Source organism: Giraffa tippelskirchi, chromosome 6, assembly GCF_054371585.1.
Source record: "Giraffa tippelskirchi isolate mGirTip1 chromosome 6, T2T-mGirTip1v1.2.pri, whole genome shotgun sequence".
In the NCBI taxonomy this organism is placed as follows: Eukaryota; Metazoa; Chordata; class Mammalia; order Artiodactyla; family Giraffidae; genus Giraffa; species Giraffa tippelskirchi.
The window spans coordinates 132,352,940-133,469,692 of NC_137280.1; the positions used below are offsets into that span (position 1 = coordinate 132,352,940).

General features: G+C 41.5%; 12 protein-coding genes, 4 long non-coding RNA genes, 1 other non-coding gene and 3 pseudogenes across 82 annotated transcripts; 14 read left to right on the forward strand and 6 right to left on the reverse strand.

Moving 5' to 3' along the window:
- Window positions 1-22,588: 22,588 nt before the first annotated feature.
- Window positions 22,589-176,408, reverse strand: LOC145508655 (sperm-associated acrosin inhibitor-like). Of its 4 annotated transcripts, XM_081495722.1 has the most exons (6): window positions 167,792-168,023; window positions 160,343-160,434; window positions 25,837-25,913; window positions 24,878-24,924; window positions 23,792-23,907; window positions 22,589-22,863 (listed from the first exon to the last, which is right to left on the reverse strand). In XM_081495722.1, exons 2-6 carry the CDS (start codon window positions 160,411-160,413, stop codon window positions 22,821-22,823), a joined length of 354 nt encoding a protein of 117 aa, XP_081351848.1. In that variant the 5' UTR covers window positions 160,414-160,434; window positions 167,792-168,023; the 3' UTR covers window positions 22,589-22,820. The 4 variants fall into 4 exon arrangements, 1 of the variants encoding a protein (XP_081351848.1); XR_014055508.1 differs by lacking the exons at window positions 22,589-22,863; window positions 23,792-23,907; window positions 24,878-24,924; window positions 25,837-25,913 and adding exons at window positions 164,816-164,925; window positions 166,395-166,572 and having other exon boundaries at window positions 167,410-168,023; XR_014055506.1 differs by lacking the exons at window positions 22,589-22,863; window positions 23,792-23,907; window positions 24,878-24,924; window positions 25,837-25,913 and adding an exon at window positions 164,816-164,928.
- Window positions 49,993-53,402, forward strand: LOC145508660 (uncharacterized). Its single transcript, XR_014055514.1, has 2 exons — window positions 49,993-50,093; window positions 51,155-53,402. It is a non-coding gene; the product is annotated as an uncharacterized LOC145508660 (long non-coding RNA).
- Window positions 97,102-101,282, forward strand: LOC145508656 (serine protease inhibitor Kazal-type 7-like). Its single transcript, XM_081495723.1, has 4 exons — window positions 97,102-97,620; window positions 98,691-98,716; window positions 99,487-99,611; window positions 101,020-101,282. The coding sequence occupies exons 1-4, from the start codon at window positions 97,500-97,502 to the stop codon at window positions 101,063-101,065; spliced, it is 318 nt and encodes a 105-aa protein (XP_081351849.1). The 5' UTR covers window positions 97,102-97,499; the 3' UTR covers window positions 101,066-101,282.
- Window positions 114,870-122,727, forward strand: SPINK9 (serine peptidase inhibitor Kazal type 9). Its single transcript, XM_081498040.1, has 4 exons — window positions 114,870-114,924; window positions 115,687-115,715; window positions 121,483-121,607; window positions 122,682-122,727. Exons 1-4 carry the CDS (start codon window positions 114,870-114,872, stop codon window positions 122,725-122,727), a joined length of 255 nt encoding a protein of 84 aa, XP_081354166.1.
- Window positions 128,179-132,485, forward strand: LOC145508658 (mortality factor 4-like protein 2; annotated as a pseudogene). The gene is made up of 3 exons (XR_014055511.1): window positions 128,179-128,316; window positions 128,385-128,631; window positions 131,765-132,485. The product of XR_014055511.1 is annotated as a mortality factor 4-like protein 2 (transcript).
- Window positions 148,393-155,708, forward strand: LOC145508657 (ovomucoid-like). 4 transcript variants are annotated; one of them, XR_014055509.1, is made up of 4 exons: window positions 148,393-149,579; window positions 149,688-149,713; window positions 152,190-152,320; window positions 155,517-155,708. XR_014055509.1 is itself a non-coding variant. In XM_081495725.1 (4 exons), the coding sequence occupies exons 1-4, from the start codon at window positions 149,289-149,291 to the stop codon at window positions 155,578-155,580; spliced, it is 231 nt and encodes a 76-aa protein (XP_081351851.1). In that variant the 5' UTR covers window positions 148,410-149,288; the 3' UTR covers window positions 155,581-155,708. The 4 variants fall into 4 exon arrangements, 2 of the variants coding, with proteins under 2 accessions (XP_081351851.1, XP_081351850.1); XM_081495725.1 differs by having other exon boundaries at window positions 148,410-149,298; XM_081495724.1 differs by having other exon boundaries at window positions 148,455-148,568.
- On the forward strand, window positions 168,078-221,207 carry FBXO38 (F-box protein 38). 40 transcript variants are annotated; one of them, XM_081495672.1, is made up of 24 exons: window positions 168,078-168,226; window positions 171,709-171,865; window positions 172,067-172,165; window positions 175,979-176,169; window positions 180,269-180,402; window positions 182,770-182,933; window positions 183,136-183,301; window positions 185,874-186,011; window positions 187,162-187,299; window positions 190,159-190,252; window positions 191,190-191,320; window positions 196,275-196,445; window positions 198,077-198,219; window positions 199,093-199,303; window positions 204,785-204,904; window positions 206,437-206,616; window positions 208,160-208,897; window positions 213,833-213,933; window positions 214,158-214,260; window positions 216,009-216,175; window positions 217,682-217,827; window positions 218,962-219,065; window positions 219,550-219,663; window positions 220,345-221,207. In XM_081495672.1, exons 4-24 carry the CDS (start codon window positions 176,042-176,044, stop codon window positions 220,521-220,523), a joined length of 3,570 nt encoding a protein of 1,189 aa, XP_081351798.1. In that variant the 5' UTR covers window positions 168,078-168,226; window positions 171,709-171,865; window positions 172,067-172,165; window positions 175,979-176,041; the 3' UTR covers window positions 220,524-221,207. The 40 variants fall into 40 exon arrangements, with proteins under 40 accessions (XP_081351798.1, XP_081351803.1, XP_081351809.1 ...); XM_081495677.1 differs by having other exon boundaries at window positions 208,163-208,897; XM_081495683.1 differs by having other exon boundaries at window positions 172,067-172,140; window positions 208,163-208,897.
- A 38,484-nt stretch (window positions 221,208-259,691) lies between these two features.
- HTR4 (5-hydroxytryptamine receptor 4) lies at window positions 259,692-430,420 on the reverse strand. The gene is made up of 8 exons (XM_081495719.1): window positions 429,869-430,420; window positions 408,057-408,129; window positions 315,160-315,285; window positions 313,464-313,664; window positions 288,888-289,041; window positions 287,693-287,734; window positions 284,825-285,393; window positions 259,692-261,457 (listed from the first exon to the last, which is right to left on the reverse strand). Exons 2-8 carry the CDS (start codon window positions 408,080-408,082, stop codon window positions 261,367-261,369), a joined length of 1,209 nt encoding a protein of 402 aa, XP_081351845.1. The 5' UTR covers window positions 408,083-408,129; window positions 429,869-430,420; the 3' UTR covers window positions 259,692-261,366.
- An 11,889-nt stretch (window positions 430,421-442,309) lies between these two features.
- SH3TC2 (SH3 domain and tetratricopeptide repeats 2) lies at window positions 442,310-806,941 on the reverse strand. Of its 9 annotated transcripts, XR_014055497.1 has the most exons (22): window positions 798,020-798,375; window positions 795,729-795,827; window positions 786,923-787,050; window positions 783,697-783,802; window positions 781,939-782,082; window positions 780,685-780,886; window positions 779,841-779,914; window positions 776,672-776,867; window positions 768,972-769,105; window positions 766,073-766,114; window positions 764,251-765,948; window positions 763,961-764,141; window positions 756,592-756,742; window positions 754,149-754,271; window positions 752,791-752,941; window positions 751,267-751,463; window positions 735,376-735,579; window positions 733,779-734,004; window positions 697,573-697,704; window positions 692,125-692,188; window positions 684,336-684,446; window positions 672,093-673,275 (listed from the first exon to the last, which is right to left on the reverse strand). XR_014055497.1 is itself a non-coding variant. In XM_081495665.1 (17 exons), exons 1-17 carry the CDS (start codon window positions 806,918-806,920, stop codon window positions 749,381-749,383), a joined length of 4,083 nt encoding a protein of 1,360 aa, XP_081351791.1. In that variant the 5' UTR covers window positions 806,921-806,941; the 3' UTR covers window positions 748,622-749,380. The 9 variants fall into 9 exon arrangements, 4 of the variants coding, with proteins under 4 accessions (XP_081351791.1, XP_081351793.1, XP_081351792.1 ...); XR_014055499.1 differs by lacking the exons at window positions 733,779-734,004; window positions 735,376-735,579; window positions 754,149-754,271 and adding exons at window positions 442,310-442,556; window positions 508,562-508,646 and having other exon boundaries at window positions 673,167-673,275; XR_014055496.1 differs by lacking the exons at window positions 733,779-734,004; window positions 735,376-735,579 and having other exon boundaries at window positions 672,094-673,275.
- On the forward strand, window positions 483,911-485,828 carry LOC145511102 (SPATS2-like protein pseudogene; annotated as a pseudogene). Its single transcript, XR_014057506.1, has one exon. The product of XR_014057506.1 is annotated as an SPATS2-like protein pseudogene (transcript).
- ADRB2 (adrenoceptor beta 2) lies at window positions 588,410-590,454 on the forward strand. The gene has a single exon (XM_081495718.1). The coding sequence runs from the start codon at window positions 588,648-588,650 to the stop codon at window positions 589,902-589,904; it is 1,257 nt and encodes a 418-aa protein (XP_081351844.1). The 5' UTR covers window positions 588,410-588,647; the 3' UTR covers window positions 589,905-590,454.
- LOC145508653 (spermine synthase pseudogene) lies at window positions 792,712-793,953 on the forward strand (annotated as a pseudogene). The gene has a single exon (XR_014055504.1). The product of XR_014055504.1 is annotated as a spermine synthase pseudogene (transcript).
- Window positions 806,942-825,758: 18,817 nt separating the features above from the next.
- ABLIM3 (actin binding LIM protein family member 3) lies at window positions 825,759-998,302 on the forward strand. Of its 2 annotated transcripts, XR_014055503.1 has the most exons (24): window positions 825,759-825,919; window positions 833,309-833,377; window positions 856,011-856,115; window positions 867,640-867,739; window positions 914,095-914,232; window positions 928,806-928,989; window positions 931,233-931,345; window positions 938,252-938,378; window positions 942,181-942,274; window positions 952,246-952,333; window positions 965,989-966,047; window positions 968,400-968,471; window positions 974,240-974,395; window positions 975,900-975,929; window positions 976,416-976,545; window positions 978,645-978,692; window positions 979,746-979,880; window positions 981,346-981,410; window positions 986,698-986,845; window positions 987,942-987,971; window positions 988,562-988,620; window positions 990,326-990,392; window positions 991,552-991,632; window positions 996,180-998,302. XR_014055503.1 is itself a non-coding variant. In XM_081495717.1 (23 exons), exons 1-23 carry the CDS (start codon window positions 867,727-867,729, stop codon window positions 996,291-996,293), a joined length of 2,052 nt encoding a protein of 683 aa, XP_081351843.1. In that variant the 5' UTR covers window positions 867,335-867,726; the 3' UTR covers window positions 996,294-998,302. The 2 variants fall into 2 exon arrangements, 1 of the variants encoding a protein (XP_081351843.1); XM_081495717.1 differs by lacking the exons at window positions 825,759-825,919; window positions 833,309-833,377; window positions 856,011-856,115 and adding exons at window positions 977,206-977,304; window positions 991,055-991,062 and having other exon boundaries at window positions 867,335-867,739; window positions 990,326-990,386.
- LOC145508659 (uncharacterized) lies at window positions 981,726-1,088,306 on the reverse strand. 2 transcript variants are annotated; one of them, XR_014055513.1, is made up of 23 exons: window positions 1,088,206-1,088,306; window positions 1,082,200-1,082,246; window positions 1,076,235-1,076,397; window positions 1,026,323-1,026,472; window positions 1,025,301-1,025,466; window positions 1,019,042-1,019,158; window positions 1,018,421-1,018,557; window positions 1,015,617-1,015,747; window positions 1,010,752-1,010,863; window positions 1,010,497-1,010,573; window positions 1,009,511-1,009,624; window positions 1,006,969-1,007,191; window positions 1,006,595-1,006,709; window positions 992,140-992,710; window positions 991,772-991,941; window positions 989,382-989,595; window positions 989,182-989,275; window positions 988,993-989,071; window positions 987,229-987,275; window positions 986,068-986,145; window positions 985,203-985,490; window positions 984,265-984,488; window positions 981,726-982,865 (listed from the first exon to the last, which is right to left on the reverse strand). It is a non-coding gene; the product is annotated as an uncharacterized LOC145508659 (long non-coding RNA). The 2 variants fall into 2 exon arrangements; XR_014055512.1 differs by lacking the exons at window positions 1,009,511-1,009,624; window positions 1,010,752-1,010,863; window positions 1,015,617-1,015,747; window positions 1,082,200-1,082,246 and having other exon boundaries at window positions 984,265-984,551; window positions 992,140-992,738.
- AFAP1L1 (actin filament associated protein 1 like 1) lies at window positions 1,016,187-1,085,251 on the forward strand. 4 transcript variants are annotated; one of them, XM_081495713.1, is made up of 19 exons: window positions 1,016,187-1,016,354; window positions 1,048,209-1,048,337; window positions 1,049,545-1,049,628; window positions 1,050,386-1,050,483; window positions 1,051,162-1,051,270; window positions 1,055,460-1,055,558; window positions 1,056,249-1,056,460; window positions 1,058,367-1,058,546; window positions 1,060,500-1,060,592; window positions 1,062,003-1,062,084; window positions 1,062,322-1,062,471; window positions 1,063,545-1,063,756; window positions 1,065,913-1,066,058; window positions 1,066,701-1,066,773; window positions 1,068,076-1,068,187; window positions 1,078,458-1,078,622; window positions 1,080,565-1,080,743; window positions 1,082,538-1,082,666; window positions 1,084,127-1,085,251. In XM_081495713.1, exons 2-19 carry the CDS (start codon window positions 1,048,295-1,048,297, stop codon window positions 1,084,148-1,084,150), a joined length of 2,190 nt encoding a protein of 729 aa, XP_081351839.1. In that variant the 5' UTR covers window positions 1,016,187-1,016,354; window positions 1,048,209-1,048,294; the 3' UTR covers window positions 1,084,151-1,085,251. The 4 variants fall into 4 exon arrangements, with proteins under 4 accessions (XP_081351839.1, XP_081351837.1, XP_081351842.1 ...); XM_081495711.1 differs by having other exon boundaries at window positions 1,016,187-1,016,311; XM_081495716.1 differs by lacking the exon at window positions 1,058,367-1,058,546 and having other exon boundaries at window positions 1,016,187-1,016,311.
- On the forward strand, window positions 1,033,512-1,039,758 carry LOC145508661 (uncharacterized). The gene is made up of 2 exons (XR_014055515.1): window positions 1,033,512-1,037,019; window positions 1,038,850-1,039,758. It is a non-coding gene; the product is annotated as an uncharacterized LOC145508661 (long non-coding RNA).
- Window positions 1,044,149-1,048,285, reverse strand: LOC145508662 (uncharacterized). Its single transcript, XR_014055516.1, has 2 exons — window positions 1,046,658-1,048,285; window positions 1,044,149-1,045,810 (listed from the first exon to the last, which is right to left on the reverse strand). It is a non-coding gene; the product is annotated as an uncharacterized LOC145508662 (long non-coding RNA).
- A 92-nt stretch (window positions 1,088,307-1,088,398) lies between the features above and the next one.
- GRPEL2 (GrpE like 2, mitochondrial) lies at window positions 1,088,399-1,097,713 on the forward strand. 2 transcript variants are annotated; one of them, XR_014055505.1, is made up of 5 exons: window positions 1,088,399-1,088,490; window positions 1,090,705-1,090,858; window positions 1,091,953-1,092,034; window positions 1,094,488-1,094,921; window positions 1,095,470-1,097,713. XR_014055505.1 is itself a non-coding variant. In XM_081495720.1 (4 exons), the coding sequence occupies exons 1-4, from the start codon at window positions 1,088,417-1,088,419 to the stop codon at window positions 1,094,850-1,094,852; spliced, it is 675 nt and encodes a 224-aa protein (XP_081351846.1). In that variant the 5' UTR covers window positions 1,088,399-1,088,416; the 3' UTR covers window positions 1,094,853-1,097,713. The 2 variants fall into 2 exon arrangements, 1 of the variants encoding a protein (XP_081351846.1); XM_081495720.1 differs by having other exon boundaries at window positions 1,094,488-1,097,713.
- TRNAW-CCA (transfer RNA tryptophan (anticodon CCA)) lies at window positions 1,091,497-1,091,569 on the reverse strand. Its single transcript has one exon. It is a non-coding gene; the product is annotated as a tRNA-Trp (tRNA).
- Window positions 1,097,714-1,100,169: 2,456 nt separating the features above from the next.
- PCYOX1L (prenylcysteine oxidase 1 like) lies at window positions 1,100,170-1,113,006 on the forward strand. 4 transcript variants are annotated; one of them, XM_081495729.1, is made up of 7 exons: window positions 1,100,170-1,100,328; window positions 1,100,700-1,100,929; window positions 1,105,036-1,105,242; window positions 1,106,726-1,106,900; window positions 1,108,796-1,109,007; window positions 1,111,468-1,111,608; window positions 1,112,048-1,113,006. In XM_081495729.1, exons 3-7 carry the CDS (start codon window positions 1,105,218-1,105,220, stop codon window positions 1,112,704-1,112,706), a joined length of 1,212 nt encoding a protein of 403 aa, XP_081351855.1. In that variant the 5' UTR covers window positions 1,100,170-1,100,328; window positions 1,100,700-1,100,929; window positions 1,105,036-1,105,217; the 3' UTR covers window positions 1,112,707-1,113,006. The 4 variants fall into 4 exon arrangements, with proteins under 4 accessions (XP_081351855.1, XP_081351854.1, XP_081351856.1 ...); XM_081495728.1 differs by having other exon boundaries at window positions 1,100,724-1,100,929; XM_081495730.1 differs by having other exon boundaries at window positions 1,100,727-1,100,929.
- The last annotated feature ends 3,747 nt before the right edge of the window (window positions 1,113,007-1,116,753 follow it).

Here is a 1,116,753-nt window from a genome sequence, read left to right on the forward strand (position 1 = left end):
AGTAAAAATCAATAAACCTAATAACAACAATAAATAATGAAACAACTTGATTAACAAATGTGCAGAGGAACTGAATAGACAGCTTTCCAAAGATACAAATGGCCAACAGGTACATGAAAAGGTGCTCAACATCACTAATTATCAGAGAAATGCAAATCAAAGCCACAATTAGATATCACCTGACACCTGTCAGAATGGCTATCAATAAAAATACTAGAGATAACAAGCATTGGTAAGGATGTAAAAGAAAGGGTAAACTTGTGCACTGTTGGTGGGAATGTAAATTGGAGCAGCCACTATGGAAAACAGGATGGAAATTCCTCAAAAAATTAAAAATAAAACTACCATGAATGTGTGTGCTTAGTTGCTCAGTTGTGTTCGACTCTTGGCTACACCATGGATTACAGCCTGCCAGGCTCCTCCCTTCATGAGATTCTTCAGGCAAGAATACTGGCCTGGGCAGCCATTCCCTTCATCAGGACTTCTTCCCAACCCAGGGTTCAAAGCATTGCAAGCAGATTCTTTATCATCTGAGCCACCAGGGAAGCCCAAAACTACCACATGAGCCAGCAGTCTATCTTCTGGGTATAAACCCAAAAGAAATGAAGAGATAGCTGAACCACCTTGTTCATTGCAGCATTAATCACAATATTCAAGATTTGGAAACAATGTATTATATGTGAATACATTGAATATACATATATTTGAATGTTATTCACCTATAAAAACAAGAAAATTCTGTTATTTGCTATTTGATATAACATGGATGGATTTTGAAGGCATTACACTAAGTGAAATGAGGCAGACACAGAAAAACAAATACTGTTTGACATCATTTATGTGTGGATCCTAAAAAATGTTGAACTGGAAGAAACAGAATAGAATGGCAGTTTACAGGAACTGGGAGGTTCAGGAAATAAAGAGATACACATCAAAGGATACAAACTTCTAGCTTTTAAGATGAATCCATTCTGGAGATCAAATGTATAGCATGGTAAGCAAAGTTAACAATACTGTATTGTATATTTGAAAGTTGCTAAGAGTGTAGATCATAAATGTTTTCATCACAAAAATGAAATGGTAATTGTATTAAGTGACAAATATATTGATGAACCCTATGGTGATAGTTTTCACAATTATATAAATGTATTGTCACCATGTCATATACCTACAAAATAGTACATGTCAATTATATTTCAAAAAAGCTGGAAATTTTTTTTAAATAAAGAAGAAATGGACGAATTCCTTAAATAACATGCAATACCAAGGTTTTTTCACAAATAGACAACCTGAAGAGTCCTATACCTACTAAATGAATTGACTTTTCTTTTCTAAGAAAATTAGTTACCTAGAAAACTTTATTAGAAAATTTTACCTAACTTATAACAAAGAAATAGTATCAATTCAAAACAAAATCATGCAGAATACTGAAATGGGCGGAATGTTTTCCACATCTTTCTGTGAAGCCAGTTAGATCATAATCTAACCACAGAGACATTACAAGAAAAGAAGACTACATGCTGATATGCTTTATGATCATTGATTACAAAATTGAAACAAAATTTTGAAAAACTGAAGTTAACAATATATAAAGTGATACAGTGAAGTTTGTAAATACAAATTGTATTTAACATTTGAAAATCAGTTATCCAACGTAGTAACAAATATCAAACTAACCAAAAAAGGTATGATTATCTCAGAAGATGAAAAAAGAAATGGACAAAATTCCAAAGCTAGTCTTGATTTTAATTAAAAAACAAAACAAAACAAAACAAAACAGAAAACTAGGGGTAGAAGGGAATTTCCTCAACCTGAGAAACATCTACAAAAAATCTACAACTTTACATTTAACAGTAAAATTCAAAATGTTCCCTCAAGATATTAAAAAGGAAAAAAGATAACACATGTTCAGCTCTACTTTTTATTCAACATTATTATGAAAGATCTAGCCAGTAATCCAGCAAGAAAAAGAGATAAAGTTTACCCAGATTGAAAGGAAAATGTAGTTTGGCCATTATTCAAGTATAACACAACTATCTATAGAAAATACAATAAAATGTACAAAAAACCCCGCCAAATGATGGTTGAACATCTGGATATTCATATACAAAAAAGTGAACTTCAATTCACTCTCCATACTATATATAAAATTCACATGAAAAGGCTCTTAGATCTAGATGTAAGACAGAAAACTAAGTTTTAATATGAAAAAATCTTTATAACTTTTTACTTACGAAAAAATGTCTTAGCTATGACATCAAAAGTATGATACAGGAAAGTAAACTGATTTATCAGACTTCATCAAAATAAAAACTTCTTTATAAAAAGTTTGATAGTTTCTTAAAAAGCAAACCATAGACCCATTATATGATTCCACCATCCAATTCCCAGTTAATCACTCGAGGAAAAAATATAAATGTCATACACAGCTATGTACAAGAATGTTATAGCACCTTGGTTTATAATAGCCACAAACTGAAAACAATAGGGTTAAGCCCACTTTGGTAAGTGACTGGATAAGCATGCTATGGTATATTCATTAAAAAATGGGATAGTATTCTGTGATTTAAAAAAGAATTTTCTATCCATACATGTAACAACATATATGAATCTCAAAATAATGATTGTAAATGAATGAAGTCAGACTAAAAAGAATATATTCTAATCTACAATGACAAAGAGCAGAGCAGTGATTGTTTGATGGTATCTTTCCATCCTCCTTTTATACCATTTTTTTAAAGTAGCTACATATATATATATTCCTGCTTTTTGATAAATGGTTATGTTGTATGAACAATTTTCAGTAAATTATTTTTATTCTTCCTGAAGTGTTCATGAGATTGAGCCAAAGGATCTTTCTAATTGGGAATGTAGGGACAGATAGAGACCAGAGGTGTTCTTTCGAGGCGAGGATCCTTCATGGAAGTAACCTTTGCCATTCTCCTTCAACTGAGTATGATCACCAAGATATGTGTCTTTTCAGACTACTATTTGAACTCATTTCTTTTCTTAGAGCCTCACTGCCAATTCACTGAAAAGACAAAATGGCTTACTTTCAAATGATAAGGTCTATTTCATTCTTCATTTTGGCATCTCCCATTTTCTCTGGTGAGTAATTTTTCTCTTAGCGAGAAACTTTTAATCATTCAGTATTTGTCAAAACTTGGGCCAACTATGGATAGTGACCTCACTGATGAGACTGGTGATAAATTTTTTTTTTATGCCAGTGCTCAATGGATGATGTAGGAGGTGCTTTTAAAGCATACTAGACTAAGATTGGGCTTTCGTGGTGGCTCAGGCAGTAAACAGTCTGCCTGCAATGCAGGAGATCCAGGTTTGATCCCTGGGTCAGGAAGATCCCCTACAGAAGGGAATGGCTACCCACTCCAGTATTCTTGCCTAGAGAGAGAATTCCATGGACAGAGGAGCCTGGCAGGCTAGATGAGATATAATGAATTTGTCTGCAGATCCTAACCCTTGAATAATGAATGCTTTCATATAAGTTCAGGCTCTTACTATATTTCAAAGTTCTCATCTATAAAGTGAGGATACTACCTATTTTTGACAGAGTTACTGTTTGCTGGAGTTATATAAACTACTATGGAAGATTATGTGAAATGTAGTCAGATTCAAAGCAGACATAAATGAATGCATATTGACTGAGATTTAATTTTTGGATTTTTCTTGTATACTAGTATCTAGTCTTGGAAACAGAAAGTCATCATCACAAATGTATATTGAGTTTTTTTGTTTTTTTTTTACAAAGAATAATACTCTTTATTCTGTTTTTAGATAATAACTTGTCAAAGAACATCAAAGAGTGACATATTATTAATCTACTCTGGTTGCAGGTATTCTCTTTGGAATTTCAACAAGTTTTGAAATACATCTGGTAAACTATCATTTGGATGTTTAAATTAAAACTTAGTGTTTGTTATACCATCAGAATATATTATTGTATATACTATTTTCCTCAGCAGCACAGTTCCATATTTTTGAGAAGCAGGAGATAGCAAGACTCAGACACAACTGGGTTGTTTAAGGAAGTATATGATAGCACAGTGGATGTGCTGGGGAAATAAGGCACAAGTGAAGTACATGTAACAGTGAAAGAGTAGTACAGATATTGTCCAAAATGGAGAGATCTCTGGGGCTGGAACACAAAGACAGAGATCAAGGTGTAAGATGACTTAGGTAATTGATGGAAGCCATCAATATTTAGTTTCATAGGCAATTAAGGATTTGAATGTTGATCCTAAGAAAAGTAGGGGTTGTTTTTAGCAAAGATACAAGGATTCAATACAAATATTTGGGAACCTTAAAAGTGGCTGTAGTCAATACAGATAGATACTACAGATACTCAAGACAGACAGATACTACAACTGACCTGCAGGAAGGTGATGGTAGCTCAGAATAGGAGAGTGGAAAAGAAGATAGATATGAATAGAATGTGCCATCTAACTATTTTCACGTATTCAAAACAGTCACAGAGCTTGTTCCATGTGCCAAGAACTATTCTAATATTACAATTACAGTATTTAAATTAGAATTCAAATTGAATATTCAAATATTAAATCAAGAAAGAACTAAGTTTTGGACATCAGTAGGCTCACAGTGTGTGGAAGATCCTATTCATATTGTTATTATAAGTAGTATTAATATCTATTTTTTATAGCCTGACTGTGACAAGTTTGAAGATATGATGGGTTGCACCAATGAATACTTTCCTGTCTGTGCATCATATGGCAACACATATAGCAATGCATGTGCCTTCTGCAATGAAGTTGGGTAAGAAACAAAATTTGTTACGTTTATCTTCACACTAATGCTTATCTTCAATATTAATGCCTCTTTTAAGAACTCTAGGATAGAGACTTGCCTGGTAGCTCAGTGATGAAGGGTTTGCTTCCAGTGCATGGGATACAGGTTCTATCCCTGGTCCAGGAGGATCCCACATGCTACGGACCAACTGGGTCTATGTGCCATAACTACTGAGCATTAGTTCAGAGCCCGTGCTTGGCAACAAGGGAAGCCATGAAATGAGAAGCCGGTGCACTGCAAATAGAGAGTAGCCCCCGCTCTCCACAACTAGAGAAAAGCCCACGCAGCAACAAAGACTCAGCTTGGCCAAAAACAAATAAATAAATAAAATTATAAAAGAAAAAGAACTCTAGGATAATCAGTACTGGCATTAACTCAAATACACTAAGGCACAATTGCTATACCTTTGAATTTACCATTTCTGAAGAATTTTGTTGTGGGGTTATCTTTATAATTATTCTCATTTACTGTGCAACACCCAAATTAATTAAATGAATGAAATATAATTAAACAATTAAAATGTTAACAACAGTAGAAATAGATGAATTACTTCACCTAAAACAATTTTTAACTTTTACTTTAATGACACTGAGATAATATATTCATTATAAAGATATATTTTCATTATCTGGATGGCACAGATTTTTGAACTTTACCCTACACTTTTTTAATTCATTTATAATTACAAACTGTGCAGGAACAACGAAGTGACCTGACATAAAATCAAACAGTATAAAGAAGGGACTGTATCTTAAATATTGTTCTTTGAACTAAATTTCCAAAATTCTGTTATTCACTTAACTTTTAATTAGGTTAGATTTTCATGCACTTACTTGATCACAATGTAAGTATTTGATTATGTCTTACCTAAAGAGAGAAGCTACTAAACAATCAAGCAATAGAAGAAGCAATAGAAGAAAACACAAATTTTCCTTCCTATGAAGATAGATCAAAATAGCGTGGCTTTCAGAGACTGGGTCAATATGCTCTTGTTGCTCAGGGACGGAGAGAAGGGCAAGAAGGAAGACAATACTAGAGAGAAGCCTCAGGAAAGTTAAGTTCAGCAGGAGGATTATCACAACTGGAGATGCATCAATAGACAAACAGTCGGCCTAGCAAGCAGTGTGTCCGTCCTCCTTTTCCATAGGTGGGAGAAGAGGCAAGAGGGACATCTACATAGGGAACTGAGGGTCAAAAAATATTCAAAACCTGGTTAGATGATCAGCCAGCCTCTGAGATATGCCTCAATAGGATCTGCTCCAAAGTGTGGTTTTCCAGTGCAAATTGGAATTAACAAAGCCATTGGAATCTGCACAGAGATCCAGGCCAGTCCATAAGAAAAAACTCTCATTCTCTGCAGAAATTAAACAGGCAATGATGTCAATTTATTCTGAAGCAGAGAAGGCTGATTCTCATTCTTAAAACACCTTTGCAGGTCAAAACATACTTTTATAGAGCAAGTAAGTGTGGTTTCACTGGCATAGAGAAGACAAAGGATGGTTACAGAGTCTGGCTGTGGTCACTAAACAGCTCCTGGCCCTTCAGAAAATAGATTCTACCAATACTGAGTCCTTTAGTCAAAAATCCTAACTCAGGGGAAACACGGTGAGTCTCATACAGAATTTATAATGTAATTATGTTTCCTTTTTATTTTTAGCAAACGTGGTGATCAACTTAAATTTATTAGTTATTTTCCATGCTGACTCCTTGATGAACTTTCTATATAAAATGATTCCTCTTATTCTTTCTGTTTTACTGAAGGGTACTTCCATGGTTCTTACAAAGGGTAAGGAAACTCAGGACTCACATTCTATATGATTGATCTATACATTCTTTTTCATAGTAAAGTCTGAAAATCCTTGAATTCAGTATTTCTGACTCTATATGATTTTAATGACTTTCCTGTTTTAGAAAACATAAGGCATACATAATTTCCTATGAAAATCATGATTGCCTAAATAAAAAAGATTAACCATGCAAAAAATATAATGTCTCTTGTGGGTTCTTGTTCTCTGTCACTCCCATATCCCTAAGTGGTTGAAAGAACACAGTGGATACTTAAAAGATTTATTCACAATTAAATGAGAAACAATCCTGTGTAAAGCTCTTTTGAGAAAATTGGTATTAGAAAATTACTTATATTTCTAGGGACATAACAGTTGTTCAGAAAGTTATATGATTGAGTTTGTAGTATCAATCTACTCCTGTGGACTATTTAAGTTCCATCTTATTCCAAATCATTGAAATAAATGCCATGAGTCACTATCTCAATCTACTGAAGCCTTGCCTTTGCTGTTCTGTGCTGTTTGCTTGCTTTAAAAAAGGTTGATAGAAAAAAATAGTGTGAAACACTCTTAAAGTTTTTTTTTGTGTGTGTGTGTGTGTGTTTTTCTTTAACCAAGGAAGGGAATTTGATAGTAATAAAGATGTTGTATTATCAAAACTGTGGTAAGGCTTCACAGACTTGCTTTAGTCCTCACGGATACATGATTAAAGTGTGGTGGAAATTGTTCAGTCGTGTCTGACTCTTTGCGAACCCATGAACTGTAGCCTGTCAGGCTTCTCTGTCCATGGAATTTTCCAGGAAAGAATATTAGAATAGGTTGCCATTCCCTTCTCCAGAGATAGGTGTAATTAATTATCTAAAATTATAGATTATTGAAGTTCTGTCTTAAATCATGAAAGGAAAGCCCATGAACCATCTTATCTCAGCTTATTTAAACATCACCTTTGTTGCCTTATATATTTTGCTTTCAGGTTGGGGTGGTATAAAAAAGGATTGTTGACATTTCACTAAAGACTTTTTTAAGAAAAGATGAGAAATTCTCATTTTGTATTTCAAGAAGTATGTTAAGGCTCTGCACATTTCTTAGTCTTCATGGAAAAGTGAGTTAGCTGTAACGAAGTCCATTTTTTGACAATAAGGAACTAAGATGTACAATTTTAAATATAATAAAATATTCTATTATGGTAATAAAGATAAATTTTACTAAACTGCATTACTCTTTTATTAAGTTAAGAAGACAAGAGGTTGCCCCAAATGAGTTTCTATGATGATGAGCTGAATACCTTTGCCTAAATAGCAAAATATGAATCAGTCTACATATAACCTCAAAGTCCAGTTAGATAGTAGAATCAGAAATATCCCTGCAGCGTCTCATGAATAAGTAGTTCTATTGAAATCATTTTGAATTTTCATTATTTGGATAAATGCATCAGTGATTTCTTCCTCTTTATAGCCATAGCCATGGCAAGGTTCATTTATATCTCTCCTACCTTAATCTGGGCTTCCCTGGTGTCTCAGAGGTTAAAGCATCTGCCCACAATGCGGGAGACCTGGGTTTGATCCCTGGGTTGGGAAGATACCCTGGAGAAGGAAATGGCAACCCACTCCAGTATTCTTGCCTGGAGAATCCCATGGACGGAGGAGCCTGGTGGGCTACAGTCCATGGGGTCGCAAAGAGCTGGACACAACTGAGCGACTTCACTCTACCTTAATCTGGCAAAGGATTTTTTTCTTCAGAATTCTGACAGTTCCATACATACCAGAAGCATACTCACCAAACCTGCTTTTAGATGTCACACATACTGACTCTAACTCTTCAGGAAGTGTTCTCACCTTCCTTCCTTAGGCCAATAGATGGCCTTCATGGCCTTGTTGGCTTCCTGAGTTTGATCCTCCTTTGCTGTACCTTTTAGGGAGTAATATAGTGAAAAATTTTACTGTATTAAAGAGTTACAGAGAGAAAAGAAAAGTTATAGATATTTAGTCTATTACTTTTTCTATCTTATATGGTAGAAATATTATAGAGATGATCTGAGTATGTGTGTACGGGGATAGCAAGTGAGAGACTGAAGCTTCCTTAGTACAAGCTCACTGTACATATTTTTTAACACTGATCATGTTGTGAGATTTCTAAAGTTGGATGCCTGGAGATGTTCCAATATGAATTTTTATGTTCTTTTTAATTTCTGTTTTTGGTTATGTTCTATATTGATCAAAAGACATTCCTGTCAATGTATGTAAGAATATGAGAAAGAATAATATATATGTATAACAGAGTCACTTTCTGTACAGTAGAAATATAATACTGTAAATCAACTATGCTGCTGCTGCTAAGTCACGTCAGTCGTGTCCAACTCTGTGCGACCTCATAGACAGCAGCCCACCAAGCTCCCGTCCCTGGGATTCTCCAGGCTAGAATACTGGAGTGGGTTACCATTTCCTTCTCCAGTGGGTGAAAGTGAAAAGTGAAAGTGAAGTCACTCAGTCATGTCCAACTCTTCGCGACCCCATGGACTGTAGCCTACCAGGCTCCTCCGTCCATGGGATTTCCCAGGCAAGAGTACTGGAGGGGGTTGCCATTGCCTTCTCCGGTAAATCAGACTTTAATATAATTTTTAAAAATATATTATAGTAATGATACATAATTAAAATAAATATATATTATAAAACATTTTACCTACGAGGGTATAATATCAAAAATGCTTGCAGACAACTAATCCCTAGTTTAATCCAATGTCTTATTGTGTAAGCAAATTTAAATGAAATCCATAGAGAAGAACTTGCCTGAATGACAGGTACGACAGAATAAGATCTAAAGATCAAACATCCTAATATTCAGGATTATCAGTTTTCTACCTTTCTCTTACTTCATATGTTTTCTTATATATTTATATCTGGTATAAAGCCTACATTAAGATACCATATTGGACTTCCCTGGTGGTACAGTGGATGAGAATCCACCTGCCTATGCAGGAGACATGGGTTCGATCCCTGGTCCAGGAAGATTCCACAAAGCCCATGCGCCACAGCTACTGAGCCCATGTGCTACAACTAGTGAAGACTGAGCTCCACAAGAATAGAAGCCATTGCAATGAGAAGCCCATGCTATGGCTTGCCCGAAGGCCTGCACCAAGCAACAAAGACCCAGTACAACCAAATAAATAAATAAACTTTAAAAAAAGAATCTATAAGCAAAAAAGATGTCATTAAAAAAAAAAACATATAATATTAAGTCCTGCCTTGATATCTGAGCCTTGTGTGTGCTTAGTTGCTCAGTCGTATTCGGCTCTTTGAGACCCCATGAACTGTAACAGCCCACCAGGCTCCTCTGTCCATGGGATTCTCCAGGAAAAAAATACTGGAGTGCACTGCCTTTCCCTTTTCCAGGGGATCTTCCAGGGCCTCAAATGCCTAACCATGAGTTTCCATGCTCTCACCAGCGACAAATCCCAACCAATGACAATGGCTGCCCACAGAATAGCACTTCTATCAGCAGGATCAACTATATTCCAGTTGGTCTTCAACCTGATGGGTTTCACTTCCATGCCAGTCTGAAAATTACTGAAACAAGCAATTGACATCATTCCATAGCAAAGAGAGGTCACTTTATTTCTTGTTACTACAGGACGTGCTTCTCACAACCCCTACTTGTTCAACCTAATTGTTCAATTGAATAATTTTGTTGGATGGGGCATCTTTGTACATTTCATCCTCTTGGGACATACATTATACAAAGTAAAAGAAGTCAAAGGAGTAGACACAAGGGACAACATAGTGTTTCATTGTATTTATATAAAACATCCAGAAAAGGCAAAGCAATCAAACAAAATATAGATTGGTGGTTGCCTGGTGCTGAGGGTTGGAAGTGGGAGTGACATCTAAAATATAAGAAAGATTATACTGAATGATGTAAACATTCTTAAATTGTTGTGATGGTTATAGATCTAGGTATATATAGGTATATATCATTGCATTATACCTAAAAATGACTATAACTATACCTAAAAATGACTATTTTTTGGTATATAAATATCGAAATAAACATGTTTAAAAGTAATAAAATACAAATTGCATATTAAAAGTGCCTTTCATTACCAAAGTGTCAAGTTTTAACTATTATTCAATCTCAAGTTTTTTATTTTCATTATTGAGTAAAATATAAGATTCTTGTAAGAACTAAGTTAGATTACATATGGGAAGCTGCTTCATAAAGCTTTGATAGCCAATAGTGACTCAGTAAGAAACGGTTTCCATTCTTAGTGGACAATAATTTTAAATAATATAGTGAAAGTTCCTAGAAAATAGTATTATATCTACTTTTGCTTAACAGTTTTTCCCTATTATCTTACTTAGGGCTTGATACATAATATGTTTTTGTACAATATTTTTAATAAAAATAAAAAGAATACATATATGAATACATCAGGGTTCACTGAATAATTTTTAGAATTTTAATTGTGGTAAAATACATATAAATTTTATTGTCTTAACCATTTCTAAGCATATAGTTTATTAGCAAAATATATTGACACTGCTGAACAATCAATCTTTAGAACTCTTTTCATCTCACAGAACTAAAATTCTCTACATGTTAAACAACTACCCAACTACCCATCTCCCTCTCCCTGAGCCCCAGGAAACCACCATTCCACTTTACGTGTCTATGGCTTTGCAACTACTCTAGTAGTACTTCATATAAGTGGAATCATACAGTATTTGCCTTTTGTTGTAGTATGTGTCAGAATTTTTTCTTTCAATGCTGAATAATATCCTATTGTATGTATATACTGTATTTTGCTTATCTGTTTATTGTTGATGGTCATAGGTATTATTAGTTCCATTTCTTGGCTACTGTGCTGTTAGGAATATTGACATACAAATATCTCTTCAAGATCTTAGTTTCAAGTCTTTTGAGCATATGTCCAGGAGGAGAGTTACTGGATCATATGGTAATTCTATTTTTAAATTTTAAAGGAATTGCCAAACTCTTTTCTATAGTAGCTGCACAATTTTACACTCTTCTGACAGTGCACAAGAATTCCAATTTTTCTGTGTCTTTGCCAACATCTGGGTTTTTTTCTGCTTTTTTGATAGCAGACTTTCTAATGGGTGTGAGGTAGTATCTCACTTTGATTTTGATTTACTCTTTGAAGAGTTATTTTCTACACAACCTATGTAAGGAAACAGATCATGAAACAAACTGAATGCTTGTTGTTTTTTAACAATGCGACTCCAAAAACGTACACTCCAATAAACAATTTCATTAAGAATTAATATTGGAGAATTTAAACAAAGAAAATCCACCATATAGATCACAAAAATGAAATCACAAAATTTCAATAAAAATGTGAAAATTTTACCAAAAAAGGAGCATGCCTTTTTAATGGCAAATTGTACTTGTCTTTCAATATATATGAAATTCTACTCCTAGGTATATATTCATAGACGTGAAAATATATGGTTACACAAAAACCTGTACAGGACTGTTAATAGCTACATTGTCATTATACACATCAAGGAGATTCAATCCACTGATAAATGGATAAAGACAATATGTTCTATCTATAAGATGGAATATTATTTTGTCATAAAAAGCAAAGAAGTATGATAGCATGCTACAACATGGATGAACCTTGAAAACATTTTGCTAAGTAAAAGAAACTAGTCACAAAAGATACCTTCCATATATACTGATATAGGCATACTTTGGAGATCTTGTGGGTTTGGTTCCAGACCACCAATAAAGTAAATATTTCAATAAAGTGAGTCACATGAATTTTTTGCTTTCCCAGTGCATAGAAAAGCTATGTTACACTATACTGCAGTCTATTAAGCATGCAGTAGCACTGTCTAAAGCAACCAAGTACACATCCCTTAATTTTAAAACCCCAATGTTCATCGCAGCACTGTTTACAATAGCCAGGACATGGAAGCAACCTAGATGTCCATCAGCGGACGAATGGATAAGGAAGCTGTGGTACATATACACAATGGAATATTACTCAGCCATTAAAAAAAATACATTTGAATCGGTTCTACTGAGATGGATGAAACTGGAGCCCATTATACAGAGTGAAGTAAGCCAGAAAGAAAAACAACAATGCAGTATACTAATGCATATATATGGAATTTGAAAGATGGTAACGATAACCCTATATGCGAGACAGAATAAGAGACACAGATGCATGGAACAATTTCATGGACTCTGAGGGAGAAGGTGAGGGTGGGACGTTCTGGGAGAATAGCATTGAAACATGTATATTATCATATGTGAAACAGAACACCATTCCATGTTCGATGCATGAGACAAGGGCTCAGGGCCGGGGCAATGGGATGACCCAGAGGGATGGGATGGGGAGGGAGGTGGGTGGGGGGTCCAGGAAGGGGAACACATGTAAACCCATGGCTGATTCATGTCAATGTATGGCAAAAACTATTACAATATTGTAAAGTAATTAGCCCCCAACTAAAATAAATAAATTTATAAAAAAAAAAAAGAAATACTATCCAGCCATTAAAAACCATGTTTTGGAGGGCGGGGCTAAGATGGCGGAGGAATAGGACGGAGAGACCACTCTCTCCTCTAAAAATTTATCGAAAGAACATCTGAACGCTGACCAAACTTCACAAAACTACTTCTGAAGGCTGGCTGAGGACGTCAGGCTTTCACAAAAACTGCGCATTATCTTCAAAAGAGGTAGGAGAAATTATAAAAGATAAAAAGAGAGACAAAAGAGTTAGGGACGGAGACCCGTCCCGGGGAGGGAGTCGTAAAAGAGGAGGAATTTCCAAGCACCAGGAAACCCTCTCACCGGCGGGTGTGGGGGAGGATTTTTTATCTCGGAGGGCAACGTAACTGGGAGGAAAAAATAAATAAAATCCACAGATTACGTGCCTAAAGCAACTCCCAGCAAAGAACCCCAGACGCTCGCATCATCCGCCACCAGCAAGTGGGGGCTGAACGGAGAGGAGCGGGCGGCATTGCCTAGGGTAAGGACCGGGCCCGAGTGCCCCGAGGGCGATCTGAGGGAGCTAACGTGAGATAGTAACCTAAACTGTGGGACAGCGAGAGAGAGAGAGAACTATCCCGCGAAAAGCCCAACTCTAAGGCACTGCCGGCCCGCTCACAGAACAAAGGACTGAGTGATACCAGAGGAGAGCTAGCCGGCTGCGGACCGCCCCATCCCCCTCCGGACACAGCGGGCAGGCAGGGCCCGCCAGAGCCGGAAAGGGGCAAACTCGGCTCCAGAGAGGGCACCCCCTACCAAACTGCAAACAGGCTCCCAGTTTCTAAGCAAAGACTGCCTGAGATCCCGGAGGGTCGACAGCCGCCGGGAGGGTCGCAGCCAGAGACCAGCTCCCCAGAACCGACACAAAGCACACCGGAGCCGGGCGCGCCCGTAAACCGAGGCGGGGACCAGGGTGGTGATAAGCCGCACCGCCCCAACAGGGGACAGCGCCCTCGCCAAACTTCTGGCCGCCTGGGCAGCTCCGACCGGGAACGGCACAAGCCGCGGGCGAAACCGAGTCTGCGCCTTTGTGGAGTAACCGGGAGCCTGACCCTGAGCGGCTTAGACCTGGGAAGTGCACGCAGCTCAGGGCCCGCTCCCCGGCCGAGTAACCTGAAGCCTGAGCAGGGTAGACGGGGAAAGCACACACGCCGTGAGCGGGGGCGAACCCAGTGCGGTGCGAGCTTACCACACACACGCCAGAATTGCAGTGTTCCTTCCTCCCCACAGCACGATTGAACAAGCGAACCTAAAGAGATCACCTCCGCCGCTTTGTTGCAGGGCGGAAATTAGACACTGAAGAGATCTCCAAACAGAAGCCAAATAAACGGAGGGAAGCGCTTTGGAAGGGACAGGCCAACAGATTAAGATCCCTGTAGTTAATACCGACTGCATTAAAAAGGACCTATAGATCTTGAAAAGTATAAGCAGGAATAAGGATCTATCTAAAACTGAGCAGATCCCACACTGCTCACAACAGCTCCAGAGAAAGTCCGGGATATATATATTTTTTACTATTATTATTTTTTTTTTTTTAATTTTTTTTTTAAATTTTCTTTTTTAATTAAAAAAATTTTTTTTTCTCTTCTTTCCTTTTTCTTCAAGTCCTCTATTACACCTTTAACTTTCATTTTCATAACCCACTATTAACTTGCAAAAAAAAAAAAAACCCTATTTTTGAAGCAAACTACATACATATATCTTATACCTTTTGTGTTTTCTTTTTTTTAATGTTTTTTTTCCTGTTCTACATTTTTTTACTGTTTCTTTTTTTACTGTTTTACTGTTTTTTTTCTTTTTACACTGTTTCCTTTTTTCTTTTTTTTTAGATTGTAAGTTTTATAAGAGTCTAACCTCTACTCTAGATTTTTAATCTTTGTTTTACATATTTGATATCAACTTTGTACATTTAAGAACCCAATCTTTAGGACCCATTTTTACTCAGGAGTGTGATCACTGGCCTGATCACTCTCTCCCCCTATTGATGCTCTTTCTTCTCCCCCAGGGAACCTCTATCTCCCACCCTCCTCCTTCTCTTCTCAACCCAATTCTGTGAATCTCTGAGGGTGTTCTGGGTACCGGAGAACACTTCAGGAACAGGATACTGCCCAGATCTCTCTCTCCCCTCTTAATTCCTCCCTTTCTACTCATGCTCACCTCTATTACCTTCCTCCCCCCTCTCTATGTATCTCTGTGAATCACTCTGAGGGTTCCAAACTGTGGAAAGCACAGAGGGAAGTGCTTACTGGCTAGATTGCTCTCTCCACATTTGAATTCCCCTCTTCCCCTCCTGGTCACCTCAACCCACCCCCCCCACCTCATCTCTCCATGTAACTCAGTGAACCTTTCTGGGTATCCCTCACTGCGGAGAATCTTTTCACCATTAACCTAAAAGTTTTATTATTGAGGCTGTATGGAAGGAGAAGTCTTGAGGCTACTGCAAGAATAAGACTGAAAGCCAGGGGAAACATTAATTAATAAGAGACCATCCAATAGCTTCCATAAATTCACTGAAACCAAGCTCCACCCAAGAGACAATAAGTTCCAGAGCAAGACATACCACGCAAATTCTCCAGCAACGCAGGAACATAGACCTGAGCATCAATATACAGGCTGCCCAGAGGCACACCAAATCCATAGACATCTCAAAAATTAATACTGGTCACTCCATTACACTCTAGAGAGCAGAAATCCAGCTCCACCCACCAGAACACCGACACAAGCTCCCCTAACCAGGAAACCTTGACAAGCCACCTGTCCAACCCCAACCGCAGTGAGGAACCTCCACAACAAAGAGGAACTTCATACTACCAGAATACAGAAGGGCCACGCCTAACACAGCAATCTAAACAAGATGAAAAGGCAGAGAAATACTCAGCAAGTAAAGGAAAATGAGAAATGCCCACAAAGCCAAACAAAAGAGGAGGAGATAGGGAATCTATCTGAAAAAGAATTTAGAATAAGGATAATAAAAATGATCCAAAATCTTGAAAGCAAAATGGAGTTACAGATAAATAGCCTGGAGACAAAGATTGAGAAGATGCAAGAAATGTTTATCAAGGACTTAGAAGAAATAAAAAGGAATCAATATAGAATGAATAATGAAATAAAGGAGATAAAAGACACTCTGGAGGGAACCAACAGTAGAATAACGGAGGCAGAAGATAGGATAAGTGAGGTAGAAGATAGAATGATGGAAATAAACGAAGCAGAGAGGAAAAAAGAAAAAAGAATCAAAAGAAATGAGGAAAACCTCCGGGACCTCTGGGACAATATGAAACGCCCCAACATTCGAATCATAGGAGTCCCAGAAGAAGAAGATAAAAGGAAAGGCCATGAAAAAATACTCGAGGAGATAACAGTTGAGAATTTCCCTAAATTGAGGAAAGAAATAGTCACAGAAGTCCAAGAAACCCAGAGAGTTCCAAACAGGATAAACCCAAGGCGAAACACCCCAAGACACATATTAATCAAATTAACAAAGATCAAACACAAAGAACAAATATTAAAAGCAGCAAGGGAAAAACAACAAATAACACACAAGGGGATCCCCATAAGGATAACAGCTGATCTTTCAATAGAAACCCTTCAGGCTAGAAGGGAATGGCAGGACATACTTAAAGTAATGAAAGAGAATAATCTACAACCCAGATTACTGTACCCAGCAAGGATCTCATTCAGATATGAAGGAGAATTCAAAAGCTTTACAGACAAGCAAGAGCTGAGGGAATTCAGCACCACCAAACCAGCTCTCCAGCAAATGCTAAAGGATCTTCTCTAAACAGGAAACACAGAAAGGATGTTTCAACACGAACTCAAAACAACAAAGTAAATGGCAACGGGATCATACTTATCAATAATTACCTTAAATGTAAATGGGTTGAATGCCCCAACCAAAAGACAAAGGGTTGCTGAATGGATACAAAAACAAGACCCTTATATATGCTGTCTACAAGAGACCCACCTCAAAACTAGGGACACACACAGGCTGAAAGTGAAAGGATGGAAAAACATATTCCATGCAAACGGAGACCAAAAGAAAGCAGGAGTCGCAATACTCATTTCAGATAAAATAGACTTTAAAATAAAGGATGTGAAAAGGGACAAAGAAGGACACTACATAAAGATCAAAGGATCAATTCAAGAAGAAGACGTAACAATCATAAATATATATGCACCCAACATAGGAGCACCACAATATATAAGGCAAATACTAACAAGTATGAAAGGGGAAATTAACAATAACACAATAATAGTGGGAGACTTTAATACTCCACTCACGCATATGGATAGATCAACTAAACAGAAAATTAACAAGGAAACACAAACTTTAAATGATACAATAGACAAATTAGATTTAATTGATATTTACAGGACTTTCCACCCCAAAACAATCAATTTTACCTTTTTCTCAAGTGCACATGGAACTTTCTCCAGGATAGATCACATCCTGGGCCATAAATCTAGCCTTGGTAAATTCAAAAAAATTGAAATCATCCCAGCCATCTTCTCTGACCACAATGCAGTAAGATTAGACCTCAATTACAGGAAAAAAACTATTAAAAGTTCCAACATATGGAGGCTAAACAACACGCTTCTGAATAACCAACAAATCACAGAAGAAATCAAAAAAGAAATAAAATTATGCATAGAAACGAATGAAAATGAAAGCACAACAACCCAAAACCTATGGGACACTGTAAAAGCAATACTAAGGGGAAGGTTCATAGCAATACAGGCGTACCTCAAGAAACAAGAAAAAAATCAAATAAATCAACTAACTCTACACCTAAAGCAACTAGAGAAGGAAGAAATGAAAAACCCCAGGGTCAGTAGAAGGAAAGAAATCTTAAAAATTAGGGCAGAAATAAATGCAAAAGAAACAAAAGAGACCATAGCAAAAATCAACAAAACTAAAAGCTGGTTTTTCGAGAAGATAAACAAAATTGATAAGCCATTAGCCAGACTCATCGAGAAACAAAGGGAGAAGAATCAGATCAACAAAATTAGAAATGAAAATGGAGAGATCACAACAGACTCCACAGAAATACAAAGGATCATAAGAGACTACTACCAACAGCTATATGCCAATAAAATGGACAACTTGGAAGAAATGGACAAATTCTTAGAAAAGTATAACTTTCCAAAACTGAACCAGGAAGAAATAGAAGATCTTAACAGACCCATCACAAGCACGGAAATCGAAACTGTAATCAGAAATCTTCCAGCAAACAAAAGCCCAGGACCAGACGGCTTCACAGCGGAATTCTACCAAAAATTTAGAGAAGAACTAACACCTATCCTACTCAAACTCTTCCAGAAAATTGCAGAAGATGGTAAACTTCCAAACTCATTCTATGAGGCCACCATCACCCTAATTCCAAAACCAGACAAAGATGTCACAAAAAAGGAAAACTACAGGCCAATATCACTGATGAACATAGATGCAAAAATCCTTAATAAAATTCTAGCAAACAGAATCCAACATCATATTAAAAAGATCATACATCATGACCAAGTGGGCTTTATCCCAGGAATGCAAGGTTTTTTTAACATCCGCAAATCAATCAATGTAATACACCACATTAACAAATTGAAAGAAAAAAACCATATGGTTATCTCAATAGATGCAGAAAAAGCCTTTGACAAAATTCAGCATCCATTTATGATTAAAACCCTCCAGAAAGCAGGAATAGAAGGAACATATCTCAACATAATAAAAGCTATATATGACAAACCCACAGCAAACATTATCCTCAATGGTGAAAAATTGAAAGCATTTCCCCTAAAGTCAGGAACAAGGCAAGGATGCCCACTTTCACCACTACTATTCAACATAGTTTTGGAAGTTTTGGCCACAGCAATCAGAGCTGAAAAAGAAATAAAAGGAATACAGATAGGAAAAGAAGAAGTAAAACTCTCACTGTTTGCAGATGACATGATCCTCTACATAGAAAACCCTAAAGACTCTACTAGAAAATTACTAGAGTTGATCAATGAATATAGTAAAGTTGCAGGATATAAAATTAACACACAGAAATCCCTTGCATTCCTATACTCCAATATTGAGAAAACAGAAAGAGAAATTAAGGAAACAATACCATTCACCACTGCATCAAAAAGAATAAAATACTTAGGAATATATCTACCTAAAGAAACAAAAGACTTATATATAGAAAACTATAAAACACTGATGAAAGAAATCAAAGAGGACACAAACAGATGGAGAAATATACCGTGTTCATGGATTGGAAGAATTAATATAGTGAAAATGAGTATTCTACCCAAAGCAATCTACAGATTCAATGCAATCCCTATCAAGCTACCAATGGTATTTTTCACAGAACTAGAACAAATCATCTCACAATTTGTATGGAAATATAAGAAACCTCGAATAGCCAAAGCAATCTTGAGGAAGAAGAATGGAACTGGAGGAATCAACCTGCCTGACTTCAGGCTCTACTACAAAGCCACAGTCATCAAGACAGTATGGTATTGGCACAAAGATAGAAATATAGATCAATGGAACAAAATAGAAAGCCCAGAGATAAACCCACGCACCTATGGACACCTTATCTTCGACAAAGGAGGCAAGAATATACAATGGAGAAAAGACAATCTCTTTAACAAGTGGTGCTGGGAAAACTGGTCAACCACTTGTAAAAGAATGAAACTAGAACACTTCCTAACACCGTACACAAAAATAAACTCAAAATGGATTAAAGATCTAAACGTAAGACCAGAAACAATAAAACTCCTAGAGGAAAACATAGGCAAAACACTCTCCGACATAAATCACAGCAGGATCCTCCATGACCCACCTCCCAGAATATTGGAAATAAAAGCAAAAATAAACAAATGGGACCTAATTAAAATTAAAAGCTTTTGCACAACAAAGGAAACTATAAACAAGGTGAAAAGACAGCCTTCAGAATGGGAGAAAATAATAGCAAATGAAGCAACAGACAAACAATTAATCTCAAAAATATACAAGCAACTTCTGCAGCTGTATTCCCGAAAAATAAACGACCCGATCAAAAAATGGGCCAAAGAACTAAACAGACATTTCTCCAAAGAAGACATACAGATGGCTAACAAACACATGAAAAGATGCTCAACATCACTCATTATTAGAGAAATGCAAATCAAAACCACAATGAGGTATCATTTCACACCAGTCAGAATGGCTGCTATCCAAAAGTCTACAAGCAATAAATGCTGGAGAGGGTGTGGAGAAAAGGGAACCCTCTTACACTGTTGGTGGGAATGCAAACTAGTACAGCCACTATGGAGAACAGTGTGGAGATGCCTTAAAAAACTGGGAATAGAACTGCCATATGACCCAGCAATCCCACTGCTGGGCATATACACCGAGGAAACCAGAATTGAAAGAGACGCGTGTACCCCAATGTTCATCGCAGCACTGTTTACAATAGCCAGGACATGGAAGCAACCTAGATGTCCATCAGCAGACGAATGGATAAGGAAGCTGTGGTACATATACACAATGGAATATTACTCAGCCATTAAAAAAAATACATTTGAATCGGTTCTACTGAGATGGATGAAACTGGAGCCCATTATACAGAGTGAAGTAAGCCAGAAAGAAAAACAACAATACAGTATACTAATGCATATATATGGAATCTGAAAGAGGGTAACGATAACCCTATATGCGAGACAGAATAAGAGACACAGATGCATGGAACAATTTTATGGACTCTGAGGGAGAAGGTGAGGGTGGGACGTTCTGGGAGAATGGCATTGAGACATGTGTATTGTCATATGTGAAACAGAGCACCATTCCATGTTCGATGCATGTGACAAGGGCTCAGGGCCGGGGCAATGGGATGATCCAGAAGGATGGGATGGGGAGGGAGGTGGGTGGGGGGTCCGGGAAGGGGAACACATGTAAACCCATGGCTGATTCATGTCAATGTATGGCAAAAACTATTACAATATTGTAAAGTAATTAGCCCCCAACTAAAATAAATAAATTTATAAAAAAAAAACAAACAAACCATGTTTTCAAAGATGAAAAAAAAATAAAAAATAAAAAATAAAATGCTTTATTGCTAAAGAAATGCTGACCATCAAATGATTCTTAATGAGTCATGGTAATAAATATCAAAGATTACTTATCACAAACTACTATAGCAAATACAACAATAATGAAAAGTGTGAACCATTGCAAGAATTACCAAAATGTGACACAGGGACTCAAAGTGAGCAAATGCTGTTGAAAGAATGGCACTGATACACTTGCTTTATATGAGGTTGCTACATACCTTCAATCAGTAAAAAGTGTAGTATCTGTGAAGTACAATAAAGGAAAATGCAATAAAACAAAGTACTACTGTAGGTATAGGCCTATATATTCCATTTACATGAAATCACACATGTTATATGATTCCATTGATGTGAAATGTCCCGAAGAGGCAGAGAGACCAGAAGTAGTTTAGTGGTTGCCAGGAATTATAGGTGGGGTATTGGGAAGTACATGGGTTTATCTGTTTGTTTTTTTCTTGGAATGGATGGGATGATGGAAATGTTCTGTAAGAAGATAGTGGTGATGGTTGCACAACATTGTGAATATATACTTAAAAACAAAACTTGTTTTAAAATGGGACATTTTAAGTTTTATGATATTGTAAATCAAGTGTTCTTCAATTAATTTAAAAAAATTTTTATAATGGAAAAGAATACATGCATAAAATTACCAGCAGTTCACTGGATGATGTTTCTTATACATGTCTTTTACAATGAAAAAGGCCATTAAAGTGGTTGAATGCATTTTTATAATGTGGCTCTAAATTTATATATTTTAATGGATACTTTCATTATGAATTACTATTAAAGAATGTAAATGAATAAGTAACTCCCATATAGATTATCTTTCAGAGGTAAAAATGTTTACTGAAAAGCCTAGCAGGTCTGATATCACATATGTAGCAGCTTGAAACTTGCTTTCTAGTAGTCAGTCTACAATTCTATCTGGACCAAGCTTTCAATGAAAACTGACCACTCAAATAAAGCCAGTTCTTGCTGGTTGGGAGATAAACAGAGAACCATCAGACATGGAGCACAAAGGAATATTCTAAATCAATAAAGGCAAATTTGGCTGGTCTGCTACTGAACCACTTGGCTAGCATTTGTGATCAAAAGACTGATGTGTAATATTTGTTAGAATTCAAGTTCCCAGATTCCTCTTCTAGAGGTTTTGACTCTTTAGAATAAAGAGAAGCCCAACTGTCTGCACTTTTAATAAACTTCCAAGTAATGGATTATTCACCTTTGAGACTATTTCTTTAATTATAGTTGCCAAAAGTATTCAGGTGTTTTAACCCACTAATCAACCAAAAAAAGAAAGGGTATTTCAATAAAGATAATATTACTTAACATTTAATTGACTGAAATATTCATGATTACAAACCGTATTATGTTTTCTATTATCGAACACACAATTAAGGTAGGTTTTCAATCGTCAATGTTTAATTGAAGAAAGAAAAAAGGAATCTTTTTCATTGGTGGGTTCTTAGAGTTGGAAAAATTCTCCAACAATCTACATTCTGTCTTGTGTACTACTGAAGGCTTAGTCTGGTCATCTAGGAATTTAAAGCCCTGTTTTAGAAGACTAATTGGTTGTAGAATCCATAGCAAAATAGGATTGCAATAAAAACCATAGGAATGTGTGGCTGAGGCAGTCAGCAATGACCCCAATGGCTAAAATCAAATCTTCCACTTTCTCTGTAAAGAAAGAAAAGGAAAGAAAAATTATTTTTAAAAAGTATTTAAAATTGCCTGACTGTTGTACTAAGTGCTTCTCCCTGAGGAGACTGACTGTGAGAGAGCTAGGAGGGCTGTGCTCCACAAGCAGCAGGGCCCCTCCCACCCCTCCTACCCTGCACAGGTCCTCCTGACCCCCTGGGGCTACTTGACTCTTCCTACATGCTCCCTCCCTACTCAGCCTTGGAACCCACCCAGACCTCAAGAAGAGTATTAGATATTGTATTCCTGGTTCTCTAAAAGTAGAAACCCATCTGGGGATTCAGTGAGAGGAAATACCAGTGAGAGAAAATGAGGCAGGAAGTAGGATGGCCGGCTGAACCTTTAGACTGGGAACACCCTCAGAGGTAAGGAGGCAGGCAGGGAGGTTAGGTAGAAGTGTCCTAGACTGCCCTGCTCTCTGAGGAAAGTTTGGAGTCTTCTCATGGAGTTCAGGGGACAAAGTGAACCATCAGAGGAGTTCCTTTCTGACATAAATTGTAGTGGATTTAAATTTCTCAAGGCAGTAGAGTTTCTTGCTCAGTTATGCTCCCTGTAGCTTAGAGCTACATCATAGAGGTTATTATTCAATCTCTGGAGTTAAGAATTACATTATACTGGTCACCAGACTGCCAGTATTAAGTCAAGCAATTAAATCAAGTAAATGTAATTGGTTTATACATGTTGGAAACATCCAGCAAGAGTATACTTCAAGGTCAAATAAAAACTATTTTTATTGAATGAGACTTCAGGTAAAGATACCAGTGTGTTTCTGTGGCTTTTACAGGAAAGAACAGTTATTTTCTATGTCTTACTGTGCTTTGGCTATCAGAAACATGGATGTTCCTATTATTTTCTGATTGTGTCTTCATTATTTTTGAAGAGGCAATATTGAGTTTTTTGTTCTTACATTTTTTCACTGCAGAAAACGCATTTATTGGAGTACGTTTTGCCATTCGTTGCACAGACTGGATCCATTTCTCTGCTACAAAAATGTAATTGACGAATATATATACCACAATCTGGCTGTTAAATATAAACAGACAACATAATATTTTTCAGATAATGAATTTCTTGAATAAAATGTTCTTTGTTCTTAATACATCATGGTATGTATTAAAATGAAATATATTCTATATTGAAGTTTAAAAATAGACACAAGTTACTCACATATAAAAAATGCTGTACAGTAGAAACCAACACAACACTGGAATGCAACTATCCCAAGTATAAAAGAGTGAATTTGTTATAATTCTCCTGTTTTTCTCAATAGTTTCACTATTAGATACTCTGATATTCTCAGATTACTACCATATATGTATTTTTTCATACATATTAGTGTTTATAAATGTGTATTTAACCATGTACATATATATAATTTGGTTAGTAATGGCAGTGTTGGTAATTTACATAAATAAATAGAAGTGTGTGTATACTGACATAACCTGCTTTTTTTTAAATATATAATACCTAAATTCTTATTGGAACATAGGAATGCTCATTCACTTACTTACTGCTATATGAGCTGATTTTTAGGCATGTTTAAATATATTCATCTGTTTAGTTGTTCAGAAATGTAGTTGATTTTCTTCACCTCTGTATAATATTTCACTCTGAGGTTTTATGAAAATTATTATTTTATATTCCTCCTATAAGTGGAAAAAATTTTTTAGCTTCTTTAATTTTAGCCTTTCTCTTTTCTAGCGTAAACAATTCTACTTTAAACACCACTTAACTACTTTCAGATGATGGTATATAACAAAGTTTATGCCCAATAATAAAATTTTGAGTAAGGGATATTTTTACCTTGTCTGAAATGACAGATGGTTTGAATGGCTGGCAAGATTCTATTTCTTGAACATAGCGTAATAAGGACACTTTATCTTACTTTCTGAAGAATTATTATGTGGTATTTTTTTTTTTTTAATTTAGCTTTTAAACTAAATAATGAAAAGTTTACCTTTTTCAATTCCCACATTAATCAACATAAACTTACAGCTTCACGTGTTTCACGCACTTTTCTTGAAGATAAAAAAGAAGTTTCTGCAATCAACATACAAAAGGAAGATTAAAAGTAAGATGATGAAGACGGAAAAACAGTCTTTGATAGGACATACCCACCTCTATACAAATCACCTACACAAACACAGCAAGTAATGAGCTGAGGCTACTGTGGCAGTATCAAAATAATAATTTCACAAAATAACTCTGAATCTGGAAACAGAATTCTAAATTCACCTCACTCTGTGAAAAAATAACTTTAAGTATGGTTTAATAATCACCAAAACTTCCTGTGGAGATACCTTTTTCCTCATTTTTATAAATAAGATATTCTAGTCAGAGAAAAAACACCTTGCTTAATGCAACTTAATATGCTTGTATGAAGTCACTTAATATGAATAAGTTAATTACTACTTAATTTCTTCAAACTCAGCTCGAGTATCATCAATCACTTTAATATCTCACAGGTACTCTACTCTGAAATTCATGGGCCACCTTGTGCTTTTAGAAAGATAAGTTGTCAGCAGAGGGATCAATTAGTTCTCTCCTAACACAAATTTTGACTTTAGTGCACTCAGAGCTGGCAAGCAATGAGTAGGACTGTTGAGGAATACCAGATCTAGAGGACAGTATTAGTCCCCACACTCTGCATTTAGCAACCATGAAATCTGACCTCCAAAAATGGGGAAAATTAGATAAATATCTTTAGTCCTAAACGAACAAACATCTAAATTCTACTGTTCATTCTAACCACCCTTTCTATCTCTACCTTTCTAAGGAGGGAAATGAGAAACCCTTGTGAAAAGATATTTGTAACACATGTCATTTCGTTGTGCCAGTTTAAGTATTATATGCCCAGCACAGCAAGCTCCTCCACTCCTTGATAACAATAGTTGTTTCCTGCATTTCTATGATGTGTGAACTGCTTCATCCAGGATCGAAAAATTTACTCACCACAATCAAGAGGAAATGCCAAGCCAATGATTAAAATAGCTTTGATCCATGATGAGAAGAAAGACATTTTATCAAGTCTGTAGAAGAAATGCATAGGAATGCTCATAACACACCGGCGCAGGAACAAATTGCCCATTTCCAAATGAAAGTTTCTTACTTCTAAAGGAACTAACCCACTCTCCTGGATTTGTAATTATGGTGGGAATCTTGCCCCAATCCACAGGACATCCAGGCGAACAGGAGGCCTCGTAGAGGCTTGAGAGAAACGCTAGGACAGGTCCTCTTTGCCCACTTCAAGAAGGAGAAGTTCACTCTCCCAACCCTTGGCTCAGCCCACAAGGAGCCTGGCTGCATTTAAAGAAATATGCACTTTGGAAGTTCAGTTTCTCCTCAGAAAATAAACACTTGTTTCAGAAAGGACTGACCTGGAGCAGTCCTCACTCCAGTGTGACACACCAGGGCTGCCTCCATAGCATCCCCACCTGACCTACCTCACACAGAGAAGGAGGCAGAGAGTGAGGGCTGCAGCTCCAGGGACTGCGCCTGTAGGATCTCCTCGCCTCAATTTCCCCCAGCTGAGGAGTCTCCTTTAATGGACTGTAGGTGCGCAGCCCGGTGCAGGGACATAGATGACCCCTAGCAGATAAGACCCTGAGGTTTTCTGTGTTCTTCCTCATAAAGATCTCACACAGATCATCTCTCAGCAGGGGTTTGGGGCAATTTTAATCTGATGAACATGTAGGAGGAAGGGAGAAGGTGACAACAATTCTTTGAAATCCTAAGGTATAGAAGAGATGGGAGAGCTTTCCAAGCTCCTGAGTTGAAAACAAAGACTCATCAAACCACAAAGAGAAGAATGAGTTTCGGGAGCTATAATTAGATACATACCTACACCCTTAGTATTTTGAAGGACACTAGAAGCCCATTAGACTCAACCGGAGATTGGATTCTCATTATACCTTTTTTTTTTAATTAAATGGAAATTTTCATGAAGCCATAAGCACTAACACAGAGAGTTACTGGGTTCCTTTAATCAATTTTCCCCAATGAGAACATCTTGTAAGATTATAGTACAAATTCACGACCAGGAGTGTTCAAAAAGCTCCCAGGTGACAGCCAGAGTAGCCAGCTTAGGGAAGCTGAGCTGGAGGACAGCATGTGAAGATCAAGGAGAGCAAGAAGGCTTGGGAATACAATCGAGATCACAGGGACAACACCCTAAACTATATGATGAATATAGTTTACAATCTTTAGTCAAGTAGGAAACCACACAGAGTTTGAAGTAGAGTAGGAAGAGATGTAATATAAACTGTTTAATCTGCTTCACAGCCTGAAAGTCCAGAGTTCAAATGCCATCTACCACTCAGCAACCTTGAGATAATATTCAGACTTTCTAATCTACTATTTCCTAATTTTAAATGTGAGAATAATAATTTCTGTCTCAAAGATTTGTCATAAATATTAGGGGTAAAATATTAAAACAGGATGCACTTAAAATTGTGTTAGGCTTACATTTGTCACCCTAATCTAACCTGACTTTTTTTCAGTGAAGAAAGCTAAGATTTAGAAAAGAACCTTTGAATACCGCTATTCAAAACCCACTTAATGGGTTTTGAACAAAATCTGCTAAGTACAAAAATTTTTCCTTTATTATAGTGAAGTTATGACAATGCTTCCACTAGATTTTTGAAATATTACAGAGATACTGTCAGAGACGTCTCTGCAGATAATCCTGGCACATGACATTAGAGGAGAAATTAAACTGAAGTTTAGAGTTGAAGTGAATGTAAAGTCCTTGTACTGGCTTTTTTTCTCTATGTGCATTTGTTAGTGGAGATTAAGAACTGGAGACACTGCCTATGAAACAGAACAGGTCACAAGTTTTCTAAATTATCCACTAAAGGAGTGTTAGATATGTGACATTGTGTTATTTGACGCATATCTTTTCTGAAAATGCTTACATACATAAATATATTTATATGCATAAAGGTACAGGTATTTATTACATAACAATACTAAAATCACACATAAATATGTGTATATGTGATATATTCATAAATGTATATATAGTTCTATATATTCACAAATATCCTAACATATACATATACATATAATAAAACATATATGAAATAACATTATCATTAGAGATACACAGAGACATCTATATACACATAGTATATAAATATACACATATATAACACACATATATATAAACATAAGTTATCTAAGTGAGCCCTAAATGTCATCACAAGTATCCTTAAAAAAGGGAGACTGAAAGAAATTTGATGCAGACTCACTAAAAAGGTCAAAATGAAGATGGAACTAAGAGAAATTTGAAGATGCTGGACTTAAATATGATTGATGATAGAGAAATAGATAAAAATAGAGACAGAAAAATAAAATCAAGATACTTCCTTGAAACTAGTTTTTTTTAATTTAAAAATCAATCATATATCTTCATATGACCATATACAAACACAAGTTCCTTTTAAGTTATTCTTGTTAAATACTTTTGCCAGCAATCTTGTAAGTTGTGCAGGTCACCACATGCTCATTCCCCTAATTCTACATTTTTAGTAGTTGCATTGTTGAGTCAAATAATCTGTGCAGTTTAAATTTTAAAGATAAGACCAATTTACTCTTCAAAACTCTCATACCATCTTCCTATGGAAAAGACAGACTACAAGCATGCCTGTTTCTCTGTATCTCATTAAATGAGTGCCATCTGAAGTATTTATGTTTTCACATACACATTTAAACATATATACAAGTATAAAATGTTCATATTTGGAAGATTTTGTTCAGGGACAAAATTTCTCCATTTGGGAATAAATTAAATTTGTTTACTAATTAAGTTAATGAAGTAATAATTTCCATTTTTTTATTTTTAAGAATTTTCATCTATAAACATGGTTTAACTTCCTATTTATTTAAGTCCAGAGTATGTGAAGAAATTAATTATTCATTTCTAATTAACACAATTCACATCTATGATCTGCAAAATGAGAAATTTGGAAATCTTTGGTGAAATCATGTTATATATAACATACAGAAATTTATCAGCTTATGTGAAATGGTGACGGGTGAACTTTGGATACTGGCCTGTTTTGTATATTTAGAATTAACTCTAGCTGGAGAATGCTGAAATATATGCTTCTTCTCTAATATACCAAAGTTTATGGTGCTTAGGAGATCCTGTTAGATGTTCACTGAATACAAGATAGTTCAGTCTGTATACATGGTCATAAGATTCCCCCATCCCCACTGGCAGAAATACATATATGCATATATTCCTGGTTTAATGAATATGACAAAACAGACTACTTTGGGGATATGGCAGAATTTGGTTCCAGATTATTGCATGAAGTAAATATTGCAATGAAGTAAGTAACACAAATTTACTGGCTTCCCAATGCATGAACAGAGAGCCTGGTCGGCTACAGTCCACAGGTCACAAAGAGTTGGACATGACTGAAGTGACTTAGCATGCATGAATGCATATAAGTATTTTAACTATTCCATCATGTCTACAATGATTAATTTGGGGTATATAAATACAACAATAAACTGGCTACTAAAAAGAATAAAATTTCAAGTTTTGTATTCAAACTCTTTCATTACCAAAATATTAGGTTTAAAATATTGTTACATTTCCTATGTCTCATTTTCATTATGTCCAAAATATAGAGCTGATATGTTCCTTAACATGATTTTTTAAAGAACTAAATTGGGTAACATGTGGAAAACTGTTTCACAGAACTTTTGAGAACAGTCACACAAAAAGGAGCATTTCTATTCCTTAGTGGATAATAACTTTATTATATTTAAATACCTAGATAACAATCATCATCTCTGCTTTTGCTTATTATTTCTCACATCTGACATAGGACATGATGTATAGCATAACTTTATATATATGGAATTTAAAAAATACATAAATGAAACATGCATGTTTCCTAAAGAATTTTTTCACAAACTCTTCTACAAAGAAAAAGTGATGCAACTGGCTGAAAGCATTTTTCTAATGTTGCTCTACAAAGTAACATTCTAATGTATACTTTCCTTAAGAGGAATATTAGAAATTTAAATGATCTAATAGCTCCCACAGTAATTACTCTGAAATTTAAAAGTATCCATCGAGAAGAAAGAAGAACAAAATGCCTAGTATAGCATATGTCATAGATTTCTAGTTGTCATTCAACAGTCAATCTACATTTCTGCCATTACACTCAAGGTATGAATAATCCTTTTCTCACACAGCTAAAGCCTGCTTCTTGTGGCTGAAGATGGAGACAAATGGAGAAACATCTGACTGGGACCAAATACAGCAAGTCCTAAGTCAATAAAGGCTGTGTTACCTCCCATTTCAGGAGCACCCACTTACCTCTCAACTGACTTGTGGGACCAAGAATGAAAAACATCATAAATTTTTCCCAAGCATCATTAATCTTATATTATCTCTTTATAGATTTTGAAATTCATTCAGTTATAGGTATAATGTAGGTCTTAGAGTCAGTATTAACTAAGATCCATGACCATAATGTTAATCTGGGTTGCTTCTTAGATTTCAATTCAGACACCTCTCCTAGAAGTTCCAAGTCTTTAGTATAGAGAGAATCCATGTTATCTGTACTTTTTATAAACACCCAAGTAACTAATATTTGGTCATCTTTGGAAAATATCTTTCTGACTATAGGTGTCAAAAATATGTTTGTCTTAATCAATTAGCCAACCAAATAAAAAAGGGGCATGTTAAAAATATATATATAACACCATTCAACATTTTATGGGGCAAATATTTAATGTTTTAAATTGCATGAGGTTGTACATTATCAAACATATGACTAAGATACTAGTTTTTCAAACTGTCATTAAAGAACTGAACACAGTAACAATGCTGAAACCAAAGGATCTTAAAGTTAGAAAGAACTTGGAATATCTTACATTCCATCTTGAATTCTGCAGGGTTCACCTGATTGTCTAAGAATGGAAGACCCTGACTGTGCAACTCTAAATGTCTATAGAATCCACTGCAAAATGGAATCACAGTAAAAGATGTAGGAATGTGTAGCTCTAGCAAAAAGTCAACCTTTACCATAATGAGCAACAGTAAATTTGCCATCACTTTTTCTATAAAAAGAATCAGAGAGGAAGGGGGAAAAATGATTAAAGAACCCAGAAAATTAAACTCTCTGGCAATACACAAAATGTTCCTAAATGAGGAGATTTGAACTGAAGGACATTACAGAAAGGCTGTGTTCTACTTCTATAAGGAGCAGGACCCCGGGCGCTTCTCTGTCTTACACTGTCCTGTCCCTACCATGGGACTTCTCAATCCTTATTTGCTCAGTCTCACAGAAAACAAACCAATCTGATCACATGAACCACAGCCTTGTCTAATTCAATGAAACTATGAGCCATGCCGTGTAGGGCCACCTAAGACGGATGGGTCATGGTAGAGAGTTCTGATAAAATGTGGTCCACTGGAGAAGTGAATGGTAAACCACTTCAGTATTCTTGCCCTGAGAACCCCATGAACAGTATGAAAAGGCAAAAAGATAGCACACTGAAAGATGAACTCCCCAGGTCAGTAGGTACCCAATATGCTACTGGAGATCAGTGGAAAAATAACTCCAGAAAAGAAGGAAGAGACGGAGCCAAAGCAAAAACAACACCCAGTTGTTGATGTGACTGGTGATAGAAGCAAAGTCCGATGCTGTAAAGAGCATGAATCAAGGCAAATTGGAAGTGGTCAAACAGGAGATGGTAAGAGTGAATCTTGACATATTAGGACTCAGCAAACTAAAATGGACTGGAATGGGTGAATTTAGCTCAGATGACCATTATATCTACTATTGTGGGCAAGAATCCCTTAGAAGAAATGGAGTAGCCATCATAGTCAACAAAAGAGTCTGAAATGCAGTACTTGGATGCAATCTCAAAAATGACAGAATGATCTGTTCGTTTCCAAGGCAAACCATTCAATATCACAGTAATCCAAATCTATGCCCCGACCACTAATGCTGAAGGAGTTGAAGTTGAATGGTTCTATGAAGACCTATAAGACCTTCTAGTGGTCTAACACCCAAAAAAGATGTCCTTTTCATTATATGGCACTGGAATGTAAAAGTAGGAAGTCAAGAAATACCTGGAGTAACAAGCAAGATTGGCCGTGGAGTACAGAATGAAGCAGGGCAAAGGCTAATAGAGTTTTGCCAAGAGAACACACTGGTCATAGCAAACACCCTCTTCCAACAACACAAGAGAATACTCTACACAGGGACATCACCAGATGGTCAATACCAAAATCAGATTGATTATATTCTTTGCAGCCAGAGATGGAGAAGCTCTATACAGTCACCAAAAACAAGACTGGGAGCTGACTGTGGCTCAGATCATGAACTGCTTATTGCCAAAATCAGACTTAAATTGGAAAGATGAGAAAAAATCACTAGACCATTCAGGTATGACCTAAATCAAATCCCTTACAATTATACAGTGAAAGTGAGAAATAGATTCAAAGCATTAGATCTGATAGACAGAGTGCCTGAAGAACTATGGACAGAGGTTCATGACATTGTACATGAGGCAGGGATCAAGACCATCCCCAAGAAAAAGAAATGCAAAAAGGCAAACTGGTTGTCTGACGAGGTCTTACAAATAGCTGAGAAAAGAAGAAAAGTGAAAGGCAAAGGAGAAAAGGGAAGATATACCCATTTGAATGCAGAGTTCCAAAGAATATTAAGGAGAGATAAGAAAGCCTTCCTCAGTGATCAGTGCAAAGAAACAGAGGAAAACAAGAGAATGGGAAAGACTAGCAATCTCTTAAAGAAAATTAGAGATACCAAAAGAATATTTCATGCAAAGATGGGCACAATAAAGGACAGAAATGGTATGGACCTAACAGAAGCAGAAGATATTAAGAAGAGGTGCAAGAATACACAGAAGAACTATGCAAAACAGATCTTCACAACCCAGATAATAACGATGGTATGATCATTCACCTAGAGTCAGACCCCTGGAATGCAAAGTCAAGTGGGCCTTAGGAAGCATCACTACGAACAAAGCTAGTGGAGGTGATGGAATTCCAGTTGAGCTATTTCAAATCCTAAAAGATGATGCTGTGAAAGTGCTGCACTCAGTATGCCAGCAAATTTGGATAACTCAGCAGTGGCCACAGGACTGGAAAAGGTCAGTTTCACTACAATCCCAAAGAAAGGCAATGTCAAAGAATGTTTAAACTACCACACAATTGCACTCATCTCACACGCTGGTAAAGTAATGCTCAAAATTCTCCAAGCCAGGCTTCAACAGTACATGAACTGTGAACTTCCATATGTTTAATATGGATTTAGAAAAGGCAGAGGAACCAGAGATTAAATTGCCAACAGTTGCTGGATCATCGAAAAAGCAAGAGAGTTCCAGAAAAACATCTACTTCTGCTTTATTGACTACACCAAAGCCTTTGTGTGGATCACAACAAACTGTGGAAAATTCTGAAAGAGATGGGAATACCAGATCACCTGACCTGCCCCTTGAGAAATCTGCATGCAGGTCAGGAAGCAACAGTTAGAACTGGACATGGAACAACAGATTGGTTCCAAATAGGGAAAGGAGTACGTCAAGGCTGTATATTGTCACCCTGCGTATTTAACTTATATGCAGAGTACATCATGAAAAACGCTGGACTGGATGAAGCACAATCTGGAATCAAGATTGCTGGGAGTAATACTAATAACCTCAGATATGCAGGTGAAACCACCCTTATGGGAGAAGGTGAAGAACTAAAGAACCTCTCATTGAAAGTGAAAGAGGAGAGAGAAAAAGTTGGCTTAAAACTCTAAGCCAAAACATTCAGAAACCTAAGATCATGGCATTTGGTCCCATCACTTAATGGGAAATAGATGGGGAGACAGTGGCTGACTTTATTTTTGGGGGCTCCAAAATCACTGCAGATGGTGACTGCAGCCATGAATTTGAAAGATGCTTGCTCCTTGGAAGAGAAGTTATGACCAACCTAGACAAATATTAAAAAGCAGAGACGTTACTTTGCCAACTAAGGTCCATCTAGTCAAAGCTATGGTTTTTCCATTAGTCATGAATGGTTGTGACAGTGGACTATAAAGAAAGCTGAACGCTGAAGACTGATGCTTTTGAACTGTGTAGTTGGAGAAGACTCTTGAGAGTCCCTTGGACAGCAAGGAGATCCAACCAGTCCATCCTAAAGGAAATCAGTCTTGAATATTCATTGGAAGGACTGATGTTGAAGCTGAAACTCCAATACTTTGGCTACCTGATGTGAAGAACTGACTCATTTGAAAAGACCCCAATGCTGGGAAAGATTGAAAGCGGGAGAAGAAGTGGACGACAGAGGATGAGATGGTTGGATGGTATCACCAACTCAATGGACATGAGTTTGAGTAAACTCAGGAGTTGGTGATGGACAGGGAGGCCTGGCATGCTGTAGTCCCTGCGGTGGCAAAGAGTCGGACATGACTAAGTGACTGACCTGAACTGATTTGCTCAATCCTTCAGATGAGACCTAAGAATGGAAAGCAACAGTCATTGTGTTATTTCACATTTTCCAAGAGGCAGACTCGCTTTTGAGCTGGGTAGATATTTCATGAGACAGAACACATGTCAAAGAACAGGGGGGAGTGTTGCAGAAAAGTCTGTCGAACCTTTAGGCCACAAACTCTTTCTGAGTGGAAGAGAGAGGACAGTGAGTTTGGTTCAATGTATCTTAGACTGCTCTGCACTCTCAGGACAGTTTCAAAGGCCACCATCATCATTTCAGGAGACAAAGCTGACTATCACCTGGGGCCCTTTCTAGCCTTATTGGGCCCATTGTAAGGGATATTAGAGTTCAATCTTTAGTCTGTTCCTTGCTCAATTATGCCCCCCTATGGCTGGAGATCTGCAAGGCTGTTTCTCATGGCTCCAAGGAGATCTACTATTGACCACCAGAGACTTGGAAAAACTTGGTCACTAGTCTGCCATGAGTAATTCATAATCAGTTAAATTAAATGAAGGTTATGAGTTTGTTCATTTGTAAAATATCCAGCATGATTTTAGTAGATAGTTTACTACTACTTTCAGAAGCAAGAATTTTAAGACATGATAGAAGTGTATTTCCTTGGCCTTTAGAGAAATATTAATTTTCTGTATAGTTGTATCTAGATTATCAGAAAATGGATTTTCTTATCATTTCGTGTTTTTTCAAATTACTTTGGAAGAGTAAATATTTACTATTGTTTTATTGAGTGCACCACCCACACACACACACAAAAACAGTTATTGCAATACATGTGGCCATTGGTTGCACAGACTGGATGATATGCTTTCATGCATGTTTTCACATTATTGTATTGACCACAGATAATATCTATTTATCAGACAATGAATTTTTGAATATAATCTTCTTAAATCTTAATATGAAATTCCACATTTTCACCCTCAAGTCATATTCCACTATTTGGTCAATAGAAATCATTACTATTTATTCTTCCACACACTGGGAATTGGGATGGTGCTTTTTCCCCTTTCATTTTGTTAGGATAAATAATTCTGCTCTAAACACACTTTTATTTCCCTCAGTTTTTTATTCAGAAAATAATTACTTGTGGTAGGAATTTTAAGTTAATGGAAAAAATACATTATCATCTTGTAAAGCGACTGCTAAATGCATTTGTATTACTTGTTAAATTCTATTTATTAACCATGGTATAATAATAACACATACACAGTTTTCCTTTTTGAAGAATGAATGTTTTGTGCATTTGGTTTGATCAATTTTGCTGTGATTTTAAAAACCGAAAATGTTTAAAAATCTATGTTTCAACTTCCAAACGAACCGGTAGTAATTTACCCAATGCTTGTACCTTGATGATTTTGTAAGAGCGGTTTCTGCAACCAAAGAACAACTTAAAAACATAAGAGTCCCACATGTACATTGGCAGCAGAAACCTACGTAAGTGGTCTATTCAAGGAACTACAGCTAACGAGGTAAGAATTTTGTTGTAGCAGCAAAATATAAATTCTCAAATATATTCAAAACTTAGAAAAAAGTCATCCCTAATTAACCTAGCTCTGTGAAAAATAGTATGTACTATTTTTTAGTAACTCCTAATATCCTGCTTAAAGATATTAATTTTTTAAAGCTTTTTAAAAGACAGATTTCACTGTGATGAAGATAATGTTCTACGCAAGGTCTCTTGAATTGTGAAGAAATTCTGCTCAGCATTAGGGTCATGGTTTTATTCAACACCTAACAGCTCCCTTTTTCCAAAGTTTATGGGCCACCTTGAGCTTTAAGGAAGATAACTAACTGGTCAACTCAGTTTGAATGAATTCTTTCCTAACTCAAGGCCTTAATTTCATAGATTCAGGGCTGATAATTAAAACGTCAGATTTTCAAGGAATTCCAGAGCTAGAAGAGCTCATTCTTTCCTGATACATTGTATTTAACAACATGAGAATCTGGGCCCCAAATGGAAAAATAATTTAGTTAAACAAGGAGATAAGGTCTACTTCCCCTTTTAATGCACCACTCTTATTTTAACTTCTCTAATATGGGAAATGAGAAAAAGCAATTCAATCATGAAATATTTAAAAGGAGCTTATAATAAGCGCTGTGTCATTTTACCAATGTAAGAATTACAAACCCAATAAAACCACCATTCCATACCTAAGTTACAGCAAAAAGCTTCCTGCATTTCTAAGATATATAGTGTTTTACTCAAGACTGGAAAATATACTCATCAGAATACACAGTAAAGGCCAAAATGACGAAAATCACTTTGATCCAAAAAGAGGTGAGAGGCATTTTATCAAATCTGTCAAAGAACCCCTTCAGTATGTTGGTAATAGTGGCACAGAGTTACGTAGCCCACTTCCAATGGGCAGGCAAGAAATCTAAATAATCTTATAAAGTGTGTGTCTTGCAGAGAAACTATTACAAACCCCTAGATTCTAAGTTAAGGTGGACTGCTTCCTCTGTTGTTCCCCCAACCCTACAATTCAGCAAGAAATGTCATGTTATCAGAAGACTGCTCTGAAATCTGAGAGAAAAACCAGGAAAACTGCTCTGTGAACATGTGAGAAGAAGCTGGTTATTCCTCAAAATCTTTGAGTCAACCCACAAGTAGGCTGACTGCACTTAGTAAGCATGCACATTTCAATCTCTGTGTTTTCTTCTGAAAAATAGGAATAGTTATTTCTGGAATGATAAATCTGGACCAATGATACCAGCAATGCTACAGACCAGGGCTACCTCCCTACATTCCCCATTTGATCTACCTGATGGAGAGATCATTGGAGTGGGGGGGTGGGGGAAGCAACAGTGACTATCTTATTCAACCTTCCTTCTAACCATCCACCTCCACCCAATTAAGTAACTCTTACTGACCTGCAAATGAGAAGACTGGTAGGGTAATACAGAGAGCCCAGAGCAGTAAGAGGCAGAGATACTCTGTGTACTCCCTGGGGGCTATTAGTAGGTCAGGAGAGATGCCTCACAGATATATCACAGTAAGTGTTCCCTCAGCAGGAGGCTTGGGACAATTTGATCTGATGAACCCAGAAGTATGAGGAGGAAAGAAGGAAATGAATGCAGTTACAGATTTTAAGATAAGATATGTGCAAATTTTCCAAGTAGGTGAATTGGAAAGAGAAAAGGGAGTCAGGAGGAAAAGGAAGAGTTTGACAATATTAATTCAACAAAGGTCTAAACCCTCAGAACACTAAAAGAAAAAAAATGACTGCTAAAGTATCTCTTATACAAACTACCTATAAAAGAAAGGATAAAGTTTGGTTGAAAGTGTTGGGGAGAAAAAAAATTTTTTTTCTTAACCATTCTAGGTTCTTCTGGCTGGTCTACAAATTAAGTTGATGTAAGAGACATTCACTGGAGAAAATCAAATTTAATTACGTAACTATGTAATTCCTCATGGGGAATCCAAACATGAGAAATCCCAAAGACAGACAAGATGATACACATACACACACTGATTCACAGAGAGATATTTGCTAGGTTCTGAGCTGTCTAACACACCAAGTTTATATTATATACTCTAGGTATCTTTGGTGAAAGCTCCCTTCCTAGAAGAGGTCCTCAATCTAGATTCTTTTAGGCAATTAGGGGGAAGGTCAAAGGTTCTTCCTGAGTCTTTTGTGTGTTAAAAACAATCAAGCTGAAATAATCCTCATGCCAAAGAGATCCCTTTAGAAGTGGCAAATTCTGCTTCCCTACAAAAGCAAGTCTATTAGAGGCTCATTTAATGTTGTTCAGTAAGTTTTCATTCTAATGAATACATAAAATAAAGAACAGACACTTTAGATGTTAATAACAATTATGTTATCACCCTTTCAATTGCAAAAATATTTATGAAGTCATTACCATGAACTTGACATTATATTGATGGTATATTGTTGTTTTCAAATATTAATTCTACAGTTCATTAGAAAACATAAATTTTAAATGAGCATGTGGCCTTACAGTTATGAATAACTCTTTTCAGTCCACAGGTGGATAAAAATGGATCACCATCTGTCATCTACCCCAATTGCAAGAGTTTGAGTGTGTATGTCAGGGTCTCCTCCAGTCCAGATCTACCCGTCAACTTTGGAACCATTACATGGAAAGAAAAAAAATTCATAAATGAGGATACTATACTCTTTTATGTCTGTTATATTAGTTTAGCCTATATCCTAACAAATACAGTGAACTTCAACCAACCTTTTGTATGGAGCTGCATATCTTTGAATATTAAGCATATTTAGTATGTCAGTCTCAATATAATGATGCAGATGGTAATGACTACAAATACCTGAGGCCTGAAGTACTGTGGCAGCCCCATTTTTCCCAGTGAGCCAATGCCGTATGGGTCAGGCCCTTGTGGTTCTTATTATGATTGAAGGACACAATTTAGGAATGCAAAGTGGATAATATTGTCAGCTATGCTCCAGACATACATAGGCCACGTGCAATTTTACGTGGTCTCTAAATTAATCTGTATTTGGGGGTAGGGGAAAGATGGATGAGGAGATATGACTTAACTAGGTGTCATTTTCTAATAGGGATCAGGAAATCGTCTTAGTCTTAATATTAGTGCCTTTTTTCTACCTGAAAAAACTAAAACTATGCTAGTACACAAAGGATCACTTAGGTTCTTGAGAACAAAGGAAAAGGAGCCCAAGAGAACCAACAGGCAATTAGCATGGAAAGACCTCCGAATCTTTAACAGACAAAACTCTTTTTAGTTGGAAGGTGCAGGCAGCTTTCTTTTCTTATGTGAGTTTAATTTCTAAAGTGCCTCTAATGACACTGAAAAAGGTGGACACTAGCGCTGAGCATATTTAAAGACTTTCAAATTTATCTACCTTTCTTTTTACTCTTTTTCTTGTGATCCATACCTGAATTCAATCTCCATCTCCTGCCCCAGAAGCCACAGGTCCAAACATACTTTTTATCTTATCAGGTAGACTGGCTCATGAATGTTCATGAACAAGTTTATTTCAGTTACACAAAATAAAATCTTATATTTCTTCATATTCAAGTTTTACTATAAATAATAACCTCATAATACAAACAATGAAGAGTCAATGGAAGACTTCAGTAGGGAAATAAGAATAGATTTGTATTTTAGAAATAGTATTCTTGAAATTTCCATACAGTGAGAGAATACATAACTTTCCCTGCAAGTCAAAAAGAAGGCATATCACATTCATTTATGAAACGACTATATTAGAGAGGGTACATCAGCACATCCAACCTGTGGCTGCTCTGGGAATTTTTGCTACTCAATGTACAAAGGCTCTGCTCTAACTTTTCAATTTTTATTTTAAACTTGCCTGAACTTTATATGGGAAATTTCTTCACTTAAGAAGAAAGATAAATAAGAAGACTTGCTGCAACCCCATGAAATTATTGATAATGAAACTAATTAGGAGAAATTAAAAAATACATACAAATATGAATTTATACAACTAAGTGGAGAAGCTGACATTAAAACTCAGCTCTACCAGCCCCACCCATCAGCAGACAGAGTGCCTAAAGCCATACTGAGCTCACAGCCACCCCTAAACATATCCCTTGACATGGTCTTGCTCATCAGTGGGACAAGACCCAGCACTACCCCTCATTGGGCAGGCATCACTTCCTATTACTGGGAAAACTGCACAAGGTTCAGGACCAAACTTACCCACCAGATGACAGAAACCAAAAGCAACAGGAGCTATGATCCTCCAGCCAACAGAAAAGAGACCACAAACACAGAAAGGTAGACAAAATGAAAGTGCAGATAAAAATGTTCTGGATGAAGGAAAAAGTAAAAATCCACAAAAACAACTAAGTGAAGTGAAGATAGGGAACCTATCTGAAAATGACTTTAGAGTAATGATAGTAAAGATCATCCAAGATCTCATAAAAAGAATGGAGGCATAGACTAAGAAGTTACAAGAAATGTTTAACGAAGAGTTAGAAGATTTAAAGAAGAAAAGAGCAGAAATAAACACCACAACAGATGGAATGAAAAATACACTAGAAGGAATTGATAGCAGAATAACTGAGGTAGAAGAACAAATAAGTGAACTGGAAGACAGAATCATGAAATCACCAATGTGGAACAGAATAAAGAAAAAAGAATGAAGAGAAATGAGGACAGTCTCAGAGACCTCTGTTGTTGTTCAGTTGCTAAGTCATGTCCAATTCTTTGGGGCATAATTTAATGCAAGAACATTCACATGAGAGTGGTCCCAAAAGGATAAGAAACAGAGGAAGAGCCTGAAAAAATATCTGAACAGATTATAGCTAAAAATACCCTAACATGAGAAAGGAAACACTCACTTAAGTAGAGGAAGCACAAAAACCCTACACAAGATAAACCTAAGGAGCAACACACCGAGACACATATAAATCAAAGTGACAATAATCAAAGACAAATAAAAGCATTAAAAGCAACAAGGGAAAGCAACAAACAACATGCAGGGGAATCCCCATAATGTTATCAGCTGATTTTTCAGCAGAATTCTGTAGGCCAAAAGAGAGTGGCACAATATATTTACAGTGATGAGAGGGGAAACCCTGCAACAAGAATACTCTACTCAGCAAGGTTCTCATTCAGATTCAAAGGTGAAATCAAAAGTTTCACAGACAAGCAAAAGCTAAGAAAATTCAGCACCATCAAACCATCCTTATAACAAATCCTAAAGGAACTTCTCTACACAGAAAAGAAAACGCCACAACTAGAATCAAGAAGATTATGAATAGGAAAGCTCACCGGTAAAGGCAAACATAAAGTAAATGTAGGAAATCATCTACACCCAAATATGATATAAAAACAAGCAATCATGAGAAGATGACAGTACTAGGGCATGATAATTGGGAATGCACTGGAAATTAAGAGACCAGCAGCTTAAAACAATCTTGTACATATATACACTGCTATATCAAAACCACATGAGAAACCACCAACCAAAAATCTACAGCAGATACACAAAAAAGGAAAAGTAATCCACACACAACACTAACAATAGACATTGATCACAAGAGAACAAAAAAGCAAGGGAAAATAAAAGACCTTTCAAAAAGTCCAAAACAATTAGAAAAATGGCAATAAAACATGCATATTGATAATACTCATATAAGACAAAACAGACTTTAAAATAAAGAATGTTACAGGAGTGAAAGAAAGGCACTACATAATGAGCAAGGAATAAATCCAAGAAGAAGATATAACAATTATAAATACACATGCAACATAGGTATACTTCAATATTTAAGGCAAATGCTAATACCCATAAAAGGAGAAGTCTACACTAGCACAATAATACTAGGGCACTTTAATCAGTGGATAGATCATCCAAACAGATGATCAATAATGTAAAACAGGCCTTAAATGACACATTAGACCAAATGCACTTGATACTTTCATCTGAAAGCAGTGATTCACTTTTTCTCAAGTGCACATGGAACATTCTCCAGAATGGATCACATCTTGGGCCACAAATCAAGCCTTGGTAAATTTAACAAAATGGAAAGCATATCAAACGTCTTTTCCAACCATGATGTTAGGAAATTAGAAATCAATTACAGAAAAAAATTGTAAAAAAATGCAAACATATGGAGGCTAAACAATATGCTGCTGAACAAATAATGAATCACTGAAGAAATCAAAGAGGAAATAAATAAATATCTAGACCAAATGACAACAAAAAACACTGGTCCAAAACCTACAGGATGTAGCGAAAGTAATTCTAAGAGAGAAGTTTGTAGCAATACAAACTTAACTCAGGATACAAACAAAATCCCAATAAACAGTCTAACCTTACATCTAAAGCAATTAGAGAAAGAAGAACAAACAAAACCTGAAGTTAGTAGAAGGAATGAAATAAAAAAAAACAGAGCAGAAATAAATGAGAGATGAGGAAACCAACAGAAAAAAAATCAATGGAAGTAAAAGCTGATTCTTTGAAAAGATAAACAACACTGATAAACCCTTAGCCAGACTCAACAAGAAGAAAAAGAGAGAGGACTCAAACCAAAAAAATTAGAAATGGAAAAGGAAAAGTTTAAACTGACACCACAGAAATATAAAGAATCATAAGACTACTACAAACAACTATATGCCAATGAAATGGACAACCTAAAAAAAAATGGATATTCTCAGAAATATACAACCTTACCAGACTTAACCATGAAGAAATAGAAAATACGAACAGACCAATCACAAGTACTGGAATTTAAAGAGTGATTTAAAAACTTCCAAAAAATTAAAGTCCAGGACTAGATGGCTTCATGGGCAAATTCTATCAAACACTTGGAGAAGAGTTAATAATATCCTTCTGAAACTCCTTCAAAAAATTACCGAGTAATGAACACTCCCAAGCTCATTCTATGAGGCCACCATAACCCTGATAAAAAAAATCAGACAAAGCTACCACAAAAAATGAAAATTACAGGTCAATATCACTGATGACATGGGTTTCCCTGGTGGCTCAGATGGTAAAGAATCCATCTGCAATGCGAGAGATCTGGGTTCGATCCCTGGGTTGGGAAAATCCCCCTGGAGGAGGGCATGGCAACTCACTCCAGTATTCTTGCCTGGAGAATTCCATGGACAGAGGAGCCTGGTGGGCTACAGTCCATGGGGTCACAAAGAGTTGTACATGACTGAGCAACTAAGCATAGCACATCACTGATGAACATAGGCAAAATAATCCTCAACAAAAAAACTAACAAACTGAATCCAACAATGCATTAAAAGGATCAAGTAGAATTTATCCCAGGGGTGCAAGAATTTTTTAATACCTGCAAATCAACCAGTGTGATATACCACATTAACAAATTGAAGAATAAAAACCATATGACTACCTCAACATATACAGAAAAAGCTTTTGATAAAATTCAACATCCACATATGATAAAAACCCTCCAGAAAGTGGAAACAAAGGGAATTTACCTCAACACAATAAAGGCCATATATGACAAACACACAGTTATTATCATTCTCAAAGGTGAAAAGAAAGCTGAAAGCATTCTAAGACCAGGAAAAAGGCAAGGAGGTTCACTATCATCAATTTTACTCAACATAGTTTTGGAAGTCCTAGCCATGGCAATCAGAGAAGAAAAGAAATAAAAAGAATCCAAACTGGAAAAGAAGTAAAAATGTCCCTGTTTGTAGATGACATGATAGTACACATAGGAAACCCTAAAGATGCTACCAGAAAACTACTTGAGCTCGTCAATGAGTTCAGTCAAGTTGCACTACACAAAATTAATATACAAGAATCTTTTATGGTCCTATACACTAACAACAAAATATTAGAAATAGAAATTAATGAAATAATCCCATCAAAATATTAGAGAAATTAAGGAAATAAGTCAATTTACTGTTGTAGTAAAAAGAATAAAATACCTAGGAATAGACCTACTTAAAGAGACAAAAGACTGGTACTCTGAAAATGATACAATGCTGATGAAAGAAATCTAAGATGACTCAACAGATGGAATGATATACCATGTTCCTGGATTAAAAGAATCAATATTGTCAAAATGACTATACTACCTAAGGCAATCTATAGATTCAGTGCAATCTCTATCAAATTACCAATGACATTTTTCAGTGAACTAGAACAAAAAAACTAAAATTCGTATGGAGACACAAGACTGACTTCCTGACTTCAGACTATACGACAAAGCTACAGTAATAAAACAGCATGGTACTGGCACACAAACAGAAATAAAGATCAGTAGGACAGGATAGGAAGCCCAGAAACAAATCCATGCACTTATGGTCAATTAATCTATGACAAAGGAAGCAAGAATATACAACGTATAAAAAACAGTCTCTTCAGTAAGGGGTGCTTGGAAAACTGAACAGCTACATGTAAAAGAATGAAACTAGAAAATTTTCTAACACCAGTCACAAAAATAAACTCAAAATGAATGAAAGACCAAAATGTAAGATCAGACACTATAAAACTGTTAGAGAAAAGCATAGGCAGAACATTCTTTTTTTAAAATTTATTTATTTTTCATTGAAGGATAATTGCTTTACAGCATTTTGCTGTTATCTGTCAAACCTCAACACGAATCAGCCATAGGTATACATATATCCCCTCCCTTTTGAACCTCCCTCCCATCTCCCTCCCCATCCACCTCTCTAGGTTGATATAGAGCCCCTGTTTGAGTTGCCTGAGCCATACAGCAAATTCCCATTGGCTATCTATTTTACATATGGTACTCTTTGATATAAATCTTAGCAATATCTTTTTTCATCTACCTCCTAGATTAATGAAAATAAAAACAAAAATTAACAAAGGGGACCAAATTAAATCTAAAAGTTTCTGCACAGCAAATGAAACCATACACAAGTGCAAAGCCAATCCACAGAACGGGAGAAAATATTTGCAAATGAAGCAAGTAACAAGGGATTAATATCCAAAATATACAAACAGCTTATGTAGCTCAATATCTTCCCTTTCAAAAAAATTTTTTTAAATGGGCAGAAGGTCTAAACAGACATTTCTCCAAAGAAGACATATAAATGGCCAAAACAAGGCATGAAAAAAAAAAAAAGCTCAACATCACTAATTATCAGAGAAATGCAAATCAAAACTAGAATGAGGTATCACGTCACACCAATCAGAATGACCATCATCAAAAAGTCTACAAACAACAAATGCACTGTTGGTGGGAATGTGAATTGGTATAATCACTATGGAGAACAAATGGAGGCCCCTTAAAAACCTAAAAACAGAACTACCAAATTCTCCAGCAATCTTACTCCTGGGCATATATCTGGAGAAAACCATAATTTGAAAAGATACATGTACCCTGAGATGTTTAAGATGTTTGTTGCAGCACTATTTACAATAGCCAAGACATGGAAACAACCTAAATATTCATCAACAGAGTAATGAATAAAGAAAGTGCAGTATATATGAGAAAGTTACACTTAGGCAGTTTGGTAGGGAGTCCAGGGACCCACAAGAAGGAAGAAGAGGCAAACACTTTTCTCCATGCATTCTCTCGCCTTAGTCACGTAGGCCCTGTAATTGCTCCATTCAGTTCAGTTCAGTTCAGTCGCTCAGTCATGTCCAACTCTTTGCAACTCCATGAACCGCAGGATGCCAGGCCTCCCTGTCCGTCACCAACTCCCGGAGTTTACCCAAACTCATGCCCATTGAGTCGGTGATGCCATCCAACCATCTCATCCTCTGTTGTCCCCTTTTCCTCCTGCCTTCAATCTTTCCCAACATTAGGGTCTTTTCAAATGAATCAGCTCTTCGCATCAGGTGGCCAAAATACTGGAGTTTCAGCTTCAACATCAGTCCTTCCAATGAACACCCAGGACTGATTTCCTTTAGGATGGACTCGTTGGATTCCTTTCAGTCCGAGGGACTCTAAAGAGTCTTCTCCAACACCACACTTCAAAAGCGTCAATTCTTTGGTGCACAGCTTTCTTCACAGTCCAACTCTCACATCCATACATGACCACTGGAAAAACCATAGCCTTGACTAGACAGACCTTTGTTGGCAAAGTAATGTTTCTGCTTTTTAATATGCTGTTTAGGTTGGTCATAACTTTCCTTCTAAGGAGTAAGCACTTTTTTATTTCATGGCTGCAATCACCATCTGCAGTGATTTTGGAGCCCAGAAAAATAAAGTCTGACACTGTTTCCACTGTTTCACCACCTATTTCCCATGAAGTGATGGGACCAGATGCCATGATCTCAGTTTTCTGAATGTTGAGCTAAAGCCAACTTTTTCACTCTCCTCTGTCACTTTCATCAAGAGGTTCTTTAGTTCTTCTTCACTTTCTGCCATAAGGGTGGTGTCATCCGCATATCTGAGGTGATTGATATTTCTCCCAGCAATCTTGATTCCAGCTTGTGCTTCATCCAGCCCAGCGTTTCTCAAGAGGTACTCTGCATATAAGTTAAATAAGCAGGGTGACAATATACAGCCTTGACGTACTCCTTTTCCTATTTGGAACCAGTCTGTTGTTCCATGTCCAGTTCTAACTGTTGCTTCCTGACCTGCATACAGGTATATCCAGAGGCAGGTCAGGTGGTCTGGTATTCCCATCTCTTTCAGAATTTTCCACAGTTTATTGTGATCCACACAGTCAAAGGCTTTGGCATAGTCGATAAAGCAGAAATAGATGTTTTTTGTGGACCTCTCTTGCTCAAGGACATGCTTTTTAAAAGAAAAAAAAAAGCTCTGTGTAAATTTTGCAACAATATATTTCATTTGAAAACTGGCCTTTCTTTAAGTATAATATATCTTGCTCATGTGAATGCTTTTCTTAGACTCTATGTCTCTATGTTAATGATTATAATTGTATCAAATCTTGCCTGGAAACCCGTTTCTGAAGACTTGTACCCCTGATTACACAGCAAAAGTATATCTTGTCCAGAGACCTTGCCTGGAACCTGTTATCCCTGGCTAATCTGTGTCAAAGTTATCTCAGGATGTATGCCTTGGGAAAGGGTCTAGTGGAACTTTACCAACCTTGAGGCATTCTTTTTATCTGTCCTCATCAGCCAATTGAAAAGCAAATAATGTCCTGTTGAAACTAGTGAGGTGGGTACTCTCTTACCCACTTCCAGTGCCTTTTGCTGGAGGCTTTCTCTATACTTTTCACTCTAATAAAAGCTTATTACAGAAAGCTCTGAGTTACTGAGACCACATCTTTTTGGTACTGGAGTGAAATTTTCTCCTTCAAAGACCACAGATACTTGCACCATTCATTGTAAGCTAAGCTATTACATATATACTATGGAGTATCAGTCATAAAAAAGAATGAACGAATGCCATTTGCAGCAACATGGATGGACCAACATATTATTAGCTAAATGAAATAAGTTAAAGACATATCATTCACATGTGAAATCTAATTTTTAAAGAATGATACAAATGAACTTCTTTACAAACCAGAAACAGACTCACAAATTTCAAAACAAACTTATTTCTACCAAAGGGGCAACATGGATGGGGAGGGATAAATCAGGATGTTGGGATTAACACATACAAACTACTATATATAAGATGGATAACCAAAAGGGACTTACTGTATAGCACAGTGAACTCTACTCAATAGTCTGTGAAAAGCCTATATGAGAAAAGAATTTGGAAAAGAATGAATATATGTATATGTATAACTGCATCACTTTGCTATACATCTGAAACTTAACACAACATTGTAAATCAACTGAAATCCAATAAAAAATTCTTTTTTAATTTTAGCTCTGCTCATCCGAGAAAAATAAAGCTTATGCTCACCCCAATAAATTCCCCTAACTTATTCATCTTGTTCAAGAAAGGCATTTATAAGTAGAAAACTGACAATTCAGAAGTGTATTTTGATACAGAGGAAGAGTTAAAAAATATCACAAGGAAGCTAAGAGGCAAATGCAAAATGTGGTTCTATGAAAAAAACTGACCCAGTTCAAACAAGTCAAGGGCACAGAGAAACAAGAAGAGAAGGAAACTGCTCTGCATTAACAATTGTAAGAGACAAGTGTCAAGCAGACCTTTGGATTTTTACTCAAACTCTAAAAAAGTTTGACGTAATAGGGAAATTTGATTACAAAAAGCCTTTATTTCAGATGATACAAAAGAATTACTGTTAATGATAAATTGTTAATTGTGTGAATCTCAGTAAGATTATTTAAGAAAATAATTCTCTGTATGTGAGATGCCAGTTGAAGTTGTACGAAAGAAGTGACAATGCCTGGAACACTTTATAATGCTTTAGCGTTTTTCTAAAAAATTGAATAGATAAAGCAAAAGGGCCAATCTTGATAATTACTGAATCTATATGATAGGTATATATGAGCTCATTACGTTATTTTCTATATTTCTGTGTCTGTTTGAACATTTTGTAATAAAACATATTAGTGTAAAAAAACTATTACAAAGATGTTACTTTTACCAAATTTATGTGACTAATAAAAATTCCAGTAAGATTGTGTCTTTGTGGACTAGATACAGTGTGTCTAAAATATATCTGTGATGATTCTCCCAAGAATATCCAAGAACACAGTTTAAAAAAATGGATGGATTTCTTTCTTCCTTCTGTACATACTACTGTATATTTATCAAGTGATTTAAAAAACAAAACCCTGCAATGTACTGCAGTTACAAGGTAAAAGTTGAGCAAGGATAGAATTTTTCCTTCCCAGAGCATGCAAACTACGTATTTGGGGAGGGTGGTGTGGGGGAGGGATAGTATTGTGGAGAGATTAAGAGTACTGACTGTGGAGAGAGGGAGTTAGAAGCAAACCAAGATACTGCCAAGAAAGGCACAGGGTGTCACGAAGACATTCATGGTATTGGTCTCAGAAGATTATAGATAGTAAATTAAAGGGGAAATTCATTCTCTAAAATGAAAGAAAACTTAAAACTGGTGGAATATGGACTTTGGAGTTAAAGGTACCTGTGCTTGAATCCCATCTCTGTTCATTCGTAACTTTGTTGGTAGTTAGTTAGTTTCAGCACATGAATTTAGTCCTTTCAGCCTCAGTTTCTTTTTCCTTTACAAGTTGCAGAACTATGTAAACCTCGTGGGATTGTTGTGAGGAATAAATATGATGGAAAATGTAAACCACATAGCCAGGTACTGGCAAAAAGAAAGGAATGGATGTACGTCTAAGTCCCTAGGTAAGCTGACATGGAGAGAAGGATAAACACAGAAATGTAGATGATAAAATTACCTGAATTACAAGGCAAGGGGGGGAAAAGTGGAGCTAGTTCATCCTGAGTTTTCCCTATTCCGTAAAGAAGAGGTGAAATTTATTATTCAACGTAATGTGGAGGTGTGTTTTCTTGAAAAAAAAATAGATAAAAAAAGGAAATTATATGGAGATCGGTGGCATAGGTAGCAATCTGACATTAAATAAGACTCTTTAGGAGTCTAGAGGGCCTAGATGAGTAGTAATGACAGCAGGATTGTAGAGTTCATTGTATGGAATTTTTTCTATCCTTGCTCCACAGCCAAGGTCTGGGACAGGAAAACAGGATGCTGAATTTATCCCAGCTTGGAAGAAGCAGGGAAGAATCAAGAGTAGGTTGTCAAGAGAATATGGTCATGCCAAGGGGCTAATATAAATGTCAGTCTATCGGACTCAGGCTGAGAAAGGACGACAAGCAGCAGAAGGTGCACTAACAGACTACTCTAGGAGAGCTTAAAGTGTGTGAGAGAGAAATTTTCCACATAATGGCAAATTTTCACACCTGCCTACATTAAGGTGGGGTGGAGGGAAACAAATGAAGACATCAGAAGACGAAGGTATTGCAGAGATTATTAGTTGTGGTGCTGGAGTTTCCCTGGCTGATGTCAGAAATCCTGACCTAGAAAAAACAAAACAGATAAACCTTCTGAGAAGCAGAATGGGCTAAGTGACCTCTGGAGGCAGATACCAGGAAAAAGAACCAGCCTTCTATCTAGTAAAATGTAAACCAGATTGTCTGGAATGAGGTAGGTAATTAATCTGCTTTGCAAATGTCATCTTGTCCTCATGATCCACAATCAAAAACCACAAGTACAGAACATCCAGGTCTGTCCCTGCATGCTGGAGCATGAAACATCAGAGGAGGTGGTTCTTGCCAAACAATTGGTCACTCAACTGAGCAAGGAACCAGCCTCCTCTGCTTAACATGCCCCTGGCCACAGAACAGTAACTCTGCTCAAGGCTAGCTGTGACCTCAGGGTAACTACAGAAGACTCACATTTTGCAGCAACCCCATTCAGGTAAACAGCTCTTCAGATTCTTAGTCTAAGTTAGTGATGGTATCTCTCTCTCTTCTCTGTCATTAGGCTTCTCTGAATGTTTGTTTTCCTCCAGCACCCCCTTTTGTTTCCTCTGTACAACTAATATTGATCTTCCTTACTTCCCTACGTGCCCACCAACTGCAATGTGGAGAAGAGACAGAATGAGTAGAGTAGGGCATGAGGAAGTTGAGTGTAAATAACTTGGAAATTATCTTCTCTCTGGGCTAAATATTTCCATTCTTACAAAAGAAACTACTTATATTGATACTAGTGTCAGTTGATATTCTCAATATCCTATGATGTTCACACTTTTTCTGAGGCTCATACTTTTAAAAACTGTTGAAGCTAGAATTTGAATGTGGATCTCACTGATAGATGTCATCAAAATCATGTGTACCTATATATGAATCAAAAAATGATTAATATCAACTATCCTGATTCACCTATCAGGAAAGGTATACATAATTTTTATGATCCCCAGACCAACAATTCCATTTTCAATCTACTCTTTGTATTTGAGCACATGTAAATGGCCTGGATGAAGAAACTTAGCTAGGAAATGGAGCATTTCAGTGTGGGAGAAACTGGTCTACCCCAAGGAATCAAACGATGTGCATTATAAAGTGACATACCTCTGATTGTACAGGATAGTCCTCAGATCATACCTCTTTTCTCAGAATTCTTAAAGTATCCATGTTCATTAACCTGAGTGTCTCACTTTATGTTGTAGGATAAACCCATTTATAAGTAACATGCCTGGGGTCAGTCCTGGTGAGAGCCTTGAGGCTAATTCCTCTTCCAAGTCAAAACATATTGTAATAATACAATGCTTGCTGGCTTGGGGGGGGGAGGGGCGGGTGTTATTTTAATGGTTTTCTTTCCCACTTCAGGGCAAGAGCCTTCTTAGGTCTGAATCCCTAGAGACCAGGCCAGTTTGAGACCACCATGACCAAGTTCAATTCAGAGTAGCAGGTTATCTTAGGTTTGGAAAGACAACTGTGCAAGAAATGATGAGTAAACTATCTTGAGCATTTCCACAGGCCTCTCCAAGCAGGGCATTAGATGAGATCCAATGACTGCCTTTCCCTGCATGACCGTATTTTTCCTGGAATCCTCCACTTTGGCACATATTGTTTTTTCAGGTAAGCAAACTTAGGAGAGAAACACCTGTTTTTTCTTTTCGTTGTAGAAAAGAAAAAGAGTCATTTGTGACTGGATGGGAAAAGTTTTGCTGAAACATAGGCCTTTGGAATACAAATGGGGAATCAATCGGGTATCACTATCAGAAAGGAGGGCTTCCCTGGTGGCTCAGACAGTAAAGACTCCACTTGCAACATGGGAGACCTGGGTTTGATTTCTAGGTTGGGAAGATCCCCTGGAGAAGGGCATGGCAACCCACTCAGGTATTCTTGCCTGGAGAATCCCTATAGTCAGAGGAGCCTGGCAGGCTAAAGTCCATCGGGTCACACAGAATCAGACAAGACTGAGCGACTCAGCACAGCACTATGGAAAGGGAGAGCTTCCCTGGTGGCTCAGCAGTAAAAGAATCTGCTGCCAATGCAAGAGATGCAGGAGACACAGGTTCAATCCCTGCATTGGGAAGATCCTCTAAAGGAGGAAATGGCAACTCAGGTATTCTTGCCTGGATAATCCCATGAACAGAGGAGCCTGACAGGCTACAGTCCATGGGGGTCACAAAGAGTCAGCCATGACTGAGTGACTGAGCACACACACACACATTGGAAAAGGAGTTACTATGGAAAATCCTCCATTATTTCAAAATCAAATAAATAACACATTTCTACATAACCCATGGGTCAAGAAAAATCAAAATGCAATTTAAAATTATTTTGAATATGACAAAAATGAAACAAAATGAACAAAAGTTTAGATTCAAAGAGGGTCATTGCCTTCAAACCCTTTACCTTCTACTGAAATTCCATCCTCATCCTTTATGTAACCAATCTTATTAGTCTCTAGTTTATTTTTTCTGTTTCTTTTTGCTCAAATAAACATACATATGTACATTTTGTCATTCTTCCTACTTTCTTACATAAAAGATAGCATAGTTCAGGTACCTACTTGCATCCTGCTTTTCCCAGTTTAAGAATGTCTTGAAAACCAATGGATATCAGTTTACAGGGATTTCCTCATCCTTTTATGCAACTGCATAAAAGTTTATTGGATGAATATACTAAAGTTTATTCAGTCAGTCTTTAGGTGTACGGGCATTAGTTTGTATCCAATATTTTGCAATAAAAAGAGTGTTGCAGTAAATAATCTTATGCATATATATTTTTCTATTGTTGGAAGGTTATCTTCAGGGTAAATTCCCTGAATCATGATCAAATATGAATGCAAAATAGTTTTGTTCAACATTGCCAAATTTCACTTCATAAAAGTTGTACCAATCGCATTCCCAGCAGTAATAGATGGTATTTCAATACAGTTTTAATTAGCATTTTTCTTATCATACTGCATTTGAATATTTTTTACAAATTTAAGGGTCATTTCCATATCTTTGGGGTTTGTGTGTATATATGAATCCTTCATGATAGGTGATGCAAGTATTTTTTCCAGTTTATCAGAATTTTTTAGTTTATATTTGTCATGAAAAAATTATTTTTATTTGAATGTCATAAAGTGTATCAGTTCTTTCTGTTATTGCACAGAGATCAATGAACCATTACCAGAAAGTCTTTCCTATGTTAAGATTAAAGAGCAATTCAGTTGTGTTATATTTTGATCTTTGAATCGTTTTATTTTTTATGTTCAGATCATATAACCCCAAATAGTTTTTACTCTTTCTTCAATGACATAGCAAATTTACAAATGAAGTGAAGACTGTGAAAAAGAAGTAAAGAATAAATAAATGGATGAAGTAATTAACAAAGGCAGATCACCTACTAATTTTATTGCTATAAATTATTTTGTACACTTTGTGCAAGTAAGTAATTACATTACATTTCTTTATTCAGTCAGTAACCTCAGTGAGTGAAATCAAATTCCATGGAGAACTACTAACCTATTGTGTCTGTTCTTTATTTGCAGAACTCTTCAAACCACATGATTACTCTAAATGGCCTGCGGTAAATTTAAATTTATAGCAGTTCTGAATTCTGATTTTAATCTGATCACTCTCTTGGAGGGATCTCAAACTTCATAGTGGTAAAGTAGAACGGAAGTTTTCTGTGTGACTTTGGGCATGTATCTTAACCTCTTCAGGCTTAAACTTACCCCCATGTAGCATAAGCATTATAATAATAAAATGCATCTCTGAACATTAAATGAAATAATCCCTGTCACTTGTCCAAGGCCAAAAAGTTTAACAGTGGTACAATAGCTCAGTGGGTCAAGAATCTACCTGCAATGCAGGAGACAGAGGAGACGCGGTTTGATCCCTGAAATGGGAAGATCCCCTGGAGAATGAAATGGTAACCCTCTCCAATATTCTTGTCTGGAAAATCTCATGGACAGAAGAATCTGGCCAGCTACAGTACAAAGGGTCACAAAGAGTTGGATACAACTGAGAAGCTAAGCACATGTTCAGAATTTAATCCCAGTCTCATTACAGAACCCTCACTCTTAAGAACTACATTTAAACCCCTGTATTCTAGGAGTTCACACACCTATCTCTACTCACAAACTTCTGAGTTACTGGCACGGGGACTCCAAGTTTAAAGGAAAACTTTCCATTTGGGGTTTAAACTGAGTTATTACACTGTTTATCACTTCAACAGATGATGAATGGGTGAGGACTTTGTAGTCAGAAAAGAAAAAAAAAAAGAAAAGAAACTTGCCTAACTAAAGCCCAAAGGAGACGAAATGTTGAAAAAGATCCATTAACTAGTAACGTCTGATATTACTTTTATGTGGGGCAGAAGTGAATAGGAATAGATGAGGGAAAATCGATCAGTTGTTATTCATATGATATTTTATGATGTTTACAGCCCCCGTGTAAAATGTATTACCCACTGGATCCTCTTTATGATGCAAACTGTCCTGAAGTGACAGCATATGTTTGTGGGACAAATGGCCTCACTTACAAGAATGAGTGTTTCCTTTGTGTTGATCAGTGGTAAGTTCAAAATAAGATACCATTATTTTTTCTCTATATTTCTTCACAGAAATTTCCAATAATTTTAGCAAGGAACTGGATTTGCTGATTCATGGAATTTTTTTTTTTTTTATAGCCTCCATTGGTTCACAAAAGACTGGAAGACTGGAGATAGACTACACATATAGTAAAGAGAAAAGTCTTGTTAAAAAAATTTAGTTAGCATTCAAAGTTGACTCATTTAAAAACAAAAGGTAAAAAGCTTACACAATATTTTGGCAGAATTGTACACAGATCTTATTAGTAGATAGTCTATGGATCATACAAGCATAAATAGAAATCCATTTTTAAAAAATCAAATTTTCTTTAACAACTTACAGTGACATACCTATGAATAGTACCCATACCTTAGCTTGGAAGAAATAAATACAGGTACTGATACAGACATAGACAAAAACACAGGTGTAGATATACACATGAGTAACAAAGTGGTTATGTGGTCTTACATGGATAAAAATTGACAGTCAACTTTTAATATTTTTTGTCTTTCAAACAAATTCAATGGGAAATTTAGATTAAAGATAATATTCCTTGTAATATATTTTAGTTCTATTTGAAATTGCTTTTACAAATCAGTCTTGTTGTGTCTTGTCAGTAACTCTTTCATGACCTATGAGATCCTCTCTGTTGGGAGTCTCCAGGAGTACCCTCAAGTTTGGTGATTCCCTAGTAGGACTCATAGAAGTCAGAAAAGCTGTTATATGCATGGTAACAGTTTATTACAATGAAAGGATATGAAATAAAATCAGCAAAGGCAGAAAACTCATCGGGTAGAGTCTGGGAGATCAAGCACCATCTTCCAGTTGTCCTCTATCAGGGGAGTCACAAAGGTAGTGCTTAAATTCTCCCAGCTATGATGTGTCATAACTTGTATAAAGTATTGCCAACCTGGGAAACCCACAAAAGCTTTGGTGTCCAGGCTTTTTAATGGGGACAGGCAGTACCTACCTGACTGACAACTACTAGTCTCCAGGCCCCTGCCCTCAGGAGTTAAACTGATACAGAGTGACTCAGCACCACAGGTAAACAAAAACATTCACCTGAGGGTAAACTATCTGGCATGGCTTATGGCCCTAGGTTACAAAGTTATTCTTAGGTAGAATATCCCAAGGGTTTATAGGTTACTTCTTTTGAATTGATTTGAGCATCTTGAGTCTGCTGAGCAAACTCCTTTATGCATATCTTTCTTTGAGAAGAATCTTCATGGATTTCTGGCATCATGTTACCATGCCAAGAGAATTATTTCTGAGCACTGAAGGAAACAAGGTGTAGAAATTAGTCCAATAAAAGTAATACTGGCTCATCTTCACAGCAAGTAGTGGCCTCAGAGGATGACTTTAAAGGAAAGAATTGGAAACTGAAAAATGTGAATTAAACAAGTATCTACCATTGATTTCAAAGAAAGAAGAATGAGCATTCATGAATATTATCAGACTATGTAGAAGATTAAATTACATAATGTGGTGGTTGTCACTTTCTCAGGCAGGGCTCATTAGGCAAGAAACTTGGAAGTGTCCTCTTAGTTCTTACACATAAGCTTTTTTCATACTGTCTGGTATTTGGGTGCACATCACTACCAGCATAAGAAGGATCTACCCAGAATGGCCTGGGGTTTTGGAAATTAGAATAGGTTGACACAGAATTACATTGTGGGCTTGATTCTCCAGTATGCTACAACCCGATGACTTCTCAAAGATGTTTCTGAGATATTTTTTGGCCTCAACTAGGAGACTTGAGAAAGTTTTAGAAGTTCTAAGATCATGCCTCTGATCTGTTCTGGCTCTCTCTCTCTCTCTTTTCTTTCCTCCCTTCTTTCTTTCTTTCCTTCCTTCCTTCCCCCTCTCTTTTTCATTTTTCTTTCTTTTCTATTTTATAAGTGTGCCAGAGATGATTGATGCCAATGGCAGGGATGGTACAGGAGACTGTGTATTTGTTTTAATTCTCACTGTGACTTGCATGTATAAACTTGGCCTTTATGCCATTTCTGTATTCAGGGCAAAAAGAACAGTCTTGATGTTCTTTGAGTGAGGGAGGCAGTCAAAACACTAAGGCTGTCTTTGCCCTTAGCTAGTGTTTTGAAGAAAAATTCTGATAAATTGGAATCATAATCCTGAGATATCTAGCATTTATGAACAATGTAAATCCCTTGGAAAAAGAAAAGAAAAAAGAAAACTGGAGAATACAAGCCTACTCAGTATAGGGCCCTAATAATAACTACCAAGAAAACACAACTGTATGAAACACATCCCCAACTCTTCATAAATTTGTGGTCTTATGTGCCAAGAAGAAAATATTGCATAAGAAAATTCATGGCAATAGAAAACAGTATTGCTTCTGTTTAACCAGAACAGTATATCACAAAATTTTTATGGTTGACAGAATTTTAAAAAATCAGATTTTACCTAAAAATACAGATTTCTAATTTATTTTTTAAAATACATTATAATAACAGTAAGCTAGCACTTCACTTGCAAGAAAAGCAACAGTTATCTAGTAGCAACTCCCCATCCAAATGGAGTCCAGGCATCTCAGAAAGCCACAGTCCCACCTCTCTCTATTGTGGGAAGGTGGCCCAATTCACTTATTTGTATTACCAGCTTGGCTCCTACAAACAATTATGTTTGCAACCCCTGAAACAAGAGAGAAAATCAAATATATATCAAATGTAAGCCTAATATGGGGATTAGGGTGGGGAGTCACATGATGGAAGAGGCAGGTACAGGACAGAATTTCTTTTTTTTTCCCACACACATTTTTCTCCCCTCCTTTCTTTCTCTGCTCCTCCCCCCTCCTGTATATGTATGTGTGTGTGTGTGTGTGTGTGTGTGTGTGTGTGTGTTCTTTTTCAGATTCTTTTCTATTATGTGAAAGTGAAATTCGCAAAGTTGTGTCCAACTCTATGCGACCCCATGGACTATACAGTCCATGGAATTCTCCAGGACAGATACTGTGCATAGTTACCAATGCTATAGAGTAGGTCCTTGTTTATCTATTCTATATATCAGTTCAATTCAGTTGTTCAGGTGTGTCTGACTCTTTGCAACCCCATGGTCTGCAGCACACCAGGCTTCCCTGTCCATCACCAGTCTCGGAGCTTGCTCAAACTCATGTCCATTGAGTCGGTGATGCCAATCAACCACCTCATCCTCTGTCATGCCCTACTCCTCCTGCCTTCTATCTTTCCCAGCATCAGGGTCTTTTCTAGTGAGTCAGTTCTCCACATCAGGTGCCCAAAGTATTGGAGTTTCAGCTTCAGCACCAGTCCTTCCAATGAATGTTCAGGACTGATTTCCTTTAAGATGGACTGGTTGGATCTCCTTGCAGTCCAAGGGACTCTCAAGAGTCTTCTCCAACACCACAGTTCAAAAGCATCAATTCTTCACTGCTCAGCTTTCTGTATAGTCCAACTCTCATATCCATACATGACTACTGGAAAAACCATAGCTTTGACTAGACAGACCATTGTCAGCAAAGTAATGTCTCTGCTTTTCAATATGTTGTCTAGGTTGGTCATAGTTCTTCTTCCAAGGAGCAAGCATCTTTTAATTTCATGGCTGTAGTCATCATCTGTAGTGATTTTGGAGACCAAGAAAATAGTCTGTCACTGTTTCCATTGTTTCCCCATCTATTTGCCATGGAATGATGGAACCGGATGCCATGATCTTAGTTTTTTGAATGTTGAGTTTTAAGGTAGTTTTTTTACTCTCCTCTTTCACTTTCATCAAGAGGCTCTTTAGTTCCTCTTCACTTTTTGCTATAAGGATGGTGTCATCTGCATATCTGAGGTTATTGTATTTTTCCCGGCAATCTTGATTCCAGCTTGTGCTTCATCCAGCCCAGCATTTCGCATGGTGTACATGGCATATAAGTTAAATAAGCAGGGTGACAATATATAGCCTTGATGTACTCCTTTCCCAATTTGGAACCAATCCAAAATTAATAATAACTATTATTACTATATAATTATATACTATGATAAATATTATTAAAATTATTACAAAATAATAATTTTATATATATTAGTATGTATATGCTAATCCTAAACTCCTAATTTATCCCCCAAACCTCCTATCCCTTTTGGTAATCCTAAGCTTTTTCTATGTCTATGAGTCTGTTTTGTAAATAAGTTTATTTGTATCATTGCCGGAGTCCTGCTCCAGCTGGTCCAGGGGTTCCCTCAGGATGGACGGCATCGGTGAATGAGAAGACACAGCGAGTCTTAGCACCTCCAAGTGTCTCCTGACTTTATTGTTTTCAAGACAGCTTTTATACTTTTAGTTGTACATAGAGACAAATGTAAAATGTAAAGTCATGCCAAATCAAATCAATGGGTCAGTAGTCTTTGACCCTTATCAAAACCAGGACACTGTTTGTGTTTTTAGTTACAAAAAGTTTAAGGTTGTTTACATCATCTTCTGGCCTGGAGGCCTGCTAACATCTGGTGACTCTTTTATTGATAAGGGTTGATCAGCCAGGACACTTTTGCATCAGGCACAGAAAGCACCAGGGTTACATTTTTTTAAGAATACAGGCACAGCAGATTATGACAAAGAAAGAATTCATAAACTCAGAGTTTAAAGGTAAAACCTGTTTTCTGTACTCTATCTTATGCCTTGAGCCTAACAGAGAAGAATGTGGTCCCATAAAGTCATGGCACAGCAAACTGAAAACAATGTAGCGCCAAGGTCAGTGCTTAGCAAAATCACAAGCTGAATTAACAATCGTCTTATTATTTGTATTAAAGCTAAACTTTTATTTATATAAATCTCTAACTATTATGCTTTCATTATAGAGGTTAAATACGTTAAGAGCAAAAACATAGTGAGTAAATATAGACCAAGTAACAGTTTCATAAAGTAATGCTTCTTATATTTTCTAATGAGCCCTTTTTCTTACGAAGGGCTCTGTGCCCATTGGGGCTTTCTGTGTGGAGGCTCTCAGTATTGTTTATTGTTAAGGAGCTGTCATGCACTTTAGCTCCAAAGGCACAGGTACATTTATTAAACAAACCAATATGCTAGCAAGAGGAATTTAGATTAGCATACTCTATATCCCAGATAATTTATTAGGGTGCTACCGTTCAGGGGCCTTGTCGATAGAGGTTTCAGAAAGATCTATTTTAGAAGAGAATCAGGAAAAGCCTTTTGCCTAAGTCACAGAAAATAAGAAGAGGTTTATTAAAGCAAACATCAGAAAGACAGATATCATCTTTAAGGTGAGTGCTGAGGCAGCCTTCTGAGAATCCCTGAGGCCTGAGTAGCTCTGCTCGTCAGGTCTTCTCCTCATGACTCTGTCATGGGTGGGATCTCGTGAGCTGGCTCCCAGCATATCATTTTTAAGATTCCACATATAAGTGATATCATATGATATTTTTTTTTCTGACTTCTTAACTTAATATGATTATCTCCAGGTCCATCCATGTTGCTACAAATGGCATTATTTCATTCTTTTCTATGGTTGACTAATAGTCCCGTTGTGTATGTGTGTGTATACATATACACACAACATCTTCTTTATCCACTTATCTGTTGATAGACATTTAGGTTGCCTCCATGTCTTGGCTACTGTAAACAGTGCAGCAGTGAAACCTGGGGTACTTGGGTCTCTTCAAATTAGAGTTTTATCCAGATATATGCCCAGGAGTGGGATTGTAGGATCATATGGTAACTCTATTTTTAGTTTTTTAAGGAACCTCTATATTAGTCTCCATAGAGGCTCTACCAATTTACTTTCCCACCAATGGTGTAAAACAGTTTCTTTTTCTCCACAGCCTCTCTAGCATTTATTATTTGTAGATTTTTAATGATGGCTATTCTATCTGATGCAAGGTGATAACTCACTGTAGTTTTGATTTGCATTTCTATGATAACTAGCAATGTTGAATATTTTTTCTTCTGTATATAGACTATCTGTATGTCTTCTTTAGAGAACTATCTATTTAGGTCTTCTGCCCAGATTGGGTTGTTTGTTTTTTATATTAAGCTGAGGAGCTGTTTGTATATTTTGGAAATTAATCCCTTGTTGGTCTCAATGTTTGCAAATATTTTCTCCCAGCTTTTAGGTTGCCTTTTTGTTTTCATTATGGTTTCTTTTGCTGTGTAAAACCTTTTAAGTTTAATTAGGTCCCATTTGTTTGTTTTTGTTTTTCTTTCCATTATGAGACAGATCCAAAAACATACTGGTATGATTTATGTCACAGACTGTCCTGCTGATGTTTTCCTCTAGAAGCTTTGTAGTTTTATGGTATCTGGGCTTACATTAGGTCTTTAATCCATTTTTGAATATAGTATTAGAGAATGTTCTAATTTCATTCTTTTACATGTAGCTGTCCAGTTTTTCTAGCACCATTTATTGAAGAGGCTATCTGCCCCATTTATATTCTTGCCTCCTTTGTCAAAAATAAGGTACCTTTGTGTGCATGGGTTTATTTCTGGGCTTTCTATCTTGTTCCATTGGTCTATATTTCTGTTTTTGTGCCAGGACCATACTGTCTTGATGACTGTAGGTTTGCAGTATAATTTGAAGTCAGGAAGGTCGATTCCTCCAGCTCCATTCGTCTTTTTCAAGACTACTTTGGCTATTCAGGGTCTTTTGTGTTTCCATATGAAGTGTGAAATTTTTGGTTCTAGTTTTATGAAAAATGCCTATAATAATTTGATAGGGATCACATTGAATCTGTAGATTGCATTTGGTAGCACAGTCATTTTCACAGTATTGATTCTTCTTACCCAGGAACATGGACTATCTCTCCATCTGTTTATGTCATCTTTGATTTCTTTCATTATTGTCATAATTTTCTGTGTACAGTTCTTTTGTCGCCTTAGGTAAGTTTATTCCTAGATACTTTATTCTGTTTGTTGCGATGGTGAATGGGGTTGATTCCTTAATTTCTCTTTCTGCTTTTTCATTGTTATTATATAGAAATGCAAGTGATTTCTGTGTATTGATTTTGTATCCTGCAACTTTGCTAAATTCACTGATGAGCTCTAGTAATTTTCTGGTACTATCTTTACGGTTTCCTATGTATAGTATCATGTCATCTGCAAACAGTGAGAGCTTTACTTCTTTTCCAATCTGGATTCCTTTTATTTCTTTTTATTCTCTGATTGCTGTAGCTAAGATTTCCAGAACTACATTGAATAACAGTGGTGAAAGTGGACACTCTTGTCCTGTTCCTGATCTTAGTGGGAATGCTTTCAGTTTTTCACCATTGAGAATAATGTTTGCTGTAGGCTTATCATATATGGCCTTTACTATGTTGAGGTAGGTTCCTTCTAAGCTCATTCTTTGAAGAGTTTCAATCATAAATGGATGCTGAATTTTGTCAAAGGCTTTTTCTGCATCTATTGATATTATCATATGGTATTTATCTTTCAATTTGTTAATACGGTGTATCACACTGATTGATTTGCATATATTGAAGAATCCTTGCATCCATGGAATAAACCCAACTTGATTATGGTGTATGAGCTTCTTGACATGTTGCTGAATTCTGTTTGCTAAAATTTTGTTGAGGACTTTTGCATCTATGTTCATCAGTGATATTGGCCTGTACTTTCCTTTTTTGTGTGTTGTCTTTGTCTGGTTTTGGTATGAGGGTGATGAGTTTGGAAGTGTTCCTTCCTTTGCAATTTTTTGAAAGAGTTTTAGAAGGATAGGCAAGACCTCTTCTCTAAATGTTTGATAGAATTCTCCTGTGAAGCCATCTGGTCCTGGGCTTTTGTTTTTTGGGAGATTTTTGATCACAGCTTCAATTTCAGTGCTTGTAACTGGGTTGTTCATAATTTCTATTTCTTCCTGGTTCACTCTTAGAAGACTGAACTTTCCTATGAATCTGTCCATTTCTTCCAGGTTATCCATTTTTTTTTGCCATATAGTTGTTGATAATAGTATCTTATAATCCTTTGTATTTCTGCATTGTCTGTTGTAACCTCTCCTTTTTCATTTCTGATTTTATTGATTTGATTATTCTCTCTTTTTTTCTGGATGAGTCTGGCAAAAGGTTTGTCAATTTTATCTTCTCAAAGAACCAGCTTTTAGTTTTACTAATATTTACTGTTGTTTCTTTCAAGTCTTTTTCATCTATTTCTGCTCTGATTTTTATGAATTCTTTCCTCCTACTAATTTTTGGGATTTTTTTTTCTTGTTCTTCTTTTTCCAGTTGTTTTAGGTGTAAAGTTAGGTTGTCTATTTGATGTTTTTCTTGTTTCTTGAGGTAGGATTGTATTGCTGTAAATTTCCCTCTGGGACTGCTTTTGCTGCATCCCATAGGTTTCAAGTTGTCGCGTTTTCATTGTCATTTGTTTATAGAAACATTTTTATTACCCTTTCGATTTCTTCAGTAACCTGTTGGTTATTCAGAAACATATTGTTTAATCTCCATGTGTTTGCGTTTCTTACAGTTTTTTCTTGTAATTGATATCTAGTCTCATAGCATTGTGGTTGGAGAAGACACTTGATACGATTTCAATTTTCTTAAATTTACTGAGGTTTGGTTTGTGACCCAACATGTGGTCTATCCTAAATGCAGTACATGGATGCAACCTCAAAAACGACAGAATGATCTCTGTTCATTTCCAAGGCAAACCATTCAATATCACGGTAATCCAAGTCTATGCCCAGACCAGTAACGCTGAAGAAGCTGAAGTTGAACAGTTCTGTGAAGACCTACAAGACCTTCTAGAACTAACACCCAAAAAAGATGTCCTTTTCATTATAGGGGATTGGAATGAAAAAGTAGGAAGTCAAGAAACACCTGGAGTAACAGGCAAATTTGACCTTGGAGTACAGAATGAAGCAGGGCAAAGGCTAACAGAGTTCTGCCAAGAGAACTCACAGGTCATAGCAAACACCCTCTTCCAACAACACAAGAGAAGACTCTACACATGGACATCACCAGATGGTCGACACCGAAATCAGACTGATTATATTCTTTGCAGCCAAAGATAGAGAAGCTCTATGCAGTCAGCAAAAACAAGACCGGGAGCTGACTGTGGCTTGCATCATAAACTCCTTATTGCCAATTCGTACTGAAATTGAAGAAAGTGGAGAAAACCACTAGACCATTCAGGCATGACCTAAACCAAATCCCTTATGACTATACAGTGGAAGTGACAAATAGATTTAAGGGACTAGATCTGATAGACAAGAGTGCCTAATAAACTATGGACAGAGGTTCATGACATTGTACAGGAGACAGGAATCAAGACCATCCCCAAGAAAAATAAATGGAAAAAAGCAAAATGGCTGTCTGAGGAGGCATTACAAACAGCTGTGAAAAGCAAAGGAGAAAAGGAAAGATATACCCATTTGAATGCAGAGTTCCAAAGAATAGCAAGGAGAGATAAGAAAGCCTTCCTCAGCGATCAATGCAAAGAAATAGAGGAAAACAATAGAATGGGAAAGACTAGAGATCTCTTCAAGAAAATTAGACCTACCAAGGGAACATTTCATGCAAAGATCGGCTCAATAAAGGACAGAAATGGTATGGACCTAACAGAAGCAGAAGATATAAGAGGTGGCAAGAATACACAGAAGAACTGTATAAAAAAGATCTTCACGACCCAGATAATCACGATGGTGTGATCACTCACCTAGAGCCAGACATTCTGGAATGGGAAGTCAAGTGCGCCTTAGGAAGCATCACTACGAACAAAGCTAGTGGAGGTGATGGAATTTCAGGTGAGCTATTTCAAATCCTGAAAGTTGATGCTGTGAAAGTGCTGCACTTGATATGCCAGCAAATTTGGAAAACTCAGCAGTGGCCACAGGACTGGAAAAGGTCAGTTTTCATTCCAATACCAAAGAAAGGCAATGCCAAAGAATGCTCAAACTACGGCACAATTACACTCATCTCACACGCTAGTAAAGTAATGCTCAAAATTCTCCAATCGGGCTTCAGCGATACGTGAATCATGAACTTCCAGATGTTCAAGCTGGTTTTAGAAAAGGCAGAGGAACCAGAGATCAAATTGCCAATATCTGCTGGATCATCGAAAAAGCAAGAGAGTTCCAGAAAAACATCTATTTCTGCTTTATTGACTATGCCAAAGCCTTTGACTGTGTGGATCACAATAAACTATGGAAAATTCTGAAAGAGATGGGCATACCAGACCACCTGACCTGCCTCTTGATATACCTGTATGCAGATCAGGAAGCAACAGTTAGAACTGGACATGGAACAACAGACTGGTTCCAAATAGGAAAAGGAGTCCGTCAAGGCTGTATATTGTCACCCTGCTTCTTTAACTTCTATGCAGAGTACATCATGAGAAACGCTGGGCTGAAGGAAGAACAATCTGGATTCAAGATTGCTGGGAGTAGTATCAATAACCTCAGATATGCAGATGACACCACCCTTATGGCAGAAAGTGAAGAAGAACTGAAGAGCCTCTTGATGAAAGTGATAGAGGAGAGTGAAAAAGTTGGCTTAAAGCTCAACATTCAGAAAACTGAGATCATGGCATCCGGTCCCATCACTTCATGGCAAATAGATGGGAAACAGTGGAAACAGTGGCTGACTTTATTTTTCTGGGCTCCAAAGTCACTGTAGATGGTGACTGCATCCATGAAATTAAAAGATGCTTACTCCTTAGAAGGAAAGTTATGACCAACATAGATAGCATATTAAAAAGCAGATACATTACTTTGCCAACAAAGGTCCGTCTAGTCAAGGCTATGGTTTTTCAAGTGGTCATGTACGGATGTGAGAGTTGGACTGTGAAGAAAGCTGAGTGCAGAAGAATTGATGCTTCTGAACTGCGGTGTTGGAGAAGACTCTTTAGAGTCCCTTGGACTGCAAGGTGATCCAACCAGTCCATCCCAAAAGAGATCAGTCCTGGGTATTCTTTAGAAGGACTGATGTTGAAGCCTAAACTCCAATACTTTGGCCACCTGATGCGAAGGGCTGACTCATTTGAAAAGACCCTGATGCTGGGAAAGATTGAGGGCAGGAGAAGAAGGGGACGAGAGAGGATAAGATGGTTGGATGGCATCACCGACTCGATAGACGTGGGTTTGGGTGGACTCCGGGAGTTGGTGATGGACAGGGAGGCCTGGCATGCTGCAGTTCATGGGGTCGCAAAGAGTTGTACATGACTGAGAGAATGAACTGAGCTGAACTGAACTGATGTGGTTTATCCTGGAGAATGTTCTACGTGAACTTGAGAAGAAGGTGTATTCTTCTGCATTTGGATGGAATGTCTTCAAGATATCAATGAGATCCATCTCATCTAATGTATCCTTTAAGACTTGTGTTTCCTTATTAATATTCTGTTTTGATGATGTTCCATTGGTGTGAGTGGGGTGTTAAAGTCTCCTACTATTATTGTGTTATTGTCAGTTTCTCCTTTTATGTCTGTTAATGTTTGCTTTATGTATTAAGGTGCTCCTATATTGAGTGCATAGATATTTGCAATTGTTATGCTTTCCTCTTGGACTGATCCTTTGATCATTATTTAGTGTCCTTCCTTATCTCTTGTAACTTTATTTTAAGGTCTATTTTGTCTGATATGAGGATTGCTACTACAGTTTTCTTTTGCTTCCCATTTGCATGGGATATATTTTTCCACCCTCTCACTTTCAGTCTATATTTGTCTTTAGGTCTGTAGTGGATTTCTTATAGATAGCATATATATGGGTCTTCTTTTTTTATCCATTCAGCCAGTCTGTGTCTTTTGGTTGGGGCATTTAATCCATTTACATTTAGAGTTAATTATTGATATATATGTTCCTATTGTCATTTTCTTAATTGTTTGGGGTTGATTTTGTAGATCTTTTTCTTCTCTTGTATTTCTTGAGTATTTAAGTCCCTTTAACATTTGCTGTAAAGCTGGTTTGGTGGTATTTACTTCTTTTAACTTTTGCTTTTCTGAAAAGCTTTCTATTCCTCCATCAATTCTGAATGAGATCCTTGCCAGGTACAGTAATCTTGGTTGTAGATTTTTCCCTTTCAGTATTTTAAATATATCCTGCCATTCCCTTCTGGCCTGCAGAGTTTCTGCTGAAAGATCAGCTGTTAAACGTATGGGGTTTTCCTTCTTTCTTACTTGTTGCTTTTCCCTTGTTGCTTTTAATATTCTTTCTTTATGTTTAGTCATTGTTAGTTTGATTAGTATGTGTCTTGGTGTGTTTCTCCTTGGGTTTATCCTCTATGGGACTCTCTGCACCTCTTGGACTTGATTAACCATTTCCTTTTCCACGTTGGGGAAATTTTCAACTCTACTGCATATGGTGATTGCAGCCATGAAATTAAAAGACGCTTACTCCTTGGAAGGGAAGTTATGACCAACCTAGACAGCATATTTAAAAGCAGAGACATTACTTTGCCAACAAAGGTCTGACTAGTCAAAGCTATGGTTTTTCCAGTGGTCATGTATGGATGTGAGAGTTGGATGGTGAAGAAAGCTGAGCGCCAAAGAATTGATGCTCTTGAACTGTGGTGTTGGAGAAGACTCTTGAGAGTCCCTTGGACTGCAAGAAGATCCAACCAGTCCATCCTAAAGGAGATCAGTCCTGGGTGTTCATTGGAAGGACTGATGTTGAAGCTGAAACTCCAATACTTTGGCCACCTGATGCAAAGAGTTGACTCATTGGAAAAGACCCTAATGCTGGGAAGGATTGGGGGCAGGAGGAGAAGGGAACAACAGAGGATGAGATGGTTGGATGGCATCACCGACTCGATGGACATGGGTTTGGGTAGACTCCGGGAGTTGGTGATGGATAGGGAGGACTGGTGTGCTGCGGTTCATGGGGTCACAAAGAGTCAGACATGATTGAGCGACTGAACTGAACTGAACTGAACCTCTTCAAAAATTTTCTCATATCCTTTCTTTTTCTCCCCTTCTTCTGGAACCCCTATAATTCGAATGTGGGTGCGTTTGATACTGTCCCAGAGGTCTGAGACTATACTCAGTTCTTTTCATTCTTTTTACTTTATTCTGCTCTTCAGAAGTTATTTCCACCATTTTATCTTCCAGCTCACTGATTTGTTCTTTTGCCTCAGATATTCTGCTATTGATTACTTCTAGAGTATTTTTAATTCCAGTAATTGTGTTGTTTGTCTCTGTATGTTCATTCTTTAATTCTTCTAGGTCTTTGTTATTAATTCTCACATTTTCTCCATTCTGTTTTCAAGGTTTTTGATCATCTTTACTATCATTATTCTGAATTCTTTTTCAGGTAGTTTACCTATTTCCTCTTCATTTATTTGGACTTCTGTGTTTCTAGTTTGTTCCTTCATTTGTGTAGTATTTCTCTGCCTTTTCATTATTTTTTTTAAAGTTATTGTGTTTGAGGTCTCCTTTTCCCAGGATTCAAGGTTGAATTCTTTCTTTCTTTTGGTTTCTGCCCTCCTAAGGTTGGTCCAGTGGTTTGTATAAGCTTCATATAGGGTGAGATTTGTGCTGGGTTTTGTTTGTTTGTTTGTTTTTCCTCTGATGGGGAGGCTGAGAGAGGTGGTAATCCGGTCTGCTGATGACTGGATTTATATTTTTGTTTTGTTTGTTGTTTAGATGAGGCATTTTGCACAGGGTGCTACTGGTGGTTGGGTGATGCTAGGTCTTTTATTCAAGTGGTTTCCTTTGTGTGAGTTCTCACTATTTGATACTCCCTAGGGTTAGTTCTCTGGTAATCTAGGATCTTAGAGTCAGTGGTCTCACTCCAAAGGCTCAAGGCTTGATCTTGAGTTTTGTGTGGTTCTATATATTCATTTTCACTGGTCAGGTACTCCTGTCCACTCTCAGCTTGTGTTCTGGATACACTTCTGTGTCTGAAGGTGTATTTCCGATGTATTCGTGGGGAGAGATGTACTCCACATCCACCCACTCCTCCGTCATCTTCAGAACACTTTTTGAATAATTAAGACATGGGTGGGGAATGTGCCAACTGTGGTGGTCATGAACAGAAATGGAAAAGAGATGGGGTAAAGGCAATTATAGAAGCAGCCTTCCTTCTCAGGACTTCATTTGGAAGAGAAAGGAATGTGAAGCAAAGCAAAGCCCTCTTTCTTTATGATACTAATTTTTATTTTTTTCTCTTTTCTTTAGGGAATTTGGTCCTCATATTAAATTTGAAAAGTATGGAAAATGTGATTAATGGGTAACCAAGTACTATACTTGCTTATTCTTTTCATGACTTCTGAAAATTATTTCTTTTGAAATTTGAAGATGTATATTAAATAAGTAACACAAGTCTATGCTTCGTCCAAATTTGGAATAAAATTGGAAACAAAAGAAAACTAATGGAGAACTGAGTATCACATTTATTACAAATAAACACCCAATTCATCTCTGGGTACTGATTGTTTTAAGTCACCTTTCATTTTGCTTGGGTCTGTTATCAGATGTGCTTATGAACACTCCCCTGAATCAATTTATCCCAAATTGCTGGTTTATCTGCAAGGTCAGTCCCTGACCTGCTAATCTCACTTAAAGACCTGAACAAAACATAAAATATTCCCCCTACACCTGAATACAATTGTTTAAGAATTTCTACCTCAAATTCATGAATGAAGCACACCTTCAGCGGTGGAAAAAAGAAGGGAATATTAATAGAAGGAAAGAAGAAGAGTCAAGAGCTTTGGGGAACAAGCATGTTTTTGAGAGAAAGGGAGAGAGTGCTTATCATTTGACCCTCAATTCAGGCATGCCTAATTCTCACTCCATCCCATCATTCATATTACATCGGTCAATAGGTTCTCTTTTCTTTTTTACATAATCTGGTCTATAATCTGTCACTTATGGCTGAAAGACCTCAACTAATACAGAGAGATGAAATCATTATATTGAATCTGGAGAAATGAAAACTGAAGAGCCCTCTCCTTAGACTTTTGTGCTCTGTTCCTAGTACCTGTTGCTGCCACTAGATGCCAGCCTCACCGTTTTAACTTACTCTGAGGAACTGAGCCAGCTGAGTTCAGAAAAGAGCACACAAGTCTCTTCATCACCGTTTCAGTATATACACAGTCTGTCTCTGCTAATAGGCGAGACCTTTATCCTCTTATACCTTTCTCCCTCCTGTCTCCAGTGGCCTGGTCAGCAGGGTCCATCCGGGTGGCTCTCTGGAGCTGGGGTGATAAAGTTTCAGGTGTCTTGGGTCCCTCAAAGTAAAGAGGCTCTTAAAATTCTGACCTTCTCTTATTAATTTTTATCATCTTGTATAGTTGAAGACTACTGCATTATTTCATCTTTCCATCTCTACCTCACAAAAAATAACAAAAGCAGAAACTTTTCCCCACAAAGGAGGTGGGAGGTACAATTTGTCCTGCTATAGAGTAAAAAAGAGAGAACCAGAAAAATTCTTTTATTTTCCCCTCTTCAAAAAAAGAGAGCCCACAATTATTCTAGTTTAGTAGGGAAATAAACAGGAGTAGTTAGAAATCCCTGACTTATAAGTAGCTTCTCTGTAGTATGAAAATGCTTGGCTGACTAGGAGACAGACATGAACAAACACATGGTACCTAAGCTCATATGAAAAGTAAACTCAGAATGGAAATAACCATCTAAAGCTTTAGATGAGAATACAGGTATTCCAGAAAAGGAAGAGGAATACTTATACCTTGGTCTGGCCTTACAAGCAGAGGTAATTACTGACAAAAATTAGCCCATGTTCAGTGAGCACATGCACCATGCCAAGTACTGTGTTTTATTTATTATTTATTTTGTCTCAGTGAATCCTCTCCACAGTCCAATAAGCCTGCTACCATTGTCACCCCCATTTTACAAATGAGGCAATTAAACTTAGACAAGGTAAACTATGCAACCTTGTAGTTTACAAAGGAGGGTTGTAATTTAGACTCAATGACCCTGCTCCTAACCACAACCTTATCTTGTCTACAAACCCAGAAGGGACTAGAATAACAGAGCCTAGAAGCATTAACGGACAAATAATGTATCAAAATAAGATTTTGTTTGCAAAATTAGAAAACAATTCCTCAAATGGGAGCCAATTTTCCTGCTTTTTTTTCCCCATATATTTAAATTAGCTGATACTCACTTTGTATCAACATTTTAGATATAATCTGGCAATTCTCTGTTTTCTGAACTCCAGATCTACTTATTCTCTATAAAACAGCAAGAATTTTTTTTTTTTTTTCTGAGCACAGGCAAATAAAACCTATTGATTTGTTTAACAAACATTTATTGGGTGCCTACACTATGCCAGACACCCTTCTAGGCACTAGGCAGATAAAGCCTCTATTCTCAAGGAGTTCACATTCAGATGCCCTTGTGCAAGAGTATAGAGCTGGGGGAAGAACAGTAGTTCAATTGCTCAGTCATGTCTGACTCTTTGCAACTCCATGAACTGCAGCATGCCAGGCTTCCCTGTCCTTCACTATCCCCTGCACTTTGGGCAAATTCATGTCCATTGAGTTGGTGATGCTATCTAACTACCTCATCCTCTGCCAATCCCTCCTCTTTTTGCTTTCAATCTTTCCCATTATCGGGGTCTTTTCCAATGAGTCAGCTCTTTGCATCAGGTGGCCAAAGTATTGGAGCTTCAGCTTCAGCATCAGTCCTTCCAATAAATATTCAGGGCTGTTTTCCTTTAGGATCAACTGATTTGATCTTGCAGTCCAAGGGACTCTCAGGAGACATCAGAACCATAAATCCGAAAACATCAATTCTTTAGTGCTTAGCACTTCTTTATGGTCCAACTCTCACATCCATACGTGACTACTGGAAAAACTATAGCTTTGACTATACAGATCTTTGGCAGCAAAGTGATGTCTCTTCTTTTTGATACACTGTCTAAATTTTTCATAGCTTTCCGTCCAAGGAACAAGTGTCTTTTAATTTAACAGCTGCACTCACTGTCCATAGTGATTTTGGAGCCTAAGAAAATGAAATCTATCACTGCTTCAACTTTTTCCCCTTCTATTTGCCATGAAATGATGGGACTGGATGCCATGATCTTCGTTTTATTCATGCTGAGTTTCAAGCCAGGTTTTTCACTCTCTTCTTTCACCTCCATCAAGAGGTTCTTCTGTTTCTCTCTACTTTCTGCCATTAGAGTGGTATCATCTGCATATCTAAGATTGCTGAGATTTCTCCTGGAAATCTTGGTTCCAGCTGTGGTTCATCTAGCCCCACATTTCACATGATGTACTCTGCACAGAAATTAAATAAGCAGGGTGACAATATACAGCCTTGTCAGACTCCTTTCTCAATTTGAACCAGTCCACTGTTCCATGTCCGATTCTAACTGTTGCTTTACCTGCCTACAGGTTTCTTAGGAGACAAATAAGATGTTCTGGTACTCCCAAGAATTTTCCAGTTTGTTGTGATCCACACAGTCAAAGACTTTAGCATAGTCAATGAAGCAGAAGTAGATGTTTTTCTGGAATTTCCTTACTTTCTCTATGATCCAATGAATGTTGGTATTTTGATCTCTAGTTCCTGTCTTTTCTATACCCAGCTGTTTAGAAAACTTGAAATAAGTTGGGAAAATAACAACATTTGTGAAAAGTGTAAACCAATTTTATTGAAAGTCACCCTGTGATAAAATCTGCATGCTCAGTTCTCATAGGATATTCATTCTTTTGAATGTCTTGTCATTTTCATGACTCAACTACATCTGCGCAAATGATTCCTTGTGCTTTTCCATGACCTGAGCTTCAGTCCCATCTCTCCAATCTCCTGTTAGACCCTGTATCTGAATTTTCTGAATTTTCTATTATCTTACAATCTAAGGTTCAAATTCAACCAAGCACTTCTCCGCACAAGCCAGCTCCTCTTCCTGCTGGCCCAGTTTTAGTCCAAGGAGATTTACTTTGTTATGAGGCTCAAAAATGCTATTCTTCCTTTATCTCCCTAGTGTCTCCACCTTTAGCTATATAGTTACCAAACTCTCAAGCGAAATTCTTGAACCACTTTTATTTAAGACCAATTATTTTTTAGTGTTCAACCCTTCAAAGATCAATAATTTTACAAAATGCAAAATGCATTACTAGAAAATGAAATGATAAAAATTTCTCAAAACAATAGTCAACATTATTAAATTCACATACAAAACTAATTTTAATAAATTAAGTACATGCAAATACAACATAAAAAAGAGAAAAAATTAGAAAACTGTACTTGTTTATTGAAATTGAGCAAATAGGTGATTAATATAGTTAATTGCTATTTTTCACTCACAGTGTATTTTTTTTGCAATTATAATTGAATAGAATAGCAGTTTTCAATAAGAAACACCTATTTGGTTATTTTGAAAGAATTGTGTTCTTGTAGTTATTATAGGTTTTAATATGCCCCTTGCTAGTTAACTCATCTAATCTTGTCTCCAGAGGATAAAGCTGCCTCAGAGGATAATGTATCTTTAAATCTCTTTCTGTTTTGTTGTTTTATTTAAATAAAAACCAACCTAAACAATATTTACTTAAGATTTTTTAGAAGCTATTTAAAGCAATTTCAACAAAGCTCAGGATATTCACCCTTAACTTTTATAGGATATAAAGAAAGTGATGTTGTATCTTTAAAACTGACATTTAATCTTTCTTTCATCAGTAACCAGTTCCAAAATGTGTTGTGTAAAATTACAGTTAAACTGAAATTAGATCTGATGAAAGAAATAGATCTGGATCCATTTCATGCATAAATTTCCTATGCGTGAAACAGAATCCAACAACATATTAAAAAGATCATACATCATGACCAAGTGGGCTTTATCCCAGGGATGCAAGGATTCTTCAATATTCACAAATCAATCAATGTGATACACATTAACAAACTGAATGATAAAAACCATATGATTATCTCAATAGATGCAGAGAAAGCCTTTGACAAAATTTAACAGCTATTTATGATAAAAACCCTCCAGAAAGTAGGAATAGAAGGAACATACCTCAACATAATAAAAGCCATATATGATAAAGCCACAGAAAACATTATCCTCAATGGAGAAAAACTGAAAGAATTCCCCCTAAAATCGGGAACAAGACTCTCACCACTACTATTCAACATAGTTTTGGAAGTTTTAGCCACAGCAATCAGAGAAGAAAAAGAAATAAAAGAAATCTAGACTGGAAAAGAAGAAGCAAAATCTTCACTGTTTGCAGATGACATGATCCTCTACATATAAAACCTAAAGACACCACTAGAAAAAATACTAGAGCTAATCAATGAATATAGTAAAGTTGCAGGATATAAAATTAACACACAGAAATCCCTTGCATTCCTATATACTAACAATGAGAAAACAGCAAGAGAAATTAAGGAAACAATTCCATTCACCATTGCGAGGAAAAGAATAAAATGCTTAGGAATAAATCTACCTAAAGAAACAAAGACCTATATATAGAAAACTATAAAACACTGATGAAAGAAATCAAAGATGACACAAATAGATGGAGAAATATACCATGTTCATGGATCAGAAGAATCAATATAGTGAAAATGAGTATACTTACCAAAGCAATCTATAGATTCAATGCAATCCCTATCAAGCTACCAACAGTATTTTTCACAGAATTAGAAAAAATAATTTCACAATTTGTATGGAAATACAAAAAACCTCAAACAGGCAAAGCAATCTTGAGAAAGAAGAGTGGAACTGGAGGAATCAACCTGCCTGACTTCAGACTATACTACAAAGCTACAGTCATCAAGACAGTATGGTACTGGCACAAAGACAGAAATATAGATCAATGGAACAAAATAGAAAGCCCAGAGATGAATCCAAGCACCTATGGACACCTTATCTTTGACAAAGGAGGCAAGAATATACAATGGAGAAAAGACAATCTCTTTAACAAGTGGTGCTGGGAAAATTGGTCAACCACCTGTAAAAGAATGAAACTAGAACACTTTTTAACACCCTACACAAAAATAAATTCAAAATGGATTAAAGATCTAAATGTAAGACCAGAAACTATAAAACTCTTAGAGGAAAACATAGGCAAAACACTCTCTGACATAAATCACAGCAGGATCCTCTATGACCCACCTCACAGAGTAATGGAAATAATAGCAAAAATAAACAAATGGGACCTAATTAAAATTAAAAGCTTTTGCACAATGAAGGAAACTATAAGCAAGGTGAAAATACAGCCTTCAGAATGGGAGAAAATAACAGCAAACCAAGCAACTGACAGAGAATTAAACTCAAAAGTATACAAGCAGTTCATGCAGCTCAATATCAGAAAAATAAATGATCCAATCAAACAACGGGCCAAAGAACTAAACAGATATTTCTCCAAAGATGACATACAAATGGCTAACAAACACATGAAAAGATGCTCAACATCACTCATTATCAGAGAAAGGCAAATCAAAACCACAATGAGGAACCATCTCACACCGGTCAGAATGGCTGCTATCAAAAAGTCTACCAACAATAAATGCTGGAAAGGGTGCAGAGAAAAGGGAACCCTCTTACACTGTTGGTGGGAATGCAAACTAGTACAGCCACTATGGAGAACAGTGTGGAGATTCCTTAAAAAACTGGAAATAGAACTGCCATATGACCCAACAATCCCACTGCTGGGCATACACACCAAGGAAATCAGAATTTAAAGAGACATGTGTATCCCAATGTTCATCGCAGCACAGTTTAGAATAGCTAGGTCATGGAAGAAACCTAGATGTCCATTGGCAGATGAATGGATAAGAATGCTGTGGTAAATATACACAACGGAATATTACTCAGCTATTAAAAAGAACACATTTGAATCAGTTTTAATGAGGTGGATGAAACTGGAGCCTATTATACAGAATGAAGTAAGTCAGAAAGAAAAACACCAATACAGTATATTAATGCATATATATGGAACTTTGAAAGATTGTAACGATGATCCTTTATGCAAGACAGCAAAAGAGACACAGATATAAAGAACAGACTTTTGCACTCTGTGGGAGAAGGCAAGGGTAGGATGATTTGAGAGAATAGCATTGAAACATGTACATTACCGTATGTGAAATAGATCACCAGTTCAAGTTTGATGCATGAAACAGGGCATTCAAAGCCAGTACACTGGGACAACCCTGAGGCATGAGATGGGGAGGGAGGTGTGATGGGGGTTCAGGATGGGGGACACATATATACCCATGACTGATTCAAGTCAATGTATGGCAAAACCACTACAATATTGTAAAGTAATTAGCCTTCAATTAAAATAATTAATTAAAAAATTTCCTATGCATGAATATTCTTTTGACAGAAAACACAATTTAAATTAGATACAATATGTAAGATTTTGATGTTAACTTTTCACAGACATTCCATACCAAATTTATCACTAGCTATTGATAATTGTTAAATCATCATACATGCCATAAAAATTTGTAGATACTCTATTCATCCAAACATCTAACTTTTGTCTTTGACCTTTGCTCATTAAAAAAAAAAAATCTTACACTCCTTCTTTGAATGGATATATTAAAATCATTAAAAATTCTCAACATATCAGACAAATAAGTCTGGCTTATTCATATCTTTAAAATTTGAGATCAATCTGGTTTCAGGTCTTGCAGAAACAGTGAGAGTTTGTTCTGTGGTAAAATACTCAACAGATCATTTCTTTCTAATAACCACAGAGAACAACCATGGTTAAAATCAACATCCATATATCATATAAAAAAGACAGTAATATCCAAGTGATAATGCATTAGCCATATATAATTCACAATTCTTACTATGTCATTAAGAACATTTAGTTCAACTACTAAGAGTATTTTTCAGAGTGAAACTTTCTCCATAAAGGATGAAGCGATTTATATTCTAGTGCAACTCTTTAATCTAGAGAATCATTAAGCATGCTTCCTTGTCATTAGAGGTTTAGTATCAGAAAATACGACTAGACAAAACTTTAGTTTAAGACCACATCTGTTGACAATAGACTGTTTCAGAATTTTGTGCAGATTAGAATTTTTCATATTTTAGAATTATTCTTTCATATTCTTATTCACTACAGGTCATTATAAGATATTGAATATATCTCCCTGTATTATACAGTCAAATCTTGCTGTTTGTCTATTTTTTTATATATAGTAGCTTTTATTTGCTAATCCCAAGCTACTAATCTACCCCTCCCCTCAACTATTTCCCCTTTGATAACCACAGGTCTTTTTTTATGTATGTTGCTGTTTTGTAAATAAGTATATTTGTATCATAGATTCACAGATTTCACATGTAAGTGATATCATAGGATATTTGTTTTTCTTTGACTTACTTCACTTACATGATAATCTCTAGGTCCATCCATGTTGCTGAAAATGGCATAATTTCATTTGTTTTTATGAGTAGTATTCCATTTCATATATATATATGAATATATATATATGTGTATATACATATATATATATATATGAAAAGTGGAAGCGTTACTTGCTCAGTCGTGTCCAATTCTTTGCAACCCCATGGACTGTAGCCCTCCAGGCTCCTCTGTTCATGGGATCTTCCAGGCAAGAATACTGGAGTGGGTTGCCATTTCCTTTTCCAGGGTATCTTCCCGATTCAGGGATCAAACCTGGGTCTCCCACATTGTGGGCAGATTTGTTACCATTTGAGCCACCAGGGAAGATATATGTGTACGTATATATCTTCTTTATCCTTTCATTTGTCAATGGACATTCAGGTTGCTTCCCTGTCTTGGCTATTGTACATAGTGCTGCAGTGAACACTGAGGTACATGTATCTTTCAAATTATGGTTTCCTCCAGATATATGCCCAAGAGTAGGATTACAGGATCATATGGTAACTCTAGTTTTAGTTTTTTAAGGAACCTCCATAAGTGTTCTCCACAGTGGCTGCACCAATTTACACTCCCACCAATGGTGTAGAAGGGCTCCTTTTCTCCATGCTCTCTCCAGTATTTATTTTTTGTAGATTTTTTAATGATGGCCATTCTGACTAGTATGACGTGATAACTTCATTGTAGTTTTGACTTGCATTTATCTAATAATTGACAATGTGGAGCATCTTTTCGAGCGTCTGTTGGCCATCTGTATGTCTTCTTTGGAGAAATGTCTATTTAGTTCTTCTGTCCATTTTCTGATTGGTTTTTTTTTTTTTTTATATTAAGCTGATGAGATGTTTGCATATTTTGGAGGTTAATCTCTTGTTGGTTTCATCATTTGCAAATATTTTCTCCCAGTTCTCAGGTTGTCTTTTTGTTTTCTTGATGATTTCCTTTGCTGTACAAAAGCTTTTAAGCTTGATTAGATCCCATTTGTTTATTTTTGCTTTCATTTCTATTGCCTTAGGAGACTGCCCAAGAAAATATGGCTACAATTTGTCTCAGAGAATGTTCTGCCTATATTCTCTTCTAGGAATTTTATGCTATCCTATCTTATATTTAAGTCTGTAAGTCATTTTGAGATTATTTTTGTGTATGGTTTGAAGGAGTGTTTTAACTTGATTGATTTCCATGTGGCTATCCAGCTTGCCCACTAGCTTTATTCGTAGGGATGCTTTCTAAGGCCCACTTGACTTCACATTCCAGGATGTCTGGCTCTAGGTGAGTGATCACACCATCATGATTATCTGGGTCGTGAAGATATTTTTTGTACGGTTCTTCTGTGTATTCTTGCCACCTCTTCTTAATAACCTCTGCTTCCATTAGGTCCCTACCATTTCTGTCCTTTATTGAGCCCATCTTTGCATGAAGTGTATCCTTGGTATCTCTAATTTTCTTGAAGAGATCTCTAGCCTTTCCCATTGTATTGTTTTCCTCTATTTCTTTGCATTGATCGCTGAGGAAGGCTTTCTTATCTCTCCTTGCTCTTCTTTGGAACTCTGCATTCAAATGGGAATATCTTTCCTTTTCTCCTTTGCTTTTCGCTTCCTTCTTTTCACAGCAATTTGTAAGGCCTCCTCAGACAGCCATTTTGCTTTTTTGCATTTCTTTTCCATGGGGATGGTCCCAATCCCTGTCTCCTGTACAATGTAACGAACCTCTGTCCATAGTTCATCAGGCACTCTGTCTATCAGATCTAGTCTAGAGGAGGTGTGGAATTCCAGTTGAGCTATTTCAAATCCTGAAAGATGATGCTGTGAAAGTGCTGCATTCAATATGCCAGCAAATTTGGAAAACTCAGCAGTGGCCACAGGACTGGAAAAGGTCAGTTTTCATCCCAATCCCAAAGAAAGGCAATGCCAAAGAATGCCCAAACTACCACACAATTGCACTCATCTCACACGCTAGTGAAGTAATGCTCAAAATTCTCCAAGCCAAGCTTCAGCAATACGTGAACCATGAACTTCCAGATGTTGAAACTGGTTTTAGAAAAGGCAGAGGAACCAGAGATCAAATTGCCAATATCCACTGGATCATCGAAAAAGCAAGAGAGTTCCAGAAAAATATCTATTTCTGCTTTATTGACTATGCCAAAGCCTTTGACTGTGTGGATCACAATAAACTGGGGGAAAATTCTTAAAGATATGAGAATACCAGACCACCTGACCTGTCTCTTGATATACCTGTATGCAGGTCAGGAAGCTACAGTTAGAACTGGACATGGAACAACAGACTGGTTCCAAACAGGAAAAGGAGTACGTCAAGGCTGTATATTTTAATCCTGCTTATTTAACTTATATGCAGAGTACATCATGAGAAATGCTGGGCTGGAAGAAGCACAAGCTGGAATCAAGATTGCTGGGAGAAATATCAATAACCTCAGATATGCAGACGACACCACCCTTATGGCAGAAAGTGAAGAGGAACCAAAAAGCCTCTTGATGAAAGTGAAAGAGGAGAGTGAAAAAGTTGGCTTAATGCTCAACATTCAGAAAACTAAGATCATAGCTTCTGGTCCCATCACTTCATGGGAAATAGATGGGGAAACAGTGGAAACAGTGGCTGACTTTATTTTGGGGGGCTCCAAAATCACCGCAGATAGTGATTGCAGCCATGAAATTAAAAGACAATTACTCCTTGGAAGGAAAGTTATGACAAACCTAGATAATATATTAAAAAGCAGAGACATTACTTTGCCAACAAAAGTCCATCTAGTCAAGGCTATGGTTTTTCCAGTAGTCATGTATGGATGTGAGAGTTGGATGGTGAAAAAACCTGAGCGCTGAAGAATTGATGCTTTTGAACTGTGGTGTTGGAGAAGACTCTTGAGAGTCCCTTGGACTGCAAGGAGATCCAACCAGTCCATTCTAAAGGAGATCAGTCGTGAGTGTTCATTGGAAGGACTAATGTTGAAGCTGAAACTCCAATACTTTGGCCACCTCGTGTGAAGAGTTGACTCACTGGAAAAGACCCTGATGCTGGGAAGGATTAAGGGTAGGAGGAGAAGGGGACGACAGAGGATGAGATGGCTGGATGGCATCACAGACTCGATGGACATGAGTTTGGGTAAACTCCGGGAGTTGGTGATTGACAGGGAGTCATGCTGCAGTCCATGGGGTTGCAGAGAGTGGGACACGACTGAGCGACTGAACTGACTGACTGACTGACTGATCCAGCTTGCCCAACACCATCTGCCAAAGAGGTCATCTTTTCTCCATTGTATATTCTTGCCTCCTTTGTTGAAGATTAGTTGACTCCAGGCATGTGGTTTATTTCTTTGCCCTCTGTTCTGTTCTGTTGATGTATTTTCTGTTTTTGTGCCAATACCATGCTGTTTTGATTACTTTGTTCTTTTTCCTCAGGACTTCTTTGGTAATTCTGAGTCTTGTATGGTTCCATAAAAATTTTATTAGGATTATTTGTTCTAATTCTGTGAAAAATGCCATGGGTAATTTGATAGGGGTTACACTAAAAAAAACTTTTAAGTTCTTTCACTGTTCAAGTTACTGTCACTTAGAAACAACAAGTGGTATCCCTTCTACTTTCCCTCTTCATAACTTGATAGTTTCTAATTTTTATCTTCTAACGCTTTCCTTCTAAATCAATAGCTTCTCAAATTTTGGCTACTGATCACTCCTAGCCCCTGCTAAACCTCCTCTCATCCCCAGTGCCCTTCTAAATTGGGTCTCTTTACAATGCCAACTCTTTTCATCTTCTTCCTTTATAGTCTCCATTAAACTTGACATTATTATCCTCTTCTGGTTCCAAAACTCTTTCTCATTGTAGTTAATTTTCCCAACTGGGAAAAAAAAAGAATCATAAGAAATTCCTGTGTGATTTCCTGCTTCTTTTCTCCTCTTCCTAGATTTCAGCTCCTAACCCTCTATCTTTGCTGCCTAGCCACTCCTCTGAAAATTCTTTTTCTCCAGTTTTGTCATCTTCTCAAAGCCTTAGTTCCTACACCCTCCTCTCACAGACACCTGCCTCAGGCACTCTTTCCTAACTTCTGTGCGCCTTCACTCTACTAGTCAACCCACTCTAATGTCTTCACACTCCAATCTCCTTACCTAAGGACCTGGGGTTTTTCCCTTTACCATCATTTTGAGGGCACACCATCAGAGGTAGACTGAGGGTTCTCTTTCACAGACTGGGAAAATAGAAGGTACTAGCCATGATTTCTCCCCATTTGCTTCTTTCTTGCAATGTTGGTATGCCTGTTCACACTTATGCTCATGATCTGTTTCAAAACTTGGGAAAAGCAATATGTGAGAAAGAACTCTAAGAAGCTGTGGGCCAAATCCTCTGCCAAGCACACGCAGAGATTGAATCTAACAAAGCAGGGAAGCTTGTGATGTCATCAGTCATTCAACATGATGCAAGCGGGGAGGAAAACATTTCTTCTACCTGTCTTAGATCTTGACTAGGATTCTGTTACAAAAGACATATTAATAAGAAAAAAGCACACTAATATATTTGGTATAAGGTTTACTTATGCAATGGGAGGACGTAAAGAATCAATGAAGACCTAAATGTTTTTATACTTGGCTAAACAAAGAGAGGCAATTGTGGAAAAGTAACTGAAATATATGAGGGCCAAAGGAAGATAAGAGTTATTTTAATAAGGTTTGTTTGCATACAATTCTCTTGGCATTGACTCTTGTTTCTGGTGATGTGTGTCTTTTTTCCTGGTATAGAGAGGACATCTTTCACATGAAAGTGTTAACTCATGTCTTCATGTACTATTCAGTATACCTTTCTTGCACTTGATGTTTTATAAGTGCCTTTAGCTCAAAATAATCATTATGCCAAAGCGGCATATTTGAGGGTGGCACATTCTTGCCAAATTTCACCGGCAATCACACCACTTGGAAGGAAAACACATGCAACTGCCTGAGTGATGGGTTCACTTTTCCTGGAGAGCAGGGTAAAAGAGCTCTGTCCTTTATATCCCAGAGCCACTGTTACCCTTTTCCCACAAATGCCATGTTCTCTCCACATAGAACTTAAAATATTCTGCACATTTCTAACTCCTTACCATTCTCACCCCAAACTGGTGAGATGAGAGAACAACTGACAAGGAAATTTAGGGTAATAAAAAAATATAAGACCTTACAAGAGGGAGATAAGTTTATAAAAATATTCCAGGTTCACTGCTATGTTGGCTGAAAAAATTAGTTCTAAGGACTATATTTTGAAAAACTGTTCTTCTTATCATTTACTAATACTTACTTTGTGCAGAGACCTGTGCTGAAGAAAACTTTAAAAACTCGACTTTCTGGCATCTTAGAGTCTAGGACATACTCTAGAATTAAAGAGATGCCCCTTTGTAATTCTAACATGAAGACAAAATTATATATGTGCTCATATAGATTCCAAATGATGTATAAAATTTCAGGGAATCTACAGAATCTCTAATGCCTGTCCCTCAATTTTAATTAAGAAATTTTAGTCTTGACATAAAATTTCTGGATATATATATAAATACTCTGACCCAGAAATTTCACCACCATTGATGTATCCTACTAATACAAAGGCTTCCCAGGTGGCACAGTGATAAGGAATCTACCTGCGAATGCAGGAGACACAAGAGAAGCAGCTCCAAGCCCTGGGTCAGGAAGATCTCCAGGAGGAGGAAATGGCAACCCACTCCACTATTCTTGCCTGGGAAATCCCACAGAGAGAGGAGCTTGGTGGGCCACAGTTCATGGGGTCGCCAAGAGTTGGACACGACTTATCAACTAAACAACAATAAATACAAAATCGCTTGTAAAAAAGACTGAAAGGAAAAACCTCTATTTTGAGGCGGATATAATGGGGTTTTTTGTGAAGGTGAGGGCGAATGCCATGGGGGTACAGATAGAAAATTGAATATACCATGAGAGAGTGCATCACTGCATCCAGGGAAATTTCTATTGGACCTCGTAATCTTCTAACAAGACTAAGTCTAAATACATTCTGCTTTTCATCAAGCTTTTGAGACTGGATTTTGACCCATTGTTTAAACTTTGACAAGCACATCTAACAGTTCTGACTGTGTCAAAATGGTTTTTTCCCCACTTAGAAGTTATGAATTAATCATTGTCCAATATAAGAAAGCCAGGCTCTAGTTAGAAAGGTTAAGGGTAGATTTTGTTCAGCAATACTACTGCAATAGGGAAAAGAGCCCAGACTGAACTGAATTTAACTTTGATTTGTTCAGAGATGTCTGGGCATTTTAAAAAGACAATGAGGAAGTAGGGGATTGGTAAGGTGGAAGTTAAGCAGAGTCAGGGAAGTAGAAATTTACACAAAGGCAGAGAGTAGGGGTTAGTCCTTGGGCTTCCCAGGTGGCACAGTGCTAAAGAATCTGCTTGCAATGCAGGAGATGCAGGTTTGGTCCCTGGGTCAGGAAGATCGCCTGGAGGAGGAAATAGCAACCCACTCCAGAATGCTTACCTGGAAAATCCCATGGACTATAGACTGCCAGGCTCCTTTGTCCGTGGGATCACTAAGAGTGGAACACAACTGAGCAATTAACAATTTCACTTTCAGGGGTTAGTTAATATGACCAGGCCATATGGGATTGCTAATTGGTGCTTCTCCAGGGGAGAAACAAACTTCTTATATCTCAGTGTCAGGAGGCAATGATGACAGAGCAAGATACCAAAGTTAAGGCCATTATACTCCCAAAGGAGGGGCTTCCCTCGTAGCTCAGCTGGTAAAGTATCCAGCTGCAATGCAGGAGACCCCCATTCAATTCCTGGGTTGGGAAGAACCCCTGGAGAAGGAATAGGCTACCCACTCCAGTATTCTTGAGCTTCCCTGATGGCTCAGATGGTAAAGAATCTGCCTGCAGTATGGGAGACCCAGGTCGATCCCTGGGTTGGGAAGATTGCCTGGAGGAGAACACGGCAACCTACTCCAGTATTCTTGCCTGGAGAATCCCCATGGATAGAGGAGCCTGGCAGGCTACAATCCATGGGGTCACAAAGACTCGGATATGAGTGAGCAACTAAGCACAGCACAGCACTCCCAAAGGAACTGGGAGTAAAAGGGAGAGTTATCTCCCAGAAAGCCTGCATTTCAAGGGGCCAGCTCTCAGGTCCTAGAGGAAATTGTTTGGGTGGTAGATTTATAACTCAAATGGTAGATAAAAGATGTAAAATTGCATTAACCATTCTAACCTTTTAAAGAACATGCTCTAAGTGCTCTAAGAGGGGTTTAAGGGTCTGTCTGCTTATCACATTGTGTCTATATCAAATGCTAAATTCTTCTTGCTGCATTGGGCTTTCTCAAGCAGTCATTTTAAATGGGGCTGGGTCATCCTAAGAATGATTTTGAGCTATTTGAAACTATGTTCAAGTCTCTCAGAGGTGTTTGTGTGTGTTTATGTGTGTGTTTGTGTGTGCGTGTGTGCGTGTGTTAGGGGTGGGAGTAAAACTATTTGTGTTGAGATTCTGCAGTTTTTATAGGTCAAAGTTGAAGCCAAGTTGAGAAGAGGGCTCAGAGGAACCTGACTATAGCATGATCAAGGAGAGTCTGTCATTGTATCAAACATGGGTAGAGTCAATTAAAGCCAAGATGCATTGACAAGAGAGCCTAATTTTAGTACAATCATAGGCTTTCAGAGTTGGATTGAGGACTCAGAAACCACTGAAACAATCTCTGATTTCCTCTATAATATTCCTAATGAGCTAGCATCAACCAGAATTTCCCACTGATGGAAAATTCACCTCATGATGAATCATGAACACTGCTGTATTGGCTTGATCGTTAGGAGCATTGCTTACCTTGAGTCCAAACCTACATTCATGATGCTTTCAACCATCAGAGACTTTCATGACAAAACAGAAGGAGCTTACTCTCTCCCCCAATTAGCAGCAGAAGATAAATAATCTGTCTTCTGATTATTTGTTGTCATCGTTCAGCCCTGTAGGATTCTTTGCGACCCCATGGACTGCAGCATGACAGGCTTCCCTGTCCTTCACCATCTTCCGGAGTTTGCTTAAATTCACAGCCATCAAGTGGGTGATGCCATCCAACCATCTCATCCTCTGTCATCCCCTTCTCCTCCTGCCGTTAATCTTTCCCAGCATTAGGGTCTTTTCCAATGAGTCAGCTTTTCACATCAGGTGGCCCAAGTATTAGAGCTTCAGCATCAGTCCCTCCAATGAATATTCATTACATACTTGATTTTCTACTCATTACACACTTAATTTTCTTTTTTCTGGGGGAATGGTGTGGCTCCAGTTACTTTTATTTCTCACATTCTGTTTCCATTGTTTGTTTGTAGGTATTACCTTAACTAACACAGCCTTTAGGTTAGCGGGCAAATTTTTAATTATGTATGAACACTTACATGGACACATGGGGTAGCAGCCTTGAAAAAACAGGCAGTGGTTCTTTTTCACCTCTAATAGGTAGTGAAAGGGGCCCTAGTCACTCAGACAACAGAGTGATTTCAACTTACAGATGATTTTGAGTCATATCGGAAAAAAAAGTGGAGAATGTGTTAAATGTTTCACAGTTTTCTATTCTTATTAAAGTTAAATTCAATCTAAAATTATTGAACTCTTATAAGTTCTAGTGAGACAGGCTTTATTTATTTATTTGGCCACATCTCACAGCTTGTAGAATCTTAGTTCCCTGACTAGGGATTGATTCTGGGCCCTTGGCAGTAAGTGTGGAGTGCTAACCACTGGACCATCAGGGAATTTCTGGTTTTATTTGTTTTTAAATTAATTGATGCAAAAGACTATTTCTGCCAAATAATGAGTGAATTATGCATTACTCTAGTGTAGTATAGTGTTAGTCCCTCAGTTCTGTCCAACTCTTTGCGGTCCCATGGACTGTAGCCCACCCAGCTCCTATGTCCATGGGATTCTCCAGTCAAGAATACTGGAGTGGATAGACATTCCCTTCTCCAGTGTTACTTTACCTTTTGACTAATAATGTGGAATCTTAGGACTATTAATTTCTTTAGTAATTATTTAGTAGCTAATTTTTATTCTGTGTAGTGCACTGTGCTAGGGGCTGATAATAGGCAAGTAAACAAGACAGGCAAGATCTGCTTCTTGTGGAACCTGCATTCTAGTGGTGAAAGATGAATAATACACAAATAAAGGAACAGACAGGGCTACGTTGTAGTGAATGTTGTGATGAAAATGAATGAAACATGTTCATATAATAACAAGTGAGATATATCTTATGAGTTAAATAAACAGAGGTTAAATGAATATTTGCAAACATAAACTCCTAGACCCAGATGCCAATTAAAATCATAAAGAAAATTTGCCATAGAAAATAAGAAGAGAGAAAGAAGGAAAAAGGCAATTAAAAAAAACAGATTACAGAATTCTTCAGTGCAGTCTCACAAAGAATTCAGTATAAAACATTTAGCCTAATCACAGAAGACACAGGCTATAGCTTGTCAGATTTACAAGTTGAAAGTTTTCAGGAAAAACTAGCCATTGCATATGGAACTGGAGAAAAGTGAACCACTCAAGATGCTTATGTTCCTATGGCCATTGCACCTGCTGTTCCTTCTGTACTGTTTGATCCCCAGCTCTCCTAGACTGGCTCCTTCCCATCATTCAGGTGTCTGTTCAAATAGCTCCTCTAAGAAAACTTTTCTGATCACCCAGTCAAATCTGGCCCCCACATCCATGTTATTCTCTATCCCAGTACCATGATATATATTTTTTTAAATACTTGTCAGAACCTGAAATCATCTCAATATTATGTTATTTTTGATCATTTCTTTTTCTACAAGAAAGTAAAGTCCAAGAAGTAAAGCCCTCATTTGTCTTATTTATCTCTGTGACAATAACTCTGCCTGGGACAGAGAAAGGAAATGGCGAGGTTGATTATTACCTGTGTTTTACTAGTATTAAGTAAAGTGATGCTGATATGTCAGGGTAGGGAGGACTTACAGGATTATATACTGCAAAAAGTATTAAAGAAGCTGATCTATATAATCTGGAGAAAAAAGGCCTTGACTAGGCACTTTAGAGCTAGCTGCCTTTGCATATTTGGAATGAGAGAGAAGACACATTCTCTTGGGATCCATTGTAAAGAACCAGAATATATGAAAGCCAGATAGAGGTGCAGTTCTATTGAATATGGTAAAGAACTTCTGAGTAGTCCAAACAGACCAAAAATCCAGTGATCTTTGTAACTAGTCCTTATATTGATCATTATGACTTTATGGAAAACTGGAGTAAATCCTTATTTCTTAATGTCCAGGAAAACACCAACATCTCACTAGATGCTATTAAGTATTCTGTAACATAATAAGTAAAATGTGGCAAATTAATTTGGGGGGAAATTAAGTTAAAGGAAAAAAAATAAATCTGTATTGTAGAAAATTTAATAGAGCCTTTAATTTAAAAAAGTGCATTATGAATCTCTCCATCTCTCCAAATGAAATAGTGTCTAGGGTTTCCCAAGTCTAAGTGACCAGAGAGTTCCTTTTTCAAGAAACACTAGTTAACATTTCATGGGATACCAGTGTCTTAAAGATCAAAGGTCTATGGTTCTCTTTACAGAAGAAGGACATGAATTGGCGGGGCTGGGGGTACAGAGGGAAAAACGTTATGGATTGATTGGTGTCCTTTCCAAAATCCATATGATAAAGTCCCAACCCCTAATGTAACTGTATTTGGAAAAGTGCTTTCAAAGAAGTAATTAAGGTATGACTGATATCATAAAGGCTTGGCCCTAGTTAATAGGACTTGTGCCTTTATTAGCAGAGAAGAGTCACCAGGGCTCATACACACGGAGTGAAGGCCCTATGAAGACACAGTGCAAAGGTGGCTGTCTACAAGCCAAAGAGAGAGGCCTCAGGAGAAACCAGACATGCTGGATCATTGATCTTAAAGTTCTAGTCGCCAGAACTGTGAGAAAATGAATTTCTGTTGTTTAAATCATCCAGTCTTTGGTATTTTTTTATGGCAGCCCTAGCAGACTAACACATTCTCTAATGTTGGCTAATTCTGGGGTTACAGGTATTCCCTTTAGCACTGAGCACAGTAGACACGATTTTACTAATAGGAGCTGGGAGGTGCGTGTGTGTGTATATAATCTAGATCCAGATAGTGTCAGCTTACTTAGAAGCAACATGAACCAACAGGACAAAATAGTCCTCACTGTTAATTCACATCATCTTGTCCCATGATTGAAACTATTAAGCCTCGGTGATGCAATTAAACTGAACAGAAGCAAAGTACAGAATTACTAGATGTGCTAACTTCCTGTTCCCATGAGAAGTAGGGTATAAGGTCCCATCAGACACAAGATCAAAATGCAAATATTCAGATCTCTAGGTCACTGTGCCCAGTGCATGGAGGCATGATCACAATGGAAAAAGGGAAGGGAAAGGAAGGGAAGGGAGAAAAAGTTGGAGCAGAATACCCAGTCAGTCCAGTGGTTAGGGCTTCGTGCTTCCAGTGTAGGGGGTGCAGGTTTGATCACCAGTCAGGGAACTAGGATCCCACATGCCACAACAACAACAACAAAAGCTGAAGCATGAAGGGGCCACACAGGGAAGGAAAGGAGGACAGACAAAAGGTTACAGTTAGTTCAGCCAAATCTAGGCGATGGATTATAAACTGTCACAAGAAGGCCTTGAAGGTGATGGATGCCAGTAAGATAGGCACTGAGCTTTGAGGGTGAGCTGGTGAAGTAATTAGGAGAGAAAAATAGAATCAAGTAGTAGATTTCTGACTTCTTATCAGCCACCCCCAATCTGCAGGCTTATTTATCACTTGAACTTATTAGGGTTCCTTGGAGTGGTTTTAACCTGAAAACTTGATGCACCAGTCTAATCTCTCTAGCTGTGGCAGAAGCAGAAAGTACCAAGTGGAAAGGACTGTCACAGCATTGCATCTTAGACAGATGAAGGTGGGGGACAGAGAAGGAGCCTGTGTCCCCTGGTTCTCAATCATCCCCTCTCCCACTGGGATCTTCTTCCTTTCCAGATGATCTTCACACATGACAATGCCGTGCACCCTGACCTGGTGCTCAGCCCTCTCTGCCAGCTCACTTGAGACATCAGGTATCCTTCCTGACTAGTCTGATTTGGCCAATTTTACTCCTATTACTCCAATTTCCAATATGTCTTCAAAGCTACCTTGTAGATTTAAAGGCAATACACTAGTGATTAAAAACATGGACTCTTAACCTTAACCATAAACAAGCCATTTGTCTAAGTCCCTGTTGCCTCAGTTAAGTAACAGGGCAAATAGCAACACCCATCTCATGAGATGGCTTAAACTATTTCATGCACACAGCAGGTATAGCACAGTTCCAGCACAAGTAAGTGCTTAGTGTTTGGTGGATTTTCTTATTTTAAGGTTTCTTTCTTACAGTCAATCTTCCACACCTAACTACTGCCCAGTGAGATACTGGCTTCCCTTTTTCCCTCCAGTTAACTGAACAAAACCATCCCAAAGAAAGAAAAATGCAAGAAGGCAAAATGGTTGTCTGAGGAGGCTTTACAAATAGCTGAGGAAAGAAGAAAAGCAAAAGGCAAGGGAGAAAGGGAAACATATACCCAACTGAATGCAGAATTCCAGTGAATAGCAAGAAGAGGTAAGAAGACCTTCTTAAATGAACAATGCAAAGAAGTAAAGGAAAACAATAGAATGGGAAAGACTAGAAATCTCTTCAAGAAAATTAGAGATACCAAGGATGGGCATGGGAAAAAAAAAAAAGAAATGGCAAGGATCTAACAGAAGTAAAAGAGATTAAGAAGAGGTGAAAAAAAAAATACACAAAAGAACTGTACAAAAGGTCTTAATGACCCAGATAACCACCATGGTGTGATCACTCACCTAGAGCCAGACATCCTGGAGTGCGACATCAAGTGGGCCTTAATAAGCATTACTACAAACAAAGCTAGTGGAGGTGATGGAATTTCAGCTGAGCTGTTTCAAATCCTTAAAGATGATGCTATTAAAATGCTGTACTCAACAAGCCAGCAAATTTGGAAAACTCAGCAGTGGCCACAGGACTGGAAACGTTCAGTTTTCATTCCAATCCCAAAGGAAATCAATGCCAAAGAATGTTCAAATTACCATGCAATTGCACTCATTTCACATGCTAGTAAGGTTATGCTCCAAATCCTTCAAGCTAGGCTTCAACAGTATGTGAACCAAAAACTTCCAGATGTACAAGCTGGATTTCGAAAAGGCAGAGGAACAAGAGATCAAATTACTAACATTCCTTGGATCATAGTGAAAGCAAAGGAATTCCATTAAAAAATGTACTTCTGCTTCACTGACTATATTAAAGCCTTTGACTGGATCACAGCAAACTGTGGAAAATTCTTAGAGATGGGAGTACCAGACCAGCTTACCTGTCGCCTGAGAAACCTGTATGCAAGACAAGAATCAACAGTTAGAACCAGACATAGAACAAATGACTGGTTCAAAATTAGGAAAGGAGTACATCAAGGCTGTATATTGTCACCCTGCTCATTAACTTCTGGGCAGAGTACCTCATGCAAAATGCCAGGCTGTATGAATCACAAGCTGGAATCAAGATTGTCAGGAGAAACATCAATAGCCTCAGATATACAGATAATACCATGCTAATGGCAGAAAGTAAAGAGGAACCAAAGAATCTCTTGATGAGGGTGAAAGAGGAGGGTGAAAAAGCTGGCTTAAAACTCAACATTCAAAAAACTAAGACCATGACATCCAGTCCCATCACTTCATGGCAAATAGATGGGGAAAAACTGGAAACAGAGACAGATTTTATTTTCTTGGGCTCCAAAATCACTGCAGACAGTGACTGCAGCCATGAAATTAAGAGACACTTGCTCCTTGGAAGAAAAGCTATGACAAACCTAGACAGCATATTCAAAAGCTGAGACATCATTGTGCTGACAAAGGTCTATATAGTCAAAGCTATGGTTTTTCCAGTAGTCATGTACGGATGTGAGAGTTGGACCATTAGGAAGGCTGAGTGTTTTTGAACTGTGGTGTTGGAGAAGACTCTTGAGAGTCCCTTGGACTGCAAGGAGATCAAACCAGTCAATCCTAAAGGAAATCAACCCTGAATATTTATTGGAAGGACCGATGTTGAAGCTGAAGCTCCAGTATTTTGGCCACGTGATGCGAAGAGCCAACTCATTGGAAAAGCCCCTGATGCTGGGAAAGATTGAAGGCAAAAGAAGAAGGAGGTGACAGAAGATGAGATGGTTAGATAGCATCAACGACTCAATTGACATGAATTTGAACAAACTCCAGGAGATAGTGGAGGACTAGGAGCCTGGCACACTGTAGTGCACGAGTCACAAAGAGTTGGACATGACCTAGTGACTGAGCAAGAACAACTGTCCCAGGAACTCTTCACTCAGGCCCAGTTCCAATTTAATCCTCTCACCCTTCTCTAAATTACTAATGGGTGGCCTTTCCCCTCCCTATGACATCTAAAATCCACTAGGGAAGGAATTCTCATACTCTCAATCTTTTCTCTCATTTCATCCTTGTATTTTTCTTCACTAATTCTATCCTGCCTTCCCTAGAATGGAAGGATGGGCATCATGATTCTCTGTGAAGAGACTTCAAGTTTCCACTCCTCCCAGACTATGCGGATGAATAAGCAAACTGCCTCCAGCCTAAAATGCACTGATCGCTTTTTTTTTTTTGCAATCTTCAGGGCCTTCATCTTTCACCTCCAAAGAAGTCTCCATAATCTGTGGCTCATTGTGCAGCTTGAAAATTTCTTCTCCATGTATACAGTTACCAAAAGTCAAAGCAACCCTACACTGAACCCCTGAACTTACTTTTTCCTGACCTTTTGAATCTACAGACATTTACCTCCACCCGTTCTTCATCTACTTTATCTTTGTATACAGCTTGAAGATCTTTATCTCAGTCCCAGCCCTGAGAAATTAAATACTTTGCTTATCAGCCACAGCTTCCATAAACAATTGTTCCTGTTCCCCACACCTACTAAGTGCAAACTTTGCCTGAACCTTGACCTCTAAACCTACACTGCTCATACCTTGCATAATTCATCAAAACCTTGTGAAACACTTGACTCCCTTGCAAACTACTATAGTCTTTATGGCCACTTTAAGTCTCTGATGTACACACTCCCTATCCATAAAATCACTTTTTTCCAGTGACTCAGTATCATATTTTGGGAGAAATATTAAGCATGGTACCGATTGGGTCTGCTAAAAACTAGTACTAATTTTGTCTAGTGGCAACTAATTCTATATCCTTTGTTGATTCTCTGACTTGCTCCCATCAAGTTCTGTGCCAAGCCTTCTTCATTCTACTCCAGCTTTCAGACAAACTTGATTCTTCCACTGCAAAAGGCAATCCCAGGACATAACAGTCAGAGTCAAACTTACTTTCTTTCTCTCTTTTCGCAATATCTCTCTCTCCACTCATCTGCTTTTCTCTGCCTTCCTGTCACAGGGAATGGTATTACACCTGTGCTCTCAGCCTTATTTCTTACTTTTCTAGACTCCTCTAATTAGCTCCTTTCCATCAGTTCTTTGCGACCCCATGAATTGCAGCACGCCAGGCCTCTCTGCCCATCACCAACTCCCGGAGTCTAACCAAACCCATATCCATTGAGTTGGTGATGCCGTCCAACCATCTCATCCTCTGTCATCCCCTTCTCCTCCCGCCCCAAATCCTACCCAGCATTAGGGTCTTTTCCAATGAGTCAACTCTTCGCATGAGGTGGCCAAAGTATTGGAGTTTCAGCTTCAACATCAGACCTTCCAATGAACACCCAGGATTGATCTCTTTTAGGATGGATTGATTGGATCTCCTTGCAGTCCAAGGGACTCTCAAGAGTCTTCTCCAACACCACACTTCAAAAGCATCAATTCTGTGGCGCTCAGCTTTCTTCACCGTCCAACTCTCACATCCATTCATGACCACTGGAAAAACCATAGCCTTGACTAGACGGACTTTTGTCGGCAAAGTAATGTCTCTGCTTTTAAACATGCTATCTAGGTTGGCCATAACCTTCCTTCCAAGGAGTAAGCGTCTTTTAATTTCATGGCTGCAGTCACCATCAGCAGTGATTCTGGAGCCCAAAAAAATAAAGTCTGACACTGTTTCCACTGTTTCCCCATCTATTTCCCATGAAGTGATGGGAGCAGATGCCATGATCTTAGTTTTCTGAACCTTGAGCTTTAAGCCAACTTTTTCACTCTCCTCTTTCACTTTCATCAAGAGGCTCTTTAGTTCTTCTTCACTTTCTGCCATAAGGGTGCTGTCATCTGCATATCTGAGGTTATTGATATTTCTCCTGGCAATCTTGATTCCAGCTTGTGTTTCTTCCAGCCCAGCGTTTCTCATGATGTACTCTGCATAGAAGTTAAAGAAGCAGGGTGACAATATACAGCCTTGATGTACTCCTTTTCCTATTTGGAACCAGTCTGTTGTTCCATGTCCAGTTCTAACTGTTGCTTCCTGACCTGCATACAGGTTTCTCAAGAGACAGGTCAGATGGTCTGGTATTCCCATCTCTTTCAGAATTTTCCACAGTTTATTGTGATCCACACAGTCAAAGGCTTTGGCATAGTCAATAAAGCAGAAATAGATATTTTTCTGGAACTCTCTTGCTTTTTCGATGATCCAGCGGATATTGGCAATTTGATCTCTGGTTCCTCTGCCTTTTCTAAAACCAGCTTGAACATCTGGAAGTTCACGGTTCACGTATTGCTGAAGCCTGGCCTGGGGAATTTTGAGCATTACTTTACTAGCATGTGAGATGAGTGCAATTGTGCGGTAGTTTGAGCATTCTTTGGCATTGCCTTTCTTTGGGATTGAAAGGGAAACTGACCTTTTCCAGTCCTGCAGCCACTTCTGAGTTATCCAAATTTGCTGGCACTTTCACAGCATCACCTTTGAGGATTTGAAATAGCTCAACTGGAATTCCATCACCTCCACTAGCTTTGTTCGTAGTGATGCTTTCTAACGCCCACTTGACTTCACATTCCAGGATGTCTGGCTCTAGGTGAGTGATCACACCATCGTGATTATCTGGGTCATGAAGATCTTTTTTGTACAGTTCTTCTGTGTATTCTTGCCACCTCTTCTGAATATCTTCTGCTTCTGTTAGGTCCATACCATTTCTGTCCTTTATCGAGCCTATCTTTGCCTGAAATGTTCCTTTGGTATCTCTAATTTTCTTGAAGAGATCTCTAGTCTTTCCCAATCTGTTGTTTCCCTCTATTTCTTTGCACTGATCGCTGAGGAAGGCTTTCTTATCTGTCCTTGCTATTCTTTGGAACTCCGCATTCAGATGGGAATATCTTTCCTTTTCTCCTTTGCTTTTCGCTTCTCTTCTCTTCCCAGCTATCTGTAAGGCCTCCTCAGACAGCCATTTTGCTTTTTTGCATTTCTTTTCCATGGGGATTTTCTTGACCCCTGTCTCCTGTACAATGTCACGAACCTCTGTCCATAGTTCATCAGGCACTCTGTCTATCAGGTCTTGTCCCTTAAATCTATTTGTCACTTCCACTGTATACTCATAAGGGATTTGATCTAGGTCATACCTGAATGGCCTAGTGGTTTTCCCTACTTTCTTCAATTTAAGTCTGAATTTGGCAATAAGCATTTCATGATCTGAGCCACAGTCTGCTCCTGGTCTTGTTTTTGCTGACTGTATAGAGCTTCTCCATCTTTGGCTGCAAAGAATATAATCAATCTGACTTCGGTGTTGACCATCTGGTGAAGTCCACGTGTAGAGTCTTCTCTTGTGTTGTTGGAATAGGGTGTTTGCTATTACCAGTGCATTCTCGTGGCAAAACTCTATTAGCCTTTGCCCTGTTTCATTCTGTACTCCAAGGCCAAACTTGCCTGTTACACCAGGTGTTTCTTGACTTCCTACTTTTGCATTCCAGTCCCCGATAATGAAAAGGACATCTTTTTTGGGTGTTAGTTCTAGAAGGTCTTGTAGGTCTTCATAGAACCGTTCAACCTCAGCTTCTTCGGCGTTACTGGTCGGGGCATAGACTTGGATTACCGTGATATTGAATGGTTTGCCTTGGAAACGAACAGAGATCATTCTATTGTTTTTAAGATTGCATCCAAGTACTGCATTTTGGACTCTTTTGTTGACCTTTACATTACCCTTTCCATCAGGTAATCTTAAATCTCATCGTCTTCCCTTTGACTTTTAAACATGCTTAGTCCATCTGAGACCTTGCTGCCTTCTCTTCTTCCATTCTCCTCCTTTGACAATCAAACATCTAAGAAAATAGCACTATTTTTCCACTTCACCCTAGTCACTCTTTGATTCCACTCCCAATCCTTTTAGCTAATATTTCATTTTAAACTGTACCAAAACACCTTCTTGAAATATCATGGCTTTTTCTTAGTATTCATTCTCTTCAAACTTTCATAGCAAACAATAAAGCTTATAATTAACTCTATTAGAACATTCACTCCCCCTTTTTTCCATGACTGAACTCAATGGTTTCCTACATTAATTGGTATTATGATCTCGGGAAGATCACTTAAATCCTCTGAGCCTCAACTTACTCACTGATAAAATTAGGGTAATAAAAATTCCTCCCTCAATGAGTTGTCATTCATATCACATTCCCTATCACTAGTTACTATATATCAAGCTCTAATTATGATACTGGTATCCGATGCATACACACACACATACCAGAGATTTTACATGTTTATATATACACAGACTCTTGAGAGTCCCTTGGACTGCAAGGAGATCCAATCAATCCATCCTAAAAGAGATCAATCCTGGGTCTTCATTGGAAGGTCTGATGTTGAAGCTGAAACTCCAATACTTTGGCCACCACATTTGAAGTGTTGACTCATTGGAAAAGACCCTAATGCTGGGTAGGATTGGGGGCGGGAGGAGAAGGGGATGACAGAGGATGAGATGGTTGGATGGCATCACCAACTCAATGGATATGGGTTTGGGTAGACTCTGGGAGTTGGTGATGGACAGAGAGGCCTGGTGTGCTGCAATTCATGGGGTCACAAAGAGTCGGACACGACTGAGCGACTGAACTGAACTGAACTGATATACACAGACTATATGCATGCATATATATATATGTATAATTGCATTTCACACTCAAAACCACTCTGTGAGGTAAATATTACTTCTATGTTACAGATGAGGAAACTAAATATCCAGAACTTAACCTACTCACTCAAAGTCACACAACCAATATTTATTAGAAACAAGTTTGCAAATAAGATCCATGGGACTCAATGCATACGTTCTGTTTTAAAATTAAAAAAAAAAAAATTTTTTTTAGGCTGCACTCTGCAGTATGTAGGATCTTAGTCCATTGACCAGGGATCAAACCTGGGTCCCTTGCATTGGGAGTGTGGAGCCTTAGCCACTAGACCACCAGGGAAGTTCCAATGCATATATTCTTAACTAAGATTATATTGCTTCCCAAACAGATATAAGTCAATATTTGGAGAGGCATGCAATGTCATTTATTATTATCTTTCGTAGGTGTTATGCTTTGGAATGTACTACAATAAACCTGAAAGCAAAGCACTGGTGGAACAGTCTACTGCCTTCCCCCGGGTTTTCATATCTATGTCCCCATGCCCAAAAGACAAAAACAATGGCCATTTGGACAACTGTACTTGGACAATACGGTTTACAATCTAATGTCAGCAACCCTAGCAGATACTCTTGGTCTGTCAATAATAATAATAACACTCATAACAACAATTACATGCACTGCACTTTAGAACAGACTTTCATGTAAAAGACTTCAATTATGTGAACTCTGTTGGGGCTAGCAATAGGTGCCACTTGACATGACATGAAACTAATGCTCTGGGGTGGGCTCTATATCATTTGCCAATGATTTCTAGTTCTCCACATTCTGGTTTTCAAGAGACAAGGTAACACTGTATTCCGTAATCTCTATGGCTGCACAAGGGCCAATGATGGTGAGGCAAAGTGACATAGGTGCCAGTTCTGAGCTGGAATATTCAATTGCTCTAATAGGAAATCCTTGGTAATACATCTTCACTTCACTTCACCTTGACAGTTAACAACATTCCAAATGGTTTCTACCCTGTCTACCTAGAACCCACTGAAGCAATGGAGCACCATCCACTGACCACCATACATGTATAGCTTGTATGTATGAATAAAAATAAACATGTATTGCCTTAAGTCGCAGAAATCTTGGGGTTATATGTTACCACAACATAATCGAGTCTTCCTAACTGATACAGGCTCATGGCACAATGGACTTCCTGAAAATCACAGCTAGAAAATGGCAATGCCTTTCTCCAAGCCTCAAAAGTGCTAAGGTCACTCACTATTCCTTTCACTATATTCTTGTTTGCTTCATGGACTTTTTGCCTCGAAAATAAAACAACATTTTCCCAGGAGCCAAAATATAAACCTAAGTGTAATCTGTTGATTCCTGGGTCAGGAATATCCCCTGGAGAAGGGACAGGCTACCCGCTACCCACTCCAGTATTCTTGGGCTTCCTTGATGGCTCAGATGGTAAAGATTCTGCCTGCAATGCAGGAGACCTGGGTTTGATCCCCGGGTTGGGAAGATCCCCTGTAGGAGAGCATGGCAATCCACTCCAGTATTCTTGCCTGGAGAATCCCCACGGACAGAGGAGACTGGTGGGCTACAGTCCATTGGGTCACAAAGAGTTGGCCATGACTGAACAATACAGCACAAGTACAAAGTGTAACCTGACTGATCTGAGTGTAATAGTCTCTATTTTGGTGAAATACAGAAAGTTTGATATTTTCATTTATTCCGTAACTATGTCAAGTAGCCTATACTTAATCTCTCCTACTCTATGAGTTTTAGAATTTAAAGGAACAACATTCCCCACCCCTAGAGCAGGCAGAAAAATACTTCTCACCTTGAATAATCAATTTGTTGGTCAGACAGGAAGTAGCAATTAAGTGACAAGGACTGTAACACCACCCAGGGTGTGACATTGTGCTTTGAGAGCCTCTCAGAGCCAACCCTGACTTTGGATGACCTCACAAGAAAGGCGGAGAAATCAAACACTGTCTTATAAACATGACCCTTTCCTAGGGTATGGCTGATGCAGTTGTTGTGACCATCCTGAGTAACCTCTGCATCATAGCTGTCTCCATCATGAAGACCACTGGGGGTCTCCTTCTGCTCTGTGTAGTGGCCCATCTCTGCTCCTGCTCAGGTGAGTTAAGGGTAGATAGTGCCCTTAATAGCCATAAGCTTGTTCTCTGACATAGGCCCTCCTAGGATGTGAACATCTCAGAGAAATGTCTGGTCGTGTGGATTTAAAGGATACTAGGTTGTAATAGAAACAGCCCTGGCCTGGAAAGGGAGAATCTTATGTCCCACCTGGAGTTGAAGGGTTTGGATCTAGAACATTTCAAGAATTTTTATTTCCATTCATGGGACCAAAAACAAAAACACACACACACATTACTTTTTTCACAAGTCTACCATCTTACTGTGTATGTTAGACACTTAGTCATATCTGACTCTTTGCGACCCTATGGACTGTAGCCCACCACATTCCTCTGACCATGTAATTCTCCAGGCAAGAATCCTGGAGTGGGTTGCCATTCCCCTCTTCAGGGGATCTTCAAAACCCAGGTATTGAACCTGAGTCTCCTGCATTGCAGGCAGATTCTTTACCATGTGAGCCACCAGGGAAGCTCATTTTATTAGGACCCTGGAAATCCTGGTGTTATGAGATACTATTCCTCATCACAAAGATGCAGAAAAACTTGAATCTCTCCCCAAATTAATCCAGGAAAATAAAAAAAAGAAATTCTCCAAAACCCAGGAGTCAATAATTAAACATTTATATAGTGAAAAATTACTTAAATAAGATTATAATACCTTAGAGATATTCTATCGCTTTTCTTCATATCAATTAGGAGGGGGAGAGTATCGAAGATGGTGCTTCAGGCTCTTAGAAGTAGTGAGTGCAATACTTTTATTGCTATCTAATTTAAAACATTATCAGAGACACAATGAGCTCCAGAAAACATCCCGTGGTATATAAAGGGAGGAAATTTGGATAATTCTCTTGCTTGAACCAAGGATTACCTAACACAGTGGCCATTTGGCTTCGTCAGAATACAGTTGGGTTTTGTGAAAGGACTGGGTAGGTGCTGAAATTAATTACCAGAGGAACCACAGAGTCTTATTTGACAGACTAAGACTTTACACTAATTAATGAGACCTCACAACTCTGCTTTATTTTTAACATTTCCAACTGAATCTCTCTTTCAGAAGCTGCTAGCCTGCCTTTAAAAACAGTGAGTATATTGAACAACAATTTAATTTCAGTTTAATTTCCTATTTAGTTTAACTTCCTATTTACTGTATTTAGTCAACAAACACTTGAGAAATACATATGAAAGATTAATTCAGTATGCTTGTGATGGGGTGAGTGGCCAGGTGAAAGGCAAGGCAGCTGTAAGATAAGTTGCCTCTGCTTTTCAGAAGGCAGCTGTAGAAATGTGATATACATATAAGCAAATAATCTAAGTGTAAAGAAAATGTTCCAGAATTTAAAAAAGAGAGAGGGTACTTCTAGCTGAGAAGCTGGTGATGTCTCCATGGAAAAGGTAACATGTGAGCGGCAAGAGACAGTTACCTTGGTTAACATCACAGATTCTGGATTCAAATCCCAGCCCTCCCACTAACTAGCTTTTATATTATACAAGTTCTCTCTTTTTTTAAGCCCAGATCTCCCTCATCTGTAAATAGGGGTAATAGTAGAACCTATCCACTTCAGCTTTCTGAAGATTAAACAAAAAAAATTCATGTAAGATTTAAGTTTAATGCCTGGCAAGGAAATATGCAGGAGCTGTTAACTGTGTGTACTAGTAATAATAGAAGTGATACTGGTAGTACTAGCATTTGTCCGTGTGGTCATAGTATTATCAATAGAAGTAGCCACAGCAGTTTCAGAGTATAGGAGCTGGACTTCCAGATGGTACTGTGCTTCCTATCAGATAGAGGCCAGGGTAGCCTAGCTTAAGGATGAGGAGAAAAGCAGGACATTCTCTTGTGTATGTTGCAGGTGGACTGCAGCATTTACAAGAAGTACCCAGTGGTGGCCATCCCCTGTCCCATCACATACCTGCCTGTTTGTGGTTCTGACTACATCACCTATGGGAATGAATGCCACTTGTGTATTGAGAACTTGTGAGTACCTCATGGGAAGGAAAAGAAGCTAGGGCACCGTCCTTCACTGCAATCTTCTCCTCTACCCACTAGCATGCTCAGCTCTCTAAAACTGTACTTACCCACTCAGAGCATCTGGGAGAGAGAGAAAACTTGCTGCCTCACAGTCAGATTAAGGATAAGCCACCTGCTCTGCCAGCTTGGGCTGGTCCCTCCATGACAGAATCTCTAACTCCCATCTGGCAACTGAGAGTCTAACAAGACCAGAAGCCTTCAAATTACTGTCTCTAGAGTACAGAGGTTCTGTAGAGGGAAGTTAGGAGTCACCCAAGAGGTTACAGAGATCATTTGGGGAGGTCTACAATTCTAACCAGCTTTGGACTGTTTTAAGTAGTTGAGTTCCACATAATTTCTTATTGAAAGAAATGTTTATGAATCCCACACTAAAAAAATAATTGAAAACTACTATCCTATCATGCAGAATAGAAGACTCTTATCCTACTTCTAAGAGACTTAATGGCCAATAGATGATTCTTAGATAAACTGTGACCAGAAGGTCTTTATCCTCCTCAATTTCCTGGTGGCTACAAATATCCGTAGCCTGATGCAGTAGGGAAGATAAAGCTACCACAAATATTTTTTTTCTTCAATCTGAAATAAGGAATACAATAAAGTCCAAGCTGTCAGGACTTGGACTAGAATCCTCATGGACATGCTTTAAGTATTTTGTTTGGCTTACACAATGTTTTGGAAGGCAATACAACCAGGCAGAAGACGCGTCTTTCATGCAAAACAGGCAACTCAGGGGTCATAACAACCAGTCCTCTTTGCTCACTGTTAACTCTCTTTTAGACCACTGGGTTTTGGTCACTTAGCTCTTGTGGTTTTTTTCATCTTTGTGATTACCTTAACAAGCTAAAATATCACATTAGGGTCTGAGCCCAGAAAGATATGTCTACACATTGATTCCTACTCAGGAGCTTTTATTTCACAAAAGGGAAGATTCTCTAACGTGCACAGACACTGGGCTCTCAACCTAGAAACCAGCTTGCATCCAAGGACATGAAGAGGACACGTGGTGGAAGCTCCCCTCTCCAGGGCAGGGTCCAGCCTCACCACGGGCTCTGCTGACCAGGAAAGCCTGAGGGGCAGGCCGCCTCAACTTCCCTTGTCAGAGGTCCTCCTTTGCTGGTTGAAGACATTGGGTTCAGTAGAGGGAGAGGTGAGATGAAAATATCACTGGACTAGGGACATTCTGCTACCCGCTCTGTCAGAAATTGCCTGTAGCAAGGACATTCCTTTTCAGGGACTCATTTTCCTCATGTGTAAGATCAGGTTATGCCTGTAATCTCTGTAGTTCCTTTCAGCTCTAATATAACATAAATTTTCCTCTTGTGTTAATGATCCTCTTAACTGTGTCTTCCCATAGGAAGAGTGATGGAAAAGTTCAGTTTCTTCATGAAGGAGTATGTTAACTTCCCCACAGACGTGGATACAGAGCAAGAATATCGTCACTGTCATCGTCATCATCCCTGGTTCCAGGAGGGAGGGATTGGTAGGGAGGGGGCAGAGACAGACTCAAGAGTCATCTTCGTTGGGTGGGGGAAGTTGTGCTCTCCTTCAGACTTCTGTCTCACTGACTGACAAATACATACATGTCAAAATAAACTAAAAAGTACAATGAAATTCTAACAGTTCACTGTTTAGTTCTAAGCATCAAAATAATTACGCTTATTAAAAACTTTGCAGAACTATTATCTACCTAGTAACTTCAATAGATCAAAAGACAAAAATCTACTTTAAATGGAACATAAGGAGCAAAATATGTGTAATGCCTATTGTGGTTGTTCAGTCATTGCGTCAAGTCCGACTCTTTGTGTCCCCATGGACTACACCCTGCCAGTCTTCTCTGGCCATGGGATTCCCCAGGCAAGAATACTGGAGTGGGCTGCCATTTCCTTCTCCAGGGGATCTTCCCAGACCAGGGATCAACCTCACATCTCCAGCACTGGCAGGTGGATTCTTTACCACTGAGCCACCAGGGAAGCCCTGTGTAATGCACAGTCATAAATATTTTTAGGAATGACATGCCTTCACAACTACAAATTTATTTCATAAACACATTTTATAGCAAAAATTATCAAAATAAACCACTGAACTCTCTGACATAGCTTAAACAATCTAACTTATTCCTAAGGTTTTTAAAAAGTATATGTTTAAAATAAATTGACAAAAAATTTTCATTTGCAATAGAGATCCTATTTGGGCAATTAATTTCCTAATTGTTCTAATGAAACTCTAATTCCTAATTGAGTCTTCTTTACTTGACATACCAGTCTGTTTTAACAAGGATGCTGTGTGACTCTACTCAGGGAGGAGGGCAAGCTTGCAAATCCTACCTCAAATTTAACACAGCTCTGAACCATCTTTATCATTTTAATTATCAATCTAATTGTGCCACAAACATCAGCTATTCCATATTAATAAATCCTGACCCAGGATTTTAGATTCTCAACCCCCTAATCCTAATGTTAAATGCCTAATTTATCCATAATCCTAGACAGTTCACAGTGTTGAACTCAAATCTATGTTTAACACTAAAAGCTCACAATATGTTAATCACAGTAAGACACTCAGTAATCGAATATTTCTCAGTCTTTGATCTTTGTGACACACCTTCTCAACCGAATTGTAAACATGAAGAACCAGTGTCTAAGTGCACAAAAGAGAAGAAACACTGGTCCAGAAATGCTGAGTAGTGAATAAAAACAAGAGCTCACCTTTTCTCCTTTCTTTTCATTTCCTTTTTCCTCTCTCTCAGATAGTTTTCCTTTTCTCTATACTATTTTTTCTTTCTCTATATATTCCTTCCCTGTTATTTCTTATTGCAAACTTTTCCTAACTTTTCCTTAAATTCATTACCTTTTCCTCACTTTTTATAGCCTCTATAAGCATCTTTTATTTATTCAAAGCCTTCCAGCCTCCATATCTCAAGGTCTGACTGTATATCCCTTTGTAGCAATGGTCAGATAAGCACATATGCCCATATACACACTTGGGGAAATTTTATGTTATTAGGCATTTGTCTCAAAATGAAGAGAGCTGGGGACTCACCTCCAAAATGTCTACCATGTATATTATTCTACAGTCAAATCCTTACCTAGGCTTGTAGCCTAATTGATAGCTTACACCTCAACATTTAAAAATAAATTCTAATTTCATATAAACCCCAAATTCACCTTATATCTAAATTCCAATTTTTACCTTTTACAACAGGTTCTATAGCATAAGGCTTGACCATTCCCTTCAAAGGCCAACTCTTTATTCTGTCTTTTAAATCAAAATTCAAAACAGAAATCTTTAACATTAATCTGCATGCAATTCATTTCATATAACTAAATCTGAGAAGCAACACCAAACTCAGTCCTAAACTTTAAAAACTGTAATCCTAATGTTTTGCTATCTCTGGGTCTTATTTCTATTCATCAATTGAATTGAAATGCCTATGTTTATATGCATGTTGTACTCTGCTTATGTGTGATTACGTCACGGGAAGCTACAATCTCACTTTGTATGCTAGTAACTACACAGGTGTACGTTCACATGTGACTCTCTTTATAGATGACCAGGTCATGACTAGTGGCCCCAGTAACCTGACCTTAAGAACTGTGTTTGAAAGTCAATATGTACAAAAATATAATGAGTTAACTCATTTTCAGTTAATAAACATGTAGATTGTTTCATTTAGTATCTTATTGTTATTTACACTGTGACAAATCAGTTCCTGTTGTTGGTTTTCCCAAGTAATGAAAGGCTGAAACTGAATTAAAATAAAAAGTTAAGACACAAAATAACAGAAAAAATAAAACATGGCTAAGGAATTTATAACATTTGTTATAAATATATTTTGTCATAATAATTTATAACAAAATCATTTTTCAACCTGAACTGTTGTTTTGATCCAATTGCTTTAAGTTAAATGATTTCAAACCAGCTCTGTGCCTCTGTGACAAGCTGCTTCTATTAAGGCTTAATTGAATTTGCCTAACTCACTGCATGTCTCAGTCTGGGTCTCCTTCTGGTTATCAGTTAAAGCTGACAGGAAGTGTCTATTCTAACAATCTTATTTGTTTCCTACCATGTCTACAAGCAATCTCACAGAGTTGCCTGAGAGGTGGGGCAAGCGAATGGGCTCCTTATGTTTCATAGTCATTCTGCCTGTACCAGTGAAGACACAATGCACTTGACTTCCTGAAGCCAATGACCTGGGACCTCTGTGTTCTTTGGAAACTTTGCGGAAGAATGGATCAGTCTTGCCCCCATACTTGGGGCTCTGGATTATAAATCTGGCTCAGGAAAGCCAGACATCCAATCATAAATGTAAATGTCAAATAAATTTATTTAAAAATTTTCACATTTCCAACTTTAGGCCTTGGCAAAGACATGATTTTATTTAGTTTTACTCACTTCTCTGTACTCATCAACATTTGCATCACTGAGGTCTTTATCATCCTCAACATCACTGTCTTCATTATAAAACTCCACCAAGCAACGCAGGAGAACACAAGGAAACTTTAAACAGAGACTGTGTGTTTACCCCAACATGAACTTTTACCAGGTGTGCAGCTGTGGGTAGGTACTCCAGGTGTGCAGTATCTTTTCCTTTACTGATAAAGAGACTAATAATACCTAGTTTAACATGTATATTGTGAGAATCAGATGAGATATGCATGTGATCATGCTTTGTAAATTATAAAGTCTTATAGAAATGAAAAGGGATGATTATAATGTGCATCCCCATTCTTCTCCATCATTTACAAAGGCATAAAAATATATACTACATTTTTTTGGAATATGTTTGGCATGTTAAATACTCATGACCAGTAAATGCTCATGTATCTTTCTTGGTTTGAGAAATGGTAACATTTCTGTTCATTAGAAATTGATACTAGGAAGTGAAAAGGAGAATGTGTAGTTTAAACGTGTAAGATTACACACATTTACTTATATAGTTTGCCCCATTTGAACATGGCCTCTCTTAACACAATAGCATGAGCAAAACTGCAATAAAAATGATATTTGCATAATCTCAAGAAATAACATTACAAAATATTTATTAATTTTTAAAGTAAAAAGAGTAACTTAATAGTAGAAAACCTGGAAGTTATTACCAGCTTACTCAAGTGATTAAAGTTAGCATTGTTAGTGATGGGGCAAATCAACATCATGTATGTGCACATCAGGGGTGGGTCCCAGTGTCCAGCACCTGGGAAGGAGTACTCAGAGATACCTTTCCAGGCAGGAGCACTCAAGTTCCACCCACCTAATACCACACTTTGGAGCCAGATCTAGGGTGAACAGATCCTGGGGGAGCTCTAAACAAAGGCATGCCAGGTCCCAAGAAGAAAAACCATCTTCATTCCTGGAGCCACAATGCCCCAGCCCCCAATGCCAAGCACTAGTCTGGGACAAACACAATGGAGAAAGGGATACAAACTTTGGTTGTAAACCATAAATGCAGTCCATAGGTTCACTTTGACCACATGGACCTCACTCGCGTCAGTGTTCACCTCCTTGGGGACAGAGCACACGAAGGCAACGGATCCTTAGTGAACCTGACTCTCAGGGCTTCTACTCTAAAAACTGGGAAGGAGACACCACCATCAACAGGGCTGTGAGAGCCACGGAGCAAAGAGGAGAGCCCTTCCATCCTCCAGGGCAGGTTCTGGCTACTGTATCATCACACCTTTCATCAAGGAGATAAAAACCAGCACATGCTGAGCAAAGAAGTGGCTGGCATCCATACCAAAACAGCTCTGGCACTGAAAACACTGGACACACACAGGCTACACAGGGATATTCCCACATTAAAACATCCCTTCAAGGCCACAGTAGATAACTGTTTCCCATCAACTCAAGGAGATAAAGAAAGTTAAGTGACATGAAAGAGTAGAGGAACTATTTCCAATTAAAAGAATAGAGAAATCCCTTGAAAGAACAAATGATTAAACAGACCTCTCAAGCCTACCAGACTCCAAGTTCAAAAAGGAGGTAGTAAAAATGATGAAAACAATAAGAAAGATTATCAATAACAATGCAGATCAGTGTAATTAGGAACTAGAAACTGTAGAAGAACCAATCAAAATTACACAACTCAATTGCAAAGATAAAAACCAAACTAAAAGGAATGAATAGCAGACTAAGTAACACAGAAGAATAAATAAGTGATCTGGAAGACATAATAATGGAAATACCTAATCAGATCACCAGACAGAAAGACAAATAAAAAGAAAATGAAAGCAAAATATGAGATGTATGGGATAATATAAAAGTGTGCGAACCTATACAAAACAGTGATTCCAAAAGAAGAAGATGAGGGTATCAAAAATATATTTGGAGAAATTATGGCTGAAAACTTTCCAAACCTAAAAGAAAACAGATATCCAGGTACAAGAATCAGAGGGTCCCAAACAAGATGAACAGACCCACACCAAAACATAATAATTAAAATGGAAAAAGTTACAGAGATAATTCTAAAGGCAGCAAGAGGAAAACAGAGTAAGTTACAAGGGAACCTTCATAAGGTTATCAGCTGATTTTTCTGCAGAAAATTTGTAGGCCAGAAGGGAGAGGTATGACCAATTGAAGTTCTGAAAGAGAAAAATCTGTAACCTAGTATACTCTATTCAGTAAAATTATCATTTATAACAAAAGGAGAGATAAATAATTTCTCAGAGAAGCAAAAACTAAAAGAATACAATACTAAACCTAACATAACAGCAAATATTTAAAGGTCTTCTGTAAATTGCGAAGAAGCAAAAAATTATAAGAAAGGAAAAAATACAACAGGAGAGGCAAATATATGAAAGGATTGAAGATTATTTACATAAGCCAGTATGTAGATTAAGAAACCATCAAAAAATTTTATAAAAGCAATTTAAAATTACATAACTATAATCAACAGCAAAAGGATAAACAAGAAGATGTAAAACAGAACATCAAAATCATAACGTGAAGATGGGAGAAAAAATGTAGATCTTTTAGAATGTGTTTGAACCTATATGACTATCAACCTAAAGCAAGCAGATATAGTTATGAGTTAACATACTTGAAAACCAAAAAAAAAAAAAGAAAACCAGCGTAGTGTTAGTCGCTCACTTGTTAGTTGCTCAGTCTGACTCTTTGTGACCCCGTGGAATGTAGCCCTAGGCTACTCTATACACAGGATTTCCCAGGCAAGAATAATGGAGTGGGTTGCCAGAAGTTAAGTAAGCAGGGTGACTATATACAACCTTGATGTACTCCTTTCCTGATCTGGAACCAGTCCGTTGTTCCATGTCCAGTTCTAACTGTTGCTTCCTGACCTGCATACAGGTTTCTCAAGAGGCAGGTCAGGTGGTCTGGTATGCCCATCTCTTTCAGAATTTCCCACAGTTCCTTGTGATCCATACAGTCAAAGGCCTTGGTGTAGTCATAAAGCAGAAGTAGATGTTTTTCTGGAACTCTCTTGCTTTTTCGAAGATCCAGTGGATGTTGGCAATTTGATCTCTGGTTCCTCTGTCTTTTCTAAATTCAACTTGAACATCTGGAAGTTCTCAGTTCACAGACTGTTGAAGTCTCACTAGGAGGACTTTGAGTATTACTTTGTTAGCATGTGAGGTGAGTGCAATTGTGCAGTAGTTTGAGCATTCTTTGGCATTGCCTTTCTTTGGGATTGGAATGAAAACTGACCTTTCCCAGTCCTATGGCCACTGCCAAGTTTTCCAAATTTGTTAGCATATTGAGTGCAGCACTTTCAGAGCATCATCTTTTAAGATTTGAAATAGCTCAACTGGAATTCCATCACCTCCACTAGCTTTGTTCATAGTGGTGCTTCCTAAGGCCCATTTGACTCTGGGACTCCGGGATGTCTGGCTCTAGGTGGGTGATAACACCATCGTGGTCATCTGGGTCATGAAGATCTTTTTTGTATAGTTCTTCTGTGTATTGTGTTACCTCTTCTTAATATCTTCTGCTTCTGATAGGTCCATATCATTTCTGTCCTTTATTGTGCCCATATTTGCATGAAATGTTCCCTTGGTATCTCTAATTTTCTTGAAGAGATCTCTAGTCTTTACCATTCTGTTGTTTTCCTCTATTTCTTTGCATTGATCACTGAGGAAGGCTTTCTTATCTCTCCTTGCTATTCTTTGGAACTCTGCATTCAAACGGGAATATCTTTTCTTATCTCCTTTGCCTTTCACTTCTCCTTTTCACAGGTATTTGTAAGGCCTCCTCAGACAACCATTTTGCCTTTTTGCATTTCTTTTTCTTGGGGATGGTCTTGATCCCTGCCTCCTGTACAATGTCACGAATCTCCATCCATAGTTCTTCAGGCACTCTATCAGATCTAATCCCTTGAATCTGTTTGTCACTTTCACCGTATAATTGTGAGGGATTTGACATAGGTCATACCTTAATGGTCTACTGGTTTTCCCTACTTTCTTCAATTTAAGTCTGAATTTGGCAATAAGGAGTTCATGATCTGAGCCACAGTCAGCTCCTGGTCTTGTTTTTGCTGACTTTTTAGGGCTTCTCCATCTTCAGCTACAAAGAATACAATCAATCCGATTTCAGTGCTGACCATCTGGTGATGTCCATGTGTAGAGTCATCTCTTGTGTTGTTGGAAGAGGGTGTTTGCTACGACCAGTGCATTCTCTTGGCAAAACTCTGTTAGCCTTTTTCCTGCTTCATTTTGTACTCCAAGGCCAATCTTGCCTGCTACTATAGGTTTCTTTTGACTTCCTACTTTAGCATTCCAGTCTCCTATGATGAAAAGGACATTGTTTTTGGTGTTACTTCTAGAAGGTCTTATAGGTCTTCATAGAACCAACTTCAGCTTCTTCAGCATTACTGGTCGGGGCATAGACTTGGATTACTGTGATATTGAGTGGTTTGCCTTGGAAATGAACAGAGATCATTCTGTCATTTTTGAGACTGCACCCCAGTACCGCATTTCACACTCTTTTGTTGACTATGATGGCTACTCCATTTCTTCTAAGGGATTCTTGCCCACAGTAGTAGATATAATGGTCATCTGAATTAAATTGGCCCATCCAGTTCATTTTTGTTCACTGATTCCTAAAATGTTGATGTTCACTCTTATTATCTCCTGTTTGACCACTTCCAATTTACCTTGATTCATGGACCTACCATTCCAGGTTCCTATGCAGTACTGTTCTTTACAGCATCGGATTTTACTTCCATCACTAGTCACATCCACAACTGGGCGTTGTTTTAGCTTTGGCTCCATTTCATCATTCTCTGGCGGAGAAGGCAATGGCAACCCACTCCAGTACTCTTGCCTGGAAAATCCCATGGACAACAGAGCCTGGTAGGCTGCAGTCCATGGGGTTGCTAGGAGTTGGACACGACTGAGCAATTTCCCTTTCACTTTTCACTTCCATGCATTGGAGAAGGAAATGGCAACCCACTCCAGTGTTCTTGCCTGGAGAATCCCAGACGGGGGAGACTGGTGGGCTGCCATATATGGAGTCGCACAGAGTCAGACACGACTGAAGAGACTTAGCAGCAGCAGCAGCAGCATTCTCTGGAGTTATTTCTCCACTCTTCTCCGGTAGCATATTGGGCACCTACCGACCTGGGATGCTTTTCTTTCAGTGACATATCTTTTTGCCTTTTCATACTGTTCATGGGGTTCTCAAGGCAAGGATACTGAAGTGGTTTGCCAATCTCTTCTCCAGTGGACCCTGTTTTGTCAGAACTCTCCACTTTGACCCATCCATCTTGGGTGGCCCCACATGGCATGGCTCATAGTTTCACTGAATTAGACAAGGCTGTGGTCCACGTGATCAGTTTGGTTATTTTTCTGTGATTGTGGTTTCCATTCCATCTGCCCTCTGATAAATAAGGATAAGAGGCTTATAGAAGCTTTCTGATGAGAGAGACTGTGTGGGAGAAACTGGGTCTTGTTCTGATCGGTAGGGTCATGCTCAGTAAAACTTTAACCCAATTTTCTGCTGATGGGCTGTGTTCCCTCCCTGTTGTTTGGCCTGAGGCCAAACTGTCAACCCACACCTCCACTGGAGACTCCTGGACACTCACAGGCAAGTCTGGCTCAGTCTCCCACTGGCCTCCAAAGTCAAATTCCCTGGGGGGTCTCAGTCCCTTTGCCAGATCCCCAGGTTGGGAGATCTGTTGTGGGTCCTAGAACCTTCTTAACAGTGCAAGAATTTCTTTGGTATAATTGTTCTGCAGTTTGTGGGTCAACTGCTCTGTGGCTCTGTGGTGGGGCTAATGGCGACCTCCTCCAAGACGGCTTATGCCACATGCTTGGTGACCCAGGTCTGCTGCAGAGACAGTCCCGTCCCTGTGACAGGCCACAGCTGATCCATGCCTCCACAGGAGACACCCAAACACTCAAAGGCAGGTCTGGCTCAGTCTCTCTGGGGTCTCTAGGTTCTGGTGCACACAAGTTTTTGTTTCAGCCTTCTGAACACTCTGATGGGTATGGGGTTGATTCTAAACGGGATTTCGCCCCTCCTACCACCTTGTTGGGGCTTCTCCTTTGCCTTTGGACACGGGGTATCTTTTTTTGGTGGGATCCAACATTCTCCCGTCGATGGTTGCTCAGCAGCGAGTTGCAATTTTGGAGTTCTCACAGGAGAAGATGAGTGCACTATCTTTCTACTCTAACATCTTGTCGGTGCTATGAGGGAAGCTCTATCTTTGTAGCTCCTGGTAATCATTAACCTGACTTTTCTCTGTAGATTCACTATTCTTGACATTATACTAAAATAGAATCATAAAGTATGTGGCCTTTTGTCTATAAGATTATTCCACGCTAGAGCATGTATCAGTACCTTATCCTTTTTATTGAATAATATTCTATTCTACACATGTAGTGCCTTTAATCATTCATCAGTTGATGACTAGTTGGATTATTTCCAATTCCCACCAGCAATGTATGAGAGTTCCAACATCTTCACATCCATACCAACATCTTGTCTGTCTGTTTTCTCAATTTTAGTCATCTTAATGGATAGGAAATGGTATCTCTGTTTGGTTTTTATTTGTCTTTACCTAATAACTAATGACAATGAGCATATTTTCATGTTTTGTTTTGGAAAATATCTATTCCAATTCTCTGCTCGGTTTTTAAATAAATTATTTGTCTGGTCATTGTAAGCTTCAAATGTAATTTTTTTAATATACTCTAGATACTAGTCCCTTATCAGTCCCTTATCCCTTATATAATTTGCAACTATTTTCTCTCATTCTGTGGTCTCTCCTTTTAAATGCAAAAGTCTTTAATTTTGATGAAGTCCAAATTATTTATTTCCTCTTTTGTTCCTTGTAATTTAGTGTCATATCTAAAACACCATCACCTATTCAAAGGTCACAAAGATGAACACCTATATTTTCTTCTAAGAATTCTATAGTTTTAGCTCTTACATTTATGTATTTCAAGTTAATTTATGTTATGATTTTTAACACAAAATGAGGTGAGGGTCCAATCTCATTTGTTTTGTATGTTGACTATCCAGTTGTCACAAAGTTTTTAAAAGATTATTCGTTCTTCACTGCACTGTTTTGTCATTCTAGTCAAAAATCAATTAAACATACATATTAGAATTTATTTTTGAATTCCCAATTCTATTACATACTGTTTTGATTACTATAACCTTGCAATAAAATTTTAAAATGTTTAGTGTGAACCCTGCACCTTTTTTCTTTTTGAAGACTGTTTTAGCTAACTTGTATTTCTCATAAGAATTTTAGGATTCGTTCATCCATTTTCCAAAAAGGGCTGCTAACTTTGATAGACAGTACTGCCATCTTAACAATATTCAATCTTGTTGGATTGGATCATTTTGTTATAAAGGCACTGTTGGCACAGATGGTAAAATTTAGAGTCTTGAGGTAAAGAGTACACAAGAAGTTACTTGTTCTATTCTTGCAACAATTATTTCAAAATAAAAAGTTAAAATTTAAAAATGTGTGCTTCATAACTGCTATGCAAAGCAGGTACTAGTAATCTGATAAAATTGTTCTCACAAGAATTCAAAGTCAAAGCACAGTAGTGACTTCAAAATGTTAAATATCAAGAGAATATGGAAAGGATATGCTATCTAGGCTGAGTTTTTAAGTAAATTTTCAAACAAACCGTAAGATTCTCCCTAGCTCCTCCACCTCTAATATACACTGAAAACATTTTAGAATTCCTTAGGAAATCTCAATTTCAGAGTGACATTTTAAGTTGTTTTTCAGTATAAATCAAGATTGCCTAAAAGATCTTGTTTATGTGAGAAGAAAGGACTGCCGCTGCTTTGAAAGAGATTTCTGAGATGCTCAAGGGACTTTCTGTCCAGGGTTTCCTGGTTCCCAGATTTCTGCAACATTGCTCTTCCCAGAGGTGAACACTTAACACATATGTGCATACTAACAGGCTCGAAACTCTGGTGACAGCCTTCATCAGGAGCAGAGTAAGTTTAAGAAACTGGATACACATCACTCTCCTCTTTCACCCTCATTCAATTCAGTTCAGTTCAGTCGCTCAGTCGTGTCCGACTCTTTGTGACCCCATGAATCACAGCACGCCAAGCCTCCCTGTCCATCACCAACTCCCAGAGTTTACCCAAAGTCATGTCCATCAAGTCGGTGATGCCATCCAGCCATCTCATCCTCTGTCGTCTCCTTCTCCTCCTGCCCCCAATCCCTCCCAGCATCAGGGTCTTTTCCAATGAGTCAACTCTTTGCATGAGGTGGCCAAAGTATTGGAGTTTCAGCTTCAACACCAGTCTTTCCAATGAACACCCAGGACTGATCTCCTTTAGGATGGACTGGTTGGATCTCCTTGCAGTCCAAGGGACTCTCAAGTCACCCTCATTAACAGGATGTATATAAGTGCTTTACAATCTCACTTGAAAATCATAACCAGCTTATGCTATGGTGCCATGAAGAAGGCAATGGCAACCCAGTCCAGCGTTCTTGCCTGGAGAATCCCAGGGATGGCGGAGCCTGGTAGGCTGCCGTCTATGGGGTCGCACAGAGTCGGACGTGACTGATGTGACTTAGCAGCAGCAGCATGGTGCCATGATTAAATATATTCTGAAAGCTTGTTAAAGAAAAGTTATTTGACACTTGTCAAAATGGTAAGGAAAGCATTCTTCAAGGTATAGTCTTGAATATCCTTATTGTAATACCCCTGTGGTGATGGGGGAAAGATTGGGCTTAACTCTAAATACAACAAATGGATATTTTAGCCAAGGACCTGGGTTAAGTACTCGGTAGATGGAAAATTACTAATAAGAGATACTAAGGTGATTCTTGTTAAAGTCAGGCCAAGGACTTATACATTAAAAGTGGGGTATGAAAAACTTGATCAAATATAAAGGGTGATCAGATATCAAAGGTAGGGAGATAACTTAGCAGAATTCTATGCTAAGACATGCCTGGAAAGGCCAAACACATGAAGTAGAGGGGAGGCAGAGAGAAGGGAGGTGTTGCAAGGTCAAGGTCCATTTGACAAGAGAGCTCAGAGAAGCCTAACTCAAGTTTGATAAAGAAGAGAATCTTTCTCAAGCTACACTGAAGACAGTGGTAATAGTTTCTCATTATTCATGGTATACCCAAGCTGTATTATAGTCTCTAAGACAGAATGAATCTTCATTAATAATCACTGAGTAAGCAAATGAAAATAAAGAAACTAAGGCTTCTATGCATTCAATAATTTGCACAAGGTCACACAGGGAATGGTGGAGGTGGCAATGAATTCAGATAACATTATGATACCTGCCCTCCAAACCATCTCAACACAGTTTCCAGTTGTTTTATCCTTCTGAAGGGAAACAAATATGAATTTTAGTCTCTCAGCCTTTGGCACTACCTCCATTAGTGGTATAGACCGTGTCTTCCAACTCTACCAAAACTGCAAGAACTGCTTCTGAGGTCTTCTCACAGGGGCACTTTATTCAAAAACTAGCACATTCCAAAAAGTGTTCTTGTAGCCTTTATCAAAGACTTCAAGTGAAGCATGGTTTGATGAAAGCACAATTAAGCTTGCTTAAATCATGACTAAATGGCTGGTGGCTTACCTATTGAAAGTTATTTTATTAGCAGGGGCTCCCCTCATAGCTCAATCAGTAAAGAATCTGCCTGAAATCACCAGGAGACACAGGTTCAATTCCTGGGTCAGGAAGATCCCCTGGAGAAGGAAATGGCAACCTACTTCAGTATTCTTGCCTGGAGAATCCCATGGACAGAGGAATCTGGCAGGCTACAGTTCATGAGTTCACAAGAGTTGGACATGACTTAGCAACTAAACCACCATCACTGATCCTGTGTGTAACTACATGCCAGGGCAAGTTAACATCTCATTTTTGAACCATCAGCCTGCATTTGGGGACCAGATAATCATGGCCAAAGTTTCAGAGACAGTCTAGCTACTGCATCCACTAGCTCTGTTCTTTGCTACGATGGTTACATACCTCTTTATTATTGGCTTTGGGGAAATCTTCCTCTTAAGGGTCCTTGATAAAGAAGCTTTCACCAGAGATCTGGTGGGTAAATGAGGTGTGAGTGCTCACCAGCTCAACCCATTATACCATCTCCCCAAATATGGGATTTTGGGGAAAATTACCCTCTTCCTAAAAGTCAGGAATTATTGCCTGTTTGTGCTGAATCAAGACTTGGATGCTGATACCTTTTCTCTGTTCCCAGTCTGGGGTCTCAACTGCCAACATTTCCCTCTTTGGTTCTAGAGGAGAGAAGAGTAAAGAGGGGAACCTGAGAAAATGTTAAAACCTATAAAGCTGCCATACTGATGACTCTTCCTAGAAAAAGCAGTACACCAAAGACTATGTAGTAAGCCCAGTGAAACTACTTAACTTCCTTGTGACTTCATTCCCTCATCTGTAAAACAAAGAAAATGGTAGTTACTACCTGTCAGAATGGTAGTCACTATCTGTTATGAAGATCAAACTGTGTAACAGACGTAAAAGCACACAAACTTAGAGGTGAGGAAATAATGCCAACTTTATTGGGTCCTATCATCTATTAAAATGTCATATATAATCACCTCTCTTTCACAATAAAAGAACTTCCCTCCTTAGCAGATGTTTCTGACCTCTTCCCAGGCTTCTGTTTCTGGAAATAGCTATTTCACAACTGAGACAGAACTCTTGACAATATATAAGGCAGAACCCATCCAGGCTGGGCAGATACTAGAAAGTCACTTCTTTTTCCCCCACTGGACTGCCCTTGGCCACCTCAGCAGCATGAGAGCAACAGCCTTTGTCCTGCTCTCAGCCCTGGCGCTTGCAACCATCCTCAGTGAGTATCTCCCTCATAACCCTGCCCCTGCTCTGATATTGAGGGTTCATATTATCTTCTACCCATATAATTCTGAAATACATGCAATACATATAATAAAGGAAAATCTTTGAAATGCATTTTTTTGTTTGTACCAATAAATGACCAAATTATATCATCAGGGTGCAAATGGGCCTAAATGGTCAACCAAGGCCAAACTGCTATCCATATAAACATTTAGTATAACTTTTTTGGGAAATGTCTATCCAATGTATCCTTGGACTTAACATCACTTTTTATTGGGATCTCATTTCATCATAAAACAATTCAACTCATGAGTGGCAATCTATAGTTTGGCAGCATGAACTACTACTCTTCTTCTTCCATTATTGAGCTGAAATCTGCCTCCCTAGAATTTTCAACTGCTAGTCCAATTTCTGCCTCTAGGTCTGTTACATAACAGCAGACACTTTCAATATACAAAACTTGCGTGTTTTTTTTTTATATTTTCTAAGTTCAGATTATGAAGTAGGAAAGAATAGCACAAACTCATTATTATAATAGCTATTTCATCTTTTGGGCTACACTCTAAACCCACTTCAAAAAAGAAAATGAAAAGTTCTGTGTGAAGAGCTTCAACCTTTAATATTATGCTCGTACACACACCTTTGAAGTGAATCTTATATTTTGATGACAGTCTGAGAGCTGCAACAAATCAAAGATTAGTTTTCTAATAAGATTACATTCTTCCAGAGTTTAAATTCCTTTGTCTTTATCTTACAGATGTAGAATGTGTCAAACACCATGAACAGGTCTGTATACCCATTCTGTATACATGAAAGTACTACTTTTGTATAATTTTAAAGGCCAGTATCAGTAAAGAAATATTCAACACCATATATTAATAAAATTTCTACATGTTTGAAGGTTTATTTTTTAAGTTTCAAAAATTGTTTCATTTAAAAAACTGTAGGGTAGACCTTTCTAAAATGGAAGGGGCAGAACAGAATGGTTAGACACCTAGCACCGGAGTGAACAGGTGCTGAGTTAAATTCTAGCTGTTTGATAGTGTGCCTGCCCATGGGAAACAATACTTGCCTCGTATTTCACAATATTGTGAAATTTAAAGCTACAATATTTGAAAAGGGCTTAGCACAGTACCTGACACATAGTAAAGCTCAGGAAGGACAAGTCATGACTTAAAATGTTTAAATGGGTCACATACATCTTTGTTCCCTATCTTAAAGAATGAAGATTTTAATTTAACCTTTTTTTCATTACTCATTAAATAATGACTACTGTTGAGACAATCTAGGTGTGGTAGTAAAAACTTAAGCTAGCTACTAGGCAATTGGGGTTTTAGACTAGCTCTACTGCTTTCTAGCTGCATGACCCTGGGGGCCCAGGCAGTCCCTTCCACTTCTTTGAGTCAAAAATTTTGGTTTCCCTGTTAAAGAAAATAAGAGACTAAGACTGCAAATTTTGGAGTCAGGATTGAGTTCAAGACTTCCTTCATGATTTATTAGCTGTGTGAAAATGAAAACGTTAATGAGTATTAAACCTTAGTAGTTTCCTGCTCACACTGCATATGACATAAATTCTGGCACCGGGGTTTGAACAGGCAAGAAGAAGTGAAATCATGCTGGCATATACCTGACATCAGTTCAGTTCAGTCACTCAGTCGTGTCCAACTCTTTGCGACCACATGGACTGAAGCATGCCAGGCATCCTTGTCCATCACCAACTCTCAGAGCTTACTAAAACTCACATCCATTGAGTCAGTGATACCATCCAACCATCTCATCCTCTGTCATCTCCTTCTCCTCCCGCCTTCAATCTTTCACAGCATGAGGGTCTTTTCAAATGAGTCAGTTCTTCTCAACAGGTAGCCAAAGTATTGGAGTTTCAGCTTCAGCATCAGTCCTTCCAATGAATATTCAGGACTGATATCCTCTAAGATGGACTGGTTTGATATAAGTCCAAGGGACTCTCAGGAGGCTTCTCCAACACCACAGTTCAAAAGCATCAATTCTTCAGCACTCAGCCTTCTTTATAGTCAAACTCTCACATCTATACATGACCACTGGAAAAACCATAGCTTTGACTAGACGGACATTTGTCAGCAAAGTAATGTCTCTCCTTTTTAGTATGCTGTCTAGGTTGGTCATAGCTTTTCTTCAAGGAGCAAGTGTCTTTTAATTTCATGGCTGCAGTCATCATCTGCAGTGATTTTGGAGCCCCCCAAAATAAAGTATCTCACTATTTCTATTGTTTCCCCATCTATTTGCCATGAAGTGATGGAACCAGATGCCATGATCTTAGTTTTCTGAATGTTGAGCTTTAAGTCAACTTTTTCACTCTCTTCTTTCAGTTCAGGTTCTTTAGTTCTTATTCACTTTCTGCCATAAGGGTGGTGTCATATGCATATCTGAGGTTATTGATATTTCTCCCAGCAATCTTGATTCCAGCTTGTGCTTCCTCCAGTCCAGCATTTTGCATGATGTACTCTGCATATAAGTTAAATAGGCAGGGTGACAATATACAGCCTTGACATACTCCTTTTCCTATTTGGAACCAGTCTGTTGTTCCATGTTCTGTTGTAACTGTTGCTTCCTGACCTGCATACAGGTTTCTCAAGCAGCAGGTCAGGTGGTCTGGTATTCCCATCTCTTTCAGAATTTTCCACAGTTTGTTGTGATCCACACAGTCAAAGGCTTTGGCATAGTCAATAAAGCAGAAGTAAATGTTTTTTTGGAACTCTCTTGCTTTTTCAATGATGCAGCGGATGTTGGCAATTTGATCTCTGGTTCCTCTGTCTCTTCTAAAACCAGCTTGAACATACGGAAGTTCACAGTTCATGTACTGTTGAAGCCTGACTTGGAGAATTTTGAGCATTGCTTTGCTAGCATGTGAGATGAGTACAATTGTACGGTAGCTGGAGCATTCTTTGGCATTGCCTTTCTTTGGGATTGGAATGAAAACTGACCTTTTCCAGTCCTGTGGCCACTGCCAAGTTTTCCAAATTTGATGGCATATTGAGTGCAGCACTTTCACAGCATCGTCTTTTAAGATTTGAAATAGCTCAACTGGAATTCTATCACCTCCACTAGCTTTGTTCATAGTGGTGCTTCCTAAGGCCCATTTGACTTCACATTCCAGGATGTATGGTTTTAGGTGAGTGATCATATCATCGTGATTATCTGGGTCATGAAGATCTATTTTATACAGTTCTTCTGTGTATTCTTGCACCTCTTCTTAATATCTTCTGCTTCTGTTAGGTCCATACCATTTCTGTCCTTTATTGTGCCCATATTTGCATGAAATGTTCCCTTAGTATCTCTAATTTTCTTCAAGAGAGCTCTAGTCTTTCCCATTCTATTGTTTTCCTCTCTCTCTTTGCATTGATTACTCAGGAAGGGTTTCTTATCTCTCCTTGCTTTTCTTTGGAATTCTGCATTCAAATGGGTGTATCTTTCTTAATCTCCTTTGCCTTTCACTTCTCTTCCTTTCTCAGCTATTTGTAAGGCCTCCTCAGACAACCATTTGCCTTTTTGCATTTCTTTTTCTTGGGGATGGTCTTGATCCCTGTCTCATGTACAATGTCATGAACCTCCGTCCATAGTTCTTCAGGCACTGTTTATCAGATTTAATCCCTTAAATCTATTTGTCACTTTCACTGTATAATTGTGAGGGATCTGATTTAGGTCATACCTGAATGATCTAGTGGTTTTCCTTACTTTCTTCAATTTAAGTCTGAATTTTGCAATAAGGAGGTCAGGATTTGAGCCACAGGCAGCTCCGAGTCTTGTTTTTGCCGACTATGTAGAACTTCTCCATCTCTGGCTGCAAAGAATATAATCAATCTGATTTCAGTACTGACCATTGGTGATGTCCATGTGTAGAGTCATTTCTTGTGTTGTTGGAAGAGGGTGTTGGCTATGACCAGTGCGTTTTCTTGGCAAAACTGTTAAGCCTTTTCCCTGCTTAATTTTGTACTCCAAGGCCAGATTTGCCTGTTACTCCAGGTATATCTTGACTTCCTACTTTTGCATTCCAGTCCCCTGTAATGAAGAGGACATTTGTTTTTCTCTGGGGACAAACCACAGGGCAGCTGTACCTGACATGGGGCACTGCAGTTCCATTTTCCACCAAGCTGTACTAGCCTCTGAAGTCCCCTCCCATCATGTCATGCTTAGTAATCTTTGTACTGGCAGCTCTCAGCTCAGCTGTAAAATTTAGAAGGGTTCATAAAGTATAGTAACTGAAGGAGTGGATGAATTAATTAATGAAACATACCTGAAGGGGAACATGAATTTAAGCATATTTTGAGTTATCCAAGCGGAGATACTCAAACATTAGAAAAATATCATGTCTGCAAGTGAACTTATTTTTGAAACCAAATCAGAGTTACAGACATAGAGAATAGACAGGTTGCCAGGGGTGGGGGGCAGATTAGTAGATACAAACTAATATATATAGAATGAGTACACAACAAGGTCTTACCGTACACTACAGGGAACTATATTCAATGTCTATATAATTTAATCAGTTTGCTGTACACCAGAAACTAACACAACATTGCAAATTGTAAATCAGCTATACTTCAATAAAAATAAATTTTTAAAAAAGAAAAACATGATGTCTGAAACTCTGGGAGAGAAGGCGCTGGAATTGTAGAGTCTTTGGTAAAGAACTAGAGTTAGTGTCAAATTGGAAGTAAAGCCACAGAACAAAATTAATAGCTATCATGTATTCACTATTTACCATGCCATGTACTGCTAAGTATTTCATACATAACTTCTCAGTTATATATGCTTTACTTTAATATTACAATACAGTTATTATTGCCTTCATTTTGCAGATAAATAAAGTAAGGCTTAGAGAGGAAAAATAATTGTCCCAGGGTTATATAGTCAGGATTTGAATTCCAACATGTTTGACTTTAATGTCCACACTCCACAATTTGCTCAAAGATGAAAAACCTATTATACAGATGGCTAACAAACACATGAAAAGATGCTCAACATCACTCATTATTAGAGAAATGCAAATCAAAACCACAATGAGGTATCATTTCACACCAGTCAGAATGGCTGCTATCCAAAAGTCTACAAGCAATAAATGCTGGAGAGGGTGTGGAGAAAAGGGAACCCTCTTACACTGTTGGTGGGAATGCAAACTAGTACAGCCACTATGGAGAACAGTGTGGAGATTCCTTAAAAAACTGGGAATAGAACTGCCATATGACCCAGCAATCCCCCTGCTGGGCATATATACCGAGGAAACCAGAATTGAAAGAGACGCGTGTACCCCAATGTTCATCGCAGCACTGTTTACAATAGCCAGGACATGGAAGCAACCTAGATGTCCATCAGCAGACGAATGGATAAGGAAGCTGTGGTACATATACACAGTGGAATATTACTCAGCCATTAAAAAAAATACATTTGAATCGGTTCTACTGAGATGGATGAAACTGGAGCCCATTATACAGAGTGAAGTAAGCCAGAAAGAAAAACAACAATACAGTATACTAATGCATATATATGGAATTTGAAAGATGGTAACGATAACCCTATATGCGAGACAGAATAAGAGACACAGATGCATAGAACAATTTTATGGACTCTGAGGGAGAAGGTGAGGGTGGGACGTTCTGGGAGAATAGCATTGAAACATGTATATTATCATATGTGAAACAGAACACCATTCCATGTTCGATGCATGAGACAAGGGCTCAGGGCCGGGGCAATGGGATGACCCAGAGGGATGGGATGGGGAGGGAGGTGGGTGGGGGGTCCAGGAAGGGGAACACATGTAAACCCATGGCTGATTCATGTCAATGTATGGCAAAAACTATTACAATATTGTAAAGTAATTAGCCCCCAACTAAAATAAATAAATTTATTAAAAAAAATAAAAAAATAAAAAAAATAAAAAAAAAAGATGAAAAACCTAGAAAATTCTTTCTTGGTAATTGCCTACTTGCTCCTGCAGGCAACTTATCACCTTGGCTTTAGCTCCAGAAACTGAGATTAGTGGATCTCAACTACAATGTTAAAATACAGCTGTCTGCCTATGTGCTAGTAAAGTGCATATCAAGCACCTTGTTACCAATAATTAATGGCAAATGTTGCTATTATGTAGCAGTTCTTATAATTATAGTAGTTATCATCATAATATATCTCATACTTACATTCAGACAGAACTTTTAAAGTGAAAGAGAGAAGTAGCAAACTGTACTACATGAGATATGTAGAAAACTGATCCCATGGGAATGGTTGTACTTGTGAATATGCTATATGTGTTGAGAACAGATGCATCAACCAGTATGGTGGAAAAGATTCTATTTTAAAATAAATAATGATTCAGTTACCAGTTATTATAAAGAAATTTATCACTCATGATTATATATATAATTTTTTTTTTTATTTACTGTATCTTGGGATTAGATGAGAATAGACCATTGGAATAGGACACAAATGCACTGAGAGCTTTCTGAACTTGCTTGGAAAATCCTAAATCCTGAGAATAAAAATTTTGCTTAAGGAATTCAAGGCTTTCTATATGTATTTCCAGATTGACTGTAGTAAATATAAAAAGGTACCAATTGAAGAAAGATTTTGTTATGAAATATATGCACCAATTTGTGGATCTGATGGCAAAACTTATGACAATGATTGCTACTTTTGTTATGAAGTTGAGTAAGTATTGATATAATTTTCTATATTTAAGGGTTAATAATTACGTGTTAAGACAAATGTACTTGAAACAGAGGAGTTGTTTATGTCATAGAATATGTGAATCATCTCATTCTGCCTGTGATGAATAGAATTCTCATAATTTACAGGATTTGGGAGTCACTGGTATTACTGTGACTATATCACTATATATTGACAGTAAGAGTGAGTAGAGAACCTTAGAAGGAAGGAATCTTGGAAAGAAATTTAAAGGTCATCCAGTTCAACTTCCACCTATTAATCTGTTGCTTAAACTCTCCCCACAAAAAATTCACCAGTTTGGCTCGCAGTCTGCGCTTCGTTTATTTTCAGGGAAAAAGAAATGTCCCTCCATCCAGGCATGCCAGTCCACAACTGCTGGGATGAGCTGTGTTTATTGTTCAGCTTCAACACCTAAGTCTGGATATATTAGAGCTCCTTAACGATTGGTCCAAAAGGGGATACTATCTGAAAAACCTAAAGAACTTGTTCTAGTTCTGCGTATGATTTTTCAAAAAAAAAAAAAAGAAAGTATGCTGGAGGTATAATATACTTAAATTTAGAAAATCAAATAACCAAAAGCAGTTTAAAGATTACAAAATAATCATCCAAAAGATATATTAGTATCAGCTCAAAGAGCACGAAATGATGACTAATATACTAGAGTGTATTTAGAAACTTACAGTTCCCTTTAAGTACTTTTAAAACAAACATGACTGAAAACAAACATCTAATATATATGGCATATTGTTCTGATTCTGTTTTATTAAGAAAAATTTATGAACTCTTATAAAAAAGGCTTATGTGTATCTTCTTTAAATAAAAAATCCATTAAAATATGTTTTTAGGGACATAAACTGACTGTGATGTATGAGCCTCATCCTTATGTAATCAGCACTAGCTGCTAAAAAATCTCTAACCTGCCGACACTCCTTTTAAAAGCATCAATAAATAGAGAGACTTGGCTACATTTTGAGGGGCTCACTGGTGAAATGTGGATGCTAATGACATGCCTATGGCCTCAGCATTTCTCATTTGTTGCTATTTTTGTCTCTACAGGAAAACTAACAACAAACTTAAATTTGTACACTTTGGAAAATGTTGAATCTGTCTTATGATTACAGTTCACAAGCGGCACATTTCTTCTCCCATATAATCTATACCATATTACCTAATCTTGTCACTATTAAGTCTTAATTTGCTTGTAAAATAAAGAAAGTGAAATAAATAGATGTCTGACTTTTTGTTTAGGAGTTGAATCTTAGATTTTTTCACTTTTGCGTAATGTCTATAAGACAATTTCAGGGCCATACCCTGGGGGAAAGGGGCCAATTAAGACTAGTGGTGATGCTGAAGCTCCAATATTTTGGCCACCTGATGCGAAGAGCTGACTATGCTGGGAAAGACTGAAGGCAGGCAGAGAAGGGGATGACAGAGGATGAGATGGTTGGATGGCATCACTAGGTCAATGGACATGAGTTTGAGCAAACTCTGGGAGACGATGAAGGACAGGGAAGCCTGGAGTGCAGCAGTCCATGGGATCGCAAAGAGTCAGACATGACTGAGAGACTGAACAGCAGCAAATACTCCAATAAAAATTAAAGAATAAAATAAAAATAAAGAATGCCAGTCCACACTGCCCCCCACAACTAAGCATAACAACAATGTTAAATTAAAATGAGCATGTTGTTATTTTGCTCAGTTGCTCAGTCATGTCAGACTGAACAACAACAACAAAGTAGGAACCAGAAAAATCAAAGAAGCTAAAGCTGGTGCCTTCTCTTGCCCAGGCTAGGAAAACATTCCCTGTGCATAACTTAGTTCTGGCCTATTTCTGAAAAATTCCTGAACACATAAAGAAGAAGACTTCAAACACAACAATCAGGAAACACTATTTTGCTATACATCTCTTGAGTTTAAGACACTGAAAGCAAACCTGGGTTGAGACTGCTACTTCTTCCCAGAGAATATGTCTGTAAAACATTTCAAGTAAATGCAGCCAGGAAAGCTATGCAAGTTCCCATGAATTAGTTGATGGCTCCCATGTTTTTCTTTCTTTAAAGTCTGATCTCAGGTCTAGGACCTGAAACTTGAAATCCTACTAATACATTATGTATCCCCAAAATTATATTATTATATATTTCAAAAATCATATTGTTTGTTCCCCAAAACAGAGAGTGTGCCTTGCAAATTTTTTAAATCTATCTGTACATCTATTCAATGAACACATATCTATTAATGCCTACTTTGAGTCTGTGTTAGACTTGGTAGCATACAGTAGTGAATAGAATTGATTTGGTCTTGTCCTCTTGGAGCTTACATTCTGTGGAAAAATTATTTGCCATGCTTAGTACAGCATCTTGTACAAAAGTGATATTATATAGATATGTTTAGTAACACTGAAGCAAAACTAAGCAACATTTCAATTGTATTATAACAGAGTCACATTATATAAGTATATAACATATGAAAATCTAACTACCTGATCTCTGCAAAGAGGGAAAAGGAGAAATCTCTGCAAAGAGGGAGAAAAAGTTAAACTCTTTTGAACTGTGTTCTGATTTCACAAATCCATCAGAAATTTAGGGACTGAGACTGTCCACCACAATGACATGAAGTAAGAATTCAAGTAGGATGCTGTTGGTTGTAGTGGTTATTTTCTTGTTTTCTCTTTGGTTTTGAAAAAAACACTCCTTAAAGAAACTCTTTAAAGAAATTGAAAATACTGACTTAGATGTCATTTATATTTTCACCAAACACTGATTAAATATCCACATTTTGTTGGATGCTAGAAATGCATCAATAAGCAAATATAAAAATTCATTCTTTATGAAGCTTTAAGATTACATAGGAATAATAATATTAATAAGATACCAATCAAATATGTGTGTGTTTGAGTTTGTATGGCAAATCTTGAGACTAGTTAAGCAGAAAAAGATCTCTGGTGCAGGAGTGGATATGGGGGAAGGGTGGGAGGCAACAGTCATGGGGTTAGGAAGCAAGAAGCATCATTACAAGCAGAGAGAACAGTAAAAGACTGGAACGTAAGTAACTAACACCAACAATTGGTGAGTTCATATTTTTAAGCCACTCTTCCTCCCAAGCCCCTTCTATAATCTACTCCCCACAATCTATTTTCCAATTACTTCCAAAGTGGTAATTCTGAAACAGTGATCTCATCTTGTCATCTTCCTGCAAAAACTGTTTTAGTGAGTGTCACCGCCTAATCCTCCATCAGTATTGGCCACCTCGCTCTTCATCTGCATCCCTCTCCACTCCACATTTTGATTTGAACTGCTTACCATTCTCAGAACCTTGCATGAACTCTGCAATTTTCCACATGCTGTTCCCTCTTCCAGTACTTCTCTTTCTCACTTTTCCAATACCAATTCCACTCATTAAAGATTCAGCCCCAGGGTTATCTTCTCTAAAAATCTCCTCCTATGTATTCAGTCCTGCTAGATTAGCATGTATCACATTTTATTCTCATTAGCTTAATAAATATCTATCTCTTTTGCTACATTGTGAGCTCACAGCTGGCACACTGAAGGTGTTCAATTAATGCTTTATAAATTAATTCAATTAAACTAAAATTAATTGAATTTGACTTCTATCAACAAGTAAGGAAGCAAACCATGGTGTCCTATCAGAGATAACCCTGAAGTCAGATGTGTCACTTCCTGATTCACCTGAAATTTTTGCACCTGTTTTCATTCTACATCAACCCAAGCTCTGAATGGTTATTCAAGTTCCTATAAACAGAATCCACAGACACACAAATAATAGCAATGACTGTTTTCCTAGAGACTGCCGCATAAAGACAAGAGATAGTAGTTACCTTGCACACCCACAGCCTAAAACTCTCCATTATGTCCCTGTTCTCCATATTCATATCTTGCAACATTGTCTTATAAGTCAATCCTTATGATTTTTAACATGAAAACTGCTATCAAATTTTAAAGATTCCCAAATAAAGTAAAAAATTAAATACACTGTCAAAACGTGTTCCCTATTCAAATTCTAAGAAATCTCACTCGGCTTCTTTTTCTTCTTCATACTTAAGCAAAGCAGGTATTACTACATCCAATAAACCAGTCCTCCTGGAACAGGTAACTCCTGTCTCTCTCTGAGAACAAAGCTAAGTGGAAGCACTGACGTTGACTTGGGAATTTTAATTAACAATAATAGTACAGATCAAGGAAATGGAAACCAGAGCCAGAAAAACACACCCCAACAAAATATCCACATGGACACACACTGAAAACTTTTCAGAATGTCTGAAGAAAAGAAACTTTGAGTTCACAGAAAATTAAGCTTTTTAAGAGTGCCTGATAAAACTCTACAAACGAACTACTAGAGTTCTGAAAAATGCTTCTGGAGAGATCTGAAAACTACTGGATCGTTACCAGTTGCCAGACTCCTAGGCACTTCATTCCTGGGATGTGAGGCATTTAACACTCAAAAATAGGCTCTGAGATTAAAAGAACTACAGCCAGGCCCAGCCAAATCCTCCATGGCTCATCCATCAACAAGCCCAGTTCTGGGGTTTCACTCTCCCTAGTCCCAGTTCCTGAATCTCATTCTTCACGTGGGAGACCCCCACTGCAGCCCCACCCCTGTAACTGGCCCAGCAGCCAGGCCTGGCTCTCTGCCCTTTCAGGTTATGCTCCCTGTTTCTATCCTCCTCTCCACTTTACTGCTCCTAGAGATGAAGCCCAGACACCCCCAAAATATTGGCAGACTTCTGCTGTGGTGCTCACCTCCCTTGTCTGCCTGTTTTTAGACTACTTGTCTGGGCTCCAGTTTATCTATGAGGCCCACACATTGCCTGGACTACCCTCTGCTTGCTGCCACTCTTTAGATATGAACATGTCCCCAGTCAGACTGAAACTATCTGTGATATAATGGATAAGGTGGTGGTCATTTTGCAAAATGGTATATATACATGTCTAATCATTATGTTGTATATATTAAACTAATATTATACATCAATTATATCTCAATTTTAAAGAAAACACAGTTAAAAAACTCTAAGGAAGCTGAAAAAAAAGACGAGGGGTTTTGGAGAAAGAATTTTGGGGTCAAATCTAGATTTGCTACTTCTGAGAAACCTTGAGTTAGTGATTTAACCTCTGAGTTTCAGTTCTTGCATTTAAAAATGGGGGCAAAAGCAGCTCCTCGTGAACTGGTATGAAACACTATACATACAGCATATAATATTGTGCCTGGCACATAATTAGCCAAAAAATTAATAAATGATTTAAAAATAACAGAACAAAAACTTGTGGTTGCCCTAAGTTTGTATCCTAAGCACAATGGATGGTTCCATTTCAGGTTCTGGCCCCTCCCTGTCTTCTTTCCAGCCGAAACCTATTACCCCTGCCTGACCCCACCCTAAGAGTCAGAACTATGAACCTCCTGTCAGGGCAGAGCCACAGAAGTCAGCAGAGTAGTTTGACTGCAATGAAATAAAAACACACAGTCTTCTATCAGGGACTTCACTGGATGACCCAGAGGGATGGGATGGGGAGGGAGGTGGGAGGGGGGTTCTGGAAGGGGAAATCATGTACATCCATGGTGGATTCATGTCAATGTATGGCAAAACAAATACAATATTGTGAAGTTAAAAAATAGATAAATAAACTAATTTAAAAAAATATTTAAATTAATTAAAAAAAAAGAGCTCTAGAAAAACAACAACAACAAAAAGACTTCTAAAAAGCTGGTCCTCATGTTTGGTTTAAAAAAAAAAATATATATATATATATATATATACACACACATCTTCTGGTTTTGAGGCTCAAGAGCAAGAACTTTGGTCCTGTTTGTATTTGTATCTAAAATGGGTATTGGTCTATCTGTTTCTGCACTGTCTGAAAAATAGTAGGCAGTGCCTGACAAACATCATATATATAATTTTTAAACTGTCAAGAAAGAAAACATCAGAACAAACAGGGTGAATATAATCAAGGCCATGTATTCAACATTCTAATGGCATCAGGGGTCCCACACTAAATTCTGCGTTGCCAGAAAATAACAAAAGAAACCAATATTTAGCAAAGAGCAGAGAACAAGAGAACTAAATTCCTCCACAGACAGAAAAATGTTTCCAGAGTCTGTGGTTACATAAGTGTCTTTGCCGGAGGAGAGAAGACTGGATGAATTAGGTGGGAGCTGGCAGCAGGAGATGCAGTAAAGAATGAGAATTAGGGGCTTCTAGTGGCAAACTCAAAGGGTAAAAACCTCACTCAGACAACTTTCTGGAAAATTAACTGACTGCATACTTGCCTGAAGAACACTCTGCTCGGATGTCAGGACAAAAAGACTACCATCAGAAAAGCTAAGTTAGCTGTACAGTGATGATCAGAAGGTCTGATCCTAATTGCAGAATATCCCTGATTATAGAATCTTGGGTTGTATCTCCCACCTCATTTCTCCAGACTACCCCAGAAGATCTGTAAGATTCCACCTGTGAAAACACTAGGAGTTCTTAGAAGGGAAAGAAGGAATAGGATTACTGGGTGGAATGAAAACGGTGGAATGAGCTTGGGAAAGCAGGGTTCTTAAACCTGTGGATGACAATCTGCAGAAAAAGATAACTTTCAAAAATCAACTAGAAGCAATGGGCATAGAAGATGAGAGGGGACTCTTCAGGAAAGAAGACAGCTGGTCCCCAGCAGAAGAATCTGAAGAAGCACTCCCAGGCAGATGGGGGGGGGGCACTGTCGCTCTGCAGAGAACCCCTCGTCAAGATCCATGAAGAAGACAAGAAAGAACAAACAGAAGCCACTGTGGAAATGGAGTTGGTGGTAACACTAGTGAAGCATTTCAATCACCTTGGAAGAAAAGGGCTCACTGTTGAAAGTTAGGAGGCATTTAAGAATAGAATGGAAAATAAAGATTCCAGAAGAATTAAAATCATGGCTTGCTGAGGACTGGGACTTAGTTACCAGGCAGAAGCAGCTGTTCCAACTCACTGCTAAGTAAAACGTAGATGTTATTCTAAACAGCATTTACAAAAGCTATCAGTTTCAGTTTCAGTTTAGTCGCTCAGTCGTGTCCGACTCTCTGCGACACCGTGAACTGCAACACGCCAGGCCTCTCTGTCCATCACCAACTCCCGGAGTCTACCCAAACCCATATTCATCGAGTCGGTGATGCCATCCAACCATCTCATCCTCTGTCGTCCCCTTCTCCTCCCGCCCCCAATCCTACCCAGCATTAGGGTCTTTTCCAATGAGTCAACCCTTCGCATGAGATGGCCAAAGTATTGGAGTTTCAGCTTCAACATCAGACCTTCCAATGAAGACCCAGGATTGATCTCTTTTAGGATGGATTGATTGGATCTCCTTGCAGTCCAAGGGACTCTCAAGAGTCTTCTCCAACACCACAGTTCAAAAGCATCAATTCTGCGGTGCTCAGCTTTCTTCACAGTCCAACTCTCACATCCATACATGACCACTGGAAAAACCATAGCCTTGACTAGACGGAATTTTGTCGGCAAAGTAATGTCTCTGCTTTTAAACATGCTATCTAGGTTGGCCATAACCTTCCTTCCAAGGAGTAAGCGTCTTTTAATTTCATGGCTGCAGTCACCATCAGCAGTGATTTTGGAGCCCAAAAAAGTAAAGTCTGACACTGTTTCCACTGTTTCCCCATCTATTTCCCATGGAGTGATGGGACCAGATGCCATGATCTTAGTTTTCTGAATGTTGAGCTTTAAGCCAACTTTTTCACTCTCCTCCTTCACCTTCATCAAGAGGCTCTTTAGTTCTTCTTCACTTTCTGCCATAAGGGTGGTGTCATCCGCATATCTGAGGTTATTGATATTTCTCGTGGCAATCTTGATTCCAGCTTGTGTTTCTTCCAGCCCAGCGTTTCTCATGATGTACTCTGCATATAAGTTAAATAAGCAGGGTGACAATATACAGCCTTGACGGACTCCTTTTCCTATTTGGAACCAGTCTGTTGTTCCATGTCCAGTTCTAACTGTTGCTTCCTGACCTGCATACAGGTTTCTCAAGAGACAGGTCAGATGGTCTGGTATTCCCATCTCTTTCAGAATTTTCCACAGTTTATTGTGATCCACACAGTCAAAGGCTTTGGCATAGTCAATAAAGCAGAAATAGATGTTTTTCTGGAACTCTCTTGCTTTTTCAATGATCCAGCGGATATTGGCAATTTGATCTCTGGTTCCTCTGCCTTTTCTAAAACCAGCTTGAACATCTGGAAGTTCACGGTTCACGTATTGCTGAAGCCTGGCTTGGAGAATTTTGAGCATTACTTTACTAGCATGTGAGATGAGTGCAATTGTGCGGTAGTTTGAGCATTCTTTGGCATTGCCTTTCTTTGGTATTGGAACGAAAACTGACCTTTTCCAGTCCTGTGGCCACTGCTGAGTTTTCCAAATTTGCTGGCATATCGAGTGCAGCACTTTCACAGCATCACCTTTGAGGATTTGAAATAGTTCAACTGGAATTCCATCACCTCCACTAGCTTTGTTCGTAGTGATGCTTTCTAAGGCCCACTTGACTTCACATTCCAGGATGTCTGGCTCTAGGTGCGTGATCACACCATCGTGATTATCTGGGTCATGAAGATCTTTTTTGTACAGTTCTTCTGTGTATTCTTGCCACCTCTTCTGAATATCTTCTGCTTCTGTTAGGTCCATACCATTTCTGTCCTTTATCGAGCCTATCTTTGCCTGAAATGTTCCTTTGGTATCTCTAATTTTTTTGAAGAGGTCTCTAGCCTTTCCCAATCTGTTGTTTTCCTCTATTTGTTTGCACTGATCGCTGAGGAAGGCTTTCTTATCTCTCCTTGCTATTCTTTGGAACTCTGCATTCAGATGAGAATATCTTTCCTTTTCTCCTTTGCTTTTTGCTTCTCTTCTCTTCCCAGCTATCTGTAAGGCCTCCTCAGGCACCCATTTTGCTTTTTTGCATTTCTTTTCCATGGGGATTTTCTTGACCCCTGTCTCCTGTACAATGTCACGAACCTCTGTCCATAGTTCATCAGGCACTCTGTCTATCACGTCTAGCCCCTTAAATCTATTTGTCACTTCCACTGTATACTCATAAGGGATTTGATCTAGGTCATACCTGAATGGCCTAGTGGTTTTCCCTACTTTCTTCAATTTAAGTCTGAATTTGGCAATAAGCACTTCATGATCTGAGCCACAGTCTGCTCCTGGTCTTGTTTTTGCTGACTGTATAGAGCTTCTCCATCTTTGGGTGCAAAGAATATAATCAATCTGATTTCGGTGTTGACCATCTGGTGATGTCCACGTGTAGAGTCTTTTCTTGTGTTGTTGGAATAGGGTGTTTCCTATCACCAGTGTGTTCTCATGGCAAAACTCTATTAGCCTTTGCCCTGCAACATTCTGTACTCCAAGGCCAAACTTGCCTGTTACGCCAGGTGTTTCTTGACTTCCTACTTTTGCATTCCAGTCCCCTATAATGAAAAGGACATCTTTTTTGGGTGTTAGTTCTAGAAGGTCTTGTAGGTCTTCATAGAACCGTTCAACTTCAGCTTCTTCGGCGTTACTGGTCAGGGCATAGACTTGGATTACCGTGATGTTGAATGGTTTGCCTTGGAAACGAACAGAGATCATTCTGTCGTTTTTGAGATTGCATCCAAGTACTGCATTTCGGACTCTTTTGTTGACCATGATGGCTACTCCATTTCTTCTAAGGGATTCTTGCCCACAGTAGTAGATATAATGGTCATCTGAGTTAAATTCACCCATTCCAGTCCATCTTAGTTCGCTGATTCCTAGAATGTCGACGTTCACTCTTGCTATCTCCTGTTTGACCACTTCCAGTTTGCCTTGATTCATGGACCTAACATTCCAGGTTCCTATGCAATATTGCTCTTTACAGCATTGGACTTTGCGTCTATCACCAGTCACATCCACAGTTGGGTATCGTTTTTGCTTTGGCTCCATCCCATCATTCTTTCTGGAGTTATTTCTCCACTGATCTCCATTAGCATATTGGGCACCTACTGACCTGGGGAGTTCATCTTTCAGTGTCCTATCCTTTTGCCTTTTCATACTGTTCATGGGGTTCTCAAGGCAAGAATACTGAAGTGGTTTGCCATGCCCTTCTCCAGTGGACCACAATCTGTCAAAAGCTATAAAGAGTATGCAAATTGCAAGAAATTGCAGGGAAATGTTGGTAATAAGGAGTACGTGGTTAATAAAGCTGTCACAGGAATAAAAGAGTATTTCAATGTGATACCGGGCACTCAGCTGCTCTACACATTTTAGAGACTCCAGTATGCCAAAATCCTCTTGGCTCAACCTGATGTGCCAATGTCCCCGGGTTAGGCAGCACCACACCTACTGAGATTATTTGTAAGAATTGGAGCAATATTGGCACACACGCCTTTTGATGAGAAGAGTCTTGCACTATTGCTGGGCTGTTTGCATGATTTTCTAAAACACCTGGCAAAAGATGCTATGTCTCTGTTTACTGCCAGTGATTACAAAGTGGCTTCTGCTGAGAACCACCACAAAGCCCTGTGAGGGTCTACTGAATACTCACTGTTATGTCTGGTATCTGTAAACACTCTTTTCGTTCTTAGTCTTTCTCTTGTATAATTGATGTTCTTTAAAATTGCTAATGTACAACAGGGCTTATGCTTCAGTTAGTTTTCTGTTTTGTTCTAAACAGAAAATAAAAGGAGTGCAGGCTCCTTTTCTCATTTCAAAGTTCCTACCAGTGCCCGCAGTAATTAGACAAAGAAGAAAGATTCACTAGAACATTTTACTGCCTACTTGACAACACTGTTTGACTGCTTGTAGTTCTACCTCTTTGAAACCACACAATTTTCTGTGTTAAGGCTGTGTAAAAAAAATGCCCTGATTCCTAGTTCCAAAGGTTCAACTTAATGTATATATATATATATATATATATATATATATATATATACACCTGAAAACCCAAGCATTTGTGCTTTTTTAAATAGTGCTTGAAGTAACAGAGTCCATCCTCTGAAAGTTCATTTGTGTGGTTGCTTAAACATTCTGTTAATATCGTTGTTCAAATTGTTTAAGGATGGTAGTTTGGTCCATAGTTTTTGCATTTGAGTCTAACACATGTTCTAACATGATAGAGGCAATGCACTATTTGTATAGCCACAGTTTTCTGGAGAAGTTGATACTTTAGGAATTGTATTTCAGATTTTAAACAAAATTTGTCTCTAAATTTCAAAGCGGTTAAAAAAAGAATGGGAATTAGGGAGGGGGCATATAAAAGATTTATATGATTTTATATGACATAAAAGATTTCAAAGATACAGCTTGTGCTATTTCTTATATTGTGTGATAGATATATGAGCATTTGTGTTGTGGTTGTTGATATTATTATTGTTTAAACTGTATTTGTATATTATTAATACATATGTTCTTGCATTTATGATACATGATGAAACAGAGAAAAGACAAGAAGGAAAAAGTGGAAAAAAAAGTAGATGCTCTCAGGTATAAATTGGCCCTGAATTTGAGAGGATTTGCTAAGTGCAAAGCATCAGTATGTTTACTTTTAAGGCATCCTGTCTTCTCCAATATTCACAGGCCTCTTTGACACCTTTTTCTTCAAGGACAGAGACTTACTCCTTTCCAAAAATAGTCCTAAATAGACTAGGAAACTAACCCAATACAGAGGCCCGCTTTATGGGGAGAGGGATGCAGACTGGAATAGTGCATTATATTATGCAATGGCCTGAATATTTCTGCTTTCTCTGTGAAAGTTCCCATGAAAAGCAAAGCAAAGAATTAAGAACATTTTGTGACAGAAACTGTCGGTCAAATAAGACCTCAAATATTGATCCAGTGATGCAGAGATTTCTGGGTTTCACAGACCAGTTAAATTTTTTTTCATAATTATTTATTGTAAATTAAAGTAAAAAGCACAATATAAATCTAAGACAAAAAAATCACCCACAATCTTTAGGAAACATCATTTTTATCACTTATCTGTATATAGTTAGAGTTTCCTATATCAGTAACAATATCATAAATAAAGTTTTTTTTTGTATTCTGTTTTGCTTAATATTATATCATAAGAATATTTTTTATTTTTCTTGTTTCTTTTTTTCTATCCTAACTTCCTAAAATAACCAGTATAAACAGTAACTTTAAAAAAATATAACTGGGGAAAAAATGGGTAATCTAATGTAGCATTGCCAATTTTGTTCTATAAAGACATTGATAAAAATTACAATGTACTTTCATAATTGTTTCTTAACATCAAATAATAGTTGTAATTCTGCATTTTTTTAATTACTTAATGGTTGTTATTTTTTTCTCATTTTGCCTCGGAATGGCCAAAAGTCTCCTGTGAATCAGGTACTAGCATTTAAGAACCATTCATGAAAACCAATGGTCCTCAAACAGCATTCTAAGGAACTCTTGGAAGTCCCTGGCATGGTCTGGACAGTGCAATAAAGAAAAAGTGGGCCCAGAGATTTGGAATCCTCTACTCCATCGTCAATTCTGATACATCTGCCTTTTGTTTATCTATATTGAAGTACAGTTGACTTACAATGTTGTGTCAGTTTCAGGTATACAGCACAGCGATTCAGTTGTGTGTACACACACACACACACACACACACATATTTTAGATTCTTTTCCCTTATAGGTTCCCTGATAGCTCAGTTGGTAAAGAATCCTGCCTGCAATGCAGGAGACCCCAGTTCGATTCCTGGGTCGGGAAGATCCACTGGAGAAGGGATAGGCTACCCACTCCAGTATCCTTGGGCTTTCCTTGTGGCTCAGCTGGTAAAGGACCACCTGCAATGCAGGGGACCTGGGTTTGATTCCTGGCTTGGGAAGATCCCCTGGAAGATGGAAAGGCTACCCACTCTAGTAATCTGGCCTGGAGAATTCCATGGACTGTAGAGTCCATGGGGTTGCAAAGAGCTGGTCATGACTGAGAGACTTTCACTCTCACAGGTTACAAAATATTGAGATATTGAGATTAGTTCCCTGTGATATATAATAGATACTTGCTGGTTACCTATTTTATATATAGTAGTGCGTATATTTTAATCCCAACCTCCTAGTTTATTCCTCACACCACCCTTCCCACTGCTCTTTCTTTTTATATTGAGTTATAGAGGAGTTTTCTATTTCTAAGATAATGGGATAGTGGCAAAAAGCAGGAATCAAGAATTTTGATCAAGGACTCAGAAGACTATGGGTGGCTTTATTTACTTCAAAAATATACCAGTGTGTGTCTGTGCAAAAGAGTGGGTGAAACTTTAGTTAGCAAGTCAGTGGCAGAAGTTAAGGGGCAAAGAAGTAAGTCTCAGTTAAGATTCTAAAATGCTGCACTAGGGCTTAGTTTGGGGAGAGCAATGAAATAGTAATACATACTGAATTAGAATGCATATTCCTCTTGGGAAGAAACTTCACCTTCATGGAAAAGGGGCATATATTTCCTAATCTCTTCTTCATAATGATCTTGAGCTAGAGCAGACTTGAAGCCATACAACACTGGAGGCCAGTGATGGAGATGTTCCATGATGCATATAACAATGTATAACATCTTGAAGTCAAAGATGCCAATTGTAAAACATACCTCTGTAAGTTTTGCAACAAGTTTAAACATATTCTTTTTCTCAGGGAAAAGGTCTCTTTAGGAAATATAGGCTCCATAATGTAGTCTTTAAGCTAGCTGTTATCACTTCTCCCAAAGAGAAGGGGCTACAGGTGAATCGTGCATGCATGCTAAGTTGCTTTAGTTGTGACCAACTCTCTGTGACCCTATGTACTATAGCCCACCAGGTTCCTCGGTCCACAGCATTCTCCAGGCAAGAATACTGGAGTGGGTTGCCATTTCCTCCTCCAGGGGATCCTCCTGACCCAGGGATCGAACCCAGGTCTCCTGTATTGGCAGATGGATACTTTACCACTTAGCCTCATGGGAAGCCCCCTCTCCCCCTACCCACACTGAGCACACCAGTTCCTAAAGAGTCTTCCAAAACTTTACGCCATGCTACTGAAATATACAAGTCATTACTGAGTATCTTGTAGCTCATGAAAAATGCATTTGGGGAAATGTAATTCAATTGGGAAGGCAATACTGTACTTGGATAAAAGTTCAGATGCATGTGGGAAAGAGTAAGTCATTTCTTTGCCAGAAAAGGACTTCAGTTATAGCTGAAATATCCTTCATCTGTGCCATTTCAGGAGGCAAGAACAATCTTCATACTTCTAATTTCCATCTCAGCAATGTTTTTTGTTTTTTTTTAGACTCAGAAAGAAAGTATGAGATGAAAAATCTCCAAAGAGATTAACATAAGTTCTCAACCTGAGGGTTTGGTATTTTTCCACCTGCCCGTGAAGCAGAGGCTTATTTCCCATTAAAAAACCTGGTAAAACTGGCTAAAGGTACCTGGCTAATAGAAAATCACTAGTAGGCACGCATCAGCTTGCTGAATCTTCAGGTAAGCTAAATACCAAAGGAATGACATTAAAGCCAATCCTTAAAGAAAGCTAGTAGAATGCCTGAGGAGACTAAAGGATAGGGACTGAATTTCTGCTTCCAAAGTATCATGTATTTTACCAACTGGACACAAAATGAGGCCTTATATCAGAGATTGACCAAAAGGAGCACGGCAAGAAAGTTACAGAAATATTTTCCAATTCTGTCACTGGATAGCTGTTTGAATTTTGGGAAGTTTTTTATTTCTATGACTCAACTTCCTTTCTCATTAGTTATGTTGGCATTCTGTTTGTATCCATTTCATGTAATTTTTGTAGGGATTAAATGAATTCATGAATGATAAGTGCTTACAATATTCATAGTATGGTATAAACACTCAATAATAAGTACTGTTACTGTTAAAATGCATAATATATAAAAAAGAATATAATACAATCTTCACAACTCAATGCAGGAATTGCCATTGTAAGATTCTTAACAGATATTCATGCAGTTTCTTCTGGGTCCACTTGAGTGAGAAGGAACTCCCACCTTTCTGAGACAATCATTAATGGGCAACTCTTACTATCAAAATTTATTTTTATCATGCTTAGATTTACTGCATATTATTTACCTTCTCACTTGTCCCTTTAGCCACAAATAAAAAGTCTAACTGGGAAACTTTTCAGTATTTTAAAGATAGCTCTTTTGTACTTCCTAAGTTTAATATTATTACTTGAAGGAAACCTTCAAACAGGTCTTATGCTAAATGCTGTACATAGTGACCTCATTTAATTCACAAAACAACCCTAAGAATAAATTTATATAAATAAAAGTTTATAATATTTACCATGGTAAGTCTAGCTCCTAATCTAGTTCTGAACATGATAGGAGTTAAAAAAAAAAAGAAGAAGAAGAAGAGGAGCAATAAGTTAAAGAATAAATCTTTTTGTTTTGCTTAGAAAAGTAAGGTTTACAGGTGACAGATACACTATCCAACATAAACAGGAAATGGTAGGGTTATGATCGACAAGAGCTCTGCTTGACCCCAGAGCTCAAGCTCTTAAACACTGCTGCGCCATGTTCTCTGGTCAACATCATAATCCCTGTCCCAATAGCAGCTCATATAAACAGGTTCTGGAATCTTTATTCATTTCTGGGAAGACAAACTTGAGTTCTCTGTGCCACAGCCCTTCCAGGCCAAAGAAACCATGTCCATTAGTGTTATGGAGAATACCTTCTAGTTCCTGAACTCAAAAGGCAAGAGCAGTCCTTGCCACTTACCAGTGGTCTTGCCATAGAGCCATGCAACAGCTCTTTGAAATCATCATTTTCCACTGTCAAGAGTTTTCTTGTAGCACTTAGTAAACATCATAAATGAAGAATGTTTTCTTGAAATATTGGTCAAGATAAGTAAGTTACTTCCTAATATTTGGCATAGTGAGAAGTGCAAATGCTTCTCTTCCTTTGGAAAATGTCAGTGCAGTTGATGATATTACTAGCTAAGTAAACCCCTTGATACTGGGCGTGAGAAGCTCTTGATACATTAAACTATACTTGATTTCTTCAGGTCAGCCCTATTTGGAGACACAGCAGTCATGGTCAAAACATGAGGGAGAGCCCAGCTTATGCACCATGGAATTCTTAAAGACATCCACATTGACCCTTATACTGGAGCTTGAAGAGGTCCGTGATCTTCTCCTTTAGAAACTTGAATAAATAACTTCCAAAAAAGAGTAACTGTATTCTCAATAGTTAGTCAGCTAGTTCAGCCAGTAGCTCCACTTCCACCACAAAATGTGGGGCTCTCAAGAAAGCCATTTTCTACTGTAGAGCATGCATCACTACTTTAGCCTTGTCAACAAAGATAAATGACTGGATTCCTTTGCTTTGTGTCCAGTATGGAACAGACCTGCAGGCTTCCAGTAGATGAGGACTCTGCGTAAAGGGTCAAGACAGCTGGTGCCAATAGCTGCACTAATCACTTTATCAATGAACGAAAATGGCACTGTTGCAGAAAAGGAGGAACCCAGGAACCTGTCTTTAAGACTTATTTCAGACATTTACTAGTTCTAATATCTTAGGCCAGTTATTAACTTATTTAAAACCCAATTTTCTCTTCTATAAACTGGAAATGACAGTAATAGCCAACTCAGTCTTACACGTGAATCAAATAAAATGTATGTGAAAGCACTAAAGAATTGTTTATGCACCATCCAAATGTAAAGTAGAATCTGGGTCATATTATGTAATCATATTTTACAAGGAAATCTTTCCCATGATTCATTAAGTCTTTTGAACCTGTTCTAGGGTCCTGTTCTGGGAAGCAGCTGTTTCTTAATAGAGGTGACACATCCAGGATATAATGCAAACCTCAAACGCGCAAGGCTGATAATAGCAGTTCACTCCTCTTGACTCCACCTTACTGCCCTTGGCCACTTTCAGCATCGTGAGAGCAACAGTCCCTCTTGGTACTAGAATATTCATTTATTATCAGAATCTCAACTAAGAACCTGTGTCCAGGAAATTCTGAGATTCTTTCATCTCAAAAAACAGCAAGCTTTTTTTTTTCTTTTTTCATTTTTCTTTTAAAGCATTTCTCTCTCTCCATCAGGAAATCACTGAATCATATAATCTCAGTTTTGGAGTGGACCATAAAATTCATATAAACCAACTTCCTGACTATATAAGAATACCAGGAGATCTCTGAGAAGTGAAAATCATCTATCTGGCTTCTGATTTGATGAAAAAAAAAATCTCTATTCAAAAAGGAAAAAAAAACAGCCCAAACCAGCCCATTCATGATCTGAGTCAATAGACTATTCTCACCTTATTCAATAGAATTCAATTGACTGAACTTGTCATCCATGACTGATATGAAATTTTAACAATTTAAAAATATATCACTTTTTTGTCTACTCCATATTTATTGAATACAACCTGGCATCACTTACTAGAATAACCATTCATGAGTCTCTGTTCAGGGTCCTTTTCCTCATACTCCATTCCTAATCCAAAAGAGCAATTGCAGTATTCACACCTTGGCTGAGTGATGGAACCTGAGTATTATTCTGATTCAAAGCCTTGGTGAGAACTTCATGTCAGTTGGCACACACTAAAAACTGAAGTAAAACTCATATTTTTCCAAAACTAATCGATTTTCATTATAGAAAGTGGTCACTTCACAACATGTGGTATAGAACTACTACTTTTATGTAATCCCAAAATTGGGATGAATTTTTCTATCTCAAAATCAAAAGGTCTTCCATGTATCTTTTACTATGTAAAAGATATGTTTTATCATAATTTTTCTAGAATCAGAGATAAATTTGACATAATATAGTTTTTCTATGAAGCTGAGTATTTATCCTTTCAAGTGTCAAACCTGGTTCTATTAAAAGAATTTTAAATTCAAACCATTATTAAATGGAGTCAATAGAGAACAGTGGTCAAGTGTACGGGCTTTAGAGTCAGACAGAATTCTGTTGGTTCCCAGCCTTGTCATTATATGACTAGGACAAATCACTTTAATTTTCTGGACCTTGGTTTTCTCATTTATACTGTAAGAAGTGTTATACTACCTACCTATTTGAATTTCTGTGTGCTTAAATGCTATAATTTTTGTAAAGGGCTAAACATAGCCCTTCCTACATAATAAGAATTCTAGGATGTTTAGCTAGTATTATTATAAAATGTCATGTTTCTCTACTTACTCATCAGAGGATTAAGAATTTAAATTTTCATTTTGATTCAGAGAGAAAATTATTAATATATTTTAGAGTATACATGTATGTGGTAATAAAAAGTGTTTTCCTTAACTCTCTTTGAGGTTAAGCCTTATAAGTAAAAGAGAATAATACAGTAGCATAGAAGTTAAGAATATGTTCTTTGAAGTCACAAACTTTGGTTCAAGTAATATATTCATCAATTACTAGCTGTATGGTCTTAGAAATTTTATTTAACTTTCTCTGTTTAGGTCTCCCTTTCTGAAGGACATATTGATGATTACTTCCCAGCCACAGTCTTCTATAAAACCAGGTGCCAAATTGGTTGTTCTCAGCGTACCTCAACCCTTTGAACTTAATGTAGTATTTTTCAAGAAATACTGTAATTCTTGTCTCTACTAGAGTCTGTAGCTCTCCTTGGCCAGCATCATGCCTTACTTAACTCCATCCTTAGCATCCATCCTAAGACCTAAAATACTATAGAGACACAACATGTGGCAGCAGAATAAGTAAGTGCTAGAAGCAGATCAAGAGGAAGAAGATGAGTTTAATTTTGCATACCTGATAGGTTGAAGGTACTGCAGAATATTCAGGTAGAGGTGGTGTTCAAAAATTAATTAGAAATTCAGACTGGAAACCCTGGGTTAGTAAGAGATACCGATGAATATTTTATGTCATCTGGATGTATAACTGAAGTCACGGCTAAACATGATCCCTAACATTATCCCCAAACTATTCGTAATACATTACTAAAAGGGAAAGTGAAAGTCGGTCAGTCGTGTCCAACTCTTTGCAACCCCATGGACTATACACTCCATGGAATTCTCCAAGCCAGAATACTGGAGTGGGTAGCCGTTCCCTTTTCCAGGGGATCTTCCCAACCCCTGGGATCAAACCCAGGTCTCCCATGCTGCAGGCAGATTCTTTACCAGCTGAGCCACAAGGGAAGCCCAAGAATACTGGAGTAGGTAGCCTATCCCTTCTCCAGCGGATCTTCCCGACCCAGGAATTGAACCCGGGTCTCCTGCATTGCAGATGGATTCTTTACCAACTGAGCTATCAGGGAAAGCCCATAATACATTATGCTATAAACTAAACATGGATGATTGCTTACATCTTCATCACTGCAAATGCACAGAGTTCTTGTGACTGTCTCCCATTTACAGGCAAAGAACAGAGCTATGTGCAATTGTGTAATTCAGAGGTCCATTTCCTTCATACATTTCATAAAACACAGACAGGGATCAGGTTTTTGTATTTAGAGTCTATCAGACTTAACTGAAAAAGCCAAAGGCATGAAATCAGGAATAGCTCACAAAAGTTAATATTAATATTAATATATTGTAATTATGGGAATCCAGGAGATTACAATATTACAATAATATTAATATATTATTTAAAATATAAAAATATCTTTCTTATAAGAAACAGCCACCAGGAGGAGTAATTATATATCAAAAGTGATAAACCTGTAGGCAAAACCTGTTTCAAAAATTAACATTTTAATTCCAAATTTAAATATATAAATAGCTTTTCTTTATAAAGTTTTATAAACCTCACTTGAAATTAGGGGATTTAAAGGGCTACACATTTGCTCTAAAGAAAAGTATTCTGCTGATGTATAGGATTTTCAGATCTATTATGTTCTTTATCTCACAGTATAAGCTGTGCCAAAGAATCATAAAATATCCCATCCACACAGTCACTGCTTAAATTCTCTCACCAGGAAGCCCACCAGGTGACCCACCTAGCCATGCAGAATATTTTCTATTGGCAGGAAACTCACTCCCTGTTAGTCTGCACAACACATTCTAGAACAATGCTAACAGCTAAAAAGAGGTTTTGTTCTATACATTTAAAACTGGCAAATGGCTTAAATGTTTTGCTAAACCTAAAACAGTTCTGTTGTTCTATAAACCTCAAAGGAGATTTGAAGAATAAATTATACGGACTAAAACAGTCTAATAATTTCAAAGTGATTGTCTTACAGAACCTATTAGTACTACTGAAAGAAACATAGAACAAAATTACAATTGACCTTAAGATATACATATGTTTCATTTTGTTTCCAAAATGTATTATTTATGAAGGAAAAGAAGCATATAATGTTTCTGGATGTTTATTTAGGTTTCCTCATCCTCTGCCATTTTTTAAAATAATAAATCCAGAATGAAAGAAAGTTTACAATTTTTTTTGACTTTTTTGAAAACAAAAATTAATAATAACTTGAAATGGTGATTTTCTTCACTGCATTACATCAGTCACTAAGATACCCTTGGACTGCAGCCTTCCCTTTAAAATTGCTGACAAGTAGGAATAAGTTTCTTCAATCATAATGGTGAAGTTTGATGCTAAGAAAATACTTACACGCTTAATATGAATCATTTGTCTTTATAACCTCTCCATGAAGCAAGTAATAATAAATCTGAATTTTTACAGTTGGGAAAGTTCTGAAATAGTTTATAGTGCATTCTAACCACAGAGGTCATTATTTGTCAGGAAAAGGATGCCATGTCTTGGGCACCACAATAAATTTAATTGCTTTTAAGTAAAATGGACCTATAGTAAATTCTTTCCAAAACTTCTGGTATAGAATTTAAATCTTCAGGGTTTACTTAAGTCACGATTAATAGCTAATAGACCATTACAGAGTCTCTTTGTTGGTCACAGCTTTTCTTCCAAGGAGCAAGCGTCTTTTGATTTCATGGCTACAGTCATCATCTGCAGTGATTTGGAGCTCAAGAAATTACGTCTGTCACTGTTTCCATTGTTTCCCCATCTATTTTCCATGAAGTGATGGGACTGGATGCCATGATCTTTGTTTTTTGAATGGTGAGTTTTAAGCCAGCTTTTTCACTCTCCTCTTTCACTTTCATCAAGAGGCTCTTTAGTTCTTCTTCACTTTCTGCCATAAGGGTGGTGTCATCTGCATATCTGAGGTTATTGATATTTCTCCTGGCAATCTTGATTCCAGCTTGTGCTTCCTCCAGCATTTCTCATGATGTACTCTGCATATAAGTTAAATACACAGGGTGACAATATACAGCCTTGACGTACTCCTTTTCCTATTTGGAAGCAGTCTGTTTGCTCCATGTCCAGTTCTAACTGTTGCTTCCTGACCTGCATACAGGTTTCTCAAGAGGCAGGTCAGGTGGTCTGGTATTCCCATTTCTTTCAGAATTTTCCACAGTTTATTGTGATCCACACAGCCACTAGGGAAGCCATAATTTACTTAGCCCAACTATTTAAAACTTACAGCTAAGACACATTTAAATAAAATTATATCCTCCTACCTTGGCAAATAATAGCATTACTGCAATATGAAAACCCAGGTTGAAATGTAAAATTCTCAAACTCCTTAGAATTCTTTCCTGGAATATGGTGGCATGGGAGAAACTGGTCATTGGTCCCTCTCCTGACCTGCAGAAGCTCTCTTCTTTCCACTCACAATCCTGTCATGCCTCATGAAGAGCCTTGTGCACACACACTTGCACACCAAAGCCTGTATGTCCAAACTTCACTCAAACCCTGGCAAACAGTCACACCTAAGGTGACATTTTAAGGTGAAGGGTATGTATCCCAAGAACACAAGCTGCCTTGGAGAATAGAGTTGAGGAAGACATCTACATAGTTCCTGTCCCTGTCCCAGGAGGATAAAGTCCCCCTGGGATGGGAATCCAGGAGATTACAAGTGTTTCCAGGGCATGTCTTTGATCTACAAGCTCCTAGCCCTGTGGGGAGAGGCAAAGTAGTCCTTTTTGCAAAGGTTTGGGGCTTCCCTGGTGGCTCAGATGGTAAAGAATCTGCCTGCCATGCAGGAAACCCAGGTTCCATCCCTGGATCGGGAAGATCCCCTGGAGAAGGGAATGGCTACCCACTCCAGCATTCTCACCTGGAGAATTCCATGGACAGAGGAGTCTGGCAGGCTACAGTCCATGGGGTTGCAAAGAGTCGGACATGACAAGTGACTTTCACACATACTAAGATGGTACCAGTGATACTTAATTTTCAAAACTATCATAAGAATTAGCAGTTAATGCACAGAAGGGTAGTACTTAGAACATAAAAATGCTACCAATGCTAAAATATATAAACGTTGTTGTAGCTATGATTCCTGTTGTTATTAGAATATGCTTGAAAAACCATTAGGTGCTACAGGAACACATGGAGCATACTGGTAATGCTGACTCCTTTGGACTCTGTAAGACCTTGTCATTAATTAAAATATCAAGGAGAATCTACACTTGTCATAGTTTGAACTATGAACTATGTTGAACTAACAATCTACACTTGTTAGTCTGAAGAAGCTCTTCTGCTCTTAAGTACTTTAAAGTCCAGACCAGCAGCATAGGTAGTATCCCTTTGAGTCTTGCATCCCACTTCTACTTTCTAGCTCTAAGCTTTCTTTTCCTAAATGAAACCTTCTCCCAGCTCAGCAAAACTTCTGGCATACTTTTACCATCTCAAATCACTAAGACATGATTTAATAATCAAGATGAGTTATCTTGCCTGAAAATATTACAAGTACAGAAGGCCTGGCTGGCACTGCAAGCCCATCTGTCTTGCTGTTACCTCACTGCCCTTGGTCACCTCAGCAAATGAGAACAGAAGTTGCTTCCTGGCCCTTCACCTTTGTTTTCCATCTGTCTTCAGTGTGTATTTCCTTTCAGCACTGCCCTATGCGTGCCCAAGACAACAGCAACCCCATGACTATCTTCTGCCCAAAGAATTCTCAGACATTGTCACCTCACAGCTCCCTGGAAGACACTGAGAAAATACATTTTTATGACTATCAAGAAATCACAGAATCTTGGTGCTTGAAAAAGATCAATTATTTTTAAAATTTTTCCATTCAGAGAGGAATCTTGTTCCATATCTATGAAAGATCCTTATTCAACTTTTACTCCTATCTGGATAGCACTGAAGACAGGGAATGCAAGCCTCCATAAGGCAGCCTATGTCATTGTTAGGCATGTTGAGCATACAGAAAATTGTCTGCTTGTAATCTTTTAACCACTCATATTGATGTATCATATCCAGGCACTGGGCTAAGGGCCAAAGATGCAATGGTGAGTAAGATCGTCCTTGTCATTAATGAACTTTTTTATGTTCAACCAAAATGCTAAATAATACAGTTGTTAAGTTGATGAGCTCTGGAGTCAAATTTCCCAATGGGGTGTCCTGGGGAAATCTGAGAACTTATGGTATTTTTAAAATAAGACTTCTTTCCTTAAGAACTAGGCCTGATTTTTCTCATATGTTTGTTCTGGTTACAATATGAATTAAGCCCCAGTGCGCTTGGTCATAACACAACCTTCAGCACAGAATTACTGCTTCTTCATGAACTCCAGGATGCTGCCTTGTTATGCAACCTACATATTATAATAGAAATCACACAAAATGGACCTGAGTTTTCATGCATGTACCCTGGTTATTTCTTTAATATGTTTTATGTCAAATATGATGGGTCTGGTAATAATAAAGGGTAAAGAGATCACTCAAGGAAAGGATCAAGATGGCGGAGCAGGAGGTTGTGGAGCTCATCTTCCCCCAACAAACATATCAAAAATGTATCTACATGTTCAACAACTCTCACAGAAAACTAGAGGCAGAAGATCTCTTATATAACCAAAGCTACAAGAAAGATCCCCACTTAACAGGGTATTAATGGAGGGAAAAAAGGGCATCAGGATGGGACCAGTGTCTCTGGGAGGAATCTATAAAGGGTGGAAGGTCCATACAAGTGATCTTTCACCCTGGGAGGCCCCTTGCTTGCTGGGAGGTCCACCAAGACAGAAAGAGAGGGTGGAGGGGTCTGGGCTCCACTCATTAGGAGTGTGTATTGCTGGCTTGCTAGCAATCCAGGTGGCGAGAGAACAGCACTTACGGCTGCCTCCTCACTATACTTCCCTCTCCAAAACATGCACTGGACGAGGCTGCTGGTATGAATTGCACGTAGGCACTGAATCCTGGAGATGGGCCCCGGGAGAAAACTCGGTCCAGCTGTGCAAGACTGCCGAAAGGGCCCCCAACAGGGCTGTGACAGGCACAGGGCAAAAAGGAGGCCCCATTGCACATCCAGTGCAGCTTTTGGACACCACAACATCATCACACACCCTGTTAAGGGGATAACAGACAGCACACTCTGAGGAAAGAAGTGGCTGGCATCCATCCCCAAAACAGCCCTGGCACCAAAAATACTGGACTTACACAGTCTACACAGGAACACTCCCATGTAAAATCACTCCTTCAAGGGCACAGTAGATAAGAGTTTCTCATAAACTCATCGAATCAGAAAAAGCTAAATAAAATAAAAAAGCAGAGGAATTATTCCCAATTAAGAGTATAAGAGAAATCTCCTAAAAGAACAAAGAATGAAACAGACCTCACAGTTTACTAGGCACTGAGTTCAAGATGGAGGTAATAAAAATGCTAAAGGAATTAAGGAAGATTATCACTGTAACAAAGAACTAGAAACTATGAAGAGGAATCAAAATTGGACAACTCATTTGCCAAGATAAAAACAAAGCTAAATACAATGAATAGCAGATTAAATAATGCAGAAGAATGAATAAGTGATCTAGGAGAGAAAATAATGGAAATCATCCAATCAGAATAGCATATAGACAAAAAAGAAGCAAACTATGAGATCTATGGGGTAATATAAAGTGTGTTAACCTATGCATAATAGGGACTCCAGAAGGGAAAGAAAAAAAGCAATTGAAAATGTATTTGAAGAAATTATGGCTGAAAACTTCCTAAATCTAAAAAAGAAACAGATATCCATGTACAAGAAGCATAGAGGGTCCCAAACCAGACCCACACAAAGATATATCATAATTAAAAACAACAAAAGTTAAAGACAGAATTTTAAATGCTGCAAGAGAAAAAACTGAGTCAACAGCAAGGGAACCCCCATAAGGCTATCAGTTTATCTCTCTACATAAACTTTATAGGCCAGAAGGGAGAGGCATGATATATCCAAAATCCTGAAAGGAAAAACCTGCAACCTAGTATACTCTATCCAGCAAAATTATCATTTTACAATGCATGTATGTGTGCGCGTGTGTGTGTGTGTGTGCGTGTGCACTCTGTTGTGTCCAACTCTTTGCAACCCTGTGGACTGTAGCCCACCAGGATCCTATGTCCATGGGATTTCCCAGGGAATAATATCAGAGTGGGTTGCCATTTTCCACTCCAGTGGATCTTCCTGACCCAGGAATGGAACCCACGTCTTCTGCATCTCCTGCTTGGCAGGTGAATTCTTTACCACTGCACCACCTAGGAAGCCCAGGGAAAAGGGAACCCTCCTACATTATAGTGAGAATGTAAACTGGCACAGCCACTAGGTAAAACATTAGGGAATTTCCTTAAAAAACTAAAAATAAAGCAACCATACGATCCAGCAATCCCACTTTTGGGGCATATACCAGAAAATATGAAAATTAATTCAAAAACATACATGTACCTCAATACTAATAGCAGCATCATTTACAGTAAAATAGCCAGGAAATGGAACTCAAGTGTGCATCGAGATAAACATATATATACACACACACACATATATATACACACTTTCTTAAACCAATCATCTGTGTATATATGTATCACATGTGTGTACATACACACACACAATGGAATATTCCTCAGTCTAAAAGAGAATAAAATATTGCCATTTGTAGCAACAAGGATGGACCTAGAGAATATCATACTAACTGAAGTCAGAAAGAGAAAGACATATATAATATCAATTATATGTGGAATCTAAAAAAATAATACAAATGAATGTATCTACAAAACAGAAACAGATTCACAGACATAGAAAATAAATTTATGGTTACAAAAGGGAAAGTGAGGTGAAGAGGGATAAATTAGGAGTATGGGATTAACAGATACAAACTACTATATATAAAATAGATAAGCAAAGAGGATTTACTATATAACACAGGGAAATATATCCAATATTTTGTATTAACCTATAATGGAAAATAATCCAAAATATATATATATGTGTGTATATATATATATATATATATGTCTGATTAACTTTCATGCATAGCTAAAAATAACAAAATAGTATAAGCCAATGATATTTTTTTTTAAAAAAAGGAGATTGTTCTAACAAAACAGAACAACTGCCTTTAGGAAGTAAGAGAGGAAAGCTCCCCCAAAATCAACTCTTAGTAGAATATTATAGTCTCCTAATCCATTGGTTCCTCAAAGCGACTAATCAGATTCTACTATGTAATTTAAATGTATGTGTATTATATGTCTGAGTCACACTCTACACCTACTGAATCAGAATCTTTGAGTTGAGGGGAGCAAGTGTTGAAGGAAGACATGTAAATTTTAAAGAAGTTTCCCCAAATTACTCATTCCAAGTTAATCTTTTTCACATCTGTTCCTTCTTGCTAGTTAAAAAAAGAATATACTTCTCTGAAACTGAATAATTTAACAATTACAATAATGTTAAGTCATGCTGTCAGAACCTTAGCTCCACAGACTGTTAAGAAGAAACATTTTCCCTGGAAGTCTTGTTCTTTAGTGACCTGATGACTTTGTCCTTGATGTCACATGTAAACAGGTTATTTGCAAAGTGACTTCATAATGGGAATCTAAGGTTCTCATAATGGGGCCACTGGTCTCAAATCATCAAGAGAATTGAGGCTTTGAGGATTTGTTATGAAACTTTCAACAGAAGGAAGTCCCGTGGATGAATTACATTGTTCTTTACAGAAAAGATGAAAACTTTCTTTGTGGCTCTCATGGTTATTGGCTATTTCTCACGTAAGGATTTATCAAAGAACCTCAGGGAGGGAGTAAACAACTGATCTTCTAAGGGAAGTAACAAGCCAATGATAATCGTTTTCTAAATGAAGGAATTTCTGAAATTTTGACATTTCTCTTGGAGTTAAAAAATTCACTACCTTGACTAAAATAATTAATGGTGGTTGAATCCATTTTTTTAGTATACCAAGAATTCAGCCATAGACAGGTTTAGACTCAAGATATTTTAAGGGATAATCTTAAGAAGTATAACCAACATTTGATAAGTAATTGGTCTTCGACTTTATAATCAATTTCATCTCTCCTCCCTCTTCTTCCTAATACTTGCACACCAGCCAGAAACCTCCACAAACTTGTACTTTTTGTGTGCGCACACACAAATGCCTTCTGCGCAAAGCAGTGTTAGTTTCTGATGTGGCTTACTCTTAGAGCACAACCCAATGATACCAATGTCACCAATAAGGGAAGCCCATGATGGGAAACTGAATCTGCTGGCAGGATGGCACAGATCGGGGCTGGGGGGCGAGGAGGAGCTTCAGTCTCAGCAGGTGAAAGAAGTCAAGCCTGTGAACTAGACATGAAGGATGAGGGTGACAGGAACCATTAAATGTTTGGGTAAGCAGTTGCTGACACAGAGGCCAAACAAAGGAAGATGTTTCCTTGGAAGAAGATGGAGTTTGGAAAGAGTATATTCAGAAGGACAGGAAATGATTTTTTTAAATGGAGGCAGGTATGTAAGAGTTCTGTCAGCAGGTAGCCAGGATGACTACCAAGAGTTAGACTTTTCTCTGAAATGGACCTAGCAATGTGTGAACTGCCCAGTAGTGGAGGATATGCTGAGTCCCAGGATTTAAATCTCTCCTGCTTAAGGTCAGCATTAAAGCTAGGTATGGGCTAAGGCTGAATTCTCCAGTGGCACATTGCGTGTCAGGCATGAGGAGAGGAGGGAGCAGTGCTCAGGAATCAGGCCTGACCCGACAAACCTTGCATGAAGAAGCCACATATTTTTCTGTGAGTTTCATGGTTATGAATTTACATGGCATTACTTAATGGGTGAATTAGCTGTTTATATCTCAACACTACATTTCTTGATCCTTTTTCTAAATATTTTTGTTTCAGATATTTTTGGTAACATGGGAGATAAGGTAAGTCTGCTACTTCTTGCATAAGAATGATTTCTACAATCTTAAGCTTGTAGCATTTCTATTAGATTGAACCATATTAGCCCATATGAAACTGCTAATATTTAATCATTGTTTATCTATAGAATGGCAGATCAGTGGTTCAAGCTAAACATCTCTGTCAAAATAAATGCTGAGGAAAACCAGGACTCATCCCTGTCTCTTACTGCTTCTTCACCTTCTTATTAACCACTAGATATTAAAGCTCCTCATTTTAATTTTTTAAATATCTTTCTTCCTTCTAAGTGCTTCCCTGACAGCTCAGTTGGTAAAGAATCTGCCTTCAATGCAGCAGACCATGGTTCAATTCTTGGGTCAGGAAGATCCCCTGCAGAAGAGATAGGCTATCTACTCCAGTACTCTTGGGCTTCCCTTGTGGCTCAGCTGATAAAGAACCCGCCTGCAATATGGGAGAACTGGATTCGACCCCTGGGTTGGGAAGATCCCCTGGAGAAGGGAAAGGCTACTCACTCCAGTATTCTGGCCTGGAGAATTCTATGGACTGTATAGAGTTGCAAAGTTCCATGGATTGTATATGGGTTGCGAAGAGTTGGACACGACTGAATGACTTTCACTTTTTCCTTCTAAAGTCATTGCTGATGCTTTCATTTAAGCCCTTGCTCACTTTTTGCCCACATTATTGCAAGAGCCATCTAATGATCTCCTTGCACTTAGTTTGATCCAAGGGTTTTTGAAAATAGAGTTTTATTGGAACACAGTCACACTCATTTGTTTACATCTGGTCTCCAGCTGCTTTCAACAACAAAGCTGAGCAACAGAAGATGTAGTGTGGCTTTTAATAGGAAAATATTTACCACCTCGATCTTAATAGGAAAAGTTTGCCAATCTGTGCGCTAATCTTCACAACCATAAGAATGGGCCTTCTAAAATACAAATCTGACTAAGATGCCACCCTCCTTAAAGAAGGGCTCCTACTACCCTTAGGGTAAACTTTTTGCATATCCTCCTTATCCTAGCATCTTTCTCCCTAAAAGGAGAACTTCCCTTCTCTCACTTTAGATTCTAGCTAACTTTAACTATTTTGGGGTCCCTGCTATTCCAGTGTGTCTTTGTATTATGAAAGTGAAAGTGACGTTGCTCAGTCATGTCCGACTCTTTGTGACCCCCCTGGACTGTAGCCTACCAGGCTCCTCCGTCCATGGGATTTTCCAGGCAAGAGTACTGGAGTGGGTTGCCATTTCCTTCTCCAGAGGATCTTCCTGACCCAGGGATTGAACCCGGGTCTTCCACATTGTATTATAATTCCCTCTAATTAAATTATCCTTCTTTCTATGCTTATATCCAACTTTAGAAATCCCTTTCATTCTTCAGGAACCCACTAAAGAATCAATTCTTTGGTAAATTTTTCCCAAACACACTATATGGGCTTAATCATTAAAAGAAGAGCTAAGAGACATAAACAGTGTTTCCCACAGTGATTTGAGTACTAGTGATGATTTTAGTTAATATCTAATGAATATCTTGTATTACAACAATTATAGCTTTTTAAATGTGTGTTAGAATATAATAACAACTTCAAATTCAAGACAGCACGGATATTCATACTTAGGACAAATCTAACGTGAATAATCAAGTTTAAAAAGGCAGCCAATTCAAGGAAACTTAAAAAAACGGCACATGAATTCAGAAGTAGTCATGAACCAAGTGACTGAAATTTGGGAATGTAAGTAATGGGAGCGACTGAAGTTTTGTACACAGGGCAGTAGCCTGAAAAACTGGATATAAGGATAGACTGTGATCTGAACCTATGGAGTAGGGAATTGGGGCAGCTCATTCCTAATCTGCTCATTACAGAATTCTCATGAACATTACAAGTCTCCCTGTTGCCTGCAGACAAATTGTTCTGTCACTCACGTTCCTCCAAGACTAGCTTACTGCAACTCTGGTAATATTGAAGAAATCAAAATAAAATGGGGGAGATATTGGTAAAATTTGAACCTGGTAACTTCTTCCCTCACTATTCCAGCCTCCAAATCTCCAAAAGACTGCACTATAGTCAGTGCCAGAGTAGGACCACTCAAGGTGTCCCAATCTAAGCACAAGAGTTAATGGAGGGTGGGTCTGGATGAATTAAAATAACTCCGGAGTTACCTGGACAGTGGCTGTAGTCAGTTATTCCCAGACAGTGGGTACAGTCACTACTGCTACTTCTCTAGAATAATCTACTTCTCCAAGAAGTTACAGATATAAAACAGTCAAGGACCAGGGCTGCATAGCCTCAGCTGCCTTTCAGAGTGAAAATTGCAAAGACTCTGACTGCTGAATTTAAGATAAGAAAGTTTTCATGTTTGAATTTTAAAAGAAGACATACTTTATCATTATCTCCTCTGTGCACAAAGTTAAACACCCAAGTACTTATAGTAAAAGCCATTAAGAGAACTTGTTGGGTAGAAAGTTTAACCTATGAGTTTTGTTTTAGGACATTTCGTGCAGTTATTATCAAAAGAAGACTGTACAACAGAAACACATATGCTCCATAAGAGTCAGCCCAATATGTGCCTCTAATAATGTTACATATTCTAACTCCTGCGTGTACTGCTTTGCTAAAATGTAAGTGAAAACACCAACCCCCAAGCAGAACCCTCTTTTGAAAATCTACTGTGTAGCTGACTGATAACATTTCTACATATTTTGGAAAATGTGTGTGAACTCCTTAAGATGTGATTCTCTAAACTAAAAACAATGTCATTGGAATTTCTGTTGTACTTATTGAACCCAAGGGGTGTGGGGGTAACTGGGATTAACTGATATTTTGAGTCCCACCTCCAACTCTAGCAGAGAACCCTCCCTTTATCAGCGCTGAACATTAGGTTTCAATATGATTTTATGGGGAAAAGGTTTTGATCCTAAAATGTTGAAAATCATAGTTGTAAGATAAATCACTCTTTTTAAGGTAACAAATCAACAAGTCTGAGGACCTTGGACTGAGCCCTGCCCCTGTGGTTAAGTGATACTGAGAAATCTCATAACTACTCCAAACCTTGAGCTCTTGTTTAAAATCTGAGATTGTATTTATGATATTTACTGCTTCACTTGCTAAATATCCTTTTACCACAGTGACCCTTCTTTACTGATATTTTCAAATGTACAAAGCTCTTTCCTGCTTCAAGACCCTAGGACAAACTATCTTCTCCTATAAGAATGTTTTCCCCTTGATTTTCATAGAGCTAGTTCTCCCTCATCATTTAAGTTTCAGCCTAAGTATTTCATTCTTACAGATGCCTTCTCTGACCATCCTATCTAACATAGATTTATCTCTGACATTTTCCATATTAATATGCTTCTGTCTCCTTTATAATTCTTGTAATACCCAGGTTTTCTATTTATTTCCTAATTTTAAGCTCCATGAAGCCAGAAGGCAAGTTTTTTATTAATTCATGATACTTAGCACAGTGTCTAGCACCATATAAGCACTGTAAGTATATACTTCCCTCCTGAGCCTCCCTTCCCTCCCCCTACCTTCTTCCTCTTCCTCCCCCCACAGAGTACTAGGCTGGGCTTCCATGTTATTTAGCAACTTCGCACTATCTGTTTTATACATGATAGTGTATATATGTCAATGCTGCTTTCTCATGGGCTTTTGCCCATTTTTAAGTCAGATTGTTTGCATTTTTGTTTCTTAGTTATATGAATTCTCTCTATATTTTGGATATTAACCCCTTATCATAAATTGATTTGCAAAAAGTTTCCCTCAAAAAGAAAAGAAAAAAGTGAAGACTAATCCTTATAGACTTGAATTGGAATTTCACCTCTTCTATTTAAACTATGATCTAGGACAGACAATTAACCTCAGTAATTACCTGAGAGGTTGGTCATGAGAATTAAAAGGCAAAATGCATAAAGGGAGCCTAGCATAATGCCTGTCATACAGTAGGCCATTAGTGTTCTTGTTATGTCGCTTCTAACTAGAGGACCAACCATCCCAGTTTGCCTGAGACTGATGGTTTTCCTGGGATGGAAAACTTTGAGTGCTAAAACAGGACAGTCTTGGACAGACCAAATAGTCATCTTAGCATCAACATGCTTTCATACCAACCCTTCGTTCTCCTTCTACATTACCCAACTCTTTTCCTCACTCAGACCATAAAAACTACATCATAGTCATCTTCAGCTAGTACAAAAATATCTTTCAAACAATCTCAAACCTCATCTTACAGGCCTCCAAGATATTGGTCACAATATTCCATGGAACACACGGAGACTCCTTAGAGGGAAGAGAACCTGTATAGATGATTGCTATCTCTTCTCAAATTTATTACTAGCTTTTCACTTCCATCTTTTCTTCAAATTTACTATCTACCCACTTTCCTAGGATCTCAAGGTTTCAGGGAATTGAAAAATAACTTCTCAGTGCTAAGAAGTTACCCTTAGGGTTTTAGTTTAAAAGCAGGGTGAATATTAATTTACTTTGTTAAAGTATACAATCCAGTCTTTAGTATAGTCACAGAGTTATGAAACCATCACAGCTATCTAAAGGTCAGAATAGTTTTCATCAAATATAAACCTGTATCCATTCTACCATTCCCCTCAGTACCTGGCAATCACTAGTTTACTTTCTACTTTCATGTATTTGCCTATTCTAGACTATCAGTAAAAATGGAATCATGCAATATGTGACTTTTTGCTTGGAGAATTTAGGGACTCATTCAAAATTTCACAGCTTGTGAGGGGAAAGCCAAGAAACAATTCCAGGAATCTAACATCCAGAGCCCTCAAGGTTAACTTGGAATTACTTTGATTAGAATCTTATGTTTGACCAGAGTTTTAGAATATTTAAAAACAATCTTTCACAGTTATCTGTTTCACGAATCTCTAATAAACACTTAGTAAGTTCCAGACACTGTGCTAGGTACAGGGAAAGAGTGAGGAAGAATAAGATACTATTATTCTCAGGCTACAGATATATAACTAAAAGCCTGCTATAGTTTAGAAAGTATTTTCCTAAACAGGGCACCTATGAAAGCCATACCAATACTGGATGGTAGGCAAGGATGAGATTATTCCCTTTTTATACATAATAAGAAAAGACTCCAAAGTTAATTCCCTTCCTCAAGTCAAATAGGAAGGATTTACGGAAGATGAACAATGTTTTTTTGTTTCCTATGTAGCTATTGTTACTTTTTCTAAATGGACCACTTTTTCATAAAAAATGCAATAACAGAAGTCCATTGACTATAATTTATCGCAAAATGTAGTAAATGTAACAACTTGCTGTTGTTATTACATTTCTGCTGAAGATGACAAATATTTTCACTTGTGTTTTCTGCACTGCTGTATTTATCCTTTTCTTGACCATTATGCTCTTTGCCCCCCACAGTAAGAATCCTCCCTGTTTGTAGTTCATAGAGCCCTTTCACAAGGAGCCTCAAAGTGCCTTTCTCGGCAGGCACCCATAATTATGGTCATTTTACAAATAAGTAATTCTGGTTCAGAATACTGAAAAGATTTTCCCATGGTTCTTCAGGGAGTCACTGTTTTTCCCTCCCCCTACTTAAAATACAAGTTTATACATCTGTTAAAAGCTCTAATAATTCACCATGATTACAAAGTACAGCGGTTTCCAGAGCGAAGGGAATATTGAGAGGAGAGGCAAATCTTTGTAGCTATGGGTTATTTGTAAGGTAAGAGTTTACAAATGAAGACTTGTCTTCACTTAAAATCCCTAAAACAGTACAACTAGAGGAGGAGAAATAAAGGTTGTATTTCATATGAACTGTCACTAAATACTTATATCAATTTCTCTTAGAGCTCTGGAACTCACTCTTTCAGTTCGACACCTTGGAAAATGTCAGAAGTTCAAAAAATCTTGACTGTGAAGTGACTTTCCTTTGTGCGTCATAAGTGAACCCATTTGAATCAACCATCATCTTTCCTTCAAAAAGCAGAAATCATTATATTTTCTTATTAAAAAAAATCAATAAATCTTATGCTATGGAAAGCTCCTCTTTAACTCGATATATTTAATGAGACACACCAGAATTCTGTTTGTTTCTAGAAGTACAGAGCTGAGTAGGAAATGACCTCTGCCTTTGAGTAACTCAGTCTGATAGGCTAACTGGACAATTCATTTATTCAGTAAATATTCTTTAAGAACTTATGAACTGAGAGACTTGGCTAGATTTTGGGTCCTTAATGGTAATCAAAATAAGTCTGTTCCTTTTGCAGTTTACAATCCAGGAAGGGAGCAAGAAAACAAGATTATAAAAAATATAATACAATGTGAAAGGAGAAAAACAACCCAGGACATCCAGGAGCTAGCCTTGGCATTGCCATAGTACTCATTGGTCCAAATGAAAATGAAAAACAAGTGGCCTTGATGTTCTCCTGTTTAGCAAACAACTTCGCAAAATATTAACATCCATCAAAGCCGGTCTGCAACTGTGATGAATCAAGATGAAGACAATACTACTCTATAATTAAGGCTGAACTCAGGCAAAACAAACATCATGCAAACTACCAAACATCCCCTATTTTAGGTTAATATGAGTGACTGTTGCTTCTTTACCAATTACAACTTTAGCCTATTCTTTGCTCCTTCTAAATAAGACTTTTTAAGATGACAATCATAGAATTCTCCTTTTCTGAGGGTATCCAATCCAGGGCAAAGCCATTAAAATTTCACGAAATCAACCTAATAATCCCAAATCTGGACAATAAATCCTTCCTAATATCCTTTACTGGAATGCAAAAGCAGGAAGTCAAGAAACACCTGGCGTAACAGGCAAGTTTGGCCTCGGAGTACAGAATGAAGCAGGGCAAAGGCTAATAGAGTTTGGCGACGAGAATGCACTGGTAATAGCAAACACCCTATTCCAACAACACAAGAGAAGACTCTACATGTGGAAATCACCAGATGGTCAACACCGAAATCAGATTGATTATATTCTTTGCAGCCAAAGATGGAGAAGCTCTATACAGTCAGCAAAAACAAGACCGGGAGCAGACTGTGGCTCGGATCATGAACTGCTTATTGCCAAATTCAGACTTAAATTGAAGAAAGTAGGGAAAACCACTAGACCATTCAAGTATGACCTAGATCTAATCCCTTATGAGTATACCATTGAAGTGACAAATAGATTTAAGGGCCTAGACCTGATAGACAGACCGCCTGATGAACTATGGACAGAGGTTCGTGACATTGTACAGGAGACAGGGGTCAAGAAAATCCCCATGGAAAAGAAATGCAAAAAAGCAAAATGGCTGTCTGAGGAGGCCTTACAGATAGCTTGGAAGAGAAGAGAAGCAAAAAGCAAAGGAGAAAAGGAAAGATATTCTCATCTCAATGCAGAGTTCCAAAGAATAGCAAGGAGAGATAAGAAAGCCTTCCTCAGCGATCAGTGCAAACAAATAGAGGAAAACAACAGATTGGGAAAGACTAGAGATCGCTTCAAGAAAATTAGAGATACCAAAGGAACATTTCATGCAAAGATAGGCTCAATAAAGGACAGAAATGGTATGGACCTAACAGAAGCAGAAGATATTAAGAAGAGGTGGCAAGAATACACAGAAGAACTGTACAAAAAAGATCTTCACGAGCCAGGTAATCACGAGGTGTGATCACGCACCTAGAGCCAGATATCCTGGAATGTGAAGTCAAGTGGGCCTTAGAAAGCATCACTACGAACAAAGCTAGTGGAGGTGATGGAATTCCAGTTGAGCTATTTCAAATCCTCAAAGGTGATGCTGTGAAAGTGCTGCACTCGATATGCCAGCAAATTTGGAAAACTCAGCAGTGGCCACAGGACTGGAAGAGGTCAGTTTTCGTCCCAGTCCCAAAGAAAGGCAATGCCAAAGAATGCTCAAACTACCGCACAATTGCACTCATCTCACATGCTAGTAAAGTAATGCTCAAAATTCTCCAAGCCAGGCTTCAGCAATACGTGAACCGTGAACTTCCAGATGTTCAAGCTGGTTTTAGAAAAGGCAGAGGAACTAGAGATCAAAGTGCCAATATGTGCTGGATCATCGAAAAAGCAAGAGAGTTCCAGAGAAACATCTATTTCTGCTTTATTGACTATGCCAAAGCCTTTGACTGTGTGGATCACAATAAACTGTGGAAAATTCTGAAAGAGATGGGAATACCAGACCATCTGACCTGTCTCTTGAGAAACCTGTATGCAGGTCAGGAAGCAACAGTTAGAACTGGACATGGAACAACAGACTGGTTCCAAATAGGAAAAGGAGTCCGTCAAGGCTGTATATTGTCACCCTGCTTCTTTAACTTCTATGCAGAGTACATCATGAGAAACGCTGGGCTGGAAGAAACACAAGCTGGAATCAAGATTGCCACGAGAAATATCAATAACCTCAGATATGTGGATGACACCACCCTTATGGCAGAAAGTGAAGAAGAACTAAAGAGCCTCTTGATGAAGGTGAAGGAGGAGAGTGAAAAAGTTGGCTTAAAGCTCAACATTCAGAAAACTAAGATCATGGCATCTGGTCCCATCACTCCATGGGAAATAGATGGGGAAACAGTGGAAACAGTGTCAGACTTTACTTTTTTGGGCTCCAAAATCACTGCTGATGGTGACTGCAGCCATGAAATTAAAAGACGCTTACTCCTTGGAAGGAAGGTTATGGCCAACCTAGATAGCATGTTTAAAAGCAGAGACATTACTTTGCCGACAAAAGTCCGTCTAGTCAAGGCTATGGTTTTTCCAGTGGTCATGTATGGATGTGAGAGTTGGACGGTGAAGAAAGCTGAGCACCGCAGAATTGATGCTTTTGAACTGTGGTGTTGGAGAAGACTCTTGAGAGTCCCTTGGACTGCAAGGAGATCCAATCAATCCATCCTAAAAGAGATCAATCCTGGGTCTTCATTGGAAGGTCTGATGTTGAAGCTGAAACTCCAATACTTTGGCCACCTCATGCGAAGGGTTGACTCATTGGAAAAGACCCTAATGCTGGGTAGGATTGGGGGCGGGAGGAGAAGGGGATGACAGAGGATGAGATGGCTGGATGGCATCACCAACTCGATGGACATGGGTTTGAGTAGACTCCGGGAGTTGGTGATGGACGGAGAGGCCTGGCGTGCTGCAATTCATGGGGTCGCAAAGAGTCGGACACGACTGAGCGACTGAACTGAACTGAATATCCTTTTACTGAGGTACCCTATGAGTTCCATTGTGTTCTCTCTTACAGAGATGAATATATTCAACCTGTCCAACTAAGGTGCTCCTCATGTGTGGTCTTGGGCAAATGAAAAACTTGAAAATGGCAACAATACCATACCTGTTGTTCAAACCCTCTTTCTTGCTTTTCTCTTCAGGGGCATAAGGAACATGAAATAGGTACTACTTGAACTCTTAAATTAAGAGTTAAGAGTTAACTCTTAAATTAAGGGGTAGGGAATATTTTAATCATCTATTTACTCACTCATTGGCTTATATGTTAACTTGTTGCAAAAATAATTTAAGGAGGCTGATGTTATTCGTGGATTCAGAGGTATACAGTAGGGGGCAGCTCCCTGATAACTGTCAGATAAAGACAACACTCTGACCTAGAGACAATGGAACCCTAAGGTGGGATGAAAGTACCCCAATGACCCTGATGTTTAATAGGATACCCCTTCCCCAGAAGCCAAAGCTCCCTCTACCCTTTCCTCAATCATATTAATCACCTGCTGTCAGGTGATACCTGACTCCCTGTCCTTATAAGCATCTTCTTCCCTTTATTGGACACTCTTCATTCCCATCTCCATTTTCAATTCTTATTCACTACTGGTGCAAAGTCTGTTCTCAGGCTTTATAAGAAAAATCCTCATTTTTTTTTTCCTGTTAGTCTTCAAAAACATAAGAAGCTCTAGATCAATCTTCAGGTAAGTCCAAGTCAAGTCACTCTTAGCCAAACATAATGATTTTCAAGTGACTGCTCTCATAAGAGGCATTTAAAAATATGTTGGGATTTGATTTTTCTTAGTCACAGTGACTGGAGTGGTACTAATAGCATTCAGTGGATAAATGCCCTGCAATGCACTACGCAATAAAAAAGTGACCCATCCAAAATGCCAATAGTTGACTTCCCTGATGGTCCAGTGGTTATGAATCCACTTGCCAATGCAGAGTACATGGGTTTAATCCCTGCTCCAGGAGGATTCCACATTCTGAGGGGCAGTGGAGCCCATGCACCACAACTACTGAACCAGCATGCCCTAGAGCCCATATTCCACAACGAAAGAAGCCACTGCAAGAGAAGCCTGTGTACCACAACTAGAGAGTAGCCACCACTTGCCGCAACTGGTGAAAGCAGTGAAGACCCAGTACAGCCATAAATAAATAAATAGAATTGAAAAATTTTTAAAAACATCTGCTTTAACAATGAACAAACAAAAAACCCCAAATGCCAATGCTACTCCTACTGAGAAACATCTCACCCATAGATGCAAACTATCTATTGCATCCAACCCTGCTGCTTCTTCCCATGCCCACACCAGATACCGGTAATCAATGAGAGTACACTCCACTGAGCTGGATGTGGTTTCAAAATCTTTCTCAACATAGCAATCAAAGCATGTTGTGTCCATCAGATTTGGCATGGAAGACAAAATCCATTTGCCATTCTGGCCCTGACCTTTTTAAGGCAAAGGAAGCCTCATTGTTCTTGAGATGAATTCTCCATGTGGCACCTGGGTCCTCTTCCATTTCCTTGCCTTGATCATCTATCTGTAACAGAGAAGAAAAAATCTGAAACATATGATAAGCCCATTCTCAAGGCTCTGCCCCTCAAGTTTGACCTTTAAAGGTAGAACATTTTTCATTCATATAGAAATAAAAAGTTGCAGAATAGAGAGTAACATTTGGCGTGTTAAAAGTTTACAGGAATGTCATGACCTAGAATGTCATGACAGCCAGAAGCACAAATGATTCTGGCACTGAGAAGTTTGCAACAACCGATCACACTCCCTCCCCTTTTAATATAAAAGAAGTCTGAATTCTAACTCTGGATACATTAGCTCCACCATCTTTTTGATTTACTGGCTTTCCAAATAAAGCTGTTATTCCTTGTCCCAACACCTCATCTCTTGATTAATTGTTCTGTCAAGCAGTGAACAGTATGAGCTTGGACTTGGCAACATGACCGTTCTCCCAGGTCTTCTAAGACAAGGGCACCATCAGTGATGTGATCTCTGTGGCTGGGACTCTGCATCATCCCAACAGATCTGACTGAAGCATCTAAAGTTTTGCTCCTTATGCAGTGAGTGAGCTACACCCTCTAGTGGGGAAAACACATGTAGTATATTGAACTTCTTTGAAAGAATAACACCCAAAAGAAAATTTATCTCAGATACTGAATTTAAAAAGAAAATAAATGAGGTGGGGGGAGGTGGGAGCAAAGTAGGGGAGGTGGGGAGGATTTCCATGGCACTTGTACTTGAAAAATCCAGAGGGATCTCTGAATTCAGGCATGGCTCGATCCAGTCTCAAAAATTGTTGCCAGTTTTTTCTTTTTGTCTCTTTTTTTCGATCCATCCATGTCTTCCTTAACATTGTCTTCATTCTCAGGCTTTGACCACTTCACCCATCCCAGAGGTATACCCTGGCAGCTCCAGAGTTACAATTTCAGTAGAAGAGAACCTTCCTTTCTTAAAACTTCTGGTAAAGGATTTGAAGCTTATACACTAGTTGGGATAAGATTGCTGAATCAGTCTTTAGGGCTACAAGTGTGCTGTTACTTTTATTGAAATAGACTAAATTACAAGGCACTGCAGGAGCCAGGGGTGAAGCAGCCCTCCTGAATGCACTAGACGAGGATAAAGGGCTGTTCCCCAAAGGAACATTAAGCCACTATTGCCAGGAAAATGAAAGAAGTAACAAAACCACACATTGATACTACCCTTTTGGGATTCCATTTTTCCCTCCTCTGAATCTGAGGTTGTCCTCAGGCCTGCCCAAAGTTCAGTCCCCTGCTATTTTCCTGCCTTTATCACACTTAATTATTTAGCCTATCTGTATCATAATAAGTTATGGTACTGCCAGGAGTTGAAACATTTTACTGTCTTAGTAGAAGGCAAGGAAATATCACCCAGAGAGCTAAGCCTTCTAGAAAATACACTTTCATACCCATACAAAATAATTTGATGTGGTAGCCCACAAACCATGGGCAGTCTGGTGGCCTCTCAACTTCAGAGGACCCCACGGCATTTCTGTTCTCACGGTTACTTCTCACTCCACATCCCTAATTTTGCAGAGTTCTCCATCAGCCCCTCATTTCACCTTTTAATATTATCCACCACTTTGGTGCAGCACTTTGGTGCTTCATTCCTCAAGCATTTTCAAGGCTATTCAGAGTAACATGTTTTCTGGTTTAGGATAATAGAGGAGGTTAATGGCTAACACAACATAGGAAATATTATCAGGAATATTTTTGTTAAAAGTGATGAAATCTAATTGAAACTTAGCCTAGGTCAAACAAGAATTGGGTGGGTTCATGCAATTAGGAGGACCCAGGGTCTTAACTCAAGATCAGCAGTATCCCCAGACTTAAGCAACGCAAGGAGTCTTACTGTCCACCTCTGACCTCTGCTAGTCTATGAATTGCATGAAATGCTGGTTTCGTCATCTCCCATACAGATTCCATCTACATGATGATTTAATGCTGTTACCGCCCTCATGTGTCCTCATAGCTTGAGAGCCAAAAGGAAAAGGGTTGGGGTGGGAAGAAGGGAAATCATGGGGCTTAGCTACTCCCCAGCAATATGCAACTACAATCTGCCAATATGGGGAACTGAATTTTTAAGTACTTATAACCACAAAAATATTAAATGTAAGCATAGAAATGAGGAATAAATCACATCTATATTGTAGTTTGAGTTAAGAAATAGTCTACAAATAATTTAATTTAAAATGTAGATACTTTAAGAAAATATAACATAGTAAAGAATATGATGGATGAATTGTGTGATTCCAATTTGAAATTTTTAATTATTGATTTAAATTAAGAATTTTAAGAGAATAAAAATTTTATTAAGTGTGTATTATTGGTGTTTTGAGAAGTTGTGATTTGCCACATTTATGTTTAACTGAATAGAATTGTAACATTTGCAAAGAGTTTTGTTAAATAATTGAAGTACTTAAAAGCAAAAATTGAGTACATTTATCCTTTCATTCGGAGAAGGCAATGGCACCCCACTCCAGTACTCTTTTGCCTGGAAAATCCCACGGACAGAGGAGCCTGGCAGGCTTCAGTCCATGGGGTCGCTAAGAGTTGGACACGACTGAGTGACTTCACTTTCACTTTTCCCTTTCATGCACTGGAGAAGGAAATGGCAACCCACTCCAGTATTCTTGCCTGGAGAATCCCAGGGACGTCAGAGCCTGGTGGGCTGCCGTCTATGGGGTTGCACAGAGTCAGACACGACTGAAGCGACTTAGCAGCAGCAGCAGCAGCAGCAGCAGCATCATTTCATTAATTCCTTCATCCATCTAAGCTTAACTGTATACCCACCCTCTATCTGTTTATGTTTGAGAAGTTGATTCACCTGGATGTTTGCCTGTCTCCTTTGACCAAACTGCAGGTAGAACTATATCCACTAATCGTATTTGTTTCTTTGCAACTAGTCCAACACCTCCCTAGAGAGCAAGCATTCAGAAAATATTTGTTGAATGAATTAATGAACCATGTCAGATTCAAAATACAACCAGCGTTCGAAAACTACACCTGCTTTCTACCTGTTACTTTTGGAATTAAAGGACCATCAGTTCCCATCCCAGTGTTAGGCTCATTTTGGTGGGCCCAGTTCATCAGCACTTTTCATTTCTTTCCTTGTGACAGCTGAATGAGGTTAATTCACCTTCTACTACTTGCTCATTTAGTCAAGGTCAGGAGAGTCATAGAGTATGTGAGGGGAAACTGATCCTATGTGTCCTACATGCAGCAAAAGGAGACTGAAATGGTAGACTGCAACCAAGGCATATTGGGCCTTAGAACTCTGATCAACAAGAAATAAACGTATGCTTTAAGGTTTAAAGTTTAAGAAAAAATGAGCCATTGACACATTCCTTGTGTGCTTTAAGAAGATTAATCAGAATGTTATTTGGAGGAAAAATTACAAGAGTGCACAGGAGGAATATGGGTTTTGAAGTAAGATAGCTAAAATTTCACAGTGGTTCTCTTTATTTGATAGCTGTGTGAACTTTAGCAAAATACTTAACCTCTCTGAACCTGAGTTACGTTACCTGTAAGATGGGGTAAGCAATACTTACCTCACAGAGTTCATAGGGATTAAACATAATGATGTATTTAAAATGATTGGTAGAGAGACATTGTGATTAAAACAATGAAAAAACAAAACATTAAGAATTTTCAAGGGAGACACTAGAACCAGGATGATGAGACAGGTAGACAAAATTAAGAAGTAGTGACAGAAGCTCATGGGGGAAGGAAAAGTGAGCTGAACTGGGTGTTTGTAATTACTGTTTCAACCACAGCTGCACAGAGCCTGGACTGTCCTCTGTACTGCTCGGGTATCCTGACATTCCACTGGGCCAGGGTTTCCCAAACTTCACTTAAGTGCTCTTTGTAGATGATGTCTCCCAGATTACTTAGGAGCAGAAACTGCTTCCTAGTCATCTCTGCAGCCCTAACAGTCTAACATATTCCCAGGTCCCACACAGTCTTTTAGTAAATGCTGGCTCATGGTAAATAGTTCTTGGCATTTCAAACACCTCTTTTTCTAAAAAATAACTTCTTTACTCTCACATCTCTAGAGAGCTGGCTAAAAGATCAGCACTCAATGGAGTTGACAGGGAAAACACAGTAAGACTTATTACTTAAAAGAAACTTTTTTGAGTTCCTGAAGTTTCTAAATCTTTTCACTTTCTTGAGACATAACCTTGATCTTGACCAGTATGGTCCAAATTAAAAATGAAAAACATGGCCTTGTTTATTTATGCTCACTTAGGTCTGTTTATAAAAGCTACCCATGAAACTTTTTCTTTCTTCCTTTTGTGTGTGTATATGTGTGTGTGCGTGCGTGCACATGCCTAATCTACCACCTTGTGTTTGGTTTTGATAGTGCAATTCTCTAAGCATATAGCTACTTACAGCATCCTTTCACAGCATTTCCTTATGTAACTTGGAAAATTTTAAGATGCTTTGAAAGTGAACTTCAGAAAAACCACATGCTAAGAATTCAGTCCTTGAAACTTCAAACACTGCTGAGAAAAAGGAAAAAAAAGAGCCTCTGAACAATCAAACAGTAACAGCTAACCTTTTCAGAATATTTGCTGTGTGCTAGGCACTCCTCTAAGTGGATTACAAACATTATCTCACAAAAAAAAAATGAGAGAAAGGCTGTTGAGAAATTGGAACCCTTGTCCACTGTTGCTGAGAATGTAAAATGGCATAACTACTATGGAAAAATTAAAAATAGAATTTCCATATGATCTAACCATCCCACTTTGGGATATATATCCAAAAGAATGGAAAGTTGGATCTAGAAAAGATATCTGCACACTAATATTCACTGAAGAATTATTCACAATGTCTATTTACAACAGACATGTGGGAAGCAACCCAAATGTCCAGTGATGGATGAATGAACAAGCAAAATATGATATATGCATACAATGTAATATTACTGCTGCTACTGCTAAGTCGCTTCAGTCGTGTCCGACTCTGTGCGACCCTATAGACGGCAGTCCACCAGACTCCATCGTCCCTAGGATTCTCCAGGCAAGAATACTGGAGTGGGTTGCCATTTCCTTCTCCAGCGCATGAAAGGGAAAAGTGAAAGTGAAGTCGCTCAGTTGTGTCCAACTCTTAGCGACCCCATGGACTGTAGCCTACTAGGCTCCTCCGTCCAGGGATTTTCCAGGCAAGAGTACTGGAGCGGGGTGCCATTGCCTTATAACTCAGTCTTAAAAAAGGAAGAAATGTCTGACACATGCTGCAGCATAGATGAACCTTGAAAACAGTCTGCTAAGCGGAAATAAATGAACAAAAAGGACATATTGTATGAGTCTACTTATATGGGTAGAGAGAGAGACTAGAATGGTGGTTGCCAGGGGCTGGGCTGCAGCAGGTGGGAATTGTTTAGGGCATATGGAGTTTCAGTTAGGGAAGATGAAAAAATCTGGTGGTGGATGGTGATGTATTCACATAACAACGTAAATAGTCTTAATGCCAATGAATTAATGCCACTGTAACTCAAAATTGGTTAAAATACTAAATTTTTTTACATATATTTTGGTGGTGGTGATCTAGTCCCTGAGTCGTATCTGACTCTGGGGACCCCATGGACTGAATGGAGCCCACCAGGTTCCTCTGTCCATGGGATTTCCTATGCAAGAATATTAGAGTGGGTTGCCACTTCCTTCCCCAAGGGATCTTCCTGACCCAGGGATGGAACCTGTGTCTGCCACATTGGCTGGTGCATTCTTTACCACTGAGCCACCAGGGAAGCCATGTATATTTTACAATTAAAAATAAATCATGTAAAGAATCACTCCGGTACACCCTCAAGACTGTACTGGTGGGGACACCAGCCTTCCTTTTTGAAGTCTGTGCTAATAAAATCTATATACTTCCCCCCCGCCAAAAACAAACAAAGGAGGTACTGTAGTAAATTAAAGATGGGCCCCAAATTTTTTGCTACTCATTCAATTAAGAGGTGGAATCTTACCCTTCTCATTTTGAATCTGGGTGGCTTCCTTGACCAACAGAATGTGACAGAAGTGACTTCTGGGACTCCCAAGGCTGAATCATTTGAAGTCCTGTCCTTGCGTTTCCTCTTGTACTGCTTGGAACAGTTCACTTTCTACTCTATTTCTGAGTGGTCCCTATCATAACCCAGCGCTCTGCTATGAGAAATCCAAACCAGAAGGATAGATCATGTGTAGGTACTCTGATGGATAGTTCTAGCTGAGGCCCTAGAGGGCTTGCAGACTAAACTGTCCACGATGCAACTTCCATTTGAATCTGCAGTTAAAGTCTCAGCCGACATCTAACATCAAATGTATGTGACCCCAATTTATAACTGCCCAACTGAGCCCAGTCAACTCACAGAGTCCTAACAAATTATGGTCAGCCACTAAATTCTGCAGTGGTTTTGTATGTACTTACTATAAGACATCCCTTTTTTCCTAACAAACCCAAAGCTTAGAGTTGACGTCTCAAGGTCACAGAATGAGCACCCTGTGGTTGCTTGAACCCACAGATGTGGACTGCAGTAGGGAGGGCCTACTGTAAACTTATAGTTGAATTTTTGACCCCTAACCCCAGAGTTGTTCAGAGGTCACCCATCCTTAGGGGCAAGGCATTTGGAAGGTATAAAAAATCTGGGTTTCAGTCTAGCTGTATGACACTGAGCAATTATCTATGTAGGCATACAATGGTTCGTGTCATTTCAGTTAAAGAATGTTGTGGTCATGGAGCCATCAGTCACCGCAGCTGTGCCTGAAGGTGCATCCTAATGGGATTCAGTTAGAAAAACAGGATTATAGACCCTAGAAACTTAAGGTACATATCAAGAAAATGATTTCATTAAGCCCAGATTCTCATATTACCTCATACATAAAAAAGAGCTAAGTTCATTAATTTGACATTTTGTTTGTTTAATGAGCAGTAATATTTTCACGATCAACTACCTGCTTGCTTTGTTTCTTTTGCAAACTCTCCTACATATCTGCACGCCTTACCTCTTCATAACAGTCACTCGCAGATATCTGAGAGGCCATTTCCACAGCTTAAGTCCTCAGCCAGTGCGCTGAAAAAAGGTAATTCCCTACTTCTAGGCTGTGGGTTTCTTTTTTTTTTTTCAGTCCATACCCTCTCTGAAGATAATTTTTGTAAGGAAAAAACCGGGTCAAATTAACCTACCCATATGTCACGGTCGTGGCGAGTGTTTAATTAGACAATGATGAGGAAATCCTTTGGAAACTATAAAATATTGTAAAGTACGTACACACACAATGTCCCAAACGGAGAGAAAAGCTGACTTAATATTGACGTCTTTACCCCACCTCACCCTCACCAAAAAAATTGTTCTGTTTTCAGGTAAGTTTTGGAAAAAATCTTTACCGGAACTTAGCTACTTTGCAACCGAGAGACGCGAAGCCCGGGAAGGTGCACCAAAGCCACCCAGAAGCAAACCGCAGAACCTGGACTATTTATCCGGCGGCAGACGCTACACACTTTGGGCGTGGTAACGCTGTCACGTGAATCTTGAAGGACTCGCCGCGAGTTTACCAAAAGCCACGCTTATCATGGCTGCCAGGCCTGGACGCCCGCGCCTCACACCCAACATGGGCACAGGGAATGGGCCGAGCCCCGGATGCCAACATTCCGGAAGTGCCCGAGCGGCGGCGGAAGCGGAAGTGTCCCGGCGGTGGGGACCGTGGGAAGTGTTTGTCGCGTTTCTCCCTCCCACTTCACCAGTACAACAAACGGAGGGCTGGCATAGGTGAGACGGCCGCCGGGTGGGCATGGGGCGGGCAGCGAACTACAGAGCCTGAGGTGCGTACAGCGGGTGGAGGTGGCTGATTCGGGCTCTAGGGCCCTCGACCGGTTGGGCTCTCGGTCTCCGACCCCTTTCGGGCCTAGAGGTCCTCGAAAACCCGGGATTGGTTTTGTGGTGGTTGGTGTTCGAGGCCCTGGTGGCGGCGTTTGCCACCTTGCCTGAACTTTGCCCAAGATCCTAGCATGTAGCACTCTCTATGAGTCTCGATTTCCTGAACAAAATGGGAGTTTTGGCCTGGCTAACTTCTGGGACCCCGTCGTACTCTGGGCGTCACAAATACCACGATTTTAATGTTAAGTCAGTGTTTTAACGTGTGAATTAAAGCCTGTAGTCAGCTTACTGAGGGGATTATCTGAGCAGGACGCGGTGAATACATCTTTGAGAGGCGGCCAACCAGGGAATAGGGAGCCCGGAGTTCTAGTGTTACCTCGTCCACCGACTCACTCTGACCTTGCCCATGTCCATTACCCTTTCTGTGGCACGGCTTACATATCTGTAAAATGAGGGTGTTGGGTGCGTTTGATGCCCTTCTGAGCTCAAAAGTCAGAATCTCAACTCCTTTTTAAGGAGTCTTTCTTTAGAAACACGCCTGAAAGCGTCTCTTTTCTGCATTTTTAGGTAACCAGATGACTTATCAGAGGTGTCCACCATATTTCTTTCCAGACACCAAGCCAACCAAGGGCACCTGGGCAGTTAGGAAGGTTGCTGTGTTTCCTGTGCGCTGGAAAGCTCTGTCCTGAAGACTTTGTTTTTTGAACCTGTGCAGTGTAAAACACACAAATGTGAAAAACAGACCTTTGTCTGTCTTAAAACTGCTCTTAAATTGCTGGGTTACTTACTTTGGGCAAATGCCTTCCTTTCTCTGGACTGGAGATTTCTCATCAGACAAATGAATTAGTTAGATTAGGTCACAGGTAATTAATCCCCTTTCTCATACTCTGCAGGCTGAGCGGTAAAGAACACGCCTGCCAATGCAGGAAACACACAGGTTCGATCCCTTGATCAGGAAGATCCCTTGGAGAAGGAAATGGCAACCCACTCCAGTATTCTTTCTTGCCTGGGAAATCCCATGGACAGAGGAGCATTGCAGGCTACAATCCATGGGGTCACAAAGAGTCCGGCAGGACTTAGCGAATAAACAACAACTGCACAAATGAAGAATAAAATAATAACTATAAATCCATGATTTTCTAGGGGAGGGAAAAGGTGAGATATGGAGAGTACATATTATGTAGCCATATAAATTGAAAAATCTGTGTTTCTAATTTTTAAATTTCATTTTTGACAATTACTGGTCTAGGTTATCACTAAGGCCCTTTCATTGTGCTGTGATTCGTATGTCCTCTTTGGGTAAACTTTTGTGTGTGTTTGTTTAAATGTCTGTGTGCCTGGAGGTACACTCTTTAGTTTAAAAAAAAAAAGATACTAAGACATAGAAAAAGAGAAAAAGGAAAAGCTAGATTACAGTAAAGTGACATAGTGAAATAAAACTGGACTTGCGTTAAAGATACAGCACTGGTACTGGTACTTTGTTACAGCACTGATACTTTCTGGCAAGCCAGCTGACCTTTCTGGTTCTCACTTTCCTTATCTGGAAAATGAAAGATTAGACTGGATGATTCCTAGATGTTTTCAGCACTGTAGTTCTGTTTTTCTTATTCGTTTTTTATCTGAGCAACTTGGTGGATGTGGTGCAGCATTTCTTTAGGCAGGAGAGGCTGTTCTAGGTGGTAGACAGAAGAGCTATGAGGAATGGTGTCAGATTAAGTGACATACAGTATTACTCTGATATGAGCAAACTGAAGCCAAAAATAAAAAAACACCAACTAAAGAAAGATGTTAGAAACCTAAGGGGCAGGGGAGCCCTTGACCAGAGGGGATAATTGAAGACATTGAGAAATTTTAAATGTGAGAGAGATTATTTTTGGTGAGGTTAATGAAAAGGTAATTTATATTATAGTAATTGAAGTGGCTTAGTTGTCAGAAACTGGTGGTAGACTCTTATCTCCACCATGAGACTGTATGCTTCATGGGAGGAAAGGCTTTGTCATCACCTAGCACCTAGTAGGCAATAAAAAAAATAATCAAGTGAGGGGATGGTTGGATGGATGGATAGATTGATAATAGCAAGTTTAAAAAAAAAGAATTTCTCCAAAAAACTGTTATTAATTAGATACAGAATGGGAAATTGATTCAGTATTGTGAAAGTCTGATAAAAGAAGAGATCCCTACGTTTTCTAGTTAGTTGTAAGATAAGTGGGTTTATCTCTTCCTTATAAAGTATGTTAGTAAGAGACAAACACGTACCTTGGGGGGTTCCAATGTGATCTGAGGAAGAGAGTAATTAGAGGAAGGGGATGTCGACAAGATGGAAGAGGTATAAGAAGATTTCTAAGTTGTACATTTAGGGAGTAAAGGAGGGGATTTATGTAGGACTTTTATAGGTATCAATGATAGAATTGTGTACAGTAAGTGTTAAAAGTTCTCTAATGGGAATAGAGAATAAAAAGGGAAATGATTCTTGCAAGCAAGGAAATGTTGGTGCTCCTCAGCAAATAGTAGAAATAGCCTTGAGGGTTAAGGTTTAAAAGAGAGGCATAAATTTGGGAGCAACCAGAATGAATCAAATTAGTAGAGGCTAGGTAGTCTAGTTTGGGATGGGGAAAACTTGAACTGGCAGGTTGCAAGGAGTGAAGCAGCCTAAGAAATTGTGTTAATGAAAAGGACCTTCCTTCCCTTGTCGAGTTTCTCAAATTTAAAGAATACTCAGAAACAATTCAGACTTATTGTTAGTTAGAATGTACTTGGACCACTAGAACAAAAATGATGCTTCCTTTGGCTGAAGTCTGCTACATAGCCTTTACAGGATGAGTAGAGACCCAGGGCTGCTGTAGGCTATTGTGTGGTTTAGATGGACCACAGGCTCTAATTTGTGAAGGAGGGTGTGGTCAGCAGCAGTTTTATCAGAGTATCAAGAAGTGCATCTCCAAGCACTGGGGTATAGTTCTGGAATGCGGCAGCCAGCTGAAGTGCAGAGGACTCACTTGATGATAGGTTGTATAGTGTAGGCTAAAAAATCTGAATCCCAGCATAAACTCTGATGCTTAATATATGCCCTTGGCAAGTGACTTATACCCTTTGGCTCTGTTCGTCCATCTAAAAATTGAGGAACCAGGTTTGGATAGCGTCCTGTTGAAGAGCTTGCATGTCTCTGTGAAGCCCCTGAAAGTATATGAGTCTGGAAGTGTTTTGTTCTTCTCTTTGGGGGATGTACAACTGTTGTCATAGTCCCAAATGGGTTTGTGACCCACAAAAAATTAAGAACTGTGTGACTAATCTCTGAGGGACCCTTCACTTTTTAACTTTCATTGAAAATGAAAGTTCTGTCATTCAAAATGACATTTCTTAGAGGTTTTTAGAGTCTCAGCCTCCAAAACTTGTGTCTGTATGCTCAGTCGTGACTGACTCTTCCACCTAGGGGCTGCGTGTGACCCCATGGACTGCCGCCTGCCAGATTCCTCTGTTCATGAGATGTTCCAGGCAAGAATACAGGAGCAGGTTGCTATTTCCTATTCCAGGGGATCTTCCCGACCCACAGATCAAACCCACATCTCTTGTGTCTCCTGCATTAGCAGGTAGATTCTGTGGCACCACTGTGCCACCTGGGAATCCCCCCAAATAACACCTATTGCTGCAAATAATAGTCTCTGTATATTTGTACTCGTTATTTATACTCACCTCTCCCTTACCCTCCATAACTCCTCCACTAAATTTGTTCCTATGTGTCGTCTTTGTCTACTGCTGATAACTGGAATTTCCCTCTTTTCCCCTTTCAGCTTACTGCTGCTTTGGACCTCTCCTACCTTGCTGAGTTTCTCAAGTGACAAGTGGTGATATTTTGGAGAGAAGGGTAGGAGGACACCAAGACATAGAAGGCTAGTCATTGTAGTTTTCTGTTGTCACCTGCTTTTATCCTTCATTCCACTGAAAGACAAGCAGTAGAGAGAGAGTGCACATATAAAAGAGACTTCATCATCACTAGGTCTCTATGTCTTTCATAGTGTTTTCTTTTCAAACAGGGATACCAGGCCTCTGTACTTAGTGCTTGGGATTAAATGCTCTCAGCATAGTCTAGTCATGTATTTCACTCAAGTGATGATGAAGCCAGCTTCAGTTGAAACAGTTGTGTGTTTTGGTTGTTGTTTGTTTTTAATAGAGTTTGAGTGGTGGTGAGGGAAAAGAATTGAGTCCTTGAAGAAATCTTTAATGTCCTTAACACTGCCAAGGGGCACTACTGGGACTGGAGAGGACTTGGGGATTTCCCCTAGGTATGGGTCCTGAACTGTTAAAGCCCCTAGGTGGAAGATGGCAGTCTTATCCTTTACCCCAGTGTTCATTTCTACGAGTCCCTTCCCCACCGAAGGCTTGTAGCAAGGGCATCACTACTCCACTTGCTGACAAATAAGTAGCTCTGTGACCAAGTTTTCAATTCTAGACTTGATATGGGAACTATATATACAATTTCACCTAAAGTTTTGTTACAGTCCTACTAACTTAGGCTCTTTGGTAGTTAGTGTTAATGCATAGTAGGTTAAATGGATCTTTGTGGGCTTGCTGGAGACCTAACCTGACCTCTCTGTAATGTTGTATAATGTCATATCTGTGAGTAAATATTTTTCTGAGTTCTAAACAAGGGAAATTATATAAACTCTGATATTTAAAGAGCAGTCTATTTGTTTAAAATTTCAGGTGTATGTTGTGCACTGGAGCTACTAAATCTGATTCACGCAAAACCACAGTATTGCAAAATGAGGAGCTGTAAAAGGTGGAATCATAAGATGAGGGTAGCAGATCTACACCACTTAGTAAAAAGAGGAGGAAGGGCCAAGAAAGATTTTTACTTAAAGGATGAAGTCAAGAACATGGTATCCATGAATGGTTAGAGTTAGCAAAGGTGAGGGTGTAAGGGTGAAGTATGTGCTAAATAACAACTGGAGAATTAATCCATGGTTGGATTGGTCTGTACTGATTAATAGTCTTGTCAACATATTTGAATGCCTCAGGGTAGCTATTTGTTTTGTGTTCTTATTAGAATGTGATTATATTTTTGCCAGGGTTACAGGCTTGTTGCTGAGATCATTGAGTGCTGTGGTGGCAAATAGAATGCTCATAGGAGCATGAAATGGTTCTTAGCAGCCTTGCTGCTGAACACATACTGAAGAATGGAAAGACTGATAGATAGTTACACATCAGACACATGATTAATACAAACGAGGACTTGTCATCACCCAGTGGCAGGAGATTGAGATTCTTTTCCTTTTCCTGGCCGAGACATAATCAATAAAATACTATCCAAGTTGCTATGGGAGAAGCATATGTTCGTGAAGTATTACAGGGACCTCAGAAGAGAAGTTTAGTAGGAGACATTTTCTCAGAGAACCTATCGTTTAAACTAGATTTTGAAGGCAGAATAATGCTTTTCTCGCAAAAAGAAAGGGAAAGGAAGGACTTTCTAGCCAGAGTTAGTAGCTTATTGGGAGTAAAAGATGAATGTTAAATAAATGCATGAACTGAGATTGGTGTGGCTGGAATGAGCAAGTGGTAAAAATTGAAAGATGAGATTGGAAAGGTGCTTGATCAGATTGGAAAGATTTTATCCTCTGGAAACTAGGATTTCTTGTAGGCTGATTTGGTTTCTGTTTGATCATGTGTATATATTTCTTTAAAAACAAATTCAGTGAACTATAGCTCATGTACCTACTCTTTAGAATTCCTTCAAGCCATAGTGCTAAGTGCATATTGATATTAATCCACCCACAATTCTAAAAATTTCTTTGGTTTCCTAGGCCATAGCTGATTGGAAGCAGCAAATTAAGAGGTTTGTGTGTGTGTTTGGATGGACTGCAGAGAGAAGCAAGCGTGCTGACCCCTGCCATAATTCACAGTGCATAACCATTCAGTGAGAGAAGAAGAGACGAGAGCATACACACACATGCACACAAAAAAATATAAGAATTCACTTAGCCTTGTAGTTTTCTCCCATCTGCTGAAGCAAATTGCCCCAGGAACTCCATATAGTTCACTAATCCCTGAGAATATATTGCAGAATATAATGTATATTCATATTGATCACTTCAGGTCATCAAGAAAACGTGATGCTTCTATTGACTCATCTCTGTAAGAAAATGGAAGCACATGGTCCACTTTAGAAACTTTTGGTAGTACTAATATAATTAAGAGAAAACATTGGTGCATAAAAGGGAGCTAACATTGTAAATGGGAAACTGACAGATTTGCAGCAGCAGTTCTTTGCATTCAGTTCAGTTCAGTCGCTCAGTCATGTCTGACTCTTTGCCACCCCATGAACCGCAGCACGCCAGGCCTGCCTGTCCATCACCAACTCCCGGGGTCCACCCAAACTCACGTCCATCGAGTCGGTGATGCCATCCAGCCATCTCATCCTCTGTCGTCCTCTTCTCCTCCTCCCCTCAATCTTTCCCAGCATCAGGGTCTTTTCAGATGAGTCAGCTCTTCGCATCAGGTGGCCAAAGTATTGGAGTTTCAGCTTCAACATTAGTCCTACCAGTGAACAACCAGGACTGATCTCCTTTAGGGTGGACTGAGTGACTCAAGAGTCTTCTTCAAAAGCATCAATTCTTCGGCGCTCAGCTTTCTTTATAGTCCAACTCTCACATCCATACATGACCAGTTGAAAAACCATAGCCTTGACTAGACGGACCTTTATTGACAAAGTAATGTCTCTGCTTTTTAATATGCTGTCTAGGTTGGTCATAACTTTCCTTCCAAGTTCTTTGCATTACTGTAACATGATTAAGTTTAAGCTCTGAACTCTAGAGTTCTCTCACTTTGAGTCCAGCTAATTTTTCAGAATTTTACCAGAGATAATTGATAATACTATTTAAATGACAGTTTTCACATAGTTCCCTCTTAACCTGACCTACGAAATAAAACAAACCTCTAGGCGGAAGTTCGCTCATCTGACTTTTATCTTTTCCCCCACTCAGTTCTTCCTCCTTTCTCCCTCCCATCCCCTCCTTCTTCCCTCAAACAAACAAACCATACATATATTTAATACAAAAGTGAATTAACTAGTGCTCCTTAATATTTATGGGAGAGAGGGAGGAGGGTAGTTTTCTTCTTCTTCTGAAGTTGCATATAAAATTAAGCAGTTTTTTTGGTTTTTATGGAAAAGATTATTTTTTTTTTAATCAAATTCTTAAAGGGATATGTGACCCGCTGGTGGAATCTGATCCCCTTACTTTATTGGTGGGAGAATGAAGAATTTAAACGGTGGTTCAAGTTCATAGAAATAATGTGGGGCTGACCCAGGACTAGAATTTAGGAGTCTTCTACTTTCTGTTGTGTTAAGGGCAGTCCTAGAATCATAAGCACCTGTATCTAGTTTAATGGCCTTACCCTACACATGAGGAGAAATTGAGTGTATTAGCTAGGAAGCGACAGTACAAATAGAATCCAGGACTTCTGATTCTTTGGATTTTTGCTCATTCTTAAGTAGTTTTTACCTTTACTTCTCTTCAGAAAAAAAGATATTCTGTGCCTTTTGTGTAATATTTTTGTTAATTTGAATATAGCCTGTATCGTTGTAATAGCACTACTGTTGTGTGTCTATATTCTAGGATAGACATTGTTTTACCTATGTTTTTTAAGGATAATTTCTGTCTGGGTTTGGCATGTTTTAGTCTCCTCTAATCACTGGTTGCTTTCAGGTGCTTTGAAGTCAAGTAACCAAGAGGGGAGATTTGCTCTTTGATCCTGGAGATAGCACAGCAATGGGTCCACGAAAGAAAAGTGTTAAAACGTGCCTCATGAATAATGAAATTCCTGAGGAAGCAGTATCTGATGAAACAAAGGACTATATGAATCAACTTTCACATGAAGTGCTTTGCCATATTTTTAGGTAAGGTTTTGTTTGGTTGACTTTCACCTACCTGGAATTTATAAGTAGAAGCAAATCCTAGAGCTGTCTGTCCGGTATGGTAGTCACTAACTACATGTGGTGTTTAAATTAAAGATCTAGTATGGCTAGTGGCTACTGTATGGGATGGCACAGACAATGAAGAACTTTCCTTTGTTGCAGAAAGTTCTGTTGGGCAGACATTATCTAGACTGTTTAACATTCCAGGCTTCTTAGAATTCTTATTGACTGGTAGATTTGTTGACTTTTATTATTACAGTACCATTTGTGTACAGCATAAGACAATGTTTCTGACTTTTTGATTACAGTCCACAGTCAGAAACATTTTGCTCAGTGTGCACATATATGTAAGTAAGTGAAAAAATAGTTTTGTGAAATAATAACCACCATAAGCAGTGTACACATTAAGATTGTTTTGACAATTTTTTTCAAAACCTTTTTTTAAAATTATATTTTTATCTAAACTACTCGTAACAACTGATTAAAAAAACCAGAAACAAATCCAAAATGACAACCAAAAAACTCTGTCATTACAATTTCTCCTGCTCTCTTCTTTCATTATCACTCAAATAAACATATCCTAACATACTTTGTCTCTGGGATGAAAGACCAGAGTTTGACTCTTGAGTCTCATTTACTAGCTGTGGACCAATGATAGATATAAAGATGTTATTATGAGGATTCAGTGAGATAATTGTTTTTTTTTTAATTTATTTATTTTCTAATTGAAGGATAATTGCTTTACAGAATTTTGTTGTTTTCTGTTAAATATCAACATGAATCAGCCATAGATATACGTATGTCTCCTCCCTCTTGAACCTCCCTCCCATCTGAGATAATTCTTTTAAAGCACTTTATACACTGCATGACACAAATACTTGGCAAGCATTAGTGATTATGATTGTGTTGTGCCTTTTTTCATATTACTACATGGTCTTTATCAGTTTAGTGACTGCTTTCTGTTCCATTGACTATGATGTAATTACCTTTATTGTATTTCATCTGGATTACTTCTAATTTTCTTCTTATATAATGCAATTAACTTCTCTAAACATTTGAATTTTCCATTATTTTAGATTATTTACTTAGGGGAAATTTCCACATAAGAAGTTCCTAGGAAGGTTTTCAATTTTTTAAAAATTATTAAATATTTGCAGATTAAGACATTTTAAAATAGTGATAGAGTTACTTTGGGGAACCATAGGCACTTTATTTTTTTTTTTTCAGTATGAATTTGTCTCAGTGTTTATCTTCTGCAGTTTGTTATTCTGTCATATAGTGTAGTTTTTGTTCAGTTCTGTCTGGTAATAGAAGGCCCAATTAATAGACTTTTTTTTTTTTTTTTAACATAATAAGATGATACTAAAGTTAATCTGGCAGGAAAAATCCTGTAGCCAAAATTTTTCAGAAATAGTCTGACCCTAGCAGATGTTCAAATGTATTCTAAAGTATAAAATAATTAAAGATTTGGTATGGGAGAAGATAGCCAGCCAGTTGGGTAAAACAGACTCCATATATAGGCTCCATATGTGGATTCAAATATATGTGGGGATCCGGTTTATGACAAACTAGGTATTCACATCAGTGAAGAAAAGCTGAGTGGATTATTCAGTGATGATGTCACAGCCTAAAACTATTTGAAGAAAATAATAAAGCATGTTCTCATCTCTCATTTATGACAACTGTATTCTTTTTTTAAAATTTATTTATTTATTTTAATTGGAAGCTAATTACTTTACAATATTGTGGTGGTTTTTGCCATACATTGACATGAATCAGCCACGGGTGTACATGCTGACAACTATATTCTAAATGTTTCAGTGAATTAAACAATGAAGCTATTAAAATTTTAGAGGAGAGCATAGGTAAAATGATTTCTAGGAATTTGTGTTTGTTTTTTGTTGACTAATGGTAGGACATATTATGAACAAATTTGATCATATTTTAAGTTGATGGTGGATTTGATTTTGCAGTTCAAACAATATGGCAGAAGAAGGAGTGGAATCAAGTAGAAGGGTGTACCCTAGTTATTTGATCATATTTTAAATTGATAGTGGATTTGATTTTGCCGTTCAAACAGAATGTGGCAGTAGAAGGAGTGGAATCAAGTAGAAGGATGTACCCTAGTTATTATGAAAAAAACATGCATCAGATTGGCAGAATGTAATGATAACTAAGCTGAGGGCTTGAATTTGGTCTGAGATGTTTATTCTAAAAATAAACATTTATTTTTTAGGCTTCTAAAGTTTTTATTTGAAGATTCTTTTTGTAGTCCTGTAGTAACTGTTCAGAATATTTTCATGAAATAAGAAAAAACTATGATTTCTTAAAAGAAACCCGGTCTTTGCTGAACCTGCCATGTTAAACACATTTTTTCTAAAACATGTTTGATCTGTCTTTTGAATTCCAGCTTTTTGACCATGTATCTGTGGAGTAAAAATACAGTGTTTATCTAATCTTCATAAGATTACTAATGTTTCTATTTCAAGGGAGTGTAATATTAAATAATATTAACTAAGGCAAATACTTTGGATAAAAATTAGTGATATGGGGGGAAAGGTTTTAGTGGCAAAACTTGATTTAGAAAACAAATACAGTTTTTCATTGTTTATAAAAGGCATAGTTATGTAGTTTCTGAAAATTATCCTCATATCTGAGAAATAGAAACTGTGGATTAAATTGGCAATAATTTTTTTTTTTGTAGAAAATTTGACTTTATTTTATTCTCTTTATTTAAATAGTTATCAAGGAGAAAGCAAAGGGGCCAGATATAGGGGGACAAAATAGAGCAGAGAAATATTCAGCAGGCATACTTGGACTTGCCTTTAGAATTAGCTTAATTTTTAGGAAATAGACGTACTTGTTGACATCCCTGCTCTTCCTCTCTCTTATCTAACTGTTGACTTTTTTTTCTGGTTAACTTTTTGATGAATTTCACTACTTGTAAAGTGGAATATTGATAGCACCTACTATATCAATGAGAGTTTTAGCAGAAAGCAAGGTAAACTTGGCTGGAATTTGAAGATAATGAAGGAATCATTCAGAGAAGTGTAGGCAGGGTTAAGGGAACACATAAGAGATGTTAAAGAATTCATTCAGCTAGGGGATTAGCAATAGCATAAAACTTTTGCCCTGCCTTCCACTGGCCAGTCAATTCATAAAGGGATGGGTGGGGGCCTAGGGAACACAGCAGAACAGAGAAGGGAAGAAAAAGGATTGAGGGAGGGCTGTGTTGCAAACAGGAAAAGAACCTAGCTTGCAAAGTTGTGAAATGAAACAGTGGCTATAGTACAGTGTCTGTGATACAACACCAGGTCAATAAAGAGGAGCTTTGCCTTTTTTTTTTTTCCCCTTAAATTAACCTAGGTCTATTGAGAAAGAGGATGAGATTTTTCTGATCTTTCAAAATATATCATATATTAGTATTACTGGAAACAGAACAAAAGTAGAGGTTAGTTGAAAAGTTTCATGAAGGAAGAAATAACAGAGGAGGTTGGAAAAAGAAAATTGTAATTCAGATGAGTTTATGCTTATGCAGTACTTAAAGAGTATGTGATTAAAAGGTAACAGATCTAGGGGAAAAGGTACACTGTAAACTTAGTATACAGATTTGTTGATGAAGAAAATGGTAGAGATTCTTTGTGGTGGTGAATGGGAGCAGAGAGGAATTTTTTTAGCCATGTTAGGAGGTGGATTCTATAAAACTATAAAATAATATAGGTCAGGTTTAAATTAATCATTTCTCTCTAATCTTTTTTACATTCCCATATCACCATACCTTGAAATGACTGACTTTTTTTTTTTCTTTTAGATTTTCTTTGTTCTTATAAGGAGAAAGGCAGGATTTATACAATGCTATATGGAGGGAGCTCAACACTTTCTTTGGATGCTTGAGTATTTGCAGATTTTTTCCTTTTTTAGTAAAATACTGTGTATTTATATTAATCTTAAAACCTGGTGAATAGTCCTAGGGTCTCATTTTACTTGAGAGGCAAGAGAATGGAGGAAGGAAAAAAATAACCTGTCAGGTAGATGAAGTAATTAACCACTTGATAAATCCGGGTTTCTTTTTCTTACAAAGGTACCTCCCCCTGCAGGATATCATGTGTATGGAGTGTCTTTCCCGGAAGCTAAAGGAAGCAGTCACCCTATATCTGAGAGTTGTGAGGGTTGTAGATCTCTGTGCAGGGCGATGGTGGGAATACATGCCAAGTGGTAAGTAAATTTAGCCTGTAATGTACAGTGGAGCCCCACTGGAAACTAATAATAGTGTTCCCATCAAAAGTTACTTGTTGCTTTGGTATAGTCTAATACTTTTAGAAGGTCTAAATTGGAATTTTCTCAAATTATGCATTGGCCTTGCACATGAAGAACTCAAAAAAGTTAGTAGCCTAACCATAACAAATGGACCTCAGGTAAAGAGACCACTGGAAAAAGTCAATGACTTTAGTTAAGCAGAGCACACCTAAAAGGAAAGAATTAATATTAAGTGCTAATCAGTCTTCTTTTCAGTTAACAGCGGTCCTTTAATTACTCTACTTTAATGCTGTTTAGCAATTTTGAATGTCTTTTTAAACTACCTTTCATCAACAATATTCATATCCTGACATTTTGAAAATGTGATGAAGCCGTAGTGCTGGGCAAAGTGGAGTGGTGGGGAGCTTACTAGAAGTGAAGGGCTGAGAAGATTATTGTCTTGCTCTGTTCTGTTATGAGGAGCAGAACAGACTGCCTCTGAATACTGAGATGTTGTACAGTTTGGGTTGCTACATAGCCTTTTAAGAGTTCATCAGTCAACTGATAACTTTGTCACTTGATCAGAGTTATCACTGTATCTTTTTTTGAAGAACATTGCAAAGACTTGAGGCTAGAACCTAGCTTGGTGTGATGTTTGTCTTCAGATACTTTAAAGAAGCTGTTGTAAATGATATTGCAGAGATAGAGAAAAGAAAAAATTAGGGGCAATGTGAAAAGGACTGTTATTTGTTTTATTAGATTTGCTTTAACAGAGGTTAGGCCAGTAAGAATTGTGGAGATGGGGTTAATGCACTAAAGAGACAGGATAGCAGAGTGCCTGTGTGTTGCAATCTTACAATGAAAATCTCTGCCTCTTACCAAACTAGAGAAGAATGTGTTTTTACATTGCTGGCTTCTTTTAGACTGTGATAAATACCTGTGAGCCCAAGGCTTCCCATCAGTGTAACAAATGTAAAAAAGTGAAATCAAAAGTCTCTAGCCTAGAATAAGATCTCACTAACCCTGCTTTGCTAGTGCGACTGGTTCTAGTCTCTGGAGTTTATACCCTGATACTCTATATAATAATGCTAAATAAGGTTTTTATATAGCATTTTATGGTTTATCTATGTGATATCCTTGGACTCTCCCACCATCTCTGTAAAGGTGGAGCTTGGTACCCATTCTTGGGTGGGAGGCAATGTGTAATATACAACAAAAGAGGATGGCCATTGGCAAAGGTAATGTTCATTTTTTACATTTTTAAATGGGGTGATAAACTTTTTCATTGGGTTGTGAGAGTAGATATGTGAAATGATTAACACATTGAATGGCTTAGTCAGTAGAGATGCTATACAGAACAATAATGAGGACTGTTGTTATAATTAGAGAGACCAGGTAATCTCCAAGGTCCCTTCTTACTCTTCATTATTTGTGAATTTGGAGTTTACACAGCATCTTGGCTAGCCCTGTACAACTAGAACAACTTCTGAAAACTGTAGTAAGACTTAATGGTTTGGAACTTTTATTCTTGAAAATTATTTTCTTTATCTATTATTAGTGAATAAACAGTTGCCTTACTGATGGCCTCCATTAAAAACAAAAATTGAGATACTTATCTCTTTACTTACCAAGCACTAGCAGCTCGTACTATGGAAGTATTTCTCTCTTCCCATCTGGATTCCCGCTATGGAGCACAACTGGCCTTCGAGATAAATAGTTTTCTGTCAGCTCAGCGTGCTCATAGGTTGGATCGCTTATGTTGTCTTAGCTGACTTGCGTCTGTCTTGTTCAAAAGAATGAATTGTCTAAACTATCCTGGGAATGATGTTAAACACAGGATAGAGTAATTGTTGTGACATAGGTACCTAAGAGAACCCAGTTTGAGATGGGATTTCGGTTAGAACTGTGAGCTTCCTGAAAATGGAGATCCTATCTTACTTACTTTTTTGGTTGTGTGCTCTAATGAGCATAAAGGTTTTATGGACCAGAAAGTACCTTTGGGGAAGGAGAGCGGTGACCAGATAGGTTGTCCTTCCTCACCACCAGGTCCAAGTCATCTGGGTTGAAAGTATGGTGTTCCTAGTTGAAGATGTCTGTTCCTTAAAAGCAGCAACAACAACAACAAAATAATGAAAAGCCTCAACTGTGAAGTATCAACTCAGAATGAGTGTTATTTCTAATATATTTCCTCTGTTCCTAAGGAAAATATTTTCTGTTTAACCATTTGTTCAGCTGTAATGTTAGCCTTATGAAAATTTAAAAAGGAAATCTTTTTGTTGTTGTTAACATTTGATAAACATTACAAGTGGCGATAAACTTGGCTCTAAATACTTGTGAACTTCTTAGGCTTCACAGATTCCAGTTTTCTGACACTACTAAAGAAGATGCCAGATGTTGAACAGCTATATGGCCTTCACCCTCGATACCTTGAGAGGCGAAGGGTACGGGGCCATGAGGCTTTTAGCATTCCAGGAGTTCTGGAAGCTTTGCAGGCATGCCCAAACTTAGTGGTGAGTGCACTTGGTTGAACATTTGACATCAACTGATTAATGAAGCACTAAATTAAAAGAATGATAGAACATGTTCATGCAAATTTCATTCATAACGAACTTTTAAGTTCCACTGCATACTTAGGATCTTATGATATAGAAATGGAAGCTTTGGATGCTAAATAAAAGCCTTTCTTATGCTTGCTTTGGCATTATTTTGTAGGGTGTGGAAACTTCTCACTTGGAATTAGTAGAATCCATTTGGACATACATGCCACATGTTCATATTTTGGGGAAATTTCGTAACCGTAATGGAGCATTTCCAATTCCTCCTGAAAATAAACTGAAAATTCCTATAGGAGCCAAAATTCAAACTTTACATTTAGTTGGTGAGTACATGTTTCTTGGGTTACTTGTGATTCCTTTAAATGCCGTATAGCTGAATATTAATGGAAAGGGAATAATGAGGATTTTAGAAATAGCTTTGCTGATTGCTGATGGCAACCGAGAAGGGTAGGTTGGGGTGGGAGGTGGGAGGGAGGTTCAAGAGGGAGGGGATGTATGTGTACCTGTGGCTGATTCATGTTGATGTGTGGCAGAAACACAATATTGTAAAGCAGTTATCCTCCAATTAAAAACGTTAATTTTTAATTAAGTATATATATTTTTTAAGTACATATATGAAAAAGAAATGCTTGTGAGACTTGCATAAAAATTTAGATTTCCCACTAAAGAGGCTTTGGGGTCAGGGGCTTGGTGGGTAGGTGAGAAAACTACTATTTCGAAATCAGTCTATTTTCATTTTAATAGACAGTTTGAGTAATTTGGAAAGTTGTTGGGCTTTTTGTGTTTTTGATTTTTGAATGAGCTGGAATCTTGCCCCTGTTTTCTGATACTCACCTTTTGCTCCTAAGTTCTACCCTTTAGAGGAGTGTTCAGAGAATAGTTCTCCAGTACAACTTACTGTGATGATGGAAATGTCCTATATTTGTACTATCACATATGGTACCCACTGTGGGCAGTGAAACAGAAGAACTGAATTTTTAAATTTTATTGTAGTTTATCAGATAGCCACATGTAGCTAGTGGCTACTTTATTATCCTCTTCAGTTCTAGAACATAACAGAATAAAAAAATCTTAGGTAAAACTCTTAAGTTTACTTGTATCTTCTCCAAGCAGAAAACTCCCCCATTTCTTCAACCCAGAGCTTCTGGAAAACTCTGCCACTTCTCTTTTACCCTGAGAAATGAGGAGGGAGTGGCCTTTTTCAAAGACACCTTATTTGCAGTGATCACAGTGTGCATTCTCCATCTAAATATTCTCTGAAATTGTATCCCAATAGTTTCAAACCTAAGCAAATGACAAGGACAGATATTTTCTCAAGCTTAATTTGTCGTCTTTGGCGTAGATTGCTGAAAGGAATTTCAGGGTGGTGGGGAGGACTCATGTCTGACCTTTAATACTGATTAAGTGTTTTATTTAACTTGTGCATATTAAGTATCTGCCGTGTTCCAAGCATTCTTCCAGATATTGGGGATGGTCCTAAAGAACTGGATATTTCTGAAACTGGGAAGGGAGAGCAGCAGGAACAATAAGGAGTAGGTCTTAAATACTATTTAGATATGCAAATATGGGAGACATGCAAAGCACTCTAGCAGTCCTTCCTTTATAAGGTGAAGGATTGGTCTGATGAAAGACTTGGATATCTAGTTTGAATTTGGATTTTTAGATAATAAAGGAATTCTATAGTATCTGAAGTTTATAATATAAGCTCTCTAAAGTCAGAGACTGTGGTTTTATATCTTTATATTTTCCATGATGCCTGTCACAGTTCATTGCAAATATAAATAAGTACTTGGTAAATTTTGTTGAAATGCATTAATTCATTTGATTAATTCAACAGTTTAACACTGTGATGGTGATACAAACGTGTATAGTAAATTAATGAACATGCTGGGGAAGACAGGTAATTGTGTCCTTTGTTTATAGAATGGATTTGGGATAAAATGTGGATTGGGCATAGAATATAACTGTCTTGTCTGGGTCTGTCTCACCCTTGCTGCCCTTGGATTTCCTAATCAGAACTACCACCATGATGGTAGATGCTAAATATACCTTTGTGAGTTTTGCATCTTGAGTCTCAATCTGTACCTTACTTCTGCTTTTCTTCCTTTGGACTAATTCCTAGTGAGTACAATGTTTACGCATAGTGCAAAGCTAAAGCTAGCTATGCTTTTTTGGGTGGACCAGGTTAAGGAGTAATACTTACGGTAGAATGTGCAGAATTTAGCTTTCAAAGAACCACTGATTTAAGTACTCCCAATTTTGCTTTCTCTAGTTGCTGTTGCTAGCAGGGCTTCTACTGACTCAAGGTTAAAAATTATATTAAACTGATTTTGCCAGCTGTTGCTTTCTAAATGTCATCACTCTAGATCCTTGAATTTCTTTCTGGGAATTTGTCACTTCTTTGCTGTTCCCTAATCTACAGTGTTTAGACTTTTGGGAAAGCTCCTCAAACTGCTTCCTTCCTTAAGAATTTTCAAGTTACCCATGTTCTCTCTTCTTCCATATCTCTTGACTTACCCTCGTACTGTACATCCCCTTTCTTCCAGAAATGGTCCTCTGCAAGTATGATTCCTGGTAATTCTAGAAGAGTTACAGAGTTAAGAGAAAAGCTTGTGTGTATAAAATGTTGAAATACTTTTTAAATCCCATCTTTCCATTTGCCTTTTCTAAAGAAATTACAAAGTAGTCTGTTTATTGTTTGTTTAAATTGTTCTTTGCAAGCCTGTTTTGTATAAGCTTATCTTCATAGGAGCTAACTAGGTAATTTGTTGTGATGACAATATCCAGGAAGGATATATTATCAACCTGAAAAATAGACTGTTGAACCTGTACACAGCAAACAGTGTCTTTTAGTGGTTTTCTTGTTTTTTTTCTTTTTTTGTGTATATGCTTTAGGGGTGAATGTTCCTGAAATTCCTTGTATCCCAATGTTGAGGCACCTTTACATGAAGTGGGTAAGACTCACTAAACCCCAGCCGTTCAAAGATTTTCTTTGCATCAGTTTACGAACTTTTGTCATGAGGAACTGTGCAGGTAAGGGTCTATGGTTGTAGTGGAAATATACATATACCATTCTAAAAATATCCTAAAGCAAACTGCATAGATACAGTTGTAAGTGAAATTATATTATGCTGTTACTGTTTATATTTGTAACTTACCTTATGTAAGTAAATGTACTTTTTTTGTTTTAAAGACAGTAGACATGATTTGCCTTTGACCCTTCGCAGACAAAGTGTCAGAATGTCTCTACCTATTTCTTATGGGCACTTTGTATATAGGTTTGTTTTAATAAATTTTTGTATACTTTCTTTGTCTCTGGTCTCTTGATCTTTTTGCATGTAAATAGTTGTCTGACTTAATCTACCTTAAAGCATACAACTGCTTTTACAATACTACATTTTTTGTTCCAAAACCTTCAGTACTCCTGCTGTCCTAGTGTGTCAAGTGGGAACTGTTCTGCTTCAGAGTGCATAACAACCAGAGCTGTTCTTGATACCTTATTTCAGAGTCCTTTCCAAAGTACCCCTTTTATTGTCAGGCCTGCCTACTCACTGTTCCCAAACAGCCATACCGGCTCTCACCTGAGTGTCTTTTCTTATTCTTGTTTTCTAGTCCTGAGGTTTAACACTTCCTTCCTCCTCTTGTATACATCTTTTATGCAAGTTTTGCCTCATCGACTTAACTTCCTTCTCTTTTTTATGTAGTACATCAGATTTGATTTTTGTTCTTGATATGTTCTGCCTTTTTATCTTTTTATAATTATTCATGTTTTATGTCCATGTCAGTCGCAAACTCTTTGGATAGGATCCCATCTTGTGATCTTCCATAACACCTAGTATAATACTGGTCACATAGAGAGATGTTTAGGACATTGAGCTATTTATTTTAATGAAGGATCAAATCTTCAACTTGCCTTTTACCCCTCAGTTATTTTCAGCTCAAAACTATTGAGACTTCAGGGAATTAAAAACACATTAAATCTCCAGTGTTACTGAAAAATCCTTGTGCTGAATCAGTATGTGGTTGACTTACTAATAGTTTTGTTTCCAATGATAAATTGTAGAGAGCTAGCCACTTGGCTATCATTTTCATACATAGAATTTATAAGTTATTCATTTCAGTTGCTGATTTGAAAAATCATCTTGGCAGTTTACATTGTTCCATTGAAATTGTTTTTCTTCAGGACCCACAAACTCCTTGAAATATGTCCCTTTAGTAACAGGCCTAGCCTCTGCCCGCAACTTGGAACATTTAGAAATGGTTCGAGTTCCTTTCCTTGGAGGTCTTATTCAGCATGTAGTTGAAGACAGTTGGAGATCAGGTATTCATTTTCCTTTAGTTACTAAATATTTTAAAAATCAGTTAAAAAATTTATTAAGCTTTTATTTAGCTTTTCTACAGAGTCTTTATAAAAGAAATGCTTGTTAGTAATTTTACTTTCTGTCTGGTGTATTTGAGGAAGAATAAGTAACTGTGAGTGTGGCTAGTATTCATTTCCTTTTTATGCAGTGTTAAACCTTCTCAAAATAGTAACATGATAAGTCATGTTTTCTAGCTTGTTAATACTTATCAGTTAGTTAATAATTCATAGTATATTTGAAATCTTTCTGAGAAATGTTAACAGAAATATCCTAGTGGCTTTTGCTGAGAAGAGATATTTTTTGACTTAGACAAATTAGGTCTACAAAAGAACTCAGGCATTAGAAATGTTAACCTAACATTTGTCTGATACTTTATAGTATATAAAATGTTTTAAAGTTTATTAATTGGATACTCGATCCACCCATACCCATCAGATGATGGCTTTTAAAAGAAAAAAAGTTTTTCCTGCCTAGCACCCATAGTTATATTTTAAAAGATCACGTGTAGTAGAATGTGCTCTGTGTTAACTATCTCCTCATTGCAACAAAAAGACCAAGAAGTTTAGCTATATAGATAATTAATAGTTGGGAACAGAAAATGTAACTTTGAATGTCCAAAATATAAATGGAAAATCATCGAATACCATTGGTAACAAATAGATGTTATCATTAATACTGTTAAAATGAGTAAGCAGTGCATTTTTAACATTTTGCCAGTTAATCAAGTCTGGTGAAAGTATAGTTCATTACATTGTGTGAAGGGAATGGAGACTCCCTCAAAATCAACAGAGTAATTTTTACTCCATGTCTATAGCTAACAAAATTAAAATCAGAAATTAAAAGAAGACCACAGTGGAATCGTTCATTAGAATACCTAGAAAGAGGTGCCAAAAGCCAAGAATTTGCATGAATGGCCTGAAAGAGCAACAGAGACTTTTCTTCCCTATTAAGTGTTTAAGAACAACTCTATTACTTAAGGAGCCAGAATATCTCACACAATAGTTAATTACAGAAAAATCATAGATCCAAATATAAAAAATAAACTTTTTAAAAGAAAAGTTTAGAGAATGTCTTCTTTAACATTGTTGGGCAGAGATTTGTGCATCAAAAAGCATTTACCATGAAAAAAAATTGGTAAACTGTGCTAAATTAAAATAAAGACTTTTTGTTGTTGTTCATCAAAAGGCATAAGTGAGAGCTCAAGTGAAAACATCAAGCTACAGAGTGGGAGAAGCTATTTGCAGTATAGCTATCAGACAAATATTTAGAATACAAAGTAATGCTTGGCTTCAACAATACGTGATCCGTGAACTTCCAGATGTTCGAGCTGGTTTTAGAAAAGGCAGAGGAACCAGAGATCAAATTGCCAACATCCACTTGATCATCAAAAAAGCAAGAGAGTTCCAGAAAAACATCTATTCCTGCTTTATTGACTATGCCAAAGCCTTTGACTGTGTGGATCACAATAAACTGTGGAAAATTCTGAAAGAGATGGGAATACCACACCATCTGACCTGCCTCTTGAGAAATCTATATGCAGGTCAGAAAGCAACAGTTAGAACTGGACATGGAACAACAGATTGGTTCCAGATAGGAAAAGGAGTACGTCAAGGCTGTATATTGTCACCCTGCTTATTTAACTTATATGCCGAGTACATCATGAGAAACTCTGGGCTGAATGAAGCACAAACTGGAATTGCTGGGAGAAATATCAATAACCTCAGATATGCAGATGACACCACCCTTAGAGCAGAAAGTAAAGAAGAACTAAAGAGCCTCTTGATGAAAGTGAAAGAGAAGAATGAAAAAGTTGGCTTAAAGCTCAACATCCAGAAAACTAAGATCATGGCATCCGGCTGTATCACTTCATGGCAAATAGATGGGGAAACAGTGGCTGACTTTATTTTTTTTGGCTCCAGAATCACTGCAGATGGTGACTGCAGCCATGAAATTAAAAGACGCTTGCTCCATGGAAGAAAAGTTATGACCAACCTAGACAGCATATTAAAAAGCAGAGACATTACTTTGCCAACAAAAGTCTGTCTAGTCAAGGCTATGGTTTTTCCAGTAGTCGTGTATGGATGACTATAAAGAATGCTGAGCGCTGAAGAATTGATGCTTTTGAGTTGTGGTGTTGGAGAAGACTCATGAGAGTCCCTTGGACTGCAAGGAGATCCAACCAGTCCATCCTAAAGGAGAGCAGTCCCGAGTGTTCATTGGAAGGATGTTGAAGCTGAAACTCCCAATACTTTGGCCACCTGATGCGAAGAGCTGACTCATTTGAAAAGACCTTGATGCTGGGAAAGATTGAAGGCAGGAGGAGAAGGGGACGACAGAGGATGAGATGGTTGTATGGCATCACTGACTCAATGAACATGAGTTTGAGTAAACTCCAGGAGTTGGTGATGGACAGGGAGTCCTGGCGTGCTACAGTCCACAGGGTCGCAAAGAGTTGGACACGACTGAGCAACTGAACTGAACTGAAAGAATTTAAAATACATAAATTCTAATTTATGTATTTAGAATACAAAAAGAACTATTACTAGTGAGGAAAAGTCAGAAACAATAGGAAAAATAGGAAAACATTTTGAATAGGAAAGATGTTATGAAAGAGGATATCTGAATGGCCAGTAAACATGAAAATATGGTAAATTTCACTGATCATAGAGAAATGAAAATTAAAACCACAATGTCATATACAAGCACTAAAATGATTACACCTAAACAGTTATCACTGAAAGTATATATAAATGCTTTACTGAAAGTGCTATGGCCAAATGGGATGATTATTGGTTTTGTTCCTTTTTTCCTTTAACTAGGTGGTTTTCGAAATTTGCACACTATTGTTTTGGGAGCTTGTAAAAATGCACTTGAAGTAGATCTTGGTTACCTCATCATCACTGCTGCCCGTAGGTATGTTTTCTCTTCACATTGGGTCAGAGTTATATTTTTTTCTGTTTTATAAAAATTGGCAGAACATGTATATGAAGTTTGATCATGCCTTTTTCAGACTTAAAATACAGAGAAGTTGTTTAAATAGCAGTAAGTTATCATTTAGGGGAAGTCTTCTATACAACTGATGACCAACTGAGCTGCACTCCAGAGCCAGCAAGTGTTAAAATGGGGATGATCTCAGCAGAGAAAAGCAGTCAGTTACCTGGAAGTGCCTGAGATTTCCAACAGAAGTCAGTACTGATACTTGCTCAGGAGCCATTGTTTCTTCCTCTTAGTTTTCTGAATTGTTTTAGTTGGTGATAATTGCTACTTAGATATCACTGTTTTAAGTCAGCTTTTTCAGCATCCTGACCTTAAACACTTTAAAAATTTTAACCTATCTTCACATCACTTTATGCCACATACACTATTTCTGCATATCAAGTCTACCTCTGCTTTTACTTGTATAATATTTAAATTGAATTTTAAAAAACGAAACTCTTCCTTTCCATCATAGAATATGAAGAGTATAAATAAAACTAATTAAGTGAATAGATATTGTTACGTACTATAGGACTATACTCTGTTAAAAACGGGACTTAATATTAACCTCTAAAAGGTATTAAAGAAATACCAGATTCTTGCCTTGACTTAATCAGGTTTAGGAAAGTACCAAAAAGGATATAAGATTATTATAATTCATTCTTACTGTGACTTTAGTGCACACATGAAATGTGCCCACACTTTTATAAAATGCTGTTTTAAAGGAAGCAGCTCTGATATTTTTTCGTGGAGGAGGCAGCGTTTTTGCATTTGACACTTCAGTACGATAAACTTTTTTCAGAGCCTTACATTAGGAAGAACCTTTTATTCTGATGGCTTTCATTTTATTCCTTTATGTGTCTCTTGTTCATAGGTTACATGAAGTTCGGATCCAGCCTTCCCTAACCAAAGATGGCGTCTTTTCCGCCCTAAAGATGGCAGAGTTGGAATTCCCCCAGTTTGAAACCCTTCATCTGGGATATGTAGATGAGTTTTTGCTGCAGAGTAAGAATTAGCTCATTTACTCCCCTAAAATTATTGTTGGGAACTTACTTGACAAAGTGAACTCTAAATTTGGCTGTGCCATTATTTTCTTAGACATAAAAATACTTAAAATCTCAGGTGCTCTCACTTCTTGAAAAATTTGAAGTGCCAGTGATGTTTTTTTTTTCTATATTGCCTCTGATTTTAGCATATTACAGAAAATGAAGTGATTGTCTACCCAAAAAAAGATCCTTACCTATATTTGATATTGTCTCCACTTTGCTCCCCAAGTTTCTTTCCCATTCTGCTTCATTGTTTTCACAGAATGCCATCCTTGCTTCTATTTGCTGAATTTGATCTATCACACTTCTTGAAGCTTTTGATGGTCCTCTCAGATGAGGTCCCAGCCCCTACCCTGCTCTTCATTTCCATAATAAGCCTGCTGGGGGTTCTGGATTTTCTGATAGTGTAGCATATTTTGGTCTGCTGCTGCTGCTGCTAAGTCGCTTCAGTCGTGTCCGACTCTGTGCAACCCCATAGACAGCAGCCCACCAGGCTCCGCCGTCCCTGGGATTCTCCAGGCAAGAATACTGGAGTGGGTTGCTATTTCCTTCTCCAGTGCATGAAAGAGAAAAGTGAAAGTGAAGTTGCTCAGTCATGTCCGACTCTTAGCGACCCCGTGAACTGTGGCCCACCAGGCTCCTCTGTCCATGGGATTTTCCAGGCAAGAGTACTGGAGTGGGGTGCCATTGCCTTCTCCGATATTTTGGTCAGTATTCATTTAATGATAACGGCTGTTGGAAGGCTTGTTCACAGCATTTTCTGTAATGTATTTAAAATTGGGAACTCAATCCTTTGGGTTTGAATGCATGTCAGTTCACTATTCAAACTTTTCCCCACATGACAGTAGTCAGATGTGCAAGAACATTTACACCATCAGCATGTTTTTATTTTTGCAAGAATTAGTTTCTTACTCATGTAATTTATAACAAGTCTTTCTTAAACTCTCAGTGTCATACCAGGTGGCATTTTTTCTTTGGATCTAATTTGTATTGTAAAAGGACATAAGAAGGCTTTGTTGTTTTTGTTGTTCAGTCGCTCAGTCGTGGCCAACTCTTTGCAACCCCATGGAGTGCAGCATGCTAGGCTCCTCTGTCCTCCACTGTCTGCTGGAGTTTGGTCAAATTCATGTCCTGGAGTTTTGCTCAAATTCATTGAGTGAGTGATGCTGTCTAACCATCTGATCCTCTGCTGCCCCCTTCTTCTTTTGCCTTCAGTCTTTCCCAGCATCAGAGTCTTTTCCAATGAGTCGACTCTTTGCATCAGGTGGCCAAAATAATTAGAGCTTTAGCATCAGTCCTTCCAATTAATATTCAGAGTTGATTTTCTTTAGGATTGACTGGTTTGACCTCTTTGTAGTCCAAGGGACTCTCAAGAGTCTTCTCCTGCACCACAGTTCCAAAGCATCAGTTCTTCAGCACTCAGCCTTCTTTATGGTCCACTCTCATGTCTGTACATGACTACTGGAAAAACCATAGTTTTGACTGTATGGACCTTTGTTGGCAAAGTGATGTCTCTACTTTTGAATACACTGTCTAGGTTTGTCATTGCTTTTCTTCCAAGGAGCAAGGATATTTTAATTTCAGTGCTGCAGTCACCGTCCACAGTGATTTTGGAGCCCAAGAAAATAAAATCTGTCACTGCTTCCACTTTTTTCCCTTCTATTGGCCATGAAATGATGGGACTAGATGCCATGGTCTTAGTTTTTTTAACATTTGAGTTTCAAGTCAACTTTTTCACTCTCTTTAACCCATATTAAGAGGCTCTTAAGTTCCTCTTTACCTTTTTACCATTAGAGTGGTATCATCTGCATATCTGAGGTTATTTCTCTCAGCAACCTTGATTTCTTAAGACAGTCCAGATCAAACAATATGACTTGTTTTTCCTTGTCAGTGAAGTTGCTAACATTCTCTGTTTCTACAGTGTCTGTATAGTAACTTAAAATTATTAGCTTTAGCTTAGTTTTATTAAGCTAATAATTTTGTTACTATATAGTAACTGAAAATATATTATATATATTACTATATAGTAACTTAAAATTTTAAGTTAATAGTAATAGTTAAAATTGGTAATTGGTGTTTTTTCTGCAGTCTTGTTTTTTGTTCTTCCTAAAAGCTAAAAACTTGATGGAATTTGTGTATTCATGATGACTGTATTTTAGGTCCACTGAGAATTGTCTTTATAACCAGCTGTTTCTCAGTAGTGTTTGTTTCCCCTCAACACACATTTTCATTTGAAAACACTTTACCTTTTGACTACCATTATCTTATGTTTTGCAACATAGCTTATTTCATAGTCGTCTTTATGCTTAATAATCTCCTAGTTATCTTTTCATAAGTCATTCTTCATATTTGCTATAGTTGACCCATTTCTCCTATATATGTACTTTCCTCTGTTACTCCAAAGATAAGTCTGGGATTCTCTGTATGAGAATAGGTAGCAGGTGCCTCTAACAAACATGGAGAGATTACAGGTCACTGCTTATACTCTGTCACTTAATCTCTTGCCTCTCAGCCATTTAGATTTTGAAACATACTTCCAGGAAGTTGGGGTGGCTCCTGGTAAAACTTGCATCACTTCTTTGTTCCAGAGATTCTGGCAAAATATAGAAATATCACCTTTGTCCCCCATACATTTATGGTAAAAGTGTCAGTGCCAGGTTGGGGAAATGGATGTGCTGAAAAGTAGATGCTGTGTACTAGGAATGTAAGAAAAGTGATCCAAGGATGAATACTTGGAAAGGGGTTCTTTGTTTACGTGGATTCATGATTTCAGAACTTTGTAGGAAGGTAATAGGGGTGTAAAACTCATTCAGATTCAGGAGAAGTATAGAGTAGTCTTTAGTGTTGGGACTTTGGAAAGAAGGAGTGAGATGGAATTTTATTAATCATGGGACCTGGGGCAAATCATTTCTTGGTTTCAAATTAGCCAATAAAAAAGTAGAAAACAGTCTTATATCCATTTGACAAGTGAGAAAACATGAACTTTTATAATCTCTTACACTTAGAAAGCATTCAGTAGGGCTTCCCTGGTGGCTCAGTGGTGAAGAGCCAATGCAGAGGATGCAGGTTCGATCCCTGGTCCAGGAAGATCCTACATGCCTCTGAGCAGCTAAGTCTGTGTGCCACAACTACTGAGCCAGCACTCTGGAGCCCTCGAGCCACAACTGCTGGAGCCCAAGTGCCCTAGAGCCTGTGCTCTATGGGAAGCCACTGCGATAGAAGCCCGTGCACCATAACAAAGAGTAGTCCCCACTCAGAGTAGCTCAAAGCACCGTAACAAAGAGTAGCTCACCCCAACTAGAGAAAGCCTGTGTGAGCAAGAAGACCCAGTGCAGCCATAAATTAAATAAATAAATCTCAAAAAAAAAAAAAGAAAACATTCAGTAAATGGTAGCTTTTACTTCTAGATGACCTCTGGACTGAAGGAAAAAGAAACAATCTTAAGTCCTAGGTAATGTAATCAGGGTTCTGAAGAAGTGACAATCATGAGACCCTAAAAATAGGAATAGATCTCAAAGCAATGAATGTAAGACATGGATTTATCATGCTAGGCTGCAGCAGTAATGCTGGAAACACCCACTTGGGATCAGTTCAAGGTGAACCTGATCATATGGGAGAAGGCAAATTATAGTTCACAGGGCAAGAACAAAGTTTTTACCAGGAGACTAAAGATATTTCTCAGCAAAATTATGAAGAATTGGTTAAGGTGAAATGTCCAAGAATGCCAGTAAATACAAAAAACAGGGGCCCTAGGAGCAAGACCATGAATTATATGGAAAGAGAAATTTAAAGAGTTGGGAGTAAATCCCAGTAATGGGCAGGACAGCTTCACCAGAGCAACAGTGTTTTCTTTGTAGTTTGTGTCAGTTTTGATTGCAGGGATTGTGAGAGACATTTATTGGGTTCCTATATCCCCAGTATTATGCTGGACATTGAAAATGTAACTGTAAACTAACTAGACAGAGTCTAGTTTTCCTTCAGATTGCTCATAGTAAAGTGGACCATCCTATAGAGTGGCAGGTGGCAGGAATAATAATAGGAAGCAAGGGACACAGTGTGATATCCAGTGGCGTAATCTAGACTGGCGGATCATTTTTTACTAAACCCAGCCCCTACTCTGTGACAAGACAGTAGACCCTAAAGCCCAAGGACAGAGAGAATGGATGTGTCTGTTTGAGTTAAAAGTCCACTCTCTAATGTATAAATATTTACTAACCAATACCATAGTTCCAAAAATGGATCCAAATTCTCAAAGTTCACTCTTCTCTACACATGGCTACACCTGACTTGAAAATCATTATCCTCATAGAGTGAAAGAGTTACATTTTAAATAATTAATTAATTAATTTGGCTGTGTCGGGTCTAAATTGTTGTTCATTGCGTCATGTGAGATCTTTCAGTGCATCACACAGACCCTGCAGTTGTGGTGTGTGAGTTTAGTTGCTCCATGGCATGTAGGATCTTACTTTCCCAACCAGGGATCAAAACCACATCCCTTGCATTGGAGGGTGGATTCTTTACCACTGGGCCACCAGGGAAGTCCCAGAGAGTTACATTTTTAAGATTTTATTTTTCTTTTTAAAAGCTAATAAAACTTCACCATAAATGTAAACTGGTACAATGTATCCATCAGTTTTGCTTTAAGACTTCACATTCTTTTTTCCTTTTCTAGACAGTTGAAAATAATCTGCTAGCTGTCCCTTAACTTTTAACATAAATTTTTATTTTGCAAAATAAAGGCTACCGTTTGTACAGAATACCTAACCTAAGATGGTATCTGAACCTGACGATGGACAGATGAAGCAGGACGATCATAGAGAGTAATCATACTGGATGTTAAAGAGTTGACAACTTAAGTTGTCAAGATTCCATGACACTTAAGAATCTTTTTTGTTTTTTAAATCTGTTTCTAGGCAGAATGGCTAATGCAGATCTGGTGAAGTATGGTTTGGCTGATGTGGTGGAAAATCCTGGTATTATCACTGATATAGGGATGAAGGCAGTCAATGAAGTTTTCTCCTGTATCAAATATCTGGCAATTTATAATTGCCCCCATCTACATAATCCATACAATTGGATCTCAGGTACTATATCTTAAATACAGCTGTATTTTATTTATGTCAAAATAATACATATCTTTGTTTTCTGTATGGCATTAATTAACATTCCTCATGTAAAATGTAGATTTTTATATGGATTGTTCGTAGAAGCTCTGGGAGCCTTTGATAACTGAGTTGGAAATACTTTCAACGCCTCTTTGAACTCCTGAGATTCTCTGCCTAGAAATTTGCGCTGTCGAGATTACAGATTCAGTCGCGCTCACTGTTACCTGTTTTTCTTTGGGCCGGGCATGTAAAATTAAGCTTAGGAATTGTTGCCTGGGATATTATGGTTGTTTTCTCTGTGTTACCTTAAAATGGCATATCATCTGAACAAAGTAGGTATGTATTTTCAAAACTTGAATTAGGTGACATACTAAACATGTAGTGACATTTTCTATTACCTTAAAATTTTAGGCTACTTCAGATGATATCGCCCTGTCTGATCCCTTGGGTATAGCAGTGTGACTTTTGCACTTGGTATTTTTCCTTATGAGAGGAGTTTTATTCCCCCCACTAAGGGAGTAATGCTATTTATTTTTTTCAAGGCACTTCTTAAATATGTAAATTCACAAGCCTTTGATAAAGTCAGAGCTAGAGACTTTTCATTTTGACATCCTCATACCAAACCAGGCCCTCTCACTGACAGCTGCAAACCACCACTGACAGCTGTCTGAGCCACCACACAGGGATACTACAGCTCCACACAAAACCCACCTCCAGACCTGTTGTAGGGCTCCTGAGTCTCTGCTGAGATCACTCATTAGAATGGCCATGTCTCACCCATGAGAAGAGAAGTTCTACCCCTTGCCCAGCTGCACCGGGAAGCTGTTGGAAAGTACAAACTTTAGGTTGTAGCCGGCAAGATCACTTTTAAAAAATAACATTTACTGGGTTTTTGGTTTGTTTGTTTTCTTAAATACAGAAGAGTATAAAGAAGAAAATAAAAAATGGCCTATAATCCCATCACTCAGAACTCCTGTTAACACTTAAAAACTAAAAGTAATACATGCACTTGATAAACAGTATCAAACAGTACAGAAAGGTACAAAATGAAAGTCCTCCTCTTCTCAAAGGTAACCACCATCAATGGTTTCTTGTATATTCTTCTGGACAGGTTATTTTGTGCATTTGCAGCCTATACATGTATAGCATTTAAAAATGATTTATGTATACAAAAGGACCTTACTATGTATATACATTGTCCTGTAACTTGTATTTTGCACTGAGAATATTTTGGAGAGCTCTCCATATTAGCAAGTTTATTCAGTTCTTCATTCTTTTAGTAGCTGTGTAATGTTTTATTAAAGGAATACACCAACATTTCTTTTAACTAGTGTCCTATTGTTAAATCGGCATGTAGGTTTTAAGTGAATCACATTTAAACAAAGACAGACTTACTTTCAAGTTAAAGATTTCCAAGCCATCTGCTTCTCATGAAATTGGGTAAGAAGACATCATAGTTTAGAGTCATTAAGTGTTAGAGATCATGAAATAAGATAAAATTTACACAAAGAAAATGGGTTTGAAAGTCTTTGTGAACTATGGCAAAATTCATGAGCAATGGAGAAAGTGTTAATTACATATTTTCTCTGGCCATGTCATTTCTTCAACAGACCACTCAAGGTGGACTCGATTGGTTGATATCAACTTAGTGCGTTGCCATGCTTTGAAGCTGGACTCCTTCGGCCAGTTTATTGAATTGTTGCCCAGCCTGGAGTTTATTTCACTGGACCAGATGTTTCGTGAACCACCCAAAGTAAGTCACATTTGAGAGTTTTTTACTCAAGAGAACAAAACAACCTAAGTAATTTTTTCCCTAATGATATGCCTTTACAAATGATATAATTTGACTTTTCACTGCCAGCCTCAGTGAAGGAAGGCATAAAGGTTATAATAATGGATGGCCACATGTTCTTGTGAGTGAGTACTAAGGGGTTTCCAGATAAAGGAAAAAGTAAGTGGAAAGCTGTCTCCATCAGGTTTAATAAGTTAAGGTAAGAGCAAAGGTGGAAATTTGAGCTAAAGCAAAAATTATTACTTGCTAGAGCAGTTAGTTGAAAGATTAGATCTCTAATTAGCAACCCAAAATGTAAGTAAGGATTAAGAACTTATTTTGGATGTTTTCTTTTGCTGCTACTTTTTCTATTCAGTTGCATATCTGGGGAAATTTGAAGTTGCCTAGTTGTACAAAATGTTATTTTAAAACTTCTTACTGTATATAGAAACTTAACTTATTGTAATGGAAACTTAATGTTTCAACGAATTAGGTTCTTTCTTGTCAATTCTTAGTGGTTATACTCTCACTGTTGAAGCAGTGCCATATAGAAGGGAAAGCTCAGGGTTTGAGGATAAATTATTGGGTTTTAAGTCTCAGCTGTACCACATACTGGTCATGCACTGTTGGGCAGATCCCTTCCCATTGTGCATGTCATCATCTGTAAATCAAGACTAATAACTTTGTCTTGCTTGAGGTGTTGTGGGCTTTAAATGAGGTTTTTTATGAATAGGTGAAAGTATTTCATAAAGCACTGTATAAGTATTCTATGTAAAGATGAAATGAAGGAATATTAAAACTGCAGTGTTTTATTCTAACCCAAATTAATAAGCATGTGGTTTCGTCTTGCTTCAGGGCTGTGCTCGGGTTGGTCTGAGTGCAGGCACAGGAATTGGGGTTTCCTCGGCCCTTGTTAGCAATCAGAACTCCAACAATGACAATGATAATAATGCCCAGAATAATGCCAACATCCACGACAACAATCACCATCACCCAGATGACTCAGATGAGGAGAATGACTTCCGGCAAGACTTGCAGCCAGGAGAGCAGCAGTTTGCAGCCGACGGTAACCCAGATCTTTTGTGAGCTCCGGATAGAGATGATTTTTACTTTGGGCCATGTTTCTCTGACTCTCTTCTGTTTACTTCGCCCCCATTTCAGTTTGTCACTTTACGCATTGGGGAACCTTGCTAACAAAGCAACTGATGGAGTGGATGGAGTTTGCCTGTCTGCTTGCTTGTTTCAAAGTTGTCTTTGTGATGCCTCTTGTCCATAGAATCTGTTGGAGGTGCTTACAGAAAGGGAAGGACTTAGATGCCATGAGAATTAGGGTGCAGTGAGCCTTAGAAGCCTGGCTTAATGGAGATTTAGTTGTCAGGATGTGGGTGAAGAAGAATCTTTCAGTATCTTGCTAAACAATATATATTCTCTCTCACCATTGAACTTGAATGTGGAGATCATTTTTGGATGTACCAAGAACTGGAAAAATGAATACCAGACATGTGCTAGACATGGTGTTAGAAACCTTTCACATACCTCTCACCATTAAGTCTTCAAAACCACCCAGAAAATTAAGCACATGAGCTAATAAGGACCTATGGGATTCCACTTAATGTAACTATCCATCCAATTCTTTGATCCTGACTGAACTCCTCCTGCTCTCTGCCACCCCATGTGTTATTAGGCTTCATCTGCCCATATTGATGAGTGAGAATGGAGTGAAATTGTTTCCTTACAGATGTTCCAGTTTCTCAGTTGACACTTAAGAACTGGAAAAGGAATCTCTTCTAGCCACTTTTTTGGTTGTTGCCCCTTCACTTACTCTCTTGGGCAGAGTAATTAATGCAAATAGGGTGCCCTGGTGTATTCATTACTTTCATAATGAAAGTGTTCTGGGTATAGAGTCTAATTTCCTTTAGGATCACTCTGTATATGCAGGTCCTGACCTAAGAATCATTTGTAGGCGTTGTCTTCACTTCCCTACCCTACATGTTCTCTCTATAGAGAGCTCTCCATTTTGGCCCTTGGCAAAGTCACCAGTAGCTCTTTTACAAAGGCTAGTGATCTTTTCTCCACTTGTATCTTCTCTGACATCTCAGCTCAGCTGCATTTGTTACTGTTGTCCACTTCTATCTTCCTGAGGTATTTGCTTCTCTTGGCCTTTCTGAAACCATTTTCCTGATTTTTCCTCCTATCACTGGACATGCCTCCTCAGGTTCCTTCACTTGCACCACCTCCTCTCCTTCACTCTTGTCCTTGCTCTCCCTTTTTCTTTCTATAAACTTACCCAGTCTCATGGCTTCAGTACCAACTATATACTATTGAATTCTAAACCTTTATTTTCAGCTTTGATATTTGTTTTTTAAAGTAATTGCACTTATAACCAACTTCATACTTCTCATTTCCACAGGAGTACTTTTAGGCATTTCAAACTTATGGCTAAATCTTTCCTCCTAAAACACAAAAACAAAAGTGGAGAGCCAGCAAGTGCTAGAGGTTAAGGAGTGGAGTGTGGAGTCAGCTGTTATTTCTTTGCCGCCTTCTCCTTGCATGCCATCACAAGGATCTGGACTTCAGAGAACACCGACCATCTGTAGGAAACTGGTGCAGCACTTGAAGTGCAGCACTCCCCAAATCCTAAGAACCCAGCTGTGTTTGGAGTTGATGTACTAGAGAGAGTCTAGACTCCACTAGAAAGTTACATGGCCATTGGCTTCTTGGTATAGAATGGGGGATGCCTCTCTGCCTCTGGCGGGAGTGGGAGGGGCCTGTACGCAGCCAGCTAGCTCTCCTTTGGTATTCGCTCAATCCTTTGTTCTGTGAGAGGGCCAGGTTAGCGACTTTCCCGGGAGACTTATTTTTTTTCCTCTCTGGCTATCCCACAGTTTGGGTCGCTATCTCACATTAGCTTGCTCAGATTGTCCTCAGGGCATCCTGGCCCAGTCCTTACCCTAAGCATGCAGCCTGCACCTCCCTGACTGGCCCCCGCTCACTGGTGGCGGACACGAGCGTCTGGGCTACTTCTCCACTGGGAGTTGCGGTTAGGTGCATATTCTGTGGGTTGTTTTTTTCCTCCCAGTTACGTTGCCCTCTGAGATTCCAAAACTGCCCACAGACCCGCTGGTGAGAGGGTTTCCTGCTGTTTGGAAACTTCTCCTTCACAACGACTCTCTCCCCAGGACGGGTCTCCATCCATAACTCTTTTGACTCTCTTTTTGTCTTGTATATTTTGTCCTATCTCCTTTCGAAGAGAATGGACTGCCTTTCTGGGTGCCTGGTGTCCTCCACCAGCGTTCAGAAGTTGTTTTGTGGAAGTTGCTCAGCATTCAAATGATCTTTTGATGATTTTGTTGGGGAGAAAGTGGTCTCCCCATCCTATTCCTCCGCCATCTTGCCTGTCTTCCCCAAGACATTATCCTTTCTTTGCTTTACACCACCACCTACCTGCTCTCTCCAACATGGAGTCTTCAGTAAGTTCTGTTGACTGTCTCTAAAACATCTCCCCAGTCTATCTACATTCTTCTTCCTCATTGTACCAGACCTTTTTTACCTAAATGTTTTAATAGCTTTTACAGTAAAATTAGTTCTTAGAGCAGCCAGGGCAATTTTTAAAAAACAAATACCAGACAGTGTTACTCCCTTTTGTAAAACTTTCCGACAGCTCCCCTCTGCCTTAGAATAAATCTAGCTTCTTGATTCGAGCCATGAAGTGCTACATAATCTGGCTTGTTCTCACCTTGTACTACTCCCCACCTCACACACTGTGCTTGAATGTGCCAAACTGGCACCAACTGTTGTACTAACTGCTGCCTCTTCATAGAATGTCCTCCCTTCCATCTTTGCATGGCTGGCTTCTTCTCGATATGTAGGTCTTAGCTTAAATATTAATCTCAGAGCTGTCTTTCCTTACCACCTTAATCTTCTTTTTTTTCAGTTGAGGTATAATTTACATTATTTGTACATATTGCAAAATAATCACGATAAGTTTAGTAAACATCGATCACCATACATAGTTACAGTGGTTTACTGTAATGAGAAATTTTAAGATCTTCTCTCAGTAATTTTCAAATATGCAATAGAGTATTAATAAATATAGTCTGCATGCTGTACTTTACATTTCCATGACTTATTGAACCTTTTGATCACCTTCCCACTTTAAGTGCCAATAATTCATTCTCTTATATCACCCTCTTTTCATTTTATTACATAAGATATTCTTTTCTGATGTTTTTATTGTTGACTAAAAAATAATTTTACTAAAAATTTTTTTCTTCCCCAACTAAACTCCATGAGATTAGAGATATTGAATATAACCACTGTCTCAGCACCTAGGCACAGTAACACATTGTAGTAGGCTCTAAATAAATATTCAGTGAATGAATGCAATTGAAGTTTAAAATAACTTCGGGGTATTTTTAGTATTTCCATAGGTTATTGTGGCAACCTAAAAAGCAATTGTTGAACAGCTTTGAAATCCTTACCACATAGATATAAGAATGTAGTTCTGTCCTAGTGGTTTCTTCTGCCTATAAGAGGCAGTTTTAAGCTTTTCACAGTCTGGGACCCAGAATACCTTTTTAACTTCCTTTCCTCTTTCATACCCTTACCGCAACTCAAACTTATTCTTTTTATCACTGACCTACTTACTCTTCTGGAAAATGTTATATGCTTCCTGGTATATATGAAATATCACTCCATCTCAGTGAAACCTTCCCTGTCCAACAGGAGACTTAACAACTGCTTTTTTTGTCCATGTTCCCTTTACTTGGACCGTTCTAGCGCTTAATGAGTATGTGCTGTGCTGTGCTTAGTCGCTCTGTCCTGTCCAACTCTTTGCAGCTCCATGGACTGCAGCCCACCAGCCTCCTCAGTCCATGGGATTCTCCAGGCAAGAATACTGGAGTAGGTTGCCTTGCCTTGACCTTATTTTATATGTCTTGACATTTCTGCTAGAAGGTGTGTGTTCTGAGAGCAGGGACTATAAATTTTCCACCTACTCATCGTGCATGTTTTGTAGCAGGCTTTGGAAATGGACTTCATTTCAAATCCCCTTAAATTGCTAACCCTTCTAAGCTTCAGTTTCCTCAACTGCAAAAATGAGACTAGTAATAATACCCTCATAAGATTGCTATAAGAAATAACTAACGTATATGAGGGCATTTAACACAGAGCCAGACATAGTATATGTACACATTAATTACTAGCTGCTATTCATAATCGCTCTTGAGAATTGAATGAAAGAAGCAAATTGATTGACGTTTATCATGTAATATTTCTTGATAAGGTCAGTCCTTTTTTTTTGGCCCTAAATGAAGTGTAGGTATTGAGGGCTAGAATTGGGCAAGAGTTTGGGATGGGAGGCTAAACATGAGAGGGAATGTGCTGTTGTGTATTTTCAAAACCAAAGCAAACCCCAGTGTCCCTCTGAAATCTCAGACCTCGCTGCTGTGTATATTCCAGTAGCATTTATCTGAATAGTATGTTTCTGGCATACTCATATTTTACCTTGTTTCTTTGTTGACTGTATGAATTTTTCTCATCTCCTTGAATAGATTCTTTAGTTCTTTCAGGAACAGTATCTTGTTTTCTTCTGTGTTGGCTTCTTCATTTCATTCAAATGGTTGGTGGATTTGATAGCAGTAGTGTTGTATACCCATAGGTGTTGAGTGGTGCACAGGGTGGACACAGCCTCCTGCCATCTGGATCCTGGCCATTCTATAAACGGAAAGGACACTACTGGTATTGTCCTGATTCAAACTGAGAGCAGGCACCCTAGCTTAGGCGTCAGGAGTAAGAGAGTACTGGGCTGAGTGCTTTGAATACGGACTTGAGGGATTTGAATTTAATCTTTTAAAATCTTGAAGCTTATCAGTCTGAAATTATTCAATGTGCTTATCATTTGGAAAAATATAAAAATTCCCATTCACTGATAGGCTATTCACTAATAGCCTTGGAAGACTTAGATGCAGATTAAACATTTGAATGATGCTAAAATGTTAAAAATGTACTTCCTGTGTTTAATAATCCTTGCTACACATGAGCTGAGAATATGACCATATTCTCTAGAGAGCAGGAAAAGAAACAATTTGAGCTTTCCTGCTCAATGCATCCTGGTTCAGCTGGCAGATACAAGACTAACTGCTTACAAGATGATCATGAGATCTTGCAGTAGCTGGCTGTCACTGCCATCAAACAAATAGCTTAGAGGGAGACAAACAGTTCCCTCATATAGCCATCCCTGGTAACATCTTCAGAAATGGATAAGTGCTTTCTTCTTTCAGCTATACCTTTCTCCATCCTTTCATCTTAAAATGATGGACTTTCTCTACCAAGTAATCCTTTTCCCATCTGTGGTCTCCCCTCCTATAGAATCGGACACTTCTTGTTGATGTCGATATAATGAAGCACGTTTACATGATATTCTTTTAGAATGGGCCTAATGATCATGAGGCTGTTCATTTCTTAATGGTGCCACAGTTTTGCCTGCCATTGTGGTTTTCTTAGACATCTCTTGGTTTTACTTTGACTGTGATGATTTTTGTTTAAGCACTGAATGAGATGGAAGACATGGTGCAAGAAGATGGAGAGGTGATGGCCGAGAGTGGACATGAGACTCCAGCTCACAGTCAGGCAGTTATGCCTGTGGATGTTGACGAGGAACAAGCAGGTAATCGTGTGACTTCCCACATTCATGGTTCTAAAAACTATGGCCTGACTTTAATGAAGAAAGGAAAACACTGAGAATGATGGTTTTTTTTCACATGACAGCTAATGATGTGTCACATGCTGTTTATTTTTGACTATGCTTGTGTTATTTCTTGCTCTGTGTGTATGTGTGTCTATCTATCTCTTATTAGTTTGTTTTTTAACTGTGGCAGCAGCTCCTCTTTCTCTATTGGTATACACACATATGTGTGTGTGGAGAAAAAAAACACTCAAGTTATAAATAAGAAAAGAACCTGATTAAATGTTCTGCTTATTCTCTCCCTTCATTTTGGTGGGGAGAAGTGGAGTGGTTGATTTGGTATAATAGACAGAACAAGATCTAGTCTCGGTTTGCCACTGGGTCATTTATAGCAGTCATATAACCCATAAAGATTACCTGATACAATCTTTCATCTTTACAGGTAGGGAAACTAATATTCTTTCAAAAGTTCGAATGGTTTACTCAAGACCACTCAGCCATTGATCAAGAAAACAAAACTAAAATTTTCTCACTCCTGGTCTGTTCAAATGCTACCTTGCCTTTGAATTGAGAACATCTTTAACTACCTTGTTTTAAGTGTCTTACAGATGCAGTCGCTCACTCAACAAATACTTGAGTGCCTACCCTGTGCCAGGCATTATACAGTATGACAGGAAAAAGATAGGAAAGCTTCCTCACTTGTCAGAGAAAAGTGGGTTGTGAGAGCTGAAGGTTTACAATGTGTAATGCCAAGCAGACAAAAAATTTTTTGTTGTTGTTTAGTCACCAAGTTGTGTCTGACTCTTTGTGACCTCATGGACTGCAGCCCGCCAAGCTCCACTGTCCCTGGGATTTCCCGGGCAAGAATACTGCATTGGGTGCCATTTCTTACTCCAGGGGATCTTCCCAACCCAGGGATTGAATCCGCATCTCCTGCATTGGCAGGCAAATTCTTTACCGCTGAGCCACCAGGGAAGCCCAAAACATTTGTTACATAAATATAAATAATCAAAGAACCAAATTGTAGCATGTATCCAGCCTTTCAAGAACATATCTGTGACATCCAGTGCATTAGACCTGTACTTAGTTAAAGAATGCAGAATTCTCACCAGTCTATAGGTTTCAGAGGCTTGCTTTCATTCAGACATTTGCAAAGTTAGGAAAATATTTAGCCTATTTTTCAAATAATTATAATGATTATTATTTTTAGGATTTAATTATGTGACTCTTTCCATCAGTGAAGATCTTGAAGGGAGATGCCATATGCTCTTCTACTTTAATTTTCCTTTATAATGTTGGGTGGTATATTAGTCATACTTAATGTTTACATAATGCCTTAGAATTAAAGTGTTTTCACAGTGTCTCATCCAAGTATATACTCATGAAAATGAGTGATCAGGGAGGTTTCATAGAGCCAAAGCATCTCTGTAATCCCAGAATACTGGAAACAGTATTTTGAGTGAAAGCCTTTCTTGGGCAAAAATTGACTGTTACGCCTTTGCTCTTTGTTTTAGGACCCAGTGGTCTTCAGCGTGTAGTAAAACCAACCCCAATTACTGTTCATGACTCAGAGAGTGATGATGAAGAAGACAGTCTAGAACTCCAAGAAGTCTGGATTCCTAAGAATGGTGCCCGGCGTTTCTCTGAGCGTGAAGAAAAAACCGGAGAGTCTGTGCAGTCCAGGGAATTATCAGGTGAGAGACTGTGTCTTACTCTGAACTGTTAGTGAGAGTCACCATGAGAACAGACACACTGGTGTTTACATACTGTGTCCCTGCCACAACTTGTGGTACAGTTAACATATCCTTATGAAATGTGACAGGGGGCAAGAAAGGCAGCAGAGCAAGCAAGAGAGGAAAATCTTGAGTGGCGCTATCAAGGGCGAGTGCAGCACAAGAATATTGTGGAATTGGGGCTCAGGGAGGAGAAGATGTGAGGATTGTCAGTCCCATAGTGGAGGCTTTAGGAAGTTGTGGCATCAGAGTATCAGGGATTAGTGAGGGGCCTGTGCCTCACATAAAAGATGACAACCGAGTCATCTGGAGCAGTGAAGACCAACCATTCCCCAGGTGGGCATCTGTCCACTTGGGCTTATTTAGCAAATGTTGGTAGTTAGTTTGGTGCTTGAGAAACTCCTGAAGTATGTTCTTATAATCCCTTGTCTCCCTTTAAATCCAGTCCACAACCTTCTGCTGTTTGCCTCACCAAGAAACTTTAATTCTGTTAACTTTTAGGTTTATACTTCTTTCCTTGGTCTTCCCTTCTATTTCTCAGAACCATATGCTTACCATTTTCTGCAAAGGATGAGGTTTTTTTTAAATTGTCCACTCATTTTTCCTTGAAAACCCTATTCCTTAATGTATCTGAATGTTTAGTATATATTTGTATACATTTAACACTGAACCTGAAATGTACACACATTTCTGTGTATGGTAAGCTCAGTTCTTTAGACTTGGAATAACTTACTAACCACTAACTGATTACTCACTTCTTACTTTATTCCTTTTAAGAAATTCAGATTTATCTTAACACTTGTTTAAAGGAGCTTTTATGGACAGTGACATTTAGGAAAAGTCATGTGACCAGCTGACTAACCTAATGTTTCCTAGAAAGTTTAGTTTCTGAATTTAGAAACCAGATTTTGTGTCAGCCAGACAAAACCTAATTTAAGTATGCTTTTGTATATTCATTCAGCCTTACTGTGCCCACAGGTACTGTGTTAGGTGCTGTGAGGGGTGAGATAAATAAGTCTTGACCTCTCTCTGTTTCCCTCCCTCTGTCGGGAACATCTAGTCTGGTTGAAGAGTCAGGTCAGAAACATAGATAATATTTTAGGGCATGTACTGTGGTGGCTCTGGGGTGGGAGTGCAGAAGAGATTGAACAGATGTCCAAAGCCAAAAAAAACTGGTGACAGTAAAGGCTCCTAGGTAATAAGGCAGGGGTATATTCAAAGAAAAGTTTGGGTGGGGGTGTAGAATGTTTATAGAGGGGACAAGAATGGAAGGTTAGTTTGCAATTAGGTCATGACAAGCCTTGACATCTGATCTCAAGAGTGTTAATCAGGTAGGCACTAGAGAGCCATAAAGAACTTCTGAGCAGCTGAGTGATGTGGTCGCCATTATGCCTTAGGAAAATTAGTGTACATTGTTTCCTGTTCCAGATTTACTCTTACCTTTTGTCCAGAATTTGTACTGAAATCTTTTCTTTTCCTCGGGCCATTCTTCTTTTTCTGTAAGCAGTAAGTGGAAAAGGCAAGACTCCACTTCGAAAGAGGTACAACTCCCATCAGATGGGCCAGTCGAAGCAGTTTCCTCTCGAGGAAAGCAGCTGTGAGAAAGGCTGTCAGGTCACCAGTGAGCAGATCAAAGCCGATATGAAAGCAGCTAGGGATATTCCTGAAAAGAAAAAAAACAAGGATGTTTATCCCAGCTGCAGCAGCACCACCGCCAGCACAGTGGGAAACTCCAGCTCACACAGCACTGCTTCTCAAAGCCCCGACTTTGTAAGGACGGTGAACAGCGGCGGCTCTTCCGAGCCTAGCCCTACAGAAGTGGATGTGTCCAGGCAGTGTGTCTGCTCCCCCGGTGGGTCAGAGGACTCTGAGGCCATGGAGGAGGGAGATGCAGAGAGTTCTGTCTGCCCCAGATGCTGCTGTCACAGGCCCCAGGAATCCCAAAGGAGAACTAGCAGGTGTTCTGATGAGGAACGTCCTTCAACCAGCCGAGCCTGTGTTGTGAATGGCCCGGATGGTACGAGATCCGCCTTTTCCTTTAGGACTCTGCCACAAGGGGGGTCTTCAGGCCCAGCACATGATGAGAGGACTAATGGGAGTGGCTCTGGGGCTACAGGTGAGGACAGGAGGGGGAGCTCCCAACCTGAGCACTGTGACGTGCAGTCTAATGAAGACTACCCTCGGAGGCCCCTAACAAGGGCCAGGAGCAGACTCTCCCATGTACCGCTGGTATCTGAGTCAGGTATGACAATGCTGCCAGGATTAGCTACTGCAGGTTAGGACCAGAGAAGAGCATTTGCTCGTTCTATAAGTTTTCTTACATAAAGCCAGTTTGGCAAATTGATTTCTATGTTTGGGTTCTGTGATCATATAGATCTTGAGCTAATTTTCAGCAGTGGGATGGGAGCGGGGAGTGGGGGTGGCATGTAAAACAGCTTGTAAGATATCCAGCCAAGAAAAGCTCAGATAGTTATGCTTCTAAGAAAAGTATAATTGTGTATATGTATTGACCTTAAATACTGTACTGATTTTGATGTCTTATTCCCAATATATAAACTCTGCTCCCATTCCACATTCAGAAGTCTTAACTTTTAAGACTTAACTAGTTAAGTTTTAAAACCTTAGCCAAAAGGTAAAGACTGTAAGTTGTTGGGGCCGGGGGAGCACAGTATATGGGTATACCCCTATGTTTGTTTCTGCAGTATTCAGTAATTTTTTCCAAAGTCTAGTTTTGTCTCCAGTCAGGTTTGCCAGGAGATAAGCAGGTAAGTAAGTGGTTTAGCTGAGAATTATTTTGATGAAGATATATTCAAGATGTACATATGTATACAATTTCATTAATATTTATTTGTATGCCAAGGCATTGGATTAGGTAGGGGTAAAGCACATTTCTTAATTATAATTCTGTTTATATTTCTGATCTTATTTTTAAATACTGTCTGCTGCCTTTATTAAGTTGTATATAGCTGTCAGTGAATAATAATACATTTTATTTTCTCTAAGTCTCACTCAATTTTATAATCTTTACATCAACACCCAGCACATAGAGTACCTTTTTATATACTACATAGAGTTGATTAAATCATGTGGAGTTAAACTAACAAAAACAAGCTTTCATAAGATAAATATGAGACCTTATTTATGTACTGTTACCAATCATAAACTCAAAGTATATGAGTTTTATTTGAAGATTTTATCATGCTTTACAACCATTTGTTCTGCCATGATGAAAATACTTTTCCCAGCTTGAATTTTAAATGCTTTTTATCTTTTTTTATACATAACGTGGATTTACCATTTTAATCATTTTGTAGTATATAGCTTTTAGCATTAGGTATATTCATATTGTTATGCATCCATCACCACCATCCAGCTCAACTTTTTCATCATCCCACATTGAAAGTCTGTGCCCGTTAAACAGAAACACCCCATTAGGACACCCTTTGTTGTATGGTTTTTCATATTTGTAAAGTCAGATCTACATGTTTAGTTTTGTGATATCTTTGTTTTTATGCTCTGGAAAGCCTTCTGTAAACCTGGCTCAGATAATTGTTCACATCTTGTCATTCTTTTATTCATGTATTTGTTTATTTTAGTTTAAATCTTTATTATAATCTTTGGGAACTGTTTTTTAATTACAAATTGTCACCTCGTTGTCTCAGTACTGCTTACTGACATCCATCCTCATCATTATTTTGAAATACTCTTTTATCATGTACTTTGGCTCTATTGCAGTTTATCTCTTGGCATGCTGTCCTATTCTAGTGTTCTGTCCTCATTCATTACTCTTGGCAAAATTTCCTTGGTTAGTCATGCATTTATCACTTACTTTTATAGTTTTATAATTTGTCAAGTTGCAGAAACAAACATTCCTATGTTTTGTTTATAATTCCTTTACATTGATTGACTGAAAAGATAATGATCAGTTTTTGAGTCTTTATTTAGGGACTATTTTTGTCTCCTGTGCCTTGGTAAAGTTTTAAGAGCTGTTACTGTTTTGGGGTGGGGAGTGTTTTGCTTGTGTTTTTAATGTGGGTCCTTCACATTAACCATCTTAGGGGAGGGGGTTTGACTTCTTTGCCTTATGTTCTCTTATTCCCTTTGCCACTTTCTTCTGACTTGTTTCGTGACCAGAACTTTTTCTTACGTTAAATAATTTACTAGAAGTAAATTTATGTAGTGCTTTTTACTTTTTTAGGTAAATTATATCTGTTGTCTTATTGATTTTTTTTTTATTCCAATTTGAGAAGACTTACAATGTCTATAGTTAATGTGTATAGTGTATATGATAGGTAAATTACCTGCTAATATTTTTTAACACAATACAAATGTCCATTTACTTTCAATAACAGCTTTTCTGGGGAAATTTCAAACTGCTGATTTTTAAATTATCCATATCTTTTTTGGGAAGAACAGTTTATGTGGGTGACTTTCAGCTTGCTATTTTTAATCTAGCATTTTTTTTATCTGTTGGCCATTCTGCTTTAAAAGTTTTAAGGAGAAAAGTCCAAACTAATAAAGGAACAAACTTGACTGAGTGTTACAGATTTTTTAAAAATTACTTCAAAGAAAATATTTGCATTTTTAATTTGGTTTTTTATTTATGGCTTTATGTAGTGTTAAAACCATGTTAGAAGTAGTTATTTGTCTTGTGATTTCCTATATTGGGAATAAATGCCTGTAAGTTGTTCTTTTTCTCCTCATTGTATAATGCTTTATAAAATAAATATCACAAAAATAACTAATTGGATTGTTAAAGAATGGCATTTAAGATGAGCATGATACGGTTCTCATGAATACTAACCTCTTTCCTTAACACCCATGACTGCATTGGTCTGCTTTTCTGTGTTTCCGTAGCATCTTCACTAATGTCATGTACACTGTGTGTTGTAATTCCGTGTTTTACTGTCTATTTTTCCAATAGACTATGAGCTCCATGAGGGCAGGGACAGTGTCTGCTTGCTCACCATAATATTCCCAGCTTCTAGCACAATGTCTTACATGGTATGGGTCTTGAGTGAATAATTGTGAACTTAATAAGTGGTAGGAGCCATCATATGAGGTATGTTGATGCTGGTGGATGTATAAAATCACTAAGGATTGTCCCTAAACAAAGAAGGGGGCATAAGAAAAACACACAATGTACTCTGTTTTCTTTTTACATTGGGAAGCATTTGTTTTTCAAGATTATCTACATATAAAATGTGACTTAGTTTTACAATTTTTCTTAGTAAACAAACTGCCAATTTGGGTACTCAGGAGAACAGGAAATTTAAGTTTGAGCCCAATATTCTGATCAGTTAGAGAGTAGGAGAGGGAAGCAATCCATGACAGTGAGAGGGTGAAGATTGGAGCATGAAAGGAGAGTGCTGATAGAAGAGTCTTATTTGAACACTGTGATGAAGGAATGAAAGCAAACCTGTTTCTGTTTTCATTTTGTGGCACTGGGAGAGGGAACCAGGACTTATTATTGGTTGAAACGGGTGTGTGAAATTTGGCTGTTGTATGAAATGGTGCTGCTGTTAGAAGATTCCCTGTCAATGAAGATAACTAGATTATTCATGAAGCTCCTTCAGGAGTACTGTGTAAGTTGGCCTTCAGTGTATCAGTAGTTTTCTTTTCTAGAAACCCAGGATTTTTGCTTGGGTTCAAAGTCCTTGGAGGAAATTTGATAGGTAACAACTCTTGGAGTCCCTTCTAGGCTTCAACCAAAGTAGCTGTCTTCAGTTGTTTTGCGTAATATTTCACAAAGATTTTGAATGGTGGAGGAAAGAGTTCTGGTATATTGAAAAGAGAAAAAAACCACTTGAACTGGATCTGTAGAGTTCCTATACAACCCCAAGCCTTTGGAAATTTTCAGTATTTGTATCTTGTTTCCCTTTCTTTGTGGTCTTTCAAGCTTGAAGTGAGCGAGTTACCAAGTTTGTAGTCTAGTAGTATTGTGCAATAAGGTGGGATTTAATTAATAAATGTCAATCTTAAGTATATGCTCTGCTACAGAATGACTCAAAATGAAGACAGTGATTTAGTGTCTTGTCTTGGAAAATATATGTGCTTGTTAAGTTTTTGAGATGAATTTCGAACTTGTCCTTAATATCAACATGATATTTGATGATTATATAATTAAACTATAATGTTTTAGAAAAATACTAGTAAATGAATTAGAGCCTAACTAGGCAGAGTTTGGCAGATAAGTGATTGCAGGTTTTCTAGCACAGTGGTAAATACCTTGGCAAACTGTTTTCTCTTTCCATGTCTGAGTTTACTTATTTGTAAAACAAGGAGAAGAATCTATCTCAGAGGGCTGTTAACAAGATTAAATTAGTTAATATAAGTAAAACCCTCAGAAAAGTGCCTGACACACAGTAAGCGCTCAGTAAATATTTGCTATTATTGTTATTCCATTGATGTGTCTGTGATGCTTTCAATCATTCAGTGAATGTTGAGTGCCATTTCATTCAATAAATGTTCATTTTAGCTCATCGTTAGCAGCTGACGTTGATACGAAGATGAAATAAGACAATGTTGTTGTCTTCAAGGAGCTTTTAGTTTAAATGGAGAAATAAAACATATACAGGGAATTATAGAACCAGATGTTTGGGGATCCAGGTGACTTATTAGAGCAGGTAGCATTTAAGCTAGACCTTTCAGGGATGGATAGTATTTCAAAAATTGAAGTCAGGAAAGGTGGGCAGGAAAAGCTAAAATGATCAATGACTTCAGAGCCATTGGCAATAGGAGATGACTAGGATATGGTATGGGGTAAAGTTGAGAAAGGTTGGGGCTAAAGTATAGCTCCAAATGTCAGGCATTAATATGTATTCCCTAAGCAGTAGTCAATGAGTTAAAGTTGTTTAGCAGGAAATTGGTGAGTTTAATCTTACCAGTAGTATTTAGGATAGGTTGAGTGTGTAGAGATGAAAATGTTGATTAGATTGTTGGAATGGCCCAGGTATGAAGAGCACGATGTATGTTTGACATTGGTATGTTTGAGACAGCAGAAGGTTATCTTGTTTTGGAAGTCATTTGGAAATGGCAGTCTGTTTGTATTCCTTTGAGAACCAAGTAGTAGAATTGAGAGTTGCCTTAATGGAGTTTATACCTATGCATTTCAGTGTGCTCTCTTTGAAGGAAAGACAACAAAGCTAAAATTTGGATTTCCTCTCGCCTTTTTTAGAAGTTGCCAAAACAAAGTCACGTCATGCCATGAAGCGGAAGCGGACAGCGGATAAGTCCACCAGTACCAGTGATCCTGTGATTGAGGATGACCATGTGCAGGTGAAGGGGAAAACCTTCACTTACCTTTCAGTCCTGCCAAGTTCCTAAATAATGTAAAGGAACTGAAGTTTCCGTCTTTACGTATTTTCTTTGCCCTAAAGAGAAGAGATTGGTAGTAGTTGCTTCTCAGTTGTGCCAGTGAAAACATTTAGGTTTTTTTTTTTTTTTTTAAAGAAAAAGTACATACTCTAGAAGGTACATCTTTTAAATTTTTTTCCTTGTAGGTCCTTGTATTAAAATCCAAAAATCTTGTTGGAGTCACTATGACCAACTGTGGAATCACAGATCTAGTGCTGAAAGACTGTCCCAAGATGATGTTCATCCATGGTATGTACTTAGGCCCATCTCATACTAGAGCATCATGACTGAGCTTAAAGGATTAAAGTTTCATAAATACTATAATAACATTACTGTATTGCTTTTTCAAAGAATCAGTTAGATTTTTCTAATTCTGTCCTCATTCTGTAGTTCTCAACTCTGTAGTATTTGCAAGGGGCCACTTAGTTTATCTTTTAATATAGACTCTCCTCCAGTTTCCTCCTCAAGATAATTGCAACTTGATCTGACAGAGGTTAAGTCAACAGCATATATGGGGTTTAGAGTCAAGTAGGCCTCATCTTGAATCCTTTGCTATTTTCTAGCTGTGTGGTGTTGGACATGTCTTTATGTGTGTGTTTACAGAGGGAGTGGTGACTGGGCCTTAAGTGCTTGACTGCTCTGGATTTGATACCATCAATCATAACCTCAGTTCATGACACATCATCCCTAGTCTAGGCCCTACATTTCTTTCCAGTCCCATTTGTCCCTCATTGCCAGTCCCATTGGCTCCCATTACCTTTGGTTGTGTATTTAATATATGTCCTTCCAATACATTTCTCATATCTTTTTAATATACATATGTATCTCTAAGCAAATAAGTAAGTTATTAAAAGTTTAAAATTTTTAAATTGAAAATGCATGAGTTAAAAACTTCAGATACATAGTATGCCTCATACATTATCTGTTTATTTTTCCATTATTACTCAAAATTGATTTTGATACTATCCATGTAAAATCATGAAAAACTGACTTGTTTCTTGCTTTGTGCAACTTACGTATTCTGCGTTGATTTTTTTCGATCTGTAAAGTGTACATAATTATACTTACTTTATAAAGCATTTGCAAAGGTTAAATGGAGTGATTGATACATGGTTACACGTATGTATATGGTATGTAAGATTAAAAAAAAGGAAGGGGGTATTTTTCTGAAGTTGTTATCCTATTGTAGTTAAATGTGTCACATTTACTTTTCTCTGTAACCTCACATTTGTATGTTAAATAGGAAGAATATTTAATCATGTTTCTCAGTAGAACTTTCTGCAGTGATGGAATAGTCTGTATCTCTATAGTTTTATATGTAACCACTGGCTACCTGTGACTTCTGAACATTTGAACTCTGACTAGTGTCTGAGGAACTAAATTGTTAGTTTTATTACATTTTAGTTAATTTAAATTTAAATAGGTCCAGGTATCTAGTGACTACCATACTGGACTGTACAACTTTTGACCAAAGTATCCAAATATTTCTGAGTTGGTTTTTTTTTTTTTTTTTAAGGTTCTGGTTTTATACTGTGATAAGAATTGAAACCAACACTGCTTATTCCCTATGGGCAAATGACAGATAACGTATGTGAACCATTACCGATAAAGTTGTATAGTTCAATAGTTGCTGTCATTCATCCTCTTCAATAAACATTTCCTAAACAATTCCTGTATTTAGGCAAGTCATTATCTGAGACCTGAATTTCTTGTCAGTAACATCTTAGATAAGAAAGGGTGCCTTCACTTCCTTTCTAGCATGAGGGTGACAGTCTCCCTTTGAATGGGACAGAATCATATTTTCAAGTCATTTTGATGACTGTCAGTTGTCCTGTATAATAATACTTGGCCTGTGTTAAAGATGTTTTTATCTGCAGTATTTTATGCTAATGAAAAATGTGCCAGTCCTCAAAAGAGGATTCCAAATAGGCTATATACGTTGCTCTGTTATTTTGTGTAAGTTATTTATAGATCTTACCTTTGTTTTCATTTTGTAGCTACAAGATGCAGGGTACTGAAACATTTAAAAGTAGAAAATGCACCAATCGTAAACCGATTTGATTATGCACAGTGCAAGAAACTGAATATGGATCAGGTACTAGACCAGATACTAAGGATGCCTCCTGAGAGAAACCGTATCATATACCTACGCCCCATGCAGCAGGTAACGAGCTCTGCTTCTTTTTGGTGATGACAAAAAGCAGCTGCTGCTGCTAAGTCGCTTCAGTTGTGTCCAACTGCGACCCCATAGATGGCAGCCCACCAGGCTCCTCCGTCCATGGGATTTTCCAGGCGAAGAGTACTGGAGTGGATTGCCATCGCCTTCTCTATAACATATTGTACTCATCCTTTTTTTAGTCTTCAGCCTTTTTAAAATTGGCGTTTATTCATTTGCTGAATCCACAGTAATGTTTCTTTGGATTCTCCAGAGTTTTTTAACCAACCTAGACTATCTTGCCAGTTTTCTGCATCAGTGCTTCTCTAATAGATCATTGTGGGGCTTTTAGCAAGTTATATGATGAGGAGAGTTGTTTTTCAACAAGTTTTTATACTTATTAAAAGCTGCCTGTGATAAAGAGCAGACTCTGGTTTCAGACTTCCTGGTTCCAGTTCTGGTTCACTGATCTGTAGCAGATTGCTTGACTTCTATGTTTTAGTTTCTTCATCTCTAAAATTAGAAGAATAAAAACCTGCAGTTACTGTGATGGTTAAATTAATACATGTTAAGTGCTAGCACAGTTCCTGGCATATACTAAGCAATCAAATGATAGTTGCTGTTATTACCATTATCATTATTAAGAGTAAACATTTTATAGTATCCGTACGAGATGATGGCTGTTAGCTGAACCTACTGTGGTAAAATTTCACAATATATATAATAATAAAGCATCGTGCTGTATACCTTAAGTGTATACAGTGATGTGTGTCAATTATTTCTCAATAAAACTGAGGGGAAAAAAAGAGTAGCATTGCATGTAAAACTGCTTGATGTCAAAAGAAAGTTTAAAGGAAATAATAACCTTTAAACAGTCAGTGTTTGCAGTCAGTGTTTGAACCTTGCCTGAAAAGAGTCATTTCAGTACACAGATTGCTTGTTGAGTGTTTATAATTTGCTGGGGCTGAAAAATACACAGGACGTCATCCTTCCCTTGAGAAATTTGCCTTTCCATGAAGGAGGTAGACATGTATGTCATTAAGATGGCAAAGTGAAATATTATACTTATTTCATAAGTATAATAGGGATGCAGTGTGAACAAAGGCTACAAGGAAGCAAGGAAATGTGCTCTGTCTTTAGGAATGGACAGCAGTCCAGTTAGAGTGGGGTGTATGGTTCTACATTCACAGTTTTATAATGTAGTCTTTAAACCTGTAAAGGACATACTCAGAAGTCAATTCCTGGGATCAGTTACCTAAATCCAGATTCTCTGGTTTAATGTGCATTTATACAACAGTGAGATGTAAATTGTTGAGCTTGCTAGACAGATGAATTTGCTCAGCCTTATTCCTAGCATGGCAGGTTGTGTTCAGGGCAGAATGTGACTATTTGATTTTCAAATCAGCCAAAGATTCAAAAACTGAAGTCCCAAGGAAAGATTGTTCAAGCCCGAGGAGATAGATTGCTAAGGCATTCTCTTCCTTGGTTCCAAATCCTCTCTGGTATTTTCCACAGGTGGACACACTAACATTGGAGCAGAAGCTATTTAGTGGTCCCTACCCCTATCATATCTGTATTATCCATGAATTCAGTAACCCTCCCAATGTCCGGAACAAGGTGCGCATTCGCAGCTGGATGGACACGATAGCAAACATTAACCAGTAAGTAATCTGCAGCCCTGACAGCCTTCTGAATCATTCTGTGGAGCAAGGATACCCAGAAACAAATCCTAATTGTTTTTTATTTTAAATTATTTCATCCAGGCTTTTCAGGCACTGACACACATGAAATATGTGAAGAAAAAAAAAATGAGGGAAATAAGACTTAATACTAAAATGCATACATGTATATTTGTAACTTTTTATTTTCAAGCTTAAAAACCACAAGAACAGGCTGTACATGTACCTTTAGTTTCATGCCTTTAGCCTACAGCATGTTTGGGTGGTTGTGGTGGTTTAGTCGCTAAGTCGTGTCCGACTCTTGCAACCCCATAGACTGTAGCCTGCCAGGCTCCTCTGTCCGTGGCATTCTCCAGGCAAGGGTACTGGAGTGGGTTGCCATTTCCTTCTCCAGGGGATCTTCCTCACCCAGGTATTGAACCCAGATCTCCTGCATTGTAGGCAGACTTTTTAACGACTGAGCTACAAGGGAAGCCCCACAGCATGTTTAAAAGAGGTCAAATTAAAGATCTTAAAAAACTCTGTTTTTAAAATATATATATATATATTTATTTATTTTTGGCTCTACTAGGTCTTTGTTGCTGTGCATGGGCTTTCTCTGGTTGCAGTGAGCAGGGGCAACTCTTCATTGTGGTGCACAGACTTCTTATTGAGGTGGCTTCTCTTGCTTTGGAGCACGGACTCCAGAGCACATAGGCTCCAGTAGTTGGGGCCTACCGGCTTAGTTGCCTTGTGGTATGTGGAATCTTCTTGGAACAGGGATTGAACCCATGTCTTCTGCATTAGCAGGCGGATTCTTAACCACTGGACTGCCAACCCACTCCAGTATTCTTGCCTGGAAAATCCTATAGACAGGAGCCTGGTGAGCTACTGCCCGTGGGGTCGCAAACAGACACAACTTAGCAACTTAGCACGGACCACCAGGGAAGTCCAAAGCTGTGATGTTTTATATCATCAGAATATATGCATCAGTCTTTATGCATTTGTTTATTTTAATATTTTGTTTGAGATCTTCATTAGAATCAAGGCAAGACACATTTTGATAGTTCCTTTCTAACATGTATCCCAACATTATTTTCAGTTTTATAATTTTTTAATTTTTCCTGTTGCCTCCAGAGAGCTCATTAAGTATGAATTCTTCCCTGAAGCCACACGAAGTGAAGATGACTTAAAGAAGTACCCTAAGTATCCCTGGGGTAGAGAAATCTATACTTTAGAAGGTGAGCATTTATTTGTAAATGGTTAGAAAGCTAAAGAGCTGTTAACTAACTAGATGGAGAGACATGTCTTAGGGAAGATAGGAGTAGGAGCCTTACAGTTTGTCAAAATAATGGGAATATTAAATATCTACAGGTAGCAGGGATGAGATAAATATTGCTCTCCCTGTATGAGTCTTTGCCACCCCTAAAATAATCAACAGTATTGAAACGAAAAGTACAAGAAATTGAAACTTGATACAGCTTGAGTTGCAGTGACTTGAGGGAACCTGTGTCAGCCTCTTTATTTTGTGTATACACACACACACAAACATAAAGGGAGAGAAACTGAGGCTTAATGAAAGCCAAGGATGATCAAAATCACATGACCAAGTAGTAGCAGAGCTAGAATTGGAATCCATAGCTCTGGTGCTGCTTTTGAAATGCTACACATTTGACCCTATCATTACTTCCCCACCAGTAGCACTGTTGATCTGTCTTCTTTTAGGTGTTGTGGATGGAGCACCGTATTCCATGATTTCAGACTTCCCTTGGTTGAGATCACTACGGGCAGCAGAACCTAACAGCTTTGCGAGATACGATTTTGAGGATGATGAAGAAAGTAATTATGACCTGACTTTATTTTTATTCTCTAGTTTGAGCGTTAGATCCTGAGTATTTTGTTTGAGTTACAAGCAGTGCAGCTTTTAATCACTTCCCATATAAATGTTTTTGCTTTTTATTATTGTTTGGTTCTCCCCTTGCTCAAAAACAGAACGGCTCTAAATGCGTACAATAGAGAATCATTGACTTAACTAGGGATAGGTAGGAAGGAGCCCTTCAGACAGATTTTCCTGCCTAGTTTGTTTTTTTTTAATTACCTAAATGTTGATGATCTTGTTACTCTTTGTTAAAGAATTGGTAAAGTATATTGTTTAAAATTGTTCCACTTATACTAATTATTCTGCTCATTATGAGCTGCTTCTTGTTGGGTAGCATGTGGGAACTTAACAATTTAGGTGTAGCTTTTAGGAAATCTATTTATGAAATAGATTTCATAAAACTAAATGTACATATATATGATTTACATCTCTGGTGCATTTTCTCCTTGGGCCTGTAATCATATGCACTCTTTTTGGCATCACAGTAGTATAACCACACTGATGGGAACTCATTCCATGAGCTAAACATACATCAGTACACTGCATGAGTATACAGGCATATCTCATGGACCAGCTTAATCAGAGTAGCTTCCCAAATGATTTTGATAATCTTGTTTCCCCTTTTCTTTCTACTTTCCAAGGCACCATCTATGCTCCTCGAAGGAAAGGGCAGCTGTCTGCAGACATCTGTATGGAAACAATAGGAGAGGAAATTTCAGAGATGCGTCAGATGAAGAAGGGTGTATTTCAGCGAGTAGTGGCGATCTTTATCCACTATTGTGACGTCAATGGAGAGCCTGTTGAAGATGACTACATTTAACTGGCCCTCTTCTTTCTAATTGTCCTCGGAGTGCTGCTGGGGCTGTCCAACTGCCAGCAAGCCCCACAGAGACTTGGGGGCGTGCAGTTGGGAGGCCCGGGCTCATTTTGGTGTATAGAAAATGTATCAGGAACATTGAAGTTGTATACAAAGATTTGTACATAGAGGAGATATACAAAGATACTTCCTAAGTACCAGCTTTATATCATATGTTTATACAATTTAATTTAAAAGTTCATTTTAATGAAGGCAGGTAATTGGAAAGAGTTCATTTTGTTCATTTTTCCAGACTTAGTTCATAAAGTATCACTTTTTGGCTGAGCCCCCATTTACTATATTCTTAATAATCACTGTCATTCCCTTAAATCTGTGCCTTTTTCTTCTCGAGCGAAGCTGTCTGAGTATATCTGTTGAAGAGTCTTTTTTGTCTTGTGCTCTTTTGTGTTTATTAAAACTCCAGCTAACCTTATAGTCAGAGGCGGCTATATGTTTCTGTACAAAGTTGTGGTTCTTTTTTTCTCTTGGTATTATAGTTGCCATATTTCTTAAAATGAAGTTAAAAAGACTCATGAGTTTGAGGGGGAAATGGAAAAGTTTCCAAAGCATTTCTAGTTATTTATTTCCATATTCAGTTGTGTATATGCTTTATCTTGAATATAAAAATAAAAGTTTATTAAAAACTTTTTTCTTGCCTTGGAACTGAATTGCTCATTTTAAAGAAGAGGAGCAAATACTACACAGCAAAGGAATGCATAGATAGAGTTGTGTCTAAGTAAGATTTTAGTGTAATCTAATTTCTGATCGCTTTTTTAAAAGTTCTGTGGCTGCAAAAATGTTCAACTCTTTTTGATAGAACACTGAGAGCAGCAGAATTTCCCCAGATACCTTGTCTTCAGGAGATGTCCTTTCTCAAGGAGAGAAGTTTACCTGATACACAGCAGTGATAGATGCAGTATCACAGTGTCCAGGATTAAGGCAAAAAAAACCTTTAGAGCAACACCTGCATTTGGATGCTGGCTTTGCCAGTTTCTAGCTGAGTAACCACAACAAACTACATAAACTGAAGGTCTGTGGGAATATTTTATAATCTCTTTCCAAATAGAATATGTAATTACAGTCTGTATGAGGTGTAAGAGTCTAACCCCTTCATTTACAGGGGATTAATTGAAGCCTAGAGGGAAAATGGCTTTCCCATGGTCAGGGGCAGGTTAAGGTCAAGCCGGACAAGAATTCTAGTGTCTGATTCCTACCAGGCTGCCTCTCTCTTCATCATTAATACTTAAAGAAAGACAAGGTGCTGGCAAGTATTTACTAACACTAACACTGTTAAATCAGTTTCTTCAGACTTTAATTAAATTTGCCTGTTTATATTAGGAAGAATGGTGCTGCATTCAGTCATCTCTTTAGTACCTTGTTTTTAACTCAGCTACCTCTCTTCTAAGAGTGTATTCCACTCTGCAGGTGAGAACTGTGACCACTAAAAGGTGAGAAACAAATTACAGGACATTCTAGATATTTCAAAGTAATACAGAGCCCCCAACTCAGCTAAGACTCATCTAAACCTGTTTTTTCACTGTAACTGTAACGTGTATATGTGTGTGTTAGTTTCTCAGTGGTTTCCAACTCTTTGCAACCATCTTTACTGTAGCCCGCCAGGCTCCTCTGTCCATGGAATTCTCCACGCAAGAATACTGCAGTGGGTAGCTTTCTCTTACTCTAGGGGATCTTCCTGACCCACGGATCGAACTCAGGTCTCCTGCATTATAGGTGAATTCTTTTACCGTCTGAGCCACCAGTGAAAGTTGCTCAGTCATGTCTTGACTCTTTGCGACCCCATGGACTATACAGTCCATGGAATTCTCCAGGCCAGAATACTGAGTGGGTAGCCTTTCCCTCCTCCAGGGGATCTTCCCAACCCAGGAATCGAACCCAGGTCTCCCGCATCGTGGGGCGGATTCTTTACCAGCTGAGCCACAAGGGAAGCCCAAGAGCCACCAGGGAAGCATAACCATGATAACCAAAGCTAATGCTTTTGGCTTAAAACTCAACATTCAGAAAACGAAGATCATGGCATCTGGTCCCATCACTTTGTGGCAAGTAGATGGGGAAACAATGGAAACAGACTTTATTTTGAGAGGCTCCAAAATCACTGCAGATGGTGACTGCAACCATGAAATTAAAAGCCACTTGCTCCTTGGAAGAAAAGTTATGACCAACTAGACAGCATATTAAAAAGCAGAGCCACTACTTTGCCAACAAAGATCCATCTAGTCAAAGCTTTGGTTTTTCCAGTAGTCACGTATGGATGTGACAGTTGGACTATAAAGAAAGCTTGAGGGCTGAAGAATTAATGTGTTTGAACTGTGGTGTTGGAAAAGATTCTTGAGAGTCCCTTGGACTGCAAGGAGATCCAACCAGTCCATCCTAAAGGAAATCAGTCCTGAATATTCATTGGAGGGAATGATGCTGAAGCTGAAATTCCAATACTCTGGCCACCTGATGTGAAGAACTGACTCATTTGTGAAGACCCTGATGCTGGGAAAGATTGAAGATAGGAGAAGGGGACAACAGAGGACGAGATGGTTGGATGGCATCACCGACTCAATGGACATGAGTTTGAGTAAGCTCCGGGAGCTGGTGATGGACAGGGAAGCCTGGCGTGCTGCAGTCCATGGGATCTCAAAGAGTTGGACACGACTGAGTGACTGAACTGAACTGAAGTAAAATGCTTAGATTTAAGGCCACTAGAGGCCGCTGCTCTCTAACTTTTGTTGGTTTAATGTGTCTCAATGTCTCACCTGATCCACTCTTTGAACACGCAGAAGTACAGCAGGGAGCGCTTAAATCATTCAAGATCCCCAGACCGGAACAACTGAAAAACAAAACTTGGAAAATGCCTACCATCGAAGGCAAATTGTCTGTAGAATGAAAGGCTGGATAGTGATTGCCCTAAAGCAGCTGTCAGCACACTTTTTCTGTTCAGGGCCAGAGAGTAAATATTTTAGGTTCAACTATGACAACCACTCTGGTGTCTCAGTGGTAAAGAACTGGCCTGCCAATGCAGGATACCTGGGTTCAATCCCTGGGTTGGGAAGATCCCCTGGAGAAGGAAATGGCAACCCACTCCAGTGTTCTTGCCTGGAGAATCCCATGGACAGGATCCTGGCAGGCTACAATCCATGGGGTTGCAAAGAGTCAGACACGACTTACAACTGAACGAAAAACAAAAATGACAACCACTCAGTTCTGTTGTTGTGTGAAAACAGCCATAGAGGAAACATCAAGGAATGGGCATGGCTGTGTTACAATACAACTTTATTTTTGGAAACAAATCTGAATTTCACATAATTTTCACATGTCACAAAATATCTTGTTTTCCAGCCACTTTAAAAAGTAAAAACCAGTCTTAGTTTACAGACTGGAGTATTTGGTCCCTAAGTTGTTAGCCCATACCCACCTGCAATAGAGAGCTGAGTTGTCCTGTGGGTCCATTCAGTTGTGTATAACCAGCTCTTGGTGCAGTGTCTGGCAGATACTTTAAAGACCTTAAGAAATGTTTCATGGATGGATTACTGAATTAATGTCACTTTCAGAGAATCAGGCCAGGTGTGTGAGTCCTAACAATCTCCAAATGATAGCTGACGCCACAGTTTTTCCAGGAACTTCATATTGGAATCAGAAAATCTGGGCTCATATTCTGACTCCATCAGATGACTGCTGGGTGCTGTGGATGGTCAAAACCCTTAGGTTGGAGCCTCAGTTTCTTCATGTAGAAAGGACTAACACCCATGCCACATGGCGCTTGTGAAGGTCCAATGAGAGCCTTCAGTAAACTGCACAATGGGATGCAAGTGGAGGTAGTATTGCTTCCACCATAATTCCCTTTGTTGTGAAAGGGTTATCTTTTTTTTTTTTTTAACCTAATCATACAATAACCTTCTGTTCCTTAGACCAGATCCCAGGAAGGGAGATAGGAAGCACAGATAGAACTGGTGAGGCCATTATGAGGAAGCAATGATACCAAGAGGGCATCCCTGGTGACTCAGTGTCTCCACCTGCCAATGCAGGAGACACAGTTTGATCCCTGGGTTGGAAAGATCCCCTGGAGAAGGAACTGGTAACCCACTCCAGTATTCTTGTCTGTGAAAATTCCATGGGCAGAGGAGCCTGGCAGGCTACAGTCCATGGGGTTGTGAAAGAGTTTGATGCAACTTAGCGACTAAACAATAACAATGATACAATGAAAACATTTTTAAAATGTTTTACCAAGTGCTTTCAATATATATCCTTATGCCAACACTTTAAAGTATGTATGATCATTAGTTCCCTACTTTATTGCTGGGGAAACTAGTGTTTAATAGGTTTAATATCTTGCTTACAAACACACTGCTAAGAAGTGGTGGAAGCAATCTGACTCTAAAGCCTATGCAACTGAGCAAAGTGGCTTAGTTCCTCAAAGGGAGGGAGGAGACCACATGAGGCCCATCTGAGAATGAGCCGCATCCCCACCCTCCAACCCCACCCAAGGAAGCTGCCCAATCAGAGTTCCTGCTGCCACTTAAACTTGAAACAATTTCTTGACCTTCATATGTTAGCACAGCCCCAAAAGAGGCTGCTGATTTTCTGATGCAGGCCTCAAATGTCCCACTCAGATGTGAGATGCAGTCAGAACATAAACAACACTGCAAACTAGACAATATCTATCGTATGAGATACACACAGCAACTAAAAAGAATGAGGAATCACATATTGATGTGACATGAAGCTATACCTTAGCAAAGGTAAGTTGCAGTTATACACTGCATCATCTTATTTATATATAACAACAAACCAAAACCATGCATTTGTATATGTACATTTGACACATATAAATACACAGAATATGTTCTTAAATTATATAAGCCAGATAAGGAGGGCAGTAACTTCTTGGGAGGGGAGTGGAACTGAGTTGGTGTCAAGCGGTATTTTGTGGTATCTTTATTATTTGATTATTTTTACTTATTAGATCTTTATTATTTTATTATCATTAGATGGGGATGGCATGCATAAATACATTATCTGTATAACCCATCATTTATGTAGTCTTAAACATATAATTTGCATATTTAGAAATAAATGTTAAGAAGAGGAGGAAGAAAGCACTCAGCTAGGATGGAGTGACCTGGCATGTTTTCAGCCCTCATTTCTGCCCCATTTATATGCTTATGCTATGTTCTTGGGCAAATCAATTTCCGTGACAAAGTCTGCTTCCTTTTCTAGAAAATGAATCCTTTTCCCCAAGCTGCTGGGAGAGGCTCAGAGACCCCGCTGTGAAAGTGCAGAGAAGCTGTAATGGGCCTGCAGTGCCGAGCTAATGGGACAAATGGGAACCTGTCTACATAGTGTTTCAGGTTCCAACCAGAAGCGTGAGGAAGTCAAACTGCCTTCCATGGGGGCCACTCCTGCTGATGGTTAGAAACATCAAAGACTAATCTCTTTGGCTCACACACCTGATCCCCAAGGTCCTTTGCTGGTTATTCAGTGACTCCCGGCTGGTGAATACTGAGAAGACTATGAGACATCAGTAGGGAAAGGCCTTTCCTTCTGATTAATCTTCAGTTTGAATCCCTGCAATGTTTAAAGATGGAAATAGAGGCTCAGAAAGTGAAAGGGAGCAGAAGATACAGCAAGTGTGTGGCAGAGTTTCACTCTAGAGTAGACATGTCCCTAGCTCCTCTCCAGGTCCCAGGCCTACACGGAAGGGACGTTCTCAGGCAGCATGAGGACAGGGGCCAGCCTTGGCTTGTTCACTGCTCTCTCCTAGAACAGGGTTCAACATGGGGATGTGGAGTAAGTCAGTCCCAATAAGGAACTGTGTCACACGCATGTAGGGCCATGGGGTTTAGAGTCTGACCAACTGCCAGTATTCCCATTCCAAATACACAGTTCCCAGGTTTGTTACCTTGGACTAGTCACCAGATCTCTCATTGGAGGTGTGCTCATCTGGAAAGCAGGGCAAAATCTGGTACTTATCTTATAAGGATTTTATGAGGGTTATATGAGATGATCCATGTAAAGCACTTACCACAGTGCCTTGCAGAAAGGAGCTCATTAGATGTTCCTTCTCTTATTATTGATACATTATTATTATCATTTTATTATTACCTAAGACATGTTCTGGGGTGAGCTGAAAAAGAAATGGAAAGAAGAAACCTAATCTGAACCTAGTATAACAGTAGTTAAAAATATAAGCAGTTTCACTTCCCTTCTATGTTGCCAAAATGTAGGAGTGCAGCTTGTCATGAAACCACATTAACTCAATGTTTGGAAGTTCCTCTCAGGTAAGTCCCCTTTCAACTCTTCTTAGCTTAAAGACACCTCGTGGGAAGCGGGTGCCCTAACAGCTCTCTGATACTCACTGTCTCCCTTTCAAACTGGGAAGCAGAGAGCAGGCTCTATTAAAACTTAATAACCATGTTTTGTTTTCATTTATTTCTCTCTATGGCTGCTTTCTATTTATGGCAATACCGATTTTCTATTTGGGGTACTGATAGAATGTTTCTTTCTAAAATAAATCTATGTGAGTAAAAACTTGAATTGACTTAAATAAAAATATTAAATAAATAACAGTACAGGCAGGACACATGTTTGGTAAAAATCCTTGGGTGACACATGTTACAACACTCAACAATCTTACCAGCTCAGAGATTTTCTCCATTTTGTAAATGAGATAAATGAGGCAAGTGCTGGTTAAGGAAGGCCCAAAGTGACACGGTGTCTCAAACTCGAGCCTTCAAATCCATCCCTGATTTGTTTACATTCAAATCAAATATTCGGCCTCAGTTTTTCTAGATTGGATGGAGAAGAGATTGCATGTTACAGCTAGAAGAGGTTAAGTGCATTAGTCTTTTTTCCCCCTCTCTAGACCAGCTATTACAGTAAGGACTTTAACCAGAGTAAACCAGAGTCATACAGAAAAAGAGAAAAGCAATATTGATCTCTCACCAAAGAGAGATAGAACACCAAAGAGAAAAACGGATAGACAGCACAGCACCAAGAAGACATTATTTTGTTTCTTACTTGAAGACTATCACAAAGGAATTTAGTTATAGCCACTTCCCAGCAGCCCACCCCCCTTCCCTCCCTCATCCACCCCCATGCCCATTCTCCAACCCCCAGCTAGACAGCAATTTGCTACAGCACAGAGCAAGTTAGCAGCATGAAGAGGAAATGGTGAGACGAAAGGTGAAGTCTCAGAAAGGACTTTTCTGCAGACATATACTTGAGTGTTAACTGAAGTTGGCTTTTTATCATTTTTGCTTCCTAGCTGCTGATCATGAGCTGGATGCGGAGTGTCAGGGCTTCTACCTGGACAGTCCTGTGAGCTGGAGAGTCAAGGTGCAGAGCAGCACAGGTGAACCCCCTTTATCCCAGGCATGGGGCAGTCTGGCTGTCAAGGCTAATCTGGCAGATGTGGCTGGGGTCCTGTGCCCTCCTCCCTGGGAGCATCCCTTCATGATATTGCAGGCTTTCTGGAAAAGGATGACCTCAGAGAAGACAGTAAAATACCTCCTTCCTTGAAAAGCTCCAGGCCTTCTCCTTCTGACTCTTCCACACACATGCCATATTACCTAGATTCCCAGAAGCCAGAGATTTAAGTAATGCCATGCCAGCAGCTGTCCAGATAGAGCAAGTCTGCTTCTGTTTTGTGAGACTCCAATGTGAGCATTTGGTGCATCACCCACATCATCCCAGCCCTCCTCCAAAGAGACGGCAAAAGATGCTTGTGAGACTCTCTCTGCAAAAGGGATCATCTTCCTGACAACGGCAAGGGCTCCTGTTCCTGCAATTGCTGTTCATTCCCTGACCCAGGGTGCATGTGACCTCTATAGACACCACTCATGGGCTGGCTCACACAAGCATATCCAGAGAGTCCAGAAGATATGGACCCGTGACATGGTAGGGTCTCATTTTCCCATCTGTGTTGCTATCTTTGGATCCCTGTTGAGTTCAAGTTGCCACTTAATATGGGAGACTACCACTGAGAAATAATATTTTGCATAAGCAGATATGCTTGCTACACTCCTGGGAAAAGAAACATTTCATAGGGAAGAAATCCTACTGTATTTGTGTATGCGTGTATCACATATGTATTATATAGTAGAAATTATTTACTTTGGGAGGCATTAAAGTGTACCAACTGCCTCAAAGCTAGGATTGTCTTAGTCTTTCCCTAAGAAATCCCTTATCCTTTGAGAAGAGCAAAGATCACATGCGGAAAAGTCTGGACTCCCAAATTCTCTTATCTCTGCCTTTTCCATGAAAAAGTGAAAATAAAGGAAATGCATTTCTGAGGAGGCATATTAACCTTCAGCACAGGGAGGTTCCCATCACGACTGTTCAGCCTAGTTTATGTGAGATTGCAAAGTTTCCTAGAATGTAGGGCTTTGGGTGCTTAACCAGGGTGCAGTTCACCCAGGTCTTATGTGGAGTCTGACCATCTCCCCAAATCTGGGGACAGATGGGTTCTTCCCTCATGGATGAAATGGGTGATAAGGAGGTAATGTGGCTTCTGGGATCACTTAGGAAGGAAAGTGGGAACAACAGACCAAGTAAAAGGGCAAGGAGAACTGGTGAGGTTAGAAACTTCTGGCACTTCTTTATCTTGTAGTTCACGTTCTATACACTGCCAACTACCCACCACGTTGCCCCTTCCCTAGGCTTCCCCATAAGGACCAGCAGTGAACACTCTCAGTAGGGTTTTTATCAGCAGCCAAAAGAGAGGCAACTGAAAAACCATAGAGTCTCCAGCTGAGGGGATAATTCACCCCAACATAAAGTTATTTGGTGTTGGCTTTGACATCAGGGAAGCATCTCCTTAGGAGCTTGGAAGAAATGAGATACCTAAAAAGATGTAGAAAAATGGTACCCCAGGAACTTCACGAGAAGGAGGCCAATGAAGTTTCCCAAGAAAGTAAGCCCCTAAAAGGGGCTTATAGGAGCAACTTAGTTTCCCTCCCAAAATTTGAATTGTAGGACAATTCTCAGTCAATATTCTTGGTAAAGGTGTAAGTCCTTTTCCACTGTCATGGAAGGGGAGTGAATCAAGATTTATTTCAAATGACCTCACAGCAAGTCTGCCAATGAGAAAATATCTTTGAACACACACACACATGTACATACACACATCAAACCAGCTGTAAAGAGGCCTTTTGATAATGGATCCAAACCAAAACCTAAGCAGAGTTTCCAAAGTCTATCCCCAAGAAAAAAAGAAAAGAAAAATGTTCATGTCTATACACCAAAAAACACTGATGCTTCACTTGAGAAAATTCAGTGCTTCTGGACAGACATCTTGGCACTGATATCAACCTAATTTTTTTGTGAGAGCCTTGATTAATTCACCCACCAATGCACATCCAGAAGAAGATGGCCAGAATGGAGAGGAAATTGGAGTTGCTGAGTTCAGAGAGAAGACTTTAAAAGGTGGGTAGGTGGCAGATCATTGTCTTCCAATATTTAAGAGCTCTCAGTGGAAGAAGGGAGCCAATTGCTTGGTCCCAGATGCAAACTAGAGCAGAGACAAATTTGTGTCCCAACAAAGGAAAGAGCTTCCTTATAACTAAACCTTCTCCGCAATAGAAGGAGCTGTGTTAGTAGGGAGTGAGCTCCTGTCCCTGGAGATATACAAGCGGAGAGTGACCAGCCTCCAGGGTACAATGGAGGACGCCACTTCTGTGTTGGCTGGGAGCCTGCATCTGACGGCACCTGAAGCCTCTTCTCAGCTCTGAGGTCCTCCACGCTCTGCCCTTGGGTTCTGTCCAACCCTGTCATCCATGCGCCTTCCCTGGGCCCTTGGCCCCATGGCCCCATGCCTCACAGGTGGTGATGCGGGTCAGGAGAGATGCCAGGGTGTCCTGTTCATGCAGACATGAATGGGAATGAATGGCTTAGTTGTGAGCCATGTCCTCAATCAGAAGCATGATTCCAGGGATTCTGGGTCATTGTGTATGGGCAGTTTCTCGAGTTCCTGGTGTCCACTGTGCAGAACTGTGTACCTAAGGAGGAAGGAAAGAAAGCTTGAGGATCTGACAGGCATTCTTCAAGTGCACCAAAGGGAGCACTCCCATCACTCTTGACATCCTTTCCCCGCATGCTTCTGAGAGCTTGGCGAGGTGGGGCTGGGCAAGGGTTGGCACTTCATCAAGAGGGAAGCCCAAAGAACAGCATCTGAACTGCTCCTTTTAACTGAAGTCCTGGAGGAAAGGACAGGTCCAGGGTTATATAGAGTGAGGGGTAGAACTGGCATTGGTACTCAGATTTATTTCCCTGCAACAAAACCTGGAATTCTTGTGTTACTCATCAAAACTGACCCTGTGTACCACTTCAAGCAGCATCTATTATAAATATCTTGGCAGGGATGGTTCTGGATTTAGCAGTACCCAAGTTCTGAACTGAGATTCATAAACCACTCAGAGCCTGAAAGACAACATAGCTATATTTGTTAGTTGGATTTCTTCTGGTGACATTTGGGACAGTAACTCAATTAGATGGATCCAACAGCAAGTGGACTCTAAGCATCAGAGTGAACTTTACTATTTGACAAGTGTTTATTATTTTTCTGCAGTATCATACGCTTGCACTGAATATGTTAATTGCATTTAAATCAGTCTCAATCGCAAGTGGGTCTTGTCATCAGTAATCCAGTTTACAGCATCTGGCAGTGATTCTTTTGACATTTCTACAGTTTAGAAGGGCTATTACCTCTCATTCTCACAGCCAGTGTCAAGTCCATTCAGTAAAATAAACACACACAAGTTACTTGGCATCGTGTGTTGACAACCAACTTGTTGGTGGTTTCTCAAGAATTATACTGATGCTTTCCTTTGAATTATATTAATTTATTGTTGACTTGTGTTGACTGGTTGGCATATACCAGGTACTGTGCCAAACTCTTTCCACTCTATATAATCTGCACAACAACCCCATGAAATAAGATTATGTCTATTTTTCATTTAAGCCTAATTACACATAGCCTCAGTGACTTGCCCAAAGGAGTACAGGTAATATGTGAAGATACAACCTATCAAACCTGGTCTATTTGATGCCAATACCCATGTGCTTAACTGGTTGACACACAAGCCATGGACCAGCTATAAATTAGGAACAGTGAGTCTCAACAGAAACAATTTGGAGGCACTTTTGCTTGTCATGGCAGGGGTGATGCTAATGGTATCTAGTGGGGAGAGATCAAGAATGCTGCTAAATATTGTTCAGTACACAGCACAGACTCCCACAACAAAGAATTAACTGGCCCAAAATGTCCATGGTACCCTGATCTAGAATAAAATGTCCTCCTAGCTGGACAGAAGCAGGTGTTAGCTGAGGAACACAAGATGAAGGCCATGAGTCTGCTCAGTGACAGAACTGTTACTGCAGATGGTGCTGACAGAGAGGCGAGCAGCAGAGCCATGACCTGAAGAACCACAAGCACCTGCTAGGTGAGTGTTGAGGAGGAAAATGAAGTGGAAAGAGTTATAGAAAGGGTTGGATCACACGGTCTTCATGAGGGCGGCCAGGACAGGTCCCAGGGAGATATGTGAGTAAAGGCTTTAGGGTGGTCACCGTTCCAGCTATAGAGTCATCATCTCTCAGCCTCAACATCACTCTTCTAAGCCTGGATTTGTGGCTCTGCAAATCAAATGCTGGCTTGTGCGCTGGCTCCTCTCAGGCTCCTCCAGCAGAGGACTGGAAGCCTGGATGGAAGAGAAGAGCCTTGCTCCCCCTGCGAGCTTCCTACCTACTCCTGCTTCTCGTAAGCATCACCCCACCCATGCTTCCTCAGCAGCAGCGCTGCCTTGCAGTAGCTGCAGAAAGTCTTGTTTACAGTCTTTCCAACTCTTACATAACCAGTTCATCACAGCCCCTCAGAGATAGTGCCTCCTTTTCCTCAGAGGTCCAAGTTTCTGCTCTGTGGGATCTCTCTAAGTTTCTAGGTTTTATTTATTTATTTATTTATTTATTTTTGGTTACTCCTTTTGTTCTCTCAGCCCTAGAGGGAGCAGTTGCTTCTTACAGTTGCTACCTCTACATATTAAAATATTGCTGAAATAGCTGGTGTGGTTTCTGTCTTCTGACTACATCCTATGAAATATAATGAAGAATGGAGACAGGTGCATATCAGGGAGAAGAACATTCCAAGTAGAAAGAACAGCAGGTGCAAAGGTCCTGAGGTTAGATTCTGTCTGGAAGGTCTGAAGAAAAGCAAGGATGCCGGGTGCCAAGGCAGAAAGAGTGAAGGGAAGAGTGGAAGGAGTTGAGCGTTGAGGTCAGCGAGGTAGCTGGGGCCAGAGTGTGGAGGTGGAAGGGTCACGGCTTGCAGATTCCTGTAAGGCTTTGACTTTTACTACATGTGAGAGGTCTGAGCAGCTCCTGACATAATCTGAATGACTTCTTAGCTGGTCTCTCTGGTTGCTCTATGGAGAGTAGATGGAATGGAGTTGACGTGAGCACAGGGATAGAGGAGGCTACAGCAATAATCTGAGTGCGAGAGTAGTTTGCTGCTATACTAATTCTACCAGAAGATCTAGCCTTTACAACTATTCTCAGACTGTCATGTGTGTTGGTGTTTCCCGGGCCTTGTCTCACCAACTAGAGGCTGTGTTATGCAGCATAGTGATAAAAACTGTGACTTGAATCAGCAGACCTTTTTCCCAAACCAGGCTCTACCACTTACCAGCTTTGTGATATTCAGCAAGTTATTCAATGTCACTATGCCTCATTTTCCTCCAGTGTGACAGAGTGACAGAGACACCTCACAGTCCTGATATATGGACCAAATTACATCATGCATGAAAAACAGGAGCACAGAGTCTGACACAAAACAGAATCTCAAAATATTGAAGCTAAAATTATTCTGTTTACTTCTTTCCCTCAATACCTCATTTAGATGTAAATATATAATAATGACAATAATTATATATGCACAGCATATATAATTCTAGGCTTAAGAATATTTTCCTCCTTTATTTCCTTTACAGACAAAACTTAAAAGAACTCAAGATATTGAAGGCTCCCAGATCTTGTTCTTTCTCCCTTATCAGAAACACAAGCTCTCATTTGGCAAGCATGGGCACCAAAGCAGCACTAATTGATTTTCCCACCCATGACTTCATAAGTAGCTTTTCAGGCCAGGCAAGGTAGGCAATAAGACCAACATTATACGGAGAAAAAAGTGAAACTTGATGCATCTGAGAGAGTAAGAAGCGTTGTGGTAAGTGAGTGGCAGAGCCTGACCAGGACCACAGTCAGATGCCCACCTGTTTGCTCAAATTCACATCCATTGAGTCGGTGATGCTATCTAATCATCTCATCCTTTGTCATCCCCTTCTCCTCCTGCCTTCAATCTTTCCCAGCATCAGGGTCTTTTTCAATGAGTTGGCTCTTCGCATCAGGTGGCCAAAGTATTGGAGCTTTAGCATCAGTCCTTCCAATGAATATTCAGGGTTGATTTTCTTTAGGACTGACTGGTTTGATCTCCTTTCTGTCCAAGGGACCCTCAAGAATCTTCTCCAGCACTGCAGTTTGAAAGCATCAATTATTTGGCACTCAGCCTTCTTTATCATCTAACTCTCACATGTATACATGACAACTGGAAAAATCATAGCTTTGACTATTCAGACCTTTGCTGGCAAAGTGATGTCTCTGATTTGTAAAACACTGTCTAGGTTTGTCACAGCTTTCCTTCCAAGGAGCAAGTGTCTCTTAATTTTGTGGCTGCAGTCATCATCCACAGTGGCTTTGGAACCCAAGTAGCAACTCTACTAGGACCTATTTTACGGATGAGAAAATTAAGATTCAGAGAAGTCAAGCAATTTATTTAAGGCCATAGTGTCCACGACACCCACACTCTTAACCTCAAAACACATTCCCAAACCTTTGCCCTTTTCATGGCCAATAAGCCATGCTCACTGGTAATCAATCAAGTCCACATGAGGAGGGTGTCCTGGTTGAGGCATCTTTTCATATTTATATAAAAAGGTATGCTGCCATGGAATCAGGCACACCTCCACAGCAGCCTTTAACATGTCTCTCCTGAGTATCTGTTTCTTGTGTGCTAATGAGTAAGCTGTTTAGGAATAACAAGTGGAGGCTCCAGAGTTCAGTGGAAAGGCAGAAGCTCCCATTACACATGGGCGTATTTCCTGTTACAATTTGGATGGTCCTGTCACCATCGTGGGTGATATACCCAGAAAGGAGAAGCCAGTCTGAGATTCCCTCGGTAGGACTCTAGCAGAGGGCAGTGTGTCTTACATGGTTGTCTGACCTGCAGATGTTTCTCCAAATCTCATGAGACCTATTTTTAATTTGGTATTTTCACTTTGATAGTAAATAAGTAAACTGAGCAGATTTGGGATGATATGGTAAGCTATCTTATGAACTCATACTGCCTTGTGATTTCAGGTCTGCCTGATGTGGTGACAGTGACTGACTTTGGGCAGCATTTCTCTAACAAGCGTGCATGAAAGCACATGCAAAGGTGCATGAAAGGGTGCATGCAAAACAGCATTCAGATCCTAACTCTACCATTTACTAGATGTGTTACCTGATCAAGTAGCTTAGTTCTACCTACCTCACAACTTTGTTGTGATAAAATCAACAACTCTAAAGACCTTGGCAAAAGGCTGGACATGTAGTGAGTACAGAAATCTTCACTGGTAAGGAGACCAAGGTGCAAAAAATGTGACACTCCCAGGGTCAGAGAAGTAGTTATGTATGAGGCAGTTAGGAATATAGGCTTTTGAGTCAGAATGCCTAAGTTTAATCCTACCTCTAGCACTGACTACCTCTGTGATTTACTCAAAATGTTCTGAGTCACTGTGGGCATTCAGTGAAATAACACACATAAAATGCTTATTAGAAGAGTGCCAGTCAGCTAGTCAGCATTCCATAAGTGTTTATGAGAACTGTTGTTATTTGATGATAGAAGTAAGACCTGAACCCAGTACTTGATGGCTGATTTGCAGAAATCCGTTCTTTAATAATTAATCAAATATTTGTTCACTTAGTCACTCATCATAGGGCTGAAGGAAACCTTCAAGATGGATTTACAGATAAAGAAACAGCCCCAGAGAGAGATTGTTCTGAGTGACAAAAGTCTCCAGCTCAGTTTGGTGTAAGATCTGTTTCATGTAAGAGCTGCAATCTTGCAGCTGAGCTGTGGAGAGCAGACCCCAGATGTGTGGGTGTACCTGAACAGCTCCAAGTCCAGATGAAAAAACCCAACTGCTGTCTCCCAAGCAACAGTAAGTCAGGAGGCAGCTCCCTTCAAGCTGGATTGCTTTCCCTCTCTGCATTAATTTACTCAAACCTGACTGAAGCCACACTAGGTTTGGTAATTACCTGAGTCTACAATTCATTCACTGAGCAATTAGCATCGCACTTAGAGCAGCCTGGATGCAATAATTAGTCGCATGATAATAGCCCCCTCTGCCTGCCCAACCTAGTATTATAAGGAAATGATTAGGCTTTATTACACATGCGGCCCTCCCCTTCATGGCAGTGCTCACATGGGGGCACTTGCGAGAAGATGATTTAATTAAAATGCAAGGTGCATGAGTTTAAAGAGATTCAACCCTAAGGCAAAGTTTCATGGAAGCCAGAGCACCATCACCTGGAAACAAAGATCTCATATTGAGTGCTTTTTGATGTTCCGGGGAATATGAGATTTTCAAATTCTTAGGTATTTATTCATTCGGCCACTTATTTATTTAAAAACATATTATGAGTGGTTACCAATGTGTCATGCCCTGAAGGCAACAGGGCATGAGGAAAATCTACAGTCCCTGTCTGCTAGGAGCTCACAGGGCAGTGTGGGAGACCCACAGCGAGGTGGAAAACAGCCGGCCTGAGAAGAGTTAGGGATGAGAGGTACTTGGCGGTGCTGTGAGAACACATCACAGGGGACGTGCCAAGGTTATTGTGTCAGGGTAGCATGACTGAGGAAGTGAGGGCGATGAGAGCTGAAAGATGGTAAGGGTTAAACAGGTAAAGAGGAGGAAGATGTTGGCCAAGGGCCAGCAAGAGTAGAGGACCACGATCCTGAGGGCAGGTGTGACAGTAGAACAGGGTGTGCAGCAATCTAGGAGGAGGGTGAAGGCCCAAAGTCTCACCTTGCTAAAGGCCGTTTTGCTCATTCTCAGAGCAGTGGGAAGCTGGCCAAGGGAATGAGAGTGGGCTCATGAGGACTTTATGATTTGGAAGGCCATTTTAGCTGTGATGTGTAGAATGGACAGAGGTGGGATTGCAGTGGGCGCCAGAGGCAAATCAGGAGTTATCTTAGCTTCCCATTGCTTCTATAATAAATTACTACAAACTTACTAGCTCAAAAGAATGCAAATTTATTATCTTCAAGTTATGGAGGTCAGAAGTTCAAAATGGGTATCAGTGGGCTAAAGTCAAGGTTCTGGGTAGCACTCTTTCTGGAGATTCCAGGAGAGAACACCATTCCTCACCTTTTCCAGCATCTAGAGGCTGCCCTCATTCCCTGGTTCGTGGCCTCTTTGCTCTGACCTCTGCTTCCACCATCACATCTCTTCCTCCGACCCTGATCCTCCTGTCTCCTTATAAGGATGCTTGTGATCACAGTGGACCCATTCAGATAATCCAGGAAAATCTCCTCCCTGTCTCACTACCATAGCTTAATCACATCTACAAAATCCCTTAGCCATCTAAGGTAATAGATTCATTGGTTTTGAGGATTAGGATGCGAAACTCTTCGGACACTATTTTGCCTGTCACAGGTGATTTTCTTTCTTTTTTTTTTTTAAGATGGTATATACTGAAGCAACTTTGCACACACGCACATGCTGATTTTAGGGGCTTCCCAGGTGGTAAAGAATCCACCTGCCAATGCAGGAGACATGGGTTTTATCCCAGGGTCAGGAAGACCACCTGGAGTAGAAAATGGCAACTCACTCCAGTTTTTTTTGCCTGGAAAATCTCATGGACAGGGGTGCCTGGCATGTTACAGCCCAAGGGGCCACAGAGTCTGACACGACTGAGCAACTGAGCACAACAACAACATGCTGACTTTAATTCAACATTGTTGTTATGCTTATGTTGAGGGAGTAGGCAGTGTGGACTGGTACTCTTTATTTTTATTCTATTTCTTAATTTTTATTGTGGTATAGTTAATTTAAAATGTTGTGTTAATTTCAGGTGTACAGTAAAGTGAGTCAGTTATACATATATATCACAGGTGATTTTTAAGGTGTCTAGAGATGTCAGACATCTGGTCCCATCACTTCATGGCAACTAGATGGGGAAACAATGGAAATAGTGCTGCTGCTGCTAAGTCACTTCAGTCGTGTCCAACTCTGTGCAACCCCATAGACGGCAGCCCACCAGGCTCCCCCGTCCCTGGGATTCTCCAGGCAAGAACACTGGAGTGGGTTGCCATTTCCTTCTCCAATTCATGAAAGTGGAAAGTGAAAGTGAAGTCGCTCAGTCATGTCCGACTCTTCGCGACCCCATGGACTGCAGCCTACCAGGCTCCACCATCCCTGGGATTCTCCGGGCAAGAACACTGGAGTGGAATAGTGAGAGACTATTTTGGGGGGCTCCAAAATCACTGCCATGAAATTAAAAGATGCTTGCTCCTTGGAAGAAAAGTTATGACCAATCTAGACAGCATATTAAAAACCAGAAACAGTACTTTGCCAACAAAGATCTGTCGAGTCAAAGCTATGGTTTTTCTAGTAGTCATGTATGGATGTGAGAGTTGGACTATAAAGAAAGCTAAGCACCTATAAAGAATTGATGCTTTTGAACTGTGGTGTTGGAGAAGACTTTTGAGAGTCCCTTGGCCTGAAAGGAGATCCAACCAGTCAATCCTAAAGGAGATCAGTCCTGGGTGTTCATTGAAAGGACTGATGCTGAAGCTGAAACTCCAATACTTTGACTACCTGATGGGAAGAACCGACTCATTTGAAAAGACCCTGATGCTCGGAAAGACTAAAGGCAGGAGGAGAAGGGGACAACAGAGGATGAGATGGTTGGATGAGATATCAGTGACTCAGATTTGGGATGGTAGCAATGGAGGTGTTGGGAAGTAGTCAGATTCAGGTTCTACCTTGAAGGTAGGGCTCACAGGACCTGGTGGTGCACTGGACATGGGGACGATGAAAGCTTTCAAGGTTTGGCATGGGCTAGGTGAAGTGTGGAGGCAGGAAAGAGCTTAGAGTGGCATCCTTAGGTTGTGGAATGGTGATTGTTCTAAAAGCATCCTACATGGTAGGGGTGAGGTTGCTGGGAGATGAGGCTTAGAGGAAGTTGAGGCTCCATGACTGAGGGTAAGGAAGTTAGGCTGAATCTTGAGGTAAAGGAGAATGAAATGAATACAGGCTGCACTGTGGGAAATAACTGGGACAATGGGGACACTGAGACTAGTGTGGAGGCTCATTCCTCAGGAAGAGACAAGACAGGTCATAAGAACCAGTAGGAGCAGTAAGTGGGAGGAGAGAAAAGGACTTTGTAGAGAATGGTGAGCAGGGCACCCTCATTGGTCCCACCATTGAGATGGGTATCCGGTCTGAATTTATCCTGAAAACCTAATAGGATGCCAATGTCATTAATGATGGAGCTCTCAATCACCTGTGCTGAGACTCCTTCTCCAGGAGAAACACCTCCAAGTCCTTCAGGATTCCTCACAGACCAGGGTTCCTATTCTCCCTTGGCTCCCTGGTTGTTCTCCTCTCCATTAGCTTATTTTTGTCATTAGAAAACAGATACTCTTGCTAAGGGACCCTGGTCTCAAGTCCTCTCTTTGATTATCAGTGGAGCCGGTATTAAAATCCACACCTATAATTCAGCTGTTTGTTTTTACACAGGAATTTATAACTACTCCAAAACAGGAAATGTTTCCTTTAACTGTGTTCCTCTCTTGGTCTCCCCACTCCATGCTACCACAGGCTCACAATCTCTTACACATGCTTCTTTACCACAGCACACAGCTGTGGCCGTGGTCTTTAGCCATTTCTTCCATAATCTAAGGACCAGTCCCCGCCCCTGCAGGAGGCTCTACCTCTTGGCCATGGGTTAGTCAGGAGGCTCTACCTCCTGGTCATGCGTTAGTCACTTAGTCATGACCCCACGGACTGTAGCTCACCAAGCTCCTCTGTCCAAGGGATTCTCCAGGCAAGAATACTGGATTGAATTGCCATTTCCTTTTCAGGGGACCTTCCTGACCCAGGGATCAAACCTAGGTCTCTTGCATTGCAGACAGATTCTTTACCATCTGAGCTATAGGGAAGTCCACCTCCAGGTCATAGCAGAATCCAAAGTTAACTCTGCTTCTATCTCCAGGAAATATGTGACTGGGGAATGTGGAGATATTATCAAGGTCTTAGTGCTTGAACTGAGAATGGGAAGGGCTGCCTAGGGGATCCAGGTTTGACTTATGTGTTCATAGAAGCAAAGAAAGGTGATCTAGAAAGAGAATAGAATAAAGCTGATATGCAGTGAAAAATAGAAATAGATTATGGTCTCAGAGAGATGGAAAGAGCAACTTAATCCCTAAAAGCACCCACATTCCTTATTTGTCACCAGTAAGGCCAGTGAGTTTGCTATTCTGGGGATCCATGAAACATCTCTGTATCTTTTCAGTAAATCTCCCTGTGTTTTTCTTCAGGAAGTATAAATGGGTTTACAGTCTGTAGTAAACATTGTGAGTTATTTAAAGCAAGGGCTCACACATTCTTCCTTCTTTCTAACAGAGCCTGTCTCCTAGTATAGGCAAAAATACCAGGTGCATTACAGCTAAGGGCTTGGCCTGTGATCTTCTTCTGGTTAACAAGACTTGAAGGTCTGCTAGGGGAATGGAAAATGTTTTCCACCTGAATAAAAGACAAGTATAATAAGAGTCTACCCTATCTTCTAGCACTTGGTTATGATTATGTGAGGAAGATGCAATGTTTGGAACTGTTGCAGCTAGTTTGTGACCACAAAGTATCATTTAGAATGAAAACTAACAGGCTGAAAAGAGCAGAGGGAAAGAATCTGGGTCCTTCACAGTGCTATTGAATCACTGAAATAACCAATCCTAAAACTACCAAACTCTACCAAATCAAGATTTATATCATGTAAATGGATAAATAATCTTATTTTTTTTAGTTAATTTTAGTTAGGAATTCTAGCACTTATAGGCCAAAGTATTCTGAATGACACAATGCCCACAATCCCTGTATTTCATGTCTATAATGACTTCCACATTCTACCACATCCAAATTTTACCCACTCTTTAAGATCCATTCAATTCCACCCACTTTCAGAAGCCTTCTACACCACCCATGAGCATTTATTATCTGTAGGAACACAAATTATCTGCTAATGTGAGGTGTCTGATTGGACATGTGTCTGGCCTCCTGACACTCCTGGAAGGCAGAGCCGGTATCTTATTAAAAAAGAATCAATCTTTCAGCCCTCTGTACCAGACCCCGCACTGAGTACTTTAAAATGTAATTGCATTTAATACTAACAATGAGTCTATGATGTTATCACTGTTATTTTATATATTTCCATTTCACAGATGAGAACACTGAAACTCAGAGAGGTTAAGATTTGCCAGAGGTTACTCAACTAGCAATGGTAAAGCCACGATTCAAACCCAGGCATGCTAGAATCCCAAGCCCTTTTTGCTATTAGTACTTCCCAGCCTTATTCTTTTTAATACTTGCTACATAGCTCACAATATATAGTGCAGAATATCATAGAATATATAGAAATGTTTACTGACTGGATTACAGAATGAGACAATCCTCCCCCACATTGCCTGGAATTTATACTAATTACAAAGTATGTTGGCAACTATTCTCCCACTGATCTTCACAGTAGCCCTGTGTGTTCACCACTCAGATTATCTCTGCAATAATGATGGCACTTTCCATTCTTTCATGTACTATGCCATATATCTTCCAGAGGATGGGGTGGGGGAGATGTACTCCCCCCCCCCCCCAATTTCCTCTTTTGGAAAAAAACAGGCTGAGGGTATTTCTGGCTATGGGTATTTCATGTCAGGAGGCCAGACACATGTCCATAATATCAGACACCTCACATTAGCAGATAATTTGTGTTCCTACAGATTATAAATGCTCATGGGTGGTATAGAAGGCTCTGGAAGGAGGTGGCATTGAATGGATCTTAAAAGGTGCACAGGATTTGGATGTGGTAGAATGTGGGATGTCATTGTAGACATGGAATACAGGGATTGCGGGCATTGTGTTATTCAATCCTTCCATGAGGAGGATACTGAGAAACAAAAAACTCACATCATGGATTGGGTCACTTCCATGGACATCCCCTGGCAAAGAAGCTAGGAGTCTGAAGATTAAAAAAGGAATATGTCTCAGCTGGTACAGGATGGAAACATTATAAACCGAATGTTTTTATTTTTTCCAAAATTCATATGTTAAAGGTCTAAACTCAAATATGATGGTATTTGGAGGTGGAACCTTTGGGAGGTAATTAGGTTTAGAAGAGATCGTGAGGGTAGGGCATCCATGATGGGATTAGTACCCTTATAAGAAGAGGAAGAAAGAACTGAGTCCTCTCTCTCCATTCCCCCACCTCCACACTCTCTGTCTCTCTCTCTCTCTCTCTGCCATGTGAGGACAGTGACAAGACATCTGTCTGTAAGATAGGAAGAGAATTCTCACTGGGAACCAAATTTGCTTCCACCTGAATCTTGGACTCCACAGCTTCCAAAATTGTGAGAAATAAATGTCTGATGTTTAAGTCACCTGGTCTATGATATTTTGTTATAGCAGACTGAGCAAGCTAATACAGGAGGTCTCAAGGGGTCAAAGAAAGAATGTGGATGGAGAGAAAAGAAAACAACAGTGTATGTTGTGGAGACAGGACTTTTCACTGCTAGCCATTAATTCAGCAAAACCTAAGGCATCAAGAGAGAATGAACCACCAGGGGGACATTTGTATGTATATATTCCTGTGAATCTTTTACTAGCAACACTTCATTTATCCAAAGGTCAGTATCCAGTGACCTTAATTATCCAGAAACCTACACCTTTGGTTTGTTTGTTCTTTTCAAAGGTCTCTGAGTAATCAGAGTAGTTGTCCCAAAGGTGTGGACTTTCCTTGTAGTCTGCCTCATTTTTCACTCAGAGAATATGTAAACTTAGTTTGCATACAACTCTAGAAAGCTCCATCCTACACACAGCAGAGCAAAGACTGGAAACTAGTATGAGAAGGGAAATATGTAATGCTACTGTAGATAAACTGATTACAGGAAACAAGGATAGGTGACACGTGCAGAGAGAATAGAAACACAAGAATGTCTACAAAAATCAACACAGCAGAACCAACTGGGACCATACAGAGCAGAAGAAAATATTTCAAACATCCCTCAAGACTATTACTGTAGTATAAAATAACTTAATAATGGAAATTAAAAATAATGACTTCGAACAAAGTTACTCAAAATATGATTTGATACTAGGGGAATCCAAATAAAGTCTGTGTTTCACTTAATAGTATTGGATAAATGCTAATTTTCTAGCTTTTGATGAATGTCCCATGGTTATATAAACTGTTAGCATGAGGGGAAGCTGCGTGCAAGGTATATAGGCACACTATGTACTATCACTGTGCTATTTGTTTTAAGTAACTCATTTATATGACTGTGTTGGGTCCTAGTTGTGCCATGCTGGATCTCGGTTGTGTCATGCAGGATCTTTTGTTGTGGCACACAGACTCTCTAGATGTGGTGCGTGACCTTAGTTGTTCTGCAGCATGTGGGACCTCAGCTCTGTGACCAGGGATCAAACCCGCATTTCCTATACTCCAGTATTCTTGCCTGGAAAATCCCATGGACAGAGGAGCCTGGCAGGCTACAGTTCATGGGGTTGCAAAGAGTTGGACATGACTGAGCATGCACGCATGCACGCTACTGCATTGCAATGCAGTTTCTTAACCACTGGACCACCAGAGACATCCCTCTACTATTCTTCTACAGATACAAAAGTGTTTCAAAATGAAAGGATTTTTTAAAAACTGAAAGAAAAAAAATTTAGTCACAATCATTTGTTTGAGAAAGTTGGAGTTCACCACTTAACAGCCAAGGAGACTGTACTCTGAGGACCATGGTTAACACTGGTGGAATTCAGCTCGGTCAAGTGCTCATCTCCTAGAGGGCTTGAGAAGACTGTGTGCCCAGAACAGGGAAGAAGCCCAAAACAATATTTAAAATTAACTAATAGAAAATAAAATAAAGCTCTCAAACCATACAAATCTTTGACCTTCAGATCAACAGCAATCAATGTCCAGAAGGACCTCTGCACAGGCTTCAGCCAACAACTATGACATTTCCATGATATGTGATGTGTCCACTGGACTCAACGTGGTTCAATGAGGGCAGAAGAATAAGAGAAAACAAAGACCTTTTGTGGGAAGAAGTGAATGGACAGATGCAGGTATACTCACAACACAGACAGTGACAGACTTACAGAGCACGTTCAGAGCTATACAGGAACCGGTCTATTGCAGAAGAGCAGGAAAAAGCTGGAGACAGAGGAGCAGCCACTTTTAGTTGAAACAGAAAACAGCCACAGAAGTTGCGAACGAAAAAAAGGAAAAAAAATGCAGAGGTTAGTGTACAGGTGATCTTAGCCCAACTGAACATTCTACTAGAATCAAAGTGCCTCTAGGGGAGGATAAGGAGGGGAACATAATTACTGCCCAGCACAGTTATATCACGCTATACCTCTGGAAAGCACTTTTATAGCTAGAATCTCATTTGAGTCACAGAAATTCCTGGAGGTTTAAACTGTAGGTTGCTATCTTAATTAACCAAGTCAGAAAACAGGCACCGAGAGGAAAGTTACCTGTCCAAGGGCACCCAGTAGTTAGCATCTGAGGCAGAAACAAAGCCAAGTATTCTAAATTACTTTTTTATGGTATTATGGCCAAGCTATGTACAGAAAGCCACCCTCTCTTCTTCCCCTTCCTCTTCCTCATCACTAGCCAGGCCTCATCTTATATTCCATACATGAATCATCCCATGTAATATTCCCATATACAACATCCCCATATATAATGTTGCACATAATATTCAAGCCAACCTTGTGAAGTTAACTCTCATTTCCTAATGTGGAACCTGAGGCTTGGAAGCAGGCTTGAATGTGATCAAAATAATCTGGTTAGTAATAACTTGTAATAATGGAGAGGTTCAGTTCTATGATCTCTGAAAACAGTTCAAGGAGAAAGACTTAACCAAGAAAAGACTGAGAAAACACTGGAAGTCAGGTTGATTGTTACGTAATGTTGAGTAAAGTTCAAATGGTTTTGTGGGAAGAAAAAAAAAGAGGGAAAACCCTGATCTGACCTCAAGGCCCTCTGACTCAGAACCACACACATTTAAAGTGAGCATCTTAATCACAGAGCCTCCCTTGTAAAGGCTAGAGCAACCTATTCCCCATCCCCATCCGACTAGCCCCCAGTAGATTCTGCATCAGGCAAGGAACGAAGCTCATCTCAAGCTCTGGGTCCCATTCTAAGAAAGAAAAGCCACGCATGACTTTCTTATATTTTCCAGAGATACCCCAATCCCCACATTAGGAAACCCCATCCAAATACTCCTTCATACCTTCAGGGCCCAAGGTTCTAAAAGGCTCTCCTAGCTCTGCCCACTTCTTCCCTCAACAAGACATCAAATTTCACTTTTTCATGAGGCAAGAGGCCAGGTAGAAAGCCGGGATCCTGGAGTCAGAATTGTTAAGGGCAAGCTGATTAAAAAAAATTCCTTTTCCCTTCTCTAGGGGATCTTCTCAACCCAGGGATCAAACCCAGGTCTCCTGCAGTGCAGGCAAATTCTTTAACAGCTGAGCCACAAGGGGAGCCCAAGAATATTGGAGTGGGTAGCCTAACCCTTCTCCAGTGGATCTTCCCGACCCAGGAATCGCACCAGGGTCTCCTGCATTGCAAGCAGATTCTTTACCAAATGAGCTATCAGGGAAGCCCAAAATAATTCATCATAAGGATGAAAAACCACGGACCATACCCTCTTTGCCCTTCTTCCCTCTTCTTTAGCTAACTTCCTATGGTATGTCCATGCTGAGGAATCTTTGAGAATGTAGTTGGGTAGGGCCACCTCCTCCTTTCAGCCATCTCTGACCATCTCAACATGATATTCCCTTTCCCTCTTTTAAACAAACATAGCCCTTTCTGCCTCTATAATTTACTTGACAATATAAAACTGCCTTTGTGATAGCCCTTATTATGTCTTGTTAAATACAACTGTGCATACACTTAGATAGCGTGTTTCCAGATAAATTACAAGCCTCTTGTGGGAAGGAACTATGACTTATTCATCTAGTAGTTATTATTTTATTGACCACTAGCCAAACAATGGTGGTTGAGAGTCAAATGTTCAGAATTCTAATCACAACTTCATTACTTAGAAGCCTCACAACCTCAGACCGCCCTATACCACAGTTTCCTCATCTGACATAGAGATAAAAATAGTATCTCTCTCAGCTAGCTATGGTGAGACATGATCATATTGCTCATCATGCCTGGCATGGTGCTCATGAACTTATTAGCCAGTATTTTGCTGCTGCCGCTAGTCAAACATTAACTACATGATTTCACAGTGACATGGACCCACATCTTTTTCTTCCTTCAACTGGTTCTCTCTAGCCCTTCATTAGCCTGATGACATGCTTTTAATATCTTTCACAGTCAAGGCTCTCCTAAGGGTTACCATAACAAGTACTATGTCTATTCTATGAAAAGTTTCAATTTCAATAACTCATATATGGTATGAAAATTTAAGAAAGAAACTCAAAAACTTTCAGTGAGCTATAAACCATCAGTTGAAGATTTAAATATCTGAGTGTCTGTTTGTATGATATGCTTTCCTGGAAATCAGACAATTGGTTCTTGGCTACTCAAACAGTAGGAGCCAGGATGTTTCCGAGTGCAAGAGGAGCTGAGACACTCCGTGGCTCTGAGCTTCCACAATGCAATAGTTTCCAGTATTTGTGTGGGGCTGAGATTACACATAGGATAATACAAACTACTATAAATAATTAATACTACAAATATATGTTAGACTTTAATAATTACTTAATTAAAATTTAATTACTCTTACATTACTCTTACTCCTTTTAATTACTGTAATTACTCTTATATCCTTTTAAATGTGAGTAAAAATATTGTTTTTCTTGGATATAACCCTTAATGAGTTTAATGAGCAAACTTTGGGAGTGTAATGTATAGGTAGGTAAGTTATAGACATGTCTGAAATAGTGAGCAATTCTATGGGAAAAATAACTTACTTTATAAAAATCTCAGAAGAAGATATAATCTTATAAACACTCTTTTTTCACTGCACTACACTTAAACATGGGAATGAGATTAAAATTACACATTGCAGAAATGTTAAGATGAAATTTAAAATATTAGTATAAAATAAAAATTTAGATTTTCATAAATTTTATAAAATGTTTTAAAGACCTTATTCCCTGTCCCTTGTTCATGTCAGCCTTGCTGAATAGTTTTCCTGTGACCTCTGGCTGTTTGAATTTTTACTGGCTGGAGTGTTAATGTAAGACCTTGCCCAGATGAATCTACATTTTTATATACAGAGATTTTCCCTTACATTTGTACTGTAGACCATGATCTTACAAAGCCTTTGACATCCATCATTTTACTTTTTACCCACTACAAACCCAAGAGGTTGGTATTGTGAAAGTATGAGCAGAAAAGAAATCACACATCCCTTCCCTTGCCCAGACAAGACATGTAGAAGACCATGCTAACTGATCAGCCTTACCTTTCTTAAATTCAAACATGTTTGGTCCAGGCAAAGCCTTGGCCTGGCAGCTTGGGACAGAGATGGGGTAGGTCACAGACCCAGGAAACAGCACTGTGCAGGCTGCCTTGGCTACTGTTTGGATGCGGATGTGACAGGCTGGGGATTGGTTGGTGGTTAGCCAACTGCCTGACAGCAGGTGTTAGATAAACTCAAAACCAAAAAGACAGTGCTTGGTGGCAGATAGAGGGAAGAGGTCAGACAGAGAGCTGGCATCCTAGATAATGGCTGGGAGTGTTTCGAACACCTGGATAGCTCCTGCCACCTGCTGTGACTAAGAATCTTGGCTTTCCTGATTGGCTCAGTCCCTGTTACTCTTGGAGGAATTCTTTGCTACTAGACAGGGTCTTATCCACACATACTGAGTTAATACCTTAAAATCATTTGCCATAAGCTCAGAGGAGAAGCCTGTATCTGACCCAAGGTAGGGACCCACAGCAATATTCTCCCTGGGAAGGGAGGTCATCCTCTTCCTCAGACTGAGGGCTCTATGTCTCCTGGACAGCAGTTGAGGACCAAGCCTCAAAGCCGTTTCTAAGCAAAGCTTAATGCCATAACCAAAGACAGCTTCCCCTAGCGTGGCAAATCCCTACCTAAAAAGTGTACTTTCATATATTCTGCCCTATACATCAGGGACAACAATGAAGCTTCTTAAGGGTAATTTTCATTATTTTTGCAGTAACAATATCAGGAAACACAACTTTACATACTGCCCAACAACAGTGTGTTTTTTAATCTACTGCCTTAAAAACATCTGACCTGAAGTTGTTCTAAGCTAAAGCTGATTGGAAATGACTGGGACTCCTTCCATGAGCTAACTTTGAAATATCACCTATTTTTATAGTCATTTTATAGTCACTCTGAGACTGCACCACTAACGATCTTAACAACTTGCTGTAACATCACTCACTCTGAGGGCACACTTTGCTCAAATCAAGTTTGGTCAAAGCCAGATAAAATACAGTTCTGATCTGACTACATCAGCCCTGCTGTCAAAAATGTCCTGGCTCCTCACCTCACTCTTCCCTATGCTAGGGACCTCTGCTTGTCCCTAGCGGGAGGCTAAGTTCTGGCACATTCTGAAGCCACCTCTGCCCTGGATAGGAACTATTAGATGGGATCTGGCTGCTGTTGATGAATTTCACTCTCTGTAGCATTAACAATGAGGTCCTGCAGGGGGGTTGTGTTTGTTTGGTCAGGGCTTTTTCCATTAGGTTTGGTCATCAGCAGTTGGCTGGTTACAAATGCAGCCCTAAGATCGAATGGCTGGAATCCAATTATCCCAGCTTCCTGTCTGCTGAGCCCTGCCAGGGAAGAACACAGTCATGTTTGCCTGCCTTGTCAGGCTCCCAAGACTCAAAGTATATCATTTGGAGAAAACTAACAAACAACAGATCCTCAGATGTTTTGATGGAGAGGCAACGTGGTGAGAAAAGAGGATGTACTGGTCCAGAACACAGAATCTAACGCTATTCCATATTCTGTTTCTTTCTGGCTCAGTGTCTCTCCTTTCATTTCTTTGCACTTTCGTTTCTCATTTATTAGAGGGAGATCACAGCGCCAACCACTGGGCTGTTGGGAGATTTTAATGAGATGTATGTGAAAGAGCTTTGAAAACTCTAATGCTGCTGCTGCTGATAATAACAAAGTTAGCTGACATTTACTGAGAGCCTATCATGAAACGGCATCCTAGTGGGTGTTTAATAGACACTATCTCATTTAATACCTACAAAAATCTTTTGAAAAATTGATGATGGTGGTAATAATGATATTAATAATAATAGCTAACATTTCTTAAGTGTTTAACCTATACCAGCTTCCAGTGTCAGCATTTAATACATGTTATATCATGTGAAATAGGTACTTATTATCATCTCTAATTGACTCATGTATAGTCAAAGTTACGGTTTTTCCAGTACTCATGTATGAATGTGTGAGCTGGATCATAAAGAAGGGTGAGTTCCAAAGAATTGATGCTTTTGAACTGTGGTGTTGGAGAAGACTCTTGGGAGTTCCTTGGTCTACAAGGAGATCAAACCAGTCAATCCTAAAGGAAATCAATCCTGAATATTCATTGGAAAGCCTAATGCTGAAGCTGAAACTCCAATACTTTGGCCACCTGATACAAAGAGCCATCTCATTAGAAAAGACCCTGAAGCTGGGAAAGATTGAAGGCAGGAGGAGAAGGGGACAACAGAGGATGAGATGGTTGGATGGCATCACCAACTCAATGGACATGAATTTGAGCAAGCTCCAGGAGTTGGTGATGGACAGGGAAGCCTGGCGTGCTGCAGTCCATGGGGTCACAAAGAGTCAGACACAACTGTGCGGCTGAACTGAACTGAACAATGTGATGTATCTCTAGGTGGTAATGTTATGTGTGCTTTATCTCATATTGTGGGGCTTCCCATGTAGTGCTAGTGGTAAAGACTGAAGGCGGGAGAAGAAGGGTTCGACAGAGGATGAGATGGTTGGATGGCATCACCGACTCAATGGACATGAGTTTGAGCAAGCTCTGGGAGATGGTGAAGGACAGGGAAGCCTGGCATGCTTCAGTCCATGGGGTCGCAAAGAGTTGGGCATGACTGAGCGACTGAACAACAACAAACTGACACATATGAGAAAAACTGGATACGTCAGTTGGGTAATCTGCTCAAGATTAAGCTAGCAGAAAGAGGCCACAAGCATCCAAACATAGGCATTCTGATTCAACAGGAGTTGGCAAACTTTTTCTATAAAAGGCTTCATGTCAATGTATGGCAAAAACTATTACAATATTGTAAAGTAATTAGCCCCCAACTAAAATAAATAAATTTATTAAAAAAAATAAAAAAAATAAAAAAAAAAGAATTTTAGTTTTGGGGACAACATGCTACTTCTGTTGCATATTCTTTTGTTTTGTTTTTTTCTGAGAGGGAAGTCTGTTTAGTTCTTGTTTTTGTTGAGTTTTCACACCCCTTTACAAATGTAAAATCATTCTTATCTCAAGGGTTACATAGAAATAGGCCAATGGCTGGACGTGGCCCACCATAGTTTGATGACCCTTGCTCTAGAGATAATTTCAATTTTACAGATAAGGAAACTAATGCTCAAAATACTCAAGTACTTAAGTCATTGAAATCAGGATTCTAATCCAGTTTTATTGGCTTTCATAAAGTGTGTTAACCCACACTCTATTGCTTTCACATATACTGTTAAAATGTAAGATATTATTGCTGAGTTAGGGACACTATACTCATCCCAGTCAATTTCCAAAGAGAACAGACTTTTCCCTCTTTGAACAAATTCCCTGTATCTTGTCTTGGGGACAAGATAACAGTCTGAAGTTTAGCAGACCCAGTGCTGTGTACAGTGCCTGACACATAGTAGGCATGCCATAAATCTCTATTGAGTGAAAGATTTCTGATTAGATTCAGTGATTAACCAAGATCTCAACCATTTGCTCAAATTCTCTAGACCTTGTGTTTGAGTCTGTAAATGAAGGCAATGACATATTCTTCGGTCTAGCTCACAGGGAATCTATAACAATTTATGAGATCATTTACACAGAACTATTTTGGGGAAAGATATTATGTAAAGAAATATGATCTTCACAATGAATTGTTCTATTGACAAAAATGGCACTTGGAGACTCTATTTATGACTTTGAGATACATACATCACTAGCCAGAAACAGGACAATAAGGATGAGTCTGTGACTTCATCAAGTTAATACTGTCGTATCCACCAATACAGTCTTATAACAAAGTGGGGATTTTTATTTTAACCTTGGGTTTTTACTTCAGGGAATAAGTGAACTTCTTGGAAATGTATTCAAAATTCTTTCCAGATTTCTAGGGGAAAGGCTATAGATTTTATCAGACTCTCAAAAGAGTTTTATTATACCTTAACTGTTAGAACTACAATAAAATTGATGCAGTGTAGTTTCTACCTGATGAGGAAAAGGGAAAGATAAAACCTGCCAGTGTATAGTGATCAGTGCTAGGTTTTCCAGATGTCCCTGGCAGTATGATGCTTTGTTATACTCTCAAGATACCCACTTAGGATCCTACAGCAGCTCCCCAGTTCTCCACTAGCACAGGTGTCTGGGTCTGGAATCCATCCAGAAGATTAATCAACCATCCATGCTGGGTGAGTGAACAACACTCAGGGCAACCAGCAGGGTAAAAACAGCTACAAAATGCAGCAACAGGGTCTCTTCCATTTTTACCTTTACCCCTGAGATCAGGGCCACAGAAGATGTCATAACAAGCCCGAAGCTCGTTTCTTCCGCCCATTACTAGCACTTAGTACTGGATTAGTAATAATAATATTACTTTGCATTTGTTGTCCATTCCTATATATTTTAGATAGAATATTGTATCTTAATTAACCTCACCAAACATCACTTTTTGCTTGGCTTTCTAGTTTTTGTAACTGTATCTTTCCCTGACTACTAATATTATAGCCATGAAAGGCCCATGCAAAAAAAAATTTGATTTATTTCTCTCTTCTCCAGCAGCACAAAAACCTTTGCCAAGTGAATAAATAAAGTTTGGTATCTGTGAGGTGGGCTATGGAATTTGTTTCATGAGAAATTTGGGACCCAGAAGGGAAGTGGCTTGCCAGAAGTCACCCAGCTGGTGACTCACAGTGGGATCAGAATTCATGTTCGTTTTTTTTTTTCATATAGGCTATCACAAGTGAAACCATCAGTTACAAAGGATGGTTTAAATAGAAAATAAATGCCAGGAAATTAGAAAATAAACAGAGACTGCTCCCCACTGAGAGGGCTTCTAATAGATGAGACAGAATTCTGGAATGACTTTGGCATTTTACTTTTATAACTCAATGTTTCCGGAAGGCTCTGCATTGAGATGAGGAGGTGCAGTAATAAGGGTAACCCTGATAAAACCACTCTTTCCTGGTTCCTTCCATTGACTCACATCCCCTTGACCAACTGCCCACTCTCTGGCCAGCTGGTATGAAAGGTCCACTAGAAATGGTGCCTTGGCTCAGTCATCCAGGGGCTTTTCACTTGATATTATGAATCCCTGGCTTGACTTCCCTTTCACAAAGCCTTAGTAATAGATGACTCACAGTCTCCTCCATGGCAAGTTCCTGAGGATGATAAACAGAGATTGCTATAAGGCTTCAGAGAATGAATATGGGGTGTAGGGGGGTTCTGTGTTCTGGCCAAGAATTTCATCATCAAGCAATGGCATATGGGCCCCCATTTGGACCCTGTTGACAAGAAGACCATATCCTAATGATTAGCATGCTAATTCAGGGGACCAAGGATGGAATGAAATAATATAATCCTTCAATGACATTCAATACTGAGAAAGACTCAACTGAAATTGAATTATGCGATCTCAACCAAGTATTTTAAAAACACAGACAACGTGTCACTTTTTATCAAAGGCTCTAGACAAATTTAAAAGACTATCTATCCAGGCTACCAAGATACCCAGACATATTATAAAACGTCTTCTAATTTTGGAAGGAGTGTCTCTTTAAAGTTTGATGACATTGTTTCTACACAGGCAGAAAAACAGAGTATGAACTCTGAACTCTTAGGATAGACAACTCTAGGCTTGTATCCTGGCTTTGCTCATCATTACTTGTATAACCTAGGTTCAGAAACTTAGTCACCTTCAGCCTCATTTCAGTTATCCATAAAATGGATTATTATATAAAATGACAATGAAAATAATACTAAAATACCAATTATCTGCCTGGTGGTATTGTAATTGTTATCATATACAAAATTTAATTTAAACTATATAACCTCATAAGTCAGGTAGCATTAACACCTCTATTTTACTCATGAAGAAACTGAAACTCAGAGAAGCTAATTAACTTGCCCAAGGCAACTTAGCTCACAACCTGGGAAGGATTCAATATAGTCAATACTATTTTTGAGAATTAAATGCTATAATACATGTAAAGCATCAAAGTAGTATTGACATATCTTCGGTGCTCAATAAAGTTGTGTCCCTTTACCATCTTAAAAGGTAAAGTGCAACCACTACTTAGGAAATTCATGAACTGGAGAAAATGAAGAGACATTTTAGGCTTTCCATAATAAGACACTGAATCAACTAAACTCTGTTTCTTGCCTACGCACATCATGTAAATCTTCTCTGACTCTGTAACCAAATATCTTATCATCTCCAGCTTCTCCTGAGTAGTGTTCACAGCCTTCCCTTTTCTGGATTAGACACTTGACATAGAAATAACCACTGCTTGCCACTTTCACCACTTTCCCACCCCTGGTTTCTCAACATCCTTTCCATATGTCTCTACACGCAGCTTCAGAATTTCAAATGTCATGGAATCAGAGTACTAATAGTAACAGCTACACTTCAGTGAGTGTGTATACCAGGGACTATGCTCCACTGTTTATGAGCTTTAACCCACTGAATCTCACAACAATACTCTACAGGATGGGCTATGGTTATCCCTCTGCTAAGAAGAAACAGATGCCACAGAGTCACGAACTTTCTCAAAGTGACGCACAGTTAGTGACTGGAAAAGCCTAAACCCATGTCTATCTCATGACAAAGCCAAAGCTCTTAACCATGAAATGCTTCTCAATTTATATATGCAAAACTGAAGGCAGAGAGAGGCAGGGACATGTGGAGAGTCATACAGTAAATTAGGATGCTGGGGGAAAAGGACACATTTCCTGACATCTCTTGAGCATGCTGTATCATACCCTAGCCTGGGCAACTCCCACTCTTCATTCTACATCCTTGGCCTGGACCATCCAACATTCACTCCATTCTCTGTGCTGTGTCAATAAATGCCATTACAGGTGAAACGGTAGCCAGTGCTCTCTAGGATTATACAATGTCAAGTAACTCATACTTCAGTCTGATTCACCACCATGTTCTATAAATACAAAACTTTAAGCTTAAGTTCTTTTTCGACAGGCAGACATGAGCCAAAAAAAAGGGGGGAAAGCTTGCCATAAATCATGGAAATAATGGTATTTTAAAACTCTAATCTTTTGCTACTTGCAAGAAATATGATAAAATCTTGATTTTATTCAAAATGGTCACAGGAAAATTTTCTTGTTATCAGAAGGCTGCAGCTACTGCAGTGGATGGAGAATTAAACAGAAGAGGAGCAGTGAGATTTGAGGGTTGAAAGAGCTAAGCAGGATGTGCAGTACAGATGCGATAAACAAAAACAAGTTCTTCCAAATAAGTAAATTCAATGAATTTATTGAAAAGCTTCAGTGCATAAAAAATTGTGTTGAGCACAAGAAAAAGAGGAAAAAATGATGATTGATAAGAATTGGCTCCTGTCCTCAAGGAGCTCAAAATCTGGGGTCTGGAAGGGAAGCTCAGAATAGGAATCATTAATGAACCATGAGGGCTTCCCTGGTGGCTCAGATGGTAAAGAGTCTGCCTGCAATGCGGGAGACCCAGGTTTGATCCCTGGATTTGGAAGATCCCCTGGAGAAGGAAATGGCAAGTATTCTTGCCTGGGAAATCCCATTGTCAGAGGAGCCTGGTGGGCTACTGTCCATGGGTTCAGAAAGAGTAGGACACAACTGAGCAACTAAAAATACAAACCACACTGAAAAGCACAGGAAAAAGTTATAGGAGAACAAATAGAGTGCTTCAGGGACTGAAATAGATTAAAAAACCTCACACTGTCTTGGAGGCTGGAAGAGACTTCAAGTAGAAGATGGTATTTGAGATAGACCATATAAGAGATGCTAGGAGATGTATGCCCAAGGGAAAGAATAGAAGAATCAATAAACTGAGGATGAAAATGTAAAGCGCATGTAAGGGGAACACAGAGTAGATGGCTTGCTTTGTAGGGATATAACTACATATAAAGAGAAATAACTGGGGACAAAACTCTGGTAGACTTAGAAAACTATGGGTAGCTCAGATTTGGTTAACAATGAGGAGTCCTTTGGGCTTCCCTTGTGGCTCAGTTGGTAAAGAATCCACCTGCAATGTGGGAGACCTGGGTTTGATCCCTGGGTCAGGAAGATCCCCTGGAGAAGGGAAAGGCTACCCATTCCCTATTCTGGCCTAGAGAATTCCATGGACAGTCCATTGGAGGAGTCCTTTGGAGGTTTTGATCTGAGAAACGGCATGCTCAAAGTTGTGTTTATAGCCTAACTCCCCAGTCCAGAAAGTGATAGCATCAGTTGTAGAAGGATAATGTCAAGTAGGATGGAGATTTAAAAAATGCATGAGAAAAATTTACTGATTACATAATCAGATTCAATTTCCTTTTATTTCTGATGAAATGAATAGTTTTATAGGAAATCACTTTCTGGCTAGATAATAATTGGCTTTTTTTACTTCCAATTATGTGCTATTTGGGATTAGCATGGGTTCCCTAGTGGCTCAGATGGTAAAGAATCTTCCTGCAATGCGGGAGACCCAGGTTCAATCCCTGGATCAGGAAGATTCCCTAGAGAAGAGATTCTTGCGTGAAGAATCCCATGGCTGAGGAGCCTGGCAAGTCCATGGGGTTACAAACAGTCAGACATGACTGAGTGACTAACACTTTCACTTTTGCTGGAATTAGCATATGTAAAATAAATGAAGAATTGCTATAAATGTAAGCAACACTTCCTGGAGAAATAAGGGAGACAAAAGGAAAAAGACAAGAAGAGAATTATCTGTGTTAAGGACGGTTCTTGTTGCTAAAGAGAACAGGTATCAGGTGGATCAAGTCCCCTCAGCCTGTGACACTGGGGAGAAAGGCTACACTCGGCAGGGTCTGCGTTCCATTTCCCCATTTCTGGCTCCAAATAATCTCTTTGTTCTTGGGGAAATTCCAGGTTAACTTCTATGTGATGGAAAAATGATACCTACCTTGTAGAGTTTCAGTTAAAATACTTCCCATAAAGCCTGGCCCATAGTAACGAACTGATGAATGGTAACTAAAATGTCCATGTTATTGTCAATTTTTACTTACTTCTGTGATCCAATCTCCTACCTCTTTCCCCACATTCACTCAGTGCCATGCACACTTACCAGGCTCATTATTGCCTCAGATTCTTTGCAGTTGCTGTTCCCTTTGCCTGACATAATATTCCCCCAGATTAACACATGACAGACTCCTCTTCAATATTCTTGTCTCAGGTCACAGGGTGCTGATCTCTTGAAGCTTTCTGAATATCTCAAATAATGTCCACATCTCTGCTTCATCTCATTTTTGTTGTTGTTGTTCTTCATAGCACTTGTGTGTATCTAAACTTGTCTCATTCGTGTTTTTTATGTCTCCTTTCTTATTCCCTGGTTCCCAATGAGGGATAAGAGATCTCATCAGTATTATTTTTTAATGGATCTTTGACAACAGGCCCTAGCACATAGTAGGTGTTTAAAATATACATTTCTCCGACTATTGACAGCAATAAACTATGTAACACACAGAAACCACCCAGGACACGGCGACTATTAAATCAATAGTCCCACCCCCTTGCATGGGTCCAGAGAATAGCTGCTCCAAAGTGAAGAAAGACAAGATGAAAGGAAAACAAAAGAGGGCAGAGTTGTCCAAGGTTGGGCTAGCCCAGGTTTTGAGGTCTAGTTCTCTGCCTTGACACAGTGGATGCTTCACGGGAGGTGAAGGCTCAGGTGGTCATTCTAGATGGATGTTTCAGGAGATGAAGCCTTTTCTTCATGGAGGAAGAGGTTCTGTAAATAAGTGGACAAGTGTGATTCCAAAGAAAGTCATCAGGAAAAATGGCCCGTAGGAATCTTACAAATGCTTTAGAAAAATAAAGAAGGAAGGAAAAGCCAAGCACCATCACAGACTTTCAGTGGAGAGTGCCTGATCCAGCTGCTTAAGGTTTTTAGATGTCAAGAAATCTCCTTCCAGTGATGGATCATAATAAGTGGAGATGAGGGAACCCAGATATACCTTTTCTCCAACTTACTTCAACCTATTGCAATGGAGTTCCAGGTAAATCTTGTATATGAAGAAAGAGCTTTGATTTGAAAATCCAATTCTTGCCCATCCTCTGCATTTCATGCGTGAGATGATGGTGGCCCCAAGGATTTAACAGAAGAACTGGGGTGAGTACGCTGCCCTTGACTGCTGATGGGAGTCTTTCCATCACCCCATTCTCATAAGAATTGGGACCTGAATTTCACTGGCATATATTCTGGGCCTCAAATTCCAGGAACTCCAGAATCCTGAGTTGTTCATGACACAAAAAGACGAGGCACATGATTAACAACCTCAATTCAAGACCAGTGAATATACAGTACAACCGCCACGCTGACTTGAATGGCTCCTATGGCGTATGCCCTGAGAGTGGCTGGGCTGAAGACTTCCCCATGCCCTTCCTGGGATGACCCATGTAAGAGAGAGATGTCTTAGTACTTGAGGCTGACAAAGGTTACAGGCAGACAGGCAAAATCACATTATCTACGAGTCCTGGGCTTCTGTCTTTACCTTGAAGAGAGTCTGATGCTGGAGACAGAAAACTCTCCAGCATCAAACACCCAAAGCTTCTGAGGGGTGAGTTGGGCTATGAGATAATAGAGAAGCTGCAGAGAACTGAGGCATGGGATTGACTTTGGCATTTTATTGTATACTCAAAATTCTCCTAATAGTTTTAAGACACTAGATTTCCCTCCATATACAATTTCTATAACATGTAAAGAATAGACAAGTATAAACATATGTATTTTATTAATGGTTATCAATAAATAGAATTTATCAATTAAGAAAACAAGGCTCCTGTTTTTCCTAGAACACATTCTTGGGAACTGCATCAAAAAGTGGATTGCATCATAAAGCCAAGGGTATAGAAACAAATCAGAATCAGGGGTACTAGTACTTCAAAGCTTTAGCTTCAAATAAATCATATATATAACTAACAATTTCACAAAACCAAAATATAACCATCATTAAAACTTGCAAGCCTTTGAAGATATATACTTAAATCCTATGTTCTGTATAATGGGCACACATGTACTTTATATGTTGATTACACAAGGGGACTTAGTTTGCTAGAAAATGCATGAGTGGCCCCACTTGTAATTCTGCTTTATTACAAATGTAAACAAAATGAAGGTGCTATTTAGATAACACTAAGTGATAATTAATAATAATTTACATAGACTATCAGATTAAGAAAAGAAATCTCCAAATTATTTGCTTCAGTATCTCAGTAGACTCTTTATATAACATTATCAGCTTATCATTCATGATCTAATTCATGTTGGAGGGTTTTTTCACATGTATATATATAGAGAGAATTAACAGGGTGGGGACAATTTCAATGACCCAAGTCTTTGTCTAAATAAATGTTTTCATGACAAAAAGTTATTTGAGTTTATTCCATGTGACTCTGAAGTTACATGAAAAATTAGGCTCATTATCACAATATTTAGACTGTAGTCCTCATCTCTCTCTACCTACCTCTTTACTTTGAGAACAACAAAATCCCTTCAAATGAGAGTGTTTGTGATGTACAAATTTGCAGTGTTGGTGTGTTTTGGGTAGCCTAGAATAATCAAATGCAGAGGGGGTAAATTTGGGAGAATGGACCCCCAAAAGATGATCCCTTGGTATTGTTTTTCAGTATAGAAAGCTCACTCTCCACCACTTGGTGAAGAAATTCTTAGCCTTTGACTACCCAGGAGCACTCAAAGTAATTCAAAGTGATAGTAAACAAAATGGCATTTTATGATTTACAGAACATCTTCACAAAAAATTATCTAATTTATCTCCACAACAGCTTCATGAAGTGGGCAGAAGAGATTGTTTCTGAGGCCAGAGAGGTCCAGTTACTGGTTCACGGTCACACAGTAAGTCACAGCAATTGATTCAGGGCCTGTGCAGCTTCTCTGCTCCCCCATCCTTACTGCACGTTCATGGAAGTTGTGGACAGTGTGGGTGAGTAGCGGCCCAACAGATATAGTGTGGGTCTCACTGCCAGATTCAGGGCCTTGCGGTTCAAAACCTTGCTGATCTCTCCTTTGTATTGAGGAGGATCATCCTCCTAAAGGTGGTTACCTCCTAAACTCCAATCTTGTTAATGGCAGAGGGACAGTGACTTAAAAAGCACAGGCAGTTGATCCATCCAGAGTCAATGTACAAGACAGGAGTTAGATAAACTTTCTTCATATATGATGAGAATAGGTCCCCAGATGAATCTGCTCCCACTGATCAGTGACAACCCCAGGCTACACCAGGAGCATTTCAGCATGGTGCATCTTTCTCAACAGCATTTGGGAGTTCCAAGTCACATTTCTGATTAGAGTCTTTTCCCATTCCCTAACAAGTGATTTTCTCCACAAAAAAATTGTAAGCCTTTGCAGGACTCAGAATTTTTCTTTTCTTTTTTCTTTTTTCGGCATTTGGATTGTTTGATGGTAATCTTTTCTTTCTCATTCCAAAGTCTCTTCCAGGCTGGTGCAATTCCAGAAATAAAGTAAACATCAGTGTAAATGATACCTGACTTCTTAAACAGCAGGAACAAGGACAGTATGATGAAGTCCTGAGATGCTATCAAACCACATTCAAGACCAAAGTGGAAACCTCACAGGGCTCTGGGATGTGGTGGTGTTTACCTCCCTGGGACCTTCACTCTGGGACAGGTGGCAAGAGCTGTGAACTTGGTTTTGAATGAAAGACATCCAGGTTTATCTGAAGGGCAAAGCTGGCAAGGTTAAAGGTCTAGAAGGCCCAGATGAGGCAGCTAGTTCCTTTGAAACAAAGTCAAAAGGCAGGCAGGTCACACCTTTTCGAGGTAGCTGATGGCTATAGCAGCATCCTGTTGTCATAGAAACAGAAAGGAATCTTAGAGATCCCCTGGTCCAAACTTCAGTGGGTAGATGAAGAAAGTAAGGTACAGGGAAGGAAGGGCATGGGTCGCTATCTCACATCATGTTAGAAGTGGAGCCACGGCTGGAATCCAGGTCCTCTGGCTTTGAGTGAAGCGCTGTTTTTCCACCCTGAGCAGTGCTTGGTCCTGCTCCTCCACCTGGGAAAACTGCAGCGAGTGACAAGTCTTGGCAGCGTGAGCCTCCAACAGTTCTCTCCTTTGGGAGCAGCAAGGCCAGATTCAAGGGTTATAAATTGGTACCATGGACTCTGCCACAAGCTCATGGGAAAGATTCCAAAATCTTTCAATAAACACTATGATGACGCTGGTCCTGCCCAAGGCTCTCGAGGAAATGATCTGTTCTAGGAAAGTGAGCATCTCAGAGCAGGAGGGCTTGAGGTCATGGTACTGGTGGGGAGCTGTCTGTCTTCTGCTTCCCTCTGAGGTTGCTGCAGAAATGGTTTTCCTCTGAAAGATCGTCGCCCTGTTTCTTCCATGGTGAATAAATGGAGCATGTCCTGAAGAGAAGGACCAACACAGAAGCAAGTAGAAGTCTGTGATGGACACGGGAGGACGCACAGTTGGACCCAGACTCTGGGTGGAAAGTGTATTAGTGTCTGGCACAGAGCAGGACAGAGATGAGCCAGTGAATAGTCTAAACATGGCTGTGACAGACACGAACAAGCAATAGATGCGTGCTTTTGGAACAGAACTCTGACCAAGGCAGGCACAGGGAGGATGTGTTTTGGCAGTGCATGAGAGCAGGCACAGCAAAGAAGGAATATTTGGAAACGTCTATGATTGAGATAGGACACAGTGAGCGATCATGTTTGGAACATGAGCAAGACAAATCAGGCATAGTAAGGGTATATATTGAGGACAACAAAGACTATGAGGCAAGGGTGACTATGAGGCCAGAAAGAGGGAGTGCTAGGAAATAAAAAGATCCCATCCAGGGGGATCTCTGGATAAGAACCTCCCAGTGAACAAGGGGGCCATCCTGTCCCCTGCCACCTGCTGGAATCCTGGAGGAAAAGCTCGATGGGCACAGGGTGCCTGCACCAACAGATGGGATGCTGGGTGAAGAGAACACCGGGTGCAGTCATGCACAAGCAGCAGCTTAGGACCTGGCCCTCTCTCGGAGGGATGGCTGTCTTCAGGGTCACTGCCCCAGGGGCCTAAGTGTCACTGGGCTGTGCAGCCACCAAAGGAGAACTTGCTGGGGGGTGGGACTGACTCTCCCATTGGCCACCACATTCCACTGCATCCCTAGAGAGGGGAGAAGATCACAGAACCTCAGAGTTGGAATGAACAGATAGCCTGGTGCAAGAACCCACCCACTGCAGGAAAGCCCCCTGTGCCATGCAGATAGGTGGTTGTTTAGCCCCTGCTTAGGAATCTCCACTGACCCACCAGGCCATATTATTTTTGAGCAACTTTAGTTATTGGGAAGAGCTTATTAATGTTCTGCCAAAATGAGCCTTCCTACAGCTTCTACCCAGTGGAACTTCTATGCCCTCCAGGCCCGCTCAAAATTCTTTTCTCTGCTAATTATATCCTCCAAGTTTTCTCTTCTCCAGGCTACACATTTCCATTTTCTTTAATAGTTCATTACACATTATGGTTTCCAGATGATTGCCCATAACGGTCACTGTCCTCTAAACACAATTCTTATTAAAATTATCTCTCTTAGAATACAGAACCAGGGAAGAGCCCAAATCTACATAGTGAATCTGATTTATGTCACAAACTTTTCATCATCAATTTAGTTTACTTCTATGGATGTGACTAACATTAAGTTCATTTCTGACAATGATAATATTCTATTGGCTACGTGTTCAGTTAATTGCCAGGTTTTATCTTTTTTGATACAAACAGCTGTCACTTTCTGCGGTGCTTTACTACACTGGTGCAATTTTTATTTAATGTACATTTATTTATTTACTCATTCACTTATTTGGCCAAAATATAGGACATTACATTTGTCTCAGTTTAATTTCATTTTATTGATTTGGTATCATTTTAGTCAATTAATTGAGATCATTCTAAATCATAACAATTTCAACATTCAGGATAGGATTATTTTGTACTGACTCAAGTGAGACTTTAAGGCTTCTACAAGCACATAAGAAGATTAGATATTCTGGACAGGGGGACACATATACATCCGTGGCTGATTCATGTCAATGTATGGCAAATTCACCACAATATTGTAAAGTAATTAGCCTCCGATTATAGTAAATAAATTAATTTAAAAAAATGCACAGAAAAAGATCAGATAACTATTGCTACCTAGATCTTTCAGTTTAGTATCATTTGCCTTTTGGATCTTCAATTTTCAGACAAGAGAAAAAAACTATTGATCAAACAGGGATAAACCAGAACACTGTGGTACCCCAACACAGACTGGCCTCCCAGCAAAAGGGTAATCATCAGTGTGTCTGAGAATGGACCCACCCATGAAAGGCTTTGTGCAATACCTTGCTGAAATGTCTCTGTCAAGCAGTAAGTCTGTCCTAATAGATAATGAAATAAGTTGACATGAATTATTTTTTTAATGAAACAACACTGACTCCTGCATACATACCATTTGTGTAATAACTGTTTTCAATTTTTGGTAAGGTCTATTTCAAGTTGTGAGGCTACAGTTTCTGGAGTCTACTTTATTCTTTCTTTAAAAACTAGGGCAATATTTACTGATCTCCAGGCTGCTATCAAACCCTGAGTCCACAAAAGAGCACGAGTCAGAGGTCTCATCAACCAGCTCCTTTAATCCCCTGAGAAATATTAATAATACATCTTGGCTCAGAGACAGTTAAAAGCTTTCCATAAATCTCAGGCAGCAACTTTCTCCCTGTGATGTTCTCTTCTTTCCAGTTGGAAGACTATTCTTACTGAAGCAGAATATGTAAGATTTCTTCCCTAAATAATGAGAGCTAACTATTTTTGGGTTTTCTACTTGCTCTGAAGATAGCTATTGATTCATGCTTAGTTATATTTTCCTTCTTTCAGATTTTTCACATGCCATTTTCAAGCACGAGCTCCCTAGAAAAACTCAAAATGCAACCTCATGTCTTTACATACCCCTTGTATTTTCCTCTGTTTTATTCACTGAACATATCTATTAAAAGAAAGAATGACTGAATAGAAAGGAAGAAAGAAAAGAAGGAGAGAAGGAAAGAAGAAGGGGAGAAAGAAAGGAGGGGAGGGAGGAGAAAGAGGAGAAGGAAGGGTTTATCCTCTCTCACTGGCCAAATTCCCTTTGTATCATACTTTTTATTATCATAAGCAACAATAAAAACAATCACTCATTAGGGTAGCACCTGCCAGGGCCTGGGCTAAGTGTGTTATATGCATTAATTAGTATAGTTTAAACCCATTTAACAGACAAGGAAACTGAGTTTCAGAGTTAAATAATTTGCCCAAATTTACTCAGTTAATAAGTAAATCAGACCTTAAAAATTCTGGTCAGTTTTGATTCCAAAATATGGACCCTGAATTGTCCTGATACACTGTCACTCATCATCTTAAGAACCATTCCTGCTAAGTTCAGTTTTCAGGTTCTGTGTCTCCAGCATTTCCATGTCCCATTATGATGGACTCTAGGGTAAAAGGAATATGCACATGGGTGTACATTACATCTACTCATCCTATGGGAAGCCTACAGTATGATGTGTCTTCTTCTTTTACTGAAACACAGTGTGACTGGGACACTAATATGGAACTCTTTCCTCTTGTCCACTAAAGGAGCATCTTTGCCAAGAGGTGCACATATTTTCTATCATGCAGAACCAGGGAGACTAGGTGGAAAAGGAAAAAGAACCTGTGAAATCAGGAGGATAGCAGAGAGAGTAGAGGAAGGGGTTAAGTGAGTAAACATAATGAAGAATGAGCAGAGGGGACAGAAGACAGAGCAGGAAGACCTGGGATAAACAGAACCACTGAGTTCGGTGTGTGGAAGGCTCCAGAGCAGTTGCGGAGCTTGGGAGGAGGTTCTTTGAGAAGTATCTCCAAGAGGTTACACAGGTTATCTCATATAATCCTTCCAGATAGTCAATTAATGATTGAGACTTCTGCAGAATTGCTATTGGATGCTTGGAACCACTCCTTTTTATCCGGACAACATCAATACAGCTCTTGTCAAGGAGAGAAGGCATGAAGAAAGGAAAATATCCCAGCATCCTAACTCCATAGAGAACTCACAACCAACTCCCTCTCAGCAGGAAAAAAGGAGACCTGAGAGTAATGATGGGGTGATCTTGTGTCCTGGTTGGCCTGTGTCAGTCTCAGTTTACACTATTGTACTAATCACAGTTAATAGTTTAATGTCTTCTCCTTTTTGGGTCTTCATTCAAGATACAGAATCATGGTGCAATATGCTGTCTCCCAAGAGATATTGTTCCCACATCTGTCCATGGAATTTTCCAAGTAAGAATATTGGAGTGGGTTGTCATTTCCTACTCCAGAGGATATTCCCAATCCAGGGATTGAACCCACATCTCCTGCATCTCGTGCATTGGCAGGTGGATTCTTTACCACTGACTGGGAAGCTTCATACAATGGCAACATGACTTTAACACTCAGTGAGTCCCTTTCACTTTCAACTGCAAGGCCACCCTATTAACTAAGCAATGCAAACAGTAAACCAGAAGACAGGAATCTGGATTTTGATGTCTTTTTAGCCTTCAATCGTGGCATGCCTCCGATGACTGAGACCCTTTCCTGTGCCTCATTTTCCTCATGCGTTAAACCAGGAAGATAATCTATGAGATCCTTTGCAGCTTTGACATTCTGGTTCTATGAGTAGCAGAGATGGTGGGTGACAGATACAGACCTGACTGGGCACCAGCTGTGTGTGGGACTGTTCTCCAAAGCTGTGGGTATTTGAATTTGGCTTTTAATATTCTATTGTTAGTATCTGATACTTTATATTCTGTGTGGAGGGAGGAGGTTTCTCTGGAAACACAGGAAGATATTTTTGGGTTTTGTATTAAAGAATCTGAACTACCTCAATTTCTGAATCTGTGAAGTCACACTGCAAAGCTGTTAAATATATCTGGCTAGGATAGGACAGGGAGGGGCCAAGATGCCACAACTTAAAATGCAGTGAGATCACAACTGTCTTTTCTCAAACATATGCTTGATCAGAAACATTGGCAGAGCCACTCAAAACCCCTGATGCAAAACACCATTAAAAAAGAATCTCTTATATTTTAACAGATGAGTTTTTTAAAATGCAGTTTCTTGTTTTAATAGTTTTAGTAAAATCCTCTACAATTCATGAAACATTTGTATATCATTATATCATTCCACATATAACCTTCAACATAACTCTGTAAGGAAGACAGGTAGGTACAATGTAGGGGCATTGACCTATTGACTGATAGGTAGTAGTGGATCTATTGCTATAAATCAGGTGGCCTGCCTCCCAAATCAGGAATTCTGTCCACTGGGAAACATGGAAATCATTGTACGGTGGGAAGAGCTTTGTGATGAAGTTTAATATGAATGGTTGATGAGACAGAGTTAAAATTACATTTGTTCCAGAAGAAGAGGGAGAAGGAGGAAGAGAAGGAAAAAGAGGAAAAGAGGAGAAAGATCACCGAGTCATCTTTCACAAAATTGTCCAGAGACTATGTGCATCAGAGTTATGTTGAATACCCATAACAAATCCAGATTCTTAGGACCCACACACCAGACCTCTAGCAACAGTGTGGGAGTAGGGAGTAGGGAGAAGGCAGAGGTTAGGAGGGGAGAGAAGAAATCTGCATTTTTAAAAAGTGCTTTCATATTATTCTTGGGCACATGGTATAAGATTCCCCGAGGAGGTGAATGTCCAGTTATTCTACTCACACCTGAAGCAGAGTTTAGCAACAGAGACATAGGGAAGTAAGAGAAAGGACATGTGAGTAGGAAGAACTAGAGTTTGAGGCATTCAGTGATTCTTCACAAGGATCAGAAAGAAAGCGCTGAATTGCATGCAAACAGTTCATTTTAGCTGGGTGGACAAGTGGTATTTGTTGGCTTTTATGACATTGATGATGAAATGAAGAAAGATTTGGTGATGAATCATAAAAATGAGATAGCAAAAAATGTAAATGCACAAAAAAATGAGTTGCACAAAGCAATATTTTTTAAGGTGTTTTTCATGTGATAAAAAAAAGAAGAATGACTGGGTACAACTAGCTGATAAAAACTAATAGAACTGTTTATAGACAGTGAGCATATAAACTTGTACTGAGTTATTAGTAAGTTCAATGGCTCAAAAGGTGACAGTCTAGGCCAATTTGTTCATTTGTCTTTAGAGCACTATCAACCAGAACAGAATAGTGATGCTGGAAGATCCAGTATTTCCCAAATATGCAGTGCTTTCCACAGGTGATATGCCAAACAAAGAGGCATAGCATTAAACAACCTGAATTGTAGAAAGGAGATTCAATACTTCTTTTACTCATTCTGCTTATTTTAAAGAGAAATACTCAGTTTGGCCCCAGTCTGGCTTTAACAAGTCTCTAGCACCTAATAAAATGGAGAGTAGACTTTTGCTCAGAGCTTTTGGCAAGCAATATTATTAAATATTAATACTAATAAAAATTTATTCAAATAACAATAATTTGTTTTGTTTTCACTGTATTTGTTTTTTAAATCATCTTCTGTATGTGATTTTGCATTTAAGGTCATGACAGAGTTTCCAATTTCCAGAGATCAAATTGCCAACATCCTCTGGATCATCAAAAAAGCAAGAGAGTTCCAGAAAAACATCTATTTCTGCTTTATTGACTATGCCAAAGCCTTTGACTGTGTGGATCACAATAAACTGTGGAAAATTCTGAAAGAGATGGGAATACCAGACCACCTGACCTGCCTCTTGAGAAATCTGTATGCAGGTCAGGAAGCAACAGTTAGAACTGGACATGGAACAACAGACTGGTTCCAGATAGGAAAAGGAGTACATCAAGGCTGTATATTGTCACCCTGCTTATTTAACTTATATGCAGAGTACATCATGAGAAATGCTGGGCTGGAAGAAGCACAAGCTGGAATCAAGATTGCTGGGAGAAATATCAATAACCTCAGATATGTAGATGATACCACCCTTATGGCACAAAGTGAAGAAGAACTAAAAAGCCTCTTGATGAAAGTGAAAGAGGAGAGTGAAAAAGTTGGCTTAAAGCTCAACGTTCAGAAAACTAAGATCACGGCATCTGGTCCCATCACTTCATGGCAAATAGATGGGGAAACAGTGGAAACAGTGTCAGACTTTATTTTTTTGGGCTCCAGAATCACTGCTGATGGTGACTGCAGCCATGAAATTAAAAGACGCTTACTCCTTGGAAGGAAAGTTATGACCAACCTAGACAGCATATTAAAAAGCAGAGACATTACTTTGTCAAAAAAGGTCCGTCTAGTCAAGGCTATGGTTTTTCCAGTAGTCATGTATGGATGTGAGTTGGAATGTGAAGAAAGCTGAGCACCGAAGAATTGATGCTTTTGCACTGTGGTGTTGGAGAAGACTCTTGAGAGTCCCTTGGACTGCAAGGAGATCCAAACAGTCCATCCTAAAGGAGACCAGCCCTGGGTGTTCATTGGTAGGACCGATGTTGAAGCTGAAACTCCAATATTTTGGCCACCTGATGCGAAGAACTGACTCATTTGAAAAGACCCTGATGCTGGGAAAGATTGAGGGCACGAGGAGAAGGGGATAACAGAGGATGAGAGGGTTGGATGGCATCACCGACTCAATGGACATGAGTTTGGGTAAACTCTGGGAGTTGGCGCTGGGAGGCCTGGCGTGCTGCGGTTCATGGGGTCGCAAAGAGTCGGACAGGACTGAGTGACTGAACTGAACTGAACTGAGAGTTTCCTTTACAAATAGATTTATTCAAATTTCAAAAAATATATTTAAAGATAGATAGAAAATAGCATGGGAACAATGCTGATATGAGTAAAAATTGTGAAAATAGCAGGCAAATGACAAAAAAAACCCCACCCCTACCAGACAAATGTGAAAACCTAATTGCAGAGACTAGTGTTTTGACAAGGACATAAAGCAATGCATCCTCAGGGTGGAAACTCTGGGATCTTAGGCCAGCACTCTTCTTATTAGTTTGTGCTGCTTGCAGAAAGGATCCCAGTTAGCTGAATTTGCAGTTTGGAACACCTAACCTTGTAGCTCTGGACAAAACATATTCTAAGGGGTTCTTTAATTCCATCACCAGTGTCAGACATGTCCATGTTTCAACATGCCAAAGTGTAAGATCAAATCAGTACACACGGCTTATTCTAATCCCAATGCACCTCTGTTTATCCATATGCACATATAATTAAAGTCAAACCAAGTTGCTTGTGAGACTTTTTTCCATTGCCTACCATAGTTCTTGAAAGACAAATAAAAGACTAGAATCTTTCGGGGATCAGACTGTCTGCCTGCTTCTTCTGCTAAACTATTTTGATATGAAAGAACTTAAAAATCTGCAGGAGAAAAATGTCTTAAAGGTATGGATCCATGATAAAATCAGCCAGTATTAAGTGAATGTTTATCATGTGTCAGTGATTGTGCTAGGCTAATCACGGATTATCTCATGTAATTTTTACAACAATCCTACAACAGAGCTTTTTTTACAGTATCTAGTTGAACAGAATGAGGCCTAGCAACTTGCCCAAGTCAAACATCTAGGGAGAGGTGGAGCCGCAGTCTGAACCAGGCAAATTCAACAGCAGCATGGCTAAACGTGCACCTTCACTCATTAAGTACCCTTGACTCTTAGACATTGCAGGTAGGAAATGCCCTGTTTTCTAGAAGCTGCCCACGTGAGCAGAGAGTATTTTAAATACATAGAGGTATTTAAGATCCCACAGGATAAGCAAATTCTCCAAGAAAAAAGAGAAGCAGGTGGTGTGAGGGCCCAGAGGAGGAAGTGATTATCTCAAAGATTGGGGGAGTAGGGATCAGGAAAGTTTAGAGCTCATGTTGGAACCATGCCTCAAGGAATGAGTAGGCTTGTGCCAGGTAAGAAAGTGATAAAGAGCATTTGAGGCAGCAGAAGTAATTCAGAGGCTGGAGAATTCACTGTTTACCTAAAGAAAACTGATCAATCTTGCATGCTTATTGCATAGGGAGTTAGGTCAGGGGAGAGTTGGGGGAAATGAGTTGGAAAACTAGATTGGGTCAGGCAAGAAGGACTTTACATGCCCTTCACTATCTGCCCACTGCAAATCACACTATATTGCTCAAGGTTATTCTATTATAGCTCAATCCAGTTGGCATTTATGGTTTAAAATCCCACATGGCTGAATGGCCTTAACATCCTCTTAAATGATACATGTGAAATAGCTTCTCTCTCTATGGGGATACTATACAAATAGTCCCAAAAGAAAACCAGAGGCAAAAAATTTATAATTTGCAACCCTGCCAATGTCTTGCCTTGGGTAATAGTAAGTTACCCCTCACTGGGAGGAGAGACAGACAACTACCTACCAGATAAGTTATAGAAGAGATCACTGCATTGATTGGGATATTCGACCAGATTGCTTCTGAAGCCCAGCCCATGTCTAAGAACCAAATGTTCTGCATTATTTCAGGAGTTTTCAATTAAATAGCAAGGAGCATAGCTTAGTGGTTAACAGCAAGAGTCTGAAATCAGATGAATATCTGTTAAAACCCTGGCCCACCACTTGCCAGCTATAGGATAGTAGCCAAGTAATTTAACCTCTCAGAGTCTCAATTGTCCCATCAGTAAGATGGGGATAATAATACCTGCTCCATGGGTTATATTAAGAATTCCATGATATGACATATGTAATGCACTTAGCTCAATCCTTGGCAAATAAAACCAACACTCAGTAAATGGCCGATGCTAAGATAATGATAATAAAGATGGTGATGTCTGGACCAGGAACCAAAGTATTCATAGGCAACTAGTTGGTATACACGACAGTCATACACACACACACACACACACGCACACACACACACCTTCCCCCATAGTCCAAAACTCAAAGCAGGCAATATCAATTCACAAATAGAAGAAAAATTCCATTATAACAGCCAGCAAAGGAAATAAAAGTCTGAGAAGAATAAAAGGAACATGAGTAGGCACTAAATATGTTTGTTTGTCAGGTTTATCAAAATACAGATTCACCCATTTCTTAGAGAATAAAAACCTCTCCAAGAATAATTCTAATTGTGAAATGTTTCGAAGAATCTTGTAAAATATGAGGATGAGAAAATAATTTGGAAATCATCTTGTGGAAAGCAGGTTCTTGGATCTTTGGTTGAACATAACCTGGAGCACACTCAGATGTTTGTTTACATAACCAGAGCCGTCCACCGCGTTTCTTCACCTAAGGGTTAGGGGTGATTTCCCAGTACTTCTTGGAGGACAGAAGCTAGAACTTTCTGTCTCACTCCCTTCCCCACAGTTTCCCTTTCCTTGCAGTTGAAGTAATTTTCCTTCTCCTTCTGAATTTCTTGCTCAGGAACTATCCTATACCTTATGAAAAGGATATTATGGTGATGTTGACCCCAAACCATTTCCCCTCAGAACCAGTTCTGACAACGAACCAGTGTTTCAGAAATAGTAGCCTTGTCTTCCCAACTTAGAGTTCCTGCTTTTTTCGCCTACTAAGATGATGATTATGAGAACACAATTCATCAATAACTTACTTATTCCAGGCTCCGTCTGTATAATATCTCACATCAGCCTCATAATAATGTTATGAGGCAAGAATCATCTTCACCCCTACTTTTGCATAGAAAGAAACGGGGGCACCAACAGGTCAAGGAACTTGCCTAGGATCACGCAGCTTCAAAGTGGCAGGACCTGAATTCAGACTAAGGCTTATCAAATGCCAAGTCCTATTCTTTTAGCCATAATACCAAACTGCTTCACTAGTGTTCTGATTTCCTCTGGATTGGGATCCTGCCTTATTACTTTCAGACCAGTGAAGTCCTAACAGTCTTAAGTGTCCACATGTGAAAAAGGAAGAACATGAAAACCAGGATGAGGGGATGTTTCTTGAATCTCAATCCTTCTCCTTAAAAATCTTTATCAGCAATTCCTTTCATATCAAAGCCTCAAACAATAGAAATTCATCTTGATGGGTGGATATGACAACTTTTTTCTCAGACAGAATCTCAGGCATAAAATCAGCTGCTTACCATTGAGCATCTACAGAGGCTGGGAATGGATTCCTTCCTTGCACGCATGCATGCTCAGTTGCTTCAGTTGTGTCCGACTGCGTGCGACCCTATGGACTCCTACTCCCCGTCAGGCTCCTCTGTCCATGGGATTCTCCAGGCAAGAATACTGGAGTGGGTTGCCATGCCCTTCTCCAGGGAATTTTCCCAACCCAGGGACTGAACCTGCATCTCTTCCATTGTAGACGGATTCTTTACCGCTGAGCCACCAGGGAAGTCTGGATTCCTTCCTCAGATGCATCTAAATTTCCTACCAGCCAGAAGAATCATGAAAGAAAAGAGAACTGACAGCATCACCTCTGGCACATCTCTTCCCACAAATAACCTTTCCAGAAGGTCTCCAGCTTCAACCAAACAAAACACTATGCGGGCTGAAGTGGGTTTTGCTCTCTCTTGTGTTTAACTGCACTGTGGGAGGATTTGGTGGATCTGTAACTCACACAATCACAAATGAAGGGTCTGAGAACATCTCCTTCGACCTCCCACCCCTTCTGTGGCCAAGCTGACTAACGATCAATCAATGCTTCCAGTGACTGGTGATCATCCAATTTTATCCTTCTACTTTATTAGGAAAATCTTAGTAAGCAGATCTGTTCCATTTTGTGTTGAAATATGTATCCTTAAAACTTCAATCCTTTATAACTACCTCTTTTCTTTGCTGTTGCTGTTTAGTTGCTAAGTTGTGTCCAACTCGTTATGATCCCACGGACTGTAGCCTGCCAGGCTCCTCTGTCCATGGATTTCCCAATCAAGAATACTGGAGTGGGTTGCCATTTCTTTCTCCAGTGGATCTTCCCAACCCAGGGACTGAACCCACATCTCCTGCATTGGGAGATGGATTCTTCACCACTGAACTACCAGGGAAGCCCACCTCTTTCCCTTGGGATCCTGCAAAACAAATTGGTTCCCTCTTCCCAAAACAGCCCTCATATATATTAAAAACAACACTTATGACCTGAATCATCTTTGGGCCCTAAGCTCATCATTCCCCATTCCTTACATTGTTCTTCACATGGCATGAATATTGCAAAAAAAAAAAAAAAATCATGGTGTTTATCTTCTCCTGGAGACACTCTTGTTTGTGGACACCCAGAATAAGATGAAGCTTTACCACTGCTATGGACCAGGGCCAGTGTCACTACTTAGAGGGCTAAGCACACATTTCCACGGTGGTATGGTTTTCTAGTGGGTCTCTTAGTGTACTTTGGAAGCGATTCCTTCCTGAACAGCTGCTCTGACTAAATCGGGAAGGCTGTGTCTCTGCCAAGTACACGCTGTAAGGGAACAAGCTTGTAGAGCCTGCCTCATAGAAAGGGCTTATCTGCAAGCTTACTGCCGGCACTCTAACCACAGACATTCAGAGCCCTTCCTCTCACAAACACCTGCCTTGTACAGGGGTTTCCACTCCCTTGTCCTGTCTTGGGAGTGGGTGTGGATTAAGAGGAGTCAAATGATGCAGGGGCTGCACTGTAGTAGGCAGATAACAGCACACACAACTCCTGGCTCCTGCTATCCCCTGGCAGAGGTAAAGAGTTTCTTTGTTGCAAAGTCCAGAGGATTAGTTTGAAGCAGGGTTTCTCAACCTCAGATTTATTTTGAAATTTGGGACCAGACAATTCTTGGGAGGAGTGGGATGTCCCATGCATTCTTGGATGTTTAGTAGCATCTCTTGCCTCTATCTACTGGCTGCCAGTAGCACCCACTAGTTTTTTTTTTTTTTTTTCTTTTTTTGGTCATACCGTGCAGCATGTGGAACTTCCCGACCAGAGATAGAACCCATGTCCCCTGCAGTCAAAGCACAGAGTCTTAACCACTGGACTGCCACAGAAGTCCAACACCCACCAGTTGTGAAAACCAAAAATGCCTTCAGACATTGCTGAATGTCCCCTGTCAAACAAAACTGCCCCTATTTGAGAATTGCCAGTTTAAATCCAAACTATCTCAGTAGTTTAAGACATGGTGTTAGTTGCTCAGTTGTGCCTGACTCTTTGCAACCCCATGGACTGTAGCCTCTGTACATGGAATTCTCTGGGAAAGAATATTGGGGTAGGTAAGCCATTCCATTCTCCAGGGCATCTTCCTGACCCAGGGATCAAACCTGGGTCTCCTGCATTGCGGGCAGATTCTTTACTGTCTGAGCCACCAGGGAAGCCCCTTAAGACATGGAGCTAGACCTAAACTTGAAGCATTATCTACTTCTACTTTCTCATTTTATTGGTGCAGAGAGAAATGATAGCAATCAGTAAGAAATTAGAAGACAGGCTTCGCTTGTTCCAGTATACTAATGGTTCTCAATCCTGCTATATACATTAGAGCTCCTGAAACATATGCATTTCTGGTCCCTAATCAGATCAGTTAAAATAGAGTCTCTACATGTGGAAGTCAGGAGCTCCCAGTGACTCCAGTGTGCAGCCAGGGTCAAGGGTCAGAGACTCACATCGCACTGCCTCTGTTCTTGCCTCCAATAAACCACCTTGAGCACCTCTGGAGTTGGGTGTGGTTTGGGGTTTGCCCTGCAGAGTGACATGCACAGTGGGGCACCAATCTCAGAGGCCTGGTACATGGGACCCTAATACCCTAGAAACAAGAGCACTTGCAGGGCAAAAGGGATAAAACAAATACACTTAGTGTATAACCAATTTGTTCAACAAGCTAGCATGTTTTGTGCTGGATCAAAGAAATGCCTACAGGAAATTTAAAAGCCAGAAGTCATATTCAAAATAACAGTCCCAACTGTTCAGCACAGGGCATGATGTGCTCAGGAAACAAGTCTTGTCTCATGTTGTTTAAACAATTATTTATAAACAGTGTGATTAATTTCATTTCATTCATTTCTGGCTGTTCTCCTAACAGAGGAAGCTCAGCTTTCCTTGTTTAAGCAGTGTTTATAACATAGAGATTTCTATTGACTCATTCGTCAAGAAACGCTTATCAGGAAGCTGAGAAAATAACTGGATAAGTTGTTTGTTTTAACCAAGACATGAGCAACGTTATATCTACAATTATAATAACAATAGTTATGGCAGCTTCCATTCATGGAGCACTTTTCTATGTAACAGGAGCTGGGGCTCAGCTCTGCACATGTGTTCTCATATTTAATCTTAACAAAAGTCCTATGAGATGGGTTCTAATATTATCCCTGTTTTACAGGCGAGAAAATAGAAGCCTAAAGATGTTTGGCCACATTGGTAAAGATTATATAGATGGTAAATGACAGATCTGAGACAGGACTGACAGCCAGGTGTGACATACTCCAGCCCCTACAGCTATTATGCCACACTGGGTCGAATGCCTATTTGGTTACAAACCAAAGCTGACCTTACTCTGAGTCAGAGACAGGAACTTTTCCTTAACAATATGTCTCAGTGGAAGGGAATATGTTTAAGTCTCAGCACTTTAGCCCTCCAGAAGTGGGCATTCTGGAGGGCAGCTTAAGCCACTTGATTACCAAAGTTTTGCAGGTACACTCTGCAAACAGCATTAACTTTTCTAACCCTGAATATTTTATGAGGCAAGTGGAGCTCTTGTGATGTTATTCTCACTGTGTTCTAGTGTGATATCAACAAGAACCATGTTTTGTGAGAGCTGCCTCAGGTAGGGATGGGACAAAACTGAGGACAGGGCTGGCTTCATGGCTGTGTGATCAGAGCAGTCACACAGGAACTCAGAGCTTGCTGTACTGTGCTGCTTGTCCTCATCTTGGAATTCGCAATAACTTTATATTTGAACTTGCGAACACTGAGGGACAATGAGGCATGCACGTGAGCAGAGACGACATGCACAATGTGCATGCATGCCGTATGTTGTTCCTTGCTGCCTATCACATTAGCGATGCCCCGTGAGCATAGAATTCTGGTAGACCCACCAAACATACGGAGTTTAGTCAGACTCAAAGCAAGCACAATGTGAACACATAATTTATATGAAGTATTTTCCATTCTTCCATTGTCTTTCTGTCAGCAGCTTCTTTAACATGCTTACCTTGTGTTTGCTGAGTCTCGCTGAATTTCCACAGAACATGCTGCTGCTGCTGCTGCTGCTAAGTCGCTTCAGTCGTGTCCGACTCTGTGCGACCCCATAGACGGCAGCCCACCAGGCTCCCCCATCCCTGGGATTCTCCAGGCAAGAACACTGGAGTGGGTTGCCATTTCCTTCTCCAATGCACAAAAGTGAAAAGTGAAAGTGAAGTCGCTCAGTCGTGTCTGACTCTTAGCGACCCCATGGATTGCAGCCTACCAGGCTCTTCCATCCATGGGATTTTCCAGGCAAGAGTACTGGAGTGGGGTGCCATTGCCTTCTCCGCCACAGAACATGGGTCCACTACAGTTCTGCACCCATGTTTCCTAACAACACATCTACCAACACCAGCGGATGACTGGTTGCCCTGAGAGTACATGTTTTCCATCTGAACCAGAACTTGCCAGATGCAAAAAAGAGGCAGTGATTGTCTAAGAAAAAGAAACCATCAAGGAACTCTACCATGTCTTTTTCACAGTGTTGCTCTCCTGTATTAGCCAAGCATTTATGTTTAAAGTACTGACATAGAAAGAAAGGATATGATAGAGCAAGTCATGGTTCTTTTCTCTGCAGTCCTTCTTTAGTCCTCAGTAAGCTGAGGGGAGAATGTTAGTAGAATGTGTATGCATCAAGAAGTAAAATAAAAATAATTGCATTAGTTTTATGTACTGCCTGGTAAAAATAAAATACATAAGCATGTCTGAATTTCAAAATACAATTTGTGTAATTTTGGTTTTCCACATACAAGTTAAACGCTCTTATTTTTGCATTTAACACTGCCATTGCATAGCATAAAAATAGATGGTAAATTTTCTGCTAATAATTTAAAAATGCATTTTGTTTTTCTATTAGAGAACAGGTAAGTAGCAAATAAAATACATATGACAAATTAAGAGAAAGACTGAGGAGGAAAGAAAATGGCTTTCCATTTTAACACTTTAAACAGAAATTTGTTCCTGCTCTTTGAACCAGAAGCCCCACATTTTCATTTTTCATTGGGGCTACAAATTATGTAGCCAGCTCTGGAGGTGATTGAGGAAGAGAAGACGAGGTCATTCTCATCCATCCTTTACTGTCCAAGCTATCAGGAAAGCCCCTCTCATCCATCTTTGACTTACCCAGAGTAAGTCTGCATTGGCTCAAAACAATGAGGTAAATGTTGAATCCAATTGTAGCCTCCAAAGTTCAAGGTAAAGGCCAAAAAAAAAAAAAAGGGCTTTTAAATGCCAAACAGCTTTCCAACATCAGCAGAAACCTCTAGGGATCTAAAGTAAATCAAACCTAAATTATTTCCTCATCTGTGGGTAATCTTCCAATCTACTAAATGAAAACCTTTATTTAAATACAGAATTCTGATGGGATGAAACTAAAGGTTGGCAAGTGGCTTCACCGTGAAAAAAGCATCTATTCCAGTTAAGAGTTAACAAAAAAAATTTCTTTTTGTGGTGAAAATTTATTTGAGTACACAGTCCTGGTAAATGATAGGGTCTAGGTAGGGTCTGATAAGGGCATCCATCTATTCATTAGAGAAATGTATTAACTGAACGATGAGCTACACCCTGCAAAAACTTTTGGGAATAAAATGGACATTATCCACCCTCAGGGACTGACACTCTGGGTGCAGATAATAAAGAAGTAAACGAAACATGAATATAATTAAAAATTCTGATAACAGGAGGCAATAAGGAACCTGAAGAACTTTTTTCTCCTACTGTTATTTGGGGAACCTCATTCTCTTTCTTACTTTCACTTTTTCCTATTTTCACATTTCTCTTTATTGATTCTACATATAAATCTGAATATACTAATCTTGTGCATGGAAATATCAAAGACTATACAGTCCATCCATTAGAATCATTTTATTTATCATTAAGCTCTAGTGGATAATAAGAGTTAATAGTATGAGGAAAAATATACATTGTTTCCTTCCAGAGAGAAGGATCAAATTGCTTTGGAGCAGTTTTGTCCGTTGGGACTTCTTATGATAAATGAGATAGTCTTCGTTTGCACTATCTAACCTTGCTATATGTAACCACTGAGCTCTTGGAATGTGGCTACTAGACAGGGCAGGTCTAGAGACCTCCAGGTCAATGGAAAGGCTTCATCAAAGAGATTGAGGGTAGAGAACAGAAGAAGATAGCCAAGTCAGATAGGTAAGAAGTTCTTTGCGAAGTGCTGCAGGAATGTTCAGCCTTCTTAGGAATTCGGTGAGTGACTTTAATCTGAGCAAGATCTACTCTTGCAGAATGTCAGGGACGATACTGAAGCGTGGCAAGAGTGGAGAAACCCACCCCCGAAGCTAAACTTTCCATGCAAATCCTGCTTGTGTTCCCTGACTTATAAATAGTCTGCTCTTGTAATTATCTCCCCCATGAGGACAAAGCAAATTAGCAAAGCAATTTGAGTTAGCAAAGCAATTTCACATACATTATCTTGTTTGATTTTCACAGTGAGGTAGTGAGTTAGGCAAGAAAGGAATTATTTACCCAAGAAGCCCAAACTGGAATTCTCAGTGGATTTCAGGTAGAGAAAGATCTCTGTTCTGAAGTTATTGTTAGCACCCCAATTCCCTACTCTGCCAGGGATCATCTGAACTAATCAACATAAAGAGAAGAGAAGCTAGACCAAGGGAGAAGAAACAGAAGCTCTCCTTCATTCCCTTGTCAAATCACACGATGTTCCAGGCACTTTACTAGCCTCAGAGAACACAGTAGTGAACAAGATTGGCAAAATCCTTGGGATTTATGCAATGCACAAAGAACTCCAGAATCAAATCCCTCTATAATCCCACATCAAATCAACATGGCTTATTCCTATCATCTGTCACCCCTGTGACTATGCATGGTCACAGTCTATGGGTCCACACTACGCCTCCCAAGTGTGGAGCATCACTTGACTTAAAGAATGACTGAGCTGAGGCAAGCTTCCAAAGGAATATTCTCCCATATTTTACTGGTTAATATCAGATAAAATTATCACGTTTCTTCCTTTTGTCATTTGAATTTTGTATACACAATGTTGACCAGCAGAGGTGAAAAGGCATCCTTGTCTTTTTCCTGACTTGAGTAGGAAAGCACCCAATGTTTTCTCATTAGGTTATTTCTTCCTTCCTCTGCCATTATATTTGACGTGAGTTTCCTAGAGTGGCAAAAGTGACTTCTATAAGACTAAGAGAGATATTTGCAGATGGGGAAAACCTAGCTATAGAATCAGGTTAAAGATGTGACAAGGAGGGAGAAGCTGACTCCAAATTCACTAACAATCAATTTATACACAGGATGAACCTGTTAGAATCCATCGCTCACATGCTACTAGCATTATGCCTCTTTCTTATATATGTGTGCATACAAGTTAAAACTGCCCCAAGAAACATTCATATGATATAATTCATGTTTGGAAACCATTTTTTTTTTAAAGACTGTGTAACCTACATATCTGGACAAACTATTTCATCAGTTAACCAAATGGTATCTTCACTTCTATTTTGATTGTGGGCCGGATATTCCCAAAGAAGACAATTATCCAACAGAAAACAACCAAACACAACTGCAGACTATTCTGCTAGTATGAGCACATTAGTCAGTACAAGCTGAGTGAACAAAGTTCTCTAAAAATGTATTATTTCACTGGCTACCCAACTGCTTGTTTAATAATAAAATGTCATGTAAGTCAAAGGGCTGTGAAGACAGGACCAAGTATGGGAAATCTACTATTCTAAACCACTGAGGCCAGATTGGCTTGTTTTTAATTCAACCTGGAAAAGTAAAATTCCATTTTTTCAAAAATATTTTAAGAGGACAAAAGGTCAGAGTCTCAGAGTGCTGCCATTAACTGGCTCTCCTCAGTATAAGTCTTGGATTGTAGACTAAGTCCTCTACATTGAGAGTCTCAGGGAAGATTTTTTAAAAAGTAACTTTCAGTTTTGAGCGTGTGAATCTTTCATAAACCTGAAGATAATCATGAAGATATTTCATCAGCAAAAATGTACTGATCATTCGGTTATATACTATTTTGTAGACACTGTGTGAGGGGATAAATGGTAGACAGAGAAGAGAAAGCCATGGTTTCTACCCTCAAGGAAAAATTGGCCTTATAGGGGTTAAATAAGGAATTCCATAATCTCAATCAGTACCAATGGGAGAAAGAGTACTGTAAACAGGTCACTGCCATTCAGAGGAAGCAGAGAAGAACAAACGATCCAATTGAAAAAACACAAAAAGGGTGTTTTCTATAGAAGAGGTTCATATCTATCCTGAGATGAGTTTCTATTAAGTTGATTATTTCTTTGAATAGTCAATGTGTGCCCAGGCAAGAAGTCAATATGAGATTACAAAGAATAGACTTATCTGATCTAACCTTAGTTCCTTTTTAGAAAAGAGATGGAAAAAATGCCTGGATTTGAACAAATCTTCACAGTTTGTAGACAAGATAGAGGAATATGAGCATGATGGCAGAGTTGACAGACTGATAAATATCTCACCTAATTTATCCAAAAAGTCAAGATGAACATGAGAAGTGGTAACCCTATTCCTGACTCTAGGTGAGCTGGACAAGACTGAACTCTGGAGTCAGGAAGACTAGGATCTGGATTCCTGCTTCCAGCTTCATCATTTACTATTACTTGTGTGAGTTTGGGCCAGTTACTTATCCTCTCTAAACCTTGGTTTACTCATCATTAAAATGACAATAATTATAACACCAAATTCTTTGGGTATTGTGAAAAGTAAATGCAACAATGATTTCAAAGTTCTTAAATACAGTAACTGTTACACTTTTCTGGAATTATGTTAGGCATCATGATCATAATCGTTATTATTATTGATATGGAAGGCGGTCTCTGGTGGGCTGCCCCATACTTTGTCAATAGATGCCTTGGAAGAGGAAACTGAAGGCACACTTATCAAGTTCCAATTTTGACACACACAGCTATAAATTTGTTCAGGCATCATCCTACATTTCTGTGGTTTATATTTTGCTTGCATGGTTAAATTTTGTACTTATTTAGATTTAACTCCATGTTTCCAACATTGGCTGATTGGTTTTCTTTTCTAAAACCTTTAAGTCTGCCTTCTAACATGTTAGCTCTCCCTCAGGGCCATTTATTAATATGGTAGATGATAGCTCTACTTATGGAGACAGGGAAGACTCAGGAAATTTGTGGTTGGGGTGTGAGAAATAGAAGAATTCTATTTTGGATGCATGAAATTTGATTTTCCAAAGAAACATATAAATGGGGTTGTCAATGAAGCAAATTGGATCTTGTGGTCTGGAGTTCAAAGGGCAGCTATGACCTGGAGATATAAATTAAAGAGAGGGCTGACAGCATGATGATTGCATTTAAAGCTATGGATGCTTAAATCACATAAAGTGAGAACGTAGTTTGAGGAGAATATTAGGAACCAAGTGCTGAAGAACTCCAACATTTAGAGGCCAGATAGAGAAGGAAGAACTTGTTAAGGATTCTCAGAAGGTATTGCTAGTGAGTTAAGAGGAAAATCAGACAAATATGGTGTTTAAGAAAATTAATTTAGGAAATTTTTCAAGAAAAAAGCTGAGTCAATTGCAAGAGGTCAAATAAGAAGAGTTTTTTCAATATTCGAAACTTCTGTAAGACAAAAGCTAACCCAAGTTCAAAATCAAGCAGAAGATGGGAGCATGTTTTTGCAAATTATCTAACAAAGGATTAATATTTAGAATATAAAAAAGAACATCCAGAAATTAATCAGAAAAATAGAACATAGTTTTCAGACAAAGTACCAAATATAGGAAGGTGCAGTCAATAACTAATTTTAAAAGGGCCAATCTATCAAATCATCTGGGAAATGCAAATAAAATGAAAGAGCATATTTCAAAGTAGTATATTAATAAAAGATGCATAATATCCAGTGAGGGGAAGGAGTAGCAGATACTCTCACAGCCTGCTGATGAAAATGCAAAGTACTATGGTGCTCTGGGAGGTCAGTTTTATGGTAAGCACAACGTTCTTAAATGCACATAATTGTCAATAGTGCAATTTCAACTTTTGGTAGTTATCTGAAAGGAGTACTGGCACATGCACAAAGAAATGTGTTTCAGGGCATTTAAAAAAGTACAGTTTGTAATAGCAAAAGATTGGAGACACCTACATATCCATTAATGGGAAATATTAAATAAAATGTAATGTATTTTTAGTACAGAAGATTATGTAACAGTTAAAAAGAATGAGTTAGATCTATATGTCTGAGTGGGATGATTTCTAAACTGCATTGTTAAAGAACATTCATGTCAATGTATGGCAAAAACCACTACAATATTGTAAAGTAATTAGCCCCCAACTAAAATAAAAAAAAAAAAAAAAAAGAATAAAAAGCAAGGTCCAGAAAAGAACAAACAGAATGGCTCCATTTATGTAAAATGAAGGGAGAAAAATCTGTGCATCTGTATGTTTTTATGAATGTTTGTAAATGCATTGAAAAGATTATAGACTAGTGGTAATTGTTGTCTAGGGGCTGGGTTAGTAGGATAAAAGCTGACTTTACTTTTCATTGCTATAGGTTTTATATTTCATTCATTCATCTGAATTTGTTGATGTCCTACTTGTGGGGTTTTTAAGAAAAACACACATTTTTCTTAGATTGAGTTAAAATAGTCAATCTGGAGAATTAATTTTATGATTTGTTAAATTATCCTTCAAGCAGCATATTGTGCATTTGTTATGTTGCAGGAAATAAGACAGGCAGGGTTCCTGTCCTTGCAAGGCTTACACTCTAGTGGATTCAAGTTTCACATAGTTTTCTCTTCTCTGTATAAGCTATCTCCAGTCTTACAAGACTCTTCTCCTCCACAGTGAAATAACTGATACCAATTTCCTGTATTTTTCATGGCCTCAGGAAGAAATAAACGTAAGGAACAAAGTGTGAAGAATATACACATAAGCCATCTCTAAACTGCTCTCTCTGCTTAACAATCATGCTGCAGATTTCCAAAAGCAGGAGGGATAAAATAATACAGTATTAGTAAAATAGGTTTCCTGGGCTGCCCTAGAAACCCTAAACTCTATGACTGTTACTGTGGGGAAAAGGCACCAGTTCTAAACAACTGTCTTAGTAAAGGCACTGCTAGAGCAGACTCTCTAAGTAGTAGGCGACTAAGAACTAAGCTTAAATAACTCAAAGCTCTCTGGCACCCACACAGAAGTTCTTATACACAAGCTTCACTTTACTGTAAGATCCTTTCTGTGACACTCATGAAGGCACAATAATTATTGAGATTCCTTAAAAAACTGTAAATAGAACTGCCATATGACCCAGCAATCCCACTGCTGGGCATACACACTGAGGAAACTAGAATTGAAAGAGACATGTGTACCCCAATGTTCATCGCAGCACTGTTTATAATAGTCAGGGCGTGGAAGCAACCTAGATGTCCATCAGCAGATGAATGGGAAAGAAACCTGCAGTACAAATATACAATGGAATATTACTCAGCCATTAAAAAGAGTACATTAGAATCAGTTTTAATGAGGTGGGTGAAACTGGAGCCTATTATACAGAGTGAAGTAAGCCAGAAAGAAAAACACCAATACAGTATACTAACACATATATATGGAATTTAGAAAGATGGTAACGATAACCCTATATGCGAGACAGTAAAAGAGACACAGATGCATAGAACAGTCTTTTGGAGTCTGTGGGAGAAAATGAGAGTGGGATGATCTGAGAGAATAGCATTGAAACATGTATATTATCATATGTGAAACAGATCGCCAGTCCAGGTTCGACGCATGAGACAGGGTGCTCGGGGCTGGTGCACTGGGTTGACCCAGAGGTATGGGATGGGGAGGGAGGTGGGACGGGGGTTCAGGAAGGGGAATACATGTAAACTCATGGCTGATTCATGTCACTGTATGGCAAAAACCACTACAATATTGTAAAGTAATTAGCCTCCAATTAAAATAAATAAATTAAAAAAAAAAAAAAAAGAATGCCAGCCTATAGGAGTATCCTTTGAGGCCTTTCCACCAGCTGGAATCTCAACATCACACTAGGATTTAACTACAAGTCTGTTCACACTGGTAGCAGAAAATTGAATTTATGTTTCTGAGAAATTTCTGAAGCAAAGTATTGATATTTCATAGAAATTCCTTTGTTTTCTTCTTTTGTTATACATGCAAATGAAAAGTCCCCAATTTTCAGCTACCAAAACAGCTAAATACTGTCATCATCAGAAAAATTAAATGCTTGTCTCAGAGAAGGAACTGCTCTGTGGAAATTCCTGTGCATCTCAGGACAAAGGAAAAAAATGTTGTTGATGATTCATCTTTGCTAAAGGATAAATGTACTTATCATACATAAGAACTGTAAGACAGGGTAGCAAGAAAATTATCAGAGTTTGGAAAGAGGCATCATGCCTAGTCACTGAAATTCAACTCCAAGTTTTCTCCTACCTCCATCAACCTATGTGACCTGGGGTAAATCACCTGACTTTTCCACACTCTTTCATATTCCAATGCCTTCCTCATGCTGTTCATTCTATCTGGAATGCTTTCTTTGACATTTCCTCCAAGTCTAAAATTCTTATAAAATGCTGTTCTGTGAAGTTTTCCCTCATTCTCTTAACCAAATCAGCTTCTTTCCTACTCATATCACCAGTCTACATTGTCCATACTTCCATTATATCATTTATCACATGGCATTACTATTGCACATTTATCACTTTGTTTATTTTATTTTAGCTTATCATGTTATTTTATGGCCATCTTATGGTATCAGGTTATATGCTATTAGTTCTACTCCTACTAATATTTACAATATTATTATTAGTATTATGAGCACTTACTATGTGTCAGGCCCTATATGAATACATTACCCCAATTGTTATAAAAGTCCTATATGATGGTGTTATAATTATTACCATTTTTTACAGTTGAAAAAAGTAAAAATCAAGAAAGATTATGCAAATGATTAGTAGTGGCACTGAGGATCAAAATAAAGACTATTTTACTACGGCTTTAATTACTACCCTAAAATAGTACGTGTAAATAGGAGTAGATAATATATACTGTATTGTTAGTAGGTGTCAGATTTTATACTATATGCTTTACACAGAGTAGCTAATATGATTCTCAAGAAAGCACTGTGATGTAGAGATTGTGATTATGATTTTCATTTTTTAAATGAAATTAAAGGTTCAAAATGGTTAAATGACTTGCCCAAAGTCAAAGAACTCTGGAGGCTGGATTTGAATATAGGCCATTGTCCCCCAATGCCTAAGCACTTATCTGCTACTCTATTCCATTAACAGATGGGAGAAGTTTATTTTAATCTTTGAAAATACTATACAAATTTTTAAGAATAAGCCATCTGGAAACAGAAAACTCAAAAATTACTTCTTCTGAGTCATGCAAGTGATCAAAATCTAACAAGCCCCAGAGCACTCACCTTAGCACATGTGTGGATCCATTAATAGTTGTGGTTGAACAGGGGACAGTCTGGCCCAGAATGGAAGGTCTTCGGTAGCGTTCATCATCACAGCAGAGGATGATGAGGAAGGCACGTCTAAAAGACTTATTCAAGAAGGCATAGAGAAAGGGGTTCAACCCAGAATTGATGTAGCCAAGCCAGAGGAAAGCAGTCCACACCTGTCCGGGAACAGTATAGTCTACGAACGGATCCACAATATTGGTGACAAAGAATGGAGCCCAGCAAAGGCAGAAGCAACCCATGATGATGCACAGAGTCTTGGCTGCTTTGGTCTCTGTCCTCATGCGATGAGTGCTATGCTGGTCTGTTGGTTGGGGCCTGCCCTCTGTGGGGGCTCCTGCCCGTTGTAGCATCTGGATCTGGTGAGCATGCTCCTTAGCTGTGACATAGATGCGATAATAGGCCAGCACCATGAGGAGAAATGGGATGTAGAAGGCTACCACGGAGCAGGTGACGGCGTAGGGCTTGTTGACCATGAAGATACAGTACGTAGAGTTAGAGTTCTGATTGAACTTCCTTTTTTCTATCTGAGAGTTAGAGGGAAAGAGGAAGTGAGGAAGTAGGGTGGGGGGAAAGGAAGAAAAAAGTGAATAGGAAGAAGCAGGAGAGATGAGAAAAATTGTAAGAAAATACAAAGGATAAAAAAGAAGAAGAGAAAAGGAAGATTTGGCAGGTAGAAAGAAAAAGGAAAGAAGTAGCGAAGGAAAGGGAGGGATGGATAAAACAAAAGGGTGAAGGGAAAGAAAATAAAAAAGGTTTATCAGCAAAGCTTTTGCTTTTCTTCTAATAAGCCTACAGCATATAGAACCATGACGGTAGAAAAGGAATACACTTTTGGCTGCTTTGGGTCTTCTTATATCTCAGTATTTCCATAAAAATCTTCCAGAATTTTGATAGGAATTAGAATAGCATGACTGAGGAAAAATGACATTTTTTCAATGTTAAGATTTCCAATTCACAAACATGATAATACTTTCTCTTTATGTAAGTCTTTCAGAATTTATTTCAGTAATATTTTATATTTTTGTATAAACGTCTTTTGCCAGATTTAACCTAAATATTTGCATTTTTATTCTAATGCGAATAGTACTATGCTAAATTCATATTCCAAACTGTCCGCTGCTAATATGAAGAACTCTAAAAAATTTTTGTATATTGGCTATGTATTCAACAATTTTGTTAGATTAGTAACTAGTATTTCATCTTTAGATTCTTCTGAATGTTTTCCATGAATAATCATGTGATCTGCAAATAATGACAATTTCATTTCTTTCTTTCTAGTCTTAATATCATTTTTCCTTGCATGTTGAACTTAATATCTCTAGTACAATACTGAATAAAAATGGTAACAGTGGACACCATTGTTCCAGTCCCAGTTTTAGGAGGGGAGATTTCAATATTTTACTATTAAGTATGACGTTTGCTGTCAGTTTTTTGTCAATGCCCTCTGTTTGAGAAAGCTCCCTTTTATTCTTGCTTTGATGAAAACATTTTAAAATTATGACTGTATATTGAATTTTGTCAATACATTTTTGATAGTAATAATACGATCATATGGGTTTTCTCTTCTTTCTTTAATTCATACAGTGGCATATAGTGTTATATTACTGGTATAAACCTCACTCGCCTTGAATACTGTGATATACTAGATTCATCTTAGGAACTGAAAGACTTTTCCACCTATAAACTCTGCATGCTGATGGCTCTTAGTTATCAGTCTTCTCTAGGAATAGATCTTGGTTGAAGAGAGCTGTGTAACCCAATGACACTTCCCTTCCTGAGGTCAGCCTGCATCCAGGGTAAACATACACATGAATAGAGATATGAATAAAAATATGTATGATAAAAAAATATGCTATTTCATTCATTGTGTACACATTTAGTATATTGTCTTATAGTATATTGTAAGGTTATAGTATATCTTCTTATTGAATTGACATTTTATAATAAAATCTCTTTTTATCTCAGTATTACTTGCCTCAAGTCACAGGAACCTAATCCTATGTTTCACCTAGGAACAAAGATTCATGATTTGCTAATTCAGTATTTGCAGCAACTTTATTACCATGAATAACAAGGATCAACTATACATGTATAGTGAACATCTGGGTTACGCTAGTTTCTCTCTAGGCCAATTCAATGTGAAAATGAGTGAAAGATATGAAATGCAATTACAATATCATGGAGCAAACACTAAGCATGTTAATAGTAAGCAGATGCCCCATTCCCCAGTTACATGAATTAAACAGGGGATGCTTCTGTCTCACTGTCACAAAAGAACACAATTCATGAGGTTATTTCTCTTGGAAGCTCTACGTCAGAAGGTAAGAGTGCTGAGTCCTTGTTACAAAATTTTGATGCACAGAAGCTTATACTTCCAAAGGTCTTCTCCATTAGGGATTAAGTTTAGCACAAACATAAGGACATAGACTCTTGGGTCCAGTAAGCTTGGGCTTAGCTCTAGTCACCACCACTCCCTACCAATGTGACTTAAATTTGTTGACCCTCAGTTTCCTGAGGATGATGACAAGATTACTTCACAGCACTGTTGTGAGTCCTGATCGAGACAATGATTAAATTAACACAGGGCTTGGCACACAGTAAGTGTTCAACATTTGCTGGCCATTATTATATTTATCTACTCATTATTAGAAATTTGAATTTCATTTCCCCCAAGAACGATAAAACTGAAAGCTTGAAAGAAAAGGGATAGGATTTAAAATAAATATCCATCCAGTCTCCCTTGTACGGATCCCTTATCATTTCTCCACTCCTCTGTCCCCAGCATTTCTTTCAGAAGCCCAAGGAACTCTCGTTCTGACATACCACATGCAAATCCTGGCCCAGTCTTGGCTTGGATATCCTTTCCTGGACAAAGAATAAGGCAAGATTAGAGGCTAGGAATGGGATGGAGAGAGGAAGGGGCAGCTCCTATTCTGACTGGTCCTCTTGGGTCAGAGTTCACTCTCAATCTCTTCTCCCCATTCCCTGGTCAGAGTCCAGGGATCCATCTTAAAGTGACTGCCTAACAACTTCCTTGGGGGGGGGATATATATATATATATACACACTTCCCTCATAGCTCAGTAGGTAAAGAATCTACCTGCAATACAGGAGACCTGGGTTCAATTCCTGGGTTGGGAAGATCCCCTGGAGAGGGAAATGGCAACCCACTCCAGTATTCGTGCCTGGAGAATCCCATGGACAGAGGAGCCTGGCAGGCCACAGTCCCTGGGGTCGCAAAGAGTCGGACATGACTTAGCGACTAAACCACAAACCACAACCACATATATATATCCCTGCTAATGGATCCGGACCGTAACTTTCAATCTTCAATGCAAGTTTGATATTGAAAACAAAGTATGTCAGAGTTGGAAACTCTCCAAGAGCATCTAGACAGGAGTTGACAGATGCCTGCAACCTGTGTTTTCCTGCACTGCTCAAAGACACTGTTCCCAATGAGGACCCATGGATCTTCTCATCACAGCCCTTCAGGAAGTGGCTCAGTGACAGAGCTGAGCTCAGGGTACAGTTCTCTGGACTCCGGGCCCATACATTCTCTGGAAACCTCCACCCCCATGACAGGTTTTCCATGGGTCACCATAAGCCTCAAAGGGTCGCAACATGAAATGAGATAAAGGCCTCTTGGGATACATCACATCCCTCAGGCTCTGGAGTTTGTCTGCTAAGTTTTGAATACCTGTTCTGCTATTCACTAGCACATTACTTCACCATTTTGAACCTGAGTTTTCTCATCTGTGAAATAGGGGGAAATTATTATAATTTTCCCAAAGGGATGCTGCTGTCAGGATTACATGTATTTAACGTACTGCTTTCTGGCATACAGTAAACTTTCAAAAATGTTAGCCTGCTTTTTGTTGTTGCTGTTGTTGTTATTGTTGTTACTCTGTGAGGATCTTTCTTAGGATACCCACCTAACCTGACATTGTTTGTTTATTTAGAATCCCAAGGAAACAAAGTTAGTCAGACAGTAAACCCATAGGGTCTGCATGAGTACTCACCAAATCAATTATTCCAATGTTATTCCATCCTTGCATTATAGGGAGAAAAGAGATAAACATGGGGATGACCCAGCAGCCTCCCAGCATTAATGCGATGCGCAGAGGGGTCATCTTGTTCCTATAGACCAAAGGCTGGCAACAGATGGCATAATACCTGGAGAGAGAATAGAGGGGGTGGGTGCCAAGGGAAAGGACAGATGAGAGGGAGAAGGAGGAGGCATAATTCATGAGAGGGAAGTACGGAGGAGAAGAGAAATAAGAAGAGGAAATAGTGGGAAAGGGGGAAATTAGAGGGGGAAGTAGAGAATAAAAATAAAGAAGGAGGAGAAAAGAATGAGAAGGGAGAGATTGGATGAGTGAGTAATAGAGGAAGGGGGGGAGAAGGGAGAGAGAAGTGGGAGAAGAACAGAGAAAATAAAAAGCAATTGTACAATAAAATATTGTATTGTCCAGTGAGTTTCTGCTACTATAAATATAAACTTTAGATCACACATATGAGAACCATTACCAGACATTGGTCCCATATCCCTCTTCCTCTCCCAATACCTGAGAAACTCAACATATACCTGAGAGTCTGCTCCATCTCAGGCACAGACCTAACACTACCCTCGTGCCTAGGCATTTTAAAGGCTACTGCCCAGCTCTCTGGGCCTCTGCGTCCAGATGTAAGCAGTCCTTTTGACAACAACGAGAGGTGACTCAGAGTTGACCCTACATCTGAGCTCTAAGAATAGTATCCCAAACTTGTCCCCATCCTCTTGATACCTACCTATACTGAGGTGATGCTCTAAGTCGGTGTTCTTTGAATTTTGGTCCAGGGATTCTGCCCTTCTTCTCTATATCAGACTCACCTGAGGAGATCTGCTTAAAATGCAGATTTCAGAGATCTCCTAAAATAGAGCCTGAGGGGGAGGAACCTGGAATTTGCATTCTGACCAGTGGAAATCATCACTGCTGTTTGCTACGTATGTCCAGTTCCTGGCCTCCTTGTGGTTGAATGGGGCCAGTTGACTATTTGGGCCTGAATCATGAATAAAATTGACATGTGCTATTTCTGAGCTGAAGCATTTAATTGTTTCTCTGATGCCAAGAATGTAAAGTTTCAAATATTTCCTGCCCCATCATTTCCTACCTACTGGTAGAGACCATCTCATTTCCATTTATCAGGGTCTGATCTTTTTCAGGGGACTCTCTGCTCATGGTTTCCAGAGCTCAGATTCTGCCTATGGTACTGAAAGTGAAAGTGAAGTCGCTCAGTCGTGTCTGACTCTTTGTGACCCCATGGACTGGGGCCTACCAGGTTCCTCCGTACATGGTATTTTCCAGGCAATAGTACTGGAGTAGGTTGCCATTTCCTTCTCCAGGCGATCTTCCCGACCCAGGGATCGAACCCAGGTCTCCCGCATTATAGAGAGATGCTTTACCATCTGAGCCACCAAGGAAGTCCTACCTATGGTACTAGCTTTCTTCTTATCTCCAGAGAGAGGTACAACTTGCCCCACTCAATGCTCTGGCCTCTAACTCCTAGACTGCTCCTTGTATGGTGTTCCAATCTTGGAGACCATTATTTCCATGCCCAGACAGTTCACTGAATCTGACCACAAGTAAAATATCATGGTAAGCCTATCAGCCATTTGTCTTTGGAAAAGTCAAAGAAAAAAATGCAAGAAGATAGCCTGGAGGCTAAGACTATTCTTTAAGATTTTACACCATTTAATGATAAGCCACCCCCTTATACCCTTCATTTTATGCAATTCACTTTGTTAATTTTTACCACCTCTTCCTTTCTTTTCTTAATTCAAAGCCTAACTAATAGAACAAAGGCTATATTCTTTGAAAAGCTGGTGGTAGGATGAGTTGGGAGAGAGGGTGAAATGAGAAGGAAAGCCCAGTGTTGGAGCATGAGAAGAGACTGTCGTAGGATCTGGGAGGGGAGAATTATACCCTTCCCTCTAAGGCATCAAGAGTAGCTGATCAAATTGTGTCAGGGAGCTCCCTGTATCCAGCAAGATAGTGGAGTGTCCTGATATGGACCAGAGTGCAAAGAACAACAAACCAAAGAATGGGAGAGGGAATTACTCAGGAACTCATTTTCTTTATCTATAAAACTGACATGGTAGCCAAATCTAACTAAGGCTAACCCAGTAATGGAAAGAATCATGATTAAGTGGAATTCTCTTCACACTCTTGACTTATATAAGAAAGGCATATTTTTCTGAATAGCTGTATTAATAATCATCAGAGGTTTACTTACAAAAAGTTGATGAGTTTGGAGTACATGAAAACATAATTTTTTTTCTTCAAATTTTGCTCCCTTCCTCACTTCCTGCTAGAGGGCCTAGATTAGCTAGATTAGATATTGGTTTTGTACATTTACCATCTTTCCTCTTTTTTCCTGGTAATAGCATCCCAAGTCCTTTGGGAATTCTCTTTTCACTTGCTGTTGTATACTTGGGAAAATAAATGATGTGACTCTGACTTTTCCAGCCAGGGAGTGACCTAATCATACATTTTCCTGGAACTCTGAATGTCATGAAGAGTGATGCGAAGATGGGAAAGTCAGCAAAGGTCCCTCTATTCCCACAGCTGCCTCCTGCTCTCAGCAGGACTGAGAGTAGCTCCTGCTCCTTAAATATTTGGGCAGTCATGCTCTTGCCCCTTTGGGTCCTCATTCTTTAGTTCTTCCTTCAATTAAACAAGCCACCTTATATCTTTCCACTAAATTCCCTTTTTTGCAGTTGATGTTATGGGTTGAAATGCATTTCCCTCTCCCAAATGATATGCTGAAATCCAAACCTTCAGTGCCTTGGAATATGGACTTACTTGCAAGCAGGTTCTTTAGAGAAGTAATAAAATTAAAATGAGGTGATTAGGATGGTCCTTAATCCAACATGACTGAAATCCTTATAAAAATGGAAAGTTAGACAAGACAGACATGCTCAGAGACAAAATGGCAATGTGAAGACAGAGGACTGAGGACTGAAATGATGCTTTAGCAAGCCAAAAAAAACCCACCAAAGAGCGCCAGCAAAACACTTGAAGACAGGAAGAGGCAAGGAAGAATCTTTTCCCTACAGGTTCAGAGGGAGCTGCTGCTGCTGCTGCTAAGTCGCTTCAGTCATGTCCGACTCTGTGCGACCCCATAGACGGCAGCCCAACAGGCTCCACCGTCCCGGGATTCTCCAGGCAAGAATACTGGAGTGGGTTGCCATTTCCTTCTCCAGTGCATGAAAGGGAAAAGTGAAAGTGAAGTCGCTCAGTCGTGTCTGACTCTTAGTGACCCCATGGACCGTAGCCTACCAGGCTCCTCCGTCCATGGGATTTTCCAGACAAGAGTACTGGAGTGGGGTGCCATTGCCTACTCCGTCAGAGGGAGCAGGGACCTGCTAACACCTTGATTTCAGATGTCTAGTCTCTAGAACTGAGATAATAAATATCCTGTTGTTCCAAGCCACTCAGTTTGTGGTACTTTGTTATGACAGCTCTAGCAAAACCTAATAAAGTTGGCTAAAAGAAGTTTCTGCTACTTGTAACCAAAGTACCTTGCCTCAGTGAAAATGGTTCTGAATGCCAGATGTGTCCTTCATACAAACTTTGTTCTAAGTAAGAATGCTTTCATTTTTATTCACTACACCTCCAGGTCAAAGCTCAAATCATAGCATCTCTTCATCCACCAACCCAAAGAAGGCAGTCAAAAAATAACTGAAAAAATGATGCTTCCCTATCTTTGCTGAATAACTTATGATTTTTGAGGTTTGGAACAGGTACCAAGATACTGGGTAAAGACAAGAGACTTCAGGAATTTGGTTGGATCTCCATTGTCATGTAGATTCAAAAACTCAAAAAGACAAAACCAACTCAAATATTTTATAGGACAAAAGGTATGTTTGAAGAGGCAAGATGAAGATTCTTCTGATTTCCATAAGCAGATATGTATGTTTAGAGGATTATGTTGGGAAGACAATAGAATTTACAGAAAAGGACTATGACCACATGGTTATACTCGTGCTCCTTCATAGCTCAGTTGGTAAAAATCTACCTGCAATGCAGGAGACCTCGGTTCAATTCCTGGGTTAGGAAGATCCTCTGAAGAAGGGAAAGGCTACCTACTTCAGTATTATTGAGCTTCCCTGTGGCTCAGCTGTTAAAGAATTCACCCGTAATGTGGCAGAGCCGGGTTCGATCCCTGGGTTGGGAAGATCCCCTAGAGAAGGGACAGGCTACCCACTCTAGTATTCTGGCCTGGAGAATTCCATGGACTGTATAGTACAGGGGGTCGCAGAGTCAGACACAACTGAGTGACTTTCACTTTCACTTTCTTTTCTAAGCCTAGTGTGGCCAAGGTGATTGTCTGATTTCACAGCATGATGAATATCATGTGGACAATAAGATCTCCCCAAGTTCTGTTGTCCAAACGTTCTATGCATTAATTTGCATTGTTGTTGCTTGGTCACTAAGTCATATCTGACTCTTTTGTGATTTCATGGACTGTAGCCTGCCTGGATCCTCTGTCCATGAGATTTCTCAGGAAAGAATACTGGAGTGAGTTGCCATCTCCTTTTCCGTGGGAATCTTCCCAACCCAGGGATCGAACCTGCATCTCCTGCATTGACAGGTGGATTCTTGACCACTGAGCCACTTAACTTGCATTGCCCTTGGTTACTTGGAGGTGCTGCTACAGAAATAATGGTGACAGGTTCCTTTTTGAAATTCAACTTTAAGAGGCATCCTGTGGATGCAGTATACATCCTACCTATCCCTTACACATTTACATACACAGTCTGTGCCCTGAACAATGAGGACCTGGAATAAAGTTGCTTGGAAAGTTCATTTCCCAGAGGGTTTCATGCACAGACAGCTGTAGAAAGTTACTCTTGCATGATGTGAGGTGGGGGCTTCTCTGGTGGCTCAGATGGTAAAGAATCTGCTTGCAATGTAGGAGACTGAGGTTCAGTCCTTGGGTTGGGAAGATCCCCTGGAGAAGGGTACGGCTATCCACTCCAGTATTCTTGCCTAGAGAATCCCATGGTCAGAGAAGTCTGGTGGGGTACAGTCCATGGGGTCGCAAAGAGTCACGATTGAGCGACTAACACACACACACACACAAACTGATGTTAGGTGGTGGAGCAAGCCTAGGAAAAGTCCTTTATTTCCTACTATAAAAACTAACAATAAGTAAAAGGGAAAAAAGAATTTTATTTTATTTTCTCTAAGCTATATTGAAATTGTGAATTACAGGTAAGGATGACTAAGAAAAATACTAAATTGTGTCTACGTATGTGTTTTACTTAAATATCCTCCTCTACACTTTCAATCTGGTGTCATGTCTTACAATAAAAATTATATGATTTTTAAGACTAAAAACTATAAGGTTTTTATTTTGAGCGCAAATTAGAGCACTCACTTGACTTTGTGGGCCCAAGATTCTTACCAAGGCCTTGGCGCCCTTGAGACAGCTGTCATAAATAAGCCACCTCATATCCTTCTAATTTCTTTCCTCATATCTCTCCAATCTTTGCTTTCTAGTAAAGGATCCAGAAAAATAAACATCCTCTTGAAGGATGTAAATTAAGTATGTGAAAATCAATATCACTGAATAAAATGATGAATAAAAATTAAGTTCCACTATTAACTGACTAATGGAGGGAGGTCCTTTAACATTCTAGCTTTGTTTGTAGATCAAGGACCAGATAGAAATCAAAAAACTTGATTTTTACCTATCATGGTTGCTTTTAATGCTTACATTGGGACTATATTAACAGTGTTAATAACAAACATATTTTTCCTATAATGAACTGCCCCCCAAACACATGTGCAACACTGACAGAAATAGCTAGTTAAATTTGCAAGTTATTTGGAGTTTACGAAAAGCATGCTGAGTTAATAAATAATAAGAGCTACTCTTCATTTCCTAAAGGAGATCAGTCCTGGGTGTTCATTGGAAGGATTGATGTTGAAGCTAAAACTCCAAAGCTAATACTTTGGCCACCTCATGCGAAGAGTTGACTCATTGGAAAAGACTCTGATGCTGGGAAGGATTGGGGGCAGGAGGAGAAGGGGATGACAGAGGCTGAGATGGCTGGATGGCATCACTGACTCGATGGACATGGGTTTGGCTAAACTCCGGGAGTTGGTGATGGACAGGGAGGCCTGGCGTGCTGCAGTTCGTGGGGTCGCAAAGAGTCGGACACGACTGAGCGACTGAACTGAACTGAACTTCATTTCCTTACCAAAGAAATTTCCTACTTGTATAATCTCATTTGGTCCTCCTCACAACTACTTTTGAGAAAGGAACTATGCTGCTGCTGCTAAGTCGCTTCAGTCGTGTCCGACTCTGTGCGACCCCATAGACGGCAGCCCAGCAGGCTCCCCCGTCCCTGGGATTCTCCAGGCAAGAACACTGGAGTGGGTTGCCATTTCCTTCTCCAATGCATGAGAGTGAAAAGTGAAAGTGAAGTCGCTCAGTTGTGTTCGACTCTTAGCAACCCCATGGACTGCAGCCTACCAGGCTCCTCCGTCCATGGGAGTTTCCAGGCAAGAGTACTGGAGTGGGGTGCCATTGCCTTCTCCAAAAGGAACTATAAATGCACTCATTTCACAAATGAGGAAACAGAGAAGTGTCAAGACTTGTCCAAGGTCCCATTGGTGGTAAGAACCAAGCTGAGATCTGGCCCAGGCAGCCTGACACAAGGGCCAGGACGTTGACCTCATTACTATCACTTCACTCTGTCACTCCCCTGAAATCCCCAAGGGATTGTTCTAATTCTTCACAAGCCATTTTAAAAAACAATCAAAACATAAAAAATGTTCAATCTCAAAACTTGAAGGATCCTCAAAATCCCCAAATCCCCAAATCTCTTCTAAAATGAAGCATATCCAAGCCTGCATGAAAGCACTAGGACTGGGAATTCACCAAGTCCTACAACAGTACACTCTAAACTTAAGACTATCCTGAAGTTAAAAAGGTCTCCTGCAAAACTGATTTTCTGTAACTTCCAGTTTTACCCTCTGTCTCGAATTAAAATTTCTATCTCTAATTTCCCTTCTGCACAGTGGTCCTAGATATCTAAGGAGAGCTTTTACATTCCTCTTAAGTTTTATTTTCTGCAGGGAAAAATATTCCCAGTTGCATGCAACCCAGGTTGATTTTTCATACCAAAGTATATTTTGCAATGATGGAGACCTATTTTATTGTTATAATTGGAAGTTCAGCTCAGTCGCTTAGTCGTGTCCGACTCTTTGCAACCCCATGAATTGCAGCACACCAGGCTTCCCTGTCCATCACCAGCTCCCAGACTTTACCCAAACCCATGTCCATCGAGTCAGTGATGCCATCCAACCATCTCATCCTCTGTCGTCTCCTTCTCTTCCTGCCCCCAATCCTTCCCAGCATTAGGATCTTTTCCAATGAGTCAACTCTTCGCATGAGGTGGCCAAAGTATTGGAGTTTCAGCTTCAACATCAGTCCTTCCAATGAACACCCAGGACTGATCTCCTTTAGGATGGACTGGTTGGATCTCCTTGCAGTCCAAGGGACTCTCAAGAGTCTTCTCCAACACCACACTTCAAAAGCATCAATTCTTCGGCACTCAGCTTACTTCACCATCCAACTCTCACATCCATATATGACTACTGGAAAAACCATAGCCTTGACTAGACGGGCCTTTGTTGGTAAAGTAATGTCTCTGCTTTTAAATATGCTATCTATGTTGGTTATAACCTTCCTTCCAAGGAGTAAGCGTCTTTTAATTTCGTGGCTGCAATCACCATCAGCAGTGATTTTGGAGCCTAAAAAAATAAAGTCTGACACTGTTTCCACTGTTTCCCCATCTATTTCCCATGAAGTGATGGGACCAGATGCCATGATCTTAGTTTTCTGAACATTGAGCTTTAAGCCAACTTTTTCACTCTCTTTTTTCACTTTCATTAAGAGGCTCTTTAGTTCTTCCTCACTTTCTGCCATAAGGGTGGTGTCATCCGCATATCTGAGGTTATTGATATTTCTCCCAGCAATCTTGATTCCAGCTTGTGTTGCTTCCAGCCCAGCGTTTCTCATGATGTACTCTGCATATAAATTAAATAAGCAGGGTGACAATATACAGCCTTGACGTACTCCTTTTCCTATTTGGAACCAGTCTGTTGTTCCATGTCCAGTTCTAACTGTTGCTTCCTGACCTGCATATGGGTTTCTCAAGTGACAGGTCAGATGGTCTGGTATTCCCATCTCTTTCAGAATTTTCCACAGTTTATTGTGATCCACACAATCAAAGGCTTTGGCATAGTCAATAAAGCAGAAATAGATGTTTTTCGGGAACTCTCTTGCTTTTTCGATGATCCAACGGATGTTGGCAATTTGATCTCTGGTTCCTCGGTCTTTTCTAAAACCAGCTTGAACATCTGGAAGGTCACGGTTCACGTATTGCTGAAGCCTGGCTTGGAGAATTTTGAGCATTACTTTACTAGCGTGTGAGATGAGTGCAATTGTGCAGTAGTTTGAACATTCTTTGGCATTGCCTTTCTTTGGGATTGGAATGAAAACTGACCTTTTCCAGTCCTGTGGCCACTGCTGAGTACTCCAGATTTGCTGGCATATCAAGTGCAGCACTTTCACAGCATCATCTGTTAGGATTTGAAATAGCTCAACTGGAATTCTATCATCTCCACTAGCTTTGTTTTTAGTGATGCTTTCTAAGGGCCACTTGACTTCACATTCCAGGATGTCTGGCTCTAGGTGAGTGATCACACCATCGTGATTATCTGCATCAAGAAGATCTGTTTTGTACAGTTCTTCTGTGTATTCTTGCCACCTCTTCTTAATATCTTCTGCTTCTGTTAGGTCCATACCATTTCTGTCCTTTATCGAGCCTATCTTTGCATGAAATATTCCCTTGGTATCTCTAATTTTCTTGAAGAAATCTCTAGTCTTTCCCATTCTGTTGTTTTCCTCTATTTCTTTGCATTGATTGCTGAGGAAGGCTTTCTTATCTCTTGTTGCTATTCTTTGGAACTCTGCATTCAGATGGGAATATCTTTCCTTTTCTCCTTTGCTTTTTGCTTCTCTTCTTTTCCCAGCTATTTGTAAGGCATCCTCAGAGAGCCATTTTGCTTTTTTGCATTTCTTTTCCATGGGGATGGTCTTGATCCCTGTCTCCTGTACAGTGTCACGAACCTCTGTCCATAATTCATCAGGCATTCTGTCTATCAGATCTAGCCCCTTAAATCTATTTCTCACTTCCACTGTATAATCATAAGGGATTTGATTGAGGTCATACCTGAATGGTCTAGTGGTTTTCCCTACTTTCTTCAATTTAAGTCTGAATTTGGCAATAAGCAGTTCATGATCTGAGCCACAGTCAGCTCCCAGTCTTGTTTTTGCTGACTGTATAGAGCTTCTCCATCTTTGGCTGCAAAGAATATAATCAGTCTGATTTCGGTGTTGACCATCTGGTGATGTCCAAGTATAGAGTCTTCTCTTGTGTTGTTGGAAGAGGGTGTTTGCTATGATCAGTGCATTCTCTTGGCAAAACTCTATTAGCCTTTGCCCTGCTTCATTCTGTACTCCAAGGCCTAATTTGCCTGTTACGCCAGGTGTTTCCTGACTTCTTACTTTTACATTCCAGTCCCCTATAATGAAAAGGACATCTTTTTTGGGTGTTAGTTCTAAAAGGTCTTGTAGGTCTTCATAGAACCGTTCAAGTTCAACTTCTTCAGCATTACTGGTCGGGGCATAGACTTGGATTACCGTGATATTGACTGGTTTGCCTTGGAAACGAACAGAGATCATTCTGTCATTTTTGAGATTGCATCCAAGTACTGCATTTCGGACTCTTTTGTTGACCATGATGGCTACTCCATTTCTTCTAAGGGATTCCTGCCCACAGGAGTAGATATAATGGTCATCTGAGTTAAATTCACCCATTCCAGTCCATCTTAGTTCACTGATTCCTAGAATGTTGACGTTCACTTTTGCCATCTCCTTTTGACCACTTCCAATTTGCCTTGATTCATGGAGCTAACATTCTAGGTTCCTATGCAATATTGCTTTTTACAGCATCGGACTTTGCTTCTATCACCAGTTACATCCACAGCTGGGTATTGTTTTTGATTTGGCTCCATCCCCTCATTCTTTCTGGAGTTACCCGAGGACCACACTTTGATACAATTGTCTTAGAGGTTTTTTTTTTTTTTTTTTTTTAATAAATTTATTTATTTTAGTTGGGGGCTAATTACTTTACAATATTGTAATAGTTTTTGCCATACATTGACATGAATCAGCCATGGGTTTACATGTGTTCCCCTTCCTGGACCCCCCACCCACCTCCCTCCCCATCCCATCCTTCTGGATCATCCCATTGCCCCGGCCCTGAGCCCTTGTCACATGCATCGAACATGGAATGGTGTTCTCTTTCACATATGATAATATACATGTTTCAATGCTATTCTCCCAGAACGTCCCACCCTCACCTTCTCCCTCAGAGTCCATAAAATTGTTCCATGCATCTGTGTCTCTTATTCTGTCTCGCATATAGGGTTATCGTTACCATCTTTCAAATTCCATATATATGCATTAGTATACTGTATTGTTGTTTTTCTTTCTGGCTTACTTCACTCTGTATAATGGGCTCCAGTTTCATCCATCTCAGTCGAACCGACTCAAATGTATTTTTTTTAATGGCTGAGTAATATTCCATTGTGTATATGTACCACAGCTTCCTTATCCATTCGTCTGCTGATGGACATCTAGGTTGCTTCCATGTCCTGGCTATTGTAAACAGTGCTGCGATGAACATTGGGGTACACGCGTCTCTTTCAACCTCATAATCTCTAACCCTAATCTCTTTAACAAGTGGTGCTGGGAAAACTGGTCAACCACTTGTAAAAGAATGAAACTAGAACACTTCCTAACACCGTACACAAAAATAAACTCAAAATGGATTAAAGATCTAAACGTAAGACCAGAAACAATAAAACTCCTAGAGGAAAACATAGGCAAAACACTCTCCGACATAAATCACAGCAGGATCCTCCATGACCCACCTCCCAGAATATTGGAAATAAAAGCAAAAATAAACAAATGGGACCTAATTAAAATTAAAAGCTTTTGCACAACAAAGGAAACTATAAACAAGGTGAAAAGACAGCCTTCAGAATGGGAGAAAATAATAGCAAATGAAGCAACAGACAAACAATTAATATCAAAAATATACAAGCAACTTCTGCAGCTGAATTCCCGAAAAACAAACGACCCAATCAAAAAATGGGCCAAAGAACTAAACAGACATTTCTCCAAAGAAGACATACAGATGGCTAACAAACACATGAAAAGATGCTCAACATCACTCATTATTAGAGAAATGCAAATCAAAACCACAATGAGGTATCATTTCACACCAGTCAGAATGGCTGCTATCCAAAAGTCTACAAGCAATAAATGCTGGAGAGAGTGTGGAGAAAAGGGAACCCTCTTACACTGTTGGTGGGAATGCAAACTAGTACAGCCACTATGGAGAACAGTGTGGAGATTCCTTAAAAAACTGGGAATAGAACTGCCATATGACCCAGCAATCCCACTGCTGGGCATATACACCGAGGAAACCAGAATTGAAAGAGTCTTAGAGGTTTTTGAATGCTATGCTAGGAAGAGTCACCAAAAGTCTTTTTGAACTGGGAAATATCCATCACAATCAACACTGTTCTACCAAAGGAACTGAATTACAACAAATTCAAGAAAAAGAGTGGTTGGTTCACAGGCTAGCTGGATAGTATTCATCAGAAAAAGTAATTCTGTCTCATCTCAGGACTAGGTTAATCTACTGGATTAATCTAGGTCTGTTGTCTAGACTTCCACTGGACAATTCACACTCTTTTTTTAACTAGAAAACTTTTACAAAGTGGTTAAGTAAATGTTTAAATGACAAATAAGGTTCCAGATGGCCAGGATTAACTAAAACGTAGCAAGGATATTTACAAAGTAATATATTATGCAAAACATTTCCAAGTATTGCTCACAAAACTCCATTAAAATCCCCTTTGGTAGACCAGTCACTAGCTCCCCCAACTATAGCCATGTGTAAATGTGTGATCAAATTGCTTTTAAATGTCTCTGGGGACACAATTTACTTTGACAACTTTTAGAAGGCAGTCGTGTAATTTTAAGTTCCATGCTAATCTTTCCCACTCCTCTTGCAATTAAGGAAAATTCTTCCTCCTCACTTACTGCCCTCCCAACCACAATGAAGGCAGAAGGAGCAAAGAGAACAACTTGGAGCCCTAGACTTTCAGAATTAGAGGAGATTTTAGCAGTCATCTTACGTTTTTGCATCTCTGTGGTCTTAGAATCAGTTACTTAACCTCTCCAAGACTCAGTTTCCTCATCTGGGACTGTTAGGTCCAGCTCATTGACTGGCTGTGAGAACTGATGAACAATATGTTTAAAACTAAGGAAGTTTCTGACACACAAAGCTTAAGAAAGAGTAGTTACTATTTTTATTCCAAGCCCCTCTGATCTTATATGTATGCGTGCGTGTGTTCTAAGTCACTTCAGTTGTGTCCAACTCTGTGTGACTGCATGGACTACAGCCCACCAGGCTCCTCTGTTCATGGGGATTCTCTGGGCAAGAGTACTGGAATGGGCTGCCATGCCATCCTCCAGGGGATCTTCCCAACCCACGGATCGAACCTGCATCTTTTACATCTCCTTGATTGGCAGGCAGGTTCTTTACCACTGGTGCCACCTGGGAAGCCCCAATCTTATATGTATATATGTGTATATATATATATCATAAATATTATTGTAAACAAATTAAAGTGCATTTTGGAACTGGAACTCTAAATCATTTAACAAATAAAATAGAAGCCACTGAGTTCGACCTCTTTCTTGGTCATTGATTCTAAGAAACAAAGGCAAATGAGTTGATCCTTCAAAGTGAATGGAAACAATGAGACCATACTGGCTACAAAGCAGTGAGGTTGATTAGATGTAGCATCCTCTCATTGATTTCATCCAGGCTCAGTTTTTCTACCTGGGATGGCTGAAGATCACATCTTGGATGATCCACATAAATCAAATCTCCAATTAAGATCAGCTAAAGAAAAACATGTCAATCACGGGAGAGAAGAGATGAAGTATCAGGTGGCTGATAAGACCTGGATTTTGGAATGGAATAAGAAAACAGAAACCTTTCATCACAAATATTTTCACAATTCCTAATCAATAAAGCACAATCATCTTTAAAATTTAGGAGTAAAGTGTTAAAGATCTTCACTGAACCAGCAAACTTAGGATTTGCATTTTGCCTTTAGCAAGAAAATCAGTATGTTCTAGTCTCAAATATTTCATGCATGTTCCTTCTGACTTTGGACAAATTTTTGGACACTACACATCTTTGTGTCTCTGTTTTCTTATGTGTAAACAGGATATTGACTTACATCTGAGTTTTTATAAGAGGTTGTAATTGTAATGAATTAAAGATGGCCACATCTCCCATCCAGGGACAGGGCATCTGCATTCTTCCCACAGGGCTGCCCTGTGACTGGTCTGACCAACAGAGTACATTGGAAGTGTTGTATGACAGTGCTAGGTCCAATTTTTAATAAGACTCTTGGTTTCTTGGAGTCAGGAGCTGTCATGTAAAAAATCTAGCATGCATCAACATGAGATCATGAATAGGGATCACATGGACAGAGAGAAGAGCCTGGCTGAGACTAGCCTTCCAGATAACCCCACCAAGATGCCAGGTATATAACTAAATGACCTTGGACCCTCCAGGCCAGTTCAGTCTCCAGTTAAAAGCCATCAAGTGACTTCAGCCAAGCTGAAGTTCCTGATGAATAGAACTGTGACATCTAATAATAATGCATGGTTGTTTAAGGCACTGAGTTTTGGGGTAGATGTTACACACAACCACAGAGGTAAACAGGTAGCATACAGTTGGGGGTAACTGTGGGGTTCACCAGCTGGGCAGTAATTCTCCTTCCAGGGCATGATCCATATTTTTGTGGCAGAATTTTAGAGAAAGAGACTGATCTTTCTGCTCTTGATTTTGTTATATTTTAGTTCCTCCAGTTCTCTTTTGAGGAGGTGGAGAACAGAGAAAAGCACCAGTAGCTCAAGAAGAAACTAAAGGCCTTTTTCTTGGCATCCCAAGAGGCTCAGCAAGCTGCCAGTCACCTGGAGGATCAATGGGGAAGACCTCAGAGGGATATTCACCAGGAGCCAGGCACAGGAAAGGGCTGAGAATGCAGCTAAGAACAGAGATAAAACTGTGGGTTCCAGTAAGGAAAAACTGTAGGGGTGGAAGGACAGGGAAAGACTGCTTCCTGTCAGAGATGCAGAGGGCATCAGATCGAGTCTTTGCATATAATCCCACATGCAATGTGCAGATTTAATGTTTACTATGTTCTTCTTGGTTAAATATTCTGTACACTCACGATAAGAAAACTTGCAAGAAGGGGAATATCAGCTGTCTAGGAACATGTCTCCTGAGCTATTACTGACTAAAGGAAAAAGGATAATCCACTAAAAATATAATCTGCAAAAATCTTAGTAGGGTTTACTGAACACACAGAAAGGTTGCCAAGGTATACTTTGATATATATGAACTGATCAATCTGTCAGTAGACATTGGATGATTATCCCACTGACCCTTCCAGACTAAGCCCAAGGGTCACATTCCCTGGAAAGTTCTTCCGGCCCCAAAAGGCTCAGGGGAGACTCTCTCTTGTCAGAGATGTGGATTGGTTCTTCATCTCTGCATTTTTTTGGGGGGCGGGCGGGGCATGCCACATGACTTGTGGGCTTCCCTGGTTGCTCAGTGGTAAAGAATCCGCCTGCAGTGCAGAGATGTGGGTTCAATCGCTGGGTCGGGAAGACCCACTGGAGAAGGAAATGACAACCCATTCCAGTATTCTTGCCGGGGAAATCCCATGGACAGAGGAGCCTCGAGGGCTACAGTCTTGTGCTTAGTCACTCAGTGGTGTCTGACTCTTTGCAACCCTTTGGACTGTAGCCTGCCAGACTCCTCTGTCCATGAAGATTATCCAGGCCAGAATACTGGAGGGGGTTGCCATGCCCACCTCCAGGGGATCTTCCTGACTCAGGAATTAAACTCAGGTCTCCCGCATTGCAGGCAAATTCTTTACCATTTGAGCCACCAGGGAAGCCCAGGCTACAGTCTATGGGGTCTCAAAGAGTTGGACATGACTGAGCAACTAAACAGCAGCAGTAGCACATGACTTGCAGGATCTTAGTTCCCTGACCAGGGATCAAGCCCATGCCCCAGCAGTGAAAGTGCTGAGTCCTAACCACTGGACCACCAGGAAAGTCCCTCTGCCCAGGTGCTTTACAGTACCTCGTATATATATGTGACACAGCATTTCTTTAGCTGCATTATAATTGTCCACTTATTTCTCTGCTACAATTACTACTATTCCTACCATGTTGCTGTTGTTTAGTTGCCAAGTTGTGTCTGAATCTTTTACAACCCCATGGACTGCAGTCCCCCAGACTCCTCTGTCCATGGAATTTCCCAGGCAAGAATACTGGAGTGGGTTGCCATTTCTTTCTCCAGGGGGTCCTTGTTACCCAGAGGTCAAACCTGCATCTCCTGCATTGGCAGGTGGATTCTTTACCACTAAACCACCAAGGAAGCCCATTCCTATTATACCCACCACCTATTTTTTTAGGATACACTTTGTGTCAGAAATATTCTACATTATATCTAATTCCTACAGAAACTCTGCAAGGCAGCATTCAACATCCACACTTTAAATATAAGGAAACTGAGGCCCAGAGAATTTAATACACTTGCCGAACATCACACAGCCAGATATGGGACTGAATACCACATTTGCCAAAGTTCATACCCTGGTAATGCTAACAAAAAGGCAAGGCTTGACACAAGTAAACTTATCTAGAAATAGGAAAGACGGTATGCAATGCCCTATAAGCTTTCTGAGCTGAGGACGCGAGAAAAAAGACATATTTAAAGATGAAACTGACAGATAAGATAATACACAGGAATAATAACTAAGAATCTACTGCAATAACCCAGAAACAAGATGAAAAAATATTTAAGACAGGGACAATAGATTTGAACGATATTTATGAAAATATAGCTAAGACTCGGCATTTGGCTGGTCATGGTAGATAAGTAAAAGATGCCCTCAAAGAATTACCTTTAAATGATGAAAAGTTAACTATTAAATGCACCTTTGATGTACAAAGTGGAAGAGGATAATGTTTATGATGGAAATTTCCACTTTGGGATTAAGAAGACAGAAAGATGCTTAAGGCAAGATGTTGAACAGGCAGCTACCTGTTCTACAGAGACCAGAGGCATGGGACATGGAACATAGGATAAGACAGCAGGAGATATGAAGGCAGAGGTTCAGATAAAGCCACAGGATGGGTGATCCCTCCAAAAAAAAGAAAGAAGATATCCAGGGCTGGAAGGCTGAGGGTCTAACCTTGAAGGACACTCAACTATGCAACAGGAAGAAAAAGATGACTATCAGTGTCAGGGAGGGCACTCATAATAGCCACCAGGAATTTGCATTGGGAAAGGGAAGCGATAATGGAATAATAATTGTGGCTAACAGTTACTGAACACTTACTAGTTGCTGCACATTAGTATACCTTTTTCTGCATATACTCAGTAATTTAATCTTCAGAAACTCCAAACGGAATATGGGACTTCTCAAGTGGCTCAGTGGTAAAGAATCTGCCTGCCAATGCAGGAGACACAGAAGATGTGGGTTTGATCCCTGGGTCGGGGAGATCCCTTGGAGGAGGAAATGGCAACCCACTCCTGTATTCAAGGACCCTTATTCAATGGACATGAATCTGAGCAAACTCCAGGAGAGAGTGGAGGACAGAGGAGCCTGGCATGTGGCAGTCCATGGATGGCAAAGAGTCAGACACAACTTAGCAACTGAGCAACAACAGCAAAATGGAATATACTATTAATATTATTGGACTTCCCTTGTGGCTTAGCTGGTAAAGAATCCGTCTGCAATGCAGGAGACCTGGGTTTGACCCCTGGGTTGGGAAGATCCCCTGGAGAAGGGAAAGGATACCCACTCCAGTATTCCGGCCTGGACAATTCCGTGGACTGCATAGTCTATGGGGTTGCAAAGAGTTGGACATGACTGAGCAACTTTCACTCACTCACTCATTAATATTATTAATACAATTTTGCTGATGAGAAGACAAAAACCAGAGAATTTAAGTAACTTACTTAAGAGCATATAATTGGTAATTAGTCAAAGCTGGATTTGAATCCAGGAAACCTAGGACCCCAGGTGTCATTCTTATACATGTATATATCAAGACTTCTAAAAGGGTAGAAAAACTAACACTAAAGTCACATCAAACCACAAGTCACATTTCAGAGCATTCTATGCTCAGCTAAACATGCCTGGAGCAGCTACTATTGATCTGTAAGAACACAGAAACAGATGAGATAAAGACTGACTCTTAAGGAGCTGGTGAGAGACAGATAAATAAACCAATTATTTAAAAAGTGATAACTGCTATGTTAATATTTAACATTCTATAGGAGCTCAGAGAAAGAAATAAAAAATCTTCCTTGGGAATGAAGCTCAGCCAGTTAGTGGAGAAGGTGAGTACTGAAGAAGGGTGGATATTCACCTGGAAATGAAGAGGAACTCCAGACACAGGTGCAACATGGAATTATGAGGAATCACACTATACTCAGGAAATGATAACATACCACTCCTGGGTGGGAACAGAGATAGGAAGACATAGACTGAGGGTAATTCTGAGGAAAAGGACTGAAATACAAGCTAAGAATTAAGCCTATATTTAATAATGTGTCACCAAAAACCCTCTGGGGCTTTGCACATGCTGTTTCCTAGAACTGCTGCTCCCCATACCTCACCTTCTCCCTCTTCACCCACTGGCACCTACATCACCTACAGACCCCGGCTTCAGCGTCACTTCTTCTGACAGCTTTCCCTGCATAGGAAGTCACGTGCTCCAACAACTCCTTTGACTTCCTTCCCCTTATTCTATTTCAATAACCACCAATTTTACTATAATTATCTACCTACTATCTGTATTTTTCACTAGACTAAAATCTCTGTGATTCAGAGCTATTCTGATTGTTCACCATGTACTTCCAGTGCTCTACTCAACTCAGAGCAATTAGTAAGCACTCAATAAATAGCTGAAAAAAATGAATATAAAAATAAGATTTCATATCCTCTAGCATGAACTTCAACTCAACAAACACTACTATTATATAAAAGCATGAGCTTCAGAGAGTATGTGAGAAGGGGAAACTTGTAATCCCCACTCCTTGCAGAAATGCATTTCAATCCTATTGGGAAAACAAATGTAATTGTGTGACACAAGCTCACAGTGACAGACACTTTTCATTTATACACTGCAAAATTGAGTTATGCTCCAGGGAGATCATTAAGAAATGCCAGCACATTTATCTCCAGCACAGGATGAAATATGCAATCTTTGACTCAGAATTGTATATTTTAGAGGCAAAACTGCTTTAAAAGAAAATGTGTGACTGAGTATCTGCTGGAGGAGTTTTGCAGATAAAACACATCAAATTCCTGGGCTGCAAAGAGGAAGGATGGCAATTCAGATGGACACATCAAAGAGAAGATCTTGCAGAGCTACAGATAAAGGTATCCTCAATAGTGAAAGGGAACTACGTTTGAGCCAAATACAGGGCAATATACTGCATGATCAGAGAAAGAGCATCAGTGGCAAAAAGTCAAAAAGCATGGTATGTGAAGCCAGTGGAAGGGCCTAGCGATATATGGCTTAGTGTAAAGACGACTTGGGGATACACACCTCTGTCATGTTGTGGAGACTCCATAAAGATACCTGTAAGTTTCCAGGTCAGCTTAAGAGAAGTTGATAGCTGCTATTCATGTCGCCCAACATCCCTCTTTCCAGAGGGAAATGAAATGCCATTTTCCTGTGATGTATGCTTCTGGTAAAGGCGGCAGTCACAAGGCCTCATCTCTGCCCAGCAACCATATGTGTCAGCCCCACACCATGATGATTAGTCAAGAGGAGAGTGTCTGACTCAGGCACAGTCAATGGTTTTAATGAGAAATAGCATTTAGGTTTATCTTCTTTGGATTCATGAGTTAAGGATGCTTTAAGACTCATGTTGCCTACAGCTGTTTTTCAACCCAGCCTGAAAATGAATCCAACAAGTAAACAGCATAGGGACAGAGAGGGACAGATACAGAGAAATAGAGACACAGAGAGAAGAACAGAGAGAAAGAGAAGGAAAGAAGGAGACAAAAAGGAGAGGGAGATAGAGACACTGGGAGAGAACTAGACTAGATGATAATGGTCAAACCCTGCAGAGCCATGTCTGAAGCCTGACTTTTCAGCTACAAATCAATCAGTTTATTTTCTGTCACACGATAATGAAAAAGACCTTATTAAAATATCACCTGAGAAGCAGACTGGTAAAAACACTACACTCAGGCAATTCATTAGGATATATAAAGAGAAAGCCCTCTTCAAGGTCTTATTGAAAACATAAAACCATTGAGTAAACTAAAAATATATTCACATAACAAGTCTGCTTATTGCATATGAAATGATTGGCATTTAGAGGGGACTAGTATTTACAGTTGTTAACTCTAGAGTATACAGTTGTGGAGGTAGAGAGGAAGAAATGGGGACATTTTTATGTTTTACTTGGGAAATAATGACTTTTTTACAATGCTCAGATATTATTGTTATGATATTTTAAAACTGTAATGATTAGAAAGGACCTTGGTGAAATAAATCAAACACAAAGTCATGAACTGGGGTTGGATGAATGAAGATAAAGGTGAGGGTCATCGTGAGGAAGACTCTGCTAATAGGAGATGGTGAGGGCTCCCCTGGGGGCAGATTTTAGGGCATTTTGTGAGAAAGCAGAGAGAACTCATTGGTCAGAAAGATATCCATGCTCCCCACCTTGTTCTGACCTTGGAGGGAACTTCTCACACCTAAGTCAGAATGTTCTCAGAGATTTGAGAAATGTGCTATCTCAGGAGCATGTCCAGCTAAAAGCCCACTGTGGACACACTTACAGTCAAGAAGTGTTAACTTCCAGCAAAGAGGAAACTGAATGCATATTTCAGAAATTAGTAAAAATGACTAAGATCCAAATGACCATCCAGCTTAGCCAACAAGACTCTCTATTGCCCCCAGATAACCATTTTAATAGTTTGGTACAATTTCATTCCTACTTTCTCTCATACACACTTAACTCATGTACACCCAGATACAAACATCTACATATTTACTTCCCCAAAGTAAAATTACTCTAAACATTAAAGTCTGAAACTTGCTTCCCACTCCTCCACCCCCACATAATATATCAGTGATACCTTTCTAGGACATCACACATAACTTTTTCTCATGGTTTTAATGGCTGCATTATATTTCACTTTAAAAATTAGTACTTTATTACAAATACTTGGTTGGTTTTAATTTTCACAGTAAACCTTAGATTTAAAACAATCAATTATATGTAAAGCTTTAATGCTGTTTTTGACCTCCCATGACCCATATTATGTGATGCATGTATTTTAATCATATTTTGGAAATTATATCTAATGAGTCAATAAACTTTCATTAACAGGTCTCAGTCCTCAAAGCTCTAGGAAGCACAATGGATAGAGAAAGATAGCTAGAGAAATGCATTTTATATATATATATATATATATATATATATATATATATATATATATAATTTTAACTTTTTATTTTATACTGGAGTATGGCCAATTAACAATGCTGTGATAGTTTCAAGTGCACAGCAGAGCAACTCAGCCATACATAGGCATTTAATAATATATTAATGGAGTCTTGCATTTTGCTTTGATACAGAGTTCTACCATCTGGGTGGAATTAGGAATCAAGGTGAGTATTCTTGCTCGAGAGGCACTACCTATATCAGTCACCCCCAAAGACTCAGAGCAGCTTTAGAGAGGACAAGACATCCTGGTAGGTGTCACTTGGTGAGCAGTAACATCACACTTCTCTGAGACATTCATTCTGTACTTCAGCCCAGCCCAGCCCAGCCCAGCCTAGTTGTAATGCTGGGAGGAACACAGCAAAATAGAAGCTAGATATAAATAAGATCACACTTTTTCAGGCTAAACTGTCCTGTAACATCTAGAGTGAACCTTTCAGCTCAATGAGAACGTCACTCTTGGAACAGAAAATGATGGGAGATAAATGGCAAGTTTCCAAGACTCTCAGAAGAAAACAAAATCATTTGACTTCATTTATTAATAGCTTATGGTATTGGAGTTTCTGATGTCCACTCTCAGAGAAAGAAATGGAATTATTGGCAGCACTGTTCCAAAAGAGAAATGTGCTGAACATTCCATTCGTTCAATGGTGTTTATAAAATTCCTAAATTAGTATTTATGTAATTACTGGTTAACTGACAATCTCCCAAATAAAAGGTAAGTTCTGTGAGGGCAAGAGCTTTGTCCTTACTCACGCTCTTGCACGTTTTCCCATTGGGGGAGATAGAGACATTAAAGAAAAAAAAATGAAAGAAAAATCAATTGTGGTTTTAATCACAATTGCACTACGTTTTTAAAGGAGAAGACTGGGTCTGACCAGCTCAGAGAGGACTTCTGCAAGAAAGAGAGGACTGAGCTAAAATGTGAAACACATGCAAGAGAGGAGGGAGCAAAGGAGCTCTGTGGGCAGAGGGATGAGCCAAGGCCCTGAGGTGGCTGAGTACAGAGCATTGGAAAGAGAGAAAGAAGGTCAAGAGTGAGGCTGGTGAAGGGCATCAGGAGCATAAAGTGGGGCTGGACATATAGATAGGAAATAGATGATGCAAAACTCTACAGGCCAAGGAGTTTGGTCTTATTGTTGGTGCAATGAATAGCCATTGAAGGGTTTTAAACAAAAGAACAACAGGATAAGAGCTGCAGTATTAGAAGATATCTTGTAAACACTGAGTGGATTAGAAGGGATAAAAGAAATGTGGGTAAAATAATTAGGAGGTTGTTTCAGTGATATACAAATGACAATAATAGTCTGGACTAGAATGATAGAGATGGGAAGAAATAGACTCAATCTGTGCCGGAAGGAAAATCAATAGTACTTGTCATTATTTAAATGCAGTGGATAAGGAAAGACCACATTAAGAGTAACTACCTGGTTTCTAGGTGTGGCAGCTGCTGGAAAAGCTACTCACTGAGAAGGAGGTCCACGTTTGGTAAGCAAGACCATGGGTTGTATGGACAGAAACTGAAATTAGCATCCACTAACATTGAGGGCTATGCCAAGCTGGGTTAACGCTATGCTTTAAATGGATCCTCTAATTCATCCTAACTGCTGTCCTAAAAAATAGGTGTTACTGTTCCCATTTTTAGAGATGAGAAAACTGAGATTTGGAAATGCTTAGTAATTTATCGCCATTCTCAGAGCTAAAAATTGGCTGAGCTGGGATGTGAACCTGGATTTCCTTGGTTCTAAAGCAGATGGTTCTTAATTACCATCCCATACTGCTTCATGACAACTGAGGTCTACTTAGGAAAAATTTCATGGTTTCAAAAGGGCATGATACTTACCCTAGAACTCTGAAGCCAAGCCTTCCCAGGAAACCTTCAGTTTTCCTCTCCAGGCTTGCCAGAACAACTGTCCACATCAGCAAGATGATAGATGATTCTACACTTTCTCCCATTCTTCACTCCCCACCCACTCAGGCTTTTGGTCAAACTTCAAGGTTACCTCCAGTTGCCCTGATCTTCTCAACTTTGCCTTCTCTGAATTACTATAATATTTTCAGTCTCACCACTTAGTTTGGCAACAATCACATGTGGGCTACCCTGTAGGATGTCCATATATTCTCAACTTTCTCACATTTTATTTTTCCTATTGTGATTTTTTTTTTTTTTACAGTACATACTGACTGTCTTATAAAGCCTTTCAAGCACTGAAGTCAGATTGTTGTAAATAAGCTAATAAACACAAATTTCAAACTGTGACACTGTGGTTCTGGCTGCCAACCAACAGCTCTGTTTTATCAATGCTATTATCTCTAGTTGTGGAGTAGAATCTCATTATACATTGCATTTAAATTACACACATTCATCTATATATTCTTGGCAGAGCAAGAGACAGAGAACATGCACATTTTAAACAGAGCAGGCCATTATGCCTGCCATTCTAATCCATAAGCATGTGTCCCATTAAATAGGGGATGAATTAACTGATTTGAGTCCCTAAGGATCTTTTCCAGTATGAGTAATTATCTGGACAAACTCTGATTTTAGTGTATAAAGGTACATATTTTAGATAAACCACAATCTCTAATTTTAAGTCAACTATTTTTCCTATTCCTCTATCAAGGAACCTATCCTAGTGACCTATCCCAAAATTAGGGGGAAATTTGGGTTTCCTGGACTAATCAAGAGATAGTAAGAGATTGTCCCTGGCAATTCTGATAACAAGAGACTTTCACACCACACTTTCTTTTGGGATCTTCCCCTAAGATATGACTACAGTGATGGCAGCATATGTTCAGTTAATCATCTGACTTTTAAATTGTATTTTCCCTTTATTATTGAAAATAAATAAGCAGGAACTAGAAAATGAAAAGTGCTGATACAACTGATAAACATGTGCCTCCAACAAATGAGGCAAAGATGGAAATCATTAGGCCTCCTGAAGTCAAATGTGAAAAAAAAAAGAACCCAGCTATACAAGAGGAATGGAATTCTAAGTTGGGTCCAAAAAGCAAACAATTATTAGGGATTTTATAGTCACCTTTGATTTTCTGGAAAAGAGCCTCCCCAGTCACAGGCACAAATCTAAATATGCACATAAAATTATGATATAGGTGCATTATCAGAAAGTTGTGTTCAAACAGAACACTATCACTCTGAACTACCCTGCTGCCTACTGGACAGATAGATTAATTCTTGCTTCTTAGCATCCTCAGAATTTCCTTTATGCCATCAGCATACAATTTCAGGCTTACCTATGGGAAACATGGTTGCCAGTACCTGTCACTATTTAGACTGTAAGCTCCTCGCAGGTAGCTTCTGCTGCTGCTAAGTGGCTTCAGTCGTGTCCGACTCTGTGCGACCCCACAGACGGCAGCCCATCAGGCTCCACTGTCCCTGGGATTCTCCAGGCAAGAATAATGGAGTGGGTTGCCATTTCCTTCTCCAATGCATGAAAGGGAAAAGTGAAAGTGAAGGTGCTCAGTTGTGTCCGACTCTTAGCGACCCCATGGACTGTAGCCCACCAGGCTCCTCCGTCCATGGGATTTTCCAGGCAAGAGTACTGGAGTGGGGTGCCATTGGCTTCTCCGGCAGGCAGCTTCTAGGCCTTACTCATCTCTGTGTCTGCAGTGCCTTAGAGAATGCCTGACTAAAAGAGGGTGCTGTACAAAAGCTGGAGAGTGAATAAATAAGTGAACAGCCAGATTTACCTCTCTGAAATTCATTTCCTCTTATGAATCAGAGAAGAAAAAAGACACAGCCCAATGCCCATCAGGTTGTTGTCCCCAGCACGGAGCTACACTTTGTACATGGCTCTGGCCTTACCTATCCAGAGAAATGCAGCACAGGTGAAAAATCGATGCTGTTGTAAGCAGGACATCCAGAGATGTTCGGACAAGGCAGAACATCTCCCCATAAATCCAGATGTCTTGAACCAGCTCAATGGCACCGAAGGGCATCACCAGCACTGACACCAGCAGATCCGCAAAGGCAAGAGACACAATGAAATAATTGGTTTTTATTTTCCTGTGGGTGAAAAAGTGTAAGGGAGGAGGCAATGGGAAGGACAAAGGAAAGAGGTTAGGGGGAAAGGAGCAGGGGAGAAAAGAGAGGGAAAGGGAAGCAAAAAAATAAGGGAAGAAGGGAGGAAAGAAAAGGAGAGAAAAGTCAGATGCGCAACATATTCTGTGAGATTCAGTTTCCCCTTCTGTCTTGAGTGTGGTTCAGTCACTTTGGACTTCTCCAGACCCCTGGCACCATAAGTTATCTCTTGCTCTCATCTGTGACCACACTGGCCTGACTTGAGCCCCCCATGCAGAGACACCCTTTCAAGGGTCTTTATGGGGTGTTCTCTCTCCCTACTTTTGGCCTAGCTATACCCTACCGACTCATTGGGCCTCGGTTTAGTCATTCCCAGGAAACCCTCCCAAGGTGCCCCCCCATCACAAACTGTCAAATTCCACCATTTTCCACTTTTATACTGACTACCATGTGCCTCACATTTGTCACATGGTTAGAATTTCGTTCTTATGCTTTCTTGATTAGAGCATGTCTTGCTTTAAGAGGAAGATAGCAGATGGGACAGAACTGAACCTTTCATCCCCTTTTTGAGGCCTGGTGGATCTTAATTTAGGCTGCAGACTATAATCACCTAGTAAATGTGTCTAAATATCAATGCCCAGGTCTTGCCCTGGATCAATTAGTTCAGGGACTCTGTGTGATGAACCCACATACCCACCCCTAAGCTCGCCAAATAAAATATACGGCACTCAGTTAAATGTGAACCTCAGATACACAACAAATAATTTTCTAATATAAGTATATTCCAGATATCACATGAGACATACTCCTGCAATACATTAGCAATTTTAAAAGGGTCTTTAGATGAATCCAATTGCAGCCAAGGATGAAGTGGAAAGAGCAGAAGACTGAGGTTTAAATCCTAGATCAGCCACTAGTCAGCTATCCTTTTGGGGCTTCCCTGGTGGCTTAGATGGTAAAGAATCTGCCTACAGTGCAGGAGATCCAGGTTCAATCCTGGAGTAAGGAAGATCTCCTGGAGAAGGGAATGGCAACCCACTCCAGTATTCTAGCCTGGACAATCCCATGGACAGAGGAGCCTGGTGGGTTATAGTCCATGAGGTCGCAAAGAGTTGGACATGACTGAGCGACTAAGCACACACACAGCTATACTTTCTTTGAATCAGTTAATAAAGTGAGGAGGTTGGATATGCTCTCAGCCATATATATATATATACATAGCGATCACAACTATTACAGAAAAAACAACATAGGAAAAAAGACAGGATGGAAATGCACTTACATGCTTATACTTGTTATGTTAGAACTATAGGATGATATGATTTTTTCCCCTGCTCCATTTTCCAAACATCATTGCCATGTATCTTTTCCCCTTCATAGCTACAAATTCTAGTGGAAATTATAAATTCAGACTCCAGTTTCAAGGGAGAGCCCCAAACTCCACCCAGGTTTTCTCATGAGGTTGCTTCACTTGACTCACCTGAGCTGCCTGTCCCTGCACACGGCCACCATCACCAGCAGGTTCCCCAAGATAGCCATCAGGATAACTGCCGAGAGAAACGTGAGCAGCACGACCTTCTCCACTGACCCGAAACCCTCCTTGGAACTGGAAGACACATAAACACGAAGAACTCAAGGAAACTCTTGAGACACAAGAAAGAAAATTAGTTTTTTTCCTTCATTCATTTTCAGAAAGGTAACTTCACTGTCGAAGCGGCAAACACACATGTATTGTACACCTAATATATGCCAATGTTTGCACTTGTCACTTTACATACTATTCTGGTTAACTCCTACATAATGAGAATGAGGAGGCTCAGAGAGGTGGATTAACTACCCTGAGATTGCACAGTGATTCTCTATCAGAGAACTTCAGGCTTTCCTTCAGAGCACTGAGTTTAGCTTGTGCTCAGAAAGCTTATTTGGTTGATTCTTGTTTGGCACGCCAACACAGCTAGATTGTAAGCTCCATGAGGCAGGGACATTGCCTGTTTTCTCCATTGACAAATTCAATTTCAATACATTGTTCATATTTAATGAATGAAGGAAAGATGGCATCAAATGAGTAAATGAAGGTAACTTGAACTAGTATCTGTGTGAACACAAAGGCCATCTGTGTTCAGTATCTCATCCCAGTCCACACAGAAGCTGCTGTGTGCAAGTGGGCTGTCCAAGGACTAGGTCATGGCTTGAAGGTTGTTTGTCCCTAAATGGCTGACTTGGACAAACTGTTCTTGGAGTATGTGAAGCCCAATGGAAATACAGACCATCAATAAACTCAGGGATTCCTTTCACTGCCTTAAACTACATTTCTTTTGGTGCCCAATACAACAGTTCAATTTTATGTGCTTGTGAGTTTCAGCAACCGATTTGTTTCTATAAACCCTGCCCTCTTAATGTCAACTCAACATTTTGTCTTACTAACTTGGAAGTGAGTGTCCTCTGTCAATAAAAGCACAAAAAATGTAGATTATTCAGAAGCTGCAGGAAAATGTTTGCTTTTTAATACGTTTTTAAAAATGTTCTTTTTAAATGAAGTTTCAAAGGATCTTAAAACTTTTAGACTCAAATACACATTTCAATATGGAGAAACTAAGACACAGTGAGAGGAACTGAGTTGCCAGAGCGTGTTAGCATCTACACTGGGAGAAGCTGCTTGTTCTTTAGGCCACCACTGAAACTCAGGCAAGACTGAACATCGACATTTTAGGAATCAGCGAACTAAAATGGACTGGAATGGGTGAATTTAATTCAGATGACCATTATATCTACTACTGTGGGGAAGAATCTCTTAGAAGAAATGGAGTAGACCTCATAGTCAACAAAAAGAGTCCGAAATACAGTACTTGGATACAATTCCCAAAACAACAGAATGATCTCTGTTTGTTTCCAAGGCAAACCATTCAATATCACAGTAATCCAAGTCTATGCCCTGACCAGTAATGCTGAAGAAGCTGAAGTTGAATGGTTCTATGAAGACCTACAAGACCTTCTAGAACTAACACCCAAAAAAGATGTCCTTTTCATTATAGGGGACTGGAATACAAAAGTACAAAGTCAAGAAATAGTGGGAGTAACAGGCAAATTTGGCCCTGGAGTACAGAATGAAGCAGGGCAAAGGCTAATAGAGTTTTGCCAAGAGAATGCACTGGTCATAGCAAACACCCGCTTCCAGCAACAAAGAGAAGACTCTACACATGGACATCACCAGATGGTCAACACTGAAATCAGATTGATTATATTCTTTGCAGCCAAAGATGGAGAAGCTCTACATAGTCAGCAAAAACAAGACTCAGAGCTGACTGTGGCTCAGATCATAAACTCCTTATTGCCAAATTCATACTAAAATTGAAGAAAATAGGGAAAACCACTAGTCCATTCAGGTATGACCTAAATCAAATCCCTCATGATAATACAGTAGAAGTGAGAAATAGTTTCAAGGGATTAGATCTGATAGACAGAGTGCCTGAAAACCTATGGATGGAGGTTCATGACATTGTACAGGAGGCAGTGATCAAGACCATCCCCCCAAAAAAGAACTGCAAAACGGCAAAATGGTTGCCTGAGGAGGCCTTACAAATAGCTATGAAAAAAAAAAGAAGCGAAAGGCAAAGGAGAAAAGGAAAGATATACCCATTTGAATGCAGAGTTCCAAAGAATAGTGAGGAGAGAAAAGAAAGCCTTCCTCAGTGATCAGTGCAAAGAAATAGAGGAAAACAATAGAATGGGAAAGACTAGAGACCTCTTCAAGAAAATTAGAGATACCAAGGGAACTTTTCATGCAAAGGTAGGCACAATAAAGGACAGAAATGGTATAAACGTAACAGAAGCAGAAGATATTAAGAAGAGGTAGCAAGAATACACAGAAGAACTATACAAAAATGATCTTCACGACCCAGATAACCATGATGGTGTGATCACTCACCTAGACCCAGACATCCTGGAATGCGAAGTAAAGTGGGCCTTAGGAAACATCACTAGGAACAAAGCTAGTGGAGGTGATGGAATTCCAGTTGAGCTATTTAAAATCCTAAAAGATGATGCTCTGAAAGTGCTGCACTCAGTATGCCAGCAAACTTGGAAAACTCAGCAGTGGCCACAGGACTGGAAAAGGCCAGTTTTCATTTCAATCCCAAAGAAAGGCAATGCCAAAGAATGCTCAAACTACTGCGCAATTGCACTCATCTCACATGCTAGTAAAGTAATGCTCAAAATTCTCCAAGCCAGGCTTCAGCAATACGTGAACTGTGAACTTCCAGATGTTCAAGCTGGATTTAGAAAAGGCAGAGGAACCAAATATCAAATTGCCAACATCCTCTGGATCATCTAAAAAGCAAGAGAGTTCCAGAAAACATCTACTTCTGTTTATCGATATGCCAAAGCCTTTGATTGTGTGGATCATAATAAACTGTGGAAAATTCTGAAAGAGATGGGAATACCAGACCACCTGACCTACCTTTTTCGAAATCTGTATGCAGGTCAGGAAGCAACAGTTACAACTGGATATGGAACAACGGACTGGTTCCAAATAAGGAAAGGAGTACATCAAGGCTGTATATTGTCACCCTGCTTATTTAACTTATATGCAGAGTACATCATGAGAAATGCTGGGCTGGATGAAGCACAAGCTGGAATCAAGATTGCTGGGAGAAATATCAATAACCTCAGATATGCAGATGACACCACACTTATGGCAGAAAGTGAAGAAGAACTAAACAGCCTCTTGATGAAAGTGAAAGAAGAGAGTGAAAAAGTTGGCTTAAAGCTCAACGTTCAGAAAACTAAGATCATGGCTTCTGGTCCCATCACTTCATGGCAAATAGATGGGGAAACAATGGAAACAGTGACAGACTTTATTTTGGGGGGCTCCAAAATCACTGCAGATGGTGACTGCAGCCATGAAATTGAAAGACGCTTGCTCCTTGTAAGAAAAGTTATGACCAACCAAGACAGCATATTAAAGAGCAGAGACGTGACTTTTCCAACAAAGATCCGTCTAGTGAAAGCTATGGTTTTTCCAGCAGTCACGTATGGAGGTGAGAGTTGGACTATAAAGAAAGCTGAGCACCCAAGAATTGATGCTTTTGAGCTGTGGTGTTGGAGAATACTCTTGAGAGTCCCTTGGACAGCAAGGAGATCCAACCAGTCTATCCTAAAGGAAATCAGTCCTGAATATTTATTGGAAAGACTGATGCTGAAGCTGAAACTCCAATACTTTGGCCACCTGATGCGAAGAACTGACTCATTTGAAAAGACCCTGATGTTGAGAAAGATTGAAGGTGGGAGGAGAAGGGGACGACAAGGATGAGATGGTTGGATGGCATTACAGACTCAGTGGACATGAGTTTGAGTAAACTCTGGGAGTTGATGGTGGACAGGGAGGTCTGGTGTGCTGCAGTCCATGGGGTCGCAAAGAGTTGGACATAACTGAGCGACTGAACTGAACTGAACTGGACACTCAGGTCCCAACAACAAGAAAAATCTGTCTTCACTGAGCTGTTTTGATTGAAAACCAAGATAGCTGCTAGTTTGAAATGGCAGCAGCCCACCAAGTCTGGGCTCTGGCTTTGTCTAAAACCTTTTTAGTTAAGCCTGGCATGGAAGACATGATGACAACTGGAATAAAGAATCAGAAATTTCTGCTCAGCTCACAGGCAGCTTTGTTGCTTCACTGAAGTCCTTATGGCTGGATTCAGATGAAAAGAAATTTTAGGTTATGTCCATCTAAATCACCCTTCTGCACCTAAATTCCAACTATTGCTGGTACAAATCATAGACAGGTGAGATTTAACTCAATGAGGAAAGACTTCAGTAGGCTGTTTGCTGCTGCTGCTGCTGCTGCTGCTAAGTCGCTTCAGTCATGGCTGACTCTGTGAGACCCCATAGATGGAAGCCCACCAGGCTCCTCCGTCCATGGGATTTTTCAGGCAAGAATACTGGAGTGGGGTGCCATTGCCTTCTCCGAGTAGGCTGTTTAGCCCATCCCAATCTATTGTGACTTTAGGCCATGTTAACCGAGGTAAAGTGTCTAATAAAGGAGATAATAATGCTTTTTGCCTTGTCCTTCTTGGAGGCTCTGACTCAGAACCCCCGTGAAACTTGTTCCCCTCTTTAGGTCTCTAAACTTGTGCCTTCTTCCTAGAATGCTTCTTCTCAATATTCAGGTCTCAGATTAAAGTTCACTCCCATTTAATGTGCCACACTCAAACATTTTTCATTTTCTTTATAACCTTTATTGTTATCCAGAATAATAACTTTTGTTATTATTGTCTGTGCCCTACCTCCACAGACTGACTTTTGGTTATCTTTTTCACCACAATTCCTAGTGCCTGGCACAGTGTCTAACCTATAGTATGTGCAATGTAAAGGTAGATGCGGTATATAGGAAGTGCATAATTACTTGCTGAGAGAAAGATATTGAATTCATAATGATGAGGTTTATTCTTCAATGTCTTTGGACAGGTTGCAGGTATAGAAAAGGTTTTACCTAGACCACAGAAGACCCAGGGATGAGACATAAAAGCTATTTTTAACTCTCTTAGGACTGTCCTTTGAAATAAGAGTAGATTTATGCATTAATTCATTCAACAATATTTTCTAAGCAACTGCCCTGCATTAGGCATTGTTGTAGTCTTAGAGTAGCAGAAATAAGCAAAACAGAGAACAATAAATAGATAAGCAAGAATATAGATACATTTCAGTTCAGTTCAGTTCAGTTGCTCAGTCGTGTCCGACTCTCTGCGACCCCATGAATTGCAGCACTCCAGGCCTCTCTGTCCATCACCAACTCCCGGAGTCTACCCAAACCCATGTCCATCGAGTCGGTGATGCCATCCAACCATCTCGTCCTCTGTCGTCCCCTTCTCCTACTGCCCCCAACCCTACCCAGCATTAGGGTCTTTTCCAATGAGTCAACTCTTCGCATGAGGTGGCCAAAGTATTGGAGTTTCAGCTTCAACATCAGACCTTCCAATGAACACCCAGGATTGATCTCTTTTAGGATGGATTGATTGGATCTCCTTGCTGTCCAAGGGACTCACAAGAGTCTTCTCCAACACCACAGTTCAAAAGCATCAATTCTGCGGCGCTCAGCTTTCTTCACCATCCAACTCTCACATCCATACATGACCACTGGAAAAACCATAGCCTTGACTAGACAGACTTTTGTTGGCAAAGTAATGTCTCTGATTTTAAATATGCTATCTAGGTTGGCCATAACCTTCCTTCCAAGGAGTAAGCGTCTTTTAATTTCATGGCTGCAGTCACCATCAGCAGTGATTCTGGAGCCCAAAAAATTAGTCTGACACTGTTTCCACTGTTTCCCCATCTATTTCCCATGAAGTGATGGGACCAGATGCCATGATCTTAGTTTTCTGAACGTTGAGCTTTAAGCCAACTTTTTCACTCTCTTCCTTCACCTTCATCAAGAGGCTCTTTAGCTATAGTGATATGAACTGCAAGTGGGGGCTGAAAGCCTGGTTATTAAATGGGGGTTGTCAGTGAAGCTCAGCAATAGGATTGTCAAAGTTTATGACCTACAGGTTGTGTAACTATGTGGGACCAGTAAGCAGTCTCTAAACAGTGGCTCTCAACGTTGGCTGCATATGGAAATCACCTGAAGAGTCTTAGAAAATGCTGATGTTAGAACCCGACTCTCAAAGACTCTGATTTAGTTAGTCCGGGTTGCAGCCTGAATATTAGAATTTTTAAAATCTCCCAAGTGATTGTGATGTGCAACCAAAGTTAAGAATCACTGCTAAAAGGAGGGAAGATTTAGTAGTGGATAATAACTTTCTAATAACTAAGGATGATCCACAGTAGCTTCCCAGTGTCATTTTGAGTGCCCTGGCTCAGGAAGTGTTTAAGAATATCTAAGGGTCAATTAGATATGACTTCAGACCTATTAGGATAGTTATTATAAAAACAAAACTGAAAAATAACAAGTGTTGGTGAGAATGAGAATAAACTGGAACTTCAGTGCATTTCTGATAGAAATGTAAAATGGTACAACTGCTATGGAAAACAGTTTCGTGTTTTCTCAAAATGCTAAATATAGAAAGACTATATGATTCAGCAATATTAGTCCTAGGTATACCTTCTGAAGAATCAAAAGCATGAACATGAATAGAGATATGCACTCCAATGTTCATAATAGCATTATTCACAATAGCCAAAAGGTAGAAACAACTGAAGAGTCCATCAACAGGTGAAAGGATAAAAAGAATGCAGTATATACAAACTATGGAATTTTGTTCAGTCATAAAAAGACATTAAGTTCTCATCCATGCTACAATATGGATAAACCCTGAAAACATTATGCTCCGTGAAATAAACCAGACACAAAAAGACAGTTATTGTATAATTCCTTTTATACAAAGAGCTGGAACAGGCAAATTCTTAGAGAAACAAAGTGGAATAGTGTTTACTGGGGCTGGGATAGGTAGAGGAGAGGGGAATGGGTATTTATTTAATGAGTATAGAATCTCTATTTGGGGTGATGAAAAAATTCTGGAAATGGATAATGGTAATGGCTGCACACAACTGTGAGCGATCATCTTGTCACTGAATTGTACATGTAAAATGGTTACTGTATATGTTAACGGTAAGTTTTATGTCACGTACGTTTTATCACAATAAAAAAGAAGAATACATCAGTTCAGTTCAGTTGCTCAGTCATGTCCAACTCTTTGTGACCCCACGGACTGCAGCATGTCAGGCCTCCCTGTCCATCACTAACTCCCAGAGTTTACTCAAACTCATGTCCATTGAGTTGGTAATGCCATCCAACCATCTCATCCTCTGTCAACACTTCTCCTCCTGCCTTCAATCTTTCCCAGCATCAGGGTCTTTTTAAATGAGTCAGTTCACATAAGATGGCCAAAGTATTGGAGTTTCAGCTTCAGCACCAGTCCCTCCAATGAATATTGAGGACTGATTTCCTTTAGGATGGACTGGTTGGATCTCCTTGCTGTCCAAGGGACTCTCAAGAGTCTTCTCCAACACCACAGTTTAAAAGCATCAATTCTTGGGCACTCAGCTTTCTTTATAGTCCAACTCTCACATCCATACATGGCTACCAGAAAAATCATAGCTTTGACTAGATGGACCTTTGCTGGCAAAGTCATGACTCTGCTTTTTAATATGCTGTCTAGGTTGGTCATAACTTTTCTTCCAAGGAGTGAGCATCTTTCAATTTCATGGCTGCAGTCACCATCTGCAGTGATTTTGGAGCCCCCCAAAATAAAGTCTGTCACTGTTTCCATCGTTTCCCCATCTATTTGCCATGAAGTGATGGGACCAGATGCCATGATCTTAGTATTCTGAATGTTGAGCTTTAAGCCAAATTTTTCACTCTCTTCTTTCACTTTCATCAAGAGGCTGTTTAGTTCTTCTTCACTTTCTGCCATAAGTGTGGTGTCATCTGCATATCTGAGGTTATTGATATTTCTCCCAGCAATCTTGATTCCAGCTTGTGCTTCATCCAGCCCAGCATTTCTCATGATGTACTCTGCATATAAGTTAAATAAGCAGGGTAGCAATATACAGCCTTGACGTACTCCTTTCCCTACTTGGAATCAGTCCCTTGTTCCATGTCCGTTTCTAACTGTTGCTTCCTGACCTGCATACAGGTTTCTCAGGATGTAGGTCAGGTGGTCTGGTATTCCCATCTCTTTCAGAATTTTCTGCAGTTTATTGTGATCCACACAGTCAAAGGCTTTGGTATGGTTGATAAAGCAGAAGTAGATGTTTTCTGGAACTCTCTTGCTTTTTCAATGATCCAACGGATGTTGGCAATTTGATATTTGGTTCCTCTGCCTTTTCTAAATCCAGCTTGAACATCTGGAAGTTCACAGTTCACGTACTGTTGAAGCCTGGCTTGGGGAATTTTGAGCATTACTTTACTAGCATGTGAGATGAGTGCAATTGTGCAGTAGTTTGAGCATTTTTTGGCATTGCCTTTCTTTGGGATTGGAACAAAAACTGGCCTTTTCCAGTCCTATGGACACTGCTGAGTTTTCCAAATTTGCTGGCATACTGAGTGCAGCACTTTCAGAGCATCATCTTTTAGGATTTGAAATAGCTTAACTGGAATTCCATCACCTCCACTAGCTTTGTTCATAGTGAATATGTGGATGACCCTATATCAGGATTCTGTATGGTTTCTTGTACTTGAGGCAGGTAGGACTGACTGATTCTAGGTCCCTTTCTTGTCTATGGACAGTATTTGAACATATGTTCAGAACATAGATTGTCCATCAACCACACCCTCACCATGAGAACCGTCTCCCCTGAGCTGCCTTTCCTCTTGAAGAAGAAAAGAACAGATTCACAGTCTGAAGTGAACACCTCTGGCTCCAGAGAATGTATATTGCAAATTAAGTGGGAATATCAGGGTCAGAGATCCGCAAGTTCAGTGCTATGGTTCATTCATCGCATGCCAATTAGGAGCTAGATACAGTGAAACTTTGTAAATGAAGGGCAAAATGTAACCACAGAATTTTTAATTAGGCAGAATTGTCCTTTGAACTCAACGTAAGTCCAGTCAAGACAATTAAAATAAGTTAGGAACTACGTCTACTAACTCCATGGTAGGTCCTTGGATTACCTCTGACACCCTTCAAGATTACTGTCAACCACCACCAGACAATTCACATCTGGCCAAAGGGCTGGCCATTCCACTAAATCGGTTCTTTGACAATTATCCATATGAGAAATTTTACTTTCTCTCTCTTTCTTCTTTTGCTTTTCCAGTGATCTCTTGACCCATGAATAAGGAAATTCCACAAATCTGCTGGCTGTTTACCAATTTCTCTGTTCTTAACAAAAGAATATCTATGACAATAGTTCTGGGTAAATTTTTACATAGGTTAATGTATGTGAAAATGGATTGTAAATGACAAAATGTAATATAAATAAGTAATCACTGTTATTAATATCAGAAGCCCATATAGGGACAACAGCTAAGGAAGTTTTAGGTTCAGTTCAGTTCACTTCAGTTCAGTTGCTCAGTCGTGTCTGACTCTTTGTGACCCCATGAATTGCAGCACGCCAGGCCTCTCTGTCCATCACCAACTCCCAGAGTCTACCCAAACCCATGTCCATCGAGTCGGTGATGCCATCCAACCATCTTGTCCTCTGTCGTCCCCTTCTCCTCCCACCCCCAATCCTACCCAGCATTAGGGTCTTTTCCAATGAGTCAACCCTTTGCATGAGGTGGCTAAAGTATTGGAGTTTCAGCTTCAACATCAGACCTTCCAATGAACACCCAGGATTGATCTCCTTTAGGATGGATTGATTGGATCTCCTTGCAGTCCAAGGGACTCTCAAGAGTCTTCTCCAACACCACACTTCAAAAGCATCAATTCTGCGGCGTTCAGCTTTCTTCACCATCCAACTCTCACATCCATACGTGACCACTGGAAAAACCATAGCCTTGACTAGACGGACTTTTGTTGGCAAAGTAATGTCTCTGATTTTAAATATGCTATCTAGGTTGGTCATAACCTTCCTTCCAAGGAGTAAGCGACTTTTAATTTCATGGCTGCAATCACCATCAGAAGTGATTTTGGAGCCCAAAAAAATAAAGTCTGACACTGTTTCCACTGTTTCCCCATCTATTTCCCATGAAGTGATGGGACCAGATGCCATGATCTTAGTTTTCTGAACCTTGAGCTTTAAGCCAACTTTTTCACTCTGTTGTTTCACCTTCACCAAGAGGCTCTTTAGTTCTTCTTCACTTTCTGCCATAAGGGTGGTGTCATCCGCATATCTGAGGTTATTGATATTTCTCCAGGCAATCTTGATTCCAGCTTGTGTTTCTTCCAGCCCAGCGTTTCTCATGATGTACTCTGCATATAAGTTAAATAAGCAGGGTGACAATATACAGCCTTGACGTACTCCTTTTCCTATTTGGAACCAGTCTGTTGTTCCATGTCCAGTTCTAACTGTTGCTTCCTGACCTGCATACAGGTTTCTCAAGAGACAGGTCAGATGGTCTGGTATTCCCATCTCTTTCAGAATTTTCCACAGTTTATTGTGATCCACACAGTCAAAGGCTTTGGCATAGTCAATAAAGCAGAAATAGATGTTTTTCTGGAACTCTCTGGCTTTTTCGATGATCCAGCGGATATTGGCAATTTGATCTCTGGTTCCTCTGCCTTTTCTAAAACCAGCTTGAACATCTGGAAGTTCACGGTTCACATATTGCTGAAGCCTGGCTTGGAGAATTTTGAGCATTACTTTACTAGCATGTGAGATGAGTGCAATTGTGCGGTAGTTTGAGCATTCTTTGGCATTGCCTTTCTTTGGGATTGGGACAAAAACTGTCCTCTTCCAGTCCTGTGGCCACTGCTGAGTTTTCCAAATTTGCTGGCATATCGAGTGCAGCACTTTCACAGCATCACCTTTGAGGATTTGAAATAGCTCAACTGGAATTCCATCACCTCCACTAACTTTGTTCATAGTGATGCTTTCTAACGCCCACTTGACTTCACATTCCAGGATGTCTGGCTCTACGTGAGTGATCACACCATCGTGATTATCTGGCTCGTGAAGTTCTTTTTTGTACAGTTCTTCTGTGTATTCTTGCCACCTCTTCTTAGTATCTTCTGCTTCTGTGAGGTCCATACCATTTCTGTCCTTTATTGAGCCTATCTTTGCATGAAATGTTCCCTTGGTATCTCTAATTTTCTTGAAGAGATCTCTAGTCTTTCCCAATCTGTTGGTTTCCTCTATTTCTTTGCACTGATCACTGAGGAAGGCTTTCTTATCTCTCCTTGCTATTCTTTGGAACTCTGCATTCAGATGGGAATATCTTTCCTTTTCTCCTTTGCTTTTCGCTTCTCTTCTCTTCCCAGCTATCTGTAAGGCCTCCTCAGATAGCCATTTTGCTTTTTTGCATTTCTTTTCCATGGGGATTTTCTTGATCCCTGTCTCCTGTACAATGTCACGAACCTCTGTCCATAGTTCATCAGGCACTCTGTCTATCAGGTCTAGTCCCTTAAATCTATTTGTCACTTCCACCGTATACTCATAAGGGATTTGATCTAGGTCATACATGAATGGACTAGTGGTTTTCCCTACTTTCTTCAATTTAAGTCTGAATTTGGCAATAAGCACTTCATGATCTGAGCCACAGTCTGCTCCCGGTCTTGTTTTTGCTGACTGTATAGAGCTCCTCCATCTTTGGCTGCAAAGAATATAATCAATCTGATTTCGGTGTTGACCATCTGGTGATGTCCACGTGCAGAGTCTTCTCTTGTGTTATTGGAATAGGGTGTTTGCTATTACCAGTGCATTCTCGTGGCAAAACTCTATTAGCCTTTGCCCTGCTTCATTCTGTACTCCAAGGCCAAACTTGCCTGTTACGCCAGGTGTTTCTTGACTTCCTACTTTTGCATTCCAGTCCCCTATAATGAAAAGGACATATTTTTGGGGTATTAGTTCTAGAAGGTCTTGTAGGTCTTCATAGAACCGTTCAACTTCAGCTTCTTCGGCGTTACTGGTCAGGGCATAGACTTGGATTACCGTGATATTGAATGGTTTGCCTTGGAAACGAACAGAGATCATTCTCTCATTTTTCAGACTGCATCCAAGTACTGCATTTCGGACTCTTTTGTTGACCATGATGGCTACTCCATTTTTTCTAAGGGATTCTTGCCCACAGTAGTAGATATAACATTCCGGTCCATCTTAGTTCGCTGATTCCTCGAATGCCGATGTTCAGTCTTGCCATCTCCTGTTTGACCACTTCCAATTTGCCTTGATTCATGGATCTAACATTCCAGGTTCCTATGCAATATTGCTCTTTACAGCATCGGACTTTGCGTCTATCACCAGTCACATCCACAGTTGGGTATCGTTTTTGCTTTGGCTCCATCCCATCATTCTTTCTGGAGTTATTTCTCCACTGATCTCCATTAGTATATTGGGCCCCTACTGACCTGGGGAGTTCATCTTTCACTGTCCTATCTTTTTGCCTTTTCATACTGTTCATGGGGTTCTCAAGGCAAGAATACTGAAGTGGTTTGCCATGCCCTTCTCCAGGGGACCACATTCTGTCAGAACTCTCCACCATGACCCATCCGTCTTAGGTGGCCCCACACGGCATGGATTAGTTTCATTGAGATAGACAAGGCTGTGTTCCATGTGATCAGATTAGCTAGTTTTCTGTAATTTTAGTTTCAGTTTTAGGTTGTACTCTGTTATATCATCCAGAATAATTGGTCTCAATGGCATACACAGACATCTCTCTTCCCCCCACACCCGCACTCCCACTGGCTTTGTTAAAACAGCTATGTAATTTCAAAATGTTCTAAGCCTCAGTTTCATTCTGGATCAATTGAGGAAGTCAGAGTAAATCTCTCACTTTTCAGATATGTATTTATTATCAACCATATGCCAAAATCTATGCCAAGCACTAGGATTCAACAATAAAGAAGGTAGGCAAGGTCCCTACCTTCACAGAGTTCACCACCGATGGAAGTACACAACTAACAAAGAAATACAGTTTGTGATCAGTGTTTCAAAGTTACACTCTTAAACCTTAGAGCTCATATGTATCTTTTGGGGATATTGTTAGAATGTAGATTCTGATTATTTTGGCCTAACATGGGGTCTGGGGTTCTGCATTCCTCACAAGCCCACATACAGGCTCATTAAGAGCATCATTGATGCTCTTGCCACTAGTTCATGAATCACACATGGGGCTATAAGACTCTCAAGGGCATTGGCATGATGATGATAGAGAACAACTGGATTAGTGGGAACATTTAGGCAATCAGGGAACCCCACTGCATTTAGTTGTTCTGATACACAAAAAGGATCCATGAGTTAGGGTTAGGGGAACCAGGAGAAGAACAAGTACAAAGGCCCTGAGACAGGAAAGATGTTTTGTGTTCACTATCAGAGAGGAATGAACAAGGAATAAAAAATCCGAGATGAACTTTAAAAAGCAGTCAGAAGTCAGATCCAGAGGGTTTTGGATGGGCTGATAAGAAGTTCATGCTTTATTAGCCAGTAAATGAGAATACAGTAAAGTGATTTAAGGAGAAAAATGACATTGGGGATCTAAATGTGAGAGAAAGTAAGTAAACCCTGGACCTTGCCAGGGTCCAGGTAAGGGAAGATAATGGCTTGGAGTAGGGTGGTGGCCCTGGAGATGGAGAAGAAGTGGGTGGAACGAAGGTATATTTGAGAAGTAGAGAGATAGGTAAGAACAATATATTCCATGAATGGATAGAAAGAAGCAGAAATGAATGTTATAATTCTGATTTGCTTCTCTGAATAAATGATGGTACCATTAAATGAGATGGGAAACACATTAAGTGTAAGATATGTATAAAACATTCAAGTGGAGATGTCAAGCAGACAATTGGAGCTCAGAAAGGATGACTGGGTCTGAGATACACATTTGGGATTCCCAGCATTGCTCTGCAAGTTAGAGCCTTGAGGAAGGGTGAAACCATTCAAGAAGAGGGCCAGAATCTTGATGAATTCTGATACTGAGATATGTAGTAGAGAAGGAAGAACCAGCAGAGGAAACTGAGAAAGAAAGCAGAGGAGACATCACTGGGGAATACCAGGTGAGTATGTTGCTATCAAAGTCAAGTGCAAAGAAAATATCAAGTGAGGAAAAAAATAGTGTTTCTTGACAGTTCCCTGGGAATCACAGCAGGGCCCCTTCTGGGAAGGAAGGGAAACAAGGAGGCAGGGTAATAACAGTAGTTCTTTTTCCTTTTATGTTTTGCACTTTGCAATAAAATTATGTTTGACCACAGAGCTTCATCACTGGACCAACAACCTCTGCAGAAAGTCTCTCCTCTGCCACCGCTGTGTATGCCAACCACACAGAAAACACTCTTCTTGAAAATACACACAGCACATCCATTAAGGATTCCAAACAGTTCAAAATACTCCTTAACCAAGTGCTTTCTTCACCCATCCTGCCCACCACTGAGAAGTCCTTTGTCAAATAATTGTAAGTAAATTAGAGAAAACAGTGTTCATTTTCTTACCAATCAACAGTCAGCACAAAGACTGCAAAAGCACCCTGAATTAAATGGGAGAGCCTGACTAAAATTGGATGATTTCTTCCCAGTGTGAATTTTATTAACCTTAAGTGTAAGGTCCATGGTGTTTCCTATAATGATAAAAGACTGGATGTTGAACAAGAAGGCCTTAACTTTTTCACTCAGTTTGACTAAACTTCAGATAGACTTCTTATTCCAAACTCTGGCCTCCCTTTTCTTAGAGCATTTTACTTCAGAAAACTTGTAAATTCTTTCTCTGCCCTTTGGGATGTAAGTCTTTTTAAAAGTCTGTTGCCAGTTTTTCAAGTAAGGATGTCTTCTGCAAGGATCTGGTAGCCATCCCTTTGAAATACAATCAGGGAAGAGAAAGCCCCCATCTCCCAGTCTCTGTGAGAAAGTAGAAACCTATGGTTCTATCTTCCATGGGCACAGTGCTCCAAGTTGTAAAACTACCTTGTCTTTCCTTTGTTGTTGTTCAGTCGCTAAGTCATGTCCGACTGTGACCCCTTCAACTGCAGCATGTCAGGCTTCCCTATCCTTCACTACCTCCTGGAGTTTGCTCAAACTCATGCCTATTGAATAGGTGATGCCATCCAACCATCTCATCCTCTGTTGACCCCTTCTCCTCCTGCCCTCAGTCATTTCCAGCATCAGGGGCTTTTCTGATGAGTCAGCTCTTCCCATCAGGTGGCCAAAGTATTGGAGCTTCAGCTTCAGCATCAGTCCTTCCAGTGAATAGTCAGGGTTGATTTCCTTTAGAATTGACTGGTTTGATCTCCTTGCAGTCTAAGGAACTCTCACGAGTCTTCTCCAACACCACAGCTCAAAAGCATCAATATTTTGGCGCTCAGCCTTCTTTATGGTCCAACTCTCACATCTGTACACAGCTACTGAAAAACCATAACTTTGACTAAACTGACCTTTTCAGCATTCCTTTAAATATATGCTGTTTCTTTCTAGATTTCTTGGGAGATTGACATACAAACAACAGCCAGACCTTATATAGCAATAAAACTCTGGCAGTGTCTGTGGCAACCAGCCCAGAAAGATTAGGACTTGTTCAGTGACTGTTAGCTTCCATATTTTTCCCCTCCTACTGTTATGGGAAACACTGACCAAAATCACCCACTCTACCTGCTTCCAACTCAAGACTTACCACAGAAAGCCAAACACACTCCCCAAAGCAATTACATTAAATGCCCCACTTCTTGCTTGTGCACTTCCTGCTTTCCTAAGTCAACAACCTCTGATCAGAGCACAGCTATCAAGACAAGCTTTTCTACTCCCTATCCTGACTTTGAGTCTTTGCTAAATGCAAGTGATGATGGCTGACTCCCTTGTTACAGCAAGTGCTGAAGAAACAGCCTCTGTTCTCATCTGTGTGATATTTCTTTCCACATTCTAGATATACACCTACCAGAATTCTATATTTTCAAACCATGTAGAATCTTTTCTGGGGAAGAAAAAATTTCTTATTTTTTGGTTTATGTTACTTTGGGTTTTAAATGGTAACTTTTCAGGTGGTCCAGCTAACTTTTTTTTTTTTTTAACAGTATGCTTTTCTTCTTAAAAATGCTTTAAAAAAAAACAGAAGGACTAAAATAACTCATATGAGATGTTTTTATAAGAGCATCAGAGCAGTGGTGCTCCAGAATCACAAGAGAGCATCAAAATTACTAGGAAAGCTTGGTTCAAACACATGGCTGGATTCGCCAACAGTTTCAGTACATCTGGAATGAGGCCCCAAACCTGCATTTCTGACAAGTTTCTAGGTGATGCTGCTGTGGCTGGTCTGGGGACCACATTTTGCAGACCAGCTGACCAAGAGCATCGTGAAAGAAGCCCTAACCCTCACATCTCCACTGCAAATTACTTTCTTTGTTCCTAGGTTTAGAACTTCCTGCTTGGAAGTGGGGAGACTGTGACATTGGTTAAACTCCTATTATATGGCAAGCAACACACTAAGGACAGTTTTAACATTGGCTCATTTCATCTTCACAATAACTATGTAATCTATAGCATGATGCCCTTTTTTCAGAACAGACTGGTGCTCAGCATGGTAAGGAAACTTAAGACCCTACTTAAGATCAAGTAATAGACCTGGGATTTTAAACCTACACATTCTGATTTCAAGATCAATGCTTTACCCGCTAAATGTTAAATGTGCTCATTTGAAATTGAATAAATTTCTTTTTAAGAGAAAAAAGACAAGCTAAAGTTTTACTGTGTATCAAGAAACCTAGAATCAAACATGTTGATGATGACAGCTTAATATGCCTTTTAAAAATATGCTGGCTATAGAAAATGCCAGGGAAAAAATTCACACAGATGGAAATTATGCTTAATGGATTTTCTATGCAATTCTAAAAGAACTCCTTTTGATTGTTTTTGAAGACCTTATAGAGGAAGGTGGGAGGGTGAGGGTGGGGGTTGGTACATAAGGGAAGTAGGCTAGGTATCTTACAAATGCCAACACGTGGAGGAAAATTCTTATGGCAAGCTCTTAATAGACTTTTCCAGAGCCTCAAAGATCACACACATTGGGAATGAGAAAAACTTCAAAGCCCCAAAAGGATCTGTCTGTATGGTGTATAATAAAGTTCAAAGCTGCAAGGAATACAAAAGATATCAGGATCAAAGACACGGTGCTCCAAGGCCATGTCTGGATTTAAAGCCAAGCCAGAACTGATGTGACAAGATTCTCACTGCTTCACAGTGTGTTAACTACCAGGGCTTCCATTCTTCCAGGAAATAAAATGCTAGATGACAGTTGCCAGTTAGTTATACCTTAGAGGTGAATCTCACTTTAAGAAAACCTATTCTTCCAAAATTGGAACTCAGCATACAGTTTCAGAGATAGATCTTTTTCTCTTTCCCATATGCTATTTCTTCTCTGGTTTGTTTTACAAACATCTCTTTGCCCACATTTGCTCAGGGTATAGAAATATTCATCAGGTACAGAAAGGTCTTCCTTTGGAGTAAAACACATGGCATGTTTTCAGTATTTAGCTGATCATTTACTTCCTTGAAATTATTCTTATGGTTATGAGAAATCCAGCCCAGGGAAAAATATGGACCACATGGAGTCTCTCTACTATGGTCAATCATTTACCAGAAAGATAAGGCCTCAAGGAAAAGTGGAATTTCCCCTCCTCTGATAATATTTTGCTCCCCATTGCTCTGTCACTGGGCCCCACTGCTAACCAATCAAGCCCTGTACATTTTGCCATGGTTCTGGCTTGTACGGTAAGTATTATGATTTCCTATCTCACCTCTGCTTCTGACAATATAAAATCTTATGTTCCAATGAAAGAAGAAATTGCTTAGCATTACTCTACTGCAGAAGTAGCCAAACAATGGCCAATGGACCAAATTTAGCCCATTGTCAGTTTTGTGAATAAAAGTTCATTGAAACACAGGAACACTCAACTGCTTATATATTTTCTATGACTGCTTTCCACTATAAAGGCAGGGTTGAGTAATTACAGCAGCAACAGTATGGCCTACAAAAGGTGAAACTAAGTTTTGACCCTTTATGAAACAAGTTTGATGATGCCTGCTCTTTGGGAACCAGAGATGTATTAGGTCTAAAGAAGAATATGGGAGAGACATTAAGACTTTCCATTTAATTGGGGGTGATTCATTCCTCTGGATTTTCTCACTAAGTGAGAAACAATATCATTCCAGTTGACCGAGCCAGAAGCTAGGCATCTTTCCTCATTTCTTCTCCTTTACCTAAGTTGTTATCTACTTTGAATATCTCCCTTTTTTTTTTCTTTTGGCTCTGTGGCATGTGAGATCCTAGGTGCCCCAAAAAAGGACTGAACCCACTCCCCCTGCAGTGCAGATGCAGAGTCTTAACCACTGGACCACCAGGGTGGCCCACTGAGTATCTGTTAAGTCTCTTCACTTCTCTCCAGTCCACTGTCAATACTCTAAGCTCCACCTATTTTGCACCAGGGCCCAATTTCATGGAAGACAATTTTTCCATAGACCGGATGGTGGAGGTGGATGGTTTTGGGATGACTCCAGCACATTACATTAGTTGTTCACTTTATTTCTATCATCAGCTTCACCTCAGATCATCATGCTTTAGGTCCCTGAGGTTGGGGACCCCTGCTCTAATGGAAGCCTTTCTGTCATCTTCATTTGCCTAGACTACTACAAGCAGTACTGTCTGCTCTGTCCTCAGCTACCAGTCTATTAGACATGTTCAAAACTGAATTCTTGACTGCCCTCACCTCAAACCTGCTTCCTGTCTCAATAAGCAGCAAGTATATTGTTGCTCAGGCCAAACATTGGAGTAATTCCTAACAAGTTTCTCTCTCAGACCTCATATATGTCAACAAATCCTGTTAGCTCTAATTTAAAAATGTTTTTTGATTCTGACTCTTTTCCAGCTCTTCTATCATTGCCACCCTAGTTTAAACTACATCATGCCTTACCTGGGTGATGGCAGAGGCTTCCAACTGGGTTCCTGCTTCCACCTTTTCTGTATATAATCTTCTTTTCAAGCAGTAGACAGATCGAGCTTTGCAATATGTTTAGGGTGGAACATATCACTGTCCTACTCACCACTGTTGAGATGCCTTGTCATCACACCGAGAATAATACCCAGAGCCTTTACCTTTGCCCAAATGGCTCTATAAGGTTGGATCTTGGCTGCTTCTATGATCTCAGCTCTTGCCACTCTCTCCTTTTCCCAGGCTGCTCCTGCCATGAAGGCTTCCTCATCACTCCCTAAAGGAGCCAACCAGGCTCCCCTTTTAGGGTCTCTCATTTGATGCTGCCTCCATCTGGATCTCTTTATCCCAAGGGATCACTTCATTCAGGTCCATGCTCAGACTCACTTCTAAAGAGAGGGTTTTCCTGACTCCCATATTCAACAGGACCTCTCACTCTCTATTCCTGTGTCTTGTAGTTTTGATTTTCACAGCTGTTACCTAGTATGCCCTCCCACACACTAGAGTGGCTTGATTGAAATCTCATTGAAAGCAGGAACTTAGTCTGTCTACAGATGTAGATGTATTTCTAGTACCTAAAACAGTGCCTTGCACATACAAGTACTAGAAAAGTATTTGTGGAATAAATGAATGAATGGAGTCACCTTTCATTGGTCATCTCTGACTCTTCCTCCTCCTACCCACTGTCAGCACTGAAGTCAAAATGTTTTTTTCTGTATTTTTCAAAAAGGAATTAACCCATCACCCCTGGCCTGTCCAAAATTCTTAAAGTAGTCTCATTGTAATTTTGGTAAAATATCAAATTTGACCTCGTTTAAACTAGTCCCTACTTAGTTCTCCAGCTTTATTTCTGACATGAGCACATGCAAGCTCAGTTGCTCAGTCACGTCTAACTCTTTGAAACCCTATGAACACAGCCTGCCAGGTTCTTCTGTCCATGGGATTTTCCTGGCAAGAATACTGGAGTAGGTTGCCATTACCTGCTCCAGAGGATCTTCCTTGTCCCAGGGATCAAAACCAGGTCTCCTGTGTTTCCTGCATTGCAGGATTATTTCTGACACTGCTCCATAACTCTACCAGAGGAAAGTACTCAAATGTCCACACAGGGAGCTGGGACACATTTGTTAAGCCCCACCTCTCTTTCCCCTACTTTACCTGGCAGGCTGTTTCATGTCCATTGATACTCAATTAAACATATTCTCTGGGAAGTCATCCCACCCCTGACTCCAAGAATTTCTTCTTTCTACATGCTTTATAGCACTTCATCATGGCTTTTATCACACTATATTTTAATTATTCATTTAAATATATGTTAACACAACCATACTATCTTACTCATTTTGGTATCCACTTTGCCTAGCACAACAAATACTTACCAAACAAGTTAAAAAGATACATATGTTAACCCTTACTTGAAATAAATTTAAACTCCAGCAATCACCATAAATTTAAACTCCAGCAGCCGTAGTGTTGCGGCTGTAATTACTCAACCCTGCCTTTATAGTGGAAAGCAGTTATAGAAAATACATAGGCAGTTAAGTGTGCCTGTGTTTCAATGATCTTTTATTTACAAAACTGACAATGGGCTGAATTTGGTCCATTGGCCACTGTTTGGCTACTTCTGCAGTAGAGTAATGCTAAGCAATTTCTTCTTTCATCTGAAAGAAGTTTTTTCCTTTCTTAAACTTAACAGGTCTATTTAATTCTACATATAAACTACTCCCTGAGTCAGGAGTATTAGGGGCATCAACCATCTCTTTGAATTACAACTTACAATTGCTAATATTCAGTTCAGTTCAGTCGCTCAGTCATGTCCGACTCTTTGCGACCCCATGAATTGCAGCACGTCAGGCCTCTCTGTCCATCACCAACTCCTGGAGTCTACCCAAACCCATGTCCATCGAGTCGGTGATGCCATCCAACCATCTCATCCTCTGTCGTCCCCTTCTCCTCCCGCCCCCAATCCTACCCAGCATTAGGGCCTTTTCCAATGAGTCAGCCCTTCGCATGAGGTGGCTAAAGTATTGGAGTTTCAGCTTCAACATCAGACCTTCCAATGAACACCCAGGATTGATCTCTTTTAGGATGGATTGATTGGATCTCCTTGCAGTCCAAGGGACTCTCAAGAGTCTTCTCCAACATCACAGTTCAAAAGCATCAATTCTGCGGCACTCAGCTTTCTTCACTGTCCAACTCTCACATCCATACATGACCACTGGAAAAACCATAGCCTTGACTAGACGGACTTTTGTTGGTAAAGTAATGTCTCTGATTTTAAATATGCTATCTAGGTTGGCCATAACCTTCCTTCCAAGGAGTAAGCGTCTTTTAATTTCATGGCTGCAGTCACCATCAGCAGTGATTCTGGAGCCCAAAAAAATAAAGTCTGACACTGTTTCCACTGTTTCCCCATCTATTTCCCATGAAGTGATGGGACCAGATGCCATGATCTTAGTTTTCTGAACCTTGAGCTTTAAGCCAACTTTTTCACTCTGTTCTTTCACCTTCATCAAGAGGCTCTTTAGTTCTTCTTCACTTTCTGCCATAAGGGTGGTGTCATCCGCATATCTGAGGTTATTGATATTTCTCCCGGCAATCTTGATTCCAGCTTGTGTTTCTTCCAGCCCAGCGTTTCTCATGATGTACTCTGCATATAAGTTAAATAAGCAGGGTGACAATATACAGCCTTGACGTACTCCTTTTCCTATTTGGAACCAGTCTGTTGTTCCATGTCCAGTTCTAACTGTTGCTTCCTGACCTGCATACAGGTTTCTCAGGAGACAGGTCAGATGGTCTGGTATTCCCATCTCTTTCAGAATTTTCCACAGTTTATTGTGATCCACACAGTCAAAGGCTTTGGCATAGTCAATAAAGCAGAAATAGATGTTTTTCTGGAACTCTCTGGCTTTTTCGATGATCCAGCGGATATTGGCAATTTGATCTCTGGTTCCTCTGCCTTTTCTAAAACCAGCTTGAACATCTGGAAGTTCACGGTTCACATATTGCTGAAGCCTGGCTTGGAGAATGTTGAGCATTACTTTACTAGCATGTGAGATGAGTGCAATTGTGTGGTAGTTTGAGCATTTTTTGGCATTGCCTTTCTTTGGGATTGGGACAAAAACTGTCCTCTTCCAGTCCTGTGGCCACTGCTGAGTTTTCCAAATTTGCTGGCATATCGAGTGCAGCACTTTCACAGCATCACCTTTGAGGATTTGAAATAGCTCAACTGGAATTCCATCACCTCCACTAGCTTTGTTCGTAGTGATGCTTTCTAACGCCCACTTGACTTCACATTCCAGGATGTCTGGCTCTACGTGAGTGATCACACCATCGTGATTATCTGGCTCGTGAAGTTCTTTTTTGTACAGTTCTTCTGTGTATTCTTGCCACCTCTTCTTAGTATCTTCTGCTTCTGTGAGGTCCATACCATTTCTGTCCTTTATCGAGCCTATCTTTGCATGAAATGTTCCTTTGGTATCTCTAATTTTCTTGAAGAGATCTCTAGTCTTTCCCAATCTGTTGTTCTCCTCTATTTCTTTGCACTGATCACTGAGGAAGGCTTTCTTATCTCTCCTTGCTATTCTTTGTAATTCTGCATTCAGATGGGAATATCTTTCCTTTTCTCCTTTGCTTTTCGCTTCTCTTCTCTTCCCAGCTATCTGTAAGGCCTCCTCAGGCAGCAATTTTGCTTTTTTGCATTTCTTTTCCATGGGGATTTTCTTGATCCCTGTCTCCTGTACAATGTCACGAACCTCTGTCCATAGTTCATCAGGCACTCTGTCTATCAGGTCTAGTCCCTTAAATCTATTTGTCACTTCCACTGTTTACTTATAAGGGATTTGATCTAGGTCATACCTGAATGGACTAGTGGTTTTCCCTACTTTCTTCAATTTAAGTCTGAATTTGGCAATAAGCAGTTCATGATCCGAGCGACAGTCTGCTCCCGGTCTTGTTTTTGCTGACTGTATAGAGCTTCTCCATCTTTGGCTGCAAAGAATATAATCAATCTGATTTCGGTGTTGACCATCTGGTGATGTCCATGTGTAGAGTCTTCTCTTGTGTTGTTGGAAGAGGGTGTTTGCTATTACCAGTGCATTCTCGTGGCAAAACTCTATTAGCCTTTGCCCTGCCTCATTCTGTACTCCAAGGCCAAACTTGCCTGTTACGCCAGGTGTTTCTTGACTTCCTACTTTTGCATTCCAGTCCCCGATAATGAAAAGGACATCTTTTTTTGCATGTTAGTTCTAGAAGGTCTTGTAGGTCTTCATAGAATCATTCAACTTCAGCTTCTTTGGCGTTACTGGTCGGGGCATAGACTTGGATTACCGTGATATTGAATGGTTTGCCTTGGAAACAAACAGAGATCATTCTATCGTTTTTGAGATTGCATCCAAGTACTGCATTTCGGACTCTTTTGTTGACCATGATGGCTACTCCATTCCTTCTAAGGGATTCTTGCCCACGGTAGTAGATATAATGGTCATCTGAGTTAAATTCACCCAAACCAGTCCATCTTAGTTCGCTGATTCCTAGAATGTCGACGTTCACTCTTGCCGTCTCCTGTTTGACCACTTCCAATTTGCCTTGATTCATGGATCTAACATTCCAGGTTCCTATGCAATATTGCTCTTTACAGCATCGGACTTTGCGTCTATCACCAGTCATATCCACAGTTGGGTATCGTTTTTGCTTTGGCTCCATCCCATCATTCTTTCTGGAGTTATTTCTCCACTGATATCCATTAGTATATTGGGCACCTACTGACCTGGGGAGTTCATCTTTCAGTGTCCTATCTTTTTACCTTTTCATACTGTTCATAGGGTTCTCAAGGCAAGAATACTGAAGTGGTTTGCCATGCCCTTCTCCAGGGGACCACATTCTGTCAGAACTCTCCACCATGACCCATCCGTCTTAGGTGGCCCCACACGGCATGGCTTAGTTTCATTGAGATAGACATGGCTGTGTTCCATGTGATCAGATTAGCTAGTTTTCTGTAATTCTAGTTTCAGTGTGTCTGCCCTCTGATGCCCTCTCGCAACACTTACTGTCTTACTTTGGTTTCTCTTATCTTGGGCCTTGGGTAATTCCTCTCGCCGCTGCCGCCAGCCCCCAGCCCCCGGCCCGGCCTAGCCCCTGTCGACCACCACACCCGGCCCCCGGGCCCCAGCCCGGCCTAGGCCCTGTCAGCCACCGCCCCCGGCTCGCGGCCCGGCCTAGCTCCTCTCGGCCACGCTTCTGCGCTAATATTACTGATTACCAAATAGTGTGCTAGTTTCTCCAGCGAATAATAGAAGCCTTTCCCCCATTTTACTCTGAAGGCTAACGACATTTCCAAACCTATTTCCTAGAACAACACTTCTAAATATATTTTCTAGTCATCTCCTAGCCACTGAAACTATTGTAAGCAGCAATTAAGAAAATACATGTAAAACACTTGAAATATTGCCTGGCATATACTACATGCCCAATACATGTTAGCTATTAGTATTCCTCTTTTCTGTTCATTTTGAAAATGCACAAATGGCATTTACATTTTTCCTGGTCCTCCTTATAGGACAGCAAGAAAGTCTGGTTGATGACTGATCACTATGACAGCATGTTGTAATTTGGCTGGAGGCTGTTGAAATAACAAGTAAAAATAGAGTCCAGAGATGAGAGATAGTAAGAATGCACTGGAGTTCTTCCAGACATAACTAGCAGGAAAGCAAATGTAATTGAACAGAGAAGGAAAAAAAATGTGCTGAAAGTTCACAGACGTGGAGATAGAGTTTGGAAGTTTCCTTGGTTGCTCAGTGGTAAAGAATCTGCCTGACAATGTAGGAGACATAGGTTCAATCCCTGGGTAAGAAAGATCCCCTGGAGAAGGAAATGGCAACCCACTCCAGTATTCTTGCCTAGAGAATCCCATGGACAGCGGAGCTTGGTGGGTTATATTCCATGGAATTGCAAAAGAGGTGGACGTGACTTAGTGACTAAAGAACAATGACATACAAATGTAAGGAGTAAGAATTTGGGAGCATACAGCATAAAATAAGTGGGGGATATCTAACATCTTGATAGGCATGAGGATTTTGAAGAGAAAGGCTCTGCATTCAAGTTCACCATCACACAAGCATACTCATTCACATCTCCATGAACACAACCCAAGAGAGCAGGCTCGGCAGTGACAGGGATAAAGGAAGGCAGGTAGGGAGTAACTGTGGTGTCAACCAAGGAGAGACAGATCAGAGTTAGCCTCTCCACCTGGATACTACTAGACATTCTAGAGCTTATAAAGTAAGATCACTTAAAAATGACTGCTGGGATTTCCCACTTGTCAAACCTAAGAACTGTACTGTATTACAATTCATAAATGCATGTCCAGATTATGCTTATGACAAATGTAAAAAGAATCTTAAAGACATTCATGCTCCAATTATCCCACTTCTAAGAATTTAACCTTAAGAAATTATTAGAACTGCTATTAAAGATTTATGTATGAGTCATAACCATATTGCTTATAATTGGGAAAATTGGAGACAACCTAAATCTAAATTTGAGCATCAGTTACATCAACAATTTCATATTTATTTAATATTTACAAAGCCATTAAAATCCAGAATTGAAAATAATATTTAACAACAGGGGAAAGTTTTGATTAATATTATTCAGTGCTAAAAGCAAGTACATTTTTTTATAAAAATGTGTCTTTACATAAAGGTCCAGAAAAATAACACTGAGAGATTGATTTGTGACCTTTTTCTTAATACCACAAATAAGATTAGAAGGAATGAGTAGTTGTCTTTCTCCTCTGTCCCAAGAAGAAAACTAAAATTTGTATTTTGAATTATTAGCAACGTTGGTTATGGGATTTTTAAGTTGCAGAGTTGAAGGCAGCAGTTTCTAGTAAGAGAGCATAGCCACCTGACCGAAAGGCAGAAGTAGCCAACTATGGAGGAAGGAAGGCTTGAAGAGCTATAACAAGGAGAAAGCAGGGGTTTGTATATTCCAAGAAGAGCAAGAAGGAACACCATACTCCCTCTCAGCATCCATGGAGATCAATGACTGTAATCAATGTCAACTTGATATGGAAGCAGCAAAACCACCCTTCTTCCAGGGACCAGGTAAAAGTGGACAACTAGCCTGGGGTGGTAATCAGAGTGGACTAGAAAGTAAAAGGCCCAGCTTGTCCCATCAAGTGGAAAAAGTCCACCAAATGTCTGAGATTCAATTTCTCCTTGAAACCCATTGATGGCTTCATTAAAAAGTTAACCAATTTAGAAATTAAAAGAAATGAGGCATTTCTTATACTTGCATTTTGTAAAATTCCTTCCAATGCTTTATTTTCCTTCATGACATTTATCTAACATATTGCCTGTTTCTTTGCTTGGTTGTGTAATACTACTGACTGTATCTCCCATCCCACTCCCACCCTTCAGAAGACTGTAAGCATCATGAAAGCAGAGCCTTGGTTTTCCTGGTGTATAGTGGCTACTCAACAAATATTTGTTTAAGTTAATGAATAAATGATGCTATAAGATTATCTTGGAAATCATGGTTATATCACTTGCTACAATAATGCCTCAGTCCACTCAGGCTTCCATAACAAAATACCACAGGTTGAGTGGATTAAACAACAAAAATTTATTCTATCATAGTTCTGGAGGCTGAGAAGTCCAAAATCCACATAGTGGCAGATCAGTTTCTGGTGAAGACTCTCTTATAAACTTGCAAAAGGCTGCTTTCTCTGTGTGTCTTTACACAGTGAAAAGAGAGCAAGATATCTGGTCTCTCTTCTCAAAAGGGCACTAACCCCACCATGAGGGACTCTTCTAAATTTAATTATCATTATTTCCCAAAGGTGTCATCACCAAAACACCCACAGTGGGGGTTGGGGCTTCAACATATGAGTGGGGGGAGACAAAATTCAATTTGTAACAAATAACATGTAGTTATTTATTTTGACCAAACTACTGCTTTCATGTACTTTAATAATCTACTTACAAATCAAACATGCTATCTTTTCCACAAAGACTTCACATATTTTATGTCCAAATAAAATTATACTTGAACAAAAATAAAAACAGGGAGAGAAGGAGAGCTATGTAAGCATATAAACACATATGTACAATTAAATTCAGAGGTTATGGCCATTTGAATGTACAACCAATTGTTTTGGGTGTTTTGGGTGGAGGACTAGAAGATAATGGGAGACTTTTTCCTTTGGGATATTATTGGAATTTGAAATGACAAGAATAGATTTATGTATTACTTGTTCAACTGAAGAATAAGGAAGTACTACCCTCTCTGCTGTGAATCTCATCTTGTACTTCTCAACCACAGCACTTCTCACTTCACACTAGAAGGTTAGCATATTGTTCTTGACAAATAAGTCATACATGACAGCATTAATTTCTCTAAGCAGTTGGGTGTGAGCTCTGCTGTGATTAGAAAACAAATAAATTCACTGACTCAACTAGACTTGGCCCAGGAATGTTAGCTTAGCTATAGGCATATGTTTGCTCATTTGTTAATTCAGCCATCCCTTTGTCTACTCAGTTATTTATGTATGCATTCAACAGAATATGTGAGGGGCTTTGCTATTTCAGTCACTGAGAAGAGAGAGCAGGCATGGTTCCTTCCCTTGGAAAGCTCAGAGGCTATCAGAGCAGACAGACATGAATCCAGCTATGTGTATACGTAAAATTGCAGCTGCTATAAACGTGGAGGCTATGAGAAGAGATGTCCGTGGTGGTGCTAACTTTGTTTCCAGATCAGCAAACACTTCCCTGAAGGTGTGGTCATTGAGCTGCAATTTGAAGGGGGAACAGGAGTTAACTGAAAACAGGTAGGAAATGTGAGGGGGGCTTCCCTGGTGGCTCAGTTGATAAAGAATCCGCCTGCAATGCAGGAAACCTGGGTTTGATCCCTGGGTTGGGAAGATTCCCTGGAGGAGGGCATGGTAACCCACTCCAGTATTCTTGCCTGGAGAATCTCCATGGACAGAGGAGCCTGGCAGGCTACATGGGGTCGCAAAGAGTAGGACACGACTGAGCGACTCAGCACAGCACAAGGTTGGAAGTGTAGCAGTGAAAACAATATGATGTATTCTAACAGGTGAAAGAAGACCACTGTAACTGGAGTGCTGGGATCCAGGGGAGTCACCAGCAGTTGGGGTCAACACGGGTCAGATCAGAAGGGGACCACAGACTGGGCTAAGTATTTAGGTCTTCATTATGAGTTCAGTGGAGTCACAAACTGTCTAAAGAAAGTTGGCATAAAGGATGGCATGATCAGGACTTCCTGGTGGTATAGTGGGTGGGAATCCTCCTGCCAATGCAAGGAACATGGGTTCAATCCCTGGTCTGGGAAGATTCCACACGACTTGGAGCAGCTAAAGCCCATGTGCTACAACTATTGAGTCTGTGTGTTGCAACTACTGAAGCTCGCGTGCCTAGAGCCTGTGCTGCATAACAAGAGAAGCCACCCCAATGAGAAGCCCATGTATCTCAACAAAGAGTAGTCACTGCTCACCACAACTACAGAAAACCCTTGTGCAGCAATGAAGATCCAGCACAAGCAAAAAAAAAAAAAAGGATGACAGGGTCAGATTTACATTTTGACATATCTGGAATATAGAGTGTAAAGGGACAACTGTAGGGTTATTTTGGAAGGCCTTTGGCCTTAGTAATTTTTAAAACTTATGAGTACTCCAGTCGACATATCTAGAACATGGTTCTCACTAGAAGTGTTAATACCCCCAAAAGCACTTTGAGATCCCTGTTGGGCCTAGGTTTGTGGTTATGACTGGGGAACACTATAGGCATTTAAGCCTTCCTTGGTGGCTCAGCTGTAAAGAAACTGTCTGCAAGACAGGAAAGGCAAGAGATGTGGGTTCAATCCCTGGGTCAGGAAGATCCCCCGAAGGAGGGCATGGCCCACACCAGTATTCTTGCCTGGACAAGAATGGACAGAGGAACCTGGTAGGCTACAGTCCATAGGGTTGCAAGGAGTCAGACAGGACTGAAGAGACTTAGCACACACATAGGCATTTAGGGAGAGGACAGGTGACATTATAATATGTGGGACAATCTCTCATTAAAAAGATCACATCTCACATTCTTCATGATTAGAATGCCCTATCACCCATCTGTGTAAGTAAAAATTTGTTTGTAATTACTCAACTTAGAGCTTAAGCCCTTTTACATATAAACACTAATAATTTTTTGCATAGAAATTTATATACACTAAACGAAGGGGAAATTATGCTTTCATTTTGTTCAGGACAGTGATCCCACCTGTGGTACTAGAGTGGACAATCCAACACACCTGTGCTGACTGTCATTAGTAGGGTGTATTCACAGTGATTTAAAGTGCAGGACACGTATCTGACTGCTTTATTATGTTTTATACTGTAGACAAATCTGAGCATTTATATAATTTATATAATGAAACATTTTATTATAAATAACTTTTGTATTATAGTTAAGGAAGTATGTGCATAATTTAATTATGAATAGATAGGTTATATCACCCTCAGATTTCATTTCCGTATAGTCAAGGGTTATTACAAAATATTTGTTTAAAATAGGCCAGGGTAGTGGCTGACCTGATTATGGTCAAGAATCACTAGACTAACAAAGTGTAATGACTTTCAAGAGCTTGGCTTTTCTTCTCCTGAACTTTAGGTGTTTTGTCTACAATGAAAGCACTGAAGTTTTCCTGATTTATCAGTCCTGGAAAAAAGCAGTTAAAGAAGATCAGTGAATGTCAAAGGTTGGAAATGAAAGAGCAGGGGCAGAGGCAGCATACTACTTATCTACTGAGAAAACCAGAAAGATCTACTCTAGCTTAAAGTTTCTCTCATTCATAACCCTGAAGGATTTTTAACAGCTATAACACACATCTTCTGTAAAAAGCTATATTTCATTATCTTATGAATATCTAATTTGACAAATCAAGTTTGTGGCATTCTGGTATGTGTGTGTGTGTGTGTGTGTGTTATTCATTCTCAATAATTTATGGGGTAGAAATGCTTCTCTGTTCTAGAAACTGCTGAGCTGGAAAAATTAATTTTTTGGTTAGCTTGAAAACAAATGCTAGGCTGCAATATGTAATGTAACATAATGTAATGTAATATAATTAGGATATTCCCTTAGGGTTGACCGTGGCAATTTTCCAACACCTCAGGCCTCTTTGGCCTCTCTACTTTAATAATAATGGGATAAAGAATATTAGTTATCATTACCTTAGTGCCACCACATGCCAGAAGAAGGCATCAACTCACTCCTTTGTCACAACAAGATGGCTGTTTCAACTCTATCCAGTTTTCAGATGAAGAAACTGATACTCAAAGATTTGAACTGACGTACCCAAAGCCATACAACCAGTAAACAGTAAATTCAAGGTCTGAACCTAGATCTCTCTAATTCCAGAACCTATGATGTACTAGGATAAATGTTCCAACATGTTAGAGAAAATTCAATAATCAGTGGTATAATTTATGAAGATAATCTAAAAGTTAAGATACATAATCTGGAATACAGATGAGTATAAATGCTACGTCTTAAAAATGTTCTAACTTCCTTGAAACTCCTTCAAGAACTATTAGTACCAGTTTCTCAACCTGCTCTCCTTCAGTAAGCTGTGTTCCATACTTCCTCAGTTACTCCAATGTTCAAACCTTAAATTTATTACCAATAGTTGTAACTCCCAACTACTCAATTTCAAATATTTCACTCTCCAACCATTATTTCCTATCTTCAGAACCCATTCCTTCAGCAGTATAACTCTAGCAACTCTTGGACTCTCCCAGGATAGTCAATCCATTGATCCTAACACTTTTTCACTAGCCCTCACTCTTCTTATCTTAGAACATCACATACCACAGATAGGTTATGGGATCTTAAATACAGGAATGATAAAGATGCTAGAAGTCTAAGGCTATCCCGAGAATTGTCTTGGATAATGATTATCCAGGGATGTAAAACATATCTAGACAAAGTTAATCAGAATCTTAAAAAGCCCTTTGAATTGTTCCTTGCATCACAAATAGAGCAGCTGAGGAAATGGGGATTTCAGCCTAAAGGCCAAAAGGCTCAGAGGTGCTGGGATGGCAAACTCCAATCTCTGAAACACTGTCAAGCAGCTCTGAAAAGTGTGACGGGATCCAGTGAGGGAAAATACTGACAAGTAGAACTCAACTCAACCAAAGAGAAAATGACAAATACTTTTTTCCTCATACTACAAGCTCAATCCACTTGTATAGCTGAAATGCTACATTGGGAAGGTTGCTGAGAAAGGGCCCTCAGTCATCACTGTGTCAGTCTGAATAGGCTAGATTCTTTCTGGTAACGAGCAACTCCCAATCATCAGTAGTTTCAAAGAACAAAGGTTTAGGGAATTCCCTGGAGGTCCAATGGTTAAGACTCCAAATTTTCAATGCAGGGGGCATGGGTTCAGTTCCTGGTCAGGAAACTAAGATCTGGCATGCTGCATAGTGTGACCAAAAAAATTAATAATAATAAAATAACAAAGGATTATTTTTCATTCAATGTACATGTTCATGGTGGTTGGTCAGAGAGGCTCTGCTCATCACTTCACTCAGGGACCCAGACTGATAGAGTAGGCACCATCTAAAATGCTGCTAGCTGCCATGCTAGAGGGAAAGAGAACTCAGGCAGTGGGTGGGTGCCTGTGTGTATCACAAACTGGTAAGGAAATGCTCCTGCCTGGAAGTGGTTCATGTCACTTCCACTCAACAACTGGCCAGAAGTAGACACATGTCCCCACACATCCATGAGGAGGGTATGATATTCAAACCTACAATGTGCCCAGGAGAAAACGGTGAGTAGCATGATGAGCACCACAAGCAGCACAGTGAGCAGTGGTGTACCTCCTCATGGGTCGAGTTAAGACATTCTGGCATTTAAGTCTGATACTTTTCATTCCTACCCTAATCACCAGAGCTGCCCTGCAAAACTTCTCAATGTAGTGAGCTACCCAACACCAGAGGGTGCCAGAAAAACCTTAGAGAACTATAAGTCAGTAACACCACAACACCTACCCGCTATCTAACAGGCTGCATGCATGCATGCTCAGTTGCTCAGTTGTGTCCGACTCTTTGCAACCCTGTGGATTGTAGCCCGCCAGGCTCCTATGTCCACAGGATTCTCCAGGCAAGAACACTGGAGTGTCACGCCCTCCTCCAGGGTTGTCATGCCCTCCTCTTGGGGATCTTCCAGACAGAGACGCCTCTCCTGTGTCTCCTGCATTGCAGGCAGATTCTTTACCATTGAGCCACCAGGAAAGCCCCATCTATTATAATAGATTAGAGGAACAATAAGGAAGCCCATGGTTATGAGTTTATACATGAGTCCTGTACAACAATAAAATAAAACAAATCGGGCATTGTGGAACCCTGTACTAAGTGCAGCCAGATCTTTAGAGAGAAATAAGTAGTTCTCAAACCAGCTAAATGGCCAAGCCCTGGCGTGAATTTTACTCAGTCGAAATAGACCAAAACATGGGCTGACCATCACTGTTGCATCATTGCTTCTCTTCTTCACAAGAGAATCAATCATTTTACCTCTCTCCTCGGGGAGAGATGATGATCAGAAAAATCAAACAAAAACAAGGCGAAAGATTTCTGCTGGAAGAAACCCCTATAGCAAAATTTGTAGTGCTACCAAATTTCTTTATAAAAACCAGAACCTGACTAGCAGCCTCCCTATTCAGCTACAGATAGGACAGCAAGTGGTTAGGTGAGGAAACAATCGGCTGTTCACCCAAGCCCACTGGCAGCCAGTCAGACTAAGCAGTGACGGATAAAATATGCGAGAAACTGCATTAAAGGCTGTCACACACACACACAAAAGATTTTTAAAATTAGCATCTGAATTCAGCCTTCAGTTAGCAAAACTTCCCTGGATATTCCTGTTTAATGCATGTTTCAGAGAGGTTAGGATTGTTATTATAATTGACATTTCAGATAAGGAAACTCAGGTTCAAAAAGATGAACTTCATTCCTTCACTCTTATCTAAGTCTCTCTCTCTCTATGGGTGTGGATGCAGTGCACAAGAAAGCCTCTGAATGGGTGTATGCCCCAAACAGACTTACTAATGTGTCAAAGTTGACATGTTGACATAAGGGAAAAAGAACCATCTCATCACCCCACTAACACCTCCCCATTGCCAGAGTCAGTGATGGAAGATTGGGTTTGAGGCACCATGAGTTCTATACTATAAGGTACCTTCTTATGTTCTCAGGGAAATTATTTATCTCTGACATTCTCAGTTCAGTTCAGTCGCTCAGTCATGTCCAACTCTTTGCGACCCCATGAATCATAGCATGCCAGGCCTCCCTGTCCATCACCAACTCCCGGAGTCTGACATTCTACTTTAAGTCAAATTTCCACCCACCACAGAATTCATTTTACTTTTCATAAATCGCCAAGTGACTAGAGTAATTTTCTCCGGTTTATGCTGTTAAAACGTCCTCATAGTGAAGCTGATTATTGTATCCCAAGAGGAAACCAGCATTACAGGATAACTAATAACTCTGTCCGCATGAGAGTTAACCACCAAGCACCCTGAAAATGAGCCAAATCATCTGGTGATAAAAGGGCTGACTGTCTGATGGTCCAGTCAAGAGAAGAGCTTCTGAATGCATCTCCTCTTTGTCCATCTGCTTCTACCTGTCTCTTCTCACCAACTTGGAACCACTACAGGCTCCTCTCAACCTCCAATTCTGAGGCTAGTATGGGCTTCCCTAGTGGCTCAGAAGGTAAAGAATCTGCCTGCCATGCAAGAGACCCGGGTTCAATCCCTGGGTCAGGAAGATCTTCTGAAGAAGGGAATGGCAACCCACTCCAGTATTCTTGCCTGGAGAACTCCACGGGCAGAGGAACCTGGCAGGCTACAGTCCATGAGGTCGCAAGGAGTCAGAAACAACTGAGCGACTGACAGTTTCACAAAACATAGCCTTTAATAAAAGGAGAGGTAAGCAGCCCTGGTCAGTTACCTGGAGGTCTCAAGCTCAGCTCAGCCTTCATGGGGCTCCAGTTTGGCCCTATTCAAACACCAAAGCTACACTCTGGTTCAGCAACGGGATTCCTTTCCTGTGCCTCTTGCCTGATTTCCTTCTTCTCTTTCTCTCTCTCTGCCTCTATCTCTCGGTCTCTCTCTATCCTCCCCTTTCCCTTTCTTTGTAAGAACATGGGTACATGTAAGTACTAAAGAAGACATGTACATTCTTTAGTAAACAAAGTTGGATTTGTAATAATTAATATGTGTCATGGCCAAGTGTTGACAGAGATCTGAAACAATGGAGTTTCTTATGAGCTGCTGGTAGAAGTACAGTCACATTGCAGAGGATATGCTGCTGCTGCTGCTGCTACCAAGTCGCTGCAGTCGTGTCCGACTTTGTGCGACCCCATAGACGGCAGCCCACCAGGCTCTGCCCTCCCTGGGATTCTCCAGGCAAGAATACTGGAGTGGGTTGCCATTTCCTTCTCCAGTGTAGGAAAGGGAAAAGTGAAAGTGAAGTCGCTCAGTCATGTCCGACTCGTAGCGACCGCATGGACTGTAGCCTACCAGGCTCCTCCATCCATGGGATTTTCCAGGCAAGAGTACTGGAGTGGGGTGCCATTGCCTTCTCCGGAGAGGATATGAGCACTGCCTAATAAAGTCAAGATGTCTATACCCTACAAACCACTCTTAGGCATAGAACCTACAGAAATGTACACATATACCCAGTGACATGATAATATAATTTTCTGTAACTGCAAAACACTAGAAATTATCTAAATGTTTATCAACAGAACCAAAAAACAAATTATAGCTGACTACCCAGGAGTGAAAATTAAACTAGATAAACATATCAATATCACTATATTTTGCACATATGATGCTGAGTTTAAAAAACTAAGTTGTAGAATAATACATACACTATATTATTACATAAAGTTAAAAACATGAAACATGGCTATTTCGTTAACCTATTAATAATTTTTTAAATACATGCTTTATATACTAAAAAGTATAAGGAAACACGAGAGAACAACAGACTCCAAATTCTCAGGTACAACTGCCTCTGTTGGGGGAAGTAAGGAGATGCAAACATGAGGGACTCAACCATATTTGTCATGCCTTATTTCCTAAACTGGATGATGGTATATTGGAATTTTTTCTATTATACTATATGCCACTTTGTTTGTTTGATCTATATCATAATAAATTGTAAATACTGTAGGAAAAAAATCAAACATTTTAAATAACCTTAAACCTCATTTTGATATTATCCAATGTCCAATCTGGGCACACTCCAAAGATATATACTTATTAATTATTAGTTCTTCTCTACTCAATATATATTGTATTGTTTGAGCAGTGTCTTTCCTTTTTATGTGATAATGTAACATATACTTTCATTTAATATTATCTCTTAATAAGTACACTTTCCTCATTAACAAAAATACATTTTCCTAGAACTTTAACATTTTTTCCAGGGAGAAGGATTCAGCAACTAAGAAAATAGACTTTGGAGAAAATAGACTTTGGAGACATGCCTGAGTACCAGTTAATGGTTAATATTTACCTAGGGTAAGTTATTCAAATTTCCCATTTTAGGCTTCTCATCTTCAAAACAGAGATAATCACAAGTAATAATTGCTCAGGATTGCTTAAGGATTGGATGAGGAAATTCATGAAAAGCATTTAGAGAAATGTCTGGCACACAGGGAGCCCTTGATAAACACTACTATTATTATTTACAGCTACTGTCTATCATACCTTATGGGGAAGGGTTCTCATGACAACATCCTTACACTACACCCAGTTCATGGCCACTCCATAGGACATTTGTGATGTTCCTTTGTCTAGCTCTCTACTTGTGCTAGACTTTGGAAATCAGTTACCCTTCAAAATACCACAGAACCTGTGGCAATGTTCAATCTCTGGGTTTCTGCACACCAAGTTCTATTTGTCCAAATTCCAGCCATTCTTTTCTTACAGAAGAATTTCTTCAGCTCGCTCATAGCTGTCAGATACTGCCAAGTTAATTTGGCAACTAGAGAAATACACTTAAGTATTTATATGTCACCATTCTTTTTTTTAATTAAGCCTGGTGTCATGGCCAACTTTCCTCTCTCACATTCATTTTAATAATATTTTAGGTTGAGTTACCGGAGAAGGCAATGGCACCCCACTCCAGTACTCTTGCCTGGGAAACCCCATGGACGGAGGAGCCTGGTAGGCTACAGCCCATGGGGTCACGAAGAGTCAGACATGACTGAGCGACTTCACTTTCCCTTTTCATTTTCATGTACTGGAGAAGGAAATGGCAACCCACTCCAATATTCTTGCCTGGAGAATCCCAGGGACGAAGGAGCCTGGTGGGCTGCCGTCTATGGGGTCGCACAGAGTCGGACACGACTGAAGCGACTTAGCAGCAGCAGCAGCAGCAGGTTGAGTTACTCATAGAACATGTTAACTTTCAGGCAATCTACTGTCCTCATAGTTCAGAGTGTTTACTGCAAATCAAACACATCATTTATTAATACTTGTTTAAACTTGCACTAACAATTTAAAATATATAATATAAAATTTGGAATTTGCATCATTCCCCAATATAACAGAGATTTAGAACAAAAGCTTTCGAGTCAGCCAGGCCGGAATTCAAATTCTTGCTCTGTCATTGGCTAGTCAGGTTTCTCAGGGTAAGCACCTCAGTTTTCTATCTTATATAACAAATTACCTCACATTTAACAGCCTAAAACAACACTCAATCTTTAGTTTATTTTTGTAGGTCAAAAGTCTGAGCACAGTATGACTGAATTGTCTCCTCAGTATCTCACAGGCTGAAATCAAGATGTAGGCAGATCAGGGTCTCATGGGAAGCTCAGGGTCCTCTTTCGAGCTCCCATGTTTGTTGGCAGAATTCAAATCCTTGTTGTTGAAGGACTGAAGCCCCCATTCTGTGCTGCTGTCAGCTGGGGCCACATGCAGTTCCTGGAGACTGCTCACGTTCCATGCCATGGGGCCTCCTTCATCTTCAAAGCCAGTAGGCATTTTCCCCCACATCAACTCCCTCTCCAACTTCCTTGACTTTTACTTCCAGACCTAGATTTAAAGGGCTCATGTGATTGGCTCAGGCCTACCTGGATGATCTCTGTATTTTAAGGGTCAGCTGACCTGGGGCCTTAATTTCATCTGCAAAATGCCTTCACTGCAGTACCTAGATTAGTGTTCCATTGAGTACACAGAAGAAGGAACGAGCACTCCAGGGAGCAGGAAATCTTGGGGGGCATCTACAAGTTCTGACACTCATGGAAAGCCACTTTGGCCCCATAAGCTTTGGGCATACAATAGGGACAATGGTGCTCACTACACAGAAAAAATCAGTTGGATACAAAGAAACAATGACAAATGCTTCCAGGTCCTGAACGTGCTCCTGATTAGTTTCTCTGTTTTCATTATTTATCTTCTGAGCAGATGTTTGAAATGAACCTAGTATAGAAGCTCCTTGGATGACTGCTGCTGATTAGGTCCCTAATAATTATTCATTCTACAAAAGAATGAGGCAGAGACTAATACACCTACATTTTAAAGTTGAATAAATTGAGGCTTAGAGATAATATCTATAAAGTGGTTATCACAGCCTCTGGCATATACTATTAATGCTCATAAATTTATATTAGTTACCACCACCACCACCATCATAGCTCTTATATTAGAAAGTGAAAGTGAAGTAGCTCAGTTGTGTCTGACTCTTTGTGACCCCGTGGACTGTATAGCCTACCAGGCTCCTCTGTCCATGGGATTCTCCAGGCAAGAGTACTGGAGTGGGTTGCCATTTCCATCTCCAAGGGATTTTCCTGACCCAGGGGTTGAACCTGGGTCTCCCACATTGCAGGCAGACGCTCTACTGTCTGAGCCACCAGGGAAGCCCCTTACATTAGAAAGGAGAACCTTAAAAGCCTAGAGGAGAAACTACCAATCACTCACTCCTCACATAAGCCAGAAAAAGATGCTGGAGAGGTGAGCACTTTATAAGGCATTTCTACGGAACAGCTGTTCTCTGGGAAGATGCTTGGTCATTTTTTTTGGCTGGTTGTTTAATACCCTAGAGTTACTATTGAAACTCTAGTCCTAGAACTGATCACACCAGAATCCAGAAGTTTCCAGTCTCTTAATATCAATTTGATGGTGAAATTTGCATTGCCAAGTGCAAAATCCAGTCCTCTTGGCATTTACATTTGATCTTTGTTTCTTGGTTATACAACTTCCTTTGTCTAATTTTACCTGTTATTTATTTTTAAGCTTTTCACCCCCTCTCACTCAACTTTCAGTAGAGACAAGTGGTATTCAAAAGCTCTCTCACATCTTATAAAAGCATATAAAACATTTTGTGCCTATTAAACTAACACCCTTCATTCTTTCAACTGTCACTCCATAATTGATATAAATCAGGTCAACAAAGCATGGTACTCAGAGATGCTTTAGATTTCATATTTAGCTTTGTAGAATATAAGATGCAGAAGAGATCTTGGAACAAAGTTATTCCAACCTTTCATGTGGAAAAGGAAGGAAGTGAAACCCAGTACTTGTCTCAAGATCTAACTGACTTACTGATTATTAGAGAAATGCAAACCAAAACTACAATGAGGTATCACCTCACACCAGTCAAAATGGCCATCATTGAAAAATCTACAAACCATAAGTGCTAGAAAGGGTGTGGACAAAAGGGAACCCCCTTACATTGCTGGAAATGTAAATTGATACAGCAACTATGGAGAACAGTATGGAGGTCTTTAAAAAGTTAAAAAAGGAACTACCAGCAATCCCACTATTGGGCATATTCCCAGAGAAAACCATAATTCAAAAAGATACATGCATCCTAATATTCACTGCAACACTATTAACAACAGCCAAGACAGAGAATCCAAATGTCCAACAACAGAGGTATAGATAAAGAAGATGTGGTACATGTATACAATAGAATATCACTGAGTCATAAAAAGGAATGTAATTGTGTCATTTGCAGAGACATGGAGGGACCTAGAGACTGACATACAGAGTGAAGTAAGTCAGAAAGAGAAAAACAAATATTGTACATTAATGCATATATGTAGAACCTAGAAAAATGGTATAAATGACCTTGTTTGTAAAGTAGAAACAAAGACACAATGTAGAGAACAAACATATGGATACCAAGGGGGAAGGGGGTGGAATTAATTGAGAGATTGAGATTGAATTTATGCACTACTGTGTATACTGTATAGCACAGGGAACCCTACTCAGTGCTCTGTGGTGACCTAAATGAGAAGGAAATCCAAAAAAGGGGATCTATGTATACATATAGCTGATTCACTTTGCTATACAGCAAAAACTGACACAGCAGTGTAAAGCCGCTATACCCCGATTTAAAAAAAAAAACATTCAACTGACTAAATTCAACTAATGTGTAATAGAGGATGAGGTTGGGGGTGAAATCTATCACAGGCTACCTGCCTAAAGAGTTAGATAAATGCTGGATGAGATAGCAAAAGATGACTGACTATAATATGCCCTTACATCTCTCATCTCTTCACTCCCTGTTGCTCCTGGTTCTCTTAAACCTTCTGTGATCGATGCCCAACATTCCATCACAGAGTTTCCTTTTCTTTTAATCAGAGGCTGCACACTAGTGGCTCTTGGCCCAAACCCAGCCCCAAAAAACTGTTTGTTCAGCACAGTGTTTATGAAACATTTGCACGTGCATGCCTTTCGGTAAGCAGACACTCTCCAGTTCCCCAACACCCACACTGCCCCCTACTATGTCACACCTGCCTGCTTCAGAAATTTATATTACCTCCCTGGTCCCTGAAGACATCTTGGTATCAGGGCCAAAATGCAATTTCCCCAACTCTTAGCACTAGATAAAACATGACCAAGAGTAAAGGACTCAGGGCTAATTTTGTGGCATGGAGAGAAATATTTAAACATATTTACAGTTGCTTAAAATATCAGAGGTAGAAAAAAATGTAGACGTGGTCTGATTCCACGTCTTCATTTGAGAATGGGGAGTGTGAAGCTTAGAAAGGCAGACGGCATGCTTAAATCACAGAGCAAAGTACTGGCAGATCTGGGATGGGAACTCCAACTTGCTTATATCACACCAAACTGGTCTGGTACAGGGTAGGGGTACTTGGAGGCCCTGGGGGTGAGAGGAAGCTGGGTGATGGGGGCGTGGGCTTTCAGAACATCATCAAGATTCTGTCTGGGCTGAGCCCACCTTTTACAGGCTTTTCTTCCCAGCCGGTACTCTGAAAGGGAGGATGATTGCTCCTCCCACATAATGATACATTTGTGCTTTCCTCCTCCTTCACTAATTTGTATCTGTATATTTTCTGTCATTTTATATAACTAATTACTGTTTACTCTTTCCAAGCCCGTTATGTGGGGATCCAAACTGTGCAAGAGAATGATGTTCCTTTAACCAAACCTCTGAGGAAACAAGACAGTCCTGAATAGAGGGCTCTCCTGTTTTCTTGCCTATCCTCTCACCTGGGTTCCAGAGAAAGTCCTACCACGAAGTGAGAGTCAGTAAATCAGACTCAACACCTCTCAGAAGACATCAAAGCTGCACATGGAAGGATCTCCTTCTACCTGTTTTGGATTCTTTGCCAACTGAGCTATCAGGGAAGCCCTATCACAGCTGACTACAGGTTAAACTTTAGGATAGCACTGGGCTTTGGCGACAGGAAAAAACCAAGTATAGTTAAAGCTTCCATTCTCTTATGAGGGACAGAGGATTTGTTTCCACTGTCTTGTTATCATAAGCAAACTGCTATGAACATTCCTGTGCACAAGTTCAGTTTCTCTAATGAGAAAACCTAGAAGGCATATTGCTAAGTTACTGGGTGTGGGTTCTTAATTCTAATGCCCTTCAAAATAGTTACATTAAAATTTTGCAAAACACATAGTGAAAATTTTGCCAAATGGCTCTTTAAAATAATTATATTTTTTAATTATCCCATTAATAAGAGCTCCTGTTTCTCTACATTATGTGTCAACACTTGGTGTCTTTGCCTTATTGATTTTCACCAATATGATAGGTATCAAATGGTATCTCGTGTGTGGTATTAAGTATTTCCTCGTGAGATCATGTAGACTTTCATTTATTTATTGGTCATTCAGTTTCCTTTTTCAAAAAAAATCCCTATTTCTCATTTTCTGGTTGTTTGTTTTTTTCTCTTGCTTTGTAGGGACTGTGTATTCTGTGCACTAATTCTTTGTTGGTTATATGGTTTACAAATAATTTCTCTAGTTTGGCTTGTTTTTTTAAATTTTGTTTTAGTATATCGGCCATATAGAAGCCTTAATTTTAATGTAATCAAACATAGCAATCTTTTATTATTAGGTTATGATTTTTATATCTCATTAAAGATGTTTTTTCCTATTCCAATATTATCCTAGGTCTTTGAAATATACTTAGGTCCACCTTGTTCTTATTTCATCAAATCGTTACTATTATTATTTTATTTTCATACAATAGCATAAAAGATACTTGCTTAGTATTATCCACATGTTCATCAAATTCTTTGCTTAATCTTGCTTTTTGCATTGTATTTCTACTTTCTGTCTCAGTTTCCTTCCTAAATTCCACCCTTAATACTTAAGTGAAGGACTGAAATATAATTGCTCTTAGTCTTGCCTGAAATGTCTTTTTTTTTTTCAAAATTAAAATCAAAAGATTTTTCATTGGATACAGATGCCTAAATTAATAATTATTTCCTCTCAGCTCTTTGAAGGTAATAGTCCTTTGTCTTCCGGACTTTATTGTTACTGAAAGTTTGCTGCTGCTCTGCACTTAAACTTATTCTTCCCTCTGATAATTTTTATTAATAGTCTTCTATACATCTTTAATGTTGTAAAAGTTCACTAAAATGTGTTTACAAATGTATTTACTCTTCATTTATTCTGGTTAGGATGCATTATGATTCCTATACATCAATTCTGGAAAATTTTCAGTCATAATTTCTTTGAATATTACCTCTCATGACTATCTTATGCTTTTGATTTCTTCTTTTATAGTTTTATGCATTGTAAGCAATTATTTTGTAGCTTCTATTACATTGGTCTATTATCTCAAGTTCTCTAAGTTAAATCCTATTGATTTGGGGGTCTGTTGACTGGCAACCCACTCCAGTATTCTTGCCTGGAGAATCCCGTGGACAGAGAAGCCTGGTGGGCTGCTGTCCATGGGGTCACACAGAGTTGGACATGACTGAAGCGACTTAGCATGCATGCATAGCATAGTATGACTCACTGAAAGCAATCTTTTCCCTCATACACTTTGAAGTTTGGGACTAAGTTCATCTTTGGTGGGACTTTGTGAGAATTTTAGACAACCTAGGTGCAGCATGTGTCTCTCCAGAAGATACCTGAATTTTCTTCAGGTAGGAGACCTTCCAGGTCCAATTTTATGATATTTTCTTGGCTTGCACTAGTATTTTCTTTACTGCACTAGTAAAGTAGCAGAAATTCAAGTCTCATATCTACCTTACAAAATAGGACTTTTCATCATTTGCTCCAAAATTACTCTTCTTTCTGATGTGATTCCATTAAACTAAGAAAGTAACACAACATCCTCCTTAATATGTTTCTTATTTCTTTACTCTCTCATCAGGAATATGTGAGTCCTACAGCTTTTCTTACCATTTTTTTTCTGGAATGCATTTACTTTCCTCCACCTCTAGTGCAACTAACTTAGTTTTTAAATCTCATATCTGAAATACTGTTATTGTTCAGTTGGCAAGTCATGTCTGACTCTGCTACGCCATGGACTGCAGCACACCAGGCTTTCCTGTCCTTCATCATCTCCCGGAGTTTACCCAAGTTCATGCCCACAGAATCGTTGATGCCATCCAACAATCTCATCCTCTGTCGCCCTCTTTTCCTTCTGCCTTCAACCTTTGTCAGCATCCGGGTCCTTTCCAGTGAGTCAGCTGTTCGCATCAGGAGGCTGAAGTATTTGAGCTTCAGCTTCAGCATCAGTCCTTCCAAAGAGTATTCAGGGTTGATTTCCTTTAAGATTGACTGGTTATACCTTCTAGTTATTCCCTCTGCCACAAGACTTGACTTCTTCTAACTTATTATCTGTACTGCAGCCAGAATGATCTTTCTAAAACTCAAATCTAATTACATCACTTTTCTGTTAAAAACCTTTACAGTTCCTCTATTGCCTTCAAGCTAAAACCCAAAATGTAAGATGAAATTCAAGTCCATGGATAATCTGAACTCTCTTTTAAGCTTTCATCTCTTACCAATTTCCTCTCAATGCCTCCAAATAACCAATGCCTCAACCATCCTAAATTTTTAATCTACTTCAGTTCCCCAGAATATAGTATTTTGAATATAGTAAAAAAATCAATGAACTGATCCATAAAGTCCAGGTTCAAGCTTCTCAGCGTGAATTATTGTCATATCTTTCCTGACAATGAGACTGTTATTCTTCATTATGCTTAATAGTGAAAGGATATTAAATTGTTGTAGTCAGCAACAGTAGTCTACTTTTTAGGTAATTCTGGTGGAATTATGTTCATTTGTTCATATTCTAGTCACAGCATAACATATAATAATAATAATGTATTTTATGCCCTATAAATATACTGTCAATGGCAAATATAATGATAAATTCTTCACAAACAGATAAATGCTTTTCTTAAGGCAAGTGAGCTCTTAAAAGGGAAATAGCTTCTTAGATATGATTAGAAACTAGAAACAGAGTAAAAATGTGAGGTTCTTTCAGCATTCTGTACTTTAGTGTTATGTGTGTGTGTGTATAAAGCTACCTAGTATTATAATAAAGGCAATTCAGTGGGGAAAGTAATGAAATCATAGAATATCAGGACAAAAAGTGATCTTATAGATAATTTAGGTCCATAGTTTCTCAAGTCTGTTACAAGTCAGGAAACTTAAAAAAAACTTTGAAATTCAACATATAAGACAAATGCATGTCAATCTTTTCTCATTTAATTTAAAGTATAGGGCACTGCAGCCCTTGGCACATGTAATCTTTTTATCCTTTGCCAGAAGCACAGGGGCTATGCAGAGCCAAATTTAAAAATCATTCATCTACCCCAACTCATCCACTGTGCAAATGAAAGAACATAAACCCAAATAGACAATGATGTACTCAAGGTCACACAGTTAGTCAAAGATAACGCTGGCAATGAATACCATCCCCTAAATCTTCACGAACTGCTATGGCCATGACTCCCATTTTTTAAAAAACAATTATATCAACTTAATCTCAGAAAATCAATAGGATTTCTCATTTCTCATCTTCCATAAATGGATTAATGCTATAAAGTAACATATTTCCCCATGTATTTACTCTCCAGAAGCTTTGACATAAGAAATAATTTCTACTCATTGTAGAAAATTTCAAAAGTGAAGACAAGCAAATACATAAAAGATTGAAACCTCCAGAAATTCCACCTGGCAGAAATAATCACTGAGACTTTTTTTTTCTACACAAACATAATTTCTTTTAGCCAAATAGTATCATACAAGGGTTATTAGCTAGCATTTATAGTTGCAAACAGCAAAATACTCTTCAGCTAATTTAGACAGAGAAGATATTTATTAAAAGACATTAGGAAGTTTCAGAATCTCTAGGAAGATAAAAGAGTTAGGGTTGGAGTCCAGTTGACCAGAAAAGCCACAAACAACATTATGAGACTACTTCAGGGAAAATTTCACCATTGCTACCACCTCTGGGCACAGAAGCCACAGTTCACATTCTGGTCTTGGGAAGGCATTAGAACCAATACCACCTGTACTGGCCCGCCGCCAAAGCCAAATCCTCCACTGCCTCCCAAAGCCAGAAAATGGCATCTGCATCCTCATATTCTTCTCTTCCAAATACTTCACTGAAGTGGATTTGACTAACAGCATCCAGGACACAGGACATACTCTACTCACAAAGAACAAAAAATGCCCCAAACACAGGAGAGCTCTTTAAAGATCTTACAATATAGTGATATAACATTTGTTGTTGCTATTTTTTAGTCAGATCAGTCACCCCCTTTTCTCCTGCCCTCAATTTTTCCCAGCATCAGAGTCTTTTCCAATAAGTCGGCTCTTTGTATCAGATGGCCAACGTACTAGAGCTTCAGTTTCAGCATCAGTCTTACCAATGAACAGTCAGGGTTGATTTCCTTTAGGACTGACTGGTTTGATCTCCTTGCTGTCCAAGGGATTCTCAAGAGTCTTCTCCAGCACCATAATTCGAAAGCATCAATTCTTCAGTGCTCAGCCTTCTTTTTGCTCCAACTTGCACATCCATACATGACTACTGGAAGAACCATAGCTTTGAGATCTTTGTCAGCAAAATGATGTCTCTGCTTTTTAAAAATATGCTGTCTAGGTTTGTCATAGTTTTTCTTCCAAGGAGCAAGTGTCTTTTAGTTTCAAGGCTGCTGTCAGCATCTGCAGTAATTTTGGAGCCCAAGATGACAAAATCTGTCATTGTTTCCGCTTTCTCCCCATCTATTTGCCATGAAGAAATGGGACCAGATGCCACGATCTTAGTTTTTTGATGCTGAGATTTTTTAAAATTTATTTTCAAGTGAAGGATAATTGCTGTGAAGGATAACTGCTTTACAGTATTGTGCTGGTTTCTACCAAACATCAACATGAATCAGCCATAGGTTTACTCATGTCCCCTCCCACTTGAACATCCCTCACACTTCCCTCCCCATGAATGTTGAGTTTGAAACCAGATTTTTCACTCTCTTCTTTCACTTGCATAACATTTGTAGCAGGAGAAATTTTCATATATTTCTGTTTCTTTAATTTATGTTGTTATTGTTTAGTCACTAAGTCATGTCTGACTCTTTGTGACCCCATGGACTGCAGCATGCCAGGCTTCTTTGTCCTTCACTGAATCTCAGAGTTTGCTCAAACTCATGTCCATTGAGTCAATGATTCCATCCAACTATCTCATCCTTTGTTGCCCCCTTCTCCTTCTGCCCTCAATCGTTCCCAGCATCAGGGCTTTTTCTGAGTTGGCTCATCACATCAGGTGGTCACAATATTGGAGCTTCAGCTTCAGCATCAGTCCCTCCAATGAATATTCAGGTTGATTTCCTTTAGGATTGACTGTTTGGTCTCTTTGCTGTCCAAGGGACTCTCAAGAGTCTTCTCCAGAACCACACTTCAAAAGCCTCAATTCTTCAGTGCTCAACTTTCTTATGGTCCAACTCTCACATTCGTACATGACTACTGGAAAAACCGTAACCTTGACTATACTGACCTTTGTCAGCAAAGTGATGTCTCTGCTTTTTAATATGCTGCCTAGGTTTGTCACAGCTTTTCTGCCAAGGAGCAAGCATCTTTTAATTTCATGGCTGCTTTAATTTATACTGACATCATTATATTATTAACCCAATGAGACTGACACATTGACCTATAAAATCACCTTGCTGAAAGCAATTAAAATTGATTCCAAATATAGTAAATAACTCATTTGTCCTGTGGTCTTAAAAAATATTCACAACCTAAAAGTTGAGAGCTATGTTTTATTTGGTGGAGACTTTTAGGACTTCAAGCCTGGGAGACAGCATCTCAAGTAATCCTGAGAGAACTGCTCTGAGGAGGTAAGGGGAGGAGCCAGGTTATGAAGTTTTGCAACAAAAGGCAGGTAGTCTGAATATCAAAAGATTATTGTTAATAAACAAAACCAAACATCCCAAGTTAAGGAATTTAGCAATTTTTTATGTATGGGAAGATGCAGGAGCCTTGGCTCACTGAAATCATTCCTCTGATATGCACTGTAGCTATCTGGGGCCAGTATCCTGTTTTCACATCCTGAGTTTCCTCAGGGCTCACCATAGGGAGTGGCTGCAGTCTGATGGCTGCTAGATAACAGGTATTCCTTCCTTCCTGCGTTCCCTCAGAGCTCACCAGCTCACCATCCATGGTGGCTGCAATTGCTGGTGACTGTGACATCCCTGTTCACTGATACAGCAGGAAATATTCCACTTAATCCTTTCCTATTCATTTATGCCAGATGTGAGAGATAATTTCTAAATTTTCTTTGGACTTTACTCCATCCTCCAGCATTCTCAAAAAAAAAAATTTATTTAAAAGCTCTTTCCAATTTAAATGATATAAATTCTAAAAATGATACCAATGATTTACAGGGATGAAATCCATAAAACTGTGGGCTGCATGAGTTAGAGTAGTGACACACTTATTTATTGCTATGACTAATAATCATTGCATTATGCTTTTATCTTTCCAAGTTAGTTAAAAATATAACGCAAAAGATTAGTTGCTTCAGACACCAATCTGCAGCCCACAGACTTCCGATCAAAGTATGTGGCTGGCAATCAAACACAGTGTATGGCATTTCTGCTTCTATTACAACCCAGAGCAGCAAATAAGGCCATGGTAATTAAGCAAATGCTAATGAGCTGTCTTACAACCAAAAAAGGTATGGATTGTAGTTATTTGACATCCTTTTTAAGTGACAAGCACCACATGTGTGACAATGTGCTTGTAAAAGCTTTAGGGCATGGTGATAATGGCCTATTAGTAGTCTCTGAATGTATCCCAGGAAACTTTTTTTTTCCATTGAAATGGTACAATTACCCCTAACTCATTAACAAATAATCCTAACTCAACATCCTGAAACAAAAAGCTTCAATTCAGTCATTCCCTTACGTCAACCCTAGATTGGGTCTCACTGTGTACCGTTCAAAGTTCAGTTCTTACCCAGGCATTCAAAGATCTTGACTACATGTTATTGGAAGCAGAGAAAGGTTTATTTGAGATTACTTAAGTGTCTGTCAAGCTTGAATCCAGTGAACTCTGAGTGAGATTCTGAGATTAAGAGTAAACAGTAGGACTAGGAAAAATGTAGGTGGAATAGAACAGTCAGAAGGAACGAGAAAATGAGAGAAAAATAGATTGGGTGGGAAGGGAAGGGGGATGAAGAATTGGAATACGAAGTTGATGCTCAGAAGGCTGTCGTTGATATCAGAGTAAGTTAAATTAGTGAAGGTTAGTGGTCAATGAGATCATCAAGCTATGTAATTTAGCATTTTAAAAAAGTGATGTGGCAAATGGCAGGTACTAAATAAACATTTGTTTAATAGTTTCTAACCAAATCTCCTTCTACTTAAAATAAACCTACTATTCAGCAGTATGGCTAATGTCCTTGGGCCTGCCTGCCTATTAGCTTTCCTTCTGGTAACAAAATTCATGTTGAATCGTAGAATGAATCACTGGTAGAATTACTGGTGGGTGATCCAGACCTTGAACTTTAAAAAAGATGAAGACTCTAAAATAACTATAATTGTTTAATACGTCCAAGAAAATAGATGACAAGATGGACAGAATTTCATAGTAAAAAACTTTATTTTTTTTAAATTGAAATGGAAATTCTAGACCATTAAAATTCAATTATTGTAATTAAGAATGTAATAGATGGGTTTGGGACTTCCCTGGTGGCTCAGTCAGTAAAGAATCTGCCTATGGGAGATCCAGGTTTGATCCCTGGGTCAGGAAGATCCCATGGAGAAGGGAAGGGCTACCCACTCCAGTATTCTTGCCTGGAGGATTCCACAGACAAGGAGCCTGGTGGGATACAGTCCATGCAGTCACAAAGTCAGACATGACTGAGTGACTAACACTAGAAGAGTTTAATAGCAGATTTTATATGAATGAAGAGAACATTAAACATCAGGATGATAGGTAAATAGAAAAATGCTCACTGAATCTTGCAGGCACCCAAAGCTGGTGCTCTGTGACAAACTGGAAGGATGGGGTGAGGAGGGAGGTGGGAAGGGAGTTCAGGAGGAAGGGGACACATATATGCCTATGACTGACTCATGTTGATGTATGGCAAAAACCATCACAATATTGTATAATTATCTTACAATTAAAATAAATAAATTTTAAAGAGAGTTTAAAAATACTAAACAAAAAAATAGCATGGAAATAGGATACTTTGAAAAGGCCTAATATAAATGAAATCAATATTTGAGGAAAAAGTGAAGAGAATGAAGAGGTAAAGGCATTATTTGAAGAAATTTTAAAAACTACTCAAATACATCAAACTCCAGATTCAAGAAATACTAGCAACAAGATTTATACCAAACTTCTCAACAGTAAGTATACAAACCAAAAGACAATAAAATATTTTTGCAGTGCTGAAAGAAAACAAACGTGTCAACCTAGGCATTTTGTATCCAGTGAAAATATTCTTAAAAAGTGAAAGAAAAATAAAAGCACTTTCATGCAAGTAAAATTAAGAGAATTTGTCATCATTAGTCCTTCACTAAAGGCAATCTTAAAGACAGTTCTCCCTATGAAGGAAAATGACCACAGAGAAAAACAAGGGAATATGGATAAGAATAAGGAAAAATGGGAAGATTAAATACATGCATAAATCTAAATTACTTTTTACTATACAAACAATAAATAATGTGATGTTTATGTAGACAATATGCAAAACATAAAACAAGGAATAAATATATGGGAAAATATTTAAGAATTTAGGGTTGTTTGAGAAGTGGTAAAAGTACAAATATATGACTTACAAATTTAATAATGTGTTATTAAACTCTAATAACACATTAATACATATTTTAATGCCTAGGATAATGACTAAAAGGCTGTACATCTAACAAGCTAATAAAGAAGATAACGCAATAATTAAAAACAAAATGTTAGTCCAAAATAAGGCAGGCAAGCAAAGAAAATAATAAAACAGAACAACTAGAAAATAAAAGTTAATATAACAGTATAATAAAAGTTAATATAATAGTTAATATAATAGACAAGTTATAATATTAATTATAATATATTATAATTATAATTTTTAATACAATAATATAATAAACAGTTAATATATTTGTCAAGTATATTGGAAAATAAATAGTTTAAATACACCAATAAAAAGGAAAAGATAGATGACTAAAAATACAGGCTGCTTATAATATAGTCTAAGAGCACAAGTAAAATATAAATATAAATATAAGTACAGCTGACCCTTGAATAACAGAGCAAGAACTGTGTATTTCCACTTATATGTGAATTTCTTTCAATAGTAAATACTATATGATCCACACAGTTGGCTCGATGAACAGATGTGGAATGGGAAATGCACACAAACCAAGTATGCCAAGGACCAACTATAATAATTATACACAGATTTTCAATTGCAGGGAGGGTCAGCATTCCTAACCTCCACATTGTTCTAGGGTCAAATTGTATTTACATTAATACATACATACATACATATGCACATATATACATGACATTACCTAAAAGAAGACTGTCAGAGTTATTGTAACATCAGAACAGATAAACTTAAGGCTAAAAGTATTTCAGAGATAAAAAGAAATATTTCAAAATTGTAAAACTGTCAATTCATCAAGAAGATATATTTATTCCATATTTTTATGTATTTAATATCATATCTTCAAAACATATACAGTTAAAGAAAAAAGATACAAAATTAAAAGGCAAAATAGATATATCCACAATCAGAGTAGGAGATATTAATGACCTCTTCTCATGAACTGGTAGCAAAAAAACAGATTTAAAAAAATCAATAAGGACAGAGAATCTGGATTAATAGATGTGGCCTAATTGACACATACAACACTGTATCCAACAATGACAGAATTTTTTTTCCCAAGTAAACATGGAAATATATCAGACTGACCATATGCTGATCATAAGCACATCTCAAGAAATTTTTTGAAAAATTAAAACATTCAGAGTAATCCACTGACCACAGTGGAATTAAGCTAGAAATCAGTAGCAAAACAATTAGAAGATTTAAAATATATTTGGAAATCAAGTAGTATGTCTTTAAATAAACCATGGGCCACAGAAGGAATCAGAATGGGAATTGAAAGTATTTTGAACTAAATAAAAATTAAAATATGACATATTAATAATTGTGAGATGCAAATAAAGAGGTGCTTAGAAGTAAAGTTATAACCTTAAATGCATGTTGAAAAAAGCATTTATTCAGAACATAATAAAAAATAAAAACTTAAGTAATTTAAGTGTTCACCTAAGAAGTTAGAAAAACTAAAACAAGATAAAGAAAGTAGAATCCCAAAGAAAGTAGAATCCTCAAAAAAAGTAGAATGAAGAAAACAGAAAAAGCTAAAGCAGAAATTAGTTAAAATAAAACAAACAACGCAGAAAATTAACAAACCCAAACTTTCTTCTTTGAAAAGACTAATAAAATTGATCCAAGACAGACAACAGATATTATTAAAATGTTTTTTAAGAGAAAGATAAGGCACCAGTTATTAGTGTTAGAAATAAAATATGGAACATATCAGAGACACATATTGTGTGTGTGTGCTCAGTCGCTCAGTCGTGTCCAACTCTGCGACCCCATGGTCTTAGCCCTGGACCAGGCTCCTCTGTCCATGGGATTCTTCAGGCAAGAATACTGAAGTGTGTTGCCATTTCCTCCTCCAGGGGATCTTCCTGACTCAGGGATCGAACCCACATCTCTTATGTCTTTTGCAGGTGGGTTCTTTACCCCTAGCGCTACCTGGGAAGCCTATGTAACCTTAGGCAAGTCTTTTAACCTCAACTAGCAAACTAGGGGTAGAAGGACATTTCCTGAATCTCAAAGAATATCCTATAACAATATTGTATATCAAATATCATAGTTAATAGGGAGATAGTGAAATCTTTTCTATAAGATGAAACCCTGGACTTCCCTGGTGGCTCAGACAGTAAAGTGTCTGCCTGCAATGCAGGAGACCCAGGTTCGATCCCTGGGTTGGGAAGATCCCCTGGAGAAGGAAATGGTAACCCACTCCAGTACTCTTGCCTGGAAAATCCCACGGACAGAGGAGCCTGGTAGGCTACAGTCTATGGGGTCACAAAGAGTCAGACACGACTGAGTGACCTCACCTCACCTCTTCTATAAGATCAAAAAGGCAAAGATGTTCACTTTCACCATGTCTATTCAACAGTGTGCTGGAGGTCCTAGCCAGCATAATAAGGCAAAAAAAAAATAAAACACAAAGATAGGAATGAAAAAAGAAAAACTGTCATTGTTTGCAAAGAAATATGTTTTTACATATATAGAAAATCCAAAATAATATGAAACAAATTAATCAAAGAACTTAGCAAATTTGCTAGATATGAGGTCAATTTAAAAGCAAATTTTATTTCTATATATCAGCAACAAAATAATCAGCATAGGAAATTTCAAATGATGCTATTAACAGATGCACAATCATACATTAAATATCTTGAACTACAGTAATTAAGACTGTTGTGTTGGCATAAGAATAGACCAACAAAAGACTAACAAAAGAACACAATGGAATCCCGAAGCAGACCTCCATCACTGACTTAGAATACAGAGTGCAATGGGTGAAAATGACTTTTTTAATGAATAGTGCTGGGTCAGGAAAAGGCAGTTAATTCAATAGTAAAATGGGCAACAGACTTGAACAAAAATTTCATTAGATATACCACCATTGGCAAGGATATGAAGAGTTAGAACTCTCATATACTTTTATAGGAAACTGATAGTTTCTTTTAAGGCTAAACACACTCATATCCGTGGCTCAAGCAATCTCACTGCTAATTCATGCACAGTACAAATGGATATGCATATCCACTAAAATAAAAAGTCTGTAGAGCATTAAACATGATAGCCTAAAATTGTAAACAAAGAGTCAACATTGAACCTGGACTGGCGATTCGTTTCACATATGATAATTTACATGCTTCCATGCCATTCTCCCATATCATCCCGCCCTCGCCCTCTCCCATAGAGTCCATAATACCGTTCCATTTATCTGTGTCTCTTTTGATGTCTTGAATACAGGATTATCTTTACTGATTGACTAAATACTATATGGTGCACTGGGATGACCCGGACGGATGGGATGTGGAGGGAGGTGAAAGGGGGGTTCTGGAAGGGGAAAACATGTACACCCATGGTGGATTCATGTCAATGTAAGGCAAAACAAATAAAAAATAATAATAATAATAAAAAATAGCCAATTGGAATAAAAGAAAAAAAAAGAGTCAACAGTAAAATGAATAAATGAATTGTGGTACACTCAACACAATGAAATACTTAACAGCCTTGAGAATGGACTAACAACTTCTACAAGCAGCAAAAGGAATAAACACTATAAAGATATCTCAAAGATAAAATGAGTAAATACAGAACCTACAATTCCATTTATATGAAATGCAAAACTAATTTAAGATGTCAGATGGTGAGAAAATGGATACCTGTGATGGGGAGGGGTAGTAACTGGGTGTTCTGGTGTAGGAAACACATTTCTTGATCTGAGTTTAGGTTACATAAGTCTTTTCATTTGAGAAGATTTATCAAGGTGTACCCTTATCTCGGCACATTTCTAGGTACATTTTATAATTCAATAAAAAATTTACTTAAAAATAATTAGCCATATTTGCTTTTCTCATCAGGCTCTTCCTCAATCTGTTTTCTCTTATGCAAGTCATTTCCTAGTCCTCCTGATTTCTTCCTTTGACTTTATAATCCAATTTTCATTTGAAAAGATTCCAGAAACACCTTTATCAAAACTGACATCTTAACAAGATAATAATGCCACTTACATAATATAGAAGGTTACAAATACAGAATACTTCATCCCTCTTATAGCTGTAACTGTTGTAAAAACAGTAAAATCACAGGCACAGCTGTTCCAGGAGTAACAGTTTTTTCTACCACTTCCCCAGGCCAGCTGGGTAGGAAGATGGAGAAGATGGCTGGCTACCTAGTACATTAAATGAGATGAGGAAGGAAACCGTTTTGCAAACTGTAAACCACTAAGCAAAGTAAGATATTACGATACCCATTCTATTTCATAGCTCAGGCAATATAGAAACGCACTGAAATATCTCACATAGCCACAATAAAGGGTGTTGGCTCAGCTGAGTATTAGGACCAACTGGATCCAACGGATCTAACATGGCCAGAACATGTTCCTGTGTGTTCTCTTGGGGTCTCTGTTTTTCTCCAAATGTGTGAGTCTTTCTCTGCTACTTCAAACTAGATTTCCCTAGATAAAGAAAACAAGTGTCTGACAGCTCCTGATCCTCATACTCCACACTACCACTATGAAGGAGAGTAACATACATTCTCAAGCCTGTACATAATGACATTTAAAAACCAGCTTTTGAAGTGTTGTAAATTTTATTTTACTTTGTGTATGTGATGCTACAGATTAAGTCTGTATATAATATTTAGTGGTGGGAACCTATCTTTAAATATGTATATATACGCTGTGCTATGCTAAGTCACTTTAGTCATGTCCTAATCTTTGTGACCCTATGGACTGTAGCCTTCCAGGCTCCTCTGTCCATGGAATTCTCCAGGCAAGAATACTGGAGTGGGTTGCCATTTCCTTCTCCAATATAAGAGGGGTATATAACTCAGTTGTCACCTCCATGGATTAGCCTCATATAAAAAATAATAGCATGTTGGAAGTATCCAACTTTTAGCTGAAGGATGTGGACACTCTAGCTATAAAGCCTACCTGGTAATGTTTCTATGCCCCTTTCATTTGAGCAGGGCTCCAGTAAACCATTTTTGAAGAATAACACCGGTCCTGTCTCAGTTAAACCTTATTCATCATGGGAGAAATAAAAAGGTATTCTGGGGAAAAGCACTAACTTTGAAATCAGCTTGATCTGGACTGGTGTCTAATTCTGTTCCTTTCTCTTCAGAGAAGTTGATTCATCTCTCAGGCATTCAATTCCTCATTGTAAACTGAAATAAAATACCTATGTTTTTAACACAGTACTGAGGCATATGATATTTACTTCTTTTCCATTTTCTCAGAACACCACACAAACAAAAAATGTAGTGGGGCACAGATTGGAGCAGACAACCTGAGATAGTTTCAACACTGACCTAGCCTATCTAATTCTCCACCATCGGAAGTAATAATGAATGTTGTACAAGGGCTATAATTGATTGAAGATATTAATAGTTGAAGGAAATAAAATTAGTCATTTTCGATGGATCTTTGTTATTTTTATACCATTCTCTCCAATATCCTTTCCCCATTTTTCTCCTAACAGGGCCTTAAATCGTTTTGACAAATTTCTCCACTCCCCTATTCAGTCCAAGTGGCTTGGAGGAGGGAGGGGCACCACTTGCCTTCAGAGATAAAGCATGTGACTCAGGCCCAGTCAGTCAGAGAACCAAATTTCCCTGGCAACAGTGATGAAATGGAAATGATGAAAGAAAATGATGATGAAAGAAAAAATTAAAAGCACGATTTTGGTTCAATGGTTCCTCATCGTGCATGTGATCTAAGTTGGCCCATTCATAAGAATAAGAAGACATATGTAGGAGCTATCAAGAGAAGATTCTTTATTTTTCTTCTTACTGTGTTTGAATACTTAGAACATAAAACTTAATTAAGTTCTATGGTTTAAACTCCACCTTACTAGTTTTTAGGTGAGCTAATGTAGAAGTGAAAAAAAATTTTTAACTTATTTCTTTAGACTTTCAAAGTTAACTTGGCAAAGTTTTACACTGCCAAGTCCCTGATCACTGGATTCGTCCGAACATTGGAGAGTGACAGCTAAGATTACGAATGGTCGAGAAGCCTATACACTTACTCTGTACTAACAACAACTAGAAACTTAGGTAGTCTGGATCATACTCCAAGATCTGAACTCTACCCAAAAATAGTCTATATAGTCTTGTCTGGATGAAGAGCTATCTTATCAAGAAGAAACTATGGCTATTTTGGAACCCAATGTGTAAACCTGATTTGCCTTTGCACTTACTCAACTAGTATTTATTAGGCATACACTGCGTGAAGAATTTGGCTAAAACAAAACAGTTTCTGCCTTCATAGATCTTAAGACCCTGTAGAGAAAACAAACAGGCAATTATCATATAAAATCATAAATATTATAATGAAGTGTTAGGGGGACACCTTGGAAGGTTATCTAACCACTCAGGCTTGGGTGGTCCACAAAAGCTTTCTGGTAAAATCGACATGTAAGCTGAGACCTGGAGGATGTGATATAACTTAATCAGGTAAAGAGATGGAGAAGAATGCTCTCAGTAGCAAGAGAATGCAATATATGGGGAAACAGAAGTACTTCACTGGGACTGAATGCAATCAGTGAAGGGGAGAGTGGTATGATGTAAGAGAGACAGACCAAGGGCCAAATTGCAGAAATCCTTAAAGCCATGTTAAGAAATTTGGATCTAATCTGAGAACCACAGAAAACTGATAAAGGTTTTTAAGTAAGGAAGCAGTATAAGATTCATGGTTTAGAAATGTCACTCCAGTTGCAGTGACAGAATGGAATGAAGGGAGATGAGAGGAAAACATTTCCATCAGTCCTCTGTGTGACCAACAAAGAGGCTTTTGCAGTAAGCCAGAAGAGAATCGATAATGTTCTAAGAGACAGAAGCAGTAGGACTTAATATTTTTTTAGTTTTTGAGCCTGCCTGATCTTCAGCTATCAACTCCTAGGTGGCTAATCAAGATGATATATGTTATTAAAGGTTTAAACACAGAAGAGATTCTTATGGCAGGTAGGGGACTGGTTCGCATCACTCAGGATCCCTTTCAAGTCTGCAGTACTTTGACTTTGTGCTGGCAACAGGGATTAAGAGTGAATAATTAGTTATTCACTGATTTCTTAGATAATAGAAGTAGGGACCCTCTTGTTGCTTGAAAATAGGTAAACTATTAGACATAAAAATAAAGCACACTACTTTTAATGAAGTTGCACTGTGCACTCATTTAACTAACCCTGAGAGAAAGGGAGGGGCCAATTGAATTCTACAGGCATTCTGTTCACTGCTCCACTGAGTGACCACTGTCCCCAAACAAGCATGAGAAGGGAGCCGGGTAATCAGCTGTTCATTCAATGAACTTGACTCCCACTGTACCGCACTGGGTACAAACCTTGCCACTCTGGTTGTAATTCTGAAAATCAAAAATATGCAGTTTTGAAATTCTAAGAACATTCTTTCCCAAAATATAAGACAATTGCTTCATATTGTTCTCAAGGGAAGAAAAAGGTGATGCAGGTTTACTGAAAGAGGGCGTTTGGTCTCTACTTTTGTATATTGTACTTTAACTTTTACAGCTTAAGGAATTTTTAAGGATGATTTTTTTTTTACTATGAAAATACAACTTGGGCACTGACCTTAAAAACCCTTGAGTGAAATTCAACTTCAAGCAAAAGTAAATAATGGAATTTACTATCCAAGTTGTAGAACCTAAAAATTCCAATTGATATCAATTTTATAAGTTCCAGAAAGGTTATGAAAAAAACTAGAAAGGTTTCAGAACAATGCTAATATGATATTTTCCTTCCAGAAAAAAGAAAACATTGCTCTTCACAACTATCCAAGAAAAAGAATGAATGGGTTTTTTTCGCAGGCCTCATGACCTTGCAGATTGACATTCCTGAAGAAATGAGTTCTATGACTGCTTTTCTTTCCAGCTGCTCAGGTAAAATGTGACTCAGGACTTTTATTTGTCACTCAATCCCTCAGGTGAAATCAAAAATATTTTTGTAAAATGTTCCCCTGCCTAAATCTACTAAATCTATGATTTAATTTGCAGTTGAGAGATACAGTCTGGGCATTTTCTTTTTCATTTTGTTTTCCATAGTCTTTCTTTCCCTTTCCTCTTCCTATTTTTTGATATAAAATAAAGGACAAGACTTGATAGTGATTAAGAAGCAAACATAGCAATTCCACTCATGTTGCTAGGCAACAAGGGCCATGTATGAGCTCAATGAATGGATTCTGAGCATCTGCACGAAGGAGAAAAAGAAGGAGCCTATGAGTGAACTGTCTGGATAACTGCAAGGGTTATTACTTTTTGACATACATGCTCCTGGATTTGCCTGAGAATGGGGAAGGCACACTTATTTTAAACCTTTCTGGTGGTTTATTTTTCCAAGATGTGTTGAAAATTGTCTTCAATGGAAAGTTGGCACAGTATGCTATAATGATTATCAGCTCAAATGGAGCAAGTAGGTAAAAATGATCTCTGTTTCTATTTGCCAAGTTCAAGTATGCATTCCCCATAACTCTGGCTATTCCAACAGCTTTCAGCCTGATCCCTACTTGTTTTCTCCCCATCCACACCAGTTCATCTCACCTAACTTATTAATTACAAGGACATTTTCTATCTCCTTACAAGCAACTCCCATCCCCTATGATCAGCATTTACCCTATTCAGTTGTGGTGAAAAATATAACATTGTTGACTATAATTAAGCCTGGTTTATTTTATTCTTATTATAAAGCAGTGCATGATCATTAACAAAAAGCAGAAAAATAGAGACACATAAAATGAACATCAGCATCCATTATCCCATTCACAAGAGACAAGCAACATAAATATCTCAGTGCATATCAATCTAGATTATTTTCTGTACATATACACACAGAACTTTTCCTTACATAATTGCATCACCTGTATACATGAAGTCATAAAATCAACAAGAGCCAACATAGCATTTAATGGCTTCTATACTGTGTTGGGCTTCCCTGGTAGCTCAGCTGGTAAAGAATCTGCCTGCAATGCAGGAGACTCCGGTTTGACTCCTTGGTCAGGAAGATCCACTAGAGAAGGGATAGGCTACCCACTCCAGTATTCTTGGGCTTCCCTGGTAGCTCAGATGGTAAAGAAGTCACCTGCAATGTGAGAGACCTGGGTCTGATCCCTGGGTTGGGAAGATCCCCTGGAGGAGGGCATGGAAACCCACTCCAGTATTCTTGCCTGGAGAATCCCTATGGACAGAGGAGCCTGGTGGGCTACAGTCCACAAGGTCTCAGAGTCGGACACAACTGAGCAACTAAGCACAGCACACAGCACATACTATGCCATAATAATTTAACCATTTCCAAAAAACTTGGGATAATTAACAGCATAAATGACCAGTTGCTGATACTTTTACTAATCTTATTGCATTGTTTTGTTCATCTCTTGAACACAACCACAGTTAGCTTTATAAATTCCCCAGTCTCATACCATTACTTTCTTTCCATTTTTAATAGTATTAACCTAGTACAAGTCTCTTACCTGGCTTCTTACAATTATGAATTATTTAGGACTCTTTTTGGTATTCTGGCCTGGAGAATTCCATGGACTGTATAGTCCATGGGGTTGCAAAGTGTCAGACACGACTGAGCGACTTTCACTTCACTTCACTTTGGCCCTAAATGTCAGAAACCCCAACTCAAAGTGGCTGAAGCAAAAGTAAATATATAGCTATACAGTTGAAAGTTTTACTAGCAGGGGCTAGCTGAATGCATAGTGAGATTCATGAACTCAAATAAAATCAATGAAACAAGGCCTCACTCCCTCTACCTTCGAGCAATTCCTTCTTCTGTAAAGGCTTAATTCTTGGGAAGGCTTCCCCCTAATAGTGACCAGATGGCTGGTCTACATCTTTAGGCTTCTACATTCTCAGGAATTCCAAGGGAAAGAGCATTCCTCTGATTTAGTCCTAGAAGTTACTCTGATTGTACCTGCCTAAACCAAACACTGTGGCCAGAGGCCAAGTGCTCTGATGAGGGCCAGGCCTAGAGGACATGCCCATTCTGGAGCCTGGGGACAAAGTCTACCACATCCAATAACCACAAAGGTCAAAGCAAAATCAGGGTGCCATTACCAGGGAAAGTGGGCACAGATACTGAGTATTTAGGAACAACAACTGTTCACTGCCATTATCCTCTGTGCCCCATTTACTCCTTCAGATCCACTCGCCACCTTTCTCCACCTGGGCTCTGCTTAGGGACCATATCAATCAGCTCCCTTTCCCATGGCTTCTGGTTGGGTTTAGTCAACAGGAGAGTCAGGTCAGAGAATATCTCCATCTCCCTCCTTGCTAGTCTCCAGTTGGCAGCAGCTGTACCCCTGTACTAAAGATCACGGCTCCTCTTGGATGAACTTCTACAACCAGCTACAGATCCTCTTTAGGTTCTGTTAATAACTCTCTTCCTTTGCTCCTCAAACACACGGGTGGTAACAGCTCCCTGTTGTGTGAGCTCCAGGGTACTCCATTACCCCCTGTTATTTTAACCCTGCACAACTTTACCTCATTCACATTCTCTTTCCTGGGGAACCTTGGCAGGTGCAGCCTCTGATCAGGTTGCACAACTTATCATTGCTCCTTCAGATCAACCATAAATCCAGTTAACCATTAAAATCCTCATTCAAGAAATAAATGTGAACATTGAAAGTTCAAGGCTGAGGGCTACAGTAAATTTAACACAAGTTAACTGTCACGGTCATCTAAGCTTTGGCAACCACAGAAATACACTGAATATTATAACACATACAATCATTCCAACTGCTTTCATATTTGTTGGAGGCGCTAGTGGTAAAGAATTCACCTGACAATGCAGGAAGAAGTAAGAGACGTGGGCTGACCTGGGTCCGGAAGATCCCCTGGGGAGGGCATGGCAACCCACTCCAGTATTCTTGAATGGAAAATTCTATGGACAGAAGAACCTGGTGGGCTACAGTCCATAGAGTCACAGAGTCAGACATCAGTGAAGCAACTTAGCACAGCACATCTAGAATATACCTTGTGAAGGTTATACATTAATGCAGTTGATCCAGCTTTCCTAGTAAAAACTGAAAGGAAGGAAGGAAAGAAGGAAAAGAAGAATATAGGGATAAAGAGTTCTGACTTTGGAGTCAGTAAACCTGAAAACTCAACCCAACTTTGCCTATAACAAAGATGTTTGGGTCTTTCACTGGGTCTCATTGTCCCGATCTGTCAAACACTGGGATTTTAATAATACTGTAATTATTGTAGTTTGTTAAGTCCTAACAAACTACAATAAATGATGTCTGCAAAACAAATGCCTTTACAAACACTGCCAGTTCAAAGAAAAAGAAGATACTTTACTAAGTTGGATAAAAATGTCTCTCCTGACCAAGAAAAGTAAATTCTTTTTGAAAATTAGGCATTCGTTTAAGTCAGTAATGGAATGGAAACCTGAGGCACTGACCTCAATTCAAAACAAAATTGTTTTTGTTCGGCTTTTGCCTCAGACCAAATTTTATGTAGAGACAATCTGGGGCTATCAATAGGGATCTGCAGTGAAGCCCAAGAAAAGCATTAATGAAGCCAGCAGGAGCCCACACAGCCTGGCCATGGACGCAAAGCAAGATTAGAAATACAGCTGCAAGTCTGCAGAGTAAGGAGGCCCTACACTACTTTGTGTAGTTTGCCTGGTCCAGCCAAGACTGTGGAAGCTGTAGGAGGAAGATCAAAAAAGGGCTGAAGCAGGAAATGAGCTATAACTTGAAAGAGTCACACACACACACAAAAAATAGAAAAACATGAAACATATCAGGTCTGAAGAAGGAGCATGGAAAATGTAGCTTGTTTATTCAAGAATGAGGCAGTTGATATTATTAAAAAGGATTTAAAAAAAACTTTAAAGCTCTGAGATACTTCATGGTAGAAATATCCATTATAAATAGTCAGATACAAGAACAGGCAATAGACAGACTGAGTGTGGAAATCTAAGCTTACGGGTATACTGGGGGAAAACAGAGGGGAAGATTTAGATGTTTACTCAGGAAAAGGTCAAGCAAGGACAGGATACCTGTAGCAGAACCCAGTGAGAAGAATACAGAAAAGAAGTCAGCGCCTGAACTATGTGCATTGGCAAAATGGCTTCAAATCACTTGCCCAATAACTGGTCATTTGGTAGTGTCTGCCTTAAAACATGTCCAGAAAGATGGTAAGGTCACAGGACCAGAACACAGGAACACAGAGCAATAAACTGGCCTGTAGCATTTGCAGTTACAGTGAGGGGTGGGGTAAGAATGGAGAGTGGTGGCTCATTCGAGTAATTTGCTGACCTTGGAACATGAGTTCTAGGGCTGCACTGTCCATTATGGTAGCCACTAGCCACACATAGCTATTTAACATTTGAAATGTGGCTGGTCTAAATTCAGATGTGCTGTAAGTGAAAAATACACACCAGAATTTGAAGACTAAGTATGAAAACAAAATGTGAATGATCTCAATAATTTTTATATTGATTACATGCAGATACAATGTTTTGGACATACTGAGTTAAAATAAGTTATTAAAATTAATTTGTCTCATTTTACTTATTTTAATGCAGTTACCGTGTGTTAGTCACTCAGTCGTGTCTGACTCTTTGCAACCCCATGGACTGTAGCCTGCCAGGCTCTTCAATCCATGGAATTCTCCAGGCAAGAATACTGGAGTGGGTAGCCCTTCCCATCTCCAGGGGATCTTTCTAACCCAGGGATGAAACTCAGGTCTCCTGCATTGCAGGCAGATTCTTTACTGTCTGAGCCACAAGGGAAGCCTAGAAAATTTTAAACCACTTATATAGCATGTATTTGTGGTCCTCATTATAATTTCAACTGGAAAGAGCTGTTGTGTAAAGTTCTTTCTTCTCTCTACAGGTTTCTGTGATATTATATTGGAGAAGACAAACTTAGCCCTCACTGTCTTTCCTATCTCAAGCAGAGCCTAATTTCAGTCTAAGTAAAAGAAAACCACATTGAGATTAGACAGCTGCTGTAACCACACAACAACTCACATCCACTCAGGAATGTACACTTAGAAAAACAGTCACCACCACCTCCGCACGTGTACACCCACTTACCGTATATGTACACAACCATACTTATATGTGTCAGAATAATATCCATAAATAGGGAAGGAATATTAGCAGAATCATTAGTTACAGTGAGATTTACATTTCTACTGTTGATGGAAATCTTCTGTTTGAATGAAGGAGAGTCATTAGTGCTTGTTGATAAGAAGAGATTCTTTAAAATTCAAAAGAATGTTTGAACTTTGTGTTTTCCATTTCCTAACAAGAAACCAGTTCACTGAGGAGGCAATTCTAGCATAAATCTTCTACCTCTTATCTGGAGTTCCAGGGCTGCTCATACATAACTGAGTGTGAAAACCAAGCTTCTGTCTTGTAATGAAAACCTCTAGTGTGATTTACCAACCAGCACAATTGGATCCCACTCTCTTAGTTGTCTTCTCTGGACTTTTGCTCTTTGTGAATCCTAAGAGCCACCTGATTCTTACAGCCTTGTCAATTTAACTGGAACCTATCACCTGGCATACCCATCTCTCAGTACCTGCCAACTGCATCAAACTCTGATCTAAATTCTGTTTGGTCCACCATGGTGACACAATAACTTAACATAATGATACAATCTTACAAAAATTTGCATAATGATACACTAAAGGATTTCTTTCACAAAGGAACCTCAAAGAACTCTATTAAGCTTAGTCTCCTCTAAGTAAGGATTTGGGTCCATATATTGAACATCTGCACTTTTAAGCAGTCCAGCACTCATCTCTTCTTCATTTGGTAACAGAATTTCATTTTCCTTGGAGGAAGCATCTTGCTCCTACTCTGGTCCATGTGCTTTGGGCGGGACTGAGCCTGTTCTCCCCATTCTCGTCTCCAGGGACAGACCAGAATCTAGGACTAGCCAACTGCCATATTTAATTTCCCTAGAAATTCAGGAGAAATACAGTACAAGCCACAATGGTTAAGAGATGGCAACATGGATGGAAGGGCTTCTCCCTGGTAGCTCAGTGGTAAAGAATCCACCTGCCAATGCAGGAGACGCAGGTTCAGTCCCTGGGTTGGGAAGATCCCCTGGAGAAGGAAATGGCAACCCACTCCAGTATTCTTGCCTGGAAAATTCCATAACAGGGGGGCCTGGCGGGCTACAGTTCATGAGGTCGCAAAAGAGTTGGACACAACTTAGTGACTAAAATAATACAACAGCACATGGATGCAAACTGGCCCAAGGGACTTAACTGTGGGATTCTGTTAGGAAGGAAGACCTTTGCTTTATCCATATTAGAAGCTAGTAGGATGTAAGCCTAAATGTCAAGGCAGTGCTACAGTGAAAAGTCCTGCTTTAGCAGGATGGTAGAGCAGAGAGACCAATTCTAAGGATCTTGTTTAAGGCCCTGTCCAGCAAGTTGCACTCCTGAACTTCTCAGCTTGGTGAGCTAATGAATTCTCTATTGCTGCTGAAGTAACTCTGAATTGGCCTGAAACTGCAAGAATTCTAACAGCACTTTTCAAATATTTAGCCACTACATGGATAATCTATATTTTTCCTGTATTTCAAAAGCAACTTCTCATTAAGTCTCGCCGGTTGACGTAAGCTCATCCTGAACTTCCTTTTTATTTTATCCTTTCCAATAAATCATCTGTAGGGTACACTATCTTTATTAGAACCTGCCATGGAGATCTGGTTCATTTATAATGAAGAGAATTCGAAGGTCACTTCAATATTTCATGCTGAGTTACTGATAGTACTTGACATCAAGTCATCCTTACTGCTCATTTGGATTATATCCCAGCTCTGGGCTCTTGGCTTCAGTATAGAGACTGAGACCCAGCTGCCAATTCACACTCCAACTTTGCCTGGTATCCAAATGCACCCCTATGTTTCTGACAGCCTCTTGCAATAACCTCCCCCAAAACTCAGTCACTTCACCACCACAGGTCTCCCTCACCAGTCTTCCCACCGGTCCCTAGTACATCTTGGGAAACCTCCCTAAGGACAATGATCTATCTATATGATTTTAAATGGTTGATTTCCAGATTCCCCACTGCTGGGTATGAATATTACCATTTGCTGGATTTGCCTGATGCCAGTTGCTTGTTAAAACATCATTTTATGGACTGACCTTTCCATCATGCACCTGTTATGTTTCTCCATAAACAAATCTATCCTGATGGATAATTTGTCATTAGGTATCAGCTATTTCTCACCAAACTTCAGTTAACCTTTCCACATGTCCCAGCCTAGGACAAATATCTAGGTTTTACATCATGCCTCTAGTTATATATTATAACATCACTGTTATCATGCTGATATGATACTCTTGTGTGCACTTACTGCCCAATGTATAGTTTAAAAATAATGTGGGACTGAGAACAAAAACATCTGAGTTCTAATGTTGGTTCTGTCATACACCAGTGGTATGACTTTAAGCACTAAAAATATCTTTCATAACCTCTCAAATTGTTATTTCTTTTATCTGTAAGTTAGGTTAATAATAGTTGCCCTATTTTGCTGGATGCTGTGAGAATTAGATAACAATGGATGTGAAACCACAATGTAAACTCTGAAATACCATGTAAATAAACTGTAAATATGAGGTCTTATCACTAGCCAGAATTACTATCTCATGTTGCTTTTCAACTACAAATAGCCACACATATTGTAGATAGCTGGTGAATACTTGTTAATTTACAAATATGTATGTAAGTATTCCTGAAAATCCATTTGTAAAACAAAAAGGAAATGTTTGCCAATGACCTAAGTGAGGGGTTAGGGGAGGAAAAAACATTGAGGAAAGAAGAAGAGGTAGAAAGCGATGGGTTGTGAAGGAGAGAGGAAGTCCTGGTCAGAGTGGAAAGGCAAGAGAAAAACAAAACTAGAGGAGACAGGGCCAGAGGGATGCAAGACGACATGCCAGTATCACAATATAGAAGAGGAAGAGAAGGAGAGGAAAGACAGCAGGGAACAGGGAACGGTGACAGAGGAGAAAAGGTATCAGTTATTCTTAAACTAGAGTCATCTGCTTGGGAAACCCAGGGACTGAGTGAAAAAGGGCTCCTGGCTCCCCAGTGGCTTTCAACCGGCTGCCTGACTTTGTCTTAAGGAAAGCCGTCGAGCCAGCAAACTTGCCCCTGTGAGGCAGCTGCAGACAATGTTTGCTCTGTGGGAAGAGATGGAGACAGCAACTGAGCAAACAAAGAAGTAGGATGTTGAACTACGGCACAGAAAATGAGAGAAAGAGTAAAGGGACAGAGGCCACATACTTCACAGTCTATAAAATGAAACTTATTGCCAGACTTGACTATTAAAATATTGCGTAATTTGACACAATCTCACCATGGTTACCTTTCTTCACTGAAATGCAAAACAATCTGGATTGAACTGATGATTAAGTATAATTTAGCCAATTACCTGGACAAACTTAAAAAGAGGATTAGAATTTGCAAGCAGAAGCAGGTGTCCACTTTCCAGGACACCACAATGGGAATTCTGATATATGGGGGAAACTTCAACTTTCTTAAGGTCCCTGAAGGACCATAATTATGCTAACATTCCAGGTCCTCAGTAGCTCAGTCTCCTCTGAGTATGGAAAAGAGAAAAACAGAAGTAATGCATCTAACAAACTTATTAGAGGTGAGGAAGAATTCTAGAGAATGAGACAGTCATAGAGAAACAGAATGCCTGTTGAAAAGGACTTAACTTCCTCTGATCACAGAGCACACAGGGTCCTCTCTCGGGGATGACACAGTCTTTCTCAGAGCTGCCCATCTGTAATGTTCCCCAGTGACACAAGGCACTGTCGATAAAGCACTTAGCATAGTATTCAGAACAAAGAAAGTATTAGGAATTCAAAGCTGTGGTAGTACAAACAGTCGAAATAATAGAATTACTAGTAATAGCTGAAGTAGTAGTACAAGCTATAGAAGTAAATGAGAAATGGTGGTCTTAGGACTTGACTTAATAATACTGGCTTAATATGTTTCAATGTTACCATCTATAAAATGCAGATGATAAGTGCACCCTCTTCATAGAACTATTATATGGAATGAATGAAAAAGAACTTATAAAGGGTTTAGAATAGCACCTACAATATTTTTTTTAATTTTATTAATTTAATTTAATTTATTTATTTTTGGCTGTGCTGGGTCTTTGCTGCTGCGTGGACTTTCCTCTAGTTGTGGTGAGTGGGAACTACTCTCTAGTTACGGTGGCTTTTCTTGTTGTGGTACTTGGACACTAGAGCATGCAGGCTTCAATGGTTGAGGCTCCCGGGCTCCAGAGCACAGGCTCAATAGTTGTGGTGCTTGGGCTTAGTTCCTCCTCAGCACGTGGGATCTTCTTCGATCACGGATTGAACCCATGTCTCCTTCACTGGCAGGTGGATTCTTTACTAATGAGCAACCAGGGAAGCCCCACACCTACATTATTGAGTGCTTGATACCTGTTAGTGAGACACAGCAGGAATGGTGGTGGTGATGGCAACACTGCAGAAGAGTCCACCCCAGGTAAAGGGACCGTGAGCCCTGTCACTAGAGGTCCCATGCCATGAAATTTGTACAGAGCCTCACCAGAGAGGCCTTTCCAACTTCAAATAGAGAACTGGTATTCTTTCTATCCTCCTATCTCCTCTCTAAATCTCATAGCCTCAGAATCCACAACTGCAAGTGAAATTCAGTGTTTGGGGGGTGTGGAGTAGAGGGTAGAGATTGTTAATATCTACTGGGTGTAAACCTGTCTAAGATAGGCCTTCAGTGATGAAGAGATCTTGCCTAAAGAGTTGTAAGGTGAAACATAAAGACTTTCTCAATTTCAACTAAATTTTTACCTCCAACACTATAACATGCTAGACACTGTACTAAATGCTGGCTATATGAAATCCAGGCTTCTCAGGTGGTTCAGTGGTAAAGAATTCACCTGCCAATGCAGGAGACACAGGTTCGAGCCCTGGGTCAGGAACATCCCCTGAAGAAGGAAATGGCAATCCATCCCATATTCTTGCCTGGAGAAATCCCATGGACAGAGGAGCCTGGCAGGCTACAGTCTGGGCAGTGGCAAAAGAGTCAGACATGACTTAGCGACTAAAGAACAACAATAACAACATGAACTCCAACAAAGGAGGTAGACCTATTAAACAAATAACTACAATCAACTCTGACAATTAAAAACAACTGATAACAGCAATTCATATACAGATCTCTGGGAGCATAGAGGGCAGGGCGGGAAGGCTTGCGGGTCTGTAGAAGATGAGTTTCGGTTTGAAGTGTGAATAGGAAGTTTACAAAAGACAGGGGATAGGCATGATCAGACTTAAGCTATAGAAGATGGCCAGTCTGGGACTGCTAAATGAATTGGAGGTAGGACAGCCATAGTCAAGAAAGGTGTTTGGTGACGATGCCAATCACTTAGAAAAGAAACGGTGAGATCTAATGACAGAAATGACAGGAAGGGAAGAAGAGGGTTGCAGAGTCAAGGTTACATAATTCTAAATGAAGTAGTGTTAAAATTAAGCTGGTGTAAAAAGGTTACTAGTTGTTTTTTTTTTTTTTTCTACAAAGTTAAACCTCATCAGTTCAGCATAATTGGACAGAAGCATGTCACAATTAATCAAATATGAATTACAAATTTTTTAAAAATATGACTAACTGCTTAGGGTTTCTTGACTAGATGAGATACTTTAAATACCTTTCAACTTCCCTGATTTTAATTAGCAGCATCAATGTTCCTGCAAACAATTTAAATGAGGTTCTTTGAAGCAAAATTCTTCTCTGAAGTGGATTGAATCTTTTTCTCATCTGCTCTTCTTCCCACAAATGTGCTTCCCAGATTCCAAAGTTGATCTTTGCCCACAGCCAACTCCTCTTTTGCTAGTGTAAAAAGTCACAACCCTGACCTCAGGCTGATTGCCCAGAGAACTGTTCTGGGACGCCTATAAAATCTTTCAACAAGCTAGACTAGTTGGCTGGTACTTTTTCCCATCAATTAGGAGTGTCAAACTGGATAGCCGTCAACAACACGATCACAGAAAATAACAATTTTGTAGTTGAAAACAGAAACCTGCCAAATTTTCCTGATTCTCGGGATTCTTTGTGGGCAACTCAATTTATTTTCAGAAACTTCTGTCAGTGATACAATGACAAAATTCAGTTCAATTCCACAACAAGACACCAAAAAAATCCCTTTTAAGGAGGGAATTTTATCCTATCTTCTACTAAAGTACTACATTGGTTGAAATCCTTAATTATAATAGCCTGTGTAAAACTCACACTAAATCAATGCACTGCTTATTTTCCAAATACTTGTGCATTTCTTACATTATAACCCTCATGAGCCATTAATTTATTTACCATGAAAAATATTTGGCTCAATTCTCACAATCACAGTGACTAGAAATGAAAGTACAAATGAAATAACTTAGTACTTCCTGATGTACAGCAGGTAGCTTGTTACCATAACTTTCTGAGTTTAGAAATTCGATAGGGTCACAGTTGTAACTTTTACACACATACTAATTGTGCAAAACTTCTTTATTACTTGTAAGTTAGAGTATGAAATAATTCCTGAAGCCTCAAGAAAGAAGCTGTTTCATATATAGGCAGTCTCTCTAGAGAGCTACATTCATTTTTCCCATGTCTACAAGATCATTAAAGCTTTGGGGGTCAATATCTATTCCATTCAATCCATCATGCATCATATGGGATCAGAATCTTTCCCCAAACATTTCCCCTCTGAGCTCCACACTAATTTAGCCAACTTTCTATTAGTTGTTTATCACCAGAATGTCTCACAGTTTCTTCCATCTCTACCAGATCCAAACTATACTTGATTTCTCCATACACCCTACTCCTCCATGTCACCTTCAAAATGTCTTCCTCTTCTTGTTCATTCAATTTTCTACCGGAAATTCTACTTCTTTACTTCCTCTAGAATCTGTGTCTTCTTCCTCTATCCCTGTTCCCTCAATCTTAGTTCTGGTCCTCATCCACTGTTCTCTGGACAAGTCTCTGGAATCCCTGAGCCCCTAGTTCCTGTCATCCTCCATAATTCAGCCTGCACTCAGAGTCATCCTCCCACAATACCTGACATGACTTTTCCCTCTTCTGTGCACATTGATCACATTTTTGGACCTTCCATATCTAGTTTTCTTCATTTCCTATTACCAATATTTTTCAAATGCTGAGAAGTAGGGTTTTTTTTCATATTTAAAAACCAACTTAGGAGTTCTATTGGTTCCTGGACAGTGGATGGATCCATGGCAACAGAATGGGAAAGACTAAAGATTTCTTTTAAAAAACTGGAGATACCAAGGGAACATTTCATACAAAGATAGGCACAATAAAGGACAAAAAAGGCAAGGACCTAACAGAAGCAGAAGAGATCAAGTAAAGGTGGCAAGAATACACAGAAGAACTGTATACAAAAAAGCTCTTAATGACCCAGTTAACCATGATGATGTGGTTACTCATCTAGAGCCAGACATTCTGGAGCATAAAGTCAAGTGGGTCTTAGGAAGCATCACTACTAACAAAGCTAGTGGAGGTGATGGAATTCCAGCTGAGCTATTTCAAATCTTAAAAGATGATGCTGTTAAAGCACTGTACTCATCTTGTCAACAAATTTGGAAAACTCACCAGTGGCCACAGGACTGGAAAAGATCAGTTTTCATTTCAATCCCAAAGAAAGGCAAGGTCAAAGAATGTTCAAATTAGTATATAATTGCACTCATTTCACACTCAAGCAAGATTATGCTCAAAATTCTTTAAGCTAGGCTTTAGCAGTACGTGAATTGAGAACTTCCAGATGTTCAAGCTGGGTTTAGAAAAGGCAGAGAAACAAGAAATCAAATTGCCAACATATGCTGGATCATAGAAAAAGCAAGGGGATTCCAAAAAAATATCTACATCTGCTTCATTGACGATGCTAAAGCCTTTGACTGAATGGATCACAACAAACTGTGGCATATTCTTAAAGAGATGGGAATACCAGACCATCTTACCTGCCTCCTGAGAAACCTGTATGCACGACAAGAAGCAACAGTTAGAACTGGACATGGAACAACAGACTGGTTTAAAATTGGGAAAGGAGAGAGTCAAGGCTGTATATTATCACCCTGCTTATTTAACTTATATGCAGAGTACATCATGTGAAATGCTGGGCTGGATGAATCACAAGCTGGAATCAAGATTGCTGGGAGAAGTATCAACAACCTCAGATATGCAGATGATACAACTTTAATGGCAGAAAGTAAAGAGGAAATAAAGAGCCTTTTGATGAAGGTGAAAGAAGAGTGAAAAGGCTGGCTTAAAACTCAGCATTCAAAAAACCAAGATCATGGCATCCAGTCCCATCACTTTATGGCAAATAGATGGGGAAACATATGGAAACAGTGTCAAATTTCATTTTCTTGGGCTCCCAAATCACTGCAGACAGTGACTGCAGCCACAAAATTAAAAGACGATTGATCCTTGGAAGAACAGCTATGACAAACCTAGACAGTGGATTAAAAAGCAGAGATATCACTTTGCTGACAAAGGTCCATATAATCAAAGTTATGGTTTTTCCAGTAGTTATGTATGGATGTGAGAGTTGGACTATAAAGAAGGCTGAGCACCAAAGAATTGATGCTTTCAAACTGTGGTGCTAGGGAAGACTCTTGACAGTCCCTTGGACAGTAAGGAGATCAAACCAGCCAACACTAAAGGAAATTAATCCTGAATATTCACTGGAATATTCTGTGGAATAAAGAATAAAACAAAATAAATAAAATAATATTCTGTAAATAAAATAATAAAATAATAAAATAATATTCTGTGGAAAATTCTGAAAGAGATGGGAATACCAGACCACCTGACCTGCCTCTGGAGAAACCTGTATGCAGGTTCAGGAACCAACAGTTAGAACTGGACATGAAACAACAGACTGGTTCCAGATAGGAAAAGGAGTACGTCAAGGCTGTATATTGTCACCCTACTTCTTTAACTTATATGCAGAGTACATCATGAGAAACGCTGGGCTGGAGGAAGTACAAGCTAGAATCAAGATTACCGGAAGAAATATCAATAATATCAGATGTGCAGATGACACCACCTTTATGGCAGAAAGTGAAGAAGAACTAAAGAGCCTCTTGATGAAAGTGAAAGAGGAGAGTGAAAAAGTTGGCTTAAAGTTCAGCATTCAGAAAACTAAGATCATGGCATCCGGTCCCATCACTTCATGGCAGATAGATGGGGAAACAGTGGAAACAGTGGCTGACTTTATTTTTTGGGGCTTCAAAATCACTGCAGATGGTGATTGCAGCCATGAAATTAAAAGACGATTACTCCTTGGAAGGAAAGTTATGACTAACTTAGACAGCATATTAAAAAGCAGAGACATTACTTTTTCAACAAAGGTCTGTCTAGTCAAGGCTATGGTTTTTCCAGTAGTCATGTATGGATGTGAGAGTTGGACTATAAAGAAAGCTGAGTGCCAAAGAATTGATGATTTTGCACTGTGGTTTTGGAGAAGACTCTTGAGAGTCCCTTGGACTGCAAGGAGATCCAACCAGTCCATCCTAAAGGAGATCAGTTGTGGGTGTTCATTGAAAGGACTGATGTTGAAACTGAAACTCCAATACTTTGGCCACCTGATATGAAGAACTGACTCATTTGAAAAGACCCTGATGCTGGGAAAGATTGAGGGCAGGAGGAGAAGGGAACGACAGAGGATGAGATGGTTGGATGGCATCACCGACTCAATGGACATGAGTTTGGGTAAACTCTGGGAGTTGGTGATGGACAGGGAGGCCTGGCATGCTGCGGTTCATGGGGTCGCAAAGAGTCGGACACGACTGAGCAACTGAACTGAACCGAATTCATTGGAAGGACTGATGCTAAAGCTGAAGCTGCAATATTTTAGCCACCTGATGTGAAGAGTCAACTCATTGAAAAGACACCTATGCTGGGAAAGATTGAAAGCAGGAAGAGAAGGGGATGACAGAAGATGAGATGGTTGGATGGCATCACTGACTCAACGGACATAAGTTTGAGCAAACTCAGGGATATAGTGATGGACAGAGAAGCCTGGTGTGCTGCAGTTCGTGGGATTGCAGAGAGTTGGACACAACTTAGCAACTGACCACCAGCAACAAAGGAGTGCTATATTATCTACACATACACTTTTTCTAGAATTCAACTTTGAGGGTTTGGATTGCAATAATTATACACAGTGAACAGTGGTGACGTTTGAGATATGGTGAGGCTCAAAAAGCCAGGTACACTGTAGACAGAGAGATCTTACAATAAATATGCATCTATATCTGTTAACCAAAATACATGATAGTACTGAACATTCAAGGATGAGTACTTTGTATAATACTTTTTTCAAGCACTGAAATTAATAAGCCATTATAAGTTCAGGAGCAAGTGAGTGGGCAGAGGAGAATGGGGGAAAAGAAAGATTATTCTTACAGTTCTTTAGAAATGCAAATAAGAATGTTGCCTGCACATCATTACCTGACTGATAAAATGGTAATCACTTACCAGATATTTAGTTAGAAACTTGTTTCAATTCCTTAATTGAAAAAGTTCTTTAATTCAACACAACCCTATTTGCTAACTGATAATAAAACAAATTTCCAGGGAGAAAAATAGCAGGTACTAAATGTCATAATATGGTCTATAAAATTGAAAATGGTTCTTACCCCATTTTCAAAATTTAAATAATAAATTAAAAAGTCTTTGAGGGTGTGGTAGGCAGATTGAACTTCCTGACCAACTGATTGCTATGGCTAGGGAGAGGGTAACATAATGGCTGTTTGCAGATAGTACAATTCATTGTTACTCTGGTAAACTGGAGAGTGCCCAGGCTCCCCACAAGAGCTTAAGTCAATTTTAAAAAACTGAGACAGGCCAAACAAATGTATGTGCCAGGCCTTTAGTTTGGGAACCCAAGTCTTAAAATGTACAGAACAGATACTGGACAACATAGAAATCTCAGCACAAGCAAACTGTGAAACTTAGACTCTGATATCAAGCAATCCCCGGTGAAAACACTGGCTTCACCTCTTATAGAAATGTGGCTCCCAATCAGAGAGGGTAGCAATCTAAAAACTCTACTTTCCATACCTCCTTACTAGCTAGCTTCTGGTTATGTTCTCTAAATAAGAGGTCAAGAATGGGAAACTGGACTTTGAGAGGAAAAAAGAACCATTTCTCTCCAGTATCTGGAAGTGCCATCAGCAGTGAGAGCAGTAGCAAATGAGTCCGTAAGTAGCAAATGTGATGAGAGCAGGGCTCGAAGCAGTTCCCTGAAGCTTCATGACCTCTGGTTAACACCCCCTTCTTCCTGTCCTTTCAGGGAGCTTTGTGACCAACACCTGCATTAAACCTACCTTTGTTTGAAATTTATTAAACAGCCTCTATTTTCCCAACAGAACACTGATACACATAGAAACAGAAAGAAGAAAGAAGTCAGAGGTGCTTTCCTCTAAACAAAAAATTATCAGTTAAGCGATGTATTGCATATAATGGAGAGATGGCTTTATTGAACAGAGCACAAGACTAAGAGTCAACAAGACACAGGATTGAATCCTAGATCCTCCAATTTTCAAATAGGAATGGATCCATGTTCATGGAAGATGCAGAGTAAAGAGAAAACAGTGCTGAATAGGGTAGAGAAGAGTATCCCAATTATGCCACTTTTGAGACCCAACACTGAAGGTTTTCTATCACCTTTGGGAGAGCCTCAGTTTTCTCAGCAGAGAATGGGCACAATCAAGGACAAACAGTAAAAAAACTGAACAAGTGATTAATAAGGTCAGCCCATTAAATGGATACCAAATTTAAGCAATCAAGAAACTTGTATAGCAGTTAATCAGCAGTCCTCAGGGTAATAAAAGCCTATATCTCATGATTATTGTGATCACTAAAGATAATATTCACCATTTGTTTGATGCACATATGTGTGAGACACTATGTTAACAGTATTACCTACATTATTTATAATCCTTACAAAAACCCCATTTTCAAGATGCCAAAACTAAAGGATCTGAGAATGAAATAACTAGTTCAAAGTCATGTTGCTAGTAAGTAGGAAAGCCAAGACTTGAACCCATGTCATTTTATTTCCCAAAACCCCACTCTTTCAACTTCCTGTGATGGTTCCAGTTGACATCATTGTGGTATATGTACTTTGGAAGCTGCATAGAGTGACATCATGTAGGATTGCTAGCTTCAAGCCACAACCAGCGAATTTCACACATTGCAAGAGACTATTGTTTTAGGACCATAAATGTCATCCTCCCCTTTAAGGTCCCCTGTGACCCCATGAAGAACAAGGTAAGTTCCAGTTTGTAGGGTTCTGATCTAATCAGAAAACTGACTGAATAATCATCATTGTATCAGTCAAGTAATAACGTTGAGTATGATTCCCATTTACATTTCTAAAGCAACATAATAATAACCCCTTTTAAATGGTACCCACTCACTTTCTCCTTATATGCTAATGCATGTCATAATTTCAAAGCCTGAAGAGAGATTTCCTGCAAAACATTTCACTGACTTAAAGTTGCACATGCTCACAGGTGCAATTGCCAGGTTACAAACATGAATTAACTCTGCTTCCAAATCAATTACATATTGATAAGTCTTCAGGGCTGACAACTTGTACACCTCGATTTTAAACTCTAGGAGTTATTTCAAGGCTTTAGGATATTTAGTATTAAAAATTCTAACTTCATCCTGAGTCTTCAGTGAAATTTAAGTATTATCACCTGGAGAAGGAAATGGCAACCCATTCCAGTATTCTTGCCTGGGAAATTCCAAGGACAGAGAACCTTGGCAGGCTATGATCCATGGGTTGCAAAGAGTCAGACACGACTTAGTGACTAAACACATACACACAAGTACTGTCATCAGTACTAATAATCAAACCAGAAATCAACTCCCTTATTTTTTTAACTTAAAAATTTATTTTTATTTATCTTCTAAAATTTATTTTTATTGGAAGATAATTACTTTACAATGTTGTATTGGTTTCTGCCGTACAACAATGTGAATCAGCCATAAGCATACATATATCCCCTCCCTCCCACCCTATCTCCTCATCCCACCCCTCTAGGTTATCACAGAGCACCAGCTTGAACTTCCCTGTGTTATACAACACTCTCTAATTTGTAAAATTGTTATTTTTTTCTCTTTGCTAAAATTGGATCATTTCACTTAATTCCTATAGTCACATTGATTTCCAATGAATTTTATTTACTAATTTGAAGTAGTGAATTGCAACTTAGTGCCATGACAGAATTAAGGCAATTGGGTAATTAGAGTTAACCTTTGAATAACTCGGGGGTAAGGGGTACTGACTCTCTGAGCAGTTGAAAATCTGTGTATAACTTATAGTTGGCCCTCTGTACCAACAGTTACACATTCATGGATTCAACCAACCTTGAACCATGCAATAATGTAGTATTTACTATTGAAGAAATCTGCATATAAGTGGATTCAAGCAGCTCAAATCCATGTTGTTCAAGGGTCAACTGTAACTTGAAGCCAAATACTTATCATGTCACAGTTTTTAATTAATGTTGTGACATGTGTACAACAGGTGACTGCATTTACATTGTGTATATATTTTTAAAAGTATTCAGCTTTTGGTGTTTATTCAGATTTATTTGTGCTCTATATAAAAGCTTGCCATTTTAATCTTCTGTTCAGTGATGCTCAGTGGCTCCCTGTCACATGGCAAGCCCTACCAAAGAAAGAAGAAAGATTCTCCCTTGGGAAAAAAATGCTTCTTGGGTTTTTTCTCCCTCTCTTCCTTCTTTCCTTCATTCCTTAAAGTGGCTTACAAAAATAAACAATATAAGATGTAGTTTAAAAAAATCAAAAGAAACAAGATGAAGTGGCAAAAAGAGTTGGAAAAATAAAATAAAGGCATGTGAGAGCCACAATAAGTGCCTAGAGATCTTCTATACTTGCTAATAGTAGTTATAAATGCAGTTCTGACTGCTAGAAACCATAGCAAAAGGAGGGAAATGCTACCATTTACACGATTCATCATTCCTATATGATGCTGTTTTGGTTGCTAATGAGAAACATTAATGAGAAGGCATAACAGTTATTCTTTAGAGGAGAAACAGAGTCTTGAAACAAGGTGTTCTTACTGAAGAGAGGCAGTGCACCAGGAAAGTATACTGGAGCAGGGAGATGAGTCAAGGCTAAGAGGAAGCCAAAGCTAAAAGAGAACAGACTTGAGGGGCGGGGATAAGATGGCGGAGGAATAGGACGGGGAGACCACTCTCTCCTCCACAAATGTATCGAAAGAACATCTAAACGCTGACCAAACTTCACAAAACTACTTCTGAAGGCTGGCTGAGGACTTCAGGCTTCCACAAAAACTGCGCATTATCTTCAAAAGAGGTAGGAGAAATTATAAAAGATAAAAAGAGAGACAAAAGAGTTAGGGACGGAGACCCGTCCCGGGGAGGGAGTCGTAAAAGAGGAGGAATTTCCAAGTACCAGGAAACCCTCTCACCGGCGGGTGTGGGGGAGGATTTTTTATCTCGGAGGGCAACGTAACTGGGAGGAAAAAAATAAATAAAATCCACAGATTACGTGCCTAAAGCAACTCCCAGCAAAGAACCCCAGACGCTCGCATCATCCGCCACCAGCAAGTGGGGGCTGAACGGAGAGGAGCGGGCGGCATTGCCTAGGGTAAGGACCGGGCCCGAGTGCCCCGAGGGCAATCTGAGGGAGCTAACGTGAGATAGTAACCTAAACTGTGGGACAGCGAGAGAGAAAGAACTATCCCACGAAAAGCCCAACTCTAAGGCACTGCCGGCCCGCTCACAGAACAAAGGACTGAGCGATACCAGAGGAGAGCTAGCCGGCTGCGGACCGCCCCATCCCCCGCCGGACACAGCGGGCAGGCGGGGCCCGCCAGAGCCGGAAAGGGGCAAACTCGGCTCCAGAGAGGGCACCCCCTACCAAACTGCAAACAGGCTCCCAGTTTCTAAGCAAAGACTGCCTGAGATCCCGGAGGGTCGACAGCCGCCGGGAGGGTCGCAGCCAGAGACCAGCTCCCCAGAACCGACACAAAGCACACCGGAGCCGGGCGCGCCCGTAAACCGAGGCGGGGACCAGGGAGGTGATAAGCCGCACCGCCCCAACAGGGAAGAGCGCCCTCGCCAAACTCCTGGCCGCCTGGGCAGCTCCGACCGGGAACGGCACAAGCCGCGGGCGAAACCGAGTCTGCGCCTTTGTGGAGTAACCGGGAGCCTGAACCTGAGCGGCTTAGACCCGGGAAGTGCACGCAGCTCAGGGCCCGCTCCCCGGCCGAGTAACCTGAAGCCTGAGCAGGGTAGACGGGGAAAGCACACACGCCGTGAGCGGGGGCGAACCCAGTGCGGCCGAGACACTGCGAGCTTACCACACGCACGCCAGAATTGCAGTGTTCCTTCCTCCCCACAGCACGATTGAACAAGCGAACCTAAAGAGATCACCTCCACCGCTTTGTTGCAGGGCGGAAATTAGATACTGAAGAGATCTCCAAACAGAAGCCAAATAAACAGAGGGAAGCGCTTTGGAAGGGACAGGCCAACAGATTAAGATCCCTGTAGTTAATACCGACTGCATTGAAAAGGACCTATAGATCTTGAAAAGTATAAGCAGGAATAAGGATCTATCTAAAACTGAGCAGATCCCACACTGCTCACAACAGCTCCAGAGAAAGTCCGGGATATATATATTTTTTACTATTTTTTTTTTTTAATTTTTTTTTTTTTTTAATTAAAAAAAAAATTTTTTTTTTCTCTTCTTTCCTTTTTCTTCAAGTCCTCTATTACACCTTTAACTTTCATTTTCATAACCCACTATTAACTTGCAAAAAAAAAAAACCCTATTTTTGAAGCAAACTACATACATTTATCTTATACCTTTTGTGTTTTCTTTTTTTAATGTTTTTTTCCTGTTCTACATTTTTTTACTGTTTCTTTTTTTACTGTTTTACTGTTTTTTTTTCTTTTTACACTGTTTCCTTTTTTCTTTTTTTTTTTTTTTTTTAGATTGTAAGTTTTATAAGAGTCTAACCTCTACTCTAGATTTTTAATCTTTGTTTTACATATTTGATATCAACTTTGTACATTTAAGAACCCAATCTTTAGGACCCACTTTTACTCAGGAGTGTGATCACTGGCCTGATCACTCTCTCCACCTATTGATGCTCTTTCTTCTCCCTCAGGGAACCTCTATCTCCCACCCTCCTCCTTCTCTTCTCAACCCAATTCTGTGAATCTCTGAGGGTGTTCTGGGTACCGGAGAACACTTCAGGAACAGGATACTGCCCAGATCTCTCTCTCCCCTCTTAATTCCTCCCTTTCTACTCATGCTCACCTCTGTTACCTTCCTCCCCCCTCTCTATGTATCTCTGTGAATCACTCTGAGGGTTCCAAACTGTGGAAAGCACAGAGGGAAGTGCTTACTGGCTAGATTGCTCTCTCCACATTTGAATTCCCCTCTTCCCCTCCTGGTCACCTCAACCCACCCCCCCACCTCATCTCTCCATGTAACTCAGTGAACCTTTCTGGGTATCCCTCACTGTGGAGAATCTTTTCACCATTAACCTAAAAGTTTTATTATTGAGGCTGTATGGAAGGAGAAGTCTTGAGGCTACTGCAAGAATAAGACTGAAAGCCAGGGGAAACATTAATTAATAAGAGACCATCCAATAGCCTCCATAAATTCACTGAAACCAAGCTCCACCCAAGAGACAATAAGTTCCAGAGCAAGACATACCACGCAAATTCTCCAGCAACGCAGGAACATAGACCTGAGCATCAATATACAGGCTGCCCAGAGGCACACCAAATACATAGACATCTCAAAAATTAATACTGGTCACTCCATTACACTCTAGAGAGCAGAAATCCAGCTCCACCCACCAGAACACCGACACAAGCTCCCCCAACCAGGAAGCCTTGACAAGCCACCTGTCCAACCCCAACCGCAGTGAGGAACCTCCACAACAAAGAGGAACTTCATACTACCAGAATACAGAAGGGCCACGCCTAACACAGCAATCTAAACAAGATGAAAAGACAGAGAAATACTCAGCAAGTAAAGGACAATGAGAAATGCCCACAAAGCCAAACAAAAGAGGAGGAGATAGGGAATCTATCTGAAAAAGAATTTAGAATAAGGATAATAAAAGTGATCCAAAATCTTGAAAGCAAAATGGAGTTACAGATAAATAGCCTGGAGACAAAGATTGAGAAGATGCAAGAAATGTTTATCAAGGACTTAGAAGAAATAAAAAGGAATCAATATAGAATGAATAATGAAATAAAGGAGATAAAAGACACTCTGGAGGGAACCAACAGTAGAATAACGGAGGCAGAAGATAGGATAAATGAGGTAGAAGATAGAATGATGGAAATAAACGAAGCAGAGAGGAAAAAAGAAAAAAGAATCAAAAGAAATGAGGAAAACCTCCGGGACCTCTGGGACAATATGAAACGCCCCAACATTCGAATCATAGGAGTCCCAGAAGAAGAAGATAAAAGGAAAGGCCATGAAAAAATACTCGAGGAGATAATAGTTGAGAATTTCCCTAAATTGAGGAAAGAAATAGTCACAGAAGTCCAAGAAACCCAGAGAGTTCCAAACAGGATAAACCCAAGGCGAAACACCCCAAGACACATATTAATCAAATTAACAAAGATCAAACACAAAGAACAAATATTAAAAGCAGCAAGGGAAAAACAACAAATAACACACAAGGGGATCCCCATAAGGATAACAGCTGATCTTTCAATAGAAACCCTTCAGGCTAGAAGGGAATGGCAGGACATACTTAAAGTAATGAAAGAGAATAATCTACAACCCAGATTACTGTACCCAGCAAGGATTTCACTCAGATATGAAGGAGAATTCAAAAGCTTTACAGACAAGCAAGAGCTGAGGGAATTCAGCACCACCAAACCAGCTCTCCAGCAAATGCTAAAGGATCTTCTCTAAACAGGAAACACAGAAAGGATGTTTCAACACGAACTCAAAACAACAAAGTAAATGGCAACGGGATCATACTTATCAATAATTACCTTAAATGTAAATGGGTTGAATGCCCCAACCAAAAGACAAAGGGTTGCTGAATGGATACAAAAACAAGACCCCTATATATGCTGTCTACAAGAGACCCACCTCAAAACTAGAGACACACACAGGCTGAAAGTGAAAGGATGGAAAAACATATTCCATGCAAACGGAGACCAAAAGAAAGCAGGAGTCGCAATACTCATTTCAGATAAAATAGACTTTAAAATAAAGGATGTGAAAAGGGACAAAGAAGGACACTACATAAAGATCAAAGGATCAATCCAAGAAGAAGACGAAACAATCATAAATATATATGCACCCAACGTAGGAGCACCACAATATATAAGGCAAATACTAACAAGTATGAAAGGGGAAATTAACAATAACACAATAATAGTGGGAGACTTTAATACTCCACTCACGCATATGGATAGATCAACTAAACAGAAAATTAACAAGGAAACACAAACTTTAAATGATACAATAGACAAATTAGATTTAATTGATATTTACAGGAGTTTCCACCCCAAAACAATCAATTTTACCTTTTTCTCAAGTGCACATGGAACTTTCTCCAGGATAGATCACATCCTGGGCCATAAATCTAGCCTTGGTAAATTCAAAAAAATTGAAATCATCCCAGCCATCTTCTCTGACCACAATGCAGTAAGATTAGACCTCAATTACAGGAAAAAAACTATTAAAAGTTCCAACATATGGAGGCTAAACAACACGCTTCTGAATAACCAACAAATCACAGAAGAAATCAAAAAAGAAATAAAATTATGCATGGAAACGAATGAAAATGAAAACACAACAACCCAAAACCTATGGGACACTGTAAAAGCAATACTAAGGGGAAGGTTCATAGCAATACAGGCGTACCTCAAGAAACAAGAAAAAAATCAAATAAATCAACTAACTCTACACCTAAAGCAACTAGAGAAGGAAGAAATGAAAAACCCCAGGGTCAGTAGAAGGAAAGAAATCTTAAAAATTAGGGCAGAAATAAATGCAAAAGAAACAAAAGAGACCATAGCAAAAATCAACAAAACTAAAAGCTGGTTTTTCGAGAAGATAAACAAAATTGATAAGCCATTAGCCAGACTCATCAAGAAACAACGGGAGAAGAATCAGATCAACAAAATTAGAAATGAAAATGGAGAGATCACAACAGACTCCACAGAAATACAAAGGATCATAAGAGACTACTACCAACAGCTATATGCCAATAAAATGGACAACTTGGAAGAAATGGACAAATTCTTAGAAAAGTATAACTTTCCAAAACTGAACCATGAAGAAATAGAAGATCTTAACAGACCCATCACAAGCACGGAAATCGAAACTGTAATCAGAAATCTTCCAGCAAACAAAAGCCCAGGACCAGACGGCTTCACAGCGGAATTCTACCAAAAATTTAGAGAAGAGCTAACACCTATCCTACTCAAACTCTTCCAGAAAATTGCAGAAGATGGTAAACTTCCAAACTCATTCTATGAGGCCACCATCACCCTAATTCCAAAACCAGACAAAGATGTCACAAAAAAGGAAAACTACAGGCCAATATCACTGATGAACATAGATGCAAAAATCCTTAATAAAATTCTAGCAAACAGAATCCAACATCATATTAAAAAGATCATACATCATGACCAAGTGGGCTTTATCCCAGGAATGCAAGGTTTTTTTAACATCCGCAAATCAATCAATGTAATACACCACATTAACAAATTGAAAGAAAAAAACCATATGGTTATCTCAATAGATGCAGAAAAAGCCTTTGACAAAATTCAGCATCCATTTATGATTAAAACCCTCCAGAAAGCAGGAATAGAAGGAACATATCTCAACATAATAAAAGCTATATATGACAAACCCACAGCAAACATTATCCTCAATGGTGAAAAATTGAAAGCATTTCCCCTAAAGTCAGGAACAAGGCAAGGATGCCCACTTTCACCACTACTATTCAACATAGTTTTGGAAGTTTTGGCCACAGCAATCAGAGCTGAAAAAGAAATAAAAGGAATACAGATAGGAAAAGAAGAAGTAAAACTCTCACTGTTTGCAGATGACATGATTCTCTACATAGAAAACCCTAAAGACTCTACTAGAAAATTACTAGAGTTGATCAATGAATATAGTAAAGTTGCAGGATATAAAATTAACACACAGAAATCCCTTGCATTCCTATACTCCAATAATGAGAAAACAGAAAGAGAAATTAAGGAAACAATACCATTCACCATTGCATCAAAAAGAATAAAATACTTAGGAATATATCTACCTAAAGAAACAAAAGACTTATATATAGAAAACTATAAAACACTGATGAAAGAAATCAAAGAGGACACAAACAGATGGAGAAATATACCGTATTCATGGATTGGAAGAATTAATATAGTGAAAATGAGTATACTACCCAAAGCAATCTATAGATTCAATGCAATCCCTATCAAGCTACCAATGGTATTTTTCACAGAACTAGAACAAATCATCTCACAATTTGTATGGAAATATAAGAAACCTCGAATAGCCAAAGCAATCTTGAGGAAGAAGAATGGAACTGGAGGAATCAACCTGCCTGACTTCAGGCTCTACTACAAAGCCACAGTCATCAAGACAGTATGGTACTGGCACAAAGATAGAAATATAGATCAATGGAACAAAATAGAAAGCCCAGAGATAAACCCACGCACCTATGGACACCTCATCTTCGACAAAGGAGGCAAGAATATTCAATGGAGAAAAGACAATCTCTTTAACAAGTGGTGCTGGGAAAACTGGTCAACCACTTGTAAAAGAATGAAACTAGAACATTTCCTAACACCGTACACAAAAATAAACTCAAAATGGATTAAAGATCTAAATGTAAGACCAGAAACAATAAAACTCCTAGAGGAAAACATAGGCAAAACACTCTCCGACATAAATCACAGCAGGATCCTCCATGACCCACCTCCTAGAATATTGGAAATAAAAGCAAAAATAAACAAATGGGACCTAATTAAAATTAAAAGCTTTTGCACAACAAAGGAAACTATAAACAAGGTGAAAAGACAGCCTTCAGAATGGGAGAAAATAATAGCAAATGAAGCAACAGACAATTAATATCAAAAATATACAAGCAACTTCTGCAGCTGAATTCCCGAAAAATAAACGACCCAATCAAAAAATGGGCCAAAGAACTAAACAGACATTTCTCCAAAGAAGACATACAGATGGCTAACAAACACATGAAAAGATGCTCAACATCACTCATTATTAGAGAAATGCAAATCAAAACCACAATGAGGTATCATTTCACACCAGTCAGAATGGCTGCTATCCAAAAGTCTACAAGCAATAAATGCTGGAGAGGGTGTGGAGAAAAGGGAACCCTCTTACACTGTTGGTGGGAATGCAAACTAGTACAGCCACTATGGAGAACAGTGTGGAGATTCCTTAAAAAACTGGGAATAGAACTGCCATATGACCCAGCAATCCCACTGCTGGGCATATACACCGAGGAAACCAGAATTGAAAGAGACGCGTGTACCCCAATGTTCATCGCAGCACTGTTTACAATAGCCAGGACATGGAAGCAACCTAGATGTCCATCAGCAGACGAATGGATAAGGAAGCTGTGGTACATATACACAATGGAATATTACTCAGCCATTAAAAAAAATACATTTGAATCGGTTCTACTGAGATGGATGAAACTGGAGCCCATTATACAGAGTGAAGTAAGCCAGAAAGAAAAACAACAATACAGTATACTAATGCATATATATGGAATTTGAAAGATGGTAACGATAACCCTATATGCGAGACAGAATAAGAGACACAGATGCATGGAACAATTTTATGGACTCTGAGGGAGAAGGTGAGGGTGGGACGTTCTGGGAGAATAGCATTGAAACATGTATATTATCATATGTGAAACAGAACACCATTCCATGTTCGATGCATGAGACAAGGGCTCAGGGCCGGGGCAATGGGATGATCCAGAAGGATGGGATGGGGAGGGAGGTGGGTGGGGGGTCCAGGAGGGGGAACACATGTAAACCCATGGCAGATTCATGTTAATGTATGGCAAAAACTATTGCAATGTTGTGAAGTGATTGGCCCCCAACTAAAATAAATAAATTTATAAAAATAAATAAATAAATAAATAAATAAATAAATAAATAAATAAAAAAAAGAGAACAGACTTGTGGATACCCAAGGGGGGCGGGAGAAGAAGAGAGTGGGACAAATTGAGAAAGTAGCATTGAAACATATACATTACCATATGTAAAATTAGATATCCAGTGGAAATTTACTGTATGACGCAGAGAGCTCAAATCTGGTGCTCTGTTACAACCTAGAGGTGTGAATGGTGTGGGAGGTAGGAGAGAGGTTCAAGATGGAGGGGACATATGTATACCTATGGCTGATTCATGGTGACATATGTCAACACAACATTGTAAAGCAATTATCCTCCAATTAAAAGTAAATAAAATTTAAAAAATATCCTTGGGTAAATAATATATTTGAAGGGGAAATAATAGGAAAATGATTCAAGGTGAGTTTTAAGTATTCTGAACTACAGGACTTTGTCAAAGACAAATTACGGCTGTAGAACAATCTGTACATGATAAACCTCAACAATACGGAATTAAAATGATTAGACAGAGCCAAGAAAGGAAGTTGGACAGAAAGTGGAATGGAACCGCATATATGAATATGCTACTTTCCAATTAATCTATATTTTGTGCTCAGAAAAGAGTATTTAAAATCAATAAATCAAGTCATAGAGATGAAAGTGTATATTTAAGGATATAAAGGTAAACACTGAGGAAAATAATATATTCAATTAAAATTAGATAATTTTGAAGGGCAGAGGGAAAGGAGGAAGAACCAAATATTGAAGAATTTCATTATCATTCAAATTAAGGAATAAATAAGTAATGAAATAGACGATTGTTAGATAATACAATTAAGAGAGCAACGAATAGAATAAAAAATAAAAACCATCACAAAAAATACAAAAATAAAGAGACTAAAAAAACCGAAAAATAAAATAAAAAGAATCAAGATTAAAAAATAAATTTTCTCTCCATTCAATGTCTGAGCTCTTTATCTTGAGAAATCTTCAAAGAGCAAATTTGTGAATATTTGAACTTTTCTGCTCTTACTTAACTGCTGCCTGAACCCTATACTTTGTGGAATTAGAAACTGTTAGAAAAAATTTTCTTGGCAAGCAGAAACTATTTATGTGCAATAAACAGCAGGAAGAAAAGGATGCAGACCTGGGTCACCTTTAGGATTCACACATGAGCTCAAGAAAGATACATGTCAGTGGGAAGAATCTAGTAGTTAAAACAAAAAGCATGGGTTAAAAAGCTTCCAGCCTTTAGAATATAAAAATCTCCAGTTATAGTCAATTACTATCCATGTTGTACAACAGATACCTTTTATTTTAGTTGCTAATAAAGGGCTACACAACTTGGGGGAAAAAAAGCATGGGTTATGTCTGAAGTCAGGCAGTAACTATTTTGGAGTCACATTCAGCAGCCACAGCAGCTTGGGGATGAGCACAGGGGTTAGGAACTGCCAGGCTCACCTACCAAACGCAGGCCAGTGATATCCTCAAGGAGAATCAGCTATAAAGTCACCAAAGCCACTGTTTCCATTTTCCTTTCTTCAACCCTACAAAAAGAATGCTGTTGTCTTACAGAGCCCCAACAAGAAGCAAAGAGACCAAAAACTGACATCAGGTGTGTGTCAGATTGTCTGGAAAGAGATGGCTGCAAGGTTTGTGAGACACTACTTATCAAAGGTTAGGACTCATCAGGAACTTGCCCTTCCAAGCAGGGCCTGATTCACTGCTGGCTTTTCATCCTGAGTCAATCCATCCTACATCAACTGCTCTCTGCAATGAAAGCTCTTGAGGGAAAAATGCTTGTAATGCTTCTCCTATTTCTAAAATCCAATCCAGACCTAGTATTTCTTTCTTTCTTCTTCTTTTTTTTTTTTTTTTGTTATTGTTCAGTCATCCAGTTGTGTCCGACTCGGGGACTCCATGGACAGCAGCACGCCAGGCCTCCCTGTCTCTCACTATCTCCCAGAGTTTACCCAAGTTCATGTTCGTTGCATCGGTGATGCTGTCCAGCCATATCATCCTCTGATGCCCTCTTCTCCTTCTGTACTCAATCTTTCAGAGCATCAGGGACTTCTCCAATGAGTCATCTGTTTGCATCAGATGACCAGAATACTGGAGCTTCAGCTTCAGTCCTTCCAGTGAATATTCAGGGTTGGTCTCCCTTAAGATTGACTGATCTCCTTGCTGTCCAAGGGGCTTTCAGGAGTATTCTCCAGCACCACAGTTCGAAGGCATCAATTCTTTGGTGTCTGTCTTCTTTATGGTCCAGCTCTTAGAACTGTACGTGACCTCTGGGAAGACCATAACCTTGACTCTATGGACTTTTGTTGGCAAAGTAATGTCTCTGCTTTTCAGCACACTATCTAGGTTTGCCATAGCCTTCCTGCCAAGAAGCAATTGTCTTCTGATTTCATGGTTGCAGTCACCATCACCAGTGATTTTGGAGTCCAAGAAGAGGAAACCTGTCACTACTTCCGACTTTTTCCCTCCTATTTGCCATAAAGTAATGGGGGAGAATGCCATGATCTTAATTTTTTTAATCTTTAGTCTTAAACTGGCTCTTTCACTCTCCTCCTTAACACTCATCAAGAGGCTCTTTAGTTCCTCTTTTCTTTCTGCCATTAGAGTGGTATCATCCACATATATGACGTTGTTGATGTTTCTCCCACCTATCTTGATTCCAGCTTGCACCTTATAGTTAGTTCACAGAGGATATAGCTCATTGTATATAGCTCACTATTCCGGTTCTCTTTTTTTTTTTTTTTAATAAATTTATTTATTTTAGTTGGGGGCTAATTACTTTACAATATTGTAATAGTTTTTGCCATACATTGACATGAATCAGCCATGGGTTTACATGTGTTCCCCTTCCTGGACCCCCCATCCACCTCCCTCCCCATCCCATCCTTCTGGATCATCCCATTGCCCCGGCCCTGAGCCCTTGTCACATGCATCGAACATGGAATGGTGTTCTGTTTCACATATGATAATATACATGTTTCAATGCTATTCTCCCAGAACGTCCCACCCTCACCTTCTCCCTCAGAGTCCATAAAATTGTTCCATGCATCTGTGTCTCTTATTCTGTCTCGCATATAGGGTTATCGTTACCATCTTTCAAATTCCATATATATGCATTAGTATACTGTATTGTTGTTTTTCTTTCTGGCTTACTTCACTCTGTATAATGGGCTCCAGTTTCATCCATCTCAGTAGAACCGATTCAAATGTATTTTTTTTAATGGCTGAGTAATATTCCATTGTGTATATGTACCACAGCTTCCTTATCCATTCGTCTGCTGATGGACATCTAGGTTGCTTCCATGTCCTGGCTATTGTAAACAGTGCTGCGATGAACATTGGGGTACACGCGTCTCTTTCAATTCTGGTTTCCTCGGTGTATATGCCCAGCAGTGGGATTGCTGGGTCATATGGCAGTTCTATTCCCAGTTTTTTAAGGAATCTCCACACTGTTCTCCATAGTGGCTGTACTAGTTTGCATTCCCACCAACAGTGTAAGAGGGTTCCCTTTTCTCCACACCCTCTCCAGCATTTATTGCTTGTAGACTTTTGGATAGCAGCCATTCTGACTGGTGTGAAATGATACCTCATTGTGGTTTTGATTTGCATTTCTCTAATAATGAGTGATGTTGAGCATCTTTTCATGTGTTTGTTAGCCATCTGTATGTCTTCTTTGGAGAAATGTCTGTTTAGTTCTTTGGCCCATTTTATTCCGGTTCTCTTGTCATTTTACTAAGTTCTATTTGTGTAACAGTATTCTAGCTTGAGATCTTTAAGAACAGGCACTTATGTTAACTCTTCCTGGCACAACATTTAGGTGCTTAACTAATTATATTAAACTAGTGAAAGAACCCTTACATATTTTTATTTACCCATGGAGCAACTTACTTATAAATACCATAGATAAATCCAACTGCAATAAAACAAATGGAGCTGGACATTGACATGTTTTGGCTACCAAGCCTCAATTCCCCCTTTCTAAAAAGCACCAGTTTCTTCAGAGGATTTAACTTTCCTCCATTGCATGCCATCTTCTTGAGTGATAACTACCTCCCATTATGAACGCTGGACAACAAATTGTCACATGACTTAGCCTGGTCAATCAGACATCTGTTTCTGATTCTTGAACAGCATACATTGATAGAGCAAATAGTTGGACATCATCCATGATGCAGAAATGTACTGATCACTTCTTCCCATAGTTGGCCATTTTTCCACTTTTTAGCTCTACTAGAATTCTCAAAGTTCTTTTTTATTTGCAAGCCTAGACCCCCAGAATTTTCACCTTAATTCTTTGAACCTATACATTATAGCTTCCCCAAAATTACCTTTGAATATATTAGCAAGTTAGTTTCTGATGCTTATAGTCAATAACAGTAGATATACAACAGCAAGGATCAAGATGAAATAAGAAACTCAATTAAATGAAACCGAAAAAAACAAAAATTAGGTGTTCAATATGGCCTGACAAAATACTTAAATGCTAGACATTTTTATTTAGCCCTAAGTGTCATCCTAGGACCTCTCTGTTCCTTGATATCTGGGAAAAATTGGATGGAGTCTCTCAATTCTGTATCCCATAGTAATCTTTCTCTCAGATTTCTGAAATTTCCCCAGGCATTTATATTCTTCTCCCATCCTGTGCTTTTTAGGGTATTCATTCTCACATATTCATTCTCTCTTCCAAACTACATTTACCAAGACAGAAATGTCAACCATCTCAACAACTCATACACACACACACACACACACACACACACACTCTCTCTCTCTCTCTCTCTCATATAAAATATCTGTAGTATAGTAGGAGGCAATGTGATTTTATGACCTCGAGCAGGTTACTTAACCCCTTTGTACCTTAGTTACCACACATTGTAAAATGGAGATAATAATGACGTGCCTCAGAGGATTGCTTTAAAAATTAAACGAGATAATACATGTTAAGTTTATCGCTTATGATGACCTCATACATAGTAAATATTCAACACTGATTTCCTAACCAAGCTAGAAAATTCTGCTATAGAACTCAGTGCTGGGAGAGGTCAGCACACACATCATGCATTTTAAACAAAAAAAATATGCAACCTAGCTCCTCTCAACATTTTACAGCCACCACACAACTAGATACTTCACCTTTTGCTAAGCAGGATCCAGACTCTCCTTCTTCTTGGAATCTACTCTTTTCCTACCTCTTCCTCCTCTGGCCACTCATTTTCCTGTCTTCAGAGCAACTTAAAAAATTCCTCTCCTGTGCCAGGAACCCAGGCCCTTTGGCTTTCACTCTGTATGGATACTTTAGCAAGTGAAGACATTTCCTTACCAAAGAAAGAATTTCTGGTTTCTACTCTTCAAATGACAACATTTATTCTATCTAGTTATACCTAGATTATGGGCTTTTAGACCCTAGTCGTTTTCATAGTACCCATGTGGATTTTTTCACATTTATTTATTAATGAATAGTTTAAAAGTACAAAATATTCTTTTCCAGTTTTATTGAGATATAATTGACTTATAGCACTGTATAAGTTTAAGGTATACAGCATAATGAGCTGACTTACATATATCATGAAATGAATACAACAATAAGTTTAGTGAACATCCACCATTGCACATGGGCTTCCCTGTGGCTCAGATGGTTAAGAAGCCACCTGCAATGTAGGAGACCTGAGTTCAATCTCTGGGTTGGGAAGATCCCCTAGAGAAGAGAACAGCTACCCACTCAAGTATTCTGGCCTGGAGAATTTCATGGACTGTACAGTCCATGGGGTCACAAAGAGCTGGACACAGCTGAGTGACTTTCACTTTCACCATCTCATATAGATACAAAATTAAAGAAATAGAAAAAAAATAATTTTCTTTGCCATGAAAGTTCTTAGGATTTACCCTCAACAAGAATGAAGGCAGTTAAAAGATGCTAAACCCCAATTACAAAATAAGTTTAACTACAACATGATAAATATAATTAACACAGTTGTATAAAACTTTTCTTTAAGTAAAATTTACTTTTAAATTTTAAGTAAATGTATTTTAGAACAAAATTCTATTTCACTACAATCAGTGGCAAAATAGTATTAAGTTTAAATGTTAGTCTCTCAGTCATGTCAGACTCTTTGTGACCCCATGGACTGCAGCCCGCCAGGCTCCTCTGTCCACGGGATTTCCCAGGCAAGAATACTGGAGTGAGTAGCCATTCTCTTCTCCAGGGGATCCTCCCAGTTCAGGGAGGGCAGATTCTTCACTGTCTGAGCCACCATTACTTGCCACCATAAGATACCTTAAAGTACTTACTTTAAAATAAAACAGATATTCATGTACCACCTAAAATCATCATGCATTACTAGTGATCCATACATCACAATTTGGTAAATAAATGTCCTTTCATGGACACCAAGAGTGTGGGCTGGGAAGGAAATGGGTGGAAGGTCTGTTGCGTTCGCATATTACTAATACTGTGGGTATGGAAGGGGAGTGGGTGAGGGTGAGCGTATATTGATGGGATCAGTTTAGAAATCAGACAAAGAGGATGGTCCAAAGACAAGATTCTGAGGACTGATACCATTCTGTATCCTGCATTACAGTTCTACAGCACCCAAGAGAAAGGCTAATGTTTATTTAATTGAATTGTATTCTGCTATTAGAATTCAAGGCCACTACAAATAAATGTTGAAAATCTAGAAATGTCGGGGATCATACTATCTGAATTACCCAAAAAGAAGTACATTTTAACCAACTGATCCACTTTAATACAGTGTCTGAAACTTAAAACAATTTGATAAACTCATCACCATTGACATTGCTCACTTTGGCCTTTTAATTAAAATAGAAACTCTTTATATTCCATTATGCTTTCTCTCTTCAAATAATGTCCCAAACTTATAGAGGAAAATTAAACATATGGTACTATCCTAAAAATCTGTGTTAAAGTTCTAAGACTCTGCATCAAGTCAATATGTTAGGCAAATAACAAAACCCATGATGCTTCCATTGGGAGAGTAAAATGGTTTATTGCTGAATATAGAGTCTCTGTGCATACCTAAGTGCACTAGAACGTCACCCTATTTGAAATATATGTAGCACAATGACTGGCTGATCAATAACTCCTATTAGGTACCCATCAGGTGCCAGGGATTATTCATGAGACATATTTCACCCTTAAGGAACCCCTGGGCTAGGGTGATAGTACATCTTTGCAACTCCAGTCACATTACATTAGAGTTTCTGTCAAGATGTTTGACCGCTTCATTTTGTCACAGCGTTCTCCCACATCACACACAGAGGCACAGGGCCCCTGATCTATACCTGAAATGTGCTTTCCTACAGATCTCAAATGAAAGAAAAACTGCTCTTGTGCTTGCACCAAGAGTGTATTTTTTGAGGATGTCTTCCAGCTATTGATATCGATGATATCTTCAGCCTCAAATGTCAATTCATAACATTTAAATCTTATTGAATACATTTTTTCACATTATTTGGTTGTACTGAATAAAATTCTACAAGCCTTTAAGAAGAAAATTTCCCTAGGAGCCATCCTATTATTTGATCTCCAAGAGTTGCAGGAAATTATAGGAAAATAAAACAAAAATAATTTAGCTTTATGTCACTATACCATGCAACCATTATGCCATACAATAAAATGACCCGGTTGATAAAAGAACTAGCAAACTAGCACTTGTCACAAAAAGCTATTTAAGTGTATATCTAAAGTTTAGATATACACATAAATATTCTTAAGCTATTTTTACACCCATTTATATACATTTTCTTCCTTGCTGTTACAGAGATGAATATTTTCATGCAACAGCATCTCCTGTAACACTGACTTTTAGCATAGGCATCTAGAATCATTTATAGCTATATTATACTTACCATTTAAGCGTAAATGAAATAAAAAAATTAATAAACAGTACCACATTCATGATTATATTTATATATGAGATGTTGAAGAAAATCCACATTTATTAACTTTGTAACTCTACCCAAACAGATTTTTCAGAAGTCTTAGAGTTCAAATAACCACAATTTATAGCACAACATATATAAAAATGCAACATACCTCACATTAGCATCAAGTTTGTCCATTACAGGAAATAGGCATGGGTGAGTTGGATATCAGTGCCCACTGGGTACTATAATGGGGAAATAACAAAAAAAAGGGTTAGACAAGAAGGCAATGTAGAAAAATAAAAGTCATTAAGGGAAAAAATGCCAAATAATCATTGCTTCCTAATAATTAAGACTTTTATGCAGTATTGGAAAAGTAATAAACAATATTACAGTAAAAAGTTATTAGCATACTGAGATATGGTATAGATGAGTGCTGCATCAAAGAAACTCACAGGTGAGTTTCTTTGCATTTGACTAATCCAGAGATTAGCACATAAAGGTATTTCTTTTTACACCATGTTTAATCTATTTATTTATTATTTTTTGCTCTTCCCAGAAACAGAGCTTATTTATATGCTCTGCATTAGGACACCAGCTGGTAAAAACTTAGAACACTGTCTAAGATGGTCAGCCATCTTGTTTCCTACGAGAATTTTTCAGGTTGCTATTTTAAAAACACTTTTTGAAGGTGGATAATCATATCCCTTTGAGACTCTATAATAGTAAACTCTTGAGAACCCTCTTCCTAGGGGGAAAAAAAAATAGGTGTGCATGCACACACATATACCTTTTCTGGGGAGCCCACAATTCCTTGAGGCCTTTCCATGAACCCCAGGCTAAGGACTCACAATCGAAGAGGAGGTCAACTTTCTAACTACTGATAGTTCCTCTAGCAGAGACCTTTAGAAGACCTTACACTCTTTAATGGCAGACACTCACTGATCTCCACCAAGTCAGTTCTCTGACCTGGCTGTGTAGTTTCAGTTTATAGAAAAATTTCTGAATTTCTCACCACATTTATTCCAAAACATGGTGAATCAGAGAACGTAGGGGCAGAGGTCAGTCTGTTTCTTTTGAGGTTACCCTAAGCAAGACTCTTTCTCCTTCTAACTACATCATCTATTCAATACTTCTTAATAAACAGAAGGGACGGGACGAGATGATCGCTGGGTTTATGTCTAGCTCTGATATTCTATAATTCCATCTGCTGGCTTTCTAGTAAAATTTACAGGGAAGAAACTGTAAATCTGTTTATGTACATAACAGAACCATGAAACTCAGCCTGAGTCCTTGGATTCCTTGGTCAGCATGAACCAAACATATATGCCTGGCAGCCAGGAAAAAAATGACAGGCCACCAGAGCTGGAAAGGACATATATTTCTGTGTGTGTTTTTTTCAGACTTTATTCTTTAAAACCTGTAATAGTAACATGGGCACCCATGTGCATTTGTGCGTCTGTGACAGGTGTGAGGAAGGCTGAGCCTACAGGGCTCAATCCCCTACTCTGACCTCAAGCAAAACACCTCTGTCGATCTCTATCTCTTTTACATTCTGAATCTGGAATAATCTTTTATTTGAAATACATAAGTACAAAGCCCTAACTACTGAAGTGGTGGGATTCCATCCTTTGTACAAGTGTATCTAGAATCATTCCTGAAGTGAAATGATGTATGTGCATATCTATTTTTTTTCTAGGTAGACAATGATCAAGAGTTTACTAGATTGCCAAAGGGATATGATTACACGCTTCAAAAAGAGCTTAAAAAACTGAAAATACTCATACTATTTTAATCATAACAATACAGTAACCTATTTATAGTAGCTAGTCCTAATGCAGGTCATATAAATAACTTAAGTCTTTGCAGAGCAAAAAATAACTGATTACCATTCATCCCCATGTCTTAAATACAATCTATTCGCTAAAGATTCTCAAAGTTATAGCTTCATCCTAGGCCCTTCCCAGACTCGTATCACCTACCTGACATCTCAGCTTGGATGATTAAAAAGCATTTCAAACTAAACACATTTCCCACTCCAGCACAATAACCTGCTTCATCACAGCATCCTTGATCACAGTAAATGACTCCACCATTTATCCAGTTACGCTTTTTTTTTCACACCCTATGATCAAACTATTAGCAAACTCCCTCCTCTACTTTGAAAATGATTCCGCAATCTGAATTTTTCTTTCATTACCTCCAAAACCACACCTGGTCCAAGCCACCATCTCCTTTCCCATCTGGTATCCTAACCACTCTCCTAACTTTTGTAACTGGTCTCCTGCTGGCTCCAGCATCATCTCTTCTCCCCATAGTAGCCAGACATTTTTGAAATGGAAGTCAGATCATTTATTGCCTATATAAAATACTAGTGGCTTCCTGTCACACTTAGAATGAAGTCTAAACCCCTTATCAGTTTGGATTTTACTTAATAGGTAAAACTCAAACTGATCACATGGGTCACAACCTTGTCTAACTCAGTGAAACTATGAACCATGTCAGATAGAGCCACCCAAGATGGACAGGACATGGTGGAGAGTCCTGACAAAACATGGTCCACTGGAAAAGGGAATGGCAAACCACTTCAATATTCTTGCCTTGAGAACCCCATGAGCAGTATGAAAAGGCAAAAAGATATGACAGTGAAAGATGAACTCCCCAGGTCGGTAGGTGCCCAATATGCTACTGGAGATCAGTGGAGAAATAACTCCAGAAGGAATGAAGAGGCTGAGCCGAAGCGGAAACAGCTCCCAGTGGGGGATGTGTCTGGTGGTGAAAGTAAAGTCTGATGCTCTAAAGAACAATATTGCATAGGAACCTGAAATGTTAGCTCCATAAAACAAGGTAAATTGGAAGTGGTCAAACAGGAGATGGTAAAAATGAACATCGACATTTTAGGAATCTGTGAACTAAAATGGACTGAAATGGGTAAATTTAATTCAGAAGACCATTTTATCTACTACTGCGGGAAAGAATCCCTTAGAAGAAATGGAGAAGCCCTCATAGTCAACAAAAGAGTCCGAAATGCAATACTTGGGTGCAATCTCAAAAGCAACAGAATGATCTCTGTTCGTTTCCAAGGCAAACCATTCAATATCACAGTAATCCAAGTCTACATCCCAAACCACTAATGCTGGAGAAACTGAAGTTGAATGGTTCTATGAAGATCTACAAGACCTTCTAGAACTAACATCAAAAACAGATGTCTTTTTTATCATAGGGGACTTGAATGCAAAAGTAGGAAGTCAAGAGATAACCAGAGTAAGTTTGACTCTGGAATAAAAATGAAGCAGGGCAAAGGCTAACAGAGTTTTGCCAAGAGAATGCACTGGTCATAGAAAACACCCTCATCCAACAACACAAGAGACGACCCCTACACATGTACATCACCAGGTGGTCAATACCGAAATCAGATTGATTATATTTTTTGCAGTTGAAGATGGGGAAGCACTATACAGTCAGGAAAAACAAGACCAGGAACTGACTGTAGCTCAGATCATGAACTCCGTATTGTAAAATTCAGACTTAAATTGAACAAAGTAGGGAAAACCACGAGCCCATTAAGGTAAAATCTAAATCAAATCCCTTACAATTATACATTGGAAATGACAGATTCAAGGGATTAGATCTGATAGACAGAGTGCCTGAGGAACTATGGATGGAGGCTCATGATATTGGATAGGAGGCAGTGATCAAAACTATCTCCAAGAAAAAGAAGTGCAAAAAGGTAAAATGGTTGTCTGAGGAAGCCTTACAAATAGCTGAGAAAGACAGAAAACAACAAAATTCTGTAAAACAAAATTATCCTTCAATTAAAAAATGAATAAATTTCTAAAAATTTAAAAAAAGAAAAGAAGTAAAGGGCAAAGGAGAAAAGGATTGTTATATCCATCTGAATGCAGAGTTCCAAAGAATAGCAAGGAAAGATAAGAAAGCCTTCCTAAGTGAACAATGCAAAGAAATAGAGGAAAACAATAGAATGGAAAGACTAGAGATCTCTTCAAGAAAATTAGAGATATCAAGGGAACATTTCATGCAAAGATGGGCATAATAAAGGACAGAAATGGTATGGACCTAATAGAAGCAAAAGATATTAAGAAAAGGTGGCAAGAATACACAGAAGAACCACACAAAAAAGATCTTAATGACCCAGATAAACATGATGGTGTGATCGATCACTCACCTAGAGCCAGACATCTCGGAGTGTGAAGTCACATGGGCCTTAGGAAGCATCACTACGAACAAAGCTAGTGGAGGTGATGGAATTCCAGCTGAGCTATTTCAAATCCTAAAAGATGATGCTGTGAAAGTGCTGCACTCAATATGCCAGCAAATTTTGAAAACTCAGCATTGGCCACAAGACTGGAAAAGATCAGTTTTTATTCCAATCCCAAAAAGGAGCAATGTCAAAAAATGTTCAAACTACTGCACAATTTCACTTATTTCACATGCTAGCAAAGTAATGCTCAAAATTCTCCAAGTCCAGTCTTCAACAGTATGTGAACCGTGAACTTCCAGATGTTCAAACTGGATTTAGAAAAGTCAGAGGAACCAGAGATCAAATCGCCAACATGTGTCAGATCATAGAAAAAGCAAGAGAATTCCAGAAAAACAGCTACTTCTTCATTGACTATGCTAAAGCCTTTGACTGTGTGGATCACAACAAACAGTGGAAAATTCTGAGAGATGGGAATACCTTACCTGCCTCCTGTCAAATCTGTATGCTGGTCAAGAAGCAACAGTTAGGACCAGACATGTTACAACAGACTGGTTCCAAATTGAGAAAGGAGTACATCAAGGCTGCATATTGTCACCCTGCTTATTTAACTTATATGCAGAGTACATCATGCAAAATTCTGGGCTGGATGAAGCACAAGCTGGAATCAAGATTGCTGGGAGAAATATCCACAACCTCAGATATGCAGATGATACCATCCTTATGGCAGAAAGCAAAGAGGAACTAAAGAGCCTCTTGATGAAGGTGAAAGAGGAGAGTGAAAAAGCTGGCTTAAAACTCAACATTCAAAAAACTAAGATCATGGCATCCAGTCCCATCACTTCATGGCAAATAGATGGGAAACAACGGAAACAGTGAGAGACTTTATTTTGGGGGGCTCCCAAATCACTGCAGATGGTGACTGCAGCCATGAAATTAAAAGACGCTTGCTCCTTGTAAGAAAAGCTATGACCAACCTAGACAGCATATTAAAAAGCAGAGACATTACTTTGCCAACAAAGTCTGTATAGTCAAAGGTATGACTTTTCCAGTAGTCATATATGGAGGTGAGAGTTGGACCATAAAGAAGGCTGAACATCACAGAATTGATGCTTTTGAACTGTAGTGTTGGAGAAGACTCTTGAGAGTCCCTTAGACTGCAAGGAGATCAAACCAGTCAATCCTAAAGGAAATCAGTCCTGAATATTCATTGGAAGGACTGATGCTGAAGCTGAAGCTCCAATACTTTGGTGAACTGTTGTGAGGAGTTGACTCATTAGCAAAGACCCTGATGCTGGGAAAGATTGAAGGCAGGAGGAGAAGGGGACAACAGAGGATGAGATGGTTGGATGGCAACACTGACTCAATGGACACGAGTTTGAACATACTCCGGGAGATGGTGAAGGACAGGGAAAGCCTAGTGTGATGCAGTCTATGGAGTCACAAAGAGTTGGACATTATTGAGTGACTGAACAACAACCTTATCACAATCTGATCCCAGCTCCTCTCCAATGCCCCATCTACTCACTGCCTTTGTACTCACTGGTTTTGCTTTTTCATTGACCATCAATGCAGGCTCTAACCTCAGGGCCTTTTCACTTGTTTCCTCTCCCTGGAATGCTACTATGTAGATCACTCCGTTACTTCCTTAGGGACACAGCCCAAATGCTACTTTCCTGATGACTTAAGTAAAATTTCAGACCTCATTTTCTGAAAATTTCTGTAATCCACTCTATTTTTTTTCTTCTTAGTACATACATTACATATACTCCTTTGCTGCTTTATTAGTGATCTATCTCCCTTACTAGAATGTAAGTTTCAAGAGGGCATAGTTATATCTTGGTCACTATTATAACATCAGTGCCTATAAAAATGCCTAACATACTATATCCCCTTCATAGATATTTCTTGAGTCAGCTAAGTAGTTAATTTGTTTTGCAAATGAGGAAAGTGAGGTTTGAGAGTTTGTGACTTTCCCTCTGGGAGGTAGTATATGAACCACTCCGAATAAATATAATTTTTAAAAATATCAAAAATCAGTTCATCTTATTTATTTACTCTTTAGTATTAACAAGTGCCAAATATTGTCCTTTTCCTTTTCTTTCAACCTCTGAGAATTTATTGTTAGATGGACAGACTAAGAATCAAAGAGGTTAACTGACTTGCCAAAGTCACATAGCTAGTACTTAACCAAATTAGGAATTGAATTCAGGGGAATTCTGGGAATTCTGAAACTCAAGCTTTATCTTGCATAGTTCTTTTCACCCTATCACTCTTGCCCCCACTGTTGAAAAGAGAAACGCCGCACGAAAGGGAACATTTTGCTTTAATTTTCTGCTGACCATTTATTTCCTCTTTCTCTGAGAATAATGCTTTGATTTTCCTTTGTGGAACCCCTCCCCTGCCCCAAGCCCACTGATGAGCACATGACCAGGACCGGCCAATCAGAACAGTTCATTCTCTGGCCCCAAGGATTCATTATTTCACTGGCTAGACTGTAAAGCCAGCCCTGAGATATTTGCTAGAAAGAGTCTGTTTTTATCTTGGTGTTGCTAAACTTTCAATTTAAAGCTGCTGGTGGCCATCGATGCCACTATGTGGGGAGAGTCTGTCTGAGAATGAAGTTAACACCAATGGAAAGCAGAGTTGTAACATAGAGATTGCCATATCCTGATGAAATAATTTGAGCCTTAAGGTCTAGCAGTGTTTTATGACAGTTTTATACTTGAACTTCCCAATTATACTGAGCGAACAAATTCTTTTTTCCTATGTAAGCCAATTTGAGTTGGGTTCCAACCGTTACTTGAAACAAAAAAAATTCTTAGAGATATACAGGAAAATCAATATTGTATTTGTATACAGATTAGAAGGAAGAAAAGCTGGAACTAAAAAAAAGAAACAGTTAAAAGCTAGCTAAATTTGAGTCACTGAAACTGCATTTGAAAAATGTTACAACATGGGGAAAACTATATATTCATAGCAATGTACACTGTTATATTTTGCTCATGGAAACTCAATGAACAAATTTAAAATGACTGCCATTTAACAAACCAGTGAGAACATGCATTTTGTTAGAGATAAAGGAAGAATAACAAAAGAGAAAATGATGATCAGTACCTATCCTAAATTGATTCATTGATTACAGTCCACTATTTTTTGTCGTGTTTACCAGGAATATCTAATCAGAGGTGTGATTATAGGGACACCAGCTGCTGGGAAGAATGCTCAGAGTGACAGGTGTGTGTAAGGAACCATGCTTTTATCTTGCATACTTATGTTTCTGACACTTAACAAAATACTACCTAGTTAATTAAAAGCACAGTCAACTGAGTATCTCCCATGCTCAGATATAAGCTATGTCACTTCTAAAATTTCTAATTTAAATTCAATTAGACCGTGTATGTCTGTGGCACACATGCATGTGTATGTGTGTGTTTTAATGACAGTCATACTGTATCCTCATCTCCTTTGGAGAAACAGTTTTAAATTGTCATAACCAGGAGAAAAAAGCACAGCAAGTCCTGGGAAACAAGAGAAAAAGGGAGTCAAATAAACCTTTCTACCATGTGAGGTACAAATGAAGGTCTCAGTATTATCTCAGCAGTAGGAAAAGCTCAAGCCACTAATTAGTCAAAACACTTTGTCATAAAAGTAAAGATACAGCAACATGCAACTTCATCAGATTCCTTGAAGCTTCTTTTCTTTGTTGTATACATTGAGACTCATCTTTCCTTAAAAGGGGAGGAGAAGGAGAAGAACGAGGTGATATTCTTCGTGCCACCAAATGCTGATTCCAACCCTTAGTTTTCTGACTTACAAATTTTAAATAACTAAAGGGCAAACCCTGAAGGTAAGCACCTCTCATCTTTACCTGTGTTCTTTTACTGAGACTACTCTGGAAGATTGCTGTGGAACGGTTGTTAATGGTTAACATAAGGTGTGTAGTTGCATCTCTATTATGAGAAGTGTGAGCACAAGGGCTCACCTGTAAATAGTCCTCACCTATTGGAGTGAAATATCGATGTAGTTTGGTGCGGTGCCAACATCTGCCAACTTGGAGCAATGTCATAACTCAGCTTGCTTTGTAGCACTTTGGTTTTTTTCCTTTGGTTATGGCTGCATGAGCATATATTCATGCATAACTGTGCAAGGATTGACCACGTTTCTTTATAGAGTGTGCTTCCATGGGCTAAATTTCTACATCAAAGGGCATATTTCAATACCTTTGTTTTGGACAAGTGTCAGGAATAAGTAAAACATTATTTATCTTAATTGCCAAATTGAAGGGGAGCTAGGCACAATGGAAAGAACACTAGACCAGGAATCACTCAGCCTGATCCACTACTAACTCACTGCTCCTATTCTTAAGCAAGTTTGTTCATCAGTCTGGGTCTCAATTTTCCCAATGGTAGAATCAACTGGGCCAGACAGTACTGGACAGGGTGAGCAAAGGAAGAAACTTCAAGTAATTAGAACTTCTCAGAAGTTAAAGGAAATTTTGAAAAGGTGAGTTGCTTGCCATTGGAGGCATTTAGGCAGCATATGGGTAATTAAGGATATCTAAACGAAGGATATGATTCTGGTGACTGGTAAGGTTTATTCCAGTGCTAAAACTGTAGCACTGTGATAGTCTATGTTAGTTCTGCTCAAATCCCCAGCAAGAGACCAAGTGTTTTGAATAATTTTCCAATTAAAACAAATGCATGCTCAATTCACCTATACTGTCTCAAACAGACTCCATCTCCTGAGCATTATCCCAGTCATTTCTGGACAGGTAGGACTAAAAGAAGAGAACAGAAATGTATAATTAATTAAAGCCAGATATTTGCTAAGAGTTAGCTGTCAAATGATTATTGTTAGCCTCATTACCTCATTACCCTAACCCACTAACAGCCACATGTACCAAAAGTCAATCTCACCAGGATCAAACACACACACATTTTCCCCAAAGTCTTAGTTACCTTCACCATGAAAGAGACTCAGGGATAATCTGAAAGATTGCAACTGTGTAAATTCTCACTAACTGGAAGAAAAAAGTCCTCTCCTTGGCTATTTACTAAGACTTTGTTTTCTGGAAAATGTTTGGAATCTATAGGATGCTAGCTCAGAAATTTACTTCAATCAGCTGATGATACTCTCTAAAAGAATCTCGCTATAAATTAGTTTAGTAAAAATTCACATTATTTGTTTATCTAGATGCTTGCTCCTTGGAAGAAAAGCTATGACTAACCTAGACAGCATATTAAAAAGCAGGGACATTACTGTACCAACAAAGGTCTGTCTTGTCAAAACTATGGTTTTCCCAGTAGTCATGTATGGATATGAGAGTTGGACTATAAAGAAAGCTGAGCAGTGAAGAATTGATGCTTTTGAACTGTGGTGTTGGAGAAGACTCTTTAGAGTCCGTTGGACTGCAAAGAGATCCAACCAGTCCATCCTAAAGGAGATCAGTCCTGGGTGTTCATTGGAAGGACTGATGCTGAAGCTGAAACTCCAATACTTTGGCCACCTGATGCGAAGAACTGACTCATTGGAAAAGACCCTGATGCTGGGAAAGATTGAGGGCAGGAGGAGAAGGGGATGACAGAGGATGAGATAGTCAGATGGCATCACTGACGTGATGGACATGAGTTTGAGTAGGCTCCAGGAGTTGGTGATGGACAGGGAAGCCTGGTATGCTGCAGTCCATGGGGTCACAAAGAGTTGAACACGACTGAATGACTGAACTGACTGAGACATCTAAGTGATGGAAGCTCACCAGTGGAAATGTGTATAAACCATGAAAAAAAGGTCTGTATTCTAGGAGCTGGACCTTCATTGCAAGTGTTTCTTTCTAGGACTGGATGTCAAAATGCTATTTGTGCTAAGTCATCTAGAAAGATTTGGTTTAAATAAAAAGTTGTTTCATTTCCATAGCTGAAAATCCATAGAGATGCTGATTCAGTTACACTTAAGGAACTACCATGCTGATATATACAATTAGCATGAAAATGGCTTTTAATTTTTTTGCAAAATAACTAAAAAATATTCTTCCTAGATAAGTAAACATTTCTCAGCTGGAAACTTTAGTCTTTTTATTAAAAAACTAATACTGAAAACAGCCCTTAACCAATGAAAGACTATTTAAGAGGCATACTCATTCTATCTTTGGGGGAAAAAATGAATTACAGGAAATGTAAAGGAGGAAAACGAACGTCCATTTCATGTAGAACTGAATGAAGTATACCTAAAGCATTTCAAGAAATTATATTTTTTTATAAGGCACATATCCTCTACCACCACTAAAGAACGTGATGAAGACAGTGACATTACAAGAAACCCGATCCCAGTAAATGTGGAGCTGGGTATTTCATAAAGAAAAAGATTCAAGGGTCATTTATTTACATATTTACTTTTCTGATCACTTGACTAATGTCCCACTCCCAACACAGTCACAGGTTCTACAAGGAAAGACACAGTGCATGATCAGTATTTCTTGAATGAATGGCATGACATGATGTGAAACTTCCACTTGATAATTAGAGAAGGAATTAGACTTGTCTTTGAGTTGCCAAAAGGGAACCAGCGGGAGTCTCAAGAGAAGTTTGAGCCACACTGTGAGGTAGGTCATTTAACACCAGAGCTGTCCAATTACTGACCTGTATGCTTTGGCAAGCAACAAGGTCCATCTCAGTGGGAGGCTCAACAGAAGCCAGAAAACCATCTGTCAGTCACGTTTGAGGGGAAGAGCAAGTCTTGGATAATTCTGAATTCTGATGAAATCCAGGAATGCAATGAAAGCAGAACTAAATAAGAGACTGTTTACTATACAGCAGTGGTTCTCATGTTTAAGCATGCACAGGAATCACCTGAAGGCTTGTTAAAACACAGTGGTTGAGCACTAGCCTCAAGTTTCTGATTCGGTAGGTTTAGAGTGAACAATCTGCATTTCTAACAAGTTCCCAGGTATTGCTGATGCTACTGTTCTTAGATGACTCCTTAAGGTAGAACATAGATTTTGCAAGTATGGTTCTCATACTTCCTGGAAAAAGCACATGATATTAGGTAATAGGTGGACAGAAGTACCATTGGATCATGTGGTAAAAAAATGTGGGGTTTTTTTGTTTTCTATTTTATTTACTGTTATTTACATTGAAGAAAAGGATTTATAGACAGCTTATCGTCGAGTCCTTCCTGATATCTGGTAATCTAAAAAACAGGCCAGAGTCTCACAGTCTTTTGTTAGAAGCACTGCTATCTTCTGGGGTCCTCCTAAAAAGCGGATCTTGAAGTGAGGGTTAAAGAGATGCATATAGTTGATCTGGCAGTTGCAGGTACACTGGCAGGGAAGTAATGATACAGGAGAGAGGATGAAAGGCAGCTTATTAAGCTACTGAAGCTTAATCCCACTGGGAAGTTCTGGGAAACAGTATAAAACATATGCCTCAGAACTATCTGGAACAAGTGGGGAGGGAAATGGGGTACTGATACTCCCACAGCCATTAGGTATTGCTTGAGAGCCATCCACAGGGGGACATGGATTCCTAGGCACCTTCAGTCATTGTGCTCGTAAAAAAAGGTTGATTTCAGCAGACCGAGGGCAGCCCTCCAAATATTATGCTGGTTCATCATTGTAAGTCAGGATGGTATACACAGAAATGGTGAGGGGATCTGCAGGAAAACGGGAGGAAGAGTTGATAGTATCTGCTCCAACTATTGGGAGAAGGCAATGGCACCCCACTCCAGTACTCTTGCCTGGAAAATTCTATGGACAGAGGAGCCTGGTAGGCTACAGTCCATGGGGTCGCTACGAGTCGGACACGACTGAGCGACTTCACTTTCACTTTTCCCTTTCATGCACCGGAGAAGGAAATGGCAACCCACTCCAGTGTTCTTGCCTGGAGAATCCCAGGGACGGCGGAGCCTGGTGGGCTGCCGTCTATGAGGTCGCACAGAGTCAGACATGATTGAAGCAACTTAGCAGCAGCAGCAGCAGCAGCAGCAGCAGCAGCTCCAACTATTTAGCTGAAATCTAATACATTGCTTTGTGTGTTTTTTGCTTTTTTTTTTTTTTTACAGTTACCTTCTATTTCTTTCAACTCATACCAGTTTGCACTTATACTTTTCTTTCTCTGTAAAATAAATTTATCTAAGGAAAACTAATTGATCTAAAGAAAAGTGCTATGCATATAATGCTCTAAATGCTTGCATGAGAAGATGGCAGTAATGACAACAGTAGTTATTCCCAAATAACTGAAGTTTGGGAAGTGCCAGCATAGCAGTTTAAAGCAGAAATTGGCAGCTTTTTGTTTGTTTGTTTGCTTGTTTTGTTTTCTATAAAGGGCCATTTAGCAAATATTTTAGGCATCCTCAAGCATAAGGTCATCATCACAACTATTCAACTCTGGCACTACAGTGTAAAAACTGCCACAGACAATACATAAATAAATGAGCATGACTGTTTTCCAATAAAATTTATTTACGGACACTGAATTTGAATCTTAAACAATTTTCATGTGTCACAAAATTATTCTTCTTTAGATTTTTTTTCAACAATCACAAAATGTAAAAATACATTCTGAACTTGTAGGCCAGTCAAAAACAGGTAGCCAGTCACATAGTTTGCAAGCCCCTGACTCAAGGCATCAATTACCACTACACCTTTGACAAATTGCTTACTTTCCTTAGCTTCAGTGGCTTCATCTGTATAATAGGGGCAAGGATAATACCACTATCACAAAGTTACTGAAAATAAATAAATAAAAATGAATACTTAAAAAGCAGGTGCCCAGAGATTTTACAATATAATGTTAGCCAGCTACTGCAGCAAGGTTGGTCTCCAGTTTGGCAGTGCCTCAGTCATTGGAGTCTGAATGTTTCATACTCTGCTTCTCCACAAAGGCAGCTAAGCATCTGGGGGCTGATCTTCCCTACTTTGGGATATGGTTACAGAAATTATTCCTCTTCTCTATAAAAGAGGCACCTGAAAGCTGAGCCTAGAAATGCCCAAAGGGTTTTGTCACCACTGATTTCAGAGGCCTGGAATTGGGAGCAGGTCAAGCTAAAATTTGCATTCCATCAAAATTAAGCTTCCAAATTAGTGTTTTAGATCTTGCAGTATTATGTTGTTGACAGTAGTGGTTCCCAAACATTAGAATACTTAAAATCACTTGCAAAACTGAAGGTTTGGGTGCCTCATTCAAAGCATTTCTGAATCAGTAGGTCCAGGAATCTGCATTTTAACAAATGTCTCAGTGATTCTGGTGCAGATGATTCATGGAGAGCAGTCTGGAAAACACATCAAGGTTGGAATGCAATCCACCAGGTGAGCACACCCTTCTGAAATCCTCTTTCATTGTTTTCCTGTACCTGTTTAAATACCTCATCAGCTGAGAAACCAAGATTACAGTATTTGCTACGCACGCCGAAAGAAAGATCTCTGCCACTCTTTCCTAATTCTTCTAAACCTCTTGGAGTAGAAAACAGTATATACAGAACTCTCTACTCCAGATATCATGTGCTGATTAGCATATACAATCAAGCACGCCAGTGCAATCTCAAAGGACATGTGCTATTTAGAGCTTAGATGTAAATTCTTGAGCAGAATCTGCATCTTTACTGGACTGATAAGATGTTACCTCCCAAAAGGCTGGTGCCCACAGTTTTCTACCAGCAGTTTGCAAACAAACCTCTTGGAAAATGTAAAATTAAACTGTAGATTTTAAAGGGGCCCACTTAGCACAGACAAGACTTCTAGGGGAAGAAGCAGGAGAAGAATAAAGTTTCTATAACTGGTACTTGTTTAACACATCAGTTCAGTTCAGTTGCTCAGTCGTGTCCAACTCTTTGCGACCCCATGAACTGCAGCACTCCAGGCCTCCCTGTCCATCACTAACTCTCTAAGTCCACCCAAACCAATGTCCATCGAGTCGGTGATGCCATCCTACCATCTCATCCTCTGTCGTCCCCTTCTTCTCCTGCCCTCAATCTTTCTCAGCATCAGGGTTTTTTCAAACGAGTCAGCTCTTCGCATCAGGTGGTCAAAGTATTGGAGTTTCAGTTTCAACATCAGTCCTTCCAATGAACACCCAGGACTGATCTCCTTTAGGATGGACTGGTTGGATCTCTTTGCAGTCCAAGGGACTCTCAAGAGTCTTCTCCAACACCACAGTTCAAAAGCATCAATTCTTCAGTGCTCAGCTTTCTTTATAGTCCAACTCTCACATTCATACATGACCACTGGAAAAACCATAGCCTTGACTAGATGGACATTTGTTGGCAAAATAATGTCCCTGTTTTTAAATATGCTATCTAGGTTGGTCATAACTTTCCTTCCAAGGAGTAAGCGTCTTTTAATTTCATGGCTGCAGTCACCATCTGCAGTGATTTTGGAGCCCAGAAAAATAAAGTCAGCCACTGTTTCCACTGTTTCCCCATCTAACTGTCATGAAGCGATGGGACTGGATGCCATGATCTTAGCATTCTGAATGTTGAGCTTTAAGCCAACTTTTTCACTCTCCACTTTCACTTTCATCAAGAGGCTCTTTAGTTCTTCACTTACTAAGGACCAAATTCTTCACATGCATTACCCCATTTCATCTTCACATCATGCTACAAAGGAGTACTACAATTATCCTATTTCACAGATGAGAAAACTGAGGCATAGAAAGAAAATATTATCCAAGACCACACCATAGCCCAGACCTTTCAACCAGTAAGTTATCCCATGAAGGATCCAGATCTCAGTAGTCCTCTGCCTCAGCTTTTGCAGTTCAATTTTATTAATTAGTTATTTGTGTAGCTCATTAAAACCTACAAGAAAGTCTACTGACACTTGAAGAGAATACTTTTTTAAAACAAAGCCCAACTTTGCTCATAGCAGTATGTGACACTAAGTTCCTCATTTTGCTTCCATAATCCCCAGGTCTCCAGCTGTTCAAGGTAGTTTAGATATCCAGCCCACCTGTCTTGTAGATCTGCTATTACTCATGAAGTTCAAATAAGATAACATATGTGAAACTCCTCTGAACACTGTAAAAAGTTATCTAAAATGATAATTTCCTAGCCTGCCATTTCCACAAATTATTTTAAAATGTTGAGAAGGAAGAAAAAGTGTATTAGTTCTGCAAAATCATCTGTGTCAAAAATCAGATTTTCCAGAGATTTTGTAGGTTGTAAAGCACCAAATCTGCAGATATTTGTGGAGCAGAAGAAACCCTACTTCTACATGGAAAGTAGACTGTTTATCATGGTTCAATGCAATGGAAATTTTGGGAGCTTGAGAATCAGATGACCTGGTGCTAGTCATTGCCCTGACACTAAGCAACCTTGAGTGAGTCTTTCTGCCCTTCTAGGAAATACAGTGCTGCTTGGTGGTTAAGAAAATGGCTTGAGGGAGTCAGAGCTCCAGTGATAATAGACGCCTCCTCATGAATGACCTCGAGTAAGTCATGTCACCTGTCTTGGTCTCAGTTTCCCTGTGATAAAAATGAGAATTAGAAAGAGCAACTTACTTTGAAATCATTGAAAAAAATTAATTGCTGAATGGATAGAGGAGTGAAGATAGAAATATGATAGTTTTTAAAAGGAAGTTAGTAAAATATTATTATTACAGAACCTACTTGGTAAGTATTTGGTATTCACTATACAAGTTTTTCAACTTTTCTCTTAAATATTTTTTTACAATAAAATATTGGGAAATAAACCCCCCAAAAGGCAACAACAGGGTTGTTAGAAGAGTTGAATGAGATATAGAACTCTCAGCAATGCTCATGGTAAGTGCCTGGCATACTTTAGAACTGATTTACTATACAGGTGGAAGATGGGACAAGATGATAGATTCCTTCAGCTTGTACAATCTGTGAGCTAGAGCTGTTCTAGGTGAGCCAGAGACATGACATGCCTGAGCAGAATGAGAAACCAGGTCACATGATACAGAGACCAGATGGACAGAGAGGAGCCACGATGTAGTCACAGAAGGATCAGAAACCAGGGTAGAGACAGAGGGAAAGCGTAAGTTGCTCAGTCGTGTCCAGCTCTTTGTGAGTCCATGGACCATAGCCTGTCAGGCTCCTCTGTCCCTAGAATTTTGCAAGAATGCTGGAGCACATAGCCATTCCCTTCTCCAGAAGATCTTCCCAACCTAGGGCTCAAACCCAGGTCTCCTGCAGTGCAGGCAGATTCTTTACCATCTGAGCCACCCAGGGAAGCCCAGGAGGCATGCACAAATGAAAGCTGTAAGACCCCACACAGGGAAGGTCTAACAAGGGCGAACCTTGAAAATAAAGGCAAGTGGCCATTACTACATGCCAAATTAACATGCTTCTCTTTCAACTATCCCTTTGGTAGGAGAAATGCATCAGATTTAGAGTCAGAGCAGAGTTCAAATCCAGTCTCTGCCAACTAGTTACGTGACAACAGGAGATAGTCACTCAAGCATCTTTTGGATCACTTTTACTAGGAGTACCTACCACAGTACAAGAGTGAGCCCTGGAAACCACTTTTCTGCTATAACCTTGGGCCATCAGATCCTTTCTCTTGAGAATTTGAACCAAGAGACACAATCGTGGGAATGTGTCACATTAACTGAAGAGAATGGGGAAAAGATTGTCAATGCCTGGAACTGAGTTCTCTGGAGATGACCTTGTTCCCATCTTTTTGGGGTCTAGTTCCTTGATCTACACGAAGCCCCATTATCCTTCCAATAAATTTCACTTTTTGTTTAAGCAAACTAATGTAGCCTTTATTATATACAAGAAAATTATATATATTTACTAATACAATTAGTTTTCTAATATTACAAGAGCTTAAATTTCTAGGCTTTGTTTTCCTTATCTCTACATAAACAAAACCTCATCTCTCTGTGACTGATGGAAAAATAAAGAATAATAGGTGTAACAACTCCACAGCACAGAGTAAATATTCAATAAGCATTATTTAAATTGCATCTGAACTCTTTCTAAGTATTTGGAGACACCTTGTTTAGGTGGAGGATGTGTGGTCCTACAAAAAGAAACATACGCTGGCAGTCAAGAAGAAAGAAGGGGTTGACTGAGTTTGAAATTTGGTTTTAAAGAAAGTTCTCTGATTGAAATTTAAAACAAATTAATCAGTTACCTATTACTGTTTTGACTTGAATTTGTGTTGGGTTTCTTCACTGTGCTGGTACTGATTTAAAAGGGAAAAGAAGTATAAAGCAACAGGAAACAAAAGCTGGATGCAGAGGTAACATCTTTCTTAATCTCAGAAGGACTGGTCAGAATTTATCTGGCAATAGATAAGATTTTAAAGTACTTTTTATTTGGATTATCCTGTGAATAATGAGGACTTCTGTTACCCAAATTGAGCAGTAGGTGGAAGGAGGGAACAAGAAAAGATCTAAGATCAGAAATATTAACCCAGAAATATCATAGCTGAAATTCAAAATGAAAGGCTAAGTGAGAGATGTCAATTAGTCCCTAGTAGTTATTGTTCTTTCAGTCTCTCTGTATTGATTCTCATAAATCCAAATATTTAGTTATCTTAAAAATAAGATAAATTTTTGTTTAAAAAAATCTCATGTAGGTGGGTCATGAGCTTTATTTGGTTATTAGGTTTTAACTATGTTGTTCCCAAAACGTGGACCTTGGACTAGCAGCATCAGCATCTTCTGGGAACCTGTAAGAAATGCACATCCTCAGACCCTAGCCCAGAAACACTGAATTAGAAACTCTAGAAGCAGAGACCAGCAATCTGTGTACTGATATAGGGTCTTAGAGGAAATAGTCAACCTTCTTAGGACTTGCCTTGGATCTTCAATTGGTAAAGTAAAGCAATTGGTAATTGGTAGTCATTCTTACTCTGACTTTATTTAAGGTTAGCCCCATTGATAAACCTGTTTAGTGGCTATTTATATCACATTTATATTTCCATCTGTCCAAATGTATACCACTTTCTAATGCCCCATAGTATAAAAACAGCAAACAGAATGGACAAATGAAAGGGCAGGCCAGGAAGAATACAGAAGGAGAGAACTGATAAAAATATGACAACTGTATTTGGGTGATAAAATAGATATATCTAAAGTTTAGATAATAGTAAGGACTTACTGGGAAAAGAAATGTTTCATCCATTGTTTGCTCCTTCCTGCCATTCTTCCTTTCCTCTGAGCCCTTCTCCCCTAATTTAACCAAGGCTGCCACCACCTCTCTCACTCTACATGTGCCTTAGAGCTATTTCTGAATAATCTCAATTACAAAGAGACAGGAGAAGACAAAACAGGGAAGAAGTCAACAATACATCAACTGAACACAAATATAGAACCTCACAGTCTCTAACTTACCTAGAATCAGACTTGATTCTACAATTGAACTAGACCATGTTTAAGATGCTTTCTACCCTGTAACAGCAAGATCTCATTCTCAGAAGGCAGTTTAATATGGAGGTTCAGAAGAAAAGACTCTGGAGCAAACAGCCCAACCCCAGGTTCACTGCTTTACAGCTGAGAGAACTTGGGCATGCTATTCCACCTCTCTAAATTTGAGTTACCTCATCTCTAAGATGGAGGAAATAAAGTATCTCTCTTAAAGGATTCTTAATGCAGATTAAATGAGATTATCCATGTAAAGCATTTAGAGCTGTGTCTGGCACATAATAAGGGCTGGATTAATGTGAGCTATTAGGATTATTACTATGTTGTCTCTAAAACGTTTCTCAGCCTTTAGCAGCATCTTGAGCATTTCCAGACATAGCAACAAGGCAGTGAGAAACCAGGAGGGATAAAGGTAAATGTGTGATGATGGCTAAGTTGGAAGCGGGTCGGAAAGCAGCTAACAACGCAGCATTCCTCTGTCTATTAAAATACTTTGTTGTAAGCTCTTTCTGTTCGAGGTCCCAAGACTTGTATTTGAATTACAACAATCATTCTCAATAGGTGCTGGAGGGGGGACTTTGTCCCCCAAGGAGGTACTAGTAATATCTGTAGATGTTTTTAGTTATCACAACAGGGAGTTGCTACTAGCATCTAATAATAGCAGAGATGCTGCTAAATATCCTACTATGGACAAGCTAGCCTCTCACGACAAAAATTATCTAGCCCAGAACATTAATAATGCAAGAGGTTTGAGAAACCCTGAATTACGATGTTGTTTGAAGTTATCTCAATAAGACTTGGCACTTTTTTTTAATTTTCAAAAAGGCAATAGTATGGAAGATTCTGGCACTTGATGGGAGGCGGGCATAGGTAACCTATAAGACCTTTTCAACTATAAGATTTGATGTGCGTGGTGGACTCTCAACCACAAAATGAAGGCAACAGTGCATTTTCACCCTTTTCTCTTTGCCTAGTTCCTTTCCCTGAAGATAAGCTGAACTGTTTTTTAGAAAAAAAAAAAGATGGTTGGATACTGGAAGCTAACCACAAGGCATTAAAAGTTTCTCACAAAAACAAAGAACATCAATGATAAGCAAAGAATTTCAGAGCGGGGAAAAACCTTAGATATGATTTAACAAATAAATTCTACTTGAAATCTTCCATTTCATTTCATAGATAAAGAAAGTGATATTTAAAAAGACCAAGAGATTTGATCTAGATCACATAATACTACAATCATCAGAAGGTCCAGATTCTTCCAAAGAATTTATTTATTAGTCACTGATAATATCAATGGACTCCTCTATATGCATTTATTTTGCATTTTTTCAATGATCACAGCCTGTATCAGTCTCTATCTCTGGAAATCCCTGAAAATGGGTTTCCCCTGATTAGGTGCTGGCAGTGAGATTAAAAAACAAACAAAAAAAAATTAGGTTCAATAGGTATTGAGGAAAAATGAATAAGACCTGCCTATTAATTAAGCAATGTCTGCTACTGATGAATAAAGAGGAGAAATAAAGAAGTGACTTCAGTTCCAGCCACAGTGACTTGGAGGATGGTGATGGTTCAATAAAAGATAGGAAAGTCAGGAAGAGGTCTGGGTAGCAGGTTGCTCACATTGTGTTTCAGGTGCTGTTCCTCAGTCTGTGAAGCTGAAGAAAGAGATGAGGGGATGAACAGTGTTAGGGAGGTTTGGAAGAACTAAAGTGGAAGCAAACGTATTCAATTTGGTGGTTACAAGGCCACATGGCCCCTAGAAGGAGCAGCTTCAGGGGCAAAATCCAGATAACTCAGAGGAACCAAGAGCATCACTGTCCTCTGGGCCTCAGCAAGTGCTGAACTGAACACTCCCTGAAGCCCCCGCTAGTCTGATGTGCTACAGTTCTCCTGCAGTTTAAGTGATGACCCACTCAGCTGTACAATAATAATTATAATGAAAACATTTCCAAGGTGGAAAATGATACAAACACAGGAGCGAGTTTAGGGTAAGGGTAGCATGGAAAAAATATACATAAGACAAAAATGACGCGAGAATTATGCAAATCCTCTTTACTTTTTACTAATTTTTTTCCACACTCATCATTTCTTAATGGAGAGCTGTTCCTCAGAACTCCACGAGTCTCATCCCATGTCCTGACTTATTCCTGTTTCTAGGGCACTGCAGCCATCATCAGTGTCCTTTTCCTTCATTACCTGGGCTCACAAGCAGCACATACCAACTTCTCCTCCCTCATCAGTGAGGCTGGGGTTCCACACAGGGGCCTAGAAACACCACCCACCACCCTCAGGGTCACCCACAGCTGTCTGACCCATGGACTCCATCGCAGTAAGAAGAGCAAACTAGCCTAAGGGTCTTTCCATCAAAAGCCACTGTTTGTGTCATGCTGAACCTGTGTCTTAAACATTTTTATCCATTTTAACGAACCAATAGGAAGCCAAGCCAATGTTTTCTCAACATTGAACTCTAGGAACATGAGTTCATGCCATGACTTCTCCACCTCTGCCAGCCACCACTTCCCTGTATCAACAGCCACTTCTTCCAAAGGGGACTAACAGCACAGTGCCAGACACTGGGTAGCAAGCTGAACAGAAAGGCATCTTAAATTGGGATTGGGATTCTGTGAAAGACAACTGCAGGAAGCTAGCCCTGGCAGCCACCACCAATACTTCATGCAGTACAGCGTGCCCACACACTCATGGTCACTCACACACACAGCCACACAGCCAGTTATACACGCTGGATATGCGTATCTTGTTACGCACAAGAGAGAGTTAGACAGAGTCCACTCTCTCCGTTATACATCCAATATCATCCATACTGTCCACACATGTACCCTGTCACACACACAAGGTTATGGAAGCAGAGCCTATGTTATGTCTCTCTCTCTCTCACACACACACATAGATACACACACACGCACACGTTATACTACCTCACAGAGTCAGCAAACACACAAGCAGTTTCACAAGTACTTACGTACCCAAGTGCAGGGCATGAGCCCCAACCCTAGTGGTCCCATGCTGAAGGCGTGTACTACACAACCAGCCAGCCCACCTACAGTCTGAGTCGCCACGCAGCCCATCCCTGAGCTAAAGCCGAGTCCCAGGAATCCAGAGCCCCCAACCCGTCCCCGCTGCGCCGCCGCGTCCCCGCGCACGCTTGGGCTCGCAGGGTTGTGACCCGGCCGCCCTCGCTGCACCTACCCTCCGCTGAGGCTAGGGGGCTAGGGAGCCAGGCGCCCCGGAGGACGGGAACGGCCACCCCTCGCCGCGGAGCCGAGCTTCTGCCGCCGCCGCCGCTCTCCCAGTCGCTGCCTGCGCCCTCCCCGCCGCCCCCTCGGGTACGGGCTCCAGCCCCCGCGCTGGGAGGCCGGCGAGCGAGAGGCGCGGGCCCGACTGGGGCGGCAGCGGAGAGCCCCTAGCCCCGGCTCACCTGAGCGCGCCGAGCATCGTCCTCCTCTCGGCTGACCGACGGTGGCTCCGCGGGCTCAGCAGCCCCCAGCCCGCATCGTCCCCGCGACCGCCCCCTCCGGAGGCCAGGAATGGCGGGGGCGCGGCAAGGGTGCGCACGGGAGTGGGCGCGGCGGGGGCCAGCGGGACCTCACTCCTTGGGGACGGGCCAGCGGGCGCCTTCCCCGGAGACGGCTGCCCAACCGAGGAAGGTAGTCCTGGGCTCACTGGTGTCTCCTGGGTGACCTTGGGCAAGTTGATTAACCTCTCTGAGTACCCACTCCTCTAGCGAAAGATAATAAACGTGAAAGGGGTAGGCGCCTTTGGTGTCCGTGCCAGGGGAAATCTACAGTCTGCTTCCTTCTCAGCCTCTGCCTCCGCCAGGGCATGGTTAGTTTGGGAGCAGGGTTCAGCGTGAGACCCGTAGTCCCTTAGATTTAAGGCGTCCAAGTTTTCCGGTCAGTGTTTCAACTGACTAGTCTTCCCAAGTGGTCCTGCCAATACTCGCTTTGCTTCCATAATCTGGAGGAAGCCTATTCTGGCTTTATCAGTTTGTGACCTTGAGCGTGGGGTTAGACAGAAGACTAGCCCCTCTGCTCTCGTATGTAAAATGAGGACCATAAACTCCCAGTTGTGTTGAGACTTACCAAAGCTCCTGCCTGTGTGTCACTAGGGCATTGTAATATCTGTGAGGAATCGTGACAGAATGAGAAACATTTTTCCTCAACACGTCTTTCCAAGGCCTCCAATTCCAGGGACAAACCATTTCAAGAATTAAGTCATTTAGGGAAGGGAAGGGGAAGGTCTTCCTTTAGTGAGATGGGTTGGGGGTGGAGGGGTGGGGTGGGGGCGGGGGAGGGTCGGGGGAGGGAAGTGGCAAAGGGCCTATTGGGAAGATAATTCACGCCCCTCTCCACTTCCTGGACCACAGAGTCTTCGGGGAAGCTTGACAAAACAAAGGAGCTATGACAGTAATTAACCTCCGAAAGCAAATAAATCTTTCCAGACAATCTTAAAAATTATTAACTTACAATTGTTAGCACGTCCCAAGTGAACGGGAAATTTAAATTGACCAACAAATGCATGCCAGAAACCTCTAAGCTGGTCCCTTTCTAAGATTCTCTCTGTTGATACTCCTGCCTCTTACTTCCTCCTTCTTTTGCCAACCGGCCTGTCTTCATGGTATTTTTTCTCCATCTTACTTGTACATTTTCTCTCACTTCTCTCTCTCTCTTCCCATCTCAGTCTCTCCCCACCCTAGGTGTCTCTTCTTTGCCTTCTTTGTGCCCTGTCTCTATCTCAACAGGTCTCACTCTCAGTTGTTCCCACCCATGATTTCTCTCCCTGGCTTGTATGTCTTGAATATTTATTGATCATATATCCCCCATTCAAAATTTGAAAGTGGAAAAGTTGTCAGTTATTTCTCTAAAGATCCAAACTTAAATTTACCACTGTGTCACTTCCCTAAACCAAATATTCCTGATGAATGACCCCATGATCCTCACATTCATGGGAGTGCAAAGCCTGATTCATCTCTGACAACTCTACCTCCCTCCCCTTCTTCCCAGTGTCTGGTCAGTCTCTTCCCATTTCCTAAGGAGTCTCTCCTCACTCTGCCACAGGCAACTGTTCTTTCCTCCTCTTCCCATTGGACTAAATCAAGTGTGAGTAAGTTAAGGATCTTGAGATGAGAAATTATCCTGGTTGCAAAAGTGGGCCTTTAGAAGGGTCCATGAAAGTAGAAGTGAGAGGCAGGAGAGGAGGTCAAGAGTGATGCAGTGTGAGAAGGACTTGACCAGCTGTTGCTAGCCTCAAAGGAAGAAGAAGGGGTCCCATTCCAAGGAATGCAGAAGCTGAGACATGGGGCAAGGAGACAGATTCTCCCTGAGAGTCTCCAGAAAGGAAGGCAGCTTTGAAGACACGTTGATTTTAGTGCAATAAGACTCATGTCAGACCTCTGCTCTAGAGAGTTGTACGATAATAAATTTGGGTTATTTTAAGCCACCAAGTAATTTTTTGGTATAGGTAACAATACAGCAGGAATAGGTAACTAATACAACACTTCTCTTTTAGTTATGGTGTCTGTGTTAGCTGCTCAGTCGTATCTGACTCTTTGCAAACCCATGGATTGTAGCCCGCCAGGCTGCTCTGTCCATGGAATTCTCCAAGCAAGAATACAAGAGTGGGTGGCCATTCCCTTCTCCAGGAGATCTTCTTGACCCAGGGATGGAACCTGGGTCTCCTGCACTGCAGGCAGATTCTTTACTGTCTGAGCCAACAGGGAGCCCTTTTTAGTTATGGAGAAACACACAAATGCCTTGTCTTGTTATTAACAGCAATCCAAGGTAGCACCTCTTTTCAGTCATCTTGGCATACCCAAACCTTTTGTTTCATACCCAAATCTTGTGTTTCAAGCAATCTGTCACATGAACATTTGCTTTTCTTTTCGTGTCTGTACCAGTGCTCATAGTGTTGTCTCCAGAGTGCCCTCCTCCAGATGCTGCCTGACTTACCTCTCTTCAGTGCTCATGGATTCCATGGAGCTGTTCGTGATCTCTCCCTTCTCTGAGTTCTCCAGAACTCTGATTTTTCAAGGTATATTCCATTTCAGTTGGTGCTTTCTAAGCGGAGAGAAGGGAATAAGAGAGAAGAATGGAGTTTACATGCACAGCACAAGTTGAAACTGCTCCAGGTTCTCTCTTCCCACAAGGCTGCTTTCCTCTCTCTGCTGCAGCAGTTACCACCACACTGTGTTACTATGAGTTATTTACAGGTCTGTTTGGCTGGATGATGAGTGCCTCCAAGGTGGACACCACGTCTTACCTCCCTTTCTGTGTCTTAGCCCCTAGATCCATGTTTTGGCCACTGGATGGTGAGTGACTCCAAAGTGGACACATCTTACCTCCCTTTCTGTGTCCCAGCCCCTAGATCCACGCCAGGTACACAGTAGGGATTCAATGACTATTTCTTGAATGAATAGATGAAGAGAGCAAGTGCAATGTCTGGTTGTGTTGAACAGACAGGACTATTAATAATTTTTCTTGCATCATTTGTCTCTATTTAGTTGGGCTAGTCAATTGAAGCACCTCAGTTAATGCACTATGGTTTTAAATGGCACTGCTTTGATGCATAGCTTAAAACATAGACTTTTCTTTCCTTTTCTTTGTTTTATGTTTTTGTTTTGCTTTTTCTAAAGAAGACTCCCACCATAAAAGTTCCTTTTTATCAGCTTTATTTAAAAGGTGCTACTGTTATAAGTAAAATTATTATAATCATGCAGTCTCTTTGCCCCAACAATTCTACTACTAAAAAGTATCATAAGGATAATAAGCCTATGTACACAAAGGTTTACCTGAGCATGTTCAGTGTGGCATCTTTTATAAGATTAAGGAATAACCCAAATGTAATGGTGCTGTAGTAATGCATAGTCGGCCAGTAGGGTCCGACTCTTTGCTACCTATGGACTGTAGCCCTCCTGGCTCCTCTGTCCCTGGGATTTTCTAGACAATAAAACTGGAGTGGGTGGCCATTCCCTTCTCCAGGGGATCTTCCCAACCCAGGGATCAAACCCGGGTCTCTTGCATTGCAGGCAGATTCTTTATCATCTGAGTCACAAGGAAGTCCCCAAAATGTGATGGGGGATTATATAAATAAATTATCTCTACCATGAGATACCATTCAATTATCAAACATGGTTTTGTCAACTGATATTTATTATATAGAAAGATGTTTGTGGATATTTTTATATTCTTTTCTATGTTTATTTTTATTTTCTAGCCACCATATAATAAGCTTATATTTAAAACTTAGGTTTAATTGTTATTTTTAAATAGTTTTGCCTCCAAAGAAAAATTGCATAAAACTTCAATATTTTTCCAAATCAGGGAGGAGTTTTCAAATGAGATGAGATTCAAATTCTCTGACTATGACAGAAACAGGGGAAAATCACAAAGGCTTGAAATATAACTCATTCCATTAATTAATTCACTCTAGGAACATTTATCATACCATCTCAATTAATGTCTTTGACAGCAAGCAACAGAAAAGGACTCTAGAAAAGTTAAGCAAAATGGAAATTATTGGAATGTTATTTAGGGATGCAGAACTGCTGAGATTCTGGAAGCCAGGCTTGGAGAAGCAGGTACCAGGAGAGCTCCAAAGAACCAAAAAAGAAGAAAGTTAAGCCCCTGGTTCACAGAGGAACTCCATCAGGACCATGTGCCATCCCTCATGACGTGGTGAATGGCCTCTACCAGTTCTCCATCCTTGACTCACTCAACCAAGTCCAAAGTTACTGGCAAACACACCACACAGGTGCAACTTATCTTTGCATCTGCTCCTTCCCCTGATCTGAATCAGAGGGTGAGGAAGAAAAGATCCAGTCCCTCCACAAAGATTACAAACAGTAGGGGAAATTTCATATACCCAGTAATTTTGGGGTGTTGTTAGGAAGGCAAAATGAAAGTTGACAGTCCCAAAATAATAAATGACCATCCCAAGCCCCTGAGATGTGCCAGACATCCTTCTAGACTCACTTCCCTTCTAGGAACCTCTGGTACAGAAATACCACTCAGGGGAGATTTAAGAAAGCTTTGATTCTATTATTTCACTTATAAACTTGAAAATGTTAAGATTTTATATTGTTAATTTCTTCTAGTCTGCAGAAAAAAAAAAAAATACTATTTTCTTCTCTAGTTGTCCACGCTTTGCTTGGCTGGTACAAAAGTCCTATTATGTATTTACCCCATAGCAGCCTACCACAGACTGAAGCACCTTCTCAGCAACACAACATGAGGGTTATCTTCAAAGGTTCAAAGCTTGTTTTAAGTTTATTTGGCTCTGGGTTCCTTAGCTGCAAGGTGGAGGTGTGTGTGTGTGTGTGTGTGTGTGTGTGTGTGAGAGAGAGAGAGAGAGAGAGAGAGAGAGAGAGACAAGGAGGGAGGGACAGAGAGGGAGAAAGAAGTAGGCAGAGATGAAAGAGAAAGAAACAAAGAAGATAGAAATCAAATTCCAAATCCAAATTACTGAAATAAATCAATGCTTCTCTTGAACTCACAAACTCAAAGTCTGCATACCTTCCATCCACTTAAGAGCTTCTAAAAATTTAAACAGTTGAACAAAGAGTTTTAATGCAGCTGCAAAAGAACAGAAACCAAACTGTGAATACCTTTCCCATAATGAAGCCAGGGTGGTTGCCTTCATTTTAATAAATACCACAGAATAAATAAGACCCTAGAACAAGACACTGTGGCATCATCCTATGTCAAGAAACAACTTCTAACAAAATCTCCTCTAAATTAAGTTGAAAGTGGAGAAACATTTGCCATTTGTTGTTGGTAAGAATCAAATCTCCCAACAGAGGGTTATGTTTATTCTTACTTTGCTACACACCCTGGAGTGTATGATTATCTCCAACATCCCCTAACCCAAAGCAGACCTGTTGAGCAAGGGTTGTTGCTCAGGCTCCTCAACTCAGCCTCCAGGGAGGTTTTGTCTTGAGCTTGCTTCCACTTCTAGCCCAGCTCACACGCTCTGCTCTCCCACTGTATTCTAGCCACCTTGGGCTATTGTGTCTAGTCATGCATGGCTCTCTGGCCTGGGGACCTTTGCAATGACTGTTTAATAAACCTGAAATGTTTCTCCTCTGGTTCAGCCTTTTACAGAGAGGCTTCCCCTTGACCAGCTATCCCCCATCCCATTATTTTCTGTTCTGGCACTCTGTTTATGTCATCTATAGTCCTCATCTCACTCTGTAACTAATTCATTGACATTTTTTTTTTTTTTACTTGCTTACTCTCTGCCTCTCCAATAAAACATAAGCTGCTAGAGGTAAGAGACTCTGAACTTCAGGAAGAGACTGGGTTAGAGTGGATATTCCTTGGTATCCGCTCCTGAAATATGAACAGGACACTAGAATTTGAGACTGTGCTTTCCAGTGAGTCAGAGTTGCCCAAGAACCAAGGAGACCAAAAGAACCCATAACTCTGTGGATGAAAGAATGATCATTCACTTCTGTGAGAGGATGTGGCTTTGGGAGATAGAGACTTGTGTGCGGGAGGGGCTGTTAAATGGAACAGGTGGTTTAGATACTCTGACATTATGCCTACAACTGAAAGCGGATGAGGATCCAAAGAAGGAGGTGAGAAGCTTCAGGTTGCCTCTAACTAGGAAGAGCTGCCCAGAAGTCAGTCTATTCCAAAAGGGATTAACAATATTAAGTAACAGAGTATGAGACCACAAAAATTCAAAGACAGGCTGTTTTTAGTAACTTGTTACGTGTCGAAGTCTGTTATGAACCTGCTTTGAACGCTGAAAATCTGGGTGCCTGAATTAGCAGAGAACAGAGGCAAATAAAAGCAGCCAAGCAGAGTTATCATGTGCAGATAAGAGGCTCCTGGCCCTTTTTTGTGCTTTGCTGTTCTTTGTCCTCTAGTCATTCTGATATTGTTGGGTTGAATCTATTTATGGCCATTAACTAATCCATGTTTTATTATTGATAAAAATCAAATAAATGAATATTTAGTCTTTGGGAAGGAAAACTTGGAAAATTTTCCAAGAACAGCCAAGTCACAAGAAAAACATCATGAGTGTGATCTGCCAGGTAAAACTCTGGGGCAACTGAAATTGTACAACTTGTTTTAAAATTTCTATGTAGTAAAAATTTACTGTATTTTTTTTTGGTGTATAGTTCTGTGGATTTTAACAAATTTATAGAGTTCTGTAACCACATTCAGGATATGGCAAAACTAAATTTTAATATGGACAAGGGTAAATTTTAAATATTATATTTAGTGGGATATTTTTAACCAGCTTTGGCTAATGTGAACAAGTTTCTTCCCCCTCCACAATGCTCATCCTGCCTTGCCTTATATCAGTTTGTTCCATTAATGAATTCGGAAGCTTTTCCCCTGTAGCTAGAAGATGGGGCTCTAATGAGGGCAGAAGCTACAGTGAAAGAAGAGAAAAATGGAAGATATGGAGTGGCCTTTCACCCCACCAGATTCCTTGGACTTGTTTGAGTTGTAACAAGAAGAGATTAGAAGCAGAAACTGATGGGAGCCTTCAGGAAGGATTTGAGAGAGGCTGGGCACAAGTCAAGACTTGTTTAGGATTCAACTAGTGAAGCAGAGCTCAGACCCAGGGAGGAAGCCTGTCCTTGCACTTGAAGAGGCCGGTCATTCAGAACCAGACCCCTTGGCACAGACGCTGGCAGTCCCAGGAAGGGTAGGGGCAGCAGGGACCTGTTACCAAGAAGCATTGAAGGCAATAGAAGTGGTCAGACCAAAGAGGGACAAGGTGAGTACGGATGAGATCGCTGGACATGTAGAATCATTTTGGGGTCTCCCAAGATAATAAGGTGGCACTTACAATAAGATGGTTGGGCTTCACTGGTGGCTCAGATGGTAAAGAATTCACCTGCAGTGCGGGAAACCTGGGTTTGTTCTCTTGGGTTGGGAAGATCCCCTGGAGGAGGGCATGGCAACCCACTGCAGTATTCTTGCCTAGAGAATTCCCATGGACAGAGGAGCCTGGTGGGCTACAGTCCATGGAATTGAAAAGAGTCAGACATGACTGAGCAACTAAGCACAGCACAGCACATAATAGGATGGTTAGTGAAGGATTTCAACTATCATTTTATGCTTAAAGAAGGGCTACCTGGGTAGCTAGGGGGTTGGCTAGCTGTCCCAAATATGTGTCTCCCAAATGATTTACTAGTTTTCTGTGTGTTAGACCCTATGCTCAACCATGCTGTTGCTAAGTCACTTCAGTCCTGTCTGTGGGACCCCATAGACGGCAGCCCACCAGGCTCCGCCATGCCAGGATTCTCCAGGCAAGAGTACTGGAGTGGGTTGCCATTTCCTTCTCCAATGCGTGAAAGTGAAAAGTGAAAGTGAAGTCGCTCAGTCACGTCCAACTCTTCACTACCCCATGGACTGCAGCCTACCAGGCTCCTCCGTCCATGGGATTGTCTAGGCAAGAGTACTGGAGTGGGGTGCCATTGCCTTCTCCGATGCTCAACCATGAGAATATGGTGAATAAGATAAGAAGATGGATCCCTCTTTTCAAAGCACCCAGAGCCAATCAGAGGAGACAAGGTTGGGCACAGATAATTTCAACACATTGTAAAAGTTAACAAGGTAAGCATAGGTGATAAGTGGAGCTCATTGTATTTATTATTGCTATTATTTTATTATTACATAACAAATACTTATTAAGTGCCTATTATTTGCTAGTCAATCACTATGAAAGTTTAAGGAACTTGGTATTAAGATGACATGATGTGGCTGGAAAGTATCAGAGTCAAGGTTAGAATTCAGGCTGTCTGAATTTAAAGCCTTTATGAAATCAACCATGAAATAAAAATCATAACAATAATAACAACAATATGTAAACAATGTTAATGGTTGATGTATTATACATATTGGGCATTTATCTATGTCAATGTGCATTAGTCGCTCAGTCATGTCCAACTCTCTATGACCCCATGGACTATAGCTCTCCAGATTCCTCTGTTCTTGGAATTCTCTAGGAAAGAATACTGGAGTGTGTTGCCATTCCCTTTTCCAGGGGATCTTCCCAACTCAGGTATCAAACCCAGGTCTCCAGCATTGTAGGCAGATTCTTTACCATCTGAGCCACCAAGGAAGCCCAAATGGACTATAGCCATCCAGGCTCCTCTGTCCATGGAATAGTCCAGGCAAGAATATTGGAGTGGGTTGCCATTCCCTTCCTCAGAGGATCTTCCTGACTCAAGGATTAAACCTGGGTCTTTCATATTGTAGGGGAAGTCTTTACTATCTGAGCTACCAAGGAAGCCCAAAGTATGTGTTTGTCATGTGTGACTCTTTGTGACACCATGGATTATAACCCACCAACCTCCTCTGTCCATGGAATATTCCAGGCAAGAATCGGACTGGGTTGCCATTTTATTCTTCAAGGGATCTTCCCAACCCAGGGATCGAACCTGCATCTCCAAATTAAAGGACACTTGCTCCTTGGAATAAAAGCAATGACAAAACTAGACAGTGTATTAAAAAGCAGAGACATCACTTTGTCAACAAAGGTCCATATAGTCAAAGCTATGGTTTTTCCGGTAGTCATGTACGGATGTGACAATTGGACCATAATGAAGGCTGAGCGCCAAAGAATTGATGCTTTTAAATTGTGGTGCTAGAGGACTCTTGATAGTCCCTTGGTCAGCAAGGAGATCAAACCAGTCAATCCTAAAGGAAATCAACCCTCAATATTCATTGGAAAGATTGAAGCTGAAGCTGAAGCTTTGGCCACCAGATGTGAAGAGCTGACTCATTGGGAAAGACCCTGATGCTAGGAAAGATTGAGAGCAGAAGGAGAACAAGGCATCAGAGGATGAGATGGCTGGATGGCCTCATCAACTCAATGGACATGAGTTTGAGCAAATTTCAGGAGATAGTGAAGGACAGGGAAGCCTAATGTGCTGCAGTCCATGGGGTCACAAAGAGTTGGACATGACTTAGCAACTGAACAACAACAACACTTAAACAATCTCGTACTATTCCAAGAGCTATTATTCAGAGAGAAACAATAAAATCAGGCTGAATTTTTGATGCATGAGAAAGCAAAACAGGGGCCAGGATATTATGGAGAAACAATCCAGCTTGATGTTAAGACTGTCTCAACATGTGGAGCCGTCTAGCACTGTAGGTACCAAAGTACAGGCTGGATGCCATCTGCCAGGAATGCTGAAACAAGAACTCCTGTTCCAGATGCAAGGTTCAACATCACCTCTGCTACTTCCCCAGCTCACTGATTTTCTTACGTTGAAGTTTGAAAAGCTCAGTCTCTTTTGCCAGCACCTTCTCTGGCTAACACTTAAATGTCAAAACTTGTACTCTTCTTTCACTCTCTGTAGGCCCCTATACTATTCCATCCATTGTGCTTGCTTTTTATTTATCATCTGTATGCTAACAGGTGCCAAACTCCAGCCCAGAATTCTTTTCAGACCTCCAGTTATATCTCTTGAATGTAAGATATCCAGGCTGCTGGTCTTAGGAATACTTGGTCTAATTTGGCCTAGACCACCATGAAAGAGATCTCTCTATGGAAAAACATAAAAAGAGGTGAATCAGTTTAAACAAGATCTTAGAAAACTTACAGAAATGGTAACGGTGTTTGGTGGTGTTTAAAAACAGAAGGATTTGGGGACTTCCCTGGCAGTCAGTGGTTAAGACTCCACACTTCTACTTCTCAGAATTTGATCCCTGATCAGGGAACTAAGATCCCGCGTGCCTTGTGGTATGGCAAAACAAAACAACAACAAAAACAAAAGGAGAGATTTTAACTTGAGTGGCACAGACTTGCTTCTTTGACCACCTGGAAAGAAGCATAATGTAAGCATACCATTTGGATGTTCATGGAAAAAATAATATCATAATGATTTAAGTGTTATTTTCAGCCTGGAGACAGTTAAGAACACTTAACTAAGATGGTCAGGTTGTGTATTTCTCAACTTCAACATTGTATGAATAACAGTACAACTCACAAAGTGTGAGAGGTAAAAGTGAGAAGGTGTGGTAAATGAATGAAGGTGTGGTAAATGTCCTTATCATACAGCTTGGGAATCAAGAGAATCCCTGTGATTAATGGAATGAGAAATGAAGGTTTAATTGTGTTATTTAAAGTTGTAGAGGTGACCACAGAAGGAATTGAGACTATGATATTGGGAGGTCAATAAACAACCACAAATGAAGAAATTAAAAAGTGCCCTTCTCTGACAGTGAAGAATAGAATACAAAATCACAAAATGCTCCAGTCATCTCTGTCATTCTAGGCAGAGCCAGTCTGGGAGTAAAAACAATGCATGAGGAGGATGAGCCAGAGAAATGAACAAAAGTCCAAATGATGCCCACCATCAGTGGGATCAAACTGTACATGGGGCCATAGATAAACCTTGACTTACTTAGTTATGTGAAGCAATATATTTCCTGATTGCCTACACAGTATTCTGCATCTACTTCTATGGGTAATAAAATCCCAATTTTATTCAGTGGTGCACTGATCCCATATAAATATTCTCAACCCCCAGCACTGGCCAATGAAATTTAAACAGATGTGCTGTATGGAACTTCCAGGAAGACTCCTTCAAGGTTCTTAATGTGGCTAGAGCATGCTGTGTTTCTTTTGCTCCTTCCTCCTTCCTGTTGTGTGGATGGAGGAGCTTCAGCAGCAAGCATTTTGAAACCTTGAAAATGGAAGGCATGAGGAAGTGGGAAAATAACAGAACCCAGGTCCCTGATGAATGTAGAGCTTACATAGCAAAGACTGATTATGCATCTTCAGGTTTCCTTTTACCCAAGAAAATAAATGATAAAGTGTTAAAGTTTCTATTAATTTGTATTTTCCACTATATTCAGTAAACCTATTCCTAAACAATATAGCTGGTGTTTCTATAATTTGAAAAATTGAACAGTCTTGATAGATGAATTCAAACAAAAAATTCTCTTCTCTGGAGACCACTGATTCTAAGATAGTTGAAAAGTAGATGGATGACTATCACTTTTCCTATAAGCACTGCATTATTTGATTTTTAAAACTTTGACATAAAAAATAATAAAAGGAAGACAATATAACAAGTCATGGAAAGGCCACAGAGTAAGAAGTAAACACTAAAATTCATGATTTAAGGGAGCTCTAGGGCTACCACTTATGAAGATTAATGTTATATAGAACCCGGGATAATTCTACATCTAAGGGAAATTTTAAATAATGGAAGAAATCACCAGAAAGCATTGTGTTCATGTGTATACACACACATAAATATACTCAAACAGGTCTCATAGACTATTAAATGATATGTAAAAATGTTCACAAAATAATATGAAGAGAAAAAAGTAGAATGCCTAACAGCACATTTAATAGCATCCTACTTGTAGAAATGACTGTGATACAGGACTAAAAATCTATGAGGAATTTCCTGGTATCTCCCAAAATATTAGCAGTAGTTGTCTCTGGGTGGCAGAATCATAGTTCACGTTTGCCTTTTTGTCTTATACTTTCCAGTATTTGTCAAATTTTCTACATTGAGTATATCTTATTTGATAATCAGAAAAAAAACAACATATAATACTTTTTTCCAAATGTGTTTAAAAATAATTTTTAATTGAAAGGAATCCTGAGCATTTATAACATAGCTATTTTGGAATACCAGCTGGTATCAGTTGTATCAAGGAAGATTAAAGCAGGGGATGTGACTACACTGGTCAAAGAGTGATGGGAAATGAAGCATCCTAGCCCCAAAGGCTAACTGGGCTGTCCTCATAGTCATGCCAAGGGCCATACTCTGAGCGTTCAGAGCAGCAGGTATAGCCTGGGACAAAGCTGCTTGAGCAGGGAGTGCAGCCCACATACTCTATACAGATATGCACACAGGAGCACAGCAACTCACCTCCATGTAGGGGCAGATAGCCCCAGGCAGCCAGGTTTTACTGTAGCTTCTTTCACCCTCTGGCCAGGAATGGACCCAGGAAAGTGGAGTCAGGAAGACAGAGGAGCACGTGACAGGGGCATGAAGTGGCACACGCTTAGGGCTAGTGCCCTTCTGCACACACAGGTGATAACAAAGCCTGGCTTTGTGTGTTTTACGGCTTCTAGTATCTTTCTGATCCAGAAGGCAGCCTGGGTCATAAAGCACCCTGAGGAGAGAAAATGAAAGAAGGTACAAAGTTGATAAAGATATTCTCTAGTGTTGGCACCAGTAAGTACAATAAACTCCAGATTAAGAACACAGAGTCAAAGAGGAGCCTTTGAAATGAATTAGCCAATTGGCTTTAAATACAAAGCAAAATCATCATAATCTTAAGAGGAAAATGAAGCGAATTTTTCTTTTACCTTTTTCAAAGGTAAATATTTAATTTGAAGGCCCTTCTCTAGCTTCATTTTATAGTCTAAAAAATGAGATAATTAGGTAAGACCAATGCTTTTAAACTTTTGGTACATTACACAGTAAAATTACCAGAAGGGCAGGACTCCAATATAAGATTGACACTAGTTCATTAACATTAATCCTCTTGTCTGCACTTGTCACGTATAGTTTAAAGCAAAAATAAACAAATGGGACTTAACTAAACTTAAAAGCTTTTGCACAGCAAAGGAAAGCATAAACAAAATGAAAAGACAACCTATAGAATGGGAGAAAATATTTGCAAATGATGCTACTGACAAGGGATTAATCTCCAAAATATACAAACAGCTCATTCAGCTCAATATTTTAAAAAAATCAAAAAATGGACAGAAAACCTAAATAGAAATTTCTCCAAAGAAGGCATACAGATGGTCAAAATGTACATGAAAAAATGCTCAACATCACTAATTATTAGAGAACTGGAAATCAAAACTATAATGATGTATCACTTTACACCAGTCAGAATGGTCATCATTAAAATGTCTACAAATAATAAATGTTTGAAAGGGTGTGAAGAAAAAGGAATCCTCCTACACTGTTGGTAGGAATTTAAACTGGTGCAGCCACTATGGAGAACAGTATGATGGCTCTTTTAAAAACCAAAAATAAACTACCATATGATCTGCAATCCCACGCCTGGGACTATATCCAGAGAAAAACATGGTCCAAAAGGATACATGCATCTCAATGTTCATAGCAGCGCTATTTACAATAGCCAAGACATGGAAGCAACTTAAATGTCCATTGACAGAGGAAGGGATAAAGAGGATATGGTACATATATACTCTGGAATATTACTCAACCATCAAAAAGAACGAAATCATGCCATTAGCAGCAACATGGATGCAGTTAGAAATTATAACACTGTTAGCCAGACATAGAAAGACAACATCATATGATATTATTTATATGTGGAATCTAGAGAAATAATGCAAATGAACTTATATACAAAACAGAAATATATTCAGATACAGAAAACAAACTTATGGTTACCAAAAGAGGGAGGAAGGATAAGAAGGATAAAATAGGAGTTTGGGATTAACATAAACACACTACAATATGTAAAATAGATAATGAACAAGGACCTACTGTATAGCACAGGGAACTAAACTCAATATTTTGTAATAACCTATATAGGGAAAGGATCTAAAAGAGAATATATATGTATATATTACATATATATAATATATATTATATATATGGCTGAATCACTTTGCTATGCATCTGAAACTAACAAAACATTGTAAAGCAACTATACTTCAATTTTAAAGAGCAAAATATGTTCTCTAACTGTTATATATATATATGGCTGAATCACTTTGCTATGCATCTGAAACTAACAAAACATTGTAAAGCAACTATACTTCAATTTTAAAGAGCAAAATATGTTCTCTAACTGTTTTCTACTCAAGTTCTCACAAGATTTGTGTCATGCCTTCTCCTAAGCACAAATGTTTTCCTACTCTTACCACACAGCCTCCTGCAATAAGACCTCTCAGGCGTCAGGACCTTTTTCCAATATTCCCTTTCCTTCTAGCTTCTGCCTCCTCCTTTTCCTAACAATAATGATAGTAATGACAATAAATAAAATGTGAACAATTCATCTGACTCCTTGGGAACAAAACCCAAAATACTTCTGGGTTTTGTTTTTTTTTTTAAAAAGAGTCAATCTTTTAAAATTTCTGAGTGGCGAAGAACAAAGATGGTCTCTTAATTCACCACTGACTCCCTAGGACCTGGTACAGCAACAGGCAGACAGAGGACACTCAATCATCTTGTAAAAATAGTGAATGAGCTCATGAATTATTCAAGCCCACTAAAGATAAATACTTTACCCCCTCCTCTCACAGAATCCCCCTCCTTAAGGACTTTTATGCATCATGGACTCATTAGAAGCCAATATTACTTACCAGAGGCCTGGGAGGTAATATGCATGTTCATTTAAATTGCACAAATTCAATTTTATATATTTGTCAAAAATAGAGAAAAACAACAATTTAAATACATTAAGGTAATTCTGCCCTCCTTTTCCTTCAAGAACTGTGAGTCTTAGACTTAACATGAGATAAGAGAAATGAATTTCATTTCCCTCATTTTATCTCAGTTTTCCTGCACATTTGTTGAAATGAACATCTCATTACGCTAAGTGTGATTTTACTGTCTAAAGTAATACATTTTTCATATAACATATCCCCTAAATACAAACAACCAGTCAGCTGATACTCAACTAAAGGAGCTACAATCCATTTTCAGCTGGAGAAGAAATCAGTTGAGCTGGGTTTATTCTGAGATAGAAGGTTGCTTTCCAATGTTGTCCCTTATAAGGATTCTATTGACACTGCAATTTTTGCCCATCCATATATATATTATTTTCACATTTCAACTAACTTTGAAGACCAAGTCTAAGATACAGCTGCACTGTAAAGTGTCTAAAATGTCTGGAAAGAGTGATTTCCAATGTGTGTGAATATGTATATGAGTGTGCCTGTGTGTTCCAGGACACATGGGTATGTATTGCTGTGACAGGTAGGATGGTTTAGGCAGAATGGAAACTCACTTTCCATCACAGAGCTTAACATTTTGTCACCTTCCTTTGGTAGTTAATAAAGTCAATTTTGCAATAATTGTAGAGATCCCTGTTACAAGAGAATGACTATTTCCTTTAAACTGGGTATATGTTTTTTACAAAGAGAAAATGAGATCAGAATTGGAGGTAAAGCTAGTTGAGGAGTTATTCCATGATACAGTGGCTACCAGAGAAAGGTGGATTCAGTGAGAGAGAACCACAGAAGCATACCCATGGCATCTATGTCTGGAAAAGTACTTGTATTCCATCATTCATAGGAACTGAAGCTACACAGAGAGAATCCAAGTTACAAACTTTGTAACACTGAACAAGCTACTTCCCCTCCATGCACTTCATCTCTAAAATGAGCATAACTATGGTACCTATCTCTTGGTGTTACAGTAAAGATTAAATGAGATAATATGTGTAAACTCTAAGATATTAATTCATTATCAGGCATGCAAAACTTACTCAATAATGAGTTATTGTTATCAATCTTCAATCATAAAATGAGGGATAAGATTAGACAGTCCCTCCCAGTTTTGATATTTTAGTATATCGCTGTCCAATAGAAATACATAAGCTACATAATTTTAAATTTTCTAATATCCATATTTTAAAAAGAAGAAACAGGAAAAAGTAATTTTAAATATGTTTTATTTAATTATCTATATATGTAAGATCATTTCAGCCTGTAATCAATATAAAACCCATTAATGAGATATTTTGCATTCCTTCTGTTGTACTCAGTATTTGAAGTTGAGTATGGATGACACTTAGGGCTCAGTGGCAAAGAATCCACCTGCCAATGCAAGAGATGTGGGTTCGATCCCTGAGTTGGGAGGATCCCCTGGAGAAGGAAATGGTAACCCACTCCAGTATTCTTGCCTGGAAAATCTCATGGACAGTGGAGCCTGGTGGGACTACAATCCACGGGGTCGCAAGAGTCAGACAAAAGTTAGCAAGTAAACAACAACAATGTGGGCATTAGAAAGTTTTACAGAGGAAATGGAGAGCTTCCCTTAATTCAGTGACTCAAGTAAGTGAAGGTCAGCCACAAAAGTACCTGTAGCAGCTGAGATATAGATGTTCTCTGTTGTTGGTTGATAGATAACATGATGACACTTAGTGTGCTTGCATGCTAAGTCGCTTCAGTTGTGTCTGACTCTTTGCAATCCTAACGACTGTAGCCCATCAGTTTCCTCTGTCCGTGGGGTTCTCCTGGCATGAATACTGGAGTGGGTTGCCATGCCCTCCTCCAGGGGATCTTGTCGACCCAGGGATCAAACCTGCATCTCTTAAGTCTCCTACATTGGCAGGCAGGCTTTTAACCACTAGCACCACCAGGGAAGCCTGATGACATTTGGAGCACAACTCAGTTGAGATGAGTTGCATTTCATGTGCCCAATAGCCACACTTTGCACACTGAACAGCACAGTTCTAGAATAACAATGAGTTCAGTTTTAAACTTATTCCATTTGCTTTGCCTGAAGGACATGTAGAAAGCAACGCCTCCAAGTTACTGGAAGATTAAGCATTGGGACCTTGGATGAGAAATTAGGCTAGAAATGGAAATAAAGAAGTTATTCACACTGTTAATGTCATAAATACGGATGACCACCACCAAGCTTGAAATCCTTCCTACGGGGTCATCCATTAGGTTAAGGCATTATTAGTTACATCCACAAAAAGTTACAGCAAAATACAATACCTTGAATAATGGCTGCTACCACTATTTGGATTTCTCCACGGGTTGTTGAGAGAGCAAGAGAAATTACATTATGCTTGCATTTCTGATCAAAGCTCAGTTACTTAACAGTGACTGTGTCCTATTTATTTTTAATAAAAATTAAAAGTTAATAGACAAGCAGAATTGTAGCAATCATCAAAGGAATGTAAAGATAGTTTTATGTTAGTACTTGAACCAGAAAACACTGACAATGAATTGTGAAACAAAAGAGACAATCATGATGTGTGTGTGTGTGTGTGTGTGTGTGTGTGTGTGTGTGTGCACGCGTGTGCATATATGACCAGTGGGGCCACACGATCTGCTCAGAAAGCACCGACTTTGCTGTTGACCCAGGAATCCAAAAAGATTTCTAGGAGACACACTGGAAGCCCAGGGTGGAACAAGCAGACAGAATTTCAGGTCAGGAACTGATAAGACATCAAAACTGTCACCAGTGATACTTCGGTTGGTCTGCCCTAAAGGGACTGTCTAATGAGCCTTCTCACAGCCCATGCAAAAGAGTCCCTTGAAATTAAACCCTTTTCAGGGCTCTACACACAGTAGAAACTGCTTATTCTCATGGCATCCATCTATGACAACTAGATTGTGGAATGTAAAATGATCAGACCTTTGAATCAATTTATTTTGTCTTCTGATGAGTAAAATGGACAGATTAAGTTACCAGATGCTGATTCTACCATACCTAGGCTTGGAGTCTGGCTCTACCATCTGACCTGGAACCTAATCTCTCTAAACTTCGGCTTACTAAAATGAAAACATGGCAGCCTGTCATTCACAGGGAAGTTGTAAGGCTTGCACGAGGTATCCAAACCCCTAGGCTCAGAGCCAGGCATCTTGTTGTAATTATGCTTTGTTCTAAACTCCCTCTTTGCAAGGTTTTAATTTGGCAGATCATAACCAAGAAGAAACCTGTATGCAGGTCAGGAAGCAACAGTTAGAGCTGGACATGGAACAACAGACTGGTTCCAAATAGGAAAAGGAGTACGTCAAGGCTGTATATTGTCACCCTGCTTATTTAACTTATATACAGAGTACATCATGAGAAACGCTGGGCTGGAAGAAACACAAGCTGGAATCAAGATTGCCGGGAGAAATATCAATAACCTCAGATATGCATATGACACCACCCTTATGGCAGAAAGTGAAGAAGAACTAAAGAGCCTCTTGATGAAAGTGAAAGAGGAGAGTGAAAATGTTGGCTTAAAGCTCAACGTCCAGAAAACTAAGATCATGGCATCTGGTCCCATCACTTCATGGGAAATAGATGGGGAAACAGTGGAAACTGTCAGACTTTATTTTTTTGGGTTCCAAAATCACTGCTGATGGTGATTGCAGCCATGAAATTAAAAGACGCTTATTCCTTGGAAGGAAGGTTATGGCCAACCTAGATAGCATATTTAAAAGCAGAGGCATTACTTTGTCAACAAAAGTTCATCTAGTCAAGGCTATGGTTTTTCCAGTGATCATGTATGGATGTGAGAGTTGGACGGTGAAGAAAGCTGAGTGCCGCAGAATTGATGCTTTTGAACTGTGGTGTTGGAGAAGACTCTTGAGAGTCCCTTGGACTGCAAGGAGATCCAATCAATCCATCCTAAAGGAGATCAATCCTGGGTGTTCATTGGAAGAACTGATGTTTAAGCTGAAACTCCAATACTTTGGCCACCTCATGCGAAGAGTTGACTCATTGGAAAAGACCCTGATGCTGGGAAGGATTGGAGGCAGGAGGAGAAGGGGATGACAGAGGATGAGATGGTTGGATAGCATCACCGACTCGATGGACATGGGTTTGGGTAGACTCTGGGAGTTGGTGATGGACAGGGAGGCCTGGCGTGCTGCAATTCATGGGGTCACAAAGAGTCAGACACAGTTGAGCGACTGAACTGAACTGAACTGAACCAAGAATAAGCATTTGGATCATTCTATACATTTTGCTCCATATTATGCATTTAATTATTTTGGGTGGTTGAGGGGAAAGAATCAATAAAAATGCCAACAAGGATGACAATTTTTAAAAACATTATAACCAAATTCAAACATAAAAATAGAAGGGAAAAAATGTATTCTGGATTCATGAGGAGAATCTTTAAGGTAACATTATGAACCCACTGGGACACAAGAGAATCTCTGGGGATGGGAATTCAGTAGAAGGAAATTAAGTTCTGAGCCTCATTCAAGGGAGTTTAGCTATATAAAATATGACCATATGGCCTCACGTATCAGATAGCTAATGGCCCTGAGAAACTATTCTGGCTTCCCCTTCTGAGGTATGTAGAGGGGAAGCCAGAATAGTTTCTCAGGGCCAGGAACTGTCTGATACGTGAGGCCATATGTTCATATTTTAATAGCTAAAAGATCTCCCACTTCCTTTTTCTTCTCACATCTTAGGATTCTATGTCTGTAGCAGGATTGAGTTCTGCAGATTCAATTAATGAGCATTTGACAAAATGGCAATAATTATCTTTTGAAGGTCCTTCTCTGCCTGGGAAGAGAATCCTCCCTATCATTCTTGGGATTATAGGATCCAGGATCAAAAGGAAACGATGTGGAGTGAGGGTAACAGGAAGAACGTGAGGATTTGGGGAGAGAGAGGGCTGAGACACTGGAAAGGAGAATCTGCAGTTTGACAGGTGGCTGAGAGAAAGCAGGAAGGGGGGAATTTGAAAGTCCCTAGGGTTTATGTTTCTGCTTCAGTTACTGAGACAAATTTACAAATTTGTTTTTCAATGATTGTAGACAACTGGGTATGTTTTGATAAAACACCAGTCCTAGACTAACCAGGGTACCACCCCACTCCATCCCACCCTCTAACCTGTGGCACTATCAGTCTTCCCATTGGCTGCAGAGAGCCCAGGAGTCACCTGGGCAGGTTTACCCCCTTTCAGATGGATACACCCCTCCCAACCCCACATCCACTCTAAAGTAGTCTCTTAAATGAGATTATTGAAGATATCCCAAAAGTGGCTTTCTGATCTGGGAAAAACCTAAAATGACAAAAGGTTAGTTACTTCCTTTTCTTATATAGTTCACAGTTTTCTTTGCCTAGACTCATGTCCATCCTTTGCAGAGGACATAACCAATGGGCAGAGTATATTTTTTTACTTTTGGGAGGTCTGATTCCTTTCATTGTTTTTTCTTATGTGTTTCAACTCTTCCTAATGCTTTTATGTTCAAATGGGAAAATAACTGATAAATGATGACAGATTTCCTCCCACTCTTCTCTCCTCTCCATTTTTTGGGGTAACTCCAGGACAATATTCAAACACAATTTAAGCATTGTCTCTTTAGAAACTCTCTTGGCTTCTGTCTTTAACACATGGCACCTTGTGCAAAGATTATCACATCACTTATTACCCTGTATTACAATGTACAATGTACCCCAGATCTCTCTGGTAAGCAGAACGAGATAGCTCATTCACCTCCTTTTCCACAATGCCAGGCACAGCATCTGGCACTGAGCAAGTCCCAGAAAATACTTGTTGTCCTCAACCACCTGTTGAACAATGAATTTTGAAGCAGCTCTTGAAGAATCCCTTATGGTCCAGTTTCCTTTACTGAAGCCCAAAGGGGTGTGGAAAATAAGGAAAGCACCTCTCTGTGTTCCCATGGCAATCAAAATAAACACAGCAACAATTAGAAATGAACACACTAAAAATATAATTTTACAAAGTAAGAGAATATCACTTCTTTAAGTATTCACATTATACTTGCTGCTCTTTATTCCCTTTAGGAGAATGTTTAAGACAGCTTATAAAATGATGACTTTTTGTTACTTACAGAGCTTACTTCTTTTATCCTAATTATACCATTTATTGCATGGTGTTATGGGCCACATATTTATGCCCCCTCCAAAAAAAAATTCATTTGTTGAAATCCTAACTCCCAATATGACAGTGGGACCTCTGGGGATGTAATTAGGCCATGAGGATGGAGCCACCCTGAAAGGGATTTGTGTCCTTCTAAGAACAGACAGGGGATAAAAGATTCTTCTCTCAGCCTTATGAGGATAAATGAGAAGATGGCAGTCTGCCAGCTAGGAAGAAGACTTTTGTCAGACACCAGAACTGTAGGGACCTTGATTTTAGACGTCCCAGCCTCCAGAACTGTGAGAAAGCAGTGTCTGTTATTTAAGCCTCCTAGTCTACGATATTCTGCTTTAGCAGCCCATGGTGACTGTAACAGAAAATATATACATATGTATATAAACAGGTCCCTGAAGGGTCTGTATCGATGCCCATCTCTCTTCTTTTTGTTTATTCATTCAGTCATTTTTTAAACAAGTGCTAATAATAATGTTCCAGACACCGTGGTCAGCTCTGGAGACAGAACCCTGACCAAGAGAAATTCTTCCTTCATCAAGTTCACAGTCAAAAGAAGAAATAGATAATTTAAAAAACCAAGCAATCAAAACACATTCTTACCAACTGCACAGGGGAGGTAGAGAAACTACAAGGAGCTCTAATAGAAACTGACGGAGGGAGAATGGGGAAGGGCCTCTCTCAGGAAGAGGATTCTAAGATGAGAAGGGTCTGGTCTATGAAGAGCTTGTTGTTGTTGTTTACTCACTAAGTTATGTTCGACTCTTTGTGACCCCATAGACTGTAGCCTGCCAGGCTCCTCTGTCCATTGAATTTCCCAGGCAAGAATACTGGAGTGGCTTGTCATTTCCTTCTCCAGGGTATCTTCCTCACCGAGGGATTGAACCTGCATCTCCTGCACTGGCAGGTGGATTCTTTACCACTGAGCCACCAGGGAAGCCCCTATGAAGAGCTGGGAGAGGACTGTTCCAGGCAGGTGCAAAGAGCTACAGGCAGAGAGAGTCACGGGGTTGAGGAATGGAAAGAAGTTTCATGGGTCCCTTAGCAGAGTACAAAAGAAGGAAATTGACTAGTGTGGTGGAGAGGAATTCAGTCACTGAAGTGTTATTAGCAGAAGTGTGTTATAATCCAGTATACATTTCAAAGATCATGTGGTTGCTGCATAGAGAACAGTTTTGACAGGATCAATAACAAAATGTGAAAGCTAGGCATGAGATTTTCAAGAATTTCAACAAGAGATGGTGGTTTAGACAAGTATAGTAGCAGGAGAGATAGGAAGATGTGAATGTGCTTGGGGAATATTTTGAAAGGACTTCTTGTGTCATTCCTCTATTCAAAACCCTTTGATAAAAAGTGGGCCAAAGAACTAAACAGACACTTCTCCAAAGAAGACATACAGATGGCTAACAAACACATGAAAAGATGCTCAACATCACTCATTATCAGAGAAATGCAAATCAAAACCACAATGAGGTACCATTTCACGCCCGTCAGAATGGCTGCTATCCAAAAGACTACAAGCAATAAATGCTAGAGAGGGTGTGGAGAAAAGGGAACCCTCTTACACTGTTGGTGGGAATGCAAACTAGTACAGCCACTATGGAGAACAGTGTGGAGATTCCTTAAAAAACTGGGAATAGAACTGCCATATGACCCAGCAATCCCACTGCTGGGCATACACACTGAGGAAACCAGACTTAAAGAGACACGTGTACCCCAATGTTCATCGCAGCACTGTTTACAATAGCCAGGACATGGAAGCAGCCTAGATGCCCATCAGCAGATGAATGGATAAGAAAGCTGTGGTACATATACACAATGGAATATTCAGTTCAGTTCAGTTCAGTTCAGTCGCTCAGTCGTGTCCGACTCTTTGCGACCCCATGAATTGCAGCACGCCAGGTCTCTCTGTCCATCACCAACTCCCGGAGTCTATCCAAACCCATGTCCATCGAGTCGGTGATGCCATCCAACCATCTCATCCTCTGTCGTCCCCTTCTTCTCCTGCCCCCAATCCTACCCAGCATTAGGGTCTTTTCCAATGAGTCAACTCTTCGCATGAGGTGGCCAAAGTATTGGAGTTTCAGCTTCAACATCAGTCCTTCCAATGAACACCCAGGACTGATCTCCTTTAGGATGGATTGACTGGATCTCCTTGCAGTCCAAGGGACTCTCAAGAGTCTTCTCCAACACCACAGTTCAAAAGCATCAATTCTATGGCACTCAGCTTTCTTCACCGTCCAACTCTCACATCCATACATGACCACTGGAAAAACCATAGCCTTGACTAGATGAACTTTTGTTGACAAAGTAATGCCTCTGCTTTTAAATATGCTATCTAGGTTGGCCATAACCTTCCTTCCAAGGAATAAGCGTCTTTTAATTTCATGGCTGCAGTCACCATTAGCAGTGATTTTGGAGCCCAAAAAAATAAAGTCTGACACTGTTTCCACTGTTTCCTCATCTATTTCCCATGAAGTGATGGGACCAGATGCCATGATCTTAGTTTTCTGAATGTTGAGCTTTAAGCCAACATTTTCACTCTCCTCTTTCACTTTCATCAAGAGGCTCTTTAGTTCTTCTTCACTTTCTGCCATAAGGGTGGTGTCATCCGCATATCTGAGGTTATTGATATTTCTCCCAGCAATCCTGATTCCAGCTTGTGTTTCTTCCAGCCCAGCGTTTCTCATGATGTACTCTGTATATAAGTTAAATAAGCAGGGTGACAATATACAGCCTTGACGTACTCCTTTTCCTATTTGGAACCAGTCTGTTGTTCCACGTCCAGTTCTAACTGTTGCTTCCTGACCTGCATACAGGTTTCTCAAGAGACAGGTCAGATGGTCTGGTATTCCCATCTCTTTCAGAATTTTCCACAGTTTATTGTGATCCACACAGTCAAAGGCTTTGGCATAGTCAATAAAGCAGAAATAGATGTTTTTCTGGAACTCTCTTGCTTTTTCAATGATCCAGCGGATGTTGGCAATTTGATCTCTGGTTCCTCTGCCTTTTCTAAAACCAGCTTGAACATCTGGAAGTTCATGGTTCACGTATTGCTGAAGCCTGGCTTGGAGCATTTTGAGCATTACTTTACTAGCGTACTCAGCCATTAAAAAGAATACATTTGAATCAGTTCTAATGAGGTGGATGAAACTGGAGCCTACTATACAGAGTGAAGTAAGCCAGAAAGAAAAACATCAATACAGTATACTAACACATATATATGGTATTTAGTCAATCGGTAAAGATAACCCTGTATGCAAGACATCAAAAGAGTCACAGATAAATAGAACAGTATTATGGACTCTATGGGAGAGGGCGAGGGCGGGATGATATGGGAGAATGACATGGAAGCATGTAAATTATCATATGTGAAACGAATCGCCAGTCCAGGTTCTATGCATGATACAGGGTGCTCGGGGCTGGTGCACCGGGATGACCCAGAGGGATGGGATGGGGAGGGAGGTGGAAGGGGGGTTCTGGAAGGGGAAAACATGTACACCCATGGTGGATTCATGTCAATGTATGGCAAAACAAATACAATATTGTAAAGTTAAAAAAAGAAAAGAAAAGAAAAGAAATACAGGATATCCAAATCAGAAAGGAAACAAACAAACAAACAAACCCTTTGATAGCTCTTCTTATGACTCAGAGTATAGGGCAAGGATCCTGCAGGATCTGTCCCTCCCCTCACCTCTCTGCTCTCATCTCCCACTCATTTGCTCCATTCCAACCACACTCACCTCCTTGCTGTTTCTTGAACATTAAAGCCATGTTATCATTTCTTCTGTTCCCTCTGCTTGTAATAATTTTCTCCAGGATGTCACCATTTTCCTCTCATGGTTCACTCCCTCAAATCTTTCCATCTTTGCACAAATGAATCTCATCAAATCCCTTATTGACCATGTTCTTTGAGATTGCATGTCCCTACACTGGCAGTCCTTATAACCCTTCTGTCTTAATGTTCTTCTTGGTACTTGCCACCTTCTAACATGTTGTCTTGTTTTGTTTTTTATCTTGTTCATTGTCAAACTCCTTGCACTAGAATGGGAGAAGCATCCATGAGATATCCATAATGTGGAACAAAGTCTGCTACATGATAGGGACTCAATAAATTTTGCTTTATAAATATAGGCGATCAGGAAAAGAATCAAGAATGACTCCCAGGTTTTGGGTATAAACAGTTGGGCTATGATTTTTAGCAAGATGGGAAAAACTAGGGGGAGGATTGTTTTTATTTTATGATAGAATGAAAACAAATTCAACACCATTTTATCCTATGATAAAGTTAGTGTTTAGAATAAAATGGGTTGGAACTCATTTTCTTCCAGAAAGTGGGAAATGCTAATTTTGAAGCAACTTAGAAATCTCAATAGAACAGCTAACAAGAGAGTTGAATTCTCCATCTCTCACCCTCTCTCTCTTCTCCCTTCTTCCCTCCACCACTTGCTCCCTTCCTACACACATCGTTGGGCCTTCCTTATCCTGAAGCAACTTCCTCTTTTTTTTTTTGCAGAACAAGTTCTATAACTTAATTCTTTCCCTGGGTGCCTACTAGCACTTCCTATATCTGTCACTTTCAACCACTCATAATCTGGTTTCTGCTGCTGCTGCTGGTGCTAAGTCGCTTCAGTCATGTCTGACTCTGTGCGACCCCATAGATGGCAGCCCACCAGGCTCCGCTGTCCCTGGGATTCTCCAGGCAAGAACACTGGAGTGGGCTGCCATTTCCTTCTCCAGTGCATGAAAGGGAAAAGTGAAAGTGAAGTCGCTCAGTCATGTCCAACTCTTTGCGACCCCATCGACTGCAGCCCACCAGGCTCCTCCGTCCATGGGAGTTTCCAGGCAAGAGTACTGGAATGGGGTGCCAGACCCCTACAAACAAACACAATGACTTTATCGTAGAAGAAATCCTTCTACTAATGTTCCTCAATTCACTCTTCCAATCTAGTCTTCCACTTATAACTACATAAAATATCCTCTGGGCTAATAAATCTAGAACAAACATACATTCCTCATCCACCTACTTGTTCAGGCTTTTTCTCTTCAGTTCAGGCTTTTTCTCATTTCTCTTTATTATCTTTCACAATTAAACATGGGATTTAAGCTGCAGTGACATGAGATAACTAGTGGTTTGGATCAAGAAGACTGCTAAAAAGCCTTTAGTGAGTAAACACTGGCAATTCACAGCAGAGCCACGAATTCATAAAATGCATTCTTAATTGCTCCCTTAACACTTTCATCTTGATGCTTGGCATCCTGCTCCTTGCTGTACTGTTAGAAGAGAACTCTTTCAATTTTCTGTTTGAATGACATACCATTGCAGAGAAGATTAAATAGGGGTGTGCATGCATGTGTGCTAAGTCGCTTCAGTCATGTCTGACTCTTTGTGACCCTATGCATGGACTATGGCTTGCCAGCCTCCCTGTCCATAGAATTCTCCAGGCAACAATGTTGGAGTGAGTTGCCATGCCCTCCTCCAGGGAATCTTCTTGACCCAGTGATTGAATCTGTGTCTCTTATGTCTCCTGCATTGGCCGACGGGTTCTTTACCACTAGTGCCACCTGGGAAACACAAATGGGGTAATACATGCAAAGCAATTAGGACTGTACCTGGCATCTAACAGATGCTCAATAAATGTTAAGTGTTCTGAACTATAAAAACCCTTTCCCTCTGCCTGCTATCAGATTGGGGCTCATCCAAAGAGAATTCGCCCAGAAGGATTCTCAAGATCAGAGTGAAGCTTTCTCCTTCCTGCAAAATTTCAACTGCAACTTTATACGATAAAGCCTGTTAATCTTTATCTGCTTTCAGCCAGAAACCTGAGAAAGTAGTTGAACTTGATTTTTTTTTCTATCGGCCCTGAAAAATTAAGTTGAACAAAACAAGATGGTTAGTAAACTAAGAAGCATGCATCTCAGACTTGGTCGTGGTCTCTCAACTACAAGAGTACAGTGATAAGTACAAAGTGAGAATGTGAGCCCTGAATAACGTCTTAGAGGTCATTTGTCTAATTTTTCATTTTCTTTTTCTTACAGGAAATTGAAGTCCAGAGGGAGAAAAGTAATTTGCCTAGGGTTATGTCATGAGTTTGTGGAGGAAACCAGGATGAAACCAAAGTTTCCAAATTGCCACGCAATAGCCTTCAGACTTCCCTCCTTCACTGGCAGGAGATTCCTCACAAAGTTGTGGCCAAATTTTACTGTTGGGGTCTCATTCCACACAGGGACAAATAAAGGGGATCCTCTGGATGTGGAGGATCCAAGACACTGACAGTACCCCCTCACTCATGCTAATGTCTTGGGAGCAGAGAGACAGCCAGAAACCAGAGCAAACTTTCTTGTTGGTCAGGGATGAATCCAGATTTGAACTGAGTCAAATGCCAATTTATAGAATCAAAAACAAGCCAAGGATGGGATAGGAATGGGGAAGGGAAGTGGTATGCATATTTCACATTGTGCTTCCTTAAGTCAAGGAACATATTTTTGTAATCTTGCATTTCTCAATATTCATTGAATGAATGAATAAATTCTCAGTCTTTCTCTGCTATTACCCTAAAACAATATATTAAACATACTCTAAAACCCATCAGAGCATAAGACAGAGTTATGTTAACCTGACAATGTAAGAAGTAGACAAAATTAAAAGCTGAAAAATAAAGTTGACGAAAAACTGTGTTCCAAATAAAAGTACCTAATGAGCTCATTTTCCAGCTCATTTGTCTTATCCAATGCAATTTCCCAGTTTCATGTTTGTCTTAAAAGTCTTCCTATTTTAACAATTTTTAGACAAAATGTACATAGTCCCTCCAGTCATGGAGGGAAGACAGTAGTAAGATGATCACACTAATAAATGTATAATTACAATAGCAGTAAGTAGTATGAAACAGAGGGAACTAGGAGCAACAATGACCTGATTAACAGAGGTCAAGCTTTCAGAATGTGGGAAGTAATTGTCTGTTGCAACTCAAACTCTTCTTTATATTTGAGTTCTGAGTTCAGTTCTAACTACTTTCACTTTAAGACCCCAGCAATACATTTTCCTATTGCCTCCACAGTTGGTCTGACTTTTCAAGTGCCATTTTTAGGGGACCTGCTTCACTTCAAAGCAGGAACAGAAACAGACAAAAGGAAACTATATTTCATTCATTCATCAAACATTTATGAGGTCCCTGCTATGTTTCAAGCACTTTGCCAGAGCTTAGGATACAGTGGATGGTGAAAAGGATGAGTATGGTTTCTCTTCTGATGCTTTACAGTTTTGTAGGAGATCAAGTGCAATCACCTGCTCTCACAAATAAAGACATAATGCAAATTATAAGTGCCCAAAAGTATAAGAACCTATAAGAAAACATAACTGAATTCCAATTATGATTCTTGAAAACTTTTCTAAGAACTGAAATTCACATTGAATTTTTTAACCACTTCATGAACTTCCAGATGTTCAAGCTGGTTTTAGAAAAGACCGAGGAACCAGAGATCAAATTGTCAACATCCGTTGGATCATCAAAAAAGCAAGAGAGTACCAGAAAAGCATCTATTTCTGCTTTATTGACTACGCCAAAGCCTTTGACTGTGTGGATCACAATAAACTCTGGAAAATTCTAAAAGAGATGGGAATACCAGACCACCTGACCTGCCTCTGGAGAAACCTGTATGCAGGTCAGGAAGCAACAGTTAGAACTGGACATGGAACAACAGACTGGTTTCAAATAGGAAAAGGAGTACGTCAAGGCTGTATATTGTCACCCTGCTTATTTAACTTATATGCAGAGCACATCACAGAAACACTGGGCTGGAGGAAGCACAGGCTGGAATCAAGATTGCCGGGAGAAATATGAATAACCTCAGATACGCAGATGACACTACCCTTATAGCAGAAAGTGAAGAAGAACTAAAGAGCCTCTTGATGAAGGTGAAAGAGGAGAGTGAAAAAGCTCACTTAAAGCTCAACATTCAGAAAACTAAGATCATGGCATCTGGTCCCATCACTTCATGGGAAGTAGATGGGGAAACAGTGGAAACAGTGTCAGACTTTGTATTTTTGGGCTACAAAATCACTGCAGAAGGTGATTGCAGCCATGAAATTAAAAGACGCTTACTCCTTGGGAGGAAAGTTATGACCAACCTAGATAGCATATTTAAAAACAGAGACATTACTTTGCCAACAAAGGTCCATCTAGTCAAGGCTATGGTTTTTCCAGTAGTCATGTATGGATGCGAGAGTTGGACAACAAAGAAAGGTGAGCGCCGAAGAATTGATGCTTTTGTATTGTGGTATTAGAGAAGACTCTTGAGAGTCCCTTGGACTGCAAGAAGATCCAACCAGTCCATCCTAAAGGAAATCAGTCGTGAATATTCATTGGAAGGACTGATGTTGAAGCTGAAACTCCAATACTTTGGCTACCTGATGCAAAGAGCTGACTCATATGAAAAGACCCCGATGCTGAGAAAGATTGGGGGCAGGAGGAGAAGGGGACAACAGAGGATGAGATGATTGGATGGCATCACCGACTCAATGGACATGGGTTTGGGTGGACTTAGGGAGTTGGTGATGGACAGGGAGGCCTGGCATGCTGTGGTTCATGGGGTCGCAAAGAGTCAGTCACGATTGAATGACTGAACTGAACTGATTAAGGTGGATTGACATGTTAAAAAGCTTTACATATTTAGTATAAACAGCTTAGTGAGTTTATAAAACTCACTTGAAACCATCACCACCACCATAACCACAGACATATCCATCATCCCTTGGTTTCCCCCTGTTCTTTGTGTGTGTGTGTGTGTGTGTGTGTGTAGTAAGAATATTTAACATAAATATCTACCCTCTTACAGATTTATACAATACAGTAATGCTAGCTACAAGCACCATACTGAAAACTGGATCTCTAGAACTTATCTTGCATAACTGCAACTTTGTATCCTCTGGACATCACCTCCCCATTTTTCCCTTTCCTTGGAACTCACCATTCTACTCTTTGCTTCTTTGAATTTGATTATTTTAGATACTACATGTAAGAGAAATTATACAGTATTTGTCTTTCTCTGTTTGACTTATTTCAGTTAGCATAACATCCTCCAGATCCATCCATGTTGTTGCAAATGACAGAGTTTCCTTCTTTTCCAAGGCTAAAAAACAACCACGTGCAAAAGAATGAAACTGGACCACTATCTTATACCATACACAAAATCAGCCAAAATGTAACACGTGCAACCATAAGACTCCCAGAAGAAAACATAGGTAGTAAGCAATTTGACATAAATCTTGGAAATCATTTTTGAATTTGACACCAAAAGCACAGACAACAAAAGCAAAAATATACAAGTGGGTATCAAACATCAAGTTACATCAAACTTGAAAGCTTCGGCACAGCAAAGGAAACCATTAACAAAAATAAAAAGGCAACCTATACAGTAGGAGAAAATATTTGCCATGTATCATATAGGCTATATATCTCATAGGGGATAAATATTAAAAATATGTAAAGAACTCAAGCAATTTGATAGCAGATAAAGCAATAACATGATTTAAAAACGGACAAAGGACCTGAATAGACATTTCTCCAAAGAAGACAAACACATGGCTAATAGGTATTTGAAAAGGTGTCAAATCACTAATCCCCAGGGAAATGCAAATCAAAACTCAATGAGATTATCACCTTACACCTATCAGAATGGCTATTACAGAAAATACAAGAGGTAACAAGTGTTGGCAAGTGTATAGAGAAGAGGGAACCCTTCTGCACTGTTGGTGGGAATGCAAATTGGTACAGATGTTATGGAAAGCAGTATGGAGGTCCCTTGAAAAAAGCAAAACTACCAAATTGAAATTGAAAAAATGTGTAGTAGTTAACAAAACAGAGAAGAATGACGCCATGGTGTAAGTACTGAGAAGACATTACCGTAAAGCCAGGTTGTTCATGGCAAATCATTTGACTTCATAATTTAAACTTAAATTGGAGAGAACTGAGTATTCCAGCGTAATGAGTTAAATTGCTAGGACCAGTGATCCAAATATGGCACTACTGCCTGTTTTTTTACAGCTCATGAGACAAGATTGGTTTTTCTCTTTTAAGTGATTGAAAAAAATCAAAAGAAGAATAGTTCATGACATATGAAAATTATATGAAATGTAAATTTCTGTTCCATAAATAAACTCTCATTGCAACATGGCCACACCCCTTCTTTTACACACTGTCTACGACTCCTTTTCATGCTACAGCAGTAGAATTGAGTAGCTGTGACAGAGACTATATGGCCTGCAAAGCTTAAAATATTTGCTATCTGGCCCTTTACAGAAAAAGTTTGCCATAACTTTTTTTATAGATTATAAGAAAGTGTTTCTTTTCAGAAGATAAAATTGCCAGTATTGAAGTTTCTGCTTGAGGGAAGGATTTAAATGTTTACAGCAATGGAATTATATTGGTTCCAGGAAAAGTACCTTCACCGTGTGAAAAGTGACTTGCCTGTTCTCTGGCCCCAGGTGTCCCTAAGAGATAATTGAGGCCTCAGTTGAAGCCTTCACTCCCATATCATAAGCCACTTTGCCCCTGCTAGGATGAGGCAGTTACTTGCAGGGGTGTGGGCATGTGAGTTCCATTAGCAGTGCCATATCTGGAAAAAGAAAAAATCCCTATGGGACTTGTCATCACCCATGTCAGAAGCAGACAGCCAGCATCTGGTGACACCAAGGCTGCCAGGGCTTAGGATCCTCACTTCTTTCATCCTTCTGCTTAGACAGGAAGAATATAAAGAAGGTTGCATTTTTTTGGAGTGCTAACTTTCTCCACACCCCTCTGTTAGGGTCAGGTAGAGGATGTGAGCAAAAAAAAAAGCATACACGTTTGGTGCCGTGTGAACCAGAGAATTTGCAGAAACAGGGCCAAGAAGTTCAAAACAGAAAATAATCCTGCTTTCGTCCCTTCCTTGGGAAGGAACATTATAAAGAGGGGAAGAGTGTACCAAGAAAAGGGAACAACATGCTTGTTGGTTCTCAAGTAAGAAAGAGTTTATATAGTGAAGAACAGCAAAGAGGCTGGTGTAGCAGGAGCTCAAAGAGCAAGGTAGAGAGTATAGGAAATGAGGTCAGAGAGAGGTTGGAGTCAGATTTTGTGGGGTTTTCTTAGGATATTGAATTTCATCATATGTGTCATCAGAAATCATGGAAGGATTTTAAGCTCTGGAATTGATTGAAGGTATTGAAATGTATGGCTTATTATACTTTCCAGAAATGGTCACAGCAAATATCCCATTCCACTTGATCATCTTTCAGTGTGAAGTAGATACCCCTCCAGAGAGAGATGGGGTCTGTCTTTCCTCCCCTTGAATCTTGGTGAGACTGTGATCATAAGTTATCTTACATGAATTCCTAGGTAGGTCATAAAAAGGGTTGCAGCTTCCACCTGGTCCTCTGAGATTGCTATGAGGAAGCAGGAAGACCACATGGAAAGACCACAAGAGATGTTCCTGACAACAGCCCCCACTGAGGCCCCAGTGGACAGCTAACATTAATCTCTAGATACATAAGTGAATAAGCCTTGAGATGATTCCAGCCCTCAACTGTTGTGTCACTACAGGCCTTTCGGTGTTTCCAGCTCGAGTCTTAAACACTGTGAAGCAGAGGCAAGTTTCCCTTGACTTCTTGACTCCCCAAATCAGAAACAATGAATTGGTGTTATTTTGTGCCACTACTTTGCAAAGGGGAGGAATTAGGTTACATGGCAAGAGATAATCAGAACAAGAGACTAAAAACTTACAGTCTAGGTTTCTTAAAAACCATTTTTGTTAATTCCCATGCTTTTTCAGTTTGTAGAATTATCTACTGGTAATATTTCCCTGTGGGTGTTTAACCTAACTACATTGGACGACAAAGAACTCTAGCCAGGGCTTAAGTAAGGCTGCTCCTATTAATTCTGTTCCAATGACTGCAACTCACAAGTTCACTTCTTTGTCAGAACATAAAAATGCACAGTATAACCTGAGAGAGTATTTGAAAAAAAATATTTTAACAGAATTTGAAATTTTATCTTTCTTCTCTTCAGAAGTATGGGTTCTTGAAGGGAGGAAGAAAACTGTTAAGCAAAAGCACTGTTAGTAGCTACTGAAGATTAGAAAAGACATGAATATTATAGGCAAATCTAGTTTCACCTTGCCACAAAACAACTTGGGTGAAACAAACACCTGCTCACAAATTGTCACCTTTCTCACAAATCTTGGCACGATTCACTATTTAATCTGCAGGCATATTTGATCAGAACACTGCTTTCTTACTCATCACAGTCTGTTTTCTTGGAATCAGACCATTCCTAAGATTGCTGAAGTTTGACGTCAACTCTCAGATTTCCCCAAGTGCTGGCAGGGAACTGCTGCTCTGTGGGTATCTTATGCCAGCCACAGCCTTTCTTGCCTACCACCTGCCTGTCCATCTTCTTGCCCTGATACTACAAGGAGGAGGCTTCTAGCTAACAGGAAGGAAGAAGAAAGCAACTAGCCGTCTCTCTGCTCTGGTTCCTGGCTTTGCAGCCTGTCTTCATTCACAAAGAGGAGCAAGTACATAGTGGCTCCCTGGCTGATTGCTGTTTTCCCACCAAAAAGGAGTCATAACCCTCAAAGGGAAGAGAATCTTACTCTGCTTTTGATAGGATTTTCTACTGCTTTTTCAAGCACCGTTTGATTTAAATATAATAGTGAACTTTCTGGATCAAACACTTTTCATTTCTAAGAGCAGATCAATTCCAATTTACTTCTGAAATTTTACTTTCATGGAAAAAACCTCTTTTGCGGTCTTATGGGATTCCAGCTTTTGTGAGAGATCTTATTGAGCTGCTGAAGATTGATGAGGTGTGTATGTGTGAAAAGGTTTTGCAAAGCCTAAAAATCCACACTAAAGGAAGAATCCAGTGGACTGTACTGCTAACATTTTGGGGCATTTATGCCAGGCTATGATGATAAATATAATCCACAAAGGATTTTGTTGAATTCTCCAACAACCTTGTGATTTGAAAGTAAAGTTGTCAGAATTTTAAGATGAGGAAACTGAGGCTTGGAGAGCTTAAGCAACCTTCACGTGGTCAAACAGCTGGGTAGACACAAAGCTGGGATCCAACCCAGGTCAAACAGCTCCAAAGCCAAGACTTACAGAAATCCACAGTTGATTCTGACATGAAGCCAAGTTTGAGAAGTGACAGATAAAGGTTTCCAGGTTTCATCCAGTTCTAATCAGGCAACAGATCAACCACACACAACACAGTTTTCCAGGATGTCTGATCTCAGCTGATGAATGATAATCACTTCCCACAATGTTTTCAATTTTTCTTCTTGAGTGTTTGGATATGGTTGTTTTTTAAAATCCTTGAAAAAGTGCTTAGCACCTAAAACCACCCCTAGTAAACTATGTAATGTAGCTTCTAATTTGAATGTGCTTAGGATAGAATGCACAATAATTATAGTATCAAAAGCAGGGGCTACCCAGGGTTCAAGTTGGAAAGTCTAGATTGTGATTTCTGTTCTGCCCAGTTTGGCTGGGGTTGGGGGGGGAGTGGCAACTTGGGCCAAAGATAAGTGTCCCCAACCCAACTTTGCATGGTCTCGTGGGGTGTCAGTCAAGGGCCTCTAACCTCTACAGAATTAGAGGTGGTTCCATGCCCATATCAGGGTGGTCAGATTATCTGGGAAAATAAGTTTAACACATGGAATTCAAGGAAAGCACAAAAAAAGTGGAACATATTAATCTCCAAAAGAAGACTGAAAAGATGGCTTCAGAGCTTTGAGCCTTGGAGGTCCAGACCTGCTCTTTCTAAGGTCTGGTATGTCAACTTCCCTTGGAATCTGTGACTTACCCCAGATCCTCTCAATAAATTCCTCATTGGCATACACTAGGCAGAGTGGGTTTCCATTGTTTAAAACCAGAGTGGGTTTCTGTTGTTAATAACCTAGCACAGAGCTTATTAGAAGAAAAAAAAGTCAAAACCAAAACCCAGATGGCCCCTAAAGTCTCCTCCAATCCTAGCACCTCATGGTGTTAAATTACTGTCTTCCTAGGACTTAAATTGTTTCTCTACCAGAATATCTACCCTTCTGATAAAGTCTGAAAAGGAAGAAAAAAAAAAATCAAGCAATTTGGCATTTTCCCCTCAAGTTTTCAAATAGCTAAAATGTTGAAAATCTGGGAAGGTCTCAAATTTCCATTCTTTGTATGTGCTGTAAAAATGTGATTATGGTTAAGTCTGAGGAAATTAGAATGAGCTTTGGGGCTAGAGAGATCAGGATTTAAAATTATCACGCCACTTATCAGTGCTTAAACTTGTATGAGTTGCTTCATCTCTCAGAATCTGTTTCCTTATCTATAAAGTGAGTGTGGCAAAGTGATTTATTAAAATAGTAAACTGTGTTTCACTCTCACTCTATTTTGACCAACCCCCCACATACATATGCATTGGTGTAAATGTATGTTTTTCTTGTTGTTTAGTTGCTCAGTCATGTTCAACTCTTTTGCAACCCCATGGACTGTAGCTCACCAGGCCCCTATGACCATTGGGTTTCCCAGGCAAGAATACTGGAGTGAGTTGCCATTTCCTTTCCCAGGGTATCTTCCTGACCCAGGGATTGAACCCACATCTCCTGCACTGGCAGGCGGATTCTTGACCACTAAGCCACCAGGGAAGCCCCTACATGTGCATTTAGACAAATGTATATGCACAAATCCTTACATACAAGTACACACATAGAACTCTAAGAAGTATTCCAAGAATTCCAGGCCTTTTGTGTCCCTTTGACTTAGAGCCAAAAAAAAGATGCCTACAAATGAAACCTGCTTCTGGACCCTGAACTTATGGAGTGATTTGTGCTAAATTTGGGAGTACTAGAAATAGGACAATCCTCAAGACAAGCAAGAGGACACAGATCTTTGCATTCCAAAAGCAATAGGAACTTAGGCTACAATTTCCAGGGCCACTCTCAAGGAGAGACCAGGACCTCAGAGGGATTTCTCAGAGGGAAAGTCTAGTCTCAGTAAAGATTTTCCTCCAAGCTTGGCATGTAAAACAACTTATTGCCCAATCAAGGATCCATGCAAATGTGGACAAAATAGGTATCAGTGGCCACAATAGGAGAGTGGGACCAGATAATTTGTATGTGACTCTAAGAAGAGGGCAAAACCCCTGAAAACCATGAGGACTTAATATCTTGTCCTCCTGACAAAATGGGGACTCAGAGTCAGATTTCATTTGATTCATATATATGTATGTATGTATACATACATACATACAAGATTAAGCACTAATACACATATAAATAAAGACTCTGGAAAATATATGCACACACACATATATATATATATTTGTTCACAATAATGGAATTATTTAATATACAACATTTACACTTACTTTTTTCAATTTACAATATATTTTTTATCCTTTTCATAGTAATAATATCAGTCAGTTCACTTCAGTCGCTCAGTTGTGTCTGACTCTCTGCAACCCCATGGACTGCAGCACACCAGGCCTCCCTGTCCATCACCAACTACTGGAGTTTACTCAAACTCATGCCCATTGAATTGTACAGAAAAACTGTACAAAAAGATCTTCATGACCCAGATAATCACAATGGTGTGATCACTCACCTAGAGCCAGACATCCTGGAATGTGAAGTCAAGTGGGCCTTAGGAAGCACCACCACGAACAAAGCTAGTGGAGGTGATGGAATTCCAGTTGAGCTATTTCAAATCCTGAAAGATGATGCTGTGAAAGTGCTGCACTCAATATGCCAGCAAATTTGGAAAACGCAGCAGTAGCCACAGGACTGGAAAAGGTCAGTTTTCATTCCAATCCCAAAGAAAGGCAATGCCAAAGAACGCTCAAACTACTGCACAATTGTACTCATCTCACACGCTAGCAAAGTAATGCTTAAAATTCTCCAAGCCAGGCTTCAGCAATATGTGAACCGTGAACTTCCAGATGTTCAAGATGGATTTAGAAAAGGCAGAGGAACCAGAGATCAAATTGCCAACATCTGCTGGATCATTGAAACAGCAAGAGAATTCCACAAAAACATCTATTTCTGCTTTATTGACTATGCCAAAGCCTTTGACTGTGTGGATCACAATAAACTCTGGAAAATTCTTCAAGAGATGGGAATACCAGACCACCTGTCCTGCCTCTTGAGAAACCTGTATGCAGGTCAGGAAGCAACAGCTAGAACTGGACATGGAACAACAGACTGGTTCCAAATAGGAAAAAGAGTACGTCAAGGCTGTATATTGTCACCTTGCTTATTTAACTTATATGCAGAGTACATCATGAGAAACATTGGGCTGGAGGAAGCACAGGCTGGAATCAAGATTGCCAGGAGAAGTATCAATAACCTCAGATACGCAGATGACACCACCCTTACGGCAGAAAGCGAAGAAGAACTAAAGAGCCTCTTGATGAAAGTGAAAGAGGAGAGTGAAAAAGTTGGCTTAAAGCTCAACATTCAGAAAACTAAGATCATGGCATCCAGTCCCATCACTTCATGGCAAATAGACGAGGAAACAATGGAAACAATGGCTGACTTTATTTTTATGGGCTCCCAAATCCCTGCAGATGGTGACTGTAGCCATGAAATTAAAAGATGCTTACTCCTTGGAAGGAAAGTTATGACCAACCCAGACAGCATATTAAAAAGCAGAGACATTACTTTGTCAACAAAGGTCTGTCTAGTTAAGGCTATGGTTTTTCCAGTGGTCATGTATGTGACCATGGATGTGGTCATGGATGTTAGAGTTGGACTATAAAGAAAGCTAAGTGCTGAAGAATTGATGCTTTTGAACGGTGGTGTTAGAGAAGGCTATTGAGAGCCCCTTGGACTGCAAGGAGATCCAGCCAGTCCATCCTAAAAGAGGTCAGTCCTGAATATTCATTGGAAGGACTGATGCTGAAGCTGAAACTCCAATACTTTGGGCACCTGATGCAAAGAGCTGACTCATTTGAAAAGACCCTGATGCTGGGAAAGATTGAGGACAGGAGGAGAAGGGGATGACAGAGGATGAGATGGTTGGATGGCATCACTGACTCAATGGACATAGGTTTGGGTGAACTCTAGGAGTTGGTGATGGACAGGGAGGCCTGGCGTGCTGCGGTTCATGGGGTTGCAAAGAGTTGGACACAACTGAGCGACTGAACTGAACTGAACTGATGCCCATTGAGTCGGTGATGCCGTACAACCATCTCATCCTCTGTCGTTCCCTTATCCTCCTGCCTTCAATCTTTCCCCACATCAGGGTCTTTTTAGATGAGTCAGTTCTTTGCATCAGGTGCCCAAAGTATTGGATTTTCAGGTTCAGTATCAGTCTTTTCAATGAACACCCAGGACTGATCTCTTAGGATGGACTGGTTGGATCTCTTTGCTGTCCAAGGAACTTTCAAGAGTCTTCTCCAACACCACAGTTCAAAAGCATCAATTCTTCAGCACTCAGCTTTCTTTATAGTCCAACTCCCACATCCACACATGACTACTGGAAAAACCATAGCTTTGACTAGACGGACCTTTGTGGGCAAAGTCATGTTTCTGCTTCTTAATAACCTGTCTAGGTCGATCATAATGTTTCTCCAAGGAGCAAGCATCTTTTAATTTCATGGCTTCAGTCACCATCTCCAGTGATGTGGGAGCCTAAAAAAATAGTCTGTCACTGTTTCCATTGTTTCCTCATCTATTTGCCATGAAGTGATGGGACCAGATGCCATGATCTTAGTTTTCTGAATGTTGAGTTTTAAGCCAACTTTTTCACTCTCCTCTTTCATGTTCATCAAGAGGCTCTCTAGTTCTTTTTCGCTTTCTGCCATAAGGGTGGTGTCATCTGCATATCTGTAATAATATAAACATGTGTAAATTATTTTTCATGGTTAAGCAAATCCTATAAGGTGTAAAATACGAAGTGAAAATGTACCACCCAGTTGCAGAAATAACCACTGTTCATTACTCCATGTGGAATCAATTTGAATATTTTAAGCATATGTGAGCATGTATTGTCTGCTTTTAATTATTCTTAACCAAGATCAGCTATTGTAGTTTCAATTTCTTCTCTCCATGTGTCTATCTGAACTGTCCATCACCCAGAAGGCCCTACAATGTAATTTTCAGGTCAGTCCCTAAATGGAAGAGGGGTTAGAAAAAGGGGCCTCACCAAAAAAGTTTCTAAGAGAAATAAATATTTTGTTATCTAAATCTTTTTAAGCCATAAATCAGAGATAGTGATTAAGATAAGAATATACAGGCAACTAAACAATATACATATAAATTTTGAGTGTGATCCAGTGTTAAAAACAAGCCATAAGTGGCTTTCTTCAATAAACCCCACTCACTTATTCTCAATAATGATGGTCCCAAGTTCAGTTTTCATGCCTACAAACCTGTAATGGAAAAGACTTTCTAGTCTGTTTATTTAACACCTCCCTCCTTTATCCCATCTCTGTTAGTCCTAGTTATCTGGGCCGAAAGTGATTCAGGGACGTACACAGCTGCTAATGACCAATGGAATTTTCAGAAAGCACAATTTTAGAAACAATTTGGATTACATATCCATGCTTCTCTGTATTCCCTACAACAATTTCCTGTCTGTAGAAGAATCTTGATCATACCAAGAGCTTAGCTCAAGACCATACCGCATTAAGCCCCACTTGATACTACAGTTATTTGTTTGGTCACATAGTTCCCAGCATTGCTCCTAAAAGGAACTCATTCAAACGCCATAGAAAAGAGTGTGTACTTCTGTAACAGGGAGTCATCAAATACTTTTAAGTAAGGAAAAAGCACACATTGGCCTACCTTTTGGAAAGGTAGATTTAGCCTTTTCAGGAAGAGGTATTAAAGTGACTGAAAACTAGAGGTGAGATCCAAATCCATGGTCCAGGCAAGACATGCTGAAGGTCTGAACTTGGAAAGTCCCAGGAAGATACAATCAGTAGGATTTTTTGACAATATACTAAGTAAGAGAATGACAAGGATCAAAATAACCTTTTGTTACTTAAGTGGTTCAATAGTGGCTGAAATTCTAATGCTGGGGAGAAACACTCTTAAGGGTGAGAATGGCCAATATGGAGTTCCATTAAGGAAAGTTGAATTTGGAATATTTATTAGGTATCTTCCTTTCAGGTATAAAGTGAGCAAGGAAAATAATACATCATGGAAGTCATGAATGTGGCAGAAGTATTCATGGCAAAGTAGGGGATCATGTGAGAGATGTTGCAGAGATTCAAAGGGACACGTTGAGAACTCTTCACAGTTTTCATTCCCAGAGTCACAAGACTCATTTTTACACAACTTGTTATACTCAACAAAGAAGCTGACAATGGAACCCATCAGCTGAGCCCAGGGACTCCCAGGGCTTATGCTACTAAACTTCATCTACTTACAAATATCCAAATGATGCCAGAGACAAAGTCTTCCCCTTCTGAAAGGAAACCTAAGAGCCAGCTTTCTCCCTCTGCCTTCCAGATGGCATTATACATGTCGATTAGAAATGTTCAGGAAGCGCTTTCCTCTTTGTAACCAAAAGAAATAGTTTCCTTCTTTGGAGCCTGCTCCCACTTTCTCTCCTTCCTTAAATGGAATCTGATGTGTGTTTTTTCCCCAAATTATCCATGACCAGTCCCTTGCACTGTTTGTGCTCTTGGTAGATACTGTGCAGTGGGCAGATAAGGATGGGGCTCAGTGACGTACATTTCTCTGCTGGTTTCCTTAGCAATGCCCCAGCAGGCTTGCAGCTCCCCTACAAACCTGCTTCTGAGTCAGCCTGCTTTCGGCTACAGTCCAGGCTCTGTTAGAACATCACTTGAAAAATACTAATTACTCTTTTTCCTTCATGACACTTTACAGTTTATAAAGATCTTTAATGATCTTTACTTCATTTTGCCTCCACAGTACAATCTTACAGATAAAACATTATCAATATCACCATTTTATGGGTAAAGAAATCAAGGCTCATAAAAGTTCAGTGACTTGCCTAGATTGCACATCAATAAGTCAACGGAAGAAGATGAGGCTTTAGGGGTTCATGGAGTTTGTTCGCCTTAGGCAACAGTGTCCACTGAGTCACAGCTAGATTTTGCCTTGTCTTCTGAAGACTTCATATAGAGGTTATTCCAGGCCACATAGAATAGGGGGCAGATCTTTCCTTTGAATTAGGATATGTTCATGATTTACTGGTGACACCTAAATCATGGGCAGTAATGGGAAAAGGCTTAATTCAGCCACCAGTTTGTGCCCCATGCAACATTAGTGATCAAAAAACAACTGTTTCTATCATGCTCATCATACAGCAATTGTTCTATGGTTTCATCACACGTGTGCTCCTACAGTTACTCAATGTGTAAACTTAATTTTGCTTTACCTGTTGGTTCACACTGTTATGGCTGTTTGTCAGGTATAACAATGAGTTGAATAGTTTATTGAAATAGTGTAGAGTTGGTAGAATTTGTTTTGAATAATTGATACAGTTTGGTATCCAGCTGGAATCTAAGAAAGGATGCATGTTTGCTGTCACATGGCTGTATGTATAGGAGGAACAGGAGAGAGCAACAAAAGGCTATCCCCTAGGAGATCCCTAATGGTGATGGGTGATAAAGTTACACAGCACAAACTAGGATGCTTCTACAGACTCTCTGAGGTGTGGGATTAGTATTTACATTGCAATTACTGTTGACTTGTTTAGCCCTCTTTTGAATCTCCTGACCCCTTGAGGGGAACTCTAAATTTCTAGTGTTTGAATGTAATCCACATACTCAAAAACCTGAAAACTGCTGTTCTAACTTCTCTTTCTGGCAACATCAGAGTTAGTGGGTAAGATATTCAATTGTGAAAAGTCCTTAAAAAGTCTTCAGAAAAAATTAAAAGGCCATTGAATTAAATTATCCATCCAAACTTATACTCTATTTCTAAGCTCTTGCATCTACCCCACCTGACTCACTGGCAGGAGTCTCACTACCTCACAAGACAGTCTGATTTTTCTACCACATACTATCCTATTTCTTATAATTATTGTAGAGTATTTTTCACAGTCAGTACCATTGTGGCCTGTAGGTCACAGATTCCCTCTTATTTTTGTGGACAAAGGATCACAAGCCTCTGCTTGGATCTTTCCAGAAATGAAAGCTCCATCACCCCCTGAAGTAGCACATTCTTAATATTTTCCTTTATATTGATTACTATTCTGCCTTCTTACAGCTTCCAGGAGAGACAGTTAAGCAAAAAAGATAAGGTTTAAGATTTTGGAGTCAGATAACCTGAATTTAATTGCCAGTTGTGTCACTTCCTGGTTCTGCAACTTGGGATGAATTTCTTAATACTTTGGAGTGGTAATATCACAATCTATAAATAAGGAATCTATAATAAGGAAGAATCTATAAATCTATAAATAATAAATAGTAATAATAACACCTACCTCTTGGGACTGTGATAAGGACTAATTGAAATAATGCATGTAATATTCTTATAGCACAATGCTTGGCACATAGTAGTTATTTAATTAACTGGAGCTATAGTGCAATTAGTGCTTTACACCTTGTTCTACTTAGCTTGGTCTTATGGGGTCTTGTGAAATAGATCAGTGAGCTCTTTCACATGTAAGCTTTCTCCTATATTTGAGAACTCTTCCCATCGACAATCTTGTCTTCTCTTAGGATAACTCATCTTAAGTAATACTGAAAAGTAAACACAACCCATTTCTATCACCACAAAGTAAATTAAAAGATAACAATGCTCACTATTGACAGTGTGGAGAATAAGACTTGGCTTAAGAATAAACCTGTGAGGGATTTATGATGGAGTGACAGGACATAGCAGTGCAGAGAAGGTCGAGTCAGGATCCTGATGAGTGAATTATACCTGCTCTGTGCTCTTGGGCAAGTCATTTGACTACTTCAGTATCTTCAATTGCAGAAAAGAAGAAATGAAATAAGTGTCACAACACTTGTGGTAATTAAGGAGATACATATGCAAACTGTTATGAGGAGAAGTGTTCCGCATATAATCGGCATTCAGCTGGTATTGGAAGATTTTACTACTAAGCCCCAGATATTCTGCCACCCAAAAATATTCCCAGTCTAGATAGTTGGCTAAGGCCTTTCAGCTCACAGTCGTGACAGACTCTTTAACTACTCCCTACTTCTAGTCCATCCTTGAACGTCTAGTCCTAATCATGTCCTCAGAATCCAGCAGCAGAATATAAAGAGAATAATAATTATGAATCAAAATCTATGGGAAGTGGTCAAAACAATATGTAGAGAGAGTTCATAACTTTACTTGTCTTCATTCTTTAAAAAGTAAAGGAAAATCAGCTAAATTCTCACCTATTATATAAAATGAGGAAAAGAGTAAAAAAGACAGGATAGGAAGTCATAAATGTGATAAATGAACAATAAATTAGCTTAGTAGTAAATAAAATGTAAAGAAGTGATTGATATAGCCAAAGCCAACTTGTTGGAAAAAACTAACAAATGGCCAACAAACAGCAAATCTAATTTGAAAACTAATAAAATTAGAAATGAAGCAGGAAATAGAGCATCCAGGATAATAGGAAAAAAATTATCAGCAAACATTTTGCACAGTTAAATGGTAATTATTTTAAATTCTATGTGAAATGAATTATTTTCTCAAAATCAAGGGAATTATCACTTACTGAATACTGATCAGTAAGTAAGCACCCAATCACAGCACTGAATGTTTTATGTGCATTCCTTCCTTGTGTCACTGTGATAACCCCAAGAGATGAATATTTGTCCTCCTTTTAAGGACAAGAACTGAAGCTTTGAGAGATGAAGCTATTTATCTAAGATCACCCAACTACTAGGACATGCAGCTGGAATTCAAATTCAGATCTGCAAGGCCTATATACTATTAATACTTTCCCATGTTTTCATTCCTAAAAATGTAAAATATCAGAATAGTCACAATAAAGAAGAAGAAATTTTAATATCTAGTAATGAAATATGTTCAAAAATTGTTCACACATCACACACACATAACTGGCTAAGCTTGTTCAGATCAAAACTTCTCTAAACTTTCAAATAGCAAATAGTAACCTAACTACCAATTTCATTCCCCAAGAAGAAAATAACAGCATACTACTATAAAAAGAAAAATTGTTTTTATTCCCAATTGTGATTAGAGTACACACATACACATGCACCAATGGTGACATTTCCCCTTATAGATGCAAACTGTTCAATAAAAAAGCAAATTGAATAAAGCAATAAATTATGACATGCTAGAAGATGTCAGAAGAATATATGTATACTAGAAGAAAAAACAAAAAAGAAATATATTCTAATTACTATTTTCATTTCAAAAGCTTCTTCACAAAAAAATCCCATTGATAGGGCCAACAATACATTTGACAGAACCTTAGACCCACTCCTGATTTTTGGATGGTTTAAAAATAGTAAAGGGCAGCATGACAACATGACAAGCTCCATAGACTTGATCTCCAATGAAACCGGTGAAGATTATATAAAAACAAAAACAACAATTTAAAGTCTCTGGAAATGGTCCCAAGGAAACACAGCAAATGAAATTTACTGAAAATCTATTAAAGTTTGATAATAATAGCAAGTCTGGCATTTCAACTGAGACATACTCTCTTCTCCCTCTGAAATCATGAGATGGAAACTCTGCTCCAGACTGGCACAGATAGAAAAACAGGGCTCCCTTTCCCTTGGCTCCCAGTCAAAGGGCTATCCTCCCAGGAGGAGCAGACTGTTGGCACTTTTCATTCTGCCTGCAGCTACCTGTTGGTAGGGCTAAGTTTCAGGTAAATGCCACTGAGAGGTGAGTGCTCTCTTCCTCCACTCACCCTCCATTGGTGGTATGAAGGCTTTATGTTGGGTATGTTGCCTCTGAGAATAGTGGAGCCCCAACAGCCCTTGCCCTAAGTGGGTATGTCTGTGCAGGAGAGGCAAGCTGAGAAGACCGGGGCTACTGCTCCCACCTCCACCAGCAGTTCAGCTAAACAGTGATGGTATCACTCAGGGAAAAAAGGTTCATTATCCCCACCCTCAGGTCCAGAACCACCTCAGATATTTTGCTTGAGGAAAGAAGCAGGCCACAAAGTCAGTCAGTTCAGTTCAGTTGCTGAGTCATGTCCGACTTTTTGCGACCCCGTGAACCGCAGCACGTCAGGCCTCCCAGCCCATCACCAACTCCTAGAGTTCACGCAAACCTATGTCCACTGAGTCGGTGATGTCATCCAACCATCTCCTCCTCTGTCATTCCCTTCTCCTCCTATCTTCAATCTTTCCCAGCATCAGGGTATTTTCAAATGAGTCAGTTCTTTGCATCAGGTGCCCAAAGTATTGGAGTTTCAGCTTCAGCATCAGTCCTTCCAATGAATATTCAGGACTGATTTCCTTTAGGATGGACTGGTTGGATCTCCTTGCAGCCCAAGGGACTCTCAAGAGTCTTCTTCAACACCACAGTTCAAAAGCATCAATTCTTCAGCACTCAGCTTTCTTTATAGTCCAACTCTCACATCCATACATGACTACTGGAAAAACCATAGCTTTGACTAGACGGACCTTTGTTGGCAAAATAATGCCTCTGCTTTTTAATATGCTGTCTAGGTTGGTCATAAATTTCCTTCCAAGGAGCAAGCATATTTTAATTTCATGGCTGCAATCACTATCTCCAGTGATTATTGAGCCCCCCAAAATAAAGTCTGTCACTGTTTCCATTGTTTCCCCATCTATTTGCCATGAAGTGATGGGACCAGATGCCATGATCTTAGTTTTCTGTACATTGAGCTTTAAGCCAACATTTTCACTCTCCTCTTTCACCTTCATCAAGAGGCTCTTTAGTTCTTCTTCGCTTTCTGCCATAAGGGTGGTGTCATCTGCATATCTGAGGTTATTGATATTTCTCCCAGCAATCCTGATTCCAGCTTGTGTTTCTTCCAGCCCAGCGTTTCTCATGATGTACTCTGCATATAAGTTAAATAAGCAGGGTGACAATATACAGCCTTGATGTACTCCTTTTCCCGATTTGGAACCAGTCTATTGTTCCATGTCCAGTTCTAACTGTTGCTTCCTGACCTGCATACAGGTTTCTCAAGAGGCAGGTCAGGGGGTCTGGTATTCCCATCTCTTTAATAATTTTCCAGAGTTTGTTGTGGTCCACACAGTCAAAGGCTTTGGCATAGTCAATAAAGCAGAAGTGGATGTTTTTCTGGAACTTGCTTGCTTTTTTGATGATCCAATGGATGTTGGCAATTTGATCTCTGGTTCCTCTGCCTTTTCTAAAACCAGCTTGAATATCTGGAATTTCACAGTTCACCTACTGTTGAAGCCTGGCTGGGAGAATTTTGAGCAATAGTTTACTAGTATCTGAGATGAGTGCAATTGTGCGGTAGTTTGAGCATTCTTTGGCATTGCCTTTATACTGCCCCCACCTCCACCAGGAGTTCAGCTTCTAAAGTGGCGGCAACAGGGGAAAAAGGTTCATTATCCCCACCCTCAGGTCCCAAACCACCTCAGATATTTTGCTTGAGGAAAGAAACAGGCCACAAAATAGATAGATCCTAATCTCTTTCCAAAAGAACTGACTTCACTTGGAATACAATGTAGAGAAGTTCAAGCCTAAGGACGTTCTCCAGAACAGTGAAACTGTGGTTAAAGGCAATTGGGAAGAGATTGGTAGATTCATTCGATTTATAGCCTGAACTGTAAACCAGCTAGTTGTCCAAGAGAACCAGGGAAAGGCACAGCCGGAGACATGTAGGGACAGAACAAATCACAGACTATTTCTTCAAAAGAGACAAATTTGGATGGTTTCATCTATAGAGCAATTTATATCCCAGGACATTTTTTAAACCACAGAGTGATCAATCTGTGGTTAATGGAGTTTAACAGTTGGTTGTGGACAGAGAAAACGATAGTCAAAGAAAGCCCTGCCAAAACCTCTATCAGCCCAAGATGACAGCAGACATATACAAGGCTTCAGCCCCCAAGAAGCATAATCAGAGGCTTAACACTGTGCATAAGGGAAATAGAATTCACTAAATAATCAAGCCAGTCAATAAGCAAACAGCAATGAAAACAAAGAGGGGAGAAGGCAGTGTCGAGTGGCTACAATATTACCTACAATATTTGGTTTCCAACAAAACCGCAAAGACATGCAAAGAAACAGAGAAATATAATACATACACTGAGGAAAAAAGCAGATAGAATAAACTGCCTATGAGATAATCAAGTGTCAGATTTAACAGACAAAGCATTCAAAGTAGCCATCAAAAATATGTTCAAAGAACTAAAGAAAACCATGAATAAAGAGGTAAAATATGATGACAGTGTTGCATTGACTAGAGAATACTAGTAAGGAGAAAGACACTATTTTTAAAAGTAATTAAATGGACATTCTAGAGTTGAGAGTATAATAGTGGAAATGAAAAATTCACTAGAGATGTTCAACAGCAGATTTGAACTGCAAAATAAAGAATTAGCATACATGAAGGTGTAAGGTATAGTTCGGGCCAAGGCAGAAAAGAAGAGACAACCTCAACGGAAGTAGGTTACCTTTATTCAGGCAAGGAGGGGCGACAGTCGGCCTAACGACCAGGCCAAGCGCCAGAGGGATCAGGGAGCCTTCATATTTAAAGGGAAGTTTGTGGAAGCGATAAGGGAAACATTAGTCAGGCGGGATGTTTTGGGTATTCTTTAGTTGAGATGGCATTTGTAGTTGAACAGGGGGTGGGAGGTTTTGGGAAGGGGGTGATAAGTCCCAGGTAGATGCAACCGGCTGGGAGCATCAGGGCTCCCAGCAAGTACTGGGAGTTATTTCTGGCTTTCAGTTCTTTCCATTGATCTATATGTCTATCCTTATGTTAGTACTGGACTGTCTTGATTATCATTGTTTTCTATTAAGTTTTAAAATTGGGAAGTTTTAACTCCTCCTAGTTTGTTCTTTTTCGATAGGGCTGTGAATATTCTGTGTCTATTACAATTCTATATGATCTTTTTTAAAGAAAATTTACTTTATTTTTGTCTGTGGTGGGTCCTCCTTTCTGGCCTGTGGACTTTCTCTAGTTGTGGTGAGTGGCAGCTACTCTCTAGATGCAGTGCGCAGGCTTCTCACTGCAGTGGCTTCTCTTGTTGCAGCGCGTGGTTTCTAGGCACAGAGATGGTTTCTAGCATCTCCAAAGTTAGATGATTCAGCAAGGGCCTTTGAAACCGTTGTTTTCTTTTCTAGGCCCAAAGACTCCTTCAGAAGGGATATAGATATTATATAGTCCAAAGAACACAGAGAAAAAAGAATGAAAAAAAAGAACAATATCAATGGTATTTGCAATGAACAATCTAAAATGAAATTAAGAAAATAATTCAATTACCATAGCATCGAAAGAATAAAATGCTGAAAATAAGTTTAACAAAAGACATGCAAACTTGTACTCTGAAAACTATAAAACAATATTGAGAGAAATATGAAAGAGTCTAAATAAATGGCAAACATCCCATGTTCATTATCACAAGACTTAATATTACAAGCTAGCAATATTCTCCAAATTTAGCTACAGAAGCAACACAATTCCTGTCAGAATCCCACTGGACTTCTTTGTATAAATTGATAAACTGATGCTAAAATTCATACGGGGGGCTTTCCACCTTGCTATGCAAGGGACACCAGTTCAATAGCTGGTCTGAGAAGATCCCACATGCCATGGAGCAACTAAGCCCATGAACCACAACTATTGAGCCAGCACTCTAGAGACCACGAGCCACAACTACGGAGCCCACACGCAGCAACTCCTTAAGCCTCTGTGCCTAGAAACCACGCTCTGCAACAAGAGAAGCCACTGCAGTGAGAAGCCTGCGCACTGCATCTAGAGAGTAGCTGCCACTCACCACAACTAGAGAAAGTCCACAGGCCAGAAAGGAGGACCCACCACAGACAAAAATAAAGTAAATTTTCTTAAAAAAGATCATATAGAATTGTAATAGACACAGAATATTCATAGCCCTATTGAAAAAGAACAAACTAGGAGGAGTTAAAACTTGCCAATTTTAAAACTTAATAGAAAACAATGATAATCAAGACAGTCCAGTACTAGCATAAGGATAGACATATAGATCAATGGAAAGAACTGAAAGCCAGAAATAACTCGTATGTCTGCGGTCCATTGATTTTAGGTAAGGATGCCAAGATCATTCAATTTAAAAACACTATCTTTTTTTTTAACAAGTAGCATTGTAACAACTGGATAGTCACCTGCAAAAGAATGAAGTTGGATGGACTCCTACCTCACATCACCTACAAAAATTAACTCAAAATGTATTAAAGGCTTAAAATCTAAAAGCTGAAACAACAAAATTCTTAGAAAAAAACATAGGCATAAATCCTTATGAACTCAGATTTGGAAATGGATACTTAAATACAACACCAAAATCATAAGTAACAAAAGAAAAAATAGGCAAGCTGGAGTTCTGCAAAATTAAAAGCTTTTGTGTTGCAAAAGACACTACTAAGAAAGTGAAAAGACAATCCATAGAATGGGATAAAATATTTGCAAAACATATATCTGATTAGGAATTTGTATCTAGAAAATGTAAAGAAGTCTTTCAACTCAATAAGAAGTTGAAAGACTCAATTTAAAAATAGATAAAAGACTTGAACAGACATTTCTCCAAGGAAGATATACAAATGGCCAATAAGCACATAAAAACATACATGACAGTATTAGCCATCAGAGAAAGGCAAATCAAAACCACAAAGAGATTTTACTTCACCCCTAATAAAACAGTTACAATAAAAAAGCCAGATAATGACAGGTGTTGGTGAGAATGTGGCAAAATTGGAACGCTCATATACTGCCAGTGGGAATGTAAAATAGTATAGCCACTTTGGAAAGCAGTCTGATAGTTCCTCAAACAGTCCATCATAGAGGTACCTTATGACCCTGCAATTCCGTTCCTAGGTATATACCCAAGATAGTAAAAACAAATGTCCACACACAAGTTTGTACACAAGTTTATAGGAGGGTTATTCATAATAGCCAAAAGGTGGAAACAACCAAAGTATCCATCAGTTGGTGAATGGATAAACAAAAAGTGGTATATCCATACAAAGAACAGTGCTGGGCCACAAAAAAAAAAAAATGAAGTACTTTTACATGTTACAACATGGATGAACCTTAAAGATATGCTGGGTGCAAGAAGTCAGTCACAAAAGACCACATATTATATAATATCTGTAATACGAAATTTGGAATAGACACAAAGTGGATTAGTGGTTGCCCAAGTCTAGAGCAGACAGAGAAGGCAGAAGGTGATGATAGCTAAAGGGTGTTCTTTTTGAAGTCATGAAACTGTTCTAAAATTAACTGTGGTGATGGGTGCACATATTTGTGAATATACTAAAGAAACACCTGTATCAATTTTCTAAGTCTGCCATAACAAAATATCACAGACTGGATGAATTAAGCAACAGAAATGTATTATCTCACCATCTATAGGCTAGAAGTTCACAAACAATGTGCTGGCAGGATTGGTCTTCTCTGAGACCTCTCTCCTTAGCTGGCAGATGGCCACCTTCTAGCTTCTTTGTCTGCATATGGTCATCCTTCTGTGCATCTGCACTTTTGGTGTCTCTTCTTTTTTATAAAGACACCGGCCGTAATGAATTAGGATCCCACCCTAGTGGCCTCATTTTAAACAATTGTCTCCTTGAAGACTTTATCTCCAAATATGGCTACATTCTGAGGTCTTGCAAGTTGGGACTTCAAAATATAAAATTTGAAGGGACATAATTCTTCCGTAACATCATCAAACTGTAGACTTTAAAAGAATGAATTGTATGATCCATGAATTATATCTTTAAAAAACTGTTTTAAAATAGCATAATAATGCTCTCTTAACATGATAAAAAAATCTTTCACCAAAGACAAAATTATACTTTATTAGAGAAACATTAATTATTCTCCTTAAAGGTGAAACTTTGATATTATAGAACATTTTGATGAAAACTGGAGTGAATGGGTAACATATGGGATAAGAGAAGAAAAGGATAGTTATAAATTCTTGGATAAAAAGAAAGTTATATAAGAAAAGTGATGACCTCCCCATGATACTACACCTGGCATTGCCTTGTGTCACATTTAATCATAATATTGATTCACTCATTTATCCAATTCTTTGAGCAGTTACTAGGTGCTAGGCACTCTTCTAGCTATATGGCATACACTTGTAAACAAAGTGATCCTTGTTGTCCTAAACCTTACACTCTAGAAAAGAGTAGGAATATAGAAACAAACTGAGACATAAAGTAAAATAAACTCAGTAGGTTAGAAGGTAATAAGTGCTATTGAGAAATTAAAAGGCTTAACAGAATGAAGGGACCTAAAAATGCTAGAAAGGTCAGGAGAGGGGCAGGTTGAAAGGGTGTTGGCTATAGAAACACTTAGGAGAGGAGTGCTTCATTCTGATGCCACAGCCCTTGTGAAGACTCTAAGGTAAGAATGAGTCTGAGATGCTTGGCAAATAGAAGACCAACATGGCTGAAAAGGTGTAGACAAAGCAGAGAGTAGTAGGAGACTAGATCAGAAGGTATTGAGAATCAGATGCTGCAGGGCTTTGAAGGGCATTATAAGGACTTGAGCTTTGTTCTCCAGGTAAGTTGAGAAACCGCCACAAGGTTATGAGCAGAGACATGACAAAATCTTTCTTGCATTTTAGAAGGAGCTCTCTGGTTGCTCTAAAGATTAGAACGAAGGAGGCAAGAGTAGAAACAAGGGGACTTTGAGGAGCTATTGCATGCAAAAGTAACAAAGACTGGATGTAGATTTTGTTATTAAAGCAACAGTGTTTACTGTACATATGGAGAGGATGAAGAGACAAAGTAGAAGCAGGGGTGATATGAGTTGAGTCACCATCTTCTATAAAAAGGAGTCAAGTATATAATATCTAAAATAAATAAAGAAAAGCAGTAAAGGCAAGCCTTTCAAAAATATTAAGTTAGTTAAAATAAGAGATAACTGAAAATAGTTTCAAATGATTGCTACTAGAGAGAGACTCTGGGGAGGAGGGACAAGGGACAGCTGCTTCTTATTCCAAGCCTTCCACTTCATTTTTTACCCATATGAATGTATTACTTTGATGATTTTTTTTAGAAAGGACCAGGACAAGGTTGGCATTTGACTTCAGAATTAACGTTGGATTGGGGAATTGTACAATTGCAACAGTTACAAAGGAAGAAATCTAGCTGTTGGGAAAGTGTATGTACAATATCATTATTTGCAGAAGGCAGAATGCTTAGTTGAAGTAAGAGTCAACTAAAATATTTCAGCAATGTGATCAGATAAAGAAGCTTTTTGTTTTGTTTTGTTTTTACTTTCTGGCTAGAATAATATCTTGTTTAATAACTGTTTCTCTTAAGTAAAGTAGAATTGTCTTCACTGCCAATTAAGGCTAAATTCAACACTCAGCTATAGTCAGTGCTAATATCCTAGAGACTTGTTCTTTTTAATTCTTAAAAACTAAATGACCATACAACTTTATCTGTGATTTAATAGTATTTACTGCTCTGAGTTCCTCTGGCAAGAAAAAGGCATCGTATTCTTTCCTCCTGGATATTTTTGGTTTAGAAGCAATTGCTGACCTGACCAACATGCAGTTCAAGCACATGCTATGTTCTGGTCAAAAGTCAAGGGCAGGTCACTAACAATGGCTTTTAATATTCACCTCCCCTACTCTGGAAAGGAGAGTAGAAAGTAGCTCTGGTCAATAAATCATGCATTCATCCAAACATCTACTTATTCATTCATCCACTCATTCAAATCCTTACTGGGCAAGCTGGGCCTCAAGATTCAGGGGGAAAGACTTTATGTTACTCTTGCCTGCCAGTGGGCTGCGTGAACAACATATTTAAGGACAATTACAGTACACTGCAGGCTTCCCTGGTGGCTCAGTGGTAAAGGATCCACATGCCAATGCAGGAGATGCAGGAGAAGCAGGTTCAATCCCTGGGTTGGGAAGATCCGCTGGAGAAGGAAATGGCAACTCACTCCAGTATTCTTGCCTGGGATATCTCATGGACAGAGGAGTGTGGCAGGATACAGTCCATGGGGTAGCAACAGAGTTGGATGTAACTTAGCAACTAAACAACAATAACAACAACAGTAGGACAAAGAGAGAGGATTGCCCAGAGTGCTCATAGAGGCATCTGTTAGTAGGAGTGGAAAGTGTTGGAAGAGGGAGTGATAAAAGAGTCAGGAAAGGAATTTGATTGTATTGGCTGAGTTAAAGTGATAGGACATTGAGCAATTGTAAAGGAGGGAAAGGGCAAACTAGAGTGCTCTGGAGCATCTACAAAGAGAGGGTATGTGTGTTATTCAGTGTTCTAACCTCAAATGGCCATAGGAGCCAGAGATAATATGAATGAGTGGACTCAGTTGGGTCCTGAGAACAAGGGGGAGTACTGCAGACTGTGGAAACTGAGGAGGGTGTGCTGCACTCAAAGAGAACAGCCCTCCATGGCTCCAGTGATCAATGCTAGGCAGGACCTCGTGTTCCTGTAAATCTTCATTTTTCAACAGAAATACAAATCTGTACTGCGGTGCATGTATGAAATTAATTGTTAGTCTATTCCAATGCCTTAAAATTATAATATTGACATCTATTGTGCCTTCTCTTTTTCCTCTGGCAAAATCTATGACTGATTGCAATCTGAGAGCTGTTAGTGCATTCCCTCTTGTATCAATATATTGGTTGAGTTGTTCTACTCTATGGCACGACTGCAGCGACTTAGCAGCAGCAGCAGCATGCCACCTTAAACACATCACTGAGGCTGTTCTAAGCTTCAGTTTCCACATCTTTAATAATAATAGGGGGGCGGGCTGGCCAGCCGGCCGGAGGGGCGGCAGTGTCCCTGCGTGAAGCGGGACGACCCGGAGTTGTGTCAGTGAAGGAATCTAGCCCGGGGGCCGAGCCGGCTGCGCCCTCCGCCGCGAGCGCCGGTAGCGCGGGGCGAGCTCCGGACGGCGCGCGGCCCAGGCAGCGGCTCCTGCTCGGCCGGCCCTCCATGCCGCAGGGGCCCCCACCGCCGCCGCGCCTCCCCCCGGCAACCGCGCCCCCGATCCTCGCCCCTGGTCCGGGACAGCGCCGGCGCTTGGCACAGACAGCACTCCAGACCCTGGCCACTTTCAGGACTATCTCTGTGAATTCCCAGGGCTTATTCCACTAGAAGCAAGATGGCTGAACTCAATACTCATGTGAATGTCAAGGAAAAGATCTATATAGTTCGATCAGTTGTTCCCAACAAAAGCAATAATGAAATAGTCCTGGTGCTACAGCAGTTTGATTTTAATGTAGATAAAGCAGTGCAGGCCTTTGTGGATGGCAGTGCAATTCAAGTTCTAAAAGAATGGAATATGGAAGGAAAAAAGAAGAACAATAAGAGAAAACGAAGTAAGTCCAAGCAGCATCAAGGCAACAAAGATGTTGAAGACAAGGCAGAGAGGCCCGAGGAAGGGCCCATGCAGCCACCACAGCCCCAGATACAAAGTGGCCACATCAACGGCTGTGAGAAGGACAGCTCATCCACTGATTCTGCCAGTGAAAAACCAGCCCTCCCCCTTCATGAGAAAAAGATCTCAATACTCGAGGAACCTTCAAAGGCACTCCGTGGGGTCACAGAAGGCAACAGACCACTGCAACAGAAACTGTCCTTAGATGGGAACCCCAAACCTATACATGGAACACCAGAGAGGTCAGATGGCCTACAGTGGTCAGCTGAGCAGCCTTGTAACCCAAGCAAGCCTAAGACAAAAACATCTCCTGTTAAGTCCAATGCCCCTGCAGCTCATCTTCAAATAAAGCCAGATGAGTTGGCAAAGAAAAGAGGCCCAAATATTGAGAAATCAGTGAAGGATTTGCAACGCTGTACTGTGCCTCTAACTAGATATCATGTCATGATCAAGGAAGAAGTAGATAGTTCCGTGAAGATCAAAGCTGCCTTTGCTGAATTACACAACTGCATCATTGACAAAGAAGTTTCATTAATGGCAGAAATGGATAAAGTTTAAGAAGCCATGGAAATCCTGACTGCTCTTCAAAAGAAAGCAGAAGAACTAAAAAGACTTACTATCTAGCCAGTCAGATGGCAGAGATGCAGCTGGCCGAACTCAGGGCAGAAATTAAGCACTTTGTCAGCAAGCGTAAATATGATGAAGAGCTCGGGAAAGCTGCCCGGTTCTCCTGTGACACCGAACAGCTCAAGGCCCAAATCATGCTCTGCAGAGAAATTACACATCCAAAGAACAACTATTCCTCAACAACTCCCTGCAGCCCCCTGCTGCCGCTGCTCAGCGCTCACGCAGCCACCTCTGGGAAACAGAGTAACTTTACCCGAAAGTCATCGAGTCACAACAAGCCCTCCGAGGGTAAAGCAGCAAACCCCCAAATGGCGAGCAACCTTCCCAGCACTGCTGACAGCTCTCACCAGGCCATGCCAGCTAATAAGCAGAATGGGTCTTCTAGCCAAAGACGAAGATTTAATCCGCAGTATCACAACAACAGGCTAAACGGGTCTGCCAAGCCCCAGGGCGGTGGTAATGAAGCCGATCTGATGGCGAAGAGCAACAACCGCCACGAACACAGAAGACAGCCACACAACGGCTTCCATCCCAAAAACAAAGGCGGCGCCAAAAACCAAGAGGCCTCCTAGGGGACGAAGACCCTCGAGGCCCCCGCCCACCCGGAGAAGCCCCGGCTAGGGTAGCACGGCGCAGACAACGCGGACGCCAGGCCTTTCCGGGGCAGCGTGGCCAGGGTCTCCCAGTGCAACCTCTGCCCCACCAGAATAGAAGTTTCCACAGATGCCGAGGTGCTCTCTGTCCCGGGTGTGACGTTGGTGGCCTAAGCGTGGGGAGAGGGAAAAAAGAGCCGTTTTTCACTCAGTTTCGGTTCCCGGCCCGAGGTGCTGACCCAATTCGCTGCCAAAAGAGAGTCAATCTGAATACACAAATACTGTACGGCTGTGTCATCCTCTTAATCATTTTTACTAATTCTAATAATCAGCTCTATCTTGCTTCATAACTTTCATGGCTTTGCTTGATCTGTTGGCGCTTTTTCTCGTCAACACATTGCAGCATTTTAGCCAGGCAGTATTTACTCATTTGTTAGGAAAATCAAGATGTGGCTGAAGATCAGAGGCTCAGTAGCAACCTATGTTGTAGCAGTGATGTCAGTCCACTGATTGTCTTTAGAGAGTTTATGTTGAAAACAAAATTCTTATTGATCAGACAAACATGATCTGCTGAAAACACATGCGCTTTTGTAGAGTTTAACATCTGGTGTTTTTCTGAAAAATATGTATATATACATATATTGCTTTATTTGAAACAAATTAAAATATGCTGCATTTGAAAAAATAATAATAATAGTACTTAATCTAGTTATTAAAATCACAGGTTTTTGTGAGAACTAAATGAAGAAACATGTACAGCTAGACCCTATTGAAAATGCTGCTTTGTTATAAAGTCATCTTAGATATATTTTTATTAAAATGTACTGCATATTGATATAAATCATTGTAGTAAATTACATATAATGAATCATTACAGTGCTCTCTATACACACACATTTGTTTTCCATCAATGAGAGCTCAAGAACGGCCTGCATAGAAGGTACTGATCAAGATATAGAGTCTACTCTGCTTTTAATTTCCTCAGTGCCATTTATTTCACATTCTGGCAAGCAATGTTGACCCATAACAGCTGACCAAGACTGGGTAGTATCAGGGTTGGGCACCCCTAAGGGTAACAAAGGACAGGTGTCAATCTATATGCTGAAATGCAAGTGTCACAGCAGCCCCAGGAGGCAGCTCAGAGGATGCACATGAGCCAGCATCTGCCTTCACTGCAGACCTGGAGGAGCAGGAAGAATGGCCCTGCAGCCCAGGAGCATCAGCCAGGAACTGAATTAAAGGACACTGGTAGAAACTGTGATGAAAGACACATGATGGTTTCAGGGAACTTGAAAATACCAGAACATCAGTCAACAATGAACAGTGTATATAAGCATCTCTAAGGGGTATACCCCTGAGATCTTAATTTACTCAGCAACCCCATTTCCAGGAATTCCTACTTTGAGCTAAATGAGGTGTATATGTTAAGTGTTCAGCATAGATGATGGCCCTAGAAATGTGAGCTTTTATTATTATATGCTTGATATGGCTGGATAATGAAGTATATATTAAAAGGTGATTAAAACATGAGACTGAAAAGACAGATGGCCAGAGACCAGATCACAAAAGGTCGTAGAAACTATGCTAGAGAGTTCAGGCTTTCACCAACGAGTTGGGAATGCACTGGGGGATTTTAAGCAGTATATCAACCACCTCTGTTAAATGTGATATATAACAAATAACTCACTACTTTCACTCAAATATAGAATGATTGACAGGAAACTGAAATACATTCAGTCGATTTTTTAGTTCTCTCCCGTGTGACAATGCATACGCCAACTACAGTCTTTAGAATCTGTCTTTAATTAACAGCATATGTCCCAGGGGAGAAGTGAAATTCAGATTCCATATGCTCTTTCAAAACAATGACACTGCTTCTGAACTTTGCATACTGATGGCTGCTCTAACATAGCATCAGCAGAAGACAAGGACAAAGAAACCTCATAGGAAAAATGACATCCTCACATACTTGAACCACAACCTCGTCAGTAGACACCAGAAATGAATCAAAGAGAGTATTAGTTCTGCTTTTTGCTCTCTGAAAACAACAGCTGGCAGAGGCAGGACAGGGCAAGAAGTGGGTGGTGGGACAGAAGAAAGCTGCATTTTGCTGACAGAAATAGCTTCTGGGTAAGGTCTAACACACAAGTACTAAATGATCCCACAAAGGTGGTGAAGGAAATCTTTCTAACCCTTGGTTTGAATAAGATCGCAGCATTTTGGCCTCAGTTTCTCTCCTTATTTCTGGTTCATAGCACAAGGTGAGATGAAATGCCAGCTTATGTTCATGAGATCATCTCCCTGGCAGTTCTTAAACTTCCTAGTCCCAAAACCACAAACGGCCCAGGAAACTAACACTGAGTGAGCACCTGCTAACCTGCTATCTGCTGGGTATTTTCCTAACATCAAACTCAGAAGATTGTCCAGTCTTTTTCTACTTGTCTCTTCCCTGTACTGCCCCTACTGCCCACCCCTTCACAACCATCTGTCTTTATCCATAAGGCAGAACAGTTCTGAAAATGGTCAGTGGTCAGATAGTTGCACAATGAGTATATTTTGTTGTTGCCCCAAGTCTAGAATTCAGCAATGACCTCCTGCATCCCGAGCTGGGATACATTCCAGTTGATGCCTAATACATTAAGTAACTCACTTTGAAAACACACTGTTGGATATTGAAAATGACATAAATCCAAGCAGAAGAGCAAGAGATTGAACAGGGCTCCTGCAGAAGAAGCACTAGAACCTCATATTCTGTCCCTTTTGCTCCAGAGTAATTATAGGTGAAACTATTGGGAGGTGTCTGGGGAAGTCAGTATAACGTTTGAGTTTATTAAAATCTTTGAGAAGGTTTTTCCCTCTGCTTCTCTTAGACAGGTTGTGGCTGGGTACCATGCAGCAAACAAAATTTCCTGTGTTCTTCCAGATAAAATGATCTCTGTGTTCTTTTAAATCACCCAGGACCCCAAGAAGTCATAACCATTGAAGGGTTTAATTTTGACAACCTAACACACTGTACACATATTAGTAATTATTACTGAGGTAAGGATTATTACTTAAGACATACTTCAATAAGGTGGTGTGATAGAAGCTGATAATTACCCATCGTCACTTCTCCCTTAGTAATGAAACCTGATCTTATTGGGAGCATCAGCATGCACTGATGCAAAACTACTTTTTCCAGCATCACCTTAAAAAAGCAGTAGCCAGGTAACCAAATATAAGATAAGGCTTTCAGGATGGCTGCTAAATTAGTAGGAGGCTCTTTTGCATTTTTCTCATCCCTCCTTCTTCCTGCCTGGAATATAGACTTGATGTCTGGAGTTATAGTGGCCACCTTGCACCTTGAAGTTGGAAGTCACATGCTAATGATGATAGAACAAAATGTTAGAAGCTTAGGGTACAGATTGTGTCACAGAACATTAATAACTATAGAAATTCAGCCTCCAGACTGCCTATGGATGAGAGAAAATAAACCTCTCCATCTTGTTAAACCATGTTATTTCAGGTTTCTGTTATTAGCCCTCAAATACAGTCCCTAACTGATTCATCTTTCATGTAGTAAAAAAAGAAAAACAGAGCACAAAAATAATATTTAATAAGGATGTTAAAAAAGAACATTGTAAAATTCTCTAGTTTTCAGAACATGGTGCATTTCTGGGGAGGGAATTACTTGATGAGTGCCAAGGGATAACTGTGATGTCCAAGCTGGCTAGTGGATGGGGTTCTTATATGAGAAAGCTGCAAGATCCAGCAGGTTTTGCCTGTGGCTTTCAAACACTCTGCCCTTTATAACGATTTTAAGCCTGCATTATTTATCAATGTTGAATTTGCCTGGTCTATAGGAGAAATGACTGATCCTTGGACAATGTTTCCCACATGGGGCCTGGGAGATTTCTGAATCTATTTAATGAAAAATGGAATGACATCGCATAACAAGTTCAAATTCATTCAAGTCAACATCAATGCCAGTCTCTCCAAAAGAGGCAGGAAGAGACCAGCAGAGAGGAAGGTAATAAAAACTCTTGGCTCTGCTTTCCTAATTACCCATAATCTGCTAAAGAGCTGAAACATCTTACAAATGCTAATTAATTAAGCCCCCTACCAGTTTAGTGATGAATACAGGAAGAGGGCTCTCTGCTAAAAGTATGGACCGTGACAAATCAGGGTAGGCTGGAAATGAATGTCCAGTTAAGCAGGCAGTGTTTGCAGTCCTATAGGTTAGCTAAAGGGCTTCCCAGGTGGCACAGTAGTAAAGAATCTGCCTGCCAATACAGAAGATGCAAGAGACATTGGTTCAATCCCTGGGTCAGGAAGGTCCCCTGGAGGAGGAAATGGCAACCTGCTCCAGGATTCTTATGTGGAAAATTCCCTGGACAGAAGAGCCTAGCAGGTTACAGTCCAAGGAGTTGCAAAGAGTCAGACAGGACTGAGTGAGCACACACAGTTTAGCTAAGGCAGAGAGAAGAAGCACTACCAGCACTGTAAGAATAGGAAGGTACAGAATCAGCATATGTGAAACAACAGACCATCTCTTCTTCATCCTATCCTCCACTCAGTTTTTGCCTACTATCTCACAGTGGAAAACCTACATTGCACCCTAATCTCAAGAGTTGCTCATCTTCTGGAAATCTTCTGAGTTTTACCTTTGTCCTTTCTCAACCACAATTAGTTCATATACTTATCAGAAACTATCATCTCATGTTAATGTCCTGTTTTCAAGCTTCTCAAATTGTATTCTTCTGAATCATACTGTGAAAGAAATTTGAATCAGCCACTATCTATGCTTTTGGTTGCAAATAAAAGAAAATTCTACTGAAATTAGCTTAAACTATAAAAATTTATTGCTTCTGGTTCATTTAACTGAGGAGTTCAAAGGTAGGTCAGCTTCAGGCATTAATTTAAGATTAGGGCTCTGGTTCTCTTTCTCTGCAGTTCTCTTTGTGTTGTTCTCTCTGCTCTTTCCTCTGGCTGATATCTACTATAGTAACAAAATGCTACAGTAGTTCCTGGTGACACAACTACATATTACAGCATCTGAAGAAAGAGAGAGGCCTTCTCCCAGATGTTCATTCCTAAAGGACAAAATCAGTTAGGTCCTCACTCTTGGAAAATGCTCATTCTGGTCCAAAAAATAATGTATGAGCCAGCCTTGGCTAAGTTGTGCTGTGGTAACAAATAACCATCAGACCTTGTGTTTTACAAAGCAATAAAAGTTTGTTTCTCACCCAACTTGCATATTGGCAGCTGTGGAACAGCTGAGACTCCATTCTTGTCCTCTTTATTCTGGGACTAAGACTGAAGGAGCAACTAATTTCTAGGGCTTATTGTTCTTGTGGCAGAGGGAAGAGTGACAGTTGAACTACAAGCTGGCCCTCAAAACTTCCACTTGGAAATGGCATATGAAAGTTGCACCCACATTTTATGAGGCAAAGAAAATCACTGCCTAAGTATATCATCAGTTGGATGAGAGTAAGATCTTTTGGTAGGATCATTAGTAGATGGGATGAGCTTGATGTATTTTGAACATAACATAATCTACTTCAAATGCTATGCTGATTGGGATAAATTGGGTTGATCATCTCAGAACCATTTGCCAGGTAAGGGACACAGGACTATACTTTTGGGCTTGTATCAGTCAAAATCTACCCCCTAAGTGGGAAAGGAATCAATCATACCAAGACCACACAGTCTTCATTTCACCTACAAATAGGGTCAACTAGAGGCTCATTGTACAGATGAGAACACTGAAGTTTATAGCAATCGTGCTTGTGTAAGACTACAAAGTGAGAATTCAAGTCATGTCACCTACTTCGATTTTCAATCCTTTCCATTGTACTAAAGACTTTTAATTTGGTACTACTATATCTAAAAACAACTTTCTTACTTAATTATTCATTTTTATTAACAAATGTAACAAACATCAGCAGGAATCATAGTGGAAATTCATTATTCTTCCCTCATAGTCATCATGTACAATATAATTCATAGGTTCCAAATTTGAAAACCCCATAATTCGGAGACAAAGTCAAAAGGAACACATTTGATCTAGGAAAACAAGCATCCTCAAAAATGCAGTTCAGAATATACATTATACAACCTTCTAAGAGAGCAGTTTGACCATATCTAGCAAAAGCTTAAGAAGTAGATGTAGTCTGACCAAGCAACTCTACATGCAAAAACTTCTCATGAAAATAACCATGGCTGACAGGAAAAGTTAAACAAAAATAAAACTAAACTATAAGAATGTTTGATGCAGCACAACATTTAACCTAATGTATTTAACTTAAATATACAACAACATGTATAAGTAAACCAGGGAATATACACTCAACAAAATACTATATAGCTATTAAAAAAGAATCTCAAAAAGAAATGGGACCTAATTAGGCTTAAAAGCTTTTGCATAGCAAAAGAAACCATAAACAAAACAAAAAGACAACCTATGAACTGGGAGAAAATATTTGCAAACAATGCTATTGCTAAGGGATTGAGTTCCAAAATACACAAACAAGTCATACAGCTGTTTAAGTGAAGTAAGACAGAGAACGTCAAGGCTGTATATTGTCACCATGCTTATTTAACTTATATGCAGAGTACATCATGAGAAACGCTGGGCTGGAAGAAGCACAAACTGGAATCAAGATTGCCGGGAGAAATATCAATAACCTCAGATATGCAGGTGACACCACCCTTATGCCAGAAAGTGAAGAAGAACTGAAGAGCTTCTTGATGAAAGTGAAAGAGGAGAATGAAAAAGTTGGCTTAAAGCTCAACATACAGAAAACTAAGATCATGGCATCCAGTTCCATCACTTCATGGCAAACAGGTGGGGAAACAGTGGAAACAGTGGCAGACTTTCTTTTTCTGGGCTCCAAAATCACTGCAGATGGTGAGTGCAGCCATGAAATTAAAAGATGCTTACTCCTTGGGAGGAAAGTTATGATCAACCTAGACAGCATATTAAAAAGCAGAGACATTACTTTGTCGACAAAGGTCCGTCTAGTCAAAGCTATGGTTTTTCTAGTAGTCATGTATGGATATGAGAGTTGGACTATAAAGAAAGCTGAGCACTGAAGAATTGATGCTTTTGAACTGTGGTGTTGGAGAAGACTCTTGAGAGTCCTTTGGACTGCAAGGAGATCCAACCAGTCCATCCTAAAGGAGATCAGTCCTGGGTGCTCATTGAAAGGACTGATGTTGAAGCTGAAACTCCAATACTTTGACCACCTGATGCAGAGAGCTGACTCATTTGAAAAGACCCTGATGCTGGGAAAGATTGGGGCAGGAGGAGAAGGGGATGACAGAGGATGAGATGGCTGGATGGCACCACCGACTTAATGGATATAATTTTGGGTAAACTCCAGGAGTTGGTGATGGTCAGGGAGGCCTGGCGTGTCGCGGTCCATGGGGTCGCAAAGAGTTGGACATGACTGAGCGACTGAACTGAAGACAGAGAAAAACAAGTATCGTATGGTATCACTTATATGTGGAATCTAAAAATAATGTGATACAAATGAACTCATATACAAAGCAGAAATAAACCCAGGGACCTAGAAAACAAACTTATACCTCACACCAGTCAGATGGCCATCATCAAAAAGTCTACAAATTCTGGAGAGGGTGTGGAGAAAAGGGAACTCTCTTGCATTGCTGGTGATACAGCCACTATGGATGATGATATGGAGATTTCTTAAGGAACTAGGAATAAAAACACTATGTGGCCCAGCAATCCCACTACTAGGCACATACCCTGAGGAAACCAAAATTGAAAACGACACATGTGCCCCAATGTTCATTGTAGCACTATTTACAATAGCTAGAACATGTAAGCAATCTAGATGTTCATCAACAAATGAATGGATAAAGAAGCAGCGGTACATATATACATTGGAATACTACTCAGCCATAAAAAGGAAAGCATTTGAGTCAGTTCTAATGAAGTAGATGAACCTAGTGCCTACTATGCAGAGTGAAGTAAGTCGGAAAGAGAAATATAAATATTGTATACTGATGCATATATATAGAATCTAGAAAGATGACACTGATGAATTTATTTCCAGGGCAACAATGGAGAAACAGACATAGAGAACAGACCTAGGGACATGGGGGGAGGGGAGGAGGGAGAGGGTGAGATGTCTGGAGAGGGTAACAGGGAAATGTACAATACCATATGTAAAATAGATAGCCAATGGGAATTTGCTGTATGACTCAGGGAACTTAAACAGGGGCTCTGTGACAATCTAGAAGTGTGGGACAGGGAGCAAGGTGGAAGGGAGTTTTGGGAGGGAAGGAACATGTGTCGACCTATGGCTGATTCTTGATGATGTATGACAGAAAAACCACAAAATTCTGTAAAGCAATTATCCTTCAACTAAAAAAAATAGAGTGATAAAAAATGACTAAAAAAAAGAAAGAAAGCAAATTTACAGTTACCAAAGGGGATAGTGGGGGTGGGAGGAGGGTTGGGGTGGGGAATGCGTGAGAGAGAAATTAGGAGTTCAGGATTAACATACACACACTATTGTATATAACACAGGTAAACAGTAGGTAAAAGGACTTACAGCACAGGGAGCTATACTCAATATCTTGTAATAATCTATAATGGAAAAAAAAAATCTGGAAAAGAATGTGTGTGTGTCTGTAACTGAATCACTTTTTGTACACTTGAAACAAACACAACACTGTAAATTAATTATACTTCAACAAAAGGAACAGAATCTCATACCTGGATATTTAATTACACAGAAAGATTTTTTAACTGTTGTAGCAAAAGCAAATTATCAAATGTCATCTACAATATGTTTCCTTTATGTATGGAGTTATAGAAGATTTGAGCTTTTTCCTTTTGTTTATGTTTATATTCAAAATTTCTACATCAAATGTGTATGACTTTTATACTAAGAAAATAAGCAATGAAATTTTCTTTTTTAATGAGGCACCACTCTCCAAAAGAAACCATGTGAAGCAGATGAGATTACCATCTGCAGCGGCAATAAGATCTAAGAATGTGTTGCTGATTAGACAAGGATGTCTCTCATATATGATGCGGGAGATTAAAATGTAACTCAAACAATATAATCCCTGACATATAATTTTCTCATAGCCCAAGAAAACAGGTCTAGAAAAATGACAAATTCTGATTAAGAAAGGTCAGTGTGACTGACCATCGCCCACTGGGAAGGCTTGTAGTTCATCAGAGAGTGAGGCAGGATTTTTTCCAGAGAGACAATGACAACTCATCAAAATGTTCCAGCTTGGAGCTTAAAATTTTCAGCTTTCTTTCATTTTAATTCTGTACTGATCAACTATCTGAAATTACTCTTTAATCAAGAATCAATGCTCCATGTCAACAACAAGTTACTTTTCCTGACTGGTGGAACTCCTATTGAGCATGGCTAGGTAAAAATTCTGGCCATGCCAGTTTTAGGTGGGAATTTAATCAGTACCATTGTGTTTCCCAAGGTCATTTTAACCCAGGGTGAGTTAAACCCATCAAATGGAAGACCAGCCAATCAGTTTCCTTCTTTCTATTAACATTTCCACTTTTTTTTTCTCTACCTGCAAAATCCTCAATGCAATCAAATATTTTGGCTAACATCTCCAAAGTTTGATCCCAGGGATCCTTAAAAACTTATATGTAGGAGTTGTCTATACTCAGTGACTTATTTAAAATATTAGATTTAGCATTATAGAAATGAAAATTAAATGTATTCCATATAATATGTCCATTCTTCCACTTACTATTGCAGTAAAATTTTTTACTATAGCCATAAGTTTCTGTGTACATCTTGTATATCACAGTGCCTTTGTTCAGACTCTTAAGTCTTGAACCATTCCACATCATATGTCAAAATTCTTCTCAACCACCAATTCACAGGTGGAAAAAAAATTCTCTTTCTCTAAATACTTTAATTCAAAATTCTTTTAAGTAAGAATAAAATAAGTTCCTATTAAGTAAGAATGTACATCCTGTAAAGGTAGATACTTTATTTTGTTCATTTCTCTATCTCCATTACTTATTGAAAAGTGTCTTGTGTTAGTAGGCAATGCGAATTGCATGAATTAGTGTAACTGTCTTATTCCTAGCTTCTCTCATCACCAGACTGCATGTTCACTTAGAGCAGAGAAGAGCAATATTAATCTGAATCACTCATGCACTGCCCAACCTGCATGTTTAACTTTTTAATGCTAATAATTTTCAAACATATACCTAAATAGAGATAATAACTCTGACCCAAATAACCCAGTTTTATTATAGCTAGTTTTTCTATATCTAGCAATAAAAGTCAAGTAATTCAAAAGCGCACTCACGCACAAGCTAAAGATAGAGTGATTTCAAGGTACAAAATCAAATTTGTATTCTAAGTGTTACATTCCTCACTCAAAAGTCAAAATTTTCAGTGGTTTCATGTCCAGATCCTAATTTAATGGATCAATTCAATGAAACCTTCTAAAATGTCTCTTGGAAGATGAAATTAGCAAGTAACATTTCTTGCCGAAGCATAATAGAATAGTAACATGAATATAATTTGTACTGGTTCTCAACATTTGTTTTGTAAATGCCACATCCTAAAACTTTCCATTATGGTAGTTGAGTTTGTTGCATTTTTTCCCAAGAAAATTTAAAAAAAAAAAAACAAAAAACTGGCAGAGAGAAGCCCCGAGATTCTGCTAGGTGCCAGCAGATACTCAGCAAAAATGTTTTGTAAATAAAGATGAAATGAATGAAAAATCAAAGTCTATGTCTCCAGATACCCCTACATTACTGAGCTGTAAAAGAAATTCTGACCCAAGACCATCGTATCTTGGACATACGCTCTTTTTCTACAACACAGGGACTTATTTTTGAAATTATTATATGCTTCTGGAGTTCAAGAAGGGGTAACAGAACCTCATAATTGAAAGTATCATGAACAGTGTTGAACTGGGACCAAGAAGACAGGAAACATAAGACAAAAATATCAAGAGAAGCATCCTAGGCTAAGTAAGGAGTTGGTCTCCTAGAGGTGGGCCGCAGGCTTGTCAACAATTCCACCCAGTATCAGCAGGCTCAGATATCGATGGTGACTGATACAGAGAGTTGAGCTCTGTAGCAAGTGTCCATGCCCAGAGAATTTTCTGCATCACATGAGTGGTAGCATCACAGTCCCAGCTGGTTTTAAATAGGACCCCAGTAGGATAAAACAAGGCAAACAAAGGATGAATCAGGTTACTGGACAGACTGGAATTCACTGCCAGGTTTTGGATGTAGCAGAGACATAGTAATAAGCTCAGAAAACCAGGCACAAGTACAGTCCTGAGAGCTTGAAAATCAGAGCCATGATAAGTAAGAAGTTCCCATTCACATCACTCCCCTTCCCAAAGAGCATCAAACTACTCTCAGTCCACACCTGCTGGTAGGGATGGAGTTCCTGTTATAGGGAAGGGCTAGAACTGGAACAGGACTTGGGGGCAGAAGCGGTTGTGAGCAGGTCCTGAAGGCAGGAGAAGCCAGAGTGATTATAGATACCACCTAATTAAGGCTTACTATGTACTAGATTTTGCATGTGTTTTCATATGCATTACCTTTTACTACTAACATTACCACAACTACTCCATGAAACATTTACTGAACAATTATTATGGGCCAAAGTATTATTCTCTGTGTTTTACACAGATCATCCCGTTTGTCCTTACAACAACAGTATGTGCTCAATACATTTTATCCCTGTTTCTTAGATATAGAAATTGGAATAAATAACTAATTGAAATCCTTGCCCCCAGGTCATACAGAGAGCAAGTGGCATAGCTGGGATTATGACCCTGGCTCTCTGAATCTAGAGTTCCAATCACTGGCTCATGATTTTATTTAACTCTTAAGAGTAGCTCTTTCTAAGAGAAATTTATAGTTAATGAAGTAGACTCATTTGAGGTACCATGACTGGCCAAAGATATGCAGGGCTTTCTGTAGTCTTCATTTTACAGATACAGAAAGACACGTGGGTCACCCATTACACAAATGGCAAGAGCACAGTGACGATGTACATCCCCATCTGAATGCTGAGAATGGGCTACTTATATCAGGAATTTTCTTCAGCTCCTGCTCTAAAGAGCTCAGTCCTTATCTCTTTCATTCCCCAGTCACCTCTCATAAATCTGGAATACAACTTTTTCTATTGTCCTTCCTTTCTTCTGTTTTCATTCCTGGAAACTGACTCTCATCACAAATAAATCCTGAAGGAGACACGCCCAGAAACTGGAAGAACTCAGCCTGAAAGGTTTCTGGAATCCAGTAATGGCAAATGAATCTCTAAATTACTGGTATTAATCAAATGCCTCCCAAATCGCCTCACTTCATTGCTTTCCCACATGACCACATCCACTCAGAGCCAACTCTCTCCTTGGCATGGTTCTTGACACCTGCTGTTCTTACAATTGCCTGATCTAAGACATAAAATGTTACTAGTCCCACTGTCCAAGAAGAGGTAGCATTTAACTAGTGGTGAATAAAGAGTGGGCAGTAGTGAGCCAGAATGAAATCATGAAGCCTCAAGTTGGACTAGATGTGGGTGGAGGAAGGCAGTAAGGAAAGAATGCAGAAGTCAGGAAGCAAGAGTCACCATAAACTTCAGGGTTTAAATAAATATTCGACCAATTTCCTGAGAATACGGATGATTATTTTTGTCATTGCTTAGTGTATGGGCCATCAGGTACCAGAACAGGAACAAGGTTTCCCATAGGAGGTTCAAGATACTGCAGTGGAAATAAATGCTAGCACCATTTTACTATGATCTGCTTTTAGAATTTATTGCTATAAAGGAGGGCTTCCCTGATAGCTCAGTTGGTAAAGAATCTGCTTGCAATGCAGGAGACCCCAGTTTGATTCCTGGGTCAGGAAGATCTGCGGAGAAGGGAATGGCTACTTACTCTAGTATTCTTGGGCTTCCCTGGTGGCTCAGCTGGTAAAGAATCTTCCTGCAACGTGGGAGACCTGGGTTCGATTCCTGGGTTGGGAAGATCCCCTGGAGAAGGGAAAGGCTACCCACTCCAGTATTCTGGCCTGGAGGATTCCATGGACTTATAGTCCATGGGGTCGCAAAGAACTGGACACGACTGAGCAACTTTGACTTCACTTCACAGAGTGTGCTGTATGTGCATTGTACCTGCATGACCACATTTTATCCTCAGAATAGTCCTGCAAGGGAGGTTATTTAAAATAACCTTGTGAGTGCTTATTTCACTCACAAGGTTCCTAACTAAAATGATACAAAAAGCAATAACTAAGAAGTAATCCTCTCACTAATCTTTGCTGCCATTTACCCCATTTCTAGTCTCATCTTTATAGGTAATCACTTTGATTTGTCTCTGTTTACCACTGTTTTTTTAGTTTCTGCAGACACACAGAAAAATGAAATTATATATTCTTATTTTCAATGAAGGGGGTAGTATTATTCACACTCCCTTACACACAAGGAATCCAAAGTCTGAAGAAGTTGACTGAGTCTTTCTCTGGGCTGGTCAAGAATCCACCTACTCCCAGGGTCATTTTAGATTATAGGATCCAGGCTGAGAGTCAAGAATCAAGGGACTCTGCTAAGAGAGACCCTAGCTTCTGAATTAAAGGTCCCTGGTTGAGAAATCAGATTTTAAAGTTTGAAAAGTGTCATGCCCTTGCTCTGTGGATCTAAGGAACTAAGGTACCACTAAGGCCTGGAGCTGGAGGTTTTCATGCACTGTTCAATGGGGGTCCTTTTGCAAGCTTCTTAAGATAGAAAGAATGGGATATGCATGCCTAGAATAAGTCTGTCAGATAAAATGCAGAGTGTTCAGTTAAATTTGAATTTCAGATAAACAATGAACAATTTTTTGGTATAAGTATACCCTGCACAGTATTTAAATGCATGTTCTATAATTTTTATTGCTAAGTTTTGCTAAACCTGGCAGCCCTAGTACAGAATAGTTTTGGGCCCTTATGTCTTTAAAGGACAAGTGGCCTTAGGTTAGAAGGACTGATGGGACTCCGGAAGTTGGGATGAGCTGGGACTTATTCCTTTATATAGTTCCTTTATAGATCTTCCCAACCCAGGGATTGAACCCAGGTCTCCTGCATTGCAGGTGGATTCTTTACCAGCTGAGCCACAAGGAAAGCCCTTCTCTATAGCAATAAATTCTAAAAGCAGATCATGTTCTAGGTTTGGACTTCAAAAATAAGGAAGAACACCTTGGTCATTTCTGGGAATATAGCTTTGTAAGAGTTTCCTCAACCCCAATTAAACTGCCACCAACAGGGCATGAGAGTGACAGTTGCGGCCTCACCTAGCCAGTTCATTATTGGCATTTCTTTGATTTTTTTTATCATCAATTAATGTAGCAGATGTAAAATAATACCTATGTTGCTTAAGTTTCATTTTCTTGATTATTTTAAAACAGTCTTTTGTGATTCTTTACTATTTGTGCTTTCCTTCATGTAAAAGAAAAAACTTTAATACATCAATGTTAAAAATTTGAGAGCTCATCAGAAATTATTGTAGATATTAGACTGCTGCCTGTCATATCTGACAAAAACATTTTCTGCTTTACTTCTTATCCTTTACTTTAATTTTTAATTTACAGATATTTTAATGTTTATTCCCATGAGTCTAGCAATATGTTTTCCTTTGTAGTTATCTCTATTACTTCAAAGCAATAGGAAGAAAGTTGCCATTACTGTATGGTTCTCATAAATATTTTATTTCCTGTTTGTCTTCCTATGTTTAAAAACATTAATTGACTCTTAAATCTAATGGATCGCAAAGAGCAGTTTGAGAATCATCTGCAAAAGATTATTTAGTTTGTTTGCTTAATTATTTTAAGATCCATGACAAACCTAATTAATCAAAATTTCTCTAGCAGGATCATAGAAATGTGTATTTTTAACTGTCCTCTAGGTGATTCTTCTGTACCTGATGCTTGAAAACCACTTATTTAAATCATATGAAGTTTATTTTGCATTTATGCTCACAGGTAATAAATTGACTCAGAATAATTTAAGCCAAAAGAGAATCTGTTGGAAAGATTGGGGAGATTTTACAGAATTGAAGTGAGAGCTGATGAGCTTGGCTTGGAAAGAGAATAACCAGGCAGCTCTGAGAATCTTGGCAGAAGAAACTACTCATCAGACATAAAAAGAATATGACAGCAAAAGAAAGGAGCATTTACAGTCCTCTGTCCCCTTCCTCATCCACCAAAATGTCAGCTCCACGGGGGCAAGGACCTCTGCCTAGTACATAGTAGGTACTCAATACATTTTCCCTCTTTGCTCCATTCACAGTTTCTTGAGACAGACTCCGCTTATTCTTACTTGGGTGACAGCCACCTCTTGACCAGAAAAGGGCAAAGAACCTTGATTTATAGTCCCACCCACACTGCACACACAAGAAGAGAGGTTTTTCCCCCAAGCGAAGTTAAGATTTATTATCATAGGAAGGAGAAATAGATTCTAGGTGATTTAAAAACAATTTTCCAGTATATCATGGTATAAGGTATCATGCTAAGATAATCTTTTCCCAAATTGTTCTTCAGTTATCCCCAATATCACTTCTTTTTAAAAAAAGATTTTTTGATGTGGACCATTTTTTAAAAAGCATTTATTGAGTTTGTAACAATATTGATTCTTTTTTTTTTTTTTAACGTTTTGGGTTTTTTGGCCAATAGTTTCAAATTTTGATCCTTGGGGTACTTAAAACTTATATGTAGGAGTTACCTATGACATGTGGGATTGCAGCTCCCTGACCAGGGCTCAGACTCATACACCTTGCATTGGAAAGGGAAGTCTTAACTACTAGACCACCAGGGAAGTGCCCCAATATCACTTATTATTCATCAGTCTTTCCAAACTTCCTTATATAGAGTACTTTAGTTAAACATAGGATACATTGTTACATCTAACCACATCTTTAAAGTGATTCGAATTTCATGCCATTGATTTGTAACTCTTTGTTTCTCTAAAACCCTTAATTCACTCCTACTTAAGACACAAGATTTCCCATCACCTTTCAGAACTATAAGGTAATTAAATAAACTTCCCCACTGCACAACCTACATGGCTCCATTCTCTACAAATATGTTCCTATTTTTAATGATCTTATTCTTGGCATTGTAAACATCTTTCATTTCCGTCTAGGGCTAAACTGTATGTTTACTTAGCAATGAACTCCACTCTGTTTTTCCTTTAGGTACTCTCCAGCCGAAGACTGATCCTAAGATAATATACATTTTCTTCTTTGAACTTCTTTATAAAAGTGATCCCAGCCTTTTTTATTTGAGTTTATTTTAGGACATATAAAGTTGCGGGATTTCAAATAAGAAAGCTCTAACAATACGTACCTGTAATTTCTCAAGTTTCTCTAGCGTTCAAGGCAGCCCCGCCCCCATGCTTAATATCCAACTAATTTTGTCTCAGCCCTATATTTTATTTATTGTTTATGAAATATCCATATTTATTGGGTGTGAGCTTCTCCTTGTTGTTCTTGAGAATCCTCAGGGAGTATTTCCACACTGTAACAAATCCACCTTGATCATCATTTACCATCTCTCACTTTGGGCACGTCTGCTGGTCACCTCTCACCATCTCACAGGTGTTTTACAAGCTCTCACTATAAGACTTTGTTAAAGGGCACAGCCTCAAGGACGTGGTCCTTATCTTGGTCCTGTCCTGTTATAGCCCCATACCAGGAGGGTTCAAGCCCTGTCCTAATTCCCTGTATTTCAGCACATGCCAGCTCTGATATCTGATAACAGACTATTGAAATCTTGAGAATAATACAAGGAAAAGGAAAATTTTAAACTGGATATCAGACAGCACAACTGCTAGGATCTACAGGTCTGAAGTTGATTTCTTTGCCCGGTACACAGAACTAAGTTCAAGGACTGGGTCACCTGCTCCAAGAGAGCTTTGTTTATTTTTCTCTTTTGCCCCCTGAGTCCCTGCTTTTACTTACTCCCTTCAGCCCCAGAGAAAGGAGGAAGCAGAGCCACCCCCACCCCTAATTCCAGGCTCTATTCATTTCTTCATTCGAAGAATCAAATAAGAATATATTGCTTCCGCCATGCTAGCGCCCAAACAGCAATTCCCGTGGTATAAAGTGCCATGCTCTGCGTGTTTATCCAGCTTTAAAAGGTGGGGGGTGACGGTGGGGAGGGAGTACTGAACACTTTAACCCACAATGAACTGCACCACACCAGCTATATAGCTCATGCTTACACCTCATCCTGAAGGTTCGATCAGACCTGACTGCTACCTGTTGGGTGAGATCTAGTTTTGTGAAAACCTAATGATAGTATTTAAGAAGACAAATTACCTAAGGAGGGGGCGGGGAGGGGGAGGGGGACGTGATTTTCTAGGACAGACCAAATTAAATCTACGTAAGAAATAAAATGCCTCAATAGTCCTATTGAAGATACTCGCACTTTTTGTTGTGACAGAGTAACTTATATCCCCAGAGTACCTTATATCTTTGTCCGACAAAGAGTTGGACACGACTGAGCGATTGAACTGACTGACCTTATATCCCAACCTGAAATCTTAGGCAGGATTTGAGTGATTTAGTGGGTTCAGAGTTTCCTTGAGTACAGTAATGAGTAGGCATTTGTCTTACATGTATGTAAGTCATTTCACCTCTCTACAGTAGCTGGAAAACAGTGCAGTTGACTGAGAATTAGAGTGTGGTTTAATAGTTTGCAAGCATGGAAGACTGAGGAGACTGACAGAAGTGAGCTTCTAGCAGGGGTTGGATTTAGATGCACAGAGAAAGAAACATGGGTTGGATTTAGATGCACAGAGAAAGAAACATGGGCTCTATCTTACAAGTGAGTAGCTTCTGCCTGCCAGATAATCCTAGCTCTATGCCTCTTACTGTTTTTTGTTTTCACACTTTTCACAAATGTTGAAAGGAGACCTAGTAGAATTCTTTCGACAATAGTTACTGTACTATGGAACTACTTCATGTTGTGGCCAAGTCCTGCCCTCTAGCGGTCTAAAAATTGCAATGCCTCATCATTAAATTATTTTTGAACTTTATGACAATTTTTAATGGTTGGGTGACCTCTGCTGTTATATTAGTCATGTCTTAGATTGCGGAACTAAATGGGACTTTAAAATTCATCTAGTCTGTTCCATTTCATAATTTAACCCTTCCAAAATTATACTCGGTTCCTGCTTCATCAACCAACTTCCATGTAAAGATAGCAGAGTAAAACAAGATCACAAAAACTTCTTTGCATTTATGATGAAATGGTTATTTCTTTAAGGCCAATAATTAATTAATCAGCAATAACCAGAGAGGAAAGGAGTAGCACTTGTGACAGGACAACTCCTAAGGCCACACCCATCTCCCCAAAACAGAGTCAGTCAACAAAATACTGGGAATTCAAAATAACATTGTCTAATTGAAAAGTAAAGGAAAAGCTGCAATCAGCTCTTAAACCATCCTGTGAAGGAAGGTAGGCAAGTTGGTCCCAGGTAAAGTGGAAAAGGTGTTTAGGAGAATTCGTCTACACCATGAGAGAAAAGCTGTAAGCAAAGTTACTTATTGCTAAACATGAACAAAATGAAAAGAATTAGTATATAAATTACACAAGCCTACCACAAGGAAAATGAGTAATATATCAGGCAAGACAGAGATAAAATAAACAAAAATGCTCAGGAAGAAAATAAAACCCAAAAGAGAGATTCCCTTTCAGTGCTTCATTACAGATAATTCATTAAACTATGAATTCAATAAGATAAGACCTCAAAGAAAAATCATAAAATAATTTACTAAGATGAAAAAAGAGACTATAGAGCTAAGAAAAAACAGAGAAATGAAACACCTTTGTTATAGATTTAATAAGTTATAAGTGGCAAAAAAGAAAAGTGGAACTGAAAATGTCATAGAGAGGCTGCTAAGTCGCTTCAGTTGTGTCCGACTCTGTGCGACCCCATAGACGGCAGCCCACCAGGCTCCGCCGTCCCTAGGATTCTCCAGGCAAGAATATTGGAGTGGGTTGCCATTTCGAGGTGTAATCACAGAAAGCGCAGAGTTGAAAAAATGTGATTAAAGGAAAGGTGAAAAGGATATAGAGAAAAAAATCATCCAACAAGACAATTTGCATCCTTAGAGTATAAAGATAAACAAAGATGAATTCAAAGATATAACCTAGAATTTCCTGAAACGAAGAACTGTATTCACAGATAGGAAGGGAACACCTTAGGTCAAGAAAATTTGATACTAATCAAAATTGACATCTCTTCTGGTTACATAATTAAATGTTAAAGGTAAGGAAAAAAATCCATCAGACATTCAGGAAGACAAAGTTTTCTTACTGTTTTATAAATTTGCTTTCAAAGAATTATATTACTGTACAGTTTGCCCCCCCCCATAACTGGAGAAACTGCACATCAACCTACCATCCCAGGTAAGTGGTTTTTTAAAACCTGTTTATAATGTTTCCAATACTGCATTATGAATATGACTGGAATGCTTTACGTCATAAAAATTTTATAACATTATACATTAGTGTATAAGCTAGGCTACTATAAAGCATTTAAATTGATACTTCTCTGTTATCAATGCATGGATTGTTATACTTGTAAATAAAAATGCATTTCTTTTTTGTGTTATCTTTTCATTGTTTTAAAAATTTATTTATTTTTTAATTGAAGAATAATTGCTTTACAGAATTTTGTTGTTTACTGTCAACCATCAGCATGAATCAGCCATAGGTAAACATATGTCCCCTGCCTCTTGAAACTCCCTCCCATTTTTGATGTTTAGTCTTAGTAATATGTATAACACCTACAGTGTTTTGTATCATATAAGACAATATTAATGTAGGTGCTGACAGACAGACTATTCATCTTGTAAATAGATGATGTAAACCTATGGTAAATACAATACTGATAAAATATACAGTATGGTAAATATATTTTCTCTCCTTATGACTTTTTTAATGGCATTTTCTTTTCTCTAGTTTGCTTTATTGTAAGAATATGTTAATCAACTATTGATGCTACCTGTAAGACTTCTGGTCATCAGTAGGCTGTTAGTTGTTAAGTTAGAGTCAAAAGTTAAGTTAAGTAGAGTCAAAAGTTATACAAAGATTTTCAACTGCACAGGATTCAGCACCCTTTACCTCCATATTGTTCAATAATCAACTGTAATCCCAGTTGAACAATAATAAAGAACTCATGAGTGAAAAAAATTTTGAAAAAGAAAACTATTGTGAAATGGTGCTATAGCCTAATGCTTGTGCCCACCCAAAATTCATATGTTGAAATTCTAATGCCCAAGGTGACAGTATTAGAAGATAGGGCCTTTGGGAGGAGATTAGGTCATGAGGGTGGTGGTCTCATAAATGGTTTTCATGCCCTTAAAAAAGAGACCCCAGAGTGATGCTTTGCCCCTTCCACTATGTGTAAATACAGCGAAAAGATGGCCATGTAGGAAGTGGGCACTCATTAGGCACCAAATAAGGCCAGCACCTTGGATTTCATAGCCTCCAGAATTGTTACACATAAATACTTGTCTATAAGCCAGCCAGCTGTGAGTATTGTAACAGTCCAAATGGACTAAGATAAACATCAAGTTTACTAAATTTCAGAGCTAAAGCTAATCATGTGTTGACATGAAGGAAGCATAAAAGAAAATAAGCCTTAACAAGGTGAAACTATTGTAAGTAAAATCTGGAAAAGTGAGGTAGAAGGAAAAGTAAGCATAGTACTTCTCTTTAGTAGTAGAAGTTTAGCCAACTACAGCCTCAGGCCAAACCCAGCCCACCACCTGCTAATAGGTAAAGATTTGTTGGAACACTGTCACATTCAGTCATTAAGTATTGTCTGACTGCTTTCTTGTTATAATGGCAGAGCAGAATGGTTGTGCTGTTGTTATTTAGCCTCCAAGTCATGTCTGCTTCTTTTGCGACCCTTATCTCACTAGGCTCCTCTGTCCATGGAAATTCCCAGGCAAGAATACTGGAGTGGGTTGCCATTTCTTTCTCCAGGAGATCCTTCCAGAGTAGAGACTGAGCCCATTCCCTACATTGGCAGGCAGATTCTTTACCAATGACTCATGAGGGAGGCCCCAAAAAGGATGTAACCCTTTGCAAAGAAAACAAATGTTTGCTGACTTGTTTTATAACACACATAATATCAATATATAAATAAATTATATAAATATATTCATACAACTACAATCAAAATATGTAACTTTAAAAATGACTGTGTCTTTCAAACTGCTATAGTAACAGTTTTAACTGTGGAGGGATCTTTATTGAGCACGTTTTTATCCAACCTGTGTATCTGAATACATGCACATGTCTAAAATAATGTTCGCTGAATGTTAATTCTTGTTACTTCTAACTGATAAGATCTGGAGTAATTTTCTGCTTTTTTATGTTTGTGTATTGCCTGAATTCTTTTGTAATGAGCATGTGCAATTAAAAACCAAACAGTAAAGTGACTAATTACTCCTAAGAAATAAAAAGGCCACCTCATTCCATTTCCAACTCTGCTTTACTTAGAAGGTTGAATTTACTGGATGGTAGCTTCTTCACCCCCTCTTTCTCTTCACTTAAAAATGTTGATATGTCTATTTTGGAAATGTGATTGGAGAATTTCATAATCAACAGTAGGGAGATTCCTTTCTTCAGTTCCTAGAAGATCTGCCTTCAAATCAAATGAGAATTAAAGAGTACTTGGAACAGCAGAGGGCACTCTTCTCCACGTTTATGGGACTGTAAAACACTTCCCAGAAGCTACCCCAGTTCAAAGGAGAATGTGTACCTGCCCCGCCCTGCCTCTTAGAAGTGGTGTGAATGGCAGTCACTGAACACCTCTGGGGCTCAGTTTCTCTACCTCCCACTCCTGCCCACCACAAAGCCATCCTCCACACTGCAGAGCAGACCAGGCCACTGTCCTGGCAGCAACCCTGCTGTGACTTCCTGCTGCACTCAGAATCAATCTTACACTCCCAAACTGAGGCTTATCCCACCCCTGCCATGTCATTGCACCACCACATATATCCTATGCTCCAACACACTGGCATTTTGTCAATACCTAGAACATATTAAGCTCTTTCCCACCTATGAACCTTTATACTCGCTGTTTCCCCTGCTGAACTCTTTCCTCTCCTGAGCTCATTTGCATTAAAGAATTCTTCTCAGTGTTTAAACCTGGTTAGCTGTCACCTCCTCAGAGAAGCCCTCCCTGATGACTCTATCAAAAATCTCACCCACTTTATTTTCTATCAATGAACTGTATGTATGGTCTTACTTGTACTTATCACTATCTGCAATTGTTTTACTTGCTTAATTGTTTTTGCCCATCTCCCACTGGAGCCTCATTTACATGAGAGAAAGAATCTGCCTGTCTTCTTCTCTTGTATCTTTAGCAGCTTACCAGGGCTTGGCAATTAGTAAGCTAATATGTGTACTGACTGCTCCCTCAAGGTTATTATAAAAAGGAATAGTGTAAAAGCCTTTGTAATGGGCTGAATTGTGTCCCCTCAAATTCACATGCTGAAACATGTATTTTTGTGGTTCACACATGTATATATATTTCCTTCTTACCTGAACAATGGAAATGCTGCAGAAACACTAATCAACTTTTATTTCACTTCTTTTTACCTGTATATTCTATCAACACTGCCTATCCTCACCCTACCCAAGAAGGAAGGACTAAGAAGAAACAAACTATGGGAAGGAAACATCCTTTCTTCCTATGTCCTAATTTTCAGCCTAAGTGTTGTATAATACACAGAAGTAACATAAATAAGAAAGGATATTATGGAGATCCTTGGCCACTTGTGGTTTTTAGAATGCCACTGTCTTCCTTCTGTTTTCAAAGCAAGTTCTGATTTGAACAAAGGCATGGCCTCTCAGTGGTACATATAGCACACTTGCCTGGTACTCACGTGAGTCTTGCTGAACTTCCATGCATCATGGGTGCAGCTGAATCCTGTGTTCACTTGCTCACTCCATTGTCCCATTGGACTTTACCTACAAAACACAAGTTCAAAGATAAAATTATTAAGAATTTCAAGAGAGCCACAACAGAGCATTAAACTAAACACAAGACCTGCTGAGTGTGGGTCCCTGTGCAACTAACTACATGGATTGCAAACCCTTGGAGCCAGCCCTGAAAAAGAAGGAAAGCCATCAATCAAGAGCAAAGAAATTAAGTGGGTCCCAGACTAACCAAAAAAAAACTGACAAAGAATCAGCACCCTGTGGAGGTCCCTAAAGCCTTCCTAAAAAGAAATCCCAAAGTGAAGTTTAATATCCAGTTATTAAGAGTAGAAATAGGAATTAACTAATTTTCACTATTGGTCTATGGTGCCTCAGGTCAAGTGGACTTTGTGAGACTGTGTTGGTGCGTGCTAAGTCGCTTCAGGGCTGTAGCCCACCAGGCTCCTCTGTCCATGGATTCTCCAGGCAAGAATACTGGAGTGAGTTGCCATGCCCTCCTCCAGGGGATCTTCCCAACCCAGGGATTGAACCCGCACCTCTTACGTATCCTGCATTGGCAGGTGGGTTATTTATCACTAGTGACACCTAGGAAGCCCAATTTTGTGAGACTGAGAACCTATAAAACAAAATCCCTTTTTTAGGGGGACTGTGCCTGAGTTCTCAAAAATCAATGTGCAAATCTTTAGGAACCCATTCTACTTCTAAGATAAAAATGACCTGGGTCTGTCGGTTCTGGGACCACATTTGGCCCTTTAACAAGGCAAAGCCCAGTTGGGTACCTTGCTAAGACCACAAAGAGGAAGCAACCAGGTGCCATGGAATCCATGGGCTGGAAGCCTGGAGACCCCAGTAGGGTGACCAACTCTGATAGGAAGTGTGTGACCTTAATAACTCAGAAACACTGAGTCTCATTTCTCTCTTTTGCAAAATAAGAGAGCTGGATCTGATGATCCCCAAGGGCCATACTGAGCTAAAAATAACCAGAACCAGCAAAACTTTATGAGACTGGAGAAGGCAGAGAGAAAAGAGTGACAAAGTCACATGGAATAACTTGACAGTGAATAATGAACTGGAGACGCTTTTAGAAACCGCTGTGAACTGGTCCTAAACAGCTCTTTACAGGTCTTGAAAGTTTGCTGGCTGCTTATGGTCTGACTTCTTCCAGGCCGAAGGATTGTAGGCTAGGGCAGTGGTTAGCAGTAGCTTTTCTCTCCAGCCTGCTTTCCTGCCTGCCACCTGCAGCAGTGTCTTCCCTCTCATTACTCTCAAGACAACTTTGACCGATTTGTTACCCTGGGCCAGAGGAAAATCCTGAAAGACTTGTGACTTCTCTAATGTTTTTCAGTACCGCTATTTTTCTTATTGGGGCTTCCCAGGGGGCTCAATGGTAAAGAATCTGCCTGCCAATGTAGGAGGCACAAGAGACATGGGTTCGATCCCTGGGTCAGAAAGATCTGCTGGAGAAGGAAACGGCAACCCACTCCAGTATTCTTGCTTGGAAAATGCCATGGACAGAGGAGCCTAGCGGGCTATAATCCATGGGGTTGCAAAAGCACTGGACACCACTGAGCGACTGAGCACACATACACACATTTTTCTTATTAACCCATTCCTGGCTTCTGATCACCCTACGTCTCTAGGAACACTGATGGAAACAAAGTTTTCAGGAGGCAAGAGGGTTTGAAGAAAGTAATATAGGGTGAAAACCTGAGTCCCAGCTATGATGCTGACAACGTGAGTGACCTCAAACAGGTCCCTTCTTCCTGTGGTTATTTTTTTGTCCTCTCTCCAGCATCTTTTCTCAGGTGATAGCACCCTGTTCTTCACTTGTGGACACAATCCTGTTATGAAATCCTAATGTTTATGGGGGACTGACACTTCTCCCAGCTCTCAAGTAAGCTCTTAAGGCCTCAATCCAATTGGCATATCCTACTCCTCTGGCCACAGTGACAGAGCAGGGCTAAGAACAGGATCTGGTTAGAGCCAATGAGACAATCTGAGACCTGTAAAAGGGCTTCTGGGAGAGATAGGTTTGGTATCTGTTCACTGGATTTAAAGGCATGAGCTTGTGAGGCTTGGAGACTCCATTGCCATCTTGCTATCATGAATCTGAGCCAGCCTGAATGAAGCCAACAAATGCATGATGAAAATCAGAACAAATAGAAAAGTACAGACACTGGGCCTCGGTGACATTTTCTGAGCCTCTAGATCAAACTGTGAAGTGAAAGTGAAGTTTTCTCAGTCATGTCCGACTCTTTGCAACCTCATGAACTATATACTCCATGGAATTCTCCAGGCCAGAATATTTGAGTGGGTGGCCTTTCCCTTCTCCAGAGGATCTTCCCAACCCAGGGATTGAACCCAGGTCTCCAACATTGCAGGTGAATTCTTTACCAGCTGAGCCACAAGGGAAGCCAAGAATACTGGACAAGGTAACCTATCCCTTCTCCAGCGGATCTTCCTGACTCAGGAATCAAACCAGGATCTCCTGCCTTGCAGACAGATTCTTTACAACTGAGATTAAACTGTGCCTGCAGTCAAAAAGCACCCCTGTATCTGAGCCAATAAATCTGCCTATTTAAGCTGCTTTAAACTGAGATTTTGCTCACTTGCAAGAATAATAACTCTAACTACTATATTTCACTTCTCTGGGAATAATTCCTTCTACTGTAAAATAGCCATTTTATGGATAATAATTAACATGGGCCAGCATAATGGTATTACCTTTTCAGGTGTGGCCATAATTCCAGGGTGGTAGCAAAAACAACTTTTCAAAATGCTAAGAACTGATTTCCTCACCTAGTAAGCATCAAATTTCATGTTCTCATGAACATGTTGCACAGAAGCCTCTAATAGATGTAATTATAATTGTTCACACATAGTATAATTTTGTGTTTCTAGATGAGGTCTCTTCTGAATCTCAGATGCCATATCCAACTAAATACTGGATACCTCTATCTAGATGTTCTACAGTCATCTCAACCTACAGGTCCCTAACCAAATATCCATCCTCCATGTTCCAACCCCGACCCTGTTCCCAATCAGAATTAACAGTGCCAAACCTGAAACCTGTAAATTTCCCTTTCCTCCCTCTCCTCCTTCCTTCACAATCCATTCCATCTGCAAGCCTCCTGAAGTCTGTCTTCCAAACAGCTCTCATATTTTCACCTTTCTCTTTAGCTCTCCTGGGGGCCATCAATATCCTGACCAACCACTGAAAAAGATCTCTAATTGGTCTGAAGAGGGTCTTCTCCTTTTGGGTTCTGGTTTCAGTTCCTTCCCCTCATTTCTTTGTGCCTAGAAGTGGTGAGAGCTCTGTTACTCCCACCCCTCCTGGACCACATGAGCCTTTCTGGTTCCTTTCATAGATAAACCTTCCCTAGATTGTCATAATGTGAGATCCTGTCTGTTTCTCCCTGGGACCCTAATCCTTACACACCTTCTCATGAGCACTTCACTCCCAACGAAGATGACCCTGTAAGAATCCTCCTTTTCTGTCCTCCTCTTCTAGACTTCTATTACGTCACCTGGAGGGGAGAGCAGAGGATGGTAGCAAGGCTAGCTTTGACTTTTAGGAAGCCCTGAGGATCTGTGGGGAGAGGGCTGTCCTGGTTGGCCCCAACTGTTGAAAACTCTTTTTAGAATAAAGAACTAACTCCTTTGTCCATTGATTGGGCCCTGTTTGTCAATGCTGGAGCTATAGGCAAAATATGGCTGACCATCCTCTTACAGCCTCTGGTACAGGACTTAATCAAGCTTCCAAACACACACCAGCTTTGTCACCGAAGATCTTTCAATTGCTAGCTGATATCTTCTGTTTATTGTTTCTTGCTAAAGCTTTGCCATGAATGCTTATGGGTGGGCTGTACTTGGGTAGCTAGAGGTTGCTTCTACCTGGAAGCAAGACAGATGAGGGAAGCAGAACAAACACACCCAATCCAACCCAGTCGGTAGTGAACTCTCGCATCTGAGAATGTCGTATTTGTGTAGCATGTTGCAGTTTAACAAGAGCTTCCATCCCCCATCAGCCGGCACATGGCTGAGTAATCAATAAATGTTTTGTAAGTGACTGAATGATCTGTAGTCATTTTCTCCTCTTCAAAATAACTACCTGAAGTAGGCAGAACAGGGACTACCATTCTCATTTTACAGACAAGGAAACTTGAACCCAAGGTGGTGGAATAAATTTCCTGAAATGACACAGCCAGCAGCAATGCAAATCAGAATGTGGGTGTGTTGGGCGCCTTTCATTTTGTAAGAAGACCAGCCCACTGTCAGTAAAGGAAAGGAGGGGCTCCTGGATGAGGTAGGGAGTTGGATCACGTTCCACCTCCACAGGCACTACTACAGCCCAGTTGGGAGCTGCCATGGGGATCTGCTGAGTAGGCAGAAGTTCAGGCTGCTAACCTGCAGGGAATTGAGCAAAAGGAAAAAGAAAAAGACCTTCCAGTGCCAAGACTCCAGGGGAATATTTGTTGACTTTTTGCTTCATATCGACTACTTCCAACTAGGCTTTGAAGCTAACTTTTTGATATAAGGGCTCCCTGGGGTGGGTGGGGAGTTCAGGACCTTATTGCTGTGGTTCTCCAGGCAACCACAAACCCACAGCAGCTCTAGGAAGATGCCTGAATTACATGGAAAGTGGCAAGGAATTACGGAGAAAACAGAGAACTCCCAGGAAAGCGGAGACTGAAAAACAAGAATTTAAAAGGCAAAACAAGAGCTGCTCCAGGGATGGGACGGTAGCCACTAGTGCTGTGCCTTCGGGTGCCAAAGGTGCTTCTCCCTGAGTCCTTCACCACCAAACTGTCCTGTACAAAACTGAACAGGAGGGGTCCAAGAGAACCAGCAGTCCTAGCTCTCAGCCAAATCTCTTAAAATGGATTTCTGGGTGGAGGGATCCTCTGAAAGCACAGATGTGAACATTTACATACAGCCCCTGACTGTGGGCTCTTATTGCTCCCTATCACCGACAGAATGAAGTCTGTGCTTCTCCACAGACCTCACTGCTGCTGCTGCTGCTGCTAAGTGGCTTCAATCGTGCCCAACTCGGTGCGACCCCATAGACGGTAGCCCACCAGGCTCCTCCATCCCTGGGATTCTCCAGGCAAGAACACTGGAGTGGGTTGCCATTTCCTTCTTCAATGCATGAAAGTGAAAAGTGAAAGTGAAGTTGCTCAGTCATGTCCGACCCTTAGCGACCCCATGGACTGCAGCCTACCAGGCTCTGTCCATGGGAGTTTCCAGGCAAGAGTACTGGAGTGGGTTGCCATTTCCTTCTCCGCCACAGACCTCACAGGCACTACTAAATTTCTCTCTCCACATCCAACAGTTTTCTTGAATCTGGGCATCTGTGCAGGTTTTCTTTTCCCTTGTCTACTTCCTGTTGACCCTAAGGGTTGAGGTTCGATGTTACTTTCTCCAGGGACACTCTCCAATCCCATTTCCACCCTTACATTAGGTCCAGAGTTCCTTTTATAAATTCCCATGGCATCATAGACCTTTTTATGAAGGCCACACAGCCACTCCAATAAGGGCATGCATTGCATCCTCGGCTGCATCTCCCACATGAATCAGAGGCCATGGCCCTTAGGAAATGTCCATTAAGTCTCTGTTGAACCAAGAAGTAGGAGAAAAATTCAACATCTCCATAAGAATCTTCTACCTCACCAAGCAAGGTAGGAAAGGGAAATAACCAAGTATGGTGGTGGGGTGGGGAGCAGGATCTGAGCAAAGAGGTTTTTTCTAAGGACAGAAACCCAGAAAAATAAATGGTCCTTAATCTAGGGGTAATTAAGAAGTATATTATCTCCTAGATAATTGTGCAGTTATAATTGCCTTTGCTGGAAAGAGGGGCCTTCTTGGAAGTACTGTAGACATTTGGAGATGTCCTTCTGTAAGAATAAAAGAGAATACAAATCTACCAAGCATCTGGATATGTCCAAAAAGAGATCACACACAGCTGAGAAAGTGAACAAGAGAGCCAGTGTGGGGCTGATGGAGTCACCCCAGCCAGAAGGACAAGCTGCTTCTCAGTTCCAGCCAATTGTTGAAATGCAAGAATGCAAGGCACTGTTTGCCAGAGAAGCCAGAAGTACATGTAGTCTCTCTCTCTGTGGACGTAAGCCTCTCTAACTTGTTTATATTTTCAAAAATCAACTTGTGTGAGCTCTGAGATGCCAACGTTTGACCTTTGTACCAACAAACCTGGCCTCCCTTTCTATTTATCTAAACAGGTTGACACCAAAGCGCCAAAAAACATGACTCACGACCCAAAGAAAGTGATCACTACATGAGCAACTAAATAAGGATAGAGACTTGTCTGCATCAATTATTGGCACATAATAAGTGGTCAGTAAATAGCTGCTGAGTGGGAGAAAGGATAAATGAGTGATGAATGTATGTCTGTAGTTCATGATTTCTACTACTAGATAGTAAAGTTTCATTTTTTTTTCTGCAGATGGAAGCATCATGTTGGAGATTTCTGAGTAGGAGGATTTACTTTAAACAAAACAATTCTCTAAAGAAATAGCATCTTTTATTAAGATGGTTTTATGGGCATGTCTACAAGCTATGCATACTTAGCTTGAACATCCCACAAACACCAAGAATGTTTTCTCATTGTCTTTGTTCTCCCTCCTCACTTCCCACCCCAGTCAGTTCTAGACACAAAGTCATTAGAAGGAGATGGTTTCCCTTGGTGTTAGTAGCACCACAGTTAGAAACAGAGGATGAGTACTAGATGGTGGGGCCAGGATAGAGGTACTGTGTATTCAAGAAGTTCACAGTATTTTTGGGTAAACAGACCTTTAACTCAGTTACAATACAATGTGTTTGATACTATAATGGTCATGTGGAGATGATGCTTTGTGAATCCAGAGAAGAGAGAAACTATTCTGTCTTGGTAAAGAAGGGTGCAGAAGTCCTCAGGTGAGTAGTTCATGAGTTAGATGGACCTTGAATGATGAGGAGGAATTCACCAAGGTACAAAGGCAGGAAGAACATTCGCACATTCATCAAATATCTACTGAGAAACTATGTTTGCCTGGCACTCTGCTGGCTGTTAGGGATGTAGCAGTGAATAGGATTTGAGGGCCCTGTCCTCAAGGAACTCACAATGCAGTGGGAGAGACTTTTAATAGTCAGGAGAGGAAATAAGTTTTTTTAAATAGTTTCTGTAAAGAACTAGGAAGGAAAGAAGTAGGATGCTGTGAAGAAAATAGGAAGCAAGGCCTGTATTATATAGGGTGGTCCAGGAAGGAGTCTGGAGGGGGCTGCACTGCAGCTGCAAATGAAGGCTGAAAAGCATCAGTCATAGGAACAAGATGGTGAGGCTGGAGTGGGGGTCCAGTGGATGCTTTTAGCAGAGAGAATACCCTGTGTTCTCCAGGAAGAAAACCTTTAGCCATCTTGGAACCATTTCTGAAAGGTGGGGAAACCTCCCAATATATTTGAGGAACAGTAAAAAGTTCCTGTTACATTAGAATGTGCAGTAGAAAAAGGAGAAAGATATTAGTGGGAGCTGAGGCCAAAGAGATGGGCAGCGTCCTGTTGTGGAAGACTTCAGACTTTATCTTAAAATTTAATCTTTCCCAAACAAGTGTCAAAGCCATAGCAAACTTATCATTTCTGTGACAGCCTCATTCCATCAGAACTATTATTTCCTTATTTTTCTTTCAACAAACTTAACTTTTATGTAAAATATTTTAAAGGAAAGCTTAACAATATTATCAATATTATACAAAGAAAAACAGTATCATTTGCCATTAAGAATAGGTAAAAATGAGCACAAGACCAATAAAACTGTAAAGTTCTCATGTCTCCTAATATTTTGTCAAGTTGTTCACATTCTACATAAGACGTGGGAAGGGAGGACATTGAGGAATTTTAATTATAGAGCTAAAGAGATGAGATTGCACTTCCGAAACTGTTGCTGAAAGCACTATTTTATTTATATCACCCAAAAACCATGATAATGATCCTGGCAGCCATAAAAAAGGATATTCCTGGACGAGAACTGCTCAGCCCAAAGGGATTCCCAGTGGAGAGTTATATGAAGCCAATTTTTAAAACCCTGATAAATAGCAGGCTACCACACAAAAATCCAGGGAGAGACCTAGTGAGAACAACCTGCTCACTCAAATTCACATGCTTAGTATCAATTTCCTCTAGCTTCAGGAGGACTGCTTAGCTGCTTGGCAGTTGATAAGTAAAGAGATTTAGATAAAGCTCCTGAAAATGAGGAACCAGCTCCTAATTCTTGACTGGGGAAAGCCACAATACAAAATCTAATAGAATACACTATTTTGTTCTTCTTATGAACTCATATCTGCAGCCCAGAGAAGGAATCCCACTTAAGCACCCATCCCCCTGGAGCAGTTTATACTTTCATTTTGCCATTGGACAAATATTTATGAAGCATCTAGAAAAGTCAGATACTGTCAAGAATCAAAATTGCTTAATAGAGTTGCTGTTGTTGTTTAGTTGCTAAGTCGTGTCCGACTCTTTTGAGACTCCATGGATGGTAGACTGCCAGGCTGCTTCTGTCCATGGGATTTCCCAGGCAAGAATTCTGGAATGGAATGCCGTTTCCTTCTCCAGGAGATCTTCCCAACCTAGGGATTGAACCTGCGTCTCCTGCATTAACAGGTAGGTTCTTTACCAATGAGCCACCAGGGAAGCCTTTAATGGGGTTACAAATTCAAATACTTAACTGGTGCCAGGTGAGAAAGGTAATGAAAGAAGCAGTCTAATGTAAGATGACAGGGAGTGGTGGGGACTGTAGCGAACTGAAGGGGGTGATTCCATTTGAAAGGGGATACGTACTCAGCTCCAGTCAATAGTAGCAATGCAAGAATGTGGAGCCTATGTTGACAGAACTTCAGATATTGCAACAGAAAAATTGTTGCACAATGGTCATCATATTTAGGGGGAAATTCAGGGGCTGGAGGGAAACCTCCATAATTTTAAAAGCTGGCAAGTAATTTTAAAAAGTTTTAAATACTCTAAGGGCCAAGGAAAACATATTATAGATGGCATGCAACCCAAGCGCCCCAGTGGGTGACCTCTGGGTGTCACAGAGTCTCAGCCTTTTCAGGGTTTGTGTGTTAGGAGATAAGACATGTTCATAAATAACTCCAATACAGAACATGGTGATAAGTGTTTTGTGAGCAAGACAAAGCACTGAAGGAATTCAGAGGAGGCAGGAATGACTTCATAGAAAGCTGTACGCAGGGAGTAGGGGTTTCACATAGGGCTATTTCTGGCCACATATCAAGGAGCCCCTGAACTGAATGAGGAGAAGAAAGAGAGCCTCCAGTGATTCCAAAGGGAAATAACTGATAGTGTCAGGACTGAGCATCAGAATATTCCAGGAAGTATTCTCAAGATGCATATGTCTAGGGCTTCCCTGGTGGTCCAGTGGTTAAGAATCCACCTGCCAATGCAGGGAACATGGGTTCTATCCCTGGTCTGGGACGATCCCACATGCTGTGGGGCAACTAAGCTGGTAGGCCACAACTACTGAGGCCCGTGCTCTACAACAAGAGTGGCCATCACAATTGAGAAGCCCGTGCAAATTAACTAGAGAGTAGCCCCCGCTTGGCACAACTAGAGAAAGTCTGCACGCAGAAATGAAGACCCAACGCAGCCAAAAAAACTTTTTCAATTAAAAAAAAAAAAAAAAAAAAGTACATGTCTAGTCCTTAACCCAGACTTCCTAAATAGGAATTTCTTGGGTTGAGAACTACACATCCAAATTTAAAAATATATCTCCAGTTAATTTTTATCAAGAGCCTTCCTTAAGAACCTCTGCTCCAAGGAAGCACCCCCAAAATGCTAACTAAAACAACAAATATGAATTTTGCCCCTCCTATTCCCTCTAATTCTAACAAACTAGGATTCATACTTTGCCAGGTGTTCTCCCTGGGAGTGTATAACCTGTGCCTGCTCACAGGACGCCGGCCAAGGGCCAGCCAGGGCCAGCCATGGGCCTTGGGACAGCACTGTGTTTATTAGCACAGAGGAGAAAGAGCTTTCCTGTTCTTGGTCCATTTGGAGCAGACGCCATTTTGTTATTCACACAAAGGCACTCTGTGCCAGAGTGGCCTGAAGACTGTAGAGTAATTGCTGTATTTCCAAGCCATCTTCCTCCAATGTTACCTAGTAACAAATTCTATAGCCCTTATGTTGACAGGTTATACAGAAAATGCAGCCAAAAGTACATATTGAATTTTCTTGGAACTGATGATGGGATTTGTATTCAACACAGTGATGTGAATTCAAGAAGTTCACCTACATTTTTCCAATTTAGAAGGCAAAGTCCTATCAGAATTATTCCATCTATGCCTTATTTTACAGCTTCTTTCAGGCATATCTGGGCTCAGTGTTCAAATCAAAGAAACCCAGCAAGTAGGTCCTGTTGATTAGCTCTCATTGTTGCCACATGAGAGTATCTTCTGGGCTCCAAATCTGTTGCCCCTCTCATCAGTGGCCATCCCTCGGGAGGGGTTGCTTATCTAAACACCAAACTACCCTAACAACTCTTGCATCAAACTGTGCACTGTCCCAAAGAATACATGCAAAGAATGTAGTATGCTTTGGCTCTCTGAATCACGTACATTTCAAAATCAAGGAAGTCTTTAATACGCAGAAGCTGTCATTTTTCTTAGAGTGCCCTTCCTCTTTGGAGCTACGACCATTGTCTGCCAGCCCAGACTCCAGTAAAAATGAAGTAGTACATGCCTTCTAAGCTGTGAAGTGGAAGACTTTGGATAATGAGGAAACCTTCAGACTATTAAATTAATGACTCTGTAAAACTCTGTGCTGCGCTGTGCTTAGTCGCTCAGTCATATCCAACTCTCTGTGACCCCATGGACTGTAGCCCGCCAGGCTCCTCTGTCCACGGGGATTCTCCAGGCAAGAATACTGGAGTGGGTTGCCAAGACCTCCTGCAAGGGATCTTTCTGACCAGGGGATTGAACCCAGGCCTCCCGCATTGCAGGCAGATTCTTTACCACCTGAGCCACGAGGGAAGTCCTATAAACCTCTAGCAGCTGCCATTAAAATAACAATATTTGCATATTATGACACACAAGTGCTGCCCAAAATAAAATAAGGGGAATACCCCTGAATTCTGCTAGAGGAACTGGTCCCAGAAAAATTGAATCTGCTGTCAGTAGGGTGGGGAGTACCCAGGAAGCTTGATTATGTTCTTGTGTACTTGACAAGTTCAAGTTCAGTTCAGTCGCTCAGTCGTGTCCGACTCTTTGCAACCCCATGGACCATGGCATGCCAGGACTCCCTGTCCATCACCAACTCCCGGAGTTTACCCAAACTCATGTCCATTGAGTCGGTGATGCCATCCAACCATCTCATCCTCTGTTGTCCCCTTCTCCTCCTGCCTTCAATCTTTCCCAGCATCAGGGTCTTTTTAAATGAGTCAGCTCTTCATACCAGGTGGCCAAAGTATTGGAGTTTCAGTTTCAACATCAGTCCTTCCAATGAACACTCAGGAGTGATCTCCTTTAGGATGGACTGGTTGGATCTCCTTGCTGTTCAAGGGACTCTCAAGAGTCTTCTCCAATACCGCAGTTCAAAAGCATCAATTCTTCGGTGCTCAGCTTCCTTTATAGTCCAACTCTCACATTCATACATGACTACTGGAAAAACCATAGCCTTGACTAGATGGACATTTGTTGGCAAAGTAATGTCTCTGCTTTTTAATGTGCTGTCTAGGTTGGTAACAACTTTCCTTCCAAGGAGTAAGCGACTTTTAATTTCATGGCTGCATTCACCATCTGCAGTGATTTTGGAGACCCCAAAAATAAAGTTAGCCACTGTTTCCACTGTTTCCCCATCTATTTCCCATGAAGTGATGGGACCAGATGCCATGATCTTAGTTTTCTGAATGTTGAGCTTTAAGCCAACTTTTTCACTCTTCTCTTTCTTTCATCAAGAGACTCTTTAGTTCTTCACTTTCTGCCATAAGGGTGGTATCATCCTCGTATCTGAGGTTATTGATATTCTCCCGGCAATCTTGATTCCAGTGTGTGCTTCTTCCAGCTCAGCGTTTCTCATGATGTACTCTGCATATAAGTTAAATAAGCAGGGTGACAATATACAGCCTTGACGTACTCCTTTTCCTATTTGGAACCAGTCTGTTGTTCCATGTCCAGTTCTAACTGTTGCTTCCTGACCTGCATACAGATTTCTCAAGAGACCGATCAGGTGGTCTGATATTCCCATCTCTTTCAGAATTTTCCCCAGTTTATTGTGATCCACACAGTCAAAGGCTTTGGCATAGTCAACAAAGCAGAAATAGATGTTTTTCTGGAACTCTCTTGCTTTTTCAATGATCCAGTGTATGTTGGCAAGGGGGATAAAAATCCTTTGAAGAAATATTACTTCATGTTGTATGTATTTTATAGTTGACAAATGTGTTTATATCCACTCCCTCACTTCATTTTCACAACTGCCTTGAGTGGAGGGCAGAGAAGGATTCCTATCACCATTTTACATAGAAACTGGGTGCAAAAAAAGGATGTGTAGTGGATAAGTAATGTTGTTCTCAAACTTACCTGCACCCCTCTGGAAAACATGCTGTTTTCAGTCCATGTACTTTAAGAAGATCTGACAACACCATTCATCACTCTTAGGATGGGGCATGTGAATCACAACACTAGGTCCTGTTAGTTTCTTCAGGGATGGACCTATAGACTTGGTTAGAGTTAACGAGATACAAGAAGACTTTTCTTGTTTGGTGGAGAGGTATATACACTTTTCTTCTTACCATCACATAATATCAGGAAATGAAGCAATCATAGAGGAAAGGAAAACTCCTGGGAGGAGAAAAACTTGGTCCAGGTGAAATGATTAACTTTCCTGCCGTGGAGCAATACATTTCCTTTTTTGCTTAACCTAACTTGTGCTGGATGTACTAATGGTTGGAACTTGAGGAGTGATTCAAAATGCTCATGATATACATTTCTCCATAACTACACATTGCTCATGGGCAACATAGGTCTCTATTCCCGTTTTGACATCACTTTTCTGTATTTATATGTGTTCTCAACTGGAAAATTCTCTCCATATTTAGGGGAGAGAGTGGGAGGGAGGAAATGCAGCCAACTCTCTTTTTGCTGTCTAAAACCTTCTGGCTACTGACCAGCCAGTGGATTGCATATCCTTGGCTCAAGTGCACCCTCCCTTCCTGACCCAACCCACAGTGGCCAGAAAGGGTGCGGGTGGAGAAAGGCAAATGGGTGATAAGGCACAGGACATGGTCACTTAAGCAGCAGAGGCTTAGAAAAGGCAGCTCCTTAGAAAGAGGCTTTAGGCCCAGGAGACCTTTCTATAGGTTTTCTACTTCTCGGTGGAGTCTCAGAGATCCACACATTCTTTGGCATCCTATGATAATATTAAAATTTTTCATTTGACTTTTAAAACCATTCAAACACTTTTAATACTTGTGTCACCTGAATTATTACCTTATAAGATTTAAATGGCTATATTTGTTGTGTTTATAAGCAAATTGGCATTGGCTCCAAAGTAATACAATGCTTCTTTGGTGGCTCAGATGGTAAGAAATCTGCCTGCAAGGCAGGAGACCCGGGTTCTATCCCTGGGTCAGGAAGATCCTTGGAGAAGGGAATGGTTACCCACTCCAGTATTCTTATCTGGAGGATTCCATTAACAGAGGAGCCTGATATAGTTAGTTGTCATGGCTAATGAAAAAAAATATGAGAAATCTTAATAAATAAGTGATATGTTCACAGCAAATGAGAGTCTAATGACATCACAGAACTTCATACAACAAAAGTTTTGCAACAATGTAAATAGAAAACCTATGATGGGAGATCTGAGACTCAAGTGAGTACAGACAAGCCAAACTTCAAAGGACCTTGTCAGAGCAGGTGTAAATAGAGAATTATTTTCAGCTAAATGGAACTTCCCTTTTCACTTAATTAAATTTGTCCACCTAAACTGTAGTTATTTTGTAATTTTATTTGCACTTAGTTTATAACTTCGTTTTGCTGTTCCCTAACCCTAAACAATTTATTCCTATATTTAAGTTAGTGTACATGTAGACAATATTATACTAAAAGATACATGTCAATGCTGGGAACCATAAGACTTCTCTTTTCCTTTGAAGGGCTTAGTCAGCCCTTGGTCAGCATTTCAAGCTTAAAAATCACCTGGTAGTATCTCTTTTAGAACTACCTGCTCACTCTCTTGTAGTTATAGCCCTAGAATACCTTGCAATCCTTCCTGCTTTTGGTCTCTCTACTTCTTAATCTACCCAACACAGTTAATCTTCCTTACATACTTTCTTCATGTCAGTCCTAGACTCAAAAACTTCCAATAGCTTCCATGTGGCTATCAAACATCTCTCCCTAACATTCGAGTTCTGAACCTGGCCCATCATGCCTGCTTTGCTTTCCTCTCTCATGGTCTGTACTCCAGCAATTGGAATTCCCTTACTGGGTCCCAAGCACATCCTGTGCCTTTCTGTCTTTCCTGGTGCTCTTGACTCTGCCTCCCCATTGTTATTTTTCTTTATAAACTCTTCCCAAATACTCCAAGTCCTATTAATATTTTCATTGCCAATAGTTCCAGTCCATAGCAATCCCAATTCCATTCCCATTATTCATAACACCTATTGGACTCTGTCTATATTTCCATACTTGATAGTTTTCAAATTATGTGCTATCTGCTAATGTTATCCAAATGTTTCCACTGCAAGCTCTGCCCAAAATATTCTCAGGATATCTCTTGGGTATTTCATCCAAGGGCAAGGTAAGTGGTGACGCATTGCCTTCAATTTCATTGTCCAGATGGAGAGAGTTCCTGATGGTATAGGTAACCAAGAATGAGAATAACATGCTTTTGAGAGTTTACTAAAATGTCACAACCGTTAAAAATGAAATCAATGTTCTTGAGAAACCAAATGCTAAATAAAATACATATATGAGGCACACTTTTTATTTCTCTCATCTTAACTATTATTAATCTCTGCTTAAAAATGATTTCAGTCTTTATAGTTTTGTTGTTTGATAAGACTATCCATGAATCTTAACGTCAAAAGTTTCACAGTAAAGTCAAAAGTTTTTCCTTGAGCATCTAAACCTGTATGTTGCTAGACCAATTCCCTTCAGGCCTACCTCCTTCCCTTTCTTCATTCTTTTCTTACCTTCCTTCCTTCTTTGCCTCAACAAATATTCATTCAGCAACTACTATATTCCAAGCTGTGTACTAGGTGCTGGGGGCACAACAGCAAGCCTGTCAAATATGATCCGTCTCTTAATGAACTCATCAAATAGGTGTCTCTGTTGAAAACCCTGATTTGGACCAAAGTCCAGGTTTTTATTTTTAGCCAATATAAGGAAGAAGCTATTAAGAGAGAAAAAAAAAGATAGTGTTCCTCTCTATCTCTCAACACATAGCAATTTCACTTTCTTTATTCTTGACCTTCAAGAAAAGAAGAATTGTGAGTTAGCATTTACCATGTTATATCTATAAGGAATGGGCTATAAACTAATCAACAGTGCTGAAAAATGCTCAATAGGTCCACCTTGAATGGAACCATTGTAAGGAAATATGTGATTTGAATTATGTGATTCTGGTGGCCCTACTAGTCACAGTAGTCTTTGTCAACAGCCCAGAGTCTGCAGATACCTCGCCCCTGTCTGTCCAACTTCAACTGGATCAATCCAAGTCCATGCCTGAGATCTTCTACTTTGGAACAGAATGAAAGTTTACCTCACCTTCTAGTTTCAAGGAGCAAAAACAATGGGAACCCAAGTTTGTTTACAGCCTACAGCCCCAGAGATAAAAGATGCCCACCTGCTATATTTGGAAAGGATGAAATCAAACCATGAAAAAAAAGAGAGCTGAAAGAAGGGGAGAAAAGTCATGTTTTGATGACATCATTTGAGCCCCTCAATATGGCTATGCATAAAGCAAGAACTATAAATACCCTCTTTTGCATAGGATAGTTTAGTTTTAGCTTATGTCATTTGCAGTTGGAAAAGTCTTGATTTCTAGAAGCTCCATTGATTGTTAATTGTTACTTGTAGAAATTCATTAGCAGATATATTCCCTCATGCTTATTCATCATTTAAAGGAAAGCCTATATAAATGTGTGTGTGTGTGTGTGTGTGTGTGTGTGTGTGTGTGTGTGTACGAGTGTTTCTTCTGAACACACTAAAAACTAACGAGGAGGAATTCTGAGAGATTTAAGCCTTGAAAATTATGGCTTCCTCAAAGGCAGCCAGACCATAGATTAAAGCAAGTGAATTAATCCAATTAAAGAACATTTGTTGAGCAGCTGCCTTTTATACTTGTTGTTTCGGATTTTGCTCTAATCACATAACAATATATCCTAGAGCTATAATAAAGCTCTACTTCAGTCTTCCTTTCTGAATTCACGCTTTTCCACTATACAGATGTTCCATAAATTTTTAATAATTCTCTACTAATGAACAATCAAGGTATCTTTTTCAGTTTCTTGCTACTAAAAAAATATTATAGTAAATGATCACGTACAGATATCTTTGCTGTCTAAGGGAAGAGAAAGTAGAAGTTTGGCAGATTTTGTCAACTGTTGTTCAAAGAAGTTGCACCAAACTGACTCACACACATAGCATATGAAGATGAATCTCTGCTATACTTCCATTCTTTTCAGTATCTGTCAACCTTATGAGTGGGAAAATGGTGTTCCAATTTGTTTCCATTTACATTTCTTTAATAATGAATGAGGTTGAACATATTTATACATTTAGAATCCATTTTATTTATTTTCTGTGGATTTCTTGTTCATATCATTTATCCAATTTCATTGTTTTTCTTCCAAACTTGTTATAGCTCTTTAACAGAAAAAACATAGCATCTCTTCTTTCGTATGTGTTGCAATTTATTTTTCTGCGTAGCAGGGTTTTATATGAGTAAATGAATCACACATTTTATAGCTGCTAGGTTTTGTTGTCTTTCTTTGAAAAAATTTCCTCAGTCCAAGCAAGATGCTTAAGATATATATCAACATTTTCTTTTAGTATTTTTAGGATTTCATTTTTAAATTTAAATTTTATATGCTTACAGAATTTATATGGGCAAGAATTGAACTTTATGTCTACCCAAACTGTGCACTGAATAATCCTTCTTTTCTACTGATTTTAAATACTATCTTTATTGAATATTTAGTTCCCTATGTGTTTGGCTGTATTACTGACTGGTTTGCTATTTAACATGGCACTATTAACTAGCAAAAGCACTATGGAAGATATCAAAATGAAACATATAAGCCATTTAGTATTGCCTCAAACCCTTGCCTGGAAAATCCCATGGACAGAGGAGCCTGGTAGGCTACAGTCCATCGGGTTGCTAAGGGTCGGACTCCACTGAGCGACTTCACTTTCACTTTTCACTTTCATGCATTGGAGAAGGAAATGGCAACCCACTTCAGCGTTCTTGCCTGGAGAATGCCAGGGACGGCAGAGCCTGGTGGGCTGCCGTCTATGGGGTTGCACAGAGTCGGACATGACTGAAGGGACTTAGCAGCAGCAGCAGCAGCAAACTCCATAAAAGTAAAAAGAGCAAATAAATTTTAAATGTAATTTTTTTCCTTTACATTTTTCTTCTTCTTTGTGATTATTCTCATACTCATCTAGCACTACACTGTTTCACATCTATTTTCTCATTTCTTCTTAGGTCTGTAGAAAAGGTGTCATTTTTCTGTAGAAAATTAAGTTATAAAAATTACTTTTCCACTTTACAGAGGAGAAAACCCAGCCCCAGAAAAGCCACGTGGCTTGTTTTAGGGTAACATGCTGGTAAGTGGCAGCTGTTTAGTTGCTCAGTTGTGTCTGACTCTTAGTGATCCCATGAACTGTAGCCTGCCAGCCTCTTCTGTCCGTGGGATTTCCCAAGCAAGAATATTGGAGTCAGTTGCCATTTTCTTCTCCAGGGGATCTTCCTGAGCTAGGGATTAAACCTGTGTCTCCTGCATTAGCAGGCAATCTTTACCACTGAACCACCAGGGAAGTGACAGAGTGGGAGTTAAAGTGAGGTTTTATGACCTCAGGTCTCCTGTTGAATTCCAAAATTCCTTTGAGAAAGCAGACATTACATAAATAACTGGTGAATAAGGACCCTCCCCCCATTTCCAATCTGTTCCTCTCTATACCTAGCTTCTATTAAAGTGAGTTCCCCCATTTGTCATATTTTTTCAGTCGATAAAAAATTAAAATCTTAAGTGGTCACAATCAATATTCAATAATAGTTGCAAATGTATCGGTCATTCATTCTACTCCTCTACCACTTCTGATGGGAAAACTATCCTCAGCGGAAACTCATCAAATAGGAGTTGTACTCAAAACAAGAGTCCCTTAGGGTATTAAAAAAAAATCTCGAAGTATCAATATTTAAATGTCAGAAATTTTTAAAATTGAATTTAAACTTAGAAATTTAAAAATTCAGAAATATTTAGACTATCTCAGTCTTTAGAAGGATCCCTGCTTCTCATTTTCACTCTATGAAATCCTTGAACTTGATTGGAGTCTTTCTATTTTTCCCTACAGTTGGAATCCCCACCAAATCAAAATTGGTCATATAATCAAATTATTTGTTATTAGTTTTTCAACAGTTACGTCTCACGTCAAAAGCAAAAGTAACCCACCAAATCCTGGTGGACCTCCTTAGGCAACACCCTTTCTACAGCCAGGTTCCAATGTAGAGAAATCCCATGTAGAGAATGGGATTGATTTTCTTGACAAGTGGATTTGTGTGATTTCAACATAAAGGATTATCCAATTCAAGTTTCAGTCCATGTCTTTCCACACATTTCAAGGAGTTACTCAAAAAGTCACAAACTGAAACTGTTGAAAACTTTCCAGTGAACAGAACATCAACAAATGCCCTGTTTATCACAAGAAGTCATCAAGGAGACCTCAGGACTGGAGGAGTTGTTGTTCAGAGCATATAGTTATTCACTCACTCCCTCATCTACACATTCAGATAAATCATGAACAAAAATGAACATGGTCTTCGCCTCTCTGGAATCAACATGCTGATGGGGAATTAGGCTTACTGTTTTACTATTTATTTTCTATTTGTTTCATTTGTCTTTTATTCTTCTGTTTTTCCCTTCCTGCTTTTCTTAGGGCTAATTTATTTATTTTTTTTAAGAATTCCATTCTATCTGTTGACTTTTTAGCTATATGTGTTTGCATTATTATTATTTTATTGTCATTATTCAGGTGATAGCTCTAGGGCTTTGCAACATATATTTTGTTTTGTTTTGTTTTTGCACATGGACATTTTTTTTTAAGTCTTTATTAAATTTGTTACAATACTGCTTCTGTTATATGTTTTGGTTTTTTGGTCCTGAGGCATGTGGAATCTTAGCTCCCTGATCAGGGATTGAACTGGTAACCTTTGCATTGGAAGGCTAAGTCTTAACCACTGGACCATAAGAGGAGTCCCACAACATCTATTTTTAACATTTCAGTTTGCTTAGAGGTAATATTGTGTTACTTTGTGTTAAATGAAAGAAACTTGCAACCATATACAATTAATTACCCATCTCCAAAATTGGTTGCTATAGTTATCATAGATTTTACAATATAAATGTTATCCATCCCACAATTCAAACTTAAAATATTTACTTTAAATAATCATATGTAATTTTAGGTAGAAGGAAAATAATTTTTTTTAAATATTTACCTACATGTTTATCATTTCTGATATACTTCTTTTGTTACTGAAAGAACCATGTTTTAGTTTGGTATGATTTCCCTTCAGCCTGGAAAACATTTTTTGGTTTTCCTTGAAGTGTAGGTCTGCTGGAGATAAACTCTCTAGTTTTCTTTTTTCTGAAAACATCTTTATTTCACCTTAATTTTTGAAGGACGTTTTTAGTGATGTAGAATTCCAAGTTGAGAAGTTTATATTTTCTTTTTCTCCCAAACCACCTTCCCACCCTTGCTTTCAGCACTTTCAGATGTAGTTTCACTCTTTTTTGAAATCCATCATTATTAGTGAGAACTCAGAGATGAATCGTACTGTTATTCTCTTATGGAATGTGCCACTTTTCTCAGACATATTTCATCTCTTGTTTTCAGTATTTTGATTATGATGTACCTACTTATGATCTTATTTATATTTACCCTACTTGGGATTACTGTTTTTCTGTAATCTGTACATTCATTTCTTCAAAGATTATTTTATTTCCTCAGTCCTTTCCTTCTAGGATTCCACTTATATATTTCTTCAGCTTTTTGATGTGATCCTGAAAAATTACAGATGTGGTATTATTTTTAGTCTTTTTCTCTGTTCTTCATATTGAATTATTTCTATTGCTCTGTCTTCAAGTTCATTGACTCTTCCCTCTGTAATCTCTCATCAGCTGTTAAACCAATTCAGTAAATGTTTTATTTCAGGTACTGAATTTTTCTGCAAGCTCCCTCCCAGTTTCAGAAAACTTCTCATCTGGAAACCTGGGGATTATCTCTGATTCGTGCACACATGAAAGACATGAATCATTTGAGATTCTAGCTATGTCCTGCATTGAGTTGAGTTCCAGAGAATAGCAAGGAGAGATAAGTAAGCCTTCTTAAGTGAATAATGCAAAGAAACAGAGGAAAAAATCGAATGGGAAAGACAAGAGATCAATTCAATAAAATTGGATATATCAAAGGAACATTTCATGCAAGGATGGGCACAATAAAGGACAAAACAGTAAGAAGTCGTAACAGAAACAAAAGAGATTAAGAAGAGGTGGTAAGAATGCACAGAAGAACTGTAAATAAAAGGTTTTAATGACCTGGATAAACATGAGTGTGTGGTCACTCAGTTAGAGACAGACATCCTAGAGTGTGAAGTCAAGTGGGCCCTAGAAAGCATTACTATGAACAAAGTTAGCGGAACTGACGGAATTTCAGCTGAGCTATTTAAAATCCTAAAAGATGATGCTGTTAAAGTGCTGCACTCAATATGACAGCAAATTTGGAAAAACTCAGCAGTGGCCACAGGACTGGAAAAGGTCAGTTTTCATTGCAATCCCAAAGAAGGGCAATGCCTAAGAATGTTCAAACTACCATACAATTGTGCTCATTTCAGCAAGGTAATTCTCAAAATCCTTTAAGCTAGGCTTCAGCAGTACATGAACTGAGAAATTCCTGATGTACAAGCTGGGTTTAGAAAAGGAAGAGGAGCCATAGATCAAACTGTCAACATTCATTGGATCATAGAGAAAGCAAGGAAATTCCAGAAAAACATCTACTTCTGCTTCATTGACTATGCTAAAGACTTTGACTGTATGGATCACAACAAACTATGGAAAATACTTAAAGAGATGGGAGTACCAGACCACCAGACACCTTCAGGTTGTCTCCTGAGAAACCTGTATGCAGGTCAAGAAGCAACAGTAGAAATGGACATGGAACAATGGACTGGTTCAAAATTGGGAAAGGAGTACATCAAGGCTGTATATTGTCACCCTGCTTATTTAACTTCTATGCAGAATACATCATGTGAAATTCCAGGCTGGATGAATCATAAGCTGGAATCAAGATTGCCAGGAGAATATCAACAACCTCAGATATGCAGATGATAACACTCTAGTGGCAGAAAGTGAAAAGCAACTGAAGATCTTCTTGATGAGGGTGAAAGAGGAGAGTGAAAAAGATGGCTTAAAATTCAACATTCAACAAGCTAAGATCATGGCATCAAGTTCCATCACTTCATGGCAAATAGGGAAAAAGTGGAAACAGTGACAGACTTTATTTTCTTGGGCTCCAAAACCACTGTACATGGCGACTACAGCTATGAAGTTAAAAGATACTTACTTCTTGGAAGGAAAGCTATGACAAGAATACTGTAGTGGGTTGCCATGCCCTCCTCCAGGGGAACTTCTCGACCCAGGTATCAAACCAGGGTTTCCTGCATTGCAGGTGGATTCTTTACCAACTGAGCTACCTAGGAAGCCCCATGACAAACCTAGACAATGTATTAAAAAGCAGAAACATCACTGCCACAAAAGGTCTATGTCAAAACTATGATTTTTCCAGTAGTCATGTATGCATATGAGAGTTGGAACATAAAGGAGGCTGAACACCAAAGAATTGATGCTTTCAAATTGTGATGTTGGAGAAGGCTCTTGAGAGTCCCTTGGACTGCAAGGAGATAAAATCAGTCAATCCTAAAGGAAATAAATCCTGAATATTCATTGGGAGGACTGTTGTTGAAGCTGAAGCTCCAATATTTTGGCCATCTGATGTGAAGAGCTGACTCAATGGAAAAGACCCTTGTGCTGGGAAAGGTTGAGGGCAGGAGGAGAAGGCAGCAACAGAGGATGAGATGGGTTGGATGGCATCACTAACTTGATGGACTTGAGTTTGAGCAAACTCTGGGAGATAGAGAAGGACAGGGAAGGTTGGTGTGCTGCAGTCCATGAGGTCACAGAAGAGTCAGACAGGACTTAGTGACCGAACAGTAACAACAACAAAGTTATGCCCTGGATTAGCTATGAAAGAAAAGCATTATTTTTAAAGTAGTTTCAGCACACAGAAGCCTTACTTGTGTGGTCTTACATTTTATTGATATTTTTCCATCTTTAAATAGTGTTAATCACTTCAGCGATTTAGCAAAGCACTTTCACATATAGTATACTATTCATTCTACACAACTGCCTGTTTTTCAGATGAGGACACAAAGACCATGGCAGTGACTTTCCTAATAATATACAGGAAATAATTGGTGATGTGTCTGAACTCCATGTGCCTTTCTTTACTACTTCCACCTCTAGAACATGAGTAAGCCAGAAACACAGGTAAGTTTGTTTGCAATTTACTGAAAGTATCTGAAATGTACTGAATTTGCTGAAATGTAAATTACTGGATCCAGAGAAGGCAATGGCAACCCACTCCAGTACTCTTGCCTGGGAAATCCCATGGACGGAAGAGCTTGGAAGGCTGCAGCCCATGGGGTCGCGAAGAGTCAGACACGACTGAGCGACTTCCCTTTCACTTTTCACTTTCATGCATTGGAGAAGGAAATGGCAACCCACTCCAGTGTTCTTGCCTGGAGAATCCCAGGGACAGGCAAGCCTGGTGGGCTGCCATCTATGGGGTCACACAGAGTCGGACACAACTGAAGCAACTTAGCAGCAGCAGCAGCAGCAAATTACTGGATTACCAAGTAAAAAAAATTCTAACTGTCTTTGGCTGCTTTTAGATATGTTAGAAGCTCAGGGTTGAAAATGTTCGTAGAAGGTCATCCGACCCACTATTCCTCTTCTCACTTCACCACTTCCACCCTGTAATTTCTGAGACACTCCAATTAGGTGGTGGCCCAGCCTTCCAGGGTGTCCTTCTTTTATCTCTGTGCAGCTTTGAAAGTTATTAATCTTCTTTATTGAATAAATTGTGCCTCCTGACATCATCACCCATTGATCCTCAGTCAGCCTTTTGTTCTTTCTAGAAATCCCTCGGATAATGGATTCCAGGTCTCATTCACTTTGATTCTTTTCATTTCCTCATCTGGGCCTCAGTTTCCTCATCTTTAAAATGGGTAGATGAACTGGTCTTGTCATATCTCCATAAACTTTTCATTTTATGATCCCATGATATTTTAAATGTCCAAATAATAGTACCCTAAAACAGAAAAACTTGCTTGCTGCCAGGAACTCTAAAAGGAAAGTGTTTCCTAACATTTTGCCCATTGTGTCTTTTCCTTCCTTCCATTCTGTTTGTGTTTTTCTGGAGATGGAGAAGATAGTCCAGAGAAGGTGGGGTAGGTGCCTGCCTCATTGTTGATGTTGCCAGACACTCAAGCTGGGAAGAGATGTGAAGTACTTAGGGTTGCTAAAATCACAGAGCAGTCCCACCCCTTCCCACCTTGGTTTCCAGATTCATTTCCAAATTATAGGGAGGTTTCCAGATTAAAATCATGATTGACTGGCATTCACCCAGAGTCCCACAGAGCCTCCTCTCTGGCACCTTCTCATGGATTTCTCATATACCCCAGTGCATCTGTGACCTCTACCCCAAGATCTCCCCTGATAAAAGGATCAAGCCTTTCTGTAATGTTTCTGAAAATATAGAGAGGGCCAACTATTTAGAAAATCTGATTAGACCCATATACTGATTAATGTGTGAAACAATAATAACAATAAAATGACAAATATTTATTGAATAGTAAGTATGTTCCTGGAGAAGGAAATGGCAACCCACTCCAGTATTCTTGCCTGGAAAAACTCCCATGGACAGAGGAGCCAGGCTACAGTCCAGGGGGTTGCAAAGAGTAGCACACAACTGAGCACACACACAGGCACCCAAATATGTTCCAGAAACTAGATTAAAGAACTGCATGCACTTTTTGTTATTTAATTTTCACAATAAAAAAAATGAGGTCAGTTCTATTTTCATCACTGTTTTATAGATAATTAAGCAAAATTTTAAATTAATGTGTATATCACTTGTCTGGTATTGTAGAACTGACAAATGGTAGCCAAGAATTCCAGCTCAAGTTTATATATTGTATTTTTAATGACTCTGATGTCTAAACATTTCATGCTATACAAAACTGCCTTCTTTTTAAATGATGTTTTAAAAATTTTGCACCTAATCATCACTTCTTCCACAAAGCTTCCAAGATGTTCTGCAAATCTGATTTAGAGATCTTCACTGTTTCATTGTATCTGTGCATATTTTACACTGGGGCTTAGCCCACTGTTTAAAATCTTCCATTTGTCTTTCTTCTACGCTAGACAGTAAACTACTTGAAGGAAATAACTGTGTCTCTGTGTTTGTATTCCTTGCTCTGCCAACACATATTTCTTCTCACAGACAGGATTTTAGGGCATTCTTGCTCTAGAGGATTATCAGCAGCTCTTGGCTTTACAGTCAAACCCAAAAGTCATTGGATTAGGGGATGACAAAATGTCCAGCCCTTTCTAGGCATGTAGGGGATCCTTCTGAGTGTTTCCAGAAGGGATGGGAGCTCAGGCTTTGCATTAAAGAGAAGGAAAGTTCCACCTGAGAGATAGCTTATCTGAGATTAAGTAGTATTGTGGCAGTTCAGAAGTTTTTTTACAGAGGACTTCCTGAAATACTGACTGTTAAATGTCTGTGGATCATAGACCCTAAGACTGTTCCTGAGAGAAGCAGGGAGGGTCTCTGCAACTAAGCCTGGCTCAATACAGAAACGGTATGAGGGCCCCCTCCAAGTTCATCTGGAGAGTCAGTGCTGGCCAGCAGTATGGAGCAGCTGCAGCAGGAGTCACAAAGGTGGGTACCTGCAATGTTATCAGAACCCAGCCTCCCCTACTTTCTATACCTTTTAAGACTATACCTTATAAGACTCCTAAGAGTCTTATATTGTCCTAAGGAAGGAAAATCTCTCAAGCAAGACAGATTTCATTTACTATAGATCTTCATATTGGGCAACTAAGATATTTATTACACCAAAATAATGGAACAAACACAGGCCTGTTCCAATTACACATGTACATTAGTGTATGTACATGAAACATTTCTGGGAGAACATGAAAGAAACTGCTGAAGGCAGTTGCTTAAAGACAGTGAGACTGAGGATCTAGGGAGGGGGTGAGGTACATTTTTCTTTGGAAATGTTTTTGTATTGCCTAATTATCATGTGCTTGTATCATTTGTATAATAATACAACCAAGCTAATTTATGTAATAAATGAAATAAAATTCATTTTAAAATACCTAACTCAACTTTTAAATGACTGGAATTTAATCCATTCTTTGCAGACACACAGTTTGAGCCTAAGTTGTGTTTTCTTTAGGATTTGAGGGAAAGAACTGTACAACAGGTCTGCTGGAAAGTTACTTACATGGGACACTAAAAAGTCTCATGAGAAGTGTTCTGGAGAATAATGGAGAAAGTGAATTAAAATAACAGTAGTAATAAGAGAAATAAGTAACATATAACGAAGGCAAAGTACTAAACTCTACATGATCATCTCATTTAAACAGTCCAGTCCAGCAGGTATCATTGTTTTCCCCATGGAAACTGACATCTGAGAAGTTGGATAACTACCAAAGCAAAGCTAGGATTTGGTTCTAGACAATCTGAAGCTAGAGCCCAAGTTCTGTACTTGTGTATGTGCCTCTGTGTGAGGAGAACCCAGTATCTGATATACAGATGTTCTTTCCACTCCAGCACTGTTGGTAACATAATTGCCTCTAGCAGGTTCAGCAGCAACCAGACATCAACCCAGCAAAAGAAATGGCAGACTCTACTTGTCCATTTAAAGAGCCAGACTTGGGGACTCCTAAAACAATACAAAAAAATTAAGAAGAACTGATGTTTCCATAAAAAAGACAGAGGGGCGGAGCCAGGGACACACTGTACTCTGTTGTTATCATGACCCCAGTTTTATGCCTTGTGACCTAGGAAATACAGTTTTATATAATGATGTTTAAAAGGAAATGTGAATTGTCAAAGAAGTCATGAGATAAAGATTATCTCAGTCTCACAAAGCCATGTTATCTGAGTAATTAACTGTGGAGGAAGGACCTTGATATTCTGCACACGTCTTCAGTCTGTTGGTACTGATGACACCTAGGATCGAAAGAAGTAGGAAGCCAAAGGACAATGCTCTGTCATTTCACCTCCTTGATGGTGAAGCAGAAAGTTAGCTTGCTGTTTCCTGAGACTTTGCATACAGTGATGCAAATCACTGCTCTATCGTTCACTTATGAATCTCCAGACTGAGCCCCCCAGACTGACTATACTGAATGTCAGACTGAGCTAGAGGAGAAAAGAACTTGAAGTTCATCTTGTGAGGGTTTAACCTTTATTTGTTATCTTTGTCAGTTCAGTTCAGTTCAGTCGCTCAGTCATGTCTGACTCTTTGCAACCCCATGAGCTGCTGCACACCAGGCCTCCCTGTCCAACACCAACTCCCGGAGCCCACCCAAACTCATGTCCATGGAGTCGGTGATGCCATCCAACCTTCTCATCCTCTGTTGCCCCTTCTCCTCCTGCTCTCAATCTTTCCCAGAATCAGAGTCTTTTCCAATGAGTCAGCTCTTTGCATCAGGTGGCCAAAGTACTGGAGTTTCAGCTTCAACATCAGACCTTCCAATGAACACCCAGGACTGATCTCCTTTAGGATGGACTGGTTGGATCTCCTTGCAGTCCAAGGGACTCTCAAGAGTCTTCTCCAACACCACAGTTCAAAAGCATCAATTCTTCAGCGCTCAGCTTTCTTTATAGTCCAACTCTCACATCCATACATGACTACTGGAAAAACCATAGCCTTGACTAGACGGACCTTTGTCGGCAAAGTAATGTCTCTGCTTTTTAATGTGCTGTCTAGGTTGGTCATAACTTTCCTTCCAAGGAGTAAGTTATCTTTGTAATCCTCCTCTTTTCTTCCCCCAAATGAGATCTTAGGAAAAAACCTACCGTATAAAAGCACAACTGCTCCATGTGAAACGGAGACTCCTGAGCAGCACCTGCTCTGTTCCCTAATGCCCAGCCCTGCACCACCGCTTGGAGTGCTTCGAATTGACGCGAAGTAAAGGGGCATATGATACATCGCCAAACCGGGACACTTTTAAGCACAAATAGAGACTCCATTAATAACTGTGCTGTGAGAGCAGATGTAAACTGGGACCGTCCTGGGCAAATCAGAAAGCACGGAACCCTAGTTCTAAGAAGTACAGTCTCGAAACTGTTGACTCATTCCAAATTCTGCATGCAAGAGATGAGGATTCTAGCCCCCTGACTTGTTCCAACAAAAATTACCCTCTGATGAGAACCAGGAAATTCCAAAGCAGACAATCCATCCCCTCTGTCTAATCCACTTCAAAATAAGTCAACTGGGAAATAGCTGAATTTTTTAATAAAAACAGGTAATGTTGGGTACGCCAAACCTCTGTGAGCTCAGTACTAACGATGTGCTTTTTGCCATAACTATACCACCTGTACTCTTCTTTACTTCACGTATGTGTGCGCTCAGTTACTCAGTTGTGTCTCTATTTTACATTGTTCTTCAAATCAGCTCACCTCTTACACTCAGATATTACTTCACCCAAAGCAAAAAGATTTGTTCCACCAGCAGTTTGCCTACTGTATTTTGTAAAGCACTTATATTTAGTAAACAGAACTTCTGAATTTTAATAATTAGATATTTTATACTTGCTATTTCCTACAATTCTGGTTTATATTAGAATCTAGTGTAAGATGACATCTGGTTTAACACAGCTTAAATGCTTTTTTTATTTTAAGTTTAACACAGCAATATACAATCTTGTTCTATTAAAAGCACTCTGATTTCTAGAAACTTCACTGCTCACCCAAGATGGTCACTTTGCTCCATTCATTCCAGCCTTTCTCAAATAGGCCTCTGGTTCAATTTTAATGTATTTGTTTATAGATGCTTTTGTGTACAGTTTGGCCATGCAAAAGATTCCTACCAGTTATTTTTGAAAAAGCACATTTCATGTGTCAACAATAAAACCAGTTATGCTAAATGATTTGTACAAATATTTATTGAGCACCTGCCATGTGCCAAGTTCTACCAAAACTGGTGAAAATGAACAGCATACAGTTCCAGCCTCAGATTCCTTCATGTTAGCAGGGAGACAGGCAAGTAAGCAAAAAAGACGCTACATGCTATACTAATGAAGAGTTTGGATGTCCTCTTCCTGCTGATCAGCTTAGGAGGGATGAAGTCCTGTGTTTGGATCAGGTATAAAAATTATACTCAAAAAATCAAATGGCCAGGAATGGATATTTCTTTATTTTTCTAACAGAATTTAATTTTCTTTCTGAATCGTCCTCCTCTCCAAAAAATATTTTCAGAAATTTAGTTAAATTTGAACTTAGGACTTCTCTTTTTACCACTAAGGTATAAGCTGAAACAATGTATCAATACAATTCAATTTCCAAACCAGGACTATTTCACCCCACTCACCATTCTCCACTTGCCTTCTGTCCTACAGTGGCATCTTGGAAGCATCGGCGGGGGGCGGGGGGGGGAGAAAGCATGGCATCTTAGGGTTAGGGAGTGAGGAATATCAAAACTGGAGGCTGGAATCCAGAACTTAACTGATCTTTTTGATCCAGATTCTGGGCACCCTCCACTGCTTTCAGCTGAATGTTATTCCCCAAACTGGATTTGAGGGCAAGGCACTGGCATCCATTATAGATGTCCATTGACTACGGATCTGATCATGAGATGAGATCTAGGACCTTCTCAGCCCAACCCCTGCCATCTAGGACCTCTTTGCTAAGCATGAGGAGTCCCTGGCTGGCTTGCAGAGAGAGTTATAACTGACATCCTGGCAACTGAGTCAGGAGAGTTACCAGGGGTTAGGGATGTCAAGTAAACTGCTTAACCACAGTCCCTCTGGTCTGTCAAAGCACTCAGCTCTTTGACACTTCTCTCTGGGGCCCCAGGAAACACTCACCAAGTTGAAACTATCAGGGTTCCTCCCACACCCACCTCACTCATCTAGGTATCTCCATTTGGCATTGCTTCTCTATACTGTTCTGCCACATGGATAGAAGTGTCATGCATCTTGCCAAATATGAAGATTATATCCTTATCATGCCACTTCCTGGCATCTACTACCTGTTTCAAGGTATCCCCCAAATCTTCTGGGGAATTTCCATATGCCTCCCACCCCCAACCCAGGTTTTAATATACCACCCATTTCCATCCTGGTATGGCAGGAGTTGCTCTTATTTCTCATCTTCATCCTTCTAATTCATGGTTGACATAAAATCTATGCAGTAATTTTCCTGGCTTAGCTCTTTACATGTAAAACCCAGATGTAAGAAATATTTTCCCTCTCATAAGGAAATCAAGTTTTTTTCTTTTTGCAAATCAATAGTTTCTATCATATTTTGTATTATTTAATCATGGGCTATAAAAACTCTAGAAACTATTAGGGGTAGCTTGAAATAAAAAACAACCAGCTTAGTATGTTTCAAACTATTTTTCCCACAACATTCAAAATTATCAAAGTAGTTTATGTCAGAGACCTGAGTCATCCAAACCCTCTTCCAGATCTTCTATATTTGAAAAATTAAGGGAAAATGCAGAGTTAGCAAATTAATATTTATTGAATGTCAACATTATTAGGCACTGTGATAGGTGTTTTATGTTCTTTACTTTCTTTAATCTTCATAATATGCCTTCAATGCAGAAAGCATTCCCAGTTTACAGAAGAAGAAAAGAAGTCTCAGAAGAGAGTATGTAACTTTTCCAAGTGATCCGGCTACAAGTTAATAAAGCCAAAATTCATACTCAATACACCTGGTCCCAAAATTCATTTGCTTTCTGCCTTTCCACACTAAGAAAAATATTGTCAGCCTAATGACATAGGAAAAATTTCATGTCCAGCATGTATTATGTATAGCAAAAGATGCCACAGGCAATAATCAATGGACACAATGTATTTATGACTTCTTTCCTAGATTTGAAAGTAAGCATAACATTCTAGTGGTGGTGAATAGTTGTATCTTTGCTTTTTAGACCTATTGTTGGTCCTTCTCTTGACTGGTTTGATGCAGAAACCTTGTTTAGCAACAAAGAATCAGTGATAACATTATTGGGAAAATTAAGCCTGCTGTTTCTCAATCTGCTTTTCAACTCAGTTTCCAGGAGGGCATCATAGTGAAGAGAAGGCACTGTCTGTACACATAAAAACGGATTCCCGAGTGGCCCCAACTCAGAGGAGCTGCAAATACTACTGAGAGTTGCCTCTTTGCTGAGCATGAGGAGCCCCTGGGTGGCCTGCAGAGAGTTGTAACTGACATCCTGGCAATTGAGTCGTGAGAGTTACCAAGGGTGAGGGATGTCAAGTAAATAAAACATTCTCACCACGAAAATCCTCTCCAGCTCTGTAGGGAAGCCTGTGACACAGACATCTCCAACAACAGTAACAGCATCAATGAAGTATTTCCTAAAGGTTCAGGAGCTGAGAATCCCAAGGCCACAGATGAAATAAACACTCCATAGTTAATGATACTGGAAACATCCATTTCCAGAAAGAATCTGGGTGACCTATGACAATATAGGTAAAGAGCTGGGATTGGGACTTTCCTGGCAGTCTAGTGGTTAAGACTCTGTGTTTCCACTGCATGGGGCATGGGTTCAATCCCTGGCTGGGGAACAAAGATCTTGCATGTCACATAGTGTAGCTAAAAAATAATAAAAATTATTTTAAGAAAGAGCTGGGATTAGATACAATGTTTTCTTCATGTATGGGTGCAATTCAAAATTTAAATTCACTCACATTTCATAAATTGTACTTTTTAATAATATAAATCATACATTATATATGTGAGACATAGATATAGATTCACACTTGCATGTGTGTGTGTGTGTGTGAGTGTTTTATGGGAGTTAGTATAATCTAGAGAAGAACACTAACTAGGAATGAAATATAAATTATAATCCTAGCTTTTCTAACAACACATTGCAAATTGCTAAACTTTTCTGGGCCTAAGTCTCTTCAGCTTTAAAGCAAAAATGTTAGACTTCTTTTAGTATCGGCTGGTACATCTTAAGCATAAGATATGATACATGCTCTCATGACAAAGCTACTTCATTCAGTTCCCCCAGAAAATTAGGTGAGGTTGGCCTTGTTTAGGCTTCCTAGGTGGCTCAGTGGTAAAGAATCTGCCTGCCAATGCAGGAGACACGGGTTCAATCCCTGGGTTGAGAAGATCCCCTGGGGAAGGAAATGGTAATCCACTCCAGTGTTCTTGCCTGGGAAGTCCCATGGACAGAGAAGCCTGGTGGCTACAGTCCATAGGGCTGCAAAGAGTAAGACATGACTGAGAACAGTCTTTCATATGTTCCCAATATACTTTCCTTCATAACACTTGTTGCAGGTGAAATAAAATAATACTTTCCATAATTTTATTGGTTAATATTTGTTTCTTTGAATGCAATTTAAGCTCCAAGAGGACAGAGACCATGTCGTCTTGTTTCTCACTGTACCCCTGTACAGGTGCAGTATTGGCTCAGGTTTGGGGCAATAAATTAACAGATAATAAAAGACAATAACCTGTGAGGAAGATATTAGTTCTGAGATTCAGAAAAATGGCACTTTAACACATTAAAGGCCCTTACCATTCTTGTAAGTCATCTATTACCTCAATTGTGTAATCCAAAATGCTTCCCAATTCAAATGGCCCCTTCTGCAGTTTCTGCCACCAACCATTCCCCTCCTGGCCTCAGTGATAAAGCTCCACCACAGCTTCCCTCTGTGTCCCCAATCACTCCTCTGTTTCCTTCCCCAACTCTTCTTTCAGGCTCGCCCTCCTTATGGCATTTCCTAAGACTCACCATCTCATCTTTTTGCCCTTCTGAACCTAGGCATCCCAGGATGTGAGTATATTGTTATACACACACACACACATGATTTATCCCAGTATTTTCAAGATATACACCAAAGAGGAGTTTAAATCTTTAGGGGGTAAATCTTTTTTGAATCACTGAACCTACAAATTACCTTGACTTTAAACGCTGTCCCTCAGTGTTTCCATACACCGCCAGCTCTGTTTTTTTGTTTAGTCGCTAAGTCGTGTCTGACTCATTTGCTACCCCATGGATTATAGCCCTCCAAGTTCCTCTGTCCATGGGATTTCCCAGGCAGGAATACTGGAGTGGGTTGTCATTTCTTTTGCCAAGGGATCTTCCTAACCCAGGGATTGAGCCCAGGTCTCCTGCATTGGCAGGCAGATTCTTTATCACTAAGTCACTAGGGAAGCCCAGCTCTATACTCTAAATAAGAGTTTACTCGTTTTCTTGGGCTAATGTAACAAGTTACCACAAACTGGGTGGCTTAAAGTAACATAACTTTATTCTTTCATAGTTCAGGAGGGCAGATGTCTAAAATATCAAGGTGCTGGCAGGGTTGACGTCTCCTGGGCTCTAGGGATAGTGTTCCATACCTTTTTCCTAGCTTCTGGTGATTGTCAGCAATCTTTGGTGTCCCATGACTTACAGATGCAACACTCCAAGCTCTGCCTCTATTTTCATATCACTTTCTTCTCTGTGTCTCCTTTTATATCTCCTTTAAGGAAACTCTCATTGGATTTGGGGCTTCATTTAATCCAGAATGATCTCATTTCAACCTTCACCTTAATTACATCTGAAAAGACTCTTATTCCAAATAAAGTCATATTCTGAGGCTCCAGGTGGACCTGAATCTGGGAGAGACACTCTCCAACCTATCACAATCTACCTTCTGGCTCCTCAAAATTCATGTCCATCACATGTGCAAGATACATTCAGGCCACCCCAACATCTTCTAAAGTCTTAATCTATTCCATCAACTCTAACTCTCAAGTCTCATCCAAATACTATCAACTCAAAAAGCTCTAAATCTCAAGACCTAAATTATTTAAATCAAGCATGCCTGAGACTCTGGGTTTCATCTATCCAGGGAGATAATTTCTGTCTCTCTGTAGTCTTATGAAACTAGATCTGCTCCCAAAATGTAGGAATGAGTTTAGGACAGACATTCCCATTCCCATGGGGGAAATGCGAGCAATAAAATGGTCTCTGGTCCCCAACAGGCCTGAAACCCAAGATGCAAATTCCACTGGGTTTCAAAGTCTATAAAAAATCCTTTGTGACTTGATATTTGAACAAGTTGACTACATAAAAATTAAAAACGTCTAGACAGCAAAATAAACTATGAGCAAAATTAAAAGACAAATGACACATTGGGAAAAATGTAATTCATATGATCAGTCACGTTTCCCTAACATACATATGATAAATGATAAAGAACAACACTCCTTACAAAAGTGGACAAAGAATAGATGAAATATTCATAGAAAAGGAAATTCAAATAGCTCTTGATTACATGAAAAGATGATCCACATTACCCATAGTGAAAGAAAGTGAAAGTGCTAGCTGTTTCATCATGCCTGACTCTTTGTGACCCCATGAACTGCAGCCTGCCAGGCTCTTCTGTCCATGAAATTCTCTAGGCAAGAATACTGGAGTGGGTAGCCATTCCCTTCTCCAGGGAATCTTGCCGACCCAGGGATTGAACCGGGATCTCCTGCATTGCTGGCAGATTCTTTATTGTCTGAGCCAGCACTTTGCCAAGATGAACAGCATGAGTTGGACAATTTATTTGGAGGAGTATTTAACAGGTTCTAACAAAGTAACAAATGGGTTTATTTTGACCCAGTAATTGCATTTCTGGGAATTTATCCTATAAATCAAATAACATACTTACAAAATGACCAAAAAAAGCAAGGTAAATTACTGCAGCACTGGTCATGAGGGCAAAATATTAGAAAATATATGAGTGAACATTAACAGGGAAACTACTTAAATAAATCATGGTATATTATGTAGCCACTAAAAAGTGAAAAAGCTCTTTACATAATGATTAAAAATATTCTCCAGGACATATTGCTAAGTGAAGGTAACAAAGCAGTGTGCAGAATTCTGTGTATAGAGGGATTAAATAAACATAACCATATGTGTATATTTGCACATACATGCATAATGTATCTCTGAAGGCTGTCCAAGAAACCACTGACATTGGTTGCAGAGAATTGGTTGGCCAGAGGCAATGGTGAAAGAAGTGCTTTCACTCTAAAATTTTTTATACCTTTTGAATTTTGAGCACTGACACTAGTTTATCTATCATAAATAATTAACTTATCAGTTAACTGAATTCTTTGAAAAGTTATAAGAGACTACTAGTTAAGCATGGCAGTTTGTAAATATCATTTATCTCTATTTCCTCCTGACATATACTACAGAGATAGAACAGGATTTTTTTTTTAAAGTAGTAAGTCAACAAGGACAAAAAGAAGAGATGAGAAGACAGTCTCCAACATAAAATGCCAACAAAATCTTGGACAGAGAGGGCAGCGGTAAAACCAACCACCTCGGAACTGGGGTCCCAGGATTTCTGCGAGTGAGAATAGGGTGGAACCAAAACACATTTTGTTACAGTTGTTTAGTCTCTAAGTCATGTCCAACTCTTTTTCGACCCCATGGACTGCAGCTCATGGACAGAGTAGCCTGGCAGGCTATAGTCCATGGAGTCACAAAGAATTGGACTTGACTTAGCAACTGAGTACACACACACACACACACACACACACACACGCACACGCACACACACGCACAAAACACATGTAGATTACTTGAAAAACTAATTGCAGATTAACTAGGTTATTCAGAAATATTGAGATAGATAATAGAGGTTACAGTTAAAAAGGTTGAAAGTGGTTGGCACTGGGAGTTCAAGCTATTAATAAGATACGACTATGTGGGGCAGAGGATTTTTTCTTGTTATAAATAGCTTGAATTTTTTAAATATATACATGCATTACTACCATTATCTCCTTACTTCTTAAGGAAAAAGTGCTTTAAGAAGTTAGTATTATCCAGTGTCATGCTAATATATTTGAATTTTGAATTGTCAGTGACACATTTGAGCCTTTACAAAACTAAAAATGACAAAAAATGATCAAAAAGAAATAATGAGGTGTAAATTTACTGAAGAATCAAGAGAAAATTGGGGAAAAAAATTGAATGAACTGTTAATGATATTGCAAAGAGACAATTGGTATTACAGGAAATTTTTCTTTCAAGTTTTCATTTAAAAAACTCTCTGTTCATAAGTAACAGAAAACTTTTATAAACATTTTGTTGTATTATGAGGCTATTTTAAATTGAATCTATGCAAGTAAAATTCATCCATATAGTAAAAAAATTATTCTCTGTGGTTAAATACAATTTATCCTATCAAAACAAACATGGAAAAAATTCAAACAAAACTACTAACATAGTAAAGAAGAACAGAAGCCATCAAAAAGATTTTGATAAAATTCTCTATCAAACTTTGACAGAAATCAGCCTGATATTGGGAATAAAAAGAAAAATAAGATGTGCTTTCTGTCCTCCAGGAATTCAATGTGATATTTTTAAATTTAAAAAAGGTAAAAGGTAACATGAATTGTTATTTAACATGTGAAAGAACATTTGATAAAAAATAATATTAAAATCATTCATTCACTGAGCAAATAACTCTGGGATGATGTCTATGAGTCAGATACTTTTAGGTAGTGAATTGAATAAAGATGAATAAGACACTGACCCTGAATTCAATAATCATGATTATCATCATAGTCATTACCATAATAGCTGTCATTTCTTGAGCAATCCTTACATACTAAAGCTAAAAACCTTACATAGCAATAGCGAACAGAGAGAATTTGTAGTCAGGGAAAGGAGTTTCAGAGCTAGGAATTCTTGAGGTGGGGCAGTTACAGGTGAGGATGAATATCAGATGGTACATGGCAATACAAAGCACTGTGACAAAATGGAAACCACTCAAATGCATAACGACAAAATGAAAACTACCTAAATATCCCAAATTAGAGTAAGATAAAGTCTACTATGGCACATTAAAACAATGAAATACCTCACAACCATAAAAGAAAGAACTACAAGGGCCATAAAAATACATATATAAAATAATGCCAAGTGGAAAACAATAAAACAATAGATTGCATAAACCCATGTGGAGCCAAATAAAATCTCCATTTGCACTTTGATAATGATATGAAGAAAAGAGAGACAAGAAAAATAAGGAGTCAATAGCTTAATAGTTCAAAAAGAGGTTTTTTTGTTTTTGTTTTAATTCCCTTGTATTACATAAGCATGAACTTTTTTAAAAAAAGGAAAATTATCTTTGGCCATTTCCATATTATCCCCTCTGCTAAATCAGAAGATTTAGCATAACTCTACACCTTCCAAAGGTAACTCACTTTTTTATTCTTGTGCCTACAATTAGCTATGCTGTATGCAAGGCTAAGCAAACATTTATAAATAACACAGGTCTAACAAACTTCTTTTAACCAAATAAATCTCAGTTCAGAAATGCCTGAAAATATCTGAAACAGTAAAGAACAAAAAGCAAAGTTATTGCTTTATTTTACCTCAAATATCAGTGGGCTCAATGAGTTTTTAGAGCTGGAAGAGAATCTAAAATTTTAGACTCAGTCCAGTTCAGTTCATTTCAGTTACTCAGTTGTGTCCAACTCTTTGTGACCCTAAGGATGGCAGCACGCCAGGCTTCCTTGTCCATCATCAACTCCCGGAGCTTGCTCAAACGCGTGTCCATTGAGTCGGTGATGCCATCCAACCATCTCATCCTCTGTCGTCCACTTCTCCTCTCACCTTCAATCTTTCCCAGCATCAGGGTCTTTTCACATGAGTCAGTTCTTCATATCAGGTGGCCAAAGTATTGTAGTTTCAGCTTCAGCATCAGTCCTTCCAATGAATATTCAGGACTGATTTCCTTTGAGATGGACTGGTTGGATCTCCTTGCAGTCCCAGGGACTCTCAAGAGTCTTCTCTAACACCACAGTTCAAAAGCATCAATTCTTCAGCACTCAGCTTTCTTTACAGTCCAACTCTCACATCCATACATGACTACTGGAAAATTCATAGCTTTGACTAGACAGAACTTTGTCAACTAAGTAATGTCTCTGCTTTTTAATATGCTGTCTAGGTTGGTCACAGTTTTTCTTCCAAGGAGTAAGTGTCTTTTAATTTCATGGCTGCAGTCACCATCTGCAGCGATATAGGAGCTCAAGAAAACTCTGTCACTGTTTCCATTGTTTCCCCATCTATTTGCCTTGAAGTGATGGGACTGGATGCCATGATTTTTGTTTTTTGAATGTTGAGTTTTAAGCCAACTTTTTTCACTCTCCTCTTTCACTTTCATCATGAGGCTCTTCAGTTCCTCTTCTCTTTCTGCCATAAGGGTGGTGTCAACTGCATATCTGAGGTTATTGACATTTCTCCCAGTAATCTTGATTCCAGCTTGTGCTTCATCCAGCCCAGCATTTCACATGATGTACTCTGCATATAAGTTAAATAAGCAGGGTGACAATATACAGGCTTGATGTACTCCTTTCCCTATTTGGAACCAGTCCATTGTTCCATGTCTGGTTTTAACTGTTGCTTCTTGACCTGCATACAGATTTCTCAGGAGGTGAGTAAAGTGGTCTGGTATTCCCATCTCATGAAGAATTTTCCACTGTTTGTTGTGTTCCACACAGTCAAAGGTTTTGGTGTGGTCAATAAAGCAGAAGTAGATGTTTTTCTGGAACTCTCTTGCTTTTTCAATGATCCAACGGATGTTGGCAATTTGATCTCTGGTTCTTCTGCCTTTCCTAAAACCAGCTTGAACATCTGGAATTTCTTGGTTCACTTACTATTGAAGCCTGGCTTGGATAATTTTGAACATTACTTTGCTATCGTGTGAGATGAGTGCAAATATGCAATAGTTCGAACACTCATTGGCATTGCCTTTTTAGGGGTTGGAATGAAAAATGACCTTTTCCAGTCTTGTGGCCACTGCTGAGTTTTCCAGATTTGCTGGCGTATTGAGTGCAGCACTTTCACAGCATCATCTTTAGGATTTGAAATAGCTCAGCTGGAATTCCCTTACCTCCACTAGCTTTGTTCATAGTGATGCTTTCTAAGGCCCACTTGACTTTGGACTCCGGGATGTCTGACTCTAGGTTATCTGGGTCATTAAGATCTTTTTTGACTAAAATCATTTTAGACTAGTGGATTTGAAATTCTGTCCCACATAGCTGGCTTAGCTATCATCTTTATGAGAACAGGGTAACAGGGTGAACAAGCAAACTCAGTTTATTTGTCTCTACCTGTCTCCCACATCTTCCTCTGATGCTTCAAATACACAAACAATTCAACCAGAGCAGGCTTGTTAATATCTGCTTCATATTCTCAGATTTCCAAACCTGGCAACATATGAGAATCAAATAGGGAGGTTTTAAAACATAAGAGTCCTGGAATGGACTCTTCACCCCAGACCTACTGAATCAGAACTTCTAATAACAGAGTCCAATAATTAGTATTATTTTAAAGGTCTTCATTTAATTCTGATGTGACCCAAATACAAAAAAATAAAAACTCTACAGAACACTAGAAGGAGACATGTAGCTTTGCTGGAATGTTTCTAGCTATGGGAGCTTTTTCCCCCACAGAAAAAGCTCAGTTCCCTTGTCCAGGGATTGAACCCAGGCCCTTAGCAGTGAAAACATGGAGTCCTAACCATTGGACAGCTGGGGAATTCCCCAGAAAGCATTTCTAGTTACTAACAGAGAATCGGGGACTTCCCTGTAGCTCAGATGGTAAAGAATCTGCCTGCAATGCAGGAGACCTGGGTTCAAACCCTGGGTCAGGTAGATCCCCTGGAGAAGGAAATGACAACCCACTCCAGTATTCTTGCCTGGAGAATTCCATCCATAGAGGAGCCTGGTGGACTACAGTCCTTTGGGTTGCAGAGTCTGACACGACTGGATGACTAACATACACACACAACAGAGAATTAACTTTCCATTGAATCCTATGCAGAACCAATGAGCTCCTTCATTCTGGACAACCAATGTGACAAAGCTGGCTGCTCCCACAGTATGCTGTCACTCTTCCTTTTGCTAACCAGTTCCACCCACTTTGCCACAATGGTCAACCATGTTCAAAAATCAGTCAATCATAATTCCCCAACTACTGGCCAGAGCTGGTGACCCAAGCCAATCCACTCAGTACTTCTCCAAGACTTTTAAAAGCTAAAGCCAGAATTGAGACTCTTTTCTCTGAAATCACAGGGCTTATGTTGTTGTTCAGTCACTAAGACATGTCCTACTGTATGACTCCATGAACTGTAGCACACCAGGCTCCTCTGTCCTCCACTATTATCCAAGAGTTTATTCAAATTCATGCCCATTGAGTCAGTGATGCTATCTAATCATCTCTTCTTCTGCCACCTTCTGCCCCCTTCTCTTTTTACCTTCAATCTTTCCCAGCATCAGGGTCTTTTCCAGTGAGTTGGCTCTTCACATCAAGTGGCCAAAGTATCAGCATCAGTCCTTCCAATGAATATTCAGGATTTATTTCCTTTAGTATTGACTGATTTTATCTCCTTGCAGTCCAAGGGACTCTCAAGAGTCTTCTCCAGCACCACAATTCAAAAGCATCAATCTTTGGCAATCAGTCTTCTTCAGGGTCTAACTCTCACATCTGTACATGACAACTGGAAAAATCATTTTGACTATACAGACCTTTGCTGGCAAAGTGATGCTTCTGTTTTTAAATATGCTGTCTAGGTCTGTCATAGCTTTGTGAAAATATAAATCTAGGGCCACTGGTGGCCATGTGTTTGGCCTCGTAGTAGTGGATGCTGTGATGGGCCAGCAGACATGCCACCAGATTTAGGACTGACACATTGCATTTAGTCCTCCTAATGCTGTGAGTGTTGCCTGCTAAGCTCACAGCTGAGCCTTTTCTCTAATCTAAGGGAACTCATTATATGCCCTCTTAAGCATGATACACCCTCTCCGGGTGCAACCAGCCTATATCCAGTGACTGGCTAATACAGAGTATAAAGACTTGGCTCCTGTGCCTCAATCCTGACAACCCTGAAGAGCTTTCCTGGCTTCAGAGCCCCCAAGTGGTGGATGGGCTAAGGCCTTTGCTGTGAAAGCACTGCAGCCCAACTTTTCCCTTAACCCAACCCCACTTCCTTCATTTTTCCACAGCCGTTGTTCTGAAAAACACTACAAACAAATCTCCATCTTAGAGTCTGTTTTCCCAGAAAACCCGGCCTATGTCACTATGGAGGAAGCCTAACTGTAGAAGGAGGAAATGAGGCTGAGCAGTGACAGCTGAGATGGGAGACACCCAGAGGGAACCCAAATAAAACTCTGGTTCCCCAGTTCTCTGTGACTTTCTAATTGTGTGTAATCACAGCTGGTATCTTGCCATCCTGATCATGAGATGCTCAGGCGTGAATGTAATTGTCCATATGTAGACCTGTTAGGCTAGAGTATGAGAAATTTTACACTGACTGTACTTCTATTAATTTAGCTGAAGATTAGCTCAGCTTTTTAGCAGCCCAAAAATCTAGCTGGTTTATTAGAGCTTGTGTTTACCAAAGACTCCTACATCACTTTCTGTCAAGCCAGCCACTGCACTCTGCATCCAAACATCATTTACTCTTCTCAAAAAGCTGCCTCAGCTTTATGACTGGCAATATTTCTTACCCCTTCTAAACACATGCCCCAAATATGAGTCAAGATATGAAAGAGGTTTCAGCGAAGAGGAGGTGGTAAGGTTGCTTTTTTGAGGTTTATAATATTGAAACAGTAAATATTGAGAATACACTTCTTTCTGAAACCGCAAACACTGTTCACCCATTCTGTGCTTAGTCACCTTGAAAATTGTAGAGGACTTTTTATAATGACTTGAAATTCTTATAGTTCTTATTTAGAACTTTTAATCAAATCTAATGTGTGTTGTGTATTTAACAAAAATCCCAGAACATTGACTTTCCCATAATGTAGCTATATTTGACAATTAGATGCGCTGGTGATCAAGTTCCACTGAGAAAATTGAAGTGGTGACAGATTTGGGACGAGTTTATTTTCTTTAATTTCTAATTATGAAATGTTTGGAGCTAAAGGGAACTTTAGAGACCATCTAGTACCTGAATGACAGACACCCGCCTTCCCTGACACTCTTGATCCTAGAACCAGAGGTGAACATTGTTAACTGAATTCATCTATCTGGACACAGAGCCCGAGTGCTCAGAGTCTTCTTCCCTGGAACCCAAATCATGCCCCATAGTTCTTAGCATGCCACATCAGACAGAAACAACCAATTAACCGGTTCTGGCAAACTAGACGAACTTAATTTTCTCCATCTGTCCCAATCACTCTGCTCTCTTAAAGCCATGAAATCATTGACCCTAATTTATATAATGGTTAATAATTGAGCTTAAACTCCTGGTTCCCTATTCAATGGTCTCTCCATTTTCCCCCTTCTGAAAATTCTCCAATCTTTTCAATTATTATAACCCTGCAATCTGGCCAGGTATGCAGAATTCTGGCCTAACTTCAACAGGCATGTCTTCCAGTACTGAATGTCTACATAGCTATTCCTCATCACGCTCGTGATGCATATGGGAACATCGAGACCATCTGGAGGAGAAGTGGTGGAGCTAGGGCTCGGTACCCACGGGGCCTCACACAATTCAATAATAATAATAAAACGCTAAGGCAAATAAGAACATGCCCTGTACCCAGTGACTCACAGCTCTAAGCTAATCCCACAATAGCCCCACCTCACTATTAAAAACTTGAGAGAGAGAGGGGAAAATACAATTCCATGTATGTCCATCTGCTTGGTAACCACAACAACCAGCCATAAATGGAAAGTGGCTCCTGATGAATGGTTTTGGTTGCTGTTGAAGCCATCCCTGTGGCTCCTGAGCTATTACCTGGGGGCTTAAAGAAGCAAGTGGCCCTTGAGGTATTTGGTCCCCTTAAAATTCTACATGTCTCTAGCACCAGTACCATTTTCCTCATGCCAGAGAATGGCAGAGTTGTAGGGAAGATGGAAAATAACTGTCTGGCATGAGGCGCCCTGAGAGCCAGTCAAAAATTACAGGATGATGTGTCAGGGTCCAGGAAAAGATGGGTGTGCTGATCGTGTCATGCTTTCTCCTTGGCACAGAAAGAACACACCTGAGTCTCCACCCCCCCTACCCCAGAGAGTCTGAATGCAACAGAGGAATGAATCTTAGGGATATCAAACACAATCCCATCCCTTAACAGATGAGAATGAGGCACAGAGAGGAGAAGAGACTGGCCAAGGGGCACACAGCAAGTACAACTAATGTTTTTTTCAAGAGCAAGTTTTTCAGAAGTAGCAAGAAAGGAGCTAGAAACATGTAAACAATGGAAGCAATGATAAACTGAAATAATTTGTCCAGTGAAACCCCACTTGGTCTTTACAGAGCTGCTCTCTATGGAAAGCAGAAGTCCCATCCCTAACCCCTACCCCACTGATGGGTCTCCTTTCTTCCCCAGCTGACTCTGACTGAGGCAAAACACTAGCTACAAAGTGACTCACTTTGGAAATGGACTTTGTGACTCAGATTATGCTTTCTAAACACTAGACCCAGCTCCTAAAGACTTCAGGGATTTTACTAGATCTGCAACAAGCAGGCAAGAGGTCGTCCTTGCCTTGCATTAAAGATAAACAGGTGGTTCGTGAACCAGCAAAAGACTGTATGATACAAAAGAAGGAATTAATAATTAACTCATTGATCTTAAGTTAGGATCAATGCTCAGATGCACAACGTCTTTTAATTCTCATAGCAACTCCATGAGTTAAAATGATTCTTCTATGTTTTCAGAAGCTAAGGGGCAGAGATTGTAAGTAACTGGAAATGGAGTTTTGAAGAGGTTAGGTGAGTTGCCCAAGTGGGTAGAGCCAGGATTCCAAGACAAGTCATCCTGGTTTCCTCTGTCCTCCACCCTTGCTTCCCAAACCCCACACCCTGCTATAGCACTCTTGACATGATCAAGGTATAATCACCTCTCTTATTTTATCAACACAGCAGTTCTTTGATGAGTGTTAGCAGAGTATTTTTCACATTAAAAAGATTTTGGAGATGGAAAATCCATGTGGCTTTGAACAAATTACCTCTTTTATGTGGCTGAAGTCTTCCTCATCTATAACATAGGAGTAATAAACTCATCTACTCAATGGGTTTGCTTTAAAAATGAAATAAGGTAATGTAAGCAAAAAAGCACTTTGTATAAATTGCTAATTGTCATTCAGTGAAAAGTGAATAAGAGAATGACAGAGATGGGAAAAGAACAAGCCAAAAGCTAACCCAATGAGCTGGGTCTAGTATTAATATAAAATCATTCTTGGCTCATAGCAAGTAATAATAGTAATAGACAATATCTACATAATGCCTGAAGTTCTATGGCTTATATCAAGTTTTTGGAACATAATTATATTTAAACCAATAACCAGTAGCCATGGTTTGAATTTTTTCCCTTTATTTTGTATAGCTATTTATAGTTTTTAGGATGCTAATGTATATGTTAGGGAAATTACAGCAGCCCTACATTAGAAACTTCACTTAACTCTAACAATGCTCTTCTGAAGTGGGTGCTGGTTGTTATAGAAACTGACGCATGAGGATTCCTGGCCCCTGGATCCACAGCCAATAAGGGGAGGAGCTGAGTTTGAACCTCTATCTGCTCTGCCTCTCAGATCCACTGAGGACCCTGCTTTCATGGAGCCACAACCTTACTGAACCCTAAGCAGATCCAGATCTCAGAGTTCCCCACTCAGGAAAGAGTGATGCTAAGTCTACAGGAGAGAGACTGGAAATCCCTTCCCCAAACTCTAAAAGACTGCCCTAGAGATGAGGATAAAAGCCTTCCTATGTGTCTCCAAGCTTCGTCTCAAATGTCTTTCTCTGCCCTGCTGTGGAGATTCCCCAGTGCTGCTCTGAGTTAGGTCTCCTTTTTCTTTCTCATTTTTCTACCCCATATATTTTCCCATAGTGCTTTTTTTGGACCTCTCTCCTTCAACCCTCAACTTACCCTGCAGTACTCTGCTCTCTCCTTTACCCCCAACCCCACTTCCCAGTTCTTCTCTCAGCCTATGACTTATTCCTCAGTTAACCCCAGCCTCACCCCTGCATGGCAACACAGCTCTCCCTGTCCTTGGACAGCCTGCAGCAAAAGGTTTGGGGAATGGGTTCTAGAGTCTGATCTTGAACCAAAATCTAGACTCCGATTTTAGGTGTTGTATGACCCTGGACAAGCAAACTTTATTACTTGGTCTTTATGTAAACCTCAAAGAATCTGTCTTACAGAACCATCATGAACATTAAAGAAGATAATACTTGACAAGGGCACATAATCTGATAACTAGTATCAATGTACTTTTATGCACATCTAACTGAATCATTGGTATTACTCTTCCCCCATCCTTTTACAGTCTCTAGGGAAGCATTTCTTTCTCTCTCTCTTTTTCTTTTCTCAAGCCAAACCATCCATTTCTTCAACCCTTTCCACCTTCCCACAGGAACCTAGTCCCAGATCTACCCTCCTTCTTCTCAGCACCATTTACTTCCTCTCCTACTCACACTCACTCCTCCTTTTGGACCTCCATCTCTGTTACAGACACCCCTTCTGGTAGCCCAGGCTGAACACCTGACAATCCATCTTCATCCTTTGCCTCTACTTTACTCATTCATGGTCTTCCCATGTTGCCTCCCTGGCTTTTCTCTCCTTGCACATCTCACAATCCTCCCGGCTATCGATCTCCCTTCCTTCATCACCACCTCTCTCCCTTTTTTATCTTGCCCCCTTTCTCTCCATATTCTCCATCCTTGGAGAGCCCTCTCCTCTCCCTGTATGTCAGGTAGTATTTATCCTTCAGAGCAAGACTTGTCCAGGTGTCTCATCATTTATAGTCCATGTTCAAGTCTTCTCAGTTTTCAAATGATATGATTATACATTTATGCTTTTTCACTGACTTAGAATCATCTCAAGTACATATCTCATATGTCTACATACCCTCTTACAATGCCTTATACAGTGCCAAACACAGGAAAAACTTCTGCAAATATGTACTGATTGATTGGTAAAGGATCTATCTGCAAGCTTTAGGAAAAAGGAAGCATGTGAATAATAGCTAACATTTTCTCCACCCTTATTATGTGCTAGGCAATGGAATAAGTGCAGGAAAAATAAAATAAAATGAAAGAATAGTATCTATGTGCCCAACATCTTATGTGCATTGTTTATTTAATCTTCATAATAGCCATATGCAGCAAGTATACAACCATTATATCCATTTTGTAAACATGGTCCACTATCACAGCAGAAATAAATATTAGGGCTGGGCATATTTTGATTTACCAATTAATTCAACTCAGTGTTTATTAAGGCCTCTCATCTCCTTTTTTCCCTCAAGACTCTCAAGATCTACAGAATCCTAAAAATGACTGCAGATGCTTCAGGAAGTCAGGTGACTATGTAGTCTAAGGTTTTCTAGCCTCAGTACCTTTGTCCCACTGCCTGAAAACCAGAAAATGCCTAAAATTCAATACAAACAACAGTAAAGAACACCTACAGCTATATTTAGGAGCCATGGAGACTATAGATTCTTCATAAGGAACAAAGTTGGCATGCTGAAGGTTAAAATTGCATTTCACCTTTAAAAATAATAATAGTAAACATAATAAAGCTTTCATTACTATCAAACTGAAATACTCTAAAGAAAGTTAAGTATCTCAAAGTTTTAGTGAGTTGTGCTAATCAGAACTAGGAGGAATCAAGTTTATGGTGCCTTTTATTTTTAAAGTCCTGTACTTGTGCCAGTGGGCTATGGAATGATAAATAAAATACTATTCCTTTCTTCCCAAATGTATAGTCTAGCAGTTGGGTTACTGAGCTAAGTGAAAAAATTAAAATACTCAGGCAGTCCTATCTATTAAAACAATTAGCTGTGTGGGAGAGAAACATAAATAGAGGACCAGTCATTTCACTAAACCATGCAAATGACCATTTGAACCTTGACTAAGCATTTTTATTTATTCACTTATCCCATAAATATTTCTTGAATTCCTACTATGTGCCAGCCTTTCTTTCAGGATCTAGGGATAGAGTGATGAAGAAGGGAAGCAAAGTCCCTTCCATTTTGGGTCTTACATTCTTGTGGGAGAGGAAAACAAGAAATAAATAATGATTGTATGGTACAACAGAGGTAGTGGCAAAACTATGGAGATAAAGCAGCAGTTCATAGAGCCAGAAAGTAGCCAATGGAGGGACTAGGGTTTGAGGTCCATAAGTCAAGGATGACTTCACTGCGAAGGTGATCTGTGAGAGAATCCTGGGCAAAGAGAGGGAGTGAGCCATGTGGGGGATGTGAGCATCCCAGGTGGAGGGGAGAGCAAGTGCAAAGACTCCCCTGCCCAAAGAAAACTGGCATCTTTGAGGGAAAGCCAGTGTGACTGGAAAGATGCAAGAAGGGGATGAAAATCAGGTTGGAGAAGCAGATGGAGCAGATCACTGGGCTCCAAATAGCTCTGTTCTCTTCTGCATGGTTTGGAAAGCCATTGAAGGGTTCTGAGCAGAGGAAGACCATGCAATCTACACTTTAAAAGACTACTCGGACTTCCCTAGTGGTCCAGTGGTTATGAATCTGCCTGCCACTTCAGGGGACATGGGTTCAATCCCTGGGCCAGGAAGATACCACATACCATGGGACAACTTGACTCATGTACCACAAATACTGAGCCCACTTGCCCTAGAGCCTATGCTTTTCAACTAGAGGAGCCACAGCAATGAGAAACCCATGCACTGCAACTAGAGAGTAGCCCCTGCTCACCACAATTAGAGAAAGTCCATGTGCAACAACAAAGACCCAGTGCAGCCATAAGTAAACAAATTTATTTTTTAAAAGACTACTGTATAACTGATTGTTACTGATTGTTTCATGGACACAGCTGTCCATGAAAGATCAGGTGATTTCTAAAATAATAATAAAGTTTTGTGCTTGTCATGGTCCATGATCTCAGATCACGGATCCCAGTGCAGAAAAGACACAGGAAGGAGGAAGCCACTTTTTGTGATGGCAAATACATGTGGTGATGTAGGTAGAAGCTAGTAAGCAGTGTAACTTAGTATTTCCCTAAGAATCTTATGCTAACAGTAGTTTCAAAGTGTGTGAATAAATGTTACACAGTAAATGGTAGGGTCAGCCTAAGAAATGTTCCATTTCCCTTTTCACTAGAGCTTTCTTAGAATCTTCAGGGTGCTCATTTGCATGAGGATCCAATGAGACCGAAGTTGGCAGGATTCTCCAACCTAATTCAACCGCAGGACTCTTCACATAAAACATGCATTAAAAAACCCAAGGGTAACAACTTCAGCTTAAAACCAGCTAAGACCTATTTGGAGGGATGTAATTAGTAATAGACCTTGAATCCAGGGGTTGGGCATTTTAGGTTAATATAAGGCTAATGTAAACTTACCAGACCTCATAACAAATAAAAACATGAGAAGGTCACTTTCGGTGTCCTGTTTAGAACTATAGGTAGAGCAAAGGTCTCCAAACATTCCAGAGTTTGCAAGATGATCCACTGAAATGTGGGAAGAAAAAATATCATGTCGGTTTTATACTGTTTCAAAAACCCATAAAAGAAGTTAATATTCTAATGCTTAACATGTGAGTTGAAAGTAGCATAATGATTTATAAATACATACATTGGGTTTGAATGTTCAAAAATGTTACGGATAAGGATGTATATCTGATCACAAAAATCTTGGAGTTTGCTAGATTAGATGACTGGAAAAGGAAATGCATGGTGCTTGCATCAAGATATGGTTGTGAAAGTGAAGAAGGACTAAAATCAGAGACTTTATGGGAGTGGCATTTGGCAGGAGAGGCTGTTAGGGAGCTAGACGTGGTCAGCAGCAGCAGCTATGACACAGTGGACATACATAGAATGGAATGAATGATGACTCCAAGGCTAGGAGCTCTGGAGATGACTGAAGTTTCTGTTGGAGAAATTGAGAAAGAATAGACAAAAAAGGCCAATCAATCATTATGCAACCTTAACTGTATGCAGCATTAACTGTGGTATTTAGCCCACTCTCCAGACCATTATAAGTATTCAATACATGTTGGCAAGATGAATGAATGAGTGAATGAGTATATGCAGAGGACTCAGCAAAAAAAATATAGAGCAGGAAAATCTGGGCAAAATGAAAATAATCTAGATCAAGATCTCACACTATTATCATTTCCTTAAAAAATTATAAAATATCTCTGATATTTATTAAATTGTTTTAACATGTGATCAATACTATTTTCAAAAGAACAATCTCTTGAACATATCTGTTTTTAGGATAGCCTTTAAAAAATTATGTCATATATATTCATTGTAGAAAAATCAGAAAATGTAGCGAAAATCCAAAAAAGGGAAAAAAATAAAGCTTATCATATCACCACCCAGAAATAACCCATATCTATTTTTAAAAAAATGTGCTTAGACTATATACACTACTTCGTAATTTTCACTCAACAGTATGTTCTGAGTCTATGCAGGGCAATAAATGGGCTTCCATGAACTCATTTTCAACACATTCTATCAAATGGAGCTATTACAACCAATGCTCAAACAACCCTCTATTATTATTTTAGAAAGCTCGTTTTTGCTAGTTTGTTTCATTATAAAGGTGCTGCAATAAATACACAGCAATGATATCTTTATTCTTAATTAGTTCCACAGACATAATACCTGGAGGTTGAGTTACTGAGACATTTTAAACATCTTTGATTTGCATTGTTAAATTGTTCTATGGCAATTTTGAATGAGATTTTATAACTTTTGTGAACTCTTTAGCTTACACTGCACTTTCTCCTATACTCAGACCCTACTTGATTTTTGCAGCAACCCCATGAGCAGGTCTTGCTGTCCCTATTCAACAGATTAAAAGAATTTCTCAGAAGTTATGAGCCTTTCTCAAGGTTACTCAGCACCTACATTGAGCTTCCATGAGGGCCTTCTCTACATCACTGCATGAAATGACAACATGTCAACGAAAAATACAGTACCCTGATCTGTACTTTCTTCTTCAACAGCAAAACACACTAGCTCAAGTTTCTAATGAGGGTGTTTCAAAATTAAACAATACTTAGATATTGCCTATTTGACATTGAATTCTCTTTCCTTGTAGAGAAGTTTTCCTGACATCTTGCCAAATAACAAAACTTTGTTCTTGAGTAAGTCCCTTTGATAAAATATAGCTGTTTATAACTGGTGCCTAGTTGCTGGTACCTTGTGGTGTTTGGATATTCTTGTTTACATTTAAGCAGAAAAAGGATCAGAGAAATACAGAGCTCAAAAGAGCTTTGCAGATCATTTCAACTACACCCTAGCTAGTAGAGAGAAGAAAGTCTGTGTCTGATTGGGAAATGACTTGTCCAAGGTTACACAGTCAGTGAATAGCACAGATAGGCTCAGAGAAGAAGAGTTTCCCAATCCCCAGTCAGAACTCTAGCTAGCATCACAGATTCTTGTCATTAGTTCGTACCCAATGGCACCCCACTCCAGTCCTCTTGCCTGGAAAATCCCATGGACAGAGGAGCCTGGTAGGCTGCAGTCCGCGCAGTCACTAAGAGTCAGACACGACTGAGCGACTTCACTTTCACGCCTTGGAGAAGGAAATGGCAACCCACTCCAGTGGTCTTGCCTGGAGAATCCCAGGGACAGGGGAGCCTGGTGGGCTGCCATCTATGCGGTCGCACAGAGTCGGACACGACTGAAGCGACTTAGCAGTAGCAGCAGCAAAAATCCTAGTCTATACACATAATTTAGCAGTTGAAGAAACTGAGACACAGCAAGGGGAAGTAACTTACTCAATGATACATAAGAAATTAATAGTAGAATTTGATATGACCCAGGTATCCTGATTTCCAGTTATGAGGCTGATCCCAGACTCTACTCTGCCCCACCAGAATCCACACCAGGAACAAAAGCCAGGACCAGGGTAGGTTGGATGAGGTACTCACCTAAAGGGCACCTTTTAATGGAAAACTAAGATAATATTTTTACGCAATATTTTTTAAAAATCAAAATTAATACAGAACATTTAAAAGGAACAAAATATTTATATTTTAAATCAAGATAGTATCCAACCTTGCTTTTGCATGATTCACTTCACTTACCTTATTCTAATTCTGGTCTTTATTTAAAATTTGGATATCTTGCTCCTCATGGATATGTTTGCATTAACTTGTGTCCCAGGTGAGTGCCTCATTCACCCCACCCTCATTCCAGCCCTGTCTGGGGACCTCTACTGGGTCTGAAGAGACCTTACAAGTAAGTCTCCAGTGCTGGGACATATTGCTCATAAGGAGCTACAGGCTTATGATTAATGGGACCAATTGCTTGGACAGAATTGGCCTCTAACTGGGTCCTGGGGCCACGGGAAAACAGCAACTAAAGAAATTGTTTCTGGACCTACAGTTGTTAATAATTTAATTTCTCATGATACTAGCTTGAGCCCTTCAAAAATTAACCATTTAGCAATCTGTAAAGTTTTGTACTGAATTTCATAAATCAGCTGTTAAAACCCTGGGTGTGATGAACTGGTTTGTCAACTAGTATGAAAGAAATATAGGCCTACATTTTAATTGACCACAAGCTCAACATGAGCCCATGATGAGAGGTGACTGCCAGAAACACAAATAGAATCTTGGGTTGTACACATGGGCTCACAGTATTCAGGAGCTGTGAGCCTAATTCCATGAGAAGTCAAAGCCAAGAGAACATATTTTGGACTCTGCAGGAAAGGCTCAGGGTTGCTATTTAAGGCTGGAAGGTGCTTGTTATGGCTTGAATTGTGTCCCCCACATAAGAAGTTGAAGTCCTAACCCCCAGTACCTGTGAATGGGACCTTATTTAGAAACCAAGTCTTTGCCAGTGAGAAAGTTATGGTTAAGGTCGTTAGGACAGATCCTAATAGGGTATGACTGGAATCTTTATGAAAAAGGAAATTTGGACACAGGAACAAACACACACACTGGGTAAACATCATATGAGAAGGCAGAGATCAGGATGAAGTATCTACAAGCCAAGGGATGCCAGAGGTTGCCACCAAGCTAAGAGGAAAGAGGAGCAAATTCCTCCTCAAAGTACTCAGAAGGAATTAACCCACTGGGCACTTTGATCTTGGGCTTCCAGCCTCCCAAACTGTGAGACAATGAATTTCTGTTATTTTAAGCCACCCAGTTTATGACAGTTCAGGGAAACTAATAGAGTGGTTTGGACAGCATTTGGCCCAGAAGCACCCTTGTCCCTGCAGGGAATTGGGAAAAACCCTCCTTTCAGATTCTCATAGACAAAGTCATTCTCAGGTTCATCACAGGGCTCAGCACAGTCATTGACATGTAGTGACTATTCATTAAGAAAGAAATGAATTTCAAAACAATCCACTATTGTTGGGGGTTGGGGGGAAGAAAAGGTTGATATATCAAGTTACCTTACTTCAACTTCACACTCATATTAAGCATGAAGCATTTTAACCTCATTCTATTTTCAGGATATGAATCATAGGATGCCAGACACATGTCACAGATATTATGGAGTTCAGCTCTCCACTCTACAGATGAGGAAAATCAGATTTTATTGAGGAAGGAACTAGTTCTTTCCATATGCATGTCTCCCTTCCATTTGGTGGAATCCTTTTTCTTTCATCATTACATTAACATATCTTCTGGTGCTCTGCTATTATTGACAGCTTAAAAGTTAAGTGAGAAATTATTCCAGTTCACCAGAAGTTAGGAAAGGTATGATGTCCATGGGTGGTTCTCCTGTAAGAATACAAATATCTAATATTTAGGGGGAATTTATTTATGCCATGCTACATGCTGAAAGTACTTCAATTGAATTATCACATTTAAAGCTCACAGTAATGCTACTATACCAAAGGAACATTTCATGCAAAGATAGGCTCGATAAAGGACAGAAATGGTATGGACCTAACAGAAGCAGAAGATATTAAGAAGAGGTGGCAAGAATACACAGAAGAACTGTACAAAAAAGATCTTCACGACCCAGATAATCGCGATGGTATGATCACTCACCTAGAGCCAGACATCCTGGAATGTGAAGTCAAGTGGGCCTTAGAAAGCATCACTACGAACAAAGCTAGTGGAGGTGATGGAATTCCAGTTGAGCTATTTCAAATCCTCAAAGGTGATGCTGCGAAAGTGCTGCACTCGATATGCAAGCAAATTTGGAAAACTCAGCAGTGGCCACAGGACTGGAAAAGGTCAGTTTTTGTTCCAATCCCAAAGAAAGGTAATGCCAAAGAATGCTCAAACTACCGCACAATTGCACTCATCCCACACGCTTGTAAAGTAATGCTCAAAATTCTCCAAGCCAGGCTTCAGCAATACATGAACTGTGAACTTCCAGATGTTCAAGCTGGTTTTAGAAAAGGCAGAGGAACCAGAGATCAAATTGCCAACATCCGCTGGATCACTGAAAAAGCAAGAGAGTTCCAGAAAAACATCTATTTCTGCTTTATTGACTATGCCAAAGCCTTTGACTGTGTGGATCACAATAAACTGTGGAAAATTCTGAGAGAGATGGGAATACCAGACCATCCGACCTGTCTCTTGAGAAACCTGTATGCAGGTCAGGAAGCAACAGTTAGAACTGGACATGGAACAACAGACTGGTTCCAAATAGGAAAAGGAGTACGTCAAGGCTGTATATTGTCACCCTGCTTATTTAACTTATATGCAGAGTACATCATGAGAAACGCTGGGCTGGAAGAAACACAAGCTGGATCAAGATTGCCGGGAGAAATATCAATAACCTCAGATATGCAGATGACACCACCCTTATGGCAGAAAGTGAAGAAGAACAAAAGAGCCTCTTGATGAAAGTGAAAGAGGAGAGTGAAAAAGTTGGCTTAAAGCTCAACGTTCAGAAAACTAAGATAATGGCATCTGGTCCTATCGCTTCATGGGAAATAGATGGGGAAACAGTAGAAACAGTGACAGACTTTATTTTTGGGGGCTCCAAAATCACTGCTGATGGTGATTGCAGCCATGAAATTAAAAGACGCTTACTCCTTGGAAGGAAGGTTATGGCCAGCCTAGATAGCATATTTAAAAGCAGAGACATTACTTTGTCAACAAAAGTCCGTCTAGTCAAGGCTATGGTTTTTCCAGTGGTCATGTATGGATGTGAGTTGGACGGTGAAGAAAGCTGAGCACCGAAGAATTGATGCTTTTGAACTGTGGTGTTGGAGAAGACTCTCGAGAGTCCCTTGGACTGCAAGGAGATCCAATCAATCCATCCTAAAGGAGATCAGTCCTGGGTGTTCATTGGAAAGACTGATGTTGAAGCTGAAACTCCAATACTTTGGCCACATCATGCAAAGAGTTGACTCATTGGAAAAGACCCTAATGCTGGGTAGGATTGGGGGCAGGAGGAGAAGGGGACGACAGAGGATGAGATGGTTGGATGGCATCACCGACTCGATGGACATGGGTTTGTGTAGACTCCGGGAGTTGGCAATGGACAGAGAGGCCTGGAGTGCTGCAATTCATGGGGTCGCAAAAAGTCAGACACGACTGAGCGACTGAACTGAACTGAATGCTACTAGGTAGGTTTTATTTTTTTTCCCTGACTTACAGGTGAGCAAGACAAATCCAGAGATGTAAAACAACAACTCCCCAAGTGGTAGAGTTTAGATTTAAACCAAAGTTTGGGTTTTGAGGTCCATGTTCTTAACCTGCTCTGCTGTGCTGGGACTGAACAGACTTGTGAGGTCATATAAAGCAGTGGAAAGAGGTCTTGGCCAGGAATCAAGGAACTTAAGGGATATCTGGGCCCAGCCATGAACCTGCTTGGAACCTCAAGCGTATTTTTGCACCTCCCTAGGCCCTAATTACCTCATCTGCAAATCCAAATGACTGGATGTTGAGATTTTTCTTAGTGAGTCATAGCTTTATTCACTAATTGCACAAATATTCATTGCATGACTGTTATGTGCCAGGCACCATTCCAGACACTGACAATATGACAATAACCAATATAAACAAAATTCCTATATTCATGGAGCTTGTATTTTAGGTGTTTTGAGGGGGTGAGGAATACAGAATAAAAAAGTTGAAAGTTTCAGAAAAAGATAAGCCCATGAAGAAAATAAAGTAAGGACAGAGATTGAAAGTGACAAACTATTGAAAATACCTCAAATTTAAATTAGATGCATATGGAAGCTTGGTTTTAGCCTGTCCTCTCTGTCAATAAATCTTTCATCATGAATCCAGCTTCATAATTTAATTTTAGTATAATGTAGTGGTCTCAAATTATATAATTTGCTCAGGTTTAATTGTAAATATTAACTGTTTTAACCTATTTGAGAGACTCCTGGCCAGAGTAGATTATAGAAAAGGAGAAACAATGGATGGTATGTTAGTCAATTGGGTTAAAAATATCTTTACTGAAAGATTGCAGATGATCTGGGGTCATTCAGATTGTATTTGATCCAAGAAATGGTCTTTGAGGTCTACAGATTCTACCTCTTACAGATCTCTAATATTCATTCACTTCTCTCCATGTTCACCACCATTGCTCATGTCCAGGCCATCCTTCATCTCTGCCTCCATGTTCACCCTCTTCCAATTCATTCTCCAAACTGTGGCCAGGGTTATATTTCTAAAATGAAAATTTTATCATGTTACTGTTCTCCTGAAATCGCCCAAATAGTGACTACATAGCTCATAGTGGTGGTGGTTGCGAATTTATATGCATTTGCCAAAATTCATAAAACTGCACACCTAAAGAGAGTAAATTTTACTGTGTGTAAACTACATCTCAATAAATCTGACTTTAAAAATGTCTATCATAGGCATTGCTCTCCAGGTAAAACTCGAACTTTTCACAGGGTGGTGGTATTACATAGTAGGTTAGATATTCCTTCTCAGCCTGGATTCAAAGTCCAGCCTCATAATATCACTTATTAACTGTGTAATCTTAAATCCCTTATTTGTCAAAATGAGGTAATAATACTACCTACCTCTTAGAGTTGTCATGAAGATTAAATGAGCTAACTCCTATAAAGCACTTAGAACAGGCTCTGTTAAATGTACAGTATTGCTAACAAACCTTATAATACTCTTCAAGATTAGAACCTATATTAGTTTGAAATGGTTGCCATAACAAAGCACCATGGACTCAGTGGCTTAAGCAAGAGAAATTTTTGCCTCAGCATTCTGGAGGCTAGAAGTCCAAGATCAAGATGTTGGCAAGGTATTGCCAAGATGTTGGCAAGATCGAGATGTTGGTTCCTCCTGAGAGCTGGGAGGGAGAATCTATCCCAGGCCTCTCTCTTAAATTCTGGTGGTTTTCTGGCACTGTCTTTCCTTGGCTTAAAAATACATCTCCTCAGTATCTGCCTTCATCTTTACATGGCATTTTTGCTATCTCCAAATTTTCCCCTTTTTATAAGGACACCACACTGCTCAGGGTCTTTCTACTCTGCCATCTTGGCCACTTCTCTCCCTTGATGGAGACAGCATTTTAGTTTCACCTTAATATTTGCCCTTTGGTATTTTAATGGTGCTGTCCCATTTTCATGTCTAATTTCTGATACAGACTCTGGGGTTTATCTAATTGTTATATATATATATATCTTTACTCTGGCTTCTTTTCAGATTTTTTTTTATCACTGGTGCTCAGCAATTGGATTTTGATATGTTTTAGTGCAATTTTCTTTTTGTTTGTCCTTCTTGCTTTTTTGTCTTATACATTCTTGGATGTATAGGTCTAAGATTTTCTCAAGTATGGAAAATTTGTGAGAATTTTCTTTTTTAAGTTTCTGTCTACATTTATTTTTTCCTTTTCTTACTCCTATTACATGTGTGTCCAAAGACTTAATATTTTCCCACAGGCAAATAAGAGTGCTTTTTTTTTCCCCCTCTCAGTCTTTTTCTTTCTGTGCTTCCATGTGGTCATGTGGTTTCTATTACTACGTCTTGATGGTTACTAATCTTTTATTTCTGTAATATGTAACCTGCTCTTAAATCACCCTGTTATTTTTGTATTTGATATGCTATATTTTTTGGAGAAGGAAATGGCAACCCACTCCAGTATTCTTGCCTGGAGAATCTCATGGACAGAGGAGCCTGGTGGGCTACTGTTCATGGGGTCACAAAGAGTTGGACATGACTGACTGACTAAGCACTCATATTGTAGGGATCTACCTTATTCCAGTATGACCTCATTTTAATTTAATTAATTGCATCTACAGCAATCCTGTTTCCAAATAAGGTCACATTGTGAGATTGGAACTTCAACATATAAATTTGGGGGAGATAAAATTCAATCTATAACAGGCCCTGACATGTTCTGTTACCACTTTTGCCCATAATATCTCTTCCAACAAACTACAACAGTCACCAATTTGTTTGGCAAACTCTTACTCATCCCTCAAGTTTCAGTTAGATAGTGCTTTCTTGGAGAAATCCTCCCTAACATTTTGCAAATCCATCAATTATAGTAGAGCTTTTTTTATATTCTTCTAGTGTCCCCGTGCTTATGCCTCCCACAAACCTTATCTCTTTGCACTGTACTTGCCTGTTTACTGCTTGTCTCACCACAAGACTTCAAGAATCTTCTCAACAAAAATTCCCTAAAATTATTTCTCAGAACACAATTTTTTGTTGAATTAATGAATGTTAAGATCTCTTTCCAGATTCTGGGCATCACCTATTTTGTTTCTGTGGATGTTTAGAGGAAGAAAGTTGCAAAAAAAAAAAAATAGAAAGAAAAAATTTTAAAGCAGCATATCAGTTGAAATTTAGTTTGAAGATTGGTATCCATGATAGTTATTTCCAATAAAAAGTATTTAATATAGGGACGTAGTTGCACAGGTTTTGGAAGGAAAGGAAGATAAAAAGAGAATGCAGAGAAAATTCAGATATTAATGACTGCAAGAAGCAGCTACCACCAATAGGGCTGAGGGAATAGAAGGGAAATGGAAATGTTACCAAAAACTCAGAGTTAGAGGAGGGTGTCAGGTGGCTTAGACATCAGGATCTCTGTGGCTGTAGCTTGGACCTCTGATTTGGAGAACACCATTGGTGATAGATACAGGATGTGCTAATGGTTGCTGGAGATAGAGCCGTGACTGTCCTCTGCTGTCAGACAAAAACATTAAGATACCCAACAAGAAAGTCCAGGTAATGTAGTTAGCAGACTCCTAGCCCCAGCATCACAGAGCAGGGATAAGAAGGTGGGATAGGAACTGAAAGCTAATGGATACATAAAAAAGCACAAACTAAGAACCTGATATAAAGATATACAGATTTCACATAATTGTGAAAGATTTCCCGCCAATGGGTTCCAAATCCCAGCTCTGTCACAAGTTGACTGTCCTTTGGCAAGCAGCTTCCCTCTGCTGAGCTTCAGTCTCCCCACCATGGCAGGGGGAAGGAACTTGATGATCCCCGAGGGCCTTTCTAAGTACGAGCAGGGATTTGACAGCAGGAACACCAGGGAGTTCTTAGTGGTTTCTGAATTATGTTGTCACTCTAGAGGATCCAATCTCAGGCTTTAGCCATCACATAAATATGACATTTCCTTTTTCCTATTCTGCAGCTACTGTTTACATGATCCAAAGAAGGCAGAGGAGGGAAGCTAGGGCTGCATTTCTCCAATATGGTGACTCTCTTAGACAAACTGATGCCAAAATAGCCATTAAAGGGAACGTTTCCCATTTAGTTAAGTGATCAAGTAACTGAAATGCGGGGTGGGGAGGTCAGGGTAGGGAGGAGCAAGTGGGAGGAGGAGGCAAGTGAAAAGGACAAACGTTTTCTGTGCATGCAGAGCCTAAATCTACTGTGTGTCTGATCCACAGTAACAATATTTCTCCAGTCCTCCTGGCCTGGCCTTGCTCTCTGCCTCCCATGGTCTTGCTGGGAGTTCAACCATGATATAGAAGATTCAGGTCAAGTCTCATCACAGCCACACACTAGTCAGGAGACCTAAAGCAAGGCATTTATTTTTGCCTCCTGTGAGCCTTATTTTCCTCGCCTGCAATTCTGCCTGCCTCTCATGATCGTAAGGATCAAATGAGCTAAACTGTGTGGAAGAGTCTGCTCACTGTGGGTGCTGTTTATAAAAGTGTAGTCACTTTAAAAAAACACATAAAGCATTAAAATACATTTGTAAAAATGTACTAAGTATACTTAAAGATTTTTGCACTTACATGTATGTTTTTTACTTCAAAAAAACAATTACCCAAAAAAAGTGAAACTGTAAGAAGTAAAAGGTGGTTTAAATTTGGTTTATGAATTAAATAATATTGTGTGATAAGAAATGATCTACTTAGATAACAAAGCCTATGCTGTGCTTTGCTTAGTCATGTTCAACTCTTGGTGACCCCATGGACTGCAGCCTGCCAGGCTCCTCTATCCATGGGGATTCTCCAGGCAAGAATACTGGAGTGGGTTGCCATGCCCTCCTCCAGGGGATCTTCCCAACCCAGGGATCTAACCCAGGTCTCCCACATAACAGGTAGATTCTTTACCATCTGAGCCACCAGGGAAGTCCAAGAATACTGGAGTGGGTAGCCTATCCCTTCTCCAGGGGATCTTCCTGACCCAGGAATCAAACCAGGGTCTCCTGCATTGCAGGCAGATTCTTTACCAACTGAGCTACCAGGGAAGCCCCAACAAAGCCTATAGTGTAACTCTATAAAGCAGAGCTAAATACTCTAGATTTTATAGACATAGCTAAAATTCTGTAGGTTTTACTTTATTCTAGCTTTACACAAAGGACGCATTTTAGTGCAGAAAACCTGGGAACCATAGGAATGCACAGAGAAGAAAATAAAAATTAATTATAATTTCACCCCCATATACACAAAATTAAGATTTCTCTGTGAATTACAAATGCTACTGGACCAGGAGGGTCTGACTGGTGACAGTGTTCTTTATTCTTTTCCTTCTTTTCTATTGATACAGGAATCAAAACAGATTCAGGAATCAAAAATTCTTGTAAGCCAGGTGGCAATGCAAGGCCTATAGAAACCTCAAAGGTGGGATATAAAGTGAAACACCATTACAAGTGTGATGATAAATGGCAGCAGAACACTGGCCTGAAAGGAGGGGACTGCTGGGGAGTGGTGTAGGCTGTGGCAAACTCCATACCATGTGCCCCAAGAGCTACTTAGCTCCAGCTCATTCTGCCATATTTCCAGACAAGTTGAGTGTATAAATATGTGAAAGCCCCCAATTTTCAAATGTTAGTGCCTAAATAACGTGTTAACTCTCTAAGCCAAATCAAAGACATATGCAGGTCAAATGTGGTCTATGGCTTTCAATTTGAAACCTCTGCTAAAGACAGAGAGTAGAGGTGGGTTCATTGAAGGTCTTAGCCAGGGAAGTAACTGGAACAGAAAATTTCTGAGGCAGCTGGTACGAAGGAGAGATTGGAATGGGAAGAAACTAGAGTATTAGAAAGACAATATTCCAGGTGAGTAATGACTGGTGCCTTTACTGGAGCAGTGGAAGCTGGGGGGGATGGTCGGTAGTTTCGAGAGAACTGAGGCAGGGAGGGGTTGGGATGCCAAGAGGGGCACCAATGTTGCAGTTTTGCCTAGAGCCCTGGGGACCCACTGTTCAAGTTTGAGGAAGGAAACGCCTTGTTCGATAACAAACCACTGTAGAGGAGGAACTGCTTAGTATTAGAGACGCCTTCTCCCAAAATAGCGAAACGACTAAAGAAGCCACCCATTAGTGGGGTTGAGCGAAGAGCCCAGAAGCTAGCAAAGAGGGAAGGGCATATGGGCTGAGTGGTCTGGATAAGAGATCAAGAGAAGAAAGGAGGAACAAAGTCAGAACCAAGTCCTGTACCTTGAAAGGACTGGGGATGCTTAGTCTGAAGAAGAAAAGACACAAAGGAAACAGTAATTGGCTGGTTTGCTGACAAAAAAGTATTTACTGAGCATCTACCTGTGTCAGGGTTCCAGCTGGTGCTGATGTTTTGGGGCAACAGTGATAAGCAAAAACAAATACAATTGATGTTGTGCTTAAGGGAATCTTCTGGAAAGATATTGATTGAACAATCTCATAAACAGCAAGTGATGGGAAGGAGAGGGGTATAGTGTTCTGAGGGTGTGTCCCAGAGGGTGGGGACCTGTACTTCCATAGGAAATGATGATTCATCTGAGAGCTAAGAGATGAGTAAGCGCTAATGATACAAACATCGGGGAGGAAAGGCTTTTAGGCTTCAGGAACAGCACGTGCAAATACCTAACTCACAGTAAGGACTGAGGAGGCCAGTGTTGTGGGAGCACCTGATGAGGGACATGGGAGCTGTCTTCAAAGGCCCACAGGGCTGTTGAGTGGAAGAAAGACGTGGTTTGTTCTATGCAGTCTGCAAATGCATCCTTTAGGGGTGGACACACTTTCCGTAAGAAACTGATGGGGGTGCTTAGGATTTGTTGTTTGCTTTAGTTAAAACAAAAATTTAGTTCATTTCACATGTCCCAGACCCTGTTCTAAATAACTGTCTCATGAATCTACACAATAGTCTCAGAAGGTACATGTGCCCTTTACCACTGCTGTGTAGCAACCACCTGCCAAACTCAGTGGCTTATACAGCAATCATTTTATCATCCCCTCTCTTGACTGTGAATGGGGCTCAGCTGGGTGGATCTTCCTTGGGGCTTGTCATGCATTTTCAGCCAGCTGGTGGCTGGGACTGAGCTAGAATGGCTGAAAGAGCAAGGGGCATGTCTCTCCAAGGGGCTTCTCCACTTCGTGGTTAGCTTGGACTGCCTCTTCACATGAGGTCTCCAGGCAGTTATAGAGCAGAGGTTTTCCTCCAGAGTAAGTCATTCAGGAGAGATAGGCAGAAGTTGCCAGTCTTTATGAAGACTAGCCCCCAATATACCACAGTGTCACTGCTGTCATATCCATTGGTCACAGCAATCACAAGTCAGACCAGATTCAAAGGGATGAAAGAATAAAGCCCATCTTCTGATGGGGCAATGGATGTGGATAAAGGAGGGAAGGAATCAATGATGACTGTGTTGGAGATAAACCACCACAGTACTACCGTACAGGTGAAGAGATAAAAGCCAAGAAAGAAAGCTGCCAAGATCACAAAGCCAGCAACAAGTGGGAGAACTAGGATGCAGACCCAGGTCTACATGACCCCAAAACATCCTGCATTTAAGCCCTGAGAAATTCTTTTAGGGGCAGGATGGAGCAATAAGTAAAACCCTGCATTCTCCTCCCAGTACGGCCTCTGACTTGCTATGTGACATAGACAAGCTCCTTCCCGCCATGGGCCTCAGGCTCCTCCTCTATGCAGTGAGAGCCAGGTGGCTCTAGGATTCTGAGAGTCTGTACTGCTTTCTCTGAGCTGGGTGGGCACCAACTGGCTTGTTCTCCCACTTAGCCCATCAGCCTATCATCTCCACAGCCAGGCAAGAGCCTCTGTTGTCCCTCCTTGCCTTTCCTTTTAGCAACACTCTGCTTTGCTCTCCTAGCTGCTCTGTTTACCCAGACCCCCCTCCACTTTCCCGTAGTAACCATAACCAGTAAGCAATGCCTTAGGTCTCTCCCCTTCAACAGCCACACTTAAGGGCTAGTTTCTCTTGACAAGGGACTTCATAGAGGCTGAAGCCAATATCTTTTTTATGCCAGACAACACAGCAGACTTTGCAGCTCTCTGAAAATAATCAGTAGGTCACAAGGATATGTCAAATGAAAGCTTGCATAAACGAACCCATGGTCTTGTTTTGTGCAAACTGCCAAGCTGTACACTAGACAGCAAATTCATTGAGGACAGGAACTGCAGCTGATTTATTCATCATTATATCAGCTATAAAAAGAAACTGGGCCAGAGTGGGTAATCAAAACATATTTGTTGGTTGCATCAGCTAACATATTTTTTAATCCCTGCTGTTCAATTCTGTAAGTTTCCACTTTATGGTCCAATTCATCCTCAAACATATTTAGGCTTAAGTTTCCCTTCTTTGTCTACTCTCCTCTGTCATTCCAATTTTTTTTTCCTCTTCTTTTTGGTCTTTGTGAGTCTAGTTGTGTTTTTTTTTTTCTTCCCCTAGGAATATTCCTTTTCAACTTAAGCCACTGAAATTTAAGCTAGCCTACGTGCCTGTTCCTCTCCTGTTCAGTCTCAACTAAAACATAAGAATAAAAAGTGAGAAGGAAGATTGAGAATCTGAAGCCCTGGCTTCCGACCCATTCCTCCAACTATCTTTGCAATATTTCTCAACTTTCTTTCTTATCATAGGTTTCAGTTACCCCACTCATACTGTAAGAGGGTTGGAATAGCTTTTTTTTTTTTAATAAATTTATTTATTTTAGTTGGGGGCTAATTACTTTACAATATTGTAGTGGTTTTTGCCATACATTGACATGAATCAGCCATGGGTTTACATGTGTTCCCCATTCTGAACCCCCCTCCCACCTCCCTCCCCATCCCATCCCTCTGGGTCTTCCCTTTTTAATGGGTATCTTTTTAGCAATGGAAGGTTTGCACAAATCTAATTGTATGCAGAGGCAGGATGAAGTAAAAAAAATGAAAGTGTTAGTTGCTCAGCCATGTCCAACTCTTTATGACCGCATGGACTGTAGCCCACCAGGCTCCTCTGTCCATGGAATTCTTCAGGCAAGAATACTGGAATGGGTAGCCATTCCCTTCTCCAGGGGATCTTCCCAAGCCAGAGATTGAATTGCAGTCTCCTGCATTGCAGGCAGACCCTTTGCCACCTGAGCTACCAGGGTAGCTCTGCAGAGGCAGGATATAGAAAAGCAACTACAAGGGGAGCAGCACTGGTTGGGGTGGGGACCCAGGACCTCCCACCACCTCCCTGTGTCTGTGGCTGCCTCTGAAGGTCCTCTACTGGAGTGGGGGCTCCACTGAGCCAGGCCATCCTAACGGCACTCCAGTTGCAAGGTGGAATGATACATAGCCCTGTTAACTCATTGTACTGTCAAAAATGTCCACATCAGTAGAGATACATACTCAATGAGTGTGAGTAAAAGTCCCTCAGTCATGTCAGACTCTTTGCAACCCCATGGACTATACAGTTCATGGAATTCTCCAAGCCAGAATACTGGAATGGATAGCCATTCCCTTCTCCAGGGGATCTTCCCAACCCAGGGATCGAACCCAGGTCTCCCACATTGCAGGCGGAATCTTTACCAGCTGAGCCACCAGGAAAACCCAAGAATACTAAAATGGGTAGCCTATCCCCTCTGCAGTGGATCTTCCTGACCCAGGAATCTAACCGGGGTCTCCTGCATTGCAGACAGATTCTTTACCAGCTGAGCTACCAGGAAAGCCCCAAATACATACTCATGTACACTCCAAAGAGAAAACAGGTTGGTCCCAGAAACTGCTTTTAACAAGCTTTGTCTTCTCTTTTTGCTTCCTCATTAGTTCAATTTTTTTTTGCCATCTTTATTTTCATTTCCTGGTTTCTTCTCACATCCTTCCTCTTCCCCTCCAAAGTAGTAAAAAATTCTAATCATTTTTACTTTTACTCCTTTGCTGTTATCCATTGTACCTCCCCTCCCCACACCCACCCTCAGTGTCCAAAATTACAGAGAATTCACAAACTTTTGCTTAAATTGCATCTCAATTTCTTCACCAACAAAAGTTAGTCAAAGGGAAAGACTCTTATGGCCATGACAGTATATACCAGAATTCTGTGTGTATTATATTTTTTATTTAAACTACACTTTTTAATGGGCTTCCCTGGTGGCTTAGACAGCAAAGAATCTGCCCGCAATGAGGAAGACCCGAGTTCGATCCCTGGGTTGGGAAGATCCCCTGGAGAAGGTAATGGCTACCCATTCCAGTTTTATTGCTTGGAGAATCCCATGGACAGAGGAGCCTGGCCGGCTATAGTCCATAGGACAGCAAAGAGTCAGATGCAACTGAGCGACTAACATACACACACACACACACACATACACACACTTTTTAATAGTACTCAGAATGAACATTCAAATAGAGCAAATGAGTAAAAAAATGAAAGCAAAATTATACATCCTGCCTTCCTCAATAGCCCCGTCTCCCAGTCCCTGGCCCTCTATATACTAGACACAGTTAATTGTTTCTAAGTGTCTTTCCAAAAATGTTTGTGAAAATAGAAACATATGCTGTATATACAAAAAGGTGATACACATACTGTTTCGTTTCAACTCTTTTCATTTAATATCTTGGAAATCTTTATCACATTTATCTATCCCGTTCTTTTGAACTGAAGCATTAAAGTCCACTGTAAAGTTATACTAATTTGTTTAATCAATATACACATCTCCTTACTGATATATATCTGTGTTTTGGGGAAGATGCCACATATGATAAATAGGGACATGTTACACTGTTGTTCTATCGGCTTTTTTACTTTATGATATATTTTTTATATTGCTTCATATCAGCTGGTACAGAGCTACCTTTTTGTGATAAGAGTTTTTATTTTCTAGAGCAATTTTAGGTTCCTAGCAAAACTGAGAGGAAAGCACAGAGACTTCTTATGTGCCCCCAGCCCCGCACACGCACAGCCTCCCCCACCCAAGTGCTACGTTTGTTAACAGCTGATGAACCTACACTGAAAAAGCATCATCACCCAAAATCCACTGTTTAGGGTTTACTCTTACAAAGTTCATTCTAAGGACTTTGACAAATGTAGAATGACATGTATCCAACATTGTAGTAACATATGGAGTAATTCCATTGTCCTAAAAATCCTGTGTTCTGGAAGGGGAACACGTGTAAACCCATGGCTGATTCATGTCAATGTATGGCAAAAACTATTACAATATTGTAAAGTAATTAGCCCCCAACTAAAATAAATAAATTTATAAAAAAAAAAAAAATCCTGTGTTCTGTCTATTCATCTTTCTCTCACCCTTAACCCCAGGAACCACTGATCTTTTTACTATCTCCACAATTTTGCCTTTTCCAGAATGTCATACAGTTGGAGTTATATGTAGCCTTTTCAGATTGGCTTCTTTCACTTAGTAGTATGCATTATGTTTCTTCCATGTCTTTTCATGGCTTAATAGCTAATTTCTTTTTAGTGCTAAGTAATATTCCTTTGTCTAAATATACTACAGTATATTTATCTCACTTACCTACTGAAGGACATCTTGGTTGCTTGCAAGTTTGGCAAATATGAATATGGCTGCTACAAACATCCATGTTTGCATAATAATCCACTGAATGTCAGCATACAAATTTACTAAGCCATTTTGTTTTTACAAACATTTAGGTTATTTCCAGTTTGGCAGCTTTTTAAATTATGTTAAACAACACTGCAAAAAATATTCTTTATATATATCCTTTGCATGTGCATGTGCATATATCTCCAAGAGAAATTTCTAGATTCCTAGCAGTGCAATTGCTGAGTCAAAGGATATGTGCATTTTAAATTTCAATGAGACAATAACAGTGTCTACCTGAGTCTGGTTCCAACCCCAAGTTTTTGCAAAGCATTCAATTTTGCAGCATGGTAGATTAAAAACAAAAAGGTCTTTGCTGTTGTTTCTGGATTTTGCATGTCAATCTACTCACTTCCTTTCCTCCCTCATTGCCCAGATGACCACACCATATGCTCCCACAGCTTGTCACATGTCCCTCTCCCTGTGTCAACCTGAATTCTCTGCTTGTGAGGTCTGTCCTGTATTTTCTCGCAGCGTTAATCACAATCCTCTATAGGAAATCAGCCCTTTGCAGGAACCCAGCCCCACAACTGCATACACATAATGCATTTTATTTCACCACCAGGGTCTGAGGGCAAGTGGGAGAGGAGTAAAATTGCTTTGCAAACGTGGAAACAAAGATCCATTACCCTAAGACCCACAGGAGGAGCGCTGTGGTTTCTTTCCTCATCTGCTCCTTGGGCACAGCGCTGCTAGGCACATTTCTGTGAAATAGCCTCATTTATCCCACTATCAACTTTTTTTTCTAGATTTTGCCTTTTCATGGCCTGCCTGCCTCCTTCTTTAATTTCTCTTAAACCTCAACTGCTTATCCCAGCATTCAGGGGTGTTCAAAATACATAGCATGACTCACATCTTACTGTTCCTCTCCTGATATATCAGGTGTTAACAGCTGTCCTGCAAAAGTTATTCTCCTGCAATATGTTCCTCAAACATAGTTCAAGGTTTCCCGCTTCCACACCCTTTCACATCGTGTCTCCTCTATGGTAATTCTCTCTTTCTGCTCCCTGATGACCCAAATCACATCCATCCTCAAGCCAAGCTCCGTGGCCACCAACTGAATGACACATTGTAATTTCTCTTTATCTTCGCCCATATAACGAACAAGACCAGCCCTCTGTTGAATTCAGATCTCCTTTATACCTCTTTGATAGCCTTTGTCACACAGTCCATCATATCATAATTTTCCTACTGAACTTCACTGTGTTACAGTAAATCTTTGGGAGGCAGCTAACTGTGTCCCCCAGAGCTTTCAGCAGTACCTAGAAGTTGTAATTAAGGCAGCCACCAAAACTCCCATATGTATGTTTTTAACATAAGAAAAATGTAGTCATTTCATACAATTTGCTTTTATACCTCAGTAATAAAGCATGAACAACTTTCTGAGTCTGCAAGTTTTGGTTACTTCATTCTTTTTAATAACTACAATTAATAATATGTTTCTTCTAATTTAGTGAACCATTTCCTCTTTCTGAACAATTAGTTTCATTTTCATCACAAGTGAAACAGTATCTTTACATAAACACCGGACATTTAAGGAACAAATTTCCAGCAACAGAATTTCTAGGTGAAGGGATATATACATTTTAATAAATTCTACCAAATTACTCTCCAATCAGCTGTGTCAATTTATTTTCTTTTTTAAAAAATCCTAGTAGTCCCTTGGCTAAAAACTCTATTACCCAATGCTCTCTGCTCTTTCGGAAGACTTCCCCATGCCTTCTCCCCAGTGTTTATGTGAGGAGATGGAGAGCTGAATTAGTCCTCTTTTGTTCATAATGTCAAGTTCCTAGCTCATAGTATTTACTTCAACTACATGGAATTGAAGCTCATATACTAACCTTCACTACTAGCCTGTAAGTTTCTTAATTGCAAGAACCTCACCTTTTTCATTTCTTCATATTCTCCAAACCTATACTTTAAGGATGTCTAAATAAATGGGCCTGTGTGTGTGTGTGTGTGTGTACACACACACATATATGTAAGGTATCTGCCCTCTGTATTCTGGACCCTGTGTTGGGATATTGGGGATACAAACATGGATAAATTAGTATTAGAAAGCAATGAGGAATAATGCTAATATAGGGTAGGTGCTACTGTTTGGGGAGACACAAAAGCAAATACCAGAGACATCTAGCCTGCTCTCAGAGTTAGCAAGTCTTCCTGGAGGAAGCTGCCAAAGTATGAGTAAATGTGTGAGTGGATGCTGGGAGAGGGGACCATGCAGGAGATGAGGGGAGAAGGGAAGAAAGTATAATAGTCATAAGAGGCTGCCATGAGTGGAAGAAAGAGGCTGGATGAAGCCCAGAGGTTCAGCACAGACAACGTCCAACCAGTCTCCCTACTAGCTATAGGACAGTGCTGCCTCTTCACTGCAGCCTGCAGCAGTATGGTAGAATCTAGCTCTGAGACCCAGACAACCAAGGTGATTCCACCTCAGCAGCCTGAATATGCAGTCCTTTCACTGAGTCTGAATCCTGAGTAAGTCATTCAGAATCAGGCTTTTGATCAGACAGAGCTGGGTCAGAAGCACTTCTAGTCATCCATATACCTATGGTGTAACCTGTGGCAGGCTGCTTAATTTCTTTAAACCTTAGTTATCTCATCTGTGAAATGGGAATAACTGTGCCACCTCATAATGCTGTATGAGATGAGATAAAAGTTGAGAGTATGTATGTAAGGTGCCTATGGCCAGCTCCTGGTATGTAGAGTACACACATAATAAATAAAACCAATGCCTGTTGTCTTTCAGACCCCTTGCTGCTGCTGCTGCTAAGTCGCTTCAGTCGTGTCCGACCCTGTGCGACCCCATAGACGGCAGCCCACCAGGCTCCGCCATCCCTGGGATTCTCCAGGCAAGAATACTGGAGTGGGTTGCCGTTTCCTTCTCCAGTGCATGAAAGGGAAAAGTGAAAGTGAAGTTGCTCAGTCGTGTCCGACTCTCAGCAACCCCATGGACTGTAGCCTACCAGGCTCCTCCATCCATGGGATTTTCCAGACAAGAGTACTGCAGTGGGGTGCCATTGCCTTCTCCGTTCAGACCCCTTAACAATCACCAAATAAATGACTAGGAAGAGATCACTTGATTCAATCTTCCCATTTTACAGATGAGGAAACTGAGGCCCAGTGAGGGGCAATTGCACAATGTGAGGTTCAGGATGGACTCTCTTCCTCCGAGCCAGCACGTGTTTTACCACCCCACAGTGATTAGACTCCGCTGAGCACCTGCACCTCCTCCTCTTGAACCACTGAAGTCTTTCCCCCTGTGACACCAGCAAAAGGCACCTTCGGAGGGAGGCCAGCCCTGCTCCCTTTTAAGCTCCTGAAAGCATTTCTCCTTCTTTGCCCATCCTCCCCAGCTGCATTTGGCTTTACCTTTGCCCACTGTTTCACTATCAGCCCTACTTCTTGCCTTCCTTTCTTCAAGCAGATACTTCTTGATCCCTCCAATCATTTCATCTCTACTTTCCTGCAGGCCACACAACTGCACTTTCTTTCCTTGGGCTCCAGCACTGGGCCATTTGCAATCAGGGGATCTTCAGCCCAAGAGGCTTCATGCACAATCTGTTTCCTGTGAGAGGTTTCCTGAGTGTTGCAGCTAACAGATCCTTCCATGGCTTCTCTAGGTTTAATGTCAATAATTAATTCAGCACTTACTATGTATCAGGGCAGTTCTAACCATTTTTCAGATATTAACGTATTTGTTCCTCTAACCACCTGCAAGGGGTTGTAAGATATTATTATCAATAGGCCCAATTTACAGATGAGGAAGTCGAGACACAGGGAGATTAAGTAACTTGCTCAGAGTTTGACAGCTAAGAATTGGAAGAAGCAGGGCCTCAAACCAAATAGTTGGCTCCAGAGATGCTCCAGAGTGTCTCACAGGATCAAGTCATACTGAGCTTTTGTCAGAAACCACCACTGACTGGCTCTGCTTCTGCCACTTTCTGACTGGTTCCTCTTGGGAGCCCATCCTTCATCAATTACTTGCACACAAACCCTCATCTCAGCAGCTGCTGCTAGGAAATCCAACCTGAGACTTCTTCCAATAATCCACTTCAGAAGTTACCACTATTAGTAGTTTGATATGTACAAAGGACTTTTTCCATGTTGGATAAATTTATTTATTCATTTAAAGGACTTCCCTTAGAGAAATATGTCGTGAAATTGAAACTGCACTAGAAAATGTAAGATGACAATAAGGACAACAGTGATGATGATGACAATGATAAACACTTTTTTTGAAACACTGTGCTAAATTTCTTAAATGTGTTATTTCCTTTAACCATCAAAAGCATCCTCTGAGAGTACCACTATTCAGGGAATGCTTCCACTGTAATGACAACCACCAAAAGACACATCACCTCAAATCTACTCATCTTTCAAACATTATTATTTTTCTTTTGACCATGTGGCATGTGGGATCTTTGTTCCGACCAGGGATCAAACCTACACCACCTGCATTGGAAGTGCAAAATCTTAACCACCAGACCATCAGGCAAGTCCCTAAACATTTTAACTTCCATTTTGATGTCCAACCAAAATCTCCAACTCAATATGGCTATATTGAAATTCATCACTCCTTCCTGTCCTACAGACACTTAGGCCAAGCTGCTCTCCTCACCTCTGCTTAACAATGGCCCCCACTCCTTTGACTCATCTCCTCAACCTCCAGCAATACAACTTGTGCTGATTTCTTCTGTTGTCTGGTCTCTTGGTTCTCTCCCTCCCTTTCCAAACCCAGTTTTTCATACATTCTTTCTATTCCCTTAACAGTCAGCCAAGAGATTTTATCCTCATTTTATATACAAACATTCTGAGGTCCAGAGAACTCAAGTATATTACCTGCAGCACTCTGTTAAGGGCAGAATCAGGACTGGAACCCAGGTCCATTTGGCTCCAAAGGCCAGGTTCTTTGCATGACAGCTGTGTGTTCCATTAGTGTGGCCTAGGGCTGAGATACCTTTAGGTGTGATAAGAAATTATTATAAGCACTTCAGTAACACTACACTTAATAACAGTGTAGGAATTATTTTTACCCTTACAATTTTCTTTCGATCTTTTAAATTAGATGGAGAAGGTCCTACTGAATGCTAGAATACCATTAAGTTCTCCCTGGCACTTGCTAATCTTCCTTTTCAATAAAATGAAAGCAGGCTTCAGGCTTAAAACTTGATAGGCAACAAAATCTAGCTAGAATTTATTAACATTGCTCTGTTTTCATGGTTACCTTCTATTTATGGCTGGTGACACTGGTTTTCCACATGCAGTAGTGGCAATAATACAAAATTTTCTTTAAAAAAAACGTATTTGAGTTTTAGAAATAAGTCAGCATCAAAAAAAAGTATTCAGTAAGTAATAGTACATCTCCTGCTCAGAATAGCAGGAATCTCAATGGTGAAATATGCCAAAAAGAAACCAAACAAACATAACCAAGTTGATTTGTGGGACAGTGACGGTTTTTGCTGGCCAACTCTTCGGTAGCTCTTCAAAGCAGGAACTCATCTCCTCAATGTCCCTTAATGTGCTTCCTTCCCACTACAGGCTTGTTCAGTTTAGAACAGGAAGGCCCTTAGATGTCATCTATCCCTACCTCCCATTTTATGGCCAAAGACTACAACTCTAAGAAAGAAGGTGACTTTTTTAAAGTTATCCAATCCCAAAGAAAGGCAATGCCAAAGAATGCTCAAACTACCACACAATTGTACTCATCTCACACGCTAGCAAAGTAATACTCAAAATTATCGAAGCCAGACTTCAACAGTATGTGAACCGAGACATTTCAGATGTTCAAGCTGGATTTAGAAAAGGCAGAGGAACCAGAGATCAAATTGCCAACATCTGTTGGATCATCAAAAAAGCAAGAGAGCTCAGAAAAACATCTACATCTGCTTTATTGACTACGCCAAAACCTTTGACTGTATGGGTCACAACAAACTGTGGAAAATTCTTCAAGAGATGGGAATACCAGACTACCTGACCTGCCTCCTGAGAAATCTGTATGCAGGTCAAGAAGCAACAGTTAGAACTGGACATGGAACAATAGACTGGTTCCAAATAGGAAAAGGAGTACATCAAAGCTGCATATTGTCCCTCTGCTTATTTAACCTAGATGCAGAGTACATCATGAGAAATGCTGGACTGGATGAACCACAAGCTAGAATCAAGATTGCTGGAAGATATATCAAAAACCTCAGATATGCAGATGACACCATCCTTATGGCAAAAAGCAAAGAAGAATTAAAGAGCCTCTTGATGGAAGTGAAAGAGGAGAGTGAAAAAGTTGGCTTAAAACTCAACATTCAGAAAACTAAGATCATGGCATCTGGTCCCATCACTTCATGGCAAATAGTTGGGGAAACAGTGGAAACAGTGACAGACTTTATTTTGAGGGGCTCCAAAATCACTGCATATGGTGACTGCAGCCATGAAATTAAAAGATGCTTGCTCCTTGGAAGAAAAGTTATGACCAACCTAGACAGCACATTAAAAAGCAGAGACATTACTTTGCTGACAAAGGTCTGTCTAGTCAAAGCTATGGTTTTTCCAGTAGTTATGTATGGATGTGAGAGTTGGACTATAAAGAAAGCTGAGCACCAAAGAATTGACGCTTTTGAACTGTGGTGTTGGAGAAGATTCTTGAGAGTCCCTTAGACTGCAAGGAGATCCAACCAGTCCATCCTAAAGGAAATCAGTCCTGAATATTCATTGAAAGGACTGATGCTGAAGCTGAAACTTCAATACTTTGGCCACCTGATGTGAAGAATTGACTCATTTGAAAAGACCCTGATGCTGGGAAAGATTGAAGGCGAGAGGAGAAGGGGACGACAGAGGATGAGATTGTTGGATGGCATCACCGACTCAATGGACATGAGTTTGAATAAACTCTGGGAGTTGGTGACAGACAGGGAGGCCTGGCATGCTGCAGTTCACGGGGTTGCAGACACGACTGAGCAACTGAACTGACTGACTGACTGATAGTATTATAGCTGTCCTGTGACCAGAAACTAGGTCTCCTTATGCCCAATTCATGCCCTCTCCTCTGCATCAAACTGATGATGACTTTCATTTACCATCACACCCTGTTCATTCCCACATTTAAGGAGACTCCCAGAAATTCTGGATTCAGTAAGGGAAATTAAGCCCCATTCCCTAAAGCAGCTGTTACACTACAAGTTCTTAGGAGGGTAATACTTATGTACCACTCTTGGAAAAACTGGGAAGAACAGCCACTCAAACACTTTTCTATGGGATTTAATTCTCCTGTAAAACCCCAGTGGAGGAAAGCTGCTAGAGGTTAGCCCCTTTGGATGACTGACTGTCCTCAGGCCAAGAAGTCCTTCATATGACCATCAGAAGTTCCTCCCGTTTTAATTTAATGCCATCTTTTTTTGTTCAGTCCCCCTGAGATGCAGAGAATTTATTAGCATGTATCACATAAAACATCACTATAGCAGGAAATTAAATTAATCTGGTACAATTAGCTGCTCTGAAAGCTTTGCTGGTTGCTCTGCTTGCTTTATGGTTGCCAAAGTAGTTGTAAATTGATTGTTTGATGACTTGCTCTAGGTATTGATGCTGAGACACTGACAAGCCCAAGTATTACTAGTAAGATACCTGATGGTAAAGAAGACTCTAGACTCAATGGAACAGAAACATTTAACCTGAAGAGTAGGAGACTCAGGTGAACTCTAAGGGATTTTACCAAAATCTCAAGGATAATCTTGAGAGAGTAGACTTGTTCGAGTGGCCTCAAGGGGGCAGACCTAAGATCCATGGATAGAAATTATCAGAAGATGGATTTCAGTTCAATATCTGGATAGTTGGAGAAACGTACACCAATGAAAGGAACTGGTGTGCTTGCTTTCATTAGAGATAGCTGTCAGAGTTTTGGCGGATGCACTATGTAAGGAGCTGCCTAGGCTATGAGATGTTTCCTTCAAAAATCACTAACATCCCATCCAGCAATACAACTCAATGATGAAAGTCATTTTCAGAATCATTTTTCTTACTAAGGAATCAAGTTTTATTCCTTTCAAAAGTCTTTTTCACAAAAATTCAAATTAAAAATAAATTACTTATTATTTACATTCAAAGTGGCCTTTCACAATGTGATCTAATAAGACATACATTCTTTATACACATTTTGATTCAAAAACAAGATTTTAATAATAGCTATCTCTTTTCCAAGGCAGTATGCTAAGCTTTGCATGCATTTAGTCTCATTTAATGTAAGCTTAATGAGATAATACTATACAGAGACCATACTAAAGACAAACATTTGAGATCATCATTAAAAAAAAAAAATCTATAGATTTTCTCAGTTCAGAGGATCATAAAGATGGAAAGAGTCTTCAAGACAGAGGTCAAAAATATTGTAAGCAATTATCCTCCAATTGGGAAGATCCCCTGGAGGAGGGCATGGCAACCTACTCCAGTATTCTTGCCTGGAGAATCCCCATGGACAGAGGAACCTGGTGGGCTACAGTCGATAAGTTGCAAAGAGTCAGACACGACTGAAGCAACTAAGCACATCCCCCAACTATAAATAAGTTTTTCAAAAAAGAAAAAAAGACTGATGTCAAGTAGCTTACCACCTGTTTTCTTCTAGGCAACATTCAAGTCTTTTCTCCATTTTAAGTTAATTCTTGCATATGGTGTATCATAGTGGTCTAGTTTCATTCTTTTGCATGTGTCTGTCCAGTTTTCCCAATGCTATTTATTGAAGAAGCTGTTTTCTCCTCCACTGTATATTATTGCCTCTTTTATTATAAATTAATTGGCCATATATGCAAAGGTTTATTTCTGGGTCTTCTACCCTGTCCCATTAATTACATGTTTGTTTTGATTACTACAGCTTTGTAATATAGCTTGAAACCAGGGAGCTTGATGACTCCCGATCTATTCTTTCTCAATATTGCTTTGGCTATTTGGGGTCTTTGTGATTCCAAACACATTTTAGGATTGTTTGTTCTATTTCTATGAAAAATGCCATTGGGATCTTGATAGGAATTGCATTTCCATTTCTTTGTGTCTTCTTGAATTTCTGTCATCACTGACATCATTTGCTGATAGTTTGTTGTTAAGAATATAGAAATGCAATTAATTTTTGTATGTTATTTTGTACCCTGCCACTTTACTGAATTCAATTGTTCTAACAAGTTTTGGGTGGCATCTTTAAGGTTTTCTACATAAATTCATGTCATTGTTAGAACAATTAATTGCACTTCTATATCCTTAACAACAAACTATCAGAAAGAGGAATTAAGAAAACCTCATGCACAACAGCATCAAAAAGAATAACATACCTGGGAATAAATTTGACCAAGGAGATGAAAGATCTGTATACCGAAAATGATGTCAATGATGACAGAAATTCAAGAAGACACAAAGAAATGGAAAAATATTCTCTGCTCATGGAGTGGAAGAATTCATATCATTAAATGACCATATTATCCAAAGAATGGACATCTTTGTCATCTTGTCCCCAATTTTAGAGGAAGAACTTTCAACCTTTCACCATGTACTATGTTTGTTGTGAGCTTGTCATACGTGGCCTTGATTAGCCTGAAGTACATTCCCTCTGTATCCACTTTGTACAAACCTCCTAGAAGAAAACAAAAGTGGTAAGCTACTTGACAGTGATCCTGGCAAAAAATCTGTGAATCTGAACCCAAAAGAGAGGCAATAAAATGAAAACCAAACAAGCGGGACTACATCAAACTAAAAAGCTTCTGCACAGCAAACGAAACAATCAACAAAATGGAACGGCAATCTACTGAATGGGAGAAAACATTTTCAAATCATCTATCTGATAAGAGACTAATATCCAAAATATATAAAGAACTCGTAAAATTCAATAGTAAATAAGCAAACAATTTGATTTCAAAAAATGAGCAGAGGATCTGAATATACATTTCTCTAAAGAAAGCATACAGATAGTCAACAGACATATGAAAAGAAGCTCAACATCACTAATCATCAGGGAAATGCAAGTCAAAACCACAATGAGCTATCACCTAACATCTGTTAGAATAGCTATTACCAAAAAAAAAAAAAGTTGGTAAGGATGTGGACCAAAGGGAACTCTCACGTACTGTTGGAGGAAATGTAAATTGGTGCAACTACTATGAAAAACAGTATGGGGTTAAGTTCCTCAAAAAATTAAAAGTAGATTTAACATATGATGCAATTATTCCACTTCTGGATGTCTATCTGAAGAAAACAAAAACACTAAATCAAAAAGATGTATGTACCCCCATGTTCTTTACAGCATTATTTACAATAGCCAAGATAAGGAAGCAACATAAATATACACTGGTAGATGAGTAGATAAAGGAGATCTGATACACACATAAATGGAATACCACTCCACCATAAAAAAGAATGAAATCTTGCCATTTACAACAACATGGATGAACCTTAAGGGAATGATTCTAAATGAAATGTCAGACAAGAAAGACAAATGCATATGACTTCATTTGCACGTGAAATCTAAAAAATAATACAAGTGAACAACAAAAGAAAACAAAACAAAAGTCATAGATACAGAGAACAAAATGGTGTTTGCCAGAGGGGAAGTGTGATGGGGAGAGGGTAAAACAGGTGAAGGGGGTCAAGAGGCACAAACTTCTAATTATAAAATAAATAAGTCATGGGGGTGTAACGTATAGCATGGTGACTGCAGTCAGCAATATTGTAGAGCATACTTGAAAGTTGAGAAACAAATTCTAAAAGTTAACTTTTAATGTATGGTGATGGATGGTAACAAGACTTATTGAGGTGATCACTTCACAATGAATACAACTACTGAATCATTACATTGTACACTTGAAATCGATGTGTTATATATCAATTACACCTCAACAACAAAAATAAGTGTTTTAAAAGATGGAAATAATCTTGCCTAAGCCAAGACCAGTCTAAGATTTTCCTAAAGCGTCCAGAGATTCATGTGAGCGCATTCTCTGGGTCACAGACCCTTACTCCTCTTCAAACATTTGTTTGGTAAATCAAAATGTGACTTTTTTATTCTGTTTGGCAGGCAGGAAACAACAAATCAGAGTCTTAAGGGATTGACAAAATATGTAGTTAGACACCGTCAATCACCATAAAAGAGCCTGCTTTTCCTTACATCAGACAAAGGTACATTTAGAACTTTCCAGTTCAACTAAAACATTGACCTCTATGACCACAAGCCCAGTAAGCAGTGCTAGTCACACTCCTCCACTGGGAAATGAAGCTACAATGTTGGGCAGTGAAAACATGCGAGACCAGGAACAGACCTGGACTCCCAATCTTTCCCACCACCTTCGACCAGACACTTTCCTAATTTTCAAACTGGAAGTGTGGAGAGAATAAATGATCCATTAAACTCTTTCCCATTCTAACTGTCTTTAATCCTACAATTCTAAAAGGAAGGTCAGGAAAAAGACTCTTGGCATGAAGACATTTTGAAATTTCTGTCAGTCACAGTGATACAAGAAAAAGAAAGGGGAAGAGATTGAGAAAGCGGTGCCCATTTGGCAAAGCTGATGTGGCAAAGGCCTAGAATTTGTTGACATAAGCAGCCTCCCCTCTGGATTTAGTGTTTGTGGGTTTTTTAAAAGGTGCTTCCCAAAATAATCAATGTTAAAATTCTAGGTGACTTACGTGTATATCTAAATGATCAATTAATGTTTGTCCTATAAGGGCTTTCTTTGTTCTTTTATTGTTATAAGAAGGTTAAACAATATGCTTATTTATTTCATAGCTTCACAAACAGGAAGGAGGCTTTAAATGGCTCAGTTTCACAATTTGGGGTAGATATATATTTAAAGAAATATTGCATAATTGCATAATGCACACTGCCTTTTCCTAAAATGCATCATACCAGAGCCAATTTTGGAAAACACAAATATGGGGTGGGTATATTTTGAAAACTGTGTGAACATAATAGATTCTTAATTAATATGTGTGGCTTTTATGGGAAATATTTGTTATTTTAAGACATCTGTCATACAAAAACAATTTCTGCTAGTGAAGAAAGTTAAAAAAAGCATGTAGTTTAAATTTTGTTTCTGAGTTACACTTCTTGTGTAAATGCCCAAGTTACTTTTGTCCTAAAGCATTTTAGTGTTCTATTAGAGAATACTAACTAAAAATATCTTCTAAACTACTAAGTAATTTATATAAATTTCATGTATAACCTTTATTTGTATGGCATTTATACGTGCAAATCATAATTTCATTTGTCATTATATCATCTGATTCTCATTCAGCACAATGGAATTGCCTTTATTCCTCATTTAGACATGGAGGAAATTAGGCTCCACATTTTTGATTTGCCTAAGGAATATGAACTAGAAAGTTCTAAGATGAGAATTTGAAACCTGATATTCCAATTCCAGTTGTAGTCCTTCTTCCCCATCCTCTATTCCTTTCTGCACTGTGGTGACACAGTACATCGAAAGGATTAAAAGATGGATTTTAGAGTCAAACAGAACTAGGTTCAACTCCTGCTTCTGGCACTGCCTGGTCCTGTGCCCTTGGGCAAGCTATTTTCTTCTTTGAGACCCATTTGTGAATTGAGCTAAAAATAGTTATACCCCACCCCACCCTAACAACACACGCCATGGGACTGTGGGAAGGATTAAATGGAATAATGCATGAAAAGCACATAGCAGAACGTTTCATAAATGTTAGCCATTGTTATGTTATTATGTAATCTAGAAAATATGTTTAGTTACACTGCGTGAAATACTTTCCATTTTTCAAAGGCACAACTGATACATGTGAAATCAAACCCTGAAAATTAATTTTTTAAACAGTAAATTCATATGCCAGATGCAAAGGATAGTATTTCATGGACAAAGACTCTAGTTTTTTAAGAGAAGTTATCTTTTGCTTTCTGTGGTTTCAAAACATTTCTTAATGTTAACATGTTCTTAATAATCTGAGCCATATGCAATTGTCATCTTTAAAATCAGATACTACAGAAAAGTGGCAATTTCATATGGCTCAGCCCAACAGATCAACAAACTACCCAACAGAAGATTTTTCAAGTTGCAAAGGGATTACTGAAAAAGTTGAACTTGAAAATTATTTCATTTTCAACATATTCTCATTTTAACAGATAAGGAAAGAATGATGCCACACTCCCTAGAATTAAGAATTAAAGAATACAACTTTCTCTTCTTGTCCTCAAGCACATACATGTATACCCCAGCTCCATATGAAATCCTGAGAGTAAAATTAGGTCTCAACCCCTGCAAATTCCCAAGGAGGGCACCAAAAGAACTGGACAGCAAGCATGCTGAGGAGATTGGCTGCTGTTGAAGTCACCTCCTGTGGTCTTGCCAAATGTCTGAAAGGGAATATGCCATGAGTCCTGTGTATTGGGGAAGATGGGGTGGATGTCCAGGGGGCAAGGGTAAGGAGTTTGGCATACCCGGATGGGGAAGTCCTTCTCTGTGGCACCCTGCTTGCCTCCAAGTGGGCATTTGTATGCTATTTGTTTAATTCTTTTTGTCTGTATGTCCGTGTCTTTATGCTTCTGGGTGCTCCTGATTTGCTCCTGGCCATGTCTCTTGTGTTGGACAGGGGTGACTTTGTGCCAGTCGGCTTCTGTGCCTGCGCGCTCGTTGGTGCGCTGGATGGGTGTGTCTGAGTGTCTGTGGCTGTATTTCCGTATAAGTCTGAGCATGTATATTGGGGTACAGTGTGCCTGTCTGTGCGTGTCTCGGTGGGCACTCTCATCTATTTCCGAATGCGAGAGAGTGCCTGAGTATTGCCATCTGCCCTGAGACCTCAAGCCGCACAGGCGCCCCAGGCAGACAGGTAGCAGCCCTGAAAGAGCTGGCACCTTCCAGTTGGCTGGTAAGCTCGCCAGAGCCGGCTTCAGCCTCCGGGGCCAGCCGAGAGAGCCCCGAGGGAGTGGTGGCCGACCCGCCCTCCTAGAGCAGTTGGGTCCCGCCCGGGCCAGCCCCAGGAGCAGGCAGGAGAGGGGAGGGAAGGGGCGGGAGAGGGCATGGGCCTCGCCCCTTTGGAGCTTCCCGCGTTCTATTGGTTGAAAGTTCTAGCACGTCACGGGGAGGGCGGTTCCCCTAAAGTCCTGGGCACATAACGGACAGCGCGCACTCAGAGACGGCTTCTCTAGAGCGCAAGCTGGAACTGGCTGGAACTGACGAGCACCGCGAGCCCAGAGCACCCCCAGAGCTGAGTGCACCACGCACCACTACCACACTCACACCCACGGCCGGCCGCTGAATGAGTCTTCCAGGTGCTCGCTTGCTGCCCGCAGCGCCCCGCCGGAGGTCCCCTCGCTGAGGGCGGCTGGTGCGCCGGCAGCCTGTGCGCTCACCTGCCAGCCTGCGCGCCATGGGGCAGCCCGGGAACCGCAGCGTCTTTTTGCTGGCGCCCAACGCAAGCCACGCGCCGGACCAAGACGTCACACTGGAACGGGACGAGGCCTGGGTGGTGGGCATGGGCATCCTCATGTCGCTTATTGTCCTGGCCATCGTGTTTGGAAACGTGCTGGTCATCACAGCCATTGCCAAGTTTGAGCGTCTGCAGACGGTCACCAACTACTTCATCACCTCCCTGGCCTGTGCTGACCTGGTCATGGGCCTGGCAGTGGTGCCCTTTGGGGCCTGCCACATCCTCATGAAAATGTGGACTTTTGGCAACTTCTGGTGTGAGTTTTGGACTTCCATTGACGTGTTGTGCGTCACGGCCAGCATTGAGACCCTGTGCGTGATCGCTGTGGATCGCTACTTTGCCATCACGTCACCCTTCAAGTATCAGTGCCTGCTGACCAAGAATAAGGCCCGGGTGGTCATTTTGATGGTATGGATCGTGTCTGGCCTAACGTCCTTCTTACCCATTCAGATGCACTGGTACCGGGCTAGCCACAAGGAAGCTATCAACTGCTATGCTAAGGAAACCTGCTGTGACTTCTTTACGAACCAACCCTATGCCATTGCCTCCTCCATTGTGTCCTTCTACCTTCCCCTGGTGGTCATGGTCTTTGTCTACTCCAGGGTGTTCCAGGTAGCCAAAAGGCAGCTCCAGAAGATCGACAAATCTGAGGGCCGCTTCCATGCCCAAAACATCAGTCAAGTGGAGCAGGATGGGCGGAGCGGTCTAGGACAACGCAGGACCTCCAAGTTCTACTTGAAGGAACACAAAGCCCTCAAGACTTTAGGCATTATCATGGGCACTTTCACCCTATGCTGGCTGCCCTTCTTCATTGTCAACATTGTGCACGTGATCCAGGATAACCTCATCCCTAAGGAAATCTACATCCTTCTAAACTGGTTGGGCTACATCAACTCTGCTTTCAATCCCCTTATCTACTGCCGGAGCCCAGATTTCAGGATTGCCTTCCAGGAGCTTCTCTGCCTGCGCAGGTCTTCATTGAAGGCCTATGGGAATGGCTGCTCCAGCAACAGCAATGACAGAACTGACTACACAGGGGAACAGAGTGGATATCACCTGGGGGAGGAGAAAGACAGTGAATTGCTGTGTGAAGACCCCCCAGGCACCGAAGACTTTGTGAACCAGCAAGGTACTGTGCCCGGTGATAGCACTGATTCACAAGGGAGGAATTGTAGTACAAATGACTCACTGCTGTAATGCAGGTTTTCTACTTTTTAAGACACCCCTTCTCTCCAATTCCCCACAACAAAACACTAAACAAACTATTTAACTTGAGTGTAATAAATTTAGAATAAAGTTGTACAGAGATGTGCAGGAGGAAAGATATCCTTCTGCCTTTTTTTTTTTTATTTTTTTAAGTTGTAAGAAAATATATTTGAGTAACTGTTTCTTGTACAGTTCAGTTCCTCTTTGCCTGGAACTTGTTAAGTTTATGTCTGAAGGGCTTCAGTCTCAAAGGACCTGGAGCTGCTATGTTTTGATGACTTTTCCTGCATATCTACCTCATTGATCAAGTATTAGGGGTAATATATTGCTGCTGGTAATTTGTATCTGAAGGAGACCTTCCTTCCTGCACCCTTGGACTGGAAGATATTGAGTCTCTCGGACCTTTCGCTGTGAACATGGACTCTCATCGCCCCTCTTATTTGCTCAAACGGGGTGTTGTAGGCAGGGACTTGAGGGGCAGCTTTGGTTGTTTTCCTGAGCAAAGTCTAAAGTTTACAGTAAATAAATTGTTTGACCATGACTTCATTGCACCTGTTTCTCCAAAACCCCTTGACTGGAGTGTGCTTGCCTCCCCCAATGGAAACTGCAGGTAACTATTTGTAATAACTGCCCAGTTACTTAATGTGGAATGACAGAGGAATGACACGCACTGATTGCTTAACCCTTTCGTTTGCCTTTGAATTTGCCACTGCAAACCTGAGTCTTTTCTAACACTGCTGCTCCCACATCAGTTCTTTCACCGAGTGCTCACCCAGCATAGTTCATCTTGCTCTTCCTACGAGTATTATTCCTGTGTTGTAACATCAGAAACACTGACGCATAGAACTGGAGTTATGGGCATTTGTTGTGTGCCTCCATGTGCCTCTGCTGCCCACCTTCCAGTTCTACTTGCTTTGCAGCTGCTTATATTTTTATCTTTGTCTTTTCTTATAGTAGAGATCTTCATACTGCATCAGGGCTTGGCATTTTGAGGATAAGGAAGTTCTTGTGAAAAAGCTGCTCAAACATAGCCCCGAAATTCCAAGGGAAATGAAAAAAGATGTCATGGGTTATAGGGAGAAAAGCTGGAAAACATGTCACTGATGAATACCTCATGATCTAGAAACAGAGTTTGAACCCTCCTCCTTTTGAACTGCTGTCCTTTTTTGCCCCCTCTCCCTGTGACTCTAGTCACTTCAGGATAAATCAAGATTTCTCAACCTCGTACTTTTAACATTTTCAGCCAGATAATTCTCCGCTGTGGAGGACTGTCCTCCACATTGTTGGATGTTCAGCAGCAGCCCTGGTCTCTACACACGAGATGCCAGGAGCATCCCCTGAGCTGTGACAACCAGAAATGTCTCCAGTCATTGCCAGATACCCCTACCTTGAGGGATGAAATTGCCCCTGGTTGAGAACCAGTTATAAACTTCAAAACTCTAAGCAGATGTTTAAATTCTGCCTAATATAACCACTTTATTTTGCAGAGCACCAGAGAGGGATTTTTCACAGGTTACCCCTGGGCCAGTGTTCTACTCCATCACCTTCCAAGCTTATTCTCCAGCTGCAGACGGACTGTGAGACATGAATCGTTTGGGAGGGTTTATCAATGAAGGCGAGGCCTCTGAGCCATTACTGCCTGTTTGTGGAGAGATTGTAACACTGTTAAGAGGCACGTAAAGGAAAATCATGAAAGTAAACACATTTCTTTTCCCACCCCCTTTCTATTTTTGCCTGTGTGTTTGAGCCAGAGCTTGGCCCAGGTTTGACGGAATGGATCGTCCTCCTTGGCAGTGCCAGCCAGGAGAGGTTCAGCCTGCAGGGTTTGTTGCCATTTCACTCGCTTACAAAGCTGACTCTACTTCTTTCTTCTCTTCTATCCCAGCTAGGGTGCCCAACCAGAAAAGCATTAGTCTCCTCTGCTTCCCATCAGCTCAGTGATGGGGTGTTTCCAGGCAAGCCCTGACGTCTCAAGAGAAAGTTAGCTGCCCGTGTTTCTAGAACATGCCATCAGGCTTTGGTGAGTGTGTGCCATTCAGCACTTCTGCTCTTTCTCCAAGGGCTTTCATACCTATTATCACATTCTTCTCCTGCTCTGGCCCCTGCACTCAGAGATGCAGGCAGCTTCTCCAGTTAATCTTCACACTCCTCATAGCCTCATGGGATCTCGGACTTGGAAGAGAAAGCATAAAAAGCATTTGACATCCAAAGAGACTGAAAGCCTGCAAGGGGGGCTGATCTGCCCAAGGTAAGAAGCCAAGGATGTCAGAGTCGGGGCTAAAGCCAGGGAACCCAGCTGTCATACCAGGAACTGGCGTATTCTCTCCACCACATTGTCATTGAATTCTGCCCTCACCCTCACTCGTGGAATCTTTTCCCTGAGGCTGTCACATTAACAAATTCATTTAAGCAGATGTTTTTATTTCTTTTGAGTCCTTAATAAAGAACACAGGCAGTACACAAATAATCTGCAACAGGGACAAGTGAAAGAATTATTCCTTTTTCTTGGCAAGTGTTCACTAGGATATCCTCAGCATTTAGGGAAATTGGAAGATTCCTTGACTCTTTATGACCTGAAGAGATTTCAAGCCACTCCAGGTAGAAATAGTCTTATTTAGAAGAAAAAAAAAGGTGGAAACTTTTCTATCATCATTTTAAGTCCCATGGACAATAAATATTATTAATAAACAATGTTATATAGATCCTTGTTTGACTAGAGGAGCATACAATGTAATTTCAGTTAAAAACTCTGCTATGAATGTTAGTTCATAAAGTCCCAGCTAAAATGGAGTTTAGCCTAATTCATGTTCATTTAGAAATACTTTAAATATAAGAACATTGATCTGTTTTGAGAGTTTGGACAAGCAAGAGCATTTTAAGCCTATCTCAGTTCCTTGCTTTCTATCTCCTTTTATTCTGCTTTGTTTCTTTGTGGAGGCAGGCATTTGTCAGTGTCTCTCTGTCCCTCTGTTTGCTGACAGGTTGGTTACATAAGGTTTGTGTTGGATTCATCGTCATAAAGTTGTCTTTGCCTGGACAGCAAGTTCTCGAAGTCTGTCAAATGAGAACCTTATCCTGAGATGCGAGCTGACAGGTGTGCAAAGTGGCAGGCCAGGGTGGGCCTCCTTGCTGAGATCATAATTGGAAGAGGGAATCTGGGGAAAAGGGAGCTGGGAAATAGGAACTGTCCTTACACGATGCTGAAAATGTTTCTGATGTACCTACTGCCTAAAGAAGCCTAGACCAGTATCAGTCAGGGGGTATTTACAACTACTGTATGCAGCAGGAGAAAAATATGGGTTTTAGTCTCTGAATTCTGGAGCATACTATTAATAATACTATATAGATATCTTCTATGAAATCTTACTAAATATTAGGGACTGTGTTAAACACTATTGGGGGCTTCCCTGGTGGCTCAGATGCTAAAGAATCCACCTGCAATGTAGGAGACCTGGGTTCGGTCCCTGGGTAGGGAAGATCCCCTGGAGAAGGGAATGGCAACTCAACTCCAGTATTCTTGCCTGGCGAACTTCATGAACAAAGGAGCCTGGCAGGCTACAGTCCATGGGGTTGCAAAGAGTCAGACAGGACTGAGTGACTAACACTTTCACTTCTTTCACTTTAGGCACCTTTTAGGCACTGTGTGACCTTGACAGTCTTATGAGGTAGGTAGCAAAATCATATTTATCTAACAAATGAAGTACCTAAGTTTCAGAAAGGTGAAGTCACTTTCCAAAGTCACACAGCCAGCTAGTTGCAGGGTCAGGACTGGAACCCAAGTCTGTGTGATTCCTGAACACACGGAAACCAGGGAGCAGCATGCACCAGTTCATAGTCCATGCCAAAGCAAGTGTAAGAACTGGAAATGCAATACCTTGTTGAGAGAAGAGGGCGATTGCTGTGGGTTGGGGCAGGGAGGAATGTTCCCTTGGAAGCATGTGACTGCAGGGTTTGTTGGGAACTGGGACGGGAAACCAATCACTGAAGTACCTGGTTTGCTTCCCCGAGTCTCTGCTTTGTCTTCTCGTCAGAGAATCAGGCCAGATTGAAAAGAGGATATGAAACTTTAAAACAAGCACAAGGTAAAGCAGGAATGCAGCCTCACATCCTGGAAAATTCATTTTCTGGTTCCAAATTTGGGAAGGTCTGCTACATTGAGCAGGTAGCTGGACAGTATGGAAAATATGACCTGCCTTGGTGGCCCTCTGCATGTGCTGGCCATTTTGAGCTAGGATTCTAGGTCAATGGAGATGAACTTCTGACAACAGAGAGCAATGAGGGTTAACACACCTGGAAGGATGCTTTCTATTGACGGTATAGCCTCCACTAAATTCAGCCCTGTGCTAACCCCTACTTCACACAGTGCAAATACAATTTGAAGGAGGAATTTTTGAAATACCTAAGAGAACAAACTTTCTAACCACTTTCAAGAACTTGAGAAATTCTTGTGTCTTATGAATAACAGGAGGCAAGGTGAGGTGAAAAGAGGCCTGGACTGGGGTTCATGCAACTAGATTTCAGGTCTCAACTCAGACTCTCCTCTGTCTGTTTGCCTGTCTCTTTCTCTGAAGTTGGGTAAGGCAGTTTTCCTGTTTTCTCAGTGGACCTCACTTTGCTCATCTGTAGAATAGTGAGGCTTGTGCAGGTGGTCTCTAAGCTCTGCTCAGCTCTGAATTCATATAGCCATTAATTAAGAGGCTAATTAGAGACAGCAGTTTGTTTCTAATTAGAGCTGATAGCATTTGTCATATAAAGAATGGTTTAATATACCAGGGGTGGTCAGCTTGCAGAAGAGAATGGCATGAAGCACAATCTGGTGCATGATCATTGCCTTCAAATATTTAAGGACCATCTGGGGAAGAGGAGCATATCTGTTTTATATGAATACCAGAAGGCAAGTAGAAGCTTACAGGAAGATAGATTCATGTTCAGGGAAAGGAAAACTTTGCTGAGAGTGAAACAGGTTCTCTATCAGAATAGTGAGTCTCCTGTCATTGGAAGCATTCAAGAGAAGTGCAAATAAAGCTCTGTGTGGGATGAAGCACAAAAAGTTCCTACACTGAGCAGGGCTTAGACTAAGACCCTTTCCAAATCTGTGATTCTTTGTCCCTGAAAACAATACACCTAAATGTTCTTAAAAAAATATTCAGACCGTTCCCTAATTCCAGCCGGCCTTCTCCCCAATTCCTCTGGACTTCAGAGGTTTCACTGCATTCCTAACCAGGAAACCTCCAGGGGAAATCAGGATCTCAAAAGTCCTTGGCCATGGGGGAAATCCAGAAATAGAGCAATAAGGTTAAGCAGTTTTCCAAACTATCAGACCTTTTCATCAGCTGCTCTTCCCATGCCTTTTGCAAATGACCTACTAACTCCCAGAGAGAAAATACTGAGAGCTGCAAAGTCCTCTCTGCAAAGGCTATTACATCCTTCTCCACCCTTGGAATCATTGCACTTCCTGCGGTCTTTCTGTCACCCTCACAGGACAGGAAGGAAGGGAGACAGGTTGCTAGCCAGCACAGGGAGCACTTCAAAGCCCTCTGGCCCACGAGTCTGAGGACCTGGGAACTGTGTAATATACCCCTAAGCACTGAGCAGCCTCGGGCAGATCACTTGCTTTCTCTAGACCTGTTTCATCATCTCTTAGCAGAGAGAGTTTGGTTTACATAAGTCCCACCTTTCCTTCTTTCTCCAAAATTCTGTAAGATTTCAGGAAGTATTCAGTGCTACACATCTGGTTGTATGGCTTTTATTTTAAAAGTACATTTTTACCTTGCTAAAAAAATAATAGAACTCATTCTGAAACTTTAAAAATCTATTAAAGCACAAAATGAGATGTGTGTGTGTGTGCACTTGCTCAGTCGTGTTGTACTCCTTGCAGCCCCATAGACTATAGCCCACCAGGTTCCTCTGTCCATGGAATTTTCCAGGCAAGAATGCTGGAATGGGTTGCCATTTCCTGCTCCAGGGGATCTTCCCAACCTAGGGATCAAGCCCACGTCTCTTATACCTCCTGCATTGGCAAGCAGTTTCTTTACCACTAGCACCACATGCAAAGCCCCACAAAATGAGATAAATCACACATAACGTTATTACCTAGAGATACATCACATTGTTAAATGTGATGTTATGCTTTCAGTCTTTGTCCTAAGCATGGCTATACAACTGGGCTGAAATATATTTTAAAATAAAAAACAGAATTAGATTATTCAACAATTTTGGGCCCATTGATAATACTTTAATAGATGCTTTTGAACTATGGTGTTGGAGAAGACTCTTGAGAGTCCCTTGGACTGCAAGGAGATCCAATCAATCCATCCTAAAGGAGATCAATCCTGGGTGTTCATTGGAAGGGCTGATGTTGAAGCTGAAACTCCAATACTTTGGCCACATCATGCGAAGAGTTGACTCATTGGAAAAGACCCTGATGCTGGGTAGGATTGGGGGCAGGAGGAGAAGGGGATGACAGAGGATGAGATAGTTGGATGGCATCACTGACTCGATGGACATGGGTTTGGGTAGACTCCGGGAGTTGGTGATGGACAGAGAGGCCTGGCATGCTGCAATTCATGGGGTCGCAAAGAGTCAGACACGACTGAGCAACTGAACTGAACTGAACTGAATATGTTTTATGTATAATATGATCTAGATATCACAATAGCTACTGGCCTGGCAATAGAGGATTTAGCAGTTTTTCGACTTTGGAGTACAAAGAAGCATCATTCCAGAACATCTGGATCAAGAGATCTGAGTTAGAGCCTAAGAATCTGCATTTTAGCATGATCCCATGGATTTTTCCAAGGACCATATTTTTAGGAACAAGGTTACAGAGATAGATTTTGTACATCAAGCAGAACCCCTCCTCTCTTGTTGCTAGTGGATGAAAAGTATGTTTCTGTACTATACTTGTCTCTTTGAAAGCATGCTTTCTGCACCTGGCCTCTGATCTGCTTTCAGAGCATGGGAAACTAACCATGAACTGCCAGGGCAGGGCTTTATCTGCTTTGTTAAGTCTCTCTGACCCACCCGGTTGACTTGTGTTAAAATCAATCTATTCAAGTTATATAGTGACCAATACCTACCATTTGAAAAGTGCAACAGCAGGTTTCTATTCCATAGAGCACCTGTTGTGATCATGACGGCTAATAACTACAGTGTGTTTACTGGGAGCCAGGCCTTGTACTTGGTGATTCTCCTGCATGATCTTGTTTAGTACTCACAGCAACCCTACAATATAGGTACTATTATCTTGGTCCCCGTTTCATGAATTAGGAAAGTGAAACTCGAAGGGGTCAACTAAGTTGCTGAAGATTACAGACCATACTGAAATAGAACCCACATATCCTGAACCAGAGCCTAGTGTTTTACCACTAGGATAGGCGATCTTTCCCCCTGTAGGGGATCAGGTAAGAGAGGAGAGAGACAATGATAAGAAGAAATTTTTAATGGGTGTTTTATTTGTGTTTTTATTCCCTGGGGATTCTTTTCAGAGAGGTTTGATCGATTTCTGAGCCTTGAAACTAAAGGGTAAGCCTATATCCTCTAGGTAAGCAGTGGTTAAGGGTAGACTAGGAAACCAGATTGCCTGAAAGTTGGCAGCACACTCTTTCACCATTATTCAAGCACGGTTTGAGTGATCTTCCCCTACCAGGGCCAGGGAGGAGGCAGAGGGTGGCGCTCGCTAATAGCACATGGATTTGTGTGAGTCCAGTCACTTTAGGGGCAGGGAGCCCCTGACATCTGGAAAAGGGGTGCCCTTCCCATTTCTCTGCCCAGGTCTGTGTCTGCATTAGAGTCTCCACAGTAGAGAATATCAGGGAAGTATGGGTAATGAGAGAATGCATACCTTCTTAGTGTGCTAAGAAACCCTAGATTCCAAGAGGCAAGCTCAGCATCAAGGTAATACAGGGGCCAGGAGATGACCATCTCTCCTGGCTTGTCTTATTATTTTTCTAGTGCTATGAGGGAAAGGGACCTCCCTGGTAGCTCAGCAGTAAAGAATCCACCTGCAATGCAGGAGACATAGGCAAAGCGGGTTCAGTCTCTGTATTGGGAAGATCACCTAGAGTGGGCATGGCAACCCACTCTGGTATTCTTGCTGGGAAAACCCTGTGGACAGAGGAGCCTGTTGGGCTACAGTCCACGGGGTCGCAAAGACATGACTGAAGTGACGGAGCACGCACGCACGCATAAGGAAAAGACTGGAGTTTCTGAATGTGTTCATTTCTCCAGGAAGAGAAAACAGTTTTTGAAACCACAGCAGCAACACCCATGGCAAAGCAGAATTGGATTCCTAGGTAATCCCTGCTTTCTTTCGATCGTACCGTGTTGGCTTTGCAGCCTCAGGACTTGTGCCCAGAAGCCACGGATGCTGTTGGGGAGTTTCCTTCATTATTAGACAATTCTGTCTCTACAATACTGCCTAGTGTTTCTCTTTATAAAAATTATAATAGATGTCCCTAAATATTATAGTCAACCCTGACAATGTGCCAGGGTTTTATTGTTATGTTTAAGAGCGGTTCACAGTTCTCACAGAATGTATTGCAATAGTAAGTCTGTTCTGCTCACAAATATTCAGACTTCCTTTCTTCTTTCAGTTCCCACAGTGTCTTTTTATAAATCCAAATGCTCACCTAGCCTCCTCTCTAAGAGAATCGAGGTTCAGTCTCGAGGGTGTGTGGTGAACAGCCTTAGAAATCACTTTCTATGAAATTGTGGAAGAGTTGGTGGTGTTGGTTTAGGTAGTGAGCCTTTTGACATTATTTTATGTTACTGCAGTGTGTCCCAAAACTTACAGAGTCCCAAAATGATTTAGGCTGAGAAAATGCACATTCCTGACCCTCATCCCTAGATTCTAACAGGACTGTAGTTAGGGGACAGGGACCTGCATTTTATCACTACTTCCCCAGAGGACTGTGATGCAGGTGCTCCTAGGATTGCAGTTTGGGGACCTACGGATCACACTGTCTTCCTCACCCCATTCCTCCTGTTCAAGAGCACAGAGTGGAGATGTAAAAATTGATTCTATACAGCTGCATACATTCACAAAAGTAATCATTCTATCAAATAAACAGAATCCTAATTTCCCTGTGTTATCAAATAAAACAATGTAGTTGAAAATAATTTATAAATGATAAAAAGTTACTATGAAAGACAGCAGTGATAATAAAGTGCATTGAGCAATTAGGCACTTGATTAAAAATGTGTTTGTGACAGCATGGCATCGACACAGTTATACCCCATAATAGCATCACTGTCCCAGACCCTCGGCATGTAGACCAAGAAACAGCAGCACAGAAAGAAAAAAGGATATTGCTGCAGGGATGGACTCTTTGTCCAGTGCTCCTTCCTCCTGGACACTCTGCTATGATTAAGTCAAATCATACTGAGGTCTATCTGAATCAGTTTGCCTAATTCACATAAACCCCCCTACTTAGCAGTCTGAAGAGGAACCCACCCAGCTGCAGAGAAGAGGGTGATTATACACATACATACACCTCCACGGACGCACACACCCAAATAAATACACATAATACTCATGGACTTTTACATTGATGCCTGCACCTGTATCAGCACAAACACATACACATGCATTTTCACTTAGATGTATGGACACGTCTCTGTTCTTTTGTGTATACTCCCATATGAATATGTACACAGGTACTAGGACCACACCCATATCAGCACAAATACATACACATGCATTTTCAATTAAATGTCTGGACACGTCTTTGTTCTTCTGTGTATACTCCCATAGGAATATGCACACAGGTACTAGGACACAGACATGCTTAACCCAAACATTCTCCCTTAGATAAATACACTTAGGGATTCATAAGTATACTTTTACATGCTCCAAATGAGAAAATATGTCATGTCACATAATCATGGTCCCATTGCTACCTAAGAACACACAGGTTCCTGTGCTGGCCCTTCTTCCTGGGTAAGTTTATATATACCCCTGATTCAATATACATCTGTTGAGTCCTAACAAGTGGCAGGAATTGTTAGGTGCTGAAGATCAGTGAGTGAACAAAAATAGTTTATGTTTGCCCTTATTGAGTTTGTATTGAGGGATTTTTTTTTTAATGCATGCAGATTTTTTAACTGTAACAGTTTCTATGAAGAGACTCAGAGTGTTTTGAAGGAATCTGTCTAATTCTGAGAGATTAGTAAACATTAGTAAACATTCCCCCAAAGAAGTACAGCTTCAGCTGAGAGCTGAAGGAGGTCTAGATAATTTCTGGAACAGGAGAGGAGGGCAGAACATTCCACTCAGGGAGAAAAGCATGACCTAAATCCTGTAGTGAAAGGAAACCTCATGCCTAAGAAGGACTAAGCAAAGGTCAATGTAGAGAAGGTGTGCAAAGAGATGGAGTGTAACAGGACTACACATAAAGGGCTTTTTAAGCTGCATTAGGATTTAGTTCTTTATCCTAAAAGCATTTAAAAGCCACTTATGTTTACAGCAGAGATCAGATTTTGTATTTTGAGAGATCAGATTTGTATCTCTGAAGATATAACTACCCACACAAAAGCATTCTCAATACAGGTAAGTGCACACATACGGGTTTCTATGTATACTTGTGTGTTTTCCTAAAATGCATATTTACATGTAAGTATTCACTTGCAAACTCTGCCTCTGTAAACACACCCCTATGTATTTATATGCATGGTATATAGAAATCCAGTGGGCATTAGGAGGCAAAGAAACACCTTCCTTGCTGGGTACCACCAGTTCTAACTAAGCTGGCCCCTGGTGCAGGGACAAGGGAAGTGGTGTATCAGATCTGAGCCCTCTGACTTTGGAGCTCTGGGCTTTGAGGCCTGGCTTCATGACTGTACTTCCAGCTCTGCTCCCCCTCTTCTTGGCTCAGAGCACTCAGTGACAAGGTGGGGTTTCTTCCAGAACAGGGTAATTCACTATTCTAGGCCCAGGCCAGGAGGGGAGGAAGGGCAGGTCGGGTTGCATAAAGATTGCCTTGTGCCCTCCCAGAACTGTAAGCAGAGCCTCTGCCCAGCTCCAAGCATGAAGTAATCTTTGCATAGAGTCAGCAATCTGAGATATAAACACAAGCATCCACAATCAGAGGATCATAATGGGGCTCAAAGTAGTGTGTTCCATCAGTAACCACTGTGTGAAATGGGACATGGAGGAAGAAAAAGAGAAAGCCTGGCAAGAAAGCCTTTTCAAGGCAATATGTCTGTGACCATCATTGCCCCTGGCACAGAAAGCATATGTTAATACATATTTACACATACAGATTTTCTGCAAGCAGGTATACCATCTCACAGCAAGTAATTTATCAGCCACAAAACCCTACATTATTTTCCCCTCCAAAGAACTAGAAGTACTAGAAGTACACTTATGCACATTTTGCTCCAGTTTACCAGCAAAGCCAGTAAGGCCCTTGACCAAAGGCAGTGACAGCCTCCAGGGAGATCAATAGAAACATTCATGAAGAATTAAAGACTCATCTAGAGCCAGTATTCTTGCCTGGAGAATCCCATGGACAGAGGAGCCTGGCGGGCTATAGTCCATGGGATCGCAAGAGTCGGACACAACTTGGCGACTAAACTACCACTAGAGCCTTACACTTAGACTCTTAAGGATGTTCCCAAGTGATTTTTTTATATTCTAAAGACTCCTACACACTGAGATTTTATATTTTCAAATACGTGCTTGCAAAATGTTTTCCTCTACAATTAAAAGGAATTATATAATGTAATTTGAAGCTCTTTTTATTTGCTTCATGCTATGTAAGGAACATTCTTCTTTTCTTTCAGTCAGGTGTTCTTTTATGCTATTACAAAAGCAAAGTATTACTTTGCCAACAAAGGTCCATATAGTCCAAGCTATGGTTTTTCCAGTAGTCATGTATGATTGTAAGAGTTGGACCATAAAGAAGGCTGATACTGAAGAACTGATGCTTTTGAACTGTGGTGCTAGAAAAGACTCTAGAGAGTCCCTTGGACAGCAAGGAGATCAAACCAGTCAATCCTGAAGGAAATCGACTCTGAATATTCATTGGAAGGACTGATGCTGAAGCTGAAGCTCCAATACTTTGGCCACTTAATGTGAAGAGCCAACTCACTGGAAAAGACCCTGATGCTGGGAAAGATTGAGGGCAAAAAGAGAAGGGGGCAACAGAGGATGAGATAATTGGATGGCATTGTTGACTCAATGGACATGAGTTTGAGCAAATTCTGGGAGAGAGTGAAGGACAAGGAAGCCTGGCATGCTGCAGTCCATGGGGTTGCAGAGTTGGACACGATTGAGCAACTGAACAACAACAAGCAGCAAAGTACCATATGCATCAAGGACTGACTGAAGCCCACAGCACTGTGCCACGGGGCTTCGGTGTAGCAATTCCTCATATTTATCTAGCACTTGGCAGTTTACAAAGGGCTTTTTTATAAGCCATCTTATCTAATCCTCTTAACTCTGAGGTCAACATGGTTGTTCCCATTTCACAGATAAAAAGATTGAGGTTCAAAACTTGCTTAAAGGCATGGCACTAAGACATAGCAGGGTCTTCATACTCAGTCTACATTCTCATATGCAGAAAAAAACACAAGTGTTTTCACACTCTGCTATCCTCCTGACCCAGGGCACTTCTTGCTGTATTTTCCTGTTTTCTGCTGGAATTTAACTTAAAAATTTAGAGTTAACACTCCCCAGCACAGAAACCACAGCTTCTGAGCTGCAGATAAGTGATTACCAGTCCCCGGGATGCTTTCAATACTGACAAGCCCTGGGCTTGTGTGAGCTCATGCTAGGTGTAGGCAGGGCCTCACTCTATCAACTATGACTTAGAGCAGAAGCTCCAAGCCTTCTGGGTTTCTCGTGTCAGTCACCAGATGCACTTTCACCATGTCAGAGCTAAAGAATCACATGTCCTGCTTTACATACATGCCCTGCTGGCAACTTAGGGCTCCACCGAGGCTGTCCTTGTTTACTCTGCCGAATTCCTCTTGGATCAGGATGTTCCTATAGGAAGACCCAGTGTGATTTACTGTCCCAATCCCACATCCATTGGGCCACAACCTAGCCTGCTTTTAAGGGCCAAGTTCCACACCTTGATAAAAATTGCAGGCTCCAGGAAGTATTTCAATTTCTTGAAAATGGCTTGTGTTGGGTTGAAATTATTTCAATCAGAGCAATTAAGTGTTCTTGGTTTACACACACATCTTCTAACAGAACTGCCTTCAGCACAGGTGAACTCTATTTAATGGATCTGGGCAAGCTTGGAGTGAATGACAAATCTAACCACAAGGAAAGCTCCTGTTGGCCATCTCTCCTCCGCATCAGAGTATAAGTTTATCTGGTTTACTTAGCTTTCTAAGCAATGTGTGACTAATTTGTTCATTCATTCATTCAAAAGATGTTTGAACACTTCTATATGCCAGAACCTGTGCTAACCACCAAGGATACAGCAGTGACTGAGGTAGACATGGTTGATACTGTTGTTTTAGTTTCTTATAATCTAATGGAGAAGACAGACAATGAGAAGGGAATTATAAATGATGTTTGGACCAAGTTCCGTATACTCACACCAGGAAAACTTAAGTATACTAATGAACAGGAGTAAAGGGTGGGAAATTGGCTTCTGAATTTTGCCAGGACATTCAGAAAGTTATTTACTATCTGTCGATCTCAGACTGGCCTCTAATAATGCATAAAAATATTACTATCACTTCTTTAAAAATGTCTCTGGGAAAATCGGAGTTGATGGTGTCTCACAAAGTTATCAATTGTTGCTATCTTGATCCACCTCTGAAATACTGTGCCCAGTTCTGACAGTCACACATTTTCAAGGGAGCATTTGGGGCCTTTCTAGGCTTGCCAGATTCAACAGATAAAAATACAGGACATCCAGTTTCAGATAAGCAATGAGTTCTTTTTCATATAAGTTTGTCCCAAATATTGCACAGAACATGCCGACACCAAAAGTTACTTAATTCAAATTTAACTGGGCACCCTGTATTTTAAACTGACAGCCCTGTTACAGAACCAGAGGGAAGAATGTGAAGAAAACCAAACACCCTGTCTCAAAATGAATAGTTGAAGGAGACTGGTTTTTTAGCTTGGAGACAATAGTAAGAATGTTGACCTGTGTAGGGAAGCATTTTCCAAACAGGGTTTCTAAAAGTATATATAGAAAATAGTAAAAGTATATACTAGGAGGGGAAAAAAACATTTTGAGATGAAAAAAAAAATCGAGAGGTTGAGAGTTTGGGAAATATTGCATGCCCGGTATTTCCATTTTGGAATCCATACTCTGCATCAGCATAGTAAACATTCTGAGCAGCCTTGCAGGAAACATATCTGGTTGACCTGATTTAACCTAGCATGCCCACAGAATGCTATTTATGGGCTTTTGTCTGTTTGTTTTGATATGTTTGTTTTATAGAGGACACCTATTAACACTGTGCAAACTTACTACTCCGCTCAGCACACTTTGGAGAATGCTGGTAGAAAATACAAACATCGTCTTCAAATATCCAAGAGTCTTGCTGAGTAAGAGGGAAGCAGATTCAATCTTTGTAAACCAAAGGGCAAATCTGGTCCCAGTGCATGAACACATTCGGGCAACAGATTCTTGGCCCAGTTTGAAGGCTAGAACTTTCTAACAATTTCAAGAGTCTGAAAGGTAATGAGCTCCCTGTTCTTGGAGACATTAAAGCAGAAACAAAACTGCCATCAGGGATAGTAGAGGAAATTCCTTTTATATGTAGGAAATTCTCTGGGTCTGCTATGAAAGGCATATTTACATAAAACACAGAACAACAAACTGTCTTTAAAACTTTGTCCCACGATGTATATTATACCCTTTCTGTTTCTGAGTCCATCCATCTCGGAGTCACTCTTTCTCTGTTCCTTTCACATCTATGAGCCAAAACCTTCTGGGAGACTGGTCCTCACAAGTTAGTGATCTTTACTGTGATCAGGACATCTTCATAGTCTAGCCCAGCTACCTTGAGTCCTGGCTTTTAGGAACTCCACTCTGAGCCTCTGGGAGGGCCTTATAAACCTGAGATGTAGCATAGAACTCACAGTTGAACTTAGCAGTCCAGAAAAACATAGGATCTGGAGAAACCCAGCCCAACATACCTCTAGGACTATGAGACTGCCCTATGCAGTGTCCGTGGTCCAGTACAGATCACTTCATATCTAAGGCACTCAGCATAATAAAAGACAACAGAGGGTCAGATCCCAGCTCTGCCCCTTCCTGAGTCTATGACCTGGACAAAATGCTTAACCTCTCCAAATGGTATTCCCCTCTGTGGGGAAAAAAACAACAACAGAAATGATGACACCTGTATCATAACACTATGAAAATTAAAAGAGATTAAAAGTGCATAAATGACCCAGCAGAATGCCCAGTACACAGTGGACGTTGAGCAAATGTTTATTTAATGGATGACTGTGATTGTTACTATCATGGTAAAAGCTTCCAAGTAAGTTAAAAGACTTCTCTAGAAATTCACTAATCAGTGTGCCAAGATTTCAGGCCCCAGCCAAAGTGACACACTGGAAATTGTCTCTGACGCCTTCCTTTTGAGAATCCATGCTTAAGAACATAAAGTAATGCATTCGTATTAGAGATTACACTTTTCCCGCCTGTGGTGCTAGGGCCAGGGCTAGGAAGAGCACTGAACTCAGGGGCAGGTTGCCCCGGTTCTTGGTTTAAGTGACTGCAACTTTATCCATTCTGGATTCCAGTTCTTGTCTATAAAATAAAGAAAGGGGTTGGACTAGGATAGTTTCTAGGTTCCATTAGCTGTGCCTTTGATTTGGAGCAGCAAATGCAGATATTTAATTGGTCCATAGTACTTAATGAAACCAAAGGTGTGTATGTGTGTGTGTGTACACAAGCCCATGTGTGTCTGCACATGGCCACATGAGTATACTCAGGGTGCTTTGAAATCACTTTAAGAGTTGCCTGCTCTTGTGCTTGTCAGTAGATTTGGGAACTAAAAAGTTAGACCTAGAGTTAGTTTTGAAGCAGTGATATGAGCTCTGGCCTCAGAATGGGGAGAGCTGGGTTCGAGTTCCAGCCTGACTCTGCCAGCAAAGCTTGTCTCCACCTACAGGGTGTGATGCTAACCTTCCTTCCCACCTCTTCCTCCCCATCTTTCACGTGAGAGGCTTGTTTCCAGGATCTCCAAGCTTTGTGTCTCTTGGGAAAACGTCTCTGATCTATTTTCGCTTGGATTTGCATGCTCTCCACAAGGATTATCATCTGACTGACTCAAGTTTTGCTTATTTCTTTTCTTTGACCTGCTCTGGTTTCATAACACAAGCTCTCTAGCCAATTTTAGCCCTTCTTGGATTATGGGAGTGTCGAAGTGAAGGTATTTCAGCATTTGTCACAGTTTCTGCCTAGGATCTCTGTCTTCCCCCTTCCCCACCCTGCCCCACCCCCGACGCTCCCTTTTCTTCTGCAGAAGCAAAAGCCCTCCCCCTCCCTGGATGACACGCTAAGTGCAGTCTGGTTTTCACATTAGCTGAGTGGAGGCCCTGGAGTCAGAAATCCTTGGCACATGAGTCACTTTGTCTCTTTGTGCCTCATTTCCCCCAACTATAAATAGGTGGAGTCTCCTGCACTTTCTCGTCTCCCGGTGTGTGAGGGCCCCGTGGAGGTGGTTTTGTGAGATGAGGTCTCCCTTTCCCATTGGCAGGTCTGAACATCAGAGCCAGAAGGGATTCTCTAGGAAACAAAGTGTCTCTGTCTCTGTGCATCTCTTGCTTGTGGCTCCCTCCAGACCCACTTCATCACTGTCTGAATGAACCTTCTACCACAGAGAACTCAGTCTCTGCTAGAGATCCTTCAATGGCTCCCTATTCCTCTCAGGATAAAAGCTTCAGCAGGTGAGCCCACAAGGAAGCATAGTGGAAGCTCACATTGGGAAGTAATGATGCAGCCCACAGTGTACTCCTTCATTCAGTCCTGTGAGGTTCCACAGGCAGTGTGCTGGGAATAAATAGAGGAGTAAGACCTGGGCCCTGAGTTTAAGAAGCTTATGCATTTTGTGAAAAGGTATGGAAAACAATAATGTTCTCAGTTTTTAAGTACTGGAAGTGCTCTTAGAAATCACTGACCTTGCCCTACTGCCTCATTTTTACAGTAGTGGAAACTGTAAAATCTTACAGAACTGGCAAATTATAAGAAAATGTGTCTTGTAATAGGTCTCCCTGCATCTGCTCTGCCTCTGTCACCAGGAATCATTCTTCATCCAGAGTCATCTTTCTGAAGGGCATGAAACCATGTCCCTCCATGGGAAAGTTCTCTGTGGCCCCCACTGCAGCTAAAATAAAAGCCAAACTTCTTCCCAGGCCTCTGTGTGGACTGGTCTGTGCAACCTGGCTGGCTGTCCCCTCTGACTGGAATGCGCTTCTCCCAGATCTGTCAGGCTTCTTTGTGCTATTCAGTCTCAACTCTGAAGACACCACCTCAGGGGTGCCCTCCCTGACCATACATGCAAGACTGATGCACAGCACGACTCCAGTCATTCTCCTTCCCATCCCCCTGACTGGACACATTCACAGCATGGACCACCATCTGCATCATCTTGCATGTTTACTTATTTTTCTTCATTATCTGTGTCTACTCACTAGAGGGTTTGCTGCAGGGGAGCTGATATTTGCTCCTGTCTTTAGCAGAATTGGCTCATAGTTGATACATAAGAAATATTTGCTGAATAACTAAACTAACAAAGGAAAACATATTGAAGGAAATTTGAAAATGCAGAACAGTATAAAGAAGTAAACAAAAATCACTCATATTTCCCTCTTCTGAATTTTACTTCTGTTAATATTTTAGATTATTTTTATAGGTTTTTTATGTGTGTGTATATATATACATATATACTAAATAGCATGTATTTAAAATTTAAGATTATACTAAGTTGTGGTTTATATCCTGCTTTTAAACTTACCTCTATTTTGTGTCTCATATGAATGTATCAAAAGTAATTTAAGCATTTCCCTATTGTTGGACAATGATAATTTAATTTTTTCTAACTGATCTGCTTTCTGTCCAAGCCATTCTGATAGAACTTGGCCTTTAAGGTACCTGTGATAACTGTTCCTTGCCATGAGTAGTTGGCCAGGAACAGGAAATATCTACAGACCAACTCTCAGTCTTGTCTGTTTTTTGTGACCTCTTTCAGTGGGGATTGACTTAGTTGGTAATCTATTTATTAAGATTTGTGGTTAGTAAACTAAAGAGCTGTGTTTCTACCCCTTCCTGTTTGAAAGATAAGCTGATGTAAGTGTTCACAATTGAATGGAGTAAATGGAGAAATGGAGACAATCAGGGTACATTCAATGCAGACTCTTAACCCAGGGGTGTTTTCCTGTTGAAATTAACACTCAGGAACACTCAGGGACAGAAGATTCAATTTATAGACTTATAAAGTCTGCATGAATTGAAAGGAATATCGAAGATAAAACTTCCTCATTTTAAAGGAAAGGAAACTGAAGTTCAAATCGGGGACAACTTCTTACCCAGCCAGGGTCGCATAGCAAATAATGGTGGAGCTTCTTTCCACTTATCTCCCCTTTTCCTGCCTTCCTCCGTCCCTTCCTTCCTCTTTTCAGTATTGACATTAGTCTTTCATTAACTAGATTTCAGAAAAGATTACAGAGAGCTGGAAAGAATCTTAGAGATGAACGGCTCAGGCCTTGTCACTGCTGAAGACGAGGAAACGGAGGTCTAGATGAGCAAAGGGTGTTGTAGCAGGTCCCCATATCAACAGCTTGTGGCTGGGCTAAGATGAGAACCACTTCCTCTTCCTTCTCATCCCTCAGGCCTTCCACTGCCCCAGCTTTGTGGGGCCCTATAAAAAGTTACACTTGGCAGCATCTGCCTGTAGGCTTTTACCTTGAGTGCTAAAAAAATCCGATTATTCTGCATGAAGAATTGAGAGATCAGAGCCTTCAATAAAAGCCAACCAAGATTTACCAGGCGCTGTCTGTAAGTGTAGCCCTGCAACAACTGTGCTAAGGATAAAATGTGCCTGCATCCCTCTCTTACCACCCACACTCTATCCAGCCTCATGCACCCTCAGAGCACACCAAGCTCTCCCTCATTCTTACCACACTACTCATGTGACGTTTTGATTGTCCCTCTCCCCTACTAGGCTTCCTAAGAGCAGAGGCTCTTTGTCTTTCTTTTTTTCTCAGCACTCTAATACCCTGTTTCACAGATCAGTGCCTGGTATGTAATAGATGCTCCATAAATATCTATTGAATGAATGGATAAAAACATAGTCTCTGTGTTAGTTTGCCCGGGCTGCCATAACAAGTACCACAGACTAAGTGCTTTAAACAAATATTTTCTCATAGTTTTGGAGACTGGACATCCATGATCAAGGTGCCAGCAGAGTTGGCTTCCTCTGAGGTAACCCTCCTACCTTACCACATGACCTTTCCTTTATGTACCCACAGCCCTGATGCCTCTCTGTGTGTCCTAAATATTTCTCTTAGAAGGATACCAGTCAGATTGGATTAGGGTCCAGTCTGACTTAACTACCCCATGAAGGGCTTCACCTCCAAATATAGCCACATTTTGAGATAAGAGTGTTTAGACTTCAGCATATGAGTTTGGGGAATACACAGTTCAGTCAGTAACAGTCCTCTCACCCTTGACCAGTTCAGAGTTTAATGAAAGGGAGGGACATGCCCAAAAATGGAATGATAAGACAATGTAATAACTGCTGTAATACAGGAAAGCAGGTAGAAGCACTGTGGAGCACAGATGATGGTTAATATTCATAATAGCTGCATCACCAAGCATCTCTGTGTACCATGTACACTTCCAAGCATAGAATGTATTAATTTAATACTTGTCAGGATAAAATTCAGAAAACTTTCATTAGTGCCTGCCATGCCAATCACTATGCTTCAGCCTAGAGGTCTAAATTATATATAAGCTAAGATCACAGTAGACATACTCATGCTGCTTAATAAGGAAATGCACACACTTGTATGTTTCGATACTGTCCTTGTCCATTTCTGCCATGCTTATACCTCCCATACTAGTTATTATTCACCACCCAGGTAATTTAGTCTGTGCCTAACCAGGAAAAAGGGAATCATTTTAGTCTTTGCACATAAGAAATTTCATACGGCTGTCATGATCAGTACTTTGCAGATGAAAACACTAAAGCATAGTCAGAAAGTAGCTTTCCACATGTCACATACCTAGTAAATTGCAGGCCCAGAGGTCAAACACACTTAATCTGGCCACTAAGTCCACCTTTTAACCAGCAGCCCACATTGCCTCTTCATGACAAGCGATCATATTCTTTTTATCCCATCAAGAGGGGAAACATCAGATCACTGTGAAGGAAAGGAGGGAAATTTAAGCTGAGTCATGTCACCATAGTGAGGTGAAGAGAACAGAGAAGAGAATTGCAAATAGAGAAAATGGGATTAAAAGCCAAGGGCTGGAAGGAGCTGGCTGAGCAGGCAGCATAGAGTGCTGGTGAGTGAGGCTAGAAGGTAAGTTGGGGTCAGACCAGGTGAGGTCTTGTTTTATATGATCATAAAATTGACCTTGATTCTCCAACCACTGACAAGCTCTTGGATATTTTAGCAAGAGATTAACTAATTAAATAAGACTAACTAATCTTATTTTTCATTTTACCAAGAAGGAAACCAAGGGCCAGAAAAAAATGACTTCTGCAGATTAGTGGCAGAGATGACACAAACAGCAACTCTTCCAATCCCAGCCCTTTTATACTCTGTTAAACTCTGCCTGTATAAGCATATGAAAACTTACGTAATTGGAAAAAACATTTTTTTCTTGTTTTTTCCATGATTTCCATCCAGTTTTCATCCACTTTCTTTTTTGGTCAATTACGTATTTTTCCAAGTTTCAACTCATTAATTTCTTACCATCTGAAATGACTACTGTGGTTCAAAGTCAGAAATATCCCATAGAAATTGCAAATAAGTTTCCTGTGTGGCTTTACAGAGTGTGGCCGAATGGCTCACTGGTACACCTTATAGACTGCTGCTGCTGCTGCTGCTAAGTCACTTCAGTTGTGTCTGACTCTATGCGATCACATAGACGGCAGCCCACCAGGCTCTGCCGTCCCTGGGATTCTTCAGGCAAGAATACTGGAGTGGGTTGCCATCTCCTTCTCCAATGCATGAAAGTGAAAAGTGAAAAGTGAAAGTGAAATCGCTCAGTCGTGTCTGACTCTTTGTGACCCCATGGACTGCAGCCTACCAGGCTCCTCCATCCATGGAATTTTCCAGGCAAGAGTACTGGAGTGGGTTGCCATTGCCTTCTCCGCCTTATAGACTAAAAGGACCTGTATTCTTATGTCTAAATACACACATAGAGATAAACTAAACAGCCACTCTGGCTGGGTTTGTTTTACCAAACAAATACATTAGGTCAACAAACATTTACTGGTGCCTGCTAGGTGCCAGGCATTGTGCTAGAACCTTAAGACCCAAAGCTGTATAAACTCGGTTCCCAGATGAAAAGGCTCTCATCATTTAATGATGAAGTGCGCACACAAACAAGTATAATATACAGTCTCAAGCTATTTCTGCCATGCTTACAGCTCCTCATAGTAGTGATTACCCAGCCAGAGGAATCAGGCTGGGTCCAATCAAGAAATGGAAACCACCCTGGATCTTTCAAAATAAGAAATTTAATATAAGGAATTGAATGCACAGGTGATAGAAGAGCTGCAAAGCCAACCAGGGGATGCTGAGGAATCAGAGATTAGCAACAGCAGAAAGATGCTGCTGCTCCTGGGTTTGGATGGACACAGGAGAATGTGGTGTTACAAGATCCCAGAAGCAAGGGCACTTATTTGGCAGGAACTTGAGGCACAGAGTATATGAAGCCATTTGTCAAAGATAACACTGGAGGCAGAAAGAGAGGAGAAACAGCCACTTCTCCCCTCCTCACCTCTAGTTTCCTATCATAGATTCCCATTAGCCAAATTTTCCTTGAAGCAACCGCGGGGGGAACCTTCAAGGTGGAGATCCCTGTGATGCAGAGCAGAGCCATGGAAATATGCAGAAAGAAGTGGAAAGCAAACAGGGGCTGCCGGGCACCCCAGGTGACCTTGGGCAAGTCACTTCATCTCTCAGAGTCTTCATTTCCTCATTGGCAGTTTGAGAATAATAATTCCTCTCACATTTGTTTCCGAAGCTTACATGAAATAAAATCTGTGAAAGAACTTTATAAGCTTCAAAAGGCATGTGTACAAACGTAAGGACTTTTATTATTGGTTTTTTAATCCCAAGTGTCTTGGACTTTAGGCTCGGGGCAGAGGGAGATGGGAATGGGAATGTTCAGGTGTCACTGGGAACTTCATAATGCCTAGTTAACCACCTAAGTAGAAGGAAGCAGCTCTGCTTTTTACTGCTGGCTATTTCAGTCTGTCACTCTGGTCCATCAGCCTTTGAAATCTCTAACTGATTTTGAATAAACTGGCACATAACTGAAAGGGTATCAGAGCCCGCTCTCAGTTCTATTTGGGGATCTCTCTGTGGTTTTGAAACAAAAAGCGACAAATAAATAGGACTCAAGAAATTACTGCAAGATCATTTGTTCCACCATTTTCATTTTACACAGGACCAGAGAAAAGATGGGGCTTGCACGTTGTCACATGACAAATTCTTGGCAGAGAAAGGCATGGCACCCAAGAGGAGACTCACTCCTTCTTTTACCCATCCTCCCTTCCTTAGAACTTCGGGTTTCAAATTAATCTCAGATAGCAGCTTCTACTTTCAACTTTTCCTTCTTTTTTTAAGTCTTTAATTTCCTTCATAATAATCTTTGACAACTCAATTTCATGGACTTTTTCCTCTGTACTCTGCTGATGGACAACAAAAGCTGAGCACTAAGCCATATCTATTTTAAGTTGAGAGGGTGTAAATTTGTCTAAATAACTCAATTTCCCTTTGATATCAGGTGTAAGAGAGTATCATCACAAATTGTTTGAGATCAGCCTTTCTGCCAACCACAAGGCTTCTGGGGAAAATCATAAGGTATGATCCCTTCCTCTCTGCTTCTTTTGTAACCATAAAGTAGAGGTCATGGCCAGAACATCTGTCTAAGCATCAAAGCTCTCTCACCAGGCTCAAGAGAAAGGCATTAGTTTTTACCAATGGCAAAAGGTGGTGTGACTCTCTTGGCAAGAATTGTCCTGTGTTCTGTAACATTTAATGTATCTCAATTGTGGATGTGTGTATGTCAGTGGATAAAAGTTTAAGAGTTTATTTCTCACTGACAAATGAAGAGATTGTGCTTTCATTGTCTGTGAGTTCCTTTCTGGTGCTGACATTTAAGAAATCAGTATCCCTCTACCAAAGAAGGCCTATTATGGTAACAGAGGCACTAAGATAGTAATAATCCCCTGAGTGACTCATGGAATTCCCAGTGGCCCAGTGTGCATTGACATTTTAATGGTGCAGAGTTTGTGGCATCTTAAAATGTCAGAGCTGGAATAGCATCGGTCATCATCATTCACTATGGGTGCATTGAGGAGTCTGGGACCTGAAGATTATGGATAACCATTCCCTGGTTCCTTTAACAGAAGTTTGTTGTGCCTGTGTGATGTGCCAAGCACTGTACTAGATCCTAGGGTACAGAAACCAATAAGACAGATGACGTATCTTTACTCAAATATGCTAGTGGGGCATGAGGTGTAATAACAAGGAAACTAAAAAACAAGCAAGATAATTACAGTTTGTAATAACTACTTGAAAGTTAGTAAAAATATATCATGGATTCATTCATTTTATTTAATGGCTATTGAATAATTTGGGATGGGGGAGTGACTCTTTGCAGAAGCAGCAAGTAAGGTAGAATCTGAAACTCGAGAAGAAAGCAGCTGTATAAACCAGGATGTAAAAAAGTTATAGGCAGAAGGAATAGTGTGTGCAAAGACCCTGAGGCAGGAAAGAGTCGAGAGAAGGCTTTTAGGAGCGGAAAGGGGACCAGTATGGCTGGAATGTAATAAGAGAAAAGTAATATGAGGAGTGGCTGGGACCAGGTTGGTTTCATGGGCCCTTGTAAGGCCCTTGTAATGGCATCACTGACTCGATGGACATTAGTTTGAGTAAACTCCAAGAGTTAGTGATGGACAGAGAAGCCTGGCATGCTACAGTCCCATGGGGTCACAAAGAGTCAGACACGACTGAGTGACTGAATTGAAGGCTCTAAAGTGGGTAAGAACTTGATCTCCAATTTCTGTTTCTTAAAGACCCCTCGGACTGCAGGAAGGAGAATGTATTGTAAAAGGCAAAATGAGTCCATTTAAACAGCCCAGACCAAAAAAAAAAAAATTTATAGACAAAACTAGTAACAATGGAGATGGAAAGAAGTGGAAGGATTTGGGGTATGTCTAAACATAGATCCTGTTAAGACTTGCTGATGGCCTGGATATGGAAACTAAGATCAGAGGACCCAAAGAAAACTTCTAGGCTTTTGAGCAACTGGGTGAACTGATGTTCTCTTATTGATGTAGTAAAGAAGGAACATTAGAGGTGGTCGGGACTAGAGAGATCTGTTTATTGCAAAAGGAAACGAGGCTCTAGAGGACACAGGTTGAAGAGTGTACAGGTATATGGATGGCGCAAGAATTGGAATATTAGCAAATGTCATCTATGCCTTAAGAGAAAGTGTGACCTTGAATTACTTTCTAGCAGTGGTATTCAATGGGTGTGATTTTTGCCTCTAAGGGACATTTGCAATGCCTGGAAAGACTGGTTTTCATGATTTGGATTGGGGGAGCAGCAGATTGAGGTCCTTCTGGCATTTAATGCGTAGAGATCACGAATGCTACTAAACACACTTCAATGCACAAGACAGCTCCAATAACAAAGATTTATCTGGACCAAAATATCAACAGTGCTGAGGTTGAGAACCCTGCTTTACCAGTTGCTTTTTTTTCAATTTATATAAATGAATGTCCAGGAAAGAGGGTCCCATATTTGTCAGTCCAGAAGAACTGTTAGGAAGGAGCCTGGGCTTGCTTCTGTGGCAGAGGAGCTGGTGAGTTTGAGGCTTGCAGAGCTTCCCTGAGGGTGCGGTTGGGTCCCTAGGAGAGGGTTCTGAGTCCTGGGGGCCTGGTAAGAACAAAGCATTGATTGAATTCAACAAAAAGCACTGCACCCAGGGAGAGGCCAGGTGGATGTTCTCCCAAGTGAGAACTCTCTAACCAAGTAGGAAGATTGACAGGGAGACTTCCTTTTTGATGCAGCAGTTAAGACTTCATGCTTCCACTGCAAAGGGTGCAGATTCTATCTCACATGCCACAAGCTGGGGCCAAAAAAAAAAGGCCCTAAGCCAGACTAATTTAATAACTGTCTCTGGACGAGGGGCCTAGGTATATGAGTACTTTTAAAACTTCACCAGGTACTGTCAGGTGGGGCCAAAACAGAAAAGAAGATTGATGGAGTTGAGTCCTAGAGAAATCAAAGGTTTCCAGAGGAAGAGAAAGAGGCTGGGGACCCTAAAAGAAGTAGAAAGGTAGGGAGCAGGAACCAGACACCACTCCCCCACCACACACACACACATACCGTGAATTTAGACTTTTTAGAGGTGGTTTCTGGGTTTCCCAGGTGGTACAGTGGTAAAGGATCTGCCTGTCAATGCAAGAGACACAAGAAATGCAGGTTCAATTCCTGGGTCAGGAAGAGTAGGAAATGGTAGCCACTCTACTATTCTTGCCTGGAAAATTCCACAGATGGAGGAGCCTGGTGGGCTATAGTCCATGGGGTCACAAAGAGTCAGACACAACTGAACGACTGAGCACACACGCACAGGTGGTTTCCAAACCTGAGATGCTCTAGACTCTGCTGGTTCTGCCCTAGGACAGTACCTGGGGAGTACTGTCCCCAGTACCTAAGACTCAAACCTAGGCCTCTCACGCAGAAACAATTACATTACTCTGGTTTAGGGCCTTAGTACTGGAATTTCAGAAAACTCTTCCAGGTATTCTGGGTTGAGAACAAACATTGCACACCACGATGCCTCCAAGGCCAGGCAAGTAAAGGAAATGAGGGATAGGACAGGCCCCACTTCAGTGGGTAGCCTATGCTCAGCTGCAGCCCACTGTTACCCTGTAGAAATCTGGGCTTATTGTTGCCAAATCTCCCTGTCTTCTTTTCTGCTTTTATTTTTTTTTCCCAATAAGCCAAAAATCCAGACTTTTTTTTCAATGTTGCTTCCAAATATCTTAAAATTCCATGCCAAACAATACATGTATGCAGAGTGCATTGGACCCTTGGCTGTCATTTGGGAACATCTAGTCCAGTCCAGCAGTTTTCATGCTTTTTTAAAAGAAAGATTTTAAGACACAGGTTTTCTCCAAACAAGTTATTTTGTGGAACCACCATAGATTAAATAAATCCAAGCAGAGCTTTGGACAGATCACGGGAGAGATATAGCCTTTCTTTCAGCCCCAGGTGGTTCTTACAGCTTCAGAGTGAGGGCCCTCTGGTTCTGGAGACCCTCTCTTGTTCATTTACCAGATGAGGAAATCAAGGCCCTTCAGAACACAGTTCCTGAGCAGAACCAGCCTTATGGGCCCATTTGAAAATGTGTGGTGCTTAAAGTTGTCACTGTGATGAAGCAGACACTCTACTGGCATTTGGTGTCTGGGGACCAGGAATGCTAAACTTCCTGCAATTTCCAGAAATCATCCCACACAAACTGCCAACAGTTTGCCTTCTGGGTAACAAAGCAGTGATCCAGTGAAGGAACCCCAGCTGGCAAGATCATGGCAAGTGCACACTAGAATATTGGCCCTTGCCCCACAGGCTTGGGGACTTTCAGCTGTACCCATAAGGAGAGGTCACTGTCTGGGGTTAGGTTGGTCTTACTCCAAAACACAAAGGAGAAAGGGATATTTTAAAAGTTAAAACAAAGTGACCTCCTCAGATGAAGTAGTAGCTACTACATAAAAAGCTAAGTGTCAGACTTTGACTCTGGGAAAGCAGATGGAGCTATCCAGGCTGGAGGCCAGCGGTCAGCACTAGGAGGAGGCAGGTCAGCTGCTGCAAGAAGCAGAGGTGCCGGGAAATGCTGGAGGCAGGGCAGTCATGCAGGTTTGCTGGCCCCAGTGGTCATTTAATCCCTAGGCCAAAATATGCCAGGTTCAAAAATAGGATGTGGGAGCAGAAGGTGAAAGAAGGGTGTTCCCCAGCACTCCAAGGAAAGTAGAGCCAAAGGAGAGTTCATCCTCTATTTTTGTCATAATGCTACATGTTACACAGTTTTCCCACTTATAAGATCATTTCTGCAGAATTACCTTCTCAACAACTAATGGATAAAGGCAGACTTACCCACATTTTATAGCCAAGGAGATGGGGTGCCTCAGTAGTGTTTATTGATGCCTTCCTTTTAAAAATATGATTTTGTTTGTTCATGCTCCAATAATCAGTCTTGTGGGGAAGGTCAGGGGAGGGATTCCTATTCCCAGTCTTTAGACTAGAACTTTTCAAACTGGGTATCAGAATCATGGGGAAACTTGGTAAAAACACAGTAAGCCCTATTCTATTTCAAGGAATTTGGGCCTCTGTTCTCTCTTTTAGCACACTTACTCACCAACACCAAACCAGTCTAAGCCAGCTCAGTGAGACAATTTCACTTTTCATGTACTTTAATGTCACAGCAACACCACAATTACTATATTGGTTTCTAAATGCTTAGTGTCTCAGGTGATGATGGAGATGAGACAACTTCCAGTGGTGTGTTAGTAAGCTGACTCTTGGTGAGAGGGGAGTCCTTGGTTTGTAGTGTGCCTGTTTCCATGGGGGAAATACTCCTACCATGGCCAGTTTCTAGCTACCAACATGGCATCACTGAACGTGGAGCTGAGAAAGAGATGCACACAACCGGCTGTTTCGAGACAGTGAGAGACAGCAGCACGTATTTCTATGTTCCATCTCCAAAGCTGGGGAATCTTTCCCCTAAAATATCTAGAGCTAGGACATGGGACAGGTCCATGGGGGAAACAAGGAATATATATTCAATGACAGCATCATTTTCAGTGGCAAGAATATTGTTCCCACTAATTTACCACAGTCTTTGAAGGACAATAGACATGACTTTGAATCCCAATTTTGTGATTGGCTGTGTGACCCTGGAGGAGCCTGAAACCCCTCCAGATTTCACATTCCTCGTACCTAAACTAGGAACAATAACACGGTCTTCATAGGGAAACTTTAAAGGCTACAGGATATAAGATACAGATTATATATATACATATAAAATATAAGCTAGTACTCCTCAGCAACTAGTGATAATGAATGTTCATGCTCTCCCTTTTCTCTCCCATATTCCTCACATTTTCAGACCTAGAAAAGACCCCATAACTCTTCCCATATAGATGCCTTGCTGGAGAACAAAAGATTCAACTAGGGCAGTCACTTTGCTGGGCAAATCAGAGCCAATTGACATGGAAGCCATCTGCATCCTTGCCTCTTGACTCAAAAGGTCTGGAAATTTGTCACTAGACTACAGTCTCCCCATCCCCACTCCTGTTCTCAAAGTATGCACAAGTTGGTTTCCACAGACCAACCTGGAAGCCAAGCTATGTAAATTTTGCATATTTGCATTGCAGTGATTTTGTCACTGTCACTTTATACGCAAAAATTTTAACAGAGAAGTCCAAAGGCATTTTGCTTAAGCCATCTGGGCTTTAGACTGGAGCTGACCCTGCAGAAAGTCACCTTCACCATTCTGCTACGGATGACAAAAACATTGAAGTTACGGATTATGTCTCTGCATGCTCTTCCCTTCACATCAGCTAAGGTGTTTTCCATTTCTCTTGGCGGGCTCAATTTCCCACATGTTCTCTAAGCTCTTCCTCTTGCCTCCCCAGGGCTTCCCACAACAAACCTATGTGCTTGGGCGGTGGCGAAGGTTGGGGCTGCTGAAATGTGCACCGGATATGCGTCTGTCTTTTGTTTATCAGCCCCAGCCTGGCCCCTGCGGCTAGAGCAAAGGGCCTGGCTGTTCAGGTGACCCTGGTCTGCCTGCGACCTGCCCATCTGGCCTGAGAACATGGAACCTTCCTCTCAGCTCTGCCGTTCATTTACTGCTCTGGGTCCCAGGCAAAGACTTTCCCCTCCGTGCCTCAGTTTCCCCATCTCTGAGGAATGGTGTCTTTGTTTCACATGGGACATTGTGCATTTTATATCAGTGTCTTTACCTGTGATTTCCTGTTTAATCGCACTACAACCTGTGACAGAGACTTGTGACAACTGGGAAGGTTGGATTGCACCCCAGGTCTGGACCCCAAGTCCATAATTTTTGCCCTACTCCCATCTGGCTTTTTAAAAATAAAATTTTATTTTTATACAATATTATATTTCAATTTCTGTATACATGCCAGCGTGCTCACTACCAAAAGTTTAGTTTCCTTTCATCACCAGACAATTGATACCATTTACGCACTTTGCCCTCTTCCCAGGCCCTCCCTCTTCTCTGGTAATCAGTACTCTGTGCTCTGTATCTATATGCTTGTTCTTGTCTGGTTTGGTTTGTTCATTAATTTTTTTTTTAATATATATTCTACATATGAGTGAAATTGATAGTGTCTGTCCTTCTCTGTCTGACTGAGCATAATACCCTCAAGATCCAGTTCATGATGTGGCAAATGGCTTTTTTATTCAAAGGAGGAGGCTAGGCTGAGCCATCAAGTCTAGGGCTCTGTTCCACTGTGCATGACTGCCTCATTGCCTTGGCCTCTCCCCTACTTCTCGCTGCCCCTCTCTTCTATGAGAAGCTGCTTTGCTACCTGAGAGCCGTTGGTGTGGCTGGGCATGCCCAGTTTGTGTGATGTGAGCCTCGCATTGCAACCAAAGAGTTATACAGGAGACATTCAGCCTTTAGACTCCCCATCTGAGTCCCAGGTTAGAAGAGCCATCACAAATTTTCCTGCTCTTTTTTTTCTCTTTTGTGCACATGTATCCTACCACCAAACACTCTTTTGGGACACAGGATGTGTATGTGTGTGTGTGTTTCCTTTCTTTCTAGTTCCTTTTGGCAGAGTGGAGAGAAGGTAAAGTATTTGTGAAATCCATCAGTTCCACAGACACCTGGGCTAAGTGTGGACCACAGAGTTAACTTGTTTGTCCCATGTGATTGCCACTTAGGAGAGTAAAGATGAGGGTGCTTAGAATCCAGAAAATATTTTTTAGGTGAGGGAATTTCCCAGCATATCCTGAGACATTCCCAGCCCCTATCCTGCTTTTTCCACCAAATAAAGATTTCTCTGACCTCTCTAGCTGGGATGAATTTCTTCATCCTAAATGCAAACCCCATCTCAAATCTCAGTGGCCATGCTTCTATTTAGCACTTCATCATTCTCTGTATTGCTTATCTGGTTCTCTTGGTAGATTGTAAATTCTTCCAGTATAAAGACCACTTCCTAATCACACTACCACCAGCACCATTACCCAATACCTAATACTAATACTGATAGGGCTTCCCTGGTGACCCAGTGGTAAAGAATCTGCCTGCTAGTGCAGGAGATGTGGGTTTGATCCTTGGTCCGGCACTATCCCACATGCCATGAGACAACTAAGCCCATGTGCCACAACTATTGAGGCTGTGCTCTAAAGCCTGGGGGCCACAACTACTGAGCCCATGTGCTGCAACTACTGAAGCCCAAGCACTCTAGAACCTGTGCATCATAACTAGAGGGTAGTCTCCACTTGCCGCAACTAAAGAAAAGCCCGTGCAACAATGAAGACCCAGCACAGCCAAAAATAAATAAAATAAAAATATTGATAATAATAATACCAGCTTCTATTAATCAAATGCTTATTCTAGTCAAATTAGAGACTAGTCAAATAATCTCTAATTTCATTTTGCATCAGCCTACTGAGGTAAGTAATATTACTATTCTCATTTAGGTAACTATCCAAGGATTGTAGGGGCTTCCCTGGTGGCTCAGTGATAAAGAATCCGCCTGTAATGCAGGAAACACAGGAGACGTGGGTGCAATCCCTGGGTCAGGAAGATCCCCTGGAGGAGGGCATGACAACCCACTCCATTATTTTTGCCTGGAGAATCCCATGGACAGAGAAGCCTGGAGAGCTACAGTCCATAGGGTCGCAAAGAGTCGGACACAACTGAAGCAACTAACCACACATGCACCAAGGATTACACAGAAGTAAAAGGAAGACCCAGGATTTTCAACATAGGTTTATCTTAAATTCTTTAATTCCCAAGCTGGTGTTCCCAACTTTTAGGATTTTCTGCCAACAGAGTAGTTGGGAAAATAGACCCTCAACGAGGGAATTCCAACCTTGCCTTACTAAGAATCGGCATTGTCTGAACAGAAAGAACCCTCACTGTCATCTCACTGATGAGGGAATTAAAGCCAAAGAGGGCAAAGTGAGTCAACTGAGGTGCCCCGGCCAGCCAGTTGGTAGCACAGCACAAGAGCCAGCACTCGCCATTTCCTGTGCTGCCTGCAACTTCTCTGCCTCTTACCTTCCTAAAGAGTTTTCCGGGTACAGGAATTGCTTGGTATTGGAACACTTAAGCAGGAAGAGGGTGTGGACACAAAGGTATGTCATGCCCTGTGATCACTCTGCATAGGAAACCACCCAGCCTCCCCAAAGCTTTACTTTCCTGAAAAGTTGTGTGTAGATCAAATGCTTACTTTCCCATTCCAGTAAGTCAGCCTCCAGAGTGTGAGTCAGTCTGCTTTATGGCAGGAATCTATGCCCAGGCTGTCTTTGTGTTGGCTGTCATTAACCTTATGTATAACTGTATGTATATGGACTTTATATACAGTATACAGTCCATATACAGATAGTGTATATTGAGACATAATGTGTGTATATATGCATGTATGTATATTTTATATACATATATTCTGTCATTTTTAAGATTGCGTACAAGTACTGCATTTCAGACTCTTTTGTTGATTAAGAAGGCTACTCCATTTCTTCTATGGGATTCTCGCCCACAATAGTAGATACAATGGTCAACTGAATTAAACTCACCCATTCCTGTCCATTTTTGTTCACTGATTCTTAAATATTTGAAATTCACTCTTGCCATTTCCTGCTTGACCATATACATGTTTTATATAACACACATATATAAAATCTCATGAAATTATTTTCTTTCATTGTAGTCTGTGTCCCTGGGTTATTGTTTAGCCCACTATCGACATTTTCTACCAGATAACTTTTGTTGTGGGAATTGCCCTGCACGCTAGGATGTTTAACAGCATCCCCGGCCTGTGTCCACTAGATGCCAGTAGCATCTCCCTGCCCCCCACTGTGACAACCAGAAATATTACCAGACATTGCAAAATGTCCCCTGGTGGAAAAATGTGCCCTGATTTAGTCTGCTGTCTTCCTTAGTCCTGTGGAAGAGAGAGGGATGCTAACTGGTGAATAGAGTAACTAATCAAAACTTCAGCTAGGATTTACACCGTAAGGTGCTCTAACCTGCAATATGAAAATATTCTTATGGCTTCCATGTGTTGCATGCATTGTGCCCAATAGAAGCTAAGTGATTTAGCACACTCAGTCCTCACAAGAACCCTGTGGGGCAGTTATTTTTTTCCCCCATATTACAGAAGGAAAAACTAAGGCTCAGTGTAGCTTATCTAAAAAGTCACACAGCTAACAAGCAGCAGGGAAAATGTCAAGGCCGGATTTGTGTTCTTCATGTTCATATGAGTGTTTCTAACCAATGAGTCCAGTTCATGCTGGGTGCATGCTGTAACCTCTTAAGTGAGTGGGGCATAAATAAAGCTTCAGAACCACTCCTCTGTGTTCTTTCTCTTGTTGTTACCAGAATCACTGACTATCAGGGTTGAAACAGACCATCAGGATAATATATCTAATTAGATAGTAACCTGATAATTGTGCAAATAAATGAGTAGAACAACTATAGGGAGTACTCAGATGGAAAGGTGCATGTAACTAGGGAGGAGACCTTGCCTGGGGTCAGCATAAGCTTGTGCAGAGTGGGTGAGTAGTAGTGAGTAAAGTGAAAAGGAAAATGTTACAAGCAGAGAGATCCCTAAGGTGACAGGAAGGGGCAACATGACCCAGGCTGGCTCTGCAGAGGGATTTTCTAGGGTTGGCAGAAGCTCACTGCAGAAAAGGACACAAGGTACAGGGTCTTGGAAGTCCTATAAGGGTGGGATTGAGAGTGAGGAGGAGTGACTGTGATAAAAATCACAGAACCTCATGCAATACCATCTCCCATTTTATAAAGTAAGAAACAGACCCAGAGAAGTAACTTGTTCCAGGACAATTAGGGTGATCACACGGGTGTTGTGAGAACTCAGATATCTTGCCTCTGAATCAATGACGTTTCAAGGTACAATAACATCTCCTTCAAGTTCCCTGGCATTGCCTGTCCCTCCCTGCACCCCAGAAGGAGTCCCCTAGTCCTTGGAACTTCCCACTTTGCCCTAAAGAACGGTGAAGATGCTGGACAAAGTCCATGTGTACCCTGAACACTGTTCACAGGACCATGCCACAGGAATGATACCCAACAAAAGGCGAGTTCATGCTTGGGCTCAAGTACTGGATCAGGAAGCAGGAACCCCTAAATAACTCATGAACACAGAAGCAGAAGTTACAAAATAGTTGTCCACAACTAGGATCTGACTCACAGGTATGTTTTGTTTGGCCAAGAAATGCTTTCATATGTTTTTGAAATATACTGCCACCATTTAAAATTAGATTTCATATAAGATTCAGATTTTTAACCTGCATGACAACAATTACCTGGAACTACTGCATACTCCTCCTCACTTTCTGCAGGTGACCACCTGTCCACTCTGTTCCATCTATCTACTCTGTCGACCTGAGCTCAGCAGACCTGCAGCGCTATGCACTTTCCCTAACCTGCGCTGCAGAGTCCCACAACAACCCTTCAAGGATCTGCAGACAGTGACCTTGGAATGGCCCTTCAAGTCCTCTGCCTGCAACTGAAATTCTCAACACCAGTTCCTTCAGTTGTCCCTCCTTTGCTTCTAGCAGTAGCCTCTTCCCTGTCCTGTTACTCTCTCTGACCACACTCCCTAGGTCAGCATCCCTCTTAAAGGGATGCATTCAGAACAATGCACCCTAGGGTGCAGGGCTGACCCAAGCAGAGGATTTAAAGGAAGTTTTTAATATTACATACCACTAATTTTTATCCTGGCAACCAGACCAGCAAGAGCATGTCAACTTAAATTGAAAGTAGCCTTCAACAAGCAAGTTGACTCTCTCTTAAGACTTCAGCTAAAGAGAATAACCCCTGGGAGAAGAACATCAAATCATTTCCTGAGACTCTACATGGGCATACCTGGAACAATGTGGGAGGAATGACAAGCATCTTGAAACAATTTTTCATTTGTAAGTATAAGCACTGAGAAGAATCTAAGGAAAGTAATTGTAAAAGCCCTTGTAAAATGACAATGATCTAACTGGCTATCTGAGGCTACTGCTGGTTCTCTGTGCTCTCAGAGTGAACCTGGGTATACTCCTTTCGCCCTCCGAGGTTAAAGCTGCATGGGTAGGAAGCAAGAAGACTAATGGTGCTTATAGGAAAATCACTAGCCTTACTCTGGGGGACTTTCCTGGAATGGTGATCATTTACTTAAAGCTCCCTTTAAAACTGACTTCAACCCTAGTCATAATTTTTTAGCTTATCCTCATCCTAGAACATTTACAATATCACAGGCGTGATGTGTTAACTATGATCCTAATGCATATTAAAATGAATACTCAGGAACGAAAACTTAAAACAGGATTTGTCTACATACCACCTAAAATTATCTTATTTGCATACAACACTCCGGGAACATCAAACTTTGGGTTCATAAGTATACTTCAGTAATCCGTTGAATACTGTGAAACCATATACCATGCTGTATGTGGGAGAGGGGGGATTTTTGTCGGGAGAGATTGCATAAATTTGGTGTGATGCTCAAAGTTCTGTCTGTTCTATAGAAAAGCTGAGAACTATTGCCTCCAGTTGGATCCCTAAGAACCTGTCAGTTCTTGAGCAGGGACTGGGCAAAAGGACAGCAGTTTCTAAATAGCCTGCCTGGAGCTCTTTTCAGCAAGTTTCCTCCCATCCTCCCTTTTAAATGTCTTCTAAATGATTGGGGAAATACAAATCAGTTACTTGGTGGGGTGGGAGTGGGAGGGCTTCTCTTGGACCTGAGCCTGGGAATTCGACAGTGCAGCCTAATCCTGGCTCCTTCTAAGTTCTGGGTGGGTGGTGGAGTGATAGCACCCTGGAGAAAGAAGCAGGGCTTTGCTTAAAGTGACTTTGTAAACACTTGATAAAAGCCTACAAAACTGGAATCACACTGAGCACACTCAGCTTCAGTAGATCACTTTTTTCTTTTCAGAGGATGTTCAGTTCTATGGCTTGTTGCAGGGAAAGGAGCAAGAATTAGAAAGGTTCTCCCTCCAGCACTGCTTTGCCTGGCGGAACTCCCTGCTATTTCTCCACCTGCTTGTTTTGCAGCTTGCCAAATTTCCATATGTCTGACCTGAATTGTTAAGCGGCGTTGATGGTCTGGTTATAGGAAAAGACCCATGACTTTCTCAGGCTCTGTGAGTGTACTACTCCAAGCAGACCAAATATATCACATAGTAACCTTGATCCTGCCCTGGAGTCACTGGACAGGGAATTTCCCAAGAGGAGAGGCAGAGTTACTCATCAAAAAGCAACTAGTGGATGTGCAATAAACGTTGAATGAATGAATGACAGCTACTACTCAGGGCAATTATATGTGCCATATACAAGGATGGAAAAGGTAATCAAGGAAATCTTCATAGTAGAGGTGATACTTGAATGAGGCCTTGGGGTTGGGTATAATTTTAATAGCACAGGAAGATGCTATGATGTGATTAAACAAAAGGGTTCTGGCATCTGGCCTCTGATTGGTTTTGAATTCTGATATTCCCATGTGCCTAGTGTATCCTTGTGCAAACTTCTTAACCTCTCTAAGCCTGAGAGTTCTCACTTACAAAACAGGGATAAGGACTACCTGAGCATGAAATGAGAAAAACCACCCAGCACACTTAGCACAGAGCCTCAGCGAATGTCAGCATTGTCAGCAGCCCACATCAGAGGAAAGCAAGGTGGGCACTCCATGGGGTGGGACTTGATTGGGGCACAGAGGAAGCAGTCAGTTTGCCTAAGATGTTTATCATATCCAGTGTGATCAGTCCACCTGAGCTACTCTTGGCTGAAGCTTGCCATCCTGCTCGAAGACTTCAGAGGGGCACATAGAAGGAAAGATTAACCCACTCACCCCTCTTTTCAGGCTTTGTTCCAATTGGCTGTGTTGCCCTATGCTATCCAGTGGTCTACTCTGCATTTCCTCTTCTGACTACAGGGTGCTTGGCATCAGGACAGAACCTCTAGGGTCCAGCCATGGGGACTTCTACACCTGAAGGCCTCAGAAGCAGACCCTTCTTGTGGTTTCATTTCCTTTGGAGGGAACTAAACAAGGAGGCCCAGCAGCCACAGTGTCAATCGGCATCAAAGGAGTCAAGATGCAAGAAGAGTCACAGAATTGCCAGATGCTGATGCCGAACTTTGATTTAGGCAGGTCCAACTAGGCCTGCACATATCTGGAGCAGGTGTCTCTCGGTGCCTTGGGTCCTGGTAGATCCTGTTCATTCCTCACATGTTTATTATTATCTCCTATGTATCCGACCTAGCTGCTTTCTCTTTTTTTCATTACACTGATATTATATCATGGCAGGAAGTGTTATATCTCTTGTATCAGGATAGTGCTGGCCACATACTAAGCACTCCACTAGTATTTGCCAAAATTTGGAAGAATGAATGAATGAGTATCCACAGTACCTGGCACATGGTAGATGATCCATAAACAGTTATCAAATGGTGAGAGTTTGCCTCCCTGGCTGGGGAACGGGAATGAAGATGGTATTGGAGGGAGAGAATTTTGTTCAGAGAATGCTTCCAAGAGGTGGCTTTTGAGCTAGACCTTTAAATATGGAACAGAGGCCCAAAAGGAAGGCTGAGAAGTAGAGCATTCCAAACAAAAGGTAGAAGTAGTTAGACAGTATAAGTATTGGGCACATTTGAGAAATTGGGAATAGTTTGGCTTGGCAGGTAGGCTAGAAAGGTAAAAAGGAATTATAGGAAGCTACACTTGGAGAAGTTTCCCCAGTACCATAGAGCATCTTAAAGACCATGATAAAGAAGAGGAGCCTATCTCCATCTGGGAATAGAAAGCCCATTTAACTATAGAATGGGAAAAACAAGAGATTTCAAGAAAATTAGAGATACCAAGGGAACATTTCCCGCAAAGATGGGCACAATAAAGGACAGAAATGGTATGGACCTAACAGAAGCAGAAGATGTTAAGAAAAGGTGGTAAGAATACACAGAAGAACTACACAAAATAGATCTTAATGACCCAGATAATCACGATGTGATCACTCACCTACAGCCAGACATCCTGGAGTCTGAAGTCAAGTGGGCCTTACGAAGCATCACTATGAACAAATATAGTAGAAGTGATGGAATTCCAGCTGAGCTATTTCAAATTCTAAAAGATGATGCTGTGAAAGTGCTACACTCAATATGCCAGCAAATTTGGAAAACTCAGCAGTGGCCACAGGATTGGAAAACACAGTTTTCATTCCACTCTCAAAGAAAGGCAATGCCAATAAATGTTCAAACTACCACACAATTGCACTCATCTCACACACTAGCAAAGTAATGCTCAAAATTCTCCAAGTGAGGCTTCAACAGTATGTGAACCGAGAACTTCCAGATATTCAAGCTGGATTCAGAAAAGGCAGAGGAACCAGAGATCAAATTGCCAACATCCATTGGATCATCAAAAAAGCAAGAGAGCTCCAAAAAAACATCGACTTCTGCTTTACTGATTACGCCAAAGCCTTTGACTTTGTGGATCACAGCAAACTGTGAAAAATTCCTCAAGAGATGGGAATACCAGACCACCTGACCTGCCTCCTGCGAAATCTGTATGCAGGTCAAGAAGCAACAGTTAGAATTGGACATGGAGCAACAGACTGGTTCCAAATTGGGAAAGGAGTATGTCAAGGCTGTATATTGTCACCCTGCTTATTTAACTTATATGCAGAGTACATCATGCGAAATGCTGGGCTGGATGAAGCACAAGCTGGAATCAAGATTGCCAGGAGAAATATCAATAACCTCAGATATGCAGATGACACCATCCTTATGGCAGAAAGTGAAAAACTAAAGAGCCTCTTGATGAAAGTGAAAGAGGAGAGTGAAAAAGCTGGCTTAAAACTCAACATTCAAAAAACAAAGATCATGGCATCCAGTCCCATCACTTCATGGCAAATAGATGGGGAAACAATGAAAACAGTGACAGACTTTTTTTCTTGAGCTCCAAATCACTGCAGAAGATGTAAAAGACGCTTGCCCCTTGGAAGAAAAGCTATGACCAACCTAGACAGCATGTTAAAAAGCAGAGACATTACTTTGCCAACAAAGGTCCATATAATCAAAACTACGGTTTTTCCAGTATTTATGTATTAATGTGAGAATTGGACCATGAAGAAAGCTGAGCGCCAAAGAATTGATGCTTTTGAACTGTGGTGTTGGAGAAGACTCTTAAGAGTCCCTTGGACAGCAAGGAGATCCAACCAGTCCATCCTAAAGGAAATCAGTCCTGAATATTCATTGGAAGCACTGATTCTGAAGCTGAAGCTCCAATACTTTGGTCATCTGATGTGAAGAACTGACTCATTGGAAAAGACCCTGATGCTGGGAAAGATTAAAGGCAGGAGGAGAAGGGGACAACAGAGGATGAGATGGTTGGATGGCATCACCAACTCAATGGACATGAGTTTGAGCAAGCTCCGGGTATTGGTGATCGACAGGGAAGCCTGTGGTACTGCAGTCCATGAGGTCGCAAAGAGTTGGACACAACTGAGCAACTGAACTGAACTGAACTGTGATATGATCTGACCAATACTTTAAAAAGAATAGCTTGGGAGTGTCTTGTAGAGTGGATGTGAGGTGGGAGGGAGACAGAAAACAAAGACCTGAAGCCAGAAACAGAGAACATTGAATGTTGACTTAAAACAGTGAGCAGTGAAGGGAGTGTCTGAGATGAAGTTTTAAGTGGCTTTGCGGTGAGTTGAAATGGGAGCAGCCTGAGTAGAAAAAGAAGTCAGGAGGAGCAGCAGAAGGGGCTGGGAGTCTAGATGGTGCTGAAGAGATAAGACTGGGAGGGGTCCAGGGCTTGGTGAGCTGCCAGGGATGGCAGGGGAGAAGCCCATGTTTATTTACCCACTGCGAAAAAAAGACTAGCAGAAGATGTGGTGAGGCTTGCCGGAGAGGAGAGAAGCAGGAGATCTGACCTGACTAGTTAAACCACTTTACTAAGAACCATAGCTGAACTGAACCAAGTCTGAATCGGAGGGAGAGAGTGTGCGTGTGAGTGTGTGTGTGTATGCACTCACCTGCCTGAGCTGGGGAGGTACAGGGAGAACAGACCTGAGTGTATATGTCCTTCATCTGTTTACTTTTCCCGAGTTTGTTCCTGTGTGAACAGACCTTTCTAATCCCTGTGCTCACAGAGAAGGAAATATCAGCCATAGCTCTGTTTCCAGAAACCTTCACGGCACCCCTCTCCCTGGCCACCCTTGTCCCCAGGTTTCCAGAACCAAAATCTGCAGCCAGGTCTCTGGGTTGTAGGACCCAGAGTAAAGAATCCTATAGGGTAGCCTATATATCAAGGCCCTCCGACAAGCTCAGATCCTTGTGCCAAGGGAAAGCTGGGCAACCCAGGGCCTGAATTTCGAAGACACGGCAGGTCAATGCATGTCTAGTGAGGATAGGGGACATGTTGCTGTTGTCCCAGCAGACTGAGGTGGGAATGCTGGGAAGGCAGGATCACCTTTCATCAAAGTGTCTGGTTAGGCCAAGGTGAAGATTTCATTTCCTCCACTTTGCTGGGGTGCTTGACTTTGTTTCATGATTACTTTCTACCTCTGAGCAGATGTAACCCATAGCTGTGGGATCCATATTTTAGAAAATCAGATCCGTAATCTTTTTTAGCAGCAGAACTCTTTCTTCAAAACGACATCTTGCACTAAACCCCAGTATATAAAATATATTTTTAAATGGGTGATTAATGTGTTCCTTAGTTTGAATGTTTATTTTTTGGTGGCAAAGATATTATTTTCAAAATTTCAGAAGTACCTACAGGAGACTGTAGGATTCTTTAAAGTATGGAGTGAAAACCACTGATCAAGTCCTCCTCCCTTTTCTGGGGTGATCAAAAGTCACTATCTCATCTTTCACAAAGTGAAATTAAAAACACAAGGTCACTGCCATCATGTTTCATAAAGAGAGAGAAAGACAACGTAAGGGCAAAATAGCATCTCACAGCATTTTCAATGGTTAAACTGGGATAGGAGGGAACTAGCATTATGTATTGGAAAGAGGAAGGTCTGGGCCCTGTATTTTACTGTGGGTCCTGGAGAGTTTTGGCTCTAGTCTTTGCAGAGTTAGCACACACTGGGTGACACCTGAGAAGTCCTTTCCTGTCTTTGGACTCTGAGTCCCCAATCATGGAGGCCACTTTCCATGAGGGTCTAGGCTGTGGCTGCCACTCACCACATTTGGCACAGAAGGCTGCACAATCACAAAACCACACAGGGACACTAAGTGTGGCACAGAATGGATGTAGCTCCTCTATACATCCAAATTTACATACGATAACGAGTTCTGTAGGGTGACCACAGACGAAGCAATGCAAATGAACTTTGCACCATCTCAAGTGGTCCCAGGAGGTGCAGAAGCACACCAAAGAAAGACACAATTATACGCCCAGCCCTGAAGCCAGACCTAGATGTCAGCCATGACTGCATCAGTTACAGCGGGTTCCTGGCCAAGATGCTCACCCTCTTGCTTTCCTCATCTGTAAAATGGGAACAGCATGGTGCCTCCCTGGCAGGGTTGCTGGGCTGGTCAGTGTGAGGCTGTACATGGGGGAGGGCTCAGATTGCAGCCACATCTGGGTTCAGATTCCACCTCTTCTACTGAAAAGCAAAGTGACTCTGTAAACCTTACTTTTCTCATTTGTCAAACAGAGATAACAATCAAATCAGACATGTTTGTAAAACACTATAATTAGCATGGTGCTTAGAATACAGTAAACATCCAGGGGGGGAAATGACATGACCAAGTGTAAGGAAAATTTGGAGGAAATAGTGCTAGCTATAGATGAAAATGGGGGAGACTGGAAGATGCCCTGGAGTGAGGACTTAGCTTGGCACCCTGACCATACCCTACTTCCTGAGTGACCTCCAGAAGGGCTCTTCCTCTTTCTGGGTTACTGTCCATCTGTACAAAGAGGGTGTCCACAACTGGATTCTAACAGTCTGTGTGTTTTTGATAGACTTTCAGCTTCTAGTTACAGACTCACAGAACAATCTAGGAGTCAATGTCCACAGTTCCAACTAAATGCCTTTGGGATCAGGTGCACATTAGGCATGAGTGAAATGAGTCATCTTGAATTATGTTCTTTTCCATACAGTCACAAAACTAACCCATTAAACACAAAGGAATATTCTTCACATCTACCAAGAAATGTGCTTACTCCCATTTCTCTTGAATCACTGAAAGAAAGTGAAAGTCACTCAGTCGTGTTCAACTCTTTGCAAACCCACAGACTATACAGTCCATGGAATTCTCCAGGCCAGCATACTGGAGTGTGTAGTCATTCCCTTCTCCAGGGGATCTTCCCAACCCAGAGATCAAACCCAGGTCTCTTGCACTGCAGGTGGATTCTTTACCAGCTGAGCCACCAGGGAAGCCTAAGAGTACTGAAGTGGGTAGCTATCCCTTCTCCAGTGGATCTTCCCAACACAGGAATTGAATTGGGGTCTCCTGCATTGCAGGGGGATTCTTTACCAGCTGAACTACCAAGGAAGCTGACACAGCTTGAACCACTGTTGCAGCCTCAAATTTGAAGAGACTAGAGGGGAAGAGGAGTAAATCAGGGCCCTCAAGCCCCACCTTAAGGTGGCATCTGTTAGCAACAGTCAATTGTTGCCAAACAGAACGAAGGTTTGATGCTACTGGAGCCTCCAGATGTTCAAAAGTTGGGAGCCAGTATGTTTTTGTGTGAAATCTTCAGTTGGCAAACAATTCAAAATCTTTTAAATACAATACTTCATTGTCACTTGAGCTCATGGAGGGCATTTTGCAATTTCAAGTATAATCAGTTTCTAAAACATAACAGCAGGTTTTGGCTGCTGTGGTTCAATACACCTCATCTCCAGTCCCCCAACAGAACTTAGGCACGTACTCCAGAGAATACATGCTCATCACACATGGTGGAACCCAGAAGGAGCTTCTGATTGAAAAGCAGCTCTCTGTGGCCACTGTTTTTAAACTTTAGGATCCATAAAAATCACTTGGGAACAAAAGCAGCCTAGGAGTTTGGATACATGAATCCCTTAGGCACCACCTGCAGAAACTGATTTAGCAGGTCTGAGGTGGGCCTCAGGAATCTTCCCAGATAGATGGTGGCTAGACCTCCCTTGGGGAAGATGATCTCTTGTCCAGCCAGGGGCCAGTAAAATGGACAACTGTGGAAGTCCTGGCTGACATGGGTACTTGGCACTGAAGGGTGAGCAGATGAATCGACTGCTATAACTGAAGGGACACAGACCAAGGACAGTTATCTGCCTCTTCCATGGAGCATGGACAGAGACTTACTCATTCACCAGGTGTTAAGAATTCAGAGAAGTAAGAAAGATAAGAAACCATCTGAGCCACAGAGCCAAATCAGATGGAGGCAAAAATATTGTTCAGCCCCTGGACTGCCTTCACTCTTGGTGAAAACATCTCTCCATGAGCAGTGGGCATCTGACACTGCCTCTCTGAGTAGGAGCACTGTTCTGTACCTGAACCATGTCTTACCACTCTCTAAGAAACAAAGTCTGATGAGTTCACCCAGTCCCCAGCCAAGGCACAGTGTTTCTACTGGACAGAGCATACACATTGTTATGTCTTTGGGTCACTGCCCCATTCTATATTGTCACCTATAGTCAGGGAACCAAGGTCAGGTGATGCTAAGAACACCAACCAATGTGTCAGGAGCCTTCCAGAGGAAGGTTAGAGAGCAGTAGGCTCCTAGCCTGGACCACCTACTTTGATGATACAGGTGAGGAAAGTATCCAAAATGGTGAAAGAGATAGAGGCTCTATGAGTCTGAGGGACAGATGCTCCAAAAGGGGTGCTTTCAGCACTGGCTGGTGCCAGACTACATACAAATAGTAGACCAGCCTAGTGTGGGAGGGTACAGTCTCTGGAGTCACACTACTCGGGTTCTTATTCCAGTTCCACTATTCTCTAGCTGTGTGACCTTGGGTAAGTCACTCTCTCCAAACTTGAGTTTCCCAGTCTTCCAATAAGAAGGATTATAATAGTACCTCACAAAGGGTTTGTGAGGGTTAAATAAAATCTTGAGTGTAAAGCCTTTAGCACTGAGCCTGGCATAGAGCAAAAGATAATATTTAGTTTAAAAGGGAAAAAAAAGAAACCTACAGTTTCTATTCTCAGAAAACATTCTCAGAGAAGAACAGAACAATACTGCAAGAAAAAACCCAAGTTCTGCAGAAATATGAGCAAGTATTGCTATTCTTCAATATAGAAAATAAACGTGCATTAGAGGGCATCTGTATGTGATGTGGTGGCATGGGTGGAAGGGGGAGGCACTGCACTAGGAGGACACCAGGGTCTGGGTCCTCTTTGTACTGTTCTGGGCCTAACCCTGTGACCACCCATAAGCAAGGCCCTTCCTATGCCTGGGCCTTACTTTCTCCATTTCTAAAATGACCTCATAGGGCGCTTCCCACTCTAAAACACTGGGATCTTGTGAGGATCAAGAACGAAAGAAGAAAAAACAGAGATTAGTCAAATAACTTGAGATTCCGAAACAGATGTTTTTTAAGGGGAGTTTACTCTGAAAGGTAACTTTAAGCTGAAATAACAGCCAATTTTGCTGTTATAAGATGATCTAATTAGGACCTAGGAATAGTCTTCAAGAATGTAGAGGAGAACGTCACCTAGAAACAAGATTAAGATGGTCCTGTGCCGTCCATAGGTGGATAGCAGACCCTGCCCCATTTCCTGGAGAACCATTCCAACAAGTAGGAGGCATCCCCCAGGTGGCTTTAGGGCATGGTCTCTCGCTCCATTCTGATCTCTACTCAAATGCCACCTCTTCAGCGTCTCCTCCTAACCCTGTTCCTGACTCTAAGTTTACTTCTAACTACCCAGTCTAAATTGTCATTTCTGTCACGCTTAAGGCCCTTAACCTACAATGTGCGCCACATTATATATCATCTGACTCCCTCAAAGGCATCAACTCCACCTCCACTGGGGCAGAGAATGTTTGCTTCCTTCATTGCTGAATCCTCAGATTCTAAAACAAGGCCTTGAACGTAGCAAATTCTCAATAAATATTTGGGGATAGAAAAGAAGAAGGAGGAGGAGAAGGAAAAGAGGAGGAAGAAGAATGAGAGGGGAAGTAATTCTACATATAACATTCTCTTTTGTCCAGGTAAACAAAATCTGAAGTTAAAGAATTAACTTCTAATTATTAAGATGCAGAACTCAGCCTCCTAATGAGGAAACGAACTGGGTGGGTAGCAATCACCCCCCTCATTCCTAGGAAGGTTTCTCTACATGGAGACAATGGAGCCACGTGTAGAGGGCAGTGGAGGCATTGCCCCGGGGCAGGGAGGCCTCAGGAGAATGCAGACTTGAAAATAGACTGACTTGGGGAGGCTCTCCCGCTTGATTGTGGAGGCTGTTTGCTGGCCTTGCATGGGGCTTTGAAGGTTTGGACATTCAGGAACTGTCCTGAAATTTCCCCTCTTCTGTATCCAGGAGCCCTGTAACTTTCAGGAACCTGATTGTCTAGGGACTATAAACAAAAGAACAAAGGCAAAATCGACACATTGGAAGGAAAGGAATCTCAGAGCGCACGGAATATAAAACACGCTTGGAATGGAAACACCACTCAGAGTGGCATGCAGAAGGGTGCACACACACACCCCACTGGGGAGGGGCCCAAACAAAACAACAAATTCTATCTTAGATCTCAGTCCGTGTTCACAAGAATTTCACAGAAGGGGCACGTGCCCCCAGAGCTTGGGCTTCTCCGTGCAAAGCAAACTTGGCTGCCAGCTGCACCTCTGCCTGCTCTCAGGAGATCCAGGAAGCCTTGCTTTATTTATCAAACATGGTCTCTTTCAGGGAGAACTGTGAAGCAAACATCAGGAGTCTAGGGCCCAGCACAGCAGTTTCACTTTACAGTCTGTATGACTTTTGGCAAATTCCCTCCCTTCTGCAGGACTCAGTTACTCCTTCCATAGAAAGAGATCTGGGCTGCATTTGGGCACCTTTTCTCTGTTCTTTCAAACCTCCTTGTCAGTAGTTTCGAAGCCTTCAGTATACTTTTCTGGCTTGCTACCTCTCCCGACCCCTCTATATCTCCTTTATCATTGGCAGATAAATTTCTTCCTGCTTGATGGGGCATTGCCTCTCCAGAATGGGGAACCAGTCTGAGTCTCAGTCACAGACACCCAGAGTGAGGCTGCCCGGCCTTGGGTCAATTTTCCTCTATGGCACCAGGACTAATGGGCTTCCCCTTCCTTTCTCTTTCTCTCTCTAGAATCAGTGGCAACACTGCTTGCCTTTCCATGTTCCCCACCATGGCTTGTGACAGTGGGACACATCAAGGGGAAAAAAATGACCAAAAAGGACCCTGAGTCCTTGGCTTTGAGTGAGAAGGTAGAGCTCTCCCAGTGTATGACTCTGGGGGTTCAAGGGGTTCCTTCTCTGCTAAGCAGCATCAACTTCCTGAAATGGAAATTAGAACTCTGACCAGCCAACTCAGAGGGTTTTGTGAGAATCAGTTGGAAAAATAGATTCAGAGGAAACCTTTGAATTGCTGCTTAGACCCTTGGGTCCAAGACTCTCAGCCACTGCTCTGACCTTCTGACCCTCTGATGTGCTAGTCCCTCTCTGTGCCCATCCTGTTAGTCTCTCCAGCAATAACAATGCCGTTTGAGCATGGGCTCTGGAGTTAGACTGCCTGGATTTTCATACCAGCTCTCCTGTTATCACCTGTGTGATCTTCTGCAAATTAATTTACCTCTCTGATCTTCAGTTTCCTCATTTGAAAGTGAGGATAAAATAGAAACTACCTCAAGTGTTGCTGTGAGACAGTGTATTAAAAAAGCATCTGACGCAGCACCTAAGATATGTGAGTTCTTGTTGTGGTTAGTGTTCTACCTTTAAAGACCCCCCCAAACTGGTGATGACAGCCTGGCCATCACAGATAGGATCAGTGTAAGACCTGACATAAATAATGAACTACTATACTAAGCATCCCGAAAATAATGAGTTCACAAGGTATGGTCCACAGATTTGGAGAAATCTCAAGACACTTTCAAAGGATCCCCAACACCAAAACTATTTTTAGGGTAATAATACTACTGGCCTTTTTCACTGCAGCAATTTTTACATCAATGATACAAAAGCAATGGCAAGCAAAACTGCTAGTGCCTTAGCCTGAATCAAAATAGATTCCCAATTAAACATTTCATCACTATATTCTTTACTGCTAGGCAACAGAAAGAAAGAAAAAAGGCTGTTTCACTTAACACTGTGTTTTACTAAGCAATAAATCTTGTTGATTTTATTAAATCCTGACCCTTGAGTATACTTCTTGTTAATACTTCTGTGATAAAATCAAGACAGGCATAAAGTACGTCTGCTGGACAGTGCAATATAATAGCTATCTCAAGGAAAAGTACTGCAGATATTGGATTTGCAGTATGAATCAGCCACTTTTGTCACAAAAGAACATTTTTACTTGAAAGAACGATGGACTGCCTAACAAACTTTGTTATTAAGATAACAAAGGCATTTGGCAGACATTTCCTCAAAAATAAATGAAGTGAGTCTGTCACATCAAGGAAAATCATTACCAGTGTTTGTTGCTAATAATAAAATTCAAACTTTCAAGTGAATTTTGGAAGACTTATATTAGCTACCAGAAACTCATCAGCTTCCCAATACTTAAAGATTTTTCTAAAGGCGTTGCGGTAATATTAATTAATGCAATTTTTACATATAGAATGTAATGTGCTAACCTTTAGAAGGTCAGCATAACTCAGTGACCTAATTTTTTTCCAGAGAGCAATGCATGATGTTACAAAATCATGCATGGGTAAAAGATCCATTTAATGTAAGTTAGACCAAATGAGTTATATGTAATAAAATATGAAAAGTTCATTGATATGCTTCCCTATTCCACATGTCAAGTTTTCATGTACTATCAAAGAATACCTATAATTATCTAAAAATCCATTAAAATATTTCTCCATTTTCCAACTATGTCTCTGAGCAAAGCCAGACTTTATTTAAACACTTCAACAAAACAGCACATTGCAACAGATTAAATGTAGAATCAAATATAAAAATCAAGTTGTCTACTAAGCTAGATGCTAAAAAGATACACAAAGATATAAAATGCCATTTTTATCAATATTATTTCTTGGTTTAAAATTTTTTCATAAAGATATGTTAATTATGTTAACATGAAATGGGTTTATTTTCATTATTTCTGTTATTTTTTAATGAATTAATAAATCAATATTTTTAAAACTTACATGTATTAATTTCTTACATGGTAAATATTAGTAGATATAATCTACATAAACAAAATCCTTTGCAATCCTCAATCATTTTTTATGAGAGTAAAATGATCTAAAACCAAGAAGTTTTAGAATCACTTATATAAATGTTTGAGAAAGAGACAGCAAAAGAGTAAATAGAAGTTCCATGTGCCAAGCACAGGGAGTAACTGTCCTGTTGTGCTCTCTGTACATCATCCCACACCAGGAACACTCGGGAATATCCTGTCCAACACTGTAATAGGGAAGCTCACAAACTGACTACTACCCAAAAAGGGTAAATAGACCATAGAGGAGTATGAAAACTATGTCCCCAGAGGAATGGTGAAAATAAGTAGGCAAATTTACCCTGGAGAAAAGCAAAAACAAAGATAAAAATGAACCTTATGGAATCTGAATAGCTTCCTCAAATCTTTGAAATAGTATCAGGTAAAATTTAAATCAAAGGGATATAAAAGAATGCCTCCAAATGTGTTTTTTGTTGCATCAGTATTTTTCTCCCCTGTTGTCTCCTCTCTCTTTCTCTAATTATTCTTTCTATCCTAAAATATTGTTTCTGGTCTCTTTTCATTCCCTTCTCTTTTTTCTTTCTTTTCCCAGTTTTACTTCTTTTTCACACTCTCTCCTTTCTCTCTTTCCCTTTTTTCACTATTTTTCTCCCTTAATTACCCAATAATATATGACAAACATATTTTTGTTATTTTTTTGAAGAGTTTCCTTCTTCAAAATGGTGAGTATGAAAAGAAGAAAAAGAAGAAGAAAAGGAGGAGAAGGATGCAGGAGGGGAAGACAAAGGAGAGGGGTAGGAAGAGAAAGAAAAATAATACTTTTTAAAAATCTGCTTTTATCCCCCTCTGTAACCTGATATATTTAACAAGTCAAAGGTTTAAATGTTGGTAGCTTCCAGTGCAGGAGCAAGAACATCCACCCTAGCATGGAGAGCAGGAGGGTTGAGGAACGCTCAGGCTTGGGCTTTGGGTACTATTTCTCCCAAAGCTATCAAAGAGAAAGAAAAAGTCACAAAACATATTTTATAGGCAATAAAAAAGTAAATAGAATAGAGAGCTCTGAAACATTTTCAAAATAAGACATAATAAGATTCCTCTTCTAGAAAGGTAATTTGAAGATATAGATATAAAACTATGCATGAAAATATTTGCCTCAACATTACTTAAAATGATGAAGAACTGAAATACCCTAAATGTCCACTAATAAGTGAAGAGTTAAATCATTTCTGGAACACTTATGAATAGACTATTAAATCACCAAGATTACGTTTGATTTTTTTAAATAATCAAAATATCAAGTTATGTTTAACAACTTATTAAATTTCATTTTGTTGAGCTGCTACCCTATAGCAGATACTGGGCATTCAGTGGTAGCATAGCCCCTGCCCTTACAACTTAAATCCAAATTAAAAATACAGATTTTAAACAATTAATTACATAAATAATTAATTAAATGCCATTGAAGCCTTATTTCAATAAACATGCAAATCTATAAAACAGTTTCTATTTAAAACCCTGGAGAAGGGAAAGGTTACCCACTCCAGTATTCTGGCCTGGAGAATTCAATGGACCGTACTGTCCATGGGGTCTCAAAGAGTTGGACACGACTGAGCGACTTTCATTCACTCACTCACAGATTTAAAAAATGAGGCTTGCTGGGCTAAATAGAAGCTAGTAGGTGACAGAGCTGGAATTCAGACCCTTATGACATGACTCCAAAGCCCAAACTGTAAATAAATCACAGGGAGGGGACAGAGCTACTAGAAGAGCCATCCGAGGCCCCACCAGGGAGAGGACCTAGCCCAGACCTGTGTATAAGGAAAAACTTTCTGGACGAAGCAACCTCAAGAATGGGCTGTAGTTATTTATGAAGAGGTTTCCAGACAAGGACCTGCAGACAGTCTGAGAACTGAAAGACCAGGACAACTGTGTGTGATACTGACGGGGCTAAGGGAGGTAGGTATGAGGCCAGAAGGGTAAGCAGGGAACTGGGGTAAGCTCAGTTAAAATATTTAAATGTATCCTTAAAACTATTGGTAGTTTTCTAAACAGAAAAGCATCAGGGTCAGTTTTCCATTTACAAAACAGAATTCTGGCAACTTGGTGGAGAATAATTTGAATGAGTCAAGAATAAAGGCCTCACTGATAAAGCTCATTAACAATTCTTGGGAAATAAAAATACAGTCTGGGCAATAAAATGAAATCTAACCTTTTCTCCTTTGCGCTTGGTCTAGTTTCACTCACTCTTGGAGGGCTACATATAGTTGCCTCACGCCCAGCACCTCAGACCAGAGTTCTTAGTGTGGTGGCTGGACACCTCAGCCTGGCTGGTGGGCTGTGTGCAGAAGCGCTGCCCATAGCACCTCAATTCAAGATGGCAGTGGTGGGCCGTGCACAGAAGGTGTGTGCAAAATACTGCAAAGCAAGGCAGCAGCATTGGTAGGCCGTGTGCAGAGACACTGCACCAGGCACCACAACCACCCAGAGCCACAAGTGGCCTGACTTCACCAAACCCATTAGAACTTACAAGAGCCCTACAAATCAGCCCTGCCCTATGGCCTTTGCCAGGACAAAACCATGTGCTCTAGAGCAAGAGCTCACACCTCTCCATTCTTTCTTCAAGGAATACAGCTTTCAGGACTTCCCTGGCAGTCTGGTGAAGACTTGGCCTTTCAATGCAGGAGGATGTGGGTTTGATCTCTGTTGGGGAGCTAAGATCACACATGCCTCTCAGCCAAAAAACCAAAACATGAAACAGAGGCACTATTGTAACAAATTCAAAAAAGACTTAAAAAATAAATAAATAAAAAAGAACACAGTTTACCTTTGCTTCTGAGAAAAGAAACAGCCAAGACCCAGAGGCCAATTAGGAGGCTATAGCAATCAATCCGTAGACAGATGATGATGATAAGAACTAAGAAGAAAAGGACCAAGGAAAGGACATCCCTGGCAGTCTAGTGGTTAAGACTCCACACTTCCATTACAGGGAGTTTGAGCTCAATCTCTGGCCAGGAAAGTTCCAAACACTGCACAATGTGGTCGAAAAATAAAAAAAAAATGCATATAACTTTATTTAAAAAAAAAAAAAGAGAGAGAGAACCAAAAGGAGAGAAAAGATGTCTGTTCGCAGAAATACACTGAAAGGAAAGTTGACAGATACAGAGATTAATTGAGTATGGGGAGGTAAGACAGAAAGGCAGAAGTGGGATGCTAGGATGATTCTCAAGTGTAGGCAGATCAAGTAATCTGCCAATTGAGGTACCATTTGCTGATAGAGGGAACATAGGAGCAGGAGGATGCCATTTTGTGGGAGGAGGTAATGAGTTCACTTTAGGACAAGCCAAGTTTGAAACACATTTGTGACATCTAGGTGGCAATGCCCAGTGAGAAGGTTGAATGTGAAGCTTAGGAGAAGGAGCTGGGCTAGAGTTCTGTATATCTAATGATTGAGCCTTGGGAACAGATGAGATTTTCTTGGGAGGAGAGGGTAGTGAGAGGACAGGAAGGACTAGGAGAGAACCTAAAGAATACCAACATGTAAGGGTTGGGCAAAAGAGTGAAAAGAATAAAAATGCCTGGAGAATGAGTAGCACACAGAAAGGGAGTAAGAAAAACGCCAACAAAGGAGAAGCATGGTGTCCTGGACTTCTGCAAGGAGAATAATTCCAGAAGGCAGAAAATGCCAGAAATAAAATTATGCCTGCATGCTCTGGCGTGTCCAACTCTATGTGACCCCTTGGACTGTAGCCCACCAGGCTCCAACATCCATGGGATTCTCCCAGCAAGAATACTGGAGTGGGTTGCCATTTCCTCCTCCAGGGGAATCTTTCCAACCAAGGGACCGAACCTGAGCCTTTGCATTGCTATGTGGATTCTTTACCACTGAGCCACGTGGGAAGCACAAAATAAAATTATAGAGAATATCATAATATTTAATTTGGATACAGAGGAGGTTATACCTGACCTTTTGATTCTGTACTAACAATAAAAATTATTTTAATATAAGTTAACATTTGTTGATCACTCATTATGTGCTGTGCATTGTTTTAAAGACTAGACACATATAAGTAATTTAATCTTCACTATAATCCCATGAGATAAGTAATCATCCCCATTTGGCAGATGCAGAAACTGAGAGGCAGTTAAAGTAACCTGTTCACATTCACACAACAAGCAAGTGTTGGAGTCAAGATTCTTTAGGGGTGTTTCTCCCTTACTTGTCCCAGGGAGAGAGGAGAAAAAATAAACCGAAAGAGCCCTGGGCAAGAAAAGTGAAGTAATTCAGAGGTTGCCGCACACTTCCATTCCAGAAAAGTCCAGGCATGAAAGGAGAACAAACTGGTCTTTAGACACTCTCAGTTCCTTTTTCCTAGTGGCTCAGGAGCAGACAATGGTTTTCCCTGAGCCAACTGCTTTAGGCCCTGCTAGCTCTAACCACATAATTAGGTTCTTTGAAATTCTAGTTGTCAGATGGCTGGAGCATATAGGTGAACTGAAGATTTCAGAGGACTACTAAAGAGCAGAAAGCAAAAAGGTTTTCTTAGAAAACCCAATTTGATTCCATATCTGCTAACCTTTACACTCATCAACTCATTTAATTTTCACAACAAGCCTAAAGTAGATAAAGAGCAGTTGTGACCTCGGGACCTTTGCACATCCTGTCCCCTCTTAGAACATTCTTTCTCCTCTCCCCTTTTCTCATGTTATTGCTTAGTCATTTAGCTTATTTTCTATGGTTTATTGAGCCAAAGGAGGGGATAATTATCTTTGGTTCTGAACCAAATGAGATTATGGTCTATGTATGTCTCTTCTTAAAGAGAAGACATATCAATATCAGTCCATCCTTGGCAGCCTGGTTACACCAAAAATACTGAAGGATAAGTAAAACCCAAGCTACTTAGAACTTTATGAGGCTTGAATCAGTCAGTATTCAGTTGGGGGTATATTCATTATGAGTGTTACAGAATAAGAGAGTTACTATAAAAATTAGACCTTACACAACTGTGAGTGATGCTGGGGAAAGTGAAAGTCTTGAAAGCATATTTGAAGGATTAAAAAGGGAGCCATAGAAAATTTTAAAAGTCAAGCATGTCTAGCCACCAAAGTAGGCTCACAAAGGGATAATGCATGAAGAGGTCTGAAAGACCATTATCTCTCAGAGGCTACTGCTTTGGGGGGTACCAAGGTAAGGTAGTGATCCCGGAGCTGCTAGGTATCGAGAGGAAGAGCTGACTGAGCTGAATCCTACTAGGTACCTCTGTGCCTGTCACCACATCTGATCACAGTGACCTCCAGACAGTATCAACGGCTGCTGCCTCACTTCCTCCTTCTGAATCTTATACAACTTCCTCTTTTGCACAACTCTGGTCTGGGACCAAAAAGGGAAACATACATAGTTTCCAACTGAATTGAGTTGACATAACCAAATCCAGCACACTTGAAAAGTAAAAAGCAAATTAAGTTAAGCGTTCACCAACATGGGAAGGGTTGTCATATTACAATCACTGTCATCCATATTACAGTCATCCCAGTTTGTTGTCATATTCTATAGCTTTTATCTACACAATGACACACTCATTTATCCCCTCTTCTCTATTATCACAGCCATCAACCTGGTTCTTGCCCAGGTCACATAGCTAGCAAATGATGAAACCAGTATTTAAGCTTATGTATTATCTTGCTCCAAAGTCAAGATTATAAGCACTCTGTACCTCCCAGATCTTCACTCTGCATATAAGTTAAATAAGCAGGGTATATTGTCACCCTGCTTATTTAACTTATATGCTGAGTACATCATGAGAAACGCTGGGTTGGAAGAAACACAAGCTGGAGTCAAGATTGCCGGAGAAATATCAATAACCTCAGATATGCGGATGACACCACCCTTATGGCAGAAAGTGAAGAAAAACTAAAGAGCCTCTTGATGAAGGTGAAAGAGGAGAGTGAAAAAGTTGGCTTAAAGCTCAATGTTCAGAAAACTAAGATCATGGCATCTGGTTCCATCACTTCATGGGAAATAGATGAGGAAACAGTGGAAACAGTGTCAGACTTTATTTTTTTGGGCTCCAGAATCACTGCTGATGGTGACTGCAGCCATGAAATTAAAAGACGCTTACTCCTTGGAAGGAAGGTTATGGCCAACCTAGATAGCATATTTAAAAGCAGAGACATTACTTTGCCAACAAAAGTCCGTCTAGTCAAGGTTATGGTTTTTCCAGTGGTCATGTACGGATGTGAGAGTTGGACGGTGAAGAAAGCTGAGTGCCGAAGAATTGATGCTTTTGAACTATGGTGTTGGAGAAGACTCTTGAGAGTCCCTTGGACTGCAAGGAGATCCAATCAATCCATCCTAAAAGAGATCAATCCTGGGTGTTCATTGGAAGGTCTGATGTTGAAGCTGAAACTCCAATACTTTGGCCACCTCATGCGAAGGGTTGACTCATTGGAAAAGACCCTAATGCTGGGTAGGATTGGGGGCGGGAGGAGAAGGGGACGACAGAGGATGAGATGGTTGGATGGCATCACCGACTCAATGGACATGGGTTTGGGTAGACTCTGGGAGTTGGTGATGGACAGAGAGGCCTGGCGTGCTGCAATTCATGGGGTCGCAAAGAGTCGGACACGACTGAACTGAACCTCCCAGATGGTCCAGTGGTTAAGAATCCACCTGCCAATGCAGGGGACATGGGTTCAATTCCTGGTGCAGGAAGATCCAACATCTCTTGTGGCAACTAAGCCTGTGAATCACAGCTACTGAACCTGCATTCTAGAGCCTGCAGGCTGCAACTACTGAAGCCGATGTGCCTAGAGCCCATGCTCTGCAACAAAAGAAGCCACCACACTGAGAAGCGTGGAAACCACAACTAGAGAGTAGCCCCCACTTACTGCAACTACAGAAAACCTGCATGAAGCAACAAAGACTCAGCAGAGCCAAAATTAAATAAATAAATTAATTTTTAAAAATTATAAGCACTCCACTGCACCACATCCTCCTCTAAGTGGTTCTCAATAACTATTTTCTTATCCAGCTAACCATTGCCAGGATCACCATCACTGTAGCTGGAGCAGCCCTTAGTTACCCTACTGTGTAAGGGCCTTTGCTTTACAGGTAAGGAGATAATTCCCAGAAAGTTTAAATGACAGCCCCTGATGGTGGTTAACTGGACCTCTGGTTTGCTATCAGTTGCTTTCCATTATAAGAATTGTCTACTTCCATGACTAGAAGTTGATCCTAGACTGTGGCATGATGAGAACCATGTCCTCCCTACTGGAAGGCAGGAAGAACACCCAGCACACTTAGCCTTTGCTCATTCTATACCTTCTGCCTACTAAAATTCAACTTTACTATGCTGGTCCTCAAGCCATCTGTTTCCTGTTTACTAAGAATATAGAGAAGTGTGATTCAGAAAGATAGCATGCCTGCCTTCCAGGAGCTTCAAAATAAATAGTGACAATACTGATAGGAACACTGCGAGCAGTAGACAAAGGTTCCATGAAAACAAACACTTAAAACTTTCCATTCATATAAGCAATGGAGTCAATGAGTTCTGAAGGCTGCATGTGGAAATTATCACCTTTCTGGAGGAGACGGAATTTTAAGAAAAGTTGAAATACTTCAAAATATGGAGTCCATCCAACCAGAAACTGGACAATGGGTGGAGCACAGGTGCATCATAAGAAGACGTGGAGATGGGAAAGTGTCTGAGACTGAAGGGGAAGTGAATTTTCTCATTCATTCAATCATTCTGTTTTTACTATATATTTAAGATGCACTTACTGTGAGCCAGGAACGGTATGAGTTCTTAAAACAAAGGGGCCTAATCTAGAACAGTACTGAACGAGGACATTTATGCTAAGATCTGAAGCTAGGAGCCTGGATAAAGTCAGGGAAAGCATTCCAGGTAGGTGCAAATAGCAGGTATAAGAAGGTGAAAGAGAATCCTCACACATCGGAGAAACTAAAAGAAGGCTATTTATTGTTCACAAAGACATATTATCATGAAATGAGTAATGGGTTGGTTAACAAGTACCAAATCATGGAAAGTCCTTTAGTTTATTTTATGGATTTTTAAAGTTGCTGTGGCAAGTTAAAACTTAACCTCAAAATCCTTTGATATTCCTCCCACTGGGTTCTGCAATGCTATGCCAGATTCTTCGTTCAGGTCTTAAGAAATGGCAACTTCTACTTCCTGTCTTTTTGGACAATTTTGAAATCCAGCCACCATGTTGTAAGGAAGCCCAAGCAGATTATAGGTAGGCCCGTATAGAGAGACCATGTGGACAGCTGAGGACCCTGACCCTTGGCCCTGGCTGAGCTTATAGACAATAGCCAGCGCTAACTTGCCAGCCATTTTCCAACCCCATCAAGCCACTTCAGTTGATGCTGAAAGGAAAAGAGATGAACCTCTCTTACTGAGCTCTGCCCAAATGGTAGATTCTTAATGCAAATAAATAATCATTATTGTTTTCAAGACAGTAAAGTTTGGAGTACTTCATTACATAATAATAGATGTCAGGAGTATAGGGAAATGGGAAGCCACTGAAGAAATTTGAGTATTAAGAATTTTGCTTCTAATTAAAGCTTCCCCTTCCATTTGCTGGGGAATATCACAGTTACTGAGGCTTCCCAGGTGGCACCAGTGGTAAAGAATCCACCTGCCAATACAGGAGAGCAAGAGATGCAGATTCAATCCCTGGATTGGGAAGATCCCCTTTAGAAGGAAATGGCAACCCATTCCAGTATTCTTGCCTGGAAAATCCCATGGACAGAGGAGCCTGGTGGGATACAGTCTACAGGGCTGCAAAGAGTCAGACACGACTGAGTGCAAGTGCAGGCACGCACTCACACACACACACACACACACACACACACACACCCCACACATATCACAATTATTTACTTCATAGAGTTGCTCTGAGAACCGAATTAGACAGTGAAAGTAAAGTGTTTTACAGAGTTGCATATTTAATAAATCTTAAACAAGTGTTAGGTTATTATTATTGTTATTTTTTGAGTTTACAGAAAAGAAAGAGAATGTAATAAAAACTATTGCATGAATCAAAGATTCATGTTCAGTTCATTTCAGTCGCTCAGCCATGTCCAACTGTTTGCGACCCCATGGACTGCAGCACACCAGGCCTCCCTGTCTATCACCAACTCCCGGAGTTTACTCAAATTCATGTCCATTGAGTCGTGATGCCATCCAACCATCTCATCCTCTGTCATCCCCTTCTCCTCCTGCCCTCAATCTTTCCCAGCATCAGGGTCTTTTCAAACGAGTCAGTTCTTCTCATCAGGTGGCCAAAGTATTGGAGTTTCAGCTTCAACATCAGTCCTTCCAATGAAGGTTCATGTTAATGTTTACTTAACTTAAAATGGTGACAGGAGAGATAAAGTGGGTAGATTAGAAAACTATTTAGGATGTAGAATTGATGGACAGTCATAATTGATGTATGTAAAGGATTAAGAAGGAAAAAAACCTCAAGAATAGTTCCAAGGATTCTGGCCTTAGAACCAGGTCAACAAGTGTAGCAGACAACTGTTGAATTTATTTTTCAGAATCTTTTCACTGTCCAAGTAATTTTACCCTAACTTCCTTCCGAGGAATCCTGCCTCCACTCTCAATCCATTTATTTTGAGCAGGGATGATCTACTCCACCTATCCCAGGTTAGACATGTTACCTAGGCCTAACCTCATTTCCCATGTAAGTAGTTCCAGGATTTGCATATGCACTGAGACTCAATTTTAGGGCTCCTTATTTCTTTGTCTTTGGAAGGTGAACCTGTAACTGTATAAACTGGAACTACTGCAGCTTTCTCCCTTACAAAGAGCCAACACAGTGGTGGTGGAGCCAGAGTTGAGAGTATCTGAGTACTGAATCAAACTGTACCTGAGGTACATGACAATATCTTTCAGTTATGTAAACCTAAGAATTTCCTTCTTTTTCTTTCACATAAGCCACTTTGCTTTGGGTTTATTGACACTTACATCTGAAGGAGCCCAAACTGATACATTAGTGATGCTAGGGAAAACTGGAAGAGGGACAAGTATTGTGCTATAACTGAATGGGACATTGACAACTTTAGAGAGAGCAATGTTAGTGGGGAGGTTAAGGTTGAACAAAAATTGGACAAAGTAAAGGGTAACTGAAAGGGGAAGAAATGGAGATGAACAACCTAGACTGGTGAAAAAGTGTGGTCATTCCCAACTTTACTAGTTATCAGAGAAATCAAATTAGAACCAATGTGATACCATCACACACACACACATACCAGAATGACTAAAATGGAAAAAATAGGCAATTTCAACTATTGACAAGGATGTGTAACAATTGGAACTCTCATACACAGCTAGTAGGGATGTAAATCTATGGAACCAGTTTGGAAACTACCCAAAAATGCACGCTTATCGCACCATAGGGCGTGTAAAGGAATGGTAATACTCTCTGTTTGTAATAGCTTTAAACCAGAAACTTCTCAATCCCCTTTAACCATAGAAAATACCATGGTATATCTTCTCAATAAAATACTATACTATAAGGGAAATAAGTGAACTACAAAGCTCAAAATCAGGCAGAACAAATTTATGGGTTGAAAGTCAGAATGGAGGGTAATAACTGCAAGGAGCAAGGGAGGCCTTCTGGGATGCTGGCAATTTTTTATTTCTTCATGTGGATGCTGGTTACACAAGTGTGCTCACTTTGTGAAAATTCACTTAACAATTTATGCACTTTTCTCTATATTTGCTACACTATGCTTAAAAGTTAAAAAAAAAAAAGTGTGGATACAAGGAGTCATAAATGATGGAGTATATTTCCAGTAAAGTTGGAAAGGAGGCTGGAGATCTGAAAGTGGGTGACATAACTGGTTTCATGTCTAGTGTCTCCAAGTCTTAGAACCCCAGAAACGGGAGAGACTAAATTAACCTAGAAAAGGGTGGTCTTCAGTCTTCACTTATTAAGCTGTACCAGTTCTTGGCACTGGGGAACTCAATGTTGAGGCTTCCCTGACTAGAGCAAAGCCAGACCAGTTCAGTGGAGTAGCCCCCTGACCTCTCTAAAGGTGAGACCCTGTGCTATGTGGGGTCTGTAGTTGGAAACCATAGGGGTTGGAATGGTACCACTGTAGCCTTGGTGGTCTCATCAGTTAGGATATCTGCTAGGATTGTAGATTGCCTTGTAGGACTTGTTTCAGTGAACTTAAAGAGAGTCTTACTGGTAAAAAGTCCAAGGCATTGGGGTCCCTAGACCTGAGGCTTGGAAGCTTTTTACTCAAGTTTCACTGCCTCTCAAGAATGAAGGGCCTCCTTTGATCTCCTAGAACTGATTGACTGAAGTTGCTGAGAGGGCCATGCAGATTCCAGCTCTGAATTCCTCAATTTCGATTTCTTCACATCTTCATCAGCCTCACTGTAGAGTCAGTTCAGGCTCCCTTACCTTCTCTTCTGGAGCCCCAGGAGCCTTCCAGATTCATGTGTTATAGCTCTCCATTCACAGAGTCTTCAGAAAGATTCTTCTAACATGCAAATCCAACCATGTCATTCCCCTATTTTGGGCCTTTAATGGATCCCCTCTTTGGTTTCACCCCAAACTTCATCAAAGGGCCCAAGGACCTGGTACTTGATCACCTGTCCAGTATCATCTCCGGCCACCTTTCTGCACAGCCCCCACACTTGCCACAGTCCAATCAAGATGCTGAATGTGGAGGCTATTTCACATCTATTGCCTTCAGCCCAAACACCTTCCTTCTCTATCTGTTAAATACTTATTTATCTTTTAAAATAATAGCCAGGCATGACTTCTAGGAAGCTTTCCTTAACAGCCCCTACTCCTTCTCATTCTGATTTTGTACTTTCTCCCACTGTGTATGTTACATGGTGCTGTGTTTACTCACTGTGTTTGTGTTCCTAAAAGTCCAGATGATGAGTGGCCAGGATTTTGTCTTACTCATCATCTCTATTCCCAGTTCTTGCAATGTCATTTGGTATGTGGTATGGCATTTTCAGTAAGGTTTTGATGACCCTTCAAAGTACAGCTCTATTGCTATCATTGAACCATAACTTTCAGGAAGACTTTATCATTATTATTGTTTATGTGCATACATGGGTTAATAATAAGCAAACTAAAATCCTATAACTGCTTTATGAAGGAGGCTCTTTCATCTGATCCTTGCAACAAGGAGCTTGACAGAACATCCTCTCTCAAGTCCCCAGTCTTGAAAGAGGGAGAAAATATTAGAGCTTCTCTTGATACTCATTTTCACCTCAGTTTTAATTTTTTATTTTGCATGTTTTGTAGTATACCTGATAATATATTGCTATATATGTGAAAATGCACATATTATGTAAGAGTACTCAAAATTACCTTCCTGATAGAGGGCATGATCAAAAAGGTTTGAGACACCGTGTTAGGTACTGTGGTCTCCATGTTAGAGCACTTGAGCAAGGAATGGGATGTGATCTGCCAGCCATGTTGCAGGCTGTGCATTTCATAGTTTGGTGACAAACTTCTGGCTGGGTTAAATGCTTGAACTCAATTCTCATCTCCCCATTTTTCCTATTCCTGTTTCCCAATTAGTAGTAGTGGCAGAAGGACCAATTAACACGCAGTGAGTGCTTGCTCTGTGCCAGACACTGTATTAAACATTCTTACATGTCATCTCACTTAAAACTCACAAAAAAAACTCTGAGGCAGGCACTATTATCCCTGATTTACAAATGAAGAAACTAAAGTATAAGAATTTGTCCAAGACCACAGAGCTACCGGCGGCAGAGTCAAGATTCAGCCTTAAGCCGTTTAGGAGTTACTTGAATAAGCAGATAGAGCTGAAGGGGTAGTTCTGGATTCAAATACAGACTTAGTCATTTATTAGGGGCGCTGTACAATAGTATTGTGTCTACTTAGAGATACGTGACAAGTTGTTTTAATGTCTAGTCCAAATCCTATAGTGGCCCTCCCAGGCAGAGGCAAATAAAACATGATGCACACGGGATCCTTCATTTCTGATGGATGTTGTATGCCTCACACTACCAAAGGGAAACGGCTCTTATAATAAACAGCTTAATTCTTTACCACCACTGCCCCACCACCACCTGCATCACAGCAAGAAGCCCAAAGTCCTAAGCAGTAAGTACATCAGTGTTTAAAGTGAGTCTCAAGTGAAAAGCTCAGCAAACCAGTGTGTCTTGTCTTCTGATGGCACGACCTCACCAAATTGTTTACTTGAAGCCAGCAACTGAGAGAAGGCACAGAGGGTGAAAGATCTTCCAAGGCAGGTAGCAAGACAAGCACCAGAGCAGCTGACAGTGGCTCTACCTGCTTCTCCAGCAGCCCTGGGGCACGGGTCCTGGATTGCTCTCTGTATCCTAGCACGCTCCCTTCATGCCTTGAGACTGCCCTGTAGATCGCAGTACCTCAAGAGTAACACCAAACAAAGCTCACCTTTCCACCTAACATCTGTATCTATATCATGCGCTTCTTCAGTCAGCTTCCCCATCCCCTACTGCCTATGGACATATGACACCACTTCACTTCACCCAGGAAATTCTAAGCAAGGACAGAGGAGGTCAGTGTATCCCTGTGATGATGAAACAACTTGGCCAAGTTGTGACAGACTTAGAAATGAAACTGAAGCTTGGTATCTGTCTACTGCCCTTTATGGAGAATCCCACTGGGTTCAGAACCTAAATATCTTAAGAGTGTCTGGTTCATAATGTACTTGAGGAGCTTACCTGAGATAGAGTATTCTCTTTTCCTTCCCTCTTCTCAAGGAATGAGGTCTGGTTAGGAAACGGCATGACCATTTCCCAGGCACTCAAGCCTGGGTTGGTTTATTTCTGGCACCCAGGCTGGAACAGGCCAGGAGACCCAATATGCAGGATACCACTCCTGCCACTAGGAATAGAGTTAGGAAGGGTTCCTTCTCCTTCTCAGTCCAGGCTGTGATTGAAACCAAGCACAGGAAGAACATAGATCATCAGAGCAGAAAGGTCCTCTGAAAAAGTTGAAGTTGATAATGATGATAAAGAAAATGATTACAGTAACAGCAGCTAGCTAGTATTTATTGAAGCTTGACTATGCCAGGCACTGTGATAATCATTTTACATGAATTAGCTCATATAATCTAATCTTTTGATACTATTGCTGGGCCTCAGTTTCCTTACTTATGAAATGGGGGTGCTTCTCACAGTTCTCTGGCTCTAACAATCTCAGATCCTATGACAATTTTGAAGGTGGTCCCTGACTACCTTCAAAACAAAGTCCAAAGGAACTTGACAACAGCAATGCTTCCTTCTTCAGAATGCTTTATAGTTATTTTACAGCTCTCTTTCTCCACTGAGTTGAGCCCCCAAATAGTCCTGTGAAATCAATTCATGGGTACATAGAATAAACAATTTAGTTCGTGTTTCTTATAAAACATTTGGCTCCCAGGCTTGTGAGAGAGCATCAGAGAGCATAAAACTTTGTTTAATAAGTACAGTGTACTAAAAATATCCTTTACTAAGACACTGGAGAAAATTAAAAGGGCACCAGCTTAAGAATCAAGAGTTCCAGATGCTGATCCCTGCTCAGTCACAGCCTCAATCATGTGACCTTGGGCAGACACTTCAACTTGACCTCAGTTTTGCCATGTATACAATGCTTTCTCTAAATTCTTGACTCTGCTATTCTGGGATTCTGTCATGTAGAATAAGTCTTCTCAAAGCCGTATGGGCATTCCCTGGTAAATGTGGGTGGTCTTTTATTTGTTTGTTCAGTTTGTGGTTGTTATTGTTGTTGTTGATCTGTTTACCTTGTTACTACCTGTGTAGTCTATACCTCATGCAGCTAGTAACCCAGGACACATTTCTCATCAGTCAGATCAGCCACTCACATCTCAGGAGTGTCAGACACTTACTTCCGTTAAAGTGTCCAATGCTGAGGAAGGCTCCCTGAGCTGTCTGAGACCCTGTTGCTCACACCAACAGGTTGGAGCAAGTTCACACCCTGCTCACAGATCATGATTGATCACCAGTTCCATCTCCCAATCTGGAAATGGACCCCACCGATGGTCTGAGATGTAAATGGCATCCCCCCAAAAGCATTTATCAGAAAAGTGTCCTAAATCCTCTGGGTGGAAAATAAGATTCAGAGATCTGTGGGTCTTTGTAGGGCTGAGCAATTATACCTGTGCTCTGCATACCACTAACAAGAGTTCAGTGTCAAGGCTACTTGTAAGGGAGTATTAACACAGAGGTTGACTGGAGAAAAAGTAGGGAAGGAAGTAAGGAGGCAGAAGAGAGAAACAGAAAGAACTAGAGGAAAAGGAAGTCTGTACAATTAAACACTTGTGTGTTAGTTGCTCAGTCATGTCCTGTCAGGATACATTTAATAGGAGGCTTCCTGTGTGCTGTTTTCAGTCTTGCATAAATTCTATGTTCCTTAACAGCACCTGAATACAGGTGCCAGAGAGCTGGCAAGCCAGCTTTCGGGGATAATAGAAATTCATGTATCTCATTCATATAGAAATTCCATATGGTGAACAGCATCCATTTACAAGTCTCCTCCTTTCTGATATGTAAAGTAACTGTTACAACCCCCTGTCTAGAGAGTAATTCTAACCTCCGGCTTTCTAGATGACTTGTTAGACTTTTGATCCCTATCTCTGCTAAAAAGGGCTATCTGGTAAGAGAGTATATATATGCCCACAATATGTTGAATAAATGCCTTTGTTCCACCAGAGCAATGGTCACCGTGTCTTTCCTCATTTTCCTCATTCTCTCTCTCTCTCTCTCTCGCTCTCTCCCTCTCTCCGTTTCAGGCTGTTTCCACGGAGCACAGGTGTCCACCATGTCTACTTATTTGCCCGGGCTTTCAAGACTTCTTTGAGAGGGCGCCCTGAGCCTACGTAGACGGTGCTAGCTCTTTGTCCTAGAGTTATATTGGCATACTGTGTAAACCAGGGAATATCAGCCTCTTTTCTTCCTTCTTTTCTTATCGATCGACTCTGTACCCCCAAGTTCCGGTACATTAAAGGACCACAACAATGTCCGATCTTTTGTGACCCTATGGACTGTAGTCCACCAGGATTCTTTGTCCACGGAATTCTCCAGGCAAGAATACTGGAGTGGGTTGCCATTCCCTTCTCCAGAAGATTTTCCCGACTCAGGGCTCGAACCCAGGTCTCCCACATTACAGGTAGATTCTTTACCATTTTAGGGCATATAAGATGAGTCTTTGAATTAAAGACCATGGAGGGTTCAACATCCAAATAAGTTTTGACAATGCTGACTATTTTATTTCCCCTCATGGAAATTCATAGCATGCCTTAGCATGTTAAAATCCTTGTACAGTTTTGCAATTAGAAAAAAAAAAAAACTTTTAAAGTTGTCCTAGTCCTAACCAAACTTTTTGGAATCTGAATTACAGAATCCAGTTTTCTTGTAATGCTTATTAATATTCTTGGAATAGATAGTCAGGAAAATTGGTCTAAGGAAACCCAGGCTGCTGGGGTGAAGAGGTATAAAAAGGTCACTGGTTCTTATTTCCAAGGAGTTTACAAAACTGTGGGACAGTATTTGCCTAAATGTGGAATTTTACAAGATTAAAACCAGTGTAAGGTAATAGGTCTGTCTGAGAGTGTTCAGTTGTGTGCAACTCTTTTGTGACCCCCATAGACTGCAGTCCACTAGGCACCTCTGTCCATGAGATTTCCCAGGCAAGAATACTGGAGTAGGTTGCCATTTCCTCCTCCAGGGGATCTTCCCAACCCAGGGATTGAACCTGCATCTCCTGATTGGCAGGTGGATTCTTTACCACTGAGCAACCTCTAATACAGCCACCCAGTTTTAGGTAGGAATAACACTACACTTTCCAGGATTCCTTGAAGTGAGACTTGGCCATGTGATTAAATACTGGCCAAGGGGATGTAAGCCCAAGTAGACGAGTCAGGCTCTGGAATGCATCCCTAGGAGAGGGAGTGTGTCCTTCCCTTCCCTCTCCCCCTGCTGTCTGGATTGAAGATATGACAGTTGGGTTTCCATCCTGGATCTTAAGGACAGGGTTCACCCCTGGGGGTGGTGAGCAGAAAGAAGCCTGGGTCACAAATGAGTAGGCTATCCCTTTGGTGTTTTACATGACTGAGAAATAGATTTTTCTGTTGTTTAATTTAGGGCTTCCCAGGTGGCCCAGGCTTCCTAGATGGCTCAGTGATGAAGAATCCACCTGCCAATGCAGGATACATGCCTTCAATCCCTGGATCAGGAAGATCCCCTGGAGAAGGAAATAGTTACCCACTCCAGTATTCTTGCCTGGAAAATCCATGGAGAGGGGAGCCTGGGGGGCTGCAGTTCATGGGGTCCCAAAGAATTGGACACCACTTAGTAACTGAGCACACGTACACACACACATGCACACACACACACTCATTTAATTTAGCTGCTGTTTTTGTGGGTCTTTGTATATACAACTCAGGCTGGATGCTAACTAATATAGCCACTGACTACAGGTTGTAGCAGTGGATAACACAGACCAAGTTGTAGCAAGGATAATATGCAAGTGAATGAAAATGGGTATTACAAATAAAACCTTGAACTCTAGATATGTTCCACATACACATAGAGCCTACATATCATTATATTTCTTAAGACAAATCTTTAAAAAATACCAGTACTTTTAAATATTTTAAATATTTTTTTATCACAGGTTAGTATTTGCAAAACCACTCACAAAGGATCATAACAGCACTATCCTCATGACACTAAGATAGAGAACTCCAAATGAAATTTGATTTGATGAGTCCCTGGAGCAGGGCCCAAATGATATCTTTTGTGACATGCTCACAAAAGAGCAGCTGGAGCTGGGGTCTCATTAGAAATCACACAATTCCCATCAAAAGAGACATAACCTGTGGATTACTGCTGGTTTCTCTCAAAGTTAAACAGAGATCTTACCATATGACCCAGCAATCCCACTAGTAGGTATTTGCCTGAGGGAAATGAAAACAATTGTCCAAGCAAAGACTTGTACATGAATGTTCAGAGAACTTATGCAAATAGCCAAAAACTAGAAATGTCTCAGATATCCATTAACAAGAGAATAGATAAGCCAAATGTGATACATACAATGGAATGCTTCTCAGCAAGTAGAAGGGTTGAACTATGATACATACAACATCATAGATGATCTCAAAATTATCATGGTGAATGAAAGCAGTCAGACATCAAAGAGCACATCCTGGATGATCCCATTTACATGATATTCTAAAGAAACCAGACCAATCATAGCAGTAACAGATATCAGATGAATTATTGCCTCTGACTGCAGGTAGAAGTGCAAAGGAATGCAAGTGAATTTTCTAAGGTGATGAGATCATTTTATATCTTAAACTAGGGCGGTGGTCATTCATTGGTCAAAATTCATCAAACTGTACACTGAAAATAAATGCACTTTATGGTATGGAACTTCACTTTCAATAAAGTTGATTTTAAAGTGTTTTTTAAGGTACTGTGCTAAATGTGGAAAAAAGAAATGCCTTGGAGAAAGAAGGCAAATAGTGATTTGAAATGGAAATCCCAAATTTAATGTTAAAGGGGCAAATGTTCTGAATTGCCAGTACTTTTTCTTTCTTTGTTTCTTTCTTTTTTTTTTTTTTGAAGCAAGCTGCTTCTTGTATGAAGATTCTGGATAGCTGTGCTCTAAGAAGAGAAGCTGAAAACATTGATTTCATGAAAAAGCAACTCTGGGGCTGCCAGTAGGTAACAGGGAGCAAATGAGGGAAGGCACAGAGGGATCAGACTTACTTGTGCATGAGCCTTCCCTAGAGCAGAGCTTCTCAAATCATCCGTGGTAAAGGACCAGGTGATTTTTGCTGGGGCAGTGGCTTGTTCATTTTGTAAAATAAAAAATCACATATTCTAGAGGTCACAGCATGTGTCTCCAAACACATCTTCTTAGTGATGTCTGGCCTGTGCACTGACCGTTAGCAAACATGCACAGACTGGTCCGGATGCTCAGAGCACTAGCCGGGGGCTTCCCAGAATTGCCTGGGGTCAGGTCCCATATCAGCAGAGAGGCAGAAGCCAAAGACAACTGGGTTGTGAATATGAATGTGGCCTTGTTTGTACACAGTGGACAGTGAGGTCTGAGGAAATGTGCTCACAAAGATTTCAAAACAGGTGCACAAGGTCAACAAAACACTGTTTTGGAAAGTTTCATCTGGCAGCACACACAGGACAGTAAGCAACGGAGAGGCCTGAATCACAGAACTGACGTGGACGTTGTTGCAAGTAACTAAGTGGGAGATGACTGGGATTTGAACCTTGATGGTGGCTGGGGAACTGGACAGGATAAAGTATAGGCCAGAGGGCTAGGAAGGGATCCACAGCGACTGGTGATGAAGTGGAGAGGGGCCTGGGGATGAAGCCAGGTCAGAGCAGGTCTTTTGATATAGGAGGATGCTGGGATTCTGAGGAATGAGAAGGGAAGGGAAGAAATTTGTGTCTGCAGCCTCCACTTGCTCTGGGAAATAAGAACGAGGCTCCTGGGTATGCAGGGGCTTCCCGGGCCCAGAAGTCTCCTGAGGGCTGGTCTTGGCTTCTGGCCCAACAACCCTGACCCACTGCCACCCACGGTACCACTCACAGTGGGTGACAAGGGGAGACCATCAGATGGGGTAGGAGAGAGCTCGTGCCTTTACGGGTGCCACTTTTCTCGCCTGGCATGCCTGCCTCCCAGGTGCCTCAGTGATAAAGAATCTGCCTGCCAAGCAGGAGATGCAGGAGATGCAGGTTGGATCTCTGGTTCGGGAAGATCCCCTGGAGAAGGAAATGGCAACCTACTCCAGTATTCTTGCCTGAGAAATCCATGGACCGAGGAGGCTGGTGGACTACCAATCCAGGGGGTCACAAATAGTCAGACACGACTTAGCGACTGAAAAACAACATGCCCACTTCCACCTCCTCCTCATCTTCTAGGCCCCACCCCGATGTCACCCTGGGGCTGAATGACTCACCCTCAGTTAGGCTGCTACAACTCTACAATGTGTTAGAGCACAAAAACCACATCCCAGCACAGCTGCTCTTGTCAGGCTGCCCTGCCACACTGTAGCGTCACTGTAAGGGTCACATCCAACATAAGCTTCACCAACCCTGTAGCACAATGCCTAATACAGATGACCACTCAAGATGCAACATAAATGGATGAGGGAGACACCAGAGGAAGGAACAGAATAGGCAGGGAGGTCATGTGAAATGTGCTCAACAAGCATGGAGGTGAACAAGGGCCAGAAGTCACACAAGATTTCTTTCCTCTGCTCTTCTTGATACAAGTATGGCAACCATTATTTGAAACTTGAAACTTCTTCAACCCCAAATACTTTAGGGGCTCCTTTCTGAATGAAAAAAAACAACTAGCAGCCTAGGTAGAAACTATACTCTGGATTTAGTCAGCAGTGCCCAGAGCAGTCTCTGCTTCAAAGACTGTAAGAAGCTGGGCTGAAGCTGATCTGATCAGTAAACTGGGGAGTCACTACCTTCAGCCTGAGAACAAAAACCAAAAGAGAAGCTGGGCTAGGACTTCCCTGGTGGTCCAGTGGTTAAGAATCTATCTTGCAATGCAGGGCATATGGGTTCAATCCCTGGTCAGGGAACTGAGACTCCACGTGTCCACATGCTGTGGGCATGTGGCAATGAAAGATTTTGAATGCAGCAACTAAGACCCCGATGCAGTCAAATAAATAAATAAAAATATTTAAGTAAATATGAAAGAGAGAAGCTGGGTCACCCTTTAGCTCTACGGTCCTGAAGTCACTGGTGTGACTATAGAAAGAGGTGGAATTATCACAGATCTGGAGATGGAAGCCCACTTTTGACATGAGGCTGCCCATGCCTGGGGGGCGGGGAATAGCCTGGGGTTTATGGTCAGGTCTTTCCTGATGAGTTGATGCCCTGGCCATATAGGAGGTAACATGATTTGACACCCCTTCAGTGGGAGCAATCATTCCAGGAATTTTCTGATCCAGAGAAGAGGCTTCTACAGTACAGAGGAAAGGGATTGAGACCCTGGAGCGAAGATACTAGAACAATCAGAAAGGGGAGTTTTCAGTTGGAAGCAGGGATTCCTGGATGGGAAACAGTCAGTAGTAAAACCAGGGCAGTTCTGGGTGAACTGAGATGATTGGAAGGTACCTAAGAGATCATTGCCTTGTAGTTGTTTTTCAGTCACCAAGTTCACACAGAGGCTAATAAGCGGGGTTGGGACTGGAGCCCAGGTCTCCAACTAGCCCCGCAGGCCTTTCCCTCAATGGTGTTTGCTTTCAGCATCCTCTGGACCCTCACTTTTTCACTTCCATGACTGCAGCTCCTTCCTTGGTACTACCTCAAACAGAGTATCTTTCGACAGGAGGGATACTGATTGTTAGACAGGAGGGATACTGATGTGTCCTGGGAGCTCTTTGGCTTGTTTTCTGGCAACCTCTATCCTCGTCTAACGAAAGAAACGCTCTTACCCAAGCCTGGACCAGTGGCTCTGCTTTTCTCTTCACTCCTGGGCCCCAAATTAGACACAAAGCCTCAAAAGAAATAAAACCCTCTTCCTGTGCCACCCGTAGCACAGCCAGAGGAGAGGGCAGACAGTAAATAAATGCACATCTGGGGAAACTCAGCAACCAACGGTGCAGGGCGTCTCCAATCACCTGCAAAAGGCACCTTCAGTTTTCATCTCTTCTCACTCCTTGGAGGGGCTGTGTGGTTAAGTTAGAAAGTGATTCCCCTGCCCAACCCTCTCAGAATCAGTCGTCCAAGAGTGTGAGGCCCTGCGTGACGCAGTCCGCAGACGTGTGGCAACGCATGCTTCCCAAGGGACATAAGATCCACTGATCGGTGGATAGCTGTACTTCCACAGGCTTTCAAAACAAGTATATAGAAATGAGTCCCAAACTGTCTGTTTAAAAATGTTGTGTTTTCTTCTTCTCTCTTCTCATGCCCGAGTCTGTTCAGGAATGTCACATTCCAGCCTTTCTGGGCTGACCATGAGTCACAGTGGCAGCCATCGTAGTGCCACATAGTCCAGAAGGTGGTACTTCTGAATGAGTCAGGCAGGAGTGCCTGGTGTAAATCTGCCTCATACTGCTTCATCGTGGGACTCCAAGCCTTGGATCACTGGGTGGTGTATTTCAAGATTCTTGAAGATAAAATGCAATTTGCTGTCCAGTTCAGTGAGTAACAAAAACAGAGAAGTAGGACCACAATAAGAATGATTCCATTTCTATCACTTTCTAATTTGTAAAGTCCTTTCATAGCCACTCTCTCAATGGATTCTTACAATATCTTTGTGAGGAAAGCATGGCTGGTGAAGTTCAGAGGGTAGAAATGCTTCAGATCAGATGACTGGTAAGGGACAGGCAGGTCTAGAAGCCGAGTTATTGGAGGTAAACATTCTTCAGAGCTTTTCCCACTGCACCATCCAATGTCTGTCTACTCCATACCCTTTTAGAAGTGGATCTCCTCTTTAATCCATTATGTGGATTGGCAAAGTCACAGAGGCTTTTCTGAAGCACTGAGGTGGAAGTTTTGCAGTAAAGCAAATGAGGATTTAAACGAGGATTAAATAAAATAAGGTTTGGGAAACAGCAGAATGTCCTGGCTGAGAGCCATCACTCTGGAGCTTCTGGACCTGGATTCAAGCCCCACGTTTGCCACTCACTAGCTGTATGGCCTTGGATATGTCACATCACCTCTCTGAGTTTCATTTTCCTGAAGTGTGGATAAAATCAGTACCTGCTACATAGGGCTGTGAGGATTAAATGTGAGAATGTATGCACAATAGCTTAGCAAAAACTGGGCACTTGATAAATATTTGCTGAATAATGAACTGAAATGATTGGCAAGGCTGGGATATGAAAAAAAGAGCCGCTGACTCTGCTTTTAACTGTTTATGAAATGCTGATGCCCAAACTTGCCAAACACCTCCCACCAGACAGTGAGGGTAAGAAGCACTCTTGAAAGAGTTGGGTGGTTCTCCTTGAAGCCCTTTCCTGGCCTCAAACATCCATACCTCTCACCTGTTTCCTTGGATACATTACAAAGACCTTCCAAAAGGAGGAGTTTGGGAAGGGAGTATAACCTCCATATCAGAGGTATGTCCCCACAGCTGATGAGCAAAAATAGTTGGGTAGATCTGGCCTCATTCTACACCCAAGATGGGCCATTTATGCCTTAGAGCTTAGAGTCGTGGTGTGCCAGGGCAGGAAGGGACCAGAGAGAGATGCTGTTTGGTGAGAACATGGAGGCCCAAAAAGATGTAGCAGCTTGCTTGAGACTGCACAGCCATGCTGTGGCAAAACCAGGACTGGAGTTCAAGCTTCTCACCCCAGACTCCCTGCCACCACCTCCCTAAATACACAGGCTTTCAAAATCATTAGGGCAGAGAATGAGTCCAGCACTAAGCTTTCGAAATCCCCATGGGCCCTCCCACAGTTCCTCCTCAGGACAAAATCACTCAGGGGTAAACAGTATTAAAAAGCCTTTTGAGATGGCAGAGGAAGTGTTCCCTCAGACAGGGGCTCTGAAGAGAAATTGAGCTGAAATATTGATTCGATCCACAGATCACCTGGGCTCCAGGTCTTGTGCAATTTTACGTTTTCAGTATTTCAGATGGTGAAGTGTCAGGTTTGTGAGCCTGATGTGCTCTGGTAAGTGCATTCCGAATGTCTCTGCAGTGATGCCAAAGCAGGGACACACCTCGTTCAGCCCTCATCAGAGTCTTGGGGAAACAGGTTGCTCCAATCCCTTGTCAAGTTTATTAAGAGGTGCCCCACCCACCCCACCCATGAAATCCAAACAACAGCTTCGTTCTCACTGTCCTTCACAACTAGGTTACTGGCCTGGCAGGGGAAAAGATTCTGGAACCCCAGAGTATTAGAGTTCAGGAACACTCAAAGGAAACTCCTTACCTCTCAGCTGAGGGAACTGAGGCTCAGAGAAGGGTCACACTTTGGGCTCAAGGTGAGTGTTTTGGTCGTTTGGCCCACAATTTCCTTCCTGCATGGTGGCCTGAGCAGTTCAGATAACAGAGTATCTTACCAAGAAGCCAGGGCTCCAGGGAAGCGAGGAGCAAGAAGAAGCACCCAGCCCTAGGAGCTTCTAGGAGCACTTGGCAGTCCAGGAGGCCTGCTCCTTACTGCACAGGTATTCCAGAGGAAGCAGCCAGGTACCTGGACAACGTGAAGTCATGCCTCCTTCAGACCAAAGAAAAGGAAGCTTTTCCCTTTTCACATCTCCTTTCATCCCTAAAGCTGGATTTCCTAAACAAGTATCACTTGGAAAAGGGACCCCCTTCATTTGTAGTAAGAGATGTGTACTTTACATGCAAGGAAAGATAATCCCTAGTTTCAAAACTAAGCCACATTCCTAAGAAATATTTCCTCCTTTTGAGGTAATTTAATTAAAACAGTAAGCATGGTTCTCTGGGAATATATAGTTCTAGAACTGAATAATCGATTAGGTCTAGAAAGCTTGCTTGTCCAGAGTCATTCGTTTTTGTTGGGATTTGAGTTCAGGGCTGGGGATTTTTGGTTGCCGGGGGTGGAGTCGTTCTCAAATACAGTACTTAGAAAGACCCAGTTAAGCCCAAGCAAAGTAACAACAATCCCTCTGAAAAACAAATACTAAGTCACAGGTAAGAACTATGCACAGAATCAGGAAGCAAATGTTGATTCCTGAAGTCATTTTTTTTTTTTAATAAATTTATTTATTTTAGTTGGGGGCTAATTACTTTACAATATTGTAATAGTTTTTGCCATACATTGACATGAATCAGCCATGGGTTTACATGTGTTCCCCTTCCTGGACCCCCCACCCACCTCCCTCCCCATCCCATCCCTCTGGGTCATCCCATTGCCCTGGCCCTGAGCCTTTGTCTCATGCATCGACTGACTAACCCTAACCCTAACCCTAAAGTCATCTTTTAGACCTTCTGAAAGCTTTTTGCCTAAGAGAACAAAGACAGCACAGGTACCTCTATGAATCAGACCTTAAAAACTATCTGTTCCTTCATGTATCACTGTAAAATACCCTCAGACTTTGATGAGAAAATACTTTAAAACAAATCCCTGAAATTTGAAAAGAAAAAGTTGTGTTTTCCAGAGAATCAAGTAATGTTCTCAACAGTAAAAAGCAGGAAAATTTTATCCTCCTTGGGGCTGCTAGCCCAGGCAAGGCTTATCATCTCTCTGTAGACTGCGGATTCTCCCTGATAATTGAAGGACCAATTAGAGAGGAGTCTGGTAAATAGAAGGCACTCAATAAACGTTTGTTTTATAAGTAAGAGCCAGAAAGAGAATTTTCATAGACTGGAAATAAATTTTTTTTTTTTTTTTTTACTTTGGAGAGTGGTAAGAGAAATGAATGCTTGATCTATTTCACTTTGAGCAAAGACTGACAGGGGTTAATACTGGTCCTTATAACAATGTCACAATTAACACTTATTGCGTGACTTCTCCATGCCAAGCACTAACATAGAGTGTTTCCTATCAACTTCTTCATCTAGCTCTAAATAACTGTCATTATATCCTTTTTACTGGTTGGGTAACTTAGGATTATGGAAGTTGAATAACTTGTCTAATACATGGCAGAGCTGGGATCAGAACACAGGTCATCTCATTTCAGTGTCTGTGTCTTAAATCATTATGTTCTACCACCTGCCAATCTACAGAGTTTTTTGTAATTTAGTTAATTAGGGCCCTGGGAGTAGGGTATTTTATTTTTATTAATTAGCAGAAAATAAACTTCAAGTTCAGCATGTACTATTGAGTGCTGAAGTGTGACTCGATCTGGTTCAGGGAGTGTTGGAATTCCTAATTCAGCAAACCTAGGTTCATTGATTCAAATCCATATCAGCACCTAAGATAAAACAAGGTTCTGTACTCAATATGGGAAATGCTGAAAGAAGAGACACAAGGTCTGCCCTTGGAGAGTTCCCAGTCTAGTGAAGGGAAACAAACCTGTGAGTAAGTTACCACCATTCAATCTGGTAAGTGCTGTAGTCAGTGCATGTATGAGGTCCTATGAACAGCAGAGCAGGAGATGTAGTGGATGTAGTGCTTTATGTGAATTCATGGATACACAGCAGGAGAGGCCTGTGATTGAATCCTGGCTCCTCCACGTAATGAGTTGAATGACCTGGACAAGTTTCTGAGCTTCAGTTTTTAATCACCTTTAAATGCTGACAGCAGTATAACCCGTGCCTCATCCCACTATTACACGATGAAATGATATGTCTGCTCCAGCACACGACCTAGCACATAGTGAATGCTATATAAATGGAAACCATTAGGGAGGACTAGTCTAGGGAGTCAGGTATAATTCTACACAAACCTGGGTCAAGAAGGGAGAGTTGGAAGTGGTCATTTCAGGAGAAGAGACTTTGGAAAGAAGTGAAAAGGGGTAAATGTGAGTTGTGTGCTCAGGGGAAAGAGTGGTTTACTAGGGCAAAAAGGAGAGCAACTAGCAGTGTCCAGTACTCTGGGCACAAGTGTGCAAAGACATAGGTACAAGGAAATTTTTGTAATGGGATTATGGATGAGTGAACACACAAATATACACAAATATATAAGTAATCAAATAAATAAATCAAAACAACCTCAACAGCCATCAAAGGAAGACTGGTGAATAGACAAATGAATCAATGAATAAACAAACGGTATTTCTAAACCTCAGTATTTATCACAAGAAGATTGGCTAAATGAAGTGTGACATAGTTATGAAATGGAGCACTGTTTGGACACTTTAAAAATTATGTATGTCTGTATATATTTACATGGAAAGACATTTGCAGCATAGCATTAAATGAAAATACCAATTATAGAAAGGTACTAAAATAATCCCAAATTTGTAAGCAACAGCATAGAGGAAGTTTTACCAAACTATTTTATAATGGTTGCTTCTGGGGAATGGCTTAGAGTTGGGGGTGGGGGAGTGTTGGCTTAGCCACAGGGTCCTAACCACTGGACCACTGGGGAATTCCCAAGGTGATGTTTCATTTTCTACTCTACATACTTTTTCAATATTTGAATTCTTTATACAATGAGTATTATTGGGGGTATTTTTATAATAAATTTCTTTAATTTAAAATTTAATACCTTGAAAGAGTTGAATAGATTTTTTTTTTAAAAAAAGGCTTTATTCAGAGGTCATTTGTTACCCATCAAAAGGCAGTTCAGTGGCAGAGTAGTGGTGCAGAGATTAACAAAGGAGTGGGGTGAAAAGTGGAATCAGCAGTGGCAGCTTTTCTTTGCCCACGTGTCAGACAGAGGACAAGGAGACTGAGAAGAGCAGAAAGTAGGGGTGCTGCAGAAGCCTTGAAGGAAGGTCCAGCATGGGATCAGGGAAGAAGAAGATGAAACAGGTGACAGGAATTCATTTAGTGGGGAAGGAAGCGTGGATGGAGGGAGGGACAGAGGGAGATGGTGGTTGACAATCCTAAGGGTTCCAAGAAAATGGAGGGTAGTCTCAGGCTGATCAATAAGGTGGGTGGGAGGTGGTTTCCTGATTAGGTAGGTGGAGTGGTGAGATGGTGACCTCAGGTTAGAGGCTTGAGGAGATTGCTATTCAGTAGCTCAGTTGTGTTGAACTCTTTTCGACTCCATGGACTGCAGCACGTCAGGCTTCCTTGTCCTTCACCACCTTCTGGAGTTTGCTCAAACTCATGTCCATTGAATTGGTGATGCCATCCAACCATCTCGTGCTCTGTCATCCCCTTCTCCTCCTGCCTTCTATCTTTCCCAGCATCAGAGTCTTTCCCAATGAGTCAGCTCTTGAGATTAGTGGACCTGATTTCTGACTACTCAGAGGGGATAGGATGGAGCTCCTCCTCATCACTCCCAGCTAAAGCCGTCCCATTCCTGGACTTTCCATTCCTGGACTCCCCATTCCAAGTTTCCAGGCTTCCTTGTGCCAGCCCACCCTTGGCTTTCTCCAGACACAACTCTTTGTTTGCTGTAGTGCCCCTGGGGATATAATGAGGAAGGGCAGAGGGTGGGTGGCCTGTGACTACAACTACTAACAATGCTGCTTCCAGGTATTTTGTCCCTAGTGGAATAAAACTTTTGTTGTTGTTGTTAAGGAAAGGAGACTGGGACAAGCTCTCTAGAGTATACTAGAAGTGCCTGAAGGTGCTCAGAGCCAAAGTCTTTCCTCACACCCTGGGTCACCTGGGGATTAGCAGACGTGTGTCCTAACTTTTCTACTTGAAACTATAACCAGCAACTCATTAGCACTGACGATTTCACTGTTACTGAAATCACCCTCACCCTTGGAAATGTGGAAGGAGAGAAGAAAGAGGAAAAATAGTAGGAGAAAAGAAATGGGAACAGGGAAGAATGTGAGTCTCCAGGTCTCAGAAGGAAGTAAAAAGGGGTTGGTGATAAATGGGTGCCCTGCAATCGAACCAAGAGGGTTTGGGGTCTTGGGTGAAGAATTTTAGATGTTTTCTTTGGGCTGTTCCATGTGGGAACCCATCCTCCCCTTCTCAAACTAGGAGGCTGTCCCAGAGACTGAATGAGATTCACACAGTTCCTGCTCCACTTCAGCCCAAATGTCTAAGATAGACTGGGTTCAGGACGCGTACACACCCTTGCCTGGGGGAGTGGGACAGGATGATCCTGCCAGCCTGGGCTGAGCTGGGGTCTGTGCCAGGTGAAGTTTAGTCCAGAGGAGGTCAGCTAACAGTCATCTAGCACTCAGTGACAGAGTTGCTCAACCTTCTCTGTTGTGTTGAGGATCAGAAGACTCTGGGCCTAAGAATACCTGAAGAGCTGGAAGGAACCTTAAAGATCATCCAGACAGAAGTGATCACTTCCTCTTCTTGGTCTCTACAGCACTTCTTGCAGGTAGCATGCTGTATTTTTAATTTGTCATGCATCTATCCAAAAAACCCTATTGTATTCACTGCAGCATTGCCAAAGCATGGCATTTACCCTGAGGTAGATTCAGCAAACATTTGTGTGTGCTTGTTGCCTTTATTGGTGAGAAAAAAATGAGTCCAAAAAAACTGGAAAGACATTCCAAGCTATTAACTTGAGCAGGCTAATGACATGCTGGCCAAAGGATTAGCTCCAGCCTGTAGCATTCAAGCCAAAACGCGAAGGCTTTCTACAGGGTACAGCAAGATCGAGAGAAAGCAGTTTCAACACACAGTGAGTCCTGAGCAGGGGCAGCCTGGCAGCCACTTCATGGAAGCAGCCTTGTAAGCAAAAGTGATTTACTGGAATATCTGACTAAGGAGGCCAGATCCTCCAAAGATGCTCTAACCCTAAGGTAGAGTATACAAGTTACCATCTTTCCTTTTTGCATTAACAAGTAGCCCCATCTCCCTCCAAGGAGAGTAAGCAGTCTTTCAAACCTCCTCAGATGTGTTTAAAAAGTACCTTAAGTAGAGTTAGGTGTCCAGGTGGGTTGCTGAGTTGTGTGTCAGGGACTCCGTCTGTGTGTGCTCAGTTGTGTCAGACTCTTTGTGACCCCATAGACTATAGTCCATCAGGCTTTTCTGTCCATGGGATTTCCCAGGTAAGAATATTGGAGTGCTTAGCCATTCCCTTCTCCAGGGATCAAAACTTCTTGACCCAGGGATCTAACCCCAGTCCCCTGTGCCTCCTGCCTTGCAGGTGAATTCTTACCCACTGAGCCATTACCAGGGCTCAGACTTTGAATTAAGCCTTCATATGACAGCCTTCAGAACACTCAAACAAAAGAAAGAAGGTGAAATCCTTCAAAACAGTATCTGCCAAAGTGTTTCCTCAAAACACTAGTCCCCACTTAGGTTTTTGAAAGAAAAACATGGCTCTGTGACCAAAAAAGATGGATAAATGCTTCATTCTACACCTGCTCTGGGGGAGTCATCACATACATTAGCACCTCAAAGTCACTGAGAAATCCTGTAGTGAGGAAATCAGGTTGAATTTTGTTCAACCCAGTACTGCACAAAATTATGTCACCAGGGGACACTTTGTTCCATATTAGGCTTAGGACAATAGTTTTCAGATGTTTTTGTTCATAGTACACTTTCAAATTCTGGAATTTGGGGCAGCACACTTGAAATCAGTAATGCAGGCAATGGGCAGGGGCAGGTCCAATGTTTAATGTCTCTCCACGGGACCATCAGAACTGCATGGTTCACTCAGTGCCCCTCAGTCCTGAGTTGAAGCCTGACTTGACCTTTGCTCTGCCCTGATCATGCTTTCTCATGAACTCCAAAACCAAGTTGCCACCTATTCCAGTAAAGTCTTCGAAAGTCTTCCTTGGAATGCCTCAGCTTTACACAACACCTCTTTACAGCCAGTTGACCTGGCTCTGCAGCACATCACTCCATCTACTTAGCTCAGCAGGCACCCTTGCAACAGTGTGATGTGCAGCTGAAGCAAAAATAAATTTCACACACATTGAAAAAAGTTTGGCAGCACATCCATAAATAATTTAAACCACACAGGCTGAAAGCATCAGCCCTGGAACTGGTATTCCAAGAAACTAGAAGGGCTGTTGCAAAGAGGCATTCGTGCAAGGTTATCTCGAGGATAACACTTGCTCCTCAAGAGGCATGGGCAGTTGGAGGGTGGATGCTGGGCTGCTGGATCCCTGGAAGCTGGGGTCCAAGGTCCTCCCAAACATGGAGACAGAAAGTAGTATATAAATCCCATTTTTCTGTTTCCAGTTCTTTAAACTATAAATTTCCTTGGAAGCGTTTCAGTATCTGTTTAGTTAGCTACATGCTTTTGATGTGTTATTTTCTTAAAGCAACCTACCAGGAAAATATGGTAACCCTTAATTAATTCTCATTAGGGGATAGGGATATGTGAAAGAACGTCAGACAAGAGCGAAGACCCCTGCACCCTCCTCCTGCCTCTGCCTTAGATGAGCAAGTAGCTGCACTCCTCTGAGGCTCAATTTCCTTAGCAGTAAAAAGATGGGTTGAATTTGGTAACTTCTAGAACCCTTTCAAAGGTGATATTATTCTGATTTCTGGAATGCACAGGAAATAGTTCTAAAAATAATACATAAATAATAAATGAAGTATATGAATGACATTATTATTGAATGACTATTTATTTACCATTAACATTTATTGAAAACAATGTACCAGAATTGTTCCAAGTTCTTTGCATGTTATTATATATTTAGTCTTACAACATTCCTATGAGTTATATGTCATTATTACCTGTTTTACAGATATTAAGATATTAATCTCCTACAGAGATTAAAAATCTTGGCCAGGACAACACTGATAGTAAGTAGTAGAGATAAGATTTGAATTCAGCATCTTGACTCTAGAGTGACTATGATGTCGATTTTTCCAAAATATCAAGCTTAAAAGTGTAGTAACAGATGCTGGTGGATCTTTCTATATGAAATGTGTATAAAATATAAATCTAGGAAAGAAAACCCGAATACCTAAAGGGGGAAGATTTCTAAAAGGGGCTGATATGATAACAAAACTAAAATTTCCAGCCAAAACACAGACTGAAATCTATTTCACATATGCCCCAGTGGCCTGACACGTTGGACCCGGGTTGATAAGTTGCCATGGCAAGGTTCCGGAGCTAGATTCAGGAAGGAGTGAGGTAAGCTGCAGGATGAGCCCCAGAGGGAGGAAGCTGGCAGGCATCCAAGGGAAGGTAGTGTGAGTTAGACAATGGAAACTTAGAATCCTTTCATCAAGAAGAGCTACTAGGAAGTTTAGATGTCACCCTATCAAAGCTCCCACCCAAATCAGACATTCCCTTTACAACACCCTGGTGGGTGTTTATGCTGAACATTTCTAGAGATGGAGCTTGCTCTGCTTACCAGAGAGCCTTTTCCGATTGAGCTAGACACTCAAAGGTATTAGAAAGATCCATTCCTTCTAATGAGACAAAATATGTCTTATGCTGATTTCTTCCATGGGCCCTAGTTCTGCCTCTGAGGGACTCCAAAATAACATGTGACCCACCCCCCTTTCCTATGATAGCCTTCAGAAACTAGAAGGTTCACTGAGTCCTTCACCATCAAGCTAAAGAGACTGGTCCCTGCAGTCATTCCTCACGGGGCAAGTCTAGTGTCATGACCATCCCAGCTGCCATCCTGTGGGCACTATCAGACTGACTGAGGCCACAGCTTACTCACCTTGGAGTCCTTTGCAGTACCTAGCCCAGGGCCTTGGAGAAGGCAATGGCACCCCACTCCAGCACTCTTGCCTGGAAAACCCCATGGATGGAGGTGCCTGGTGGGCTGCAGTCCATGGGGTCTCGAAGAGTCAGACATAACTGAGCGACTTCACTTTCACTTTTCACTTTCATGCACTGGAGAAGGAAATGGCAACCCACTCCAGTGTTCTTGCCTGGAGAATCCCAGGGACGGGGGAGCCTGGTGGGCTGCCATCTATGGGGTCGCACAGAGTCGGACACAACTGAAGCAACTTAGAAGCAGCAGCAGCAGCAGCCCAGGGCCTGCCACATGGTAGTAGACACAATGCGATTTTTAATTTGAACAAAATGGAACAAGGAAACTGCAAGGGGAAAATATGGTAAAAAGTGAGATCCTAGGTCCTTGACAGCGTCATTCAGACAGCAGCTAGATCCATTTCTAGATCTGGGGCCATTTTCCAGATCCTGCCTAGGGGGTTCATTTTCTTCACCTGCTGCCACTGGGCTTTGGGAACACTGATCCCTCCCTGACACTTAAAAGGGGCATTTTAGGGATCCGCATTATGATCCTGGTGCCTGGCCCACAGTAACTACCAGATAAACACCGAACAAATGACTAGTAATACCAAGTTATTATGCACCTACCATGTGCTGAGTTCTTATGTATGTTATGCATATTACCTGATTCAAACTTGCAACTCCGTTTTAAAAAAGTAATATACCCATTTGGCTAATGAGGAAACTGAGAATCCAAGAGGTTAAGAAATGTACCCAAAGTGACTCACCCAGCAAGTGGAAAAGCCACAATTCAAACCCAGACCTGCTGATCTCTAAAGCCTATTGCTTTTAACCACCTAATAGCCTCCTAAGACAAAAATGAAAGAAAGATGGAGAAGCAGAACAACAGAGAGACAGGAAAAGGACAGAGCATTGAAATTAGCTTTTGAACTATAAAACTCTCTGTAAGAGGAAGCTTTGAGACCTGTGTAAGAGAGGGTTGCTTTCTAGATCCATCATATCCAGGTTTTTATAAACTGGAAATCAGAGGTGGAAAATTCCAGATTCTGATGGCCCTGCTTGGCATGCAGAGGCTGTTGTGGGGCTGTTTCCATAGCTCTGGAGCTCCCTGCATTCACAGACCCCTGAAGACATGCATCTTCTTCTCTAGCTGCAAGTTCACAAGAATGGCTTGGGTCACATCCAAGTCAAGAGGCTGAGGCCAGGCCTGCCATCAAGGTCCACCAGCTTGCACCCTGGCCCCTTGGCATCACCTCCTCCAGCCCAGGCATTTCCTCCAGGCCCTGCCAGCTTCCACTGTGTCCCTCAAACACCAGTGAAGACCCCATTATCTGACTTTTGCCCCAACTTAGGCCACAAAGGTTTTACAAGGCATGTGTCCTGTGCCCAGCTTTGTGCTCAACACCTGCCCTAAAACAAACAAACAAACAACAAAAAACAACAACACAACTGAAATCCACTCTCCTAGCAGAGCATAGGCTGATGGGGAATTCTGAGGCATAAGAGCCACTGTGCACAGGGGAAGGAGTCAGTCTCTGTATCAGTGCTCCCCAGCCCATTCCTCTCAATGCATCCTGACTGAAAAATCAAGCCAAACCTCATCACTTTCCTGCTCCTTTGCTTGAAACTCCCGTGGCTCTCCACTGTGTTTAGAGTACAAATTAAATTCCCATAAGACCCGCTAGATTCCCCTGTCCCTGTTCCTAACCTTGCCTTGTGGTCCCTGGCTCAGGCACTAGCCAGTTTTTGGAGCCTCAGATTCATGCTTCCACCTGCCTAGGGTTCGTGCTGTTCCCTCCTCCCAGAACGAATTCTCTCCTACTGTTCCATTGACCAACTCTTCCTCCTCCTTCTAAACCTCATGCCCTCAAGGCAACCATCACTCAACCCTAGGCCAGGTTAGGCCCTCTTGTTATAAGTCCTCAGAGTACCTGTACTCCTTTCCTGCAACATTTTTAATTATCTTGTGTGTGTATGTTTTTATTTGTAGTATAATTAGCTAAAAATATTATATCAGTTCCAAGGGTACAACATAGTGATTCAGTATCTTTATACATTATGAAATGATCACCATAACAAGTCTAGTTACCTTCTGTCATCATAGAAAGTTATTATAATATTATTGGTTGTATTCCCTATATTACATCCCTGTGACTTTGTTTATTTTATAACTAGAAGTTTGTATTTCTTAATCCCCTTCACAACCTGTTTCACCCATCCCCCTACTTTCTTCTACTCTGGCAACCATCGTTTGTTTTCTGTATCTGGAAGTCTGTTTCTGTTTTTTTATGTTTGCTCATTTGCTTTTTTTTTTTATTTCACATATAAGGAAAATCATATGGTATTTGTCTTTCTGTGACTTATTTCTACTTAGCATAATACTCTCCAGGTCCTTTCATTTTATCATAATAGCAGGATTTCATCCTTCTTTATGATTGAGTAATAATCCACTAGTTATATGTTCCACATCTTCTTTATCCATTCATCTATTGATGGACACTTAGGTTGCTTCCATATCTTGCCTATTGTAGATAATGTTGCAATGAACACTGAGTGCACATATCTTTTCTAGTTTCTGGGTATTCAGATAATACCCAGAAATAAAATTTCTAAGTCACATGGTAATTATATTTTAAATTTTTTGAAGAACCTCTAGACTGTTTTCCAAAGTGGTTGTACCAATTTACATTCCTACCAACAGTGCACAAGGATTCCCTTTTCTCCATACCCTCTCCAACATTTATTTCTTGTCTTTTTGATAACAGCCATTCTGACAAGTGTGAAGTGATATATGAAAGTGGTTTTTAATGACTTGTTTAGTCGATATCCTTTATAAAGTCTGAGCTCCATGAAGCAGTAGACTGTATCCGTTGTGCTCACATTTCTCCCCCCAGAGCAACAGTAATCATGGAAGAAACACCTGAAGGTGTGCAGGTGTTCGTGCCCAGCTGTTGCCTGTAGCTGACTGTATGCTTCAGGAAACTCCCTCCCCATCTCTAGGCCTCAACTTCACCAACAATAGAGTGAGACAGATGGGCTAGATGACCTCTGAGGCTTCTCACCATCCTTATGTTCTAGATTCAACAACTTGAGAACATCAGCCCAAAGCCAAACAGTTTTAGAGCAATACCACTTGTGAAGGAAGACCCTGGGAATGTAACTCCCTCCTGTGGTATGGGCTGTGTTTACAAAACAAACCCAAGAAATCATCATAAATCATTCCAAGTGGAGCTTTCTGAGCTGAAGCAACAAGACAAAAATACCTCCGGGCACAGCTCTTCTGGGCCCCCACCCAGCTAACGGGAAGCAGGGCCAGCCAGCGCCGTACCCTCTGAAGAGTCACTTACCGGGTTTTTTCCACACTGGGCCGCTCAGCAGAGCTTCCCTCCTGACCTTAAGACTTCTCACTCCTTTTAGAACCTTCATCGTTCTAGTTCCTGGCAAAGAGGAAGTGACCTGAAAAGACAAGGGATTGAGTTCTTGGTCAACCACTTCTGAGATGTGTGTAACTCTCCATAAATTTTTCCTTCATTCTGATCTGATCTGTCAAATAGCAGTTGACACAAGGTTCTAATGACCTTTAAAACACACAGAGGGGAGATGCTTTGAAAATCTTAAAAGGCTATAAAAATTCAGGGATGACTTTTGGCCATTTTTTTCTGACTTGCTCATTGACTAAAAGGCAGCCACCAAGAATTTCAGTATTTTATCTCTGGGGAATGGGAGACTTGGTTTCCAGGTCAAAGAATCCCAGGCACCCAAGTAGCAGGTGGTTGAATCACCCTGGACTGGCTTAGCTTGCTGTAAAGGGAGATCTAATTCAAGCTTCTCGTGGTGTCTCTGAGTCAAGGTCAGGGGCCCTTGCTCTGAGGCAGACCCAGCCCCAAGAGCTGCCAGTGGGTACAGAAATGCCTGAGTCCCAGTGATTCTGGGGACTCTGAAGTCACAGTGTAGCTGAAGGATTCAGATCATGCACTTTTATGCCATACAGATGCTGGTTTCCTCTCTGCCACTTATCAGCTCTACAAGTTTCTATTTCCTCTTCAAGGAAATGAGAAGAGCTGATTGACCTCAATATTAAAAATGATGCTGCATGTAAAGCACTGAGCTTGTGAACATGTCACATGTTAGCCATTCAAAAAGTAACATTATTGCTATTGTTATTGCTGTTGCCATTTTTATTCCAGGGTCAGAAGCCTGCCTACTTTGGAATACACAGTACCCCACCCACCCACAGACACCTCCAAACACACACACACACACACACACACACAGGTCTTCTCCAAATGTCCTGAGTACTCTTTCTACTTCCTGCCTTGTCTAGCTTTGCCTCGTTCTTCCTGTTTTCCTCTAAGAACTCTGCAAGACAAATACTTCTAAATTTACCTTGTAACTGACCTTATTTTACTCAGTATTACTCAGAATATACATCTGGAAAGTTTGGACAAAGAAGTCGTGATCAATGAGTTATACCAAATTTAAGGGCCATTATGGAAATACCCAGGCACCCAAGTAACTTGGCCTAGGAATTAGATTCTGGACTGTTTGGAGTTGAGATTTTTAGACCTGGCTTAGACACTGATGACAACTACCAAGGGATTTAATGCCCCTAAAATCTTTGTATCCTATCTGTAAAACTAAACTATCTTTCTTTTCTAGCTATATAAAACCTTGTTTCTCTAAGAAATATTTTTGCAGAAGCCTGATATGTAAAACATTTAACAGAACAACTGCTCTGGATACAGGAGAGGAGAGCAGGCTCTTGCCTGATGACCTTCCTTGCCTTCACATGGTCTTGCACCTTCCCTCATTCCCAGAGCAGCCTAGAAGCACCCACGTATATATCCATAAGGCTTCAGAGAGTCCTGTTGATGTCGCTGTTTGTACCTCAGTTTCCTCAGCTGTTGAATGGGAATAATAAATACCCCCACAACATAGGTTATAAGAATTTAGTAAGTTAATACAAAAAATGTCTTGGCATAAAGCCTGGACTAAAATATCCAGTAACTGTTAAACATCAGTATTATCATTACTGCCACTTGATTGTTAAGGTCTCCATCAGCCAGAAGCATTAGGAATCTGTGATCATGCAGATGGACCATAAACATGCACTCACATACCTATGTGTGCATGCTAAGTCACTTCAGTTATATCTGACTCTTTGCAACCCCATGGACTGTAGCCTGCCAGGCTGCTCTGTCCATAGGATTCTCCAGGCAAGAATACTGAAGTGAGTTGCCATGCCACCACCCAACCTCCAACCTCCACTCTTTTCAAGACACAGGAGAGATATGATGTTATTTCACAAGATGTATAAATTCTGTTTCTATTGAAAGTAGGTTTTATAAAACAATATTTCAATATTTCTTTCACTCCTTGATTCACTTGACAAACATTTACAAAGCTCCCATTTCATGTGCCAGGGTTGGTATTAGGGATATAAATAGAAGAGACAAGCAAAGAAAGAGAGAACTAACATTAACAATGCTAGTTGGGCTGTGTCCAATGGCTAGTGACCCACGCATTCATTCACCCAACAAATATTTATTGTGCAACTGCTATGAGCCAGGTAGCACGCTGAGGACACAGTGACAGTGAAGAAAAATCAGGACTCAGCCCTGTGGGGTTTTCATTTCTAAGGGGTGTGGATAGCAAGGGCTAGGAAATTACATGGAAAGAAAGAGCCATAAGGTGTGGGAGGTGGAGTGGAGGGAAGGAAAGGCAACCTGAGTGCAGAGAATAAGAGGACTTCAGCTGAGTTGGTTCAAGAGAGGAACAAGGGTGTAGCCCCGGATAAGTCAGGGCTAAAGGGAACAGTGTGTACAAAATTATTTATCCAAGGAATTTCCAAGAACACTACTGTTAGCTTCTATTAATTTGTTCCTAGAAGGACACATATTACTTTGGGGGGAAACTAACATTTTTATTTTAAATGAGCTCTTTTATAAACAATTATCGAAAGGACATTTGATACAAGAAATATGATTTTAATTAGAACCTAGCATTAGTCTTCTTTTCATGAGAAACTGGCTAAGGTCTTGTTTCACAGAAACTTTCATTCTGGGAACTTAGTTTAAAAAGAAAGTAAATAACTGCATTTAAGAGACACTGAGCATGACTTTCAGTACTGTGCCCAAGATTTATATTCAGGAAGGAGCTAGAGATTTGGAGAAGACCCAGATTTGAATCGTCGGTTTTTACTAATTGAAATTCCTCTCTCTGAACCTATTTCTTCTTTGGTGAAATGTGGAGCCTGACACCTACCACAGAATGAAAATATCACAAGAGATAACAGATGTGAAAGTGACCCATAGATGTTAAAGCATAGAAAAGCTATCTGTATATATTTTATTTTAACTTCCTTTGTTTTCCTTGCAGCAAGCATCGTAAGATCAGATTACTTTTATGACCCCTGATTGCTTTGTGTTAGGAAGGAAGAATCAGTATCTAACAATGGCATTGGAATTTTCTTGGGCTCACATGTCACCAAGCACTCTCCAATATGATCTGTCAGTGAAGCCCATTCAAGCAAAGAAACTTCTGAGGCTGATCCTAAAATACTACACAAGTAGGACAGTTAAAGACAGACGTTCATTAAGATTCTGAGCCAGAGTCCAGCTTCCAGGACTCTGCCATCTGCCCCCACACACACCATGCAACCTTGAGTTTATTCGTCACCATCTACAATATCAATTCTTTCCTTCTTTTTTTCCCATATAAATCCACCAAAAAACAACCTGTGTGTTCTTAGACTGGTTAAGGTCTCTATGATTTTTAGGGGTTTTATTGTTGTTGTTTTTTATCCATAAAAAGGACATGACAAAGGAAAACTACCCCACGAACTGTTTCAGGATTAAAGGCGATTATGCATTGTAAGGAAAAGGCAATGGCACCCCACTCCAGTACTCTTGCCTGGAAAATCCCATGGATGGAGAGCCTGGTAGGCTGCAGTCCATGGGGTCGCTAAGAGTCAGACACGACTGAGCGACTTCACTTTCACTTTTCCCTTTCAGGCACTGGAGAAGGAAATGGCAACCCACTCCAGTGTTCTTGCCTGGAGAATCCCGGGGATGGCGGAGCCTGGTGGGCTGCCATCTATGGGGTCGCACAGAGTCGGACACAACTGAAGCGACTTAGCAGCAGCAGCAGCAACATGCACTGTAATGATTTTACACAATTTGAGACTACTGTCAATACTCAAAGTGTTTGCTATCGTTACTATTACTTGTAGTATTTCCTTCCCTCCTTCCATCCCTCTCTTGCTTCCTTCTTCCCTGTTCTGTCACTAACTTGGCTCCCTCCTTCCCCTGCACTCCCCACTTCCTCCTGCCTTCCCCTGTCTGCCTGCCCTTACCCTGTGTGTCCTTGCCTCCCCTCACCCTGACAGCTTCCCCAGCCATGAGTCATGGGAGTTTGCTCCCACACTGGCTCCCAAAAGGCTGTCACTGGCAGGCTGGCAGGCTGCAGAGGAGACACAAGCCTGGGGCAGGAGACAACTGCTGCCAGGCTTGCATTTGCCAGATGGAGCCAGCCTGGAGCTTGACTTTAGGGACATTCTAGGATGTGAATAAGCATCTGTGGTGCCACCAGCCATTATTGTGGGGGACTGAAGGAGGACCAGAGTCCCTGAAGCCTGGGAAAAGAGAAATGCTGTATCACCTATCTTTGCTTAAAGGGGAGAATGATTGATTCTGGTCACTTTAAACCATTCTTTTAATATCTGAGAAACTCTCCACTAAGTCCTCTCTCCATCTGTAAGTGCCAGGGCCCTTGGCTGAGCCCTGAGCCTCTTCCCATCTCCTTCCACCCCTTATTTATCTCCCAGTTTGAATTTGGCATCACACTCTGACACTCGCTGACTTGTCCTCTCTCCTCTGTGGGACTCAGAGCTCCTAGAGCACAATCCTCTGTCCTATGACACTAAATTGTTTTAGTCTTGTGCATGTGGGTAAGGAGCACACTTGGAATCAGAGAGACGTAGGATTTAATACTATGTTTGCCAGTTTGTTCTTGTGACCTTGTACAGAGTGTTAAATTCTCTATTTGCTTATTTACTCATTCCATAAATATTCACTGAGCACCTACTATGTCCCAGGCACTGTGCCAGGTGTTGGAGACAGAGGACTAAAGGAGGAAGGCAGTCTTTGCCCTCAAGCAGCCCACAGTGAGGAAGACATATGCAACAGAAATCACAAGCAGTAAAAATAATACACTGGGATGAGTCCCACAAATGAAACATTGAGGAACTAAGCTAAACATAACTGGGTGAGAAGGGTGGTGTGATTAGTCACTCAATCATGTCTGACTCTTTGAGACCCCATGGAATGCAGTCCACCAGGCTTCTCTGTCCATGGGATTCTCCAGGCAAAAATACTGGTGTGGGTTGCCATGCCCTCCTCCAAGGGGATCTTCCCAACCCAGGGATCCAAGTCACGTCTCCCGCATTGCAGGTGGATTTTTCACCAGCTGAGACATCAGGCAAGCCCTGTTTTAATGAAGTGAACAGAGATGGCCTAGAGCAGCAGTTCTCAGCCTCAGCACTATTAACATTTTGGGCCCGATACATCCTTGTTGGGGTGGGGGTGAGGCTGACCTGAGCACTGTGGAATGCTTAAAAACAGCATCGGTGGCCTCTACCCACTAGATACCAGCGGCCATCTCTCACACTGTGACAACAAAAATGCCCCGAGACATTGCCAGTGTCCCCTGGGGAGTGGAGGAAAGGGACCAAAACTACTCCCAGTTGAGAACCTCGGCTTAGAGTATGAGTCACACAGACTTGAGTCTTTGAGTCTTTCTTCTACCATCTATTTGCCATGGTGACTTGGAATAGGTAACTAAGCTCAGTGAGTCTGTTTCCTTGTGCATGTAATGGAGAATTGCTGTGAGGAGTAACGTCTCTTAGTGCCATTATAAGGAAGAAATGAGGTTAACAGTTCACAGAAAGCTCTCAGTAACATAGCAGTTGCTGCTGCCGTCACTAACGTCGTGTGTGTGTCTCTCCGACTGGCCTCTGGCCCCTGGGGGACAGGAACTGGCTCACAACCCTGTCTGTGCCCCCAGCCCACAGGTCAGAAGCCAGGACTCCTGACAAACCTGGTGAACCTCTGAAACATAAATCTCACAGTCCCCCTCCCACCCACACACACAGGACAGAAAAGATAATCAACACCAACCCAGCGACTGGCTCTGATTGGACCCCAGGTAGTCCCAGTTCTCGATGATTTGGTATCTGGTCAGAATCAGGCTTTTTTAGTGAAGAAAGAGGTGGCTCCTCCCTGCCCTGCTAAGTGTAGTCTGTACACTTTGGAAAGCTCATTCCCTCATGGGGAGTGGTTGATGAAAGATAATATTGCCTCTGGTCTTCCTCTTCTCCCTCAAACAATTGAAGGGGCCTTTTCTTTTCCTGTTTGGCTGGTTTGAAGCCCCTGATATGTTTCTGCATGTCAGATCTTGCCTCTGCACAGGATTTGAGGCTCAGCCAGACTGGAAAGCATTTGTTTTCAGAATTCCATGCCAATCTGGGGTGAGCGGGCTGGCATCTTGTGGCCTCTCCAGCTCTTTCTGAGTGTTCCACAGAACTGAACTTGAGGGGAGGGACAAGGTCAAACTTTCTTCAGCTTCCTCATTCTTCCTCTTTGTTGGGGAATGTGTAATTGTAGGCACTCTGTGCAAACTTCACACCCATCCTCACCTCATCATCCTGAAACTCTTTACAGATCTAATCATCCAGGATGCATTCATCTTCATAGTGTTAGTCGCTCAGTCATGTCCAACTCTTTGCGACCCCATGGACTGTAGCCCGCCAGGCTCCTCTGTTCATGGGATTCTCCAGGCAAGAATACTGGAGTGGGTTGCCATGCCCTCTTCCAGGGGATCTTCCCAACCCAGGGATGGAACCCACATCTCCTGCATTGGCAGGAGGATTCTTTACCACTGAACCATCAGGGAGGCCCTCCTCCTTGACATAGATAAAAGCAAATCAAGAAGGGCATTTACAGAGTGAAGTAAGTCAGAAAGAGAAAAGCAAATATCATATATTAATGCATATATGGGGAATCTAGAAAAATAGCATAGATGATTCTATTTGCAAGGCAGGAATGAGATGCAGACATAGAGAATGGACAGGCGGACATGAAGAGGGGAGAAGGGAGTGAGGTGAATTGGGAGATTGGGATTATATACACTACCGTGTGTAAAATAGATAGCTAGCGGGAAGCTGCTGTATAACACAGAGAGCTCAGCTCGGTGCTCTGTGGTGACCTACAGGTGTGGGATGGGAGTGGAGGTGGCAGGGAGGTCCAAGAGGGAGGGGATAGATGTATACATATAGCTGATTCACTTTGTTGTACAGTAGAAATCAACACATTGTAAAGCAGTTATGCTCCAAGAAAAACAAGTGCATTTACCTTAGCAGTTTCATCCCCTAAGAAATTATTTCAAATGTGCTCTGAGGCCTTGCTTGTCCCTGTGCCTGGCAATGCTTGCTCAAGTCCTTCACAGCTTCCAGATCCTGTGTTGAAGCAATTTTGGCAAGAGAAAATAGGGCCTGATTGAAAAAAAACAGTGTTTTCCGAAAAACGATAATATACAAGATTCTATTCTGAGCACTGTGGTGGTTACAGTAATGAGTTCAGTCCAGTGCTCTGTGATGCCCTGTTATGGCTGCACAAAAGTGCTCAATGAATGTTCATTGGGTGAGGGCATGGCTCTCTCAAGGGGGAAGCGGGGATAAGAAGACGGATGTCTGTTGAACACCTGCCATGTACCAGGACCTTTCTGGGCACTCTTGGTCCGAAGGCAAACAAGAGACAATCCTGGAGACAAACTTAGACCTGGCAGAGACAGGTTGGTCCACAGCAAATGTAATCTCATTTGGTAAGTGCTAAGGCTGGAGAAGACTCGCGAGAGTCTCTTGGACAGCAAGGAGATCAAATCAGTCAATCCTAAAGGAAATCAACCCTGAATATTCATTGGAAAGGCTGATGCTGAAGCTGAAGCTCCAATACTTTGGCCACCTGATGCAAAGAGCCAACTCACTAGAAAAGACTCTGATGCTGGGTAAGACTGAGGGCAGCAGGAAGAGGGGGCAACAGAGGATGAGACAGTTGGATGGCATCATTGATTTAATGGATATGAGTTTCAGCAAACTCCAAGAGGTAGTAAAGGACAGAGAAGCCTGGCATGCTACAGTTCATAAGGTCACAAAGAGTCAGCCATGATCGAGTAACGAACAACAGCAAAGGAGAAGGCTATGAATACTGGAGGAGTGGTGCTCAGCCAAGCCTGAGGGTCAGAGAAACCTTCCTGGAGGAAATGATACCCAAACTGAGTCGTGAGAAATGAGAATGATAGATCAGAATAGATATTTTAGATGACAACCAGAGGCATGAGGGCTGGTGGGAAGTAAAGCAACTGGGCTTCACTAAAGTGTCAAGAAAAAGGCAGGCAGCAGCAGAGAATGAGACAGCAGGCAGAGTCAGGGACTGGGAAATGAAGGGCCCTCGTGGCGGACGTGCACACAAGCTGCCCAGATCCTGCTGCCCAGTCGAGAGCTCCTGCAGGGTCTGCCTCAGTTACAGAGAGCCATGGGGCCTGAGTCCCAGCCAGCAACTGAGGGAGGAGGCAGGAGCATTTTGGCCTACTGTGGGGTGACACTGAAGGGTAACATTCACTCCCGAGCTCCCTACCCGGTTGTTTCAGGTTTTGTCAGGCCTGCTTTGACTTCCTCCTCTGCCCACTCCTACATCCTCCCCTTTCTTTTCACAGGTATTGATCCTGTATCAACATCTCACACCCCAAATTTCATCCCCATGTCTGCTTCCAAGAAACACAGCCTGCTTTAGCCTACAATGACAAACTAGAGATTGGACAATATTCCACCACCATAGCATTCAAATATTTTTCCTTTGAAACACAGACAATCCAGGTAGAGGTTTACACAATTCTAACATTCTTCAATGTATATAGGATACCTAGTTCATAACTTGTGAAGAATTCCAAGAGAATTGGCTAGAAGTAGTTATAAATTCCTTCATTCCTTTCTCAATGTTAAGGTGGAAATCTTCCTCATCACCCATGCATGCATGCAAGCTAAGTCAATTCAGTCGTGTCCAACTCTTTGCAGCACAACCGTATGGACGATAGTCCAACAGGCTCCTCTGTCCATGGGATTCTCCAGGTAAGAATACTGGAGTGGACTGCCATTCCCCTCTTCAAAGGATCTTCCTGACCCAGGGATGGAACTTGCATCTCTTATGTCTCCTGCACTGAAAGACAGGTTCTTTACCACTAGGGCCACCTGGGAAGCCCTCATCACTCATATTTCCATGTAAAAGAACTTCATCTTGAAAACACTTCTGCCATCTTTCTTCCCACAGCCCTCCTTACAAGAGGAAAAGGGGATTTGTCTGACTGCTCAGTGTAGAAGAGATTCGAGATTCTGGGTACACCCTCACTTCTCCTGGGACAGGTTCTAGCAGAAAGGGGACTGCTATCAATCTGTGCCCGATGCCATGCAGGAAGCTTGGGGCCAGTTCTGTACCTGCTGGAAAGCCTTTGGTGGCCCTGTCCTGCCAGGCACTGGTGAGACACATCAGCACACGCATTTGACTCCACAGCTAAGGAGCACGCCCCACCCAGCTTCAATCAGTAATAATGCTGACATCTCAATCTTCATCTTCCTGACAGTTTTCAGCTCAGACAGGGAAGAGGGATGCTATTTTCCAAGCTCTCTAAAATACTCCAACACTCATAATCCAACAGTTTAAAATGTATTAGTTTCTTGGCACTCAAAGAATATCAGTAATTGCCAAGTAAAGTAAATAAATGATCAAATAAATGCATTTTAATCTGCCTAAAAGATACAATGCCACCAGGAAGAATTGTGATGGTATAAGTCAGTGGAGGGCTCCACCGGCACACACTAGGGATGATGGACAGAAGCTTCAATTTAAATTCTGCTTCCAATTGCATAATATTGCCTTAGTGGTGACCCACAGCATACTTACACAACGGACAAGCCAATGAAAACCTCAGAGTATTTTGTGTTAGGAATTTGGCCAAATATTCTGAGTGTGAGGACCACAGAACTTTCTAAAAAGGTTAAAGTGTCTTTTCCTCTAATGTATGTGAAAAAACAAGCAACAAATCAGATGAACATCTTTTTCCAATCAATGACTAAAAGGTAAACAGAGTGGTGGGCTTCCCTGGTGGCTCAGCAATAAAGAATCCACCTGCAATGCAGGAGACACAGGTTCAATCCCTGGGTTGGGAAGATTCCCTGGAGGATGAAATGGCAACCCACTCCAGTGTTCTTGCCTGGGAAATCCCATGGACAGAGGATGCCTGGCAGGCTACAGTCCATGTGATTGCAAAAGAATCGGACACAACTTAGCAACTAAACAACAACAAAGCATAGTGGTAGGGTATCAGCTTAAAGAGCGTAGGATGTGAAGTCCGTAGACCTTGTTACTGAGCCTAATTACCATCACAGACTCGCTAAAGGACCACACTCTAGTCATTTTTAACTCTCTCAGCTTCAGTTTCCATGCCTGTAAAATGGCCATGAGAGTACCTGACACGTTCTGCTCACAGGGTCTTATGAGAATCAAGCATGATGTTGTATTCTAAATCATACTAAAGGATAACATTTATTGGAAGCTGGGCGCTAAAAACAATGCTTTGGTCCTCACACTTTCAGTCCCTGCAAAACTGCCTTGTTTGTGCTACTTGACAGACTTCAGTCCAAAGTGGCCACTTGTTTAAAAGATGAAGAATGAAAAAAAATATGAAGAATTGAGAGTGAGAGGCAGGGGTTCTGTCACCACCACGACCCCAACTTTCCCAAACCCTACTCCCCGCGCCCCACCTTCTGCTTTCTCTCTCTCCCCTTCCTCTGCAGCTGTTCCACATTCTGTTTACATTCCAAAACTTCTTGAAACAGAACCCTGCCAAACAACACACAGTCCTCCTCAGAGCATGGTCCCATACCATGTTTTCAGGAACTGTAGGGATTTACAGGAGGAGTCAGCACGTGTGGAGGATGTTGGTGACTAGCAAGAGGCCATGATCTGGGGCCAAGGTCTCCAGGCATTTTAGGGAGGAGCAGTGGGTCTTAAGATGGATAACTGGAGGAGGGCTGCAGGCAGGGTGCTGGGCTATTGATGTTTCTGAGCAGAGAGGGGAAGGGACATGAGGCCAGCATCCTTCCAGGCTGGACATCCTGGAAAGCTTGGTTGGGGCACCTGGCAGCTAGAGTGGGCTTGAAGATCTTTGCAGGATGATACCTGTAGCCTTGTCACTAAATCTGACAGTTCCACAGGAGCACAGGATGACAGACCTTCCAGGCTGCAAAGTCCATTCTCACACCACATTCTCCATTTTTGCTGTAAGTCTATGTCTTCTATACCATTCTTTAATTTTTTAAAATGACTTCTTTTTTCCTTCAGGAATAATTTATTTTTTAAAGGATATTTTAAAAATCACTCTCTGTGGTAGAACCCTCTGGAACTCACCCTTTTCAGTGCTCCTCTTTCCAGGCATGAGGGAAGATTGTAATCCCAGCACCTCCCCCTCCTTCACTGCGTTGATGTGGGTGGAGCCTCCTGGTGGCTCTGGTCAAGGGACTGTGGAGGAATGATTCAAGCAGTCAATGAAACAAGTTTAACATATTGTTCTATTTATTAAAACACAAAACTATTCTATGTACTTTCTACATTTTCACATGCTCTCTAGTGAAAAGTGTTAGTCACTCAGTCACGTCCAACTCTTTGCGACCCTAAGGACCGTAGCCCATCAGGCTCCTCTGTCCATGGGACTCTCCAGACAAGAATACTGGAGTGGGTAGCCTATCCCTTTTCCAGGGAATCTTCCCGACACAAGAATCCTGCATTGCAGGCAGACTCTTTACCAACTGAGCTACCAGAGAGTTCTGCCTAAATAGTAGCAGTTCAGTAACATCTACCATACCTGCCTCTCTAAGTTGTTTTCCCCAGTCCACTGTGTGTTTGTCAAAGCATCCTGTTGGTTTTCTTTAGGACACATCACAATTTGTAATCACATCAGTGGGGAGTTTTGTTTGTTTTACCTGTTTATTCTTTTTCTCCTCTACTCACAAGTATATAAACGTCACAAGGCAGGGACAGAGTGTTTTGTGTTCACTGCTGTTCCCCCAACACCCAGTAGAGTTGTTGGGACAAAGTAGAGTTAGAAGTAGCAATGTAATAATAATAATCATAATAGCTACTATTTATTGAGCACTTACTATACATCAGGCATATATTTACACATTTTACACATACTAACTCATTTAAATGTTCTAATAACCATTTTGAGTAGCCATTAACATTGCTCTCATTTTACAGGTGAAGAAACTGAGACATAAGAGAGATTAAGAAATTTGACTAAGATCACACAGCTGGTAAGCGTCAGAGCTGAGATTCCATTCTTTCAGTTCAGTTCAGTTCAGTTCAGTTCAGTCGCTAAGTCGTGTCCGACTCTTTGCAACCCCATGAATTGCAGCACGCCAGGCCTCTCTGTCCATCACCAACTCCCGGAGTCTACCCAAACCCATGTCCATCGAGTCAGTTATCCCATCCAACCATCTCATCCTCTGTCGTCCCCTTCTCCTCCCGCCCCCAATCCTACCCAGCATTAGGGTCTTTTCCAATGAGTCAACCCTTCGCATGAGGTGGCCAAAGTATTGGAGTTTCAGCTTCAACATCAGTCTTTCCAATGAACACCCAGGACTCATCTCCTTTAGGATGGACTGTTTGGATCTCCTTGCAGTCCAAGGGACTCTCAAGAGTCTTCTCCAACACCACAGTTCAAAAGCATCAATTCTGCAGCGCTCAGCTTTCTTCACCGTCCAACTCTCACATCCATACATGACCACTGGAAAAACCATAGCCTTGACTAGACGGACTTTTGTTGGCAAAGTAATGTCTCTGCTTTTAAATATGCTATCTAGGTTGGCCATAACCTTCCTTCCAAGGAGTAAGCGTCTTTTAATTTCATGGCTGCAATCACCATCAGCAGTGATTTTGGAGCCCCCAAAAATAAAATCTGACACTGTTTCCACTGTTTCTCCATCTATTTCCCATGAAGTGATGGGACCAGATGCAAAGTCTGAGGCTGTAAAGAGCAATATTGCATAAGAACCTGGAATGTTAGGTCCATGAATCAAAGCAAATTGGAAGTGGTCAAACAGGAGATGGCAAGAGTGAATGTCGACATTCTAGGAATCAGCGAACTAAGATGGACTGGAATGGGTGAATTTAACTCAGATGACCATTATATCTACTACTGTGGGCAAGAATCCCTTAGAAGAAATGGAGTAGCCATCATGGTCAACAAAAGAGTCCAAAATGCAGTTGTTGCTAAGTCACTTCAGTCGTCTCCGACTCTGTGCGACCCCATAGTCGGCAGCCCACCAGGCTCTGCCGTCCCTGGGATTCTCCAGGCAAGAATACTGGAGTGGGTTGCCATTTCCTTCTCCAGTGCATGAAAGGGAAAAGTGAAAGTGAAGTCGCTCAGTCGCGTCCGACTCTTAGCGACCCCATGGACTATAGTCTACCAGGCTCCTCCGTCCATGGGATTTTCCAGGCAAGAGTACTGGAGTGGGGTGCCATTGCCTTCTCCGCCAAAATGCAGTACTTGGATGCAATCTCAAAAATGATAGAATGATCTCTGTTCGTTTCCAAGGCAAACCATTCAATATCATGGTAATCCAAGTCTATGCCCCGACCAGTAACGCCAAAGAAGCTGAAGTTGAACGAGTCTATGAAGACCTACAAGACCTTCTAGAACTAACACCCAAAAAAGATGTCCTTTTCATTATAGGGGACTGGAATGCAAAAGTAGGAAGTCAAGAAACACCTGGCGTAACAGGCAAGTTTGGCCTTGGAGTACAGAATGAAGCAGGGCAAAGGCTAATAGTTTTGCCACGAGAACGCACTGGTAATAGCAAACACCCTATTCCAACAACACAAGAGAAGACTCTACACGTGGACATCACCAGATGGTCAACACCAAAATCAGATTGATTATATTATTTGCAGCCAAAGATGGAGAAGCTCTACACAGTCAGCAAAAACAAGACCGGGAGCTGACTGTGGCTCGGATCATGAACTGCTTATTGCCAAATTCAGACTTAAACTGAAGAAAGTAGGGAAAAACACTAGATCATTCAGGTATGACCTAGATTAAATCCCTTATGAGTATACAGTGGAAGTGACAAATAGATTTAAGGGACTAGACCTGATAGACAGAGTGCCTGATGAACTATGGACAGAGGTTTGTGACATTGTACAGGAGACAGGGATCAAGAAAATCCCCATGGAAAAGAAATGCAAAAAAGCAAAATGGCTGTCTGAGGAGACCTTACAGATAGCTGGGAAGAGAAGAGAAGCGAAAAGCAAAGGAGAAAAGGAAAGATATTCCCATCTCAATGCAGAGTTCCAAAGAATAGCAAGGAGAGATAAGAAAGCCTTCCTCAGCGATCAGTGCAAAGAAATAGAGGAAAACAACAGATTGGGAAAGACTAGAGATCTCTTCAAGAAAATTAGAGATACCAAAGGAATATTTCATGCAAAGATAGGCTCGATAAAGGACAGAAATGGTATGGACCTAACAGAAGCAGAAGATATTAAGAAGAGGTGGCAAGAATACACAGAAGAACTGTACAAAAAAGATCTTCACGACCCAGATAATCACGATGGTGTGATCACTCACCTAGAGCCAGACATCCTGGAATGTGAAGTCAAGTGGGCCTTAGAAAGCATCACTACGAACAAAGCTAGTGGAGGTGATGGAATTCCAGTTGAGCTATTTCAAATCCTCAAAGGTGATGCTGTGAAAGTGCTGCACTCGATATGCCAGCAAATTTGGAAAACTCAGCAGTGGCCACAGGACTGGAAGAGGTCAGTTTTCGTTCCAATCTCAAAGAAAGGCAATGCCAAAGAATGCTCAAACTACTGCACAATTGCACTCATCTCACACGCTAGTAAAGTAATGCTCAAAATTCTCCAAGCCAGGCTTCAGCAATACGTGAACTGTGAAATTCCAGATGTTCAAGCTGGTTTTAGAAAAGGCAGAGGAACCAGAGATCAAATTGCCAACATCCGCTGGATCATCGAAAAAGCAAGAGAGTTCCAGAAAAACATCTATTTCTGCTTTATTGACTATGCCAAAACCTTTGACTGTGTGGATCACAATAAACTGTGGAAAATTCTGAGAGAGATGGGAATACCAGACCGTCTGACCTGTCTCTTGAGAAACCTGTATGCAGGTCAGGAAGCAACAGTTAGAACTGGGCATGGAACAACAAACTGGTTCTAAATAGGAAAAGGAGTACGTCAAGGCTGTATATTGTCACCCTGCTTATTTAACTTCTATGCACAGTACATCATGAGCAATGCTGGGCTAGAAGAAACACATGCTGGAATCAAAATTGCCGGGAGAAATATCAATAACCTTAGATATGCAGATGATACCTTATGGCAGAAAGTGAAGAAGAACTAAAGAGCCTCTTGATGAAGGTGAAAGAGGAGAGTGAAAAAGTTGGCTTAAAGCTTAGGGCACCACAAATATTTTATTTAATGATGAATGCATTCATCATATAGTTAACACGATAATGGTTTGTGGTATTCCTGATGTTCTTTTTTTTTTTTTCCTGATGTTCTTATATTCCAAGTACAAGTAGTGCAATTTGCCTTAGAATAAATGAGAGTGATTGGAGAAGGCAATGGCAACCCACTCCAGTACTCTTGCTTGGAAAATCCCATGGATGGAGGAACCTGGTGGGCTGCCGTCTATGGGGTCGCACAGAGTTGGAAACGACTGAAGCAACTTAGCAGAAGGAGCAGCAGCAGCAAATGAGAATGATTAGCCTAATCAATAGAGTGAGTATGTGCAAGGAGGTCGTACACGTTAAGAGGAGCAAGCAGCTGTTCTCCATTAAGAGGCAGTAACTCAAGCTTCATGAGACGAGTCTGGTGGCTGGGCTGCAGACAAGGAGAAGGGTGTGCTGGCAGAGACGTGGGAAGCTCACTGGGCTCCAGACCATGTTACCTGGAGGATGCTCCCTGCCAAACCCAGTCACAGTCAGAGCTCCGAGAAAGGAGTTTTGGGAGCAGCTGAGAACTGATTCCCCCAAGGACTATGCCAAGGAAGTAAGAGAAACCAGCCTCTAAGTCAGGCCAGGGAGATTTCTGTTCTGTTCTGACCTGGCCTTTAGAGGCAAGACCTTCCTGGAAGCCACACCTTACTGAGTCCTGTGAGGTGGATCCCAACAGCTGCCGATGTCAAGAAGAAAAATAATCACAGTATAAGGCAACGAAATCCATCATGTTCTTGCCATTTGACAGGTACTATGTGAGGCAGGGGCTTTAGATAAATTATCTCCTTTAATTCTCATAATAACTCTGGAGGTAACTTCAACCTTCATTTTTGTCAATAACTGTTTCTCAAGTCATTGCTTACGTTGAGGAAGTAAGTACAATTTTTAATTCTCTTCTACAGATGAGGAAAAAGAGACTTGAAAAAATTAAGTAACTTGTCCAAGTTAGATATTAGAACTTGAACTCAGGTCTACCCAGTGCCAAAATCGTCTGGGCAGATTTTAAGGGAAATCAATCCATATTTGATCTAAAATCAATCAATATTTATCTATAGATATATATATCCATGATGTATATATTACTGCTTTTATTTCTCTGGAAAAGCTTGACTACTGTACTGGAGTGGGTTGCCATTTCCTTCTCCAGGGGACCTTCCTGACCCAGGGATTGAAGCCGGGTGTCCTGCATTGCAGGCAGATTCTTTACCGTCTCAGCCACCAGGGAAGCCCAGAGATATATAAAATAATGAAATGATCAGATGAGCAGATAAAATCTGGAAAATTCTATATGAGAGGCAAAGAATTCAAACTGCCCAGATTCTTCTAGAAATCTAGCTCCTAATGTCACAATCGTCTCCACTTATGTGAAAAGCTGGTTTTCCTAATTTGGTTAGAAATTAATTAGAGATTAATGGTAGCTCTTCTCATTCTCTCCTCCCTCCAGGCCTGTTTTCCATCAATAAAATGACAACTGCAGAAATGAACAGGCAAGTCCACTGAAAGGTCAGGTCCTTCCTTTGCCCTCTCCTCTGCCCGCTGAGCTCAGTGTGGGGATGGGGGCTGGCAGTGGAGGTGCTGAAGAAAGAGCCCCTGTCTGGCAGCCAGAAATTCCGTGGGCGGGGCCCAAGGTCACCACTCACCAGCCCAGTCACCTGGGACAGACTTCTTTCACAGGCCCCGGCTTTAGTTTCCTCCTTACCACAACAGTAATGATAATGACTACTCTGCTGCTGCTGCTGCTGCTGCTAAGTCGCTTCAGTCGTGTCCAACTCTGTGCGACCCCATAGACGGCAGCCCACCAGGCTCCCCTGTCCCTGGGATTCTCCAGGCAAGAACACTGGAGTGGGTTGCCATTTCCTTCTCCAATGCATGAAAGTGAAAAGTGAAAGTGAAGTCACTCAGTCGTGTCCGACTCTTCGCGACCCCATGGACTGCAGCCTACCAGGCTTCTCCATCCATGGGATTTTCCAGGCAAGAGTACTGGAGTGGGGTGCCATCACCTTCTCCAAATGATTACTCTGAGGGTGACTGCAAAAATCAACATGAAATCCTATTTGTGACACTATTTCATGAAGAGCGGGTTTTTCTCTCTCAGAAAGCAGTCCGTGTGTTAGTCATTCCGTGGTGTTCGACTCTTTGTGACCCCATGGACTGTAGCTCACCAGGCTCCTCTGTATATGAAATTATCCAGGCAAGAATACTGGAGTGGATAGCCATTCCCTTCTCCAGGGGATCTTCCCGGCCCAGGGATTAAACCTACGTCTCTCGCATTGCAGGCAGATTCTTTAACATCTAAGCCACCAGGGAGTCCCTAGAAAGCAGTCTGGTTGTTGAGTAAATGTCAGCATATCAGAGCAGGGTCAGCTCCGGGTAGTGCTCTGGAGTCAGTTGGCCAGGATGGTTGATGGTCAGTGCTCATGTGCCTCATTGCTACTGATAGGGAGGGCATGAATGGTTGTAACAGCCCCTTCAGTGGCAGGCATTTCAAACTCCAAATACTTAGCCTCATGTTCTTTTCCTAACGGCCTCATCAGCTAGGTAGCCCAGGGAGGAAGAGGTTACACTCATGGCCACACACCTGGCTTGGCTGCAGCCACATCCAGATTTGAAATCCAGGGTCAGTCCCTCCCCAGCTCCAGGTAAGGTCAGCTGACAGAACTTAACCTAATGATTCAGGGGCCAGGAGAACAAAGTGACTTGGTCACAAATCCTCCTTCTAAAGCCAAAGCCCTCTCACCACGGAGGAGAATCTGGGAGACAGATGAATTCTGGAAAAAGAAATTAATTTGGGAAAAAAAAAAAAATAGAGAAAGTGCCAGCAAGATTCTAATCCAAGAATTGGGCTGACAGAAGAACTGAGAATCATTCATCAAATGTCTCCTGGAACTCAAACCTGATACATCGCCTTCCCTGTTATCTTAGGATTTGGGGGAAATGCAACAGATTTTCATATGACTAAGCTTGGTCACCAACTCACTCTGTGACATTAAACAAGTCATTTAGTATCCCTGAGTCCCAGTTTTCTCTTCTAGAAAAACCCAAAGTGGTACAAAATTAGTTTCCCAAACTTTAGACATTAGACTTTTGGAATCATGATTTTTGTCATCACACAGCTAATGTTTGCCATCTATTGTTCTCTGAAAGTGAAAAGGGAAAGTATTAGTCGCCCAGTCATATCCGATTCTTTGCCACCCCATGGACTGTAGCCCACCAGGCTTCTCTGTCCATACAAGAATTCTTCAAGCAAGAATACTGGGGTAGGTATATGTATTTATATGTTTTAAAAGGAAGGAAACATGCTATCACTTCATAAATGTAAAAACAGAGTCTTTTGCATTAATAATTTGCAATGAATACATAACTATTACAATTTTTAAAATTCTCACATGCCAGACTCCTGAAAGCATTCCTCATACTCCCTCTGGGGGTTGCTTGCCCCCAATCTGCCATCCTGCCAATGACAATTCTTGATCCCTTGCAGCACTGCTAACTCCCAGGGAAGCCTTCCTGAACCCCTGCATTAGGCTAGTTCCCTCTGCAAGTCCCTATGGAGTCATTCATTGTGCTTCTCTGTCATTCAAGGAAGTCTGCCTTCCCTGCTAAAAGGTGGTGGCCGAGGGTATTGGCTCTAATGCGCATTGCTACATGTATCAGCTTGGTCACCTTACTTAACAGTGTTACCTTACCTTATCTAAGACCCAGCTTCTTTAGCCTCAGAAGGAGGTTTATTTTTTCTTCAGTGAATGGAATCTGAGAAAGAAAAAAGTTAAAAATAATTTGGGTGAGAAAGGCAGAAGAGACTTAAGGTAGCCCAGAAGAGTTGAAATCTACCAACTGGAGGAGATAGGAGAATGCTTATATTATTCAATATAATCTACATTATTCAACATAATTCACTCCGATCACATTATTTGTTGCAACTATTATGACCATAACTGATAGTTATTTAGTGGTTACTATTGTGACAAGTACTTCTTCTGCGTGATTTCATCTAATTTCCACAACCACTATTATTACCACTTTTTGTTGTTGTTCAATTGCTTAGTGGTATCTGACTCTTTGCGACCCCATGGCTGGCAGCACACCAGGCTCCTCTGTCCTCTACTATCTTCCAGAGTTTGAATTGCCTTCTGCTCTTCCCCAGTAGCATAGTGGACACGTTATTCTCCCTTTACAGATGAAGAAATTAAGAGAGAGACTACGTGTGTGATCCAAGAACACAACCAGGAAGTGGTAGAACAGGGACTTGAACTTGAGTCTGCATGACTTGAGGCCCCATGCTCTCACCCCAGGTAGCACAGTTCCGGTACTAGGCACCACGGTCACTCCTCCTCCAGGCCCCAAGCTGACCACCTGCTCCCCTCCAGAGGCTGCTCGTCCTGTGATCAGCTGAATGTGATTGATTCCTGAGAGGACACAGCAGCATATGTCTTATCTCTTCTGTAACTGTCAGTTTCCTTCTGAGCTGTCCCTCTTCCTTTCTTTCCCTTTCTGATCCTTCCTACGAGCATCACCAGATTAAAGTTTGTGGCCCTCATCGTGTTACAGGAAGCCAGCAAGTGCCACTCCTTCGCCAAAAAGTGACAGTGGCTCTGAGTCTCTACCACAAAGCACCAGGGAATCTGGTGGCTTCTAAACAGAGTTCCATGGTGGGAACTCAAGGAGAGAGCATCTGAAAGGTTAGGTCAGCTTCATCTTTCTTACACAATTACTCCCTACATTGCATCAGTTGAACAAGGCTAAACGCAGGAAACTGCTAACAGAATGGCCCTGGGCAAAGAATGCAAAGACCCAGGCTTTCTTCTGGCTAGGCCACTAAGCAGGTATGTCTGGGCTGCAGTTCTCCTCATTGGCAATATGGAAATGACCAACCTGTTTTACAGCACTAGTTGGGGACCCAAGGAGAGACAGTGGACAATATTGTGCATGTGAAGTATGCATGAGGTGTACGGGTAAGCAAACCCATGTGAAGAATTATGATTAAAAGTAATGTCTCTCTCTCTAGCATTTGAAAAACCTCTTTTCCCTTTTTCCCTTCCATGGGTCCTGGGTCCCATTAATGCTGATCTCCTGTTCATGCCATTTTCATTTCATCTTCCCGGGTCCTCCAGATGCCATCTCCTCCCTCTGCATCAGTGCAAATTATAGGTCTTTGGGCCCTAAATCCAACTGACTGTTGTCTCTGATCCAACAACCTGGACTGCTGATTCGGCATGACCCAGAGTAGACACCAGCTTAAACAGACATGCCACCTCTGTGCTCCTTTATATTGTCTTGGCCCTCATCACCTCCCTGTTTCTTCCTTAGAGATTTCTGGCCATCCTGGGACAGGCAAAAGCTGATTGGGTCACCATCTCCATTATTCATCCTCTATGCTCACAAACTCTCAGGTGAGGCAACCACATGAAGGTGGCCCCATCCCTGAGAACTACTGCCCTCAGCTCTGCTCCAGGCCAGCCTACCACCTGCTGTAACTGCCCCACAAATTTCAGAAATTTAATGGACAAGCCAGGTCCTGGAGCAGCAGATCAAAGAGATAAATATTCTGATTAAAATATTCCTTATCAAGAGCCAAGATATTTGCATGATGCAAGACATACCTGCATGTGCCCTACTTCAGCCCAGAGCAAGAGGGTCAGAGCTTCCCTGATCCCACAGGGAATGGGAATTGTTGTCCGAGGCGGGAGCCATGGAACCGTAGCCTCCTCAGCAACAGCAAACTCAAGGGCATCAGATTCTTAGCTGTATTCAAAAGACCCTGAGCCAGGGCTCACCTGTCCCAGATGGACAGTGATTAAAAATTTAACAATAAATAAGTGCTTTAACCTGGAGGAGCTTAACTCTAGGTTTTGAAATTTAATTCTTTTCACCTCCTGCTACAAGTCTTTCCCACCTGCCCACCTTCTGGAAATTCAGACTGAAAATCTTCTGCAAAGCTAAATTCTTGGTGTTTTTAATTAATTAGTTAGTCTGGGAGATGGTGAAGGACAGGGAAGCCTGGTATGCTGCAGTCTGTGGGGTCACAGAGTCAGACGTGACTGAGTGATTAAACAGCAAGTTAGTCTGTGAGACATCAATAGGTGTGATCCTCACTTACAGAAATTAACACATGAAGAAAACTCCATTGGAGTGAAAACTCACATCACAAATGGTTGACTCTTTAAAGTGAGATCCCTATGTATGCTGAGGATATAATTTGAACTCCAAAAGTTTAGGCTCCTGGACTGAGAAGGCACCTCATGTATTTAAGGTACAAGCCCCTCCTAATCAAAAGTTTTAGGCTTGAGATGCTTCTATAATTTTACAGATGGAAAAACAGAAGACAAAGAGGGGAAAGGACTTGCCCAATAGCACTGGCAGCTCAGATGAACCTGTGAACAAAATCCTGGTCTTCTGATCCCTCTGCCAGTGGCTGCTCAACCTCTGGGTTTCTGCTAAATGACCGTTCCTCCAAGAATGAGCTCAAGAAAGAATTAGGTATCCCTAAACAGGCTCTGACTTTTTCCATCGCACTAATCACAGTTTGTAATGATATATGATTTCTCAATGTCCCTCTTTCCAATGTCCCTCATAGACAGTGCCCTCCTTGAGACAGGGACCTGTTTGGTACACCAGAATTTCTAGCACCTAACAGTGCTCAACACGTAGTGGAAAGTCAATAAATATGTATTGGATGATTGGACAGATAGGATTTACAGTGATGTCTCCCACATAATAGAAAATAGGAATACTGAAAAGAGAGGGGTTTGCCCACAGCCAGGAACAAGTCTGTGCCATAGAGCCAGTGAAGGCAGGGGGACCTCACTCTCCCTCAGTCCTCAGGATTGGCCGCACTCTCCCTCCAGGATTGGACCAAACAGGCTTTGACGAGCCTTCCAACTCATAATGGTCTATGTATATTTTGAATGTTATGTAATGAGTCCAGGATATGGATAGAACACAAAGTGACTGAACATTATGCATGCATGTATGCTAAGTCACTTCAGTCATGTCGACTCTTTGGGACCCTATGGACTGTAGCCCACCAGGCTCTTCTGTCCATAACACTCTCCAGGCAAGAATACTGGTGTGGGTTGCCATGCCTTTCTCCAGGGGATCTTCCCAACCCAGGTATCAAACCCTCGTCTCTTACATCTTCTGCATTGGTAGGCCGATTCTTGACCACTAGTGCCACCTTAGAAGCCCCATGCTGCTGCTGCTGCTGCTAAGTCGCGTCAGTCGTGTCCAACTCTCTGCGACCCCATAGACGGCAGCCCACCAGGCTCCGCCGCCCCTGGGATTCTCCAGGCAAGAACCCTGGAGTGGATTGAAGCCCCACACCAACTCATACAAGGGCTGGGGTCCCTGAGGCCCCCACCCCCCAGCTTTATGGTTTCACACCGCCCTCTAGTGGCCAGAACATGTTACTAAACTTTGTGATTTTCAGCGGGGTGGGGGGAAACTGAGTTTTTTATACGCAGCCAGTTTGTAGTCCTGGCTGAGTATAATTAATAACTTACATACGTACGAAATATATTAAATCCATCAAGATATTCATTTGTCCACTGAACAACTCACACTCAGGGCCTACTATACACCCAGGACAGGTGTCAGATATATTCCCTGCCCCTGCTTGTACCTCAGAAAGGGAAATACTCAGTTATCACACACAACTGGGTGAAGGACCACTGTGATGAGTGTTAAGAAGGAAGTATACAGAGTGTTAAAGTGGAATACAGCAAGCAGCGGACACCCTTAAGGAAGGCTTCTGTGAAGGAATCTTGCTTAAGCTTCTATTTGAAAAAGGAGGAAGAATTAGCATGACAAAAGTGAGGGGGGTTGGGGCTGGGGGAGAAAGAGGCAAAGAATTCTAGGCAAGAAATAGCTGGAGAGAGAAGGCCAGGTGGCCTGGGTGGAGAAGGGCACCAGATGAGGAGGAAAAAGTAGGTGGTATTATCACCCCCATCACTTTCCCGTTAGTGTGGAAACTGAAGTCCAGAGATGTGACTGAGTTGCCTGTAAGACACGGCTTCTGAGTAGTGATGGAGAATACAAGGCCCAGGTGGCCAGGGTGGACACTGAAGGGTAGAAAGAGCTGTGGGGATGGGAGGCGAGGTGGAGAGTGGCTGTAGGGGTGGGGGAGTAGCACACAGCTCATTCAGCCTAATGAAAGCTTAGGCAGTAGCCGCTGGAAGGTACTTGAAAGGTTACCTAGGCCTCCCTGGTGACAGGTGAGAAAACAGGCCCAGAGGATGGTCAGTCATGTAGCCCGTGGAAGGCAAAGCTCCTTCCCCCACACCCTGAATCCTCAGGTCTGCAGGAGATTCCTGCCCCAGGTGCTCTGGTTCCCTTTGATGACTCCACTTGTCCCCAGAATGGTCCTCTCCCAGCCTATGAGTACTTCAGTCCTAGGACACATCTGCCACACCCTGGGGTCAGGGGCTTCTGAGTCCACACGGATGAACTCTGCATCCCATGGACCCTGCCCCCAGGCCCCCACAGCAGGACTGACCAGCTACTGCCGCACTGAGTTCCTGCCATCTCTCTTGGCATACCGTGTGCCCTCTCTCCCTTTGGGGCCTGCCCGCAAACACTTCTCTCTACTCACACAACTCTTTCCTCTTCTCCCAGCCTGGATAACTGTGGTCTTTCTCCAGGTCTTAGCTCGGAGATCTTCCTCTGCAGAAGCCATCCCCACTCTCCCTGGAGCCCCCCTCTATCAAACTTCCCCAGTGGAGCACTGATCATATTGCACTCTGATTGCCTGTTGTCTTGTCCATCTCTCAAGTAGGTTTGAATACCCAGAGGCCAAAGACCACATAGATCTCATTTTCTTCTAATTCTCCAGTTTCCAGCAACTAGCCCAGTGCCTAGCACTTAGAAGGTGCCCAGAACTATTCCTTTAATAAATAAAGGAAGGAAAATAAATTATTCAAACCTCCCAGCTCTACAGTCTTCATTTCCATCAGCCCATCATCCTCTGCCCTCTTTATGTCTAATTGGGCCTGTTCACTACTATCGCCTAGCCTGAGAGAAAGAAAACACCTCTGACCCAGCCCAGGCAGTGATTCATCAACCTTATTACTTGTGGCAGCTGCTGGTGTCCCCTCACCTCCCAGGGAAAAAGAAGCGAGAAGTAGCAAAGAGATGTCTACCTTTCAGACTTCTTAGCATTCCATCCACCACCAACACTTGTTTTCCTGGTGACTCAGAACACATTTGAAAGATGAGTTTTCTTTCTAACCAGCTTCCACAGCATTCTGAGGCTTGGGTTTCACTGGGTGAGCCTACAAACCATCATGGACACAAAGTCAAAAACTCATACAAGGTAGCCCACAGTGAATCAGCTATCCTCCAGCTTGCATGCAAAATAGAATCTGGTGGTCCTGTTTCAATCAATGGTGTGTATCTGTTGAAAGCCTACTATGAGCCAGGCTATGTTAGCAGCTTTCCACCAGTGGAAAATAGTCAGACTTTGTCCCTTCCCTCTGCAGAACAAACTTCTGGTAAGAAATCCAGAATTAAGCAACTTATTACACAATTGTTCAATGACAATTAAGATGCAGACTGAAGAGGAAAAATGCACAGTGCTAAGAACACAGCCTGAGTGGCCCAACTTCACCTGGTAGGTCAGGGCAGCTGCCTCATGGCTGTGACCTTTGGGTTGAAAGCTAAAGGAGTAGGTGTTAAGTAGGCAAAGTAGGGTGGAAGTGTGTGCACATGTGATGTATGTGCATGCACACATGTGGGTACATGCAAATATGTATGAGCATGTACAGCCATAGGTGTAGTATGTATGTATGTATGTGCATATATGTGCCATATATGTTTTGTGTGTTTGCTGTTGTTTAGTCGCTAAGTCACGTTTGAGTCTTTTGTGACACCATGAACCACCAGGCTCTTCTGTCCATGGGATTTCCTAGGCAAGAATACTGGAATGGGTTGCCATTTCCTTCTCCAGGGGATCTTCCCGACCCAGGGATCGAACTTGCATCTCCTGCATTGCAGACAGATTCTTTACCTCTGAGCCACCAGGAAAGCCCACATATTGTGTGTATACATGTATGCATGTGCATGCATGCACAAATGTGCACACACATATGCCATAAGGATAAGTGTGTCCAGGTGTGAAAGCATGCAGGTGTATATGTGTGTGTGTGTGTGTGTGTGTGTGTGTGTGTCCCAAACACATATGTGTCTCTTATAGAGTCAGACACTCTTCAGCTTCTGGGCCTCTTTTCCACCATAAGAAATCATCCTTGTGAAGCAGATTTCAGTGCTTCTCTGTGTGGAACTGTGGTTCTCGAACTACTTTCAGCTGTGGATCATTTCAATAACAATAACAACAGCTAATCCACATTAACTGTGTGATGGTCTCGGTGCCACATGCTTTATGTTCCTTCTCTAATTTACTCCTTCTGCAACCTCAGGAGCAGGCCTGGCTATTGTTCCATTTTGTAGAAAAGGAAACAGAGATTCAGAGAGAGGAAGGATTATTCCCAAGGTCATCCAGCAAGTTAGTTTTGGAGCTGTGATATGAACACAGGTTTGATTCCAAAGCACGTGCTCTATACCACTGAACTCTTTCCTGTTGTGAGGGCAGGGGACATGGCGATATAGCAGGTCCCCTCCCACTGTTACTGAACAACACCCTCCCAGCAATGAATGGAAAACGTCTTCAACGAAACCCAGACCCAGTTCAACCACTGATTCATTATGCCTTTGGAAACATCTCTCCCTCTTTATTACCCTTGAGTTTTCTGAACTCTGCCATTGTACAAAGATAACTTGGCTCCACCATACACAAATTATAGGATGGTTATGTATCTCCCAAAAGCTCTGCTTCTTCATCACTAAAATGGAGCTAATACTGCACTGCAGACAGCATTACTGTAGGGATTCACTGAGCATATGCATGCAAAACGCTCAGTCCGGTGACTGCCTCCTAGCATATGCTCATTAAATGTACTGTCACTGATGCCAAGGAATCCAGTGGACCTCTATTGAAATGTCCACCATGCCATGCCTCCTAATAGCCATGTGATGTTAGCAAAAGTTACTTAGCTGTCAAATTCTCCTCACTTGTAAAAGAAGAATAAAAATAGTGCCTACTTTATAGGTTTGTTTCAGGACTAAATGAGATAATGCACTTAGCACAAAGTAATTGCCCTGCAAGTGTTGGGTAACATTATTATTATTTGAGTATATTGTGCAATAATATAAGCAGGGATTATTTAGGGTCTAATGTTGTCCTAGTTTGATGGTTTAGAAGAAAATTCAAGGAAGGAAACAGGGTTTGCTAAATATTGGATTGTTCATAATTTTTTTTTTCTTGCAAAACCAAACCTGGCTCATGGGTCAATGGAAAGTCAGTTTCCCTTTGGCTCAGAGGTCGGTGGTTGAATGCAGTTTATTCTGGTGCTGGCTCACAGTTTGGTTCAGTTCAAGGCCATGACCATGACTAAGTGATTCACCCTTGCCAAAAGCCATAATAATGGTTATATTTTAAATATTTATACTACAAGAAACCAAACTGGCCCAAACTTCAGGGGTCAGAGGTGCCACTCACTCACTCAATGGAGTTCATTCATTCATCCAACTCAGAATTGTTGACCATGTTCTTTGTGCCAGGCACTGGGTTATGCTGGTGGCTGAAGGGGTGGAAACCCATATACAACCTTGGCTGATTTTGGAGGATAGTGAATTAGGACTCTCAGAGACAGTAACAGCTCCTGAGCTGTGCAGAGTCCTGGAGAGAAAGCAGGCCCATGTGTTTGGTGCATCTCACAGTGTGTCTTATCTGACCTGGGAAAGGTCCTTAGAGGTCATCTCAGTAAATACATGCATTTGACAGGTGGGAAAACCTAAGCCCAGAGAGAGTAAGGGAAGGCCCTGACATCCCCAAACCGGGCTAGCATCCTGCTCTCCTGATTTCTACGTCACCACCAGAGTGAGCCCCCTCCTTTACTCCCAGGGTTTCAGGTCTACCTCATACAGACATGTTGTTCCACAAATAGCCTCATAGTGACAATAAGAATTAAAAGGCAGGACTTCCCTGGGGGTCCAGTGGTTAAGAATCTGCCTACCAATGCAGGGGACACAGGTTTGATTCCTGTTCTTGAAAGATTCCATGTGCCATGGGGCAACTAAGCCTGGGCGCCACAACTACTGAAGCCTGCTCACTCTAGAGCCTGTGCTCCCCAACAAGAGAAGCCACAATGAGAAGCCTGTGCACCACAACTAGAGAGTAGCCTCCTCTCATCACAACTGCCGAAAGCCCACGTACAGCAAAGAAGATCCAGCACACCCAATAAACAAATAGATTTTTTTTAGGATAGCTTTTATAAAATGACTTTTAAGAAAAGGATAAAAAAGCAACCTTACTAATAATAGTATCCACCATTAACTGGGTAATTACTTGATGCCAGGTATTTTGTTAAGCATTTTATACCTCTACCATTTTAATACTCAAAACAACCACATTGGATAGGTCATTGTTATTCCATTTAAAAGAAAGGACACTGAGGCTCAGAGAGGGGAAAGGATTGTCCTCTGGTAACACAGCTAGAAGTTGCAGAGCCATAACTGAACTTGATTCTGCCTGGCTTCAAACCCAGTATCCATGTATCCATGGCCACCATGAAATGTCCCTCATTAGGATACAGGACACAGGGCACCTTCCTGCACTTTTCTAGGCTGGCAATGGTTTGATGCCTACAGCTGAGAGGGGAAAGAAAGAGCAGCAGGTGAGCAGCAAAGGGGCTTGAAACCCAGTCCCAGGATTGAGCGCCCACTGAGATCCAAGCTGTAACGCACTCACTGTCTGATGAGGATGGACAAGTATAAGGTCTGTTCCAGTGTCTGACCCAAGCTAAGGGATACACCAGATGCTGTGAGATAGCAGACCATTTTCTTTTCTTCTAGAGAGAGAACACAGTAGAGTATTAAGCCCATGGGCTCCAGAGCCAGACCTGGTTAATTCCCAGCTCTGTCTCTTACCAGGTATGTGACCTCATGCAGTATTACCATTTATTAAGTGTCATTTTTTGCTCTATAAAACTGGGATAATAATATGTACTTTTTAAAATTGAAGTCTAGTTGATTTGCTCTGCTGTACAGCAAAAGTGACTCAGTTGTACGTATATAATCTTTTCTTATTCTTTTCCATTATGGTTTATCATAGGAAATTGAATATAGTTTCCTGTGCTGTACATCAGGATCTTGCTGTTTATCCATTCTAAATGTAATAGTTGCATCTACCAACCCCAAAATCCCAGGCCATCCCTCTCCCCGCCACTGTTGGCAACCACAAGTCTGCCCTCTATGTCTGTGAGTCAGTTTGTGTCTTGTACATAGGTTCATCTGTGCCATATTTTAGATTCCAGATACAAATGATATCATATGGAATAATTTCTATTTTCTAGTGTCATTATAAAGACTAAATGAGCCACTATTTAGAACTCAAAATAATACCTAACACATAGTAAGAACTAAATATATATTAGCTAGTTTTAAAAAATTATGTAAACTAGAGGTAATAGCTTATCATTCAAATTAAGATACTTTGGCCTATATAATAGCAGAGTATCTGACCCAAAGTGGCTTTACAAGAAGCTTTTGTTAGTATCTCTCACGAGAACCATCTGGAAGACAATGATTCCAGGCTCAAGGATGTCCCCAGGAACTCAGGATTGTCTCATTCTTCCTAACATCTTCCACATATCACCGATGCCTCTCCTCAGATCCAGAGATGGCTATGGCAGCTCCAAGCATCACATCTTCACAGAGCCACACCCACAAACAGAACAGAAGGGACATGGAAATCTCTCTTGCACGTGTCACTTTCTTATGAGGAAGCAAAGTATGCCCTCAGAGCCTCTAGGAAGACTTCCCTTGTCTGTTATTAGCCAGAACAGGAGCGTGTGATCCTCTCAGCCACTGTAGAAGGCCAAAAGGCAAGATTCTGGCATTTTCACTCACTACCTAGAGCTGGGCTCTCGAGCAAGGAAGATGGGAGGAAGAAGAGCTGCTGAGTGGGCAACTGACCTGCCTTGCAGGATAGTCTTGAGAAGGAAATGTGAGAAAAGGTGCAGGAATCCTGTGGAGTTTATCACTTTCACCACACACATGTAAGCTAACGTTCTCATAATTAATAATTGCAAGGCTAATTAGAGTCTGCAGAAAAGCAGGATGTCAGTAATTCTGGGTAGTGCTGTTCTTTTTCCAAGGCCATGACAGATGAGAGGAAAATAAAAGGAAGCCAACTGCCTCATGGCCAGACACTAAAACTGACATTGCATGACTTCCTAATAACCCAGACCCAGGGAACAACCGGTCACCAAATTCCCCTGTCAGTTTGGTAGGTTATAAAGTCTGGAGAGAGAGAAAGTGAAGTTAGTTTAGAACACTGGTAAGAATTCCTCTGATAGGTGAAAACTTTTGTTTAGAAAACATGGTCTAGATCAGGGATCAGATAGGGTCTCTGTAGGGCCAGATAGAAAGTATTTTAGGATTTGCAGACACTATGATCTCTCTAGCAAGTAACCACTGCACTGAGTACTATGAAAGCCACCAATATGACCCAACAAAACTTCATTTATAAAAACATGTGGAGGGCCAGATTTGGCTAACAGACCATAGTTTGCAACCCCTGTTCTCTGTGCCAAGTTACATAAGACACAAACCTAGGCTAAGGGTCTCAAACTCAAATGTGCATGGGTCTACTCAAGGCACATAAAGAAGCAACCAGGCGGGGTGGGGTCTCTGGTGGTGTGGAGAATACATGACTCATGGAAAGAGGACAGTTGTAAAAAACCAATATAGTTAGATCCTCCAGTTTTTCAAGAAAACCAGAAATGCAGATGTTTATTATCTTCGAATTTTTTTTTTAGTGTTGACAACTAATTCAAAATTTTAAATCTGATGCAGACGAAACAAAACCCACTGGGTACAGACAGTGTGTGACCTCTGGCTTAGAAGATCATCCTTTTTGAGCAACATGCTATGACTACTGAGTACACATGACACATTTGAGTGACACGATCCAGGAAACTTAGCACAAAGCCATTCTGACCTATTGGGAATGGAATGTATAACCGCTACCATCCTGCCCAGTGGCCAAGCCTAAGTGGGAGGCCGCACACAGGAAAGTCAGCAATTAGCCTGTCTGTACCGTTTTCCTCTCCCCACCTCATTAATGCTCTGCTTTCTCATGGGGGTGGCGTCTGCGGTGTTCTGTGACATTGGATGCTGTGTAGCATTCCTCTTACACACCTTCCTGACATACCTCAGAGGAGCAATGAGGTCATGTGTAGAAAGGTATTTTGCAAACCATAAAATCATAGCTGTGTTGGCTTGGCCAGTTTCTGACTTTCACTGACCCAAACTCAGAGGCTCCAATGATGAGTATATTCTTTAGAAACCCCTAGAAGTAAGGCAAGGAGGACAGACACAAAGCAAAAGGAACCAGCCACTTCTAGTACAAACACCCTTATGCTGTGTCTGACCCGGCTCTGAGGAAGCCCAGGAATCACATAAATACCCTGGGCTGCAGACAGCTCAGCATGTGACACCCTGTCCTTGGCTGTCTTTTAGCTGCTGCCCTCACCTATTCTTAACTTCTTTACCCTTCTCCCAGTTTCTGTCCACCTGAGGGATCCTGAGAATTTACTGGGAGCCTCTTCTCGCCCAGCTCAGCACTCCGTCTTCCCACCTTCTGCTTGGAACCTCAGCTTTAAAGGATATACTGGCCTGCCTTTCTCATCTCTCAAAACCTCTCTCTTGTTTCCCTCAGCCTTATCTTGGGACGAGGAAGGGAACATCAGGCAGAGACAGAGAGACATAGGGAAAAAGAACAATGCAGACTTTCTAGCCCAGATCCTGTTCAGATGCCCACTTGCCCCATGCTCACTTCGGTTCAAATTAGGTCAGTAGTTTTCCAGTGGTTCCTCAGCACCTGTGGTTCTTCAGAGCTGCCTTAGGGACCCAGGCAGGAAAAGTAAGGGGGATGCCACAGGTCAAGGGTCATTTCAAGAGAGAAGTTCTATCTTACCTGTTTTGTATACTATAATCCTGCATAAAACTATGATTGAAAAAAAATTATTCCATTGCTTAAAAATAAAAGTTTGAAAATTCCCATGCTAGCCACATGGAGAAACTCAGGCTCCTGTACTGAAGAATCCTATAGGATACCCAAAGGTAAGCAGTATTTTTTGGCAAAAGGCAACTCGGGGAATATTGGGCTAAATTTTTGTCCAAAATTAAAATAACTGTATTGAGTCTCATATGGGGAAAATGTATCTGTTCACACACAATTCAAATTATCTATGTTATTGAATGAAGAATACATTGAGGAAATGAATAACCACTTAAAAATGAATATCTGTTTATATCTACTTACTGGTGCTATGGTGGAACATTTCTAATTTTTCATTCTGCAAATGGGTTGTGAAGTGCTTCTCAAAGCTGCCATGAGATCCAGTCATTACTGCTTAGTAATAGACCATCCCTAGGTCTCTCTGGGGATTGTCAACAGGGAGGAAACTCTAAAGTAGTGTCCAAGGTGCTGTTTTCTTCCCCTTTTTGCTTAAGTTCAGATTTTTCCTGTGTGGCCTGCAGATTTATCCTACAAGGATCATAAACCCCAGGTCTGTGAACAAGCAGGCAGATCAGGAAGGTAGAGCCAACTACAAGGAGCCTGTGGGCAGAAGCCAGAATGAGTAAAGGGATGTGTTCTGTCAGCTGTGCTAGAGTCTAAAAGCCCTCACACACCCACTCTGCTGCCAACTCAGCAGACAGCTCAGACCAACAGCTAACTTGGGAGGAGGACCTGCAGGTGTGAACACTGACCAGCTGCAAAAGAACAGAAAAGGCATTAATCATATTTTAGAATTGTACATTCTCAGACTTTAAGAATCAGAGCCTCTTAGAACCTCTGGCCTTCAAGGAAACAGAGAGGTTCTCTCCAATATCGTATAATGGTTAAATTCCTGGGCTCTAGAGGCAAACAGACTTGAACTCAAGACCACTCACATTCACTGGAGGGTGTGGGGCTGCTGACAAAAAGGAAGAGAAGAGAAGGCTCGAGACAACCTCAGAGCAGGAACAGAAGTTCCCTGGCAATCTCCACCAGGAAATAGAGCTGTCATCCAGTCCTAGGAATTCTTCTGCTCTCAAATGATAAGCTCAGGATTCCAAGTTCTGGGAGAGGGAAATTTCAACTGGACTTTCCCTTTCCTTCACAGTGTGATTTGAAGAAACCTCAGGTACCACAGTGAGAGAGGGAGACAGCTGATTTACCATTCCAACAAGACCAGAAACAGAGAGGAATATAACTTCCAGAGAGAAACCAGGACTCATGAACAGAGTATGAGTGCTGCCTGGGACCATAAACCATGAGCATCTACTAATACCATCACACACCTGCCACAGGGCTGCTCAGAGGATTGACGGAGACAATCCACGTGAAGGGCTGAGCATGCTGCCTGGCACACAGTAAGCTGTCCGTTAGCCATTAGCATCTTTTGTGACATCTTCTGCTTCTTGTGGAGCCAGAGCCCCTTCCACAATGTGCTTGTCAATTACCTCTAACTGAGACCTTTTCCTTTCGGAATCATGGCTCCCTAGCTACATGTTGAATGTAAAGACAACTTGACTGGGGAACTTGAAAAGATTTTGCTGACCAAAAGATATAGTCCACGCCACTGGGAGTCCAATAATATGTGGGGCGGGACCAACTGTGGCTCAGAAAGAGAGTTTCACATGGATTTTATTTTCTTCATTATCTCAGTAATGTCCTCTATGTCATCTCCCTGTAATCCAGTCAACCTGAGTCAAGTGTTGAGTTCTGACAGCTTATTTCCATCCCACTGTTAGGTCAGGAAAAGAGAAACAGAAACCCTTATTAGAAGACATGACTCAGAGTCCTTAACTCCTTATTATTCCACTAAGTCAGGAGCAGGCTCCTTGGAACGTCACATCAAACCTCAAAAACTCGAAAAGCATGTGTGAGAAAGGGGATAGCCACCTGCTTAACTGCCCCCAAACTATTGCCCTATTAAAGAGCTGCTGCAAAACTCTAGCATCTGAAGGCATGTTGGCTTAATTTGAGGCATATGCTCACTTCAACCTCAGTCATGCAGAAAGAGGAGAGTACATGGAAAGTTATCTTTGTCTGGCCAGTCGAAGCCACTTTACCTTAAAGGACAACTGGACTGATGGGTGACAAATCTAAATCACTGCCTCCAAACTCACTTCCATTTTTTATTTTGATATTTGGTGGGAGTATCAATACCATAATTCGGTAATATGTATCTTCAGCTTGGACGTCTCTAGTTTCCTCCCTCTAAGGCAGCCAGTTCAATCCTTTGGTCCCTCAGCAAACATCTACTGAGGCCCACTAGCAGCCAGTTACTGTGGAAGGAGTTAAATAATAATCATAACTATTGTTTATGGAGTGCATCCGATGGGCTGGACACAACTGCCATGCTTTACTCACAGCATCTTAATTCATCACAACAGCCCTGTGGAGAACATCACTTTGTTCTTTTGTAATAACTATTTTCACTGTTTAAGTAACTAGAAAGTTTTTCATTACATTTCAATAATTCTGCTTCCACTTACCTCACCTTTGATGTTCCTTTGCCCTCAGAGGAGGCTAACAAATGAAACCAAACAGCTGAAGCTTGGCTGAGGGAGCAGAGATGGCGCTATCTAAAAGACGACCTCACACTCCCCTTCGTTCCCCCATGTAGGGAAAAGCCTTCACCTGAAACATGAGGTGGGGCTGATGAGAAACTCCAATCTATGCTCTCTGTTGCACTAACTCTGGTTGCAGAAGCAGCAGTTCCCAACAACTGAAAGTCAGAACCACCTACAGCTCTGAGGGGAAAAGGGAAAAGAACGCAGAGGTGAATGAGGGTCAGTGATGGCTCCCCTGAATCCACTGGTCTCTTTGGACACTCAGATGCCCCTGTGGGAGCAGGGGTACCCAGGCCAAGGCATTGTTTCTGTGGAATCTTCTTACCAGTGTCTTCCCCAGCAGGACCAGCTGTTTGGCTGTGTTTAAACTGTCATCCAGCCAGAGCAGCTTGGTGGCACGCCCAAACACTAACCCAGCAGACACACCAGGTCTATAGACCAGGCCAAAGTTGTTTTCAAGCACAATTTGAACCAGCCAGTCAATTTAAAAATACTCCAAGCAGAGAGCCAATGAGATTTGAAAACAAGGAAAACCAAAAATCAAAAGCAAATACACACACACACACACACACACACACACACACACTTATTCACTCATTCACTATGTAAATCTTGCCTTTTTCCAGAGAAGATCTAAGATGTCACAAGCCAAATTATTTAAAAACAAAAATAGTATTAAATTTGTTCTGCATATGTCAATGGGATCATAAAAGTTCAACTTAGGTTAAAGTTCAACATTCAAAGTACAGAGCATGTTTGCATGTGTGTGTGTGTGTGTCCACCTGTGACTGTCACAGCTCCATAGAGTCTGAAATGCAGGAGGTTCTTTCTCTTTTGCAACAAAACGTAGAAAGATACCACAGTACAGTGTTTTCCACCCGAGTCATGCATTCATTCCTTCAGAATCATATAGTGAAGTCCAACCATGTGCCGCCTACTGAATGGATACAGTGGTTACAGATGTTTTGAATACAGTGCCCAAAAAGCCACATACAATCACTGCACACACAAAGCTTACATTTAAGGCAATCGGGGGCCAACAAAGTATGCTCTGTGCTGAAACCAGGGCATTCACATCCACTGGCCCAAGACATGGAAAGGCACTTATAGGTCATCTAGATGGGTTTTTTTCCAAGTGCATTCATTCAAGTACCAACCTCATGGCTTTTGCGATATGCAATTATCACCTTCATAGATTTCTTTAGATGGTCTCATGTACATAAACACTTATTTTAAGAGAAAACTCTGTATCATTACTGTAAATGGAAAAAGGAGGTCACTTGTCTTAAAAACAAAGGTAACCATAAAAATAAATGAAACAAAAATAAAACAATGTAATTAGAGCCTCATCTGGATACATACATACAGTCTTAGGAAGACTCTGAACCTGAAGTCGGATCTCACTATCTAAAAAAGTAGGATCAGGAAGCATTCAGAAGGTGTTAGAGCTATATTAACACTACTCTGAGATGTTCTCCTTTCCTTAAGCAAGAGGATTAAAGGAGAATGAAATTTTGCACAGTCGTCTACTATGTGATTTAATTGTTTTTAGTTGTTGTAATAATCAGTTACAGGATTTGGGAAATCATGTCTAATCTAGCCCTCTCATTTTGCAGAAGGAGCTGAGGCTCAGAAACAGGTGGCAAATAGACCAAGGGTGAACAGCACCTGAATGGCAGAGCTGAAACCAAACCCTAACTCCCTATGTTTCTATCCAGACCAGTATGTTCTACTACAGTGAGCTGCAGATCAGCAAACAACTAAATAAATTCATACATTTGCTCTTCATCGTGACTGAAGACCAGTCTTGATCCACCTGACTTTTGGATGGGAAGAAACCAAAATCTACCTCAAACTGGCAGATGTGATGATCCTTCTCATTAACAAAAATCAAATTTTTCTTTTCCTTTTTTCTGTTTTCTCCATCCACTCATTTTCACATGTTACAGAAGTTCTTTTGGTGGAAATATCCACCAAGATCCCAAATAAAACCTAGTAAGTTTGTAGAAACTTCTGAATATCCTACATCCTTAGCTAACCTGCTATGGTAAGGTATTCTGTGAGGAAAAAATACCTAGCCCCACTCCTTAAGGACACTTTGTCCTCTAAACTCTCAGCGTGCACGTCCTATACTCGGCACCCCTCACCACATATTGATGGTAACACTTTAAATTAAGTCTAGGAGACAGAGGAGGGGGAAATCCTCTCTTGTCTTCCGAGGTCACCTTCATTTTGCCTGCCCCCAACCCATCTCAAAGAGCAGCTCTTGGCAACGGTCCCAGGGAAAATCATTGATGCCAGAGGCACAGTAACCATCTGCCTGTCAAGGAGGGTACATTTCAGCATCCCTACTCCCTTCTGGGAAGATGAGGCCAGGGTTTCAAAGCACCTCTCATGGGACAGGACGGAGGGAAAGGGGGATGTAACAGTGCATGAAACCTGGTTTCTTTTTTTCTTTTTACTTGGAAGCTGGCACAGGAACATTTTAAGGCTTCTCAGAGGGACTGAAATCCATGCTTTATGGTGAAAACTCTCAGATTCAGCTTCTCCTTGCTTGCCTACCCTCCTGGGATAGAGTGTACCTATCTATCTTACATGAGTAGCACAGTAGCCTGTGCCCTCTAGGACAAGTGTCATGTGAGCATCCAAAAAGCAAAGAGAAGTGACTCTTGTTCCTAATGTGGAAAGAGCAGGACTTCCTATGATACAGCTGGTGTTTCCTGAAATAGAACAGGATTTGAGCAAACGGTTTTCACTAGGCAGGCAGGAAAAGCTGAGTGTGGCTTGATGTCTCATTAGTGGTGACTCAGACCCTCACTCCTGGGTGCCTGCTCATCCTGGTTGGATCTGACTTTTTTCCAGTCACCAGGCTCAACAGCCAGATTCCCTCTTTGCCAGTGCTTCCTGCCCTGCCAGCCTATTTGACTTCCTGGGGAGGCCATGCCCCTGTCCTTCTTCTTATGTCATTTACACTCAGTTCCAATTTCTATTTTGAAGTTGATTAGGTCTTGGTCAAACACTCCTGTTGGTTTGCAGAACACCTTCTGTCCACCTCTGCTCCATATGGGAGAGATGGTGGTTTATATTTACCTCAACCAGAGGCAGGACTTTTTTTGGAGCTGTTTTCAAATTTGGGGAATATGCCCAGCTGCTACCAGAATTAGTTGGAGAAAAGTGTACCGAGGGTGCTGGTTCAGCAAAGATTGCATCAGACATGCTGTATCAAAAAGACTCCATTCCTCAGACTTTCCATCCTGTCTCAAATCAACCCTCATTCAGTCTATATGTAGTGAATCCTAACTATGAACCAGACACTGTGCTGGGGCTACAGATAAGGAAAAAAAAACCCAGTCTCTGATGCCCAGATTATGCTCCAACGTGGAAAGCACTTCACAGAGTTACTATCAAAATATTGTGGGAGTCATAGAGAGAGGCAGCATGAACAAGCCCCTGTCTGTCTCTCCAGCTTGGCCCATAGCACTCCTACCCTCCTCACCCGGCTTTGGCTTCTGTGACCTTCATTCAGTTCATGTGAAGCTCTATGCTCCTTAGAACAGTAGCTTCAGCATCACCTTAAAGCTTGAGAGATACACAGGATGTGGTGTCCCATTCCAAAACTGTTGAATCAGAACCTACATTTTAACAAGATTCCCAGGTGATATGCATGCACTTTAAACTTTTGAGATGCACTGATGTAAGAGGTTAGTAGCAGTGAATTATTAAGCTGGCATCTGACTCATTACCATCCTCTCAGTTTGGTTGTGTGTGCATGCTAAGTCACTTCAGTCAGGTCCAACTCTTTGTGACCCTATAGACTGTGGCCCACCAGGTTCCTCTGTACAAGAAATTCTCCAGGCAAGAATACTGGTGGGTTGCTGTTTTCTTCTGCATCTCAGTTTGGTTAGGAAGAGTCTATTACTCCATACCTTCACTGGATTGAGTCCTCCTCAAACTTTAATGTAAACACAAATCAATGCAGGGAAGAGATTCTGAATCAATGGGTCTAGTGGGACCCTGGAATCTGTATTTCTAAAATATTCCCAGGTAATGGCAGCAGAGGCTCAGGTACCACTCTCCCAATAACAAAGGCGAAAGGAACCTGACAGATCAAGAATCTGAATTGGTGAAGCAGAAAACCAGACCATGCACTTAGGATGACTTCATTCAGCAGAGGCTCCTCTGTTTCCCCTGTACACCTAGAGGGCAGGCAGCATCTCTGGTCCCTGTGTTCTCAGCACCTCCTTTTGTATTATCACAAACGAGGCATGTGTCATCGCTGAATGAATGAATGGACATCAGTCAGTTCTCACCTCTCTCCTGCTTACCACTGTCTTGTAGTTCCTTATGTTTAACAAACTCCATGAGGCCCAAGCTGACCTTGGTCCTGCTCACCTCCTTGATGCCTTTTTACTTCTCTCGTCCCAGTCTTGACCACCACACTAGCCCTTTCCCTATTTCGCAAACACACCAAGCTTTTGCCTGCCTCAGGATCTTGGCACATGCTCTCCCCTCGACCTGGAATGCCCTTCCTCCAGCTCTTTCCATAGCTAGCTGCTTCTTGTCATTCATAGCTCAGCTCAAATTTCACCTCCTCAGCAAGGCTGACCCTGACTGACCTGTCTAACCCAGCATACACACAATCCACCCCCAAACTCTCTGTTCTAAATTTTTTTCTTAGCCCTTATCAACCTGAAAATATTTCATTTGTGTATTCACTTTTCTGTCCTGATTCTCCTATAAGAAAGCAAACTTCAAGAAAGCAGGGACTTTGTCTACAACCCCCAGTCCATAGTAGGTGCTCAGTAAACAGTTGTGGAATAAATGGATAAATGATCTAATACACACCATAATCTGCTTCTGTCGCTGCAGCAAGAGAGGTAGAAACTGAGCACTATGTGAGGCCAGCAGAAGAAATGATCACTTCCTCCCAGGGTAAGGAAGTGGGGTGGTAATCAAGGCAGGCTCCCTGAAGGAGGTGATATTTCAACTTCATCTTGAAGTGTGGAAAGAATTTTGGTGGGCAATGAGAGGTAGAAGTGGCCACCCTAAGCAGGAAGAACAGTTTAGGAAGATGGTGTGGGAGGAGGGAACAGAGCATTCAGCTGATGAGTAGAGACTTAGTATCTGCCCGGCTCAGGGCTCCAGGCAGAGACAGCACTCACTGTAGTTGTGGCAGAGCTTAGCAAGGCTCCTGCAGCTGAGCAGCTGAGGTCACTGCCTCCCCTCAGGCAACCCTCAGTCACTCCTTTAGCCAAGATGATGAAGGCCAGATCTCTGTGGCAAAAACAAGGCATGAGGAAGAGACAGGTGGGCCCAGGAATCAGGACCCACCTTCGCCCCACTCCACACCTTACTCCAGTGGGCCACTTCAAGACCTGCCTGACTTCTGTCCTCTTGCATGTGTAGGGCCAGATAGTTGTAATTATTCATTAACTCCCTGTGATCATCAGTTTCAGGTTCAAGTTCCTGTTTTAACTTTGAGCTCCATAAGAGAAGGACTCATGTTGGTCAGCCCTATTCATAGTTCTGTTCTGAGAGCTAAGGGCCAGAAGAAGCCAAGAACATGAAAGCTCTTCAGTAAGACTCATTCATTCATTCACCACTACTGATGAAGCATCCAGGTCATGCCAGGAACTGCACTTCTACACGGAGGATGCAAGAATTACACAGAGCAGTGAAGGTCTCCATCCTCTCAACTGTAGAATTCACATTCTATTCTAGAGGCTAGATTTGGCCAGTCTCACTGCGTGACCTTAGCAAGCCACTGAATGTTGTAAGCTTCCTAGAAAATTGAAGGGGATAGACAGATCACCTAGTTCAGAATTTTGGACTAAATTTTGAGGGATTCTAGGATTCTGTGGTGCTTGCTGGGTCCAGCAAACAATGATGTGTTTCTCTTAAGAAAGATTTAATTAGCCTAAGCAAGCTTTTATTTTCTTTTCTGTTTGGGGGTTCCACCTAAAAGTTGATGTGTAAAGCAAACTCACTGTTAATGAAAAAGTTGTTTGGAAGCTACCACTCTTAGTCCAACCTCTCACTCTCGCCACGATAGGGGCCAGAGGGGAAGAAGGTAGAAGCTAGACACGCTTTCAGGTCGAGTGCAACAATAGGTGTTGGGAAAACACTCTGGGAAGGCAGTGCATGAGGAAATGCAGAAATGGGGGTGTGCCAGGGAAAGAGAAGCCTTATAGAGGTCAACAAGATGAGGTAGAAACCAGCACTCTCCAGCTCTTAGGGTTGTTGAACTACATGCCTGATAGCTGGTCATGACCAAAGAATTTTCTGGGAGGTCTAAGAGCAGGTCAGGGGACCAGGGCCTCGGGGAAAGGGAAGTGGGAACTAAATAAGGTCCCTCCCTGGGAAAAACTAGGACTTAAATACATACAAGACTTATGCCAGAACTGAAATCAAAGGTGGAGATTTGGCTGGTTTATGAAGGAGGAACCATGACTCACAGCAAAAGTAAGAGTCAGAACTGACTCTACTTGGGATCACGCTTCCTGCCCAGAATACTTTAAGTCTCTCACTAAGGCTTGTCCAAAGTCACATGGCCAGCAAGGGGTAGGAATCAGAAACACAGCTCCCTGTACCTGATCCACTGAGCAGGACTCTTTCCACTACCTAATCCATGTGATGCTCACTGGGCTAGACTCCAAATCCAAATGGGATTTTCTAAACCTCTAGACAATGAGTTGTTTATTGCTTGGTGAAAATGAGGAGATCATTTTCTTTTAACTGAGTTCTGGCTCGTGTCCTCAGGATTTAGACTGACATTTGTGTTCTTAGCCCACTATGGAAACTGGAAGGGCTTTTTCTGTCTCTAGCTCAGCACCTCTGAAGCGATCTTAAGGCTGATCTGAATTCTGTCTACATAATACCAAAGAAACAGATCAGCCAGGTCAAAACTAACAAATAAGAAATCACTACAGGGCTTCCCCGGTGGCTCAGAGAGTAAAGAATCTGCCGGCAGTACAGGAGACCTGGGTTCGATTCCTTGGTTGGGAAGATCCCCTGGAGAAGGAAATGGCAACCCACTCCAGTATTCTTGCCTGGAAAATCCCATGGACAGAGGGGCCTGGAGGGCTATAGTCCATGAGGTCACAAAGAGTCAGACACGACTGAGCGACTAACACACACACTGGATTAACAACAAGGTCCTAATGTATAGCACAGGGAACTACACTCAATATCCTTTGATAAACTATCATGGAAAATAATATATATAAAGAATGTAAAACTGAGTCACTTTGCTGTACAGCAGAGATTGGCACAACATTATAAATCAACTATACTCCAATAAAAAATTATAAGATCAAATAAATTCCTACTATTAATAATGTTTGCTCCCTTAGTAGCCATTGTCCTATTTGTTCCTAACAATCTTAGACACAGTGGGTGGGTCAGGCTGTATCCCCACCTCAGACCCTCTGCCAAGTCACCTTGTGTATTCTTCAAGGGACTTAACATTCTCTTAAATAATAGTCTATTTGGTTTATCCATTGCTACATGTCTTCCCAACCAGAATACAAGCCCCTTGAGACAGGGAATGTATCTGTCTTGTTTAGGGCTCTATCTCCAGGGTCTAAAACATAATAAATGCTCAGGAAATAATTGTTGTATGAATGAATGAGGCAGATCTGTATGTTTTGAATAAAACTAATGATGTATTTTGAGTAAAAAAGAAAAGTTACCTAATGAGATCCTACTGTCAAAATCATCATAGAAAGTATCCTGGAAAAGGAATTCAGAAGTGAGGAAAGGAGATTCAGTTATTAATGTTTGCATTTCTATAGTTTGAGTTTTAAAATATTGAGATACTGTATTAGTACTATCAAATTTTGGTAATAGGAGTTTTACTAGGAATTTAGGTAATTTTGTGTTGGAGAAGACATGGAGAAAAAGGCACTCTCAAGTATTATAAGAGTCTACCTTATAGGAGACCATTAGTGGGGGAAATTTGACAACATCTATCAGAACAACAAATGCACATACCCTTAAGATTCTATTTTATTTTTGTGGAATTTATCTTTTATATATATATTTATACATATATATATAAAACAAAAACATGAAATGACATTTATATAAAGCTTTTTTGTTGCAGTGTTGTTAACAATGGCAAACCATCAAAATTGACATCATTAGAGGCCCAGCTATATAAATTAGGGTCCCCATTGTGCAATGGAAAACTTTGCATTCTGTAAACATGAATGAGGATGCTCTCTATATATTCATATGGAAAGTTTTCCAAGATAACAATGTGAGTGAAAAAGCCAAGTATATAGCATGCTATGCTGCTGCTAAGTCGCTTCAGTCATGTCCGACTCTGTGCGACCCCATAGACAGAAGCCCACCAGGCTCCCCTGTCCCTGGGATTCTCCAGGCAAGAACACTGGAGTGGGTTGCCATTTCCTTCTCCAATGCATGCAAGTGAAAAGTGAAAGTGAAGTCGCTCAGTCGTGTCTGACTCCTAACCCCATGGACTGCAGCCCACCAGGCTCCTCTGTCCAAGGGATTTTCCAGGCAAGAGTACTGGAGTGGGTTGCCATTTCCTTCTCCATTTGTGTTTAAAAAAATGGAGACAGTATGTCATTAAATTGCTTATTTATGCACAAAATATTTCTAGAAGAATACACAAGAAACTAATAAAAAGCATTGCTATGGATAGATGAAACAGGGGTAAGGGAAGGAAACAGGATTTGTATGCCATTCCATATTAATCTTTTACTTGGGAACCATGAGAACGCATTATATGTTTACGTAGTTTTCTTTAAAAATATTTGCTTGCATAGAGATTGCTAAAAAAAAAAAAATGAGCTGTTTCAACATATCTTGGTCTTATGAAAGATCATTTCAGTAGGCTGGACCAGCAGAAGCATCACGTTTGGGAAAGGAACTGAACCAAGAAAAGTCGCTGATCCTGGGCCAGCTCTGACATTGCCATTGCCATTGCCATTGATGCTGATGTTTGGGGAAGTTGTTCCCTCCCAGGGCTTCAGTGCCCCCACCTATAAGATAATAAGGGTGAACTGGAAACTTCTTAAAGGTCCCCTATTGCTTTGACATTCTGGTATGTATTCAATGGCTAAGCTTTACTTAATTTGAATTAAACTACATGCTCTATAAAATATGTCCTATTAAGGCATTTTGAATACTTTTTTTTTCACTTTGCTTCATTGGTGTTCTTTTTTAAAACTGCCTTTTTACAGTTACTTTTGAGATGCTCTCATCTTGCCTCTGCCAAGGTTACATGGTCATGAAGATGACTATGGCCTGGGATATAGCAGTAGAGGACAGGCCAGGTCCTGAGTAGAAGATGACCCAGAAAAAGACAGAGAGTAGGAGCCACTAAGAAACAAGATTCAGTGGGGTGGAAGCAGCCCATAAGTGCATACTGAACCAAGAGACTCAGTTCATCCAGATGGATATTCTAGGAAACCAAATGCAGCTCCTTTTTCCCACTTCTGCATAACTGGGAGCTGAATTGCTCTGAGTTGTAAGTTTTTAAATGCTGTAAGACACACTGGTTTCACCTCACCAAACTGAAATGTTCCCCTTCTAATAACAATATTCTACATTCCTATTTCTGGTGCAGGGGTGGGGGTTCTGCCCCTTCCCTTGTGCTTCATCCCTAGGTCCAGGTGTCCCCAGCTGGCCAAACAGTAGAATTCTACCCTGCCACAATGATCATCAGACCCAGGGCTTTTGTCCAATGCATTGTGAAATAAGATGCTTTCTTTACTGTTACTATCAAAACTTGGGGAAGAGGGATGTAAGGGAGCTGCTGGTCACCATGATGAAATTGCATAAAGCTTGGGAATAGAGGAAAGCAGAAATGAGATGGCAACAGATCTGACATATTGTTAATATGCTCCTGAAACCTTGTTGGTTTCTAAGTCATATGGACCAATACGTTTTTTAAAATTATTTAAGCCAGTTTACTTCACCTCTGTTTCTTGCAGTCAAAGGACCTGCATATAAATGCCAGCTCCAGCAGATTGACAGTGACTGCCTGAAGAATTATATTGAAAAGAACCTTGAGGACCTTATCTGGGCTCATGACTCATAAGAATGGTATGCCACAGAGACAGAAGAAGATAAAATGGTACATCTTTTTGACTAAGATGAAACCTCTGACTCATCCTCTGCCTCACTCTGGACTTCATTTTTTTTACAAAAAATGAAATTCACAATACTTCATTTTTTTTCAAGGCATAATCTTTCAGGTTGGGATATGGGAAGGAATTTGTTAGCATGTGTCCCCAGAAAGGTAGATGTCCACATTTACCTAGAGGTTTAGTGGGGGTTCCTACTTTCAAAGAAATGGTGGCGTAAGTAAATCTCTTCCTAGTTGCTGTTGTTGTTCAGCTGCCAAGTCATATTCGACTCTTCACAACCCCGTGGACTGCAGCACACCAGGCTTCCCTGTCCCTCACCATCTCCCCAAGTTTGCCCAAGTTCATGTCCATTGAATCAGTGATGCCATCCAACCATCTCTTCCTCTGTCACCCTCTTCTCCTTCTGTCTTCAATTTTTCCCAGCATCTGGGTCTTTTCTAATGAGTCAACTCTTTGCATCAGGAGACCAAAGTATTGGAGCTTCAGCATCAGTCCTTCCAATGACTACACAGAGTTGATTTCCTTTAAGATTGACTGGTTTGATCTCCTTGCTGTCCAAGAGACTCTCAAGAGTCTTCTCCAGCACCTCAGTTTGAAAGCATCAATTCTTCTGGACTTAGTCTTCTTTATGGTCCAGCTCTCCTCACATCCACACATGACCACTGGAAAGACCATAGCTTTGATTATATGGACCTTTGTTGGCAAAGTAATGTCTCTGCTTTTTAATATGCTATCTAGGTTTTGGTCATAGTTTTTCTTCCAAGGAGCAAGTGTCTTTTAATTTCATGGCTACAGTCATCTTCTGCAGTGATTTGGAGCTGAAGAAAATAAAGTCTGTCACTGTTTCCATTGTTTCCCCATCTATTTGCCATGAAGTGATGGACTGGATGCCATGATCTTTGTTTTTTGAATGTTGAGTTTTAAGCCAGCTTTTTCACTCTCCTCTTTCACTTTCATCAAGAGGCTCTTTAGTTCGTCTTCACTTTCTGTCATAAGGGTGGTGTCATCTGCGTATCTGAGATTATTGATATTTCTCCTGGCAATCTTGATTCCAGCTTGTGCTTCATCCAGCCCAGCATTTCGCATGATGTACTCTGCATATAAGTTAAATAAGCAGGGTGACAATAAACAGCCTTGCCATACTCCTTTCTCAATCCTGAACCAGTCAGTTGTTCCATACAAGGTTCTAACTGTTGCTTCTTGACCTGCATACAGGTTTCTCAGAAGACAGATAAGATGGTCTGGTATTCCCATCTCTTTCAGTTTTCCACAGTTTGTTATGACCCACATAGTCAAAGGCTTTAGTGTAGTCAATGAAACAGAGGTAGATATGTTTTTTGTTGTTGTTGTTGTTTTTGGAATTCCCTTGCTTTCTCTAGGATCCAGCGAATGTTAGCAATTTGATTTCTGGCTCTTCTGCCTCTTCTAAACCCAGCTTGGACGTCTGGAATTTCTCAGTCCACATAATGCTGAAGCTTAGCTTGAAGGATTTTGAGCATTACCTTACTAGCACGGGAGATGAGTGCAACTGTCTAGTGGTTTGAACATTCTTTAGTAATGCCCCTCTTAGGAACTGCGATAAGGATTGGACTTTTCCAGTCCTGTGGCCACTGCTGGGTTTTCCAAATTTGCTGACATATTGAATGCAGCACTTAAATAGCATCATCTTTTAGGATTTTAAATAGCTCTGCTGGAATTCTATCACTTCCACTAGCTTTATTGATAGCAATGTTTCCTAAGACCTACTTGACTTCACACTCCAGAATGTCTGGCTCTGGGTGAGTGATCACACCATTGTGGTTGTCCAGGTCATTAGGATTTTTTTTGTACAGTTCTTCTGTGTATTCTTGCCATCTCTTCATGATCTCTTCTGCTTCTATTAGGTCTTTACTGTCTCTGGCCTTTATTATGCCCATCTTTGGATGAAATGTTCCTTTGATATTTCCAATTTTCTTAAAGAGATCTCTTGTCTTCCCCCTTCTGTTGTTTTCCTCTATTTCTTTGCACTGTTTATTGAAGAAGGCCTTCTTGTCTCTCGTTGCTATTCTCTGGGACTCTGCATTTAGTTGGGTGTACCTTTCCCTTTCTCCCTTGCTTTTTGCTTCTCTTCTTTCCTCAGTTTTTTGTAAAGCCGCCTCTGACAACTGCTTTGCCTTCTTTGCCTCTTTTCCTTTGGGATGATTTCGTCTGCTTCCTCCTGTACAATATTACGAACCTCTGTCCATAGTTCTTCAGGCACTCTGTTTAGTAGATATAATCCCTTGAAGCTATTTATCACCTCCACTGTATATTCATAGAGGATTTGATTTAAATTGTACCTGACTTGCCTAGTGGTTTTCACCACTTTCTTTAGTTTAAGCCTGAATTTTGCTATGAGGAGTTGATGACCTGAGCCACAGTCAGCTCCAGGTCTTGTTTTTGCTGACTATATACAGCTTCTCCACCTTTGGCTACAAAAAATGTAATCAATCTGATTTCTGTATTGACCATTTGGTGATGTCCATGTGTAAAGTAGTCTCTTGTGTTGTTGTTCAGTTCAGTTCAGTCACTCAGTCATGTCCGACTCTTTGCAACCCATGGATTGCAGCATGCCAGGCTTCCCTGTCCATCACCAACTCCCAGAGCTTGCCCAAACTCATGTCCATCAAGTTGGTGATGCCATCCAACCATCTCATCCTCTGTCATCCCCTTCTCCTCCTATCTTCTATCTTTCCCAGCATCAGGGTCTTTTCCAATGAGTCAGTTCTTCACATCAGGTGGCCAAAGTATGGGAGTTTCACCTTCAGCATCAGTCCTTCCAATGAATATTCAGGACTGATTTCCTTTAGAATGAACTGGTTGGATCTTCTGGCAGTCCAAGGGACTCTCAAGAGTCTTCTCCAACACCACAGTTCAAAAGCATCAATTCTTCAGCGCTTAGCTTTCTTTATAGTCCAACTCTCACTTCCACAAATGACTACTGGAAAAACCATAACTTTGACTAGACAGACCTTTGTTACTAAGGTCTGTCAGCTAAGTAATGTCTCTGCTTTTTAATAAGCTGTCTAGGTTGGTCACAGCTTTTCTTCCAAGGAGCAAGCATCTTTTAATTTAATTTAATGTGCTGCCGTACCTGTCTTCAAAACACACTCTGAAAGAGAAATCTCCTTCCTGTATGACCTGGCGTGCCTTGTGCTCCACTTACTTCTCTGACCTCAGAGACTGCAATCTTGTATGTAGTCAAAATGAGCAATGATACTAAAAGCATAATGGATTACAGAAGTAGCATTTTAAAAGTTTACAAAAACAGAAGATAAGAAGTGAGTCCTGGAGACTGAAGCAATGAAAGGTTATTCATTGATTATTTCTAAACTGGCTTTTATGGTTTCCCGAATTTAGGCAAGTTGACATGTTTAACTGAGATGCTTCTTGTTGGAAATTTTATTAATTCTGACCCTATCTGACATCCTCAAAAAATAGACACTGCTGCATAAGAATGTGGTGTTTTTCTGACAGAAAGCTATTCACTCAAAACATTTTAAAATCAAAGCACACAGATACATATTGCTACGTTTTTGAGGCATTTGGGCTTTTAAGGCATAATTTACATACAGTCAAATTCATCCTTTTTAGTTACAGAGTTCTATGAATTTGGACAAATGCATTCGGTTGCGCTACCACTACTGCAATCAAGATATAAAACAGTCTCATCACTTCAAGCACTTCGCTTGTGTCCCTTGATAACCAGTCCCTGCCCCCAGTCCCAGCAACTGCAACCATAGATCTGTTTTCTGAACTTAGAGTTTCCCAAAATGCCATGACAGGGGAATCACACAGTAAGTAACCTTTGAAATCTGACTCACTTTAACTGGCATAATGCATTTGAGATCCATCCAAGTTGTTGCATCTATCAGGAATTTGTTCCTCTTTATTATTGAGTAGTACTCCATTGTGTGTATGTACTATAGTTTATTTATCCATTCACCAGAGAAAGGACATTTGGGTGTTCCTGTTTTGGCAACTATGAATAAAGCCACTATAAACATTTTTTTACATGTTTTTGTCTGCAGAAGTTTTTGTTTCTCTAGTACAAATACCTAGGAGTACAAGTGCAGGTTGAGTGCATGTTTAACTTATAAGAAACAGTCAAAACGTTTTCCACAGTGACTGTTTCATTTTGCATTCCCTGCAGCATTGTAGTCACTTCATTCATAAATAAGTTGACTGTCATTTTATATAGGTTTAGCTATATCATTTTATCTCCACTAAGCCTTAGGGGACTTTGTGTCCTTGGTAAGAGCACAGTAACCTACAGATATCACTCAATCATTTTTGTGACATGAGACTCAAGAGCCCTAGCTCAAGTGTGATTTTTGAAAAAGACACAAATGTAGAACCGTGATATTTGAAAGGAAATTAAAGTTCACTGCTTCAACATTTTTGAGTAGGGCTGGTTTTTTCTTTTTTTAGCTTTCTTGAGGTATGACTGACAGATAAAAATTGTATGTACAATTTTGTGCAATGTGATTATTATACATACACACATTGTGAACTGTTTACCACAGTCAAGCTAATTAACATATCCACCACCTCACATAGTTTTCTTTGTATGTGTGTGTGCAGGGAGGGGAATGACAACTAAGATTTACACTCTTAGCAACTTCCAAGTATACAATACAGCACTGTTAACTATAGTCACCAAGCTATACATTAGATTACCAGCACTTACCCATCCTGCATATATGAAACTTTAACCAACATTTCTCCATTCCCCATACTTCCAGTCCCCAGGTAACTATGTTCTCTCTGCCTTTAAGAGTTTGATTTTTCTAGATTGCACACATGAGTGATATCATGCTGTATTTGTCTTTCTGTGTCTGAATTATCTCACTTAGCATAACACCCTCAAGGTTCATCCATGTTGTGACAATGGCAGGATTTTCTTTATTGCTCGTTGCAGCATTAGTCACAATAGCCAAGGTATGGAGACAACATAAGTGTCCACCACCAACTGAGTAGAGAGAGAAAATGTGATATTATACATATATAAACACACAGTGGAATATTATCCAGCCTTAAAAAAAGAAACTAATCTTGCCATTTGAGTTAGGGCTGTTTTGACCCAATCATAACAGACTGTCTCTCTTTCAGGCCCTGTTCAATAGACCCCATGTTCACTGCCCATGTGAAACTGCACATGTTTTTCAGCTGCTTTAAGTTCACTTCTTTCTCTCTAAAGGGTTTTGGTGAGGATCAAGAGAAAAATGTATGGGAAAGGATTCTGGAATCAAAAAACAGTTAAATACTAAGCATTAATAAAAAATAAAAAAAACAGATATTGCTAGTGTTTTGCTTTCTATGGGCAATCTTACCAAACCCAGGTAGGCTTAAAACCTAAATCATGGACCATATGATTATTAAATGTTAGCCCAGATAATGTGATTTTCAAAGGTTAGAACTAAAAGAACCTTCAAGATCCTCTACCAAGTCCTAGCTCTTAATGATAGTGAAGAAATGGAGGCCTGAAAAAGTTGAGATCACACAAAGTTACTAGTTGCAAAGCTAGTTAGAGAATTCAGAAACTTCTGACCTAATGTCCAATTCTCTCATTATTCTGCCCAACTGCCTTCTCAAGACTGGTTTGAACAGCAATTAGACACAACCAAATTTTAGGTTGTGTCTTAAACGATGATGCGGTGAAAGTGCTGCATTCAATCAGTTCAGTTCAGTCTCTCAGTCGTGTCTGACTCTTTGAGACCCCATGGACTGCAGCACACCAGGCCTCCCTGTCCATCACCAGCTCCCAGAGTTTACTCAAACTCATGTCCACTGAGTCACTGATGCCATCCAACCATCTCATCCTCTGTCATCCCCTTCTCCTCCTGCCTTCAATCTTTCCCAGCATCAGGGTCTTTTCAAATGAGTCAGTTCTTCGCATCAGGTGGCCAAAGTATTAGAGTTTCAGCTTCAGCATCAGTCCTTCCAATGAACACCCAGGACTGATCTCCTTTAGGATGGACTGGTTGGATCTCCTTGCAGTCCAAGGGACTCTCAAGAGTCTTCTCCAATACCACAGTTCAAAAGTATCAATTCTTCAGTGCTCAGCTTTCTTTATAGTCCAACTCTCACATCCATACATGACTACTGGAAAAAACATAGCTTTGACTAGATGGACCTTTGTTGGCAAAGTAATGCTTCTGCTTCTTAATTAGCTGTCTAGTTTGGTCAAAACTTTTCTTCCAAGAAGCAAGCGTCTTTTAATTTCATGGCTGCAGTCACCATCTGCAGTGATTTGTGAGCTCAAAAAAATAAAGTCTTTCACTGTTTTTACTGTTTCCCCATCTATTTGCCATGAAGTGATGGGGCTGGATGACATGATCTTAGTTTTATGAATGTTGAGTTTTAAGCCAACTTTTTCACTCTCCTCTTTCACTTTCATTAAGAGGCTCTTTAGCTCTTCTTCACTTTCTGCTATAAGTGTGGTGTCATCTGTATATCTGAGGTTATTGATATTTCTCCCAGCAATCTTGATTCCAGTTTGTGCTTCATCCAGCCCAGCGTTTCTCATGATGTACTCTGCATAGAAGTTAAATAAGCAGGGTGGCAATATACAGCCTTGATGTACTCCTTTTCCAATTTGGAACCAGTCTCTTGTTCCACGTACAGTTCTAACTGTTGCTTCTTGACCTGCATACGGATTTCTCAGAAGGCAGGTCAGGTGGTCTGGTATTCCAAAATTTGGAAAACTCAGCAGTGGCCACAGGACTGGAAAAGGTCAGTTTTCATTCCAATCCCAAAAAAAGGCAATGCCAGAGAATGTTCAAACTACCACACAATTGCACTCATCTCACTCACTAGCAAAGTAATGCTCAAAATTCTCCAAGCCAGGTTTCAACAGTATATGAACCGTGAACTTCCAGATGTTCATGCTGGATTTAGAAAAGGCAGAGGAACCAGAGATCAAATTTCCAACATCTGTTGGATCATCAAAAACGCAAGAGAGTTCTAGAAAAACATCTACTTCTGCTTTATTGACTATGCCAAAAACCTTTGACTGTGTGGATCACAACAAACTGGAAAATTCTTCAAGAAATGGGAATACCAGAACACCTTACCTGCCTCCTGAGAAATCTGTATGTAGGTCAAGAAGCATCAGTTAGAACTGGACATGGAACAACAGACTGATTCCAAATCAGAAATGGAGTACATCAAGGCTGTATATTTTCACCATGCTTATTTAAAGAGTACATCATGAGAAATGCTGGGCTGGATGAAGCATAAACTGGAATCAAGATTGCTGGGAGAAATATCAATAACCTCAGATATACAGATGACACCACCCTTATGGCAGAAAGTGAAGAAGAGCAAAAGAGCCTCTTGATGAAACTGAAAGAGGAGAATGGAAAAAGTTGGCTTAAAATTCAACATTCAGAAAACTAAGATCATGTCATCCAGTCCCATCACTTCATGGCAAATAGATGGGGAAACAATGGAAGCAGTGAGAGACTTTATTTTGGGGGGCTCCAAAATCACTGCAGGTGGTGACTGCAGCCATGAAATTAAAAGACCCTTGCCCCTTGGAAGAAAAGTTTTGACCAAACTAGACAGCTAATTAAGAAGCAGAGATACTGCTTTGCCAACAAAGGTCCATCTAGTCAAGGCTATGATTTTTCCTGTCGTCATATATGGATGTGAGAGTTGGACTATGAAGAAAGCTGAGAGCTGAAGAATTGATGCTTTTGAACTGTGGTGTTGGAGAAGACACTTGAGCGTCCCTTGGACAACAAGGAGATCCAACCAGTCCATCCTAAAGGAGATCAGTCCTGAATATTCACTGGAAGGACTGATGCTGATGCTGAAACTCCAATACTTTGGCCACCTGATGCGAAGAACTGACACATTTGAAAAGACCACGATGCTGGGAAAGATTGAAGGCAGGAGGAGAAGGGGATGACAGAGAATGAGATGGTTGAATGGCATCAGTGGCTCAACGGACAATGAGTTTGAGTAAGCTCCAGGAGTTGGTGATGGACAAGGAAGCCTGGTGTGCTGCAGTCCATGGGGTCGCAAAGAGCTGGACACAACTGAGTGACTGAACTGAACTGAACTGAAATTTTAGGCTACTCCCCATCACAGTGGATAACCACCCAGCTTATACTAACACCGAGTTGCTCCCTATCACATGCCCTTGTTTTACTCTCACCTGGTACTAATTACCTCCTTCACCCATTTATTGTACTGTCTCTCTGCCCCAGTGGAAGTTAAATTCTGCCAGGGTAGGAACCTCTATTAACTACATTACCTGGCACACAGTAAATCCTAAATAAAATTTTGTTGAATGATGATTAGAAAAACAAACATTAGTCAAATCATTCATGCACACAACAGTTTTGACTAAACGACAGATATCTTCTCTGACAACTTTTTAAGTCATTTGTTTGGGTGACTTGAAGGCATCACAAGCCCAATGGGAGGAAGATACTTGCTCAGGGAACCAGACTCAAGGGGCCTAAATCCCATTCCATCCCGTCATTGCCCAGTCCTGCTCTGTCTTGCTGCTGTAAGGGACACATTGTCTAAACAGCATCAAGTGTTAACTTGTTAAATCAGTTACACCCAAAAGGGTTGAGATTATTTAACAATGCAACAAGATGAGGTAATATCAAGAATTCTGAGAGGCAGAGTTTTCAAAGACTCTAGTTCACGCCAGCTATTGTTTATGAAAAATTTTTGGAAAATGAAGAATTAACTCAGTAGCTAATCTCTTTCATGGGAATTCATTGCGCTTAGTTCTCACATTTGAAATTCTTAATTTTATATCCATTCCACAGTCATCTTATTAGTCTAACTTTTTAGAAGAAATGTGTAAAGCAAATGCTTCTAAATTTAATTAGAATTTTAACCATTGTAACTCATCCATGTGGAGAAAAAAAATACATAATTGCTACCCTTATTTGTTCTGAACAAAGATTGGTTCCATTTGCCACCACTGGGAATTTTTAGGAATATTCTCTCTGGAGGTCAGGGATTCTGTGAGTTTTGCTCACTGGTCTATTTCTAGAATCTGGGATGCTATGAGGCTCATTGAGGAAATTTAATAACTATTTACCGAGTGCATGAAAAAATGTGGTGTTATTTACCCAAGTTAAAACCCTCCCATAGCTTTTTCAAGGAGAGATAAGCCTGGGCCTCCAGCTCCCAGCACCATTCCAGAGGAGACCTGTGTGGTCTTTACATCCATGTTCTCAGGCACATTTCATATAAATCCCATGAATTCAACTGGCTTTCCTACTCAAGCTACCTTATGGTACTTTTCTGAGAGCCTCACTACATACAAACTCTGAAAAAAAAAAAAAACTAGGTCCCAGGAAACAGTAGAGAAAACAAAGGGAAACCTTACAAGGAAGGCAGTGGAGTGATCCAGTGAGGATCATCAGATTAAAACTTGGAACAAAGTTCTGGTCACTCCCACACCACTTAACTTATATATAAATGTCACCAAATCACATCCTCATTCTAGACCTCATCCAAAAACTGAGGAGGTTCTTTAGAATATGGGTTTTCTCATCTAAAAATCACTCTATGGACCAAGTAAGTTTTTATACAGAGTGCACTTAAAGGTGAACCCATCTCTTACTTTCACCATTCCTCTGGATGTCCACAAGAAAAGCCTGAGGTTGCTATAACACCTGTCTCTGGCCAGGGGCAGAGTCATGCCTGCCCCATATAGGGGCAGAAAATGTAATTTGTTTATTATCATTGCTGCATCTCTTAGAGATAAGGTTGATTTATTCCAGCCTCACTAGATAATAAAAACCTGTGCATGTGTGCTGGGAGCTCCATGATAGAAGTTTCAAGGAAACCGCTGGATTTTGTGAACAGTGGACAACAAAGCACCTTTCTCTTTTTTCCATGGAAATAAAAGTAATTTTCAAAAATCCTCCCCTAGATGGGAATGCCACCTGATCTCATAAAGCCCCTGTAGGATCTATCTCATCTTCAAAGATGTCCCCCAGGGAACCACACATCCCAGTATTTATGCCACTATGCAGTCCTCTCCCTTACCAAATCTAAGCCAAACCTGTACAACCAACAGGATGCAGCAGAAGTAACACTGTGTAACGTACAAATCTAACTCATAAGAAGTCTTGTGGTTCCCACTTTAGACTCCTGGAAAGCTAGTTCCTGGAATACTGTCTTTCGGATCTCAGCCACCATGCTGTAAGAAGCCCAAGTTCCATGAAAAGGCCACGGCTCAGCATACCATAGCCACAGCTGAGCTCCCAGCTAGCAGCTGGCATCCACCCCTAGCTTACGAGGTAGCCATCATGGATGCCCAGCCCAGTTGAGTCTTTGGATTACTCTAATCCCAGCCACCATCTGACTGCAACTATATAACAGACCTCAAGAGAGAACTTCCTGGTTGAACCTAGTAAATCCACCAGGCCAAGAGAAATAATAAGGTGTTACCTGAAGTCACAAAGTTTCAATACAACAATAAGAAACTGGATATCATATGTAAGTACTCAGTCATATCTGATTCTTTGAGACCACATGGATTATAGCTCACCAGGCTCCTCTGTCCATAGAATTTTCCAGATAAGAAATACTGGAGTGGGTTGCCATTTCTTTCTCCAGAAGTAACTGGAACACTGCTTCAAATTCCTTTACAAGTTTCTATGACCTTGAGTTGCTCTCATAAGTCATTTATGCTCATTTATGCAAGACTCTGCCCCTTCCTAGCAGAAGTTTACAAATAGCTGAGTTTGTTTTAAATACTTCTAAATTAAAATTTGAGGTTAGGATTTTCTCCTGTTGAATTTGAAAAGGTCTGCACTGAATGCAAAACGATGAGGTTGAGTTTTTAAAAATATAATACAAAACTAGTTTTATAAATCTGGCTCCAAATACATGTCTGTGATTATGATCTATAGCTCTCACAATTATGTTCTTCAAAATTATCCTGATTTCAAATAATCTTCCCATTAAATTACAGGAATTGGGGGGGAAGTTGAAATATTGTGTCAAATCTGCATCTTGCAAGCTGCATCTCACACCAAAGAAGAGCACAGAAACCCTAAGTCAGGTCACATATTCCTTCTCATGTTTCATAAAACATAATCCCCATGACTCATTGTCTAGGGTACTAGCTTTGCTTTCTTTTTTAGATTTATGATGCTGGTTTATCTGGTCTAGTTGTGCCCTACTGAACTCAATCATGACAGAAGTGAAAAACCTCAAACACACACTCATAGAAACACACACAAATACACAGAAAACAAATATCTTGGATCATGGAAGAATTTGATGTTGTCATTGTTTTATAATTTATTTTCTTTAAATTTTTCTCAGTTCCTTTTGGAGTCACTGAACTCTACTTATGAGTTGTTTGTTAAGTTACGGCTCCTATATTCCAGGTACTGTGCTAAGTGTTTTAGATGCATTTACTCATTAACTTCAGAACTTTATGATACAAGGTTGTTTACTATTATTATTATAATAAATACAAGGTTTGTTATTTATTATCCCCACTTTATAGCTGAAAGAACCATGGCTCAGAAAAGTTAAGTGATTTGCTAAAGTTTCAGAGATATTAAGTACTCTGAGCTATGAACCTAGGTCCACCTCTCAAGCAACAGAAACATACCTGGGAACATCTGTGAATTACCACACATCCAGAAATCACATCTCAATTATTGAATCATTAAGCAGGAACCATAGCTTGGCCAAAATAACTATGTATTCTTGAGGATCACCCTGAGGAGAGAACTTGAATCTGAGTTTGGGAAACTGCAAAGTGCTGACAATTTCAGACTGCTTATTTATATTAGTAGAGTCATTGGTAGAGTTCTGTATTGTCCAGATTGCACTGGTAGTTTCCCTATGTAAGTTTTATCCCATCCTTCATGTGCATGGACATTGGGGATTATCCATTCAGGAGACTTTGGACAGGGACACAAAAGGCAATCACAGGGACCCAGGAGATTCAACAATCGGGAACTCAGAGGCTGCTGGCATGAAGTGAATAGCAACCAGGACATTTAGGAACCGTTCCTATGGATCAGTCCATATGCACTGGGGAGAGAATGGGATACACAACAGAAAAGAATGGGTTCTTGGAGGGGAGGGAATGGTATACATGTGTGCACACATATGTGTGTGTGTGTGTGTGTGTGCATGTTGAAAAGGGTAGGGGCTACTTTTCCTCCATGAGTTGTTTCCAAACAACCTTTCCTCTCATTCCACCTGTGCCCCTTCAAACCAGTTTTCTCTGCATTCTTTCACAGCCAAACCATCCTGGAGAAACTGAGACAGCCTTAGATGAGATTTCACGGTAGAATGTGCAGGGGTGGGGTGGGTTGCTCTATTTGTTCTTTTTCTCTTATTCCTATCTCTAGTCATACTTGCAGTCCCTCTTTCCCTCTAGGACATTTGCCATTTAAAATATATTCAAAAATAAGTAAATAAAGAATATTTATATTACAATAATCAATAGTTCCTCTTTGGAAATGCAAATGTGGGACTCTGAGCCTCAGTTTCCTCATGAGTCAATGTTCATACTTCTCCTCCCAGATAAGTTGGCCTTTGTCAACACACACACACACACACACAAACACACTACACTGTATTGTCAATTAACTGAAAAGAGACTTGAGTGAATGACTAGGGTTACCTGGAGACAAGACTATAAAGATGCCAAGTCAGGAGCAAAAGTTATCAAGACAGCCTGGAAAGCACATGGGCCCTGAGGTCAGATCAGCCCACTGCAAACCCCACCCCTATAACTGACAAAGTGTGAGATCTTAGGCAAATTATTGAAATTCTCCAAGCCCTGGCTTCCCATCAGTAAAATGGAGATATTAATAGTACCTACTCTCAAAGTTGTTTTGAACATGAAATAAGTCATTGCATGCCAAATACTTAACCCAATGACTGATACAAAGCAAATGCTCAGTAAATATTAGCTGTTGTTATTTACTATATAGTACACAGAATAAAATTTATAATACCTATTAGTTATTGAATATTTTCTACATACAAGACTGTAGACTATTTAAATACACTATCTCTCTCAATCTTCAGAGCAACTCTGTAAGGCCTGTTCTAGAATATCCCCTTTTCCAAATGAGAAAACTGAGATGCAAATAAGTTAAGTCATGTCTTCAATATCCCAGTGTTACTAAGTATCAGAACACAGTTGGTCTGACTTCAAGTCCGAGGTCCTAGCCAAGTCTCACACAAAATTACCTTCCTAAAACCCAGAGCAGAGTTTCTTTGAACATCTGTCAACACTTTTCATAGGCCTTTCAGGACCCCAATCCCTCTGAATTCCCCAAAACCTTTATGGCCCTTTAAAACACCAGGGGTATCCATTGCTGAAGTCAGATAACTTCACATGAGGTAAAAACAAGCATGTGTGGAGGACTCTTTCTTCTCTATGAGCTTTCTTGCCCACACACTATATTTGGTGTGAGGATAAATGTATTTATTACAAATGCTTTTAAGATGCTGCAAGGCCTGACACACGGTGAACATGGCAGAGAGCAAGTGAGGCAGCGAGAGAGCATGATGGACACCTGCTCAGAGCTTGGAGTCAGACTACCCTGCATTCAAGCCCTCTGTCTGTCCTTCATCAGCTTTGGGAAGCTCATTTCACCTCTGTGAGCCTGCTTCCTCATCTCTATAGGTAACAGAACACACCTCTCCCCAGGATGTTTCTGAAGATTAAATGGGGTCATCACTGTGAAGCACATGACACAGTGCAAGACAAATGGGAAGCCCTTGGTTAATACTCTTAATAATAATACTGTGATTGTTAAGTGTTCAAAAATGTTATTTGTAATTATTATTAATATTTAATTCTCAAAACAGTTATACCATAGAGACAAGGATACCAAGACTTGGAGAGCCTGGGTGCCCTGCTCAGGACCCCTGTAGGGGCTGGCAGTGTTCTTCTCACAACCTCCTACCAGCTGCTGAAATCAGCAGGGCAGTGAAGTACTCATGGGTGGGTAATGTGCTAATGGGTGGGCTCTGAGGAAGGAGTCCACTTCTTTTGAGAGAGTAGCAACACAAGCCATTACCAGTTCTATAATCTACAGTTCCTCAACAGCAAAGTTAACCCCAGTTTTCAGGGACCATCCTGTATTGTTGGATGCCCAGTAGAACTGAGAAATACCCTGGGTGGGCTTCCACCTTAGTTTTTACATTCAGTCAGATACTAAGGTGATTAGGTCAGAAAAGTTTTCCCCAGAAGCTCCAGTTCTTTGGTGGGTGGTGGTGACATTAAGCAACCCCTAGATGTTGCAGACGGGTGGTTGAAATGCCTGCTCTGGGAGGGGTGGCCAGTCACAAAAGCCAGGGTCATAACAGCCTTGTTTTTAGAATTCGGGTGACTAATTTCCAGGTAGAATCAGATGCTCTTACAAATTGCTTTTGTAGAAATCATACCCTCAAATGTCCAACCTGCCCTGAATCACTCTACACTCAAAGCAGAAGCAGCTGGCATCAGAGAACTCGATAAATACATCACAGAAACACGTGGGATTTTGTCCGAGGAGATGGGCCTTCTCTTGCCTTGAAAAGTGGCATGCCGATGACATAATGTGAGTTGACATTTTTCCCAGTATCTAAGGGAGGTTTCAGAGAGCAACACAGACTCCAGTGAGTTGGATGACCTTGGAGAAAGCTCTTCCCTTTCTGATTCTCCTTTGGTAAAATGAAGGGTTGAACTAGATGGTCTCTGAAGCCCGTGGACTGTAATATTACCACATGTTTTGATATAAAATTCTCTGAGCATTGGTTCCTTTAAGAGGTAGTAAGAAGTAATAATTTAATATCTAGCTGTTTCATACAACAGCCCTATGAAGTTGGTACTGTTAATATTCCCATATTACAGATGCAGAAATTGGGGCCCAGACTAGTTAAGTCTCTTGCCCAAGACAGAGCTGGGATTTTAACCCAGGCAGCTCAACGCATAGGCCTATGCTCTTAATCATTAATATTATTAATGAAAATACTAATGAACCAGTCATGCAAACTAAGGGTTCCAGATCCTTCTTTTCAGGATTTCTCCATTTCTATGCCATCAACAGTGTGTGTGTCAGCTCTCAGGCATCAGCTGGCAGATGTACATACATATCACCTACCTAGGTACCGCATGTCAATACCAGACAGGTCCTAACAGATCATCTGGGTTGGGTGTTCTTAACTCATTATCCTTGAGCAGCCATTAAAGGGCACATAAACTCTCTAAAGTTATACACAAAATAAGGGTGTGTGTAATTCTGAAGACAGATGTCATAGATTTCTTCAGATTTCCAAGAAGGTCTGAAAACTTTTAGAGGTCAACCCATGTTTTGACAGTCAATAAAACTGAGACCACCAGATGAAAATAGACCTGACCAGGTACACACAGGAAGGAGTGACAGAGCTGCGTTCAGACCCCAGATCACCTGACCTAGAGGCTGGGCTCTTTGGCTACATCATGCCCATTCAACTCGATTCTCTTCAACATGCATCAAGGGCCTGCCAGGGTCAAGAAGCCTTAATGGGGATTACACACACAGCTCACAAACTTTGGGTAGTTTTAGAAAATCATCATGCTTCATGCTTAATGCAAAATGGCATTTCATTGTTTCTCTAAAGTTCTTGTCATCGATAATTACCACTGAGTTGCCTGTCTGCTATTCACGAAAACTTAGCCCATGGCATTTCATTCATATCTGCTCCAGTCTGCCTTTACTAGCTTCACTCCTGACCTCTATAGATACCTAAGGTGGTTGGGAATTTCTATCTCATTGTCTGTTTAAAAAAATCAGTTCAAAAGAAAACTGACCACAGCTAAACTACACAAAGCAAAATATATTAATGACTAAACATTGAATCACATTGTCCTGACAAAGTTCAGATCAACCAAGTGTGTTTCAGGAAAACTGGACTTAGTAGAAGTAAAGCCACAGTAGAAAATTCACTCTGGAAGAAGCTACAATGTGATACAATTACATTTGGTACACATAAATCACAACTGATAATTAAGGCTTCCTTGTAAAAATTCACATAAAGGAGTGAATTCCTGTAAAACTGATTTTGGATAAAATAAAAAATGACAAAAAGTAGAAATAGTTTCACTGCACTATATTGAACATTGATTTTGAAATTAAAATGGCTTAATGAGACTAATTAAGAAAAATACATTCTTGACAAAAATTCAACCATGTTGGTGCTAGTTATAAACATGGAGTCAAAGCATCCTCAGTGCCAAAGGACAGAGGTCAAAATGTCTGCCATATTAAACACACGTCAAAAGGAAAGTGCTAATATAGGGAGATCAAAACTTCCTGTAGTCTTTTGTGAGGATTTGCAATTATTTGCAGGCGATGCTCTGATGAGGTAGACAAACTGACATGGCCACTGACTTTGCCAAGCTCACTTGAAAAGCCAAGCAACTAGCACAGACTATATTATTTTAGGCATGCTTTAATCCTACAAGTTCCATGAAGACACAAAACATCAAGGAGTAAATGTTATCTTTATGGGTGGAGTGAGTGAAGAATTTCTCAAACCTGCAAAGGGGTTCCAGGAGAATTTACTTTTCTTCCTGAACAAGAGAGGTCTCTTTCCTCTTTGTCTTCCTTTTCTGGTGGTCCCAGGAGTTACTTGCCCCAGGTCATCTCCAGGGCTAGGCACTGGCTTATCCACCAGACCTCTGGGCCTCATGCCTGTGCACTCTCTTATCTTCTTTAACAAGGCTGGAGTCAGTGGTATGCCAGAGCTGGCTCAAACCCACTCCTGAAAGTCAATTATTAAATTTTAAGAATTTGATGAGCTGGGTGTTAAACACAGCCATTATTAAAAGTGAAATTATATAAAGAATGTAAACTTATGATCAAATACACCACCTTAAAAAGAGGTAATAAATATTCAAAACTCAGCACTTCCTGATTAGTTTAGTAGAATCTGCTCCAAAGGTTGTTCACATCTATCACATCTGTATGGTAGTCACTATATGGTGGTGTGCATATCTTTCCCAGCCCCATATTCAGTAACATCACACTAGTAGATCGAAATTAGCCAAAATAGGAGTAGTTATACCACAGAAAATTGCAAATGCTACAAACAGAGACTTAATTATGGTTCTGTTGATTGTCTAGATTTAAGAAAGTGAAACTAATAATGTAGATTATACTTAAAGCTGATAAGTCTATAGCTGTTCCACAGTGATAAGTACAAAAAATAGGCAATATTCTTTCGAACTCAGCAAACAAGTCACTCACACTATTGACAAATGAGTGGTTTCCAAGCTCTTTGTTGTTTCACTTATGTCTTACTTGTTAATTAAAATATCAATGAACATTCATGTCAAAACTGTTCTTGTTATCCAACTGCAACCATGATTGACTCTAGATACAAGAGTTCTGAATAAATCAAGGAATGCATTGTCTGAAAATCAATATGCAATTTTCCTTAGCAATTACATTTTATTATTTATAAATTGGGTGTTGTACATCCTTCATAAAATGGGTCATAACCTTGAGTATGCATTCACACACACATTTCCAGAGTTGTCACTTACCTCTGACGTCCCTCAGAAGCCTCCCATCTCTTACCACAAGACCACCAGGACCTGCTACAACCACCAGGCCATTAGGCCAACTGAGGTCATGATGGGCCCAGGGAAATACTGGAAGCTTCAGACTAGAGGAAAGGAAGGCCAGTGTTTACAGTGACGGCTGGCTGCAGAATGGCCTTTGTTTGCTCTGGGCCTTTATTTATTTTCACACCAACCTAAGGCCTTTGACCCCAGTTTGAAGTCAAAGGACAGGAAGAAAGATTCTTTACTTTCATGACGACTGGCAACATAGTTTGGCTGGCAGAGAACACTGGGGCACTGTGAAGCCCTGGCCCAGGACATCGCAACATTTGGAAAGAGAACGACCCCACTTCTTCCTTTAGGTAATACACTGTTTGGAGTCTCTGTAGGAAGACCACACTCACTTGCATTCCTCTCTATTTCTCATTTGCTGGTGTCCTTTTGGGGAGATGGGGACCATACTTAGTTATTTCATTATTTTACCCATGTATAACTTATATCCTAAATAATGCCTACCATGCAATCACATATTCATTCAATCATTTATCCAATAAATCAATATTGAGTACCTTTCGTGAGTCAGGCACTGTTCTCATGCTGTAGGTACAAGGGTGACCCAGGCCATCTCTGACCCCATGGCGCATAATGTCAAGTGGACAATATGGACATTAAACTGGTTTCACATCCAGTTGGATGCAAACTCTAAGTGCTTGCTCCACATGTTCCAAGCTGAAATTCATTATTTTCTTCACTTAAATACTCTTCTCAAATGCCTGTCAATAGAACCACAGCAATCATAGCCACTACTTATCTGACATGTGCCAGGCACTAATCTAAACACTTTACATACGTTAACTCACTTATTCCTCACAAAAATCCCACAAAAAATTAATACTATTATCACCCTCATTTTACCAAGAGCTTAAAAGCTTCTCTGGTAAGCAGTGAAATTGTTCAATGGTACCACCATTCACCTTGGGCAGGATGTTCAGGTAAACAAGATCAATCCAGCTGAAATTCCATGAAATTTAGCAAATGTAGAGCTTCAGTTTTTATGCAATACCTGAAGTCTGGATGAGGCTCAGATGGTATCCTGACTCTGCCACTTCCACCTGAAGGACTTTGGGCAAGAGTTAATTTCTTACTTAACCTCTCTGAACTTGTTTCCTCATGTATTCTATATGAACAATTATACTATTCAGTTACTTCCTGGGTAGGGTGAGACCATTAAGAGGAGTCAGTGACATAATAGGACTGCACATCTGTGACCTTGGCCCACCCAAGAGTCCATAGACTCCTTGAGGTCATGAACCTTGATTACCTTGCTCACTGGAATGTGAGCCTAGCACATAAGAGATGTTGAATATCGGTTGGTTGAGTGATTGGTTGGTTGGTTGGATGGATAGATGGATGGTTCTGTTTCCATTGTCCCACAGGAGCTAGCCCCAATTCAGACTCTCCTTCCGTGAGTTTCTCATACGTGAATCCATTCTCCCCTAAGACCAACAGATACTCAAAGGCTGGTCTTTTGTCCTACATCTCACCACAGCTCGAATTTATGATTCACCCAGGAAGGAGCCTTGGAAGTCTGAAACAACACTGCTTACTCAGGCTTCAAGACATCCTAAAATTTCACCTGTTCCCTGATGCTCTTATTTCCAAAGAACTTTCAGAACTAAAGGGATTTACTGTAATTCTTGGTAAATTAATGCTTATATAAATTGAGTTTCCTGGTCATTCACTTCCTTAAGACAAAGGGGAACCATCAAGTGTTCACAAGGGAAATCATTCTCTTTAGGATCCTAAATCCTAAATAGAAAATGTGAAACCGGAATTACATGGTTATCTAAAGCACTGCTTTTCAGATCAGATAGAACTGGTTTTGAATCTCTGCAAGTGTCTTAATTTCTTTGAACCTATACTCTTTCATCTGGAAAGTGGAAATAACACATTCTTTGTAGGGTCATTTGAAGGATCAAGTCAAATACTATATTACTTAACACCATGCTTAGTACAGGGCAGGGACTCAGCAAAAGACTGTGATCATCCCTGATCATAACTGGTACTGAGTTGAAAATCAGGAAGAGACTAGCACATCTATAGCAATACATCCTAAACAAATGAAAATTATGTCTATTATTCTCAATAAACATTTATTGAGCACCTGCTATGAATTTGAGCAGTCTTATCTCCTAATTCCTTATGTTTCTCATGAGCAAAAAGCAGGTAGATTATGGTCTTAATACTTTCTCCATCCCATAATTAATAAGAAGGGGCCACAACCTGAATCAAAAGTTTCATTCATTCATTTTTTTATTAACCCACTCACTGAACCTTTACTGAGGTTCTACCATATGTCAGACACTGGTAATAACTCTGGGAATATAGAAGTGAGTGACTGAAACCAAGTCCCTGCTCTCACGAGCTTCCAATCTAGGTGGTGCACAGGAATTTTTTTTAAAGTCACACAGACAGTATGACTATAAACTGTGATAAGTGCCCTAATGGAAAAGTGCAGGGATCTACCAGCACATGAAAGAGGGTTCGCTTAATGCAAAGATACAAGAACAAAGAAAGACACAGACTGTATATAACTGGAAAGAAAAGAAAGGAATGCCATGGGACTTGGAAGAGGGTCAGTTTATAAATCTGAATAATCCCTTAGAACTTTAAAACTACCAAAAATGCAGATCCTCCATGTCATCTCTCTGTTTGGCTATCCTTTTCTCCACTCAGTAGAGTCCCAAAGCTAGTTCTAGGATAGACAAAAGTCTGTTTTGTTTGTTTCATGAATAAGTAATTGGTTGTCGGGATTACCGTGCAGCTGTTCTTTCAGCCTGGCCCTTGGCAGTTCCCCTGAGGAAGAAAGCAGATGTGGCTAGTGTCACTGCTGTCTGGGGCAATGTGTAGACATAAGGGATGTTCCTATGAGCATCTCTATGAAGCACATGTCCAGTATACTCCCAGATGAACCAACATCAAATCTCTTAATTTACAAGAAAGTTCGAAAACAAAAATGTCACTTTCACACATAATATTTGGCCCATGCAAGAAAGGTAAAGTAATTGAGTCATATAAATCATGTTTAAAAATCATATTCTAGATCTAAAATGTTAGAATAAAAAACAGAAGAGATCACCTACTTAAAATTCCTTCCATTGATAAAGAATTTGCAGTAGGTAAAAATTTGCATAGGCAAAAATTTGCAATCCCAAATAAAAAAAAAATAGGAGTTTTAAGAGAATAAATGTGTTCCTAAATATTGTGAGTCGGTTAAAAAAAAAACAACAACCCTGTTCCTAACAGTCTTCGTGCATATGAATTAAAGCATCTCAACATGAACACAGGCTTCTCTCTGGCTACTTGTTTCATAAGACACATTTGGAAGATGAGGGTATCCCCACCAGCTTTCCATGATATCAAAAGTAGGTAAACTCTCTCATGTCTGTCACCTCCCTTCTGCACTGCCTTTTCAAGTACCACAAAATTCCATCTACCTGGCTGCTTCACTTACTCAGGTGTCCACAGTCTTCTACTATTGACTCTGGGGTCTCCTGCAAATTCATCCCATTCCTCACCTGGAATCTTTAAAATCGAATTTATAATTTGTTCTGATGTATCGCCATTGTGTGACGATAAGCTTTCTATTTCTCCTCTCATTTTCTATCTGGGAAAGATGGTCTATCATTTCTTCTGGACTATTGAAAAGTGGGTGAAAGTGAAAGTGGCTCAGTCGTGTCTGACTCTTTGCGACCCCGTGGACTATACAGTCCATGGAATTCTCTAGGCCAGGATACTGGAGTGGATAGCCTTTCCCTTCTCTAGGGGATCTTCCCAACCCAGGGATCGAACCTAGGTCTCCTACACTGCAGGTGGATTCTTTACCAACTGAGCTACTTGACTGTAATCAGTGAAAACCTCCATATTTTCTCAAGATCCCCTAGAAAATCAGTTCTCTCCAACCCTGTTCTAGACCCACCAGAATTGCTTGACCCACCAGAATCACCTTATTGATTTCAGCCTAGCATTCCAGGCTGCCCAAACAAGTTTTAACCTTGCTTCTCTTCATGATCATATTAGTGGTGGTATCTGTCCCAAAGACGTGTCACCTCACTAAGATGCACAATATAACATAATAGTTTCTCCCACTCTAGTTCCAGCATCTGGGAGACAAATCTCACCTCAACCATGTACTAACTTCGGACATACCATTCTCTAAACCTCAGCTGAGATAACAACAATAGTATCTTCCTCAAAATGCTGTTGAATTACATGAGAGAGTTCTCAAAAAGTTTTACCTAGGGGATAGCACATAATATTCATTCACAATGTCAACCATTGTTTTTGTTTTGAAATGTACACATTCTCTGGTCTCAGTAAAGTTGTCCCAGCAAATGATGTATATGAAAGAACAAAAGCCAGAGCCCTCAAGGTCAGTGCTTTTCAAAAGGTAGGTTAGTAAGTCTAGAAATCAATTTAGGAGGTCATAATCTGAATATTTTTAATTAGAATAGAATGTTCTTTAAATGAATGGAATAGACTATATTAAAGTGTCTTTCATATTGTAAGCACTAAATGATGTTTTGTCAAATCAAATATTATATGTAAGTTTGTGCATATGTATACTGAGATACAATGTAAAATGCATTTCTTACTGTGTGTCATGGTTAAAAAAAAAAGAGTTTTGAAAGGCATTGCTGTAGGCTGATCCAGAGCTCCCAAACACACTCTGGTAATGAGATACAACTTAAGAGAGACATTACTGCCCCCTGCTGGAACTCTTTATTTCTCACGGAGAAGAACAACTGTAAAATGGAAGAGGCCTTCCTTCTCCTAGACCATGACCTCATCCATCCTACCAGTACCTTGTTTGGAAGCTTGCCTGGGGGGAATGCACCCCTTGAGCTATCCTGACACCCTGGACAATGAGTCCAAGGCAGCACTAGAAGTGGGAGCCAGAGTTCTCACCTTTAAAATAATTTTGAAAGCACAGTGTCCCTCCCTTCCACCTGCCTCCCACAGTCTCTCCCAGAAACTAAGCTGATCAGCACCATAACTGAGTTATCCTAGGTCTCACCTCTGCCCTGTCACACATCACAGCCTGGCAGAGCCTTCTCAGCCCCTAAGCAGGGGCATGTCTCTGCTTCTCTGGGCAGACGACACCCCTCAGAGGAAGGTGAACTGACTGCATGTTCTCAGAGCTGGGACTGCCAACAGCCTCCAAACTCTAACATCCCTGAATTCTAAGGTAACTCACTAGGGTTGGAAGACCAGAGGGGCACAGACTTGGAAAGATATGCTGTCCCACCCCAGAGGTAAGCCTGCACCAAGAGGTAAAGACCCCAAGAGAACAGCACCCCTAATACACACCCGTCTTAAGATGTTAAAGCCCAGAAAACCAGATATACTTACTAAGAATCTATTTAGTCCTGCTTCAGTATGAGAGCTACTATGAATTGAGGGCTCATACCTAGTCATCCACACTTGAGGTCTCAAGTAAAACTTGAAGCAGAGTTAAAACTGAGGCTGAAGAATGTAGAGTAACTTGCCCAGTCACTCAGCCAGCTTAAGACTCAGACTCCCTTGAGTACAGGACCAGCTTTCCCAGACACTGCGCTAAGTCTAACTGCACTTCCGAACTTCACAGCTTACACCAAAAAAAGAAATTGACTGAATTGCAGAGTGGCAAATAAAACCCAGTATGAAAAACAGTTTAATCTTAACTTTAAAATAAATAAACTAATGGCTGGGTCATAATCGGCATTTTTTAAGAACATAAACTATTTGCTTTAAAAATAGGCTCATTTGTTTTAAGTCTTGGATCAGACTTCTTTCTTCCTCAGGTAAAGGCCTGTCCACAAAGACAGACATGCCTCAGCCGTTTCCTCATCTATAAAATAAATAATGTAAATAAGTGTATCAGTTCATCTAGTGTCTACACTATGTGCCAGGCACTGAGTGTGCTTGGTACTTTTACGTGTGCTGTCTTATATAATTCTTACAACTTTGTGCTCTGATAAATTCATTTGCTGAAGCTCACACAGCTAGTAAGAGACAGATTCTAACCCAAGTATCCCTGACTTCCTTGCCCCCGACTAAGAATTCAGTGAGTGCAGGGTTTATCCCTTGAATTTTTGCTTCCTCCCATCTCCTCATCCACACATCTCAATGGCAGCAACTATCAAAAGGAAAGGAAGTCAAGATGATGAAAAACAAGGAAAGACTGAGAAACTATCCCAGATCAGAGATGACTAGGGAAACATGACAACTTAAATGAAGTGTGATATCCTGGATGCTGGATCACAAAAAGGACTTAAGGGGGGAAAACTGGTGAAATCCAAATAAGAGCTGGAGTGCCGTTGTTGCAATATCCAGCTAATGGGTTTCCTGCTTTCCCTCCTGCTGCCCTGTAATCCATTCTCACACTGTTTCCAGATTCATCTTTCCAACGCACAAATCTGAGCATGCTATCTCTCCTGCTTAGAACTTTTTTATGGCTCACCCTCACCTCAGGGTCTGTTTCCAGCTCCCGTCTCCAGAGTCTTCTCTTGCTTCCCCTCTCTACCTCCATGACTCTGCTCCAGCTTTGCTCAACTCACTGCTGTTCTCCGAAAACAAGCCCTCTCCACCCTTGACCCTGTCGGTCAACCCCCCAGGCATCAGCTACAATTAAATAGAAATCTCTCTTTTTCTCAGGATTCAGTTTAGATGTCACTTCCTCTGGGGACCACTCCCTGATGCCCTCACTCCTATACCTGGGTTAAGTCCCTTCCCCTGAGTTCTCATTGCACCCAGTAATTAGCTCCCATCACAGAGCTTTCTATCCTGGACCATATATGTATCTGCCCCTTTCCTCTTATACAACTGATGTGGGAAGCATGCACTCAGGCGTGCCATTAAATAGCATTGACTCCCATTGTGAGAAGGTCAGTTGTTTGCGCTGCTTGCTGTTTTCCTGATTGCAAGGAGAACTGTGTTAGTTGGTCTTCAACACTCCCGGTCAATTGTTAATCTCTTTATTCTCTAGCTTAGGCTAGATCAAGCCTAGGCTCGCCACTTGCCATAAGCAACAGGATCTAACTTGAATTTGGTACACTGTTTTCACCCTATTTCGGAGAAGGCAATGGCACCCCACTCCAGTACTCTTGCCTGGAAAATCCCATGGATGGAGGAGCCTGGTAGGCTGCAGTCCATGGGGTAGCTAAGAGTCGGACACGACTGAGCGACTTCACTTTCACTTTTCACTTTCATGCATTGGAGAAGGAAATGGCAACCCACTCCAGTATTCTTGCCTGGAGAATCCCAGAGACGGCGGAGCCTGGTGGGCTGCCCTCTATGGGGTCGCACAGAGTCGGACACGACTGAGGTGACTTAGCAGTTAGCAGTTTCACCCTATTTATTTTTATTTATGAAATTCTGTTTATAGAAAGCAATACAGAAGTTTCTCTTCTGCACAGACCAGTCATCCTTTATAAAATTTACTTACATGAGTAAAGAAGTAAGTCAATTTAGAAAAAACTGGTAAGTGGTTTTTTTCAGGTGGCACATATGGTGGTAAATGCACGTGTGCATATGCATGCACACATATGAACACAAACATGCACATATGCACATGTGCATTGAACTGTGAAAATAGCCCTGAAGTAATCATTTGTGTAGCTAAGTGTTTGGATCCAGGTTACTGCTCTTTGCCACAACTACCTGTGTGGCAGGGAGAAAATTACTTTTCTGTTTTTCAGTTTGTGTATGTGTGTGCTCAGTGGTCTCCAACTCTTTGTGACTCCATGGACTATAGCCTGCCAGGCTCCTCTGTCCCTAGAATCTTCCAGGCAAGAATACTGGAGTGGGTTGCCATTTCCTACTTCAGGGGATCCTCTGACCTAGGAATCAAACCTACGTCTTTTGTGTCTCCTGCATTGGCAGGTGGATTCTTTACCATTGTGACACCTGGGAAGAAGAGAAAAAACCTGGGCCATAAAAATATAGGAGTTCATCTCCCAGATACATCTCTCTTCCTGCTCATATAGCATAGAAATAACATTGCTGAAAAGGAACCTGAAGCAGGTCATACTTTTTCTATTAGAGATCAGAGATTCAAAGTGTATAGAGGTTAAGTGACATGCCCAAAGTCACATCGCAATTTAATGTCAAATTCAAGACCAAAATCCAAGTCTCCCCAACCCCCAGTGAACTGTTTCTCTCTTCATTTCTGAAACCCTGCACCCCTAGTTCTTTCCCCAGATCAACTTGTCAAAAGAATTACGTTTTATTTACAAAGTACAAGCAAATACAGACAGGCATAATATAAAGACATCTTAAAATGATGGCAAAGTAAATAAGAAAAGAATAAAGGCAATATTAGATTTCAAAGCATTAGTATGATTGAATAGGGAAGTAATGTACCTGAAAGCTGAGAAAATATGTTATGGGTTTTCCACAATGTTGTAATTCCCTCCTTGTTCTTTATTTAGATTAGATGCAAGGAGCCCGGAGCCAGGAGCCAGTCATGCCGCTAAGTTTTGGGGGAGGATTAGGATAAAGCAGGTAACTGATTCATCTTTAGCTACTACCTATGAATAATAAAACCTGCATAAATAGAAACCAGACCCAAACACCACTTTACTTACTTTCTAGGGATCATGAAAAAGTGCATGAACATGATTCCAGGGGTAACAGTTCACCAACATTTTTAAAATGGAATTTTCAGACACTTTTAACGACTGTCTTAGCAGAGTAATTTGCATACACAGTGTAGTCACTGCAATGATACAGTGCAATGTTTCTTCTCATTTAAGAAAGATAGCCTTATCTTTGTCTTTGGAAATGTGCTGAACATTTTTATAATTGACTTGGTTAAAGGCAAATTTATCAGATTTACAGGTGAACCAAAGTACACAGAATCACAAAGAAATGGAAAGATATCCCATGTTCTTGGATTGGAAAAATTAATACTGTTAAATGGCCATACTATCCAAAGCAACCTACAGATTTCATGAAATTCTTATCAAATTACCCATGCCATTTTTCACAGAACTAGAACAAATAATCCTAAAATTTAGATGGAACCATAAAAGACTCAGAATTGCCAAAGCAATCCTGGGGAAAAAGAACAAAAGCAAGAGGTACAACCCTCACCGTCTTCAGACAATACTTCAAAGCTACAGTAATTGAAACAGTGGCATTGGCACAAAAACAAGACATTTGGGTCAATGGAACAGAATTGAGAACCCAGAAATAAAACCACACACCTACGGTCAATTAATTTTTGACAAAGGAGGCAAGAATATATGGTAGAAAAAATACAGTTTCTTCAGTAAGTGGTGCTGGGAAAGTTGGACAGCCTCACATAAATCAATGAAGTTAGAACATGCTCTCATAGCACACACAAAAATAAACTCAAAATGACTTAAAAACTTAAATGTAAGACGTGATACCATAAAACTCCTAGAAGAAAATATAGGCAAAACATTCTCTGACATAAATCGTACCAATGTTTTCTCAGGTCCGTCTCCCAAAGAAATAAAAACAAATATAAACAAATGCTGCTCCTGCTGCTGCTGCTGCTAAGTCGTCAGTCGTGTCTGACTCTGTGCGACCCCACAGACGGCAGCCCACCAGGCTCCACCGTCCCTGGGATTCTCCAGGCAAGAACACTGGAGTGGGCTGCCATTGCCTTCTCCAAAGCATGAAAGTAAAAAATGAAAGTGAAGTCACTCAGTCATGTCTGACTCTTAGCGACCCCATGGACTGCAGCCTACCAGGCTCCTCCGTCCATGAGATTTCCCAGGTAAGAGTACTGGAGTGTACTGCCATTGCCTTCTCCAATAAACAAATGGGACCTAATCAAATTGACAAGCTTTCGTACAGCAAAGGAAACCATAAATAAAACAAAAAGACAACCTATAGACTGGGAGAAAATATTTGCAAATGCTGTGACTGACAAGAGCTCAATTTCCAAAATATACAAACAGTTCATACAACTCAACAACATAAAAAACAAATGACCCAAGTGAAAAATGGGCAGAAAATCTGAATAGACATTTCTCCAAAGACAGACAGATGACCAATGGGCACATGAAAAGATGCTCATCATTGCTAATTATGAGAGAAATGCAAATCAAAATTACAATGAGGTACCACCTCATATCAGTCAGAATGGCCATCATTAAAATGTCTACAAATAACAAATAGTGGATAAAGTGTGGAGAAAAGGGAACCCTTCTACTCTATTGGTAGGAATGTAAGTTGGTGCAGCCACCATGGAAAACAGTATGGAGGTTCCTCAAAAAACTAAAGATAGAGTTGCCATATGATTCAGCAATCCCATTCTTGAGCATATATCCAGACAAAATCACAAGTCAAAAAGATAAATGCACTCATACATATATAGCAGCACTATTTACAATAGCCAAAACTAGGAAACAAATGTCCATCAACAGATGAATGGAAAAGAAGATCTGGGACATATATATAATAGGATTCATGTCAATGGATGGCAAAACAAATACAATATTGTAAAGTTAAAAAATAGATAAATAAATTAATTTTAAAAAAAGAGAATACTATTCAGCCATAAAAAAACACAAATGAAATAATGCCATTTGCAGCAACATGGATGGACTGGAGATGATCATACTTATTATACTGCTGCTGCTGCTGCTGCGTCGCTTCAGTCGTGTCCGACTCTGTGCGACCCCATAGACAGAAGCCCACCAGGCTCCCCCATCCCTAGGATTCTCCAGGCAAGAACACTGGAGTGGGTTGCCATTTCCTTCTCCAATGCATGAAAGTGAAAAGTGAAAGCGAAGTCACTCAGTCATGTCTGACTCCTAGCAAACCCATGGACTGCAGCCTACAAGGCTCCTCCGTCCATGGGATTTTCCAGGCAAGAGTACTGGAGTGGGTTGTCATTGCCTTCTCCACTTATCATACTAGGTGAAGTAAATCATACTTATCATACTAGGTGAAGTAAGTCATACTTATCATACTAGGTGAAGTAAGTCAGAAAAACAAATACCATATGATATCACTTTTATGCTGAATCTAATATATGACAGAAATGAACCTACCTAGGAAACAAAAACAGACTCACAGACATAGAGAACAGACTTGGGTTTACTAAGAGGGAGGGGGTCAGGAGAGGGATGGGTTGAGAGTTTGGGGTTAGGAGATGCAAACCATTATATATAGAATGAAAAAACAGCAAGGTCCTACTGTGCAGCACAGGGAAATATATTCAATATCCTGTGATAAATCATAATGAAAAGGAATTTTTTTAAAGAATATATATTTGTGTGTATATATAACTGAATCACTTTCCTGTACAGCAGAAATTAACACAACATTGTAAATCAACTATAATTCAATTTTTAAAAGTATGCAGAATCAGAAAGTCTAACAAAATTTCTCAGTGAAGTGTAAAATGGGTAGCTATAATGCTCTTCACCTAAATATATGTGTGTAGGGGGGGTGGTGTTGTTGTTGCTGTTTAGTTGCTAAATTGTATTTGATTCTTTTGCAATGGACTGTAACCCACCAGGCTTCTCTGTCCATGGGATTTCCTTGGCAAGAATACTGAGTGGGTTGCCATTTTCTTCTCCAGGGGATCTTCCCAACCTAGGGACTGAACTCATGTCTCATGCATTGCAAGCAGAGTCTTTACCATCGAGACACCTGAGAAGCCCATGTGTGTACATATTTATGTGTATATATGTGTACGTATTTATGTATACAGATATGTATATTTGTTAACAATTGAAAAATACTTGGCCAAACAGAAACTCATATCAGCAGAGACCACAAATGATAAGCTCAATGTGAGCCAATGATAAGATGTAGCTGTTGGGGAGAAGAAAAATCTTAATGCAATGTTAAAATAACAATATTAAACCACATTAAGTACAGTAATGGGATTCCCTGGTGGCTCCAATAGTAAAGAGTCTGCCTGCAATGCAGGAGACCCGAGTTTGAACCCTGGGTCAGGAAGATCCCCTGGAGAAGGAAATAGCAACCCACTCCAGTATTCCTACCTGGAAAATCCCATGGATGGATGAACCTGGTGTTGCGGGACGGGGGGTGGCTACAATCCATGGGGTTGCAAAAAGTCACACACAACTGAAGAAGCAGGGAAAGTACAGCAATGACCCTCAGTACTCTCTACCCACCAGCCAATACCAGTTATAAGAACCACACTATCAAAGGGACAGTAATTGGCATCTGGCCAGAGGAGAGTAATAGGTCAGTGGGGAAAAGGGGGAAAGGAGAGGGTCTGCAACCTGAGACAAGTGGGGAATGGTTCATGGCTTGGATCCCGGAGTCAAGCAAGTCTTCTTCAAATACAAGATTCGTAACCATTCTGGAATGCATGTGCCTCCCAGGAATGTTGTTGAAAGGCTTCTGCATGGGAGGTTAGACTCAACTTCAACATCCCTCCCTTGGGGACCTTATGGTTTGTGGTGGGGGCAAAACCACATCTATCTTACATGGTAGTGGACTAGGTCACTTCATTTCCTTCCTGAAGAAGAATGCTCTAGAGTAGAGAGTATTTTAACAACCAATCAAGCTCCTAAGAGAAAATAAGATGTACCAATACGTGCACAATATTCCTGACTAGAAAATGCACTGCTGACTCAACTCACCACCTCTACCCTACCCCTCCACACCACCAATCATCCGGTTGCCCCAAGAAGCTAGAAAGAAAGGGCAGAGCATCTTACAGTAAATCTAAGCTGTCTGTGATCAGATGGTTAGACCTGTAGCTAGATCTTACATGTTTCCACATTTCAGAACAATACTGAACCACCAGCATCAGGGGTATTTCAGATGCTCATTAAAAATCCATGTCCCTGGGGTATCTCCTAGACCTACTGAATCAAAATTATTGGGGTAAGAGCCAGAAAGTTCATTTTCTGCAAGTTTCTCAGGTAACTCCTTTTTACATTGTCTAAGAACCATGGTTCCAGAGCATTGCTTCTCATGCTTTAGTGTGCATTAGAATCACCTGGAAAACAGGGTAAAGCCAGGGCTCCTTGGCCCTAGAGACTGTGCTTCAGATGTCTTAGGTAGAGCCCTGAAATTCACATTTCATACAATCTCACAGGTGACGTTGATGTTGCTGGTCCAGTCAGTGGGCCATACTTGGAGTTCACTGCCTTAGAAAATTCCTGATTCTGTCATCAAAGAACTCAGATACTGTGGTAGCCCCAACTGATTCCCCACCTTCTGGAATCCACATCCTTGGTAAATCCTTCCCTTTTGTGTGGGCTGGACCTAGTGATTCACATATAATGAATAAAATATGCAAAACTAGCTGGATGTCACCTCTGAGACTAGTTATGAGAAGACAGTGACTACCAACTCTCACCCTTGCTCTTATTCTTCTCACATGCTCACTGATGAAGAGGCTGCCATGCTATGAGCTGCCCAACAGCAAGGCCCACAAGGCAAGAACCTGTGGGCAGCCTCTGCCCAACAGCAAGCAAGGCACTCAATCCTACTAATAGCAATGTGAGTGAGTTTGGAAACATATCCTTCCCTAGCTGAGCCTGAGAAGACTACAGGTGTAGCTGATGCCTTGATGGAAGCCCTGTGAGCTACTCTGAGCCAGAGGACACAGAGAAGTCAAGCTTGGATTCCTGCCTTCTCACAGAAGCTGTGAAATAATCAATGTTCCAAGTCACTAGATGTGTTATGCAAAGAAAGATAATAGAGATGCTTTGTACATGAGCAACCCTGGAATCGATATGACCCCTTGGTATTTAACCCATCCTTCAAGTCTCTCATTTCATCTTCCTTATTATTAAGAAGACAAATGTGTGAATAAACATAAATGAGCAATATTTAATAATACACACTGTTTACACATATAATTTACGTCATAATGTTCTTAGTGCTCAATTTTTAAGCCATGACCCTGGGGAGGCTTCCCCTGGGTTTTAGGGAGGTTGTGGGGGAGCAGAGCCTCAGGGCAGGATGGGGATGGTGCATCCACATCAGACCTCACCCTCTGTGCACTCCACCTGGCCATTCTGAAGCTGTGTCTTTTGCACTAAGAGCATGGTGAATTCTCACCAGCCAGTCCTCGTGACAGGAGGAGTAACACCTCCATTGGCTGAAGAAAGAGAAGAAAGAAATGACTAGTTTCACTGCTGGCAAGGGGAGGGGTCTTTCCCTGAGAAAAGTCAGTAAAGGGAACAAAGCCCAATCTGCTTGCCTTCTCTCCAGTGCAGTACCTGATTTCTTCACTGAGGGAAGGGGACAGCTTTTCTAGGGGCAAAAGTTCTCATTTTCTCTAGAACTGTGTGTCTAGAAAGTACATTTCAGGGGCGGCATGTGTGGAAGGACAACAGTCTACTGGAAAGGCTCTAGACATGAAGCCAGGACCCTAATCCCTGCTCCACCATCCATTCCTTGTGTGACCGAGATGAGCCCTCTCCTTCTGGACTGTGCTCTTCCCATTCTGAGATGAGACGATGGACCAGGTCATGGCTTGAACTCCCCAGATTAGTGTCTAAGAGGCTAAGAAGAGAGGTAGCTTCTGCCCATGGCAACTGGTCGGAGATGGGACAGCTGTCCTCAGAGGGCCAGGCCCCCACCACTCAGCCAGCGTGCCCTCTCTGAGGAGCGCCCAGAGGGACAGCTATGCCACAGGGGGCTCTGGCAGATGTTGTCCAGCCTGGTCCTAATGGTGTCCTGCAGCTCCTCGTCACCCAGCAGGACTGCTGCCGCCAAGGCCAGCCAGAAGTACTCGGTGGCATCGTGCGCATCCTAACCCCCAGCATGGGGGCGGAAAAGAGACAGCATTAGCAGACATTTCCAGGAGAGGCTTGGAGGCAATGCCGGGAAATCTAAGAAAACTAGTTTTTGTCTGTTTGACATCCTTACCCACCCCCTTCTGGTTCCTTGGGGGAGTTCCCCCACCAAGTCCACGGCAGTTCTGTGACATTGCTAACCCCTGTGGCCCTCCTCCCCAGGCACAAGGATGGCATCTTACCCAGACACAGACAGTCATGAAGCAGCATCACCCTGGGTACAGAGCTTTAGGTATATGAATATGACTCAAGCTGACTTGTCCCAAGTCACTCCCTGGGACCTTTCAAGTGTGACCTAAGAGAGAAAATGGTCCCTCATCCTTTTAGATGGGGGCTTGAAGCTGCCAATAATAGGAGGAGAAAAGGCCAAGTAACAGAGAGAAGTAGAAACATTCTAAGCCAAGAAATAGAGAGAGAGGTCCCCACCTCTCTCTAAGATCCATGATGGCATCTGACTACCAGCTTCCAGAACTACCTGAAATTAAACTTATACCTGAACTTCCCAGTTCCTTGAGCCAATCAATCTCCTTATTTGCTTAAGCTAGTTTGAGTTGATCTCTTTCCCTTGTAACGCCTCGAGTCCTTGGTTGATGGAATCAAATCATACACACTTTGTCCCACTTCCTGGGAGGTGTGGATCAAAGGCAAGATCGCTGAGGGGAGTCCTTCACTACCCCATCGTCCCTCCCTACATGGTTGGGATGCAGAACATATGGTTCTTCCCGTGAGACTCAAAAAGATATGTCTGGTTCTCATTAACCCTTATAAGTCAATAATAAATTCAGACCAGAAACACTCTGGCAAATAAGAAAAAGACAGCAGAGCTGCCCTAAGGGTCTGCAAACAGAGGTGTGACAGAAAGGTCTGCAAACAGAAGCCACTGTTCCTGTGTGAAGAGAGTACGGGTTGTGCTGAAGCAGACAGAGACATCTGGTAAGGGAAGCCAATGCCTAGGGACAAAGTTCAAGGGCCAGAATGCAACTGAGAATTATAGACCACACACACAGTTCTATTAATAGAAGTCACTGAAAAAATAAGAAGTTCTGGATTCAACTCCAGCAGAGCAAACAGGAAATCAGGGCTAAGATCTTCTCAGGACCTAGGCATGCTTACACTCTAAGACCCTGCATGTTATTATCTCAAACATGCCAACATGTACCTAGATTTCATCTAAAATATCATTTATAAAACTTCGTAAGAAGTGAGTTGCAACTGACTAGTTCATCTATAACATATTTTAGACATACAGTTAGGAATTAATTTTAATTTTGAAGCTTATAGTTCTTTTGTTTGGGGGTCTCGTGTATTGTTTAGGTCTCATATATTTTCACAGGTCCTGGAGGAGCTCACAGGCACTAGAACATGTGCCCACAGTATCTGATAAATGAAACAGACCTAGAAATCCTGGGCCCAGAAATCTCAGCAGGGCAAGGAAGGAGAGGAACATGTCTCCTCAGCAGAGATGGAAGCCTCTTTGAGGGCTCCAAGGGGGGCTAAGTGGAGACTGTCATTGTCTTCTCAGAGGAGCCACTCCCCACCCTATGAGACAACACTCCCCAGTCTACCCCTCTCTATTTTACCCTGAAGGCTCGGGGTCAGGGAAGAATATAACTGGACAGCAGCTCTCAGCCTCACAAGCCTGGTTCTTACCTTCAGCTGGTAGAAGGTGAGTCGGCCCAGACGATAATACACCTTGGCATAGTATAAGGCCTCCTTGGGGCTCTGCAGCCAGGGTGGACAGAGGGACAGAGTCTTCAGGTAGCAGTCCTCAGCCATCTCATACATGTGCAGGGAATAGTACACAGTGGCCAGACGGTGGAAGGCCACCAGCTCCTGCCTCTGATCTCCTAGAAATTGGAAGACTGAGAGAGATAACCTACAGCCAACACCTTGCATCATTAGTTCATTCATTCATTCTGTACAATTTAGAGACCCTTTCACTTTTAACTTATGCTTTAGAATCTTGGGGTCTAATGGGTCTATGACTGGTTTTGCCTTTGGTGGATTTATTGTTTCAATAACTAACTCCTTTAACACAAAACAGACTTTTAAAGAGAACAAAGGCTTCCAATTGTATTTCTGGGATATTTACAAGGTGGCTGTTTGATGCAATCTAAAAACATCACTTTTAAGCTTCAAAGAGCCAAAAGCCAAAGCTAAAAGAGAAAAATCCAACTCTCTGATATGGAAATATCCAGTCATGTGGAATCGCATGAAAGGGTGAATATACCCTCCTTTCAGCTTCTGTCCAAGGAAGGATAAGAATGCTCCAGAGGGAGCTGCCTGGGCCCTCAAGGCCTTCCTAAGACCAGCAGACAGTTGCACAAATAAGGTTTTCTGCTGTAAAGGAAGAGTTAGGAAAAGAAGAGAGAGCTCTGAAGTGCAATTAAACACAATAAAGTCCAGTACCATCCACATCTCATGCCCTTGAGAATGCCCAGAAGTCCCTTCTAGAATCATCACAGAAGACTCCATTTGCCCTTACATCTAATCAAGCATCCTTTAATAAAACCTGCTTTTCCTCAAGCACCAATATTTGAAATGAGTTTATCTTTTTATATTCTGCATTTTTTTCTGTTTTAGTGACTTACATTGTTTCTCATTAGCTTCTGTTGTAAATGCAAGCTATTTCAGCTACTGAGTGAGTTAGGTTAATGGGAGTCTGACTTGTATTTACATTTCAATACCATACGAAAATACACACTTGACTAATAATCAACTAATTAAAAAGTTAAGGCACAGTGCTTTTGTAATAGCCCATTAGTGCATACGATAGGATAGGATAAAATACCATATGTGCATAGGATAAAATACCATTTACCCTGGACTCAGAATAATACCAATGATACTAACTATAATAGTGTGCACAAATAACACTTATCAAGAACTTATTATATACCAAGCACTGTGTTGTGGGTTTCAGCTGGATTATCACTGGTCTTCATAACAACTGCATGCTGTGGGTGTCATTTTTAATCCTGATTTGCCAATGACAAACTTGAGGCTTATAGATATTAAATTAAGCAATTTGCTTACCTGGGGGCTCCTTGACACTTTGACCTAAAGTTTGAACCTATGGAGTCTGACTCCATGGGTATGCTCTTACAACTTTGTTGTCCCTCAGAGAGTGTCACCCCCTCCCATTCAGTACCCCAGACAATTAGGACCACCTACCTGCAACTGTGCTGAGTCTGGCTGCCAAGGTGGCAAATTCCAAAGCCTTCTCATAGCCTTCCAGGCTGATCTGCAGCTCTGTCAGCTTGTTGAAAATCCTGAGCTCAGTTCTCACTGCCTTCATCCTCCTTGCTAAGGGAATAGCCCCAGTCTGAGAAGAGAGGCACAAGGAAACTTAGTCTAGCCGAGAATCATTAACACATACCATATTCTAGGAGGTTATATTATATCTTACTGCCAGGGACTGAGGGATGGCAGTGACTGAAGCCCAGGCACTTCCCATGCATGGCTTTTCTCAACTCTCTCTCCTGATCCTTGCTCTTGGTTGCTCTGCCCAGACCTCAGAGGTGGAGGAACTAGAGGTCATCAGGCTACCCTGAAACTGAGAGCAGGAAAGAGAAGACAACTTTCCTCAAGGCCACATGGGAAGTTACTCACCTTCCAGTTATGTACTCACTTAGCACCCACAGTGCTAATCTACGAAGTACATACGTAGAATATGTGCATAGTGTCTGAGAGTCCCCAGGAAACAGTCATTTCTATTATTTTTATTATGAATGTTGGGCAGGTCACTTCATCTCTCTGAGCCTCAGTTTTCTCATCTATAAAATGAGTATGACCATGAGAACCTCAAAAGTCAGAGAAATGTCTTTCATTCACTCCTAGCACAGTGCCTGGCACATATTGCCTGTTTGATGAATATTTGAACAAGCAAATGAGTAAGTATTGGAATAAGTGAAATTTTAGGATCAAATAAGATAACAAAGTTGCCCAAACTTCAGTCTGTAATGAACAATTATGGTTTTTTACATATCTACTTAACATATGGACATTTATTTAATTAATATTATTTCTTAAATTAACTATCGTTTATTTTCTTGCCTCATTCTTTGCAATAATATCTGTGAAATCATGAGTTTGATGAACTGGTATTATACATTTTTAATTTTTAAAATATATTTTAATACATAATAAAACATAGTAAAGCAAAAATGTTCATCCATAGACCAATCATCTCCCACCATGCCATGTATACAGAGACATTCTGGTCAACAAAGATGTGTGCTACAAACTGTAAAGTATCATGCACCTAAAAGTTGTAATTATTACGTTATGTTCTCTCAGGAAGAATACTTTATTTATCAAGCCCAAGAGTGACCGAGTTTATCAGCTCCTTCTTTGAGAGCCTGCTGGACCTAAGACAGGGAGAGCCTGTGGGTACTGAATCAAGAAGGGAAGACAAAGAAATACCATCAAGAGAGGAGAATGGGACCCCGGGCCAAAGTCCAAGTGAACCTGCCTACATTTGTGCCACAGCCTGGCTGGGGATACTGCTGACTATGCAGCCCATGACTCACTCGGTAATACTCCACCGCGCGATGCCTGTGGCGAGTCCCATTGAAGAATACATCACCCGCTTCCTCATAGAGCTTGAGAGCCAAGGAGGGCTCCTCTGACTTCAGGGCTTTCTGGATGGCTGCCTGGGTGGGACAGAGACTGCTGTCAAAGGCGGAGAGAAGCACTTCTGAATGTCCACAGGGCTGGCAAGAAGGGCATTCTGACCATCTAGCTTAACCCTCTGTTAAAGTCCCCTGAACCTTAAAATTGTCTTCCATACTCATAAGGCTGGTAAGAAGCCTTCAAGATTCCCTAGTTCTGCATTTCCCCTTTGATGACATGGAGATGAGATCATTTGATGAGATGATGAGTTTACTTTGACGGCCCTAGAAATGGTTGTCAGCAGCACAAACATCTTGGAATAGTTGAATATTTACTTTAATGTGTTTTAGAGAAAAAAGATTAATAATACATCAATAGATAGCTAGAGAGAAACTTGTATAACACAGGGAGCTCAGCTCAATGTTCTGTGACAACCTAGATAGGTGGGATGGGGGAAGTGGTTGGAGGAAGTCTCAAGAGGGAGGGGATATATGTATTATAGCTGATTCATGAAACCAACACAATATTGTAAAGCAATTATCCTCCAATTAAAAATTTTAAAAATTAAAAAAATAATACATCAAAATCTCTGGTTTTAGATAGCACTGTTTAGTGTAAAAAGTTAAGTTGATTTGAAGTTGAGTCAAAGAAAAATAAATAAACAAATAATGGTACAGAGGTACTGGATATGGCAAAACTATAAACCTGATGTATAAATGACTGAAGTTTGGAAAAAGTGATTTCATCCAACACTTACAGTTTCCAGATGGAGAAACAGGCTCAGAATAAGGAGTTTTCAAGTTTACATCAATAGTTAGTGGCAAACAAATGCTAGTGTCTTTGATCCCATTACCCTTCTCCTGGCCCCTATGATCTCTTTATCTCGAACAAGCTATTTAATTTTGCACCTAAACAAAATGTGATGAAGACATAGAAGAGAAGAATGTACCACACCTGCAGCACAACTACAGTTTCTCAAAGATCCTTAGGTAGAGAATGATTTACCTCAATGGGAATGACTGCAGAGCATCAAGTCAGGTGGCAGTCTAGGGTTAGGGGCACCTGGGACCAATTCTGGTCTGTGAATTACAGGGCCAAGGTCCCTCGGTTATTTTTATTGCATATACAGATACACAAAGATAGAGGCAGTGAGATAAAATCCCGGAGTCAGGAGTTCTGCCACCAGGCAATGAACAACCCCAATATCTCCCTCTGGGCCTTGGTCTCCTGGAGAGAGAAAGACAAGACCGAATTTCCTGTTCTCTGATAATTCTTCCACCTCTAAAATCCCAAGGCAGAATAGAGTCTGAAAGAAAAAACTTTAAGTCATACTGCTGAAGAGCAGTTTTAACCACTTACTAGCTGTATCACTTTAGGTAAGTTACTCAGCCTCACTGAGTATTGTCTGTAAAATGTAGATTTCAATAGAAACTCCTGCAGCATTTGTAATGAGGATGAAACAACACTGTGCATGTGAAGTCTTTAACAAAGTCTCCCATGCAAAGTAAGCCTTCAAACAATGTTATACAATCATTATTAAGACTCAGTGGAAGCAAGTTTGTGTGAGTATAAGTAATAGAGTAAGGGAGTCAGGTAAAGGGGAAGAAAATGAAAAATGGGAAGGAAGTGAAGATTAATAGGCACATTTTTGATAGAGTACACCTTATTATATACCATCATAATGTCAGTATTATGCAGATAGTGATGATGATGATGAAATACCATTTATTAAGCATTTACTAAGTCCCACGTATTTAGTAAATGTTTACGTACATGTGTTTACTATGCAAATGTGATACTTAATATTTACTAAAGACAGTTCCCCTCATGAAGAAACTGAGGCCCAGAGAGCTCAGATAGGTCACACGGTTCACAATCAATAGCCCTGTGATTTGATTCCAGGTCCATCTTTCTTTAAAGCAGAGGTACTTAATCCACACTATGATATAGTACAGATGTTTAAGGTGTGCAAACAAAAAAAAAAAAATCATAAGAAAATAATAATGTTAATACACTGCAAACATCAATCTTCCTTATCTCCCTGAAGTCAAGCTGTGTGTTGAGCTTTAGAAAGATGGATAAAACTGCCAAGACAGATGAGCAAGTCTCCCATCATGTTCTTTGAGAGCTCACACATACATATGGAACTCAGGGACTGGCCCATAGCTGCTTGTTTGTATTCAGCCTACCAGACTGCCCTGGTTTCCATCCTGAGTCGAGGAAGCAGCCCAGAGTTGACTGTTCCTCTAAAAGCTTGACAAGAATATCACCTCTCCCTAGTTCCAGCTCACCACTTTGGAGGGTACAGCTGCCCCCACTCCCATGGTCCAGGCCAGCAGATAAGCTCTGCTGGAGACCTACCTGCAGGTACAGCTCCACCAGTTCATCTTCCTGCATGAGGTAGTGGAGTCGCCCAGCCCCAAGCCAGGCCTCAGCAGCCTTGTCTCTCTCCCCCAGGTCAATGAAGATACGCAGGCTCTCCTTGATGCAGGTGAGGGACCTCCTGAGGGACCTGGGGATGAACATGGACTCATAAGGTATGAGGGCTCAAAGAGACCCAGAGTCATTCAGCACAGGAGGACACTGAAGCTCTGGTGGGGGAACAACATCATTTCAGATCACACAAGGAGATCTGCCTAAACCAACTGTGATCTGGATCTGTCTAAACCAGCTGTGATCTGGAGCTATCTAAACCAGCTGTGATCTGGATCTATCTAAACCAGCTGTGATCTTGTTCCAAACCAGCTGTGATCTGGATCTGCCTAAACCAACTGTGAGACCTTGAGAAAGTACAGAATCTCTCTGTGTCTTGGTTTCCCCATCCGCAAAGTGGGGATATAATTGTACCTGACTGAGAGGATGGTTATGAGAATTAAATGAGATAAGAGTGTTTAGAACAGTGCCTACCATAGAGTAGGCACTTGATAAACGTTTAAATGTTAGTTATCATTTTTATGATTACTGGCCCATGATCCAACCACCTTTCCATGACACTATACCATTTTTCATAAGAACCTAACACAGTGGATGACAAATGCATACTTATTGAGTAAATGTACAAAAGAATGACCATAGTGGTAACTGTAAATCATTAGAAAGATTTTGATGTTTGCATAATAAGAAAAATCAAAAAAGGGGGAAAGTTTTGGTGTTTAACAGACTACTCTTCAGTTATTTGGAAATTGTTCATGTAGAAAACTCTTCCCCTCACATCAGGGATTAATGAAGAAATGAGGCGTAGGTAATACAGTGTTGCACAGGCTCAGAATTCCAGAACAAGAAGGAACACTGGGCATCACCAACTTCAGCAGTAATTAGAATCATCTAGAAACTCTTTAAACATGCATCCACAGGCAAAGTCATCACCCCAATGTGTTGACATACCATGCTAGCCTGGTACACTCTAGCTCAGGCAGCAGCATTTTGTCAAAGCTCCTTATCAGCTACTATTGTGACTCTATTGTGCAACTTGGGTTGAGACTCTCTCCTTATTTCAAAGGGAAAACAGGCCCAGAGATGGGAAGTGACTTGTACAAGACTGCACACCACACTGGGGGACAATCAAAGGCCAGAACTCCATTCTCCTGAGTCTCAGCCCAGGACTCATCCCACAATACCCATATTCTTCATAGTGTGATTCATGACTCACCTGTACCAACATTACCTGGGGAGCTTATTAAAAACAGACTCCCAGAGATCTCTCAGACTGACTGAATCAGAATCATCACAGTAGCAAGCCAGGAATCTGAATTTCTAAGATACACCCAGATTATACTACTGTGCACTGAAGTTTGGGAAACACCAAACCATGCAAATCCTTCTAGGAACACTGACCATTTCAACTAAGTCTGTAAACAGTTAGAAGGTCCTTTTCAAACATGGTTCTATCTCATGATAGGCAACCCAGGCCCCAGGCCCCCTTGTGCACAGTGATGGAAATAAGCATTATTTGTGACTAATAAGGCCCTAATTCATCTTGGCAATGAGGTGGCTATTAGTCTTCAGAGAAACTGCCAGACATTTGGCCCTTGTAAGTCCCGAGAAGAACTCTAGTTTTCTGCTGCCCTGCTTCTGATATGACATTTACTGACATCAAGGATGGGCAGTGGCCACTCTCTGTCAAGAATCAGAATGTCAGACTTACTGCTGAGACTGTGCTGTGAGCCAAGAAGCTGCATGCAATGCTGAGATGGTCATCAACCTCCCTGGCCTGGTAACCACAGGTCTCCTTCACTATAGGAAGCCCTGACCTTTTCTCACCCACTCTGTACCCCTTAAATGCCAAGCAGGGATAACAGGTTCTACAGGCCTGGCCTCCACTGCTCCCCCTACTCCTACTGTAACAATTAATGAAGACAGGACCCATACATCTCATACTGGGAGATTCTTGGGATATGGTTATTTTCTCCAAACCCCCAGGGAGCAAGATGTGGGTTATCACAGAGAAATCAACTCACGAGAAGGCATTTTGATCTTAGAATTTTTCTCTCTGAGCTCACTATGACTGTGAAAGAGAGGAGGTCAGCCTTCCTCAAAAAATACTCCAAGGGGGAAGGCAGGACTTAGAGAGACCCAGATGCTCACATAACTCTACCAACACTCTATGTGCATGGATTTTCCAAAGACCACTGCTTCCACCAAGACTTATACCTGCTTCATGACTCCAGGATAAGACAAGCACCTTATGGTCTAAAGTTTGGAAGTGGTCTCCAGCTTCCTTGGTTCTTTCCTACCACCACTCACCACCTCATGTATTTACATCTACCAGACAAGATGAGTCACTAGCTTGGCCTGGAATGTCCCAGCATGCCAATCCTTCCAGTCAACACCTTCAGGTTCTAGGTGTGGCTCAGCTCCCAATCAAAGAAGTAAGGAGAACAGCTGGTGGAATATTATGAATTCAGTCTTGATCCCAAGTCTCATGAATTCCTGGCCAGCTACGCCCAGGCCCTGCCATAGTATCCCCTCTCCTCTTAAACCCTCAATTTTCTCTTTTTCTCACTTTTTTCTGCCCCCAAAATTCAATCTCTGTGGCTGAATCCTTGTTTCTTCCTTCCTGTGTGGATATCAGCCATGAGTCTGTGGTGAGGTGACCTCAGTACACTTGCATTCTCAGACTTCCTCCAACCAACCCCTACTGGGGTTTTCCAGATCCCTGCCCTGCCTGGATGAATGTTGGACCGCTGGCCAGAGCCCAGCCTCTACTAATTGGTCTCATCCAATTTCCATAATAAGAACTGCCACTCACCAGGGGCTGACCCTGGGCCAGGTGTTGGGATACAAATTTTCAGTACACATCCTCTCATTTAATCCTCAAGAAATCCCCAGCCATGAAAGTTCTTAGCTCATTTTGCAAATAAAGAAACCCAGGGGTCTTTTAAAACACTTGTCCATGTTTGCATTCCTCATTTCTAAAGCTTTATGTGTAGCTCTCTGCTGTTTTGTCTTTAATAACAGCAATGACAGTAATTGTTACTTATGATTTATTGAGACCTTAGCATGCACTAGGGGCTTGACACACATTTAATTTAATCATCACAACAGCACTAAGAACAGTATTATTATCATATTCATTTGCAAATGGGAAAAATAAGGCTTTGAAGGGTAGGCAATAAAGACCAGGGAATAAACTCTGTTTAAACAAGGATCTAACCCTGAGAATCAAACTCCAGATCCCCCCCCACAGACCCTCGAACGGTGCTCAATTTCTGGCTCAGAGATCAACTTGTGGAAAGGCTTTTGTTTCTTTTGTCACTTTAACAACTTCAAAATTGTGAAGGACATAAGCAACCTCAAACCTTGAACAAAGTGCCCCCATTGGAAAAAGATGGATGGTGATGTGTATCCTAGGCTTGTGATAAAAGGAGAATATGTCAGCAAGTGCAATTCTTTCCTTGTTTATGATTCCAAAAATGTTAGGGATTAATCATATTAGCTATACTGAAAACCAAACATTGAAGCATTTTTTTTCAGTTCCACAGGAGTAAGATGCACAAGAATAAGAATAAAAGCCATGAAAAATGACTTCTAGGCATCTAGGCATTGTATTACATGCAAAGAATCATTATTTTGCAAAGGCCTGTTGCACACAAGGCATTTCTTTCTGAAAAATAATATGCACATCCTTTGTGTCTCTTAGCACCATTTATGTGATACTTGCAGTGAGTATGTGTATAATATCTACTTCCTGAACTAGATGATAAGCACTGTCAGCTTTTAACATAGGGTCTGGGCCATAGTACATGTTCAGCAAGAATACTTGCTGAATTGATCAATTGTCGAATTGATCCAATAGAGCCATAAAGTTCTCAAGGAACTCACCTGGTTCAGCTCTAGAGCTGAGTCTACAGACAGTCTAACGTCTATATTGTGTCACCTTGAGACAGAAGACAAGACCCCTAATGACCTTTCTCATTGAGAGAGTGAAAGACTTCATCAAACTAGATTCTGTAGTCACCACCATGAAAGCAAAGAAAGCAAGACTCAAAAGATATACTGAACAAAGGGACAGCAAAGTGTCTCAAGACAAAATTCTGAAGGCTGAGCCAAAGTTTTCATCATCTACTGCCTTCCCTTCCTACTTACCATCATTGAACACTAGAGAAAACCTTTCAAATAGGAGGAATGTAAATGAGCAGAAAAGCAGTATGGGTAGTGATAATCAGTCACTCTTTCTTCCTCATAAGGTCATCCTGAGAGTGCATGTTCGTTGGTAATCAGTGCATGCTCACCGAATGTCTTCTGTTACTATTATGACCACCATTTTCAATATGGATGCTGACTGTGCCAGTCCAGAGGCCCACCGAAACCCCCTGCACTCCCATCTAACCTCCATATCCCTCCCCGGGAGATAGGCTATAGTCTTCTCTCTCTTTTAGTACCTATACCCAGAGAAACATCAAACTCAGTCTGTTAAATCTACAGAATGTTTTTCAAATGTGTCCTCCCCTTTCCATTGCTACAGTTAGACCCTTGGGCCCAAACAGTCTTCTCTTACCCTTCTCCAGTTTTCAAAATCTTTCTTATCCCTCAAGGGCATCTTTAAATGCTCTCACCTTCATGAAGTGTTCCCTGACAATCCACCAACCCTTAGCTGAAAGTGTTGTTTCCTCTCCCTGCAAACCTGCCCCGGCAGATGCCTGCCATCTCGCCCATGAACACTTCCTGCCTTTGCCTGATACGGCTTTGAGCTTTGTAAGAATGGAAATCCCATGGGGAGAATTTAGTTGAAAAAATGTATCCATTACATCAAAACCCACTTAATAAATTCTTCCTAGAAATCAGTGCCAGGAACAAATTTGCTCCAACAGATACATTTGTTTAAATTTTTTTTATCAGACAGTGGGAACCTCATACGGTTTTTCCCTTTTTACCTCAGCTACCAGGAAGCTTAGAGCTAAATTACAGTAACCACCTCCAGGTGCATGGAAACACTTGTTTATCTATTTCTGTTAGCTGGTCTTTGTTCTATTCTTTTTCACAAAGGCTTTGCAGGAATAGTTGATTTATACATGCTAAATAAATATAGCATTATAGCACGTTCTCCTTGACAACTGAGCATCCTAAAAAGGGGTAAACATCTTATGCCCACACAAATATGTATGTCTCTCTGTTCTATGCTAGACACCAGGTCTGCCCACTTGGAGTTTACAGTCACTACATCAAGACCTTCTGAAGCTACTGCAGAGTCTTTAAAAATTCCCACAAGTTTAGGTCTCTGATCAAGAAGGCCCATAACTTCAAAAATCTGCCTCCAAAACTCAGGACTCTTTGGAGGCAACAGGAATTCTTAACTAGCAGGGCCATTACCAGTGTCAGCATAGCATAGCTGGCTTGTCCTAGACTTAACATTTTAGAACTAGAAGGCACCTTATTCAATTTAACCTTATAAATGGGGCAACCAAGAGGAGAAATTACTTATTTAAGGACACGATATAAGCTCATGGCAGGCTCAGGTTTCCTGACTCCTAACCCAGTTTCAGTCACTTCTCTCACTGCTCTGTGGCCTGTGACTTCCAGACACTCCTTGGAGCAACTCCAGCTCCACACCTTCCCTTCTCTCTATCATTCCCAACACTTAAGAAATCCAGTGGTCCTTCATACTGTCTTAAGAAAGGCCTCTGCACTTTGTTGACAGCATCCAGGGCTTTTTCTCTGGCTTTTACCTTAGAATTTCAGTGGTTTTTAACAACTGGAGGCAGGATGAAGGCTGTGAGCACAGGATGGCAGTTGGGTAGGTGATTAATCACTGCACAGCAATCTGAGATTGAAGTTGCACACAGGGAGGGGTGGCAATAAACCTGACACATGTTTGCCACCCATACTCCAGTCCCTTAAAAGTCAACTTTCCCAAAGCCCATTCTCACTATGTGTTACCATGACTATACGACTATCTTATCTCTAAGGTTAATTTAAGCCTACCTTCTGGACCTGCTCCCAAACTATACAGATTCTTAAGGTGTTCTGAACAGAAATAGAGTGGGGCTGGGGCCAGCCTTCCTGGCCCCTCACAGGCTGCAATGATCCAAAACTCCATTCCTGGGACTAAAGACAATGGGATATTTGGAGGATAGCTGATTCTTGTGAGAGAGGGAAGAGGGAGAGGGAGACAGAATGGGAGAAAGAAAGACAAAGAAATATTTCATTATCTGATCATTAGTGGTCTGATTTATCAGGTGCCCAAGGTTACCACATTGCCTAGAAAAGCAAAAATTATCATTTAAATGGCTTTTCCTCAATTACTTCTCTTTGCTCAACCCTAGCAATCATCTCTTCCCTATGTTAGAAGTCATTCATAATTATGAATACAATGAGACAATGCTAATCTATTGCAAAGTGAAGTTAAATATAAACCATGCAGAGTTTAATGGAATCAATTAAAGGCTTGTTAGAGAGCAGAGCTGCAGGCCATGCCACTGGCAAATGAGGATCAGGCAGATCTGATCAGTGAAGAGACAGAAAGAAAAATCAGCAAGAGATGGCAGGATAGTTCACTTGAGAATAATTTAAATATCAAAGAGTGAAAAAAAAAAAAGCCTTTGGATAAAACAGTTACATTTTGGGATATTTTTGAAAAATGAGCCTTTCTAAGAGAGTCCCGAAAAGTCAATCACAAAACACTTCCTTTGTTTAGTCTACGACTTAGTGCACAGTTGCAATTATAACCTTAGCTTATTAACTAAAAAGTGAAAATAAACTTAGTTTCATCATTTCCAGTTTCATTTTAAAGGTAAGTTACCAATGAAAATTTTTTACTGTGAAATTTTACACCCCTGCTTTCTGTGCATTTATTTACTTTGTGTCCTTTCTCTAATACCAACTGTCCTCAGGTAATGAAGACCTTCTGAGGGTTCCATGGTCCTCAGTATAATCATTGCCACGTCCCTCAGCCACGTCCATTTGATGGATTGTTATAGAAACACACAGGTAATTACTTGTAACACAGCCAACATGATCGAACCTTATCAGGCACTTTCCAAGTGTCCCGTGTGCATTAACTGGTGAGGAAGCGGAGGCATGGGCAAGTATAAAAATTGCCCAAAGTCACACAGCTAATAAGTGATGGGTGGCACTGAGTTTACAATGTGTGGTGGCTGCAAAGACCACGTTCTTTTCCATGATGCCATAAACACATCATGTACATTTGGACTTAATTTTGTGAGGGAAAGTATACTGATTCTCCTTAAGGAAGAAAAGATGTTTCTAGGAGAGTCCTTGAGCCTGTACTCACCTGGATGTATTTAGGTTCCGATAGAGCTGTCCAAGGGACTCCAGCAGCCTCCCCTCCATCTCCCGGTCTCTGAGTTGCTGAGCCAGTGTCAGCCAGTGCTCATGGTAGGTGATACATGCCTCAGGGTTTGGGGACACAGAGCTGTAGAAATGGCAGAGGGATTTGGTGACCTGAAGCTGACCTGAACATAAAGCAGGAACATGGATGAGATGACTGCAGATAGGACAAAGGAAAAAAACGTCCTCTAACACTTTTCTCTAAAGCATCTCAGCAGCACAGGACATACTCACTCTTCAGGTGTTGATGCCTTAAGCCAAACAGCAATGCCATTTCATAACAAAAGCGGCCACTGGACAGCTGGCGTCCATACACCTGGACCTGGGCCAGCCAGAGAAGCACCTGTACTAATTCCATGTCTGTCTCCATGCTGGTCTGGAGTGTAGAATAGAGTTGCACAGACTGCAGAAGATAGTTCCTGGCCGGCTGCTGAGGCCAGGACTTAAGGGTCAGATGGCCAAGATTGGCCAAAGCCACTGCCTGGTTGCGCACATCCTCCACCTCCTGGGCTCTGCTCAAGGCCCGAAGATAGCTCTTGGCTGCCCTGTTCACCCGGCCTTCACCTTGAAGTGCAAGTCCCATGAGGTTATAGACCACTCCTTTGTGGATAACACTCTCTGTCTCCTTCAGGGAGTATAAGAATGGCTCAAGGATGTCCAAAGACTTCTTTGGCTGGCTGGATAAGAGATAGGCCCATGCCAAGCAGAGGGAAGACTCAAAAGCTTCCTGCTCACTCAGCAGCTGGCCTAGCATCAAAGCTTGGCTCAGGTAGTGGATGGCACCATCAGGAGACCTGTGTTGGAGGTACACTTTGGACAGGATGAGACACAGGACCCTCTGGGTGCTCCAATCTGCCTGTTCCTCACAGGAAGTCAGTGCCTGCCTGAGTGCCGGGCAAGCCAGGGAAGAAACTTCACCCCAGCTTGGGGAGGAGATGCCAAGGAGCTTGGTGGTGTTCTGGAGGACAAGGTGGACCTGCCAAATTGGAAGGGCCATCCCTTGGACACTCTGAGTTCCACGCAGCCGGACAGAAGCCACTGCAAGGTGTGGCAGGTATTTTTTGTCATAGAGAAAACTCAAGATGGTGGCTGCAGCATCTGAGGTGGGAGGGTGTCCAGAGAGGAGCTGCAGGCGCTCGGCGAAGGGCAGGACCTCATCATGCCGGCCAAGGCTTAGGAGCAATCGGACAGCCAGAAAGCAGGCCCTGGCCTCCAGGGGGGAGCTGCCTGACACGATGCCCTGTCTCAGCACATAGGCCACCACATCCAGCTCACTCTTGGCACTATACTCCCGGTCAGGCAAGCAGGCCAACAAGGTACCTGCCTTCTCCAGCAATGATGAGCCTTTATGCCTCAGCCTCTGCCTCAGGTAGATGGTCGCTAAATTGATGTACAGGGCAGCCACCAAGGATAGATCCTTAAATGCCCCGTTGAGAATGTGGATGGCCTCCTCAAAGTACACCCTGGCCTGAGAGAGTTTGACCTTCCTGACGCTTAGCCGACCCAGGAGGAAGCAGAGTCGGGCGTGGGCCCAGGTCATGTGGCTCCGCTTGGCCCACTTCCTCGAGGCCTCCAGGTAGGCCATGAGCTCATCCTCCTCAGAGTAACTATAAAAGGAAGACGTGAGGAAAGAGAAGGAAAAATCATAGAGGCTCTTAAAGTGGTCAGCATAACCCTCATGATCCAGAAAAGCCAATATGGGGGCGAAGTTCTCAGCCTCCTCCTCCTCCGGACCAGTATTCAGGTTCATGAGCAATTCTGGGTCATCGAGGTCATCAGGCTCCGGCAGATGATAAGTGTCTGAGGCGGCTGAAAGGAGCTCTTCGTCCAGACTGGAGTCCTCAGAGCTGCTGGACTGTCTGAAGCCCACGGCCTGATGCTCCTCCCAGGCTCCACCAGGTCGGGTCTCCTTGAAGCCTTCAGACTGGGACACTGTAAGGGACAGGCAGAATTGAGCAACACTAAGTACCTGCAACTATGGTGGCCAGCTCTTGGCAAGAGGACAAGATTCTGTCCCACAGGACTGGAGGTCTGGCTCAGCATGATCTCTACTCACCGCTCAGATCGTTTGGAAGACTTTGGATGGATTCAAACCCACCTGGATAGAGATAAAGGACAGAACTGAGTTAGGTCAGAATGGCCCAGTATGCCTATGCCTGCATGTGTTCCCTGGACCAATGGCCCCTTAGACACTTTGTGTTTCAGACCATCTGCTGTCCCTAAGGTACAAGACAGCATCTCCCCTTCACCATCAGTGCTGCAGGGACCTAAAGATTATCTGGTTTAACCCACTCACCATACAGTTGAGAACTGACGTAGAAATGAGAACAGAGAAACAGGAGCTCTATGCCAAGAGGTGTGAGTATGCAGGGCAGGGGTGATGATGGAATCTGAAGGCCCAAATCTCTCAGTGAGTTTAGGACAGAGCCGTGATCCAAATTCCATGGGCAGCACACTTTCGGCATGTGGCACTGCCTCTCGTTTCCATGTGTACAGCCTTCCTTCTTCCTTCCTCTATCATCCACCCATTCAACAGACAGATTCAGTGTGCACAATGTGCTTTGTAAATTTGATAGGATGAGGTGACCAAATGTCAATAATTAAGAAAAGAAGGTAAAGAAGCATCTGAGGTTCCTAAGTCTTGTTCCCTGAAGTACTTTGATGGGATGAGGTGGGAGAAAGCACAAGCTCTAGTAGTTTTAGACATTGTGAATTTGTAGTACTTGCAGGAGCTCTAGCAGAGAATGAAACAGATCTGTGGTCAAGGAGAAAAGTGGAGACTTGCAAATATGGATTTGTGACTGACACTAGGTCACAAAGAATGTCTCCAAGTCCCAAAGAAGGATTTGGAAGGAAAAGCAAAGCAGGTGGGGGAGGAGTGGTTAGAGGGGATTTGTGAATGAGCTGGGAAAACATCAGCATTTTACTGGCAGATGAGAGCCAATCCAGGAGACTGGAAAGGCACAGAGAAAAGAGAAGTCATGGAGACCAAGGTGGTTTATGGTGCAGCCATCTAACAAAAGTGACATAAGTGAAACAAAAGTGAAACAAGATACGTGAACAAAAGTGAACAAGATAACAAAAGTGTACACATTTCACTGTGCTCAAAAGTGAACAAAAGTGAAATAAGATAAGGTGAGAACCAAAAAGATGACCTTGGGCTTGGCAGCAAAGAAGTTGACCCCCTTGGCCAAAGTAGCCACAGTGGAGCTTGTGGAGGTAAAGGCCAGGTTCGTGCTCCACAGAACAGGGACTGCTAGAAAAAAGATTCTACCTCTTCCTGGCAAAGAAGCAATAGCCAGCCACCTGTGCCCCCACTCTGAGCTCTCCAGTGAACTTTGAGGGTAGCAGGCCCCTCACCAAGTCAAGCCTCCACTTGCTATTCTCAGAAGGTTTCTTCTGTGAGTGTCATTGAAGGTACTTGATATCTGCAACCCTCAAAGGTCCTACAGCCAACCACAGCAGAGCGAGAGAGCTGGATGCTGGGTTCCTGCACCTGTCCCTCACTGATGCTGTGGGACATGTGTCTGTCTTACTGCAACCATTTCTCTTGGGCCCAGGACCCCCAAGAACACAAATAATATAGGAATTATCAAAAAAAAAAAAAATGCTTCCTCTCAGAGAAAGAATTACAGGGCATAGGCCTTGGGGGAGTTGGAATTTACCAACAGGATGCCCCTTCTGCTGGTTGCCTTGGTGCCAGGGACAACCTGTGAAGCCATGAAGTGCAGCCCGGCACCCAGCAGAGATGCACCCTTGGTCTGTAGATAAGAGCTTATGGGCTGCCTGAGACCTGTCCCTGATCTCCCTCAACCACTGGGTCAACAGTTGGCAGATACCCTGGATCCAAGTCTGCAGCCACCCCTACCTCCAAAGCAGGCCCCTAATCCTTGATTTTCAGACCTTGGCTCCTGACTACCAGGCTCCATTCATAACTTCAGCTTCCTGGTTCAGCTTGGTGCAGCAGTGTGATCTGCCGGTAGTAAGAAAGTGCTGCCTGGGGTGGTGTTGATACCTGGGCAAGGTGCTAATCACAAATGTTTCTGTGCCTGGAGAAAGTTTCTAACTCCCACTTCTGCTCCAGAGGCTAGCCTGTGAATCCTTCTGCAGAATCTCTGGCCATACCCATGAAATGTGTGCCATCTAATATGGCCACAAACGAGTGGATGCAGCATCCCCATCCCTGAAAAGATAGGAGAAACAGGAATTCTTCCTCAAACTCTGTCAATGGATGAAGCACTTCCTGACACAGAGCAGGGGACCTCTCACAAAGTAAGGGAAAGGAGTGTCATTCATTCACTCAGTCAGTCATTCAGACACCGCTGAAAACTGTGCTAGGTACTGAGGCTCCTCACTCACCCAAGGCTGACATATCCAACAGTCCAAAGTCATTTTGTGTCAGGGGCAATGTGGCGAAATAGGAATTGTCCTGACTAGAGGACAGGGGAGGGCAGTTCTTATCCTGGCTCAGGCATAATTCACTTGGGCCTCAGCTTCCTAATCTATAAAATGACAGAAGTCATTTCATAGGGTCTTTCCAGCTATAATGTTCTGTAGCTCCACCTTTATTATTGTGGGGCCAGACGTATTTCAGCCCTAGGAGAAAGACCCTCAGCCACAACCCAGGAAGTTTTCTTCTCCAGTTTAAAATGGAAGGTTCAATATGGCCAGCCTCCCATACTATAGCTGAGTTGATTTCGTTACATCTCATAGTTTTTAGGCACCAAGTCCGTTGTGACTCTAGAATCATCTGAAATCCAAAGTGAAAATGCTGCAAATCAAATATGACCCAGGTCATCAACTGAACTGTGGTCACAGCCCCACACACATGCATGTGATTAGAACTTTAGAGATGCTGTACTTTTTGGTTAGGAACAATTCCTTAATCTTGAGGAGTTTGGGCTTTCTCACATTGTTGGGGTGGGGGCGGGTGCAGCTGAGAAGCAAATACTCACTAAGCTGGTAGACAGATGTTATGTCAGTCTGAGCAAGTGTGCGGAGGAAGCTGACACACTCAGCTTTCCTGTCATTTCCCAGGAACCCCAGAGAGCATTTTTCCTCATCACTGAAAAAGGCGGAGTTCTTGCTCCTGTGTTGAGGCAAAAGACATGGACACAGATCAGTGCAAGGTTTCAGACACGACCTCTTCTCTCTTCACCCTAGAATGCAGTGAAGGACACAGAGAAGCCATCAACCTACACAGCCAGAGCTGAAATCAGACTCTTCATCTCACTGCTGTATAATGCTTTTATTTATACATCAAAGAAGAGCTGGAAGCACCTCATCTGTGCAGAACCGACCTACATGGTGGCTGAAGAAGTGGCACATGAAAACAACCCTCCAATTAAATCTCCATCTCTCAAGAAAAACAAAACCCCTGCCTTCAACCCCTACCCATTCTGTGAGACCACATGGTGACCATTTCTAAGGAAAGAAATAGAAACTGGCTGTCCTAAATGCAAGGGTTGGAAAAGGACCATTAAAAAATGTTTCTTTGACAGATTATTTCAAGAAAACACTCAGGACTGATGACACAATTTAGAGGAACAATGGAGAAAGCTTGATTATAGTCAGAAGAAACCCTTCACAGCTGATATTGACATCAGATTTCATGACACAGCACAACAGTGTTATGCACCATAAAGAGAGGGAAAGAAGGCTAAGGCATGGGAAGTGGGTAGAAGGAAGGGCAGGGGGCTAGAAGAAATGATTATAAATAATAGAGCTCTGTATATTCACTTTACTGTATAAACTAATTGTTAAAACCAATTTGTCAGATAGATACCTGTCATAAAATCAAAGAGCATGAAAATTAGAAGTACCTTGGAAAGTATTCAGTCCAGTATCCATCTAGACAACATTTAATATCTCTTTGTTCCCAATACATTTTTAACTTCAGAATCCAGTTTTAAAACAAAAATAACTTGGAAGCCCAAGTGTTAATAACAGCTAATACTTTGTGGGGGGTGTTTATTATGAATCAGATACTCATTTAATGCATGCAGTTGCCCTATGATGCATATACTATTCTTATTCCCTTTTTACAGAGGAAGAGACTGAGGTACAGAAAAATAAAGTCTGTGGTTAGGTAACCGTAAAGCAGGATATGAGGAGCTTCTTTACTTCAAGCATGGTTAAGGGAGGGGCTGGGATGCAGTGCCATGGTCTGCCACTTACCCATTGTCTCCATAGTTCAGATAAATGCAGTATGAAAGTTAGCCACTTTAGTGGCTGTTTTCTAGTTGAGAAAACTAGCCACTAATGTGAACTGCTCAAGGTCCCAACTCTGATTAGAGGCAGAACTGGCACTAAAGCTTGTCTTGACATCTACAGCTCTTGACACCATACTTAAGTCAGTCAGTTCAGTTGCTCAGTCGTGTCTGACTCTTTATGACCCCACAGGCTGCAGTACGCCAAGCCTCCCTGTCTTATGGAACCCCTATCTCTCTGGCTTGACCTCCAGATTCTCCCCAGCAGTTTAAGATATTCCATCCTTAAAAAAGCATGTAACTGAATTCTACATCTAAACTCATTTGAGATAAAAAGAATAATATGATTCCATTCTTGAATTTACTATTTCATTTACTCTTCGTAACAATCCTACGATGTGGTATTTTTATTCATATTTGTAGATGAAGATTCAGAAAGGTTTAGTGACATGCTCAAAATTACACAGCTGTAAAGTGGTAAAGCTGAGACCGAAGCTGAGGTCTTCTGCCTCTGTGTCCATTGCCTGTGGCTAATATGCTAACGCCCTGAGTCCCAGATACTTAAGAGTCCAAGAAGTTTGACAAATTACATTAGGGCTTGCTGGCATGGAGATGGACTTAGAAGGAGTGTGATAGGGCTTCTAGAAATACAGCAGGCTGAAGCACAGGGCTACTTTCCACCATACACACAGACAAAGCATGGATAAAATCTGATAAAGATAAGCATTTTAATATAGTCTTTAACTTTAAAGAGAGAAAGGGAAATTCCTGGGAACCAGAAACAAAAGGAGAAACCAAAGCCAAGTTGGTAAGTTAGAGCAAATGGTCCAGAGATGCTGGCGGTTCTCAGCTGGGACACTGGCCCTCAGAGGTGGGGCTGACCTGCTAATACCACTTAGGGACAGAATGTGACTTTGGACCTGTGTGAAGCAGGGAAGCTGAATGGAGCTCCCAAAATAGCTTTCTGTTCCCTATGGCCTAAAATCTAGAAGGACTGCAACTTCTATAAAAGGGGACTGGAAACTTCTCATAACCTGCCAAGAAAACGCTTTCTGTCTGTCTGAGTGCCTGGAAAAAATAAAACACCTAGGCTTACACTATTAGAAGGTATGGGATATGAATTTACACTGCACAATGTAGGTACCCTATCAGAGAACCAGATCTGAACCACTGAGTTTCTAAGTTTCCAGGGAAAGCAAAGGCCAAAATTGCTCTGCTGGAATGCTTTCTGTAGTCAAGGCTTCAGGCAAAGACCATCTTTTAAAATGTTGAAAGTTCATTCACATAACTAAAAATACAAACCACACAAGAAAACAAAGAGAGTCAGCAAATGCACAAATGGGTAGATCAACACTACAATAGAACTAACAGTAATCTGAAGATAATTTATAATTAGCATGGTCAAAATAATGAAATAAAAAGAATGACTAGAAGCTACAATGAAAATATGGGACTACAAGAGCAGAAACAGCGTATGTGAAAAATAGCAAAATACAAATTTTAGAAGTGAAAATAAAAGCATGGACATTTGGGACCATATGAGTAAAGTTAAACAACAGACTTAGTCACAGCAAAGAAGAAAATTGGTGCAACTAAAGAATGTTCCGAGGAAATCATCCAGAATGTAGCCTAGCATGACAAAAGATGAAAAATATAAAGGAACTGATTAAGCAAGACTGAGGATAGAATGACAAGTCCAACATACCTCTAACAGGAATTCCAGAAGAGAGACTAAAGAGAATGAGAGAGAGGCAATATTCAAAGGAAGAATGACTGAGCATTTTCCAGAATTGAAGAAAGACATGAGTCTTCAAATTGAAGAAGCACACCAAGTCCTAAGCAAAACAAATAAAAATAACACAATTTAAACATGATTTCCATTTCATTAATGTTATAAGTCTTTTTGGATTTTCTATTTCTCCTAATCATTCTTTCTGGGTTCAATTATCAATTAAGTAACAATTCAACTCATGGAATAAAAGAGTTAAATATAAAGGATAAGAACATAAATTAATGAAATAAAAGCAAAGTAGAAAAATTATAAAGGTAAATATGAAATTAATGAAATAGAAAACAAACAATAAAGATGGTCAACAAAAGAAAAATTGGTTTTCTGAAAAGACTAATAAGATTGACAGAACTCTGGCAAAATGGATTTGAAATTTTATATTAATAATTAATTTTCACTCTACACTTTGAAGATATTATTCTACACCTAAGTAAATGATCATTCAAGAGTATATTTTAAGTATCTTAAAGAGATGGAGAGCATTTACCAACTCACAGATCTCCACTGAAATATCTACCTAGAGGTGTACATGATGGAGAAAGAAGCAGACAACTTGCTATAAATAATAGAATATATCAAAGCTAGACATATTATGGTACAATTGCAAAACATCAATAACAAAACAAAACCTTAACAAAAACAGTGAGATAAAAGCTACCTACTGCAAAGAAATGGTCATGAAACAGCAAACTTCTCATCAACAAAAATAGATGCCACAAGAAATAGAATTATAAAGAAGACACAGATAAACAATAAGAATAAAAGAGGGGATTAACAAAGAAATTTTTTAACACTTAATACCATGAAATATTGGCTTTTCTCCTATTCTCTTATATCTGGTTTCGAGTATATTAATCTTTCAATCTTATTTATTTTTAAATTTAGGCATTTAAGTATATAAATTTCTTATAAGTAACACTTTATGAAAATGAACTATATCTTTTACAACATGAATAAATCTTAAATTTATAATGTCACTTGAGGAAAAGGCCAGTTGTAGAAAAAACATTTATATAAAATTTTAATACACAAAACCATAGTATTTTCATTTATAAACAAATGTCAATTTTTTAAACGTATCAGAATAAGGACTGGAAATTTCAAACAAGTGTTGGCCTATAGGATGGAATCAGGATCAGAGGATGGAAGTATGAGGGGGTAAAAAGGCATCTTCAATTATATCTAAAGACTTTTTTTCACTCAAAACACACACAAACTTAAAACAAACACAAACACATTAAATGTTAAAAAAAAAAAAAGAGGACAAATGTGGCCTTCTGTCACTTTCAAAAGGGTGATAGTCTTTAAAGTCACTCTGGTCAAATACAAAGACTTTGTCTATTCAGACAGACTTGCCCAATGTTTAAGAACGGGTTTTCCAGCTACTATTGCTGTGAAACTAGGTAGCTGATGTTGAAATCTGAGCTATAAAAAAAGAAACTCACAAAAATCTGCTTCCATGGATAAGCAAAATCCCATTCCCACGTGTCAGAGGCATGACATAAATCTGACTCAGAAAACAGCTTCTGAGAAATTTCATTGTCAATACACAGCCGATTTGGTTAAATCAAAAAAAATATGCATGCATGCATACGTACATACATACATATGTTGTAGTAACACTTCGGAGAATAAAAACCCAGCACAGGGAGGGAAGCTGAGAGGAGAGGATGGAGACTTCAGCAAATGCTGGGCCATCTTCAGAGACCTGACCCCAAACGAACACAGACTAAGAGTGACACCCAGTGGCCTGATCACAGGGGCAGCACAGCACACAGGGATGGTGGCTCCTGGTCCACACCCTGGCTGCTGCAGGCGGCAGGGTGTTTGTGGGGTTTTCATCCAACTACTGTGTTTTGAGAGTGTTGTCTGTAATCTAGAGAGTGCTTTAGGGGTGTGCAATGAACCAGTTCCCCTCCCCTCTCCCTCTGCCACCCTTCTGTCTCCTGTCCACTCTCCCCTTCCTTCCCTACGAAATGTGCAATCTTTGGTGCATGGGGTCCCATGGGTGACCAGGTGGAGGCCAACAGGTGACTCTGTGCAAGTAAGGAGAAGGTTTCCTACCACCTCTGTGATACAGGGGATGATATTCTTCAGGATGAGTGTATCCTGTGAAACTAAGCCAGCTACAATGTGATGATCAGATTAATTTAGTAGTACTGGGTTATTGTCATTTCAGGCACGGTACGAGGTTATTGTTTAGTTGTTAAGTCATGTCTGACTTTTTTGCAATACCATGGACTGTAGCCTGCCAGCCTACTGGAGTGGGTTGCTATTTCCTTCTCAGGGGGAGCTTTCCTCCCGACCCAGGCATCGAACCCGTGTCTCCTGCGCTGACAAGCGGATTCTTTACCGCTGAGCCACCAGGGAAGCCCATGGTATGTGGTACAAAAGTCCAATATAATTGATGAAATCTGACACCTACCCTCAATAGCCTATTTAAATGGCCTCTCAAAGATTACCACCCACAACAGTAACAGCAATAATAAGAGTTAATGCATATTGATCATAATACACACACATACCCCCTCATACACCCTATGCCAGACACCATTCTAAGGGATTTACGTGTAGCTCATTTCAACCCAAGACAATCTTATGGGCAAATACTAACACTGTATGCATTTTGCAGATGAGAAAACTAAAGCTTAGAGAGACAAATTAACATACCCAAAGTCATCCACTGGTAAGCTAATGGAGACACAGGATGTGCTCGTGTGGCTATAAATGCCTATCAGGAGATCTGGCTCTGAAACTCTTTATTACTGAGCTGTGCTACTTTCCAATGACCAGTGACCTCCTCATGGCCAGTGTCTTCTCAATGGTCAATCTCCAGGGCCTTTCACAGTGTTAAACATCCCCCATTTCCCACATGGCTAGTACTTCCTCCTTTTCAGTTGTCTCCTTCACTACATTCTTTCTTTCTCTGCTCTGTAAATGGTTCTTCCCCACTAAGTCTCTCTTCTTTTTATTCTTTCTCCCTTTCATCAGAGCCTCAGGACTCTGCTGTTGAAAGAGAACCCCAGATTTAACATCAGAAATCTGGGATTCCAGACCCAAGGCTGAGGGTTCAGCTGTTTCACTCCTGGGATCCTCACCTACCCCTGCAGTAAACTGAGGGGATAGTTAGAGCAGCAGTTTTCACCCAGTCTGTACACTAGCCCCTCCTGGGGAGCTTTTAAACAATAGCTGCCCAGGCCCCACACAGACCAATGAGAATGAACTTCTAGGGGCAGGACACAAGGATCCATATTTGTAAAGCTCCCACAATCTCTAAAGTCTGTTGACTGGTCCTAGCAGTGCCCTCTCCTCTCCAGTCCCTGTGCTCCTTCCTAAATGCCCCTAAACTCAGTCTTCTTATTGGTCCCTTGCCTCCAGGCTCTCCCCTGACCATGCATAGCTCGCCCAAAGCCAGAGCTGGCTTCCTAGACAAAAGTCCCAGTCACATCATGTCACCCTTGCTCAGATACATCCAGTGGCTCCTCATTCCCTGCCAGGTGAAGGACAAGTCCTTGGCACTGGCGTTTCCCGTCTTTCACATCATGGCCCCCATAAGCCTTTGCCACAGTAGCGCCCATCAGGTGAGCTGCTCCTAACAAAACGAATCATTCCTCAACATCTCCCTTACTGTCCTACCCGTGACCTCCTTTCCTATTTCTGTCTGTTGAAATGTCTTATATCATGCAAAGCTGAACTCACATGTTACCTTTTTGAGGAAAGTTCTCTTGACAGGAGAGTTTACCTCCTTATAAACTCCTATTGTACTCCATACCTCTCCAGGAGCTCAGTGAGTCACTCCTCTTATAGAGGTACCTGGGTTCCCACATGTTTGTGTAGGGAAAATTACCTTCTCTCCCCTCTTGCTACAAAGGAAAAAGCTTGCTCTTGTCTCAGTCTCCTTAGTGGCTCTTTCAGTGAGGGAAGGAGTTCCAGTCTGAGTGTTCAGAGCCTAAGGCATTGCTTGGGCCATGTTTTCCCCACGTGGAGGGCTACAGTGTCTCAAGTTTAGCTACCAACTCTGTATTTCCTCTAGTACTTCCTGGACACAGGCTTTTCACTATTTCCTATCCCACTGCAGGATGCTCACCCAGAGAGAGGTGGAGGTATTCTAGGACTTATGACAGGGTGGATTGAACAGGCTTGCCACCTGCTGCTGACTGGTCACATGGTAGCTCTGTGCCTCAGAACCAAGCCTTTTGGATTTAAGGCAGGAAACAGTAAAAGAGGCACTCCGTCATCCTGGCCAACACTAACTTCCCACACTAAACTTTCAGCAGATAGACCTACATGAGAGGGAACTCTTCATTTACTAAGCAGTAGTCTACAGGCCCCTGTGCATGCACTCCCTTGATGGAGCCCCTTGATTGGATGGGAAAATCTAAGAGCGGGCCTTGAGTTTGGAGGGTTGTGCTTCTCTCCTTGCACAGAGGAAGGCCTCAATGACCATTTGCTGAAATAAACTGACTCCTTCCCTGGTCACTCATCTTTCCCTTCCTATCACTCCTCATGTTGTCTAGGTTGTCAGAATGTGCTCTTATGGGTTTGTGTTACTAGGAAGCCCTGAAGCTCATCTGTAACCTCCACAGAATGGGAGAGGACCACTAGGGAAAGAGGCCCTGCTTCAGCACATCACAGACAGTCTATCTGTCATACTCACATTGGGGAATAAGAATCAGGATCTATGATCCTGGTGGGGACAAAGCCCACTTCTCCCGAGAGCACTGACTTCCCAATGAACCACTGAAGCCCAGGAATGACAAAGCCGATGATCTCAATGCTTTCTCCCTTGTGGAAATTCAGCTCATCCTTTTCTTCCCTCTCATATTCCTTCCAGGCCTTACATTTTCCTCTACCTGTGGGAAAACAGAACACAGATCAACTGACTAAGGCAGAAACAGCTGAGCCACCCACTAGCTTCCAATGTAATATGAAATGAAGTGTTCCCAAGACTTTAGAACTTTAAGGACCAGTGAAATTTCTCCCCACTCGTCAAAAAAAAAAAAAAAGAAAGAAAGAAATTGGTAGGAATGATCCAGGGTAACTGGCTTTTCATTTGGCCAATCTAGGAAATTCAAAAAATGAACTACCATCTACTTTTACCATTGTTTTATAAAGGAAACTTTAACAAATGTAGGAAATATAATCTCAGAATAGTAGGTATTTCTTAAAACAGAATAAAGGCAGCTTGTATAAAACTAGAAAGCTCATTATATTGTCCTACTTTGTCTTATTTGCTGTTACCATGCAAACACTTCATCATGGTTAGCACAGATCCACAGACCAGGGTGAGGACCACTGTAGGATCTCTCCATTTCTTTCTGGCTCCTTTGGCCATTATGACTGTCCAGCTCCCTAGCTATTGATTGTGCCTTCAAAATCAGAAGTTTCCACTGCTTTGGGGGTTAATAGTATCTACCATGTGTTAAACACTTACAATGTGACAAAACTGTACTAAGTGATCTATAGATGTCACTTAGTTTAGTTCCCATGACAAATCTGAAGTTGGTTTTACAGTATCCTCATTTGCTATTGAGGAAGTTGCGGCATAGTGAGGGCACATCACAAATAGGCTGAGGTCACACTGGTTTTAAGTTGTAGGGCTAGAATCTGAACCTAGAACATACTTCACAGCCCCATATTCCTAACTACAAGGCCATACTGCCTCAGATAGCTAAAAATCTTGTTTATGGTCGATTATTGATTAGATCTAATGTCTGGATCTCATAATTCCCTCTGTATATTTTTAAGTGTTATTTGAGTTCAGAACTTTAAAAACTTCACTTTGTGCTAGGTGTGGTAAGGCAGCTCCAAGGATGAAGATGAAAACATTAAATTTTATTATCTAGTAGATATAAATATACTTACAGATATATGTGTGTTTATGTATATATATGTGTGTGTGTATATATATATTTATGTGTGTATATGTATATATAAGTATGTGCATCGCATGCATGTTCAGTCAAGTCCAACTCTTTGTGACCCTATGGACTGTAGCCCGCCAGGCTCCTCTATCCATGGGACTCTCCAGGCAAGAATACTGGAGTGGGCTGCCATTTCCTTCTCCAGGGAATCTTCCCAACCCAGGGATTGAACCCACGTCTCTTGTGTCTCCTGCATTGGTAGGTGGATTCTTTACCACTGAGCCATCTGAGAAGCCCATATATACCCACACATACATAGAGAGATTAACTAAAATGTATGCATATATTTATACATATATATGTATGCATGTATTTCATTATTCAACAAATATTTACTGAGCACTCACTATGTGCCAAGCATTCTTAATCTTCCTAAGCACAAAATTCTAAGGGAAATTAGAAAACATTTTGACTAGAGATTGAAAGCCACATCTGGCCTACATGGGGCTTCTTTTTCACCCACATATCTTTTTTTTTTTTTTTTAATTTATTTATTTTAGTTGGGGTAATTACTTTACAATATTGTAGTGGTCCTTGCCATACATTGACACGAATCAGGCATGGGTTTACATGTGTTCCCCATCCTGAACCCCCCTCCCACCTCTCTCCCCATCCCATCCCTCTGGGTCATCCCATTGCCCCAGCCCTGAGCATTTGTCTCATGCATCGAACCTGGAATGGTATTCTGTTTCACATATGATAATATACATGTTTCAATGCTATTCTCCCAGAACGTCCCACCCTCACCTTCTCCCTCAGAGTCCATAGACTGTTCTATGCATCTGTGTCTCTTATTCTGTCTCACATATAGGGTTATCGTTACCGTATTTCAAATTCCATATATATGCATTAGTATACTGTATTGGTGTTTTTCTTTCTGGCTTACTTCACTCTGTATAATGGGCTCCAGTTTCATCCATCTCAATAGAACTGATTCAAATGTATTTTTTTTAATGGCTGAGTAATATTCCATTGTGTATATGTACCACAGCTTCCTTATCCATTCGTCTGCTGATGGACATCTAGGTTGCTTCCATGTCCTGGCTATTGTAAACAGTGCTGCGATGAACATTGGGGTACACGTGTCTCTTTCAATTCTGGTTTCCTCGGTGTGTATGCCCAGCAATGGGATTGCTGGGTCATATGGCAGTTCTATTCCCAGTTTTTTAAGGAATCTCCACACTGTTCTCCATGGTGGCTGTACCAGTTTGCATTCCCACCAACAGTGTAAGAGGGTTCCCTTTTCTCCACACCCTCTCCAACATTTATTGCTTGTAGACTTTTGGATAGCAGCCATTCTGACTGGTGTGAAATGGTACCTCATTGTGGTTTTGATTTGCATTTCTCTAATAATGAGTGATGTTGAGCATCTTTTCATGTGTTTGTTAGCCATCTGTATGTCTTCTTTGGAGAAATGTCTGTTTAGTTCTTTGGCCCATTTTTTGATTGGGTCGTTTATTTTTCTGGAATTCAGCTGCAGAAGTTGCTTGTATATTTTTGAGATTAATTGTTTGTCTGTTGCTTCGTTTGCTATTATTTTCTCCCATTCTGAAGGCTGTCTTTTCACCTTGCTTATAGTTTCCTTTGTTGTCACCCACATATCTTTAAAACCCTACGGTCCCCACCATTTCCTAACATCATCTTCCATTCAGGCCCTCCATGCATCTGTATGTTCTGCCTGCCCTTGGAGGCATTTATATCTACAGTATAGCCCTGATCTGAGACCTCTCACTTCACAGGCAAGGAAACCCATGTCTACGGATGGTATAACTGGCTTCCCCAAATGGAGTCAACAGCGGAGATGAGACAGGAATTCACATCAACTGACTCCAAATCTGTGGATAAAGTAGAAGGCAGAGCAATATTATCTCCCTACCAATACTGTCTTCAACTCAGCCATACCTATCTGATAGGAGCCTGTCCAATCTCTCTTCCTGGAAAGGCCACAGCTTCCTGGATAATTCTTTAGGAACCATCTGTCAATGGAAACACAGGGTTTGCAAACACGGATTTCAAAAAATTTGAAAAGTGAACAGAATAATTCATTAAAATAACAATGATGGTAATAATGATAAGTATTATTGTCATTTGGATTACTCTTATTTTAATAGTGGCAAACATTCATTGAGAACGTACTTTTTATCAAACATTATGAAAAAGAGGGAAGCGCAACAGGCATGGGGTATTTTATAGCTCAGCAATTAGTTTGTCAGTTAAGTAACTAACAAAGGATCCCACTCCATTCTACTGTCAGACTCTGACACACAGGGCCCATGGCCTGGAATCATGTTTATTGTTACTCTGCTGGAATTTATACTACCTCCCAGCAAGGATTCTCAGACTCTAGTATGAAAAACATCCCCTGATATTTAAGGGGAGCTTACATAAATTAACGATTTTTAGATCCAACCCCAAGAGAGACTGAGGAAGACCATGGGGTATAAACTTGTAGTAAAATACCCAAGTTACTCTGGTACAATTGGTCCCCAGTCCCCACAAACACTGCATTGGAGACCAGACAGTGTTATTTCTTCTTTGATGCAATGTCCATTTGAAATTTTGGGTTTTCTCCACTTCATCTAATTGTGCAAATCTTGACTGTTAAAAAAACAAAAAAGATAAAAAGCATCCAGATTTGTTCCCTCCCTGGCACCACGGATGTCCATATCTACAAATGTGCCTACTCTGTTCTGTGCAGACTTCAGTGTGCTCTGGGACCCTCTTCAGGATTTGAGTGGCTACTCACTGGTGGAAAGGGAGAAGCAAGGGTTCCAAGGCTGACACTGGCACCAGGCCCCGCTGACCCGTCACCAAGGACACGCCTTCCCACTCAGACTCGCCTTCAGCCATCTTCACCGAGATTAACTCATTCTTGCAAAGTGTCAAATACTCCCCTTCCTTCTCAGCTGGCTGAGCCACAGAGCACATGGCTCTGCAGAAGAAGTGACCTGTAGATAATGAGACAAGCTCTTTCCAAGGAGTAGCAGGGAGTAAAAAGGGAGTATCCACTATGTATATTTCCATCAGAGCCCAAATACTTTTCTTTCTGAAAATAAAGTACACAGTCCAGGGAGAGGTGCTACAGGAGGTCTTTGTGACCCCAGGAAATTGGTACCAGGTTCAAACAAAAAAAAACCACTGAGAGGGAATTAACTCAAAATAGGCACCAAAAATTCCAAATAATTCTTAAGAATGAGGTTTAATTGTTACTTCACCTTGGGAAAAGATGAAACAAAGTTAGTGAAAATATATTTAAGGGAACTTCAGTTATAATTGCAACCCCATGCTTAATCATAAGATCAAAAAGGAATAAATTAAGTTGATTTTGGATGAACATAACTTCTCCAACTAAATTTCATAGTCGTACAGTATGCAAGTTTTTCTTTCTTGTATGATTCATGTGATAAAATCAGAAAGAGAATTATTCTGCAAAATATTCTACAGAAATCTGGCTCTTTCACTGTGTCTATAATGTCATCAGTTGTTAACCAGTTGGTTGCAGCCTAGATTGATCCTTCCTTGTAAACAGATTGGTGGGTGTTCCAAGAAGTTTTCTAATATCACTTTCTTCAATCTCATGAAATCATGCAAGTTTTGCAAGATCTGCAATTTTATTTTACAATCAAATTATATCACATGCTTGGAATAATGGTTCTTAATTTTGGGTACACATTAGAATAATCTGCAACTTTTGAAAAATACCAAAGCTTGACCCCCATCTCTGGAGATAAACTGACCCCAGTGGAGCCCTGACATGGGCATCTTCTTAAAAATTCTCAAGCGGTTCCAACATCAGACAATCAGTAAGACTGGCCAACACAGCTGTTCATGTGATATTGATGTTAAACTGAGATGCTTGAAATAATACTATAACCGGTGGGTTCATTTGTGAATACTTTCATGTTTGAATGGTTTTTTGCCTCCCTCTATATCCTATTGTGAGGACTCTGATAACAAATATCAGATAAGGCCCTCATTCCCACCCCTATACCATACTCACCTTCCTGGATCAGGAGTCCCAGGTATATAGCTTCCAGGTGTTTATCATCTATCGACACGTGGATCTCTGTATCCTCCACCAGTCGAGAGTTGAGCCAGTACTTGTAGTCAAAAAGGAGATGCTCCAGACATGTGGATACGTAGCCTAAGTCAAGCCCAACAGGATTCCTCAACAACATGATTTCTGCCATTAGCTGAGCATTAGGGTCAACAAGTTCCCACCTGAATTTCTCCCCCAGACCTTCATCCCTAACCTGACTCCATTTAACTGGGATTAGAAGAGCAAAGAGAGGTAGCTAGAAATTTTCTAAAACGAATTAGTTCTTCTCAGCATCTGTTGGGAAGTACAAATCATTTTTAAATCATGTTTATTTTCAACATATTATGAGTCTCCATAAACTCAGAATGAGATTATCAAACCAAATTACCTTTTTATAATACACCCATAGAGGAATCTCCAAGATTACAGTGTTGACTCTGGGGGTTCCTGGTTCCCCCTTAAAGTTCTCCTGACCAAATCCAAATTCTTATATCCCTGATGATATAGTAGCCAGGGAGATTCTCTATGATCCATAAGTGAGTCAGGATTTACTTTAACATTCTTCTGACCCTCCCCTTACCTCATGCCCAGTAAGATCTCATTTGTTAAAACCAGACTAAAAACTATGCAAACTGCAAAACTATAATGATTATGGATAGTATTTTAAACATTCCTATAAATTTAAATGATTTGTATTAAACTTTTTATTCTTCTCTAGACTTCCTTACTTTCTTAAGATGCAAAACCTGTCTTTTTCCATTCTGACTCTCCACTGTACTGATTTAGGCCCTGTGTATCTTCGGTGACAGTGTCTATCATCTTTTAATGTGCACAAAAATCACCTGGGACATTATCAAAATATAGATGCTGGTTCAGTAGGTTTAGGATGGGGCCTGTTGTTGTTTATTTGCTAAGGATTCCATTTTTCTAACAAGCCCCACTTGATGCTGATGCTGCTGGTCCATGGAGCACACTTTGAATAATAAGGATCTCTAATGGTCACAGAACAAGAGAAGAATTTATGGCTTCTAGTGAAGAGCCATCTTGACCCTCCACCCCTACATGAAATCACTTCCTGTGGTTTGCATGGAGCCCAGCATTGTCTAAGAGATGTAAAACATGCGCATCAATTCAAGAGGCCTCCTCTTGCTTTGCTTGGTTTTGCTTTGCAATTGTAACCTCCCTATCATGAGTTACTCTCCATGGAGATGGTAGGTAAACTATTTCCCACTACACTGCTACGGGTGCTGTGACCCAATATCCTTCTTTACCTTCTAGAAAACCCTGCATCCTGAGGCCCCTTTAGCAGACAATTCCCCCATATCTTTCTTTGACTCTTCCAAAAACATGGAACATGGATCTGGAACTATTTTGAACAGCTATTTAGATCCTACCTAAGGCTGGTTTCTTTTTCTTTTTAACCATAAATTTTGAATCTATCTCTATTTTGAATTTTGTAGATGAACAATAATTGTTGGGCAGTTTTAACTGATTATCTAATAACCTCTCCTTGAAACAAAGAAGTACTGCATGTGACATTTCAGTGCAGTATCTGCTTTAGATTTAGTTCCAGAAAGTTTGTGATATTTCAATTAGACCATCCAGTTAGCCACTATCTCTTTTAATTATCAGAGCCACACCAAATCCTTAATGTCAAGCTCTAAAAATTGGCTGATCTGAGACACAAGTGCTCCTTTGCCTGCCTACTCCATGTCATACCTAAGTTCAGGTAGGTGGAGAACTTCCAGATTTCCTCCATAGTCTTAAAGGTGATGAGGAACTGGGCTTTCTGGGACTGGATACCCACCAACCTGGCTGAGAGGTCCTGAGTAAAGAGAACAGCGAGTCAGTCTGGGATGACAGAAGTGTTCTGTGAACAAGTTCACATATGACAACATGCTGTGTATGAACTTCTTTTTTTGAGATATAATTGATATATAATATTGTATTAATTTTTAGTGTGCAATAGAATGATTTAACATATGTATATATTGTGAAATGACGACCACAGTAAGTTTAGTTAACATCCACCACCTCATATAATTACAGACTCATTTTTTCTTGTGATGAGAACTTTTAAGATCTATTCTCTTAGTAACTTTCAAATATTCAATATAGTATTGTTAACTACAGTCACCATGCTATATGTTACATCCCCAGCTCTTATTTATCTTATAACTGGAAGTGTGTACCTTTTAACCACTTTCACCAATTCTGGTATAGATTTTTTACATCACCAGAAAAACAAAAAGGAAATAACCTAAATGTTCATCGATAGGAGACTGGTTAAGATAAATTATGATTCATCCATTCAATGGATACATTACATGTTGTAAAATTATAATATTATATATCCATAAAAAAGAATAAAAAAGCTCTTTGTGAATTGATACAGGCTCCAAATAGACCCTGCTGAATGAAACAATAGCAGCAACAGAAAGAAAACAAAGTGTAGAACTGTGTACAGAAAATGTTATCCTTTGTGTTTAAAAAAAAAAGTACATGTTAGAGGGTGAAGAATGCAACACAGAAGGTACCTTGGAAGTAAATTCAATTGTGAATCTCTGTTTAATAATTATTTTTATGAAACTAGAAAACAGAAAAACTAAAGTATACAAAAATAAAAACTATCCATAATCCCTCCTTCTAGAGATCATCAATGTTAACAACTTTGTCTATGAACTTTGAACCTTTTATCCCATACGTGAGTTTCTATGAACTATTTTTATATGAATAGAATCACATTACTAAGTTATTTCGTAATAGTTTGTCACTAAACAATGTTTTGTGAACCATTTCATTAAATAATCTACATTATTTTTAATGGCTATATATGCCATTGTCACATTAAGATAATTAATTCTTACTGATTTATTATGATTAGACATTTGAGTTGTTTTAATTTTTTAACATCCTAAACAGCACTGTGATAAACATCCCATATCTAAATCTTTGCATGCAACCTTGATTGTTTTGACACAAGTAATTCCAAGAAGTGTAATTGGGAATACACATTTTCAATCCTAAAATACAGGAGTCAAGCTACTCTCCAAAAGGCTGTGCAATTTACACACAAGCAGAGAAAGAAGAGACCTGCAACATTTACCCCCTCTTTTTAAATACCTGAATAAAAAGGCCTGAATCACTGCCCAGACTTGGTTTTCCCCTAAAACCTTTCTCTTCTGTTTGTCCAAGCTTCTGGACTTGACTATAACAAGTTATGATCAGAAAGTCCCTCTCCCTCCAGGCCAGGTCCTACCATCAAAGATCAACACCTGAAATCCTATCCTGAGAGGCTGATTTCATCAACCTCTGAAATCCAACCTTGGAAAAAGAAGAGGACAGAAGGATCAAAGAAAAAGCCCCTACATCAGCAAAGTCAACTCTGAGATTCTCCCATCCCCGGCCCCAAGAGGCCTCAGATCCTTGGGAGATGTGGATCCTGGTAGTCAGGGAAGAGAGTCCTATGTAAAAACTGGTTTACAAGAAATTTATTACACACCAGGTACTTCAACAACAGTTTGATGAGCAATGCTTCATTTAACTTTCACAATAACCCTATGAAAAGAGTATAATTAAAGGCGTTAGCCCATTCTAAATACACTTTTATCACATTTAACCATTTCTGAAATAAAAGAAGCATGACATCATAAATAATTGTCATCGCTTATTTTCCTTCTCAAAATAATAAATTTATAATCAAATGGCATCTCAGATTTAATAGGAAACAGTATTATCCCTGTTTTATACTCAAGGATGCCAGAGCGCAGACAGGGTAAGTCAAGGGAGCCATGACACCCAAACTGGATCTCAGATTCAACTGACTCCAAGCCCCAGCAGGCTAGTTTGCACCACCAAACCCAGTTCTTGCCCATGTCAAAAGTGACTCAAATTAAAAGAAACTCACTAGTGGTAGTTAGTAGCTAATGCCTCCAAGTTTCTGAATTCTGGAGATTTAAAAACAAAACCACTCTGCTATTTATAACATATCTACTATTTCTGGAGCACATCCTACCACCCAACCACAATACCAAGCTCTCTACAGATTCTATCTCATTTACTTCTCCCAACAAACCAAATACTTTCTTTTCTATTACAAGGCCAATTAAGACAGTATGTTCCTCTTTTAAATTTGTATCAAATTCAAACAGAGACTGTAAAATAACTAGAACATGCTAGTTTAATATGTAAAGCGGTGTTCTCTTTCCCCCATCTCTTTTAACAACTTGCAGCAACTTTTAACTATTTCTGACTTTAATTCTCCTAGCAAGTACCCCCTAAAATATAAATAATTTAATTATATCCTCCTTCCTTGGTCTAGAACTTGAAGATACTATCTACCTACTATGAAAGATGAGAAATTGACTTATCTTATTGTCTTTTCCTCCTCTCATTCTAAATTTTATAGCTATTAATTTTTGATTGGTAACTTTGTTACTTAAGAGAAGTACACTTAGAGGTTACCAGTGACTGAGGAAAGGGGACAGAGGAGAGTTACTGTTTAGTGGGTACACTGTTTTAGTTCAGGATGATGAGAAATTCTGGAATGGATAGGGTGATGGTTGCACAATAATATAAATGCATTTAATATCACTGATGTGTACAGTAAAACTCATTAAAACTGAAAATGTTATGTTATGTATATTTTATCACAATTTTTAAGAGTCAAATTCACAACATTTTTTTAAAAGTATACTTTATATTACAATGATTCCCATTCTACAGAAGTATGCAGAAGATCAAAAAATTAATAGATTTAAAATGAAGCTTTCTCTAACTCTGATTCCAAGGGTTGACCCATTCCTGCTGAGTAGAGAACCTATATATTATTGTGCATTCAGTTAGAAGTTTTCTTGAGGGACTTTGTCCTGGCACTGTCCTAGGTACTGGGGAGAGTGTAGGTAGTGGAAGGACAAAAGATGAGGTTGCACAGCTCCCAGCTCACCTTAAACAATGCACGCACCTCCTGGTCCTCATTCTCCAGCGCCCAGAGCCGCCTCCTGGCTGCTTCTTGCAAGGGGCCATTTACACACCTTCTGGAGCGGCTCTTCACACTGAAGGAGAGTGTCAGATCTTAAAGAGAACAGAGGGAGAAAGATCAGGATGGAAATGCAGTAATAGGGAAGAAAGAATTAGATAACCCCCAATGATTCCCACATCTATTCCCTAAAGCGGTGTTCTCATCAATTCAGTTCAGTTCAGTTGCTCAGTTGTGTCCGACTCTTTGTGACCCCATGAGCTGCAGCACGCCAGGCCTCCCTATCCAACACCAACTCCCAGAACCTACCCAAACTCATCAATTAGAGATTGTTAAGCAATTGTTAAGTAATCTTAACAATTCTCTGGGCACATTCTTGAAACTTCTCCCCCCTCAAAAAAAAAAAAATGCTGAAGCCCAGAATATTCTGGAATCTCAGGAGCTGCTACAGTTGGGTTGGTTATTTCTGTTTGTACAAGGTATATTTCTAGCTGCGTGGCCCTGATGGAAGAGTACCACACAGAACCAGCTAAAACATATATTTCCTCCTGTGGATGATTTGTGAAAGTTTCCAAAGAAGATGAAATTTATCCATATTTATGGAAGAGTATTTATATGTCAGATTTATGATATGTAATAAATATCATGTACTTTACTCATTATATATTGCTATTGTTGTGTCTGACTCTTTTGCGATTCCATGGAGTTGCACCAGCCTCCTGTAGCCCACCAGGCTCCTCTGTCCATGGCATTTCCCAGGCAAGAGTACTGGAATGGGCTGCCATTTCCTTCTCCAGAGGATCTTCCCAACCCAAGGATTGAACCCACATCTCCTGCATTGCAAGCTGATTCTTTACCACTAAGTCACCAGGGAAGCCCATGCGTTATACTTATACACATGCATTTCCTCTAACACGCTTCTTTCTGATAATGCATTTATTATTTGTCAAGGTAAATGGTTAATATATTATAGCCTATCTTTAATATCTTCAAAATGCATTCATTCAAACCAACACTCTGAACAGAAGCTATTTTAGGTGCTAGGATACAGTAGGAACAAAATAAACATGGTCCTGCTCTCATGGAGCTTGTGTTCTTGGCAAGTAACCAATTCCGTGCACACAATAATTTCAGATGGAGAAAAGGGGTATGAGTAAAAAAATGTTAACAGGGTAAAGAGACAAGAGTGATGGAGCTGTTGGAGAGTGGATAGTGCTGTCGTAAAAGGCCACGCTGAGGAGGTTCATCATTATAACTGCACTTTGCCATGTGTCTTCTTTAGACTGCTGCTGCTAAGTCGCTTCAGTCGTGTCCGACTCTGTGCGACCCCAGAGACAGCCGCCCACTAGGCTCCTCCGTCCATGGGATTTTCCAGGCATGAGGACTGGACTGGGGTGCCATTGCCTTCTCTGACAATAAGTAGCAATCCCATTAATAATTTTCAAACACAATCAACCATGAAGGCATCAACTGGATAAGCACAGAGGTTTGTCTTCTAGCCTTAACTTGCCAGAGCTTCTGCAAATTCCTGAACACATTAAAGATAGCCCTTGTCATGCTCGCCTGAGCACACAGGCAGGCTGAACTTCTGTATTTAAAAAGGTTTGTCTCTAACGTAGAAGTTGTGGAAATGCTGTGGCTGCAGGCCAGCTCCGACATGACAATACCCACTGACCTGACATCGGTGAGAGCTTCGGGTGGATGTTTATTCCACTCCGCTCCTCCCTGGCCTGTGTTCTAATCTCATGCAAGTCCTCCATCTTCAGCAGTCCAGGTCCAATGTTCATCTGGTAGCCTCACTGAACACTGATCTCTGGGAGGAGGTAAAGCTCAGGGAGGAGGTAAAGCTCAGGAAGGAGGAGTCACACAGACCTGGGCTCAAGGCTTGGCTCTGCTTTTGTTAATTGCGCCACCTTGAGCAGTTAATTACCCCTCTACACTTGACTTTTCTCATTAGCTGAAGAGCTTTTACAGTACAATCCCACAGAATTTTTAAGAGGCTTAGTAAATGAGATTATGTGCATAAAGCATTCTATTTAGTGTTGGGTGCATACTAAACATTCAATAAACACATTAAGCATTAGCTGTTGTCCGTCACAAACCCCCATCCCTACCCTAGTACTCCAGCAGTTTCTGCTCGCTGCCCTCATCAAGTTACACTGTAATTAACCTTAACACTAAATGATTCTGTGATTTCTTCTCACTAAACTTCTTGTCCTTCTAAAGCCTGATCCAAACTCCCCTCCAGAATCTCCCCCAGAAAACCTCCTGATAAGTGATAGCCCCTTCAAAGTGAATCTCCTTGTCATGCACTTGAGTTCATAGTTATGGAACTCAAAAGGCCTGGATTTAAACAAGCAGACTGCTATTGAATCTCAACCAGTGAGAGCTGATACTCAGAGCAACACCTCTAGGCCAGTGTGGGATCCTACAGTGCCCACTGAGGACAAGGGAATAAATCAAGTTCACTCTACTTTTAGGGCAAAGTACATTTTGTCACTTTTTTAATCCTTCTGAAAACTAGTGGTTTAATCATGCTAATGTATCTGATTGACTGTCTGTGACTCTTCCTCATGAAGAAGAGGTTGGCAGTTGGAGGTGAGTCTCCCCTTCCCACACTATGATCTTCTTGGAAACAGCATCATGGCAGAAAATGCTGAAAGATGGACAAGTTCTGGCTCGGGAGGTTAAGTTTCACCTACATGTACCCTTTGTTCACTTGCTTTCATTCACTGATAGGATAAAATGCTGACTCCATTGCGTTCATGAAACGACAGATGGTTGGCGATTCAGCTTTTTCAGAGATGGCCCAAGCTGGCAGACAGATAAGGAGATTGACACAACAGCAGAAAAAATAGAGGGCAAGGTATTTTTCATAGTCAACAAAGAAGTTTGACAGAATTTAAAATGGGGAAAAGAAAGAATGTGGCATGACATTATACACTATCGATTTACATAGTACATATCCTTTGAAACATTCATTCTGCAGATCTTTTTTCACAAATCTTGATTTTGTATGCTGCAGAAAAGTACATGTTTGGGAGACAACAGGGCATCATGGTTACAAACAAGGACCAGGGATTGAATCCCTTTCTCCTCATGTATTAACTGTATGGCACTGGGGAACTTACCCTACTCTGTGAGTCTCTGTTTGCCACTTTTGAAATGCAGAATGTGGTGCCACCTCCTAGAAGTGAGTATGTGAAGATGAAAAGTAGATGCAGGCATGACTTATAATGTGCTTGGTACATGATTTGCCATTAAAAATGGTCCCTGTTATTGCATAATAGAAACTGGGTTTTCCCCAGGTTTATCCTCAGAATTTTCAGTACAAGGTTTAGCTCAGATGTATCTCTCTCTCTGAGGATGGTTCTCTTTCCCAGTTTCATTAAAGTCTCTTAAGGATCACACTGGGAAAAATATGTAATAAGAAAAAGATTTTTTCTACTTTAATTTCAAAATCTTCTTTTTCCTTCTGAAAGAATCAGACAGACACCCTTCTGCTCAGCCAATCTCATCCTACATACTCAACCCTTTATTCCCTTATATATTTAATAACCTCTGTATAAGGTGGTATATAGAAGACAAACAAGACCTCCATGGACTTATTCAATCATTCATGTATTTATTTACCAAACATTTTCTGAGCACCAATTACATATGCACAAACAACTCTTTTAAGTACTATGTAGATAGTTAATTATTCAAAAAATTGCACCTGCCCTTCAGTACCTTAAAATCTACTAGGTGATATATACTTTATTTAATGGCAAACAACTTCAGTATTCTTGCCTTGAGAACCCATGAACAGTATGAAAATGCAAAAAGATAGGACACTGAAAGATGAACTCCCCAGGTCGGTAGGTGCCCAATATGCTACTGGAAATCAGTGGAGAAATAACTACAGAAAGAAGGAAGGGATGGACCCAAAACAAAAACAACACCGAGTTGTGGATGGGACTGGTGATAGAAGCAAAGGTCGATGCTGTAAAGAGCAATATTGCATAGGAACCTGGAATGTTAGGTCCATGAATCAAGGCAAATTGGAAGTGGTCAAACAGGAGATGACAAGAGCGAACATTGACATTCTAGGAATCAGCAAACTAAGAGGGACAGGAATGGGTGAATTCAACTCAGATGACCATTTTATCTACTACTTTGGGCAGGAATCCCTTAGAAGAAATAGAGTAGCCATCATAGTTAACAAAAGAGTCCGAAATGCAGTACTTGGATGCAATCTCAAAAATGACAGAATGATCTCCGTTCATTTCCAAGGCAAACCATTCAATATCATGGCAATCCAAGTCTATGCCCTGACCAGTAACGCTGAAGAAGGTGAGGTTGAACGGTTCTATGAAGACCCACAAGATCTTCTAGAACTAACACCCCAAAAAGATGTCCTTTTCATTATAGGGAACTGGAATGCAAAAGTAGGAAGTGAAGAAACACCTGGAGTAACAGGCAAATTTGGCCTTGGAGTACAGAATGAAGCAGGGCAAAGGCTAATAGATTTTGGCCAAGAGAACACACTGGTCATAGCAAACACTCTCTTCCAACTACACAAGAGAAGACTCTATACATGGACATCACCAGATGGTCAGCACCATAATCAGATTGATTATATTCTTTGCAGCCAAAGATGCAGAAGCTCTATACAGTCAGCAAAAACAAGACCAGGAGCTGACTGTGGCTGAGATCATGAACTCCTTATTGCCAAATTCAGACTTAAATTGAAGAAAGTAGGAAAAACCACTAGACCATTCAGGTATGACCTAAATCAACTCCCTTATAATTATACCATGGAAGTGAGAAATAGATTTAAGGGACTAGATCTGATAGACAGAGTGCCTGATGAACTATGGACGGAGGTTCGTGACATTGTACAAGAGACAGGGATCAAGATCATCCCCGTGGAAAGGAAATGCAAAAAAGCAAAATGGCTATCTGAGGAGGCCTTACAAATAGCTATGAAAAGAAGAGAAGTGAAAAGCAAAGGAGAAAAGGAAAGATATACCCATTTGAATGCAGAGTTCCAAAGAATAGCAAGGAGAGATAAGAAAGCCTTCCTCAGTGATCAATGCAAAGAAATAGAGGAAAACAATAGAATGGGAAAGACTAGAGATCTCTTCAAGAAAATTAGAGATACCAAGGGAACTTTTCAAGCAAAGATGGGCTCGATAAAGGACAGAAATGGTAGGGACCTAATAGAAGCAGAACATATTAAGAAGAGGTGGCAAAAATACACAGAAAAACTGTACAAAAAAGATCTTCACGACCCAGATGATCACGATGGTGTGATCACTCACCTAGAGCCAGACATCCTGGAATGTGAAGTCAAGTGGGCCTTAGAAAGCATCACTACAAACAAAGCTAGTGGAGGTGATGGAATTCCAGTTGAGCTATTTCAAATCCTGAAAGATGATGCTGTGAAAGTGCTGCACCCAATATGCCAGCAAATGTGGAAAACTCAGCAGTGGCCACAAGACTGGAAAAGGTCAGTTTTCATTCCAATCCCAAAGAAAGGCAGTGCCAAAGAATGCTCAAGCTACTGCACAATTCACTCATCTCACACGCTAGTAAAGTAATGCTCAAAATTCTCCAAACCAGGCTTCAGCAATACGGGAACCGTGAACTTCCAGATGTTCAAGCTGGTTTTAGAAAAGGCAGAGGAACCAGAGATCAAATTGCCAACATCTGCTGCATCATCGAAAAAGCAAGAGAGTTCCAGAGAAACATCTACTTCTGGCTGTCTGCAGCCTGACACGCCGCGCGGCCCCCCGAGTTTCCCCGGCCGTCTCCCCCAGGCCTGGCCCAGGGCCTCGCCTCACTATGGCAGCGGCATGGCACAGCACCCTCGACTTCATGCTCGGCGCCAAAGCTGATGGTGAGACCATTCTGAAAGGCCTCCAGTCCATCTTCCAGGAGGAGGGGATGACGGAGTCAGTGCACACCTGGCAGGACCATGGCTATTTAGCGACGTACATAAACAAAAATGGAAGCTTTGCCAATTTGAGAATTTACCCGCATGGATTGGTGTTGCTGGATCTTCAGAGTTACGACGGTGATGCACAAGGCAAAGAAGTTGATAGTCTTTTGAACAAAGTAGAAGAAAGAATGAAAGAATTGAGTCAGGACAGTACTGAGTGGGTAAAGCGATTACCACCCATAGTTCAAGGAGGGGCCATCGACAGATACTGGCCCACTGCAGATGGCCGCCTGGTTGAGTATGACATAGATAAAGTGGTGTATGATGAAGACTCACCTTACCAGAACATTAAAATTTTACACTCAAAGCAATTTGGGAATATTCTCATCCTCAGTGGGGATGTTAATTTGGCAGAAAGTGATTTGGCGTATACCTGGGCCATCATGGGCAGTGGCAAAGAAGATTACAGTGGCAAAGATGTACTGATTCTGGGAGGTGGAGATGGGGGCATATTACGTGAAATAGTCAAACTGAAACCAAAGATGGTGACTATGGTAGAGATTGAGCAAATGTTGATTGACAGATGCAAGAAATACATGCGAAAAACGTGTGATGTCTTAGACAATCTTAAAGGAGACTGCTATCAGGTTCTAATAGAAGACTGTATTCCAGTACTGAAGAGGTACGCCAAAGAAGGGAGAGTTTCATTATGTGATTAACGATTTGACAGCTGTTCCAATCTCCACCTCTCCGGAAGAAGATTCCACGTGGGAGTTTCTCAGACTGATTCTTGACCTCTCAATGAAAGTATTGAAACAGGATGGGAAATATTTTACACAGGGGAACTGTGTCAGTTTGACAGAAGCCCTGTCCCTCTATGAAGAACAGCTGGGGCGCCTGTATTGTCCGGTGGATTCTCAAAGGAGATCGTCTGTGTCCCTTCGTACTTGGAATTGTGGGTATTTTACACTGTTTGGAAGAAAGCTAAACCTTGAAAATCAGTGTCCCCGATCATGTGTGCTGCAAATAGTCTTCCTGACCTCTCTATGCTGTACATGAAATCAAAACAAGTCAGGCAATTGATTGTGAATTCCTTCATGTTTCCTGTTTTTAATTATTTTTTTAATTTAAAAGTCAAATGGAAAATGTATATTTTGATGAACTACGATGATTAGACAGCACAGTGAAGGCTGCTAAATGCACTGAACCCCTAGAATGTGATTTTTGTTTTTGTTTCTGTTTTTCTGTGTGGGCTTTTGTTTTGTTTTGTTTTCACTTTGGAAGACTTTGAATTTGAACTTGGTTGTTTGGAGGAGTGAACATCGTGGTTTTCTTCATGGAGTTTCTTTCCCCCCCAAACTGATACAGAGATTACAATTTGGTGCTTATGAGGAAAGACTTTAAAAATGAATAGCAATGCTTCGATTAAAATTACAAGTGAGGGAAAAAAAAATGTCTATTTCTGCTGTATTGACTATGCCAAAGCGTTTGACTGTGTGGATCACAATAAACTGTGGAAAATTCTGAAAGAGATGGGAATACCAGACCATCTGACCTGCCTCTTAAGAAACCTGTATGCGGGTCAGGAAGCAACAGTTAGAACTGGACATGGAACAACAGACTGGTTCCAAATAGGAAAAGGAGTACGTCAAGGCTGTATATTGTCACCCTGCTTATTTAACTTCTTTGCAGAGTACATCATGAGAAACGCTGGGCTGGATGAAGCACAGCTGAAATCAAGATTGCTGGGAGAAATATTAATAACCTCAGATATGCAGATGACACCACCCTTATGGCAGAAAGTGAAGAAGAACTAAAAAGCCTCTGATGAAAGTGAAAGAGGAGAGTGAAATAGTTGGCTTAAAGCTCAACGTTCAGAAAACTAAGATCATGGCATCTGGTCCCATCACTTCATGGGAAATAGATGGGGAAACAGTGGAAACAGTGTCAGACTTTATTTTTTGGGGCTCCAAAATCACTGCAGATGGTGACTGCAGCAATGAAATTAAGACGCTTACTCCTTGGAAGGAAAGTTATGACCAACCTAGATAGCATATTAAAAAGCAGAGACATTACTTTGCCAACAAAGGTCTGTCTAGTCAAGGCTATGGTTTTTCCTGGAGTCATGTATGGATGTGAGAGTTGGACAGTAAAGAAAGCTGAGTGCCAAAGAATTGATGCTTTTGAACTGTGGTGTTGGAGAAGACTCGAGAGTCCCTTGGACTGCAAGGAGATCCAACCAGTCCATCTTAAAGGAGATCAGTCCTAGGTGTTCACTGGAAAGACTGATGTTGAAGCTGAAACTCCAATACTTTGGCCACCTCATGCGAAGAGTTGACTCACTGGAAAAGACCCCGATGCTGGGAAGGATTGGGGGCAGGAGGAGAAGGGGACAACAGAGGATGAGATGGCTGGATGGCATCACCGACTCAACAGACATGAGTCTGGGTAAACTCCAGGAGTTGGTGATGGACAGGGAGGCCTGGCATGCTGCAATTCATGGGATCGCAAAGAGTCGGACATGACTGAGCGACTGAACTGAACTCTACTGAACTTTATTTAATACAGCAAATATATATCGAGTTCCTAATATGTACCAGATTGTGAAAAGCTTTCAGTGTCACCTGAGATGGTTTAGCTTTAATCACACAGGCAATGGAGAGCATTGGAAGATTTGTGGGCAAGTGAATATCATAGTCAAGGTCATGCTTACAAAGATGTATTTAATGGTGGTGCCTAGGAAGGATCAGAGGGAGGGAACTTGTAGATGAGACTGATAACGGGGTTACTGTAATATTCTACATGAAAAATATTTTTAAATAAGTTTTGTCTTTGGGGTTTAGATACCTGGAATCATGTTCTGTGGCAGGAAACATTTTTCCTTGTTTTCAGATGAGTATATAAATTCACTCGATATGGTTGGATCCTTGGAAGAAGTGTCTTTACCTGGAGGAGATCAAATGAAAGATTATTTGTGAGAGTATAAGAAAGGCATAAGCAAGGGTTACAAGTTTTTGTCAAGCAATCATTCTTTTCTCCTTGCTGGTGGTCCAGAAGAATACTAATTATTATCACTTTTGCCTTAGAATTATTAAGTTCTCAACTAAAGTATGCTATCTCAATGCTACAGCAGCCTGGGTATCTCCACTATATTTAAAAAAGGGAAAAAAAAACAGATTTCCCACCTACAGGTCAGAGTGAGTCCCATGGCTTACGTGTTCAATACATAATGGGCCTACAAGGTATTAATAAATCTGACTACAGCAAGGTGGATAATGGAAGTGCTGGAGCAGAGCAATTGAGAATAACATCCTGAGGGAGGTGACTGGGGCATGGTTGTAATGGCCCTGAAATGTATGATTGGCCCCAAACTGTCCTTCTGTCTGCCCACTATACAGACTTCTGTATGGCAGGGGTCCTCAAGCTCTAGGATCTAATGCCCACTTATCTGAGGTGGAGTTGATGTAATAATAATACAAATACAGTGCACAATAAATGTAATATGCTGGAATCATCCCAAAACCATTTCCCATCCCCAGTCACTGCAAAAACTGTCTTCCACAAAACCAGTCTCTAGTGCCAACAAGGTTGGGGACCGTTCCTCCCCAGCTCACTAAGATGTTCCTGTCTTTGCAGCTGTGAAACTGGAGTGAAAAAGAGAAGATCATAGTACATACTAGGGTTAAGGAGGAGGCTATTTTGATGGCACAGAGTTGAAAAGAGAAGAAAAGTGCAGTTACAAAGCACAAGGCAGTAGATAAAAAAAAAAAAAAAAAGAACAGAAGGGAAATTTGAAAGTATTGACATGGAATGTGGGCCTCTTTCATGGTATCCTCAAAATACAACAAAAGAACTCAAGTTCTTAACCCATTATTGTTGGTTGCTATGTTCTTTTGAACATGACACTGCTCAAGGACTCTACCATGGGGTCAGAATATTGTAAGCAATACCTGATACTGGAAATAGGGGTTAGGAATATTGGCTCAGCTACTAATTGTCAGTCAGTCATCTAATCCATCCAACTTCTTTATTTGTAAAATGCTGGTGGATCAAAGTCAAACAGATCTACTAGGTTTGCATTCTGGACCTGTGCTTCTCTTAAAGCACAGGCAGTCCAAGAGTGATAAGGAATGAAGTAATCACACACCATCCAATCATGGCTGATTAACCTTGAACCCAAATTCTTATATTGCTGCCAGAAGTCTGTCTTCTTCCATGCCTGTTCAGTGGGATTTTGAGACCCAAGCTGAGGATCTTCCATTTTCTCATAGCAGGAACAGTTAGCACTTTTTTAGGGTAATGAACAGGGAGAATGAAATGAATTTAGGCTTGAATGTGCTGAAGGAGGGGGTCATTGGCTCACACCTTTTCATGTAGCAATCTTGTTAGTGCTGAAATTATGCAGCTTACCTGGAAGCTAGCAGTAATGAGCTATAGTCTACCAGGATCATTTTGTAGTTCTGCCCCCAGGAACCAAAGTAACTGCAGCAGAAAAGGTTCTGGCTTGAGAATCATGAGATATGAGTTTGCACAAATCAGATTCTCCCATACATTAGTTAAGTGACACTGGTCAGGATATTTCATCTGTCCATTTTTTTGAGATTTCACTTTTCCCAATTATAGGTGAAGGCTTGATCTGAGTGCTTTTCAACCCTGTCTGCCTATTCAAGTCACCCAAGTGGCTTTTTAAAAAGCAGTGATTTTTTAAAATTTCAATGCCTAAGCCTCATCTCCAAAAATGTTAATTTATGTCCTTCATCGTGCTACCCAGTCACTGGTATTTTTCTTTTCTCTTCTCTTTCTTTCCTTTGTTTTCTTCTCTTTTTTTCTTCCCCTTCTCCCAGGAAGAGCAGTGCTCCACCCCACCGCGAGGTCAGCCCACCCCTCATCCTTCCGCGCACTTTGGAGGGAAGGAGGCTGGGAGGTCCGGTACCCCTAGGCTCGCTCTCAGATGGCTAGAGAAGGCTTTCTCACTCAGGGCGCGTCGTCCTCCACCCATCGTCTCCCCATTGGGCCCACGGAGGCGTTTCAAGAGAGACCAGTTCTCTCTTGGCTGGGGAAGGGTGGCGGGGTTGGGGGGGGGGTTCCTCAGGTAAGGTAAGCGAAACGTCCATGAGGCCTCAGACTCCTCCATTTACCTCACAAAGGGCTGAAATTTCTCACAGAGGCCCCGCTTCGCCTCACCGGACCCTCCATGGTCGCTGAAACTCCCCCGTGCAACCCCGGCGAAGAGAGAACACGAAGGCCAAGTCAGTCCTCACAGCACGCAGTGAGGACGACCACCACGAGGCACCTGCCTCCTTTATCTTCTCGACACTCCAAGAGAGCTGCTCAACGAGATGCACCACCTCAGGGGGGGAACCCCAGGGGCTCGCTAGCAACTGGAAGCCTCACCCGCTGAGGGAAAAACTGGAGCGCTCCAGGGGCACCGCAAGGGCAGGTGGGATGTTCACACACGGAGGGGCTAGCACGGCGCAAAGCCTCGCGAGACCTCGCGCCTCGCGAGACTCTCCGGGAAAGCGAGGCGAGACTAAAGGGGAGATGAGGGGCCCGGGCAAATGAGAAGAGTGGTCCTGTTGCCTTGAACTTCTGTTCTTTGTCAGGTACTGCTTAAGCCCAGACAGGAAGAACGCGACGTCACCACATCAATGGAGGTATTTTTCTTAAGTTCCCCAAATGATTCTGATTTGAGTCAGTAAGAACCACATATCTGCATAAGGTTTTCAAACTTTAATGAATCACCTGGGGCTATTGATAAACTGCCCTAGTGGCTCAGACGGTAAAGAATCTGCCTACCATGCAGGAAACCCTGTTTCCATCCATGGGTCAGGAGGATTTTCTGGAGAATGAAATGATTACCCACTCCTGTATTCTTGCCTGGAGAATCCCATGGACAGAGGAACCCGTCCGGCTACAGTCCCAAAGGGTCAGATACGACTGAGCAAGTAACACTTATCAACATTCATTGATAAAATGCAGATTCTGCCTCAGTAGTTAAAAGCTTGAGATTCTGCATTTCTAATATGGTCCCAGGTAATAATCCTGCTGGTCCTAGAATCACTTTGAGTGGCACCCTGGTTCCTTATTCTAGGATGGAGTTTGAAAACTGGTATACCAGAGGCCACTGGCCATAAAAACCCACCAACATTTTTCTTTTCTTTTTTTTCTTCTACACTGTGCATTTTTAAGATTTAAATTGCTCTACATCATTTAGAAATCAGGGTGTTTTACATAACCCAGATGCTTGGCTTTGCTTTGAAAACTGAAAGAACTATAGTCTGGGGCCCTCATGCTCATCTGGCAACAGTCAGCTGGGACTGAGTGGCTGCTGCCACCTCTACGGGCCATTCGTTCTCTGGCCATCATGGTCCCCAGGAATGCCAGCTCACTTATTTACACCTAGTCCTGGCAAGCTTTGTGTGTCCATGAGAAGAGACAGTTGCCTAAGGACCGTGAGGGTCTGTGGCATGATCCCATCTTGAAGAAGGAAGTTCAGGATGGTGACCTCAGACTAGGGGAGAAGGCAGGGCGCACCGCTGTTAAAGAACATGTGAGGTTTAGAGCAGAAAAATCGTAGTTTTGCAGAATGTGATTTGTGGATGATCTGCATCAGAATTGTTTAGGTGCTTGTTTTTTAAAAGATACCAGAAAAACTTGGAGCAAAATATAGAAGAGTATTTGCATGACTTGGGGTAGCTAGCGATTTTCTAAACAGGGCGGGAAAGGTTGTTGGAATTGTTGTTCAGTCGCTAAGCTGTGTCAGACTGTTTGTGACCCCATGGATTGCAGCATGCCACACTTTCCTGTCCTACATCATCTCCTGGATATTGCCCAGTTCATGTCCATTTAGCTGGTGATGCTTGCAACCATCTCATCCTCTGTTGCTCCCTTCTTTTCCTGCCCTCATTCTTTCCCAGCATCAGGGTCTTTTCCAATGAGTTGGCTCTTCGCATCAGATGGCCAAAGTACTGGAGCTTCAGCATCAGTCCCTCCAAAGAATATTCAGGGTTTATTTCCTTTAGGATTCACTGGTTTGATCTCCTTGCAGTCCAAGGGACTCTTGAGTCTTATCCGAAAAAAAAAAAGAGTCTTCTCAAGCACCACAGTTCAAAAGCATCAGTTCTTTGGCGCTCAGCCTTCTTTATGGTCCAACTCTCACACCCATACATGACGACATGAAAAAACATAGCTTTGACTATATGGACCTTTGTCAGCAAAGTGATATCTCTGCTTTTTAATACGCTGTCTAGCTCTATCATAGCTTTACTTCCAAGGAGCAGGTGTCTTTTAATTTCATGGCTTCAGTCACAGTCCGCAGTGATTTGGGAGCCCAAGAAAATAAAATCTGCTACTGTTTACACTTTTTCCCCATCTATTTGCCATGAAGTGATGGGACCGGACACTATGATCTTAGTTTTCTTGAATGTTGAGTTTTAGGGCCAACTTTTTCACTCTTTCACCTTCATCAAGAGGCTGTTTAGTTCCTCTTCACATTCTGCCATTAGGGTGGTGTCATCTGCGTATCTGAAGTTGTTGGTATTTCTACTGGCAATCTTGATCCCAGCCTGTGCTTCATCCAGCCCGGTATTTCGCTACAGGTTTCTCAGGAGGCAGGTCAGGTGGTCTGGTATTCCATCTCTTGAAGAATTTTCCACAGTTTTGTTGTGATCCACATGAAGCAGAAGTAGGTGTTTTTCTGGAATTCTCTTGCTTTTTCTGTGATTCAACGGATATTGGCAGTTTGATCTCTGGTTCCTCTGCCTTTTCTAAATCCAGCTTGTACATCTGGAAGTTCTTGGTTCATGTACCACTGAAGCCTAGGTTGAAGGTTTTTGAGCATTACCTTGCTAGCATGTGAAAGTGAAAGTGAAGTCGCTCAGTCGTGTCAGACTTTTTTTGACCACATGGACCATACAGTCCATGGAATTCTCCAGGCCAAAATACTGAAGTGGGTAGCCATTCCCTTCTCCAGGGGATCTTCCCAACCCAGGGATCAAAGCCAGGTATCCCACATTGCAGGAGGATTCTTTACCAGCTGAGCCACCAGGGAAGCCCTGGTAAAATCAGGGAAGCATGTAAAATCACATGGGAGGCATGTGAAATCAGCATAATAGTTGAATATCCTTTGGCATTGCCCTGCTTCATGGTTAGAACGAAAACTGACCTTTTCCAGTCCTGTGGCCATTGCTGAGTTTTTCAAATTTGCTGGCATATTGAGTGCAGCACTTTAACAGCATCATCTTTTAGGTTTTTAAATAGCTCAGCTGGAATCAGTTAAAATCATTTAAATACTTTGATCCAGACATACTTGAAACAAACAATCCCTGGACTTTTCATTTGTGAATCAATAAATTACTTTCTGGAAGCTAGTTTTATTTTTATTATTGGTCAGAGAAAATTACTAATACTCAGTTCAAAAAAACTTGCCAAACTGCTTTCCAAAGTTGCTGTACCTTTTGCATTCCCATCAGCTACACGTGAAAGTTCCTGTTGCTCCACATTCACACCACTTTAGTATCAGTCTTCTTAATTATAGTCATTCTAGTACGTGTGTGGTTTTATCTCATTGTTTTAATTTACACTTTCCTAATAACTAATGAGGGATTCCCAGATGGCACCAGTGGTAAAGAATCTGCCTACCAATGCAGGAGATGCAAGAGACTTGGGTTCAATTCCTGGGTTGGGAAGATTCCCTGGAGAAGAGAATGGCAACCCACTCCAGTATTCTCGCCTGTAAAATTCCATGGACAGGGAAGCCTGGTGGGACTACAGTCCATGGGGTCGCAAAGAGTCAGATGTGACTGAGCACAGCTAATGATGCTGAGCATTTTGCACATGTATGATTTCCATCCCTATATTTTCTGAATGAAAGTATCTGAAAATTTTTATTGGATTGTTTACCTTCTCATTACTGAGTTATAAGATTTTTTTTTATTCTGGACACAAGTATTAGATATATAATTTATAAACATTATCTCCCAGTCTATGGCTTCCTCTTTATTTTGTTGGTAGATTTATATAGGTGGTAGAAAAGTGGGATTACTGGTAAAGAGATCAGCAGGACAGGAGCAAATGTTTACATGCACATGAGCTGACAAACAACATACTGGAGAAGTCAGGATGATGGAGCTAAAATTGATAAATATGGTAGGGTCAGGATAAGGGGAACATTTTAAAGAAGTCAGAGGAATTTAGAATGGATATAGCAAACAATATGGAGCTATGGAACAGTCCTGAGCATGGGTGTAGCAAAACAAAAGTGCAAAACAAAAGTGGAAATTCTACCTGGGATAACACTGGAAGGACAGGGAGAGGCAATAAAGAGATGCAGGGAGGATAGCTGAGAACTGTATGACAATCCACAGTGTGAGTGTGAGAATGTGGGCTGTGATCTTGGCAAATGAAAAGACAGGGAATAAAGTGAATGACACTGTATTTTAAAGTTAGAAAAGGGAAGGCATCTTGACATTTTAATGTGAGAGATAAAAATGAGGAGAGGCAATAATTACAGAAAATGAATATTTGAAGAGAATAGAGATCATTGAATTCCACTCCTAATTTTACTGTTGAGAAACTAAGGCCCAGAGAGAAGTAGTGATTTTACCAGAGTCATACAGAGTCAGAGGCCATCCAGATCATGGGTGTAGGTCTTGCTGGTTCCACTACATAAACCCAACCTCATAACGCTGAAGTCTAAGGTCTCCAACTCAGGAGATATTTCAGTCACAGAAACTTGCTGGAAATGAGAATATATTCCCACTTCTCTCTCAGTCTCTCCTTGGTCCCACTTATTCACCACCACTCCCAAATTTAAGAAGAAAACTAAACAGTAAAGATTTTCCTGCATGCTTGTTTTCTCCACCCACATTTTATTTCTTTGACATGACAGCAGTTTTTATGATGTGAACCCACATTGTCCTCATTGGGACAAATATCAATTTAGAATTACAGCTATGTTTATCTACATAAAAGTATCATAGATCGTAGTTTAGTATGTTAGTCATTGAGTCATGTCTGACTCTTTGTGACCCTATGGACTGTAGCCCATCAGGCCTCTCTGTACATGGGATTCTCCAGGCAAGAATACTGGAGTGGGTTGCCATTTCCTTTCTCCAGGGGATCTTTCCAACCTGGGAATCAAACCTGAGTCTTCTGCATGATCATAGTGTTGAATTATTAAAAAAAAAAAAAAAAAGCAGACTGCTTAATGATATCACTTTAAGTTTAAAAATCTTAACAATAAATTCTTTACAATGATTCAGTTCAGTTCAGTTGCTCAGTTGTGTCCAACTCTTTGCAACTCCATGGACCGCAGCACACCAGGCCTCCCTGTCCATAACCAACTCCCGGAGTTTACCCAAGCTCATATCCATTGAGTTGGTGATGCCATCCAACCATCTCATCCTCTGTCATCCCCTTCTCCTCCTGCCTTCAATCTTTCCCAGCATCAGGGTCTTTTCAAATGAGTCAGCTCTTCACATCAGGTGGCCAGAGTATTGGAGTTTCAGCCTCAACATCAGCCCTTCCAATGAACACTCATGAGTATACAGATGTGCAGTGAAGGCACAGAACCACTGAATTCATGAATGTGATTAGTTTGGGGGAGGGAGAGTGAGGAGTAAGATTGGGAAAAACTACCAGGGGACCCTAACTGTATCATAATCTTTTATTTTTCCAAAAACTAAAAGAAAGAAATAAAGAAGTTCTGAAGCTAATAGGACATAAAGTAGAAAGTTGCATATTGTTCTTATATTCTCGATTATCAGTATATTCAAAATGTCGCACAAGTTTGTTAAAGCTCAAATGTGAATCATGATTTACTATCATCAGCATTCATCTCTCCATCTCTTATAATTCTACTGATGATTCATGTTTATCAAAAAAGGTTGAAAGGAAAGTTATAAATAACAGCAATCAATGTAGGCAAATGTATCTCTCCCACATCCTCTGTATAAGGGTATAAATCTGCCAGATCTCTTCAAGATAGTGTTGAAAGATAAGGCGGAAGCTTTTAGACCAACAAATCTTGACATGACTAGCTCTGTGATCTTAACTAAGCACCTGTGGTTTAACAGTGGCAAGAATTTCCAGGGGTCCAGAAGTCAGAAATAATGGCAGTTACCAGAAACCCACCACCTGCCCATCTCCAAAGTAAGAAGCATCATGGTAACAAACGCTGCAGGCAGAGTCCATGTGTGAGAATACAGCACACCTAGGGGGCATCAGGAACAGCGTTTTTCATTTTGTCACTCCACTGGAGACCAGCTGGGCAGCAGTCCAGGGCTTAGTGCTATCAGGCCTTCTCCTTTCCTGCCTCCCTAACCCCTGAGGACTGTTGGTCCTCACTGTTTGCTCCCACTGAAACAGACACAATGGCAGAAGCAGCCAAAGAAAGAGGAGCACCAACTCCTACTCCAGTGGAGTGAAGCATAGGAGAAGGGTTGCTGGAGTGGTCCTTATTAGTTAACACAACAGCCCGCAGTTACTGAGCAGCTACCAAAAGCCAGACCCTGCTAAATCCATGAGATGAATTATCTGATTTAATCTTCACAAAAGCTCTGTGTGACAAATATTATATTCATTTTAGAGACAGGAAAACTGAGGTTCAAAGAATATAAGAGACTTGCCAAACTCACATACTATTAAGTCACTCTAGGATGTGTCTCATACCTTGTTCCATTTCTCTAGGATAAATAGGGGAACCTAGAAGGGGATGTTTATAACAGCTGACCTCAGACCTACAATGCCGTATCATCCTCCCTAGGGAAGGGCCCTGACAAGTACAGAAAACTGGGGAGATGGCATGAAAAGCCTCAATAGAAATAAATATCAGGCTGACTATTGGTGAAAAAGTGAATCCAGGATGCTAACCAACTGAACAGCAAAAATGTGGTGAAATAATAAGGTAATTGAATGATAGTGTCATAAGAACTTCAAGATTGTTTTCTTCAGTGTTGGTTTGTTTCTTTCAAGCTGCAGAATTCTTTCCATGAAATCTTGGGCTAAACAACAGGATGTCAAACAGAAACAGCATTATTCAGGCTAAAGCTGGTGGGTCAGGGACCAGGAGCAGAGCTCCCTAATTTACCTCCACAGGCTGAGTTTACAACACCCTCATTTTATAGATCAGCAAAGGGAGACCTAGAGAGAGAGCGTGATATGCCAGAGTCATAGAGATGTGATTAATGTGCCTTGTTTAATTTACTGTGCTTAATTAACTGTGTCAGGTTGTTTTAACTGTTTTTCATGTAGACTTAATCCCTACCACAACACTTTATAAGGAAAGCATAATTGTATCATAAGATCTGCAAGTGAGAAAACGGAAACACAGAAAGGTTAATAAATAAATTGCTCAAGGCAAATCAAAGAACCAAGATCAAATCCAGACAAAGACCTCAAAGACCGGGTGATTAACTGTGAGGATGCCTGACTAAGAGGAGATAAACCAAGTCAGATCTAGAACGCAGGTTCCTGCCTTATAGACCAGTGGTCCTTCATATTCTTGCAGCCCCCATGCAGTGTCTGCTCCCGTGGGGTACAAGGATAGCAGGATTTAGGGGGAGGGTCTGAAAAATGTGTACATTTTAGAAATTTGGAGAAGCAAAGTGTTTTCTAGCTAAAGGTCATGCATTTAGTGCCAAGGGCATTATTTGGGGGATTTTTAAGTCTGGGGTAGCTTTAGTCTGGGAGCCACTCCCTGCTGGAGATACCAAGGTGCCTAGGCTAGAACTTCAAGCAGAGGAAGCAGAACATGGCTGCTTCAGATCCGCTTTAGGAACCTCTAGTGCCTTCCACCTTATCGAGCCCAGGTCACAAAACTACAGGGGGAAGTTGTCTATCAGAGAGTAGAAAACCTTGGCTAGAGGTTCTCCTAGGCTCCCCCTCCAAGGAAACAAGGTGGTGCTCCAGGAAGACATGGAATCCTAACAAGTGTTAGGAATAATTTCTTGGCGTAATGCTCCTTTGTCTTCCAAGAGTCCTCCCGCAATCCACACTCTTCCCACAAAGCCACAGCTCATCCTGGTGAATGCCACACATGAGACCACTGGGCCTCACGTTGGTCTTCCTCTGAAAAGAAGCAAGGAGCTTGCATTAGGGTGACCAGTGACCTCAGTCTGCCTGGGACTGTTTTGGTTTTAGCACTGAATGCCTCCTAGGAAAGCCCTGGGTCCCAGTGAAACCAGCAGGGTTGGTCACTGTATGTCAAGCCTCAGATGACTTGACAATTTCTTAGAGCAACAACTGAGTGACCTCAGTTTGACATACACACACACACACACACACACACACACACACACTGTAACAGGTAGGAGGCAGGAAACTGCCTGTTTTCCTCCAGTAACGTTAACCCTGACAAAAATAGGGTTGAGTGACTAAGGCCAAGTTTATGACCACTGCTGGTCCCCAGAGGAACCAACTGCCTGAGCTTTCTTCCTGAACTGGGGCATTTTGGGAAAAAAGGAAGGAAGGGCTTAGTCACACCCTGGGAGTGGCAGCCAAAAGCAGCCTTCTCTCCTCCTCCTAGAGTGAGCTCAAAGCCTCTTTCTTCAGAAAAAGTAGATGCTTCCCAGGTTTCACTCCCTTTTCACAATGTCAGAATGACAAATACTAAGTGAGGAAGAGGAAGGGAGGAGAAGAAGCCAGAAAGTGCAACTATCTCCCCATCTTGAGAAGAGTAGCTCCCCAACCCAGCAGATCCCTAAGCCTTCAGTGGACCCACCATTGCCTCAGGCATTCTACAGGCCGGGGTCCCCCTTCCCCCTAGGAAACTCACCTGGGCCCCAGGACAGTCTTGGCTCCCCAGGGATGCAGAAGCAGCCACCCATGTGTGCACCATCCTCCCCAGGCCGAGGCCCCTGGGAACACCAGCCAGAGGAGCACTGGGAGGAGACAGCCTCCCAGCGGTATCCCTCCTCCCGCCTCCTCCCTGGCACACGAGGGACCAAGTCCCGCTCAAAGCACAATGCAGCCTTTGATATCCTGGCTGCAGCAGCAGGCCCGGGGAGGATGGGAGGGGCCGCCCAGCCTTCAGGACCCATAGTCCTTGCACTGTTGGGCCTCTGACTGGGGAGCAGAGCTCCTCCCTGCCTCTCTGCAGATTGCTTCATGCCTATCAGGCTGTGGCACATTCCACACATTCTAGGATTGAGATACACAGTTTGGTTCTTGTGCGGGTGGACGGTGTGGGGGAGTGGCACAGGAGGAGGAGGCAGAGAGCATCTCAGGAATCAAGGCTGCTTCTGTTCTTTCTCCCTCCCCGACTGACTTGGCCTACGCTGATTCTCCTGCTGCTGGGAAAGCGCTCCCCACCCAGTCTCTCTCTGCAAACACCCCACCTTAGCTATTTGGGTGAAGCTGGAGCTGCGGGTATGGCATTTCTTCTCACCCCTAGCCCTGGCTGCCAAAATCAGAAGGTCAGAAAGAATACAAGAAATTGCCTGATGTAGCCCAACATCTTACAGGTGAGAGGATGGATGACCAAGTATGTTAAGGCTACAAATATGCACACAAAATGGGCCACACCAGACCAAACTCTTTTCCATCTTGTTTAAGGAGCAGTCAGTCCTGAAGGAAATCAACCCTGAATATTCATTGGAAGGATTGGGGCTGAAGCTCCAACACTTTGACCACCTGATGCGAAGAGGCAACTCATTGTAAAAGACCCTGATGCTGGGAAAGATTGAGGGAAGAAGGAGAAGGCGGGTTACAGAGGATGAGATGGTTGGATGGCATCACCAGCTCAATGGACACAAGTTTGAGCAAGCTCCCGGAGATGGTGAAGGACAGGGAAACCTGGGATGCTGCAGTCCATGGTGTCACAAAGAGTTGGACACAACTTAGCAACTGAACAACAACAACGATCAGGAGCAGAGCAGTAGGATGCAGTTGAGGCAATATGGCTGAATTTCAGAAAACCTCCCATGACATCTCCTAAGGGAGATGGAAAAAATACGGCCATATGCCAGTAACATTAGGCAGAGGCATGACTGATCCAGCAACCAAGCTGAAGGATCATCAGTTACTTGTTGTTTCCTTAATCCCTAGAGCAAAGGTCACTCCTGAGTAGTCCAAAGAGTGAGGAGGTGTGGCCTAAGGAAAGCAAGTAGTCCTGCTGTGCAGGCTACTTGGAGGTTGAGCTTGCAGCCAGTTACACGACCACTTCAAGGAGGGAGGTGGCCTGGTCAATTTTATATTCTGGGAGGAGCACTGGGAATACAACATGAAGGAGCGCCTAGGCATCAGTCTCACTGAAGTGATCGAGGTGTCCATCACACACCCCAGCTCAGTCCCAGGTGACAGGTTCTCCACCATGTCTCCGAAGTCTGGCTTCAGTTTCAGTGCTAACCCATCTTGATTCCCAGTGACTGAATGTTCACTATGAGTAAGGCACTCATCATACATTACTTAATTTAAGTCCCATAACAGCCTCATAACGGAGAAGGCAATGGCACTCCACTCCAGTACTCTTGCCTGGAAAATCCCATGGATGGAGGAGCCTGGTAGGCTGCAGTCCATGAGGTCGCTAAGAGTCAGACACAACTGAGCGACTTTACTTTCACTTTTCACTTTCATGCACTGGAGAAGGAAATGGCAACCCACTCCAGTATTCTTGCCTGGAGAATCCCAGGGACGGCGGAGCCTGGTGGGCTGCCGTCTGTGGGGTCGCGCCGAGTCGGACACGACTGAAGCGACTTAGCAGCTTAGCAGCAACAGCCTCATAATATTAGCATTATCATCTTTATTTTGTAAGTAAGGAAGCTAACTCATGTATAACTTACCAAAGGTCCCACCATTTATGAATGTCAGATTCAGGGATTGAGCCAGAACTAGTTGATTCCACAGTCCAGGAGCTTTACTTTTCTAATATTCAGGGTCTTTCCATGACTACAATGAGGAAGGATTTGGTGATCTGCTCCTGAGCCCTCTGGAGCTTAGCTGACCGCTTACAGAGGGCCCAGGAGAGGATGCGTGGGGTGGGGCCAGGAATGCAGGGACACAGGGTTTCTCTGATCACAGAACTACCATGGAAGATGTTTTCTCTGCACAGATCAGTTTAAAGTATCCATTTCCCATAATGTGTCTCATATCTTTTCCCCTCACCAAAGCACAGTGTTTACGTATGAATTTGGATGTTTTCTTGGGCCTAAGATAAAAGGGCAAGGATTTTTTTTTTACAAAGCAGCCACTCAGAACTTTGGGAGGTATGTGAGAACTGGTGAAGAGAAACCAGGTGTAATTTGCAAATGATGTTGAATGCTCAGACTTAGCATTTCTCCTTGACTTGGCTGAACACCATTTCTATACAGGTGCAACGATGGAGGTCAGAAATTATAAATGATCAAGACCAACCAATGGAAGGATCCCCAGGCCAGCTCAGAGAGGACAGCCTCAGACAGTTGGTTGAGACACACATTTTGGCAAATCGGAACTAAATAGTCCATTTTGGAAAAAGTCATTGCTTCTCTTGGGATACACGAAAGCAGTGCTCTTCTGCTTATGGGAAGCTCAGATGAATTAGCCAGAACAAAGAGCTTTCCAGACAGAGAGCAGCAGGTACAAAGGCCCTGAGGCTGGAACTTGCCTAGAAAGCTAAAGGAAAAGCGTGTGTGGTTGGAGTCTCATGAGGCAGGGCAGGGTGTAGAGATGAGGTCACTGAAGGCCAGTTGTGTAGGACTTTGAAGGCCATCTAAAGACTTCAGCTTTTACATTGACAGAGATAGGAGCCAAGGGAGGACACTAAATAGAGGTGACACATGACTGACTTATGGTTATAAAGGGTCTCTCTGGCTGCTTCTTGGAAAATAGGCTGTAGCTAGAATTCCAAGTATGCAACAGTTGTAACATCCAGAAGAGAGATGATGATGGCTTGAACCAGGGTAATAGTAATCGACATTTTTGAATGAAGATTATATTAGTCAAAGTTCTCTAAGAGAAGCAAATCCATTAGGATATGGATATGTGTGAATGTGTGTGTGTGTGTGTGTGTGTGTGTGTGTGTGTCTGTAAGGAAGAAGGCACTATCCAGTCCAAGGACAAGCCATCACTAGGCTTCAGGCAATGAAGAACATGGCACAATGTTCCTCTGGTATGTGACCAGACATTCTGATTTGTTATGAAAACCAGACACTCAGATTTTCAGGTATAGTTTCCAGATTTTTAAATGTTCACAAACTGATTCAGAACATTTTCCAAATCACTGTATGGGCCAGTACTTCAGGGCAGATAAACATGCCTGTAGGTCACATCCAGCCCGAGACTAGCCAGTTTGCTACATCAGATGAAAAATTGAATTTTTCTCTTATAAAATTTATAATCTAGTTGGGTAATAAGATATGCACTTGGATACTAAAATTAACTGGAAGAACTGAAAGACCACCTTATAGGTAGAATTGTGGCCCCCAAAAGTGATACATTGAAGCCTTAGCCCCCAGTACATGAGAATGTGACTTTATTTGGAAATATGATTGTTGTAGATATAATTATTTAGGTTCAGATAAGTTCTTACTGGAGTAGGATAGGCCCCTAATCCAATATGACTGGTTACCTTCTTTAAAAAACAAACAAACAAAAACACCCTGTGAAGCGATAGAGACACAGAAGGTAACAATGAACGGAGAAATTAGCATTCTGCAGCTGCAGGCCGGGGGACACCAAGGATTGTCAGTAACCCCCAGAAGCTAGGAAGAGGCAAGGAAGGATTCTCCCTGCAGGTTGCAGAGGGAGCATGGCCATGCAAATGCCTTGATTTGGGGCCTCTACCCTCCAGAACTATGAGACATTAAGTTTCTGTTGTTTTAAGCTGTTCAGTTTGTGGTACTTTGTGAGGGCAGCCCAAGGAAACAAATGCAGACTACATGAGAGATAAGAACAACAGGCCACTTATTCAATCACATTATTCAGTGGACAAAAAATTATAGAGCATCCCACTAATCTAGGCTGTGATCTAAGTTGTAAGGACATAGCAGAACAAAACAGACAAACGACTGTTTGTCTTAAGGACTTCCTTAAACATAGTGAACAAAACAGACAAACGACTCTCCCTTGTGTAGCATACATTCTAATAAGGGAAGAAAGACAAGAAACAGAATAAATAAGTAATTTATGCAGTGTGTTGGACAGTGGAAAGTATTACAGAAAAAAAAAATGGAACCATCAGAGTAGAGGGGCTACAATTTTCAAAAGGGTGGAGAAAGAAATTGGTCACTAAATGGCTGAGTCCCTTCTCTGTTCACCTGAAACTATCACAACATTGTTTATTAATCGGCTATACCCCAATACAAAACAAAATGTTAAAAAATGTATCTAGTTAAAAGAAAGAAGTGGTCACTGAGAAGGTGACAGCTGAGTGACTTGGTGGGTGGAGGGGATCATGGGCATCCAGGAGAAGAGCCAGCCAGGAAAAGGGAAGGGCTGGTGCAAAGGCCCTGAGGCAAGAGAGTACCCAGCATGCTAGAGGAAGAGCCAGGGAGAGTGTAACTTGAGCAGAGTAACAATGGGGGAGGAAGCAGAGGGTACCTCCAAATGAGTAATTAAATACAGTTTAAAGAAGGAGGTATGTACAAAAGTGTGGGCAGAGTTAGAGAAAACCAGCAAGGATGGTGAGGCATTGCAGGGCTAGGAAGATGAAGAAGCCATTAACATCCTGAAGGGAAGCCTGAAAGGACAAGAGGAAAGAGTGGCTGTTGGAACCTAGCAAGAGCTGGCTGCAGGCCAAAGTTGATGACAGGCCCTGTGTTATTAATAGTGGAACACAGCTGTGGCCTAGCCAAGGCCATGTGTGCACATGGGCCAGAGGAATAATACTCCATCCTCTCACCTCCCAACTTCCATTGACTGAACACAACTGGAAGCCAAAGTATGAGAGAGCTGAGTTGAGGACACCCATAGAGACCAGCCTCCGAAGGGCCCAGAGCAGTGGAGAAAAGTGTGGAGAGAGGATTCCAGAGGATAACTGAAGATTATCCAATACAAGGGGAGTGGTAACATCTTCCTGAGGATGCAGGGCTTGCTTACTGGACCACTTTAAGGAGGTTGGCTTTCACTCGGAGTGAAATGGCAGCCATTGCAGAGTTTTGAGCAGAGGAGTGACTTATGATCTGAAAGAATCAGAGGAGCTATTATAGGCTACTGCAACCATCCGAGCAAGAGGAGAGGGCGGATTGGGTCAAGGAGGTAGCAGTGAAGGTAGTGAGTATGGCAAGATTATTTTGAAGGTAGAGGCAGAACCACCTGTGGATGAGATGCAGGCTGTGAGAGAAGGAAGGGTAAATTATGGCTCCTCATGTTTGGGCCTGAGCTCCTGCAAGAAGCAGGGTAGCCATGACCTGAGGTGGGGTCCTGCAGGGGGAGCAGGCTTGGCTGAGTGGCTGGGTAGACAGGGTGAGGATGAAAAGTCTGTTCTCCATCTGCCTGAGGACCTTGAACAGGCAGTAAAATACATAAGTCTGGAGTTCAAGGTAAAGGCCTCTACTGGAATCAATCATCAGTATACAGAGATATACTGGAGACATGAGGAGAAAGTTAGCATATCCCATTGATTAAAGCAAAGAAAGCTTCATGGAGGAAGTGGTGTGACTGAGGACCTTGAAGGATTGAATTTTGACAGGCAGACCTAAATGGGAGGAGAATCCCAGACGGAGGAAAAGCTATTAGCAAAGGTGCTGGGATTGGCACTGAGGACAAGTTTAGGAAACAGTCATTCCATTTGAATGAGCTGGACTGATGCAGGGAGCCAAGTGTAAGCCTCTTAACTTCTGGTTCTTTCATCACTCTTCTATTTATTCATTGAACATTACTGGTCACCTACTTTAACAGCTATTTTTGTCATGGACATTAATAATAATAAATGCTTACTGAACTCTTATGCTCATGTGAAAAGTCCCCATTTAATCTTCACCCCCTACTTAAAGATCAGCAAACTAGGTCTGGGTGAGTCACCCCAGCTCACCACTGACAGAGCACAGCAGAGCCAGGGCTTGAGCCCAGGAGGGTGACTTCAGGGCCCTGGTCCTCACCACTCTGGTTAGTGCCCGAAGCTTTGCCAGGAGGACCGATCCCTGTCTGTGCCATGTAGCCAGGCAGCTGTCAGAGGTGTAGATAGGCCACCACACCATGGGCAAGGTGATGCCCAGACTTCCCTCTGCATGGGGTAAAAGCGAGCCCTTGCCAGGAGTCAGCTGAGCAACTGGCCCAGCAGCTCAGGGAGGAGGACTGGCTGCTGATCTGCTGACCAGGGCAGAGGTCACCACGCTGCCAGGTCTGACCTCACCCAAGACTGCTGACTGCTCTTTCCAAAACATCAGTTTCCTATTTCTTGGCTCCCACAGCCAACCCAGAGTCAAGGGCAGGCAACCGATGCCTCACCCTAAAAGGATAGCAGTGAAAAGTGTCCTTACAGTAACATGTCCACTCCCCAACCCCAGTTAAAGGTAAAGAAACTGAGTCCCATAAAAACTGAGTCATTTGGTCAATACTTTTAGACAATTTTGTGGCAAAGCCTATGTCAAAACTCAAACCTCAGAACTCTCAATTCTTGCTTCCACAGAACATGACAGATTAATCAGTTCATGTTTCAAAATTAGATTCCCTAGTGAGCAGGCTAGGATAGGATGGGTGTGTGTGTGTGTGTGTGTGTGTGCGTGCACGCACGCACGCACTTGGACTATGCATGCCAAGTTTAAGCCCTAGGGCTGACACTCCCTACCACTCCCAAGGAAAAGAATTTCTCCTCAGTCCAGTTTAAGAAAAATTCAGGTTTTCAGGAAATGGGAGAGGAAGGAGGAGCCCCTTCCATTCAGTGAGTCCGTCTCAGGTGTCTTTCTTGGGTGTCCAGGTACCCACAGCCTAGGCAGGTGCATGGTTGGAAATAGTGAGAAATGGAAGGAACCTGAATGCCTATCAATATGGAAGTGATCAAATAATGATGGTGCATCTAGTCAGCAGTGAAAAAGCATGAAGCAGGTCTAGATAGAGGGTCAAGAGAAGACCTCTAAGATATATTATGAAGCAAAAACTAAAGAAACTTGTATATAGTACATATGGTGTGGACCCATTTATGTACAGAAGCATACTATACATGTGATTGAACGTATAAAGGAATCACATCAGCCTGATGATGACAATTTGTTCATTTATTCCACAGATGCTCACAGAGGACCCCCCTGTGCCTCTGGCCCTAGGCTGGATGAGAGGATCAGCAGAGAGCAGGGCAGACAACATCCCTACCTCCTGTAGCCAGGTGAAGAGGTAGGGGTAGGGAAAAAGGGACATGAAGTCTTTTTATTTATGTACTTCTGTGTTAAGGCAAGTTTTCCAGCTAGAATGTTTCATGGTCATAATAAATACAGAACATAGGAACAAAGAGAGGTGGAAAAAGAAGAGAAGGAGGAGGGGAGGTGCATAGGTAAACACAGTGTGTCAGGGGAGGTCGTGAGAGGGTGACTTTCAAGCTGTTGGCACTCTGGCTCTGATTTGAGGAAGGGTCTCTCCACAGAAGGACAATATCAGTTGGAGAATGCCAGACACAATGTCCGCAGCATCTTCGTAGCAAGAGGGCATATTCCAGTAACAAAATTTCGTAACTCCTGTAACTCCCCACAGTTTCTTGATGGCCTTCAGAGAGCACTGCCTGTAGCTGGTTATAGCTCCAAGAATAGGTAACTTTTTAATCCGAGGATCATCTTCTGGGGCTGTTGCCATGAAAATATTAATAGCTACACTGTCTTCTGGGAATGTAGTCTTGCAGACATGGCCTCCCTCCTCCCACCTCCTTAGGCTTCCACCTGACCAGTGACCTATTTAGAGGGCCCTCCCTGGTGCTGGGATCCATGACTAATGGCATAGGAAGCAGAGCAAGCCTCTTCTTTTCTGGAAGGTACCACATCTCTACTCAGTTTACCTGAGAGCAGATTGCACAGTCCGTTACATGGGTACCCAGAGGGGCATGCCCCTCTCCACTCGAGCAACCCCAGTCCTGGGCTTGTCTGCTCTGAGCAGAAGAGCTAGGGAAACAAGCTATTGGCCAATAAGGTAACAGAAATTTCACCACTACTCTGTGTTTTTACATCTCAGTGATCAACTTGGATTTGTGGTTAGACAACCTAAGTTTGAATCCTGGCTCTTGCCATTTTCAAGCTGTATATAGTCTTTGGCATATTTCTTCCTTTGTAAATAGCAACAACAATAATAATTATTATTAGGTATAATAGTAATAATAATTAAATGGCGGTAACAAAAATGTTCTCCCTCACAAAGTGGTTTTGAAGATATAGAAAAGTGTTTATAGGTGTTTGTTTTTCACTTATGCAAATCGTGTGTGTGTGTGTGCACGCACATGCACACATCTACACACACAATCACTGTCCTATTAGTCGTGGGCATTTTCTCCACATATCTGGAGCTGGTAGGACTCTGAAAAGAAAAGAACATCCTAAGTAAGCAGAATGTGCCTGGCAGCTGTGACAGAGACAAAATTTCAGTTCCAAGTAAAACCAGATCTGCCTGTCTTCAGAGAAAATCAGAAAGATTCCTTTCTGTTACTTCAGGCAAAGGCATCCACCCTAGGCCACCCTAGCTGCATTTCGGTCCGTACCTCTCCATTGGCTAACATTTTCAACAGAAAGGAATTTTACAAGCTGTTTACTTAAGAAAGAAAGCAAAATCTCCTGCTCAACTACTTTCATCAATATTTGGCTTTGTGATCTAGTAAATACTTTTCAAGCACAAAGAAATGTGTTTGTCTCTCTCCTTTCTCTCTCTTTTCTGGTGTTTTCACTGATAAGTTTCATCGGGTGACAGTCAGTCAGCCATGTCCCCTTCAGTGCTTTCCCCTTTTCCTTATGTAATGTAGCCTTGAGTCCCCACAGCACTTAGGTCTTGTTCCTGTGAAGACTTTGCCCAAGCTCCTCTGGAAGTAGGATACCCAGATCTCCATTCAGTGTCCAGTATGGCTTCATAATCCGTATATGACTCTGAGGCATTGTTCCCTCCTTTGTTTCACTTACTGTACTTGTATTAATGAATCTCAAGTTTATGTTATCTTACTGAGTCAGGATATGGCTCATATTCTATTCACTTGGAAAGAGTTATCAAAATTCAGATGTCTAGGTCTTGCCCAGCCTCAGTGTATCATTGTCTGTGGACACAGAGTGATTGTAGGTCTCCTTTTAGATCCATTCCAAATGATTCTACTGTGCATCGAGATTTTGGTAAACAATACCCCAGTGGTTTCCTTCGCAGGGATGAGGGGCAGGCAGGTATGTATTTCAGGGGTGTACATACTCATCTCTCCTTTCTTATCTTCTGATCCATGCCAAAGTTAATTAAAAGTCTTGGCTGTATGAGGGCAGCACAAGCAGGAGCGACACACTTTGAGAGGGAAAAGACTCTTGAGGGTGTCCCTTTTATTCCTCAAGCTCCACAGATAACCAAATAATGACTTACCAGGAGTGTAACAGTTCCCTCCTGAAAAATTACTCCAACTCATTATATCCTCACACCATCTGTGACACGGGGGTTGGACCTGCCATTTTGTCAGTGATATAAATGACTTCTCCAGGGTCTTACTATTAGTAATTGGCAGGGATGGACTTTCCCAAACGTTCCAGCCAGCACCAGCACACAGAGTAGCTTTCACCACTTAAGGCATCCAGGAAGACATGAACCAGACATAACACACAGTGCCCCAACCTCCAACCCCTTCCTCAAGCAACACCTGTCTAATAGTAGAAGATTAGAATTACTTTAACCTACACAGAACTGCATATGTACAGGGGTAGAGCAAACAAGTGAAACAAGTTTATCACATGTGCATTATAACTTAAAAGGTTTCAACCATATGTGAGCACCCAGGGAAAGTAGGAAAGGAAAACCATTTAAATAAGGTGGCCAGGGCTTCACACACACTTAAACACCGATGTGAATTATCTGGTGTGGTAGACAGAGCGGTGGCCCCGAAAGATGCACTAACCCCCAAAACCTGTGAATGTTACCTTTCCTGGTTAAAGAGACTTTGTTGATATGATTTAACTTATGGAATTTGAGAATGGGAGGTTGTTTGGATTGTCCAAGTGTAATCACATGGTTCCTTACAAGTGGAAGGGGGTCAGAGTCAGAAGAAGATGTGATGGCAGAACTTGAAGCGGAAGTCAGAGTCAGACAAAGTCATCTGAAGATGCTATTGTGACCCTGGTTTTAGATGAAAGAAGGGACCATAAGCTAAGGAATGTGGGAACCCTCTAAAAGCTGAAAAAAGCAAGGAATGGATTCTCCCCTAAAACATCAAAATGGACACAGCTCAACCAACATCGTGATTTTACTTAGCCCAGACTTCTGACATCAGAACTTTAAGATGGGAAAATTTTATTGTTTTAAGCCAGTAAGTTTTTAATTTGTTCAGCAGCCCTAGGAAAGGAATATACCTGGGAACCGGTCAAATGCAGATCCTTATCCCACATCTAGGAAGGAGTGGGAGCATGGTGTGGTACCTGTGCCAGTTCTTGGACCACACTTTGAACAGCAAGGCCATGGGCAAATCCCATGGAGCTGTTACTCCAATGACTGGAGGCCTCCCCTTGGCAGAGGATGGAAGCATTGACCCCACAGACTCCTGAGTTCCTTTCCTCTGAAAATGGTGCAGGTACCTTGTCATTCTTGTTACTTAATGTCACCTATTCTGAGAGCTACCCCCTTTCATCCTCTATTTCTGCCCCCCCACCCCCATATATATTTGCCTCACAGACTGTAAGCATAAATCTGGGTGTTTTGTTTATTCTCTCCCTCATGTTGTATGAAGAAGGGCCTGTTGAATCTTGCTTCCCATCATCTAATGGTATTAATTTCTTCTTTTTGTGCATACTTTACTCAGAAGCGAGGCGGCTGCGACGGCTCGGCGCAGAAGCGAGGCGGCTGCAACGGCTCGGAGCAGAAGCGTGGCCGAGAGGAGCTAGGCCGGGCCGTGGGCCAGGAGCCGGGGGCGGCGGCCGACAGGGGCTAGGCCGGGCCGGGGGCTGGGGGCCGGCGGCGGAGGAGGTGAGAGGAATTACCCAAGGCCCAAGGTAAGAGAAACCCAAGTAAGATGGTAAGTGTTGAAGGAGGCATCAGAGGGCAGACACACTGAAACTAAAATTACAGAAAACTAGCTAATCTGATCACACGGACCGCAGCCTTGTCTATCTCAATGAAACTAGGCCATGCCGTGTGGGGCCACCCAAGATGGATGGGTCATGGTGGAGAGGTCTGACAGAATGTGGTCCACTGGAGAAGGGCATGGCAAACCACTTCAGTATTCTTGCCTTGAGAACCCCATGAACAGTATGAAAAGGCAAAAAGATAGGACACTGAAAGATGAACTCCCCAGGTCAGTAGGTGCCCAATATGCTAATGGAGATCAGTGGAGAAATAACTCCAGAAAGAATGATGGGATGGAGCCAAAGCAAAAACGATACCCAACTGTGGATGTGACTGGTGATAGATGCAAAGTCCGATGCTGTAAAGAGCAATATTGCATAGGAACCTGGAATGTTAGGTCCATGAATCAAGGCAAATTGGAAGTGGTCAAACAGGAGATGGCAAGAGTGAATGTCGACATTCTAGGAATCAGAGAATTAAGATGGACTGGAATGGGTGAATTTAACTCAGGTGACCATTATATCTACTGCTGTGGGCAAGAATCCCTTAGAAGAAATGGAGTAGCCATCATGGTCAACAAGAGTCCAAAATGCAGTACTTGGATGCAATCTCAAAAACGATAGAATGATCTCTGTTCATTTCCAAGGCAAACCATTCAATATCACAGTAATCCAAGTCTATGCCCCAACCAGTAATGCCGAAGAAGCTGAAGTTGAACGGTTCTATGAAGACCTACAAGACCTTCTAGAACTAACACCCAAAAAAGATGTCCTTTTCATTATCGGGGACTGGAATGCAAAAGTAGGAAGTGAAGAAACACCTGGCGTAACAGGCAAGTTTGGCCTTGGAGTACAGAATGAAGCAGGGCAAAGGCTAATAGAGTTTTGCCACGAGAACGCACTGGTAATAGCAAACACCCTATTCCAACAACACAAGAGAAGACTCTACACGTGGACATCACCAGATGGTCAACACCGAAATCAGATTGACTATATTCTTTGCAGCCAAAGATGCAGAAGCTCTATACAGTCAGCAAAAACAAGACTAGGAGCAGACTGTGGCTCAGATCATGAACTGCTTATTGCCAAATTCAGCCTTAAATTGAAGAAAGTAGGGAAAACCACTAGTCCATTCAGGTATGACCTAGATCAAATCCCTTATGAGTATACAGTGGAAGTGACAAATAGATTTAAGGGACAAGACCTGATAGAGTGCCTGATGAACTATGGACAGAGGTTCGTGACATTGTACAGGAGACAGGGATCAAGAAAATCCCCGTGGGAAAGATATGCAAAGAAGCAAAATGGCTGTCTGAGGAGGCCTTACAGATAGCTGGGAAGAGAAGAGAAGCGAAAAGCAAAGGAGAAAAGGAAAGATATTCCCATCTGAATGCAGAGTTCCAAAGAATAGCAAGGAGAGATAAGAAAGCCTTCCTCAGCGATCAGTGCAAAGAAACAGAGGGAAACAACAGATTGGGAAAGACTAGAGATCTCTTCAAGAAAATTAGAGATACCAAAGGAACATTTCATGCAAAGATAGGCTCGATAAAGGACAGAAATGGTATGGACCTAACAGAAGCAGAAGATATTAAGAAGAGGTGGCAAGAATACACAGAAGAACTGTACAAAAAAGATCTTCACGACCCAGATAATCACGATGGAGTGATCACTCACCTAGAGCCAGACGTCCTGGAATGTGAAGTCAAGTGGGCCTTAGAAAGCATCACTATGAACAAAGCTAGTGGAGGTGATGGAATTCCAGTTGAGCTATTTCAAATCCTCAAAGGTGATGCTGTGAAAGTGCTGCACTCGATATGCCAGCAAATTTGGAAAACTCAGCAGTGGCCACAGGACTGGAAGAGGTCAGTTTTCGTTCCAATCCCAAAGAAAGGCAATGCCAAAGAATGCTCAAACTACCACACAATTGCACTCATCTCACATGCTAGTAAAGTAATGCTCAAAATTCTCCAAGCCAGGCTTCAGCAATACTTGAACCGTGAACTTCCAGATGTTCAAGCTGGTTTTAGAAAAGGCAGAGGAACCAGAGATCAAATTGCCAATATCCGCTGGATCATCGAAAAAGCAAGAGAGTTCCAGAAAAACATCTATTTCTGCTTTATTGACTATGCCAAAGCCTTTGACTGTGTGGATCACAATAAACTGTGGAAAACTCTGAAAGAGATGGGAATACCAGACCATCTGACCTGTCTCTTGAGAAACCTGTATGCAGGTCAGGAAGCAACAGTTAGAACTGGACATGGAACAACAGACTGGTTCCAAATAGGAAAAGGAGTACGTCAAGGCTGTATATTGTCACCCTGCTTATTTAACTTATATGCAGAGTACATCATGAGAAACGCTGGGCTGGAAGAAACACAAGCTGGAATCAAGATTGCCGGGAGAAATATCAATAACCTCAGATATGCGGATGACACCACCCTTATGGCAGAAAGTGAAGAAGAACTAAAGAGCCTCTTGATGAAGGTGAAAGAGGAGAGTGAAAAAGTTGGCTTAAAGCTCAATGTTCAGAAAACTAAGATCATGGCATCTGGTGCCATCACTTCATGGCAAATAGATGGGGAAACAGTGGAAACAGTGTCAGACTTTATTTTTTTGGGCTCCAGAATCACTGCTGATGGTGACTGCAGCCATGAAATTAAAAGACGCTTACTCCTTGGAAGGAAGGTTATGGCCAACCTAGATAGCATATTTAAAAGCAGAGACATTACTTTGCCAACAAAAGTCCGTCTAGTCAAGGCTATGGTTTTTCCAGTGGTCATGTATGGTTGTGAGAGTTGGACGGTGAAGAAAGCTGAGCGCCGCAGAATTGATGCTTTTGAACTGTGGTGTTGGAGAAGACTCTTGAGAGTCCCTTGGACTACAAGGAGATCCAATCAATCCATCCTAGAAGAGATCAATCCTGGGTGTTCATTGGAAGGTCTGATGTTGAAGCTGAAACTCCAATACTTTGGCCACCTCATGCGAAGGGTTGACTCATTGGAAAAGACCCTAATGCTGGGTAGGATTGGGGGCAGGAGGAGAAGGGAACGACAGAGGATGAGATGGTTGGATGGCATCACCGACTCGATGGCCATGGGTTTGGGTAGACTCCGGGAGTTGGTGATGGACAGAGAGGCCTGGCGTGCTGCAATTCATGGGGCCGCAAAGAGTCGGACACGACTGAGCGACTGAACTGAACTGAACATGTTGTATCTTGCTGCCCCACCCTCACTGTGCAGCCCAGTGCCTGGCACAGAACAGGCTCTCCTGTGTGAAAGAATGAATGAACTACAGAATTAATGACTCAGTTCTTTTTCAAATAAATGCCAGAATCTCTCACATCTTGTTTTGTACAACTGAAATTTTTTAAGCTACAGAATTCAAAAGTTTACATTGATCCAAGGAGCTCTGTCTTCTTAGACTGGAATCTGTGTTTCAAGCCAATGAAATCAATCTGAATATTGATCTTTCTCACCCACGCTCAAGATCTCTCCCCAAATTTGAAAAGCCTGCTATATATAGCAGGTTAGTTCCTGTAAAGCAGACTGGAAGATTTGCAGGCAGGAAGCTTATGGGGACATGTTTACAGGATCCATACAGAAAGGAGATGAGGGAAACAGGACTAGGCAGAGAGGTAGGCGTGGGCTGCAGTGTAGACACTAGTTCATACAAGAAGCAGGCATGGCCCTTCAGGTTTGTCCTTAACTGGGCCAACGGTGCCCAGTAACAACCTGTCATTGGACTGGTTACATTCTTGGGAAAACCAGTCATTGAGGGCAGGCTGCCTCAGAAGGGGGCACAACCTGAAGTTGGCACCCTGCAGTTCTCTGTAAGCCCCAAAGAGCTATCAACCTCAAAAGCTTCCCAAAACTGAAGGCAGGAATGGGCCAGAGGTGATAGGTGAGAATTTAAGAAGACTTCACAACACTCACCTTGTTTCTTCAGTTGTTAGGGGAAAAGAAGCTATTAAAAGCCAGAATAAAGCTCTGTGTCAAACCAGTATGAACCAGAGAGGAACAGACTCAAGATGCAAGAAAGAGAAAGACTGCTGACACACAAGGGTCCAGAGAAGGAAAACTGGGGTGGACCTGAGGGTGTACCCAAAGAGTTTATGTTGAGACAGGGTTCTTCTGAGATGGGCCAACTGCAGAATGTAATGTGTGAAGGCATAAAGAATATGGAGGAAAGAGGTGGGCATTTGGGGTATGTCACAGGTAGGGCCATGTATAAACAGGGAGAGGGGGGAAGGGTACATGGGGCAGTGGAATAAGAAACTGATTAGAAAACCCAAAAGACTCCACCAGAAAATTACTAGAGCTAATCAATGAATATAGTAAAGTTGCAGGATATAAAATTAAGACACAGAAATCCCTTCCATTCCTATACACTAACAATGAGAAAACAGAAAGAGAAATTAAGGAAACAATTTCATTCACCATTGCAATGAAAAGAATAAAATACTTAGGAATAAATCTACCTAAAGAAACAAAAGACCTATATATAAAAAACTATAAAACACTGATGAAAGAAATCAAAGATGACACAAATAGATGGAGAAATAGACCATGTTCATGGATCGGAAGAATCAATATAGTGAAAATGAGTATACAACACAAAGCAATCTATAGATTCAATGCAATCCCTATGAAGCTACCAATGGTATTTTTCAGAGAACTAGAATAAATAATTTCACAATTTGTATGGAAATACAAAAAACCTCGAATAGCCAAAGCAATCTTGAGAAAGAAGAATGGAACTGGAGGAATCAACCTGCCTGACTTCAGACTATACTACAAAGCTATAGTCATCAAGACAGTATGGTCTGGCACAAAGACAGAAATACAATCAATGGAACAAAATAGAAAGCCCAGAGATAAATCCATCTTATCTTTGACAAAGGAGGCAAGAATATACAATGGAGAAAAGACAATCTCTTTAACAAGTGGTGCTGGGAAAACTGGTCAACCACTTGTAAAAGAATGAAACTCGAACAATTTCTAACACCATACACAAAAATAAACTCAAAATGGATTAAAGATCTAAATGTAAGACCAGAAACTATAAAAATCCTAGAGGAAAACGTAGGCAAAACACTCTCTGATATAAATCACAGCAGGATCCTCTATGACCCACCTCCCAGAGTAATGGAAATAAAAGCAAAAATAAACAAATGGGACCTCATTAAACTTAAAAGCTTTTGCACAACGAAGGAAACTATAAGCAAGGTGAAAAGACAGCCTTCAGAATGGGAGAAAGTAATAGCAAACAAAGCAACTGACAAAGAATTACTCTCAAAAATATACAAGCAGTTCCTACAGCTCAATTCAAGAAAAAGTAAACAACCCAATCAAAAAATGGGCCAAAGAACTAAACAGACATTTCTCCAAAGAAGACAGACGATGGCTAACTAACACATGAAAAGATGCTCAACACTGGAATCATCCCTTATTGTGAGGATGACAACCCTGACTTGGCCTGTTGCACCTGACTTGTCGCTGGACCCCTCAAATAGGAATGATAGGAGCTCTCCAAGGAGTAGAGAGCCTTAGAGAGGGCAGCCCAGGCAGCAGTCATGAAGGGGGAGGTGATGGCCATGGGTGAAGCTGGTCTAGAGAGATTTCCTGTTTTCCCTTGCTGAAGGTAGAAGAAGTGTGTGCCAAAGCTTTCTCCAGGTGGTTTTCCAACATCTAGGAATAATTCCTTGTTTCCGGGTAAGAATTGTTCATCACCCTTCCTGGAATCAAAACAAACTTCTAAACAAAAGGATCCTCTGCTCCCAGGTCTCAATTCCATTCCCTTGAAAAGAATAAGCCAAGATACAAGTCTTCTGATAACTTTCCCAGCCAAGCCTCCCAGAGAAACCCAGCGCAGGCTTCCTCTTGCCCCTTACCAGTGGCCACCAACTGATAAGGATGTCCTCATGGGGGTTGAGGCATCTTATTTCTGTTCACCCCTTTCTTCATGTCCTCATAATTATTTAGGGAGAAGAAGATTGTTTTCCCATTAGAAGTTATTTGGGGTTTTTCAATTGTCCAGGTTTCAATGGCCTAATTCATCAGAGCCAGCTAGGTAAGGTGAAAAGTGCCATAGACAAAGAGATATGGGGGTATCACATTCAAATGTGGAGCTCCCCCTGCCTCAGAGGGAGGCTGAGCTAACTATCCAAGGGTGGGGCTCCTAGGCTTTCAGATGTAAGCCCTGCCTTGTGGGCTTTACAGAGCAGTTGGGAGGAGAAAATCAGAAAGATCCTTGGAAGCATTTTGTTAGTTGTGAGGTGCTGGGAAGCACTGGGTATGTTCCATTAAGCTGAGTTCACCCGGCTGGGGAAAATGTTTAGTCCTAGAGAAGGAAGTTAGTTTCAGCCTGGAATATAGAGAAAGGACTCAGGACCATGTCACCTTTGTATATGAATTTATGCTGCTTTGAAAGCACTTTCAGTCAGATCCTCACAAGGCTGTGAAATAAAGAGGCAGGGTTAGATTCTTACTGCCATTTCAAGAAAGTGGCTGGAATCTAAGAAGGGAAGCAACCATAAGCCTGCTCCCCTCTGCCTGGTCCCTGTCTAAGTACTACTCTGCAAGGAGATGGAAACAAAGACACAGCCCAGCCTCATTTAACAACGTTGTGATTGGCCCAGAGGAAGGAACACACCCATGGCCGCAGAGCTCACCACACATTCCCAGGCAGGAAAAGTGCAAACAGACAGCAATGGATGAGGGAAAGGTCTAGCAGGCCTGCCAGAAGAGAAAGCTAGATGGTGGATTTGTCACATGAATTAGTCTAAGTAAACGATGATAGTGATAGCTAACATACATTGAGGGCTTCATATGGATGCACTATACTAATTATTTTAATTAGTTTTCTTGTTTAATACACCACACCATAAAACCAGGTAGTTACAATCATTATCTTGATCTACAGATGAAGAATTTGAAAGCCTGGGAGGCTGAGTAAATTTCCAAAGGTCACACATCTGGCAAGTGATCGAGCCACGACTCAGAACCTGGCAGGCTGAATACAGAACTGGGCTCTCGACTAGGACACCATAAAATTTTCCTAATTAATGCTTTGGCAAAGAATAATGCAACCGACATTTATAGAACCTTGAAGTATGGAGAGTGGAAGAAATATTGACGATGACCTGGGGGCTTCATTAAAAAAATGCTGATTAAGCACCAACTGTGGGGCAGGCCTTCACTGATACAAGTTTAGGAGGGAAAGTACGTACAGTGGTAAAGTCAGCAGACACATCTATTCTTTCATGGAGTTAACATTCTCATGGGAAAGAGAGATGATAAATAGTTGTAACAAATGTGTCAGTGATAAGGGGTATGAGGGGGAGGTAGGGACAGAGGTTAGGAGACTGGAGGAACCCCTAATCTCTTATCCACTTATCCAGCCCCCAGCTTCTACACTTGAGGAACATGAGGCAAAGCCAGCAGCGACCAGCTCAAAGACCAGACTACACCCAGCTGGTTAGAAGCAGAATTGGAAGTGAACACTGTCTTCCTGCAAAGCCAATCCTTTCTTCACAGCCCCTCTCATGGAGGGTCTATTTTCCTGTCATTGTCTAGTTCTTAGACCCGAGTATCGAGGGAGGGACGCAGCGCTCAAGCACCCCCTCGTTCGCCCCAGGACACAGGGTCCCATCCATTCCCCTTCCCAGCCTAGGACCCAGAGAGAAGCCCGGGCGGGGCGGGGCCTGAACACGCGCCGGCGCGTCCAGCAGGTGGCAGCAACGAGCAGCCGCGCCCCCCGCGCAGCCACCCGGCGAGCCCGCATCATGGATGTCGAGCTCTCCTATTTCGCTTTGCTCGCTTTGGAATTCGAGACCCCAGACGAGGACCAGGATTCATGAACTGGTCTCAGGGGCCCGGGTAGGGGCCTCTGGCTCCCGACGCTGGCCGAGAGGTGGGTCCCGGGGCGGGTCGCTGCTCGTGGACGCCGGGCGGGGACGCGCTGCCCGGCGGAGCCCGGCGCCCAGCGTGCTGCCCCCGCCCTGCCTCCCTGTGGTCCACACCCCCTTTGGGCTCCCGAGCCGCTGGGCTGCAGTAGTCGGGGTGCGCGCCAACAGGCGCTGCCGGCCCCGCTTCTGCCGGGCAGTCAGGTCCCAGGAGCGGACGGACCCAGGCGCCCGCCTCCTCCTCCCTGCTCTCACCTGAGCTATTAGCCCACTCGCCTTCAAGGCCAGGGGCTGCAGCCCAGACTGAGAGGGACAGCAGAAAGAGAGAGGGCACCTGAGGATACAGAGCTAACCCTGGACTATTTCACCCCCAGGTGATGCGTGAAGTCGAAAGATCCGAAGATTTAAAGGAAACTGAGGACAAAAAATGAAATAAAAGGCATTCAAGTTGGAAAGGAAATAAAACTATATCTAGTCTCAGGTGACATAAACTTCTAAGTGGAAATTCATAAGGAATCTAATTTAAAAATAAAAACTATTAGAACTAATAAACAAGTTTAGTAAGTTTGCAGAATAAAAGAACAATATAAAAAAATCAGTTGTTTTCTTAAGAATAAAACCACCGTATGACCCAGCAATCCCACTCCTAGGCATGTACCCTGAGGAAACCAAAATTGAAAAAGACACCTATATTCCATTGTTCATTGCAGAACTATTTACAATAGCTAGAACATGGAAGCAACCTAGATGTCCATTGACACATGAATGGATAAAGAAGTTGTAGTACATATACACAATGGAATATTCAGTTCAGTTCAGTCGCTCAGTCGTGTCCGACTCTTTGCAGCCCCATGAATTGCAGCACGCCAGGCCTCTCTGTCCATCACCAACTCCCGGAGTCTACCCAAACCCATGGCCATCGAGTCGGTGATGCCATCCAACCATCTCATCCTCTGTCGTTCCCTTCTCCTCCTGCCCCCAATCCTACCCAGCATTAGGGTCTTTTCCAATGAGTCAACCCTTCGCATGAGGTGGCCAAAGTATTGGAGTTTCAGCTTCAACATCAGACCTTCCAATGAACACCCAGGATTGATCTCTTCTAGGATGGATTGATTGGATCTCCTTGTAGTCCAAGGGACTCTCAAGAGTCTTCTCCAACACCACAGTTCAAAAGCATCAATTCTGCGGCGCTCAGCTTTCTTCACCGTCCAACTCTCACATCCATACATGACCACTGGAAAAACCATAGCCTTGACTAGATGGACTTTTGTTGGCAAAGTAATGTCTCTGCTTTTAAATATGCTATCTAGGTTGGCCATAACCTTCCTTCCAAGGAGTAAGCGTCTTTTAATTTCATGGCTGCAGTCACCATCAGCAGTGATTCTGGAGCCCAAAAAAATAAAGTCTGACACTGTTTCCACTGTTTCCCCATCTATTTGCCATGAAGTGATGGCACCAGATGCCATGATCTTAGTTTTCTGAACGTTGAGCTTTAAGCCAACTTTTTCACTCTCCTCTTTCACCTTCATCAAGAGGCTCTTTAGTTCTTCTTCACTTTCTGCCATAAGGGTGGTGTCATCCGCATATCTGAGGTTATTGATATTTCTCCCGGCAATCTTGATTCCAGCTTGTGTTTCTTCCAGCCCAGCGTTTCTCATGATGTACTCTGCATATAAGTTAAATAAGCAGGGTGACAATATACAGCCTTGACGTACTCCTTTTCCTATTTGGAACCAGTCTGTTGTTCCATGTCCAGTTCTAACTGTTGCTTCCTGACCTGCATACAGGTTTCTCAAGAGACAGGTCAGATGGTCTGGTATTCCCATCTCTTTCAGAGTTTTCCACAGTTTATTGTGATCCACACAGTCAAAGGCTTTGGCATAGTCAATAAAGCAGAAATAGATGTTTTTCTGGAACTCTCTTGCTTTTTCGATGATCCAGCGGATATTGGCAATTTGATCTCTGGTTCCTCTGCCTTTTCTAAAACCAGCTTGAACATCTGGAAGTTCACGGTTCAAGTATTGCTGAAGCCTGGCTTGGAGAATTTTGAGCATTACTTTACTAGCATGTGAGATGAGTGCAATTGTGCGGTAGTTTGAGCATTCTTTGGCATTGCCTTTCTTTGGGATTGGAACGAAAACTGACCTCTTCCAGTCCTGTGGCCACTGCTGAGTTTTCCAAATTTGCTGGCATATCGAGTGCAGCACTTTCACAGCATCACCTTTGAGGATTTGAAATAGCTCAACTGGAATTCCATCACCTCCACTAGCTTTGTTCGTAGTGATGCTTTCTAAGGCCCACTTGACTTCACATTCCAGGATGTCTGGCTCTAGGTGAGTGATCACACCATCGTGATTATTACTCAGCCATAAAAAGGAACACATTTGAGTCAGTTCTAATGAGGTGGATGAACCTAGAACCTATTACACAGAGTGAAGTAAGTCAGAAAGAGAAAGATAAATATCATATTCTAATGCATATACATGGAATCTAGAAAAATGGTACTGAAGAATTTATTTACAGGGCAACAGTGGAGAAACAGACATAGAGAATAGGCTATGGACATGCGGAGAGGGGAGGAGAGAGTGAGATGTATGGAAAGAGTAACATGGAAACTTACGTTACCATGTGTAAAATAGCCAACAGGAATTTGCTGTATGACTCAGGAAACTCAAATGGGGCTCTGTATCAACCTAGAGGGGTGGGATGGGGAGGGAGATGGGAGGGAGATTCAAAAGGGAAGGGATATATGTATACCTATGGCTGGTTCATGTTGAGGTTTGACAGAAAACAAAATTCTGTAAAGCAATTATCCCTCAATAAAAAATAAATAGATTTTTTTAAAAAATCAGTTGTTTTCAATACACTAGCAATGAACAATCCAAAGATGAAAATACGAAAACAACTTAATTTGCCAAAGCACCAATAATAACAAAACACAAAGAAATATATTTAACAAAAGAAGTGCAAAACTTCACTCTGGAAACTATAAAACATTGTTCAGAGAAATTAAAGAGAAAAATAAATGGAAAAACATCTCATGTTCATGGATTTGGAAGATGTAATATTGTTAAAATGACAATAGCCCCAAATTAATCTGCAGACTCAATACAATCCCTACCAAAATCTCAGCAGCTTCCTTTTTTAAAAAAGAAATTGACTGGCTGATGCTGAAGTTCAAATGGAGATTTAGGGACCCAGAATAGTCAAAATAGTCTTGAAAATAAATATTCAAAAGTTATTATAAAACAGTGGAAATCAAGACAGTTTGGTGCTATCTACAGATAAATCATCATAATAGAATTGAGAGTCTAGAAATAAATCCATGTACCTATGACCAATTGATTTTCCACAAAGATACCAAATCAATGGAGGAAAGAATACTCTTTCACCAAATGGTGCTGGGAGAACTGTATGGCCACATGAAGAAGAATGAATTTGAGTCTTTACCTCACATTGTATGTATAAGATAACTCACAGTGATGGAATCATAGCCTTGCTTTTGACCAAGTAGGTCCTGATTTATTTGGCAATGAGGCAGCTATTGACCTTCTGAAACGAGTGTCAAGCTTTGGCTGTTTAAAAGACTAGGAAGAAAGAGCCCCCACTTTTCCTGCTGTCCTGCCTTTGACACGATATCTACAACATCCCAGCACTGGCTCTGACCACCCTCTCTAAGTTTTAGATTGTCACACTTACTGCTGAGACTATAAGCTGAGATACTCAATGGTAAGCTGATGTGATCAGCTTTCTGTCTGAGTTTACATAATCACAACCTTCTATTACTAAGACCCCTGTCCTACTCTCAACACATTATATCCTCAAACCACAGTAGCATTAAGAGATTAGGTGCACCTGGCTTAATATTCTCACTACTTCCACTGGACATTTGACAGCACCCCCTAAGTAACTCTGGATGTTTTATACCAACTGTACCCATCAACTGTTGCTGCTTAGTCGCGTCAGTCGTGTCCGACTCTGTGCGACCCCATAGACGGCAGCCCTCCAGGCTCCCCCGTCCCTGGGATTCTCCAGGCAAGAATACTGGAGTGGGTTGCCATTTCCTCCTCCAGTGCATGACAGTGAAAAGTGAAAGTGAAGTCGCTCAGTCGTGTCCGACTCTCCGCGACACCATGGGCTGCAGCCTACCAGGCTCCTCCGTCCATGGGGTTTCCCAGGCAAGAGTACTGGAGTGGGGTGCCATTGCCTTCTCCGCATCAACTGTTACCTAAGTCATAAACTCAATTGTGACCATAGCTCCAAATTCCTGGTAGCATTAGAACAATCTATTCACAATTAAAAAGACTATTGATCTTGAGGGGCTTGGACCTTCAGAAGAGACTAGGAACATACAGTCAAGTGGTAGGCAGATGTTATGTGGTAGGCAGATGTTATGTAGTTGGCAGATGTTACATGGTAAGCAGATGTTATGCAGTAGACAGATGTTGTAGGAATATGAGCAACCTGAGAGGAGCTGGCACACTGATTTCCTGTCTCTTCCCTGGACCCACCTTGTCACTGAAGATGGTAGAGTTCTTACCCCTGAGTTAGGCCACAGAACTGCTGCTTTCCGCACTTTACTCTGGGATGTGGTGGGAGACCATCAACCCTCATTGCTTTTGGCTCAGCCCTGACTCATCATCTCACTGGTTCATAATGTAGTCACGCTCCCAAGTAAGAAAAGCTGTTACTGACTCACAAATGCAGAACTGAGCTGAACGATCACTGAGTAGATCAGAGCAGGAATGAAAGTACCCCTCCTAATTTCACCTTCTCTCAAGTACTCTTGCCTGGAAAATCCCATGGATAGAGGAGCCTGGTAGGCTGCAGTCCATGGGGTCGCTAAGGGTCGGACACAACTGAGCGACTTCACTTTTACTTTTCACTTGCCTGCATTGGAGAAGGAAATGGCAACCCACTCCAGTGTTCTTGCCTGGAGAGTCCCAGGGACAGGGGAGCCTGGTGGGCTGCTGTCTATGGAGTCGCACAGAGTCGGACACGACTGAAGTGATTTAGCATCAAATAAAGCAAAGCCCTTCTCTTAACCCTATCTATTCCTTGAGGCTACATGGTCCCCACTTTCATAGGAAATGTAGTAGGGGTTACCATATATGTAAAGATCAGAGGGTGATCATTAAATGGAATTTCTTTATAGTTAGGTGATTTTAGCAAGAAATCTACAGATAGGTGACACAACATTGAGAAACTCTGAAGCAAAGCTGACTCTAGTCAGAAGGAAGCTTGTCCAACTGTTACAACAAGTTCATTGTGAATCATTAAAATAGAATTGCTAGGGATAGGAAGTGGGGTTGAAGGAATGTCAGGGGGCTGGACAAAAGTGATCATAAACAATAAAGATCTTTATGCCCACCCTGCTGGGTTTCCAAGCTTGGCTAAAACTAACCTTACTACCATAGTGTTGATATAGAAGTAAAGAATTTTCAAACTAGAAGATATTTTAGAAATTACCCAGTCTAGAATGTATGTGATGTATGTGAACCAGATGTTCAAGCTGGTTTTAGAAAAGGCAGAGGAACCAGAGATCAAATTGCCAATATCCGCTGGATCATCGAAAAAGCAAGAGAGTTCCAGAAAAACATCTATTTCTGCTTGATTGACTATGCCAAAGCCTCTGACTGTGTGGATCACAATAAACTGTGGAAAACTCTGAAAGAGATGGGAATACCAGACCATCTGACCTGTCTCTTGAGAAACCTATATGCAGGTCAGGAAGCAACAGTTAGAACTGGACATGGAACAACAGACTGGTTCCAAATAGGAAAAGGAGTACGTCAAGGCTGTATATTGTCACCCTGCTTATTTAACTTATATGCAGAGTACATCATGAGAAACGCTGGGCTGGAAGAAACACAAGCTGGAATCAAGATTGCCAGGAGAAATATCAATAACCTCAGATATGCGGATGACACCACCCTTATGGCAGAAAGTGAAGAAGAACTAAAGAGCCTCTTGATGAAGGTGAAAGAGGAGAGTGAAAAAGTTGGCTTAAAGCTCAACGTTCAGAAAACTAAGATCATGGCATCTGGTGCCATCACTTCATGGCAAATAGATGGGGAAACAGTGGAAACAGTGTCAGACTTTATTTTTTTGGGCTCCAGAATCACTGCTGATGGTGACTGCAGCCATGAAATTAAAAGACGCTTACTCCTTGGAAGGAAGGTTATGGCCAACCTAGATAGCATATTTAAAAGCAGAGACATTACTTTGCCAACAAAAGTCCGTCTAGTCAAGGCTATGGTTTTTCCAGTGGTCATGTATGGTTGTGAGAGTTGGACGGTGAAGAAAGCTGAGCGCCGCAGAATTGATGCTTTTGAACTGTGGTGTTGGAGAAGACTCTTGAGAGTCCCTTGGACTACAAGGAGATCCAATCAATCCATCCTAGAAGAGATCAATCCTGGGTGTTCATTGGAAGGTCTGATGTTGAAGCTGAAACTCCAATACTTTGGCCACCTCATGCGAAGGGTTGACTCATTGGAAAAGACCCTAATGCTGGGTAGGATTGGGGGCAGGAGGAGAAGGGAACGACAGAGGATGAGATGGTTGGATGGCATCACCGACTCGACGGACATGGATTTGTGTGGACTCTGGGAGTTGGTGATGGACAGAGAGGCCTGGCGTGCTGCAATCATGGGGTCGCAAAGAGTCGGACACAACTGAGTGACTGAACTGAACTGAGAATGTATGTGGATAGTTTTGAGAGTCCCATCCAGCTCTAAAAATACTCTGTTTTTTTTGTTTGTTTAGTTCAGAATCATTTTTAAAAAGAAATGTAACTTGGAGCTCAATAATTAACAAAGACCACTTGCTGCTGCTGCTGCTGCTGCTAAGCCACTTCAGTCGTGTCCAACTGTGTGCGACCCCATAGACGGCAGCCCACCAGGCTCCCCCTTCCCTAGGATTCTCCAGGCAAGAACACTGGAGTGGGTTGCCATTTCCTTCTCCAATGCATGAAAATGAAAAGTGAAATAAAGTGGCTCAGTCATGTCCGACTGTTCGCGACCCCATGGACTGCAGCCTACCAGGCTCCTCCATCCATGGGATTTTCCAGGCAAGAGTACTGGAGTGGGATGCCATTGTCTTCTCCAAACAAAGACCACTTACTGAGTGCTTATTTTGAACCAGGCACTGAAATGACTGCTTCACATATATTAACTCATTTAATCCTCACAACAGCCTGGTGAAGCAGCACTGTAATTGTTCCCTTTTTACAGATGGAGTAACAGAGGCACAGAACAGCTAACTGTTTGCCAGGGTCACACTACAAGGCTGTCATAGAGCAGTGTACAAGAAGAGCTGCCTGTTTAAAGAAAAGAGAGGGAAGGGTTTCAAGTGGTGAAGGTGTTAACAACCCTGTCATTTTTTCTTCTCCCTCACAGCTCAGAGAACCCTGTTTGAAAACTTTTGATAAGAAAACCCGAAGATGAACTGAATCACTCAAGTTCAAGGTAGGATAAAATGTGACAAAGATAAATATTTTAATTCATATTTAGTTTTACAGAAAGAAAGGCAAATCTGTGGGAGCCAGAAACAAGCACATGATTCAAAGCCTTATGGGTTCACGGGAGCAGATGCCATGGGGACCCTGGGGGTTCTCAGCCTGAACACTGGTCCTCAGAGCTGGGCTGGTCTTCTAATGTCCACCACCTCCTCCCTTATTAGACATGACTTTGGGCCTGTGTAAAGCAAGAGAGCTGGACATTCGCTCCCTGCATGAAGCTTGAAGCCTAAAAGTGTTGCTTTTCCATCAAAAAGGCATTAGAAAGCGTTCAACCTTCCAAGGACACCCTGAAAAAAACCACACACCTGTGAGGAAAAGTCACACCCTCAGAACCACTACTTGAGAAGGTGTAGGATCTGAATTTGCCCTGTGCTCTACAGGAATTCAAGTCAGGGAAGTAAATGATAAAAACTGGCCCTTTGATGTTGATTCTCTAGGAAGACAACAGAAACAATTGCAAACACTACTCTATAAGGATACTGTTACAGAGCAGGGTACATGGGTTGAAGACTAGTGCAGGGTAGTTCACAGTAAGAGAGACACAAATCTCACAAGGAAATTAACTATCTGGAGAGAATACCAGCAGATGTAACCAGCCAGCGAATTAGCATTGCAAAACTGGGAAATAAAAGAACTGAAAATGAAAGACACCTAAATAAGTGTTTAAGGTTATTTAAAAGATTTTTAAAAGTAGGAACCATAAAGAAAGAATAGAGCATTATGGACAGACAAATATATATTATTTATTTGATAAATAAACAGGTAGAACAACCAAAAACTTTTTTCATAAAATTTTATTTGACAGAATACAAATTTGATTTTAAAAAAAGACACAGTTGATAAATTTTCAAATACAACTCCTATAAACAAACAAATAAAAAGGCACTGCAATTAAGGACTTGCTGGATAGGTTAAACAAAAGATTCAGCACAGCAGAGGAAAAAAATCCTTGAACCTGAGCACAGATCTACAGAAATAACCCAGAATATAGCTGTAAAAACAAGGTGAAAAGTGAAAGTGCTCAGTTGTGTCCGAGTCTTTGCGATCCCATGGGGTATATAGTCCGTGCAATTCTCCAGAGCAGAATACTGGAGTGGGTAGCCTTTCCCTTCTCCAGGGGATCTTCCCAGCCCAGGGATCGAACCCAGGTCTCCCACATTGCAGGCAGATTCTTTACCAGCTGAGCCACAAGGGAAGCCTGTAGAAACTACAAAAGAATTAAACAAGATAGAGTATAGAAAATAGAAAATGAGAAGCCCAACATAGAACTTCCAGAAGCAACTACTGAAAGGGAGTCAGTATTCAAGGAAAATGACTGAGAATATTCCAGAATGAAGACATGACTCTTCAGGCTGAAAAAGCACATTAATTTCTCAAGAGGGTAAATAACAATAAAAAAAATTTTTAAACATGATTTCTATTTCTCTAAAGGTTTTATCTGTTCTTGTTCTTCCTTCCAATCCTTCTTCCAGGGTATAATTTCCACTTCATCTAAGTGTTCAATTTTATAGAATGAAACAGTTAAATGAAAATGTAAGACTAGAAATTTATAAAATGAAAAACAAAGAAAATAAAAAGAAGGAAATAACAATGACAGTGACAAAAATAATGAAATATTTTTATATTTTAAGAACTCATTCTCAAGCTGCTGCTGCTGTTTTAGTCACTTATGCTAGGCTCTGCTTGCTTCCACGACAGACAGGCTGTTCGCCCACGTGCTGATCAGAAGTCAGCTTCCAGGGCAGCTTTACTCTCAGTCTATGCCCATGTGGTCAGAAAAGCCTTCCAGAGCAGATACACCAGCACAGGGTGGGAAGCTGGGGGAAGAAGATGGAGAGACTTCAGCAACTGCTGGGCCATCTTCAGAGACCTGACCCCAAAGGAACACAGACTAAGAGTGACACCCAGTGGCCTGATCACAGGGGCAGCACAGCACACAGGGATGGTGGCTCCTGGTCCACACCCTGGCTGCTGCAGGCGGCAGGGTGTTTGTGGGGTTTTCATCCAACTGCTGTGTTTTGAGAATGTCTGTAATCTAGAGAGTGCTTTGGGGATGTGCAATGAACCAGTTCGCCTCTCCTCTCCCCTCTCCCACCTCTCTTTATCTCCCCTTCCTTCCCTACCAAATGTGCAATCTCTGGTGCATGGGGTCCCACAGGTGACCAGGTGGAGGCCAACAGGTGACTCTGTGCAAGTAAGGAGAAGGTTTCCTACCACCTCTGTGATACAGGGGATGATATTCTGCAGGGTCAGTGTATCCTGTACAACTAAGCCAGCTGAAATATGTTGATCACATTAATTTAGTAATACTGGTAGTACTAGTATTGCAATTCAAGGTGGAGGTATAAGATACTGGAGTGCCAGTGTAGGCAGTCCATTATATCACAAATAAACCTCAGTGAGGCCTGGTTAGGTCTCCCTCACTTCTCCAAACAGGGCTATAGTTATCTTTCTAAACTCTTTAGCAACTGCCAGCTTGGAGATTATTCTGCAGAAATGCTGGCCAACATGCAAACACTGTAACAACACTGTAAAATCTGACACCTCCCCCATCATCCACCATCAGTAGCCACAACAATAATAAAACTAGTATATATTGACAATACACACACACACACACACACACACACACAGTGAGAGGCACCACCCTTCTATGTTCTTTACATGTATTAGCTCTTTTAAATTTATGACAGTCGTATTAGGCAAGAACTAATATTTTATACACATTTTACAGATGAGAAAACTGAAGCATAGAAAGATGAATTAATGTGTCTAAAGTCACCGAGCTGGAAACTTAATGGGGACACATGGTGTTCTCCTGTAACCCCAGAGTGCCTTTCAGGCAGTCTGTCTCTAAAACTCTGTCAACCATTAAGCTGCACTATATTCAAATGACCTCCCAATCAGTTCAGTTCAGTTCAGTTCAGTCGCTCAGTCATGTCCGACTCTTTGCGACCCCATGAATTGCAGCACGCCAGGCCTCTCTGTCCATCACCAACTCCCGGAGTCTACCCAAACCCATGGCCATCGAGCCGGTTATGCCATCCAACCATCTCATCCTCTGTCGTCCCCTTCTCCTCCCGCCCCCAATCCTACCCAGCATTAGGGTCTTTTCCAATGAGTCAACCCTTCGCATGAGGTGGCCAAAGTATTGGAGTTTCAGCTTCAACATCAGACCTTCCAATGAACACCCAGGATTGATCTCTTCTAGGATGGATTGATTGGATCTCCTTGCAGTCCAAGGGACTCTCAAGAGTCTTCTCCAACACCACAGTTCAAAAGCATCAATTCTGCGGCGCTCAGCTTTCTTCACCGTCCAACTCTCACATCCCTACATGACCACTGGAAAAACCATAGCCTTGACTAGACGGACTTTTGTTGGCAAAGTAATGTCTCTGCTTTTAAATATGCTATCTAGGTTGGCCATAACCTTCCTTCCAAGGAGTAAGCGTCTTTTAATTTCATGGCTGCAATCACCATCAGCAGTGATTCTGGAGCCCCAAAATATAAAATCTGACACTGTTTCCACTGTTTCCCCATCTATTTCCCATGAAGTGATGGGACCAGATGCCATGATCTTAGTTTTCTGAACATTGAGCTTTAAGCCAGCCAGTCCCAAAGGTCTTCCCTCAGTCCACCCTGCTTTACCTCTCTGAGATCTGCAACAGTGTTAACCATCCCTTCCCCTCCCCAGTGGCTGGTTCATTCCTCTCAGCCTTGTTGTTCAGTCACTAAGTTGTGTCTGACTCTTTGTGACCCTATAAACTGCAGCATGCCAGGCTTCTCTGTGCTTTCTATCTCCCTGAGTTTGCTCAAACTCATGTCCATTGAGTCAGTGATGCCATCTACCATCTCATCCTCTGTCACCCTCCTTCTCCTCTTGCCCTCAATCTTTCCCAGCATCAGGATCTTTTCCAGTGATTCAATTCTTCACATAAGGTGGCCAAAGTATTGGAGCTTCAGCTTCAGCATCAGTCCCTCCAATGAATATTCAGGGTTTTTTTCCTTTAGGATTGACTGGTTTGATCTCCTTGCAGTCCAAGGGACTCTCAAGAGTCTTCTCCAGAACCACAGTTCAAAAGCATCATTTCTTCAGCACTCAGCCTTCTTTATGGTACAACTCTCATATCCATATACAACTACTAGAAAAACCATAGCTTTGACTAGATGGACCTTTGTCAGCAAAGTGATGTCTCTGCTTTTTAATATACTATCTTAGTTTCTCATAGCTTTTATTCCAAGGAGCAAACATCTTTTAATTTTGTGGCTGCAGTCACCATCCACAGTGATTTTGGAGCCCAAGAAAATGAAATCTGTCACTGTTTCCACATTTTCCCCATCTATTTGCCATGAAGTGATAGGACTAGATACCATGATCTTAGCTTTTTTAATTTTACCCAGTTTATTCACTGTCCTCTTTCACCTTCATCAAGAGACTCTTTAGTTTAATTCCTCTTTTGCTTTCTGCCATAGGGTGGTATTATCTGCATATCTGAGGTTGTTGATATTTCTCCCAGCAATCTTGTTTCCAGCTTGTGCTTCATCCAGCCCCACATTTCAGATGGTGTACTCTGCATAGAAGTTAAATAAGCAGGGTGACAATATACAGCCTTGACGTACTTCTTTCCCAGTTTTGAACCAGTCTGTTATTCCATTTCTAGTTCTAACCATTGCTTTTTGACCTGCAAACAGATTTCTCAGGAGACAGGTAAGGTGGTCTGGTATTCCCATCTCTTTAAGAATTTTCCAGTTTGTTGTGATCCACACAGTCAAAGGCTTTAGCATAGTCAATGAAGCAGAAGTAGGTGTTTCTCTGGAACTCCATTGCTTTTTCTATGATCCAGCAGATGTTGGCAGTTTGATCTCTGGTTCGTCTGCCTTTTCTAAATCCAGCTTGTACATCTGGAAGTTCTTGGTTCATGTACTGTTGAAGCCTAGCTTGAAGGATTTTGAGCATTATCTTGCTATCCTGTGGAATGAGAAGAATTGTGTGGTAGTTTGAAAATTCTTTGGCATTGTCCTTCTTTGGGATTGGAATGAAAACTGACCTTTTCCAGTCCTGTGGCCACTGCTGAGTTTTCTAAATTTCTTGGCGTATTGAATGCAGCACTTTCACAGCATCATCTTTTAGGATTTGAAATAGCTCAGCTAAAATTCCATCACCTCCACTATCTTTGTTCATAGTAATGCTTCCTAAGGTCTACTTGACTTCACATTCCAGGATATCTGGCTCTAGATGAGTGACCACACCATTGCAGTTATCCAGTTCATTAAGGCCTTTTTTGTACAGTTCTTTTGTGTATTCTTGCCACCTCTTCTTAATCTCTTCTGCTTCTATTAGGTTCTTGCCATTTCTATTCTTTATTGTGCCTATCTTTGTATGAAATGTTCCCTTGGTATCTCTAATTTTCTTGAAGAGATCTCTAGTCTTTCCCATTCTTTCCCTCTCAGCCTGCTCCTGTCTCTTTTGCTATGCTTACTTCCTCTGCTCTGTAAATAGAAGCATCCTCCAAGGTTCTTCCCCACTAACCCTATTTTCCATTCTCTTTATTCTTTCTCCTTTTCACGAGGACCTTGGTTGAAGCATTCCTTGAATTTAACGTCATGACGCTGGGGTTCCATACCCAAGGTCTTGGGTTCATCATTTTCACTCCTGGAGTCCTCACTTCCCCCTGCAGTAAAGTCAGGGGGTTGTTTAGAGCAGTGGTTCTTACCTTAGCTGCACGCTAGCTCCACCTGGTGGTGGAATCAGAAGAACATGAGCAAGTTAGGGCTGGGAGTGGGTAACTAGAAAATTTCGAGAATGAATGTGTTTTCCCATGCATTAGTTTGGAGATACAAATTGCTTAGAAATTATCTTTCAAAACATCTTATATTTATCTTACATCAAAATATCTTACATTTATTAACGTGTTATGAAATTGTTACTCACATGTAACATGTCTGACTGTTTGCGACTCCATGGCCTGCCCGCCAGGCTCCACTGTCCACGGAATTCTCCAGGCAAGAATACTGTAGTGGGTTGCCATGTTCTTCTCCCGGGGGTCTTCCCGACCCAGGGATCGAATCCAGGTCTCATGCATTGCAGGCAGATTCTTTACCGTTCGAGCAACCCGGGAAGCCCCATCACGTTATGGGTCTCTCTAAATGCTTAGTGAAATGTCCAAACCAAATTCAGCTTCTTCTAAAACATGCAGGATGGGAGTGCTCCAGACTGAAAATGTTGAGTGCCGCTTCCTGGTGCCTTCCTTAACGTTCTCCTGCCTTGGGCTCAAATTCCCATAAAAGGGATCACAGACAGTTTACACAAGAGCCAGGATTTACTCTAACATCCTTGCTTGCCCTGTGTTCCTTCTCATTCTATATCCATTAAGCTTTCTCTTGTAAAAAGCAGACTGAAAACCATGAAATTCTGAAATTCTATTAATACCTAGTCCTCTAAGCACAGTTATAAACATGATTTATCTGTATTGATATTTTCCTCCTTTAGGCTTGATTTCTAAAAAACAAATACATGGTTTTTTGCTTTTTTTTTTTTCTGTTCTGGTTATTTTGAGCCCAGATTTGGCCCTCAGGTAGGTATTATGACAGTGCTATTTGTACACATTAATATGCAAAAAAATTGTCTAAAATCTCATTAAATGCAAGTCCTGTTTTCAGTAGGTCTGAAATGGGGTCTGAAATTCTGCATTTCTAGCTGGCTCCTAGGTAATGCTGAGGTTTCTGGTCAGTGGGCCACATTTTGAATAGTGAGGGTCTGTAATATTTACTGGAAGAGATTTTTAGCATGGAGAACAAAAGATCTCCAGGACTACAAATGGAAAAATCTCTCCTTTATTCCTTCAACCATGAGCCATCTGACCCTTTACCCTTTGCACAAGGTTGCTTCCTGTGTAAAGCTGCATGAAGCCAGTATTTTCTGGACAATATTAAAGATGCATCAAATCGGGTGGCATTCCCTTGCTTTGCTTCATTTTGCTTTGTAACTGTAACTCTCCTATCATGAGTTGCTCTCCATGCAGAGGGTAGGTAAACAATTTCCCACCACACTGGTACTGGTGGGTGCTGTGCCCCAGTATCCTTATTTACCTTCTGCAAAACCTTGCAGCCTGAGCCTGCTGGAAGCAGAGAAGTGACGTCTCCTACCCAAAGCTACAGCACAGAGAATCTGGTACTTTTATATTCCCAACTGCTTCTTTGCTCTTGCTCAAAACTAGTTCCTCATTTTTAAGAAGCTATTAATCACACATCAATCTCAGTACCTTGCATTTAGTAGGTTATCAATAACTCTTTGCCAGATTTGACTGGTTATCTAATAAAAAAGGATCTCCCTGGAGACACAGAAGCCAGATTCTTCACATGGCATTTCAGAAGAATGGTTAACGTTTACTTTCGATTTATTTACAGACAAGTGGAGATGTTTCAAAAGCCAACCAGTGACATCCTCTTCAGGGATTTACCTCCTGCAATTTTTAGAGCCAGATTAATTCCTTAATGTCAAGTCCTACAGATAGGCTGAGTTGGAAAGTGGCTGTCTCTGCCTCCTGCTCCATGCCTGCCCAAAATTCTACTTTGACTATAACTAGCCATTGTCCAAATGTCACTTTTTCTCAAGGTCAGGTCATTTTATCAAGACTCAACCAATTGAACCAGCGTGTGACAGGTGACAGAATCTCAATTCAGTTTGAGATTGAATTGAGCTCAGTAGAGAGAGAGGGGGAAGCTCCAGCCTCTGATTAGAGGAGACACAATGAAGAAAAAGATAACTGAGCTGTACCTTGGCGGATGCAGGCAAACCTGAGTGAAGGTGTGAGGAAGAGCTTAAAAGTAGTGGGAATGAAATGGATGAAGACTTGGCAGTCAAATGTACAATGTAGGTCTGCCAGATAATACAGAGTCCATCTCAACTGTGACCAAAAATAAATGATATGGAGTGGAATATAATGAGTCATGACACTGAGGGGAAATGGTAGCAGATTGTGCAACTTTTTATACGTCAGCCTGAAGAGATTTAAATTAACCTTGTAGGCAATAGAGAGTGATGGCAGATTTGTAATTAAGTAAATGTCACAGTGAAAATTAATGTCCTTACAAAGATGTATTTGGTCGTGGTGTCTAGATCATCTTCAGAAGAGGTATGAGTTTGAACATGAGTCATATTCTCCCACAAACTTGATCTGTCTTGGTAAATGTACTACATACATGAGAAAAATGTCTATTCTCTGGTTATAGGATATTGTGTTTGTCAAACACAATGTCAAGATGATCAACTGTTTTCCATGTCATGTTTATTTTTACTGATCTTTTTGTATTCTTTCAATTGTATGTTATTTTGTTGTCATTTTAATTGCTGAGAGAGGGTGTTAAAATCCCTAATTGTGATTGTAGAATTTCTGTTTCTCTGCTTGATTTCATCAATTGCTTCTTTGTTTCAAAGATTATCAGCACACATATTAATGAGTATATGTCTTTTCATATACCATTTCAGCCTTCTTATGCTTACACCTTACATGATATCTTTTTTGATCCAATTGCTTTTAACCTGTCTTTGAATTTAAAATATGTATCCGGAGCATAGCATACAATTGGATCTTACTTTTTACAAATCAATTCTAACAATCTCTCTCTTTTAAGTAGTGTTGTTTTTCAGTCTTCTGGCTCCCATGGTTTGTAATGAGAAGTCAGGGGTCTTTTTTTTTTTTTTTAATTATTCATGACACTTGCTAAAGATGATAAGGAAGACTTTATTCAAGAAGGAGGAACTACTACAGTGGGATTTTGCAGCAGGGAAGAGAGGGCAGGCTGAATTCCAAATACAAGAAGGACAAGTGGAGATTGATACCCAAGGAACAGGATGGGGTCAGTAAATGGAAAATTACTAAAAGGAAAAATCAGGGATGGGGAGATTCTTGCTGAAGCCACACTAAGGTGATAAGATATTGAGGATCAGGGGTGAGGAATTTGATCAGATATGGGGAGTTATCAGAGACTGAGTGGGGGATTTTGCTGAACTGACTCAGCAGGATTCTTACTAACACTGCAGTAAGTGGATCAGGAGAATGCCCACAGGTGGGGTCTAGTCAAAAAGAGGACTCAGAGAAGCTTGATTCAAGTTTGATCAAAGGAGAGAGTCTGTCATATTCCACTATGTGTAGTGTCTTTTTCTCTAGCTCTTTCCACATTTTCTCTTTACCTTTGGTTTTCAACAGTTTGATTATTATGTGACTAGAAACCGTTTTCTCTAATTTCTCTTACTGAGCTTCTTGCATTTGTGTCTTTGAGGAAAGATTCTGCCCCATTCTCTCTCTCCTCTTATTTGGGGACTCCAGTTACACAATGTTAGACCTTTTGTTATCATTCCCCATGTCATTTTTTAAGGATTTATTTTTTCTAGAGTAGCTTTAGATTTAAAACAAAATTGAGAGAAAGGTACAGAGATTTCTCATATTACATCAGCTGCCCACACACAAGCATAGCCTCCCCCATCTTTAGCATCACTCACTAGAATAGTCCATTTTTTACCAAGAATGAATCTACTTTGACACAGCAAAATATTTCTTATAATCTAAAGTTTATAGTTTATCCAAGGGTTCATTCTTGGTGTCATACATTCTACGTGTTTAGACAACATATCATGACAAATGTCCATCATTAAATATACAGAATATTTTCACCGCTCTAAAAATCTTTTATGCTGTCTGTTTATCATACCCCAGCCCCACCCCTGCAACCACTGATCTTTTTTTTGTCCCCCTAGTTTTGCCTTTTCCAGACTGTCATATGGTCGGAGTCATATAGTATGTAGCCTTTTCAGATTTGACTTCTTTCACTTAGCAATATGCATTTAAGATCCCTCCATGTCTTTCTGTGATCTAATAGCTCATATCTTTTTTAGCACCAAATAAACCACTCTGTTGTCTAGATGTGCCACAGTTTATTCACCTACTCAAGGCCATCCCGTTTGCTTCCAAGTTTTGGCAATTATGAATAAACCTGCTATAAACATCTTTGTGCACTTTTTTTTTGAACATAAGTTTTTAACTCCTTTGGGTAAAAACCAAAAAGTGTAACTGCTAAATCACATAGGAAGAATATGTTTAGTTTTTATAAGAACTGCCAAACTGTCTTTCATGGTGGTTGTACTATTTGCACTCTCATTAGCAGTGTACGAGAGTTCCTGCTGCTCCATACCCTCACCACCATTTGGTGTTGTCAGTGTTCTGGGTTTTGGCCATTCTAATAGGTGTTTAGTGGTATACTGAACTGCATTTCTTGATGACATATAATGTGCATATAATCTTTTCATATGCTTATTTGCATCTCATCCTTGTTAAGATGTCCATGAAAGTTTTTGGCCCATTTTTTCAATTGGGTTGTTTGATTCTCATTGTTGAGTTTTAAGTGTTATTTGTCTATTTTGAATAACAATCCTTTATCAGATGTGTCTTTTGCAAATATTTCCTCTTAGGCTTTCGCTCATCCTCTCATTCTCTTGACATTGTCTTTTGCAGAAGCAGAAATTTTTAAATTTAATGAACTCTAGCTTATTAATTATTTCTTCTAGATTCATATCTTCAGTATTATATCTGAAAAGGTATGGCTATACCCAAGGTCATCTAGGTTTTCTCCTGTGTTATCTTCTGGAGTTTTGTAGTTTCACATTTTACATTGAGGCTTGTGATTCATTTTGAGTTAATTATTGTGAAGAATGTAAGGTCTGTGTCTAAAACAGATACAGGTCTAGATATTCCAGCATCATTTGTTGAAAAGAGAAATATTTTTGCTCCATTGTACTGCCTTTGCTCCTTTGTCAAAGATTAGTTAACCATATTTACGGGGGTTTATTTCCTGGACTCTCTATTCTGTTACACTAATCTACTTGTCTTTTTTTTTGCCAGTACCTCACTATCTTGATTACTGTAGCATGATAGTACATCTTAAAGTCAGGTGACGTCAGTCTTCCTACTTTGCTATTCTCTTTCAATGTGTTGGCTCTTCTAGGTCACCAGATACATGAGGGACCCAAAGTCCTGCTCAAAGTGCAATGCAGCCTTTGATATCCTAGCTGCAGCAGGAGGTCTGGGGAGGATGCAAGGGGCTGCCCAACCCTCAGGACCCATAGTCCTTGCACTGTCGGACCTCTGATTGGGGAGCAGAACTCCTCCCTGCCTTTCTTCAGATTGCTTCATGCCTATCAGGCTGTGGCACATTCCACCCATTCTAGGATTGAGATACACAGTTTGGTACCAGTGGGGGCCGCCAGGGTATGGGAAGCAGGCAGACAGCATCCCAGGATTCAAAGCTTGCTCCCTCCCTGATTGGCTTGGCCCACACTGATTCACCTGCCACTGGGAAAGGGCTCACCACCCAGCCTCTCTGCAAACACCTCCCTTAGCTATCTGAGTGAAGCTGGAGCTTCGGGCACGGTGTTTCACCTCACCCCAGCAGCATCAATGAGCTGACCACTAGCCCTGGCTCCTTAAGTCTTGGTCAGAAGGAATCCAGGAAATCACCTGATGTAGCCCAGCATCTTACAGGTGAGAGGATGGAGGACCAAGTATGTTAAGGCTATGTACGAATTCTAACTGCATAAGATAAACCTCATTTGCTTTTTTGGGCAGTCAGCAGAGCAGGGGCATGTAGTTGACATAGTGAGCTGAACTTTAGAAAAGCCTCCCATGAGATCTTGCAAATGAGATGGAAAAAATATGGACTGAGTCCAAATAAGGTTAGATAGATTGATGACTGATTTAAAGACTACTAATAAATTACTTAATGCTTCCTTGGATGCTCTCTTTAGAACAGGTTCTTAGTTGCAGCTCTCATTCCATTCCAGGCCAAATTTTAATACTCTTGGATGAAGGCACAAATTCACTCCTTTAAATAATATTGAGTGAGTGCCTACTCTGTACTAGGCACTCATGGCACTGTTGAATGAAAGCAGAGCCCCTGCCCTCACAGAACCCACCATCCACCGAGGATATACAGATCAATCAGAGTGAAACACAAATGGCTGTGCAGTAAGGGCTGTGACAGGGAAGAAGGTCCATACTGTCAGAGCACATCAAAGGGGAGTTTCATCTGAGGGCGGGTGGGGGGAATCAAGGAAGACTTCCCTACGGAAGTGCCTTTTAAGTTAATGTCTGAAAGATACATAAGAGTTACAAAGACAAGCGGAAAAAAGAGTTCCAGAGAGAGGGACTAGCCTGTCCCTCCGAGGCTCTGTGCCAGGAGGCAGTGTGACTAGGGTGAAGGAATGAAAGTCCGGAAAGCCAAGGGTGTGGGAGCCATGAGGACCTGCATTCATCTGCTGAAATGTAAGTTCCATGAGGGCAGAGGATTTGTATTATTTTTCTCACTGCTGTATCCCCAGTGCCTAGAGCTGTGCCTCCTGCATAGTAGGTACTGAGAAATATTGAGAGAATGAATGGAGGGATAGATGGATGCTGATGAGTATGTAAGAGATATGAACAATAGAAATTTTGTAGGTTTTTAGGCAATGGGATGTTGTTTTGTAGAGGCTTCCCTGGCGGCTCAGACAGTTAAAAATCTGCCTGCAATTTGGGCGACCCAGGTTCGATGCCTGGGCTGGGAAGAACCCCTGGAGAAGGGAATAGCAACCCACTCCAGTATTCTTTTCTGGAGGATTCCATGGACAGAGGCTACAGTCCATGGGGTCGCAGAGTCAGACATGACTGAGTGACTAACACTTTGACTTTTCAAGCATTGGGAAGTTATGAACTGTTTTGTAGAGATTAGCCTGGCTTCAGGCTAGAGAAAGGACTGGAGGAGGTAGGAACTAGATGTGTGTGACCAGCCAGGATAAACATTCCATTTCTGGATGAAGATCAAACTAATCTGGGGTACTGCAGAGAGAACAAAGTGAAGAGTATTGAGAGGTGTTCAGGGGACTTGGTGAGGAACTCCTGCACATGAGCTGGTGAAAGCCGTTGGTGAGGGGGCACAGAGGGTGAACAGAAACAGAATCAGAATTCACCATTATCTCAAAAAGTTGGAGGAAATGGCACAGTAAGATAACAAGCAAATAAAATACATGTAAAAATCTTAACTCAAAGTGCACTCAAAAATACAATGACACAGTACAGGAGGGGAAATGACTGAAAAACAACACAAAGAAGGAACATGTTAGAGTCTTACCCTCAATCTCCAAGCAAGTTATCTGTAAATGAGGCTACCAAACATTAATGCAATTCAGACTACACAAGGAGACTACTGTGTAAGAAAAAACAAGATGGCAAATCCTGCTGTACTCTGGGCTGGCTGACGTGACCATGCATTCAGCTCTAAGTGACAGATATTAAATAGACTTTTATCAACTGGAAATTCTTGAGGAAAGGGCCACTAATGACTCACTAAAGCAAGTCAGTATATCAAGGAATACCTCAGTTAACAAGAGGACATTTAGCAAGCATGAGAAAAAACTCAGAGGAAATAGTCACATTCCAGTACTTAAAGGCTCTCATGAGAGTGAGAGATTATACTTTGATGGTCTCTGGGAGTCTAATCCAGGGTGGGTGTAACAGGAATCAAGATTTCCACTTAGTGACAGAAAGTTTTCTAAACCAGTCTGTCCCAAAATAGAAGTCTTCAGCAAGTGCGGAGTCTCTCTTGAGGAAGAGTAAGCACATGCAGACTGAGAGAGGGTGGGGGCCAGGTCGTGAGATACAGGGCCTGTGTTTCTGGCTGCTTGGATTCAGAACTTGATTCTCAAAGCTACATGGAAACCTCAGGATCGTTTTAAGGAGGGCAGCAGCCTGTTCCAGTTTATATCCTGGGAGGACCCCTTCTGTTATTGCGGATTCCCTGGGCATTGGCCTCTCAGGCTTGGTCAGCAGTGTCCAGAGCAGTTACCGGCTCACATCCAAGTGCTGACACTCTGCCTGGGATTGCATTGAACTTACAGATAAGTCTGGGGAAAAATGACATCTTGACAACGCTAACTCTTCCAATCCATGTATGCAATATGTCTCTCCATTTATGAGGTCTAGTTGAATTTCTCTCATCAGTCCTTTGTAAATGTGAGCACATAAATCTTGCATGTATTTTATTAGACTGATGTCTATGTTTTTCATGTTTTGGGTACTATTGTAACATATTCTTTGTAGAGTCAGGTTTCCTACATAGATAATCGTGTCATCTACAAGTGAAGACAATTTTTATTTCTTCCGTTCTAATCTTAATACCATTTATTTCTAGTTCTTGTCTTCAATACAATTTTGAATAGTAGTAAGAGTGGATATCCTTGCCTTGTTCCTGATCTTAGAATAAGCATTTAGTCTTTCATACACCAAATGTGATGCTAGCTATACATTTCATGGTTGATCTTTATTAGACTGAAGAACCTCCCTATTATCTCTAATTTCTTGAGAGATTTTATTATGAACAGATGTTGGATTTGCTAAAATACTTTTTCTGCATCTATTGAGATAATCTTTTTTTAATCTGTTGATATGGTGATTACATTGATTAATTTTCTTTTTGTTAATTTATTTTCAAATATTGAACTAACCTTGCATTACAAGGATAAAACCACTTGTTCTTCATGTTTTATCCTTTTTATATATTTCTGGATTTAATTTGCTAATATTTTGCCAAGGGTTTTTACATCTATGTCTGTGGGGGATATTTGGGCTGTAGATTTCTCTTCATGTAATGTCTTTGTCTGGTTTTGATATTAGGTTAACATTGGATTCATAAAGTGGAAAATATTGCATCTTCTTCCATTTGTGTGGGGGAATCTCTAGAATTAGTGTTATTCCTTCCCTAAGTGTTTGGTAAAAATCACCACTAAATTCACGTGGGCTAGGAGTTTTCTTTGTTAGAAAGTTTTTAGCTACAAATCTAATTTTTAATAAGTGTAGCATTGTTTGGGCTATATATTTCTTCTTGAGTGAGTTTTGGGAGTTGGGTCTTTCGGGCAATTTTTTCATCTCATGTAAATTCTCAAATTAATACAAAGTTATTCATAATATTCCCTCATTAACCTTTTAATTTCTATAGGATCTCTAATAAAGTCTTCTCTTTAATTTCTGATATTGGTAATTGGTACCATCTTTCTCTTGTTTTTAATTAAATATATTGGACAGAAATTTATAAATTATAGTTTTGTTGACTTTTCCCTGTTGTTTTTCTGGTTTCTATTTTGTTGATTTCTGCTCTTATCTTTATTTCTACCTTTCTGCTCCTTTTGTATTTAACTTCCTTTCCTTTTTATAATTTCTTAAGGTGGTAGCTAAGATCATTGTAATGAGACTTTTCTTCTTTATAAGTAATTAATGTCCTGTACATCACACATATTTTTATAGGTTGTCTAATTTTCACTTGTCTAATTCAATTTAGCATTTCCTTTATGATTTCTTCTTTGGTCCATGGGTTATTCAGAAATTTATCTTTTAATTTTTAATTATTTAGAGATTTCTTGCTGTTTCTCTCTCTTTTATTTCTAGTTGAATGCTATTACATCAGAGAATATGCTTTGTATTACTTTGATCCTTATAAATTTGCAGAGATTTGTTTTGTGGCCTGGAATATGACTTATCTTGGTGAATATTCCTCATGTACTTGAAAAGAATGTTTATTTTGCTATTGTTATGTGTTCCATACATGTTAATTAAGTCAGTGAAAGTCTCTCAGTCATGTCCGACTCTTTGCGAACCTTTGAGATAGTCCATGGAATTCTCCAGGCCAGAATATTGGAGTGGGTACCGTTGCCTTCTCCAAGGGATCTTCCTAACCCAGGGATCAAACCCAGGTCTCCCGCATTGCAGGCAGATTCTTTACCAGCTGAGCCATAAGGGAAGCCCAAGAAAACTGGAGTGGGTAGCCTATCCCTTCTCCAGAGGATCTTCCTGACCGAAGAATTGAACCAGGGTCTCCTGCATTGCAGACAGATTCTTTACCAACTGAGCTATCAGGGAAGCCCCTAATTAAGGGGCTTAATTAAGTCAAGGTGGTTAATAATGTCCTTCAGGCGTTCGACCACAAGTTGGCTGAGAGTGTCCTCAGTGTTCTTCAGGTCTTCTTTAGAAGTCATACAATCATAAATACACATGCACCTAACAGCAGAATTTGAGACTACAAGAAGGAAAATGATATAACTTGAAAAGGAGAAATCCACAATTATATCTGGAGACATTAATACTAATTGATGCAACAAGTAGATGAAGAGAAGGTACAAGAGAAAAGAATAAAAGAAGTAGAAGTTCAACCCATTTTTCTCCCTCATTAGTATCATATGATCATCCTTAAACATTTATTGGCTCCCTGGGATATGCTTCACCATGAGGGGTTGCAAACTCCTGTGTCTACAAGGGCCAAGCAGATGAGTAAGTTACTGGAGTTGGCTGGGTGACACTAGCTTTGTGGTGGTCAGGGAAACAATAGGAAGAGGTAGAGCCTTGATGCCCAGGAGGGGACATGCCCAGTCTAAAGAGGAAGGCCCTGCTCAGCCATTACGAAATGAGAAACATGATGTGACATGTGACCCAACCTGATTTGGCATGGAAACCAGAAATCCACATCTTCAAGTGAAATATTCCTACTTTTTAATGATGGAAAGGTAAATCAGAATGATATTTGAAGCAATGTGTGGGCCAGTACTTTAGTACAAACAAACTTGCCTGCAGGCAAACACTAACTAGCCCAACGGCCTCAGCTTTGCAATCTCAGGAATAAATGCTAATTCTTCCTCTTGAAGAGTTCACAATTTAATTGGAGCAATGAGCTATGCACCTGGTTTATACATATGGAGGGAAAATGTGATGGGATCTATTGAGAGACAAAAACAAAATGTGGAATATATTCACACTTTCACTCATTCAACATGCATTTATCACCTACCATGTATGTATGTGCATGCGTGCTCAGTCGTGTCCAACTCTGCAACCCCATGAACCAGCCAGGCTCCTCTGCCAATGGGATTCTCCAGGCAAGAATACTGGACTGGGGTTGCCATTCCCTTCTCCAAGGGATCTTCCTGACCCAGGGATAAAACCCACATCTCCTGCGTCTCCTGCATTGCAGGTGGATTTACCACTGAGTTACCAAGGAAGCCCCTCAGTTCAATTCAGTTGCTCAGTCGTGTCCGACTCTTTGTGACCCCATGGACTGCAGCATGCCAGGCTTCCCTATCCATCACCAACTCCCAGAGCTTACTCAAACACATGACCATCGAGTCAGTGATGCCATCCAACTATCTCGTCTTGTCATCCCCTTCTCCTCCTGCCTTCAATCTTTCCCAGCACCAGGGACTTTTCAAATGTGTCAGTTCTTCGCATCAGGTGGCCAAAGTATTGGAGTTTCAGCTTCAGCATCAGTCCTGCCAATGAATATTCAGGACTGATTTCCTTTAGGATTGACTGGTTGGATCTTCTTGCAATCTAAGAGACTTTCAAGAGTGTTCTTCAACACCACAGTTCAAAAGCGCCAATTCTTTGGCGCTCAGCTTTCTTTATAATCCAGCTCTCACATCCATACATGACTACTGGAAAAATCATAGCTTTGACTAGATGGACCTACCATACTCCAAGTATTATTCTAGAGAGTGGCAACTCATCAATGAAATCCTTGCTCTTAAGGATCTTATGGTCAAGTGAGAAGATAGTGCAAAATCACAAATAAATAATGTAGTGAGTTGTGAGTGGTTCTTTCCACTAATTCTTTGCCAGCTGAGCCACAAGGGAAGCCCAAGAATACTGGAGTGGGTAGCGTATCCCTTTTCCAGTGGATCTTCCCAACCCAGGAATCGAACTCGGGTTTCCTGTGTTCCAGGTAGATTCTTTACCAACTGAGCTATCAGGGAAGCCCTATACATGGTTATGTACTATCTTTTAGTTAAAAAAATAAAGATTGGAACTGCCAGGGTAGAGGGACTATAGTTTTTACTAGGGAAGAGAGAGATGTGGTCACTGAGAAAGTGATAACTGAGCAAAGATTTAAGGACATGAGGAAGGGATGCATGAATATTCAGTAGAGGAGGATGCCAGGAAAGGGAAGAGCCAGTGCAAAAACCCTGAGGCAGGAGTGTTCCCGGCATGATAGAGGAAAACCAGGGTGGAAAGTGTTGCTTGAACGGAGTGACCTAAGGTGAGTAAGAATCAATGAAATTGTACAAGAAGCAGAGAACATCTTAAAAGGGAGTAATTGAAGAGTGTTAAGTAAAAAGGCTATTTACAAAGCTGTGCACAGAGTTAAGATAAACCAGCAAGGTAAGGCCCTGGAGAGGTAGCAACAGCTAGCCATTTTTAGCACTCCAGAAGCAGGCATCAGAGAGCAGAATTTCTGGATCTGGGAGGGCTAGCTGTAGGAAAGGGCTGTGGCAGATGTGATCTTTGCTAAAGGAACACAGTCATGGCCACAATCAGGCTCAGCAAGGAAAGAAACAGAGGTCTAAATAGCTCAACTTCTCTCGGCTCCCATCTCTCCTTCCTGTACCAGTGCCTGCTATCGACAGGTCAACTCCAAGCCAAAAGGCAGTAGAGCTTGTTTGAAGATGCCTGTGGCCAGTCTCCTGGCAAAGAGAGGAGAGTGGAAAAAGCCGGAGGATTAATCTAGAGGGACAAAAGGAGAGTCTACAGGACAGAGAGAGTAGTTGGAGATGAAGTCAGAGAACTGTGGTTTTAATGTCAACTTTTACTCTAAGTTGAAATGTGGGGCCACTGCAGGATTTTTAGCAGAAGAGTGATATAATTTGACCTTTGCTTTATAAGGAATCCTTCTGGCTACTCTGTAGAAATTGACTGTGGGTGAGAGAAAGGCAGGGGTACATGCTGTTGGTCCTGACTTTTACCACAGTAGTAGCAGTGGAGGTGGTGAGAAGTGTTCTGATTCTGGCTATATCCAAGTAGATACAAAAAAAAGTCTGGATGGATTAAGTGTAGGATGTAAGAGAGAGACAAGCATCAAAAAGTGACTAATGTTTTGGCCTGAGCACCTAGAAAGATGGAGTTGTCTTTAATTGAAATGGGAGAGCCTGCAAGTGAAGCTAATTTAAGTGGATAGATGGGTGGATGGGTGGGCAGTGGATATATTAAGCCTGAGTTTATTAGTTGTCCAAATGAAGATGCCGAGTAGACAGTAGAATAGCCTAGTTTGGAGTTCATAAGAAAGAATTAGACTGAAAATGTAAATTTGGAAACTATCAACAGAGAAATATATCAAAAATATGAGAAGGAAAAACACTTTCAAAAGGGGAAACAAAGAAGGCTTCGTGGAGGAGGTGCATGTAGTATGCATCTTGAAGGATAGAATTTTGGCAGCAGAAAAAATGAGAAGAGTATTCCAAATGGAGGGAAAGTCACTAGTAAAAGTGGTAGGATAGTAGATTGAAGGCGTGTGTGGGGAAGGCCAGGTTGGGAGGGCTGTAGCCTTGCTGTTCAGGGAAGTCAGGGCAGAAATGGAACTAGAACGTGGTTCCTCACTTCTAGTTCATTCATGCCTCTGTCATATACTCATCAAATATTTATTTACCACCTACTTGGCCTAGGGGATATGCTCTGTTCTGAATGTTATAATAATAACACTTATTGTGCAGTAAGTATGCACTCAATGCAAAAAACACAACTTAATCATCAACAAAATAAAAAAGGCAAATGGGAGAAATTTGCAAATCATATAGCAAATAAGGGGTTAATATTCAAAACATATAAAGAACTGATACAACTCAAGAGCAAAAAATAACAAAAAATTTAAAAGTGAGCAGAGGAACTGAATAGATGTTTTTCCAAAGAAGGCATGCAAATTATCAACAAGTACATGAGAAGATGCTAACATTGCCATTCATTAGGGAAGTGCAAATTAAAAACACAATAATATATCACCTCACACCTGTTAGAATGTTCATCATCAAAAAGACAAGAGATAACAAATGCCAGCATGAATGCAGAGAAAAGAGAACCCTCATGCACTGTTGGTAGGAATGTAAATTGGTTCTGGCACTATAGAAAATAGTATGAAGTTTCCTCAAAAAGTTAAAAATAGAACTACTGTATGATCCAGCAATTCCACTTCTGGATACATATCTGATGTAAATTAAATCACTCCTTGAAAACATAACTGCATCCCCATGTTGATTAAAGCTTTATCTACAATAGCCAACACATGAAAACAACTTTGGTATCTGCTGACAGATAAATGGAAAATGTGATATATGTAATGGAATATTATTCAGCTATGAAAAAGAAGGAAATCCTGTCATTTGTGACAAGATGGATGAACCTTGAGGGCATTATGCTGAATGAAATAAGTCAGACAAAGACAAATACTGTATGATCTCACTTACATATAGAATCTAAAAAAAGCAAACTCAGAAACAGAGAACAGATTGGTGGTTGCCAGAGGTAGGAGATGATGAGGTGGGCAAAATAGGTCAAAGTGGTCATAAAATACAAGCATCTGTTATAAGTCCTGGGGATATAATGTACAGTATGGTGACTATAGTTAACAATATGGTTTTTTTATATTTGAAAGTTTCTGAGACGGTAGCTCATAAAAGTTCTCTTCACAAGAAAAAAATTTTGTAACTGTGTGAGGTGATGGATGTTAACTGGACTTACTGTGATCATTTTGCAATATATACAAATATCAAATCATCATTTTGTACACGAAAAACTAATGTTACATGTCATCTTCTTGCCTGGGAAATCCCATGGACAGAGGAGCATGGTGGGCTACAGTCCATGGAGTCACAAAGAATCGGACACAACTTAGTGACTAAACAACAATCTCAATGAAACTGGAAAAAATATCATTTTAAAAAGGAAAAATACAAAACAGTAAAACCAAAAACAAAGGGCAAGAGTATTTATAGAACACCAGCTTTGTGCTGGACGCTCTTCTGGGCACTTGGCATAGAACAAGGAATGAAATGGACCAAGGTCCCTACTCTTCTGGAACCTTCAGAATGCAGTTTGTGCAGCTCTATCAGGGACCCAGCTGGCAAGAAAATTTCCTTCCTGGAGACTCACCTACAGCCCTAGTCCAACAGCCACTGACCTCTTATCTATTTTCTACTCTGCCTTCCATATCAAGGTTCCCAGAGGCCAGTTCTTCAGTTTTTACAGCTAGCATTTTATTTAAATTTTATATTTTCATGATGAAAGCTTTCTATGTTATATGTAATAATATAAATAAACTTTGGTCAATAAAGTATGAAACAAAAGAAAAAAACTTCACTTAATCCTTATAACACCCCATAAGAAATATACTAACATTATCCCCAGTTTGTGTGCATGCATGCTAATTCACTTAGTCATGTCTGATTCTGTGCGACCCTATGGACTATAGCCCACCAGGCTCCTCTGTCCATGGGATTCTCCAGGCAAGAATACTGGAATGAGTTATCCCCAGTTTAGAGACTAGCAAACTGTGACTCGCCCCAACTCACCCACTGACAGGGCACAGCAGAGCGAGGGCTTGAGCCCAGGAGAGTGACTTCAGGACCCTGGTCCTCACCACTCTGGTTAGTGCCCGAAGCTTTGCCAGGAGGACCGATCCCTGTCTGTGCCATGTAGTCAGGAGGCTGTCAGAGGTGTAGATAGGCCACCACACCATGGGCAAGGTGATGCCCAGACTTCCCTCTGCATGGGGTGAAAGCGAGCCCTTGCCAGGGGTCAGCTGAGCAACTGGCCCAGCAGCTCAGGGAGGAGGACTGGCTGCTGATCTGCTGACCAGGGCAGAGGTCACCACGCTGCCAGGTCTGACCTCACCCAAGACTGCTGACTGCTCTTTCCAAAACATCAGTTTCCTATTTCTTGGCTCCCACAGCCAACCCGGAGTCAAGGGCAGGCAACCGATGCCTCACCCTAGAAGGATAGCAGTGAAAAGTGTCCTTACAGTAACATGTCCACTCCCCAACCCCAGTTAAAGGTAAACAAACTGAGCCCCATAAAAACAGTCATTTGGTCAATACTTTTAGACAATCTTGTGACAAAGTCTATATCAGAACTCAAACTTCAGGACTCTCAGTTCAGCATGCTTCCACAGAACATGACAGATTAATCAGTTCATGTTTCAAAATTAGGTTCCCTAGTGAGCAAGCTAGGATAGTATGGCTGTGTGTGTGTGTGTGCACTTGGACTGTGCATGCCAAGTACAAGTCCTAGGACTGACACTCCCCACCACTCCCAAGGAAAAGAATTTCTCCTCAGTCCAGCTTATCTTTAAGAAAAATTAAAGTTTTCAAGGAATGGGAGAGGAAGGAGGAGCCCCTCCATTCAGTGAGTCCGTCTCAGGTGTCTTTCTTGGGTATCCAGGTACCCACAGCCCATACAGGCGCATGGCTGGAAATAGTGAGAAATGGAAGGAACCTGAATGCCTATCAATATGGAAGTGGTCAAATAATGATGGTGCATCTAGTCAGCAGTGGAAAAGCATGAAGCAGGTCTAGATAGAGGGTCAAAGGAAGACCTCTAAGATGTATTATGAAGCAAAAACTAAAGAAACCTGTATGTAGTACATATGGTGTGGACCCATTTATGTACAAAAGCACACTATGTATGTGACTGAATGTATAAAGGGATCACATTAGCCTGATGATGGTGATTTGTTCATTTATTACACAGATGCTCACAGAGGGCCCCTGTGCACCGCCCCCCCCCCCACAACTGGGCTGGATGAGAGGATCAGCAGAGAGCAGGGCAGACAACATCCCTACCTCCTGTAGCCAGGTGAGGAGGTGGTGGTAGTAGGAGAAGAGAAAACGGTACTCTCTCTTTTTTAAGTACTCTGTGTTATCTGAGGATTTTAGCAACAGTAATTTACTTGTGAATATGTCATTATAAATAAGCAAAAGAAGAAGCTGGTTGGAGAAGAGAAGAAGAAGAGAAATTCATGGCAAAGTGTGGGGTGGCAGAGGTGACCTTGGAAAAGAGGCATGAGGTATCTCCTTCAAGGGTTACATCACAATAGATGATCAAAATCTCTGGAGAGAATAATGTCATTGGGAATGTTTATATACTTCCTAGATGATTTTGATTAGCTGAGATATTTGCCCCAGAGGTTCCTTTCACAGGGATGAGGGACAAGGTATAAACTTCAGGACTCTTGAAACGGACTAGCTCTCCTTTGATCTTCTGATCCATATCAAAATTAATTTTAAAGACTTAACCAGCAGGGGGCAGCACGGGCCAGGCCTTTGAGCTACAGAGAACAATCACACTGAGGAAACTGTGGTCGTACCACAATCCCAGGCTTCTAAGTCGTTCTGAGGATTATTTTAACTAAATGAGACTTGGAGTCCTAACCTCTGATACGACGTGCATCCCACATATGTACGCTGTCATCGGTGTGAAGCAACAGAGAGTTTTTCAGTGTTTTATTTTTCATTAATCAATTCCAGTGGTTCCCAACCAGGGGCAGTTTTGCCTCCTGGGGGACATTTGATGGGAGACATTTTTGTTGTCACAACTGGCTACTATCTTCTAGTGGATAGAGGCCAGAGATGCTGCTACTCATCCTACACTGCACAGGACAGCCCCCATAGCAATAAATCGTTGTTTTTCAGTTGCTCAGTCTTGTCCGGCTCTGCAACCCCCTGTACTGTACCCCACCAGGCGCCTCTGTCCATGGGATTTTCCAGGCAAAAAATTACCCAGCCCAAAATATCAATGGTGCCTGTCCTATTTCACCCTCTTACACTAATCTGTATTTTTGTCAACTTACTGAATAATTATCCAAATATTTCAACAGATCTGGGGAAACAAATAGATTATAGGCAGTTATTCACATCAGACACCTTAGAGTTCTCCTTGCTTTCCATTGAGCAGGAAATGTAGCGGCTGAGGGGTCCCATGTTTGGGTATGAATGCCAGTTCTGTCATTGACAAGCTGGCTGGAAATGGATATGTTATGAAGAAATCTCTCAACTTTCATTCCCTCAGATGTCAAATGACTATAAACCTCATGAGGGCAGTGAAATATGTACATTCTCCTGGCACATAGCAAGTGCTTGTGTGTTTATTGAAGGAAGGAATGGTACTTTGCTTATAACCTAATCATTTCTTGCAATCTAATATTGATTGCTGCTTTTAAAATCTTATTGGAAACTTGAATGTTAGGGATTATTTTTATTAACTATACCTTGTTCTAGCAGAGCCAGACCTGCACTGCAGGGCATGTATAATGTCCTGTGCTACATATGTCCCCATATTGGTAGTGGGAAAGACTGTAGGTTCTAGGCTTAAGCCTGGGTTTAAATCTGAGCTCCAGTCCTACATAAGCTTAGGCACTTGATTTACCCTCTCTTAGTTTCAATTTCTCGATCTGAAAAATGGGGTAATAATTCCTATCTCATAGGGCCCTTAAAAGAATTAAAGTTAAATGAAATAATGTCTGCAAAGCCCTTAACCCAGTGCCTGACACACAGCAAGCTCTCAGCAAAAGGAGGCTTTATAATGCTTCTGGCCTCCAGCCTCCAAATTGAGGGCATCTGCTTAGTTACCTCTGCAATGAGAAGTAGAGACACAGCACTGAAATCCGAATCTGGCCCCAGAGGCCATGCTGACCCAGCTCCTTTCTGCTGCATGGAAATTTGGGGACTCGGCCTTCTTATTCACACTCCACGTGCCTGAATGAGGAGTTTTGGAATATCCCATAGTCTTCTCTATACCCACTTAGTCATATTCAAAATACTGCCTCAATGACTAGATACACAGAATTTTCATTCCGCTAAAAGGTCAAAGGACACTAATAAAGATGTCAACACTGAAAAACATTTGCAAAGCACAGAAACAAATGAGGAGAGAAAACTGCAGTCTTTGACTCAGTAATGAATTTTGCATAAAGGGCTCCATATTACAGTGCACCAGAGACCATGCTGCCACATACTCTGCATTCTATTTTTTATGAGAAAGAGGAAAATGGAGGAAAAAACACAACACTAAATTGATATTAAGGGCATATTAAAGAAAGTGTATTCAAGCATATATCTTGATCTGCTCATGTGGGCCCAAATCATTTATATTTTATAGCATAGTAATAGCTTGGAGCTGAAAAGAAGCATCAAGTCCAGTTCCTTCACATTCCAGCTGAGCAGATTGAAGCATCTGGGCATTAAGTCACAGGCCCCACACCTTCAGCATTGTGGTGGCCCACTTGGGAAGGGGAACCATGTGGCTTGTCTCTTTGTCCAATCCTACTTGACTTGGGGATTCAACTCCAGACTGGAGGGAACCAGAAATAACCTGGGTCCTTCTCCAAGTACACTCTTCTCACTGGGCTCATAAAGGTCATGCATTCCCTTAATCTTTACTGAGCATCAACTATGTGCCAGACACCACTCTCTTGATACTTGAGTTCCAGAGAAGAACAGGACAGGTGCCTGTTCCTGGTGCCCCTCCCTTCCAGTGGGCAACCCAGTGGGTGAAAGTGCACAAAAAAATTGAACAACATAACTTCCAGTGGTGCCCATTCCCTGGGAGAAATAAAACAGCACATTGTGACAGAGAAGGACTGCCGGGGAAAGATGACTTGCAAGACCTCTCTCAGAGGAAAGTTCACTAGAGATGAGTCCTGAGCCACAAGAAGGAGTCACGCACATGGACATTGGAGGCTAGAGCTTCAGATCAGAGGGAACAGCAACCACGAACGCCAGGACAAGTGTGGGAGGGAGGGGTGCACAGAAAGGAAGCCTGTGTGGGTGGAACAGAGTGAGTCAGGGACGGATGCCAGGACAGGAGGTCAGAGCCTAGGCAAGGCAGCCTACTGGACCTCCAGGCCCTGGCCAGGTGCCGCCCTAGGATGTGGAAGCAGGATTGAGATTTGAACTGGAACCTCTAGTTTTTATGGTTTTATGGTTCTGTGGCCACTGTGCTGGGCAGACTGTCATGTAACTATGTCAGTTACAGGAGAACCCTGCCACTCTGGACTCTGGCCACACTGTGCTCACTCTCAGGACTTGGCATGGGACAGGTCTCCAAAAACCAGTAGCAGAGTGACCCGACTTCATGGCGATGGAAAGTGGACCCTCCCTTCCCTTTAGTCACCGTGACCCATACAAGCATCATGAATCAGCCTTGCCAGCCCAGAGGCTCAGTAGAGTCTGAGGTTAAATTTTTTTAATCACTATTATTAATTTTTAATCACACAAGAACTCGTGAATGCACTTTTCTTTAAGAAAATAGAATGTGCTTCCTTGGTGACTCAGTGGTAAAGAATTTGCCTGCCAGTGCAGGGGAGATGGGTTCAATCCCTGGTCCTGGAAGATCCCACATGCTACGGGACAACTAAAGCCTGTGTGCCACAACTATGGAAGTCCACATGCCTAAAACCCATGCTCCGCAACAAGAGAAGCCACCACATGGCAGCTAGAGAAGGCCCCACTTGCCACAACTAGAGAAGGCCCGAGCGCAGGAATGAAGACCCAGCACAGCCAGAAATAAATAAATCTTAAAAAAAAAAAAAAAAAAGAATGAAATAGAACACAGTCCCTAAGCTCCTCTCCTCCAGTCCTGATCATCTTGTCAGCCCTACACCTCTATCCCACCTAGAGCCGAATACTATGATTATCAATAAGTGGGAAGCCTTCCAGGCCATTTCTTATGCTTTAAAATGCATATGTATGTACTCCTGGCAAAAGGTAATGTGATTTTTATGTCCACTTTAATAAATTATAGCATACTGTATGTAGTGGCTCTGCAATTTGTTTTTGCTCCCCCTATCAGAAAATAGGTCTTGAATAACTATCCACGTATGTAAACACCCACCTCTTTTTTGCTAATTGCTGTATATTCCTTAGTATTGGAGAAGGAAATGGCACCCCACTCCAATATTCTTGCCTGGGAAATCCCACGGACAGAGGAGCCTGGTGGGCTACAGTCCATGGGGTCTCCAGGGTCGGGCCTCCTCCCTATGAATTGTCATTTAAACTGTTTCCTATTCTCTTTGTATTATAAATAAAATAAATGCTATAGTGGGATTCCCTCTCTGTCCCCTTAGTGAGTGTTCCTCTGTGGCAGAAGTGGGACTTTACTCTTAGATGCAATTCCCAAATGGAAGCAGAATCAGTCATGAGAATCTCTAGTAACCTAGTGGTCATCTAGACCCCAGAGACCTTTCCCCACCATTAGTTCACTGCATGACATTAACCAATTCCCATCGCCTTTGGGACTCTGTAGAAAGAGGAACTTATTTTTGATGAATTCTGAGAACATCCACAGTAATAGTGATCTAAAACTTGATGACCGCAGGTGGTGAACCTGCAGGGTTCTCTCAAGTAGAGGTTTGATTCCCTTTCAGAGGTTACAGGATTTTGTAGGAGGCCTGAGGATTACAGTGTGTCCCTCCAGGCAGGGCAGTCACTCTCATGGCCTTCCTGGATACCAGGGGATATGATGTCACTTTTTGAAAATTCTGTGTAAATAACTGAGCTTGAATCTCTAAGTTATAATGAGATGAGGGGAAAATGATCACTGCTCACTTTGTATAGACTTCCATTTACAAAGCACACGGTTTCTCATTTCATTCCTAACAATTCCGAGATACACACAAGAAAGGGAGAATAATAATACATATTATACTAATGTTTAATGGACACTGTTCTTCATTACAGCTGAGCAGACTAAGACAACAATAATTAACTGAATGCCCAAGGTCACATAGCTAGGAACTGAGAGCAAACGGAACCCAGGTGTTCTAATTCCCAGTCCATTTCGTCTTCACACAGCAGCGTGGACTTGCCAACTGTGTAGCTGTGAAGACCCATTGATGTGCTGACTCTTAATTCTAGGAAAGACATGCATCCTCAGTAGACTCTGAAGGATTTAGTGAAAGACCATATTCAGAGAGAGAATTTAGTTCTTTTATTTCTTTTTTAAAAATTATTTATTTTTTAAGTTGAAGTATAGTTGATTTACAAAGTTCTGCCAAACTCTGCCGTTCACCATAGTGGCTCAGGTTTACACAAATATATACATTCTTTTTACAATAAAATTTAGTTCTTAAAGAGCCAAGTGAATAAGGAAGGAAGAGAGCCAAATTTGGGGGGAGAGAGCATGAGGGCTGTCATAACCAAACTCTAAAAGGAGGTGAATGAATCTGTGTTTCTGAGAGGCTTTTACTCCACCCATTAGTTAAAGATACTCTCTCAGATACTTGAGCTAGCTGGTCATGGAAGGCCTCTCTCAGGAGGTGGCAATTAAACTACTAAGGGATGAGGAGATTCCAGCTTTGCAAGGAAACAGGAGAAAAGCAAACCAGGTACAGGGAACAGACAGCATGTGTGCGGTTTCCAAGATGGACAAACTCACCGAAAGGCCAAGGCATCCCTCTGTTCTGGAGATGGAGGTGTAAGGTAAGGGGTGGGCCCCCTTAGTGATTGATCTAGGCCCAGAGGATGACTTCCAGGAGAAGACAGAGGGAATCTTCAGGAAATGAGTGGCTTTATACAGGGGAAGCACAGCAGAGGAGGGCACCACTAGCAGAATTGTAGACAGAAGAGAATAAAGGGTAAGACTCAGTGTCTTAATGCAAAAGTGGATTAAGATAGAAGGCTCACTGAGGTCCCTTTTAGATTGGGTTTACCAGCTCAGAAACCGAGCCTAGAGAGGGCTGGCCAAGGGAATGGTAGGCTGAATCCATGCGGAGCTGGCTCCACCCCAGCTCCTTGCTTCTGCCGGCAGGGTGGCTGTCAGGAAGGAGGTTCAGGCTGCGGTCTGATGTGAGCGTGAGACCTCAGCAGAACCCTGTGGTGGGACCGTCTGCTCAGAGCTCCCCCGCTGCCAGCACTGCAGCCCCCAACACTCTGATCTCAGAGCCAGTTCCTTTGTTCCCCCCAGAAGCTTCCCAAAGACCTCAGGAACCCCTTTGATTCTTTTTTTTTAACATTTCTCCACAAAACAATATGAGGAACAAGAGGAAAAAGCATGGCCCCATCACAAAGCTGTCTCAACCAGAAAAACAGGCCTGCGTCCTGCCAATTCCACTTAGTTTGAGGGGCTCCCTCAGGAAGAAAAGAGGTGCAAACATGGGGTTAGGAGCTACCACACATCTCCTGATGGGAAGACCACACTTCCCTCGGACCTGGGTCTCATTACAAACCAGTGGTGCCCCTGGGGGTGGGGGTGGGGGGGTGGAATCAAGGATCCCTGCACCAGCCTAGAACATGGTCAGACCTTCTGCCAAACTCCAACCACAGGACACTCAGATGCTTAGAACCAAGAATGTTAGAGTGAAAGGAACCTCAGGACTCATCTGGTCCAAACTTCCATTTGTAAATATGGAAACTCTGGCCCAGAGAGGGTCACCTTACCAGTCAGTCTGGTTGTTCCAAATAAGAGCCAGGTGTGTGAGCACGTACTCAATGCCTGACATGGTGCTAAGTCGTTGTATCTGTCATTGCTGTTGATGCTCACAGACAGGGCGGTATTGCTGTTAACTCAGCTTTATAGGCTAAGAAGGTATGGCCCAGAGAGGCTAAGTCACTTGCCTAAGGTCACACAACTGTGAAGAGTAGACCCAAGACTAATCCAGACTACTTTATTCCACCATCCCCAGGCTTATACACTCCTGCAGCATCAGGACTATAAGCAAGACCTCTGACCTCCCTGTCCATGTAGCCACTCCCATCCCAGGTCCATTAATCCTGAACGTGATCCTGACTATGTGTACCCCACTCAGCTCTTCCACCGAGAAGCCATGAGACCCATCACTTTGGTCCTGTCTTGCCTCTCCCACAGACCTGAGATTTCCTTTTGCCACTTAGTTCTGCACCCTTCCCTTCCCCCAACCCTGTAGCAAGTCAGGATGGCAGTTCCTTCCTCTTCAGCCTCAGCTCGAATGTCACCTGTTAGGGAGACACCCATCCCTGAGTGTCCATGAGTGCCCCCTCTTCTCTTCCTTTGTGGATTGTAGTAATAAGTCTGCGTGTTTATGTATTGTCCCCTCCCCTTGTCCCTGGCCAGGATGGTGCTTGGCACAGAATAAAAACCCTGTCAGAAGTTGTTGAATAAAGAACAAATGGACGAATGAACTAAAATATGAAGAAATACCTTAGTTCTTCAAATACATTTCTGCCAAAATCTCTCACAGCTTACATTTGTCCAAATGACTTTTTTAAACCTACATAATCCAAAAACTCACCTGATCCAGGAGTCTGGTAATTAGGAGTGTGCCCTTCCAAGTCTTTATGCATTACAGGTCTATATATATGTAGCACCTATATAGGATCCCCTTTATGGAAAAGATGATTTAACACTATTTTGTATATCATGTATATTCTATATGTTCTTTACATTATCTACATATTATTATATACATTATATACATATTATCATATATAATACAATATGCTGAAATATATACATTATCCTAAAGGCCATACTATATATATATTTCTGCAATTTTCTGTTTTTATTTAATCACATACAATGAAAAGATTCCCTCACTACCACATGTAGATCTCTCATTTTGCTGAAAACTGCACGTTATTTTTCAAATACAAGTAAGTATAGTATTCCCTCTTGGAGGAATATTCAAATAGTCTAGGAATGGCAAGTAGATATATCAGATCACAAGCACCTCTGCCCACCATTCCCATCCCTCATAGGCCAGAAGGGTTTTGTATTCAAGATGAGGCTGGATGAGAGCATATTCATTATTTATGAATGGACAGGAGCAGCACAGGAGTGGGGTTAGGGGGGCAGGCTGATGTGGAGGACAGAAGTAAAGGATGCAGCTGAATGGGAACAAGAGAAGTGCAACCATAAGGAAAAGTTGGAGCCTAGGGCTGTGTTAGGCAGTAATAGCCATGAGGGAGCAGAAAGTAAGGAGGAGAGCCAGAGACCACCCCAGTTAGGGACAGGAAGTCAGTAAAGAAGACGGCTCTTTGGGGAGAAGAGAAACATAATGCGGGAGCAGCCTGGCTGAAGTTGGCCCCATGGTTTCCTCTTTCCCACTAAAGAAGGTGGAAATCTGTCTCCCGATGATTTTGCCACCTGGTTTTCCAACACCCAGGAGCATTTGTCTGTTTCCGAGTGCGACTTGTTTATCTCCATTCTGGAGTCATAAAGTTCAAAACAAACTTCCAAACAAAGGGACCCTCTGCTCTGCAGCTCTTAGCCCCATTCTCTCGAGAGGGCAGAGCCAAGATTCTGCTTTCCTAATGATTTTCACAGCCGATTCCACCAAGGATCCCACCCCCAGCTTCCTCCTGCGTCTTTCCCGGCTACCTCCGATTGTTATGGACATCCTCACTGATATAGCTTTTCAAGCTTCTTTTAACCCTTTTCTTCCTATCCTAATAACTGTGCAAGAAAGATAAGATTGTTTCCCCAGAAGAAGCTAATTGGGGCTTTTGGAGTGGACCAATGGTCTCTCCAAAGAGCTGAATTCACCAGCATCCAGATGGGTGTAGTGTTAAAAAAGCAACCCAAACAAGAAGAACTGGTCAGTTAAGCTCCCCTATAGCTGGAAAATTGTGAGGCATATTTTCATGGCCATCATTCTGTGGAAAAGTAGAAAATGACAGGACTCTCTCTGAAGGTAGGTAAAAGTGAGGGATGATATTAATAATTAACTTACATCATCTTCATTTGCCTAGCATTATGCTGAATATTTTCATGCAACAATCTGTGAGGTAAGTACCATATTATAACCATTTTATAGATGAATAATTTGAGGCTCATAGAGGCTGAGTCTCTTGCCTAGTGAGTGATGGAGCCGAGATTGAAAACCAGCCAGGCTGGAATTTGCTCCTGGGCTCTTAACCAAGCCACCATCTGGTTTACCTAATTCATACTTGGCTTAGTTCATTACTGTCTTCCTCACTCCTACCAAAAATTTATGCTCCAGGAGGCCAGGGTCTTGTCTGTCTTCTTCTATCCCCAGCTGCCAGCACAAGGCCTAGCACAAAGTAGACAATAAATAACTGCTGAGTGAATAAATAAATGAGTAATATGCTTTTATTTGACTTTGTAAATCTGAAAAGTTCTGAACATTGAGGTTTTGGGTGATAACTAAATATGTTCACTGAACAGTCTTTTAAATTTTACATGTTAAGTTTAGCTGAACTTTCTCCCAGGGTGAAAAATGATCTCTTTCCAGGCCTTAAAACCGAGCAAGTTACAGGTAACCTGGGAATTGAAGAAAGAATCGCAATCTGAAAATGTAGGGGGTCTCTAAAGAGATCTTTGGGAATCACTTACGTATTTATTAAACTCTACTGTGTTTTCAGAGTTACCCTAGGTATTTTCAGTAGCAGAGTGGTATGTGAATCACCTGGGATGCTTGTTTAACATGCAGAGTGGATCTCCAGGTGATTGTTATACAAACAAAATTGTGAGGAGGTTAGGGTTATTCCCCCTCCATTGGCAACAATTCCTAGTAAGCTATCACAAGGTGTTTCAAATCCATTGACCCTTCATTTTATCTAAAGATCCTTTTGTTGTTTTCACATCTCAGGGGGTGTGAGCCATATCACTTTTTCACCTCATGTGAGGTAGAAACATTGTATTTATCTAAGAGGTGTTATTTCCCCAGTTTTAAGAGGGTGACTACCTACCTTTACCCTCACATCTCAGCATCTGGTACACTGACTCTCTCTCACAAGGGACCAACCTAGAAGTGAGAAGATCTGGTACAGTTCAGCCACCAGATGCTGTGTGTCTGGGGGCAGGTGGTGTAGCCTCTCTGATGCATTGTTTCTTGTCTACAAGTTGGGGCTGTGAGTGGTTCACAGCTTTTTTATTCTACACATACTCTAACCAGAGACATTCTATAGACAGGGATTATGTGTCCTTTCAGTCTTGTTTTTCTATGCTCAAAAGAAATGGTTCTGTGACCATGAATAGGTTCAAAAAGGTGGCAGGGAGGAATGTCAAGAATCTCATCCCACTGAATTAACCATGACCAGGAGAATCAGAATATAGGTTTCTTTAATACACACCTGCAAAAACTAACTACAGGGAAAAAAAAAACACTTTTGGCCATACAAAACTGGGTGAACCAGTGAGGTTGAGTCACTAGGGTACATACCTGATATTTGCCTCACCCAGGGAAGTGTTTCAAAGTAGGTGTTTCTGGACCTTCTATTCTGAGGGCTGAGTGATACTAGATCCAGAAAAGACTGGGGTAGTCTGTCAGTGAATATCTATTGATACCCACTATGTGTCTGGTGCTTTTCTGAGTGTTGAGGGCTTGGCAGTGAACCCTACTGACAAGACCCATACTTTGATGGAACTAACATCTTCATGGAGGAGAGGGATAACATAAAAAAAAAAAAAATGTAACAAATGAGTCAGTGATAAGGGGTATGAAGGGGGAGGTAGGGACAGAGGTTAGGAGACTGGAGGAACCCCTAATCTCTTATCCACTTATCCAGCCCCCAGCTTCTACACTTGAGGAACATGAGGCAAAGCCAGCAGCGACCAGCTCAAAGACCAGACTACACCCAGCTGGTTAGAAGCAGAATTGGAAGTGAAAACTGTCTTCCTGCAAAGCCAATTCTTTCTTCACAGCCCCTCTCATGGAGGGTCTATTTTCCTGTCATTGTCTAGTTCTTAGACCCGAGTATCGAGGGAGGGACGCAGCGCTCAAGCACCCCCTCGTTCGCCCCAGGACACAGGGTCCCATCCATTCCCCTTCCCAGCCCAGGACCCAGAGAGGAGCCCGGGCGGGGCGGGGCCTGGACACGCGCCGGCGCGTCCAGCAGGTGGCAGCAACGAGCAGCCGCGCCCCCCGCGCAGCCACCCGGCGAGCCCGCATCATGGATGTCGAGCTCTCCTATTTCGCTTTGCTCGCCTTGGAATTCGAGACCCCAGACGAGGACCAGGATTCATGAACTGGTCTCAGGGGCCCGGGCAGGGGCCTCTGGCTCCCGACGCTGGCCGAGAGGTGGGTCCCGGGGCGGGTCGCTGCTCGTGGACGCCGGGCGGGGACGCGCTGCCCGGCGGAGCCCGGCGCCCAGCGTGCTGCCCCCGCCCTGCCTCCCTGTGGTCCACACCCCCTTTGGGCTCCCGAGCCGCTGGGCTGCAGTAGTCGGGGTGCGCGCCAACAGGCGCTGCCGGCCCCGCTTCTGCCGGGCAGTCAGGTCCCAGGAGCGGACGGACCCAGGCGCCCGCCTCCTCCTCCCTGCTCTCACCTGAGCTATTAGCCCACTCGCCTTCAAGGCCAGGGGCTGCAGCCCAGACTGAGAGGGACAGCAGAAAGAGAGAGGGCACCTGAGGATACAGAGCTAACCCTGGACTATTTCACCCCCAGGTGATGCGTGAAGTCGAAAGATCCGAAGATTTTAAAAGCATCTGGAGTCTCCGTATTGAATGAAAGACCCAGAGCAAAGGCATCATCATGAACACAAGCCGTAAGTGGGTCCTCCTCTTCTTTGCCATGGGAACAGGGTGGGGGCGGGAGGTGCAGGAACCGGCGCTGGGGATGCCTAGAAGGAGGAAGGAAGCCTGGCACCCGGTGGACACATGCCCCCAGACTCCTCCTGGGTTTTTTCTGTGCTCCCTCCCGGGCACAGGGCTATGGCTCCGGGTTTTCATGATAATTTGCTAATGTTTTATGGGCCGCGCCACTTGTCTCCGTGGGGAAGGCTGTGTCTCCTTCTAGCAATGCCAGAGAAGGCCTAGGAACAGAAGTGTGGCCATTGTCTGACTGAGGGGGCTCAGAGGAGACCTCCCGGCCCACAGCTGGAAAGCTGAGGAAGGCCCTGCTGGTCTTGGAGCTGGGAAGAGGCAGGGAGGCTGGCCTCGGGCTGGTGGGTGGGTGGGTGTGGGCAGGCTGTCGGATAGGAAGGAGCAGTTTGATAAACAAATTGTCAGGAAGCCACCTTTGGGTCTGGAGATTGTGAAATATCCCGCTCTGGTTCGCAGGCAGCCCCATGGGCCCAAGGCTGATATTTTTCACATACCTGAAGGCTGTGTTTAGCCATCCTGAGAACAAGAGAAAAGGGACAAGCCCTTTGGCCAATGTCTCTAAAATGCCAGAAGCATAACTGCTCTGCAGAGGCAGGACCAGACATTTTACTGCTGGGCTGAGCCTCAGCTGCTGAGAAATGCAGTGAGAGATACAAGCAGGCCTAAGCTCTTTCTCTTCAATACAGTCCCTTTGACCATGGGCGCCCACTGGGGCAGGTGGCGTGGGCGCCACCCTGAAAGAGAGATCTGGATTCAAGTCCCCCTCCTGGCCAGCTTCACTTGTCTGGGTTGTTTAGCAACATGTGGGGTTGTTGAACCAGAGAACGCCTAGGAACATTCACTTCCCTGGGTCTTTGACTTGGCCCTCTCCTCTCTGGATCTCCGATTGCTCATCTGTAAAATGAGAAGGGTTGAATTTGAGGTTCTTCTAATCTAAGAATCTGCAAGTTTCTTCTAAAAAAGCTACAGCTGAGAAGCAAGGTCATAAAAATCAGTACCTTCTGAGGCTGTGTTTGAGACCAAACCAGGTTTTCTCAACCTCCTTCCATTTCAAGGCTGTTGGCATGGAGGGGAGGAAAACAAAGCCAGGGAGATGGAAATGAAATATATTTATTTACTATATATTTGTATGAGTCATCTCTGTGCCATCTTCCTTTGTGTATTGCATAGCTGTGCTAAGCAGGCAAGTGTAGCTGGACTCCTTCTGCCTTTCACAGCCCAAGAATTTTGCCTCTTGATTTTGACAGCCTGGAACAGGGCTGAGGCTTCACACTAGGCTCAGGAAAAGAGCAAAATTAGGTAGACCCGATCACCTAGTGGGCCACAAATTTGCATCCATCTGTGCTCTCAGACAAGGAAGAATGTGAAGTGCCTGTCACTTCTCACTATCTCTAGGCAGGGGAAAATGTATTTATGGGAGTCCTTTCTCACTAAACGACAGAAGAGAAAGATGGCTCATTTATTTTTCAAGGAACTAAGAAATAAGGTAACAAGCAACAGACCCTGCTTTTTTCTCTCTTTAGAATCATAAACTCTTGTCCCATTAGCAACACTGAGTATTCCTTAAAGAAGGAGATTTTACTTAAAAAAAAAAAAAAGTAGTAGAAGTGAATACTGCAGAAGAGGAGGACTAACAAAAATGCCATTTCAGCCTCATATACTTTTTCTAAGTGGGGAGAGCATGTTTATTTTCCAGGAGCAGTGGAAAATAAACATTGTGACTCAGGCAGCCTGGGGGTCCCTGAGGTTCCCTATGAGGAGGTGATTCTCTAAAGGGCTACCTGGGGACAAACTGTGGAGAAACTCCTGCTCAGGGCTTTGGGGCTGGGCTCCCTCACCACTGAGGCTCTTCCCCACCCTGAGAGTCTTCAGAAGGAAAGAGTAGAAATCAGACCTTGCAGGAGTGATGGTGTGATGGGGTCATAGGTCACAGCGACAGAGCATTGGCATGTGGTCCTTGGGGTGACCTGATGTAAGCAAAAATGCTCGCCCCATTACCATGTGAGATTCTTAACTCAATCCTCATGCTTGAAATCAAGCCTAAGAGAAACTGTCACTCAGTTTTTTTCTTTGGCTTCCACTTCCTAAATCCTCACTCTACCAGCCACTAGACGACGCATTTCACCAGCACCATCTCCCCAAACTCTCACATCCACCCTGTCAAATGAGCATTATTGCTCCAGCTTTGCAGACTTCTTCAAGTCACATGGCTAGTTTTTGGGTTGTGAAAGGTACTTGGATATATAACATTATCGACAGTGTACGCCATTCCTAATCAACTATTCAAATGTCACCATTGAGATGGGGACAAATCATGAGCTTATTATTATATTGCTGGTCACTTTATCTGGAGAAGAGGTGCCTGGGCTGTAGGCTTGGGACAGCGTGTAAGAGTTGATATTCCTCAAGCCCTGCCATCAGGTGGGCCCAGGTTCTAGTTGTGTTCTCACTTACTGGCTGTGTGGTCTTCAGGATGCTTGTCTCATCTGCAAAATGGGAATGATGGGATCTTCCTCCATGTGGAACGGAGATAAGTGTTCATGTGTCATGTGCAATTCAGAGAGCAGTACCCACGACATAGCTGGCATGGTGTCAGCGATGGTGGCCAGGCTGTCATTGTCACTGCCGTAGTCATTGTGGTTCTTACCATTGTTGACTTTATGACATTAGCGAGCAAGTCACTCAACCTCTCAGATGTCACACCTTTGTCATAAATTGAAAGGAATGTAGAAATGTGATCTTGAGGACAAGACAGGAGGGTGAGAGATTGCTTTGTTAATATATGTAAATTTTTTATTAATAAGAAACATGTCTCAGATGGTTTAAAAAAAAAAAAAGCAACAACAGGGGAGTGCCCAGTCAGTGACTTCTCAGAGTACATTTTGATTTAGTTTCATCAGAATTCTTCTGAAATCTAGCTGAACTTCAGCACACTGCAAAACAGGGCTGTGAGAGAGGGGGGTAGTTCTGGAGATGTAGAGTAGGGTGGTGGTCCAGGCCTGGGAGAATGCAACAGGTGGGCTCCAGCCATCTGAACCAATAAGGGAAGGGGAAAGAGGGCTCCTTGCAGAGAGAAGAAAACACCAAAGGCATGAACAGGACACCCAGGGATAGTACTGAGATCATGGCCCCCATGGGCCAAGGACTTCAGGGAAAACAGAGCCATCATTTCTACCTTGGCCTCTGTGAGGTGGGTCTACCGTCCAGCCTTTCTGTCCCCCTGCACACACCCAACCTAATTCCAGGGATCTGTCATTTGATTCCTGATGTGCTGAGGCAGCCTCCTAACTGGTCTCCCTTCACCCACTCCAGCCCACTTCAGTGCCCCATCCACTCTCTGCATCACCCTCTGCTTAAAATACACATCCCATTGTTCTTAAGATGCGAGAGGAAACCCCTCAGCAAGGCCTGCAGTGTCCCCCGTGGCCCAGCCTTGCTCACAGCCCCAGCTCATCCACACATGCATCCACTTTCTCCGCAGCCCCATCATGTCCACCTCCTCTCACTCCCCTCCTGGAAAGCTCCCTGTCTCCAGCACCAGACCCTCTGCCCACCACCCCTCTTCACCAGGCTGGCCTCCTCACCCCCACCCCAACACCAGTCCAGCTAACACTCCCCCAATGATGTTCTCCTCCTGTTCCTTCAGAGCCTTGTCTCTGGCATTACACACTCACCCCTGTGGTCGCATTTTCCTAACCCTACAGATCAAGGAAAGTCTGACCCCAGACCTCTTGCTCTCACATAATCCGCAGAGCCCCAAAGGCCTCACCACCTAATGTGCATTTTCTTAGGCAACAATGAATCTTTGGTTATTTCCTGTCAGTGTCGCCCATTCTGTCTTGGCCCCAGGAGTTCCCAAGACCTGGGAATCAAAGCCAGGGGAGACTGAGTTGACCCCAGAGCATCAGATGCCCTGAGCACCAGAGTCAGTTCTGTGTGTCATAAAATGCTGTGCTTCACTTGGTTTGGAACTCCCAGAGCTCCTGAAGGCCATGGCTTTCCTAGGCACAAAGCCAGTACTGGCTCATTCTCGAAGTTGGAGAGTGACCTGCAGAACACATAAAATGGTACCAAGAGCCATTCTCCCTTCATTGGCTTCCTCTGATGGTCTCTTCCTTGGCTGTTGTTATGGATTGGCATGCCAACAAGCTACTTTTTTGGAGTAGGCTTTGTTTTGTTGAAGGCCTCCCAGGTGGCACTAGTGGTAAAGAATCTGCCTGTCAATGCAGGAGATACGAGAGAGACGTGGTTCGATGGTCCCTGGATTGGGAAGATCCCCAGGAGTAGGAAATGACACCCCGCACCAGTATTCTTGCCTGAGAAATTCCATGGAGAGAGGAGCCTGGGGGGCTACAGGCCATGGGGTTGCAAAGAGTCAGACATATCTGAGCATTGTTTTTTTGAAGAGAGCAATAAAGAGGCATAGAAACCTCACAAAGGTGTCATGGGATAAGCAGACAGCACACTGGGGCAGTAAAATCCTAAGCTTTGGGGTATGGATTCCTGAGTTGAAATTCAACATCTATCATGTATTCTCTTTATAATCTTGTACAAGATAGATCATGTCTCAACCTGAATTTTTATGATTATAAAATGTTGGCAGTAGTGCCAGATGGGTTGTTGTGAAGATGAAGTGAAATAGCATGAGAAACTCCTTGGTGGTAGGTCTCAGGGAATGAAGTTGAACCTGAAGTTGCATTGGCCATTGAGTAGAGCAAAGTTTTGAAATGATGGTGTCATAAGAGCCAAACCCTCTGGTTCAAAACTAGCCTGTTTTGCTAGTATTGTGGCCATCACTGGGTTCAGCACACAGGAGAGCCGTGGCTTTCAGGAAACCTTCAAGAAAATGATTAACCTGGTATTGTATATGGCATGAGTCTAAAAGGGCAAGACAGGAAGTTAGGATCCTAGATGAGAGATAATTAACCTAGTTCTGAAAAGGTCTGAGAGCCAGGATTTGAGTGGCTGTAAGAATAGAACTTGGGCAAACTTCAGGAGATGATGAGGGACAGGGAGGCCTTGCGTGCTGCAGTCCATGGGATTGCAAAGAATCAGAAATGACTGGGTGACTGAACAATAACAACAATAGAAATAAGGGGAAAGATCCTTTAGAGAATGAAGTCTGCATGGCCTTGCACCTGATTGAGTTATAGGGCAAAAAAGAAGAGGAGTCTATCTTAGGGTCCTGGCAGGGAACAGATGCGTGATTTGAGGGGATTTAACGGAAGCCTTTGCAAATATCTGAGAAGGATGTAGAGAAATAAACAAGAAGCCAGGATGGCCAAGGACTATGAGGCTAGAAACAGTGGCCCTTACTATTCTTACCACATCTGCCCCCCAGACTGAAAGAGGGGAAAAAAAAGAAGCCAGAGACCCAGTAAGCTGTAGGGAAGGTACTGCCTGGTGGGAGTTGTTGCTCCTGGCAGGCAGGCAGCTCATGGTAACACCCCAAGGAAGGAACCAGGGGAATAAATATCCTGACCTCTCCTCTCCTTCCTCCCTTGGATTTCCTACGGTACCCAATCCAACCAGGAGCCAGAGGGCAAGGAAGGCAGCTGGGCCCCCACCATAGTCAGCCTCCCAGGGTAGAGGGGGAGCAGAGTGGACCTGGGGAGGCAAGGGATTTCAGCATCGAAGACACCCAGCACAGGAGCAGCAAGACCTCCCTCTGTTCATGTCATTGCTCACATCAGGAGCTCTAAGAATTTCTAGAGAAAAGGATCTATTGTAAATGGCACAGGAGGATGCCCTCTAAAGACATTCTAAATTTGCAAAATAGATGGAGTAGAGATGATTATATACTTGATAAGAATAGAGATTAAAAAAACACAATACTTTCTAAATGAATAGAGCACTTGTTGACAAATGACCACTTGAGGCTAAGGGAGCGTTAGAGGACTAATATAAGGAACAATGTTAAAACCATCCCAAATGAGTGTAACACATCTCTCAAATCACAATGTGATTTCAAGAGTACTTGTATTGCATAAAGGAAGTGATATCAGTTCTGAACTCTTTCATTCCTATCTGGCAAAAACCTTATCTGACTGAGATATCATCTGGTGTCGTGAATGTGAACAACTGGCCAATACCCAGCGTAAGCCAGATACCATTGTAAAGAACAGAAAACAACCAGAAGTGTGTAAGCACCTCTTGTTGGGTGCTTTGCCAGTTAAATTGTTTTCGTGGAGTTCTTAAGGGCATAGACTGGACCTAGATAGCTGGGTTCACATTCCAGCCCTGCCCTTTCCTTGCCGTGTGTGCTTGGGCAAGTCACTTACCTTCTCTGTACCTCCGTTTTTCATCTCCAGTGATAATCACAGGGGTATAGTAATAGTGCCTCTCTCATAGAGTTGTTATAAAGAATAAATAGGTTAACAGCTGTGAATTGCTTAAAACAGTGCCTGGTATATAGCAAGTGTTTATAAAATGAATAAAAATAGTGTGTATTATGCTAGAGCTGCTGTAATAAAGTGCCTCCAACTGGGTGGCTTAAAGAATAGAAATGTATTGTCTCATGGTTCTGGAGCTGAAAGTCCAAAATCAAAGTTTCTGCTGGTTGGTTCCTTCCAAGGGCTGTGAGGAAAGGACCTGCTCCAGGCCCCTCTCCTTGGTTGTGGTGGCTGTCTTCTCTCTGTGTCTCTTCACATCGCCTCTGTCTATGCATATTTCTGTGCCCAAATTTCCCCTTTTGATAAGGACACCCGTCTTATTGGATAAGGGCCCACCCTAATGACATCATTTTAACATGATTACCTCTGTAAAGACCACATATCCAAATAAGGTCACATTCTGGAGTACTGGAGGTTAGGACATCTATATATAAATTTGAGGAAACACAATTCAATCCATAAGGCATTTGTTAAGTAAATGACTCCTCAAGGAGAGGATTTCCCTGTGGATCAGTCTTCCCAAATACCAGCTACACCCTGGGGCAAGTGTAGGATGCTGATAGTTGGTTATCTACCTAGTCTTGATGTTTAAACTCTAATTTTACCACCTCTGAGCAGCAGAGATGGAGCCTGCCCCGGAGAGCTTGAAGGGAGTGATCACACGTAGGAGGTGCCCAGAAAAGAGGACCGTGGTGACTCAGTATTCCAGTCTCTCTGCAAAACACACACTCCCCACCTTACCCCTCATTTTGGTCATTATGCACAGCTGTAGCATTTCAGCAGTGAAACAGAATTTATAGTCATGGAATTGTTTTTCAGTCTGCCTGGTTCCTAGGAATGTCTAAGAGGGGGAACAAGAATTAGATTGTTCATTTGTTCACTCAACAAATATTTACTGACCACCAACTCGGCACCCAGCATGTTGCTGGAGACACAGCAGTAAATATAACAGACACGGTCCTTGTCTTCATGGATCATACAGGTCAGCAAAAGGGGCCAGCTGGTGGCCTGCATGATAGGATGTGTTTTATGTGGCTAACACCAGGCTTTCAGTGAATTTTAATTATTTGCAAACACTCAGAAATCAAATTAGGATTTCTAGCTTCTCTTTAAGGACAGCATGAAAGACCTTGCATCCATTCCCCTTTGTTCAATAGTCAGTAGAATTGCCTGCCTTGAGGGGGCATGTACTATTCTCTAGAGAGCCACAGTTGCCACCTCTATAGGAAGATAGGTGTCACACAAGGACAGCTTAATACTTTTCTATTTCCTTGCCACTGTAAGTATTTGAATTTATTTTTAATTGAAATATAGTTGACATACAATATTATATTAGTTTCAGGTATACAGCAAAGTGATTCATGTATGTGTGTATATATATATATATTTTTTTTTTTTCCTGATTCTTTTCCATTACAGGTTACTGTAAGATATTGAGTATGGTTCCCTGTGCTACATAGTAAATCCTTGTTTGTCTATTTTATATGCAGGCATTTGAATTTTTTCAACCCTAGTCTAGTATATGACCCATATAACATCAAACACAGAGATGAGGAAACCACAGCATATTGTTCATCATGGGAGAAAGTCCTGTCTGGAGTTAGCAATTGATTAACACCGCCATGCCATAAAGTGCTCTTGAAGTGGGCCAGACCCTGCTTATGTCCTTTTTTTTTCCCAGCTGACACATTCCCAGAGGGTGATATCATATCCTTTTGGATACAGTTGGGCAAACAGTGCCCCACCCCCAACTCCTAGAGGTCAGTTTCACTTCCAGAGGAATCTGTTAGTAGGGGTTGGGCACAGACCAAAGGATAGCAGCTCTGGATAACTGGTCCAAGTTCTGGGTGCCTTTATCAGCCCAAAAGTAGGACCCTGGGAGCCTGGACTGTTCCAGAGGTTGTTGTGACATATGGGACATGCCTGGTCCAGTGGAGGACATCTAATCGCCAGCATGAGCCCCATATCTGTAAGGTCAGTTTATACACCCACTCAGCTAAAGGGTGATTACTGAAAGGTCACACCTTGACCCAGAATGGCTGTGTAAGGCCTCTCTGTTATGATGGGGGTCTCCTACTTGAGAAAGAAAGGTGAGAAATCGGGTAATGCCAACAAAATTTCTTCAGTTGAGACCAGATTTTTCTTCATTTCTCTGGAAGAAATCAGGATAGTAAATCATTCATGGAAAGCACAGCACAGTACGTAGCACATTGTTGTTGCTCAAAATATATTTGATGATTTAATTCACTAACGAAAAGCCCACTCTCTTTTCCTTTATGAGGATCTCTCTTAGCTTCATCTTTATGATCATCTGCTATGTTGCCCACCTGGATATTCCAAGGCACTTCAAATTCAAACTAAAATTTAATAAACTTACTCTTTTTTAAATTAAAAAAAAAAAAAAAGAACACCTTCTTGTACTCTGTGGTCCCAGTTGATTGCTAGAATCTCCATTTATCCAGTCAGGAAGTTAGTAATCAGAAAGTAGCCCTCATCTGCATTTCCGTTTCCTCCTGTGTTCAGTCTGTGTCCACATCTGGTCGTTCCTACCTCCCAAATGTGACCCGAACTCTTCCTTCCTCAGCTGCCATCACTGCCCTGTGTCCCCAGCACCAGCCGTGGCAGCCACTGGAGTAAATGGTTGGGGGAGGGGCGGGTTGAGCTCAAGTTCAGTGCAGGCATCAGAGCCGTGTGGGCTGCTGGACAGTGTGCTTCCAGGCTGCAGGGGCAGGAGGGGTCGTAGCACTGCTCTGCATTAGCCTGATTAGGCCGTCTGAGCATTGCATCCAGGGCGGAGCATGCCCAGCAATGGTGGAGGAGAGGGCCCTGAAGGAGCAGTAGGGATCCTCCAGAGTCAGCCCCACACATTGGTTCTGTGTCCCCAAGAGAGTATAGATGATCCCTTGGCGATTTCACACAATGCTACTGGATTGTGCCCTGCAATCCAGAAGTGTTAGCCTCTTTTCTGAGTGCCTCTCCAGCCTGACAAGAGGTCCAGACAGGCTCCACTTTGCTGTCCTGTTGCTCGCTGTGCTGTGGTTACTGCTGTGTGCTCGTGCCACAGCCCCACCCCCTTCTCTGGCAGAATTCCACTCTCTGCTGTCTGTATCATTTCAAAAGCTTTTTCCTCGCATCTGCTTGATTTTGTGCAAAGCACAGGTCTTTCTCCATGGGCTGTTATCTCTTGCCCTCACCCGCACCAGCAGGGCCAATGAAAGGACTGCTTTGCAATGGTCTAATGACACAGTTGATCTATTTTAAGCACCTGAAGCACACTCCACCAAGTGCCAATCTTCCCGCAGCAAGCTGCTCTCAGCGTGCGGGGCCAGGGCCAGCTCGAGGTCTGCTGCTGCTTTTTGAAATCTGGGGAAGCAGCCCAGGGATCCGGACCCTGCCCGTCCAAGGACGATCTAAAGCAACCGTAAAATTAGATATCTTCACAGTCCGTATGAGGTATTCTGCAAGGAGAATTGCCTGTGGTGTCAGAAATGTAGGGCACAGGAACCTCAAGTGACCATAAATTCCTCTTTCAAAGGGCAGAAACAGAGCCCAGGCCCATTCCAGGTAGGGAGAAGGGACCTTGGAGGCAACATTTCAGAAACAAAGAGAAGCTCAAGCCCCATCAGAAATGCCTGAGCCTTAGACCCATTTTTCCTCCTCCTCCTAATCAAGAGACATTCTTTTCTGATTATAGCCTACCTGAGTGCAATTAATTACAAATATCATTTATTTAATCCTTGCAACAATCCTGCCTGGCCCTTCCCTGCTCTGTATCTAAGGACGGTCCCCCGTGTGACAAGGACTCTCACCACTCTACACAGAACTCACCGTTGTTGGTAATTGTATTAGCCATTGGCTTGTCATTTCTGTCTCTTATCCCCTTTTGGACTATAAGCCACATGATGGCTCTGTGACAGGCCTGTTTTGTTCACTGCTGAGTCCTCTAAACTCATTACAGCTCTTGGCACAAAGTAATGGCCACCAGTAACCATTCATGTTGGTTGAGCATTAAGTGTGTGCCAGGCACAGTGCTAAGGTCTTCACAGATATGAATGCATTTAACCCTCACAGAAGACCTATGAGGTAGATGCTAATAGTATCCTTGTTTTACAGAGGGGCAAACCAAGGCTCAGAAAACAGGTCTCTGGTCCTAAATCTCATATTTAACAAGTAACGATGCCCTGAATGAATATGTGAATGGGAGGATCTAACATAGACTATTAAATACTCCCATTTTGCATAAAATGGAAATGAGGTTCAGAGGTACAGTCTCCTGGCCTCAGTCACACAAGCTGGGAGGTGGTGGAGCAGGTATTTGAAACCACGTCGCGCAAACTCCAAGGATCTTTTCCCTCCTTCCTTCTTCCTCCTCTTCACTATCTTTCCCCATTTTACTGTGATGAGAGTTATGGGGTGAGGGGGCAGTACAGGTTGCGGTGGCTAGTCTTTTTCCTGTTGGATGTCCCAGCACTCCTCTCCTGTTCACTAGGGCAGTGACACAAATCCCTGCTCTCTGCATGGTGACGTACCAGATGCCGAGGGATTGGAGATGCACAGGAAAGAATGTGACCTCAGACAGCCTCCTTCCAGCATCACTCAGGGGCAGACACGAGCAAGGGTGACTGTAATACAGTAAAACCCTCTTGGCTGTTGAGAGGGAAGGAAAGAGTGAAGAGGGAGTCAGGCCAGATTCTCCTGAAAGAGCTGTAGACTACTTTGTGGAGAAGGTAGCATTCACTCCAGATCTTGAGAGGTAGCTTGGATGGGGAAGAAGGGCGTTCCTGATGGGCTCGTTCATCCACTCTCGCAGGCAAGCTTCCACATTCGCTTGTTGCACAACTTCTGCATCCCAGACCTGTGGCTTGGTGGGGAGGGTAAAATAAACAGATACAAAATAAACAGAGGGTTTCAGGAAAGGTCAGCAAGTCCGGTTGTCTGTAATCAATGAAGTATGAGGTGGACGGTGAGGAAGAAAGGTGGTGGGTGGGGTTGGCGCTGGTGAGGATCAGATCTTTGAGAGTTGCACATGCCAGGCTAGAGAGTATTTGTTACAGTCTGTGACCAGTGAGGAGCCATGAGAGGTTTTGAGCTGAGCAGTGACCCCCCTCAGAGCTGTGCATTATTTAGGAAGATCTCCCTGGTAACACGTACTTGATGGATAGGAGAGCCCAGAGGCAGCAGAGGCTGGCTGAACACCAGGGAGCAGGTGTGAACGGATGAGAGGGGAAGTCGCGGGGAGCAGAGAGGATGAGCTGGTGGGTTCCCTAGGCACGCTGTGCGTTGCTGTTGGTGTCACTGCTCTTGTACCTTCAAGTGAACCTGTTAATCTGATTCTGGTGGCTGGGACGGTGCGAACTGATACTTTGAAAATTAGGTTACTAACCAAAGCAGGATGCCTTTGATAGTGTATTTGATAAGCACTTGAGCTGTGGAGTCAGAATGCCTGGGTTCATATTCCAGCTCAGCCACTAACTAGCTGTGCAACCTTCTGTGACTTTCTTTACCCCCGTAGCTTCAGCTTCCTCTCAGAGCAGGAGGGATAGGGAGGGCAGAGTGAGGGAATGGGTGTTAGATGCTTAGCACACACTCAGTAATAATTAATGAAATACAGTTGAATGTGTTGAGAAAACCCCTTTTCAATAAATAAATTAATCAACACATGGCATGGTTAGGACCAGTCACTGCTTAATCATTCCACTGGAGAGAGGAAGAGAGGTATTGATAGCCTAGGACTTTTATTTCGCTAACATTTAATTTTATTTATTTGTTATATGTCAAACTATATTCTAAACTTCCATGAATTGTCTCTTTTGATCCAAGTGTGAGTCAGGAATGAGATTAATGTTGAAGAGGACAATCCTAATTGAATAGGGAGAGTGTCATACCAGGTCAGGAATTGACAAACCTTTCCTGTAAAGGGCCAGGTCGTAAATATTTGGGGCTTTGCAGGTCATATGGTCTCTGAGACATAGAAGCAGCCCCTGATAATATGTGGTCATATGGATGAGGCAGCAGTTGAGTCACTAAGGTTGAGGGGGATTTAATCTGTGGGCCAGTTTGCTGACCCTTATGCTAGACAATCTCTAAGGTCTCTTCCAACTTTGAAATTCCAGTCTGAAAGGAGGACACAGGAATACCTAATCTCTCTTACTTAGTTCATCTTTGTAACTATAAGAGAACTTCACCTTAAATATGATAAGGATTACACTGGAATGATAGACCCAGAAAGGACTCTAGAAGGCTGTCTGCATTCTCTTTGTGGCTTTGTTTTCTGCACAGCCTATAATTCATACTCTGGGATTACCTGACTCATCTCATGTGACCACTAAATGCCAGGGTGCACAAGCTGCCCTAGGGTCTGTTGAGTAGATAGCTCTTGATACTCAGGTCAGAGACTCTCCACTTGCGAAAAAATATACAGGGCAGTATTCCACGCCAGTGCCTCCATGTGCAAAGTGAAGTCTCCTCCTACTTTGCTTCTCATTCACATTTCCTGCTCAAAGCCCGCATTCCTCTGTAGTGAAGTACGATAGCCGAATTGTCTGTCCAGCTTGTTTTATTATGTCTCCTTCTGATTCCTTACAAGAACTGCCCTAACTCCTTGGAGTACAAATGAGCTGTCAATTGTGGTGTTCTGCCCCTCCCCCAGGTGGTGGCACATGACCTAGACTAGCCAATCGGAGTATCCCATCTATCTATGCCACAAGGATTGTTCATCAGTGGACATTAGACCCAAGAGAGGTCAACCACAGTATTCCCTGGAGTTGGATAGGGAAATACTAGAAAAAAATATTCACTCCATTAAGGTTGCTGAGCTGAGACTCTCAGAATACTAATGGGCATTCCTGTCCAGCATGTGGGAAGAAGCTGTTTGGAAAAAGTTATAGCTCTGACCATATAGTAAAGCCTCTGAATACAGCCAGATCTGAATGCAGAGGCTGCCCACCCCACCCATAGACCTCTCACTTGTAAGAACCAACAGATTCTCTTTTTTGCCTAAACTAATTTTGAGTTTCTGTAAATTATAATGGAAAGGATCCTAACTAAGGCACTTGCTATTGTTATTTTACCCTTTTTTCTCATAGGCAATTACCTCATATAATTACCCTCATTTATCAAAATTCTAACCATCTTTAGGCTAAAAGCTTCCTCTCCTCCACTCCTGAAGTGGTTTTATTTCCTCTGCTGAAATCCCTAACCCTTGTTTTAAAACATTCTTATGATTATGGATCATTTGCTATAACTCCAGAGGTTTATTCATGTGCATTTCCTAGCACCCTTCTTAGACCATAAACTCCTTGAGAATAGGAGCCAGGTGTCAGTAGGGAATAGTGTATTTGTTCCACAAGTACAAGCAACAGACCACTGAGGAGTCAGAGCATTATTGCTGGAGCTTACAAATCCATATGTGCACCAACCTGCAAATGCATAATATTCTGTCAAATGCATGTGTATAGGCAAAATCAATGTGGTAAAATAATTGTTACTTAAATATGATACTAATATAGTGAGGCTAATATTTTTAGCCTCCAATGATCTGAATGTGGTTACATGGATATAAACAAATGTAAAATTCTTAACCTTTACACTGAAGACTTATACACTTTATACAAGTTACACCACAATAAAAATAAAGGCGTCCTTCTACTTGATTATCCTGTCCATCACTAGTCAATACACAAAATTTGAGATAGGTCTTAGACTTTAATAAATGAAAAGCTAAAACTGTACATCTTCGGGAAGAGAATATTGGAGAATAGCTTATGATCTTGAAGTAGGCAGTGACTTCTTAGAACACTAAAAGCAGCAAAAATGGGCAAGAAATTCTAACACTTTACAAAAGAACATATACAAATGAGTGCTCAGCATCATTAGTCATCAGTTCAATTAGTTCAGTCACTCAGTTGTTCTGACTCTTTGCAACCCCATGGACTGCAGCATGCCAGGCTTCCCTGTCCATCACCAACTCCTGGAGCTTGCTCAAACTCGTGTCCATCGAGTTGGTGATGCCGTCCAACCATCTCGTCCTCTGTTGTCCCCTTCTCCTCCTGCCTTCAGTCTTTCCCAGAATCAGGGTCTTTTTCTCTAATGAGTCAGCTCCTCACATCCAGTGGCCAAAGTATTGGAGTTTCAGCTTCAGCATCAGTCCTGCAAATTAAAACCACTTTTTTACACCCATAAAAATGGGTTACATTTCTTATATATTGTTGGTGGGATTGTAAAATGGTACAACAACTTTGGAAAACTGTTAGTTTCACAAAAACTCAACACAACAAAATGAAGATCCAGCAACTCCACCCATGAGAGGTGAAAACATAAATCTGTAGAAAGTTTTGTGCAGGAATGTTCCAGGCAGCTTAATTCATAATATCCCAAAGCTGGAAACAACTGGAATGTTCATCTGTGGACAAATGGATAAGCAAATCTGGTTACATTTCCACAATGGAATACTATTCAGCAAAAACAAACAAAAACAAAACAAAAAAGCAACTATTGATACATGCCACAGCTTGAATGAATCTCAAAAAAAAAAAAAAAATGCTGAGTAAAAGAAGTGAGACAAAAAGGAGCACATACTGTATGATTCCGTTTATGAAGTTCAAGAACAGGCAAAACTAATCTATGTGGGTAGAAATTATAACAGAGTTTGCCTCTGGCTTGGGGATGGAGTGATTGGTCACAAAAGGTTACAGAAATTATCTCCATATTATGGAAATGTGTCCTTTCTTGGCTGAGATGTTGTTTACATGTGTTTATATATTTGTCAAAACTTTTTGTTTTTAAGATGTATGTATTTCATTATCTATGCTGCTAAGTTGCTTCAGTCGTGGCCGACTCTGTGCGACCCCACAGACAGAAGCCCACCAGGCTCCCCCGTCCCTGGGATTCTCCAGGCAAGAACACTGGAGTGGGTTGCCATTTCCTTCTCCAATGCGTGAAAGTGAAAAGTGAAAAGTGAAAATGAAGTCCCTCAGTCATGTCCGACTCTCAGCAACCCCATGGACTGCAGCCTACCAGGCTCCGCCGTCCATGAGATTTTCCAGGCAAGAGTACTGGAGTGGGGTGCCATTGCCTTCTCCTTCATTATTTATAAATAAATTATACCAAATTATTCCCTGATAGCTCAGTTGGTAAAGAACCCACCTGCAATGCAGGAGACCCCAGTTCAATTCCTGGATCAGGAAGATCCTCTGGAGAAGGGATAGGCTACCCACTCCAGTATTCTTGGGCTTCCCTGGTGGCTCAGCTGGTAAAGAATCCGCCTGCAATATGGGAGACCTGGGTTCGATCCCTGGGTTGGGAAGATCCCCTGGAGAAGGGAAAGGCTACCCACTCTGGTATTCTGGCCTGGAGAATTCCATGGACTGTATAGTCCATGGGGTTGCAAAGAGTTGGACATGACTGAGCGACTTTCACTCTCTCTCACTCATTTATGTATGTATATGTGTGTGTGTGAACATCCCTAGGCTTAGAAACAGAACTGACTCCTAATCTCAGTTCTCCTACCAGCTCAGTGACATCTGCTAATATTCTCATCAGGTCAGTGGGCCTATCCTATTCATCTTTGCTTACCACAAAAAACTATTTCAACTATCATCACACCTGGGAAAGTGCTTGGTGAACACTCAGACATTGTACATTTCAAGAGCCTCCTCTTCAGATGGTCGTGTGAAGGTCTCTTCCTGGCCCTGATATTCCAGCTACACTGGCCTCCTTGAACTCACTACACACTTTACAGCCTCAGGACCTCTGCACATGCTGTTTCTCCATCAGCATTGTTCTTGCCCATGGTCTTCCATGGCTGGATTCCTTGCCTGCTTACAGTCACAGATGAAATATTTTACCTTCAGATTGCCTCTCCCCAAGCGTACTCATTTCTTCTTTCTACTTGTCACACTTTGGAATTATCTATTTCTTTAGTTGCTTGTTGTTGTTGTTTAGTCGCTAAGTCATGTCCGACTCTTTTGCAACTCCATGGACTGTAGCCCGCCAAGCCTCTCTGTCCATGGGATTCCCCAGGCGAGAATACTGAAGTGGTTGCCATTTCCTTCTCCAGGGGATCTTCCCGACCCAGGGATTGAACCCACGTCTCCTGCATTGACAGGCAGATTCTTTACCACTGAGCCACCAGGGATGCATATCTTTCCCGTGGAACTATAAACTTCAAAGGAGAGGAAACATGCTTGTTTTATTCACCAGCATGCCTCCAGTCCTTGGCACATAAGAATTACCCAGTAAATATTGTCCAATAAATAACTACACCAACGAAGATGGTATTAGCATTAGCAAATGGTCTTTGTAATCTGTTAGTCCTGAGTCGGGACTTTCTGCTTGGAGCCAGGTTTTCCCTGAGGCTTGGTGGGTGTCAGGAGGGCTAGTATCACTATAGCATACTCAATAAGAAAAAGCTTTTTATGTCAAGGGACTCAAGGAAATCTTAGGACATCTTGTCCTTAGGAAGGCTAGGACACTTTCTATTTATGAGTCTGTTGGGCTGTAACCTGGGGGCTCTACATTTATCTACATGTTGAAAAAAGTCTGAAGCACACACCAGCTAATTTTACTATCACACAGGAATTGTCCTGTCTCTCCAGGGCCCTATGGGTCCCACGCCCACCACAGGGCCCGAGATCAGGTGAAATGAATGCTTGTCACCATATTCATCCTCCTCTTCAGCACTTTTCAGACCTCTGGTCCAGCACGTGGCCTTTTAGCCTTAATTGCTTTCCTCTCTCTTCTTGTAATAATCAAATCACCTTTTGGGGGCTTCCTGGATGTGAATGCCCTTGCCCCACTGAAGCGGTTTCTCTTCTGGGCGTCAGCCCTGAGTGCAGGGCACCTGGGCATCACCCTCAGCCGATCTGTCCACGGGAGCTCTCCAAAACCCTCTGTTTTACCACAGGAATGTGTTAGCAGACCTGGATTACTTTGGCTTCTGTGACATCATTCTGTGGTGTGGGGAAATGCTTGTTAGCCAGGAGCAAAGTCCAGGGTGTGAACTTAGAGAAGGCTCTGGTGAAAATCTAACGGGCTCTGAAATAGGGAAGAAATCTACCCGTCCTCCCACCCATTTCCTCTATAGCCCAAATTCTGCCTCACTGTCTCCCTTGTAGTTTGAATTCTTTCTACCAGTGTCAATAAGCCCTTTATGTGAGTAGGATTTGGGGCTTCTCTGTTTCTCATCTGAGAATCTGTCCTGTGCCCATGGGTTTGGGCCTTTGGCCCACATGTTAATTATTGTCCCAGGGTTCATGGAGTCGACTGGGGACAGAATGCCTCTTTGGCTGGAAAAAGAGGTATTCTGGTAGTTTTTTTTTTTAATGAAGCATTAATCTAGTTTAGAGAGGCTGCAAGCATACACAAAATGCGTGTATGCTTCATTGATGTTTGTTCCTTCTTGTTTGGGCTCCACACTTAGCTGAGGTTTGGGAATTAAATGTTAATGAATCTCTGGGGATTTCTTGAACTTATATTGACAATCATCATTTTTTGATGCCTTAGTGTCAAGAAATTTTTAAAAAGTATTTTAGAATGCAAAATGGTGGAAAGGAAGTCTAGTGGTGTGTGTGTGCACAAGTGTAGAAAAGAAAGCTCACTAAACTAGGAGTCAGAAGGCTTGATTTGGAGTCTGGGACCATCTCAGTTCCCTGGGCCTTAGTTTTCTCATCTGTAAAATAGGTTGAGTGATCTTGCTTCACTTGACTCATGTTTTGTGATATAATTATCGCAAAGAATGAGAAAACCTTTCAGTTAACCTCTATTTCGCTAGTTATTACATAGATACCTTCTCCCTTGACTTTCTTTGAAAGAGAATCCAGAAAATATTTGAATTGTTTTTTCTTATTACTTTCGATTGTTAGCTATGTTTCTTTTAGTCATTAAAATTTAACACAGTTGTGCACAGAAATTGATCACAAGGCAAATCTAGCTTTATTTGGGTTATAGGTAAATGGGACAAGGTGAAAAGAGTCCATTCATTGTGGGTCTAGTGTCCTTATGTACAACTGTCCTCATTTCAAATATTTCATCCCATTGTTAGGCCATGCGTCCAGCCATGCGTTTCAGTATCTCATTCAGAAAGTGTGGTCTCTATAATTAAATGATGATAAAGAGAGACACAGGACAGTTAACCATAGGATAGAATCTTGGCTCTTCTCTTTGTGTCTTGAAGGGCAGTGAGCAAGCTAGACCAGAAAGAAAGAGCCCTTTCATCATGCCCGTCAGAGCAGGTGACTCGTTTTGGCCAACAGGCCCAGAATGTCACCCTTCAGCTCATTTTACAATTCCCAGATGAATGGTACCCGCCACAGGATTCACCCGTGCCTAGTTTGGGAAGGACACGCTTGTACACCTTGGTACACTTTACTGTTTACTCCTCCCCTCACTCAACACTGAAAATCTCTAATACTTCTCAATTGTTTTTTTTAATTGAATTATACTTGATCTATAATATTGTATTAATTTCAGGAGTACATCAAAGGGATTCAGTTATATATATACATATATATTTTTTTTTCAGATTATTTCCCATTTTAGGTTATTACAAGATACTGAATATAGATCCCTGTGCTATGCAATAAGTCCTTGTCGCTTCTCTGTTTTATGTATGTGCTTAGTCGCTCAGTCGTGTCCAACTCTTTGTGACCCCATGGACTGTAACCCACCAGGATCCTCTATCCATGGGAATTCCCCAGGCAAGAATACTGGAGTGGGTTGCCACGCCCTCCTCCAGGGGATCTTCCCAACCCAAGGATTGAACCCAGGTCTCCCACATTGCAGGCAGGTTCTTTACCATCTGTGCCACTAGGGAAGCCCATTTCATGTATAGTATCTGCTTGTATTTGTTAATCTCATACTCCTGATTTATCCCTTCCCTCCCACAGCTATCCCTCTCCCCTTTGATAACCATAAATTCATTTTCTATAATATGTCTGTGAGTCTGTTTCTATTTTGTATATAGATTCATTTGTATTATATTTTTAGATTCCACATGTAAGTGATATCATGTAATATTTGTCTTCTCTGTCTGACGTAGTTAGTATGATATTCTTTAGGTTCATCCACACTGCTGCAAGTGGCAATATTTCATTCCTTTTTTGTGGATGAGTAATATTCCACTGTATTTATGCACACACACCACATCTTCTTAAGTCAATTTCTATTGATGGACACTTGGATTGTTTCCCAGTGGCTATTGTAAACAGTGCTTTTAGCTGTTGCTGAGATAGTCTCTACCAGTGACTAGCCTAAAGGAGTCAGTGGGGCAAGAGCAGTCAGGACTGAAAGCTATCTGCCTTGAGATGCATCTTCCAGGACGTACAACACATCTGCATGTGGAAGCACCTCTGTCCTGTCTGTTTTGGAGTGGGAGTCTCCTGTTGTTGAGAGGAAGCAGGGTGCTTTGGAAGGAAGAGAAAGAAAGCCAGGTGGCTGTTATCTACTGCTGGAGGTGAGGAGGGTCTGAAAGGAGATGGGGGAGGCTGGCAGGGACCAAGCCATGCAGGCGCTTGTCAGCCATGGCAAGGAGTCTGGCTTTATCCCAAGAGCTAAGTGAAGCCATTAAATGGTGTTAAATACTCTGAAGTGTGGTGAGTGCTTCAGCACTTCAGGGGTAAGCATCATCAGATTTGCATTTTGATAGCATCACTCTGGCAACTGTGTAGAGAAATGTGTGGGCAAAGGAGACCAGTTAGGACCTGTTGGGATCCTCTAGGCTGGAGATATTAGGGCCTAAACTTAGGAGTAGATGGTCAGGGCACCTACCTCTCCAGGAGTATTGCATGGTCTTGATTCCCTGACAGGTTTCATATCTCTGTACTATTTAAAATAATGATTTGGAGTCTATATTAGTTTTCTGGAGCTGCCATCACAACCTATCACATGTGAATGACTTAATCAACAGAAATATCTTTAACGATAGCTGCAGGGACTAGAAGTCTGAGATCTAGGTTTCTTCCAAGGCATCTCTCCTTGGCTTGTAGATGGCCAGCTTCCCCCTGTGTGTGTCTGTGTCCTCATCTTCTCTTCTTATGAGGGCACTAGTCATATTGGATTAGAGCTTATGCTCAACAATCTCATTTTAACTTAATAACCTCTTTAAAGACCCTGCCTCCAAATACCACCACATCCTAATTCCCAGCAAACGTTTTTTTCTTGATTTCCCTATAAGGGGTATTTAGGTAACCTGTGAAAGTGAAAGTCACTCAGTCATGTCCGACTCTTTGCAACCCCATGGACTATACAGTCCGTGGAATTCTCCAGGCCAGAATACCAGAGTGGGTAGCCTTTCCCTTCTCCAGGGGATCTTCCCAACCCAGGGATCGAACCCAGGTCTCCCATATTGCAGGCGGATTCTTTACCAGCTGAGCCACCAGGGAAGCCCAGGAATACTGGAGTGGGTAGCCTATCCCTTCTCCAGCGGATCTTCCTGACTCAGGAATCAAACCGGGGTCTCCTGCATTGCAGGTGGATTTTTTACCAACTGAGCTATCAGGGAAGCATTCCTATTATTCATCATTGTCTACTCCCACCTCACCCCCTTTAGGAAAACAGGTACCTAGAACTGCAATATGTATAGGAAAAGTTGTATAACTATTTGATCAATTTCATTTGAGTCTTGGTCTTCCACCAGAATACTGAACTTGATGGAATTTTAAATTCTATTACAGCATGGTTTAGCCACAGAGATTTCCTTTACTGGTTACTTCTTGATAACAAGTATGTTGCCAATTGCCTTCCTTGTGGTCTCCAGAAATTCCTGTTGTAGGAAACAGCTTTCAGGTGTACTTTAGCCAAAAACTTAACTCCTCCACTCATCCCATGGCTGTATCTAAATGTCAAGTGCCCACAAAATTGTTGTTGTTCAGTCACTCAGTTGTGTCCAACTCTGCGACCACATGGACTGCAGCATACCAGGCTTCCTTGTCCTTTATTGTCTCCCAGAGTTTGCTCAAACTCATATCCATTGAATTGGTGATGCTATCTAACCTTCTCATCCTCTGTCACCCCCTTCTCCTTCTGCCTTCAGTCTTTCCCAGCATCAAGGTCTTTTCCAGTGAGTTGGCTCTTTGCATCAGGTGGCCAAAGTATTGGAGCTTCAGTTTTAGCATCAGTCCTTCTAATGAATATTCAAGGTTGATTTCCATTAGGATTGACTGATTTGATCTCCTTGCAGTTCAAGGGACTCTCAAGGGTCTTCTCCAGCACCACAGTTTGAAAGCCTACAGAATACTCCAGGGTTTATAAACATAAACCCTGGAGTAATGTACAGCCTGCTAGAGAAATAAGGCAAGCACAAAAGTAATGATATTATAGGGTAGACTATGCTCTAGGTGAATGGTTCTCAAAACGTGGTCCCCAAACCAGCAGCATGAGCATCACCTGAGAACTGGTTGGAGATCCGCATTCTCACCCAGCCCTGAACATCCTGAATCAGAAACCTTGGTGGTGGGGCCCAGCCACCCACTTTTTGACAAGATATCCAGGGTTCTGATGCATGCTAAAGTTTGGGAACCACTGCTTAGTCATAAGAATTACATGCCATGAGATTTTACAGAAAAGAGATAATGGAGAGGGGATGAGGAAGAAATCTGGAAGTCTTTCTAAAAGTATGTTGCATATGAGATAGGCCTTGAGGAGTGGGCTGGATTTTGGTATTTATATGTAGATGAACATATTTACTACAGTTGCCATCTGCATGTTTATATATTTCTTTTACAAAAGTAATTAACAGCCTGGACTCTAACTTGAGAGATCTGTTAGCTGTCCCTTCCGTGCATTTTAACTGGCTCAGTATGAACTGAGGCTTCCATCAACATATGCTCAGTTATAGAACTGGTGATTATGATTGGAGGCATTTTGTTGGAGGAGACTTTCTGTTCCAAACATAGCTTGAATTAGAGTCTACCTTTAAATCCTTAAGACAAAAATCAAGCCAAAGTATCCTTGAATTTCACAGTGTGTAGGAATCCTTAAGATCATCTAGTCTAATAACCCAGCCAAATAACCTGTGAGCTGGCCTTGAAATATAGATGGCCTCAGGACACTCAGCATAGTCGCATTTCTACTAGACTAGTGAATGATTCCATAGTGTGGATCAACAGACTGTGGCTCAAAGGTCAATTCTGGCCCATTGCTGATCTTTGTAAATAAAGTTTTATTGGAATACAGCCATGCCCATTCATTTACATATTGTCTAAGACTGCTTTTATACTACAGTAGTGCAAAGTTTTAATCCATCTTTAAGATTTTGTAAGAACTCTTAGATCATAAGTGACCAAAACCCAGGTCAAAGTAGCCCAAGTTAAACAGGAATCCGTAGGCTCCTGGACCTTTGAAATCAAGGGAAGGTCTGGGTGGAGTTGCTGCTCTTGGGATCAGATGGACTGTCTTTTCTAGTCCATGCTGCCCTGGTCACGTCTACTGTACCTGCTACTGCTAAGCTCTCTCCCTGCTCACTCAGCCTAGTTAGCTCTTCCGCCCTCACTGCCCGTTTCCATTTCATTCCACCTGGTCTGCTCTGCTAAGTTCAGGTCTTTTTTTCTGGCATAGTGGATCCTGCAGCCATAGCATTGAGCACTAGACTTGGCATCAGAAGTCCTGGGTTCTAGCCCTGACTGTGCTCTTGAACACAGAAATGTGCATGAAATAAGATGTCAAGACACAATTAAAAAAAAAAAAAGAAAACTCATTAAATATAAGGGATTTCTTTTATTCTCTTAGTATCAAAGAATATTTAAGCTAGGAAAGGCCCTGAAGTTTATCTTATCTCAGTGGCCTGAGTGACAAAATGATCCATACATGTGTTTTACTTGACTCATGTACTGTTCTTCTTTATTTTTGGATATTTGAGCCAAACTGTAAAAACTGAGTGGGTTTAAAATCCAGATTTTTGGCTTCCCCAAGTCCATATCCCCACATGGCAGGAGTCAGTTGAAATAGAGTAGAAACCATGCCTCATTGGCCACGTCTCTCACTCCCTTCATCCCAGTCCACTCACTCATTTATATGACCTCCTACCCCTGAAGCACTGAGTTTGTGTTCCCTGATTTGATACAATTATCCATCTGATTTCCAAAGATCTTATTCCTGTGTGTCAAGCCAAGGGATCCTGCAACCTCAACCAGCTTCCTCATATGGGAAACTCACTGTCTAAAGTGCAGCTCATTTCATCTCTGAGCAGCTCTGACTCTTGGGAAAGTTTTCCCCGTATAGTCCATCCCCCTCAGCATCCCTAAATAGATTGGGATGACTTGCCCTGAGTCTCCTGGTGTGCTGGAGGATTAGAAGCAAAGGTCTCAAGTTAATGGCCTTTTTATCCCACCTGATGGAGGTGTGTTCTTTCTCACCTTCCTTATTCACTCACTAATGCCCAGTCCAATTTAGGGGCGGAGGGGTACGTGCAGAAATGTCATTCAACATCAGTTTTATTTTTGACAGAAGCGTTTGCCTTCGTAAATATTCTAAAGAACAAGAGTTGGCAGACTTTTTCTAGAAAGGGCCAGATAGCGAGTCTCTTAGGCTTTGTAAGTCCTACAGGCTCTGATGTAACTATCAACTCTGCCATCTTAGCACAAAAGTAGCCATACACAAAACATCTATGAATGGACATAGCAACATTCCAATAAAACTTTATTTACAAAGACAAGCAGTGGACCAGGATTGATTCTCGAGCCATAGTATGTCTGCTATAGTTGTAGACTGGGTCAGCAGAAGAGGAATGTGTCTCTGCTGGTGTCTGCATGCCTTCTATCTTGTAAGGACCAATTCAGATGTGCCATTTCTGAGTAATTTGCCCTGATTCCTCTGCAGGAAGTTATTTCTAAAACATTAGGCCTCCTATAGTGCAACAGTTTTCAGACGTGTTACAGGGACCCCTGAGACTCCTGAAGGCCCTCTGAGTGGTCCACAGGATCAATACCATTTTTGTAACAATCCTAAGAAGTGTTTTGCCTTTTTCACTCTGTCTCTCATGAGGGTACAGTTGAGTTTTCCAGAGGTGATATCTGATGAAGTCACCACTGACAGCTAATGAAATGTGTGCTTCTGTTTTTTTTGTTTTTAAAACAATTCTCAGATGTGATTCTAATATGATAAATATCAATAGATGTAAAGCACCTAAACAAAAGCTCTTTGAGGTTTGCAATAATATTTTAGGGGTGTATAGGAGTTTTGAAACCAAAGAGTCTCCAACCTGCTGCCATTGTGATTTTCTTATACTACAAAAGAGTTATCCTAAATATGAATCTTTCAAAGAGTTCTTACAAGAATGCAATTTTCTAGTAGGCAGGACCTATGCTAACCATTGTGTTCCATGATTGCACATGAATTTGCACAAAGTAAGTTCATTTATTTTAAAGGTGTTTATTATAAATGTGCTATGTGCCTGATATTGTGCTTGGCCTGACTAGAGAAGTGAGCTCAATAAACAGCATCCCTGCCTTCATCAAGCTTAGAGTCTAATGGAGGAAACAGAGTAAGCAAATAATCACAGCTAGTTATATCAATACATACTGAAAATAATACAGACAAGGGAGGATACCCAGGACTGTGAGAACCAGTAACAGTAGGGTTGGTACTGTGAAGATAAGTCAGAGAAGGGCCTTTGACCTGAGGTCTCTGGGGTGTAAGTGATCCATCTAAAGTGAGATTTCTCAACCTTGACACTATCTTGGACTAGATAGTTCATTGTTGGGTTGGAGAGGAGCTATGTTGTACATTACAAAATAGCTAGCAATATCCCTGGCCTCTACCAACTAGATGTCAGAATCATACGCACACACACACCCCTCATTTGTGACAACCAGAAATATCTCCAAGCATTGACAAATGACTCCTGGCAGGTGTGGTCAAGAAGGAGTGGAGAATTGCTCCAGAGTTGAGAACCACTGGTGTAGAAAAGAGATACAGTAGGAAAGCCACTGTGGTAGCCTAGAGGAGAGATGCTTGTCACTGGGCCAGAGCTGATGGAGATGAGGGTGAGCTGAATGGCAGAGCTATGTGAGGGGTTCATCTGCACAGCTTGGTGATGGGTGGACCATGAGAGTGGATGTGGGGAGGCCAACAAAGCATTTCAGGGCTTATCATGCTGAAGGATTGCCTTCGATTTGGACAAGTGACACCATCACAAGCTGGCTCTGAGGCATCACAGTTATGCTCCTTAGAATACACTAGATAAAGAGAAAGGGGAAATACCTTTGTTTGTCTCCCTGTCTGCACGACCGCCTGTGTTGTGCATCTCTGCCTGATGTGGGGTGGCTCTAATAACAGACCAGAAACAGCTCTTCCTAAAAAAAATGACAACTTTAGAAAAGAAAAACCATCTGCCAGGGCTGAGTGAATTAAATGTGTGTTTAATCTAGCTGTATTAGGACATTATTTCAATGCCAATTGACTTTTTTTTAAATGTTTGTGAAGGTTGGCAAACGCATCAGAGAAAATATACTTTGTAATACTCAGAAGGATATTGGCACATTCTCTATGATGGCATTTTGATACAAATTAATATATCAGGATTTCTAAAATTCTCATCTCAGTGCCAAAGATTGTATGAGTCTTCTAGTCACTGACCCAAGGGTTCTCAGCCTTTAGTGAACAAGACTCTCCAGAGGAGCTTGTTTGAATTTTAAAGTCTGACTCCGTGGGTCTGGGGCAGGGCCTAGGGATCTGCATTTTGACAATCCACACCCATCTCCCCCCACCCACCAACCCCTGGACATTCTGAAGCAGGTGGTTAGCTGATCAGTTTGAGAAACACTGTCATAGCAAAAAGCACCATGAAGGAATGTGTTCCGGTTTTGCTTCCACCACTGACTTCTGCTCTAAGACCACTTCATCTCACATCCCACCCCCTGCCCCTGTTTGGCTAGCATTGCTTATCTTCAGAGTGGCTTCAGGAGGCTTTCCCTGATGACTTAGATGACCCCATAGCATAGCCTTGGTTCTATAGAGTGCCTGCAGCAACAAGAGGCAGCCCCCAATTAAAAGTGGCTTAAACAATCTAGACACATCTGTTTTACAGGACAGTGCGTCCAAGGAGGGACAGATCCAAGACAGGTTAGTTCAGAGGTTGAGCATCATCCTCAGACACCCAGATTTTTTTCATCTTGGATGGCTCCCTTAGAGTTCATTGTAGGCACCAGGGCTGGAGTTCCAGCATCCCAGAGGCCAGAAAGAGGGAAGAAAACCTTCCCAGGACCCCCACCTGACCTCCACTCATGTCTCATTGGCCAGGAATGTGTACATGCCTTTGCCTAAGTTAATCAGTTGGCAAGGGAATGAGAGTACTAGAATCTGTTTTCACCAATCAAGGTTCCTTCTCTGAGTCCAGGAAAGGTCACAACCATTCCTGAAAGACATGAATGCTCAGGAGATGATAAGCAAAAATGGATTCCCCCCAGAGGAGAGAGGTTCCCTTAGCAGATGAAGAGAGGAATGGCCATTGGGATGGCATCGTTCGTGTCTGCTACAGGCCTCTTCTTCCTCTCCTGCAGCACTTTTCCCAATGTTTTCCCTGCTGGAGTGAGAGTCATGTGACAACAGGGACCATGGCCACCTGATTCATCATGTCCTCAGCAGTATGCTACAGGCCATGTTAAATACATGAGATCTAGTATGGCGTGCTCCTGGAATGCTTGTTTAAGTTAATAGCAGATTTTGATTTTGACGGAAAACTGAGGACGTAAAGTAGTTCATTGCAACTGATGAAACCCCGACTCAAATTAACTCATTTTTTTAAAAAAGGAACTGAACTATATAGGTTTGTATAATTGGGAAGTTCAGAAGTACAGTGACTTCAGGCCCATCTTTATCCACAGACTCAAATGATACATCAGGGACTTGTTCACTCTCTCCATCTGTGTAATGCTCTCTCTTGATCTGAAGGCAGGATGGGGCCAGGGGCCTCAGACTGCCTCCTCCTGACTTAGCAACCCAGATGGCTTCTCCAAGAGCCCCTGTAGAAAAACCCCAGAGGTGATGAGGTCAGCCAATCACATGGAAAGAAGATGGGGTTCTCTGGGTGGCCAGACTGGTCTACTTGCTGATCGGTGTTGGAACAGGTTCAGCCCACCAAGCCCCACAGAATGGGTTCCCCATGGGAAAGAGAGGTTGTATTGCCAGAAGAAGCAGACAGCAGATGCTGAAAAGGCAAAACAGCAGATGTCCACTACACTTATGGATGAAAAAAAAAGCAGCTTGTAGGGCATGATACATGGACCAAAAGTAATTGAGAACTACTTGCTGATACACACAGAATGTAAACATTTTCCCCTCTTCCCCCAGACCATACAAATTCAGTTTGAAACTTTGAATGATGCTTTGTTTCCTAAAGATAAAGAAGAAAATTTTATTCATTGATTTTTATGGAGGATCTTTGTTTTTAAAAAAGTTTTTAATCTCAGAAGAAGGTATACTCTTTGTCTTTCCTCCTATTATTTTTGGTCTTTGTCTTCTCTCTTTTTTCTTAGTTACTGTGTATGTTGACTTCTTCATCTCATTACCATGTATCAACAACCCACTAAAAAATATAGAAATGATATCTCGCCATTTTTTTTCTTTCCCTCCCCTCTCCTCCCCAATCACAAATAATTCATGAGGATCTTAGCACTTCATGTTTGGATCTCTCTGATTCCTTTATCCAATTATACCTGAGATTGTAGCATTTAGGGATATATTTTAGTCATTCATCTACTTGGCAAGTATGAGTTGAGTGCCTACTAGTACCAAGTGCTGGGTTTAGCATTAGAGATACAATTTTTTACAAAATTCCCTTATTCCATCCCTGGAATTTCCTTTGCAGTGGGAGATGTGTTTATCTTTAGTTCTCCATAATATTCAGCTTCATTTTTAAATTGTTACCACAACTGTCATTATCATTATTATTATAGCAAAACTTTGACTTAGCAATTACAATATACTAGATGATGTGTTGGCATTTTATATATATATTACTTCTCCTTTCAAAAGTTCTGAAAGGTAAACATTATTATCACCATTTTACACATGGGAAACTAAGGCCCAGGGACATAGCACCTTGCCAAATCTCATCCAACCTGCCTGGATTTGAACCCAGATCCAACAAGTTCCAGAGCCTATTCTCTCGCAAGCTCACAGAAATTACTCCATAAAAGCCCCATCAAGCAGCGAAAATTTGCTTCTGTTTTTCTGTGAAAGTTAATGTTCTGGTACACCACCTTGCAGGATGGACTCTGAGTTGTAAATCCTGTAATGAGGATAAGTCTGCAGGGGACCCATTCTTCATCCAAATTCTTCTTGTGATCCCTGGCAGACATTCTTGAGACTATGCTCACTTATTGCCAACCCATATATCCACAGCTTCAGATATATCTCTTTGAAGGTCCCTGGCCTTGGTTTCTTCATTGGACCAGACTGTGAGATTTAGGTCAGGGATATCTAATAGAACATTCTGAAGTGATGAAAACTTCTCTTTTTCCTGTGTTATCCAGTATAGTTGCCACTGGCCACATGTGGCTATTGAGTACTTGAAATGTGTCAAGTGTGACTGAGGAAATGAATTTTAAAATTCTTTAAATTGTAATTAATTTTAGTTTGAATAGTCACATAAAATAAATGGCTACCATATTAGACCCCACAAACCTAGAATAATCTTTATCATTCTTTTCACCTCTGATCATGTACATATTATTGGGTTGCAAACAACATTTTTTAGTGAAATGGCATAAAGTATTAAAATGGAGGGGAAAGAAAAAGAAAAGAAAATATCAGTACATATTACGTATACTAAGAATTGGCTTTGTCTGTGAGACGTTTATGTCCCATGTTTGTGTATTCGGTCACTTTGTAGAGTTAATTTCTTCCAGTGGATACTGGTCAAAAAAAAGTTTGAAAACCTGTTTGTCCCTGAGTAATGTCACCAAATGGGAAAGACTAGAGATCTATTCAAGAAAATTAGAGATACCAAGGGAACATTTCATGCAAAGATGGGCTCGATAAAGGACAGAAATGGTATGGACCTAACAAAAGCAGAAGATTATTAAGAAGAGGTGGCAAGAATACACAGAAGAACTGTACAAAAAAGATCTTCATGACCCAGATAATCATGATGGTATGATCACTCACCTAGATCCAGACATCCTGGAATGTGAAGTCAGTGGGCCTTAGAAAGCAACGCTACGAACAAAGCTAGTGGAGGTGATGGAATTCCAGTTGAGCTATTTCAAATCCTGAAGGATGATGCTGTGAAAGTGCTGCACTCAATATGCTAGCAAATCTGGAAAACTCAGCAGTGGCCACAGGACAGGAAAAGGTCAGTTTTCATCCCAATCCCAAAGAAAGGCAATGCCAAAGGACGCTCAAACTACCGCACAGTTGTACTCATCTCACACGCTAGTAAAGTAATGCTCAAAATTCTCCAAGCCAGGCTTCAACAATATGTGAACCATGAACTTCCAGATGTTCAAGCTGGTTTTAGAAAAGGCAGAGGAAGGAGAGATCAAATTGCCAACATCCGCTGGATCATCAAAAAGCAAGAGAGTTCCAGAAAAACATCTATTTCTGCTTTATTGACTATGCCAAAGCCTCTGACTGTGTGGATCACAATAAACTGTGGAAAATTCTGAAAGAGATGGGAATACCAGACCATCTGACCTGTCTCTTGAGAAACCTGTATGCAGGTCAGGAAGCAGCAGTTAGAACTGGACATGGAACAACAGACTGGTTCCAAATCGGGAAAGGAGTACATCAAGGCTGTACATTGTCACCCTGCTTATTTAATTTATATGCAGAGTATATCATGAGAAACACTGGGCTGGAAGAAGCACAAACTGGAATTAAGGTTGCTGGGAGAAATATCAATAACCTCAGATATGCAGATGACACCACCATTATGGCAGAAAGTGAAAAGGAACTAAAGAGCCTCTTGATGAAAGTGAGAGAGGAGAGTGAAAAAGTTGGCTTAAAACTCAACATTCAGAAAACTAAGATCATGGCATCTGGTCCCATCACTTCATGGGAAATAGATGGGGAAACAGTGGAAACAGTGCCAGACTTTATTTTGGGGGGCTGCAAAATCACTGCAGATGGTGATTGCAGCCATGAAATTAAAAGATGCTTACTCCTTAGAAGGAAAGTTATGACCAACGTAGATAGCATATTAAAAAACAGAGACATTACTTTGCCAACAAAGGTCCGTCTAGTCAAGGCTATGGTTTTTGCAGTAGTGATGTATGGATGTGAGAGTTGGACTATAAAGAAAGCTGAGCACCAAAGAATTGATGCTTTTGAACTGTGGTGCTGGAGAAGACTCTTGAGAATCCCTTGGACTGCAAGGAGATCCAACCAGTCCATCCTAAAGGAGATCAGTCCTGGGTGTTCATTGGAAGGACTGATGTTGAGGCTGAAGCGCCAATACTTTGGCCACCTCATGCGAAGAGTTGACTCATTGGAAAAGACCCTGATGCTGGGAAAGATTAAGGGCAGGAGGAGAAGGGGACGACAGAGGATGAGATGGCTGGATGGCATCACCGGCTGGATGGACATGAGTTTGGGTGAACTCCAGGAGTTTGTGATGGATAGGGAGGCCTGGTGTGCTGCGATTCATGGGGTCGCCAAGAGTCGGACACGACTGAGTGACTGAACTGAATGTCATCAAAACCTTGAGAGTGACATGCTTGCATGGTGCTCCCTTATCCAGCCTGGGGCTCTGCAAGACCTCATTTCAGGAATGTTCTATTCCTCTAGATCCTTCAGGCATGTAGTGGGCATTTAACTTCTCTTGATGGTAATTGGAAGTGACTTTGTGGTCATCTATCTGTCTGGATGCAGGGATCCAAAAATCCTGCATTTTGGGTGGCCCACAGGCAGAATCAGACAGGCTCCCCGAGACAGGCCTCTATGGGACCTTGATGTGTATTTGTAGAACAATAACCCACTGGGGCCCAGTGGCCTCTTCTCCTTCTGGTGGCCCAGGCTCTCCAGTTGAACCCCTTGGATGGATGTTTCACTGACTTTATGTCCCCAGCCCCTGAAGATGTTTTGTGTTGCATCTGTGTTAATAAGCAAAGACTACTGGATCTGAAAGGAAACTGAGAGATGACAAAATGCAACCCTTTTATTTTATAGATGGGAAAACAGTGACCCAGAACTGGGGAGTCCCTGCCTGAGACCTCACCAAGAGTTAATGGCAGAGTAAAGACTAGAAAGGATTGGTTCCTTCTGACAGGGAAGCTCCAGACTTTAAGAGAAATCTTAGGAGGAGAGAGGGATAGAAAGAGAGAGAAAAGGAGAGAGGGAGGGGGAGAGAGAGAAAAAAAGAAGGGAGGAAGAAGGAGGAAGGAAAAAGAGGAAGAAAAGAAAGGGAGGGAGGGAGGAGGGAAGGAGATGGTATGTAGTAGAATGGTAGTACGCCATCCTCTCAGCCCTAGGAAAGGAAGAGAGGGCCTGACCAGCAGGTCATATTTCTGCAAGTGGAGCCCCTCCGGTGGTAATCATGCTGGAGGGGCTTCCAGTGAGAAGATGACTGCAGAGGCCAACAGCGGGGAGCCTGTGGAGCTTCGAGCAATGGGACAAGAACCTTAGATACCAGAGAGGAGGTCTCTGGTCTCCAGGAGACCTGTGTCTTTTCAGAATTGAGGCTTCATGGGCTGGCTTTGAGAATTTCCTGACCTATGTCACCTATACCTCATTTTGACCTGCCCTGCAAACTGTCCCTGATCTGAAACAAGGCATTTTCCTGCTGGTCCTGGTATGGCCAGCATGGTGGGGGCCCTGAGCGAGTTCCTCCCTTCTCTGAGCCTCAAGGCTGTATCTGTGGAACTGGGAATGTGATGAGATGGGGCAAGAAGTGCCCTGGGGGCTACGTTGGGGAGACTGGCCATTCCAGGCCCTACCCCCACGCAGTCACAGCACCTCTGGAGCCCGAAGCAGGAATCACACCTGGGCCTTCAAGTACGTGGCAGCACAGGAGAGAAGCTGACCAGAGGTGAGGCAAAAGGAAGAGGTAGGAACCATGGTGATCTGGAAGGATTGAAAAACCAACACCAGGCCTCACAAGTAAACCTCGTCTGGGAGCCACATCCAAAGCCAGGCAGCCCTGGAATGGGGGATTTCCCTGAATGGCCACCAGGTCATCGTGTGTTTGCATTCCAAGCATGGTTTGCAATAGAATCAATATAACCTAGCAGCCATCTCATCATTTCAATCAGGGTTCATAGCTTAAAGTCAGGGGTTGGGGAGAGAAACCTCCAGACATATAGATGTTTTCTCTGTGCTCTCTGCTGTGATACTGAAAATCTGAAATAAAGGGGAACCCAGGTGACAGCTGCTATTCCTTGGATTTCCCCATAACATATCAGAGCTTGATGGCCTGCCAGAGTCTCAAGAAGTAAACATTGTATAAGTATTTAAACCTCTGGCCCAGAGGCCAAGGGACTGAGTCACTCTAAGTGCAAAGACAATTGCTGGCTTCCTGAAGTTCCTCTATTTCCAACATGGTTTCCAGGGCCCCAGACGAAACCCAAATAGTATTTTTCAGATAAGGAAAGGGTGCCACAAGGCCGCAGTGCAGGGCAGTACCATTCTCACTGTTGGGGGTGCCTGGCAGATCCCCTTATTTCTCTCAGGAGGGTCTTGCTGTGCAGAGGAGACACTGCTGGGGATGCCCCGAGGAGAGGAGAGAAAACTGAGCATCTCCTAGTCCTACTGATGCCTATCTGAACCCTAACTACCATGTACATGTGGTGTGGCTTCAGGCAGATGAATTGACCTCTCTCTACATCAGACTCTCCATATATAAAATACAAGATGGATCATGTGGTGTCTGTCTCATGGAGTGGCTGTGAAAATTAAATGAGATGGTAGGTGTGACAGACAAGGCCTAGCACATATTAATTTTTTGCCTAATTCATGTTACTGTTGTTAGCTATTTTCACAGCCCCTCAGCATCCCTGACTGGGGGCTTGGTAAAGGTACTGAGGACAGAGTCAGCAGTGACAAGAGAATTGGTGTTGATTGACAGGAGCTACTCCAAAGTGGGAAAAACACCAAGGCTGGGATTTTTCCCCTTTCTTCGTCAAATCTTGTTTGTTCCTCAATCATTCTTACACAGCTCTGTATATTATATTCGTAAAAACACATGACCAAGTGTGGCAAGTCGATATTTTTGAAACATTAATTGGTGTTTCCCCTCCCGACCTTCCTGAGCCTTCCCTTTATTCAGGGAGCACTACCTCAGGGACTGGATGGACAGCAGAAGGCAGAGACAAAAGGGATTGCTTCCTGGCTTTTGAATCTCAGCCGTCTGTGCCCTTAGAACAGGAAGGGTTTATTACAAAGCTAAATATTCTGAAGAAACCGTGAATTAGGGAGAGGAGAAAGGGCTCCTTTACCCCACAGCTAACAAACTTGATTCCCTGGCCCAGAATTGGGGAGAAGGATCTCAGGGAAAGAAGAGAATACACAGATCTCCTTGAGTCCTTAGCGAGAGGCTGTGTGCCACCTGCCCTCGGAGCCAAGGTCGGGACACAGCCCCAGTGAACAAGATGAGGGGAGGCGGGTGAGCACAGGCGCAGAGGGGCAAACCAACCCAAATTTAGCTTCTGCTTGTCTTGAAATAGGAACCAAGTTGGTTATAAGAAAGAATTGAGTTTGGTTTCTTTGTTTGTGATCTTTGACTTCAATTGAAAGTACACAGTTTGGGTTTGTTTTTTTTTTACAATGAGATTAATATAGAAAAAAGTAAAAAGTTAGCTCTATGGCATTATACCTGAGCTGACTTTTTAAATTTGCAAATGAATAACCAGTATGACGTTCTCATTTTACTGAGTTAACTTCACTCACAAGTGAGAAATATATCCATCCATCCGCTCATGGACTGCAGCTCCAGCCTCTCGGCCAGTGATGCTCGCCCTGGGGAAAGCTGTCCGGGTCTAGCCCAGATCCTCTCTGCTGTCGTTGTAGCGTGGCAGCTGGCTCTCAGGCAAGAATAGTCTGTCTGGCCAAGAGCATGTGGTTCTGACACATGTCCTGACAACATGTTGCTGGAGAAAACGGTATGAACTGTGTTGCCAGCTTCACTCTGTGACCACAGTACATGCTGAGGAGCCTGGCAGAGGGAGGCTCTGGAGGAGTTTCTGTTGCAGCAAAGGTTTTACAATATCATCTTGGGATGACAGACTGTTTTACTGACCTGCTGACTCCGGAAATTGTGGCCAGGCCGGGGCCATCTGTGAGGTTCCCAGAGGGTGCCTGCCTCTGTTCTCCACAGCTGCTGGCACCTGCAGAGCCTGCCTGTCCCAGGGCACCCGCAACGCACACTTGTCAGGCTGTACCTGCCCATGCCAGGGAAGCTGCTCGAGGCTGACACCCCCCGGCCTGGGGACAGCAATCACAACTTCCTTATCATCTGCCAGCAACTCAGGATGACACTTCCTGGTTTCCTGATCTGCACTCTGTACCCATCATCATTATTCTTAAATCTTTGTAAAATCCATAGGCCAACATATATACATAAATACACATATGAAAAAAAGTGGAAGTGTTAGTCACTCAATTGTGTCTGACTCCATGGACTGTAGCCCTCTAGGCTTCTCTGTTCATGGGATTTCCCAGGCAAGAATACTGGAGTGTAGCTATTCCCTTCTCCAGGTGATCTTTCCTGCCCAGGGCTCAAACCTGGGTCTCCTGCATTGCAGGAAGATTCTTTAACGTCTGAGCCATCAGGGAAGCCCAAATACATATATACATATATGTAGACACATACACACACACACACACACACAAACATATATATATAAATATTTAGCTAAGTAATGGATGGTCGCTATTGAGGGAAAGAAATTAGGTGCCTTTTTACCTCCCCCAAAGCCTGCTTCCTCCCTAGAGGCAGCCTCTATTGGCTCTTTTGCACAGCAGGCAGTAGGGCTCAATAGTGAGAACACAGGTTCTAGAGTCAGACTCAGTTCAGTTCAGTCGCTCAGTCATGTCCAACTCTTTGCGACCCCATGAACTGCAGCACGCCAGGCCTCCCTGTCCATCACCAACTCCCTGAGTCCACACAAACCCATATCCATTGAGTCGGTGATGCCATCCAGCCATCTCATCCTCTGTCGTCCCCTTCTCCTCCTGCCTTTAATCTTTCCCAGCATCAGGGTCTTTTCCAATGAGTCAGCTCTTCGCATGAGGTGGCCAAAGTATTGGAGTTTCAGCCTCAACATCAGTCCTTCCAATGAACACCCAGGACTGATCTCCTTTAGGATGGACTGGTTGGATCTCCTTGCAGTCCAAGGGAATCTCAAGAGTCTTCTCCAACACCACAGTGCAAAAGCATCAATTCTTTGGTGCTCAGCTTTCTTTATAGTCCAACTCTCACATCCATACATGACCACTGGAAAAACCATAGCCTTGACTAGACGGATCTTTGTTGGCAAAGTAATGTCTCTGCTTTTTAATATGCTATCTAGGTTGGTCATAACTTTCCTTCCAAGGAGTAAGCATCTTTTAAGAGTCAGACTGCCTGGGTTCAAATCCTACCCCTACCATTTACTAACTTTATGACCTTGAACAACTGACCTCAGCTCTCTGGGCCTCTGTTTCCTCATTTGTAAAATAAAGATAATGTCTTTGTAAAATAAAGATAATAAGAGCTCCTCTGGAATTATGGAAAACTCTGTGAGATGACATATGTAAATTTCTGAGCACAGTTCCTATTGGAGTAACCACTCTCTAAATATTATCTGTTATTATCCTTACTCATTTACCCCTCCATTTTCTTCATGCATACCTTCCATTCCAAACTCCCTGCTATGCTTCTGCAGCTTGGAACACTAACCCCCAGCCCACCCGTTGTAATGTTAAACCTCAGCGCTTAGAGTCTGGTTCCAGGTGTTTGTGGGAGGAACAGAGATGTTAATGACACAATCAGATGACATATGCTTGACCCTAAGGGGTTACCAAAAGCAGCTCTCACAGTCTCCCTATCGGAGTTTTCAGGAAACAAATTACTCACTTACTCGAAGTGTGCACAGAGGACAAGCACGCTAACACATCCCCCTGGAAACAGCAGATGTGCCCAAAATACACCACCCCAGGACAGCATAGATCATAACCTCTCATTCCCACTACAGGAAACACCCAGTTCACACATTCCTCTGCAGGATATATCAGAAGCATGTCAGCCACCCACCTCTGCAGCTCAAAGAAACCTATAAACAGGGAAAACTTGGAGATTGGGGAGGTAAAAGGAGGTGCTTACAGTGGAATGGGCTGCAGCCAAGGGCTTTTCTCTTGACAGTCAGCAGGGAGGGAAAACCCAAAAACCTTTGTCCAAGCTGGACTGGTCCAAAAACATTTAATAATGCTCAGGCAAAGCTCAGTGGCAAGCTGGTAGCGGTAGTAATTTAGAAAGAATTCCTGCATTGAATAGCAGTTGGGGTACATGACTTTAAGGATTCTTTTTTGTTTTTTTTTTAAAGGTCTATTTATTTATTTGATTTTTTGGTTGTGGTGGATCTTCGTTGCTCTGTGCAGGCTTCTCATTGCAATGGCTTCTCTTGTTGTGGAGCACAGACTCCAGGCGCACTGGCTTCAGTAGTTGTGGCTCACAGGCTCCTGAGTACTGGCTCAGTTGTCGGCATGGGCTTAGTTGCTCCAAGGCATGTGGGATCCTCCTGGACCAGGGATCGAGCTGGTGTCCCCTACATTTCAAGGCAGATTCCCAACCACTGGACCACCAGGGAAGCCCTGAGAATTCTTTAATATTAACTATTGCTTATACCTTACGGAGCCCAAGTGACATGCCAGCCAGTGTACTAAGTATCTGCATATCATTTAGGTAATTTAATACTCACAAATGACCAGAGTTATTCCCACTTTAGAGATGAGCAGACTGAGAGCAGTGTCACATGATATGGCCAAGTTCACACAGCGAGTGAGTGGCAGGACTGGGACATAAATGCAGCCTTCCTGACTCTAGCATCCACACTCTTAACTTCTGTGCCTCTAGCTTCTTAGCACCCCTTGCCACACAAGGAACCCGTGTCTCTCTGGTCTTACTAGAGGAAACGGGATTGGTACATGCGTTCCGATTCAACGCCAAAGTCAAACTGAAGGGCCCTGTTCTGAACTACCAGACAACTCGCATATCCAGACCCAGGCAGATAGATTTCTACCTGTGAAATGCCTGGATCCTCACTTGAGTCTCCTCCAGGGTCTTTAGCAAATACCTGTTAACACACTAAGGGTACTTTGGGAGCTGGGCAGCGCATGCCAGCTGCTGCACTCGATTGTTTTCCGGGGCCCTGGGCTACTGAAAGCTCATTGCTGAACCAGTTGATTCTCTGCTTGATGTTTCACTGTTCAGACAGAAGCTCCACTGTTTTTATTACACCTCCAGCCAGTTATTCACAGTTGTTATACTATCTCCATGTCAGTTTTGTCACTCTTTTAATTATACCCCAGCATTTCATAGGTGCTTCTATCATACCTTTTAAAGATTGTTTTAAAGACGACTCAGTTAGAATGTGGGAACACTTTTACCTACAAACTCAAGTGACCCTCAGGAGAGGAAAAAAAATTGTGCCAGTGCCACATCAATAGAGAGAACATTTAACTTAGGTTGTGTAGTTTATGAAAGAAGAATCATGCCATTATCTGCTTTTAAGAGAGACTAATAAATCTGATAACAGGCAGCACAGTCTAGTTTAAAAGTGGGACCGGTTAGAGGAGAAAAGAAAATGTGGAGGGAAAGAAAGAGGCACAGAAAAGGACACACAGAGACAGAAGCAGTTTTTGACTGGAAGAGATATTTTCAATCATTTTGTCCAGTCTTCTCGGCAACTAAGGAAGGAATTGAAGCCAGAAAAGTTGCAGGATTTTGCAATCCTGTAGAAAACTAGGTGACCGCAGAAAGGGAATTGGAACCCGGGTTACCCCAGCACTACCTATCAGAGAGAGAAACATGACCTGAGGAACGACAGAGGAGAGAGGAAGAGCCAGGAGGAGGAACCGGATACTGAAATTTGTCTCGGCTGTGTTCAACTGTTGTGCTCCTTTTTAACTTCTGAGGGGCAGTCACCCCTCCCCTTCCAATATGTTGTTTAGCTCCAGCAGTTTTAAACTTCCTTGGCAGCATTTGGGAAAGAGCTTTACTCACAAATTTAGTTGTGGAATTAAGATGTATTTTTTCATAGAACACTAAAGATTTGGTAAGCATATAGACCCTTAATTTTTAATCTCTTGGGTACTGACCAGCTGATTTTCTTAAAAAATTATTCTGACAGCCATTGACAACTGATTATCTTTCTTTCATTCTTGGAAAGATCAAGATTGTTCTTAATTTTAGAACAATCTTAATCTTAATTGTTCTTAAGATTAAGTCTTAATCTTAAGTCTTAACATTAAGTGCCTGAAGAAAATGTGCTTTAGAAAAATCAGTATTTATTTCTCTGCTCATAACATGTTGTATCCAGATCAAATTCAGAATGGGTGAATCTGTGTGTAACTGGTTCTTATTGCAAATTGTTTTTTAAATACAACTCTAAAACTCTTCAGGGAAGAGTTAAAGGAATAATTTAAGTCTGAGGTGGTATTCCTAGATTAATTTGTACATGTGATTTTTGTATACACAGGATTCAACCAAGTTTAATTTCTTTTTCTTCATTCTTAATGCCTGGTGTTCCATTTGTGAAACTATAAGGCTGAAAAAATGTCCAGTTTGGTGACCATTGGCCACATGAGGCTATTTCAATGTAAATTTATATTAATTAAAATTAGCAAAATTAAAAATTCAGTACCACAGTCACACTAGCCACATTTTAAGTGCCTAACAGCCACATATGGCTAGCGATTATTATATTGGACAGTGTAGATATAGAACATTTTCATAGCTCAGAAAATTCTGTTAGACACCACTGCTTAAGAACCAGTACTTGGAATCTCTCCTGGATAACAAAGTGTATCCAAATAGCATAAAACAGAAGCTAGAGGTTCCTGCATTTTAGAAATATATCATATGACCCATATGTCTAAACTTGTTAACTTCATGGATTATTTAACGAGTGAGAAGAGCTAATGTCCTTTGAGGCTTTGAGGAGCTAATGCCCTGCTCTCCAATGTTGCTTTAAAGGATAGGCAGTTCCTAGCATGAAGCAGCTCAAAACTTCATGTATAAGTCAATTTGGAATTCAAAAGTCATTGTCCTGTAAGATAAATGTTATAAATCACATGGCTGAATTTTAGTACTTTCTGAAATAAAAATTAATGGAAATAATAGCCAGCAGAAAATCAACAGTAAAATTTTAGAGTTTCAGAGGGTGTTACAGATTGGAAGGAAGAAATGACAACCCGCCCCCCCACACACTCACAGAATAAGATTAGATTAAGTTGCTGACTTAACCGAGAGTACAAAATCTTACTGGAAATGAGGTGGCTTCCAGGGCAAGAGCAGATGTGGCATATCTCAGTGGCACTTCCCTTGACCCCCACAGGTCCTACTGGCACTGTCTGAATAAGAAAAGGTCTATAAGCTAAAATCTTACACATCCACTGCCCATTTATAGTCACAGCTTACATCAGCAATCTGGAAGAACTTGAACCAATGATGCATGTATTAATTTTTTTAAAAAATATTTATTTATTTGTCTGTGCCAGGTCTTAGTTGCAACATGTGGGATCTTTAGTTGCAGCATGCGGACTCTTAGTGGGGTCTAGTTCCCTGACCAGAGATCGAACGTGGGCCCACGGAACTGGGAGCTCGGAGTCAGCCAGGGACCACCAGGGACGTCCCTTTTTTTTTTTAATTTATTTATTTGACTGTGGATGCATGCATTTCTGTTTATGGGACTATTTATAAACATCAGACATTTGTGGACTCCAGTCATAGTCAGCATCACCGAAACAGCACCCTCAGGCTGAACGAAGGGAGCCCAAGGCCACTCTCCCCCTTAAGGGCTGTTTTCCCAATCCATCCCCTCTCTGATTTTATGGCTTTTATCTGAATGGTTCAAAGATTGAGTTTTAACTGAAAACCAGGATCACTAAACAATCTTCGTAGAAAATCAAATCATAAAAACTTAATTGATCTTGGACGCTGGTTCTTGAGAAATACGTTGAGATCAATTAGAAGAGGTAGATGAGAGAATTCCCTGGTGGCCTAGTGGTTAGGATCCAGTGCTTTTACTGTGGAGGCCCAGGTTCAATCCTGGTCCAGGAATCATCCTGCATGCTGCTCAGTGTGGCCAAAAGACCAAAAATAATAAATAAATAAATGTTGTTGTTCAGTCACTTAGTTGGGCCCACCTCTTTGCAAATCCATGGACTATAGTACACCAAGCTTCCCTGTCCTTCACTATCTTCCAGCGTTTGCTCAAATTCATATCCATAAGAGTTGATGATGCCATCCAACCATTTCATCCTCTGTTGCCCTCTTCTCCTGCCCTCAATCTTACCCAGCATCGGGGTCTTTTCCAATGAGTCAGCTCTTTATATCTGGTGGCCAAAGTATCAGCATCATTCCTTCCAATGAATACTTGGGGTTGATTTCCTTTAGGATTGACTGGCTTCATCTCCAGGCAGTTCACAGGACTCTGAAGAGTCTTCTCCAACACCACAGCTTGAAAGCATCAATTTTTCGGCGCTCAGCCTTCTTTATGGTTCAACTCTCACATTCATACATGACTACTGGAAAAACCATAGCTTTGACTAGACAGAACTTTGTCTCTGCTTTTTAAAACACTGTCTAGGTTCATCGTAGCTTTTCTTCCAAGGAGCAAGCATCTTTTAATTTCATAGCTGCAGTCACTGTCTGAAGTGATTTGGAGCCCAAGAAAATAAAGTCTGTCACTGTTTCCATTGTTTCCCCATCTATTTGCCATGAAGAGCTGGGACCAGATGTCATGATCTTCGTTTTTTGAATGTTGAGCTTTAAGCCAGTTTTTTCACTCTCCTCTTTCACCTTCATCAGGAGGCTCTTTAGTTCCTCTTCACTTTCTGCCATAAGGGTGTTGTCATCTGCATATCTGAGGTTATTGGTATTTCTCCCGCAATCTTGATTCCAGCTTGTGCTTCATCCAGACCAGCATTTCTCATGATGTACTCTGCATATGAGTTAAATAAGCAGGATGACAGTATGCAGCCTTGACATACTCCTTTCCCAACTTTGAACAAGTCCATTGTTCCATGTCCAGTTCTAAGTGTTGCTTCCTGACTTGCATACAGGTTTCTCAGGAGGCAGGTAAAGTGGTATTCCCATCTCTTGAAGAATTTTCCAGTTTGTTGTGATCCACAGAAAGGCTTTAGCATAGTCAATGAAGCAGAAGTAGATGTTTTTCTGGAATTCCCTTGCTTTTTCTATGATCCAACAGATGTTTACAATTTGATTTCTGATTCCTCTGCCTTTTCTAAATCCACCTAGTACATCTGGAAATTCTCAGTTCACATATTGTTGAAGCCTAGCTTGAAGGATATTGAGCATTACCTTGCTATCATGTGGAATGAGCAGAATTGTGTGGTGGTCTAAACATTCTTTGGCATTGCCCTTCTTTGGGATTGGAATGAAAACTGACCTTTTCCAGTCCTGTGGTAACTGCTGAGTTTTCCAAATTTGCTGGCATATTGAATGTAGCACTTCAACAGCATCATCTTTTAGGATTTGAAATAGCTCAGCTGGTATTCTATCACCTCCACTAGCTTTGTTCATAGTGATGCTTCCTAAGGCTCATGTGACTTCACACTCCAGGATGTCTGGCTCTAGGTGAGTGATCACACCATTGTGGTTATCTGAATCATTAAGACCTTTGTTGTACAGTTCTTCTGGTACTCTTACCACCTCTTCTTAATATCTTCTGCTTCTGTTAGGTCCATACCATTTCTGTCCTTTATTGTGCCCATCTTTGCATGAAATGTTCCCTTGGTATCTCTAATTTTCTTGATGAGATCTCTAGCCTTTCTCTTTCTATTGTTTTCCTCTATTTCTTTCCATTGCTCTCTTAAGATTTTCTTATCTCTCCTTGCTATTCTTTGGAACTCTGCATTCAGATATGTATATCCTTCCTTTGCCTTTCACTTCGTTTTTCAGCTATTTGTAAGGCCTTCTCAGACAACCATTTTTCCTTTTTGAACTTCTCTTTCTTGGGGCTGTTTTTGATCATGGCTTCCTGTACAATGTCACGAACCTCTGTCCATAGTTCTTCAGGCACTCTGTCTATCAGGCCTAATCCCTTGAATCTATCACTTCCACTGTATAATCATAAGGGATTTGATTTAGCTTATATCTGAATGTCCTGGTGATTTTCCCTACTTTCCTTAATTTAAATCTGAATTTTGCAATAAGGAGCTCATGATTTGAGTCACAGTCAGCTTCCGGTCTTGTTTTTGCTGACTGTATAGAGCTTCTCCATCTTCTGTTACAAAGAATATAATCAATCTGATTTCGGTATTGACTATCTGGTGATGTCCATATGTAGAGTCATCTCTTGTGTTGTTGGAAGAGGATGTTTGCTATAACCAGTGTGTTCTCTTGGCAAAACTCTGTTAGCCTTTGCCCTGCTTCATTTTGTACTCCAAGGTCAGACTTGCCTATTACTCCAGCTTAACTCTGAACTACCTACTTTTTCATTCCAGTTCCCTATGGCGAAAAGATCATGGCATCCAGTCCCATCACTTCATGGCAAATAGATGGGGAAACAATGGAAATAGTGAGAGATTTTATTTTAAGGGGCTCCAAAATCACTGCAGATGGTGACTGCAGCCGTGAAATTAAAAGATGCTTGCTCCTTGGAAGAAAAGCTATGACCAACCTAGACAGCATATTAAAAAGCAGAGACATTACTTTGCCAACCAAGATCCATCTAGTCAAAGCTTTGGTTTTCCCAGTAGTCATGTATGGATGTAAGAGTTGGACTATAAAGAAAGCTGAGCGCTGAAGAATTGATGCTTTTGAACTGTGGTGTTGGAGAAGACTCTTGAGAGTCCCTTGGACTGCAAGGAGATCCAACCAGTCCATCTTAAAGGAGATCAGTCCTGAGTATTCATTGGAAGGACTGATGCTGAAGCTGAAACTCCAATACTTTGGCCACCTGATGTGAAGAACCGACTCATAGGAAAAGACCCTGATGCTGGGAAAGATTGAAGGCGGGAGGAGAAGGGGATGACAGAGGATGAGATGGTTGGATGACATCACCAACTCGATGAACATGAGTTTGAGTAAGCTCCAGGAGTTGGTGATGGACAGGGAAGCCTGGCATGCTTCAATCCATGGGGTCACAAAGAGTCAGACATGACTGAGCAACTGAACTGAACTGATGATGAAAAGGACATCTTTTTTGGTGTTAGTTCTAGAAGTTCTGGTAGGTCTTCATACAACCGTTCATCTTCTCCAGCATTAGTGGTTGGGGCATAGATTTGGATTACTGTAATATTGAGTGGTTTGCCTTGGAAACAAACAGAGATCATTCTCTCGTTTTTGAGATTGTACCCAAGTACTACATTTCGGACTCCTTTGTTGATAAAAAATATTTTAAAAAAATAAGAGGTAGATGAAATTTGTGTAGTGATTCTGGAGGGACTTTTGGATCCTTTCAAGAGCTCTCATCATTGATGGTGGTGATTTTACTATTTTTTCTTATTTTATTTTCAGACTCTCAGTTTTATTTCCCTCAGCAATAGCAGATCATTACATTGCTCTATAAACAGAATCTGTATTTTTCTCACAAATTTGGAGGAGATGGGAGAATGAAATATTTTTCAGGGAACACTGAGCAGGAATTAGAAAAAGAAGCAAAAAAAAAAAAAAAGACCAAGGAGAATGTTTGTGGACCTTATGGGAGTGTGGAAGGATTGCTCTGATCTCTGGGGAGGATGTGATGGTCAAGATTCCAGTGGAGCCCTGAAATGTATTTGTGGAATACTTCATGAACTTTTGAAATGCTTTACATGTATTAACTCATTTTCTGAGTTAATTAATGATTTAGTTAACTAGCTAACTCATTTAACTTTTGTCTTAAATTTAAGACAGGAAAAAGAAACGTTAAATAAAGGGCATGAACTTTGTGAGAAAAAGACTGTAGGAAAGATATTATTCTCCAACCTCAGATAAAAGTTGTCAGTATTAGCAGTTTCAGGGATAAGCCACCAGCTTTTTGCCCTTCAGTGCACTTATGGTTCAAGATGTGGGAGGTAATTGAAAGTCCAGCATTTCTGTTCCTTGTCTTCAAAAGGTGGAAGGAACATGAGATCAGTTGTGGAGATCATCTTTGAGAATCTGAAGAAAACTGTAGTATAATGTGTATAACACCAAATTTTATGTTTCATTAGAAATATTAGATATCAGGTGTATCAGGATATGCTGCAGTTGAAAAAAGCCTTAGAGGCTATGACAACAAAAATTCCTCCTTGCTCATGATCGACATTCGTCCTGGGTTAGCTTAGAGCTCTGCTCCAGGACTTCTCCAGCAGGAATCCAAGCTGCTACATCCTGCAGACCATCTGGGATATCACTGGTCGCTGGGCTATGGGAGAGGCAATATGGCAGATCCCATGCTGGCTCCTAGGGCTTCTAGTTGGAAGGGACACACAGTGTTCATTCACGTTTCATTGTCAAGCAAGACACTATGTGCAGTCCTCCATGTGCCAGGAATAAAAGACTCAAATTTCAATAAACAGACATAACAGTTACCGCTGTAGGTCAAGAACCCTTGATCTAGGTGTTCTTTAGGTTCCTTGGCAGTTCAAAATTTCTTTGAGTACAGTTTTAACTTATGCTTATTCAGAGTTTAGCCAGCAAGTCTACATGTCTAAATGATGGACACCAATTCCCCTCCAATCAAGTGGTCATCCTTATAATTAGGACAAGAGTGGGCCTTCTCCTAATAGAATATGAGCATAAATTTGTGGACAGTTACTTCAGCTTTGAGTAAGAATTGAGAAATTGAGTGATTCTCTGCCCAGGACCCCTAGGGGCTTCCTCCAAAAGAGAAGATTGGGTTCCTCACTGCCAAAGTTGTCTCAACAGTTTATATATAAAAGAGTTTGGACCAGACAGCTATTAATATCCCTTCTGACCCTGAAACTTATGTTCTAGACAGGCGCCTACTATTATTAAATACTAGATGACCAGTTTATAGGATGGTCATGCAAAGTATATTCCAGGGAAAGAAAATCTAGAAAAGAAGCTATGAGAAAGTCTAAGCAAGAGATCAGTAGCCTCAAAAGGCAAGTGGAGGTCTACAGTATCGTCAAATGCTGATCATAGCACTGCCATCCCAGTAGCTTCAGCCCCTTTATAGTCTCCACCAGCTCTTTCCCCCAACTACACACATTTGACACTGTTCTCCATGTTATGGAAAGTGCTATTCAAAGGCAGTTGTAAGATAAGTCACGTCATCAACCTCCTTCCAACTTGAGTGCCTTTTTTTCAGAAAGCCATTATTGAGCATCCTCATTTCATAGATGTGTAAACTGGGAGGAAGAGGAGCTGGAACTTGCTCAACAGAAAGGCCAGTTGGAGGCAGTCAGCCACCCCTTTCCTCAAGACCCACAAGTCAATGGCAAGATCTAAATTCCCTTTGGGGCCTGGTATTGATCCAGAGATCTCCCAAGAAATGGTATTTCTGGATCATTTATCTTGAAATACTCTACTTCCTCTTTTATTTTTCATTTGTGAATTTGGCCTCTATTATTGCAAGAAAAGGTTATGTTCACTCAGAAGTCTCTGCTTGCTTAAGTAGATTTATAAACTCTTGTCTTAATGCCACTCACCTTTTAAAGATGTCTTAGCTTGGCATACTCAGCCTAGTGATGTGTTGAAGGTACTTTGCTAATCATGCTCACCCTTTCTGCTTTTTCTGCCAGTTAATATTATAATCATGTGTTATGGCAGACTTTTTAAAGAAAAAGAGCCTTCTGGATGGTGATCTCTTTGTTTCTTTCTACAGTTCCATATCAGCAGAATCCTTACAGTCCCCGGGGCAGCTCCAATGTCATCCAGTGCTACCGATGCGGAGACACCTGCAAAGGGGAGGTAGTTCGCGTCCACAATAACCACTTCCACATCAGATGCTTCACCTGTCAAGGTAGGAGGCCCAGTCTCCCAACTCCCTTCTCAGATTCCTGGCCATACTCTCACCCCAGGACATGCCACAGGGCAGGCAGAACAAACAAACATAAGCAGTTAAGATACCTACAAAGGCCTAAAAAGACCTTCCTTGAGCTGATTTAGGAGAATTCTCTCTTCAGCAGTGTGGCATGGGACGAGAGGGTAGAGTAAGGGATGTAATGGGATACAGGGGGAGAGAGGAAGCCTGGAGACCCTAGAGTGGAAGTGCTGACCCAGAAGGAAAATGGCAATCCTGCAAGCTTACTTTACACATTTGAGAAGACTCCTGGTTTGTGCCTATAAATCAATTTGAGAGCCAATGAAAGGGCAAAACTGTCATGGCTAAAATTTGGCATAGCTCTGATATAAAGGTGAGAGTCCTCAGAGGTTAGGTTTAACAAGGAGAAGATACATCTTAACTTCAGTAAGGTTTGTAATTTGGGAGCAGACAGATGCTGGGTAACCTCTAATTGTGACAGCTTACCCATGGATAATTTATTAAACCTTTGCTCAAGCGAGCTAAGCATTCCCAAAGAAGGCTCCCTAGTGGGAGGAATGAAACTGGAGCCCATTATACAGAGCGAAGTAAGCCAGAAAGAAAAACACCAGTACAGTATACTAATGCATATATATGGAATTTGAAAGATGGTAACGATAACCCTATATGCGAGACAGAATAAGAGACACAGATGCATAGAACAATTTTATGGACTCTGAGGGAGAAGGTGAGGGTGGGACGTTCTGGGAGAATAGCATTGAAACATGTATATTAACATATGTGAAACAGAACACCATTCCATGTTCGATGCATGAGACAAGGGCTCAGGGCCGGGGCAATGGGATGGCCCAGAGGGATGAGATGGGGAGGGAGGTGTGAGGGGGGTTCAGGATGGGGAACACATGTAAACCCATGGCTGATTCATGTCAATGTATGGCAAAAACTATTACAATATTGTAAAGTAATTAGCCCCCAACTAAAATAAATAAATTTATTAAAAAAAAAGAAAGCTCCCTAGTGGGAGGAATAGAGGAACTGGGCTGAAGGAGCCCTGTGGGCCCTCTCAAACCAGGCGACCCTCCCTCCCCTGTGTCCCTGACTAATGCCGCTGCAACCTCCGCTTTTTGAACTTTTCTTCTAGGCTTCTCGTTCCACAGAGAAGCCATTCTGATGCTGAATTGTCCTTTGGGTTTAGAGAACGTTTGACCTCTACTTGCTGGTTTTAGATTTGTCCTCATGGGGTTTTATGAGCTCTTTGTGATTGCTTTTCCCCATGGCTGCCCTACACGCGCTTGTAGTCAGGTCTCTCCCACACCCAATTATATTGCAGGTCCTTAAGCTGGGCTTCATCTGAATTAATTCCAACTTGTGTAATCATCCTAGAGTCTTCCTCCCTGATTCTTTCCAGTTTGTCACTATCATTCCTAAAGCATAATGCTCATAACAGACCACATTTCTCAAGGTCTGCCAAATATAGCAAGGACTACATTTCTTTAATGTGACTGATACTAAATTAACTTCCTGAGGAACCACTTCACACCACTGATATATATTGAATTTAAGGTCAGTTGAAACCGCCAGATCTTTTCATTTTAGTACCTGCTACTAACCTCAGCCTCATGCATCTGAGATTGACTTCCTCTGCCATCAAGTAAAGTCCTAGATTTCTTTCCCCAGGATCTAACTGGACTCTTCACTGAGCAAATAAATTTCATATACATATTCCCTAATTTATCTATTTAAGCTTATATGGAATATATTTTAGTTATGTGGTTTCCTTTTTTAATTTTTATTTTGTATTGGAGTATAGTTGATTTACAATGTTTTGTTAGTTTCAAGTGTAAGCAAAGTACTTCAGTTATGTATGCATATATATATATATATATATATCTTCTCTTTCAAAGCCTTTTCCCATTTAGGTTATAACAGAATATAGGGTAGAGTTCCCTGTGATATACAGTAGGTTCTTGTTGGTTATCTATTTTAAATATAGTAGTGTGTATATGTCAATTCCAAACTCAAAATAGTGTGTATATGTCAATTCCAAATTTATCCCTCCCCCCCCCCCACCACCTTTCCCCTTTGGTAACATAAGTTTGTTTTCTAAGGTTGTGAGTCTGTTTCAGTTTTATTAAAAAGTGCATTTGTATTATTTTTTTTTAGATTCTGTGTGGAAGTGATACTATATGATATTTGTCTTTCTCTGCCTGACTTATTTCACTTAGTATGATAAGTTTCAGGTCCATCCATGTTGCTGCAAATGGCATTATTTGATTCTTTTTAATGGCTGAGTAATAGTCTATTGTATATATTACCACATCTTCTTTATTATTTCCTCTGTTAATGGATATTTAGGTTGCTTCCACATCCTGGCTATTGTAAATAGTGCTGCAGTGAACATTGGGGCACATGTATCTTTTTGAATTATAGTTTCCTCTGGATATATGCCCAAGATTGGGATTGCTGGATCATAGGGTAGTTCTATTTTTAATTTTTTAAAGAAACCTCCATACTGTTTTCCACAGTGGCTACACTAATTTACATCCCAACCAACAGAGAGGTGGGTTCCCTTTTCTCCACACCCTCTCCAGTATTTATTGTTTGTAGACTTTTTGATAATGGCAAGTCTAACCAGTATGAGTTGATACCTCATTGTAGTTTAGATTTGCGTTTCTGTAATAATTAGTGATGTTGGAGAAATGTCTGTCTAGCTCTTCCACCCATTTTTTTTATTGGAGTTTTGTTTTTTTGATATTGGGCTACATGAGCTATTTGTGTATTTTTGAGATTAATCACTTGTTTGTTGCTTTATTTGCAAATATTTTCTCCCATTCTGAGGATTGTCTTTTCATTTTGCTTATGGTTTCCTTTGCTGCTCAAAAGCTTTTATGTTTAATTAGGTCCCATTTGTTTATTTTTGTTGTTACTTTCATTAGGAGGTGGATTGAAAAAGATATTACTGTGATTTATGACAGAAAGTGTTCTGCCTGTGTTTTCCTCTAAGAGTTTTATAGTATCCAACATTACATTTAGGTCTTTAATCCATTTTGAGTTTATTTTTGTGTATGGTGTTAGGGAATATTCTAATTTCATTCTTTTGTATGTAGCTGTCCAGATTTCCAAGCAACATTTATTGAAGAGACTATCTTTTATCCATTGTAAATTTTTGCCTCCTTTTTCTTAGATTAGGTGACCATAGGTACATGTGTTTATCTCTGGACATTCTATCCTGTTCTACTGATCTTTATGTCTGTTTTTGTGCCAGCACCATAGTGTTTTAATGACTATTGCTTTATAGCATAGTCTGAAGTCTGAGCCTGATTGCTCTAGCTCCATTTTTCTTTCTCAAGATTGCTTTGGCTATCTGGTGTCTTTTGTGTCTCCATACAAATTTTACATCTTTTTGTTCTAGTTCTGTGAAAAATGCCATTGTTGATTTAATAGGGATTGCATTGAATCTGTAGATTACCTTGGGTAGTATAGTCATTTTGACAATATTTTTTTTCTTGCTTTTTTAAAAAAAAACTTTTTATTTTGTATTGGGGTATAGTCCATTAACAAATAATGTTGTGACAATTTCAAGTGAACAGCGAAAGGACCCAGTCATACATACACATGTAGCCATTCTTCCTCAAACCCACCTCCCATCCAGGTCACTGCACAACATTGAGCAGAATTCAATATATTACACAGTAGGTCCTTGTCAGCTATCCATTTTAAACATAGCAGTGTATATATGTCCATCCAAAACTCCCCAACTATCCCTTCTCCCATCTCTCCCCCTGGCAGCTATAAGTTCGTTTTCCAAGTCTGTGGTTCTCTTTCTGTTTTGTAAGTAAGTTCATTTGTATCATTTCGTTTTAGATTCCACATATAAGAGATGTCATATGATATTTCTCCTTCTCTATCTGACTCACTTCACTCAGCATGACAATCCCTAGGTCCATCCATGTTGCCATAAATGGCATTACTTCATTGTTTTTAATGGTTAAGTGGTATTCCATTATATATATGTACCAGATCTTCTTACTCCATTCCTCTGTTGATGGACATTTAGGTTGCTTCCATGTCTTGGCTATTGTGAACAGCACTGCAGTGAACACTGGGGTGCATGTATCTTTTTGGATCATGTTTTTCTCTGGATAAATGCCCAGGAGTCGGATTTCAGGGTCATATGTTAACTCTATTTTTAGTTTTTTAAGGAAAAAACAAAACTGAAAAACTCCATACTGTTCTCCATAATGACTGTCCCAATTTACATTCCCACCAACAGAGTAGCAGGGTTCCTTTCTCTCCACACACTCTCCAGCATTTATTGTTTGTGGATTTTTTATTTTTATTTTTTTTTTTGATGATGGCCATTCTGACTGGTGTGAGGTGATATCTTATTGTAGTTTTGATTTGCATTTCTCTAATAATTAGCCATGTTAAACATCTTTTCATGTGCCTCTTGACCATTTGTATGTCTTCTTTGGAGAAATATCTATTTAGGTCTTCTGCTCATTTTTTGATTGAGTTGTTTGTTTTGATGCTGTTATGCATCATGAGCTGTTTGTAAATTTTAGAGTCTAATGCTTTGTCAGTCACATCATTTGCAAACATTTTCTCCCAACCTGTGAGTTGTCTTTTTGTTTTGTTTGTGGTCTTCCTTTGCTCTACAAAAACTTTTGAGTTTAAGTAGGTTCCATTTGTTTATTTTGGTTTTTATTTACATTATTCTGGGAGATGGATTGAAAAAGATATTGCTGCGATTTATGTCAGAGTGTTCTGTCTATAATTTCCTCTAAAAGTTTTATAGTGTCCAGTCTCACATTTAAGTCTTTAATCCATTTTGAGCTTATTTTTGTGTGTTGTGTTAAAGAATGATCCAATTTCACTTTTTAAATGTAGCTGTCCAGTTTTCACAGTACCATTTGTTGAAGACATTGTCTTTCCAATATTGTGTAGTCAATTTGTCATAAGTTAATTGACCATAGCTACATGGGTTTATTTCTGGTTTTCTATCCATTTATCTGTATTTCTATTTTTGTGTCAGTACCATACTGTTTTGATGACTGTAACTTTGTAGTGTAGTCTGAACTCACAGAGCCTGATTCTTCCAGTTCCGTTTTTCTTCCTCAAGACTGCTTTGGCTATCAGGAGTCTTTTGTGTCTCCATACAAGTTTTAAGATTTTTCTCTTCTAGTTCTGTGAACAATGTCATTGATAATTCAGTAGGGATTGCTTTGAATCTGTAGATTGCCTTGGGTAGTATAGTCATTTTGACAATATTGATTCTTCCAATCCAAGAATATGGTATATCTTTCCATCTGTTTGTGTCGTCTTTGATTTCTTTCCTGAGCATCTTTCAGCTTTCAGAATGCAGTTCTTTTGTCCCCTGAGGTAGGTTTCTTTCTTGGTATTTTATTCTTTTTGATGCGATGGTAAATGGAATTATTTCTTTAATTTCTCTTTCTGATCTTTCATTGTTAGTGTAAGGAATGCGTATTTCTGCATATTAATTTTGTATCCTGAAACTTGACCAAATTCACTGATGAGCTATAGTGTCGATAGCTTTCTAGTAGCATCTTTAGGATTTTCTATGTATAGTATCATGTCATCTGCAAACAGTGACAGTTCGATTTCTTCTTTTCCAATCTGGATTCTTTTTATTTCTTTTTCCTCTCTGATTGCCATGGCTACAACTTCCAAAACTGTATTGAATCAAAGTGACTAGAGTTGACATCCTTGTCTTATTCCTGATCTTAGAGGGAATGCTTTCAGCTTTTCACTGTTGAATATGATGTTAACTGTACGTTTGTCATATATGGCCTTTATTATGTTGAGGGAGGTTACCCCTATGCCCACTTTCTGGAGAGTTTTTATCATAAATGAGTGTTGAATTTTATCAAAAGATTTTTCTGCAGCTACTGAGGTGATCATAAGGTTTTTATTCTCCACTTCGTTAGTGTGGTATATTGAAGAGTTTCAGAAGGATAGATGTTAACTCTATCTACATATAAAATAAAATTTTAAAAATAATAATCATCTAGAAAAAAAAGTGTGGTTCAGTGTAATTTGCTGAAAATTGTAATGATGTCTGGCAATGTGTCACATGTGACCAGTTCATGAAATTAAACTGATGATTCAGAAAAAAGAAAAAGATGCTCTGGGAGCTCCTCCTCCTGAAGCCAGACCCCCAGGATAGGGAGCCTGATGTGGGGCTCAGAACTTTCACTTCTGTGAGAGAAACTCTGTGATATCTTTGTTTTTCAGTTTGTGATTCACCCACCCAGGGGCTGTGGGGTTTGGTTTCATCATGATTGTTCCTCTCCTACCGTCTTGATGTGGCTTCTTCTTTTCTTTGGATGTAGGATATCTTTTTTGGTAGGTTCCAATGATTTTTTGTCAGTAGTTATCCAACAGTTAGTTGTGATCTTGGTATTTTCATGAGAGAAGGTGAGCTCTTGTCCTTCTACTCCATCTTGGCAAAGTTCTGTGTGGTTTGTATTTTAGGTTGAGAATTGGCAAACCCCGTTAGTACTAGTTGACCTGAGAGAGTATCTTGGTGTGTGACCAGTTTCATATCCCCAGAAACTGAGACGGGACAAAGAGTAATGACAATAAAATTGTTATAAGGAGGTTTGAGCTATGAATCTACAGTTATATTCTTAAGAGATTGTGTTTGTTCTTTTGCTTTAAGCCAAAATTTAATAGTTTAAAACGATCTTTTATTTAGTTCATGATTCTCTGGGTTGGCTGGGAAGTTATTCCAATCTGACTTGGCTCTGCTTATCTCTCCTCGTCTCATTATAACGATATGATGGGTCAGCTGGGAGTGGTTGGCAGGCTATTGGCCTGAGTACCTCCATATGGCTTCTCGTCCTCCAGCAGACTGGCTTGGACTCATTCGAATGGTAGTCTTTGAGTTCCAAATGTGACAAAAGGGCAGGCTTTAGTAAGCAAGACCATTTTGTGCCTCACCTTGTGTTATACTTGTTAATGTCCCATTGACCAAAACAAATCAAATGGCCAACCCAGATTCAAGACCATGGAGAAATAAACTTTGACTTTTGTGGGAAGAGCTGCAACATGAGATTTCAATGATGTGAATATAGAGAAATGAAGAATTTGGCCATTTTGACAGTCTACCATAGGGAGGTCATAGAAAAACTTTTAAGGGAGATTTTAAGACCAAAAAAAAAATATCATTTTTCTGAATATTTTCAACGTCAACTTTACTTGGAGAGTATTTTTGTTTCCATCAGTAAATGGTATAGGGATTAGTTACCCTAAATAACCTTCTCATTTGAAAAATCTAAAATTTCTATGAATTTCTTTTAGAACCCGTTTAAAGTGCACAACTGTGCTGACATGAAAGGAAGGAATCTGCAGAGGTGAAAAAAAAATAAAAGCAGAAATCCTGGTGTGACTGCCAATGCCAGATTTAATCCTCATGTTTTATGCTAAATCTTGAAGACCTTGAGCATTTACCTTGATGGCTACACGGATCATGGAGAATAGAATTCAAAGCCTAGAGCCTGACCAATGCAGGATTCTAACAGGAGACCTCTGAGTAAAGCTAAATTTCCTCCTCCCAAAGATTACTCCCAATGTATAGATGGATGAGAAGTAAACCAGAAAAGGAAACAGCACTGAAACTTGCCTGTACCAACTTAGGCACTGGGTATAAGACAGTGAAACTTGTATCAAAATGTCTAGCCATACCCATTCTTTATATGGATTCACATTCTATTTTCATGCTATATATTGGCATTTTTTAAAGTGAAACAGAATTTAAAAGTGATCCCACACTTGGCAAAGATCAGGTTTATTCTAGACCTCAAAGAGTTTCTACAGATAACATTATTATCATAGTGAATAACTCCAGTAAAAAATACACAAATCATAATGAGGAAGAGCCAGCAGAATGATGGAGAGTAGAATGGGAACCTTGGAGACTTTATAGATTGAAGTTTTCTGACATTGTATAATAACTACTTTCAATACATTTAAACAAGTAAGAGAAGCCAGCAAAAACAATGAACAAGAGACAAGACATTATAACAACAGCAGATTGGAAAAAGAAACAATATACATTTTAGACATAAAAATGTATAGTATTTAAAATTTAAAACTCAGTATATGGATTAAATAGCAGATCAGATGTTGTTGAAAAGACAATAAACTTTAAGATTCAGTAAAGAGAGCAGTATATATGTATAGCACAGAAATACAAGAAAGTGGTAAAAATAAAAGAGAAGTTTATACATGGAGAATATAGTGAGAGAGTTTGACATATACCTAATCGGAGTTCTATAGAGATATAATAGAGAACATGAGTAGGAGGACAATATTTGAAGAGATAGCATCTTTGAATTATGTAGAACTGTTGAAAGACAGAAATCCTTGAATCTAGGAAACTTAATAAATCCCAGTAGGAAAATATAAAAGAAATCTACCTACACACATCATAGTGAAACTGCAGATCACCAAAAACAACCTCCCCCCACCCCCCCAAAAAAACCCCATCTTAAAAGTAGCCAGAGAGAAGAGCCAGGACATCTGCACATGAATGGTAAATAAGCTGACAGCTGAAGTTTTAGTAGCAACAAGGAAATCTGAAAACAGTGAAATAATATCTTTATGTACTGGAAGAAGTACCTAAAAATTTATGTATTCAGCAAAACTATCTTTCAAAAACAAAGGCAAACCTACAGCTAACATCATACTTAATGGTGAAAGACTGACTGCTTCACTTTGAGATCAAAAATATTAATAAGAAAAAAAGTCTACTCTTACCACTTCTATTTAACATTGTACTGCAAGTTCATGGTAGGTCAGTTAGGCAAGAAAATGAAACAAAAGACACTCAGATTGAAAAAGAAGTAAGACTATCTCTATTTGTCCATGGCATGATCTTGTGTATAACAAATCTCAAGGAATGCACTAAAAAACTATTAAGAGTAACAAGTTGATCAGATTTCAAGGTACAAGATCAGTTTACCAGAATCAGTTGTACTTCTATATACTTAGAATGAACAATCTGCAAATAAAATTGAGAAAACAATTCCCTTCACAATAGCATCAAATAAAATGCATAAGAATAAATTTAATGAAAGCATAAAATTTATACTTTGAAAGCCATAAAATATTAAAGAATAAGTGAAAAAATGTACCATGTTCATGGATCAGAAATCTTTTTTTGATGGCGATATTCTCAGGTCAGTCTACAAATTTAGTGCTATCTTAGTCAGCTCAGGCTGCCATAACAAAATAAAGATTGGGTGACGTAAACAGCAGTAATGTATTTTCTCACAATTCTGGAGGTTGCAAGTCCAAGATCATGGTGTCAGCATAGTCAGGTTATGGAAAGCTCCCTTCCTGTCTTGCCAACAGGTACCTTCTTACTGTGTCCTCACACTTCTGAGAGGGAGGGAAAGAGGTGGAAGGGAGGGAGGGAAAGAGGTGGAAGGGAGGGAGGGAGAAAAGGAGGGAAGATGAGAATGTGAAAGAGAATGAGCAAGTTTGCTGGTGTCTCTTCTGATGAGGGCACTAATCCCATAATGAAGGTCCCATCCTATGGCCTCATCTAAACCTAATCATCTCCTAAAGGCCACCTATCTAAATACCATCACATGTGGCTTGGGGCTTCAACATATGAATCTGGGGGAGGACACTATTCAGTTCATAACACATGTAATCCCTATGAAAATCCCCACTGGCTTCTTTGCAGAAATTGTCACACTGATTCTAAAATGTATATGAAATTAGAGACATAGAATAACCAAAATAATCTTTAAAAAAGAAGAACAAAGTTGGAAGACTCGAAATTCCCACTTTAAAAGCTTACTGCAAAGCTGCAATAAACAAGACAGTGTGGTACAACGATAGACATAGAGATCAACAGAGGAGAAATGAGAGGCAAAAATAAAGCCTTGGGCTTCCTTAATGGCTCAGTGGTAAAGAATCCGTCTGCCAGTGCAGGAGAAACGGGTTTGATCCCTGATCCAGGAAGATCCCATGTGCTATGGAGCCACTGGGCCCATACTCTAGAGCCCAGTTGTTCAATAGTGCTCTATAATAGCCTATGCTCTAGAGCCCGTGTGTTGCAACTACTGAAGACCTCATGCCTTGGAGCCTGTGCTCTACAACAAGAGAAGCCACTGCAGTAAGAGACCTACACAGTGCACCTAGAAAGTAGACCCTGCTCATCACAAGTAGAGAAAGCTGCAATGAAGACCTAGCACAGCCAAAAATAATTAATTAAGTTTTAAAAATAAAGTCTTATATTTATGGTCAGTTGAATATTATCAAGACAACCAAAATAATTCAATAGGGAGAGAACAGTCTTCAACAAATGATGCTAGGAAAACTGAACATACGTACACAAAAAAAATGAAATTGCAGTCTTCTTCACACCATACACAAAAATTAACTCAAAGTGAGTCAAAAATCTAAAGGTAAGAGCTAAAACTACAAAACTGTTAAAACAAAATATAGATTCCTTAAAAAACTGGGACTAGAACTGCCATATGACCCAGCAATCCCACTGCTGGGCATATACACCGAGGAAACCAGAATTGAAAGAGACGCGTGTACCCCAATGTTCATCGCAGCACTGTTTACAATAGCCAGGACATGGAAGCAACCTAGATGTCCATCAGCAGACGAATGGATAAGGAAGCTGTGGTACATATACACAATGGAATATTACTCAGCCATTAAAAAAAATACATTTGAATCGGTTCTACTGAGATGGATGAAACTGGAGCCCATTATACAGAGTGAAGTAAGCCAGAAACAAAAACAACAATACAGTATACTAATGCATGTATATGGAATTTGAAAGATGGTAACGATAACCCTATATGCGAGACAGAATAAGAGACACAGATGCATAGAACAATTTTATGGACTCTGAGGGAGAAGGTGAAGGTGGGACGTTCTGGGAGAATAGCATTGAAACATGTATATTATCATATGTGAAACAGAACACCATTCCATGTTTGATGCATGTGACAAGGGCTCAGGGCCGGGGCAATGGGATGACCCAGAGGGATGGGATGGGGAGGGAGGTGGATGGGGGGGTCCAGGAAGGGGAACACATGTAAACCCATGGCTGATTCATGTCAATGTATGGCAAAAACTATTACAATATTGTAAAGTAATTAACCCCCAACTAAAATAAATAAATTTATTTAAAAAAAAAACAAAAACAAAATATAGGAACAAATATTTGTGATGTTAAGTTAGGCAAAGCCTTCTTGGACATGATAACAAAAAAAGCACAAGCAACTGGGGAAAAATAAATGAATTAAACATCATCAGAATTTAAAACTCTTTTGCTTCAAAATAGATCATCAGGAATGTAAAAAGTAAACACATAGAATGAAAGATAGAATCTGTAAATCATGTATTGATATTTGTAAAGGAGTTGTATCTAGGACAGGTGGAATAGATCAGTTGTGCTGTAGTCACACAGTTGAATACAGCACAGCAAAACAAAGGAACCACACTTAGGTGCATCGACATGAATGAATTTCAAAAACATAACACTGAGAGAATGAAGCAGTAAATGACACGGAAGAGTTAATGCAGTATGATTCCATCTGTATAAAATTCAAAAACGGGCAAAACTAAACAATATATTGTTTGTGGATACCTCAAAGGTAGTAAAACTGTAAAGAAAAGCAAAGAGATTGATAAACTCATGATTTGGGAAAGAAGTGTGGAAAGGAGGCATTCTTAGGGAGATGGGAACAGGCTTCAGGGTGCTGGTAATGTTGTTTCATAAATTCAGTAATGGATACCTGGGGGCGTATTTTATGTTTCTCTTTACAGTGTACAGTATACAGTGTAGTTTATTTATTACATTTTCCGTATGTATATTTCACAATTTAAATGGTTAAAATGATGAATGAAATCACCTTCAGGGGACCTTCTAATGCTTTGAAAGTCCATAAAACTGTTTCATTTGAAAAGTTGAAAATCAACAGAATTATATGACAGAATCCTAGACTCTTAGACCTGGATGTGTCCACAGTTACCACATGGCTCCCTCATTTTACAAATGAGGCAGCTGAACTCTAGAGAGGTGAAGTCACTTTTTCAAAGTCACACAGCACCTGAGTGCTAGAATAGAAATATGAAGGAAGGTCCAGTGACCCTCAAAATGGTACATTTTCCACTGAAACACAGTAAGGCTGGGTGTAAGCCGCTTCTAGGTATTGTATTTATAGTGAGCTTTCATTCTTTATTTTCTTGAAGCAGTTCTGAGTTCTCATATTCTGTCTCATTGTCAGACCATATGATCTTTCTTTTAATTATAAGACTTTACTTTTTGATTCACAAGATAATGACTGCCCTGGATGTATTAATTCCATGTCACTTCCATACTGCAGACCTTTCCCATGGCCTTTCCTGTTATTTGAATGAAAACTTCTGCTCAGACACATCTGTCATGCTGGTCCAGCCTACCTTCCACCTCGTGCTCCCAACTGTATTTCCAGGAACCCTGGGATTCTTATCAACTCTTATATCCTTTCTACCAAAAGCTTCCTCCTTCAGCTCCTTGGGGGAAATGAAGGAACTGATTGTTCCAAGTTTTTGTATGGCCTCCTGGTTTTCTCCACTGGGAGAAGTGGCTCTGGGAGTAGAGTTGGCAGGAGACACAAAGGAGAGAAAAGAAGGGAAAAAACAGGAGCTCTTTCCATTGAGGTCATAGGCCATGACCTAACTAATTCCACAGCCGTGGAGTCAATCAATCTGCCACCTGCACACTGCAGAACAGCCTGTTCTCTGGCCTTGCCTGCCCTCCAGACCAGGCATTGTTTGATGTGATGAGTTTTCATGAAGCCTGATGGAAGATGGACCCTTCCCCTCTTGCTACCTCCACCGCCACCTCCTCCGCTCACCAGCCCTGCAGGGCTGGTCTCTATGGGCCTCCAGCTCTACCTCATACAGAGTTTTAAATGTTTAGGCACATAGTCAGCCCTAAAGAAAGCTCTCCTTCTCATAGGATGTCAATATCAGAAGAAAATCTCGGGTCATTTCTTATCCAGTTTCTGCTTTTTACATAGCAGTGAACAGAGGCCCCAGATTACAGAGAGCCAAGGTCATTGTCACCCAGAGAGTTAGTGGCAGTGACAAGACCAGAGACCAGGTGGTCAGACTCCCAGAGTAGAGTCTGTCACTGACCTAGACTGTTTCCCCTGGTGCTGTGACATGTGAAGTCCCACGTGATTCGCTTTGAAGCTGCCCTGCTCCCTCACCTTGGCCCTTTAATCCTACCTCTAGCCTGTAGAGTAAATAAACACTTGTGAAATACTTCTGACATTCACCTGGAAGTCCCTCTTATGTTTAACCAAGCTGCTTTTGGAAAACAACTTTGCCTATTAAGATGAGAGGGTACTTACTGGGGTGATGTCACCCAGTCCAGGCCAGGTCCTTGCACTTACAGGCTTGGAAACCATCTTATTAGCTTCCTAACCACGGATCACACTTGATAAAGCTGAGTCAGGCTAACTACATTTTTGGGAAACCGGCGTATTAAAGCCAAGTGCCTGTTTATTATGTAAACAAGAGCTGTAACTCTCTGTTGTATCATTTCACATTGCCCTGACCAGCTGCTTCTTCCCAAAGGCAACCTATGTAGAAAGTCAAACTGTCAAACAGTCACTTGGTGACTGCAAACTCTGAACAAGGGGGATTTGAAAGAGCTCTCCAGCTGCTTTCCTTTGTTGCTGACTGGTCCCTTCCTGGCTGACCCATCTTTGCTTTAGCTGGATCAATATACTCAGCAGTTCTGGTGGCCCCGAGAGTCATTCGATATCTTGAAGGAAACTTAGCCTCTTTCTGTTCTTCCCATTATGAGTTGATTTCATAACTCTCAGAGGGAAACCTCATTTCCCACATTTCTAAGTCCTTTGAGGGAGGGGGTCCCCCATGATTCAGTTGTTCAGACACCTATAATTATATCCACGTGCTCTTCTATTATCTGTCCTACATTACTTCATCTTATCCACCAGGATATCCCAAAAGACTTTATAACGTATGGTGAGGACAGATTATAATCTTCAAATCATATATCCCATTGACATCCTAAATTGTCTTCATCTAGCACAGACTCATGCACATAGGAAATGCCCAGAAAATTTTTAACTGAATGATTCTTTTATTAAATCATGGTATTACTAGCTGTGTTGCATTGTATCAGCCGCATGGCCTATATCTTAAGAGGATTGTACAACATGGCTGGTGTCAGTGCACATCAGGGTCAGCCAGGGAGTTGTGCTAAAAATGCAGATGCCTAGGCTCTGCAGCCCCAGGGAGTCTGATTCAGGTCCCGGCAGCTGCATCTCCAGAAGTCTGCCAGGTGATTCTGATGCAAGTGATCTTCAGACAATCCTTTAAGAAGCACTAGCCCCAGAGGCCTATGAGTTCCCATGTGTCACCATTCTCTGGTCGCTTGTAACTGAGTCAGCCTCCAGCCTCATCCCCAGCAAGAACCTCCTGCTTGCAGACCCTTCCTTGGACTCACCTGCCTTTATTTCCCTCCTTATTTCCTCAAGTGTGTGGCTGTGGCCTAGCCCAGTCGGGCTTCTTCTTCAAGAACCAGGAGTACATCTGCACCCAGGACTACCAGCAACTCTACGGCACCCGCTGCGACAGCTGCCGAGACTTCATCACGGGCGAGGTCATCTCCGCACTGGGCCGCACCTACCACCCTAAGTGCTTCGTGTGCAGCTTGTGCAGGTGAGTGGGTGGCCAGCGAGGGCTGGGACCCTCTGCCTAGGTCCCTGGGGAAGGGAAGAAATGGCCTTTCCCAGGCAGATCTCGGGGTGAACACTTTCATTCCTAGAGTCTCAGGGGTGGAAGGACTTGACAAGCAAATGGTTTTGAACATTTAGCAGCTGAATCCTGTCTGTTAGATGTGGTCTAATACAAAACACTAGTTTGTCCCAAGCTGAAGGCAGAGTGAAGATCTGAGCCCCTTCACTCAGATCTCCTACTTCCCATCAGAAGGCCCCAAAGGAACCACTGAGTGCCATGGCCTCTCAAGACTCAGTGTGGACTCCATGGGTCTGGCTCAGGCTCTCACATCCTCAGCCACATGTGGTCCTGGGATGTCTGTTTATAGCCTTCCTTCACAACCCTGGCAGGTGACCCCACCTTTGTAAGCCTCAGCTTCAGTGGTAAAATGGGCATCAAAATCAATCCAACTTCATTAGGTTTTCAGGAAGATAAATGAAATGGTACCTGTAGAGACCTTCGCTCAGTGACTGGTACCAAATTGTGTCTGATTTTATTATTCTTTTCTTTATCATAATGTTCATCATCCACCTTCTCAAGACTTTACAATTTATTTATTTTTAATTGAAGGATAATCACTTTACAATATTGTGTTGGTTTCTGCCATACATCAACATGAATCAGCCATAGGTATACCTATGTCCCCCAACTCTTGAACCTTCTTCCACCTCCCACCCCATCCCATCCCTCTAGGTTGTTTCAGAGCCCTGGTTTGAGTTCCCTGAGTCATACAGCAAATTCCCATTGGCTATCTATTTTACATATGGTAGTGTATATGTTTCCATGTTACTCTCTCCATTCTCAAGACCTTTGATAGGTGATGGAAAGCTCACCATCTGCTTCCTCCCGACCCGAAGCATCCTCATCACTTGTTAACTTAGCAAATGTACCTTAAGGACCCACTGTATACCAAATACCATATTAAGGAGACAAAAAATAAAGAAAACCTCAACCCTGTCCACAAATATTTTAACATTTAATGGATTGCACTAAGTCATAAATAAAGCACTATTGGAATATATGTATGTACTTTTTAATAGGGAAAGTAATCTATAGATTAATTATTCTTCTCATAAAATAACCACCTCTTTGTTACCAGTTAGAGTAATTAACCACTTGGGGTTTTTGATTGAGACTAAAGACATAGTGCCTAAGAAAATATTACCCAATGGCATTCATTCATTCATCCAGCCCTTAAAACATGGGCCTGAGGTCCTAGAATGCCAGAACCATTGGAAGTCTGCACAGTAGGGTCCATATAGTATAAAGTGGAGGTTTTGTGAAGCCCCATGGAGATGAGGTGTCTTCTCAAGGTCATGATCCATGTCCTTTTACCAGTAGTCAGTGCCTGGGCTGTAACGAGAGCTCAGCTCCCCCCTCCCCAGCACTCCCTCCATTGTTCATGTCTCTAATGTAAGGGCAGTAGAACCATTGCAGGCTTAGGCCATGTGCTCAGAAACCATGTTAACAGGCATTCTAGACTACATGAGCAAGAGCTGCTGCGTGATGGGACTGGCTGTGCTGAGGGTTCTGAGCAGTTTATAGTTAGGGAGGCAGGATAGGACAAGCTTGAGATTCCTGAGCTGTGGAACTGTCAACTGTTCAAATGCAGGTGAGCAGAGGAAGAGGTTCTCTGTGGACATCTAAAATTCCTGGGGAGTAAAGGGAGGATGTTTTGGCAAATTGAATTGAGTTCTTCCTGACATACAGGGATAAGTCAAGTTGGGAAGACATCCTTCCAGGAGGAAGCACCCCTGGGAAGAGTTTTTAGCCTCTTTACTGTATAGAAGGAAATGGCAACCCACTCTAGTATTCTTGCCTGGAAAATTCCATGGACAGAGAAGCCCGCCAGGCTACAGTCCATGGGGTCACAAGAGTTGGACACGACTTTGCAACTAAGCCACCACCACCATCGTTGTATAGAATAAAAGTGTAAGCTCAAATAAGTGTTTTGATTTGCCCAATGTTTAAAAATCATGTAAATGGCCCAACTGGATCTCCTTCCGGTCCTGATCTGGATTGAGTGGTTTAGCTCTGCCCCAGGAACAGCCCGTGAATGTAGCTTGTACTCTATATGTGCTGTATCTGCTACCAGAGATCTTCAAGCACACGTCGTCAAGTCGCCTATAGACACAGAGCCTCTGGAGAGGAAGTGTTGAATTTCTTCTTCTTCTTCCTCCTCACAGGAAGCCTTTCCCCATTGGAGACAAGGTGACCTTCAGTGGGAAAGAATGCTTGTGTCAGACGTGCTCCCAGTCCATGACTAGCAGTAAGCCCATCAAGATCCGCGGACCAAGCCGTGAGTCCTCCCCGCCAGGTGCCTCCCCATCTGCGAGCACATCTCCCAGGGCTCCCCTGTCCCAGTTTCATTAACCACTTCCCTTCCGCAGCTTGGAGGGAAGTGGGGGCGGCTCCCACTCTGGAAGACTCCTGAAGTATGACCCAGCTGGCAGACAGCCCAGACTCATGAGCTTCCCTACATACAAATGCAGGGAAAACAGGCTGCCCAACAGTAAACAGGGAGGGCCTGGGCCATGTTTCAGCCACTTGGGTGCTTCTCCTGAGATGAGCAGGCCTCCTTATCTCCCCTCTGGTCCATGCTGCCCGGAGCACCCCAACAGAGCCGATCAGATGTTTTCCACCAGTGACTCTCAATTCTTACAAATTCCACTAAAAAACTATATGCAGACATATCTTAGCAAAAGAGGGAATATGGGAGAAAGCCATAAAGGCTGTACTTAGTGTCTCTTAGGGTGTGTCCTGTAGACTGCAGCATTAGCTTCACTGCAAAACTAGCAAAAATACAGATTTCTAGGCCCACTTTGGACTTGTAGGAATGGGACCTAGAAATATATGATCGTAATAAGCTTCCTGAATGATTCATTCCCTGCTCTTAAAACTGAGAACTACTCATAAAGGTCATGTTCTATCACTAAAACACAGATTGGGGTGTGGAGGGGAGCTGAGGATCACAAGTGTACCTTAGAACAGTCATTCTGATTTGTGGAATGTCCATTCCATTCCAACTTGTCTAGCTGTAAGATATCTAAATCACTGTTGCAAAACTCCCTTCTCGGACCCCTCACTGCATGTGCCCACACACACACCCAGGGTCTCGTAAGCCAGGTTAGGCCCCAGCATTCTTTCATGTTACATGACACTCTCACTGGCCTTGTCGGCAGAATCAATGAAAGCCCATTAGCGTCCTGTACTGCATCACTGCGCCATGTGGGGGCTGTCGGCCATGGCACCAGCAGAGTCAGCATGCTGGGGCTGTGTCCACTTGAGGAGGGTGAGCACAGAACCACCTCCCCAGAGTCAGCAGGACTTGGCTCCCGGAGACTCCAATAGCAAGGGAGCCTGTTGCAGGGTGGGGGTGGGGGGCTCCCTCCATCATCCTTCCCTCCTTTCAGTTGATTCAGACCTGTTCTCAGACCTTCCTTCAGTGTCTTTGGTGGGGATCAAGAAAAATTTGCTGCTCTGAGCAGGTTTCCATCTCAAGGTGGCTGAGGCTAAGTGCACACACTGTTATCCTTCATAACTCCTTGAAAGCATCATCCAGAATGACAGCAAGTCTGGAATGCTGGGATGCAGGACCACAGGACCATGGCTGATGCTACTCAGGAACCCAGACACCAGTGAGACCACGTGTGAGGCCATAGAGAGAAGCCAGCTGAAGTCAGGAGGCTGTCTTCCTTCTGTGTGATGCACACCCGTCATGCAGCCTCCCTGTGGCTCAGTTTACACAACTTGGTGGAAAGCAAATGTATCCATATTCGGCAATCAAGCTAACATACATCATAGTGTGTAAACTGCTCTCTAAATATAAAGTGAGGGGTTTTGTTGGCTTGGCGGTCTAATCTAGAAAACATGCCAGAGGAGAACTGAGAATAAATTCCTGAATCTTCTGTTATTTCACTCAGCTTGTGTTGTGTGTTACTGTGTGCCTTGGGGATCTGAGGCAGGTGGAAGATTTCCTCAGCTGAGTGTGGGAGGCCTGCATGGAAGCATGTCCACGAGGAGAGGCCACTAAATCTCTCCACCATAATTCCTCAGATCAGGAGGTGGAAGAAGGGAAGGAAGAGTCAGTACAGAAGAACAGTGAGCATGTGGGCAGTCTCCAGGGGAATGCCTAGGATCGTGGCTCATCTTGCTACTCACGAAATCTAGACATCAATATGTGGATCTATGGGGCATGTGTTTCAGAGAAATCTTCTTTCCCCAAAGGTGGTCATTGTTCATTCTGCAAACACAAAGTAGTCTCCAGACTCGAGGAGAAGTTGAAAGGGCTTCTGAGTCCCCCAAGGATGGAGGGAATTAAAACAAGATTCAAAAGAGTGCTAAGATGAAGAACATAGCTTGGAAAAGGAAAATGAAGGAGGGAAAACTTGCTGTATTTTTGAGCCAGAGGAGTATGGAGTTTCATTCCTGGGAGTGTGGAGTTTCATTCCTGGAATGTCAAGACACTGCGGAAAAGCAGGAGCAGTATCTACTCAGAAGAGATCAAGAAGAATACTTGGGATTCCCATCAAGAGATGGGAATCATGTTACTTATCATAGGCAGGAGAAGATCTCACTGAGAAGAATCAAGAACAGAAGCAGCATCACCACCACCTCCACCAACACCATCACCATTACCACCACCATCATGATCACCAACATACCATCTCCACTGCTGACAGTGACTGACTATTCCTAGTGCCAGGCACTGCACAGATCTCACTGAGAAGAATCAGGAGCAGAAGCAACATCACCACCTCCACCAACACCATTGCCGTCACCACATAAGTACCACTCATACCACTACCACTACCATCTCCACAATCACCAGCATCATATTGAATACCATTACTACCACCACCACTATCACCAACACTACCATCACCTTTGCTGACACTGACTGTTCCTAGTGCCAGGCACTGCACAAACCTCAAATGTGAAGAATCAGCAGCAGTAGTACCATCACCATCACCACCAAAACTACTGCCATCACTACTGCTAGCATTGATTGACCATTACTATTGTCAGCACTGCACTAAGTTTTCTAAGCATCTCATTTAATCATTACAACAACTCTATGAGGGAGACAAGAGCGATGGTTTTTAGATAAGAAACCAGATACTCTAAGGGTGTCAAAGGTCACTCAGATAATGGTAATGGAACCAGAGTCTGAGCCTAGGCAAGTCTGGCTTTGGAGCCTATTCCCTTAACACCCTATACCAGAGACATGACTTGCTAATAGGAAGGGTCCTGTCTTTCTGGATTCCTTGCCTAAAAGAAGATGGGAGCTTGCTATGACACACACACCCACCTATTTTTGCTGTAATGAATGACACAGTCAGAAAAAGCTAAAAATAACTGTCTGGGGTCTTCAGAGATTCCAGTAAATGGAGGGATTTAGGAGGAGCAGGTGCATCATGCTTATTGCCAGCTGAAGGTGGTAATTTTGGAATAAAGAAGAACATATGAGGAATGGAGTGGACAGCTGGCTGTGCAGAATCCAGCTTGGGACAGGGTGTGTCCTGACCTTGCTTATTATACCAGGTCCATGGGCTTCTGGATGCAGTGCCTGAGGCTCCAATGTTGGTCATAAGTGAAAGTTGGAAGAAGGAGGGGGGGGAAGATCCTGGTAAAAAGATCCTCCACTCAACTGGCTTCAGATGAAGCATCTGAAGCCAGTTGAGTGGAGGATGAGCAATGTAACATGAAAAAAAAAATGTGGAATAGGTTTGCCAGAATTCTCAGGAGGAATTAGCAGGCCTTCCCTACAGTGGAGATACTGCTTCTCATATCAGAGATTGGATAATGCACAGAATATGAGTTAAAAACCATGAGAATGTGGAATAATAATGATAAGAACCACTTATTGGGTACATACATGCCCGGCCCTGTGCAAAGTCCTTCTAGGCCTGACTTTAGTTCATCTTCACACCAGTCATGTAAGGAAGATGTTCAGATAAGGAAGCTGGACCTGAACAGTTGTACAACTAGTCAGCTGGGGAGCTGGGATTCTCCCCTTGGCCAGCCTCTCCCCACTCACTCTAACCTCTCAGCTCAACCTCTAACCACTATACTGTACCATCTCCTAGATTTTAATTCAAGATGCCAAATCATATCAGATGTGTCACTGCAACTTAAAGATATGGAACTCATCTCTTTTGTGGCCACAAAAGGATGCAACTCTTTGAGTAAGGTTTACTGAAAAGATAGACAATGGTGGTGTTACCCACTAACTTGTCTATCTCCATGGAGTCCACAAGTGAATTTTCTCAGACCATGTCAAGCAAGGAAAAGTGAAGTGCAGGAGATAAAAGAGAAGAGAGAAACTGTAGTTGTCATAAAAGATTTGAAGAAACACATTTAGGGTAAGAGGTAGATAATCCTTGGTTGCTTAAAACAGGGGGTGTCACAAGAATTCAGGCCTCAGCTTCATATAAAAAAGGCCATCATGACAGTCTTACCTGTCCAAAGGCAAGAGGGGGTGAGCTGCTCACCCCAGAAGGCAGTGATTTAGAGGAAGATGCCCACCTGTTGAAAATGCTGAGGATTACTGTGCTGTGTGGGACTTTGATGTGAACTCTGAGCCTCTGTGGAATCATTTAACCCTATCAGGAAGGCCCACAGAGACACAAATTCAGCACCTGTGGCCTAGAAAGCTGGACCAGATGCCTGAGCCCTCAGGTTTTCCTATACAGAGCATGGAAAGGTCCCTTTAGAGGCTGTCTGTCTATAAAAGAAGAGGGGGTACTGACCTCTAAACAATGACATTCTGAAGACTGTGATGACTGGGGTGGAGTGGAAGTTGACTTATTCCAGGAGGAAAAACAAAAGGAAAAGAAAGAAATCCAAAATCGGTTCTACTAGCCCCCATTTGAAGACCTGGGACTTGAAGCATTTTGCAATGGGAGACCTTCTTGCCCCCAGCTTGCACTAAGAGACATTAGAAAGGTGCTGTGTAGCCAAGAGGCGTGGACTGTGGGAGCTGACTCATACACACACTTCATCAGGGCCCAGACTTTCCACAGCTTGCTGGATACACCCCCTTCCTAGACACAGACACCTCATCTCTTCTCCAGGACTGGCTTCCAGCTGGATGAGAGAGCTTCAGCCAACCACTCCCAACTTGCTGTGCTGTCTCTCTCCTCCTCTGCTGCTCCCAAGTGTGCATTTGCCTTTGGTGCCAAGAAGGAGGCCCGTGCTCTGGTAAACATTGCCCCTTGACCCTTTCCTCCTCAAGAGTGGGACATCCGGTCGGCTAAGCCTGAATTCCCAGCATCTCCCAAGTACTCGGACCCTGCCTCCATTTCCTGCCCCTCCCGAGACATTGTTGAGCAACAGGCAGCCTCTGGGCCCCTCTACGTTCTATTGGCCTCAATGCATGGTCCAGGGTGATGGAAACGGAGAGCAAGGGTGCCTTTCTGCTCTGGAACAATCTCATCAGACTCTTTAACCCTCACTGCTTGGGGAGGCAGATGTTTGGTTTGTAGTCACATAAGGGAGGTGGTGTGCGTGGTAAGTTCTATCCTTTGCCTGGGTGCTAGGAGGGCTGCTCATTCAGCACATCGGCTCTAAGTTCTTACTATGTGCTGAGCATGGTGCTAGGCAAGAGAATAGATTTAACCAAAAGCACGCAAATCACAAACCATTGAGCGTATGGGCCTAAAGGTGAGAAAAAGTAGAAACTAAGCTTGGAGCAGGGATTCTCGAACTCTGCTGTTCTTGGAGATCTTGATAAAATTCAGTGACGGGCTCAATTTCCAAAATATATAAAACAGCTCATGCAGCTCAATATGAAAAAAATAAACAACCCAGTCAAAAAAATGGGTAAAAGAACTAAATAGAAATTTCTCCAAAGAAAACATACAGATGGCCAACAGGCACATGAAAAGTTGCTCAAACTTTTTGCATTTTAGAGAAACGCAAATCAAAACTATACTGAGGTGTCACCTCACATCAGTCAGAATGGCTGTCATGAAAACGTCTGCAAATGACAAATGCTGGAGAGGCTGTGGAGAAAAGGGAACTCTCCTTCACTGTTGGTGGGAATGTAAATTGATATGGCCACTATGAAAATCAGAATAGAGGTTCCTCAAAAAAACTAAAGATAGAGCTATCGTATGATCCAGGAATTCCACCCCTGGGCATTTACCTGGAGAAATCTCTAATTTAAAAAGATTCATCCACCCCAGTGTTCATTGCAGCACTATTCACAATAGCCAAGACATGCAAATAACCTGAATGTCCATCAACAGATAATGGATAAAGAAGATGTGGTGTATATATACAATGGAATATTACTCAGCCATAAAAAAGAATGAAATAATGCTATTTGCAGCAACATGAATGGATCTGGAGATCATCACAGTAAGTGAAATAAGTCAGAGAAAGACAAATATCATATGATATCACTTATATGTGGAACCTAAAAAAAACAATACAAATGATTTACAAAACAGAAACAGACTCACAGGCATAGAAAAAATAATGGTTAACAAAGGAGAAAGAGGAAGATAAATTAGGATTTGGGGATTAAAAGATACACTCTACTACATATAAAATAGATTAGCAACAGGACCTATTGTATAGCACAGGGAACTATACTTAATCCCTGTAACAACCTATAATAGAAAAGAACCTGACAAAGAATATATTACGTGTGTGTGTGTGTGTGTGTGTGTGTGTGTGTGTGTGTAAGTGTAAGTAACTGAATCACTTTTCTGTTACCTGAAATGAATACAATATTGTAAATCAAGTGTACTTCAATAAAAATAAAATAGTTAAAAATTCAGTTCATCTGGATGGGGCCCACATTTCTACACATTTGCAATTTCCCAGGTGACACTGATGCTGCAGTTCCCCAGGTCACAGAGAGTTGCGTGAGCTTTGTTAGCAACTTGAAAACAGGCTAGGAGCAGTTCAGGGTCCGCTCTGGATGAACCACGGTCAGGATGACCAGCAAGGAACTTTCTTGAGAAACCCTATGAGGTCTTTCTTTCTACCTCACACCAGGACCCCTTGTCAAGAGGCCAGGGTGCCTTTGGCCTTTCCCTTACCTGACATACTCTTGACTGGTGCTGGTGCCTAGGTGGGAGCAGTTACAGAAAAGCCAGTGTTCAGGAGGGCTTGCCTAGACTCAGGCGTGAGATGACAGCAAGGGTCCCAGGGCCCAAAGTGCTTTCCTCATCGAGTCCTCTTGTCTTTGCAGACTGTGCTGGGTGCAAGGAGGAGATCAAGCATGGCCAGTCGCTCCTGGCACTGGACAAGCAGTGGCACGTCAGCTGCTTCAAATGCCAGACCTGCAGCGTCATCCTCACCGGGGAGTACATCAGCAAGTAGGTCTCTCCCCTGCCCCGCCTGCCTGACCTCTGCATGCCCCCAGGCCTGGCCCCACATGGCCCTTGGCCTGAGTCACCAGCAGCATCTCCCTCCATTTCTGTCTGGCTGCCACACTCCAGCCACAAACGGCACCCCACTCACCTGGGGCCCTCACTCGGTGCTTCTTCTGTTCTGAGTTACTCTTCTCTGTTCTGTGCATGCTTGCTCCTCCCCTTCCTCTGGTCTCAGGTCCCATACCCTCCCCTCAGAACTGGCTTCATACCACCTCTTACAGGCCCTCCACACTGGCCCTCCCGGTGGCCCTCATCGGCCCTATTGGTTTCCTTCGTGTGGGCCAACACCATTCGCGATTGTATATTTAACCATGTTACCGTTTTAATAAGGATAATAATATCAGGTATCATATTGAGCTTTTAGTCTGGACAAGGAATGTACTAACTGCTCTGTACAAATTATCACATTAAGCCCCATGAACACTCCCATGTGGTGTTAACCCCCTTTGAAAAGCTGTAGAAACTGAGTCTCAGGAAGTTATTGCCATAGTGATTATATTTAGTGTCTGTCCTCACCAGGGTGGAACTTTGTTTAATTCACTGCGGCCTGTAGCACAATGCCTGACCCAAAGTGGACAATACAGTTGTTGAATGAAATGAGATAAAAGATGATGGACACGCAGTTGTCAGGAGAGACGGCCCAGCCCCCACACTGAGCATTACACAAGGTCCCTTGTGCCAGGCCCTTATGACCATATTTACATACTCAAGTACCAAAAAAAAATTAGGGCCACTAGCCCTCAGAACTTTTTATACTATGACCCAGACATTTTCTAGTATCGCTCTCTGACCCAATGCTAGGATGTAATGAGCATTAAAGTCGTAACATGCATGGTTCTGCTGTCAAGAAATAAGAGAGACAGGCTATATGCATAAAAAATGATGACTCCAGTGGACATGTGATTCAGAGCTCAAGAGTTTTGTTCTGTAAGACCTTTCCAATCAGAAGTGACAGAAAACCCAACTCAAACTCCCTTGAATGCAAAAATGGGAGTTTATTGACTCACAGAAATGGGAAGGCCAGTGGCATTCTGGCTTCTGGCATGGCTGAATCCAGAGGCTTAAAGCTGTCATTAGCCCATCAGAAGCTCCACCCTCTCCCCAGTCTTTCTTGTCTCTCTCAGCTCTGCCTTCCTCTGTGTCTGGTTCATTCTCAAGCAAGACCTCCCCAGTTGGTAGCAAAGATGATTACCAACAACTCCAAGCCTTCTTTCTAGCAGCTTCATAAACCTGGCAAAGAGAGAGAAAGGCCTCTTTCCCAAAAACTCCAGCAAAAGTCCCACAGCTGCCTCTGATTTGGCCTCCGTTGGGTCACATGCCCATCCCTGACCAATCACTGGCCAGAAGGATCTAAACCCTTGAGTTAGAGAGCAGCCCTTTGTAACTGTGAGTGGGAAGGGGTGGTCCCCAGGAGAACTCAGGCAAGGTACTGCTGCTGTCAAAAAGGGAGGTAGGTACTAGCCAAACAACCCTTGTCTGTGTCAGAGGTCTAAGCCAAGGGCTGTGACTGTTCACTTCTAACTAGCAGAAGTGGTATCTGGAATATGTGAGAACTTTATGGAAGATGATAATATTTGGGCTGGACCTTGAAAAGGGATATAAGATTTGAAAATGCAAAGAAGGAAAGCTTGTAGGCAGAATGCCCAACCTGGGCAAGGGCAGGGAGGTGCTAGCCACATCCATCCTGTTTGCTGGAACTCGGGCGTGTGCACAGGTGAAGTCCAAGGCTGCAGAGGTGAGTTGAGGTCACAGGCCGAGCGCTTTGAACACACGTTAGTGGGAGTTTGGCATGCACCTCTGTGCCTGCCAAGTAAGATGTTCCCTTGGTGAGATGCCAGCCAAGAGTCCTGAGTCTGTGAGTTCAAGTCCAAATTTTCTGGGGGAGTAAGGGTTTGCTCAGAGCTCCTTGTGAGCAGGTCCAACCCAGATTACCCACCACGCCTTAGGCCTCTGAAGCTGGACTCTGGGCTCTTCATCCATCTGCCAGCAGAGTGGAAGGTGCTTAGCAGCGCCGGCTCTGGTGTTGATGCCCAGGTTAGAAGCCTAGCTCACTTGACGTCAGCAAGAGGCTCAACTTCTCCGAGTCTTAGTTTCTTCATTTATAGAAATAGAGCTAAGAAGAAGAACCCTCATAGGGTTCAGAGATCTGTGCTTTGTACCTAATAAATACCCAGTAAATATTAATTTTTACCCTCTGCCTATTTTTAGAATCATGTATGTCAAATTCCCAAAGGCCTAACCCAGCAGCAGACAGTGCTTTCCAGGCATGCATGGGAAGCTTGTCAAGATGCAGATTCCCCAGGTCCAAATTAGGAGGTATTGGCATTTATACCCAAATTTTGCTGGTTCATTGCACCCACCTCCTGACAAATGACTTTATCCCTCTGCAGGGTTACCCTCCCACCCCCCAGAGTGTGAAAGGGTTGAGGGTGAGGGAGGCTTGTCTCATGGACCCACAAACAACAGTGTCACCTCGTGACTTTGCTGAGCACCGGTCCTCAGTGTTGCCTCTCCTTCAGGAAACACTGACAGCCCTGCTGCCCAGGGTGGGCTCCTAGCAGTCCCCACAGGGCAGCAGCGTGGAGGTGCCTGGTCTAAGGCCTCTCTGCGTGTGAGTGAGTTCTGTTCCATACAGAAGATGTCATTGGCACTTCAGAGAGATGTCATCAGATCTGGGCCTTAGAGCTAGGCTGGGCCCGAGCTGGGCTGAGTGCTTTGATGCCCACAGTCATCACCACGTTGGCCCTTGAAAGCTGAGCCCAAATGTCCTTTGGGGACTCCCGTCAGCCATCATGGGGATCCCCATAGGACGGGTGCTGTGCTGAGCCCTGGGACACCCAGGAGCCACATTCTTTAATTCTCATGACAGCCTGCTGAGAAACTAGACCATGTGGGTTTGAACTAGCACTAGATCATTTGAGTTGGGTTTTCTGATCCACACAATGGGGAGACCGCTAATTCCAGCCTCACAGGACTGCGGCAAGTATTAAATGAAATAACCTATGTAAAATACCATCAGAGAGCCCGACACATACCAAGCAGTAAATATCAGTGGCTACTGTAGTAGGGGATAGTGTAAGAATAACTAACAATAATCTTATTACTGCCCAGTAAGTTATAAGCACTGGGCAAGAATGGAGCACTTAGGAGGTGATTGGGGAGGGCAAGGGTTCCTGTTTTCTACTGATTGAGGAGCACAGTCATATGATTCTTTTTGTACCAGTGTTTTGTTAGAAGAGGAACCCTTAAGAATATGCAAAAAATTGATCACATTGATGACCTCCTGGAAGGGAACCTGGGAGAGACTGAGAGGAGGGTGCAGACTTTTTTCCCCTTGTGCCTTTGCAGTGTGCCAAATGCAGATATTACCTATTCTAAATGGAAATTTTATTTTTTAAATGACCTTTTAAAAGAGTCCTTTAGGATAAAGGGATGAGAGTAGGTCTGGAAAATCTGAGGAGAGGGCAAGGAAGAAGAGTGAGGGACCCTCACGGCCAGCAGGAAACAATGCTTCCCAGGCACGCGTGGGGAGTTTGTCAAGATGCAGATTCCCCAGCCCTCTCACCCCAGGGACTGTCTGATCTTGTAGATCTGAGGGGTGTCTGGGCAGTTTTTGCACTTTGAACAGCTACCTGAGTGCTTCTAATCTTGGTCCAGTCACAGTTATCGGTGGGTCTGGGAAGTTCCACGTGTCACCCCCGCGGACCCCCCTAATTTCCTCTTCCTGTGTGGATTTCCTCTGCAGGGATGGCGTTCCGTACTGCGAGTCTGACTACCACTCCCAGTTTGGCATTAAGTGCGAGACTTGTGACCGATACATCAGCGGCAGGGTCTTGGAGGTGAGTGGGTACAAGAAACTGTGAAGATGACTGAGCAGGTGGCCTGTGACCCCGCAGAGTCATCCCTGAAGAAGGGGAAAGTCACCCCACACCCCTTTTTCCTTAGCCTCTACCTCCCCTGTTTTCTCTACCTCAGCTTAGTTTGCTACATGACCTTAAGCAGATAACCTTGCTTCTCCAGGTACCCCCCAAATGAGAAGCTGAACGAAATTACTCCTTGTTCAAAAAATGTCGTGTTGGAAACATAGGTTGTTTCTCTGGATTCAGACCCAGATAGATTACTAGGGAGTGACAATTATGATTTTCTTCTTTGCCCTGCCTAAAGGATAGAGCCTTTATTTTTTTAAGCATTCGGTAATGTGCTGATTTATGAACCAGCTTGTCTAGCAGCCTGCTCCCTAAGCCCTTCTTTGGCTGGTCCATCACTATGGCAACAACTTTCCTCTGCTTCTCATGCACAGCTCACTCTGCCAGTGACAGACAACCTGCAACACCCTTGCTGAGCCCCTGCCTGAGCCCCCATTCGCTGGGCTTCCTGGCCTTCCCTCCCACACTCTGGGCCCAGGCAGCTGTCTTCCTATGCCTTGGGACCACCCACCTTGAGGAGTCAGAAGCAGGAAAGAGTTTGGTGCAAATGAAAAACAGTGGCCTAGCATTCTATTCATACTAAGTCAAACAAGTAGAATCGAAATGTCATAAATTTTTTTGCTAGGCAAAATTCTAAAGTTTTCTAAAAATATATACATTATATTATACATTCTATTTATATATATGTATACAAAAGCTTTCTAATTTATATTCACTCAAATTTTGATATAGTTTCATGTATTTTGGCATCTAGAATCACAGCTAAACGTCTAGAAAATTTATTATCTTAGTGATTAAAATAACTTGAATGAGGCTTGAAATTCCTAATCCAGTTCTGAGAATATAAAGAAATATTGTTGGTTAAAAAGAGAGGAAATTAACATGTGATACAGTATTATTAACTAAAGTACAGATTTTGTTCAAATCTCAAAAAATGAAAAACAGTAGCCTAAGAGTACAAATAATTGGGTGCTAGTATTGACTCATTGCTTACTCATGCTCAGATTTTGGGGTGAGTATCTTTGCCTTTCTAGGCCCACATTTTCTTATCTGACAGTAGCTGAGGGACAACAGACTGGGTCAGGGCTTACAAACAGAATCATTAATTCTGACAAATCTGGCCAGGAGACCGAGGTTGCCTGGAGTCAGCAATGTGTTAAGAAGGATCCTACAGCCTCATCTCAGCTCAGGAGAAAATGTAGCAACCAGGAAGGGACTCTGAGGAGATGCACTGTAGTTGATCCCTGAGGGTGAGAAGGAAGCTGCCCTGTGAAGGGCAAGAGGAGGAATAAACTTGACCCTTTCAGGGAACAGAGAAGAAGGCCAGTGTGGCTGAGTTCTATAAATCAGGGCTAGAGAAAGATGGAGTAGATCATAAAGAGCATATCATATCAAGCTTTGTAGGCCTGTTTAGGAGTTTATGTTTTATACCAAGTGCAGTGGAAATTCATTGGAGAATTTTAAACCAAAGAGCAACATTGTAAGATTTCCATTAAAGGACTATAGGGAATCAGAGAATAAGATAAATGCACAGAGTGGATAAGTCATCAGGCATTTCCAAGGAGCAGTAGGAGTGCAATGTGGAGAACAAGCATGAAACAGAAGTACATGGAGGATTTGGGCCCAGGGGAGGGCCTGATACCAGAGTGAGGCGTCTGTAATTCACAGGACAGCAGGGGGCTGGGGAAAGGCCAAGTAGAAGTGACCTGCTTCAAGCTGCACCTTAGGGAGAATAACATGATGTCCACAGGCTAAATTTAAAGGAAAGAAACTGGAAGCGGGAGACCCGCAAGAAGACCTTGACCCCCCAAGGACTTGGGAGGTACAGTGGCAGTGGCAGGGTTAACCAGCCTGTCTACAACACTGTGGAAGTTGAATTCCAGTAGCTTTGCAACCATGGGGCCACTTGTAAATGCAGCCATCAAAGGAGAAGAGGCCAAAGGTTGAACCCAAGTGTCAAGCCTGGGTGAGAGGAAGTCTGGTGTTGCCATTGCAGAAGTGCAGATGGCAGGGAAAGACTGATCTAAGCAGTAACACATGAATTCCCTTTGGGAAGGAGTGTGGTTGAAATTCCTGGAAAATTTCAAGAGGACAATGAGAATGTGGACCAGAGGTCAGGGACAAAGCTTAGGCCTGGAGGGAACAGTCTCAAAAATGCTAAGATCTGAATAATAGTAAGCACCCTGGGAGTCATCAGGATTTCTTAGAGAGAGAGAAGAGGGCTGAAGATAACATGGGGAGTGGCAGCTTGCAGGAGTGCAGAAGGAGACTGAGAAGTCAGAAAAAGAGGAGGAGCGCTAAGGGATGCGGGATTGGGTGAGACTGGGGAGGGATGGTGAGAGGACAGAACTCCAGAAAAGATGGGAAGTAAATCAGAGTGTTGGGCAGATTCTGCAAGAGCAGTTAGTGATATGCAGGCTGAGAAAAAGCTGTGGGGTGTGGGACACGGTCACGTTCAGGAGAACCACTTGTCAGGTCTGCAGAATTGTGGGCAGGGGCACCCACAAGTAGTGGGGGTCAGTGGCATGTTGTTGCTGTTGTCATTCAGACTCTCAGTCGTATCCAACTCTTTGCAACCCCATTGACTGCAGCATGCCAGGCTCCCCTGTCCTTCATCATCTCCCAGAGCTTCTTCAAACTCATGTCCACTGAGTCAGTGATGCCATCCAACCATCTCATCCTCTGTCGTCCCCTTCTGCTCCTGCCTTCAATCTTTCCCAGCATCTTTAACAGCATCATCTTTTAGTATTTGAAATAGCTCAGTTCAGTTCAGTCGCTCAGTCGTGTCCGACTCTTTGCGACCCCATGAATTGCAGCATGCCAGGCCTCTCTGTCCATCACCAACTCCTGGAGTCCACCCAAACCCATGTCCATCGAGTTGGTGATGCCATCCAACCATCTCATCCTCTGTCGTCCCCTTCTCCTCCCGCCCCCAATCCTACCCAGCATTAGGGTCTTTTCCAATGAGTCAACTCTTCGCATGAGGTGGCCAAAGTATTGGAGTTTCAGCTTCAACATCAGTCCTTCCAATGAACACCCAGGATTGATCTCTTTTAGGATGGATTGATTGGATCTCCTTGCAGTCCAAGGGACTCTCAAGAGTCTTCTCCAACACCACAGTTCAAAAGCATCAGTTCTGCGGCGCTCAGCTTTCTTCACCGTCCAACTCTCACATCCATACATGACCACCGGAAAAACCATAGCCTTGACTAGACGGACTTTTGTTGGCAAAGTAATGTCTCTGCTTTTAAATATGCTATCTAGGTTGGCCATAACCTTCCTTCCAAGGAGTAAGCGTCTTTTAATTTCATGGCTGCAATCACCATCTGCAGTGATTTTGGAGCCCAAAAAGATAAAGTCTGACACTGTTTCCACTGTTTCCCCATCTATTTGCCATGAAGTGATGGGACCAGATGCCATGATCTTAGTTTTCTGAACGTTGAGCTTTAAGCCAACTTTTTCACTCTCCTCTTTCACTTTCATCAAGAGGCTCTTTAGTTCTTCTTCACTTTCTGCCATAAGGGTGGTGTCATCCGCATATCTGAGGTTATTGATATTTCTCCCGGCAATCTTGATTCCAGCTTGTGTTTCTTCCAGCCCAGCGTTTCTCATGATGTACTCGGCATATAAGTTAAATAAGCAGGGTGACAATATACAGCCTTGATGTACTCCTTTTCCTATCTGGAACCAGTCTGTTGTTCCATGTCCAGTTCTAACTGTTGCTTCTGGGATTCTATTACCTCCACTAGCTTTGTTTGTAGCGATGCTTCCTAAGGCCCACTTGACTTCACACTCCAGGATGTCTGGCTCTAGGTGAGTGATCACACCATCATGGTTATCTGGGTCATGAAGATCTTTTTTGTACAGTTCTTCTGTGTATTCTTGCCACCTCTTCTTAATATCTTCTGCTTCTGTTAGGTCCATACTGTTTCTGTCCTTTATCGAGCCCATCTTTGCATGAAATGCTCCCTTGGTATCTCTAATTTTCTTGAAGAGATCTCTAGTCTTTCCCATTCTATTCTTTTCCTCTATTTCTTTGCATTGTTCACTTAGGAAGCCTTTCTTATCTTTCCTTGCTATTCTTTGGAACTCTGTATTCAGATGGATATATCTTTCCTTTTCTCCTTTGCCTTTCATTTCTCTTCCTTTATCAGCTATTTGTAAGGCCTCTTCGGACAACCATTTTGCGTTTTTGCACTTCTTTTTCTTGGGGCTGGTTTTGATTATAGCCTCCTGTACAATGTTACGAACCTCCATCCATTGTTCTTCAGGCAGTCTATCAGATCTCACCCCTTGAATCTATTTGTCAGTTCCACTGAATAATCATAAGGGATTTGATTCAGGTCATACTTGAATGGCCTAGTGGTTTTCCTTACTTTCTTCAATTTCAGTCTGAATTTTGCAAAAAGGAGTTCATGATCTGAGCCACAGTCAGCTCCCGGTCTTGTTTTTTGCTGCCTGTATAGAGCGTCTCCATCTTTAGTTGCAAAGAATATAAACAGTCTGATTTTGGTATTGACCATCTGGTGATGTCTATGTATAGAGTTGTCTCTTGTGTTGTTGGAAGAGGGTGTTTGCATATGACCAGTGTGTTCTCTTAGCAAAATTCTGTTAGCCTTTGCCCTGCTTTATTTTGTACTCCAAGGCCAAACTTGCCTGTTACTCCAGGTATCTCTTAACTACCTACTTTTGCCTTCCATCCCCTAAGATGAAAAGGACATCTTTTTTTGGTGTTAGTTCTGGAAGGTCTCGTAGGTCATCATAGAACTGTTCAACTTCAGCTTCTTTGGCATTAGTGGTTGGGGCATAGACTTGGATTACTGTAATATTGAATGGTTTGCCTTGGAAACAAACAGAGATCATTCTTTCATTTTTGAGATTGCACCCAAGTACTGCATTTTGGACTCTTTCATTGACTGTGAGGGCTACTCCAATCCTTTTAAGGGATTCTTGCCCACAGTAGTAGATAAAATGGTCATCTGAATTAAATTCGCCCATTCCGGTCCATTTTAGTTCACTGATTCCTAAAATGTCAATGTTCACTTTTGCCACCTCCTGTTTGGCCACTTCAAATGTACCTTGATTCATGGATCTAACATTCCAGGTTCCTATGCAATGTTTTTCTTTACAGCATCAGACTTTACTTTCACCACCAGACACATCCATATGTCATTGGCATATGTCATTGAGAAATCATAAAAGCAGACTTTTCTTTCCAGAAGGGAGAGACTTCAGTTACACGCAAGGCCAGAGCCTCAGATGAGAATTTGTCCCAGCATTTCCAGGCTCCTCTGAAATCATGTCAGCACCTGTCTTTCCCCCAAGTGTTACTGTCATTCAGCAGTTGGAGCCCCCTCTTCTTGGGCAGCTCTTGTGACTGGGTTTCCATTGATTCTGTTTGTATGAGGCTCCATTAGCATCTTGGCTGTATTGATTCTTTTTTCTTAGATCTGGAAGAGACTTTTAGCAGTCAACTAGTTCACCCTCCTTGCTTTACTGATGAGAAAAGTGAGCCCTGAGACATGTGGTTCTTTCCAAAGTCATATGCCGTATTTCTGGTAAAGACAGAGCTGATACCTAGAACTCCAGCCTCCTGTATTCCACACCAATGCCCACAGCTCTCAGTTCCCCAGGGCCATTGACACAGTGGGATGTCTAGAAAATACACAGTTGGAGTTAAACAGACTTGAATTACAGTTTTATCTCTTCTAGCCATGAAACCAAGCAAGTCACTTTCTTTAAGTCTTAGAGTTTTTATCTATCAGTGGAGAACACTACTGTTATTTAACTCCTAGTAGATATGCCAGTGTGAAATCATGGAAAATATATAATATTCCTGCCTCTGGTTACTGGCACCGATCTCCTAAAACCCTTGTAATTTCCTAAGTGATAAGAACATTAGGAGCACATTTTGTTCTAACATTTGGTTTTTGACCTCAGTTCCTGAACATAGAACTCCTAAACCCCTCAGAAACTTCTGAGCGATGGGAGCATCTTTTGTTCCAATGAGGTGACTCATGGGCTCCTAGGTGGGCGCCGTTCACCAGAAAGATCAGGCCATGATTGGAAGCTTGAAACTTTCAGCCCCGACTCTCATCCTCTGGGAACTGGAGAAGGCCTAGAATTTGAGTTAATGATGGATCCTGTCGATGCAAGGAAGCCTTTGTGAACATCCTGCGAGTACAGGGTTCAGAGAGTGTCCAGGTGGGTAAGCACACGAGGTTCTGGGAGAGTGATACACAGCAAGAGGGCATGGGTGCCCCGTGCCCCTCCCCATATACCTTGAACCTCTTCTGTCTGAATGTTCATCTCTATTATTTTATAACAAGCCAGTGAACGTAACTGTTTCCTGAGTTCTGTGAGCCATTCCAGCAAATCAATAAACCCTAGCTGGGGGTCATGGGAACCCTGGTTTAATGCTGGTCAGTCAGAAATAGGTGGCAACCTGGGACTTAACGACTGTTATCTAAATTGGGGTTGAGGGGAAGCAATGTTGTGGGGGAGACAGGTCTGAGCCCTTAACCTGTGGGGTCTCACTGTTATCTAAATTGGGCTTGGGGGGAGACAGTGTTGTGGGTCTGAGCCCTTAACCTGTGGGGTCTGACACTCTGTCCAGGTAGAGTATCAGAATCAAGTAAATTACAGGACACTCAGCTGGTGTCACAGAGAATTGCTTGGTGTGAGAGAAGAAAAAAACCCACACATCTGGTGTCAGAAGTAGAGTGTGGTAGTAGTCTGAGAGTAAGGGACAAACACAGGAGTGTGTTTTCCTTTATAGCTGTCAGGACTCTCTTGGTTGCAAGTACAGAAACTACACTCAGCTACCTAAGACCAAAAAGGAAATTTATCAGCTCCCATAGTGAAAAACCCAGGAGTAGTCCTTGCTTCAGGCACAGCTGGATCCAGCACTCACACAAATGTGTCTGAATATCTTGCCCTCTTGGCACAACTTTCTTCTGGGTTGGCTTTATTCTCTCTCCTGTATGATGGGGAAATCGGACACCAGTCACTCTAGGCTTCCATCCTGTCAGCCAGCATTTCCAGTGGAAGGAGAGCTTTCTCTTTCCTAATAGCTCAGCAAGCATCCTGAGACTGGCTCTCACTGGAGAACCTCAGGCCCATCTCCAAACCAGTCACTGTGACCATAGGTCAGAAAAACCACATGGATTGACGTGTGGAATGGGTAGTCATTCCCACCCAGGAAAAGCTTGATGCCGTTTCTGGAGGAAGGAGGAAGGCTGTTGGCTAGACCAAAACAACAGCCTCCTGCTATGGGCCCCGGTATGTTTCTGGGTACACAATAGGCACTTAATTAAATTTTATGTCCCCTTCCCACCCCAGGCCACCCGACAGTCCCTTCCTCAGTGACAGAACTCAGCATGCTGAGCGCCGACCACACTCCTTTCTTGCTGGCCTGTGTCCTCACTAGGGAGAATCACAGCCCTGGGGTCCTATACTGCCTGCCTCACATTGCTTGTGGTTCTCAGTCCTGGCCAATAGGGCCCATTTTCCAGCTTCTGATTCTTTGTCCTGTTTCTCCAGTATGTTCTGGACTTTGGCTTGTTAACAGAATGTCTCATCTTATCCCACTGGCTGGTTCCCCTTGTGCTGGCACCGCGGCTATGCAGCCTCCCTCCCGCTTCCTCAGGTGGCTTCTGTGCCATCCTTGGCAGAGTTTCTGAGATGTGCACAGAGCCACTTTCGGCTAGAGCAGGGTGCTGGGGTGTGACATTTAGGAAGATGCCAGCTTCAGTTTTGCCAACCCACTGTTGCCATTCTAGAAACAGATCTATAATTGAAATGATAAAGAGACACAAAGTAGGAAGAGACTACTAATTAAAACGATTATCCCTGTCATGGTATGGGAGAATCACCACGACATCTCAGCTTGGGAAAATAGCAGATCCTTCTAGAGTTTGAACACAGTTTGCTTTGATGATGATAAGGACATTCTGTCATTAGTGGGAGCCATGCAAACAACCAAGACTTCAAAAAAAAAAAAGGGATTTGGTATTTTTTCTCCTTTTTTAAAAGGCCTGCCCTTTCCATACTCTTGCTTAATGTTTAGAATAAATCAAGTATCTCCCAAATAGATAAACCCATTAACAACTACCCACCTCCAACACACACACAAGATTTGGAGATAAGCCTTCAGCATTACACAATTATAATACAATATTTTTAAGATTTTTTTGATGTGGGCCATTTTTAAAGTCTTTATTAAATTTGTTACAGTATTGCTTCTGCTCTTATATTTTGGCTTTTTGGCTGTGAAATCTTAGCTCCCTGACCAGGCATCAAACTCAAACCCACATCTACCCCCTCCCTTACATTGGAAGGCAAAGCCTTAACCAATGATGGCTAGAAGTCCCTACAGTTTTTGAATTGAAAGGAACCTATAAACATCAGACCAAGTGATGGCTGGGGAGAGGTCCTTTAACAATACCCCAGTATCCATCAATTTCCCCCAAGCATATCCCCTGAAAAGGGAGGATGAGTTGGTTGGATGGCATCGCTGCCTCAGTGGACATGAACTTGAGTGAACTCCAGAAGATGGTGAGGGACTGGGAGGCCTGGCGTGCTGCAGTCCATGGGGTCGCAATGAGTCGGACACGACTTAGTGACTGAACAACAGCAACAACATATCCCCCCAAAAAAACTTTTCCCTAACCTGAAACATACACCTTCAAAATGAGCCCCGCCTTCCAACCCTATTGCTGCCCCAAGCTCCTCCATACAGCAGTTCTCGAGCCGCCAGGGAAGGGCCCTTGTGGGTCAGGTCCTCTTGGTTGGGCTTCGGTGTCAGGACTGTCTGCCCTCCAGAGAGCAGCTCCCACATGGCTACTGGCTTCCAGTGGGACCTTAGTCATAACCTTCTCCGAGGCGCTTTCTTCCACCTAGAAAGGAGTTCTCAGCTTCAGATCATTTCCATTTTTACCTGAAACAATGGGTAGAGAAACAAAGTGGGAATAGGGAAGGGGGCTCATCAATGCCAGATTGGGGCAGAGGCTCCCAAGCACAATAGTTATGGGACTGGCCTGGGACTGGCCTGGGGGTCAGAGACTTCTCCACAGGTCCTAGTTTTGTGGGTCTCCTTATTTGTCCAGTGAGCCCTAAAAATGTGTCCATCCCATGCCCTCTCACCATTTTTGCCATGCCTATGAGCCTCATGTATTCATTCTTACCTAATGCTTTATCTTATCTTCAAGTTGGCTCTCTTACAAATAAGAAAACTTGTGTAACATAACAGGAAAACCAGCATCACTTGCCATGTTGCCAGTAACTAAAAGATGGTGTTCTAGTGGAGGCTTCAAGACTGTTACCTATTCTCATTCCTTAAAAGGTAGATTAGTAAGGTTTGGATAGATGTTATCCTCTGCACCAAACTGATATTTTCTCCTTGAAAAAAAATCAAAAGAACAGATAGAGGATTGAATAGGAAATCTCTCTCTCTCTCTCTCTTGTTTTCCCCATGAATACAGTGTTATTAAACCTGAGATCCATTTAAAACATGTCTTGAACCACTGGTGGTAAGGGCCCATTATTGGGGAAATGCTGGGACATCGTCAAAGTAAGACTGTTTTCTCATTAGGAAATAAGGCAGTAGGACCGGAGGCCTCCAAATGGCCCTTCCGTTGCTGGAATAGATGTGACGGTGTCCAGGCAGGTCCACTGAAAGCTTTCAGATGCCCATGGTATGGAATCACCAAGCTTCTGGCAAATGTTTAGATTGTTCTGGGGGACTCCCTTGGGTAGATCCCAGCCAGCCTCAGGGTCATGAAGATGCCACTGACACTAGTGAGTCAGGAAATGTTCAGAATCGACCTGCCCTGCTGGACAGCGGCCACAGCGCTGACCTCCTCTTTACTCTTTTATTCCCGCAGGCGGGAGGGAAGCATTACCACCCCACCTGCGCCAGATGTGTGCGCTGCCACCAGATGTTCACCGAGGGGGAGGAGATGTACCTCACAGGTAAGCAAACCTGACCCTCGGGGAGGCATTCCTCTCCGCTTATGACTGCAGAGGAGATAGAGCCTCCTTCCGTCCCAGTGCTGTCTGTGCTCTTGGCTGGTCCTCAACACTGTGATTAATTCGCCCCTCTCTGGGTGGTTCAGGAAAGTTGCCGGTGTGGCTAATGTGAAGTGACACGTAATCTGCCTTCCGTCCCTGTGCGCCTCCCCTAGCTGCTCGGCTGGCCCGCTTCCCTGGCAGTTCTCTCTGAGCAGACTCCCCTGGCTCTGCCTTGAGGTGGGAGGTTGAGCTCCTTCAGGCCAAGGGGTCAGAGAACAAAGGATGACGGGGTTGCAGAGTGTCTGCACCATCACAGCGCCTATCGCCGCCTCCCTCCCCGACCCCTCCCTCCACATCTCAGAGCATCACACCCGGCCACTGCCCTGTTGCCCCTCCCAGGAAGGACCAAAAGGAATGCAAGGGAACCAAGAGTCGCCAAAAAGCTAATCAGAGCTGCTTTTCCTCTGCCACTTCCCAGGGTCCAGCCCTCTGGCTCCAGGATTCCTGCTCCAGTCTCCTAGTTAGTCTCTAGGCACTGCTCAGTCCTCCATCCTCTGCCCAGTCCATCATTCTCAGGCATCAGTGTTCTCAGCAGAGCCCTGTTGAGGGGTCTTTGGGAGACCTCTGGGCCCACTAGTTAGGTGCAAACACTTCAGCCTGGTATTTAAGACCCTCTCAGTGAGGACTCCATCTGCCTTGAACAAAGTCAACACTTCAGCTTGCCAGAGCCAACTTGCAACCATTCCTTCATCCATTCAAAAACTCTTTCTCAGATACCTACCAGGTGCAGACTCTGAAGGGTCCACAGTGAGTTCCAACCTCAGCTCTGCACCCATGGCTCTGATGTCCACGGGGCAGGCGGACCATGATCAGTAGTCACACAGATAACTGTCAACTGTGACAAGTTGTACAGAGGGAAGGAGTGTACTGTGAGAGCACATGATGGGGTGGGGAGGGCTGGCTGGGAGGGTCCCTGATGAGGGGCTAGGGTTCCAAGGAGGAGTGAGTGTTAACTGGGCAAAGAGGGAAGGGATGGGATTCGCCAACCTGAGCACATAGAATCTGCTGGCCTCTTGGCTGGGGAGGCGTTGGGTGAGGAAAGGGCAAGTGTGGGAGACCGAGAGGAGTCAGCATGGCCAGGGTGCAGCAGGAGGTGAGAGATGAGGGCAGGACAGGCCAGGCTGGGCCGTTCACCCTCGAATAATCTCATGGTCCTGGTGCCTCCAAGTAGCCACTCTTCACTCACAGGCCTCCTGGACCACTCTGCCTCTGCGCCTTCCTTTGGAGCTCCTACCATTGTAGGCCAAGTTAAAGGCATTGCCCACTTCTAAAGCCCCCCAGATGTCCCCAACCCCCACCCAAGCTCACTAGTCCCACCTCCCTGGACCCCCTGAGCCTTCTGTTTGTACCTGGTCCCCTCCAGCCTGCACTGAGCCATTGGCCACCTCCCTGAGAACCTTGCCTCTGACATTGGCCCCTCACCCCTGGCACTGACCCCCATGCGCTCACTCAACTGGTGATCACTGTTGGCTGAATTTCTGTGCTAGCCATCTGCAGATGTTTGAATAGTCATCTTGGGGAGGGCATTTCTTTGGGAGACACCATCCTCCTGGTTTCGTCACAAGGCAAATGGAAGGTCAGAAAGGCTATTATGAGGAGCATAGCTTCCTCTCAAGCTTATCCAAGCCACACATGCCCACGCCAGAAGTTGCCTCAAGATGTAATGAATCCCCTTTGTCTAGAGCTGGTTTCTAAACCTCAGCGCTGTTGACATATGGGCCCAGATCATTCTTTGGTGTGGAGACTGCCTTGTGTATTTCAGGATGTTCACTAGTATCCCTGGCCTCTGCCCACTAAATGCATAATGTACATCTTCTTGTTGTGACAACCAAATATATCTCAGACATTGCCCCATGAGGCATAATCAACCTGGGTTGAGAACCACTAGCCTAGAGCTATTCAGCAGAATCTCATACCATCTGCTAGGAAAGCTGAAACATGGTTTCCTGTGCTGGACTGGGCAAGGGGACCATCTCTAAGATACTGTGACCCTACAACTACTGACTTGTGTGTACAGTCATATGGGTGTTAGAGGTGAATAGACCCCAGGAGTCACTCTAGACTGTGAAGTAACAGTCCTCATTGTATAGAAGGGAAACGTTGAGTCCCAGAAATAAGAAGAGATTTGCATGAGAATCAGGGGCAAAGGTGGGGAACCTGGCCTTATGACTTTCACCCCCGAGCTCTCCCCATCTTGCCTCCTGAGACCCAGGCCCTGACTGCTACTCAGGTCCCTGCAGGGACTAGGCCCCCCCTTTCCAGGAACACTGATCCCTCAGTGCCTGGGTCCCTAAGTGGTTCTTGCTGCAGTACCCGGTGTTATGTGATGGGAAGCCCATGTGAGACTCAGCACACTGCATGGTATCTTCATGGGTCCCGAGAATCTAGACTTTGTACTTGGTTTGAAAGTGTGCTGCATGGTATTCCTCTCCCCAGAGGATGAGGTGGTTGGATGGTATCACTGACTCAATGGACATGAGTTTGATCAAACTCCAGGAGATAGTGAAGGACAGGGAAGCCTGGCATGCTGCAAGTCTATGGGGTCACAAAGAGTTGGACACGACTTAGCAACTGAACAACAACAAATTCCTCTCACCCTTCTCTGGTGAAGCCCTTTCCTAATATTGAAACTGTTCTCATGTTCTTATCACTGGAAATTAGGATCTCTCCCTTCCTGCCTGAATTCCCAGTGCTGATATTTGTCCATTTGGTGCTTTGAATCCTGGCTCTACTGTTTAGTAGGTTATTGACTTCTTTACTCTCTAAACCCCTATTTCCTAGACTGTAAAATGAGGTAGTAACAGTCACTATAATATAGCGTATAGTAAGATCCCTGGACTTCCCTGGTGGCTCAATGGTAAAGAATCTGCCTGCCAACGCAGGAGATGTAGATTCAATCCTTGGGTCAGGAAGATCCCCTGGAGAGGGAAATGGCAACCCACTCCCGTATTCTTGCCTGGGAGAAACCATGGACAGAGGAGCCTGGCAGGCTACAGCGCATGGGGTCGCAACAGTTGAACATGACTTAAGGACTAAATCACCACCACCAAGGCCCTTACATGCAGGAAACTCTTAGTTCCCTCCTGTAGCAGATACCTATTGAGCACTGCCTATGTATCCAGTACTGTTTTAACAACTGGAGATGTGGCCTTAAGCAAGTCCCCTGCCCTCCTGGAGCTCACATCCTCTTGTTCCAGTATCTTCCAAGCACTGCTTTAGACCAGAACCTCACAGATCGCTGAAAGAGTTAAGTGATGAAGTGAGTAGCTTTGTGATCAGGAGAGAGAGTGCACAAATGTCTCCAGGAGGTGGAGATATTCTTGGTAATAAAGAAGGGTTTGTCACCCTCCTCCTTAATTATCCCCTTCCCTACTCCCCTGGCTTCTGGGAGAGTGGGAGTAATTGCAGGGCGTTCAGGGACCCGCCTCAAGGGATGCTGAGTGATCCTGGAATGAGGGGGTCCAGGCTATCCACTGCTGGAGTCCTGCTGACTTGGGCTATGGGTATCTCAGAGATGGTAGCCACCAGGGGCTTCTGCTTCCACTGGGAACTGGGCTTGTGATCGCCTTGGACACTCACCCCAGGCAGGAATACCAAGACTCAAAATGATCTTTCCCAGAAATGGCAAGAACACTGTCCTCCCAGGAAGCACAGGAGTGGTGGGGACCAGCCCGGAAGACTCCTGGGTCCAGGCATCAGCACTTCCACTAAGAAGCTGTGACCTCGAGAATAACTTCCTTGTCTGAGGTCTCTTCCTTCACCTGTAAAATGAGGAAGTTGTCACTGTCTTTCATTCAAACATTCACACTGAGATCATGCTTGTGCCAGGCTCTCTGTTATGTGCTGGGCACCCGGAGATGAACGAGGCAGGGTGCTGGCTTCGGTGGTGGAGTTTACTATCAGGAGCGGGAGACTGACTTAATCAAACAGAAGTGCAAACATTTAGGGACAAGCTGTGATAAGCACTGTGAAGGGGAAGCTTGGAAGTAACTGGAGTATGTTATAAGGCTCCTCATCTAGTCTGGGAGGTCGTGAGGCTCTGCTGATGAAGGGAACTTTCAAGCCCAGATCTTGATATTGAGTAGGAGGTGGGTGGGTGCAGAGGGGAGGGAAGAGCGTGGAGGCAGAGAGAACAGCAGGTGCAAAGGCCCACATGGGAGGAAGCTTTATGTTGTGGAGAAACCAAGGCAGACCCACCTACCCCATGTGCAGAGAGCAGGCGAGGGCCTCCAGAATATTAAAGGGCAGGGTGAATGTGAGGATGCTAAGTGCCTCATAAAACAGTGTGCATGTAAGAGGGTGGGTTAGGAAGCCTGCAAAGCTTATAAACCCAGTCTTGTCGTCCCCCATGGCAGGACACACTATGTTACTGGCAACTATGTTACTTAGGAGGACATTTGGGTCAGTTTGTTTGTGTTTTAATTACTGTGTGATGGCTTTCTGATGGGCTTTAATTGGGAGAGGTCTGACATCTGTCTGGATAAGAACTTCCGGGGCTGCAGGAGACCAGAGCAAGTTTTCTTTTATTTGTTTCATGTTCTGTTGTGCATTCATTTTTTAAGTCTTTTTGTAAAGATGCCAGATTTCTAATCTGTTTGTTGTCCAAACCCTTCATTTGGGCTTCACCGAGAAATTAGGTCACCGGTTTTGTCCAGCAAATTTTTGCCAAAATGCTGCGGGTTATGGGCAAAACTTATACAAATATCACAAAAGTTGCATACAGTTGCTAGATCAGTGGGAGTTTTTCTAAACCCAAAATGTGGCTCATGAGATAGATTTTGCTCTTATTCTTGTGCCTGTGCCCCAGAAAAAGGAAAGAGGGGCCTTTTTCTCTCCTTCTGTCTACACTAAATGCTTTCCTTTTCTGAGGACCTGAGACAGAGAATAACACTAGAAACATAGGATTTCAGCTGTATGTTTTTAAATAGGTCTCTGCTATCATTTGTATATTTAATTAAAGCACACCAGGCAGGAAATCACTTACAAAATCCTAGGACAAATCTTGCTGCTAAGGAAAAATACTGTAACAAATTGTAGGTCCTAACAATAATAAGAATAAATGCCATCAGCTGATATTTGCTGAGCACGTACTGTGTGCCAAGCACTTTTCTGAGTTTTAAATGCAGTATCTCATTTTATCCTTAAAACCCTGTGAATTGAAAGCCATTCATATCTTCAATTCAGAGAACAAGAAAGTTTAGAAAAGTTACATCTCTGAGCCAAGGTTAGCTAGCCTGTCTTGCTTGCTTTGTTAGAGGCATTTTTTCCCACTTATTATCAGAATTCTTAGCCTGTGGTTCACAGTTGGCCTTCTCAATTCAATAAACCCCCTGACATTGCTTGTCAGGGTTTGCTTACGGGTGGGTTTCTCTAAGGATAGGGTGTGTGGCTTTTATCAAATTTTCAGAGCTGTTTATGGCTCAAAGTAAAGTGAAAAAAGCTTTAGTTCTGTTTTAATGCAAATCCCAAACAGAGCCCTGAAAGCTTTGGTAATTACACCATACGCTTCTCTTGGAAAACTGACTCTATTTCAGATAACTTTTTTTTTTCCAGTTTAGATGATATAAGGTCCTGGTACGAGGAGGTGTGTCTTTCTGGCTCAGCTGGAGAAGTCTTTGATATTCAGCTAAGGCCTCATTTCCCTCTGACAAGTACCTCATAAGAGGTGCCCTGAGCTCATAGATTGTTCAAGAGAGGGCCGCCCATCATGATGGATGGTGGAACACCAGCCCTCTGTCATCATCTCCACATCTCATCAAACCACACTTTAAAAAGCACTAATGAAACATTGGTTGCTATAATTTAGTAGTTTAGCAGTTATTTTAAATTGAATCTCTCTACTGACAGCTTAGGTTGTAGGAGTCATGCTTAAAAACTTTAAATCTCATGTTTCCCCAATCCTGCTACATAATTTTAGACTCTTCAAACATAGCCTAACTGTACTAAATTGATATTTCCTCAAGTCTGAGTCTTCGAAGCATATTTCATTTTAAATAGAGTACATTTTAATTTTTGATGAGCTGTAATTTTTTTTTAGATGTTTAGGGTTACCAAACATCTTGAATCATATAGAAAATGTTACAGCATGGTAGTTTAAGACTTGTACATGTATAGTCTGTTTCCAGCTTTCTCCTGGCACCACAAACTCGAGACAACGTGGCCATTTTCTCGCCAGTTACATGTCACATCAACTTCACCAGCCAATTTGTCCATGTTGGTCAGAATTAGGTCTAGAGTAGCAATTTCCCTGGTTGCTTCCTCTATTTTCTAGGAAACAAAATTGCCTGCTGGGCAAGTCAAGAACTTGTCAGATACTCAGGTTTTAGCTCAGTGAGATGTTTTATTGGTGTGGACTTCTTAGGTGACAGGAACTCAACTCGAATGACGGTAAAAGGAGACTGACGAGCTCACAAAACTTGGGGGTGTCCAGGAGCAGCCCCGCTGGGTTGAGGGGTCCACAGGGGCAGCAGGTGGGTCTTCTCCCTGCTCCTTTTGTGTGTGGCTTCCCCTGTGCAGATCAGGTTGACTGCCTCCCTGTCAGGGGAAGGAGGGGCGTGGCCAGCTCCTGGGCACCGTGGGAGCAGCGAGGCAGCATCTCCTGCCCAGTTCAGCAGAGAAGCCCCAAAATGATGCCAAGGAGCCTGACTCTGAGCGTGTGTGGACACTGGTGGGGAGGCAGCAATAGGTGAGCAGGAAAAACATCTAAGTTCCCCAAACCCCAGTTTCCCTCTTTGAAAACAATGATAAACACAGGCCCTATCTCACCAGGCTCTGGTGAGGATTAAATGAGCAAATGCACAGAAAAGCCTTCCCATCAAGCCTGCCACCGCCAGCCCACCAGCCCAAGCTCGAGGTAAACACCCAGTCGTGTCAAGAGGGCCATTCCCCCAAGCCATGACTAATAAGTGCTGGCTGCTGTTAATATTATCATCATTATCAATACCTAGCATAGGGCTCAGCGTATGTTAGTGATCATTATTATTTTTTACTCAGTTACTATTGTTGTAAAGTATGTAGCATAAAGTCTGGCACAGGCAGTCTCTAAATACTATTTATAACAACAGTAAGAAAAATAAGACTACTTAGCACCTGACACAGACGACGCACTCAATACATTTGAATTACAGTGCTAACTATTATTATTTTTAGCATCCTGTGAATTACTAGGCACCTCCGGGCTGCCCGTTCTCTTTCCCTTGTGCTGCCTGGTCTCCTCTCCTGGAGAGGTGACCAGCATCATGGTGGCCAAGCACTTTCCTCCTTCAAACTTTTTATTAAGCTTCAGGCCTACTTGATCATGTTAGGTCCAGGCAAACTGGTATTTTCCACTTCTCCCCATTGCCCTCATCCCTGGGCATCAGCCCAGCCTTCCAGAAGGTGTGCTGGCCGCCAAGCCAGGCTTCTGCTCAGTGACTACACCTGCCCAACCAGCCCTCTGCTTGCTGCATGCCCCTTGCCCAGCCAGGCCCCAGCTCTGGGAGGAGGAGAGTAAACACCCCCCACCCCCTGCAGGTCTCCCCATTACTCCCTTCCCCTCACCCTAGCTAGATCCTGGCCAACAGGGTTTGACAAAAAATAACAACAGCAACAACTGACACTGACATGGTGCCTGCTCTTGGCGGACACTGTTCTCAGTGCTCTCCATGTATTAACGCATTAATGCATACAACAGATGTACAAGGCAGGTACTATAATCATCTCTATGTTCTAGATGGGAAAACTGAGGCACGGAGAGGTCACTGACCTGCCTAGGCAATGAAACTAGTAAGTGTTATAACCAGGATTGAACCTTTGAGGAATATTACATTAAATAATGTATAAACTGCCTCATTGGAGAAGGCAATGGCACCCCACTCCAGTACTCTTGCCTGGAAAATCCCATGGATGGAGGAGCCTGGTAGGCTGCAGTCCATGGGGTCGCTAAGAGTCGGACACGACTGAGCAACTTCACTTTCACTTTTCACTTTCATGCATTGGAGAAGGAAATGGCAACCCACTCCAGTGTTCTTGCCTGGAGAATCCCAGAGACGGCGGAGCCTGCTGGGCTGCCATCTGTGGGGTCACACAGAGTCGGACACGACTGAGGTGACTCAGCAAACTGCCTCATATATGGTGAAGATTTCCCAGTGGCCAAGATTATAATGATGATATTCCCTAGTAGCTCAGATGGTAAAGAGTCCGCCTGCAATGAGGGAAAACTGGGTTTGACCCCTGGATTGGGAAGATCCTCTGGAGAAGGGAATGGCAACCCACTCTAGTATTCTTGCTTGGAAAATCCCACAGAGAGGAGCCTGGTGGGCTACAGTGGCAAAGAGTCGCAAAGAGTCCGACACAACTAAGCAACTTTCACTTACTCACTCAATTGTTATTACTACATATCAAATTCAACAAAAGGGCTTACTCACTGTTCTCCTCTGGCTGAGACTAGAACCCTTAGTTAACAAGTGAGCAGAGTGCCCTTTGGTCTGCACACGTGTCCCCCTAGTGGTGGGGAGTGGGGAATTTTTTTAAGTTGAGGGAGAAGGCAATGGCAACCCACTCCAGTCCTCTTGCCTGGAGAATCCCAGGGACGGGGGAGCCTGGTGGGCGGCCGTCTCTGGGGTCGCACAGAGTCGGACACAACTGAAGCGACTTAGCAGCAGTATTCACATACATAAAATTACCCATTTTAGAGTGAACACTTTAGCAGCTTTTGGTGCATTCACAATGCTGTGCAACCACTGCTTCAATCTAGTTCTAAAACATTGTCATCACTCCAGAAAGAAACCCACAGCCATTAAGCAGTTGCTCCCTATTTCCCCTCTGAGCCCTGGCAGCCACCAGTCTGCTTGCTGTCTTTGGATGGCATATTTGGGATATTTCATATAGATGTGGCCTTTGGTGTCTGGCTTCTTTCACTTAGCATAATGTTTTCCAGATTCATCCACATTGTACCATGCATCAGTGTTGCCTTCCTTTTAAAAGCTGAATAATATTCCATTTTATGGATATGCCACACTTGTTTATCTGAGGGGATTTTAAAGGAGCCTTTCCAAGGTCCTAGCAAGGCTATGTCACAAAAGTAGTACTTCTAACATAAAGGTGGAACTAGGAAACCTCACTTGTTACGATCCAGAGAAGTCCAGAGAAGGAACCTAACGGTCTGGCTGGGATCAGGGGCTGAAATCTCAAATACCTGCTTAAATGAGAGAGAAGGGCAGGGAGGCAGACAGCAGGGAGGGTCCTGGTGCACTTCATATGCACTTTAAAATAAAAACACTGTGTTTGCCAAACGGAAGCTTCAGGTGGGCCAGTTTCAGTCCCTGCTATGTCTGTAAGCCTGGCTGGGCTTCCGGAAGATGGTGGCAGCAGCTCCAGCTTTGGGTTTTATGCTGCTGCTGCTGCTAAGTCGCTTCAGTCGTGTCCGACTCTGTGCGACCCCATAGACGGCAGCCCCCCAGGCTCCCCCATCCCTGGGATTCTCCAGGCAAGAACACTGGAGTGGGTTGTCATTTCCTTCTCCAGTGCATGAAAGGGAAAAGTGAAAGTGAACTTAAACCTCCACTAATGCAAAAAAATAAAAGGATGTTGACAAATTGAATTTACAGGTCTGGCAGAGATGTGGGAGGGTCCCCAAACCTCAAATAAGCCAAAATGTTACAGGGGTGAGGTGTGTTGTAACCAGTCAGAGAGGTAAGACTGAATGCTGACTCTGCTAGGGATTCAAAGCAGCCTTAGTGCTCAGCTGAGGGACAGTTTTGGAGATTTAGATTTCTGACTCTGAGTCAGCTGAATCAGAAATAGCTAATCTTTCACTTCCATAACATTTGCAGAATCTGGAATTGTGGGTGATAGTCTCAGAGGATGAGAGAGTGACTCGTGAAATCACTAGTCTAACAAACAGTGTTGAAGTCTTGCAAGTTAAGGAGTTCTGTTGTGTCACATTGGTTTCTTTACCCCATGACATTCCAGAGGAATAGATTTGAAGTATTAACTGGTAGTTAGCCTTGTGGTTCTCCAACTTAGAATCAAAAATCACCTAGAGAGCTTGTTAAAACTGTAGATTCCCAGGCCCTCCTCTAGAAAATTGACTTTAGGAACTCTTAGGGGCGGGGCGGGATTCTTCATGTTACCAGGCTGCTGGACAGGGGGTCCACAGGTCCCATTTTAACAAGCCCTAATCTAGTAAATCTTACAGACACTCAATCTGGAATTGTAGCTGTCATATCAGAGTTTAGACTATACCAGTTGTCCAAATCTCTTGAGTCCAGTTCAGAGAATTCAACTGGCCTAAAACAGAGTATCGTGTTTCCTTTGTTTCTTCATTCATTCAGTATTTATTAAGAATCTATGGTCCGTTCAGGTTTGTCTGTAGGTAAACAAATGTGAATCCTGCTCCTTGCAGAACCTACATTCTGGTCCAGATTGTTGAATGGGGCAAATTATTTTTTTTCTGTACAGAGGTGCCTGTTAAGTTGGAAGCAGAATCTCTAAGGGTTTGGAGACATAATAAACATCAGTTAGAGTAACTACCACATGATGTGTCTCCTCAAAAATGTCCCTGCTGAGCAATTATATACCCAATATGTGCTTGAATACTGCCAGGGACAGGAGGCTCACTCTCTGAATGAACCCATTCAGTCTTTAAACGTTAAGTTTTCCTTCCCTGAAACTTCTGCCCTTAATACTTTTTTTCAATTTTTGAAAGTCTTTTAATTCATTTTTATTCAATTTTGAAAGGCTATTTTCCATTTACAGTTGTTATGAAATATTGTCTATATTTCCTGTGTTGTACAATACAACCTTGATCCTGTCTTATATCCAGTACCTTGTACCTCCCACTCCACTGCCCTTAATCCTTGTTCTACTTTGTAAGACTTATTGAGCAAGTTAATCTCTCTTCCCATGGAGAGGCACTGAAATATTCAAAAGTCCTTTCCTCCTTTCTGATACATCTACTCTTCTCCATGGAGAAGACCTGCTTTAAGACCTAATTTTGGGTCCCCTCACCATCCTGGTCACCATTATCCTGTGGGCACGTATCAGTCTGTCTCTTTTTTAAAAAAAAAATACAAAGATAGGCTCCAACCAGTCATTCATTCATTTCTGCATCAGGTACTATTTTAGGAAGAGAGCTATTGACTGATGACATATGCAGACCATAATCTCACAGAGGTCTTTATGAACAAATCATCTTTTCTTACCTTCATTTATCTAAGTTCGTCACTAACCTCCAACAAATCCCTTCCTTTTATTTATATATGTATATATTTGTTTGGCTGTGCCCAGTCTGGGTTGTGGCATGTAGTATTTAGTTCCCTGACAAGGGATCAAACACAGGCCCCCTTCATTGGGAGCACAGGGTCTCCCTGGACCACCAGGGAAGTCCCTCTTCCCTCTTTAATTTAAATAGTATACTGCCAAAACCCAAATTCTGATTTTTAAAAATTTCAAAATTTTTTTTTCATATTTTAAAGATTATAACTATTTAATTACAGTTTATTTCTTCCTTTTGATCCCTCCCTCCCTCTTCACACACACACGCTACTTATGAAAATCTGCTTTCCTGTATGCAGAATGCTGAAGCCATTTGTGGCTCGGCCTTATTTCAGAATAAGTATGTCTGTGGCCTGGAGAGATCATCTAGTCTGACCTGCTCCCTCTGCTCTTTATTTCCCCCCATGAGAACCTCCGTCTGACCCTTTACCTTCCCTGTGCCTCTCTCACTTAATCTCACGACCTTCTGAGACATCTGTGTCCCCCTCATCCATTTCCTACAATGACCTGTAACATGTGCTTCCTGCCAGAGTCACTGCAATAAACAACCCCTGGTGGATTCAGAGGCAACTCAGAGAGGACCTGGAAATGCTCTCTCTAATTATTCCCAAAGCTGGGGTCCCCACCCATCACTTGGTAGTAGACACACCCTAAGATCTCTGGCTCCAGCTGCAGACCCTGAGTCCCCCTACTGGGCTCCGAGAGCCATTGCACTTGACATTGGGAGGAAATACACACACGTAGAACCAATCCCATGGATGGAGGAGCCTCGTAGGCTGCAGTCCATGAGGTCGCTAGGAGTCGGACATGACTGAGTGACTTCACTTTCACTTTTCCCTTTCATGCATTGGAGAAGGAAATGGCAACCCACTCCAGTGTTCTTGCCTGGAGAATCCCAGGGACGGGGGAGCCTGTTGGGCTGCCGTCTATGGGGTCGCACAGAGTCGGACACGACTGAAGCGACTTAGCAGCAGCAGCAGCAGAACCAATTAGGGAGCATCAGCAAGCAAACTCCTGCAAACATCAGCAAACAAGAATCAGATCTCTATCCCTCAAGTGACAAAACTGGCCCTGGAATTCAAATTTTTGAGATGAAAACAATGTCTCAGCCCCTCCAAAGCCCACCTCACTGTTACTCAGATGAAGAAACTGGGATGGAGCAGAGCCCAGAGGGCTGCTTACTTTGGGCCCCTCCTGTCTTCACCTCACTGTTCAACCTTACACTACCCGCTGTCACTGATTCAGTATCCAGCCCTAGTGGTTCCAGGCAACAAACTGTAATGGAAAAGATATTCTAAAAACAAAGTCAGACAAACAAATGCCATCTGGGAGCTCAGGAATCTAGCCATTTGCTGGCTCCTTTCCTTTTAGGGTTGATTACAGGAACAGTGGCACCAGAGGGATAACATGTTCCTATTTTTCCTTCTAATCCAGGACACCTGTCCTTTCTTTGGGGAATGTGTGATATTTGGGGCTTCTTCTCAACACGTGACTGGCCACCTGTTGCTCATGCCTTTCCAAATAGGCCTCTCCAATCAGGGGCTGGCCAACTGGACCCCCCCTACACAAGAAAACATGGGCAGCCGAATATACTAAATTTGAGGAGTCTGGAGTCTCTTAGGATTTAGCAGGTCAAGACTGTGCTCTGAAGCAGAATATGCATCATGACACCTCCTCCCCTCGAACGTGATAGCTCTGGTAGACTGTCCTAAGTCTCTGAAGAGAGAGGAAGGCTGTCCCTTTATTTCACCTCCACTGCCATTCATTCATTCGACAAATATTTATTGACCACCTGCTAAGTGTCACTCACTGCCAATTGTCCACTCATCACCCCCCAAACATGTACGGAGCCTCTGCTGAGAGCAAAGGCCCATGCTGGATGCTGTGGGAGACCCGGTAATGAAGTAAGCTCAGCTCCCACCCACAAGGATCTCTTAATTTAGTTGAGGTGATAAATCCACAAGCTACTGTGTTTTAAGGCCATATGTGCTGGAAATAATACAAAGAATGATGGATCACAGAGGAGAGCAAAGTCGCTCGCAGCTGGCAGGTAAGAAGTTTCACAGGATGTCATATGAGATGTGGACCTTGGGGAAGGGCTGGGTGTGGACAGGCAGAGAGAGTGTGTGGGTGGCTGGATCGATGTTGCAGCAGAGATCCAGGAAAACCAAGGGGTCCTCCTGGCTGCTGTCAGGCTCATGTGCTGACAGGGGAGTAAATGGAGGTGGGCATGGGGAGAAACCCAGGATTCTGGTGGGTGTGAAAGGTCTGAAATTTTTATTATTTTCCTGGTGCCTTAGGTACTGAAGTCTGGCACCCCATCTGCAAGCAGGCAGCCCGGGCAGAGAAGAAGTTAAAGGTAAGCAAAGGTGGTGATGATACCAAACCAGTTACTTCTAGTCCCAGGTTGGAGGCACTGCGCTTTACTAGAGAATCACTCCTTAGTGTGCACACTTTCAAACGTGTGCCTGTATCCTTGGATTTCCTTAACAGTAACACCTACCTCATGGAGGTTTTGAAGGGATTGAGACATTGGATGTGAGAGCACTTTGAAAACTGTAAAGCACTGTATGAATGTGAGTTTTTCATGTTTCTCGGGCAAGTCTACACCCTTCTCATTACTTGCCAGGATGGTGACCTCTATGAGGCACAGATGCCATGGTTTTTCCCCAGCCTAAGGTCATTCATTAATAATAGTGGTTAAAATTGTCACAGAAGTTGACAGTTTGCAAAGCATCTTCACAGCCACCCTCCGATTTGATTTAACATTGCAGGGCAGATGAGTAAGGAATTGTATCTTTGCTTTGCTTGTGAGAAAACCAGGGCCTTAAAGAGGGTGGTGACTGTCCCGCAGTCATGCAGCCAGGCAGGAGCACAGCCAGCCTCCCCAGACACACGCTGGAGCAGCTGAGGTCCTGTGTCCATCTGAATGACCGTGTGCTGACAAGTACCAAGAAGACCCATGAATCTGGGTTCTTGATCCTAGGACTGCAGGAGGGGTGGGGCACAGCTCCCAAGTCCCTGATGCTGTGGAGGGGAGCCCTGGGGTGTGTGTTGGGGGCCCTCGATGACCTCTAAACTGTCTCTACACTCTGATCCCCCCAGTATTAACTCGGCTGTTGGGACGCTATTAAAGTTACTGCTGGAATCTCAACTAAAAAAGCATGTGTACAATTTCTGACCAGCTGGTTAACTATATCCTTTGCCATCTCGTCTGTTTCATTTGTGAAAGAGCTGGTTTATTGATGCAAATTTTTTTGAGCTGTGAGTTTTTTCCCCTGTTTCTTCCAAGACCTCTCCTTTTTTAAGGTGTAAGAAGACCTATTTGTCCTTTTCTTCCACAATTTCCTTCTCTTTGTTGGCATTTCTCAAATTTCAGTTACCTGTCTACAAACCTGATGCTTTTTGCTGTATCTGTGTACCACTTATATCATCATGTACTTCTTTTTTTGTTGAAATCACTTACTCCTTTTTAGTTAATCAAACTTATTTTAAAATGAGACTTTGTATCACCCAGTGGAAAATCAGTATTGCTTTCTGTAAATAAAGGTAACCCTAAAATAAATTCATTGAAAATGAAATATTTTGGAAGAATAACTCTAGAAATTTTAGCTAATCATGTTGCCTGTACTTTCTTTTTTCTAAAAAAAAAAAAAAGTTGGGGGAGAGAGTCGGGGAACAGAATTAGCAATTGTTATTGAAATATATTAGGACCAAATTAAGATTTCTTCCTTAATCTAACCAAGAGGATTGAAATAGAATTTTACATTTTATTCTCTCACTCTATGACTCAGTATTATCAAATTTTTTCCAAAACTCATCTCCCCAGAGACACACTAGTCCATGATCTATAGTTTGGGAAGCAGTGTCGTGTAGTCCAACTTAGAATGCATTAGGGGCTTCCCTAGTGGCTTTAACTTGTAGGATGAGAGATCCTGAAGGGAATGTAGCAGTCCTTAAGACCAGCCCCTCATTTCACAGATCAGGAATTCCAGATGCCTAAAATCACATAGTTTACCAGTGATCCTTGATTTCCAATTTGTTTACTATTTAACTGCGCTTGCTACCACTCTCTTAAACACACCAAAGATGAACAAAGTGCTGTTCTGTTAAGGGAGACATTAATCCATCATTGCCATTGTTCAGAGAAAGATTTTTTAAGTTTCTCACTTAGGTTGATGTCATTTTGCAATGGGTACACTATAAAAAGAATCAACATATTGTGCAAATTACATGGCATTTAACCTACCTTTCCATTTTGTATAAACAAACTGCTAAGGAATGATGCTAACCAGTTTTATCCATTTAAAGTAAATACATTATTGACTGGGATAAGCCAAAATGACAAGTTTTTATGAGTAAATTATTCTTGCCTGGAGAACTCCATGGACAGAGAAGCCTGGTGGGCTCCAGTCCATGGGATCGCAAAGAGTTGGACACGACTGAGTGACTCTCACTACTATCTAACAGGCCAGTTAAAAATCCTTGGAAAACAAAGTCTGTCCAACCGCGTAAGGTCCTGTGCATTTCCACTTTCATTCACAGTCAGACATTGATTTAAAAGGCAGAATATAAACAGGTAGTACAGAAAGAGCTAGAGAGTGCTTTTAGCAGTATTACTAATGTGTCCCAAAGAACTATACCCCCGTCTCCTCTGCCCCACCAAGCAGCAGGTGCAGCCTCTCACCCTCTGTCTTCCTCTCTCCCACAGCATCGGCGGACATCTGAAACTTCCATCTCACCCCCTGGATCTAGCATCGGGTCACCCAACCGAGTCATCTGCGTATGTATCACTTTGCCGCCGCTAACCCCTTTTCTTCCCCGGGGCCTGGTAACTAAAGAGTTTCTGCATGCATGCTCAATCACTAAGTCATGTCCAACTCTTTGCGACCTCATGGCTTGTAGCCCACCAGGCTCCTCTGTCCATGAAATTCTTCAGGCAAGAATACTGGAGTGAGTTGCCATGCCCTCCTCCAGAGGATCTTCCTGATCCAAGGATCGAACCCATGTCTCCTGCACTGCAGCAGATTCTTTACTGCTGAGTCGCCAGGGAAGACCCAGAGAGTCTCTAAAGAAGGCAAAGTTGGCAGTCAGGTTTCCATCCATCTGGTATCTCGTATGCGCCTATCCTGTGCCAGGCTCTGTGCTAGGTCCTGAGGATGCAGCAGGGCACAGGGACAATATGGGCCCTACCCTTCTGGAGCCCGCAGCCTCGTAATAGTTACAGGGATCATATTCAGTTCACAAGGAGCTCCGAAACCAGTGTGATATACCTCTTCCCCAGGACTCACTGAGACCAGGGCAAGAAGAAAAATTGGATCACAGTGGTATTCGGAGTAGGTCTTAGGTGGGATGTTGATGTGAAGATGATGGTGCGTGGTAAAGAGGCAGATAGGAGGAAGAAGCCATAGGAATGTGGAAACATGGCTGTAAAGAGTTTGCAAACATAAAGAGCTTTCTCATCATGTGAAGCGTCTAGGGGTGCAGTAAACTACATGCCTGAGTCTGAGTTCCCAGCCCCAGAGGCTTTGAACACAGAGATGCCCCTCATTTGCAGGGATGTGGCAGAAAGGACAAGAGTTGAGTTAGATGACCTCACAGGCCTCTTGGATGTGTAATGTATTCATTCATTCATTAAGCAGTTAGGTACTCAGTGTCCCCTCTGGCCTAAGTGCTGGGCTCTGGTGAACTGCATTCACCCGCTGCCTGTCCTCATAACATTGACCCCATAATTCCACAGATAATCAGATGGCACTCTGATAAGTACTCATAAGAAAACGTGCAGGGTGCTCTGCTGATGCTGCAGATGAACAGAGGGACCTGACAGCCTAGGATCATTTGGGAGAAGACTCCTGAGGAAGAAACAGTTAGCTCAGGCCTGAGAGGTAAATGGAAGTGAGGTCACAGAGGTGGGGATGGGCCGAGCCAGAGAGGACTGCAGTCAGTAGCCATGGGGCCCAACAGTCAGCAGACCCCAGATTCCAGAGCCCTGCAGCCTTCCTCAGGTCAAAGGGCCATGAAGACCAGAAACGAGGGAAGTGGTCTAGAGCAGGAGAGCAGGAAACCTCGTAAGAAGCTCTAGAGACAGCCAGCAGCCCTGAGTAGGTCCTGCCCACCATTGCTTCATCATCATTTCACTCCAGACCCACATTGTTTCCCCCTTGATCCCTGGATAATGTCCATTGACGAGACTATTTCCTCTCCTTTCGTCCTCTTTTCAAATGAAAAAGAGACATGAGTTACCACTGACTGCAACCTCAATATGGGTCAATACAGCCATATGGCTCCCACAAAAGACAAGCCACTTTGATCACAGGCTGCCCTCACTGGAGATTCCGGTCCAGAGCAAGAGAGATAATAGTCCCCCTGATGCTATGAATGGGGTTGGAACAAAGTAGGATTAATGAACTTAGTTTCAGGGCTTACAGAGTGAGAAGGTCACTGACAAAAATGAGCATGTCTCTAGAAGAGCGTTACCAGGATATGGGAGCTCAGACACACACAAGGACACAGAATGCCACTGGCCCCTGGCTGTCCCCCCCTGGGGAGCCCCTGACTTTGTGATGTAAGTTAGGCCCTGATGACATTCACCCTGGAGTTCTGGAGTTCATAGAGTTGCCCCTTGGAGAAGCAGCCCCACTCCAGATGAACAGCCAGAGCTGGGGGCACCTGCCATGGTGTCCTCCAAATGGGGGCTTATCCACGGAGACCAGTCACCCCTGGCAGCCCAGTGTGGGCCTGTGTGTCTCCCCTCCTGTATTCGCCTGCTCTCACCTCCAGCTGCTCTAGGAAGTGACTGCCCTTGTCATGTGAGCCTTGTTTTAAGTCAGACCATTGCAAGCATGGTTTCCAAATTCAAGGAAGAATCCATCCAGCCACTTCTGGGGCATTCTGTAACAGGCAGAAAGTTCAAGTACTGGCTTCATGTTCATAAATATGGAGGTTTGGTAGTAGGATGATCAGTGAACCTGGAGGAGCAGGTTCTTTCCAACTTTACTCCACTCCCCACTGACTGCTAGAATCACCTCCGCCCAATGTGTTCTCTTTCTTCCTACTAATTGTGTTAGGATGCTTCTGATATTGACAAGTCTGTAAGATGCCAAGAGCTCTCAAGGTCAAGATCTAGCATCCCAGGACAAAAGGCAGCAGTTAATTCAGCAAGTGGAGTCTCCTGATAAGGTTCTCTTACCCTCACAACCCCAGGTTTGTTCAGTCGTGGGCATCTGGCCTGGACTGGGTCTGGCAGAAATGAGATGGCACACTTCAAGGGGTGTAAGTGTGAAGGGAGCATGTACAGAAGCGTGGGCAGGGCCAGGGCACCCATGAGACCTACTGTGGCAGAAGGGTGTTGCCACCCCAGGCCTAAAGGGAAGGACTGGCCAGACTGGAGCAACCAGGACAGGAGCCGAGTCCACTAAGGGTGGGCAGAGCCGTCCGTGCAAGGGAGACACATACACAGACAGCCCCTCTTTCCACTCAGTCTCAACCCGCAGGCGCCCCCTGTTGACCAAACCCGTCTGACAGCCAGAGAGCCTGTAACACAGTCCGTGGGACCTCTGAGTTCAGAGCAGGGCCAGGAAGAGTGAGCTGTGGGTCTCACGATGAAGACACAGTGCCCAGACAGCAGCGGGATGGGATGCGGATGGAGGAGTGGAAGAGCCTTGGGAAGAGTTCAAAATATCAACAGTCCTAAGGTCTTTATGAAAGTTGCTGCCTCTATGGCAGTCTTGACTCTTGAGACTTAACCTGGCCCCCCAGGTACTGGGAGACTATTATAGAATAATACAGTCTCCCTGGATTCTCTGTTAATCAACCTCACGTCAGGACCTTGTAAGCCACAGTGGTTTCGGGAGACAGATTCTGATTGACCACAGTAGAAACCAGATGACCGGAAACAGGGTCAGAGGACACAGACACAGAAGGGTCCTGGCTTCAGGAGCCATGAGACGGGCACTGTGCCCAGCAGGGGAACCTCTCTCTCAATCCTTGTGCTTCCAGAGGGCTGAACTCAGGCAAAGTCAGGGGGTCAATAGAGGCTCGCTTCAGTTCAGTGCAAGGAGCAGCTCTCTGAGTGCAGCGACCTCGCCACCCCGGGGAAGCTGGGAGAGGCCAATGGAGGGGGCAGGCTCCCAGGCTAGACTGCCTGGGCTTGAATTCTAGTACTGCTACTTACTAGCTATGTGACCTTGGGCGAGTTCATTGATTTCTCTGTGCCTGTTTCCTTATGCAAAAATGAGGATAATATTAGTATGTACTATTAAAGCTGGGAGTTCTGTTAACTCAGTTAATCCATAGAAGGGACTTAGGATGCAGTCTGGCTTATTATAAATGGTTATCACAAGTTCGCTGGTATTTTACTGTCATGATTAATTCTGTCTTTACATCTTCAGCATCTGCTTCAAGGATGCCCTCACTGTGTGGGCTTGGAAGCCTGGATTCAGCCCTACTGGCTAAGTGGTACAAGCTAGAGGATCTTTTGGGCTGTAATTTCCTCATCTGGAAAATAGGAATAATATTTTTATTTAATTTAATTTTTATGTTATACTGGAGAATAGTTGATTTACAGTATTGCATCAGTTTCAAGTGTACAACAAAGTTACTCAGCTATACATATACACATATCCATTCTTTTTCAGATTCTTTTCCCATTATAGAATATTGAGTAGGGTTCCTTGTGCTGTATAGTAGGTCCCTGTGGACTATCCATTCCATATATAGTAGTGAGTATTTGTCAGTCCCAAACTCGCAGTCTATCTCTCCCCTCTGCCTTTCCCCCTTGGCAACCATAAGTCTGCTTTCAAAGTCTGTGAGTCTGTTATGTAAATAAGTTCATTTGTATCATTTTTTTTTAGATTCCAAGTATAAGTGATATTATATGGTATTTGTCTTTCTCTGACTTATTTCAGTTAGTATGACAATCTCCAGGTCCATTCGTGTTGCTGTAAATGGTATTATTTCATTCTTCCTTATGGCTGAGTAAGATTCCATTGTGTGTGTGTCCATTCCTCTGTTGATAGACATTTAGGTTGTTTCCACGTCTTGACTATTGTAAATCGTGCTGCAGTGAATACTGGGATGCGTGTATCTTTTTGAAATATGGTTTTCTGTGGATATATGCTCAGGATTGAGGTTGCTGGATCATATGGTAACTCTATTTCTAGTTTTCTAAGGAACCGCCATACTATTCTCTGTAGTGGTTATACCAATTTATATTCCCACCAACAGTGTAGACAGGTTCGCTTTTCTCCACACTCTCTCCAGCAATTACTGTCTGTAAACTTTTTGATGATGGGTACTCGACTGGTGTGCGGTGATATCTCATTGTAGTTTTGATTTGTATTTTTCATAATTAGCAATGCTGAGCACCTTCTCATGTGCCTCTTGGCCATCTGTATGTCTTCTTTGGAGAAATGCCTATTTAGATTTTCTGCCTATTTTTTGAATTAATTGTTTGTTTTGTTTTCTTTGATATTCAGCTACATAAGCTGTTTGTGTATTTTGGAGATTAATCCCTTATTGGGCACTTCATTTGCAAATATTTTCTCCCATTCTGTGGGTTATCTTTTTGTTCTCTTTCATTTTCCCTTAAAAACAAAAATTTTTAAGTTTAATTATATTCTATTATTTTTGTTCTTATTTTCATTACTCTATGAGGTGGATCCAAAAAGATATTGCTATGATTTATGTCAAAGAGTATTTTGCCTGTTTTCCTCTAAGAGTTTTCTATTATCTGGTCTCAAATTTAGGTTTTAGTCCATTTTGAGTTTATGTATATGTGGGCTTCCCTGGTGCTAGTGATAAAGAATCCACCTGCCAATGCAGGAGGCACAGTTTTGATCCCTGGATCAGAAAGACCCCCTCAAGAAGGAAGAGGAGCCTGGCAGGCTACACTCCTTGGGGTCACAAAGAGTTGGACTTAGTGACTAAACAGCAACAACAATATATGATGTTAGAGAATGTTCTAATTTCATTCTTTTACATGTAGATGTCCAGTTTTCCCAACACCACTCATTGAAGAGATTTTTTTTCTCCATTGTATATTCTTACCTCCTTTGTGGTAGATTAATTGACCATTGGTGCATGGGTTTATTTCTGGCATTTCTGTCCTATTCCATTGATATATTTCTGTTTTTGTGCCAGTACCAAACTGTTTTGATTGCTGTAGATTTGTAGTATAGTCTGATGTCAGAGAGCCTGATTCCTCCAGCTTTGTTTTTCTTTCTCAGGATTGTTTTGGTTATTCAGGGTCTTTTGTGTTTCCACACAAGATTAAAAATTTTTTGTTCTAAAAAATAGGAATAATGTTGACCCTTCTTTCACAGAAGTGACCTAACATTTAGAGAAGGTCATTCCTGTACAGCACAGGACAGCATACACCTGTGCTCAGTCACCGTCAGCTTGGGTGGAATGAATGACGTGTCTTATTTCCACATTTTCTGAGTCTTCCATCCTAACTGAAGAGGCTCATTCCCTCTGTGCCTGGCTTTTATTTCCACTCTCCTTTCCCGCTTATCTTTCTGCTTCTTTCCTGTCCGTTTCCCTCTTCCTCAGGCTAAAGTGGATAATGAGATCCTTAATTACAAAGACCTGGCAGCTCTCCCCAAGGTTAAGTCAATCTACGAGGTACAACGCCCTGACCTCATTTCCTACGAGCCTCATTCCAGATACACGTCCGACGAGATGCTGGAGAGGTGTGGCTATGGAGAGGTATGGGGTCTCGCCCTCTCTCTGGGGCCATTGGAGGAGAGGAGAGCCCACAGGGTCCCCAGGTCCCTCAATCATAGAGACTGAGGCCTCCATAGTGGTGGCCCCCAGACTCTTTTAAACTGGTTTTTATAGCCAACACTTAAAAATCAAGCCATTTCATCCAAAATCTGGCTTTTCTTGAAAAATCAGAACTAGCAACACTACCCCAGTCTTTCCACCACCTGGAGACGGGGCGTAGCACCCTCTGTAGGCAGGACACGGGCTCCCCAGTTCTCTCTGATCCCCACTACACCTTGAGAACCCCAACATTAAAGCCGAGAACCTGTGACCACTTATTGCTTGAGCTGTTTTTCCTCTTACAGTGGAGAGGTTTTATACACAGCCTCCAGCTCTCATCACCAGCCAGGCTCAGAGGCCAGTTAAGTTTATAAACCCTGGTTAGGTAGGTTCTCTGGGTGTTGCCTCTGGCTTGTGCTCAGGGCAAGAGACATTCTTATAAAAAGGCAGCATCAGAAGGGTTTTGAAATAACTAAATGGCTGCTGGACAAGAGAAAGCTTTCTCTGGGGCAGGCAGTTGTGCTACTATCAGAGGTCCTGGCAGCAGACATCCCAGGAGGTATCTAAACCCATCCCAGGCCCGTGCGCTGAGATCATTTGGCACTTGAGAAAGGGCTCTGGCCTTGTCCCCACTTCGCTGGTGACCCCTTCCTCTCTTAAGGAGGATGGGGTTTCATTTGGTTTAAGAGCCCAGTGCTGAGATTCTCTGAGTTCTGGCCTCTGAAATGGACCAGTAAAAGGAAACCAAGCATTTGGTAGAGGCTGACTCTCCTGAAGCCAGAGATGGCAAACAGAGGGCCACAGGCTAGAGCCAGATTTGTTTTGTTTCACTCACAGAGTGTCTTTTAAAAATGTAAATTAGTTATCAACATTTAGACATTAGGAGATTTCACATAGGAGTTTGCTCTTCTACTTTGTCTTGGAAATAAGAAGCTGTGTTAACGTGGGGCAGGAGTCCTGCCTGGCCTGGGTGCCCTGGAGCTGAGCGCCATCCCCTCTATGGGTGATGCCTTCCATCCCCCGCTTCCTGCTCCCCTGCCCACCAGCCCAACTCCTGCTTTGATGGCACCAGCCTGTCTCTTGCTTGGCCCTGCATTTGAGACCCCTGCCCTGGGCCCTGTCCTCTGATCCACATTGGGGGCGTGAACTGGCAGAGGGTCAGGGAAGGGCCGTGGACTGGCTCTGAGCTTGCAGTGGGGAAGACCCTACCGCTCCTTCCCTAAAGGGCCCCAAGCCCCCTCCTCCCCTTTCAGGGACATGATCTCAAGGTTCCCTCCCACCCATGAGCACTGCTGACGTCCTGGCAGGTGAAGTGTTATCCAGGGTGGGGGGCCGCGGGGCAGCTACAGGCCTCTCTCTGCTCTGTGTAACCACTCTCTGTCCCTCCCTCTCACCCTCCTCTCTCTTTTCGCTCCTTCTACGGCTGCCTTCAAACTTCGCCTCCAAGTCGCTGGGAACCTTATCTCCCTACTCCCAGGTAATTAAGCTGGTTCCGGGAGAACTTTTCTAGAATCGTGTCCTTTTATGCTGACCAAGCAGACTCCTGATTTAGCTCTTGCACAGCCTCCAAAGATGCTCCCACAACCTGAGCAGAGATGGGGAGAGTTAAGAGCATGACCCAGAGAAAGTGGCAATGATTTAAAGGGCAGAGATTGCGGGGAGAACCTTCCTTCCAGGGATGGCTTCCCTGATACTCCTGTGATCCTCAGTCAGGATCCCAGGGACTTGACCTACGGGTTCCATTCAGTGGTATGTAGGAGCGGGCGAAGGCCCTGAGAAGCCACTGCAGTCTCTTGGGCTGCAGGTCACCCAGGGAGGGGGCGTCTGTATTCAGAAGGGCAGCACCGTGCTTCAGCCCCCCGGGATCCCAGAATCACATCACTCCCCCTGCTGCCTGCTGGACCCTTGGCTCCAGGCCCCGCTAATGCAGGTCTTGCTCATGGCCCTGCTTCCTCCCCTTCAGGACATCTATGAGAACGTGGACCTCCGGCAGAGACGGGCCTCCAGCCCAGGATACATTGACTCCCCCACCTACAGCCGGCAGGGCATGTCCCCCACCTTCTCCCGCTCACCTCATCATTACTACCGCTCCGGTAAGGAAGGGGGAAGCCCCCAAAGGGACAGGAAAAGCCAAGGGACAGCACCGTGGTTTACGTCACCAGCTGTGGAGACAGCATGGGGTTCCCTGGACATCTCCATCATAGCATGGATCCCGGGAGGCCTGTGGCACCCAGGCCTCACCAAGTCCCCGCCAATGCCCCTGGCAGGGGAAGAGGAGGGGTAAATGGTACTGAGATACCGCAGGAGGTGGGTGGTGCACTGCTGGAGTTGGGGGCGAGGAAAGTGGCAGACCGCCCAGCCGCCCTGGCTGGGAGAAGATGCCTGCATCTCCATCGTTTGTCTTGTCCCATCCAGAGGGTAGAACCAGAGGACCAGAGTGGCCTGGCTCAACCAAGGGCCACCCAGTGGTTAGGGATGAAGTGGGCAGAGCGATTAAGGGAGTGGCCCAGGTGGGGCGCTAAGAGGGGCAGAGACACTCAGTGCTGTTCGTTCTTACAACCTACAAAATCTGACTTGGGGGTGAAGCAGGACAACAGGGCCAAGCCTGTTTCTGCAGACGCGTGCATGAGAGCACAGTACCCCCGCCATCCTGCTGGCACCACCTCACTGCTGCCGTCACTGCTGCCGCTGCATTAATGCCTGTTTTCTCTGTGCTTCTGTTCTCTCTGGGGACCACTGCCTGCGTGCTCCAGGGCCCGAGAGTGGCCGGAGCTCTCCATACCATAGCCAGTTAGATGTGAGGTCCTCCACTCCGACCTCTTACCAGGCTCCCAAGCACTTTCACATCCCAGGTAGGCTGCCAGCCTGGAATTCCCGGCATGGGTGCATGCTGCGTGGGGTCACCCACACCAAGGAGAAATGGGTGCTGGGGACCCTCCCTAACCAGTCGCCTGCACTAGCCCACCTCCGGCTCCAACACGCCCACTAACCTTAGCCCATCCACAAGACAGAACCAACCTTGATCAGGACCACCAGGAAGCAGTCCAGGGAAGTGCCTAGAAGGTCTGAGGGCTGTGATGGGACATGGCAGTAACCGTGCTAAAGGTCATGGGCTTTTGCATCAAAACTCTTGGGGCTGAATCCTTGATTCTGCTGCTTATAAGCTTGTGACCTCAGAACCGGGACTTAGCTTCCTGGAGCCTAAGTTGTTCCTTCCGGACAGCCAGCCCTGTTCTGGATTCTGAAGGTGCAGCTGTGCTCAAACCAGCCCACTCCCTGCCTTCAGGGTGTTTTAAGTTGTAATGTGGGAAGAGAGCTAATAAATGAGTAAACAAATAAGTAAAAGTATAATTTCAGGAGATGGGTGCTGAACATAATAAAAACAGGGCATGGTGGTAAAGTGACAGGGTGGAGGAGGCTGGGCTAGGTGAGGTGGTCAGGAAGGACTTCTTGGAGGTGGTGACGTTGAAGCCAAAAGATATCCCAGGGTTAAACATCCTGGGTGGAGGAAACAGCCAGTCCAAAGGCCCTAAAACACTGCCTGCAGCAGGCCAGAGTGGCCAGAGGTGGTGAGCATGAGGGAAGGTGATGGGAAGGTAGAGGAAGGCAGAGAGTAGGGGCCCTTGAAAAAGGTCCTACCCTAAGTTCAGCAGAGCCAGGTCTGGGCCCCAGTCTTCCAACTCTGAGCCCAGGTTTCCACTGCCCACTCACTTTTTCCCAGAAGTTGGTCCTGCTGTTTCTTCTACACCATTCTCAGCTGCCCCGGAAAGTTCTCATCTGGTCTATTTGGGTAGAGGGTGGGGGTGGCGAGAGTGCGGAACTGTGGCTGATAGGTTCTGGGGACATCCATGTGGAATGAGGCATGGCCGCCAGGTGGAGGCGGGGCACCTTCCCGCATGGAGTCTCGCTGAGCACAAGCCTACCTTTACCTGCATGCCCACCATTCCAGCCCAAGCCCCTGCCTCAGCCCCGTTTGAATCCATCCACCCCGTTTCCCCTCATCTTTCCTGGAACCGGATGTGATGAGGTTGGAGGCTCACCTTCAGAAGAGGAAGTCCACGGGGAGAGGTGGGGGAAGCCTCGGGAGAAACTGCTAAGCACCTCTCTTCTGGGACCGACTGACCAACTGCTGTCTCCTGTTCTCCTGTCTTTCTCTCTCCTTTTCACTGTCCCTCCCTGGTCTGTCTGGCAGCTGGAGAAAGTAACATCTACCGGAAACCCCCGATCTACAAGCGGCATGGTATGGTCAGGGGCTGAGAGGGCTCGGCCAGGCAAGGGGAGGGGCAGTTAATAACCTGTGCAGGTGGCTCTGCAGGGCCACCGGGAGGGATGCTGACAAGGATGCAACTCAGTCCTTGGCTGCTCACTCATGGTGGCCTTGGGGTGGGGTTTGGTGTCATTTCAAATGAGCAAGGAAGGCCTTGTATCCTCTATGTCCTTTCCCACCATCTCACCTCACCCCCACCCCCTCCCGCCTTTCCCTGCTGGCTGGTGTCCCTAAGGTCCATGGTCAGAGTGACCCTTGTCAAATGCAGGTGGCCCTGGGAGAGTGAAGCTCCAAGGCATTCGTCCTCAAACTTGGAGGTCCGTTAGAACCCCGTGGGAGGCATCCAGGTTCCTGGGCCCCACCCTGGACTTAATCCAAGTTGCGTATTTGTAAGTTTCTCCAGGTGATTCTAATGTCCAGCCAAGCTTGGGAACCACTGCTCTAAGCTGTTCTCTGTCACCATGTCCTGGGAGTACATACCTGGAGGCCTGGAGACAGGGTGTGGATGAGAAAGGGGCTGAGGGTGCCTTCATTCATTCGTTCATCCATTTAGTGTTTCTTACAGAATGGCCTGTGGACCACCTGCACCCGAAATTTATTTACAAATCAGATACCCTGGCCCCTCCCCTGCGCTAGACTTCCTTAATTAGAAATACTAAGCGTGTAGCCTACATGACTCTGCACTGTAACTCGCTTCATTCATGACTCCTACCTGTGCTCAGAGTGGGATTCTACCTGTGCTCAGAGTAGGAGCCACTGTTGAGACATGTTCATTCTGATCCAGTTCCGGTCTCACTTGCTGTGTGGTCTGAGTAAGGCCCTCCCCCTCAGGTGTTCAGAGCCCCAACTGTGAAATGAGAGGCTTGACCTCAGTGCTTTTCCAGCTCTAACGCCCATGTCCCAGAGCCTGGCCTGGCTGTGGCTTCCCTCCCCTGAGCTGGAGCCCGGTGAAAGGGGACAGTGTGTCCAGGACACTCTTCCTAGGACGTCGGTCTCCCTGAAGCTCTCTCTCTGGGTCCTTTGCAGGTGATTTGTCAACAGCAACCAAGAGCAAAACAAGTGAAGACATCAGCCAGGCCTCTAAGTACAGTCCAGCCTACTCGCCAGACCCCTACTACGCGACGGAGTCTGAGTACTGGACCTACCATGGGTCCCCCAAAGGTACCATCCCCCTCCACAAGCGAGCCAGGTCCAGAGCCCTGTCACCTACACCAGGGACACAGAGGGCTAGGACAGACGGTCGCCATTCCTTCACACAATAATGCATTTACTCAGCAAACATGTACTGAGGGCAGTCATGGGCCTTCAGGAGACACTGGAAAGCAAACTAGAGCAGGTCCTTACCCTTGTAGACAAGACAAAGGTCCCAACTGGAGAGGGTGGTGAGGTACAGCAGGTGAGGTACAGAAGGTAGAGAGCTGATGGCAGGGGCGTGCCATGCAGCCTGGAAGATGACAGAAGCTTCTTACATGCAGAGCCTCAGCTGCCACAGGCAGGGTGAGGAGCAGGTAAGTCTACAGGGTATAGAAACGCATCTGCGAAGACGCAAGATCGGAGCATGGGCTCTACTGGAGCAAAGGAAAGGCTGTCAGCTTAACCTTGAGCTCAGAGAGGGAAGGGCGGGGGTGGGGGTGAGAGGCCAGATACCACAGGGCCTTGAAAATTGTGACCTTTATCCAGAATAGTAGGAAGTTATGAAAAGTGGTGGCATGATCAGGTTTATGTTTCTAAGAGACCACTTTGGCTGTAGGTGGAAGATGGTTTGGAGAATGGAAAAGAGAGGATTGTGGGCAATGGAAGGCTCTCGGAGGCACCTGGCAGGGTGTCTTAATGGTCCTCAAGGTGCCAGCCAGCCAGATGGTGTTTCTTTCAAGTATGGGGAGGAGCTGTCATTAAGTGCCACTTTGCTTCAGCATGTACCTTTAGTAATGAATGTCCATTTTGAGCAAAGTTTCATGGGAGCTCAGAGGTGACCCTGCCCCACCCTCAAAGAATTCTCCATTTGGAAAAGGGTTACGACACAAGCACAAATGTAACCCAGAGTGGGGGAGTGGGCAGTGTCCATGGGAGATAGTGTTCAGAGGGGAATCTTAGATGAGACTATTTCAATCACAAAAATAAGAGAAACAAAATTTTAAAAAATCTCCAAACGGCTTGAGGCGAAACAAGGATTTCCTTGTGACTGGAAGTTTCTGGTGTACAACTGGATCTAGAGGTGGGTGGGAACCACCAGGACCTGAGCTGTCCTCGGGGCTGGGTGGCTCCAGCCTCAGGCTGACTGTCCTCATCACAGCAGGATAAGCTCTGGTGGGTCCAGGCTGACCTCCTGCCCTTGGCAGAGAGAACACCTTTCCTGCCAGTGTCAGCAAGAGTCCTAACATCATGGTTTATTAACTCTGTCTCGGCAGTTAGCTTTGCCAGCGCTTTCCAGCCCAAGAATGGGAAGAGACACTGGGCGTCTCAGTACAGGGAAGCCCATGGTAAAGGCAGTTCACCAAAGTGCACTTGTGAGGGGTCACCCATCTAGAAAGTGGTAGTGCCAAGCAGAAACCCCCTGTGAAGGCTGTACTGCCCCCCACGCCCTCTCCCCAGGGCAGGGGCTGAACCTAGCTGTCTTTTTCGGCAGTGCCCCGAGCCAGAAGATTCTCATCTGGAGGAGAGGAGGACGACTTTGACCGCAGTATGCATAAGGTAAGCAGGCCACACCACTGAATGAGATGCTGCCATGGTATGTTACTGAGGGTTTTTTCATTTATGAGGGACAGAAACCAAACTCAAACTATGATAGAAAAAAAGAAATGCAAAACTCGGCATCACAGAAAAGTCAGCCGGTAGGATTAGCTGTAGGATATTCCTGCCATCAGGTGGTCAGTGGGTACCAGTGACTTGTATATCGCTGGTGGGAATGGAAGGTGGTGCAGCTGCTGAGGGAGTCTGCGGCCCTCACAAAGTTACCACGTAGAATTACAACGGGAACTGGCGACGGAAAACAACACACACCACCTAAAAGGTGAGAATTACGTTTTATTCAGCAGATATACTGAGGACCTAAGCTCAGGATTCCGCCTCTCAGATAGCTCTGAGAAAGTGTTCCAAAGAGGGTAAGGGAGGAGCCAGGATATATAGTTTTTGGGAAAAAAAAAAAAAATCAGGAAGTTGAACATCAAAAGATTGCTGCTGACTAAAGAAAAAACAGACATCTCCAGGTAATGAATTTAGCCCTTTTCTATGTATGGGAAGATGCAAGGGCCTGGGCTCACTGAAATCATTCTTTAATTTGCACCTTAACTATCTAAGGTCAGTATCCTGTTTTTCTCCATCCTGAACCCCCTCAGGGTATACCACTGAGAGTAGCCACAGAGGTCGGTAGCAGCAACATCCTTTGTTTATTGATATGGCAGGTGACATTCTTTGCTCACAGTGCTTCCTCTTGGTAAAAAATTCAACCAATTTTGGAGGCACTGCATGACCAATTTTGTCCCTTGGTGCCAGGAAGGTGCATTCCTAGATCAGGCAAAGATTCTGTTGACAGGCCACTGAATGTGCTGATTTTTCTTGGATTAGGCCCTGTTGATAATCTAAAAGTCTCTGTATCATGTGTCTTACTACTCTGTTATGATCCAGGAAATGTTTTCCCTTGTTCCTTCTTCCCATATCTAGAGTTCCACTATTACAATTATTCTATGTAGAGTTATGTATATGATCAACCGCCTTGAGATAACAGTAAATTTGTTGGAGGCTTGATTACACGTTGGTAATGTAAGAGATAACAATCTTATAAAACAGAATATAAGCAATACAGCTGGTAACATTAATAAACTGATAATGCAGCAGAGAGAGGCACAAAGTATAAATAATTTGAAAACAACAAGAGAGAACAAACTAAAAGAGTAATTAGTAACAGTGATTTTTCTTTTAGTGCTGCCAAAATAAAATACTTGTTTTTGCATAAAAAAAAAGAGTAATTAGTATAACTAGTTATAACCTGGTCAAAATAAGTCATCAAGTCCACAGGGAATCCAGCTGGAAAAGCCAAATTCTGGAAGGATCAGGTATAGAAACAAAGGTAAGTAAGTGTTTCATTTTTGTTTACAAAGGTATACTTTATCAACTTGCTGTAGGTCATAGTGTAAGAGAAAAGTTTTTCTGGAAAACAGAAATTAAAAATCAGTATATATCAGAAAAAGTCATGAAGTTATAAATCATATTTATCAACTCATTCAGTCCCATGTAATTAATTCCTGTTAATCTAGATGAAATTGTTAGGTTTTCCATTCATTTTTAAATTTCCTACTCAGTTCAGGAGTATGATCTAAAAGTTATCAGAAACTTATGCTTATCAAAAGTCCTTTTTAATGAATCTTTTTTAAGATTTTCATTTTATAGAAGTGTCAGAGTAAAAGTGATTGTCTATAAACGATAAGACTTAAAATGGCAAGGTTAAAGATCTGACTTATTATAGCTGACAAGATACTTGGGTATTTCTATGATATAGAACATTTTAAGATAACTAGAATTATGACTTATAACTTTATGGTAGGACACATCAGATTTTTAGGAATTCCATATAAATTTTGGAATATCTATATTAATGATATTTACCCATACAATATAACCTTGACAGTGCTTCTCAAGTAATTTAACACAGCAGTCCCCAACCTTTTGGCACCAGGGACTGGTTGTGTGGAAGATAATTTTTCCATGGACCAAGGGGATGGTTTCAGGATGATTCAAGCATATTATATTTATTATGCACTTTATTTCTAATCTGGCCACCACTGGTCTGACAGAAGGTACCAGTCCATGGCCCTGAGGCTGAGGACCCCTGATTTATTAATAATATACCAAATAACATTTCTGAGATGCCTCAGAATTTCTTTGAAGCATCCCAGAGTTAGCTAGGGATCAAATAACTTCAGTTAGAATTTGTTCTTTGGGAAATTTGTCAAAAATATCACAAAGGTTTCAAAACACATGGCCAAATAGGATCATAGATCACTGTGAAACAATACTTACTCACTTAACCAAAGTGACAAACAATTTCAAAAACAAATACAGGTAACTGGATATTACTGTTAGAAGTAGGCTGGTACAAGACTGGATTTGGTTTTTCTCTCTGTTAAGAGAACCAAGTTTTCTTGGAATACTGCTTTTGACAGGTTGTGTGAGATTCTTTTTCTATAAGTGATTTGTATTTGTTTTTGAAATCTTTTGTCCTTTTGACCTACTGTATAGCACAGGGAACTCAATATTTTATAATAACCTTTATGGAAGAAGAATCTGAAAAAGAATGAGTATATTTATATGTATAATTGCATCATTTATCTATACACCTGAAACTAACACAGCATGGTAAATCACCTATACTCCAATATGAAAGAAAAATTTTAAAATTAATAGGAAAAACTCTAAACTTAAACTATTTTAAATCAATACACCCAAATTATCAGTTCACTCAGTTGTGTCTGACTCTTTGCAACCCAACGGACTGCAGCACACCAGGCTTCCTGTCCATCACCAACTCCCAGAGCTTACTCAAACTCACGTCTATCAAGTTGGTGATGCCATCCAATCATCTCACCCTCTGTTGTCCCCTTCTCTTCCTGCCTTCAATCTTTCCCAGCATCATGGTCTTTTCCAAGGAGTCAGTTCTTTGCATCAGGTAGCCAAAATATTGGAGTTTTAGCTTTAGCATTAGTCCTTCCAATGATTTCCTTTAGGATTGACTGGTTTCATCTCCTTGCAGTCCAAGGGACTCTCAAGAGTCTTCTCCAATAACACAGTTCAAAAGCAGTTAAAAACCCAAATCATAATTATTCCTAAAGGGTTCACCTGAAAATTTTAATCTCATTTACCTTTATTTTTATAACTTGCAAAAATATCATACCAATTCTTTTTTTGCTGACAAACACTCCAACAGAAATAACATGTACTGACCTTCAGTAAAGCTTGGTACAAAAGTAGATGTCTCTCTTAATTAAACCAGCCAGCTTAAGTTAGCTTTAATACCACATATTAATTTAATATTGAATATTTCCTAGATGAACCTGACATTCATTCTGGCCAGTTTCATTTTGTTTAGAAGTATTTAATTTGTAAGCACTTACCTTTAAGCTAATTAAATAGAGTTCTTTTATAAATTTAATTTTGACAGTATTTTCTGGAGGTAAAGAAACCTCGTGTAATATATATGTATATTTACATTAGCTTCACCTTAAAAATTTAGTTATGAATCAGGTATTACAATATAAACTTACTAGTTTATAAATAATAGTTAGAATAAGTTAAATTTGCTTGCTCAGATTACTATGACCTTGCTCTTTGTGAAAAAGACTTAATATCATTTAGACAGCAGACCATTGTTTTTAAGAATTAAAAGCAACTGTCTTTGTCCTGCAAGTTTCTAAAAATCAGAAATGTAAATACAGCCCACACTGATGACAAATACACAAAATGCCTAAGAAAATCAGGTAGAATACTTACATCTCAAAGACACAGGGACAGAAATGCAAGTTCTCCCTAGAAGGGCTTTTGTTTCTTTAAGGTCAGAATTCTGTAAAGATGTTTTATCAAGACGGCTTTCTCTAATTTAACTGTGTCCCTTTGTGGCCGCCAAAACTGTTGACCAAAAAAAAAATACACAACTGAAAAGTTGAGAATTATGTTTTAGTCAGCAGACACTCAGGACCTAAGCTCGAGAGACAGCCTCTCAGATAGCTCTGAGCCACAGTTCTGAAGAAGTAAGGGAGGAACCAGGAGATAAAGGAGTTTCTGTAAAACAAGACAAAAAATAGTCAAACATCAAAAGATTATAATTAAGGAAAACACAAACATCTCAAGTTAATAAATTTAGCCCTTTTCTATGTATGGGAAGATGCAAGAGTCTGGGCTCATTGAAATGATTCATTTGATATGCACCTTAACTATCTAGGGCCAGAATCCTATTTTACTCCCTTCTGAATCTCCTCAGGGTGCACTGGGGGGGGGGGGGGGCAGGCTGGCTGCAGAGGTTGGTTTGATGGCTACAACATCCTTTGTTTATTGATATGGCAGGAGATGTTCTTTGTTCACAGACCCATCAATTCCATTCCTAGGTATATACCCAGAAGAACTGAAAACTGGTACTCAAAAACATACACGCATGTCATGGCAGTACCACTCAAAATAACCAAGAGGTGGAAGCAGCCCAAATGTTCATCAACTCACAAATGAATAAACAAAATGTGGCATATCCACATGACAGAGTATCAGCTAAAAAGAGAATGAAGTGCTGACACATGGTACGATGTATATGAACCTTGCAAACACTATGCTTAGTGAAAGAAGCCAGACACAAAAGCCCACATACTGTACGAGTCCATTTATATGGAATATCCAGAAGAGGTAAATCCACAGAGACAGAACAGAGATTGGTGATTATCAAGGCCTAGAAGGAAAGGGGGGAAAAGAGAGTGATCATTTAATGAGTAGAGGGTCTTCTTTTGGGGTGATAAAAATGATGTGGAAATAGGTAGAGGTGGTGGCTGCACAGTAGCAGGAATATACTAAATGCCACTCACTGTATTGTGTGGTCACTTTAAAATGGTTAATTTTATGTTATGTGACGTTCACTTCTCCCAAAAAATGCTTTAAAAAGATGGGTGCTAGCAACTCCAAGAGTACCAGGAAGGCTTTCCCTGGCCTAGCTAGAGCCATCTGCCCATCGCTGAACCAATCACTGTGGACAGGGTTGCTCTTGTTGGCCAGGTCTGATTTCTGTGCCCACCACCAGAGCCCTACTCTGACCACAGGACTACTTGTGGAAGAGAAATGAAGTCCCCCAAAAGAAAAGATGGATGCTACGAAGATAGAGGGACACTGGGAAGGCAAAAACTGTGAGAGGTTCACTCTAGAGTCTGGTCCCTCAGCCCTTCCCCGAGCCTGTTTCAGCTCAGTGTTGTTTCCTTTTAACTTCATCTTCCTCCTCTCCCACCCCTAGCTCCAGAGCGGAATCGGCCGACTAATTCTGAAGGAAGAGATGAAGGCCAGGTCCAGTTCCTATGCAGACCCCTGGACCCCGCCCCGGAGCTCCACCAGCAGCCGGGAGGCCCTGCACACAGCTGGCTACGATGTGTCCCTAAATGGCTGTAAGCACTGCCCCGGAGCCTGCTGGGGGAGGCGGGGGGCACTTTATTTCCCATCAGTTCTTCCCTAAGTGAATCTAACCTCCTACACAGCCTCACCAGGGTCTAGAATACAGACTAAAGACCATGCTCTGACCTGAGGAGGCACTTCTGCCTCTTTGGGTCAATCTGAAGCTGTGACTTCCAGTCAGGTGCCATGTAAAGAAAAAACTCTTCTAATAGTCTGAAGATAAACGGGGCTGACTCTTGAGGTAGTGAGCCTCCAATCACTGGAGGTGTACAATCAGAGGCTTGGTTCAAGCATTTCGCCCTGAGAGCCTCTCAGTGTAAGCTCCTCCCTGTTCCTGGACCCACACATAACTCTGCCTGCCTCATCTCCTACTTACCCCTGTGGTATTCAGTCCTGCCAGGAAATCCTATCTCAGGTCAATATCTGATGGATAAACAAAGGTACCAATTATTATAATCCAGTGTGCTGGGCATTTGCAGATACACTATAGTCCTGGTCCTCACAAAGACCCAGAATGTAGAGGGATTATTACCACCCACTTCATAGAGGAGAGACCTCTTGCCCAAAGTCAGACCCAACACAGAGTGACTCAGGTCATAAGCTTTTTCCCCTCTTTGCTGTATGTACTGCACCTTGACTCCAGGTGAGATCAAAGATGACAGTGGTAGTGATGATGATGATAAAGCCAGTTTTGAGGGTTTGTATCTATCAGGCACTGTACTGATATTTACTGTATTGCGCCCTATATCTTTCACAAGAACCCTGTAAAGGAGACACTGTCCTTCCCTATCTTACAGATAAGCATGATTTACTTCAATGGCAGAGCCAGGATGAACTAATGAGCTATTTCCCTATTTGACCACTGAGGGGCACTGTTTTCAACCCCTGGCTCTGGGCTCCGTGCAACAAATATCACAGAGCACCTGCCCTGGGCTGCATGCTGGACTGAGGAGGGAGGACCCCGTGCAGGTGCAACAGTTAGAAACTGAAGCCGCCCTCCTCCCTGCCGGCCACGGTGGCCCAGGAATGAGAGCTATTTCTGTCTGTCTGTCAACATGAGCACTGATCTCCAACTTCTCTCTCTTGCAGCCCCTCGGTCCCACTACCTGGCCGACAGCGGTACGTTCTGCCCACCCTACCTTCAGACCATCATGTTCCGTGAGGGCCAGAGCTGAGTCAGCTGCAGGGCCCCCTGAGCTGTGATGAGTCTACAGCATGGATGTTCCAGCAACAGTCCTCACCTGACATAGTCCACCCCATGTGTTTGTCAGATGGGGCCTTAATCTTTGGTTCTGGAACCAGGGCTGCCGTGCCCAACGGCTCCCAGAGAGAAACAAAGAGCATACACATCTTCCACCCATGTGGGAGCCTGCCCGTCTGAGTTCTGAGCTTGACTCCAATCCAAGGGCCTTTGTTCAGAGCCACCGTGTGGCCAGGACACATGGGTCCATCATAGGAGTATAAATGTGACCAGTTAAGGCCATAAGACCCTGTGAGTGGGGTACTTTGGGTAGGCCTTGAATTCTCCCAGGGTGAGGCACCCCTGAGATGGTCAGTTGTAAGCCTGGAGAGCAGTGGAAGGAGTTGGTGGCCCCGTCCATGCCCCTTCCCATGAAAGTGGGAAGTAACATTGGCCATTTGCCCAGATGACCTCAGGGAGAGGAAACCCTGGCTTGGGACTTCTGGTAATTGTCTTGGCTCCTTTTCAGATCCCCTCATCTCTAAATCTGCCTCCCTGCCTGCCTACAGAAGAAACGGGCTGCACAGGGTAAGTAAGATGCACTGGGGACATTATCCCCAAGCAGTTCACAATTCCTGCATCCACTCATGGGTGATGACTAACGGGTGAAACCTGGACAGAGGCTTTGGGGCTAGAGGTGCATTGACAAAAGAGTCCCCATGGAAGGGCTGGGAGCACCTAGTATTTATGGCACAATTACTCCATGCTGAGCACTTTACAAGCACTGACTTATTATAACCCTGCAAGGTAGTCACTATTTTTAATAACCTATTTTGTGGCTAAAGAAATGGAGGTACAGACAGGTGCAGTGACCCGCTTGAGCTCTCATTCTTAGTTAAGTGCTGAGCCAGGATTCGAGCTCAGGCCAGCTGCCCCCACAGCCTGACCTGACTGACTCACCTGCTGTGGCCTGGAGCCTTCCGAACTCTTAGATATCCTACAGTGTAAAACCTTCATGGAAGCTGAGTTGGTTGAAGGACTGAAAGGGAATGAAAAAATGTCTTGTTGGCAAAAGGAGAGGCTCTGTGACTAGACAAGGGGTGGGGAGGGGGGGGACACTAAGACAGACATTCATTACTGAACACTTACCAAGTGCCAGGCACTGTTCACGGTTCTGGGGGACCTACGGTGAATATATTGCTGCTCCCATGGAGCTCACATTCTAGCTGAGGAGACAGACGACCTGTAAGTGCATGTGTGACTTGAAGTCAGCAGTCATGTGTACTTGGAGAAGGTCAGAGAGGGGTGAGTTTAAACAAAGGCCTGAGTGCAGGGAGAGACGACCTCACCTGTCCAAGACGAGGAAGAGCCACCCAAATAGAGGCAAGCACCGTGTCAGAGTCCTGGGTGGAGAGGACACGAGGCTGGGATGGAGTGAGCGTGGAGATGAAGCCAGACAGGTGTCAGTAGGGCCCAGCGCTGGTAAAGACTCAGGTTTCCTGTGGGTGTGCTGCACCATCCAACTCAGATTTTTAACGGACTGCCTCTTGTGTAGAGAAGAGACTGCAGAGGGACAGAAGTGGGAGACTGAACTGTGTAATAGACGATTTTAGGGTTAAGCATACAAAAGGGATCAGAGCTTCATGGCAGAGTGATGGCTGGCGTTAATACCATCCCCTCTTCCAAGCAGGGGACAGACAGACCCTGTCCTCAACATGCCCAGAGCCTGGACGTTTGTTCATGAACAGATGTTTATACTGAAAGCCATTTGTGTATGCCAGGCATTGCTCTGGGTGCTTGGAATACCAGTGACCAAATCAAAGAAAGACCCCTGCCCCTTGGAGCTTATATTCTTATAGGGAGAAATAGAAAGCAAGGAGGAGTACATAGTATACAAATCACCTTATACACTATGTAGGAGGCAGTCAGTGCTATGGAAAAAAAGGAGGAAGTTGAGCAGGACAAGAGGGGTGGCAAGTTGGGGAAGGGGCAACTTGTAATTTTAGATAAAGCTGTCAGGGTAGATCTCATAGAAAAAAATGATACTTGAGTAATGAAAGAAAGCATATGCTGCAGTTCACCAGTATATGACTATTTACGGAGTGCCTACTATGTGCCAGGCCTAGGCACTAGGCACACGGCAGCAAATTAAATCATCCCAACTTGAGACTGAGGCTTCTGAAACAGCACCGAGTCCCACCAACTCCAGTCCACTTTCTGGAGATGGGCAAGGACTTGAGTGAGGCAGAGGTGAGCCCGCTTCAGGCCAGCCCTGCTTCTGTCTCCCCTGCAGACACCCAGCGCAGACCTATTCCACTACGACAGCATGAACGCCGTCAACTGGGGCATGCGAGGTGAGTGTGGGCCTCTCCTGGGACTTCACAGGGACCTCGTTATAATGCACTGCTCACAACTGCCCATCTGACAAACTATTATGGCCCCAGCCTGGGCTCTATCTAAACCCCGAGTTCCCTTTCACTTCCCATTCCCTCCCTTTTCCCCTGCTCCTCCCTCATCCTCTCAGGTCCCTGGCCTTGGGTGATCTCCAGTCCTTTTGTCCCATCTGGATTCCCAGAGCCACTGCAGAGTGCTTGCTTTTCTCCCAGTGCTGCTGAACTGGCATTGCCTGCCAGCCCCCAGGTGGAGGGAAACATTCAGAGCCAGACATACTGTTCCCAGAAAAAGTTCCATGAGCCTCACACTGTGATGCTCTTCCACCAGCCTCATCCGGCTCCAGTAAGCAGGCTCAGGCAGGTCCACATCAAACCCTGGAGGAATCCCCCTGGAAGATGAGGACTTCACCCGTGTGCTTCCCGGCCCCCAGACTCTTCTTATTTCTATTCTAAATATCTCTAAAAACCTGTCCCTGGATCAGCCCAACCCCTTTCTCCATTGTGTTCAAACCAGCCTTGATTTGGGATGAATTCAATAAGGACAGGGTTCCTATAACAGAAGCCAGTGTAGGGATGCAAAGCAAAGACTGATGGTTTCTACTTTTTGTGTGTCTCTTTTCTCTCTGCAGAGTACAAGGTAAAGATACATAGACCCTGAGGGTCTCTGGGACCCTGCAAGTTGCTACACTGGGGACGAGCAGGAAGATGACAGCACTGTCTATGCAGGGAAGGGAACATCGACAAGTAACCCCAAGGGTCCTCTCAGGACTAGCATTTCCGGTCCCTCCTTGGGCACTTTCCCTGAATTCTGCCCTACATCTCTTGCCTCCTGAAACCAGACAGTTCCCCCAGGCCTCTGAGATGTTTCTGGAGGCTTGCCAATCACAATATGAGACATTCACATTCAGGAGCCCTTCTGCTCACACACCACGCTCATCCCTGGCAGTATCTGAGGACTCTGGGGCCTTGCCTTTGGGAGAAGGTGCCTTGAGGCTGCCAGGAAACCCCAAAGAGGACACACCAGTGCTTCCTCCAGACTTGATAATCTCTGTCCCTTCCTGGATAGAAGAGGGATCGCAGCCACCACCCTCACCCAACCTACAAACACCCTCTCCTCTCTCCTCAGATCTACCCTTATGAACTGCTACTGGTGACCACAAGAGGGAGAAACCGACTGCCCAAGGATGTGGACCGGACGCGTTTAGAGGTAGGTATAGAAAACTGAGCAGGAGCCTCTGGGTTTGAAGTGATTGCAGAAATGGACTGGTCTAACCCAGCTTGGGAGGGACAGACAGAATGAATGACATAGGGGTCACACAGCTGGTTGAAAAAGCAGAGACTCCTACCTGGTTTCCTTAGCCCAGGGTGTTCCTTGCTGTTCTGTGCAGCCTCTTGATTCAGTTAGCATCTGTGGAGCACAGCTATAGCATGTCTCCAAACTGGGCTGATACTTTTGCAGACGTTAAGAGGAGAGCTGAATTTGGTTCCTGCCTTTCAAGGTCCTGCAGCCTGTGTGCTAAGAAAAAATACAGCACTGGCGTTACACAGGACTGTATAGAAAACCAGTGCCTGCAATGGAAAAGGATGGGGACAGTTCTCTCCAGAGGGTAAACATATAAACCAGTCTCGAGCAGGACTCCCTACGTTCCAACCCTGATGCTGCCATCCCTAGGTGGACAGCTTGGCCACATGATGAACTGGCCCCTCTCCAAACCTTGGTTTTCTCCTCTGTAAGGCGGGGTGATTGTCGTGCTTCCTTCAAGTTGCCGAGTGACACACATGAGATAGTACACAGAGAGCCCTTGGCATGGAATCCTGCAGTGCTCTCCAGAGTTTCTGTGCTGTTACTCCGAGAAGACCACAAGGCTGGCTGTGCTGACATAGGCCTCCAGGGAGAGGGAAGAACCGGATGGACTTGGGGTGGGCGGGTCCGGATGGACAGACAGGGAGGAACAATGCCGATGAAGCACAGACGAGGCCTGAGCATGGCCTCAGGCTCCCGAGCTGTCCAGTCCACTGGGCGTGGACTCCAGTCCCTGCTTACACCGGCTCCAGAAGCACCCCCTGCCCTTTCCCTCTCTGGAACACCCTTTCCATCTCAGCAGCCCCTTCACTCCTCAGGGCTCCATTCTAGTGACGCCTGTGCCCCAAAGCCTTCCTCAGGGTGTGTCACTCACCTCCTCCAGCCCTGTGTCCAGAGTACAGACCCGATACCTTTCTCCTTTGCATCAGATCATCAAGCCATCCATCTCCTCTGTCTGACACGCTGTTATCTACCACAGGACCTGGACTAGGAGAAGGGTCAGGAGATGTCTGTGGAATTGAATGCAGGCTTGTAAGAGAGGAGGCTTAGCACTTCTTGGGACACCCTTGACCTGACGCTAAGTAATCTGCCCAGAGTAGAGGGTTGGAGCCATAGAGGGGGATGTGGGCGGCCAGGATGCTCTGAGTCTTTCGAGCTCTAGCAGCCTGGGGTAGCAAGGACAGAAGCCAGTGATTCTCCCCACAGAAGTGTCTGCCAGTGCTGACAGGGAGAGCTCCCTCAGCAACTCAGAGGAGCCAGCACTTAGGGATGAAAATGTTTACAAGTCTGGTTCGTCCTGGATGACCAACTGCTCTGCTCCTAGACACCCAAGAAAACACAACCTTCTCTAAGAATCAGAATCACTTAAGGGACTTTTTAAAAATACTAGTACAGGGTCCCACCCAAGTCCAATTAAATCGCAATCTGGGGAAGGAGCTCAGGCATCAGTGTTCTTTCAGAGGCTCCCAGGGATGTCTGATATGTAGCCTGAGCTGAGACTCCTAGGCTAGAAACCCTGCAGTAGCAGTTCAAGCTGGGCACTGTCCTCAGGGAGCTGAGAGTACAGATACTTGTTCACTCAATAAGTATTTATTGAAACCTATTATATATACCAGATACTGTTCTAGGTGCTTGCAGTGTTATCAGTGAACAAAACAAGGACCCCTGCCCCCTTGGAGCTGGCGTTCTCATGTGAGGAGACATATAGTAAATGATACAATAATAAGGAAATAGTGTGTTGGGAGGTAACGGGGCTGAGGGGAAGGAGTAAGAGGAGAGCAGAGTGAGGGGGACTGGGAGCTGGAGGGGTGAGTTGCAGGTTTAAATAGGGAGGTCTGAGTAGAGCTCATTGAAAACATGACATCTGGGCAAACAAAGTATAAAGCATGCTTATATAGAAAGGAAGCGCGTTCTGGGCCAGCCACCACCAAGGCCCTGATGCAGGAGTGAGCCTGGTGTGTTAGAGGACAGCAGGAGGTGAGTATCGCTGGGGCCATGTGAGCCCAGGAGAGAGGATGAGGAGGAGATGAAATCAAAGGAAACGGAGACCAGGCCACACTGTGCGACAGACACATGAAGAGATCCCTGCAGTAACAAGAGTGCCAGTGATTCACTGTGCCAAGAGCATGGCCCTCATTATCTCGGTCATCCTCACAGGATCCACGAGGGTAGGTACTGGCATGCTGCCACTCTCACGAGAGGACACTGAGGCTCAGTGATGTTGAAAGTACCATGTCCAAGGTCACACACTCGTATCTGCCTGGCTCTAAAGCCCGTGCACATAACCTTTATGCATTAAAGTCTGTGATGGATGTCAAGTGGACAGGCTGCCATTAAATGCTCTGAGAACTCAGGAGAAAGGAGACTCCACATGGCCCTCAACAGAGAGAAGAAAGCCTCAGATTCCTCAGTGTGTCCTACAGTGCCTACTTGAGTAATTTAGGCTTAATTCCTTTATACTGAGGCTTATTTAAAAAAAAAAGATTTTAAACACAGTGGCGAAAACGCGCTAGAGAATCAATAGTAACCATCACTCTCCAACAACAGAAAAAGAAAAAATTAGACTAAATTACTGTTCCCCTCAGGCTTTACTATGGAAGGGGCAGAGAATGTTCTCATATCCACATATTTTCAGCACTTGAGTGAAAGGAAAACAGATCTGGGCGAGTCAATAGCATGAACAAAAGAAGAGGGGAACTGTCTAGACTGGTGGGGTCTGAAGGAGTCTAACGACCAAATGTGACATGTGGGTGCTGTCTGAATCCTTATTCAAACAAACCAGCTCTAAAAAAATACTTTTGAGACCATTAGGGGAATTGTATTGTGGACAAGTATTAGGTAATTCTGTGGAATTATTGTCATTTTTTCTTGCCCATGCTGTTGTGGTTATGCAAGAAAATACCCAGTATGCTTTGAGTTGCCGACTGCTGTATGTAGGAGTGATGTGACAGTGTCTAGGGTTAAGACACTTCAGCAGAGGAAAAAGAAGAAAATGTGGTAGATTCTGATAGTCATTGAATCTGGGTGAGGGGTATGGATGTGCATTGTGCTATTTTTTCTTTTGTGTATTTTTGAAATTTCTTCATAAAAGGAAAACATTTATGAAATTCTCAATGGCACTGACCAAGAGGGTGGTGGGCATACACTGCATTTGGAATCAGGAGCCCTAGACTCAGCCCTGCTACCTACCTAGTGGTCTCCCCTTCCTCCTGGGAAAGTCATTTTAATTCTCTGACTTTTGTTTTCTCACCTTTCAATTGGGTAGAAATAATTCCTGGTTTTCTGAGTGGTCGGAAGAATTAAAGGAGAAAAATGAGGGTGAACGTACTATGAGCATGATACAAATACAATACAGGTAACTGGTGGTAGTATTAAATACTAAGTACAAAAAAAATCAACTCAGATATATAACCAACGATATCTAACAAAAGTATGATATCTAACCAACAATATCTAACAAAAGTATCAAAGTTACCTTAGCTAAAGAAAGTTTTGGAAATGTGGCAAAAACATTCATTCACAGTAACAATAAGCCAGAGAAATTGGCTAATTGTTATGTGGCTGTACACATAATTCTCAATCTCCTTCAATACCTGATGAGCTAATATAATTGGTACCAAGAGCAAGTGAATGCAGTAAGTTCTCAGGCAGGATAAATGCCATCTAATTCTCTCTTTAAACAAAATCATAAATTTTATTTGAAAAATAAAATTTCAGACCTCCAGAAGAGTTTCAAGAATAGCAAAATGAGCATCCATTTATCCTTCACCAACTGTTCACATTTTGCCACATTTTAAGTGCCATATATTTCTAACTCAAAGCTTAGAAATCAAAGTTGTATCAACTTTCAACTCTGCTTGGAAGGGACAGGAAGGGGCAGGAGAGAGAACAGGCAGAAAGGGGTTAAAAAATCCACTAAGACATGAAGAACAATGTTTCATTATGTGGCATACTTGTTTTCATATAACAAAGAGTATGGTATGGAGAAATCGGGAGAAGAATTTTTTTTTTTCATTGGCCTAAGGAAAAACCTTCCAGACTTTTTTGGTAAACTTATTACTAAGAGGAAATACACCCTAAAATCTTGGACATGCCTCCTTTTTTGTCCAAAGCAGACAGCAGTAACATTACTCCATACAAACTCCTGGACACAATGCATGGAGCAGGGATGCAGAAAGGGGAGGCAAGCGAGGGGCACTCAGGTGAAGTGGAAGTCCCACCTGAGTCTTGGGTAGAGGAAGCCTCTCCAGCCAGATCAACTACAGAGGTCCCTCCCAAGAAACACTCACTCACACAGTCATCCACTCGACAGACATCACACACCCTCCGTGGGTCAGACACTGTGCCAGGCACAGCAGAACCAGAGGAAACGTACAGGAACCACTCCTGCCTCCACCTGCCTCTCACATCCTCAAGTTGTTCCCTCTCTGTCTCCTCCCCTCTTCTTCCAGCGCCATCTGTCCCAGGAAGAGTTCTACCAGGTCTTTGGCATGACCATCTCTGAGTTTGACCGGCTGGCCCTCTGGAAGAGGAATGAACTCAAGAAGCAAGCCCGGCTGTTCTAGGCAGAGGCTCTATAAATATATATGCATTTATATAAAAATATATGTAAAATCTCTATACTGAAGCTCGGTATAATCCTCTCTTGTGTAATGGGACACACTGCCTGCCATGAGACTTGCTTTTCTGTATCGTCAGGCAAGCCCACATCATCAAGATATTTTTATGCTCCTTACTTTCTCTTTTTTAAGTGCAATGGGGTTTGGGAAGGAATTTGTGGGGACTCCCATCCTTTTACTGGGGAACCTTTTTATACTGAAACATCTGTCCTGACTTGAGTCCCCCAAGGTCCAACTCTCTTTCCTAAAAGAGGTGCCTGAAGGAGTCTCTCTTCTCTCTGCTTCTTGGCTCTTTTCCCCAACCTCCAGGGAGGATGCTGACAGTGCAGTTTTCACATTTCACTGGCCCCAGAGGGGCCCTTCTCAAGGAGGATCCACAGCGTTCTCCCCAAGTCACTGAACACCTTTGAGAGCCCTGAAGAATTTTATCGCCCCCACTAGGACCTCAGTGCTGTCTGGGGGTGATGCAGCTAGAAATGTGGGTTTCACGTCTTTTCATTACAGAAATAAACAGAAACGGATAGGGCCTTGGCCTCTCCTCGCCTCTTCAATCCTCCTTCTATCCTTGATCCTCACACCTCTCTCTAGTCCAAATCTATGACTCATGGTAGGAAAAGAAAAAGCACTTCCCTTTTCTGCATCATTACTTCCGATGGCCCCATGCCTGGCCCCTACGTGAAGAACCAGAGGGAGGAAGTAGGAGCTGGAAGCAGGAGACACAGCAGGACACCCGTTAGTGCTGGGGCTGCAGGACCCCTTGGGACCCTCCCTCATTGCTCCCAGAACCTTCTGACCCTTCCCCCTTAGGAGGAGAGGCCCATTTTTGCAGCCTGTATTTTTCAGCCTTACTACAATCTATGTGCCTGACAACTCGCCACAGGGCTAATATTCCCACCACAGCTCCAACCGAACAACTAGACAGACAACCTCTAACACACACCTCCAAAGGTAATACAGACCATGTCCTAAAGAAAGCTTCCTGGCCTATGTTGTCTGGTCTCTGGGTTGGTAGAGCAACCCAACTGCACCCCCACCAGTCCTTGGCTCCCACTGCAAAGTTGGCCACGCTTCATGGGGGAAACTTTTGAAGAATGACTGCTTATGAGATTCCAAAATGGAGCACTGGCCAACATCACTCACAGTCATCCTGATTTCCCCAGTGGCTGCCTTTCCTGCCTCCTTGCCTTCTGGAACAGGGGTGAAAGGTTAACTGTCTCTCCTCCCCTCCCCAAATCTGCAACCATGAGTTGGTGATGGTGAGGTCTGTTCCTTTCTGGAGATGCCTTGAGTCAGACCACGGAGGAAAGATGAAGAAGTGGAAATGACAATTATGACTCTCAAGAGGTTGTGTTGTGGCAAATGTAGAACTGACTTCAACTCAACAAACGCTCACTGAGCACCTGCTGATGCTGAGCACCTGCTGTATACTGAGCACTTAATGTGGGACGGCGATGGGAATACTAGAATGATCAACCTGGGGCCCAATCTCAGGGGCATGCCTACTAAAAATGGGTGTCATAAGGCATGTACTCAGACATGACGGACGTGAGGCAGAAAGTGATAGGAGAGAGCGTGAGAAAGTGTGTATGACGTTACTAAGAAAGCATATACAGCTGGTTCAGTCCAAGGAAAGCTTTCTGGAAGAGACTGCATCTGAGTGAAGTTCAGGAAGGATCTCTGTAAACTGGGAGGAGACTGTAACCTGAAAGGGTGATAGGATGAAGGGCCAGAAGGGAGGTCTAATATACTCTCGTTTAAAATGTCCACCCTTTCTGCATCTTCTCTTTTTGGCCAATGTCTTTCAACTGTTCTGACCCTTTTAGAAAAGTCCCCAGCCAGACACAATCATTGAAACTGCCTCATTATCACTGGTTGAGAACTTGGAGAGATCGAAGGGCTTTTGTTATTGTTGTTGAACATCTTTGTTTCCCATAAATGCACATAATTTCAACCCAGACTTGTGTCTTTCTGTTGTTTCTCGTGTGAGTGGAAATGAGTGACATGGGGAGAGGCTGAACCATTCACATTTTTCAAAATAAAACTATCAGAGAGAAGCCCTCTCTTGGTCTGTTTCTCCTTTGATAAGAAAGCCTGACCAGGTAAGCATTACCCAAACTGTTTCTTGCAGAATTCAGAGTCCTAGAGAATGGAAGAGGATGTTGCAATAATAAATAGGGTTCTATGATCAAAAAATAATGGTAGTAAGACCCAGGTGAGCTGACAGTTTCCAAAAGGTAGTGAACCTAGAGATGGGGAAGCATGATATCAGGGTTCTCATCCTCAGTAAGCCAGAATCCACCCACCTCTACACTTGACCTCATCTGAATCAGTGTTGCAGTTACTGACAAATGCAAGAGGAGATCAAGAGTAGAACATGAAGTTCACTTCCCTACACATATGCATCAAAAATACATCTAAATGTTGAACAGTTCTCAAAGGAAACCGATTGAAAACTGGCAGAAGAGTTCTTATACAACCAAAGCTGCAAGAAAGATCTCCATATAAGCAGGTAGGACAAAAAAAATAGGGGATCAGGAAGGCGCCAGCATCCCTGGGGGGTAGTTATGAAAGAGGAAAGGTTCTCTCACCCTGGAAACCGCCTTTGCCAGCTGGAAAGTCCACTAGAACAGACAGGGAGCTGAAGGGGCCTGGTCTCTGCTTGCAAGGAATATGTGTGTGCTGGTTTGCTAGCAGTCAGGCAAAGAGGGACCAGCACTTGATGGCTACCATGACCTCACACTGTCAACCCAAAATGCCATCCAGGCAGGGTTGCTAGTATGCCCAGCAGCTTGGTGACACCACAGCTTGGAGTCATATCTGGGGTAGACAAGCCCTGGGAGAGTCCTATCACCAAGGCAGCCCAGGTGCTAAACGGCAGCACAACCACCTCGATTCCTGCAGCCACAGTGCCCTGGCCCCCAGTACCTGCCTAACACCAGGTCTCAGAAAAACACAATGGAGAAAGGAACATGGCCTTGGGCTGCTCCTAGGCAAAACCAAGGACACCTGCACAGGCGATGGGGAGGTTCTGTGACAGCATGGGCCTCACTTGCTTCAGCACTCATATCCTTTGGGAAAGAGCATACATTAAGGGCAGTGCAGCCTTACTGAACTCAATCATCAGAGCTTCTACTTCAACAACAGGAGAGCAGACTCCACCCCCGACAGGGCTGTGACAGCCACAGAACTAAGCAGAGGACTCCCCACACTTTCCAGTGCACACTCTGGTTACCACAACACCAATTACACCCACTATCAAAGGAATAATTTCCACTCCGAAAAAGACATGGCTGGCATTCGTACCAAAAATAATGGACTCACACAGTCTACACAGGGACACTTCCACATTAAAACAGTCCTCTGAGACCACAGTAGGTAACTGTTTTTCCTAAATTCACAAAGATAAATTTAAGTAAAGTGAAAAAGAAGAGGAACTATTCCCAATTAAAAGAGCAAGCGATAGACCCACCAAGAAAAAACGACTCAATAAAATTAGAAATGAAAAAGAAGTTACAACAAAGAAATACAAAGGATCATAAGAGACTACTATGATCAACTACATGCCAATAAAATGGACAACCTGGAAGAAATGGACAAATTCTTAGAAAAGTATAACCTTCCAAAACTGAACCAAGAAGAAATAGAAAATACAAACAGACCAATCACAAGCACAGAAATCAAAACTGTAACCAAAAATCTTCAACAAACAAAAGCCAAGGGCTTCACAGGTAAATTCTACCAAATGTTTAGAGAAGAGCTAACATCTATCCTGATCAAACTCTTACAGAAAATTGCAGATGAAGGAAAACTCCCAAATTCATTCTACGAGGCCAACATCACCCTGATACCAAAACCAGATAAAGATGCCACAAAAAAAAAAGAAAATTATAGATTAATATCACTGATGAACATAGATGCAAAGATCCTTAACAAAATTCTAGCAAACAGAATCCAACAACACATTAAAAAGATCATATATCATGATCAAGTCAGCTTTATCCCAGGGATGCAGGAGTCTTTAACATATGCAAATCAATCAATGTGATACACCATATTAACAAACTGAAAGATAAAAACCATATGATCATCTTAGTAGATGCAAAGAAAGCCTTTGACAAAATTCTATAGTCATTTATGATAAAAACTCTCCAGAAAGTAGGCATAGAAGGAACATACCTCAACATGATAAAGGCCATATACTACAAAATCACAGCAAACATTATCCTCAATGGTGAAAAACTGAAAGCATTTCCTCTAAAATCAGGAACAAGACAAGGGTGCCCTTCTCTTACCACTATTATTCAACGTAGTTTTGGAAGTTCTAGCCACAGCAATCATAGAAGATAAAGAAATTAAAGGAATCCAGATTGGAAAAGAAGTATAACTTACTGTTTGCAGGTGACATGATTCTCTACATAGAAAACTCTAAAGATGCCACTAGAAAATTACTAGAACTAATCAATGAATAAAGTCCCAGAATATAAAAGTAATACACAAAAATCTCTTGCATTCCTATATACTAATAATGAAAAATCAGAAAGAGAAATTAAGGAATCAATACCATTCACTACTGCAACAAAAAGAATAAAATACTTAGGAATAAATTTACCTAAGGAGACAAAAGACCTGTATGCAGACAACTATAAGACACTGATGAAAGAAATCAAAGACAACACAGAGATGAAGTGATATACCATGTTCTTGGATTAGAAGAATTAATATGGTTAAAATGACTATACTACTCAAAGCAATCTATACATTCAATGCAATCCCTACCAAACTACCAACAGTATTTTTCACAGAACTAGAACAAATAATTTCACAATTTGTATGGAAACACAAAAGATTGCAAATAGCCAAAGCAATCTTGTGAAAGAAGAATGGAACTGGAGGAATCAACCTGCCTGACTTCAGACTATACTACCAAGTTACAGTCATTAATACTGGCACAAAAACAAAAATACAGACTAATGGAACAATAAAGAAAGTCTGGAGATAAATCCACGCACCTGTGGACACCTTATCTTTGACAAAGGAGGCAAAAATATACAGTGGAGAAAAGACAGTCTCTTCAACAAGTGGTGCTGGGAAAACTGGTTAACCACGTGAAAACGAATGAAATTAGAACACTTCTAACACCACAGACAAAAATAAACTCAAAATGGATTAGAGACCTAAATGTAAGACCAGAAACTGTGGAATTCTTAGAGGAAAACATATGCAGAACACTGACAAAAATCACAGCATGAATGGAAATAAAAACAAAAATAAACAAGTGGGACCTATTTAAAATAATATAAACTTAAAAGCTCTTGCACAATGAAGGAAACTATAAGCCAGCTGAAAAGACAACCCTCAGAATGAGAGAAAATAACAGCAAATGAAGCAACTGACAAAGAATTAATCTCCAAAATATACAAGCAGCTCACGCAGCTCAATACCAGAAAAACAAACAACCCAATCAAAAAATGGGCAGAAGACTTACACAGGCATTTATCCAAAGAAGACATACAGATGGCTAATAAACACATGACAAGATGCTCAACATTGCTCATTATTAGAGAAATGCAAATCAAAATTACAATGAGGTATCATCTCACACCCGTTAGAATGGCTATCATCAAAAAGTCTACAAACAACCAATGCTAGAGAGGGTGTGGAGGAAAGGGAACTCTCTTACACTGGTGGTGGGAATGCAAACTGATACAACCACTATGGAGAACAGTGTGGAGATTCCTTAAAAAACTAGGAATAAAACTCCCATATGACCCAGCAGTCCCACTACTGGGCATATGCACTGAGGAAACCATAACTGAAAAAGACACATGTACCTCAGTGTTCACTGCAGTACTGTTTACGATAGCCAGGACATGGAAGCAATGCAGATGTCCATCAGCAGATGAATGAATAAGGAAGTTGTGGTACATATACACAATGGAATACAACTCAACTATAATGGATTTGAGTCAGTTCTAATGAGGCGGATGAACCTAGAGCCTATTATACAGAGTGAAGTAAGTCAGAAAGAGAAAAACAAATATCATATATTAACACATATATAAAGGAATCTACAAAGATAGTACCAAAGATCCTACGTGCAGGGCAGCAAAGGAGACACAGACATAAAGAACAGACTTTTGGACACAGTGAGAGAAAGAAAGGGGTGGGATGACTTGAGAGAATAGCATTAAAACATATACATTACCATATGTAAAACAGAGAGCCAGTGGGAGTTTGATGTATGATGCAGAGAACCCAAAGCCAGTGCTCTATGACAACCTGGAGGGATGGGGTGGGCAGGAAGGTGGGAGGAGGGTTCAAGAGGGAGGGGCACATGTATGCCTGTGGCCAATTCATGCTGATGTATGGCAGAGGCCATTACTATATTGCAAAGTAATTATCCTCCAATTAAAATAAATAGATTCAAAACAAACAAAAAGAACAAGAAAAATCACTTGAAAGAACAAAACAATAAAACAGACCTCTCCAGTCAACTATATCCCAAGTTCAAGAAGGAGGCAATAAAAATACTAAATGAATTAAGAAAGATTATCAACAGAAATGCACATTACTGTAACAAAGAACTAGAAATAACTATAAAGAGGAACCTATCAAAACTAGACAACTGAATTGCCAAGATAAACACTAAGCTAAAAGCAATGAATAAGACAAAGATACCATGAAAAAAGAAAATCACCGGCCAATATCACTGATCAACATAGATGCAAAAATCCTCAACAAAATAATAGCAAGCCAAATCCAACAATACATTAAAAGGATCATACACCATGATCAAGTGGGATTTCTCCTAGGGATGCAAGGATTTTTCAGTATCCACATATCAATCAGTGTGATACACCACATCAAAAAAAATTGAAGAATAACCATATCATCATCTCAATAGATGCAGAAAAACCTTTTAACATATAATAGGAACTCTCCAGAAAGTAGACATAGAGGGAACATACCACAACATAATCACAAGCTGGAATCCAGATTGCTGGGAGAAATATCAGCAACCTCAGATATGTAGATGATACCACCCTAACGGCAGGAAAGCACAGAGGAACTAAAGAGCCTCTTGATGAAGGTGAAAGAGGAGAGTGAAAAAGCTGGTTTAAAATTCAACATTCAAAAAATTAAGATTATGGCATCCCGTCCCATCACTTCATGGCAAATAGATGGGAAAACAATGGAAAAAGTGGCAGATTTTATTTTCTTGGGCTCCAAAATCACTGCAGATGGTGACTGCAGCCGTGAAATTAAAAGATGCCTGCTTCTTTGAAGAAAAGCTATGACGAATCTAGACAGCATATTAAAAAGCAGAGACATCACTTTGCCAATAAAGGTCTGTATAGTCAAAGCTATGGTTTTTCCAGTAGTCATGTACGGATGTGAGAGTTGGACCATAAGAAGGCTGAGTGCCAAAGAATTGATGCTTTTGAACTGTGGTGCTGGAGAAAACTCTTGAGACTCCCTTAGAGAGCAAGGAGATCAAACCATAGAAATGGAATGGAAATCAACCCTGAATATTCATTGGAAGGACTGGTGCTGAAGCTCTAACACTCTGGCCACCTGATGCAAAGAGCCGACACACTGGAAAAGACCCGATGCTGAGAAAGATTGAGGGCAGGAGAAGGGGGCGACAGAGGATGAGATGGTTGGATGGCATCACTGACTCAATGGACATGAGTTGACGCAAACTCTGGGAGATAGTAAAGGACAGTAAAGGAAGCCTGGAGTGCTGTAGTCTATGGGGTCACAAAGAGTTGCACATGACTTTGCAAATAAACAACATATATGACATATATGTCATATACAACAACCTACAGTAAACATCATACTCAACAGCAAAGCTGCAAGCATCTCTAAGATCAGGAACAAGACAAGGATGTCCACTCTTACCACTTTTATTCAGCATAGTTTTGGAAGTCCTAGCCACAGCAATCAGAGAAGAAAAAAATTAAAAGGAATTCAAATTGCAAAAGAAATTAAACTGTCACTGTTTGTAGATGGCATATTATGCATAGAAAATTCCAGTGACGTTACAGAAAACTACAAGAGTTCATCAATGAGTTTGGTAAAACTGCAGGTTACAAAATTAATACACAGAAATCTGTTACACTTCTATACACTAGCAATGAAAGATAAGAAAGAAACTAAGGAAACAATCCCATTTATCATCACATCAAAAAGAATACCTAGAAGTAAAACTACCTAAGGAAATAAAAGATCTGTATTATAAGACACTGATGACAGAAATCAAAGAGGACACAAACAGATGGAAAGATACACCATGTTCTTATATTGGAAAAATCAATATTGTCAAAATGTCTACACTACCCAAGGCAATCTCAGATTCAATGCCCATCAAATTACCAATGGCATTTTTCACAGAACTAGAAGATTTTTAAATTTATATGGAGACACAAAAGACCCTGAATAGCCAATGTAATCTTGAGAAAGGAAAATAGAGCTGGAGGAATCAGGTTCCTGGACTTCAGACTATACTACAAAGCTACAGTAATCAAAACAGTATGGTACTGGCACCAAAAAAACCCCACAGAAATATAAATCAATGGAACAGGACAGAAAGCCCAAAAATAAACCCATGCATACCTGGTCAATTAATCTACAACAAAAGAAGCAAGACTATACAATGGAGGAAAGACAGTCTCTTCAATACATGGTGCTGGGAAAACTGGACAGCGCCATGGGAAAAAAATAAATAAATCATAATGTTCTTCAGTATTATACAGAAAAAATAAACTCAAAGTAGACTGAAGACCTAAATGTAAGACTGGACAGTATAAAACTCTCAGCGGAAAACATAGGCAAAACACTCACTGACAGAAATTGCAGCACTATCTTTTTCAATCCATCTCCAAGACTAATGGAAATAAAAACAAAAACAAGTGGGACCTAATTAAACTCAAAAGCTTTTGCAGAGCAAAGGAAACCATAAACAAAACAAAAAGACAACTCACAGAATGGGAGAAAATATTTGCAAATAGTGCGACCAACAAGGGATTCGTCTCCAGAATTTACAAACAGCTCATGAGGCTTTAACAACATAAAAACAACCCAATCAAAAAAATGGGCCGAAGATCTAGACAGACATTTCTCCAAAGAAGAAAGACAGATGGCCAAGAGACACATGAAAAGATGTTCAACATCACTAATTAGTAGAGAAATGAAAATCAAAACTATAATGAGATACCACCTAACCCCAGTCAGAATGGCCAAAAAATCTATAAATAATAAATGCTGGAGAGGGCATGGAGAAGAGGGAACCCTCTTACACTGTTGCTGCAAATGTTAATTGGCACAATCACTATAGCGAACAGTATGGAGGTTCCTTAAAAACTAAATGTAGAATTACCATATGATCGTGCAATCCCACTCCTGGGCATATATCCAGAGAAAACCATAATTCAAAAAAAAGCACATGCACCCAACGTTCACTGTGGCAACATTTACAATAGTTAGAGACATGAAGCAACCTAAATGTCCATAGACAGAGCAATGGATAAAAAAGATGTGGTACATAAATAGAGCGGAATATTACTTGGTCATAAAAAAGAATGAAATGTTGCCCATTGTAGCAACACAGGGGGACCTAGAGAATATCACAACAGGTGAAGTAACTCAAAGACAAGTATTATATCACTTATATATGAAATATAAAAAAATAATACAAATGAATCTATTTACAAAACAGAAACAGACTCACAAATATAATTTTAAAAAACACTTAAGCTTATCAAAAGGGAAAGGGAGTTGGAATAGTTTGGGATTAATAGACATATTTTATATATAAAATAGATAAGCAACAAAGATTTACTGTATGACACAGGGAACAACTTTAATACCTTGTAATAACCAATAATGAAAAATAATCTGAATAAAAATATATTATATATAATTGAATAACTTCGCTATACACCCAAAACACAATATTGTAAACCAACTATACTTCAATTTAAAAATAATCATAGTAATAGTTCCTCATTATTAAGTACCAAGAGTGTGCCGAGTTTTTTATTACTAAACTTTTTACTTTGTATTGGAGTATAGCTGATGAAATGTGCCAAGTTCTGTGCTAAGGACTTTCCACCCATCATCTCATTTAAGCCCCTGTTAACAACCCAAGAGGTATCATTATTCTTACCTGCATCTCATAGGGGAGGAAGTAGCTTTAAAGAGAATGCATAATAACTGTGGTGGTGCCAGGAGCCAATTCCTACCTCTCTGACTGAAGAAATCAGTTCAACCACTCTTATCAGGTAGGATGCTTTCAGTTGCAAGTAAAGAGTACCTTCTTAGGGACTTCCCTGATGGTCCAGTGGTTAAGAATCCATCCTGAAATGTAGGGGATGCAGGTTCAATCCCTGGTTGGGGAAGTAAGATCCCATATGCCTCACAGCAACTAAGCCTGAGTGCTGCATCTAAGTCTGAGTGCTGCAACCACTGAATCCATGTGCTCGAAAGCCCACACCCAAGAACTAGAGAATCTGTGCACCACATCGAAAAATCCCCCCATGATGCAATGAAGATCCTGCGTGCCGCAACTAAGAACTGATACAGCCAAATAAATAAATATGTATTTTTTTTAAAGTACCTTCTTAAAAGTGGCTTTAACAATGAGAACACATTATCTTGCCAACTAGAAAGAGGTCCCAGGTGCAGGGCTGGTCAGTTCAGCAGCTCAGTGATACTGTTGGGAGCCCAGATTCTTGGCATCTGGTTCTTTGCATTGCTCCACTCCACCATCCTCAGGTGTGATTCCTCAGGTTTATAAGAGGCTGCTGTGGTGCCAGGCATCATATTCTCCCACAATCACACTGAGAAACAGGACAGAAATTTCCCTTTGTGTGTCTCTTTTAAGCAGAAAAACCTTCCCAGAAGTCCTCAGTAGGCTTCTCTGCAGGTTCTGCTGGCAGAGCTACAAAACAGGCCCATGCCCTTGAAGCAAAAACAGCTGGTGTCTGTTTTTTGCATTTCAGACTCAATAGTGGGAGGCTGATGCCCTGCTGGTAAAGAAGAAAGACAGGGCAGACAGGGAATGGCCTCTCGGTTAAGCGATCACAGGGTTTCAACCACAGTCACTCTCTCCCCTCAGAGAATCACAATGCACGTTACAAATTTTATAAAGTTCTTTTTGTGACATAACTAAGAAATGTTAGACTTACTTTATTTCATCCATTCTAAGATATAAACTTTTTTTCACATTTTGACATCTATGATGATGAGATGTAGCTTAAAAGGAGCTCCTTTCCTGACTTCTCATTCTATGATTGCTCTAAGTATCACCCCCATCACAGCCCCTTGAGACAGGTGGCTAAAATGTGTAAAAGGAAACTCAGGAATGTTTCCTTGCGCCCTGGCTACACACACACTCAGAAAATATTTATTTATGGAGCATCTACTGTGAGGCAGCAGCACTGAGGACACAACTGTGTGCAAGTCAGGTGTGAGCTCTCGTGTAGCTCTAGTCTTAAAAAGAGGAAACAAGACTGTGAACAAGTGAACAGAAAAAGAGATGGCACACGAAGTTAACTGCCACAGAGACACAAACAGGGCACCAGAAAACAGGAGCAGAAAGGAACTCACTTCATGCTCTGACTGAAGGATGACAACGAAGTACCCAAGGGAAAAGTGGGGATGGGAGCATTTTAGGCACAGAGAACGGTATATGCAAAGGCAGTGAGGTGAGTAAGAGCTTGATGTATCTGGAACTAAAATACAATGGAGAGACGCAAAGGAAGGGGAGCTGGAGGGCAGGCAGAGACCAGAATATGAAGAGGGACTGGAAGGACACCTCTCAACCACGCAGGCTACATGAAGATCGTCTGGCTTGCAATGTGGCTGCTACCTACCAGAAGCAGGGAGAAATGTTCTAAGCCTAGCTACTCAAAGTGTGGTCCCCAACCAGCAGCACTGGAGTCACCAGGGAGCTTGTGACAAATGCAGAATCTCGGGCTCCACTCCCAACCTACTCAATCCAAACCCATACTTCAATAAGACCGCCAGGTGCGTCACACACATAGTGAAGTTTGAGAAGTGCTGCTTTAAACCATCTTTCTATTTTGGACAAGGATGGCAACATTTTGTGTCTGACTTCCTCAAGTTCTAGAAGGGAGCCCTTTCCCTGTGCACATGACTTCTCTGGACACTGGAGGGCAACCTTACATTAAAAAACAGAACTCAAACTAGAGGCCAGAGAAATCACAGAAGGTTAGAGCCTAAAGACAAGGCAATGGCTGCATTTTGCAGCCACAGAAACAGGCCCACTGAGCATTGAGCAGAACAGGACAAGCAGCCAGCTCTCTTGCGCCCAGAGCTGTTCGTCCTCACGAGGCACCTGGTGCAGAAACCCAGGGACCAGTTATGGACGGTGTCAGCAGCTGCAGCTGGCCACTGAACAGAGCCAAATGTGGAGAAGAAGGGCTTGGAATTCAAGGGCAACAAAGCACTGCTAAAATTCACAGCAATTATGAATTGAGTTTGCAGAGTTATGCCAACTCTGTTAATGCCCCGTGTGTAATTAAATTTTAAATATTTCATTCCACATCAGATGTCAAGTTGCTAAAACTCTTGATCACACAGTGATAAACATCTGCTTTTACGTACAGAGCTGTGAGCCACTGCCAAGCTATTCAGAAGCCCTAGAGCAAGACTAAATAAATAAAATCCAGAAGCTGTGACAACTAGGGCCAGTATCTATCACCCAAGCATCCACATGCCTCTTCACCTGGCCTCCAACATGATTTTTGGCACAGGGGCACAGGCAGAAAAACCAAAGGCCTGCAGTCACACTCATGGTTAGTCCTTGAGGCAAATTAGGGCCAAGTGTACAGATGAATCAGGTCAAAAAATTAAGGTGACTTCTATGCCCATGTCCAAAAGTGTTTCCTCCTTGGGGGAAACTGTCCTAGTGTTTCCCAAATTTCAGTCACTCAAACACCACCTCCACAATTTTTATCAGATTATTTATTAATATTTACTTAATGCTATTTATGTGATAGTTTTCTTTCAATTGATTCATTCCTGACTTTTCTGTTTATCAGTATCAAATAAGGACCAACTTTATGCTTTTAATACAAATTCAGATAAATTCATAACTCTTCAAATATGTTGGCCTGAGTCACATCTAAACTTACCTTACATATTCACCACAAGTCTGAATTCTACACTTTGCGAATTATTGTTCCCTTTGACGTAAGTGAGAGCGGAGGAAAAACGTGTATTCCCTCAATCTCTTCATGATGACTGTTCTTTAGGAAACCAAAGGAAAAATATCTGAATATGCTTCAGGGAAAGGAAAACACAAGTACTCTGACAATCAAGCAGGGCCTAGTTAACCCCAACCCCACCTCAGGGAGCCAAAACTCTCATATTCTACAAGCCCGTTCCCAGGACATCATGTCCAAGGACTTCCTGTTTGCTGCGGTTTTCACTGGATACATCCCTCTCTCTGCTGCTCTGGGTTGTGAAGACTTGCCTACCTGGTCACCACTGTGAGCTGTGGCAGAAACATGACAGCACCATGGCTAGACTCAGCCTCCCTGAATACAAACCTCAGCCTCTCCATTTACTTGGGAGGGTTATGGGCTCAAGTCTATCCCCCCAAAATTTATATGTTGAAACCCTAACCACAAGTTCCCTAGAATATGGCTATATTTGAGATAGGGCCTTGAAAGAGGTGATGGGCCCTATTCCAATCTGACTGGTGTCCTTGTAAGAAGAGGATTAGGACATAGGGAGAGATGCCAGGAATGCAGGTGCACAGATGAAAGACCATGTGATGAGGCAGCAGGAGGGTCACCACCTGCAAGCCAAGGAGAGAATCCTCAGAGGAGAGTAACTGCTGACACGTGGCTTGGGGACTTCCAGCCTCCAGAACCAGAAGAAAATAAATTTCCATTGTTTCAGCCACCCAGTCTGTGGTATTTTGTTACAACAACATCAGCAAACTAATGCACCACATGAAATGAGACTTTCAAAACAGGAGTAACAGCACTTATTTCATTAGATGGTAAGGACTGTGCTTCAGGCACAGTACCTGGCTGCAAGGGGCTGGGGGGCGGGGTGGGGGGGCAGTTTCTCAGCACCTCCCCCATTCTTAGATCAGGTACTTCACCCTTACCTGTATTCCCACCAGCAGTAAAGGTGTGCAGACCTCGAGCCTTTGCCACAGATTGAGACACCACCTGAAGATGAAAACTGAACAGAGGAGGGTGGAGTCAGGAGATGTAAAGAAAGTAGCAACCGCTTTGTGTTCCTGAATCTGAGCTTATCTTAAATTCAATCACTTTTCAAATCCCCAGTTACCTTCTGAATTAATAATTTATTAATTCCTTTTCTGGTTTTAGCTGGTTTGAGTTGTTATTATATCACTTGCCATCAAAGGAGTTGTGACAAACACACTGGCTCCCAGAGTGAATTAATAACATTAGCTTTGCTGTCTGGGGGAAATCACGTGATCCCAGTTTCAGTAGTACATATATCGGCTCCTGCAGGAAGAAGAGATGGGCCATGTGACTCACTAGGGAAGCATTTGTGAGGTGTCAAAATGTGCCTCAGTCAGTCATGAAAAGTGCTTGTAGGGCCTGGACCAAAGGCCTTCTTGCTCCCAAAGTCCTCCCGTGGATAAAGACTTTATTGTCATACAAAAGAAATGTGCCCAAGACACAGGTCTTGCCTATTTGGATCAGGAGAAAGCAATTTGTCCTTCTGACAAAGTAACAGCACTATTTAATTTTAAAAAACATAACTACAAATTGCTACCCCTTCTCAGACTCTGTGGGTAACAGGAGCTAAAAGCTCCAGTCCTCGTATCCAAGAGTTTCAGGTGTTCCCACAGGGAAGGAGGAAGCTGGCAGAATTTACCACATTTCCAATGGTCTGGTTTACACAAAACTCCCTGCAGGGGGCAGCCTGGATGTGCGGCTGAGTTCAGTGTTCCTTAATATTTCCATAAACATCTGACAATGTCTCGGAGGAAATGCACATTGCTTACAATAACTTACACTTTTACACTAAGCACTTTACAGATTTCACTTAATCCTCTGGGTACTACTTTCATCCTCATTTTAAAGATGAGGAAATTGAGCCCTTGATACATAATTCATTCAAGGTTTCACAGCTGGATGTCACAGGAGTCCAGAGCCCTCGGCACCTCTCCCCAATTCTGCCTCTAAGACCTTTTGTGATTCCAGGCAAGCTTTCCTTCCCCTCTTTTGGCTTCAGTCCTCATCGGACAAACAAAGGCACTAGCCTGGGCTCCTCTCACCTCTAAAGTTCTTCTAGTTCCAAGGTTAAGAAATTCACTTTGCACTCTGCACCCTGGCATCAGCCTGCATACTAGAGATGAAGAGGGGGCAGGCAGTGCACCCTTTCAAAAGAGAGTTAGTCCCTGCTGCAGGGTTAAAGGATGGGCATCACCTTGGCCCCCAGGTAGAGGCACCCAGCTGGACAGACTCTCTAGAAGTCTTCATGGGCCCACAGTTTTTCTCAGGGTTCCTGTATGCCAGTTTTAAGCCCACAGAGGTATTTTAGTTGGCCCCTGCAATGTTTTAAAACAGCCGGACTTAGTTACCAACATTTTAAAATCAAAAGCTGAAATCTAGATTCCTGGGTTTCCCTGAAAAGTCTGAAGATCTGGCCATTCCAGGCCCATGTTCCCCTGGCCACAATGCACTGAGTTGCTGGCTCCTGGCATTCAGATGCAACAAGAGTGCTCTGCTTTTCCAGGTGGTCGGCTCACACACACAGCTCCCCTGACTGGTCCTGAGGGTACTTCAGCCTGTGAGCCTCACTTAAGGAGCCAAGGGTGCTCTCTTTCCTGAAGGATCCAAGGGGTGGGGATGTGCAGCACTGGGGCACGAGAACAAACGCTCCTTTTCCTGCATACACAACAATGCTCTGGGCTCTGTGACAGCTGACACTGAACCTGTGGCCTGGGTGCCGGTAGGAGCCTGGTACCTTGGAACAAAAACCAGAAAGTGCAACAAAAGGAAAGGTTTTCATCCAGCCATGAAACACTCCTTTCCCAGTAGCCACCACTCAGATCTCTATCTGCTTTCTGGGGCCCAGGGTGGACCAACAGCCATATGTCATTTCCCTGGATAGGGGCTATAATGGTGACATTGTGCTGAATGGAACAAGAGAGGTTTTCATCCAGCGACCAGCACTGGGCAGACGCTCAAGCAAGGGGCTCTGGGGCTCACCCTGCACAAAGGAGTTTGGGAGTGGGGCCCTGAGCCAATGAGAAGCCCCATGGATTGGGCTGCATGTCCACAGTGGCAGGCAGTGGGAAGGGAAGCAGAGAGACATTGCTCTCAGAACACGTCACTGCTATCTCATTTTCCTCTACAAATAAATAAGCAAATAAACAATCTCAGAGGATAAAGGAGATCACCCCCCAAGACACCTGCATTAACAGAAACCTCGTGAGTCCTAGAGCATTTATTCACTGACTCACCCGACAATACTTACTACCACTTACTAGGTTCCAGACACTGTGCTGGGCTGTAGGGATCTAGCAACAAGTAAGACACAACACCCACTCACATAGTGCTTGCAGTCTAGGGGGCCAAGAAGAGGTAAAGAGAGAAGTAGGAATTTAAACACTGATGACCCAATGGAAGAACTGAAAGTAACATAGTAACAGAGTCAGTTCAAGAACCCAGATCTGAACCCCAATTGGTGGTTCTTCTTACTTTTCCCAGGGTCTCCTGAGATCACTACTCTGTGGAAAGGCAGGCTGTAGCTTAGAGAAGAACGTACCCCAGGTACTATAATACGGAATCTGAACTCTGCACTGACAGCAAAGGAAAGTCATTAAATACTTTTAAGGGGGATCTGATTAGAACCATGGAATGGTCACTGTGGTAGCCATGATGGAAGCAGACCTAGAGGCAAAGTGACAGATTAAAAGGCTGAAGTATGTTTCTCTCACAGGGACAAAGAACATTTAGCCTCTAAATTTTTCTTTCTTTGGGCTTCCCAGTTCCACTTGATAAGCTAAGAATGAGAATGGGGAGTATCAGTTGTTTTCACAAGACTAAGAGCATGTGGGAGCTAAAAGCTTTTTTCCTGGAATTGTTCAGTGGGACCAAATTTGATATCTTTTTACAGAGCTAGAACTCGTCACACAGACTTCTTTAGACAAGCACCAGGCAAACCTGGAAAACTTACTACAGCAATAAGAAAAGGGAAGCTATGAGGCGATCCTAAAAATCCTTTCCAGAGAATTGCATTCACACAGGGAAGGGGAGGAGAAAACCAGGCATAGGCACCCACAACTTCCATCCCCACTCTAGCACCGCCCACCCGATACCCTATAATCTGGCCAAGCCAAACTGCTTTGCAGACACATCCTGCAGTTTTCTATCTCTATGTCTTTGCCCTCACTGTTTTCTCTGCCTGTAATGTTATCTCCTCATTGCAGGCTCACCCAAGTGTCTGTCATCCACTATTGTCTCCATGATCAGTAAGAAATTCCTGCTTCATCTTACTAAATTCCAAGAGCACTTTATATTTCCTCTGGTACTTTTCACATAATAAATTTTAATTAAATTATTTTATGCATATTTAGCTCCTCTACTAGATTGGAAACTCATAAAGGATGAAGATCATTTCTACTTAGCATTAGTTCTCCCAATAGAAATTGGCACAGAATGCAACAAATATTCCTAAGTAGACTAATGAAACGTAGGGATAGTTTTTAATGATGTCTATGGGCCTATGTAAAGGAAAAGTACAGAAAAAATATGTAGTTATTCCTTGTTCTAAAGACACAGCCTTCTCATCCACTTCATTCAGTTCCCCAACAGCAACCAAGCTGTAGTCAATTTAGTCAACAGTGCCACCTAGTGGGCACTATGGGTAATTATTAAATCAGAACCAGTACATCTTCACAGCTACTTCTTTACTGTTAATCCTTAGGAAAACTGCAGACTGTTTTCCCATTTTTACATCTTTCCTAGACCCCATTTTTACATCTTTCCTAGCCCACATTTCCCATTTTACAGATTTCCTAGCTCAGTTAATCTCATTCCATATACCATTTCATAGGTGCAAATAAATTCCCTTTAGCATTTGTTTTTCTGTTCCAATTCTCTGATAAACTTTCAGAGTCTAAAAGTTTCTTAAAGCTTCTAAAAGTTCTAAGCCCTCCATCCATTCCTGCAATAGTTGCATTTTATACATTTTTTAAATTTACTTCAAATGAAATATTATGTTTTTTAAAGTAGTAAATGAGCTAGACTGTGAACTTAACTACAATTTATAGCCTTGTTTTCTAGTGTTTCAGAATTAAAACCGAACTTTTAGAAGTTAATTCACTTATAAATTGTTGGTTGTCTGCTTTAGAATTTAAACTGACCTTTTCAAACTGGAAAAGTGGGCAGGAACAAAGAGGAACTTGGAAAATAATAATGGCTCACATTTTTATAGCTATTTATGGTGTACAAAGTGAGTTTGTACCATCATGTCATTTGCCCTCCCAAAAACCTTGCAAGGTCAGTATGAGTTTTCCCATAGCACAGATGAGCAAGCAAGCCTCATAGGCTTTAAGTTGTACACTTTGTAAGTAGCAGAGCAGGAGCTCAAACACAAGTTTCCAGGCTTCAACCCCATTGTTTTTTCACTACACCATATTTTCTCTGGGCTCATACACAGATATATTAAACAAACTACTGATGCAATTTGGTGAAGCAAGGGCTAACTAATTCCAACTTGCCTATCAAAGCAATGGAGGAAATATTCCCAGTCCAGGAAAATGCAGGATGCTCTTTCCCAGGTCCTTCCTTGAGCCTTTGCACAAGATGGCCCCAATGCTAGAATGTTCTATGTAAAGGAGTGGCCTAGCCAAAACTTCAAACTGTGATCTGGCTTATCTTGGGGAGGAGAAGTGTTTAGAAGAAGAATTAAGCCTTGACTTCACTTTATAAAGAGTCTTAGACATTTCATATGTCTATAATCGGTTTGGACCTACTTTCACAGAGACACACTAATAGGATGAAAGATGCTGACATTCTTCATACAGCTTTGAACTTAAATCCCATTCCTGACCACACTGGTCATAGCAATATTTTTCTACATCCTGTAATTATTTAAGGAAGAGCACACTTAACATTGCATTGCACTTGTATGCTAAGAAAGTGTTTATTGCCACAATTTTTATCACTCCGTGTTGGCATTCTTCACGATTCAGTACACTGGGAACCTCAAAAGTTTAATGTGTCCCAAGCCACTGCCCACCTTTTAGCAATCCTTTCTCTCCTTTTCCTAGGTGATTTTTTTAAAGATCTCTATTATTTCACTCCTCTTTTACACAATTATTGGCATAGCGTCTGGTCCACGTCTGGCTCTAGAAGGTGCCCAGGAAAGACCTGTTTAATGAAGAAGGTAAACCCAAAGACAGGAAATGGGTGACGGCAGCAGGCAAAGAGATTTTTGACTCTACTGTTGAAAAACAGATTCTAACAGTTTGGACAATCTGAAAATGGACCCGGCTGGAAGTGCAGTAGTAAGCTTCTCGTCACTAGCGGAATGCAAGCAGAGCTCAACAGTGCCTTGGTCTGGGCAGGGGTGGGATGCGCGCGGGGATGGTCCTGAAAGGAAGCGTGAACCGGCATGTGGGTCCTCTAGTACCCCCTCCACAGAGGGGAGCGAGAACTTGTGAAAAGCAGGGCGTGGCAAGGGTGTGTGGGGATAAGGGACACCCGCGGCCCAGGGGGCCAGGCGGGCTCCGGGTCTATTCCGGGAGCCGAGAGCAGGGGCGGGTGCGGGCGGGCGGGGGCGCCGGGCGAGCATCCTGTCGGGGGAGGGGACGCGCGGAGGGCGCTCCCGCGGGGCCGGGGCTGGACTGGAGAGCGCCGCGCCCGCCGCTGCCAGCCCCGCCGGAGGCACCGCGCCCTGCTCCGCTATCGCCGGCGCCATGGACCGAGGCCGGGGTAAGAAGAAACGCGGCGCCCACACTTGATGCTTTGCAGGGCGGTAAGGGGAGAACCGCGCGATCTAAAAGCCAGAGAGGAGGAGGCAGAGACTAGCTAAAAGCCAGAGAGGAGGAGGCAGAGACTAGCGGGTTGGGCCGGGCCGGGGAGTGTGGGGGCGAGGAGGAAGGGAGAAGCGGGGGCCGAAGAGCCGGCGCTGTGTGGACAGGTGCCTCCTGTGCCTGGGCTGCTAGGGGTCTGCTAGGGGGACTCATGTCCCGGACTTCAGTTGCCTCAGGTGTGTGAAACCAGAGTTTGCATACACTCGCAGACTTAACTTCATGAAAGAATCCCCCACAGGATTCCTGAGGAAGGCAAGCTCCTCTCACCCCATCCCAACCGCCTCTACCAAGGGTAGAACAGAGTTAACAAGTCATTCTTGAAAACAACAGGGCGTGTTGTGTTAAGCCCCTACCGTTCACACGCTGAGAAGCCCCAGGAGACAGAAGTGTGTGCAGCTACCCAGGGTGTCAGGAGGAGGAGCTGCAGGAGTGCGTGTGGGTGCCTGCATGGGTGTCCGAGCCCTGGCACTGAGCCTGACAAGCTGTGTGACCTTAGCCCACCCTCTCTCTCTGGGCTAGAGACAAGGTTGAACTGGATTGTCTCTGAGACCCCTTCTTACTTGGACAGTTTGAAGAGTATTTAAGTTTAACAGACGTGGTGGGGTGCTTGTTGAAACTGCAACTAACAGGAGCATAAAGAGAGCATTTATGGGAGGGGGGCGTTCATGGGGAGCTATGCTTGAATAAATGCCTGGATACCTCAATGGGCTCGTAGCTGAAAAAAAAAAAAAAAAAAAAGTGGCTTGCTGGAACATGGGAGCACTGACAAAGGCTGGGAACCAGAACACCAGGGTCACAACACTCCATCTCTGGAAACCGAGGAGAGCACAGGTGTGAATGCACTTGGTAAACTGGCAAGTGCTGCCAATGTGACAAGTATTATTATTCTTGTTATTATTATTATTATTAATGGAAAATTCCTCCCCTTCCCTACATAATCTTACACGCTTCCCCCATCTGCCTGTTTGCTGCACTGAGACCTCCAAGGGGAAAAAAGGAGTGGCCAGGGTGTGGAAGCAATGAGGAAGGGCACTGGGGGCAGGGATGGGACCAAGAGCAGATGTCAGGGTAACCCCCCTGCACTCCTCTTACAGGTATAGCCAGAGTTCAGAGGGCTGCAGGGGACCCCAGACTTCCAATTCAAGGTGCTGGGAACAGCTCCCCCCACACACACACCATCTCTAGCACAAAGTGCTGCATCAACCCTTTCCTATTAGGAGTTGGAAGGTCAGGCAGAAAATGGAGGGGGCTTCTGGTTTGGCTCTTTGGGGACGAAGGCTGTGATCTGTAAAGCAGTTCTTACCTGTTAAGTGACTCCTAGACAAGTATGCACAGAGCATACACACTTGTTAGGGAGAGAAAAAGAGAGCAGAGGTGCCTCTCATGTCCCCCAGTCGCCCATCCCCATCTCCCACACTGTATGTCTAAAGCAAACAGCACGGCCCTCCACCCCATCACAGACCATATGGTGCCAAATACCATCCTGTCCCCAGTACAAAATCCCCAGTACAAAAATCTATACTTAGCCCACCCAGAGTTGTAGAAAGCAGACTATGCCCTCCTTTGACAGACCATGAGTGACAATAATTCACTCAGCTTAAAATGCTTAATAACTGATACCTCATAAAGAAGGCTGCTTCCAGACCACTCTTCCTAGGAAGCCAGACTTCCCCGGGAATCTGTTAGTACTCAGAATGCTCTAGGGCTCTGACCCTCTCCCCTGCTGCAGGCTTTCCTAGCCTACTTTCTTTCTCCTTCACAGCTCTCATCACAATGTGCCATAACTCTAAGTCAGTTATCCGACTACATGTTTAGTGTCTACCTAGCCTATCAGAATGTAAGTTTCAGGAAGGCTGGGAGGGGATCTGGGCAGCCATGCTGCTGACAGCAGTGCCTGGCACACAGCAGGTGCTCACTAACAGTGGCTCAAGTAGTTCACAACATGAAACACACTTTATAGTGCACCCAAAGTTGAATAGCTGTAATGCTGATTTTGAAAGATACATACCACCAAATGCTCACATCAGAACAGTGCTTCGTGACTTGCAAAGGCCTTCTCAAATGCAAGTGAAGTGGATGAGGCACACAGGACGAGGTCATCTGTCTAGAAACTCGGTGGTCCACCCTAAGAAATTACTGCAAAAGCTGTAGGAATTAAAGCAAACACAACTGCATATGAACGAGAACACAAAATTTGTGTGGGTTTTTAAGATAAAATGTGAGTCTTTAGAAATCATTCCGGTGGAAATTTGTTGTGCCCATATCCCCAGGAGGGTGTGAGCACTCTCTTCCATTGTCAGGGAGGTTTTAAGAAGCACAGGTCTCATTTCACCCTCATACCTACCATGTGGGGAGTGAGACTGTCATGCCCAGGGAAGGAAGCCACACTTCACTATTAATAACAGTAACAAGTGAAATCATCAGGGTGTCAGGGTGTTATCATGAGCCAGGCAACATGCTCAACTTTTTTCATGGCTTCTCTTGGAACAAGCAATGGGATAGGGCTATGACTGGGTACTATTGTTAATCCCTACCTCACAGGAAGACAGGTTTGGCAGTGTTGAGTCAGCTAGGGCTGCCATAACAAAATACCACAGACTGGGTGGCTCAAACAAATTTATTTCCTTACAGTTAAGGAAGCTAGAAGTCCAAGATCATGGTCCCATCTGGGTAGATTTCTGGTGAAGCCTCTCATCCAGGCCTGTATATGGCAGCCTTCCCACTCTGTCCTCACATGGCCTCTTCCCTGTGCACAGAGAGAAAGGAGACAGAGATTGCTGGTATCACTTCCTCTTCCTAGAAGGTCATCAGTCCTATTGGATTAGGGCCCACCTTTATGACCTCGTTTAACCTGAATTACCTCCTTAAAGGCCCTGTCTCCAAATGCAGTCACAGTGGCGGTTAGAATTTCCATACTTCGGTGTATGGATCTGAGGTAGGGGCACAGTTCAACCCATAACAGCAGGATTAAGGCACTGACGTTAGCTTGTACAGTCACTCGGCATGTGAGAGACAGAACTGGGTTTGAACCAAAGTCCTGATCTTAAACTGGCTGCTGGCTGACTCCACAGTGGCAAGTGACCTGCCCAAGCCCTAGAACAGAACAGGGCTTGGACACCACATCTTCTTGCTGCAAGTCCGGGCACCTCCGTTACGCCACAACCATACCGTTCAGATCTTCAGTAGCAATTACAGCATAAAAGCTCGGCATCAAAGTCAACTGACTTGAGAATGAAAACCTAGGAAGTAGGCTTTCTCTTCTAACAGGATATGTGTCTTCCCGTGAGTAAAGGAGGATTCATATGATGCAGTAACAGACACAGAAATGACTTACCTTACATTATAAGGAAATTCCTTCCAGCAGGACTTCCCCAATTCATGAACATCATACAAAGAGAATCAGCCACTGGTGAAAGTAGCACCTTCACTATAGACTAATGACTATGGACACCACCTTCTACAGAACCAATCACTTAACTCTTTATCCTCACATAAAGATGAAATATGGATACTGATGATACCTACTTTGTGAGGTTGTTATTAAATGTACGGAAAATAATTCAAGCAATGCCTAGCATATGAGTCCCATTCAATAAATGCTGGCTACAGTAATAATTGCCATTTTTAAACCACACTTAACATAATAAAATTCTATTGGCCCCAAACTGGTCTTACTCTGAAGACACTTTTGAGTTCCTACTCTCTTTTAAGAACTGGGCTAGACAACTTCGTATACAACTCAAAGACAGGGGCCATGTCATAATCTCTGTATCCTGGAGCTCCTTCATGGTGCTTGTCTCTTGAAAATCCATCTCTGACATGCAATAACAGAACCATCTGACAAGTGTTTCTGAGTGACAAAATGTTAGTACATAGGCCAACATGTCTATTTTCTCTTATTTATGCTATTTACTCGTGCCTGCTGACTACAGTTGTATCTTCACAATTTTGCTTTTGTGAACTTTCTAGTGTTCTCAAGTCGTTTTGCTTAAGTCTTTGGTCTAAATTTTCCCTCATTCCCTTCTTAATGCCCAAGGTTCTGATATGCCTAGCTCATATGAAGCAATCAATTTTACCAAAGTTCCTTTCCTTTCTACAACTAGTTCTTTTTTAACTAGTTGCATTCAACCCAAGATGGGAGTTTCTTTTGCTGAATTATATATATTCTCTGGGAGATTATGTTGTCTCCTGGGCAATTTAAGACATAATCTGAAGCTCTGCTTTTCATTAAATGAGATTTAAATTAGTTTATTTATTTTAATTGGAAGCTAATTACTTTACAGTATTGTAGTCGTTTTTGACATGAATCAGCCATGGGTGTACATGTGTTCCCTGAACCCCCCTCCCACCTCCCTCCCTATCCCATCCCTCAGGGTCATCCCAGTGCACCAGCCCTGAGCGCCCTGTCTCATTAAATGAGATTTTCTATCGTTCAAGAGATGCTAGAAGAACCCACTCGTGTCTTGCCTTTGGTGGACCAGCTTTGACATCTGTACTAGGAAAGTCACATCTTCCCTATCTGTGGCTTCCACTGGCCAAGCAGCCCATAGCCATTCCTACAATGAGCTCCCCTCCATGTCCCCTCTGTGACTCACTGCCCAATTTCTGTCCCCTAGGCTGTGAATTCCCATACCTCTTCCCTGATATCTGAGTTCATTTTCTACTCCTATCAATTACTGTTCTTCTGAAAGGAGTACACACCCATGTTTTCTTCCAAATGTGTTCCATAAGGTCATCTTGTTAGCCTGGAGATTCAGTACAGCTGAGTGGTTCAGAGAATGGACAAACTTAGGTTTTGACCACAGCTTTCTAGCTGTATGATCTTGTATGAACTGAGTAAATTACTTAATTTCTCTGAATGCCAGTTTCATTTCATTTGGAGTGTCGTGGGGAAAGATGATGCATGTAAGCTAGCACTTAGGAAGCATTCAGTAGATGATAGATATTACATTTATCAAATATAATTACTTGGATTTTAGCCACACTCTGCACTGAGCGTATGCATAGAATTTAACCTTACCCTCTTCTCTGTAGAGGCTTCTGTTGGTCACTAGGCACCACTTCTATTTCCTTGTCCCACTCAGGGTTTTTTCTGCCTCTCCCTCAAATATCAGTTTCAAACTCTACTGCTCACATGAGTGAGTACCCTGCCAAGTAAGCCCTCCCTGTCCACTCTCTGCCAAGAGCTTATCATTATTTCATTCTGATCTTAGGTTCAGAAAAATAACCGTTTTGGGATATCATTAGCTTCTCATACCCATCTTACCCTTTTAAAAAAACGTTGCAATTGAACAGAAAAATAAAACCCCCCCACCACACAGTCTCCTGTTTCTCCCCATACACTTCTTTCCCTCCTTGCAGTCTTACTTCCAATCACACCTTCTGACGAAAGCCCCCTCCTAAGAGTCACAAGCAGCTTCTATTTTGTCTAATTTTTCACCTCTTCTCATCCCCATCTCCCAGGCTTCTCTGTAGTTCTGTTCTAAATGGATTCTCCTATTTGCAAAGATGGAGAAAGCATGGATTTTGGAATCAGATAAACCTAGGTGAAATAACCACTGCTCCACCCATCTGCCAGAAGCCTTTTCTGTCTCTCCTTCCCCACCCCACTCCTGCCTGGCCTCCAGTCCCACTGTTATAGGTGCTCATGGCCTCAGGGCTTCTCTTGCTCTAAGGCAAGTGACCCAGCTAAGTCTTGTTCCTCTAGTCTGCAAAGCAGGAAGAAGGACACCCAGGATTAGGAAACTGCAATGTGGTAATATTTGTCCAGCAACCAGTGCCTGGCCCATGACAGGTGCCTGCCTGCGTGCTCAGTCACTTCATTCGTGTCTGACTCTTTGTGACCCAATGAACTGTGGCCTGCCAGGCTCCTCTGTCCATGGGGATTCTCCAGGCAAGAATACTGGAGTGGGTTGCCATTCCCTCCTACAGGGGATCTTCCCAGTCCAAGGATCAGATCGATGTTTCCCGCGTCTCCTGCATTGGAGGCGGATTCTTCATTGCTGAGCCACGAGGGAAGCCCTTGTTAATTGTTATTTCCCATCTTTTTCTCTAGCTCAATTTTTCTTGCATGATGACTCTTGCCCCGTCTTTACATTAGTGCTGCAGACAACCAAGCCTCTTTTGAGGGCTGCTCTCAGTGTCTATCTTCAGCCATGAGTTGAGCTCCACTCCTGCACTGGCTCCTGCTTCTGGTATATTTCCATTTGGAAGTCAACTCATCCTCCAAGTGACCCAATTATGAACTCATCTTATTCACCACCAAATCAAATCACCCTTCCTGTTTCTCTTTTTTCTATTAACAACACAACAATGTGAGGAGCTATTGAAGGAAATGGGGCTGTTTGTGAATAAAACTAAATTTGAAGGGGGGATATGGGATCATTTCTCAAACTAGCTGTCCTGTAGGAGTGTATTAGACAGAGTCTTCAGAAGGCTATACAAGAGGTTAAACAGGGACTAACTGAGGCACAGTCTGGAAGAAGCAAACAAATGAAAAGAGCTATTCAGTGACAGAGTAAGAGATGCCCAGAAACATAATGAGGCAGAGTCTGAGTGGACACAGATCGGGGAGTCCTCGAACGGCTCCTATCTGGACCACAGTAGTAGATAAATTAGAACAACTGTCACTCAATTCAAGAGGTTTCCATAGGCATGACCCTTTTGAAAACTAGAGAAAAGAACTTGTAGAAGTATATACTTTACCTTGAAGCATTCATCTTTTATTCAAATGTATATGTATCATAGCTTTTAATAGGACTTATGAATTATCTATTATCTTGTGGACAGAATATGGGAAGAGGGCCTCATACAATTAAAGACAATTATTTAAAACTATAGATCTGCTGTGCTTAAACTGCTTAGTGGTTTCTCACTGTTCTTAAAATACAGACTACAATTGTGTGGCCTCAAGGACCACCCTGCCTTTTACCAGCTCCCTTTGGGCCCCTGCCCCCGTCTTACTGTGGACTCTCCTCACAATGGCCTTTGTACCTTTACCTGGTTAACTCCTTCCTTCTCATCCTTACCAAGCTGCTCAAATATTACTTCCTCAAAACAATCTTTCCCTGTCTCCCACGCTACATCCCCCATTACAGGTATCCCTAGCCCTCTGTACTTTTCACTGGTTACCATCTTCACAGTTCAGTTCAATCACTCAGAAGTGTCTATTTGTGACCCCATGGACCGCAGCACACCAGGCTTCCCTATCCATCACCAACTCCCGGAGCTTGCTCAAACTCATGTCCATTGAGTCGGTGATGCCATACAACCATCTCATCCTCTGTCGTCCCCTTCTCCTCCCACCTTCAATCTTTCCCACCATCAGGGTCTTTTCAAATGAGTCAGTTCTTTGCATCAGGTAGCTAAAGTACTGGAGTTTCAGCTTCAGCATCAGTCCTTCCAATGAATATTCAGGACTGATTTCCTTTAGGATTGACTGGTTGGATCTCCTTGCAATCCAAGGGACTCTCTGGAGTCTTCTCCAACACCACAGGTCAAAAGCATCAATTCTTCGGCGCTCAGCTTTCTTTATAGTCCAACTCTCACATCCATACATAACTACTGGAAAAACCATAGCTTTGATTAGATGGACCTTTATTGGCAAAGTAATGTCTCTGCTTTTTAATATGCTGTCTTGGTTGGACATAGCTTTTCTTCCAAGGAACAAGCGTCTTTTAATTTCATGGCTGCAGTCACCATCTGCAGTGATTCTGGAGCCCAAGAAAATAAAGTCTCTCACTGTTTCCATTGTTTCCCCATCTATTTGCCATGAAGTGATAGGACTGGATACCATGATCTTAGTTTTCTAATGTTGAGTTTTAAGCCTACTTTTTCACTCTCCTCTTTCACTTTCATGAAGAGGCTCTTTAGTTCTTCTTCGCTTTCTGCCATAAGTGTGGTGTCATCTGCATATCTAACGTTATTGATATTTCTCCCGGCAATCTTGATTCCAGCTTGTGCTTCATCCAGCCCAGCATTTCACATGATGTACTCTGCATAGAAGTTAAATAAACAGGGTGACAATATATAGCCTTGACATACTCCTTTCCCTATTTGGAACCAGTCTGTTAGAACCATGTCCAGTTCTAACTGTTGCTTCTTGGCTTGCATACAGATTTCTCAGGAGGCAGGTTAGGTGGTCTGGTATTCCCATCTGTTTAAGAGTTTTCCACAGTCTGTTGTGATCCACACAGTCAAAGGCTTTGGCATAATCAATAAAGCAGATGTTTTTCTGGAACTCTCTTGCTTTTTCAATGATCCAATGGAGGTTGGCAATTTGATCTCTGGTTCCTCTGCCTTTTCTAAATCCAGCTTGAACATTTGGAAGCTCACGGTTCATGTACTATTGAAGGCTGGCTTGGAGAATTTTGAGCATTACTTTGCAAGCGTGTGAGATAAGTGCAATTGTAGGGTAGTTTGAACATTCTTTGGCATTGCCTTTCTTTGGGATTGGAATGAAAACTGACCTTTTCCAGTCCTGTAACCACTGCTGAGAGTTCCAAATTTGCTGGCATATTGAGTGCAGCACTTTCACAGCATCATGTTTTAGGATTTGAAATAGCTCAACTGGAATTCTATCAGCCCCACTAGCTTTGATCATAGTGATGCTTCCTAAGGCCCACTTGACTTCACATTCCAGGATGCCTGGCTCTAGGTGAGTGATCACACCATCATGGTTATTTAGGTCATGAAGATCTTTTTTGTATAGTTCTTCCGTGTATTCTTGCCACCTTTTCTTAATATCTTCTGCTTCTGCTAGGTCCATACCATTTCTGTCCCTTATTGTGCCCACCTTTGCAAGATCTTTGCCATTTTCACAGTAATAATTAATTATAGGAATTAATTAGCTGTTAATGTGAGCTCTATGAGGGCAGGGTCCTTCTTACCTTGTTCACGATTCTTTTCCAGCATCTAAGGTAATGCTTTGCATGTAGTATGTGTGCAAAAAATGTCTGCTGAGATGATGAATAAATAAAAGAAAAAATACAAAGTTCACAGAGTAGAGCTGGGTAAGGCCACTTTCAGCTCCAGGATTTTCCATTTCAATGATTCCTATTTTAGGGACAGAAACATAGACTTTGTCATTATTCATCATTTCCTTTGCTTTCACCCTTTCTGCACTCAGACCCCCAATTCTGTTAACTGTTACTGAAAAATGTATCTTGGACGGCTTCTTCTCCAATATCCTGTCATCTCCTGTAAGAGCTTCCTACTTCTCCTCTCACCTCTCCAGCCTCCCGTAAGGACCACTCTTTATTTGTCTAAAGCAGTGGTTCTCGAATCCAGCTGGAAGAATCATCATCTTCCAGGAAGCCTACTGAAAATATACCCCCAGAGGTCTGATCAGTGGGTCTGGAGTGAGATTTGGGAGCATGTACTTTTTGCAAAGCTCACAGGTGAGTCTGACGTGCTTGCTGTTTTCATGCACAGGTTTATCAGGACCCTTGACCTTGTTCAAACACCTCCCTTGATTACTTGCTCCAGCACTGCCTTTCACACTTTTCAATCAAGTGAAATTCTAGGGTTTGGTCTGTTACCCAAAGTGTCTTCTGAAAGCTTGAAGCGTCTCATTTTATCTAAAGCCAAACAAGTTTCTATTATCATCCATAACATACCTGAACAAACACCTCCCCCCAAAAAATCTTTGTGCAGTGGACTTCAGAAACACACCGTGTTTTTCTCAAGGCTTCTTCCCTAACCCCACCCCGCCCTCCACCATGGACTCCCAAGGTATGGGTACTCTAGCCTGACAGGACAAACCTCCAATAAATGTGCCAAGCACACAGTGCCAGCAGAGAAATGGATCTGGACAGAGAAGCAGAAATACCATGTCCTAGCGAATGGCTCAGTCACTCACTTCTGCAACATAAGTACATACATTTTTATAAAACTTTTAATTTCTAGAAACCTTTTCACATTCGGCAGTTGTGACCTTTCCCACGCAGTGTCGGGGTTGTCCATCATGGGTGCTTCCTTTAGAGCTTGGGCAACTCTGGCAGTCATACAGGCTCTCACTCAGCAGTCATCCACAGCGGGGTCACGCTGGGCCAGAAGGAGCCTGTGTAACAGCAGGGATATTCAAACAGAGAACTGACCACTAAAATCCTTTCTCTGGGACCCTTTCAGCCTTGAGATTCTCTTCAATGACTTAACTGTGGTAAAAGCTTTGTGAAGTGGTCAGCTGAGACATTCTCCCAGTTTGATGCAAAAACTGAGGTTAAAAAGATGCCTCTGCTTTTCCCTCTCCCTGAAAGAGACTGCTCAGCATCACCTCCATGAAAACTATCTACCACATCCTCCCTGGACCTTCCCTCTGACTTTGGGTTACCACCACCGTCCTCAGTTTCAGTTCTTAGAATATTGTATTGTACTAACTTAAATGCCTCCTCTGTGTATATATGAAGCCTGTGCTGTGAGACTGTCTCTACATCTTATTTCCAGGGTCTAGCACATAACAGATGTTTAATAATAATTGCCAACTGAGCACTCACCATGAGTCAGGCAGTTTACATATGTACATTGAGCCATTTAGTCCTCTCAACAATCATGAAGCTGATGCAGTTTAACTTTCATGTGTATAAAATATGCCATTAATTTTATTGAGGGAGAAATTCCATCCAAAAATGTTGCCAGCAGTTGTAAGGGGAGAGTGTCTGTACAATGTGTAGTTTCTATTTTTTAAAATCACAGCTAGGGCATGTATATAAATTAGAAAGATGTAAATACAACTTTGTATTAAAAATTTTGTAGTTTATGGCAAAATCTGGTTCTGTGGTAGACTGATAAGTACAGTCCCTGTGAAGCATGTTTGTGGCCCATGTCAGTGTGTGAATGCACAATAATTTGAAGTTTTTGATATATTTGTGATATTTATTTTCCCTGAGCCCTCCTGACTCATCACCACCACATCTCCCAATGGAATTCAATGGGAATGTTCATGACTTTGCCATCTGTTGCATTTTAAGTTTATTTACTGTATTTTCAATACCTATTTTAAAATATGTCATACATGTATTTTTTTAAAATATCCCAATTTTACAGATGAAAAACCTAAGGCCTAGACAGGTCAATTTATATACCCAGCCCTGCCCACCTCCAAATCTAAGTTCTTGACCATCGCTCTCCACTGCTTGTCCTGTGGAGAGAGGCATTCCCAGGTCTATTACGTGAAGGACTTGCCAGATAAGCCACAAAGACTTAATAGGTGAGAAGACTTAAAGAAGACTTAAAGGTGGGAAGCAGGGGAGGGAAAGGGAATCTAAACAGTTCCAGGAGGGACACCTTCCATCAGTGAATGGTATGGCCAGGCAGCTAGTGTGAGACTTTATTTCTTACCCTTCACACTCCTCCCACTGTGGCCCTTGTAGTTCTGGCGTTTAGAATTCAAGAAACCTGGAACTGGCAAAGATCCTGCCCCAGGAGGGCCCAGGCTGGGTTTTGCCCTCCACCTAAAATTCCATTCGGGGAATCCCAGCCACACCCCAAGTGGGGGTGGAGGTGCAGAGCCTGCCAGCCCTGATTCTTCTCCCTGCACAGCTGTCAGGCTGCAGAGGGGGCAGAATGTGGCACCACATTGCAGTCATTCCAGCTCTGGGGAATTTACTGACAGAACGTCCCACAGGAGGCAAGCTCAGGGGCTTTTTATAGCCCTCTAAAAACCTAGGGGAAAACTCATCTCCTGAGAGGGATAAGTGGGGCACGTGTCTTTTCTGGGCACCATTCCCTCAATCATGCAATCTCAGATGCCCACAGTCCAAATCAGGGTAAGGGTTATGGTTAAGTGAGCAGTGTGGAGTGGTGAAAGCATGCTCGCTGACCGGGGTACAGGAATCCCGACCAAATCCAGTTACTTGAATCTCCTCCTTGGGCTTCAGTTTCTTCACCTGTCAGATCGAAGTGTTCATCACAGCACAGGTAGCAGTACACCTTGGTTGTTAGACCAAATCCAGACCCCCACGTCTTTTTGTAAATAAAGTTGTATTGGTCCACAACCATGTCCATTCATTTTGATTTGTCTATGGCTGCTTTTTTGCCAAAAGAGCAGAGTTGAGTAGTTGTTAACAGAGGCTCACGTGTGGCCTGAAAAGCCTAAAATATGTACTATCTGGTCTTTTACACAAAATGTTTGCTAACCCCTGAATTAATCTGTAGAGTTTGGGAGTGTCTGCCTGGAGCACTGTGGTGAGAAAGATTCTGAGGGTGTGTCCAGGCTGAGGAATGAAGCCCTGTCCTCAGATCATTCAAGAGTGCGTACTCAAGACTAATATTTGGAAAGGCCCCAGAATGCCATTTACCAGTGTTTTTCAAACTACATTTAGCCTCAGAATCCTTCTGCAAATAAAATCTTAAACAAAGAGTTGCTCTGGGGGAAGTGGGAATGAAAATACTGAGTACAGTCCACTCCATCTTCCTACTCCCAAGGCAGCCCCCAGAGAAGCCTCCCAGACCCCAGAGCTCCATCTGCAGAACATTTGAAAACTGCCTGTCTAATCTTATGCCTCTCACTTTACAACCAGGGAAACCGAAGCTCAAGGGGTGGTGTCGTGCCTAAGGTCACATGATGGGCTCCCAGTCAGCTTTCCCCAGAACCACTGACGTGGTCAAGAGGTGTCAGCGGAGCACAGAATTCTGCTGGGGAGAAAGTCTGTCCACTGGCCTTGGGGGCCTCAGGGCTGCCACTGGTACATGACTGGCCTGACGTGCCCCTGCTGACCCAGCAACCCCACAGGTTCAGGGCTGGGACACCGCTGACACCTGCCTGTGCTTCATGGTGATTTAGTCAAGACTTAAGAAACTTTTTTCTAAGACCACCAGAATCAAAAGAAAAATATCAAAATTGAATTGGACCATATTCTTAAAAATACTTCATTGATACCAAAACATACTTTTGAAAGAACATATCTTAAATCTGCTACATCAATTTGTTCATTTTTTGTTTTTTTTTCAAAAAGCTATTATTTAATAGATAAAATATCTTTAAATCAGGGAAATCTTATAATGGAGAAATTATGATAATTTATACTAAGGCTTTCTTTTGAAGATGGAATCAGATTTATTCATGTGTAGAATAAATATTTATTCTTCTTGCCCCTTCTTGTTGAAGAGTTTGCAAAGGGTAGATCCAGCTGATATGAAACCAAGTGGGATTTTTTTTTTTTTTAAGCTTTACTTGAAGCACAAACAAAACTGATCTAGGGGTGTGCTGGGAAGCCAGAGGGACCGATCACATTTCCTCACCTCCAGCCAGCAACCAGCTGTAGCTCTAAGGGGTAACTGGGGGAAGTGTAGGGTTCCTACACCCCAAACCTCCTAGTGAGGCAGAAAAACTAAGACTGTCACCAATGCCTGTGACATGAAGTCATATCTAGTTAGTGTCCATTAAAGAGAATACATAAAGGCTCAGAAGACTCAAGGGACACTTTTTAGCCAGGAACCTCACAAACACTGGGGGATCAGCATTCTAAGTAGAGACAATGGCGAGTCGAAAGGGGAGAGGCACAGAAGCATGCTCAGAGCACAAGCTGCTCAGTGTGCCTACAGCCCAGAGAAGCAGGCAGAGGAAAAATGGAGCCTCGAGGAGGGCCTTATCCTCCAGGTCCACAACTGCGGGTGTGACTGGTAACTAATAATAGAGGCAGCATACTGTGGGAGCCACTGGCTGCGGTGTCAGGTTGCCAGGGTTTGAGTCCCGCTCTACTCCTTCTATTTAATCCAGGGTCTCAGTTTCTTCAGCTAAAAATGGAGATAACAATCTCCTGTCTGACTATGGGGGACAATTGGATTTCTGCAAGAAAAGCACTCAGCATGCAGGAAGCACACAATTAAAAAAAAAAAAGCCAATGTTTAAACAACACTTCTATAAATGATCTCCTTTCTTTAAATGATCTCCTTTCTTTAAAAATCAGAATGGATTCCTCTCACTTCTTGCCTGCCCATCCTGGAAAGGGATGGAATTACAGAGGGAATAAACCACAGGGAGTATAGGGAGCATATGAAGCTCTTTCATCATCTGAGTCACAAAGGAAACTGGTGTCTGGGCCCTGGGGAGCTACTGACGAGGTGTGAGCAGGAGGGGGTTATACTGTGTGTTGCCACTTAGGGAAAATTAAAGTTCATGTGCGAGTAGAAAGGGAGAGATTAGAGAAAGGAGACCAGTTAGGAACTGCAGCAAATACTGCATGTGAGCAGCAAACTTTGTAAGACTAACTCACCTTCCTGCTTAAGAACAGAAAAACGTAAAACTTCACACTGTCCATTTCAAAGAGAGCGTGTAGAATTGTTGATCTCATAGGAGAGCAGAGACATCTGTCCAGGGTTCTTCAAGACTCAAAACAGTCATTCTCGGGACCTTCAACCATCATTTTCTCGATCTCACATCCAGCTCTGGAGGCAGGAAATCACTCTAGGCATCTCCCAAAGCCTGCAGGGGGTGGCTGGGCTCCCTGTGGGCTGCACTCGCAGGGGCCTGGCCCAGAACATAAACCAAGAATCCCAGGGACGGGGGAACCTGGTGGGTTGCTGTCTATGGGGTCGCACAGAGTCGGACACGACTGAAGTGACTTAGCAGCAGCAGCAGCACTGGAAGGCTTTTGCAAGCAAGGGGAAGGAAGGAAGGAAGAGCGGGAAGAGGATGGACTTACCACCTGGGCAGCAGGCAGGGTGGCCATTCTGAGCATAGCCTTTAGCCTCCCACCTAGAATGTCTAGACTAAACTCTGGGAGATACCTGAATCCCCTGTGATTATTAACAACATCAACAACATTAATAGTAACAACCAACCTTTGCAGGAGGTCTCATATGTGCTTGGCACAGAGCTTAACACTTTTTCTATGTTATCTCCCTTTCTGCTCACCACAACCTTCTGACATGAGTGGTCTTATTACCTCCACCTCACAGATGAGAAAACTGATGTCACCTGCCTGGGGTCGCCAGGCTAGGGAGGACAAACCCCAGGTAGGATTCTGTGTGCTTCTCACCATAGTCACCCAGTGTCACAATTGCCCGCTATACTAACTCACCCCCACATTCCTGCCAAGAGGCAGTCCACCAAGACTCAGCCCCTCTTGGAAGGGATAGCTGGCTCTCTTCTTAGTTCAAATTTCTGGAAAGTTCCTACATACAGTGGGCCTAATAATATGGTCTTGGAGCTGCCACTGCTGGTCTGGACTGTCCTCCAGAGCCCCAAAAAACAAGTCTGCCTCTTCTTCCCTCTTCCCCCATCCCCATAAGCCCTTCTGCTCTTGGAAATGGCTGTCACAGGCAGAATTAGCAGCTCCCTCCCTAATCTGCAGTTGTTCCTCTGAATTCTGGGCTGCTAGTTAATCTCTCTGCAGCGCATCTGCTTTGTGCCCATTACGGTACTGGGCACCGGGCAGCAGCGGCAGATATTAAATCAGGCATCATCTCTACTCTCACAGTTCACACTTTAATGGAGGTCATTGAACAAACTGTCCGCCCTAGAGGCTCTTAACAGGTAACCTCACCTGTCCAGAAGAGCAGGACAGGCCTCCTGGAGGAAGTGGCCTCTAAAACTAATTCTCAAAGAATAAATGGGCACTGTCTAGGGAATGGGGGGAGTTTAAATAACAACATTAGTCAACTTGGTATGTGTCAGGAACTGTTCTAAGCAGTTCATATAACACCTCGCTGGACCCTCATGACAGCCCTGTAAGGTGTAGGTATTATTATTATCCCCATTATTCAGATGTGGAGACACAGAAAAGTGAAGTAACCTGCCCAGGGTCATATAGTATAGTAGCTGGAGAACAAGACATGCAAAGGAAACACCACAAGCAAACAGTAGTGGGGCGGGGCCTCAGATATTGAAAACAGGTAATAAATAGTAAAAAAAAAAAAAGTTTTAAAACTCTACTGAACAGAACGAAGATAAATACACCGTTCCCATTAGTGCAGCCTGAAGCTTCTATTGATAATTTTATAATTCTTTAATCACATGAAGGTTTCTATGGGCTGATTGTCAACCTAACCCTTCCCTTTCTGAATAGGGATGCTCATCTCTTGAATCCTACACATGTTCTGTTGTTTGATTGAGGGAAGGGGGTAGCAGATGACACACTGATCATTAATCACAACATACCAATTTATAAAACTTCCGTTTACAGACTGTTTACTATCACTTTTCACGATATTGTCAGGTTTGAGTCTCACAACAGGCCTGAGAGGTAGACACAGCAGTTACCATCACTCCACTTTACTGCTGAGGAAATAGAGGCAACTTGCCCGAGCCCACACAGCCAGTAAGTATGGAGCTTGGGCCCTAGGCTTTTGGCTCCAGCTCCTGTGTTTTCCCCTCTACACCAAAACACAGTGTACAGTGAGGGCCAGAAAGATGTAAACCTGGCACCTATGACCTCCAGCAAGCTCTTTAGCCTCTCTAGGCCTTAGTTCCTTGTCAGTAAAACTGAGATAAGAAGAGCTCCTACCATATGCAGTTGCTGCAAAGATGAAATAAACATAATAGGCACAGAGCATTAGCCATGGAGAATATTCTCACAATGGAATATCATACAGCACAATGAATGAACACAATGACAGGCAATGATATCCATAAACCTTAGCAGTATCACAGTAAAGAGCAAGTCACAAAAAATTACCAATAGCATTATGCCCTTTTAATAAAGTTTACGACAACTAAAATTTTTAAATTTTTATGGGTAAATCTAGTGTATAAGGGAAAACAAGGATGTGATGAATACAGCATTCACGATGACAGACTGGGAGAGGGTAAGCAGAAGCGTGAGATCACAGTTAGATGTATGATATTGTCTAGATCCAGGATTCTGCTTTGAATGGTGGACTTGTGGGCACTTACTACATTAGCAAAAATAACTGATTACATAAATAAATAAAAACGAAGCATGCATGGACCAATGATGACAGTGTCTCATGAAACAAGGATTAGGATTAATCCAGTTTTTGTCCACTTGAGGTCCTAATTTATTAAAGAAATAAAAGTGTTAGGCCCACATTGTAAAATGTGTTCAATAAACATTCACTGTCATTGTTGACTATCTTTATTATTATCAGCATTATTAGCAAACTCCTAGCCAGACACCCTCAGTGTCTGTTGCAGGAAATTGGTGAGATTTCTCAGAACTTCTCAGAACGGTAAGCCCCGCTCCATCTAGGCCTCAGACCAGGCACCCATCCTATGAAGGGACACTAGTGGGGAGTGGTCATGAGTGGCTCACTGGTGGTTCTAGCAAGCTTTGGAGATAGGGAACTTCTTTTAGAAGAAGGTGGCCAGAAAGAATTATGATGCAACGTTAGAAGTTTAGGCCCTAGACTTAGGTCTAGGTTCTGCTTGCCATGTGCCTTTAAACAAACAACTGTGCCTCTCTGAGCCTCACTTGGTTTATGTATAAAACAGAGAGTAAGAACAGTAACTACCTCACAGGGCCATTATGAGAATTAAATGAGGTAATCCATGCAAAATGCTTAGCATAACATCTGGAACATCACTTAAGAGCTCAAAAACACTCCCTGCCTTTATCATCCGGTATCCCAGGCTACTCCATTCAGTGAAGGAGCTGGTAGGGACTTCCACCAAGCGGAAACAGCTGCCATCTTGTGTGTGAGGGCTGAGCACGTGTGTGTCACAGTTTTCCACTTCCTCCTGGAACCATTTCCTTTGTGAGCCAAACAGGGAGGAATCTGCACACAAAGGAACAATTCTGGGAGAATCCAGCCCCACTGCCAAAAGCTATTTCCTTGCCCCACCCCACTCTTGTCTGGAAATGTCTTGATGAGGGGGAACAACCACTTCCCTGGCCACCCAGGGCTGAGAAACAAGGTGTTCAGAATGAGAGCTGTCCTGGTGGATGACAAGATGTGGGCAGAGCTGCTGCTCAAAAGGCCATTAAGATGCAGGGCTTCCATGAGCTTGTCACCCTGGCCCACCTCCTAGAACAGAGTCACCCCAAAACATCCCCACAACCTGCTTCCACTGACCTGCCACCTCTCTGACCTCTTAACTTCCTGAAACAAGAGTACATCACAGAACTGTGCTACAGAGGATCCCCAGTAAGAATCCCCACAGTTTACAAACCCTTACCCCACCATTGCCCATTTCCCCTCCCACAAAGGATTCCCACACACAAGGATTCTAAATCCCTTCTTCCAGAAGAGGAAGATAATGCTCTGAGGAGCTGATTTACTCCAGATTCCACACCAGCAAGTGGGAGGAGTCAGAACCCAAACCAGATACTCCCCTCAGTTCAGTTCAGTAGCTCAGTCGTGTCCAACTCTGCAACCCCATGGACTGAAGAATGTCAGGGTTCCCTGTCCATCACCAACTCCCAGAGCCTACTCAAACTCATGTCCATTGCATCAGTGATGCCATCCAATCATCTCATCCTCTGTCATCCTATTCTCCTCTCGCCTTTAATCTTTCCCAGCATCAGGGTCTTTTCCAAAGAGTTGGTTCTCCTACCAAATCCCAAATCCTCCACTCTTCTTTTCCACCTCCCTCAGGATTCTGGGTTTCTCTCCCAAGGAGTCAAACTGTACTATTCTCTTCAGCATAAAGGATATTCCGTTTCCTGCATAAGCTGTAATTATCACACACAAAAGCCTTTCAAGGTGACCTCGACAACCCTCTGACTGCCTCACACAGGAGCTATATTTAACTCCTGGAAAGCTGTCAGCACAAGGCATTGGCTTTGCAGCTGGGTTTCTTTGCTGCTCCTTTTTTATTCTTTTCCAGCCCACATGAACCACAGTCTTCCCTGTATGCTCTAGGACAACAGGATGTATTTGTTTTAGCGATCAACAATGCTAGTCCAACCAGTGAGGCCCCCTCCAATGTCCTGCCCACTGTTTGGCCTTCATTTGGACTCCAAGAAGTGTTTGTAAATTCAGAGGAAGGAAGTGAGACATCTTAATGGCCCCAGATGGGTAGATCTGCAATAACTTGGAAGAAACTGTGGCAGAGGAAGGAGGGATTTCTGTACCCATGAAGTGAAGGGTCAATTCCCCCAGCCTCACCTGTGTGGCTGGGGGCCTCTCTGCAGAGTTAATGCAGGACTTAGTATAGGTGGAAGCAGCATTCTGAAGGAGCACTGGGAGAGGCATCTCCAAATGGCCTCAGGATTCTTCCCCTTCTGCAGTCCTCAGTTCCCACATCTATAAGAATTAAGTTATGAATTTCGTTAAGAATTTACCAAAATTCATAATTTAATTATGTAAAGAACACATGTAAATCTCTTAAAGCAGGGTATGACATAAAATAGTAAAGGAAAAATAATGTAAATAGCTAACATGTACTGAGTACTTACTATGTGCCAGACACTGTTTTAGGCACATTCTCACTGTACTAGGGTCCACTGCTCAGGTAGATAAGCTTCACAGGTCACCAGTGATGTACATCGGGTGGTTTATATAATTGTCCCAAAGGTATACAGCTAGAAAATGGGAACAAGACTTGAACTCACCTAGTTCCTATATTAATGTTAACAATTATTATTTATATGTTACGATTAAAATCCACAAACTGCAAAACATGCATCACTAAATAAACTGGAAACCATATTCACACGAGGGATACAAGTTCAGACAAACAGGGTTTGGGGAGCTTAGCCAAATGAGAAACTGGGCTTCTGCTCCCTTTTGTACCCTGGGGCTTTTTGCTACCTGTATTTTGGGTTTTTGTTTGTTTGTTTTTTCTTTCAAGCATCTTTTTTACTATCTTGAGTCACCATGAGAACAAACATGGTTAACTAGACATTAACCAGCTGTCGTCATTATTCAGTTGCTCAGTCGTGTCCAACTCTTTGCGACCCCATGGACTGCAGCACGCCAGGCTTCCCTGTCCTTCATCTCCTGAAGCTTGCTCAAACTCATATCCATTGAGTCGGTGATGCCATCCAACCATCTCATCTTCTGTTGTCCCCTTCTCCTCCTGCCTTCCATCTTTCCCAGCACCAGGGTCTTTTCCAATGAGTCAGCTCTTCGCATCAGGTGATCAAAGTATTAGAGTTTCAGCATCAGTCCTTCCAATGAATGTTCAGGACTGATTTCTTTTAGGATTGACTGGTTTGATCCCCTTACAGTCCAAGGGACTCTCAAGAGTCTTCTCCAACACTCCAGTTCAGAAGCATCAGTTCTTCAGCACTCAGCCTTTCTTATGGTCCAACTCTCACATCCATACATGACTATTGGACAAATCATAGCTTTGACTAGACAGACCTTTGTTGGCAAAGTAATGTCTCTGCTTTTTAATTTGCTGTCTAGGTTTGTCATAGCTTTTGTCTAACTAGCTGTTGGACTTTATCAACTCTTAAGAAAACTTTGCTTCAAGAATTTACTCATTCCACAAATACTTAAGCACGTATCTGTGTCAGGCACTAGCAAAAGCTGGCACTATTCCTACCCTCAAGGAGTTAAGGCTCAAGTGGGGGAAACAGATGCTAATCAGAGATATACGTATTTACATACAGCCATCCTCTGGGATCTGCAGGGAATTGGTTCCAGGACCTTCACCGATACCAAAATCCTCAGATACTCAATTCCCTCAGAGTCAGTCCCATGGGTTCTGCATTCTCAAGTTTTTCATCCAGGGATCCATCCAGAGGGTCAGTGAGAAGTGTAACATTTCACCACGAGAAGTACCACAGGGAGAGTGATGCTATGACAGCATAAAATAGAGGGAGTGTATGTGGTCAAGCGGAGAAGGCAATGGCGCCCCACTCCAGTACTCTTGCCTGGAAAATCCCATGGACGGAGGAACCTGGTGGGCTGCAGTCCATGGGGTCGCTAAGAGTCGGACACGACTGAGCAACTTCACTTGCACTTTTCCCTTTCATGCACTGGAGAAGGAAATGGCAACCCACTCCAGTGTTCTTGCCTGGAGAATCCCAGGGATGGCGGAGCCTGGTGGGCTGCCGTCTATGGGGTCGCACAGAGTCGGACACGACTGAAGCGACTTAGCAGCAGTAGCAGCAGCATGTGGTCAAGAGGACAGTGAAGGTCTGTGAGAAAGTCATGAGTGAGTAGAGGGCTGAAGGGGGCCATTACTGGTTAGCAGGAGAAGGGAATTCTGACAGGAAGAGGGAACCACATATGCAGAGACCTGGGGTTAAGAGGCTGAGGAACAGAGCAGAAAGCAGCCTGGAGAAAGGTCTGTCTGGAAGGGCATGCAGGGTTGGAAGGCCACAGAAAAGTCTCCTCTTTCCTTCTTTCCTCTTACCCAACTGTTGAGACCACCTCTACTAAGTATACTGCTTTCCTTTCTAAGGTGAGTTAACTCCCCACTGCTATAATGGGTCATACCTCATTGATAGGCTAGGTTGTTAAAACAATATACTAAATGTCATCTCTAAAATCATGTTGAAAAGGTTTTAAAGGAATGTACTAGTTCTTTCTCCAGGTAAGGAACCTTTATGAGATGGAAATTGGGTTATTTTGCAGTTGGGAAATGAGAAAGGAAATTTGAGTAAACCAAAAGAAAAACTGCATACCCTTCATAAAACCACATTCTGACAACTCTTCCTATTTTTCATTTTTCAGCCATACTGTTTGCATTTTCTCTGACTTTGATAACAAAGAAGGATGAGTTATTTTAGTCCCAAAGAGGCTTGTCAAGTAGTGAAGTGGGGAAAAGAGAAATTGGTTTCCTCCTACTGCTTTGCATTTAATCAAATTATAACTTGCAAGCTATTTCCAAGCATTTTTGTAAATTTCAGAGACTAAAAGGTGCCCAGGAATGAGATCACAAGTCAAAGAGCCCACCAGCTGACTAGGTAGGAACCCAAACAGGGTTTCTTATTCCTGTGGCTTGCTGAAGAAGTATTATTTACTTGCTTTTTGTCATGGAAATTAGACCTTTTACCTTTCAGTCTCTAAATAAATCTGACCTTCTTTGCACTGGGAGCCCATACTGGTTGTAATGAAGGCCTTTTGCTTCAGGGTTTCACTTAAGCTGCACCAGGGATGCAGTCCTGGGAACAAGCGGCAGGGCTTTTTGCTTGTGGCTTAAATTTCTGCTCTCTACCACCTCATGCTGTTTTCACTTAGGTGGGGAGGGTGTAGGAGTGGAGAGAAAACCGATCTTAGTCTTAGTTGGGTATTCACCAGGAACAATAAGCACAGAGTGGTATAATCTTAGATAAATTTTTAAGTAAGTTTCTAATTTTATTTGACAAACTTTTTTGCATCCCTGTGAACAGTTATCAACTCTTGGATTTCTATGCCCCTCTGTCCCACCTGGTTAAAAAAAAAAAAATGAAGACTTAGAACAATGATTAGACCATTTCTCCCTGGTTTCTCTTGATTGGAATTCACTGTACCTCCCCCTAAGGCTCAACTACTGCTGCTGCTGCTAAGTCGCTTCAGTCGTGTCCGACTCTGTGCGACCCCATAGACGGCAGACCACCAGGCTCCGCCATCCCTGGGATTCTCCAGGCAAGAATACTGGAGTGGGTTGCCATTTCCTTCTCCAGTGCATGAAAGGGTAAAGTGAAAGTGAAGTTGCTCAGTCGTGTCCGACTCTTAGCGACCCCATGGACTGTAGCCTACTAGGCTCCTCCGTCCATGGGATTTTCCAGGCAAGAGTACTGGAGTGGGGTGCCATTGCCTTCTCCGAAGGCTCAACTAAATCAAATACAATTAATGAAATGTATTCATGGTTCTAAATAAACTCTAGTCAAATAAGGCAACGCTGTCCTGATGCCCCGTCTGCCCACAGACAGCAGAGATGACCTGGACCAGGAGCAAAGGTGGGAGGTGGGTGGGGTAGGAACTAGTGGAGATTTTTCCTGGGATGGCAGGGACAGGATTCTGAGCTGTATCACTGCCCCTCCAGCTGAAAGATGCTGTCCCTCCACATGGCATGGAGGGAGTCCTTGGGAGGGGAGCACTCTGAGGAAAGGGGCTCTACTCCCTCCAATTGCCATAACCACACACGCTCAGTGTCAGGCCCAGGGCCGTAAACAGTCCAAGTAGGGAGGGGGGCGCTTGCAGAATCCCACAATGTCCTCCTGCCCTGGGAACTCCCTTCCCTTGTGCCCAGCACACCTGAATCTGCTGGGGGGTTACACAAATGAAGAGAATGCCAGTGAGTTCACTGAGCACCATATGTATCTTTTTATTTCATTTCTACAGTGACCATGCACAGCAGCTACTATTTTACCCCCACTGTTTAGAGATGAAGAATTGAACGCTAAGGAAAGTTAAGATGTTTCCCCAAGGGATTCCCTGGTGGTCCAGTGGTTAAGACTCTGAGCTCCCAATGAAGGGAGCATGGGTTCGATCCCTGGTTGGGGAACTAAGATCCCACATGCTGCGTGTCCAATAAATAAAATAAAACAATAAAAAAAAAAAAAAAAAGATGTTTCCCCAAGCAGAAAATGGCAGAGCTGGGAGGGGGCCCAGATTGTGTATACCCTGAGTTCTCAGCCACTCTTCTATGACTTATCTAAGCATCAAACCTAGTGTAAATTTAATACTGCTGCTGCTGCTAAGTCGCTTCAGTCGCGTCTGACTCTGTGCAACCCTATAGACGGTAGCCCACCAGGCTCCTCCATCCCTGGGATTCTCCAGGCAAGAATACTGGAGTGGGTTGCCATTTCCTTCTCCAAATTTAACACTAGATATTCTTATTTTCAATTAGTTGTGTGACTGTAGCTAAGTCAGATAAACTCTTGAACCCTCATGTTCCACATCTTTAAAATCAGAGTATTGGACTGGGTCATCAGAATAGTCAATGAATGGATGCTTGTTTGGCATCTACTATGATTGAGGCACAGATTAAGACATGTCCTCACAAAATCTGTTGCCACAGCTATAGCAGATCTGTCACTAAATACTCTCTGGTCAATACCCTGGAGCGTGCACAATTCTGGGAAATATTAGGAAGCAGCAACAACACCAATAATATGGCCCTGTTGATGGCTCCAGGCACAGCACCAAACAAAGTGCTCTGCAAGCATCTTAACCTAGTTATCCCAGCCTAGGAGGCTGGGGTCCCAGTATTCTCACTTTACAGATGAGAAAACCACGGCTCAGAGCTCTCTAACGTGCCCATCTTTGTACAACTTGGAAATGGCAGCATAAGAAGTCTGGCTCAGAGGTCTTACCCCAAAGCTCTAATCACTGTGCTCTTCTAAGCAAGACTTCATCTTCCAGCTAGTCAGAGACGTCTGCAGGGGCTCTTATTCCCACCTTCACTCAGCTGTTTCAGAAAGGGATGTCTAATGACAATTTTTTAAGGAATGAGGGACGTCTTCCCACAGTCTTTACGTTCACAGACATGCCCTCTAGTAGGTTTTCTGATGGCATACTTTTCAGAGGTTGAACCTTGGAATCACCTGGAGTACTTGTCAAAAATGCAGATTCCTGGGTCCTAGTAGAGCCTACTGAATCAGACTCTCAGATAGGCGGTCCAGCAAACCCCTGGGGGAGGGTATGACCACTTGTCATAAGCATTATATCATTATATGTATATGATTTCTCTCCAAATTAAATTCTTTGATAGTTTAAATCTTTGTGGTTTGAATTCTAAGGCATTAAAATGAAGGTACTCTCCAAAGGCACATCTGTATGCACCACACCTGAAAGTTAGCTTTGGGGGTAGAGTTCCATATCGTCTTTAAAGAATAGAGCACTGGCCGAAAGCTTCCTTGTAAACCGCGATGTATAAGCTTCTCTCTGGGATGACATTCTGCTGGTAAGTCAGGTATAAGCTTGAGTCACTTGTTTTGAGTCACTGAGATCTACACAGTTAGGGCTCTCAAGTTCAATGGGCTCAGTGGAGAAAGGCCCACTGAGCAGGATCTCAGCCCCACAATAAGGGTCTCCCACTCATCCAGTGAGAGGACTTGCAGATCAAGACCCCCAGTGACCCAGCTCAGCAAGCAGGCTTTGAGAGGCCATCTGCCTCCTCCCTGCCACAACCTGGCCTCCCTTTCTCTGAGCCCAAGTTCTCTGATGGAGGATTCAGGAGTCACAGGGATGCAAGCTTTGAAGTCAGAGAGCCTGACCTTACAGCTTACTGGCTGGGTGATCTCAACTCTCTAAGCCTCTGTTTCCTCCCTCATAGAACACAGAGACACCTGTGTGGTTTGCAAGGATTAAATGAGATGATGTGCGTTAACTGCCAAGTGTAATGGTAACTGCTCAGCTCAAGGAAGGGTTCTTGCCCACTAAAGCTACAGGCTGAGCTTTCTCCCAGGGCTCACGCTCCCTCCACCATCTGCTTCCCACCACCTCCTTACAGGCTCCAGAAACCAATGCTACCAGGACGAAGCAGCTCCTCACTTCCCATGTGCTTCTCTCAGATTCACTCAGCTCCTTTCTTTGCTCTATTTGGACTTTTGTGATCACAGCTCAGTTAAAGGAAAAACACTTAGAAGTCAAGGGCCCGTGTTAGAAATCCTATCAAGTACCAGGAAAAACAAAAGCCAAAAAGGTTGTTATAATGCTTGGGTACTTAAACTCGTGTTTTTAAATGCACAAAACTCACTCAGAAACTACCTGTCCTCACTTTAGAAGCAGGAGAGCTTTTAGAAGCCAGAATGCTGCCACAAGAGGCACTTGCTGATAGCAGCAAGAGGAAATTTGTGAGACAAAACCTCACAGACAAAAGAGAGGGAGATAGGAAGAGGAGGAAGGAGGGAGAGAGGAACAGACAGACTGATTTAAGTAATACAAAGGCTTAGCAATATGAGATCATTTATTGAAGAACAGCAATTCTCAGAAAGATGTGGCTGGGTACGGAAATGCTTGGAGGGGGTGGGGCCCAAGGTCACACCTACTTTTACATAGTACTGAGACCTTACATGCCCTCTTCACTCTCATTCTCTTACAGGTACACAGTAGAGTTTTCCAAAGGCTATATGATGTGTGACAGTGTGGTAGCTCTGAAGGTTAATGGGATGTGTGACTGTGTACTTTTGTGTTTTAAGCTTTTCTCAATTTTCAATTCAGTTCAGTTGCTCGGTCGTGTCAGACTCTTTGTGACCCCATGGACTGTAGCACGCCAGGCTTCCCTCTCCATCACCAACTCCTGAAGCTTGCTCAAACTCATGTCCATCAAGTCAGTGATGTCATCCAACTATCTTATCCTCTGTCGTCCCCTTCTTCTCCTGCCTGCAATCTTTCCCAGCATCAGGGTCTTTTCAAATGAGTCAGCTCTTTGCATCAGGTGGCCACAGTATTGGCGTTTCAGCTTCAGCATCAGTCCTTCCAGTGAATATTCAGGACTGATTTCCTTTAGGATGGACTGGTTGGATCTCCTTGCAATCCAAGGGACTCTCAAGAGTCTTCTCCAACACCACAGGTCAAAAGCATCAATTCTTCAGCACTCAGCTTTATAGTACAACTCTCACATCCATACATGACTACTGGAAAAACCATAGCTTTGACTAGACGGACTTTTGTTGGCAAAGTAATGTCTCTGCTTTTTAATATGCTGTCTTGGTTGGTCATAGGTTTTCTTCCAAAGGAGCAAGCGTCTTTTAATTTCATGGCTTCAGTCACCATCTGCAGTGATTCTGGAGCCCAAGAAAATAAAGTCTCTCACTGTTTCCATTGTTTCCCCATCTATTTGCCATGAAGTGATGGGACTGGATGCCATGATCTTAGTTTTCTGAATGTTGAGTTTTAAGCCTATTTTTTCACTCTCCTCTTTCACTTTCATTGAGAGGCTCTTTAGTTCTTCTTCGCTTTCTACCATAAGGGTGGTATCATCTGCGTATCTGACGTTATTGATATTTCTCCCGGCAATCTTGATTTCAGCTTGTGCTTGGCATTTCGCATGATGTATTCTGCATATAAGTTAAATAAGCACGGTGACAATATACAGCCTTGATGTACTTCTTTCCCAATTTGGAACCAATCTGTTAGAACTATGTCTAACTCTAACTGTTGCTTCTTGGCTTGCATACAGATTTCTCAGGAAGCAGGTAAGGTGGTCTGGTATTCCAATCTCTTTAAAAATTTTCCATAGTTTGTTATGATCCACACAGTCAAAGGCTTTAGCAGAGGTAGATGTTTTTCTGGAACTCTCTTGCTTTTTCAATGATCCAATGGAGGTTGGCAATTTGATCTCTGGTTCCTCTGCCTTTTCTAAATCCAGCTTGAACATCAGGAAGTTCATGGTTCACATACTATTGAAGCCTGGCTTGGAGAACTTTGGGCATTACTTTGCTAGCATGTGAGATGAGTGCAGTTGTGCAGTAGTTGGAACATTCTTTGGCATTGCCTTTCTTTGGGATTGGAATGAAAACTGACCTTTTCCAGTCTTGTGGCCACAGCTGAGTTTTCCAAATGTGCTGGCATGTTGAATGCAGCACTTTCACAGCATCATCTTTTAAGATTTGAAATAGCTGAACTGGAATTCCATCACTTCCACTAGCTTTGTTCGTAGGGATGCTTCCTAAGGCCCACTTCACTTTGCATTCCAGGATGTCTGGCTCAAGGTGGGTGATCACACCATCGTGGTTATCTAGATCATGAAGATCTTTTTTGTATAGTTCTGGGTATTCTTACCACCTTTTCTTAATATCTTCTGCTTCTGTTAGATCCATACCATTTCTGTCCTTTATTGTGCCCATTTTCCATGAAATGTTCCCTCAGTATCACTAATTTTCTTGAAGAGATCTCTAGTCTTCCCCATTCTATGTTTTCCTCTATTTCTTTACATTGAGCACTGAGGAAGGCTTTCTTATCTCTCCATGTTATTCTTTGGAACTCTGCATTCAAGTAGCTGTATCTTTCCTTTTCTCCTTTGCCTTTCACTTCTCTTCTTTCCTCAGCTATTTGTAAGGCCTCCTCAGACATCCATTTTGCCTTTTTGCATTTCTTTTCTTGGGGATGGTCTTTATCACTGCCTCCTGTACAGTGTCACAAACCTCTGTCCATAGTTCTTCAGGTACTCTGTCTATCAGATCTAACCCTAATTGAGATCTAATTCTCAATTTTAAGTGATGTTAAACTCATACTGGTTTCCCCAGTAGCTCAGCAGTAAAGAATCCACCTGCAACGCAGGAGACTTGGGTTCAATCCCTGGGTCAGGAAGATTCCCTGGAGGAGGAAATGGCAACCCACTCCAGTGTTCTTGTCTGGAAAATTCCATAGGGTTGCAAAGAGTCAGAGACAATAGAGCACGCATGCCAGCAAAGTCAATACTGGTAGATACAACTCACACCAAACGCTCTTTGGGGGTCTTCAATAATTGTTAAAATTGTAAAGTAATCTTGAGACCAGAAAATTTCACAACCTCTGGTGGAGAGATAAACAGCCACTGCACCCTGTAGCCTTGACACCCTTGCATGATAGCAGAGCAGCATCATGGATTTTCAACATGAACCACGGCTGCAGGCCACAAGAAAGTTCCCATGGTTACCCTGTGGTGCCTGCCTTATAGCATTTCCACAGCCTCCCTGGTGACCAATTAATTACTAATATGTGTGTGTGTGTCTGTCTGTGTGTGACAGGGATGGAGGATAAATATGGTGGGAAAGAGGGTGATACCCCAGAACAGTATCTTACTCATTTTCTAATTCCCCCAAGTGGCCAGACTGGCACATAATTAGAGTAAATCAGGAAATATTTTGGAATTGAGTTAACTGACTTTTGGTGTGTCTGTTGATGCCAAAGAGGTTTGTGTTTCCATTTGAAAAGATTTCCTCCATAACAGATAAAACTTGGCCAAAAAAAAAAAAAGTCAAGTCGCTTTCATTCAGTTCAGTCCCTCAGTCATGTCCGACTCTTTGCGACCCCATGAACCGAAGCACGCCAGGCCTCCCTGTCCATCACTAACTCCTGGAGTTTACTCAAACTCATGTCCATCGAGTCGGTGATGCCATACAACCATCTCATCCTCTGTCGTCCCCTTTTCCTCCTGCCTTCAATCTTTCCCAGCATCAGGGTCTTTTCAAATGAGTCAGCTCTTCACATCAGGTGGCCAAAGTATTGGAGTTTCAGCTTCAGCATCAGTCCTTCCAATGAACACTCAGGACTGATCTCCTTTAAGATGGACTGGTTGGATCTCCTTGCAATCCAAGGGACTCTCAAGAGTCTTCTCCAACACCACAGGTCAAAAGCATCAATTCTTCAGCCCTCAGCTTTCTTTATAGTTCAACTCTCACATCCATACATCACTACTGGAAAAACCATTGCCTTGACTAGACAGACCTTTGTTGGCAAAATAATGTCTCTGCTTTTTAATATGCTGTCTAGGTTAGTCATAACTTTCCTTCCAAGGAATAAGCATCTTTTTAATTTCATAGCTGCAGTCACCATCTGCAGTGATTTCTGGAGCCCAAAAAAATAAAGTCAGCCATTGTTTCCCCATCTGTAGTCGTGTCCAACTCTTTATGACCCCATGGACTGTAACCTATCAGGCTCCTCCAACCATGGGATTTTCCAGGCAAGAACACTGGAGCAGGATGCCATTTCCTACTTCAGGGGATTTTCCCGACCCAGGGATCAAACCCGGTCTCCTGCATTGCAGGCAGATGCTTTACCATCTGAGCCACCAGGGAAGCTAAAACCTGGCTAAAATGACGTTAAACAATTTTATGCTTCAAAGAGAGAGCCCTGCCCCTCCAGAACCCTTGCCCAGTGGCACCTCAGGGGGTTACAGCTCCTTTCACCTGAGCTCTGGAGTGAGGCCTGGAGATGTACCACACAGCAGCTCCAGGAATCATGAAAACTTGGGATCGGCCTGGCTCCTCCTCTTTCGAGCTGTGCTACTATCCCACAGGTTCCCTCAGCTTGAGAGCCAGCTCCTAGAAAATAGGTATCCTGGAGGACCTACTCACAGGCGTGCTGCAGGGATGAGAGGAAACCTGGCATGGAAAGCCCCTACTCAGGGCCCAGGGGTAGAGAGCACCCATGAGGTAGGGGCTGTCAGTAACTGCCTTCAGTTCATTTCCAACAAATTTGGGGTGATTTTGGAATAGCACAGAAAGATTACATCATCACATTTTTCCAATGAGTGCTACTCTCTGTACATAAAATTTCTGTTTTTTAAAAAGTCCTCATGTGGTCATCTCTCCATTCCCTCTCATCTAACAGATACAGAGCACCCACTCTGAGCAGGTAGACTAGATGCTAAGGAAGCTGAGATTCACAGTTCACACCTCCCAGAGCCCACAGACTCTCCCCCTTCCTGAGGGAGACAGACATGCAGATCTCACAGCACAGATCAGCATGGCAGTTACTATAGTGACAGTATGCATAGCTGACTCAGGGTGGGATTTACTATGTTCAGGGCAAGACACTTTCCATACATGACATTGTGAGGCAAGTGCTGTTATTTCCCCTTTACAGAGGGGGAAATTGAATCATATAGGTTAAGCAACTTGCCAAAGGTCCCATGGCTGATGAATAACAGAGCCTGAACATGAACCCAGGAAATCTGGCTCCAGGACTGATTCTCTTATGCTCCATGTTACAGCCCCTCTTACACATCCCAACCTGTAGCTGCAAGTCAGTCTCACCACTTTCTCAGGAGGTCCTAGTGGGGAGAAGCACATGGATTTGGGAGTCAAGAGACCAGGGCTTAAATCTTGACTCTTCTGCTTGTCCATGTAACTTCAAGCAAGTTACTTATCTTCTCTGAACCTTGGTTTCTTCATCTAAAAAATGGGCTTGATCATCAGACCAATGTCAACTTGGTAGGGCCCTATAAAATACTGCAAAGCAATGTAAGTGCTATAGTATAAAGTACAAAGTGACGAAATCAGATTCTGTTGAGGCTCTGCTGGCTGTATGGCCCTGGAGAAGTTGTTTAACCTCTCTGAGCCTTAGCTGCATCCTCCATGTAATGGAGATAATAAAATACATGGTATGAGACTTAAATAAGACAATATGTATAAAAGGATTAGCACAGCTGAAAATAATTGTTCCATACATGTGAGCTCATATTATTACACACAAGTGACTGGCAAGCTGCAAAGAGGGACAATACTACTACTGTAGAGAAGTCAGTCTTTGGCTCTAAGGCAAACCAAGTCCAAAGATACTGCTTTGGGACAGAGAGACATTGATGACATCATGGTCTTGGTATGCTTCAGTCTTTTTAAAGGACTCAGTGCTCTAGGCTTTTGCAACTCCGTGTGGTCTCAGACCAGCAGCATCAGTTTTAGCTGGGTGCTTGTCAGCAATGCAGAATCTCAGGCCCCACACCAGACGTCCTGAGTCAGAATCTGCATTTTGACAGAATCCCCTGATAATTCCTAGATACACTCAAGTCTGAGAAACACTGGTGTAGCATGGGGAAAAGAACAGCAACAAGAGTTTTTGGCCAGGGGTGGGAAGGGTTAATGTTTAGTTTGGCTCCTGTCAAGTCACCGGAAACAGAAGGTTCCAGAGATTGAAGTGTATAGACTGATGAGACAGGAAGGCTTCCTTCCTGCCTTGTGTCCTGGACGGCCAGAGCTGCCTGGGACCTGCGCTGACCCTCGAGCTCAGTGAGGAAGGACCCTGGGCCTGCAGAGCAGAGGGCAGGCTGGGACAAAGAGAGGGCTCAGTGCCTCTGCTCAGACTACCTGGGAGGTTCAGTCCTCAGGCCAAGCCCAGATGAGGTCTGAAGAGGAGCGGGGAGCAGGGAGGCCGGAAAAACGTCACAGTTAACTGAGCAGGGCTCTCCCAAGGGAGGCTGGTGGCCAGCGCTGGGACAGCTGTGCAAGGGCCTCTGAGGTCCCCGTGTTGCCCTAAGCCCTGTCCTTTGGCACCTGCTTCCCTGGGTCCTGCAGGGTGGGGGTGGGGGTGGGGGTGGGGCCCAGACCCTGGACACAGCCGTGACTGGGCTCCACTGGCTTCCTCCTCAGTGCTGGAGCAGCTCCTCCCCGAGCTCACAGGGCTGCTGAGCCTCCTGGACCATGAGTACCTCAGTGACACCACTCTGGAGAAGAAGATGGCCGTGGCCTCCATCCTGCAGAGCCTGCAGCCCCTCCCAGGTCAGCCATCAGCATGCTGCCCAGAGCTTCTCAAGAACCCTCAGTAACTCCCGAGGGCCTGCTGGCAGGAGGAAGTAAACCTCACAGCATAGCAATTCAGCTCTCTTCAAGATGGCAACCCACTCCAGTGTTCTTGCCTGGAGAATCCCAGGGACGGAGGAGCCTGGTGGGCTGCCGTCTATGGGGTCGCACAGAGCTGGACACGACTGAAGCGACTTAGCAGCAGCAGCAGCAGCATGGTCTAACCAGTGTCTCCATCCACTCCAAGCTTTGTCCACCACAGCCCTGGCAGTGCTCCTTGTCCTCTTCCACCCCAGCCCTCTACAAACTCACACAACACACATGCCACACACACTCATGTACACACCACTACCACACTCACACACACACAGCATGCTCTCACATAGACCTCATGCAGTAACAAACACACATCACACATAATGTACCCCACATGCTCTATCACACACAACACACTCACTTATCACACATAGCATATATGCACAACACTCACGCACACTCTGACAGACATATCACATACACCTCACACTGTCCTGCACTCAGATGCACGCTCACACACTCCCCCTTGGCTTTATGGGTAGTATACCTGCCCCTCCATCTCCACTCAGGCCCTCCCTCTACTCCCCACGATCTCTCTGCCTCACTATGTGCTCAGCAGCAAAGCTTCCTCCTCTGCTCCAGCCTTTCCCCAACCTCAAGGGAGCCCACGAGATGGTATGTCTAAATCAAGAGCTCAGTAAACTCTAAAGGGGCTGCATCCTGTCCCACGGGGTTGGAGAGGTCTGAGTGACATGGGGGGGAGTCAGCACTGGGTGAAACTGAGCCTCACTTCCCAGGGACAGTGTCCTCGGCCACTCTCACAGGACTGCAGGAGAATGAAAGAGGCAGCAGTTTGCTACTGGCCCCCAGCTGTCCCAAAGCAGCGCCTCTACTTTGTCCTCTATACTGGGCTCTGGGCATCCTTTCACTTAGAGAAGGAGATGCTCAGTAACAATGGAAAAAAGGAAACAAAGTTTGAAAGCTTTGGAGATAACCTAGGATATGCATATGCTTTGCAACCTGAGTGCTGTGTCCTGTGCGGGACAGAAGTCTGAGTGCGCGGCGCGGGGGAGACTAGCCGTCCTCAGAGGCAGCAGCAGTCCTGGGTGCCCCCTCCTCACAGCTGGCCTGCTCTCCTCCTTCCTCACAGCAAAAGAAGTCTCCTACCTGTATGTGAACACAGCGGACCTCCACTCTGGGCCCAGCTTCGTGGAGTCCCTCTTCGAAGAATTTGGTAAGCTACTCTCTCCTGACCTCAGCTGGAATCTATCCTTCCCCAACATGCATGTCTACCACCTCAGTCTCTAGAAGGGTCCCCTGTATATGGGTCATCATTACAAAACTGAGTGACCTCAGAAAAGTCCCTTTGCCTCTCTGGGCCCTGCCAAGTCTAAAAATCTAGTCAGAATCCACAGTTACAGGAAATCATCCCCGAGATTTGAGGAAAGATAGGGATGAACACACAGGCCAAAGAAGGCTGGCAATAGGGCGTTGTCTCGTCTGCTGCTAACGTCAGTCTTAGTAGCTGCCTGGTCTCTGAGTTGAGTGGTCCAGCAGCTCAGCAGAAAGTGGAGCTGTGAGGGACTAGCAGAGGCACCTAGAGTATGGGAGCAGCCAAGCCAGGCCGTGTGCAGGGTGTGTGGGATCCCTGATCTATCCCAAGGGAGAACGGCACTGTACAACACAGGGAGAAAGCTGTGGGTCAGATGAGAGGATTCAGGGACTGACAGACTTTGGGAAAACACCGTGCCTTCATTAAATAACCCTTGAAAACTTCCAAAGCACTGTACCAAACTGCATTATCCCATTTGATTCCCTGATAACACTGGGATGATTGTGACCACACTTTTTGGATGAGAGGGATGAAGTCACTTGCCCTGGATTACTAATGGAGGAGGTGGTAGGGCTTCCTGACCCCAAATCTAGTCCTCTTCTCACTCTGCCGGGCTCGTCCTCCACTTAGTCTGTCCTAATGGCCTGACTCCCTGTAGACTGTGACCTGAGCGGCCTTCAAGACATGCCAGAGGACGAGGCGGAGTCCTGCAAAGGAGCCAGTCCTGAGCCAGCCAAGAGTCCATCTCTGAGACATGTGAGTTCTTACATTCTCTGGCCCTCTTTTCCTCTGGAGGAGGTAGGGAAACTCTTGCCTCTAATGCTGGGGATCCTCTCGACCATGAGAGATCTGCTCTCTCTTCAGTGTGGTGGTTAAGGGCAGAAACAGCACTGTGAGAACATTTCAATGATTCATGATGACATGCTCACTGTGCCAGTGCCGAGCAGGGATAATGATTGGTAAACTGACCTGTGTCTTCAGGCCCAAAGGACATGCCCACCCCAACTTCTGATTTCAGGAGCACAGGAGGAGTGATGGGGAGAGCTCTGGATCACAAGATGGGTGGCCTCTGCCTTCCTCCCTTCTGCTGTGTGGTAGATCACTTCCTGTCTCTGAGCCTGAGTTTTCACTTACAAAAATGAAGGTCTGGATCACAGACCAAAAATGAAGTTCCCAGCTTTTGGGGCCATGGAATTAGGGCAGGGGCCCCAAATCACATCAGACATTATCTGTTGACTGCATCATTCACTATCATCACCACCGTAAATGGTACCAGTTGTGGACCACCCATCATGTCCTTTCATATTCAGAGACTGCATCTTGCCTTCTAGGAGCTCCTGTCCCCCTCTTCCCCAGGCTCCTCCCTGTCACTCTGCCTGCTCCCCATCTCTCCTGGTCTTCTGGGTTTCACACACCTCCTCTGTCCTCTTTCAGACAGCTGACCTGCCTCCACCGCTCCCCAACAGGCCTCCGCCTGAGGACTACTATGAGGAGGCCCTTCCCCTGGGACCTGGCAAGTCCCCTGAGTACATCAGCTCCCATAGTAAGTTCTGGTCCCTGAGGGTTGGGGGTGAGGGGGAGAAGGCTCCTTTCCTGAAGCTCCTGTGTGTCCTGCTGGGGCTGGAGCTCCAAGCCTGGCACCATTCAGCCACGCCTACCTACTGGGCAGGAGCGTGGGAGACCCTGGCCTCGCCAGTGACAGTCTGGGTGGGCAGGCCAGCAGGCATGGCCTGGGGCTCAGGGGCTGGGGTTCCAGACCCAGTTCTATGTGACCCTGAACAACCCCCTTCCCCTCTCTGGGCTTCTGTTCCTCTACCCTTGAAATAAGAAAGAGGGGCTAGATACACATATATCAAGGCACTAGGGCAGAAGTTCGCATGAGTGCTATGGCTTGGGTATAGAGCCCTAACATTACATACAAGAAACTCTATTATGGTTTTTCGGTGATGCACCATGTGTAGTTAAACCTGCGTAAGATATCTGTGTCCCGACATCCTATCATTCTGCAGCACAGAGGAATATTCTTCAACCATCAAAAAATACATGAGACAGGTCTGTGCTGATCAGAAATGAATCCCAGGATACATACTAAAAAAAAAAAATCAGAATACTGCATATAACATGATCCCATTCGCTTTTAAATAGGGTACTCATATATGCATTTAACAGTTTTTCTAGGATATGCAAGAAACTCTCGACAGAATTTTCCTATAGAAAATGAATGAGCAGAAATCTGGGTGAAAGGGAACATATTTTCCCATTCATACTATTTTGTACTGATTATGCTTTTCATCATGTTGTAGTAAAATACACATAACATAGAACTGACCACTCTAATTGTTTGCAAGTGTCCAATCACTGGCGTTTAGTGCATGCACAGTGTTGAGTAGACATCACCACTATCAAGTTCCAAAACATCTTCATCAGTCCAGAAGGAAACCCCATACCCAGTAAGCAGTCACTTCCTGTTCCCCTCTCAACCAATCTGCTCTGTCTCTATAATTTGCCTTATCTGAATATTTCATTTAAACAGAACCATACAATATATGGCCTTTTATGTCTGGGTTATTTCATTCAGCATAGTGTTTCTGAGGTTCATTCATGTCACTGCATGTATCAGTACTTCCTTTTTATAGACAAATAATCCTCTATTGTATATACCATATTTCATTTATCCATCTGTCAGCTGATGGACATTTGGGTTGTTTGGGTGGACTTGGACCAGGTGATCCATGGCCCTCTTCAGACTTGGGACCTATGTCACTGCCAGCAGCTATTTATGTGAAGCAAGTGACTTTATTTTATCCACTTGAGGACAGAAAAGGAGGGGATGAAGTGCTGCTAGACCCTGAATCCCAGGACAAGCCCTCAGCTGGGTGAGGCTCTTTCCCCTCCTCAGAGAGCTCAGATGGGGCAGAGAAGCTGCCTCCTGGAGCAGCGGGGGTCCTGGGGTGGGAGGGAAGGGAGTGCCTCAGGAAAGGCCGGGGACCTTGTCCAGGAAGAGGGCGCCAGGCCCGACAGGAAGTATCCTTCCTCTCGCACACAGTGTCCAGCCTACCAGGTGTCCGAGCGCTTTCGGTGCTCCCTCCCTCTTCTGCCTTGCATCTCCTCCTTTTCCACCCTCACTTCTGGCCTGAATACCCCAGTCCACCTCACAGGGATGTCTCTAGCATCTGAGACCTCAGGATGCCTGCTGGGAAAAGCAGGCTGTGAGCCTCCCTTGAGAGATATAACTGGGCACCCCAGTCACTGGGAATTTGAGTGCTGCCGTCCTCAGGAAAACAGATGGTCAGCAGGGCTGAGAGCCCAGAGCACTCAGCGTGGTGTGAGAGCAAGTTGGTCTGAAAGAAGGAAGGCTTCCTGGAGGAGGGGATGGGCACCTGCCCCCTGAGCTGGCAACTTCAGTTCTGATCCAGGCTCTATCACTAGAAGAGTGTGTGGCCTCAGTTTCTTCATCTGTGAAGTGGGTCTGATACCTCCCTCCCTGCACTGCAGAAATCAAGAGATAATAGTTATAATGATGTCTAACATTTGTCTAAGATGTTTTATGTGCCAGGCTTTATACTGAGAGTTCATATGCATTTTATCACTAATCTAAGGTAGAAACTGTTCATGTCAATTTTATAGGTAAAGAATCTGAAATGCAGAGAAACTGTGGTTTCTTTCCAAAGTCACTCAGTAAATAATGGAGATAGATTTCAACTCAGATCTAATTAACCCAAAACACACGCCCTTAACCCACTGAGCTTCAAAGAATGCTCCAGAGACCATCCGTATCAAAATAATCTTAATTGTTAAAAAAAAAAATCTGATTCCTTGGAATTCCATACATTTTCTGTTTTTACACACAAACTGGCGACCCACTCCAGTACTCTTGCCTGGAAAATCCCGTGGACGGAGGAGCCTGGTAAGCTGCAGTCCATGGGATCGCTAAGAGTCAAACATGACTGAGCGACTTCACTTTCACTTCTCACTTTCATGCATTGGAGAAGGAAATGCCAACCCACTCCAGTGTTCTTGCCTGGAGAATCCCAGGGACGGGGGAGCCTGGTGGGCTGCCGTCTACGGGGTCGCACAGAGTCGGACACGACTGACGCGACTTAGCAGCAGCAGAACTATCCAGCTAAATAGGTTTTTTCCATAGTGCAGATTCCTCAGTTCAGCCCACACGAGTGAATCAGAATCTCTGGAGATATAGTTCAGGGATCTAAAATTTTCTTTTCCTTTTTATTTATTTTTAATTGGAGGATAACTGTTTTACAATATTGTGTTGATTTCTGTCACATATCAACATGAATCAGCCATAGGGATCTGCACTTTTTAAAAGACCTCAAATGAATGTAAGTTGGTGCAGCCATTAAGGGAAAAATATGGACGTTCCTCAAAAAACTAAAAATAAGAGTTACCAGATGATCTAGAAACCCCACTCCTGGGCATACTCCTGGAGAAAACTCTAATTTGAAAAGATACATGGGGCTTCCCTGGTGGTCTAGTGGTTAAGAATCTACCTGCCAATGAAGAGGACATGAGTTTGATCCCTGATCCTGGAAGATGCCACATGCCACAGGGCAGCTAAGCCTGTGCACCACAGCTACAGAGCCCATATACCCTAGACCCTGTGCCCTTTAACAAGAGATGCCACTGCAACGAGAAGCCTGCCCACTGCAACAAGAGAAAGCCCTAGGGCAACAACAAAAACCCAGCACAGCCAAAAATAAATAAATAAATTTTTTGAAAAAAGAAAAGATATATGTAACCCTGATGTTCCTAGAAGTGTTATTTACAACAGCCAAGACATGGAAGCAACCTAAACATACATCAACAGATGAATGGATAAAGATATTTTATACACACACACACACACACACACACACACACACAATGGAATATTACTCAGCCATAGGAAAAAATAATGAAATAATGCCACTTGCAGCAGCATGCACAGACCTAGAGATTATCATACTAAGTGAAGTAAATCAGAGAAAGACAAATATTTGAAGATATTACTTATATGTGGAATCTAAAGTATGATACAAATGAACTTATTTACAATACAGACTCAGACATAGAAAATAGTCCTATGGTTACCAAAATTCAGCATTAGCAGCTATTGTATGTGTTGTATATATTCACTATTGTATGTGTTGTTATTATTGTCTCTAGTCCACTTCCTCCTCTGCAGATTCAGAAGGAGAGGAGGGGGTGGATGCATTAAGGAGTGAGCAGAGGGGCTGAGGTGGAAGACGACGAGACAAAGGCAGAGCAGAAAGGGGGTCTGAGCCCAGGTGCTGGGACACCACTCCCTGCAGTCCAGCGACTAGAACTGTGACCAAGACACACACCCACACATACCAGTGTTCTGGGGTCAGAGGAGACAGGCTGACCACGCTCTGCCTGGGAAGGTCAGAGGAAAGATCTTCGAGCTGGGTATTGGAGGCTGAGTAGGAATTTTCTAGCTGTTGCTAGGAGGGCACAGGGAATACCATGAACATAGGCCTGGAAGTGTGACAGGGCCCAGTAGGGCCATTCCTGGTGACAGGAGCATAGAGGGCAGGTGTGGCGCTAAGGCAGATGAGATATGGAGAGGAGGCCCCACACTTCGGCCAGGCAGTGACTAGAAGCTCCACTCCCTCTTCCCTGAGGAGGACACCATGTCCAAGATCTTTGCCAGCCCTGGCACGTGGAGTCTGCCTGCATTTCTCCAAGTACTGCTCTTTCTGCCAACTCCACAGATGGCTGCAGCCCAGCCCACTCGCTTATGGATGGCTACTATGAGGATGCAGACAGCAGCTACCCCGCCACCAGGATGAATGGGGAGCTGAAGAATTCTTGTAAGTACTGGGTGGACGTTCAGTCCAGTTCTGTCCTCAGGGAGAGCAAACCTTGACCTGACCTTGGCATGCCCATACCCACTGCCCCCTCAACTCCCTGGGGTCACCACAGAGGCCTCAAAGCTCTTGTTCTCAGTGTCCCTGGGGTTCAGTGGGAAGACTGCTGAGAGGAGTTAGGAGCCCCAGACCAAGCCCTTGCCCTGACTCTCAGTGACTGACCTTAAGCAAGTGATTTACTCTCCCTAAGCCTCCAGATTCCTCTATCAAACAGGGACTTGCTAGGGGCCATGAAAATGACCTGAGACAACGGATGCAAAGATGATGGGTAAAGACAATAGCTAATATTTACTGAGCCCTCAGTGAGTGCCAGACACTCAGCTAAACATTCTGCATTTGTTACTGCTCAAAATAGCCTAGTGAGGTAGGTATTATAATTTATTATGACCATTTCATTGATGAGGAAACTGAAGCTCTCTCAGGTAAAGTCACTGAGATCACAAAGCAAGTGGTAAATCTGAAAGACACAGGGCCCACGTGGGAGCTTAGTCATTACCAAGATCACACCTCACACCCACCCCTTCACAGCCCTGGGGCCCCAGAGCAGGGATGTCTGCAAAAGAGTAAGAAGGTCCACCTCCCCCAACACTGGGTGACAGCACAGGGACAGGTCCTTTCCTATGGCTCCTGCAGACAATGACTCTGACGCCATGAGCAGCTCCTACGAGTCGTACGATGAGGAGGAGGAGGAAGGGAAAGGGCCACAGCCCACACACCAGTGGCCCTCAGAGGAGTCCTCCATGCACCTGGTGAGGGACTGCAGGATATGTGCCTTCCTGCTGCGGAAAAAGCGCTTCGGGCAGTGGGCCAAGCAGTTGACCATCATCAAGGAGGACCAGCTCCTGGTGAGTGGCCACAGACGACAGCCTCTTGGCCTCACGTGGACTTGCATGTGTGTGTACGTGTGTCTGTGTGCATGCAGGCATGTCTGCCTCTGTTCCTCTGGGTTTGCTTTGTGCACAGAGGCTCAAAGGACAGTTCTTCTGAGAACAGAGCTCTCCTACTAGGGCATAATTTAAAAAAAAAAAAAAACAATACAAAACATGATAACCTGATAAAAGACTTTACCAAGCTTTGTTTTCCCAAACTTGAATTTTTTTTATCACTTTAAAACAATGTTTACCGTTTTTCACTAAGTAAATGTATTTACTTATAAAGCTAGAGAAAAAATAAAATGAAAAATGATTTTTTTAAAAAACCTACCTAATCCCATTGACCAAGAGCTAACCACTGTTAAGTTTTAATGCATAAACTTCCACCCTCATTTCCATACATCTGTCTTTTCTGTAACTGAGCCCATGCAATACTTGTTATTATATAACTTGAAACATTTTTTTTTAATTTGTCATGTCTCATCACTATCATTTCATAAAAGAAAGAAACCTTTAATTCCAAAGTATAAGGATGGACATAATTTCTGGGAAAAAAATGACATCTCTTTACCTGTTAAGTCTTACTACACATATATCCATTGAAACATGACCTTTTCTCACATTGGAGCAATGAAAAGCTCATCCCAGGTCAGAATCAGGCCAAGAATCATGACATACTTCTTTCCACACATTACGCCTTCTTTTTCTTGACTTACTGCAATGGCAGTGACCTCCAGTGGAAATTCTCTGGTGGCTCAGTGGTAAAGAATGCACCTGCCAATGCAGGAGATGCACATTCAAACCCTGGGTCAGGAAGATCCCCTGAAGAAGGAAGTGGCAACCCACTCCAGTATTCTTGCTTGGAGAATCCCATGGACAGAGGACCTGGCAGGCTACAGTCCATGGGGTCGCAAAGAGTCAGACACAACTTAGTGACTAAACAAGAACAACAAAGGACCTCTAGCATGATATAAATACAAGTGGTGAGAGTAGGCATATTTGTCTCAATCCAGATATCAAAGCAAAGTTCAATAATTCACCATTAAGGCTGATGTTTGTTTGTGGGGTTTTTTTTTGTAGGTATTCCTTATCATCACATTAAGCAAGTTTCCCTCTAAGAGTTTGCTAAGAGTTTATGTTACAAATGGATACAGAATTTTATCAAATATTTTTTCCGCTTCTATTGAAATATGTGGGTTTTCTCCTTTTTTCTTGTACTACAATAAATTACATGGTTAGTTTTTGAATGATAACCCACTCTTGCACTCTTAGAATAAATTTGATCTCTATGCAATATGGTTTTTATGTGTGCCTGGATTCTATATGCTAATATTTTGTTTATAGCTTTTACAACTATGTTATGAGAGACATTAACCAATGACTTTCCTTTTTTGTAATGTCATTGTCAGGTTCTGGTATCAAGGTAATGTTAGCCTCATAGTAAGAACTGGGAAGTGAGAATCATTATTGATAAACTATTGACTTCCCAAGCCCAACCCTCCATCTCTGCTATAACTCTCTCCCACATTTTTGCCTTGTAGCCCATTAATAGCAGAGAGCTGGCTTCCTCCCAAGACAGCCTGTTTCTTCCCTGGTTCTTCAGACTAGAATGGTCTTCCTGGTATTGTGCTAAAACCTGCCTCTTCCTAAGCAAGTAGTTGTGACCCTTGAGACCGCTCAGTAGCCCTTGAGATCTGGAGCTTTCCAAAGATGCCCCTCCCAGGCTTCCAGTCTCTGTGGTGAACAGTCACAGCCCCTGTCTTCCTGCAGTGCCCACAGTCAGGATGAGTGGGGAGGTCTCTTTGGGGCAGGTTGAGTTTCAGTCTCCTCCCTCCACTCTCCACTCCAGGAGGCCCTAACCCCTTCTCTTCCTGTCCAGTGTTACAAAAGCTCCAAGGACCGGCAGCCGCATCTGAGGCTAGCGCTGGATGTCTGCAGTGTCATCTATGTGCCCAAGGACAGCCGGCACAAGAGGCATGAGCTGCGCTTCTCTCAGGGGGCCGCCGAGGTCCTGGTGCTGGCGCTGCAGAGCCGGGAGCAGGCGGAGGAGTGGCTGAAGGTACAGGGGGGCCTGTGCCCGTCACCCGTCCTTCTCCCCTCCCTCCCTCCTTCCTTCCTTCCTCGCTTCCCCAGGCCCAGCCCTCAGTGGGGTGGGCCCCTGTCACTGGAAGAAAAGGCCTGGCTCAGAGGGTCAGTACCTTCCACATGGCTAGGGCTTTATGTGGAAATGGGCCTCGGATATCTCCAGGAGACAGACCTCAGCCTAGAGACCTACGTTCCTTCTAGCTATTTGAATCCCTTAACATGCTGCCTGTGTGTTTATCCTACCTGCCGTGTACATCTCCAGGAACAGAGAGCTTAAGACCTCCTACAAAAGAAGCTGATTTTATCATTAGACAGGCTAATACTTTTTTTTTAAATAAAGGAGAAATTCTTTATCTTAGGTGAAATGTGCATACTTATAAGATCCACCTATGACCCAGTTCCTGCATCTTACACAACAATTAGAGTTACCACGTACTGAGCACTTACTTTGCGCCATGCATTGTGGTAAGAGCTTTATACAAGACTTCATTTACTATTCACTATGGGACTAATATTGTTCCCATTTTATAGATGAGGAAGCTGAGGCACAAGAGCTTCTGTGACTCACCCAAGGTCAACCACCAGTGGTTCGGACCAGAATTGGAAGTGAATCCAATTCCAAGGAAAATCTAAGGAAATCAAGTCCAAAGGTGACAGGGTGGCATAGTGATGACAAGGGAAGACTTTGGTGTTACACAGACCTTAAATTCGAGTCCTGGACCTAAGCAGCATTTACTGTGTGATCTTCTGCAAAGGACTTCACTTCCCTGTGCCTCAGAGTCTTCCTCTATAAAATGGTTCTTGTAAGCATTCTAGAGAGTACCTGACACAGCCTGCCAGGCAGTAAGTCTTCAGGAACTGTCAGCAACTACTGTGCAGTGATGGTGAAGCCCTCACCCCCAGGCCCTTAGAGCAGATCTCTCCTCCTCTGATCTTCCTGCTGGAACAAAGAAACCAAACCCCTCCTTCCCTCCCTCCCCATCCTCTCTTCCTTCCTTTGATAACCAGCTCTCCCACTGGGATGTTTACTGTTTCTCATTACTGCCTTTGTCTCAGGAGGGGAAGGAAGAGAGACAACCTGCCTGCTGGGGTGGGGGTGGGGGGAGTGCTCTGTCCTTAAGGGACTGTGGTTGGGTAAGAAAAAGCCCTAGACTTGGAGTTAAAGAGGCCTGCCTTGGTACCCCAATTAGCGCAAACAGTAGGACAGGCAGCCATGGCTTTACCTCTCAGAGCCTCATCATCCTCATTTGTAATTTGGGGACCAAAGTACCCCACTCCACAAGGCTGCTGTGGGGATATACAAGGGGATAATCCAGGCAAAGCCACCTGACAGATGAGCAGCAATGGTCTGTTACTTTTTCATGGTCAGGAGGCTTGTGCTGCATGGCCTCAGGTGACTGCCTTGGGGTCTCAGTTTCCACATCTTTGAAATGGAGAGGATAATCGCCATTATCCTAGCCAATCTCCTGGCTATTCTGCAGGTTGTTGTAAAGTACCAACATGTCACAGAAGTGAGTTCCTCATGCCTGTGCAGGGCATGCCAGTGCACATGGCCCTTCACACCCATCATCTCACTGGTCCTCACACCCCCAAGGAGGTAGCAGAGGACCAGTAGCATCCCTGTGTTACAGATGGGGAAATGAAATCCCAGAGCAGAGACATAGCTTTTCCAAGGTCATGCAACTAATTAGTAAGGGTGCCAGGTCTAGAAGCCAAGCCTCTAGGCTCCCATCTCCTTATGTTTTCAATTCAAGGGGCAGACACAGGAGAAAGCCTGTTCAGATCCTGATGTGCCCTACACTTGGGGCAGGAGGCCATGTCAACCTGTCTCCCACCCAGTGATCCCTACCGGTCTGCTGGACCTCATTCTTGCTTCTGTCTCCACAGCATCTCTGCCATCTGCTCATAGTGTGTGTCCTCTCCACAGGTCATCCGAGAGGTCAGCAAGCCCGTCGGGTGCACTGAAGGGGCAGATGTGCCCAGATCCCCAGTCCTCCTGTGCAAGGTGGACCTAGACAAGGTACCTCTGTCTTCACAGGGTCCCTCTGAGACAGACAGTGGGAACTCAGCACAGGCTCTGTCCCAAGGGACTCACAGGCTAGTGGTGAAGCCAGACATTGACCACAGGCACTTAATAAATGTCTACTGAATTCATGAATGCCCATGTCCAAGGAGCAGCACAAGCCAGAGGAGGGAGTGACTACCCTGCCAGGACAGGAAGAGGTCACGTTTGAACCAAGCCATGAAGACCAAATTGGAATCAGTCAGTCAGACAAGGAGTGTCCACCGGGACATAAATGAAGCAGTCATTTCATTCTATCAGGCCACCGGCAAATACATGCTAAAGCCTATGCTTCACCAAGTGCTGTGGGTGATCATGGGACTCAGCCCCAAATCCTAAGGGAGGGTTAAGACCCCCACATAAGGGTCTCGCACGACATAATAAAGGCTGGCATTATAGAAAATGTGACTGTGGCCGGCACTGTTCTAAATGCTTTATGTGTGTTACCTAATTTAATTTCTATAATTCTTTGACGAACTGCATTTTCAGAAAAGGAAGCCATGGCACAAAGAAATTTGCCCAAAGTCACACATAATAGGAACAGAGCTAGCTGATTACACCCAGCCAGCCGACCTGTGGCTGAGTGTACAGTGGGAGGGTAGCTAAAATGTTTAGGTGATGTTTCTGGAGAAGAGTGGGAGTGAGGACGTGGTATTGGTGGCTCTGTCTCTCCACAGACTCCTGTGATTGAGGTGTCATCATCATTAAGTCAATTCCAAAGTACACACAGTGTTTCTTTATATTTGCTGTCTATCTTGATGAAAAACTTACCATCTGTACATCATCACAGAACAAATAGGAACCATAACTTCTGTTTCACAATTTACAGAGGTGATTCTTTACACTTGACAATTCTGTCCCATTTCTGACAGTTGCCATTTTTCCAACCTTTGGAAACTTGGGGGAGGACACAGACTCTCTCATCTCCCCTGCCTTCTAGTACTATCAAGTCTCATATTGCCCAGGATGACATTCTTACTGCCCTTTTTGCTTCCAGTCTTGCCCTCTCTTGTCCATCTCCCATGATGCAGCTGGGGGGGACTTACAAAACCAACTTCACTAGTGTCCCGCTTAAATTCCTTCTCACCTTCCCGTCACCTACCAAATATGGTCCAAACTCCCAGGACACTAATCTCAGCCTATTATATTGAAGTTCTCACTCCCCAAATAGACTGAATTCCTCACTTCCAAATAAATGGAAGACACAACCACCCTAAGTCATAGTTGTCCTCCTCATACCAGTATGACAGTTGCTGACAAATATTTCTTTAGCTAATCCTCATGTACAGGGGTCAAAGGGAGACTGAACCAAGAAAGGGAGACTTTGAGTGTGCCCTCTGACAGGGGACTGTCTGTGTTCCTCCCCAGAGGCTGTCCCAAGAGAAGCAGACCTCGGATTCTGACAGCCTAGGCATGGGTGACAGCTGTTCCACTCTTGGCCGTGAACACGGTAGGAGCCTCTGGGGGCTCAGGTGGGAAAATGCTAGAGCTGGGAGGCGCCTTGCCATGAGCACACGCAGTGCAGATCGGGTCCTGACCATTCTGGAGACCTGGCTGGTGTGACCTGGCCTATCCATACTGGGCCAGTCCTTGTGTGCAGGTTCAAAGGCTGGAGGGAAGGCTAGGGGCAGGTGGATCTGGAACTTGGGGCTCCCTCCCCTCAACTAACCCATCTCCACGGCAACAGGCAAAGGGAAGAAGAGCAGCCTGTCAGAGCTGAAGGGTTCAATGAGCAGGGCTGCAGGCCGCAAGATCACCCGTATCATCAGCTTCTCTAAGAAGAAGGCACTGGCTGATGACCTGCAGACGTCCTCTACCGAGGAGGTTCCGTGCTGTGGTGGGTACCATGCATGCAGAGAATTCAGACCCTGTTGATGAGGGATCCTGGGGCCAAGCCAGAAGACCCTCCAGGCCTAATCTACCTCATTTCTAAGGCAGAGGATAGAATCCTCCTAATAGATGGCTAACCCCCACTCAATCAATAATTCATGCCTGTCCACCACTTCTCCCCCATGAGGCCCTGACACCTAACAGAAGGAAAAGTCAACCAACTCTCCTATTTCTATGCTCCCTGTGACATTAGTGCCAATCACTGCCCATCTCTGGACCTCAGTTTCCTCTACTACGACAAGAGGAGAGTATCTTACTCCCCAGTATATAATATAATATACCAAGTATTTAAGTTATGGTCCAGTCTTACAAGGATATTTCTTGAATAAAAATATTTAAGGACTTTTCATTGTAAATGCATATAATGCGAATTAAAAGTAGTTTGAAGGAAAAGAAACATTGTTTATCTAAACGCATTGTTCCATGTACTGGAATCCAATAAAAAATTACGTGTTTTAGGTAAACTAATATTCTGCTAACCTGGAAAGAACATTATAAAAGCACATGGATATAAAGAAATATTTTGTAAGTGGATGAGGACGCTGTTATGGTAAAAAATAAATTAAAATCTAAAACATTAAGAGGGAATTCTAAATTCATTAGCCATCAGCCTGCCCCTAACTCATCTTGGCTACATGTTTTTGTTCCCACATGCTGCCACCAGGTGTCAGCATCAGCCATTGTTTTCTGTCCTCCGCAATTAGTTTTTGCTATTTTAGGAGGAAAGGCAGAAGGAAGAGTTGAGTCTTTCATTCATTATATATAGTAGTTCTGTCCTTTTCATCAAGGTTGGTATGGTCTGAAGGCTGTGCAGGTATATACAAACATGATTATCAATCCCCTCTTCACAGATAACCGACTGAAACCTGAGGTCACAGACCAGGAATGAGCTGACCCAGGACCCAGAAGGCCTTTCTCTCCAGCTAGAGTACAAGAGTTACCCAGGCCCTCTGTCCCTGCACCCTGACTTGTAGCCCCCAGGACTATCAGGAGGTCACATCGCGGGTCTCTCCCTCTCAGGTTATCTGAATGTGCTGGTGAACCACGGATGGAAGGAGCGCTGGTGCCGCCTGAAGTGCAACACCTTGTATTTCCATAAGGACCGCACAGACCTGCGGACCCACGTGAACGCCATTGCCCTCCGCGGTTGTGAGGTGGCCCCAGGCTTTGGGCCCAGACACCCATTTGCCTTCAGGATCCTACACAACCGGCAGGAGGTCGCCATCTTGGAGGTGAGAAAAGAAACTAGCTTAGTGGTGGGAGCTAAGAGGAGTTCTGGCCTGGAGGTTGGCTTTTGTCCAGGGGACCTTACTGACATTACATGGACTAAGGAAGAGGGAAAGTAAGCCGACTGTTGCCAAGTAGCCAACTGTTGCCAAGTAGTCGGTTAAACTATAGAATACCCACTTAAACGTGAATTTCAGATAAACGACAACTAATTCTTTTTACTACAAGTATATCCCATATTTGGGACATACCTATACTAATAAACTATTGTTTATCTGAAATTCAAATTTAAGAGAATTGTGCATTTTTATTTGTTAAATCTGGCAACCCTAGACCCAAGGTTTGTTTACTCTGCCTTATAAATATAGTTCCAAGCCTGAAAGGCATCTAGTCTAACTCTGATCTAATTTTGGAAACCTCTCTAAAATTTACTTCCCACCAGTGACTGTTAATCTCAGATAAACCACTGCTCCTCCCACCAAGCAACTAAATTTTTACAAAGATTTTCTCCATATTGAGTTGAAATCTTAAAACTCTGTGTAGGCAGCAACTACACCCGTTCTGCGTATTTTTGTTTTTCCAGAAGCCAGTCTGATATCCGGCAATCCTGGGCTGGACAGTATTGGGCTCAGTAAGGACTCAATTAACATCTGTTGGACAAATGGCTGAATGACAATGTGATTTCATTTCACCCACTCATTTTTCCTAACTACCCACTGGCACCAGGCCTCCTCTCTGGGGTCATACAGAATACACTGAATCTCTCTTTACATGTCAATCCTTCAGCTATTTAGAAATTTAAAATATAACTGGAGGAAAACTTAAACAACTACACCCTCATATTACAGATAAAGAAACTGAGGCCAGGGCAGTCACATGCTTCATCCAAAGCTCCACAGAAGATTAATGGCCTCTTGGTCTTTTTCCTACAACTAAGACCCAGCCTCTTGGTATTGTTTTCTTTGCCCAGTACCCACTGCCCCTCTCAGTTATTAAACGTAAGGAAATATTGATTCTGTAAGTCACTTCTACTTTTGATAGCTTAAGATGGGTCTTTTACTTCTCTTCAGAAAGAGCTTTCCCTTTCTCTTCACAAACAGCTTTCTGGCAAAAAATGTGCTTCTTAAATTCAAGTTTAGTTTTTGTGTGCTAACTTGATTTTATGATGATGCTCTTTAACATTTCTCTGAGAATAGTTATCAAGTTCAAAAAAAAAAGAATAGGAGCATCTTGAATGATGTCATTAGTAATTTAAATATAATAGATTTCTATTTACATTAACTTATATTAATCTTATATCCTACACAAATATATTTAAAATTCTGCATCTCATATGTTGTTGTTAGATGTCCATAGGACATTTAGAAAAACTGGCAAAAAGATAAACATTACTAAATTTCAAAAAGTAGAATTCTTTTTTTGTGTGATTCAGTTATATATACACATATATTATTGTTGAAATTATTTTCCATTACAGGTTATTACAAGATATTGACTGTAGTTCCCTACAGTAAATCTTTGTTGCTTGTTGCATATCTGTTTTTTTTTAATTAGAAATCTAGCATTCTATTCATACTAAGCCAAACAGGTGGAATCAAACTGTCATAAATTTTTTAGTTAGGCAAAAATTCGTTAAGTTTTCTAATATATATATATAATATATATTACTTTGTGATAATGTTCTTTAAATAAAAACATGTTAGTTGACCAGCAACTTCTTAGAGATTTTCCTGTATACAATATTATATATAATTGGCATTTATGATACAAGAAAAAAATTTGGGTTATGTGATAAATAGCCTCCTCATTTAATAAAAAGCAAATATTAAAAAAAATTCAGAGAAAAACCTAAATTTTGTTTTCATATCCAATCGGTCTAGAAGGCTCTGAGGGTAATGGGTGAAGTTATATGTTTTAGAGAGGTAGTTGGGGAGGGCTTCTCTGAGGAGGTAGCCCTAGAGCACAGACCTGAATAGAGGTCTCCATTTTCTATCCAGAAAACTTGGGTTTCCGGATGAGTGTTCTAGTCTTGCTCCTCTTGGATCCCTAAGTATTGGGTCCAAACAGATACTATACGCATATGGGTTTGGCCAAAGTGAGTGGGTAGGCAGAGGCCCTCAATGTGCCAAAGTGAACTCAGCTTGTGCCTTCTCTCCCTCAGGCAAGCTGCTCAGAGGACATGGGCCGCTGGCTTGGGCTGCTGCTAGTGGAGATGGGCTCCAAAGTCACTCCCGAAGCATTGCACTATGACTATGTGGATGTGGAGACCTTAACCAGCATCGTCAGTGCAGGGCGCAACTCCTTCTTGTAAGGGCCAGTACCCCACAGCCCCCCAAAGCTGCCCACAACCTTTTCTATCTCAGCTCCCTCTCAGAGGCGGAATGGGAGGGAAGGGAGGATGGGCTGAGACTGCTTCCTTGGGAAGTCAGAGTGGGTCCCTTCCTCTTCCAATGGGAGGAGTGAGCTGGTTAAAGAAGGAGGCTCAGAGTTGGGGACACTGTGGATGGAATGAGCCAGAAAGGAGCTCTTTTGGACCATGGCCTGGGCTCTGCTCTCATGCCATGGAAACTTAGGGTCCCCATACCCTTGAGCCTCTGGGCAGGCACGAGGCTCATCTGCAGAGTTTGCATTGTAAGTGCCAGCTTCAAGTTAAGGCTCTATCATGACCAACAGCTTGGGTTGGTTGCTTGCCAGCCTGGATCCTCTGTTTTCTCACGTATAGAATAGAGGCGATGAATAACCTGCTTCCTGGATTGTAAGAATCCCACGTTTCCCTGCCTATAAGCTCTAAACACATCAGTGGCACAGTGCTGCCTGGCATGGCTGCTATCACTAACTTTCTGACCTCCATTAAAAGCTGCTGCCAGAATCAAATGAGTGGACAGGAAAGCACTGTAAGCTGCTTAAGTATCATTGTCACATATCATCATCATCCCTTGTATTTTCTAGATATGCAAGATCCTGCCAGGATCAGTGGCCTGAGCCCCGAGTCTATGATGATGTTCCTTACGAAAAGATGCAGGTATGGTCCCTTGGGACTTTGGGGGACATGGCAAAGACCACTTATTAGCTCTCCCTCTCTCCCTCCCTCACTATTCCTTTGCCTCAGAGAAATCATTTTTGTTTAACCAGCACCTGGAAGGTGGGGGAAAGGGGACCTTCTTGCCCCAGTCTGTGCCTTGGGAGAATCTCTGGAACAGGAGGCTGAGCAGTGGAGGAAAGAGCTCCTAACCAGGAAGAAGAGAGGGCTCTGCAAGCTACAGAGCACTGCTCCAGTCTGAGCAAGCTTGGGCTGTCCACCCCTGTTACTGCTCTGTGAACTGACTAATTCAGTAGTTGTCTCAGGTGGATGATAACTGAGTGGCTGCCCCCACAGGCCTTTACCTGGTGGCATCCACAGTCTGGGCTTCAGCTCCCAGGACAGTCTGTCTTGCTCACTAAGCCAAGAAGATCCCAGCTTTATTAACTTACAGTAAGACCTCTGTAGCCATCATATGACCCGTCCTGCTCCACAATCTGCCCTGTGCCTTCTGCCACGGGAGAGCAAGAGGACCACATTCTGACTAGACATTGTTTGGTGAGTCAGGCCTCATAGCTCATGGACAGAGAGAGGGAATCAAGGTGCCATGGAAAGCAGATGTGTCTGCAGGCCAGGACCCCTGCCCTGGACAGTGCTGGATGATAGTCTGAGCTCTTACCTTTAGGTCTTGCAAGAACTAAATGAAATACTTTATGGAAAAAGCTTAGCACAGTACCTAGACACTGGAAGGTCTTATAATGAGGGTAAATAATACTGCTATTATCAATATCATGATTATATGACTATCATATTTCACTCATGGTCTCCTGAGCTTTGACAAGATGTTGAGTGTTCTCGCTACTCTTTCATGTGAAAATGTATAGCCAGTCTATAAAGTTATGCCTCTTCTATCACTGGCTGATCTCAACTTTGACTTTTTTTAACTTAAGACTTTATATTAGCAATTCAGAAAATTTGAAGGATATATCCAAATGATCTACTGACAAAAATATCTATAATAAATCAAATATGGTCACCCAAAGTCTTTTGAGACTTCCTAATTTTCCTCTCAGCAGAAATTCTGTTTAGGGTTGCCTTCTGCTGCCCCTGACAGGAAGGTATGAGGATCAAGTAACACACTGCTAGTGCAAGTGGTTTATAGACTGCTGAGGGCTGCACACAACTAAAAGTTTAAGGCCAAGATCTCAGACGTTAGGCAGCACTCAACCATCAAGTGCACATCACAAAGCACCTACACTGGGACTCTGAGCCCAACCATACTTTATCTTCTCCTTCCATCTCCAGGATGAGGAGCCTGATAGTCCCTCTGGAGCCCAGGTCAAGCGCCATGCCTCCACCTGCAGTGAGAAGTCCCATCGGGTGGACCCACAGGTCAAAATCAAGCGCCACGCCTCCAGTAAGTTCTGTGTGCAAGGGAGGAAGGGAGGGAAATGTCCGGGACAGGGGCAGGGCGGGGCGAGGGGTCTCAAAATCAGATCCTTCCGGGGTCATGTGGTAAGTGAGTAAGGAGAGGTATAAGAAAATACTCTAAGAAAAATAACAGCACAAGCTGAGTGATAAAGGGCAGTGAGCAGAAGGCCTCAGAGGGAAAACAACAGGAACGGGTTGGGGGAGACTGAAGGAAACTGCAGTGCTCAGGCCCCAGCTCTGGGGCAGCCAATACTGAGCTCCAGCCAAGGCCCTCAGGCAGCAGTGCTGGCTCAGATTTGCCAATTATTCAAAACAAACCAGAAATCTACTTATTTTTTAATGTTAGCAACTATTTAAAAATTTTAACACTACATAAAGCCACATATATATAGAGAGAGAGTTCACCTCTGTGTCCTAACTCAGGCTCTGCCTAGCACTTCATAAAAGTTTGTTGAACTGCCTGATTGCCACACTGCAAAGTAATGACTGTGTCAGAAAACTCTATGTTAAAAGGTCTCTTTGATTCTCAACATAAATCTCTACTCCTGTATGATTTATCTTTATGAGCAAGCCAGCTTTCTGTAGGACAGCATGTCCCAAGAGTCTTCTGTTGCTTTTACTTTCCTCCTCCTGTACCTGAACAGAGTCAAGTTCTAGTCTTTGCTTTTAGAAGATTTATTTTTTTAAATACTTTTCTTTATGATAACTCCATATCATTGTTATTGTTTATTTGCTCAGTTGTGTCTGACTCTTTGAGACCCCGGGACTGTAGCCCACCAGGCTCCTCTGTCCATGGGATTCTCCAGGAAGAATACTGGAGTGGGTTACCATTTCCTCCTCCAGGGGATCTTCCCCACCCAGGGATCAAACCCATGTCTCCCGCATTGGCAGGTGGGTTCTTTACCACTGAGCCACCAGGAAAGCCCACTTCATTAGCACAGATAATCTCTTCTAGAGTCAGGAGATTTGTATTCCATTCCTTACTTGGTCACTAAACTACTATGTAACTTTGGAAAAGTCCCCTCCCCTCTCCAGAGTTTCCTCTCTGAACAATTAAAGGGTTGTTGTCACATTCCTTATGCTCTATGCTTGTGGACACTAGAAACGCACAGCCTTATGGAATACCCATTTCAAAATGGGAAACTGAATAAGCATGTAAGATTGAAGAAATCACAAAATGTAACAACAACAAAAAACTAGAGCAAAGATTAAAAAAAAATTCTTCAAATCAAATCTTATACTGAAGCTCAGTTTATAAGAAAAAGAAAAAGCGGAGCTGCTTTGCCCTGAGTCCAGAGACCCACTTGGCCTCCCCTTTGCTCCACACAGCAGCCTGTTATCCATCACTGTGAAATCATACAGCTCCTCGAAGACCATTGGGAACCATGGATCTAGTCCAACAATGTTTTTCAGATGAAGAAACAAGAACATAAGAAAAAGGTTTCACCCAAGATTGTGTATTAATTACCTATTGCTACATAATAAATTACCCAAAATTCCACAGCTTAAAACATAAGTGTTTCTGTGGGTCAGGAATCCCGAGACAGCTTAGTTAGGTAACTCTGGCTTAGGGTCTCTCACGAGGTCACAGTCAAGGAGTCAGCTGGTCATCTGCAATCATCTGATAGCTTGACATGCTAGAGAATCTGCTCCCAAGATGGTTCATGTGTATGCCTGGCAAATCTGTGCTGGCTTTTGGAAGGAGGCCTCAGTTCCTTGCCCTCATGACAAGACAGCTGGCTTCCCCCACAGCATGTGACCCAGGAAGGAGGAACAGAGTAGGAGCTGCGTTGTTTTTGTGAACTGGCTTTTGTGATCATTTCTGCCACATCCTAATGGTTACACAGGTCAGCCCTATCTAGAGTGGAAGGGGACTGCAAAAGAACACAAAAATCATGGGAACTGAGGGGACTACTGAGGAAGTGGTGAAAACAACCATAACCAGTGAGGACTGCTAAATCAGTCATTAAAGTCTCCAGAAACTGTCCTAAGGGCATATGGCAAGTGAAGATTTATTCTAGATAATTCACTAAATCTCAGTTAAAACACTGAGACTTTGTGACATCTGAGCCACAGCCCATTCCTTTACCCCTTTCCCAGCTCAGTGAGGCAGAATTTCCACTCTAGGCAGCTGTGGACAAGAAAACGGGGCTCTCTCTCTCACTCCCAGTCAAGAGCAGCAGTATCTCCCCAATAAGATCAAGTCACCAGCATTTTTTATCACCACCAATTATGTATTACAGACATTAAATCACAGGTGAGTGCATCCCACAAGTAGGGTGCTCCCAGATTCCATTCATAGGCCAAATGCTCTACTCAAGGTTGGGCAGGCCAAGGATATGGGGGCCCTAATTGCTCTCACCCCAGATCACTCATAAGGCAGGGGTTCCACACTAGGAGAGGCAAGTTTAGAAGATCAGAGATAACAGTCCCCACCCAGCACCCAGCTCACAAAACAGAGATGTCACTCTAAGAGAAGCAGGCCATTGTTCAGAACAGTGACTCTGAGATTTTTGCCCAAGGTAAAGAGAAAGGCAAGTCATAAAAACATTGAACTCCAGGGACTCGCTTGGTGGTTCAGTGGTTGAGAATCTGCCTGCCATTGCAAGGGAAATGGGTTCTATCCCTGGTCTGGAAGATGCAACATGCAGTGAGGCAACTAGGCCCACGTGCCACAACTACTGAGCCTGTGCTCTAGAGCCCACAAGCCACAACTACTGAAGCCCACGCACCCCAGAGCCTGTGCACCACAACGAGAAGCCACTGCAATGAGAAGCTCATGCACCACAAGAGAAGAGACCCCACTCACCACAACTAGAGGAAGTCCATACACAGCAACAAAGACCCAGCACAGCCATAAAGAAATTAATTAATTAAAAAAAAAACAAAAAACACTGAACTCCAAAGCTCTCCTTCAAAAGAATTGACTTTAGTGGGAATAAAATGTGGAGCAAATGATGATACAAAGCATTATCAAAAACAATAGAACAATCAGCTGACAATTAGTTGGACCTAACAGCTGGATATGATACCAAGAGTCGGGCAGTGTAACAGAGAGATCAGGAAGAAAGTCCTGCTAAGATCACTGTCCTCCAAGGTAACCATATATGCCTAAGGCTGCACCCTCTGTCGGAGAAGGCAATGGCACCCCACTCCAGTACTCTTGCCTGGGAAATCCCATGGACAGAGGAGCCTAGTAGGCTGCAGTCTATGGGGTCACTAGGGGTTGGACACGACTGAGCGGCTTCACTTTCACTTTTCACTTTCATGTATTGGAGAAGGAAATGGCAGCCCACTCCAGTATTCTTGCCTGGAGAATCCCAGGGACGGGGGAGCCCGGTGGGCTGCCGTCTATGGGGTCGCACAGAGTCGGACACGACTGAAGCGACTTAGCAGCAGCAGCAGCAGCAGCACCCTCTGTGGAACAATATCAGAGGCCACCATCACCCTGATACCAAAACCAGAGAAAGATACCACAAAAAAGAAAACTACAGGCCAGTATCACTGATGAACATAGACACAAAAATTCTCAACAAGATACTAGCAAACCAAACCCAATAATACATTAAAAGGATCACACACTATGATTAAGAGGGATTTAACCCAGGGATGCAAGGATTCTTCAACATCCACAAGTCAATCAGTGTGGTATACTATGTTATCAAACTGAAGGACAAAAACCATATGATTATCTCAATAGATGCAGAAAAAGCTTTTGACACAATTCAACACTGACTTATGATAAAAACTCTCCAGAAAGTGGGCATAAATAGAATTTACCTCAAGATAATAAAGGCTATATATAACAAATTCATAGCTAAAATCATTCTCAATGGTGAAAAGCTGTAAGCATTCCCTCTAAGATCAGGAGCAATGCAAGGATGTCCACTGTCATCACTTTTATTCAACACAGTTGTGAAGTCCTAGCCATGGCAATCACAGAAGAAAAAGGAATGAAAAGGAATTCAAATTGGAAAAGAAGTAAAATTGTCACTGTTTGCAGATGACGTGATTCTACACATAGAAAATCCCAAAGATGCTACCAGAAAACTACTAGAGCTTAACAATCAATTTGGTAAAGTTGCAGGATACAAAATTAATACACAGAAATCTTTCTGAAAGATTAGAAAGAGAAATTAAGGAAACAATCCCATTTACTATCACATCAAAAAGAATGAAATATCTAGGAATAAAAAGCTACTTAAGGAGACAAAAGACCATACCCTGAAAACTATAGGACAATGATGAAAAAGTCAAAGATGACATAAACAGATGGAAAGATATATACCATATTCTTGGAAGAATCAATATTATCAAAATGACTATACTATGCAGGGCAATCTACAGATTCAGTGCAATTCCTATCAAATTACCAAGAGCATTTTTTACATAAATAGAACCAAAAAAAAAAATTTTAACTTTTATGGAAACCCTAAAGACCCTGAATAGCCTAAGCAATCCTGAGAAGAAAAATGGAGCTGGAGAAATCAGGCTCCCTGATTTCAGACTATACTACAAAGCTATAGTAATCAAAACAGTATGGTACTGGCACAGAAACAGAAATATAGATCAATGCAACAAGGATAGAAAGCCCAGAAATAAATCCATACACCCATGGTCAATTAGTCTGTAACAAAAGAGGCAAGAATGTACAATGGAGGAAAGAATCTCTTCAATAAGTGGTGCTGGGGAACCTCAACAGCTACATGTAAAAGAATGAAATTAGAATATTCTCTTATACAATACACAAAAATAAATTCAAAATGAATCAAAGACCCAAATGTGAGGCTGGACACTATAAAACTCCTAGAGAAAAACATAGGCAGAACACTCTTTGACATAAATCACAGCAATATCTTTTTGTCATATCTTTTTGGAAGATTACATTATCCCCTAGAGTAATGAAAATAAAAAAAAAAAGGATCCAATTAATCTTAAAAGCTTCTGCACAGCAAAGCAAACTATAAACGAAACAAAAAGACAACCCATAGAATGAATGGGAGAAAATATCTGCAAACAAAGCAACTGAAAAGGGATTAATCTCCAAAATATACAAATAGTTCACACAGCATTACATTAAAAAAAAATGCAATCAAAAGATGGTAGATGATCTAAATAGTTCTCCAAAGAAGACATACAGGTGGCCAAAAGGCATTTGAAAAGATGCTCAACATCATAGTATATGAGAAATGCAAATCAAAATATCATCAAAAAGTCTATAAATAATAAATGCTGGAGAGGGTGTGGAGAAAAAGGAACCCACCTACACTGCTGGTGGGAATGTAAATTAGTACGACCGCCATGGAGAACAGTATGGAGGCTCCTTAAAAACCTACAAATAGAACTACCATATGATCCAGCAATCCCACTCCTGGGCATATATCCAGAAAACAACAATTTGAAAAGATATACGGACCCCAGTGAATTTTAAAAAGATACATGGACCCCAGTGTTCACTGCAGCACCATTTACAATAGCTAGAGACATGGAAGCAACCAAAATGTCCATCGACAGAGGAGTGGATAAAAAAGATGGGGCACATAAATACAATGGAATATTACTCAGCCATAAAAAAAGAACAAAATAATGTCATTTGCAGCAGTATGGATGGACCTAGAGATTATCACACTAAGTGAAGTCAGGCAGAGAAAGACAAACATGGTATCCCTCATATGTGGAATCTATTTCTTTAAATGAACTTATTTGCAAACCAGAAACAGACTTACAGATATCATATTTATGGTAACCAAAGGGTAAATATGGGGGAGGGGGGGAGGATAAATCAGAAGCTTGAGATTAGCATAAACGCACAGCTATATAGAAGATAGAAAACCAACAAGGACCTGCTACTGTATAGCACAGGGAACTCTACTCAATACTCTGTGATAACTATATAAGAAAAGAATCTGATAAAAAATGAATATATGGATATGTATAATTAATCACTTTGCTGTACATCTGAAGCACAATATTTTAAATAAACTATGTCAGTAAAATTTTTTTAAAAACAGACAAAAATGACTGGATAAAGATATGACATACATATATACAATGGAATATTGCTCAGCCATTAATGAGTGAAGTCCTGCCGTTTGCAACAACACAGATGGCCTTAAACAGTATCATGCTAAGTGAAATGAGTCAGACAGAGAAAGGCAAATACATATAATTTCACTTATACATGAAATCTGAAAAAAACAAGCAAACATAACAAACAGAAACAAAGTCATAGATACAGAGAACAAATAGGGGGTTGCCAGAGGGGAGGGGGCCGGAGGAGGAGAGCAGTGAAGGAGATTAAGAGGTACAAATTTCCTGTTATAAAATAAATGAGCCATGGGTATGAAATGTACAGTTCAGGGAATATAGTCAACAATTATATAATAACTTTGTATGGTGACAGCTGGTAACTAGACTTATCATGGTGATCATTTTAAAATGTATAGAAATATCAAATCACTGTTATATAACAGGAACTAATATATAATACTGTAGATTTAATACATTAATAGTTCAAAAACAAACAAGCTTATAGAAAAAGAGATCAGATTTGTGGCTACCAGTGGCAGGGAGTATGGGGAGGAGAACTGGATGAAGACAGTCAAAAGGTATAAACTTCCAGTTCTAAGATAAATACTAGAGATGTAATGTACAACATGATGACTATAATTAACACCATTGTATGTTATATATGAAAGAGAAAAGAGTAAATGCTAAGAGTTCTCATCACAAGGAAAAAATTTTTTTTCTATTTCTTTAAATTTGTATCTACACAAGATAAAGGCTGTTCACTAAACTTGTTGTGGTAATCATTTCATGATTTATGTAGGTCAAATCATTATGCAGTATACTTTAAACTTACACAGTGTACTGTGCTTAGTCACTCAGTCATTTCAGACTCTTTGAGATCGCATGGACAAGAGCCCACCAGGTTCCTCTGTCCATGGGGATTCTCCAGGCAAGAATACTGGAGTGGGTTGCCATGCCCTCCATCAGGGTATCTTCCCAACCCAGGGATTGAACTCAAGTCTCCCGCACTGCAGATGGATTCTTTACCGTCTGAGCCACCAGGGAAGCTGATACTTTAAACTTACACAGTGCTATGTCAATTATCTCAATAAAACTGGGAGAAAAAAAAGTCGGAGAAAATGTCACAGCCAAGAAAAACCTGAGGAGACATGATGACTAAATGTAATGTGGTAGCTCAGCAACAGAAAAGGACATTGGATAAATTCTAAGTAAATCTAATGAAGTATAAGCTTTAGTTGGTTAAAAAAAAAGCAAGTAAGATGACAGTGTTCTATCAAATGGCTCAATGGTACATTTGAACTGGCAAAAGAATCAGTAAACTTCATGATAAATCAACAGAGATTATGCATTTAAAATAACACAAAAAAGAACAAAGAAAAATAAACAGAGCCTCAGAGAAATGTGAGACACACCATTAAGAATACTAATATATACATAAAGGGAGTATTAGAAGGAGAGAAGAAAAAGAGGGGCATAAAAAATATTAAAAGAAATAACAGCTGAAAAGTTGCCAAATTTATTGAAATCATTAATTTACCATATAGGAAATTCAGTGAACTTCTAGTAGGATAAAGGCAAAGAGATGCACAAAAGACACAGCACACTTCCTGGAGGTCTTCCCTAGAGGTCCACTGATTAAGAATCCTCCTGCTAATGCAGGGGACACAGATTCAATCCAATCCCTGGTCCAGGAAGATTCCACATGCCGTGCAGCAACTAAGCCCATGGACCACAACTACTGAGCACTTGCGCTGCAAATACTGAAGCCCGTGCACCTAGAGCCTGTGCTGCGCAACAAGAGAAGCCACTGCAATGAGAAGCCCATGCACTGCAAAGAAGAGTAGCCCCTGCTCACTACAACCAGAGTAAGCCCACACACAGCAACGGAGACCCAACGCAACCAGTAAATAAATAATTTTTAAAAGACACATCGTATTAAATGCTAAAGCCAAAAGCAAGGAGAAAATCTTGAAAGTAGAAAAGAAAATCAACTCATCACTTACAGAGGATGAAAACTTAGTTTGCTTCTTTACCACTCAAGCATTACAGGGTTGGATGTGAGGAAAGCCGCTCTCCGCGGTGCTGACACTGCAAGGTGGATCAAGATGGTGGCTCCCAAAGGTAAGTCTACTTGCTGGTTTGGTCCATAAGGAAGTTTTCACTCATCTGCAATGAAATGAGAAAAATAAGCACAGTACATGAAGTTTTTCATAAAGTTAATTCTACTCAATATAAATGACTATTCCACATTTGTGTCCAACTCCTGATGTTAAACTATTATTCTGCTAAACAGTGGGAATAATAATAATATTGGTAGTTTTAAAGTCTTTATATTGTCAACAATATAGTGCTGACAGTCCTTTGTTGGTATCCTGTTTTTTCTGTGAATATTTTTTTACATTTTTTTACTGAAGTATAGTTGACTTACAATGTGGTGTTAGTTACAGCTGTACAGCAAAGTGAATCAGGATATCCCTATTTATATTTTACCAGTTTATAAAATCCAAAAGTCTGAAAGCCAACTCCTTTGGGATGCTGTTGTATAGCTGGGAAGTACAGGGAGCCATGCACCCTCGTCTCAGCCCTCCATGCTTTATTTATAATGAGATTTGAATTGTAGAGTAGTTAAAGCAGGAACTGATTTTTAAATAGGCCATGGGTGACCACTGCAATCCCTACAGAGCTGCAGAGACAAGACCCCCCAGTTACCAGCAAACTGCGGGAATTGCTCCACACCCACTTACAAAGGACTATGTGTGACTGACTGTAGCATAAAAAAATAAATAAAACTTTCACTAAGAGGTTAGACTATGGCCTTGCTCAAGATCGGCAATATTTCATAGCATGGATCCTTGAGTCAGACAGATGTGAACTCAAACCTGGGTTCTCCCATCATTAGCATTGAGACCTAACCTCTTGTGTCTCAGTTTTCCCAACAATAAAGCAGAGCAAATAATAGTAACTTTTGTGAGGATTAAATAGAAATGCAGATAAATTACCTAGTATATAGTAAGTGGTCAATAAATTTTTGCCATAATAATTTGTTGTTATTGCCCACCATAGTGTAACGCCTGTAGAAGAATACTATGTCTCTCTCTGCCCCCACCCATTTCTCAGTAATAAAACAGGCAATGCCTGACTTTAACCTCAGGTCTCAATTCTCTGTAGATCTGTGTTACATGTAGCTGTCTATCCTATATGCACTGAAAGTTAACTATAAAAATGCCCTTTTAAAACAAAAATGTGTATACATCACAAAATCTATTTTAAATTATTATCTAACATTTACTAAGCTCTATTTGCCAGGTACTATACCAAGTACTGGAGAAGGCAATGGCACCCCACTCCAGTACTCTTGCCTGGAAAATCCCATGGACGGAGGAGCCTGGTAGGCTACAGTCCATGGGGTCGCTAAGAGTCGGACACGACTGAGCGACTTCACTTTCACTTTTCCCTTTCATGCACTGGAGAAGGAAATGGCAATCCACTCCAGTATTCTTGCCTGGAGAATCCCAGGGACGGCGGAGCCTGATGGGCTGCCGTCTATGGGGTCGCACAGAGTCGGACACGACTGAAGCGACTTAGCAGCAGCAGCAGCAGCAGCAGCATACCAAGTACTTTTCATGAATTATCTCTTTAAAACCTTATCACAATGCCAAGAGGTAAATCTGATTGATATCCATATTGACAAATGAGGAAACTAAAGCTAGGGGAAGGCACAGAAACACCACATTCACTTTGTCTGATGTCACACAACCAGTAACGGGCAAAAGAAAACACAGACCTTGATCTGTCTGGTTCTAAAGCCCTTGTAGGGCTTTCCCTGGTGGCTCAGTGGTAAAGAATCTGCCTGCCAGTGCAGGAGATGCGGGTTCAACTCTGAGTCAGGAAGATCCCCAAGAGAAGGAAATGGCAACCACTCCAGCATTCTTGCCTGGGAAATCCCATGGACAGAGGAGCCTGGCAGGCTACAGTCCATGGGGTCACAAAAGAGTTGGACACGAGTTAGCTAACCAACAACAAAAAAGCCCTTCCTCCTCATCCCTGTGCACTACTGCCTCCCTTTGGCTCCGAGTTTCCTCTCCTTCACACTAAATATATCTAGGGGTACGGACCTAAATATTCCCATTTTATGGACAGATTGAGGCTGAGAGAGAAGCTAACACCACCCAAGTACTCTCAGCAGAGCTCAGAATTGAGGACCTTTTCCTGCCTCATCTCTGCAGGTGCCCATCAATATAAGTACGGTAAGAACCGAGCTGAGGAGGATGCCAGGAGGTACCTGGTAGAAAAAGAGAAGCTGGAGAAAGAGAAAGAGACAATCCGGACAGAGCTGATGGCACTGCGGCAGGAAAAGAGGGAACTAAAGGAAGCCATTCGGAACAACCCAGGTATCTATGGGGTGTGGCCCTGAGCATATGAGGGGCTCAGCCTTGGCACCTCCCCTGGTACTAGCCACCTGGTTTCTTACCAGGAACACGTAGGCTTCTCCTCCCCTTTCTCCTCCTCCTCACCACCACCATCATCATCACCATCTCTCCTGATGAATGAAAGTGCCATTGATTGAGTAACTGTTTTTAGAGTGAGGGGATGAAAAAGTAACACAAATGTTTATACTTAATGTGGTAAAATGAGATCTGATTTTAGAAATTTTAAAACATGAAAAACAGAGTGTGCTTTAGAATCAAGAAAGAGATATCATTTTGAACCTCATATTAACTCATTCATTCACAGCTATGTACTAAGGACCCAAATGTGTGAAACATTGGTCCAGGTACTGAGAATAATGGACAGTAACACTTCACTAGTATCCCATTCTGAAATCTAGGACCATGACCTCTGCAGGCCCTGTATACCCGGGGCTCCTCTGCACCCCACTTTCTGCCATTTTTCTGTTGAATTCTCTCTATAGCTGCAGTTCAGCACACTTTCAGACTGAGGTTTCTGAACATGTTGCAGGGAACTGGAGGTCCTATCCTTACGTAAAATGTGTCCAAGGTCACATAGCCCCATGAGAATCTGATGGAACCTATGGACCCTTTCCTAAGGGAGAAAACCCCCACAAATCACAATGTTGCAAATAATTTCAGGAGCTCAAGTGCGCCCAGAGCCACAGATTGCCTAGGAATTCACAAATCTCAGACTGAGAACTTCTGGCTTAATGACTTGTTCTATGTGGCTAGGAACCAGAATCAATGGAAAGGAGGCACATGAATCCAGTTTGGTTTCAATATAAAGAAGAACTTTATAACAGTCAGAACTAGGGTTTGAAGCAGGTTGACTTGACTGTCCAACTTGTCCTCCTCAATTTTTTTCTATAGTATATAACTTTTTAACAGATTACTTATTGAATTTATATTGTTTTCTCTCACACACACACATATACATATAAACACACAATTATAAGTTCAATAAGGGCAAAGATCTTTCCCTGTTCTGTTCACTAATAGGTCTCAAGGGCATAGAACACTGCCTGGTACCTAACAAGCACTCAATATTTACTGAATGAATGAATGAATAAAAAGAATCACCATTACCAGAAAACCCTCCGGTGCAACCTCTTTCAGGGCAAACAATGGAACTAATTTTTAAACCTATTAAGATCCAACACAGCTCCTGACACAAACAAAGTCCTAACACAGGTTTGTTGGCTTAAAATGAATAAGCAGCAAAATTCTAGCAAGGGCTTGTGATCAGTGTAAAGCCCTCTGTTGATTCTTGGTTACAAGTAAGAAAACTCACTGGCTTAGAAATGAAAAGGAAAATGTAACTGGAAACTTGATCAGGTATAGCAAAGTCCAGGGACTTAAATGATGTCACCAGGAAGCATATTTCTCTAATTCTTGCTTCTGCTTTTCCCTACTTTGGTTTCATTCTCTGTCCCTCATGGTGGTATAAAGGCTTCACAACTCTTGCCCTCACACAGTCCACGCAACCACTCCAGCAGAGAGGCTTCTCTTCCCAATGGGCCCCATAAGCACCTTAGGATTCACCTTGATTGGACCAGCTTTGATCCCTAAACTAACCACTGTGACCAGAAAATGAGATACAATTATGCACCAGGTCTAAAGTATGTGCCAACTCCTGAACTAGAAGTGAGGTCAACCCCATTCAATCTATAGGGAATGAGAGGGGAATGGGGAAATGGAGAGTGGGCAAATAAAAACCACACAACCCAGCACAGAGCTAGAACTATAGGTCCAAAGTCCATCCCTTAACCAGAAGTAAGAAAGGCCTTAACCTGGGAAGGCAGGTTATGGCCTGTGGGCCTGCCAAACTCCCTGATGTTTCTGGCCAGGCTCAGCTATTTCTTACAGATGTCTTTGGACACAGGGGCAAAGTTAAACGCTCTTGAAGAGGCTCTGGCCACCCTGGAAGCTCAGTGTCGAGCAAAGGAGGAGCACCGGATCGACCTGGAGCTGCGGCTGGTGACTGTGAAGGAGCGCTTGCAGCAGTCCCTGGCAGGGGGCCCAGCCCTGGGGCTCTCCGTCAACAGCAAGAACAAGAGTGGGGTGAGCTGCTCCTTAATCCCCTCACATGCTACAGACTTTCATGATCATTCTTTGAGGGGTAGGAATTATCCTTATTTACAAATGAGAAAGCTAAAACCCTGAGAGGGAACATGTCATAAGTGGCACACCTATGAAGGGGACTGACTCTTTGGAACAAGTTCTCTGGCCTATGTTCTCTCCACTGAAGCACCACTATTTGACTTTTTATCCTGAATGTAATCTTAGAAGTGGCCTTGGGGTTATTGATAATATACTATATTGAATAAGAACAAACTTGTATTGATCAATTACCACAGGCTGGTGCAGCATCTTAACCTGTATGATTTCACACAATGTTCACAGCAGTCCAGTGAGGCAATATTATGTGTATTCACCCTATCTGACAGACAAGGAAACTAAGTTCAGATGTCAAAGTACATGCTCAAGGTCACTCAGCTAAATGGGAGACAGGATCCCAAACCCAGGAAGCCTGACTCCAGAGGCTTGCTTTAGCCACTGGTACAGCCCCCTCCTGGGATCCCCTGTGTACCAGGCCCTATCCTCAGGGCTTTGCATCCATTGTCTCTAATGCTCCCAGCAACCCTCATGTTGAATGGGATTTCTTCAGGGAGAACTTCAGTGACCTCAGTCTGTATCAGTGTGTCAACCCCAGCACGACTACCAGTAATTTTTTATAGGGCCTGTCATGTGCACTGTAGGATGTTTAGTAGCATCCCCAGCCTATACCCATCTGATGCCAGGAGCTCCACGCCCAGTTATGACAACGAAAAATGTCTCCAGAAATTGCCAAACATCCCCAGGAAGGACAAAACTGTCCCCAATTGGGAACCACTGGTCTGAATTACCAACAGTCCCATCTGTTATTCTACTTCATGGCACTTAACCACAATTTGTGTGTGAATATATATATATATCTGAAAAATAGTATAAGTGCAATAAATGCTTGTCAAATGGATAAATGTTTATACTTGCTTTTAGACAAGAAAACAGTATTCCTATTGCCGTCCAAGGTCAGGCTACACCTCATGACTCAGAAGCCAGAGCAGTTTCTTCTACTCCTACACTTCCTCTCCATGGGGTCATTTCCAACCTCATTTACAGGAAAGCTTAGAGGCCAGGGACAAAACAATTTCCAAGAAGCACAGAGGACTGGTGGAGGAGTAGAAGTGGTTCCCTCATCCCAGATGCTTCCTCCCACCAACGTGCCCTGATGTTCACATTCCACAGAGCTTTTCCCTCCACTTTTGATCCTTGTGATGGCCTTTGGAGAAAGTCTTCTCTAAATTCCCTACAGGCTTAACTATTAGTATGTCACATTCAAGGAACTACATCCAGCAAGATACTAAGCCATCACCTGAAAAATTTAAGAAGTAAAGGCAGTGTAAAAAACGTGAAGGAATGCAGGAGAGGTTAAGAGACAGGACTGTGTGATTTAAATCCCAGCTGTCTCACTCACCAGCTTTATGGCCTTGAGCAGTGACTTGACCTTCTCATTTTCCTTATCTGTAAAATATAACAACATAATATAAGCACCTGCTTTGCATAACTGAAAAGGCTAAATGAACTATGATAATTTATGCAATGTCTGGTGCACAGTGAGGGTTCAGATATTTTAACTTTAGTAATTTTACTCATTTAATCATAAATTTATTCCAAGGCCCTCACGTATTTTGCACCCCTTATCCTGTTTGATGCTGACATGTTTGCACAATGTCTTCTACTTGCACTCTTTGAAGGGCAGGCTGGGTGTGAGTACTAGACCTCACCAATGTAACTATCTCTTGTCATCAACAGGAAGCTGCAAATAAACCCCAGAACAATGCCCCAGAGCAACCTCTCCCTGTCAATTGTGTTTCTGAGTTACGGAAGAGGAGCCCATCCATCGTAAACTCCAATCAAGGAAGGGTGCTACAAAAAGCCAAGGTACCACAACAGTTTGGCTAATCAAAATTCAGAGACTCGGAAGCTTCCTTTCTATAGAACCTCACCAAGAACAAAAAAAATCAGCTCGTGAGAAAGACAGAAAATTGCCAATATACCCATGCGGTAAAACTCATAAATTTTGCTCAGAAAGCAAGACCCTCAAATCTCCTTCGGAACATATTTATTCTTTCTTAATACATAAGTCTACCAAGCTTTGGTTTCTGAACCTACAATATGTTTTGAGACAAGAAGGGCCCCATTTAATAGGTGAGGAAATTGAGTAAAGGGACTTGCCCAAGGTTATGCAGAGCATCACTGAGAGCTGGGATGCAAATCCATCTCTTCCAGTTCCAAGTCAACAGCTCACTCCAAGATACTGGAGTGAAACTTGGGGAATCCTACCTCTGAAACTTGGGGCCAGCTGTGTTCTAGAACTTTTTGAATTTTAGAAAGGTAATGTGGTGCATATACTATGTATGATGAAAAACCCCAAGTTCTCAGGAGGTACTCTGTAAGCAAACATTTTGATAATTCTATAGCAAGACACAAACATTCACAGCACATTAAACAAATAGACTTCAAACGACCTCATATCAGGTGAGGTCAGGTCTGGCCACTGAATCTGTGCCAAAACACTTGAAAAAGATTCTGGTCTCAGAGCTGTCTGGTTTCAGAATTGCAGATAAGAAAGTGTGGACCTGAAAACAAATACCTGAGCATTAGGACATGAGATAAGAGAAGTAACCAGCCCAAGGCCAGACCACCGAGACCAGACATCAGCAAACTTTTTCGGGAAAGGGCCAGACAGTAAATATTTGATGCTCTGTGGAACACATGGTCTCTTTCACAACCACCCACCTCTGCCATCATACCAGGAAAGTAGTCATAGACAGTATGTAAATGAGTGGCTGACATGGCAGTGTCCCAGTAAAACTTTGTTTATGGAAACAACTTTGAATATCACATAAATTTCAGGTGTCATGAAAAAAATTTTTTTAAATATTAAAATCTGAATACCATTCTTAGCTGATGGGTCATAGAAAAATATGTAGTGAGCCAGATTTGGTCCATGAACCAGAGTTTGCTTCTCCTTGATCCTTATGGGCCACTGGAAGAACTCTGGATTTTGTTCTAACATAATGGAAAGTCATTGGCAAATTTGGACCAATGAATTCTGGGGTATGAATTACATTTTTAAGAGACCATCCTGGCTACCATGTTGCAAATGGATAAGGGGATAGAGAGATCAGTTAGGAGAATTTTTATAAGAGATTAGAAAAGTTTAGTGGAGGTGATAGCAAGTAGCTGGTTTTGGAGGTAGAGGAGAAGAATTTGCTGCTGAGGATGTGCAGGATAAAGAAAAGAAAGAAATCAAGGATGTTTTTACCTTGTTTTTATCCTGCAAATTACACCTGAATATTCAATAAACCGATTTTTTTTCCTGTTTTTCTGTTATTCAGGAATGGGAAATGAAGAAGACCTAGAAAGAAGATGAGGATTTCATCCAAAGGAAACAACACCTTGTCCATCCAAGGTGAAGCCTTTTTCACAAGGAGGCATCAGAAGACTGGAAGTAGCCCAAACTCTCTGGGCATCCCAAAGACCAGCCTTTATTGTCTGCATGATTATAGGGAATATGGGAAGAAAAGAATTAGAAGAGGGAAATAGAGGGCATCCTTATAACTTTACAGAGGGTGGAAATGGGGGTGGAGGGAGACAGAAATCTCTACAGTTGTAAAGGTTTTGTTGAATGTCTTTGCCTTCCCCTCTGAAGAAGAAATGAAAGCACATGTGAATAAGCCATTCCACCCTATTCTCAGCATCCCATTCCCAGTCCATAGGACAAAGGAAGGTCTTGAGGCATCAGTGGTGCAGTACAGAGAGATGGGACTTGATCATCTGACAACACCTGTGCCAAATGAATTCACACTGGGCATTACTGACAATCTAGGCAAAACAGGCTGAAAAATCAATACCATTATTCCTACTTGCATGAAGTGAACAAAAACTACAGAAATTATGCAAATTCTATGATCATTCCTCATGACAGATTCTAGAATCCCAGATTTGAGTGTTTTCAAATCAGAGATCTGGCACAGAGGAGTCCAGCAGGCCAAGAAGTTCAGCAACTGACATATTTTAAGCTCACAGTGATCCTCAGACATAAGCACTGATTTCTAATGTCCACAGAATGTTGCAGGCACTGTAAGGTGGGATCATTTGCTATCAGTCAAGTCCTCTACCTAATGTATACAGCACTCAGGCTCTGAGAGCTATGATTAGAAATCCAGGTGATATTCTTTATGTCTTTAACCTTACCTTGCACTTGGAGACCCACCAGTCCGCCCTTTCAGCCCTACTATCAAGTAAATCTATCACAGAAAACCAAGAGGATGGTGGCTCATTTATGCCACAGGGGTGCTAAACCTTTTATAAACATTTCATATTTTTATAGAAGAGCAAGGACCGCAAGTCCCAGGCAGTCTTCTAACTGTGCCATTCATTACTTTCTCAACACTGTAGGCCCATTACAGGCCTTCACCACCTTTCCCTCCAATAAAGATAAAAATCATTTAACTGCAAAAGCTCAAAGGTTAACTCAAGGGGAAAGAAAGGAAATCATAGAGAAGCCTCTGGACACTCTGGGCTGCACACACTTTACTTACCTAAGGCTTTACACACTTGCTGCTGCTAAGTCACTTCAGTCGTGTCCGACTCTGTGCGACCCCATAGACGGCAACCCACCAGGTTCCCCCGTCCCTGGGATTCTCCAGGCAAGAACGCTGGAGTGGGGTGCCATCGCCTTCTCCATTACACACTTGAGCCTCACCCAAACTGTATCACTCTCTGAGGAAGCAGGAGACCAACGCAAGTAAAATAACCTGACCAAAAGCACCCAGCTATCGGTGGCAGAATAGGGCTGATGAGCCTGGATCCAGACAAAGCTGCTTGAGCTCTGCCTCTGCCATTTACCAGCTGTGACTTTGACCTCTGATTGTTTTACCTGTGAAAACCGTGTTAACAATGGTACTTTTCTCCCAAAACTACTGGGGGGATTCAATGAGATAACATACACAGGAAGCATTGCACTGTCCAAGAAATAGGAAAGGTTCAGCCATAGTGGTTATTAGCTAGATAAGAAACATCTGACTCAAATTTTTGTGTTCTTTCCACTGAAGAAGCAATGACTTTCACATGGTTTTAACAACCATTAAAAACTTAAAGGACTGTTATCCATAATTGACATCTTTCATCCAAATTCCACCTGAGTGTCTTCAATGACAACGGAGCTCACCTAAACTGCACTGCCAGTGTTCTTCCTTAAAATGTAGATCCTGGAATGGCACCCAGCAATTCAACTGTGTATGTGATGTGTGTCACATTCTTTCCTATAGTTATTTTGAGTGCCTTTTCCCACCAATAGATCTTGGCTCTTTGAGGAGATCACTCTACAAAATTAATAATTAACATTATTGAGCACTCACCATGCATCAGGCACCGTTAGCCATGACTGGCTTACAAGACATACAACCCATGCAGTCACAGAGAGGCCCACGCCTAGCAGGGCTCTGTGCTTGGCTTATTGCTCTGTTACCCTCTCAGTAATCTTGAACAAAGGGCTCCACACTTTTGCCCTTTATGTAGCCAAACCTGGTGCTAATTACTTCTCTAGGTGTTTTCCCTTTAATGTTCACTAAACTCTGTGAGATAGGTTCTGTTATCCCAGTTTTCACAGTTCAGGAAATGGAAGCCCAGAGAAGTTATGTAACTTACTCAAGTCCACATTTAAGAAGTGGTGGAGTCGGCATTTGAATACACAGAGTCTGACCCTAGAATCCCCCTCCTCTTGGTTCCAAGGGTCTATTTCACTCACGTCCCCCCTCCTTTATTCAGAAGCACACAAGCAGTTAATGAGTGGATGCAGCACACCTGGTGTAACTTAGCTACAAGAAGTTTTAACAAAATGGCGACAGCGTGGATGCCACTTCTTTGGTTTTTTTTTCAAAGTGTAGGGCCACGGTTCTAAGGTGGAGTTGAAGCTCCATCCTCCCCAGTACTGCAAAGCGTTTGGATTATCAGATTTCCAGTATCACTGAATCCTCAGTGGGGGTCCTTTAGCAGGTTCACCAACCACTCCGAGCCTGTTTTCTCCTATGTAAAAGAGAATCATAATCATTCCTTAACCCATGTTGTTCTTTTCCTAAGGTCAAAAGGAAACAGAAGGTTGCTGATTATAACACATTTGAGCCAGGCCTTCCTTTTATAGAATATAAGGATGCAAAAGACTCCAGCTTTCTCTTTACGGTACTCACAAACAAGCACAGAAAAACTAGGACTCAAATAGCTACAGTACAAACGAGCCACACTAAAGTGAAGATTCAGAATGATGAAGGCACACTGCTCCTTCCTTAAAAAAACTTTTTTTTACATTAAGGACTATCCAGTAACTAGTTTGGTAACTCCAAGTGTCCACAACCCCAATTACCAGTCTATTGTCACAACCTGTCCATTTTCCATACTAAATCTAAAATTCATCTATTTCTTCCCATCTCCATTGACACCTTCCAACTTCATTAATTCATTTAACAAATACTAGAGCATCTACTGTGTGCACCTACTGTACTAGATGCCAGAAATCACAGCTGTGAACAAGGCAGACACTCTCATGAAGCTTATAATCGAAACAAAAACCAAAAAACTGCTGGATATACCTAAAACAGTAGTGACTTTAGACAAGGCGGTTACAAAGGTCTCTCTAGTGAGGTAATCCCAGGACAGAACACAACCCTTCCCTGCACAGACCCGTCCAACAGCTTGTCTCCCCACCTCTTAGACCCAGTCTCCTCCACACAGCGGTGAGTGACCCCTTAAACAAGTAATGGCACTGTAACATTCAAGTTCTTTAGACAAAAAGATTTTGAACAACTACATTAGGGCACTATTCCATTGTTTATTAAATATGAACAGACCAAAATATATATATACATATATCTGCCCTAATGGAGTTTACACATTAGTAAGGAGAAATGAAAAAATACACATTTCGAGCCACAGGAAGTTGAGAGGAAAGGGGGAATTGGCGAAAAAAGCGAGCATGGTTGGTAAGAGATGAGGGTTAGGCTTTGACTTTTCTAATTCCTCACAGGCCCTGGCTCTAACCACGGTCTTGTGTTGCTCCTCCGCCTCCTCCAGTACTTCAGTCCCTTACTCGCAAGGCGCTCCTTTTTGACCTTGCAGATGCTGTTTTCTTCTACCTGAACCACTTGCCTCTCTTTTCGTTTACTTATTATTCCGCTTTCAGTTCAAACGTTATTTCCACTGGGAAAACGCCCCACACTAGGTCATATCGTAGTCTAGGGTTCCGCAACACCAAGCCCCTCGCGTTTAAATAAGGGTCATATTTTGACTTTATATGGTGTTTGCACTTGTTTGTTGTGTAAAACTTCATGTAAGCTCCTTGAGGGTAAAAATGTTGCTCCCTGTGGTCGCCGCATATTCCGCGCTTAGCACTGAGCCTATTCACAGGAAACCAACTTACCCGCGGAACACGCCTGGGGCCGGAAGAGCTGCGTTGCTTATAGACCGGGTAGGGAACTGAGCAGGAGCAACCCGAGAAGTGGCGTTCCCATCCGGGGCCCTAAGAGAAAAACGCCCGCAAAGGCTGCTGGGAAGCGTGGTTTTTGAAGCGAGCATAGCTCGCCATTTGGAGCAAGTGCGCATGCGCTGCCTCCGTAAGCCGAGGTGGGAACATGGCTGCCAGGCTCCTGTGGGCGGTCCGGCGAGGGATGCAGCCCCTGGCCTCGCTTGCCGCTTCCGAGGGCAGGTAAGCGAGGCAGGTGGGGATTGGGAACTTGAGGACAATGAGGGACGAGCGATCTGAACGGGCAGTTTGGGGCTGGAGAACAAGGGGACCTCTCTAGCCTCTCGGCCGCTACAACTGGGCGCTCACGGCTCCATCTTACAGAGCGGGAAACTGAGGTCCACAGCCGCGCCTCCTTGTCGGGCCGAGGTTACGTAGGAAGATTCGAGGTCACGCCCTCGGAGGTGGGAATTGTTCTTCCGACTGAATTAGGGACGTGCCCTTCTCGCCCCTTTCTCCAGCTTTGGTGCCTACAGGTGAATTGGGATTCTCTCTTAGCACCCTGTGTGAAAATAATGGGGAACCCACATCTGAGCTTCACTTTTCCTGTAGGTAAAAGGAGGGCGTTGGACTTTGCCAAACGGCTCTTCCACCTGCCTTCAAGAGTTTGAAGTTCTGGTTGCTGCTTTTATCCATCGATTGCAGCAGCTTTTTTTGATCACTTATCTTGCCGATTGCAGAACTAGGGGTAGTTCTTTTTATTCTCCCGTTTAATTGGGGGAAACTGTGGTTTAGAAAATTTGAGTAACGTCTCCAAACTTAAATCTCATGAAGTGGTGGAATTCAGACTGAAAACCAGTCAGGGCTGTAGAATCAGCCCTTTTAATTAGTGACCAATGTTCATTATTCTCAGGGACGATTCCCGGTTGACAGTTTCTTTACCAGAAAAAAATAAAAATTGCTGAGTAGGGGAATGGGTAAGGTTGGATCTCTGAAAAGTAAATTACGGTGAAATCCGAAAATTTTACATAACTGTTTGTCGCCTTTTTACCATAACACACCTGACCCAGCACTAGGGTGAGAGATTGAATTCTGAGTTTCAAGCTTTTTTTCCCTAATCTTTTTGGCAGTTTTTGGTGTAGGGAAGTGATCGGGAGCAAAATGGTTCCTTCTAATAAAATTTCCCCCACTCCAGTTCTGAAAGAGTAGCAATTGAATGAATCCACCACAACTTCCCTGTTTCTCATGACTTGGGCCCTGGCCATGTTCCCTTCAACTGGACCTGAGGATATTTTGACCTATTTTTAATTGGATAAATGTTTTTTAGGACTTTAGGAGGAAGGATCTACTTCACCCTGTTTGATGTGTCCCAGATTTATCGTGACCACATTTTCTGAACTAAAAATTGGTAATCATGTATAATTTGACATAAGATCATAATAACTGAATTCAGGATTAGCATGAAAGATAAAAAGTAATCTTGCCCACACCCTTATACTAATGGTTCCCTCTTCCTGTTCTTGAACTAAACTCCTTTACCCCTACTAAGAGTTCATTTAGATTTCACCTCAGTGGCCACTTTTCAAAATATGCCAGTTTATATAAATAAACTATTTGTTTTAAAGACCTTTTGCACCCACAGATTTTCTTGATGGTTTTACTTCAAATTAAATTATGAGGACCCAGGAGGTGTAATGGAAACTTCCTTGAACAGGGGGTTCAAAACTGCTGCAATCCAAGATCTACAAACCCCTACTTTAAAATTTTTATGTAAACTGAGCTACGTATCTATATGATCTGTTTCATTCACCTGTTCACAGTCCACAACATATAGTAAATGTTTTGTAAGTTTTTGATTGATTTGATTTTACATGGTAAGTTCCCACCTCTTTCTCTTAACACAGATTCTTTTCCATAAAAGCTTTTTACTTAAAGCTTGTGATCAAGAAAGCTTTAGAATTCTAGGCCTCACTCCAATTTGATAAGGTACCTTTACCTGGGGTTAATTTTCCCCATTTATAAAATGAGAGACTGAACCTGAACTGTATGGCTTTTTGTTTTGAATTCTTGCTTCTGGCATTGTCCTGCTGGTTCTAGGTACTATAATTTGGTGTTCTCTTGCTGACTTTTGTGTCCCCACTTCCAGCTATTTCTACTGCCTGATGCTCAGTATCCTGATTCAACAGAATACTATGTGATCTTGAGTAAGGCATAAGCCTCTCTGAACTTTGGTTTTCTCATCTATAAAATGGGGATGATAATAGTATTTATCTCACATATTGTGAGATGAAAAGATGATTTAATAAAACCTTGTCAACTGTGTCTGGCACTTAACAAGCACATTTTAAGTGTTTGTGTTGTTATTGAAACTGAAAGCACTTTGTCTAAAGAGAGTCAATCTGGGAAGCATTCCAGTCTCTGAACTTTGTTGTAATTTTGGCTGTTTGTCATGGCTAGGGGATGGCTGCATCCTTTCAGCACTGCCACTCAGAGAACCGCTGGTGAAGACTGCAATTCTGAGGACCCCCCTGATGAACTGGGACCCTCTCTTGCAGAACGAGCCTTAAAGCTAAAAGCTGTTAAACTGGAGAAGGAAGTCCAAGATTTAACAGTAGGTAGATTTTATATTATCTGTTCATATAGTCTGAAATATATATCATATTTTCTATTATCTGTTTATGTTACCTATAGTCACATCTTCTCTCTGGCTTAAATATTCACATAAAGTTTTTTAAGTCAGTTTTTTAAACTGTTTCCTCTAATTAGCTCTTTACTCCCTCTTGTTAGATATACTGAGCAAAATAATCTGTAGTAGTTCAAAAACATTGCCAACTACAGATACCCATCTTTATTCAGTTTCCTGGTGTGTCACAGTACTTAGATATCTGATATTTTGGTAGTTTCAATGGAGATACAATGCCTGGCATGTAGTAGACACTCAATAAATATTTGTCGAATAATGTGGTCATTTACCATTTTATTCTGCCAATCAGACTCTATCTGGCTTAGTGTGCCAGTACTGTACTGACAGATTTTGAGAAATAGAGCAATTCCAAAGCAGGACCACCCAGAAAGGGCAATGAGGTTAGAAAGTGTGTCTTATGAGAGTAATGAAAGGAAGCAGGGATTATAAGAATGAAAGAAAAAAAGACAAAAGAGGCTAAATAATTGCCTTCAAATAGATGACATATTTTTTTAATACATATTTATTGGCTGTGCTGGGTCTTAGTTGCGGCATGTGGGCTCTAATTCCCTGACCAGGAATCGAACCTGGGCCCATTGCATTGGGAGCATGGAGTCTTAACCACTGAACCATCAAGGAAGTCCCAAGATGACATATTTTTAAAAACTTACTCTTGGTTGTCCTAGAGTTCAGTTCAACAAAAGAAAGTGGGAGGGTGGCAGTGTTGGCTGAAGATGAAAAGGAAAGCTTTTTCTGAAGATAATGAGCTTGAAAACAGTTGTTATGGGTTCAAACTGGCAGCCTAAATGACAGCCTATCAGAACTATTGTAAACAGAGATTGCTGCTCTGACTGGGAATTGGGAATAGCTGATACAAGATTCCTATACAGCTCCTAATGTTTTTGTTTGTTTGTTTTAATAAAAATCTATACCAAGGGTAAAATTTGTAAAATAAGCAAAAAGTTTCTTTTCCACCAATAAGCATGTTTTCTCATCACTGTGACTTTGCTTCTGATGCTTAGGTGAGATACCAGAGAGCTGTAGCTGACAGTGAAAATCTAAGAAGGCGAACCCAGAGATGTGTAGAAGATGCCAAGATATTTGGTGAGAGATATATTAATAATAAAAATATTTTTTAGTTTAAGGGCACTTACTAGCAGTTCTGCACACTGAACTTAGCAAAAAACACATCTGGATCCTTAACCAACCTATATTGTACCCTTCCTCTATTCCCATAGGCTTTCTGTGCTGCTTATTGGGAATGTTGGAAAATGAACCATTTGCTGAAATAATGTTTGCGTTTATTTTCACCAGACTTTTGTTATTTTTCAAGCATGTACAGTTATCATTCTAGTGCCTATACAGGCAATTCTGTTTAACTCTTTCATGAACAAGTGAAGTGAATCATTAAGATGTTCAGAAAAGAATCCAAAGAGCAGACACATAGGCAATCAGAAATGCGAAAATTTGCTTCATCTAAGCAAAACTGCGGAGAAGGCAATGGCACCCCACTCCAGTACTCTTGCCTGGAAAATCCCATGGACGGAGGAGCCTGGTAGGCTACAGTCCATGGGGTCGCTAAGAGTCAGACACGACTGAGCGACTCCACTTTCACTTTTCCCTTTCATGCACTGGAGAAGGAAATGGCAATCCACTCCAATATTCTTGCCTGGAGAATCCCAGGGACGGCGGAGCCTGGTGGGCTGCCATCTGTGGGTTGCACAGAGTCGGACACAACTGAAGCGACTTAGCAGCAGCAGCAAGCAAAACTGGTCTATATCCAGAATGCAATAACTAACTGTCTCTATCAGACAACTTTCACAACTATAGACAAAAATCTTTTGCGTTACTTTCACTGTTCTACAGCTTGCTGAGTTACAACTCAAAGGCTCAGACCACATGGAATCTGATAACCCTGATGGCTGTGCTAGATCAAATCTATTTTTTCACTGATGGCGTTGAATAATCTTTTTGGTTCATTTCAAAGTCTCTCAGAAATCTTTTCCTAAATGTACCACATCTTGTTCCAAATCTGTTCATGAAACTGTTAGTTAAATAACAGAAATTCAAGGGTAAAAGGCAATCTGTGATGACTTGCTATACTCACAATTTAATATGGAGCATTATACTTTTACTGCACATAGAATGGAGTGCCCGAGGGGCCGTTGGATACTATTTAGTCCAGTCTCCTCTTACAGGCAAGCTAGAAAAAGTTATTTGACATCAGATGTAGATATGAATCCATTAATCCCTGATCCCTAATCTATTTTTCTTTCCCTTATATCACTCATACTCCTTCCTGTTCTCTGGATTTTATCTGCTGTTTATACACAAGATTCACTCCATTCATGTCCCATCCAACCCCATTCCTTTGGCTTAGCCTTCTGATTCTCATTCAGTGCTATAGATACCATGTTTCAAGACTCTGAGTAAATACTAACCCCGAAATTGTATTCCTAAATAACTTAGTACTGACCCCCAAATGTGTTTCTGATATTTCATCCAAGTTTTAGTCGCATATTTCCAACTATCAGGGCTCAGCAAACTGCATCCTTTCCATCCAGACAGTACATACCTGGGAAATCTCTCCTCTGTCATTATCTCTTTTATTGGCTGCGTGTTTTGATACACCCTTGAACTTGTCCCTGGATTAAAACTAGATCAACAAAGTCCTTCGCCCCTCACCAGCTCCTACCAGGGCTTTTGTGTTACCACACAAAAATGATATTCCTTATCATTTCTATAAGAAAAATGAAGAATGCTGCATTGGAAGTAATGAGATTTCTCAATAACTGAGTTCACTTTTATAAAGTTTATGTGACTCTAAAAATATTAGACAAGCTTGGTGGCCTCTCCAGCAGACAGAACAGAGTGATTTCCTCACAAACAATAAGATATAACTTTGTAGCAGGCATTTAGAGATTTACCTCACCTATGGAGTATATTTCTTTCATGTTCCTATTTAGCTAATTCTCAAGAATAAACCACTCGTTTACTCCTCCTTAGCACAGTCTTGTCAACTCCTCTTTTATTATTCCCCCATCAGTGAATGTCTTCTTCCTATTGAGAATGCATGCCTTAGCACAAATGAGACAGGCAGGAATTTTCAAAATATATGTAAAGGTGAACAACTCACTAAAGGTGAGTTGTTCAGTCACTCAGTCACGTCCGACTCTTTGCAACCCGATGGACTGCAGCATACCAGGCCTCCCTGTCCTTCACACCATAGATAAAAGAAGCATATAAAACTAAGTCAAGTTTTTAAAAAGACAGGTTTCTGAACCTTCTGGACATAGTCTTACCTAGTTCTTGGGTTCTAATGATCTTCCCCATTTCCTAGGCGGCTTCCTAGTCACGTGTCTTCTAAGAGAAATGTTGGCTCATCAGTTCGGTTGCAAGGGTAATCACTGGCAATAATCCTCAAATCCCATGTAGCAATCTTTGCATTTCCTGGGGTACCTAGTATACCAGCCACCTCTTTGAGCCTTCCCCAAACTCTGCCCTCAAAAACAGAGTGATTTCCTCACAAACAATAAGAGTGTTTGGTTTCTCTATAGGAATTCAGAGTTTCTGTAAGGATTTGGTGGAGGTGGCAGACATTTTGGAGAAGACTACAGAGTGTATTTCTGAAGAAACAGAGCCTGCGGACCAGAAGCTCACTCTGGAGAAGATCTTCCGAGGATTGTCACTTTTAGAAGCAAAGCTGAAAAGTGTGTTCGCCAAACACGGCCTGGAGAAGATGACACCCATCGGTGACAAATATGACCCTCATGAGCATGAACTCATTTGTCACGTGCCAGCTGGTGTTGGGGTACAGCCTGGCACCGTGGCATTCGTAAGGCAAGATGGCTACAAGCTTCATGGCCGCACCATTAGACTTGCCCAGGTGGAAGTGGCAGTAGAGTCTCAGAGAAGACTATGAATGGGCCCAGAGGAACTGCATGTTCTCCCAGAGTGCAGTCACCTGTGATTCCTTTATTTATTAAACTAGGTTCGTATTGTACATGAGGTACTTCATGTGATCTGTTTTGGATTTAGTCATATTGGCTTTATTTCTGAGATACTCTATTGATTTAATGTGACCTGTTTGGTCTCATCAGAAGTCTTGCCATTGGGCATTTGAACAATGTGACAAGTGTTCCTGTGGCCTTAACAAAATGTGTTTAAGAAAATTATTTTAAAATTGGTACTCTGATGACTTTCAATCCAAAATCTTTTTTAGAGGTGGAAATGAGTGTATGTTTATTTATGTGTTTTCAACTCTATGTTCATTTCTGGTCCCTATAACAGAAATTGTATAGGATCTTGAATTTTGTGGGAAGAAGAGGTGGTAGGGGTTGGTTTAACATTTGGGTACTGAAATGATAAAGCTTTATAGCTGTATGAATTTAAATCATTTGGATTGATCTTTTTGCACATAGATTTTCAGAGCCTACTGTTTTCATTTTATTTTTCTTCTAACTATCTTTTGTCCTTGTAGTTCCTGCCAGGTAAACTTGATATTCACACTCATTTCCCTTTTCAAATCCCATTTACAAGGCTAAGGCCCCAGGAAAGACTTGGAAGACAGAGATTGGCAAGAAATCAAGATACCAGGTCCCTTTCAAGCAAGTATGGCCAAGAAACCTTGTGCTTTCCTCGCTGAGTTGTCTTCAAATTATTTTCAGCCTCCCTGGGTGTATAATCATTTCAGGGAAATTGAGGCAGCACCAACACCTAATGACCTAAATTGGTCTATGCAAGTAATTTACCACAATTTCTCTTTCCACTGGCCCTTAAATCCTCTGCCACTTGGTCAGATTTATCTTGTGATCCTTGATTAGATTATGTAGGGAGGTGGTCAGGACCAGAAAATGTTAGGTTCTTATGATTCCTCATTTCATTTAGTTATGCTGGGTTTGGAATTGTGTTTTGTTTGTTTGGGGTTTTTTTTGGGGGGGTGTACTCACAATTCACTACCTCTCTTACATTGACTAGCTTTATATCCTAGTTTTTGTATCTGTCTTACGTCATGTGTAAACATCTAGCTCCCCTTTTATGTACTGACCTCTTAGAGGCAATGAGCCTATGTGTATATTTTTATTTCAGTCTTATAGATAGTGTTCTATAAAAAATTTATTCAATAAGTGAGTTAGTGAATGAATGATATATATATCAATTGAACATTAGAAAGGAGGTCTTTGTAGATCTTTTAATGTTAGAAGCCGCCTTAATGATCTAATCTCACCCTTTCAGTTTCTTCAGACTAGGTGTGAAAACATAGTCTTTTTAGGACTGGACTCAAAAAAAAAAATCTCTAAAACTAGTAAACTAAATTTCAGTGAGAACTTAAGTAAGAAATAACTAGACATTAACTTCAGTATTTAAGATTCAACAGTTCTATAATGAACATGCAAATATATCCCCAACAGACAATTAAATGTTGTTAGGTGTCCAGATTGTCCAGGTTTAGGTTTAAGTTACTTTTCCATAAAATAAATCCATTTCTTCTAGAACTCTATGACCCCATTCTGTGGGGTAGTGAAAGAGCCTCTTAGACATCATAGAAAGTTCTAGCACACTACACAGATAGGCATCAACAAAACCATCCCCTAATGGGTCCTACCACCTCCACCAGATTTAGACACTTAAAAAAACAAATACATATAAGATGCAAACAAAAGACTGGTGGTGAGATTTTAAAACCAGAACCTCTTGGCATTCCACTAAGTACATCCTGTAAATGTAATGAGCAGATTTCACAATAGGAATTTGTCTTTTTTTTTTGCCTTCATTCCTTTGAGAATGACAAATAGTGACAATAAGAAAGTGAGGCAATTGTGATTTTCCATGTGTTCTTGGATCACTAGCTATTCATTACAAATGAATTAGAATAACCATAATTTTAAGTGTGGAATGTTCTGATTACTTGAAGAGTTCTTCAGTATTCTTTGCAACCTCCTGTTTTAGCAAGTAGATTGAGAATAATTTTAGATTCTTCTATTATTCAGTAGTTTTGCAGAGTTAAAAGTATAAATTTAGAAGCTGGAGCTGTAACAGAATCTCAAAAAGTTGAAAGGCTTTCAGGAGCCAGCGCAGCATAACAGAGCATATGCTTAGTAAGCATAAACTTGAACATAATTCCCAGCCTAGTCACTTCACTCTTCTGAGCCTGCTTCCATGTTTGTAAAATAGTTATAATTCTCAAACTATTACGAGGATTAAATGAAATGTGCAAATTGCCTATTACAGTAGGCCCTCGAATATTTATTTTTATTGCTTTTTATACACATTGTTTTTCATATGTTTTTATAGTTGCCTAAAGTCTAGGGGAAGGGGAAGACTGGTGCTTGACTAAAAAAATAATTGTAAGTTAATCAGTCACAGTGAATTATTTTCTTTTCAGCTTCTGTTTTTTGTGTGTGTCTGTTTAAACTATAATGAGGAAGTCTACATTTTTAGACTGGAGAAATAAAAAGGTTGTTTCAGTGCTCTTAATTATTTTCATCTTGATAGTAAAGTAAAAAGATATTATTGGCTTGTAGATGATATGTGTAAGGAAGCTTTGGCTCATGTGAAGAGGGACCTTGGTGTCTTAGTACTTGGATTTTATGAATCTTTGGTGGATTTTCCTTACCACTATAAAGGAATCATTCAGTTTGTACTGATATAAGTTATGTGGTGCTCTTTGATGGCAAAGGATTTAATAAGTGAAGAAACGTCCTTAAACACTAAAGCAAAATCAAAGAAGACAAAGGTGAAATATAATCTTCAGAAACAACATTAATAAAACCTTAATTGAAATGACTGTGTTTCATGTATTTACTCTCTGTCTGCCAGAAATCATACTGCTTATTGACATGGTCATTTCACTGATTGCTGACCGACCTTGTTGGTGCTCAGTAGAGGGATCTTGGGGTCTCACAGCTGCCCAGGCAAGTGGATGCAATGCAGGCATTTTGCCTTGGTGTTGAGGTCTTATCTGTTTTTTTACCTCCTTGACTTGCTTCCTTCTGATTTCTGTATATTTCTTAAATCTGGACTCCTATTTCTGCCTTTCTGTCTGGCACTGCCTTATAGTCTTGTGCTTGCTTCTTGGTTCTAGTCATCTTACCTGCTTTGATCATTTTACTCGAACTGCAGAACTTCTGACCATCCTCTCAGTCCAGTTACTGGCATGTGGTCTGCTTCCATGTGCCTTTCCCAACCTCTGCCTCTTCACTGGCTTCCACATACCCAGCCTCCTGGCTAAGTGCCCCTCTTTGTAGCCAGCCTTTCCTGTAGTTTTGGCTCCGCATTTTCACCATTCTTTCCCCCCTGGCTCCATAATCCATTGTTTCTCACATTCCCAGAGCTAGTTGGTAAGTATATCCTTACTCTTGTCCATTCTCAAATTCACTGGAGGTTTTAAAAGACAGCTTTGAAATCTCCTTGAATCTGGACCAGTAGATTATAGGGAAGTGACACTGCTGGTTTCTGACCCACACCTTCCTGTCTCTGGATGCTCACTCTTGATACCTAGCCATCAAACCAAAGAGCCAACTCAAGTAGCCTGTGGAGTAGAACCAAGGGCCATGGCTGAGCTTTTAGCTGACAGCCAGCACCATCCTGCCAGCCACCTCAGTGAGCCACTGTGAAAGTGGACTCGCCAGTCCCCAGTGGAGCAGCCCCATCTGACATCACATGGAACAGATGAGATCTCACTGAGTCCTGCCCAATGTGCAGATTTATGGGCAAAAAAAGTGATTGTTACCTTTACCCACTAAGTTTTGGGGTGGTTTGTTATGCAGCAATATATAACTGATGGAATCACCCAGTCTCACTACTAGTTTTGTACCTTGGCCAGCAGAATTATGCATCCTTGCTTTTCCTCTTAAACAGCTTTTTTGAATTTGTCCTACCACTTTGATACACATGGCATTGTGGGATTGGAAGAATTTTTCCCTATTAGAAGAAAACACAGCTGTAGAATCTAGAATAACCAAGGACCCTAAAATTAAAAGCGAAGTCAAGTTGAGTTTCAAACTTAATATGATTTTACCCTATAAAAAAAATACTACATGGATCATACTGTTAGCACATAAGAGAACATGGCACAAAGTGATCAATGAATGCTTGTTTTAAAAGATGATTTGAGGAAAGGACTTCCCTGGCATTCCAGTGGTTAAGACTGCTACCAATGCAGGGGGCACAAGTTGAAATGGAGATCACATGCCACAGAGTGAGGCCAAAAAGAAAACATAGTAATTTAAAGGAGTATCTTGAGTCTGGTTTTGCATTTTAACACAAATATTGCCCAAAAGTGCTTTTTGTGTTTTTTTTTTAATATGAGAAATACATGTTTATTCATCTACCATTTTACTAATAATCCAGTTTGGCCATGTTAAGACTCACAAAGTTGGCTGTAATCTCAGCTCTATGCCCTTTTACTCTTCTCAGAGTCCCTTCTATTTCTATTCTTAGCCATAATCCGACTGAATACACGTGAATTTTCCTTATTTTATTCTGAAACTCATCCCCAATTTTATTTTCTATGAGAGGAAATCTGTCCTTTATAGTGTAGTAAACTAGCCGTAGTGAAGCTGCTTTTGTTTCCTTAGAGGGTGAAAATGGAGCTTATCCCTTCCTTTCTACCTTTTCTCTCTCCACTAAGAGTGGATGAAACTCATACCTTTTGTTTTTGAAGTAGAAGGCAGAGGCACAAACTGTGTGTCAAAGCTGCAAAGACACGTGGTAACCAGCAACAGCCTGGAAAGCATCTGGCTTTGTTTCAGCATGCTGAAACAAGTAGCGTCTAGCCATCCTGGCTGCATTGTTGGTCAGCAATTTCCAGCACTTGCAGACACTGCCAAGTGATTTCACATCCCTTATTTCACGTGATTGTCACAACCACCCAGAAAGGTAGAGCAGGAAACTGAATGAGACACAGAGAAGGCACGTTACAGAGCTACCAACTCTCAGAGGATGGATTTGAACGGAGATCGTCAAAGCTTCAGTTCTTTCTCTGTCATCAATCTCCCCGGAGCTGGGCCCGGGTCCTGATGCTGAGCACCCAAAGCGCGAACACCTGCGCCAGAGCAGGACAAGCCAGCCAATGAGGAAACCGCATCCAGGAGGCGGGACGGAGAAGTTGCCAATGACAGAGCCTGCCCCCAGAGAGATGCGGCTAATGAGGGCCTCGTGCCGAAGAGGGACTGCCGCTTGTCCAATAAGAAGCTGTGCCCAGCGAGGGTGGAAGGCGGAACAGCCAGTTGGGCGCTGGGGCGGGGCGGGGAGCCCAGCGCCAACCCGCCAGTGCCCGAGCCCCGGCGTGCTGCCCCCATTGCTGCCCGCCATGGCCCACGCTGCCCGGCTCCTCGCCGCGCTGGCCGCGCTCCTCGCTGCCGCCGCTACAGGCGATACCCGGCCCAGTAAAATCGGTGCGGGAAGGACTGGGTGGGGTGCAGATCTGGGGAGGGCTGCGAGGGAAAAGGGTTGTCAGCCGGGAGCAGCTGGATGGGGGAAGGGGAAGGCAGCTGGACGAGGAAGGGGTCCTCGGGAGAGGAGCTGGGTGGAGAAGAGCCGAAGCACTGCGACTGGGCGAGGAAGGGGACCGCAGTAGGCAAGGTGCTGATGGGGAGGGAGGCGTGGGCCTGTGTCCAGGGCTACGTGGGGCAGAAAAGAGCCTTGGGGCAGGACTGGTCACTGATCTCACCAGAAGGTTCAGGGGCATTGAGCATCTGCCCTCGACCTGGCTCTTTGCCAGGTGCCCCCAGGACTCTGGCCTGTCTGGATGATGTCATTCACACAGGTTTATTGAGGGTCGTCTGTGTAGCAGGCACTGGTCCATAGTTCCTGTCTGGAGGAGGAGAGACTGCACAATACAAGGAAGTTGGTGCTAAGACTGAGAAAGACTGTGAATATAGAGGAAGTGCACTCACCCCAGTCTTTGTGGGCTCTGGGAGGGCTTCCTAGAGTTAACATCTAAGCCAAAAACCTCATGGAGAGTAGGAGACCGTTCTAGGAGAGACAGAACTCACGGTAAGTCCTCTGGGGACAGTTTTGCTGAATGACAAAGTGAGGAATTTTTCACAGCAGTCTTATTTGCTTTTTTTTTTTTCCAACATTTTATTTTGAAAATTTTCAAACCTAGACCAAAGTTGAAAGACTTATACATTGATCATCTCTTTACCCAGCACCTAGATTCTGCTGTTAAGAAACTGCTACTATATTTGCTTTATCACAGGCCTATCACATGTCCATTAATCCATCTTACATTTTAATGCTTTTCAAAATAAATTGCAGACATCAGGACATACTGCTAAATACTTCATCATGTATATAACTGACTAACATTCCATATTTGTTTATACTTTTTGCCTCTTAACATTTGTCATTTTAACTCAACATGAATCAAACATTTTCAAGTCCCTCATATATCAGATTCCTGTAGGCAGAGATGCTGGCTTTCTGCTGTGGGAGAGGAGTGACTCTCATTGGGAGGGAGGGCTGCCCCATGGGACTGCCACAGACATAATGGGGCCAGTGCAGTGCTAAGGTCTGCATTACCAAACCCCAGCTCAGGCCATAAAGGATTAAGGCAGGCTGAAGCGTGCCAGAAATCAATTTAGGACTGAACATTTAGGGTTTTCAGAGGAGAGAGAATCCTGAGAGCTGGAGTGGATAGAGAAGGCCTGATGAAGGAGATGGATTTGGAGCCAGGCTTTGAAGGATGGGGAAGAATGAGGCAGGCAAGGTCTTGATGTGCAGGGCTCCCACATCTCTTGAGAAAGGGCAGCAAAGCATGGCATTGCCCAGTGACCACTGAGGAAGGGGCAGGACTTCCTCACAGTTCAACCATTTCTGCCAACGCAGAACTTGCTGCCTGCCTCATTCCAGCTGGCCCTACCCACCTCACCCTAGGCATCATCAAGGCAAGAGACTTGGCAATGCCAAGCTGCCTGCAACTTTCTTCATTTTCCTCAGTGCTCTGATAAGAGCCTCTGTGCATCCTCAGTGGCTTGGACTCTACCCACAATGGGAATGAGGAGCTTCCTGTTACGATGGTGTAACCCTCAGGCTGCTTCGTGATCAAATCTGAACACCTCGGTGTGGCATCGGACCCTTTAAATTCCCCCGTAATTCCACCCAGGCCCTGCTCATGCTGTTCTCTCTGCAGAGAATGGGTTTCTGCTCACTGGTAAAGCCCACTGTCCTCCAGGATCCCGATCTACATTGCTTCCCTGTGAAGCCTGGGGCCCACACTCTCAGGCAAAATTCCTCGCTTCCTCAGGATTCTCTGGAATCCTGCTGTTGTACTTGGTCACGCGTTGTCATTGCTAACTGTGCATGAATCTGTCCTTGTTCCCTGCCCATGCTCAGGGGGACAGGGCCCTCTCTGTTTCATTCATTCTACATCCAGCAAATCTTACCACAGACTGGAGAGCAGGTGTCAGGTCACTGGTGTTGAAGGAGCCAGTTCTTAGTGAGGTGAGGTCTTCTGCTTCCCTATAACCTTTAGGCAGCTTCCAGGTCTTGTGATAGCAATTTCTCTGGGGAAAAAAAATGGGTAATTCAAGGCTTTGTCAAAAATAGAAAGGGTGGGAAGCACTTGGTTTAAAAGGTTAAAGGGTATCCTTGGAAGCAGCTTTGTAAACACTGAGAATAAGGAAGTAATTTGTTCTTTCAAAATGCAATAGTGAGCTCTACTGCCTGCCAGAATCTGGGGACACAGGGACCTGCCCTCAGTCGTTGACAGATCACTTCAGTAGTGTCCCACGGACCAGGCCAGGGTAAGGAGAGTATACTGTGGGAATATGCAGAAGGGACAGTTGTCTTAGGCAGGTCAGGCCAGCCAGCTTAGAATGACATATAAGGGCCACGGAGGTCAGCAAGGCAAAGGATGACAGAGCATTTCTGACAAAGGGAACGATGTGGGCAAAGGCACAGGCATGACAGGGCAAAGTCTCTGTTCCACAGCAAAAGAAGCTGAGGCAGGGGACTAACCTGGCGGTCCAATGGTTGAGACTCAGTGCTTCCACTACAGGGGGCACGAGTTCTATCCCTGGTCAAGGAATTAAGATCCCATATGCTGCATGGTATGGCCACAAAAAGAAATTGAGGCAGACAAGAAGGTGGAGTGTTGCAAGGCTGAGGCAGGACATAGAATAAGTAAACGGAGGCCAGATCATAAAGACCCTTGTAGTTTTGTCTTCTTGACAAGAGTTAGTAGTCTTAGGGTCCAACATGGGTGTGTGTGTGTGTGCGCGCGTGCTCAGTTGTGTCCAATTCTTTGCAACCCCATGGACTGTAGCCCACCAGGCTCCTCTGTCCATGGAATTATCCAAGCAAGAATACTGGAGTGGGTTTTGCCATTTCCTCCTCCAGGGGATCTTCCTGATCCAGGGATCAAACCTGCGTCTCTTGTACCTCCTACATTGGCAGGCAAATTCTTGACTACTGCGCCACCTGGAAAGCCCAACATGGGTCTAGTAAGGACAAATCTCCTTCTCTTTGGTAGGTCACTAGACTGTCAGGTGAGAGGAAAGCTTTGTCTTAGATACTTGGTGGGCAAAAACTGTGGCTAGAATGGCTGTCCAGCTCAGAAGTTTCACAGCTGCTTCACTGTCCTCTCAGTGCTGTGTAATGATTACTATCTGTTTGGTCAGTGGTTCCTAGCAGCACCTCAGAGCCCTGACCAGTAACATGCTTTTCTCAGTGACTTGGATCAGAATATTGATGGTATATGAACTAAGTTTGCAACTAACTAAGGAAGGAAGGAGGAGAAGTAAAGACAGTGGGTAAGACCCAAAAAGATGTCAAAAAGCTGAAACTATAACAAGAGTCCAAAGTGGAATACAGTGCCCTATATGGTAATGAGTTATCTGTCACAGGGTGAATTCCAGGGTTGGCAAACACAGATGTGGAAATGACTTAAGTGTCAGGTGAGAAGTTGCAATAGACCGAGGGTTGGCTGACTTCTTAAGTAAAAGGCCAGAGAGTAAATATTTTAGGCTGTGCTTACAATCTCTGTTCCAACTTTACTCAACTCTGCCTGGCATGAAAGAGCCACAGCCAATAAGCTAAAGAAAGGGCATGGTTCCATTCCAATAAAGCTTCAGATTGCAAAAACAGAAATCTGCCTTGATTTGGCTCTCAGGCTCTAGTTTTCCAACCCCTGGATTAAGGAGTGGATTCCTAATACTAATCTAACCTAATTACCTGGCTGCTGCTGCTGCTAAGTCGCTTCAGTCGTGTCCGACTCTGTGCGACCCCATAGACGGCAGCCCACCAGGCTCCGCCGTCCCTGGGATTCTCCAGGCAAGAATACTGGAGTGGGTTGCCATTTCCTTCTCCAGTGCATGAAAGGGAAAAGTGAAAGTGGAGTCGCTCAGTCGTGTCCGACTCTTAGCGACCCCATGGACTATAGCCTACCAGGCTCCCCTGTTCATGGATTTTCTAGGTAAGAGTACTAGAGTGGGGTGCCATTGCCTTCTCCGAATTACCTGGCAGTGACCAGGTATTCACCAATTCATAGTAAAATATCCCTGGTGGCTCAGATGGTAAAGAATCTGCCTGCAATGCGGGAGACCTGGGTTCAATCCCTGGGTTGGGAAGATCTGCTAGAAAAGGGAACGGTATTCTGGCCTGGCGAATTCCATGGACAAAGCAGCCTGGCAAGCTACATACAGTCCATGGGGTTGCAAAGAGTCGGACACGACTAAGTGACTTTCACTGACTTTCAATGAGTTTGTATAAAGCTAGATTTATTCCCGTAAATAAATTTTGAGTTTCTTTCCTGCCTCTTTGCTGCTAACTTGCCTTTTTCTTTATAAAATAAGGGTTATAGTAGGTGGTAGTTTGCAGGTTGTACTTTGCTGTTTATTGATAGCTTTATTGCCTGGCGAATTCCATGGATGGAGGAGCCTAGCAGGCTACAGTTCATGGGGTTGCAAAGAGTCGGAAATGACTGAGCAGGTAACACTTTACTAAGCACTAGTCTACAGATTTCCTTTTTGAGATGTTAGAAGCCTATGAGATGCAAGTACCTAGGAAACCACTGGCTCAGGAGACTGAGAAGGAGTAACTCACAGTCTCATGCCCCTGCTCTATCTCTCCCGACACCTGCCTCCTGGGCCTGATGACAGCTGTGGTTGGAGCTGGAATTGGGGGCTCTGCTGTGGCCCACTTCCTCCAACAGCACTTCGGCCCCCGGGTGCAGATCGACGTGTTCGAGAAGGGGGCCGTGGGCGGCCGCCTGGCCACCATCTCCGTCAACAAGCAGCACTACGAGAGCGGCGCCGCCTCCTTTCACTCCCTGAGCCTCCACATGCAGGGCTTCGTCAAGCAGCTGGGTGAGTGCACCATCCTGGGGCTGGCGGCAGCCCTCGGGCCCTTCCCAGGTGACCCTGATGGTCAAGGCCAGAAGGTCATGTAGCCCCATCTCCTCATTTTACAGATGGAGCTGCTGAGACCAGAGAGGGGAAGGAACTTGCCTGAGGTTACACAGTGAGTTAGTTGCAGAGCCCGGATTAGAATTCAGGTTTGACAGCCCCACCCCCAGACTAGTTTCTTTCCCCATCAGTTTACTGCTTCTCAATAATCTATAATCATAATGGCTTCCACATGCTGTGTGCTTGCCAAGCACCTGGTGTCCTTCTGGGTGGTACATAGACATTACCTCTAATCCTCCTACCAGCCTGCAAGATGGGTGCTGTATCTCCTCCCAAGGAAACTGAGGCTCAGAAAGTGTATACACCTGGGCTAAGGCCCTACAGCTAATAAGTGAGAGAGCTGAGATTCAACCCCAGCAGCATCTGTCAAAACCACAAATATATATACCACTGGATGCAGAAATTCTGCTTCTCAGAAGTGATCCCGTAAGTGTGCTCACAGATGTACAGAGCAGCAGACACACAAGGTTACTCATTACAGCACTGTTTGTAATAGTAAAAAGTTTAAAATATCCTACCTGCCCATCCACTAAGATCTGAGACTAAATATTGTTTAAGCACACTGCAGACTATTCAGTACCCAAGTCCTATATGCCCAGGTATAGAACACTCTCTTAAGATGCACATGTCAGTAAGGTGCAGGCCACTGTGTATATTAATAGTATATGGGGGTGGGTGGAGGGAGGGACAGCTCACAGATGTATACACATTTATAAGTGTTGGCACAAAATATTTCTAGAAGGATACTGAAGGAATATACTTCCTGGTTGCCTCTGGGTAGGGGAACTTTGTGGTTTAGGGACAGGAATAGGACGGAAAGAAAGAAAAACCCATGACTTAGGGCAGGCCCTATAATCTCTAAGCCTCACCTTCCATCCATCCATCTTTCCCTGGGGGGTACTGACTCTTGTTCTGCCTCTCCTGAGACTGTGAGAGGATGAAGTGAGAGCCGAAGCTCCAGTGCTCTGTCAGTTGTAGAGTGCACGTGGTTGTCAGGAGCTGTGGTTTCTTCCTTGTGGCCCTCGTGCTCCGGGCCACCATCCCAGAGCAAGTCCCGTTGCTGTCAGCCCCTGGACGATCCAGGATGACGACTGAATCTCCCTCACTCATGGCCGAGTGGATCCCTGTTAGAAAAACATATAAAATGGAATACAAGTTTAATTTTCATTTCTTTGTTGACTAGCTGGGCCAGACATCTCCCCAGCACACTGTTTACTGTTCTTGAACAAGCAGCACAGATGCACCAAACATAGTGTCACATTCCCTTTAGTGGAGCCATCCTTCAGGATGGCCCTGAATTTAAGCTTCAGGCATTGCTAGGTTCCCCTGGGGTTCAGGGGGGGCCTCTGTAGGGGACCTAAGGGCCTCTTCCTTGTCTCCTCAGGGCTACGGCACCGGCGCGAGGTGGGAGGCAGGAGCGCCATCTTCAATGGGGAGAACTTCGTGCTGGAGGAGACAGACTGGTACCTGCTGAACCTCTTCCGCCTCTGGTGGCACTACGGCATCAGCTTCCTGAGACTGCAGATGTGGGTGGAGGAGGTCATGGAGAAGTTCATGAGGTAGGGCTGGGCAGAGCCTTGGGGAGGGCCTTCCAGAGGGAGAGAGGAAAAGAGGTGCAGAAGGAACCAACTTGACTGTACATTGTCAAAATGGAAAAGGTACTCACTGGGTGTGAGAATTCCAGGTTCCTAGCACACCCCGAGCATCAGGAAGGGACTTACTTTAGTATAGTGGTACTTGGTCTCTTGTGTTGTCATACTGGCATCCTTTTTCCCTTGGCTAAACTGGTAAATAAAAGCATGGGTTGCAGGACTTCCCTGGTGGTCCAGTGGTTAAGACTCTGTGTTTCTAGTGCAAGGGTCATGGGTTTGATCCCTGGTCAGGGAACTAAAATCCCACATCCCTTGTGCTCTGCCCAAAAAAAAAGCATGGGTTGCAAACTCAGCCACCTTCAAGGGCCTACCTGGGGTATGAATAAATGAAGCAGTTTAGTGAAAGGGAAGGATAAGGAGTGAGGGGTCCTGAAGAGCCAGGCCCCACCTGAATGGGCAGCTAGCTCTCTGCTCAAGCCCTTTGTGGCCATGTGGGAATGCCAGCCTCACAGGGCACCATATTCCAGTTTTTCAGAAGAAACTGGAAATCCAATTGTATGTGAAATTAGTTTTTCAATGCCTGCAACCAGTTCATCTTACAAAGCAAATAAGACATATCTCCAGGCCAAAAGCAACCTGTGGGCCACCATTTACAAACTCTTCTGTCCTCCAGGCCCATCTAGAACAAACACCGTTCTTTACTAGTTGTCTCCTCCTTATGTCCCAGCCCCCTCCCCATCAACTCCAAATAAGAAGCACAAGTATCCTGTTGTCACTCTGTCCACCCCTCAGTCCACTCACTCACCAGGCTGGTCCCCAGCTCTCCGCAACAGTCAGTCCTTCCAAAGGTTCTCCCTGTTTCCTGGCCTAGGTGCAGAGATTTCAGGATCAGACACTGTTCATGGCCTCCAGGCCTCCTTCCTGGTTTCTGGCACTTCTCTGCTCTTCCCGCTCCTGTAACTATGCTTTTTATGGCACTTCTTCCTTGTACTCTCCGGGTATCCCCAAAGTTGGGTCTTTACTCCCCTTTCCTCTTTCTTATATTTTTCTCCCTTGTCAATTTTATACAAACCCCCAGCACCAAGTTCTCCCTTTTATGGGAGACAGCCTCCACCTGTGAGCCCCAGTTTCCCCTTAAGTTCCGGACCCACTACCTAAGCAGTTTCTAACTGCTTTCTGGACACCTCCATTCGGGCTTCTTGTCAACAACCAAACTAGGCACATTTACAGAACAGCCCGAACAGAAGCAACATTCTAAAGGCCACCATCCAACAGTTCATCAGCCAACAGCTCCAGGCAAATGCCAGTCTTCAAGGTGGGGAAAGTCGTGGGGGAAGAAGACATTAGCAAGGGGGTGAGTGGGAGCCTCGTTGGACCAAGCCACAGGGGAGAACAGGCCAGGCTAACAGAGAGTGACAACTTTGGCATAAGGCATCTGCCATGGGGTCCACTGTGGTCCTAGAAACCAGGGCAGAGCCGTTGTTGCTGGAGAGGGGATGTGTCAGTGGGGGCGGGCATGGCCCACTGCTTGGCAGTCCCAGCTGAGTGAGAAGAGGATTGCAACCTCATCAGGGAGCAGCTTGAGAGGTGATATGATTGTCATTCAGAGGAGCCACCATGTGAAGCCAGGTTCTGGTGGGATCCAAAGTGTTTGCCCTTCCCTCTGGGCTGTCCCTCCAGGTGGGATGGGCCCACCATAGCCAGTGGATAGGCCAAAGGTAACATAACAAGCTTCCTCTCCCACCCCTACATGGAGAGGAGGGGTGGGCCCCTGCTGAGCCCCCCAGGTGCAGTGACCCAGCGGCAGGTGGTCAGCAGAAAGGCCTTTCTGCACAAGGGCTCTGGGTCCACATGTCTCCCAGGATCTATAAGTACCAGGCCCACGGTTATGCCTTCTCGGGTGTGGAGGAACTGCTCTACTCGCTGGGGGAATCCGCCTTCGTCAACATGACCCAGCGCTCCGTGGCTGAGTCCCTGCTCCAGGTGGGCGTCACCCAGCGCTTTATCGACGACGTAGTCTCCGCCGTCCTGCGGGCCAGCTATGGCCAGTCAGCAGCGATGCCCGCCTTTGCCGGTGAGCCTCCAGCCCTCAGCCTGCCTACCTGCCCTTCCCCAGCCCTCCCGGTAATAACCTTACATTTACCCGACTCAGTACATGACATCACCCCAACACCCTTTGATTCTGGCATCCATCCTCTCAGTTGGCAGGAGATGGTGTTCACCTCACTTCACAGCGAAAGGGAAGCTCAGATCTCAGGTCCTGGGTGTTTCTGCCACTCCTGTTTGGATTGGTTTCATAATCTGCCCCGCTAAGGTCTCTGGGCCCCTGGGTATCCACTTACTAGAGCACCACGTCTTCCCAGCTTATTACTGGGGTGGGCGGGCACATGTATCACCCACCATCTCCCAGCACAGGATACAGATCTGCCCAAGAGAGACATCAGTGCACATCTTCCCCAAGGTGTGGTGACTATTCTGGGCCTTGAAAGATGCAGTAGGATTTTATTGGGGCAGTGAAGGGCTGGGGAGGGGCATGCAAGGCTGAGGAACTACACAGGCACTCACTGGCCTGCTTGGCTGGGTCCTTCTCCTATCCTGCCGCCTAACATGGAAGGCCCAGGCTCAGTCCTGTGTCCTCTTCTGCTCTCAACTACTCAGCCTCCCTTGGTGAGCTCAGCCAGTCTTGGGGCTTCAGTTTCACCCACCTGACTCCCAAACGTGACCTCTAGCCCAGACCTGTCTCTAGAACTGCAGGCTCACGTGTCAGCCGCCACCCTTACATCCACACTGGAAGGGTTAGTGGGTGTCTCGGATTCAGTGTATCCAAACCTGAGCTTCTGATCTTTCCCCTCAAGCCTCCCCTTCCAAGCCTCCCCGTAGCTTGGCTGGTAATTACTCCTTTCGGTTGCTCCAGCCAAAACCTTGAATCATTGCTTTCTCTCATATCCTTTGTGTCATATGTCAGGAAGTCCCATCTGCTTTACCTTCCATGTATACCTAGAATCTGACTGCTTCCTAGCAGTGCCTCTTCCTTGGTCTAAGCACTGGCATCCTTCACCAGGATTGCTACAAGTCTCCTACCAGGTCCCCCACCCTCTGCCCACTCCCTGCCCCCCCCGCACCCCCCCCCCGCCCCAAGCTCAATGCATCACCCAGATGATCCTTTTAAAACAAAAGACAGATCCTGACAGGCCTGCGTGTAAGACTGTAATGGCTCCTACTTTCCTTCAAGGAAAATCCAAAGTCCTTCCAGTGGTCTACAGGGCCCTACGTGGTCTAGGCCTCACCATCTCACCACTCACGACCCCCAGACCAGCCACTCTGGTCTCCTTGCCGTGTCTCCAGCATCCCAGGTACACTCCCACCTTGAGGCTTTTGTGCGGCCATCCCTCTGCCTGGAAGAATCTTCCTGGAGATGCAGTCATAGTAAACTCTTGCTTCCCATGTCTCTGTGAAGAGGTTGCCTTTTCATCAAAGCTGCCTAACCTCTCCCACCCCTAGCAGTCCCAGTCCCCTTGCCCTGCCAGTATCATCTTCTAGCAGGCTACTGAATCGACTTATTTTATCTCCTCCCACTAGGATGCAGGCTTCCCATTGGGAATCTGTCCCCTTTGTTTACTGAGATATCCTTACAACAGTGCCGACCACCATAGGCACTCAGGCCATTTTTGCTGAATAAATGAATGAAAAGGTTTATAATTAACAAGTACCTCCCACATGCCCAGGATACTCTTCCTCTGGCCGCTGCTAGCTCCTTCCCAGCCTTCTGGTCCTGTCTAGTGTCCCCTCAGCGAGACGACCGTGCTACTCTTCCAGCATCTTGTAGGTATCCTTTGAGATATAATTCATGTATCACACAGTGCACGCATTTAAAGTGTAGGAGTCAATGGCTTTCAGAACATTCAGAGTTGTGTCTCCATCTGGCTTCCCTGGTGACACAGCAATAAAGAATTCACCTGCTAATGCAGGAGCCATGGGTTCAATCCCTGGGTCGGGACTATCCCCTGGAGGAGGAAATGGCAACCCACTCTAGCATTCTTGCTGGAAAAAATAATCCCATAGACCGAGGAGCCTGATGGGCTACAGTCCACAGGGTCGCAAAGAGCTAGACATGACTGAGCGTGCACACACATACACCTGTGTCTCCATCACCACAATCAACTTGAGAACATTTTCACTGCCCTCAAAACTCATCCCTATAGCCATCAGTTCCCCCAACATCCCCTAGCCTTCCAGCCCAAGGCAACTACAAATCTGCTGTGTGTTTCTATGGATTTGCCTATTCTGGGCAGTCTATTTAAGTAGAATCATACAATCTGTGGTCTTCTACAGTGGCTCTTGCACTGGGCATAATGTTTTTTATTACAACATTGTGAATTCTATTGTATTTATTTCTGTGTATTGTCTCTCTGTGCTGGAGTTGGGAGGAGTCTTGGCCTGGGACAGAGGCCTGGGTAGGATGGTGCTGGACTCTCCAGCCCCATTGCCTAGAGGTTGAGAAGCCACTGGTTGCCCTCCCTCCCTCTTTGCCCAGGAGCCATGTCTCTAGCTGGGGCCCAAGGTAGCCTGTGGTCTGTGGAAGGAGGCAACAAGCTGGTTTGTTCTGGTCTGCTGAAGCTCACCAAGGCCAACGTGATCCATGCCACCGTGACCACTGTGACCCTGCAGCCAACAGGTGAGTAGACAGAGCAGGGGCCACGACCACTCCCTTCCTACACAGTGAACACTTCCACCTTCTCTATCCCTAAAACTCCTCTGCTGGGGTGCAGTTCCCAGCACTGCCAAGTGACACCAGAGGGCACTGTTGTCCTGATTCCTGATTCAAATGTCAGAGCCAGAAAGCAGAGACTTGCATTCATCTAGCCCCATTCATTTGACCACTGAGGACTCTGAGCCACAGCCTTGCCCACGTTCCCCAGCTAGTCAGCGCCACAGCCAGAGAAAGAGCTTGGGTTTCCTGATTCCGGTCCAGGGCTCGCCCTGCCACCATACCAGAGTGGATAAACTGACACAGCAGCTGGACGGCACGGCTGCACCCAGGGTCTTGATGGCAGATAAGCAGGTAGAAGCCAAGAAAGAAGTTGACTTTTGTGTTCTCTGCTCTCTCCGTCCAGAGGGGAAACCCTTGTATCGGGTCAGGTATGAGAATGAGGCGGGCACGGGCTCTGACAACTATGACATAGTGGTCATCGCCACCCCCCTGCACTTGGACAACAGCAGCACCATCGCCTTTGAAGGGTTCGACCCGCCCATTGATGTCGTCCAGGGCTCTTTCCAGCCCACCGTCGTCTCCTTGGTCCACGGCTACCTCAACTCTTCCTACTTTGGCTTCCCCGACCCTAAGCTTTTCCCCTTTGCCAATATCCTTACCACAGATTTCCCCAGCTTCTTCTGTGCCCTGGACAACATCTGTCCTGTCAACATCTCGGCCAACTTCCGGCGGAAGCAGCCTCAGGAGGCTGCTGTTTGGCGAGTCCAGTCCCCCCAGCCCCTCCTCCGGTCTCAGCTGAAGACCCTCTTCCGCTCCTATTACTCAGTCCAGACGGCCGAGTGGCAGGCCCACCCCATCCACAGCCCCCACACCCCCCTCCCACGGTTCACACTGCACGACCAGCTCTTCCACCTCAATGCCCTGGAGTGGGCGGCCAGCTCCGTGGAGGTGACAGCTGTGGCTGCCAAGAACGTGGCACTGCTGGCTTTCAACCGCTGGTACCAGGACCTAGACAAGATTGACCAAAAGGATCTGATGCACAAGGTGAAGACCGAGCTGTGAGGGCTCCGAGGAGAGCTGGAAATGTCCAGCCTCTGCTGAAGAAGGACTCCCTTCACAGCAGCCAAGATCGTATAAGCCACGCGCACCCACAGAGTCCTTCTCTGACCCCTCCTGTGTGGAGTGTTCTTTCCCTCCAGTGTGGGTCCCAGTGGCCCACTCTCTGCCTTTCCCTCTTAAGGATTCTCACAGTGGTTGCTTTTTTTTGAAAGGGGAGAGTAAGAGAAGAGGAAAAGCATTCAAGCGAATGTATTCACTTATTTATTTTTTTTTAAGAAGAAATAAAAATCCATCTTAAGCTGCTTCTGACTTTGTTTTCTAAGTAGAAGACAGTGATAACTGTGGTAGGAGATATAAGGCAGAGAACTGTGAATCCAATTTCTTTATTGTTTACTCCCAACAGGTATCTAAGGAACACCTCCAGTGAAACATATGTAACCAGATGGTTACAAATAGAGGGAAGATGAGAAAACATAAATAAGATACGATAATAGCTCCTATTTATGGTAGGCTTCCTAGATGCAAGGTACCTAATTAAGACCTTTAACTAGACACCATCCAAGTCTTTAAACAACACTGCATATTGGAGGAGATGACTGGAAGGATACAAGGAAGAAATGGTTACCCCAGCAGAGCTGGCAGCCTAGCTCTGAGCCTCCTGGCAACCAGTGGAAAAAGGGAAACATACGAGGCCATAGGAAGAGGAACATTTCTCCTTGGCAACTGAAAGAAATGACCTTTCCGTCCATTAAGCAAGAGTCTTGTCTTATAAGAAGACAAGTTCCCAGCTGGTAGAAAGCAGTTGTGCCTCATCCCCAAACATCTACCCAGAAGAGGAAAGGGAGGAAAGACAGTGCTGTGATGAAGTTTGTTGGAGACTGGATGCCCAAGTCCTATCCAGACCCGCTAAACCTGGTTCCGAGGAGGTCCCAGATCCCCAGGAGGACACCACACTGCCAAATGATATTGGCATTGTAAATTCCTAACGGGAAGAGTCCCAGAGATCATCCAACTGACTTCCCTCTTTTTGTAGAGATGAAGATAAAAGCCCAAAGTGAGGAAAGAATTTGCCTGGTCTCTTGGCGAATTCGTAGAACTTAAATCCAGAGCTTCTCCCTAAAAGTTAACTGAATTCAGTATAGGACAAAATACGCTTCAAGGCGGCAGAGGCCCACATTCGTCTGAAGTTTCTTTTACTACGCGGAAGTGATGGTAGTGAAAGAGATGGTGCCTTTGAAGTGCACATAGCATGCACTCATTGGTCATTATAGGAAATCGGAAGCCGACTCGTCAGTAAGAATACTTTTGGTTGTGGCAGCAGTAAAAAACCAAACCCAAACCAGCCTAAGCAATAAAAAGTTCTTATTAAAGTCCAGGCACAGGGCAGGCATTGAGTGTGGTGCAATGCCAGCGTCACCACTTCTTTGGTGGTCAGAGATGGCTGCCAACAGCTCCCAGCGCCAGAGGGTCTTCTCTCATGACCCCTGAAGCAGAGTCTGGGCTCCAGGCCCACTGGGCCCCTACTGAACCAATTCCTGTGGTCAAACGAACACCACATGCAGATGGCTTAAGACTTAGCTATTGGACCAGTACCTGGGACACAAAGGATGAGATTAAACTAATCAGCTAGCCCTGAAGAAGTAGTGATCTCCAGACTACAAGATCAGAGGGGTGGAAAGGGTGCTGGAGAGAGGTCAGCCAGATAAAGGGTGGGGCAGTTCCTTCCCCCTCCTCTCAGATCCAGTGAAATCTACATGCAATGATTTCTTGTCAAGGCCTGTGTTTGAAATAAGGATGCTATGGGTTGTCACTGGTACTGGGCTGGAGAACCAAGGCCAACACCAGACTTGTCCCTAATAATCCTTGCATCCCTCAGGGTGTGTGCACAGAAGAGGCCAACCAGGGGAGATACACTTGATCCTCAGCCTGACTGCAGTGGGGCTCACTGGTCCTCAGAAACTTCCTTTGTCTGGGTAGGCAGGCCTGAACAGCTCAGAACAAAAACAGGCCAAGATGCCTACGCTGCCTGCTTCCACAAGCCCAAACCTGACAGCTGGATCCCACTGCCTCTCTGCCTATAAGGAAAAGCCAGAGATTCCTGAAGGCAGCAGAAGAGAGTGTGGAAACCAGCAGGAAGCCTTGGCCTCAGAGCCCACCCTAGCCTTCTTAGGCCAGGAAAGAGGCCCCCATGGGCCCACAGTTCTCTGGGAGAAGACAGCATTTGCAAAGACAGAGCCCTACAACCTGCCAAATAAAACAGGAAAGAGGTCACACCACCTCAGTAGTCCTGGGTGCAACATTGTTATTCCGTCGCTCGGTTGTGACAGTCTCTTTGCAACCCCATGGAGTGCAGCACGCCAGGCTTCCCTGCCCTTCACCATCTCCCAGAGTTTGCTCAAACTCATGTCCACTGAGTCAATGATGCAATCTAACCATCTCATCCTCTGTTAATCCCCTCTCCTTCTGCCTTCAATCTTTCCCAGCATCGGTCTTTTCCAACAAGTAGTAGATGTGTAAAACATCCCCCCTAGACTCCACCCCTAGAGCAGGTAACCCAAGCAAAATCTCAGCACTTTGTGGGGAGGGGGTGGTTAGAGGGTAGAATTTGGGGTGGGTGAGGAACAGTGAGGGAGAGAGGAATGCTTTGCTACCAACCCACCTTTGACGAAGCAACAGGAGCAAAGGGCAGATCGTGGGCTCCCCCTAGAGGCTTCTGTGCATGAGTGCACGCATTCATTCCCCAAGCCCTGCACCTCTATTTTGCACCAAGTGTTGGAGACGCAGCTCTGAAGGAGTTAGATGAGGCCTCTGTTCTTGTGGAGGGGGCGTTTCTCACTAGACAGTGGGAAACAGGATACCCACTTAGAACACACAAAGTTGGGGGAAAAGTGCAGACCTGGCTCTCCAAAGATCTGGAACTCCCCATTGCTGTCTTTAAACCAGGGAACTGGGAAAGGCCAACTGTCAGCCCAAGCTCACAAGGCCAGGCTCCTAAGTCACAGAATGGGAAAACCAGAGAAGACCCTGGAGATCCCTAAATCCCACTGCTTGTTTCACAATTGAGAAAACTGAAGCCCTGAAAAAGGAAAAGGCAACATCCATATAAAATTAACGAGCATTCGTTGAGCACCAGCCTCTGTGTCTGACGTTCTTGTAGGAGGAGGACAGGCAGTCCCACCCACATTAGAAGTTTCCTCACCCAATCCCTATGCCCTGGGCATCCTGGGGAACTCCCAGGCCTTTACCCCACAAAAAGGCCTTGGAGGTCCTGGTGTGAAGCTAAAGTCTTAAGGCCTGGAGAGCAGACTGCAAGGGCCACAGGGAAGAGCCACCCCCCAGGGAGGAGAAGCGGCTGCTGAAGACATCAGCACGCGCTGGCACGTGAAGTCTATTTTCCGTGTGTCTGGAACCAGGCCGAAGCTTCCTAGGGTAATTTTAACCAGTATCCACTCTAGAACAATACCAAAAAAGGTAAGTTACTTGCCAGCCCAGACAGGCACATACCTAACCGCTGTCCTTTCATGAATTAGACCCTGAAAACATTCAGAACGAAGGCTGCTTTAGGCGCTGAAGTTTGAACAGCCAAGTATTCTACATTGGCGGTTGGCCGTCCTCGAAATTAACTCTAAAGTGCCAGCTATTCTTACCTTCAGAAAACACCGCCTGAGCCCCTCAGCTGTCATCAGAGAGGGAAGGTATTATTAGCCCCTAGAACAGCTGATTTAGGATTTGCTGCAGGGGCTAGGAGGGTACAGGAGGATTGGATTGCAAGGGTCTAATGGCGGGGAGGGGGAGAGATTAGCCTCCAGGGGTTAGAAGCCAGCAGGGGCTTTAGGACAAGTCAGTCCATACAGCCTTTTTTTTTTTTTTTAACTTTTTGACTGTACCCCACAGCATGTGGGATCTTAATTCTCCAACCAGGGATCGAACCCACACCCCCTGCATTAAACCAGAGTTTAATCACTGGACTGCCAGTGAAGTGCCCACACTGCATTTTTGATCAGCAAAGGGTCTTGGTATAAGCCAGCAGTTCTCAAAATGTGGTCCCCA

Bases quoted from the DNA above. Each gene is read 5' to 3' on its own strand.
- LOC145508656 (XM_081495723.1), top strand. From the start codon at position 97,500: ATGGCTGATGCAGTTGTTGTGACCATCCTGAGTAACCTCTGCATCATA. The intron at 97,621-98,690 runs GTGAGTTAAGGG...TCTCTCTTTCAG, and splicing joins CCATCTCTGCTCCTGCTCAG to AAGCTGCTAGCCTGCCTTTA. The intron at 99,612-101,019 runs GTGAGTACCTCA...GTCTTCCCATAG, and splicing joins CACTTGTGTATTGAGAACTT to GAAGAGTGATGGAAAAGTTC.
- SPINK9 (XM_081498040.1), top strand. From the start codon at position 114,870: ATGAGAGCAACAGCCTTTGTCCTGCTCTCAGCCCTGGCGCTTGCAACC. The intron at 114,925-115,686 runs GTGAGTATCTCC...TTTATCTTACAG, and splicing joins GGCGCTTGCAACCATCCTCA to ATGTAGAATGTGTCAAACAC. The intron at 121,608-122,681 runs GTAAGTATTGAT...TTGTCTCTACAG, and splicing joins TACTTTTGTTATGAAGTTGA to GAAAACTAACAACAAACTTA.
- LOC145508657 (XM_081495724.1), top strand. From the start codon at position 148,523: ATGAAAACTTTCTTTGTGGCTCTCATGGTTATTGGCTATTTCTCAC. The intron at 148,569-149,687 runs GTAAGGATTTAT...TTTTTGTTTCAG, and splicing joins GGTTATTGGCTATTTCTCAC to ATATTTTTGGTAACATGGGA. The intron at 152,321-155,516 runs GTAAGTGAAAAC...AATTTCTCTTAG, and splicing joins GTGTACTGCTTTGCTAAAAT to AGCTCTGGAACTCACTCTTT.
- LOC145508655 (XM_081495722.1), bottom strand. From the start codon at position 160,413: ATGGAAGAGGACCCAGGTGCCACATGGAGAATTCATCTCAAGAACAAT. The intron at 25,914-160,342 runs GTCAGGGCCAGA...TTTCTTCTACAG, and splicing joins GCTTCCTTTGCCTTAAAAAG to ACTTGATAAAATGTCTTTCT. The intron at 22,864-23,791 runs GTAAGAACAAAA...CTTTCTTTACAG, and splicing joins GTTTTCTGCAGTGAAAAAAT to AGAAAGTGGAAGATTTGATT.
- FBXO38 (XM_081495672.1), top strand. From the start codon at position 176,042: ATGGGTCCACGAAAGAAAAGTGTTAAAACGTGCCTCATGAATAATGAA. The intron at 180,403-182,769 runs GTAAGTAAATTT...TGAACTTCTTAG, and splicing joins GTGGGAATACATGCCAAGTG to GCTTCACAGATTCCAGTTTT. The intron at 199,304-204,784 runs GTAACCCAGATC...TTTTTGTTTAAG, and splicing joins GCAGCAGTTTGCAGCCGACG to CACTGAATGAGATGGAAGAC.
- HTR4 (XM_081495719.1), bottom strand. From the start codon at position 408,082: ATGGACAAACTTGATGCTAATGTGAG. The intron at 313,665-315,159 runs GTGAGTCAAGTG...TTTCACCCACAG, and splicing joins TGCAGGGACAGGCAGCTCAG to GAAAATAAAAACCAATTATT. The intron at 289,042-313,463 runs GTAAGGCCAGAG...TTCTCTCTCCAG, and splicing joins TGCTGCATTTCTCTGGATAG to GTATTATGCCATCTGTTGCC.
- ADRB2 (XM_081495718.1), top strand. From the start codon at position 588,648: ATGGGGCAGCCCGGGAACCGCAGCGTCTTTTTGCTGGCGCCCAACGCA.
- SH3TC2 (XM_081495665.1), bottom strand. From the start codon at position 806,920: ATGGGTCCTGAAGGCTGGGCGGCCCCTCCCATCCTCCCCGGGCCTGCT. The intron at 795,828-806,655 runs GTGAGTTTCCTA...GATCTCCTCCAG, and splicing joins AAGACTGTCCTGGGGCCCAG to GTAAAGACACTTCTTCCAAG. The intron at 751,464-752,790 runs GTAGGTGGTCCT...TCCAATTTCTAG, and splicing joins CAGACTCAGCACAGTTGCAG to GAGATCAGAGGCAGGAGCTG.
- ABLIM3 (XM_081495717.1), top strand. The intron at 987,972-988,561 runs GTACGTTCTGCC...GCTCCTTTTCAG, and splicing joins CCACTACCTGGCCGACAGCG to ATCCCCTCATCTCTAAATCT. The intron at 988,621-990,325 runs GTAAGTAAGATG...TCTCCCCTGCAG, and splicing joins GAAGAAACGGGCTGCACAGG to ACACCCAGCGCAGACCTATT.
- AFAP1L1 (XM_081495711.1), top strand. The intron at 1,056,461-1,058,366 runs GTGAGTGGCCAC...CTTCCTGTCCAG, and splicing joins TCAAGGAGGACCAGCTCCTG to TGTTACAAAAGCTCCAAGGA. The intron at 1,063,757-1,065,912 runs GTGAGAAAAGAA...TCTCTCCCTCAG, and splicing joins AGGAGGTCGCCATCTTGGAG to GCAAGCTGCTCAGAGGACAT.
- GRPEL2 (XM_081495720.1), top strand. From the start codon at position 1,088,417: ATGGCTGCCAGGCTCCTGTGGGCGGTCCGGCGAGGGATGCAGCCCCTG. The intron at 1,088,491-1,090,704 runs GTAAGCGAGGCA...TGTCATGGCTAG, and splicing joins CTTGCCGCTTCCGAGGGCAG to GGGATGGCTGCATCCTTTCA. The intron at 1,092,035-1,094,487 runs GTGAGAGATATA...GTTTCTCTATAG, and splicing joins AGAAGATGCCAAGATATTTG to GAATTCAGAGTTTCTGTAAG.
- PCYOX1L (XM_081495727.1), top strand. From the start codon at position 1,100,244: ATGGCCCACGCTGCCCGGCTCCTCGCCGCGCTGGCCGCGCTCCTCGCT. The intron at 1,105,243-1,106,725 runs GTGAGTGCACCA...TTGTCTCCTCAG, and splicing joins GGGCTTCGTCAAGCAGCTGG to GGCTACGGCACCGGCGCGAG. The intron at 1,111,609-1,112,047 runs GTGAGTAGACAG...CTCTCCGTCCAG, and splicing joins TGTGACCCTGCAGCCAACAG to AGGGGAAACCCTTGTATCGG.